This window comes from Dermatophagoides pteronyssinus, unplaced genomic scaffold (genome assembly GCF_027571235.1).
Source record: "Dermatophagoides pteronyssinus isolate colony J.1.1.1.1 unplaced genomic scaffold, Derpt_VIB-CSIC_2022.12 sq0003, whole genome shotgun sequence".
Classification (NCBI taxonomy): Eukaryota; Metazoa; Arthropoda; class Arachnida; order Sarcoptiformes; family Pyroglyphidae; genus Dermatophagoides; species Dermatophagoides pteronyssinus.
The window spans coordinates 35,146-1,077,240 of record NW_027461527.1 but is presented as its reverse complement, the minus strand read 5'-3'; the positions used below and the strand labels follow the sequence as shown (position 1 = coordinate 1,077,240).

General features: G+C 28.7%; 236 protein-coding genes, 29 long non-coding RNA genes, 6 other non-coding genes and 2 pseudogenes across 356 annotated transcripts; 157 read left to right on the top strand and 116 right to left on the bottom strand.

Annotated features, from left to right (window-relative positions):
* The first annotated feature begins 3,071 nt into the window (after positions 1–3,071).
* LOC113797921 (amidophosphoribosyltransferase-like) lies at positions 3,072–6,918 on the top strand. Of its 2 annotated transcripts, none has more exons than XM_027348391.2 (10): positions 3,072–3,612; positions 4,646–4,689; positions 4,748–5,005; positions 5,075–5,340; positions 5,422–5,719; positions 5,786–5,856; positions 5,907–6,096; positions 6,164–6,328; positions 6,390–6,521; positions 6,614–6,918. In XM_027348391.2, the coding sequence occupies exons 1-10, from the start codon at positions 3,428–3,430 to the stop codon at positions 6,793–6,795; spliced, it is 1,791 nt and encodes a 596-aa protein (XP_027204192.1). In that variant the 5' UTR covers positions 3,072–3,427; the 3' UTR covers positions 6,796–6,918. The 2 variants fall into 2 exon arrangements, with proteins under 2 accessions (XP_027204192.1, XP_075681261.1); XM_075825146.1 differs by lacking the exon at positions 3,072–3,612 and adding an exon at positions 4,470–4,570.
* Positions 6,919–8,436: 1,518 nt separating this feature from the next.
* On the top strand, positions 8,437–14,197 carry LOC113797892 (uncharacterized). Its single transcript, XM_027348353.2, has 4 exons — positions 8,437–10,193; positions 10,261–11,102; positions 11,179–11,759; positions 13,590–14,197. The coding sequence occupies exons 1-4, from the start codon at positions 9,619–9,621 to the stop codon at positions 14,133–14,135; spliced, it is 2,544 nt and encodes an 847-aa protein (XP_027204154.1). The 5' UTR covers positions 8,437–9,618; the 3' UTR covers positions 14,136–14,197.
* Positions 14,198–14,312: 115 nt separating this feature from the next.
* Cpes (Ceramide phosphoethanolamine synthase) lies at positions 14,313–16,681 on the bottom strand. The gene is made up of 3 exons (XM_027348466.2): positions 15,850–16,681; positions 15,443–15,736; positions 14,313–15,385 (listed from the first exon to the last, which is right to left on the bottom strand). Exons 1-3 carry the CDS (start codon positions 16,024–16,026, stop codon positions 14,804–14,806), a joined length of 1,053 nt encoding a protein of 350 aa, XP_027204267.2. The 5' UTR covers positions 16,027–16,681; the 3' UTR covers positions 14,313–14,803.
* A 4,644-nt stretch (positions 16,682–21,325) lies between these two features.
* LOC113798030 (uncharacterized) lies at positions 21,326–29,255 on the top strand. Of its 2 annotated transcripts, XM_075825148.1 has the most exons (6): positions 21,327–21,985; positions 22,089–22,245; positions 24,538–24,976; positions 26,265–26,655; positions 26,729–26,988; positions 28,403–29,255. In XM_075825148.1, the coding sequence occupies exons 2-6, from the start codon at positions 22,117–22,119 to the stop codon at positions 28,660–28,662; spliced, it is 1,479 nt and encodes a 492-aa protein (XP_075681263.1). In that variant the 5' UTR covers positions 21,327–21,985; positions 22,089–22,116; the 3' UTR covers positions 28,663–29,255. The 2 variants fall into 2 exon arrangements, with proteins under 2 accessions (XP_075681262.1, XP_075681263.1); XM_075825147.1 differs by having other exon boundaries at positions 21,326–22,245.
* On the bottom strand, positions 29,255–30,861 carry LOC113798011 (ras-related protein Rab-22A-like). 3 transcript variants are annotated; one of them, XM_075825154.1, is made up of 7 exons: positions 30,652–30,861; positions 30,443–30,571; positions 30,286–30,365; positions 30,138–30,219; positions 30,005–30,076; positions 29,813–29,936; positions 29,255–29,750 (listed from the first exon to the last, which is right to left on the bottom strand). In XM_075825154.1, exons 2-7 carry the CDS (start codon positions 30,518–30,520, stop codon positions 29,530–29,532), a joined length of 657 nt encoding a protein of 218 aa, XP_075681269.1. In that variant the 5' UTR covers positions 30,521–30,571; positions 30,652–30,861; the 3' UTR covers positions 29,255–29,529. The 3 variants fall into 3 exon arrangements, with proteins under 3 accessions (XP_075681269.1, XP_027204290.2, XP_027204289.2); XM_027348489.2 differs by having other exon boundaries at positions 29,255–29,753; positions 30,652–30,853; XM_027348488.2 differs by lacking the exon at positions 30,652–30,861 and having other exon boundaries at positions 29,255–29,753; positions 30,443–30,624.
* A 155-nt stretch (positions 30,862–31,016) lies between these two features.
* On the top strand, positions 31,017–33,706 carry LOC113797994 (glucose-induced degradation protein 4 homolog). Of its 2 annotated transcripts, XM_027348470.2 has the most exons (6): positions 31,017–31,307; positions 31,372–31,891; positions 31,968–32,125; positions 32,182–32,326; positions 32,395–32,492; positions 32,563–33,706. In XM_027348470.2, exons 2-6 carry the CDS (start codon positions 31,547–31,549, stop codon positions 32,624–32,626), a joined length of 810 nt encoding a protein of 269 aa, XP_027204271.1. In that variant the 5' UTR covers positions 31,017–31,307; positions 31,372–31,546; the 3' UTR covers positions 32,627–33,706. The 2 variants fall into 2 exon arrangements, with proteins under 2 accessions (XP_027204271.1, XP_075681268.1); XM_075825153.1 differs by having other exon boundaries at positions 31,017–31,891.
* On the bottom strand, positions 33,668–35,207 carry LOC113797956 (breast cancer anti-estrogen resistance protein 3 homolog). Its single transcript, XM_027348428.2, has 2 exons — positions 34,091–35,207; positions 33,668–34,024 (listed from the first exon to the last, which is right to left on the bottom strand). The coding sequence occupies exons 1-2, from the start codon at positions 35,078–35,080 to the stop codon at positions 33,668–33,670; spliced, it is 1,347 nt and encodes a 448-aa protein (XP_027204229.2). The 5' UTR covers positions 35,081–35,207.
* A 285-nt stretch (positions 35,208–35,492) lies between these two features.
* LOC142646386 (uncharacterized) lies at positions 35,493–37,367 on the bottom strand. The gene is made up of 4 exons (XM_075825151.1): positions 36,766–37,367; positions 36,364–36,689; positions 36,013–36,304; positions 35,493–35,936 (listed from the first exon to the last, which is right to left on the bottom strand). Exons 1-4 carry the CDS (start codon positions 37,157–37,159, stop codon positions 35,821–35,823), a joined length of 1,128 nt encoding a protein of 375 aa, XP_075681266.1. The 5' UTR covers positions 37,160–37,367; the 3' UTR covers positions 35,493–35,820.
* LOC142646387 (uncharacterized) lies at positions 37,285–38,431 on the top strand. Its single transcript, XR_012847341.1, has 2 exons — positions 37,285–37,426; positions 37,484–38,431. It is a non-coding gene; the product is annotated as an uncharacterized LOC142646387 (long non-coding RNA).
* On the bottom strand, positions 38,304–40,974 carry LOC113797916 (uncharacterized). Its single transcript, XM_075825152.1, has 6 exons — positions 40,743–40,974; positions 40,279–40,648; positions 39,840–40,162; positions 39,484–39,757; positions 39,322–39,396; positions 38,304–39,029 (listed from the first exon to the last, which is right to left on the bottom strand). Exons 1-6 carry the CDS (start codon positions 40,743–40,745, stop codon positions 38,989–38,991), a joined length of 1,086 nt encoding a protein of 361 aa, XP_075681267.1. The 5' UTR covers positions 40,746–40,974; the 3' UTR covers positions 38,304–38,988.
* Positions 40,975–41,884: 910 nt separating this feature from the next.
* On the top strand, positions 41,885–44,322 carry LOC113797949 (uncharacterized). The gene is made up of 7 exons (XM_027348423.2): positions 41,885–42,481; positions 42,545–42,752; positions 42,811–42,936; positions 43,005–43,201; positions 43,276–43,816; positions 43,876–43,950; positions 44,013–44,322. The coding sequence occupies exons 1-7, from the start codon at positions 42,281–42,283 to the stop codon at positions 44,051–44,053; spliced, it is 1,389 nt and encodes a 462-aa protein (XP_027204224.1). The 5' UTR covers positions 41,885–42,280; the 3' UTR covers positions 44,054–44,322.
* A 2,195-nt stretch (positions 44,323–46,517) lies between these two features.
* On the top strand, positions 46,518–47,855 carry LOC113797840 (uncharacterized). The gene is made up of 2 exons (XM_075825036.1): positions 46,518–46,662; positions 46,885–47,855. Exons 1-2 carry the CDS (start codon positions 46,518–46,520, stop codon positions 47,853–47,855), a joined length of 1,116 nt encoding a protein of 371 aa, XP_075681151.1.
* A 157-nt stretch (positions 47,856–48,012) lies between these two features.
* On the top strand, positions 48,013–50,178 carry LOC113797928 (serine/threonine-protein kinase RIO3). Its single transcript, XM_027348398.2, has 4 exons — positions 48,013–49,285; positions 49,351–49,686; positions 49,739–49,855; positions 49,913–50,178. The coding sequence occupies exons 1-4, from the start codon at positions 48,227–48,229 to the stop codon at positions 50,051–50,053; spliced, it is 1,653 nt and encodes a 550-aa protein (XP_027204199.1). The 5' UTR covers positions 48,013–48,226; the 3' UTR covers positions 50,054–50,178.
* On the bottom strand, positions 50,055–51,301 carry Spx (Spliceosomal protein on the X). Its single transcript, XM_027348455.2, has one exon. The coding sequence runs from the start codon at positions 51,199–51,201 to the stop codon at positions 50,209–50,211; it is 993 nt and encodes a 330-aa protein (XP_027204256.1). The 5' UTR covers positions 51,202–51,301; the 3' UTR covers positions 50,055–50,208.
* A 996-nt stretch (positions 51,302–52,297) lies between these two features.
* melt (ventricular zone expressed PH domain-containing protein melted) lies at positions 52,298–56,741 on the bottom strand. The gene is made up of 4 exons (XM_027348341.2): positions 55,324–56,741; positions 55,108–55,252; positions 52,768–55,035; positions 52,298–52,699 (listed from the first exon to the last, which is right to left on the bottom strand). Exons 1-4 carry the CDS (start codon positions 55,530–55,532, stop codon positions 52,487–52,489), a joined length of 2,835 nt encoding a protein of 944 aa, XP_027204142.1. The 5' UTR covers positions 55,533–56,741; the 3' UTR covers positions 52,298–52,486.
* Positions 56,742–56,922: 181 nt separating this feature from the next.
* LOC113798001 (dnaJ homolog subfamily C member 8) lies at positions 56,923–57,910 on the bottom strand. Its single transcript, XM_027348477.2, has one exon. The coding sequence runs from the start codon at positions 57,807–57,809 to the stop codon at positions 57,084–57,086; it is 726 nt and encodes a 241-aa protein (XP_027204278.1). The 5' UTR covers positions 57,810–57,910; the 3' UTR covers positions 56,923–57,083.
* Positions 57,911–57,981: 71 nt separating this feature from the next.
* LOC113798002 (uncharacterized) lies at positions 57,982–59,133 on the top strand. The gene is made up of 2 exons (XM_027348478.2): positions 57,982–58,422; positions 58,477–59,133. The coding sequence occupies exons 1-2, from the start codon at positions 58,130–58,132 to the stop codon at positions 58,901–58,903; spliced, it is 720 nt and encodes a 239-aa protein (XP_027204279.2). The 5' UTR covers positions 57,982–58,129; the 3' UTR covers positions 58,904–59,133.
* A 64-nt stretch (positions 59,134–59,197) lies between these two features.
* On the top strand, positions 59,198–67,333 carry LOC113797855 (chromodomain-helicase-DNA-binding protein 5-like). Its single transcript, XM_027348302.2, is given in 12 exon segments — positions 59,198–59,354; positions 60,522–62,515; positions 62,517–63,436; positions 63,503–63,818; positions 63,820–64,074; positions 64,076–64,413; positions 64,415–64,815; positions 64,874–65,001; positions 65,219–66,088; positions 66,147–66,370; positions 66,372–66,523; positions 66,587–67,333. Coding segments are annotated over 12 exon segments (5,748 nt in total). The 5' UTR covers positions 59,198–59,314; the 3' UTR covers positions 66,697–67,333.
* A 1,687-nt stretch (positions 67,334–69,020) lies between these two features.
* On the top strand, positions 69,021–73,740 carry LOC113797876 (uncharacterized). Its single transcript, XM_027348330.2, has 7 exons — positions 69,021–70,104; positions 70,167–71,575; positions 71,630–71,776; positions 71,835–71,985; positions 72,055–72,141; positions 72,189–72,335; positions 72,395–73,740. Exons 1-7 carry the CDS (start codon positions 69,349–69,351, stop codon positions 73,673–73,675), a joined length of 3,978 nt encoding a protein of 1,325 aa, XP_027204131.2. The 5' UTR covers positions 69,021–69,348; the 3' UTR covers positions 73,676–73,740.
* Positions 73,705–75,680, bottom strand: LOC113797936 (voltage-gated potassium channel subunit beta-2-like). Its single transcript, XM_027348407.2, has 3 exons — positions 74,151–75,680; positions 73,990–74,078; positions 73,705–73,929 (listed from the first exon to the last, which is right to left on the bottom strand). The coding sequence occupies exons 1-3, from the start codon at positions 75,364–75,366 to the stop codon at positions 73,792–73,794; spliced, it is 1,443 nt and encodes a 480-aa protein (XP_027204208.1). The 5' UTR covers positions 75,367–75,680; the 3' UTR covers positions 73,705–73,791.
* Positions 75,681–75,810: 130 nt separating this feature from the next.
* Positions 75,811–78,778, bottom strand: LOC142646385 (uncharacterized). Of its 2 annotated transcripts, XM_075825150.1 has the most exons (5): positions 78,666–78,778; positions 78,034–78,521; positions 77,929–77,965; positions 77,391–77,741; positions 75,811–77,332 (listed from the first exon to the last, which is right to left on the bottom strand). In XM_075825150.1, exons 2-5 carry the CDS (start codon positions 78,427–78,429, stop codon positions 76,818–76,820), a joined length of 1,299 nt encoding a protein of 432 aa, XP_075681265.1. In that variant the 5' UTR covers positions 78,430–78,521; positions 78,666–78,778; the 3' UTR covers positions 75,811–76,817. The 2 variants fall into 2 exon arrangements, with proteins under 2 accessions (XP_075681265.1, XP_075681264.1); XM_075825149.1 differs by lacking the exon at positions 78,666–78,778 and having other exon boundaries at positions 78,034–78,650.
* Positions 78,779–79,218: 440 nt separating this feature from the next.
* Positions 79,219–89,644, bottom strand: LOC113797870 (uncharacterized). 2 transcript variants are annotated; one of them, XM_027348323.2, is made up of 5 exons: positions 89,609–89,644; positions 87,533–87,671; positions 86,895–87,452; positions 83,014–83,471; positions 79,219–81,990 (listed from the first exon to the last, which is right to left on the bottom strand). In XM_027348323.2, the coding sequence occupies exons 1-5, from the start codon at positions 89,627–89,629 to the stop codon at positions 80,674–80,676; spliced, it is 2,493 nt and encodes an 830-aa protein (XP_027204124.2). In that variant the 5' UTR covers positions 89,630–89,644; the 3' UTR covers positions 79,219–80,673. The 2 variants fall into 2 exon arrangements, with proteins under 2 accessions (XP_027204124.2, XP_075681260.1); XM_075825145.1 differs by lacking the exons at positions 86,895–87,452; positions 87,533–87,671; positions 89,609–89,644 and adding an exon at positions 83,574–84,073.
* LOC142646388 (uncharacterized) lies at positions 89,501–90,066 on the top strand. Its single transcript, XR_012847342.1, has 2 exons — positions 89,501–89,757; positions 89,867–90,066. It is a non-coding gene; the product is annotated as an uncharacterized LOC142646388 (long non-coding RNA).
* Positions 90,067–90,899: 833 nt separating this feature from the next.
* On the bottom strand, positions 90,900–96,270 carry LOC113797874 (ubiquitin carboxyl-terminal hydrolase 48-like). Its single transcript, XM_027348328.2, has 12 exons — positions 95,874–96,270; positions 95,311–95,820; positions 94,514–95,246; positions 93,899–94,457; positions 93,659–93,825; positions 93,291–93,595; positions 92,972–93,230; positions 92,714–92,908; positions 92,499–92,630; positions 91,783–91,831; positions 91,520–91,552; positions 90,900–90,926 (listed from the first exon to the last, which is right to left on the bottom strand). Exons 1-12 carry the CDS (start codon positions 96,023–96,025, stop codon positions 90,904–90,906), a joined length of 3,117 nt encoding a protein of 1,038 aa, XP_027204129.2. The 5' UTR covers positions 96,026–96,270; the 3' UTR covers positions 90,900–90,903.
* A 135-nt stretch (positions 96,271–96,405) lies between these two features.
* Positions 96,406–99,715, bottom strand: Gart (trifunctional purine biosynthetic protein adenosine-3 Gart). Its single transcript, XM_027348332.2, has 3 exons — positions 99,438–99,715; positions 98,244–99,375; positions 96,406–98,177 (listed from the first exon to the last, which is right to left on the bottom strand). The coding sequence occupies exons 1-3, from the start codon at positions 99,583–99,585 to the stop codon at positions 96,488–96,490; spliced, it is 2,970 nt and encodes a 989-aa protein (XP_027204133.1). The 5' UTR covers positions 99,586–99,715; the 3' UTR covers positions 96,406–96,487.
* A 273-nt stretch (positions 99,716–99,988) lies between these two features.
* On the bottom strand, positions 99,989–101,255 carry mRpL28 (mitochondrial ribosomal protein L28). The gene is made up of 6 exons (XM_027348469.2): positions 101,083–101,255; positions 100,900–101,025; positions 100,565–100,844; positions 100,374–100,506; positions 100,257–100,308; positions 99,989–100,186 (listed from the first exon to the last, which is right to left on the bottom strand). The coding sequence occupies exons 1-6, from the start codon at positions 101,253–101,255 to the stop codon at positions 100,132–100,134; spliced, it is 819 nt and encodes a 272-aa protein (XP_027204270.1). The 3' UTR covers positions 99,989–100,131.
* Positions 101,256–101,391: 136 nt separating this feature from the next.
* On the top strand, positions 101,392–102,888 carry Rpp30 (ribonuclease P protein subunit Rpp30). The gene is made up of 7 exons (XM_027348462.2): positions 101,392–101,533; positions 101,601–101,764; positions 101,825–101,989; positions 102,055–102,171; positions 102,238–102,305; positions 102,358–102,437; positions 102,500–102,888. Exons 1-7 carry the CDS (start codon positions 101,437–101,439, stop codon positions 102,721–102,723), a joined length of 915 nt encoding a protein of 304 aa, XP_027204263.1. The 5' UTR covers positions 101,392–101,436; the 3' UTR covers positions 102,724–102,888.
* tho2 (THO complex subunit 2-like protein) lies at positions 102,430–107,767 on the bottom strand. The gene is made up of 10 exons (XM_075825171.1): positions 107,571–107,767; positions 107,363–107,489; positions 107,165–107,296; positions 106,983–107,104; positions 106,626–106,917; positions 105,621–106,559; positions 104,686–105,569; positions 103,055–104,636; positions 102,891–102,984; positions 102,430–102,819 (listed from the first exon to the last, which is right to left on the bottom strand). The coding sequence occupies exons 1-10, from the start codon at positions 107,627–107,629 to the stop codon at positions 102,737–102,739; spliced, it is 4,314 nt and encodes a 1,437-aa protein (XP_075681286.1). The 5' UTR covers positions 107,630–107,767; the 3' UTR covers positions 102,430–102,736.
* Positions 107,768–107,913: 146 nt separating this feature from the next.
* Arl6IP1 (ADP-ribosylation factor-like 6 interacting protein 1) lies at positions 107,914–108,826 on the top strand. Its single transcript, XM_027348490.2, has 2 exons — positions 107,914–108,202; positions 108,268–108,826. Exons 1-2 carry the CDS (start codon positions 108,057–108,059, stop codon positions 108,725–108,727), a joined length of 606 nt encoding a protein of 201 aa, XP_027204291.1. The 5' UTR covers positions 107,914–108,056; the 3' UTR covers positions 108,728–108,826.
* A 391-nt stretch (positions 108,827–109,217) lies between these two features.
* Positions 109,218–110,514, bottom strand: LOC113798033 (cuticle protein 10.9-like). Its single transcript, XM_027348511.2, has 3 exons — positions 110,417–110,514; positions 110,246–110,300; positions 109,218–109,976 (listed from the first exon to the last, which is right to left on the bottom strand). Exons 2-3 carry the CDS (start codon positions 110,252–110,254, stop codon positions 109,656–109,658), a joined length of 330 nt encoding a protein of 109 aa, XP_027204312.1. The 5' UTR covers positions 110,255–110,300; positions 110,417–110,514; the 3' UTR covers positions 109,218–109,655.
* Positions 110,515–113,298: 2,784 nt separating this feature from the next.
* LOC113798038 (cuticle protein 16.8-like) lies at positions 113,299–114,122 on the top strand. The gene is made up of 2 exons (XM_027348516.2): positions 113,299–113,437; positions 113,580–114,122. The coding sequence occupies exons 1-2, from the start codon at positions 113,429–113,431 to the stop codon at positions 113,886–113,888; spliced, it is 318 nt and encodes a 105-aa protein (XP_027204317.1). The 5' UTR covers positions 113,299–113,428; the 3' UTR covers positions 113,889–114,122.
* Positions 114,123–118,592: 4,470 nt separating this feature from the next.
* Positions 118,593–126,617, top strand: LOC142646360 (uncharacterized). Its single transcript, XM_075825034.1, has 4 exons — positions 118,593–118,733; positions 123,390–125,290; positions 125,339–125,409; positions 126,603–126,617. The coding sequence occupies exons 2-4, from the start codon at positions 124,273–124,275 to the stop codon at positions 126,615–126,617; spliced, it is 1,104 nt and encodes a 367-aa protein (XP_075681149.1). The 5' UTR covers positions 118,593–118,733; positions 123,390–124,272.
* LOC142646333 (uncharacterized) lies at positions 118,874–120,143 on the top strand. The gene has a single exon (XM_075824956.1). It carries the CDS (start codon positions 119,033–119,035, stop codon positions 119,849–119,851), a length of 819 nt encoding a protein of 272 aa, XP_075681071.1. The 5' UTR covers positions 118,874–119,032; the 3' UTR covers positions 119,852–120,143.
* A 795-nt stretch (positions 126,618–127,412) lies between the features above and the next one.
* On the top strand, positions 127,413–128,670 carry LOC113798015 (uncharacterized). Its single transcript, XM_027348493.2, has 2 exons — positions 127,413–127,553; positions 127,724–128,670. Exons 1-2 carry the CDS (start codon positions 127,542–127,544, stop codon positions 128,276–128,278), a joined length of 567 nt encoding a protein of 188 aa, XP_027204294.1. The 5' UTR covers positions 127,413–127,541; the 3' UTR covers positions 128,279–128,670.
* A 3,241-nt stretch (positions 128,671–131,911) lies between these two features.
* On the top strand, positions 131,912–133,916 carry LOC142646368 (glycine receptor subunit alpha-4-like). The gene is made up of 5 exons (XM_075825065.1): positions 131,912–132,137; positions 132,202–132,496; positions 132,571–133,043; positions 133,129–133,388; positions 133,480–133,916. Exons 1-5 carry the CDS (start codon positions 131,912–131,914, stop codon positions 133,777–133,779), a joined length of 1,554 nt encoding a protein of 517 aa, XP_075681180.1. The 3' UTR covers positions 133,780–133,916.
* A 765-nt stretch (positions 133,917–134,681) lies between these two features.
* On the top strand, positions 134,682–136,026 carry LOC142646369 (uncharacterized). The gene is made up of 4 exons (XM_075825073.1): positions 134,682–134,826; positions 134,892–135,291; positions 135,364–135,679; positions 135,736–136,026. The coding sequence occupies exons 1-4, from the start codon at positions 134,780–134,782 to the stop codon at positions 135,909–135,911; spliced, it is 939 nt and encodes a 312-aa protein (XP_075681188.1). The 5' UTR covers positions 134,682–134,779; the 3' UTR covers positions 135,912–136,026.
* A 65-nt stretch (positions 136,027–136,091) lies between these two features.
* Positions 136,092–138,439, top strand: csul (protein arginine N-methyltransferase 5). Its single transcript, XM_075825064.1, has 5 exons — positions 136,092–136,263; positions 136,328–136,410; positions 136,478–137,169; positions 137,228–137,346; positions 137,407–138,439. Exons 1-5 carry the CDS (start codon positions 136,190–136,192, stop codon positions 138,284–138,286), a joined length of 1,848 nt encoding a protein of 615 aa, XP_075681179.1. The 5' UTR covers positions 136,092–136,189; the 3' UTR covers positions 138,287–138,439.
* Positions 137,254–139,515, bottom strand: LOC142646370 (uncharacterized). Its single transcript, XR_012847330.1, has 4 exons — positions 139,407–139,515; positions 139,196–139,316; positions 137,577–138,250; positions 137,254–137,498 (listed from the first exon to the last, which is right to left on the bottom strand). It is a non-coding gene; the product is annotated as an uncharacterized LOC142646370 (long non-coding RNA).
* Positions 139,516–140,746: 1,231 nt separating this feature from the next.
* Positions 140,747–143,273, top strand: LOC113797929 (sphingosine kinase 1-like). The gene is made up of 3 exons (XM_027348399.2): positions 140,747–141,719; positions 141,814–142,131; positions 142,193–143,273. The coding sequence occupies exons 1-3, from the start codon at positions 141,122–141,124 to the stop codon at positions 142,927–142,929; spliced, it is 1,653 nt and encodes a 550-aa protein (XP_027204200.2). The 5' UTR covers positions 140,747–141,121; the 3' UTR covers positions 142,930–143,273.
* Positions 143,274–143,467: 194 nt separating this feature from the next.
* Positions 143,468–147,709, top strand: LOC113797871 (atrial natriuretic peptide receptor 1-like). Its single transcript, XM_027348325.2, has 7 exons — positions 143,468–144,101; positions 144,178–144,417; positions 144,480–144,923; positions 144,991–145,616; positions 145,677–146,964; positions 147,022–147,119; positions 147,203–147,709. Exons 1-7 carry the CDS (start codon positions 143,516–143,518, stop codon positions 147,422–147,424), a joined length of 3,504 nt encoding a protein of 1,167 aa, XP_027204126.2. The 5' UTR covers positions 143,468–143,515; the 3' UTR covers positions 147,425–147,709.
* Positions 147,710–148,137: 428 nt separating this feature from the next.
* Positions 148,138–151,104, top strand: LOC113797890 (salivary peroxidase/catechol oxidase-like). Its single transcript, XM_027348350.2, has 6 exons — positions 148,138–148,619; positions 148,678–148,990; positions 149,053–149,429; positions 149,485–150,354; positions 150,419–150,920; positions 150,989–151,104. The coding sequence occupies exons 1-6, from the start codon at positions 148,142–148,144 to the stop codon at positions 151,044–151,046; spliced, it is 2,598 nt and encodes an 865-aa protein (XP_027204151.2). The 5' UTR covers positions 148,138–148,141; the 3' UTR covers positions 151,047–151,104.
* Positions 151,105–151,164: 60 nt separating this feature from the next.
* LOC113797903 (ATP-binding cassette sub-family F member 3) lies at positions 151,165–153,553 on the top strand. The gene is made up of 2 exons (XM_027348364.2): positions 151,165–153,174; positions 153,231–153,553. Exons 1-2 carry the CDS (start codon positions 151,271–151,273, stop codon positions 153,469–153,471), a joined length of 2,145 nt encoding a protein of 714 aa, XP_027204165.1. The 5' UTR covers positions 151,165–151,270; the 3' UTR covers positions 153,472–153,553.
* On the bottom strand, positions 153,468–155,976 carry LOC113797895 (putative ATP-dependent RNA helicase DDX10). The gene is made up of 2 exons (XM_027348356.2): positions 155,091–155,976; positions 153,468–155,032 (listed from the first exon to the last, which is right to left on the bottom strand). The coding sequence occupies exons 1-2, from the start codon at positions 155,892–155,894 to the stop codon at positions 153,539–153,541; spliced, it is 2,298 nt and encodes a 765-aa protein (XP_027204157.1). The 5' UTR covers positions 155,895–155,976; the 3' UTR covers positions 153,468–153,538.
* Positions 155,977–156,151: 175 nt separating this feature from the next.
* On the top strand, positions 156,152–161,216 carry LOC113797843 (transient receptor potential cation channel subfamily M member-like 2; annotated as a pseudogene).
* A 1,622-nt stretch (positions 161,217–162,838) lies between these two features.
* LOC113797999 (very long chain fatty acid elongase 6-like) lies at positions 162,839–172,865 on the bottom strand. Of its 7 annotated transcripts, none has more exons than XM_075825070.1 (9): positions 172,144–172,865; positions 171,459–171,663; positions 170,935–171,375; positions 169,737–170,841; positions 168,317–168,468; positions 166,805–168,009; positions 166,356–166,553; positions 165,891–166,281; positions 164,692–165,792 (listed from the first exon to the last, which is right to left on the bottom strand). In XM_075825070.1, exons 2-4 carry the CDS (start codon positions 171,559–171,561, stop codon positions 170,624–170,626), a joined length of 762 nt encoding a protein of 253 aa, XP_075681185.1. In that variant the 5' UTR covers positions 171,562–171,663; positions 172,144–172,865; the 3' UTR covers positions 164,692–165,792; positions 165,891–166,281; positions 166,356–166,553; positions 166,805–168,009; positions 168,317–168,468; positions 169,737–170,623. The 7 variants fall into 7 exon arrangements, with proteins under 7 accessions (XP_075681184.1, XP_075681181.1, XP_075681183.1 ...); XM_075825071.1 differs by having other exon boundaries at positions 171,459–171,659; positions 172,144–172,834; XM_075825072.1 differs by lacking the exon at positions 172,144–172,865 and having other exon boundaries at positions 171,459–171,888.
* Positions 172,866–176,530: 3,665 nt separating this feature from the next.
* On the top strand, positions 176,531–182,737 carry LOC113797991 (tetraspanin-18-like). 2 transcript variants are annotated; one of them, XM_075825074.1, is made up of 6 exons: positions 176,531–176,592; positions 176,654–176,817; positions 176,898–178,857; positions 180,932–181,186; positions 181,291–181,485; positions 181,549–182,737. In XM_075825074.1, exons 4-6 carry the CDS (start codon positions 181,136–181,138, stop codon positions 182,122–182,124), a joined length of 822 nt encoding a protein of 273 aa, XP_075681189.1. In that variant the 5' UTR covers positions 176,531–176,592; positions 176,654–176,817; positions 176,898–178,857; positions 180,932–181,135; the 3' UTR covers positions 182,125–182,737. The 2 variants fall into 2 exon arrangements, with proteins under 2 accessions (XP_075681189.1, XP_027204268.1); XM_027348467.2 differs by lacking the exons at positions 176,531–176,592; positions 176,654–176,817; positions 176,898–178,857 and adding an exon at positions 180,302–180,514.
* A 321-nt stretch (positions 182,738–183,058) lies between these two features.
* On the top strand, positions 183,059–184,194 carry Polr3F (RNA polymerase III subunit F). Its single transcript, XM_027348463.2, has 2 exons — positions 183,059–183,212; positions 183,276–184,194. Exons 1-2 carry the CDS (start codon positions 183,184–183,186, stop codon positions 184,132–184,134), a joined length of 888 nt encoding a protein of 295 aa, XP_027204264.1. The 5' UTR covers positions 183,059–183,183; the 3' UTR covers positions 184,135–184,194.
* A 423-nt stretch (positions 184,195–184,617) lies between these two features.
* Positions 184,618–186,669, top strand: Vdup1 (arrestin family protein Vdup1). Its single transcript, XM_027348449.2, has 4 exons — positions 184,618–185,494; positions 185,552–186,114; positions 186,184–186,369; positions 186,438–186,669. The coding sequence occupies exons 1-4, from the start codon at positions 185,374–185,376 to the stop codon at positions 186,618–186,620; spliced, it is 1,053 nt and encodes a 350-aa protein (XP_027204250.2). The 5' UTR covers positions 184,618–185,373; the 3' UTR covers positions 186,621–186,669.
* Prim2 (DNA primase subunit 2) lies at positions 186,652–188,410 on the bottom strand. Its single transcript, XM_027348404.2, has one exon. It carries the CDS (start codon positions 188,326–188,328, stop codon positions 186,754–186,756), a length of 1,575 nt encoding a protein of 524 aa, XP_027204205.1. The 5' UTR covers positions 188,329–188,410; the 3' UTR covers positions 186,652–186,753.
* Positions 188,411–188,443: 33 nt separating this feature from the next.
* On the bottom strand, positions 188,444–191,131 carry LOC113797894 (fanconi-associated nuclease 1-like). Its single transcript, XM_027348355.2, has 3 exons — positions 190,269–191,131; positions 188,815–190,199; positions 188,444–188,760 (listed from the first exon to the last, which is right to left on the bottom strand). The coding sequence occupies exons 1-3, from the start codon at positions 191,020–191,022 to the stop codon at positions 188,506–188,508; spliced, it is 2,394 nt and encodes a 797-aa protein (XP_027204156.2). The 5' UTR covers positions 191,023–191,131; the 3' UTR covers positions 188,444–188,505.
* A 359-nt stretch (positions 191,132–191,490) lies between these two features.
* On the top strand, positions 191,491–193,046 carry LOC113798020 (calcium-binding protein E63-1-like). Of its 2 annotated transcripts, XM_075819390.1 has the most exons (4): positions 191,491–191,711; positions 191,806–192,306; positions 192,375–192,579; positions 192,644–193,046. In XM_075819390.1, the coding sequence occupies exons 2-4, from the start codon at positions 192,277–192,279 to the stop codon at positions 192,913–192,915; spliced, it is 507 nt and encodes a 168-aa protein (XP_075675505.1). In that variant the 5' UTR covers positions 191,491–191,711; positions 191,806–192,276; the 3' UTR covers positions 192,916–193,046. The 2 variants fall into 2 exon arrangements, with proteins under 2 accessions (XP_075675505.1, XP_027204298.1); XM_027348497.2 differs by lacking the exon at positions 191,491–191,711 and having other exon boundaries at positions 191,749–192,306.
* Positions 193,047–193,123: 77 nt separating this feature from the next.
* On the bottom strand, positions 193,124–203,669 carry LOC113797882 (spondin-1-like). 5 transcript variants are annotated; one of them, XM_027348338.2, is made up of 9 exons: positions 202,772–203,666; positions 198,147–198,406; positions 197,523–197,662; positions 196,572–197,395; positions 195,829–196,464; positions 195,332–195,505; positions 195,129–195,241; positions 194,877–195,030; positions 193,124–194,388 (listed from the first exon to the last, which is right to left on the bottom strand). In XM_027348338.2, exons 1-9 carry the CDS (start codon positions 203,178–203,180, stop codon positions 194,189–194,191), a joined length of 2,910 nt encoding a protein of 969 aa, XP_027204139.2. In that variant the 5' UTR covers positions 203,181–203,666; the 3' UTR covers positions 193,124–194,188. The 5 variants fall into 5 exon arrangements, with proteins under 5 accessions (XP_027204139.2, XP_075675500.1, XP_075675504.1 ...); XM_075819385.1 differs by having other exon boundaries at positions 195,129–195,505; positions 202,772–203,669; XM_075819389.1 differs by lacking the exon at positions 202,772–203,666 and adding an exon at positions 198,794–198,812 and having other exon boundaries at positions 195,129–195,505.
* On the top strand, positions 198,919–201,039 carry LOC142644838 (uncharacterized). Of its 2 annotated transcripts, none has more exons than XR_012846011.1 (4): positions 198,919–199,440; positions 199,511–200,316; positions 200,410–200,735; positions 200,796–201,039. It is a non-coding gene; the product is annotated as an uncharacterized LOC142644838 (long non-coding RNA). The 2 variants fall into 2 exon arrangements; XR_012846010.1 differs by having other exon boundaries at positions 200,385–200,735.
* Positions 203,670–210,881: 7,212 nt separating the features above from the next.
* Cdc37 (cell division cycle protein 37) lies at positions 210,882–212,588 on the bottom strand. The gene is made up of 3 exons (XM_027348446.2): positions 212,409–212,588; positions 211,845–212,340; positions 210,882–211,760 (listed from the first exon to the last, which is right to left on the bottom strand). Exons 1-3 carry the CDS (start codon positions 212,439–212,441, stop codon positions 211,177–211,179), a joined length of 1,113 nt encoding a protein of 370 aa, XP_027204247.1. The 5' UTR covers positions 212,442–212,588; the 3' UTR covers positions 210,882–211,176.
* Positions 212,589–212,752: 164 nt separating this feature from the next.
* On the bottom strand, positions 212,753–214,698 carry TSG101 (tumor susceptibility gene 101). Its single transcript, XM_027348437.2, has 5 exons — positions 214,418–214,698; positions 213,922–214,333; positions 213,487–213,858; positions 213,121–213,425; positions 212,753–213,046 (listed from the first exon to the last, which is right to left on the bottom strand). The coding sequence occupies exons 1-5, from the start codon at positions 214,463–214,465 to the stop codon at positions 212,963–212,965; spliced, it is 1,221 nt and encodes a 406-aa protein (XP_027204238.1). The 5' UTR covers positions 214,466–214,698; the 3' UTR covers positions 212,753–212,962.
* Positions 214,699–214,947: 249 nt separating this feature from the next.
* On the bottom strand, positions 214,948–218,959 carry Kank (KN motif and ankyrin repeat domain-containing protein 2 kank). Of its 2 annotated transcripts, XM_075825158.1 has the most exons (5): positions 218,784–218,959; positions 218,205–218,646; positions 217,537–218,150; positions 215,602–215,853; positions 214,948–215,541 (listed from the first exon to the last, which is right to left on the bottom strand). In XM_075825158.1, exons 1-5 carry the CDS (start codon positions 218,808–218,810, stop codon positions 215,014–215,016), a joined length of 1,863 nt encoding a protein of 620 aa, XP_075681273.1. In that variant the 5' UTR covers positions 218,811–218,959; the 3' UTR covers positions 214,948–215,013. The 2 variants fall into 2 exon arrangements, with proteins under 2 accessions (XP_075681273.1, XP_027204144.2); XM_027348343.2 differs by having other exon boundaries at positions 214,949–215,541; positions 217,537–218,646.
* A 4,768-nt stretch (positions 218,960–223,727) lies between these two features.
* Positions 223,728–226,955, top strand: su(f) (cleavage stimulation factor subunit su(f)). Its single transcript, XM_027348289.2, has 6 exons — positions 223,728–224,128; positions 224,184–224,312; positions 224,384–225,178; positions 225,371–225,595; positions 225,695–225,867; positions 225,971–226,955. The coding sequence occupies exons 1-6, from the start codon at positions 223,853–223,855 to the stop codon at positions 226,815–226,817; spliced, it is 2,445 nt and encodes an 814-aa protein (XP_027204090.2). The 5' UTR covers positions 223,728–223,852; the 3' UTR covers positions 226,818–226,955.
* Positions 226,956–227,134: 179 nt separating this feature from the next.
* Positions 227,135–231,695, bottom strand: LOC113798010 (uncharacterized). 6 transcript variants are annotated; one of them, XM_027348485.2, is made up of 5 exons: positions 229,414–229,692; positions 229,236–229,318; positions 228,280–228,790; positions 227,671–228,207; positions 227,135–227,557 (listed from the first exon to the last, which is right to left on the bottom strand). In XM_027348485.2, exons 3-5 carry the CDS (start codon positions 228,611–228,613, stop codon positions 227,283–227,285), a joined length of 1,146 nt encoding a protein of 381 aa, XP_027204286.2. In that variant the 5' UTR covers positions 228,614–228,790; positions 229,236–229,318; positions 229,414–229,692; the 3' UTR covers positions 227,135–227,282. The 6 variants fall into 6 exon arrangements, with proteins under 6 accessions (XP_027204286.2, XP_075681275.1, XP_075681276.1 ...); XM_075825160.1 differs by having other exon boundaries at positions 227,671–228,790; XM_075825161.1 differs by having other exon boundaries at positions 227,671–228,786.
* A 228-nt stretch (positions 231,696–231,923) lies between these two features.
* Positions 231,924–233,933, top strand: LOC113797931 (uncharacterized). The gene is made up of 2 exons (XM_027348402.2): positions 231,924–232,570; positions 232,628–233,933. The coding sequence occupies exons 1-2, from the start codon at positions 232,073–232,075 to the stop codon at positions 233,750–233,752; spliced, it is 1,623 nt and encodes a 540-aa protein (XP_027204203.2). The 5' UTR covers positions 231,924–232,072; the 3' UTR covers positions 233,753–233,933.
* Positions 233,934–234,046: 113 nt separating this feature from the next.
* Positions 234,047–235,192, bottom strand: SelT (selenoprotein T). Its single transcript, XM_027348482.2, has 2 exons — positions 234,541–235,192; positions 234,047–234,474 (listed from the first exon to the last, which is right to left on the bottom strand). The coding sequence occupies exons 1-2, from the start codon at positions 235,040–235,042 to the stop codon at positions 234,311–234,313; spliced, it is 666 nt and encodes a 221-aa protein (XP_027204283.1). The 5' UTR covers positions 235,043–235,192; the 3' UTR covers positions 234,047–234,310.
* A 45-nt stretch (positions 235,193–235,237) lies between these two features.
* Positions 235,238–236,511, top strand: LOC113798021 (uncharacterized). The gene has a single exon (XM_027348499.2). It carries the CDS (start codon positions 235,336–235,338, stop codon positions 235,834–235,836), a length of 501 nt encoding a protein of 166 aa, XP_027204300.1. The 5' UTR covers positions 235,238–235,335; the 3' UTR covers positions 235,837–236,511.
* Positions 236,504–261,570, bottom strand: LOC113797904 (uncharacterized). 2 transcript variants are annotated; one of them, XR_012847343.1, is made up of 7 exons: positions 261,241–261,570; positions 259,880–259,976; positions 259,055–259,798; positions 257,054–257,657; positions 255,822–256,715; positions 241,118–242,505; positions 236,504–238,987 (listed from the first exon to the last, which is right to left on the bottom strand). XR_012847343.1 is itself a non-coding variant. In XM_075825157.1 (5 exons), the coding sequence occupies exons 3-5, from the start codon at positions 259,775–259,777 to the stop codon at positions 255,928–255,930; spliced, it is 2,115 nt and encodes a 704-aa protein (XP_075681272.1). In that variant the 5' UTR covers positions 259,778–259,798; positions 259,880–259,976; positions 261,241–261,570; the 3' UTR covers positions 254,275–255,927. The 2 variants fall into 2 exon arrangements, 1 of the variants encoding a protein (XP_075681272.1); XM_075825157.1 differs by lacking the exons at positions 236,504–238,987; positions 241,118–242,505 and having other exon boundaries at positions 254,275–256,715.
* Positions 237,178–241,206, top strand: inaE (inactivation no afterpotential E). 2 transcript variants are annotated; one of them, XM_027348333.2, is made up of 6 exons: positions 237,178–237,408; positions 237,476–237,690; positions 237,798–238,822; positions 238,893–239,698; positions 239,930–239,953; positions 240,131–241,206. In XM_027348333.2, exons 1-6 carry the CDS (start codon positions 237,314–237,316, stop codon positions 240,897–240,899), a joined length of 2,934 nt encoding a protein of 977 aa, XP_027204134.2. In that variant the 5' UTR covers positions 237,178–237,313; the 3' UTR covers positions 240,900–241,206. The 2 variants fall into 2 exon arrangements, with proteins under 2 accessions (XP_027204134.2, XP_027204136.2); XM_027348335.2 differs by lacking the exon at positions 239,930–239,953 and having other exon boundaries at positions 240,131–241,148.
* Positions 241,769–242,498, top strand: B9d2 (B9 domain-containing protein 2). Its single transcript, XM_027348495.2, has 3 exons — positions 241,769–241,908; positions 241,965–242,102; positions 242,182–242,498. The coding sequence occupies exons 1-3, from the start codon at positions 241,821–241,823 to the stop codon at positions 242,496–242,498; spliced, it is 543 nt and encodes a 180-aa protein (XP_027204296.1). The 5' UTR covers positions 241,769–241,820.
* LOC113797902 (uncharacterized) lies at positions 242,541–245,101 on the top strand. The gene has a single exon (XM_027348363.2). The coding sequence runs from the start codon at positions 242,541–242,543 to the stop codon at positions 244,824–244,826; it is 2,286 nt and encodes a 761-aa protein (XP_027204164.2). The 3' UTR covers positions 244,827–245,101.
* Positions 245,492–253,321, top strand: LOC113797854 (uncharacterized). Its single transcript, XM_027348300.2, has 10 exons — positions 245,492–245,774; positions 245,947–246,677; positions 246,804–247,007; positions 247,102–248,005; positions 248,084–250,812; positions 250,880–251,081; positions 251,295–251,891; positions 252,093–252,204; positions 252,381–252,667; positions 252,747–253,321. Exons 1-10 carry the CDS (start codon positions 245,576–245,578, stop codon positions 252,821–252,823), a joined length of 6,042 nt encoding a protein of 2,013 aa, XP_027204101.2. The 5' UTR covers positions 245,492–245,575; the 3' UTR covers positions 252,824–253,321.
* A 4,029-nt stretch (positions 261,571–265,599) lies between the features above and the next one.
* LOC142646363 (uncharacterized) lies at positions 265,600–267,032 on the top strand. Its single transcript, XR_012847317.1, has 2 exons — positions 265,600–265,693; positions 265,816–267,032. It is a non-coding gene; the product is annotated as an uncharacterized LOC142646363 (long non-coding RNA).
* A 3,604-nt stretch (positions 267,033–270,636) lies between these two features.
* On the bottom strand, positions 270,637–277,895 carry LOC113797147 (pyrokinin-1 receptor-like). 2 transcript variants are annotated; one of them, XM_075825201.1, is made up of 4 exons: positions 277,613–277,895; positions 273,235–275,099; positions 272,374–273,127; positions 270,637–271,792 (listed from the first exon to the last, which is right to left on the bottom strand). In XM_075825201.1, exons 2-4 carry the CDS (start codon positions 273,982–273,984, stop codon positions 271,227–271,229), a joined length of 2,070 nt encoding a protein of 689 aa, XP_075681316.1. In that variant the 5' UTR covers positions 273,985–275,099; positions 277,613–277,895; the 3' UTR covers positions 270,637–271,226. The 2 variants fall into 2 exon arrangements, with proteins under 2 accessions (XP_075681316.1, XP_075681315.1); XM_075825200.1 differs by lacking the exon at positions 277,613–277,895 and adding an exon at positions 275,501–275,949.
* On the top strand, positions 276,285–287,732 carry Oseg6 (intraflagellar transport protein Oseg6). 2 transcript variants are annotated; one of them, XM_075825198.1, is made up of 6 exons: positions 276,296–276,719; positions 281,585–282,700; positions 282,796–283,578; positions 283,642–286,618; positions 286,706–286,787; positions 286,866–287,732. In XM_075825198.1, exons 2-6 carry the CDS (start codon positions 282,531–282,533, stop codon positions 287,438–287,440), a joined length of 4,587 nt encoding a protein of 1,528 aa, XP_075681313.1. In that variant the 5' UTR covers positions 276,296–276,719; positions 281,585–282,530; the 3' UTR covers positions 287,441–287,732. The 2 variants fall into 2 exon arrangements, with proteins under 2 accessions (XP_075681314.1, XP_075681313.1); XM_075825199.1 differs by lacking the exon at positions 281,585–282,700 and having other exon boundaries at positions 276,285–276,719.
* Positions 287,733–288,170: 438 nt separating this feature from the next.
* On the bottom strand, positions 288,171–294,606 carry bru1 (bruno 1). Of its 2 annotated transcripts, XM_027341195.2 has the most exons (9): positions 294,437–294,606; positions 294,085–294,356; positions 293,872–293,915; positions 293,618–293,656; positions 290,426–290,474; positions 290,173–290,298; positions 289,134–290,015; positions 288,841–288,945; positions 288,171–288,452 (listed from the first exon to the last, which is right to left on the bottom strand). In XM_027341195.2, exons 1-9 carry the CDS (start codon positions 294,604–294,606, stop codon positions 288,331–288,333), a joined length of 1,809 nt encoding a protein of 602 aa, XP_027196996.2. In that variant the 3' UTR covers positions 288,171–288,330. The 2 variants fall into 2 exon arrangements, with proteins under 2 accessions (XP_027196996.2, XP_027196998.2); XM_027341197.2 differs by lacking the exon at positions 293,618–293,656.
* Positions 294,607–295,570: 964 nt separating this feature from the next.
* Positions 295,571–296,292, bottom strand: LOC113791420 (uncharacterized). Its single transcript, XM_027341203.2, has one exon. It carries the CDS (start codon positions 296,093–296,095, stop codon positions 295,727–295,729), a length of 369 nt encoding a protein of 122 aa, XP_027197004.1. The 5' UTR covers positions 296,096–296,292; the 3' UTR covers positions 295,571–295,726.
* mRpS35 (mitochondrial ribosomal protein S35) lies at positions 296,228–298,199 on the bottom strand. Its single transcript, XM_027341202.2, has 3 exons — positions 297,864–298,199; positions 297,258–297,812; positions 296,228–297,186 (listed from the first exon to the last, which is right to left on the bottom strand). Exons 1-3 carry the CDS (start codon positions 298,062–298,064, stop codon positions 296,917–296,919), a joined length of 1,026 nt encoding a protein of 341 aa, XP_027197003.2. The 5' UTR covers positions 298,065–298,199; the 3' UTR covers positions 296,228–296,916.
* Positions 298,200–298,302: 103 nt separating this feature from the next.
* On the top strand, positions 298,303–300,640 carry Cortactin (cortactin). Its single transcript, XM_027341200.2, has 3 exons — positions 298,303–298,532; positions 298,626–298,702; positions 298,774–300,640. Exons 1-3 carry the CDS (start codon positions 298,449–298,451, stop codon positions 300,503–300,505), a joined length of 1,893 nt encoding a protein of 630 aa, XP_027197001.2. The 5' UTR covers positions 298,303–298,448; the 3' UTR covers positions 300,506–300,640.
* A 162-nt stretch (positions 300,641–300,802) lies between these two features.
* On the top strand, positions 300,803–302,238 carry LOC113791418 (uncharacterized). The gene has a single exon (XM_027341201.2). It carries the CDS (start codon positions 300,900–300,902, stop codon positions 301,950–301,952), a length of 1,053 nt encoding a protein of 350 aa, XP_027197002.2. The 5' UTR covers positions 300,803–300,899; the 3' UTR covers positions 301,953–302,238.
* Positions 302,239–303,307: 1,069 nt separating this feature from the next.
* On the top strand, positions 303,308–306,472 carry LOC113791390 (nose resistant to fluoxetine protein 6-like). The gene is made up of 4 exons (XM_027341159.2): positions 303,308–304,661; positions 304,733–305,336; positions 305,395–305,591; positions 305,667–306,472. Exons 1-4 carry the CDS (start codon positions 303,952–303,954, stop codon positions 306,406–306,408), a joined length of 2,253 nt encoding a protein of 750 aa, XP_027196960.2. The 5' UTR covers positions 303,308–303,951; the 3' UTR covers positions 306,409–306,472.
* A 170-nt stretch (positions 306,473–306,642) lies between these two features.
* On the top strand, positions 306,643–309,224 carry LOC113791242 (nose resistant to fluoxetine protein 6-like). The gene is made up of 4 exons (XM_027340988.2): positions 306,643–307,393; positions 307,455–308,061; positions 308,118–308,314; positions 308,377–309,224. The coding sequence occupies exons 1-4, from the start codon at positions 306,726–306,728 to the stop codon at positions 309,035–309,037; spliced, it is 2,133 nt and encodes a 710-aa protein (XP_027196789.2). The 5' UTR covers positions 306,643–306,725; the 3' UTR covers positions 309,038–309,224.
* Positions 309,225–309,403: 179 nt separating this feature from the next.
* On the top strand, positions 309,404–311,800 carry LOC113791243 (nose resistant to fluoxetine protein 6-like). Its single transcript, XM_027340989.2, has 4 exons — positions 309,404–310,119; positions 310,182–310,779; positions 310,845–311,041; positions 311,114–311,800. Exons 1-4 carry the CDS (start codon positions 309,443–309,445, stop codon positions 311,730–311,732), a joined length of 2,091 nt encoding a protein of 696 aa, XP_027196790.2. The 5' UTR covers positions 309,404–309,442; the 3' UTR covers positions 311,733–311,800.
* On the bottom strand, positions 311,766–313,204 carry LOC113791273 (uncharacterized). Its single transcript, XM_027341029.2, has one exon. It carries the CDS (start codon positions 313,168–313,170, stop codon positions 311,854–311,856), a length of 1,317 nt encoding a protein of 438 aa, XP_027196830.1. The 5' UTR covers positions 313,171–313,204; the 3' UTR covers positions 311,766–311,853.
* A 2,982-nt stretch (positions 313,205–316,186) lies between these two features.
* LOC113791321 (ABC transporter G family member 20-like) lies at positions 316,187–322,288 on the top strand. Of its 4 annotated transcripts, none has more exons than XM_075825125.1 (4): positions 316,187–316,203; positions 319,770–320,143; positions 320,227–321,731; positions 321,801–322,288. In XM_075825125.1, the coding sequence occupies exons 2-4, from the start codon at positions 319,800–319,802 to the stop codon at positions 322,097–322,099; spliced, it is 2,148 nt and encodes a 715-aa protein (XP_075681240.1). In that variant the 5' UTR covers positions 316,187–316,203; positions 319,770–319,799; the 3' UTR covers positions 322,100–322,288. The 4 variants fall into 4 exon arrangements, with proteins under 4 accessions (XP_075681240.1, XP_027196885.1, XP_027196886.2 ...); XM_027341084.2 differs by lacking the exon at positions 316,187–316,203 and adding an exon at positions 316,811–317,249; XM_027341085.2 differs by lacking the exon at positions 316,187–316,203 and adding an exon at positions 318,256–318,300.
* Positions 322,289–322,321: 33 nt separating this feature from the next.
* FucTA (glycoprotein 3-alpha-L-fucosyltransferase A) lies at positions 322,322–324,557 on the bottom strand. The gene is made up of 3 exons (XM_027341167.2): positions 323,494–324,557; positions 323,270–323,394; positions 322,322–323,193 (listed from the first exon to the last, which is right to left on the bottom strand). Exons 1-3 carry the CDS (start codon positions 324,355–324,357, stop codon positions 322,614–322,616), a joined length of 1,569 nt encoding a protein of 522 aa, XP_027196968.2. The 5' UTR covers positions 324,358–324,557; the 3' UTR covers positions 322,322–322,613.
* Positions 324,558–325,467: 910 nt separating this feature from the next.
* Positions 325,468–328,284, top strand: LOC113791395 (sodium/potassium-transporting ATPase subunit beta-like). 2 transcript variants are annotated; one of them, XM_027341169.2, is made up of 5 exons: positions 325,468–325,646; positions 326,490–326,564; positions 326,644–326,934; positions 326,988–327,378; positions 327,447–328,284. In XM_027341169.2, the coding sequence occupies exons 2-5, from the start codon at positions 326,508–326,510 to the stop codon at positions 327,782–327,784; spliced, it is 1,077 nt and encodes a 358-aa protein (XP_027196970.1). In that variant the 5' UTR covers positions 325,468–325,646; positions 326,490–326,507; the 3' UTR covers positions 327,785–328,284. The 2 variants fall into 2 exon arrangements, with proteins under 2 accessions (XP_027196970.1, XP_027196971.1); XM_027341170.2 differs by lacking the exon at positions 325,468–325,646 and adding an exon at positions 326,013–326,076.
* A 348-nt stretch (positions 328,285–328,632) lies between these two features.
* Positions 328,633–331,008, top strand: LOC113791394 (ubiquitin carboxyl-terminal hydrolase 3-like). Its single transcript, XM_075825130.1, has 10 exons — positions 328,633–328,874; positions 328,937–329,081; positions 329,141–329,440; positions 329,508–329,582; positions 329,655–329,751; positions 329,825–330,092; positions 330,145–330,216; positions 330,278–330,396; positions 330,457–330,576; positions 330,640–331,008. Exons 1-10 carry the CDS (start codon positions 328,787–328,789, stop codon positions 330,874–330,876), a joined length of 1,521 nt encoding a protein of 506 aa, XP_075681245.1. The 5' UTR covers positions 328,633–328,786; the 3' UTR covers positions 330,877–331,008.
* Positions 331,009–331,091: 83 nt separating this feature from the next.
* Positions 331,092–332,388, bottom strand: Vps20 (vacuolar protein sorting 20). The gene is made up of 6 exons (XM_075825136.1): positions 332,249–332,388; positions 332,029–332,133; positions 331,862–331,971; positions 331,564–331,804; positions 331,347–331,500; positions 331,092–331,283 (listed from the first exon to the last, which is right to left on the bottom strand). The coding sequence occupies exons 2-6, from the start codon at positions 332,104–332,106 to the stop codon at positions 331,219–331,221; spliced, it is 648 nt and encodes a 215-aa protein (XP_075681251.1). The 5' UTR covers positions 332,107–332,133; positions 332,249–332,388; the 3' UTR covers positions 331,092–331,218.
* Positions 332,282–333,559, top strand: LOC113791396 (WW domain-binding protein 4). Its single transcript, XM_027341172.2, has 3 exons — positions 332,282–332,420; positions 332,481–332,543; positions 332,602–333,559. The coding sequence occupies exons 1-3, from the start codon at positions 332,346–332,348 to the stop codon at positions 333,394–333,396; spliced, it is 933 nt and encodes a 310-aa protein (XP_027196973.1). The 5' UTR covers positions 332,282–332,345; the 3' UTR covers positions 333,397–333,559.
* Positions 333,560–333,987: 428 nt separating this feature from the next.
* LOC113791392 (uncharacterized) lies at positions 333,988–336,913 on the top strand. Of its 5 annotated transcripts, none has more exons than XM_075825119.1 (5): positions 333,988–334,154; positions 334,226–334,326; positions 334,385–334,992; positions 335,253–335,871; positions 335,923–336,913. In XM_075825119.1, exons 1-5 carry the CDS (start codon positions 334,090–334,092, stop codon positions 336,828–336,830), a joined length of 2,301 nt encoding a protein of 766 aa, XP_075681234.1. In that variant the 5' UTR covers positions 333,988–334,089; the 3' UTR covers positions 336,831–336,913. The 5 variants fall into 5 exon arrangements, with proteins under 5 accessions (XP_075681234.1, XP_075681237.1, XP_027196963.2 ...); XM_075825120.1 differs by having other exon boundaries at positions 333,990–334,154; positions 335,253–335,697; XM_075825121.1 differs by having other exon boundaries at positions 333,990–334,154; positions 336,121–336,913.
* On the bottom strand, positions 334,694–337,862 carry LOC113791389 (beta-1,3-galactosyltransferase 5-like). Its single transcript, XM_075825134.1, has 2 exons — positions 335,923–337,862; positions 334,694–335,697 (listed from the first exon to the last, which is right to left on the bottom strand). The coding sequence occupies exon 1, from the start codon at positions 337,820–337,822 to the stop codon at positions 336,902–336,904; it is 921 nt and encodes a 306-aa protein (XP_075681249.1). The 5' UTR covers positions 337,823–337,862; the 3' UTR covers positions 334,694–335,697; positions 335,923–336,901.
* Positions 337,863–338,016: 154 nt separating this feature from the next.
* LOC113791310 (uncharacterized) lies at positions 338,017–340,269 on the top strand. The gene is made up of 4 exons (XM_027341073.2): positions 338,017–338,305; positions 338,363–339,105; positions 339,171–339,588; positions 339,644–340,269. Exons 1-4 carry the CDS (start codon positions 338,151–338,153, stop codon positions 339,915–339,917), a joined length of 1,590 nt encoding a protein of 529 aa, XP_027196874.1. The 5' UTR covers positions 338,017–338,150; the 3' UTR covers positions 339,918–340,269.
* On the bottom strand, positions 339,574–340,420 carry Trmt112 (tRNA methyltransferase subunit 11-2). Its single transcript, XM_027341074.2, has 2 exons — positions 340,264–340,420; positions 339,574–340,198 (listed from the first exon to the last, which is right to left on the bottom strand). The coding sequence occupies exons 1-2, from the start codon at positions 340,339–340,341 to the stop codon at positions 339,914–339,916; spliced, it is 363 nt and encodes a 120-aa protein (XP_027196875.1). The 5' UTR covers positions 340,342–340,420; the 3' UTR covers positions 339,574–339,913.
* Positions 340,421–340,442: 22 nt separating this feature from the next.
* LOC113791303 (uncharacterized) lies at positions 340,443–342,568 on the top strand. Its single transcript, XM_027341066.2, has 6 exons — positions 340,443–340,720; positions 340,776–340,909; positions 340,973–341,079; positions 341,134–341,479; positions 341,535–342,212; positions 342,274–342,568. Exons 1-6 carry the CDS (start codon positions 340,504–340,506, stop codon positions 342,439–342,441), a joined length of 1,650 nt encoding a protein of 549 aa, XP_027196867.1. The 5' UTR covers positions 340,443–340,503; the 3' UTR covers positions 342,442–342,568.
* waw (Translation factor waclaw) lies at positions 342,471–344,783 on the top strand. The gene is made up of 3 exons (XM_027341065.2): positions 342,471–342,699; positions 342,756–343,828; positions 343,889–344,783. Exons 1-3 carry the CDS (start codon positions 342,517–342,519, stop codon positions 344,682–344,684), a joined length of 2,052 nt encoding a protein of 683 aa, XP_027196866.1. The 5' UTR covers positions 342,471–342,516; the 3' UTR covers positions 344,685–344,783.
* LOC113791309 (uncharacterized) lies at positions 344,641–346,416 on the bottom strand. Its single transcript, XM_027341071.2, has 5 exons — positions 346,223–346,416; positions 345,470–346,145; positions 345,112–345,392; positions 344,879–345,046; positions 344,641–344,819 (listed from the first exon to the last, which is right to left on the bottom strand). Exons 2-5 carry the CDS (start codon positions 345,756–345,758, stop codon positions 344,778–344,780), a joined length of 780 nt encoding a protein of 259 aa, XP_027196872.2. The 5' UTR covers positions 345,759–346,145; positions 346,223–346,416; the 3' UTR covers positions 344,641–344,777.
* A 210-nt stretch (positions 346,417–346,626) lies between these two features.
* Positions 346,627–348,779, top strand: Sec61alpha (SEC61 translocon subunit alpha). Its single transcript, XM_027341067.2, has one exon. It carries the CDS (start codon positions 347,181–347,183, stop codon positions 348,603–348,605), a length of 1,425 nt encoding a protein of 474 aa, XP_027196868.1. The 5' UTR covers positions 346,627–347,180; the 3' UTR covers positions 348,606–348,779.
* Positions 348,780–349,356: 577 nt separating this feature from the next.
* On the bottom strand, positions 349,357–350,757 carry LOC113791305 (coiled-coil domain-containing protein 174). Its single transcript, XM_027341068.2, has one exon. The coding sequence runs from the start codon at positions 350,693–350,695 to the stop codon at positions 349,385–349,387; it is 1,311 nt and encodes a 436-aa protein (XP_027196869.2). The 5' UTR covers positions 350,696–350,757; the 3' UTR covers positions 349,357–349,384.
* A 131-nt stretch (positions 350,758–350,888) lies between these two features.
* On the top strand, positions 350,889–359,333 carry LOC113791301 (spectrin alpha chain-like). The gene is given in 10 exon segments (XM_027341064.2): positions 350,889–351,732; positions 351,787–352,363; positions 352,429–355,544; positions 355,611–357,165; positions 357,168–357,469; positions 357,528–357,836; positions 357,898–358,220; positions 358,280–358,529; positions 358,531–358,878; positions 358,942–359,333. Coding segments are annotated over 10 exon segments (7,443 nt in total). The 5' UTR covers positions 350,889–351,195; the 3' UTR covers positions 359,068–359,333.
* Positions 359,104–360,406, bottom strand: LOC113791307 (regucalcin-like). Its single transcript, XM_027341069.2, has one exon. It carries the CDS (start codon positions 360,378–360,380, stop codon positions 359,307–359,309), a length of 1,074 nt encoding a protein of 357 aa, XP_027196870.2. The 5' UTR covers positions 360,381–360,406; the 3' UTR covers positions 359,104–359,306.
* A 112-nt stretch (positions 360,407–360,518) lies between these two features.
* LOC113791262 (serine hydrolase BPHL-like) lies at positions 360,519–361,613 on the bottom strand. Its single transcript, XM_027341013.2, has 2 exons — positions 361,377–361,613; positions 360,519–361,312 (listed from the first exon to the last, which is right to left on the bottom strand). The coding sequence occupies exons 1-2, from the start codon at positions 361,468–361,470 to the stop codon at positions 360,663–360,665; spliced, it is 744 nt and encodes a 247-aa protein (XP_027196814.1). The 5' UTR covers positions 361,471–361,613; the 3' UTR covers positions 360,519–360,662.
* Positions 361,614–363,096: 1,483 nt separating this feature from the next.
* AcCoAS (acetyl coenzyme A synthase) lies at positions 363,097–368,457 on the bottom strand. Its single transcript, XM_027341033.2, has 8 exons — positions 366,469–368,457; positions 366,132–366,327; positions 365,887–366,035; positions 365,131–365,361; positions 364,562–365,021; positions 364,230–364,476; positions 363,696–363,941; positions 363,097–363,589 (listed from the first exon to the last, which is right to left on the bottom strand). The coding sequence occupies exons 1-8, from the start codon at positions 366,963–366,965 to the stop codon at positions 363,375–363,377; spliced, it is 2,241 nt and encodes a 746-aa protein (XP_027196834.2). The 5' UTR covers positions 366,966–368,457; the 3' UTR covers positions 363,097–363,374.
* Positions 368,458–373,403: 4,946 nt separating this feature from the next.
* On the bottom strand, positions 373,404–374,819 carry LOC113791278 (alpha/beta hydrolase domain-containing protein 17B-like). The gene is made up of 3 exons (XM_075825135.1): positions 374,597–374,819; positions 373,817–374,511; positions 373,404–373,752 (listed from the first exon to the last, which is right to left on the bottom strand). Exons 2-3 carry the CDS (start codon positions 374,437–374,439, stop codon positions 373,533–373,535), a joined length of 843 nt encoding a protein of 280 aa, XP_075681250.1. The 5' UTR covers positions 374,440–374,511; positions 374,597–374,819; the 3' UTR covers positions 373,404–373,532.
* Positions 374,820–375,623: 804 nt separating this feature from the next.
* Sbf (SET domain binding factor) lies at positions 375,624–383,886 on the top strand. The gene is made up of 10 exons (XM_075825116.1): positions 375,624–376,300; positions 376,379–376,496; positions 376,567–376,699; positions 376,785–376,870; positions 376,939–377,793; positions 377,853–378,158; positions 378,221–378,349; positions 378,415–383,442; positions 383,502–383,603; positions 383,663–383,886. The coding sequence occupies exons 3-10, from the start codon at positions 376,642–376,644 to the stop codon at positions 383,753–383,755; spliced, it is 6,657 nt and encodes a 2,218-aa protein (XP_075681231.1). The 5' UTR covers positions 375,624–376,300; positions 376,379–376,496; positions 376,567–376,641; the 3' UTR covers positions 383,756–383,886.
* A 279-nt stretch (positions 383,887–384,165) lies between these two features.
* Positions 384,166–386,401, top strand: LOC113791282 (uncharacterized). The gene is made up of 2 exons (XM_027341037.2): positions 384,166–384,383; positions 384,435–386,401. Exons 1-2 carry the CDS (start codon positions 384,325–384,327, stop codon positions 386,344–386,346), a joined length of 1,971 nt encoding a protein of 656 aa, XP_027196838.1. The 5' UTR covers positions 384,166–384,324; the 3' UTR covers positions 386,347–386,401.
* LOC113791289 (uncharacterized) lies at positions 386,348–387,179 on the bottom strand. The gene has a single exon (XM_027341049.2). It carries the CDS (start codon positions 386,926–386,928, stop codon positions 386,440–386,442), a length of 489 nt encoding a protein of 162 aa, XP_027196850.1. The 5' UTR covers positions 386,929–387,179; the 3' UTR covers positions 386,348–386,439.
* Positions 387,180–387,478: 299 nt separating this feature from the next.
* On the top strand, positions 387,479–387,549 carry TRNAG-GCC (transfer RNA glycine (anticodon GCC)). Its single transcript has one exon. It is a non-coding gene; the product is annotated as a tRNA-Gly (tRNA).
* A 151-nt stretch (positions 387,550–387,700) lies between these two features.
* On the bottom strand, positions 387,701–389,040 carry Pex2 (peroxisomal biogenesis factor 2). The gene is made up of 3 exons (XM_027341048.2): positions 388,914–389,040; positions 388,544–388,660; positions 387,701–388,480 (listed from the first exon to the last, which is right to left on the bottom strand). Exons 2-3 carry the CDS (start codon positions 388,658–388,660, stop codon positions 387,725–387,727), a joined length of 873 nt encoding a protein of 290 aa, XP_027196849.1. The 5' UTR covers positions 388,914–389,040; the 3' UTR covers positions 387,701–387,724.
* Position 389,041: 1 nt separating this feature from the next.
* Positions 389,042–390,431, bottom strand: LOC113791388 (estradiol 17-beta-dehydrogenase 2-like). The gene is made up of 2 exons (XM_027341157.2): positions 389,827–390,431; positions 389,042–389,762 (listed from the first exon to the last, which is right to left on the bottom strand). Exons 1-2 carry the CDS (start codon positions 390,425–390,427, stop codon positions 389,293–389,295), a joined length of 1,071 nt encoding a protein of 356 aa, XP_027196958.2. The 5' UTR covers positions 390,428–390,431; the 3' UTR covers positions 389,042–389,292.
* On the top strand, positions 389,119–398,345 carry LOC113791284 (stearoyl-CoA desaturase 5-like). 3 transcript variants are annotated; one of them, XM_075825133.1, is made up of 4 exons: positions 389,119–389,239; positions 396,713–397,057; positions 397,154–397,723; positions 397,784–398,345. In XM_075825133.1, exons 2-4 carry the CDS (start codon positions 396,793–396,795, stop codon positions 397,996–397,998), a joined length of 1,050 nt encoding a protein of 349 aa, XP_075681248.1. In that variant the 5' UTR covers positions 389,119–389,239; positions 396,713–396,792; the 3' UTR covers positions 397,999–398,345. The 3 variants fall into 3 exon arrangements, with proteins under 3 accessions (XP_075681248.1, XP_075681247.1, XP_027196846.2); XM_075825132.1 differs by lacking the exon at positions 389,119–389,239 and adding an exon at positions 395,542–396,021; XM_027341045.2 differs by lacking the exon at positions 389,119–389,239 and having other exon boundaries at positions 396,642–397,057.
* On the bottom strand, positions 390,459–392,037 carry LOC113791285 (retinol dehydrogenase 16-like). Its single transcript, XM_027341046.2, has 2 exons — positions 391,387–392,037; positions 390,459–391,290 (listed from the first exon to the last, which is right to left on the bottom strand). The coding sequence occupies exons 1-2, from the start codon at positions 391,985–391,987 to the stop codon at positions 390,797–390,799; spliced, it is 1,095 nt and encodes a 364-aa protein (XP_027196847.2). The 5' UTR covers positions 391,988–392,037; the 3' UTR covers positions 390,459–390,796.
* Positions 392,230–394,580, bottom strand: LOC113791286 (retinol dehydrogenase 7-like). The gene is made up of 2 exons (XM_027341047.2): positions 393,161–394,580; positions 392,230–393,072 (listed from the first exon to the last, which is right to left on the bottom strand). The coding sequence occupies exons 1-2, from the start codon at positions 393,753–393,755 to the stop codon at positions 392,600–392,602; spliced, it is 1,068 nt and encodes a 355-aa protein (XP_027196848.1). The 5' UTR covers positions 393,756–394,580; the 3' UTR covers positions 392,230–392,599.
* Positions 398,346–399,919: 1,574 nt separating the features above from the next.
* LOC113791283 (uncharacterized) lies at positions 399,920–406,200 on the top strand. Of its 7 annotated transcripts, XM_075825127.1 has the most exons (4): positions 400,522–400,711; positions 400,789–400,906; positions 404,224–405,247; positions 405,317–406,200. In XM_075825127.1, the coding sequence occupies exons 3-4, from the start codon at positions 404,352–404,354 to the stop codon at positions 405,999–406,001; spliced, it is 1,581 nt and encodes a 526-aa protein (XP_075681242.1). In that variant the 5' UTR covers positions 400,522–400,711; positions 400,789–400,906; positions 404,224–404,351; the 3' UTR covers positions 406,002–406,200. The 7 variants fall into 7 exon arrangements, with proteins under 7 accessions (XP_075681243.1, XP_075681242.1, XP_027196842.2 ...); XM_075825128.1 differs by lacking the exons at positions 400,522–400,711; positions 400,789–400,906 and adding an exon at positions 399,920–400,012; XM_027341041.2 differs by lacking the exons at positions 400,522–400,711; positions 400,789–400,906 and adding an exon at positions 401,237–401,394.
* A 61-nt stretch (positions 406,201–406,261) lies between these two features.
* LOC113791276 (UDP-glucose 4-epimerase-like) lies at positions 406,262–407,586 on the bottom strand. Its single transcript, XM_027341032.2, has 2 exons — positions 406,581–407,586; positions 406,262–406,519 (listed from the first exon to the last, which is right to left on the bottom strand). The coding sequence occupies exons 1-2, from the start codon at positions 407,439–407,441 to the stop codon at positions 406,316–406,318; spliced, it is 1,065 nt and encodes a 354-aa protein (XP_027196833.1). The 5' UTR covers positions 407,442–407,586; the 3' UTR covers positions 406,262–406,315.
* A 212-nt stretch (positions 407,587–407,798) lies between these two features.
* LOC113791275 (uncharacterized) lies at positions 407,799–409,640 on the bottom strand. Its single transcript, XM_027341031.2, has 3 exons — positions 408,911–409,640; positions 408,515–408,850; positions 407,799–408,411 (listed from the first exon to the last, which is right to left on the bottom strand). Exons 1-3 carry the CDS (start codon positions 409,638–409,640, stop codon positions 408,050–408,052), a joined length of 1,428 nt encoding a protein of 475 aa, XP_027196832.2. The 3' UTR covers positions 407,799–408,049.
* On the top strand, positions 408,112–410,499 carry LOC142646383 (uncharacterized). Its single transcript, XR_012847339.1, has 3 exons — positions 408,112–408,231; positions 409,196–409,407; positions 409,493–410,499. It is a non-coding gene; the product is annotated as an uncharacterized LOC142646383 (long non-coding RNA).
* LOC113791274 (prolyl endopeptidase FAP-like) lies at positions 409,952–416,338 on the bottom strand. Of its 2 annotated transcripts, none has more exons than XM_075825118.1 (9): positions 416,164–416,338; positions 412,913–413,484; positions 412,606–412,847; positions 411,769–412,518; positions 411,537–411,689; positions 411,386–411,465; positions 410,568–411,319; positions 410,355–410,498; positions 409,952–410,276 (listed from the first exon to the last, which is right to left on the bottom strand). In XM_075825118.1, exons 2-9 carry the CDS (start codon positions 413,307–413,309, stop codon positions 410,095–410,097), a joined length of 2,700 nt encoding a protein of 899 aa, XP_075681233.1. In that variant the 5' UTR covers positions 413,310–413,484; positions 416,164–416,338; the 3' UTR covers positions 409,952–410,094. The 2 variants fall into 2 exon arrangements, with proteins under 2 accessions (XP_075681233.1, XP_075681232.1); XM_075825117.1 differs by lacking the exon at positions 416,164–416,338 and adding an exon at positions 414,283–414,819.
* A 545-nt stretch (positions 416,339–416,883) lies between these two features.
* On the bottom strand, positions 416,884–420,515 carry Cat (Catalase). Of its 3 annotated transcripts, XR_012847337.1 has the most exons (7): positions 420,102–420,514; positions 419,771–419,979; positions 418,584–419,295; positions 418,191–418,521; positions 417,723–418,131; positions 417,051–417,593; positions 416,884–416,988 (listed from the first exon to the last, which is right to left on the bottom strand). XR_012847337.1 is itself a non-coding variant. In XM_075825131.1 (6 exons), exons 2-6 carry the CDS (start codon positions 419,825–419,827, stop codon positions 416,977–416,979), a joined length of 1,521 nt encoding a protein of 506 aa, XP_075681246.1. In that variant the 5' UTR covers positions 419,828–419,979; positions 420,102–420,515; the 3' UTR covers positions 416,884–416,976. The 3 variants fall into 3 exon arrangements, 2 of the variants coding, with proteins under 2 accessions (XP_075681246.1, XP_027196815.2); XM_075825131.1 differs by lacking the exon at positions 417,051–417,593 and having other exon boundaries at positions 420,102–420,515; XM_027341014.2 differs by having other exon boundaries at positions 416,888–417,593.
* Positions 420,516–425,554: 5,039 nt separating this feature from the next.
* Positions 425,555–426,988, bottom strand: LOC142646382 (uncharacterized). The gene is made up of 3 exons (XR_012847338.1): positions 426,217–426,988; positions 425,678–426,087; positions 425,555–425,583 (listed from the first exon to the last, which is right to left on the bottom strand). It is a non-coding gene; the product is annotated as an uncharacterized LOC142646382 (long non-coding RNA).
* Positions 426,989–427,798: 810 nt separating this feature from the next.
* LOC113791229 (Ig-like and fibronectin type-III domain-containing protein 2) lies at positions 427,799–439,411 on the top strand. Its single transcript, XM_027340974.2, has 10 exons — positions 427,799–427,980; positions 430,768–431,820; positions 433,603–434,495; positions 434,575–435,116; positions 435,692–436,958; positions 437,062–437,518; positions 437,588–437,754; positions 437,818–437,974; positions 438,059–438,190; positions 438,280–439,411. Exons 2-10 carry the CDS (start codon positions 431,241–431,243, stop codon positions 439,152–439,154), a joined length of 5,070 nt encoding a protein of 1,689 aa, XP_027196775.2. The 5' UTR covers positions 427,799–427,980; positions 430,768–431,240; the 3' UTR covers positions 439,155–439,411.
* Positions 439,412–440,891: 1,480 nt separating this feature from the next.
* Positions 440,892–446,374, bottom strand: kermit (PDZ domain-containing protein GIPC-like protein kermit). 3 transcript variants are annotated; one of them, XM_075825091.1, is made up of 5 exons: positions 445,718–446,374; positions 444,714–445,240; positions 444,385–444,615; positions 442,315–442,462; positions 440,892–442,224 (listed from the first exon to the last, which is right to left on the bottom strand). In XM_075825091.1, exons 2-5 carry the CDS (start codon positions 445,233–445,235, stop codon positions 441,506–441,508), a joined length of 1,620 nt encoding a protein of 539 aa, XP_075681206.1. In that variant the 5' UTR covers positions 445,236–445,240; positions 445,718–446,374; the 3' UTR covers positions 440,892–441,505. The 3 variants fall into 3 exon arrangements, with proteins under 3 accessions (XP_075681206.1, XP_075681205.1, XP_075681204.1); XM_075825090.1 differs by lacking the exon at positions 445,718–446,374 and adding an exon at positions 445,532–445,643; XM_075825089.1 differs by lacking the exon at positions 445,718–446,374 and adding an exon at positions 445,527–445,641 and having other exon boundaries at positions 444,714–445,316.
* A 710-nt stretch (positions 446,375–447,084) lies between these two features.
* Positions 447,085–469,082, bottom strand: LOC113791343 (uncharacterized). Of its 3 annotated transcripts, XM_075825024.1 has the most exons (4): positions 462,647–463,412; positions 462,322–462,411; positions 460,013–460,154; positions 447,085–449,670 (listed from the first exon to the last, which is right to left on the bottom strand). In XM_075825024.1, the coding sequence occupies exons 3-4, from the start codon at positions 460,071–460,073 to the stop codon at positions 448,637–448,639; spliced, it is 1,095 nt and encodes a 364-aa protein (XP_075681139.1). In that variant the 5' UTR covers positions 460,074–460,154; positions 462,322–462,411; positions 462,647–463,412; the 3' UTR covers positions 447,085–448,636. The 3 variants fall into 3 exon arrangements, with proteins under 3 accessions (XP_075681139.1, XP_075681141.1, XP_075681140.1); XM_075825026.1 differs by lacking the exons at positions 462,322–462,411; positions 462,647–463,412 and adding an exon at positions 469,064–469,082; XM_075825025.1 differs by lacking the exons at positions 462,322–462,411; positions 462,647–463,412 and adding an exon at positions 462,098–462,219.
* Positions 469,083–469,431: 349 nt separating this feature from the next.
* On the top strand, positions 469,432–478,135 carry LOC142646354 (uncharacterized). Of its 4 annotated transcripts, none has more exons than XR_012847309.1 (5): positions 469,432–469,530; positions 469,715–469,958; positions 470,049–470,710; positions 477,519–477,898; positions 477,985–478,135. It is a non-coding gene; the product is annotated as an uncharacterized LOC142646354 (long non-coding RNA). The 4 variants fall into 4 exon arrangements; XR_012847310.1 differs by having other exon boundaries at positions 470,006–470,710; XR_012847312.1 differs by lacking the exon at positions 469,432–469,530 and adding an exon at positions 469,577–469,654 and having other exon boundaries at positions 469,895–469,958.
* Positions 477,514–481,401, bottom strand: LOC113791241 (uncharacterized). Its single transcript, XM_027340986.2, has 4 exons — positions 481,005–481,401; positions 478,692–480,901; positions 478,116–478,585; positions 477,514–477,850 (listed from the first exon to the last, which is right to left on the bottom strand). Exons 1-4 carry the CDS (start codon positions 481,399–481,401, stop codon positions 477,514–477,516), a joined length of 3,414 nt encoding a protein of 1,137 aa, XP_027196787.2.
* Positions 481,402–481,574: 173 nt separating this feature from the next.
* LOC142646353 (uncharacterized) lies at positions 481,575–482,385 on the bottom strand. The gene is made up of 2 exons (XM_075825013.1): positions 482,124–482,385; positions 481,575–481,989 (listed from the first exon to the last, which is right to left on the bottom strand). Exons 1-2 carry the CDS (start codon positions 482,176–482,178, stop codon positions 481,628–481,630), a joined length of 417 nt encoding a protein of 138 aa, XP_075681128.1. The 5' UTR covers positions 482,179–482,385; the 3' UTR covers positions 481,575–481,627.
* LOC142646356 (uncharacterized) lies at positions 481,940–482,538 on the top strand. The gene is made up of 2 exons (XR_012847314.1): positions 481,940–482,269; positions 482,334–482,538. It is a non-coding gene; the product is annotated as an uncharacterized LOC142646356 (long non-coding RNA).
* An 865-nt stretch (positions 482,539–483,403) lies between these two features.
* On the bottom strand, positions 483,404–493,691 carry sdk (sidekick cell adhesion molecule). The gene is made up of 5 exons (XM_027341217.2): positions 493,382–493,691; positions 489,354–490,498; positions 485,940–489,300; positions 485,273–485,881; positions 483,404–485,221 (listed from the first exon to the last, which is right to left on the bottom strand). Exons 1-5 carry the CDS (start codon positions 493,602–493,604, stop codon positions 483,537–483,539), a joined length of 7,023 nt encoding a protein of 2,340 aa, XP_027197018.2. The 5' UTR covers positions 493,605–493,691; the 3' UTR covers positions 483,404–483,536.
* Positions 490,780–493,399, top strand: LOC113791439 (uncharacterized). Its single transcript, XM_075825028.1, has 4 exons — positions 490,780–490,932; positions 490,996–491,925; positions 492,282–492,675; positions 492,747–493,399. Exons 1-4 carry the CDS (start codon positions 490,870–490,872, stop codon positions 493,301–493,303), a joined length of 1,944 nt encoding a protein of 647 aa, XP_075681143.1. The 5' UTR covers positions 490,780–490,869; the 3' UTR covers positions 493,304–493,399.
* A 1,652-nt stretch (positions 493,692–495,343) lies between the features above and the next one.
* Positions 495,344–498,286, top strand: LOC113791435 (uncharacterized). Its single transcript, XM_027341219.2, has 3 exons — positions 495,344–495,809; positions 495,879–496,031; positions 496,098–498,286. The coding sequence occupies exons 1-3, from the start codon at positions 495,475–495,477 to the stop codon at positions 497,701–497,703; spliced, it is 2,094 nt and encodes a 697-aa protein (XP_027197020.2). The 5' UTR covers positions 495,344–495,474; the 3' UTR covers positions 497,704–498,286.
* Positions 498,096–500,745, top strand: LOC113791444 (histone H3.3A). Of its 2 annotated transcripts, none has more exons than XM_027341230.2 (3): positions 498,096–498,320; positions 499,822–500,116; positions 500,209–500,745. In XM_027341230.2, the coding sequence occupies exons 2-3, from the start codon at positions 499,835–499,837 to the stop codon at positions 500,335–500,337; spliced, it is 411 nt and encodes a 136-aa protein (XP_027197031.1). In that variant the 5' UTR covers positions 498,096–498,320; positions 499,822–499,834; the 3' UTR covers positions 500,338–500,745. The 2 variants fall into 2 exon arrangements, with proteins under 2 accessions (XP_027197031.1, XP_027197030.1); XM_027341229.1 differs by lacking the exon at positions 498,096–498,320 and adding an exon at positions 499,500–499,657.
* On the bottom strand, positions 500,716–502,321 carry LOC113791436 (glycoprotein-N-acetylgalactosamine 3-beta-galactosyltransferase 1-like). Its single transcript, XM_027341220.2, has 2 exons — positions 502,186–502,321; positions 500,716–502,122 (listed from the first exon to the last, which is right to left on the bottom strand). Exon 2 carries the CDS (start codon positions 502,074–502,076, stop codon positions 500,766–500,768), a length of 1,311 nt encoding a protein of 436 aa, XP_027197021.2. The 5' UTR covers positions 502,077–502,122; positions 502,186–502,321; the 3' UTR covers positions 500,716–500,765.
* A 1,655-nt stretch (positions 502,322–503,976) lies between these two features.
* On the bottom strand, positions 503,977–505,529 carry LOC113791441 (uncharacterized). The gene is made up of 2 exons (XM_027341224.2): positions 505,369–505,529; positions 503,977–505,297 (listed from the first exon to the last, which is right to left on the bottom strand). The coding sequence occupies exons 1-2, from the start codon at positions 505,375–505,377 to the stop codon at positions 504,392–504,394; spliced, it is 915 nt and encodes a 304-aa protein (XP_027197025.1). The 5' UTR covers positions 505,378–505,529; the 3' UTR covers positions 503,977–504,391.
* Positions 505,530–509,286: 3,757 nt separating this feature from the next.
* Positions 509,287–511,866, top strand: LOC113791437 (uncharacterized). 2 transcript variants are annotated; one of them, XM_075825010.1, is made up of 3 exons: positions 509,287–509,527; positions 510,339–510,594; positions 510,666–511,866. In XM_075825010.1, exons 2-3 carry the CDS (start codon positions 510,462–510,464, stop codon positions 511,745–511,747), a joined length of 1,215 nt encoding a protein of 404 aa, XP_075681125.1. In that variant the 5' UTR covers positions 509,287–509,527; positions 510,339–510,461; the 3' UTR covers positions 511,748–511,866. The 2 variants fall into 2 exon arrangements, with proteins under 2 accessions (XP_075681125.1, XP_075681126.1); XM_075825011.1 differs by lacking the exon at positions 509,287–509,527 and adding an exon at positions 509,575–509,924.
* Positions 511,867–511,992: 126 nt separating this feature from the next.
* Positions 511,993–513,231, top strand: LOC113791442 (uncharacterized). Its single transcript, XM_027341225.2, has 2 exons — positions 511,993–512,281; positions 512,339–513,231. Exons 1-2 carry the CDS (start codon positions 512,035–512,037, stop codon positions 512,992–512,994), a joined length of 903 nt encoding a protein of 300 aa, XP_027197026.1. The 5' UTR covers positions 511,993–512,034; the 3' UTR covers positions 512,995–513,231.
* On the bottom strand, positions 513,161–515,513 carry LOC113791434 (uncharacterized). The gene has a single exon (XM_027341218.2). The coding sequence runs from the start codon at positions 515,455–515,457 to the stop codon at positions 513,232–513,234; it is 2,226 nt and encodes a 741-aa protein (XP_027197019.1). The 5' UTR covers positions 515,458–515,513; the 3' UTR covers positions 513,161–513,231.
* Positions 515,514–515,608: 95 nt separating this feature from the next.
* On the bottom strand, positions 515,609–521,025 carry LOC113791443 (uncharacterized). Its single transcript, XM_027341226.2, has 3 exons — positions 520,886–521,025; positions 518,148–518,232; positions 515,609–516,620 (listed from the first exon to the last, which is right to left on the bottom strand). The coding sequence occupies exons 2-3, from the start codon at positions 518,154–518,156 to the stop codon at positions 515,961–515,963; spliced, it is 669 nt and encodes a 222-aa protein (XP_027197027.1). The 5' UTR covers positions 518,157–518,232; positions 520,886–521,025; the 3' UTR covers positions 515,609–515,960.
* A 53-nt stretch (positions 521,026–521,078) lies between these two features.
* LOC142646355 (uncharacterized) lies at positions 521,079–523,515 on the top strand. The gene is made up of 5 exons (XR_012847313.1): positions 521,079–521,192; positions 521,300–521,578; positions 521,661–522,147; positions 522,199–522,664; positions 522,787–523,515. It is a non-coding gene; the product is annotated as an uncharacterized LOC142646355 (long non-coding RNA).
* Positions 523,516–529,568: 6,053 nt separating this feature from the next.
* LOC113791258 (uncharacterized) lies at positions 529,569–531,186 on the bottom strand. Its single transcript, XM_027341008.2, has one exon. It carries the CDS (start codon positions 531,145–531,147, stop codon positions 529,654–529,656), a length of 1,494 nt encoding a protein of 497 aa, XP_027196809.2. The 5' UTR covers positions 531,148–531,186; the 3' UTR covers positions 529,569–529,653.
* A 2,275-nt stretch (positions 531,187–533,461) lies between these two features.
* LOC113791244 (uncharacterized) lies at positions 533,462–536,727 on the bottom strand. 2 transcript variants are annotated; one of them, XM_075825062.1, is made up of 3 exons: positions 536,195–536,727; positions 535,773–536,035; positions 533,462–535,639 (listed from the first exon to the last, which is right to left on the bottom strand). In XM_075825062.1, exons 2-3 carry the CDS (start codon positions 535,779–535,781, stop codon positions 534,080–534,082), a joined length of 1,569 nt encoding a protein of 522 aa, XP_075681177.1. In that variant the 5' UTR covers positions 535,782–536,035; positions 536,195–536,727; the 3' UTR covers positions 533,462–534,079. The 2 variants fall into 2 exon arrangements, with proteins under 2 accessions (XP_075681177.1, XP_027196791.2); XM_027340990.2 differs by having other exon boundaries at positions 535,773–536,727.
* A 2,945-nt stretch (positions 536,728–539,672) lies between these two features.
* IntS3 (integrator complex subunit 3) lies at positions 539,673–545,874 on the top strand. The gene is given in 14 exon segments (XM_027340980.2): positions 539,673–540,219; positions 540,290–540,463; positions 540,530–541,525; positions 541,584–541,643; positions 541,645–541,890; positions 542,482–543,533; positions 543,590–544,341; positions 544,406–544,522; positions 544,579–544,807; positions 544,862–544,974; positions 545,033–545,105; positions 545,164–545,225; positions 545,274–545,398; positions 545,451–545,874. Coding segments are annotated over 14 exon segments (4,275 nt in total). The 5' UTR covers positions 539,673–540,027; the 3' UTR covers positions 545,535–545,874.
* On the bottom strand, positions 545,678–546,839 carry LOC142646419 (uncharacterized). The gene is made up of 2 exons (XR_012845997.1): positions 546,703–546,839; positions 545,678–546,641 (listed from the first exon to the last, which is right to left on the bottom strand). It is a non-coding gene; the product is annotated as an uncharacterized LOC142646419 (long non-coding RNA).
* On the top strand, positions 545,940–547,975 carry BBS8 (tetratricopeptide repeat protein 8). The gene is made up of 4 exons (XM_027340981.2): positions 545,940–546,050; positions 546,110–546,664; positions 546,729–547,501; positions 547,571–547,975. The coding sequence occupies exons 1-4, from the start codon at positions 545,949–545,951 to the stop codon at positions 547,725–547,727; spliced, it is 1,587 nt and encodes a 528-aa protein (XP_027196782.2). The 5' UTR covers positions 545,940–545,948; the 3' UTR covers positions 547,728–547,975.
* A 1,683-nt stretch (positions 547,976–549,658) lies between these two features.
* Positions 549,659–553,617, bottom strand: LOC142644830 (uncharacterized). The gene is made up of 3 exons (XR_012845998.1): positions 550,750–553,617; positions 549,958–550,246; positions 549,659–549,890 (listed from the first exon to the last, which is right to left on the bottom strand). It is a non-coding gene; the product is annotated as an uncharacterized LOC142644830 (long non-coding RNA).
* Positions 553,618–554,475: 858 nt separating this feature from the next.
* Positions 554,476–556,837, top strand: LOC113791279 (uncharacterized). Its single transcript, XM_027341035.2, has 2 exons — positions 554,476–555,177; positions 555,238–556,837. Exons 1-2 carry the CDS (start codon positions 554,919–554,921, stop codon positions 556,734–556,736), a joined length of 1,758 nt encoding a protein of 585 aa, XP_027196836.2. The 5' UTR covers positions 554,476–554,918; the 3' UTR covers positions 556,737–556,837.
* Positions 556,727–563,195, bottom strand: LOC142646339 (uncharacterized). 2 transcript variants are annotated; one of them, XR_012847291.1, is made up of 7 exons: positions 563,063–563,195; positions 562,895–562,985; positions 562,752–562,816; positions 560,193–560,261; positions 559,862–560,122; positions 559,558–559,715; positions 556,727–557,183 (listed from the first exon to the last, which is right to left on the bottom strand). It is a non-coding gene; the product is annotated as an uncharacterized LOC142646339 (long non-coding RNA). The 2 variants fall into 2 exon arrangements; XR_012847292.1 differs by lacking the exon at positions 562,752–562,816.
* A 413-nt stretch (positions 563,196–563,608) lies between these two features.
* Positions 563,609–565,702, top strand: LOC142646340 (uncharacterized). 2 transcript variants are annotated; one of them, XR_012847293.1, is made up of 2 exons: positions 563,609–563,977; positions 564,683–565,702. It is a non-coding gene; the product is annotated as an uncharacterized LOC142646340 (long non-coding RNA). The 2 variants fall into 2 exon arrangements; XR_012847294.1 differs by having other exon boundaries at positions 563,609–564,002.
* On the bottom strand, positions 565,645–568,075 carry LOC142646338 (uncharacterized). 2 transcript variants are annotated; one of them, XM_075824971.1, is made up of 2 exons: positions 567,887–568,075; positions 565,645–567,337 (listed from the first exon to the last, which is right to left on the bottom strand). In XM_075824971.1, exon 2 carries the CDS (start codon positions 566,730–566,732, stop codon positions 565,704–565,706), a length of 1,029 nt encoding a protein of 342 aa, XP_075681086.1. In that variant the 5' UTR covers positions 566,733–567,337; positions 567,887–568,075; the 3' UTR covers positions 565,645–565,703. The 2 variants fall into 2 exon arrangements, with proteins under 2 accessions (XP_075681086.1, XP_075681087.1); XM_075824972.1 differs by lacking the exon at positions 567,887–568,075 and having other exon boundaries at positions 565,645–565,792; positions 565,872–567,758.
* Positions 568,076–574,737: 6,662 nt separating this feature from the next.
* LOC113791383 (uncharacterized) lies at positions 574,738–576,302 on the top strand. The gene is made up of 3 exons (XM_075825032.1): positions 574,738–575,137; positions 575,381–576,000; positions 576,106–576,302. The coding sequence occupies exons 1-3, from the start codon at positions 574,738–574,740 to the stop codon at positions 576,121–576,123; spliced, it is 1,038 nt and encodes a 345-aa protein (XP_075681147.1). The 3' UTR covers positions 576,124–576,302.
* A 378-nt stretch (positions 576,303–576,680) lies between these two features.
* Positions 576,681–578,050, top strand: LOC113791382 (uncharacterized). Its single transcript, XM_075825031.1, is given in 4 exon segments — positions 576,681–577,020; positions 577,267–577,682; positions 577,684–577,893; positions 577,994–578,050. Coding segments are annotated over 4 exon segments (1,023 nt in total).
* A 1,653-nt stretch (positions 578,051–579,703) lies between these two features.
* On the bottom strand, positions 579,704–580,191 carry LOC142646335 (uncharacterized). The gene is made up of 2 exons (XR_012847288.1): positions 579,963–580,191; positions 579,704–579,897 (listed from the first exon to the last, which is right to left on the bottom strand). It is a non-coding gene; the product is annotated as an uncharacterized LOC142646335 (long non-coding RNA).
* A 46-nt stretch (positions 580,192–580,237) lies between these two features.
* Positions 580,238–587,477, top strand: LOC142646334 (uncharacterized). Of its 3 annotated transcripts, none has more exons than XR_012847287.1 (7): positions 580,238–580,394; positions 580,485–580,629; positions 580,692–580,820; positions 580,881–581,076; positions 585,726–585,842; positions 585,904–586,764; positions 586,829–587,477. It is a non-coding gene; the product is annotated as an uncharacterized LOC142646334 (long non-coding RNA). The 3 variants fall into 3 exon arrangements; XR_012847286.1 differs by having other exon boundaries at positions 580,485–580,820; positions 585,904–586,213; positions 586,273–586,764; XR_012847285.1 differs by having other exon boundaries at positions 580,485–580,820.
* Positions 587,478–588,880: 1,403 nt separating this feature from the next.
* On the bottom strand, positions 588,881–591,078 carry LOC113791329 (uncharacterized). 3 transcript variants are annotated; one of them, XM_027341095.2, is made up of 4 exons: positions 590,826–591,078; positions 590,655–590,750; positions 590,402–590,563; positions 588,881–590,340 (listed from the first exon to the last, which is right to left on the bottom strand). In XM_027341095.2, the coding sequence occupies exons 1-4, from the start codon at positions 590,944–590,946 to the stop codon at positions 589,034–589,036; spliced, it is 1,686 nt and encodes a 561-aa protein (XP_027196896.1). In that variant the 5' UTR covers positions 590,947–591,078; the 3' UTR covers positions 588,881–589,033. The 3 variants fall into 3 exon arrangements, with proteins under 3 accessions (XP_027196896.1, XP_027196897.1, XP_027196895.1); XM_027341096.2 differs by lacking the exon at positions 590,655–590,750; XM_027341094.2 differs by having other exon boundaries at positions 590,655–591,076.
* On the top strand, positions 591,060–591,771 carry LOC142646336 (uncharacterized). Its single transcript, XR_012847289.1, has 2 exons — positions 591,060–591,482; positions 591,555–591,771. It is a non-coding gene; the product is annotated as an uncharacterized LOC142646336 (long non-coding RNA).
* A 9,438-nt stretch (positions 591,772–601,209) lies between these two features.
* On the bottom strand, positions 601,210–602,097 carry LOC113791256 (uncharacterized). The gene has a single exon (XM_027341007.2). It carries the CDS (start codon positions 601,897–601,899, stop codon positions 601,231–601,233), a length of 669 nt encoding a protein of 222 aa, XP_027196808.2. The 5' UTR covers positions 601,900–602,097; the 3' UTR covers positions 601,210–601,230.
* Positions 602,098–602,524: 427 nt separating this feature from the next.
* TRNAG-GCC (transfer RNA glycine (anticodon GCC)) lies at positions 602,525–602,595 on the bottom strand. Its single transcript has one exon. It is a non-coding gene; the product is annotated as a tRNA-Gly (tRNA).
* Positions 602,596–602,870: 275 nt separating this feature from the next.
* On the top strand, positions 602,871–603,990 carry LOC113791248 (uncharacterized). Its single transcript, XM_027340998.2, has 3 exons — positions 602,871–603,197; positions 603,277–603,554; positions 603,628–603,990. The coding sequence occupies exons 1-3, from the start codon at positions 602,904–602,906 to the stop codon at positions 603,893–603,895; spliced, it is 840 nt and encodes a 279-aa protein (XP_027196799.2). The 5' UTR covers positions 602,871–602,903; the 3' UTR covers positions 603,896–603,990.
* An 87-nt stretch (positions 603,991–604,077) lies between these two features.
* On the top strand, positions 604,078–605,318 carry LOC113791381 (uncharacterized). The gene is made up of 3 exons (XM_075819383.1): positions 604,078–604,401; positions 604,474–604,751; positions 604,824–605,318. The coding sequence occupies exons 1-3, from the start codon at positions 604,111–604,113 to the stop codon at positions 605,254–605,256; spliced, it is 1,002 nt and encodes a 333-aa protein (XP_075675498.1). The 5' UTR covers positions 604,078–604,110; the 3' UTR covers positions 605,257–605,318.
* Positions 605,319–605,430: 112 nt separating this feature from the next.
* Positions 605,431–606,464, top strand: LOC113791249 (uncharacterized). Its single transcript, XM_027340999.2, has 3 exons — positions 605,431–605,740; positions 605,816–606,093; positions 606,174–606,464. Exons 1-3 carry the CDS (start codon positions 605,450–605,452, stop codon positions 606,346–606,348), a joined length of 744 nt encoding a protein of 247 aa, XP_027196800.2. The 5' UTR covers positions 605,431–605,449; the 3' UTR covers positions 606,349–606,464.
* Positions 606,465–606,580: 116 nt separating this feature from the next.
* Positions 606,581–608,380, top strand: LOC113791255 (uncharacterized). The gene is made up of 3 exons (XM_075824991.1): positions 606,581–606,849; positions 606,926–607,203; positions 607,271–608,380. The coding sequence occupies exons 1-3, from the start codon at positions 606,616–606,618 to the stop codon at positions 607,344–607,346; spliced, it is 588 nt and encodes a 195-aa protein (XP_075681106.1). The 5' UTR covers positions 606,581–606,615; the 3' UTR covers positions 607,347–608,380.
* A 327-nt stretch (positions 608,381–608,707) lies between these two features.
* Positions 608,708–609,485, top strand: LOC113791379 (uncharacterized). Its single transcript, XM_027341148.2, has 2 exons — positions 608,708–609,017; positions 609,098–609,485. The coding sequence occupies exons 1-2, from the start codon at positions 608,736–608,738 to the stop codon at positions 609,359–609,361; spliced, it is 546 nt and encodes a 181-aa protein (XP_027196949.2). The 5' UTR covers positions 608,708–608,735; the 3' UTR covers positions 609,362–609,485.
* A 63-nt stretch (positions 609,486–609,548) lies between these two features.
* On the top strand, positions 609,549–610,258 carry LOC113791250 (uncharacterized). The gene is made up of 2 exons (XM_075824992.1): positions 609,549–609,876; positions 609,959–610,258. The coding sequence occupies exons 1-2, from the start codon at positions 609,586–609,588 to the stop codon at positions 610,238–610,240; spliced, it is 573 nt and encodes a 190-aa protein (XP_075681107.1). The 5' UTR covers positions 609,549–609,585; the 3' UTR covers positions 610,241–610,258.
* Positions 610,259–610,584: 326 nt separating this feature from the next.
* Positions 610,585–611,400, top strand: LOC142646348 (uncharacterized). 2 transcript variants are annotated; one of them, XM_075824994.1, is made up of 3 exons: positions 610,585–610,870; positions 610,960–611,172; positions 611,228–611,297. In XM_075824994.1, the coding sequence occupies exons 1-3, from the start codon at positions 610,613–610,615 to the stop codon at positions 611,258–611,260; spliced, it is 504 nt and encodes a 167-aa protein (XP_075681109.1). In that variant the 5' UTR covers positions 610,585–610,612; the 3' UTR covers positions 611,261–611,297. The 2 variants fall into 2 exon arrangements, with proteins under 2 accessions (XP_075681109.1, XP_075681108.1); XM_075824993.1 differs by having other exon boundaries at positions 610,960–611,400.
* Positions 611,401–611,511: 111 nt separating this feature from the next.
* LOC113791253 (uncharacterized) lies at positions 611,512–613,038 on the top strand. Its single transcript, XM_027341004.2, has 2 exons — positions 611,512–611,805; positions 611,887–613,038. The coding sequence occupies exons 1-2, from the start codon at positions 611,548–611,550 to the stop codon at positions 612,277–612,279; spliced, it is 651 nt and encodes a 216-aa protein (XP_027196805.2). The 5' UTR covers positions 611,512–611,547; the 3' UTR covers positions 612,280–613,038.
* Positions 613,039–613,213: 175 nt separating this feature from the next.
* LOC142646349 (uncharacterized) lies at positions 613,214–613,589 on the bottom strand. Its single transcript, XR_012847303.1, has 2 exons — positions 613,444–613,589; positions 613,214–613,347 (listed from the first exon to the last, which is right to left on the bottom strand). It is a non-coding gene; the product is annotated as an uncharacterized LOC142646349 (long non-coding RNA).
* Positions 613,590–613,706: 117 nt separating this feature from the next.
* On the top strand, positions 613,707–614,730 carry LOC113791246 (uncharacterized). Its single transcript, XM_027340996.2, has 2 exons — positions 613,707–614,012; positions 614,102–614,730. The coding sequence occupies exons 1-2, from the start codon at positions 613,785–613,787 to the stop codon at positions 614,675–614,677; spliced, it is 804 nt and encodes a 267-aa protein (XP_027196797.2). The 5' UTR covers positions 613,707–613,784; the 3' UTR covers positions 614,678–614,730.
* A 158-nt stretch (positions 614,731–614,888) lies between these two features.
* LOC113791378 (uncharacterized) lies at positions 614,889–616,119 on the top strand. The gene is made up of 3 exons (XM_027341147.2): positions 614,889–615,267; positions 615,343–615,626; positions 615,725–616,119. Exons 1-3 carry the CDS (start codon positions 615,019–615,021, stop codon positions 616,059–616,061), a joined length of 870 nt encoding a protein of 289 aa, XP_027196948.2. The 5' UTR covers positions 614,889–615,018; the 3' UTR covers positions 616,062–616,119.
* A 129-nt stretch (positions 616,120–616,248) lies between these two features.
* Positions 616,249–617,807, top strand: LOC113791252 (uncharacterized). The gene is made up of 3 exons (XM_075819370.1): positions 616,249–616,542; positions 616,600–616,904; positions 616,986–617,807. The coding sequence occupies exons 1-3, from the start codon at positions 616,342–616,344 to the stop codon at positions 617,743–617,745; spliced, it is 1,266 nt and encodes a 421-aa protein (XP_075675485.1). The 5' UTR covers positions 616,249–616,341; the 3' UTR covers positions 617,746–617,807.
* Positions 617,808–618,210: 403 nt separating this feature from the next.
* On the top strand, positions 618,211–621,145 carry LOC113791245 (uncharacterized). 3 transcript variants are annotated; one of them, XM_075824984.1, is made up of 5 exons: positions 618,211–618,507; positions 618,566–618,870; positions 618,952–619,287; positions 619,372–620,831; positions 620,905–621,145. In XM_075824984.1, exons 1-5 carry the CDS (start codon positions 618,307–618,309, stop codon positions 620,967–620,969), a joined length of 2,367 nt encoding a protein of 788 aa, XP_075681099.1. In that variant the 5' UTR covers positions 618,211–618,306; the 3' UTR covers positions 620,970–621,145. The 3 variants fall into 3 exon arrangements, with proteins under 3 accessions (XP_075681099.1, XP_075681097.1, XP_075681098.1); XM_075824982.1 differs by having other exon boundaries at positions 618,952–620,831; XM_075824983.1 differs by lacking the exon at positions 620,905–621,145 and having other exon boundaries at positions 618,952–620,903.
* A 548-nt stretch (positions 621,146–621,693) lies between these two features.
* Positions 621,694–622,967, top strand: LOC113791251 (uncharacterized). Its single transcript, XM_027341002.2, has 3 exons — positions 621,694–622,008; positions 622,098–622,387; positions 622,489–622,967. The coding sequence occupies exons 1-3, from the start codon at positions 621,727–621,729 to the stop codon at positions 622,925–622,927; spliced, it is 1,011 nt and encodes a 336-aa protein (XP_027196803.2). The 5' UTR covers positions 621,694–621,726; the 3' UTR covers positions 622,928–622,967.
* A 210-nt stretch (positions 622,968–623,177) lies between these two features.
* Positions 623,178–624,424, top strand: LOC142646371 (uncharacterized). The gene is made up of 3 exons (XM_075825076.1): positions 623,178–623,435; positions 623,510–623,790; positions 623,856–624,424. The coding sequence occupies exons 1-3, from the start codon at positions 623,184–623,186 to the stop codon at positions 624,376–624,378; spliced, it is 1,056 nt and encodes a 351-aa protein (XP_075681191.1). The 5' UTR covers positions 623,178–623,183; the 3' UTR covers positions 624,379–624,424.
* A 200-nt stretch (positions 624,425–624,624) lies between these two features.
* On the top strand, positions 624,625–625,868 carry LOC113791376 (uncharacterized). Its single transcript, XM_027341145.2, has 3 exons — positions 624,625–624,958; positions 625,034–625,311; positions 625,399–625,868. Exons 1-3 carry the CDS (start codon positions 624,677–624,679, stop codon positions 625,862–625,864), a joined length of 1,026 nt encoding a protein of 341 aa, XP_027196946.2. The 5' UTR covers positions 624,625–624,676; the 3' UTR covers positions 625,865–625,868.
* Positions 625,869–626,477: 609 nt separating this feature from the next.
* Positions 626,478–627,518, top strand: LOC142646358 (uncharacterized). The gene is made up of 3 exons (XM_075825030.1): positions 626,478–626,798; positions 626,885–627,159; positions 627,233–627,518. The coding sequence occupies exons 1-3, from the start codon at positions 626,511–626,513 to the stop codon at positions 627,516–627,518; spliced, it is 849 nt and encodes a 282-aa protein (XP_075681145.1). The 5' UTR covers positions 626,478–626,510.
* A 319-nt stretch (positions 627,519–627,837) lies between these two features.
* Positions 627,838–629,246, top strand: LOC142646344 (uncharacterized). The gene is made up of 3 exons (XM_075824985.1): positions 627,838–628,160; positions 628,243–628,529; positions 628,613–629,246. Exons 1-3 carry the CDS (start codon positions 627,870–627,872, stop codon positions 629,139–629,141), a joined length of 1,107 nt encoding a protein of 368 aa, XP_075681100.1. The 5' UTR covers positions 627,838–627,869; the 3' UTR covers positions 629,142–629,246.
* Positions 629,247–629,335: 89 nt separating this feature from the next.
* LOC113791375 (uncharacterized) lies at positions 629,336–630,554 on the top strand. The gene is made up of 3 exons (XM_027341144.2): positions 629,336–629,770; positions 629,839–630,125; positions 630,208–630,554. The coding sequence occupies exons 1-3, from the start codon at positions 629,480–629,482 to the stop codon at positions 630,488–630,490; spliced, it is 861 nt and encodes a 286-aa protein (XP_027196945.2). The 5' UTR covers positions 629,336–629,479; the 3' UTR covers positions 630,491–630,554.
* A 200-nt stretch (positions 630,555–630,754) lies between these two features.
* LOC142646372 (uncharacterized) lies at positions 630,755–632,343 on the top strand. The gene is made up of 3 exons (XM_075825083.1): positions 630,755–631,060; positions 631,184–631,479; positions 631,568–632,343. Exons 1-3 carry the CDS (start codon positions 630,776–630,778, stop codon positions 631,875–631,877), a joined length of 891 nt encoding a protein of 296 aa, XP_075681198.1. The 5' UTR covers positions 630,755–630,775; the 3' UTR covers positions 631,878–632,343.
* Positions 631,886–640,905, bottom strand: LOC113791332 (integrin alpha-PS1-like). The gene is made up of 12 exons (XM_027341100.2): positions 639,792–640,905; positions 636,466–636,590; positions 636,335–636,400; positions 636,112–636,267; positions 635,931–636,039; positions 635,029–635,319; positions 634,244–634,962; positions 633,596–634,184; positions 632,985–633,534; positions 632,752–632,898; positions 632,543–632,665; positions 631,886–632,469 (listed from the first exon to the last, which is right to left on the bottom strand). Exons 1-12 carry the CDS (start codon positions 640,022–640,024, stop codon positions 632,401–632,403), a joined length of 3,177 nt encoding a protein of 1,058 aa, XP_027196901.2. The 5' UTR covers positions 640,025–640,905; the 3' UTR covers positions 631,886–632,400.
* A 220-nt stretch (positions 640,906–641,125) lies between these two features.
* On the top strand, positions 641,126–646,635 carry Pez (protein tyrosine phosphatase non-receptor pez). The gene is made up of 4 exons (XM_075825077.1): positions 641,126–641,944; positions 642,011–645,558; positions 645,630–645,903; positions 645,964–646,635. Exons 2-4 carry the CDS (start codon positions 642,083–642,085, stop codon positions 646,450–646,452), a joined length of 4,239 nt encoding a protein of 1,412 aa, XP_075681192.1. The 5' UTR covers positions 641,126–641,944; positions 642,011–642,082; the 3' UTR covers positions 646,453–646,635.
* On the bottom strand, positions 646,597–647,040 carry PIG-P (phosphatidylinositol glycan anchor biosynthesis class P). The gene has a single exon (XM_027341105.2). The coding sequence runs from the start codon at positions 647,038–647,040 to the stop codon at positions 646,612–646,614; it is 429 nt and encodes a 142-aa protein (XP_027196906.1). The 3' UTR covers positions 646,597–646,611.
* Tcs6 (Threonyl-carbamoyl synthesis 6) lies at positions 647,033–647,467 on the bottom strand. The gene has a single exon (XM_075825087.1). It carries the CDS (start codon positions 647,333–647,335, stop codon positions 647,033–647,035), a length of 303 nt encoding a protein of 100 aa, XP_075681202.1. The 5' UTR covers positions 647,336–647,467.
* Positions 647,468–647,484: 17 nt separating this feature from the next.
* LOC113791333 (nuclear cap-binding protein subunit 1-like) lies at positions 647,485–650,670 on the top strand. Its single transcript, XM_027341101.2, has 5 exons — positions 647,485–649,561; positions 649,626–649,729; positions 649,790–649,892; positions 649,951–650,229; positions 650,307–650,670. Exons 1-5 carry the CDS (start codon positions 647,627–647,629, stop codon positions 650,418–650,420), a joined length of 2,535 nt encoding a protein of 844 aa, XP_027196902.2. The 5' UTR covers positions 647,485–647,626; the 3' UTR covers positions 650,421–650,670.
* Positions 650,671–650,816: 146 nt separating this feature from the next.
* LOC113791336 (uncharacterized) lies at positions 650,817–652,658 on the top strand. The gene is made up of 2 exons (XM_027341103.2): positions 650,817–651,866; positions 651,951–652,658. The coding sequence occupies exons 1-2, from the start codon at positions 651,075–651,077 to the stop codon at positions 652,443–652,445; spliced, it is 1,287 nt and encodes a 428-aa protein (XP_027196904.2). The 5' UTR covers positions 650,817–651,074; the 3' UTR covers positions 652,446–652,658.
* Positions 652,570–655,205, bottom strand: LOC113791334 (centrosomal protein of 120 kDa-like). Its single transcript, XM_027341102.2, has 2 exons — positions 652,773–655,205; positions 652,570–652,714 (listed from the first exon to the last, which is right to left on the bottom strand). Exons 1-2 carry the CDS (start codon positions 655,154–655,156, stop codon positions 652,570–652,572), a joined length of 2,529 nt encoding a protein of 842 aa, XP_027196903.1. The 5' UTR covers positions 655,157–655,205.
* Positions 655,206–655,540: 335 nt separating this feature from the next.
* Uba5 (Ubiquitin-like activating enzyme 5) lies at positions 655,541–657,084 on the top strand. Its single transcript, XM_027341104.2, has 3 exons — positions 655,541–655,732; positions 655,795–656,268; positions 656,339–657,084. The coding sequence occupies exons 1-3, from the start codon at positions 655,541–655,543 to the stop codon at positions 656,876–656,878; spliced, it is 1,206 nt and encodes a 401-aa protein (XP_027196905.2). The 3' UTR covers positions 656,879–657,084.
* A 2,081-nt stretch (positions 657,085–659,165) lies between these two features.
* Positions 659,166–663,240, top strand: gish (casein kinase I gish). 2 transcript variants are annotated; one of them, XM_027341060.2, is made up of 9 exons: positions 659,166–659,474; positions 659,548–660,095; positions 660,172–660,282; positions 660,367–660,515; positions 660,581–660,815; positions 660,888–661,213; positions 661,264–661,323; positions 661,449–661,765; positions 661,888–663,240. In XM_027341060.2, exons 2-9 carry the CDS (start codon positions 659,969–659,971, stop codon positions 661,934–661,936), a joined length of 1,374 nt encoding a protein of 457 aa, XP_027196861.1. In that variant the 5' UTR covers positions 659,166–659,474; positions 659,548–659,968; the 3' UTR covers positions 661,937–663,240. The 2 variants fall into 2 exon arrangements, with proteins under 2 accessions (XP_027196861.1, XP_027196863.1); XM_027341062.2 differs by having other exon boundaries at positions 659,171–659,474; positions 660,370–660,515.
* sip1 (septin interacting protein 1) lies at positions 661,318–667,997 on the bottom strand. 2 transcript variants are annotated; one of them, XR_012847331.1, is made up of 4 exons: positions 667,777–667,997; positions 667,494–667,703; positions 663,752–667,427; positions 661,318–661,761 (listed from the first exon to the last, which is right to left on the bottom strand). XR_012847331.1 is itself a non-coding variant. In XM_027341115.2 (3 exons), exons 1-3 carry the CDS (start codon positions 667,892–667,894, stop codon positions 665,281–665,283), a joined length of 2,481 nt encoding a protein of 826 aa, XP_027196916.2. In that variant the 5' UTR covers positions 667,895–667,993; the 3' UTR covers positions 664,210–665,280. The 2 variants fall into 2 exon arrangements, 1 of the variants encoding a protein (XP_027196916.2); XM_027341115.2 differs by lacking the exon at positions 661,318–661,761 and having other exon boundaries at positions 664,210–667,433; positions 667,777–667,993.
* On the top strand, positions 663,579–663,773 carry LOC113791446 (U2 spliceosomal RNA). Its single transcript, XR_003474788.1, has one exon. It is a non-coding gene; the product is annotated as a U2 spliceosomal RNA (small nuclear RNA).
* Positions 664,253–664,993, top strand: Vps2 (vacuolar protein sorting 2). The gene has a single exon (XM_027341107.2). The coding sequence runs from the start codon at positions 664,253–664,255 to the stop codon at positions 664,991–664,993; it is 741 nt and encodes a 246-aa protein (XP_027196908.1).
* Positions 667,998–668,039: 42 nt separating the features above from the next.
* Positions 668,040–671,952, bottom strand: LOC113791345 (uncharacterized). The gene is made up of 3 exons (XM_027341114.2): positions 671,319–671,952; positions 669,716–671,220; positions 668,040–669,644 (listed from the first exon to the last, which is right to left on the bottom strand). Exons 2-3 carry the CDS (start codon positions 670,882–670,884, stop codon positions 668,105–668,107), a joined length of 2,709 nt encoding a protein of 902 aa, XP_027196915.1. The 5' UTR covers positions 670,885–671,220; positions 671,319–671,952; the 3' UTR covers positions 668,040–668,104.
* Positions 671,953–673,018: 1,066 nt separating this feature from the next.
* On the top strand, positions 673,019–682,956 carry LOC113791374 (uncharacterized). 4 transcript variants are annotated; one of them, XM_075825082.1, is made up of 8 exons: positions 673,019–673,597; positions 679,074–679,474; positions 679,533–679,577; positions 679,671–679,780; positions 679,844–679,935; positions 679,999–680,379; positions 681,501–681,994; positions 682,279–682,956. In XM_075825082.1, the coding sequence occupies exons 1-8, from the start codon at positions 673,522–673,524 to the stop codon at positions 682,939–682,941; spliced, it is 2,262 nt and encodes a 753-aa protein (XP_075681197.1). In that variant the 5' UTR covers positions 673,019–673,521; the 3' UTR covers positions 682,942–682,956. The 4 variants fall into 4 exon arrangements, with proteins under 4 accessions (XP_075681197.1, XP_075681194.1, XP_075681196.1 ...); XM_075825079.1 differs by having other exon boundaries at positions 673,020–673,597; positions 679,844–680,379; XM_075825081.1 differs by lacking the exon at positions 673,019–673,597 and adding an exon at positions 675,000–675,058 and having other exon boundaries at positions 679,844–680,379.
* Positions 673,223–674,853, bottom strand: LOC113797006 (DNA damage-regulated autophagy modulator protein 1-like). The gene is made up of 3 exons (XM_075825086.1): positions 674,531–674,853; positions 674,019–674,454; positions 673,223–673,957 (listed from the first exon to the last, which is right to left on the bottom strand). Exons 1-3 carry the CDS (start codon positions 674,650–674,652, stop codon positions 673,628–673,630), a joined length of 888 nt encoding a protein of 295 aa, XP_075681201.1. The 5' UTR covers positions 674,653–674,853; the 3' UTR covers positions 673,223–673,627.
* On the bottom strand, positions 675,060–676,698 carry LOC142646373 (DNA damage-regulated autophagy modulator protein 1-like). The gene is made up of 3 exons (XM_075825085.1): positions 675,983–676,698; positions 675,482–675,902; positions 675,060–675,415 (listed from the first exon to the last, which is right to left on the bottom strand). Exons 1-3 carry the CDS (start codon positions 676,117–676,119, stop codon positions 675,086–675,088), a joined length of 888 nt encoding a protein of 295 aa, XP_075681200.1. The 5' UTR covers positions 676,120–676,698; the 3' UTR covers positions 675,060–675,085.
* TRNAR-ACG (transfer RNA arginine (anticodon ACG)) lies at positions 682,033–682,106 on the bottom strand. The gene has a single exon. It is a non-coding gene; the product is annotated as a tRNA-Arg (tRNA).
* Positions 682,955–709,046, bottom strand: LOC113791373 (uncharacterized). The gene is made up of 4 exons (XM_075825078.1): positions 708,492–709,046; positions 697,069–697,217; positions 687,073–688,316; positions 682,955–684,414 (listed from the first exon to the last, which is right to left on the bottom strand). Exons 3-4 carry the CDS (start codon positions 688,235–688,237, stop codon positions 683,060–683,062), a joined length of 2,520 nt encoding a protein of 839 aa, XP_075681193.1. The 5' UTR covers positions 688,238–688,316; positions 697,069–697,217; positions 708,492–709,046; the 3' UTR covers positions 682,955–683,059.
* Positions 709,047–709,880: 834 nt separating this feature from the next.
* LOC113791372 (DGAT1/2-independent enzyme synthesizing storage lipids-like) lies at positions 709,881–711,469 on the top strand. 2 transcript variants are annotated; one of them, XM_027341140.2, is made up of 5 exons: positions 709,881–710,004; positions 710,092–710,614; positions 710,671–710,957; positions 711,014–711,145; positions 711,344–711,469. In XM_027341140.2, exons 1-4 carry the CDS (start codon positions 709,960–709,962, stop codon positions 711,131–711,133), a joined length of 975 nt encoding a protein of 324 aa, XP_027196941.2. In that variant the 5' UTR covers positions 709,881–709,959; the 3' UTR covers positions 711,134–711,145; positions 711,344–711,469. The 2 variants fall into 2 exon arrangements, with proteins under 2 accessions (XP_027196941.2, XP_075681257.1); XM_075825142.1 differs by lacking the exon at positions 711,344–711,469 and having other exon boundaries at positions 711,014–711,229.
* Positions 710,790–711,360, bottom strand: LOC142646384 (uncharacterized). Its single transcript, XR_012847340.1, has 3 exons — positions 711,219–711,360; positions 711,060–711,107; positions 710,790–711,007 (listed from the first exon to the last, which is right to left on the bottom strand). It is a non-coding gene; the product is annotated as an uncharacterized LOC142646384 (long non-coding RNA).
* A 176-nt stretch (positions 711,470–711,645) lies between the features above and the next one.
* Positions 711,646–713,085, top strand: LOC113791431 (DGAT1/2-independent enzyme synthesizing storage lipids-like). The gene is made up of 4 exons (XM_027341214.2): positions 711,646–711,889; positions 711,982–712,296; positions 712,367–712,650; positions 712,731–713,085. Exons 1-4 carry the CDS (start codon positions 711,646–711,648, stop codon positions 712,815–712,817), a joined length of 930 nt encoding a protein of 309 aa, XP_027197015.2. The 3' UTR covers positions 712,818–713,085.
* Positions 713,086–713,190: 105 nt separating this feature from the next.
* Positions 713,191–714,642, top strand: LOC113791427 (DGAT1/2-independent enzyme synthesizing storage lipids-like). Its single transcript, XM_027341211.2, has 4 exons — positions 713,191–713,524; positions 713,603–713,917; positions 713,979–714,265; positions 714,347–714,642. Exons 1-4 carry the CDS (start codon positions 713,239–713,241, stop codon positions 714,431–714,433), a joined length of 975 nt encoding a protein of 324 aa, XP_027197012.2. The 5' UTR covers positions 713,191–713,238; the 3' UTR covers positions 714,434–714,642.
* A 350-nt stretch (positions 714,643–714,992) lies between these two features.
* Positions 714,993–716,742, bottom strand: LOC113791426 (uncharacterized). Its single transcript, XM_027341209.2, has 2 exons — positions 715,529–716,742; positions 714,993–715,469 (listed from the first exon to the last, which is right to left on the bottom strand). The coding sequence occupies exons 1-2, from the start codon at positions 716,108–716,110 to the stop codon at positions 715,065–715,067; spliced, it is 987 nt and encodes a 328-aa protein (XP_027197010.2). The 5' UTR covers positions 716,111–716,742; the 3' UTR covers positions 714,993–715,064.
* A 131-nt stretch (positions 716,743–716,873) lies between these two features.
* On the top strand, positions 716,874–718,535 carry LOC113791428 (putative steroid dehydrogenase 4). The gene is made up of 2 exons (XM_027341212.2): positions 716,874–717,743; positions 717,824–718,535. The coding sequence occupies exons 1-2, from the start codon at positions 717,099–717,101 to the stop codon at positions 718,145–718,147; spliced, it is 969 nt and encodes a 322-aa protein (XP_027197013.1). The 5' UTR covers positions 716,874–717,098; the 3' UTR covers positions 718,148–718,535.
* Positions 718,536–718,645: 110 nt separating this feature from the next.
* LOC113791371 (very-long-chain 3-oxoacyl-CoA reductase-B-like) lies at positions 718,646–719,890 on the top strand. The gene is made up of 2 exons (XM_027341139.2): positions 718,646–719,245; positions 719,310–719,890. The coding sequence occupies exons 1-2, from the start codon at positions 718,646–718,648 to the stop codon at positions 719,775–719,777; spliced, it is 1,068 nt and encodes a 355-aa protein (XP_027196940.2). The 3' UTR covers positions 719,778–719,890.
* A 14-nt stretch (positions 719,891–719,904) lies between these two features.
* LOC113791430 (putative steroid dehydrogenase 4) lies at positions 719,905–721,100 on the top strand. The gene has a single exon (XM_027341213.2). It carries the CDS (start codon positions 720,013–720,015, stop codon positions 721,012–721,014), a length of 1,002 nt encoding a protein of 333 aa, XP_027197014.1. The 5' UTR covers positions 719,905–720,012; the 3' UTR covers positions 721,015–721,100.
* RpL36 (ribosomal protein L36) lies at positions 721,025–721,747 on the bottom strand. Its single transcript, XM_075825143.1, has 3 exons — positions 721,613–721,747; positions 721,444–721,549; positions 721,025–721,369 (listed from the first exon to the last, which is right to left on the bottom strand). The coding sequence occupies exons 2-3, from the start codon at positions 721,537–721,539 to the stop codon at positions 721,142–721,144; spliced, it is 324 nt and encodes a 107-aa protein (XP_075681258.1). The 5' UTR covers positions 721,540–721,549; positions 721,613–721,747; the 3' UTR covers positions 721,025–721,141.
* Positions 721,748–721,918: 171 nt separating this feature from the next.
* Positions 721,919–722,987, top strand: LOC113791317 (maleylacetoacetate isomerase-like). Its single transcript, XM_027341079.2, has one exon. The coding sequence runs from the start codon at positions 722,070–722,072 to the stop codon at positions 722,733–722,735; it is 666 nt and encodes a 221-aa protein (XP_027196880.2). The 5' UTR covers positions 721,919–722,069; the 3' UTR covers positions 722,736–722,987.
* A 4,467-nt stretch (positions 722,988–727,454) lies between these two features.
* Positions 727,455–732,706, bottom strand: LOC113791347 (uncharacterized). Its single transcript, XM_075825029.1, has 2 exons — positions 731,162–732,706; positions 727,455–730,058 (listed from the first exon to the last, which is right to left on the bottom strand). The coding sequence occupies exons 1-2, from the start codon at positions 732,581–732,583 to the stop codon at positions 727,722–727,724; spliced, it is 3,759 nt and encodes a 1,252-aa protein (XP_075681144.1). The 5' UTR covers positions 732,584–732,706; the 3' UTR covers positions 727,455–727,721.
* A 27-nt stretch (positions 732,707–732,733) lies between these two features.
* On the top strand, positions 732,734–734,252 carry LOC113791348 (pentatricopeptide repeat-containing protein 2, mitochondrial-like). The gene is made up of 3 exons (XM_027341117.2): positions 732,734–733,304; positions 733,370–733,549; positions 733,622–734,252. The coding sequence occupies exons 1-3, from the start codon at positions 732,819–732,821 to the stop codon at positions 734,183–734,185; spliced, it is 1,230 nt and encodes a 409-aa protein (XP_027196918.2). The 5' UTR covers positions 732,734–732,818; the 3' UTR covers positions 734,186–734,252.
* Positions 734,206–735,367, bottom strand: LOC113791350 (peptidyl-prolyl cis-trans isomerase 5). The gene is made up of 3 exons (XM_027341119.2): positions 735,228–735,367; positions 734,868–735,154; positions 734,206–734,812 (listed from the first exon to the last, which is right to left on the bottom strand). The coding sequence occupies exons 2-3, from the start codon at positions 735,111–735,113 to the stop codon at positions 734,384–734,386; spliced, it is 675 nt and encodes a 224-aa protein (XP_027196920.2). The 5' UTR covers positions 735,114–735,154; positions 735,228–735,367; the 3' UTR covers positions 734,206–734,383.
* An 87-nt stretch (positions 735,368–735,454) lies between these two features.
* Positions 735,455–737,693, top strand: LOC113791369 (eukaryotic translation initiation factor 2-alpha kinase 1-like). The gene is made up of 2 exons (XM_075825141.1): positions 735,455–736,273; positions 736,341–737,693. The coding sequence occupies exons 1-2, from the start codon at positions 735,562–735,564 to the stop codon at positions 737,582–737,584; spliced, it is 1,956 nt and encodes a 651-aa protein (XP_075681256.1). The 5' UTR covers positions 735,455–735,561; the 3' UTR covers positions 737,585–737,693.
* A 2,297-nt stretch (positions 737,694–739,990) lies between these two features.
* Phm (Peptidylglycine-alpha-hydroxylating monooxygenase) lies at positions 739,991–742,070 on the top strand. Its single transcript, XM_027341118.2, has 4 exons — positions 739,991–741,040; positions 741,105–741,162; positions 741,222–741,286; positions 741,370–742,070. The coding sequence occupies exons 1-4, from the start codon at positions 740,434–740,436 to the stop codon at positions 741,807–741,809; spliced, it is 1,170 nt and encodes a 389-aa protein (XP_027196919.1). The 5' UTR covers positions 739,991–740,433; the 3' UTR covers positions 741,810–742,070.
* Positions 742,060–744,443, bottom strand: Uba2 (Ubiquitin-like activating enzyme 2). The gene has a single exon (XM_027341137.2). The coding sequence runs from the start codon at positions 744,297–744,299 to the stop codon at positions 742,086–742,088; it is 2,214 nt and encodes a 737-aa protein (XP_027196938.2). The 5' UTR covers positions 744,300–744,443; the 3' UTR covers positions 742,060–742,085.
* A 207-nt stretch (positions 744,444–744,650) lies between these two features.
* On the top strand, positions 744,651–746,572 carry alien (COP9 signalosome complex subunit 2 alien). Its single transcript, XM_027341077.2, has 5 exons — positions 744,651–744,834; positions 744,897–745,088; positions 745,168–745,566; positions 745,660–746,201; positions 746,278–746,572. Exons 1-5 carry the CDS (start codon positions 744,781–744,783, stop codon positions 746,420–746,422), a joined length of 1,332 nt encoding a protein of 443 aa, XP_027196878.1. The 5' UTR covers positions 744,651–744,780; the 3' UTR covers positions 746,423–746,572.
* On the bottom strand, positions 746,555–748,064 carry LOC113791316 (uncharacterized). Its single transcript, XM_027341078.2, has one exon. The coding sequence runs from the start codon at positions 747,833–747,835 to the stop codon at positions 746,663–746,665; it is 1,173 nt and encodes a 390-aa protein (XP_027196879.1). The 5' UTR covers positions 747,836–748,064; the 3' UTR covers positions 746,555–746,662.
* LOC113791259 (winged helix repair factor 1-like) lies at positions 748,013–749,201 on the top strand. Its single transcript, XM_027341009.2, has 2 exons — positions 748,013–748,241; positions 748,306–749,201. The coding sequence occupies exons 1-2, from the start codon at positions 748,088–748,090 to the stop codon at positions 749,025–749,027; spliced, it is 876 nt and encodes a 291-aa protein (XP_027196810.1). The 5' UTR covers positions 748,013–748,087; the 3' UTR covers positions 749,028–749,201.
* A 2,544-nt stretch (positions 749,202–751,745) lies between these two features.
* LOC113791323 (uncharacterized) lies at positions 751,746–752,986 on the top strand. Its single transcript, XM_027341088.2, has one exon. The coding sequence runs from the start codon at positions 751,876–751,878 to the stop codon at positions 752,947–752,949; it is 1,074 nt and encodes a 357-aa protein (XP_027196889.2). The 5' UTR covers positions 751,746–751,875; the 3' UTR covers positions 752,950–752,986.
* Positions 752,987–754,571: 1,585 nt separating this feature from the next.
* LOC113791272 (uncharacterized) lies at positions 754,572–756,124 on the top strand. Its single transcript, XM_027341027.2, has one exon. The coding sequence runs from the start codon at positions 754,798–754,800 to the stop codon at positions 755,944–755,946; it is 1,149 nt and encodes a 382-aa protein (XP_027196828.1). The 5' UTR covers positions 754,572–754,797; the 3' UTR covers positions 755,947–756,124.
* Positions 756,125–756,645: 521 nt separating this feature from the next.
* Positions 756,646–764,322, top strand: unc-104 (kinesin family member unc-104). The gene is made up of 6 exons (XM_027340975.2): positions 756,646–756,780; positions 756,945–757,399; positions 757,464–758,230; positions 758,309–760,269; positions 760,331–760,758; positions 760,831–764,322. The coding sequence occupies exons 2-6, from the start codon at positions 757,300–757,302 to the stop codon at positions 763,968–763,970; spliced, it is 6,396 nt and encodes a 2,131-aa protein (XP_027196776.2). The 5' UTR covers positions 756,646–756,780; positions 756,945–757,299; the 3' UTR covers positions 763,971–764,322.
* On the bottom strand, positions 764,026–766,003 carry LOC113791231 (uncharacterized). The gene has a single exon (XM_027340977.2). It carries the CDS (start codon positions 766,001–766,003, stop codon positions 764,291–764,293), a length of 1,713 nt encoding a protein of 570 aa, XP_027196778.2. The 3' UTR covers positions 764,026–764,290.
* Positions 766,004–767,338: 1,335 nt separating this feature from the next.
* On the top strand, positions 767,339–768,499 carry LOC113791232 (uncharacterized). Its single transcript, XM_027340978.2, is given in 2 exon segments — positions 767,339–767,416; positions 767,418–768,499. Coding segments are annotated over 2 exon segments (762 nt in total). The 5' UTR covers positions 767,339–767,360; the 3' UTR covers positions 768,124–768,499.
* Positions 768,500–768,637: 138 nt separating this feature from the next.
* TRNAT-AGU (transfer RNA threonine (anticodon AGU)) lies at positions 768,638–768,739 on the top strand. Its single transcript has 2 exons — positions 768,638–768,675; positions 768,704–768,739. It is a non-coding gene; the product is annotated as a tRNA-Thr (tRNA).
* Positions 768,740–769,004: 265 nt separating this feature from the next.
* Positions 769,005–770,874, bottom strand: LOC113791240 (uncharacterized). 2 transcript variants are annotated; one of them, XM_075824945.1, is made up of 4 exons: positions 770,713–770,874; positions 770,442–770,570; positions 770,300–770,366; positions 769,005–770,011 (listed from the first exon to the last, which is right to left on the bottom strand). In XM_075824945.1, the coding sequence occupies exon 4, from the start codon at positions 769,805–769,807 to the stop codon at positions 769,349–769,351; it is 459 nt and encodes a 152-aa protein (XP_075681060.1). In that variant the 5' UTR covers positions 769,808–770,011; positions 770,300–770,366; positions 770,442–770,570; positions 770,713–770,874; the 3' UTR covers positions 769,005–769,348. The 2 variants fall into 2 exon arrangements, with proteins under 2 accessions (XP_075681060.1, XP_075681061.1); XM_075824946.1 differs by lacking the exons at positions 770,300–770,366; positions 770,442–770,570; positions 770,713–770,874 and adding an exon at positions 770,157–770,292.
* Positions 770,875–774,462: 3,588 nt separating this feature from the next.
* LOC142646326 (uncharacterized) lies at positions 774,463–775,800 on the bottom strand. The gene is made up of 2 exons (XM_075824944.1): positions 775,103–775,800; positions 774,463–775,012 (listed from the first exon to the last, which is right to left on the bottom strand). The coding sequence occupies exons 1-2, from the start codon at positions 775,424–775,426 to the stop codon at positions 774,563–774,565; spliced, it is 774 nt and encodes a 257-aa protein (XP_075681059.1). The 5' UTR covers positions 775,427–775,800; the 3' UTR covers positions 774,463–774,562.
* A 221-nt stretch (positions 775,801–776,021) lies between these two features.
* LOC113791296 (uncharacterized) lies at positions 776,022–777,207 on the top strand. Its single transcript, XM_027341057.2, has 2 exons — positions 776,022–776,456; positions 776,517–777,207. The coding sequence occupies exons 1-2, from the start codon at positions 776,285–776,287 to the stop codon at positions 776,825–776,827; spliced, it is 483 nt and encodes a 160-aa protein (XP_027196858.1). The 5' UTR covers positions 776,022–776,284; the 3' UTR covers positions 776,828–777,207.
* Positions 777,208–777,895: 688 nt separating this feature from the next.
* Positions 777,896–779,499, top strand: LOC113791294 (DNA damage-regulated autophagy modulator protein 1-like). The gene is made up of 4 exons (XM_027341055.2): positions 777,896–778,387; positions 778,465–778,586; positions 778,661–778,938; positions 779,019–779,499. The coding sequence occupies exons 1-4, from the start codon at positions 778,164–778,166 to the stop codon at positions 779,337–779,339; spliced, it is 945 nt and encodes a 314-aa protein (XP_027196856.1). The 5' UTR covers positions 777,896–778,163; the 3' UTR covers positions 779,340–779,499.
* A 61-nt stretch (positions 779,500–779,560) lies between these two features.
* Positions 779,561–780,828, top strand: LOC113791293 (DNA damage-regulated autophagy modulator protein 1-like). Its single transcript, XM_027341054.2, has 3 exons — positions 779,561–779,951; positions 780,034–780,155; positions 780,242–780,828. The coding sequence occupies exons 1-3, from the start codon at positions 779,689–779,691 to the stop codon at positions 780,820–780,822; spliced, it is 966 nt and encodes a 321-aa protein (XP_027196855.2). The 5' UTR covers positions 779,561–779,688; the 3' UTR covers positions 780,823–780,828.
* Positions 780,829–780,918: 90 nt separating this feature from the next.
* On the top strand, positions 780,919–782,399 carry LOC113791295 (DNA damage-regulated autophagy modulator protein 2-like). Its single transcript, XM_027341056.2, has 3 exons — positions 780,919–781,381; positions 781,474–781,595; positions 781,673–782,399. Exons 1-3 carry the CDS (start codon positions 781,164–781,166, stop codon positions 782,254–782,256), a joined length of 924 nt encoding a protein of 307 aa, XP_027196857.1. The 5' UTR covers positions 780,919–781,163; the 3' UTR covers positions 782,257–782,399.
* Positions 782,400–782,555: 156 nt separating this feature from the next.
* LOC113791292 (anion exchange transporter-like) lies at positions 782,556–785,153 on the top strand. The gene is made up of 5 exons (XM_027341053.2): positions 782,556–783,356; positions 783,428–783,607; positions 783,678–783,925; positions 783,994–784,336; positions 784,410–785,153. Exons 1-5 carry the CDS (start codon positions 782,700–782,702, stop codon positions 785,151–785,153), a joined length of 2,172 nt encoding a protein of 723 aa, XP_027196854.2. The 5' UTR covers positions 782,556–782,699.
* Positions 785,154–785,163: 10 nt separating this feature from the next.
* On the bottom strand, positions 785,164–785,857 carry LOC113791365 (uncharacterized). Its single transcript, XR_012847279.1, has 2 exons — positions 785,526–785,857; positions 785,164–785,448 (listed from the first exon to the last, which is right to left on the bottom strand). It is a non-coding gene; the product is annotated as an uncharacterized LOC113791365 (long non-coding RNA).
* Positions 785,858–785,880: 23 nt separating this feature from the next.
* LOC113791319 (uncharacterized) lies at positions 785,881–786,458 on the bottom strand. The gene is made up of 2 exons (XM_027341082.2): positions 786,260–786,458; positions 785,881–786,186 (listed from the first exon to the last, which is right to left on the bottom strand). Exons 1-2 carry the CDS (start codon positions 786,377–786,379, stop codon positions 785,974–785,976), a joined length of 333 nt encoding a protein of 110 aa, XP_027196883.1. The 5' UTR covers positions 786,380–786,458; the 3' UTR covers positions 785,881–785,973.
* Positions 786,459–787,800: 1,342 nt separating this feature from the next.
* On the bottom strand, positions 787,801–788,739 carry LOC142646377 (uncharacterized). Its single transcript, XR_012847334.1, has 3 exons — positions 788,614–788,739; positions 788,224–788,410; positions 787,801–788,155 (listed from the first exon to the last, which is right to left on the bottom strand). It is a non-coding gene; the product is annotated as an uncharacterized LOC142646377 (long non-coding RNA).
* Positions 788,740–789,022: 283 nt separating this feature from the next.
* Positions 789,023–790,540, top strand: LOC142646376 (uncharacterized). The gene is made up of 2 exons (XR_012847333.1): positions 789,023–790,148; positions 790,222–790,540. It is a non-coding gene; the product is annotated as an uncharacterized LOC142646376 (long non-coding RNA).
* A 4,140-nt stretch (positions 790,541–794,680) lies between these two features.
* Positions 794,681–797,718, top strand: LOC142646352 (uncharacterized). Of its 2 annotated transcripts, none has more exons than XR_012847307.1 (4): positions 794,681–795,010; positions 795,201–795,873; positions 797,317–797,518; positions 797,587–797,718. It is a non-coding gene; the product is annotated as an uncharacterized LOC142646352 (long non-coding RNA). The 2 variants fall into 2 exon arrangements; XR_012847308.1 differs by having other exon boundaries at positions 797,317–797,522; positions 797,587–797,690.
* Positions 795,179–804,004, bottom strand: LOC113791344 (uncharacterized). 2 transcript variants are annotated; one of them, XR_012847306.1, is made up of 17 exons: positions 803,760–804,004; positions 803,471–803,652; positions 802,972–803,401; positions 802,552–802,866; positions 802,393–802,488; positions 802,056–802,232; positions 800,639–801,979; positions 799,309–799,402; positions 799,154–799,257; positions 798,580–799,092; positions 798,436–798,489; positions 798,183–798,378; positions 797,964–798,123; positions 797,592–797,886; positions 797,229–797,505; positions 795,505–797,138; positions 795,179–795,431 (listed from the first exon to the last, which is right to left on the bottom strand). It is a non-coding gene; the product is annotated as an uncharacterized LOC113791344 (long non-coding RNA). The 2 variants fall into 2 exon arrangements; XR_012847305.1 differs by having other exon boundaries at positions 798,580–799,257; positions 802,393–802,465.
* Positions 804,005–805,277: 1,273 nt separating this feature from the next.
* On the top strand, positions 805,278–824,980 carry LOC113791326 (uncharacterized). The gene is made up of 5 exons (XM_027341090.2): positions 805,278–807,331; positions 807,755–807,973; positions 808,083–808,713; positions 822,710–823,029; positions 823,124–824,980. Exons 1-5 carry the CDS (start codon positions 806,564–806,566, stop codon positions 824,036–824,038), a joined length of 2,853 nt encoding a protein of 950 aa, XP_027196891.2. The 5' UTR covers positions 805,278–806,563; the 3' UTR covers positions 824,039–824,980.
* A 21,455-nt stretch (positions 824,981–846,435) lies between these two features.
* Positions 846,436–847,725, top strand: LOC113797649 (uncharacterized). Its single transcript, XM_075825253.1, has 2 exons — positions 846,436–847,112; positions 847,200–847,725. The coding sequence occupies exons 1-2, from the start codon at positions 846,436–846,438 to the stop codon at positions 847,723–847,725; spliced, it is 1,203 nt and encodes a 400-aa protein (XP_075681368.1).
* Positions 847,726–851,699: 3,974 nt separating this feature from the next.
* fmt (phosphatase 6 regulatory subunit 1-like protein fmt) lies at positions 851,700–856,527 on the bottom strand. Its single transcript, XM_027341087.2, has 10 exons — positions 856,048–856,527; positions 855,904–855,983; positions 854,969–855,836; positions 854,714–854,892; positions 854,542–854,652; positions 854,023–854,479; positions 853,186–853,953; positions 852,946–853,101; positions 852,597–852,864; positions 851,700–852,460 (listed from the first exon to the last, which is right to left on the bottom strand). The coding sequence occupies exons 1-10, from the start codon at positions 856,096–856,098 to the stop codon at positions 852,006–852,008; spliced, it is 3,393 nt and encodes a 1,130-aa protein (XP_027196888.2). The 5' UTR covers positions 856,099–856,527; the 3' UTR covers positions 851,700–852,005.
* A 302-nt stretch (positions 856,528–856,829) lies between these two features.
* Positions 856,830–860,905, top strand: LOC113791265 (lysosomal cobalamin transporter ABCD4-like). Of its 2 annotated transcripts, none has more exons than XM_027341018.2 (4): positions 856,830–858,001; positions 858,753–859,024; positions 859,093–860,306; positions 860,378–860,905. In XM_027341018.2, the coding sequence occupies exons 2-4, from the start codon at positions 858,790–858,792 to the stop codon at positions 860,816–860,818; spliced, it is 1,890 nt and encodes a 629-aa protein (XP_027196819.2). In that variant the 5' UTR covers positions 856,830–858,001; positions 858,753–858,789; the 3' UTR covers positions 860,819–860,905. The 2 variants fall into 2 exon arrangements, with proteins under 2 accessions (XP_027196819.2, XP_075681333.1); XM_075825218.1 differs by lacking the exon at positions 856,830–858,001 and adding an exon at positions 858,630–858,645.
* On the top strand, positions 858,045–858,713 carry LOC142646395 (uncharacterized). Its single transcript, XM_075825219.1, has one exon. It carries the CDS (start codon positions 858,086–858,088, stop codon positions 858,638–858,640), a length of 555 nt encoding a protein of 184 aa, XP_075681334.1. The 5' UTR covers positions 858,045–858,085; the 3' UTR covers positions 858,641–858,713.
* Positions 860,815–861,901, bottom strand: LOC113791270 (uncharacterized). Its single transcript, XM_027341025.2, has 4 exons — positions 861,617–861,901; positions 861,359–861,552; positions 861,108–861,297; positions 860,815–861,045 (listed from the first exon to the last, which is right to left on the bottom strand). The coding sequence occupies exons 1-4, from the start codon at positions 861,786–861,788 to the stop codon at positions 860,903–860,905; spliced, it is 699 nt and encodes a 232-aa protein (XP_027196826.2). The 5' UTR covers positions 861,789–861,901; the 3' UTR covers positions 860,815–860,902.
* A 322-nt stretch (positions 861,902–862,223) lies between these two features.
* Positions 862,224–864,851, top strand: mei-9 (DNA repair endonuclease XPF mei-9). Its single transcript, XM_027341120.2, has one exon. The coding sequence runs from the start codon at positions 862,224–862,226 to the stop codon at positions 864,786–864,788; it is 2,565 nt and encodes an 854-aa protein (XP_027196921.2). The 3' UTR covers positions 864,789–864,851.
* Positions 864,852–864,874: 23 nt separating this feature from the next.
* Positions 864,875–866,378, bottom strand: LOC113791267 (trypsin-1). Its single transcript, XM_027341021.2, has 2 exons — positions 865,772–866,378; positions 864,875–865,713 (listed from the first exon to the last, which is right to left on the bottom strand). The coding sequence occupies exons 1-2, from the start codon at positions 866,064–866,066 to the stop codon at positions 864,926–864,928; spliced, it is 1,083 nt and encodes a 360-aa protein (XP_027196822.1). The 5' UTR covers positions 866,067–866,378; the 3' UTR covers positions 864,875–864,925.
* A 303-nt stretch (positions 866,379–866,681) lies between these two features.
* Positions 866,682–868,098, top strand: LOC113791269 (putative serine hydrolase). Its single transcript, XM_027341023.2, has 2 exons — positions 866,682–867,100; positions 867,191–868,098. The coding sequence occupies exons 1-2, from the start codon at positions 866,974–866,976 to the stop codon at positions 868,060–868,062; spliced, it is 999 nt and encodes a 332-aa protein (XP_027196824.2). The 5' UTR covers positions 866,682–866,973; the 3' UTR covers positions 868,063–868,098.
* Positions 868,099–868,280: 182 nt separating this feature from the next.
* LOC113791271 (cilia- and flagella-associated protein 20-like) lies at positions 868,281–869,022 on the top strand. Its single transcript, XM_027341026.2, has one exon. The coding sequence runs from the start codon at positions 868,356–868,358 to the stop codon at positions 868,974–868,976; it is 621 nt and encodes a 206-aa protein (XP_027196827.1). The 5' UTR covers positions 868,281–868,355; the 3' UTR covers positions 868,977–869,022.
* Positions 869,023–869,061: 39 nt separating this feature from the next.
* Snup (snurportin-1) lies at positions 869,062–870,425 on the top strand. The gene is made up of 3 exons (XM_027341022.2): positions 869,062–869,337; positions 869,406–870,174; positions 870,244–870,425. Exons 1-3 carry the CDS (start codon positions 869,156–869,158, stop codon positions 870,358–870,360), a joined length of 1,068 nt encoding a protein of 355 aa, XP_027196823.2. The 5' UTR covers positions 869,062–869,155; the 3' UTR covers positions 870,361–870,425.
* Positions 870,426–874,694: 4,269 nt separating this feature from the next.
* tup (LIM1_Isl and LIM2_Isl domain-containing protein tup) lies at positions 874,695–885,328 on the top strand. The gene is made up of 9 exons (XM_075825217.1): positions 874,695–875,206; positions 875,432–875,663; positions 876,844–877,015; positions 877,123–877,822; positions 878,018–878,492; positions 878,598–878,667; positions 883,493–883,699; positions 884,510–884,633; positions 884,738–885,328. Exons 1-9 carry the CDS (start codon positions 875,086–875,088, stop codon positions 884,806–884,808), a joined length of 2,172 nt encoding a protein of 723 aa, XP_075681332.1. The 5' UTR covers positions 874,695–875,085; the 3' UTR covers positions 884,809–885,328.
* A 4,093-nt stretch (positions 885,329–889,421) lies between these two features.
* On the top strand, positions 889,422–891,250 carry LOC142646396 (uncharacterized). The gene is made up of 3 exons (XR_012847348.1): positions 889,422–890,274; positions 890,361–890,600; positions 890,669–891,250. It is a non-coding gene; the product is annotated as an uncharacterized LOC142646396 (long non-coding RNA).
* Positions 891,251–893,171: 1,921 nt separating this feature from the next.
* Positions 893,172–897,066, bottom strand: LOC142646379 (uncharacterized). The gene is made up of 3 exons (XR_012847336.1): positions 895,676–897,066; positions 894,552–895,603; positions 893,172–894,495 (listed from the first exon to the last, which is right to left on the bottom strand). It is a non-coding gene; the product is annotated as an uncharacterized LOC142646379 (long non-coding RNA).
* A 140-nt stretch (positions 897,067–897,206) lies between these two features.
* LOC142646332 (uncharacterized) lies at positions 897,207–899,285 on the top strand. The gene is made up of 3 exons (XR_012847283.1): positions 897,207–897,509; positions 897,581–898,286; positions 898,474–899,285. It is a non-coding gene; the product is annotated as an uncharacterized LOC142646332 (long non-coding RNA).
* Positions 898,876–900,213, bottom strand: LOC142646331 (uncharacterized). Its single transcript, XR_012847282.1, has 3 exons — positions 899,953–900,213; positions 899,437–899,869; positions 898,876–899,365 (listed from the first exon to the last, which is right to left on the bottom strand). It is a non-coding gene; the product is annotated as an uncharacterized LOC142646331 (long non-coding RNA).
* A 952-nt stretch (positions 900,214–901,165) lies between these two features.
* Positions 901,166–906,471, top strand: Nedd4 (E3 ubiquitin-protein ligase Nedd4). Its single transcript, XM_027341015.2, has 10 exons — positions 901,166–901,472; positions 901,535–902,059; positions 902,124–902,302; positions 902,370–902,676; positions 902,743–902,817; positions 904,240–904,801; positions 904,864–905,578; positions 905,643–905,871; positions 905,935–906,104; positions 906,171–906,471. Exons 1-10 carry the CDS (start codon positions 901,344–901,346, stop codon positions 906,271–906,273), a joined length of 2,994 nt encoding a protein of 997 aa, XP_027196816.2. The 5' UTR covers positions 901,166–901,343; the 3' UTR covers positions 906,274–906,471.
* A 213-nt stretch (positions 906,472–906,684) lies between these two features.
* Positions 906,685–906,812, bottom strand: TRNAK-UUU (transfer RNA lysine (anticodon UUU)). Its single transcript has 2 exons — positions 906,775–906,812; positions 906,685–906,720 (listed from the first exon to the last, which is right to left on the bottom strand). It is a non-coding gene; the product is annotated as a tRNA-Lys (tRNA).
* Positions 906,813–907,484: 672 nt separating this feature from the next.
* Positions 907,485–907,836, bottom strand: LOC113791425 (cytochrome c oxidase assembly protein COX19). Its single transcript, XM_027341207.2, has one exon. The coding sequence runs from the start codon at positions 907,834–907,836 to the stop codon at positions 907,549–907,551; it is 288 nt and encodes a 95-aa protein (XP_027197008.1). The 3' UTR covers positions 907,485–907,548.
* Positions 907,837–907,898: 62 nt separating this feature from the next.
* On the top strand, positions 907,899–910,383 carry smid (nuclear valosin-containing protein-like smid). The gene is made up of 4 exons (XM_027341204.2): positions 907,899–908,036; positions 908,098–909,741; positions 909,809–910,015; positions 910,067–910,383. The coding sequence occupies exons 1-4, from the start codon at positions 907,956–907,958 to the stop codon at positions 910,355–910,357; spliced, it is 2,223 nt and encodes a 740-aa protein (XP_027197005.2). The 5' UTR covers positions 907,899–907,955; the 3' UTR covers positions 910,358–910,383.
* Positions 910,365–914,770, bottom strand: LOC113791423 (actin-related protein 6-like). The gene is made up of 2 exons (XM_027341205.2): positions 914,618–914,770; positions 910,365–914,545 (listed from the first exon to the last, which is right to left on the bottom strand). Exons 1-2 carry the CDS (start codon positions 914,704–914,706, stop codon positions 912,931–912,933), a joined length of 1,704 nt encoding a protein of 567 aa, XP_027197006.2. The 5' UTR covers positions 914,707–914,770; the 3' UTR covers positions 910,365–912,930.
* Csp (Cysteine string protein) lies at positions 911,091–912,956 on the top strand. The gene is made up of 5 exons (XM_027341206.2): positions 911,091–911,173; positions 911,377–911,432; positions 911,515–911,596; positions 911,663–912,001; positions 912,081–912,956. Exons 2-5 carry the CDS (start codon positions 911,389–911,391, stop codon positions 912,345–912,347), a joined length of 732 nt encoding a protein of 243 aa, XP_027197007.2. The 5' UTR covers positions 911,091–911,173; positions 911,377–911,388; the 3' UTR covers positions 912,348–912,956.
* An 89-nt stretch (positions 914,771–914,859) lies between the features above and the next one.
* LOC113791236 (uncharacterized) lies at positions 914,860–917,890 on the top strand. Its single transcript, XM_027340983.2, is given in 2 exon segments — positions 914,860–915,928; positions 916,056–917,890. Coding segments are annotated over 2 exon segments (2,322 nt in total). The 5' UTR covers positions 914,860–914,881; the 3' UTR covers positions 917,331–917,890.
* Positions 917,263–918,005, bottom strand: LOC113791239 (uncharacterized). The gene is made up of 2 exons (XM_027340984.2): positions 917,804–918,005; positions 917,263–917,718 (listed from the first exon to the last, which is right to left on the bottom strand). The coding sequence occupies exons 1-2, from the start codon at positions 918,003–918,005 to the stop codon at positions 917,333–917,335; spliced, it is 588 nt and encodes a 195-aa protein (XP_027196785.1). The 3' UTR covers positions 917,263–917,332.
* LOC113791235 (neuroendocrine convertase 1-like) lies at positions 917,981–920,653 on the bottom strand. The gene is made up of 7 exons (XM_027340982.2): positions 920,368–920,653; positions 919,855–920,287; positions 919,692–919,775; positions 919,387–919,614; positions 918,567–919,331; positions 918,368–918,501; positions 917,981–918,296 (listed from the first exon to the last, which is right to left on the bottom strand). Exons 1-7 carry the CDS (start codon positions 920,545–920,547, stop codon positions 918,093–918,095), a joined length of 2,028 nt encoding a protein of 675 aa, XP_027196783.2. The 5' UTR covers positions 920,548–920,653; the 3' UTR covers positions 917,981–918,092.
* Positions 920,654–921,455: 802 nt separating this feature from the next.
* Positions 921,456–924,606, top strand: not (ubiquitin carboxyl-terminal hydrolase nonstop). Its single transcript, XM_075825100.1, has 8 exons — positions 921,456–921,594; positions 921,751–922,527; positions 922,598–922,977; positions 923,055–923,202; positions 923,270–923,417; positions 923,500–924,024; positions 924,087–924,233; positions 924,310–924,606. Exons 2-8 carry the CDS (start codon positions 921,828–921,830, stop codon positions 924,350–924,352), a joined length of 2,091 nt encoding a protein of 696 aa, XP_075681215.1. The 5' UTR covers positions 921,456–921,594; positions 921,751–921,827; the 3' UTR covers positions 924,353–924,606.
* Positions 924,607–924,649: 43 nt separating this feature from the next.
* Positions 924,650–925,148, bottom strand: LOC113791414 (uncharacterized). The gene has a single exon (XM_027341193.2). The coding sequence runs from the start codon at positions 925,025–925,027 to the stop codon at positions 924,698–924,700; it is 330 nt and encodes a 109-aa protein (XP_027196994.1). The 5' UTR covers positions 925,028–925,148; the 3' UTR covers positions 924,650–924,697.
* Positions 925,149–925,206: 58 nt separating this feature from the next.
* Positions 925,207–926,440, bottom strand: RhoGDI (rho GDP-dissociation inhibitor). Its single transcript, XM_027341190.2, has 2 exons — positions 925,932–926,440; positions 925,207–925,861 (listed from the first exon to the last, which is right to left on the bottom strand). Exons 1-2 carry the CDS (start codon positions 926,212–926,214, stop codon positions 925,527–925,529), a joined length of 618 nt encoding a protein of 205 aa, XP_027196991.1. The 5' UTR covers positions 926,215–926,440; the 3' UTR covers positions 925,207–925,526.
* Positions 926,441–926,573: 133 nt separating this feature from the next.
* On the top strand, positions 926,574–929,989 carry eIF3b (eukaryotic translation initiation factor 3 subunit b). Its single transcript, XM_027341179.2, has 6 exons — positions 926,574–926,670; positions 926,916–927,656; positions 927,720–927,915; positions 927,996–929,146; positions 929,207–929,424; positions 929,496–929,989. Exons 2-6 carry the CDS (start codon positions 927,449–927,451, stop codon positions 929,889–929,891), a joined length of 2,169 nt encoding a protein of 722 aa, XP_027196980.2. The 5' UTR covers positions 926,574–926,670; positions 926,916–927,448; the 3' UTR covers positions 929,892–929,989.
* dare (NADPH:adrenodoxin oxidoreductase, mitochondrial) lies at positions 929,978–931,955 on the bottom strand. The gene is made up of 5 exons (XM_027341183.2): positions 931,586–931,955; positions 931,438–931,530; positions 931,033–931,377; positions 930,772–930,975; positions 929,978–930,706 (listed from the first exon to the last, which is right to left on the bottom strand). The coding sequence occupies exons 1-5, from the start codon at positions 931,829–931,831 to the stop codon at positions 930,032–930,034; spliced, it is 1,563 nt and encodes a 520-aa protein (XP_027196984.2). The 5' UTR covers positions 931,832–931,955; the 3' UTR covers positions 929,978–930,031.
* A 36-nt stretch (positions 931,956–931,991) lies between these two features.
* On the top strand, positions 931,992–934,120 carry LOC113791409 (uncharacterized). Its single transcript, XM_027341186.2, has one exon. The coding sequence runs from the start codon at positions 932,141–932,143 to the stop codon at positions 934,118–934,120; it is 1,980 nt and encodes a 659-aa protein (XP_027196987.2). The 5' UTR covers positions 931,992–932,140.
* LOC113791401 (uncharacterized) lies at positions 934,045–937,216 on the bottom strand. The gene has a single exon (XM_027341178.2). It carries the CDS (start codon positions 937,181–937,183, stop codon positions 934,130–934,132), a length of 3,054 nt encoding a protein of 1,017 aa, XP_027196979.2. The 5' UTR covers positions 937,184–937,216; the 3' UTR covers positions 934,045–934,129.
* A 38-nt stretch (positions 937,217–937,254) lies between these two features.
* Fbxo42 (F-box protein 42) lies at positions 937,255–939,387 on the top strand. Its single transcript, XM_027341180.2, has 2 exons — positions 937,255–937,564; positions 937,634–939,387. The coding sequence occupies exons 1-2, from the start codon at positions 937,387–937,389 to the stop codon at positions 939,331–939,333; spliced, it is 1,878 nt and encodes a 625-aa protein (XP_027196981.1). The 5' UTR covers positions 937,255–937,386; the 3' UTR covers positions 939,334–939,387.
* On the bottom strand, positions 939,330–945,376 carry LOC113791399 (phospholipid-transporting ATPase ABCA3-like). Its single transcript, XM_027341175.2, has 4 exons — positions 943,907–945,376; positions 942,759–943,824; positions 941,262–942,687; positions 939,330–941,191 (listed from the first exon to the last, which is right to left on the bottom strand). Exons 1-4 carry the CDS (start codon positions 945,322–945,324, stop codon positions 939,471–939,473), a joined length of 5,631 nt encoding a protein of 1,876 aa, XP_027196976.2. The 5' UTR covers positions 945,325–945,376; the 3' UTR covers positions 939,330–939,470.
* Positions 945,377–946,460: 1,084 nt separating this feature from the next.
* Positions 946,461–947,962, top strand: LOC113791411 (uncharacterized). Its single transcript, XM_027341189.2, has 2 exons — positions 946,461–946,951; positions 947,017–947,962. The coding sequence occupies exons 1-2, from the start codon at positions 946,676–946,678 to the stop codon at positions 947,545–947,547; spliced, it is 807 nt and encodes a 268-aa protein (XP_027196990.1). The 5' UTR covers positions 946,461–946,675; the 3' UTR covers positions 947,548–947,962.
* A 308-nt stretch (positions 947,963–948,270) lies between these two features.
* Positions 948,271–949,710, top strand: LOC113791410 (lachesin pseudogene; annotated as a pseudogene).
* Positions 949,597–951,441, bottom strand: LOC113791406 (uncharacterized). The gene is made up of 3 exons (XM_027341184.2): positions 950,947–951,441; positions 950,666–950,878; positions 949,597–950,595 (listed from the first exon to the last, which is right to left on the bottom strand). Exons 1-3 carry the CDS (start codon positions 951,181–951,183, stop codon positions 949,720–949,722), a joined length of 1,326 nt encoding a protein of 441 aa, XP_027196985.2. The 5' UTR covers positions 951,184–951,441; the 3' UTR covers positions 949,597–949,719.
* A 4,267-nt stretch (positions 951,442–955,708) lies between these two features.
* LOC142646410 (uncharacterized) lies at positions 955,709–957,657 on the bottom strand. The gene has a single exon (XM_075825261.1). The coding sequence runs from the start codon at positions 957,045–957,047 to the stop codon at positions 955,830–955,832; it is 1,218 nt and encodes a 405-aa protein (XP_075681376.1). The 5' UTR covers positions 957,048–957,657; the 3' UTR covers positions 955,709–955,829.
* A 492-nt stretch (positions 957,658–958,149) lies between these two features.
* On the top strand, positions 958,150–959,881 carry Polr3E (RNA polymerase III subunit E). Its single transcript, XM_027341185.2, has 4 exons — positions 958,150–958,396; positions 958,467–959,474; positions 959,554–959,657; positions 959,721–959,881. The coding sequence occupies exons 1-4, from the start codon at positions 958,292–958,294 to the stop codon at positions 959,809–959,811; spliced, it is 1,308 nt and encodes a 435-aa protein (XP_027196986.1). The 5' UTR covers positions 958,150–958,291; the 3' UTR covers positions 959,812–959,881.
* Positions 959,304–966,171, bottom strand: LOC113791404 (furin-like protease 1). 3 transcript variants are annotated; one of them, XM_027341182.2, is made up of 7 exons: positions 964,850–966,171; positions 961,887–963,061; positions 961,595–961,825; positions 961,419–961,443; positions 961,096–961,342; positions 960,808–961,038; positions 959,304–960,363 (listed from the first exon to the last, which is right to left on the bottom strand). In XM_027341182.2, exons 1-7 carry the CDS (start codon positions 965,405–965,407, stop codon positions 960,041–960,043), a joined length of 2,790 nt encoding a protein of 929 aa, XP_027196983.2. In that variant the 5' UTR covers positions 965,408–966,171; the 3' UTR covers positions 959,304–960,040. The 3 variants fall into 3 exon arrangements, with proteins under 3 accessions (XP_027196983.2, XP_075681375.1, XP_075681374.1); XM_075825260.1 differs by lacking the exon at positions 964,850–966,171 and adding an exon at positions 963,192–963,215; XM_075825259.1 differs by lacking the exon at positions 959,304–960,363 and adding an exon at positions 960,439–960,627 and having other exon boundaries at positions 964,850–966,169.
* A 378-nt stretch (positions 966,172–966,549) lies between these two features.
* LOC113791413 (guided entry of tail-anchored proteins factor 1) lies at positions 966,550–968,507 on the top strand. 2 transcript variants are annotated; one of them, XM_075825262.1, is made up of 5 exons: positions 966,550–966,586; positions 967,231–967,430; positions 967,507–967,672; positions 967,739–967,936; positions 968,008–968,507. In XM_075825262.1, the coding sequence occupies exons 1-5, from the start codon at positions 966,565–966,567 to the stop codon at positions 968,079–968,081; spliced, it is 660 nt and encodes a 219-aa protein (XP_075681377.1). In that variant the 5' UTR covers positions 966,550–966,564; the 3' UTR covers positions 968,082–968,507. The 2 variants fall into 2 exon arrangements, with proteins under 2 accessions (XP_075681377.1, XP_027196993.1); XM_027341192.2 differs by lacking the exon at positions 966,550–966,586 and adding an exon at positions 966,887–966,903.
* A 177-nt stretch (positions 968,508–968,684) lies between these two features.
* LOC113791341 (growth arrest-specific protein 1-like) lies at positions 968,685–971,608 on the top strand. Of its 3 annotated transcripts, none has more exons than XM_027341109.2 (2): positions 968,685–970,039; positions 970,674–971,608. In XM_027341109.2, exons 1-2 carry the CDS (start codon positions 969,876–969,878, stop codon positions 971,473–971,475), a joined length of 966 nt encoding a protein of 321 aa, XP_027196910.1. In that variant the 5' UTR covers positions 968,685–969,875; the 3' UTR covers positions 971,476–971,608. The 3 variants fall into 3 exon arrangements, with proteins under 3 accessions (XP_027196910.1, XP_027196912.1, XP_027196911.1); XM_027341111.2 differs by lacking the exon at positions 968,685–970,039 and adding an exon at positions 970,085–970,441; XM_027341110.2 differs by lacking the exon at positions 968,685–970,039 and adding an exon at positions 970,455–970,596.
* Positions 971,609–974,601: 2,993 nt separating this feature from the next.
* Positions 974,602–975,090, top strand: LOC113791327 (uncharacterized). The gene has a single exon (XM_027341091.2). It carries the CDS (start codon positions 974,651–974,653, stop codon positions 975,002–975,004), a length of 354 nt encoding a protein of 117 aa, XP_027196892.1. The 5' UTR covers positions 974,602–974,650; the 3' UTR covers positions 975,005–975,090.
* A 5,039-nt stretch (positions 975,091–980,129) lies between these two features.
* Positions 980,130–981,387, top strand: LOC113791291 (uncharacterized). The gene is made up of 3 exons (XM_027341051.2): positions 980,130–980,520; positions 980,599–980,977; positions 981,043–981,387. Exons 1-3 carry the CDS (start codon positions 980,399–980,401, stop codon positions 981,361–981,363), a joined length of 822 nt encoding a protein of 273 aa, XP_027196852.2. The 5' UTR covers positions 980,130–980,398; the 3' UTR covers positions 981,364–981,387.
* A 463-nt stretch (positions 981,388–981,850) lies between these two features.
* LOC113791298 (uncharacterized) lies at positions 981,851–983,207 on the top strand. Its single transcript, XM_027341058.2, has 2 exons — positions 981,851–982,522; positions 982,581–983,207. The coding sequence occupies exons 1-2, from the start codon at positions 981,878–981,880 to the stop codon at positions 982,905–982,907; spliced, it is 972 nt and encodes a 323-aa protein (XP_027196859.2). The 5' UTR covers positions 981,851–981,877; the 3' UTR covers positions 982,908–983,207.
* Positions 983,116–996,985, bottom strand: LOC113791312 (uncharacterized). Its single transcript, XM_027341075.2, has 3 exons — positions 996,932–996,985; positions 993,465–993,649; positions 983,116–987,021 (listed from the first exon to the last, which is right to left on the bottom strand). The coding sequence occupies exons 2-3, from the start codon at positions 993,617–993,619 to the stop codon at positions 984,864–984,866; spliced, it is 2,313 nt and encodes a 770-aa protein (XP_027196876.2). The 5' UTR covers positions 993,620–993,649; positions 996,932–996,985; the 3' UTR covers positions 983,116–984,863.
* A 38,356-nt stretch (positions 996,986–1,035,341) lies between these two features.
* Positions 1,035,342–1,036,158, top strand: LOC142646378 (uncharacterized). The gene is made up of 2 exons (XR_012847335.1): positions 1,035,342–1,035,743; positions 1,035,823–1,036,158. It is a non-coding gene; the product is annotated as an uncharacterized LOC142646378 (long non-coding RNA).
* The last annotated feature ends 5,937 nt before the right edge of the window (positions 1,036,159–1,042,095 follow it).

Below are 1,042,095 nucleotides of genomic sequence, written 5' to 3'. Positions count from 1 at the left end.
CCAGAGATATTGTCATCTAAGTTCATATCATTGAAAGATAACGGGTACTGTTTTATTATTATTATTTTATATTTTTGGGTGCGCCTTTCATTCTTTTGGACGCAATGTTTGTTGAAAACAAAAACAAAAAACAAAAATTTCTTCCGTTTCTTCAAAATAAATTTCTTTGCTTCTTTGATTATCAAGCCAAAAAAAAAGATCAATGAAAAATGAAAATAAATGGATAAATGGTGACAGTGTGTGTGTGTATGTAGAATCGATTTTGATCCACCAAAATTTTTCCACTTCCTCCCTCAAAAAAAATGTTTAATCGTGGATCTATGAATCAACTTTGTAACTAGGCACACATATGATGATTATAGAAAAAAAAAATAAGCCAAGGTAAGCAATTTTTTAATGAGAGATGAAACCAGAAATAAACAACAAATTCATAACAATATCACTTATCGGATGATTATCATATTGATGATGATGATGATGATGATGATGACACATAGATTCAAAATCAGATCAAAATGTAATGGACAAAAACTAATGTATCATTAACATATTGATAAAGATTTTTGATTTGATTGAAATTCATTGTTTTTTTTTTTCTGTTCACAAAATTAAGAAGAAGATTAATTGATTCTTTTTTTTTGTCTACTGTCTCTATTCTATTCAGATTGTGATACAAATTAAATACAAAATCTGGTCTGGTTTTTCATTGAATATCTGAAATGGAAAAAAAAATTTAACAACAGCAACATTTAGCCGTTATTTGATTATCGATGATGATGATGATTAATCAGATTTCGGTTTTGTTATTTATAAACACAAAGAATTTGAATGATATGATAATTTTTGTTTAATGACAATATTATAATGATGATGATTATAAATTTTTATCATTTTTTCTCTGAAAAAATTTAAAAATGAAAAAAAATTATCATAGTCATTGAGAATGAATGAAATGCAAAAAAAAGCAAACAAAAAAAAAAATACCTAAGAGTGATATCCGGATTATGTTGTTATGGTTTTGTGTGGTTTATTGTTATTATCATCATTGTCATCATTGTTGTAGTTATCGATGTCGCAAACAATAGTTGATTAGATATTTTTGTAACAGGATTATAAACGGATAAATCAGTTGAATAAATAAATGAAAACAATCGATGTTCAATTCAATACATTTTTGAAGAAAATTTGATTTGATTTTTTTTTATTTTTTGGATTTTGATTTCAGAATAATAATTATCGAGAATTTTATCGATTGATTGATTTTTTCTTTTAATGACATTATGGCATGTGATAAATGCGTATGGATTCTGATTTAGAATTCGATTTGATTCTGCTCTGTTTTTTTTGTTCCATTTTTTTCAAAATGCATATTCATCATTAGTGAATCGTCTGCTGTAAATCATATTTATAAAAGTTTGAAATAACTTTTTCCGATAAAAAAAAATTCCTAGAATTTACATTCGACCAAACTAGATGGCACCTGAATCATCTACCCTTTTATCATTTTGATTGAATTTTTTTGTTTTTCAAATTTTTTTTTGTTGTTGTTGAAATTCAGGTTTTCTTTTCTTGAAAAAGAATTTTTTTTGTTATTCGTTGAATTTGTCTAATCAAATGCAATGATGATATCGATTATATGTTGAAAAAAATATCAAAAATTCCAAAAAATTTCTATTTCTGTTTGTTCATCCTGCTAATTGATTCCGATTGATTATTTTAAATTGAATTTTGAATTGTCATTTTGATAAAAATTTACAAAATTGTTTTTTTCCTTTTGTTCATTTCATTGTTTCATACATTCGACCATTGACCATTGTAGGATATTCCAATCAGCAAAACAACAACAACAAAAAGATTAAATTTTAATACAAAGTTTATTTAAAAACCAGAAAAAAAAAATTCCTAGATTTACAAAAAAAAACATGCTCGCATATACAAATCGTAACAGTATTCAAAATCATGATATATGCATGTGTGTGTGTATGAATGATAATAACATAATGATAATGAAGATGATTAACATCAAACAGCAACAAAATTATTTTCTCTTTCTCTCTCTCTCTCGTTTTTCCATGATCAGAAAAAAACTGATTTAAACTGAACTGATCTTATCACAATCATCATTGAATATGGGATTTTTTTTAAATAAAATCGTTGGTAGGAACAAAAAAAACGAAGAAGAAGAAGAAGAAAAAAAAGGATATCTCTTTGTATGGTTGAATGAATGATGAAGAATGTGGTAAAAAGGCTATTTGGAAAGCGACAAATGACGATCATGATCATAATGACGGTAGGTAATATTATTTGTAAATCATGATAATGATGGAAATATTTTTTCCATTACAAATCAAACAGCCAACGTCCATCATCATCACCCTCATCATCATCAGTTAATTAAATGAATCATGCTTGTTTGTCGCACTCAATCTTGCTAACTCTCGTTTTTGTTCATCATATGAATAATATTTGGATGATGATGATGATGATGATAATAATCATACGTTGAATGAGAGAATTCCTTTCAATATATTCTTTTGAAAAAAACTATACTTCTTCTTATTATCAACACCATATTTTTTTTTGCTTCCAAATTTTGCCTCTCAAATTTTATCGATTGATTTTCTGGGTAAACATTTTTTCCATCGTTATCAAAAAACGATGATGATGATACAATCATATCAACAACAACTACAAAAAAATTCATTTTTTCTTCGTTGATAATAATCGATGGTCCCGTTTTTTTTCTTCTTCTTCTTCTTCAATTCTAATTCATTTTGAATGCTACTTGTTGTTGTTGTTGTTGTCACCGTCGTTATTGCGTGATTTACTTTTGCGTTAATATTTGATAAATCAATTTAATCAACAAATTTTTTTTCTGTATTTATATATTTTCGAAACAAAAAAAATCATTTTCAATCAATCAATCAATCGTCAATTTGATTTGTTTTTTCTTTGCTTTGCTTTTTTCATTTCATTTCGGTGACTACTGGTATTATTTATTCAAATCGAATGATCCAACAAATCACTTTTTTCGCTCTTTCTCTCTCTACATATAACAGTTATAATCAATAAAATGGTGATGAGATTTAAATCTAAATGATTTGAAAAATCTAAATATATAGAACAGTTGAAAATTTTCGAAACCCACGTTTTTTTCTTCTTCTTCTTCGTCGGTGTAACTTTTTTTTTACAAATCAAAAAAGAAAAAAAATTCTTATCGTTGATGTTGTAGTTGTTGACCCACCTTCATCGTGTGTGGATCATCCAAAGAAAAAAGAAATATTCATATTCATTTGTGGATTGTGGGTTTTGTGTGTGTGTTTGTTTGTTTGTTTTTCAAATTTGATACCGATTCCGATCACTGTGTTCATTTAATTTTTGTTTTGTTTTTAAAAATTAATTAACAATAATAAAAATATACTAAAAAATGTGCTCGAAAAAAGGTCACGTTAATCTATTGTTTGATATTGATAATGATAATATCGATAATGATCATCTTGAACAATTACAAGATAAATGTGGTGTTTTTGCTTGTATTGCCAATGGTGATTGGCCAACTAATCTTGATGTTGCCCATATTATATGTCTTGGTTTAATTGGTCTTCAACACAGGTTTGTTTTAAATTTCAAAAAAATTCTTCTGTGGTTTCTTGTCCTTAATTTCAAACATTATTCAAATATTTTTATAAAAAAAAATCCATGTCCTTCGACAATGTCGTTCAATCACATCATCAATGATGATGAATTTTGAATGATCCGTTATTATTGTTATTATTTTTTTTTGCAACAAAAAATATTTATTTATACAGTTAATATTGAGAGGATAATTTTCTATTTTCTTTGATTATCATTATCGATTTTGCTTAAAGCTTAAGTTTTACAAAAAAAAAAATCTTCATATTTTTTTTGCACGAAAAATTAAACAACAACAACAAAAAAAAAGAGATTTCCAATTTCCAATGAATAATGTTATTTGATGATCGTTCACATTATATTGTCGTCAACAAAATAAATAATGAAGATAATAACATGCAATCATTCATTATTAATCAAAGATTATTTATATCATCAGATTGATCAGCTGATACATCTTTCGATGAATTTTTTGTTCGTTTTAAGAAACGAACAAAACAAAAAACAAAAAAGTCAGGCAGCTAAATCTGAAAAATCTATAGCAAAAATAAATATTTATTGATAAAAAAATATTATGTTCGAAAAACAGTAGATATGATTATTATTTTTCTTGTTCATTTGTTGAAGAAAAAAGGAAAAATTTTTCAATATTTAGAATAATAATTTCATTTGATGATGATGATTCGGTGATAGAGTGAAGAAATCAATCAATCGATTGATAATCATTTTATCATTACCGAATGAAATTTTTTTTTTTTATATTTCACTCTTTTCTCTTTGTCACATGATGTTTGGGAATTTATATTTTCTTTTCCTACGTTTTGGATTTGTTTATGTTTGTTTTTTTTACAATGATATCAACAGATATCAACAATCGTCATCAATTGGTCGGATGTGAATGTTTCGAAATTATTAAATTGGACAAGATTTTTTTTTTGTACATTTTGGATAGATTAAAAAAAAATTCAGACTAATTTTGAAATTTTCTTCTTTATCAATCCAAAAAATGTAGAGGTCAAGAATCGGCTGGTATAATCACTTGTAAATGGACACATGGTTAGTCATATAATTTTAATTTTGGAAAAGATTTTTATTTAAAAAAAATGATTCATAGAACCATTGGCAATTCATCGTGGTATTGGTCTTGTATCACAGATATTCAATGAATCTGTAATGATGAGTTTAAAAGGTAATCTTGGTATTGGTCATACAAGATATTCAACAATGGGTGGTGCTGATAATGTACAATTAGTACAACCATTTATGGTACATGCTAGTTATGGTACAATTGCCGTTGCACATAATGGTGAATTGGTTAATTCGAATCGTTTACGTGAACGAATCTTAGCGAATGGTGTTGGTCTTTCAACAGGTATATAAAATGATGATTATAAATGAAATTAAAATTGAAATTTGTTTTTTTCCTCTAACCACTGTTTAGGTAGTGATAGTGAACTTATAACACAAGCATTATCGATGGAACCACCGGAACAATTTAAACAAGAGTATTTAATGCATAAATATAAGATGCCAAACCGTATATCATCACCACAGATATCGATGACAAATGGCAATTCTGAACATATAATAGATAATAGTGATACGGAAAGTATTGATTCGAAAGCATCAATGTATCAGAGTAAATTTTCTACACAATTCTCACATGATAGTGATAAAGAGGCAAATTTTGTGGCCCGAATTTTACATGTTAGTTTTTATTCTTATTGATTGATTGATTCATTTAATATTAATCCTTTTATTTAAACAAAAAATTCTAAATCAAAATAGCTTATGTCGTTAACACCATTATCATATTCATTGACAATATTGTTTGATGAATGTATCTATGCTATACGTGATCCATTTGGTAATCGACCATTATGTTTAGGTGCATTAGTACCACCAAATACACCATTGGGTAAAATTGAAAATTTCGACAATGTTGATGGTTGGGTTGTTTCATCCGAATCATGTTCATTTCCATCGGTTTGTGCACGTATTGTACGTGATGTAATGCCCGGAGAAATTGTTAAATTGGAACAACATAAACCACCACAAACATTGGCCATTGTACCTAGGCCAGATAGTATGTTGTTATAAATTGATAACATTGATAAATTAAAATCATTATAAATTTTCATTCAAACTATAGATGCACCACCTGCTTTTTGCATATTTGAATATGTTTATTTTGCAAGACCTGATTCAATGATGGAAGGACAGGTATAGACATTTTAATCATTTTGACAATAGTTTCAAATTTTAAATTTTAGATGGTATATTCGGTACGAAAAAAATGTGGTCAACAATTGGCTATAGAAGCACCGGTCGTTCGTGTTAACAATGATAATTCTGATTTGATTGTTGCAGCCGTACCTGAATCTTCTATTCCGGCGGCATTAGGTTATTCGCAAGAAGCTAAACTTCCATATGTAGAAGTTTTCTGCAAAAATCGTTATGTTGGTATGTATTATTATCGTTATAAAATCAAATAATCAAATCATTATATTGATTTCTATATTGAATAAAGGTCGTTCATTTATTCAACCATCAATGCGATTACGACGATTAGCTGTAGCCAAAAAATTCGGTCCATTATCATTGAATTTTATTGGTAAATCAATCATATTGATCGATGATTCAATTGTACGTGGTACAACCATTGGACAATTGATTCGATTACTCAAAGATGCTGGTTAGTAAGAATTTAAAACAAAATCATCCAATCATATAACTAAATTTCAAATTAAAAATAGGTGCCAAAGAAGTACATATACGTATTGCATCACCAGCATTACATTTTCCTTGCTATATGGGCATCAATATACCGACAAAAGATGAATTGATTGCCAATCATTTTCAAGCAGATCAATTGGCACAACAACTTGGTCAGTATTTTTATTATCATTATTATTATTATGTGCAAATGTTAAATCAAATATGACCATTTTTGTTTGTTTGTTTGATTTATGTTGAATAGGCGCAGCATCACTTGTATATCTATCGGTAGATGGATTAAAAAAATCTGTACAAACCGGAATTAAAGATCATATTTTAATGAATAATCCAAACAAAACAATCAGCAAAGAAGAATTACGTAATCAAATTGGCCATTGTACTGCATGTTTAACCGGACAATATCCTGTTAAACTTAGTTTTTGAATGAAAATCAATGATTTATTATTATTATTATTATTATCATTTTTTGTTTTTTGTCTTTCCGATGATGATTGTACGATTTCGAGGTTTATTCAAAAAAAAAAAAATTTTTTTCTTTATCGTTCATCAATTTGTTTGGTTGTTTTTTTCGTTTTTTTCATCAACAAAATGACTGATTGAAATTGTATACATTGAATTTGAACTGAATTGAACTAACAACAATAACAATATCGAGATTGAGATAAAAACCAAAATCGGATATGAATGTTATATTTAAAAAAATTTATAAAAAAAATTTGTAGCTAGTCAACAACTGATATATCGAAACAACAAATAAAATCAAAATAATAGGATTTTTCTTTTTTTTAAATTCAATCAATCAATAACAAATTCTGCTCAATATGAATAATAAATTTAAAAAAATAAATTAAATTATTAAACATTTTTTGATTTTTAAAAAAATTAAAAAAATTTAAAATCATCATCGCCCAGAGCAGCCATCTAGCGACCAGAATGCTTTACAATTTTTTTTGAAAAAAAGTTTTTTTTCTCAAAAATCGAATTGAAATTGCATAAGTTTTTCCAAAACAAAAAAAAATTATTCACAATTATCAATATTTGAAATTTATTCAAAACAACGAAAAAAAACTAGGAAACATTGAAACAACAAGCAAACAAACAAACAACAAAAAATCAAATACAAAGAACACCGACAAAACAGTCATTACATCCGTCTGGTAATTTACTTGATGCAATCAAAATAATAATGATGATGATGATGATGATGATCAAATTATGGACAAAAATTATTCTTCTGAAATGATAATATCATTCATAATATTGTTTGCATATTTAAAGTTTACTTTCAAACAAAACGAAAAAAAATTATTATTATTATTATTATTCAAATCGAATCGTCGGGAAGTTATGATGATGATGATGATGATGATCATCATTATTATTACTGGTGGAAAATGATGTGTCGCCCAAACGGCATTCAAGCCAATAATATACATTTTGGATGATGGATTGCGCTGGCGCCATTCATTTCCAGAGAGACATTCTTTTTTTTCTTCTTGTCTTTCATCCATTTATTTATTTATACATCCATATGCATATCCATGGATAATATAGGTGGATCATCATCATTATATTTATATTTCAATGATGATATCTATTTGTAAACATGATGATGATGATGATGATGATCCAATGTTGATGGTGACTGTTGATATTAGATAGATGTATATGATTGATGCTACATTTGTTTTTCTTTCAATGTAATATCAAACATTATTGCGTTCATTAATATCAATATTTTACCCAACAAGAAAAAAACATTGATCATCCTTATATTACATGGATTTGTAATCTATGAGAATTATAAAATGAAAGAAGTTAGTAAATATTATTGATTTTGAAAAAAAAATTGTCAATCAATAAAGGTGGATTATTAAATTTTATTTTATATTTACACAAAATTTTTATATAATGAGCCAATTTTGAATATTTAAAAAATATATATATTCGCACCAGTCATGCGTAGTTTGATTTTTTTTTTTTGTATGTCTCTCTCACTCTCGTTTTGTTTCTGTTCTATTCTCATGAAAAATTTTGGCTTGTTGCTTCGTCGAGTTGGTTGAGCACAATATGAGTGTGTGTGTGTTTTGTGGCAGTGGCGACAACCAGCGTTCGAATAAATAATAAAATTCATGAAAATTCAGCAACAACAAAAAAAAAATGAAAATGAAAAAAATAAATTCATAAAACTTGCTCCAAATTTTTACTGTTTGTTATTGGTTGAAATGCATATGGTGATTTTATTTCTGTTTCACTGATTCTCTTGTTCATTCATGTAAATTCTAAACAAAAAACATCAAACAAACAATAAGAACAACGATTTTGATTTTCGAATTTGATATATAATAATGATGAAATTGTAAATGAAAAAAACAAAACAAAAATTCTTATTCAAATTCATCTTATTAACACTTTATGTCCGTAATAATTTTCTACTTTTTTTCTTCATAATCATCATCATCATTGCATTATATAGTGAATCTCTTTTTTTCTTCTTAGTAAAGAAAGATTTTATTTTCTTCGAACAACATTCGTTTACATTCCGAACCGATTCTTCTTCTTCTTCATTATTATTATTAAACACAAAACAGAATCATATAAAGTTCGAAATCGAAATTCTGTTTTGTCGTTATTCATATTGTTTTGGCTAATAATAATATTATTCTATATATCTATGTATGATTGTCGAAGACATATATATCTATCTGGGAAAAAAACAAATTCGAATCGAATCAAAAACGATCACATCAATAAAATTTCTTCAGCATCATACAGAATGAAATAGAAATTCTGTTTAAACTATTTTTTTAATTGATACCGTTCAGAAAATTATCACCGCCATCTTAAAAAAATTCTTCGCCTTATTTTTTTAAAATATCGTTTGATGTTCGAATATTTTTGTGCCTTTCCAGAATTTTTTCATAAAAATTCATTTGTTGATTCTGGCTTCTTTTGCATTGTGTTTTGTGTAATTTTCATCTACATATAAATACGGTATCCTTTTTATATAAATATTATCTTTACTATTTTTTTGATAAAATATTATAAAGAAAACGAATTTTTTTTTCGTATGAATCATTATTTTTTGTATTCTGGTTCAAAAAAGAACCCATAAAAGGTGCTATTTTTTGATGAAAATTTTATTTTTTAAATAATTTATTTGATAACAACAAAAGAAACAAACAAATGCCGTCCACATCTTTTTTATTCGATTAAAGAAAAAATTTTTGATGTTCTTTTTCATTTATGACGATAACGAATTCCTTTTGTACATCTTCATCATCATCACCATCATCATCAATGTCCTCATCAACTGCATCATATGATTCTTCATCATCAAATTTGATATTTCAAAGTCCAACATCACCATCATCATCTACAACATTGAATTCATCATCGTCAACATCATCAACAACAAATTTGGATACATCATCATTATCATCGTATCAGAATCGTAATCAAAATGCTCTTCAACGACGTGCACAACAATTACGACGATGGCGTGAAATTGAAGAGCTTGAACAACAGAAACAGGAACAGAATCGTAAACAACGGACACCGACCAAAGTTTGTTTTTCACCAACAACATTATTTTTGTCCGCTTGTGCACAACGTGATGTTGATGAATGTGAACGTTTATTAATGATCAAAGAATTAAGAGATGCCGGTGGTGTTAATGTTATCAATTGCGATGGTTTAACTGCCTTACATCAGGCTTGTATCGACGATAATGAACAAATGGTAAGATGGTTGTTAAGTAAATCGGCCAACATTAATTGCAAGGATAATGAAGGCTGGACACCATTACATGCCAGTGCCAAGTAAGTTTTGTCATCTTATTTATCAAATAGATTTAATTAATCTTTTTTTTTGACACATTTCATCTAGTTGTGGCAATCTTAACATTGTCAAAATATTGATTTCAAATCCTGCATGTGATCTATTCGCATTGAATTGCGATAATGAACTAGCCTGCGATGTATGTGAAACAAAAGAATGTGAAGATCTGATTCGTCATCAGATGAATCTTGCATTGAATTATGATCAAAAAACACGACCATCATCGATTACGAATCGTCGAACAAGATTCACTGTTTCAACGAGAAGTGTTTCTGGCGATGAAAATCATGATACGAATTATGATGATGATGATGATGAAAATGAAGAACTGTATAAGGATCTTCGTCAACAAGAATTAAAGACAATCGATCGTGATATTGATATTTGGATCGAAGCAAAAAGGATCAATTCATCATCATTTGATATACGAGCAGAACTGGAACGTACAAGAGATCCATTATCAGGTGCAACAATCTTACATGTTTGTGCAGCCAAAGGTTATCAAGATTCCTTGGAGAAATTCTTGAATATATTCGCCACCAGTGTTGATCTCGATTCATTTCGCGATTGTGATGGCTATACAGCCTTGCATGCAGCTGCATTTTGGCGCCAGCCTGAAACATTTGAAATATTGTTAAAATTTGGCGCAAATCCTGATCTAATGACTGAAAAAACCAGTGATAATATTATGTCTAGTTCTGTTTTAGAACTATGTAAAAATGATCCAAAATTTGTCGAATTAATTGAAGTAACCAAAGAAAAAGAAAAGATTGCCAAAGAATCGGAGACACAAAGAAAAATATTCGCTAAACGTCAACGTGAACAAAGACGTTCGACGCAAGGCGTCAACCGTGAAGACCTCGAACAGGCATTGAAAATGATGGAAATGGGTATGTCAATAATGAAAACATTCAATACTGTTAATGATCTGTCAATTGATGCTCATTAATTTGATTTTTTTTCTAGCTAAAAATGTGTCATCTCCCGAATCAACAGACAGTAAACGTCAAGCTGATGGCGATGAAAAAGCGACAAATATCACCAATGGAAATAGTAGCAAAAATGTTGCTGATAATATGACTAATAATGAGAATGATAATTCATGTTCGACAACAGCAATCGTTTCCCTTAGTAGTCTACGACGATCATCGAATGTTAATGAGGATGAATCATCCGAACCAACATCGTTGACAATCAAATTACCGAAACAACAGCAATTAACCAAAACGAATTCCGGTCAATCGATTAATAATGGTGAAACATCAACAACATCATCAATGACCACGACTGGGGCAGAAACACCACCTATAACAATGAAAATTCAGATGACAACACCAGCTGAATTTGCTAAACGTAGAAGGATAAAACGACGTTCAACAGGTATTGAAGATGATAGTGGTCATGCATTATCACCCGACATACTAGCCGATGCAACTAATCCATTAACGATTTCCAACAACATCAACAACAACACTGATAATACTACTGTAAAAACAGGTGAAATAACGCCCTCACAAATTGATGCAGCATTCGACATTACATTGAGTGTAAGTATTTTAATTATTAAATATGAATTTCAATTTTTTATCCATCCATATTTATAAATGTCAAGGTGATCATCATCATCATCAAAAATAACATTTAATGATGATGCTAAGCAATTTTTCAAATATTTATAGATAGCTTTGATAGATATTGTTAATTAATCAAATAGTAATTATATTATTTTTAGATGTGAATTTATAATAATTTAGTTTAGTTAACTAAATTTATATTCCTGTTTATACAATTGTCATAAATTGTGTTACAATTTTTTTTTTGCTTTGAATTTTCAAATTCCATATGTGTGTCTGTGTATTTAGAATTTCGAAAACTAGAATGATAGATAGATAGGTGTGTATGTTTATATTGATGAAAAAGAATTTTTTGGCTATTTTTGCGATGTTTTTATTTTCGATTCAATGAGCTACTACAATTTTGATATTCTTAATAAATGACTGTTCGGTTTCTATTTTATAAATATTGCATGTTCTCGTTTTTTAGTTTTTTTTTCTTTCTTACTTTATTTGCACAATTTTAAGATTTGTTTAGACAAACTTTTTGTTTTGCTTTTCTTATTGTTCATTGATTTTGTAGATTCTTATAGACGTGCACACACAAACACATCATGCAGAGAATTAGAACATGCATATATTGCATATGAAATTCATGTTTGAATGTTTTTTTTTGTTTGTTGTTTTGTATGAGTGATATCATCACGATGTATATCCAGGCAAAGAATATTCTTTCATAGTTCTATGCATGTGTTCCTAAGGCAATTGTCCCTTTTATTTTTAGGCTATGGAGAAAAAATCTACATTCGGTAGCTTAATTTTGATGGTATTTTTTGCTCACCATCATCATGTTGTTTCTTTTTCGATCGGAATCAATGTTTGTTTCTTGTGTTGTCTATGGGGTTGGTCTTATGCCTTTCGGTTTTGTGCACAAAGATTCTTGAATAGTGAAAGATGATTATTCTAGATCCGAAATACCTATCAGATGATGACGAAATGTAAATGTTGAAATCGACATTCACACACACACACACAGTCAGACATATAAAAATAAACCCAAATTGCAATTGCATAAAATTGTAAAACATTTTTCGGAAAAAATAATTTTTTTATATTCAGATTTTTTGTTTTATTGTCGGTTGTCGACTTTTAAACATTCGTTTCTAATATGTGTACAGGGAACAATCAAATAGAGTTAATTAATTGATTTTAATTACTGTCTAATTATTGTTCGTTTGTCTTCTGTTGATTGTTTGTGTGAATTGATTTGATAATTTTTATAGTTTGAATATATCCTTGATTTAGTCAAGTTGTTTGTCGAGTGATCCTTCTATCTCTATTTTTATCATAATGTCTTATGGATCACTTGGACGACGATCTGGATTGTCATCGACATACAATCCAAGGATATCGTCATCCTCGACAACATCCAAACCATCATCCAATCGTTTATCATCAACATTGACTAGCTCAAGTCCAATATCTCGATCATTAACATCGTTATATGGCGCTGGTTGTAGCGGTGTTGGCCAATCGGCTGTCGATCAATATATGCAATCAGCTGCTTCATCGACACCTTCATATAGTTCCGGTAGTCATCGTCGTAATCCGCATATTCGTCGACCCTCATCACATCATCAACCATCCACAGCATCATCAATTGCAAATCGTGCAAGATCACATTCACAAAATAGTTTGAATTCGATTGGCAGTGGAACACAGACCTATTCTGTAATCAGAATTTTGTTTTAAAAAAATTGAATATTTTTATTATCTAATTCAAATCTAATCCTTTATTTTATTTTATTTTTTCTTTTTACATAGACACCATTAAATACATCCAGTCGTTCATCACGAATCATTAATCGTCCAGTATCGAATGCTTCATCATTATCATCATTGAATTCAGCACGTAGCCGTGAATCATCTTTGGCTGATGATAATTTATCAACAGCATCATCGATAAATTCATTAGCATCATCCTATGATAATAATAATTCATTATCAACAAATAATTATTCTAGGTCAAATTTTAATAATAATGATAACAATAATAATACAAGCAATGATGCAAGCAATAATCTAAAAGATTTATCCAATTTATTATCATCGGATGAGATTGATTATAAAAAATTATGTAAACAATTATTACGTGAAAATGAATCATTACGACGACGTATCAAAGAATTAGAAGAATCTGAAAAGAAACGTGAACAGGATTTTAGTCGTGAAAAACGTTCATTACAACGTAACATTTCTGAAATGGAAGAAGAATTAAAAGTAATGAATGATATTAAAGCGGATAATATGCGTTTAAAGGATGAAAATGCTGCATTAATTCGAGTCATTTCAAAATTATCAAAAAATTAAAAATTTTAATCAAAAACTAATGGAATGAGTGTGTAAACATCCGGTCAATCTTCTTTTTTTATTTTTAAAAAATGATAACATTCTTCATCTCGTTCATCTTATTATGTTATTATCATCATCATCACCAGAATATTATTCTTTACATATATGCACATTTTTAATTGAAAATAATTATCATTTAATCAATTTATATTCATTCAAAAAACAACAACAACAACAATAAAAATCTAGTCGTGTTTTGTTATACAAACTTGTACACACATAAAAACAGTGTAAAAAATAAACTTTGAATTTATTTTTTTAAATACAAAAACAACAGCAGCAAAAAATTATATTACCCATCAAAATCCTATTGTTGTTGTTGTTGTTGTTATTGTTTGGATTTTATTTGAAATTAAAAAAAAACAAACAAACAAACAAATACGGTTACTATTCTATACATACATTTTCATAATTATATTTCTTATTATTATTACAATTGTTTCATTGCTTGTTGAAAGATGATAAAAACAACAACAACAAACAAATTTGATCTGATAAAACAAAACGATAATGAATTTTTTTTTTTTTGATATTTATCTACAAATTGATGGATATGTGTGCGTGAAAGCGTTTTATTATTATTATTATTATTATTATTATTATTTAAATTTTATCTTGTTTTTATTTCAGAATAATGTTAAATGATCAGTGAGACGAAATTTTATGTCTTTCAAATGTATTACGCATAAAAATGATAGACCAGAAATTAGATAGAATGCATATTGATTTGATAATATAGCCCATTGATTGGTTTTATTAAACCAAATAGCAATCAATAGAAAATTAGTGAATGCATGTGGATTTAATAAACGCCAAAACCATGTTATTGTATACATTAATGATGATTTAAATATTTCTTCTTGTAATTCGGTACGAACATTAAAACCATCAGTAATACTTGGATCAAGTATAAAATGATATTGATTTAGGAATAGATTCCATGTTAATGATGAAATACCAATCTGTAATAATAATAATAGATAATTTTTTATTGTCTGACGACGTTGATTATTGATGATTCCTGTATCACATTCATTTTCATTTTTCAATAATGAATATGTTGTATGTGTATGTAAAACATTTGATGATTTGGCACCAATAGGTTGTCGTTGATATGCATAACAAAATGCAGCATACCAGAATATAACAACACCGATTCCATCACATATTCCATCGACAATATATCCACTTGAATTAGTTACTGAAACCTATAAATGATTATTATTCATTATTTTAAAAAAAATGATCAATTTTAAAAGTCATACCTGTTTTTTAGCATCAATACCTAAACGACAACGAGCAATATACCCATCAAGATCATCCATAAATTGGCGACCAAAAAATGCTAAAACACCGATACGACGAATAAATAGACTATCACTTAATATTAATCGTGCAGCAATCAATGCAAAAATAACACCCATATATGATATATGATTAGCGGTAATCCACGGAAATATATAAGGTAAACGTGTATATTCAATAAATATTACTGTTAATGGATGAAATACATAAAGATTTACATGATCAATCATTACAGTTTTCACTGTAATCGTTATCTATTCGATTGATGTAAGAAATAAAAAATAAATAAAAACAAACATAATAATAATAATGATAAACACCTATTGATGATTGTGTTTTTTGTTGAAAAAAAAAATAAAAAACTTACATTCAAATTTGATTCATTTTGAATAATTTCATATAATTGATAATCGGATAGAAAAAAATAGATGATAAATATTGTAAGAATAATGATGGAAAAATTATCTTTAAACATTTTCGAATGAATTTTTTTCTGTATTGAATCGAATGAAAATTGTTCGAATTTCGATTTAATTTTCATCATCGTTGTAATTAATTTAGAGAAGTCAAAAAACAATAGAAAACAAAACACTACTTTTTATGGCAATCAATATGATTGAAAAATGATGATGATGAATTTTGGCGGTAATTTTTTTCGGTGAGAAAAAAAAATAGAATCATCAACCGAAAAAAAAACCAAACTAGCAATGACCCAATTTATAAAGATTATTCGAAACAAGAAAAAGATTATAGAATCAGGAACAAAAGAAATTTAACATTTTTTTCAAAAAAAAAAATCACACGAGGATGATTCAACAGAAAATTTGTGAAGAAAAGTCGGTAACAAAACATACAAGACCTTGTAAGTGATTTTTTTTCAAAATAGCACGTAATAAGGCATTCTGTTATAGTCGGTGTTTATTAAAATCTCAAGAATCGATCACAAAATACACTTAGTAACGGGATTTTTGTTAAATTCTGTTAACTGAAATTAAGTTTTGTAATCACTGATTGTCTGATTTTAACAACAATAACAAAAAAAACAGCAGCAATAGAAAAAACAATCTGCCAATTGAAATGCATCTTTTTATCGGATTGTTGTTGTTGTTGTTTTCCATTGTAATTTTATTGGTAAAGTGGGGGGAGGATAAACAAAATAATAATGATAATAATCAGACCATCGATTAACATGGCGACAACGACATTTTTTTATCTCTGAATTTCTTTTTTTCTTTTTTTGAAATTAAAATTATCATTATCATCACTCATAGACCAAATAGATAAATTGTAGTCATAACGATAACCTTGGATACAATAATAATGATGATTATTATGAAAAATATTTTAAATGATCAGTTATTTTAAATATTTGAATTGAATTGAAAAGAATTTATCGATTGGCAATACACAAGTGTTAATGAATTTTCGGGTTGAAAACAAAAAAAAATGATTTTTTAAAGCTATAAACTTGATACTAGATGGCAGTCTAAAAAGGGGATGAAAAATGGGCCTAATGAAATAAATTTCGATGGATTTTCAATTTGTCTTTTTCTTCTTTTTTATTTATAACGGTTATAGTGATGTGAAATTTGTGTGTTATGTTTGGGAAAATAATTAAAGAAAAAAAAACGAAACAAATTATAGGACAAATCAAAACTTGTAATTCGAATATCGAAAATTAAATGAAACAAATTATTGATCGCAAATGAATACGATTTGTATACAGAAAATTGCAAGGTCCAATCTATTCTCAATCTAAATTAGTGAAATTTCTTAGTGATGGACAACACCCAAGTAATGTTTTTGATTTTTAAAGAAATTAATTTCTTCAAAATCAAAAACAAAATCAATGCATTTTTATGTTCCTGGAAATCATTCTAAATCGATATTCAATAATCAAACAAACAAACATCAGTAGCTTAAAGCTTATTCGAATAATTCAGATTTTTTTTCTGTTTCAGGATAAAATACAACAGAAAAAATGATCAGAAAAAAAACATTGATCATAATGATACTAATTTACGAATCTAGCTCAACTCTTTCTTAAATTTTTAACTTGTTTTTTGTTTATTGTAAATAAATTTATCAAAATTCGTGATCATAAATAATAATGAAATTTTTATTCGAATGCGATCTGATAATCGGATTGATGATGTATTCCACCCAAAATATTATCAATTTATTGATCAAAAAAAATCTTTGTGTTAAATTGTAAATAATTTATCGTTAATAAACTGGGAACGATAATAACGGATAGTTTAATTTAACCCGAAAACCTTATTATAAAAATTATTACTTTTTTCTTTTTTTACTTCTTACGGTGAAATCGATTTTTTGTTGTTGTTGTTAAACATTTATTTTGTAACATTAATTTCATTTCAGCGAGAAAAAAAAACGAAAATTCTAAATTAATGACCTTAATAAATGATAATTGTTATTAATTAATCAAATCAAAATGAAATGAAACAAAAACATAAATTTTGTTTATTTTTCTTGTAAATAAAAAATTTCGATGTTAAATCAAATCCGAATCCGAATCGGCCAACGGCCAAATAGTTTGTAACTTTTATCTATTTTTTTTTCTTTCTCTTACACCTTTATCTGTTTGTATAAAAATGTTTTTTAAAAAAAACTTTTTAAACTTGTTTTCGATGGTTTTTAAATGAAAATTTTATTTAATTTTAATTTTTTTTTCTTCCATTGAATCCGCCGGTTTTGCTTCAGAAAAAATTTGCCGTCTATTTTCCTGTTTATTCATTTATTTTTTTCGGATGATCATATATAAACAGACAACTACAAAACATCTAAATTCGTAAACATTGTATCTTATCGGTGTGTGTGGCGAATGAAAATTGTAAATATGTCATATTGAAGAACAAAAAAAGGTTTGTTTGTTTTATTTGACAATATTTATTCTAATATTTACAGAAAGGTCACAACCCGAAAACAAACAAAAAATGGTTTTGAAATCAATAATGATAAACAATTAACAATCCAAATTGATTTATTGATTATCGATCCGAAAAGAAATAAAAAGAATAATTGAATTAATTTTTGGATTCACAAATGCAAGAGAGAGAAAAAAGTAAATTATTAAAAACCTTCGAACCTAAAAATTAAAAAAAAAAATTATAGATAAATTTGATTTAAAAAGTTGAACAACGAAATAGGAAAAAAAATATCAAAAATCATTCATTCCATGCCATGTCATGCCTGGCTGTCATTTTCATCATCACCATTCACTACCGATCATCTTCAGGTATGCATGGCATGGCATTGCATGGCAATGGGTTGCGCCTTTTCCCCTCCAAAAATTAAAAAAAAATTCATCAATATATATAGAGCTCCCCTTTTCTTCTTTCTTCTATCTTCTTCCACATCATTATAAATGATATGAGAAATGATCAACAAGTTTTTTTTTCTTTCATTCAATTTCTTAACTTTTCGCTTCGTTTACCTTTTTTTTTGCTGTCGAAACGAAACGAAACGAAAATCCTGATTTTATTTTTCTTTGATCATTCCATGTTGTAAGAAAATTTGGAAAAAAAAATTGCTAAGAACTTGTTGTTGTTGTCGGACGGCTTCGAATCATCCATCGAGATTTACGATATTCGAATTCTTTAATAATATTTGAACAATTTCTTCTCTCGTTCTTTTTGGCTCCCTCTCTCTCTCTCTCTCTCTCTCTCTCTCTCTCTCTCTCTCTCTCACTTTTTGATTATTTTTGATATCATCATGATCAAAATAATGATGAAAAAAAGAAACTAACTTGATTGGATTTTCATCATCATCATCATTGCCGACGCCGTATGTTCGTGGTTCTGTTCATCACCATCAACATTATTGATGACAGCGATTACCATATAATGATGATAATTTTTTTCTGAAGGAGAGGGGGAAAAACAACAAATATCTTCGGTTATCTTTTTTTCTTCTTCAAAAAGCATTTTGAGCAAAAAACCAAATAAACGAATGAAAAATATAATAAAGGTATACATAAATCTATCTAGTATCAAAAAAAAAATTGTTCAAAACAACAAATATTTTGGAATTCTCAACTCTTTCAAATGAAAATTTGGTTTTTTTTTCGTCAAAATATTTATTCAAAATTTTCCAATTTTTTTTGTTTTGATATCCAATATAATAATGGCAATTTTTTTCCCAGAAAAAATAATTGACCAAATCAATCGATTTTTGATTTCAGTGAATTCATTCAAATCGATCGATCGAAAGAACGAATGAAAAATTCAAATATTTTTTGGAAAATTCCAAGAATAGGTTGATGTTTATATGGTAGCCAAAATACAGTAATATATAAACCATTCACATTTTTTAAGCGACAAACAAAAAAAAACTGGTTATCTATCTTGTTTAATCTTAAGAAATCGAAAAAAATAAAATATTTGACCGGCCATAATCATTTGCGTGCCAGCTTTTGCGTGATTGGTTGGTTGGTTAGCTGGTTGGTTGGTTGATTTTGGTTTTGGTTATGTCAAAAATTTTTTCTCTTTCTCTTCATTTCATTCGAAACAACATTACATTATTAGCCCTTCATTATCATCATCATCATCATCATAATCATCACCAATTGATCGAATCAAAAAAAAAATGGTCAAATCTTTGTTCGGTTAAAATGAGAAAAAAACAAGAAGATAAATAAATAAATACAAATAACTTGTATGACAAATCTTAATGATCGAATTGGTATTCAAAACATTCATTCGTTCATATAAAGATTATTATTGGACACCTGTTGCACTAGTTTTTTTTGTTTCTGAAGAAAATATCTATAAGGAAGACAACAGTAACAAAATTGTAGCATTCAATATACAGAAATATTTGATAGATTTTTTCCCCTTCAATCTTTTTTTTCAAAAAAAAAGAAAGAAAAAAATTATAGACATTTGAAAAAAAAGAAGACAACACAAGAATAAATAAGAAAGCTATAGCTAACTTTAGATTTATATAGACAGACAGAGCTAGAGAGAGAGAGAGATAGATAGATTAAAATCTCAACATAATTTAGTATTATTATGGCTAAAGAAAATATAAATAAAGGTAGGTTGTATACAGGGATCCACGCATACGCACAGGTGATATTTGGGTCCCGATGGTTATTTTAATTCATCATTTTTTTTAAAAAATATATATTTTACTTTTGATTCAAACAAATCTTTCATATTCACATACACACACAGAGAGAGATGAAAAAAACAATTCATTCAATTCAATTCAATCTGAAATTATTATTATTATTTTTTTCTGATTACGCCGTAGTCGATCCGTAATATTATCTATCTCTCCTTCTCTCTCCCATTCAACCATTTTTTTCTCTCAATCTCTCTCTGTCTAACCATCCATCCATGTTTCTTTTTCTCTTTTCATATATGGTTCTCTCTATCTATCTATCACACACTTGGAGATATTGAATTTAAAAAAAACTGGAAATCGGTATTTTTCTCGTTTCCCCTATGGAATGTATGCATGTGTGTTTGCTATATGTGTGTATGTGCCGTATAGAATGAATGAAATAATAATAATAAAAACAGGATGATAGATAAAATTATGTTTGATTTTTTTTTAAAAAAAAGATGTAATGGTGGTATGGTATAATGATGATAGTGATGGTGGTGGTGGTGGTCTTTCGTCGATGGTCGTGGTGGTGGTGGTGGTTTTTTTTCTTTGATTTCGATTTGGTTAAGTTGCGGGGTTTTTTTTATTATTATTATTCATTTCATTTCATTTCGTTTCCTTTCGTCTCATTCATTCATAGCAGCAGCAACAGCATCAAGATCCATGAATTTCTTCTGTTCAAAAAAAAAAAAAAAAATGTTAAATAACAAGTAAATTTTTGGTTGGGTTTTTTTTGATGAATCCAGTTATTTTAGTGTGTGTGTGTGTGTTTAAATGGTTCAGGCGTTGTATTTTTTTCTGGTTTGAAAAAAAAGAGAAAAAGAAAAATAATATTATCATTATCGTCGTCGTCGCCGTCGTTGTCATCGTCATCATCATTATCATCAACAAGTATCTCTCTATATACGGATACCGGCATTTTTTTAAAAAAAATTTTTCACTGATTAAATTTATTACATAGACACATGCACATTGAATTTTACAGTGTAAATGTTGCAATTTGTAATTTTTTTTTTGCTTTTCTTCTAAATCGATTGGTTAAAATTATCAATTAAAACTAACCAAAATTAATTCATAACCTTAGATTTTATCAAAAAAATTGATTGATTTTTTTTGTTGTTGCTGTTCTTCTTTATGCACATGTGTGTGCCTTATGTGTGTGTGTGTGTGTGTGTGTGTGTCTCCAATCATCTTAAATCATCATCGAATGATGGTAGATTGATTTAAATGATTTTCAAAGTATTTTTGATTATCAATTGTCTCAAGTGATCATCATCATCATCATTATCATTTAATATCATTATTGACTGAATTCACATTTTAAACACAATTGCAACAGCAACAAAAAAAATTCCGGTTCCGTAATTTTTGTATGCTTGTTTGTTTGAACATAATCCATTTTTATTCAAACTATTTTTTTTCTTCAAATTTTATCATTATTTTTTTATTTGGTGAAAATAAAATGTTAAACAGCAGTAGCCTATCAAGTTTAAGCATCGATATGGAAACGGCATTCTCATCAAGCCGTTCATCACCATTAAATTGGGATGATTGTGAAGATAATGCTACATGCGATGATGTTTCATTACTTGAAGATGATGATGATGATGATGAATTTCAATCATTACAGGTATGTTGTTGTTGTTGTTCAAAAATTCAAAAATCAAAAAAAAAAATCTAATCCATTTGAACCAAAATTATTATTATTATTATTATTCGGACATTCATTCAATTCAATTCAATTCATTGTTTTCACATTTTCGACATAATTTTTTTTGTTTCATTTTGTTTAATTCATTCGAATGAATCAATCATCATTTCATCAATCAATTCATTCATGTCTGTTCTACATTTTATTATTATTATTATTTTATCGTTTTGTTTTTTATCTCAAACTTTTTTTTTGGCCTTCTGTATGCTACAATCTTTTTTATATTATCATCATTATTCATGATTTGAAAAAAAGGGCGATAACTCTTTTTTTATTATAATGAAATGCAAACGGACGAACAAACAAACAAACAAACAAACAAACAAACAGTCAAAATCTTAATCTTAAATCCATAGATCAGGATCTGGAACAAAATAAAATAAGAAAAAAACTAATAGTAAAATCCTTATCAATCGATAAAAAACAACAACAATCAATTGATGAAATTGTTGACTGAATATTCGAAAAAAAAATCTAATAAATTTTACCTTTCAAATAAAAAGTTTACTAGGAAACATCATAATCATTTTCAATGTAGAATATGAATGATGATGATGATGATCGATAGACATTTACCAATTATCAAATCTTGTTTTTGATTTTTTTTTCAATTTTTTATCTGTAAAAAAACAAATCACCGTTATCTATTATGGAATGGTATTAATGTCAGAATGATATATGTCAAATAGTGAAGATGAAAATAATATTGAGAATTAAAATGTCCATTTTGTTATTGACATTTAAAAAAAAACAAAGACACGCATAATATTGTTGCAAATCAAAAATATGATTGCACACCACCATCATCATTATGATAGGAAAAAAAATGACATTTTTATTTGTAATCTTCGGTTCATTTGTTTGGTTTTTTCCAGAATGAATGCAATTCGAATGAATTATATTCGGTTAGTGAAAGAGAAAGAAAACAAAGATTCGTGCTTGTGGCCGAGAAGTAGCAGTATTTATCAATCATCATCATTTTAAGATGAATACGAAACAATAATTATCCAATTGATTTGATCGATCTATCAATTGATTGATTGATTGATTGATTTGAAATTCATAATAAATCAATCAAAAAACAATGTTTGATAGATGAATATAACATGGTCCACGTTAATTTGTTTCTGTTTCGGACAACAAAAAAAAATATTCAAAATGTGTTGAATAGCAGGACACGCCAATCATGGCAAAAATGAATGAATGAATGAAAATATTTTTCCAAATAATTCATCATTCAATTGTTGCCAACAGTCCACCTAGATTTTTCTACTATTTTTTATATTCGAGAAACAGTAAAGAAAATCAAAGACTAAAATCAAAGAATTAACATTTCAATCAAGCCCAGAAACAAAAGCTTATTGGCACGATTTTTGAAATGAATGAATGAATCAAATCAAATGAAAGATAGAAATGAGATTTTTTGTTGTTTTTTTTTCTTCTTTTTTTTAGATTGATAATTCTCAAATGAAAAATTTAAACCAAAAAATCGATTCAGTTGATTGGCCACGTTGATGAAAATCAAATTTTATTTTATTCAGTTTTACTTTTATCTGTTTGATATTTCATCTGACAAGGTTTAATCTTGTTTTTTTTGTTTGTTTGTGAAAAAAAATGTCAAAGAGTTTTTTCTGTTCAATTCTGATCAGTTTACAGGAAATACGATTGAAAATGATATTTCAATTTGACATTTAATCCACAAAAATCAAATCAATTGCCGGCAAAATGCTGCCATTTTGGTAAAATTTCCGTTACATACATTCTTTGAATGTCAAATGTTTTTTTTCTAAATTATTCACATAGAACAGAAAAAAATGAAGAAAAAAGGAAACAATTTTTTTTTGTTTCGGAAGCAATTTCCCTTTGCTTTCATTTCCATCTTCCAATTATCAAGGTCTAAATGTGCATTTATGAATCACAAAAATTTTTTGTTGATTTCTCTCTGTATCAAACCCTCTCTCTAGCGATTTTATCTATTCTATAAACAAACAAACAGTTACAGTTATCGACAACAGACAATCGAATGAAACTTTTTTTTAAAAATGAATGAATAACAAGACCGACAAAATTTGTAACAGGAATATATGATGATAACATTTGACCTAATAAAATTATGCAAATTTTTGTTTTAAAAATTATTAATTTCATTTTTTTTCATTTTTTTTCTTTTGAAATTTCTTTAAAAAAATTAATTATTAATCAAAAAAAAAGAAACCATATTGGCCATTATCATCATCATCAATTGCAAGAAGAAATTATAGTTTAGTTATATTCAATGATCGTTTTATGTCGGAAACATTATCATTAAGTGATGATGGTGAAGATTGTATAGATGGTATTACAACAACAACAACACCATCAACAATAATAAATAAACGTTCAAATTTATCAAATGATGGATCAATTCCATTGAAAAGATCAAGACGTACGGCTGCTGCTGCTGCTGCTGCTGCTGCTACTTCAACAACAAATCTACCATTTAGTCATAATAATAGCCATCATAATCATAAATTATCAACATTAACAATACCATCTAATCATAATCATCATAATAATCATCATCATCATTTAGCAACGTTGGTCCATAATCACAATCATCATCATCATCATCAACATCATACGATTGCCGGACGTTCACCTTTACCATCAGGTATTGAAATGAATCCAAAGAAGAAGAAGAAAAAAAGTCGAGAATTTTCACACATTTTTTTTACAAAAAGTTTACACTAAAAAAAACAAAATATTTGAACATTTTGAATCGATATCTTTAGTAGTCAAGTTTTTCTTCGAAAAAATTTACATAAGAGAATCATAAATTTACCATTTCAATAGTTTTAAAATTCATGAATCTAATTGAAACTTTTTTTTCCTTTGCTCTCACTCGTATTCTTTAAAACATTTGCACTCGAAAAAAAATATTATGATTAAACCTTGCAGCAATTTTTTATGATTATCTATGATGAATGAATGAATGAACAGGATAATAATAATCCATCATTTACGATGATTCTAGGACAGAAACAGAATAGTCAACCCAGATCAAAGTTATTCTTATTCATTAAATGAATTTAAAATTAGAAACAAAAACAAAAACAAAAAAATTATTTAAGTTTGACCAATCATTGATTATCATATCCAGAGGGATGAAAAACCTATCCTTTTTTTCTTGGAGAAAAACCGGATTAACCTGATGATTATGGATACTTTGTGTGTGTGAGTGAAAATTAATCGATTAAAATCGATTGATTGATTGAAATGTAAAACCGATTTTTCATTCGAATCAACAACAACAACAACAACAAAAAAAAACATCCAAACCCAAGTTGATTATACAATTTACTAAAACAAAAATTCTTTTTCTTTCTTTTTCTTTTTCTTACATAATGGTAAACGATGGGCACGATTAAATAAATTTATATAATATGATAATGAATTTGAAAAAAAACCTGATGATCAACTTGTTGCGCAACACACATAACTTCATTCATACCCATCATCTGACAACATCATTGGATGATACAACTTGTATGGCTGATTGAATGCTGTTGACCTTTGATGATGATATAAATATTCAACCAAAAAAAATGAATGAATGAATGAATTCATGTGTGTGTGGGGGGGGGTTTGACTTATAATGATAAAAATACTGGTTGGTTTTGATGGGGGATGATTATTATTATTATTATTGTGAATGGTCAACGACTCTGTTGTTGTCGTTCGAATGTTTTTGTTACATAACAACAACAACAACAATATTCACGATGAACCATCACTGTTATTATCATTATCATACCTATATCCGCATTTGTTCGCGTGTTTTCTTCTTCTTTTTCTTTTTCTTTGAATTCATTCATTGATTTTCTCTCTTTCGCTTTTTTTTTCGCTGTTCTTAATAAAATTCTTTCGGTCGATTGAATATAATTTTTTTTTATTCAAAGACATTGACCTTGAGCTGCAATTTACAACAACAACAACACCACCACCATCAACTAATGGTAATGGTCTAACAACAACAACAACAGGAACATTATCATCATCATCATCATCAAGTTCTTCATCATCATCTTCATCATCTTCTTCATCAACATCATCATCATCTTCAAATAATAGTAATTCTTTATTATATAATTCAACAACGGCAACGACGACAATAACAAAAGGTACGACAATTATCAATGGATTGTCATCGACAAAATTAAAACAACAACAACAACAATCGTTGGCTACAGTAGCCGTACAAAATTCTACATTAGCTGCATTATTAAATAATCCTTGTTTACCACCAACACCGCCATCATCGCAATGTGGATCAGATTCTGAAACACAAAGGTAAATATGATTAATAATAAGGATTATAACAACATTGATTTATTTATCTTTTTTCACAAAATTTTATAATTAGAAATTCAACCAATGAAATTATTGTCACTAGCAGTAGTAATAATAATGGTAATGGAAATCAAACAATTTCTGGTCGAATAAAAAAATCTCGACAACAGCAACAGCAACAACAACTACAGCAACAAAATTCTACATCATCAACAACAACGATGACAATAACAAATATTGGATCATCAACATCCAATTCAACAGCAATGAATAATCAAAGTATACATGCACTAATATCGATTCAGCCAAAAAATGCAACACACGGTACAGCAGGTAAGAATTATTGATAAAATTATTATTATTCTTCAATCGAATCATTCGAATCGAACATAATGAGAAACTTTCCTGAAAAAAAAATCCTTTTTATGAAAGAAAATTTTTCAACAACAACAAAAAGAAATCAGGAAATATGATCCGATTCAATCATGATGAAAAACATATTTCCTATTTATAGTGAATGAACAAAACAAAACAAAAAAATTTTTTCGTTTCTTTTCTTTTTTTCATATTGAAAGAAAAAAAATGATGATTATTATTATTTGAAAAAGAAAGAAAGAAATACCTTGTGTGAACAAGATGAAAAAAAGATTCATTCCTTTATATGAAGAAATGAAAAAAATGGTAACAGGTTTTACAAGCCATTCAAGCTCTCCGGAACCGGTATTTACTTACGTGAGCATACTTGGCGCTATCATACATTTTGTTTTACCTGTTTTATCTATTTTTTTTGGATGAATGAACTTACAATTATTTGATTCTTTTGGGTCGGTGACTTAAGTTATTTTACTCTGAAGTGTTAATATGGCTAGTTGAATTCTCTCTTTTAATTTCTCTGTCTCTCTCTTTCTCGATTTCTCGTCATCAACACCGGCCTCAATCATTTTTGAAAAGAAATTCTTTTCCCAAATCATATAAAGCTAACCGGGTTGAAATTAAATACCGGATGATTATGAAAAAAAACTATATACAATGATGTATATTTTTCAACATAGAAAATAGACCTGATCATCATCATGATTTTCACTTGAATGAACAAATGATTCACAATGATTGAACCCCAATAACCACGAGACAACAATGATCCAGACAAAAGAAAAAAAAATAAGATACAGATCAAGGGTGTAGGTTTTTTTTTAATGATGTTGTTGTTGATGATGATGATGATGATGATGATGATAAAAGAAAAAAAGAATCCAACAGACAGACAATGATAATGTTAGATGTTTGATCATGGTGAACAACAGTAACAGAAAAACAAATGAAAAAAAAATAAATTCGAATCAAGAGATAATGGATTGCTTGCTTGCTTGCTTGAAAATTGGCCAAAACTTAGATTGAGAATTGAACAAAACAAAACAAAAAAAAATCAAAAATGAATGAATGAATGATTGTTTTGATTGTGGAAAAAAAATGAAAGAAAAAAAGATTCACAGACACTCCGACAAATACAGAGTGATTGAACAATTTTTTTTTGTTCGTTTGTTTGTTGTATGGCCAAATGGTTGGCAGAAACAAAATATCTTGCTGAATTTTAAATGATATTTTTTTTTTTTGAATCTAAATTTGAACAGGTTTAAATTTTTTCCCCATTCTCTTTTTCCCTTTATGTATTCATTATTTTTTTGTTGATTCTAATCATGTCTGTTTTTTTTTATATATTTCTTTTTCCACCATCATTTTTCTATAGTTATATTGACCGAAGAAGAAAAACGTACATTAATCGCTGAAGGTTATCCAATACCGCAACGTTTTCCATTAACAAAAAGTGAAGAAAGAAGTTTGAAAAAAATTCGTAGAAAAATTAAAAATAAAATCAGTGCACAAGAATCAAGACGTAAAAAGAAAGAATATATGGAAGAATTGGAAAAACGTGTACAAATACTTGATTCAAGAGTACGTGAATTGGAAAAAGAAAATAAAGCATTAAGACAATTAAAAGTGGCTTGAAATTTTTTTTTCTTATGGACGAAATGATTGATGTATGGGATGACTGAGAATAACATTTTAACGACGAACATTCCACCGATTCACAGATTTTTCTCCTAATTTTATTAATATTACTATTTTTTTCTTCAAATTTATAATAATTCCGGGAAAACAAATTAACTTCTTTTTTAAAAAATTATTCTTCTTCATAAATCCTCTGATTCTTACAATATAAATGCTCAATTTGATTATTATAATTATTATTATAAAATTTTTTCTTTTGAATAATTTTATTGAATTTTTTTTCATCTAGAAAAAATTTATGGAAATGAATTTTTTTTTCGTCCCTATTTTTTTTGGTAATTTTTAGACACTTTTTTTATGCTTATAAATCTTTATGTAATGATTATATAATATTTGGAATTTTTTATTGAAATTTTTTTTAATATTTATTTTTATAAAACAAATTATTATGATAATTCATTCATTTTTTTTGTGTGTGTGTGTGTACTATTTATATGGTGTTGAAATACATTATATTTTTATTTTTTAAAAATACAAATCGAAAACAAAATAAAGAAAATATTATGATTGAAATGAATGAATGAATGAATGAATGGGAAAAAAATTTATTACAAAAAAATAGGATTTCTTTTAATGAAAATTATAAATCATTTTGAATCGATTGGACAGTAAATTTCATCTATTATTATTATTATTATACGATTATAAATATTTGGTCGATAATATTAAGTCAATCAACAATCGATATATGGAATATGGAAAACAAAAAAAAACAAAAATGTTTGAAAAAATATCACAATAAATTGACTGGATGTATGTATGCATGTGTGTATATTTGTCGAAGATGGATTTAAAAAAATAAAGCTAACAACATTTTCCGGAATTTTTCGTTTCATCCTTTAATGATAATGATCTTGTTGATTTTTGTCCATGATTTGGGCTATCTTTTTGGCCAGCCAACGATGATGATTGTTCCATCTCGCGATATCGATTCAAACCATTTATAAATAATTCGGTTATATTATAACAATTTTTAGCACTTGTTTCAATGAAAAATGCATCAACACTATCGGCATATTGTTTTGCTTCTATGGAAAAATCAAAAATGAAAATTTGATTATTGATTCAAAAAAAAAAAATCAATTACCATAATGCATGACGACACGTCTATCGGCAAGATCAGATTTATTGCCGACGATACAAATCAAACATTTTTCCAATAAATATGTTCGTAATTCACGTATCCATGATTGAACCGAATCAAACGATGACTGTATATGAAAAAAAAATGTTTCAATTAAGCTTCAATTTCTTAATTTTTTTTTGTTGAAAATATTACTCTTGAAGTGACATCATAAACAACGATACAAATATTGGCTCCCCGATAATACATTGGCGCTAGGGCTTTATACTATATCAGAATAATGTTCATAATTATTTTCCTTTTTTTAAATTAGATAAAAATTAATTACTCTTTCTTGTCCGGCCGTATCCCATATGTTTAATTTATAACATGTACTTTTAATGTACATGGTTTTAGTCATAAATGAAGCTCTATATTATGAATGGAAAAAACAACATATTTATAATGAATGTTACCATTTAATAAAAAGAACGAACCCAATTGTATTTTCCATACATGGATTGTATGTATTATGAACAAAACGTTGAACAATTGATGATTTACCGACACCGGTATCCTAATATATAAACAATGAAATTCAATCGCGATAAAGATTAGTTTTTCTTATCAAATATAGAAAATCTTATAACTTACACCAAGTAAACAAATTTTACATTCTAAATTACAAACTTTATTTGTCGTAACCATTGTTTTTGTCTTCGTTTTCGACATAGTGATAACAGAATGTATTTTGAATTGTAATCATCAAAGGATTGTTTTTGTCTGTTAAATTTATTTATTTAAAAAATGAAAATAATGAATAACAAATAATAATAAAAACGCCAATATTAATAACACCAAACTTTTTAATATATTATTTCTGGTAAATAATAATGTGCGCACATCATTATCATCATTCTATAAAAGGTTTATGATAATAATGCTAACATGTGTTGATGATGATGACGATAACTGAAACATTACAATCTTTTTTATCAACAAATGACATTTAGATTAGCTATGGTGATGGATTTCGAATACATACTTTCATCCCATCTATCTATTAATTTGTTCTCCAAATTCAATTTGGATATTTATAAACTTTTTTGTTTTTATTTCTGTAACGTTTTATCCGTACGGATAAATTGACTCGCAGAATAGAAAACAAAACAACTTTATTCGGTACTATTTATCTATATGATTGTCATTGGGTTCTTATGGATAAAAAGTATTCATTTAGAAATGTATGTTTGTATGTAAGAAGTTATATCCATCAGTTTGGCTCTTTGAAGAGATATTTCCATTCAATTATTTAGTAAAAAAAAAATTCATCCATCAAAACAATCCATGGAATATCTGTTATATATCCAATATTTGGCAACGAAGACAACAACAAAAATCATAACATTGTAAAATTACATTGCCATTAACTCGCCATATACGCGGTGACGACAAAAATAAATTTATTTTATACTTTCATTTCATTCACCGTTTCGATTGGTCTAAACAAATTTCTTATGTACGTGTTAATCAATGGGAAATGAATTGGCAAAATTTTACATATAATCATGTATTGATTTCAGGTAAAATTTAATCATCAACAATAAAGACAATACCGACAAACAAAGCGGTGATTGATTTATTCGTCTATAGAAACAGAATAACAGCGGCATCTTGAAGATTGAAATAAAAATTGATTGGTGTTCACCAATCGAATCATCGACATCGTTTATATTTGTTTGGTAATATTATTATATTATGCCCGTTCGATACAGTTCAAATTTAACTGGATTCAGTCAGCAAATGCTGCACAATATTGATGATAATTGTGATTGCATTTGTGAAGATGATTGTTGTCACGAGAAGGCCAATTTTCCAAATAAAAACACGGATGTAAACAATTATAATAGCATGATGAAATCATCGACGACAGCAACATCGACAGTTAATAAACCGAAGATCAAGCCCACGTTGTTCTGTCCATCACCGTTGGTACATTCATCACAATTGGGCATCACGCATTCGTTGTTATTTTCTGGATCAAAATTCGGTGGTTATCAAAAATCCAAAGGAAATTCATATGAAGTCGAAGTCATTTTTCAGGTATGAATGACATTCGATAATCAATGACAATTATCAATTTAACAGTATTTTAATGTTTTGTTTTTTTTATCAACAGAATGTTGACGAATCCAACTCATACCTTTGTGGCTATCTAATGATCAAAGGTCTGACTGAAGAATATCCAACGTTGACTACATTTTTCGATGGCGAAATCATTTCGGAAAAATATCCATTTTTGACAAGAAAATGGGAAGCTGATGAAGATATTGATAGGTTGGTAGATTTTTTTGCAATCAATTTTATTTATTTAAATTTCATTTTATGCACAGAAAACATTGGAACCGTTTCGAAAGTTTTGCACAATATTCGAAAAATTTTAATTGTGATAATTTCGATTATAAACAATTGGAAAATACTGATCATGTTTTCATGAGGTGGAAAGAACATTTTCTTGTACCCGATCATACGGTAAAAGTAAGTAAATCAATCAATCTATTTGGTTTATATATTTAATACAATTCTTCTTCATAATACGATCACAGGATATTAATGGCGCCAGCTTTGCCGGTTTCTATTACATCTGTTTTACTAAATCGAAAGCAACCATTGAAGGTTATTACTATCATAGACAGTCTGAATGGTAAAATTCTATTCATTTTACGAAATTTGAGAAATTATACTCATCATTTTTTTTTGTATTTCGTACATAGGTTCCAATCGTTAAACCTCAAACATATACCTGAAAATTCGATCCAAGTATACGAATTTCGTTGATCATTTTATTTGACAGTCACAAATATTCAATTATACATTACAGTTCACATGTCCAATGAAGCGATACAAGAAAAAAAGATACAACAACTAAACATAACAGAACAAATCAATAGACAACGAAAAAAAAATCCTACAGAATAAATTTTTCAAAATTTCCGATAATGATTCATTGTTATATTATATACATGAAAAAGTAAACCAGGTATATGAGAAAATATTTCAGAAAAAAGACTAATTAATGGAAAATACTCACTTCAAGAAAAAAAATTATAAATTGCAATGTTTTTTTTTTCGTTTTGTTTTTTTTTCATTTTGTATACCAAACAACATAGAAACCAGATAAATAATTATTCATTCATTAACATTCTATCATTGAAAACACACACGCATCGATACTGAGAATCCGTTCACTTTTATTTTGTGCTGGATATTTATAAAAAAAAAGCTTTAAAATATAAACAAACAACAACAAATCATCATTTGTAGATGAAATTGATTGTCATTCGTCGATTACTGAATAGTCAAAAATCACTGAAATTTTTTTTTGGATAGAATCATCATCAAGATGAATGAATTGTTCTAATTGAAAAGAATTATTTCTTCCTTTTTTTCTCTCATTTCTTTCTCATCGCTTAGCGAACGATGAATAATTGAATGTCAATTTGTTTTCTTTCTTTTTTTTTGTTTGTTCATTTAATATCCAAAATTTATTGATTATTAAAATTATGATCAATATATTGACATTTCGTTTTTCATCACCATTATCATTATCATCATCATTATTATTATTATTATTCTTTGGTCTGTAATTCTTATTCAAGATCATTTTAATTTTTGTTTTCTTTTTCTTTTTTTTCTTAACATACAAATATTATTTATTTATAATACAAAATGTTCTTAAATTATTCAAATAATGTGCATGATTGTTTCTGTATAATTTGTTACCCTTGTTCCGTAAACAAAAACCAAACATCAATCACAAATACCCACCCATTCACAAACACATAAAAAGTATTCATTCATTCATTCATTCATTAAAACTTATAAAATAAAATTTCTTGATTTCATACAACCAACAAATTGATGATCATCATTCAAACTTGATTCTAGACGATAAAAATCTTCGGAATTTAGTTTAATTTTTTCATTTATCGATCGATGTTGATGTTTATTTTCAAATAAAAATCGTACATGAAAATCTGTACGAAATAATTGATCAACATTTGTATCCACTTGTTGATGTTTGGAAGTTGATCGGAAAATTATTGATTGAAAATTATGATCGAATTGTTCAAGATTTTTAATAATTTGATCACTTAGTTCAGTTAGTTCGATTATATCTTCCAAACCAAAGTTATTCAGGCCAATTTGTTTATCAAATTCCAAAAGTGATGATTGCTTTTTTCATTTGAAATAAATAAAATTCAGGTAAATTCAAAATATAATCATATAAATCAGACTTACATCAAATTTTGCATCAATAAATTTGGGCAAAAAATTAGTATCGACAATATGTGAATATTCAATAATATGGCAAAGTTGAATAATAAACGGCAAACATGTATTGGATGATGATGAAATTCGTGAATTGTTCAGATAATTGGTGAATCTAAAACGAAGACTATTTTCGAATATGCGAATATTTTCACCATATTTCTGTCCAAAAATTTTCCACATTGTTGAATCCTGAATTCGTGGAAAACAAAGACCAAACATAATTGAACCGAAACCAAAATGATCATGTATGCTATTCTCTAATCGTTCGGCAATTTCCATCCATTTTCGTATCAATTCCAATTGTTTGGATTGATCGGTTTGTTTTAGAATAGTTGTTATAACAAAATATTTAAGACATTCATGTCGAATAATTAGATCTTTTCGAAGCTGTGTTCCTTCGGGTAACAACATCAATTCAAGACCCGAACAAATTGATTCATTTATTCCGGCAACTTTACATTTATTCATTATGAATCGAATATTACTTTTGAGTAGTTGTTTGGCCAAAAATTCAGCATCATGTTCAAGTAAAACATTGATAATCGATGTCGATGTCGATTGATTATTATTTGATTCATTCAATTGAATTGCTGTGATCATTCGGCAATCTAAACGACAATCAATCGGCTCAATAATGATAGCACCGGATTCGATGGTTATTGGAATACGATTAATCACATAGTAGCTAATTAAATCGGACACCAATGCGAATGATTTATTTTCAAAATAAAATCTTCGACATCCAACATCTTGAGTGATGATTTCATGAATTATAAAATGTAAATGTTGATTACGATGTTGACAGGATAGAACCAATAATTTTTGTTCATTATCATTCACTCGTTGTACGGTATAACGAAGTAAAAATTGTCCATCATGAGTGAGAAATTTTTCCGCTTGTAAGCGATCCAAACGACCATGATAATAATCTAAGGTCTCAACATTAGGCCATAACATTGTTTGAAAATTTTAGTTATATCACATTCGTTTTTCAACCATTAACCAACAAGAACAAGAAAAAATAATAACAACCATTTCTGAACTTTCAAACTTTTTTTAAATCACTCTTCCATTGAATTTTCTATGCTGTAATCATGAAAATTGTATCATGTTTCTCTAAATAATAAACTGATATAGAAGCCAAATCAAATCAACGATAATGATAACAACAACATCCTGATTTATCAATGTTTTTCTTTTGTCGCATTTTTTTGATTTTAGCTATGATATGGTTTGTTGATAAATTTAACATGAGAAAAAAATAAATAAATAAAGGAAATCATTGAATTAAACAGGAAAAGCCAATAATTATCAATAATGATCAACATTATTGCAGACAGATGAAAAATTTTGGTTAAAAAATGAAAAATTTTCTAAACAAAAAATAATTTATTTGATTTTATTTTTTCGTCAAGAATATTCTGTCATATATGAATGATAAATAAATAAATAAATAAATAATTCAGGCTTTAATTTTTCGGTAATTTGAATCGGTAAGTAAATTATTAAATCATATAATTTTTTCGATTAATAAAAGAATTTCTTTTCTTTTCTTTTCTTTTTTTGTTTAATTACTTCCCTATTAGTGTTGGTATATGTGTGTGTGTGTGTGTTTTGTCAGTGAAAATCTTTTTTTATTTGATTGTTGATTTGAAATTCATCGAAATCATTCATCGCTTTCTAATCGAATCACTTTATCAGTTTACACATGGTAATTGTGTATATCGAAGCGCTATTCCATTCTGTGAAAATCGAGCATTTTCCGTTTGATCACTATTTGAACGTAATTTCAATTGGAATGGTTTTGATCGAGCTATAATTAGAATTGATTGATAATTGAATTAAAATTAATTAAAAAAAAACATCAACAATAATTAGTAATGACTTACAAATGACCAAATTACTATAAAATAATCGATCACCACAGAATCGATCTTCACCGACACCACTTCCTTCTTGTGAACCTTGATCAATGCCAATGAAATCATCATCATTACATAATGATCCAGTCAATCCATATGAACTAATGTTTGCCTGTGACGTATACATCGGATCATTGGAAATACCCCATGAAAATGATTCCGGTGTTTCGGTTGTCCATTTAATTGCACAGAAATTTTCCTCGACACGAATACAGGTTGTATATCGTAAATTAGCTAAATATCGGGATCGACCATCAATCTAGAAATATAATTTATATAGATTATTTGATTAAAATCAAGTCAAATTAAACAAAATACTTTTGGTCCATAATTGAATGAACGGATCACATCGGATGGTGATCGATAATATTGTAAACAACCGGACGGAGCCATAACATAATTGTCACATTTGATGAATGAGATTCTAATTTTCCATTTACGGCTAACATTTTCCAATTCATTGGTAATAACGGACAATACGACTGGATTAGCTGAACCACGACCCATATCAACATATAGATGTTGACCTTTATTATCTCCACAAAGCATTGGTAATCGTTCACCAACAGTTGTACGAACCATGAAAGAATCTTTAGTACAACGGCCATATTCATCCGGTTGAGCCAACGAAAATTCTTCCAAATCTAATGAGATGTGAATAATAATAAAAATTTTCATTAAAATTTATTCATTTCAACAAAATTCATTCGTTAACATTACCCAATCGAAGTTGACAAACACCCGGATTATTTTGAATGGTCACCTGACATGTATTCGTACCATTCTCACCGGCCGGATATGATGGATTAACAAATAATGTTTCATTTTTGGCTGTCTTACCACCACAAGTAAATTTCATATTACAACAAACCAAACCACTACGGCCACATGTTCCTACACTGAAACCTTGTCGAGTTTTACAATCAGATTCTGACATACATGTACCAACTTCACCACTTTCAGCCGAACATGGTGTATTCTGTAAACGTAATGTATTGAATATTCCGGAACCTGGTCGCCAGAATTGTCTTGCTGTTGCATCTGTTTGTTCCGAATGTTTCACAAGGCCGATGGTAACAATAGTCAACGTAATTATCAGATGATTAAGGAACATTTTTTTTTGATTGATTGATTTTTTTTCTATGACGTAACTGTTTATCGTTTTATATTTATGTTTGTAATCCAGTGTTTTATGATTCGATATGATCGAACAAATATGATGATCAAAACTTGACTATGGCCAACAACAACAACGATGACGACTAACACGACACAACATCAAACAGAAAACAACGAGAATCTCAATTATGATAGTCTTTTGCTCGCTGATCTACAAAACTTTAATGAAGACGACGATGACGAAGAAGAAGACTTTTGAATGGTAGTTTTAATTATTATTTTTTGAGCAGATTTTTTTCTTTTTGTTTTTTTATTTTAGTACCCAGTTTTTTTAAATAAAAATCCATGAAATAAAAAAACAAGAAACAAGATTGATTTTCACCTGTTCTTACCAGTACTTTTGGTTCCTGTTCTTCGTTTTTTTTTATTTTCCCAACTGACATTTTAATCGTTATGATTATTTCAAACTAGTTGTTACATCTTTCATATATATATGTTTCGGTTAACCTACCCAATCAACTCGAACTAAAAAACCAATCTGAATCAAAATATTGAAATAATATATAAGGGAAAAAAATTATCTTTAGTACGGAAGTAATGGGTCACTAACCGCATAAATTTTGACTGGAACTATACGATGGAATCTTGACATGAAGAAATGAGTAGAAAAGTTGATTAAGGATGAAAAAAAATTCATTTATTCATTGGAGTTTTTTTTTCTCTCCCTAGCTAGCTGTTCGAAGGTTATCTTTTGCCATCGCATGATGAACCCATTTTTGGTATTTTTTTTTCTTGTCTCTTTCGATACACAAATACATTTTCAATGTTGTTCTTTATTTGAATATGAAAAATGCAACAAAGAAAAACCCAATCAAAGATTAAAAAGATGTTTGAAACTAGTTTGACACACACGCATTTATATTCTTTTTTTTTCTAGTTCACGGTTGATGGCCATTATTTCAGGATTGAATTTTAATTACCTGTCGGCAATGATGACAGTAACTTTCAACATTATACAACAAATTTGGGTTATTTTGATTTGTAGAATAATCTTGAATTTTCTTCATATCAATTTCTTGGTTTTTTTTCAAAATATTTTCAGTTTAATTTTTGATAATTAAGATAATTCAAAATTCTCATAAGAAAAAAAAATGTTCAATTTAATGTTCTCATTCTTTATTTTGTAATATAAATAAATAAATAAATATAAATAATTTAGAGATTCATATGATTTAGATAAAAAAAAATGTTTGTGTGTGAAATATGATGATGAAGTTGATGATGATGGTAATTTTGAGAAAATTATTTCATCAATAAATTTTGTAAAAGTTTTGGTTTTACGGCAGCGGTGGGCTTGGAAAAGGTGGAAAAGATTTTTTTCCAAATTTTGTTTTTTTTTCAAGTTCAATGTCAAAGTTATATATTCCAATGTATGTACAGAACGAATGGTAATTATTGTCGATGGGCGCCATCATCAAAATTCAACCTCATTCTATTGATGATTATGATGGCCATAATAATAATAAGCTCGTAAAATTATTTTTTTGTTTTATTTATTGTTGTATGAATTTTGAAGTTCAAAGAAATATTTCCAAGTGCATTTTCATTCGATTCGATCGATGCAAAAAAAGAAGGTTAGGTCAAATCCTTGTTTTGTTTTGTTATTCGCTATAATAATATTTTAGTGATTTGGTGATGATGATAACATTCAGAAGGAAATAGAGGGTATATTTTGATTGATGTTTCGAAAAAAAGGAATAGAAAATTTGCTGGTGTTATAAAGATCCGAATGAAAATTTGAAAAGAGAGAAGAGCTTGAGAAGATTAAATCACACAAGGAAGTTGAACATAACGAAGACTGAAACCTATAGGAGAAAAGAAGGAATTTAAAAAAAAATTAATTAAAGTTATCTTTATCATTGAAAATTATCAAGGTGGATCCGAATTTTTCTATAAAAGACATTCAGGTTTGATTTATGCAATTTAAAATGATAATTCTTAGATTATTATCATGATCATAAATAACTGTTTACATGGTGGGTGAAGGGTCAGATGAAGATTTAACATTTCAAGATGAGGTCATTGAGCTTAACGCTATTATCGGTCATCACGAAATACATGATGGCAAAATAATATTAAAGTGAATAAACTACTTACCATGTTGAGAATTTTCGGCATTCAATTTTTGATCACTATTTGATCGTACTTTAAGCTGGAATGGTTTTGATCGAGCTGATAGAAGGAAAAAATTTGATTTAAATTGAATTTGCATTTTTTTACATATTAATCAATAAAATAATATATATAAAAAATACTTACAAATAACATAATCATCTTGTAAGAGTTTAGTACCACAAAGGCGATCTTCACCTGGTCCGCTACCTTCGGCACTTCCTTGATCGATACCGATAAAATCATCAACATTGCAAAGACCACCGCTAGCACCACGAGCTGTAAGATTTCCTTCATATGGGGCACCCCATGAAAATGAACCGGGAATTTCGGTTTCCCATTTGATTGAACAGAAATTTTCTTCAACACGAACGCAGGCTGTGTATCGTAGATTAGATAAATATCGGGCACGACCTTCCATCTAAATAAATCATTTTAAAAAAAATTGCAAATCAAATTAACAAAATGAAATTGGTAAAAAAAAGGATCATTTGTCCACGTACTGGCAAACCATAGTTGAAACTTTGAATAACAGACGATGGTGATCGGAAATATTGTAAACATCCTGATGGTGCCATATCCAAATTGTTACATGGAATCATGTTAATCTTGACTTTCCATTTACGGCCAATCATATCACCATTGGTGACTACAGATAAGACAACTGGATTGGCTGAACCACGACCCATATCGACATAAAGATGTTGACCATTGTTTTCACCACACAGAATTGGCAATCGTTCTCCAACAGTGGTACGTACCATAAACGAATCAGTTGTACATTGACCATTTTCATCCGGTTGAGCCAAAGAAAATTCTTCGAAATCTTTAGTCCATATGAATGAAGAAAATTGATTACAGTAAATAAATTTAAATTAAACATTTCCAAACATTTAAAATTAAGTTTTAAAAAATATTAAAATCGATTCATCGAATAATTACCTAATCGTAGTTGACAAACATTTGGTTGTTTATCAATGGTAACCTGACAGGTATTTGTTCCATTATCAGTTTTTGGATACAAATGATTGACAAAAATTGTTTCATTTTCTTTAGTACGTCCACCACATGTAAATTTAAAATTACAACATGATGCAAAACCTGAAGCACATGTACCATCAGGTGTACCTTGTCTTGCTAAACAATCATTTTGAGCTAAACAAGTACCCGGTGTATTTGAATCGGTAGTACATGGACTATTCTGGTAACGAAGAATGGCAATTATAGCCGGAATTGATGGTGGTCGAAATGATCCTTGACTATAGACAACGGTAGCGATTGCCAATGGTACCAATAACAAGCTGATACGAAACTATTTTGAACATAATCAATTAAATATAAGATGAATGAATGGATTAAATATCCAATAATCAATCAATCAGACAAAAGATGTAAGAAGTAATTACCATTTTATTTTATTTTATATTTTTGATTATTTTCTTATTTAATTTGATGATTTAATTTAATTTAATTTAATTTGATGAATGAATTTTATTTTTAAAATATTAATTTCATATGAATTTCAGAATAAAACTATTGAACATAGCCGAAATTATTTGTTTGATGTGAACAAAAAAAAACTAAACAAGAAAATTACAAAGGAAAAAATTATTGTTTGAATTGACACTGGACAGTTATTTTAGAAAGATTGACCAATCGTAAGAATATAGAACGAGCTTTTTATAGTGGACAAATTTTTTTCCTTCTTCTTTACAAAAAAAAATTTCCTCTATCAAACGGATGAAGAAAGAACAAGATCAAAGCTAGTTGGATGAAAAAGAGATGATAAAAAATACAAAGACCGGTTCATCTTTTTTTTTAATGTTGATCATAATGAAAAATGATGATGGTACCCGTTCATATAAACATAAAATTCAAATCATAAATCTACTTCAAATCATTCGAAATGACCAATCTCATTTTGATCTACATATTTCCGTCATGAGAAAAAAAGAAATTCAGGTTATTCATGCACCAAATGAATTTGCATTCCTTCCCCCCACACACACAATCAATCTGAACATGAATTTCAAGATCAAAAAAGGTCAAAGAATCATACCAAGACGTTGACATTAGTGGGGAAAAAAATACCAAATTTATTACATCAAGTAATAAATGATTCTAGTCTTTTCAAATGTTTTTTTTTTTTGCTTGAAAGCATCATCTTTTTCGGTGAAAAAACACCTTATCGAAACAAACTTGTTCAGCAATAGTGGTTATTACTTTTTTTTCTCTATTACTATTTCATTATCATCATAAACATACAGTGACCTTTGTAATGTTGAAATTATTTATCGTCTGTTTTCGGTAATATGATTATAAATGATTTTTTTTTGTTGGTCGGATAATAATCATACAATGTTGAAAACTGGATTTTCCTTCGATTGCCAATGTTGTTTGTATACTGCACCTAGTATGATTGGGCGAATCCTAAACACACACACACACACACACACAGCATCCCAAATATAAAATGATTATGGTGATTTCCTGGTTGACTTGAAAATACTTTTTTTTCTTATCGATCGATGAAACTAGAATAGACAACATTTAACATTCAGAATGATCATCTGCAAGAAGAAGATGAAGAAGAAGAAGAAAATCCCATCCAATATGGCTGTTGTTAGTGATGATGATGATGATGATAGTAACCAGTTGATCATAGTGTGGCAAAGAAAAGATAGAGATTTGTTCTACGATTCATGATCGATTCATTGATTAAACATCATCATCATCGTTACATTCTTTCTCTCATTTTTTTTTGCTTTTCAAATTTAAACGATAAAGAAAACAAGAAAAAGGACTTTTGTTCTCCATCATCATTGATTCTTGATATTACTCCTTTTTTTTCGTACGAAAGTAATTCATTGTTCTTGTTTCAGTTTTTTTGCCTTCAATTCATTTAATCGATATTAACAAAACATATTGAATAATAATCGATAAAATGATGCTGTTATCGTGTAGGCATCATTTTCAATTGTGGACATTTTTTATCACCATTATTATAATCATTTTGGTACAACTAGTCGATTATGGTGAATGTCAATTACGGCCAATATCATTACCGGGAATATTTTCAGCCATCCGATATCAGAATACTGCTTGTGATGGTGAAAATGAAGAGACTGGTCTCTGTCTTTACGAGGTAAGCGATTGATTATTTTTTTCTGTTTTCTATAATTTAAATTATTTTTATTATTTCATACAGAGTGAATGTTTAAATCGTAAAGGTGCCGTTATTGGTCGATGTGCAAACGGTTTTGCGGCTTGTTGTTCATTCAAATTTACTTGCGGTGGTGAAACTAATCAGAATGAAACATTTTTTGTTAATAAACAATATCCAAGCTTTGAAAATGAAACTAATACTTGTCAGGTGACCATTAAAAAATTGGACAATATCTGCCAATTACGATTGGGTTTGTATTTAATGTTGTTTGGGTCGAGTTTTTTTAAAATGAATTGAATTTTTTTTAGATTTTGAAGAATTTTCCTTATCTCAACCGGATGAGAATGGATTTTGTACGACCGATTCGTTTATGGTTCGTACAACAGTCGGTGAACGCTTACCAATTATTTGTGGTGAAAATGCTGGCCAACATAGTATGTTGAATTTGTTTGAATTTCCATTTTAGATAATTGTAAATAATTAATTTTTTTTTCTTCAATAGTTTATATTGATATGGGACAAGGTAGTAAAAATCCGGTAGTATTATCAATTGTAACAAATGGTATTCATGCATTACGTAAATGGAAAATCAAAATCAACATGATCACTTGTAATAGTTTGGATATGGCTCCTTCCGGTTGTTTACAATATTATCGATCGGCTACTGATGTTATACGTAGTTTTAATTTTGGACCTAAAGTATGTGACTACGGTTATTAATCTGACCGAATTGCTTATTGTCATTTTTTTTTGTATTTCAATAATTCATTTAGATTGAATATCGTGCACGATATTTAGCCAATCTACGTTATACAACTTGTATTCGTAATGAAGAGAATTTCTGTGCAATCAAATGGGAAACGGAAAATCCGGGAATGTTTATGTTTGGTGCACCATATGAAGGCAAAGATAATGAATATACTGATTGTGCTCAACCATTTCCATTCTTTGGAATGCAAGGAAAAACCGAAGATGGCGAACCGAATATAAATTTGACATCCACACAAATTATATACGAATCAAATGAAAATTTGGAAACTACTTCGCCATCTGTCATGATGGCTACAATATTACCATCAACAAAAACAGAAAATTCATTGAAAATAGCCGAAAATCGTGAAGATGCTGTATTGGATAAGAATCCAACAATCGATAAGGATTCTTTATACATTCATAGATGTCAAAATGGTGCCAGTGGTGTTCAATGTAATTTTGATGATTTTATTGGTATCGATCAAGGTTCTTTGGAAGGTACCGGACAAGGTGAAGATCGTTTTTGTGGTTCTCGATTACTCGAACATGATTTCATCATCTGTAAGTTTTAAATTGTTAACTTTTGAAACATTTTCATCTTGAAAATTTTTAATATTTAGCTCGTTCAAAACCATTTCAATTACGAGTAAGATCAAATGGAGATCATTTTAGTAATGCAATCAATTCACAATCAGGTAATTTTTCATTTCATTGAATTTTAAAGATAAAAATATAATTGAATCATTTCAAATTTTAGGTTTTTCATTGAAATACACCCAGCTACCATGCGTCATTTAATTAATGGGATATTTTTTTAAAATTCAACTTTTTTATCGTTCTTGGTACCTATTCATTAGTAAAAAAAAAGTTATTTTGGATTTGGTTGAACAGAAATTATTTTTTCTTCATCATTGTCGAGAGAAAAACAACAACTTTTCATTTTAACTTTTCAGTTTCATAAATTTTATTCATCAATCTATAGAATCATTAATCGATTATAATGTAATAACGACATGTCTATTTTTTTTATTTTATTTTTATTAAAAATAAATTATGGTAACCATCAATTTCTTTCATTTCTGTTTCAAAATTTTTGACTATTTCTGGATTCCAGTTAAATCACTCAGATACAATAGGAACTTCTTTTTTTTTGTTGTCAGAATCGCTTTCATTATGATTTTGACATTGTTGTCAATGTTGAACCATTAGAATATTTGTCTTTGTCACTTGCAAAATTCGTTTCACTAATATTTTATTCTCTTTTTTTTTGGGTTAATCGAGAACAAACTGAATATGAGTATCATCAAAAATATATTGTTTATTCGATCACATCGAAAACCCGATATTGCATCAATTTTTATTGAAAATTTTGAATATCTCAAATTATTTAATTCACGATTAGAATATTCTCTATCTGATTATAAAAATCGTCAAATCAATTTGTCATTTCAAACAATTAAACATTCTATTTGGATAAATTTAATTCAATCCTTGACTACTCTTATCTATTCGTTAATGATTATTTGGCCGGAAAATAATTATCTAATTTCCATAAAACAATATGAACAAACGTTTGAATTTCAACGATTAGATCTTGTAATAATTACAATGGTGGTAATGTATTGCGTTTTTCAATATTTTTGGCTATATTCATTTAAGAAGGTTATTTCTTATCAATGTTCATTGACCGATTGTTGTGTAGTGAACAGTTCGCCTACGATTAATAATAGATTCTGTCCAAAATTTCGTTTATTTTTGTTGAATTTTTATTCAATGACTAAAAGTTTAGCATTCATTATAATTCGAGCTTACATTGTAACATATTCAACTCTATACATTGTATTCGTTTACAACTGCATTGAAATTTACCAAAAGAATGAAGTAACGTTAGTTCAAATGATCATTACTTTTCCAGGATTCTTCATAACAATTATTTTTGCAACATATGTGATGAGTCAAATTGCCATTATTACAAATTTTTTAATATTCACAATGTTATTCATCGAATTACAATTGAAGCAATTATTTTCATCGACTGAAAGAATTTTGAACATCAAACAAAAGCAAAAAAAATTGAGTCTATTCAAAGCAACAAATACTTTAATCTGGAATCGTTTTCAATCGAAATATGTTAGACTTTATGCCGAAACATCAAAACTGAATCGAACAACAAGTGCACATTTTGCAGTCGATGAATTTCTATCAAAATCATCTATCATCATTGGTGTAATATTCTATAGTCAACAAACTTTTATGAATTTGAATAGTTATTTTTGTGTTATCGCATTCATGGTCATATTTTGTTTCACAAGTGGACTATATTCTCGTGCTTCTCGTTTACCATCATATAATCAACGTTGTGTACGATCGATTTTCGTAGGGATTGCTCGATCACAATTGAATACATCGACGAAAATAATTGATCCAAATCGAATCAATCATTCGATTATATCAAGATATTTAATTCGATTAAATTTATTCATAACAATAATGACTAACAATCAATTTGGTTTTAGTTGTGGTCGATTTTTTTTCATCACCAAATTTCGTTATATACAATTATTCATATTAAATTTTCTTTTATTGATCAAATTTTATAAAAGAATTTGTTTGAAATGAATAACTATTTGCTTGACGATAATAAAGATATTGTTCTTTTTAAAAATAATTAATGTTTACCATTACATTATTGATAGATGACAGCAATCTTTCGTAATATATATTGATTTGTTATCCAGTCAGAATCAATTCGATCCTTTTATTCATAAAGTTCTATGAAAATTAACATTTTTTTTCAATATGACAATGGAATCTGAAAAAAACATTACGTTACTGAATTATTATGTAATATTTTTTTTAATAAAATGAATCGATTTTATTTCCATATCTAAGTTTTGTTACAATTTCAATAATTTGAAATAGCAAGCTTTCGGCTTGGAATTAGAATTTGTTTTGTCTTAGAATGTTTTTTTTTCTTTAAAATAATCATTGAAAATTTCGATTTTTTATGCAAATAATGTATTACCATGACGATATCTACTTACCAAAAGTTCATACGAACAAAAAATAATTGGTTTTAACTTCTGGTGAAAATTGGCTTTCGATTTTTTTATATATAATGAATATATCTAAAGAAATTTTGACAATCAAAAAAAAAAAATCTCTTCGATAAAGTTCTGTTGATAAATTTTCTTATATCTATTTCAAGAAAAAAAAATATTGTGAAAAATTAAATTCTTACTAACAAACAATTGTTACTACAATGAAGATACCTTTATTTTTAATTAAATATTATCTAAAAAGTCAACAATATCACATACGAATTGGTCATATATTTAAACAAGGTTTTCAATGTTGGAATTATTTTGGTACACGTATGGAATTTACAATGTTCGATTATGAACAACGTAAAATACCATACAATTATCAAACATTTCGTCATGCAATATGGTATACATTGAATGCTTGGACAGCGATTATTTTTCTTATGTTTTTAACCAATGATGAAACATTAATTTCAATTAAACATATTGAAAAAATATTTGGAATCGATCGATTGGATTTATTGTTGAACGAAATGATTATCATTTTTTTGATACTTGAATGGATGTGGATTTTTACATTCAAAGAAACATTACGATATCGATTTACATGGAATAATTTCTGGTCATCAAATTTTGATTATGATGATAATAAATTACAGCCAAAATTTCATAATTATCTCATCAATTTTTATGCAATAACTACAATATTGTCGACAATTTGTCATCAAATTTCTGCGATTGTAATCCTATGTTCTTATCCGATATTTGTACACTATTCTGTTCATTTATTCAATATCAATCAGATCACATTGATCCAATTGATTTTGACATTTTTTGGATATCTAGCATTACTCATACATATTATCTTCATGATGGGTCAATTGTTCAGAGCGATGAATTTCATTGTTGTGTCTGTGGAATTTTCCAAAGTACAAATCAAACAATTCTTTTCATCATTAAAATTACTTAGAAATTATAATTCATTTGGTACTGATCATCATTCAATTTCATTCATACAGAATTCAATTTTATTTCTATCTCGACAACAGTTTGAATATGTTAAACAATATGCCGATGTTACGAAAGTTAATCGTACAGCTAGTCCATATTTTGTTTATGATGAAATGATATCCAAATCATCGATTATAATGGCCTGTTTATTTACCAGCCGTCAATTACAAATGAATTTATTTAATCTTTGCATCATACCAGGTTTATTATCAATGTTTTTCTATACAACTGGATTGTATCAATCTGTATCGAATCTGCCATTATATAATCAACGTAGTGCACGTTTAATATCGCAATGGTTAGCTAAATTTCAATGGTTATCATCATCGATCAAAAATAAAGCAATTAATCGTCGATTCTCTCAAGCTTATTTACGATATCTAATAAAATTGAATCTATTCATACAGACAATGCCTAACAATAAATTCGGTTTTAGCTGTGGTCGATTATTTTTCATTACGAAATTTAAATACATTCAATTGTTTATTTTAAACTTTCATTTGACTATAAAATTTTATAAAAAAATTTGCATGTCTCCACAATGATTCTTTGGAAAAAAATACTTTAAAAAAATTTGAATAAAAATTAAATTTTCGAAAAAATCTAACGAACGAAATAATCGATATAATCGATTATTCTAAAATGTTTTTTTCATCATTATTGCATTTTTCGTATTAAATACGTACATTTTCTTCTGTTACTTTTGCTTTACATTTGGCTCATTATTTGTTGAACTGTACGAAATTACGTAAGAACAACGTTTTCATCATTTTTTATTGATGATCATTGTTGTTTTAATGTTTTGATGTAATTGAGTGGCTGCTAAGATTATATATAAATACCTTTTGTTATTGATTTTTATCAATTGTAGTCTGTTTGTTTTTATATTTAAAATTAATTTGCCCCTCCGAAAAAAATGCCTAAAACTTGGTCTGAATTGGTAAGTCAAAATTCGATCGAACAAGATCAACAATCATCAACATCGATTGAAACATTACCATCACCACATCAGCAACAACAACAACAATCAATTTCATTCAATGATATCATGTCCGAACAATTGGCACTAGATTTGAGTGCCCATCAAAGTTTTTCCGACGATGAATCTGTTGTTAATCAAATCCTATCCGAAGACAGAAGCCCATCGAATAAAGATGCCAAAGAATTTGATTGTTCAAATGATGAAATGTTGGCCAAATTATTACAACATGAACTTGATCTTGAACATGATCGAATGTTAAAATTGGAAGAAAAACAATACAATGCCAATTCTAAAGTACAATTATCATTTGAAAAATTACGCCGTATACGCGATGAAGATCTTGGCGATTCTGATCTGGATGATGAAATTCATCATGAATATGGTGAAGAATCGAAACATTGGGATTTTTTCGAACAAAAAGAAAAACAAGCACCAAAAATTGGTAAACAAGGTTATGTTGTGGCAAAAAACGGTGAAGTAACCACTAAACATGATATTGAATTGAACAAATGTCGTAATGCCTGTAAGGTAATGGAATTTGAAAGCGATATACGAACTGGTGATGGTGGTGGATTTCCAATGAAACTATCAAATAATGTATACAATGCATTAAAAGTTCATAGTATTAGTGAAGGAAAACGTATGGCTCGATTGCATGAGAAAAAAGAAAAATCATCAGCAGAAAAAGCTGTTGATGCTAAAAGCAGAATTTTATTATTTAAATTGATCAATGCTGGCACTTTGGAAACGATGAATGGTATTATTGCTACCGGTAAAGAATCGGTAGTTATTCATGCTATTGGACAAAATATTGAAAAAGGTATTCCATTGGGTGAGGTTGCTGTTAAGGTTTTCAAAACAACAATCACCGAATTTCGTGATCGTATCCAATATATTATTGGTGATCCTATTCTTGAACAAACCGGGAAACTATCCAAACAAAATCCAAAATTAACAATACCTTTGTGGGCAGAAAAAGAGATGCATAATTTGGTAATTTAAAAACAAAACAATATTTTCAAATTTAATATTAAAAATCATTCCATTAAATTAATTAGAATCGATTACGTAAATTTGGAATTCCTTGTCCAGAAGTTGTACACTTAAAAAAACATATCCTAATCATGACGTTTATTGGTCGTGAAGGTCGTCCTGCACCAACAATTAAAAACCTTTTATTTTCCGAAGAATTATTCATTAGAATTTGGACTGAAATCGAAAAAATGATGATAAAAATGTACAAAGAATGTGATATGATTCATGCCGATCTAAGTGAATACAATCTATTATGGCATGAGAATAAATTATGGTGTATCGATGTATCGCAAGCAGTTAGAACTACACATCCAATGGCATTCAGATTTTTATGGAGAGATTGTGTCAACATTTGTAAGGTGAGATTTGCAAGAAAAAATTTTCATTAAAAACCTAACAATTTGTTTGTAGTTTTTTTCGAAAAAATTATGTGACTTTAAATCACCTCGTAAACTATTTGAAACGATTACCGGTAAAAATATGAACGAATTGGATAATGATTCCGTTGTCATTGAATTATTTGACAAGGTAATTTTTGAATCAATCAAAGATTTTGATTTAATTTTTTTTTTTGAATTTATACAGATGGAGAACTATGAGAAAAGTCGTAGAAATAATAACACTGATCGATTCGAAACGAAACAACGATGTGAACCGGATATGTTTGATGAATTGTTTGAACAAGCATTACAACAAAATCGTGCCGAAGGTGTTGTGAAAGCATAGATATTTTTGGCAAAGAATTTATTATGAGTTGTTTTAAATGTGTGCAATTATTGGAATTTGTAATTTTTTGCATGATGTTATTACAATGAATTTTGTGAATAAAAACCTATTCTTTACAAAATTAATTTCTTTTTAATTTTAGTTGTTAATTTTGATTATTGACCAGGAGGAGGTGGTGGTGGCACACCAAATCCATGTATGTTTGCCCCAGGAAATGGCAAAGGTGGTGGTGGAGGAGGTGGAACCAAATGTGGATGATGATTAATCATAGGAGGAGGTGGTGGCGGAGGTGGTGGAGGCATTGCTGCCGGAAGACCATGTTGCCAATTCAGCATGTTCATGGCCATCATATTCATTGTTGCGGCTGGATCATCTTGTCCATGATAATACATGTTGACTGGCGGTGGTGGTGGCATAGTTGGAATGGCTGAAGGTGCAGCTGGTGGAACCATCATCGGCGTCAACATTGGTGCAGGAACAGCTGCAGTTGTCGGCGCCGTTGGTGGAGCATCGGCAAACAATTGATGAGGTCGATCAGCCTGAGCTAATGGATTTTGTGCAGCCAACAATCTTTCGGCAGCCGAACCATGACGTTCACCTTTAGCATCTTTTTTGAATGCATAACTTATTGTTATGGGCCTATTACAAAGATATTGACCATTCATTGCTTCGATAGCAGCATCTGATGCTTCAAAGCTGGCGAAATTGATAAATGCATAACCTTTTGAATTTCCCGTTTCTGGATCACGCATAATTTTCGGTGTTTGAAGAATGACACCGAAAGCAGAAAACGTATCGTATAAAAGTTTTTCGTCCACTTCTGGATCAAGATTACCGATGAAAACATTTGCACCAACATCCAAATTTTTCTGATGTGCCGATGCTTTATTCACACGAATCGGTTTACCATAAAGTTTAATCATATTCATTATTTTTATTCCATAATCTGCATCTTCTTCGCACATAAATTCAACAAAACCATATCCTTGATGTAGATTTGTTACTCGATCTTTAGGCATATGAACATTGACGACAGGACCAGCTTGTACGAATAATTCCCATAAAATACTTTCATTAACTTTTTCATCAAGACCACCAACATAGATGGTAGCATCCTGATTACGTTCAGCAATCGGACCGGCAGCCATATTTTTTTGTCCGATAAATTAAACCAAAAAAATAAATAAAAAACCTGATGAAATTATAAAAATTGGAAAACACGCGAGAGCGCGTCAAATCAATAAAATATTAGCGGGTGCTCATCATAAAAGACGTTTTTGAATGAAAAAAAATAAATATTTATTATCAAATTATAAAACTTAATAAATTTTTGAAACAAGAATTAAAAAACATAAACAAACATAAATAAAGATACTATTGTTGAAAATATTTTTCAAATCCTGCTAATATAAATTGGCTACAGTTCTTGTCAAAACATGATGCAAGCCATATTTGAGGAAGATCATCTAATTGTTGTCTATTATCATCATTATCATTATAATCCGAAAATATCCGATTATCTAGTATACTGAATCTAGAGACATTTTTTTCGAATATCAATTTTTTTGCATTCGGATCATCTACCAATAATGTTTTTCGTTGTTTAAGTGATGTTCCAAGATGTTGAGTTTTTCGTTGATTACAATTTGTTATTTTTTTCATTTTACTTCTAGTAAATTTTCTTATCTTTCGTAGATTATATATTGATTCTTTAGGCGGAATGTTAAATTTGAGTGCACATTTTTTAATATGGTTAATATTTTTCAATGATTTCATACAAATCGGGCAATTAAGGTAAACAATTTCTTCGTCAAAAAATTTCTCAACAATTGAATTTTTATCAGATGATTGTTGATGTGATTGATTATCAATTAAATTAATTTCAAACTTTTCATATTCAACTTGTTTAATAAAATCATTAATTGTTTTTTGTTTTTGTTTTGATGATAATGATTGGGTAATGCTGAAAGGCGAATTCAAAAGAAATTCATCATCATCATCATCATCATCGTAACGTGATTGTACGAATTGGCAAGATTCAGCCATATTTTTCACTTATGAAGATAATTTCAAAAAATTAAAATAAATCTTATTATGGTTAAATGAAACTGATTTTAGTTGTTTCAATCTTCATCGAATTCAAACATTTTTGCCAAAAAAAAAAACAACCGAATTTTTTTCAGTGTGTTTGATTAAAATTTAAAAAACGCATGCGCATTTTATGGCCTAATGAATTTAATGAAATTTTCAAATTATTCATTATTGATATTTTTACTATTTCAAATTTTTTTAAAAAATTCATATAAATAAAAGATTTTTTTCATGATGAAATTATTTTTTTTGGAAAAAGATTGTTTTGTATCGAAATGATATATTTAGAAAACGATGATTGATATTCATCATCATTATCGGTTATTGTCGATGTTATCGATATCATTGGTCTTTGGCTTGTGAATGTGCCATTGCAATGGACAAACATTGCATCCATTCTTGATTATTTTGACTGTTTTTGGCTTTCAATATATACGTTTTATCGTTGGTAAATATTTCGAATGCTTTTGGTATGGTACGACCACGTGAATTACCAACGGCTCGAACACTTTGTACTTTACCCACTTCAATTGGTTGGCCATCTTTTTCGCCAGTCTATAAAAATAGTCAAAAGAAAAAAGATCTACGATTAGAATATCAGATCCAAATAAAACATTTAATACCACCTCGTCTCGGTATAGATGAATTCCCGAAAGGGTAAAATATCTCGTACGCCAACGGCGAAAAAATTTCCATTTTCCTTTCTTTTCTTTCAATTGACCTTCGATAACTGGTTCAGAATTCTTTAGAAATCCGGTTGCTTTATCCGGATGATTGCACAGAAAACAGCCCCATAATTGCATAATGGCATTAAATTTAAATACATCAAAATAACGATTCGAACGTAATTCATCGATTAGAATTTCCTGATCTTTAGCCGATGGAAAATTCGATGTGACCAATGTGAGAAAGGATTTATTATCCACTTTTAATGTTTCCCAACAATTCTTCAATGCATTCACCGATGGTTCACGTGTACAAAGTGATGATTTTGCTTTTGCTTGTAGTGCCAAAAACATTAAATGTATCCATACACGAGCATTTTTTGTTTTCATCACAAAATAATTACGGGTATAAAGACAATGTTCACCTTTAGCTTGACATGCAAAATAAATTTTTGCAATCTTTTTCGAACGTTTTTCTTCGATTGTACATTTAACAGGTAATGGAATTTTTACCAATACTTTTTGCATATATGTTTTGATTTTATCATTATGTTTTTCACAAAAATGTTGTACGGCATCACGCATCGGATATGGTTCGAATACAGTTATTTGACGAGAATCATTTGATGATTGTTTAGATGTTAAATCGCTCGATACACAAGAAACAGCAGCATTGGACATTGGTGAATATGAATTTGAATCGGATGAAATCACATGATGATGATGATGATGATGGTGATGAAGTGCTTTGCTTGATTCTTTACCAACAATGCTACCAGTACCGATACCATTATTACCACTGTTACGGCCACCTATGAAATTTAATTCATTTCTACTTGAATTATTTTTGAGCGTATATGATCCAGATATCTGTTGTTGAAGTTGTGAATCGATTGAAGAATTGACATTTTTTGTTGCAAGTTCTTTTTCTTGTAAAGCAAGCAAATATGATGATGATGCACTTTTCTGTGAACTGGATGGTGTATTCGTCGTATTCATTGATTCGATTGACATACGATTCATGTAATGACGACTAGCCGTATTGGATGATGATGAACCACCCCCGGTATTAGCACCGTTGTTACCACTTCCACCTCCACCATTACCAACAACACTGACACCACCGGCCGATGCAACCAATGCCGTCAGACTTCGATGTACATTCGATGGTGGTTGATTATGTATTTGACTACCACCACTTACAACATGTAATCTTGGTATGCTACGATTCCAGATATGAAATCCACTATTTCCGCCTAGTTTTCCCCCAGTGGAACTACTGTTGCTATTTGTATTTGTACTACGAATCGATTGCTGTTGATGATGTTGGGCTGTAATAAGGCTCGAAATATCACTGCTAAGAAAAGAATTCTTATTGACCGAATTAACAAGATTATTGACCAAGTTAGTACTAGATATAGAATCGGAATTTGAATTTACACGATTAGCTGATGAATTGTTTGTCTGATTGATCACATTTAATTGTTGTAGATACGATTGTACTGTTGATGATGTAGAATTTTCTGTTTGCGCAATGATAATTGACATTACATTCGGTAAAACTGATGGATAAACTTCGGCAATAGATTTAATCTGTTTCAACAACGTTATCGTTGTCCCGAGATCAGATTTTGATAGCTGTGATGTTAAAAATCGAACACAATCTTGGGCTTCGGAAATATTCAATTTTCCAACGATACCAAGAAATTCGGCTGCTATCGATACCATTCCGGAATGAATCTCACATGATGCAATCACTCGAGGAATGTAATCAATAAATTTTTTATTATTATGATGGGCCATATCGAGAAAAATCTGCATAGTAGTATAGGCGGTCTGTGGATGTTGAAGACAATCACTTAGTTGATGAAGATCATCTTCAAGTATGGATGGTTTATGTTTCGAAATCAAAGCAAACAAATTAAGCAATGATGATTTTTCCGATGTATCGCATTGCGGTAAAAGGCAAACAAGTGCCATGATATGATCATGTATTGGTTCCTTATTGATCACATAGATTTTCGATAATACTCGTACCAATGAATAATTGCCACTTATTATCGAATCAATTATTGGTTGAATATATGGAGCCAATAGATCGGCATTATGTATGGCTGCTAATGATAGATAGCTCGATAGATTTCGACTAAGTTCTTTGTTGCCCCTATGAAGTAGTTTTACAGCAACTGGTACGGCCAAACACATGACAGATTTTTTGCTATGATTCTGTTGTCAGAAAACAAATATCATAACAATAAATTATAATAAATAGAATAATTAATAAGAAAAAAAACTAACCAAAAAAATAAACGAAACAACTTCGCTTGCAATTTTAGCATGTGGTGGATCCTGATCACGATTTGTTGGTTTTAAATTATACAGTAAACATGATTCAAGCAATGCTACCAATGCACGAGCATGTTCTTCAATCGTATTCGTATCTCTGTGGACAAAAATTCAAAACAATTTAAAATAATTGGTATTTTGGTATTCAAATTTCTAAACAATATATACCTAATGGCACTGATAATTCTTGTTAGACAAATTTCAACAACACTTTGATCATTATGACGATCAATATAATATGGTGAATTGCTTATCTTTTTTATTGTTGCCAATAATTCGGATAAATCTTTAACAATGGCACGATCATCGATGGCAAATAATTCACCAGCACGGCTTAAATCTTTTTTACTTAAAACTTCAACAAATAATGGATGCATATTGTGATAATGTGATTAGATTTGCAAAAATTTATCGATCGAATTTTTAAAATATCTATTGATTAAATGACATTGTTGTCTTGTTGGTTAATTAATTTTTTTTTTAAGAAAAAAAGTTTTCCAATCTACATTTTAGATGAGAATTAAAACTTAAAAATGTATACAAAAACAAACACACATATACACTTAATTAAATGCATTTAACGAGAAGAAGAAAAAGAAAAAAATCACAATATAAATGGAGCAACAAGTTGATTACATTTTGAATTTAGATTGGATCCAAAAGAGAACAACAAAAAGAGAAAACAAAAGTTGAAAATCCATCATCATCATCATCATCCAGAATATATATAAACAACGATGAACATGATATTATATGGGTGTAGTAAAAGAAGAATAATTAGTTATATAGAATTTATGAAATTCTGAATATGAAGTTCTTCAAACAAGGCTCGAGATCATCATCATCATCAACAACAGCAATGTTGCTAAAAATATTGCAGACAACGATAATTTTTTATTAGCGTTTCTTATTTCATTTAATCTATTCTTCATTTTTTTTCCAACTTTTGATTGTTTTTGATTATGCATCATATATGATATCAATTTTAACGATATCATCCATGACAACAATGATGATGATAATGATAATGGTTATTTGTTTGTTTGTTGATATATATGGATGACCGAGAAAAGTTTTAAAATCAATCAATTCAATCAAAAAAAAAAAATTCTTGATTCCTGTTTTTCCACAATTTTTTTTCAATCTTTAAACATTCAAATTTCAATAAACATAAAATGAGCATCATTAATGTTGACAAACAGACACAACAACAACAACATACTGACCACTCACTAACAAATTAATAAATTCAAAGAATACTTTTTACAACTTGTTGAATATCAACGTTTTAGGTATCGTCTTGACGAAACAAAAGATCATTTTTTTTCAAAAAAAAGAAAGATTTTTTTTCTTCTTCTTGTGATGTGTAAATACAACACACACGAAAAAAAAGGTAACCTGTTCTACTTGATAACAAACAAACAAACAAACAAGAGCACTGAAAGAAAAAAAAATGATCGAGTCTCATTGAAAAGAATCGGGCAAGAAAGAAAAAAAAAGAAGCCAAGCAGGGTCAAGCTAAGCAATAATGCATGGATTTTCTCATTTGCAAAGCTAGCGTAACAAGTTAGCCACAAAAAAAAACAACAAAATGATGAGAATTGTGTTCATATGGGGAAAAGCTTACCCAGGACATGTTATTATGGTATATTAACCTGTTGATTGCTGCTGCCGCCATTTGATTCGAATTTGAATCATCTTATTCGATTTAAAATGTCATTAAGGTTAGATTTAATAATGAAATTTAAATTAAACCAAAAAAATATCTATGACATTTTAAAAAATTTTAATTTTATTTTACATTTTTGAACTTTTTTTTTAATCGAAATAAAAAATTTATTAATAATGAATTTATATGATTGATTATATTTGATGATAATGATCGATGATGATGATTGAAATTCTATACAGCAAATTATTGGACAATATTATCGTCCTTCGGCTTTATGTTTCGGTGGTCGTATATCTTTACGTTTGAATTTAGCTTTTTTATTGAACGTATGCCAACTATCCACACGATTTTGGCGACTTTCTTCAAAATTTTTTTGCCATTCTTTTTCGGCTTCTTTTTGTTGTTGTTGTTCAATTTCTTCTTCACGTTGTCGTTTTTTTTCTTCTTGTACCTTATCTTGTAACATACGCCGTTTACGTTCTTGTTCGGCAAATAATTTCATTATCATAACACGTAATGATTGTTTAAATTTTTCTGGGTCATCTTCATCAACACGAGGATCTTTTCGTGATGGATTCTGTTGTTTCAAACGTTTTCGTTTTTCCTGAATTTCTTTATTCAATTTATATTTTGCTTCTTCAACAATTTCCAATGCTTTTGTACGGCTTTTTTCATCTTCAAGTACTTTGTATGCTTTGGTTAAAGCATCGAATGCACGTTGTGCTCGTTCCTGATCATTTGGATTTTTATCCGGATGAAGAAGAATGGATAATTTTTTATACTGTTTTTTGATTCGTTCAATCGATGCATCTGGATCGACAAGTAACACTTCGAATGGATTTAGATTTGCATACGTTGATCCGGGCCGTAAAAGCCGTTGAATTTGTTGTTCAGATGTATAAATTGAATCTTGTTTTTCAATGGTTTTCACATCAGAATAGAATGAATGAAATTCAATATTACTACTACTGCTGCTGGCCATTATTATTGTAAATTATTTAATGATGATAATGAAAATAATGGCCAAAAACTAACAAGATAAATAATAATCGATACTTTATAAAAGTGTGATGAAAATTTTGTAAACAGAATGTAACAAATTTGAGATATTCATATATGACATTTCGATCTCTTCTACAGAATTTTAACGAATAAACAACAAAATTACATGAGCCGAAAATTTTTTCAATATTATTTTGATGATCTGATAGTTTTTTTCACCCTCAATGATAAAAAACAATTAATCGATGGAAATTTCTTATTATTATTGTTGAATATTCATTAAAGAATTAAAAGTCATCAATGGATGAAGAAAAATGGCTAAATGTAATTGGATCTGATGGTACCATAGATGAAATCGATAATTATAAAACCGAAACTATGGCAATTCAACTCAAAGATCTATCACCTGATGATGTACATGAGCCAAAAGTACGCATAATACCGAAGAAAACAAAACGAAACGCATATTTTGTTAAAGATCAGAGTACAATGTTATCCGATGAGGATATGCATTATCAGATGATTAATTCGTCCGATATTGTCGATAAGAAACCATTGTTGCCCGAGCTTATTTGTAGTGACGCCAAAATCGCGTAAGTGTTCGAATGTTTATTCAATTATTTTAAATAATTATTTTATTAATTTAGTGAAAACTTTGATAAACTAATAAAAATTCCCGAAAGATTTTTGGCACCAAAACTCAGTCCTTATTTCACCCGAAATCTAAAACGTATAAATGATTCGGATGTTCAAGATTATCAAATAAATTATGCTGAAATACAAAAATCTTTGAAAGAATTACAACAATTACGTAAAAAACTAATGACCAAACGATCTTTGAAAGAATCGTTACAAACAAAAATAAGACGACCAAAAACTTCTTTAGTTGAAAATGAATCAATAGCCGAACCATTAATGTGTACGATTAATATCCAAAATCATAATCATAAAAATAAAAATAATCATAAGGAAAATGATAATCAAACATCATTATTAAAAAATATTGATCTAGATTTCAAACCAACCATACTATTAGGTACGAAAACCTATTCACGAAAAAAGATTCATTCATGATAATATTGATGTGAATGTTTTTTTTTGCATAATAATTTAATCTATTTCATACACACCTGTATATATTTTAATATATTCACAACGATATGTCATTTTAAACTATGTTTCATTAAAATTATTCCATATCTAAAATTCAAATTATAAAAAATATTATGGTCAAATTTATTATCAACCCTGACTTATCTGATAATTATAAATTAAATGAAAAATTTTTAATATTTTGTTGTCAATAGATGGTGCTATTTTTTAATTTAAAAAATACATCTCTCTTATTTTTATGCTGCTAGCAATCGAACAAAAAAACAGTCAAACGACAACAATTGATAATTGACGTCGCGTATATCGCATCTATTGATCTTGGACAGACAGTTTGTTTCTTTCGTTCCAGTGTGTATTATTTGTATCGAAAAAATGGGCCGAAAAGATGACGAAACTGATTCGCCCGGCAAATGTAAGTTTTTTTATTTTTATTTTTCTATTTTGTTCCAAATTATTCACTTCTTTTTTCCGGTAAATCAATTCTGACAATCATTACCGGTAATAGTTTATATTGAAATTTTGTTTTTCCAAACTACACTTCAATCTTCTCGCGTAAAAATTCATTTTTACATTATCATTTCACATTGCAGTTTAAATCTGTCAAAAAGAATGACTTGAAACTTTACGCGAAAAAAAACACACGTGGATTAATGTTATTTAAAATAAACAATGTTCATTTAAAAAACAACATTAAAATTTGATGTTTATTCGATGAATTTGATGATTGTGTTAATTAATTGAAATTGATGATGAAAAATTTTCTTCAATTCAATTAATTAACCACGAATCTTGAATCGAGCATAGAAATTTTTTAAGCATAACTATTTCTAGCTCAATTGTTCTATTCATACATATGAAAATAATTTTACTCCTCCTTTTTATGTCAGTCAGTCAGTCAATCAATATGCCACTACCCCTTTTCATCGAAAAATTTTTCTCCCCCTTTTCTTTCATCTATACACACATAGTGACGAACAATGGGATCCCCTTTTTTTCTCTCTCCTGCCTATTGTGTGTTGAATAATGGCGAAGGACGAATCGATATCTAATCGATTGTTCGCGTTAATATAATCCATTTTTTTCAGTTATTCTCGAGTTTTCAGTTCATTCTTGAATAAAGTCGATAAAAAATTGAAAATTGCAAAGTAAAAGTAAGGATTTGAATTATCTTTTTTTTTTTGGAAAAACAAAATTAAATTGGAAAACTGATTCTTCATAACCGAAAACAAAACAGGATAATTTTTTTTTGTTGATAATCTCACCCCACCACTTTAAGGGGCTTTCAAACAGTAAGATTTCTTTTTGTTCAGATCCTCCCATTTTGGCTTTCCGATACTTTTAAAGCCGAATTTCCACTAAACAATGTTCTCTTCCCCCCCTGAACGAGGGTGCTATTTTTCTGAAGTATATGCTTCATTTAACTTCTTTTTTTGCTGCTAGAACAGTTATTTTTATTTTTCATTCGCTCTTATTTTATCTTTTTTTTTGTTATCCATCGTTCAATTAAATCATTTAATTCTTCATATCATATTCATAATAATTTATTATTGATATTTTCTTATCGAATTTTATTTTATAGCCGATGAAAATAACGGTGATGATTATGATGATAACGACAAGATGATGATGTCAAATGAACAAGATGATACCGATATGGATGAACAACAATATCAACAACAACATCAATCTGAAGGAAATGATGATCAAAATTATGATGATGATAATGCATCTGCTGCAACCGAAACCGAAATGAATGATGCAGATGATCCAGAATATGAAGCAGATTTACGATCACATGGTAAAAGAAAAACACGTGCCGGTGGTAGTGGTAAAGATTCATCATCATCATCAAGCCGGCGAAGTAAAAAGAAAAAACGTAAGAAAAGTCAACCCGAATATGATCAAGATTATGATAATGATGATGATGTTGATGATGATGACGGCGGTAGATATGGTGAAGAAGAATCATATCAATTAACAATGGCATCCGGTAAAACGTCATCAATCTCAACTCGAAAAGATAGTAAAAAAGAACGTTCACAAAAAAGTGTTTCCGAAATCTGCGATGATCTCAACATTGAAGATATCGACTATGAATTCACTGAAGCTGATTATCAAAATTTGACTAGTTATAAAATATTCTCCAACCATTTACGACCATTGATCGCGAATAAAAATCCGAAAATACCGATGAGTAAAATGGTCGTACTAATTTCAGCTAAATGGCGTGAATTCTGTCAAAATGATCTATTTCAACAACAACCAATTCTGCCAATGATAATTTCCACAGATGAAAGTGGTGAAACACGGGGCAAATGTCGAAAATCAAAATCTGGCAAAGGTTTAGTACCTTCGATTAAAATAAAGCTTAGTAATATTAGTAAACGAAAACGTGCAAACAGTTCGGAAGAAGAAGAAGATAGTCCTGGTGAAATGAATAAAAGTGATGAAGAATTTGAGGCCGCTTTAGAAGAAGCTCAAATGCCATCACCATCAGCAAAAGATAGGAAAAAATCAAAGAAAAAGATGAAAAAACGTAAAAAGACAAAAACAACCGATAGTTTTCCAGGTCATGATTCGGAAGAAAATGGATATGAAACTGATCACCAAGATTATTGTGAAGTTTGTCAACAAGGCGGCGAAATCATTCTTTGTGATACCTGCCCACGAGCCTATCATTTAGTCTGTTTGGAGCCTGAATTAGAAGAAGCACCGGAAGGAAAATGGAGTTGTCCACATTGTGAAGGGGAAGGTATTCAAGATCAGGAAAACGATGAATCCCTCGAACAAACAACCAATGATCATCATATGGAATTCTGTCGCATTTGTAAAGATGGTGGGGAATTACTTTGTTGTGATGCATGTCCATTAGCCTATCATACATATTGCCTGAGCCCACCGTTAGAAGATGTACCAGATGGAGAATGGCGTTGTCCACGTTGTTCTGTCGAACCATTAAAAGGAAAGGTGGCTAAAATTCTTCATTGGCGTTGGGTGGAAAAGCCAAAGAAACAACGAACAAAAATGATTGAAACTAAAACTGACAATGAAACATCCGAGACGACAGTAGAGCAAAAACAGGAAGAGCATTTATCGATAAAGGCTGAACCAGAGCCAACACCATCAACTTCTAAAGATCCGCCACCACCACCAGCACCCTCAATGACTTCACAAAAATTGCAAAAAGAACGAGAATTTTTTGTTAAATGGCATGATATGAGTTATTGGCATTGTAGTTGGATTAGTGAACTTCAACTTGAAGTTTTTCATTCATCTTTATATCGAAACTATTGTCGTAAAAATGATATGGATGAGCCACCCCCATTAGATGATGGATCAAGTTATGGCGAACCCTTATCAATCAGAGAAGAAATTAGTGAAACCATTAATAATGGCAAACCACCCGAAGAAATTACTGCAGCGACTGGTATGAAACGAAAAAAACTTCGCCGCAATGATCGAAGTGATGTCAATCTTGAAGAACGATTTTATCGATACGGTATACGACCAGATTGGCTCAACATACATCGAATTATTAATCACAAAGTTTTACGTGATGGCCGTTATATGTATCTTGGTGAAATGGCGTGATCTACCCTATGATCAAAGTTCGTGGGAATTTGAAGAATCAATAGAATTTCAAATTCCAGATATGAAAAAAGCTATTGATGATTATTGGGATTTAAGACAAGTAGCAGAAATAACTGCTGGTAAATCCAAAAATCAAAAACTTCGTGGTCGTAGTAAAAAGCGAAGTGAAAGTTCAAAAGAAGAAACGGGTGATGGCCAACAACTGCAACCTCGACGCTATAGTCCACCTCCTGAAAAACCTATTGTTGATCCAAAAAAGAAATATGAACGACAACCTGAATATATTGATCATACTGGAATGGAACTTCATCCATATCAGCTTGAAGGTATCAATTGGTTACGATATTCATGGTCTCATCACACTGATACGATTTTGGCCGATGAAATGGGTCTTGGCAAAACCATCCAAACAATCGTATTTCTATATTCACTGTACAAAGAAGGTCATTGTCGTGGACCGTTTCTTGTATCGGCACCATTATCGACTATAATCAATTGGGAACGTGAATTCGAAGTATGGGCACCTGATTTCTATGTTGTCACATACATCGGAGATAAAGATAGCCGAGCTGTGATCCGTGAACATGAACTCAGCTTTGAAGATGGTGCCGTACGTAGTGGATCGAAAGCATCTCGAATGCGTAAAGATATTCCTATTAAATTTCATGTATTGCTCACATCCTATGAATTGAATTGTATCGATGCAGCTACATTGAGCTCGATTGAATGGCAAATATTGGTCGTGGATGAGGCTCATCGTCTGAAGAATAATCAATCAAAATATTTTCGTGTATTGAATACGTACAAAATTAATTACAAACTTTTGCTAACTGGTACACCATTACAGAATAATTTAGAAGAATTGTTTCATCTTTTGAACTTTTTAAGTTCCGAAAATTTCAAGTAAGTTTCACATTCTTTTTTGATTAAATTAGATTTTGACCTTTTTTTCTTTGAAAAATTTCTTAGTGACATGCAAGGATTTCTCAATGAATTTGCCGATCTTTCTAAAGAAGATCAAGTGAAAAAGTTACATGATCTACTCGGGCCTCATCTTCTTCGTCGTTTGAAAGCCGATGTCCTTAAAGGCATACCCGCTAAAAGTGAATTTATCGTCCGTGTTGATTTAGCATCCATGCAAAAAAAATATTACAAATATATTCTTACGAGAAATTTTGAAGCTCTTAATGCCAAAGGTAGTGGACATCAGGTTTCTCTCGTAAATATAATGATGGATTTGAAAAAATGCTGCAATCATCCCTACTTGTTTCCTGGTGCTGCTGTCGGAAGCACCCAAATTACCAAATGGCCTTTATGAAATAAATGCCTTGACCAAAGCATGTGGGAAACTTATCTTATTACAAAAAATGCTTCGTAAATTATATGATCAAGGCCACCGAGTTTTGATTTTCTCGCAAATGACTAAAATGTTGGATATTCTAGAAGATTTTCTCGAAGGCGAAGGCTATAAATATGAACGCATTGATGGCGGTATCACTGGTTCGCTTCGACAAGAGGCCATTGATCGTTTCAACGCACCGGGGAGCTCAACAATTTTGTTTCCTTTTGTCTACCCGTGCTGGTGGTCTTGGCATCAATTTGGCTACGGCCGATACTGTCGTTATTTATGATTCGGATTGGAATCCACATAATGATATCCAAGCATTTAGCCGTGCTCATCGTATTGGCCAATCAAACAAAGTGATGATCTATCGGTTTGTCACTCGTGCATCAGTCGAAGAACGTATTACACAAGTGGCTAAAAAGAAAATGATGTTGACACATTTGGTCGTTAGGCCTGGTATGGGTAGTCGTAGCGCTGCTATGTCCAAGCAAGAGCTCGATGATATTCTTAGGTTCGGCACTGAAGATTTATTCAAAGGATGAAGAAAATGCCGAAGATAGTACAATTCATTATGATGATAAAGCTATCGAAGAATTGCTTGATCGAACTAAAGAAGGAATCGAGCAGAAAGAACTATGGGCCAATGAATATCTGAGTTCATTTAAAGTGGCATCATATGTCACAAAAGATGCAGAAGATGAGGAGCCGGAAACTGAAATTCTCAAGCAAGATGTTGAAAGTGCTGATCCAGCCTATTGGGAAAAACTTCTTCGCCATCATTACGAACAACAACAAGAAGACCTGGCTCGAACATTGGGCAAAGGCAAACGGCTCCGTAAACAAGTCAACTATAATGATGCCATGGGTGGTTCTCAAGAAGATCAAAATTGGCAGGAAAATGTTTCCGATTACAATTCCGATTTTTCTGTTCCTTCCGGTATGTTTTTTCTTATTCACCAAATAATTTCGTATTGATTTTTTTACATTTTTTCTAGATCAAGATGAAGATGATGAATATGATGAAAACAGAGAGGAGAAATTTATGCGCCGTAAATATCGTGATCGTAATGATAAAGATCGTCCATTACCTCCATTGTTGGCCAGGGTTGGTGGCAATATCGAAGTACGTATTCTTTTTTCTTTTTTGTTCTTGTTGCGGCACTTTTTCAGGATTGACATTTCAAGGATTTTCTTGACCTTTGATTCTTTCAATGTTTTATCCTTCGAAAAACTTTGCCGCTACATAAAAATTTGTGATGTTTAGAAAACGAATGCTCGACAAACTGTTTCGCAAAGTTTTAAAGGTAGTCACTGACAATTAATTGTGCAATTTATTTCAGGTCTTGGGATTCAATGCTAGACAACGAAAAGCATTCCTGAATGCTATAATGCGATATGGAATGCCACCACAAGATGCATTCAATTCTCAATGGCTTGTCCGTGATCTTCGTGGTAAATCAGAGAAGAATTTTTGGGCATATGTTTCATTGTTTATGCGACATCTATGTGAACCCGGTCCAGACAATGCCGAAACATTTGCCGACGGTGTTCCTCGGGAAGGTATCTCTAGGCAACATGTACTCACTCGTATCGGCGTCATGTCGTTAATTCGTAAAAAAGTCCAAGAATTTGAACATATCAATGGATTCATTTCAATGGAATTACCAGAAATGATGATGCCTCCTCCACCTCCAAACAACAATTCTGATGATCATCCGCAATCACAGACGAATGGTAAATTCGAAGATTTATTAGAAAATCAATCGGAAAAGACAAAGTCGAAAGAAATCAAAGATGAAGTTGTCGATGATCATGATGTTAAAGATGAAAAATTGACTGAAGAAAAAACAGAAGTTGAAAACGAATCCGATACGATGAACAAAAATGGTAACAGTGATAAAGAAAAAGATAAGGAGAATATCCCTACTGATTTATCCAGTGGTATTAAGCCACAAAATCAAACTGATATAAAATCATCGAAAAAAGATGGTAAAGATAATGAAGTGCCGAGATTCATGTTCAACATTGCTGACGGTGGTTTCACCGAACTTCATTCTTTATGGACAAATGAGGAAAAAGCTTCATCCGGTCGTGAATATGAAATCTGGCATCGTCGACATGATTACTGGCTACTTACCGGCATTATTAAACATGGATATGGCCGATGGCAAGATATACAAAATGACCCAGCCTTTGCTATCATAAATGAGGTAAGATTTTTTTCTATTTTATAGTTTTGTGATAATGTTTCAATTTTTCGTTATATAGCCTTTCAAAATGGATGCAGGCAAAGGTAACTTTTTGGAAATCAAAAACAAGTTCTTAGCACGGCGGTTTAAATTGCTTGAACAAGCATTGGTCATTGAAGAACAATTACGTCGTGCCGCATATCTGAATTTAACTCAAGATATCAACCATCCTGTCATGGCATTGAATACTCGTTTTGCCGAATTGGATAGTTATGTTGAATCGCATAAAGATTTTGTAAAAGGATTGTAGCCAAAAACCAGTGAACGCTATCATGCATAAAGTATTGAACCAATTGGAAGAATTGCTTACGGACATGAAATCCGATGCTAGCCGATTACCAAATGCATTGGTTCGAATTCCTTCCGTTTCGCAACGATTACAGTTATCCGAACGAGGTAATTTCTTTTCACATATTAAATCCTCTCCAATCTAATGAATCATTTTACTTATTATTTTAGGGATTCTGTCTCGATTGACCACACAGCCGCAACCGTTCGTCGTCAATAACCATATGGATTTGGCTAATCAAGGACCAGCATTTAGTAATCTAACTACGGCCGCAAAATAATAATCATCATTTCTTATATTCTATTGATGACAACAAAAATCTAGAATTTTCCTTTGATTTCCTTCAACATCAACCATTCACCCCACTTGTTTCCATATGTCAATTTGGTCTCATTTCCACTATCACTTATTTCTTTTATCATCCCTCCATTCTCATTGTGACCATCATCATCTTTGGTTTTTAACTATATAATTCATAATTCTTTATTCTTGTACTATGTAAATTATTATCAAAATTACACAAATGAACACTACTTTTAAAAATTTTCAATCTAAAAACATCTAGCAATTTGCTATTATTATTTAAGATTATTTTTTTGAAAAAATAATTTTTGTAGGCATCCAAATCATATTTCTTACACATACACAGAATAATTTGTAATTGGTTTTACACAAACGTCTAAATTTATGTTCATTTCATCATAAATTATCAATGATTTGGCAAGATTTTAATTCAAAAAAAATCTGAATATTATAATTTCCTTTAATTATTAATCAATATTTAATAAATTTATCGTCATTATCATCATCATTAATGAATGAATTGGATGTAAAACAAAATTCCCTTGAATGGATACATACGACTACTAAACATAATTATTGCCTAAAATGAAAATAAAAACCTGATTATAATCGAATAGTGATTCTTGCTTCCTATATCAAATAACGATGATTCAAATATTAGTCAATTCGAATAGAAAAAAAATAAGAATAACAATCAAATAATACCATACACATACACATTATTTGACATAAATAAATTGTCTACATTATTGTTAATTAGATTCCTATTCTGTTCGGTTGCATGGTCTACTGGTCATATTAGGGATTATTAACAAATTATAATTTATCCATTCTAATATTGTTGGAATGTACGGGAAAAAAATGTATGGTGCAGATATTCTACATACTGATAGATATGTATTTTTTTACAGAATCCAATATAATGAATTTAAAAAAAAATTTCCTAAATGAAACGATTTTTTGTTTTGTATATGATCATGGAGATGATAACGGACGTCGTTTATCGTTGTTGTTGTTTTTCCTGACCTAGTTCAGGGACAAATTATTTTTGTTTCGCATTTTTTTTCCGAAAACAAACCCTCTATACCCACCCATCTACACATATAATATTTGAAAGTTAGATGGTGAAATGATTCGTGTGCCGAATAAATAATCCATTACCAATAAAATTACAACCATACATATGGCGATGATAATGATGACGTATAACAGATTATGAATCAAGAATTCTTTTGTTTTGTTTTTTGTTTCTATTTTGCCGTTTTCAACGTTTTGTTCGCTGATCAAATTTTGTTCATATTCGTATGGTGATTATAATTTATTCATTTCGTGTTTTATTGTTGTTTTAGGTTTTTTTTGTGCTTCTGAATTGCTTACCATTATGAAATATAATATCAAGTTGATTTGCATTTACCAGATTCAATTAATCATTAAATGGAATTTTCTAAATATTCAAAAAGAAAACTATTGGGAATTTAATATTGATTTCATAATGTTGCCATACACAACGAAAAAAAAAAATTTAATGAATGAATGAAATTTGGAATTCGTAAAAGATTACGATAATTATGATTGCAATGATGATGATATTAGAATTTGCAATTTTATAATTTCATAATTTTTCAAAAAGACTATGATTCTATTAAAATTCTAATTTTAATCAATTATTAATATTTAAAAAAATGAATAGTTTTCATTATTACTGTTTTGTTTTGTTTGAAATTATTTTTGTCATTTGAATACTAAATGTGATGAGAAAAAATATAATCCCATGAAAAACTTGTACATAATAAGATTTGATTAGAACATTTTAATCCTCCCATATTATCATTATTCCACCTTTTCATACATGCATAAAATGGAAGCAATCAAATGTAATTTCATATTTTCATCTACCCTTCTTCTCTTATCAAACGTCAACCAATGTTAATATGATAATTTATTAAGCTATATACAATATAAATATGATTGTTCATCACTTAAATGGAAAGGATTTGATTCAGTTGATAGTTGACCGACGCTGATCATTATCATCATTATTATCATTGAGGACAAAGAACTCTTGTAATAAAATGGAAAACAATGTTGTTTTTTTTCAGTACACCACAAACGAACCAATGTGATTGTCCGGTTGTCAAGGATTGTCAAGTTCTATTCAATATAAAGGTTGATTCTAGTAGACGGAAGTGACAGTTTATGGAATTCAGAATCTAGTTCAGTTATAGTATTATCGTCATTAACCCGACCATACAATACAATAAACTTGTAGATAGATAGATAGAAATTCCGTTCAGTGCAAGTGATCGTTGATTCTATTTTTTTTTTTTCATTTGTTACTTGATCACCATTAAGAAAGTGTTGTGCATGTGTCGTTGTTATGAATACTTGAATTTCATTAGTGGCTATCATTTGGGTTTGCGTGTTACTAATTTAAACAATATGGATGGGAAATAGAAATTTTTTTTTTGAATGAATCATTTTTATCCAAATTTGTTTGAAATGATTATCGTCATATTTGTTTGAAAGTTTCATTCATCTTGGTCATAATGTGTGTGTATGCGCGTGTTAGTATATTAATTAATGAATTTTGGTTTTAAATTTTTTCTAATAAATTCAAAATAACGAATGAATGAATTATCATCGCTTGCCAATAGATTTTAGTATTGGTCCAGTACCATCGACAGCAATAATATCTTCTTCGACAATAGTATCTTCGAAAGCTATTCGTGAGGCATGCGAAAGAAAGGCAAAAAAATTACATTTTTACCAAAATGGTCGACCTTATGATTCAAAGTTAACAGTATCGATTATACCGGGAAAAGAATTTACCAATCTTGAACAACTTTATGAATTTTTAACAAAAAAAACTTGTCTTTTAAATGGTGTTCATTATATTTTTACTTATAACGGTAGATTAATTAGATCGTTAGACGAACTTGAGCATGATCAAACATATGTTATATCCAGTTCGAAGAATTTTGTTCCCTTTGCATATGGATCATCTAATCCATCACAACGGCTAACTACCGGTATACCGACAAATGTTCATCGAAACAAATTTGCACGTGAAGATGATCTTCGATTATTACGTCCATTATCATCAAAATTTAATAATGTTTATGCTGTTAATCATCATTATCATAAATTAAATCCAAATGTTAATAATAATTGTTACATAGAGAAACCCCAACAAACAACAGTCATTTATACACCAACACGTGAAATACGAACAGTTACAATAGTCAACAATAAAAATCATGATCTTCATTCAAAAGTTATTTTAAATTTAAAAACACCAAAATCGTTTGATCTATTGCTAATTGATTTAGGCGAAGCTGTTCAGCTAAAATGTCCAAGAGTTATGTTTACATCGAATGGTCAAATGGTGAGAATTAATTCACAAATTGACTTGTTCTGAATCATTTCCTTTGATTTCCATTATTTTAGGTGAATAGTATCTCTCAATTGAAACATGATTTATCTCACATCAATTTGTTTTATATTGATAACGAATATCCTCATGAGCCATTATCAATGTATCCACGATCACCAACACCAAAAGGCTATCAATCACCAATCGATAATAATTGTTATCATTGTGATGGATTTCCAATGCAACAACAACTAGAAACATTAAATTCATATTCATTATTGAATAACAATATGAATCCGAATTTCTATTCATCTTCTCAATCTGGTCAAATAATATCATCAACATCTCCAACAATTAATCATGGTTCTATACCGTTTTCGCCAGAATTTACTAACCGTCGCATAAATCGTCAAGCGCAAGCAACAAATCAACGTAAGCAATCAACTCCTAAATTCGATATGTCCACACCGTTTTTCGTAGACCGAAATAAACAATCAGAATATCAACAATGTGTAGGACCAATATTTGGTCTGGATCAGATTACTCCAGATAAATATCATCAAATTCAAAACTATGCAGAAAAATTGCTCAACGATACTTCATTACAAATTCAAATTGAAGGTTTACTATCACCTCGTATTAGCCCACAACCAGATCAAAATATTCAGCAACATCAAGAACTATCGAAAGCTGAGCGAAATCGTAAGGATTCGATGAAATTGAAAAAACAAAAACAGCCGGTAAACAATATTTTTAAACAAACAAAAAGTCTGCCAAAAGGCGCAATGAAATCGAATATAAATCCGGAAGCACCAATCATAGCCAAAGTACCAATCAAAAGAGCAGAGAAAAATTTTACCGGTGGATCTCCGATTAAACGACCTTCAGCAGCAGCTGCCACATTAAGGAAAAAAGGAGAAAACTTAAACAAAAGTAGTGATAATTTAAACCCCAAAACAAACAGTACGATTATAGGAAATAATTTGTCAGTTCAATCAAAACATTCAAAACGATCACTGCCCACATTGAATCGATCAACCGAACCACTCAACAAACAAAAAACTTCGACGCCAATTTTAAAACGGAAAGTCATCGGATCTAATGAAAGTTTAAAAATATTGCAACAAAAAGCTCCGATTCCCATGATAAAAGCAAAATCACCTACTCCTAGTATCCGATTACAAGTTCCAGATAATAATGGTGAAACTATGCTCAGAGCATCACCAATGAGGATACGAACAGGAAAATCATCAGAAAATCTTTATTCAAATATCGATAAACAACCTGTTAAACTACCAGTAAAATCCAAAAGTTTTGTCATGTCTTCCAGTGGTAATCAAACAAAAGTGAAACGCGGAACATCAGACTTATCTGTTGGTTCTAAAGGCAAATCATCTTTAGCGATAAATAAACTACGTGAAATCGAAAAAAATCTACATGGTTCAATTTCACCACCGGAATTTTATCTAGAATTAGACAAAGTGTAAGTTGTTACTTTCAAATTGTTTATGGTTTTCAATTTTTTTTCATAATTTAGCTACGGTTACAATGGTAAACGCGTTCAAAATCTTGTTTTTTTAAATACCAAAGAGTTGGCGTTTTTTTCTGGTGTATTTGCGGTACTATGGAATCAACAATCCGGAAAACAACGATTCTATACTGAACATGATCATGATATTTGCTGGTAAGACAATATTTGCAGAAATGTCTATTATCGAATTTTAATCAAATCCTGAATGAAGCCTTAGAGTAGATCCTAGCTGTGAATACATTGCAACTGGTCATGTTACTAATTCTACAATGATGATTCGTATTTGGTCAATCAAAACATTAAAAACAGTTAAAATTTTAACGAACAAATGCGAACTGGTCGATATGGAATTCACTACAAATGTATGACAAACGGTTTAGAAATTTGTATTATTTTTTCTCTCATCTTGTGTCATATTTTTTTCTGAAAAGAATTCGCTTTTTATGCTGACCGGAGGTAAAGAATCGAACATAAGTTTATGGAATTGGAGACTTAAGATCAACATTGCCAATACAACGGTATGTTGAAATTTTGAATGATTTTTGAAATTAAATCTTGAATGTAGAAATCCTTGGACAACAACGAACAACTCTATGGTTTGACTGTTCATCCTATCGAAACCGATATTGTAGTCACTTATGGCAAAATGCATCTAGTCGTATGGCATTTCAAAAAAGATCGATCTATCGATAATCGTACTGCGTTACAAATGGTTTGAAATTCATAATGAATTCATGATGAGATTTTTATTGTTTTGATTTTTTCATTTAGCAATCCAAAATCATTAAAACAATATATTGTGCTGCATTTCTTCATGATAATAGTTTATTGACAGGTGATTCGCAGGGCAATTTGACTATTTGGGCACCATATGAAGTTGATAAAGTCTTGGAATTTGCTATCAAAGAAGTTAAAGGTCATGAATCACAATTAACCTGTTTTAAGATGACCAAAGAGAATATATTGATTAGTGGTGATCGAGATGGCGTGATCAAAACTTGGGATGTAAATGATAATGAATTTCGATTGGTAAATGCTGTAAAATTACCATCGATAAGTGGTTCGGTATCGGCTATTACTCCACCGAACAAATTAGATGAATCGATGGATATCTACATCGGAACATCAAACAATTTCATCTTAAAGGGATCAGCTATACAAACCGAAGATTATCAGATTATTTTCGAGGGTCATTATATGGCTATACGAACATGCTCATTAGACTACGATAACAATATTTATACTGCATCATTAGATAGAAAAATTTGCAAATGGAATGATTATGGTCTAGCTTGGAAAACTGATTCTAGTATACAAGGAATGTCATCTAGCGTTCATCCGGCCGGTCAAGTATTGGCTGTTGGTTCTGCAACTGGTATCATTGCAATAGTGAATACTGGATCAGGTGAACCTATCCAATACATTCAGTTAACAACGGTTTGCATTGGTTGTATGTCTTATTCACCAAATGGGGATTTTTTAGTCGCCGGTTGTCAAGATGGATGTCTACATGTGATACCAGTTCGGGATAATGGACTCACATACGATAAAGTTTCCATTCTTAAAGGTCCGTTGCCCATTTTAACCTTACAATGGTCAATAGATACGCAATTCATATTGACCTCGGTGGATGACAACAATTTTCAGGAATTAATTTTATGGGATTTACCCAACACACGTTACATTCGTAATGTGACAAGTTTCTCTGATAATCTTCAATGGTGTAATGTCACTTGTAGTGGATTAGAAGATGCTCGTGGCACTTGGGATAATGAAAAATTCAAAGATGTCATCAATATTTGTAAGAATTATTCTCCCACTTTAAAATGTATTGTTACTGGCGATGAAAATGGTTTTATACGATTATTCGCTTATCCCTGTTATGATACTAAGGCATCATACTTTCAATACAAACAAGGTGGCGGCAGTGTTACGGATGTGAAATTTGCTCCAAACGAAGCTTTTATTGCAACATGTAATTTTGATGGTACCGTTTTCGTTTGGCGTTTAATTGAATATCCGAAATTGTCCAAGACCATGACAAAATCATGATTTGAAAATATTGAAAATGGTTACATATATTTTTGTTAAAACAAAACAAAATTGAAATAAAGTTTTATTCAATATAAAAAACAAAAACAAACAAACAAAAAATTTTCTAAATCTAATCAAACAAATTCCGGTTCCACATTGACCACATCGATTGTGATGGATGGAGTTTTTGGATGTTGACGTTTTATGACCGGATTATTTTCCAGGATTAGTTCAATTTCATTATTGACAATTTCAGTTAATACTGGATATATCTGTTATAATCAATAAATTTAGAGTTAATAATAGCAAAATTATTTAGGAAAACAACATACTTTGATTGAATTGAGTTTTTGATAAAGTTCAGCAACGGTTGTTGCCGTAACCAGAATGCAATTAACATTTTCATTTTGTAAACACCAAGCTGTTGAATTGAAAAGAATAAAGGTAAAATATAAATTCATTGGAAAATTATAGATTAAATAAATAATTATACCTAAAGCAAGTTGTGTAAGATCGCAATCCAGTTTGTCACACAATTTTTGTAATTCTTTAAATTTTAGCTTATCTTCTTTGTTCTGTTGTCTTCGAGTGATATGTGATATACCTTCATCATTCTGTAATGAGAAAGGTGACCATGTAATACAGCCAATACCGGCTTTATGAAATAATTCAAGCATTTGTAATTCCATTTTATCTCGATTAAACATATGATATTCCATTTGTTCACAGATTGATGGTGGACAATTAAATTGTCTAGAAATCGAAAATGCTTCAGCAATATGCATTGTCGAAAATCTTGATGTACCCCAATAAAGAATGAGACCACGATTGATCAGATACGACATTGTTCGAACGATCTCTTCCATTGGACACATCGCATCCAATTTATGAATAATAACAATGTCAATATATTTCATTTGTAATCGTCGAAGTGATTCTTCTACTGCTTCAATAATAAATTTTCGTGATAATCCGGCGCCCATATGGGCTGATGGTCCAGTCTTCCAGAATATTTTTGTCGATATAATATACGAATTTCGAGGCCATTGACTTCTTTTCAGCACATTACCCAATAATATTTCGGCTCGACCATTTTCGAATGCATCACCGGTATCAAAGTAATTAATACCATTTTCAAGTGCTACAGAAATTATATTCTCTGCAATATTTTCAGAAACATGACTAAAACTATTCCATGCCGAAAAAGCTAGAATCGGAACACGAAGACCATTTTTTCCAATATTTCGATATTTCATAGCCACTTTTTCCTGTGTTAAATGATTATTAGGAACGATTTTAGTGTTTACCATTAATGAATCATTATTATTGTTATTATCATCAGTATTTGAAAACATTTTATCAAAAATCTGTACTATATTTTCATTTTTGAGAAAAAATTCTTTTTTCTTATCAATAGCTGCATGATGTTGTGCACGTTGACGATCAAGATCACATTGATCGAATGATTTGGCTTTGTTGTTCATCAACATAATTGTAGGTGTTTGTGAATTTCTTTGTGATTGAAAATTATTATTATTCACTGTTGTTGATTGTGATGCAGCGGCTACAATGGCTGTTGTTGTTGTTGTTGTTGATGGTGATGAATCAAGATAATTGTGAAAAAAATCCTGATGATTGTCATTGACAACATTTGATGAACGTAAAGAATCTTCATTAATCATATGATATTCTTGTTGGCTGTTTGACATTTTTTATTTCATCGAACTCAACGGAAAATATTTTGAACAAAAAAATATTAATAACAACAACAAATAAAAAAAAACAAATAAAAAACAACTACTATAAGAAAAAAAAATATGTTAGTTGATCGGAGGTTGGCCTCGGATAGACAAAAGAAAAATATAAATAAAAATTATGAATACGAATAACCGAACAAAGAATAATTCGAGTAGCATATAAAAATATGAACCGAAAATCATTTTCATTGCTAAAATATATATTCGGGTAAAAGAATCTGTTTTTTTTTTGGACGCCATATTCTTCTTGCTATATAATGTTGTTGCTGATCTTGTTGAGGGATATGAATCAGAATCTACCAGATACGGCCTATATAATCGAATATAATTTTCAGCATCGGTGAAAAGGAAAAAGAAATCCAAAGCGAAAAAACAACAAAAAATCATGCACCAAAATTTTTTTAAGAAATGTAAAAAAAAATTTATTTTCAAATTCAAGCTATCCATGTGTGTTTGTGTGTGTATATGTGTCATTGGTCTGCAAAGATGTTTGTTTTATTGAAATTTTTGTATTGGATTCAAAGTTTTTGTTGTTTGTTTTTTGTCTAGACCAGTAATGGCCGGAGTGTTAACATTAAAACAACTAAAAAAAGCCAAAATAATTCGAAACATTTGATACTTGTTCGACTAGGTTCATTTCCGTTCTTTGTCGTTGAATTTTTTCCTTTTTTTTTGTTCTGTACGTTTGTTTGATGATATATCACAGCTATGAGCATAGTAAAAAAAATTATTTGGAAAAAAGAAGATAAAAAACAAATGCTCAATTTTTTTTGACAAAGATTGGAAATTTATAACCAAAGTCTATACAAACCAAATATTAAAGATTTTGGAATTTTTTTTTAAAAAAAAAGTTATCAAGGATATTATTACAGATATATTAGAATAGATTAGAATGGAAACCATTATTAATGGATTTTTTTTCATGATTCTTTTAAATCGATATGATCGATGTAGTGATGAATGTTTGTAATGACTAATGAATATGAAAGTGTTGATGATTAAATAATGACAAAATTTTTAAGTATACAAAGATTTTAGATCATAATGTTGATGTAAATGGAGTAATATTCCTATTTTTCGTACATACATTTTAATACGATCCTCAGTGTTTTCATTGTGTGATTTGTTTTTTTTTGTAATATTAAGCGATTGCTCTTTGGCGTTCGAGACCATGATGAATGAGAATGAAAATGAAGATTGAATTTACAAAAAAAATGTATTGAGAATCATTGAAAATTTTGTGATTAAATGGGGAAGAGACAACATACAGTGATTAAATCGAATTAATAGCATATTAGTTATTAAATAATGATCGATTATCCAACTCATTATTGAGTGTTCACTAATGATGCGATGGTTTTAAATTGGGCCACTCAATCAGATTGAAAAGAAATCGTATTTTTTCAGGTCCAATATGTAGAATTATTATTAACATTCGAATTATTATTGACAGTATTTGATGATGAAGTCGCTGTTGTTGCTTTCAAGGATGAAGCGGAAGATTTAACAGCCTTTGGAGTAGTGCCATTTTGAAATCGCTGTTGCTGATTTGGTGTTGTAGCACCGTTTCCTGTCTGTCCATTTGTCGGTTGACTTAGATTATCCAGCATATTTTGTGCAATCATATTGGCTGATACAATTTGATTGGTAGAAGTCGAAGTTGAAGCAGCCACTGTTGTTGCAGTCGTTACCGGAGTTTCAAGTTCGATCCCGTTCGTTATCAAACTTGTCATGAGAATATCGTTTAAATTCAAAGCAATTTCATCCTCATAATTTTCTTCTTTAATTTTTTGATTTTGTTGTTGCTGCTGAAGATTATTCTGCTGATGCTGCTGTTTCAATGTTTGTAGAACAATATGTTGAGTATCTTTCTGATGTTTAGGGTCGAATTTCATTTGCTCAAAGTGTGTTAAAAGACCTTTGAAAAAAAAATCAATTAATCCAATTGCATTGAATATTAGTAATTCAAAACTTACTATATTCATTTGCAAAAACGATGGAACATATACTGCATGGCCATAATGTAATAGCTGTTGTCATTGCTGTAGTGGTGGCCAATGCTACCGCTGATCCCGTTGATGAATTTGTTGCATTCGATGATGTTGATGAAGATGATGATAATGATTCTGCTTGACGATGTTGATGATTAATCTCAAAATGTTTTTTGAAAGACGTTTCATCCAAAAAGATTTTACTACAAAGTTGGCACGTAAATGTTAGGATACTCTGAGTTATTGGCTGCGTTATTTGTTGTGGTTGTTGTTGCTGCTGTTGAATCGAATTGATTTGCTGATTTACAATACCAACGGTTACTCCTAATTGTTTTTCTGTATGTTTTCAAATGATGATCATAATAATAATAACAATGATTTTGTTATGATACAAATGTATTACAATATACAATAAGAATAATTTTAAAATGGAATTGTGGAATCGGATCGAATGGAAATGGGATGAATACGATTAAATAATGTCATTTAGTTGAAAAGAAGTTTGGATTTTGATTCAAGTTACCTACGATTTGCGTAGGATTCACCAGGTCAGCATGTTTCTACAAGCATAAAACAATAAATTTGATTAATTTCAACAAAAACATTTCGCAACAAATTTTAAACAAACCTTGGTTTGATGATGGAACAGAGAATTCTGTCCTTTAAAACCTTTTCCACAATGTGGACAGAAAAAATTCTTATCAATATCTTTACTGGATACAGATGATGAATCCTCGTGTGTTTTCATATGTTGCTGTAGATTCGATAATTGGATGAATGATCGGCCACAATCACATTTATATGGACGTTCACCCGTATGTAAACGTGTATGTTGTTGGAGATGGCTTAATTGTTTAAATTTTCGTTCACAATAACCACAGTCGTATGGTTTTTCACCCGAATGAACACGATTATGTTGCGCCAATTGGTGAACGGATGAAAATGATTTCCGGCATTCTGCACAAAAATGTGGCTTCTTTCCAGCTTGTGATAATGCGGCTGCTGTTGCTGGTGATAATGACATTTTTTGTTTTGTTTTGTCCAATCAATCGTTGTTGTTGGATCAATAATGGCTAAAATCGTTTCGTATAATTTATAAGGAAGAACAGATCAGATCTATCGATGATTGATATTTTAATTCAATAATTAAAAATTTTAATAAAAAATTATTTCCCTCTCGAAAAAAAAATATAAATAAAAACAAAAGACACCTGAAAAAAATTCACAAAAATTCAATCAATGAATAGTTCATAGACATACCATACATACATACATCACACATAACGAGAATAAAAAAATACTATGGCAGACACCGCCAACGGATGGATGGACAGAACGACAAAGTGAGGGTGAAAAATGTGAAAAAAAGGCGTTCAGATCTTGCGAATATTTTTATACCACTACTTAATGTTGGCCGTTTGCTCGTTGACAATGTTTATCAATGGCTACAAATGTAGCAACAACAACGAAAGAACAAAAAATCCCAAAAATCCAAAAACAAAAATACAAAATGGGATGAGGATGAGGAGACGACAAAAAGATTCCAAAAAAAAATAGTAGCAGCATACAATTAAGTTGATCCATTTGGATGATCATACCACCATCTAGTGATTATCAAATGCAATTGATTCCTTTTTTTTCTCACCGAAATGATCAACAAAAAGAAAAGCCTTGGATACAAAAAAAAACATGATGTCAGGCATGGCAGGTATTGGCAATGCCAAAAGATCAGGCTTTTTTTTCGCGTTAAATTCAAAAAAAACAAAAAACAAAATATGCGCATACGAATTCAATCAAAAAAAAAAACCAGAAGAAAAATGATTAAATTTATTTATTTTATTTTTTTAATATAATTGATAATTTTTTAAGAAAAAAAAATATTCCAATCAACCTTACCGCCATACAATTTCAAAGATTCAAGGAGTAGGAAGAGAAAATGATAATTATACGAAAAAAAAATGTGTAAGCTTTATATGTTGTGTTAAGATTATTATTAATTTGTAAATATATAAATGTGTGTTTATGAAAACAATGTAATACGAAATTATTGATGATGATGATGATCAGTAATTAATTAATTAAATGATGAAAAAAATGAATGTTAAATTAAAAAAAAAGAAAAAGAAAAAAGATTATTGTTGTGTATTTTGTCCATTCAAAAATTGAGCTATTATTGGATCATTGATCATCATTCATGAACAAATTATTGATATATCGACTATTGGCTATTATTGAAATGAAAAAAATTTCAATCGATTTAAATAAATGATTTTCTTTTCATACTGGGGGGTTAATAATGTATAAATCATTATTTTGTTGTTGTTGTTATAAAATTATTAGTTCAATTGGGTATATGTGTTTTTGTGTATTCATGTGGGCGTATAAATTATGATCTTCATTCTGATCATATATATAATTTTAGCCAAAAAAAAAGAAAATATAAAAATAGATTGTTTGCGTGTACGTGGTATGTGTGTTTGTGTTACATTTTCAATTTTTGGTTTATATGTCATCTGTTTTTTTTTCGTCGTTGTTATTTTGATGGTGGTTTATTCATTGATAAATTTGTATCTGAAAAATCAATTCAAATATTGGGAAATGAAAAATAATTTGACAATAACAATGTTTCGTTTTTGTATTATTTGAAAAATGTGAGTGAATGAGTGTGAAAGAGAAAAGAAAATGTAACCAAATAAACAAGGACATTGATCCATATTTGATAATAATAATAAAAAAATTTCTGTTATGGGTGAGGGATATAAATCTTTGATCCACACTTATCAATTTTTTTTTGTTTTTGTTTTTTCCTATTTATTTCAATGTATTTAAATAATTCGCACACACATACATTATAATTAGATTAGATTCATGGCCACCTAATTTAGATATATCGTATTTTCGATGAGAATTTTCACTGTCAATTTTTTCTAGTTTTCTTGACTTGTTGAACGTTATAACTTGTTGAAAAATAATTGAAATCGCAATGATATCTAGATTTTGATGATACACACACACACACACACATCAAAAATTATTAATTAGTTGCTATTTTTTCATCGATATTATTATAAATGAATCTAGCGATTTGATTGATATTAATTATTTTCTGAATTTTTTATGGAAGCAATATGATGATGATAATAATTGTTGATGAAACATTGATAGTGGTATTTAAAGATGAATCACAGACACACTGAACATTGTCGATTACATTAATTAATTGATTAATAAGGGATGGCGTTTGTTGTTGTCATAATTATAGTTGTTGTTAATCGGTTGATTCTTTCAATGAGATCGGATGTTGTTGTTGTTCATTACCAACAATAGTTCCAACAATGTTTGATGTTGATGTAATTGGCATCGATGCATAATTACGTATCTGATTTAATGCAATCAATTGATTTGGAAATGCAATTGTTTGATTAACAGCAGAATTCTTATCTAATGATGATAAATTAGTTACGATTGATGTAGCTGATGATTTTTTACCCGTGTGAATATTTCCGCTACCGCTAGCATTTGTCGTTGCTACAACCATTCCTGTTATTGTATCCATACCGGAAATTTTATTTGGAAAATTTAATGGCTCATATGCAGACAAATAAGAAGTCATTCGTAAAGCTTGATTATTGGCTGAATTTATAGAATTTTGTGGTAATGAAAATGTTGTCGCAGCAGCCGAATTAGTACTTAATTTATTAGTGTTATTTGCAATCATCTGTAAATCCAGACCACTATTGTTCAAATAAATAGTTGATGATGATGGATCAAATGCTGATGCAGGTATAACGCAATGATTTTGTTGACGATTAACATTTTGCGACGATAATTGTGTTGAATTAATGTTACATTCTAATGGATTTGATTTCGACCAATAATGAATATTATTATTATCTATCAAATGTATGGTGGAAGAAGTTGCTGCTGCCGTTGAATTATCACCATGTTGTTGTTGATGGGAATGTTGTTGAATTTGTTGTTGTTGTTGTTGATGAATTTGATGATGATGAGCCGATGTTGATAAATTTCGTTTAGTTGCAACTACCAAACCGGAACTACTACTATTACCACCACCACCACCAACAGATGACATTCGATCCGTATGTTTTTGCAAATGTTTTTGTAGATAGCTTTCCTGTGTATATGATTTACCACAATATTGACAAATATGCGTCTTCAAATGTTTTGAATCTTTATGTTTTGGAATATGATCCAAAAGTGCCGATTCATCAGTAAAACATTTATAACAGCTATTACATTTAAATGGTTTATCCGTTTGATGTGAACGTGAATGTGATTGTAGATTCGATAATTGTGAAAATGCTTTTGTACAATTTCCATAACGACATTTATACGGTTTATCACCTGTATGAGTACGTTCATGTTGTTGTAGATGGGATAATTGGGTGAATTTTCTTTGACATAATTCACAATGATACGGTTTGATACCCAAATGAATTCGGCTATGTTGTGATAGGTATGATGAATTGGCGAATGTTTTTGTACATTGTGTACATTTATATGGTTTTGTTTCACGCATATGTACCTGTGTATGTAATTGCATGTCGGCTTTTGAATAGAAAATCTTTTTTTTTTTAAAAGTGAAAGAGAAAAAAAACAAAAAATGAATTCAATTAATAATTTTGAATAAATTCGAAAAAATTAATTTAATTAATCTAATTCTTTTGACCAATAATAACATTTATTACTGATGCTTTAGGTGTAACAATTGTTGATGATGATGGAGAATGGCTAACAATAACAGCAACAACACTTTTATGAGGATGATCCATCTGTTTCATACTGTTTTAATTTTTGACTAATAAATACAAATACGAAATTTTTCGCAAAGAAAAATTTTCAATCCAACCAGAAAAATGATCAATGAATCAAGGATAATGATATGTAAAGTACTATCATCGATAATTTATGTATGATTGATTGATTGATTATTTAATGGACGAGTTAAATTTGATGGTGATTGGCCATCATCACCAATGGCTATAATCAACAGTTGTTGTTGATGATGATGGATCGAATGATCATTACCGCATTCGATTGGAATTATCATCATCAACATACACTCTTTCTCTCTCTCTCACACACACACACATTGACATCATTACTAAATTTGCAACAAATAATCAACAAAAAAAATCAATACATCCCTTGTTCTGTTTGTTTCAGTTTAAGATTTAAAACAAAAAAGTGTTTGATTACTTCATCTCCTTGATTATTTTTTTCACTGTTACACTGTTTCTATTCTAATAATAAAAATTATCATTTATGATTTATGATTAATTATATCATTCTGTTTTTTGTGTAATCAAATTTTTAATAAAAAAAATCAATCAAAACAACCAAGGTTTTGGATGATTTTCTTGGAATCAATATTAGAAGATTTTTTTCTTTTGATAATGTTTATTATTTCTATATTTTCCTTGTTGTCAATTTCTTTTTTCTTCGAAAAATATTTTTCATCAATATCAACGGTTAAAAATAAGGAAGAAAAGTTTTCCGAATTTCAAAAAAAATGATATTCTCTATGCAAGTTGAAACCAATCAAATCAAGTTTACCATGCATTTCATGCAAGCAAAAAAAACATACCTGCGGACACATTTTACATTGATATTTTCGATTAAATGAATTTATATGGCCATTTGTTGCCAATGAGCCATGTTGATGATTATGATGAAAATTATTTAGATGATTTTCATTTAAATTTGTTTGATGTTGATTATTATTATTAATTGAATGAGAATGATTTGATTCAAATTGATTCGATGTTGATGATGAAAATTTTAAAGATGATTGTTGATGATCAACACAATTATTGGCTAAACTTGTTAGAATTTGTCCAACTTTTGTCGATGATGTTGACAATGATGAATTATTATCATTGAAATGTTGTCGATTCAAACGTATTGAATTGTTTTCTGATGGTGATGATGATGATGATGAATTATTATTACCATAAACAAATCCAGAATTTGTATTGTTTATAGAATCGTTTTCATTGTTTATAATTGGATTTGTTTCATTCACTAATGTTCCGTTGGAAGTTCCTGAGAAAAATGAAAAAAAAACAAAAAAAAATTATAATTATCAATCAATCAATCATTGATAAATGTTAAATATAAAATGATTTGCACATTCATTCAGCACACCCGAATCTAATAAACTGATATATCCCTTATGATTTTGACTATGATCATTATCATTATTATCAATATTTGTATTTAATAAATTTTTAAAATTTGGTTGATGAATAAAATTTTTCAATTTAAACAATGATATCACTGGCGGTAGATTCTGCTGTTGCAATTGATTCGTCGTTGAATTTCGATAATCAATATTATTATTATTTATATAAACTTGATCATTGAGTAATGGTATTGATGATGATGATGATGATGATGAATCGATAAAATTATCATCACTAATCAATCGATCACCATAGTTGATTATATCAATCGTATTATTATTGCACAAATTATCAACATTATTATTGATAATCGATAAAGACGTTGATTGTAATTGTAAAGATGTTTGTGGTAAGAAAGCAGATGGATTTAGAAATGAATCCATCGTTGTCATCGTTGTCGACGAAACTGCTTTTGTCGCCGCAGCTGTCATCATCATCATTATCTTTGATGAATCATCATCTTCAACATTCATAATGGTCATTTGGTCGAAATTTTGTTTTTTTGCACCGAAAATCTTTCAAAATGTCAATACAAAATCAGAATAACAACAACAACAACAACAACAACGATAAAGATTTGTTAGTCCACCAAAATATTAAATGATCAAATATTATTATCATCATCATTGTGGTCTTCGTCAACAACAACAACAACACCAGAAAACAAAAAAAAGAAAAATACAATTTTCGTTCCAGAGAAAAAACGATGCACACAAACACACAATGCAAAAAAAAATCAGAAAACTCTGTTTAAAGAATTGACCATATTATACATACAATTTAATCCTTCGAGAAAAAAAACGATGATAGTCAGTCAATGAACATCGTTTTGGTAGTTCAGTTTTTTTTTCATAAATAAAGTTTTCAAACACAGTCAATATGTGCATTGGAATGTGCACTTGTATAATAATAATTTTTAAATATACACATAATAATAATGTGTATTATATGCAAAGTAGGAAAAAAATCGGACAACAACAAAAAGAATTTTTTTTTGTTCCATTTGGACTAAATAAAAAAAATTTCAAAAAAAAAAAAAAAATTCATTTATCCCATCACATCATCATCGTTGATTAATGCTACTAGAACCTTTGGAAAAAAAATTAATTGCTAGATGTTCAAATTGTTGAATTCAAAAAAAAAAATTGTTATGTTAATGTGAATGATCCAGAATGTGAAACGATTTTGGTTTTTTTTTGAAATATAAGATTCAATGATAATAATATGGTTAATGTTTAATGAATAATGGTTGCGGCCAAATTTTAGAGAAAAAAATATTGAAAAATTCTCAAAAAAAAATCAAAATGAACAGGGACTTCGTAAAACAATTACCACTTTGTCATTATCGGACAAAAAATACTTAATCAAATAAAGCTGAAATAATATTTAGAAACAAAAAATTTCTTTTTGTCTCGTAAAAATATCCGCATTTCGATATGAAACATCAATTTTTTTCAAAAATTAACGTCTTCTTTTTTTCCAAACAACCAATAAGCTTGGAAAAGTTCATGCAAACACTTACAAAGTACACCGTTGACATCCGCCATCATAGTTTTTTTTATTAGCAAAAAAGGTCCTTGCCCTTTTTTTTCGTTGGTCGTGTCCTTTCCATTCGTCCTTTAGTTTATCCAAATGTTACCAACACACATACACAAAGTTCATAATGATTGCACAACATATCGTATTATTTTGTTTCTCATCCTCTAAGTCACCTTGAAAAAAACCCTTTCACATTGGATAAACGAAAAAAACGGTAAGCATCATACACGCGGTACATCGATATCATCGACCTAGTGGTACAAATAAAGAATTAATTCTCGTATTGATTGAACACTTTTTTTCGTTAATCGTTTCATTTGTCTATATTTGCCAATATTAGCAATTAAAACAAATAAGAAAATAAAGAAATTTTCAATGTTTTCAATTCGAAATCATTCATGTAATTCTTGTGATAATTTGGGAAAAATTTTCGGAATTTAAATTTTATAAAATTTCCGGCACATTTTGCAAATTGAAAACGATATAACAAGGACAATTTTTTGTTTTGTAATTCTAAAACTGACCTTCAAACTATGAAAATATTCATTGAATGAATTTTATTCTTTTTCTATTTTTTTAAATAGATTCTAAACAATTTTTTTTTGACTAAATTCCAATCAAATTAATCGAATTAAGTGATAACAAATAAAGAACAAAAACAAAAAAAAATCTAAAAAGGCGGAGCTAAACATTTCATTGTGAATTTATATAAAAGCTATAGTTTCGAAAAAAGGCGTGTATTTATAAATTGGATTTTTTTTTTTGACAAATATTACAACAACAATAACCAACAACAACAAATAAAAACAAACTATTATTATGTGTGCGATACTTGAGTGCGCATATTGAGAAAAAAAAATTTCCCTCCCAGTTTTTAATTTTTTTTCTTTTTTTGAAACTGGTCATTTGCCCCTGCCTTGATTTTTCACACCATTTAACAAAAGGGAACAAAAAAAATGAAAAAATTTCTTCGTGACAATAATTACGAAGATGGAGAGAGAAAGATAAACCTTTTTCAATTCAATTCATCCAATCATATCGAAAGATTGTATTTCATTTTAATCTCTTCCTCCCCCACTTCATCATCATCACCAAATAATCATTAATTTATATTGCATCAACTGGCATCAATCATTATTGAACATATTTTAATTTAACAATTAATTCAAAAATGAATTTCGAGAATTAAATATTGATCAACCACATTAGAAGGCACCTGTGTATGCATGTGCAATATGAGATAACCAAGGCTACAACCAAGTTAGCTAACACCGTCAATCATCAATGATAATCATTTTTATGAAAAAACTCAATATTTTATTTTTAAATAGCCATTCAATTGTTTTTCAATGGAAATCATTTTTATCAAAAAACTTGAACAATTTTTTTTTGAAAAACTGAAAATATTATAACTATTTTTCTCAATTCTTTTTTCGCCTTGCTTTGGTTTGATCCAATGCAATATAAATTATAATAAACTAATACAGAATGAATGGAGAATCAACTTTTGATTACAAACACTGAAGAAATCAAAAAAAAAATAATTTTTGTTTTGATTTTATGATCAAATCACGATCATGCGGCAATACAATGGTATGGTATGATGATATTTTTTTCAAAAAAATAACGTTCAGCATTCACACCACACTTCAACACACAAACATACACACATTTACTCACACTCACATGGTATTTTTCGATATATAGCCATTGTCATTTGATTTTAGCAAAAAAAAACACTTACCTGTCAATCTTTTTGTCAATAATGCCGTTTGTTGTTGTTGAATCAATAAATTATTCGATTTCAATGTTGATAATGATGAACGATTATTAGAATTTTGTGAATTGAATTGATGAGCATGATTCGAAACAGGCCAATCAATACAACCACCGCCACTATTCCATGATGAACCACGAGCATATAATGGCGATATATTTTGTGGTGATGTTGATGATGTTATTGATGATGATGATGTTGATGATGATAATGGTGGTGGAGATGAAGATGATGATCCAAAATTTGTATTAATTTTATGTCGATTTGGGTGTTGTTGTTGATAGTGATGCTGTGTTGGACTGTTGTTGTTGTTGTTGTTATTGTTGTTATTCGTGCTAATGTCATCAACGCTGGTTGTTGTTGTTGCTGTAGCTGCCGATATGACCGAGGACGACATTACTGACATCCATCGAATAAGATCGGAACTTTTAGCAGCAGCGGCTGCTGCTACCGCTGCTGCAGCTTCTGCTGTACTGGTAGTTTTAGTAGTAGCATTCGATTTTATTGGAATCGAACGATTGGACCCTTTTCATTTTCATTTGGTTGAAAAATTCAAAAATTAATTTTTCATTTGGAAAAAATTTAAATAAATAACAAAATTTTACCATTAATTTCATTCGTATGATATGAATGATTTGATGATGAATAATAATGATGATGATGATAAGAAGAAGGAGAATTTTCCGATGTAGCTGTTGTTGATAAATTATTTGATGATCCGGTTGATGGCCAAAGTAAGGCTTTCTATAGAAAGAAAAATATATGTGTTTGTGTGTGAGAAAATGAATAATTTTAAACCAAACAAACAAACAAAATTTGTAAAACAAGATCATAAAAATTCACCAGAAAAAACAAACAAATTGGATACGATTCAGTTACGATCAATTGATTTGATCATATAACAAAAGATAACAAAACAAAATAAATAAACAAATTTTAATTCAAAAACAAGATGACAATTACCGATTTTTTTTGTTGTTGTTGTTATTGTCAATCAATTTAAATTTAATAAAAATTTTAATGAATTAAATCTTTGTTTTCTTTCTCTTCTCTCATATATCATTTGAACAAAACAAATTCGAATCAAATCAGCCATTAATGAACAAATTCCACATTCGACAATCGAAATAGGTTGGATCGAAATAGAATGAAAGAATTGTTTTCCTGTATTCGCTTCATTGATGACGACTATCGATTATTTACGATCCGAAAACAACAACAACAACAACAATAAGTGGTTAATTTAATGATCATCAATATCATCATATTGTCATTTTCAATTTGAATTTATTGATTTTCAATAAAATCAACAATAACAACAACAACAACAACAACAAAATACTATCAAATGAGTGTGAACAATCTAAACAATTTTCAATTCTCAATGTTCAATTGTCCAGCATTTATTTTTTTTTTTATTGGTTTGATTGTTTGCCAAACAAAATATTGAATCAAATAAAGAAAAGAAAACTAGCTTCAAATTGTCAACCAATGATTATTTTCAAAAAAAACAATATAAAATGGGTAGCCTATCATTATTGATTTTCAATAAAAAAAATCACATATTTGATTTAAAGAATATAGCCCGATCAATCGACCGATCAATCAATTAGGAATTAACAAAATGATTATCATCCGTATACAAGCGTATCAATCAAAACAAAGTTTGAAAATTGAAAATCAACGAACCATTTCGGAATAAAATTGTAAAAAAGAAAAATTATAATCATCACCTAATATTTTACATTCGAATATTCTTCTCCAAGATTGAATTTAACGGTCCAAAACAGAACAATTTTTCTTGATTCAATTAACAACAAACTAATCATTAATGATTATTTTGGTAATGATTAAAACAAAACAAAAAATAACAATAATCATCAAATTCACTTATCGTCATTATTATATAATCGATTTCAGATTTAACCACCAAATTTGATTGCACGAAATTTTTCAATATTTGCAAAAAAAAGAGAAGCAAAAAAAAATCAATTTCACGATGAATGATTCAATTGAAGTCATTGCCATTGTTTCGTGCAATTAATTGTATATCCGAAACAAACAGAAAAACATTTATGACATTTACGATTTTTTTTATGATCGATTATGATCGACAAAACATTTTTTTTAAAAAAGCAAAGTGACAACATTCCATTATGTCATCATCATCATTGTCGTTCAATGTAAAAGGTTAAAACGATGTATTTTCTCTCATTCACCTTTATTATATATTGACAATCCTCATTTGAACCGAACGTTCAAGATTTAAAAAAAGAATAAAAGAAAAGAAAACCATCCATATCTAATCGATCAAAGTCAAATAATCAACAAATATTACGCAAAAAAAGTGTGAATCAAAAAAATCTCGAAACGTTCTCAAGCATATAAACGCGAACAGATTTATAATATATAGATCATAAATGATGATCCAAAAGTTAAACAAAACAGTGAAAAAAAAAGGATTTCCGAACAATCAATTTTTGTTTGAAAGTAATATGATCCCAGAATTGTTATTTATTTATGAAAACATAACCTTCATCATTAGTTTTCAAGGGTAAATGGTTATGATTTGAAACAAAAACAATTATGGTTTTGATGTCAAAACAACAACATAACAGAACAAAATGAATTCAAATGAAATGAAAAACAAGCAAAAAAACAAAAAAAGAAACAAAACTTACCTGAATTTCGCAATCGAGCATCGTTTATGGAAAACAGTTGATAACCGATGATCAAAAAAAAAAAAATCAATCAATCCAAAAAAAACTTGGCCAAATAGAAAAAAATTTCACAAATAGAAAAAAAAATTGAACAAAAAACTTCAAATCAGGTATGAACTATCGGAATATTCGAATGTGAATGAAACAATTTTGTTTTTTTTGATCTTTTCTGAATCCCGTTATCCCACATTTTTTTCGCAATTTTTTTTTTTGCTTTAGATTCAACAGTTATGACTTTGTTTTTTTTTGTTGTTGCATCCAATGAAATAATTTTTTTTTCATTACTATCATGGACCACATCCCCTGAAGGCGTCAACAAACAAGCCAGAAAAAAAAGCTAAACAATTCTACCCACCACAACAAACGAAAATGAAAAACAATGCAAAAAAAAAAATGTCAATAAAGAAAAAAATTTTCAACATTTTTTTTCTTCTTTTAGTTACATCCATTCACATCTATCAACAGGTAACTCCTCCTACCATCGTAGACCGTTTTTTTTGTTCGCATTGTTGTTGTTGTTTGTTAGATAACACAAACCCGAAACCCGAAAGAAAGTAAGGTAAGAAAGAAGAAAAAAAAATCCAACAAACACGGGAAAAAAGAAAGGAGGTGGCTAAATTTTTTGTTTCAAAATCGTTTATCAACAAATTGAACGGGTTATGATGATGATGATGATGATGCTAAATGAAGGAATGTTTTGGGAAAAAGAATGCTTTAATTTTTAGAATTTGGAATGCATTTTTGTTTTGTAATTGAAAATTTTTTTTTTTAAATCAAATAATTTTGTTTTTTATTAATCAACCAAAAAAAAAAAGTAAGATGTGGGGATTGTTTTTTCTTCTTGGTGATAGAAAGGCGAGAAAAAACAGTTACATTTTATGAAAGCAAGAAAAAACGAAAGGGTTTTTTTGTACAAAAAATTGTAAAATTTCAAAAAATTTTTAATATTGTTTTTTTTGGACAGTAAAAAAATGATGAAAATCGTTAATGTGTGTGTGTGTGTGTTAATGAAACAATTTTAGAAAAAAATTAATAATCTTTTTGATGTTTTTTTGTTGATGATGATAATGATTGAAAATGTATCTTTCTTCAGTTTTTGTTTGCTTCGGAAAATGCGAAATCAAAATTTGGCTTCATTTTTTTTTGTTCAGTGAAATTCAATTCGAATAAAGATGGTTGATTGAAGAATGAAAATAAATCCAATGAAACATTGATAACAATAACGAACCAAAGAAAGGATAGGAAAATAAAATTTTTCATAACAGATGAAGCTGAGTACCTGAAAGAAGATTTAAAATAAATAAAAAAAAAGAAAGAAAAAAAAAGATATGATAAATTTATTTAAACAACAAGATGACATGTGAACCAGAGAAAAAAAATGTCATCATTTCAATTTTTTTTCCGTTTAAAATCATCGCGATGACAATACAAGACATATGTTGCATTACATGACAAGTAATGTAAATTGAAATTGTCACACACACTCTTCTCACTTCTCGTTACCCGATGCATAGACAAATCAAGAAAAAAAAGGATTAAAATTTCTTTTCAATTTTCATCAATCATCTTTTACCGGTATCGCTACTATCAGTTTCGCTCATCACATATCATCATTTAATTGACAATTAAATGGAGAAAGAAAAAAAATTTCAATTCCAAATTGTCATCAAAAGATACAGGATTGAATAACATAATTCGTCATACATTTGGATGATGATGATGATGATTCTCAGCCTTGAAGAAGTTGAGTTATCATCATTTAATTCAATTCACAACATAAGGTCATCAATACTAAGGTCAAATATTTGATATCTATACTGACACTAAATATTTGTTATCTTGTTACCAAAGACGATCCAAAAAAAAACTCACCTTTGAATCCAGCTTCCGGACCAAGATTACCAACTATAGTTGACACATATGTAAAGATTGTACCAAAAAAAACAAGGACAAAAAGGGTTAATTTTTTTAAAAAAATATAAATACTTTAGGTAAATATTTCAGAAAAAAAATCAAAAAAAAAAATTCCAACAACGGAAAATGGATGAAAAAAAAAACACAAGCGGATGGATTTTGCGTTTTTTTCATCAAAAAAAAAAAAAAAAAAAAATACAAAAAACAAAAAAAAAACTCACCGTTGGCACATTCTTCGGGTGAAACATTTTCATCCATTCTATCGTCAACCTGAATGTGAAAAAAACAACAAGAAAAAAAATTGATGCGGAAATGCACAAAAAAAAAAATCAATTTTCAAATTCCCATCCTTGTAAGCAACCTTGACATTGGAACGTATTTTTTCGTTCTAATGGTAATGTTTTGTTTTATTAATCGCCGCCGCCGCCGCCGCCAACACAAAAAAAAACATCTATACATATTATTATAAAATAACGAAAGAGTTTAACAACCTGCCCGAGAAAAAAATGGTTACCGTAGCCAAAAAAAGATTGTGGGAGAATGATTATAATATTATTGTCATGGCAAAGGTTATAAGGTGCTTTTCTCACGATCCCGACTGTTATTATACGGGTCTAACTTTCTTTTCATATTGTTTTTCGCGTTCACTTTCACTCATTCATTTATATTCAAAATACATTTCTCGCATCAAAGAGCTAAGCGCGCTTATATGTAATGTGAAGCATCAAGTGTGTCGCTTAAAATCATAATAAGCTAGTATTGTTCGAATCTTTTTCAAAAAAAAGCTCGAGGTCAAAATGGGCAATTTTGATTGGGAAATTAAAAGAAAAGGAGATGTTTAAAATGGATATTTTCAAACGTCTTTAACAAAGTAAAAAAGAATGAGAAGGGTTTCTTGATTTAGGGATAATTATTGGGCCTGTTTTTTTTCTTTTACCTTTAATAACAATGTAATAAATGGTTCGATTTCCAATTCACCAAGTGTACAATTATTCTGTGCTGATAACAATTGTTTACCGTTATACCATAATACTTGATCATATGTGGCAACATTAAAATGTTGCATTATCTAAATAAATCAAATGATACATAATGTTGTTTCAAGATTTTTTTTCTCAATTTTCTTTGTTTTTAAAGAAAAGAAATATTCACCTTAACTTTAACATCTTTTAATTTATCCTGTGATGAGACAATAATTTCAAGTTCATTATTCATACGTCGTTTTCGTAGTGTACGTTTTCGTTGATTCGTTGGTGGCTGTTGTTGATTATTTTGCTGAATAGTTTCGTATTCATTTTTCGATTGATGATGATTGCAATTGTCGATTATTTTAAATTTTTTAGATGGCTATAACCAATTTTAAAGAACATTCAAGTTAATTAATAATAAATTGGTATAATATACACATACATTATTGTTATCATCAGGATCTTTATCATTAAATGATTCTTCGGTAACAATTTTTTTCACATAAATAGGTGAATCACTATAGAAAAATCGTTTTTGTTTCTCTTCATGAACAAAAGTTTGATGACAAGACAAACAGAATCCTGGTTTTAATTCATATTGATCACTATTCTCATCATCCATTCGGATAAATGATACATCGATGGAAAATTCATAAAAATCTGTCAAAGCTTTCCATTCATTTTGGTCCAAAATAAGATAACTACAACAAAACCAAACACAGATCTTGATTATAAGAAGACATGGTAAGTTTTTAACTTACATTTTATCAAAGCCAACATATTCATCATCGAATGGTGGAAACATAAAAAATGAATGTTTGGTACAAATAATATTCGATTCATATGATATTAATGAATCGGGTGATGGTGTTGTATTTGGATGTGCAACGAATTTTTTCCATGCCATATAAAATTTTGTTGGAATAATATGATAGGAATGTCCGGCAAGTAAATCAGGCCAATAACGAAAAAGCTCACCATTGTAAAGACTAATCAGACTAGAACGTTGAATCAAAGCTATATCATAGTTTTTATCACGAATAATTTGTTTATTACGATCAATTTCCTGTGTTGTGAATAGTTAAGGATAAAAATAATTTGAAAAAAACATTCATATTAAATAAAATACCAAACAATCAGAACAAGGCAATGAATTTTCAACAAATTCAGGTGATTCAGGAAAATGTTTCCGTAATATTAGCCATGCTTGATAACGGATAAGGGTACGTTTGGATGAATCAGAACAAAGTTGTCCATGTTGGCATAAAAGATCTTCATTAAAATTTAAATTATTTTCTGAATTTTAAACAAGAAAAAAAACAATTAGAAATTCAATAAATTGATAATCAAAATCCAAGTGAATACGAACCAGGTTGAAAATCCACTTCATATTGTCTTTTTATTGATTCGATACGAAGATTTTTCCATTTTTTCATAGATTCTTTACCCACCCAATAAAGATTTTCATCTTGACAATTTTTAAATTTTCCCAAATTACGAATTAATTTTTGGTCATCATCGATGGTTTGTTTTACATTCGACATATACACCCGATATTGTACACATTGTTTACAAAAATATTCAGGAAATTTCAATCGAATATCACTTTTATATAATGAATAGATTAGATCGGCACTTTCAGTTGATATGAATTTATAAGATGAATCAATGTTTAATTTTTTATGCATACATAATAAAGATTCATTATCTATAGCGGGCACTTCATCGGATGTAGATGCACGAAAAAAATTCATCAACCATGATTTATTGATAGCATCGAATGATCTTTCATTCAATTGACTATCATGATTATTATTGCTGCTGTTATTTATATCACATTGATTTGTTTGCAAATGAACAAGTTCCATTTTGGAAAAAATTTGTCGAACCTGTCTTTGATGATTCAGTTCTTTTAGCCGTTCTTGACACTAAAGAAAAAAATAATTAATTGTGGGAAAAAAAAGAATGAAGTTTTTAAACAAACTTTTTGATGTAGTAAATCTTCTTTTTCTTTCAGATAAGCTTGATTATCTTTTTCGATATAATCAATAATATAATTAGGTAGACTGGATTGACGTAATTCATTAAGTAATAGCCGATTAGGTTCAGAATCAAGTTTATAAACAAGCATATAGGCATTTTTAGATTTATGAAAACCTTTTTCATTGCGGCCATTATTGCCATCATTGTTGCTACCATTTTGGCTGATATGAAAATCATCATCGTTATCAATTTTTAAATTAAAATCTTTCAATTGTTCAACATTTTCATCATTAAATTTGAACCAAAAATTATCTTTCTTGATAAAAGTTATATAATGTCCAGAATAGGCGGTTTGACCTTCGTGGATAAGAACGGCAAACAGATTGTATACATTTGAATTGGTCGAATTCGTTTGTTCGGGTCGTATAAATTTGTTCATATCAAGCCGTTTTGGAAACTTTAAAAATGAACTTATCTTTCGACTATGGCCATTTGAAGATTCAAACCGAAGTAGCTGCAGATTTAAAACCGGTGGCAATTTTCTTAATTCAATAAATCGCTTCGCATCTTGTAATCCATTACAAATTTGACAGGCATATCTATTAGTCCCATCAAGATTCTCTTCTTTCAAATAATCACCTATACATTCTTCAATATCTTTGAAGCCTTTAACACGAAGAAGAAGCTCGTAAAAATCGGATTCATGTTCGCTGACAAATTTACATCTGCTACATCTGAAATTTGATATAGAAATCATAAGTTTTAATGCTCGAATCAAAATCAAATAAAAAAACTAACTTGATTATATAAGCAATTTTCATACAATACTGTTGATTGATTGTTTTCTGTATAGATTTATCATTCTCATAGTTCAACTTATTCTGAATATATGAATTGAAAAGACTGGAAAATTCATGAGTATCTTGCTCCTGTGATGCATCTAAATGTAAACATTTGATAAACGGTGTTGGATCAACAAAACGTCGAACACTAAATTGCATCATAGCCAAAACCAATTGAAGACATGTGATTGGATTTGCAAGAAATTGATCAGAACATGATGGATTACAATTCGATAAATGATTTGGTCGCCATTTAAATATTGCCTCCCTTAGCTGAACATTATGAAACCAAAGTTGTAGGAATGTATTTATATAACATGTGGCACCAAGATTTTTTAAACCACGAAAACAAAATTGTTGTTCTTCGGCTAAATTTTTATCCTCTTCTTGTATATCTTCTTCTTGATTGATTAGCCAGGTTGCCTGACCAAGACCTTTAAGGCAACGTGCATTATTGGTACAATTACTAGATAATATAAAAAATTAATAATAATAATTTTCAGAGATAGAATTACATACCGATTTGCTCGTGATTTACATGGTTCGACATCTAATTTATAAGATCTAAGAATCATAAAATCCAAAAATGTATTATCGCTATTATCATTATTATTAACAACTAAATTATTATGCATATGAAGAAAATTTTTATTCGGCGGTAATCTTGCCATATTCTATTCGTTTCCTGTTGATCATCAAATTATACATTCGATTTTCATCGTTTTTTTTATTACAATTTATGGATACATTTCATTTTACTATTGTAAACTGTTAAAATAAATCTGAAATAGAGCTGAAGGATAATACAAACACAAAAATCACCGGAGAAAAAAAAACTAAAGGTATTCACACTGACCAAAATACATTGAAAAAAAATTCTGCGAAACGCGTAAAAACAAAAAAAAAACAACATAAATTCAACATCGAAAACAGAAACATAAGCTTTACACTCATAACAAACGTGACTGGTAAATATTTTTGTATTTTTTAATTTACAACTTTGAAACGATTTATAATTGCGGGAAACTCGGATTTATTTCATCTGTTCTCATGATAATAAAAAGATTTCATTTTATTTTTAATTGGATCAGCAAAAATAAATTCAGTTCATTTATCAAATTAAATAATTTATTCTACATTGAAAATTTTACTCGACCACTAGCTACCAATTCTAATGCTTGTGGATAGATTTGATGTTCAACAGCTTTACCACGTTCAACCAATGAATCATGTGTTTCACCTGGATTAATATTAACGACACCCTGTGCAATAATTGGTCCAGCATCCATTTCCGGTACAACAAAATGTGCCGTACATCCGGTAAGTTTTACACCATATTGTAATGCTTGTCCATATGCATCCATTCCTTTAAACGATGGTAATAATGATGGATGAATATTGATCATTTTACCTAGCCATTTGTTGACAAAATTTTCAGTCAACATTTGCATAAAACCGGCCAAACAAACTATATCAATGTGTGCATCGTCCAATGCTTTGTTTAATAATTGATCATATTCTTCACGTGATTGTATTTTTTTCTTTACGATTACTTCAACTGGAATGCCTGCTTCACGTGCAAACTGTAATCCTGGTGCAGAACTTTTATTCGATATGACAAGGGCTAAATCGATAAAGGTTTTATGTGCATTACGATTAACATATTCTATTATGGCTTTTAAATTGGTTCCACTGCCTGAAATCAATACGGCAACACGTTTCTTTTGTCGTTGTGTTTGTTTGATTGTTATTTTCGATGAATTTCGTTCGATTGCTTGCGAAAAATTCCTAATGATTACAGGTCGATCTGATCTTTGAATGATTTTGCCGACTTGATAGCTTTCTTCATCATTTGAAGATTTTATCAGTTCTTGAATAGTTTGGGCATCTTTAGCATCGACAATTATTACCATTCCTAAACCACAGTTGAATGTTTTTTGCATTTCATGATCGGCAACATTCCCCGCATGTTTTAGCCACGTGAATATTTCATGCATTGGCCAAGACATTGCATTCAATTCGACTCCAAATTCTTTGGGTAAAATACGTGGAATATTTTCGATTAAGCCACCGCCGGTTATATGTGCTAAAGCTTTGATCTTTCCAGTTTTAATAGCTGGCATCAAAGATTTTACATAGATTTTCGTAGGTGTTAGAAGAATATCATGAAATTTTCTTTGTTCATCGAATTGATCACTGAAATCGATCTGATTGACTTCCATAATTTTACGGACCATACTGAATCCATTGGAATGAACACCGCTTGATGTTAAGCCAATGATAATATCACCTTCAGCGATGGAATTTTTTCTGGGCAACATTTGTTTTCGTTCAACAGCACCGACAGCAAATCCAGCTAAATCGAAATCGTCTCCAACATACATGCCTGGCATTTCGGCCGTTTCTCCGCCGACCAAAGCACAATTTGATTGAAGACATCCATCGGAAATGCCTTTGATAACATCAGTAGCTCGATCCACTTGTAATCTACTGCAGGCAAAATAATCTAGAAAGAACAATGGTTCGGCTCCTTGGACGAGGATATCATTGATACACATAGCAACCAAATCGATGCCAACAGTGTTCAAAATGCCAGTATCAATTGCAACCTTCAACTTGGTTCCGACACCATCCGTACCAGATACTAGGATTGGATCTTGCATACCCAGTTTACTCATATCAAACAAAGCACCAAAACCACCAATCTGTTCCATCACACCGGGTCTAGTTGTACGTCGAGCAAATTCTTTGATATGTTCGACTAATTCATTTCCAGCATCGATGTCAACACCGCTTTGTTTGTAATCGATTTGTGTTTCCAGCCTATCCACGAATATTATTATTATTACTTTAATAATTTTTTCTTATTAAATTTATAAAAAAAATTACCGTTGAATTGCTTTGCTGGCAATATCATTTCGATAGAAACTTTTTTCAATCTTGATCATCGAAACAGCATTTCGTGCTTTGATTGCGGCTTGTTTCAACGAATGGTCTAATGCAACAATGGTCATGATTCGGCCACCGCTTGTAACAAGATTACCATCTTTTAAAGCTGTTCCACTATAAAATGCATAAACATCACTTAATTGATTTAGAATATTCAAACCATGAATTTCAATATTTTTGACTATTGGTCCTGGATAACCACCACTAGCAATAACAATACCGACAGCATAACGATCATCCCATTCAAATCGAACTTCATCCACTTGACCATACATACAGGCCATGAAATGATCAAATATATCTGACTTCAATAATGAAAGAATTGATTGTGTTTCAGGATCACCAAATCGACAATTAAATTCAATAACTTTTGGTCCATGCGGCGTAATCATTAGACCAGCATACAGTAAACCAACAAATGGATGACCTTCTTGACGCATACCATCGATGGTTTTTTGTATGATATTTTCTTTGATTAGATCCAATTGTTCGTCGTTTAAGAATGGATATGGACAATAAGCACCCATGCCTCCGGTATTTGGACCTTCATCATTATCATAAGCTCGTTTGTGATCTTGAGCTGGCAACAAGATTCGATGATTCACTCCATCAGTCATAGCGAAAACGGAAACTTCATCGCCTTCAAGAAATTCTTCAACAACAATCTCATCACCAGCTTTACCAAATTTTTTACGCAACATCATATCATCGATAGCTTCACAAGCTTCATCAATTGTTTTTGCAACGATCACTCCTTTACCAGCGGCTAAACCGCTAGCTTTAATTACCAATGCACCAGTAGAACGAACATATTCTTTTGCTTTTTCATGATCCGTAAAATTCTGGTAAGAAGCAGTCGGGATTTTATATTTTTTCATAAAATTTTTGGCAAAAGCTTTATCGCTTTCAATGCGAGCCGCTTTTTGACTTGGTCCAAAACAAAGAATACCACTTGAATTTAACGAATCCGATATACCTTTCGAAAGAGGATCTTCTGGTCCGACGACAACCAAATCGATTCGATTATTTCGACACCACTCAATCAATTCATTATGATGTGATACATTCAGATCTGACCATTGATAATTTTCATAGAATTAATTTTTTTCATATCGAATTTGAATAAATACATACCAATCATAGAAATTTTACCGCCACATTGTGATAGGCCACCATTACCCGGTGAAACAATTATGTTTGAAACTTTAGATGATTGTGATAATTTCCATGCAATACAATGTTCTCTTGATCCATTACCAATTACCAATACCTTTTTCGACATTTTTTTTCTTCACTACACCTTTCTAATTGCTGAACAAACGGACTTAAGCGGCAACAAAATTTATTTTAAAAAAATAAATAAATATGATGATGAATGTAAAGTAACTGAATATGAAATTAAAATTCAGAACATCATCAAGTCCTTGAAACTACCAAGCAACTTTGTTTTTTCCTATCATTTCATATCATATCATAATACACACACATAGAAATAAAAACAAGATTTGGATTATTTAAAATGAAAGTGGCAACAAGCAAAAAAAAATTCACGTGAAAACTTGAAATTTTTCGTCTTCGTATCATCATATTTGCCAGAAGCATTTTAAAAGAAAGGCAAAATCAAATCTTTCGATACATTTATTGGGCATTCCCCTATCAACAACATTCGAATAACGATCATGTCATTTTCATACTGAATATATTTTTTATTATTATTACTAAGACAAGATAAGATTATTTTTTATTTACTAACATTATCAATAATCAAATTTATTTCGAAACAATGATAAAATTTAAGGCAAAAAAAAATCTAGAAAAGAAAATGATATCATGGAGATGATGATTTATTCAGGCCCAATGTGGATTTAATTTTATCGAACCATCTATAAAAGTATTTATAGAAATAAATTAATAAATAAAATCGATTGAATAAGGATAACAATCGTATCATACCCTGATGAATCCTTTGTATGTACTTTTTGGTCACTTGTTTCCGGTGTTGGATCTATAACATTGATCATTAATTGGTAATAAGATTTTATCAATATAATCAAATATAATGATACTTACGTTCAAGATCATATAATAGTTTTCTGGCCAATTCATATTTCAATGGAATTGGTTGATTATCTTTTGCGGTTAATTTTTTATGTCTTGTTACAGCCTGCTGTACAGTAAGACCAAACCATTCAGCTTCTTCAAGCTTTATAATCGAAAATTTAGAGAAAATTTTTGTCTAGTGTCAATATATTTACACTCACCGGTATAATACAATCACCATATTTATCTAACATTTGTTGTTCATGATTTTCATCTTTAAATTCTTTTTTAGCTAATTTTAGTAACATTTGACGACGTAGAGCTAGACCTAACTGTGATTTAAGATCATGTACTTTTGATCTAAGTATATAGTTATCGAATCCATAATAATCATCGATTAATGAGAGAGTTCGTCGCGTACAGATAATTTGAAAATGAGTATCTAGAATTTCACTATACATGACGACTTTTTTTAAATTCGGAAACCAATATTTTGGTCGTCTATTGAGAAAATCTTCAATTTGAACTCTGAAATAGCAAATTAATTTATACTTACGGCCAACCAGCTTGAAAATATTTTCTAGGTTTTACATAACCTTTGACAATGCCTTCACCTCCCCATAATCCAGCATCGGCTTCTTTTGGATAGGTCACTGATATAGGAACATCAGGAACTCTTATGCTATATTCAAAGTGAATTATTGGTAAATAAAGAAAAAATAATCGGTAAAACTCTTACGGTTTCGAAAGTTCCGAACTGTATTTAAAATCAAGAAAATCTGTAGGCACTGGACGATCATGAACACGTTCCGATGGTTTAGTCAATTCTTGTCGGTGACGATAATAATGTTCAGGTAATCGTGAAGTAATATGTGGAAATGACCACGAAGGAATTCGACCGTACCGAACCATTATGATATTGATATTATCTTGCCAGCTGATTAAGAGAAAATAAAAGAATCCAAATTCCAAAATACCACATGAGTTTTTGAAATTTTATCGATAGTCAACAATCGATACTTGAGCGAATATTGTTTGGAATTTTTAACGGATTGTCATATACCCACGTGCATATGATTGATCCAGAATCTGTATGTTGATAAGAAAAATGGATTTGAACCTTGTCATCTATAATGATGGATTTAATTTGGATAAATCCATTGAGAAATTGATTCAATCTTGTCATAAATGTATGAACTTATTGTTGTTTACTACCTGTTGATTATTATTAATTTTTTTCTTTTTTTTCAACAAAAGTCGATTACAAACGAATAGCATTAGCTGTTCAAATTGTCGCTACGGGTAAAGATGTCAAGATTCCAATTCCACCAACAATTAAACTTCGAGATAATTTAAAAAATATAAAATTATACACACGATTAACCGTCCAGGTTGAAGATTCTAACAGTTTATTTCATTTGGTAAGTTTTCAAAATAATTATCGAATTGTTTTTTTAAAATTCAAATTTGTGACAAACTAGTCAAAAAATGAAAATCTAAAACATTACGACATATTAGCTATCGAACCGATGAATGAAAAAATTCTCAACTATTTGAATGGTGGTAATTTCGAATTCGATATTCTCACATTTAGTTCCATTGATTCATCGATTGTGAATATGATAAAAAAAGCCAATTTTTCATTGGTAAGAATTGTTTTTCTTTTTGTTATCTTTATAATTATCTTGTCATACATTGCATTTGTTATTAGCCTATTTCAAAAGGAATTGGAATCGAAATCAATTATTCAAATTGCCTATCAAGTTCATCACAACGTCGACAAAGTATAGCATTTGGTCAGATGTTGGTCGATAAAACCAGATCAAAGGTTTGTGTGACGTTTAATGCGCTATGATGATGATAATTTATCAGTTTTTCTTTCGAACATCTATAGAATATAATTCTTTCAAGCGGAACCAGTATTGCAACTAGTATAAGATCTCCTCGGGATGTCATCTACATGTAAGATTATTCTTTTCAATTATTATTTTTTTCTCATTCTTTGTTTCTTCAGTGGTCTTTTATTTGGCCTAGAGGAAAATCAAAGTAAACGATCATTATATAGAAACACCGAAGCCGTTATCAATCACTCAGGTAATCTTAAATTTTATTTATTACGAAAAAAAAATTATAATAATTTTTAAAAAATAAAATAGAATTACGAAGAAATATCAACACAAGCATTATTGTTGCTGATGATTTAATTGAAAATAATAATGATGATAATAATAATGAAAGTATATATGATGAATTATGTGCAATGGATGAAAATCTGCAAACATCAAAAAAGTCAAATAAAATGAAACGTCCTTCGTCATCAATCGAACCGAATCAACCCATGATAGAAGCCATATCCGAAGCCAAAAAACAAAAAACTTGATCCATTGTTTATATTATTTGTCCACATCGGTTTTATAACGTCTTGATGGTCGTTTACTATTGCTACTACTAGAGGAACTTTCACTTGCATTCTTTCATATTCATTATTGTTAATTTTATATATGAGTTAAAAAGTAAATTTTAAAATAAAAAAATTCTTGCCTTTTCGACTTGAGCCCGACAAATCATCTTTTGTTTTACGTGTTGGTTTCATCATATCTGGAACTTCTTGAATGGTGGATGATGGTATGGAATCTTTGGTCTGCATTAAAAAGATTCGAATTGATATTTTTTTTGATATAACAGCCATACATTTTTCAATAAATTCTAACCTGTCTTTTTCGTAATGATGATTTCTTTTCGCGTGATGATGATCTAGTTGGTTGTTGCAATGATGATGATGATGATGACAATGATGATGCTGGATGCGCTATTTCCGATTCTTTGAATCGTTTGTCATTTATTGTCATATCACGCTCCGATGATCCTCTAGTGTGTTCCAATTTTCGTTTACGGTAATCATTGTTACTGTTACCATCAATATCATCTTTGTTGCTACGGTAATCACCACGCTTAGGTGAACTAGATGCGGATGATGCACGTGATTCGATTTTTATCGAAGAAATTGTTGATTGTTCCTTAGAATTAACAACGCTGGATTGACTTGAAATTGATGAGGTAGATGATTTTTCTTCGGATTTTTTCATTCGAGTCATCGATTCAGATTTATATTTCTTCGATGATGATTCCATCGTGGTTTCTGGTTCGACAATTCGATTGGATGATATTTTCGATGAACTACTTTTACTCGATTTATTACTACTGCTGCTAGAGATTTTCTGGGGATCTTCAACACGATAGGATTCCTTTTTTATTTCAGCGGTCGTCGGTTCTGATTTTGTTTGCGATTGATGTTGAGAACCATCAGAATCTTTTTGCTGTTGAGCGTGCTGCTGATGAAAAGATGAATTCGATGACTGCATCTTTTTACTCTCCTTTTCATGAAATTCACTTTCAGGTATGAATGTTCCTTTTCGGGATTTCAATTGACCTGAGTATCCAGTGGCCAATACAAACAAATCAGGTCGCTTTTCTTTTTCTTCAGTGCGAATTTTTTCCAAACGTCGTTCAATAGCCTGCGCAAAACTGATCATTACGGGAAAATGTGGTAATAATTTAGTGAGAACAATTAAGGAATTCCGTATTTGAATATAATCGCCCGAATCAAGACAGAGAATAAATGCTTTGGTTAACCGATAATGCCATTTATGGCATACATGGCGATACGATTCATAGTCGATATGAACGGGATCTTTCTCACAAAATTTCGTTACAAATCCTGGATATTTTGCACATTCTACTTCGAATACTTTAATATCCTTATGCCATTGCATTACGATGGCGAGAATTGCGCATAAAAATCGTCCATAATGATTTGCTTCATTTTCGGTACATGAACTCATTGTATTGGAAATGTCTCCAAAAATTCGATCCAAACAGATTAGTGTGGAAAAGTTGGGTGTCTTGAGACAATGTAAAAAATGAACAAACTTAGCACAATAAAGGGCGTCCGAAGCTGTAAATTTACATCGAGGTATTAAACAGTGTTGAAGAAAATTTGTAGTTACATCAATTTTGTTAACATTAGATTCGAACCAATGTTTTTTCTCATTTTCCAAACGATGAATTACTTTTGTTACATGTTCATTCTGTTGCTGAGCTTCATTTGTCAATTTAGTTATGATACTAACCAGACGATCTTTTTCCTTGCGCTTCTTGCTTAAAACCATATCTTTATTATCTTCAAGCATTTGAATTTGTTGATTGATTTTGTTTCGTTCGCGAAGATAACTTTTTTCCGGGACCTGAAGATCATACATTGTAAGTGTCCAGAAACTGATGAAAAATCTAGGACTATAAAATAAAAAATTAGTGAATTCATGAATAAAATGAGTAGACTTACTTGAGATCGATGGAAACTTGGCTACTCAGAGCAGGTTTTATCGATTCTACCATTGGATTCAATACCATTTCACTGGCCTGATTAAAACTTTCGAATAAAACTTGCTTGGATTTTTCGCCTGCTCGTTGTGCAACGAGTTCTTCAAATACTGAAGTAATATCATGACTAATCATCGGTCGCATAAGGAAAAAGGTAACATCGGGACTAAGATGATAGTCCAAAAGTAACTCTTTCAATGATGGTAGCCTCCGTTTGTAATCATCGATTGTCAATGCATTTGAAAGAAAATTTCCATATTGAACCAATGTCTCTTGACATTGGTCATATAGTTTGCCAATCAATTTGAGATGAGTGTTTTCGCTTTGAAAAACAATACAATTCCGCTGCTGTGCCATAAGAATACACAAAGGCATGGCTAAATTATTTTCAAGTAATGCTTCTTTCAGACGGAGAGTAGATTTTTTTATGTTTCGAATCTGATTGAATGATCCACCTTCAGTACGAAGTAATTCACCACCGCTCATTGCTTCAAGTTGTTCATTGGTCATTTCTTCTGAAGTTTCTATGCCGGTCATTTTTTGTACAATTTCTTTTAAGATTAACAGATCCAGACATTTTCCCAGTTTCAGTTGATTGGCAACAAACTGTAATAAACCAGGTAATTCAATTTGATATTTTTTAATAACAGATCCACAAAAATTGGCTAAACTAAGAAGCCAAGGTGAAATACTCGTGCCTTCATGTTTCGAATGTTCGCGGGTTGGGTTCGATAATGCTTCAATGACACAAAATAATAAAACATCGTATGATACAGATGAAAGATATTTAAGCGAATCAACCACAGGTCCAATTAAGTTATCGTACGATTGAATCTGTCCTAGCATCTAGAGAAAAAAAAATTAGCTGAATTAATTTCAAATCAGACTATCACTTACATATTCAAATAAAAATGTTGGATTTGAATGGCTAAGCTTGCCTATTGATCTTCCAGATTGCTTAATACTGTCTTTATCTTTGCTTATCCGTTTCATAATATATTTGATACGACGCATTGTGAAACATTTCATTTTTATAAGCAATGGATTTGTTGGTTCGACTTTCCAAATGTTATACAAAAGAAATCGTTCATTGTATGGAAACAATCGCATTAATGACCAAAGCTCTTCACCAAGAGCAGAATTGCTTTCAATTAGAGAAAACGATGGTAAAATAGTAACGTTTAAAAGATTTATAACTTCATAACGAAAATCATCGAAATTCGCCTGCAAAGCAGAACGTATAACTCTGAGTAGTTTTGTCATAAGCAAAGGATCCCGGTATAGATAAGGACCAAAGGTTAAAACCATGGGCATAATCCTTGTTCGAAATTCATTCATATCTTCAATTGGTTCAAACGAAAAATTGCCTTCGTGCAAAGGAATGCGTGCGGATAGTACGGAAGGTAATGTTGACATTCGTTTATATAATGGACCGATAAGATAGTGCACCAATTGACTTAATGCATCGCCAATATCTGGATATGATATGGCGAAATGTTCAGGTAACATTTGTATTAATTTTTGAGCATTAGGCCAATCACCTAATTTTAATAGGGCCAAAATAAAGCCAAGTTTTTGATTTCCATCGATATTTTGTGATCGAACTTCTTCAAATATGTTAATATCTTCATGTTTGGCTCCTTCTACGGCTAAAATTGCTGAGACTTTTTTGTGGAAATTTTTTGCCTCATTCAAATCATTTTGATACAATTCACAGATTTTCGAATCTGATGGAAAAAGATATGGATATAGGTTTTCTATGCAAATCAAGTTATTGTGTAAAAGAAGAGCGGCCACATCGTATAATGCAGATGGATCTTCGATTCCGCTATCGCTCTAAAGTAATATAAAATAAATGTTTATTTAAGGCAAACGAGGAAAAAACTATAGATATAATCTTACATCATTATAGAAGCTAAATTTAAATGCTAATATTTGATTCAAAGTTACAGGATTGTTGGAGAAATTTTTGATTAATTTTATAAAAGAATCACGAAGATACAGACGAGCTTCAAAACATTCGAGGATAATATCAAGCACACGATTCGGATCGAGGTTAAAACAGCCAATTAATGATTTGATTGCATTCAACATGTAATCAGGATCAAATTGACCATCCTGACATAGTTCAGTAAATAATTTACTATAACCTTCGCTTTCTTCACGAAAAAGATTGAATTTTTGCTGTTTATAACTTTGAAACAAAACAAAACAAAAAATGAAACAAAAATATAAATGGATTCAGATTGATAAACCTACTATAACTTGGTTTTTAATTTGATGAATTTTGTCGATGCCGCTTTTTCATTGTTGATTACTTTAGCATCAGCTAAAGTTGAATAATCGAGCCGTTCTTTGAGCAACCAATCGGAAATTATATTCTAAAATAGTGGAAAAATAAAATAATTTTGTTATAATAGATTTTTTTTTGAATTACATACATTATTAGATAGTTTAAGAAATTCAATAAAGTTTTCTCGTTTATTTGAATCAATCTGGCCAAGTACTTGACTTTCAATATCCAATATGGTGATGACATCGCTCAGAATACTTATAATTTGTTCATTAGATTTCTGAAAATACCAGAAATAAAAAAGTTAATAAAATGCTATCGCAACAAATGAATCATTTGGAATTACAATTATTTCATAAAAAGTTGTAACAGCTAAATCGGCAGTAACTTCTCCATGGACTACCTGAAGACCAAGATTATAAATAGTCTGTCGCAATACATCAATGTCCTTTAATGATGAACAATGTTTGATTCTGTTTAGTTAAAATGAATTTGAAAAAAATAAATAAAATATTTTTTTTTTTGTTTTAAATTTTTTATTCATTAAAAATTACATTTCAGTTTTGTTGTCTTTTTTCAACAATGTCGGCATTGTCGACATGGTTGTAACCATTTTTTTAAATTAATAAAATATTTTAAAGTCAATAACGAAAATTGATTAATCAGTTATATTATTATGGATAAATTAACAAAATTAAAAAAAAATCCAATCAAACTTTCACTCTCTGAATTTTATTGACACACACAGATACACAAATACACACGCTAAAAATGGTATATGCACGACATTCTGGTCACAATCGATACAATCGATGTTTACGAACATTATTGAATTTCATCATTTGCGTCGCATGACCAATCCAATTCGAACGTAAATAATAATAAAACAAACAACAAGTCAATTGAACATTATTCATCAACATCACTAAAAACTTTTTAGTGATCAGTTTAAAAACCTTTGTTACGACGTGATCATTATAACAAATTCATCAGTTTTTAACATCGACAAAGACAAAGAAAAAATAATAATTTTGTCAAAAATGTCCGAATTCGATAAGACAGTTGAATATATTCGACAGAAATTGAATCCCATACGTGATATTGTTGTACGTATGCATTCAATTCTGATCTGGGAAAAATCATATCATGCACCATGTATTATCATGTTTATCACATTTATTTTCATGTAAGTGAATTGTTTAAAAATTGTCTTCTCTTTTAATAATGTTTTTTTTAATATGATATATATAGGTGTCTCTGGTTAATCGAAGTGCCAATAATTTCAAAAATTTGTTTCATGGGCATAATAGCTACTTTGATTGATTATTTTCTTCCGTTTATAAATGAAATTTTCTCTTTACCTAAATGGAACGATTCATCTGAAAAATTGTTCAATAATGAATGTCATTTGATTGCAAAAACATGGTTAAATGTAAAGGAATTTTATCAACTAGTCTGTTCGTGGAAATATTCAAAGACTAAACTTTATTATTCAACATTATTGACCGTATTGATGGTAATCGCATGGATTGGTACACAGATTCATAATCTGTTATTACTTTATTTGTCCACAATGTTTATTGTATTGTATCCTGGTCTTTCACATTATAATATGATTGAAGATTTTTTTCTCACCATTCAACAATGGTTACAATCTCTATTTTCAAAACATCAGCCATCAACAACTACACAATCAAAAAAGATTAAATGATTAATTAAAATATATTAGTGTTAAACTTGAAATTATTATCACCGTTTTATCAGAAAAGAAAAACATTCAATAAATTATATCATAAAATCATTCCTAATATTCCGAAAATTTGTTATTGAATTTGATATCAGGCAGCTAGTTCAACAACAACAACAACAAAACATTCAGATCAAGTTTGCTACTCCAAAAATCAGGTCAACAAGGTTTTTATTTTCAACAAAATACAAGCCAAAAAATTGTTGTGATGCCATTTCATTTGATAATCATCTTTGAAATTATGAAATTTCTATAGCAAAAAAAACAAAAATATGTTGATTTAAACACACACAGTATAAATTTGAAATAATAATAATAAAAACATCTTGCAATCAAGATCAATTTAATCTATGAAAATAACATGTTCCAAAAAAGAAATTATGATCGATGATAATGTTGATTGAAATTTGATGTTATTGAAATGTTTCTTTTTAATTAAAAAAAACCTTGATAATTGATTAATTGATCCTGATGATCGTTATTTTTTTGAATATTTATTTTAAGAATCATAAATTTTCAAAAAAAGTTGTCTAGACATCTTTTTTTTCGGTAGAAAAAAAGCAGATTTTTGTGGGGGAGTGAATGAAGAGAGATAAATAAATCATCAAGATTTTGTTTCTTTCTATTTTGAAAATGCAAAATATTGTTATGGTTTGTGATTATCATGAATATCGATATGTGAATGTGTTATGTGTGTGTGTGTGAAGGTTTCAAATATTTATTTGTACAATGAGAATTGTGTGTGTGAAACTGTATCAAAAGGCATGCAAATGTTTTTTGTTTTGTTGTATCATGGATTTTTGTTTTCGTTTTTGTTTTCAGTATAAATTAGGTAAAATTTTTAAATAATAATTAACAACAGTAACAATAACAAGAAAAAAAAATTTAAAATTTAATTAATTTGAAAGGTAGTACCAGCTGGTGCTGAATTAGTAAGACCAGGTTCATTTGATTGTATAGCAGCACGGAAACCATTTTCATCGGCAATATAATTAACGGTACGAAATATACCATCACGATCAATATATGAATATGAACCTTTTACGGTACCTTGTTCATCCATTTCTTCTTGACGTGTTAATGTATAATTAGCATCTTTTTCTTCAAATGCAAAATTATATGGATGTGGTTTTTCTTCTTGTTCAGCTGTTGTTGTTGCTGGTGCAGCATAAACAGCTATAAACAAACAACATAATGTTAATGCAATAATTTCCTGTTCAAAAAAAAACAAAACAAAAATATCATTTATCAAGATGATTTGATTAAATGTTGTTCATGAACATTTGTTGAATGATATTACAACATTTGAAAAAAACACAATAAAAAAAATCTGGATGAAGAAATAACTAAAAAAAAGATTCTTTTGCAATATACGATTTAATGGCAAACGAAAAGCATCTGTCCTTATCATTATCATCTAATTCGAATATCGTGTTAAAGCAATCAATTCGTTGATTGATTGATTTAGTAGAGAAAAATTACCTTGAACATTTTGATTCGATTGTTTGATGTTTAAATCGATATTTAGTCGATAAAGCTATAAAATATATAAAACGGATATTAACAACAACAAAAATTGGAAAAAATTAAAAAAAATCAAACGATTAACAACAATCACACTAAAAAAAATGACCAAATTGTTGAATAACATACCACTTGGAAAAAAAAGTTGATAATTTTTTCTGCACAAACGATTCATAGGGATTTTTGACTTTTTATATTGTCCATCACATGTCAATGTTTTTTTTTTCTTTTTGTATTTCATAAGTGACTTGTTATTTTTTTCTTATTTTCATTTGATCTTGAGATGGATTTTAGAAAGAAGATCCACACTATCCACATTCCCCTCTTCATTTTTTTTTGTGCACATGTTGCCCATCCATCCGTTATGTCCATATATTTTATTTTTCTTCTAAAAGGGAATCTAATAGAAAAATAAACAGTATGGATGGATGGGCAACTAATACGTTGCAATTGTTGTATGGTATTCATTTTTTTTTTTGTTTTTTGAAACAAGCTTATTATGTTGTTTTTCTCACATTCACACACACACACTGTTATCTTATCTTTGTGAATTGATTTTCTCTTCATTTCATTGATTTTGGATTACATAAGAAAAAAAAAGTTCTTGAAACATCTTCTTCTTCTTCAAAAAAAAAGATAAAATTTTTTCTTTTATTACCAATCATGTGAAAAAAGAAAAGAAAAGAGGAAATGGCCCCGAACACTCTTTTTACATTTTCATAAAAAAATAAATGTTCGACAGTGAAGCTTACATTTCTTGACAATTTTGTTTTTTTTTCAAATTTTAAATTTTGTTGTTGTTGTTGTTTCATCAAACAATCAGGTCGAAAATCATTTTAAAGTTTGCGATATATAGCCATAAATTATCCTATTACATTGATCTTTTGACTTTTTTCTTTTTCGTTTGTTTGTTTGTTTCTAGTCACGTAATTTCTCACCTATAACCTGTATGATATATAAATATAGACCTCACCTTTCTCAAATAAAAAAAAAGTAAACAATATGTTCCTGTTCGTCAAAAAAAACAAATCCATTTACAGATAATGTAATGTCGAACATTTTTGATCCAAAACAACAAAAAAAAATGTTTGATTTTTTTTTGAATCCCCCTCCTCTAAATTGATAATTCGAGGACATTTGATTTTGTCTTTTTTTTTATTTGGATTTTATTTCGTTGAACTTGAATAAATATAATTGATTCAAAAAATTTTTTTATCCTTATTTGAAGATTTAAAGATGAAATGTGTCTGATGATAAAGATGTAAGAAATGTAAGTAAAAAAAAGATAAATTTACATTATCATTTGAAACGACTGAGGAAAAAAATGAATTCAATAACTATTATAAACCATCAATCATCTGAATGAATAATCATTGATTGAATTGATTCTGAAAATAGTTTTTGATTTTGCAAATTTCTCACCATCCTACCATTCATCGATCATCAATTAAATTCGATGAATAGTGATTGAATCCAAAAAAGAAAAAACATTTGTCACATGAATGTCAGACATTTAATTCCATCTTCTTATCACATGTAAATGTGACCTATGCCTCGAACTTATTCGATTTTTCTTTGAAAAACAACAACATTGAATTTTAAAACGAAACAACAAACAAAAAAATGTTAATGTTTCAATTCAATTCGGTTCAATTGATAATCCTCGTGCAAATAAAAAACAAGAAAGATTCGACACTGATCCAATCGATAAAATCATTTTCAATGAGCTTAAAACGCGTATACACACATCTTTAGTTGAAACAGGGGGATGAAAAAAAGCGGGGAACAAGTCAAAAATTATTTGAATTTAAAATTCAATTTTCAAATTTTATTTCAATCACCACCATCATCATCAGTTTTTAAAAGATCGTGATTAACTATGACTTTGTTTGGCCGATTTGTTGAATTTGTTTTTTTTTCGTTTCATTCAAAAATGGTATAAAAAAAATTTAATTTAATTTAATGTTTTGGATTTCTGATTTTTTTTGTTCACCGTTTTTCATTGGATTTTTTTTTTTTCTGTTGGAAAAGAAAACATCATTGTTGTGATGATCATAATTTAGTTTTTTCTTCTTCATAACGAAAGGAGAGAAGAAATTGTTCCAGATTTTCTTTAATGCTCATCTTAATTGAAAAACGAAAAAAACGAAAGTAAAAGTAAAATTCATTCGACCTCTATAGATTTTTTATTTTATTTCATTTTTTTTAAATTTTCTGATTATAGAATAATCATTAAAAAAAATTTTTCCAAATTAAAATAACACGTGTGCGTGTGTGTATGTGTTAATGTGTGCATCACATTGTGTTGTTTGATTTCAATGGCAGCCATTAAAATTAAAAAAATCAATGATGATCATAATTGAAACACAACCGTTTTGAATTTTTTTTTCTTCTTCTTCTTCATTTTTCTCGATCCGACTTATCGTTGAGTTGGCCATCATCATCATCATCATCATTTTATAATTGTAGCGTGATGCGAATATCATTTACAATCAATTTTTTTTATTGACATTTGGAAAGAAAATTGAAATAAAATTTTTTCTTCTTCTTTCATTCCGAAATGAAAATTCAAATCTAGTCCAATAAAATCAATCAGTTTCCCCATCAAATTAAATAATCAGAATTCGAGGATGAGTTGCAACAACAACAACAAAATGATAATGTCAAATTTGAAAATCTTTTTCTCCTTCTTTTTCTCACACACAATTGATTTATTCTTTTAAATTCTAGAGATTTTCAACAAATAAAGGTTGTTCCAAAAATGATGATAGAGGTGGTTGTTGTTGTTGTTATTTCAATAGTCATCTCAAATGGATCATCCCTCCTTTTATGTTTCAATGCCCAAATATATTATAAACTTAATAATAATAACAATAAGAAAGAAACATTCAATTCAATAAATGAATATAGCACACACATCTAAATAATCGAATTGAATGTAACGTAGAAAGTTTGTTACTTCGTGCGTTTTTCAATACTCTTCTTTTTCTTATCCTTTCAAAAAAAAAAATCCACATCATATTTTGGATGCGTCTTGAAACATATAAAAACTAATTAACCTGATCAAAAGATATTTCATTGATTATATTGTTTTGCTGTTTTGTTTAAAAAAAGAAATTTTTGTTTTTTGTTTCAAAGAAAATGTTCAAAGTAAGTATCGATTGTTGAGGAAATAGATTTTTTTTATCAATTGATTTTCATTTTCTATTTTTGTTGTTATTGTTTTTTATCATTTTTCATCATTATCATCATCATCATCATAATTGTCGACGTCGTCGTCATTTTTCAATAGCATCTTTTTATCGTTCTTTTTTTTGCCGTTTATATGGTTTCGGCTGCACCAACACCCGATGATGAAAAACCAGATCCATATTCATTTGCATTCGAAGAAACTGATGAATTTGGTACAAAACTTTCCAGACAAGAATCCGGTGATGAACGTGGTGTAATTCAAGGTCAATATTCATATACTGATGCTACCGGTTTAACACGTACTGTTCAATATATTGCTGATGATGATGGTTTCCGTGCTAATATTATTTCAAATGAACCAGGTCTTACCAATAGTGCACCAGCTGGTGCTAACTATCAAGTCCAATAAATAAATGGTTCTCAAATTTAAACGATTACTACGAACAAACCTACCAACAATCCAGCCAATTTTCGATCACTAGCCAAATAAATATCTAACTTTTTTTTCGAAACAATCAATGTTGATAATAATCAAAAAAAACAACAAACAAATTCATTGGGAATTGTGTATATTTTTAGACAAAAATCGAAATTTTTATCTTGTTTTTTTTTAAATGGAGAATAAAATCTAGTTAAATTGTGATATTTTCTTATGTTGTTGTCTCAAAATCTGTGTTTTGGAATTTTTATTTCAATTTTTTATCATCATTATTGAAACATCCGTAATAGAATTTACGAGCAGAACAGATTAACATTTGAATGAATCTTCAGATTTGATCATCATCTTCGTTTTCTTTAATTTTGTTTATCCAATTTCAATGTCATTTGAAATTAAATTTTGGATAAAAATTAAAATACTTCAGGGTTTCGTTTTCATTCACGAATTTGATCGTATTATATTTCCAATTTTAACGAAAATTTCGTGAATAAAACAATCAATTATCATTATTATTCATCAATCGATTTGAAGGATTTTTTTTCCTAGTGAAACAAGTCTTTTTTCTGTGCACATGTTTAAAAATTCTACTAACTGATAATTTATTTTCTATATACAAAAAAAAAGATGATGAAGAAATGAAAATTGATTTCATTTTCATATTCCACCACGAACACATTCATTAGCCATGACCTACACTTTTGTTTTTATCGATAAATGAATGAATGAATGAATGAATGATGATCAACGGAATGTAAAAATTTTGAAATTTTCTTTTTCGCATCATTACAATAACGACGACTAATTTTATCTTTGTTTTCTGGAATCAATTAACATTATTTGACTATACATTCTACATTATATGTACGTCGAATGAATGGAAAAAATGTGAAATCTATTAGGTAATAATAGAACTGGGGGGAGAGAAATGTGAATCATCAATTTCATTTTCATTTTTTAATTTTTCAATGATAATGTCTAAATAAGATTTGCATGTTTGTCAGTGTGTGTGTGTGTGTGTGCGTGTGTGAAAAAAAGTAAAGGATAAAAAAGTAATCATATTTACATGGCCATATGATAATGTTTTATTTTTTTATTTTCCCTGTAGATAATGATGGCAAAACAAAATTTGGGAAAAAAAATTTGCATTTTTTTTCTCTTTTTTTAAAAACATTCCTATCGTTCGATATTCCGGGAAAAGATTTGGCAATCTTTCAATGCATACATTGTATGTTCATTTTATTTCCGAATCTGTTTTTGAAAAAGAAAAAGAAAATCAATTTTCAAACATAATGATTATTCAGAACATAATTATTATCATTTGGAATCTATTCATCAAATGGGAAGACATTTGACAGACAATTTTAAAAAAATCAAATTTCAAACAACAATGGACAGACAACAACAGTCGAATATGATTCGCCCATTCGTTAGACAAAACCATTTCAGGATCGTCATATCTCAACAATAATAACGAATAAATCTGACCTAAACTCAAAGAATGAATGAATTTTGTTTCATATGATATATGTCTATGTATGGCTAAATTTGACATTTATGAAAACCGATTTAAAAAATGATATCATCAATCATTCATTTGTAAATCTTTGGGCCAAGCATTAATTATTGGGCAATAAATTTCCATTTTTTTATTATATTCTTACTTTTGTTAATTTTTTAATCGATTCTACAATCGATTCACATTTCTTGGGTAGGTTCTTAGACTAATTCTGTAGTTCTGGAGTTTTTTTCCATTTATTTAAATTCTTTTTCTTTTTCTTTTTTGCAATGACAGTTTAAGACTATTTCATTTTTTCTTTAGAATTCTATAAACGATAACTTCACTTGTTAGAAAGTAGTTTGTTTGTTTGTATTTTTGATAAATAGCTATCATTCTATAAAATAAGTATTGCTAACAAAAATTTGAGACAAATGTCGAAATTTTTTTGTTTCTTTTTGTTATTTGAATCGAACAATGATGGTGAATTTTGTAAAACTGTGGTTTCAAACATCTAATTCGATAAAAATAAATATCTTTCCGTGGAGAAAAAAACCCGATCAAATTATTCGTCCATTAGTTCGATATTCGTTTTTTGCTTTAAAATATTTAATTATTCGAATCAATTATCAACCATGGCAATATCAACGTAGACAAATACCAATAACATATACCTCATTACGACCTGCCATTATAATTGCGACACATAGTTGGATATGTACAATAATGTGGATTGCAAAAATTCAATGGCCAAATTTAGTTTTTCCACTTACCTATGATGATTCGGCTCGTATATTTCATCTTTCATGTTTTACAATGCTTATTAAATTTATGATTGTTATTAATTGTATATTAGAATTTATGTGGTTCATACTTTTTCGTAAAGTTTTGAGTTATAATTCTGGTTTCAATGAATTACTTATACATTATTATATCTATGAAAATGATTTGTATATGTTACCACGATATAGACGTTATCTTTATCGATTAATAATCATTTCGGATTATTTATCAATACAATCATTATTGATATTTAGTTTGGCTATAACATATTGGTTGATTCGAATCATTTATGAATTATTTTCATTATTCTATGCATATCAAATTTCTTTTATTGTTCTTATTTATTCTATCCATGTGACTATGATCGAATATATACATTGTTTATATTTGATTTCATTGTTTGCAATACCATTGAAAGCATTAATCATTGTAGTCGAATATCTTATTGTTCAATTTAAACAGATTGTTTTGACAACAAAACAATTATTTGATTATCGTTTTAATCATCGAATACCGGTAATAATAAAAATGCGTATGAATTGGAATGATTTTTATGGAAATTATATTCGTATTTTTGATCATACTGCAAAATTCAATCATGATTTAAAAATAGTATTGTTAGCTATGGAAACCGTATCAAAAGCTTCGATTATTTTTTCCACTATATTCTATAGTCAAAAAATTACTGAAACTATACCTGGAGCCATATTTGTTATATGTCTTTTTTCATTTTTTTGTCTTTCAACCGGTGTTTATTCTCGATTCTCCAATTTTCCATCATTTAATCATCGATGTTATCAACATTTACTATCATGGACTATACGAATATCAAAATTACAATCAAAAATCAATGCTAATCGAAGAAAAAAACGTCTTCGAGATTTGCTTATCTTTTCCAGACGAGATCTAATCAAAATAAATTTGTTCTTACAGACAATGAAAAGAAATCGTCTAGGTTTTACCTGTGGCAAAATATTTTTCATCAATAAATTTCAATATGTTGAATTAGTTTTAATGAACATACCGTTGACAATAATGTTTTATAAAAAAATTTGTCTTAATCTTAATTACAAGATTGATAACAATTAATGATCACATTACTTTTATATTTTTTTTTTAAATCATCAATTACATAATCGCCATCTTTTGAAAATAAAGAGAATTAACGTTTATTTTTTAAAAAATTCAACATGAAAAGGTCAAAGGTTGGTTGTGGTTTTGGTTAGTTGAAAACTTGATCGAAGTTCCATGATGAAATGGAACAATTTTCTTAGTAATTTTTTTCCATTATTCTTCAAAATGATCGATTTGAAAAAAAATCATTTTTATTGTATGAAGAAATGTCATTAGATTTTTAAAAAAGAAATAATGGAGTAGAGTGAATTTAATTTATTTTTCTAATTTGAATCATTATCATTTGGCTTGATCATTCATTAGTCACGATAATCAACAAAAAAAAAGTTAATTTGTCATTTTTTCACTTTAAAATTAGCGTTTGAAATTATTATTGTTTTTCTTAATTTATAAGAATTTGTCAAAAATAAATTCATTATCCCAAAGATATCGATGATACACAAAACAAACCTTAATTATTATTTGTTACTAAGACTACAGTAGATATCAAATGTAGTCTTCAATAATTTGATATTTTATCTATTGAAAAATAATAATAGTGAAAGTAGTTTATTCCAACATCACACAGTTGATCATTGAAAAAAATGAATATTTTACCTTTCAATCAAAAATCGGATCAATTTATTCGTCCATTTATCCGATATACGTTTTGTGCAGTGAAATATTTGGCCTTTAGAATCGATTATAAACAATGGCAATATCAACAAAGAAAAATACAATTAACATATTCATCATTACTACCTGCCATTTTAATAACAACCAATGCTTGGTTATGTAATATAATATGGATTACGAAAATTATATGGCCAAATATTGGTTTTCCGTTGACAATTGATGATATGGCTCGTATATCTAATATTTATTGTTTAAAATTTTTTTTCCAATATGTGATCGTTATCAATTTCGTTATAGAGTTTATGTGGCTAATAATTTTTCGTAAAGTATTACTTTATGATTCTGGATTCAATGAGATATTCATTCATCTTTATATCTATGAAAATGATATTTATATGTTGCCTCAATATATTCGTTATCTTTGCAGATTGACAACCGTTTCTGATTATTTGTCAATTCAAACGTCAATCATATTCTTTTCTGGTATCACATATTTTATGATCAAAATCTTTCAAGAATTATTTTTATTATTTAGTGCAGGAAAGATTTCTTTTATTGTTTTCATGCTTTCGATACCCATGACTTTGATAGAGTATATGCATTGTTTGTTTTTGTTTTCATTGTTTGCATTACCAATGAAAGCATTATTCATAACAGTCGAATATTATATTGTCAAATTCAAACAAATTGTTTTTACATCACGTTTACTATTTGATAATCGTTTTAATCATCGAATATCAGTCATAATGAAAATGCGAATGAATTTGAATGTTTTTCACCGAAAATACGTTAGTATTTTTTATCATACGACAAGATTAAATAGTGATTTAAAAGTAGTATTGTTGACCATGGAACTTGGATCAAAAACTGCGATCTGTTGTAAATTGAGTAGATTTGAATTGAAGTTACTATTCATATAGCATGTATTTTTTTATGATGATGTACATGTGTTCGATTGAAATAAACTACTTGCATTTTGTATGTTCAACTGTGAACACGTGTTTATTGATTATTCTCGTTCCCGGGTCTCAACATTTGGTAGCATTGCTCAGTGGTTCCAACGAATAATAATTTGTACGTTACAAAAATGTCGAATGATAATGATGGCGGTAATGATTCGATTAAAATGATGTTAGAAATGATGTCTGAATTCAATGATCGAATGGTACGAATGGAACAGGCAAATTTAATTCAGCCGTCAACATCATCATCATCAAATAATATTGTACCTACACCGGTTGTTCATCGCAAGTCGAATCATGAAAACTACGTGTTTTCACAAATTGTGAAGTATGACGGAAAGAATCTGAAACACTGGATAACGTCAGTAAAAGCGGCATTCAAAAGCTGTGGATACAGTCATTTCTTGGAAGGTGAACTCAATTCGACACATCCGGATTTCCAATTATATCAGAATTGTCTTGGAACGATATCGTTGACATTTGTTCCTGAAAAGTTTGAAATTATCGAACATTGTACCAGCGTTTACCAAATTTGGAAACAAATGGCTGACGTTGAAAAGGATACATATGCAACAGCGGTTCGTAAGCTGAGTGAATTGATAAATTGTGCTTATCGTTCCGGAAGTCTTCGCACATGGTTTGAAACACTGGTTGCGAAGTTCGAATCGATTGATTCTGATTGGATAAAATTCAGTGATAAAAGCCGTTGTATCGTCGTCATGTTTTTGCTACGAGCAAACTCGAAATTTGAACAATTGACCGATCGTATAATGATGAATCAAAATGGCACGATGAAGGATATTCTCAACGAATTCATTGAATACGATGAGAAATCAAAATACCAATCCATAGCATCGAATTCTGGATCAAATGATCATAAAGAATTGGCTAAAATGGCATCGAAGAAATCATCAAAAGTGGTATCAGATGTTCATTTTGTTTGAAACCTGGTCATACATGTGATGAATGCTGGATCAGACAACGGATTGAGAAACAAAAATTAAATACATCATCATCATCGTCATCATCATTATCGAAAAATAAACTGTCATCATCAACATCAAATCTGAAAGAAAAATCGTCTAAATCATCAAGCACAAAGGATAAGAGAATGGCTAAATCTTTGTTGCAAAAATCGATTGTAAAGTCACCTGATGTATGGATCTTAGACTCCGGGTGCACATCACATATAACAATTAATGAAAATTGCCTCATCGAACCGAAAATCAATGTAATTGAATTTGAAATTGCCAGTGGAAAAACAGTCAAATCCGTAAAGACTGGTGATGTTATGATCGAACCAAAGCCCAACTGCAAACTGATTTTGAAAGATGTTGCTTTTGGAGATTTCAATTCGAATCTTGTCTCAATGGTTAAATTGGTTGAAGACGGATTCAAGATATCGGTCGATAATAAACAGGCAAAAATATTCAAGCAGAATATATCATTTACGGCGAATTTAGACGAGAACAATTTATGGATCATCAACAGCAAGCCTACGAACATTATAATGAATCTGTGGCATAAAAGGTTGGCTCACTGTGGTAAAAATGTATTGAAACGGATTAAGAAAGTTGTGCCACAAATTGATCTAAAATATGAAAATTGTGATGATTGTGCACAAAATAAATCTGTAGCTTCACCACACAACCATCCGATGATCTATGAAAATGTAAAACCATTCGAGATGCTGCACATTGATCTTTGGGAATCTCCGGTACCATCGATTCAAGGAAGTAAATATGGAATGTTAATCGTTGACCATTGCACCAGGTTTACGTTTGGTATATCCATTGAATTCAAATCTGATGCCGCATCTAAACTAATCGAATTTATTGATTTTAATCAGAAAAGACTTGATCGTAAAGTAAAAACTATTCGTACCGACAAAGGTACAGAATTTGTGAATAGCACGCTGAAAACGTTTTGCAAACAGCATGGTATTGTACACGAAACGACAGTCGGATACTCGCCCGAACAAAACGGAATTGTAGAAAGGATGAATCGAACCGTTTTTGAAACGGTAAGATTATTGTTAAATTCTGCATGTGCACCGTATCAATTGTGGGCAGAGACCATGTCATATGCCATTTATGTTATTAACATCTGGATTCGTGCTGATGAAAAGACGCCGTATGAAAAATTTTATTCAAAGAAGCCGAATTATAATCATTTACGTACATTCGGTTGTGAGGCATTTCATCATATAACAAAATTGAAACGATCATCTAAATTCGATAAAACATCAGAACGTCTCATGTTCATTGGCTACACGGGTTCAACAACTAACTATCGTTTGGTAAATCCCAATACATTCGAAATTGTCATAACAAATAATGTGAAATTTAATGAAGATAAAATGTTTTTGACTGGAATAATTCGTCACGAAACTTGTCCAATGAATCACCACGATCAAATTTTGATTTAGTTAATTCCAATTGTTCTGATGATGATAATGATGAAAATGAAATTGAAAACAATGATCATGATAATGAATCGACATCTTTATCAACAACTAGTCAACATGAAAATGATGAAGATTTAACATCCGAATATGAAGCTGAAAATGATAGTGAATCGTATTCGTCAATTGAACCGGAAGAAAATGTTGGTGTAAGAAGATCGACACGTGTGAATTTTGGTATTCCACCAGTTCGTTATGGATATCAATGTAGTGATAGTAGTATTGAAATACCAACTACATATGATGAAGCGATCAATTCGAACAATTCTGATGAATGGAAACAAGCTATTAGCAAAGAAATCACACAATTACGAAAGTATAAAGTGTTTGAAAATGTTTCCTTTGATTCGTCAAGAAAAGTAATTCCTACGAAATGGATATTTACACGTAAACGTGATGGCACATTTAAAGCTCGCTTAGTAGCTTGTGGCTATTCGCAAAAATATGGTATCGATTATGATCAGATTGCATCACCAACGCCTGATTCTACATTAACAAATCTGATTTTGAGCTACGCAAAACGTTTGATTATCGTACTCGACAATTGGATATCCGAACTGCATTTCTAAATGCTAGTCTTGATGAAGAATTGTATGTAAAAACGCCACCAGGTTTTGGTGATAATGGTCATTTGAAATTGAAAAAGGCGTTATATGGACTAAAACAAAGTCCGCTACAATGGTATAAAACAATATCTTCTCATCTATTATCGATTGGATTTCAGTGTTGTATCGCTGATAAATGTTTATTCATGAAGAATAATATTTTGCTTCTCGTTTATGTCGATGATATCATACTTTGTGGGCCAGATGAAAATCAGTTGACCAAAATTGTCAAAGATCTTGAAAAGCGGTTTGAAGTAACTGATATTGGTAATTTGAAAGATTATCTCGGTATAGAAATTGTCGATAAAGGGGAGCATTTTGAACTTAATCAATCGAAATATATCCGAAAAATTATGATGGAATTTAACATGATTAATTGTAAACCAACGTACGTACCGATGAGTTCGTTGTATCAACAAAATGATGAAGAAGAAGTAAATGAAAATTTACCTATTCGTAAATTGATTGGTTCATTATTATATGTTGCTAATAAAACGAGACCGGATATAATGTTCGCTACAAATTGGTTGTCAAGATTTCTAACGAAACCAACGAAATCGCTATTCAATGCGGGAAAACAAATTCTGCGATATTTATCTGGTACTATTGATCAATGTTTAATTATCGGAAAAATGAATCAAGATCTGGCAGTTTATACAGACTCGTCTTTCGGACAAGGTGCTACCAGACATTCAACATCGGGTCTTATCGTAACATGTGGAAATACTGTACTTGGTTGGAAAAGTAATAAGCAACGTAAAATCACGATATCAAGTTGTGAATCTGAACTAACAGCAATAATGGATGGTTATAGATGCGTTCGTTTCATTCAACAAATTATGAATTTCATTAATTACGATGTGAATATCAATTTCTTGTGTGACAATCAATCAGTCATTCATCTCATCAATAATCAATCGTCAATGAAACGGTCGAGATACTTCGATATAGAGTTGAAGAAAATAATCGAAGTATTTGCAACAAACAAAAATTATGATATCAAGTTTGTAAACACAAGGAACAGCTAGCGGATTTTTGACAAAACCGCTGCCAAGAAAAGCTTTAATTGATATAACTAAAAAGTTATTTGTGAATTGAATTTTATTATCTATTTTTGTAATTCAATTCAAATGTAACTCAATAAGGGGAGATTGTTGTAAATTGAGTAGATTTGAATTGAAGTTACTATTCATATAGCATGTATTTTTTTATGATGATGTACATGTGTTCGATTGAAATAAACTACTTGCATTTTGTATGTTCAACTGTGAACACGTGTTTATTGATTATTCTCGTTCCCGGGTCTCAACACGATCATATTTGCAATTATATTATACAGTAAAGGAGTTACCCAAAGTATACCTGGTACTCTATTCGTCGTATATCTTTTTTTAGCCTTTTGTCTTGCTACAGGTATCTATGCTCGATTCTCTTACTTTCCATCATCGAATCAAAAATGTTGTCGTCAATTATTGGCATGGAATGCTCGAATACCACAACTAAATAGCCGAATCAATAATATTGTGCAAAAAAATCGGTTTCGTCATTTGCTCACCATTACAAACCGTTATCGAATTAAAATAAATTTTTTCTTACAAACAATGACTAATAATCGTTTTGGTTTTACATGTGGTGATATATTTTTCATTAACGAATTCGAATACGTTAAATTAATTCTAATGAACATACCGTTGATACTAATGTTCTATGACAATATTTGTCGTAATTCCAATATCAATCATAATTAATCACCTTACTTCCAATTGGTTATTTTATATTTTTCCATTTCTTAGTCGCCATCTTGTGCAAATAAATATTTAAAAAATGAAGAAGAAAAAGTTCCAACAAAAATGAAAGATGGAGTCAAATTTGAAATCATTTTGATAATGATTCAAAATATATTGTTTCGGTATGATGATGATGATTAATTGGAAAAATTTCTTGTTCACTTTTGTCATTAATTTCATTTATATAAACATTCTACATGGAAATTATTCCGATTCTGTTTGTCGTTTTTCGAATTCAAAATGTCATCCATGTATATATATGCTTCTCAAGTTTGATTGCTAGGAAAATTTAATTTTTGTTTTTTTTTGTTTTCTACAAAATTAATAACAAGTTCTTGTTCAATATTGACTATAGTTATTTTATAATTAACTTATTGTTTTTTAAACGAAGAACTTGTCAAAAATAGATTGATTGCAAAAGTACACGATAAACAAATGTATTATTGTGTTACCAAGACTACATACATTAATTACCTGTAATAATTTGACATTTGAATTTAAACAATGATATGATATTTGTTATTAAACAAACATTTTATTCAAACATCAACAATGATGATCATCAAAAAAAGATGAATATTTTATCATTTAGGCAAAAACCGGACAATATTCTTCGTCCATTGGTTAGATATTCGTTTGTTGCATTAAAATATTTGATCGTACGAATCAATTATCAACTATGGCAATATCAACAACGACAAATATCATTGACATATTCATCATTAATACCGGCTATTATAATAACTACTACTGGATGGATATGCACAATATTTTGGATAGCAAAAACTCAATGGCCAAATGATGTGTTTCCGGTTACCATTGATGAATCAGCTCGTATATTTCATATTCCTTGTTTTATGATTGTTGTTAGATTTATGATTGTTATCAATTGTATTCTGGAAATTTTATGGATAATATTCATTCGTAAAGTATTGAATTATGATTCGGGTATTAATGATTTACTTATCTATTATTCAATACATGATGATGATTTGGATATTTTTCAACAATATAAACAATATCTTTATAGATTAACATTATTTTCTGATTATATATCAATGCAATCAGCAATTTCATTCATTTTGGCTCTCACATATTGGATGGCTCGAACAAATTATGAATTATTTCTGAAATACAATGCAGGTGAAATTTCATTAATCATTCTAATTCTTTCAATATTGTTAATCATAATCGAATATATACATTGTCTGTTTTTAATATCATTAATTATAATACCATTCAAAGCATTGATTATTATGGTTGAATTTCTTATCATTCAATTGAAACAAGTTGTTTCATTAACACAAACAATATTTGATTATCGTTTTGATCGTCATTTATCAGTTTTAATAACATTAAGTATGAAATGGCACGATTTTCAAACACAATATAGCCATATTTTTGATCATACATCAAAATTAAATAAAGATTTAAAAGAAGTTTTATTAGCTATTGAGACTGTATCAAAAGCATCAATAATTTTTGCTACTGTATTCTATAGTAAACGTGTTACGGAAACTATGCATGGTAAAATATTTGTTATTTGTTTGTTGACAATTTTTTGTCTTGCTACAGGTATTTATGCACGATTATCTAATGTACCGGCATTCAATCATAAATGTTGTCGACAATTATTAGCATGGAATGCTAGAATATCACAAATAAAATATCGATTTAAAAATAATAATAATAATAATAATCAAAAAAGAAATCGTATAAATTCTTTAATTATCATTTCAAATCGTAATCGAATCAAAATGAATTTATTCATACAAACAATGACAAATAATCTTTTTGGTTTTAAATGTGGTAATATATTTTTTATTACTAAATTCAAATATGTTGAATTAATTTTGTTGAATATACCAATGATATTAATGTTTTATGAAAAAATTTTTCTAAATCTTAATTCCGATAACAATGATAACAATTATCAATAATCATGTCATCTATTATGCAAATCAGCAACAGGTTTGTATGGCAAAAACAAACAAAAAAGGCAAGCAAAAAAAATGATTTCATTTGAAACAAAAATTGAATCTGATACAAATCAAATCATCATTCTTATTATAATGAATTTCATAGATAGTATTTGCATTTGCACACAAACACACCCACACAATTAATTATTCATTTTTTAAAACAAAAATTTAAATTTTAAAAATTTCATAAATAAAACATGAAAATATAACACCTGTTTCTTTTTAATTAAAAAAAACAACAACAACAAATAAGGATAAAGTTTGTTTTTTAAAATAAAAAAAAATTAAATAAAATCATCATAGGAAGTAAAATTATTTTGTTTTTTTTGTTTCCATTGAATTTTGATCAAAATAGATAAAAAAATTGAAAAAAGTGAAAAACAAAAAATAATGTTTTTCATTCTTATCAGGTCTGTTCATATGATGATCGTAATCAACTGTTGAGGCCATTTTTTTTTCTTAAAATGACATAACGAAATAAATTTCCATAGACATTTGAATCCAGCTGATGATAACGAAATAATGATTTTTTTATGGTTACAAAAAAAAAATTTTCCCCATCAGATTTCAGATCAAAAGTTTCAATCTCTTTTTCGTAGATTGAAAGGGGAAAAAAGATTTTTGTTTATATTTTAATTTTGATTTTCATTCATTCATCGGATATGAAATGACATTTTAAAATGATGCGATGAAAATTTCCTTAAAAAAATCTTTTTTTTTTCGTTCTCTTGATCAGTCAAATGTGTGTGAATAGTCAAATTAGAGAAAAATGAAAAAAACCAGGTTAAAGGATCGGTGTTAATCAAATTTTTTCAAAATTTTCAAATTTTCATTTATTCGATAACAAAATTGAATAGGTTTGTGATGAATGAATACTAATTTTCCGCCTTATCATTTTTGAATTTTTGCTTTTTTTTTCTCAAAAATTTTTATCTGCCCCATATTTGGGAAAATCTGTTGTGGTGTTGTTGGTGGTGGTCCATATGTCATGATGATGATGATGATGGATATGATCATCATTAAATATCGACCATAATAACGAAGGTTTGACCGGCCGGTCATCGATCGTTTCGTTAATTTCTTTTTTTTTCTCATCATCATCATCATCATTATTTTCTCTTTTTTTTTGTTCAATATCTCTTTATCGATCATCATTTTGTTGTTGTTGTTGTTGTTTTGTCCATCCATTTTCTTGACATCATACAATTTGTTTTTTTGGCAATACAAATACTTTGTCGATAAATGCAAATTTGGTCAAAAAATACAAATAGCCTCATAGTAGTTTTGGCCTAGTTGTTGTTCACAATCAACACAACAAAAAAAAACATCATTAACATTCGATTTGAAAATAAACAAACAAACAAACAAACAATCGAATTCGAACAAACAGGAGAAGGTGTGTCCACAAACGACGACCGAAACCGAAGACGATCCTTAAATCATTTATCTTTACTTTTTCTTTTACTTTTTCTTTTTCTTTTTTTTTTTTTTTTTTTGCTCATTTTTATTTTCGTTTCGTTCTTGTTTACCTTATTTTTTTCTTTGGCTCTTTTTGTTGACGCGGTTTATTTAAATCTGTTTTCTCTTTTTTTGATGATGATGATGATTTAGGTAAAATTTTTCTTGATTTCTTTTTCGACAATTACATTCGGTATATAAAGTAAAAAATGATGGAAAATTTTCAGATCAATTTAATATTTTATTCTGTTCTTTTGTCGGATTTGGGTTTTTTTTTCAGTGAAAATTTTAAAATTTTGTTTTTTTTTTAAACATAATCAACATTATAAATCATCATCATGTTTCAAAAGGTTAGAGATTATTTTTTTCTCATCTTAATACTAATTTTTTTGATAAATCGATCAATTTCATTGATCAATATTGATCGATATTGATTAATTGTGTGTGTGTATTGAATCTTTTTCCTTCATTCATTTTAATGAAAAAAATGAAAATGATTAATTTTTGTTTTTATAAATAGATTGGTTTCATCTGTTTAGCATTGATTGCTAGTACAAATGCATATTCAAATTCTGGTTCCGGTTATTCGAATTATGGATCATCATCAGGTTCATTATCATCGTATGGTGGTTATGGTTCTGGTAATAATGGCGATGGTGGTGGTGGTGATCAAAAATCATATGGATCAGCATTAGGTGGTATGGAACAACCACAAGTTATCGAAGTATCACCAGATCAATTACCTGTTCAGGTACATTTTCGTACAGCATCAAGCCGATTGAATGTACAACAAAGTCATGCTGGTGGTGCTATGCCACAAGTAGAACATGCATCGTTCCAAGATGAACCACATCGTGTTGTACATGAAGTAGTTAAACCTGTAATTCAAGAAGTTCGTGAAATTATTCAACCATACCGTCGTGTAACACAGGAAATACGACCAGTTATTGAAGAAGTACATACTGTTGTACATAAAGGTGAAAATCGACGACCAGGTTCCGGTTTGCAGGGTAAAGGTGGCTATGGTAATGGTGGTGGTGGTCAATATGCTAAAAGTAAAGCCGCTAAAGCCTAAAACAAAGAATCTCTTCACAATGAAAATGACACTTGACGTATGACTTTTGAACTGTGAAAAAAAAATTCTTAATTCTGTTCAAATAGTTATGATTAACGATTGTGACATTTTTTTCTACTCGATTAATCTCTCTCTCTCATTCTTCTACTATCTCTATTTGGAATTTTTCTTCATAATTTTTCATTGAATGAAAATCGAAACTTTGATTCTTAATTTCATAATGATATGAATATTCTCTCTCATTTACTCATCATTTTCATATAACTCTCACATCATATATTCGATTCATTACATTTCATCATTCAGAAAATTTAAACATCCTTAAACATTCCAAATATGTGCCAGAATTTCGATTTTTTTTTTAAATAATATACAAATTTAAATTTCGATTTTATTTTTGCATCATAATCATCATGTTTTTTTGTCATCATTCATTGTGTATTTTTTTTGTGTATGTGTTAACGAAATGTAAATGAAAATTTTGAAAAAATTCAAAGAACAATGAAACAAAGAATATCATATATGATGAATTTGTATAGGCAAACAAAAAAAAAATTTTGTTAAACTTTTTTTTTAAAAATGGAACGATAATGATAATAAAAATTTCAAACAAAAAAAAACTATTTATACTTCATGAATATTAAAAGGAAAAAAAATCCAATGAATGTTGAAATAGTAACAATGAGCCTTTTTAAAAAAAAAAACGATTCTATTGTTAAATTAACGTAGTCATCATCATCATCATCGACATCAACATCCACATCATTTCAATTGATTCAAAAAGGTTTTCTTTTTTGTAAACCCATTATCATGATGATGATGTCATAAACTTTCTTCATCATCATCGGTAAGATTTTTTCCACTATGTTTTGGTTTGGTTTGGTTTGTTTCAACATTATTATTTTGGATTGAAAAAAATGGACAAGTTTTTTGTTTTGTTTTGCAGTATGTGATGAAATGAAAATGTATAGTATACTAAAATTAGATTGTTCCATCATTCACTATCTAAAAAGGTATATTATATTCTCACATATGATTCATTCATTCATTCTATTCATTTTATTATTTTATCATCATGATGATGATAGTGATTATATCTCTGTTTGTAAAGTATCTTTGTGTTTGATGTTTGGTAGAACGAAGAACTGTAATGGAAAAAAAACAACAATCATTATACAATGATGATAATAAAAAAAATTTCATTTCAATTCAAATTAGAATCGAAAATGAAAGATAAATGAAAAAAAATGAGCTTCAATCAACAACAAAGGAAAAAGAAGTAGCAAAAAAAAGAAAAAGTTTTATCGTTCATAAATGATGTGATAACGAAGAAAAATCGTGGAGAAAAAAACTAACTAAACAAAACTATCTAAATGAATTTATGATTCGAAAATAGAAACTCGAAAAAGAAAGATTATTTTCTTTTTTGAATGAATGAAAAAATGGCGATAATAAAAAAAATCCCCTCATCATTTTCATCACCACCATCATGATCATCATCATCATGATCAATCAAGAAAAACAAACAATCGAAAACAATCGAAATTATTATATAGATAAACTAGGTTATTTTGAATTGAAAAATTTTCGGGTTTTTCATTTTGTTTGTTTGTTTGTTTGTTGATTGATAATCATTGATCATGATTGCGCAAACATTTGATGATGATGATGATGATAACTATCATCAATTGTATTTGCTGGTGTGAGGAATCGATAAATGATAATGATGATGATGATCATCATTCATTCATCACAAAACCAAACTGAATACAATTATCATCATCATCGTTTTTTTTCATGTCTAATTATGATTTTTCTGTTCCCCCTTCATATTCACAATTCACGATTATCACGAAAACCGATGATTTTTTCTTTCTTTTTTTTTTGTTCGGAACGGGAAAACCACACTGTGAAAAACCGATTGAAAATTGAAAACAAAAATGGAAATCTATCTTGTATGAATAGACTTGAATGAAATGAAACGATAATAATAACTCGATCATGCATGTCAATAGTCTTTCCTTTCAATCTTTTTTTTTCTGGATTGAAAATTTTCATTTTTTCCCCTTATTTCTCTTTCTCTTTCTCACTTCAACTCTATGATTTTTATTCAAAATTTTTAAAAATTGATTTTTTTTCCATCACTTCTTTTCGTCAACTATCAATCTGTTTTGGCCAATTTTCGATCCAAACAAACACAATTTCATCATACACCCACACACATAATAAAAGCCAATATTAACAACAACAACAATCATCATCATCATCATTATCATCACCGATATAGGTGTCCTATAAATAGACACCTTTTTTTTGTAAATCATCAAACAAAACAAAATCTGTACCAAGTTATTTTTCTCTTCATTCATTCTTTCATTTTATTACCCTGTTTTCATCATTTTTTTCCCCTCTCAATAATAGTTGCATTATATTTTGTTTTAAATTCCACAGTTTGATTGCCATTTGTAACTTGTAATACCCTTTTTTTTTACAAATATTATTTTTTATTATGTTTTTTTTTGTCATTGTCATTCATTCATTCATGCTAAAAATGGATTATATTGGGATTATTGTTATTATTTTCAAACAATTTTCTCTCTTTCTAATATAATCATACAATTTGACAACAACAGAAAAGATCGAATATATCGGTCAATACATTATTTGTGTATTTTTTTCTTCCACCGATAGCGTTAATGATTTTATAAATAGTTTTTTTTTAAAAAAGATAATTTTTCTTCTTTCGATTATGATCGGATCAATTTTCAGATATTTTTATACATAATAATAATAGAAATGTTGATTGATCGATTGATTGATTTATTGATTGGTTGATTGATATGCATGAAAAGATTTTCTTTTTTTTTCCATCTTTATCTGGATTGGATATGATTTAATGTTTTCTTTTTCCTCTTTGTCTTTATATCAACGAACGATTAGTAGCTCGGATAGCATCAATCAATTTAGTTGATTTTGTTTTTGTCCAAATTTTTTTAATTTAATCAAGATCACACACACATGTATGCCGGAGAGAAGATTATCTAATGCCTATGGATTTGAAAAAAAAATATTTATTTATACCAATGGAACTTACTTACTTTCATTCAAATTTATTTATTTATTTAGTTTTGATGTTGTTTATGGAACAAAACAAAACAAAAAAAAAAGTTGATTGATGAGATCACTGTTAATCCCATTCATTGTTATCTTTTATCCATAACAATGGCAATATGAAACTGAAAAAAATAGGGGAGCTAAAAAAGGAATTTTGTTTAAAATAAAGTTGTTTTTTTTAGAAAAAAAAGTAAATCTTCAATAGATTTTATCTACACAAAATTGGATGTGTGTGAAATAAAAAAGTGGGATTAAATAATAGTCAATTGTTGTTGACGAATTGGATTATTTGGACCATGATGGAAACATCAACTTATCATCTTATTCATCATCATCATCATCATCATCAATTATGTTTTGTTGGGTGTTTACATCATTTCTTATGTCCTATATTTGGTTATATTTTTTTAAAAAAAGCTTTAGGTGGATATATGGATTATTCGACAAAAAAGTTTTCACCGATCATCATTTTGTCCATCATCATCATCATCATTTTCTTTTGTTTTGTTTTGTTGTTGAATGAATTATGTACAGAAAATGTTTTATTTACCATTTTTTGTTCAACATCAAAAATCTATTTCAATCTTTATCATCATCATCAATATAATAAAGTTAATACAAGCTTATGATGAAATGACAACCATACAACCAAATGATGAACAATATTCAGTTGAATTATTAAATGATTCAATACGAATAAATTCAAATGTTTATCATAAATGGACACGTCCATTTTGGAATACTGGTAAAATTATCACTTTTTTTAGTTCCGTTTTGATAGTTTTTTCATTATTATTTTTTCCAAATAGGAAATTCGGTTAATATATCAGTAAATATGAAAATGGATCCAATTGCTAATTATAAAGATATTGAATCAGTATTGGAAATACAAACATTATATGAATTTCATTGGTTAGATATACGATTAAAATTTTCTTGTGAAAAAGCACAGGAAATTGTTGGTACACATTATCTAGCTGATATATGGAAACCAAATCTTCGTGTATCAAGAATCGATGATATCGATGTATTTGGTTCATCGTCATTGTCCAAGTTAACATTTTTACGTATTGGATGTGATGGTCAAGTACTCATAAGATATAGGTTTGTATTATTGTTTTTTTTTGAAATGAAACATTACGTTTTAATTATCATTTTTTTCTTTGCAAACAAAAAAGATCAAATTTAAATCTAATCTGTGTGATGAACTATCAAAGCTATCCATTTGATAATCAAACCTGTTCAATTTATCTAATCTCAAGCGATCTATCTGTTGAACATTTAAAACTTGAATGGAATGATTCACAGATAATTGAAGATGGTTTCAGAATAACCGGACATTCATTACAAGGATATTCAATTTCTGAACATACTGAACGTATACAAGGCGAAACATTTAGCATGTTAACTGTTGAATTAAAAGTTAAACGTCAATTCATTCATCATTTGCTTACATTATTTTTGCCCTCAATGTTGATTGTAGCAACATCATGGATTTCGTTCTGGATTGACATAACATCCATACCAAGTCGTACATCGATTGGTGTGACCACAATACTTGCTTTAGTAACCGTTTCAAAAGAAGCCAAACAAGATATTCCAAAAGTATCATATGTTAAAGCTATTGATCTTTGGTTTGCTGGCTGTATTTGTGAGTTTCTTGTTTGTATTTTAATGATTTTTTTTTGATAAACAATCGTTATAATGATGAACAAATTATTTACTTCCGTTTCAAGTATCGATATTTTGTACATTAATTGAATATGTATTCGTATGTTTTGTACATCGTGAAGAGCGAAACAAATTAAAATTTCGTAAACAAATCAAACGTAGTTTAAGTGTTGCATCGTTTCTATTGCCGATGGATAATAATAATAATAATAATAACGATAAACAGGATCGACTAAACATTCATCAACAACCACATCAATATCAACGACAAAATAGTGGTCAATTTGCTAATGGCAATAATTTACTTACACCAACAATCAAAACAGTTAAGTATATATTTCATTTGAAAAGGATTGATTTCAATTAACACTTAATTTTTTTCCTTTCCGTTTTATTTGTTGCTGTTGTTGTTTCAGGATCAATTAAATCAACATCGTGTGAATTTAGCACGTCGATTTAGTTATGCTTGTCCAAGTACATTTATTCAACAACAACAACAAATACCAAATAATCAACAAAATAGACAATTTGAACAACAAATGAACAATGAATCATCGAGAGCAGCAACACCATCACAAATCAATAATTTCGATTCATTATCAATGATTTTAAAAGATACACCACAAGAAGTGGCCGAATCAATTGATCGTAAATGTCGTCTTTTATTTCCATTAGCATTTGCATTATTCAATCTTATATATTGGTCTTATTTATGATTGACAAAAACAAAACAAAAAAAAATCGTTCCAAAAAAAACATTGAATATTCATTTTTTTCGTAATTTTTCATAAGTACACTGGGAATAACATAAATAAATAAATAAAAACATTTCAAAAATCACCAAATATCGAAATATAGATTTAGTTTTCGGTTGTTTTAACTATATTTGGATAATGGAAATATATGGTAAAAAAAATTACAATTTGATACGATGATCATGTCATTCGAAAGGAAAACTCATCGATTTAATCATCATCATCATCATCATAAGGTTTTTTTTGTAACAAATACAGTATTGAAAAAAATTGCAAATGTTTTTATTCATCAAATAATTTTGAATAATGTTGATGATGATGATTGCTACTGATATACGTAGCGTAAAATTTTTCGATTGTAAAAATTGATTTGTTATTTCATCATTCATAATCATTAAATTACAATCGGAAATTTAATATATTTTAATGATAAAAAATGTTTAGCAATGGAATTTGGAGAGTGGAAAAAAATCCTTTATCTTCTTTGATCAATTATAATGATAATATTTTCATAGTAATCTCTATGGAATTAGTATAACATGGCAAACATAATATTGATCAATATGGGTGATAATTTTTTGTTTCTGTTTTGGGCCAGCTACATATAATAATCATATACAAACCGTGATGATGACACAGACGAAAAAAAAAATTGAATATTTTAGTTTCCTCGAATAAAAAAAGCACGAAAAAAAACTCGTGTCACCAGAAACGAAATAGTAAATCTTGTATTTCCACATTTGTTTTTTTTTCATTTCATCGTTTCACGTTTTTTTTTCTTAAAATTTGATTTTCATCTTCTTACCTGGACTGGATTTTTTTCTGTTACTAAGATTAAAACGTTTCTCCCCCTACTTGTATATTTAGTTTTATGTGATTTGCCATTCGTTTTTTTTCTTCTATCATCATCGTCATCGTTGTCGTCATCAAATAATCAAATAAAGTTATATAATAAATAAACATGGAATGCCAAGTCATACCTGGAGCTAGAATTGCCGAAAAATTCCTGTAAGTTTACTTGAGTTGATTTATCATTATTTATTAATTTTCATTTTAAACACCAACAAAAATAGTGAAGAATTAACCAAACAGATTACCGAATTTGATAGTCAAGTAAAATTGGTTAGCTTTTTGGCCAATAATGATCCATCTGCCGAACAATATGCTGAAGTGACTAAAAAAAGTTGTGCACGATCCGGTATTGTGTTTGAATTACGTAAAATTGGTCGAGAAGAATTAGAGGATGCTGTTATTGCAGCAAATAATGATGATACAATTCATGGTATACTTGTCTATTATCCAGTATTTGGTGGTGGACATGATCAATATATACAGAATTGTGTTAATCCATATAAAGATGTTGAAGGATTATGTCATCTATATCGATTCAATATGTATCGTAATATTCGTCACATTCAAGGACGTAGAGATTTAAAATCAATTATTCCTTGTACACCATTAGCCGTTATTAAAGTATGTATCATGATTAGTTTGTTTATTTTGGGTTCAATATTTCTAATCATCAAATGATCAATTTGATTTTAGGTTTTAGAACATTGCAATGTATATGATAATGATGTACCATATGGTAATCAACTTCGTGGAAAAACGATAACCATTATCAATAGAAGTGAAGTTGTTGGACGACCTTTGGCCGCATTATTAGCAAATGATGGTGCCAAAGTTTTTTCTGTTGATATTAATGATATACTTTTATTCTATCGTGGTCCAGATCTTGAATTATCTAAATATAAAGTTCAAGATACGGATAAAAAATTGGAAGATGTTTTGCCCATATCTGATATTATAATTACGGGTGTACCAAGCTCTAATTATCGTGTTCCTATTGATTTGCTCAAAGGTTTGTTTAAGTAATACAAAAAAAAAGAAATGATTTAATTTGATATTTTCAATCAGACGGTGTAATAGCTGTTAATTTTGCATGTGCTAAAAATTTTGACGATGAAATTAAAACAAAAGCATCAATTTTCGTACCAACAATCGGAAAGGTGACAACCACAATGTTACAACGGAACTTGCTTCGATTATATAAATATGGAACATATGGTCGATATAGCAATGGAACAATGTAAATCTCAATAAACAACAATTAGCCATAATTATCATTTTCAATTAATTTTTGTTTTCGTTTTCCGAATGAGCAAAAAAACAAAGTTAAAAAATAAATAAAACATTTCAATTTTCAAATTCTCAATTGGATTTTTTTCTGTATTCGAACGCCATGTTTTGGTCATTGAATTTATGAATGACTAATCATATTGACGCATGTTGGATTCTTTAAATCACATGTGATAGAATAAAAAGAATTTTGAATTTTTGTTTTTGGTATTAGGCCAATTTAATTTTCACTATGATTACTGTCGGATATTGTTGTAATTTTATTGATAATATTAAAACAACATTGAATGAATACAATGAATTTGGGTATGTTGAAGAATTCTGAATTTTCAAATTTTTATTAAATTGTTTTCCAAAAAAAAAATACCAGTTATGATTATATTCTTGCCCCATTAATTCATCCTAAATGTTCAGAATTCATTCCATTCAGCGAAGTATTTCTCGCTGGCAAAGGTACGCTGGAATCGAGATAATTTTTTGTCAATTGATTTTTTCCATTCTTTTCTGTTCGAATAAATAGATCGCAACAAAGTTGTTATGAATATACCGAAACGGAATTTTCGATTTCGACAAAATGTTCGCTTGTTAGAAAAGGAATTAAATTTTGCCGGACATGCTGGAATTCAGAATATTATTTTAGAATGTCCAGATGATCATGAATCTATCGAAAATATGGCCATGATTATCCATAGAAAATTGAATCCACAATCAGAAACGAATGATCATCATAATTTAGCTATAGCAATCAAATTGTCAATGGCAAATAACAAAAATCAAGCACAAGAATTACGAAAAGATCCCCAAGACATTGATGTTGATTATGAATGGAAAAAATGGAACCATCTAAGAAAAATAATGCAATTCCATCCAAACATATCGATCGCATTAGAAGTGAATGGCGAATTGTCTGATTCCGATAGATTGAATAGATGGCTTGGTGAACCTATTAAATTCATCATATTGCCTACATCTGTATTCATAACGAATTCATCGAAATTTCCGGTTTTAAGCAAAGTTATGCAATCATTCATGGGACAAGTGAATTTTAAAATGGCTGGGAATTTTTCCATCATTATCAAAGGGAATAATCTACATGGTCACATCAAACATTATTGTCAATATATTGCACACTTGCAAAAGACTGAATTGTTTTCAGATAGGTTGCAAAAATTTTGCCAATATTACGAAGATTTATTACAATATCCTTTGCAGGTATTCAATGATTATTATAGCACTGTTTTCTGCTAATTCTAAACATTATTTATTTTAGCCACTGAAAGATGATCTAGATTCATCTGTTTATGAAGTATTTGAAACCGATCTTATCAAATATCAACAATATGAAAAGGCTATTCGCAAAGCTTTGGCAGACATTCAAAAAGATGTCATGTTAGTTTGAGATTATATATTTTTTTTATGAAATCAAATTTAATTTATTATTATTTCCAGAATTGCAATGGTTGTTGGTGCTGGTCGTGGTCCTCTAGTAGATAAAGCACTTAAAGCAGCCCATGCAGTGGGTAAATTCATACGAATCTATGCTGTTGAAAAAAATACAAATGCCGTGATTACATTAGAAATGCTAAGAGAGTTGAAATGGGGTGGCTATTTAGGATTACCTCATGGTTATGTTGAAATTGTTAGTTGTGATATGCGTTGTTGGTCGGCACCAGAACGAGCTGATATTATTATTTCCGAATTACTTGGATCTTTTGGTGACAATGAATTGAGTCCCGAATGTTTAGATGGTGTATGGAATTATGTTAATCAAGATGCGATTTGTATACCTCAATCTTATAGTTCATATTTATGTCCAGTTCAATCACAACGATTATATGCACAGCTATCGTTGGATAAACGATCCAATATTAATGCTTATGAATATGCTTATGTTGTTCATATTCGAAACGCATATTTTATCGATAAACCAAAAAAAGTGTTTACATTTGAACATCGTCGTGGTGATCTTCATAGACCGCCATCAACACGTGATAATAATCGAAAAAAACGTCTAACATTTCGTTCAAAAATACCAGCCATTTGTCATGGTTTTGTAGGTTATTTTGATTGCTGTCTATATGGTGATATTCGTTTATCAATAGTGCCATCAACACAAAATTCGGACATGTATAGTTGGTTTCCGATCTATTTTCCTGTACAGACACCATTTGATATCAATGATGGCCATGATGATAATGATCAAATTGAAATTCAAATTACACGAAATGTGAATGACTTGCATGTTTGGTATGAATGGACAATTTCGCGTCCAATACAATCACGTATACATAACCTGAATGGAAAACATTATTCTATTAGTTTACATTGAAGAAAAAAAACATTCATGTCAATCATGTTCAAATAACAGACAGATCTAGTTCAAACATTTGAATATTCATTATAATAATAATGAGAATTTCCATAAATTTTTCATCATCAACAAAAAAAAATTTATAATCAATAAAATTTCATTTGAATCATATCGACCAATAACCTACATATATAATTATCATGATAAAATATCTCATTATTGGCGAAAATCTTCTGGATAAAAAAAAATAGTTTGTCCTTCAAAACAAACAACAACAATAAAATGATGATGATGATTGATTGATTTTGGCTTCCTGCATGCTATTTTTCTATCGTTTTTTGTTGTTGTTGTTGTTTACATTTGATTGTCGCCACTCGACCATTTGTTATAACAATACAAATTTCAATCTGATTTGATTGATCAATCGATTGATGATTCAAATTTCAAATACAAAAATAACCTTATAAATATATCTCAATGATTTTCCACATCTTTGACATAGATTCAAATCGATGATCTGGTTGGTTCCCCCCACCACACTCCTCATTTTTATGTAAATCATCAAATAATCATAATGATTGTCTTTCGTGTGTATCGAGTATGCATGTATCTGTCTATCTTTTTTGTCTGTTTATAAAGTTGTTGGTTCGTCTTTCATCGATAATAATAATAATAATGATGATGATGATGATGGTAATGATTCCTTTTTTTTCATTGACATTGTCATTCTATCTAAAAATATCTAAGGTAGGATTCTAATGTTCAGTTTATTATATACACACATAGAATTAGCTAGATATTCGGGCCTGGCCATCTTTTCACTTTTTTTTTGCATTTTCATTTTCATAATCATCAAACGGGTATCTGTATGTTTGCGTGTGGGTGTGGGTGTTGTTTTTTTTTACCTATGTTAAATTAATGTTTTACCTTTAAATGAATGTTCGTGTTTGTGTGCGAAAAATAGCGAACGAGAGAGAGAGAGAGAGAGAAAGCGAGAGTATGTGCACCACCTGAATTTTGTTTTTTTGTTCCCGACATTTCTATACTTCTACTCGATGGGGAAAGAAAAAATTTTTTTAGAGATATTTTTTTCAATATTGATTTTGAAGAATGTTGTTTTTTTTTGTTTTGTTCTAACCTATGGATGATATTTGAGATTGGATAGTTTTCAAGAATTTTTTTTCTGCTTTTGGTTTGGTTTAGTTTGCTCTAATTGATTATCTAATGATTATCTCAACACAAAATAAAACAAAACTGGAATTTTTATTCGACCGATCACATCACTGTCACTTTTTCCTTCCTCCTAATCCCCCCACCAATTAAATCAATGTTTTCTCTTCATTTTTTTTCAAAATACACCCATGAGCATCATCATTATCATCGTTGTCGTCATCGTCGTCGTCGTGGTAGTTGACTATGATCACCTATAAAATTGTGACTATACACAAATGTTGTTGGTTTTTTCTTTTTCAAATTATTTATTTATTTGTGTAAATTAATTTCAACAATGAATGCGATGAAAAAAAATCTTCATCATCATAATCAGGAACTGTGAATTCAATGAATAAAAATTGGCCAATTTCGCTGTAATTGTTGTTGTTAAGAAATTCCTGTTGTTGAAATGGATTTATGTTTGTATTTTTTAAAATTCTCATTCAAACAAAATCATTGATCATCGTTTCCGAATGATAATCATTGAAACATGAAGAGCAACAAGGACAAAGATGATGGCTATTTTTTTTTACTTTTCATTATAAATTTTGAATAATCATTGATTATTTCTCATTGACTTTTTCTATTTAATTCAATCAATGTTAAGATTTTATTTTTGTTGTTGTTGTTGTTTTGCCATTATCCATAAAATTGTTGCTGTTTTTTTTTGTTGTCAAAATCTTGTCATCATTATTTCTATTGTTATGACGATTATAATGTTGACAACGATGATGTTGATATATTTATCTTTCTGTGTACAATAACTCTGTCTGTAAATTTTGATTGGTTTTATTTTTCCCCTACACTTTACAGCATAAACAAATATCATCAACCCAGAGAAAATACATCCATCCATATATGATCCATCTATATACGTTGATTATAAAAATCAATCATTGAATTACAACTGATGATTTTATAAAAATATTTTTATTTATAACTTAAAACTTTAAAAAAAACGTTATCATCTAATATTTGTACATACAAGTGGTCTTATCATCTATTTATCATCATCAAATTAATCATTTAATTTTCTAATTAAATTGGTTTTGATGTTTTTTTTTCTTCATTGGAATCATTAATTTGAAATTTTTTTTGACATTTTCCATCTCCTCATCATTATCATCGATAGCATCGATAAAACTTTTTCTTGGGTCTTCTCTATAAAGTGATTTCTAATTAATCAATCAATTCAATTTTTTTTCATGGATAATCACATGATTGTCATATATAATGTGAATTAAGTAATTAATAGACTTCTTAATCGATTTATCTGCTTTTGATTTATCTTATATTTACGATTATTGCTCGCATCAACAAAAAAATCATTTGGGTATATATCGATGACAATTATTAGCTTTTTTAAAAAACAAACAATTCAAAAATCAATCGATCAACATGATTGTTTTTTTTTAAATAATTTCATAAATATTTTCTCTCTTAAATTATTGAATTGATTGATTAAATAATTTGGGTCAACATTATTATCAATGCATAAATCAATTGATTGATTGATTGATTGAGCATCGAATTCATTTGAACCAAAAAAAAATCCTGTTCTAAATCAATACAACTTAAGTGAAAATTGAAATTGCCGATGAATAGCAACAAAAAATAAATCAACTAATCCAATCAAACATAATGTCCATCTGTCATTGTGATAAAAGTGGTGAATTAATTTGGACGACAAATAATTGTTATCTATTTAAATATCGTAATAAAATTGATTCTAAACCAGTACAATTAAATGTAACCAATACAGGTATACATTTTGTTCGATCTCCATCCGAAAATTGTTCGGATTCGCCATCAAATTCTTCCCCATCATCATCATCATCGAAATTTAATCAATGTTATCATTTTGATCATATTGCTCGATGTACATTGATAAGCAACAGCAACAAAAATGATAAAAATGATGATGATGATGATGATCATAATAATAATATCGGTAGTCAGGGTCAATTACAACAACGTGAACAAAAAAAACAACGATCATTGTTTTTAATATCTTGTTGTAGATCATCATCAAAATCAAAATCAAAATCAAATTATAATCTACAATTAGGTGATAATCAAGTTGTACTTGAATTTCTGGTCATTCAACGAAAATCTGTCAATAGTGATAAAATTCAACGTAAACAAGTATTATTATTAATAGCTAAAAGTAATCATTATGAAGAAAATTTAGCTGAAGCCTGTTTAATAATTGATAAATTGGATCCATTTATTAATAAAGGTTAGAGATCGACTAATTTTTTGGGCAATTTAATTTAAATGATATTTATAAGATATAATTATTAATTATAATTATTTATAATAAACATACATAGGTCATGCAATCAAATTTTCGCAAACGAAACCTTTATTAATTTTATTGAATCCTGCTAGTGGTAAAGGAAAATCGGTCAGACTGTTCAATGATAATGTTCGTCAATTGTTAGATGATTGTAATGTTAAATATCATGTTCTAACGACTAAATATGCTAATCATGCATTGGATTTTATACAACATCATAATGATCTTGTTGGAACATATTGTGCAATTGTAACACTTTCTGGTGATGGTTTATTATTCGAAGTTCTTAATGGATTTGTTCATTCTTTGGAACTTTCAACAATAATGCCAAAAAAAGTTCCTGTTCCAATCAGTGAGTATATTATGAAATGTATTTCAATGATTAAAATTTAATATATGTGTACATTTATCAGGCATCATTCCCGGTGGTTCCGGTAACGGTCTAGCCCGTTCACTAAATAACATTTTTTCAAATGGTGGCCGAACAATGTTCAATCAACTTATTGAATCTACATTACATACGATCAAAGGTCAACCAACGCCAATGGATTTGGTTCGAATTACAACAACAAATAAAGTATATTATTCATTTTTATCATTTGGTTGGGGGTTGATGGCCGATATCGATATCGAATCCGAACGTTTAAGGTTTCTTGGTGAACCTAGGTTCACAATATGGTCGATATATAGAAGTTTAGCATTAAAACGTTATCGTGGCCGATTAAGCTATCTACGAAAGGATTCCGTTTGTCAAGAGATTCGTCCAATCAATCAACCAGTTCCAGATGAATGGATAACAATTAATGATGAATTTATAATTGTTTATGGTGCCTATCAACAATATCTAAATTCAACGGTAAAATTTGCACCCGATTCACAATTAGATGATGAAACAATATATTTATCATATATTAGTGGTTCTGTTTCCACTTGTCAAGCGATTGAATTTTTACTTGCTCTTGAAGATGGTTCACATACCAAATTGCCTTTTGTACATTTTATTCCATGTAAAGCATTCCGTTTGACTCCTGAAGGCCATAATGATATAATGACTATCGATGGTGAAAAAATACCGTGTTCAACTATACAGGGTGAAATTATGCCTAAATTAGTGTCAATATTATTTCGTAATAATAATAATACAACATAACAATCATTTAATGATATTATTATTATTATTATTATTATTTTTATTAAATTATCTCATTTAATTTGATAATTATATAATCATTTTCATTTTGATTGCCAATTATCGAACACATACATAGATAGATTATGTGTTCAAAAAAAAAATAATCTAATATTGAATTGCATGTAATTCCATATCAATAATGAAAAACAACAACAATCATTGTATATCTAAATTATATTGTCTAATATTTCAGAATTCGTTCTGGAAAAATCCTTGAACGATAATAATTGTATTGTATAATCTTTTTTTTTCAGAAAGCTATTAAAAAATAAAAATAATGATGATGACCATATTGAATGAAATCTGATTAGTTTGTTGTTTGTTGTTTCATAGAAGAAAAAAATAACAATTTCATTGTAAACATTAAGGTGTGAATGAAGTTTTTTTTTGGTTAAAAAAAATTGTCAATATTTGTCAAAGAATGAAAAGTAAACAAATGCGATAAATTCGTCGGTAATTTCATCCGAAAACAATCGAATGAAAATGGCCACTTTATTGCTGGTAAAATCATTTGAAATCGGTTATTATAGTTTGGAATACGAAAATGTTCGTTTCATCATGGTATACGGTAATATTGTTCATCAAATTGAACTTGATTATTTCCATACATACGGTCCAAATATCACAGGATCGACAAAATAATAACGATAAAAGCATCATATTACGTCGAAGACAAAGTAATGATACACATTTTTTACCATCATTATCATCATCGTCATCAACAACAGCATTGATCGCTGGCAGCTATACTGTACCAATAAATCGTATCGATTTGATTCTATTGATTTCCAATCAAAATGAATTACCCATTTCTTATGAACTGATTAAACCAACATTGGAATTAGCGATACAAGATGCAGCAAAACGATATCCACATTTACAATTCTATCTAAATCCAGTTTATGATGAAAATCCTTGTCAAAGTAATGTACTTGGTGCATTGGCTGCTGAAAAATATTATACTGGACATGTAAGCGCATTTTTTGGTCCAATTTGTTCATTAGCATTAGATCCCGTTTCACGTATGGCTTCCTATTGGAATGTACCAGTATTCACTAGCGGTGGTATTAGCTATCAATTTTCGAATAAACAAATCTTCACCACTCTCACAAGAGTTTCATTTTCATTGGGTAATTTTTTTTTCTTGTAATTTGTGTTTTGTAATAATATTTAATTGTTTGTTTTTCTTTATATCTTATCTCAAAGATCGGTTATCACATTTTTTCCTAAAAATATTTCAAGTTTATGGATGGCAACATATTGCTTTGATTGTCGATGAAACTGATGCAGGCAATAAATTGATTAAAACTAGTATGCAATCAATTTTCAAAGAAACCGAATTTGGTTATGAAATTTTTCTGGAAACAATTACATATGAAATCAAATCATCCAATACAACAATCGATTATCAGAAAATGTTACGTCAAGCAAGTCGAAATGCTCGAGGTAAATTCATTATTTTAAATTTTTAAAAAATTACCTTTTTTCCTTTCTTATTATAATTTCAGTAATCGTTCTGATTACTAATGGTGAGCACAGCCGAAACTTATTACTTGAGGCACATCCACTTGGCATGGGTAATGGCGAATACGTATTCTTTGGAATTGAATTGCTGAAAGATAATAAAGGATCGGGTGATTTTTCATGGTACAGAGCTGGTGATCGACGAAATAAGATTGCTAAAGAAATGTTTGAATCATTGATGAGAGTAGCGATTCGAGTACCAACTTCACCAGAATATTCTAGTTTTGTTCATAAAGTTACAAAACTATCATCCGAAGAATTTGGTCGTTTGACAAGTCATGAAGAAGTAAATCCAATTGTTGCCGCTTTTTATGATTGTGTTTCCATGTATGCTTATGCATTTAATCAAACATTGGCAAAAGGTGGTGATATAACCGATGGACGATCATTAATACGAGGAGCATTATGGGATCATACAATTCCAGATTGTAATTAACTTTAAAAATTTTCTTCGCATATCTTTAATTATATATTTTTTCCAATAATAATCAACAGCATTAACCGGAGATATTGTAGTAAATGACAATGGTGATCGTGAAGTTGATTATACATTAAATGATTTAGATCCAGAAACTGGAACGATGAGACCTGTGGCCACATATTATGGAGCTAGACGTCAATTTGAAAAACTTCCTGGTGTTGAGATTCATTGGCCAAGTGAATTCGGTCCACCACCAGATGTACCTGATTGTGGTTTTACTGGTGATGCACCGCATTGTATCAAACATGAAGGGATGCCACTATGGGCAGCAATTTTGACCACATTTCTTGTAGTTATTACCGTGACATTGATAATATCGTTTTTCTCTTACAAAAAAATTAAATTAGAACAAGATCTGAATGATAATTGGTGGCGAGTCGCATATGAAGATATAATATTTCCAAGTCAGGCAAAATCCGGAGCCAAATCTGCATTAAGTTTAGTTTCTGAAACGGATGGTTATCAATCTGGTAAAGCTTCATCATTACGAATTGGTTCAATTGGACATTCATTGATTAGTGCAGCCGGTGAATTGGACACAGTTCATGTTGGAGTTTACAAAGGACTTAAAATTGCATTCAAACCATTGCAGATAAAGAAATTGATCATCAGTCGTCAAATGTTGGTCGAAATCAAACAGGTAAATTCATCATGTTATTTTAAATTATTACTTGATTCAAAATTTTTTTAAAATTTCAAGATGCGTGATCTCACACATGAAAACCTTACACGATTTATTGGACTTTGTCCGGATGAACCAAATTATGGAGTCATTAATGAACTTATGATTAGAGGTAGTTTGCGTGATTTATTGGAAACGGAAAAAATACAAATCGATTGGGCATTCAAATATTCAATGATGACTGATGTTGTTGAAGGAATGTTATTCTTGCAGAATAGTGTACTCGAATATCATGGCCATTTAAAATCGACAAATTGTGTTGTCGATGGTCGTTTCATGGTCAAAATTACAGATTATGGCCTTCGTACATTGCATGCTCAGGTGACTCGTGAACGAGATCTTATTCCAAAAGCCCTTTTTTGGACTGCTCCGGAACATTTACGTTCAAAAGATCCATTGAATTCGGGCTCGAAAAAAGGCGATGTTTATGCATTTGCGATTATATTGCAGGAAATTATTACTCGATCACCACCATTTGAATCACTGGAACGATTAGGACGAAAGAAAATTACTTATCAACCAGATGAAATACTTGATAGAGTTCGAATGGGTACTGTACCACCGTTTCGACCAGAAGTGGCTCCAGATGAAGCATCAAAAGAATTACTTACGTTAATGCAAGAATGTTGGGATGAATATCCAAACAATCGACCGGATTTTGCCGTTATCAAACACAAGTTACGTCGTATTACAAAAGGAATTTCATCGAAAAATTTTCTTGATAATCTACTAAATCGTATGGAACAATATTCACAGAATCTTGAACGAATTGTCGAAGAAAAAACTCAAACAGTTATTGAAGAGAAACAAAAAACTGAAGAGCTACTTTATCAATTATTACCTCGATTCATTGCCGAAGAATTGAAAAAAGGATCACATGTAAAACCTGAATCATTCGAATCGGTCACCATATTTTTTTCCGATATTGTTGGTTTTACAATGCTATCGGCCGAATCAACACCATTACAAGTGGTCGACCTATTAAATGATCTATACACCTGTTTTGATGCAATTATCGATATACATGATGTATATAAAGTGGAAACTATCGGCGATGCTTATATGGTAGCTTCGGGTCTTCCAATTCGTAATGGTAATGATCATGCCAAAGAGATAGCATTATTGGCATTGAATCTGAAAAAAGCTGTATCCGGATTTAAAATACGACATTTACCTAAGAAACGTTTGCAGATTAGAGTTGGTATTCATAGCGGTCCTTGTGTTGCCGGTGTAGTCGGATTAAAGATGCCTAAATATTGCCTTTTTGGTGATACAGTCAATACAGCATCTAGGATGGAAACTCATGGTAAAACAATGCATAGAGTTATTTGAATTATTATTAAATTAATTTGTCAATCTTTAGGTGAACCACAAAGAATTCATATTTCAGAAAGTACGAAAAAATTATTGGATACATTTGGTACTTTTACTATTTTGCCCAGAGGTGAAGTAGAAGTCAAGGTAATACATCATTTTGAATGTGAATAAATTATAATAATTTTTACTTTTAATTTCAATGTTTTTTTTTGTTTGAAAAAAACAAGGGAAAAGGTGTAATGGTTACCTATTGGCTTGAAGGTGGTCGTCGTGGTTTTAGTACACAGCAAACATCATCATTTGGAAATCAATCATCGTTCAATGAACTTGAAAAAGATATATCATTACAAGATGAATTTCGACAATCATTAAACAAACATAATACTGAATATTCATCATTAAATAATAATAATACAGCAACTAAAGAATCAATAGCTAATATTGAATAATCGTTTCAAATGAATAATTCAATTCTACATTTACATTTACTGATTCAATTCATAGTATCATTTTATACATATAAACATTAGTATTTGAATAATTTAGCCAGTAGCACAATTATATGAAATTGATAATTATGATTTAGAAAATTGAATTTCAATATCAAGATTTCTTTTTTTTTCGTTTGAAATTGTTTTATTGTTGTTGTTTTGTTTAAATTTTATTTTGTTTTCAAAATTATATTGCATTGATTGATTGATTAAAAAATATTTATCTCGAATACAAAATAAAAACACGAAGGAATTTTTGTTTTGAAGAAAAAAATCTGTTTCCATTGAATTTCGCATTTTATTTCTGGAAAATTTAATTAATTAATTAAATTTTTTTGTTCTTACCTTGATAAAATGGTTAATTGGTTGATAAGAAAATTTGCATCAAAAAGATGACAAAATCTGATAATTTTGATAATGAGTAATGTGTGTGAGAGAGAGAGCTTAAAAAACCCTGCCACAATTATCCCCAAAAGTATTATCTTTATTGATCATCTTAAAACATCTTAACCTTGAATAATTTGATGAAGAATATGATTAATGAAATATGCGCGCGCACTAATTTATGTATAATTGTTTTAAAAAAATGAAAGAATCCTGTTTGATATGATAATGATAATGATTAGAATCGAAAGAGGGTTGTTCGATCACTTTTGATTTCAATTTTTTTTTCTGATGAACATCCTTTTTCAGAGAATCACAGTCACAATCAAAGATTCAAGAAACAAAAAAAAACACGTTTTTTCAATAATTTCGGATAATTTCTTTCTGCCGGTTATCGAATTGATAATGATGAAATCATTTATTTTTCGATCAATTTTTTTATTCATATTATTGTTATCATTGTCAATATTATCATGTAATTCACAACACATTTTTCAATTTACACAAAAATTTCCATCAATTCAACGAAGTCGATCGACGTTTGTAAACTTCGTAAATCAACATCGTACACCGAAATTATTGCGATTCAATAATGATGAACGACGATCAAATACCATTAGTTCTCGGATAGATTCATTATTATCGCCTCGAAAAAAATGCGAAATTGGTACATGTCAATTTTATTACAATTGTGCAAGAAAAACATCATCACCATCAAAATTCTGTGAGATGAATAATGGTTTTTCCGGTGTTTGTTGTCATGATAATGGTAAGCTTATAATTATCATATTTTTTCAAAATCAATTATTCAATTATACAAAAAAAAGTTTCGCATTTTGGCATAGGTATTCCAGAAGTTCGACGATTAACGACAACTTCGAATTCAATTAAACCAAAAGAAACTACAAAATTATTAACTCAACCAACTGTTAATTTAGCCAATTTTGAATCGAAAGAAGCTCGTCAAACTATACAGGATCTTGTATCGCTTGAAAATGAATTGCGACGAAATGATCTTGAACCGAAAAGTGGTACACAAGAATTTTCTCATCAAAATTTTTTCGGTGGTAATCAATTATCATTGAAAGAAATGAATGATGCTACACAGGCATTAGAAATGTTTATCAGCTTTGTTAAAAGGTTAGCTATTACAAATTCCGATCGAAAAAAGACCAATTTTATTCCTTTTCTTTCCCTTACAGCCAAAACTTGTCTATCGACGATATTCAGTCTAGTAACCTGAATATTCAAGACATTTCTTCATTGGCAGGTCTTTGTGAACCGAATCCGGTTTGTCAAAACATTCGATACCGAAATCCTGACGGCACTTGCAATAATCTTATCTATACAAATCAAGGAAAAGCTGTCAGTACTTTTACTCGATTGTTATCACCTGATTATGGCGATCGTATCAATGAGCCAAGACGTGCAATGGATGGAAGTGAATTGCCAAATGCACGACAAATTTCAATGCATATTTCACCGGAATCACAAATTGAAAATGATTTCTATTCAACAATGTTGATGCAATTCGGTCAATTTATTGATCATGACATCAGTCGAACAGCCATTACTCGAAGTAAGTATTGAACACTAGAAATTGAACAGAGTAAGTAAAAGTTTTCTTTGAATAGCTCATGATGACAAACGTATAAGTTGTTGTGATGAAAAAGTTCGTCAAAATCCAAAACTTTTACATCCAGCCTGTTTCGTCATTCCAGTTCCTTTGGATGATTTTTTTCTTCGAGCTGAATCACAGACTTGTATCAATTTTGTACGATCAGCACCAGCTGTCAATCCTAAATGTAGATTTGGACCACGAGAACAGCTAAATCAAATATCATCATATATTGATGGTGATCACATTTATGGACCATCATTGCAGCAAGAATCTCGACTTCGTCAATTTCAAGGTGGATTAATGAAAGTAACAATGTTAAATCAACGACAATTTCCACCCACCACTTCGAATCGAAATGAAGGAAATTGTCAAATTCCACGTACATCTAACATGAGTTGTTTTTTGGCTGGTGATATTCGTGCAAACGAAGTCGTTGATCTTGTTGTTTTGCATACAGTATTCCTTCGTGAACATAATCGAATTGCAACCATATTACAAAATATGCATCAAAATTGGAATGATGAAACTTTGTTTCAAGAAACAAAACGAATCATTATAGCCGAATTACAGCACATTATCTATAATGAAATGTTGCCACTAATTCTCGGACCAAAAACCATTGAACATTTTGGATTAAAAATTCGTGATGGTTATAGTGATTCCTATGATCAGGCTGTAGATGCTACAATTTTAAATGAATTCAGTACAGCAGCATATAGGTTACATTCATTAGTGAATGGTATATTGAATCTAAATTCACCGGAAAATGAGATTATTGCTCAAATTTCATTGAGAGATGTATTTGCTAATCCATCTTTATTATATCAACCTGGTGTATATGATATGCGAATAGCCGGTCTAATTGGACAAGGCATGAAAAATTGTAAGTTTCATGCAATGCAACAAATGAGATTATCTGTTTTATTTATTTATCTGTTTGTTTTTAGTTGATAATTTTTTCACACGAGATGTGACCAATCATTTGTTTCAAGCACCGGGCAAAAGATTTGGACTTGATCTAGTTGCATTGAATATTCAACGTGGTCGTGATCATGGTATTCAAAGTTATGTTAAATATCGTGAACTTTGTGGTCTTTCAAAAGTGGAATCGTTTGCTGATCTTCGTAACGTGTTATCAAATCCAACCGTAGCCGATGTTCTTAGCCATTTATACAAACGAGTAGAAGATGTTGATTTATTCATTGCCGGAACATCTGAACAGATTTTACCGGGTGCTGTTGTTGGTCCAACGTTTGCTTGTATTATCGGTGAACAATTTCGACGTACCAAAGAAGGTGATCGATTCTGGTATGAAAATGGTGGCATGGAAACATCATTCACGCCAGGACAATTGGCTGAAATTAAAAAGATTTCTTTGGCAAAAATTCTTTGCGATAATAGTGATGTCGGTATTATGCAACGATTCGCATTGTTAATACCGTCGGTCAGGTAGGTCAATCGAATATTGAGTTAATCTGTTTTGATTTAGTTACTAATTTAACATTCCGTTCGACTAGCAATCCGAAAATACGATGCGATCAATTACCATCGATTAATCTGAATGAATGGATTTGAATTTATTATGTTTTTTTCTTGTTTACAATGAATAAAAAATTAACTTTTATTTCATAAATGTTCTGTATTTATATGCGCGGCTCAAGATTTAAAAAACTATTGCAACCCAACATTCCCAATCGATTTAGGTCAATGTAGCCGATTGATGCAACGTGCCAGAATTTGATGATCATTTTTCTAATTTAAATTTTTATTATCGATAGATTTTTTGTAAAATTCTTAAAATGGCTGCAACCGAAATCATAAATATCGTACAGGCACAAATCCCCGATATTGATCAACAATTGTCCGACTATATTACCGGTGTATTAACATCTGATACATTTGCTTCAGCAAAAGATATCAAAGAAGCAGTTGGTGAAATTTTCATCTCATGTTTTAATGATGCATTCAATCCGAATCCACCTAAATCACCGGAAAGTTTATGTCAGACTATGTGTGATAAAATATTCAATATAATTCGCGCTAATAATGAACTAGACGATGATGATGATGATGATATTAGACTTAGTCGACCAATACACATTGGTTCAACTGTTGATGATGAAAAAGAAGAAGAATGGAAATCAATATGGACAAGCGGTAAAGAGGTTGAATCGAAAGTTGACCAGAATAAACTTCGAAAAGCCGAAGAGAAGCTTAAACAAAAAGCAGAACGACGAGATGGTGTAGGTCCGACAACTACTGAAAATACAACCATTTCGAATGTACAGGCATCGGCATCACAATCATTGTCCAAAAAATCTAATCGACAAGAAGAATCGGGAACGAATCGAACCAAAGATATTAAAATTGAAAATTTCGACATTTCATTTGGCAGTCATGTGTTATTGCAAGGTGCTAATTTATCATTAAATTATGGTGAACGATATGGGCTTTGTGGCCGTAATGGTATTGGTAAATCTACTCTATTAAAGATGTTATCCACTGCTCAATTGGTCATTCCATCACATATCCGAATACTACATGTAGAACAAGAAGTAGTTGGTGATGATACGACCGCTTTGGATTCGGTTCTCGAATGTGATACTGTTCGAAAAGATCTACTTGAACGTGAAAAAATCTTGTCACAGAAATCATCGCTAACCGATAAAGAAACTGAACAATTGAATGAAATTTATCACGAATTGACCGCTATCGAAGCTGATAAAGCTCCAGCTAAAGCTGCTACCATTCTTCTAGGTTTAGGTTTTACGCATGAAATGCAAAAGAATGCAACTAAAACTTTTTCTGGTGGTTGGAGAATGCGTTTAGCATTGGCAAGAGCTCTGTTTTCAAAACCTGATCTTTTGTTGCTCGATGAACCTACCAACATGTTGGACATGAAAGCCATTATTTGGCTCACCAATTATCTAATTAATCATTGGACTTCAACCTTATTGGTCGTATCACATGATCGAAAATTTCTTTCCGAAGTACCAACACAAATACTTCATTTTCATTCTCGAAAAATTGATTGTTATCAAGGAACATATGAATCATTCATGACAGCTATGACTGAAAAACTTAAAAATCAAGAACGTGAATTCGAATCACAACAGATGTATATCAAACATACACAAGAATTTATTGATCGTTTCCGTTATAATAGCAAAAGAGCGTCATTGGTACAAAGTCGAATTAAAACATTAGACAAATTAAAGATTGTCGACCAGGTTGAAAAAGAATCCATAGTCGTGTTCAAGTTGCCTCAGCCTGAAAGTTTATCGCCACCGATTCTTGAATTAACTGAGGTAAATTTTGCCTATCAGCCTGGCAGTACAATTCTGAAAAATATCAACCTGAATGCCAATCTACAATCACGTATTTGTATCGTGGGTGATAATGGATCGGGTAAGACTACGTTGCTTAAATTATTGATCGGTGATTTGAATCCAACCAGCGGAGTACGACATTCACATCGTAATCTGGCTATCGGTTATTTCACTCAACATCATGTTGATCAATTACCAATGAATCAGAGCCCATTACAATTTATGGCCACTCAACAGCCTGGAAAATCGGCTGAACATTACCGAAAATATCTAGGAGGTTTCGGTATCACTGGTGATCTAGGTTTACAATCACTACAATCCTTATCCGGTGGACAAAAATCTCGTGTAGCTTTCGCAGCCATGACTTTGACAAAGTAAGTTTGTTCCTTTTTTAAAAAATTTTTTCTAATTAAATTTCTCATTTTTATAGTCCTCATTTATTGATAATGGACGAACCAACTAATCATTTGGATGTCGAAACAGTCGAAGCATTAGCTAAAGCTTTGAATGATTTCAGTGGTGGTGTTATACTCGTAACTCATGATCAGAATATGATACAAAAAGTTTGCCAAGAATTATGGCATTGCACTGATGGTACAATCAAATGTCTCAAAGGTGGATTTGAAGAATATAAAGCGATTATTTATAAAGAACTACAAGAACTTGCTTAAATTATTTAAATTGTATCGTTATTTAATTTTAACAACATTAAAAAAATCAATGAAATAATGAATAAAATCAAACATTTAATAATTGTTGGGCCATTTGTTCAAAATATTCTAAATTTTCACTATTGTTTGATATATTAAATTTCTGTTTCTTTGATGATTTTGGTTTACGGAATTTTTTCCGCTTCGTTGTTTGTACTTGCAGTTCACTACTTTCGTTGTTTTCAGAATGATTGTCTGAATCGTAGGTCTTGGAATCTTTGCTACCAAATACTTTATCTGGATCGGGCAAAGCATCAATATATTGCTGAGTGACAATTTGATCCTCATCATCATCCTCATCGTATACGTCTTCGTTGTCAAGATATTCTTCCTCCTCATCATTATCATCATCATCATCATCATCTGATTTTATTGAATTCTTTCTTTTTCGCATTTCTTTCATTTTCAATTTTTTAGCCAAATGCTTTTCTCTAATCAAATCTCGATACAGTTTTTTATCAATAATATCTTCTTCTTTCATGATTTGTTTAGCCAATTCGATATCGATACCAGTTTCCATTTCATCCAATTTTTTCGTTAATTCTGTTGTTTGTTTTCGTAGTTTACCTTCCTGTATAGCATTGCATTCATCATCAAATTTTATCTTTGAATTTAACGGAATATTTTTCTTTAACAATCTTTTTGAAATAGCAGCTTTCGTAAGCATCTTTTTTCTTCTTAAATTATCTATTTCTGTGTGGGCAACATCAGTATTTTGATCTTGAAATTCGTATGTTTTCACTTGATACAAATCATCAAAATCACTGTCACCGTCATCATTCTGTTCGCTCATGGCTATCGCATGATTCGTTGGTTCGATTTCGATATTTTTTACTGAGGGTTGATTCTTCAAACGAGCACTCATTTTACGTTCGATGAAACGAACACGAGGCGCTGTTAACAAGCCAAACGATCGGGCATATCGTTCGACATCAAGCATTTCGTATTGAAATACATTTTTGTCTTTCATCATGAACACTGATTTTAAATAGGCTTTAAATGCACGTTGAGCTGATTCTTTCAAAGATACATGTTTGGCTAATAATGCTTCGGCTTTTCTCTGAATCGATGACAATTTCTGAGGATTTACTTGGATTTTTTCTAATGGTACTTTTTTCTGTTTCAATTGTTCAACCATAGATTGTTCTTCACTTGGTGCCAACACTAATAATGATTCTCCATTTCGTTCAAAACGAGCTGTACGACCAACTCTATGTATATAGGTGTTTGTATCTTCGGGACAGTCTAACTGAACTACCCAATTAACGGCAGGAAAATCTAAACCACGTGCAGCGATATCCGTTGCGAATAAAACAATTCTCGATGATTCACAAAACTTGTCATAGATTGCCATTCGTTTCATCTGATGTAAGGTACCATAAAGTGCAAGCAATGGAATCCCCGGTCGAAGTTGACAGAATAATTCATAGATAAATTTTGCTTGTTTACAAGTGGATATAAATACGATGATTTTGTGTCTGGTGTGTTGTCGAAGAAACGACCATAACATGTTGATTTTATCCTAAATATTAACACACAAATAAATTAGAAGTTATAAATTTTTTAAACAAAAATCTCACCTCAATCGGACAAACAATATAACTTTGAATCAGGCTATCCGGTGTAGCATTTTTTTCATGTTCATGCGAAGAAACATAAACTGGATCTTTAAGGCTTAACCTGGCAAGATCTTTGATCGATTTGGTTTGTGTTGCCGAAAATAATAAAGTTTGTCGTTGTTTTGGTAAATTAGATATAATTGCATTCATTGTTTTAGCAAATCCAAGATCTAAAATTCGATCCGCTTCGTCGAGAATTAAAATTTTCAAATTGTCACAATTAAAAAGAGGATTCTCGTCCATATGTTGAAGTAAACGACCAGGTGTACAAATAATTATATTACATCGATCCATACGTTTACTTTCGAATTTCAAATCTTTACCGCCAATAATTAACCCAGCAGAAAAATCATGTTCGGACCCAATTTTTTTCAATACCTCAAATGTTTGATAGCTTAATTCCCGTGTTGGCGAAATGATCAATGCACCAACACCATCGAACGCTGTCCATTTATTTCGATATAAAAGTTCGAGCATTGGGATTAGGAATGCTAACGTTTTACCCGAACCAGTCTTAGCCGCTCCAAGTACATCATTACCGGTGAGAGCATAACCAATAGATTGTCGTTGAATGTCGGTTGGTGTAATATAGTTGTTTTTTGCTAGTCCACGTTTAGTTGTCATTGAAACAGGCAGATCTTCGAATCGTTCAAATCGAGACCAATCAAATTGATTGATTTCGGTTTTAAGCAATTCGATTTCATCTTTATCATCGTCGGTTTTAGTGCGGTAATTTTTATTTAGTTTTTTTGATTTAATTTTCATGATTATCGCTAAATTGTCGAAATTCAAGCGTGAAAAGAGACCACGCGAGTAGCACACGTGACATGTTTGATGCGTTATTCATAGAAGACAGGACGAATGGTAAATTTAAATTCATGGCGGATTCAATACACCTGTCATTCGTTGTTCAAGTGTTTCGAATTTTTGAATCTTCTGATCGATAAATTTGATAATTAATAAAAACAGTTTAATGATAAAAAAGGTTAAACATGCACAGGTGTTTGTAGGCTACTGTTTTTTTCTGGAAATCAATCGCAAAATGTCAGGTTTGTCAGTTATCTACAAATCTATTAGTCATAATAGCATCGATTGTTCAGGATGAATAATAGCCAAAATCCAATGAATGACGAAGATGATGAAATTTATCTGAGTCAAGAATCTTCATCGGCTGAGCCGAAAAATTCCTTAAAACTTGGTACCAGTTCAGGAACTGGTGGCTTTCAATCAATCGTCAAACGAATACAATTGGCAGCACGAATTTCGCAACAAGGAAATCAACACGGTGATTGCTATGATGAAGATGCTAAATTGAATACATATCTTAAACAAACAAAATTAGCAACACGTCGACGTTCACGACGTTCTGGTTCGATATTTCCGCTTCCTACTCCACTGCCAACACCTTTAACAGGACAATTAAATACCATACAAGAATCACCATTTGAATTTCAACAAACAAGACCATCATTCATTTTAGGTGAAATTCATTTTCTACACAAAGATCATCAATATGATGTAAGTGTTAAATTTGAAAAAATTTGATTTAAAATAGCTCATCTCATTTTTTTTAAAGTTCAAACCATTCGTCGCCCTCGAGCCACATATCACATTGAATGATTTATCACGAATATTATTGGAAGAATGGCAACTTGAAATGCCCAAAATTGTCACCTTAATTGTTACAGGAAAATCACAAAATTCGCGATGGAAAAATGAAAAACAAATCAAAAATTTTCAGATTGGAATAGCAAAAGCGGCCATGTCTACCAATATGTGGATTTTGACTAATGCTGTTAATGGCGGCGTAACATCTTATGTTTGTTCGGCAATCGAAAGAGAATTTCAAAAAGCAAAATTGAAAGGTCGACTTTATCAACAAGTAAATTCTTTTCATTTGATCGGAATCGCTCATGAAAATCATCTGATTTATGGACGAAAACTTTGTTATATCGAAAATGCATTGGTAAGTTTGATGTTTTTTTTAGGGGTTATTTGACATTGTTTTATCTGGTATGCATCGATTTTTTCGATTCATTTAGAATTTATTTAACATTGAAAACACTGGTTTTAATGATGGTCATCGATTTGAATTGAATCCTGATCATACAAATTTTATTGTGTTGAAAAATTTTCCCTACAATAATGATTTTATTATGAAATTGATCGATTTATTCAACATCAAAGATTGTGTTAACAATCATGACCAAAAACAATCGGAACATACAAAATCAGCAAAAAATTCTGATGAAAATAATGCCGACACACCATTTGTTTCGATTTTGATTGATGGAGAACCTGAAAACATACAGCTTGTTTTACAATTAATAAAGAAAAGAATTCCGGTTGTTGTATTACAAGGAAGTGGTGGAATGGCCGATATTGTTTCGTATGCTTATGCTAGAATTTTTGATTCATTTGTTGATTCCATAGACAAAGATTATATTGACAAAAATGTAAAACCATTGTTGGATAAGAAAATCATACAACAATTTAATGAATTAGAAGATGAAAATAAAAACAATGAACGTAATCGAATTTGTCAACAAGTTATTGAATGTGTTTGTCTTACAAAACAACATCGACGACAAGATGGTCGTGAATATTTAATCTTATTGGATACATACAATATTAATCAAGGTAACCTGACAAATCTTCGTGAATATTTATTGAATGCTATATTGAAATCTAAACATCGTAATGTTGATCGTCCATATGGTGAACAATTTTCCAAAGATTTTGATTTGATTGTTGATTGGAATTGTGCTACGGTTGCACGAAATGCTTTATTTTCAATGAATTCAGTCAGTTTAAATGGACTGTTGAAATCAAAATTTTTAGGCATTTTGACTAGGCAAGATCGTGAAGAATTTGTTGAACTATTTTTAGCTAATGGTTTTCAATTACATAAATTTTTGACACCATCAAAATTAAGCCGATTATTTCGTATGATACATGATGATGAATTTTTTCATGCTGTTTGTTGGGAAACGGTTCTAAGTAAATCACCTGTCGATCGACAATCAAAATTTTTTATTGAAACCGATCTAAATTGGTTATTAGAATTTGGTACTGGATTACAAAATTTAGTCAAAATTAGTAAGTGATTTGTAGTAATGTTTGATTCAACAAGTTGATTTTTTTTTAAATATAGATGAACTTCATCTGAATGCTAGCGATTTCATTGAAGATTCATTGGTAGCCGAACGTAAAGCTTTAACATTGTTAACAATGTGGGCAGTGGTACAAAATCGTTATGAATTGGTTGAAATTTTATGGAAATATTGTGATCATCCAATACATTTAGCATTGATTATATCGATGTTTTTCGATAGATTATCTTGGCATGTTTATGATACGAATCTAAAATTTGAACTTGAACAACGATCAAAAACTTTTGCAAAATATGCATACGATGTGCTTGATCGTTGTTATCAGGAAAATATTTCGCTTGCATATAATGTGTTAAGAGAATCAATCAAAGATTTTAATTATATGACGGCTGTAGATATTGCAGCAAATGCTCGATTGAAACAATTTCTTGCTCATCCTTGCTGTCAAAAATGGTTGGCCAATACTTTTCAAGGAAAGATTCGTATACGTGAAATAACATGGGGTTTTTTTACTGTTCCAGTTTCGATCAAAATATTACTATGCAGTCTATTAGTATTTCCAATGTATATTTGGGTTCGTTTCAAAAATGATAAACCAAAAGATGATGATGAAGAATTCAGTGATGATGATGATGAAGAAGAAGAATTAGATGATGTATATGAAAATAATGCAAATAAAGATGGAACATATGAAATGAAACAGATGTCTTATGCTAATGAAGCTTTTGTTAATGATGGCGAAACATCCAAACCATCAAACATGAATCAAAACATTACATCCGATCGGAAAAAGAAACGAGAAGTATTCGTACAAAAACAGCCACCATTATGGAAAATGATAGTTATGATGTGGTCGGCACCTATTAGCAAATTTTATACATCATTATTTTTCTATGTAATATTTCTTATGGTAATTTCATTAGCAGCTTTGTATCCAAATTGTGGTAATATTATTCTCGATTCAATTGTTTGTAGTTGGTCATTGCTTATCGCAATCAGTTATATTCGACATGTTTATATTTTATTCATAAGATATTCATCTGTGGTAACTTTGTATACGAAAATTATTGAAATTCTATTAATTCTAACATTCACTGGATTTTTTTCTACCACCCGTGTTCTACGAATATATTTTTATCCAATTTATTGGCAAAAAATAATGATCGCATTAGCTGTTTTGTACTTTTATTATCGATTAATCTCGGTATATTTACCGATTTCACCAACGCTCGGTCCTTTTCTGTATCGATTTCGATTGATGATCACTGTGGATTTTGTCAACTATATGCGTATCACTACTGTTATATTGATTGCTAATTCTATCGCTATTCGATCATTACAATATCCATATGAAGAATTAACAATTGATTCAATTAAATCGGTATTTCATCAAGGAATAGTTTCATTATTCACTGGACCACCATCAGGCAAAATTTTGGTGACAAATGATCCGAAAAAACAAGCAGAATATTGTCCAAATAGTTTCCGTTCATTCGATAATTCTTCTATCATTATTGATTATCAAGATAATCAAGATACATTTATAATATATGTGTTTGTTTTTCAATTTTTCATCATACTAAAATTAATTCTTGGTCCATTATTGTTTTCTATATTTGCTGTAACAGCATCAAAATGGGTATCAGAAATTGATTCAATTTGGAAATTTCAACGTTATCAATTAGTAATAGATTTTGCTAATCGTTTATCGATACCGGAACCATTTAGTATTGTTTACTATTTATACATTTTATGTTATTATATTGCATATATTCTATGTTGCTGTTGTTATAGTCGAAATTGGTGTAAATTATTCGAACGAATTTATCAACAACGTAAACGAAAAAAATTCACTGAAAATGAAAACATAATTTCACCGGAAGATTGTCTTTATTGGAAATTACTTGCTGGTGAATATATTGTTGATCAACAGAGACAATTATCAAGAATAAATGAAAATGATGAATTAAATCATCGTCAATGGGATTGTATACGTGATATAACCGAAGAAATTGAATATGAAAAAAAATTATTACGTGAAATTAAAAGTAAATTATTTGAAATGGAAAAATTTATATTTCAACATTCGAAAAATGAAAATATAGTAACAAAAAATATTGATGGCAATGACATTGGTAGTAATCAACATCTTAATGTTGTTATTGATGATGATGATCATGGAAACAAGGAAATGAAATCATTACCATCATCACAGCCACCATCATCACCGGAGATAATCATTGAATGTTTATAATAATAAATGATCATGATTTAAGATAAGGTAGGTAATGTTGTTGTTATTTATTTGAATTTCTTTCTGTTTTCATTTAAAAAAAAAATTTCCTTTATTCATAAAGAGTTTAATATTTGAAATTAGTTCAAAACGTCATATGATGATACTGATTCAGGGCAAGCTATATTCTCATATTTTTTTTTTCGTGTGTATGTTGTTTGTGACTTCATTATGTTATTTATGCTATGTTATTTTTGTTATCTATATTTTTTGAAAATATTATTGCTCCAATTTTTATATTTATTCACTTGTTGATCTCAGCTAATTTTGTTTTTACCTGTGAATTTGTCATAGTGAACTTGATATTTTATAGGTGAATTTTTGTTTCGTAAAATATTCACCTCATTTTTTGTTGTTGTTGTTGTTACTATTTATCGATTCAATTTCATTTCCATTATTTTAATTCTTATTTTTTTTCATTTTTTTTAACCCGATACATTTATATAGGATCACATTGGCTAAAATTTCGAAATTGTCGATCGATCGATTGATTGACAATTAAATCGGATACATGATATCTACTTTCCTTTCGTTAATCTGACCAGTTTTTTCATTATCATTGTTGCACACATGTTCGATATGTTTTTATAAGATAATTTTTTTATCAATCCCCGAATGTACATCTGTGTTTGACAAATATAGATATTCGATACATTTAGTTTTGTCGAATGATAAAACAAACATAGCGATAAATTTTTCTAATAAAAGAAAAACCTATATCCATTCGAAAATATACATATTTTTTTCTCTCTTTTTTTTCACAGATGAATTGATCAACAATTAATTAAAAATTTTTTCTCTGTCCGTAAATGTTTTTTTTAATATTAAATAATCCATATACAGATTTCACTGTCACTATGTCATTATGTCATCAACAATTTAATCGGTAGAATAATAAGATGACCGATCAATAAATGAAGATCATTATCATAATGATCGAAGAAGATCATCATCATCATCATATAGATGATCATTTGGTCGTATAGTTGGGCCACAATGTCATCAGTACGTTGTGTTTTCTTTTTAAAAACGTTTTTCATTCACATTTAATTTTTACTCTTTAAGAGAATGGGAAAAAAATGAGACTAAATGAATACGCGCAACAAGTTGTTTAGGATTTTTGTTTTCTCATTATGATTTTAGCTTTATTGTGTTTCATTTTTTGTTTTCGCATTTTATTTTGATTTGTGATTTTACCACTAAACAAAACAGAAAAAAAACCAAGTTCAATTTTGCCTATTTATGATTTTTTGATTAAAACGTAAAAAAAATCCGTTAAATATATCAATGGATGAGAATGACATTAATAGAAAATTCATTGTTTATTTGGGTCTTTTTAGTTCGTTTGTTCGTTCATTGACGTTTGATGAAAATTTTTTTTTTCACGATTCATTTGCATGATGATCGTTTTTTTCGTCGTTGTTTACCACGTTTATTTTTAAATTTTTCTACAACAACAACAACAACAACTAAAAAAAAGTTCAAGATCAATCCATTTCACAATCATTTATAGGTTTTTGATCCAGTTTTTGTTTTTATTTGGCAGCAGCAACAAAAATCAATCAATATCAAATATCGATATCAAAATTAAAGAAAAAAAATCCATCGTTGATCATTATATATTATAAATATTTTTATTTACTTTCTTTTTTTTTTATTCAATTTATATCCGATCAATATTACAGTTTGGAGGAAGAACAAAAAAAAAACAAACCATTTTGTCAATCATCTTTTTGATTGAAAATAAAAAATCCAATTATGATAGTGATTTTTTTTTGCTTTGTTTTGTTTTGAAAAAAAAGAATTTACCGAAACTTATCAGTTCACAATTGAATCAATCAATTAATTAATTAATTAAAATAATTAAAAATTACAAATAATAATAATAATAATAATGAAAATGAATGAAAACAGAAAAAAAATTGAATCATGAATGAAAATAAATGACGACGAAGAGATAATGAATGTTGAATGAAAAAAAACAAACAAACGAACAAGCGAACGAAACAAACAACAAAACAAAAAAAAATGAAGGCAACGGTTTTTTATAATAATCGGTTGGTTTTTGTTTTTTTTTGTTCCGGATAATCATAATAAATAAAAAGAGAATAGAATAGGAATTTAACTTTTACATGTAAATGTTGTTTGTGTGTGTGTGTGTGTGTATGTGTGTAATAAATGAATTGAGATGAAATTGGTATAAATGGTAGGTAAAATTTAGAATACGATTCTATCCAAAAAAAAAAATTACAGCTATTTAGTGTGTTGTTTGATACTTTCCTTCATTGATATAAAGTATACTATAGACGTGAGTTATTTTTATTTCATTTTATAAAAAAAAAATTTGTTAACTTTTGTAAAATTACAAGAATTTTTTCATACATTCATTTATATGGGATAAAAACAAAAAAGATTTCGATTTAGTTAATTAATTTGTTTCCAGATTTATTTATTTATTTATTTTTCAATTAAATTAATATCGGGTTTTAAAACCGTTTTAATTTTCAATTGGAAAATAAGATTGTTTGGATATTGTGATTTATTTTTTTAAAATTTGATTATGGACAAAAACAAATATAATTTTAATCAATATGTTTTTTTGTTGATCGAACATTATTACTATTGCCAATGTTTGAATGGCTATTGTTTGTAATGATACTGTTATTATTGGCTGTTCGTAATGATTTACGTAGACCAATCAATGGAAATCTGGAACAATATGAAAATACAAAGAACTTGATAAATAATAGGAAAAAAAGAAAATAAATGAAAAGGCCACATAGTGAAGCAGATATTGAGGTATCACATGATCGTCCCGATTGTTTAATTAAATAGGCTTTTAGATTGATGTATAGGCCGAATATCATTTGGGTAATCTGCGATATTGTTATTGTCATTGCGATTAAACGTGAAATACGAAAACGCATCGATTTTAATGTATAATATGTATACATGGCCGTATGTATAGTGAAATTCATTGAAACCATCCAACGTGCCGTACCAGGTGCTTCACCAATAACAAAAAATGCATATGACAACGTTAATACATGATGGATCCAATGTAAAAATAATAAATTCTGTTTACGTAATATGATGAATATAGTATCACCTAATTCAATTACTTTTGACCAAACAAATAGCCAATACCAAAGTGTTATTCGTACATCACGATAATATGAACTTGAACAAAATGATTGATCCATTCCTTCCTGGGTAATAATGTGTATAAATTCCGGAAGACAACGGATTGTGCCACACAATGAAAACAATGCAATTGATAAATTCCATAAGGCCATAGGCAAACGCAGACTATATGGTTGCCTATTTCTCATTAACCAACGGCCAATAAATATGACCATTATGTATATAATGCTTACATATATCGCTATATACCAATGATCATACATCCATTGTCGTTGATAATCACGATTGAAATTTGATTCAAATTCAAAGGCAAATGGAAGCCCTGGATATTCTGACCATTCTGATGATATTGGTCTGCCAAATTTTAGATATATTTCATGTGTTATATTTATCGTATTCGCCACTTTTTCATTATTCAATGATGACATTGTTGGTGTTATTCTAGCGGCGGCAGCGGCATCAGCCACATTTTCATCATTCATCATGTTCGATTATAGATCGATGAAATTTAATTCAAAATTTTTTAATGGACGGCGTCTAAATTTTTTTTTTAAATACAATATTTTCGATTAATAAACAATATTTAAAAAACAAAAATTGTCCATTAAAACAAACAAGATGAGCAAAAATTTATTAATATAATTAAAAACATATGATGAAGATGATGATAATGTATCTTGACTTTGATTTTCACTGAAGAAAAAATTTAAAACAAAAACAAACAAATAAAATGAAGAAACAACAATGTTTTGACTGATTTGATTGACCCGATTTAAATGAGAATTGACTGAATATATTTTGTGTGTGTGTTTTTTGTTCGATTTGAGATAAATAAATATGCAGTGTGTTTGAATGAATGAATTTCTTTTATTTTATTTTTATGGAATAGCTCTTCTTCTGATAGAATCCTATTGTAGTCGAATCAAACGGTGGTGATATTAATATGGCACAAATACATTTTGTTCACATACACACACAAACAGACAGACACAAATTGTGAAAAAATAAAAAATAAAAACGGAATTGGGGGCGTTTATTAATTAATATTATATGTGACTGACGATATTTCCGTACAACTATTTTGTTGATATAAAAGATATATGATGATGATGATGATGATAAAATTTTGCGTCGGCGTCGTTTTTTTTTGTCATACGGAGAACGGCGTGGTTTCGGGGTTTATGGTTGGTGGTTTAAACTTTCTTCCTTTTTTTTGTGTTGTTTGTTCAAGCAGAATTTTTTTTTTTGAATAATTTTTCAGTAAATGTTGCTGGATTTGATGATAATGAGGTTGTTGGTGATGATGATGAACATGGGGTTATGTGTATGAGTCAATGTTTTTAAATTGTATGTATATGACTAATATATTTCACAAACGGATTTTAGCCGTTCGTTTTCTCAACCGTTGTGTTTTTTTTCTGTTGTTTTAAAAAATATCTATGTTATTTTTTTTCGAATTATTTAATAGAGAACACACGTTTACACCATACATACATACACAAACACAAATATATATAGGAAATATATCGAGATCGGCTCTAGAACGTGCTTTTTTATCTCCCTGTGTAGATTTTGTTTGGAAATGAAATGAAATGTTATTTTTTTTCAATTCATTTTCAGTATTTTTTCTGATGAGACACAAAAATCACATAGCATTATAACAAACCAAAAAAAAAAAAAAAAATTAATAGAAACATATATTGGTGGAAAATAGAAATAATCATTGAGAGAAAACATAACACACAAACTGAATGAAACTGAGATTGTGTGTGGCTTGTGTGCGGTTGTCGATTGATGGTAAAATATGCGCGACGGCAGTAACGGTAACGATGATGACAACGTTACAAGCGTCATGCGACAATTAATAATTTTCTGTTTTTTTTTAAATCACTATTCAAACAAATAAAAAAAAATAGTTTCATATTTTACGAATGACGGAAATATATAGAAACATTTTAACACAAGCGATTTAGGCTAAAGATTGAGATTAATGATAATAATTTGATGATGATGATGATGGTGATGATTGTTGTTTCGTTATCATAACCGTGATTTTTTTTAATGAAAAATTATTGTTCATTACCAGTGTTCTGATTAATTTGTAATGGATGACCTATTAAAAGAAATGATGATAAAAATAAAATTCAGAATTAGAATAAATAGCCAAAAAAAAATGTCAAAATTCTTTTCATTTTTTATTTCATTACTTACCAACAATGACAAAAGAAAAACAAGTTGAACAATATTATGTAATCATTTCAATCAAAAAAACGGATTACTAAGAATCCATGACTTTTATGGTAATTAATTTAAGTTTAATGTCGCCCACTTGATGATTTTTTCTTTCGAAAACAAAACAAAAATTCTGCTAACCAGATATTACTTTTTCAAATATATCTTTGTTGTTGTTGTTGATGATGATGATTATGACAAGAATTTTGATTGTTTATACCGATCGAATGATGAAAATTTTAAGGCATCATTTTTTACATAATTTATTGATGTGAAACAAAACAAACAAACAAAAAATTGCACCAAACAATGTCGAAAGATTTTTAAAGATTGCACGTTTATTCTTCTTTTTTTTTCAATAATTTGTAATCTATAAATATAAATATGATTAGAAATAATTACAAATATTTAAAAATATCAATAGATTTTTTTGTTGTTGTTTACCTTTACATTTTTCTTTTTATAGACAAAAACAAACAAATAAAAACATACAACAACACATATGGACTAAAAAAAAATTATATACAAATACAAGAATGACACGATAATATTGACGAGTCGGTTATTTTTCTGCAATTTCGGGTTATTTCGTTGATCTTGACGACGACGACAACAACGATAACGATGACGATCAGGTAATCACTTTGTATATTTATTTATTGATTTGAGTGAAAAAAAAGAGAAAAAAAAACAACACATTAAAGAATGTTATATGATTGATTAAATGGATTAAGATTTGATTTTATCAGTTTGAAATGATTCACATCAAAAAAAAAAAATCATCCATTTCATCATGAATATTATTGCAAAATATTCTTTCAAATTGCAATAACAACATGTATATAAACAAACAAACAAACACAAACACATAACATACACACACACATAAATACCGTCGTGTTTTCTTTAGTTTTTCGGGTTCATTCCGCTGATGATGATGATGATGATGATCCTTGATTGTCAAGATATATACAACAAAATATATACCATATACCATACATACACATATATACCGTATATATACACTGACGTAGGTGTTTTTTATTTTATTTTTTTTTTTGTTTCTTTGGTCTCTCGGTAGCCGAAATGTGTATATATAACAGCAAAAAATAAACTGTACCAATGGTGAATGGTTTGCCAAACGAAAGAAAGAAAAAAAGATTGAGATTTAGATAGAGTGAGAGACATATGCATTTAAAAAAAAACCATAGAGAAAGCGAGAGAGAGAGAGAGATTTTAGAAGCCAGAAAGATATATTGCTTTTGGCTTGATGGAAAACAAAACTAGATAGATAGTCTAATAGTCAGTCTCTTTTCATTTGAAATTTTTTTTTTTTTTTGATTTCATCTTTGGTTTTGGTGTGTTTGGCTGCTTTTTTATCATTTCTTCTTTTTTTTCTTTAAAAAACAAATTCCTATTTTATTGGGAAATTTATTTTTTTTTTATTTTGCTCACAAAATAATAAAATAAATTTCAAATTTTTTTATTATAAAATGTAAAAAAAAAATTTGTGGCTAAATGATATTTTCGATTGATGCGCCGATATTGAATGAATATTTTTTGTTGTTGTTATTGAAGAAAATGATTGCTGTTGACCTTCAATGAATGGCTGGAAATCATTTTACTTGACAAAACGGTAAATATGATTTTCCATACTTTTCTCTCAATCAAAAAATTGATTGAGAGGTTTTTTTTCTTGAACAAAAATGTCAATAATGATTATTGCTTTCGATTATCATCAATAGTTGTCGAATGTTGAAAAGGGTCGTATCTTGAGAAGAAAAAAAATTTCAATCGATTGATTCCAACTAAATTTTATAATGGCAAAAGTTTCTCATTTTCTTTTCTTTATTTTACAATGGAACATTAGAATTTCGAATGCACAACAACAAAAAAAAGAATGAATAAATGAATGGGATAATATCATCTTGAATGTGATGAACACATACAATTTTTTTTACTTTCGAAATTTGTCTCCAAAATTCGTAAATTTTTTTTTTGTTGCCTCGATCCAATCTATTCATTCATCGTCTCTCCACATTTTTTTTTTTTGCTGTTGTTTGTTTCTCTCACATTCCTTATTTAGGTTATTTACATGCTTATGATGTTTGAATCGAATGTTTTTTTGTTGTTGTTGTTGTTGTTGATGTTCATTTATGTTAGCCGATTATTTTAACGGTAATGATTATTTGACAAATAAATGTTTTTTTTTTTGAAAAAAATAACAAAATTAAGATATAATGGTCAATCCTCAATATAAAACATAAAAACAGTTATTTTGTTTCGAAACTTTTGCGAAATCAAATTAAGCACACACAAAAAAAAATCCCGTTATTATTATTATTATTATTATTATCTTTTTTCCTCTTTTTCACAAGATCATTAATATTTCAGAATGGATTTACCTTGATTATCATGTTAAAAAATTTTTTCCCGTTTTTTTTCTCTTTTATTCAAATTTGAATTTATTTACCATGGCATCTTTGGATTTTTGTTGTTGTTTTTGATGATGTCGATGATGATGATGAGGATGAGGATGAGTATCGAAATCGTAATTCTAATCGAAAACAAATAACAACATTGAATAATTAGGTAGCGGTATATATTGAACATAAGATAACAAAGAATATTCATATTCTAAACACTATTTTCCATACTACTACTACTATTTTTTATTTGTATTCTTCTCAACTGAATCTACCACTTCTATTACGATTATTATTCGAGCAATTCGAATTTTTTTCACATTTTCTTATGATCGATTGATGATCACTTTCTTTAACATTTTACCGGATTCGAATAACCGAATATTATTTTCATAGTAGTAGAAGTAGTGAAATTAGTAACAATTCTTAAAATTCTTTACTACTACTACTATTTTCTACAGATTGTTGAATGTTGTTGTTTTCATTTTTCGAATTTCATCATTGGATCGATTATAATGAAGGTGGATGGATTTGGCGCGAATATTTTTTGTGCAACAAAAAAGCATTGATTTTTTTTTGAATCCAAATCTAATAACAATAAAGTATGTGTCAAAATGTTTGTTGTTTTCCAAATGATTATCATCACAAGAAGTAATAAAATCCAGACAAATTTTGTTTCGGTAGCGGGTGGAGAAAGTAAAAACAATATCCAATTTCCATTTATCTAATTTGATAATTTAAAGTTGTAAGTGATCACAATTAAATAAGTAATTTTTTTCTATATTATCATTTTTTCTTTTGTCACACAGTTATCTGTTTTGTTTGTTTAACGATTGGAAAAAAACAGACAAACAACAAGAAATCCATATTATCATTGATTTTCAACAAAAGAAAACTAGATCGTTATAATTAAAATGACAAATTTTTTCCCCATTTAAAAAAATTATTTCCCATTATCATTTTTAACGTCAACGTAATCATTAGGTTAAGTTTATTTATTTTGACAATCAAACACATCGAATCTAATCCACTATTTCTTTTAAATCAGGTAATTCCTATACATAAATAATTTCTGTTAATTCAAATTGTCACGTTATTTTTTTTTCTTGTTTAGTTTGTCTGATCTTGGTTATTATTCATCATAATAACAATCTCTATAATGATAATAATTTTTGAAAGAAAACGTACCAAAAGATATCTAATTGTAGTTGTTATTAACAAGAAAAAAAAATGAAAAATATTTGTAATCAAACTAATTGATCAAATTTTTCCTATCCATCAAATATTGAATTTTTTTTTGTTTCGAAAATAAACAAGGTGAAAAAATTTTTTCAACAAATTATCAATTAAACAAAGTGGAAAAAACAAGTAAATTTTCACGTATTGACAATATTCGTACATTTAATTTGATTAAAATGATCAGAAGGGGAAAGAAAATTTTCACAAATTTTTTTTTTTTGTTTAAAATTTTGGCACATTTCTTCATTATTTTCACTGGAAAAAAGAAAACTTTGACACATTGAATAATAATCGGAAAAAAAAGATTGAAAGGAAGTTGACAGAAAGTGAAAAGATTCAATTTGCAATGGAATAGATGACAAATACAGTTGTTGTTGTTTTGTTTACTAAAAAAAAAAAAATTTAAATTGAAAAAAATTTTAAAATTTTGAAGAAAAAAAAATGTAAAACGTAGGTGGTGTTTATTGGTACTAAATTTGGTGCTGAAGAAATGACGAAAGAACGAAAAAAAAACAATGATATTTGATGGTCGTAGGCGTATGATTTTTTTTTATTCTTCTGGTTTTTTTTTAATTTTTGGATGGAAGGGTTATATTCCAAATGTTTAAACAGAGAAAAAAAATAATTCGCAATTCAAAAAAAAAGAAGAAAAAAATTAAATAACGAAATAATTAACAAGTGACAAGTGTATGTGTAAATGAATGAATCATGCAATGAAATGATTGTGTGTCTTAATATCCGGTGGTGATACAGGATTTTTTTCATTTTTGTCCCTTTTTTGTTGTTGATGACAAAAAAAAAAAGTTTTTTTTTTAAATTCAAGACAAACAAAAAATTGAATAAAATTGGAAATTCAAATAGAAGATGGCGCCTATTTTCTTGTTTTTTTTTAAGCCATTTTTGTTTTTTTTAATCAGATAAACGTTTTATTGCTGAATAAACATTTGTTGATCAATGTTTTAAACCAGGTTGATTAATTTTGATGGAATTTCTTTCATTTTTTTTTGTTGAATGTTAATCTTTTTTTTTTTTGGTTTCAAATTGAATTCAACTTTTTGACATTCGTATCCATACGAATAATGCTAATACAACGACAATAACAGCGATCGGTATAAGTATACCGATCATCCACCAACTAAGCTGTCCCGGACAATTATATTCATCAATATCATTACCACAATTATTATAACCATCACATTGTAATGATGATTCAATACAACGGCCATTATTACAATCATAATTTTCATCGCAATATAAATCTTTTTCTGTTTGTATGTCAAAAAAAATGTTGAAACAAAACGTAATCAAAACGTAAATATTAAATTAGTAATCTGATAATTGATATATTTTTTGTTTACCTTGATAAAGTGTAATGGCTAAATCAAAACCAGCATCAAACGGTGAAACACCTGAATCTGGTTTATATTCAATAATGATTGCAGATGGATTGGTACGATCAACTAATGTAACTACCTCTTTATATCTGGATCCTTCACGTGTTTCATTATTCCATATTTGTGGACGAGGATTACTAGCCGAACGAAATGTAATAACATCATGTTCATTCAATGCTGCTTTACGAAATGTTAATATTAGACCGGTACCGGCTGGACTTGATACAATCAATCGACATTGATAATTTTCAGGTACATTTACTCCTTGTATAATATTTGCACCAATATTTAAAAATGATGTCCATTCTGGTTCAGTTAGATTCAATGCAATTGTATGATATTCATAATGATTATCATTCAATATTTTTGTATCCATATTCTGATCACAGTAATGTGGTATTAAATCTTTATTTTAAAAAAAATAAAATAAAATCATTTTTCATAATAACCAAAAATATTATTTAAAAAAATCAATCGAATCAACTTACTTGAAATTTTTACCACATCAACTGATGATAATAAAAAATTAATGATTATGATCAAAATCATTAATACAATATTTGACAATTGAATGATTTTTTGTTTATACATTTTTTTTTGTTTTGACTTGCTGTTGTTCAATACAAAATCAGAATTCTGATTACTTGTCGGATGATGATGATGATGATGATATTCTTAATTAATCAAATCTTTCTTTTATGTAAATAAAAAAAACAATTAATTATCATTTTCGACAAAGAAAAAACAAAAGAAAAATTCTCAACCACACACACACACACAGACGATTATAAAATCATAAATATCAATTTAAAATTTAAATTTTAAAAAATTTCTTTAAAAAAAAATCAACGAAACATCAATGTTTCTCGAAAAGAAAAAGAATATATTGACTTGATATGAACTGGCTGCTATGAATGACTAGTTTTTTTTATATTTTCAAGAAAAACTAATAAAAATTACGGTAAATTTCTATTCTGCCAAATTTTTTTGATTTTCTTGTAAATGGAAAATGTGTAGAAAAGAAAGAAAAAGATTTCTGCAAAGAAAATTAAAATTATTTTATCACAAAGATGATGGTATTAAACAAATGGAAAATTTACGATTAAACATAGAGACGGGAAAATAAAGAGATTTGAAATCACCGAACACACACACACACACACACACACTTACGAAACAAATATACAAAACAAAGATGGATTGAACAAAAATTTTGGCTTGAATCCATGGTGATGCCGATGATGATGATGATGATGAACAGTGTGAAACATATTTATTTTGTTGATCTCTTTCTTTCTTTACATCAATTTATCAGAAAGAATTGAACATTTCTTATTGAGTTTTATTTTTCTTTTCTCGAGAAAAAACACAAACTTGCATTTAAATCAAAGAATAAATTGATGATAGAAAAAAGTGGTTAAAGAAGAAGAAGAAATCTATGAAATTTTCTTATTCAAATTTTTTTATTTATTATGATTATCATAATATTTATCTGAAGCTTTTTCTCAAATTTTATAGCAAATGAATGAATATAAAAAAAGTTGATGTGGTTATAAAAATACGTAAAATTCAATCAACAATCATTATTATATTTGGTTTGAATAACGATATGGATTCTCTAACGACGATGATGACGATCACTACCAAATGAAATGATGATGATCTATGTTTACTTTGATTAATATTTATTCGGTTTTATATCCTGGTCCTTTCTTTTTTTTCATATATTCTCATTTGCGTGTATTGGATTTTCTTTCTTCCTTTTTTTTTCGTTGTATGGACCATTCGTATTGTACTTGCGCGAAACTTTAAATTCAATTTTTTTTCTCGCCTCTTTTTTTATGATTCTGTATTCTGATGTTTTTTTTTGTTGCGATTCTGTATCCTGTGTTGTTTGTTGTTGGATTGTAATGATAAAATGTTTTGCATTTTTTGTTGTTGTTGTTGCTGTTGTTGTTGTTAAATTTTAATGGAATAAACCATAATAGATTTTACAACCTGTGTGTATCATCATCATCATCATTTTATATTATGATAAATGCTTTTATTAACAACAATAACAACAATAAAATTGAGATAAAAATAGAAAATTATTTGAATAAACAATATATTGAATATTGAAGTATTCGATACACACACTTACACAGAGAAAATTCATCAATGATAATCAATTCGAAACTTTTTTTTTCCAATTCCAAAATTTCCTCCCCTCAGTGACATTCATTTGTCGATGAATTTTATTTTACATCAATAAAAAGTTTGATTTCGATTGTAAAAAGATTTCCGAAAAAAAATCAATTTATTTTCCAATCAATTGCTTGATTATTATTGTTTGATCATAATCATTGATATATTTAAAATCAATCTTTCAATTGCTAAATGTCATGCATCCTAAATCTGATATATAATCGACCAAACACAAACGAGAAAAAAGTTATGGTACAATTTTCGGGAAAACTGTTTACAAAACAAACCCTATACTACATATTTTATTCAATTGAATTGAAACTATTACGAAACATAAAAATAAACACAAAAAAAAATAAATCTTGAAAATGGTATTGAATTGAAATATACAAAAACAAATTTGCATTTCCTAATGGAATCTAATTTATTTTCAATTAATCCTAATTGTGTGTATAAATGGCTATTTGAAATTTTAGTGTGTGAGTGTAACTTGTAACTGTTGTTGTTGTTCGTTTAATTCGATCACCAATCATTTCATGCACCCACATACACACACGCATACACTGAACTTGAATGATCCATTGCAAAGAGAAAAGAAAAATCAATCAATCAACAACCTTGAATTATTCTTCTTTTGATTTGAATTGAATCAATAGTATGTAGGAAAAAAAACATTTATATAAAATCTAGATCAATAAATGAAAATTGACAATAAAATGGATGCTATTAATAACCAAAACAACAACAACAACAACAACAACCAAAAAAGAATTAACTGTAAATCATCTATAGATGCCATATCTCTCAAGGACAACATTTTTGCTTTGTTTTGTTTTTGTCCGAATCATAATTCATACAAAAAAGCAGTGTCGAATATTAGTTTCCATTGAATTGAATTTTTTTTGTTTGATATGGTTTCATTACGTCATTTATTTTCCAAAAAATAATGGTATACATTAAATAATTTCATTGACGTGATGAATTTGAAAAACATTGAAAACTAAAATGATGATGAATGATTATGATTGAGTATCCAAAATGTAATTTTGTATCTAAACATCATCATTGAAGATGACAACGATAAAGTCGATGACAACAAGAATCATTAAATTTAGTGGTGGTTGGAGGGGGGCTAGATATTTTTTCTCAATTTGACCATTTAAATTAAAAAAAAATATGATGATGATCAACCAGTTTGTTTAACCAAAAAAGATAGAGAGGAAAATTTTCCATTCATTTGGTTAGCAAAAAAAAAGAACAAGTACATTTTCATTACTGATTTTTCGTACACATCCATTTATTACATTAAAATGTTGTTTGTTTTTTTTTGTTGTATTGAGAATCAAGAAAAAATTCTTCAAATTATTTCAACAACAAATGTTATGATCCATGATATAATAAAATATGTTAATCTATTTAATATATATAGAATTTGATAACTATTGAACAAGATCAATTGATTGAAAAGAGATCGTGAGATAATAAAAACCAGAAACAAAAACAAAACAAAATTTCATTATCACACGAATTTGTTCATTTGTTTGTCTGTTTCAGTTTGTTTGCGTGTTTTTTTCCTGTATGGTTCATTTGTCCGAACAAAATCATTTGTAATGATTTACTGAATTTCATTACGAATGCGTAGCGTTGCATAAATCAATCAAAAAAAAAAGAAAAAATAATAATAATTTTTGATCATCAAATCAATGTGTTTTCATTCATTCTATTTGTATGTTGTTGTTTTTTATTCTTCTTCTCGCAAATAAAATACATCCAAAACAGTGGAGAAACACAATGACTAGAGGGAATATATTGAAATTGTAAATAGACAAGCTCTCTTAAAACAAACAAACAAAACGAAACGGAATTGACTTGATCATAAATTCTGAATGAGAAATTCTGAATAGAAATTTGCACCATTTTGTTGTTGTGTTTCGTGACTGAAACAAAAACCCTTTTTTTCCAATTCAATTCAACGATTGCATCCCAAAATACAATCATCGAATCTGAATAAATATTTAGAAATAAATAATAATAATAATAATAATAATTTGAGACAGAAAGAAAATCAAATAATTTCTTCATCAATTTTTTTTTCGTTCCTTTGTTCTTCGCATTTATAATTGAAATTTATTTGAAATTGTAATGAACTTCTTTTCCAGCCGTAACATCATGCATCATGTTTCATTGCAAAAGCAATGAAACAAAATTGAAAAAAATGTACATCATCATCAAAGAATATATGGCCATCATATTAATCAACAAGAAAAAAAAATCACGAGATGTTTTGTACCTTTTTTTTTGTTGTTGCCATTCATTCCAATGGTTCAATTTTTTTTTCTGTAAAATTCGTCGATGATGATCATGATCAATGATTATTGGCTTTATATTACATACATGACACACAGCACATACACATACTAAAATATTAACAAGTTTGGTTTGTTTCATTTGTTGGAACAAGTTTTTCTTCCATACATTTCTTCATCAATTTCTGACAAAAAAAAAATTTAAAAATAATTATGTAGTGAATCAATGGATACAGATTTAACATAATTTTGTTTTTTACTTTTTTGGAAAGAAAAGATGATGATGGTTAAATGCCTTTGATGATTATTAGTTATCAATATCATGCGTAAATCACGTTCTAATTCAGGATCTTACAAGTGATTGAAAGAGATTATCTGGAGAAGAAATTCAGGTTTTTTTCCTCTTATTTATCATGTATATCTTTCCGAATGGATAATGTAGATGTTTGACAAACTTGTTTGTATTTGAAGGAAATCGACTTTGATTGAAATAAATAAATAAAGTTTGTCATTTAGTCAATCTGATCTGGCAACCACTACCTAGCCTTAATAATAATAATAATAATTTTTTGCTATCTTTCTTTCGTTTTTCTCTCGTTATTTTTTCGTTTCGATAAATTCAAATATAAAAATTTGCCACACATTCATTCGATATTTCATTTGTTGGCAAGAATCTGATTTGAGATAATTATTTTCATACAAAACAAAATATTTCTTTTTTTTTGCAAAGTTTTTACCAAGTGTTTGAAACAAAACAAAAAAAAAAGCTGAAATTCATCACAAAAATTTTCGTTTTTCTCAATTCTTCGTATACATAATTGAATTTTATTTTATTTTTTCGTCTATATTTTGTATTATGTTCAAGTTATTCTAATGTGTCCGGAAATCGGAATACCATTATTTAACAACAAAAAATATCATTATCAATTGGCAACAAGTTTGGTAATATTAGAAGTAAATATTGAAAATATTTCATCACAATTGGGTAGTCGTTTGGCTAATTGTGGTAATAAGCTGGAATTACGTGTATTAACACAATTACATCACGTTCATTGATTTGTCTGAAAAAAAGAGAAGAAAATCCCTTAAAAATTGGACATCTAGGTAATTATTATTAACCAAACTAAATGTAAGTCATTCGATATAAAACTATTTGATTTTAATTTCACTTTTGATTTTTATCCAATTAGCTTTGCCAATTATCATCAGCATCAAAAAAATTATTAAATTCGAAATAACATTTTCAAGAAAAAATTTAACATTTTTACATATTGTTTATCATCAGTAAAAAAAAAAGAAATAATCGGATCAAAATGTCGAAAACTAATTTCGTATCAAATAACGATGCAAACAAGTTAGTTTTCATATTTCATATTTCATTAATTATTCAAATTCTCTATTTTAATTAAATAATTTTTCTTTGACCTACAATAGACAAGACGCTTATGTCTCAAAATGGTCTAAAATGGCTGGAAAAAATGATCAAGCCAGTCATAAGGAACAGAATAAGGATTGGTTTCGACAACGTAAACCAAATGGTAATGAAAATGAATGGGGACCAATGTTCAAGAATAAGGCACATTTTACCGATATGCATTTTTGTTGAACAAAATTGAACGAATCATTATCATCATCATTTGGCCAAACAAAAAAACATTACTAATTACAATTTTTTATAAAACTACTACTAACCAATATAAAACAAAACAAAACAAAAATACACACCAATTCAATAATCATGCTAAAGTTAAAATCAAATCATTTATTTTTCAATCTTAAAAATTCTGAACATTTCTATTATCTAACAAAAAAAAGAGGAATTTTATTCCTACAATGTTTTTTACTAACAATCAATAAATGATTATCCATTGAAAAAATATGCAAAATCTTAATCAAGAAAGAAAAAAAACTTTTTTCAATATTGAATTAATGAATTCCATATGATTTACATAGAAATATGGTTCTCATTTAAGTTTTCATAGGATTTTTTTCTTTCTTTCCTCAAAAGTCCAACCCTTATATTTAATATGATTTGATGACAAACTTGTCTGTTACTCCCTTATTTTTTTTAAATATCTGTATATCGTCACCATGTGTTTACATATATGAATTCAATTTAAATTCGAACAACAATTTTCCAATTACACCAGTATATCTGGAACAAACAAACCACTTCATTCATTCATTCATTCATTGTATGTGATCACGATTGAAGTTCATTGGAAAGTATTTTTTATTTGGTTAATTTCAAGTACCATATATACTTGTGCGTATGTGTGTGTGTTATGATTGTATATCCCGTGACAAATTCAAGGGTGATAATGGTGTTAATAGTTGAATGAGAATCAGCCTCGCCTTGTTTTTGAAAAAAAAATATTCTCAACAACCAAACCAAACCGAACCGGGTTGAACTGAACTGAACTGAACCGAACGAATTCTTATGATGATAGAATATTATGATCATCATCATCAATTGTAGATAACTGTGTTTTTATTAATGGTAGTAGTAGTAGTAGTTGAATTTTATTTCAAAAAAAAAGATAACTGTCGAATTTATTATATAGTAGTAGTAGTTAGACCTAGGGTCTTTATATGTGATGGTCAGGTCAGGTCATAGGGTAAAACTGTATTTGTTCCATCAACTACCAGCTACCAACTACCACCACCACCACCATAACGATAACGATCAACACACTACCATTTTATCATAATATTTTTTTTTCTTCGGTGACCGCCTTTGCAGATGTATGAACCCCTCGAATATTGAATTGAATGAATAAATTTTGTCGTTGTTGTTTATGATGATGATGATGATGTTGTAATATGATTTTTTGAACAGCATTCTTTTTGGAATTACAAAAGGGGAAAAAGAAAACAATATTCATTATCATCTAATAAGTGTTTTTTTATGTAATTTATGTTGTTGTTGTTTTCTTTCACTTGTTCATCTTCATCATCATCATTATTCATTAGTGAAGAATTCATCAATTCTTTGAAAACATCGATCAATCTTACTACATGATCAACAACCATTTCTAACTAATAATGTGTGTTAACTTAGTGTGTTAACCAAATAAAAAAAATTCTAAGAATTTTTAATCTATCATAATTCTATCTGTTCGTGTCTCTTAACAATTTCTTGTTGTTTGTATTGATTCTATAACAACAACAACAATTCTATTCTGTACAACATTAATTTTTTTTTCTTGTTGTTTATTTGGATTTTTTTCTTCTTCTTCTTCTTCTCTGTTGTGAAAGAATGAGAAACAGAATATTATTTGAACAACAACAACAACAACAAAACCGAACAAAATTTATCCCATAATTAAGTAGACATGATAAACAATAATTTTTTTTTTTGTTGTTGGTTATATAAATAGATAAAAAATAAGAGGTAAGTGTATTAATAGATAGATTGATGAATATTTTAGTTGTTGTTGTTGTTTTTTGATTATTGTCAACAACAACAACAAATCGATCAACAAATTAATCTCAAATATTCTTTTTTCATTCTTCATTCATCATTATTATTCTGTAAGAAAGAGAATAAAAAAGTCATTGAAACATATATTTGGAATTTGAAATTCTGATTACCTAAAGCAAAAAACAAAAACAAAACGTTAGATAAAACGAGAACCAAAAACTAAATTAAACTTTTGCTTGGACTTATATAATTAGGGAAAAAAAGATTTCTTTCTCGTTTCTTTTCATTGCTATTATTATTCCATTTGTTTCCAAATGACGAAAAACAGTTTCCCTTCTTTTTTTTTATTATTATAATCAAAGTGAAACAGAAATGAATGAATAAATAAATAAATAAATATGGTCGAATCTAAAAGTAAAACAAATACTGAAAGAATAATGAATAAATGATTCTTATAAGAATCTTAGAATTCATAATCATTATTATTGTCTACATCTTTATTATATTTAAATAATACATCACCTAGACAATAACAAAGAAAATAAGAAAAATATAAAGTAGATATCCATGCCATAATATCTATGGAAATTCACACACCCACACAAGAACATCGCATGCACAAAATGATGATGTCAAAGTTCGGTCTGAGTCATCTCTTTCTCTCACTATAATCTTTTGCAACAATCATTATGCATGTGCGATAGCGATAAGTTGAAGAATTTTTTTTTCTCTCACTAATATCGTATCGTTGTTCCTGTATTTCGAATGATAATAACATTCAACAATGAAGAGATGCTTTTTGTTATTCTGGTCAGGCAGAAATAAAAATAAAGTATGGCGTCGGCGCCATATAGATCATAGATAGAATGTGTGTGTGCTCTATCTTTCGATATAACAAAACCGCGAAACGGAATAAACCGACCCGGGAAGTCTTTTTTCGATTCGGTTCTGTTCAATTCAATTCAATTCACAGTTCAGTTTAGTTTAGTTCTGTTTAATTTGGTTTGTTTGGATATGATGGGCGTACGGGTTTTTTCTTTGCACATGCTATATCTCATCCATCCATTTATACATCAAAAAAAAATCTATATTGAAAAATTTGTCGCCCTTTTTTCATCCAGGAATCTATTTCTTTGGTTAATGCTGCTTATACTTCATTATTATGTCTATAGCATCTTTTTTTTTCTTCGCCTGTTTCATTAGCAGGCGAAAAAAATGGATGTATAGGGAGCAAAAAAAACGAACTTGCTTAAATTACGTTGTGTTTATAGAGAAAAAAAAACAGAGAATCCACTGACTCATTAAAAAAACAAAACAAACGAAAAAAAATTCTAAGCAATCAACAGTAAAAGGATATCAATTATAAAAACATTTTTAATCCAGTTATTTTTATCTGTTGGTCAATTGGCCATTTTTTTCGATAATTATATCAACGATTCATGGCAAGGCGCATTTGAAATTTGGTTTTTTTTTCTCATTTGAAACATCAAAATTAACATTATCACCAAACTAATCATGTGTTGACATTTGATTTTTAAAAATTACATAATAATTTTCTTTCTTTCTTTTTCACTCCTCATTCTTTGATGATTTCGTGTACTTGTGATTGAGTGTTTCATTTTAACTGGTAAGAAAATTTTTCGCAATTGAAATTCAATAATGAATGACGACATCAAAGTTGGATAATTCTGTGTAGGATTAGGCTTTAAAAAAAATGTTTTACAATTTCTATGGAAAAAATTTTTCTTCTAACAAGAGGGGGAAAGTAATATCTTTTCATGTTCAGATGTGTGTTTGACAAGTGTGTGTGTGTGTGTTTGATCAAGATGGAAAAGAGTTTTTGTCTTTTATTCTTTTCCTTTCGATTCTGTTATTATATTGCGTGTGTGTGTTTGTGTCATGTGTTCATATGGATTGTCAACAAAAAAAAATATTATTATTTGTTCATTTGTCACAATAAACTAATATTTTATCGATTTTAGAATGATCGATTTGATCGATAATATGATTAATTGTTATTTTTTCAATATTTTTACCTATGTAGGTTGATCATCATCATCATCATCATCATCATATTTCTGCATAAGAATCTAGACTACAAAGAATAATATTCCATATTAACAATAGCAACAACAATAAGCTTGCAAACAAAATTTTCTTTTTATAATTCACCAAATAAATAATATTAAAAAAAAGTATTTTATTTTTCATTTGAAAATACTCGGAAAAAAACGATTCATTTCCAAAAATGTTGATCTGTACCAAATTGATCGTTATTCTATACAATTTTATTTTCTGGGTAAGTCAATTTTCATAACATTATTTTAGTTATTCTTGTTGATGAATGAATGATAATCATGATTTATTGTTATTGTTGTTGATTGAATTTTTTCATTTTCACAGCTTACCGGTGTATTTATTCTTGGCCTTTCCGCTTATCTATGGTGGGATTCACAGAATTATTTGGATATTCATGAAGTTAGCGCACATTATGTTACACCATTTATTGCTATGCTTATACTTGGTGGTATGATAACCATTATTGGTTTTCTTGGCTGTTGTGGAGCTATTCGTGAATCTAAATGTCTTTTGCTTATGGTTTGTTTGAATCAATTAATCTATGAATAATGATTAATATTAAATAATTCATTCTTTTAACAGTATATTTCGATCTGTTTGATATTATGTGTATTGAGCGGTGCATTTCTATTTTGGACCATACGAAATGGTGAAAAAGTACGTGAACGAATTCGTTTAGATACGACCAAATTGATTAAACGAAATTATGGAACTGGAAATACTAATGCTACCGAAATGTTAGTCGATCGTATACAACGATATTTTACCTGTTGTGGAATAATGGGACCTGAAGATTGGATTACATCCAATTATAATAATCAAACAAATGAAGAGAATTTCAATTCGATGAACAATTTGAAATATCCATCAGCAGGTCAACGAATGTATCGTATACCTAAATCATGCTGTCAAGATAATGAAGATCGTTATAATCTATGTATCGGTCGTGTAGAATATTTAAATGCTAATGACATTCAAAATCTTAAAGAAATAGTTGGCCTAAATAATGATGGATGTATGAATAAATTTGAAGATTTTATTCGACATAAACAATTATTTGTTATTATGGCTGGAGCTATTTTAGTCGGCGTTCAACTTCTTGCATTGATATTTTCATTTTGTCTATTCTGCGCTATATCACGACAAGATGACAAATAAACATTTATCAACAACAATAACATCATTAAACATAATATAATTGAAAAAAAACCAATGTTTCCAATAAACAAGTTACCATGGAAAAAAAATAATTAATAATTAATTCTAATGAAATGAAACAAAAGCAAAAAACAACACAAAAACAAAAACAAATTCCCATTCTGTAAATAACAGTCATTTCGTATGTATTCAATCTTCGTGACAATATTTCGAAATCCAAAATCATATCGATATATAAAATAACGAAAGAATACCTGGAAAAAAACACCTCATCAGCTTGATCATCAAATACCGATACATTGAAAATTTCGATCTATTCATTAATTTCCTGTTTTTTTTCCTCTTCTCCTGTATAATAAACAAAACAACAACAAAAATTCATCGATTTTTGATCACATTAATTCACATTTTTTTCTGTTTTGATTTTTTTCCACTTGTTTTGAACCTAATTTATATCACATTTGATTTTGTGAATCTCATAAATACTCAATATTTTAACACCACGTTTTTTTTATACATATGAAAAGCGTTTTTGAACAAAAAAATTCCTATCCATTTGATCATTATATGACGACCGTTATTATTCATGATTCATAACTATGAAATATATTCTTTTTTTTGAACGAATGACCAAAAAAAAACATTTTTCACACATTTTCTATTACACATTGAACTTTTTTTTTGAAATTCACATCCATATTTAATGATGAACGGATGAACAAATTGTTTTTTTTTGTTGAATTCTTTTTCCTCATCCACTCCTTTTTTTCTGATTATATTGAAAAATTATGAATGAATATGAAATACTAAATCACTTTCACAAGCATAAACACTTTATCGATAAAATAAACTGCCAAGTTTTTTTTGTATATTACAGAAATGATGATTCTTTCGAATTGAAAAGGTATTTTTTTCAAATGATTTTGTTGGATCATAAATTGGCTCGATTTTTTCGAAAAGCGATATACAATCGATTTAGTTGTACATCACTTGACCACGTGATCATCTCTGTTCAACAATATGGTTTTAAAAAAAAATTATTTGCATCAGAATTAAACTATGGACAATCTGGAACAATTGAAACGAAAGTAATATATCCTATTTTATTGATCCTATATTATTCTCATTGTCATTTTATATTCCAAATTTAGAATATATTCGGTTCTTCAATCGTCCAGATCAGCCATCTCTGACGATGAGCTTCGTATGCGTATTGGCAATGCTGATGTTGCACTTCGATTAACTGCTTTGAACTCATTAATTAGTGAGAAAAAAATCAAAGCCATTGTTGTAAATAATGTTGCACATTTTGAATTGATTGTCGAAGAAAAAAGCCATGAAGATATTGTTTTAGATGTAATCAGAGAAGCGGACAAAAATGGTATTTGGATTCGGGATATTCGATCGAAAACAAAATTGGCCGAACTTGTTCTCAATAAAGTATTGAAGAGTTTGGAAAATAAAAAACTAATCAAATCAATAAAAGCTATTTCGAATAGAAAATTATATTTCCTTTTTGATCTTCAACCCGATGAAACGATAACTGGTGGTGCCTGCTATGATTCTGGTTCGATCAGGGAAGATGTTGTTAGAAATCTTAAAACTACATGTCTACAACATTTATATGACAAGTGCAAAAGTTCATTCGAAAAAGCAGTCTCCAAACTCGATGGAAACTATATGGATGATGGTGATTTTACTGATCAAGATTTTGATCCAGTTTATGCAAGCGCATCCGATATTTATAATGAATTCAAAGGTGCAAAACTATTTCATGATATAAAACTTGTCGATATTGAAAATATTCTTAATGTATTATGTTTTGAATGCAAAATTTTGAAAAAAACTATGGGTGAACGATCATTGTTTCGATATAATCCACTGAATCGAGATAAATCCGATTTATTCTATGCACCATGTATGATATGCCATCTATATAAAGATTGTAAGCCTGGATCTGTGCGTATTTCACCCGAAAATTGTCGATACATAAATTATGAATTATTTTGATGTATTTTTTCTAATTCAATTTATTCACATGAATAATAATGAAAAATTTTATAAGCTAAATTTTCTTGATAACTATTATTGGACAAAAATCCAATATATTAAGTTGGCATAGCTCATCTAATGGATAAAAATTTAGCCATGTAAATAATATTGTCTAGCAAACATATATGGAACTGGAACATTTTCAAAATCCCGTAGACTTTCTATTTCTGGATCAAAACTTTTAAAATAACCATTATTTTGCCATGGCAAAATAAATAAATTATCAATGAAATGAACAATAGAAAAAATTAATTGTCCAGATACACATGCATAGCAAAAATAATTTCACATCTCTCTTTTAATAAAAATATTTGAATTGGCCAAATGAAAAGAAAAACCTGTTTACGTTTTGTTTTTCCTTTTCATTATGATGTTTTGAACATCATTGTCGATCGTATTCGTCAATGATGTTCCAAAACAACATTCTCAAAAACAAGTGAACAAACACTATAAATGAGTGTTGAGCATATAATTGATCGGAAAAGAAATTGAATGAGAAAAAAAAATAGAGAAAGTAAACTTGTACATGTCCCCGAACTTTTACTCGTCCGTTCTCTCTTCCTTTCAAATTGAGCTTTCTCTTACACTAACGATTGTTGCGTTTTATTTTAATATATTTTTGGTTTTCATCCTTAATAACAGTGAATCTTTTTTATTTTAATAAACCGATTCATATTCGATTCTTTCGTTTTTTTGTTGTTGTTGTTTATATTGACCATGAAATCTACCACCAAGCTTACCCATTATAGCTAAATCCACCAACACAAATTAAAATAAACCAAACAACAAATTTCCAAGTTTAAGTTGACATTACACACTTGTTGTTGTCACGCACAATCCCCACAAATTCCGTAATAGGAAATTCATCAAGATGCAACAAGTACTACGCTATAGTCATTAAGAGAAAAAGACGAATCTAATATATGCATACATAGAAAATAAATATCTTCATCACATTTTGAAGAGTATTTTCACTTTCAATTTTTATGATTGTTTTGAAATGTTTGTATATGGATGCAATGTATATTTTGAATGAGATTGTTGTAAATTTTCAATATTCACTGCAAAGTATCTTCCACTTGTATTGATTTATCCTTCACAACAAAAAAAAATAACATCCATCGACGACCATCCATTAGCATCGTCATCATTGTTTCCTTTTTTTGACATCCATTCGTTTCAGTCATAAATTCAATAATGGTAAAAAAATTACGATTCTTTAAGATCATCTTAGATGATGAAAATCTTCTATATTTTCCCGGTACATTTCTTACCGGTAAAGTTGTACTCGAATTGGGTGAAGATATGCCAATCGTTGGTAAGTTTTGATTCATTGCTGAACTATAGTTTTTCATTTATTTCGTCATTATAAAAGGATTATTCTTTCACATAATCGGTGAATGTGTTGTGCGATTAGTCGGCGGCGGTGGTATCATTTCGGGTGATAAAGAGAATTATATTGATTTTCGAATGCGATTATTGGGAGATAATCTAACCAGAGTCGATACTCAAAGTACTTTGAATCTGAATGCATCGATGAGCCGTTTATTAGTATTATCGGCAGGCGTACATACATTCCCATTTCGATTGGGATTGCCATTAGGACTGCCATCGACATTTCTGGGCAAACATGGATGGGTACAATATTTTTGTAAAGCTGAATTAAGAGATCCAAATGGAATGGTACATAAAAATCATCAAGTATTCATCATAATGAATCCTATTGATTTGAATCAAGAACCAACAGTATTGACACAACCATTTCATAGTGAAGTCGAAGAAAAGCTAGGATTTCTTTGCTTCACTAATGGAAAAATCATCTGCATGGTACGATTAGATCGTGGCGGTTATGTTCCCGGTGAAAGTATCTCAATAAATGCCAATATTAATAACAATAGTTCAACAAAGATTCGAAAAACTTGTGCCATTCTTACGGAGGTAATATTAACACAACTGTAAATACAATCTTTTAATTAATTAATTAATTTGTTCACCTTCCATAAATAGACCGTACAGTATACGTCAAAAAATCGAATTATTCAAAGCGAAGTTCGTGAACTAGCTTCGGTTGAAAGGGGTAAAATCGAACCAAATTCCAGCGATCAATGGAAAAATGAATTATTGTACATACCTCCGATACCTCCGACGAATCTTCGAGGATGTAACCTGATTCGAATTCAATACGATGTTTATGTAAGTTTTTGTTTTGAAACCGATTTTATTCGTGAATCAATTAGGCCTGACTATTTTCTTATCTATAGTTTATGGTGGTTCCAAAAGGAACGCGCAAGACAATTAAACTTCAATTACCGATATTGATGGCCACATACCCATTACGAAATTCAGATGGAACATTACAACGTAAAAAAGGAACCTATTATCCATCAACATTACCAATGTCCAGATCATGGTTAAATTCGGATACGAAAATTCGATCAAAATAAACAAATGATCAATAAAAAAATTATCACCAAGTGATTGTTCAAATTTTTATTATTATTATTGTTACTAATATTTTATTTAATTCAAAATGAAAATTTAAAACTTTATAAAAACAAGACAAGATAAAATTTTTAATTATTCAGTAATTGATTTGAGCATCGAATCATCTATCGTTGACAGCTCTTCCTCGTTGATCGAATCATTCATTTCAATGGAATCCTGTTTCATCATTTCCTCTTCATCATCGTTCCCGTTTGATTGAGTTTGTTGTACTGGATTATTAACAGCTCGACGTGCAGCAAGAAAAAATTGATTTGGATGATAAACTGATTGATCAGGAAGATCTTGTCCAAATTTTACAGAAAAATATTTAGCACAAGCGCCTGTATAACTTTTTTCAGCCATTACTTTTTGTACGATTTCTTCCAGATCATTATCATTATTTACACCGTAACGGACTAATAGTGCCTTCAAATTTTTTACATCAAAATGTCGAAACGGACATCCATGTGTATCGTTAGGACCGGGTGCATTTTCATTCATAATTTTCTGACAACTATATGCACTCAATTGTACACGTTTGCCCGCTTTTCCATAGATATAACGTATCGTATAGGAATATTCTTTTTGAAATTTTTCCGGATTCTTTATAGACAGCTCGTTACGAAAAAATTCCATCGAATCATCCATTGATAGACCTGCTGCTTTCAAAAATAAACCATAATAAAGACGACCATAATGTTTAAGATGATGATCACGTCGTAATGAATCATGAATTGAACGCATACAAGGTGGGAACATATTACGAGCTAATTCATCAATCTCATTCAAATTGATACGTTCTCGGTTATTTTCTTTATCATCTTGGCTGCTATTATTTCGATTCGATGATTTAGCATTGGATATATAATGTTGATGTAATGATTCTAAACGCCAAAGTAATCGCTCTTCACCAAAAGAATAGAAATATGAATGCATTCGCGTTAATTCTCTGGCTAAATTTGTTTTGAAACGTTGACAGAGAACGGAAATAATTTCACTTGATCCAATATAAGCAAAGCCATCGTTGACATAAACTTTACGTAATCGTATCAAATCTAATGCTTCTTCAAATTTCAATTTAAATGCAATCTGTTGTTGATTCTGACGATTGTATTCACCCCAATTAACTTTACTATGCAAATCCAGATTGTTGGCCGTTGAAACAATTTCAAATTTATAACCATAGTAAAGTAAACATTCTTCTAATGAAGAAGCATTCGATAAACTAGAATCAATAAATCGAATTTTGAATAATTCAGTTTCTCTTGATATAAACCAACGACGAAGCTCTTCGTTTTGACAATAGTAAATCCGTAAAAGAAAATGCGAAATGTGATCACGCTTACGAGCTTCAAACGATTTGCCAGTTGATTCACTACGACCGGCAGTGTAGAAATTTTTTTCATTATTTTCACATTTGATGCTATTGATTTGTGACCTCACTACATCATAAAAACCACGAGCTTTTTCCGCATTACGCATTAGATTATCAATGACTGCAAGAATTTTCAGCCGTTCGGAGACCATATCTTCGATTTCTTGTAATGAAACTTTAAAATCAGGTGGTGTAGTATAGAAATTAATCCAATATGGATATGGATTTGATGATTTTTGACCACCATTTTCCTCCAATAATCTTAAACGTTTATTTCGATGTTCGAATTGCATTATTGAGAATATAATTTGGCTTTAATTATTTAACTGAAGTTTAGGCGCCAAAACTCAATGTTTATGGAAAAGTTTCGCCAGTCAACACAGAAAAAAGAAATTTCCCGAAAAGATATTGAAAATTCGAATTTTTTTATTTTACAGACAAAAACAACAATTTACACACATTTTATCAAATTAAGCTTGATCATCTTTTGGTTTAACTGTACAAAGTTCACAATCTAATTCAATTTCTGTCATTTTGGATAACCAAATTGATTGTATATTTGATATACGATCCATAGGTCCTTTCACTTCGATTGCTTTGAATTGTCCGGTATCTCTATTCCACATGATCAAATCAGGAAAACCTTTTCGAAGATGACTATAATTTGTAGCCAACATTTGCAAAATTTTTGCCAATTTTTTCGCGGTCATACAATAAGCGATATCCTTGAAAAAAAATTTAAAGTAATGGGCGAATTATTGGCAAATAAAAATACTTACATGCAAATTATTCTCAACAATATATTCGATGTCGATAGGATATTCGGTATTTATTGCTTCAATTATATTAGATGCGATTTCGTCTCGTGACCATCTAGAAATTTCATCAATTCGGTCATCGATCAATGATTTACGTTGCTGATAGAATGAATCATAACATAAATCCAATGGAACTCTTTGTCCATTATAACGAAAAGTATCAGGAATGTTGGTGGAGAATAGAATGTCACATAACAATAATTCGAATAACAAATGATACACTTTAGATTCACAATGAATACCATTTGTATAACCTTCATTTAGGTAATGACGACGAACAACTTCTTCGACCGATATCATCTCTACATCACCATTTTTATGATTTGCAACAAAGAAATTCTTCCTATCCGTTTCATTTTCAATATGACGATATGAGGCAACAATAGTACGTTTTTTGTATAAATTTTGTTTATGATATTCTGGACAAAGGTCTGAAAGATTTTCGTTACTTTGTTTTTTCAGTTTTAACAATCGGTTGTATAGTTCAAGACGATGATCATAACGAACAGATGGATCGCTCAATCCATTCATGCAAAATTTTTCGGCTAGTTCTGGATTTTTCAAATAATTTTGACTGATCAAAGATGCTCGAATATACCAATGTGGTCTATATCGTAAACCGTAAATATCTTGTCCAAGCAATTTCAACACATTGGCAACAAATATTAAATGCAATCGATTCTTGTCGAATGACGTTAAACATTGATGTAAACATCGAATATACATTCCAGTTGCTGTGAAAGGTCGCAAGAATTCAGCCAATTGAGAATCTTTATCCGACCATTTAACCATAGAAATATCATATTGTTCCGAAATAAATGGAAAAAGGCGATTTATGACTTCGTCGAAACGTTTTTGATTGTTCAATACGACAATTTCACAATATATAGTAAACGCTTTGACAAATTCGGAAAATTCATCACGATCACAGTAAATATTGGCTTCTAATTGTTTAGATACAAGATTAATTTTCTTATCAACATAATAATCACCCAATGCACGTCGATACCAATGATCTTCATTATTATCTTCGAAATTTTCCAACAAATCATTAGGTGAATGATATAGTAAAAATATTCGATCTAATATTTCGGATTTGGTTTCATTGATTCGGATACATTTATCTTGGCAAAAATTTCGAAGTCTTTGCAATACCTGTTCTTGAATCGTTTTACTAGTCATGCACACCGATCTTGTCGTACGTATATAATGAAGAAATGCTTCAATTACTTTTGATTTTTGTGTCGATTTAGGCATCTTAAAACCATTGTATTTTTTCAGGAAATTTTTAATCTCCGGAAATGTTAGCGCTGAAAAGCCATCTTCAATTGATTTTAAACTTGTGTCTAATTACAAAACAAAACAAAAAATTATTTAATTCAGAATGGTAATATTGTCATTCATGATAAGCTTACGATCAAGTAGGAAACCCGATTTAAGTAGGATTTCTAATTGGTTTGAATGGTCATTATTATTTTCTCCTTCAGCAAAAAGTTGTGGATATTTAATATTTGCAATTCTAATCCAATCATGTTTTCGCATATACAATCGTATGAATAATAATTGAATTGATCCATCCAAACTGGTCAGATCTTGAATTGTTTTCCAATCTTGTTCGTTGAATAAATGCTCATTTAATGGATTTTCCAATACTGTTTGAATAATATGTCGAAATTCGAGAAACATTTTTACAGAATTCGAATACAATTGCTGTTGTTCATTGTCGATTGTCATCGATTTCGGTTCGATCTTTTCACCATTAACATTAGTATCTATTTCATTAAAATCCTGATTGCTTTTATCATTAATATCTAGTTCTTCGAATAAAAATTGACATAAATTTTCGTTAAAATAGTTAATTTCTTGGATAGGATTTTCAACACTTTTCGATTCTTTAGTGGCCAAAATTTCCACATCCAATGGTCGTTTATTATTCTGATTTATAATATTAAGATTATTTGCGAGAAATTTTTTACTTTCATCACATTTATCATCATTATTGTTGTTTTTATCATTAACATTAATATTGTCGGTATCATCAACGATTGTAATCACATCTAAATTTTTCGAATTTATCGATGAGATATTTGAATTTTTTACATTATCATTAGTTTTTTTGAAAAAATCTAAAATTGTTTTTTGTTTTTTATTGCCCACTTTAGTTGTCATTATTATTTTCGTTTAATGGAAAGTTTGATTACAAAAAAATAAAAAATAAAAAAGAATTTGGCGGCAAACACAAACAATAATTGTTATAGTCCATATGCTCATCACACGATGAACAGACAATATCATAATTTGGAATTTGCAATGATAGATGGCATAACTTGGATAATAATGATTTACAAAATTCAAAATCAAAAATGTGTTATAAAACATGACAATTTTATGATAATCATATTATAAACCATAGATTATCTTTAATCTTATACATGCATGTTTCCTAACAACGATAATAAGATAACAGACATAATGATATATGGTTTCTTATGGTCACTGTCTGCATTATAAGATTATAAGATTTTGATCTATTTCTCGCACCTAAAATAAACAAAACAATGATTTAGAGCTGTTTCATTTAGAGAATATTTACAACAACAACAATAACTGTAATATCCTGATTATGTGATTAATATTGTTGTTTTGTATCATGTTTGCTTTGACATTCTTGGCATGAATTAAAATATATTTATTAAATTGTCATCTACATATCATCTTTTTTTCGAATAAAAAACAAAATGGTTATTTTTAGACGAGCCAAAGAAAAAAAAATCGAATCAAACACAGACAAAGAATTCATATTCAAATTTATTTTTGGATTTGACATCGATACTATTACCACTATTACTTTTGATGCTGTATGTTTTTTTTGTTTCATTTTTCTTATAATTATCATTTCTATTTATTTTGTCACTAATCATACAACGAACCATCAACAACAAAAAAATGAAGGTCTATGCAACTGGTGTGGAAAAGGAATGAAATGGAAGGCGTTGGCAGTTGTTGTGAAAATAGTTGTTAAAAGAATATACAACCAACTACATCCACCAGATATTTACAACAACAAAAAAGAAAGAATCGTTATTTTATTTAGATATTCTTCGGAATTCTAATTTCAATACTAACATTTTAAATCATACGACCAAGCTAGAAAATATAATGATAATGATGATACAAAGATGACACCATAGATTTACTTTTGTTGTTGTTGTTGTTGTTTTTGTTTATTAGTTTTCCGTAGTATGGCCGTATGAAAACATACATACTCATCTCTTTTGTTGATTTTTGCCATTGGTTTTGCGAAAACAACCAAATTTCTTCATAATTTATTTTCTCGTTTTGTTTGTTATTTGTTTTCGAATACAATTTAATTCTTTGTTTTGTGCGTCTCTTTTGATGTTTATTTACAAAAACTAAATCCGAATGATCCATAAGATAATGAAGAAAGCAATGGTTTGTCTATTTATAAATGTATTTGACAATTTATTTAATTATTTATTTTTTTCATCTATAAATCTTAGTCTTCTAAATCATCGACCGGATCGATGCATAAATCTAAATATAAAAAAATTGATGAGGGCCAATTAAGATGTGCATTCGAAATGTTCGATACGAATCATGATGGTAAATTAAATTCCGATGAAATGAAACATATGATGACAAGTATTGGTGTAGATGTATCGGATCGTATGTTGCAGAAAATATTTAAAGAAGCATCAAAAAGTGGTAGGTTTTTTTTAAGAAAAAAAAACGATAGACAAAAATAAACAAATCTGATTATGTTTCGTAGGTGATCAATTAATTAGTGAACAGGATTTTCTTCATTGGTTTTCACGATTCAAAACACCTAAAGAAGATGATGCTGAAGCCGATTTTAAAGCAGCATTTTTAGTATTCGATAAAGATAAAAATGGTTATATAACACGTGATGAACTTAAATCAGCCATGTTAATGATGGATGAATCTATAACCGAAAGAGATTTAGATGAATTACTTAAAACAACTGATCATGATCGTGATGGTAAAATAAATTATGAAGAATTTATTAAAACATTACTATAGCAGTCTATATTATCATCTTCTTATATATAATATATAAACATTAATCAAAGATCTTTCATTTATGCATTACACCACATTTATTATCTCCATTATCATTCACATTAAAACATTTATAATTATTCACATTGATTTCCATAATTATTATTTATAAATATTTTTTATTATATCAATAATTTTTCAAATATAATAATCATATTAATAATAATAATAATGACAAAAAAATTATTTATTTATTCAATAATTAATGGAAGATTATTGTCCAACAAAAGAAAAATTTAAAAAGAAAAAAAAATGAAAAATCAAAATATTATCATCATTTATAATCGGCAAAGAAAAAATTTTCATCAACAACAACAATCAGCCAAAAAAAATAAAACAGCCGAAGAATATTTACATTATGTTCGACATTGAATCGAATCATCAGAATTGATGGTTCAATATGTGGGTGTTTTTATTTGTGTGTGTGTGTGTGCATGTTGGTGATTATTATGGTTAATGAACAAAGAACAGAGAGAAAAAAAAACAAAATTCTTGTGTGTTTACAATGTGAATGTCGATGATAGATTTTTTTTTTCGTTTTTTTTGGTTATTGTAACAAAGAATATAAATGAATGAATGAATTGATGGATGAACAGAGAATTTGGGAAAAAAAAGACAAAGACCAAAAATGGATCATCAAAAACAGAGAGAGAGAGAGAGAGAGAGAGAGAGAGAGAGAGAGAGAGCGATAGAAACAAACAAAACCAAACAAACAAACAAACGAAAATAAAATAGACAAATAAAAACGATGAACAATCATCATATATTTGGATCATCACCATCATCATCAAAACACAAAGTTATGGACATTCACCATTCACAAAATGAAAATTGAAATGATTAATTAGTCGGGGGAAAGGGGGAAGCAATCCCATAGCGTGAAAAAAAAACACTGAGGGATATATTTTTTTTCCAATTCATTTTTTTTCAATTTGTTGATGATGTTCCACAGAATGGATGATCATGGTGATGATGATGATGATGATGTGAAAGAATTGTATTCTGGATAATTAAGTTCAATGAAGTGAATAGTAATATGTGTGTGTATGGTAGTTTACGATGATTGATGATGATTATGAAAAAAAAAGAATTGAACAATGCCAATGATGATTATGATGACACAGGAATGATGATGATGATGATGATGATGAACTTGACTTTTGACAATAAATTGTGTTCATTATGTAAACTAGAAATTTTATTTTAATTCTATTTATTTTTTCAAACTGCTTAACTAAGATGAAGGAACCATTCGATTATTATTATTACAAGGTGTATAATCGACACAAAATTGTCGTTCAACAGTGGCACCACATGTTGGCCGTCCCGGATCAGGATATTGTGTTATATTACGATAACGATGTTTTAATCCATTACCGGTATCACAATGAGCTTCACAGGAACTCCATTCACTCCATTCGCTCATTGCACATTCTATAACAAAATAAAGATCAAGAGATCAAGAAAAGAAGAAAGAGAGAAAAAAAACCGCGGGAAATTGTTGTTTATATATAGAGATAATTTGTTATATAATATATTGAACAGGATCTTTTGTCTTTTTCATAAAGGTTAGTTAGTATGGCTGTGGATAATCCTGAGTATTTTTTGGCCTTGATTGTTGTTGTTGTTGTTGTTGCGTTGATGATGATGTTTGATGATGATGGCCATATGGTTGTTGTTGATGATGATGATGGTGATGATGATAATTATGGCCATTCTTTTTTTGTTGATAATTATTTCGGCTATCCGAAACTATTATCATATCACATAATGTAAGCATTTTTTGGATGATTGTAAAACAAAAACAATGAAAAAAAATGGAAAAAAAAGCCAAGAAGCAAAAAGCAATAATTTGAATGAATCAATTTTTTTCCCATAAAAATCAGAATCTTCAAAGATAATTTCTAAAATGTTTCACTTACCACATGGTGGATTTTCTTTACATTTTCGTCGTTGTACTAATTTTGGACATTTACGGCCACCATTCTGTGGATTTAATTTGATTTCACGACGACGTTCTTTTCTTGCTTTACCACATGGTTTTGTACATTGACTCCATTCGGACCATAATGTAACCTATTTTTGGGTAAAAATGATTATTTTTCAAGATAACAAAACCAAACAAAACAAAACAAAAAAAAATGTTCATTCTAAATCTTTTGATTAAAACTTACAACACAATCGATAACTAAATTCTGATCATCACCGATCAATGGTGATGTCATCGAATGATTATATTGATTATACATTTGATTGGAATTTGGTCGTATATTTTCATCAATCATTCCTTTTATCCCAAAACATATGATAATTTTAGAGAAAGAATGTTTGATTATTGCTTTTTCGGAAATATTATATTCAATAATAATAATAATACCTTTGAAATGATTTTCACATTTTTCTTTACAATCTTGTAAACGATCAAAATTATTATGATTACCTCGACAGCCACGATATATGAACTGTAAACAGGCACCTTTACTTGAATCATAATAATAACGAGGAAAATATCCACGACAAGGGCCTACTTCTTTGGGTAATGAACATACATCTGTTGTGGACAACATTAGAATTAAATAAATTGAAAGAAAACAAGGAAAAATATCATAAGAATAGAAAATTCATGTTAAGAATTCAAAAAGAAATTAAAACAGTGTAATTGTATGATGTTTGTGTCTTGGTCTTATTGTGATCCTAATTCATTTTGGCATCCTTAAAATGAGAAAAAATTTTCATGTTCAAAACATTTCTTCTTTGGTACACAAAACGAAAAAAAAATCTTATATTACTCAAAATTTTATCTAATATGATGCAGTTCTTGTTGTTGTTGCTGTTGAAGAAAGAAAAAAAATTTCAAATTGTAACAAAACTTACGTTGCGCATCATTATTAAGCGTCATACAAGCTTTGTTAAAACAGTCGATTGATTGAATCAATTTAACATTGCAAACATTTTTCGATTTATAAGCATTAATATATAATCGATTACGATATTTGATGCCTTTACCACATTCCACTGAACATGGTGTCCATTCGGACCAGTTGGTCACTGCACAATGTGGTTCAATTATTTCTTGATCATAATTATTATGGCCAGTTGATGATCCGGTTAAAGTTGTTGATAATGACGATGATGATGATGATGATGATTGATGTTGATTTTGATGACCACAATTAGATGAAGTTCCAACACAAGATTCACGTTGTTCAAGTTCAACATTATGGCATAAACTTCTAGCTAAACGATGTAAAAATTTTCGATTTCTTTTCCGGTATCCACGACCACATGTAACATTACACGATGTCCATTCAGACCAGGCCGTAGTTTCACAACTAACGTTATTCACACATTTAGCTCCACATTCTTCCGTCTCAATTAGTTTCATATTACAGCCAACTTCTTTAGCTCGTTTTTCATTCATATAATTTCTAGTTCGTTTACGTATTCCATGGCCACATGCAACTGAGCAAGGGCCGAATACAGTCCATTCGGTCACTGAACAATCAGCAGCTAAAAATATAATAGAGATAAAAGAATGAAGCCAATTAGTCTACAGTAAAAACATCTGACTCATCAAAATTCAGACTAAATTAGATTATCTATCATCATCAACTTACATCGATTATCATCATCATCAAAATCAGATATGCTAAAACGGTTATCATCATCACCACAAACTTTTTCATAAATTCGTTGCCTTGAAATGGTTAGCCGTGCGAATGGTTTCATTGGTGCACCACTTGGATCATAAAATGGTGATTCGGGTAAATTAGGCGATGTTGATGTAATACGACGAATCCGTTCCTGTGGTATGGTTGGTAGATCACGTGATAAATAAGTAACGCCAGAATCAGTGCCAGCATCCCAAAGATATAAATTGATACTTTTATCGGCAACCCAAGAGCAATTTTTCAGACACAATTCTAATGCACTAACTCCAATAAACCAATCTGGACTGGGACCAAGCATCGATAATAATGACATTAAATGATGGCGATTATCCACACGAAATACAGCAAATGTTTTTCCATTTAAATTCGGATACCAAAGACCACGTGCTTTAATTATGGTACGGATTTTACTTGATTCTGCTTTTAATTCTGATTCAAGTTTTTTAGTTATACCGGATTCGGCTACTTGTTTAACACCTTCACTAGCATAGCCACCATATTCCCAAATACGAAAATCAGATGAATGACTAGCACCAATTATATCGGAAAAATGTGTCTGCCATGCATTAGCTGGAAAATCTTTTGGATGTGTATATTTAGACCAATAACCTTCAAATGTAACTTCATATTTAGCCTCATCGCATGCACAACATTCATCAACAATTTCCGATTCAGCATCGGCTATCGTATCGGCTTCTTCTTCACAAAGCACTTTTGTTAGGCCACCATCTTCATGATACCATTTGTCTTTACTTTCAGCTACGATTGCTCTATTTTTTAGTTTATATATAAATCAATGATAAAAAAAGAGAGAGAAAGAAAAGTGTATGGAATATATAATTAATTATCGAGATCGAATATGAAGAAAAAAAAAGAAAAAGAAAACGACAATCATACTTGAATACAATGCATCCAGAACCTTGTTGTGGTGCAAGCCACATTACGCTTATTTCATTTTTCGGCACTGGCGATGTATGCGTAACAGCATTTGGACAATCTTTAGATAATTTTACCAATGAATCGGTGTACACTTGAGGCTTTTTTTTGGAGAGAGAGAAAAAAAAGTAAATATAAAATGAAACAACATAATGATAATGAAAACTTTCAGGAAAAGTAGTGTTGAAAAAAAATTAGTTAAACAGAAAAAAATATAATTAAATACAACAAAATTCTATTTCAATTTGTAACTTCTTCATAACGATTTTTTTTCTAACACAACCTATATAGAATTAATTATTCAACTTTTTTTAAATATAAACATTAGAGGATCATTATGAAGCTTCATCATTATCATCATCATCATCATCATCGTTTGCAAGTTGCATACATCGTTTAATTTTTTTTCTATGCAATTTAACATTTTTGGGTAATTCATCTGTATGAGTAAATGTTTTTTTTTGGTTCCAAAACGCATTCTGTTATGAAAGATAATTTGTCAAAAAAAAATTGAAGGGAAACACAACAACAACAACAATATGGCTCCCATTTGGACAATTGTCTAAACATTTCATAAGAATTTACCTGAAAACTACCAACATCGAATAATGATCGTTGTTGTGTTGATGTTAATGATGGTGATACAGATGATGATGATGATAATGATGGCGATGATTGTGATGATAAAAAATCTTTAGGAACAACATATAAAACAAATTCGGTAAATCTTTGACTATTTCCACCGGATGATGTTGATGACGATGATGATGATGGGTGGCCATAGACCATTGAACCACCTGGACCAGAATATTTAGATAGACGATTTTGATCACCTTGTAATACGACTATGCATGAAAATCGAATAGAAAAAAAAATATGAAATTAGTAAATGAGAAAATTTCAATTCTTTCAAAGAATAAAATTGATTGATGAAAAATGTAAATGAGATGTTAATGAATGAATTACTTGGAATAAGTTTTAGTTAGGATGATGATGATGAAGAAGAAATTCTCTATGTTCATTTGAAACTATTAATGACATTAATTGTGAAATTTTTTTTCTCACCACTATGTTACTTATTTCCTTATTCTTTAGCTGAATATCTTTTTTTGCACTGATTATCTTCAATTACAAAATGATATAATTAGCCATTAATTCTTTCAAAAAATAAGATTGTACGACTGTGGATAATAATTATGGAATGAAAAAGTTTTCTTTTACTTTTTCTTTACTTTTTTGCTATTTCCACTTTTTATCGGTTTTTCTTTTTTCGTTTGTTTGTTTGTTTGTTTATTTGTCAGATGAATTTTCCATTGAAAAGTTTGAAGATTCGTTTGAATTTAAAGAAATAAATAATGTGAAAACGAGTAATAAGAGAAGAAAAATACGGGTCAAATCACAACCAATTAATGTTTAGAAAGAAAGTAATTTATTTTTCTTGAGAAATTGATGGTTATAGAGGCGAGCAGAATGAACCGAGGGGGGAAAAAAAGACTATCCCAAAATCAATTGCCAAAAAAAACGATAAGAAAATTGTCTGAAAAAAATAATAATTTTTATATTTTCAAACATAAAAATTAAAATTGATCGATTCGAAATGAAAATTATCAACCATTTATATGTCCATCATCAAATTATCATCGAATAAAGTGAGAATTTTCCTGGAAAAAAAATATAGTGATAGTGAAAAAAAATTTCCAATCAATTGGCACAAAAAAAGAAGATATTTCAGGAAAGAGTTTTTTTTCTATAATAACAAAAGATTCGAAAAAAAGCTGATAATGAAACAAATGAATTTTTTTTGAATAAAAAGAACAATTCATCATTATCATTAACTTTGAATTTTTTGAAAAGAATAAATTCTGTCATCAATGTCAATGTATGAAGTCATTTTTTTTTCTCTCGTTTTGTTTTTAAAAAAATTATTCTTATCTCATTTTTCTTTTCAGAACTTTTCTTCTCGAATAACTTTAATTGTCATCACTTAATTTAACATGATGATGATGATGATGAAAACCACAAAAATTCAAAAACGAAAGTTTTATCATTATAATCATCAATGAGGGCGGCATATATATGGAATATGTATTCAACATATTTTCATGTCATTATTATTATGATTATTGTTGTTATCGTTTGACATTATTAATCGCATTATAAATTATAATTTATTGAACGTGATCAATGATGAAAAAAAGAAAGAAGAAGAAAAAAAATTCTAACCCGATATACCGGAGAAAAAAAAAGAATGAGTGAATATTGAAGATAACGAAGATAACAACAACAACAACGACGACGACGACAACAACAACAGCAACAATCACAATCTAATTATCCGACCATGAACCAAACTAACGAGAAAAAAAAATGAAAATGCATCATCATCATCATCATCATCGATACATTGATGATGCATCAAATCATTTTTTTTTCTCTAAATGATTGAAATTTAATGATGGTAATTCTCGTGTATGGAACTTTGATGTTTCGAAATTTTTTTTTTTGGAACGATCATCATGGATTTCATTTTTTGTTTCGGATGTAGGAGGGAGTCAACAAAATCATTTTTATTTTCGGGAGAAAAAAAGACGACGACGATGATGATGATGATGATGATAATGAAATTCAATGCATTTAATTAATATACGCATATTAATATATACAGAATAAGAAAACGTTATTTTTTCAACTTCGAATATTTATATTCTGGATCATTGATTCTTTTTTTCCGGATTTCGTTTGCTTTCTTTTATTTGTAAGTAACGAATTTATTATTATTATTATTATCATTTCTTGATTGTTGTTGTTGTCGTCGTTTTTTAGTTATTAAACATTGTATATTTAATAGGATTCAGCGATTGATTGAAAATCATCAACAAACGAAATAGTGATTATTAGATTTGATGATTACAAGCAAAAAAAGAAAAACATTCGAAACAAGAATATGATTAAATGATGATGATCATCATCATCATTATCATTCTTCATTTGATGAATTGATGTAAATTTAGACGAAACAAAATGACTATTGGGATGATCAAAACATTTTTACCGAAATTCAAAACAAACGATGCTAATGATTTCAATGGACTGCTCTTTATTCGCTGTTTTATTTGATTCATTAATTCAACAACAACAGCAACAACAACAAAAATGAATTTAATTGAATTTCAAGTAGGATAACAACAAAAAAATTTACTTGTAAATTGATTTCTCTTTTTTTTGTTTGTCTAGGAAAAAACATTGCAATGAACAAGATGAATGAAATGATCAACAACAACAACAAGATCAATTACTGATTCAATTTGTTCATCATCAAATTGATGCTGATGACTAAATGAACGGAATTTTTTTTCCTAATTTCCTTTTTTAATTAAGAAAATTCTACCGTTATTTGCGATATGATAGGTATTTGTTCTTGTTGTTTTTTTTTCTTCTCGTTTCACATTAATCAATTTATCATAGTTTTCATGTTGTTGTTGTTAATGTGATTTTAACAAAAATTTCTTTGAAAATTTTTTGTTGTTAAATTAAATTAAATTAATTAATGTTAATAACAACAAATTATCGTTATCATCGAAAAAGAGAAAAATTACTCTCTTGAGAATTTATTTTTACTTTTTTTAATATTTCCATCAAATTAAATCAATGGATTCTTTTCAATAAAAAAAATCGTATCGATAATAAAATCGTTTGAAATGATTTGAACGTAGAAAAAAAATTGCCTTTTATTTCTGCTGTTTATATCGAATTTCCCCTCCAAAAAAAAATTGCAATTAGATTGGAATAAATTAGTTTTTTTTTCTGTTTGAGTTCGAGGAAAAAAAATCTATCTAATTGTATTATGCAATATTTGATGCAAACAAACAAATAAAAAAAATCGATGCCAATGAATTTGGCAATGATTACGGTGTGTGTGTGTGTTTGTGATCTTGATATAGAAATAGGATTTTTTATTTTTTTTTTTGTTGGTTGATTTTGCTGGTTCAAATATTTTACAGTCAATTTAATTTCAAACATTAATTCCCTTTTGCTTTAGAATTTTTTTTTAAATTTTCTTTCTCTTATATCATTTTGGTAATATTATTGGATCATCATAAGTTTTGAAATCATTCTTTGCTTGAACTCTCAATGCGAGGAAAAAAAATTCTCGATCTCTTATTTTGTTTTCAAATGTTTCTTTTTTTGTTCGTTCTATGTTCTTTGGTGATGACAAACTGACAATTATTGATGTGTCAAAGCGAAAGAGAGAGAGAGAGAGAGAGAGAGAGAGAGAGAGAGAGAGAGAGAGAGAGAGAGAGAGAGAGAGAGAGAGAATGGAAAAAAATCGCGTCGATTAATGATGACAGAATGAATTTACTATTGAATTGGCTACAATGATTCTATAGAATATCATTGAAATATTTTTTTTCAAATAAACAAACAGAACAAAACAGATTTTTGAATATAATGATAGAAAATCGATTTTATTACCATAATCATGACATTGAAATCAGACATTTTCATTAAAAGAAAAAAAGGGTGAAAACAAATTTAAATTTCCAAAAAAAAAGACAACAACAACAACAAAACTTGTACAATTAATCAATAAAATCAGTAAAACATTTCATTCATATATATGAATCGAGAATAATTGCAAGACAAAAATCAAATGCAAAAGTTATTGAAACACAGAGCAAAAAAATGAAACAACGAAAGAGAGAAAAGACGATACAAAAAAGACTCGCTTGAAACAATAGATGTAAATAACTGAATTGGATAATAATAATAATAATAATTGAATTGATTTTATCGATTAGCTTTTTTTCAGTGTTTTGTTCAAGTTGTTGTTGTTGTTTTGCTTTTGTTTTTCATTCGCTGATCTTTCGATTTTCTTTTCTTTTTTTTACATTTCAATAAATAGATTATCTGTTATGATTGTTGTTGTTCTATATATAATCAATGGCCTGGTAATAATAATAGAATTCGCTATAAAATCTCATTGCGAAATATCATTTTTTGTCTCAATCGATTAACTATTATCGACAAAAAAAATGAAAGGGATCAATGAATTTTTTGTTGTTGTTTTTTTTTTTTGGTTGTAATCCTGTTGTGATTTAATTTGTTTTGATTAGATTTTGATCGAAACAAGTGAAAAAAACAACAACAACAATAATAATAATAATCGGCCAAAAAAAATCATCCCGGATAGAAAAAAATAATTAACTTACTTGTATACATTTCATTTGGAACATATTTATCCGGATTTGCCTGAATTTTTATACGAAATCCGTGTGGTTCATTATTTGGTTGTTGGTTTGTTATTAAAGCATCGATTTCATTTCTTGAACAGGCAATATAATCGGTAAAATGATTTTGATTAAAAAAATTATTATTATTATTATTATTTGCACCAACAACACCACTATTAGCTGTTGGTAGGCTATAATTATTAATTATATTTGAACTACTATAACCACCACCACCACCACTAAAACCCCCGCTATAATAGCTATGTTGTTGTTGTTGTTGTTGATGATAATGATTATTATTATTATTATTATTATGATGATTCCATAATTGTGGTTCACAATTGGCCAACATAATAATACCATCGACAGGTATTATTATAATCATCATTATAATTATAATTAATTTTATTATTAATATTAAATAATTTAATATTTTATCATTTATATTTAAAATTGTTGAATTTGATCGATAATTTTAATATTTTTGTTGTTGTTGTTGTTGTTGATGATGGTGATGATATGATATGAATTGGATTACAATAAAGATGATTATTAAAATTTAAAAATTGATAATTTAATTTATTCATTGAAGAAGATGGTGATAATGATAATGATGATGGCAAACATTTTAGCCATCGTTGTAATGTTGTCGATGATAATGTTTTGATTAACATATTTAATTCGTATTTTGTCATGATGATGATAATGATGATTTAGATTGAGCAATTTAGAAGAAAAAATAAGATAAAATGATAAAGAATTACTAGGTGAGAAAAAAAATAACTAAATGATCACAATTGAATATGTAATGGAAGATCATTTGATACGAATGTGAGAAAAAGAAAAAAACAAAAACAAAATTCTAAACAATGTAAATCATGAATTTTCAATGAATTGAAGAAAAGAATCACGACAATCAAATCACACTTAAAACACGTTAACAAGGTTGTATCATCATGTCAGATCATGATCATCTCATTTGATTTTGATTTGTTTTGTACTTGAATCATTTTTTTTTCTCTTCTCTAGATTTGCGTGAGTGATATGAATTTTTTTTTCGTTAATTTTGCTGTTGATCACCAGATCATACCATTAATAATTATTCTATACATCTGACAACAATGATGATGATGATAATGATGATGATCTGTGAAGTTTTTTTTCTGGTGAAAATATTGCCAAAGTTTTTTCATTCATTCATTCATTCAATAAAATTCACCAAGTCAGTCATTAAAGTTGGCTAAAGAATTTTCTTTTTTTTTCGTTGAAAAAAATTTATTTAAAATTCTTTTTTGATGTGAGAGAGTGAGTGAGAGAGAATAGCAGAAATTCATACAGAATTTCACAGTGAAAGAAAAAAAAAGTTGATTATTCTGTGATGATGTTTTTTTTTCTCTGATTTGTATGAAATGGTTAGATTCTGTCTGTCTATCGCTGCTTATTCTTCTTCTTTTTGGCTGTGTATGTATGATGATGAACATCCAATTCCGAAATGAATCGTTCATCATCATCATCACAGAATGTGTGGAAAGAGAATATCAATGCAGAAGAAGAGTATAGTGAAGAGAGAGGAAAAAAACTGAAAAACCGACAACGATTATGACTATGATGATGACTACAACGACAACAAGTCAGCAACTACGGCGTCGCCGTTATCATCATCATTATTATCATTTTTTTTTGCATCTCTCAACATTGAGATTCCTGAATTCTTCAATGTGTGTTTGTATTTCGGATTCAGAAAAAAAAGCGGCGCCAAGAATAAATATGTATTGAAAAGAAACAAGAAAATCATTATAGTCATCATTTTCAATTCATCGATTTGTGGATTTTTTTTTCTTTGATCAGATCAAATTGATTAGATTTGGTTAGATTCTTAATTTACATTATTTTGATTTGTGAAAAAAAGTGGAAAATTCATTCTTACGTCCATCAATGATTTAAGCCAACAGAAAGAAAAGAAGAGATTTACAAAAAAAAATTTATGGTTGAAATTTTCGTTAAAAATTGAAAAAAAAACCATTTTAATCAATTAGGTAAACATAGAGACGAGTGACATAATGCAAAGCGAGAATATTTATATAAGAATATAATGTGATTTGTTCGTGTTTTATCGCTGAAAAATTCATCAGGCTAAAATCACCAAGGATAATGATTGTTTGAATTCGAAAAAAAGAAGAAGAAGAATAAAGAATCTCGAGAGAGATGATGAAATTTTTTTAAAGAAAAATATTTCATTTTTCAAATATCCCTCACAAACAAACATCAAGCCAAACATCTTCGTCTTTATCATCATCATCATTAAATATTATGTTTGGTGGTTTGTTGGATGTTTTATCATCATCATCATTCGTGTGTGTTATTTAAATCACGTATTTAGTGTTATATATTCCGCCAACATATTTAATCGCCCGTTATATCATTTTTTTCAATTACGGAAACTATTTTTTTTCAATGGGAAAAAATCGCTGTTGTTGTTGTTGTTGTTGTTGTTCCAAAACACGTTCCAACAATTTATTTTTCTCCGATTCGACTATAATATAAAATTTTTGGCCATCAGGAAAAAAAATGAACTTGTTGTTTTTGTTTTTGTTGTTTTGTTGTTGTTGTTGTTGGTGATGGATTCGAATAATAATAAACTACAGCAACACGATTGAATTGAAAAACAAGAATGATATTGGCAAAACAACAACAACAGAAAATTCCTAATACAAAATTTTTTTTTCAAAAACAAATTTTTCATTAATTAAATTTAGAAGAAAATATCCACATAGTGATCCATATTTGACCTCACATACACACACACAACCTTACAAACTAGAAACTGAAAAACCAAAATCGATTGTTGGTTGTGAGGGAAGAAAAAAAAATAAAACAATAACAATAAAAATGAAATTATTATTCTTTTATTTTTTTTATAATGATAATGATGATTAATTATTTAAAATTTTAATCTAATTTGCTTTTCTTTTTTTGCCGGAATACCGCCTTTCCAGCTGTTATTGTTGTTGTTGGTTTTATTCTGTTCATGTTTTCATTCTATTAGTTTTTTTGGAAACAAAAAAAAAACGATAGAAAAAAGGAGTTAATAATTGAAAAAAAACAACAAACAGAAAAATATCATTATTTGAGGAGAATATTCAAAGCACACACACACACACACACACAGGATTCGAAGAAGGAAGAGAAAAAAAATTGTTCAAACAGACAAAATAACTGGACATCGATTCTATCGTTTGAAAAGAATCGATAGTCGATAATTTCCGTAACAATAAATATCAAATTATCATTTCGTTGCCAGATGTTAAAACAAAGTAGATTTTTTTTCTTGGTTTTCCTCAAAAACAAAAACAAAAACAAAATTATACGAACGGGTTATGCAAATGTTACACATAAAAGACATGACAAGATCAACCTTGTAAGAAATAACGATATTGGAAAACAATTTGTCACTATTTTTTTTTGGTTTCTATTCACAATATATTCTGGAAAATACATACAGTTGAACAATCTGGTTCTATGTTTTTTTGTTTTCGAATCTGTTACGATATCAAACGAATAAGTATTTTTTCGGTAAAACTGTTGGCCAAATAACAACAACAACAACAGCAAAAATATTGAACAAAACTATCAGACACAAATGATACATCATATTTATGATTGTTATGCTTAAATGAATGTTGGATGTTTGTTTTTCTCGTTGTTTTCTTTCTGCTCCATGAAAAAAAACCTAAAGAGTTCCCAGGAGAGATTCTTGAGTTAGAAAGCGAAGAAAAAAAAATGATCAAATCGATGATGGGTACAAAATATATTATTCGATTTATGTTTATTGAAAAAAAAATTATTGGAATTCACTACTGATACTGTTGTTGTTGTTGTTGATGATGATGATGATGATGGCTAATTTGAAAACATTTTTCAAAAATTTTACATCCAAAACAAAACGGGAAACGAAAGAAAAGAAAAAATCATTGAAAAGTTAATGTTTCGTTACTGAATTTTATCGACGAAAAAACATTCAGAACAAAAAAAATTGAATTCAAAAAAAAAAACATTTGGATAGATTATTGATTGATTTAAATCAATAACATAAAGGTATTTCTGAAACTGTCAGGATTTTACAAAATTGATGATGATAATTTTTACAAAATGACTAAGTTAAGTAAGTAAAACAGATATACATAACATAGAAGGGGAAGAAAATAATTTACAAAACATCAACCATAATGGATAAAATATATTTTCATAATCACATTAATTATTTGTCATGTAAAACATTGAGTGTGAGAATAAAAAAAAATCTATTTCCCAAATGAATAAAAATATATTCCAAAAAAAAAAAAAAAAATTTAAAACTTTTCCTCGAAACAAATGAGATAAGCGAGAAAAAAAGAATATTACATTTTTACGTTTTGTTTATCATGCGAAAATATTCCAAACATGAATCCAGACTGAATAATTCGATTGATGGCAACTAAATCGACTCAAGTATAATTTTTATTCGAAATTGATTCGAACAAATTGTGAAAATAAAATGATGAATCTTTATCGTCAAAGAAAATTGCCAAAAAAAAAGAAGTTATTATGTCATATGATGCACAACAAACAAACAAACAAAAAATGTTGATAAAGAAATAAAACGAATACCCATCGTCAACAAATCATGTCATCAAAGAATGAATGAATGAATGGAAAAAAAGTCATATGGAAATCAATTTTTTTTTGTGTGTGTGTCCGTTTTGCTTTAACTTTTATTGAGCTAGATTTTTTCTTTGTAAGTTATTCCGGATAGAATAACTAATATTTTATTATCATTTCATTTATATTAAATATGTCACTCATAAAAGGTATGCAAAAGAAAGAAGACAGTGAAAAAGGAAGAAAACACAACAACAATTCAAAGCAATTTATAAATGTCCGACAAAATAAAAAACTGGCCAAAAATAAAAAAATATCGTTATTTTTTCCGGGTATGTCCGCGTTTGGTTGTATCAGTGTTTGTGTATTTGTGTATAATTTCTCCGAATAATTTTTTTTGCATTTTGGCGCTAAACTAAAATATTTGCCACAACAACAACAATCCAAAACGACGAATAAATAAATTCCAAAACATCACTTGAAAACAAACAGTCAACACACACACACAACACTGCCAGAGAAAATATTTTGGTTGATGAAAACATTTTGGTTGTCGATTTTGATGATGAATTGAATATGGTGGCGGGTGTTGAGGGAAAAAGCATAAATACAATCGCAAAATTATTATGATTGTCAATAATAATAATAATAATAATAAGTAAATCGGGAAGAACATATTTGATGTGAAAGAATTTATTTTGCATATTTTTTTTCTTTACCAAAAAAAAAAAAAAAAAAAGGAAAAAAAAATGAATACCCAAACAACCGAATTTCAATAGTATTTTATTTATACACAACACATATTAAGTGTATATAGTGATTTTGATCATTTGTGATATTTGTTGTTTGTCGGAACGTTGTTTAGCTTCCTTTTCCCAAAAAAACGCATGTCGATCATCTTTATTGAAAAAAATAACGATACAAACGAGAAAAAATATTTTTTCCACACTATCGTCAGAATCAAGAATCAGATCAACAAACAAAAAATCATTATCATCATTTTCAAAAAAAACCCTGGGTGGTCTCTGATCAATGATTTGTATCGATGATGATGATGTTTATCATGTTTGATTTATAAACAAACATTTGATTTCAAAATTTTGATAATTTCAAAAACAGCAACAACATATTTGAAAAATCTCATTTTTAAACAAATAAGTAGAAAAAAAATGGATTTTATTCATGATTTTTATTGATAAAATGGCCAACTGTTTTCTTCTTCTTCTTCTTCTTTTTTTCCAAACAATTTTGAATTTAAATTTATTTATCAGCCAAAAGAAAAAAAAAATTTGAATTTATTTTCAATTTATTTTATCAAATAAACTTTGTTTATGAAACGAAATAATAACCAAAAAAAAAGTATCGGCGAAATAAAAAATCAATCATCGTCAAATACTTTGGATCGTTTTGATGAAAAAATCAATCAATCAATCAATCAATTGATTATTTATGAATTAAAATGTGTGGAGTCAATTTTTTCATCTTGATTACAATAAATATGACAATCGATATGATCAATATGAATTGTATAATAAGTAACCAGGTTAGAAATTGAATGAAATGTTTATAGTATCTTTTTTTTCCCAGTTATTTTTAATTAAAATTGGGTAAAAATGAGTGAGAGAGAAAGAGAAATAGAAAAATAGATAAAAATGTTACTTGATTATTTGATGAATGTCAGCTTCACTGAAATGCATTTTTGTTTTCTTTGTTTGTATTTTTTATTTTAAAAAATGCAAATCAAATCTTACCTCATTTCATGTAGAAAATCCTTCAATGAACAACAACGACGAAGCCAATCATGATGACCGCAGCAAAAAATTCGATTAATTTTTCCACAAAATTTTATTGAACCCGAATTATTTTGTCCATAATTTAGATATGAACATTTAAGATATTCAAGACGCCATTCGGAAAATTTCATTGTTTGAAGAAAAGAAAAAAAATGCAAATTTTTTTCACGAATCAACAGCAAAATAATCCAATCAACATTGATTAAGGGAAAAGTCATGCATAAATTTTACTTGAACAAAAAAGTTATGAAATTTGGAATAGAATTTCACAGAAAAAAAAATTCTAATTATTTATCGAATCGTCAATGGAATTTTTCAGTTTCAAACTAAATTAAACCAGAAACAAAAAATTGGAGGAAAAAGTAAAAATGAAAAAAAATGTTGACCAATTTTCCATGAAAACACTCACACACAATACACAGAGTAATATCGATTGCGAAGCCAGGAGAAAAAACAAAATAATTTTTTCGTTTGTCCAGATGAATTATGGTTTTCGATAAAGTGAAATTTTCTTTTTCATTCCATCACTCTCTTCTTCGCTTGTAAATTATTTGGTCATATAATAATAATAATAATAATGAGGACAGAGAAATAACTCGGCAAAGTATTTTCTTGATCATTTCTGGTTTTTTTTTTTGGTCCCGAAAGATTGAACCAGGAAAAACAAAATCAAACATGAATGATGATCAAACAATGTAATTGTGTGTGAATGACGATCATGATGGTACATATATGGTTATTTTAATGATAAAAAAAAGAGAATGTTGAAAAAAATTTTCAAGAATCTATCGAACACATCACCATCCTATCATTATTTATCGAATACAATTTTCTCACTTCAAATATCCCAATGTTTTTTTTCCACATTTCTTTTTATTTTTCTTTCATCATTTATTTTGCTCTAGGTCATTGTCTTTTATCAAAAAAGATGGCCAAAAAAAAAAAAAATTCGGACATCGATACGATCGATATCATGATTATCATCGAATGGTAAATGTTAAACTTTTTTTCCCAACCCTATTTAATCATCATTTATTAACACAAACACACACACACCTAAACATCTTATAATGATTTTCAATTTGAATGAATGAAGTGTTTTTTTTTCGCCAAGGCAAAATGTTGTTGTTGTTGTTGTTGTTGGTCTCGATTTATTTATTTATATATTTATAGCGAAACTAAAAAATTGATAAAAACTTCAAAATAAAGATGAAAAGAAGTTTTTTTTTTCAATTTTCCTGGATATATCGAACAAATCGTTTATTATTAGGATAGGATGAATCATGTTCTTGCTTGTTTTCTTTTTCTCATATTATTATTATTTTTTTCAATTATCGAACCTCAAATCTCTGGATCTTGTGTAATTGAAAAAAAACAATATCCCCTGTGTCAAGAACAATAATAATTTTTCTTTTCAGCTTTTCAACTATAACTAACCATTCAACCATTTTGTGTTGATGTCGATGATGAAACAATCCATTTATTGAAATGGATGAGAGAAAAAAAAAGAACATTGATTTTTTTTTCACCAAAGAAAATTAATAAATATTGAAAGTAAAATCCCAAAGAGTAAAAAAACTGATTTAATAATAATGAATGGTATCGCCATATAATAACGATGATGATGATGATACAAAATAATTTAAAATTTTTGAAAATAAATAAAAAAATGCTTTTTCGGATTTTATTTGTGACCTCAATTTACTTTGATTTATTTATGTTCATCATTTTTACTTGATGAAATCATTATCAAGTTGAATATAATATTGATAATATAATATTCTTGTATTGAATTTGTGTGCTGTAATAATAGTGAGAATATTATAATTAAAGATCAATTTTTTTTAATAAAGTTTTCTTTTCGTTTGATTAAAAATCATATTTTGTTTGTGTGTGTGTTTGCGAATGTGTGCATTTTAAAGAAAAATCCATCAAAATCAGCGGTTTGCTGTATTATTTTTCCTCGTTATTTTCGTTGTTTTGTTTATCATCATTATCATTGTTATTATTATTATCATTATCATTATCATCATTTAATTTATTTTTATCGGGAATCCAAAGACCCGAAGCAACACATCTTTCCATATGATATTTTGCTTGTTCGGGTTCCAATGTCATTATTGTTTCCTGTAACAATGATGTATCACGTGATTCGAAACATTTTTGTAAACATTCGGGCAATGATTCAAATACTTCTTGTGGATCAAGACCACCGGGTCCAAGTCGTTTTTGTCGTTCTTCTTCTTCACATTCTTTGATTGCTTCTTCGATCTTTTGTTTAGCACGATTGACAATACGTTGTTGAAATGCCTGAATTTCATCGTCGAATGCATCCATATAGGATTTATCAGCTTGCTGTATTCGTGTGAAGAATGATGATACACATCCACGGGGATCGATATTCATCTGTTTACTAAGTTCAAGTATATAATGCAACGAAATGACCTGTTTGGAAACATATTCCATAAGATCGTGTTTTCCTTCAATCTCAAGATTTAGACACCAATATGTTAAATAATTCGATGATTCTTCGCATACTGAATACAAAAACAAAATTTAAAAACAATAAATATGTTAAAATTGAAACCATATTGCATAAGTAGTATGATCGTGACACTTACCAAGATCTGGATTTTGCATTAAAAATTGTTTAGCATCATCAAATTTTGAAATCATAGCATATTCTTTTACTTTATCTTCATATTTTTGTACAAAATCTTTATATCGTTGTTCGATTTCTTCATCGGTCAATTTTGAACGATCTTCACGTGGTTTCGGTTTATTTATGACCGTTTTGCTCCAGCTTTCCTTACTAATAGTATCAACATTCCATGGTGCATTTCGTTCAGCTTTCTCGATCTCTTGTTCACGTTTTTCCAGTTCTTTTTGTTCTAATTGTAATTTCTGCAATTCTTTCTCAAGATTCGAATCAGTTTGTTGTTGTTGTTTTTTACTTTCAATTTCTTGCTTTTTCATTACAACTTCACGTCTTTTCTGTTCCAATTCTTCTTTTTGTCGTTTTCTTTCTTCCATCCGTTCGATACGAGCCTGATGACGCCAACGAAACAAGCTTGCCGTATCGATATTAGGATGGGTGTCATCTTCATCGTCGCTTATCTAATTGATCACGAAAAAAAACAAATGTTTTAAATGTTGATACATTTTTTTTATGGCAAAAACCTTACCTCAATATTTTTCCATTTACTATAATCAACCATTCTTTTTGGATGATAATGAATTTATAAATAAAAACCTTAATTACGATATAATTCTTATTTAAAACAAACAAATTAACGAAAAAATAATCGAAATGATTGAAATTTTTTGTCTATCAGCTGCATTCACTCAATCAATTACCATTGGCAATGTAAAAATGTCTGCAGTGTTTACGGTTATCAATTTATACATTGATAGTATATTTAATTTCGTTTAGAGAATATTCGAGAAAATAAAATAACAAGAATCGAATTTATTGAATCAGATTTGTTTAATTTTTTTTTGGTAACAGATATAATGATGATGATGAAAATTGATGAAAAAGGAAAAAAATTATTCATTATTTTAATGATTTTTCAATATCGAATTATAACTAGATTACAATTCACATACATTCACTCTATATATACTGAAAGAACAATTTATGAATGAAATTTTCAAAATTAAAAACAGCTTTTTTAAATATCAGATTAAAATTGAATTCAAAATGTTAAAAAAAACGATGCAACCATGTATAACTACTTTATGTAGGTAATCCGGCTTTTTCACGACAAATTTTCACCAATGCACGTAACATAAATTGTCGGCGACTTAGTTCACGAACATGCTTTATGATTGAAATTTGAAGAAAAATAAATTAGAATTTATCAATTAACAAGAATGAAATTTTTGTAAAATTACCTTAATAAATACATCCAATTCAATGACATTTTTCTGCAAAGCTTCATTCAAATAGAAAATCGTATCGATAATTGCATTTTCTTCAGCAAAAGCATTGAATAATTGTTTATATAATGGTTGTACGGGTCCAAAATATTCATCAATATTCAATTGATTTTCCGATGATTCCATTTTGGCTACTAATTCGGATATCTTTGAATCTTTAGCTTGAATCTTTTCTTTACATTTACTTAGTTCGACCAGATTTGTTTCGATATCTTTGACCAAATCATCCAATTTTGTTCTACCTTTTTTAAGATCATCATCTAGAATATTTAATCATGAAACTTGATATTGAAAAAAATTTTTGATTTAAGAAATAATTACTTGTTCGTTTCAACACATCGATTTCGGCTTTATATTGAGATAGCATTTCTTTGGATCGAGCTTTAATTTTATCTTCAACAGCACTTAATAACGATAGCCGAATATGTTCCTTAGTGATTGTATTGGTGTCTGTCGATGATGATGATAAAGAATTACCACCAGTAGTCGGTTGATTTGTTGATTGACCATAGGGCATAGGCATCATTGGATAAGCAGGATATGATGGAGTATCAGATGGATTAGAAGATGGAGGTGGATAACTGGATGTTGTTGGTTGAACAGGCTGTACGGCAGGATAAACATTTGAAAATGGATATTGGCCAGGAAACCGAGTTGGATATGGTGGATTGGCTGTGCCACTCTGTGGATATCCTTTAATTCAAAATAACAAATAAATTAATTATTGAAATATGTTGAAATAAGGAAAAAATTTACCTGGAGTTTCTGTTGTTTTAGGTTTTGAATAAAGAGGTGGCATATCGCCAAATATAATAATCATAACTTGAATAACTCCAAGTAGATCACTAGCGTTGCGATCCCAATTGGATAGATAAGGCAAATAAACACGGCCATCTTGATCAACGTGTTCTGAAACTTTAATTGTCATATCTTTTGTTGGATTCACCCAACAAATTGGAGCTGAATCTGGATGATCCTCTAACACCCAAATCGATACAGGAATGTTATATACATTTTTTCGATAGGTAATTGGTATTGTACCACGGAGTACGACCAGATCACGTTTAATACCATTTGGTAATGTACATTTTTGAGGATAAGCAAATAGATTACGGTACATCTTCAATACATCGGTTATTTGGCGTTTAGCTTGATCCTGGAAACGATACTAGAATATCGAAGACAATATTTTATTCAATAAAGTAATTTAATAAGGACAAAATTATGATATCAGCAAATTGAATGAACAAACCTTTGCTTGTGAAAGTAATCGTGCTATTTGAAAACTTTCAGTACTCATTTTTTGAATCTAAAAAATTAGATGATGCTCAATTCTGACGAGTCTAGATTTTCGAATTTAGATGAGTCAATTATAGTAAGGATTCACAGAATCAAAGCAATTAAAGAGACAACATAAACAATAATTTGCTGATATTGATATTTTTCTTATCTATTTAAATTATTTTATTGCTTAAAATTGCCTTAAAGACGACGACACAAAAAAATATGTAAATTAAGTGTAATTTAATGTGGATATTTGATAAACATCATTGATATGATACAACAGATACTAACAGCTGGGTATTCATCATAAAATTATTTTAACTATTTTCACAAAATCGACCCATTCCTGTTGATATAAATGTTTTGGTTTTTTTTCGAAGGGCGTATTCTTTTTTCACAAAAATTTTAATTTCAAAATTGAAACCAGATTTAAAAAAAAACAAATTTTTTGCGATTCAATTTTAATTATAAAATTTAATACAAAATTAAAAATAAATATTTAAAAAAATATTTTGTTTTATATTAGGTAACAAGTTTCTGATTTGATAAAATGGAAATAAAAATTCAATTTTTAAACAATGATTGTTGTTGATATGGATAATTTGAACTCGATGATGATGAGCTTGGTGAAGAGACTAAACGATGACTAATCGATGAGGAATTATGATAGTTAAATGAACCGTTACGTTTATAATGTGGACCGGACACTGCATATAACAGAACGCCAATATCATTATGGCCATTGATCAAAGCAATTTTCAACGCAGTCGAGCCTTCATTATCTTCAATTAATGGATCGCAATCAGAATGTGATAATAATAATGAAATGACTTCAGTATGACCATGTTCAGCAGCACACATCAATGCCGTCGAACCATCATTGTCCTGTAGATTTACTTCAGCACCACATTCAAGTAGAATTTTGGTGATTTCAATACGTCCATGACTAGCAGCCAACATCAATGCTGTTTGACCATTTTGTTTTGCTTTAAGATTGATATCGGCCATTGTGAATAAACGTTCGACAATATCTCTATGCAATTCATTTTCTATTTTAGCCAATGAAACAAGCATTGTTGCCGTATATCCATTCTAATAAATACATTGAATTATTTATAAAAATAATTCTAATAAGATTCATTGATAGCATACCTTATTAAATTTATTAACATCACAGACTTTGGAATCCAAAAGAATTGAAACAATATCAAAGTTATTGTATGAGATAGCATAATGTAAAGCGGTGTTGCCATTTGGATCAGCTAGATTAACTAACCATTCCAGTAATTTGGTTGTATAAAATTTTTCAACAAAATCAAGATATGATTCAACTGCATGAAAATCCGAATCCACCGATGATGATGTTCGAAACCAATTTTTTCCAACGACAGCCATACTTTTCGACTGTTATTTTATTTCAAAAATGGATTAAATGAATTATACACACAGAAAAATAAAGTCGTAAAATATACGGCAAAATTCATAACATTTTTGGGTTTTAACGTCATCCACAAAATGTTATGGTTTTTTTCTTTTTGTATTTCTGGGCAAAATCCATGAAATATTGAGGCAAAAAACTCAAATATTTGTGGCCAAAAAATCATGAAATATTCTGGAAAAGACCTAATATTTCTTGGAAAAATCCATGAAATATTCTGGAAAAGACTGAATATTTTTGGGCAAAAAATCATGAAATATTCTGGTTAAAAATATTTTTATTTACAAAAAATGCGAAATAAAAGAGAAAAGAAAGATAAATTTAGCCGACTAAGGTGGCATAAAGATCATTTTTAAATTCATAAACAAAAAGTAAACAAGTTAATCAGTGAATAAAATTATAAAAAATTAAGATTATTGGCCAAGGATAGATTGAAATTCTCCGATTTGTTTGCTTTATTTTCCAGATTATCGCTCAAATCATGGCTATGTGATTTCTAATAATTTATCATGAATGGATGAATCTTCCTTGGTTGCCCTCAGTTCACCACTGATGCTTGCTTGAGTTCCATATCGCTTCCGATTTCTCGTTCGACCGTTGGAGATTTCCTTATCCAGCCACAACGCTTTCTATTGTTTTTTCCATGCTTTGAGCCGTTACACAAAATAATATTTTCTGATTCGAAAAATAGTCAAATGGCAAACGAAAAACAAAAACTTCGTTTAAAAACAAAAATGCTGGATTCGAATTATTTCATTTGTTAAATTGAATTATTAACAATGTTTCGAATGTTAGCGAATTGTTTCAAATTTCAAGTTCAATTGTTATGGCTCAATCGAACAAACATCGATTTACCAAATCTTTTCATGAATCGATCATGAATCCAATCAGATATTCAAAAGCAATTTTAGGTTAACAGTTGTTTACAAAGCCAGTTAACAACAGCCACTAGTTTTGGCTTCATGATCAAATTGCAGCATTTGACCCCTTCACATTTTTTAACCAGATTAGATATTAGTCAATTCGATTGGAACTCATCGTAGACAAATGGAGGAAGATCCAATCCAATACCTTCTTCTTTAGCCCTATTGAAAAAATTTGCTTAGGAAACATCCATTTTGTCTGTATGATTATTCTGACCGGAAGATAGGATAGGATAGAATTCCATTCTCATTGAAACGTGGTTTCAAATCAATCATTTTTTGTAGATCCAACTTCGCAAATTCATTGCAAACGCGATATGTTTGGCCGAGTGTCAAATTGTACATATTTTATTATGAAATTTTGATTAATCCAAAAATGAAAAAATTTTCTAAGTCCAGAAATTTTTCATGAAATATTGAGGCAAAACAAAAAATCCATGAAATATTGGGACAAAACAAAAAATCCATGAAATGTTTGGGCAAAACAAAAAATCCATGAAATGTTTGGGCTGAGTATAAGATTGGCCAAAAATCATGAAATATTCTGGAAAAAAATCCTAATATTTCACGATTTCAGTTTTCCATAAAATATTGAGGAAAAAAACCATAACATTTTGTGGATGACGTTAAAACCCAAAAATGTTATGGTTTTTTGGCAAAAATCGAACTATTTTACGTTTCATTTTTCTGTGTGTAAATTGATTATAAAATTAATTACAAACTTACAAAAAGAAGCGGACATTTGGGTGGCGAAAATAGATTTTCATTCATTATTTTTAACGCCGCTTTTAATTCACCGGTAGCGACAAACAATTTCTTATTTGATGATAATGGTTGTTGTTGTTGATTTTTATAATCTTTGTTCGTTGTATTCGATAGTGTTGAAAAGGCTGACTCACTTTCATCAGATAATGGTATGCTTTCGAATTCAGTAGATGATGAGATCATTCGCAAAATCATATTATCATTATTAGTTTTATCGTTTTCATTCATCATATGATCCTCAATATTTGATGATGGGGATAACAATGGAATAACATTTGATCTTCCGGTCATTTTTGGATCGACCGATATTCCTGAATCTGACTTTAGCATTCGATTTGTACTGCCAATCGCAGATGAAATTGTTGAAGTAGTTGTGGTTGTTGAAACTGAAGTCACAGATGTTGGCGATGATAATGGTGGTGATGATGAAGATGATGATGATGATGAAATTGAACCGACTAGATTATTATAATCAACATTACCACCACCATTGTTGGTTTCATTTGTGCCACATTTATTACATAAACGACGGCGTCTTCGAACAACAAATTGGCTGGGTAAACAACCGAGTATATCTTTAGCAATATCATTAGAATTTGTTATATTTGAATGTGGATGAAAATCATTACCATCATCAAGGCTTGTAAAAAGTTGTAATGGGCTTGATGGTCTTGGGTTATGGCAATGACGAAGTACTTCGATTGATGAAGATTCATCATCAGCAGATGACGTATCATTATCATTATCACTTGATCTAGAAATTTTATCATGTTGAACATCAACAGTCGAATCGATATTGCTGGCCATATTACTATGATCATAAATTTTTTCTCTAGTGATGCCGTCACATTGATCAGTAATAATCAGATTAATATCAGTTATGGTCGATGATTCCATTGTTTCAACAATCGGTCGAATATCTTTACATTTGAGATCAGTCTGTACAAATGCATTACGATATAGAACACAAGGAGCAAAATTGGTTAATGTTCCGATATGACAACGTTTTGATGGTTCAACATTGAATGTTTCGAATTTAATCAATGATAATTTTTTCCATTTCTTTCGCAACTATATAGAAAAGAAAAAAAAGAATCATCATAAATCAATAAAGATTAACCCATTTATGACAGATCAAAACAACAAACAAACAAAAAAAAATGTATTTATTTATAAATAATAACCAAGCATTAAAAATAATGTCTTACCATCATCATCATAATCATTATTGCCATTTATCTTTGTTTGATCGATTGTTTCCGCCTCGGGTAATTTTGCCGAATCAACATTGGAATTGTCGACCATTTCTTTTTCATTTTGTTTGGTTGTTAATTTTTCCATCAAAATCAATCGTTCAGATTCTAATTCGGCCAATCGTTTTTTCAATATTGGTATTTGTTCAACTTGATTTTCAAGCTCTTTAACTCGTAATAAACTTTGTGCTAAATCATTACGTATCTGTGTTAATACAGATTTAGATAATGTTGTTGTTGTTGTTATCAATGATGAACATGATGATTCTGATAACAATTGAGGTATTATTTGATGATGATTATTTAATTCTTCTTCCTGTTCTTGTTGATAATGTTCGATTGCTGTATCGATTGTAGCAATAGCAATACTAACAGATATTTTATCTTCATTATCAATAGATGAAGAAAAGTTTGTCGATTTAGAATGTAATGATTCGTTAGAAATTTGATTCGATTGTTGAAAATCTTGTTCCATTTCATCCAAATCAAGTATATCATTCTGATGATTAATCTGTTGTTGATCATTATTATTATGATTATTATCAATGAGATATTCATCATTTGGTTGTTGATAATTTATTAAAGACGGTGATGGAGTTGTTGTTCTTGTTGATGCTGATCGATTATCATTATTATTATTATTATTATTTAAATGTTGATAATTTTGATTAGAATTTTGTCCATATAAAGCCGATAATAATGCATCACAATAACGAACAAAATCGGTATCAATATGAAAACCATATGGACAACATTTACATGGATAATTTAAATGTTTATTATTATCACAATTATTTTCATTATCAAAAATATTATTGTATTCATTTGATTTATCCATTATCATATTATTATATCAAAGATTTGAAGAAAACAAAGACGAAGATGATGATGATGATGAAAAATTCGATGAAAAAATTTGTTGATTTGTCGATTAGTGAGAAAAACTATTTCAATTTATTTGATTTGATGATCATTACATTACATGTTAATTGGAATGAGAATCTGTGAATTTTTTTTCGAAAAAAAGAAAGAAAAAACATTCAAAATTATTATCATAATTCAAAAAAAAAAATTGATTCGACGTTCATTTTCTATAGAACACACTGAAAGAGAAAGAACATTAACAATAACAGATGTGTAAAAATTGAATTTCCTTTTTTTTCAATGTTAATCGATATTCACAATATTGGGGAGAAAAAAAACAACCACACATCAACCATATTTACAGACACATATGGATAACAAATAAAATGCCATTCACATCGTTATTCAATACATCAATATTGATGATAATATTTTTTTTCTCAAACGACAATCAAAACATTTATTGTGACTATATTTATTCGAATTGAATTTTGGAAAAAAAACATTGATCTCCTACGCAAAAGGAAAAAAACACCAATCAAATCAAATCAAATTGAATAAAATTATGATGCAGAGACAAATATATAAAGTTTGAGAGAAGGATTTAATCCTAATTATATAAGAAAGATATATCTTAAAAAAAAAATTCAAAAAAGAGAGAAAAATTTTCATTTCGGTGAAAAAAAAATTTACCCATTCTATCGATAAGATGTTTGTTGACAAATTTCAATGGATTTTTCTCTTAAATAATGTAAAATTAATAATTAGATTTATGTGAATGTTAGACAGGATTGTGAAACAAAACAATTACAACAACGTCATCAACCAGGTAAAATAAAACAATAGATTTTGATCCAGAAACAAAAACCAATTAGTAACAAATAGACAAACAAAAAGGGAAATTAACATGACTTTTCGACAGCAAATAAAATCAACACATGACAAACACTTTGTCGCATTTACCTGGAGTGAGTGTAGGAGAGAGAGAAAACATGAAATAAAAAATCAAAGAAAGAAAATGAAATAATCAACCAACCAGGCAAAATATCAATCAAACACAAACACATAGACTAACATCGAGGTAAATGGTGAACCGTTTTGATACATATAATTATTATCGTCATTAGGAATGTAGAAAATCTATGACTTGCGTGTCACCAAAAAAAAAAACTAAAACAACAACAACCAAAAATCAACAACGAAATGATAAGAAATGACAAACAAACAAACAAACAAAATAAAATCCAATCCTATACAAGAGGATTTATAAATTGGAAAAAAAATGATTGGCACCAAACAAAAGTAAAGAAGAAGAAAACAAAAAATCATTGAAAAATTTATTAATTTACTTTTTTTTTCTCCTGAAGTGATAATCAATGATGATGATGATAAATTAGTAATCATATCTTATATAGACAACAACCAAAGCAACAAATTAAAATTGATCGATAAAATTTTTTTTTGTTAAAGAATACATTTTTATTTCTAATATATAGATTGATCCATTCCTGATATATCAAATAATTTCAAATTTCCGTTTATTCATTCATTATTAAAATTTCTATGTCAAATGGAAAAAAATATATATCATCTCGATGATTATGATTACAATTTTCTATGTTTAAAATAATTTTTTGGAAAAATTGTTCAAACGACAAAGAAAAAACAAATGAAACAAGAAGAAAAAACAAATATTACAATGGGATATATTTATTTTTGACTAAATTTTTACGCGTGTGTAGGTTTGACAATGGATATGTTTTTTGTTGTTGAAATTTCTTAAAATGAAAAAACAAACAAACATAAATTTTCTTTAAACTAGATAGATAAATATCAATTGATGGATATATATGACCATTGGTTATATTGTTGGTGAGATAATGATGATGATGAGGATAAAAAAAGATGATCATAATGATGATATTATCATGAGATGATGATGATGATGAGAAATACACACAATGAATTTCTTTTCGTAAAAGTAATAAACCGTTAGTGCAAATGAATAAAATGAAATGAATCATTCAAGCCATTGACCGACCGAAAATCACAATCACAATGATGATGATGATGGTTACAATTGAAATTTGAAACGAAACAAAAAAAAATTTTTGGGAAAATTGAGAAATGGGAATTTTTTTCTCTCTCTCTCTCTTCATCCATCCTTTTTTCACATACACACAGAAAAAAAATTTATTTAAATTTGGAATTTGAATCAGGATTCTTTGGGTAATCATCATCATCATTGTTGTTGTGGTTGTTGTTGCATAACATCAAGAACAAAAAAAAAAACAAGTGAAAAATCATTCAAGCATCTCAATGTTGTGCATGAAATATTACAATTACGGAAATATTTCGGTAATGGCAGGTAAAATAAATATAAAAAAAACAAGATCAAATTGATCAATGATTCGGTTAGACAAACAAACCAAACGAATATACCACCAATAGTCAAAATTTTAATGATTGAAAAAAAAATTCGAATGAAATCAAAAATTGCGCGCCAACCATTTGAAAAAGAACAAAAAAGAAACACCAAAATAACCAAATGTGATATATGTAGGTGAATATAGTGTGTATTATCAATCGAATGAAATTTTTTTGCAGACAAACAAGAAAAAAATAGAATACACTAATTATGGGACGGATAATTTTCGTTGTTGTCCGTTGTTTTTTGAATGACAATGATGATGATGATAATAACCGGTCAACCGAGAAAAATAAAACACCCAACAAATGAAAAAAATACCTGGTTCATATAAGATTCATTGAAACATTGCAAAGTACAACACAACCACATAAAAGACAATTTTAAAATGATTTTTTTTTGTGAAAAAAACGAGAGATGTGTATAGAGAATTTTCGACAACAACGAACAAAAAAAAATTTATTGTATAATATTACCCGAGATGATGAGATCATCATCATTGTATAACACACCCGGATAGAGTTTAAAAAAGAAGATAGAAAAAATGATGATGATGATGAAATGAATACCCGAAACCTGTTTTTTTTGTTGTTGTTTCTTTATTTCATTTCATTTCAAACCAAAGATAGATAATCAGACAATGGATCGTTACGATTCGAATCAATGATTATCTTGATATTTAATGTAAAAAAAATGTAGTAATGGGTAGTGTGTGTGTGAGAGAGAGGGGAAAAATCGAACGATTCGGGATATACCCATAGTGTTATTACAAACATGGGGGTAATATTCGAAAGAAAAATTCGGGTTATTATCGTGATAAACAAATTACAAAGCATTGTATAAATGATGATGCAATTCATTTCAAATTAATTTGATTAATCACTTTTTGTCATAGGTTTGTTTTATCTTTTTAAAACAAAAACCAACAACAACAAAAAAAAATGTCTGCCTCTCTTGAACATTTAAGAAAATTGATTATCATTAATGAATGAAGATTCATTCTTCCTTAATCATAAATTATTATTTCATTTGACATAACTTACCTTTCTTTACATATGATGATAATTGGAAACTAATTTTGAATAGATAGCCCGGTAAAAGATTAATGAATTTTTTTTTTCTTTTCAAAAAAAAAAATTCTTATTTCATTATTGTTTGTAGTGATTGTCGGATTGTTGGTTTTTGTTCCGTTCGGAAAATCAAAGTAGGGTTACATCACAAAAAAAATTGGTGATTTTTAAACAAAAATCAAATCAAGTGAAACAATTTTCAAAATTATAAAATCATTTTTTTTTACTTTTAAAAAATTAAATTTGACATTGGTGGTAATCAAAGAGCTGCCATTCGGTAAATGACTCACACACACACCACACTCGAAACCAAACACAGATTTTTTTTTTTTTTTTGGACAATGGAATATTGGACATTTTACCATTGTTATTGTGATGATGATGATGATGATGTTTAGAATCCAGGTGTGTATGCAACAAGTAGTGGCATGAAATTTCATTGAAAATTTTTTTTTTTTGAAATATTTTCTTCAAAAACAAGTTTATACAATGAAAGTAATTATCATGACAATAATAATAGAGCGCGCGCATATTTTTTCCACTTTTTACACATGTATGAGTTTTTATTATTATTATTTTTGGTTTTCGGTAATTCGGGTTTTGTTTTATTTTCTTTTTTCTAAATTGACCATTTATTTTGGTTGAAAATTATTAAATTATAAATGATGACCAATGTTAAAACTGAGCAATCATCATCAACAACAACACCATCGATATCATCATCATCGAATCAAGATAATAATAATAATTCAACAGCAGTGACTGTATCAAGTGATAAAAATTCAACAACAACAAATAATAATGATTCGCAAAATAATCTACAACCTACACCTGGTAGCCTAAAAAATGTTAGTGATCGTGTATTGATTGCTAAAGCAAAACTGGTCGAATCACCATACGATTTGGATGCATGGAATATTCTTATCAAAGATGTTCAGGTAATTCGAATTCGAAATGTCAAAATGAAAAATTCTAAATCCATAAAAATTTTAGAATAAAAATCCAGAAATTGCTCGTGAACTTTATGAACAATTGGTCAGTCAATTTCCAACATCAGGACGATTCTGGCGTTTAAGTATTGAACATGAGATCAAATCTAAAAATTATGAACGTGTTGAAAAGGTGTGTTTGTGTTTTTCTAAATATTATTCATCATTTAATTTTCAAATGATTTGATTGGATAAAAATTGTAGCTTTTTCAACGTTGTCTGGTCAAAGTTCTTAACATTGACCTTTGGAAATGTTATCTTAATTACATAAAAGAAGCTAAATATCATCTACCGTCTTTCAGAGAAAAAATGGGTCAAGCATTCGATTTTGCATTGGAAAAAATGGGCATCGATATCAATTCATATTCAATCTATAATGATTATGTTCAATTTCTTAAAGGTGTTGATGCACAAGGTAGCTATGCAGAAAATCAAAAAATATCGGCCGTTCGTCGTGTATATCAACGTGGTATAGTCATACCAATGTTAAATATTGAAACATTTTGGAAAGAATATCTAGCATATGAACAAAGTATTAATTCAATGTTTGTCGACAAAGCCATTGCCGATCGTTCCAAAGATTATATGAATGCTAGACGTGTAGCGAAAGAATTCGAAGCAATTACTCGTGGTCTAAATCGGAATGCACCGGCTGTACCGCCACAATCAACACCAGAAGAAAATCGTCAGGTAGAATTATGGAAAAAATATATTCAATGGGAAAAACAGAATCCATTAAAAACCGAAGATGTTACATTAGTCATCAAACGAGTTGTATTTGCATATGAACAATGTTTATTATGTTTAGGACATCATCCGGATATTTGGTATGAATATGCGTCATATTTAGATGAAAATAGTAAAATAATGGCCGAAAAAGGTGATATGAACCATCATAAAGCTCTACAAGAAGATGTGGCATCCGTTTATGAACGTGCAACATCCACATTGTTAAAAGAGAATATTCTTTTACATTTTTCTTACGCTGATTTCGAAGAGGTAGGAAATCATATCATAAATATATATGATTTGACTATATTTAGAAAAAGGATTTTTTTTTCAAAAAAAAATCGAATTACTTTTTCTCTTAAATTTTTTATAATCATATCGATTTTGGTGTTGATTTTTTTTATGATTTTCATTATTTATATATGGTCAACAAAATTATTTTGTTTTTTTTTTTGGTTTCAGTCTCGCAATCGAAAAGATGAATCTATTAAAATTTATGAAAAATTACTTCGAATCAAAACGGCTAGTTTCAATCCAACTTTAACTTATATACAATATATGAAATTTACCCGTCGTACCGAAAGTATGTCATCGGCAAGGGCAATATTTAAACGGGCCCGTTCCGATTCTCGTTCAAGTTATGAAGTGTATATAGCCGCTGCCATGACTGAATATTATTGTAGTAAGGTAAGTCGTTATTTCGTAAACATAAATGAAATGATTGCATAATTTTTCAAATTTATTATTAATCATCTACTACAACAACAACAAAACACACACATACAGAATATAAACATTTCCTGTAAAATATTTGAATTGGGATTGAAACGATTTCCACATGAGGCGCCATTCATATTAGCATATATTGATTTTTTAGGCCATCTAAATGAAGAGAATAATATACGTGTATTATTCGAACGTGTACTATCATCGGATACATTTCCAATATCGAAATCTTTGTAAGTATAAAAATAATGATGGTAATAAAAATCTGATTATTGATTTCAAATATTTGTTTGTTGTTTTTTTTAAATATTGATAATTATAATGTTTGTAATGAAGAGAAATATGGAATCGTTTTCTAGAATTTGAATCACAAATAGGTGATTTAGCCAGTGTTATTAATGTAGAAAAAAGACGATCTAATGTGATTGAAAAACTTCAACAACAACAGCAACGAAATCATTCTGAAACAGCATGGCTTGTTGATCGTTATAAATTTCTTCATCTAATGCCATGTTCGCAAGAAGAATTAAAATCGATTGGATATTTTAATATAAATCCATCAGCTGCATCATTATCTTCATCATCATTATCGTCATCATCATCGACAATTAAAGAATCGATGGTCAATGGCCATCAATCGAAAATGTCAATGTCTAATGATCGTACATCTATAAATCAACGCCATAATTCACAACATTCGAAACAATCATCGATTCCTGTACCGAATCTAACACAAATGGTACCATTTAAACCTGTACAAAATCCAGTCAATAATTTAATGCCGGGAGGTATTTTTCCTTATCCACCATCGGTTACATCATTATTATCACAATTACCACCTCCATTGAGTTTTCGTGGTCCATTCGTTAATATTGATGAATTGATGTCATTGTTTAAAACATCACCTGCCATTTCATTTTTAACCGATCCAAGTAAAACAAATTGTCTGATGCCTACCGAAGCTAAAGCCTATTTTGCATTAGCACTTGAAGCTACTGATTCATTTAATTTTGGTAACGGTATCGTAAATAATACTGGTTCATCTGGTACAAAACGTTCAGCTGGTCAAGCAATGTTAATGGATGAAGATGATGATGGTGATGGTGAAGGATCGAATTTAATGCCACCACAATTTGATATTTATCGATCACGACAGATGCATAAAAAATCAAAAAATATGTAAAAAACAAATTTCATTGAAACATTTTTCATTTTTTTAATCAAAAAAAAAACAATTATTTCTTGTTCGATATTGAACGATATTATGATGAGATTTTTTATAAAAAAAAACATTTTGTAAAATTATAATTTGTGAAACAAATTTTTTTTTATTTAAATTTATTGATTTTGGTTTGGTTTTGGGTGTAATAATCATATACCACAGTTTTTATTTCAAATCAATGAATGAATGAACGAACGACGTTATTTGATGATAACTGAATTAGGGAGAAATATTTTTTTTTTGTTCAAGAAAAAATTTTAAATATAATTATTATTAGATGCTACCGACATGTGAATATTATTAATTTTTCAGTATACTTTGAAAGGGGTGTTTTAAAATTTTAAAATTTTTTTTCTCCGTCAAAAAAAACAAAACAAAACAAAATTATAAACCAACGAATTGTGCGTGAGAGTGAGGAGAAAAAAATTACTGCGATCCAAAAGACGTCAGCATAGATTCCGGTGTACGACCAAATCGTAAGAATGTTGTTTCTTCACCACGTTTACTACCACCACCACCATTAATGTTATTAAAAAGATTATTGAATCTTGTTGAAGGATTCATTTTCAATGGCCAACTAAGACGACCAAATCGTAAAAATCCTTGTGAAGAAGTTCGCCGCTTATTTTGTATCGAACGTATTGGTATTATATTCCGTATTTGATCTATTCCCGAATCAAGTATTCCATTCACATTAACTGCTTGTTTAAACAGGAAAAAAAATGATTGATCATTAAATAAAATATTCATTTCAAACATAAAAGTAATAAAAAATTGATTAAAGAAAAAAAAATGAAGAAAATTTATTGACTACCTGATGATAATAATGGATTTTGTTGCTGTTGATGATGATTATGATGATGAATGGCATTCGATGTAATAATTGGATAATTCAATGGTTTTTGATGTTGGCGGAATTCCCTGTTGGCTATATCATCCGAAATAATTAATGGCAAATGTTGATCTGATGATGATGATGATGATGATGATGATTGTATTGGTTGTTCATATAATAATTTTGATGATTTTTGTGGTGATTTCATTGGTATTCGAAACATATTTGATTTCGTAATATAATCGATAAAATTGAATGGTTGAATACGTTGATCTTCAATATAAAGATTGCTATTTTTATTATGATGATTATTATTATTATTATTATTATTCATCATCATCATTGCAATCAAATTTTTTCTATCATTTATATCTGCATTATGTTTCATTAATAATGAATTTGTTGAAAAATTATGATTAATATTGTTGACATTATTATTATTATTATTATTATTATTTTCATCATCATCATCATCATCATCGAAACCATTTGAAACAACAAGTACTTTTGATTCATCTAGTCGGTTATTATTATTATTAGTAATATCATTATCATTTTGATAATCGGTTATAATATCATTGATATTACCATTGGAAAAATATGGAATTTCAAAAATCGATGATGGTAAATTTTTTGAACGTTGTTGTTGATTCATTCTAATCGATTCCGATTTAATTCCGTTTGCCAATGATGATGTTGATGATGATTGTTGCGGTTGTTGTCGATCAGGCAATGATGTTATTATTTTTGTTGTTGTTGATGATGATGGTAAACATTCAACAATAACATTATTGAAATGATATTGACATAAGAAACAAATTGTTGTTAGTATCAATATGAAATGATGATTCCTATTTTGTTGTTTACGTTGATGATGTTGTTCAACGGTAAATAACGGATATTTGTATCGTATCGAATTCATTATTATTATTATTATTATTATTTTCTAAATAATAATTTCCTGTCAAATCCGGTTATTCGATGTATTTTTTTTGTAACTTCAAACAATGTTTTCGTTTAACCAAACACACGATGATTTATGAAGAAGAAAAATTGATAGAACCAAGTGCAAATACTGAATAAAAAATCTATTTTCTTTCTTGAAAAATAAAAGAGAAACATCAAAAGAAAAAAGTTTTAAAATAATGAAAAATTTTGTTTTTTGAATATCATCACTGCATTTTATATGAACAAGATGATGATGATCAGTTCTTCCCTTACGAAATGTAATGTAATAAATAATTAATTTCTAATAAGATTTATTTATATAGAATCAATTTTTTTCTTTCGTTTATTTTTATTCTGGTTTTCATCTTTGTTAAATAAACATTCAAAAAAAAAAAAAATCAAAAGTGCAGAGCTTTTTTCATCGATCAATACCGATGAAACAATATTGAATGAAAGGGGAAAATTTAGCCCGAAAGAATATAAAAAAAAATGTGAAACAAATGTATCAAACTAAATAGTTTCGATAATGCTTCCGATTAAAAAAAAAAAATAATGTATAACGCTAATGTTTTAGCAAAAAAAATATATTCATTTACCTTTTTTTCTTCTTCTATAGAAAAAATAATAAACAACAGCATCAAATATAATTCAATTATTAACGATCAATGAATAGTTCAATCTACATTGTATTCAAAACAAACAAACAAAACAGATGATAATCCATAGGGTCGGATCAGTTTGCTTGGTTTTTTAAAAAAGATATTTCATACATACGGGAAGAAAGCAATTTTTGTTTTGGTTTCAAGAATTCAATTTCAATTTTGCATATTGAAAAAAACAGATAAACAAATCTGTAACAAGATGATGATGATGATGATGATAGAAAGTAAATTCAAGATGTCAAATTGATCAAATTTTTTCAGGTTTGAAATACTTTTGTTGAATGATCAATTTTAAATTTTTTTCTTGATTATTTCAAAAAAAAATTTTCATCACATTATCATCATCATCAACATCATTTTAAAAAAAAAATCTTATCCATTTCTATAACTACATATAGTATTTATAAATGTTTGAAAAAAAAACATCATCAGATGCGCATTATCAATTCGGGTTACAAGATTTTTTTTTAATATTTCCGCACACATCTTTCATTTTGTTGACCAATCAAATTGTATGAATTTTTTTTCTGGTTTATCATCATCATCATCATTCTATGAACAAACCAAGCAACAGTAAGTAAGAATATAGCTGCGCCTGACATGTTTGTATAAGTAAATCATTCAAAAAAAAAAAAAAAATACCGAGATGGATAAATGTCAGTTATTATGTCAGTAACATAATGATGATATCTATTTTTTTCTTCTTCTTTGGTGGATTATCATTAATTAAATAGCAAATATTTAATTAAGAATTCTAGAATATTTTTCTTTAAAAAAAAACTTTATGATTCTCTTCAACTTTTATCGCCACATCAGCATCGTCACATAGAATTTTTCTTTTGCCCATCATCATTTCATAATGTAAATGTGCTTAAATATAGATGTGATTATAGTAGATGTCGAACATTGATGAGAAAACACAGAAAAGATTAGTTCATTGTTGATTTTGTATGATTTTTAGTTTTTTTGTTTGTTCGTTCCAGGTTTTCTTCTTCATAAATTTTCCAATGATTCTTGTTTGTTTTTTTTCTCCATTTCTTTTGATGATTATGATGAATTTCATCAACAATTTTCCAAATATTTCCTCTTTTTTCGAAATTTTCTGATGAAAAATCCAAATTCCATACATTAAATATTATTATCCTGAATAAATAAATAGGAAATTCACACTTTTGATCTTAGCCAAAAAGGCCGAGAAGCGAATTTTTCATTTCTTCGAATTCTTATAAACTTTGGCAACAACTTCAATTTAAGCAACTTTTTCAAAAATAATTATGAAATTTTTATAAATTTTTGTATCTTTTATTTTTATTTAAGTGATTTTTTTTTCTTTTGTGTTTTTTTTCAGTTGTTATTCTTTTTTTTCTTTTAATTACTATTATTATTATTATTATTATTTTTTTTTTATTTTTTTTCTTTCTTTTTTCAAAATCTTTATTTGATTGTGTATATTTTTTTTCTTTCTCTCTCTTCATGTTTTTTTTCTTTTCTTAAAGTGTTAACGTATTATATCCTTATTTTTTGGTATAAGGATTTTTTTTTCTTGATTAAAATGAATGAATGAATGAATGAATGAATAAATAGGAAATTCTTTATTTTTTTACGAATTTAAAATAAAAAATTAATTAATGGAATTTTTCTCCAAAAGACATTATAATTTTTGTTGTTGTTGTTTTACAAGTAAAGAAAAGAAATCTTATTTAAAATTAACCTGAAAAAAACAAAAGGATGATGATAATGATAATGTCAAACATGAATGTATCATGAAAAAAATAATATAAAATCAACTGAAGAACTAAAAAAAAAGCTTAAATCAGCTTAAACATTGAATTCTGATGTTGGTTTTAAAGTGAAAAGTTTTTTTTTGTGTTCCGAGAAAAAAAAACAACATCTTCAAATATAAAGAATATTACCGTCCAAAGTTTATTTTTTTTAAAAAAAACATACCCACACACAAACATGAAAAATTAAATAACGTAAAATATAAAAAAAATACGAATTCAGCAAAATTATTTGGCCTATAAGATTAGTGAAGAAAACAAAAATCAAGTTAAAAGTTTTTTTTTTGCTTACTTGTTCAATCAAAACAGCCGAAAAACCATAATGAACTTGTTTTATTCAATTTTTTAAATTTAGTTCCAACGACGGTGTGTGTCCATGGTCCACCAAAGCCCAAGAATTAATTTAATAAAAATATTTGTCGTAAAGAGAAGAAAAAAACTTTCATTCGTTTGAATTAATTGATCGTCGTTGTTGTTGTTGTTCTTTTTAAAACAAATAAAAATTTTTGTCACATCGTAATTTTATGACGATGACGACAACGATCATTATGATTAAATCGGTAATTTTAGCATATTTTTTTCAATTCCAAGAAGATAATATATCAACGATTAATTGAAGCAGAACAAAACAAGTAAAATCATTTTGTCAAATTAATTGTTTTCGATGTTTTCGAATGGATAGATTCGAATGAATTTCAAATCCGGTCACGTCTTTTATGAATCTTTTAATAAATTCGAATTTTCGAATATTTTTTTTCCTTATTTTTTTTGCTGTTTTCGCTCTTTCAACAATCTCAGATGTGTTGATATGGATTTCAAACTTGAATAATTTTTCTTCATGTTAAAAAAGAAAAATTTTCCGTTTTTATTTCAAAAATTTATTTTTTCATTCAAAAATTATAATTATTGTTTTTTCATATCATTATTCTCTATGTTTTTTGGTTTGTTTTTCTTGTTTTGGGTGAAAAATAATTAATAATCAAAGAAATTATGGAACGTATGTTATCATATTGTTCGACACCATCGGCAGCATTGATCGATGATCATCAATTTGATCATTCGCAATCAACATGTGAATCGATTGATGGATTTTTAAATTTCGATAGAAATTTTTCCGATGATGGTGGTGGTGGTGAAATTGTTGATAATCAACATTCATTGGGTAATCTAGAAAAAGGTGTCGATCATAGTTATTATTCCGAACAAATTAATTCTTTAGTGGCTCAATGTAATCAATATCAAAACGTGATCAAACGTCAGGAAAATGAAATTGATTATTATCGTAAACATATTGAAAGCCTTGAAGATGATTTCTCTCGTATGAGCTCATCATTGGCAGCGGCTGAAAAGAATGTAAATCAATATAAGAAAAAACTAACAAATTATGAGCAAACAATTGATTCGCTTGAAAATGAACTAGAAAATATTCATTCAAAAATATCACCATCATCACAAAGTCTTAGCTTAACCAATGAAATCGATTTCAAGGTATTTTTCATTATTAATTCAAATAAAATTCTTAATCTTATCATCATTATTATATAGATCGACAATCATGATCAACGAAATTTTACTTGGTCAACAACTAATCGATCATTCAATAATGTCAAAGATAAAATTTCTGATCATGATCTGGATAGTTTGTTATTGTCGATGAAAAAATTCTTTGATGAAAATATCGAACTGAAATCACAAATTGAATTAATGAAAAATGAAATTGAACGTCTTAAAAAAGATAATGAAGATTATCGTTTACAATTGTCGGATGGTTCTAATTCGAAATTTCTACTTCAAACAGGTACTGATCCTGTTGATCGCTATAGAATGTCTACGCCAATCAAAAATTTCATCTCATATCAAGCGCTAAATATTCCTGTTAACAATTCATTCAGCATAGATGAAGATTATGAATGTGATAATATGATTTTTGATGATAATTTTAAACATTTCAATTTTTCTGCTATGGCTTTTGCAAATTTTGGATGTAAAAACCAAAATCAACATAATACCGTCGAAAACAGTCTTAGTGTTTCACGATTACCATCAATTGATTATATCGAAAACGAAGAAATGCCTTCTCGTATGGTTCGAGGCGATGACATATCGACAGTGGTTGGCGAAAAAATCGTCAAAAGTCCCTTATTAATCGATTCAACATTAAGCCTTTGTGATATTAGTAATATTGAAAATCAAAAATTGCCAAGATCACCGATCGCTGACCTTGATTCTACTTGTTTTAGTGACTATAGTGAACCGCAAATCAGTTCAACAACTACACATGGTGGACAGTTGACGATTTACGATATGAACGGAAATCATGAATCGCAACTAGAAAATGACAAACAGCAATTGCAAATGAATCAAAGTTCAGTGGAGATAAAATCAGAATCGCAAAAAAACAAGCAAATTTTTCCAGAAAAACCATTGTTCATATCGTTTTTCTTTTTAATCTATTCAACATTCATTCATGACTTAAAACATAAATTGTTAATCACAAAGTTTCGATTGATATTATTATTGATTATTTCTATTTTCTTTGTCTCATATAAATGGACAAGAAAACCTTTTTATCGATTTGATCAAAAAATTATTGAAACACGATTAATACCATTCTATTCGATCGAAGAAATTTTCATTGAATTATTGACACAATTTGGATTTATTGGATAGGGTTAAAATTCATTTAATTGGTTAGAATGATTTAATCTAATCTGTAGAAAAAAAAACATTAATTCTATAAACATAAACTAACTTTGTATCTAATCACGACTATTATTTTCTCTTTTACTATCGTATTTGTGTATATTTGTACACATACGCAAAGATGCGACAATAAATTTATGTGTTATAAATAATATCATCATCTTAATCATCAACTTGAATAAAAAGAAAACAAATTTGAAAATGGAATTTTTGTTTTAAAAAAAACTGATAAAAATCACATTGAATAAAATTGCCGGCTGATGTTTATGATAAAATGAATGATATTTGATATTAAAGATTACAAAGTCTATTTTGAGTGTGCGAACAATATTATCGATTATACATACAAATAACAAAATCAATTTTTGTTGCTGTTTTTTTTTAAAATTATAATAATTATAAATTTAAATATAAATTCCATGGACAAAAATGAAAACGGAAAATTTTGGAAAGACATTTACAAACAGGCATAACGGCTTTGTGTTTTGGCCGGACGTTGTTTGTTTGTTTGCGTATGTATACAATCTATAAAGTACGACCAGTTATTGTATGCGATGTTAAATGATCACCACTACCGCCACCACTAAATGTTTCAGTTTGGAAAAATTTATGTTGATTATCAATCATATCGATTAATTCATTCGCCGATGGAATACGGCCGGTTGTTAATTTTGACCAAATTGGAACATCTGTGTTTTTTTTGGGAAATAAAGAAAAATGAATTCAATATGATGAATTAGATGATAAAATCTTACCATTGTAAAATATTTCAAATGCTCCGCTAGACATTAATTGACTTTCCAATGTATTGGAAAGGAAAAACGTCATCATACAGGCATACAATTTATGTTGACGCATCCATTCCCAAAATTGTGGTGTTTGTAAACCAAAATAAGCAAAAGGGTTAACATTAGCCACCAACAAGGCAATGACAATCATTTTTGTAATTGATATTAACTGAGCAAGTTTACTTTTTAGAAAGCTTGGATTATAATTTGAACCAATAACAGTTAAATCAGGAAATTGATCCATAATCATTTTACGATATTCATCAAATGCTCTTTGGTAACCGCATGAATAACAATAAAGAATTTTTATTGTTGGCATTTGCTGTCGGAATGACATGGATGGAATTTCTTTTTTAACAGAATCGATTGCATCCGCTTGTGATGATGGCTGATAAGATTTGAAGAATAAATCTCTTGCAGTATATGCAACAAATATGGCAAATATTATGAAACAAATGTTACGATCCATATTTATTAATCAATAGAAAAATGATGGATCAATTCTTGATGTAAATTATAATGATTATGATAGTTTATTTGATGACATGCAAAAAATTAAACGAGTATTATGATTGTAAAATGAAATTGCAAAAAGAAAAACCGCAACATCAAAACAAACGATTGTTTTTAGCTGTTTATACGTTTTAAATATCTCTCATGGCTAATGGATGACAAGTTTATACCTTGAAAAATGACTCAATTGTCGCGCTCATCTAACACAAATAATTTTTCAATTGTTAAATCCAACATCTTGATATTTTGATGATAATAATGGATTCAAACGATATCTGGGCCAATTGTAGTGATGAAGAAACTTATTATGAATCGAATGTTCATTATCGATTACATCCATCCAATCGAAATGTACGATTATGGGAACCATCAGGCGTGGATATTGTAACCCTATATGAACAAATCAAAACGAACGGTTATGTTGAATTAGAATGGAAATGTCCAGGACGGATATCACCATCGCAATTAACCGATGATCAACAAATGAATGAATCGAATGATGGAAAACAAAACAATGAACAAGAATCTAATGACCATGAACAAGTGGAAAAAACTGAATTCGATTTTGATAATGCATTCGATGAAGATTCAACATTATCGCCCAATAAATCAACAAACCGTTTGTTGGGAAAACATTCCCGTTCTCAATCGATGATTACGAAAACCAAAACTACAACAAATCTAACAAAAGTTATGCAAAATATTAAAAAATATCAACTCAACGATTCATCTGATCAATCATCTGCCTGAAATATTTATTCCAATCAATAATGGCAAAATAAAAACCAAAATCGCTTTCAAGATGAATGAAAAAGAAAATTGACAAAAAACGGAAATGGATGTTTAGTATCCTAAGAATGAACGAAAAAAAGAAAGCGAAGCGTAACGAAAATTTCGAAACTGGACTGATCCAAATTCAATATTGGTCTATAGAGGGTGGTATTCATAAAGCTGCACTTCCATTCATTTCATCCAAAATATTGAAATGTAGTATGGATGTCGAAACAACGACTTAAAAAGTCAGCTATTATACTCAACGCGGTTCATATCACACACAGTCGGGTATCCCGTAAAAATAATTTTGGTAGACGGACTGTCTCTATTTTTATATCATTCATTCATTCATTCATTTACTCACACACTATACATCCATACATTGATGAATCATTTTCATGTTTTTTTCGATTCTTTTAAATGTTCGGGTTCATAATATTCTATATATAAATGAGTCTGCGTACGAATATATTTGTGTGTGTGTGTGTGTGGAATCATTGTACAGAATCATTGTCGAACTTGTAAAAAAAATGTATACATGAATTGAATGAAAAGGCAACAAACAAAACAACAAAATCAAAAAAAAAAAATACAAAATTCCTTTCATTCTGTTCCTCATTCATATTTAATTAAATTCAAAGAATTTTTGTCTCCCTTTTTTCTTTTACTCTTTGATTTTTTTTTCTTTTAAGAAGAATTCACAACATGCTGATTTGATATATACCCGAGAATAACAAACATATACAGATTTATTGTTGTTAGTTTGTTTCTTTCTTTCTTATTCTCCACATTTTTCATCCGGAATCGTTCGATTGGTTTGGTTGTTTTTCTTTCTCGTTAATTTCATTCAACCATAAACATCTATCATGTGAAATAAAATAAAATAAAATAAATTTATTTATTACATTCGAATGCCGCGCATCCAATTATAATAAAAAAAATTTTTGATACAAAATAATATTGTATTTCTATTTCGTTGAAAGTTTTTTTTGTTGTTGTATCCGTATCATCATCATCATCACATTGTGGTTGTTGATTCTAAAATGTGTTTTTGTGTTTTGTGTGTATTGTGTATACATCAATGTGTCAATATTTGATTTTGATTCTAAATTGGAAATTAAAATGTAATGTAATGTAATGTAATACTAAAATAATAAAAACGAATAAATAGTGATGATGATGATGATGATGTTCAATCATATAGCATCATCACTATTTTAAAACGAAACCCGAAAATGTATAAATAATAAAATAAAAAAAAATTCGATCGAATGATAATAGCATCAAACATATTCGACGACAAATATTGATGTTATCAATGATGATGATGATGATCAACATCGATAGAATCAACAAAATTCCAACTAGTTTCAATCTAACTAGAACAAAAAAAATAAATAAATTCAATTTTATTTTTGAATATTGAAGAAAAGAAATTCTAAATGACAAAAATATGCCAGGTTTGGTTATAGCATCACGTCGTTGGAACATTGGTTCCGATGATATAATTGTTCCAGCATCAATTTATCTAATTACACATCTATTGTGGTAAGATTTGTTTTTTGAAAAAAAGTAATTAAAAAAATAAATTATTAATCCAAATTTAAAAAAAAAGGATACTCATCTATATTTTTATATGTGCCAAAAATGGTACACCATTTCTTGATGACAATTGTCCATTGATAATAACATTACCAGTATTTGGACAATTTATATCATTATTTGGATTCATTATACTTGAAATCTTTATGATTAAAGTAAGTTTACGTGGTTCAATACTGAATACAAAAGCACGTTCATCATTGAATATATTGATCTACATTTGGTTTGGTAAGATTGTTATCATCATAATCATTTATCATGATAATTTATATTTTCTAAAATTACATTTAAATAAATTTTGTTTGTTTTGTTTTGTTTTTCTATTTTGTCATTAGCATTATTTTCAATTGAAATTCTATGGGAAATATATGGATTATTTATCCTATTTCATAATCAAATCGATAATAAAAATAATCTATGTGCCTCGACCATAGACATCGTGATCGGATTGAAAATATTTTTGTTATTGATTTGGATAACATTAATTCTGTTTGTATGGTGTGCATTCGATTATGCGGGTAAAAGCTGGGTGAAAATGAAACGTTTTCAAGAAAGTCTTAATAATCCCAATTCGAAATACAAATATCGACGTTCGAATAGTTTTCATCGTAATTGGCGTCATCGTGAAGCGTTAAGAAAATATCAACAATCTTGGCTAAATCGTTGTCGTTGGTTTTGTTGTGTTAAGGATCGAAGAGATAATTCTTTTACTGAAATTGCCAAATTATTATCAGAATTTTTTCGTGATCTTGATGTAGTACCATCGGATGTTGTAGCCGGATTATCATTGATTCGTGTTCAACAAAAATCACATAGACAAGAACGAATGCGAAACAATAATGAAGAGCCAAAAATTTTTCAATTTCTTTCGGGTGCTGCTATCACTGCCGAGACAAAATTTCTTGATCTTACACATGTTCTGGTCATACGCGAAGTGTACAATCTAATCCATTATCTTCATTATTCATTGGCCATTTATGGATGGCCAATGTATATGGTTTCTAACCCATTATCACAATGGTTTCGTCTTTTGAAACATATAAAATGTTGTGGAAATCATAGTTCACGTTGGGCTAAATGTTCACGATGTTGTATTGGTGGACATTTAGATACCGATACAATGATCGATAGTGATGATCAACAATTTGTCAATATTCATCGTGAAAGTGATAATATTTTGGGCGATAATTGTTGTCTATGTAATCGTGCTGCCATTCGACAAACCTGTATTGATCATGATTATAAAATCATTTACATTACCTATTATGTTGCCATTGAAAAGCCACCATTTTTTGTTGCTGTCGATTATGACAAAATGTCCATTGTGATTAGTATTCGTGGTACATTGTCATTGTATGATGTAAGTATTTCATACTTTATTTTTCAATCAATTTTTTTTGTTTTGTTTCTAATTTTATTTTTGTTTCAAGGTTTTAACCGATTTGAATGCGGAATATGATCTGCTTCCGTTAACGCCATCTCGTGAAAATTGGTACGGTCATAAAGGAATGGTAGCAGCAGCAGCCTATATTCGTTCACGATTAATTGAAAAACATATAATCGAAATCGCTAATGAAGAATTAAAAATACGAAATCTAGCTACAAATAGTCATCATCAATATCCGATTATAATCGTTGGACATTCATTAGGTGCTGGTACGGCAGCAATTTTAGCCGTTCTTTTAAAAGAAATTTATACGAATGTTATTTGTTTTGCATTCGCACCACCTGGTGGCCTTTTTTCACATGATTTAGCCGAATATTCCAAAGATTTTGTCATATCAATTGTTTTGGGTAAAGATATTATACCAAGATTAGGTCTTCATCAAATGGAACGATTACGTTTTGATTTAATCAAAGCTATTAAAAATTGTGATATGAGTAAATGGCCAATTATTTATAAAAGTTTTCGTATAGGAAATAATGACATTAATCATGATGATTATGTTAAAAAATTTAAAATCAAATCGGAAAATAATATTCTATCACAAACATCAATATCCAATTGTGATATTGTTGAATGTAAACATAATAATGGTAATACATTGAATATTAGTCCAACAAATAGTCAACAACAACAACAACAACCGCATCAACATCATCTGTATCCAAAAGAACCAATCGAAAATATTTCCACACATCCGAATGATGAAAATATTCAACTAACTGTACATACACCATTATATCCACCGGGAAGTATTATTCATTTAGTCAAAGCTCATCCGAACAAATCCGAGTAAGTTTGACTTTTTTTTGTTTTAATTTTTCATTCAAATTTTGCCTATATGTAAATTTTTAATTCCAATATTTTCAATCAATTTCCTTTATTAAATTTATTTCATCATTTTGGATTATTCATTACATGGATTCATTTGGGGCAAAACTAAATTATTCCTATCACCGCTCATTCATTGTCCAAACAAACAAACTTTTTTTTTAAAAAAAAATAACAAAACACTCCCAACAGCTTTCTTTTTGAATCAAAATGGAGGTAATAATAATAATAATAATTGCTTTATATGTGCTTGATTCAAATTGAATTTATTGGTTATTGTCATTTGTTATCTCAATCTAATGTCTAATATTTATCATTTTTTTGTTGTATTTCTTTCTGTTTCTGGATCATCATGCGATATTGAATGACAAAATAATATTTGTCAATTTAAAGGCGTATAATTGGCCAAAAACAATTCATCATACAAGCATTATGGGCTGGATACGAAGATTTTGATGAAATATTAATCTCACCAAGTATGATTCGTGATCATATGCCTGATAGAATACTTGAAGCATTAGAAAGTTTATTGATTAATACGGGCCCACCAAAACCAAAACGTAAATCTGATTCAAATGATGGTGGTGGTGGTGGTAATAGCAAAGAAGACAATGATAAAAATAAACGAAATAGTATTGATGATAGTTCTGATGATGATTCGAAATATTTTTCATCGATAACGGATACAAATGATCATATTTATCAACAACCTCATCATTATCATCATTCCAAAAAAATTATGTTGGAAACAAGTTTTGCATCAGCAATACCGGCAACATCAATGACAACTAGTGAACATCTTGCAGCTATACGAAAAAATCGACGTAAAAAATTTAGTAATGAAGAAGTTTATGATGAAGAACGTTTACGACGATTACGTAGTTTAATTTCAAAACGAAAAGCACCATTAGCAACACCTGAAACGGTTAGTCTGAATGATGATCGTGATCAGAATCAAAAACCACCGCTAGTGATTGTTTCAACCATATCAAATAATGAATTTGACACAAAAAATCATACAACAACATCATCATCATCATCAGAATCAAATCAATATGAGCAAATTGAAGCAACGAACGAAAGCAAAACATCCCAATCAGAAATAATTCAAATTGAAATCAATACGGATGATGACAACAAACCAAATGCAAACATTCTTTAGCAAATGGTTTTGACAGACAGAGAAACAAAAAAAAGAAAATTACGAAAATTCAATCAATTTTTTGTCGCATTTCATTCAAGGCATTAGAAAGTGAAAACAAAACAATCATATTCGAATACTCGAAAGAAATTCTTATCATCATAATTTTTATTGATTTTTCATTCATTTATATTCATAAAAACCAAAGAAAAGAAAAAAGTAAACAAAAAAAAACTTACATATTTCCCTATACGAATTTTGTTTTCTTCTTTCATTTTTTTTTCTTTCTTGTCAAATAGATGCTCAGATTTATTAATTTATATTTTCATTAAATAATAATCATTATCAAACAGACACAAACATTTAAATACTCAGCTCTGTGATACATTTTTTTCCCCAATTCTTTTTTGTTGATTTTTTTTTTGTAATTCATTAATTAAATGCTGGTAATGATAATACAATTAATAATAAACAGATCAATAAATAAATTGAAAAAATACAGTGGTACCTCGGTTAACGACGATGATCGGTTCCTGAAAAACCGTCGTTAACCGAAATGTTCGTTAACCGAAATACAATGCAATACTTGTTTTTTAATCATCGTTAACCGAAAAAATCGTCGTTAACGGTCTCCTGACCGAAATCGTTAACCGAAAATTTCGTTAACCGAGGTGTTCGTTAACCGAGGTACCACTGTATTGGATAATTTTGATCAGCTTCTGTATTTTGATTGAATGAATGAATGAATCTGGAAAAAAAAGGTTTGGTCAATATATGATTGCAAATGAATTTTGGTTGCCCATGGTTACGCGTTATGTTTTGGATCGTTGAAAATATTTCATCAAAACGATAGAATTCAACAACAACAACAACGAAAAAAATTCAATCTAAACATCATTTTTATCTTGAATTTGTGATTTAAGTAATTATATAAATGGCCGAATGGCTGAAGTGTTTTTGATTGGGCAAATTACCGGCGGTGAAAATTTCAATGAAAATTCGTTATTTTGTAAATGGAAATTGATTATTGGTAAGCATGAATGAATTAAGCGTGTATATATAATGATGAATCATTCAAATGACTAGGATCTGGTTGGAAAATTCTTGAAGGTATAGCTGAAGGACAAACACAAATTGACTGTTCCACTTCATCATCATCATTAAATAATTTTGTCTGCTGGTCACATCCAATCGATTTGCATCTAGTAACCAAAGGAATTCAAGGTAAATTCATTAAAATATATTTACATTTGGGTAATATTCATTTGATATCGATCAATCATTATTTTTGTTTTGTATTCAGGTTGGCCAAAATTATTGATTGAAGTTTGGCATAGAAATTCTTTCGAACAAACATCGTTAATCAGTTACGGTGTGGTAAACATTCCATCACAGCCGGGTTTTAAACAAATTCGTTGCCATACTTGGCGTCCAATTGGATCCATTATCGATCGATTGGCCAACATATTCAATGGTGAATCGTTACATTTGACCGAAGAATGGTTAATTTATTCGCATGAACAACGTTTTAGATTACATACAGAAACGATGGGCATCGTTTGTCTTGATCTGAATATTGTAATGAAAGATTTTGAAAAATTTGGTGTCGAAACTCATTAATCATCATCTAAATAACCGAAAAAAAATAACAAACTTAGCAATATGAAAAAATTGTCCATCAAAGCAATTTTGAAATTTTCAATTTCATTCATCACAATTTATTTAATTTTGATCAATGAATCAATGTTATTTGCTTCCGAACCATCAAACAATACTTTTCATGAAAATTTAATTAATAATACAGATGATAAGACAAAATTGAACATAAATGATGAACAATTTATACGATATCGTAAAGAATTTGAAAAAATTCTATCCAAATGGCCAAACACAACAAAATATTGTGAATGTGATTCAATCATCGACTATTGTGACATAGATTGTTGTTGTGATCAAAATTGTACGGAAATTGATCGCTATTCATTTGGACAATGTCATCAATCGAAATCTGAATCCGACATAAGAATAACATCATTATTGATGTGTTCAGATTTTTTTAATAACAATGATCAAAAGCAATTATTTTATCAATCATCACCGTTATTATGTTTGGCCAAAGAAAATACTTACCAACAACAATCATATGTTTATCAGCCAATTATTACCGAAACAAATCAACTGGATCGATTAGAATCAAAACATCGATTTCGATTTGGTCAACAACTATTAGTTCATTCAAAATCCTTTTTCGATAATGATGATAATGATGATTTTGAACAACGAATAATAAAAAATATAACAAAAATTCAATCATTAGTTCAATATAAATCCGGATCTCCGTTAATTCGTTTCCGTTTTCGAAAACAAAATAATCAACAACAAAAACAAAATTCAACCATTTTAGAATATTACCATTGGAAATTGCCAATTTCAATCAATGGTTTAAACAACATTAATGGACAAATAGATATTTGTAGTGACCGATTTGAAACAGTCAAATATTTATATGATTACCAATCGATTTGTTTTCGTATTGTTGAAAAAAATTTATCCGAAACTTGTATTAGCAATCAATTTTTCGATTATCGAACCTATTTACAGCCAGATGTTTTCGCATATCAAACATTTACTGTATCGGAAAAATTGAACACTACTAGTTTAAATGGTAGCTATAAGTTCGTTCGAATGGAAACGGATGGAAAAAAATATGAACAACCATATTTTGATCCTGAAACAAAAATTTGCCATAATGTTGTTGAAAAAGTTGATTATTTAGTTTGGCATGAAGGTATACATGGTATAAGGCGAATACAAGTCTGGATCGGCCAAATCGATTTGTCTTCAATAGGCTTTTTGACGGCTGTTAATTTGCCATCTAGAAATTATATTCAACAAAAATTCAATGTAACATTCCGTTGGTTTGGAAGAAAATTGCCATCAATAACAGAAAAATCATTAACTAATGATGAACAAAGCGGGTCCACAACAAAAGGTTATAAATTTGGTCAGGAAATTAAATTCATAAGAATCGATCAAAACCATACTCATCGTCAAATTGAAAAACGAAATTTTCTTCTCGGTACTTATGCAAAAGGTTTATGTAATCATGAAGAAAAAATTGCCGATTCTATTCTAAAATTTGGCTGGAATCGTTATGACACATGTCGTTTATCATTGAATAAAATTATTAAAACAATGGCCGTGAATAATACCGATACAGTGACCGATCAACGACAACGGCCACAAACAACAACAACAAAATCAATGCTATGTACGGTCATCAAATCTATAGTTAGTAAATATTTACCATTTGTCGACTATAATAATGATGATAATGTTGATGATCAAAAAAATAATACTAGTTATTTATTTATCGGATCATATCCACCAATTCGATTGGATTTAATCCATAATAATACTGCTATAATCTGGATTCGGCCATTGTTACGAGATAAAAATTCTACTACTTTATTAATGAATAATAATAAAAATAAAAAAAGTCGGATTTATCAACAACAACAACAACAACAACAATATTATAAAAATCAATTACAATGTAACGAAGAAATTATTACTGAATTAACGTACAATTTTTTTATTAATCGTATCGATCAAATACATTATCAAATGAATGGTATGGAAATTGTACGGAAAAAATCTCGTTTAAATTATAAATGTACATCGAACAATAATACTATGGTAAATGATGATGATGATGATGATTGTAATCTATGGATCGATTTACGTACTTATGTAAACTTTATCGATTTAAGCGTACCATTTGTACCGAAATATGCACCAGCACCATCATTTCGTATTGAATTACCGGCAGATTTTTTTTATCCATTTACACCGGCCATTTCTTCACGATCATATCAATCATTTCAATTTCAATTTTATCATTTATCTTACATTATTATTATAATCATGATTGCTATCAATTTTTAATTGAAAATTTTATTTATTTATTTTTTCCTAGAAACATAAACATTCGAAATTATCCATTTTCATAAGATATTTTTTTTTTTTGTTCATTTCAAGTCAATTTTGGTAATTATCATGAACCATTTATAAATTGTCCATTAATAAAAAAGATTAAATTGGCTAAAAACTTTCTTTTTCTCTCTCTCTTTTTATCTCTTGTTTTCGCACTTGAATGAATTATGAATCTAAATCAAACATAGACAATAAACAAATGACCAAAACAAAACAAAACCCATAGAAACACATAGAAATAAAATGAAAAAACAATAATAATAAAAAAATCAGTGTATCTACGACATTGTACACTACTTATCACCATTTATTCGAAAGATTTATTTTATTCTAAATAATTTATCTAAAATCTAAATGGTCATCTCTTTCATACCGATGATTCAACTGGCAAACCAAAATGGCAAACCAAGCAAACAAAATATATTCATGAGAACTATTGCCATTTTTGTTTTTTTTTCTAGCTATTTTTCATAATTCCCGTGATTGTTCATCTGAATTATTCAGATCAGAACAAAAAAAAAATCACTGGAATATTCTTTTTTTTGGAAAAAAAAACATATACCTAAGCAACGAATTAATTGCGTCAATATGAATTTATTAAATTCGATGATGATGATTATTATGATGATCACAGAATCCCAAGAATCTTCATTCGGAGGTTTTTTATTTCAAATACAAACATAATCATTTTGGCTATCAACATGTCAAGAAGTAATTTTACTACTTTGCTTATTTTTTTCCTATCATATCATTTGGTTTGGACAAAATCATCATCATCATCATCATGTAAGAATGGTAATGTTTGCATCAATGGTGATTGTATTGATAATGATGAAACAACAAACGACAGCCATTGTAAATGTAGGCCATGTTGGCGTGGATCACATTGCGATCAATTTGGTGAGAGAAATTTGAGATATTTTCCTTTTTTTTTCAACAATTCCTCCCGAATTGCAGTTTATTTTTTTCTAAATATTTTTAAGAAATAAAATAAGATGAAAGAATCCCTTCAAAATAATGCAAATTTTTTTTTATAACTTTCAACTTGTCCAATCCATTTTCATGAAAACAGATGATCAACATGAGCCATATTTTTCAGAAAAAATAATCAATCTTTATCTGAAAAGTGAAACGATCCATCATTATAAACCAATATATAGGGCACATGCACATGATAATGATATCCATAATTCGGATTGTATCGGTTTAAATATTGAAAATTGTACATGTGCACAGATTCGTTATGAAATTGTTGAACAAGATGAACGAAAAATATTTCATATTAATTCAACAACGGGAGAAATTTTCATCAATAAACCAAAACTAATTGATAATCAACAAGAACAACATTACAAATTGATGATCATAGCAATAAATCCAAATTGGAATGATAAAACTATTGGGAATTATATGGATAAAAATTTTTATTCTACACGAACATTGACAATATTTGTTAATATTCAAAATCAATTGGACCGTATCAAACGTGCAGCTGAATCAGCCGATGATTCATCAGGAACATCGAATGATGATGAAGATGAATTAAATGGTCTTAAATTTGGTCTACGTACATTGGCTGGTGAAACAAATTCATTACAAGTGGGCAGTTCAATACATTATATGTTATTGATTGGATTACCGAAAGGTTCAAGCGATCTTGTATTGGAAATAAAAACATCAGATCAGAGTAGTAGTCGTACATCATTATCATTATATAATTTTTCAATGCCATTTGAAACAACCGACATACAATTCAATATACCTGAAGCGAAATTTTTCCTATCAAATAAAACGGCCAATGTCGTAAGTATTTTCGATTTATTAATTTAGTGGAATTGGAATCAAAAATTAGATATTCAATTTTTTGATCAAAATTATTTTCTTTCTTTTTTGTTTTGTTTTGTTTATTACTTATTATTGTCATTTTAGTATGATCGATTGACATTGGATTTTGGTACAATCAAAAACAATGGCCCAGAACGGAATGAAATGATCGTTTGTTTTTCGACTATATTATTTCGCAAACCTCGTAGAGCTAAGAAAAAACATTCAATCATTGTTGGTGTTGAACATTCTAAAGGAAATATGATATATGTAGCCGAATCGGAAATTACAACTGTTTCAGTTTTGTCTGTAAGTGTACTTAAAAATAAATGATAAAACTAAAACCCTCAAGCAAATCTTAAAATAATGACAAATCTTATTTGGTTTGTTTTTTGTTTAACAGAAAGATGATCAGATTTTTTGCGACGTTGATATGGTTGAAGAGCCTGCAAAAATTCCTTTGGATAGTGCAGCCATTTTTCGATTCAATGCAAATTTTCAATTTCGTTCAGATCCTGTTCGTATTGAATTGAATAAAACATCTTATGAATATGAACCGGACAATCGAATATCATTGGGACTGATAACTGTTGCAAAGTTTGGACCGAATTATGTAGCCATGCCTAGTTCACCTCATCATTATAAGGGCTATCGAAATTTAAGTGCTTCATTACAGTCGTATACACTAAGTACGTTGAATATGAATACAATCACCAACAATGGAGAAAAATCTCGATTATTTTTGAGAAATCCGAACAATATTATCAGTTTTAGTTTTCCAGTCTATGCATTGAATTTTGAAGAAAATATTGGACGAAATATGTCATTTCAATTGGATGTTTTTGTTGGTAAACGTAGCTATTATACACGATTGATTAACATAACTATTATCGGTCGAAACAGTAACGAAAGATTACAATCATTTATAATTGGATCTGAAGCCAATTTCACGCAAACCGATTTGAGTAAAGGCAGTTTAACACAGCTAAAAATTCGATCCAAGTTCAGAGATTTCAAAGATGAAAATGTTTTTACCGATTATGCTATCACTATTGATGGAATGGCAACACCACAACTACCATTCATACCATGTGCAGCTCGATTCATTAATGAAGAAATGGGTATTAATATACCGTATATTAATCCGGCTCGTTTAAAACCAGAAAAAATCGAAAATAATAAATTTGTTTTCCGTTTTGGTAGAATTAATTTTATCCGTTTAGTGAATCCATTTTTATTAGAGGATAATGATATGGTTGCTGAAATTACTTTTCGATTACCGTTTGATAGTTCAGTCAAATCTGGTGGTAAGTTATTTTTTTTATAAAAAAAACAAACTTAATATCTCCATTTAAATTTTAATCTATCTATTATCAATGCAATAGAATATTCAATAAAACCAGAACAGATTCAAGTAACTAGTGGATATGAAACAAAACCTGTAATAATTTCAAATAGTCAGCTAAAAATCTCGTCATCCGAGGATGTTGCAAATAATGAAACTTCATCATCATCATCATCTTCATCTTCATCATCATCGACATCATCATCATCGATAATCGAATTGTCAACAAATAGTTCAGTAAAATGGTCAGATTTGATTGTAGGAGGAGGAGCCGCAGTCGATATTGAATTAGAATTCGAACCAAATGCTGCATTTGAAGATTTTCGTATAGCAATCAATTCAGATATGGCAACAGCTGTTGATAGTTTACCTGATTTGAAAATCTGTCGGTTTGCGGTTATACGAGTGGCTGAAACAATGCCTTGCACTTGTGTAGAACGAGATACAATCAATGAAAAACAAATTGTTTATGGCTATAGTAATCAAAAATTGACAAAAGAAAAAAATAAAACAAATATTCGGCCATATGATCGGGCAGCAATCGATTTCGGATCAATTTCAGTTGTAAGTGGTTCGAAAATAAAGCAAAAAATTTTGACAAATTTCGTCATTATGATTTCCGATTCTGGAACAAATAATGGCAATAGTGAACAACAACAGCTTCAGTCACCAAAGCAATATCCAATTCGAGTTGACATAATTTCAAATTCGGCCTCAGACAATCAAGATAACATTATCAAATCAGAGCAAATAAATTTGAACATTTCAGAATTATTACCCGAACCGATTGCAGCCGATATGTCAGTCGATTTGGAAGCCGAATTATTCAATGAAACTGATTCATTTATTTTACCCGGCTTTACGACAAACATTCTCATTCGTACATTGACACGACCAAATACAATGGGACCATTACAAATTGAAATTGACGGTGATGATAATGATCCAAATTCTGCCATCTCAGTATGTGGCCTATGGATTCATAGAATCGGATATAATCTACCCTGTGTTGAACCAAATCAAAAAGCTGAATATGCATACGAAACATTTGGGCTTAATAAACGGGCTATACTTCAATTGGATATGATAACTAATTTTGGTAATCATCATAGAAAATCTGAACGCGATGAACATAATGATAATAGTATCGAATTTATGGCTATGATTAGAATGTTAGATCAAGCAGAGAATAGTAATCAAACTATACGTATTAAAGTCGTTTATGGCCATAAAGATATTACCGTTACTAAACATTTAATTGTACCGGTGGGACAGAAACCGAATGCAAATGATGATCATTCATTAGAAATCAGTCGACGAAAATCGTCCGAACCTCGTAAAGTGACCCTCAAACCTTATGGTAACAATAAATTGGTACATCATGCACGACCAAAGCTTTTCTTTTTCGATATTGAACTTGAACGAAATCATCAAAGTAAATTGACAATTGCTATGGATCGATCGAATTCCTATAAAATGTGTAATGCTGCATTTATTAAAGTGGGCCGAAATTATCCCTGCTATTCACCATTATCGTTGAATGTTCAACACAATCAATTTGAATTGGGAATGATTTGCCATACTGATTTAAAGTATCAACAACAACAAAACCAAAATAATTCTGTTGGAAATGATGATGAAAATAATGATAATTTGCTGAGGTTAGCGTTTGCAATTCGTCCAACAGAATCGTTTCCCGATTCATTACCATTTATTGTGTCTGGAACTGTTCTTTATGGTTATCAACAACGTCCAATGGAAACGAAAAACGAATTAACTCTTACAGTTGTTCCTAATAAAGCAAAAAGTAATTCCATTTCTAAAATTTCAGATCATTTTCCAATAAATGAAGGTGCTAGAGTGGTACCAGCTAAATGGAATAATCGTCCTGAAGGTATTGGTTTCAAAATTCGACAACGAAAATGGATAACTTTTAGAATTCGTATTCCATTGTATTCTACTGGAAAATTATCAGCAACTATTCGTGGTCAAACAGATGAAAATCGTGCCTATATTGTACTTTATGATTTGCGATTAATTAGTGGTGGTGCTAATATTCCTTGTCCATTGGATAATGCACCAAAAATTCACTTAAATTCTACCGTTAATAGTAATCAAACAAATTTGATCAATGCTGATCTTGGTTGGTTTGCCAATTTTGGTTACACTCATTATATTGATTTAAACAATAATAATAACAACAATAATAATAATAATAGTAATAGTGAAAAAGATGTTGATCAAAATCAAAATACTGACAGCAACAACAACAACAATAATAATGACATCATAAACATGACAAATAGCGTTGCTAACGATAATGATCAAGAACATGATAATGCTGATGATGATGATGATGATGATGCCGATGTTTTAACGATCGAAGTATTGGCTGAATTAACTGATCATCCTTCATTAACGGAGAATGATGTCTATCGATTGGAATTTGAAGCTCATTATAGTAATTTAACTGATACGATCACCACTCGTACTGAGGCCAAAATTCGATTACTTTCAGAAGGCGACGGACCTAATCCAAAATTAGATGTCAATATTCGTTATAAAAAACGAATGCCTGTTTTAGATCGAAATGAAACATTTACAGTGATGGCAACCATTCGACATTTACCAGATTCAAATGCCGAACCATCGAATCCAGTGTTGCGCATATTCACACCGGAATTTGTTGAAATAAGCAATATCAATTGGGCCAATACAAAACGATTGCCAAAATTAAAACGATTAGCCGATGGATCCACAGATATTTTGGTAAAATGATTAAATTACCAAAAACGGAAAAAAAATAAGCTAACTAATTTTTTCCATTTCCCTCTAGTTTCCATGGATTCTATTTAATGAACAATTCACTGTCAATCTTACCATACAAATTGATCCACGTAATATACGTGGTTATGGTCGTGAAGAGGTTTCAATAATAACACCATATCGTATGTTATGTCAACATTTTCGTTTATCAAGTGATACAAAATTTCCTTGCAGCCAAATGAAGCATATGAATTATCGAACACATAGTACGGGTAAGTGTGTTTATATTCTCTTCAAAAGAGAATGGAAAAAAAACAATCTTGTAGAAACTAAAAACAAAAACAATTGAAAATTATTTTGCCAATCAAGAAGAAACGCAAAGACACATTGTAACTTAATTATAAATTATTTATTTGTATTCGGTCACATATTTATTCTTAATCATATTTCTTTGTTTAAATTCAATGATAATATTGAATTTATAGAATGTAATAAACCATTGGGAATGTCAGATGGCCATATACATGATGATCAAATAACAGCATCATCGGCTATTTCACAACGTTTTGCTCCAAAATTTTCACGACCAAATTTATCATCATCATTTTGGTCACCAGCATGGCGTAATTGGCGTCATGGACATCATAATCAAGCTAATGAACAACATTATATTCAAATAGATTTTCGACAAAAAACACGTCTTGTACGAATAGAATTTAAATCGATCAAAAATCAACGTAATATTCATATGTATCATTTGGAATATAGTTTTGATGGTAAAGTTTGGTATCTGGGATCAAATTCAACAAAAATTATTTATAACAATGTTGGTAATGATGAAAATATTAAAGCAATTGGTGAATCATGGTTAGAAAAGCCGATCGAAGCTCGTTTGATTCGTTTAATTATAGATAGTGTTTCAACTATAACAACAAAACCAACAAAAACAGCTACAATGAAAATGAAACAGAAAATCGATTTCAAGGACAATGTTCATAATCAATATCTGGCTGTCAAATTTGAACTATATGGTTGTTATCTAAAAGAATTGGAATCATCAACAAGACCAGCATCGAATGAATGTAAGTTAGTTTTTCGGTTTCTTTTGATATTTTTTTGAGATTTTCTTGGAATTCTGTGACAATGAGAATGACAATATTTCATATTGGATAGAATTTGAAACCAACTTGTCTTTCTATATTTCATTCTTAAACATATCATTTACGATTTTTTTTTCCTTTTTTTCACCCTGATCATCATCATCATCATGATTTTATTGGTAGCACTCAAATTTCAAACTCATTATACGGATGATACTTCAAAAAAGAATCGTCTTATTTCGATTGATCCATATACGAATGTTATTTATTTTTGTGATGCTACTTCAAATATCGAGTAAGTTCTTCTTTTTTTAACTATAGTATGATTGAATTACATGGCAAAGATGATTAATCTGGTAGATTTAATGTTTTCTGATTTGGAAGATGTTTTTTTTCCTGGTTAGGGGAAAGAAAATCAATTTTTAATTTAAATAAACCTTTTTTTTCTTTTCTTTTTCTTTAACAAATCAGCAATTTTATGTGTTATTTTTCGGATTCTGGTGGTAATTCCTGGCATATTGTCGGTAGATCAATCGATTCATTTGAAGGATTTGAATTAGCATCGGGAAAATTTTTTGCAATCGATTATGAACGTCCTGCATATTTTTGGTCATCTGATGGTGTAACATGGATACCGATTGATTATCAAAATTTTAATAAAACAGTTGAACATCCAAAATTTCAACGAAAAATGACTATACCACGTTTTGCTTTTGATGATCTGAACAAAATGAATGTTCGTATTGGCCATTGGAGAGGTAATTATATTTTATCGGTTTTTTCATCTTTTTTCTCGATTTTTAACTGTTTTTTTTGAAAAATCAACTTATTCAATAGCCAATTATCAAGGACTAAATTATGAAGATAATCAATATCCAAAAGCATTATGGAATAAATGTTGTGGTCTTGAATAATAAAGAAAATCATCAACAATCATCACCCATTCTCTCAAAAACACCTCTCTCATCTTTGCAATTTTTTCATTTGAACCAAAACAAATTTCAACCAGAAACATTAACAAACATTAGAATAGCTTAAAAACCATTATTTTCAACAACAGAAACAAAAAAAAATTTATTTTACTATCAATTTCATTCAAATTATTGTTATTGTTATGATCGTTTCAAAAAAAATTTAATTAAATTAATTACCAATTTTTGTCAAATACATTTTTTTTAATTGAATTGCGAGCAGCCAAGTGATAAGCAAGCGATTCTCTAAATCAAACAAAAGCATTGACAAAAAAAATTCGGATCCTATAATGATGATGACGATGATGGTAATAATCTTTAATCAAGATAAATAAAACAATTGAATTCAAATTGAATTTGTTTGTTTTGTTGAAAAAGATTTTCATCATACAAATTTATTCAAACAAAACATGTGATGTTGAACAAAATGCCGATAAAGAATGGCCAATGTATTTTTTTTCTTGCAAGCAATGTTATTATCAATATCCAAATAGAAGAATAAAATTCAATTTCAATGATTATTTCATTTACTAAAAAAACAATATATTTTGTGAATCTATTATTCTATTCATTGTTTGTTGGATTTATTTATTATCATCGTCATCATCATCAAGAACCGAACAAAACAAAAAAAAATCTAATCCCATTATCTTGTTTATATGATCCAAGTAGTGGTAGTTGTTGTTGTTTTAGTAATAAATTCATTGTTTCGTTGTTTTTGTAGCGTTGCAAAGAATCTTTTTTTTTTGTCTGATTATTTGCTTAGTTTTTTGCTTAATTTTTGTTCTCATGATGAAGATTTTGCATTTTTTTTGCTCATCGTTCTTGCACTTGTTCATGGATCATCTTTTTTTTCATTTATTAAAAAGAATTTGTTTGTCTAGAACAGCCTTTCTCAACCAGTGTGCCGCGGCACACTTTTTCCATAGGCGATAATGTTAAAAAATCGAAGGTTGAGAAAGACTGGTCTAGAATCTTATATTTTTGAGTAATTTAGTAGTAGTCTACACTTTTTTTATTTAGATGTAGAATAAAGAAGCGCAACATTCCAATTTCAATCAAATTAAAACAATTTAGTTTTAACAAATCTAGAATATTTTTCCCCATATGTCTCACAGTGAAAACATATCTTGCATTAATTAATTAATTTTCTGTTTGTCTACATTCTTCCTGCCGGTTACCTATTCACAAATAACGAAACAAAAACCAGAAAACGACCAGATTCTAATTATCAATGGGAATTTTTTTTTTGATATTCATTGTGAATATAATAATAAGGTGACCAAAAAGAAAAAATCTCATTTTCAAAACAAAAGAATCATTTATTTGTAATCATCATCATACTGTAAATAATTTAACACGCCGAGCTCCACTTCACCTTACGATCGTGTTTACCGATTTGATTTTAAATATTTTTCATATTTGCATTTGTAATTTTCTGTTGATGATAATGCTAAAGCACCAAAAAAATGGTTAGTGGTAGGTGTTTTATTTGAAAAAATTTTATTTGAATTTTTTATTATACAAATAATGAAAGATTTAATTTTGAATGAATACAATCAACATCGTTTTTGGGCGAATATTTTGTTCATCGGTTTTCATGTGTTTGTGTTTGTGTGTATTTTGTAAGCAAAATGAAAGAAGAAAAAATGAAACTTTCAAAGAAAAAACTTTAGAAAAAGGATGTTATATGTACACAATGGGTAAGAGAGGAAGAAGAATAAGAATATTTTATAGGGAAAATGAAAAAAAATGACAAAACAATACAATATGAAGAGAGAGAAAGAGATGTGAAAACAGAAAGAAAAAGATTCACAAAGACCATTTCACAAATCATTCATCCTTTCTTTCACGATAATCAGAATAATGATGTTGATAGAAAAGTTTTCCGAAATTAAGATTGAAAGGAAAAGTTCCAGAAATGAAATTCTTTCGTTTTTTTCTGGAATTTCGTCACACAGAGATGACAATGTGTTATGTAACAACTTTTCAAATTCATGACTTTGAATGATGAATAGTAAGAAGAAAATAAAAATTGAAATACACTAAATATTTACAAGTGAAAATGTTATTCACAATGAAATGATAAAAAAAAGCTAAGAAGAAATTCCAAATTCCAAACGCGTATTGCATCGTATTTTGTTTTGATCAATTTTCTTAGTGAAAAAAAATTATCAAAGGATGCAAACACTTTGTTCTTTGCGTTTTTTGTTGTTTAGTTTTGTTTCTCTTCTACAAATCACTCATTCACTTTTGTTTGAATTGATTCAAAACAAAACAACAACAAAAAAACAAAACAAAATCAAAGACAAAAGTCGATTAAACATTCGAAAAGTGTGGAAAAAAATTCCAAGAATCATTCACACTCAAAAGCAATGAGCCGAAGAACACCTTAAAATGATGAAAAAAAATGATAATAACAACAAAACAACAAACGAAATTTCGACAAGATGATTCGGTTCGATGCAAACTATAGTTTGTTAGTTCCGATAATACTAACAACGACAACAAATCTATTTCTGGTCGATAGAAAAATCTTTTTTTTTAGTATTTCAACATCCACACACACACAATTACACATGCAGTAAAAATAAGCAAATTTCCTGGAAAACAAATCTTATCAAACAAGAGAAAAAAAGAAAGAAAAAAAAAGAAAATCTTGTTCATTTGCCCCCTCTTCCCCACACGGAATAAAAGAATTTGAATGAAAATTATTATCATCTTTTGTAGACCACCACAACAACACAGAATAAATCACAATCATTCGGAAGTCTTGTTTTTCATTTTCTTCTCCTCTCTCTTCTCTTCATTTATTCATTCATTCATATCGATAAGAATCGATAATATTTGTTCAATAATGTATGTAATGTTAAGCAAAAATTTGTTTCATTTGATTCTTGGCCAACAAACAAAACAAAACAAAACAAAAAAAATTATATACCGTATCCATATATCCGGATCGATGAAGCATTTCATTTCATTTTGTTGTTGTTGTTGTCTGTTTGCTATGTGTGTGTGTATATTTTTTTGCATGAATGAATCGCAGACTAGAATTTTACCGAAGGTACTTCAAGAAATTGTTTAAATTTTACCAATGTTGTTGTTGTTGTTGAATGTGATGATGATGATTTGGATGATTGTTGTTCATTGTTACTATGCATTGCAATATTAACATCATCATTGTTTTGATTTATATCCGTATTAGTATTAATCGTATTATTATGTTGATCAATATTTTTTTCAATTCCTGTTGTTGTTGACATTGAATCGGATATTGATTCATTTTCTTGACAATCCAAACGAAATTGTAAAATTGATGATGGTGTTCGTGGTGGTGTTGGTTCACCTAAAATAGCTTTACCTGTTGTTGGTGATATTATAATTGGATCAAATGAATGTATTGATTTCATTGATGAATGATTACGTAAATGTTGTGTAGGATGATCAATATTTGTAAAACTTGATGGCCGACGATATTGATAATTATTTTGAAATGATGGTATACGATTTAGTTGATATGTTGAACCACCACCACTAACTGGTCCAACAATATTCATATAATTATATGTTATTTCGGGCATTGATGGTCGCCAACAAGGACAACAATTACCAAATGTATCTTTAAATGCTAAACGAAATTTTCTTGACATTAATTGATATAATATTGGATTTATTGTTGCTGATAAATAATAGGTAATACCCGAAATATGTGTTAATAATACATAAACATAATGTATTGTTGATGATTGTATTTTATAACGATGCATCGATGTAGCTAATACACGTTGAGCATGAAATGGTGAATAACAAAAAAAGAAGGCTATTACAACGGCCACTATAATTTTATCCAATATATATAATATTATATAATTAATATAATAATGATACACATTAGATAATAATGGAAACAAAACAAATATGATGTGATAAGTGGATAATGATAAATATTACAATGGAAATTGATGAGTGTTTGAATGAGGGAAAAAAAGAGATAAAGAAAAAATGAATGATTAATTTTCAGAAAAAGAAAAGGAATCAGAATAGAAAAGAATGCACTAAGCCGTAAGAAAATTCTCTGAACTAATGAAAAAACCAAAACCAAAAGAAATGGTTGAAAAGCTAATGATTTCATTTGAAATGTTTATTTGGTTTTTTTTCTGGAAAAAAACAAACCTAACATCCGTATGACTGATCTTCTTGAGGCAATCTGTTTCTGATAAGAACTTGAAATAGAATTATTACGTTGATATAGAATACTTGATCGATGATTTGTTGTTGCTGATGTCGTCGATGATTGTTGATTTTGTAGATTTTGATTCGAATGATGATGATGGCTATTCATATTATTATTCATATCTTTTTGATTCGAATTCGAATAATTCATAGTTGATAATTCACGTGCTGATGATGATGGTTTTAATGTTGATGTTGTTGCCGTTGCCGTCGTTGTCGTAGTTGTCGTTAATGCATTCGATGTTAATAATTGATTATTTGGATGATCATTTTTTGTAATTGTATAATGTTGCTGTTGATTATTATTATTATTTTGTTGTTGTTGTTGTTGTTGATAATGTTCACGATTTATAGTCAATATAATACTTTGATGTTGTTGTGAACTTCTACGAAGATTAATACCAATCAATACATATAATATGGTAATCAATGTAATTGGTACAAGAAAAAATACGATTGCTGATGTTTCAAAACCATATTGCATATAAATAACTTTCATACCACATTGTCGAGATATGTTTCGTAATGTTGATGTTTTATTGATCTTCAGAACATGAGGATTTTTTTCGTTGTTGTTGTTAATGTTTTTCGCCAATATACACACACACATTACAAACAAGGTGATCATGAAAAAATAATGAGAAAAGAAAAAAAAATCAATTAAAAATCAATAAAAAATCATTATTCATAAGTGGGTGTCTGTGTTTGTGTATGGGTATGTTTACTTTATGATTGAAATTCAATTAGCTAAATAGAGAAACTCAAAACAAATGGTACATTATCATCATCATGAATCTTACGCAAAAAAACTTGATGAAACTGTAAACAAAAAATCCGAAAGAAAAAACGAAAATAAATTCTGTGATTTTTTTTTTGTTTTTATTTCCGCCTTAAATAAAAACTTGAGTGATTGACTATTTTTTTTCTTATCTATTTTTATATGTTGTAATTCATTCGTGAACATTTTTGAAAAAGCAAACGAAAAAAAAGAAAAAGATTGTCAATCTAATTGATAATTGACCTAAAGTGGAAGAAAAAAAACTTTTTCATACAAACTTTGAATAGAATTTCAAATGAATATAGAAATCATCAAGAAAGCTAAAAATACAGTACATTTTCCTATAGGAAGTAAAAAAAGATAGACAAGAATGATAAAACAACAACAACAAGTAACAAAAAATGACAAATTTTCATCCACATCATAAAGAGAATCACGAAAATGGCCAGAAGAGAAAAAAACCAAAACCAAATAGAAAATGCCGGTCAATGGGAATGGGTTTTTATTTCTTTTCTCGATACGGTTCTGCATCACTATTTTTTTTTTGCTGATGAAATTGAATTGAAATGAAACAAAACAAAACAAAAAAAATAAAACAATATGACATTCAATTTGAAACAGAGAAACAAGAATGAATGAAGAAAAACATCATCAAGAATAATAAAATAATTTTTTTTTCTTTGGTTACAATTAATTATTGGATCACACAGAGAATCGGAATAGAATCGGAATGGAATAAAAATCGAAACAAAACTCAGAAATAAAAGAAGAACCATCTATCCATTACATTATCATCATAATCATAATGATGGAAATGAAGAAACAAATGAAAATATTTCATTTTTTTCTGGTAAAAAAAAGAAAAAGAATTTCTCATTTGTTTGTTTGGGTTGGTTCTGTTATGTTGTTTTTTTTTCATTAATTCTGCTGCTTTCAATTCTTATTTTTTTTCCGTAGCCTACTTGATTTGAATTGAATATAAACGAACATTTTTTTGAAAGTCATGTGCTCGAAAAAATAATGAAGAAAATTAGCATAAAAAAATAACAACAAAAAATGATCCAAATGGATATTCATATTTTAATTTTTGCCCATAGAGAATTTCAATTTGAAATGATTGTTTATTGTAAAAATAATAATGAAAATGAAAATAATAATCATACCATGAAAATGATACCAAATTGCCAGGCTACAGGCAAGGCACAAATAGCACTAACAGCCCATATCACCAATATTGTTTTAATAGCTCGTGGTAATTGTGACATTGTATGTGATTTTAATGGATGACAAATAGCAACATAACGTTCAACAGTAAATGCTGTTATTGTTAATATTGATGCATTTGTTGATGTTTCCGATGATAGACCGCGTACAACACAAAAAAATTCACCAAAAATATATGGATATTTTTGCCATAATAAAAATAATTCTTGTGGTAAGCCAAGTATTAATAATAATAGATCAGAAATAGCCAATGAAAATAGATAAAAATTTGTTGCCGTATGCATATAACGATTATGTGCAATTACAATACAAGTACAAACATTACCAATTGTACCGGTTGTTAATAAAACAATATATAATATTGACATTGGTACAACAGTACCTAATGGATCACGAACTGGTCCCAATAATAATTCCAATAATTCATGATCAGTTTCATTCATTTTATTTATATTATAATTATAATTATTATTATCATTATTATCATTGCCATAATAAATATTATTATTTGTAATTGTATCCAATTCTGATGTTGTTGTTGTTGTAGTCGACATAGTATGTATCGAATCTGAATGATGATGATGATGATGATTATGATGATGTTGTTGTTGTTGTTGATGTTGATGATGATGTTGATGATGATGATGATTTGTATGATTCATTTTCTACATTAAAATTATTAGCTAATTTGATTAATAAAAAATTAATTTAAAAAAACAATGAAACAACAATAGAATTAAGATTTATTTTTTAGAATAACAAACCTGATGTAGAAATAGTTCGGTAAAAAAACCGATTTTGAAACGTTATCGATGATGATGGCTGTAAATTCAAATTGATGGCGACCAGAGAAAAGATTTACTGCAAAAAACAAAGTAGTAAATAAATAAATAAAAACTGTTATGAAATTACTGTTTCCATTACCATCAACAATAAGTAATGCATGGATGATGATAATAAACATAAAACTTTTATCTTTCTAAGTTTTTTTTTATACAAATGATTTCATTAGACGAAAATTGATGTTTATTTACAAACAATCAACCAGTGTGTTAATGTTGTAAATATTTCGAAACAATAATTCGATAAACAACTATGATAAACAGAATTTATGAATCTAGATGGATAATTTATTTATTAAATAATAAATATAGCATAAACAGAATAGTCGAAATAAACAAAGTTAAAAATTCTGACAAGATTTATTCCTCATCATAGATCTAATTTAAAAGTTTTAGTTGTTTTTATACACCAAAAAAAAATGATATTATCATTTTTCTTCTCATTTCATCAACATTACAGTTTTCACAGATATAATTCTATTACTATGAATCATGAATGAAGCAAACAACAAATGAAAAAAAAACATCCGTTTGGTCTAGTTATTTCCGGATTCATAATAAAATTTTATGATCATATCAAACAACAATCTGAAAAAGGTCTGTTCTATTTTTAGCAATCAAGATAATAGATATATTTGTAAATTTGTGATGTTTCAGTGAGAAAAAAAATGTAAATTTTCATATACAAATGCGGGAATGTTTTCTTCTTCGTTTTATTTTTTTTGTCACAAAAAAACAAAATTTCTACTTTTTTCCTTTGAATATTCTTTCTTCTTCTTCCGACAAACATCAATTGATTGATTGCTATTATTATCATTATTGATTATTGAAATTCAATAACAATTTCCTAACAAACAAACCAAACATACAAAAAAAAACAAACATTGATTTCGATTGATTGACATTGTCGTCACAAATATTATTTACGATCTACGTATATATTGATAGTGTCAAAACAGAAAAACAAACAAACCGAAAAAAAATGATAAAGTTGAACGGAAATTCGTGATTTAGCAGAAGAAAAATTTTACATAAAAAAAACTTTCCAAAAACTATTTTCACCTTTTTTTCGTGTTGAATAAAAGATAAAGAAAAAAAACCGCAAAATCTAAGCGCTTTTCACATAACATAACTATTTGATATTGTCACATCTGATTTATATTTACTTTTTCCATCTTATTTGATTGGATTTATTTTTTTTCAAAAAAAATCTCATCATTAAAATGGAATCATAATTTTTTAGAAAAACTTAATTTCAATTCAATTAAAAAAACAACACTTACATTGAAACATTTGATTTTGAAAGAAAATACCAAAAGAATTCAAGTTTTTCTTCGTAAAAATAAATTGTTAATCACCGAATTATGAAAACAAACAATAGATGAATATTCTGAATCACTTAACAAACACACACGAACGAACAAACGAACGAACGAATCATTTTTTGTCAACGCGCGAAAAAATGAAAATTCGTTTCGAATATGATCACGTTCATAGGGCACCACCACCAACAACAACGCAAACACACTAAAACTGAACTATTTGGTTTTTTCATTAAACGAGAATTTTTTTCTTCTTCTTCGTTTTCAAATAAATGATTGGCATACTTGTGTGTAGCGCATATTCTTTCAATTATTATTATTATATAGACGGATATTCTGGTATGTAGCAATTTTGTGTGATTTTTCGTTTTTCACTTTGAAATTCCACAATATATTCTTTAGCTAGTAGCATTTAAAAAAGCTAAATATCAAAGAGAGTGAACAAGAGAGAGAATATATTGAAAGAATTTAAAAAGAGAGAGAGAAAAAAACAAATAATAATAATCGAAGTAAGAAGTAGCAAGTAAATTCCGAATACAGTGAATTGATTTTTTTTTTTTTTTTTTTTTTGAACGCCAACAATCAGAGAACACGCCTACAGATACTAATATTACTGTTACTATTGATGGTGGTAATAAAATATAATTTTCCCCCCATCACCCACACCAAAAAAAAACATCATCATAACTTAGATGGAAAGCAAAGAATTTCAATTTCTTGTCATCGACGACAATGTATTTGGTTGCCTTCATTTAGAGAAAGAAGAATCAATTGATAAATCGTTTTTCTCTTCTCTCTCTTCAATTTCTATCATTCATTCGAGATGGTTTTTGCTGGTTGGGGGTAAAAAAAAGCTTGCCAAATCAATTCATCTAAGAAGCCAACAGCAAAAACAAAATATTTTTAGAATATTTTTCTCAAAAAAAAAAAAAACGAAAATAAATATTAAAATTTTAAATGATTTTCATTTTTATTTCTCCTCGTTCTCTCTCTCTAACTTTTCAATTCTAAGATTCTATTGATCATTAGTATCATTTGCAGAAAACAAAAATCAAATGGAATTAGATCAATGGATTTAGTTTACAACAACAACAACAAAAAGTAAGATAAATGAAAAAAAGGAATCTTTTTGGCCGAAAAACAATATGAATAGATTTGATTTCTATTTTGGATGTTTTTTGCAAAAACATTTCCACCCACATTGTGAGAGGGAGTGAGAGAGAGAATAAAATTCCAATTATTTTTTTCGAAAGAAAATTGTTATTAATGTTTGTCTTGTTTGTCGATTTGTTTCCAATCATCATTATCATCATTTGTTTCATTTTTTTTGGTACAAATCCATCGATGTTTTTTTTCTTTTGTTGTTTTTGGAATCTGTACATTCTGTTGTCTATTCTCATTATCGAAAATAACAAACGAAACAAAACAAAACAAAACAAAATATGGTCAATATCCAGTTGTAATTATTCTAATTGATTGATAATTACATATGAATGTTAAATATGCATGGAAAATAATAATAAACTTAAGAATTTTTCTTTTTCTTTTTTTTCGCTTGTTTCCGAATTCCACATTTCACATTACCCGAATCAGAATGATGATGATAATCATTTTTTTGGGATGTTTTTTTTTTTTTTTTTGATTTACAAGAAACAACAACGAACGAACGAGAAGAAATTCTTGATTTTAATTTCAAAAATTTTTTTGTTTAAAGTTTTTTTGATTAAAATTATGTCATTCTCATATCATAATAATGATGATGATTATGACAAGAACAATGACATCATTTTCATCTTTTTTTTTCATTATCGAAAATGATTAAAGTCTGTCTCTTAAATTATCATATAATTTTGATGAAAAATTGAAAAATTTGTCAACATCATTCATTCATTCATTCATTTTTTTTTCGTTGTTGAAACAATAACGATAACAGCAATTTTACAATGAATTTATAATACATACAGAGATTACATTCTGCCAAAACAAAATGAAACAAAAGAATTTTTCTTTTTCTTTTTTTTTTGCTGGCTGTTAAATAGTTTTAGTAACAGATATTCTGTAGCACGAAATGATCTTTGAAAATATGGAAAAAATAAACGATGGAAAAGTCAGGAGATTGGATTTTGCATATTATCGATTTTTTTTCTCGTTTTTGTTGTTGAAATTCTTTCACATCAGGCGTCAAAAGATCAATTTCGTTGATGATGATGAGTGCCAAAAGAGAAAAAGAGATTTAAAAAAAATTTCAAAATTAAAATTTTCATTCAAATTTTTATCGACCAATAAAAAAATTATTAAATGAATACAAAAACACTGAAAAAGAAACGTTTTAAGTTAGGTCGAAATATTAGTTACAATGTTGACCAATATACCGACAAATTGTATCAAAAAAAAAAAAAAAATATATATCAGAAAAACCAAGATTTATTTTTCGGATAACCAGAAAACGAAAGAAAATATATCAGAAAACCAATGGAAACATTCATATGTAGGCCAAAGATGAAAGAAGAGAGAGAGAGATGGAAATAACAAATGGAATATCAAAAAAAAAACTGAAAATAATGGTCCATTAGTTTTGGACATTTAAGTCACAAACTTGGCAAACAAACAAAAATAAAAATAAAAATATCGTTTCGTTTCTTTCGTCTTCAATATTATACAAAGTTATACATATTATATTGTAATTTGTGCATCATCAACATCTCGATTTTGTTTGTTGGTTGGTTGGTTGGTTGGTTGGTGTTTACTCGTGATATGATATCATTGATACAATATAGTAAGTGATAGTGAAAAAAGGAAATAAATATGAAATGAACGAAAAATACATAATGATATTGTAAAATATGAAATTCTGAAATAGAAAAGAATCTATGGTGGTTGTCGATTATCGGTTTTTTTTTCATCGTTAACGGCCAAAAAATGGTTTATTTTGGTCGTTTGTTGTAATACGATCCTGACACAGCCTTGAAGTAAATATTACCGCACCAACAACAACAAAAACAGAATCGAAAATCAGCAGAAAAAAAAATTAGTCAAAGTATTCAATATTCTGTTGGTGTGTAAATAGCTGAATAATTTTTAAAATTATATTCAGTGATTTCGTTTAGCCGGTTTCATTTTTATTCATTGTGTGTTTTCTACTGACGGGGAATAATGAGAAAAATATTGAAAAAATAAATTCAAAGTTTAAAAGTCAACAACAGTTACACGTTTTTTTTCATCCTGATATTTAAATTTTACTTGACATCAATTTTTCCAGCAGAAAAAAAACAACAAAATATTCGATAATGATCTTGGTGGTGGAGGGTGGTTAGTGATGGAGAAAATTTTATCTACGAACGAAAAAACAAAAAAAAATGATAAATGGCCATCATACACACACACAAACATTGGTGTTTAAAGAATCATTTGATTCGTAGTAGAAAGAATGCGAAAAACAAAAACTTAAAATGTTTCGTCAAGAAACCAAAAAAACAAAACAAAATAAAAGTAAACTTTTTTTCTTCACTGAATATGAATTTCAAGTGTCATTGGCCTACATTCATATATTCTTGAAAGCATTGAATTCTATTTTTTGTTTTCTCGGTCAAAATCAAGTTGATCCATTTCATTTCTTTTTGAAGCAATATTTTCTTTCAACCATATCTTTCACCCATCATTATCACATAATGTTAAATGTTTTTCTTTTTCTAAGCGAAAAAACTTGAAATTAGCTCAAATGGAAATAATGAAAATCATATATAGAGATGCGGAAAGATGTGAATCAAAAACAAAAACAAAAACAAAAAATTTTTCTTCCGGGAGAATGAAGAAGAGAATGTAAACACACACACAAAAATAATAATGATAATGATGAGGAAAAATCATATGATTAAAATGGAACCTTTAATATAGCCAAAAATATTCGTCATTTTAGATGAAAAAATAAATATATCATTTAGTTTCAACAAAGAAACAAAGAAAAACGAGAAAAAAAAACAAAAATGTTCCACTCGATGAACATTTAATATATTTTTTTGGGAACAAACAATGAAACAAAAAGGCATTTGCAATTATGTCAAAGATAAAAAAAAAGAATAGAATTAACAAATAATGAATCAAATTTAATCTTCAACTATCCATAAGATAGAATGGTTAATTAATCATCATCATTATCATCATCATCATCATATTGAAAACCTCAAACAAACAAAACAAAACAAAAACCGAAAAAATATTTCAGAATAAATGAAAAATTAGCAATTTTCGTAGAATGTTGTGATGCCATAACTATTTCGACATAAATAGGACGAATCGAATGTTTGTTTGTTGTTGTTTGGGTTTTTTTCTATTCCTGTGTCAGGAAAATGAAAATGAAAAATGATCACCAAAAAAGAAAACAGCTATAGTAAAAGAAAAAAATCGACATAATCAGGTATATTTTCATTGTAAATAATACAATTGTAACTAATAAAATCTTTTATCATTGAAATTATTATTATTTTAATATAATTTTCACGTTATTTTGTTTGTTTGTTTGTGTGTGTCTGTGTGTAGGATAAGATCCATTCAACAAAACAAAAGATACCGTGAACATCTTGGAATACAAACGAATGGGAAAAGAAAAAAACACACGTCGATAAACTACAAATCATCATCATAATGAATAATAACTTAAAGCAAAGAAAGAAATGGTCCAATTTTCTATTTCTAAAGAACAAAAACAAAAAAATTTTGGTAGAAAAACAATGACGAATGAAAAAAAAGAAGAATAATAAAGAACAATCGATAATACCAATATCGATACATCGAAGTAATAACTTTAAGTTCCTGTGTGTTATATATCATCATCAACAGGAAAAAAAAGAAGAAGAAAAAGTCAATGGATCATTCGATCTTTGAAATATTTGGCTTTATTTTTTTATCGTTTATTTCGACAACTATTAATGTACGATGCCCTGTCGATAACAGTTATGTTTGGAATGAAATATAGTGAATGAAATAAGATTTATATTCTTGAATTTTGGGCGTCATTGATATTGCTTTGGGTTGTAAAGATCGATCGATTGGTAATACACAAGGATCGAGCAAGTAAATCAAAGACTTATTAATGAATCGATAGGTTTTTTCCTGACATCAAATGAAAAAAAACTTTATCCAAACAAGAATTCACTGTGTATTTTAACTTGTTTCAATCTTTAGCCTTTTTTTAGCTGCCTGATCAGATAAAAAGATGATGGTTGGAACAAAAACAAAAAAAAATTGAATTGAAAAATCTGTCTTTAAAAAATTTTCCTTCATCAAAAATGTTCAAGTCATTCAAGTGCCTAAATTAGAAGAATGGCAATGTGCCTTTATGTGAAGAACAAATCGTTGGAACAAAACGCCAAACTAACAAAGAATATAAAATAATAAAAATAAAATCCTATCAAACTTTGGACCGATTTGTAATGAAATCCAAAAGAACAAAAAGAAAACAGAAAAAAGAAAAACCAGCTAAAAATAAAGATTCAATGGATTGGATTGAGTTGAAGAAATTTAAAGAAATTTTTGCCATTTTTTTTGTGGATTTTCTTCCTTCTTCTAGACTGATTGTGATGATGATTGAGTCGACTGAAATCAACAATAACAACAACAACAACAATAACCATAGGGTCCATCATGATTCACAAGCTTACACAATCATCATCATCATCATAAATTGTAATTCAGAAAAGGAATCGAAAATGTCTTTGTTTTTTTCAAAAAAATAGAATGTGAATCCATTTGAAATGTGAAGCAAATGAAAATAAAAACAAAACAAATTCGTTTAGCTAGAATAGAAAATGAACAACAAAAAAAAAGAAGACAAATTGACAAAATACTGTGTGTACAGAATCGAAATGTCATCCAGTAAAAAAACAAATTAAAGAGAATATTCTTTTGACTTTTGTTTTCTAAATGATTATTCAGAATTTCGGGGCCATATTTTATCACCATCATATATGTTGAGATGTTTAATTCGAATTAACCATCTAAATATAGACAAATTAGAGTAGGAAAAAAAATGACGATTATAGTTGATGAAAAATTGTTTCAATTTCGTTATGTTCATCATCAACATCATCAACATCATCGTCAACAACTTCAACATTCTATTTCGACGACTATTTCCACATCATATCCTATGGATTGTTAAATTAGTAATGATGATGCGAATGTAGAAATGAAAACAAACAAACTAACAAACAAAAATTGAATTTAATAAATTAAAATGACGGAAATGTATATTCAACCAAAAAAAAAACAAGAACGAATTATTGTTGAATTGACAGCCATCTATACAGGCTAGAGTGAAATGTTTTTTTCTTTTAAATGTCGTCAATGGTAGATAAATGAATTAAATATAGAATCGAGTTGTTCAATAAATAATTTTTGAAAATTTTTTTGAATTAAAAAAAAACATCATTAAAATGATGTCAAACTATTGAATTGGCGATCAGGAAGTGAACAAATAGTACCATAGGGATGTTTAAAACGAAAAAAAAATTCCCCAAACGATGTTACACCAGAATCCATTAATGTTTTGCTTTTTCAAAAAAAAAATTTATCGTCATAATCAATGATTATGAAAGCGATGGTAGTTGATCGTCATCATCAACATCAAATTAATTAATCGAAACATCAGAACATCGATTTTTGATTTTGTAGTTTTCTTTTTTTTCGGTTTGAATGGTCTATTTATGGTATGTGGTGGTATGCACATCATACGAGCGACAGACAATTGTCAACCAAATAAAAAAACATCAAGAATCATCCTCTATAGGGAAATTAATTCAATGAATAAATGACATTGTAAATGATTACCAAAATATTTTGTTGTTGTTGTTGTTGAATTCTTTCATTAATTATTCTTCTATGTGAATAAAATGTTATCAATGAAAGAATCGGAAAATTTCCAATCAATTGATAACATTTCGATCGTCATTTCATTTCGATATTGATTATCATAAGAGTAGCTGATAGTAGAAATAAAGTAGTCGTTTTCAAATCGAAAAACATTACATAATCAATGAATTCTCGAAAATTGTATCGTAAATAATAATAAAACGAACAATAATAATAATAAAAAACCTTGATAAAACCATTCGGTAACCGAAAATATAATGGTCATAAAAAAAATGTTCATTATTTCATTCATCGATTCGTATGATGTAATTATATCCATGGCCATATTGATCATTATTATCAGATTAGAAAAAAAAAAGAAAAAATATTGATTATATGATAAAATTTGATTGAAGAAAAAAAAATTCGAACACATTAAATGTTCGAAATTTCGAACGAAACACCGAACAACGATATTCATGAAGGGGACAACAACAACAACAAAAAAAAATTCGTTGTTGTTATGGAATCTCGTTTGGAATGCTCATGGAAGAGAATTCCAGAAAAAAATTTGGTCGTATGGTTTCAATGTTTTTTTCCTGGTTCGATTGAATTTGTGAATGTACGCTTGGGATGTTGATAATGATATTTGGTTGTTATTTTTATTTTTTTTAATTTTAATTTTATTTATTTATCGATTATCATCATCATCATCATCATTGAACAACTTGGTCAAAAACACGAAAAAAATGATGAAAAAAAACAACAACAACAATTTTTCAATATGAAGAAAGAAAATGAAGAAAAAATAATCCGACCAAACGATAAATGTATGTATGTTGTGTACTGAAAAAAAATTGTTGTTCCAGGAACTTAATTAATATTTTTATTATTATCGATATAGATATAGGGCGACCATAGTTCCGGTATGATGAAATTAATCACAAAAACAAAAACCAGAAAAATCTATATAATAAACACGAGAAGCGAAGCTTCTCGAGAGTGTCGTTAACAGAGAAATGTGTTAGCAAATAGGGTCTGTAGAGAAATGTGTTAGGAAATTTGACAAATGTGATAGAAAGGGTCTGCAGAAATAGTCAATGTGCGCAGCAGTTTGCGCAACACGAATTGCCTCGCGAGGATAGAAACAATTGTTAACGCTTAGGCCCCGGTCTCATTGTAATGGGACCGCGGCCTTAGAGAAAATTGTGGTTTGCAAAAAATCTCAATAGGAAAAAATAGCCAAAAAATGGAAATATTCAAATATTTTTTTGGACCGATTTACGGTGAGACCCGAAACAAATGGATAGAAAACAAATAATCGATTGAATAAATAGTTGGATCGAATCCCAAAAGAACAAAACTTCAGCCAAAGATTTGGGAGATGGGCGGCGTAGCCGCTCATCTGCCAGAATCTACGGGCTGAAGCAAGTGTGCGTGCTGCTGGCCGAAGGCCGGCAACACACACTTGTCTATATAATAAACACGAGAAGCGAAGCTTCTCGAGAGTGTCGTTAACAGAGAAATGTGTTAGCAAATGCAATTAGCAGAGAAATGTGTTAGGAAATTTGACAAATGTGATAGAAAGGGTCTGCAGAAAAAGTCAATGTGCGCAACAGTCTGCGCAACACGAAATGTTAATACTTAGGCCCAGGTCTCATTGCAATGGGACCATAGCCTTAGAGAAAATTGTGGTTTGCAAAAAATCCCAATAGGAAAAAATAGCCAAAAAATGGAAATATTCAAATATAATTTAAATTTGGTTCAAGCAGATTAGGTAAGGTTTGTGCAACTAGGTTTTCCGGGAGGAACTAACTAAAGCGCCAATATTTGTGGCTATTTTTGGCGATTTTCTCCACTAGCGATATATTTTTTGGACCGATTTTCGGTGAGACCCGAAACAAATGGATAGAAAACAAATAATCGATTGTATCAAATGAATAAAAAGTTGGATAGAATCCCAAAAGAACAAAACTTCAGCCAAAGATTTGGGCGATGGGCGGCGTAGCCGCTCATCTGCCAGAATCTACGGGCTGAAGCAAGTGTGCGTGCTGCTGGCCGAAGGCCGGCAACACACACTTGTATTTTCATAAAACACATTTTGGCCATCATCATCCTGCATGTATAACCGGATGAAAAAAATCGGGCAAGAAAAGAGGATTATTTATTCGTTTGTCCAACGAATTTAAAACAAAACAACAAAAAAATGATAAAAATGTTCACAATTTTTATTCGAATATTGTATCCGATTTGATAAAAACTGATGATTTGAAAACAAAATTTTTCTAAAAAACAAAATTTGTCATTTGAAAAAATCCATTGGCCAAACAGAAAGGAAATAGAAAACTTTGTCGCATTAATTTTTTTTCGAATAGCATCTTTTTTTTAGTTTTCAAAATAACTTTGCTGAATATATAAATCAAATTAAATGTTTTTAAACAGAAAAATTTTATTTAGAAAAAAATGAAAATTTAAATAAATACGGAATTTTTTTTAAATAACAAATATATTTATTGAATTGATGTTTTTTTTCTCATTCAGATTTTTGCTATATTTAAAAGATTTCGGTGTTCGACATTTATGAAGATGATACAAAATTTATCAATAGATAATGATGATGATGATGATCAAATGTAATTTCTTCATTTCGTATTTTACATTTAGATTATTTTGTTTTGTTTGAGAATAAATTATAAATAAAAATAAATACATTTTTGATATTGGATATTTATTCATTTAGCTCGAATTTCATTTTTGATTGTTGATATTATTCTTGTGCGGTTGTTGTTGTTGTTGTTGTTGTTTGCAGCTGTTGAATTGAATTTCATTACAGAATTTTGCTTTCAACTTGATAAACATTAAACAATAACAACAACCAACAACCATAAGTGAAAAAAGAAAATTTGATCAACATGCAGAGTTTTTTTTTCGGTGTTAAGACAAAAACAATGACAACAAAAAAGCATTTTCATTTGGATCACGTGTTGTTGAAAATGTTATTTTCGATTGGATTTTCTACACAATTACCGGCTCGGTGGTAACGAATTTTCTTTTCCAATGTTTCAAATTTTTTACTGATAAAAATGATTTCATTTTGATTATTATCGATTAGATGATGAATTACAATAGTTTGATAAATCCAATTCATTTGGATTTGTTTTTGTTATTGCCGATGATTGTTGTTGTTGTTTTTGATATTTTGTTGATGATGATAATGTTTCTACATTCGTATTATCATCAATTGATTGTAATGTTTCTGAACGAAATTGTTCTTTTTCTTGTTGTTGTTGTTGATGATGGTGTTGTTGTTGTTTTGAATGACGATGATGATATTTTGAATTACGATAACCACTTGCATTTGATTGTCCAATAATATTACGTTGATGATAATTGCGATGATTACGTTGATGATGAAAAAAACAAAATATATAGAAACAACATGGTAATGTTTCTCTTAATGCTAATTGAAATTTTTTTGACATAATCTGATATAATATTGGATTCATTGTTGATGATAGATAATATGTAATACCAGATATATGTGTTAATAATGTGAATATTTGTATAAAATATTCATCTTTAACATTATTACGTGCCATTACAATAGCCATAACACGTTGTGCATGAAATGGTGAATAACAGAAAAAGAATGCAATTACAACGGCCACTACAATAGAGAATTTAATGATATATCGATGATTGTTCCGTTACGGATAGATAATAATAATTCATTCCATATGATTAGTTTTTTTTTATTTTGCCAATCCGATTATAATTTAGTACGAAAATAGAAAAAAAAATCCACAAAACATATTATTTGTGGACATTTAATCGGTTTTTTCCCCGATTGTGTTGATCAGTAGCAGGATGAAAAAAATTCCAGAATTCGGTATTTATATGAAAACACCAACACAAACACACAAATAATATGATTAAACATTAACGGTGAAAAAAAATTGGTTGGAAAAAAACGAATGATGATTGTCCATTGAAATTTTCGTTGAAAATCCGGATGAAAATGATGATGAAACGAGAAAGAGAGAAAAGGAGATGGGAGAATTTAAAAAAAAATGAAAATAATATTTGATTAGTGGATTTTATTGCTATGAAAAATAAAAAATGAAAAATAATTTTCCATTATAAATAATTCAATGTGAATTTGTGAATATTTATTTTTTCATTTCACACAATTCCGGAAAAAGAATCAAAATTCAAATTTTGAAGAATAAAAAAAAATTATTTACTTACCAAGCATTTTAATAACAGCACGACGTGATGCATTCTGTCGTCGAACCGACATGGACATTGAATGTTGTAATGCATTTGTTGTTGTTGTTGGTGATGATGTTGATGATGATGATATTATTGGTAATTGTGGTTGTGGTGATGTTGGTTGATGATCAATATTTTTACCATTATTTCCGTTTGTTGAATGTATTGGTGATGATGATTGTATAGATGATAATGATGATGATCCAATATTTAAATTTGGATTTATATTCTCCGAACCGGATATTGTTAATAATTGATTTTTTGCATTTTTTGATTGATGATTTTGATGTTGATGATGATTATGTTGAGGATGATGAAATGAAAATCTTATTCGATTTTCACCACCACTACCACCACCACCACCAATATCATCAACTTTTTTACCACCGGATGATCGCCATCTACCATGTAAAAAACTTTTACGATTTTTATTTTTTATACGATTCGAATATTCATCATGATCATGATCATCATGATCATCATCATCTTCGTTATATGATTTTGTTTGTTGATAATGATATTTATTATTATTATTTGTTGTTGTTGTATGATGAACACTTTTAGATGAAGCTCGTAATTTCAGACCAATCAATATATAAAGTACAGTTATTATACAAATTGGTATGACAAAAAATACCATTGTTGCTATTTCAAATATATATTCATATAATAAATGTTTAACGGCACATTGATCACTACCGGGAAATGGTCGACCTTCATCATCAATAACCTTTGAATTTGCAAAAAAAAAGACAAATAAACAATAACAACAAAATCAATTGAATTGCAATTGCAAAAAACTATGCCGATTCAATAATGTATAATCAGAATATTTACCTGAACGATACCAAATTCATATGCAATTGGTAATGCACAAAGTGCACTTATAATCCAAATAATAATTATAGTTTTAACAACACGTGCCAATTTTAATGTTGTATGTGAACGTAATGGATGACAAATAGCAATATATCTTTCGATTGTAAATGCAATAATTGTTAATATTGATGCATTTGTTGATAATTCAGATGATAGACCACGTATTATACAAAACCATTCACTAAATGCATATGGATATTTTTGCCATAATAATACTAGATCATGTGGTAGACCAAGTATTAATAATAATAAATCTGAAACAGCTAAACTAAATAGATAATAATTTGTTGCCGTATGTAGATAACGTTTTCTTGCAATTACTAAACAAGTAATAAGATTACCCGATACACCGGTAATTAATATTGCAATATAAACAATAGTCATTAATATAACTATATAATTTGAATCACGTGATGGACCTAATGCTAATTCTAGATCACTTGAATTAGCAAAATATAATGTATTCGTATCGATTGTTGTTATTTCAGTTGATGATTTTAAAGTATTTGTTTCGATAATTGATAAATCTTCATGTTTTGTTTGTAATAAATAAAATATTGGTTGATTTAAAGCTGAAATCACTGATGAAGATGATGATGGATCAATTTCATCATTTTTGTTGTTGTTATTGTTGGTCATCACAGTCAATGATGATGATGATGATGTTTGATTAATGAAATGATTTGATGAAATGATAATAGTCATCATTAAAAGATTTTTTTTTCAACAGAAATCACTTTGAAATTAATGATGTTTTTCCACCTTTTTCTTGTTGTAATCTTATTTGTTTCTGGTAAATTATTCATTCAAAAATCAAAATCAAAAACACCCACGCACACACATAGAGATAGAGAAGACATCATTTTCTTGTTGATTTTGATTCAGAATTATTTAGCTGATCATAAAAATTATGAAATTCTTGAGGAATTTGAAATGATTTCAGATTTTTTTCTCTCTATCTTCTTCTTCTTTATTCATTTATTCATTCGAAAATATATTTCTAGACAAAATAGAAAATGAATTTTAGATTCGGTTCGTTGCTTAGGTTGTATTCATTTTGTTCATTCATTCTTTTCACTGTTTTTCTTTCTTTCTGTCTCTCTTTTTTTTCAATGATGAATTTACTTTCAATTGCATTCTGGTTATCATTATGAATTGAATAAAAGAATCGATAGAATATACAAATTCATTTCATATGACGTATGAATGTTGGTCGTATAATTTATGATAACAAAACTTGACAATGTCGCCTAGTCATAGTTTTGCTGTTGTTGTTGTCGTTGATGATGATGATGATGATGATGATTATAATATTTGATACAATCCTTGGATCATATCCAGCAATAATCATCCGAATCTGAATTTTTTTTCACTTTTTGTTCGACAACAACAACAACAACAGCAAAATGGAAACATCAATTTAAATCATTCTTGATAATGATAATGACGATGATGATCAGGGCGGTAAAACCTTTAAAGAGACATGAATAAACTTTGTTAGTTTTTTTTTCTTCTTCTATTTCTTCCGATGATGAATGTGCAACCAAGATAGAGAATGAGAGAGAGAGAGAAAGAAAGAATACAAGACAAAATTGAATCTCTTCACAATCAAATGTGTGTAACCGATGATAATTTCGGTAAAACAAAAAATGATGATGATTATTGCAGACAATAAACAACAATAAACAAACAAAAAAACAGTTAGCAGTTTTTCTTAGTTTTCGAGGTTGATTATTACTTGATTATAATTGTAAAATTGTTGTTGTTGTTGTTATTGCCATTCTTATAATTCTTGTTTGTTTGTTTGTTTGGCGTTATTATATCTGTTTTTTTAAAAGAAAATAAAATAAAAAGAAACAAAATCAAGAATTATTATCAATTAGTAAAAAATGAATGAAAATTTCAAAAACAAAATTCGAATGACGTTATGTTTATACAATGAAAGTATTTATTATTCTTTTTTTTTCGTTCGATATATAATTCGAATGTTTTGACAACAACAACAAAAAAGACATTGACAATGATGATGACGATAATTTCTCGTTTTTGTTTGTTTGTTTGTCTTTGACCTTGGTAAAGGTAAATTTTTCGGGTTTTTTTTTCTCTATCTTTTCATCAAGTAAAATAAAAAAGGGGAATTCAAAAAATGTTTTTTACTTTCTTTCATTCAAAAAACACAGAATGTTGTTGTTGTAAACGTCAAACGTTTTTGTTCATGTCATACCATTATCCAATACGCTTTCCGGTCGCTTGAATTCGTACGATTTTTTTTTGTTTTCTTCGTTTGTTTGTTTGTTTGTTCGTACTGTAATAATTGAAAAAAGCGGAAAAAAAAATTTTCCATTCAAACATAAAAGATTCTTTTCATTCGATTTCTTCATTTGAATAGAATTTACATTTTGCTGAAAGAACAAAAAACACTATTCATTTACGTTTTTCTTGTTTTGTTGTTCAATTTTGTCAATCAAAATACATTACACACACACACACACAATAGACATAGATGTACAAAATTTTCATTCATTGAATTTTTTTGGGTAAAGTTTGTTTCCTTTTTGTTTGATGATGATGATGATAATGTATTTCATCAATGACTTATGATAATGATGGGAAAAATAAAATGTTTTCCAGATAAACAAACAAACAAACAAAACAAAATTAATCATTTGATCAAATGTAAATTATCAACATGATCAATTGATTTGTTTTGTTTGGTGTTTATTGTTATTCTTGTCAATTTGTTAATGAATTCATAATTCATTGATGTTGTTTGTTGTCCATTCTTTTCTCTAAATGGGAAATTTTTTGTTGTTGTTGCGATCTCTTGGGTAATTTTGTATGATAATGGATATAATAATCAATCAATTTGAAATCGATTTTAACAATTTAGTTCTATGTAAATGATCATAAGATTTGAATAAGTAATTTGTTGCATATATATGTCTTTTGGAAAAAAAAAGATGATATTTTGATGAAAAATTATCATTATCATATATATGTCACTGGTCATAGATAACGTTACGTTCGAAATGATGAAATATTTACGAATCGAATGAGAGATGTTTACTGAAAACAAAAAACAAAACAAAACAGAAAAACTTTTCCAACCACTACAAATTTGGAAAAACTTTTAAATCAAAAGCCTAATTTTTCTTCGTAAAGACAAAAATCGAAAATTGATTCCCATTTTTCGTTGGAAAAACTCGAAAAAAAAAGAAAGAACCAAAAGTGAAGAAATACTCAACAATGACGAATCTAACATTTGAATCGATAGCCAAACAATCCGAACATGTCCATTTTCAACATTCAATATCATCATCATGCGGTCGATTGAACATTGAAGATATCATGATTGAATGAGAAATAAAAAAATCAAATTCAGGCATTCTATTTACCGGAAATTTTTTTTTGTTTCGGAAATCAATTTTTCCAACAACAATAATGTAAATATCATTTTTTATCATTTTATGTTTTTTTTTGATCGAATTGAAAATTTAAATCTTACGATTAATGATTGTATACACGATTTGTAACGATGATGATGATAATCATCATTCATCATTGGCTAAATGTCATTTTTAAAAGGTCTTTGATAATCGAAATTCTGTCAAGAATCGATAAATTTTTTTTGTTTTTTGTTTTGTTTCTTTATTTTTCTATTTGAATTCTTTTAGCATCTTTAGATGATCATAATGTTTCTTCATTTGAAATATTCACACACAACAACAAACAAAAAAAATCAACATCATTTTCTCCCTAATAGTGAATAATGAAGATTTGGAAATCTCAAGATTTTCAACATGTATCAAGAATCAAGCGAGCGAGAGAGGGAGAGAGGGAATCAATTTTATTTTTTCTTCGATAATGTTGTTGTTGTTGTTGTCATAGCTATAAATCTATTATCTTGATTAAATCTTAATAGAATTTCTGCAACGATGTGTGTATAGTCATCAAAATGAAACATATGAAAATGATGAAAGAAAGGGGAGAGAAAATGAAGCAAAATATTCTCAATTTGAATAATAAAGTGAGCAATCTTACTAAACAAAAATTATTCTGTTTCATTTTTTCCGGAATTATCGGGAATAAAATATTCTGAGAAAAAAAATGCAATGAAAAAATAACAAAGAAATCGTCAACCAACAATAAAAACTAACCCAAAAAAAGTGATTGAAATTTAATTTTAACAAACAAAAAAGAACTGAAAACAATGTTGAAAAAAACAATTTTCCTTCATTGTCAAAAAAAAACGATTTAAATTTTAAATTTCTTTTTTAAATTTCAATAAAAAAAGCTTCAGTAACGGAAATGAAATGAAATTAATTATTAAACTTACCTTGTTTTTTCTGTTGTTTTTGTTTATGTAATGTTATTATCGACAACCAGTGATGATAAGACCTGATGTGGATTATGTGGAATGAATTTTTTTGATGAAAAAAATTTCAAATCTCAAATGATGATGATGATGAACACAGGTAAACACAAGCATCACAGAAAGACAAATTGAATTTTTTTTATCGTTTTTTTTCTTTAAAATTTAAATTTTAAAATTCATTTTTGTTTAAACAAGTTGAAATTTTCCATTATAACTTTAAGAGGAAAAAAATTAAACAAAAAAAAAAAACAAGATGTAAATTTTCACACCATACTAAAAAAAAAAATATATTAGATGCACAATCTTGAATGATAATTTTTCAATCATCAAAATTCAATCATCAAAATTCTTCAATTAAATTAGTAATTAAAACTTTTGATTGAATAATAATTTGATGATTGGTTTTTCATTTCAGACCAAACAACAAATGATGGTTTTCGAAACAAGAAGAAGAAGAAAAAAAATCTAAATTGAAATGTTTTGTTTTTTTTTGGTTTTGGTTTTGGTTTTTCAATTTCTGGTCTGTACTGATGATGATGATGATGATGATGATTTCGAATCGGATTCTTTTTTATTATTGTGTATATATGGTTATTATGGTTTTCCATATGGTTGGATGCGTGAAATGAAGATGCTATCCGCCGACAAACAACAAAAATATTTTTTCAACCATAAGAGAGAGAGGTAGCCAATGTTGTTTTTCTCTTTTGTTGTATATGATTGTGTGTGTGTGTGTGTGTGTGTGTGTGTAGATGTATTTAGGATTTGGCGCGGTTTAGCCTTGTTTATTTCAAAAAAACAAAACAACAATCGAAAATACGAAGAAAAGAAAAACATTAATGATACGAGAACCATGGTTCGAAAGAAATAAACGAAAAGCCTAGCCTAAAGAAATCCAAATGGAATAAAATAAAGTGGTGAATGAGTGTAAGGAAGAGAGAGAAAAAGTGATAGAATAAGAAATGAGAATTGTCAGAATAACTTTTTTATTATCATCATCTTTTTTTTTCAATTTCAGCAAAGAATTTTTTTTGGTTTTGTTTTGTTTTGTTCAATTGCTTCGACTCGAATCAGATTTTGAACAATAAGCATGCACATCATTTCTATCATCATCATCATTTAGCATCATCAAGTTGATCTATTTGTGCACACCCAAACACCCATTTTTTTTATTATGCAACCAACAAATACAAAAACATTGAAAATAGTTGGGTTTTTTTCCTATTTCTGGTTCATTTATTTTTTCACATTTTTCATCTTATTCTCTTTCTCCTTCTCTCTCTCGCCAACACACACACACACACACACACACAGAATTTGTCGCAATGATAAAGCCAAAAAACAGAAAATTCAACAGCAAAAAAATATTTCTTCTCAAAGGAATTCTCTCTTTTCATTGACAATAACAACAGCGAATAAGAAGAAAAATGATGATGATGATAATAATGACAATTATCAACTGTGTGTTGATCATCACCAACAAAAAAAAGAAAAAAGAAAAACATAACAGAACATCAGCAACAGCAAAACAATTTAAATGAATTTGAAACAGAAGATTGTCATCAAAGCAAAAAACAAGTAAAAGATGATGAAAAAATTCTGTCAAAATTCATTGGAAAAATATATTTTTATTATGTGTGATGATGATGATGATCTGTATAGTAACTTAGTGATCGTTAAGTTAATTTTGACATTTTTTTTCTGTTTGGTCATCTTTTTTTTCCTTGTTTGTTTGTTTGTTTATGAGAAAAGATTTCATTTTTGTTATGGTTGTTGTTTGATGCTATTGACCATTCAATCATCACAACATTAATGATGATAATGAAAAAAAACGAAAGAAAGAAAGAGAATAACCACAGTCAATATCCGGGTCCAATGGAATCTTCGTTTTTCATTTTGTTGTTGTTTCTTGTGGTGAAAATATGTATCGAATACTAATGGAATTCAAACAAAAAAAGAAAGAAAGAAATAATAATGATGATGATTAGCTATTAAATCCTAGAGACTGATAATGAAAAACTATTTTCTATTTTGGATAGGATTTTCTACAATGATTAGCTTGAAAAAACAAATACATTAACTATAGAATCATTATCATAGAATTGAATGAATGAATGATGTGAAATGAATCGATAAGATAAAATTCGTTTGATAAGCAAGAATAAACATAAAGGTAAAACCAAAACAAAACAAAAACAAAAAAAAACCCATCATCATTATATAACGATGGACAAAAAACAGCACATTTCTGAAACAAATTAATAAATTCCTAGCCAAAAGATAAAAATTCAATTAATAATCAATGATATGAATGATGTCATTACACATATATCCAGAATGACTTGAAACACTAAAGTCTGATCTATGTATGGGGAAACATGTCAAAATATTTCCAAAAGGAAAACAAAAATGCCAGTAAGTCGAATATGATTCAGTGTAGGCCTACGACATTCTTTCATTACCAAAACAAAGAATGAAAGAAAATTACAAAATTCAATTTGGATTATGATGGATGAAAAATTTATTAATGATTTTATTTTGGTTAATGTTTTTGTCTTGTAAGAAAAAATAACTAACTAATGATTTCCATTAAATCAATATGTTTTCCGTTTTTTGTTTTGTTTTGTTTTGTTTATCATAATTAATCATTGAATTTTTGTTTGTGTTTTGGTTGTCGTTGTCGTTGTTTCTTTCATGATTTAATTTATTTTGATTTTTTTTCTTCTTCAAGAATTTATTATCAAATTGAAGTTAGGTGAATGACTATGGTTAGTTGACCATTGCAATCTGAAAAAAAGGAAAAGTAAAAATCTTTTCATTTCAATATCAACAGTTTACATTGATGATAATGATTTTTTTTTAAAAGCCGGTTTTGGAACATTAACAAGCTGTTTTTTTTGTTTATTATTCTAAATTATATATGAAATGTTCATTTGATAAATGATGGAGGAAAAAACATTATTTTGTTTTTTCCTACTTTTTCTCGCCTATATAACTAAAATTCCGTTAAAAAACATTCAAAAATACTACACATAATTATAGAATGAAACAAGTTTTGACAAACAAAATGTTGAAAAAACAATTTTCCCAAATGATTTCTTTTTTTCCCAAAGAAAAAAGAGTGAGAGAAAAGTGATCCAATGATGAAAGTGTAAGGAATTTGACTTTTTTTTTCTATGATCTTTTTTCATTTTAGTACCAACATCATATAAATAACCATCCATCCATCCATTCAGTCAAAATGTCGTCATCGTTAAATGAAATGAGAAAAAAAAAAGAAAAAAAGAAAAAATTGTTTTTGGAATTGGGAAAGGAACATTGTTACCATCATCATCATCATCATCGTGATGACGATCATCATTCGATAATATATTTTTTGTTGTTTTGTTTTGATTCAATTTTTGGAAAAAAATTTTCAAGTTTAAAATAATTTTCACATTTTCTTGATTCATTTTCCAATTTAAATTCAATTGTTGGTCGGCTTTTTTTTCTGCTTGTTTTAGATCGTTTAGATCTTTTGTTTTGTTTCGAGTATACCATAATTGAATTAATTCAAATAGGATTCGTTTTTTTTGGTCATGATTTTTGGTTCTTAGTTTGAAACACATTACATTTTGGATTGCCGCGTATATCATGACATATTGTTTTGTTTTTGTTTCTGTTTGATAATGAAGGCAAACAGCTTTTTTTAGCGACAAAACCAAGAAAAAACCCTTGATGTGACACCATCGCCAATGGACGATTCTCCCGAAATAAAAATAGGGAACAAAAAAAATTAATTTTTCAAATGAAAAAAAATTGTGTTAATGAATGATGACAGTGTGATGAGGAGAATTGAAAAAAAAATTTTCTTAATTTTTTTCAATTATTGTCAAGCACCATATTTTTTTGTAAAAAAAATTATTTAAATTAAATTTTTTTTCTAAATTTCAGTTTCTCCAAAATTTCTTTCATCATCAATCTTGATGCTCGATTTTTTCGGGTTCGAGTTTTGTCCATTGGTCCAAAATATGGATCGATTTCGAAGCAAAAAAAAAAACTTTTTGAAAGAAAAAAAATCCAGCACACGCACACCGTTACCATTCACGAAATCACTATGGTAACCATTGAAATGAAATGAGAAAAAAAACAATGGATCAACAGAAAAGAAAAAACACCGAAAATATGACAATACAGTTTTCGTTTTGTTGTTAACTCGTTCGCTACCAGCGCTTGAGAAACAAATCTTTAACCACAGCCCATTGAATTTTTTATAATAGAACTTTGAATGGCAATGATTTTAAAACCAACGCATATTTGTAAAAATAATTATATAAGAAATTTGAAAAAATCTAATCGATAAATAAATGTAAAATCTTAAACGACGAGTATTTGCATTTATGTAAAAACAAAAACGACGCAAATTTGATCAAATGTGAATACAAAAACCAAGCATATTCGATCTAATGTAAAAACAAAAACGACGCAAATTTGATCAAATGTGAATACAAAAACCAAGCATATTCGATCTAATGTAAAAACAAAAACGACGCATTTTTGATCAAATGTGAATACAAAAACCAAGCATATTCGATCTAATGTAAAAACAAAAACGACGCAAATTCGATCAAATGTGAATACTAAAACCAAGCATATTTGCTTAAATGTAAATACAAAAACGACGCATATTTGCGTCGTCGGGCTCAAAATAAAGAACTAAAACGACGCACATATGCGTCGCTGGTAGCGAACCTGTTAATAAAGTTGCTCGATCGAAAAATACGAAAATCGATAAGAATTTTTTCATCCTAAGAGGATTATTCTTTTCACTAAATCTTTTTTGATTATTTTGTATGAAAATTAAATCAGACAAAGAAACAAAACAAAAAAAACAAGAAAAATGAAAAGAATCTATTCAATACCATGCACATCAATGACATCAAATATCAATGATCAATGTCTATTTAAATGGCAGACAAAAAAATCCAAATATTTAGCCATTTCAACTGATAATATTATTAATATTTATAATAGACATGGTGAACATGTTGATCAGATTAATTTATTTGGGTAAATAATTTATCTTTTTATATTAATTGTTATATTGATTTATAATGTTTGTTTGTTGTTGTTTTTTTTTAATTATAAAATTCCAAAAAATTAAGTTTATGTACAGCACTTTGTTGGGATGAAGATGGTGATTGGTTGGCAATTATAACAAATCGTTCATCATTAATATTTCTTTGGAATTCTATTACAAATAAATTGGAACAAATTGATTCCGGAATGAAAGAAACATTAACAACAATATCATGGTCAAAATTAAATCATTCTAATCTATTATTAGGTACAAATAAAGGAAATATACTAATTTATAATAATCAAACAGCTCGTAAAAATCCAATTTATGGTAAACATAATAAACGTATTATTAGCTGTTGTTGGAATTCAATCGGTACAGCCAATATGTTTGCTATTGTTGGTGAAGATCATATATTAACTGTTAATAATGAAGATGGTGATACATTAATACATAATACATTAAAAGGTGATGGATCAAATGTAAAATTTTTTTATTCATATCAGGATACAACGATAACAACATCACCAGCATCATCAACATTAACAAAATCGAATAATAATAATAATATTGAAAATGGTGTTTGTCTTGTATTGAACAAACGAATGTTATATATGTTAAACATACAGGATAGTGAAAATTCATTTATTTTAAATTTTAAAGATTGGTATGAAAATATTATCGATTATTATTGTTATCCGAGTGGAAATATTTTCATTGCATTTACATCTGGTTTGATTATAACCATATCAACGGGTATGAAAAATTTCGGTGTGGAATTATTACAGATTAAAGCACATAGAGAATCGATGACAACATTTAATGTTTGTATGAATAATAATCGTATTGCAACTTGTGATGAAAATAAGTATGTTTTTAAAACAAAAATTTTTTTTTAAATTATTTTTGTAATGAAAATTTTTTTTTACAGTATCAAAATATTTGATCTTTATGAACATAATGATATTGAAAGTGTATTTACTGTTGATGATGAACCATCAATTGTTCAAATTGATTGGACAGCCGATGGACAATTATTAGCATTATGTTCAAATTCGGGAAATATTCATGTTTATTTATCACAATTAAAAATTATTGGTGATAATTGTGGTACTAGTTTAGCATTTTTATCATCATTACTTGAAGTAACTGTATTCAATGTACATGAAGAGATACAAGATTCGGTTATGATTGTACGTATTGAAATTGAACCATCACGTTTAGCAATTGGTCCATTTCATTTAGCTATTGCAATGAACAATAAAGTATGGCTTTATATACTTACGGAAATTGAAATGCCACCACAAGAATGTGAATATACAGGAATAATCAAAGATATTAAATTGAATCAATTTTATATGGTTATTTTGTTTACAAATGGTTCATTACAATTTCATCCGATTGAACAACGTCAGCAAAATATTAATGTTCAATCAAATAATAATAATAATAAACAACAGTATTTTTTATATCCGGATAGCCAAAAACAGGAACAAATTGGAATGAATAATAAAAAAATTTCAGTCACATCATTATGTTTAACCAATGAATTTCTTATATTTGCTACTGATAATGGTACAATTATATATTTTATTATTGAAGATTGGGATATGACTGTTGTATATAGACATCGAGAATCAATACAAATGATTCAATGTAATCAAAATGGTACAAGATTAGTTTTGATTGATTCAAGAAATGAAGCTTATGTTTATAATGTTTATGGTGAAACATTGATATCAATACCAACCGATCATGTACCATCAAGACCTTTAAAAATTTTATGGGAAAGTTGGATGCATGATCATTGTGTGTTTACTATTTGTGATAATAAATTTATTCATGTTTATTCATCACCATTAACTACGATACATGGATCGATTGTCGATTTTGTTGGTCGTATGAAAATCCCAAGTGGACAATATCCACTTCTATTATATAACGGTGTGGTAGTATGTCAAACAAAAAGTGGTAAAACATCAAATTTTGTTCTATCCACTCATGATTATGCTATCAAAAATAACTCCAATACAACGATTCCATCAACATTTAAACGTGATGTATTTCGTAATATTCTTAAACTTCGTCGTTATCAAGATGCAATCAAAATCTGTAATTTTCTTGGTTCAGATGAATCCGAAGATCTATGGATTGCTGTTGGTCGTGCAGCCATTCAGGATTTAGATTTAAATGTAGCCATTTGTGTTTATCAAAAATTGTATAAATTTACAATCGTTTATTGTCTGGAACGTTATCGTAATCAAGAAGAACATAGTCTTTTATGTGGCTTATTGGCCGAAATGTTGGCCAATTATGATCTTGCACAGAAACATTTTCTTAATTCATCGCAACCGATACGAGCATTGGAAATGCGTAAAAATCTTCAACATTGGAATGAAGCGTTAGCATTAGCACGACATTTATTGCCCAACGATATACCGATTATTTCTCGTGAACTTGCTTTTGTTCAAGAATTACGTCAAGAATATTCAAAATCATTGGAAAATTTCGAGGCCGCATTGAATAATCAATCATCGGATGAAGCGAACGACAATGAAAAAATGAAAAATGAATCAAAAGAACTGATCGATAACAGTGAACATAAACAACTTTGTCTGGCTGGAATAGCAAGAAATTCAATTCGATGTGGTAATCTTAAAAAAGCGTTAACAATTGCCAACCAATTGAATGATGCTAAATTGATTCAAGAATGTGCATCAATTTTGGAAAGTTTCAATCATATTCAAGAAGCTGCTACTCTATATGAACGATGTCAACAGTATAATCAGGCAGCTACATTGTATCTGAAGGTAAAAAATTCAGCTAAATTGTCTGGTCTTATATCGAAAATATCGGATCGAGAAATTCTTGGCCAATATGGTCGGATTAAAGAAATGGAAAAACAATTTCGACATGCAGCGGAAATATATGGGAAAGCTGAACGATGGGAAGATGTTGTTCGCATTAACCTGGATCATCTTAATAATCCGGGTGAAGCCGTTAAAATTGTACGTGAACATCAATCGATTGCTGGTGCAAAATTAGTTGCAAGATTTTTTCAACGTCTTAATGATATGACAGCAGCTATTGAATTTTTAATAATGTCCAAATGTTATGATGATGCATATAATCTAGCATTGACAACAGGACAAATGGATATTTATGCTGATATTATGCAATATCATGCAGCTGATATTGATGATGATAATGATGATAATGATAATAATGTTGTTGATGGTAAAAATGTTGAAACTAATGATCCAATGTCAAATGATAATAAAAATGGAGAAAAAGTAACAAATTTAATGAATAATGGAAATGGAAAAACCAATCTACAACATTTCCGTACGATTGCCATCTATTATGAACAAGAGAATAATTTATTCAAAGCTGGTAAATTTTATTGCATTGCACGGATGTGGCGGAAAGGCGTTAAATTATTGTTGGAATCTACAACGAAAATGCAACAAAATTCAATAAATAATAATCGTCAATTGATGAATAACAACAACAACAACAACAACGATAATACAATTGAATTGAATGGTGATTCGAATAGTCATCATCAAAAAATGGAAAATGAAGCATTAACAATGGCAATCGATGTTGCTGCTCGTGTACATGATGAACAAATCACAAGACTTATATTAGATTATTTAATGGGTGAAACGGATGGTATACCAAAAGATTTTAAATACCTTTTTCGTTTATATATGAAATTGAAATATTATGCTGAAGCGGCAAAAACGGCAACAATTATTGCTAGAGAAGAACAGATGTCCGGTAATTATCGTAATGCACATCAACTATTTTTTAGTATGTGTATTGAATTACGAAAAAATCATATAGCAATACCATCGGAAATGGTATTCAATTTAATGTTAATACATAGTTATATGTTGGCCAAAGTAAGTTAACATTGTAACTCTTTTGTTCTTGTTCATTATTCTTTTTTTTTTTTTTTTTGTTATCATTATTATTTCAATTCAACATAGTTGTGGATACGGATCGGTGATCATCAGATAAGTGCAAAACTATTGATAAGAGTTTATGATAATATTAATCAATTTCCTTCACGTAAGTAGTCAATAAAGAAAATTGTCAAGAATTTTTTTTTTTTTGAACTTTAAATAATGTATTCTATCTATTTTGTAGATTCTGTTCAGATTTTAACGTCTGTTGTTGTTGAATGTATTCGAGCTGGTTATATGCGTAATGCACTAAAATATGCTTTTATATTGATGAAACAAGAAAATCTTAATCAAATTGATTCTAAATTGAAGAAAAAAATCGAAAATCTTGTACGTAAATCAGCTTCTTCAGAAAAACGAATATCTAGTCATGAAGAACTTCGACAAGAATTAGCTATCGAATCAAATCCATGTCCATATTGTAGCGAATCAGTTTTGGATGATGAATTTGTTTGCAATGGATGTCGAACAGCCATACCATTTTGTATTGCAAGTGGAATGCATATCCGCAAATCAGATCTAACAAAATGTTTTCATTGTCAATTTCCAGCCATAAAAACCTATCTATTGAAATTGTTAAAATCATCAACAACGATTAAAAATACAAACAATAATAATGATTATGGTAATGATGATGATGATAACAATAATAATAATTATTGTCCAATGTGTGAACAAAAAATTGATAAAGATCAATTAAAACAAATAACTATGGATGAAATTTTCAATATAAATATTTTAGATGATCATGATTCGTAAATAGAATAAATGAAATAAATAATCATTTATAGAATCAAATAGATTTACAATGTTACAATCAAATGACTTTATATCATCATTATCATTAAAACAACTAAACCAAAACAAAACACAACCACGACGGGTGAGCAGAGATGAAGAAAAAACATTCACATTCCATTTTATTTCTTAGAAAAAAAACCAAAAAAGAGATAAATGATTTTGCTTTAATATTCTTGTAAAATGTTACATTTTTATCATTAACAAAATTTATATTGACAAAATTAATTTTGATAAATCAAAATTTTATTTTATTTTTTTTATATAAAAAAAAAGACTGACTGGGGATAATATTGATATGGGGTTGAAACGATAATTTCAAATGACTTTGTATATGGCATTGGCTGGAAATGGGAATGATTAAGATTGTTTTTTTTTTTCATTCTGTTTCATATACACATCAGATGATCATCGATTCCAAGGCTAACCAAATCAGCCAATTCTATATAGATTTAATTTTTTTTTGTTTTTTCCAAAGAAAATTAATGTTGTATTGACAACAACAACAACAAAAAATTCATTAAATGAATTTGCGTATGTATATGACAAAAAAAATATTATTATTATTATTATTGAAAACCAATGAATTTTCTTATGAAAATTTATTATTTATTTGAAATCATCGTTAATAGAATGTGTCTGCAAGGAAAAAAAATCAAATATGAAAAAAAAGATATTGAATATTTCTGGATCATTGCAAAAAAAAAAATTTATTGCCGTGACTAGTTGAAATATAAATTCATATATAAAAAAGGGTTGGCCGTTCTCTTTCTCTTTGTTATCCGATTTTTTTTCATTTATTGGCAAAATTATTTGGGCAAAATGTTGATTATTATAATGATGATGATGATTCAGTACGGTTTTTCACGAACTTTTTTCAGCTGTACTTTTAAACGTTTATTCATCACTTGAAAACCATTCATTGATCTGATAGCATTTTGTGCCGATTCCGGATTGTCGTATGATACAAAACCTTCAAAACAATTCATCATCATTGTAGTCGTCGTCGTCATCATCATATATGGTGGTATGATATTAAAGGAAGAGAAAAAAAGAACAAAAAAAATGAAAATAAGAAACATTATGAGTAGGAAGCAAAAAAAAACGGAAATGTTTGGTTCATTGGTCCGTCAAAACATTGCAATCAACATCATCATTCATTGGAATTAATTCAATGAATGATGGTGATGGCACCCCAAAGACCAGACATAAAATGAATGAATAGATAGAAGACAATATGTAAATTTAGAAATGAGAAAAAATCAAAGTATACATCAATTTGGATCATTGTCATTGAAGCAAGTAGGAAAAAAAGAAAAAAAAACTTTCTCCAAATTTTTAAGAATAAAACAATAACTTACCGAAACATTTACTTAGATTTGAATTTTTATCGATGAAAACTTTGGCAGAAACAACATTACCGAATGGAGCGAACAATGTGATCAGATCATAATCAGAGTATTCGGCTATAATATACATTGTAATCCGACATTTTAAATTTTGTTCGATCAAAATGTGTGTGAGAAAAGAAAATTGAAGAAAAACAATTTAGATAGTAAAAGTTTGATTAAAAAACTTCAATTTAAAAAACTCATTATTTTTTTAACTTTTTTGGATTTTTTTTGTTGTTGTTCAAATGATTCTTTTAACTAACCTGGAAGATGATAAATGAATAGATTCGATCCATCAGGGCCTTCGATCTGTTTGCCATTATTCATTGCCGCTGTCGTCGTTAGACCAAAATGATGTTTGGCATGATAAACAGCAGGATGATGGTGATGATGATGATAGGCATGATGATATGGTGATGATGCAGTCATAGCAGCAGCCATCGTTAACGAATCGGCCAATTTTGCATTTGCCGCCATTGCTAAATTTGTTATATTTGCCGTAGTAGGATAGGCTGCAGCAGGAATTTGACCCGAAGCTATCAATGCAGCAGCTGTTGTCGATACTGCTGCAGGTGGATATGATGCCACTGATGATTTAGTTCCAAGAATCAGATTCGGATAGGTCAATTCTGTTGGTATAGTTGCTGCTGCTGTAGCTGTTGAATATGGATTCACCGGAGAATGATTTAATGTGGATATATTTAACAATTGTTGCTGCTGCTGTTGTTGAGATTGTTGTTGTTGCTGAAACTTTATCAAATTATTAAAATAAGCAGAATTTGTTGGATCTATTGGCGACAATGTATTCGTCCCGGTTGATGATGTAATCGATGTATATGGTGATTGAGCATGGACCCTTGGATAGGAAACTAATGGCTGTGTTGATAGATTTATAGCGGCAGCTATAGGCGATTGAGCCGTATTAAAAAGACCATTCATTATTGTGATCGGTGATTGAAGATTACTATGAGAATTTGATTGTTGTTGTTGACGCCGTTGTTGTTGTTGTTGATGATGATCGGGATTTGATTCGGCAAATTTTACAACAATAGGAACCAAACATCCATCAAATATTTTTGTCTGATTCAATTCACGCATCGCTTGTGTTGCATTTGATCGTGTGGAAAATGTAACAAATGCACATCCTTGAATATTAAAAATATATGTGAAGAAAGAAAAAAAAATGTTATTTTTTGTTTTTTTTCTGTTCAATAATCAAATTTCAATCAATCATTGTGATATCAGCATAGAAAATGAAATTTTTTTGATATTAAAAAATTAAAATCATCATCAAACACATACCTCTGCTTTGTCCTTGATTATCACGTAATATAATACATTCTTCAATCTGGCCAAATTGTTCAAATGTTTGTAAAATATCAGTTTCCGTAATAAATTTTGGTAATTTTCCAATGAAAAGTTTACGATCTAATTGTTTTTTGATTGTTTACATTACAATATTATCCGAAATAATTTAGCGGACGAAAAAAAACCCGGATAGTAAAAGAGACAAGTAAAAAAAAAATAAATATTAATCTAACCAAAAAAAACTAACCATTTTTATTTTCGTTATCGGCCGGTTTCATTTGAATGGGATTTCGGCACTGTGTTTTAGGAAAAAAAATGACGATAAAAAACAATTTAAATTTTTTCACAAATTTAACGAGGAAAAAAAATGAATAAAAGGAAATAGATAAGTAAAAAAAAAATATCCAAATAGAGAAAAAAAAGGTTCAGAAAATAATTTCGTATCAAAAAAATAAAAAATAAAGTATTATTGAAAATCAACAAACAAATAAACAAACAAAACACACTGAAAACAGAACGAAATGATCAATTTTTCCAATTTCTTTCTTCAAATTATTATTATTATTATTATTGTCAAAGTCAAATGATTTGTGAAGAAGAGTATTTGATACAACAACAGCAACAGCATTCAAAGTAATAGAGAAATAAAAATACCGAGATATATACAGTACGGGACGTACGGTTTGTTCCAATTGGAATGAATTTCAAATTTTCTTTTTGTTGTTGTTGTTGTCAATTTCTTTTTTTTTACCATTCGATTTTAACTTTACATTTATTTGATCTTGTCATATTATATAACTCTATATCATTATCTTTGTTTTCGATTTTTTTTTCATTCTTTCTTTCTTGAAAGTATTTCTTTTCTCTTTTGCTCTCTCTCACTCTCTTTCGTTACTCGTTTTATCGATCATCATTTGTTATATATTACATCATCATCATCATCGTTTTCAATATATATTTTTTTCTCGCACTAAATTTTTGTTTTGTTTTGCTTCTCATTTCCATTGAAATAATAATAATAAGTTGGATAATAACAGAAAAAAAAGTGAAATTTTTTTTTCAATAAATTTTCAAAACTTTTATCACTCCAAAAAAAATATTCAACATCAAAATAGAAAACAACAAACGATTAACTCTTTGGAAGAAAAAAAATTCTTACATCATCATCATTATTATTGTAAATGAAAATATAAAATGAAAAGAAGAGGATAGTAAATTTTTTAAAAAATGTTTTTTGATCGATGTTTTTTTTCTGGTTAAAAAAAATGATGATGAAATATCGATGTTGGATATGTTTGAAAGCTAACAAATTTCAAAAAAAAAAAACAATCGATAATAAACATTTAAGAAAAAAAATTACCTCATTTATGTATCAGACATGCGGAAAAAGAAATCGAACGAATAATTTTTAAAAAATTTTTGTTTGGTTTCTATAGAATATAATAATTCTGGTTACCATAAACGACAATGAATTTTTTTTTCAAGAATGTTTTGGTGCAGGTAGATATCATTTATTGTGTTGATGGGAAAAAAAATACTTTTAAAATGCATCTGCTTCTTTACAAAATAGTCAGGAAAAAAAAGGTTTACTCAATGTGTAAATCCACAATTTTTCACTACTATTCAGGATTTGTTTTATGAATTCATTAAAATTTTAAACAATTTTTTTCGGATTTTAAAATAAGAAATGATTATCGATAAAATATGAAATATGAAAACAAAGTGACAACAACAATCTCAACAACAACGAAAAAAAATCGAGCGGAAACCGTTCGAAAAAAAGGGGAGCTGACTAGAAAAAAAAATTCAAAACAAACAATCACGATGGTTACAACAACAACAACAAAAAATGAGTGAATGCCGAAACTAACCCGAAACTATCGAAAATATTTCAAGTTTTCTTTTTCCGTATAAGCATTTCAAATGTTTGTGTTTCAGGAATTTTTTTCTTCTTCCATTTTGTTGTCGTCAATGGATGAACATTTCGAAGAAAATTGTTGTTGTTGTTATTGTTTTTATCGAAAGCAAAAAACAACAACAAAATCCGATGATGACAATGAAAACAACAACAAAACAACAAAAAAAGTAAACAGAGCATAAAAGTTTTGTTGTTAATCTGAATAGCAAAAAAAAAAAAAGAAAATTGTTCAATTGAAAAGAATTTCAATTGAACAATAAACTATAGTGGCTATCATTATGATTAATATTTTTTTTTTTTTGGCTGAAGATGTTGTTTTTGTTGTTGTTTATGACATCATTGAAGATTGAGAAATTTTCTTTTTGATTTTCTGATTTTCTGATTTTCAAATTGTCAATTCAATCGATACAAATCATTACAATAGTAATGGTATGGATTTCCGAATGTCTGTATGTGTAACAATTAAACACAGACAATGATATTCATTTGAAACAAATTTTCATTGAAGTTTCCAAAAAAAAGTGAAGGAAGAAAACTAAAAAAAAACAATTCTTCCTGTATACTTAAGGATCGTTGGCAATTTTGATTGAATTCATGAAGCGAGTTGAAAAACAAAAACTTGACTAGCCAAACCAAAAATCGATTCTTTTTTTCGGCAAAAAAAATCGATTTTTTTCCCAAAAAACGAAAATGGAAAAAAACGCGTGTTTGAAATGAATGAAACAAATTTTCAAAAGTTTGAAAAAAAATTTCTGTTTCCTATATATTTTCGAAATTTAGATTGGATTCTTGGAACTGTGTTATTAAAATTAGAGGGAAAAAAATTTTTCAACACACATTATCATCGTCATCATCGTTTATTTATAGCAATCATCAATGATGATGAAGAAAATAGAATCGAGAATTGAGAGGAAAAAAAACTAGAATTAGTTGTTGTTGTTGTTGTTGAAATTGACTTTAATGAAAACGATATGATGATGATGTTGAAATAGTTTCAATGATGATGTACAATTAAAAACATTATCACAGAATAATAAACTTAATATAAAAAAAAATTATGAATTTCACAAAAGAATAAATTCAGTTTCGAATCGTTTACGATTCTGACAATGATGATGATGATAATGATGATGATTGTGACGGCAACCATCAACGGCAATGGCAGCAATGACAATGATGACTACGACATAGAAAAACTATGACATACATATAAAATGGCAGCAAATAAAAAAAACAAACAAAAAAAACGACGACGACAAAAATGAAGAAATTCAAAAATGACATGGATAATTAATATTTTTTTTTCTTTCTGAAGTTTCTATCTATCATGATAGTTTGGGTGTATAGATAATTTTATATGGGCGTGTTTATGGTTATGGTTATGTGTTTTTTTTTCGGGTCGGATGAATGTATGCAAAGCATGTAAATCAAACCAACAAAAACAAAACCCGAAACCCGAAAAAAATATTTATAAATAAATAAATATTGAAGTGAAATAAAAAAGAAACAGACCAAACTTACCGATGGAAGTTTTTGAAGATTGTGTAAAGCATTCTGTGCCTGTACACAATTATTATTATTGTTGTTGTTCGTTGTTGACATTTAAAACATAAAAACATGGATACAAACAAACAGAGAAAAAAAATTTGACGATAAGAAATTAAAACCAATGATTATTTGGACATATGGAACACAGGAATAAAACGAAAAAAGTAAAATAAAATAATTCGAACAATTTTTATAAAATAAAAAAAAACATTCAAAATAGACATTACATCGAGTGCCGCTTTTCTCGTATAGTACGTAACGAAACAGCATCCTATTTATGTGAATGATAAATGATAAATGTAAACATTGATTTTGTTTTTTGAAAACAAAAAAAAAAATGATTAATTTCATAATTTAATAATGTTTGTTTAAAGAAAGAGAAGGTAAAAATAAAATAAATAAATTTCAAAGTAAACAAAATTACTGACTGATTGGCTTACCTTTACTTTTTTTCGTTTCTTTATCTTTGAGTATATTAATAGCATAAATTTCACCATATTGTTCTAATAAACGACGACAATCATCTTCACACCAATCACGTGGTATTTGTCCGACAAACATTTTCATTGAATCATGATCCGGTTTTCTATCATCATCATTGATGATGATGTTAGAATCAGATTGATTATCATTACCATCATCATTATCATTATTGGCATCTTTATTATCGATATGACTAGTATCATTATTATTATTACTGTCAACAAAATTACTGACATCGACAGAAAAAGAAAAATTTGATCAAACGATTATGGAACAATGAAAAAAAAATCTGGTAAATGAAAATCTTACCTAGTTGAATTAATATGATTATCGATTGTTGTTGATGATGAATCATCATCATCATCATTATTTTGATTTATAATCGAATCAATTTGTTTAACATTTTTTTCATTATCATCAACATCACCAACAACATTGTTTTCAATCAAATTGTTATTTATTTCAATTAATGATTCCATGATTTGTTAACTAAAAAAACTAAACTGAAAAAATTCAGAAACAAAAAATTCTAGGTCGACACCCACATACAAACACAAACAAACAAACAAAATCCAATTTAAAAGAAATACCAAACATGCAAAAAACGAGCGGTTAGAAAAATAGATGATAACAAAAAAAAATTGATCTTCTTTTCTCATCGCAAACGGCAATCACATCGACACATTACCATTATTATTATTGGGATGTTGATGATGAGAGCTACCAATCATTCATTCATTCATTTCAATGATAATGAGATAATCATACTATCAATTCAATTCAATTTTTATTTTTATTTTTTTATGATTAGATTTGCTATAACCACATATATAGATAATAATTTAGTTCTTCTTTTTTTTTGTCATCAATATCTCAATGGTTTGTGTGTGTGTGTGTATGTTACACATCAATCAAAAAGCAAAAAACAGAAATGCAAAATACAAAAAAAGCAGAAAATTGAGCCAATTAATGTGACTCAATACACGATTGTGTTTGTTAGTCGGGTAATTTTATATATATTGGAATAAATATGATAATGGTATTTTTTTTTTTTTGGTCGAGCAAAAACACCAGTAAAAAGAAATTTTTCTGTTGTTGTTGTTGTTGTTATTGCCATCGATGATATGATAAAATGATACTGATAAGATTATAACCATTACCATCAGAGAAAAAAAATATATATCAATCATCATTGACAACAAACAATATCAATATTGAAGTGGTTTTATTATTATCACCATTGATTTTTTTTCTTTACGTTGATTTAGTTTTTTTGTTGGTAGAATCTTTTCTCCATCTACCTTCTTTTTTGTTGATTGGTTGTCATAATTGAATTTAACCAATAGAACTTGTTGAATCAAAAAATATCATTTTTTTCCCTGTTCTGATTGGATTTTTTTTTGATTTTTTTGATTCAAACGATCGAAAGAAATTAATCTGTCAAATTTTTTTATAAATTTATTTATTTTTATTCATTTTCATTGAATCGAATTGAATCAATTTGAAGCAACAGAAAAAAAATTACATTACAAACAAACATTGGGTTATTATTCATTTATGTTTTCATTGGTTTTATTTTTTTGGAAAATGGTGAATATTCTAACACATATCCGGTACATTCATTTGACGATTACCCATATCCCATAACATGAATGTAAATAGAATAGCCAATAAAATAAGAATAACAGTACCGGTTGTTTGTAGCCAAATAAATCCATATGCACCGCTTACACATGCCAATACTAATAAAATAACGGCAAATGTACATGAAAAAAGAAAATGTTCACGCCAAACACCAATTAAACCGATTGCTAATGAAATAAATGAAAAAACTACCCAAACAATATCTTCGGTTTTTTGGTTTGTTTGTGCAATATGAACAATATTGATGATAATCATTAAGAGAATCAATACGACCAATACAATACGTGTAATCGCATACAAAATACCGAAACGACTTTCAGTCATTTTTTAAAATTTTAATGATAATAGTAGTGAAGAATAAGATGAATATGAATATGATGATGATGATGTTAATCGTAGTGAAATGATTGATTTTTATTTAGGAAAAAAGAAACTGCACACAAAATAAAATCGATATTTTCAAGATGAAAATTTGAATAATAATAATGATGATGATGATGATCGAAATGATTTGATTTGTTTTTAGTTTGGTTTTGTTTTTTTGAACGGATTTTATCCAACTAAATTAATTGATGGAAGAGGATCTCTATGATGATGATGATAATAGGAAAAAGTCCAAATACATAAATAACTTTCAATAAACAAGTGAAATATCATCAATATATTTATGGTTGTAGGAAGAAACCAAAAAAAATTTTCTTATTTTGTTTCATGATAGTTACCATTGGTAATGTACTGACTCCATAGGAACATCGTTTTTCTTCTTCTTCTTCTTCATCTTCTTTTTTATTTCTTTCTCAATACAGATGATGTTTACATTGTTATTTATAATATTATTATCATCATCATCAGATCACCAAATGTCATCTCCTATACGAAATACATATAGTTGTTTGGCTGGATGTGTAATTTGGTTGTTTTGACATAATTAATGGGCGTACGTGATTGATTTCCGAACAGTAACAACGTTTGATTTTCTTTTTACTTGTCATTATTGATATCATTAAAAACAATGATAAGAATTTAATTTTATAGAAATTTTATTTTCAAAAACATTTACATATAATATAATAGAATTGGACATTTTCTCTATCTACATCCAAACGAAACAAACAATAAACAAAAAAAACATTCAATGAAAATTATTATGCAAATAAAATTTTCAACACTGATTGTTTATATTGATTTAATGATTCATTTGTTTCGGATTTTTCAATACCATCATTATCACCATATAATTTGATTACAGCATCAGCATATTGTTTAACATTTGATTGTTGTTCCAATTGTTCGATTGATATTTTAGGTTGACATTTTTTTAAATAATTTAACAATGATTCACGTGATTTACTTTGATTCCAAAAATATTTTTCCCAATCACTATATTCTTTTTCTGTTTCCCATTTTTCTATTTTCTATTTTTTTGTTTTGTGGAAAAAAATAATTATTATCGATATAGATAAAATTTTGAATATAAATAACATACCCATGATTCAAAATATGATGCTGTTAGTAGATAATGAGCATAATCATAATTTTGTTTACGTAATGGACAACTATCGGTTCGAATAGTTGCTATATCTGTTTCGGGATTATAACGATGTGCTAATAATCGTTTCATTTTATCATGAGAATGTTCATCTAATTTTAAACCGGAAAGTTTAAATGATAATTCAACAATTCTTGAATCTGGCCAACGAATAGATGGACCACTGAAAACAAAATCTTTTGTACGAATAGTGATAGGAAAATGACGTTGACAATCATCATCAGTTTTTAATGCTTTTGGCCAACGTGTACAAAAACGTTTGATTGCTTCACATTGTCGTTTAACAGTGATTGGTGTTAGATGAAAAAAATTTGGTATTTTTAACAATTCAGGATTATTAAATTTTCCAACTGGTGCACTAATTTTATTATCATCTACATAACTCATATGAATAGGTAATGGTATGGTTGCTGGATGAAAATTTCTTGCTGTTGGCCATACATTAGTCCAATTACAATTTTCTTTTAAACGTTTATAACGTGGGCTTATTACCTATTGGAAGATAAACATTTAGTCAAACGTTCAATAACAATGAAAACATACTTCTGATTTGATCAAAATTCTTTGTTCACGACGAACATTACCAAAGGGTAAAATTTTTAACAAGGGAAAATTATTTTCATCATTGGTCAACAATTTTATTTCGTCATTTTGTTTTGTATTTCTCTTTCTAACTGCTGATGATGATGATGAAAATCTAAAATTATTAATTCGTAAAACTTTTCCTCTAAAATTGATCAACATTTTTTCTTTTGAATTTAACACGAATTAATGAAAAAGAAAAATTCCATGTGATCCAATCGGCTACGGATACCTTAGCAAAGAGTGCTATGTAGAAATAGAATCGAATGGATAAAACAATGTTGTCATGGAATATCTGCCGCCGCCGCCGTCGTCACCATTTGCTCTAATTTCTTAATAAAATTTTATTGCTCGATATCAATTATCATTAAACGAATGCCAAACCTATTGTCAATCAATTATGAGAGAATAAATCTGTCATCAGACTAAAGTGATTTTTTTTTGAGTTGAAATCTTTTGTTTGAGTCATCATTGCTGTTATTATTTAATGGTTATGTCATTTAATTGTTCGAATTAAAATTTTTGAAATTTTATTAACGATTCTAAATGTGGAGAAGTGCACAATACGTTAATTCGGATGCATTAAAATCGGTAGATAACGATGACTGGGATACCGACCCGGATTTTGTTGTAAGTACTGAATATGTTTTAATTTTAATTATTGTTGGTGATGTTTTTTTTTGTTTTCATTGTTTGAATGCATTAATTTTTTTTTGTCATTAGAACGATGTGACTGAAGAGGATCAACGTTGGGGTTCAAAAACCATTGAAGGTTCTGGACGTACAGCCGCTGCTATCGAGTAAGCTATTTGATAGTTTATGATTTTTATGTTCATTTAATTAATTTCGGATTAAATTGTCATTTTATTAGTTTAGATCAACTTCGAAATGAAGTAAGTCAAGAAGATGTACAATCAAAAGAGAAATTTGCCCATCAATCTCAGAAGGATAGTAAAATAGGATTTGGTGGCAAATTTGGTGTACAAACTGATCGCGTGGATAAATCAGCTGTCGGTTTCGATTATCATGAAAAAGTAGACAAACATCAATCACAAAAAGATTATTCCACTGGTTTCGGTGGTAAATTTGGTGTACAGAAAGATCGCGTCGATAAATCTGCTGTCGGCTGGGAACATCATGAAAAGGTGGAAAAACATTCTTCTCAATTGGACGGGAGTAAAGGATTTGGCGGCAAGTTTGGCGTACAGAAAGATCGTGTTGATAAATCGGCCCTTGGCTGGGAACATCATGAAAAAGTAGACAAACATGAATCACAAAAAGATTATTCGGTCGGTTTTGGTGGCAAATTCGGTGTACAGAAAGATCGTGTGGACAAATCAGCTGTGGGCTGGGAACATCATGAGAAAGTGGAAAAACATGAGTCGCAAAAAGATTATTCTGTTGGATTTGGCGGTAAATTCGGTGTACAGAAAGATCGCGTCGATAAATCTGCTGTCGGCTGGGAACATCATGAAAAGGTGGAAAAACATTCTTCCCAATTGGACGGAAGTAAAGGATTTGGTGGCAAATTCGGTGTACAGAAAGATCGCGTTGATAAATCTGCCCTTGGTTGGGAACATCATGAAAAGGTGGACAAGCATGAATCGCAAAAAGATTACTCCGTAGGATTTGGTGGCAAATTCGGTGTACAGAAAGATCGCGTAGATAAATCTGCCCTTGGTTGGGAACATCATGAAAAGGTGGACAAGCATGAATCACAAAAAGATTATTCTGTAGGTTTTGGTGGAAAATTTGGCGTACAGAAAGATCGTGTGGATAAATCTGCTGTCGGTTGGGATCATCATGAAACAGTTGAAAAACATTCATCTCAATTGGATGCAAGCAAAGGATTTGGTTTGGAAAATGATCGAAAAGATAGTTGTGCCAAACGTTGGGAAAATCGTGATAATGATGATAATAACAATACAAACAAACCCAAGAAAGAAATTATTAAAGGTGATGCCAAATCATTGGCAAGTAAATTTGAAAATCTAGCCAAACAAGATGAAACCGCTGCACGTGAAAAAATTCAACGTGAACGTCAAAAACGAATCGAACAAGAAGCTCATGAAAAAGAACTAAACAAAGATCGTGTTGTTTTTGAAAGTGAAGCCCGAGAAGATGAAGAAACATGTGATCAATCGCGAGAATCCAATGATCAAGATGATGATGTTGATGAAGTTGAAAGGCCACTTCATCAACAGAAAGGTCGCCATCATAAGATAGGCATTTCGGTATTACCGATGCCAAAATCACCGACAAAAATAACCCCTTCTCAAACGATAACATCTCCGATTCAATCAGAACCTGAAATAATTAATGATCAACAACCAATTGAAATACAAACGCCTGTAGTCGAAACAAATCCAGTCGAACAAAAGTTAACAACTGACATGAAAATTGTTGAAACCACAAACAATGAAGATTTAGGTCTAACGGCGATTGCTTTATTCGATTATGAAGCAGCCGAATCGGATGAAATTACATTTGATCCAGATGAATTGATTACAAATATCGAAATGATCGATGAAGGATGGTGGCGTGGCCAATGTCGTGGTAAAGTGGGCCTATTTCCAGCAAATTATGTCAAGCTCAACGAATGATTGATAACAATGGCCATAACCAACCAACTTGTTTGATTTTTTTTTCATGTTTTATATATTTAATATATTGATTGATATTTATACACACAATTATACGAACAAAATAAGATTCATTTATAAATTTTTTTCTCTGTATTTTTGATCGTTTTGCTTTACTTTTGTCCTTTTTCAAAAAAAGTATTTTATCTGTATCTCGTATGCATTTTTTAAAAAATCAAATTCTCAGAAAATTAAAAAAAAGTCAAGTATTTTTATGAATACGTCCTCTATTTATGGTTCATTTGTGTTTCGAAATATTTATTTTTTCATTTTATTTTCATGCCAAATAAAATTATTGTTCGATTTTTTTTTTTAAATATCTGTTTACATTTTTCAGTCCGATTTTAACATTCCAATGCGAAAAACAAAGCAGAAGATTGTACTTGCATCCGATTCTGAAGATGATTCTGATGATGATAATATGATGAAAACATCAGCTAATGGTAATGCCGTTTGTTCAAGGTTTATTTCTTCAGATTTTCTCAATTCGTACCGTAAATTTTTGAATAATGATCATTTTCACAAGAAAATTTTGGAAAATGATCCACCAAAGAAAATTGATCAAGTCAAAGAAAAATCTTTAGCAAATGATAACGATAAAATTGCTGATGATCAATCAGCAAAAATAATCGTTAATGATATTAGAAATCATACTAACGATGGTAATATTCCAAGTATTAATGATGATAATCAACTTGATCAAAAAACAAGAAAAAGACATCATTCACCCGATTCGTTGAATTTACCACAAATAAAACCTCCAACAACAAAGGATAATGACAACATAACCGACCAGCACTCATCACCAGAAATTGTAGAATTATCTGATACTAGTAACTCACCAATACCTATTGTAAATTCTTCGATAATTCAAGATGATGAAGAAATCAACAATGCTATAAATGAATGGATACGAATTCGTGTTCAACGATTAGATAGAATCGAATACTTTAGGATGCTTCGTACACAATCATTTTCAACTATATTCGATCAAATAGCCGAACGTTTTGATGTTTCCATATCTCGATTAATTTTATATCTGAACGATAAAATTGTTGATGCAAAATCAACACCCAACTCTATAAATCTATCTTTTGCTGATATATTTGAAATGATTGTCCGTTCAGAAGATCAAACAGATGAAACTGGAACAGCCATACAATCGAACAATGATGATCCGAATATGATTGAATTACATCTTCGTGATTCAAGTAAAAAACGTCTTACATGTCATGTTAATCGATTCGAAAATGTTCGATATTTAGCTGAAATTTTTGCTAAAGATCGTTGTATTCCAATTGAAAAAATTCTACTAAAATTTGATTCTGAAACAATGGATTTAATGCAAAAAATCGATGCATGTGACCTGGAAAATGATGATCAAATCGATGTTATTATTAAACAATAATAAATTACTTATGAATATATTTTTTTATAAATTCAGATTTTATAATGAAAATCTTGAATTTAATTAAATTAAATTTTTATTTTCTTTAAAACAAAAACAAAACATAAAAAATTACATATAGAACAAATCACTACATGATGTCTTTATATCCTGTAGTGATAATGCGGAAGAAAATCAATCGTGTTTTTAAATTTCTCATCATCATCATCATCATCATTGTTTTGTCAATATTTTTGTTCCATTGAACTTGAATGAAATATAAATAAATTTCTATATTTCCGATGAACATTGTTCTTTTATTTCGCACAAATGTTTGATATTCAAAACAAAAACAAATTGACCTTTAAAAGGTTTCACACACACCGATATCAAACACTTGTTGAATACAAAACTAATTCTTTATTTCCTTTTAGAAAAAAATGGATCATTCTTTTTTTTTGATATCAAAGACTTTTTGTCTAATGTCTTATTTATCCATTGAATTTAATTTCCCAATCAATCAATCAATCATCGTATTAATCGGTTTGGGAGGATAAATTTTTTGTTTTTTTTCTGAAATGACGCACAAAAAAAAAAGTTTTTACAAAGAAATTAACCAACTGTTGTTAGGATTCAGCAAAAAAAAAATTTCACACCTCCTACACACATTAGCAACAACAAAAAAAAAAAAAAAAAAAACAATCGAAAGAAAGAGTGAGTGAGAAAACAAAAATTAAATTAAATTTTAACAATCCACTTCCAATCAATCAATCAATCAATCAATCAATTGATAAAGTTTGACATTTGTTTATTATTATAAACGGATGGATATTTTTGTAGGTAAAATAAATCTTCAATTTCAATTTCAACTAAATTTATTATCCTTTTTTTTCGGAATTTATCACGTCAAGTGTATGTTGATTGAAAGTTGATTGAAAGTGAAATTATGTAAAAGGAAACAACAGAATAGAAAAACATGATTTTTTTTCTTGTATTGTCAATGTCAATTGTTCACTTATTCAAACAACGACATTAACCATTTGAAACGAACAATTAAAATTTTTCAAAAACAAAAAATATGAATTTTATGGCGAAAAAATCATTTACATTGAAAACAAAACAGTGGGCATTTTGTTGACCACCTTCTCAATGTTTATGTTTATGTTCACACCTTTACCGAATGTAAATTCTGATTCTAAATTTTAATTATTCAATAATAAACAATAAAATACCTATTCTTTAATTTGAAATGAAATTAATTTCAGATTCATTTTTGGTCATTTTTGGAAATAAATATTTAGACAGTGTTGAAAAAAAAATAAAACCCCGGAATACATTAAAACAATAAGTAAATATCAAATCAAATCAAACATTTGATTGCATGCAAATGATGTTTGGAATCATCAACACTATATATGACTGCTGATCGTTCTAATATAAATAAAATAGAAAAAAATACAAGTGATCGATGGATTGATTGATCGTTTGGCCATTGGTGGTCGTCATTGTCATTTCTGGCTGTTAACAAAATAAAACATTGACAATCCTCTTCAAACTCTATCCAATTTGAAAAATAAAAACAAATAAAACCAGTGAAAAAAAGAGTCATAGACGATCTCAGAATCCTTTATTTTTCTTTTTCTTTTTTCTTGAATGAAATCAGTACAAAGATTTGATTTCCATGAATTCAAAAACAGCAGCGACAATACACACACACACGTACGTACAAACATTGTTGGCATACATTCAATCAATGATTTGACCATCTTGTAGTGGCTACGATCAACTTGACAAGAGCTAACAAAAGAAAAAAACCGATATCTTCTTGTTTTCTTGGCCATCATATTATATTGTGTCGAAACGTCAACGATCTTTATCCATATCAAAAAGTTTTTCACTTGTTGTTTAGATCAATTTTTTTTGTTTGTTTGTTTGAAAAATTATTAGTGAATCATTTCAACGATAATATATTGATGGTGATTATCATTTGAATTTATTGTTCACTTATTTTCTCTTCAATATGGCACAATTAAATTTTTTGGCCATTTTTATGTTTTTTATTCTAAATTCTTGCCACTATTATTCATGTAATGATGAATATTTATGGCAACCATTATTGAATATTTCTGATAATGTATTTACCAAAGCTATTCTTCCTCATTATATTGATTTTAATCATGATATTATTGATAATCATAATATAAGCCAACAATGTCGTATGGATATTCATCGTTCATTATTAGCATTTAATCAACGTAAAACATGGTCATTTAAATTATTCAATTCATGGGCACGTTCATTACCATCCGGTTTAATGATAGGAACATTTACTGATTATGGTGATTATGATCAATGTTTATCAATTGATCATACAGATATTATATCAAAATATTGTTTTGTTGATTTATCATTACCAATGCCAAATCCAATGCCTGATCATCATAATATTGTTAAAAAATTTCCAGTTATACCGACTACAAATAATACAAATCGTCCAGATTTAGTTTCAAATGGAACAATTTTTTATGATCTTTCCCATTTGTCACCATTATTTTATTATATTTTTATACGTATGGGAATTTGTATACCTTATTCTTGTTCCGATACAGATATTCATCATTTTATTGAAAATAAAGGCATACAAGAAATTGGTCTTACTTTTCATTCATCAACATGTACGATCAAATCGAATGAAAAATGGATACCTAATTTACCTCAAACAGCAGCTTTGTATGTGAATATTACTCATTTTTTACTTCGAATTTATTTAATAAATTTATTTTTATCCCCAAAATATTCAGAATAATCTTGACCATACTGTTTGCCATTACAATATGGGCAGCCATTTATGATCGATTAGTAATGAAGAAAAGTTATTCAATTACTGAAACAATATTACTTTGGTTTTCACCAATTCAAAATGCAGCTAAACTAATTTCAGTGAAAACATCCAAACATGATGATCTAGCCTGTTTACATGGAATTCGATTCTTAACACTTGTATGGATTATTATTGGCCATACGCTTGAATGGAATCCAATGAATTTATTTCGACAATCTTTTTTGATGCAATCACGTTTATCATCGCTTGGACATCAACCATTGTTTAAAGCACATTATTCAGTGGATACATTTTTCTATCTTAGTGGTCTATTAACATCATATGTTACATTTAAATATACACAAAATGATTATAGAAAATTTCGTTACATTCCATATACATTTTTACGTTATCTTCGTCTAACACCGCAATTAATAGCATTTATGTTATTATTAAGTCTTTTACCACCGTTATATGATGGTCCATTATGGTCAACTTATATGAATAATGTTATGGATAAATGTTCGTTAACTTGGTGGCATAATATTCTTTATCTACAGAATGTGATCGATGTTCAAAATATTGTAAGTTAAATTATTACAATTATCAATGAAATTTTTTTGAATAATTTTGTTTAAAAAGTGTGCTCTTCATACATGGTATTTGGCTGCTGATATGCAATTACATTATATGTCAGTCATTTTAATTGGAATGTTATTAAGATATCCAAAACGAGGTATGCTCGTCACTAAATGTCTCATACTAGTCTGTATTTGTATCAGTGGGTTAACAGTTTTCATTCAAAAACATCCACCCGGTGGTATAGTCACAATTAAAAAGTAAGTATTATTGTCTTTTTTCAAATACCTGTTGAATGTATTTATAAAATTTTTCATATTTTTTTTCATGAAAAGTGATTTTCTTGATGAATTTGGTCGGCCAAGTGAATTTCTAAAATTTTTCTATCAACCATGGAATCATGCAAATGTATTTTTTATTGGTTTTATTTTCGGTGCCAAACTACATGAACGTTCAGATTGGAATCGAATGGTATCGATGAAAACAAGTAGCAAATTATTGTGCTGGTTATTAGCATTTTCCGGTTATCTATTCTGCATTTATAGTACAGCACCATGGCTATATGGTCGTCCATATGATCCATTTTGGTCGGCTATTCTTTATCCATTGAATCGTACAATATGGGCATTAGTATTAACATTAATCATATGGCTTTGTATCACTAATAATGGTTTATTTATTGGCAATATTCTTTCATGGAAAGTATTTCGTCCATTATCACGTATGACCTATTCGGTTTATCTAACACATGTTCTTGTATTCTATGTTGCACTTGGATCAAGACGTAATCTTATTGATATGCGTATGACGGCCATATTATCACTGTTAACATCATCAATTGTTATTTCATATTTGTTTGGATTTATTTTTACTGTATTGGTTGAAAGTCCACTCATACATTTTCTTGATTATCTTAAAAATTATTGGCTAATTAATCAGCCATTAAATTCGGAAGAAACAAAAGTCAATAATAATAATGATAATGATGAAACAGATGAAAAAAAATTAAACATACCAGAATACGATGTAAATGAACGACAAATACAACTAATATTGAATTCAGAATCAAAAGTGTGATCACATAAATCAATTAAAATTTGTAATATTTTTAAAAAATTTCTAATAAAATTTTGATCAATGATGTATGTTTGTGTTAAGTGAATTTTTTTCCCCGAAAAAAAATCACTTTGAAATTTGTCTATCAGGAATAAATCAATCACATTCATAGAGAGTAAATTCAAGTTTTTGTTTCCTTTTATTTTTGATCGTTTGATGTTGGAATGAATTTCTTATATCACAAGAAAAACGTCGATTCAAATAAGAACAGAGGAGATTTTACAAAATTTTCATTTATTCACATACAGACTAATGATTTGTATGGTTGTTGTAGAATAATGTCTGGTAAAATTTTATTCGTTTTTCTTGGTTGTTTGTTTTGTTTTGATCTGATTGCAGCTATCGATTATCCATGGCAGCCATTGTTGAAAATATCAAACAATACATTAGCCAAAGCTATTCTGCCACGATATTTGAATCTAAATCTTATCAATGATTATCATCTAAGTAGTAAATGTCGAATGGATATTCATCGAGCGATCAATGCTCTTTATGAGCGAAAAACATGGTCATATAAATTGTTTGATTCCTGGGCTCGTTCCATTCCTTCTGGTATGATGGTCGGTACATTTGCCGATTTAGGTGATTTTGATCAATGTATTTCAATCGATCCCAACCATATCGTATCCAAATATTGTATTATGGATTTGTCAATAGCAATGCCCAAACCAGTACCTTTACATTTAAAAACTCATGTTCAAGTTCTAAATGACAATGAAACTAAATTGAATGGAACAATTTTCAATCATATGGCCGATAAATCATCACTTTTTTATTACGTTCATCTTTGGATGGGAATCTGTTTGCCTGAATCTTGTTCACAAAAAGATATTCAATATTCATTCAATACAACTGGTATCACTCAATATGGTTTTCGATTGCATTCATCATCATGTAATAATGGTGGTAAAAAATGGAAATTAAATATTCTACAAATTATATCGTTGTAAGTATAATAATAATCGATCTGGTTTAATTTTGAATATTGATTTTAAATATCAATACAGAATTGTCTTTGGTTCTTTGCTTAGCATGAATGTAATATCTGCTATCTATGAAAATTTTATACAAAATGAAAATGATTCATCATTGATAAAAACAATAATGAAATGGTTTTCACCAATTCAAAATACTAACAAAATAATCTCAACAAAATCATTGAAACAAGGTGAATTATCTTGTTTACATGGAATTCGTTTCATATCAATGGTATGGATTATTATTGGTCATGTAATGGTTTTGTCACCTCGAAATCTTCATCGTCGTACATTTGAAATACCGTTTAAAATAACTGGATTACAATTTCAACCATTATTAAATGGTTTTTATTCTACTCAAACATTTTTCTATTTAAGTGGTCTATTAACATCTATTGTTACATTTAAACATACAAAAGGAGATTATCGAAAATTTCAATATATTCCATTCATATTAATGCGTTATTTACGTTTAACACCACAATTAATAATGTATATGTTATTGGATAGTTTTACATCTGTATTATCTAATGGTCCATCATGGTCATTATATTCGAAAAGAATTACTTATCAATGTTCAAAAACTTGGTGGTATAATCTATTTTACATTCAAAATTGGTTTAATTTATTTGATATTGTAAGTCAAATTATTTTAAATATTTTAACTTTTTAACATTTGTCACAAAAAAAAAGTGTTCCGGACATACATGGTTTTTGGCTACTGATATGCAATTGCATATAATATCCGGCATATTCATTTTATTATTATTACGAAATTATCGTATCGGTATGATGGCTACTAAATTTTTTATCATTGTATTCATCTTTGTCTCAGCGGCTATAGTTTATATTAAGAAATTTCCACCTGGACTTATGCTTTCCTATTCAGGGTAAGATAAATTTATTCAATCAAATATTTCATTTATTTTTATTTTTCCAATATGGATCACAGTTATTTTGTACTGCCTAACGAAAAAAGTGGTGAATTATTACTTTTTTTCTTAAAACCATGGATTCATATAATCATATTTTTCACTGGTATTATAACGGGTGTTCATCTACCAAAATGGTCACCGAAAACAATTAAAACAAATGTTAAATTTTTCTATTGGTCATTAGTTGTTTTTGGTTATCTATTCTGTATTTATTACACTGCACCTTGGCTAAATGGTCGTTTGCCTATAAATCCATTATTATCAGCTATTTTATTACCATTAAGTCGTATTATATGGGCACTTGTATTGACATTAATCGTATGGCTTTGTGTTACGAATAATGGAATATTTATTGGTCGTTTTCTATCATGGTCATTGTTTCGTCCATTATCACGTATAACATATTCCGTATATTTAACTCATCCAGCAATTTTATTTATTTGTCTACATTCTCGACGTAATCTTATGAGTGATCGTGAAATTGACGATCTATCTTTGATGGTATCAATGATTATATTCTCATACATAGTAGGATTTATTTTTACCATTATATGTGAATGTCCATTTGCAAATATTATTGATTATATCCGGAATCATCGATCTGATATGAAAAATACAAAATTCAACAACAACAAAAGCAAATGTCCTGATGATCAACGTATGGAATCAAAAGTATAGACATTAAAATCAATCAGAATAACAATTAATCCAATAGAATCAAAAATTTAAATCGAACAATATTTTTCTTATTAAAAAATAAATGTCACCAAGAATTAGTTTAACAAAATCAAAATTTTAGTGTGTTAAAATTTTATATCTAAATGTTTATAAACTGCACTCAGAATTATTTGTTTTATCATTAAATAAATCAATCGACAAAAAAAATATCACATTTATAAATTTCCTTTTTTTTCCTTGTTGTTTTGGTGATCATTGATTGAATGTAGATGTCAAATAAATTTCTAAAATGTTGCAAAAAAATCGTACTAGAAAATGTCACTTCAAACGAAAATAGTCTGAGGATTACAACAATTTTCATTTATTCGCATACAGAGTAATGATTTGTATGGTTGTTATAAAACGATGTCTATTGAAATATTATTCTTTTTTCTTGGTAGTTTATTTTGCTTAGATTTTATCGTGGCTATCGATTATCCATGGCAACCATTGTTGAATATATCAAACGATACATTAGCCAAAGCTATTCTACCACGATATTTGAACCTAAATCTTATCCATGATAATCATCTGAGTAATGAATGTCGAATGGATATCTACCGAGCAATCGATGCTCTCTATGAACGAAAAACATGGTCATATAAATTGTTTGATTCTTGGGCTCGTTCAATTCCTTCTGGTATGATGATCGGCACATTCACCGATTTTGGTGATTTTGATCAATGTATGTCGATCGATTCCAGCGATATCGTATCCAAATATTGCATTCTGGATATGTCTATAGCAATGCCCGAACCGGTACCTTTTCCTTTTCATCTAAAAAAACGTTTACCTGTTCTGAAAAATCATTCAAAACTGAACGGAACAATTTTCAATCATTTGGCTGATAAATCATCACTTTTTTATTATATTCATCTTTGGATGGGAATCTGTGTTCCTGAATCTTGTTCACTTAAAGATATTCAATATGCATTCAATACAACTGGTATCAATGAATTTGGTTTTCAATTGAATTCATTGCCATGTAAGATTAATGAGAATGATCGAAATTGGAAACTAAATTTTGTTCAACTCATAGCATTGTAAGTACAGACTATAGATTTAAATTTCGAATATTTATTTCATCAACAACACATTCACTTAGAATTGTCATCGTTATTATGTTGAGCATAAATATAATTTCCATAATCTATGAAAATTTTATCCAAAATGAAAATGATTCAATGTTCAAAACAATAATGAAATGGTTTTCACCAATTAAAAATTCAATCAACTTATCAAAATCTTCAAAACAAAATGAATTATCCTGTATACATGGAATTCGTTTCATATCGATGGTATGGATTGTTACAAGTCATGCAATCAAATGGAATCCATGGAATTTTTTTCGTCAATCATTTGCATTGACTGATGAATATACATCGTTAATATTACAACCAAAATTTAATGGTCATTATTCAACTGAAACTTTTTTCTATATAAGTGGCTTGTTAGCATCATTTTCTACATACAAAAAAACTAAAGGAGATTATAAAAAATTTAATTATATTTCATTCATATTGATGCGTTATCTACGATTAACACCACAAATTATAGTTTATATGCTGTTGATCAGTCTTATACCTTTTCTATCGGATGGTCCAATATTTTCAATACATTCCGAAAGTATTATTAATAAATGTTCAACAACTTGGTGGCATAATCTATTTTACATTCAAAATTTATTAAATCCAAATGAAATAGTAAGTTTTTGTTATAAAATTTTTTTAAAAATAAAATTTATCAACAATTTTCATTATGGAAAAAGTGTGCTCTTCATACCTGGTTTTTAGCTGCCGATATGCAATTACATATAATGTCTGCTTTATTGATACGATTATTATTACGAAATTCACGTAAAGGAATATTTATCATTAATGTTTTCATTATAATTTTCTTTCTAATTTCATCCATTATAATTTACATTCAAAAACTTTCGCCTGGATTCATTCTTCCTATTTTCAAGTAATATTTTGTTTGATAGTTTTCAGTGTTTTATATAATTCAATTGTTCATATGTCTTTTTGAAAAAAACAGTGATTTTATTCATCCTAATTATGAAATGGGTTATTTGACAGTTTTTTTCTTCAAACCTTGGATTCATGTTATTGTATTTTTTATTGGTCTGATTGCTGGTGCTTATCTGCAAAAATGTTCATCACCAATGGTAATGAAAACAAGCAACAAATATCTTTTCTGGTTACTAGTTTTTTTGGGCTATCTATTCTGTATTTTTTATACTATACCTTGGTTTGATGGTCATCTACCTATAAATCCATTATGGTCTGCTATTTTATTTCCATTAAGTCGTATTATATGGGCTATTGTTTTGACATTAATAGTATGGCTTTGTGTTACGAATAATGGAATATTCATTGGTCGTTTTCTATCATGGCCATTATTTCGTCCATTATCACGTTTATCATATTCAGTATATCTAACACATGAATTGGTACTAATGTTTTGTATAAAATCTCGTCGTAATCTTATTAATTATCGTACTAATGCTATCAATATGTTGTTTGCATCAATTATTGTATTTTCATATATGGCTGGTTATATTTTTACCATTATATTTGAATGTCCATCGATTAATTGTCTTAATTATTTGAAATCAAATCGAACAATTCGAACAAACAAAAAATCAACAAAATAAAGCTAAAACTAAACTAAACTAAACAAATTATAATTAAATAAAATAATTATGAACAATTTTTATTAAAATGACTCATTGATGTATTGTGTGTGTGTGAATGAATTATTATTGTTAATTTTTTTCAATCTAATTCAAATTCATGTAAGTATTCATCTAGATAGCTCTCGACAATAAAATCGGGCAATTCTTTATCAATACCATTCATTGAATGTTTAACCATTTTTGTCATCGATTTACTACGATAATTATTATTATTATGATCACGACATTTTCTTTCAAATTCAACTAATTGTCCAAGAAATGAAATATTTGGATTAATACAGGAACGTGCTCGTTTTGCATGTTCAAATGCTTCTTTCATTGACATTCGTTGATAACGTATCAGATATGCTATTACAAATGATGCTGATCGTGATACACCGGCCATACAATGTACAATAGTTGCTTGATTTCGATGATGAATTTGTTCAATTTTATCCGTAACATCATCAAAATAGCGACTAAGATCTTCATCTTTATCATCGGCAACTGGTACACGAAATGATTCACATTCAGTCGGTTGAAATAATGGTAATTCATAGGTAACATTAATAAAACAACGAACTGGATATTTTTGAAACAATTCTAAATGTTCTTTAGTGATACCAAAAGCACCAGTCAATCCTAAATGATCCAATATGATTGACATCTGATTGAATGGTTCAGATAATAGAATACGATATTTTTCCAATGTTCGAGGATTTTTACGTATTTGTTCCTGTTTACTTTGTGTTAAAATTTTTGTCATTGTTTCTCGTACTACTTTTAGACCAAATAATGTATGTTCGGCTTTTTGTGCACGTTCCAAAATGCCCGGTCCAGGATTTAATAAATGTTGTTCATTTTTAGGTAAACGAACTCGTTTTCGATTATTTGTATTACTTGTTGTTTTTGGTTGAAATCCATCCATTTTACGTATTAATTCCATTTTTGAACGGCTTAATTGACAAGCTGTCGATTCTTCACGTTCACAAAGATTAATATTTTGATCACTTGATGGTTTACGTGGTTGTGCTGGTTGTTTACTATTTGATGCTGTTCGTTGTTCTTTATTACGTAACGATGATGAACTAGTTCTATTGGCTAATTTTTCAATCGAACGTAATCGTTTCATTTCTTCCGAATTACTTAGTGGGCAATGTTGTAATACTTTGGTCATTTCTTTCATTGATTCGGTTAATTTGGGTGATTCCGATCGACTATTACTTTTTTTCGTAGGTGCACTTGCTGGTGTTTTCTGTTTAATGTGAAGGTCACTACTTTTGGATGATCGTTTTTTTTCATTTGCATGTAAATTGGAAGATGATTTTGATCGTAATTTTTGATTTTTGATCAACGGTGTTTTTGGTGATGGTTTTGTTCGTGGTCCATCTTTTTTACGTTGGTCTTTTTTGTCCATTTGTCGATATCAAAGATCGTTGTCAATAGGGAACAAATTTTATAAATTATAAAATTTTCACTTTAAATACTCAAAATTTTATAACACACATTTATTAATTGAATTATTAAAAAAATAAAATTAAAAATTTTCTCAAAATTATTCAACACTAGATGGCCATACCTGTTTCAAAAAAAATGTTTCAAAAATTTTTTTGGAAAATTAAAAAAAAAATGATTTACCATAATTACAGAGCTGGATAATCATAATTTCCACTTAAAAAGTAGATAATTTTTCTTTGTTCTGAAACAAATGAAAAAGATTTTCCATATTATCCATCTTTTTTGTTTTGTTTTCCAAATAATTTCCGGAAAGATTTTTTTCTTTTCCAACAAAAAAAAACATCCACGAAAAGAAATTATTTACATTTTTTTTATTAGCCCACAAAGGCCATTTGTTGATAATTATTATTATATGTTGTGTTCCTGGATCATAATCAAGATGATATCAAATGGTATTCTTCCTGATTGTTTTTCTTGCTGGATTTTGATCATTGATAACTTCGACATTAACAAGTTTTTTCTTTTCACAAAACAAAAAATACCTTTTCTTTTTTTCTCTATTGTGGCAAAAAAAATTATTGAAATTTGGTTTCTTATTCCAATCAATTTGGAATCAATTGAATTTCAATGTTTCTTTTGGTATTTGATTAGTATTTTTTTTGTTGGGTAGATGTATTATTGGTTGATGTTTTGTCTTGAAAAAAGGTAAAATTTTTTTACTTCAATTACCATTAACCATAATTATCAATTGTGGTTATTGATCAAAAAATGATAATTATTATTGTGGGGTTAATTAACATAATTATTATCATCATCGTAATTATTATTAACCAGACAAAACAAAAACCAAGAAAATTTTTGAGAAACATCAAATGATTTGTATGAAAACAAATGATTTCCTTTTCTTTGTTCATACATTTTTTTTCAGCCTTAAGGCTTGAATAAAATGCACTAAAATTCATCAAATTCAATCAATCAACCAATCAATCAATCAGTAAATAAAAGGTATTCCTATGGAATATACTTTAAAGAATGTACAATTTAATCAAACTCAAGAGAAACCAAATGAATAATCGAAAAGAAAAGAAAAGAAAATAAAAATGTAAAGAGAAACGACATTGCCACTAGTTCTTCATCTAAGGTAATCATCATTCAACAAAAAAAAAAACTTTCTAAAATACAATATTGTCCCACGCAAACAACAAACTATCACTTTCATGATAAGCATCATTTGTTTTTTGTTTCAAACAAATGAATGAATGAAATGATCCACTAATATTTTTTTAGACCTCGGAAATTTATTTATTTATTTCTCTCTTTCTTTTTTATTTCTCATTCATCTTGTTTTTTACCTCGGTTTTTTTTATCAAGTGAGAAATTTTCAAATATTTTCTTGTTGAGATGTTTGTGTGATTTTCATCATCTTCTTTTGTTCTTCTTTTGGTTGGATCACAATATTTTGTTGTTGTTGCTGTTGTTATTAGTTGAAGATGCTTTTTTATTTATTTCTCGACAAACTCGTTAAATTGATGATTGTCACGGTCAATGATTATTATCTCTATTGTAATAAATAATAAATAATCGATGGAACAAACTTTACTTTATCGATGATCAATATCAAATACATGAATGAATGATTTAAAGAATGAAGAATATGTTCAACAAGTGTGACCAAAACAAAACAAAACGAAAAAAGTAATTGTGGATGAATGCAAAGTGTTTATCATTATCATCCTCGAATGTTCATCATTTACAGCACCCATTGATTTTCATTTTGTTCTCACACACTCAAACCCATTGTTTTCATCGTTTTTTTTTTCATCAAGAATTTCAATTTTTTTAATTGAATTAAAAAATTTTTTTCAATTCTTTTCCAAAATTTAATTTGATTTTAAATATCTCTCCATCTGTTTTTCTCACTCACTCACTCATTCACCACCTCGATCAATGTGTTCAATGTCAACGAAATGATATTTCCGTTTTTGTATATTTGTCATTTTCAACACTTCAATTGAAAACTAATAATAATTTCATCAAAATCATCATTTTAAAAACAAATTTGTAATTGAAATTAATCAAAGAAGCGAAAATAACCTTTTCAAACGAGAAATTCTCAAATTTTCAACCCTTGTTGTTCAAATGTTTGATTCTGAAATTCATTTTTTCTGTTCATTTGATAAACAAGAGAAGAAAAAAATTTGAAATTCAGCTTTGCTAAAAATAAATTCAATTCACAACGTTTTTGAAACTTGTAACTAATCAACAATTCAACAAGACTTGACAATGATGGTCAGCTTGTTTACCCCAAAAAAATACAAAAAACAAATCCTAATTAAAATCCAAAAAATTTCTTCATTAATAATCATCATTTTCATTATATCGATCCATTCATTCATCAATCATCCGGTGTTGTTTTTTTGCAGTGATTTTCATATTTTTTTTGTACATTTTTTGTTTATGCAATAACATTTCATTTGTTTTTTATTGCTCACATTGATTTCAATTGATAATCATTATTCAAAAAAAAAAAGAAAAAGTTCAATCAGATTTTGTTTTATTTACATATTTCATTTGTTTGTTTGTTAATAATGATGATGATGAAATGAAATGAATAATACGCCAATCCTTTACCATAATGAAAAGAAAAACAGTATTTTTTTCTTCTGCTTGTTAAAACAAATGGATTCGTTATTTGAATGAGAAAATTCTTTGATTTTTTTATTATTATTATTTAAATAAATGAAATATTGTCGTCATCATCATTGATATTGTTTGCATTTGTTGGTTGTTTGATAAAGTTATGTACCCATAACTTTACAAACCAGCGCGAATATAAATATCTCAAATAGCACATCAAACACATTATGATTCATATTGAAACAACAACAACAACAAAATTTTGATCAAAAATTTCAAATCCATAATCATCGTTATTACTCAAAGGTACTGTTGTTTTTGGTTTTTTTCCGAAGGAACATCATCCAAAAATTAAGTAGGTATTTAAAATATTTTTAAGAAACTTGTTTACTTATTTATTTATTTTCAAAAAAGAATACCTGTTTTATTTATTTGTTTGTTTATCTTTATTTTTTGTTCAAAATGTAATTATTATGAAATTTATATCCGAACAACAAAAACGAAAACAAAACAAAATCTAAATAAATAAAAATCATTAATTACAACCCTACCTTTGAGAGAGAAAGTGAGAGAGAGAGAGAGGGAGAGTGATTTATTTCTTTTCTTTTTTGGACGACGATGATAATTTTCAAGGTTTCGGACTTGTAGCAACCAGATAGACGCATCAATGAAAAATAAAAACAAGCTAAAAATAACTTGTTTTTTTTAATATGAATCGATCGAATTTCTTTTTAACATAAATTCTTTACAGAAAATTATTATCATCATCATCATTCATCTCAATCATTACCAGTGATGATGTTGATGTGAAAAAAACTGTTCAAATATTTTTTTTCAGTAACACATTCAAGTTTTGACTTTAATCAAGATTTGTTCGTAAATTTTCCATACAAAAAATATTCTTGACATTGACCATGATAATGGATTTATGTGATTGATTGAAACTCAAAATTTGAAATTGAAAGAAAAGAAAATATCATTTTCATCATTATTTAATTGATTATTTTGCGAATATTTCAATTTTTTTTAACTTGTTACTTTTTTTTTCTTCTATTATCGTGATCTTCGATAATATCTTCATGAGTTTTTTGTTGTTTTTGAAATTCCAACCAAATTTGATTGATTTTTTGTTTTCGATTGACATACCTCATCATCATCATCATCATATACAAACAAACAATCATTTCAATCTTGAAAAAAAAGTACAAAATTCTCAATAATTCAATCAATCAAATGATTTATCTAAGTGATAATGGCTGAATAGTTACGTTATTTTTTAAAAAAAGAAATCAGTCAAAAAAAAAAATTTGTTTTTCCAGAAAAATTTCCATCATTTTTATGTTTGAGTGTGTTTTCCATTTTGAATCAGTTTTTTCTTTCGTTTTTTCACCAGGATTTATTGTAAGTTGTTGCTTTTTTTCCTGTAAATTCCTTCTGAAACATTGTTTTATTGAAAGAGAAATACCAATCAATTTGTTCAACCATTATCCCCCCATCCAAAAAATACATTTCATTCATTCAATTGAATTTTTTTTTCCAACACTTATTCGATGGCCATCATTGATGATAATTATTGTAAAGAATGAATGATTGCAATGTTTAAACAATTGACAATTTTTTTTTTGGCAAGAGAAAGGAAAAAAAATCATTGAATGGTGGTCACCCACTCAAGAGTCTTTTTTTAATGGCCATTTTTTTGCAGGTTGTCAATAATCTTCAAGGAATAGACAACAGCAAAAAAAAAATGATAATCAGAAAAAAATGTTCATAAAGAAATTATCAGAAACTTATTGTTGATTTCTCTTTTGTTAGTACTTTCAAATCATAATTATATAATGTATTGAATGTTTAGATCAGGTATAGACAAAAGATTAAAACAATGAAAATTTTCATAGCCAAGATCATAAAATTATTATTCATCTTTTGAATTTGTTTAGGTTCAAAATCATTAGTTATCAATATTTGATTACAAAAAAAAAATGATGATAACTTTTATGGCGACAAATGTCATAAATAGCATATCATCATCACCAAAATCAATAAAGAAAAATTGAAAAATTTTTATTATCGATTCATCCGGTTATTGTATTCACCATCATCAGGCACGTGTGTGTTTCATGTGATGAATATTATTTGTTTGCGAAACAAAACATTTTTTTCTTTTGTTTTTCAAAATTAATAATTTTTCTTTTTTTATTGTCAAATTCGTTTTTGGCTTTGCAATTTTCAATGATTTTTTTTCACAGGAAAAACTTTTTTAACCCTCTAATCGTCGTCATCATTTGTTAACCAAGTGCTTACAAAAAAGCAAAATATTTCCGGTTTTATCATATCGTCATCATGATCTGATCGTCGAACTGATGATTTTCCTGTCTTTCCTGTTTTTTCTTTCAAAACCCTTCATATTTATGACGTTTTGTAAATGTTGATGATGATTAATATTGAAAAAAAGGTATCTCAATATTTTTAATCGAAACCTTCATATGTTTTTTTTTGGTGTCGATAACCTTCGACGAAAATTTCAATTTCATTTCGAAATCAAATTAATATTTGATCAAAACAAAAAAATGAATTTTGATTTATCGACAATTTCCTCTTTCTGATTGATTGAAATCAATGATATGTTTTTGTTTTAGATTTTAGTGAAAACATATCCTGCTGTCCAAAATTGATTCCCATTTTTTTTCTAAATCCTGAGAATATCTGGATTATAAATAAACTACTTTGTCTTTTTTTTTCTCTCCTCGTTTTAATTATAATTTCATTTTTTTTCCACAATTCTTCCAAGCATATATCTTTCATTCCTGTCATTCCGGCTGTTTTATTAATAATTTTTCATTTTTTTCAAAAACAAAAACAAAACAAAAAAAATGAAAAATTATCATTATTGATTGGTAAGATTGCAAGATTGCAATATAAAATCTCTCTTTCTCTTAATTTTTAATAAATACTTTGATGGCGATGCTTATCCAAAACCTTGGATGAATATCATCAACATTAACAACAACAACAACAACAACAACATTATTGTCTTTGAATATTTTCATATGTATGATGTCTTACTTCATTCACTTTGTTGGATTGAATTTCTTTCTCAATATGAATGAATGAATGAATGAATAAAACTACCGCACACACACACAAGATAATATTCAAAGACAAATTCATGGTTCCAGGCTATTAGAAAATATTTCTATCTCTTAATCATTATCATTGTCGTTTGTTTGTTTGCTTATTTGTTGGTTGGTTGTTGTTGTCATCTTGAACTTGAAATTTAATTAATTAATAATCAATTTTTCCTATGAAAAGATATAAATATAGTAATTAGAATTTAAATAAATGAAGCAATTCTTTTCATTTTTGTTGCTGTTGTTGTTGTTGGTATTTACAATGAAACAATCTTGTGACCCCTTTATTTTCCTGTTTGATTTTATTATTTTTTTTGTGCAATAATCCGACAACAACAACAACAGCAACATAAAGATATTCTTATGTTGTCTTGATGATTAATCACATTATCAAAAATTTTTTCATTTTTCATTCAAATTGAATATACAAGGCTGATCGATTTTTTTTTGCTCGTTTGCTACCTGTTTCTACCCTTACCTGTATTATTCGTTTACATTGAAAAAAAATAATGTTTTCGTTTTCAATATCATCTTCAGGTTTTATTTCTGTTTTTCTTTTCGTTTCATTGATCAATTCTTTTAGTGAATATATCAGCAATGTCATTACAATGATTGATATTTCAAATTTTTGTTTTCATTTGATTTTTTTAAATCAATGTTGTTATCACTGTTTCTTGATTTGAATTTGTTTTCACATCAAATTGACCATTGATTATTCTTTGTATTTTATCATGTGATTTTCTATTGTTATTTTTCAATTAAATTTATTTTTGTTTTGTGTTTTCAACGATAGGATTCGAAAGAAAAATTGATAAAATTCATCATGGATAAACGTGACATTGCTATTGAAGTTAAAAATGTATCATTTAAATATCATAAATCAAATGTATTACAAGATATTCATATGACCGTACCAAAACGTTGTATATATGCATTGTTAGGACCAAGTGGATCAGGTAAAACAACATTATTACGTTTAATGTTAGGTCGTGTAAAATTAAATCATGGTACAATTGAAATATTTGGTCATAATAAACCTGGCCATTATAATCGTGTTATTGGTTATATGCCACAAAGCCAAGCATTATCACCCGAATTAACTATTCGTGAAACATTTGATTATTTTGCTAGCCTTTATCAGCTTAGTGAAACAAAATATCTTGAAGTGTAAGTATTGTTTTTTTTTGTTTTTCTCCTAAAATTTCATCATTTTTCTTATTTTTGAATTGTTTTTTTTTCGTATTAAATAGACGGGATAATTTGAAAAAAATTTTCTGCCTTCCTGAAGATGAACAAGTTGTTTCAACATTATCCGGTGGTCAACAAAAAGCCTTATCATTGGCACTTGTTTTTCTTCATTCACCAAAATTAGTATTTCTTGATGAACCAACTGTTGGTACTGATCCAGTATTGGGTAATCAAATTTGGACATTTCTTCGTAAAAATGCTGATAATGGTTTAACTGTAATTATTGTAACACATTATATACAAGAAGCATCGCTTGCTGATCGTATTGGTATGATGCGTGGTGGCCGAATGATTGAAGAAGGAATGCCAAAATCATTGTATAGTAAATATAATGAAACTAATCTGGAAACAATATTCATACATATTTGTACACAAAAACCAACCGAAAATGAGATACAAAATGAAGTGGAAAATACACAACGAAAATTATCAATATTTTTACCATATAAACGTAATAGTATTGCTAATGCTATTAATAATCATCTTCTAGTCGTACCGAATTCATATATGCGTCGTAAATCATCGACAATCGATGAAAATCAATTGAATGTTAAATTGAATACCAAATCATTATTATGGTTATTGTTTATTCTTATACGGCGTAATATTTATCAATTTTTTCAATCCAAATTTATTAGCGTTATGGTATTTTCACCAACATTCTGTACATTATTGATGTGTATCATATTCAAAGTGGATATGATTCGTTTAAATACGGCCGTTTTTAATGAAGATGTTACTCGTCAATATAGCCAAGAATTTCAGAATCGTGTAAAAAATTTTAGCCTTTATCATGTTAATTATATTCAATTTGATTCACTTGATGAGGCTGTTGATCAAGTACGGAATGGTCATGCAACGGCTGCCATATGGTTTCATTCAAATTTTTCATCAGCTTTGATAAAACGTGCGCTGGCCGCAGTTAATGCTGATTCAAATAGCCATGATGATTCCGTTGATGATAGTGTTGAAGATTATGTTGAAGATAATGAAGCAGATCCAATGACAATCAGTAATCGAACATTGGATGCTAGTACGATTAAATTGTTTGCTGATAATGCAAATGCAATTATTGCACAACCATTATTGGATCTATTTAAATTCGGAACATGGGAATTATATAATCAGGTATTTCGTGATGAAGGTCAAATAGCAATGGCATCACCAGTGGTTGTTAAAGAAGTTGTTTATGCTGATAATATTATACATGCTGATTTCTTATTACCCGGTTATATAATTGGTTTTCTTTATTTGGCATTAGTTACAATTACATCACAATTATTAATTATGGAACGTAATGATGGATTTTTTGATCGTGCTATTGTTGCCGGTGCTAAACATTCATTAATGTTTTTTTCACATTTTATTGCCAATCTATTATTTGCTTTCTTTCAAATTGTTTTAATGTTTTTGATTGGTTTTGCATGGTATCGAATGAATAATTTTGGTTCATATTCATTAATGTTTTTTCTTGTATTAATGCAATCAGCAAGTGCCATTATGACAGGTATGTTTTTTGTTATTTCAATTCAAAATTAGTTGATGATAATTGAAAATTATTCTTCTCTTTTTACAGGATTACTTATTTCTGCAACATGTGAAGTAAATTTTTCGGCATTTTTTATCGCATTATCGGTTACATTAAGTCAATTATTTACCAGTGGTGCATTTTTTCCGATCGTATCATTTGATCCATTAATTAAATTTTTTCTTAGTATAACACCAATTGCTATGCCTGTTGAATCATTACGTAATGTAATGTTACGTGGTTGGAATTTAAATCATTTTCATGTTGTACATGGATTATTGGCAAATATTGGTACAACAATTGTTTTTGGTTTAATAGCATTATATTTTTTCAAACGTAAATCATAAATCATAAATATTTCAACAAACAACAACATCAACAACGAAAAAAAACACCCACAAACATTTTTCTTTTTTGATTCAATGTTAATCAATTTTCAAATAAACATAATCATCATCATTTATATTCCTCTATATATCTTAATTATTTTGTATTTTTTTTCTCTCGTTAATTGAATAAATATTTTTTTCAGCAAATTTTCCGCAAAAATTTTACTTACTTCTAGTTTTACAGTAATAAGCTCCGACAATGATACAGAATTTAAGAAAGTGAACAAAAATTTATTTTTGAATAAAAATCACAGCCATTTTTTTTATTTTTTCTCTCTATTACAAATATCTTTGTTTGATCTGTAATTAATTAACAAAAAAAATCAACACTAATTGGACAATTTGATTTATAGTTTTTTTGTGTGTTTGGGGTGTATTTTTCAGGGAGAAGGTGGTGTTTTTAAATAAATATGTAACAACAATATGTGATTGCACTTTAAATAAGACCAATGAAAAACGAAAGGGGCAAATATTATTTTTGCTGTGCTAATGATGATGATGATTTGCTATTAAGGAATGGCCAATGTTGAATTGTATTTTTCATACAAATAGGCTGTTTATTATTATTATAATCATTATCATGTATATTAAATGTTGATATTGATGTCCACCAATGATGAATATTTTCATAACTATTTGTTGGTTTACCATTATCATTATCATTAGCATGTAATAATGCACATAAACGACACCAAAAATATGTATTAATAAATAAACCTTGTTGTTTCCATTCAAAATAATGATTATATTCATCATCATTTTGATCTAATTGATTTAAATATTTTGCTAATTGTTTTGGTGATTCAAAATCATCAACATGAATATATGAATTTGGTGGTGATGATCGACGATAATCATCTGGATGTGCACCCATTACAATCGGTATTATATTTAAATCTGGTCGATTTTCACCCAAACCATTTAAATAAAATTTTTCAGTTATATAATCACGACAATTTGAATTTTCGAATGCAAGATAGAATTTATAATCATTATTTAACATATCTAAACATTCATTTGCTTTTGAACGTGGACATTTATGTTCACCACAGCTAAATTTGGGTTTGAAATAGAATTTTTGTTATTATAGTTTTTTTTCATCATAATCTCAACAATTACTAATCATACCTGCCATAAATATCAACATCGATATGACGTGATAATTCACGTGCATATTCAAGACGTTTATTTTTTGCACCACAATTCGATACAAACCAGGCAACTTTTTTTGTTTTACCTTTGGCATAGTTTTTCTATATTCGATTGATCAATCGATCAATCAAAATGACAATGAGAAAATGAATAATTAATTAATTTCAATCATCAATCAATCAATCAATTTGATGTATTACCGTTGTTTGATGTTTTGAATTATTAAAGGTAAAAAATTTTGCATAAGGTGCAACAATATCCGAATCATGACGATATGTAGCTGTCCAATTAATCACATTTGATGGAAGACTAGAAAATACTTGTGTATGTAATGGTGATTCAAGTAGAAAAAGTATCCATATCTGTTTGATTGATGGCCGTCCTTTTGATGGCCAAATAAAACGATCTTTAAATATAACAGCATCAGCTTTATCAATCAATGCTTTATTACTCATTATAAAACAAGCATTAACTGGACATTTATCTTCAATAAATATTTGTCTACCCATTGGTAAACCTGGCCAACTTTGTTTACCAAATGCAAGCAGAATTTTTTTCAATGACCGATGACCTTTTGGATAGAATTGTTGTTCATCATAATTATTTGGTATATACATTAATTGATTAATAATACGATCATTCATTGATTTATCATCATTTACAGTCATTTCTTCTGGCCATAATATTAAATCATTATTATTATTGTTTGATGGTCTTAATGTACCATTTGGCATAAACCAAGGTAATTGATTAAAATTTTCATTCAATATTAATGAATAATGACGAAGTAATTGATTTTTTCTTTTTTTCTTTCCTGATGATTGATTAGTTATATTTATCATTGTTGTTGTTGTTGTTTGTTCAGTCATTTGATTGATTAGAAATCGATCATAATCAGGATCATTTTTAATCACTAATTTTTGATTATATTCATTCATTTTCATTTTATTTGTTGTTGTTGTTGTCAAAGGAATTTGATACCAACGAAATGATGTATTAATTGTAACAATAAATATGATTGACAGAATGATACAAAGAAAAAATAGACAACGATAACGTGACATGATTGATTCTTTGATTCTTTTTGTTTCAAATCAATCATTTCTGTAATTATCACAGATATTTTAATTGATAAATGTTGAAATAAAAAACAACAAGATTTTGTTTTTTTTTCTCAAATCATAAATTCATTGTAATTTTCGTCAATTTAATTTATTGTTTTTTTCCATTTGATAATATGAATATGATGACTCGAATTCTGAAAAACTCTGAGAAGAAAAAAATTCTTATTATTTACCGTATCGTATATCTAGCAGTCTATATACTTTTTTGTTGTTTTTCAACAACAAATTCGCATTCTGGAAATATAGACAAAAATCATGGTAAAGAATTTCGATTCTATATACTTAAAATCGATAATATCTATGCGCGAATTTAGCCAGAATTTTTTTTTGTTTTGTTTGTTTTTCTCGAAAAACAAACATCCAATGGACAGACAATATTTTCCATACAGACACATGTGTTTCAATTGAAATGGTAAATATTTTTTGAAATAAAAACCTATAGATATTTTCAACAAATAAAACAATCTCCTTATATAAAAATAGAAATTTTTTTTTGAAGATTTTTGGATAGGTGAAAAAAACCGTTAAGATTTATAATGATCTGACAGATGTGTGCGGTTTATATTGATGGCGATAGATCCGCATCCTTTTTCTCAATCATTTTTTACATCATCTTGTATTGTCATTTTCTCCCTTCATATACGATTAAGTTGATAACATCAATTGATGATGATGAATGTGAAAAGAAAAATAGAAAGGTTTCAACAATTGCTTTGACAATTGTTGTGGATTATATTCACTTGATGAGATCTTTTTTTTTCGAATCGAAGTTTCAAAAAAAAGATACATTAATACCGCGCATATAAAAAAAATTCGAAATTGTGTGTTCGTGTGTGTGTGACTCATCAGAAGTGGACAGCCTCCCCCTTTTTTCACATCAATTTATTCAGTGCATACACTATGCAGGGTTGTGGTCATTATATAACAAACAAACAAAAAAAAGAAGGAGTGGTATATAATGACTATCCATTATCATTATTGCTACTACTATTTCAAACTATTCCTCCCTTTTTTTTCCCAAAGTTTTTATCGAATATTTTTTTTCGTTTTTCTTTTTTTTCTGTCGTTAAAATCTTGAATTTCGGTCAGAGTTCAATTGAGATCATCCGAAAATAATAATAATAATAATAATAACCGTTGTTGGATAATCATTCATTCTTTTTTTTTACGAGTTTTTATTTGTTTCTCCACTAAATAGCTAAAATTAATACTTTCTTCATATAGTAAAGGTAATATTTGTGGTTTTTATCTTCATTTGTGTTTCTTTTTTTTGTTTTGTTTATTACCCGTATTGGATCGATCCACGAAAAATTTCGTCATTACGATTGTCATTATTTGTATGTTTATGTTTATGTGTGTATGCGTGTTTAGAATTGAAAACAATAATTGTGACCTTGTTCCGATTCTGGTGATGATTATTATCATTATTTTTATTATTAAAATTTCAAGATAATTTCTTGAAATGAATGAATGAAGATAATTTCTCTTGTTTGAATAAATTTCTGTTCAAGTTCTATATAATATCTAAATTTGTACATACAAGTGATACTTTTTATTATTATTTTAATTTCATTTTTGTTTGGCTTCTTCATCTATAATTCTTTTTTTTTCTCGTATTTACAAACTTGAAAACAGTTTACAATAATAGATTGATTGGTGGTAGGCATTTTTTTTTATTTTTGTTCTTAAATTTAACAAAATTTGACCTGAAAGCAAATTATATCCCGAGGAGAAGTGTGAGCATCTTATACAACATCATCTTATTATTATTTTTTTTTGTTGCCCATTTTGTTATTAACTAAGTTTATCATCATAGCTCATGGCCGATATATATAGATCGGATATGATTTTCATTTAAACAAAAAGTTCTTTCATATATTTAGAGTCGTGGCGCGGAAATTGATCTTAATGATATACCAATTTTGTTAACTATGTGATGAATGTGTATTTTTTTGCATTTGTCTGAATATGAACAAATAGATTTGATTGATTTCGACATTGAATGATTTTTGTTTGTTTGTTTATTTGTGAAAATATTAAAATTTTGTTCATTTTTTACCAACATTTAATAGAAGTAGAAATAAATAAAGATGGCATCATCACAAACAGAAAATGGCAAGAAAAATGAATCATATCCGCTCAAAGATGTAAGTGTTTCTTTTTTTTCTCCTCACTCTTTTTGATTTCTACAAAAAAAAAAATAATAATCAAATTAATTTTCAAAAGATGAATTCATCAACAAAAACGGATGAAACAACACCATTAACGAAACATAGTGATGAAGGTGGTGAAAATAATGTTACAAAAGAATCGACAGGTCTGGAAGAAAAATTATCTACATTGGATAAAGATACCGAAGCATCCAATCAGAATACGAAACGAACAGTTATAAATCTTGAAACTGTTGAAGAAATGTTACGAGATCAAAAAATTCGTGCCATTATCGGTGTTGTTGGTTGTGTTCTATTATTGTTGGCCATTGCGGTCATCATAACATTATTGATTCTTAATGCTGATGTAAGTTTATTTATTTTTTCTTTCAAATTTTAAATTTCTCTTTTGGTTAATAGAATGATGATAAAACTCATCGTTTTTTGCGAATTGTTCCACGACCTCGTGGTCCTACGAATCTTATCTATTATCGTCATGGCGATCTGAAAAAAGAATCAGGTATCCGATCATGGAAGGAAATGGTTAAAGAGATTGATGAATTTCTTGCACCATATCGACGACCAATCAATGCATCGCTTTGTGCTGTCAACGATCGATCATCGATACCCGATGATACTGTTTGTTTATTCGATTTGAATACCATTGCCAGTGAATGTTTGAAACCTGATTATGGCTACATGTCGGGTAGTCCATGTATATTTATCGTATTCAATAATATCACCGATTGGATACCAAATTTTGGCTCAAATGACACTGACACTACGGGCATTGTCGATTTGGAATGTACTAGTAAGTCATATTTTCATTTAATTTGTAAATTTTAACTAAATAAATTCATCTTTTTTTATCACATCCAGCCAATACACAGTTTGATGCCGAAAATATCGGACCAATGGAATTCACTCCATATCAGGGATTTTCATCCATATTTTTTCCGTACAAGAAACAAATCAATTATATGGCACCATTTGTAGCCTTACGGCTGCCTTCACCCACACAAAACGTTGGAATCGGTCTTACTTGTCGACTATTGGCATCAAATCTTCAACCACCAACATCAGAACCATCAATACCCACATCACTATTGAATCAAACAAAATCAACGGTTACTAATATGATTACAACGGCTGTGGATTATGATTACTATACTCAGGAACCAGTACCTTATATACCATTCAACATTTATATTGAATAGATCAATCAATTGATCTGAATCCGATCCGCTTCTTTATGCATTCCTTATCACATCATGCTGTGTATACATTTACTCACTTTCATTTTCTCAATCTTTTTTTTTTTTGATATAACATATTCTATCTAATATACTCAAACTTTCATCATCATATATCAACTCAGTCAACTAGTCTTTAGACATCACAATCGAATCATGGTTTAAAGTTCACTTCTGTTCAGCTTTTGCTCGTGTTTAAATGGCAACGAAAATTTGTTTGCATTTCATCCATCCATTACCTAATCACCAGAATTGAATATTTTCACTTTGTGAATACACTCAATCATTTCATTTTGATCCAGATAACGAATTTTCTAACTTTGATTTTTTTTTTCTTTCACTGTTTATTCCTTTTTGACCCATCATTGATTTTGTTTTAGACTTTTATTTTTCTAAATTTTTCCCCTGAAATATCAACAAAATATAAAATATAAATAAAAATATTTCTTTTTGAAAATAACAAATCTATATTGAAAGTTATTTTAAATCTCATCAGATGGCATTGAACATGAAGAATACACAAAAAAAAATAAACAGACGACAGCATTACGAATGACAGAGAAATCCTGATTGGTTGGTGGTAGTGGTTTGGATTTTCTACACACACAATGCCAATCAAATTCGTCATCAAATCGTTTATAATTTAGCATTGTCTGTGCCTTGAATGATATCGATAATATTCTCTTCAATCCAAATCGCATACATTTATACAACACTGCTGCAGTATACAGAATTTTTGTTCTTTTTCGTTTTGGAAAAATCCATTGTGCGTGTCTATTATTATTATTATTTTTTTCAATATTATTAAAGCGAATTGACGAAAGTCATTCGCAATTTGTTTTGTATATAATAGATAAGACAAAAATTGAACAACGACAACGACGAAAATTGACTAAATTTAGAAATTAAATTTTTCTGAAGAAAAAGAAAATATTGATTTTGATATTTGATAATAATCGATAACAAATGGAATGTCCACATCTAAAACAGATAACCAAAATTAATAATCCATTTATTAAAGAGGGACTTATTTTGACAAATTTTGAATGTTCAGGTAAGATTTTATTTTTACTTAAAATTATCTGTCAAAATCTTCTTTTTTTTCACAATGAATAGTTTGTCGATCAAAACGTAACACTTGGATGTGTATCCATTGTGGCATATTGAACTGTGACCGTTATGCTAATGATCATGCTAATTGCCATTTTAAACATAAAAATCATATTATATTCATTGATTGTCATAGTTTGTCCATCTATTGGTAATTTTTTATAATTTTTTTTAAATAAAGATTTATATTTTTGTTTTGTTTTCAATTAGCTACGCATGTGATGATTTTGTAATCAATGAAAATTGTTATAAACATTTTCGAAAACTTCGACATATACTTCATCGAGAAAATAGTCAATTAATTCGACATATTCATAACAAAGTTATTGATGATGATGATGTTGATGATAATGATAAAAAATCGACTATTAATCACGTGAATCGTCATCAGAATCAAATACAGAAACATAAAAATAAACGTAAGAATAGTCAAAAATGTCAATTTAAAGCATCAGGCCTTCGAAATTTAGGCAACACTTGTTTCATGAATGCCGTCCTACAATCATTATGGTATGGTTTTATTAGAATGTTATTATCATCATTTTCTCAAATTAATCGATAAATTTTCACATTATAGTAACATTCAATTATTTAGCTATTATTTCAAAGAATTGCCAAATTCTGTTTGTCAATCGATCGAAAATCAAGATACGTAAGTTATTTCCCATATAATTAGTAATTTATAGATCGAATAATATTTTTTTTATTATTTGAAAAATTCTAGCCTGGTGACAAAAGAATTACGTAAGACCATTCTGTTACTATGGGAAGGTGGTAAATCTGTGATCTCTCCAGAATCATTGTTCACTGTGATATGGAAAGTATGTTTTTTTTGTATGAAATATTTTTCTTATTCAAAACAAATTTAATGATATTTATCTAATTTGTTTAAAGATTGTTCCACGATTTCGTGGCTATCAACCGCAAGATGCTCATGAATTTCTACGTTATATGCTCGATCGTTTACATACAGAATTGTCCAGTTTCAATCATAATCAATATCAACAACAGCATAAAATCTATTCTCCTAATCATAATATAAGCATATTGAGTACTAATAATAAATCAACAATGGTAACATCTATTTTCGGTGGCATTTTACAGAATGAAGTTAGATGTTTGATATGTGGAAATGAATCACGAAAACATGATCCATTTTTTGGTAAGTTTTTATCTGTCTGTAGTATTTTCCTAATAATCATTTGACATTCTAGATCTATCATTGGACATACCACAACCAAGTACACAAGATTCGAATGGCTCTAATTCGAACTATCTTCTAACTGGTAATAAATTTTATTAATAAAATTATTCAAAAAAATTTGATCATTCTAATTTTCCGTTTAGATTGTTTATCTAAATTTACCGAACTAGAAGAATTAGGTGAAACCGAGCTATATAATTGTCCTACATGTAAGAAAAAACAACGATCAAGTAAAAAATTCTGGATAAGACGATTACCGAATGTATGTTTATTTTTTACTTTTCATCGACAAAAAAAAATCAATCCTTTTTTTACACACTAGGTTCTATGTTTGCATTTAAAAAGATTCAAATGGAGTGATTGTTTTCGCAGTAAATTGGACGTTCATATCCGATTTCCTATCAAAGATCTCGATATGAGTCCATTTATTCTTTCAAATATTGTAAGTATTGTATTTTTGTCCATATTGGTCATTTAATGATGAACAAAAAAATTCAACTTATAGCACGGTACACGAAATAGTTGTGGATCTTCACTATACGATTTGGCAGCAATTATCGTTCATCATGGTAATGGTGTTGGTTCAGGTCATTATACATCATATGCAACACATCATGATTGTTGGCATCATTTTAATGATTCATCCGTCACTATATGTAATGAGGATACCGTGATGAAAAGCAAAGCATATATTCTTTTCTACATTCGACGACAATTCGTTTCCATTAATGGATCGACATAATGGCTCAAAGTGATGATCTTTTTTTCCTTAGGTTTTTTTTGTTTCTCTATTATCTTGCTTTTTTTCGAAATAACTCATTTCATTCAAAAATGTTTGGTATATGGATCAATTATATTTTTTTAAAAAGTTGTATATCATAGAAAAAAAAAAATTTATACCTCCTTCTCATTATCAACGATTGAATGATTCAATATAATCATTGTTATAACCGATGGTGTATAGCAAATTCAATTTTATCATTATATATGAAAGAAAAAAAAATTTGAATCATTACAATGCAGTATTATTATATATAAAACAAATGACAGTGATTGGCCTAAGAAGGTTTTTTTCTTTCCAAAGCTATTGAGCTTCAACCAATAAACGTTCCCGTTTTTCTTTTGTTGCTTTGATTTTTTCTGGTTTTTCTATAACGACAAAAAAAACATAAAAATTTTTGAACGTTTTGCCGATCAATGCGGGATGCTTACCAATTTCAGGTAGTTCTTCTGTAGGAACTTCAGGAAGTTCTCTTTGAATTTCTTGTTCGCCAAGAATATTATTCAATTCTTCATTTAGTTCATCATCATTTTCATCGGATAATTCATTTCCAACTCGAATACCGGTTATAAGTTCGTTTATTTCCTGAAAAAAAATATTTGTTAAAGGGATTTGATCATGTATGATTATCATTGAAAAAGAATTTACCTGTTGTTTTTGAATTCCTTCTTCAGTCTCTTCAAGTAATGCTTCAATCTTTTCAATACTGAATACGGCATTCAATTTTTTCAATGCTTCATTACCGACTTCGATTCCTTTCAGAACATTTTGTTCGACATTTTTATATTCAATATCCATGATCAAATTTTCGATAGTCATCAATTCATTGTCGGTTTTTTCCAAAACTTTTTCCGTATATTTTTTCTTTTTCAATAATAACAATGCTTTTCTGCAAATGGCATCAATTAAATCATTTGGTTTATGAAAATAAAAATTTTTTACTCACTGTTTCTGACCTTGTTGGACCAATTTCCTTATAATTTCAACTTCATTATCAATCTGTGCTGTTAAACGTTTCTGATATTTTTTAACTTTATCACGTTGTTGCTTGATTTGCTATTCGTAAAACAAATGAACGATTTTGATGTTTGATAAAAAAATGTCAAAACTTACCAGAATGGCACGATCAGTGGCTGAAACTTTAGCTTCTCTGGCCGCTCGTGCTTTACTTCGACCAAATAAATTTCCCATAATTATAAATAATTTGAAAACAATGTCCTAGAGATCATTAGCAGATTATTTATTTGTTTAAAAACAAAAAAAAAAAATTGTAAAATATTTGGAATAAAACTTGATCGCCCACTTGCAAAATTCAATAAAATTTCATTCATACCAATCAGGTTTAAATAGCCGATTTTATTTGTTGTTTCAGATGAAATGGTTTTTTATATAACAACTGGCAAACAGCTGATGTAACTTCATTTATAATCATGGCCGATTATTGGAAATCATTACCGAAAAAATATTGTGATTTTTGTAAATGTTGGATTACCGACAATAAAGCTGTAAGTATTGTTTTCAATTCGAAATTTTATTGTTGATTTGTATTGTTATTGTTTGTTTAGAGTCGAGACTTTCATGAAAGAGGATTTCGTCATCAAGCAAATGTTCGTCGTAGAGTTCATGATGTAAGTTATTTTTATTGCAAATTTATCAATGATTTATTAATCTGTTTGATTTATATAGATCCAAAAAAACAGTACCATTCAAGAACGTGAAAGACAAAAATATCAAAATGAAATGCTTAAAATTGAAGCTGCTGCATTGAAATCATTCCAAGCGAATGATGTTTCTCGTGACCCATCATTAACGTCTGAATTCGCAACAACCAAATCGATATCATCACAAATTATTCGTCCATCAAGTAGTACAAGTAAAGTTATTTCGACCAACAGATTTGGCGAGGATTTCGGTGATGCTGAATCGCAAACTTTGGCGAATGGTAAACGACGTGCACTCGAAACTATAGCCAAATCATTCGAAAAGAAAAGTAAATGGCTGGAAGCAAAAACTTCAGACGGAGATTCCTATTATTGGAACAAAGAAACAATGGAAACACGAAAAGATCCACCCAAATCTGGATTTCTAAGTATAATTGAACAAGAACAGCTTAAAATGGCTACGCAACAGTCTGGTACTTCTAATACAGATGATGATGATGTTAAATCCGAAGTTTATCGAATTGATCCGTATGGTGGATGGAAAACCATTGAAAAATATGATACATCCAAAATGGTTGATCTACAATTGCCTGGACAAGATGTTGCTCAAATTGTAGCCGAAATCGAACAAACTAAACAAGAAGAAGAACGTGAATCACGTGAAGGAAAACGCCCTGCATTTGAATTCCAAGAGCGAACTGTCGAAAGTTTGGATACAAAAAAATCGAAAAATGATAAAACTATAAGCATCGGTTTCAAGCAACGAAAGCAAAAGCAAACTAATCAACGAAATATTCGTAATCAAATCAATGATGATTAATAATGATTTTCATCAATTTTTTCATCCATATGGTTATCGCTAAAATGATCAGGCAACCAGGTTTTCATAAAATGCTTTAATATATTCTTTTTTAAACATGTAAAAAATTACCATTTTTTTTCGCCATTTGTACATACGAAATAAAAAGTTTTTTTTCCATAAATTTTTTTCCGCCTAATCTTGATTATTGATATCACCGATATATGCTGAGTATGACTTAGGTCAGCATTATTAAATGATAAATGCACCAAAAAAAAATATATGAAAATAAAATTGGATCAATATCATCATTATTTCGCTTAATTTCAATCGAAATGCTTAATTAGCATTTCAATTCTATCATAATAATGATAAATTTTTTTTTGAATCAATTCAATTCGAATATGAATGAAATTTTGAAAAAAATGATGATACTAAGCAACAATTTATCAAAAAAAAATTCATATCAAAAAAAAGAATTCAATATACAGCCAAAAACTGTATATAAAATTCGATTTTAAGAAATTTGAAAAAAATTGCAAAAGACAGTACTTGTTTTGTATTGTCAATTCAGCATATTATATTGATTGATTTGGATATTCAGGATTGATATAAGAATAAAGATCAAGCATAAAATTTAAAACACCTTATTTGTATTTTTTTTCAAATACAATTTTCATTTTTTTTTTATTGACCATTCTTTGTCATTTCAACATGACGATACTTAGGTCATTTTTAATTGTTTTGTTTGCCATTACGACCGTTTACGGTTTTGGCGAGTAAGTTTCTTATTTTTTTGGTTCAAACTTTGAAATGATAATTTTATTTAATTAATTAATTTCAATTATAGATCACTTTTTCGAACAATTTCATGTCCACCTGAACCACAACAATGTTATAATGTTGAACAACAAGAAAAATTTAAAAATATGATCTGCTTTGCTAAAATTGGTAATTAAATTAATAATAGTAGTTTTATAACTTCAATTTTCATTGTTGTCATTTATAGTATCCGAAGCTGAATTTGTACAACGAGATGGATGTTTAGCATTAAAATCATTTGATGTTAAACATGGTTCAGATAATTTGAAAACAATTAAATCTGCCGATATCTCTATTGCAGCACGATTTAAATGTCCAGATGCCATAAATTATGATCAAAAATATTGTTTAATAATGGATGAAAAGAATTTTGATGAAAAACAAAAAGTACTTACATTGGATGATGTTGCAATGTTATCGGCAGGCACTTGTGATGATCTAAGTAAATGTTCAGCCCTACGAGCTTCGAATCCTGAGATTCCAAGCAATCCATTAGGTTCGTTAGCCGCGAATATTCAATCAACTGTTCAAAGTGTTGGTCAACAAGTTCAACAATTAGTCAATGGCGAAAAATCACAACCAGAAACACCGCAATTATTGGATATCCAACCTAAATCACCAACAGAGCCAGAAATAACTTCCAACGATCAAACAAAACTACTACAACAAAATGGTACTACGGTCCAGCCGCAAGCTGTCCAGCCATCGACGTCAGAATTGACTCGTGATGCTGCCATTGCATTACTACAGCATATAATTGCTAACAGTAATCAGGCTACACTAACGCGAAATGCTGTAAGTATTCAAAATATTTTAATTCCAATTCTTTCTTCTTCGTTTGGGTATTTATGGGTCAGCACACTTACGCCGGGGCAATCATCAGTTGCTGATTATCATGGATAAATAAACATTATAGATTTGTAGATTTGTAGTAAATATTGATAAAAATATAAGATTTAATCGACAGAGTGAGTATCCCCGACGCAAGTGTGTTGAACAATGAGATTTATTTATTCCATTATCGATGTTTGTTTTGTTTGATATCTGATTCATAGCCAAACTATCCGGCCGCAGCTATGGCAGATTATCCACATGCCCAAAAGGATATTTCATATGCACATAATAATATTTATACAAAACCTCCAGGATTATTAACCACTGGTTATTTTGATGCAAAATATAAGTTGTATAGTAAAGTACCCGAAGTCTATCATAATCAAGGTTATAATCGTGTTGACCCAAAAGGACCCAAATACAGTCCACCCAAATTAGTCAAAGTTGGTTATCAAATATCTAAAAATCCTAATTATTCGCCCCAGAAAATTTATCAATCAGCACATCCAACGCAAGCTTCATCATATCGAAGATCAATCGAAAACCTTGACAAAGCTGACACTGATAACCGAGCTTATAATAAACCGGCAGTAGTCTATATTCCATCTACACCGAAATATTCGGCACCACCACCCCCGCCGCCACAAGCATATTCTGCACCACCACCTGCATATTCGCCACCACCGCCACCTGCTTATTCGCCGCCACCACCACCGCCAGCATATTCGCCACCGCCGCCACAAGCATATTCTGCACCACCTCCTTCGCCACCAGCATATTCTGAACCAGCACCTGCTTATTCTCCACCACCACCACCGCCGGCATATTCGCCACCGCCACCTGCTTATTCGCCGCCACCACCACCGCCGGCATATTCGCCACCGCCGCCACCTGCTTATTCTCCACCACCACCACCACCTGCTTATTCGCCGCCACCACCACCGCCGGCATATTCGCCACCGCCGCCACCTGCTTATTCTCCACCACCACCACCACCTGCTTATTCTCCACCTCCACCACCTGCTTATTCGCCGCCACCACCACCGCCGGCATATTCTCCACCACCACCTGCTTATTCTCCACCACCACCACCACCTGCTTATTCGCCACCAACACCACCGCCGGCATATTCGCCGCCACCACCGCCTGCTTATTCTCCACCACCACCACCACCTGCTTATTCGCCACCGCCGCCGCAAGCATATTCTGCACCAGCTCCCATGCCTAAACTTCTCTATTCGAAAAAAATAGAATCGTATAACTTGAGTGCTCCAATTTTACCATCATACGGTGCACCGGCTCCACCATCATACGCTGCACTAGCCCCATCATCATATAAACGATCGTTAATTCGAAAATTTCCATTATTCCGTGGCACAAACTTGTTTGAAGATTATTATGCATCATCATATAATGTTAGCGATGTTTGCGCTAATAAACCGACTTCATGTCCTACCTGTTTCGATAATATCGACGATGAATTTGAAGGCATCTGCGATTACAGTCATGTTTTCGAATCTAAATTTGATGAACTCGAAAATAGTTTAAAGTTTAACGTTTCAAAAGAACTGAAATCAACGGATGATCAACAATTAAACAAAAATTATGAATTCGTTTTGAATGAAAAATGTTTGAAAACATGTCCACAAATGGAAACAGGTTCCGGTTTGTTAATGTTTGTCAAACAAACACCTCAAGATAATTGCTTCTTGTTCGATGATAATGTTGTTATTGTTCCATCCACATACATGAATCGATTTGATGTTAAAACACTACTCAAAAAACATAAATGTTATTGAATGAAAAGCAAGAGTTGATGAGTTTTATTATTATTATTATTATTTATATCAATGATTAAATAATTATTATTTTATAACAAAAATTTTCTTTGTCTATAAGCTTTTTGCATCGCATACCAATCATTATTAGTCTGGCTAAATAGATAAAACCATTTTGTTTGGCCATGATATTCGAGCCATCGATATAATATTTGTATGTTCAGATTGAATAAATGATTGATGGCAACTAGATTAATATCAGTATGTTGTCGAAGAATTCCTGTGACAAAAACATCGTCGATCCAAAATAAATCCATATGATTTAATGGGCATAATAATTTTTTGATTGTATCGATTGTTGTAAGATATGCCCATCCGGAACAATATGATGGATATAGATTGTAAGAATATTCAGTATTCGATACGTACCATTTAGATTTTTGATCACGTAATGGACTAGTATTATCCATTCGATAACAATAAATTTGATTTTCACTTTCATTTAATTGTGATAAATGTTTTAGAAATTTTTTCAATAAAATTTCATCAATAAAAATATCATCATCCATTTTTAATATCCAAATCGTTTCATCATTAAGAATATTATCATGATGACAATGTTTAATCAGCCACCAAAGTCCGGACAAATGTTTTAATGTAAGATTTCGATATGAATCAACAAATTCCATACGAAGAATATCACCATTCAAATTGGATTCATAATTTATTTTGTTTTCCAATGTTTTATTGTTTATTGATGGTTGACCCAATATGAATACAATTGACCAATTTTTATTTGTTTGTAAAAATTTTCTTATCGTTTGTCGATGATTAAAATGATCTAATGATGAATGAACAAGTATAATCAGATCGGTATGAATATAACAGGATTTCACTTTGAATGGATATTGGACAATATGATTATAAATTTTATGATTATGATAATTTAGTTGACATTCTTGATTTTTTGCTGTAACCAATCGTTTTATTATCCAAAAAATGAATAAAAACATTGATAAAATTATGATGATAAATAAGAATTTTTTTAATTTTAAAAAATGAAACATTGTTTTGAACAAAAAATGATTAACAACAATTTTTTTTGATACAAGCTCAAAAATGATTCTAATTTCCAATTATGGATCGACGATGGGAAGGCCGCGCACACGTTTGAATTAATCGTGTTTCCATGCTGCCATCTATTGATCATACAGTATAAAAAATAACGGAATTCCCCGGATTCTTGCAGATTGGAACAGTCTCAATTCTGGGTGGAATGGATTCATTGTTTTTGAATTCGTAGAGAATTTTTGTCAAGTGTAACAAGAAAACAAAAACAAAATGACTTTTCCATTCGATAGTAATCATTATCGTGTTGAACAAATTATTCGTGGCCGATCTTCAAGCAATGGTTTATCAACATTTCGAACGGCTACCCATGATCATATCCTGCCGGTTGGTTGGTTTTGTAAATTTGATCCAAAAACCAAACGATAGTAAGATTTTAATGAATTATATTGTTACTATTATAAAAAAACAAATTATTTTCATAGTTATTTTATACGTGAATCGGATGATGAAAATTCATCATCATCATCATCATCATCAGATGAATGGCAAGACGAAGATGAATATGGTGAATTACAACCATCACCTGATAAAAAATCGATGCGAAGAATTCGTGCAACTAGCGAAGAACAAGCAAATATTGATCGAATTTGTAGACAATTTCCTAATGTCGATCGATCATATATTACACATCTGAGTAGAATTTATCGAAATCGTGAAAATTTAGTAATCAGTGCATTATTAGCACAAAATTATAGCCGACAACCAGTTACCGGTATTATGGTTGATGAAGCTTTGTTCTATAAAATCAGACAATCATTTCCTCATATAGAACCGGAATACATTCGAAAATTATTAATTCAAAATGAAAATCGTGAACATCCTACCATCGAAGCATTGCTCAATCTATTCGGCCTATTCAATACTACAAGATATAAACATTCAAAACGGCCACAATTAAAATTAAAATATCTGAAATTTGCTTTTCCTGATATTGATGAAATTGAATTGCTTGATTTATTGTTCAAAAATGAATTCGATGCTGGTCGTGTGATCAAATATTTGAAATTGAACGGTCATGAACATTCTGAACATATCGAGATTCGAATGTCAAAACTTTCGGAAACTGTTTTGCTTAAAGAGGCAAATGAAAGACTACAAGCTTCAAGACCAAAGAGTTTAATATTTCAGGAAAAATATCATCCAAATTTATGGGAACAAGAGGATAGTGAGTAGTAAAAACCAAATTAAGGTATTAAATCATAATTTTTAATTCAACAATTTCATTTACAGTTAGAAAGAATCTAATCGAAATGTATCCATCGGTGGATATTTTCCTTGTTAATCGAGCACTTGAAGCTACCAGATTCGACATAAAATTGGCTAGTTCCTTTCTGGACACAATGACACCACAAGATGCTGAAAAATATCTACAACGTACATTACTAGATAGAATTGAACCAAAACGATTAATTCGAGTATCGCGACATGTTCAAACAAATTCTTTAACTCAGGATCTATTCGGACGGTTAGTCATTGTTGAAATTTTTGACCACGATGATGATGATCAAGAATTTGAAAAACAAGACCAAAAAATGGAAGACAAATCTACATGTACCAAAGAGGATGGAATTATAATACGAAAAACATTTAAACTTGCACATGGACCAAATAAAGAAAATCAAAAAGGACCAGATGCAAACAACAGAATGTAAGTTTTATTTTTAGGATTTATTCATTAAAAAATTTATTATTATTATACATAGAACGAAACGAAGTGAACGATTGGGGCCTATAAATGTTCGAATTGGAACCGATTTTCAGATGAGACAAGGTCCACAAGATCAACTACGAGCGGATCAGCGAGCAATGAAAATAGGGGCACAAAAAAAGAATCGACAAGGCGCAATAGGTCGACAAGTAATTAGATGGAAAGAACAAATGCAAGAAATGATGAATGATGTTGATGAATCAATTTATTTTTTTCCGGATTCCAAAAACGAAAAGAATGACAATCAATATATTGTTTGTAATGATTAAACTTCATCTTCATTGCACAACATATTAGGTATACCATCCTTAATGGGAAATTTTCGACCCGTTTCCGGACATATTAAATCACCATTGACAATTTCGATTTCAAGCAATGCATGATGTAATTGTCGAAGAAAATCTTCATTACCTGTTTCATCTTTTTGTACAGGTAATTCTACACCAACTGTTGTTGCCGTTTCTCTAAGTGCATCGTATTCCATTTTAGGCAATATTCGTTTAATGAAATCAGGATTAAAATCAACTTGTGTCTGATTCATTTCATTTACCTATATATTAATGTATCAAAAAGATTTTAATTTGATTTGAATTAAAATTCGATAAAAAAACTTACTACTAATTTCAAGGGATAACCCGTAACAACACCTTTTAGACATTTAGATGTTAGAAAATTATGTGTTAAAAGTTTCATTTTTGATTTTTTTTTAAAATGCTTGTTGTCTATTGATCCTTGATCCAAAAACAAAAAGACATGCCGATGTTAAATTCAATACTAATCGATTTTTAAATTCGCTACCATCGCGATACTATCGATAAATTTGTTTGGCGGTTCTTTATATTAATTTTTTAATTGATGATTATGATGGCAAAATTAATTCATTTTGGTCGAAACGAAATCGATTTGTATCGAATTCTTTTAGAATTTACATCACCATTCATTCGAGAAATTAATGAGTTTTTAAATGATAAGAATTTCGGCAATCAATTGTCTCCGTTCGATCGACAAGAATTGGCCTTGTTGATTGTAACATATCAAAAATTAAACCAAATTCTAGTCGAATTTTCCATTGGTAAAGTTTTCAATTTTATTTAATCATTTAACTAACTTTCTACGATTATCCTTAGCCATCGATGAGTTCACATTCACTATTTATCGCTTCGTTTCGTCGTTAATTAAGCAAACTTTTCTCAAAGATTTGGGCATAATTGAAACGTTGATTGAAAGCGAAAAATTTTGCAATTATAACGTATTGCTCAAAGTGAGTTATTAATTCGAATTGGTTTTCAATCAAAAACATCAATGAAAAATCTAATTTTTTTAGTATAATCCTCTATTCCATGATACTCTGCGTATAATTACAGTAAAAAGACCACATTGTCAAACGTTGTTTGAGCTATTTCAAGTTCTTCAAGAGAAATATATGATAAAGTAAGTGTTATCGATTTTTTCTGAAATCAAGTTAATTTTTTTGAATCATCAAAGCATCGAATTAGAATATGATCCATTTTATCAAAAGATTTTCACCTGGATTACTCGAGGAACACTTAATTCTTCGTTAGATCAGCAATCATTTTTCATACAAAAAAGTAGTCTCGATTCAAATACATCGCTTGATCTTAGTAAAGTACCTCAACAAATTGATCCAATCAATGCAATTAAAATCTACGATATTGGTCAATCTGTTCGAAAAATAACACAAATAAATTCAAAAGTAAAATTTTTTGATGCTAATTTATTCTGGCGATATTATCAAAAACGAATGGAATTATATGATATAACCGTTTTGTTTCGTTATTTTTTGGCCGATTTAGCCAACACAGTATTTACGGTAATTCATTTCAAAAAACAAAACTTTTACAAAAATTAATCTTCTTTAATTTTAGTACATAATGAAAGAAACATCATTGAAAGAGGATTCAATGAATTTTATTAGCCATTTGAAAACATTTTATCTACATGGTAATGAACTTTTGTGGACAAACTTTTTGGAATTAAAATCCATCGATGATGATGGAATTCGTAAGGCATTCAATCTTGCATTATATCGAACATTTGATGATCATGAAGCTGAAACTTATCAACATCTTATTTCAATCAAAGAACGAATTATCGATAATAATCATAGGCAATCATTATCGACACAAAATTCGAATGATATGAATTTCAAAATTACTTTTCGATTGCCTAATTTAGTCAAAATAGTACTTACAGATAAAGTTTGGAGTAAATATCAATCGATATTCACATTTCTACAGAAAATTAAATCTATTCGTTGGCAATTGATAGAATATTGGAAACGACAGGTTCTTATATTTAAAAGAAAAAATCATCTTAATAATGTTGATAAGAATTGTCAGCTTAAATCTGATCAATGGTTTCTACTTTATTCCCTTATTCGATTTACGGGTATTTTCTATACATACGTCAAATTTTGTATTGAATATCGAATGGAACAATTTTTCACCAATATTAAATCAGTTGCTGATATTGAAAATATACAAAAATTTCATATGTCTACACTTTTAGCTATAATCAATGATTTATTCATCAAAAATACTTTTGTAAGTTTCCGATTATTTTTAAAGTGCTAAGTTTTTCTACAATTTTTTTTCTCTTTGACAGAATTTCAATCTTATAAATCGTATCCTTGATTTAAGCAAACAAATGATGATAATGACAACGCATGATGATCTAATCATTGATTACAAACAAGCTATGGAAATTTTTCGTGAAACAATACCAATTAACAAAAGTCATTCTCCTTTTAATGAACTTTTGATGAGCATTTGATTTGGCGGGCTTTAAATGATTTAGTTTTTAATGTTTGTTAATAGATGACGCAGTTGTTTGTATCAGCTGCATGTGATGCTAAAATTTTTGAATATTTTTATTCTTATAATAAAGATGTTATCTTATAGTCGATTATTTAAGATTCGTAGCCGATTTAAGCAATTATCACAATCATTCATCGATCCTTCGATCTATCTTTTGAGATTTTGTTCAACAAATGAAAAACTTGTACAAAAAATTCAACAAAGCAAAAAAGATGTAATATTTTCCCATTGAATTTACTTTGAAATAAAAAAACTAAATTTTTTGAATAGAAAATCGATGTTTCAAGGTTTACTCCAGATCGTATACGAAATTTTTGTATTATAGCACATATTGATCATGGTAAAAGTACGTTATCGGATCGATTGCTCGAATTAACTGGTACGGTTGCTAAAGGTTCGATCGAAAATCAATTTTTGGATAATCTTCAGGTTGAACGTGAACGTGGCATCACGGTCAAAGCACAAACATGTTCACTATTTTGGCATCATAACGGTGAAGACTATCTGCTGAATTTGATTGATACACCTGGTCATGTTGATTTTTCATTCGAAGTTTGGCGGTCGATTTCTGCATGTGAAGGTGCTTTGCTATTAGTTGATGCAAATTCCGGTGTACAGGCTCAAACGATTGCACATTTCAATCATGCTTTACTCGCCGATCTCAACATAGTTCCAGTGTTGAATAAAATAGATCTTAAAAATGCTGATATTGAATCGGTATCGGATCAATTGAAAAAATTATTTGAATTCAATCGTGATGAAATTCTTAAAGTATCTGCCAAAACAGGTGATGGAGTCCAACAGGTATTGGATGCTATCATCGAAAGGTTACCACCACCAAAAAGTACGGGCAATGAACAATTAAAAGCCGTCGTCTTTGATTTATGGTATGAAAAATTCAAAGGAATCATTCTGTTGATAAGAATCTTTGATGGACAAATCAAAGTTGGTGATCAAATTGTATTCAACACAAAACCGAGCAAAGTTCATACTGTGAAAGAATTGAATATTTTACATCCACATCAAATACCGGTTGCAGGTGATCCTGGAACTTTACATACAGGTCAGGTTGGTGTTTTAGTAGCCAACATACATGACAATGATGATATATCGATTGGTGATCTATTGGTTCATAATGATGATGATGGTTTAAAAATATTAAATGATCATAAAGAATCAAAAACAAAATCATTGAAATCAACTCCAATGGTTTATGCTAGCATTTATCCATGTGAAAAATCAAATTTTTTAGATTTGAATAAAAGTCTACAAAAATTATTGCTAAATGATAGCAGTGTAGAGATGAGTAAAGAATCACATCCAGTTTTGGGCAACGGATTCAAGTAATTACAATAAATTGAAACAAAAAAAAATTGATTTTAAAATTTTAATTTTTTTTCCAGACTTGGATTTTTAGGCCTGTTACATATGGAAGTTTTCTGTCAACGATTAGATGATGAATTCGATGCACCAGTAGTGGTAACAGCTCCAAGTGTTCCGTATAAGATTAAGATTCGTGGAGAGAAAAATATTAAATTCTATAAAACGGATGAATTGATAGTAACAAATGCTTCACAATTACCTAATCCACAAATTATCGAAAAATATTATGAACCATGGATCAAAGGAACAATTATAACACCGGATAATTTTCTAAATCCAATAACAGGATTATGTATGGAACGACGTGGTGAACAGATCAATTCACAATATATTGATAATAATCGTTTATTATTGGAATATCGATTTCCATTAGGTGAAATTATTATCGATTTTAATGATCATCTTAAATCGATTAGTTCGGGTTATGCATCGTTTGATTATGAAGATGATGGATATCAAGAAGCTGATCTAGTTAAATTGGATTTTCGTTTGAATGATAAACCAGTTGATGAATTATCAATGCTTGTACATGCAAAACGTGCCCGTCCTTATGGCCGTTCAATTTGTGATAAACTACAGGAACATTTAAATCGTCAACAATTTAAAATTAAAATTCAAGCTCTTGTCAATTCAAAAGTATTGGCCCGAACCAATATACAAGCATATCGTAAAGATGTTACAGCCAAACTATATGGTGGTGATCAAACACGACGAACAAAACTATTGGAAAGACAAAAAGAAGGTAAACGACGAATGCGTATGGTGGGCAATGTTGAAATTGATCCGGAAACATTTATTAATGTTCTTAAAAGATAATCTTTTTAAATAAAATTTTTTTTTAGAATTTTGATACAAAATGTTAGAATAAAAAAAATGTTATCCCCCATCATTTACGATAATGATGACTATTTACAACTTTGTTTTTTGACTTTCTTTGAATCGTGTCAGCTCCTACAAATAGAGGTGAAAAAAATTAATTAACAACAACAACAATGTATGCACACACTAACCGATTGGACGAATTGTCGTAATTTTTCAAATGAATCATTAAGAACAATATTTTCTATTATGAGATCAAAATGTAATGTTTCTGCTTGTTTTAAATCTTCAGCCGCATGTTTTAATCGAACACTAATACTGTCATCAGTTTCGGTACCACGTTTTCGTAGATTTGATTCCTTCAAAATTCAAATATGGATATTTTATTAAAACAAAACAAATTGTAAAAACAAACAACACTTACCAGAAATTGTAAGGTTGGAGTTTTAATAAAAATATACTTAGCCTTAAGAATATTATTTTTCTGCAAATTGATCACACCGCGTATATCGACATCAAGAACAGATAAAAGACCACTTTTTTCATTGGCAATCAATTCTTGAATACTGGTTCCATAATAATTTCCTGAAAATTGTGAATATTCAACAAATTCTTTGTTGGTAATCATTTGTTCGAATGTTGAACGATCAACAAAATAATAGGATTTTCCATTTATTTCATTTGGTCTTGATTTTCTGGTCGTGTCTAATTTATTTATTTTTCGCGATTTTTAAATTAAAATGATGATAATTTATTTTAAATAATTATAATTTTATTCTTACGTGATATAGAAAATTTAAGTTCATTTTTAAAATGTTCGAATAACATATTAAGTAATGTAGTTTTACCCGAACCGGATGGTCCACAAACAACAATAGCATTTGCAATTTTATTATTATTATTATGATTATTTAAATTTTTGTTAATAGTGGTGGTGGTGGTGGTATGATCATAGCGATTGGTTGACATGATTCTTGATTTAATTTTTTCGATATTATTTAAAATATATCGATGATTATAATGATGATTAAAATTTAAGATACTTGATATTTTCAATAACCAATTATTCATGACTAGAATATATTTGTAATAAAATAGTGGAAAAAATAGTGGTGGTCTTTAGAAATGTGGAAAAAAACGCAACACACAATATAAACAGAATCAAGCACCGAATATATATCGACAGAATATTTTTTTTCTGATAAATGGCTAACAAGACATGATCAATATAAAAATATCAATGAAACGATCGATGGTGCCATCTTGTGTTCTATATATTCGATTGATTTGATTTGATTTTCGTTGTTTTAAGAAAAAAATTTGAAAATTAACTAAGATCAGTTTGATCATCTATTTCGGATTCTAAATGATATCGATGGATTAAAATTAATCGTAAAATTTCGATCACAGTAAAACAAACGGTAAAAATAATAACGATAGCCACAGCCGAACGAAATGCTGTAGAAAATTTTTAAAAATAAAAAAAAGATTGAAAAAAAAATTGTTCAATGTTTAATGTTATTTATTGATCAAACCATTGTTATATGATAATTCCATTAATCGTCTTTCAGCATTATCTGCAAGAAATTTTTGTTGAACTTCGTGTGTAAAATTTGATAACCTTTTGATTATCGTTATAATCCATATTACTTCCATTCAAATTTACATACAATTTTTTTTCAATGTAAATAAATAAAAACAAAAAATAAAAATGAAAATTATAACTCAAACTCAAAAATAACTTCGTCAACTTTTATTTATTTATTTATTATTATATTGATGTATTATTTAATTATAGAATTTTCAATGAAAATATTTTAAAAATCCGATATTAATTTCCAAAAATACGTTATATGTTTAGAGTATCCAATAATACATTGTTTATTGACAGTACTTTCGAACACAAAAAAAAACATTTTCACGAAAGCCTCATCATAACCTGACGTCACAACCGCTACACACATTCATCGAGTGGCGAGAAGAGTCTACGTGGAAAATCACCATCAATCCGGCCAAAAAAAAATTTATATTTTTTTTTGTTCCTTTCTTTTAAATCATAGCTTAAATGGAATTGATTATTTGAATTATTACAGTAACAAAAAGAAAAAAAAATTCGATTCTCATCGAAAGAAAATAAGCAAACGTAAGCTTATTTTTCTTAAATAATCAAATTATTTTTCAAAAATCCAGTCAAACAACCAACTAACCAATCAATCAGTCCCACGATCATCATTAAATTATCATCATCATCATCATCCAAAATTATCATCATCGGAAGAAAGAAACGACAATATTCAAACACCGCCAGCACATCAAACAAATTTTCTTCTGTTTACACACCATATGAATGATTCTCGTTCATAGATTCTTTTGAAACTATTCGAATCATTTATTCTTTCAAAATTCTCTCAACAAAAAAAAATTATTGTTATTAACTGGTCGCATTTTTTTCTACATTTGTTATTGATTGATTTATGATCGGTTGAAGTCAAGATGGCCATAAAATTTTTGGAAGTGATCAAACCATTCTGTGGCATATTACCCGAAGTTGCCAAACCAGAACGAAAAATTCAATTCCGTGAAAAAGTATTATGGACAGCTATCACTTTGTTCATCTTTTTGGTCTGTTGCCAGATACCATTATTTGGTATAATGTCATCAGATTCGGCTGATCCATTCTATTGGATGCGTGTTATTTTGGCTTCTAATCGTGGTACACTAATGGAATTGGGTATATCACCTATAGTTACATCGGGATTGATTATGCAATTGTTGGCCGGTGCTAAAATCATTGAAGTTGGTGATACGCCTAAAGATCGAGCTTTGTTCAATGGTGCACAAAAACTTTTCGGTATGGTTATTACGATAGGTCAGGCTATTGTTTACGTCATGACGGGAATGTATGGCGATCCCAGTGATATTGGTGCTGGTATTTGTATGCTGATCATCATTCAATTGTTCGTTGCCGGTTTGATTGTTTTGCTGTTGGATGAATTATTACAAAAAGGTTATGGTCTTGGTTCCGGTATTTCATTGTTTATCGCTACAAACATTTGTGAAACTATCGTTTGGAAAGCGTTTTCTCCTGCAACAGTGAACACTGGTCGTGGTACTGAATTCGAAGGAGCTATCATCGCTTTATTCCACTTGTTGGCCACACGACAGGACAAAATTCGTGGACTTCGTGAAGCTTTCTATCGTAACAATCTACCAAATCTAATGAATTTGTTGGCTACAGTTTTGGTTTTCGCTATTGTTATATATTTCCAAGGTTTCCGTGTAGATCTACCTATTAAATCAGCTCGTTACCGTGGTCAATACAGTTCATATCCGATCAAACTATTCTACACGTCAAACATTCCGATCATTTTACAATCAGCTTTGGTTTCAAATCTGTACGTCATTTCACAAATGTTGGCCGTTAAATTTAGTGGAAATTTCTTTGTAAATTTACTTGGTGTTTGGTCGGATACAGCCGGCGCTGCACGTGCCTATCCGGTTGGTGGCCTTTGTTACTATTTATCACCACCAGAAACATTGGGCCATATTCTTGAAGATCCAGTTCATGCCGTCCTTTATATAATATTCATGTTAGGATCGTGTGCATTTTTCTCCAAAACCTGGATCGAAGTTTCCGGTTCAAGTGCCAAAGATGTGGCTAAACAATTGAAAGAACAACAGATGGTTATGCGTGGTCATCGTGAAAAATCAATGATTCATGAACTTAACCGTTACATACCGACGGCGGCTGCTTTTGGTGGTCTATGTATTGGCGCTTTATCGGTATTAGCCGATTTTCTTGGAGCAATCGGTAGTGGAACCGGTATCTTATTGGCTGTCACCATCATTTATCAATATTTTGAAATATTTGTCAAAGAACAAAATGAATTGGGTGGCATGAGTACATTGCTATCATAGAATGTAAAAGAATGTTTTTCAAACTAAAAAAAAAAAAATACAATAAAGATGATCCTTCACATCGAAAAAATATCCCCCTTTTCCATTAAATTCTATGGATCATCATCATAACATCCCCATCTAACCCTTTTTCCTTTTTAAAAAATCTACAATCAAGCAGCATTTTGAATTGAATTATAATTTTTCCAATTTTTATTATAGAAAGAAAGACTGAGAGAAAAAAAAATTTATATTTTTGATAAAATTTAATTAGATAGAAATAGAGCTCAATAATGCTCATGTTAAGAATTGCAACACCAACAACAACAACAAAACATATAAATTGTATGTAAGAATTATTGAACTTGAAAAATTATTATGTATTTCATCTGCTTTTTTTTTCTTTATTTCTTTGTTCCATTTTGAGATTTTGAATAAAATTTAAGATTTAAAAAAATAATAATAATCTTTGATGTAATCAACAGATGGCGTATACAATTTTTTTAAAATTGGTTGATAGATTTTTCGAATCTTTTTTTTGAGAATGATTTTTTTGATGGCGATCAGGATACAGTGATAATCATCATTATATGATCACATTATATGACTATCTATGATGTTTAATTCGAAATCAATGATCGGCTAATCATGTCATTTTAATATTCGACAAGATTTTCTGATATAAAAAAAAACGAATGTTTTTTAATTTTTCAGATGAATTTTTTGAATGAAAATTATTTTTGTAATTTATCAATTTGAACTTTAATAAAAATTTTGGAAAAACAAAAACTTTTTATTTTTCAGGATTTTTTTCGTATTTCGGAAATTTTTTCCTTTATAAATTGAAACATATCTGGATGTTCAGATTTTGAACGATTATTATCACTTGAATTAGATTGTGATTGACGTTGTCGTTCATTTGGAAATGATGATTTTCCGGAATGATGATATAATGTTGGTGGTGCAAATTCTGGATTACGTTCTTTGCGAAGTTTTTCCTGATATCTTTCTTGCGAATAGAATGGTGTTTTTGTTCGAATATTTGTATCCGTAACACCTTCTTTACCTAGATCCCATTCTCGTGGACCAATTGTTTGTGGTATTTTTATTTCTAATGTAGCTTTTTCCAAACGAATTTTTTTATCCGAATCTTTATTATCATCATTCACATCATCATCATCATCATCGTCATCGTTATCATCTGATTGTGCAATGGGCAATGTTATGCCTTTTCGTGCAGCAATTTTTTCCAAACGACTTTTTAACATTCGTTTTCGTTTTTCTTTAATTCTTCGTTTTTCATTTTTATTCGATTCAGTTTCTTTACGTAATTGATCAAGCATTTCCATTTGTTGACGTCTAATTTGTTCATCTTCGCTAAACGAATAGAATCCAACACCATGATCACGAATTTCACCTTCACGAACATGTTGATAATGAATATTGGATACAGTTGGTTTTGGTGGAGGAGGTAAATTATTTGTCTCTGAATCATAATCTGAATTTGATTCTTCTTCTTGTAATTGTAATTCACGACGTTCTTCTTCTTCACGTTCTTTTTCTAATTGTTCTAATTCATCTCGAGTGACCATTTTTGTTCGTCCAAATTGATCAATATATTCGACTAGATCTTCTTCTTTATCATCTTCATCGGATTCATAAATGGAATGTTTTTGATTAAAATTTACCAGGATATTTTCATCATCAGGATCAATTTCTACTTGACCTTTAGAAATTTGGTCATATAATTTGGCTTTTCTTTCAAGATTCTCTCGACTTTTCTGTAAAGCACGTTCTTCAGCTTCAGTTAATTCTTTTTTATCTTGTTCATCATCTTTTTTCTTAATAAATGTTTGTTTGTTTCGTTTATTGTTACCATCAGATTGTTGTTGCACAGCTTCCAAAAGTTTTTTGGGTAATGTGCTTGTTTTGTTGGCACCTTGATCATACAGATGTTTATCACATTGTATTATTGTTGAATCTGTGGAATTTTTTTGCTGTCGAACTTGTTCTTGTTTTCGAAATAATTCAGCTTTCAAATCTACAATTGATGATGAATTTACTTGTATTATTTTTTGTGATTTTGGAGCATCTTTGTTCGGTTGAGACATTTTCTATTCTGTTTTGCAGAAATAAAATTTCAAAACAAATATTTTTTTTCTGATGAAATAAAATATGTACTGCTCATATACAATGTGTCTTGTATGAAAATTTGGCAGATTTAAGATTTTTCGAATAAAGATGAGAGGATTCTTTTTATAGAATTTTGTTTAGCTAATGATTCATAGCATAAGGGTGGTTTTTTTTTGTTGTTGAACATGATTATAGAATCATTCGAATGGAAATTTTTGGCATGAATATTGCATTTTAGTTTTATGATGGCTACAATGACGATGATAGGGAAGTAATGTTGATGGATGGATGGATGGATGGATGCTATTTTCGGCACATAACACACCCATATATTTGATGGTGAATTGAGTAAACATTCACATAAAACAAAATAGGCATATAATTCCGAAATTATTTCATTCATCGTTTAGTAATTTTTGTAGCGATGACCGAAAAAAAATTTGATTATTGAGTGTTTTGTTTTCTTATCAATTAAATAATGGAAATGGAACAAGAAAAACCTAAACCGGAAAAAGTTTCGAAAATTTCGGAAAAACCGAAAATTCCACCAAAACCAAAACATCTTAATTTAAATCCAACAACTGATGAATCATCAGATTCAAAACAACGATCACCATTTAGTCCGGTACATAGTCCACCATTGTCACCAACTTTACTACCGGAAGAGGTAAAAATTTTGGAAACAGTCGATGATATTCAAGATCGTCGTGATACAGTTTTGGGCAAATATGTTTTATTCAAAGCTGATACTCAAGATAAACGACATAAACTTTTAGATTCAAAACGTTTTCAATATTTTAAACGTGATGCTGATGAATTAGAAGCATGGATTATGGAAAAGCTACAAGTTGCTTCAGAAGAATGGCACAAAGATACAACAAATATTCAGATTAAAATTCAAAAACATCAGGCTTTTGAAGCTGAAGTACAGGCCCATACATCGGCAATCGATACATTGGACAAAAATGGTAATCAAATGATACAGAATCAACATTTTGCTAGCGATACAATCAAGGTAAATTTCAATAACTTTTTTTTTGTGTCTAATATCTTATATGCTATTCTACAGAAACGTTTAGAAGAGATACATAAACTTTGGGACATGTTGTTCATGAAAATACAGTTACGTGGTGTTCGTTTGAACGAAGCATTAATTTTGTTACAATTTTCAAAAAAATGTGATGAAATTCTATATTGGATTACTGATAAAGAAACACAATTAGGTGCTGACAGTTTGGATGATATTGATCATATTGAAGCTCATACTCGTAAATTTGAAGATCTTGTCAAAGATATGAGCGGTGAAGAATTTCGCATTTTAGAAATCAATGATCAGGCTAATAAGTTGATTTCGAATGGACATCCAGATGCTTCGGTCATAAGTAAAAAGAAGCAACAAGTGAATGATGAATGGGAAAAGTTAAAAAATATGGCAGCCAATCGTAAGGATAAACTTGGCGCAGGTCATGAGATTCATGATTTTACACAAGAAACAATGGAAACACTTGGATGGATTACCGACAAAGATCAAACTTTGGCCAATGATGATTTCGGTAAAGATTTGATGAGCGTACAAGCATTACAACGTAAACATGAAAATTTTGAACGAGATTTAGCCGCTCTAGGCGATAAAGTTGATAATCAAAGTAAGTTGAAATAAATTTATTTGCACACAATTCTTTTAAATTTAAATTTCAAAAAAAATTTCCAGTCAAACAAGCAGATAAATTGTTGAAAAAACATTCAGTTGGTAATGATCATATTGGTAATACAAAAGCCAATTTAGAGAATGCATGGAAAAAATTAAAAGCCAAATCAGATGAACGACGAAAACGTTTAGATGAAGCATTTCAAGTGCAAAAATTTCTATCCGATTATAGAGATTTAATACTTTGGATTCAATTGATCAAAGATATGATCAATGCTGAAGAATTGGCTAAAGATGTTGCTGGTGCTGAAATTCTACTCGAACGACATCAAGAACATAAAGGTGAAATTGATGCACGTGAAGATAGTTTTCAAATAACAGAAAATGAAGGTAAACAATTGATTGAAAATAAAATTATGGTACCAGAAGTGGAAGAAAAATTAAAACATTTGAATGATGAAAAAATGTCTTTGGTTATGTTATGGGAAGAACGACGTATTCTTTATGAACAATGTATGGATTTACAATTATTTTATCGTGATACTGAACAGGCTGAACAATGGATGAACAAACAGGATGTATTTCTTGAAAATAATGATCTTGGTGATTCATTGGATCAGGTTGAATCAATGATCAAAAAACATGATAATTTTGAAAAAACAATGAAAGCACATCAGGAAAAAATTAATGCATTGGATGAATTTGCACAACGATTAATCGAAAATAATCATTATGCTTCGGATGATATTGAACAATTACGACAAGCATTTTTATTACGACGTGATGATCTACTTGAACGTGCACGTTTAAGACGTAATCTATTGAATGATGCTTATCGTTATCAACAATTTTTAATCGATTATGATGATCAAAAATTTTGGATTGTTGAAAAACTTAAAATGTCATTGGATGATACATGGCGTGATTTGACTAATTTAAGTGGAAAAGTAAGACAGATTGAAAATTTTAAACAAGAAATTGAAGCAAATCAACCACGAATTGATGAATTAATTAGTAAAGGTGAAAAATTAATCAATGATCAACATTATGCATCGGATGATATTCGAGATAAAACAAATGATATTAATAAAATCTGGCAAGATCTTATTCAAGCTGCTGAAAATAAACGTTCAAAATTAGATGATGCTGGTGATGAACAAGCATTTAATCGAGCTGTTGAAGATGTTGAATTATGGTTGAATGAAATTGAACGTCAATTAGCCATTGAAGATAAGGGTAAAGATTTAAATTATGTGCAGAATTTGTTGAAAAAACAATCGGCTATCGAATTGGAAGTGTCTGATCATCAAGAAACTGTGAATAATATCATTAATAAAGCAAACGAATTGATTGACCAAAATCATTTTAACAAGAATCAGATTGCAGCCAAAAAGAATGCCTTGATAAAACGTTTTAATAATATTAAAATACCTGTGAAAAATCGTCGTCGTCGTTTGATTGATTCGGCTAAAACACAACAATTGTTTTGTGATATTGATGATCAAATTGCATGGATCAATGAAAAAGAACCGTTGATTAAATCATCGAATCGTGGTCGTGATCTAATGGGTGCACAGAATTTGAAGAAAAAACATCAGGCAATTCTTTCGGAAATCAACAATCACAAACCAAGAATACAGGCCGTAATTGATCAAGCTGAACAATTGGTCAAAGATGGATCAATGCCAAAATCGGGTGTTGATCAAATTAATGAAAGGATAAAAATTTTGAATGATAAATGGAATGAATTGCTTGATCGTGCTAATAAACGTAAAGAAGATCTGGATGATGCTATTTTGGTTCATCAATATTTTACTGATGTAAATGAAGCCGAAACATGGTTGAATGAAAAAGAACCAATAGTAAGTGATCCATCTATTGGTCCTGCCAAAACTGAAGATGCAATTGAAGCTTTGTTGAAAAAACATGATGCACTTATGGATGATATTGATGCATTTAAATATACAATCGAAGATCTTCGAAAACGTGCCGAAGATTTCAAGCAACGAAAAGTACCTGTTCCTATGGAAACTCGTAAAGAAGTTGTTGTAGCATTAATGGATTATCAGGAAAAATCTCCACGTGAAGTATCAATGAAAAAAGGTGATATTTTAACATTGTTGAATGCTAACAATAAAGATTGGTGGAAAATAGAAATAAATGATCGACAAGGTTTTGTACCGGCTGCTTATTTACGTAGAACTGAAACGGCAATACCAGCCGATAAAGATCAACAACGAACATTGGATCGAGATTTAATTCCACAACGGCAAAAACAAATTGAGAAAAAATATACCGACATAATGGATCATGGTCGTCGTAGAAAGAATAAATTAGAAGATGCATGTAAAGCATTACAAACAGCTCGTAAAGCTAATGAATTAGCACAATGGATTAAAGATAAAGAACAAATTGCTACTATTGAAGTAATTGATGATAAACTTGATGATTTAGAACAAGTTGAAATGATGCAGAAAAAATTTGATGATTTTTTCGAAGAACTTAAACAAAATGAAGTTCAATTGGCCGAAATGAAAGATGTAGCCGAAAAATTAAGGAATCAAGGTGATACAGAAGCGGCTGCAAAAATTGATCAACAAGTAAATCAATTGAATAATAAATGGAATGAATTGCAAGAAATTTCGGCAAAAAAAGCACAAAAATTAGAAAGTGCAAATGAAGTACAACGTTTTAATCGAGATATTGATGAAACAATTGATTGGATTAAGGAAAAAGAAGATGCATTAAAAGATTTGGATAATATTGATGAAGATGATATAAAATCAGTGGAAAAATTAAAACGAAAATATGATGGTCTTGAACGAGATTTGGCTGCATTGAATGATAAAATCAAAAGAATGAAAGAAACTTCTTCACGTTTGGCAAACAATCGACCAGAACAAGCTGATCAAACTAAACATAAACAACAAATTGTGAATAAAGATTGGGATAAATTACTTGGACAGGCACATAAACGTAAAGAGAAAATAATTAATCTATATGATTTACAGCGATTCCGTGAAATGTTTAATGATCTAGCACAATGGATTATGTCAATGTTAAGTCGATTACAAGATCATAAAGCTCATGAATTGAATGATCCTATTGAAGCGGAAGCTCTTTTGGAACAACATCAAGAAAAAGTGAAAGAAATCGATGCTAATTCAACACCATTTAATGTAAGTTTTTGTTTGTTTGTTTGAACTTTTTTTCCAAATATCTAACCTTTGTGTTTTTTTCCAAAGAATTTTGAAAAATTTGGTGAAAAATTGATCGAGCAAAATCATTATGCTACACCTGAAATAAAGAACAAATTAGAAGATATGAAAGCGAAACGACAAAAATTAAACGATGAAGGAAAAAAACAGAGAAAATTTCTGGAACAGGTATTGGAATATTTAAATTTTAAAAAAGAATGTGAACAAGCTGAAAATTGGATGGGTAAACGAGAACAATTTTTGGAAACACCACATGATGATGATGATAATGTTGAAGCAATGATCAAACGACATGAAGATCTGGGTAAAGCGATCGATAATCAAGAGCAAAAAATTGCTACCATTGCTAATTTTGGTGATCAATTAATTAAAAAAGATAATTATAATTCAGATCCAATACAGAAAAAAATCAACGAACTATTGAAACGTTGGAAAGAATTGAAAAATAAATTGATGGATAAAAAATCACAGCTTGGTGAATCACAATCATTACAACAATTTTCACGTGATGCTGATGAAATTGAATTATTGATTAATGAAAAACTACAAACAGCATTAGATGAATCACCTTATCGTGATCCGACTAATATTGAATCAAAGAATCAAAAACATCAAGCATTTGAAGCTGAACTTCGTGCAAATGAAGAAAAAATTCGACAAATGTTAGAAGATGGTAAAAAATTAATCGAAAAACAAAAATGTTCAGGAAATGAAGATGCTGTCAAACAACGATTAGATGCTGTTACTGAACAATGGAAATTTTTAATCGAACGAACCAAATTAAAAACATTCAAATTACGTGAAGCTAACAAAGGTCGAGATTTCAATGCGGCCATTAAAGATTTAGATTTTTGGCTAAACGAAATGGAAGGTTTACTTAAAAATGAAGAAACTGGAAAAGATTTAGCATCCGTACAGAATATGATTAAAAAACAACAAAATCTTGATGCTGATATTGCAGCTAGAGGTGAAAAGATAAAAAAGATGAATAATTTAGCTGATTCATTAATGGAATCGGATCAAAATGATAAACAGGCATTACAGGATAAACGTTCATCAGTGAATGAACGTTATGAACGTTTGAAAAATCTATCCGATTATCGAAATGCTAAACTAAATGATGCTTTAACAACATATCGATTTTTCAAAGATATTAACGATCAGAATAGTTGGATTAATGAAAAAAAATTATTACAAGATTCGGATGATTTTGGTAAAGATTTGGCTAGTGTGAATAATTTACGAAAAAAACATAAACGTTTTGAAAATGATGTCCTAGCACATGAACCAATCATTCAAGATATTATTGAAACTGGACAGAAATTAATGGCCGAAACTACACTACCAAATGCACCTGAAACTGAAAAAAAATTAGAACATTTGGAAAATAATTGGCAAGATTTAAAGAAAAAATTACAAGATCGATCGGATAAACTAGAAGATGCATTAATTTTTCAACAATTTATGACCGATGTTGAAGAAGAAGAATCTTGGATTGCAGAAAAATATAAACTACTTTGTGATCCAAATTGTGGTGATTCGATTGCAGCCGCACAAGGATTATTGAAAAAACATGCAATACTTGAAAAGATTTTCAAAATCATATGGATCGTTATAAAGATATTACATTGACTGGACGTGGTCTGATTAATGAAGGCAATTTTTGTGCACCAAAAGTTGAACAAAAATTGGATCAATTACATGATAAACTTAATAATCTACAAAAATTAGCCGATAAACGAAAACAAAAATTGATTGATAATTTTGATTATCTACAATTCTTGTGGAAAGCCGATGTTGTTGAAAATTGGATTGCCGATAAAGAACACCATTTAAAAACTGATGAAATTGGTCGAGATCTTTCGACTGTTTCGGCTTCGTTATCGGTAATTATAAAACTATGATAATTTGAATTGAATTAATCTATTGATTTTTTTTTCGTAGAAACAAGACAATTTCGATAATAGTTTACAGGCATTCGAACAGGAAAGTTTAAAAAGTTTAACTTTATTCAAGAATGCATTAGCATCACCTGGTCGTGATCATGTTAAACGTGAAGACATTAATAAAAGATTTGAACATTTAATGAATCGATGGAAAAATCTTCTTCAATTAGCACAACAACGACGTGAACGAATATTGAATGTTCAGAATCAATACAAAGAAATTGAAGATTTATTTTTGGCATTTGCAAAAAAAGCATCAGCATTTAATTCATGGTTCGAAAATGCTGAAGAAGATCTTACTGATCCGGTAAATTTATTATATTCTTTTGTTTTGTAACAATTTGATTTTAATTAAATAGTTTGTACAGGTTCGTTGTAATTCATTAGATGAAATACAAACATTGACAAAAAATCATCAGAATTTTATTGATTCATTATCACAAGCACATAATGATTATCAAACATTATTGGATTTGGATAAACAAATTAAAGCCTATAAATTGGGACCAAATCCTTATACATGGTTTACGATTGAAGCAATCAATGATACATGGCGTAATTTACAGAAAATTGTGCTTGAACGAAACAAAGAATTGGAAAAAGAATATCAAAGACAAATGGAAAATGATAAATTGCGAAAAGAATTTGCATTAGTTGCGGATAAATTTCATCAATGGCTTTCATATATTAGGTAACTGTTATCATTATTATGATTTTTTAACCCAAATTTGATAAATTTTTTTTCCATAGAGTTGCATTGATGGATTCACAAGGAACATTGGAAGAACAATTAAAATCTGCACAACAAAAAGCCGAAGAAATAATGAAAAAACGTGAAGATCTGAAAAAGATTGAACGATTAACAGCAACACTTGAAGAACGATTAATTTTAGAAAATAGATATACAAATCATAGTGCATTAAGTTTAGCACAACAATGGGATCAAATTAATCAATTATCGATGCGTATGCAGAATAATCTAAAACAACAAATACAAGCCAAAAAATCAATCAGGTGTTAGTGAAGAAAGTTTACGTGAATTTACAATGATGTTCAAACATTTTGATAAAGAACGAGTTGGAAAATTGAATCATAAAGATTTTAAATCCTGTATGCGTGCATTAGGCTATGATTTACCGTTGATCGAAGAAGGTGAACAAGATCCTGAATTTGATGAAATATTGGATGAAGTTGATCCATATCGTAGTGGATTTGTTTTTCTACATGATTTTATTGCTTTTATGATTAGTAAAGAAACGGAAAATATCTCTACACAAGAAGAAATGTATAATGCATTTAGATATATTGCCAATGATCGACCATATATTACATTGGAAGAAATTCAAGCGGTATGTTATTTTATTTGATGTTTTTTTTCGAATCTTTAATTACAATTTTAATTTTTAATCTAGAATATACCATGGGATAAAGTGGATTATTGTATTAAACATATGAAACCATATGTTGATCCAAAAACTAATCGTGAAATTAAAGATGCTTATGATTATCAGGCATTCATTCAACGATTATTTAGCTAAAGAATTTTTAGCAATCATCTTTTCAAAAAAAACTCATCAACTTTTCAAATTATATCTCTTTATTCATAGATTTTATTAGTATTTAATTATAGTTTTTTTTTTGTTCTGTAGTCATCATATACGTTAAATATTCAAGATTGAATTTTATTTCAATCAACGATGAGTGAATATTCTAGTCATGTGCAATACAATTCATTTGTCAATTTTAATGAATGAATAATATTTCAAATTTAAATTGATTAAAATTTGAATTGAAAAGCTTTCAATCCTTTTATCTGTTTATTATTTATGAATTTTATTTTGAAAATTTTACCAGCCATTGGATATTTTTCTTGTTCATTTTTGATATTTGTTTGATTTGAATTTGAACCGGTTGTTACATAAATTTCATCAAAATTTTTACCACCAAATGTAAGTGATGTAGTTCGAAGTGCTGGAATCTGAATCGACATTATCACTTGTTTAGTTTGTGGATCTATTCTTACTATACGACCACCATTATACATTGATATCCATAAATAATCATTCGAATCGATTGTCATTCCATCTGGATATTCATCCGATTTGAATGAATTCGAATGTTGATTATCATCAAGATCAATGAATATACGTCGATTATTTATGGTTCCTGTGTTAAGATTAAAATCAAAAAGCCATATTTTTCTATCTTCTGAATCATTCAAATACATTAAAGTATTATTGTGATTCCAGGCCATTCCATTGGAAATAGTAAAATTTTCAGACATTTTGATAAATTTTTTTTCATTCATATCTAATCGATATAATGATCCACCAGATTTAACAACTCCATCCGATCCTTCTAAAACAGTTCCGATCCATAGACGACCAGCAGCATCAACTTTACCATCGTTGAAACGTTCTTTACCACCATGTTCGGCAGCACATTCAGCAATAACATCAAATGTCTTGTTAATCCAATCAAAGTTTACAATTTTATTTCGTAAACTTACTATAAAATGATTTGTATTATTATCGATTGAAATAATAATGGTAACTAAATCACCAAGATTAATTTTTTCATCTAAATTCAATTGTGGACAATATCGATGAATATAACCGGCAAATGCATCAACATAATATAATTGTTGATTATCATCATTCCAATATGGTCCTTCACCAAGATCTGAAATATCGGTAATTTGAATAGGTTCGACAGTAAAATTCATTGCATTTAAAATTAATGGCTGAAATGATAAATAAATCACTATAATTAATAAAAATAATTTGGATTGTTGTACATTGTTGTTATTTATTGACATTTTCATTATGCTCATTGATTCAACGATGCGCATCGATTAAAATGACAAACGACTTTATATTTGTGTTTAATCATTTTATTTTTTTGTTTGTGAAAAATGATTGATAAAATTTTATCATTTAAACTAATAAAACGAATGATAATTATTATATAAATGAATTGATTTGTTTTGCAATTTGAATGATGATTCAAAATTTTTTCTTTGGAATGATAATAAATATGTATTGGATGGTCGAAAAATGAATTGAAAAAACATGCAAAGGAAATAAATCTATGTAAATTTGTTTTTAAATTGTTAGTGTCGTTGATACATAGTTTAAGTGCTAATAAATTTTTCAACAATTTTATTAAATTCTCTTGTACGTTCTTGATGTGCTTGATGTGATGTTTTCGGGAAAATATGTATACGTGAACGTTGAAGATTTTTTCGTAAATGTGCAGCATGTGGATCAATTGGTGCAATAATATCATTTTCACCATACAATAATAATACTGGACATTGAATTTTAGCCAATGATGGTGTCATAAAATCACCCAATGCTTTATTCATATCAACCCAACCGGCCCACATTTTTTGTAAATCTTGACCATAAACTTTTTCAAACATTCCACGTCGTTGATCTGACCAACCGGTAACATCACGACAAAGATCGAATACTTTTAATTCTTTTGGACTGTTAAATGTTGTTGCACCCAATAATACTAATTTATGTACACGATCCGGATATTGGCTTGAAATAGTAATAGCCGTACGACTTCCATCACTAAATCCTAAAACACTAAATTTATCTAATTTTAATTGATCCATTAATTCGATTAATAATTTAGCATCACGATTATAACAATCATTATAATCACGTTCAGGTGGTCGACTTTGACCAAAACCTGGTGCATCCCATGATACTAATGTAAATTTTTCCGGATCAAAATAATCAAATTGTTGGCCATATTCTTGTCTAGTGGATCCTGAAAATAAATTTCAAATAAAAATACAAAAATGTAAAAAAGAAATTCAATTCAAAATTCTTACCAATCGATCCAGGCAACATAAGAAACACACAATCACCATGTCCTTGTACATCATAGAAAATTTTATCATAACCAGTTAAACTTGTGAATGGCATTTTCGATATTATTATTATTTTTTTTCTTCAAATTTGTTGAACACAATAAACGAAATGAACGAAATAAAATGATGATGTAAATTTTTATTTTACCAAAATGATCGTTCGGTTATAAAAAAAACAGTATTTTCTTTTTTTGCTTGCTTGTTTCAAGAAAAATAAAAATCCAGAAATAATTAAAAAGAAAAGAAATGACGGAAGAAAAAAAATGGACAAATATCAAATCTATACACTTACAATTTTCTGATAAATTTAGTTGCACTTTCTATTTTATTTTGGCTACTTTTAACGTTCGATAAGTAGTTATCATTGGTTATTTATCAATAATGATGATGATATAGTGTCCTAGCTGTGTTTGATGAGAAAAGATTTTTATGTTTTTTTTATGAGATAACTAGTTTTTTTTTGTTGAAAGTTGTTATGTCCAGTTATGTATCATTGCAAAATAATAACAACAACAAAGATAGAAGAGGATCACGTAGTAAATTTGATTGAATTTTTTTAGTTTAAATCAAACTTTCAATGAAATAATAATGATGACTAATCTTTCAATGAGAAAACTATCTGGACTCTGTTTCTGGAAGAGAAAAAGATCTTTTGGTTGGAAAAAAAAAGAGAGACCGAGAACGAGTTTTTTTCCTATTTGATTTGATTTGATTTGATTGTTGTTGTTGTTTTTGTTTAAGAAATTAATTATCAGATACAAGATACTATGATAATCATGTTGATGATGATGAGGATAATGATCATCATCACATGAGGATCCAAATTTTTCTCTTTTTCACTTTATTTCTCTCTCAGTTTATCAAATATCCAAAAAATATAGGGACTAAAGGAAAAAATATCATTATTATTTAAATAGGCCCTTTAGATATTGTTGTTTGTTGTTTTTTGAAACAAAAACTGATGATTCAATAAATGTTATGTATCAGTTTTTTTTTGCGAAAAGAGAAAATATTTTAATTTTTCCCCGTTATTGTTTGAACTTGTTGTTGTTGTTGGATCATTCGCCTGTTGATGATGATAATTAGTTATTTTTGTATCATTGAAAGAAAAGAGTAAGTGAAAGTGAGAAGAAAAAAGTTGAAATTCAAGTTTTTTTTTGATGATGTTCAACAAACAAGAAAAATGTTTCGAAATTGCTCCAGAGAAATTTATTTTTTAAAAAATAAGCTACCTAATAATGTTGACAAGGATCATAATACTGATAATTAGCTTTTTTGATATCAAAAAAAATTACGAAATCAATTAATTTCGTAAGTAAATTCGCATTTGTAGCGGTGTACTTTCCCCATAAACAAAAACAGAAAAACAACACACTTTTCTCTTCCTTTGTAGATAAAAATTTTTGATAACGAAAAAATGAAAAAAAATGTTAACAAACAACAGTGAACAGAGATGAACAAATAACCAGAAAAAAAAAGTAAAAGTAATCCTAGAACATGTGAAATTTTTCAATAATAATAATTTCAGGTAAGGTATGCAATATCAGTGGAAAAAATAAAATTATCAATCAATCAGTTATCATTTTATTTTACCATAACTATCAGTATCATATTTTATTTTTTTGTTGTTGTTGTTCGGTTTTTCAATTTTTATTCTTGTTTATTTATTAGATAATAATAATAATAATAATAATAAAATATTTATATTATTCATGGCTAAGGGTATGAATATAAAGGATTGTTTTTTGTTTGTCTGATTTTGTTTCTCTGATATTTTTTTCTGTAATGATGATAATAATAATAATTATAATTATAATAATGATGATGATGAGGATGAAGATGATGATAATTTTTTGTTTTGTTTACGGTTGTTGATTTTGATAATTTGATGAATTAATTTTGTATTAATGGAATGATGATCGAATGAAAATAATGATTAATGAATGAATGAATGAATTTTCAATCAAGGGCAACAATTGAATATAAATGTCTTGTTGTAAATAATTCTTCCAATATTGATTCATCGGCCATTGTTGAAATGTCACCTAAATCTGTATCATTACGTATGACTTTTGATAGAATACGGCGCATTATTTTACCCGAACGTGTTTTTGGTAATGCACTGATTGGATGTATTACTTCGGGTGCAGCTAATGCACCGATTTTTTCACGTGCTAATTTTTTTAATAATAATTATAATGTTCATGGGAAAAAGGAAAACAAATTTGATGAATAAATTTTATAAATTAAATGAATGAATGAATTGTGATTCAAACATACCTCGATCTTTAATATCTTTTTCCAATTCCGGAGTAAATTCATAATCATTATGTAAAACGACAAAACAATATATACATTCGCCTTTAATTGGATGTGGACTTGATACGGCAGCTGCTTCAGCAATAGCTTTATGTTCAACAATTGCTGATTCAACCTGTGCAGTTGATAATAAATGACCGGATACGTTCAACATGTCATCGGCACGGCCAGTAATCCAATAATAACCATCCTGATCACGATAACAGCCTTTTTTTTCGTTGTTGTTGTTGATTATTGAATATTAATGAATTTTTTTTTCGTTTCATATGTTGACCATTCAATGGTGTCAACGTGAGATAATTATATAAAGATTTTTTTTTATGAAAGAAGAGCAATGATATAAATAAAAAGAAATGATAGAGAGAGAGAGAAAAAAGTGAAAAAAACGGAAGCAAGATGAAAATAAAATGATATAATTAGAATTTTTAATTTTAGAAAGTATAAAATTATAAAAAGACAGACAAAATAGAATGAATAAAATGGAACGGAACTTACCATCACCAGTACTAAAATATCCTTTGAATTTATGAAAATATGTCATTTCATAACGTTCATGATTACCGACAACAGTACGCGCTATACTTGGCCATGGTTTTTTAATCACTAATATACCATTTCCTGGTCCTTCAATTTCTTTACCGTTAAAATCAACAATTGCCGGTGCAATACTGAAAAATGGTAATGTTGCCGATCCAGGTTTGGTTGGCGTACAACCAGGCAATGGTGTCAACATTGGTGCAGCCTAATTTTTCAAGAAAAAAAAGGAATTTGAAAAAAGAATTAGATTGATTGGATTGAATAAAAGAAAATCTTTGCTTATAGAATACCGTTTCAGTTTGCCAAAATGTATCAACAATTGGACAACGACGTTTACCAACAACTTTATAATACCAACACCATGCTTCTTCATTAATTGGTTCACCAGCCGTACCCAATAATTTTAATGAATCAAGTTTATATTTTTTCACATGTTCATCACCATATTTCATCAATGATCGTATTGCTGTTGGTGCCGTATAAAATATGCTTACTTGTAATTTATCAATAATTTCCCATAATCTTCCTGGATATGGATAAAATGGTGTTCCTTCAAACAAAACAATTGTTGCTGCATTAGCTAATGAACCATATACATTAACAGTATGACCGGTAATCCAACCAAGATCAGCAGTACAAAAAAATACATCATCTGGTGTATAATTAAATGTATATTTAAATGTTGTTGCCGCATAAACCATATAGCCGCCTAACGTATGCAATACACCTTTTGGTTTTCCAGTACTTCCACTATGTGTAACAAAAAAAATTAAAATGAATAATGATTTTTTAAAATCATTAAATTGATTTAAATGATTATTTAGAAAAATGATGTTTTTTTTTCTTCTTAAAACTTTACCTTGTATATAGAATGAATAGATCATCTTCGGCATCAATCCAAACAGGCTCACAACGATCGGACATGTTTTGTATAGCCGATTGCCACCAGATATCGATGTCGCAATTCCAATTGATTGGAAAATTATTATTAATGTCTGATGAAACTTTGCCATTTTCAATGCCATTAATAATGTTGCCTTGGCATGCATTCGAATGTCTTTGTACGATGCAGCATCTAATTTTATGATATCTAAGTATTATGCGTGTGTATTCAAGTGTGTTTCAAACATTTTTTTTTGTACGTATCAATTCAATGAATGATTTGATGATGCCCAAAATGAAAGGAAAAAAAATCGGGGTCGTCGTCGTCGTTGTCGAATAAGATGTAAAAGTAAAATGATATGATTGAAAGATGAAAGAAAAGAAACGAAAGAAAATGAAACAATTATGAATTAATGTCATTTAAAAAGTGAAAAAAAATGAAAAAAATCTATGTAAAACAAGATCTAATGAGATAATGATTATTGTGATAGGGGTTTCACACTAGCAGCAATGTGAATGAAATATTTCAAATGCAATATTTCACTACATTTCAGCCTTATGGACTGAAATATTGCATTTGAAATATTTCATTCACATTGCTGCTAGTGTGAAACCCCTATGAATGAAATTTAAATTTCAATCTATTTTTAATTGATTTGTTTTAGTTTCAGTGTAATTAAATTATTTTGAGTGTGGGTGAAGGTGTTATTCATTAATTTTTTTTAATACAAACTTTTTACGACATATTTCCAATGCATTATCAGCTAAATCTTTTAATGGAATAAATTTTTTTCCACGATATGAACCATCCATTGTAACTAGAATTGAACAACGTGCATCAATTATACGTTCAGATAATGATTCGGCAGAGAATCCGGCAAACTATTTGTTTAATAAATTATTAATGAAACAAAATTGATATTAATTTTAATTAAAAAAAAGATGATGATTTTTAATCGAAATAGAATCTATACTTACAACAACTGTATGTACGGCACCAATACGAACAGTAGCAAGCATGGCAACAACAAGATCGATAGTAACTGGCATATATATGGCAATACGATCACCTTTTTTAACACCTTTGCTTAGTAAAAAGTTGGCAAATTTGCACACTTCTTTCAATAATTGTGTATAGGTAATACTTCGAGATTCATGTGTTTCATTTCCTTCCCTATTTATTGGTTTTGTTTAATGATCAGGTAAGAGAGAGGAGAAAAACATAGAATAAATAGATGTTAAATGGATTCTGTTTCTATTCTAATAATGATAAAGTTTTTTTTTGTATTTAATAAATATGAATAATAATACATACCAATAATATGCAATACGATCACCGAGGCCATTATGAACATGACGATCCAATGCATTATAACAAATATTTGTACGTGCACCTTTCATCCATTTAGTAAATATTGGTCCTTTTGATAGATCAAAATTATAATCAAGAAAATCATCAATTCTTGGAGGTATTTCCCAATGAAAATTTTTACTAAAATTATGCCAAAATTTGACCGGATCTTCAATTGATAATTTATATAATTGTCTATATTCTTCCATATTATTAATGTAGGCATCTTTTTTATAATCATCACTTGGATAGACCATTTGGTCTCGATTAAAATCTGAAATGGCCATCTTTTTTTTTGATTGTTCACTAAATTTTATTATTGTTTTTTTTCGTTGTTGTTTTCGTTTTTGATCACAATCGTATAGAAGAAAAATAAATTTATAGAAGGGGTGTTGTAGTAATTGATAATTTAAAAAAAAAAAATATTTGTTGAATTTTAAGAATCGGAATACATTGCACATATTGAATTTGAATCGATGAGAGATTTATCTTTTCATTCAATAATAATTCTTATAAAGAATTTTATAAATGGAGAAAATAAAAAAAAACAACAAAACAAGAAATAAAAAACAAAACGAGAAAATTTTTACACATATAAAAACGATAACAAATGAATAAAAACACTATGGTAAAATTTTTGTATTATTACATTTTAGGAACATTTTTTTTCACATTCATTCATTCATCATCCAAAATGTTAAATGTAAAAACGAAAGTAAATGATGATGATGATGGTGGTGGTGGTGGTGGTGATGAAGAAAAAAAAATTTATTATTATTCACAAAACGAGAGCAACAAGAACATAACGGACAAGAGAAAATTGATAAACACAAACACACACACTTGATGTGAAGATAAGAAACAAACGAAAAAAATCCAAGAAAAAAAAAGAGACGAATATGAAATGATTTTAACTTTTAACTAAATAAACTGACAGGATTATTATTGAGATAATGTGTGTGTGTGTTGAGACATCGCCCATTTACCGTTACGAAGAAAAAATAATAATAATATAGTCAAATGTGAAAAGTGTTAAACAGTAGAAAGAAGCAAACAGAAAGTAAATATATTCTCAATATTTTTGATTTGAAAATTGAAGAAGAATTGTAGAATTGAACCGTTATTCTTTAGTTTTAAAAAAAAATTTTCACATCAAAATGACATGTGAAATGATGATCATTATATATTGATTATTATCTGAACATTATCTATGTTGTTATTTTTGTTGTCGATGATGATGATAATGATGGGTATCTGAATGATTCGATTAAGATTATTATTTTTCTTTTGGTGCCAAGTTTTTTTTTCGTTCAAGATAATAAAAAACGGATGATTATTGGCTATTTTGTAATCAGTATTATAACATACACGTCCAGTGTGTATATTTTTCTTCTTCTTCTTCAATTTTAAATTTGGAAAATGAGTGGAAATATCAAGTCATAATCAAACGACGAAGAAGAAAAAAAAGATGATTTTCATGTATTTCCAGTATATCTCCAGACGTTTCCCCTTTTTTTGTCCAAATCATCAATAACCAAAAAAAAAACTTGCACAAAAATAAATGAATTTACAAATATAATCACCATATGGTGGTTATGGTGGTGGAGGTGCCGAGAAACACTTGGGGCAAAAAAAAAAAGTTAAAATAAATTTTGATTTTTTTTGAAATTAAAAATAAACAACTTTTGCACAGAAATTGGAAAAAAAATTATATTTTGCAATAGCAGAAAAAATTTGAAAGATTGAAATTGAATTTTTTTTTGTTGCCTTTAAAAAGATATAGGATGCAGGATTGATGGAACACTGGATGATAAACGGTTCGAGAGCAGAAAATATTATGGGAACCAGAGATTTTTTTTTTCGTTGAAAAATGAGATGAGAAAATTGTTCCAGAGAAAAGAAAAACGTTTATGATGAATTGAAGAGAATGAACAAAAAATTGAAAAATTGATTGATTCGATCGATTGATTGATTGATCAAAATGCGAAAAAAGTCAATTTTTTTTGGTTTACACACACAAAGTCACAGGAATCGAATGTTTTTATAGCGAGAGAAGAAAAAAAAATGGATTCGAATTTCTTGATGCTATTCACAAAATATGTATCTGATTATGATTAGAATTTGGAAATTTGAAATTAATTCAAATCGATAATCAATTGCTTATCGATAAATGTTGTTGTTGTTGATTATTCCATGCTTTTTTACATCAGAATTTTTTGTTTTCTTACATAAAATTAATTAATTAATTAATTTTTGATGAATTTTCATTTCGATTAGATAAAATGATATAATTATCTTTATGAACGGAACACACACACACACGATCACAGTTGGAAGAAAAATAAACATTCGAAATTCATCTAATCAATCAATATCCATCCATCCAACCAACCATTAAAACAAAATAATTCAACAAGCCATTCTATGAAATGAATGAATAAAATTCATTAAACGAGCAACAAAAATTGAACGAATTTCATAAATTTTATCTTTAAAAGATAGAAGAAGAAGAAGAACACACGCACAAAAATCTAGAAGATTATTATTTTGCCACGACCATCAACCACCACCACCACGATCATCACCTTATCATCATCATCATACCTGTTATTCATCGATGTTGTTGTTGTTGTTTCGATTGGTTAAATTATTTGTGTGTGTGTGTGTTTATAATTGTAATTCTAAAAAAACATTAATAATATTTATTTATTTGTAAGTAATCATTCTCTGTCTCTCTTTCTCTCTCATATCATCACTTATTTTTTTTTCATTAAATGATAAATATTAAGATAAATAAATAGATAGTTAGATAAAAACATTGATAATCGATTTCTTAATCAATTGCACACATATCATTTCAAAAAACAACGAAATAAAATAACAACAACAACAAATTCATCACCCAATAAACTGAACACTTTAGCTATTTAACGAATCAATCGTATAAACAGATTTCCAAAAAAATTTTTTTTTTCTATATTTCGATTATTGTCATTCAATTGTTGCTGCTTCTTCTTCTGCTGTTGCTTTATTGTTTCAAGATACTACTTGTTTCAGATTGTTGTTGTTTTGTTTACTTCATCTTTCGTCTTTTAAATTCATTCATTTATTGGGGATAATAAGAGAAAAAAAGAGAAAAATAAAAGAGATGTTGAAGGCCCCAAAACGATGATAATGATGATTATGAAACGGTTAATAATTTTTAACAAGAACGGTAGCAGTAAACAAAACAAAACAAAACAAAAAAATTTCAAAACAAGTGGCAAACAAAAATGTCAACATTTGAACAACAGGTAGGAATCGTTGATTTTAGAGAAAAATTTGTCAAAAAAAAAAAGAGAGAGAATGTTTTTTGTTTTTAATTATCCTTTTTTTGAAACTTTTGAAACTTTTTTTTACATCAGTCAATAATTTTTTTTTAGTTGGCCAAAAAAAAAGAGAAACTAAAAAAGAATGAACATTTTTCGAAGTAGCAATTTGTAAATATAAAACTTATTCTATTTACCTATTTACCTTTTTGTTTGTTAATTTTTTTTCATTACTATATGAAAAAATGATGAACCATAAATCATCATCATCATCATCATTAATATTCAAATGACATAATAATCATTTTTTTCAATCTCGAAAAAAATTCTTTTTCAGGTTCTTGTCAATTGAATTGTGTATAGGTCAAGTATAATTTCAATTTAAATTCGTTTTTTTCTGGTTCATTGATATGTATCATTATTGATTGTGATGATTGAATGATAATGTCATAATCATTTTACTTTTATTATGATGTATGACGAAATATCAATTGATAAATTTATTGATAAAAAAAAAGAGAAGATATTGATGAGAAACAAACAAACAAACAAATAAATCAAATATTTATCAATTTGATTGGCGATTTTTTGTTTGTTTCGTTTGAAAAATGATGATTCAATCGAACAACATGATATCATTTATCTGAGAAACAAAAAAAAATCCTGTCAAACCGGATGATGATGTTAGATGGGATTTTTTTCACTTTCTATCCTTGTTTTTATGTTGTTGTTTTTGTTTTTACTTAAAATGCTAAATGCTAAATTAATCAATAATTATTTTGTTTTCTGTTTTATAATGAGAATTTGAAATGAGAGAGTGAGAGAGAGTGAGAAGAAGAAATAGAAGTAAAAACACCGTTTCGTTTATTTCGGGACATAGGAAGTGATCCCTTTTTTTTACATCATCGAATACAACATCAGAAGTAACAACATAGAGTAATAACAATTTATTGATTGATTATATTTGATTTGATTATATTTTTTTGTAACCAAACCTATAATATTTAGACGATAATAATAATAATAATCATGAAATACACATATAAACATGACCGGATATCATGAAAAAAATTTCAATTCAATTATCGATCAGGATATATGTTTATGTATTTTGAATCGATAATGGATTTTTTATTTTTGCTTGCTTGCTTGCTTGCTTATTACCACCTGTCTTATAGTCTGTGTATTACATATATTTTTTTTGGGTTTTTTTTCTGGAACGAGTCATTTACGATAGCTCATCCCCCACTCAACAACAACAAAAAACAAAAATTGATATTTTGTTTCTTTCAATTCACTTCATATTTTTGGGGTTTAGGTTTCTGTTGTTGTTGATTCAATTTTCGATGTTATCTAATGAAATATTTTTTGTTTTTGTTTTGCATATTTGTATGAGATAGGCTAATGATTATTACCATTTTTTTACAGTTTGATTTTTGGTATAATTTTCAACATTTTGAGAAATATTATAGATAAAATACCAGGTTAGTTGACTATATTTTTTTTGTCCACATTTTTTGCTAATTGGTTTTTGTTTTCTGCCTAAAAATCAAAATGAACACAGACAGATAGAAATGACAAAAACAAAAACAAAAATTTCCAAAGATAAATAATTTGTGTTCTCCATAATGAACGTTTGAGGATAATTGATGATTATTAAATTTAGATAAATATGATTATTATTATGAAATAAAATGTCAAAACTTAAGGTTTATTTTTCAAATATGTTTTAATTGTTTATTATCTTTTTTTGTTCACTGTTTAGCTCTCTTTTACTTTTTCTTTTGTTTTGTTTTTTAAAGAAAGCAAAAAAAAATCCAACATTCCAGTTTGCACGTGTTTTTCTTTTTGCTTCATCCAAAAAAAAAAAAAAATCCATCAATCGTATGATGTAAAATATGACCATGACATCCTCATCATCATCAATGATGAAAAATTTATTATTATTGATTAACAAGGGTGGCAAGGTATAATTGTATAATGATGTGTATAATACTTGGGACATTTTGTTTTAAATATTTTAATATTTAAATATTTTTTATTGATTGCATCAATAATATCTTACTTGATTCATCTTGTTTCAAAAAAAAAAAAATTATTAATTTTAATGATGATAATAATGATTACTAAACCTAATTAGATAATGTATTTATTAATTAAACAAAAAAATCTGTAATCATTATCGTTATCAATTTTTTACAAAATTTTTTCGCGCTATCAAAACAGTATTGTGAATGTCATCCCTAAATGGGAAAACAAAAATCATCAATTTTTGTCCATGAATGGATTCATATTCTATTTACAACAAACAACAACAACAATAACAAAAGAAAATTTGAACTAATTCAAATTGTCATTGAATTTGGATTAGATTTTTTTTTCTTTGGCTCCAAACAAACAAACAAAAAACATTAATAAAATAATTATATCAATGTTACAGCATACAGATAAAGAATGAGCAAAGAAAATCGATTTTTTATGTTGCTGTTGTTGTTGTTGAATTTTTCTATCGAATCCATTTTTACATCTACATATTTTTCTTTTCCTTATTTCTGTTTCTTATTCTTTTAATCATTTTTTTTATATCATTTTAAAGTAACATGATGATTTACAATGACAACAAGTGTATATAATTTACATTTTTGTTGTTGTTGTTGTTGTATTTAGCTAATCAATGATTGATGGCAATGAAAAATAAAATGACGAAGACGATAATAATGATTAGGATGACAATAATAATAATGAATAAGCAAACAAACAGATTGAATCAATGAAAAATTCAATGACTTTTTTGTGTGTGTGCGTGTGTTTGTTGCGAATCGAACAATGATCCCGATTATCATCAATTATGAATCGATATATATCATATATTCGATATGTGTTACATTCTCATTACATTTGAAAAATGAAAAGCAAAATGAAGGCGTTTTTTCTTCTTCTTTCGTCCTGAATCTCGCTTTTCCTGACAATCCGATCATGAACAATCAGATGCATAATTATTAATGATGATGATGATGATGAGGATTTTGTATGATATGATTTTCTGTTGTTGTTTGCGAACATCAATGACTTTTTTTTTATTATCATATAATTTAAGTTTCTTCTGGATTTGTTTTGTATTTCACGTAGACAAAAAACAACTCGAATGATGTTGTTGTTCGCGCGCAAAACTGATATTTCTTTTTTATGATAATTTTATTAATGAAATTTTTGTTGTTGTTTTTGTTGAAACAACAACACATTTTTTTGCTTGTAATTTTTCAATTATTTTTTTTTTTGTTGTGTTGATGATATTGAATCAAGTATTTTATTTCAAGGTCTATGGATCTATCAAGCCATCAATTTGCCATTTTTTTTATATTATTAGATTCTTCATTGCCTTTCTATGTGTTTCTACTTGAACTGATTGATTGATTGATTGATTGATTTTTTTTTATTAAGGAGAAAAAAATCAGTGTTTTTTTTTTTGTTCAATTGTTTTCTTGACCATGTTTGATGACAAATTCTTATTTGAAAACAATAATTTTTTTTTTGAAATTTTGATTCCAAGAAAAAATCTTGGATTTTTTTGGGAATACAAACAAATTAAAATTTTAGAATGCTAAAATCATCAAGGTTTTTATTTCGTACATGAATTGTAAACATAAAATTAAATAGATGTTTTAATGAATCAATTTCAAATTAAAAACAAAAAAAAATCCTATGATTCAAAGATTTATTTTAAGATGATTGAAGATCATGATTTACAAAACGTTTTAATCTTGTTACATATGATTCAAATGTATAAAGATCATCATGACCACCACCATCGATCCATAATGGATTAACTGGATTTGGACATTTTTCAAATAATTTTCTTGCATGTGAAATAGGTACAACACGATCACGAGTACCATGCATAAATAGAACAGGTGCTTCCACCTGTACAATCATTTCGATACTATAAAAATGAAAATGTTTTTAAAATTAGTTCTTTTTTCGATATAAAAATAAAAGATATTTACTTTCGAAAAACATCATAATCTGGACATTTATTAGATGATTGTCCGGGCATATAAAGTTTTGCCATCGATATGAATGGTGAATGTAGAATAATACCTTTAACTTGACGATGTGTACTTGCCAGATATAATGTTGGTCCAGTACCAAGACTTTGTCCATAAATAATAATCTGTTGTGGTTGTAAACGATATTTATTAATCAATAATTTCCATACTGTTTCAGCATCAGAATAGACAATTTTTTCAGTTGGACGTCCATTACTTTGTCCATAACCAGAATAATCATAAACAAATATATTACAATCAAGACGTTTAGCTAATGTATAAAGAAAATTACAAATTTTTCCCAAATCAACTGTACCACCATGATTAAATAATATTGTATATTTAGGTTGTTGTATTGGTCGTAACATTAAACAAGCAATATCATTACCACTATCAGATTTTTGTATAAATGCATCACAATGTTGTCGATAACGATGACAATTTGAATAATCATTACCATATTTTAAACGTATATCATAACGACTTGATACTGGATCAAATTCTAATGTATATGATTGTTCGGGTATTGTTTTCAAAAATATCGACATACATGTATCGAATAGATTACGAAAAATTGACATTTTTTTTGAAAGTTTAAATTATCTGATTCAATTAATTAATCAATAAGTCAAAATAGCAGATTATTATTATTCCTGTAAATAATGATGAAAAAAAACAAAAAAAACAGTTAGGTATTACATTAATTTTATTTTAAAAAAAACAAATAAACAAACTTACAGCAACAGGTTGTTGTCGAAGAAGAAGTGGTGAAAAAAATCCAAAACATTTTGCTTGAAACATAAATAAAAGTAACTTTCTTTCTTTCCTATCTATTTACAGCTATTGCTAAATGACTCAAACAAACTAGTTTTTTTTTTTTTTGTTGAAACAACTATATTTTTTTCGTCATTGATTTGAGGTTAATCATTTTTTTTAAAAACTGTATAAAGAAAAGAGAAAAACAAAATCAAAAAAATTACAGGCTCGATAAAACGGCCACAGGGACCAAAGACTGATAACACTGATAACACTGATTACATCAGTTATTGTAAAATAATTTGTTGATTACCTTGTGAATACATTTCATGAATCGTATGACGATGTTCATATTCGAATTGAAATGAAATTAATATGGCCTCGATATTTTTCCTTTCTTTTCTTTTCTTAGTTTAAATCTTGAATTTCAATTAATACACGTTTCATTTTAACGATTTAGCTGGTTAACAATGATAATTTCTTTCACACACACAATATATTCATTTGATCTGATCATCAAGGATTCGAGTTTTTTTTTCACTCACTCTCACATTTCGATTACATTAATCGATTAATTTTAAAATTATTATCGATTTTGTTTTTGTTTCAATGAAAAAAAAATGAATGATTTTGAATTTTGTCACATATCAGTTATCCATTCTAAATTGATTGTGTATTTTGCATAAACATCATCCGATTAGATGATGTTTGTTTGTGCGAATTTTTTTTTCTTTTCATTTCAGCCAGACGCTACTCTCGGTAAATAAATTCAGAGAAAAAAAAACAGGAATTTATTAATTACATGTAATTGCACCTGAATGAATCATCAACCTGAATTTTTTTTTTTTTTGAATTATATTAGAGAAAAAAATTAACTTTCAACATATAAACCTAGCATTTTTACATGTATCATTATTTTGTTATTGTTTTGTTTGGTTCACAAAAACACACACACAAAAAATATATAGGATGCTTTCAGTGGCTTTTATTTTTTGTCGCAATGTTTTTCTGTCTTACCCAAAGTGTGTGTGTGTGTTACACTTGACGATTTTTTTTCTTTGGCTGTTGAATAATAATAATAATAATGATGGTGATGGTCTTTCGGGATGGACGAAATAATGACTTTTTTTTGCTTTGCTTTGGATAAAATAGTATCACTGTCATCACACACACACAGACATATATCGGGGGTATAGGTTTACCTTGTTGTTATTTTGAATTGGTTGGTCAATGGTGTTTTTGTTTCTTCTTACCATGGTTGGTTGATTAGTTGCACCCAAAATGTTTTGTTGTTGTTGAATGTTGAATGATACAAATCATGAAACAAAACAATCATCATCACCCATCAACAATCCGACAATCATCATCATCATCATAGAAAAAATCTTTTCCCATCATCATTTTCGATTTTTCATTTGTTTATCCAAAAAAATGTTTTTTAGAAATAGAAATTTAAAATTCTAATTTCTTCTGTTTTTTTCTTCTTCTTCAATAATAACAATCCATCAATCAATGAAAAAATCAATCAATCAATCAATCACAACAAATCGAACGCCTCCTTTCTTCCTTGACATCCCCCTCTTTTGCCAAACATTATTTTTATCAACACCATCATCAACAGTTTTGTTTTGTCGATTGAAAATTGATAAATTTATAGAATCAATGCACTGTGTTGTGTGTGTGTTTGTGAGTGTATATGTCTACAAAAATCTTCTGGTGTTCAATAATCATTTTGGTGTTTTTCTTTTTCTCCCTTTTTTTCAGCTGAATTATCACATCGGATTTTTTTTCATACCCTTACAAAAAAAAATTATGCCAAACAACGATGCAATCATCCCAACAAAAACAACAACAATAAGAATATTATGATTGAATTTTTGTGGTAAATAAATATTTTCATTTATGTTTATATTCTGTATTTGATTGTTTTTTATTTGTTTGAATTCTTGTAGATATACACAAAAATTTATCTAGGATTGAAATTTTCTTTTTTTTACATCGATCATCATCATCATTGTCACATCAAGATGACTGATAAACTAGCCGAATATTTTGTTGTTGTTGGTTTTGATCATCAAAAACAACGTATGAATATATTTTATTTTGAATTTTGTTTGTTTGTTTTGGATTGTTTTTAATTAAAAATTCTGTTTGTTTTATTTGTTTAAAGGAGGAGGTTGTAGTGTTGGAAAAGTGATACAAGGTTTTCCCGAAAAACAATGGAATGAATCGCCATTTGTTGATTCGATTCCTATGGTAATTAATTATTTATTGGATAAATTAAAAAAAATTCATTACTTTTATCTTGATAATAATAATAATAGTTTTGTCAACCACAATCATGGCGTTTATCCACACAACAACAACAGCCAAAATTTTCCATATTCGTTCTTACGGATGAATTAGCTGTACAATATTATTGTGCATGTTTTACGTTCCATGAACCAATATCGATACATCCTGTCAAACATGATGATGAAGATGTTGATGATGAATCATTAAGTTCGATTGATCTTTCCTATCCGGCTTCGGCTACAATATCTGCCAATCATCTATTTAGTGGTAATCATCATCATTCAAATTCGATTGTAAAAGGAAATTATGTACCGATTGGACATCCAACAACGGCCACTAGAAATATTGCTATCCATCAAATGGCCTATGCACCTAAATGTTTATTATTAATTTCTCGACATAATTATCCGGATATATTGAAAAATTGTCTTACTGTTATTTACACTGTTTATATTGATAATATTGATGTTGAATTAGAATTATTGATAACAAATTTATTAGCATCGATTGAAATACCAAAACCTGGATCAAAATCTATAACATTTTCATTGGGCGCTATGGATAGGCAACTATTACAGCCACCATTATCATCAACAATACCAATTACCTCGACCTGTGTTCTTGATCTATTTGATCAATTGAAAATACATGCAACCATTAATCTGGTCATTGCATTGATGACTGAAAATAAAATTATAGTCCTTTCACGTTCATATACTCAAATTTATAATGCTTGTCATGCACTCATTTCATTGATTTATCCATTTGTCTATAGCCATGTATTTATACCAATTCTACCATCATCGTTATTAGATTTTATCGCTTCACCAACACCATTTTTAATGGGCATACATTCATCATTAAAAAGTCAGGCTATCGAAACTGTAAGTGTTATATAAATTAATAAATCGATTCGTAAAATATAATTTTAAATCACTTTTAGATCGATGTCATTGTTGTTGATCTTGATGAAGGTCATGTAAAAATACCCGATGGATTACTCATAACAAAATTTGATGAAAATCTTTACGCTCAATTAACCAATCAATTATGCCTTGTATTGAATCCAGATTTATTTCAAGCGGATAATGCATTTCCAACTAGTCATTCGCAAAAATCACCACCACATATACTTGATAAAGAGATACGGGCCATATTTTTACGTGTTTTTACACAATTACTACAAGGATATCGTTCTTGTTTAACCGTCTTTCGAATCTATTCAAAACCAATCATTACATTCAACAAGGTAAATTTGTTTTTAAAAATTTTGTTATTTAAGTAAAATTTTAAATTCTCAATTTTCAATAGGCATCTTTCTTGAGCCAAAGAAATTATATTAATAATGAATTTGTTCACCGTTTAATGGATTGTACATTTTTTGCAACATTCGTTCAGGAACGTGGAATACCCTATAGACCTTGTGATCTATTTGATGAGGTGAATATAATGTTATAGTTTTTATTTTTGACAAAAATTAAATTTTTCCTGTCTTTCTTATTTAGCTATATTCATCATTGCATAATTTTATCAAAGAAGAAATTAAAAATCCTGATCTAACCTTGAAACATATCCACGAATTAGCCATACAGATTTATTTGAATGAAAATCCACAAGCAGCAGCAAGTCCATCGAATTCGAATAGCCAAATGCAAATGACAAAAATACCGATGCCAACCGAAAATGCATTCACTCGTATTCATTTACCTAGCTTTCCATTGCTTAATGCTGAACGTATATCTGAACTACTTGAAAATGAACGTATCAAACGAGAACTTCATCCATCACGAAAAGAATTAATAAAAAATCCACAAATTCCACATATTGTTCCGATGGGACTACCCATTCCATTGTACAATGAAATGATCGGTATCCAAAGTATTAGTTCAAATTCAGCACGACGATTAGAAGTGATGCGTAAATGTATCAATTCAATATTTGAGAAAAAAATTCTTGATGCAAGAAAAACATTAAACGCTGTGATACTAGCATTACGTACGAAACATGCACGATTAGCATTATGTGAAGAATTGAACAATCATGTTGTTGGTAACAAAGCAATTCTGGAACATGAACAATTTGATCTAGTTGTACGATTAATGAATTGTGCCTTGCAAGAAAACAGTGAAATTGATATTAATGAAATTGCCGCTCAAATCGTACCATTAGCAATGAAATTTTGTCGACGTTTATCAACAAATGTTATACAGTTTGCCTATACCTGCATACAAGATCATTTAATTTGGTCCAATCAACAATTTTGGGAACAAACTTTTTATTTAGATGTTGAACGTGATATCAAAAATCTTTATCATAATAATAATAGCCGAACAAATTTCGAAAAATTAGATATAGATATTTCAAAACAATTTTCCGATTTTATTTTAAAAGATTCTGCATTAGAGATTGCTGCACAACAGATGCGTATTGCCGATAAACTTGATCAAAATCGTATTGAACATTTTTCTCAACAAGAAAGCGCTACAATCTATGCACAAGCTGTCCATTATGCTAATATAATTGTTGCATTCAAAATACCATTCGATATTTCGGATAGAAATTCTGCACAGTTAAATAATTCAAAACATTCTAATGATGATACTGATACGAATTCGGTATCGAATTATACTAATCCATCGAATCCATATGATAATGAACCAATTATTAATGATAATGAATCCGGTTTTGAAGAAGATTCCAATACTTCACCAAATAATCATTCAAGTTCAGAAATTGCAAACAATGTCATCAAATTTATTTATCGTTTTATTGATAAAGTTTGTAATGATTCGGCTGTTGGTGAAGATTTTATCAAACAATTACATGGTCTGATACCAAGTTTAGTTTCTATTCAAATTGAAAGTCTTGAACCTGTATGGCGTGAATCAAGACATTTACCACCATTACCTAAACCGAAAATCTTATTCCCACATACACTGCCTGGTGAAGAATTTACAACAAATGAATTGAGAGCTTATCTAATCACTGATGGTAAAGATGAAAGTCGAACAGGAATTGTTTTGGGAACACAATTTTTACCCGCTGAAGGTGCCATATTTTTAACCAATTATCGTGTCATATTCAAAGGACGTCCATTAGATCCATTTGCATCGGAATCAATTATTGTCCGTAGTTTTCCTATTGCTACAATACTCAAAGAAAAACGTATCAATATTAATCCTATACCTTCGTTAGATCAATATCTACCCGAAGGTCTTCAAATAAAATCGAATACATTTCAATTGATTAAAATTGCTTTGGATGAAGAAGTATCCAATGATAAGATTGAAGTTTTTCGAAAAATTCTTAATCGTGAACGTGCACCACCAACCATATTTCATCATTTTACCTTTACATCACAGCTTGGCGTACTACATACAAAACAATTATTTCAAAGAAAAAATAAGGAAAAGAAAACCATACATGGTATGGCTAAGAAAACATTATTACGTACTGTTGAGAAAGCCGGATTAAAAACAAAAAATGTTAAAACTGGCAAAAATAATAAACAAATGATGATGAATAATTATTATACAATGTATCCGAATTCTGTCGGTATACAACAATCATCAAAATATTTTCCTGATGATAAAAGTCTAGATGAATCGATATCAAATTCGATTGATAATCTTTCGAATGTTCATCTGACCAAAACATCAACATTTCAAGCACCGGAAAATAAATCCTGTCATAAACTTCATGAAATGCTTTATGTTAAAGATTATGAACGTCTTGGATTTGGTAATTATAGTCAATTATATTTAATGTCAGTGACTGGATCAAAATTGCCAAAATTGCAATCAACAACCGGACAACAAAATAGTGATCATTTTCGAATATCATCAGTAAATATGCATTATTCTGTTTGTCGAACATATCCAGGAATGATTGTCGTACCGGCACGTATTACGGATGAAATGATTAAAAAAATTTCTCGTTGTTATCGGCAAGGCCGATTCCCGGCTATCGTCTGGAAACATCCACGAACTAGAGCATTAATTTTACGATCAAGCGCACCGCATATTCGAAGTGTAATGGGTTTGTTCAAAACAACACCTGGTGGTAATTCTAACCTGGCCAATTCATCAACGCCACAAATTTTTTCGGGCACAAATTTTAATTCAGAAATTCACGTTGAACTTGAAAATTTTCTTAAAACAATATCAAAACTTTCATTATCACAATCACGTTATAGTTATATGCAAAGAATGTCCGATATCGATAATTCTAGTGTTCATTCAAATTCACCAGATTCTTATCGAAAATTTTTACAACCAACATCACAGATGTCCGGTAGTAATCTAGCACAAAAATCTAATGTATCTGGTAGTACGTTTAATCGAGCAATGAATACAATTCGAACATCAGGAGGAAAATCTACCATTGGACATACAATGGGTCGACAATTGCAGAAATGGTCTAATCAAGCGATGGGTCGTAATTCAGATCAACGAAAAAGTTCAATCAATTCGATTTCAAATCAACCGATAAAACGACCAGCATTATCCGAATCAAATGAATTATTTCAAGCATTCAATTCACCAAATTCATCATCAGTTAGTTCAACATCATTAAATCAATATCATTCACCATTGTATATAATTGGTGAAAAGAATAATAATATGCGTTTCATTAAAATGAATGAACAAAATAGTTCATATGATTTTCTACCGATTGAAATTCATGATGTACGTCATGTGAAAAATAGTTTCAAAAAAGTTATTAAACTTTGCATATCATCCGAAGTAAAAATGGCTGAAAATCCAATGACTAGTACATTTCTGAAAGATTTCTATGCAACCGATTGGTTTAAACAGATACAAACAATTATGGAGATTGCTGCATTAATTGTTGAAATTGTCGATGTACGACGATCATCTGTACTATTAAGTTTGGAAGATGGTTCTGATCTTGTACCGCAAATCATTTCTGTCGCTCAACTTTGTCTAGATCCTTATTATCGTACATTTGAAGGATTTCGTACGTTAATTGAAAAAGAATGGCTTACTTTTGGTCATCGTTTTACACATCGTTCAAATCTGACCGCATCAACCATATCATCCGGTTTTGCACCAATGTTTCTACAATTTTTGGATATTGTCCATCAGATACATTCCCAATTTCCATTATCATTCGAATTTAATCAATATTTTATTAAATTTTTGGCCTATCATCATCTGTCCTGTCGTTTTCGTACATTCCTACAAGACTGTGAATTAGATAGATCTGAATGTGGTTGGATTGAAGATGATATAAAATTAAATTTAACACTGAAAAAATTAATGACCGAAGAAGATGATGAAAATGATGATTCACCAGCAGAATCGTTGAGCAATAATACAACAACACCATCAATGTCGAATTCAAGTCCTAATAAAAATTCAACATTAATTGCATTCAATTGTACTGGAACATCATTCTGGGATTATTGTACAAGAATTTGGGTAAAATCACCGATTTTCTATAATTTCTATTATGTACCTATTATAAGTATTGAAGAAAGTTTCACTGATGCAGCCGTATTACGGCCATTGTTTAATCTACCTTCATTACGAATCTGGGATTATTATGTGGGTGAAGAGTTAGCACATGGTCCTAGCTATGATCTAGAAGTAATGAATATGGAACGTCATCGTACTGAAGATATGGAAATCCATAATGAAAATGAAAAATCTGGAACTCGACGTTTAATTGTCAATGCCATATATGATTCGATTGATCATGTTCTTCCTAATTGTTTCATTCAATTATTGGATCAGATAAAATTACTTGAAGGTGAAATAAATTGTACATCTCAAAAGTGGTCAAAAATTTGGAACAAAATTGAAATTCCAATCACAACCGATATTGAATCTGTATTTATTTCACAACAAAAACGTCTAAAAGAATTACGATCACCATCAATGAAATTACCATTAGATGCTATGACATCATATTCCATTGGATTGATTGATTCAAATTTATTTTTGAAAATGAAATCTCATTCACCTCATATATTCGAAACATTTTCGGCTCCATTAGCTAAATGTGATTATTGTGCCCTATTGATTGGTATACGTAGTGGATTAAAATGTTCAGAATGTGATATTGTTTGCCATGAAAATTGTCGTGATTGTATAACCAATCATTGTAATCGTATGCGATCAAAAATGAAAACTATTTCTGCTTCATCGAAAATGGCCATTTCTAATTCAAATAAAGTGACCTCTACTAACAACACCACCACCGCCACCAACATCGCTAATAATAACACCACTGTTGTCGTTACTAATCATTCTGGCCAATCAAATACATTGAATAAACAATTTAGTGGTGAAACAACACGATCGGATAGTGATAGTGATGATGTTGATCCTTCGTCGATTGAATTTCGCCATCCAGATATGTCAACATTACCTGGTCGTTCACAAAATAATCGTCATAATCATCAACAACGTGATAATAGTACATTTAAAGGTTATCTTTTCAAAAAAGGTGCCTTATTGAAAGCATGGAAACAACGATGGTTTGTATTAGATACGACACAACATCAGGTATGATTTCAATCAGGTTTCAATTTTAAATTAAAATTTATTTATTTTTAAAAATACAGTTGCGATATTATGATTCCGAATCGGATATCAATTGTAAAGGTTATATTGATCTCAGCGATGTCATATCAGTGATGTCAACCAATGATCCACTTGTATTCGAGGTAATTATTCTTCTATTATCAATTGTTTTAATAATGATTTATTAATCCGATTATATTAGCTACAATTGACCAAACGAATATATAATTTTATGGCCATCGATGAAAAAGTTGCACATGATTGGATCGAACGTATTAGTGCCTGTTTACAATAATTGATTATTAACTCATACAAATGCTAAAAAATCAACAACAACGAAAAATAAAAAATTCCATTGTACATTGCTAATGATTTTTTTAAAAAAATATATTCACAATAATAGGATAAAATTTGTTGTTTTGTTAATTTTCATTCAAATTGTCTACAAACAAAAAATTGTTTAAATAACTATGTAATGGATAAAAATTGATGTGAATCATTCGATGTCAATTTGTTTCAGTTTTTCTTTTGATAATACTGTTATTTCTCATACGCATATGATATCAAATTATGTTTTTTTTTCATTTTTCTTATAAAATTTAATTAAAAAATTTTTATTAAAAATCAAAATTTAATATTTGATTACTTAAAAACAAAATTTATACGTTACAAGTTATCTATGTTGATAAATGTTGATAATATTTGTCCACATTTTCGTTTTGATTATATTTATCTGACTTTCTTTGGATACAATCAGATAAATAATAATTTTCTTTTTTAGATAGAATAAAACTAACATTACGGCAAAAACCATCAACAACAAAAAATAAATCCCACAATTAGTTTTGGGTTGCGTCGAACAAAATGAATGAAGATCATAAATTTTATTTTCAATTATTCTCGATTCGAGATGTGGATGTTTTGTGAGTATTTAAAATTGTAATTTTTTCTTTTACTAAATTTATTTCCATTAGACAAATATGGAAACAATTGGCCACCAAAAAAAAGATCAAAACTAAGGATGTGAAAAAATTTTTGGATGTAATTATGCTCAATCAAGAAGATCTTTGTAAACGTGAAATTATTCGAGGATTTTTCGAGGAAATGTTACGACAAAATTTATTCGAATGTAAAGTTTATAGTTTTGGATCGACAACAAGTGGTCTTAGTCTATATGATTCTGATATTGACTTTCATGTAAGATTATATCTTCCAAATGGTAAAATTCGTCGTCTAAACAAACAAGAATCTAAAGCGCCTTTGATGGAAATGAGAAAAATTTTTCGATCAAAACTTAATCATTATTTTTCTACATTATTCATTGATGCATCATGTCCGATTATTAAATTGAATTCGAATAGAAATCGAATCAATCGTAAAATGTTCACCTGTGATCTAAATGTAACCAATCCATTTGGCATCTATAATTCAATATTTTTAAGTTTTCTTTGCGAATTTTGTCCAAAATTTCAAATGGTTGCCGTATTGTTACGTTTATGGGCAAAATGTAATGATCTAATTTGTTTTTCATCAATGAATTCATATACGTTTACAATGTTGGTTTTATTCTTTTTTCAAAATGAAAAAATATTATTACCATTCGAACAACTTGGTATCAATTTTAGTGACTATTTTTTTGAAACAGATCCAGATACATTTAAACAATTGATTCGTGACAAATGTAAAGCATTAGTTTGTGAAACTGAACTTTCGATTTTTGATTTATTACGAAGATTTTTTGTTTTTTATGCAAAATTTGATTATTATCAATTTGTTATCAGTACTCGATTGGGCAGACCGATTCGAAAGAATGAATTTATCGATATTATTGTCGATGGTGGTTATGATTTTACAATGAATAATACATTGTGCGTAGAAGATCCATTCGAATTGGAAAGAAACATTTCGAAAAATATCAAATTTATTAAAATCATTCAATTTGTTCAACAATGTGAAGAATTACGAAAAAAAGATAATAATTATTTTCGTGATGGACAGAATTTTTTCAAATTTATTACTAAAAAACGTTTTAATGAATATCGTACACCAGCATTGATTAATCCATGCCTATGTTGTATTAAATCAGTGTTAGAATCAAATAATGAAAATTTTTTCTACAATTTTATGGTCTATTATGGTGAAAATATAATCCAAAAATTTAGAGAATTTCACTTGAATGAGAAAAATTTTTCCAATGCTGATATAAAAGGTCAAGTAATCGAAATGAATGAACATTTCGAATCATTTAAAGAATTTTTGTTACAAAACTTGTTAAAACAATTTGAAAAACCAATTTATATCACTGATTTAACAATTGAAACGACAAAAAGAATTAAAAAGAATAATGCTTCTAAATCTAGAAGAATGGCCAAGAATTTAAATCCGATTCTTCCTGGACCTAGTAATCGATTATCATCTCAATCTAATGAAATTCCAATGGAATTGGATAATGATCAATCGGAAATACTTAATGATAACAAGAAAAAACAAGTTCAAAATTTTGATCAAAATATTCCCGGACCTAGTAATCGATTACCGATTGAAGATGATGAAATTCATATGGAATTTGATGATGATCAACCAAATACATGTTGGAAAAAAACACAAGATCATGATAAAAATTTCGAATTAATAACCGAACGATTTCGTACATCATTAGTATTGATGCAGTGTGGAGAAAATTTTGGTTATTTTTCATTGCTCGGATCACCGTATAATACATCACGATTAGTTACATTTATTCAGAAAAAAATCTGTTCATGTCGACCACAACAACGTCAACGTAAACGATTTGAAGACAATAATTCAAAACAAAAAATGAAAAATAAAAAACAGCCACTGCCTTCATCTGAAAAAAACAAACAAACAAACAAACAAATGATTTGAATTTAAAATTGTCAAATTGAAATTTAATATTTAACAAAAAATAATAATTAGTCATTTTTTTGACCTTTTTTTTGTTCATTTGATAAATAAAATTTAAATTGAAAACAAATTAAATCTTCGTAATAATCTTGTTTTTTTCAATCCATATGAATATGATAATGTTGATATAATCAATAGAATTGTAGCTAAACTGGCTAAAATAATGAATATAATATCCCAACGATTTGGATGACGAACATAGATAGCCGAAAGAATGATAGCAATTAAAACAATGATTATGATCATAATCAGATATGATCTAAGCATTTTCAATTGTAATTTCGTTTTTTCACCATACCAAACGACAATAATAATACCGTATATGGCCATTATGATTATAATTAATGAAAATATAATACGTAACCATGTGACCATTTGTAATGATTCATAGCCAAGATTTTTACCAGAAATTAGGAAATAAAGTGAAAATAATATGACCAAACCATTTAGAATAATTAATAGATAACGCATTGCCGTTAATGTCATACCAATACGATCCATAACCCCACGGGCATTATCTTCGATTTGATTTTGATCGACCATATTTTTTTTTCTTGATGATAATAATTTTGTCTTCAACAATTACAACAACAACAACAATGAATCATAAACGAACAATCTTTTTTTCCTGGATTTAGAATGTATTTAAAATACGGATTGCAATTGAGCATACATGTTTTATGTTATCATTGACGATGCAATCGATGAATATTGTTGTCAACAACAACAACAGCAAAAAAGACGCTTACCTTCAAACAAATAAAAATAAATTATTATCAAGTATGGCCACAATACAAAAAAAATTTATCAACCATTTTTTTTAATATTGATTTCTGCAATCAATCTGTCTAATTCAATATCTTTTTGCACATTGCAATTTAACGGAAACTTTTTTTTTGTTGATAATTCATTGGAAAAATGGTTAATTTTTTTCTTCACAGTGATTTACTGCAAATAAATTCAACAAGTTTGACCAGTGTGAAATTTTAAGAATAAAATCCATTTTTTAAATGTAACGTTATATAACAAAAAGTCCTTGGACAGATTGGACAAACACTTGTTGTGGCTCCAATTGTTGATATTTGATAAGCAAGCGTCGTTGGTTCAGTGGTAGAATGCTCGCCTGCCACGCGGGCGGCCCGGGTTCGATTCCCGGACGACGCAACACCAAGGTTGATTTTTTTTTTTTGAATGATTATATAATACTTACATTTTTGCAAACGAAAATGATGTTAAACTTCGTTATAATCGAATAAATAAACCATGAATCTTTTTTTTTGCTTTTAAATTTTAAAAATTATCTGATATGACAAAATTTTCACCGAATTTCGTTAAAAATTTAATTATTAAATGTTTGTAATAATTTATCCGATGAATCGATCGATACTTGACAATGATTACATTTAAAAATACCATCTTCAAATAGATTGTGTATGATACAAAAATAACAATATATATGCCGACAATTTGGAATAGCCTGAGCATTCACTGCCGGTTGATCACAGATTTGACATCGATTATTTTTCATTGGTTTTTTTACATTATTCGAATTTTGTTGTTGATCAGATTTTATCGAATGAATACGTTTAATAATCAAACGATATAATGATGTCGAAGTAATAAATGGAATCAATATGGTCAATACTTCGATCATTGCATTCCACATTAATACACGATTTAAAAATGAATGATTTAATTTTGAATCATCGAGCGATGATGTTCGTTCACCAACAATTCGTATGCCAAACAATCGTTCGTGCAAAGTTCGATATTTACCATTATAAATGAAAACATATAGATTTAACATTTCAATTGCACGATAATAAAGTAAAAACTTTTCAACAATTTTTGTCCATTTTTGATTCGTTGGATATTGATCTAATCGTTCCTGAACATATTGTAACGAATATTTAAGTAGATATGAACATTTCTGAATCAAAGATAAACCGATGCTCGACGTGGATTGATTTTTTGTCGAATAATATCGACATTGATAAATATCAAGACCAATCGATGAATTATGTGTGAATAATTTTCGATACCATAATAATAATTGAATCAATAGTTTTAATTCAGGAACATAACCATATGTTGACTGTTCAATGAAATTAAAAAAAAGGGGAATTTTTTCTCAGAAAAAATAACCTAAAAAACTTACATCAGATATAGAATTCAGATGAAAGATTACATTGTTGACAAAATAATTGTCCAATTCTGTTATATCAAGCTGTACAGCTCGTCCAACATAACGTTGATTTTTCAACGATGATGACATCTGAAATGAAATTTTTTATAAAAATTAATAAAAATTATATAATAATGTACTCTCCGTATCTGTACGAAATGATATTAAAATATTTTTATTCAAAAATTCGCTCATCAAAGAGAGATTTAGTTTAAAATAATTTTGGGAATAAAAGTGACGGTAAAATGGATAGAATTTTTCTTTTCTCTTATCATTTTCACCGCGTATTCATATTCCCGATTTTAATGGATTACAAAAAAAAGAAATAAATCTAAATTCTTACCTAAATATATTAGGAAAAACATGAATTTTTGAAGAAAAACAATCGAATAAAATGACATTCGAAAATGAGCAAGTTGAAAACGTTCGACAAAACACACGCACACAAAAAAAATTTACACCATGCAAGTATTATTGATCATTGTCTAAATCGGTGAATTCTTTATTCTTTTATACACATTCGATTCGCGAATATTCAAATTAGAGCATTATATCACACCTCCTTTTTTTTGAACAAACCACGTGTCTGTCCTAATCATAATTCTGCTTGTTTTGTATTTTTGTGTTTGAAGTAAAAGAATTTTTATTATTTTTTTCACAAGAATTCCGGTGAGTAGAATTTTGTTTTTTTAATGATACAATTTAAATTCAAAATAAAAATCCTATTTCTTAATCCATAATAACCTATTCATTTTGCCAATGTATTTGATGTAATAATCGATAATTATTTCGGGTAAATGTGATGTTGCCCAGAATATAATTACTTCATAATAACTACAACAACGATAATATAATTTTGGATTTTCATTTACAATGGCCATAATCATTGTATCGATAACCGTTTCGTAATCATTTTTTATAATCCATTTAGTCATTGAATTTGATTTATTGAGAAAACGCATATATTTTTCACCATAATTTTGTTGTATATCTTCAGATGTTTCGTTGAAGATTTTTTGTCGCATACGATCGATTGATTCATGATTGATAATTTCAGTTCGATAGAATGACGGTTCCATTGTGATTACTTTGATTTTTGACCAACCCATTTCACGACGTATAGCATCGGAAAAAACACGAACACTATGTTTAGCCATACTGTAATGTGATACTAATGGTGCTGTGATTCGTGCTTTTGGAAATCAAAAATTTAAATTACCAACAAATTAAAAAAAAGAAGAATAATTAAAACTCACCAGCTAGACTAGCTACATTGATGATTCGACCATTTGATTTGCGTAATAATGGCATACAATATTTTGTTACACGAACTAAACCAAAAACGTTAACATCGAATACTTTTTGATAAACATCAACATCATTGCCCCAATCAAATGGTACGGATATACCGATACCAGCATTGTTGACTAAAGCCCATAATGGTTTATTCGATTGTTTAATCTGTTCGATAACCATTTTTACTTCATCCGGTTTTGTTACATCCATTCGTATTGTTTTCAAACGATTCGAACATTTTTGTTGTAATTGTTTGGTACCATCACCATCAGGAAATAAAACACCAGCATAAACATAAAAACCGATTTGATCTAATCGATAGGCTAATCGATTACCAAATCCAGTATCACAACCAGTAATCAATACAATTTTACCCGATGGATCAATTGTTTCTTGATTAAACATTTCGAATAGATAATATGCTATTGTCCATGATATTATGGATATGCCGACTAAAATGCAAAAATAATTGAACCAAATTGGATTCCAAATAAACCATATTATATGTAATGGAAAAAATGTTACAAAAAAATAATGAAAAATATTATCAAATTTAATCATTTCTATTCGATGTTAACAACAACAACAACAATTTGATATAAAGTTTTGTTGAACTTTATTGACAAAGAAAAATTTTTTTTTCCAAAATTAATATCTTTGTGTTACAAAATGAAAGACAACTTTGAATGTTTTTTAACTTTTACAATAAGGAAAAAATGCGTTATTTTTTCTTTGTTGAAAAAAAAGAGCTAGGATAATCAAGTTATTTCGATTTATACGAATCAATAATTTTCCTTGTTTCTTTTATGACAAAAACAACATGAGAAAATTTATTAAGAGAAACAATATTTTCATATACAATCATTTGTTGATTTTATCTTCATTTGAAAAAAATAAGCAAAACAAAAGTAAAAGATAATTTGATTGAATTTAATCTAATTTTTTATCCTGATATGGTCCTGATTTTGCTTGACGTAATAATCGACGTGTATTTCTATTCAAAAGCATATCGACAAGAATTTCTGGTAAATGACTTGTACCCCATAATGTAAACAATTCATGATATGAACAACAACGATAATATGGTTTTGGATGTTCAAGAACAATACCGGCAATAATTGAATCGACTACATCATCGATTCGATCTTTTGTCATTCGTTCTATTTGTTTAGTTACTGATTTTAAATATTCAAGATGATTTTCACCATATGCTTCACGTATATCTTCAGGTGTTTCATTAAAAATTTCACGTCGTTTTCGATCAATCATTTCATAATTAACAATTTCTGTACGATAAAATGATGGTTCCATTGTAATTACTTTAATATTGGTACCGACTAATTCACGACGTAAACAATCAGAATATACACGTACACTATGTTTTGCCATACAATAATGTGATATGTTTGCAGCTTGTACACGACCTAAATGTTTATTATTATGAATGAGAAATTGGTGTAAAAATCACATTTTGAATATTTATTTGAAAAATTAAAAACTTAAATTGAAATAACACTTACCAGCTAGACTAGCTACATTGATGATTCGACCATTCGATTTACGTAATAATGGCATACAATATTTTGTTACACGTACCACACCGAAAACGTTGACATCGAATACTTTTTGATAAACATCAACATCATTGCCCCAATCAAATGGTGCAGAATAACCAACACCAGCATTATTGACTATTGCCCATAATGGCATACCTGATTGTTTAATCTGTTCGACAACATTTTTCACTTCATCCGGTTTTGTTACATCCATTCGTAATATTCGCAAACGATTCGAACATTTTGATTGTAGTTTTTTAGCACCATCACCATCAGGAAATAAAACACCGGCATAAACATGATAACCTAATTGATCTAATCGATATGCTGTACGATTACCGAATCCAGTATCACAACCAGTAATCAATACAATTTTACCCGATGGATCAATTGTTTCTTGATTAAACATTTCGAAAAAATAATATGCCAATGTCCATGCTATGATCGATAGAATACATAAAACGCAAAAATGATTGAACCAAATTGGATTCCAAATATACCATATTAGATATAGACAAATTAATGATGATACAAAATATCGAAATATTTGATTTACTATTGACATTTTTGTTGCAAATAATATGATTGTTTATAACAACAGAAAGAAAATGCAAAAGAAAAAAAAAATTGTATTTCATTTGACAGTTAAACGTTTCCGATATTTTTATACGATTTTTTTTTTCTATGTATGAAAATATTTCCCTTTACATCATTTTTTTCATTCAAGAAAAAAAATGTTAATTTTCATTAGTTTTTTTCCGATTAAATTCATATCAATCAAATTGTACCCAAATTGTCTATTTTTTTCATCATCATCACCATAAATTATCATTTGATTTTTTATCTTTTTATATATAGGGTTCATTTGAACTTGATTCAAGTACAGAAAAAAAAGGAGAAAATAATCTTACTATTATTACCAAATATAGTTTTCTTTGTTTGTTGTCGTTAATCATTTTTTTCTTTCCAATGAATTTGATAAATGTTTTTGGGTGGAATTTTTTCTTTCTTTTTCTTTTTTTTTCTGAATAGAAAATGAGTCAATTTTGTAAATGTAATGGTTATCTTATCTTACAAATAATTTTGTCAAATATTTGCGGTTGCATACATTTAAACGATATCAAATCCTTTTCTTTTTCTAGCCAAATAGATATAGAATCATATTTCATTTTTTTATTTATTTTGAATGTAAATATTTTCGATATAATCGATTATTATAAACATTTGTAAATGTATCCAATAAAATTTCAGGTAAATGTGATGAACCCCAAATTGTAAATAATTCAATAATTGTACAACAACGATAATAAATTTTTGGATGTTTACGTATAATACCATTGATCATTGAATCGATAACCAGATCAATATTATCATGTGTTATATTCATTATCAATTGATTACTTGCTTCTAAACATTTTAGATATCTTTTTCCATATGATTGTTGAATATCTAAAGGTGTTTCATCAAAAATTTTTTTACGTTGTTTATCGATTTGTTCGAAATCAACAATTCTTGTACGAAAAAATGATGGTTCAATAGTGATTACTTTGATACCGGTTCCAATTAATTCACGTCGTAATACATCGGAAAATACACGTACATTATGTTTGGTCATACAATAATGTCCCATCCATTGTGCGGGCATACGACCTATTGATGAAAATTTCAAAAAAAGAAAATGAAAAATTTATTATCTATTTTCTATAAATACAAATTATATTGAAAATATTAAACATACCAGCTGCACTAGCCACATTTATAATTCGACCTTTGGATTGACGAAGTAATGTGATAAAATTTTTTGTTACACGAACTACACCGAAAACATTTACATCAAATATTTTCTGATAAACATCAATATCTTTACCCCAATCAAATGGTACCGATATTGCAATACCAGCATTATTGACTAAAGCCCATAATGGTTTGCCCGATTGTTTGATCTGTTCGACAATATTTTCCACTTCTTTCGATTTCGTAACATCCATTTTGATTATTTTCAAACGTTTTGAACATTTTTGTTGTATTTGTCGTACGCCATCACTATCGATGTTTAAAACACCAGCATAAATATCGAATCCTAAACGATCCAATTTTTGTGCTAACAGATTACCAAAACCAGTATCACAACCGGTTATTAATACAATTTTATTCTTTGGATCAATTTGATCTTGTTCGAATAAATCATAAAGATAATAACCAATTGTCCATGATATAATCAATAGAAAACATAGTATTAGAAATTGATTTAACCAAAATGCATTTATTTGATTATATAGGAGATATATTCCAATGAATGATGGTATCACATATTTTAATAATCGAAGAAACATTTTTTTTTTTTTTTTTTTGATTAAAGGTTTCGTTTCGAAATGAATTTATCACTCAGGCACATACACAGTTTCATTTATCAATGATCAAAATGAAAAATTGAAATATCAAAAATTTTTATCATCAAATCGTTGAATGAATAAAAAAAATCATCAACATTTTAACCATCTTTTTATATTCGGCGATTTTATCCATTTCAATATAAGATTGACTTTTTTTTCTCACTTTTTTCATGGAGATTCTTTTTCCTATAGATGTATGTTGCTTTTTGTTGTTGTATTGAAACTCTTTTTTTTTCGCTGTGTTCAAGAAAATTGATGTAAGTCTTTTGCTGTATGAACAAATGAAAAACTCTCTGCTAAGCTGATTTTGATTATGGAATGTGGTTGGAAAGAGCGATAATAAATGATCATTATTATTGTTGTTGACCATAACGCAATTTGATAATAATCAACTACATGATGATTATGATGATGATGGCGGTGGTGATTGTAATAAGAAAATACAAATCGTTTTTTTTTCTTTCTTTGTTCATCTTGATTCTAATTTTAGTTCCGACACACACACACACACACACACACAAACAAACAATCAACCAACCATTGAAACACAAATAGACAGTATCAAAAATAAAAAATTTCTCTTCAAATGTTGATGATTCAAATAGAAAACATCTATTGATGATGATCATATATGAATTGTTTCGAATGATGATAATGGTTCGATAGAAAACGATTTCGAATGTTTCCAGTTGTGTATGGTCTATGTGAATGGATCCTTTTCCGTTCTTGATTCATTCGAATTCGAATTGTCTCGGATGATTTTTTTTTGTTTTGTTTTGTTTTGAAAAATGAAACATCAATCATTTTCAATTGTTTTTTCCCTTTCTATAGTTGTCTATTTATTTTCTAAAAATATAATAATTTTTTTAAAATCTGTTTGTTTCGATTTTGTTTCAAAAAAATAAACAAATATTCCCATTTCATTTTATTATTATTTCAAATTCAACTGGATTCAAACAATCAATGTGTACACACAACAAAAGACGATTAGTATTTGAATGTATCCTATTTTTTTTCTCACCTTAGTCGTTGTTTACCTTTATTTCCATCATCATCATCATCAGCAACAACCAAACAAACCAAACATCAATCATTCAAATTTTGAATTGAATATGAAAATATTTTTTTTTCTCGAAAAAATAATGTTGAAAATTTTTGTATCTAAAAATACAAATATTGATATAACATCAACATCGGTGAACAACTTTTTTTTTTTGAACAACCATAATCTTATCGAATGTGGATTTTGAATCCTAAGTTGTTTTACTTGGAAGATATTAGTCGGTTGATGTCGGTGATGATAAGAAATCATTTTTTTTGTCAGCTAAGCAAAACTCTTTCGATTTGTAATGAAAATACCCAATATTCTTATTTTTCATATCAATGATAATAAGTTATTGATACATTTGATCAGCATCGGATTACAAATCAAAAATTATGATAAATACCAAGGTTACCATTTTGCTTATAATTCAAATAACGCGTCGATATAAATGTATAACTGCAAACAAGATGAACGCCATCTATATTCAATCAAAAAAGAATCAGATTTTTCAAAAATATTTTTATTTTTTTTTGTTCTTGGCCAGCCATGTTTTTTACCATTGATTTCTTTCATCAACATTCATCTCCAATGATAAAATACTATGTATTTTAATTTTTTTTTGTGTTTATTTTCGAAAGTTGATACAGAACACGTATGCTATACGCTTGCACTCAAATATATACACAGGTATTATATAGATCCCGGTTGGAAAAAAAACAGCATGCAAAAAAAGATCCACATTCATCACTATATATAGACATGATGTGCGTGTGTGTGTGTGTGTATAAGTGCATTGATTCTCGGGTTGTCAAAAAGGAAAAACAAAAATCCATTCTTTTTCATTGATTTATAGACAAGAAAAAAGAAGCATGCATGTTTTTAATAAAAAAAAATTTGTTCCGTTTAACATTGACATTGACGCCGACATAGTGGCCGTATTCGTATTCACACCATCATATAAAACATTCATTTAGATTGAATTAATATAGGAAAAAAGAGTTTAATCATCATTTTCATCTCATAAAAAAAAATCTCATTCCTTATCCTTGTGTTGCACCGTGTGCTTGTGTGTATGTGTATGTTGAACCTGTTTTTTCCCGATCAAAAAATTATCATTTTTTTTTCCATATATTTTATCAATTAATAAAATAATTAGTGGTGGTAAGTGTATCATCGATTGTTCTGATTTGATTTGATTTTATTATCATTCGTTTTTTTTCAAATTCAAAACGAAATCATTCTTTTCTTATGAAACAAAAAAAACTGATTTATTCAGAAAAAAAATCAAACCTGAAACATGATACTGTTATGTGAATTCGTATTTGCCACTTGAATTTTTTTTCTTTCATTTCTTTAATACATTTCGATTTTTTCAAATCGTCATTGAATGAATTTGATGAATTGTACATTTTTGCTTTATCAAACCCTCCACCATATCCGATCAATCGACAATAATGAGAACAAAAAAAACTTTTACTTTTTTTTAAAGACTTTTCTATTGTTGGTAATGGTGTGTATTTAACGGTTAATTTGTTGTAGAAGTTGTTTTTGTGTGATACAAATCATTCGATTTATTCGAATTATTTTTTTTTCATTTGTTCATTCAATTGAATGGAAATTTAATCAAATCAGTTAATCATTTTTTTTTTGCTTTGCCAAAATGGCAAATTTAAAATTTGTACGCGCTGATACTTAATATCTTCTAATTACATTTGATTTTAACCTTTGTTTTTTTTTGTATATTCATAACCATATAAATATTGGTGATATGTAATAATTTTTAATTTCTAATTTTTTTTTCGTTTTTCTTTATTTCGTTTCATTCACACATCTCATATTTCCATTTTTTTAGTTTTAGTTTTTTTTTTTAAAATTATAATTTGAATTTAGGTTTGAAAATTTGTTTGAAAAGTTTTTGAAATTTGAAAAAAAATGCCACCAAATTCATCAATTAATGTTCCAAAAAATGGTGTTATCAAACGTAATATCAATGATAATACTATTGTTGATGATAATGATGATCCAAAACAAATTGTAAGCCGTGATTATTTACGTGTTCGTTCGGAAAAAGATGATTGGAATTGTTTTGAACATATTATCTGGATGAATGTTTTCTGGTTTACATTATTGCATTCATTATCAATTTATGGAGCCTATCTATTGTTTGTTGATGCAAAATTTTACACCATTTTGTTTGGTAAATATTTTCTTTAAAAAAAATTATATTTCCCATATAAAATGATTTATTTATTCATTTATTTTATTTTATTCAAATTTTGATTAATATTTGTAGCACTTTTTACCTATAATGTTTCATTGTTCGGTATTACGGCCGGTGTACATCGTTTATGGTCACATCGTGCATATAAAGCAAGATTTCCATTACGATTATTACTTGCATTCTGTAATTCGATGGCCTATCAGAATTCAATATTTGAATGGGCTAGAGATCATCGTGTACATCATAAATATTCGGAAACAAATGCCGATCCAGTTAATATTGAACGTGGTTTCTTTTTTGCACATATTGGCTGGCTTTTATGTCGAAAACATCCGGATGTTAAAAAATTCGGTTTACGTTTAGATCTCAGTGATCTTAAATCAGATCCAGTTGTTTATTATCAGCATAAATATTATGTACCATCAGTAATTTTGATGTGTTTCCTATTACCAACAATTATTCCATGGTATTATTGGGGTGAAAATTTTTGGACAGCATTTTTTGTCTGTGCTATTCTTCGTTATATATTGGCATTACAATCTACTTGGCTTGTTAATTCAGCTGCACATATGTTTGGCAATCGACCATATGATATTAATATTGCACCGGCTGAAAATAAGGCAGTTTCATTTTTGACTTTAGGTATTTTGTTTTTTTCTATTCTGTTGTTTTTCTGAATAATTAATTTCGATAAATCTATAGGTGAAGGATATCATAATTATCATCATGTATTTCCATGGGATTATTCTACATCCGAATGGGGATGGAATATTAATCTAACAACATTTATTTTGGATCAATTTTCACGTATTGGTTGGGCATATGATCGTCGTTTTGCAACTAAAGAAATGATACGATCAAGAAAAAGTCGTACCGGAAACACACAACATTACGAAGCTCAAGAACTTGGCTATTAGAGAAAAAAAAACAACTTTTCCATTTTATTACATTTTTTTCATTTTTCATTTGCATGAATCATTGTGTTTTTCGCATTAAACAATTTATTTTTTCTTGGAAAATGAAAGAAAAACACAGAATACCTTACAGAATATAACTAATTAGTAATTGAATATCTAATATGCGAAATTACAAATTAGAGATTAATCAAACAAAGATTCGATAATATGTTTGTATTTTTATATAATTTTTTTTCTCTCTTATTTGGTAATGGCAAAAACATTCAAACATTTTTTTACACAAAATCATTGTTATAATCTTTTAATCAAATTATATGATTGATTAAAACGAGAATTTGGTGTTAGAATTTTTTTTTCTTTTTTGATTATAAAAATGTTAGAAAAAATAAATTTTATCTTCTAAATTTTCGGTGTTAATTCTGATTGTTAATCTGGATGAACGATTCGATGAAATCCACCGATATCGATTTAATCGATAATCTGAATCATGATGATGATGATGAAATTGAAATTGCACGAAATGAACCAACATCATCTACAATCGATCCACTTGTTTATAGTGATTTTGGTGATTATAAATTCTTTTATCATCATACAGATGTCAGTATATCTCCGTCATCATCGGATATACAGACACCGAAAATCAATAATGATGACGAAAATATGAATCGATGGCGACGACAACAACAACAACAACAACAATCACCATATACACCGAAAAAACCTGTTATTAAAATAAAAAATCAAATCAAAACGACAACTACATCATCATCATCAATGGCAATTAATAAATTTCCATTAATTGATAACCATGATGATGATAATGATGATGAAATACATAAATCGAAAATTATGTTTAAAACAAAAATACGATATAGTCGTTTGGATGGAAAGGTTGTTTATCTTAATGATGATGATGATAATAATAATGAAATATTCAACGATATTTCACCAATTTTATCACCATCACCATCATCATCATCATTGAAAAATGATGACATCGATCATCAATTATCCAAACATATTCTTGATGATTATAATTTTCCATCAAAATCAATAGATTCTATTAATGATAATGATTCTGAAATTTTTCTATCACATGATCAACAACAACAAACTTTATTCATTTTGTCATCATCATCATCATCATCATCATTGGTTGACAGCATCGAAAACGACCATGATAATAATTATAATTATGATGATGATGATGATGATGACAGTATTGGTTTATCAAAAAGTTTTAGCTCATTAAACGATTATCTTCAGAATTTGTTGACAAAGCAAAAGAAGAAAAATCAACAACAACCAAACGACAACGATGATGATGATGATTGAAATAATAATAACGATGTGAAAACAAAAATGTGAAATGGGGGGATATAAAATTGAATAATAATTTTTAAAACGAAAAAAAAACTTTTAATCGTTGAAGTAAATTAATTTTATTTAAAAAAAAAAATCTTTTTTTGCACTCATCACATGGCTGATGTGTTTGTTGTTGTTGTTGCTGTTATTTGAATCTAAATCCTCATAATCAGATGATAATCAGTGGCGGTTTATGTTTTGTAAATTTCAATGTAGAATTTACAAATCGGAAATGAGTAATCCATGAACAAACAAAACACTAATTAAATCAAACAACAAAAAAAACAACAAAAATTAAGACCGGGATAATACGTTTCCGAAATTATTATTTTTCAGGGTCAACTTTATATAATCATCGTTGTTGTTGTTGTTGTTTTCTCGTTTTTACAAAATTCTTGTTTTTCGTCTTTTTTCCATTCATAATACCAATCGGATAATTTATTTTCTGAAAAAATGATTCAAATTTGAGAAAATTCATTGCGATTGCGCATTTCGAATGATCGAATTTCTTTTTTCCGAAATACAAATGTTTTTTGTTGTTGTTGTTTTACAAGAAGAGAGAAGAGAAATTTTTTTTTTCTGTTCACTTTTAATTTACAAACAGAGATTTTTTGTAAATAAGTAACGGTAATCTGTAAATCAAAAGGTAATCCTAAAACTCTATATTCGGGTTTAAAAAAAATATGTTACTTTCTCTCTCTCTTTCTCTCGCTCTCTTTCATATTCTTTCTAATTTTGGTTGCAATCATCATCATCATTATGGTTTTTTTTTGTCGGATCCTTTCTCCTTTCATAATACTTTCTCACTTTTCATCTCTACAATTGCCAATTTTCATTTATGTTTTGCTTGTATAATAATTGTTGAAATAAATGCTGCACCAAACAGCCAAAACACACACAATACAAATGGCGTGACTTTTAAATTGTTTTTTTTTTTATTTTTGTATTCTGTTCATCTGTTATGTCTCTATTTTGTTTCCAATTTTTTTTTACTGTAATATTTACAACGCCGACGCCAAACAAATTTTTTTTTTGTAGTCGGTTATATTACCAAACATTGCAATATTCACATGTTTCTCTCTGTGTTTCTGTTGTATGTATGTTTGATTTTCAATCGGGTTGGGTTTTTTTTGTCATTGGATCACTCTATATGATCACTGGATTTTCACAAATATCCCGAAAAACATTCACAATTTTTATACTGTTGTTTAGTCAATTGAAAAACTGGATAATTTCTTTGCTTCTTCCTTTTTCTCATTCTCTTTTTATTCATCTCTTTTGCTTTCAACCATTCACCAAACGAATATTTTGGCTGACATTTTTTTCGTTTACGGTTTGTGTGTCTGTGAGTTTTTTTTTTGTTTGTTTGTTTGTTTCTCTCACTCTTTTTTTTCTCCTTCTTCTTCTTCTTCGGACAAACAGCCGGTTATTTGGATTTCCTTGTTTTTTATTTGTCCCTTGTTTTTCCCGATCATCATCATCATCGGCATGCATCAATATTCATAAATCGACCGACCAATCTACAATGACCATTCCCCTAGTAACATATATTTGATTTTTTGTTTGTTTGTTTGTTGTTGTTTAATTCTAGATTTATTTTATTTTTTGTTGTTGTTGTTGTTGTTCTGAATTCATGTAATTAGAATTTTAAATTTTTTTTTTCTTTAAATTTCACTCCATTACCAGTTTGTGATCAACGATAAACACAAATCAATCAAGTTTTTATCATTAACAATTCAATTTGCATAACTTTTTAAAAAAAAAAAAATCAAATTCATTATTAGTTTTCTTTCCAATTCGAAATTCAATTAGTTTTTTTTTCTTTTCCAATTTATAAATTATATATTTCCAAACGAAATTCACACGAAAGAAATTTTTGCTGAATAATTCTTGTGAATTTTTACTCTATGTGTGTGTAAAAAAACGAAACGAAAAGTTCCAATAAATTAATCGAAAAAACATAATGTGATTATCATCTATTATCGTTACAAGGAAAAATATTAATCAATCAATTATTACACCTGCAAGGTATGTAAGATTAGATTTTTTCATTTTCATTTTGGAAAATTATTTCCTGTTTCTTTCTTTCTTTCATTCATTTTTTTTCACATCCAATTACCACCAATCATCATCATCGATGATCAATGAGCATTTCAGTTGAATTGAATTATTTGTTCAACAAGTTTATTTTGATTGATCTATCTCTCTGCATGTGTGTCTTCTAGGTTTATTGACCATGGTTGGTTGGCCAAGAAACAAGAAAAATCATTTTTTTTTTAAAGTAAATTAAAAAAAATCAAATTTCATTTGCCAGTAGAGCAAACAGTGTGATGATGATGATGATCGTCTCTTCAAATGAAGAGATTTACATCGCTTGTTGTTGATGATAATGTTTGTTTTTATTTACCCCCATTTAGTTGATTTTTTTTTATATTTCAATTTTAATAATGAAAGATAACTTGATTAACTGTTGCACACACACACAGCTCATTACCGTATCCTACACTACTATAAACTAGAATGATAATTTTCATCCGGAAATTATTTTCCTTCCCTGTTCCTTCGATGATGTTGATGATGATGATGATGATAATTTTGGACATTTTAAGAAAGTGTGTGTGTATGTTTAGCAATTTCATTTCCAAGAAACAACCGAGTGTTATTTTTTGCAAATGTTTAGGAAAAAAGAAATGATTTCTGATTTTAAAAATAAAATCTTTCCAAAATGTAATTGAGTATATTATCATCATAAATTGAAAATTCTTTTGGATAAAAAGAAATTGAAAAAATTCTCGTTTTCTTTTTGGAGGTAGGAGAGAGCTTTTTTCATTTTTTTTTTTAAACTGACAAATTTTGTTTTTTTCCTGTCTCTCTCTATAGATAACAAGATATCTGATTTACTCTGATTTCTTCAATCACACACACACACACCGAAGAATCATTGAGAATTAATTGATATTTTTGTTTTTGTTTTACATCGTATCTTTATTATTGAAAAACAAAATCAATTTCAAAATGAAAATGAAAGAAATCTTATTAATTTCTCCTGTGTAAAACAGATAACAAGGTTCTCTCTCTCTTTGCATCTTATCTTGAATTGCTGTTGATTTTTTTGAAATTCAAGTTTTTCTTTATCCAAATATTATTCCGTAGTCACGTGTTTGAGTGTGTGCAAGTCATTTTATTTCTAAAAAAAAACAAAATTCCGATATCAAAAAACAAATCAAATTAACGCTCATCAAAATTCTCGTTTTGCAAAATATGAAATCTTTTTGTTGTTGTTGTTGTTCGAATATTGATGTTTGTGTGAAAAAAAATATGACAGAACTCTCGCGTAAAGCGTGAGAGACCACGACATTTTTTTCTTTCGACAAATTCAATATCCCCGAAAATCAAATATATGTAAGTTATTAGGTCGATTTTTAAGAAATGAAAAATAGACAAAAAACATTTTTTTTGTTGTTGTTGAAAAGTCAAGTGAACAACACACAATATAGCACACATATTTCATTTGAAACTTTTCATTTGAAACAACAAAAAAAAATTATAACTGTTTTTGTTTCGTTGTTTGGTTTTTTTTAACAACTATCTACTCTGACACACACTGCTATTGTTGTTTTAATCATATCGAACCAGGCGATCGAAGAAATATTTTTGTTTTTTGTTTTCCAAATTTATGTGATTTACATATGATAATCATCAGCGACAACGAACAACCAACCAATACGACAACAATAAATTTTAACTAAAAAGAAAAATAACCAACCCCAAAATGAAAAAGGAGAGAGAGAAAGATGATAATTTTTATCTTCATGTTTCATATTGGTTCTTTATGTTTGTGTGTGTGTGTTTTCAATTAAATTCAAATGTCACTTGTTTGCTTGGATAATCATATATCAGAAAACAGCAACAACAACAACATTTGTATATGGAATTTCATTTATCATCTTGAAATTTCTTTTTCTGACAAATAAAATAAGTAGCTATTGTTTGTTTTTTTCATTTTTTCTTTTGAAATTTATGATTCAAATTCATCATTATCATCATTTATGGATATTGGCCAGCCAACAACCATCACAGTTTATTTTTTCACATTCTACTAATATCACATCACCATTTTTGTGTTGTTTGATTTTCTTGATTTTCGCTTTCGTTTTTTTTTGTTTGTTTCTTTAATTTTTCATTTGATTTTTTTTTTTGTTGTTGTGTTGTGTTGTTCATCATCACCATCATCTTGTTTGATTAAGATTTTTACTTGAATTTTCAAGAGCTTCAATTTTGTTTTTCTTTAGAACAAAAGCAAAAAAAAAACAAAATTCAACTTATTTGTCTTCCACTTGAACACAAAAAGGTAATAATTGATGATGAATAAAACTTTTCGACATTGTTTTTCATGATCATCATCATCAGTATCGATCAATTGTCTCTATTATCAATCGATTATTTCATCTTGATTGGATTGGATTGATTGATTGATTGATTGATTTAATTGTAAAGAAAGGGGTTTTTTTCTCTCTTCTATTCTGCTGCTGTTATATTTTGGTTGATAAAATGAAAAAATGTCTATTACGCTATGAAAGATGATGCCCTGGTGTAACAAATTGATTTCTGAAGAATGATGTTTGTTGTGTTGGTCTGGTAGTAGGAAATGTGTGTATTTAGTTTCAACGGCGTATATTTTTTATTATTATTATGGATGTTTGTTGTTGATTGATATGTATTGTGAGATGATTTGTATATTTCATACGATTTATGAATGAAAAAAATGATTTTGTTGTGTGTTTGTGTCTGTCAACCACCCCCATCCCATTATATTCGATATTGACAAATATTTTTTTTTCTCTTTCGTTTTTTTAGGTTTCATATTTGCGATCTGTCAAAAAAAAGGAAGAAAGTAAAGGGGTAGATCTTTGACGAACGAAAAAACAATAACCAATCGAATATTGTTGAGAAATAAAACACTCACACACACAAAATCAACAACTATGCCTATCATTCATTCTGGTGTTAAAATTCAATCGATCAATAATAATGTTATGAATTTGACGAATGGTGGTCATAATCATCACCATCATCATCATCATAATCATCATAATCGTCATCATCAACAGCAGCAGCAACAACAGCAACAAAAAAATTCTTCAAATTCAAATCGTTCACGAATGATGATGAGAAATATGATAATTCATGAACATGAACCAACTGTTTCGACAACATTATCATCATCATCAACAATGAATAATAATTGTAGTAATAATACTAATTCTCATCAACAATATCAAAATAATACGAATAATAATCATCATAATACTAATAATCATTCATCAAATGGACATCATCATCATCATCACCATAATAGTAATAGTCATCAACAAAATCACCATAATAATAATTCTGTAAGCCGTAATAACCGATCTGTACCATCATCATCATTATCATTAATAATGGCTATTAATCGTTTTAAAAATTCGGTAAAAAATATGAAAGAAACAGTATTGATACCGACACGTTTAAATGATTTGGCTACATCAACAATCGATAATGATAGTACGGCAGCTGATAATCATATTGATGATCATATGGCAAATGGTTATTCAGATTCTGATTCAGATAATAATTTATCAACAGTTGATAATCAAAATAATGGTTTTGTTGTTGGTGATGGTAATCATAATGATAAAAATCATCATTCCATATTACAACGTAGTCAAACATTGCCTAATGGTGTTGGTGGTAACAATAATCTGATCCTCATCAAACAACAACAACAACAACAGCAAACATCGATACCAATTGGACAGCAACAAAATCTTTATGAACAATTTAAATTGTTAGAGTTGATCGATAAAATCCTATCAACTGACACTATTTTGTCATATAAGTAAGTAATGTAAAAAAAATCGTTGTTCATTTTTTTCTTATAATTTAAATTTCCTCAAATATAATCTAGTAGCCGAAATTTTTCTTCATCGATACGATCAAATACAACAAATGGTGGCTATATTGATCATCATTATCAACAGGGATATGATAAAAATAACAATCCACGACGACGATTTATTATATCGAATTTAGATGAAAATGGTGTCAAATTATTGTCAAATGAAACTTCAGGCGATGAATCGATTATCATTAAAGATGAACCAACAACAATAACTATGGAAAATAATGATGGATCATCATCAATGATTGGAAATAAACCTACTCTTATTCGTCAGTCAACAACAACAGGAAACGATATTCATAATAATGATAATAAAAGTCGAAGTAATAGTCCCGATATTAGTAACGGTTCATGTAATGGCCAAATGAAAATCAATATGAATGATTCAAACAGTCAATATGGTACACCAATTATAACCGATTGTTCATTATTGAAAATCAAAGAAAAACTGGAATATCATTTAATTTGTTTGAAAAGTATATTGAATATGATGAGCGATGGAGCCGAATTAATAACACATACTTATTTGGAAGATATACAATCGGGTGAAGATCGTTTTGATCAATCATTACTTGGGGGTAATAATAACCAAAATGGTTCGAATATTAGTGGTGGCGGTGGTTTATCATCAATAATCGATGGACAATTAGATTCAATGATTACACCACGTCATTATTATACAAGTAATTAAACAATGCAATATTCGATCATGGTCACACATTGATTGATCAATCAATCAATCAATTCGATGGTCACAAAATATAATGATTATTCCTATTTAATTTGATGTCTGATTCATTCAAATGAAATAGATTTTAAACAAATTATGATGATGATATCTAATTAATTGTATTTTTCTTAAATTAAAATGAATGTTTGTCGAAATTTAATTTTAAAAAAATTGTATTGTTTTTGTCGAAAATATAAATTTCAAATAAATAACTAAAAAAATATTAATAAATTGAATTTTATTTTCAAAATATTGAGCAACATGTATTTGATGTGTTAACATCGAAAACCATTTGGATTTTTTGACTGCCAATTCCAAGTGGATGAACACATATCATTGATATTTTTTTTCGCTACCCAACCAAGACGTTTTTTGGCAAGATTAACATTAGCATATAATGTGGCTAAATCTCCTGATCGTCTTTCGACAATTTTATATGGAATTTTAATGCCAGTAGATTTTTCAAATGATTCAATCATCTATGGGTGGAATTGATAATAAGAAAAATTATAATTAGATATGTTAAAGTCATACGCTTGCCTGTAAAACAGAAGTTCCAGAACCGGTGCCCAAATTAATTGGATTATAACCGGACCAATTTTTGGGCGATGATAACATATGTTTCAAAGCAACAATATGTCCATTAGATAGATCATCAATATGGATATAATCACGTACACCTGTACCATCAACGGTAGGATAATCATTACCGAATACATTTAAATGTGTTCGAACTTTGACAGCCACCTGACTAATATAAGGCATTAGATTATTTGGTATATCGTTTGGATCTTCACCAATCAATCCAGATTTATGAGCACCAACCGGATTAAAATAACGTAATGATATCACTGACCATTCTGGATTGATATGACAAATATCTTTAAGAATTTGTTCAACCATACATTTACTACGGCCATATGGATTTGTACATTTAATACCGATTGGATGTGATTCATCCAATGGTAGATATTGTGGTTCACCATATACAGTTGCTGAAGATGAAAATATAAATTTTTTAACACCATATTTTTCCATAGCTGTTAACAGTGTAATCGATCCGCCAACATTACTACGATAATATCGTAATGGTTGTTGAACTGATTCGGCTACAGATTTTAATGCAGCAAAATGTAAAACAACATCGATCGGACTATTTTCGGTAAATATTTTATCCAATAATTCGGCATTTTCGGTTGAACCACAATAAAATTTACTAATCTGTTTACCGGTTATCTGTTGAACTCGTCGTAAACTTTCTGGTAATGATTGACCATTCAAACAGACAGAATTGACAAGATTATCGATTACAATTACAGTAAAATTATTTTCCAATAATTCAACAACACAATGTGATCCAATATATCCTGAACCACCGGTAATTAAAACTTTAGCAACCATTATACAAACTTACAATGAAACACCAAAATAACAAAGTTAATGAAATTAAAATGAAAAACAAACCGAACAAAATAAAAACCAAAACAAAAATGGTTCGACTCGATCGAATTGATGGAGCTTACAAACAGAGTAGGCTTCAACTATTAAATTATTATATAGAACCATCAAATTGTTGAATAAATAAATAAATATATTTTGAATCCAGAAAAAAATGCTGTGTAAATGTTTATGGGGCACATTGTGTGTGTGTGTGTTTGTTATACACTATACCTAAATATCAAACAATGATTTTTGATTTATATTTGCGATCAGTGACATTGAATGAATGAAAATCGATCGATTTTCTCTTATCATTTGATAAGCTTTTTTTGGTTAGGATAAATATCGATAAAATACATTAATGAATGATAGATTTATTAGGTTTCTCGAATGTCAAATTAACAATACACAAAAAAAATGATCAATTTGAATGTCAATAACATCATATTCTATATTAGAGACGTTTTATGATGAATTTCAAAAAAAAACTGCTGAATAAAATCAAAGTTCAAAAAAAAAAATTCAATTTAGTTTTTTTGTTTGCATGACGATAAAGAATGTTTCGCCATCTAGTAATAATTTTTAATAATGTTATCGGATTTTTCTTTAATCATTGGTTCATATACTGATGATGATAATAGATCTGATGTTGGTACGACCGGTTTAATCTCTAAATATTCATTCGTTACGATATTATTTTGTCTTATAGTTTTTTCTAATTGTGTTTCAAGTGCATCATAATCATAAACAGGTATTTCATAAATTTCATTATGATCATCATCCGGTATTGTATATGAATTTCTTTTTTGTTGTGGTACACTATAATAATCAGTTTGTTGATCAACTTTAGCGCCAAATTTTTTCATCTGTATTATTAGATATATTGATACGGCAACAAATAATATGATCATTATGCTAATCAATATTATTACTAAATAAAAATTAATAAAAATATATTTTTAAACAATACAACAAAAACAAAACAAAACAAATCAATCAAAATATCCAGATAATCATAATAATGATAAGCATACCAAGTTGAAAATTTGTCAATTTAATTGATTCAGTATAACCGGATAAAAATGAATCCGTTGATGATTGATCTGATTGCCGTGTCATTAGACAAATTTTTTCCAAAGTTTTTGATTCTGTTATTGATTCTATTTGATTGAAAAGACATTCTGGAATCTTTTCTGTTTTATTGTTGCTGTTGTTGTCATTGTCGATTGAATATTGATAAACTCGAACATAATCAACAACTAATGATGGACAATTCCATTGAATTTTTCCGGATAAATTTTTAACTGGAAAAAATATCCCGCCAACACCAATCTGAAAACGTAACTGATGATATGGTTTAAGGTATTTTTCTACGAAAAAAACAAACGAACATTTGGCTTAGAAATTATAAAATCACAAACGCAACTTACTTTCATTACAGAAACAAATTTTCGGACTATAATAATCATCGAAAAAGTATCGAATACTTTCATTATTCCATTCGACACCGAATAGATGAAAATCATGCATAAAATTATTGGTGTTATTGTTGGTAATATTTAAAGTAGATAATGATAGATCAGCCGGTTCATAGAAATTGGTAGAATCAGCATAATGTATACCACGAACAATATTTGTTCCCTGTAGATAGGAAAACACATCAATCTGACCATTTTCATGCCAATATGATTCTTTATAATTTCTTGTAAATATAGATGTACGAAGAAAATTTCCAATTGGATTTGATGCTCGAATTTCATATCGGCCATGAGTAAAATAATTATTTGTTGTCATTGATGCTGCGGTAAAATCATGATCATAATAAGATTCACGATGTGCGGCTAACATTAAAAAACCATCGATAATTTGTATATTTTCTGGACGATTTGTATTACAATGTTCTTGTTGTACCCAATTACCTGTACAGGTATTTATTTCATTTTCAATTGTCCATTGATTATCTAATCTTTTTTTCGAATCAAATTCATCATGCCAAACTAAATTCCATTCAGAAATTTTTGTTTGATTATCATCATTATCAAAATATTGATTAATCCATCGACAAATTGGTTGTTCTGTAATGGGTAATTTTTGATCAGCAAATATCAGGATAAATGGCCATAATAATGAAAATTGAATAACACTACTGAATATCTTCATGATTACATTGGAATAGCACAAACCAATAAAAAAAATCAACAACACAAACACAGATTTACAAAGGGAAAAAAAATCTGAATAATGTAGATCTAGCAGCAGTTTCAATCAATCAAATTTCTTTCGATTTGCAACGTTCGATCGAACCAGAAAAAATTTTCACTAGAAAAAAAAGACAACAACAACTTTTTCCAGCATCAAAAACAAAAAACGAAGATTTCCTTTATCGATAAAATCATCAAACAGACAAATAAACTAGAATGCTTTTCCTTTCACACTGATCTGGTGATTATTAAGTATGACAAAAAAATTATGTATTAATGAAAAAAATAGATTTATTTCAATTGATCTCAATGAAATGAAACAAAAAACAAAAAAACGACCATATAAAAAAAATTGTTCAAATAAAATAAATAACAACGACAATGACAACAAATTTTTTTTTTCAATTAATAAATTATAATTGATGCGAATAGCCAAAACATTTTTCCTGTAAAAATTTTGTCATTCGAGTATAAAGATGTTGATTTGATCGTGATAGAAAATGATTATCATCCGGATAGATTTGTACATCATAATCAATATTCGATTGTATTAATTGTTTTATTAACATTAATGTATGTTGATCATGTACATTATCTATTCATTTTTTTTTTTGGAAAAACAAAGAAAAAAATTTTTATTTGTTCAAAAAAAAATCATTTATTGTCAACTTACCATCACCTGTTCCATATATCAATAGAAATTTACGATTTCTCAAACCACCAACTAAATCTAATAGATTGGCATTTTGATATGGTTGAATACTGGCTATATCATCATTATTTGGTATTCCAAAATATTTTTCAGTGTATGCAGAATCTGTGTCAAAAAACAAACAAATTTAAATCAAATAAATAAATGGCCTTGAATATAATAATTATTTATTACCATAAAACATCCAATTAGAAACAGGAGCTACAGCAATGGCACATGAAAATAATCGATGATCAAATTGTTTAATCAATGACATCAATGAATAATAACCACCATAGCTCCAACCCCAAAGAGCAATACGATCAGGATCAACATAGGTAAGATTATTTTTCAAGAACCAAACAACATTGATTAAATCATCAACTTCGATACGTCCAACATTTCGATACAATTGATGCATATGTCGTAAACCTTGATTAGCCGTACCACGACAATCAATTTTAGCATAAATATATTGATGTTTACTTGTTAGATATGAACTCCAATGATTCATTTCATATTTATCTTTGATCATCTGTGTACCAGGTGCACCATACAATTCAATTACCATTGGATATCGTTTTTCTTCATTAAAATCATGTGGTAATATAAATTCAACAATAGCATCATAATTATCGGCTAATTTAACATAAATTTTTTCATATCTAGGTATAAATTTTGTTTGTAAAAATCTAAACAATTTACGATTCTCTTCAAATATTTCAATCAATTCATTTGTTTGTGCATTACGAAGTTCAACACGTGGTATTTCATAACCTTTACATTCAAGTATATAATATGTACCTAATTCATTGAAATGTGCTTCATTATTACGACAACTATTACCAAGATAACAGGTTAGACAAACAGTATCAGATTTTATAGTTAATGTTGTTTTCATTATATGCTGTACTTCAGGATGATTGCTTAATGTTGATGCATAATACCTATGATCGATAATTGAAGATATAAGAAAAAGGGTGAAAAAAAATTCAAATCAAAAAAAAACATACACTTCATTGGTGATGGGCGAATAATGAATCAGTTTGATAACATCATAATCACCATGTGTAAGAAAATTGATCGATTTATCCTGCGAAACAAAAAAGAATTTAATCTCGATGATAAAATAAAGTTTTTTTTCCGTATTTTAATCCTTCTTACTTTAATATTGATGGCAGCAATATGATAAAAATCACCACGAATTTTACTACCAAATTTGGGAATACGAATAATAACTTGATCAACGAATGCGGCGCTCAATAGACCATCTTCAAAACCATCCACCCAACCAGTTTTCGATTTTAAATCATAAAGCTTAATGTTATTTTTTAGGAAATGAAAAAGAAAGATTAGTTCATTGATTGATTGATTGATTGATTTTTTTCACACAAACCTCTTGACATTTCCATTGATAATTACTATCACAAATTGTAAGTAATGAACGTTGTTGATTACGTTTTGTCCATACAATCAATAAACGTTCATCATCATACCAAATCACACGGGAAATATAAAAATCACGTTCGTTGAATATTTTCTTTGATGGTGGTTCAATACGTATCGTATGAATATTTTCGGATTGTGAATGAAGATTAACAACATAAATGGTTACTTGTGGATTATGTTGACCTGGTTTTGGATATCTTATTGTTCGTAGGTGTGGATATTGATTGGTTGTTACATTCGAATAATCACCAAAATTTTTGAATACAACCATATCAACTAATGTATCGTTAATCTGTAGATATGCAAGATAATCACCATTTGGTGAAAACCAAAATGCTTTAGCTTGATTTAAAATCTCTTCTTCATAAAGCCAATCACAATGACCATTGAATATAATACCATCAACACCGGTTACAGTTAATCGTATAGTATCTGAACGTGCTGTATGACGATAATAGATATTATTATTATAAATAAAAATTAATTGAGAATTTTTTGGACCCCATTCAGCCCATTGAAAATGTATATCAACAAATAATGGATCATCAAATAAATTTATAATCGAATCATTGTGTATATCATAGATTTTTAATCGAGAAAATTTTGAATAACGAAATAATTCGGTTGGTTCAGTTTTCGACCATAATAAATACTGTTTATCTTTGGATAGTTGTAGTCCACGAAGATTTTTTGTCAACTTATTTTGAAATGATGATGAAATTGTATGAAAAAAAATGAAAATGAAAATAAAGAAAATTACAAATAGAATTTTTTCTTCACTTACCACTTGTATAAAATGTATAAATCGTTTTGTTATCTGTTGATCAACATCATATAAACAAAAATTATATTCAACATCATAAAATGCAATTTCATTGTTAGAAATCCATGAACCATTGAATAAATTGGCCGATAATTCATCACGAAATATTTCATCCAATTCAATTGGCTGTAAATATGATGATGATGATTGTAGCCGGTTGTCAATATTATTGGCCAATTCATTATTATTATTATTATCATTGGCTAATAATGGCAAATAATTATAAAATTTAGTGATTACGATTTTCATATATGAAAAAAATAATTACCTTTAGCTAGATATGGAAATAATGATGATGATGATTGCTGTAATATGGATGATGATGAAGACGTTGATGATGGTGATGATGATGAGATCAATACATTAACTAATGAACTGGATATTAGACAAAATATTGAAACCAATATAAGCAATGTAATTGCGGATAAAAATTTTCTCTTTTTCGGTATTGTCGACGACATGTAGAATACATTACGTATTAGATTAAAGGGAAAAATTTTCGATGATTCTATAGGAATATTATTCGAATGATGATGATGATGATGATTGTGTGATAATGTTGATATTGATAACGGTGATCGGTGGTTACGTTGTTGATTGATTTGATTCAATGATGATTGTTGTTGTAGTTGCTGTTGTTGATTATTATCATCGGTAATTTCCATATGATCAAATGTATGATAACGATACAATGATATTAACCGAACATTTTCAATTTGATCACTGAAATTTTGTTGTAAAAGTTTTTGTCTAATTGAATTATAATTTTGAATTGATTGATTTTGATTGTTATACAATCGATATCGTTCTCTTTCCGGTGTATTTTGTTGATAATTTTTGCTAGTAAAATATAATGAAATTGGATTCATTTTTGTTGTATTGTTTGCCCACAAATCACAGAAAAAAAATAATTAGATTAATAATTCAATTTAAACATTAAGAATCGGAATGGGAGAAAATTTTGAATAAAATCTATGCGATCATCAGTGAATTGAAAATGAAAATTTTTATTCGCCAAAATACATTTTCACCTGTGAATTGACGGTCAAACTCTTTTGCATTTGATAATAAGAAATTTACTTTATCAAGTTTGACCGGGTTTTCATGATTTCTGGTTCTCATACACACACATTTTAGTAATGGAAAAAATGAGGTTGATCATAACGGTTCACTTACCAATGAGGAGAAATTAATTTGTATCAACTCAAAAAATAATAAGAAAATTTGTTATTTGGTCAAGCGATAAAAAATTTAATTTTCAGTTCAATTACGAACAAAATAATAAGAAAAATTTCAAACGTAAATTAACAACAACATTCATAATGAATTGTAGAATTTTGTTTCGTTGAAACAAAAAACTTTCAAATGTGATATTTGGATTGAAAATGCTATGCATTGAAATTTCATTGAATGTCGTCAATATGCACAGGGATAAAATTCATAAAAAAACAAACAGGGAGGATTGCAAAAAAAAATCATTTTCAAATTTTCATGAAAAAAAATCATCAAGGATTTCAATGTGGTTAATAAGGATATTTTCGTCTATTTCACGACCATACAAGGACTGTTTTTTTCCCTGTTAATTGATTTTTTTTTGTTGAAATAAGAAGAAAAAGAAGAAGGAAAAAATTGACTTACCGAATGAAAAAAAAGAAATAATTAATTAATGAAAAATTTTAATCAACGTCAATGACCATCGATTAAATCGATTGAATAATCGATAGGTGTGACAATCGAAATGGCGTATTTTTGTTGTTTTTGTCAAAATTTCATAATATTTTTTGAAACAAAAACAAACATGGAAAACTATGGAATGGAATTTCTTGTAATATTTGAATTGTGAAAATGCAAATCAAATCAATTGAATTGAAATAAAATGAAAATGATTCAAAAAATTTCGTGGTTGTTGTCTTGGAGAACTGCAAAAAAAAAATTATGTCCATGATGATGATGATGCTTAACAAATTGTTGATTAAACAAAGATATAAACATAGTGAGAGAGAGAAACTAGAACACCTTTTTTTTCTATTTTATGGATCACATTTGGAACGATGATTTTCTGTTTGTTTGTTATGTTCAAAATTCGAAGATAAATCTATGTTTTCCGTGATGAAAATATAATGATAAAATATATATCGAAAATTGAATCGGTTGACACATCATTATCCTAGCAACAGTTTTTTTAAAATTTAAAAATAAGAATTTCAATAATGATGATATTTTTTTGAAAAACCATTTCATAAGAAACTATTGAAGAAAAAATTATTTATTCGAAATGTTTTTTTTTTTGATGATGATCAATTTCTTTTATGAAAAAAAAAGAAATCTACAGAACAAAATTGGTTATTTCATTGAATCATGAAGACGACGATCATCAACATCTTGATGATGATCGTCATTATCGTCGTCTGTTTTTTTTGGTTTGTTTGGTACATGATGATCCTATACACATCATTTGCTAATGTCGATGTATAGGATTGATGAAAATGAATGGTATATGTTCAAATTGAAGACATTGAAAGATTCTCAAAGATAATTTATAATGTTTGTTTGGGGAGGATGTATTTGGCGTCTATAGATGATTCTTGTTTTTTGTTGTTGTCATAAAATCATCCAAATGATGATGATCATGGTTAAAAGGAGAAAGTAGTTTGTTTCTAAGGCGTTCGATTTAATTATAAAGATAATTATATATTCTCTATTGATAATGATGATAACCAGTTATTGGATTTGATGGTCAATTGATAATCTAATTGATCAGAGAGGGAAAGATAGAACCTTAAATGACTGATTCTTTATTTCTAATTTTTCGAAAAGTGCTGATGTAAAATGCTTTTTTCTCTGCAGATAGGATAGATAGCGAGAAAAAATTAAGCTAATGATCATTAGATGTGTGTGTGTGTGTGTTTTACGGATAATGATGATGATGAGAAGGAAAAGTTGAACAAACCTTGTTATAATTGGTTTGTTGTTTTGTAATATGATTGTTATCAAAACATTTCAAATCAATCTTTGATCAGTTTTTGAATGAAAACAATAAACTAATCCAAAATCATAATTGTTATCAAAATCTCAAAGCACTGGGGAAATATTGTGAGATTAAAATCTTGACAATCGATGATGACCTTTGGAGAAAAAAAAATTTTTTCCCAAAAATTTCAAGAAAATCCAAATAATGGAAAAAATATGCAATCAAAAATATTGTCAATCTTTGAATTTGATTCTCCCATGATCATCATCAAGATCATCATCATCATCATCATCATGTCATACACATAAGATTTTCAATGTCTTGGCCATATAACCCAATAAAATGAATGTAAATCCAAAAGAGATAATTGAATTTTATACATTTTTTCTGTTTTTTTTTCTCCTATTGATTCAAATCAGTTTGCACGGAAAAGAACACGTGATGTGACACGTATTTCCTGATTTCATTTTACATAAATTCCATCACTCTTTTTTTTTATTATTGATGATTGAATGACAGAAAAACAAAAACAAAGACTCAAATCTTACCTTGATCGATGATTCAATCAAAAAATAATGGCCAACCAAATTGATGAGAACAAACAAACAAAAAAAACAATCATAAATTGACTAAATTCACAAGAAGAAGAAGAAAATCATTCAACAATTCTTGACCATGGATACAATCACATTATTAATCATCATCATCCTCATCATCCAATGAATGATTTGAAATGAAATGATCAGTATATGTTCAGATGATATTAGTGTTTGTTTGTCTACATTCGTATTTATTTTGAAATTAAAAATGTAAATCTTTTTTTTTTCTTCAACGAATTTCATTCATTCATTCATTCATGATTATTACTTTTTTCCCATTCATTCTATTTCGATTTATCATTTTTTAACATTTTCAGATTTTTGATGTGAAATCGATTCAAATGTTCACCATCATCGGTGGTAGCAATTAAACAACATCAACAACAAGGCAGAGAGAGAACGAAAAAAAACGTGAATTTTGAAAGTGCACAATTCATTCATTTTCTTGGTTGTCCTCGACAACAGAAAACAAGAATTTTAGCATCCAATTAAACGAAACGAAAAAAAAATATCAATAGCATCGACAATTGATGCAATAAATTTTTATTTTGTTCTGCTGCTGTTTTCGTCGTTGCCGACGTTGTTTCAATTGATGCAATTTAACCATTTCAGACAAACAAAAATTTCTGAATAATGAAGATGAACAGGAAATTCGGAATTACAAGGCAATTAATTTCAACAAAAAAATTTTATTTATTTTATTTCAAATTCAAATATTACAATGTATGTAGGTGTCAAAAATCGATTTAGAAACAAAAAAGTTTAAAATTTTGCCTGAAAAAATGAATGAAAAAATTATTAAAAAAATGAAACAAAATTCTAATCAATTTCTTTACGGAATCATCATTATTAGTTTGGATGGTTAGTATTGTTTCATTTGAATCGTTGTTGTTTTGTATCGTTATTGTTGTTGTTGTTAGTATTGTTATCGCTACCGCATAATGTTGATTGTAATAATGATCGTGCAGCAGCAGTCGCAGCTGCTTTTGTTGCCTGAGATGATGCTGTTGATGATTGTGATGATAATTGTGAACAATTAATTGTTTGACAAATCGGTGCTAAACGTTGTGATGTTGAAAATATTAAATTTGCTACATTATATAATGTTTTTAATCTTGAATTTTCATCATGATTATTATTATTATTATTGATAAAATTTAATTTATTAAAATGTTTTTTCGAATGAAATTGTTCATCAATTTCAATATTCTACTGATGATATTAGATTCGGAAAAGAATTATGAAAAAAACAGACAGACGAACAAAAAACAGAATGAAAGTTTAGTCAAGATAATTTTTCAAATGTTAGTTTGTTATATCTACTGCTACAATTGGATTTCATTCTCTGGGACGATTTTGTTTGTTTTTGGTTTATTTCACTATTGATGTGTATCAAACAAATAAACGTGCAAAAAAACAAGAAAAAAAACATGAATCAAAATAAAGTCAACATGCATAACAAAAAAACAATCAAGGTTTTTCTAATTTTACCTTTAAAAAATACCTACCTTATGAAGATTAAGTTTTAAACGTAATTGACTGCCAAAATCTGGATGTACACGATCAAAATTATGAACAACTTTTTCCTGTATCATCTTATCGGCTTGTCGTAAATGTTCAACAATATTATTAACTAAACGTTCACGTTCATCATTATTTAATACTTTGGTCCAAAAATCTGTAGCTTGTTCAAAATTATCATCATTATTATTATCATGACGATCAACTTGTCCAGTAATTTGATCACAATGATCACGATAACATTGATCGGTTTTCCAATTTGTAAATGAATTTGGCCAATAATTTGCCTGTTCACCAAAATTATCATCAAAACAATATGGTCCATCACGTATGGTTGGATTCATCATTGGACATTTTGGTCGATTTACTGGTAATTGATGAAAATTTGCTCCAAGTCTGAAATAATATGAATCAATTTTCGTAATTAAAAAGTTAACATTCATATGAAAATTTACCGATGTCGTTGTGTATCACTATAGGAAAAAAGACGTCCAATCAGCATACGATCAGGTGATGGTTCAATACCGGGTATCATATTAGCCGGACAGAATGCAATCTGTTCAATTTCGGCAAAATAATTTCTTGGATTTCGATCCAATACTAAATCACCAACTTCAATCAATGGATATTCTTTATGTGACCAAATTTTTGTCAAATCAAATGGATTATATTTAAATGTTTTAGCCTGTTCAAATGTCATGATTTGTACAAATAATTTCCATTTAGGATAATTTTTATTTTCAATTGCATTATATAAATCACGTGTTGAATAATCAGGATCTTCACCTATAAACAAAAAGACAAAAATCAATGATGAATAAGTTAAAATAAATATAAATCACACAAACCTGCTAAACGTGTAGCAATATCAACAGGTAAATTTTTAATACCTTGTTGTGTTTTAAAATGAAATTTTGTATAAAATGCTTCACCATTATCATTGATCAATTTGAATGTATGTGATCCATAACCATTCATATGACGATAACCATCGGGTATTCCACGATCCGAAAATAAGAATAAAAATTGATGTGTAGCAGCTGGTACAAGTGAAAAAAAATCCCAAAACATATTAGCATCTTTAAGATTTGTTTTTGGATTTCGTTTTTGTGTATGAATAAAAGATGGAAATAGAATTGGATCACGAATAAAAAATATTGGTGTATTATTTCCAACCAAATCCCAATTGCCTTGTTCAGTATAAAATTTTATTGCGAATCCACGTGGATCACGTACAGTATCAGCTGAACCAGATTCACCACCAACAGTTGAAAATCTAACAGTCACTGATGTTCGTTTACCAATTGTATCGAATAATTTTGCTTTACAATATTTAGCAATTTCATTGGATGTTACTTCAAAATAGCCAAATGCACCGGCACCTTTTGCATGTACAACACGTTCAGGTATACGTTCACGATCAAAATGTGCTAATTCTTCAATAAATTGAACATCTTGTAATAGAATTGGTCCTTGTGGTCCAATAGTTAAAGAATTTTTTAGATCAGAAATTGGTTTTCCAAATATGGTAGTAATATTTTCTTCTCCTTCGTTCATTTTCTTAAATGAAGACAATTCAAAAAATAAATCAATAAATCAATTAATAATGATGTTCATGAAAGCGTGAAATTGTTGTTTTTTAAAAAGTTATTTAGAAAGAATTGAAGAATTTTGTTCATGTCAGAGAAGAATGCACACACACTTTTGGTCCTGAAACTACTCAACCTACTAATAAAAACTGATTTGAACTTTATGAAACTAGTTTATGAAAAAAAATGGTAATATGGAAAAAGATAAGAAAGGGGAAGAAAAAAATTATTATTTATCCAACCACAATTCACTTATCATATATGGTTGTCATAGAGATATCATATGTCGACCAATTTTCTGATGGAATTGGAACAACAACTGAAAAAACACAAATTCCTAAAGAGTGAGCTGACCTCGATTTTCAAACAGTGGAAAACATTAGGTGATTCGTAACGTAAAGAAAGTAATGAAATAATGAAATTATGAAACAGCAAACAAAACATACCTTATCGGATAAATTCATTCGTTTCAATTGTTCGGCTGCCAAATCTTTTGATGACATTTTGTTTTTGGTTTTGGTTTTGCGCAATTTTTCAACCCAAAAAATGTTCAATGAAAAAATTCAAAAACTGTATGATCCAAAACAGAATTGTAATTGATGATGAATGAACCAAATCAGCTTAGTTCATATCAATGGAATGACCAATCAAAAATCTGGATAGAAAATTTTAGTCCAAAAAAAAACCAACCGAATGTTACATAAAAAATAAACAAGAAGTGGTATGCAAAAGGTGAAACAAAGGTGGGGATGGAAAAAAAAAGAGAAAATAAAATACCAGTAGCAACTTCTGGAAAATTACACAATTAACTTTGCGAAACAAAAGTTTGTCAATGCAAAAAAAACAAGAAAAACTAGTCCGAAAGAATAAAAAAAATTTCCCGACAAAAACCATCAGCCAAAGAAAAACAACACCAAATCAATATGTCATACGATCAAATCAAATTCTTTGATTGAAATGAGTTTTCTATACACATCAGCAGTAATTATTAGCTTTGTTGTTGTTGTTGTTATTGATTTGTAATCAATAAATTTTCAATTGCTGGTTTCTATCAACGACAATCAATCCCAATGTTACAAGCTTGGCTGTACTTGCAAACACACACAAGCGTTTGTGATTAGTTATCAATTTTAAATTAGAGAGTGCAATGAGAGAGAGAGAGAGAGGATGTATTACAATGTTTTCCATTATCGTTATTTTGTTTGTTTGTTTGTTTGTTTGTTTGTCAGAAAAAAAAACCTGATAAAAATAGAAGATTGAAATTGATTTTGGTTGAATGAATTCTTCTTCGTCTTCTTCTTCATCAGATGATGGTTGTTATTTTTTTTCCCAATCTATACGGTTGGTTAGTTTGAATTTTGTTTGGATCAAAAAAAAACTAACACAAATTTGTTCACATAATAAACACATTCGTGCTTGTAATTGTAATGTGTGTTTGGTTCTGGAGGAAAAAATTCACAGCAAATTTTGTGTAAATTTTCAATTCAAATTCAAATGATGGACACATATAGAAAACATGCAATTAATGATGATTAAAATGACACGAACAAAATACAAAATACTGACCAAAAGTATTACAAAGAAAAAATCCAATTACATTTTTTTTCATTATTAAACGCATGCTCATCGGTCAATCACGGAATTTATTCGTTTTTTTTCGTTGAATAATTTCAATCTTTTTTTGTTTGCAATTTCCATAGATCTTCTCCGCTCTCTCTCAGTGATCAAATTGTCCATCACATTTCTTGTTTTGTTGTTGTTGTCATTGTTTGCATACATAATAATCATATAATAATGATCTGAATGGTCAGTTGGATACTCATTACTTGCGTGAGTGTGTGTTTGTATCCAATGATGATTTTTAATTCGAAACAAAAAAAAAATGTAATTTTTTTAAATTTTTTGAATAAACACTATATCGCCATCTATCGCCATCGCTAAGTATTATTATGGATTTAAATTTCAAATGATGTTTTTTCATCACGAATTTGAAATTTGCCAAAATTTTAAAGAAAAATCAATTCGGAAAAACCCAAACAAAACAACAACCAAACATATCTTTTCTCTAATACAAATGATGGACGAATGACAGATGATGATGATGATGGTAAGAACATTGAATGAAGAGAAAAAAACCCAAATCAAATCAAACAAGAATAATGTACGACTACGCAGCAAAAAAAAAAAAAAAAAAAGCAAAAATGGCATATGACACACTCACACACACATAAACAAGGAATTAAGATTCAAGAAAATTATTTTCAATTCATTTTCAGCTCATCTTCATCATCAACAACATTATGACTTTATCAAGTTTTGAAGCCTGAAGCACAAAAATAAATAAATAAATTTTCAATAACATTCAGCGAAATTCAAACAAAATAATAACTGATGGTTGAATAAAGATGAATGAAATGAAAAAAAAGGATTGATCACCTGACACTAATCAATTCTTAATCTTAGTTGTTTTTTTGCATAAAATTAACTAATTAATTATCATAATAAACACCTTTTTTTCAATGATTTACCTGATTTAATCTACCACTTCTGAAAGAAATGAATGATTATTAATGACTTTTTTTACCTGAAAAACAATACCAACCAAATAAGATCAATGAAAATTCGTTGTGGGTAAAAACCCAGCGATAAGCAAAATTGCGATTTTTTTTGATAATAAAATCATATTTGTAATCAAAAAACAAGAAAAAACATTAATTATAATCAATGTCCATCAATCAATCAATCAATCAATGGTGATGATCATGATCAATCATCAAATCCAGGAAATTAAATTAATAAAGTTTTTCCAAATAACAACAACAACAACAAAAATGATTGAAAAAGCATATAAAGGAAATAAAAAAGGAAAATAAAAAAACTTTTGTAAAACGAATGCGCAAACGATCGAAAATACTTTGGATTCAATCGGGGTAAAAATTTTTTGAGTAAATTTTCAATATGGAACAATTTCCGAACAGAACAACGATGAGAATTCATTTTGAATAAAGTGAAAAATGTTCAACGATAAAAAAAAAGAAACATTGAAGCGAAACAACAACAACAAAAACGATTTGTTTTTTTTCTGGTTGTTTTACATAATGATATATTTTACTGAAAAAACAAACAAATTGAACTGTACAATATTTGCGGAACTCTTTCATTCGATCCAAATACAGGACATCATGATTGAGTGAAAATAGTAATTTTTTGAATTTTGAATTTGTTGTTTTGTTGTTCATCGATGAAGAACAACAACAACAACAAAAACGGTAGATTAATTTTTGTTTTCAACGAAAAAAAAATTTCCGGTAAATCACACATGTCATTTATGGCAAAAAAAATGATATCTTTTTATAAATATCATGTTTGTGTGTAAATAGACAACATTTTTTTGATAATTGATTCGAACTTTTTTCTTTTGCTCATAAACGACGTGACAAGATTGATTTTTGTTTTTGTTGTTGATTCAATATCCGGATCGATTTGAATTCAATCAATATAAAATTGTTATTGTTTTTGGTGTTATTTTGGATCATGTGGAACTTGTCCAAAGAAAAACTTGAGTGAATTCAAGTGTGCCAAAACAAAACAAACAAAAAAACCAAAAGAAAGTGAAAATTGAAAAACCAAATATTTCCAAGGAAAAAAGAAATCCCATATGGGAATCCAAAAAACAAAACGATAGAAATATTCTGAACGAACAAAAATTCTGCATTTGATGTTTGATGCGTGTCTTGTCTTGTTTTGTCTATTTTGTTCAATCAAAAAAATCCAAATTTATCCAAGATTAATGATGGATTTTTTAGTTTGTTTTGAACAACAAAAAAAAATTGTCAAATAATATCATTGACATACAAATAACGAAAGAAGAAAAAAAGGTCAAAAAAATTTATTCAATTGCCTGAAATTTTGTTCGTTTCTCTCCTAATGATGTTTCGTTTTTCTTCGTCGTCGTTGTTGTTCTCACAAATCAAATGTGATAATAATAATATATCTCCCGATGGCAAATAATCAAATTCAAATTAAATGTTCCAGAAACAAACAAACAAACAAACAACAAAAAATTCCTGTTACGGGGGTGGTGATTGTCGTCTTGTTTATTGTGGGTGACACAAACACAGGAAAAAGAAAACAACAACAACAATCTTTTTTTTCACTAATTAATTTGGCAAAAAAACTGGCTGAAAACTGAAGACTGAAAAAATTGACAAATTTTTCCGAGACAATAACATGACACGCATAAACAAACAAACAAACAAATTTTCTCATTCTGAAATTGTTAAATCTGATTGAACTTTTTGAAAAACAAAAACAAACAAAAAGGAACACGTGAAAAAACACGACGTAATTTGAATGTAAAATTTTTAAATGGAAAAAAACTACTGAATATTTCAAGTTTTAATTTAAATTAAATTTTTTAGAAAATTAAAACACGTTTTTCTTTCTCGAGAAAGAAAGAAAAAAAACATTTACAGGATTTTGGATTTCTGTTTCACATGTGTGGATCATCATCATCATCATTGTTTTACTTTTTTTGAAATTAAAACCGATTAAATCGAGAAAACAAAATTTAAAATGACAATTTTTTTGAAAAAAAAATTTCAATTAAATAAAATTCAAATTTTAACATCCATCTGGATTGATTTTTATTTCCTATGTGATAAAAATGAAATGAAATGAAAAAGGTTGTTTTTAACTGTGTTTAGTTTCTCTTTTTTCTTGTTGTGTTATTATATAACCTAAATAATCTGTTGTTTATCCATAAACACGTTTTTTGATTGATTGATTGATTGATCGATTTGATCATGATCATGAAAAAAAAATAATAAAAGTTGTTCAATGAACTTTTGCCATGTTGAATTGAAAAAAAAAATAAAAAACACAAGGTTTGTTGTCTCAACAAGATTATGCTCTATATTTTTTTTTGTTGTTGAATGTCTTGAAAAATTTGATAATGATCATCAAAAATGCAAACAACTCAATTGGTTTTAATGATCTTATAATCAAATTATCATTGAAGTGAAATCAATATAAAATGGTTGTCTGCAGATGTTTGAATATAGAGGCAATTGTTTTCTTGTTTTCTTTTTGGGATAAAAACATCTACAGCAACAACAAAATGTTAATCAAGATACATTTCCAAGATTATCATTATTTGTTATTGTTGTTAATGTTTGAGATCAAATCTTGATATTCAAAACAGGAGAGGAAAACAATCGAACGAATGAATACATTACATTGATTCATTCATACAGTGTTAATATTTTCATTTTTGTTTTGTAGACAAATTTATCATTCATCAGATCGTAAAGTGATGGTGAAAATTACATTTTTTTTTGATATGAAAATAAATTCAGAACAAACCTATTTATTATATAAAAACATCAGTGAATGGATCCGATAGATATCAGATTTTTTTGTGTGTATGTTTTTGGAACATGGAACTATGGAAACGTTAATGATTGACATTTGACCTTTTTTTTTGTTGATCCGGTTCGAATTCGATATATCGATTGTTTCGTTCATTGAATTGAATTTTTTTGACATTATATTGACTATTGCAACAGGTTTGATGGATGGTGAAAATCCTTTTTTTTTGATGTTTTGCTTGTTTCAACATTTTTTTTCATCATTAAATTTGACAATTTTTTTCATTATCAAAACAAACGAAAAAATTTGTGACATTCACATCAATAATGAGTTTGATATTCATTCAGTAAGCAGAAAAAAAGGATTGATGGAATCAAAAATCAATCAAGCGACATTTTTTTTGCTGCTGCTGTTGTGTAAATTGCCAATATTTGTGTGTGTGTGTGAAAGAAGTCCCGAAGTTGATTATGTAAATATTTTGTTCGGAAAGTCAATTTTCATTTCGACGTATGAAGAATGACAAAAAACAATGAAAACAATGTCCGTTACGGCAATACGTTATGATGATATTTATGGATCAAGAGAAAAAAAACTGAATGATGATGAAACTTTTTATCATTTCATTTGTTATTGATGAATGGATGGCGAGAGTAAAAAATAATAATGATTATTTTGAGAAATTTCCTGAAAATTTCCCGAATTCGTTCGATTCAGTTGAATTGAATCCAAATTCCATTCGTATCCATTTGAATGATTTTTTTTTCTTATTCATTGTTCAATTGATGTTAGCAACCTTCAATTCAAAAAAAAACAAGCACAAAAAAAGTTAATTAATGGCCATAATCATCATTGTTTTTTTTGTCCAAACAATTAATTAATTAATTAATCACTTAATCAATTCATCAGAAATTATTTAGAAAACAAAAAAAAAATATCGTGCATTAAAAATTAAGAACAAATGTATCGATTAATTCATCACTTACATTAACAACCATGCATAGTTATTTGTTTTTATTGTTTTGAATGTGGGTTTTTGTTATTTATGATATACACACCACATCAATAATAATAATAATTTCAGCCAAGGATATGATGCTCATTTTTATATTTCTTTCACTTGCTATTATCATATTATATTTGTTCCATACAAACATACATTTTCGGAAAGATTCGTGATTATCATCATCATAATTATGGGGCATCGATTATAAAGTCGTTGACACAAACACACATAAATTGTTATGGGAATCTAACTGCTGCTGCTTTGGATGTTGTTGTTGTTGTTGTTCGATAACTGCTGACAATCGATCATTTCCTAATTGATCACGAGAATGATGATGTTGTTGATGATGATTATCTTCATCAATTTTGCTATTGAATTTTGTTTTTTCTTCTGTATAGGAAAGAAAAGGAAATATTAAAAAAGAAGAAAGGAAATGAATCAACATGGAACAATCGTGAATTTTGTTTGTATTTTTTTCCCAATAATGTTTTCAATAATAATAATAATAATAATACCCACACAAATGGATTGAATATAATGAAACAAGTTTATCATCACCATTTTGAAGCAAGTAAAGAAAATTTTGAATGGGAAAAAAACTATAAATGTCATTTCCATTTTTGTTTGTTTGTGTTTTGTTTACAAATCACCATTTTCGGAGATTGACCTGTGATGAACGATTCTATCGATTTAAACATTCGAATTTGAATCGATTTTTTTATCGTCCATCACTCGATAAATATGATCAAAATAGCCATGAAATTTTAAATTTTTTTTGATTCAAAAAAACATATTGAGGAAACTTTTGATCAATAAAATCGATGATCATTTATGAAGAAATTTTGTTTTGCCATTATTGTTCGACGAAAAAAATCTTCAAATACCCCAATTGCTGAACAAACAAACAATGTTGACATTTTTAAATCTTGAATTTTTTTTTATTTATTTTCTAAATGTTAAAACGAGTTTCGTTAGGATTGTGTTTGCAATGATGATGATGATGATGATGTAAAAATGATTCTCGATATCTCCATTATCATCATCGTATATTCATTTCATATACGTTGACCTGATAAGTTTGTTTTTTTTTGCAGCAATCACAAAACAAATGTTAGCGATTGTTTGGAAATTCAGCATTGTAAAAAAAATTTCATCGATAACGATTTTCGATTAATCAATCGATTTCTGAGATAGTGACTATAGTGTTCTTTATTTCTCAATAATACGATGACTGAGGAAAATTTCAGTTTTCTTTTCGAAATAGAAATAACAAAAAAAATTATCGATCATCTTTGAATCTTTACCGAAAATCCTTTCGATTGATGAAATGACTGAATCAAAAAAAACAAAACAAACATTATTGATTGAACATCAACAACAAAATCTGCATCGCACATTATTTTGCTTATTCTGCAAAAAAAAAGAATCGAGCAATCGAATGATTCGAAATTACTATTTCAACCTAAATGTGAAAGAAGAAAAAAATTCATGTAATAATAGCCATTTGTGTATACATGTGTATGTGTTATGTAAATAGTCAATTTGAAAATTCAAAAATTATAATTGATGAATAAGATTGAATATCAATCAATCAATCAATCATTTGAACAAATGGTTTTTTTTGTTTTGTTGGTCTCTCGATGTGACGTTGAAGAATGCAAAAAAGAGACATAAAGAAGCTTGAATGTGAAAAAAAATATGGAAAGAAAGAATAGACAAAACGTTTATCAAATGAATTGATAATAATTCAAACAACAAAAATAACAAAGGTAAATTGTTAATCAAAAAAAAAGAGACGCAAAAGTAAAAGAGAAAATCAATCAATACACAGATGAACGAATGGAGAAAAAGAGAGAATGAAATTGCTAGTTTTATGTCGTCATTGTGTGTGTTTCGTTTTGCAGTATAATAATAATTATTAAATGAATGAAAAACGTCGTAGTTTTTATGGAAAACAGGAAAATAACGAATCCAAGAAGAGAAAATGAAATTGAAAGTTATTACAAAAAAAACATCTCGTGAAAAAAATTGAGAGAGAGAAACGTAGAAGAAGAAGAAAATCAACAAGTTAGATTAGTTCCATTTGTTTTTGAAGTTTGTACTTGTTGTTGGTAAATGTTTGTTTGTTTGTTTTTGTTTTTTTATTCATTCAAAATGTTTTTTTTTCGATGATGATTTGAAACAAAGTTTAAAGAAAATTTATTTCGTGTTTTACATTGAAAATATTTAATGTGACATGTGTGTGTGTGTCTTCTTGTGTATTATGACAACGGAATAAATCAGGTATGTAAAGTGTTTATTGATTTTTTGTTTTGCTTGATAATAAAGATGATTTGATTTGTGATTTTTTGATTGGGTTTTTTTTCACTAATCGATCGAATCAATTCGACAGAAAGAGTATCGAGAAAAGAAAGTGAAGGGAAACAAAAATATTCAAACCACATGATTTCAAACGGTAAAAAAGATGAATGATAATGAAGAAGATTTATTCTTCTTTTTCTTTTTTTCTTGATCGATTGCAAATCAATTGAATTTATCAATTTGGCAATGAATTTGATTTCACTTCTGTATTTTGTACATTTTTTTTTCACAGACAAATTCTTTAATTTAGTCATCAATTTGTTTTCTGTTGTTTTACGATTGAAAACAACAACAACAACAACAACAAAAATGATTGAATGATCAAATGATTTTGTTTAAATAATAGAATAGACTGTCTATTCTTTCCTTGTTTGTTTGCTTTTTTACTTCCTCAATAATTTTATGAATCTGGTGAAATATGCAGTGTGTGTGTGTTTGTCTGTTTCATTCATTTCAAAAGAAAAAAAAATTTTCATCAAATTGATTTAACTCGAAACAACAACTAGGTAGATTTCAAAGGAAAAAAATTCAATTATAAATTTTCTTTATAAAAAAAATTAATTTCATTTTGTTGTTGTTGTTGTTGAATTTTTAAAATTAAATTATGATTGACATCATCAGAAACATACCTCACTGATGTTCATTGTTGAAATAATGATCGATCATCAGCAGCCATAACAGGATTTGATTTTTGATTTTCTTTTATTGCAACCAATGGTGAATGTGAATTAACAGAATTGACTAAATCAAACTTTGAAATCCAAAATGAAATTTTTTTTAGAAAAAAGATGACGAAAAGAGATGATCATTTCATTTTTTTGGTTTTCCTCATTCAAACAACAACAAAACAAAATTATCATTATCAAATGTACAGTATTTATCGTTTTTGAAATACTTTCGCACACCTTTGTATTGAAAATTTTAAATTTAAATTTTTTTTAAAAAAACATTTCAAGGAAAATTTTACATCAAAATATTTACAACAACAACAACAACAACAAAACGAAAAAAGAGAAAATCAAACATTCGAAAAAAATATATTCGATTCTATTTCGATCCAAACTGACCTGTTCGAACATTCGAACAATGATGAAAACGAAAAACGTTCGATTTTATTTCAACAATCAAAAAAAAAAAAAAACATTTTATCATCTTCGATCAACCAATCAATCGATAATTTTTTTTCAGTGCTGTTGCCCGAATACAATCAACAACAACAAAAAAAAACTAATTTAAATTTTCGAGTTGATTAAGACTGCCATCACATATCATTATAAAGTTTTTTTAGTTTATTTAATCCTTAATATCATCATCATCATCATCCGGATGATAATTTATCGAACAACATCAACGACTACAATTACCGTTTGTTCGGTTTGATAATAATAATAACAACAACAAGTAAGCTGAACACACAGCAGATTAAGATCACAATGATGATGACAAATAACTAAGTATCTGAACAATACTTAAAATAGAAATTTTTAAATGATGAAGAACAACGAAACGAAACAAAACGCAAAAAAAAACAAAACAAAACAGAAAAAAAATCATTCAACAACTGGACACAAAGCATCACATCAAATCCATCATCATCATCATCATCATCACATCAAGAAAATATAATTTGAAGAAAAAAAAATCCTACCTATCCTACTATTTTTAGCTTTAATTTCGTGAAGAGAAATCATTATTATTATTATTTTTTCTTCATTATTTCATTTGTCATATGAATCTTTTTTAAATTTAGGTTTTTTTGTTTTGTTTAAATTTCGAGTTCTTCTTTTGGTTTCATTTGGGAAGAAACCAAAAATTCAGATGAAGAGAAAGTCGAATAAAACAAATACGAAAATGAATTGTTGTTGACTTTTGACCATTTTGAAATTGATCTGACCACTTTTGTTGTTGTTGATGATGATGATGATCCAAAGCTGAATATCATCATCATTGTCATATCCGTGAAGATTTGTGTGTATAACAACACTCATCATCAACAGCATTTGGGTTAAAATAGTCAAAGATAACAACAACAACAAAAAATCGTCATCAACATCCAAAATGTATTATTGTTGAAACAAACAAAACAAAACTGAAACCTGTTTTCATACCTGAATTTTTGTTTTATTTTTTTCGTCATCGTTGTCGTCCACTTTTGGTGTCATCTTTGCAAGCTATTTGTTTAATTTTCCAGTTTCCCAAAACAAATTTTGTTTAGTTTTTTTTCTTCATTATCTCATTGTGAATGGACCACGATGATGACGATGATGATAATGATAATGGTGGTAGAGATTCATAACGGGAATGATGGTGAATTGAAATTTGAAAAAGAATGTTTTATTTTTTTTCATTTTGCATTGTTTGTTTTTTTTTGTTTTGCGCTTTGAAATGAGAGAAACAAATAAATAATGATGATGATGATGATGAAAACTAACGACAAACAGATTGGCACATCATTTTATGTTTGTTTGTTTCATCAATTTATGGGACAAAATTTTTCAAGAAATTTTAAAAAATTTTTTTCCTGGATTCCAAAAAATTGGGATCGTTTTTTTTTGCTCGACTGGGTCATTGTTCGATGACAATATTTGTGTGTTGTTCACCGGGTTTGTTCACCGGTTCAAAAATGACGTTCCCCCAAATTTTTTTTCCATGAATTTTTTATCAGTTTTAATTTTCTGGTTTTTTTTCTTTTTGTCTTTCTCTGAATAGATCTTCCGGTCATTGTAAATATGGGTCAAATTCATTTTTCAAATCAAAACAACAATGTTTTTTGTTTGTGATTTTTTTTTTGCTCTGATATAATAGAAAATAAAGTTTAAACACGAAAAAAAGGACTTTGTTTCCCCATCATTCAGCTGATCATCATCATCAACATCGAACATCAACCACCAAGATCTTCAGCCGCAAATTTGTGTGATGTGTGTGAGTAGTTTTCCAAGAAATTTCCAATTCCATTTTACCATCGAACAGCCGTGACAAGACGATAACATGAACATTCAATGAATCAAAATAGAATTTGATCATCATCAAATTGGACAATCACAAAGTGTTTTTTTTTGTTGGAAACAAAAGTGATATTTTCTCGCTACGATCTGTGATTGTTTTTTTTGTGTGTGTTTGTTTCATAATCTATCAAATTTTTAATTATTTTGTGTGTGTGTGTTTGAAGAAAATTGAACAACATGATTGACAATAGCAACAACAATGCCATGATGGCATTAACAGACAGTAGTAGTCATCAAATTGATGATAATCATAATGATCATTATAATCATCAAATTAGATTTAATCATCATCATCGTCGTCAACAATTTGGTAGTGTTGATGATGATGATGATGATGATGGTAAAAATACATCGAATCCTATTCAAACGAGAAAAAGACATCAGATTATCGATGATTATGATGATAATTCAAGATTAATGGATGAAAACAAATCTTCTTCTTCGTCTTCTTCATTATCGACATCTTTTTCCACCACAACATCATCATTACTATCGATAGATAGATTATCGTCGATAAATACCAGTCAATATTATAATAAAAATCATCATTCAAATAATAACGATAGTAGCCATTATTATTGTTGTCAACGGTTACATTGTTCATCATCATCATCACCATTATCATCACCATCATCATCATCGTCTTTATATTCGATGACAAATATTACAAAGCCAACAATCATCGTTTTAGCCATATTTTGTCTAATTTCATCACCATTATCTTTATCATCATCATCATCATCTTCATTGTTATCAGGTATATTTTTAAATATATTTTAAAACTCTTTTTTTCTCGGTTACCTTTTTTTTATTAAATCATATTTTTTTTTCTTCAATACGTGTGTTGAGGATTTAACTGAAAAACAAAAACAGCAGTAAAGAAATGCCATTTCCATTTATGTCCATTTATAATCCATAAATTTTTTTTTTTAAATATGACAGTTAGCAGTAGCAATGCAAAATTAATGGATATTAGGAATTGAATGTTTAGAGATTGTATTTGATGATAAAACATCAAGCTGACATTGGATTCTATGTTGAAGGTTTTTTTTCTTTCTATAAATATATTTCTCACTACCTACAAACCAACATACGCAAACACACACACACATACATTGTATTTCAATTGATCAATAATGATGATATTAAAATTCATCAAATTTGTTTTTATTGATAAAATAATGATTATTTAGTGGCTGATGATAATAATTTCAAATTAGAGATGGCCATTTAAAATGAATAAATCGTTTTAGCAAGTTTTTTTTCGTGTTTGTTTGTCAGACAAACAAATTTCGATCCAAAATGGTGTTAAAATGTGAAAAAATAATAATTTGTTAGGTGACGATTTAAATTTTAGTTTTACTTTCTTTTTTGGTTGAATTTATCCTTGGCTCGTATTTGTTCGGAATGAAATGTTTTTTTCCTTGAACCGAATCGATTGTCGATTGAATGAAAAAAAAACAAAACAAAATGACGGAAATTTATACATAGGTTTAAACAACAATGTTGAAACCTGTCAAATTGAATTTTGGCTTGTGAAAATTGAATTTTTGAAAATCTAGTGTTATTCGAAAATTGATCTTTGAATGAATAAATATATGTAAATTTCAAATTATTGAATTAATCAACCAAATCGTTGAATGTTAAATTTTATTTGGTTGATTGATTGATCGATTCGCAATTTGTTCTTAATTTGGGGTATATTTTAATAGGAAAAAATAAAATGAACTTGGCTTTGGATTTTCATTTTCATTTCCATTCATTTTCATCCTATTTCAACTTGAACTTGTAATTTATTTTAATTTCATAAAATTATATTATGGATCAATTACACTTGAAAATTGAATTCTTGATGGATTTTAAATCTTTTCCAAATCTATCTATCGGGGGAAAAAAATTAATAAGTTTTCCACCTCTTTTTTTTTTTGTTGAATATCATCACGATCTTATTTGCAAGTGATCTATGCAAACGCGTGTCTGTCAGTCAGTCAGTCAGTCACTGTGTCAGTGTGTCTATTTGACCATAAAGTTCATAAGATTCAGAAAAAAAGATATGAATTAAAATTGAATGCTCACGACAAAAAACAACAAGAAAAATTAATCAAAAAAAAAAAACATCATGGTGATGATATGAAAAGGTTTGAAATTTTACTATTTGGAAAAAAATTAAATCTTGATGTATCATCCCAAAATGAAATAAGAAATAAAAACCTGTTGATAAACATATACCATGAATGATCCTTGAATGATAATGATGATGATTGCAAATAGACTTTCAATTAACATTAGATAGTGTTAGATGATAAACGAAATGATCATTTCCATTTCAAATTTTTTTTTCTGTTGTAAAAATTAATTTAATTTTCTTTTTCTTCTTCGTGAACTATAATTGTTTTCATTTACATTCATGAATAATAATCAATTGAATTTAAAATCGACAATAATATTGATCCTGAATTGAAATATTTTATTGTTTTTTTTTAGTTTGAAAGATGAATAATTTAAATTGATTTTTTCTTTGCTTTTTTTTTGATTTCAGTTGCCCAAGCACAACGACAAAATTTACCCGATCTTTCGGAAACGCCAACATCACCTATACGTGTAAATGTTGGCGATGATATCGATATTGATTGTGTGATTAAAAATCGTAACAATTTAACCGTATTATGGAAATATTTAAATGGTACATCGGAATTATTATTAGCAGCAAATCAGGTTATTGTTAGCGATGATAAACGTTTATCTGTTATACATCAAGAAAAACTGGAGCGTTGGATTTTACAGATACGTTTTGCACGTGTACAAGATACCGGTGTTTATAAATGTGAAGTAAATTCTATACCAAAAGTACATGAAACACGTATGGTTATGGTTAGTGTACGTAAAACATATATGGATACTATTCGAAATTTGGATCATTATAATAATCATACTGATTCAACATCATCATCCATACAATCACCACCATCGACTCGTGGATCATATGTACCAGATGAATATCGACCTTCAACAACGCCTGCATTACCTCCAGGTTCAATCGCATATAATTCATCAAGTTCATTTGTTGATCGTTCATTCTATGAATGTTGTCAAACTGAAGGTGTTCCTATTCTATGTCGACCATTATGTAGTCTACAAGCAATGATTAGTGATCAAACTAAACCATTTATGTATACATTATGTTATAATTATATGGCACATATATTCCGTTGTATATCGGATGGCCGAAATCATCTTCCCTGTTGTCAAAGGCAACAAGTACCACAACTTTGTCAACCATCATGTAGTGGTCGATATTCATTGGAAAAAGCATTAGATCATGCTATTTGTCATGAACATTCAAAAACAATTTTGTTTTGCATTGCTGATGGCCTTCAAGTATTACCAGAACAGCCACAAGAAATACAAGTGGAAACAATTAATTCAACTTTTGTAAGTGTTTTTCTTTTATGTTTTGTTTTGTTTTTTATAAATTAAATTTATTTTTCAATGATTTTATCATATTATACAGATTTTATTAAAATGGACAAATCGTGATAATAGTTTAGCACAACAATATAAAATAATTTACCGTGAATTACATTCATTTGATGAAAATTGGTCAAAAATAAATCATACAATAATAATTGATGAACCGGAACAAACAATTATTGTACAAGCAACAGAAACGGAAGCATCTATTGGACCATTAAAACGTAGTACAATGTATGAAATTCGAATGATTGCTTTAAATAATTATGGTGAAAGTTTACCCACCAATGATTTACGTGTGGTAACACATTCATCGGATATAAAAAAATCCGAATCAATTAAACCAATTGAAAATGATAATGAATCAAATGATAATAATAATAATAATAATAATGTTACTGATGCACCAAGTTTAAGACGTTGTTGTTCACAACAAGGTGTACGTAATGAAGCTTGTTTAAAACAATTATGTGAACCATTTATTATTGAACCTGTTGATGTTGAAGAAAGTATAATGTGTATGAAATATATGAATACATCATATCGTTGTATTGAAGAGATTCGTGATAATACTGATTATGAGTAAGTAAATTTTAACCATTTTCATCTTAAATTGGATACAATCTCCCAAAAAAAAAAAATCATTTCATTTCCTGTGAATAATGATATTTTTTTTATGGCCAATATTTATTGTCAATACTGTGAAGAAAGTGAATAATTTCTTCTTTTAAAACGAAAAACTTTTTTTTTATTGTTATTGATAATTATTAGGCATTTCCATCTTTTTCGTTTCGTTTGTTAATTCATGCATTGTGTAGTTTGATGATAATTTGTTTTCTTTTTCATTGAGGAAATATTTGATGTAAAAAAAACATCAAATATTTGTATATGATGTATGGTCTTATTATCATCATCATCATCATCTTTATTAAAGTAAAGATCTTTAACAAGTTGTTGATGATGATGATGATGATAATGTTCATCATTTCCGTCTTATTTGATTATTATTGGTATAGGTTTTTTTTAACACATTTTAAAAATCTTTTTTTTTCGAAAAATTTTCTTTCATCACACTATATAATAATTTTTGTTTTTTCTTTTCCGATTTTTCCCTTCCCTCTCCCATTGTCCGAAAAAAAAATCTCTGTTAATTATAGACAATGCTGTGAAGAAGAAGGTGTTAACGGTTTTTGTAAACATTTCTGTTCCGGACAAACATCATTGATGTATGATTTTCAATCACAATTTCAATGTCTACCATATATGTCATCATTGATAAGCTGTGTACTTGAACGTAAAGGTTTCGTTACAACCGAACCACAATCAGTTTCAGTATCAAGTGTACATAATGATTGGGCATTAATTCGTTGGAAACCGCCGAAAAAACGTGTCGAAACAATAATAAAATATCAGGTTCATTATCGAGAACTATCTGAAGATGCTGATGATTTTTATTTTGTTGAAACGGCTGATAAATCTCCATTTTTAATCGATAAACTTCGACCATCAACTAGATATGAAGTTTTTGTTACGGCTGTCAATAAACATGGTGTTAGCCGTGGTTCATCTCGTGTATTATTCAATACAACATCACCTGAAATTGATCCGATTGCTGATCAATTAGATCAAACGGATACAAGTTTAGGATATAATGAAACATTATGTTGTGAAAAAGCAGCTGTACAAAATACTTGTTTACCCTTATGTAATTATCATCTTAAAATGCGTGATCTATTCAAATTAAGTCTATTCTGTGCTGAACCGAAAACGGCTCGAACAATATTGCGATGTTTAGCTGGTGGTCGTGATCATCGACCATGTTGTGAACGTCGTGGTATCGACAGTGATTGTTTTGATCTATGTAACGGAATGATTACTTTCACGTCGAGAGATGTCGCCGCCAAATGTTCCAAATATGATGGCAAAATATTTCAATGTATGGCCGAAGGAGCTGATACATTGCCCGGTATGCCACAAGAATTACATGCAAGTAATGTAACGTCAACATCAATTAGCGTTGCCTGGAATAAATCATTAGATGAATTACCGGTGAATGATCAGGTTACTTATCAGATACGTTATTCACCATTATCACCAAATCAAACAATACCACCACATCCATTTGATGATAAATATTCAACAAAATTGAATGTAACCAATACACGTTTTACATTGACAAATCTGAAACCAAATACAACATATAGTATTTATGTTGTATCAGCAAATCAATATGGACAATCGGCACCAAGTCAAGTATTAGTTGTACGTACTAATCCAGTAGATGTACCAATCAGTACGAACGTGACATTTGCAACTATTGGTCCACCACATGGTTTGGAATTGATTCGTAAATCGATCACAGCTTTAGTTTTTCGTTGGTCTGAACCACATTATTCATCACCGGACGTGACCTATTCTTATGATGTATGTAATTTTTTGGATCGTTATGACAAATTTTGTTTCTTCAATTTCTGATGATAATGATTTCTATTTCATTTTTGTTATCTTGTTTTTGTTAACAAATTAGATTTTCTTTCAAAAAGTCAAAAATCTTAATGCTGGTAATCTAACATGGATAGTATTGCATAGCAATACAAATATAATCGTCATACAGAATCTAACACGTAATACACAGTATGCAATATCGGTACGTGCACGATCATCCAATGGTCAAGTATCACCATTATCAGAAACATTATTGGCATGGACCGATCCATCATTACCATTGGAAATTAGTCAACCATTTGTACATCCATTCCCGATAATTGAAGGTTCAATGGTAACAATTCGTTGCGAATCAATCGGTTATCCGATTCCAAATATGACTGTTTTTATAAATGGCCTAAAAGTTAAAACAGAAAAAACACGTATCATACATCATTCTATTGATTATGTTGAACGTAATCTTTCGGCAATCGCTTGTCAAGCTGTGAATGAAGAAAGTCGTCATCCAGTACAAAGTTTTCGTGAAGTTAATGTTCATTGTAAGTGCTTTTTTTTCTTGGAAAAAAGTTTTAGATTTCACTTTTTCTATCGTTTTGATTTTGATATAGTTGCACCGACCATTACGTTATATAAAGAATCGAAAATTGTTCCACGTTATAGTATGGCCGTATTGGAATGTGAATTTTCGGGCTATCCAAAACCAAAAATTCGTTTCCTCAAAGATAATTTATTGATTAGTCGGTTCAATAATTCGAGAATTTTTCCACATTTAAAGGTAAAAAATTATTTTGAAAAAAAAAGAATTTAATTTTTAATAAAATGAATATTTTAATCATAGAAAACGAAAACATGGGTAGGCACTTTTGTCATTGCTAATGTGGATAAAGAAAATCAAGGAAATTATGATTGTATTGCCCGTAATGATTATGGTGAAGAGAAAAAGACATTAAAATTATTGGTCGATGATCAGGAACATGTTGCCAAAAATTATACAGGTAGAATTTTCATTTTTATTCAATTTTAAATTTTATTAAATTTTATTTTTTTTTCACTCTTCATATTGCCCTACACATCCATAGAATGCTGTGAGAAGAAAAATATTCCAAACGAATGTATGTTTGTATGCCATAAAAAAGAGATCAATCTATTCGATGTGTATAAGAATCAAAAATGTCTTGAACATCTGAATAAATATATTTACTGTGCTGCGGGTATGTGAATTTCATTTTTTATTTGATTTTTTTTTATTACACATTGGTCATTCATTTTGGAATAATTTTTTTTTCTTCAATTCTTGTAGATGGAAGCGATCATCGTCGTTGTTGCATGTTTCGTGAGGTAGCTACCGAATGTCTACATTGGTGTGCTGGTTATAAAATACAAAAAATGGATTATTGTTTAGTTAGTTCGGCCCGTGATATAATGAGCTGTTTCCGTGAGGGTAATCGTTTCTTACCGTCGCCACCAACAAATGTACATGTACATTCAATTTATTCAAATAATCATGTATTAATCGAATGGGAAGATTCGGAAAAGAATCGTGATTCAACACATTGGTATTGGGTTTATTGGAAAAAAGTTGGCACCAATGAAATGGATCGTGATCGGGTGGAGAAAAATTTCTTTGAACTTACATCATTAGAACCAGATTCTACATATGAGTTTGTAATCAAAACAAACAATTATCATGGAACTAGCATACCATCCGAACCATTGGTCATTAATCTATCAAGATTACAGGCCGAATATCTTACATCGGATAGTCAAATATTAACGAATGTTATGTTTACACTGTTATTCTTTTTGTTGATAATTGCTGCAATTGCATTGGTTTATTATGGATCAAGTAAAGAACATTTTCTATCAAAATTTCGTTCATCCAATTCATCATCATTATTTGGTGGTGTTCGTCGAACAACAAATAATGGCAGTAATATTGGTGTATCATTTGAAAATCATGCTTATAATCTTGAAGATACGATACAGATGCAAGAAGCTACTGGTACAAATAGGCCACCAACACAAAATGGAAATCATAATAATAATCATCATCAATCCAATAATAATGGTACAAATAATATCGTAGAACCTGTCAATTTATTCGGATCATCTGATCAGAATAATAATCCTAGCAATAATAATGGTCAACCTCGTGTACAGATACGTTTGAATTGAAAATGAGAAAACAAAACAATTTATCATCTTATCTTTTATACGAAAAAAAAACGGATCGAATTTTCCAGTTTATCACTGTAGAATAATATGAATTGGAAACCATTGAATAGTCAAAAATGTTTTTTTGTTTGTTTTATTATTGTTGTTGTTCTTGTTGTAAAATTGTAAAATCTTTAGATTTTTAAAAATATTGATAATTACTGTTGAAAAATTATTGGAATGAGAGAACGTGAGAGAGAAAATATATTTCGTTTTTATTTTTTGTTATAATTTTCTTTTATAAATAAATTTTTTTTTAAAAAATTGAAAAATTGAATTGGCTTTTTTTTGCATTGTATAATCATAATTACAATGATAATGATGATGACCGGAAAAGTTTTGCGACAAATTGTTTTGTTGTTGTTGTTTTTGTTGTTAAAATTTCAATGTTTTTGTGAAAATTAATTATTATTAATTTCAAACTTATTGTTAAATAAAACAATGAAATTTGAATTTATCAGCTTAAAAAAGAAAAGAAATTCTCTATAGATGAAACATAATGACGATAACAATAGTCAATGACGGAAATATTCATTCGACAAAACTTTTCTGATGTTAATAATTATTGAATGAATTTCATTTCAAATGAAATGGTTACGGGCCTTTTCATTATTATTTCTAAATTAATTAATTAATTAATTGGAAAATATATGGGAAAGACAATATTGTTCGAATATTGAATGGCATGAATGAATAAAATGGATTCAAATTCAACGATGTTCATTATGTGAAATTCAAGCTATAAGATATGCTCTATATTTTAATTGTGTTTCTGTCATCATTATCATTTATTTTGTTCAATCATTTTTTTTTTTTGTCTTTATGAATAACTTTTGGCCGTCATTCATCAGAATTACTAAAAAAGGTATTAGTGCTGGAAGGAAAATCGATGATGGGATTCTTTTCGAAATATTTGGCATTTCTTTTCTTGTTTCGATGAATTCTCATCTTAAATACTTCAAAAAACATGCAATGAAATGAACAATTATCATTGCATTTTGATTTGATTTGAAAATCAAATCTATCTTAATTTTTTTTCTTCTTTTGCTTAATATGACATAAATTTTCATTTCGTTTGTCCTTTAAAACACCCCAGATAATTTGACAACCTAAAAAGCACATTAAGCTTTTCTCTCTTTGTTCCTTGTACTTTTGGATAACATTCATTTCGATGATGTAATCACCATAGAGCCAAAAAGATTTTTTGCTTGTCAATTTGAATCAGAAACACAAGGCGAAATAACAGAAAGAACTTTGTGTTTTTTGTTTTGTTGGTTGAGTTACAAACAGAAATCCAAAATCATCACCCGTGATTGTTGAAAATCAATTGTTGTTTCATGTCAAATGGGTAAACACTTGGAAAATTTTAAAAATTTAATTTTTCAAATTGAAAATTCAAAAAAAACATGAAATATAACCTCCTGTCAATGAATTATCAATGAATTTACAAAAAAAAAAAAATTATTTCAAACATTAATAATTCATGTCATTGAACGTGCCAATTTCATAATTGATATTTTTTTCTTATAGTTTCTTTCATTGCATCATTATTTATTATTATTCGCGATTGTCGTTTTCATCATTATGATAATAATAATAATAAAACAACTAAACAACAACAAAAAATTAATGCCGATAGAAAAAAATGAAGATGGTGATCCAGAAGAAGAAAAAGAAAAAAATATTTATAACGGTCAACCATTATTCATTCGATGCTTAACAACAACAACAACAACAAGAATATTATTCAAGTAAAACCTTGTGTGTTTACCATAGCGGGATATCAATGTTCATGATGATGATAATGATACCAGCCCGTATGATATTATGGCATCGTTCCTAGAGTAAATGCAATGAATGAATGAATGGATGTAAAAAAATATTACATCATCAATTTTGATGATGAGTAATGAATCGTGGTTGGAAGAGAGAGTGAGAGAGAGAGAGAGAGCGAGAGAGTGAGAGGGAAAGAAAATTTGCAACATTAGTTTTTTTTTGCATTGGCAATCGATCGATTATTCTATCGCGAATGTGAACAAAAAATGGCAGCGTTTTTCAAACCATTCTGCCATCAAAGCTTTTTTCAGGTTCCGAGAACAAGAAAAAAAAGGTTGCAAGAAAGATTATTATGGATTCGGTAATGTTATTTCATTTTTTTATTCCTGTCGATATTCTTTAAATACAAGGAATTATCATTATTATTTTAATAAAGTTCGAGGTTATTTTATTATTTGAAATGATGATGATGATGATGGATTTTAACATAAAATAAATTTACTGATTACTTTTTTATCAACAAAAAATAAAACACTTTAGCTTGGTAATTTTAATGTACCATCAAGTACATCATGTACAATCGACCATATATCGAATAGAAAATTTTCAGTAAATTTAAAATCACTTAAATCAGAATTCTGTATTGAATATGTAAATTCGGTTGGTGTTTTAGTTGGTTGTCGTAATAGTTTGGAATTTTTTGTTTGATCATTTTTCAACATTACAATATTGTTATCATCATTGTTGTGGCCATTTTCTATATTTTGATGATTATTTTGTTCATCATCATCATTATATTTCTGTTGCTTTTGTTGTGATTGTTCAATCGAAAATATATCATTATTATGATGATGATCAATAGTGTCATTGATATTATCGGTGGTGGTGGTAGTAGTAGCCATCAACCATAATTCTTCAGCCAATTCATCATCATTAATACCAATAAATTTTTCCAATTGTTTATTTATATAATAAAGGCCTGTATATAAAACTATTCTATCATTATAATTGTCATTGTCATCATCATCATCATCGTCAATTTCATCAAAACAATTTTCTGTACATTTTCCATTTGATTCATTAATGATTTGATGATCATTATGATGCTTATGCTTATGATGATGATATCGATGATTATGATGTCGTATCTTTAATTTATAATCTTTATTATTGAATTTTGACTTTGTCATTATTGGATCCATTTGATTATTATTATTATTTTCATGATTATTATTATTGTTATTGATTCGTAATTCTTTGTTGATGACAAAACATTAACAATGAAAAACAAAAATTTAATTTGATTACGAGAAAAACCAAAAAACATTGATTCAATTCTACTTACGGACATTATTACCCATTGCTGCAATCGGTTCAATCAAAGTGATTGTAAATATTTCATTCAATTGAATTGATTTAAGAAAATTTGCAACCTCATAATGACGATTACCAATCATATTTTGTTCCATTATTGATTCAATTTGATCACCAACCTATATAACCGATCATACAGTAAGCAAACAAACAAACAAAAAAAATTAACAAATTTAGTTCAATTTTTGGTAATTAACAATAACCATCATTTGTAAAACCATCATGTGTGTGTGTAAAAGAAAAAATAATTAATTTTCACAAATTCAGCATTTCAAAGAAGGAAAACAGATTCATTTCAAATATATTTAATATTCAAAACAAGTTTCATTCATTCATTCATTGTGTTGTTTTCCAGCAATTCCAGATTGTTTTATTTCATAAATAAATGAATGAATGAATGAATGAATGATAATGGAAACTAACAAACATACCACCCTAAAATAAACGTTAAAGAACAATGTTTTTTTGTGTGTGTGTGTGTGTGCCAGATGGCAATTTGTTTTTTTACGAAAACAAAACAAAATTTCAATTCAATTGAAATGACATTTTTTTTAAAAAAAATGGTGATGAAAAAAGATGAAAAAGATTTCATGTTGCACATCTTTTTTTTTGTTTCAAAACAAAAATAAGAATCGGATGAATGCCCCTCATATCATTATCATCATTGTTATCATCATAAACGTTATCTTTAATGTTGTATGTATGATCAATCAGATCTATTTTTGTTTGTTTCTTTCGTACATTCTGGTTATGATGATGATGATGATTATGATGGTGACATTTTTTGTTTTGTTTCATTTTTCCTTAATATCTATCTATAACCATTATCATCATCATTTATTTAGTAAAAATAATTTTATAGATGATAAAAAATGATAATAACAACAACAACTAACCAGCTAACCAACCAACCAACCAACAAAAGTTACAATATATTTCCTATTTTATTGTATAGTTTGTCATAATTTCTTCTTCTTCCCTAGATTCAATCGGGTATTTGTATCTCTCTGTGTGTGTTGTAAGGGTGGATAAATAGTAGGATGTTTATGTGAAATGGAAATTGCCTACAGTTTTTTTTTTTAAATAACTGCAAGTAAATTGGACAAGTCATAATATTATTATCATCACTATTTGTTGATTAAATGTTTTGATATGAAATTTTGTTTTTTGTTTTTTGTTTTCTCTAAATGACAAAAGGCGTAACCATTTTTTTGTTAAAAATGTAATTTTCAAAAATATTACACCCTTATAGTTTTAGTTTTTCTGGATAGAAAAAAAAATCCAATTTATACAGCAAGAGATTCGAGCAAAGTTAAATTTGTCAATGACCATTTTCGATTCTTGGTTCTTCTTTTAGTTTATATTGATCGTTTATCTTGAAAAACAAAATCTCTCTCTCTCTCTCCATCTCTATCGCTAAGCTCATCCACTTAACATCAGGCTTAATTTTGTTAAATGAATAATTTATCCAATTGAAAAAAAAGAAACATTGAACATTTTTGGAAATAAATAATTCTTATCTATTAAATGAAAAAATAGTAAGATTTTGCTGATTTTGCTAAGTTTTTTTCTGTTGTTGTTGTTGTTGTTTTTTTTGGCTAGATTTGATTCATTTCAGCTAGTAATTTTGTATTTTACTTAGAAGTAAATAAAACTAATGATGATGATGATGCAACAGAAAAAACAAAAAGAAACAGAATTAATGAACATTCATTCATCTTCATTTATTTTTTGACACATCATTTTGGTTTATTATCATTATCATTGTCCGCTGATGATGTTCCATTTTGTGTGTGTGTGTGGGTGGTAGTGGAGGATATCGAACTGGTTGCGAAAAATTTGTCACTGGATCACAAATGAAAAATAAATCAAACAAGAAAGCAAAAAAAAACATACGGATTCTTCTTCTTTTTTCGGGTGATCTAATTTAGTTAGTTGAGTTGAAGAAGAAGAAGGAAACACACCACAGATCTCAATGTGGATGATTATAAATGAATGTAAATGAAGAAAAGAAAAGAAATTCAAAATAAAGAAAACTTACTTGAATAAATGGAATTTTTGATACAACAGAATTTTGATGAATATTTTTAATATATGAACAACCATAACCATTATCGGCAATAGTAAGACCTAAAAATTGTTCAGTTTTTTTTATTTCAACATCTTTACGACGACCTTTTCGATGAACGAATACAATATCATTAAGACAAATTTGTCCACAAAGTACTTGATCCATATCGATTTTCGGTGTATTCAATGTACAATACATTATCTATTTGATCATGAAAAGTAACAAAACAAAAAATAAAACAAAAAATAGTTGAATTCTGAATAAAAGTTCAGGTAAAAAAAAATAATGATTTAGTTCACCTCTTTCGCAGATATATCAAAACAATGAGCAATTTTTTCATAAAGTTCAATCATTGATGAAAAATTTGATATAAAACAAGTAGGTGAACCTTCGGCTAATAGACAACAAATTTCCTGTGTAACAATATCGGTTTTTGTAATTGAATTATCATCATCGACATCATTACCGTTATAGTCATCATTTTGAAAAGTTTTAACTTCTGAATGCATTATTTCAATAGTATCATGTAGTTTAGTATCTGTAGACAACGAAGAATCTAATGATTTTGAATTCAATATAGATGGATCGACGATAATTTTTTCATTGTTTATCGATGAACATGATGATATTATCGATGATTTTGGTCGTTTTAATAATGTTGTTTGTCTAGGTTTAGGATTTACCTGATATGTTGCCGATGTTGGATTAAAATATTGAAATAATGATTTTGGTTTCACAATAAGATTATTATCATTGATGAACGACATTGACGATGTCGTCATTGTTGTTGTTGTTGTTGTTGATTTTTTTGATGGTGCCATCGACTCTACACATAATTACATTAACATTCACCAATGAAACAAAAAAAAATATATAAAAGATTTCAAGATGATGAGAAAAATCTGAAGAAGAAAAATAAAAAGAGAGAAAAATCAATGAAAAATGTATGACATAATAATTTGATTAACTTATTGTGTGTTTCGTGTATGTGAATGTGACACAAACAAACAATCAATTCGATGAGAATCATTCAACCTTTGATTTTTTTTGTTGTTGTTTTCGTTGGTTCACAATCAGGTTTCAAGTTTTTGTTTTCTAATGATAATAATTACCTTACGGGTTGTGATTTAATGTCATTGATCAAATCCAAAAAAAAAAAAAAAAACATTAAATCTTTGTTGATTGATGAAATGTACGATATGATATGATATTATCACCATTTCTCTGATTTCATCAATGATCATCAAATCTAGCTAGTTAGCAAAAAGATGAATGAATAAATGAAGAAAAAAATTCAACTAACTTGATTATAATGATGATTGTAATGTAATTTGGCCACAGAAATATTCATCATCCATATAGCACACACACACACACACCGAAAATTTCTTTTTTTTTTTTGTTTGTTTGTTTGTTCCGCCTTTACATTTAAATTGCATTCATTCACATAATAATGATGATGATTATCACATGTTGTTGTTGATGACAATATTGGATGTATAAAAAACTAACTACAATAACTAAATCAACCCGAATAACAATGATGAAAGAAAAAAAACAGCATATTTCTTTTTGCTGAAATGAATGAAAATGCCATTTCTCTCTCCATCTATCTCTATCTATCTCTATCCATTATGTGTTGTATTTCGTTTGTGTGATATCATGTGTATCGAACAGGAAGAAAATGATGAAATGAAAATGCAAAAAACCACAAACAACAAAAATATTGTCATTCATTTGTTCTGGTCATAAATTTCGTTATTGTTTGTTTGTTGGTTGATGGTGGACAACATCCAACAAAAAAAAATCATCAATCTTGAAGCATAATCATCCATCATGAATCCGGGTTTTTTTTTCTTTAATATTCAATTTGCTTTTGTCGTGTCTAATGTTGTTGTTTACAGGTGATAAGCTAAATTATCTTATTTATTTATTAATAATAATAATAATCATCATCATTAATTAATAGATATTATCAGTTGAAAAAATAACAGAATAAGATAATAAGATTATCATTTTTTTTTTTCGATTAATTAATCATTATTATCCATTTGAAAATCTATTTTCTAAATACATTTCTGTTTCTGTTAAATGTGTGTGGCATGTAATGAGTTTCCTGTTTTCTTTAGATAAGATTCTTTTGATTTTCCCACTATAGTTAGTTATCATACTATATTTCTACAGAATATCATTCTTAAGAATCTTTTCTTTCGTTTTGTTCATTTGAAATGTGCCTGAAACAAACAATATATAATGGGTCATCATTATATAATTCTATCCGATGTCTCTCTTGTCTATAGACTAACTATAGTTGTCTTTTAAGCTTTAATTAGTTTCAATTCTCTAAAGATTTTATCAATGATGAGCAAATTATTCCATTATATCAGTATTGTTATTATATCTTTTAATGAATGAATAAATGATAAGTGTTATGGGGAAAAAAAGGTAATTTTCAATACTTTTAAGTATGATGGAAAATCGGATTCTTTTGTTTGTTTGTTTGTTATCATTATCATCACTGTTCGCATAAGACATTCGTATTATTTTCTTTTCTTTTTTCGTATTTTAATATTCCGGAATTTATTCTTCGGAAAAACAAACTCTTTTAATTCGTTTTGTTTATTTCAATGGAGAATTTTTTTTTGCAGAATAAAATTCAATAAAATGAAACAAGTGATAAAATTTTCGTCTTTATTTATTAGATAGTAATATTCATCAAAAGAATTGGGACAAAGAAAGAAATAAAGAAAAAAATCACCGCGAGTAATACAAGTATATAATGTTTTGATCAAAATGTTTCCAGAATAATGAATTTGTAATGAAAATCAAAAAAAAAAACAAAAAGAGAAAATTTTGTAATTAAAATCTAATTCTGTGTGTGTGAATGAAAACGTATTCTGTTTTTGGAATGAAAAAAAAAGGTTAGGGAATGAATATATTTTGTTATAATTTTTTTTGTTTTGTTTTAAATTTTTTTAAAATAATAATGATTCGATAAAATTATGAATGATAAACATGATGATTAGATTAGAATAATAAATATTTATAACAATAATTATTAATCGAAACAAGATTTATATAATTTTTTATTTGGTCAAAATAATATTTTTCTGTTGTTGTTGTTGGTTGATGTAAAATAGATATTCAAATAGATCAAAAGTGAGAGAGATAGAGATAGATTGGGATAATGATTTTCGATAATGAAATTTACAAATTATCATTGTATGCGTGTGTGGGTGTTGGAATGGTGAAAAAAAAAGCTAATTGAATGTTGATTTTGATGGGAAAAAATGTTTATTTTTGTTGTTGTTGTTGTTTTTCGATGATTATTTTTGGATTATTATTAATGAAACAAGACAAACAAACATTATTATGACAGAAAAAAATGTTGATAATGATCATCATAATGTGAAAATGAGATTTTTGTTAATTGATGTTCGATGTTGCTATTTATTTTCGGAATCACTTTTTTTTGTACATCAAACATATCAATCAATCAATCAATCAATCAAACATTTCTAAATCTCTAAATATACATCGATTAATGAATGATGAACAAGAATTTTCAATAATAACTATCATCATAATGATTAAATGGAAATGTTGTGAATGAAAAACACACACACACAAAATCGTTTGTATTTATATAAACTTTGTATGATATATAACGATCATAATCGAGGTAGTGTGTGTATAAAATATTATGTTAGGTGTTTATTCTTCGTTGTTTATATATGAAAACGATGAAAATGTTGTTGGTGAAAATTTTAAATTTAAACACACACACACACACGGACAAACACAAGTCGATGCTAAAATGGCTAAATAACAATAACGACAAAAATATATTCAATGTTGATGTTACGATTACGATGATGATGATAAGAATGCAAATGATTTGTTTATGTTATCTATACGATAATAATAATATTATTATTTCTAGACACACAATGATAATAACAACAGAGAATTTTTCTACAGGGTGTTTTGAACATTATTTTTTCGGTACGAAAACGAAAAAAAAGAATTGGTTGTTGGATCTATGATGATGATGATGATGATGATTGTGCAACTTAGGACAACAACAATAATTTTAAATGAAATTGTTCGTAATGGAACGGATGATGTGATTATGATGATGATGAAAATATCAATGAATTTATTTTATTTTTTGTAGAGATCATGATTTTTAAAATATGTAAATATTATTGTTTGAGGCATCTTAACTTAATGTAATTGTAGCCAAGCTCGATCGACCACTTGGACGTATATCGGTTTGTCCAGAAATGGATGATAATTGCATTGATGAATGGCTATCTTTACGTTGTTGTTGTTGATTAAGATGATGATGATGATGATCATTTGTTGTTTGCATCATTGATACAATATGTGATGGTGGTGGTAATTGTTGTCCCTGTGGTTGCTGTTGATAAATAATCGTTGTAGATGATTGTTGTTGTTGTGGTGGAAATTCTTGATAATGTCCATGATGATGATGATGTTGAATAGATGATGGATTAATACCGCCACCACCACCACAACTACCATCAATGGCACCGGTTGTTGTCATCACAATATTTGGATCATGTATTAATTCAATATTTGCTGATGGTGTCATCGACAATGTTGTTGATGTTATTGGTAGTGTTGGTGGTAATGGTGTCGTCGATGATATTGTCACTAAATTTGGATTTATTAATGTTGTTGATGATTTTTTTGTCATCGATGATGATGATAATTTTGATGATAATGGCGTTGGTGGTTGTGATGAATTAGCTGATGAATTTTGTGATAAACCAACACGGCTATGTTTTTTATAAAATTTTGTTTGCTGATCTTTATCCAAACCATAATTAAATTGACCCGATGTTGTTGTTGATGTTGGTGTACCACTTTTACTTATTGATGATTTATGTGAATGTAATGATAATACAGATGGTTTACCCGATGATGGTAATGATTGTAAATTGATTGATTGATGATGTTGTTGTTGTTGTTGTTGATGATGATTTAAATTCATTGAATGTGGTGGTAATTGTTGTTGATGTTGTAATTGGCCAGTAATTGAAACATTTGTTGAATTTAATCGTTCATTATTATTACCAACAACGGCTTCATTTGGACGTTTCTTAAGGCGATACCATTTACGTAGATAAGATATTAATATGAATATCAATAATAGAAGAACCAAGAATAGAAAAAAACCAATAACAACAGCCAATCCTTTGTATAATTCTGAATAATCTGTATCATACCCTGTATTTATCAGAATAAAATTTAAAAACAAAAAGAAAGTTTTAATCATTGGCTAAATATAAACCCAAACACAAAATGATTGATATAGTCGACCAAAAAAAAACAACATTAAAAAAATATTCTACCCAGAAAAAAAGCCGGAACAACAAAAAAAAAAAACCGGACAAAACAGATTGAAAAAAAACAGGAAAAGATATCGGTAGTAACAAAGTTACCAACAACAACAAAAAAAAATTACGGAGAACAAAAGGAAAAAAGTTAAGGCTAAAATAATAATGTGTGTGTTTGGAACCCAACGAGAAAATAATAGAGAAACTTTGAAATCATTCTTTTTCCCTTTCAATATAATCTAATATGATTTTTTTCGGGTTTTTTTGTTGTTGTTTTTGTTGCTTCGTTAACGGATGTGACACCAACACCGACATACACACATAATGATAAACATATTGGTTTTTATAGTTCACGGGAAAAACAAATCACCATTGATGATGATGATGATGATAAATAAATTAAATTACAATGACAATGTATGGCCAGAATGAAAATGAATAGCATAATGAATTCTTTCATTTCATTTCTTTCATTCATTTTCCCAAATGGAAATTTTGGGTCAATTTTTTTTTTTTGTTTTTCGTTTCACCATAAGACCATCAATTTATGGATGTTTTTTCCAGTGTGGACAGGCAGAAATAAATTTAACCAGAAACAGGGTTAAGAAGGAGAGAAAAAAAAGTATGATTGAAAAGGAAATTCTTTGGTTCATGTTGATGATGATGATAATGATTAAATTGATGACCGACAAAATCATCAGCGATTCTTATGAAAAAAAAGCGAAAATTCTATATTTGCTGTTGTTGTTGCCATTATTATCAACTAAATGGTTAATGATCTTGACGTCACAATTCAAATTCCAGCAAATTCTAGAATCAAAAATTGCAAGAAAACTTTGATGATATACTCCCTTGTCTACTTTGATTGTCATTCAATCATTTTCATTTCAGATTTTTCTGGAAATTTTTCAGCAAAAAGAAAAACTGCTATTAAAACAATATCAAAATGTGAAAAGTTTAAAAATAAAAATTAAAAATTAAGAAAAAAAAATTACAGCTTTTTTTCTCTCACTCTCTCTCTCTCACTCATCTAAATGGTGGAACCAACAACGAATAAAAAAACATCAATTCAAAATTGTAATCCTAGGCTGTAATTTAAAACAAAAAAAAACTCTTGCAAAACACATAAAAAAAATCTTTACACTCCATCATCATAATTACATAGTGGATGGTGGATAATATCAAATTTCAATCATTATTCAGTGAAACAAAAAAAAATGAAATCCAATGAAATGAAACAAAAAATGTTTCCCAAATAAAATAATGATGAACCAGAATTCCATATTATCATCCAATATGATGATGGTTAGAGAGTTATCTCAGTGAAAAAAAAAAACTAAACGCTAAACACTATTTCCACATCAAACACAAGAAAAAAATAATAATTTACAAAAGTTCATTCATTAATGAATGAATGAATATTTGGGGAAGAACCAAAAAAATTAACAAAGAATAACAAACAGATCTAGAATGTAAAAGACAACAGGAAAAAAAACTTTGAATAATTAAAACGTCATCAACAGTTTTTTTTAAATCTGGTCATATGATGGACCAATTTTTTTCGGATGGTAATGTTGATGATGGCAAAAAAACAAACATAATAAAAATTCCATTAGTTTTGCTTATCTCATATCGTTCTCTCTCTTTCTTTCTTTCTCTAACTTGCAATGAAATTCTTTTCAAACAAAATTCCTTTATTCAATGATTTTGTCAGGAAAAATTCTGCTGATTTAATTGAAATACAATTTTACACACTCACAGACACAAACACACACACACACACACAGCAATCAAATGATTAGATTGAAAAATTATAAAACTGGAAAAGCTTTCTCATCATTCATTCATTCATTCATTCATTTTTCCAATAATTTATTCATATAAAATCTATCTGAATATTATGCAGTTTTTTTTCTCTCACACAAAGAATTCATGAATAAATGAATTTGAAAAATTTTCAGTGAAAAATAGATAGATTTCACTGTGTGTGTATGTTTGATTCTGGTTAATCATTACCATCACAAACGAAATGGTGATATAATAAAGAATTGAGAATGGGAAACAAAACAAAACGAAAATTCATAGGATTTACTTTGTTCATTCTGGTTATTTGCAATTAATTATAGATTCTTTTCCACAAGTGATGAATCCTTCGGGAAAATAAAACGAATGATAAATAGATGAAAATAGAAACATTTTGAATAGAAAAAGGATTTAGTTCGGAAAAAATTTATCGTGTGTAAATAATAATAATTTAACAAACCACAAGAAGATCCAGAAAAAAAGAAAAGAAAAATCCAATGACAAACAAATTTGATAAGACCAAAATCCTAATCAAGATAAACAAGCAATCATCACCATTCATTCATGTTTTTTTTATCTCGCAGTTGTTGTTGTTGTTAAGATTCAAATAAATCGATCAAATACCATACAAATTGACAAATTAATAAGAACAATTTGTTTGAATGTTTTGACGATACAAACAACGAAAAAAAATCCAATTTCGATGCCATAATCATCATCAACATCAATATTCAAAACTAATCTTGGCCAAAAATTACAGAACAAATCTATTTTGATTGAAATAAGAAAAAACAAACAAACAAATCTTATGGATTTAGTCGATCGGCCAATTCAATTTGATTGAATAATTCCAACAACAACAAACACAAACAAACATCACGATGATGATGATGATGATGATAACATTTAATGCAATTCAATTGAATCTCTGGAATGTAACGAATTTAATCGAGCGTATGAAACAAACAAAACAAAACAAACAAACAAAATACCGCCGAATTAAATGAGATGATGTTTTACTTTGGGAAGAAGAAATTGTAAAATCTTTTGCGTTTTTTCTGAAAGTAAAATTTCCGGGAAATATTATTCTTTTTTGAGCGAAAAAAATGGTCAAAAAAAAAATTCGATGAGCGATTACATCGTAACAAAATTTATTGATAGCCCAGTTTTTTTTCCAAATTCACAATGTTCAGAATTCAATTTTACTTGTATAAAACATCATCATTTTTCAATGAAAAAATAAAAACTAGGACAAACTTGATATAATTCTCGGGTAAAAAAATTTTTTTTCATATAGTTTCATACAGAATATATAATGAGTGACAAAGGGAAAAAGAAAACTAAATGGAAATTTAATTGAAATTAATTTTTTTTCCCTTCACATCTTCTTTGTGTTGTGTTCTATGGACAACAACAACAACAACAACAAGGGAAAAACTAAAAACAAAACCATATCCAAACTGCAGAAAATATTTTATTTTCTATTTTATTTCCAAAATGATGATTATGTTGTCGTTTGTTTGTTTGTTTGTTTGTTATTTTAACAACAATTTTTTGTCATCAGTGTTTTTTCTTTTTTGTTCACACACAAATAATGTCAACATATAGAGAGATTTGTTTGTTTTGTTTTCATCTCTCGCGAGAATTATTTATGATAATGATGATGATGATGATGATTCTTTTCAGGAAAATATCTTTTCTTTTCTTTTTTACCTTAACACATATCACAAATATTGTTTGATTTTCTTTTTCCTCTCTACTTCGACAACAACGACAATCGTTGATGACTTGAATTGATAGAAATAGAGTGGAATGATCATGGAAAACTTTTTTGATAATCGGATAAATGGAATCATCATCATCTATAAAACGATATCGTTAATGATAATGATTATAGCATCTTTTTTTTTTTGTTTTGTTGAAAATTGGATTTTTGAAAATGATTGGGGAAATTTTCCAAGGAAAATCACATTACAAATGATATTAAACATATCATATAGATTAGTAGATTATGGAGACACAAACACACACATATATCTTTCAATATTTGAAAGTGATTAAAAATAAAATCATTTACTTAAATCGTTTTGATAAAAACAAACAGAGGACACAAACAAAAAATCTATCGATTTAAGAAAATGATCATCAGAAATTTTTCCCGAAAAAAAAATCTTTTAATAATTATTTTCAGGAAAAATTTCCCGATTGCCTCAAATAAACTAGAGTTTGATTTCTTTTTTTTTAGCTGAATAGAAAAAAAAAGTTTCTTATTAATCATAAATGGTTTTTTTTCGCTGGTTAATAGCCATATCATGGCTCTGTCATAAAAAAAAGTAAATAATTTCCATTTGATCAAATTTCCATTTTTCGGTCCTGTTATGGAGAATTTTCTTTTCTTTTCTTTCGAATAAGAAAAATCGATTTTCATTCAAAAATTAAATAGGCATAGAAAAAACTTGAATAGTTTTTTTTTCTTTCTTTGATTTATGAATAATGATAATCACACATCCTCTCCATCATAATAATGTTGAACAAACAACAACAGCCAACAAACAAACAAACAAAAGAATCAAGTGTGGAACATCAATTCCAAACAAAAAAGTACCAGAAAAAATAGTGAAATCTTTCGATAAGAAAAAAAAATCCTTCAAGCTAGTTTAGGATAGGAACACAAAATTACAGAAGCAGCAGCAACCGTCAAGCATCATCAAACAAAAAAACATCAACATCATCATAGGTATTCATAGGCAATCTTATCTGTTTTTTCGACTTCTTTTTTTTCGACTTCTTTTCATTTTCAACAAAAAAAAAAAAAATATTTTCAAATTCACTTTACATTCAACAAAAAAAAGCTTATAAAGATGGAAAAAAAAGAGTATTACCATCATCACTATGACCTTATCAAATACTTTTTTTTCCATGGAAAAAGAGAAGATGATTTTATTTTTCTTTTTGCCATAAAGAATCAGGTATTATAAATCATAGAACATGATGATATCTTGATATGATCACATGACATCAATATTAACGAAATGAAATGTTTTTTTTTCTCCAGAAACGAAAAAAGAAAACATGATTGGTTTCCGATGTCCGACTATATGATGATGATGATGATGATCGGATGATGATGGAGAAACAAAAAAAATACACCAGAATATACCATAATCGAAAGTAAACAAGAAAATTTTCGTTTTGTTTTGTTTTGTTTTGTTTAGTTTGTTTTGTTTGTTTGTTCATCTAATAAATCTTGTCAAACGAAAGAAACGAAGTAAAAACGAAAAAAATAGGCAATGATGAGCTAAATTGTTTCTGGAAAATTTCAATGTATGTTCTGATAATGAATAAAATGAAATGTACGAACAATGTTATTATTATCATCAACGTAAAGTTAAATAAATCGGGAAACGGAAATCCGATTGATATGATTTTTTTTTCATTCATTCATTTTCAATATCATAGTTCATAGGAATTCTTTTCAGTTAAACTTTGTTTATTTATTTTTTTTTTATACTTTCATGATGTTATTATTAGTTTTTTTTTTGGGAAAACCAAGAAAAACGATAAGTTTTCCCTTGTGTGATGTTTTGTTGTCGAAAGAGACAGAGATAGAGAGAGAGAAAGAAAAAATATCCATTACATGAAAAGAATTTTAAATTATAAAACAGCAAGAACCAAACGAAAAAAACAACAACATCATTTTCATATACTGAATGAATGAGTGAATTGAAAAAAAAACAATAAACATTTTTATTTCTTCAAACAAAACAAAACAAAAAAAATTTCATTTCTCATTATCGTCATCATCATCATCGTAATTGAATTTGAACGAACGAACGAACGAACGAAAAAAAAACCAAACAAATATCATCCATAATTAAATTATACTGGTGATCAGCAATATCTTGTGGAATTTCTTTGAAGAAGAAGAAAAAATTTTCCCAAGAACATTTTACCACACACACAAACGATAATCACGATCCTTTTTTTTCTTTCCCTCCAAAAAAAAACTAAATTATTAATTCGGTTTTGATGTTTGGAAATTTGGTTTTTTGTTTTTGTTTTTTTGTTTTGGTTTCAAAAACCAAAATGAACAAAGTTTCATCATTTGAATTAAGAATTTTTAACAAAAAAAAAAAAAAAAAGTTTCAGAGGAACAAATTGTGTAACAGTGTTTGGCATTTTGATGAATAAAATTTCATGATAATTATGATTATGGAAACAACAACAAAAAAAATGTCGATCAATGAATAATTTGATAGTGTGTTGATGATTGGTAGAATAATAAATAAATCTTAATCCATGATTGGAAGCAAAAAAAAAACATTTTGTCTGTTTTGATGAAAATGAATTTTTTGGCCCAAACAGAAAAAATCGCTGGAAACTTGTCCATGAACCATTCATTTTTAGTAATAATAATAATCCATGAATTACACATCAATGAAAAAAAAGTAAATCCAACCAAGTGTGAATAAATGGATGAATGGATGGATGGGAGAAAAAATAAAAAAAGATTCACTAATTAGATGCCCAACAACAACAACAACAGTAAACAGAAAAAAAATGAACGAATGAACAAAAACAAAAAAAAATAGATTAACTAAACGAGCTGAAAATGAATGATCTAAATGTGTGAATGAGGCAAAAAAGCAAAGACCAGAACAGTGAGAAACAAAAAACAAAAAACAAACAAACAAAAAGCCCGAATAAACTGCCAAAACAATTCCGGATGGAATTTTTTTTTCTTGCCAAAAAAAAGAAAAATTCCACTTAAAAATTTTGAAACATCATCATCATCATCATCAGTGCAAAAAAAGTTTCCAAGAAATAATGTTTCCATAGATTAATCTTGTTCGAGAAAATTCTGTCCCGAAAAATGTTTTCGAAAAGATTCCAAAAAAAAAAAAAAATGTAAATTTTCAACATAAAATGAAAGATTGAGTCAAACTTGAAAATGTGCAAATGATTTTTCTTTTTACAGTGAAAATTTTTCGCAACAAAATTTGAATCAAATAAATTGTCGATTCAATTTGTGAATGAGCATTTGGAAAACAATCCCGGAATCGATTCATGAAATGTCATCACACAACTTTAAAAATTATCAGATTGATGTTAACCGAACGAACGAAAAAAAAAACCTTTTAAAAGAAATTTAAATCGAAAGGAATTTTAAAATTTTCTTAAAAAAAACCATACAAATTGATGGCACGATGATAAAACCTTTTAATTTTATTTTGGTTGTTTGCAAGCAATGAATGAATGTTTTTTTAAATGGTTTTCATCCAAACTCATCGATAATAATGATGATAATTGAATACTCAGAAAATGTTTTCGGGAGTATTTGAGAAATTTTTTCGAAAATGTGAATAAAATGAAGGAAAAACACGCAAGAATTTGTTCACTTGAATGATTTGACTTTCATTCTTCGAACGCGGTAAAAATTGAATTTCATTATTTCTTCAACGACATTTTCATTATTAAATTGAAAGAAAGAAAAAAAATCTTTCTCACTGTACATTTTTTCACATCAATTCAGACGATAAATTTCAAAGGTTTGCTTGGAGTTTTTTTAATTTTCACAAAAAAAAATCAATTTCATAGGCAGAATATACATTGGGTGGCCAGAATTTATTTGATGAATGAAAAGGTTGAATGAACAAAAAGAAAAAGCAAACAAAACAAATATTGACACATATACGGGTCATCATCATTTTTTTCCGGTGAAAAAAAAAATATTACCATGTCAACATTATGATGATGATGATGATTTGATTTGAGAAATATTCCCGGAAAAAAACTTTTCCCAAATGTAATGTAAATTTTTTTTAAACTTCTTGAAAATCATGAATATTTGTGAAACCCTAAACACAACTAAACAATTCTTGTTCAATTGATCGATTGAATTTCCAAAAAAAAAAAAAAAAAATATATATTGCGATAATGTTACGAAACGTAAAACAAGCAAGCACGATCATTCAACAGAAAAGAAGAAGAACAATTGAACATTTGACATTTTGTGAAAATGTACTTGAAAAAAAAGTGCAATCATTTGGACCTGGACGCCATGAACCAGATATAATAGTACTCGTGGTCAATTATTATTACATGAAATACACTTGTACATCAAATAAAATTTTGGGACATTAATTTCAAAAGTATACTAGAGAATCGAGTAGGCAATATTTTCTTTCATAGTAACCGATATTATTTATTACCCGAAAAAATTGCAATAATTTTCAAATGAAAAGGAATTGAATGGATTCGTGAATAAAAGAAAATCATTGATATATTGAAATATTTATCAATCGATGATGATTTTTGACATTTGATCGATGACTCTACTTGTTTTATTCTGGCAATATTTTCTTTTTCTTCATGTGAAAAAGTAAGAAATATCTTTGAAATGTTGAATGGAATCGAAGAAAAGCACTGAAATTTCCCGGAAAATTTCCCTACAAAAATCCAATCAAATTTTCCGAAATAATTTGTTTTTTTTCAACTTTTAAAAAATTCATTAACATTTTGAATAATTAATTAATTAATCCTGTTTGTTTGTTTATTTATTCTGATTACAAAACTTTCATTAATCAATCAAAATCAAAATCCAAAAACAAAACAAGACAAAATACAAACAAAGTGGTGGGAAAAAGAACAAATTGACAAAATTCCATGTCCGGATAGTTTTCCTATAGGATTTTCCTACAAAACTAAAGATGAACAAACAAAACAGAAAAAATTATCATTGAAGAATTTGGCACGTACATCATCAATGTTCAATATCGATAATGAAAATGATTATGATGATGATGATTTCAATCATTCAATCGAATGTGAAAATAGATTTTTTTCATAGTCAGTCAGTCAGACAGACAGACCCAAAAACAATTCATTGTCGCCATTATCATTATCATAAATATTTCGTGATGATTGTTTTTCATTGAGGAAGAAGGGGAGGAGAATGGATCATCATGATCATCACGATGATGATGTAAAAGATTTTCTTTTTCTTTTTCGCTACGTTGAAGAAATTCCATTAGAATAATTGATTCTTGACACGTTTCGAAGAAAAAGAAGAAGAAGAAAAAACGAATAAGCAAAATAGAAAAAACGAAACAGATGCATTGTATAATGGATTTGTATATGGATGATTTTCTCGTTTTGTTTTTTGTTTCAGGAATATGAAAAAACGCATCAGAATCACATACAAACACCGACAGACAGCCAGACAAAGACACATAACCCTAATGTAACCAAAAAAAATGATAATTTTTAAAATAAAAAAACCTTTATGAAACCAACAAAATACTAATGATCATTCAATGTTTGATATTGTCATTTTGTGACAATTTTTGTTTCAAATTTCTCTGTTTTTTGTTTTTTGTTTCGAGTAAAATAATTCTTTTTATCATTATGTTAATTTCAAATGATGATGAAAATAGAAAATTTCGGAAGCAAATAACAAAAAACAAGCGAAAATTCATCATTTCATGATGATGTTTCAGGAAGCAAACCAATTTATAGCGACAATATTTCTTCATAACAGAAAAAAAACATGGATAATTAATTTGATTTCTTTTCTTTTTTTTTCACTTGTATAAATCAACGACAACGATGACAACTGCGACGACAAACAAAAAATATTTTGACAAGTAAAATTATCATTACCACCATCAACATTGGCGTCAGTATTTTTTGTTTTCTGTCGGTAAAATTGTCAGATATCAAAAATATTTATGAAAAAGAATTCACCGGGTTTATCATCATTCACATCATCATCATCATTTTGGCAAAAGCTATTTTCGAGGAAAAATGTTTTTTTATTTTCATTTTCTTCAAGTACAAAAAAAAATAATAATAATAAAGTCGACCGACAACAACAACAACAAAAGTTCTGTGTTAATGATAATGATTATTTTGGGGTTTTCTTGAGTACAGACTTTATTCTTAAATGTCTTGAATAAATGTTGTTGGTTTTTTTTTGTTGTTGTTGTTGTTATGCTTTGTTTCATTCAAAATTCTTAATTTCATTCATTTACTGTTGCTGACTGTCGTTGTTGTTGTGTGAAGAGAACTCATTTGGTTTTGTTCATTCAGACGTGGGTGTTAATATATTTTAAATGAAACATGTTGGGAAATATATTCAAATTTTTGTTGTTGTTGTTGTTGTTGTTTTTGGTAACATTTTGATTATAATATTTTTTTCGGGATTCTCTTTTTTTTCTTAAACAAAACTGCGCGCACAGTGTTATTTCCATGTTACGCCTACGCATCTGAAATTTATCTGAAAATTTCCATTCAAAAAAAAAAATATTCGGATTTATTATTTATCGTTGGTTTGTTTAGGGTTAAAACCGATTTCGATTCGTAAGAAATTCAAAGATTACAGCAAAAAAAAAAAAAAAAAAAAAAACAGACATTCAACATTAACTTACAGATATGTTTTGGTCCAGTCAAACCATGACCACCGCCACCAAATCTTCCAGTTGTTCCCATAATTTATTTACTGTTGTTTTGTTGCTTGTAGAGTTTTTTAAAAATAAAATTTTCAGGAATTTCAAAATTTCGCAATGGATTCTGGATAAAAAAAATAAAAAAAATTCACATTACAAAAGGAAGATTATCGAATAAAAAAAAATTGGTTAAAAATAGAAGAAAATTTTCTATTTTTACAAAATTAAATAAACTTTTTTTCCATCTCTCGTTTTTTTTCCAATGACCACTTTATCATCATTATATAATATGATAGGAGAAAGAAATTTCGGGAAAAAAAAGAGAGACAGAATTTGAAAGCCAAAACCAGCCAAAAAATTTCTAAAAATGAACTTTTAAAAATAACAAAGGTGAACTACTTGAATTTCAATAGCCATACATAAGAATTTATTCAATTTTGCAAAAAGTAAAAAAAACTGAGTGAAAGAGAGAGAAAGAAAACAAGAATGGAAAAGAAAAATATTCATTGTCCATTGTTGTTGAATGTTTTGAATAAATAAAAGTCTAAAATTTCGTTTTTTTATATAATGGATTTCTTTTTCTTTTGAAAAAAAAAGAATATTTCATCACATTATTTCAATGTTGTTATTTTTCCATTTGAACAAACGCACAGTGGTGATTTATATATGATGATGAATGATTTGATTTTGATTATGGTTCAACGAGAATAATAATAAATATCTCAAGTAAAATTTATGATAAAATAATGGATTCTGTAGTAAAGAATGAAAAACTAATCAAAAACAGAATTCAAAATTTGAAAAATTGAATTCTTATTTTGAAATTAAACTAAGAAAAAAAGAGAAAGACTCAATGAACAATGTTTCTAACAATTTTTCATTGCTGGATAATTAGAAAAAGAAAAGATATTTTCATTTTTCATTGGGGAAAAAGGAAAAATTTTTTCATTAAAAAATCAACAAAAAATCAGTTAAAAATCCATCCGATTCAAACAAATCGTTAATTAAAATGTAATGAGAATTTCATTGATTGAATGAGCGAAAAATAAAGATCACAAAAATAAAAATTCTTTGTGTAAAAATGGTTGCAAAGAAACGATTGAAATTTTTTTTCCAACACCAATATCATCAAGTTAGAATAACATTCCCACCAGAAGAAACAAGACAGAGAATGATGATTCCTTGTTTTTCTCCCACACACACACACAGGTTTATCAACAATAAAAAAATGTGGATCCATTTTTTTGCTTTGGATTCGTTTCAATTTTTCTTCTTTTTTTTTGATTTTTTTTTCTCTATGGTCTTTGGCCATAATATATATGTACTTTTCTTGTTTGTTTTATGGTCGTATAGGAACCAGAAAACGAGAAAACAAAATTGTTGTTTCTGACAAGCTATCAATTTTTTTTTCTTTCCAAAACATTCAATTAGTTTGCTTTCTGTACATTTTGTTTTGGGTGAATGAATTTTGTATGTGTGTTTTTGGGCTAAAATGGAAAAAAACACTAATAAATGATCGATAACGGTATATGACGGTAGCTGTTTTTGTTTTTCTTTCATATCAGCCTTTTAGCATCTTTTTTTTTGAAGAATTTCGAAAACAATGATATTATGAATTCACAAAGAGTAACGTGGAGAAAAACAAAAAATAAATATTTTCATTATGAATTATAATGATGTTGGTGGTGATAGTCGTCGACTTGAAATAAATGGCAAAAAAAATAATGGTAATTTAGAATAGGAATGTTGTTGTTCAAACAAACCTCGGGTAACCTCTTTTTCGTTATTAAGTTGGCCGGTTTTCCTGAACTATTTGGATATATACAGGTAAGAGACAGGGAAAAACTGAATGAAAAATTGTTGAAAATCTGAACATAACACCTATTTTCCTATTTTCGATAAAACCTAAAATTATCAAACAACCGAAACTTCGATAATGTCAAACTATATGAGAAAATAAATGAGAAAACATTAGTCATTGTCCAGAATTTAAGATTGTGAAATAGGTAAGCCGATTTTTTTTGGAACAAAGAAAAAATTTCTTACAAACAAAAAAAAGAATAATACCTTTTGTAGAAAAAAAAGTTGTAAGGTTGTTTGTAAAATAGTGTGGACTTTTGTATGTCTAAAAAACAATGATTAATAACTATTTCAACACTATAGGTTTTTTTGAAGGAAACCAACAAAAACCGCGGATGAAAATAGTGAAAACGCTCGAAATTCTGCTTGAAAATCGGTAGAAAGAGAATCTGGAATATGAAAATGTCAAAAATTTCAAAGAATTTTCATACCGTTTTTTTTTGTTTGGTTGTTTTGTTTGTAATAATTGTTTTGAATTTGAAAAAATCAACTGTTGTTGGTTGAAAACTTTGAAAAATTGGCTTTATAGATCACAAAATTTGATGTATTTGAGAATGAGAGAAAAACAAAAATTTCAAAATTTTTTGAATTTTTGAAAAAACCAAACCAGAAAAACAACAACCATGGATGAATGAACAGAATTTTTAACGAGAGAAACAAACAAAAAAAAAATTAAATTAATTTTTTTCTTGTTTTGAAAAATTCACTTTTAAAAAAAACTTGATAAAAATGATGAAGAAGAAATTATAAATTTACATAATGATCAACTCTAGGGACTATTGGCTTGTTGTTGTTGTTGTTGTCATTGTTGTTGTTTTTGTTAATGTTGTTGTTGTTGTTGTCGAAGTTTATCAAACTAGAATTCAAACAAACTAGAATTTTTTTGCAAAACAACAACAAAAGATGCGAATAGAATAAAGGATGAGTGTTGCTTTAACAACAACAAAATTTGATCAAACAAACTGAAAAACTGAAGAAAAAACAAATTTTTGTAACAGCAACACTTATTTGTTTAACTTATAAAACACACACACACACACACACACACAAACATGATGGATCATTATGTTGTTTGTTGAATGTTCCGGAAAAAAACAAAACAAACAAACAATTTTTTTACTTCATTCAATTAGGCGATTTTGTTAGTTGATTTTGGGTTTCGATCAAAAAAGTGTTTAAATTTCACAAAGGAAACATGAAAAAAAAATTGATACAAAACTAAATTGAAACAAAAATTTTTCTCAGTTATCGTTTTTGGTTTTGCAAATGATTTCTTTCACCTAAACAGTGATAGTTAGTGAAGTGAAAAATTCAGTTTTTTTTCTGAATCCAGTTGTTGTTTTATCAGACGGAAAATGAAAATTGAAACATTTTTTTTTGGAATTGAAACAAGCCGCGAAAAAAAAATCAAGATTTTTCTTCTTCTTCTTCCTTTGGATGTTAAATGATTTTCGAAAAACCAAGTTTTTTTATTTGTTTGGTTCACTTACAACATTTTACTTCTCCTTATACACACAGCTTTCACACAAGAATAATGATAATAATAAAAAACTAGCCGCAAAAAACGATGATACAAATGGAACGGAACGTTATATATGGAAACAAAATATACACACATACATGTAGAAATCCTATGAACATGACATGTTAAGCATCATTAGTGATATGAATTGTTCGGTGAAAAAAAAAATACAAAGCACATAAACGAGTAAAAGACATCCGTTAAAAGGTTAGTGCGCACACATCTAAACGATGAAGGGAAAGAAATTCTTCGGTTCTGATCATCATCATTATTATCATCATCAAAATTCAACCAGGTTTACTTTTCATTCGTTAGCTATTGCTTGTTTGATTATAATTCTAGGCGCCGGCGTCAACCAAAAAAGAAAAACAAAATAAAGAAAAGAAAAAAAAGTAAAGTGAAGAATATCATTTTTTGGAAAACAAGAATCACCGCTACATACATACATACATACATACATATTATCATAAAAAGAAATTGGTATCCTGTCAGTGAATATGATTATTACATTGAGAGAGAGAGATGGAGAGAGAGAAAGCAAGAAGGAAAATTCGGCTAAACAAAAATAAAGATAGAAATGGCAATAAGAAAGAGATGGAAAAGATTTGATAAGCAAAATAAAAAAGAAAAAGAAAGAAAAAGAAAAATTCAAAATGAACATTCATATCATTTTCATACACACATGATTATTTGATGCGGCAAGAATATGAAGCAAATGAATGAAATAAAAAACATAACGAAAGCGTAGGAGAGAGAGAGCGAACATTTGGCATAAGAAATGACTTGGTTTCGATAGATGAATTGAATTGAATGAATGAATGTAGACAGGGGGAAAACAAATATATAACATTAATAAATAACCAAATGAAAATTGTAAAAATTCATTTTCATTTTCACAATTTTTATATTTTATTCTGCTTCATTCAAATCTTGTTGTTGTTTGGATGTTTTTGTTAAATAATAATAATAAAGTAAGGAAGGGAAAAAAGATACAAAAAAAATTAGATTTCGGAGAGAGAAGGAAGGAAGAAAATCGGTAAATTTTCTGTAAATGTTTCTTATTATTATTTTTGGTTGCAGAAAAGAAAATTTACAGGAATTTTCTCTCTGGAAACCTGGAATTCTGATAGAGACACACAATTGAATTGTTTGGATTACCCCGAAACAGACAAACGAACGAAAATTTTTTCTTCTCAATCAATATTATCAATTGTAAAATCTATTAGTTTGCTAATAATAAATCAAAATTGATCGAAAACAAAACAACAGAAGAATAATATTACTACAGGAAAAAACCTTTTTTTTGTTGAAAACATCAAACAATAATAACGATGACAATAACAACGAAAATACATTATTTTACTATACATTTTGACTAATGAGATGACCAAAGAAAAACCTTGAACAAACCGAAAGATCGAGAAAATCGATCACCAATAAACACTTGATCACCGAATAAATAAATAAAAAATATTTGAAATATCCCAAACAAAACAAAACAGAAAAACATCATTATTGTTATTATCGTTATCATTATAATTCGAAGTTTGTTTTATCGGAAACACACATTGATGAAAAAAACGAAAAGAAAAATGCAATGCAGGAAAGCATACATTATTTTTTTTTCTCACACACAGTCAGCCAAACCGAAAACTAACCCCCACGCACACAGTGTTAAAAAAAACAATGTTGGGATAATAAGAAAAAACTAACCCAAAAAAGAAATTATTATTTGTTTTGTTTGGTTTTGTTCGTATAAATTAATGATTGATTACCAAAATTTTTTCTTCTTCTTCTTTGGGCTTGTTTTTTAAGTCATCATCATCATTATTATTATTTGGAGAAAACCAATCACTTGATTGTGTAGTTTGTTTGTTGTTGTTGAAACAAGAATATTCTATATACAATTTTTTAATATGAAAAATTCTTATTCTTCGTACAGTACATGGGAGGTTGGGAAAAGAAAAGAAAAATATGCTTTTCGGCATGCTTCAATGGTAGATGATATTCGCATTTGTATACAATCAATTCAAGTAATTAATGAGATATGTTCAATTTTTTTTTTGTTGTTTAGTCAAGTTTTTTTGCTTGCTTGCTTGCTTTTCTTTCCTACTTTTTTTTATTTATTCTTTGTATCGAAATGAATGAATGAATGAATGTTTTCAATGGAAAATCTAATATTAATGAAATGGATCGATTCTCTGCGATTATTTTGTTTCGTTCAACAAGAATCAAACAGCAAACAAAAACACATTGAAAGTTCAAGGTAAAGTAACGGGGGAGTTTTGTTTGTGGCTGTTCATTCTTTTGGTTATTATAATTAGATTCATTAAAAATATTGATGGCAGGATATTTAACCAATCGATAATCCAATAATGATGAAACATTTTCAACAACGAAAAAACCACGTTAAACTTTTGGCAATCAAATTGGCGAAAAAAAAATTACTTGAAAAGTTTGTTTTCCGTAAAGTTTCCAAAAGAATTCAAATGTTCAGAACTAATTAAATTAAAATGATTTTATTCTTGATTTGTTTTTTCTCATTTTCAAGAATGCCATCATTATTATCATCAAAATTGATGTCAAAAGTTTGATTGTTTCTCTCCCTCTCTTTGCTAATGATAATCTATTGTGGCGGTTGGTTGATTTGTGGTGATGATGATGGTTTATGGAAAACCAGAAATTTTTTTTCGGTTTTTAACCAGAATTTTTTGGTTTTTTTAGTAGTTTTTTCTCTTTGTTACAAAATCATTGATGATGATGATGATAACCAGAAATCAGAACCAGAATACATCAATTCTTGGGTCTCTTTTTTTTGTATAACAAAAGGCGTAATTGTATGAAAATGAAACCACCAAACCCGAATTCTTAATTAAATTAATTCAAATTCACAACAAAAAAACACAAATTTTCAATTTTCCATTCGAATAACATCAATGATGATGGTAATGGTGGTGGTAATGAGTGTGTGTGTAACATTAACGTTTAATTTGATTATTTTGTTTCGAATCGATTTTCAATAATAAAAAATCCAAATAATAATGATAACAATTTTGGAAATGATCCAATTTTTTTTCTCGTTATGCTGATCTTTATGTCGAAAAAAAACAAACAAAATTTAGTTGAACAAAAATCAACCCTTTTTGTGCCGCAGTAAAGAAAAGAAATAAGCCTACCACCAACGCAAAAATACAAAAATAGTACATCAAAACATATCAATCAAAGGTCAAAACATTCAAATGATTATCAAAAGTTGGTTTGTGACATTTTACAAAACAACACTGAAGAGATTCATTCATTCATTCATTCATTCATTAGGGAAATTTTTGATTTTGTTCATTTCCCAAATGTAAATCATCATCAATATTCATAGCAATCAAAAAAAAAAAAATTTGCAAATGAAAATGATGAATATTGATGCTTGAAAACCGAAAAAAAGAAAGACAACATTCAAAATGATAATGTAGAATTATTAATTATTTTGTTTTTCATATGCTCGTTTTTATTTTTGGGAAAAAACCAGGAAACATAGTTTCCAAAACTGAAACGAAAATCTTCTTTGTAAATTTTTTTTCCTCTGTGTTTGATGATTTTAATAATTAATCGAATACTGAACAATCCGATAAGGAATGAAGCAGCAACAACAACAACAAAATGAAGAACAAAAAAAAACTTTGATTTTTTTTTTTTGTTTGTCGATGCAAAAGAGAAATTTCCTGGAAATTCCTTTGAAAAAATAGACAGACACGGAATTTTTTCAGAATAAAAAAAATTTCTGGAAAAAAATACGACCATTTCGACAATGATGGTAATCATCATTATCGAAGAAAAATATCTTTGAAACAAAAGACAAACAGAAACACAAAAACCAAGTAAGTGATGAAATGGATTGCCTTTTTCATTATTACTGACTAACATTATCATCATCATGATATCATCAACAACAACAACAAGACAGAGAAAACATCTTTATTATTATCATCACTTTTATTTGATTATTATTTTCTGTTTTGTTTTTTTTCAAACAAAACGCACACACACACACACACGGAGACAGAGATAGAAAGAATATTCTGGAGAGACTTATTTGGAATTAAGAAATTTTGCTTGTAACAACCGTTGTATTCAATGTTTGTGTTTGTTTAAATTGATTTGATTAAACAAATGTTGAAATAGTAAAAAAAATGACTGTGTAAGATTCTGTATGATGATGAAACACATTTTTTCGTTTTGTTTCATGAATAAATTTTGAACCAGATTTTTTTTTGTTTTGTTTTGTTTTAAACTGTTTCAATCTGGTTTCAAAACAAAACAGCATATTTTCCTATTAAAACAAAAAAAAATTCTTTTTTCCTTTGTTGTCGTTTTGTTTTCGTGAAACAAAGTGAAGAAAATTAAATCTATATGAATGTTATTGTTGTTGTAATTCAACAATTCTGTGAAAAAAAAGAATAATATTGAAATGAATAATATTGTCTGGTTCTCATTTCTAATCAATGGAAATTTATAGGGAATTTTGTTCAACAAAAAAAAAATGTTTTATGCAAATGAAAATATGAATGAATGAATGAATGGAAAACTTACTTGGAATTTTTTTTCTTTCAGTTCTCGTTAAAGAAATTTTCCATAAATTTTTCAAATGTTAACACTTCATATTTTTTTTTCATTGAAATTTAAATTTTGTTTTCAATAATAAATTCAAAACAACAAAAACAAAATGAAAACAATTCCGATTCTCTATTTCACTTTTCATGTAAATTTCATGAAACCCTAAAATTGGGACAAATTTGAAATGAAAAAATTCCAAGAATAATTTTGAATGGATAGAAAGAAAGTATAGTGAAAATAGCTATCATTGATGATGAACGAATTCCAAAATCGATAGATCGAATTCAGAATCGATAGAACAAAAACAAAATTAGTTACAATAATCATCATCAGAAGAAAATAAAAACAGAAAAAAAAGATACCAAAAGATTGATTATTATCATTTTGTTTGTCTGATTGACCAAACAACAACAACAACAACAAAAAACTTTGATTTTTACTTTCCCTCTATTCAACATTTACAATGATTTTCATTGTAATTATCTCATCACCAATCACCATCAATCACAAGCAAACAATGTGTAATTCGTAAACAGATATTTGTTGTTCTTGTTTGTTTGTTTCAAAATGTTTTTAATAGACATCATCATTGATAAATGGATGAAAAGAAAAACAACAAAACAGCAAAAAGTTTCAAAAATCCAATCACACACACACACAACCAGACAGATCAAGGTCTTGGTCAATCGTGCAAATGAGAATTCGAATCGAATCAAAATCTAAATTGTAGAAAATCGAAAATAAAAAAAAACATCCTGAAATTGATAGGAATTTCAAAAATATCAATCCAATCACATAGTCAGTCATTCGAAAAGTAATAATAATCGAATAAACACGAAATCGTATTGAGTGAATAAATTTTTTTTTCGGTGGGAAGGAAAAAAAACTTGTAAAAAACTTTTTTTTTTTTTTTTTTTTGTTGATAAAAATGTTTTAAAATTTTAAAATGCACGTTTTTTTGTTGTTGTTGTTGTTGTTGAACCAGAATAAAGTGTGCATGGATTGGGGAAAAAAATCAACAACGGTTAAACTGGAATTTTTACATTTTTAAAATTGATGAAACATTCATTAGCAACCGAAAATAAAACGATTCAACGATGATGATGATGATGATCGTTATGGATAGTAACAAAAAAATCTAATGGCAGCACCATTTTTTTCATAGAAGAATATCATAACAATATAAATAGGAATCGGAAATTAAACAGAATCGATTTATGAAAAGTAAAGTTTTTTTAAAAGAAAAAAAAATATAGTGAAAAAAGCGGTGAGTGAGTTTTTCGTTCGAATTTTGAACAACAAAATGAGAAATAAGGAATATATTTTCAAAGGAGCAAATAATCGATTGTATCGATTAATGAATATTCGATTCGAATGTTTATGAAAAATTCGAATGTTTATATGCAAATAGAATTGAATGATGTAAAAATTTGTTGAAATTTGAAATTGTGTTTTTGTTATTTTTTTTGAATTATAAAATGAAGATTTTGTTCAAACACATTCATTTCAGGTAAATATATTTTCTTTCATCATCATTATCGTTTTAGATTAAATTTTTCAATTTATCTAATAGATTGATTGAAATGCGTTTTTTTTTATTGTTATGCATTTTATAAATTTGCCATTTGATTAAAGTATGATGATTATAATAATAAGATTTTTTTTCTATCTTGTTTGTTGAAAAAAAACCATAGAATAAATATAAATTTTATTCCCATATATTCTCTGTTTAAATTTAATGGTAAATTGCTTTTTTTTGTCATGTTTATTTCTTGAGAAAAACATTGGCAACCAAACAGAGACATATATGACAACGACAGTAGAAAGTAGAAAAACTACAATGCTTCGTATGGTATCAATATTTTTTTCCCTAGATAATGTAATAAAATCTACAAGACAAAATCTTGATTGAATAGTTGAATTTTTCGTGCACATCAAGTAAGTTCCGGTATAATTTTCATTGTATAGGATTAACTACAGAACAGATTTTTTTTCTTTAAATTTTTTTTTGCACCGAAACTTTCACAGAAACTGGATGAACTAAATTGAATTTCAAAAGAATGGGAAATAAAAAAAAATTTCGGAAAAATGATAATAAAGCAAAAGAAATGAAAATAATTTTTTATTTTTATGATCATCTCTAGATTGATCAGGTGAATGCACCAATCAAGATATGCACGAAAAAATTTCTTGTTCCTATTGTTGCCGGGCGGTAAAGACTTTTATTCAACAAAAAAAAATTCCATTACAGAATCCGGAGTTTTAAAAAAATCATGTGAAAAAAAATTTAAAATTTCAATCGAAATAAGAAGATTTGTATCCGAAAAAAAATAGTGAATTCGTCTTTTTACGGAAAAAAGTAAATCTTTGAAAATTAAAAAAAAAAGAAGAAGAAGAAATACCCGTACGATATCAAAATAATTGGATATTTGATGATACGATTTCAGCTTTTTCGGCTTTCTTCTTCTTTCTTGATTATCATCATTAAATCATCTTTCATTTCTTTTATTGGTTGGTTGTCACATTGCATCATATGTCGGATATATCATTCATGCATCAAAAATAAAATCAACATTATCAAAGAATCAGAAGAGAAAAAAAATGATTTCACAATCTCAAAGAATGAAATTGGAATTCTTATTTTTTGCTCACATCACATTTCTATCATTTGATTTTGGTAATTTTGGTTGGTAAGCAATGATTTCATGAAGCAAACAAATGAACTACGATTGTTTCCAAATTAATTTCCCAATAAATCTGTGTATGTGTGGATGATAATTATCAATGTTTTGTTTTGCTTTTCATCAATCATCAAATCATTAGATTCATTCATTTGTCTTATTGTTGATCATCAAATCAAGTGTGAAGAAAAAACTTTTACATTAAGAACATATCGAGACTTTTTTTTTGTTTGACAAACAGAAAATGATCTGATCATTTCATTTCACCAAATTGTAATCGAATCTAAACCCGATTGGAAATTGTTAAGTAAACTTTTTTATTACTTGAAATATTTATCGGGTGAAGAAAAAAAAATAAAAATAGAAAACAATCGACCTTTTTAGTTGGAAAAAAGAATAGTTGGTTTACTATTGATCATTTGCTTGTCAATATTGGATCAAGGTTACGCATACAGTGATACCTATTGGTTGATCAAAAAAAATATTATACATTTGATTTTATTCTCTGGTCGATTGTTTTGAAAACCCTTAAAAAAGGATGTTTTATCGAACTAAGAGAAAAAGCATCACTACATGAAGACTTTTTTCAGCAAAAGTTTTTTCCACATTTTTTGTCTGGTTTCTATCGTTTAAAATCTTTTTGCTTCCAACGAAATTAAATGGACAAGTAGCCTTACCTAATTGTTTTGCAAAATTTATGATGACTTTACCAAGAAATTTCTCCGACAAAAAAAAACAAACAAACTTTTTTTGTCACCATTCTTAATGATGACAAAATTGTACATATTTGGGAAATTTCATTTTTCCCTATTTGTTTTTGAAAACTTTTTGTTTCAATTTAGGATAGTTCAATCAAAGTGATTTCTTTTTTTATAATTAGTTTTTTCCCTAATTTAAATTATTGCTGATTGTTTTTTCCTGTACACAAATTGACATAGATCGTTATATCAGTGGTTTATTTTTCCTAAATACCTTGAATGGCATTATTGAATTATCGAATTAATCGATTTATATAAACACAATCGGATGATTGATTGATTAATGATAATCGATTCTATCGATTATGATGATGATGTATTAGTTGATTGGTTAATTTTGAATTTTTATATTATTCTTTCACCATCATCATCATTATTATCATGGTAAGTAATCTATCTAAATGGAATTTCGATTAAAATTTCAATTTACTTTTTTTTTGTACATAGAATTTCAAGGAATATCAATGATGGTATGCACGCCATGTATGTATTTGGATGAAAAAAAAGTTTAAACCCAAAAAAAATAATGATACGGAAATCAAAACAAAACAAACAAAGTTTTACAAAAGTTTACCATAAAAAGTATTGAGAAAATCTACAACTTTTTAGAATGTCACGAAACCCAGGAATGAATGAATGAATGTAAAAATGCTAATTTTCATTCATCTGAAAAAAACCACCATCACTATGAACAAAAAAAAAGTTTTGATCAGGTTTCCTCCCATTCTAGATTCAATGACATTCATTTTTTTTCTTGGTTTCTTGGTTTCTTTCTCTATTCAATTTATTTTTCCCTGCACCAAAAGATTTAATTGAAAGTCTTTTGATGATGATGATGATGATGATGGTGGTGGTAAACCACTATACAAAATGTACACACACACAAAAGATTCCTTAATTCTTATTCATTTGGAATTTTTTTTTCTCCCTTTCTCTTTTCTGATCAAAATCTATTTTTTTCTTCTTCATTTTAGTGATTAGGTTTTTTTGGTTTGGTTTGGTTTGCTTCAATTCATTCGTTATTTGTATTTGTATTTGATTCAGTCAATTTTTTTTCTAGATAAAGAAAATTTACCCTTTTTTTATTATTGGGTTTTTTTCTATCCAATTCGATTGATTAATTCTTTCGTTTTGTTTTCTCATTTCTATCAATCGAATTCAGAAATTGAACTGAAAAAAACAACAAAAACAATGATGACAACAAAAAAAAGAGTATAAGATGAAGATAGTAAGATAGTAAGATGTCTATCGATAGTAAGATGTTTTCCGTAAATGTAGAAAATAAAAGTATAAAGTAGATATTTCTCTATCAAAAACAGATGTAAGATTTTTTTCCCCTTTCACAGTCAGTAACGAAAATTCCTTTTTCAAATTTTCTTTTCTTTTTGAATTTGTTTTTCGACACATCCACCCTCCCCAAAAAGTGTATCAATCTCAACATACACACACTAATCTAGTCTTGAAATTTTGTTGTTTTTTTTTGAATTGATAGAAAAAAAATTCAAAGTTCAGCTAAAAATGGATCATTTCTTTGCGTGGAAGAAATATTCCCATCTCGATTTGAATTTTCATCGGATTTTCTTGTTTACGATTCGATCGATCAATTTGTTTTCATATATACAAAACCAAATCGAAAAAATGAAAAACTTTAAATTGTTTCGCGAAAACAGAAAACAGAAAAAAAACCAATATTTAATCGAATGGAAACAAAAAATGTGTCAAACAATGAAAAAAAGGGATAAAAGAGATATAGAAAACTTTGTTAAAGATGATGCTGATTCAGCTTTTGAATGTCTTAGGAATAAAAATTTTTTATTCTGTGGGAGTGAGAGGAAAGAATGGATAAAATTTGCCTATTTCTTCGATATTCATCGACATTCAAATCAAATCAAATCAAATTATCGATGATTTTGAAAACAAAAAATCTATGCCAAAAACAATCTTTTTTCTCTCTCAATCGTTTCTTTGGTACGTGATTTTAACAAATTTTTTTCATCAGCAAATTCATCATCAGTAAATTCAATTATTTTATTTCATTTTTTCTCTTGGTTTGAACGAAAATGAATTTACAGAATTCAAAAATTTTTGGTTATCATTTTTTCATTTCACGTTTTTATTTTGCCCACATTATCAATCGAAATTGAAAAATAAAATCATCAACTGAAGCAAAACAAAACAAAAAGAAAAAGATTTTTTTTTTTTTTGATATAATTTTCTTCTTTGGCATGTTTATACCTCATCATCATGAAGATGATGATGATGATGAAAAACAGAATTGAAGAATTTCATTTTCTATATGTTTGTTTTCTTTATTATTCAAGTGTTGCCTGATTCTCGATTGATCGAAAAACTCTCTCGAAAGAAAGTTATTCCTTGTTGATGTTTTGAAGTAAAGGAAACTTTTTGCTTTTCTTTCTCTCTCTGTATTCAAGTCAAAACCATAGGGAATTTGTTGTTGTTGTTGTTGTTGAAACGGGACTTATATATGTCGTTTTTGTTATCATTTTTTTTCTTTTCTTTTGATGACAATTTCAAAGTTGATCTTTGGAATTCGTTTTTTTTCTTCCAATATTGCCCTACTTTTTTTGTTTCTCCTCACTTTTTATTGATGAATAAACATCTGTATCCTGTCATGAGAATTTTCAATTTTTTTTTCTCTATTCACTCTTTTTTTTTTTGTATAAACATTTTCAAGATTTATGATGATCATCATCATTTTCATAAATGGAGATAACAATAAGTTTTCTTCTTTTCTCTTTTCCTTAATATATTCATCTTTATCTATCTTTAAATGACATACACTTTTCTGTATATTGATGATCTTTCAATCGATCGATCTGATCATTCTTATTATTCATATTCATCATCATCGATTCATTTATTCAAGATGAATTTGTCGCATGAAAATATTCTCTCTTTTTTTGTGTGTGTCTGGTAGTTCTTTTCATCCACTTATGAAACGTGAAAGAATCGAAATTAATTAAATTCAAATTACCAAAAGAGAATTTTCTGTTTTTCCAAGGAATTCTGTTTGTTTTCTCATTGTTTGAAAAAAATGCAAATCTTCTTTTATCGATTCTAGATTGATTGATTGATTGATTTTTTTCCTTTGATAATATTTACACAACACATCAGAATATATTAATTAATTTTCTTCTTCTTCTTATTACTTATCTGTTTTTTCTCAGGATTTTCAATAATTTTCTTATGAATCCGTACATGTTTTTTTTTGTTGTGTAATAAGCAATAAGGCAAACTTGAATATACATGCATTGCATGTTCAAGTAGAATTTGTCATCTTTTTCACTCCGTATTCATTTTTCTTTTGAAAATAAATCAATTTTATAACCCGATGCTACCCTTAACACATGAGTGCTCGCGTGGGGTAGATTTTTACCCCAGGCTCAATCAAATCGCTCCTACGCCGATTTCCTTGGAGCAATCCTGCCAGGACTCTAGGTATTCTTAATTCGAACTATTATCGATATTTTAAAAAAGTTCAAATGTCTAATTTCATCATTTTTCACTTATTTATTCGCGATCGAAATCCAATGATTGTATATTTTTTCATATATAGCGTTATCATAGGATCACAAGTGTGGAATAGATCTCATCCAAAGTTGTAAAATTCATTTTTTATTTTTCAAAGCTTATCTTCAATCATTTATCTTCAATAATTTTAGCGAAATTCATTTCCAAATTCAGTTGACTTGAAGAAGAAAGTGATGAAAAATTAGTATAGCATTCAATTAGATATTCATTGCAATAACATCATCGTCTTCATTTATATCATCTTCAGATTCAGAATCATGATCACTGACTTCAACCTGATCATTATCATCTTCATTACTCTCACCACCAGATATTTATTCATCATTTCCTCTTCAAGTCAATCACACTTGTTCATTTTCAATGAAAAATAATAATGTCTTATGTTGTTACGAGTCGATTCGAACGCATTGGATATTCGTCTTGTATTCGCGCTAAAATCTTAGGAAAATTATATATAAGATCCAAAATTTTAATTAAAATGAATAAAATATGGATGAGAAAATATGGATAAAATGAATAAAATGAAAAAAAATATTTTTCAATGTCCATATTTTAAAAAATTAGTCTGGGGTAAAAAAATACCCCACGCGAGCACTAACGTGAGAAATCGGTGCGCGAGCACTCATGTGTTAAAACATATCTGAACACACATGTTCTGTGATTCAATACAATCATGATTAGGTTTTATCGAAAAAAAAACGAAAACATAGAAGAAATTTGAAATTCATAAGTTATGTTTGTTTGTTTTTTTTTCACTGTTTCGTCTAAATAATTTATTCATATTTTGTCAAATGAGAATTCATTCATTCATTTTGTTATTTCAATTCAAAAACTATTCCAAGATTCAGGCAAATTACTATGAAAAATTTTTATTTGCCAAACAACAGCAACAACAAAAAAAAACCAGATGTGAATCCTTCTAAACATGATTTCCAAATGATGTTATTATTACTCTCTCTTGTTCTCTAATGTCGTTGGCATTATGTGAATCCTGAAATCAGTATTTGCTTGTTTTTTCTATTTTTGCATTATTCTGACGATTCCCTGTATACATATCTAATCTTCAGGGCATATTTTGGAACGGGGCAAAAAAATACGAATCTCTGTTCCAAACAACTGATCATTATTTAATCGTTTGTTTTATCTATTTTGTTGTTGTTGTTGTTGTTGTTTGAATTTCATTGTCATTTGATGATCATAATCAATTCAATTTTTTTCTTCGTTCACAATAACGATAACATCATCATCATGAATTATCCACAGTGTTTGTTTTGTTTGTTTCCGAAATAGCTGAAAATATTTACTTATGAAAAACAAGAAAGCAAATGAAACAATATTTTCAACAAATTTTATTCTGCGTAACCAACAGAATATATTTTTGGCTGTTGAAACCATTCATTTGGATGTTTTGTTTATTTTGTTTGTTTGTTTGTTTGTTTGTTTGTTTGTTTGCTGAATTCATTTGACTAGATAGTTTTAACAACTAATCTTTTTTTTTCGTGAATTTCACTCTTCACAAAAATATTCATCGATATTCTTTTCTCTTTCGAGAATTTTACAAATTTGTGGACATTCCCTTATGACCTTCTTTCGAAAAAAAAATAATAATCAACAAATTTTGTTTCTGAAACTTTTTTTTCTCGTTTAAAGTTTTCGTTTTGAAGATAAATTATCCAAATGGAAACCAAATTATATTCCGGCAAATTCATATTTTTCAATTTTTTAATACGAAAACTTGAAAAAAAAGTTTTGCTTTTTCGTTGTTGTTGTTGTTTTGTTCATACTAAATGAAAATTTTGTTTTTACAAGAATTTTTCATGATTATATCTCACTCTCTTTTACTTTCTCTCTCTCTTACGGTGTATTATTCATATCATTGTTTACCCAGAAGAGAAATTTCTCATACTAATTCTATGTTTTTGTTGTCATTCATTCATTCATTCATTGAATTCTAGGAAAAGAGTGCATCATATATATATATAGAGAGAAGAAATGGAAAAACAAATAAAATTTGAAATCCAATGGGATTTTTCATCAAATTACATTACCCTTAGGCCGCTTTATTGTTGTTGTTGATGATGTTAGCAGAATCGATGCTATTTGTATACCCTTCCTCCCAAAATCATTCATTATCAATTATCATCATTGACTATTGTAATTTGATTTTTTGTTGATTATAAGATTTCGTTTCTCTCTCTCTCTCTCTCTCTCTCTCTCTCTCTCTCTCTCTCTCTCTCTCTCTCTGAAATCTTAATGGATGCTAAGTGTTTGTGCATACGTGCATGTGTGTGTGACAGAATAAAGACAAAACATCTTTAATTGAAAAGTAAAAAATAAATGTAATATGTCGTCGTCAACAGTCACAAATAAACAATAGTTTTGGATTTTGTTTTTTTTTGACATTTTATATTCAATGTTTATTCTCTATGTATGTGTGTTTATAAATAATATAAATTTGTATTGATAGTGTGTGTTTGTTCGTTTTTTTTCGTTTTTGCCGAATTAAGTCTTCGATTCACAATTTATTACCTGTATAATACGTAAACGATCACGATCAATAAATAAAACAGCCGCACGATTTGTTAATTCAGAATAATTTGAACTAGAAAATATGGTCATTGTTTTACCACGATGATCAAAATGAAAACCTTCATGATAAACTTCATGTGCACGTATTATTGAATCAATTTGATTACGTTGACAAAATCTATCAACTGCCCATTCAGTATATTGAAATGCTGTACCACGACGTGTATTCTGTACAAAACTACGTTCCAATGAATCTTTTTCAAATTCAACAATTCTTGCCAATTCATTACCGGATACTGGATCATTCCATCTATAGAAGAGAAAAAAACAAACAAAACAAAATAAATAAGTATAATTTGTAAGTATTTTATTCTTATTCATTTATCTTCTTCTTTTACTATTCTCAAAAAAAGTTTATAAATTCAATTTATATTTCTCTTTTAGGTCTATAATCTGTCTTAATACTACACCACAAGTGGGCGTCATTGTTTGTATACACTATTGGTTGTTTGTGTTTTCATTTTTGCTTTTTCAAACTAAACTAAAAAGAAAAAAAATTTGAAAAATAAACTTACAATATTTCCCATGTTTCAAATGATGAATATAATGGATTCTCTATACGTTTTGGTACTGAACGAATTTGTTCCAATGTTGTTATTGTAATCGGTATACCACCATGTGCACAGAATAAACGACTATCAATTATAGCCGTAATTGGTAAACGATCCATTGCTTTATTGATTGAATCCCATAATTCTAGTTCAAATCTTGTACAACATTCACCATAAAATGAAAATTGTTGTTGTATATCACGAATTTCATGATTACCTCTTAATATAAGAAAATTATGTGGTGCAAGAATTTTCATACAAAATAAATAAATAATACATTCAACACCATATTGTCCACGATCAACATAATCACCAAGAAATAGATAACAACTTTGATTGATGAATGGTGTTGATTTCCATAATATTTGTGAATATAATAATAAATCTTTTAAATTTCCATGTATATCGCCTAATACATAGCATGGTGATGAAATCTAAAACAATTTTTGAAAAATGAAATTAAAAAAAAAAAAAAAAATTCCAAATGAAATGAATTATTCTCGATGTGTTCAAACGACGTATATTGAATACAATACATACATTCACTAATCTTGGTTCGGTTGAAAAAATTTCTTCTACTTTTTCACAAATCATTTTCAAATTATTAATCATTTCAATTTTTTCATTATAAAACCAATTATCCAATAATGTTAATTGTTCAACATTAACAATTTCATTATCATTAGATGAATCAAATAAAAATGAACCAACTTTTGTCAAACGATTAACAATATCATTAGCTAATACATGTATTTCAGTTTCTTGCATATCCTGGCGAAATTGTTTAACAACATTCATTGCTGTTGTTCCACCAACACCATTTATTGTTGATGGACTAATATTTTCAATATCTAATCGATTTACTTCGGTTACTTCACCAACATCGGATAATGTATGAAAATAAGTTGATAAATAATATTTTGTTCGTTTACATGGATAACATCGTAATGTTGATTGTGTTGATGATCGTAATGCAATCCATTGTGCTGTTGATTTTAATGGACGCCATAATGGTAATATTAGATCATCAATTTCAATATTTAAACGTATAATTTTATCAAAATATTCATCAACATTTATATTGTCTAGACCAAGTAATCGAAATAATTGTCCAGTTTGAATATGATTATTGAATTGTTTGAATGTTAATTCCATTGGAATTTCTGTCTGTGAACGAAATCTTTCTTCCAATTGTTGTCGTATTTTTGTTTCATAATCATTATTTTGTTCATTAAATTCATTAAGTCTTGAATGAAATCTTGTTGATGATACTGTTTTAATTTTTTTTCTATAATCGATAATCATTTTATATAAATCATTTAGATTAATTTTAGTTGATGATGTTGAATAAAAATTAAATAATAAACGATATTTTAGTCTTCGACATGGACAACATTCTTTTGATTGATTTGATGATGATGATGTTGTTGTTGTTGTTGTTGTGTTCATTGTTGATGGTACTGTTTTCGTTGTTGATGGTGATATTGTTGATGGTGATATTGTTGATGGTGTTGTTGTTGTTGTCGTCGTTGGTGATGTGGATGTTGATGTTGATGGACAACATGCAAATGGTCTTCCAACAATCAATAATCCAAGCAATAGATTATTAAAATTTAGATATGATAATTTTTGTCGATCAAATGATCGAAAATATTGTACAACTTTATCATTGGATAATGCTGGTGGTGATAAAATTTTTTCCATAAACAATTTAAACGACCAAATTGTCATATAACGTGATGGATAACATTGTAAAACAAATTCATTATATAATGATATTATCTCTACACGATTTCCACTAATTAATTTCAAAGAAATTTTACCATTATCACATATATTTCCTAAATAATTTATTTTTTCTATTATTGGTCGTTGATGATGTTGACATCTTATCAATTTAATTGTCAATTGTTTGATTATTGGTCCAAATTTTATTTGTTCATTTTGTTGATTATTTAAATTCAATTGAATATTGGCTTTATTCGTTTCATTTGTTATTGTTGTTGATGGTTTTTCATCATTACCATTTTGATCATATTCATCATCATCATTGAATAATCTAAACTCATTCCAACCTAATGAATAATATTTGGATGGATCATCATCATCATTATCATTATCATTATCAATATCTAAATCTGAATCTAAATTCGAATCCAAACGATTATTGATTGAATTTTCTTTATTACTATTTTCAATTTTTTTTGAATTTTTTTCATCAACACTTGATGATGATGATGATGTTGATAAAGATTTTCGTCGTTTTTTTAATAAACCAAATTGCTGTTCAAGTATATATTTAGGTTCTGGACCTAATAGATTATTATTATTGGCAGTTGTTGTTGTAACATTATTTGATGATGGTGTATTCATTGAATCTAATAATGTTATTGTTGATGTTAATTTATTACAAATATCATCATATGATAACCAATGTATTAATGTTCGTTGTACCATTTGACAAATACATTTTCGTTGTTCATTTTTTTGTCCATTTTTTTTATTCACTGACTTTTCAGCACCAATTGACGAATTAGTTTTTTTTGTTTTTGTTGATGGTGATATTGATGACATTTTCTTTTTTTGATCACACGAAACTTTGGTTTTTCCTTTTGTTGTTGAATTTTTACCACCAGCAGTCGAAGTAGCCGTTGAAAGACTAACATCAATACGATAAATAAAACGAAATAGAAAATTTCTTAATGGTATCTGTATTCTTTCAGTTATCAATTGAAAATTACGAAATTTAGCTGTTGTTTTTTTTTGTGTGTTTGTGTGTGAAAAGAAAATCATGATTTCATAATCAAATTAATATTGTTAAAGTATTAATTTGTTGGAAAAAAAAATTCTTACCATGAACATCACCAAATACACGATTAAGCATTTCACGTACAATTGAATTTATTGAATAATTTGACATTCGACATGATAATGATGGAAAAAATAATCCTTTTTGTGGTATATCAAGTAAACCAATACGTTGATGTTCAGGACAAATCAATGCAATACAACAAATATCATCAAGATTTGTATATTTATCTGATGGACGTTTCCATTTAAATAATGATTGAAACGATATTGGTGGTGGTGAATATTGTCTTGGTTTTGTTGGCGATGCTGGTGGTGATTTAAATCGATTCGATATTGATTCTCTTAATCGTAGATATGGTGTACTACGAATATAACCTGGTGATGGAATTTGTAATTTTTTTTTCGATCCACTATCGCTTTCGCTTTTGCTTTTTTCCATTTTTTTTAAATATGATTAGCTTGGGAAAACAAATTACTTATGCACCCAAATTCTTTTTCATTCAGAAAATTTAATACAAATTTTTTTGATTTTATTCAATATTGAAAAAATTGTTTTAAAATTTAATTAAAATTTTTTTTTTTATTATTCGAATTAAAAATAAAAGGCAACAAATTAGAAAATAATTACATTAAGTAAATTTTGTTTTTTTGTTTTGTTTGAAATGCTAAGATTTTACAATTGAAACAATGGGCATTGTTTTTCCAATTGATAAAGATGGTGGTGGTGGTGGCGGTGGTGGTATTCGATTTATTGTTGATTTAATTATAATACGATCGGGTACAATTAAACTTGATTGTCGTCTTGGTTGTTTTTCATGATAATTACGATTTATTGAATTATTTCGTAATCGTTGACTTTGTCGCTGTTGTTGTTGTTGTTGTCGTCTTTGACGTACAAGACAAAAACGTTCACGTAACCACATTATGAATAAAAACAATATAAACAAAATGATTGTCGTTGTAAAGAAACCCAATATATACATTATACCAAGAAATAATTCCGAATAATCGGTATTTTCAATTGCGGCTATTTTAAACAAAATAAACAGATAACAAAACAAGAAAAAAAAATCAAACGATTGAATTTTATTGATGCTTAATATTTATCAAAAAACAGCAAAAAAAAAGATTAAATGAAATTATTTATCGATAAAATTATACAATTGGATCGGATGAAAAAGGAACTACTTTTGCCAAATCGACCGGTCGTACCCATATTTTATCTGGAAATGTTTTTTTTTGTTGATCCGGTCTAATGAAACGATCGATCGGATTGAATTTGACACAATGAAGCAAAATCTGTTCAGGTTTTTATTTTCCACGATGATTCTCAATTCACAAATAACTAAATTGAAAAATTTGTTTTTACAGGATGCACAACGTTTACACTTTTTTTTCTATGGATTCTGAATCACCGATTGAAAGTGTGGATATCATCATCATCATCATCATAAGGAATCAAAGCAACAAAACAAAAGAAGAAAACTTGTAGAACTTGTATGGAAGAATCAAACTGACCGAATGATATTTATTTGTTAAATAAATTCTCATAATTTCTTCTTCTTCTTATTCTCGATTTCTGGATCTTTTGTTTTTTCTTTTGTTTTGTGCACCACTTGGAATGTTGTGTATATAAACGTGACTTTAGTTTCGATAATAATCATCATCATCATGAAGCCAAATGAAAAAACGCAACAGCAAAAGAAAAAATATATTTCACATTTTTTTTTATCCGCACAAAAAAATGAAGAAAAATGATGTTATTGGAATGGAATTTAGTTCATAAATGTTTTGTCGGTAAATTTTTTCTTTATCTTCAAATGAAATAATAATAATAATAATAATTCTATAATTCTGTTCGTTTGTTTGGTTTTATTTGACATGACTATTCTTAATTCTTAATGTTTATCGTTTTTTCCTTTTTTCGATTCTGTTCGGTTTTTGTTTAATATTATCAATTTCAATTGGCTGATCATTGGCTGAACAAAAAAAAAAATTGTTGTTTGTTTGTTTGTTTGCTGTTTAAATCGATAACCTATTGGGCTTATTGCGTTGTTGTTTTTCTCTAGAATATAATTAGATGGATCAAAAATATTATGATCATAGATATTACATATATATGGTTCATTTGATTCTGATTTTTATTGTTACTGGATAATGAAATTTTCATTGGAAATCATAATTTGTTCCTAATAGAAAAACAAAAAAATTTATTATCATGAACATGCCAGGAGGTTAAATATGCTATTATTTTCTCAATATTGATTCTATTCTATTTCAGTGGAAATTATTCTGACATTATTGTAGGAAGTAATATTTATTTATTCGAATCAAATTCATTAAGGAACTCATTAGTTTCATCCCAAATTAGATTATTTGTTGATTTAGTACCTGTTTACTATATAATCGTTTGAAGAAAAAAAAATTAATTTAAGCAATAATTTCATAATGACTATTAAGTATTTTATTCAAAACAAATGACAATGATAATGAGAAAACATTACAATGCGATATGGAAGCAAATAAATCAATGTTATTTACAATTGGCTTTGTCAAGGTGTCAAGAACATGTATTTACACAAACGAAGAGAAACCTGGTAGCGGTGCCCTACTGCCTGCCATGTTATTTACGATGATCCTTCCTCCGTTCAATGCATTGTTGCTGCTGTTGGAATTATTTGTATTGTTGTTGTTACCAACATTTGATTGTGGTTGATTTGACGATACGGTGTTGTCCACTTCGTTGTCTCCGTTCAATGCAGAAAGATAACTGGGTGGAGCTGGAGCTGGAGGCGGCGGACGATTTGGGAAGCCGATCCTATTGATAGATGATTGCGATGCTGATGAACCTGTCGTAAATTTGGACAATGATGATTGCGGCTGTTGATTTGATGTTATGTTGTAATTGGAACCATGATGTGATGAAGTCGATGGTGCCAAAGGAGATGATGGCGGTGGCGTAGGAACTTTGGAAACTGTTGTCGATTGTATCATCGGTGGCAATGGAGGCGGTGGAGGATAAGGAAGTTGTTTGTAAGCCGAACGACTGGATGTGGCTGCTGAAGTTGGATTTGGCGGAGGAGGATGTGAAGGAGGTGCTCGAATTGACGTACTGGTAGCGTAGATGTTTTGATGACTACTGGTCGGTACGATGTAAGGTTTGGCTTGTTTTTTCCACGAAAGACCTTTGCGAAGCGTATCATTTACATTTGCATAATGGTTGACAAACATGTTGGCTGCAACTAACTCGTCATGATCGTCTGAGTCCTCGGAATCGGGCCCTGTTGAGCTTAATTCACTTGGCTTCTCGGTCAAGGAATCATTTCCGCTGCTCAGTTCATAAAGACCAGGTGGAGGTTTTACGTCTGAATCATCCACATCAAGGTCATCGTCATCGTCTAAATCATCTTCATCCGAGTAAGAAAACGAGCCAGGACATGGTCGTGGTGGCTGTCGGGCCTGTGCCGAAATAGCGGCAGTATTAAGCATGTTGTTGGCTTTATTGTCCTTGCTTTTTCCACGATTAGATCGAAGCGTAGATCGATTACGATCATTGCGATTTGAGGTGCCAGCCACAGCAACGGGAACGAGTGTGTCGTTGTTAATTGTCATATTTGGCATGATGAGTCCAACAGTTGAACCGCCATTAATCATGCCACGCATTTCCATCTCAAGCGATTGTCCAGCCATCTGACTAAGTGGGTTATCGAATTGCTCGTCAAGGCCGAAGCCAAGTTCACTTAGACGATCTTGACTGCCTGTATTTTGCATTGCTTCTTTTTTGTATTTGTATGTCTTGTTACGTACACAAAGGGCTGCGATTACCATGATAGTTATGATGACACTGAGACAGGCACAAAGAATGACGAACCAAGTTTCTCGATAGTATGGCATTCTGGCTCGTAATTCTAGATGCGAAGGCGTCATTATAATGGATTGGCCACCGTACAACTTGTTTGGATAAGCTGGTTCAGAAACACCAATGCGATTGAACGACATTACTCTGAATTGATACTGGGAAGATGGTGACAATTGTGTAAAGCTTAATTCGTATCGATCTTGGCGTCCATTGCGCAATGTGACAATCGGTTGCCACTCGAGAGCTGACTTTTTATTTAGATTGTTAGCTTCAATCAAATAACCAAGAATCGGTTCTCGGTAATCTGGATTTTTCCATTTGAGTTTGACTGATGTCAGCGTTTGTTGTGCTATAACTTCGAATGGAGGTGGTGGACTACCGTGTTGAGGACCAGTGGTCACTAATAAATAAAAAAATTAGATAATGAACAATTAAGAATCTAATTAATTACCATTGCCGATGCGTTCAGGTCCAAGACCAACACTGTTCTCAGCCCTAACTTTAAATGTATAAGTGACTCGTTCACGCAGAGCACTGACCACTAGATAAGAATCATTAATTTTTTGTTTGACTTGTTTGCTGAAATCGCCAATCAACGTTTCGTATGTGATGTAATAGCCAAGTAGTAAACCATTTGGCTCGGCTGGTGGACGCCATGTTACTTTTACTTGTGACATGGTTATCTCATCAAACTCAATAGGACCAAGTTCACCCGGTAAATCTTCGAGCGTTTGCACGATCGTTGGTTTGGATCGAGGCCCATCACCAGCTGGATTGAATGCAGAGATCTGAATTGAATAGTTGGTCCACTTGTACAGATCGAGTAGAATAAATGAGGCAAGTGTATCAGGAACAATCTCCATCATTTCTCGTGGCAATGATTTTGAATGTTGATCTTTCACCAAGTTCGATTTGTTAAGCGAATTAACCCAGTAGAAAATCTTATAGCCCATAATTTGGCCATTCTGTTTTGATTGATCAGGCGGCTGCCATGTAACTTTGATTTCGGTCGAACTAAGTGGTTCGGCACGAATTTCCAATGGTTCACCAGTAGGCACAGCTAACGAAAAAGTAATGGCCTTAATGATATAATTCAAAATATGTTTTCGAACACTTACCTTCACCGACGTAAACAACCTTGGGTTTAGTGGAAGGGCCATCACCCTGTCCATTAAAAGCAATAACACGTATTTCGTAATGCTGATCTTTTTCGAGATTATCTATAGTAGCTTGAGTACGATTTTTACCGCGAACTAACGTTGATGGACATGATCCGGCCACTCCTTGTTGAGTTAATAAACAATACTGAACACGATAACCAGCTCCCATTTCATCGCCATTCCAATCATTTACGGGCATCCATCTGACTGATATTGATGTCGGTGTGAACGGCGACACGGTAACAGATTCGGGCATCGTGTCTGGAGGAGCTGGTAATGTTCGAGTGATAGGCGATTCTGAAGACCAACCGGAATCACCAATATCGTTGGTGGCTTTCAAACGAAATTGATATGTTGTGAATGGTCGAAGTTTGGTCAATGTGTACGATCGAATTGTCGGGTCTATTTTGTGTGGATAGGTCCACCAATGACCACCTTGGCTTGAGATTTGTACAGTATAGTATCGAAGTGGTGCATAGCCATCGCGACCAGGCGTCCAACTAATAGTTACTTGACGAGAACTGATCTGTGATACACTGATCAGCGGCTGTGATGGTGGTGATGGAAGTTCACGTGTGTTGGTCGTATAAACCAGTGCTTTGGCTGCTTGACCCCAGCCTTCAACCGTTTTGGCTGTTACCTCAAATTTGTAGTAGGTTTCAGGACTAAGATCTAAAAATCGATAAGTTCGGTCGGTGGATTGAAATTCGCGAGTAATAGGTATTTGCTGATAATACTGATCATCGCTAAGACGATATGTAACTTTATAGGCAAGAATCTCACCGTTAGGCTCTTCTGGTATGTCCCATTTGATACGAGCCGTGGTAAGAGTCACATCAGGAAAAGTAACATTGGACGGAGGTCCCGGAACATCCTGGAATGTTTCAGCTGTGACTGGAGTTGAATAAACGCCATCGCCGACGTGAGTAAAAGCACACACACTGATCTGATAACGGGTGTATTTTTTCAATTCGGTCAGTGTGGCCGTTCGAGATGAATTGCTTTCAATCAATTTAAATTGAGCATCATTACCATTTTTCAGAATTGCATATCGGACTTTGAACCCTTGGATAATACCGTTACGGTCGGACTCGCCAACATCATTCCAATCGACTACAATGGTTGTCGATGAAGTAGATCGCACTTGAACAGAATTAGGACCCGAGCTTGGCGTTGCTTCGTTGGTACGTTGTATGTGATAGTGACTGCCATGCGATGTACCAAGATCGTTGAGTGCAAACACCTGAATGCCATAATTGGTATATGCGTTCAACGAGGTGATGAGGTAGGAATGTGAATGATAATCAGATAGAATGTGCCAATGCAATGGTTCATCGATTATTGGCGATCCATCGTTAGTCAGTTGACGCCAAGTGATGTTGTAACCACGGGGATGACCATGCCATGATTCAGGTGGCAGTGGCGTCCATCGAACTCGCAATGCGGTAGCTGATACTGTACGTACGGTAACGTTGGAAGGTGGACCCTGTGGTAATGCCTGCAACGTTTGGAAAGGAGGCGAAGGAGCTGATGGTTTAAGAGCTGGACCAACTACATTTACAGGAATAAGACGAAGTCGATATTCGGTGTACGGACGAAGATTGTGAACGGTAATGGCATCATCCTGTGTGTGATTGATAGATTCATAGATAACTGACCAGTTTTCGGCATTGCGCAATTTATAAAGTTGGCCTTCGACGATCCATTTAGCGATGGATGCGTTGCCATTGAAGCCAGGCGTGAATTGCAAGACAACAGAAAAAGGCTGTATGTTTGAAATCGCTAGATGAGTGGGTGCAACAGGAAGAACCGGTGGAACCGAGCTCTGAATTGTCGAACTAATGATAGGTCCGGCTCCAACTTCGGTCCATGCATTTATCTCGAATGTATAGGCTGTTTGAGGTGTTAAGTTTGTAATGACAGTTTGATTTTCGGTGGCAGTCAGATTTCTGACAACAGCAGTGCTTCGTTCATGGCCGACAGAATAGTAACGTAGTGTATAACCTGTCAATTTGCCATTAACTTTTTTGGGTCGAGACCATATAACGCGTACGCTTTTGTCAAGAATATCACGGAATTTGAGATAGGCTACTTCTTGAGGTAAATCTTGTTCGGTGGTTACAATCGGAGGTGGTTCAAAGCGTGGTCCATCACCAGCACTAGTAAAACAAAGTACAGACACATCATATGTTGTGTATGGTTCCAGTCCATCCATGATGGCCAACTGTTGTCCATCCTGATAAAATGGTGATGGCGGAACTGTAATTTCACGAGCCGGTTGTTCGGAAACAAGTCCGACAATAGTATAGGAATGTGTATTTGATTCTGGAGGTGAAGCCAGCAATCGATCATCTTCAGTTGGATCGGTTGTAGTGGTCGTAAAATTCTTCGAAATCCAAGCTTGAACCTTATAGCCTTGGTTAATACCATTGATAAGCTGTGGATCAGGTGGTGACCATTGAACACGTATAGAAGTAGAATTAATAGCTTCGGCATGTAATGCTCTAACTTGGGCGGCCGGTCGACCTTCTTTTGTCCGAACATAAATGCTGGGACTATAAAGGCCAATTCCCATTTCGTTGTATGCAGCCACCTGAATTTGATAGTTCTGCCATACGATCAGATCTTCAAGCAGACAGGACATTTGAGCGGCATTAGTCACATTATATGTGTACCAAGGCGTATGTTCGGCGTAACCAGCAAGTTTATAGCGGACAATGTATCCCAACAAATGGCCATTGTGTGATTCTGGTGGTGGCTGCTGCCATTGAATTGTAATAGCTGTCGATGATCGTGGAGCGCCTACCACACCAATTGGACTGGCATTTGGAGGCTGTGCGGGTAATGTAATCGGTGGATTTGTCGGAGAACTGGGCTGACCTTCACCAACTGAATTGAGAGCCGATACACGGAACTGATATGTGGTGGCCGGACGAAGATTAGTGATGAGCACAAAATTCTGTGTTGATGAGATGTTCATTGAAGCTGTTGTCCATGTGTTAACACCGTAAACTAATTCGTCGTCGGTTGATGGTTGCTGTGCAGTTGCTCCTGTGATCGTGCTAGAATCTGTTTCTGCATGGCTTATAGGATTGCTAGCGATTGTTCGCATCTGAACCACATACTTGGTGATGGGTGAATTACCATCAAACGGAGGCGTCCACGATACGTTTACAAGACCACCATTGACATTAAGTGTGGCAACAACATTGGTTGGTGGGTGTGGCAATTCAATGACATCGAGTCTTGCAGAACGTTTGTCATTACCACCATCTGATTCAACACGACATGTGTAAAGACCAACGTCAGTATTTCGTACCTGTTTATTAAAAAAAATTAATAAAATCAGACATTGATAAAAATGTTGCGTACCTGTTCAATGCGCAAGGTGTTGTCGGCAGCTATTTTGATTCTAGATGAGGTAAGAGCTGTAAGGTTGCGTTTCTGAAATGTCCAGTATACTTTGACCGGAATAGTCGGATCGTGACGAACACGACATTGAAGTTCAGCAGTCGAACTAAGAATTACTTTACTGTCAACAGGCGGCTGATCAATCTGTGTACGCAAAATGACGGCCAAACGTGTAGTACCGTTGATTACACCCAAATTATTACGTCTCACACAAGTGTACATGCCTTCATCCGATTTTTCTACCTGAGTGATAATCAAAGCTCCATGGGCATTACTATCGTATTTTCGTTTCGAATCTAGATCAAGACGACGTTTTGGTTGGCCAGTGTTTTGATACCACCATTCGACGGTGGGAAATGGAGATCCAGTAGCTTCGCATTGGATTTCTGCATCACGTCCATCCTGTATGGTCAACATTTCGGGTGGTCCACCGTTTGTGAATGTAGGTGGTGTATGTTGTTGTATAGAAGTTGGTACCGAATGTGAATATGTTCGTGCAGGATAGTCCTCATGATCTGTAATATGGCCTGGAGCAAGTGGCATCGTAGTAAAAGTGGCAACTGTCGGTTCACTCCACCGATCCATACTTTGCGTTTGAACAGAGATATTATATGCTTTGCCTGCTGTCAATCCATGAAAAGCGACCGAAGGTCGATGGCCAAGTTCGGGTCGTTCGATAATTTTAACCGATTCGTAAGCATCTTCTGGAATGATCTTCACACTGTAATGATCAAAGATAGTTTCGGCTGGATTAGCAAGTTTCACAAGTAATGTTGTCTCATTACGAAACCAGATTTTTGGCTCTGGTAATGGAGCCGGATCGGTAGTAAAATTAGCCTGTAAATATTGGCGAGAATCTTCATTACGATATACAGTATACAAACGAATTTGATATGAAGCTCCGGGTGTTAAATCACGTATCGGTACAGGTGTTGCATCTTGTAAGCCAACAACAATTGTTCGAATACCACTATCATCTTGTACGGATAATGGTTCGATAATTATTTTGAATGAATGAAAACGTCCTTCGATTGGTGGATTCCAATCAAGCAATACTAATTTACCACTTTGTACTTGAACCGATAGATCACGCGGTGGATGAATAGCTATAGAAATTAAAAATCAAAAAAAAAAAAAAAAAATAAGTAAGTAAATAGTTTTTATTTAAATAAATAAATCAAATGTTACAATAAGTGAACGCCTATTTTGTCATCATAATAATTTGTATTCATTTTTCATTTAACTTGTCATCGTTACGGAAAAAATAAAAATAAAAAATATGTTACAATTGAAACCATCGATTTCAATCCAAAAATGAAAGCAGCATAACATTTTTCTTTAAACATAAACTGATTATCACTATTGACAGCAAACATTTTGTTGCTTAGTATAATAAATTTACGAATGATTTTAACTATAAAATAAATTGATCTGAGATGCCAACTAATCATTTGAAAAAATAATAATAATCATCATCATGTATCCAAACTTAGAATCGTATGTTTATAATCCATCCAATTTTAATGTAATTTACAATCCGGTAAGATTCATTAATAATTTATCTAATAAAATTCATAAAATTAATTACTATTCAATATTATAGGCTATGCCGGTTTGTTGTTCGCTTGTTGGTGAAAAACGACAATTAGAACCGGGTTTGATGATTACAGTATTGGGTCGTTGTCATCCGTATATTGAACAAGGAAGTACACAAAGTTTTCGTGTAGATTTTTTCAATGGTGAATGTGAACATTATGGTGGTGGTGCTGAAAATATAGCGTTTCATTTTAATCCTCGTTTCGAAAACAGATCAGGTATGATCATAATGAATTCTTGTGAATATGGTCAATGGGGTCAAGAAATACGTCCATTCGAAAGACCATTTCCGTTTCGATCTGGTGGCAATTTTCGTCTTACTTTCAAAGTAGAAACCGAACATTTTGAAGTGCAAATAGATGGTCAGCATCTATGTCAGTTTCGACATCGTTATAACTTTTACAATATTCGACGTATGCACATTAGCGGTCGATTGGATATCGATCAAATCAAGTTTGAAATGGTCGGTGGTGGTATGCCACGATACATTATGGGGCCTCAATTGCCTTATTACGAGTATTTGCCGCAGCTTAGCGAAAGACCGCATGACATTGCAATGGTGGGAACAGTACGCTATCCGTTTGTCGAATATTTTGCCATCAACTTAGCCAGTAGCGAGCAAGGTCGTTTTAGATGCGAATCAGAATTCAATAACATTCCAATTCATGTAAGCATACGTGCACAACAAGGCCAAATTGTTCGTAATACTAAAAACTATGGAAATTGGGGCCAAGAAGAGACCGATTTAAATGGACCGTTTGAATTTCAACCAGGACAACGATTCTTTTTAATGCTTTCAATTCGACCAGATTGTTTTAGTGTACAAATTAATGGTAGATTTGGATTTGCATATCGTCATCGATTGTCATGGCAATCGATTGATTCACTTCAAATTTATGGAAGTGTTGATTTAAGTGAAATCCGTATTCAACCAGTTTAATTTAATCAGTCTGGTTTTTTTTACAAAAAAAATCATTCTATCAATAAATCATTTGTTATCGAATTGCAATAAATAATAAATTTTTTAAAAAGAATCCGCCTATCGACAAACATCAACAACAACAAAAAAAAAAAGTTTTATAGATTTTGTTAAAGTTAGATAATGTATCACCATAGTTGATTATCATAAACATGATAATCATTTTAATCGAGTGATGCTGATCAAGTAATATAAGTCATTTCATTGTCTCTGTGTGATTACTGTTGTATCCAAAATGCATCGTTTTATACAAAATCCGGTATGTAAATAATGATAATTCAAAAGAGTTCATTATCTAATTTAACGGGTAATAGGCTTTACCGGCTTGTCTTGCCATAACAAATGATGAACTATTACCAGGTAGTAAAATAGTGATCAATGGTCAATGTAGAATGGATGTACATCGTGGTGATGTAGATTCATTTCGTATCGATTTGTTTGATGGCCAATGTGAACATTTGGGTTATTCGAAAAACATTGCATTTCATTTTAATCCAAGATTTCGAGGTCCGAATCATGGTTCGATAGCAATGAATTCCTATCGTCAAGGTAACTGGGAACATCACATAGAAAATGAATATCAATTTCCATTTAGAGCTGGACAAAGATTTACCATTGAATTACAATGTCAATCGGATCAATTTCAGATCAAAGTAGACGGAAGCTATATATATCAATTCAAACATCGTTATGACTATAGAAGAATTGGTAAACTATAATCCTATCCACATAACCAATAATTAAATTGGTAACTTTTTTTTGTTTGTTTGTTTGTTAAGGTCGTATGCACATTGATGGCCGATTAACAATTGATTCGATTCGATTTGAAACTATAAGATCACAACCACAATGGCCAGTTTATCCACCAACACCAAGAAGTGTCATGTGTCCTACTATTCCTTATTTTGATTATGATATACGTCTTTCACAACAACCAGTAGAGGTGTTTCTTGCCGGTAAAATCGATACATTTCCCAGAGAGTATATACAAATCAATTTGGTCAACAGTGAACGTAATCGATATTGGAACGGTAATGGAATAGTAAATATTCCAGTACATTTTAGTATACGTCCATTTCAACGAGAAATTGTTAGAAATACACTTACGGCAGGCATATGGGGAGCAGAAGAGAAACATCTCTACACTGGATATAGTCTAAATCCAGGTTGTCGTTTTGATATGATGATCCGAGTGGATCGTCATCAAGTAAGTGTCGCCATTAATGGTCAATCAGCATTCGAATATCGACATCGGCATTCACCGAATTCGATTGATGCTTTGCAAGTAACTGGCAGTATCTATTTGGAACATATTCGTTTTCAAAACTATTCCTAACTGTTTTAATGTTGATTAAATGATTTCAATTGGCCTAAAATTGAGCATGCAATAAATCTAAATACAATAAATTCTTACCTGAATGGACAATCGTAATGATATGTAATAATAATATTGTTAAAATTGTTAAAATAGAAAAAGGTGGCCATTTATGATTCGTGTTTGATAATGGTATCCGTCTTCGTGTACGAGTACGATGATCCAATAAATATTGTCGTAATGTTGAGCGGTGGTAATTTTTATCACGTGATTGATTTAGGATGTAATCAACATCCTTATGATCGATCACAATTAGCTCCATAAATTGATAGTAGTCATATGGTTGTTATATTCAGTTATATTGTTGATAGTAATGATTCAAAAACCAAATTGAAACGGTAACATAATTCTGTTGAACAAAACAAAAATAAAAAATGAAAATCATTAACGGTGTGATTCAAGTTGCAGAAAAAAAAATCGAGAGTCCAATGATCCCAACAAAAAACCATGATATTGCAGACTTGTCAAAACTAAAAACTCATTTCTGATCATTGCACGTGCATGAATCAAAATGAAACCAGCTGGTTCCAAAAAAAACTAACGGTTATCATAGTTGCCTACGGGTGTGTCTGGTTGCTGAAGCAATTACACAACATTACTACAGTAATTGGAACAGAAAACTTTCGAATGAATCCAAAAAAAAAGATTCGATTATGGCATGCGTATCACCAGGTAAATAAAAATAAAATTGGTTGTTTGTGAAAATGGATCAAAGTTTCGATTCATTAATTCATGCTTACCTGGATGATGATGATGATGATAATTTGTTATGGTGTTTGGATTTTGCTAGATGAACAAACAAACAAACAAAAAATGAAAAACAAACAACGTAGCAAGGTAATGAAATTCGAAACTTTGACAATCCCTTTATCTGTGATAAATGATAATGATGATGGACAAAATCAAAAATATTTGATGGTCATTATAGTAGTCTGGGTAGTCGTGTGAATCGATATTTTTTTTCTTTTTTGAAAATCAAGTTGGTTGAATTTTAAATGTGATAAAAAGTGATATAACGAATGTCAAATGTCAAGTTTTTTGGAAGCCAAACTATCTTGATTCAAAGTTGATGATGTTTAGTGTTTAGTTTTTTATTGCTACAAAGGCCAAATACAAACGAGAATGGAGAAACAAGAAAAAAAAATACTCATTGAATCGACGTATATTACGTTTGATGAGCTCGCTTGACAAGTATATTTTTGCGTGTGTTGCGTGTGTGTGTATCTGTGAATGTGGCTATGGCATACAGAGTTGGCCAGCCCGATTTCAACAACAAAAAAAAACATTATTAATACGAAGAAGCTGAGAATGGCGTATATATCTTTTTTTTATTATTCAAGACAATTAAGATTAAGTAGTGGTGGCCAAAATCACCTTTCGGTAACCACTACGACATTGATTCATTCGTTCTTGGCCATTGTTGTTTGATGAATGCAACAAGTGTGTTATTCTTGAAGATTTTTCTTCAGTTTTGCTTGTCGACCTTTGATCTTTTTTTTTTTTTTTGTTTTGTTTTTGAAATAAATGAATTTATACGATTCTTTTTTTTTACTCCCTCCTCATATAACAGGTGTACATCGGAGTAAAAAACAAAAATCGGCGACATTGTTTGGTTGTAATGTCTTTTTTTTGTTTGAAAAAAATAAGTTTTGTCGTTAAGGGTTAGTTGTTGTTTTGATGATTCAGATACCTGTTCTACAGATTGAATCGAAGATTCGTTTTTTTTTGTTTAGTTTAGTTTGATGACCTATAGATAATAATTTTCTTTGAAATTATTTTTTAATTTTATAGAAATATCAAATTCGAATCATTCAATCATTGTCTATTCTGTTTGTTTGTTTCCTTTCATTTCATTGAAAATTTGATAAATCTTTTAAAAATGGAAAGAATCAATTTTTCGGATATTATTATAGCCATTTTTTTTTTTGAAAAAAATTCGAGACTCATAATTACAAGATATGACGATAGATGTCAGATAATGTTATGGAGTATTGAATCCTTTGATAATTTATGATGTGGAGAGATGATGATAATAATAAATAGAAATGCGTCGTTATGGTGTTTAAAAATCCAATGTAAAAAAAACAAATGACTCATACAATTTGCTCGATAAATTTCGAGCAACAAGTGACATGCAAAGTATATTACAAGATATTTGTACCAATCGGGTTAAACCCTTGGTAAATGTCAACAATCATAATGATGATGAATCGGATTCTATGGACGAATGGGTTGCCTACAAAGAAAATCTATTTATTTCTTCATCTACATCTGTTTCGCAACAACATCAACATCAACAATTCAATGGCAAAAGACGAAAAAGAAAACCGTTATTGATGATGGATTTGAAAGAAAATCAATTTCTTGTCGGTTATAACCGGATGGAAAATATGATTGCCATTACATTAGTCGAACAGAGTAGACGATCTACTGATGATCGATCTAATTGTCTGGCTACTTGTGTTCAGTATGTTTGTACTCTCATTTTAGCTATTTAGCTTATTTGGTTCTTTTTTCTTTTCTGTTTTATGTATAGGGTAAACGATTTAATCGAACTAAACCGTGATCTATGTTTATTATCTTCATCTGTCCAAGAAATACAAAATCATTTCGAACCGGTACGTCAGTTATTGGAACAATTTTCACTAGGAACTAATACTACTTTCTACTATATACGATATCTGTTTGGGTAATATTTCTCTTGCCTTTGTATTCTGGCTATTTGAACTAACATAGTTTTTTTTCTTCGTAAAAGATGGACAGCATCACAAGAGGATATAATTCGACTCGAATCTGCAATACGAAATTATCTTCATTGGGTGGCTGATCATTGCGGTCTTGATCTGTTACGTTTGCTACTGTTCGATCGGCAACAACTTGAAGATTGTGAAGAAAACGTTCAACAATTGCGATTACAAAGTTACGAAATGCCGGTCGAAAAAGCATTACAAGAATTAAATGACGTTGTTGCAATGCGCAAACGAGCAGCCAATCTATTATCTATCAGTGAATTGTATAAAATAGAAGATCAGATTGTTGATCAGGTTTTTGAAGCGTTAGGCGAATTATATTTCAATCAACTTCGACCTTTTCTTCGTATGCGAGAACTTTCTTTACAACGCATTGATCAACTCGATTCGATTATCGAATGCAAGCATTTTGGACCAAAAATCAAACGACAAGCTGAAATGGATCATAATGAACATCGAGAATATCTGCTATCTGCAACCAGTGCTATACAGCAGCTATATGTAGATTATTATGGTCGCATGGTTGGTATTCTTGCTGGTCAAGTTGCTAGAGCTGTAGCAGACCAAAAACGATATGGCCGCAATGCCATCGAACGCACTGGTGCCAACAATCGTTTAGATCGATTACGCCGTCAGGTGTGCTTAAAACGAATTGAACATCTTAACTGCCGCAAATCGATATTGGAAACAAGCGGTTCTGATAAGCAACAATTATTTCAATTACGTCTAGAGATTCTAGTCGAGCGCCAATCTTCACTGCGATTAGATTTGTCACAACTTCTCGCCAAGAGTCAGTCATCGAATTTTGATGCAATCGATTTCTACGACGCAGTAGAATCACCTGAACATTTCGATGTGATCGACAAACAATTGTCAGTCCAAAGTGAAATGGTTCGAACTGAAATCGGTCGAATTAAAGAAAAAATGGCTCGTAATGCTCAACAACAAGCTCGACTTCGTTTGGAACTAGCTAAACTACAAATCAAGTCTAACGATCAACTTAATCAGCCTTTATCATCATCTCGTGATGATAAAACCAAACTTAAGCGATTTCGTCGTGAAACACTTATTCGTCTGAAACGATTTCGTGTGAAACAAATGCTTTACGAGCAACAACATGACAAACAATCTGATTCAGAAGAAGAATTCCAGGACTGTATTGACGACACTGTGCAATCAATGACTCAATCAATTGAGCCAAGCAATTTAAACCGACAAACTGAACCAATCACAATTCGAACAGCACCAACGATCGTTCCATCAATTGATGTTCCTATTTCTGCCATTCCTCCACCTCCGCCTCCCCCACCTCCTCCGTTGTTCGATTTGAGCATCAAACCTTTAGTTTTACACATGTCTCCTTCACGATCGTCAGCCAAACCACAAAATTCAAATGCACCAGCAACAATTAGTCTTGATGAAATTTTAAAGATGCGACAGAAACTTCGTCCTGCTCAAGATAGTGCCAGTTCACCTTCTAATAAAGATCGAGCTACAAGTTGTAATCATTTCGAGAATTTATTAAAATCGACTTTAAGACAGATACGAACAGTAGTTGAAGATGATAGTATATCCGATCAAGATTCTGATGACAATTCATTCAACGATTAATAATAAAAATTGGTTTCAACTTATTACATCATTATTTCATCATCAACCTTGATGTTTTAGTTGGCGCCAAAACGATTCGAATGTTGGCCATGCGTTTCGCTTGCAGCGCACTCTATAACCAACAACAATTATCCACAGCGGCGGGAGGATTGACACTTGCCTAAATATATTTTCCTCGTGATTTTCTCTCGTGATACATGCTACTACTATATGGAATGTTTTTGTTCTACCGTTACCAACCACCATACATTGAAGAAAAAAAAACTAAACATTAATGATGCCGCTACTACAAATGAGTCATTTTGCTTATTTGTTTGCTGTTTGCAGTTGTTGGTGATGATGAAAATTACGTTGGCCATCGATTATTGAGTCAGTGTTGCATTGTTATGCTTATGTTTATCTTCTTGTTTGCATCTTCTGTCCCTTGACCGAATAATAACCGTCGTTACAATTATAATATCCAAAGAAATTGAAATTTTCATTTCATAATACTTTTATTTGATCATTTTTGTCATCAAGTATTCAACAACTGTTGTTTGATTTTTGATTATTATTAAAATAATAAACATCTTTAGAAAATTAATTTGTGGTCAATTTGAATTCATTTTAATTAAAAGGTATGTACTCATTATATGACAATAAATTCTTGTCATAACTATTTATCAACAATTGAATCGCATCAATATTTTTATTAATTTTCCTATCCATTAATATTTATCAGTGTTTGTATTCATTTTATATCAACATTAGTGGTTAAAATTAGGTGATTTGTTTTAGTTGTTATCATACTTTATTTTCATATTGCATCATCGAATGTTGATGCATTATAAAGTTTTAAGCTTTCACTGATGTCGTCATATATACCTAGTCAGATTCTTTAATCCTTTTCTATCAGATTTAGATTAAGAATTTTTATCCGGTTATCCCTGTGATTACGAAAGGCGCGATATCATCCTTAATGAATTTCGCAATGACGTGAGGCGAAATCTAAAAGGCGGCCATCTTGGCAATTCGATCACCAAGCCATTCACAGTGTTAACAATGATGATGAGATGTGTTCGTCGATAGGTCGGTTGGATTTTTGTTTTGCAACCATAATGATAATGATACAATAATGCCACCTGGTGTTTAACGAAATGAACGATCAAGAATGGGAGGAGAAGTAGGAGTAGATGATGATGATCATTACGGATTTCCCGTACTTCCACTACGGCATCGATGGCTATGTGTGTAGTTTGTGTGAGACAGGCAGATGTATGAATTTCATAAAGAATGTTGTCATCGATCCATTCGAATCAGCCAACACACTATCATTCAATTCTATTTGAGATACCCAAGAAAAAACCAGGTACTTGAATACCATGACCAACATTGATTCTGATTCTATATACAAATATAGACCAGAATTTTGGGCCCTTATTGAATCGAGATTAATGAATAGTGCATACCATTGATGAGCGCGCCTAATTTGTCTTGTTCGTATTCGAAATAACTTTTACTTATATACCACTACTTTTTTTTTCTCACTTGTCGATCGATTAATCGAACGATAATTTTTCCCCTTTGATCTAATCGAATTGACCCTGGTCACTTGACCATTTAGAATTGTCAATGCATTCTTGTTAGTTGAGGTCATCTTTTTCCGTTTGGATTCTTTATGAAATATCCCGTGACAATGGGACATTTGACTTTTGTTCTTTATGTCCATCACATCATCATGTCCCATGTAGTTGTTGTCTTTCATATTTTTATGCTGCTAGCTCGTTAACTTTTGAGTTTGCTGCTCACTTTTTGTTTTGATTGGGCTAGATTATATTGCTCGCGAGCCTAACCTCATTGTTTGTTATTGTTGTTATTTACTGTTGTCGTGTCGCTTTCGATCTTTGAACCCATAAAGAATTGTTTGTTTTGACCACTAAATTGATCTAATATCTCAGTATTAATCATTCCTAAGGTAAAAGTTAAATATTACAATAACTTTTTTTTTGTTCTTGATTAATTGAATTTTAATCATTAATCGTCCAAGATGGCGTTGTATTTTTGGGCGCCATTGATTTAATTGTTGTGTTTAGTATTTAAGCAAATTGAACTAATGTTTTTTTCTTATTGTTTTTTCAGACTTTAGAATATTATGGCTCGTACCAAGCAAACTGCTCGTAAATCTACTGGTGGTAAGGCACCGCGTAAACAATTGGCAACTAAAGCTGCCCGAAAATCGGCCCCATCGACCGGAGGTGTTAAAAAACCCCATCGTTATCGTCCGGGTACGGTCGCTTTGCGTGAAATCCGTCGATACCAAAAATCTACCGAGTTGCTCATCCGCAAACTCCCATTCCAACGTTTGGTTCGTGAAATCGCCCAAGATTTCAAAACTGATTTGCGTTTCCAAAGTGCAGCCATTGGAGCATTGCAAGTATGTAGTAAGACGATGGCGCCGTCTTTAACCATTCGCCTTGAATGGATGTTGGTAATTGTAATTCTAATCTCACGATTTCGTCTTATTAGGAAGCTTCGGAAGCTTATTTGGTCGGTCTGTTCGAAGACACCAACTTGTGCGCTATCCATGCAAAACGAGTGACGATTATGCCGAAGGATATTCAATTGGCCCGTCGAATCCGTGGTGAACGTGCTTAGTGTGGACAAGCAAACGAGGACTAGGCTTAGTGAATACATCTACCATAACGACCATTACTGCTATAATCATTATCATAATAAAACACATTTTCACATCATACACATACACACACCCTAGCTCTTCATTCTGTTCGACTTAACTAAATTGTCTTGTGTCTGATTTGTCCAGGCCCTTGATAGTTTGACCATCCAAAGTAAACTTTCGTGCATTGTGTTTTGTTATTACACTCAATACCATAATGTCACACTATACACACGTTGACAGACAAGCATTTTTATAATCACTACTTTATTGATAACCACCAAGTTCTCATACCGATCGATGTTCGACCTGCAATGACAGATAGGTAAAAAAAGCTTGAGTGTGAAAGATTGTCGTCATCGATTAAACCATTTATTCAATCAAAATTGTTTATTGTTACAAATGATTAGTTCTCGTTAATTGAATTTTTATTTCGGTGTTTGATTCGTTTGTGTTTCCGGTGATGATGTTTATTGTGATGTGTTGTCATGGACATGATTGTTGTCATGTCCAAATCAGATGGCACTTGGTAGGCCAGGTAGGAAGGAGGATGATTGCCTAAGCCGTTAATTGCATCGAATTGGCTGAATGCAGCCAAGTGGTAAAGGAGGTATTCGATAAAGTACATTGTAACTGAGGAAAATCCGGTGAATGTGATGGCACGATTACTGCAGCAACTGAATCCTCCGGTTACAGGTAGAAGGTTCGACATCCAAAATGTATCGAATACGGATATAAGTTGTGGGTTAAGGTGCCGTTCTGGCATGAATGGATGGAATCGAGTGCCACCGCTCTGTCGTATATCGTTTGAGTCGTAAGTATTTTCGGGACGAACACCATGTCTTGCAAGAAACATGCCCATATACGAGTCGAATTGACCTCCATAAATGAGACCATTTGTGGACAAATCAATACAGGTCGTGCGGTTGCCCACGAACAGATTGTTGGCTAATAGATCGACTGAACCACGGCTTAGTACTATTCCTGATTCAAATGAATTGTAAACACCTAAGAAGTAATGCTGTACTGGACGGCCAATATAGAATCGATTTCGGGAATCTAATGGTGCGACAAGATGCCTAAGGTTTTCAACAATGGCGAATGTTTGATCGGTAGTAATTAGTAACCAGTCATAATCATGTTTAATTCGGGTCATTAAATCTATGAACGCTAGGCAGAATGTACGTGGAGATAACAATGAGTCGTCCAAAAACTTTAGCTTGACATACGGCTCTTTTTTTTCGTGAAATCCTCCGTAAAAATGACGTTCGTTGCAATGTCTAGTCCAGGTTTGATTTACAGCTCGAATTCGACTGCGTGTAGTTGCCAACACTAAACATAAGATTCGTGTTCGATTGGCCAACCATTCTGATTCAAGCATCAGCGATGAACGATTTATTCCATAACTAATCTGTTCATGAGGTATGCGCACAGATTCTAGTGACAACGATGCAAGCCATTTATCATAATTAACTGATGTCTGCTGTAAATGATCATCCAATTTGGATCGCCAATTATCGTTGCTAATTCCGAGACGATTAGCCATAGATAATGGGGAATGCATCGATGTAAATCGAATAACAGTTTGTTCATAGTTAAGCCAAACGACAGCAAATAAAACACCAGACATGACCGAGCAAAGTATGAGAAACGCTTTCCATACTCGCATCGCCAATTTCGAACAATTCGTCGCTTTTCGGCCTAGCGACATTGCCATCAACCACTTGTTGCTGCCAGAGTTGTTATTGTCTTTTTCAAGTACACTGTGATGACAAATTAAAAGCTATAAATACATCTATATAATAAACACATTATTTCAATCTTACCAATATGGCCGAAAAAAAAGGATCGAAAGATTTTCGATTGAAAAACAAAACTTGCCACAACAGCGGTTGATGGTCAAACAAAGAAACCCATAATGTGAACATCAAATATTCATCCGTAGATGGCGCTTGGAAATAAATTCAAAAACTTGTATACAGTGGTACCTCGGTTAACGACGATAATCGGGACCTGAAAAACCGTCGTTAACCGAAATGTTCGTTAACCGAGGTACGATTTTCCATAGGTTTCAATGGAGAGCGGATAGAATTGATCCGACCTCAGACCTTGATTTCCTAGTATCACCTTAAATTCTCGAAAAAGCCATGTAAACATAATAAACTGATTATTTTTGAATTCGTTCTTATCTAGGCTAATCCATAGACTGGATCTGATAACGGAAATCATCACTTTTCGGTGATAAAAATGAAAAATGTCCCACTTCCCTTAAAAGTTTGCTTCACTGTCATAATTCTTTACCTTTTTTCTCAAAAAGAGTTGCAATATGTTTTTGATTGTCTAACGATGGTCACTAAAAATCCAAATTCATTTGTTTGAAGATCATCACTAAAAATCCAAATTCACTTGTTCGAAGATCATCACTAACGTATCCGAATTCACTTGCTTAAAGATCATCACTGAAAAATCCAAATTTCCTAACCAAGCAATGATCACTGAAAATCCAAATTCACTAACCAAGCAATGATCACTGAAAATCTAAATTCACTAACCAAGCAATGATCACTGAAAATCTAAATTCACTAACCAAGCAATGATCACTGAAAATCAAATTCACTAACCAAGCAATGATCACTGAAAATCCAAATTCACTTGCTTAACGATGGTCACTAACAAATCCAAATTCACTTGCTTAACGATGGTCACTAACAAATCCAAATCATTGCTTGGTTAGTGAATTTGGATTTGTTAGTGACCATCGTTAAGCAAGTGAATTTGGATTTTCAGTGATCATTGCTTGTTAGTGAATTTGGATTTTCAGTGATCATTGCTTGGTTAGTGAATTTGGATTTTCAGTGATCATTGCTTGGTTAGTGAATTTAGATTTTCAGTGATCATTGCTTGGTTAGTGAATTTAGATTTTCAGTGATCATTGCTTGGTTAGAAATTTGGATTTTCAGTGATGATCTTCGAACAAGTGAATTTGGATTTTAGTGATGATCTTCAAACAAATGAATTTTGATTTGTTAGTGATCATCGTTAAGCAAGCGAATTTTGAATCGTTAGTAATCATAACTGAATAAGGGAATTCAGATTTGTTCAACCAAAAGAATCATTTTCGGCTAGCGATTATTATATTTGGAACTTGTAATTTTCATGAAATTTCTTGATTAGGTATCAATTCTCATAAGTAGGATGTTGTCTTTGTTGAAAAAATCAAAAATTGATTTTTTAAATCGTCGTTAACCGAAAAAATCATCGTTAACTGAGGTAATTTTTTCTCCTGACCCATCGTCGTTAACCGAAAATTTCGTTAATCGAGGTGTTCGTTAACCGAGGTACCACTGTATTCGAATATATAATCTATTTATTTGACAAAAAAATCATTCGATATTTTCTGTTTCAGAATCGATCACCTATATCTATCTGATTTTAATCTAAAAACTGTTTTGGTCAACATATCAAGCAGATGGACATTAATGTCCATTTCATTCATTCATTCAATTCAGATAGTTTGATGTACTGAAGCGATTAAAATGGTTTATTTTTAGATTAACTTTCCAACAAATAACAATAGCAACGAGTTTCAAATTCGAATGAATGAATGCATGAATAAATGAACGAAACAATGAGATTTTATTTCTTCAATATAACAATACAACAATAATAATGAGATGGATAAATTCACTTACGATCAATGTGATAGGGCACACCTATTTGATGCCTTTTATCATTGTCGTTGTGTGTTTTGATGAGAATTGCGAGTTTTAATCCAACCAAAAAAAAACCGACTTCATTTTAGAAGCACCGGATTTTAGAAGGCAAAAAAAAATCACTCGATTTTTGATGCCCGATCACTGATGATGATCAAGTAACGAATCGAGAGCAATAAAGGGAAAGGAGATGATTTATTTTATTTTTTTTTTGTGCGCGTACATGATAATGATGATGATGATGAAGATGATGATGATGCTATTTGATATAGCGTGACTGGACTGGGTTGAGTGAAAGGCTTGATCGATTGAAAACAGTTTAGGCACGGGATTTGTAAGCGTTGATGGTGCTCATACCACTGGATCGACTATTGCCACCTTCAAGAATTCGAATCGATGATCCACCTGTCGATTGTGAAACTGGTGAACTTTTGGTTCCGCTAGTTGATGATGAAGAAGAGCCGCTTGATGGAGAGGATGCTTGTGCAAATGAAACGCCGGATAAACCATCATTGAAGTAAGACACTGAACCTGATGATGGGCTTGATGAGCTGCCTGATAATTTACTTGATGAAGAAGAAGCTCGTGTAATTGAACTGGTTGGTTGATTCGAAGCAGCTGCAGCATATTGGCCACTTAAACCACCTTTGAGTCCACTGCCTAAACCAGAACCATAATCACTAGATTGCATATTGCCACGTGGTTCACCTTTGGCAATGATGGTCTGAATTTCTTCTTGGACTGGTTTAATTTCCTGAATAACTCTTCGATATGGTGTAATGATTTCACGAACTTCTTGGATAACTGGCTTGGTAACTTCGTGTACTAATCGATGCGGTTCATCTTCAGATGTGGTGTGTTGAGCTTCACCTGCAAGACCTGGCTGATGAGTTTGTACGACGTTCAAAGCGCTGGATGCTGATTTGAAATGGATGGTAAGTGGTAAATTACCAGCTTCGACTTCAACAATTTGTGGTTGAGGTAATTCCATTGGTACATTGACGTGACGGATTTCAACTGTATGTGAAGATTGTACAGCTGCTGTAACAGGGCCACCACCAAAACCTGATACTGGTTGTACGGAACCGCCACCGCTTCCTCCAGAACCGTAAGAGCCACCACCGCCACCACCAAGAAGACTACCACCAAAGCTAGATCCGCCACTTCCGCCGTATCCACCAGCGTGGCAAGTGCTAGCCAACAAAAGGCATACTGATATAATTGACTGAATGGAAAACAAATAAAACAGACCCAAAACATTAAGAATAACCAGATAGAATATATAAACTCAATTACCTGAATCATTGTTGAATGAGTTATTTGATGATTTTTTTTTCTTGAACGATGAACGATGTGATCTGTTTGAATGTTTCAAATGATGTTTGAAAGGATTACGGTTTGACTATGGCTATTTATACGATTGGTACAACAATCTGACGATACAACGGTCTGGTTAGTTAGTCAGTCAGTCAGTTTTGTTTAGTATCCTCTTATCCGCAAATCATTATCCAAAAGGATCGACCGTTCTCTCAACAATTCAATCCAATCCAAATAATGCCAGTCCCACTTTCTCTTTACCTGTCTATTTCGGGCAAACATGCCAGATCCATATCGGACAGGTTTCCCTTTCATTCATTCATTCATTCACTATTCATCGAATTGATTGACTTTAAACAAGCCAACATTTAAAACTTCGACATAAGTAAGTACATCAACAATAACAACAACAAAAACCCCACCGACCAGTGCCAAAAGCCGGATAACTTTATTACAATTAATTATTTAGTACTTATTTGTTATCGTTTCTCATTAATTATCGACATGTTCTTTTTAAAATCAAATCAAATTAATCGAATGTTTCCTGTATCATCATCATCATCATCATCATTTTGTTTGTTTTTCTTTTTTTTTCTGCTTTACATTTGATCACGAACAAGGAATCAGGAATCTTTCAATTGATTCAATTACTAAAGACCCTTGTATTTTTTTTAAAAAGAAAAAAAAAGAGTTACTGAGTATTTTGTTCCGCATATGACCGTTGATCTCAAGACACAAATGATGATGAGTTTCAAATGATTGAAATGGGCGAATTTAAAATAAAAAAAATTTAGCAATATAAATGCCATTTTGATAAGGATCGCAAAAACCATCACACAAACACACACACACACACACACACACACAAAATCCATTTTACAGATTTTATTTTCATTTGATAAAGTTGTTTAATCAACGAGGAAATGGTTTCATCAATGTTTTTATTTTCAAAACAAAAATCAGATGATGATGATCTTATTGAATTGATGTGAAATTTGAAAATTTGCCTTAAGCAATTGATTGTATGGTTCGAATGTCATATTAGCTGGTCAACAACAACAACAACAACAACAAATAACCATTTTTTACTGGCTGGCTGGCTAGTTGGTTGATGGTCATTATTGGTTGTTGTTTTCATTTTTTTTTATATGCCAAGGCAAATCCAAATATTTAAATCCTATTCAAATTTGATGCTTCTGGCAAAAATATATCGGTTGCAATTTATTATGCTTTTGGTAAATGATGCAAATGAGAAGAGATCCCATTGTTCTCCCAAAACGAATGAATTAAATGGATATGTATCAAATCTAAGCCAAATACGATCATAATCATCATCATCATCATCATCATGATGATGGACATCGACAGAAAACCACATTATCATAACACATAAAATGTGCTAACGCCACTAATTTGTGTTCATCAAGCAAAGCAAAGCCATGCAACAACAACAACAGTCGGGCTAGTTTGGATTCGTTTCCTGGTTCCGGATCATCATCATCATCATCGTGCCTTGTATTTTGTTTTATAAAATCTACCCGTCATAAATGATGATGATGATAATGTGGTGGTGAATGATGCTGTCGTGTTTGATTTTCTTTTTGTTTTTTTCGTTCATTTTCCAATTGAATATACACCTTGTTTTTTTGTTTGTTGTTGACTTGTTTCATCATAAACTTCATGGCTTGAAAGAAGAAGAAGAAGAAGAAAATACCGATTCTTTTTTTTTTCCTTTACATATAAAAATATGATTTTCTTGTTGCAATCAACCATTTGTTGTTGTTGTTGTTTTTTTTGGGACCACATTTGCAATGCAGATTTGTTATTTTGATAAAAATAGCCTTCCTGTCTTTTTCTGTTTTTTTTGTTATCATAAACGTCATGATCATTGGATCAGCTGGACAAGTGAGACAAACAACAAACAAAACATCAAAAACAACAACAACAAATTAAGGAATTATGGATTTGAAAATCAAACGAGAAAAAAATGGATTTTTATTGAAATTTGCTTTTTAAAAAAAATTCTAATAATCATACATATTGATCATATTTTGATCAATTTGTTCAATAATATTAATATTTGAATGACAGAAAATTTTGATTATATTAAATAAACAAATAGCAAATAATTGATGAATGCCAGTTATCAATATTGTTGTAATCAATATTAAATATTTTGGATAAATCATTGGATTTATTGTTTGCACGGTATTTCCATCATTAAACGTTGATAATGATGAACGTTTTGACCATAATGATGAAATGGTTAAAATTGAATCCATTTGGCTGGAAATTGTCCAAAAAATTAGCAATATATTTTGTATTGATGATAACATAATGTTTTTTTGTTGAAAATGATATGACATTAATTGTGACTGGACAGAAAAAAATGAATTTCTATACGGTCGAGACCATAGGTTTATATGTAAAAATCGGAGAAGCTTATCGAAAACCTTGTATATTCAAATGGGCAGTGGTCAAAATGGTGTGTGTGTGTGGTGTGGTGTGCAGGTCATTTTTAACCCATTTGTAACTCCTATCAACCAATCAAACAATCGAATCAATGATAAGATAGTGATATCTTTGTTGATAATAATTTAAAAAATGATAACATTTCCTGATAACATTACCTCGAAAATGATCGATACTTGTTCAAGTTAGCCAGAAAATGATCGTGGCCGATATTTATAACCGATATACGATAAACACAAACACACCGGTAGATGGTACACTGCCAATGTGTGTAATTTAGTTTGTTTTTTAGTTTTTTTTGGTTATTTTGAGATCATCATCAATAAGATGATGATGATGATTAGCTTTGATTGTTTGTTACATCTTGTAAAATCATTCATTCAATGTTGATCCCCCCCCAAAAAATACTAAGTTTTTGAAAAAAATGAAGATTAATGCCGATAGAAGGAAACATTTGAACAAAATGACAAGTCAAAAATAAACCAATCAATCAATCGGATTGACCTGTTATTTATGGATCAGACAATTAAATGATGGTGTTTTCAAATCTTTATTGATCCATCATTTATCGATAAATGTATTCTTCTCCACCCAAACTGATTTATAATGGATGAATGTTTGTTTGTTTGTTTATAAGAAAACCCAAAAAGCCTCATCAATTCAATTCATCAGATCTGTTATTTTCATTCTATACCTAGATTGTAGCATCATCTATGTGTAACGATTGGAACAATTTGAGGATTTCTTTTTTTCAAAAAACATCTTTTTTTCCCACATATATACAACAGCAGACAGCAGTTGATAATGTGAAAAATCATTCAAAGCTTGGATTTTCTTTTTGGTTGAAAATAATGAGATAGTATAGAGTAAAGTAGAGAAAACAAAAATGGGCGCGTTGATTAAATGAAACGAAACGAATGATGAACGTTGATTATCATCATTATGATGATGATGATAATAATGATGATAATGGTCATTAAAGAATATATTTTTTTTTATTTTTGCAGCAGCCAGACAGGCAAGCTGTCATCCATTTGTATGTAGAATGGATCAAACATTCCATCATGTGACATTCAATGAATGAATGAATGAATGAATGAAGGGGCATTTTTTTACAATCTACCATCAAGGTTGGCAAGAATCCTTAGTATTAAAAAAAAATTGATAACAGCAACCAAAATCATCATCATCATCATTTTTGAAGCAATGATGATGATGATGATGACTTGAAACAATCATCATCATCAATTTGATCATCTATTTGGCCTGTATGTTGATTTCGTTCGTTCGTTCGTTGTTTTTTGTTGCTGTTTTTTTTTGTTGTTCATAGTCATTTTCTTCATCATGATCATCATCATTATCATCATCGGTTGTTTAATAATGATGATGATCATCATCATCATCATCATTAAGTTTGCCCCCAACAAAAAAAAAAAAAAAAAATGAATTGAAACGAAACCCTCTCTCTTCCCCCCCAAAAAAATCCTCATCATCCATTACAAACAAGCAAACGAATCAAAATGACTCTGATCAACATGATGATGAACATCATGAATGGAACAAACATACAACATACACATCTAACATCTATATCGTCATTTTATTTTCAAAAAAAAACAACATAGACAATGAACCAAACGACAGATATTTTAGATCCATTGTCAATGTGAGATTTGCCTTTTTATTATTTCATTTTTTTTCTTGCCTCATCACACCAGACTTGGACGGTTCATAATCATCATCATCATCATTGGCCAATATAGATTCGACTATTATAATAGCAATTGAAATGATGATGATGATGATGGTGATTACGGCCGCCGATCATCATGATGATGATGATGACGATGATTATGTTGATGATGATGATCGTCATCACCGCCATCATCATCATCATCATCATAATCATCATCATCATCATCATAATAATGATTACCCAAAAAAAAACCCACGATCATACTGTATAGCTGCCTGTTTTCATTATACAACGATGATGATGATGACGACCACCACAAAACAAAATGGGCTTTCGTTTCTTTCAAACTTTCTATATGGTTGTTCTGGTTCGTAGCTATTCTCTCTCATTCGTTGATAGAGTTTGGTCAAGTCCCGAGCGCACCATACATCGACAACCAAAAAAAAAAAAAAAAAAAAAAAAAAAAAACCGATTGCAACAACAACAACAAATTTAATGATGATGATGATGGCCGTGTAGCGATTCATTTGCTATGTGACTGAATATGATGATGATCATCATCATCATCATCATCAACCATTTTCGTTATTCAACATTGGCAGCAAATGATAATGATGATGATGATGATGATGATGGCGATGATGATGATCATCATCATTTGGGAAATGAATGAATGTATGAATAAATGAATGTACAAAGTAAAAGAAGAAAAAAAATGAATTACACTGTCAAGATTCAAGCAAGCAAAAAATTTTTTTTGTTTTGTTTTCATCTTGTTTAGGTTTGTTTTTCTATCATTTTATTTCATTTCAAATTTGACGCTGGTCCTGTGAACACACACACATAGCGATTCGAAAGAATCTTACGAAAGTTTTTTAAAATTTAAAAAACCAAAAAAAGAACGATGCATACACATAAATTGATACGTTTGATAAAAGCAAGACCTATGCTTTATAATTTTGAAATGGAAGATTATAATAATAAATTGATTGCCGAACGTAATTGGTCAGAAATTGCATTGGAAATGAATGCTTCCGGTAAGTTTTGAATTTTATAAACAAAAAAAATTCTTGAAAATTCTTAAAAATTGAATAATTTTTTTCTCCAGTTAGCGAATGTAAAACTAAATGGAATTCATTACGAACTGCATTCAATACCTATTTGAATAAATTGAAACGTATGAAAAAACCACGTACCAAATGGATTCATGCTGATGAAATGGCTTTCCTTAAACAATATCTTAAACGTAATCGTTATTCAAGTTCCGTTTCAATTCATTCAAACGATAATAATAATTCGATACATCATTTAACCGATAAGGATATTCTTTCGGCAACTGATGCAGCATTTTTAATGACATTAACAACAATGAAATCAAATGATGATCATGATTTATCCAATTCTAATCAAAGTGGTGTTAGCCATGTTGACTATTATGACAATAATGGTGGCCAAAATTCATCACCAACACATTCAATAATGAATCTTTCGATGGCAACAAAACGTACCAGATCTGGTTCTTTATCATCATTTGAACGAACAACTACTGTTCAACATCGAAAATCAAATGGTACCTCCTCGTATGGCAAGGCAAAAATTTCGGAGCCTAATCTTGTTGATGTAGAAACCTGTGACGATAATGATCATGAAGATGATGAACAACAAGACGATGATTATGATGAAATGGACGAAGTTCAACATTGTTCAAAGAAATTTAAAGCTGTGAACAAACAAGAATTGGACGATGATAGAGACCATCATGAAAATAATGGTTGTTTTGATTTGAACAATGTTAAGAAAGCCATTACCGTATCGTCAACATCGAACGGTGGTGAAAAAATGAAACGAATCACATTGGAAGCTCCTGAATCGATGCTTATCTGTTTCGATGTACACCACCATAATCATAATCGACATCATCACAATAATTTATCCAAATGGACCCCTACAACCGCTGACGATTTAACAGGATCCGAAATGGACATCTTTGCCGATTACGTAGCAATGAAATTAAAATCATTTTCGGTGACTAATCGCTTAGAAATAATGACCAAAATCTGGCATCTTCTAACCGAAGTAACAATGCGTCAATACTCAACTTCACCACCATCATTGGCCAGTTTGATACCAATCATAACGCCACATTGTCCACCGGGTAGCACTAATCTTGCTCCACAAGACTTACGTTAATTGAATACTGACATTGTAATTCATTTCTTTTTCCATATTTTATCTGTGATATAGAATGTATAGCCAACATATTACATAATTTAATTATTTAAATAAATTATCCTAATTATCTTGATTCATTACCATCCATAATGATAAAAATTTACTTATGGAACAATGTATAAACTAGTCAAAAGACGATCATCACAAGACATCCGTATGTTGTACGTTTTCATACGATGATAGTTGCCAATTTCGGTTGGATTTTTTTCCACGGCCATAAAGCTCTCTGAAGCAAATGGCCAAGTATGTGTGTATGTGTTTGTGTGTGTGTGCACTTCATTGGTGATATTGGCATAGATCATTTTATGAATTCGAAAATACCAAAAATTTCAATAATGACCAATATGGCCGACAATAAAGTAGATCCTTTCAAATTGATCGAATTGGTTAAACAACGTCCTGTTCTCTACGATGAATTATTGCCCGAATATCAACAATATCGTCAACGCCAGCGTGCTTGGAACGAAGTGTCTAGAATCTTAAAACAACCAGGTAAGTTAATCATTTTTTAATCAGAATTTCATTGATTAATTAATTACATTTGATTAGTTGACAAATGTCAATACAAATGGCGCTCTATACGGTCTCTGTACAATGGTTATCTTCGACGAAAAACCAAAAATCCAAGCCAACAAATAAGTTGCCAATACTCAGATCATCTTCAATTCCTCGACGATTACCTTCGACGTAAACGTAAATCCAAATCAAAGGAACGTGAACTTGATGAAGGTGAAGAAGAAGATGAAGATGATGATGATCAAATGGATGATGAAGAAAAAGACGATGATGATGAAGAGGCTGAAGAGCTGGACGAAGAAGACGATCTCGATAAAGAAAAAACATCCAGTAAAGAAAATTTTGTTGGTCGTCTTTTGCAAGAAATGTATGCCAAACAACAGGAGCGATTACGTAATTTCACTCGTAGATCATCACCATTTGTATCGCATACACCGACCACACAAGCGACCACTCGTATGTCACGAACGCCATCAATTAGTCGTTATGATCAATTCAGTAATGAGGAAGACGATGACGATGATGGCGAACAATTTTTACCAAAACAAAAGCTGGCTCTTCATTCTACCACTTGTGTATTAGAAGATCTTCAAGTATGGGGAATTTTCGTGGTAGTTTTAGTTGCATTGGCTGCATTGGTCATTCTATGGCCAACATACCTAGGTCGGATATTACGATTTCGAAGTTAAAAATCATTGATTGCATGTCATCTACCTTTTTTTTCAAATCCAAAACCTACATTTTTCCATATATAATATAATCATCAACATTTACTTATATTTTATTATCCACGCATACAACTCTTAAAAGCATGTTTTATGAACACAATTCCTTTGCCAAATATATAAGCATGAATTAGTTGACAAGGAATTTTTTTATTAATGTTTTTTTATCAAATCAATAAATAGCAAAAAAAAACAAACTAATCATGATGCGTGTAGACTTTTAGCTAATCGATGTAATATGTACATCATTTTGACATTATTATCATCAATATCCCCATAAATTGGATCATTGATGGCAGGTTTTAATGAATTATTAAAATGAATTCTTTCATCATCACCAGCTTCAATCATCGGCTCAAGTGGTGGTGATTCTGATAATAATGACCGAATCGTAGCTGATGATGGCGGTGATTCTTCAGGTTTCGGAGACATTCGAATCGATGAAACTGTATCATAGATAGCCTTGTAAGGTTGATTCATCATTTTGGTAATAATTCGCGATTCATCTACCATTGTTTGAATTCGATTAGTTAATGTTAGATCAAGCATATTAGATTGCTGAATTTTTTCCACATCAATTACAATGATATCATTATGATCATTATGATCCATTTTTAATGGATCATCAATTTGTACATTTTGTTTAATTTGAGTCAAACGTGAAGCCCTACGATGACTTCTTTTTTTACTGAAAGATTTAGACTTGTTTTTACGAATACTGGGATGCTTTCTTGATTTTTTTCGATGAAAAAAGACGTCTTTTTCTTTCGCTTCAGAACGGCCAAGACGCATTAAACATCCAGCTATCACAAGAATAATTATTAGAATAATGATGAACAATTTGGATCTATTATTATTTTGGAACTGTTGATACCAGTTTATTTTAGTTGAGATATCTGTTTCGGTTTCTGCATAGTCATCATATGTTGTAGTTTCAGGTTTTTCTTCTGATTCCATATCAAAAGAATTATATTCCCGCCACCAATTTTGGTCAAATCGTTTTTTGTTATCACTAGAAATGTACGTGGTTGTTGTTTTAATTGTTGCCATTGACCAAAATTGCTCAATTTCTTTTTTGTGGTTTATTTCGGTTGATGTTGAAGATCGTCGCTTCTTTCGTTGATTGAACTGTGAAAATTCTGAAGTTGTTATTTCAGTCGATTGTGTGGTCGTCGAATGAAATTTGATTTTTCTTTTGGATTGTCGTCGAGAATGACTTTTGACAATCAGATTGTTGACTATCGGCGATTCATAAGTTGGATCAGCAGTAGTAGAAGTAACTTTGACAATCTGATCGGCAATTAGTTGTGATTGTCGGTGATCATATTGCAAGGCTAATGGAAGTCGTATAGCCGAAGAATTGCCAAAACAATTAAAGAATTCTGCCATAGAGATTTTCGTTGAGTCTAAATAATCAAGATGACCGGGAATCGTTCTACTTTGAAGAAAATCAAATTGATCTAGATGGAAACCGCTAATCAGATCATCGCGATGTAAGTCGATCACGTCCATCAATGTGCGAGCCATAACAGCCTGATCGTTGTGACATCTAAGTCTACTTGATATCTGCACAAATCGACGAGGATCAGACATTTGAAACAAGCCTCGCAATGACAATAGATTGGAAATGAGACTGTACTTGAACGGAATCGGTAAAAGCCGAAACGGATGGGCAGGATCATCGCTAGTAATATATTGAAAGAACATTGTTTTAGGCCAGCATTTTTGTTGATCAGTTTGGCTAACTGAGTCATGGCATATGTCATTCTCGAATGAACGTTGAGAATGGCAAAATGTAGCCACAATAAGTTGACCACCACAAGATGATTGTTTCGACGTTAATCGAGGCGATGGTTGTATTAATCGATCGGAAAAAGTACGCAATCGGGCTTCAAACATTTCTAGTTGGGTTTTGATGTCACCATGTCCTTTGTCATCTACATAAGGCTCCTTGCTCAATGAAACTTGACGAAACTGATGGCTATTCACATCATTGACACCTTTCATTGGATCAGGATCAATAATCATTTTTTGCAAATCGGATGCTAACGAATGAACAATATTATCATTAAAAATTGGACCATTATGTCTTGTCTGTTGATTAACAGATGGCGACACTAAGGTAAATAATTGACATAAATCCATTGTGGTCAAATAATCAAGATTATAATGTTGAGCTGAAACATTAACAAATATATCTTGTTGATGCCAAACACTAGATAATAAATGACCATTTTTCCAATGATATAATCCATATAATGTTTCGGTATTCATTCGAAAAACAAGATAATCACCCATCATAAACATAGCTTTAATATGATGTGAATCATCAAAACAGAATTGTTCGATTTGGTTGATAGTTTGACCAATGTTGATGGTCAAAGCCATTTTCATCATCATTGTAAATAAAATGATAAAATTGAACATTTCTTTTCTTTTGTATATATCGAAAAGAAAATTCAATCTAAAACCACGCAGCAAATATCACCATAAAGATGAAAGTGTTTTTATGTACGAACAATTCTAATTCAATTCTAATCATTGATTAGTAACAATGGATAACAAACAATAACAACAATGATCGATATGGCAGGATTTTATTTATTATTATTATTATTTTTTAATGCATATTTTTCACATCGCTAGACAGACTATATATGTGTTGATTTCCAAGTTAATTCATTAAGAAGAAAAAAAAATACAAGCAAGAATTAAAAAAATAGAGGAGGGAGAAAAGGAAACAAAAAAAAAGAAAGAAAGCAAAATGATGAAAAAAAGCATTGGCGGCTACCATCGCAATGTATGGATTGGCCATTTATGAAAGTTGTTGCAATAAATTGGCAACTGTGTGGCCGATTGATGTCAGATGATTATCTCGAGTGTCGTTTTCCGTTTGCCGTAAAATTTCAGTCCAGGTTATCATTTCCACTTTAAGCCCGTTTACCATATTGATTCAAATCGGATGGCTGTACTTGTTGTGTGGTGGGCCTCAAATTGGCCATATCCCATGATGCTGATCGTTTTGAAAAGCCAATCTTTCGAATTACTGGATCAGCGTATACAGGTTTTTCAATAGTTCGAGTCAAATGACCACTGGCTGAAGCATAGGTACCAGCTTTATCCAAACCTGGCAATTCTTTAGCAAAACCAGATGGACCAGAGATTTGTTTGCCATCTTTACCATAGATAACTGTATGTCGTTCTTCGATGACTGGACGAACTTCATGTGTAACTCGTCGATATGGCACGATGACAATTCGTTCCTCGAAAATGATTGGTTTTACTACACGAACCAAAATCCGTCTTGGATTTGGATGTTGAACAACCAATTCTTGAGCATCACCACCATATGATTGACCATATCCTTGATTACCACTAGCGGCTGCATTTAATGGTTGGCTAGCTGGTAATGTGACAACTTGTTCTCGTGGTGGATTAGCAGCCAACAATGATTGTAATGATGGATAAGCGTTTGATGCTGATGATTGTGGTGCAGCCGCCGCAATTGCCGACGCTGAGGTTTGTTCTGGTGTCAGGTTTGCTTGGCTGGAAGCGATCAACGCTACCATGACCAGTGATGAGGCCAATATCTTTATGTTACAAAAAAAATGAAAAAATATAAAGAAAATAAAGAAAGAAATTATTAAACAATATCCGGATATTTGTATCATTTAGTTCAGTTGATAAATTAATGGCCATCGGGCAATCTTTATTTAATGTCTAACTAAATGTTGAATTGTTTTGTACTTGTTTGTACAAAAAAAAAAAAAAAAAATGTTTTGATCAATGGTTTTAATGATTAAGGATCAATGATGCAGGACAGATGGGCCAACTAGATTGGTCATCGAAAAAAAAACACATCATGAGGTCAGTGGACACAGTACAATTTATGTTGATTGCTTTCCGATTACCAATTACCACTGTCACACTGAAATAATGTTCGAATATAATGTCCACATCCGCATGCCACAGTTGTTATTACAAAGCTGTACAGCAATCCATCATCATCTTCATCATCATCATGGGTAATGAGTAGATGATGGCCACCACAACCACATCATCTCAATTCAATTGGATCATTCAACATTTCCGTTATATTTCTATTATGATAACCATCCAGTTTTTTTGTAAATATATTGGCTACAATTTTGTTGATGATAATCGTGCTCGCAAAAAAAAAAATAGTTATCGCGTCTAGATCGCGACGTTCTCATCATCAATGATGACTGTAAGCGATCAAACTTTTTTTTCAAATAGATGAAAAGCCTGAAGCGATGAAAAATTTAAACAAAAAAATGAATTGTAAACGATTGCCCAATAATAATCGATCTAATCATCAAGATGTGTTCCGGATAAAAATTATAATAAATTTTTACTCTGACAAATCAAAAAAAAACATTCATTGAATCGATTGTGGTCCCGTTTTTTTCATGTTCCTAATGCAGATAATTCTAATTATAACCTACAAAATATAATCGGATCGAAGGACACACACACACAAACACACGCGTACATTATGGTTAAGCTATCGATGATTATTATGATTTCATTCATATAATAATAATCAACACTAAATGGTTTTAATCATTTCAAATTTTTTTTTCTTCATATAATACCAATATAGCTAAATGAACCGTATCCGTGGCCAATTTTCATTTTTTGAACTAACAACAACAAACATTTTGGAACCGAAATTCAAATCTTAATAATAATAATAATCATTATCCATTCATCCATGCTTATCATCATCATTATGGTGATCATATTTTTTGAGTGTGTTTGTGTGTGTGCCAAACCATTTAATATTGATCATTAAACAACAATAACAGCAGAAAAAAAAATTGAAGTTTTTTAAAGAAAAAAAGTTTATTATAACCGATTTAAATACAATAGATCTCTGGCCCCAAAAATATATGTAAATGAAGATATTTTGTAATGATATTTTGGTTCAAGTTCAGACCACGAATTATTAGTTTTGTTTACAATACACATTTACATCAACAAATATTGATTATTCAAGCAAAAATGGTGGTGGTGGTGGTCATAATAAGAGCATTATATTTTTGAATAATTTTTTTTTTGTAAACTTTTTTTTGTAATTTTTTTAAAAAACTTACCCGTAACATAATTATCTGTATTTAAAAAAATATGATGATATAAAAAGAATGATTTTTATATTTTATTTTATCCGGGTCGTAACAACTGTTTGATTGATTGATTGATTACCGATCCGATCCGTTGATGTTTTTCATAATAATCAAATTGGATTTTCTATTCAAAAAAACAAAACAAAAAGAAAAGAAAAGAAAATTAATTAATTAATTAATTATTTCATATTGTAAATGATTATTCTTTGTGATTGAGTGTAACATCTCTCTCTCTCTCATCATTATCATCGTCACATTACATCATCATATTGAACATCGAATGTATGATATCAACAACAACAACAACAACAATATCAGTAACAGCAAACCAAACCAAAAAGATCCAAATCATGTGATGATAAATATAACCACCACTCTATATTCTTATTTTTCCTTTTGATGATGATGATGATTATTTAGATGACATCTCTCTCTCTCTCTCTCACTATGGTTTAATGGTAACAGTTAAAAAAATAATAATAATAAGATGACCAATCTATCTTGGTATGTATGCATATGTTTCATACGATCATCACGAACATGATCTCCTCATTGTCATCATAGGGATTGTATTTTATTTTTTAAAAAAAGCAAAGAGAAAAAAAGGCTTTTTTCTTACATTCTTTAAAGGGAATAATATCTTTCGGAAAAAAAAGATGTTGTAGTTTTTTTTTGTTGTTGTTGTTTGAAAATAAAGTAACCAAAAATAATAATAATAATAATAATAAAACCATCATCATAAAGATGATGAAAATGATGATGGGCAATATAAGTATTGATGTCTTTTGATGATCCTCATCATCATCATCATCTTCATCACGATCAACCATAACATAACCATATAAACCAGAATGAGAAAAGATCATCCATATATAACGACGACCGAAAAAAAAATAATATGACCATTTCCATTTACTTTCAACTCTTTTTTTTTCTTTCTTTCTCTCTCTCTTTCACTATCTAAACATGATCGATATTTTCATTGAACAACAACAGCAACAAACTACATAGAATATACATGTATCCGATGGGGGAAATAAAAGAGACAGTTAGTGAAATTTGTCAACGTGGACACATCGTTATTATCCATTTAAAAAAATAAATCGCCCAACAAACAAAAAAAAACCCCAAAAAAATGATCCAATAATCTTATATGTCGGGATATTACATCTTTATTGTCGTTCGATACGAATGATGAAGAAAAAAGAAGAAGGTAAACAAACACTTATGGGAAAAAAACATTCGACTCTTTATTTTTTTTTCACCATTTCTTCGGTGTATGGATGGATTGAAGATGATGATGATGATGATGATGATGATGAGCTAATTATAGCATCACCAACAATATCAATCTGTAAAGAGTATGGTTCGTTATTGGAACCGTTTTTTTTAACGTTTAACACTGTATCGGTGGCCATTTTTACCGATGACATCGATATACACAAGTTTTTTTTCTCTGTCTGGCTAAATGAGAACAACATTCAACAACAACATAGAGTGTAACCATATGGAAAAATAAGAAATAAAATATCTGCTGTTGTTGTTTATTTGTAGAGTAAAAATGAATATATCTGTCTGTTATATAATGTCAAACAAACATTTAGTTTAAACTAATCCAACAACAAATTCAAAAATCGATGATCTCGATTTCAATTGATCAATGGACAATATTATGATGATGATGGGAAAAATGGATTTTTTGTTGTTGTTGATCATTTCGACATGGAATAGATAATGGGGGAAAAAAAAGATTTAAGTTCAGTATCATCATCATCATCATAAGGCTATTCATAATGTTCGAAATTGATCTATTCATAAATGAAATGATGCAAGTTTTTTTTTCATCTTCTTCTCTAAGCTCTCATTTGTCCTTGTGATATTTGAATTGAATGGATTAATGATTGTGAATAATGATGATAATGGAAACATTTTTTTATGTTCAATCAATTCATCAATTTCTTCATTTTCCTTCACCTTTCATTATTGGATTTTTGTTGTTGTTGTTGATGTTGTTGGAAAAAAAAGTTCAAGCTACATTTGCAAAAAAAAATGACCATGGACTAAAACACATTTCTTTTCTGTTCTTTTTTTTTCTTTTCAATCAAATTAAATTGGGTGCCCGTAATCAATTTGATGGTTATAAATAAATAAAATGAAATGAAAAACAAACAAACAAACAAAACATTTCCTGGATCAACAACAACAGAACAATCTAATCCAATTGTTTTTTCATTAGGTGGTCAATCAATTATGTCACACACACACAAACAGTGAAAAAACAAAAGATTCACACAGTTGGCTGACCAAATTTTAAAACACATTATCCTTTTGTTTCTACAAATTTCATTCAACATAGAAAAAAAAGATATTTTCAGTCATTTAAATGTCTGACAACAACAACAACAACAACAAAAAATTAGAGAAACATTCACAAATATCGTTTTAACCTGTTACATTCGAATAATTTTTTTTTTTTTTTTTTTGGTAAACACTCACCCGATTGTTTTGTTTTGTTTTTTTTTGTAATTTCGATGAGATGAATGATCGAATAATAAGAAGAAAAAATAAATAAAATAAAATAAAAGAATGATTAGAATAAATTGTGAAATTATAAAATGAACAAATTATCAAACAACAACAAAACAAAACATAAAACACCGGTTGAATATACACACACTACACACACCAAATGCACAGTGTACACACACCTTAATTTTTATTGATGAGATCCGTTATATTGTTGATGCTGATGCTACCTGAATGAAACTTTTTAAATTCAGTGAAATTTTTTTTGTTTGTTTGTTGTTGATGATGATGATGATCGTGACGAATGGATTGAATTATTATTTTTTTTTTTGAAATAAATTTTTTTTCTTTAAATAATGATGTTTGATGATCATGTATTATATATGAATGATTCTTTGTGTTGACCAAACAAAAAAAAAAAAAACAGACGGACAGACAGATACACTTTCGAATGATTCGATTCAACAAACAGCAACAACGAAACTAAAGGTAACAAAAAAACATTCAAATAGTTTTTATCCATAACATTTTTTTTTTTATTTTCGCCTTTTTATATTTATCAAAATTCACAAATCACATTTATTTATTTATAAAAGAAAGAGAATATAACATTGTTGTAAATGTATATTAAGGCGTAATCTGAATATTTTTAATGTGAAAACGAAAAGTAAAGAGAAATTTTCTCTTTCTTTTCCACTTTCTTTATTCCATCACTATCTCTCTCTATCTATCATTCAATTATTTATGATGGTTTTTTTCCCAACAACAAAAAAAACATTCAGATTGAGATCAAGATTGTGAATACAAGATGGACAGGTGTTTATTTTGAAAAAAAATTTCAATTTGAACAAGTGAGAGATAGAGAGAGAGAAAAAGTAAGTCAGTAAGTCATTCTCAAGTAAACCATCTAAGTACCCGTCTTTTTTTCTCTCTTTTTTTTGCATCTTTTTCCTATAGGATTTCAAGAAATTCACTCTCTTTCCAGAAACACAAAACGAAAATAATAATAATGATGCGGCTTAAACATGGGTAGCATTTAACGATCGATTTGATGGTGGTGGTGGTGGTGGTGGTGGTGAGGGGGGAAAAACTGGCCATACATGATTTGATGGATTTCCCACTAATTGCTAAATGCTTTAAAAAACAACTAATTTCTCTTTCGATTTTATTCAATAATAATAATAATATCCGCCGGATTTTTTTTTTTAATTTTATCGATTTCCAATTTACAAAAGTTTACCCGAATCATCAAGTTTTTTTCCCCTGACGCCCTTTTAGCCCGATGGTGGTGAAAATAAACTAAAAACGAAAACGAAAAAAATAGACAGTTATCAGCGGATGTAATTCGAAAAATTGTTTCGGGCAAATTTTAGCATGTTTTTTTTTAAAAAAAAGTTTATTTCGTAATCCACAAAATCAGCATTTTATAGTATCACCGCTACAAGTATGTTTTTAATATCCGAATATCTGATAATTATCGATTTGATTTATCAAGTTATATGCTGGGAGAGAACTGGATTTTTGTTTTCATACATATCATAGAAAACAGGATAGTGTCATTTGATTTTTGTTTCATCAAACAAAATTTCAAAAAACATATGGAAAAAAAATCCAAAAATAAGACCGTCTTTCGTCGGTACTCGATAGCTGCTGATGAAATGAAACGAATTGGATCGGATTTTTTTTGAAGAAAAAAAAACAATAAAATTGTTCAATGATGAATCAAGTTCATTTTCATCATAATCATCATAATAATGATAGATCTTTTGATAATGGACGATGGTGAAATTAAAAGAAAGAAAAAACCTGTTACTTCTGGTTGATGATTCTCTCTCTCTCTCTCTCTTTAGCTGGTTATCCATTGCATCAAATGATGAAGAAATGGTGTTTGACTGTAAACCAATGTAAAATTCCATCGTGTTTGCATATCGTCTGTATGAATGAATGAATGGAACACACAGGTACGGTATTAATGCATCATCATCTTGGTTGACCTAAATCTCAATGTTTGTTTATCGAAATGAAATGAAATGATTTTACTTTTTTTTCTTTCTTTCTTTTTCTCTTGATCAATGCGAGCCAGAAAAAAAACCGAGAGTGAAAACTATTATTTACCTTGCTAAAATACTTTGCTAAAACTTCTAATTTCATCATCATCATCATACATAATGTAGCACTGCACTGTAGCACATTCAAATATATGCAGATGAATCGATAAATGGCCATTGGCTATTTATTAATTATTATTATGTACATTACATATCTTCATCATCTTCATCATTGATGATTGCCTTCGAAAAAAAACAGACAGCTGCTTTTACCATCAAAGCCATTATCATTATCATCATTATCATCATCTATTGTGAATAATGGATAAACCAATCTACAAATGTGTCAAGTGTTTGGTGGATTTTACCCGAAAAAACAAAATATGATGGCTGATGATCCTAATCGAATCGAATAGTTTCTCTTCAGAAACAAAAACAAAGCGAATTCTTCAATCCATTTATCTTTAATTTTCAGGAAACTAACCGGTTCAAAATTTAGAACAATCGGTCACACACATACATCACACAAACATTAAAATCCAATCGATATAAGATCGACCAAAAGATTTTCAACAAAAAAAAAAAAGATTAAAAAAAGATTCAAGTGTGTATTGTTTAATCATTCATTCATTCATTCATTCAAAACACTTTTATCCATCTCATCATATATAAAACAAAACTTTGATTACAGGTATGGCACCGTATCAACGAAAAACAAAACAAAAAAAACAAAATTGCTTATGGCCATCAACTTTATTCATTGTTTCAACAAACGAAAAAAAACAAAAAACCTTTTCCATTGATCGAAATTGTTAAGATTACTTAAATTTGGATAAAATGGCTTTATCTATTTAGATGATTTAGGTTTTTTTAACCCATTTGTTTTTTCTTTCATTCATTTTTTTGATCCATTTATTATAAGCTGATTTTTTCGAGAAGAAGAAAAAAATTTCGATATTTTGCTTCAATCTGAAACCATTTTCATAAGACATTCCACAAACAGATTTTAGCAAATGGTACATGTAGAATGCTTTTGATTTCTTTCGTTTTTCTTGAATTAAGAATCAAGGCTTGCGTTTGATACATGTTTGATATCTGATCAATGGAAAATGAAAGCAAGGTTTTCTTCTTCTTCATTCATTAATTTTTCTAATGAATTCTTAGAAGAAAAAAAATGAAAGCAATGCGTCATTGAATCGCCCTCTAACAAATTAATAAAAAAAACTGAATCACATTGAATGGATGATCCAACGACAACAACAACATTGATTGAATACAATAAACAAACAAGCATTGATCTTGAACATGATGATGATGATGATGATCAATGTAAAATATATTCGATCAATCAAAATATTTGTGTGTTTGTGTGTGTCTGGATGTCATGTATTATTTATGGATTTCATCATCAAACGATTGTTCGGGTTAATTGAGTTTTTTGTTGAAGATTTTTTCTTCTTTTGAAACAAAACAAAAAATGTCTCAAAATCAAAAATATTATCATCGTTTACAAACTGAGATTAGCATCGAATAACTTTGACAAATGTCCTTGATGATCATCATAATATTGATATGATTTTTTCTCCAAAGAAAAAATAAAATCTTCAACATTCAGGTATACGACGCCCAGAATCTTGAGGCAAAATTTCAGCAAGATAGTGAGATAGAGAGGGAGAAGGAGAGTACCGATATCAAAATGATCTAAATTTGGATACTCGATTATCCAATCGAAACGAATCGATTTGATTTTTTTTCTTTCCTTTTGATGGCTGCCAATTTAAGGATATTGATTAAAATATTTTCGCATAGTTTTGATTTTATTTTATTTTTTTCTGGCTTATTTTCATTTGAAATTCAAATGAAATAAGCTTGAAGCACTTTCACTAAATATATATAGTGAAAAAAAAAGTGGGTAACAACAAAATTATTATGATTTGGTTTTCCAATAAAAAAAAACTTCACAATAAAATTATGGCTGGAATTTCCAAATCCGTAACAAATTCATGATGATAATTTCGATCTTTTTTTTTTTTGATTTTTTTTTCACTTTACTTTACTTGATAATTATCAATTTGAATTCTCTTTCCACACATCCAAATCATCATCATTTTTTTTTTCTTGAAAAAATGTTATGAAATTTGTTTCGTCGTTGTTGTTGTTGTTGTCAACAAATCGATAATAATCATTTTAATTAATTAAAAAAAAATCTTTAAAATGTGACGTAATTTCAATCTGATTTATCATCCTGATTTCCAAAAAGTGTTGATTTTGAATTTGATTATTCATATTTGAATTTTGTCCTTAAAATGATGACATGGCCAAAATTCAAAAAAACGTTTTTGGATTTTTTCAAGAAAAAAGATTCCACGTGTTGACAATACATTCATTCCAATGTTATTTTAGTCACATTTGAAAATTGATCCATTGTTGTTGAATTATGATGATGATGATGATCATGGATTGAAATAGGAAAAGAAAAGCTTTAATACCAGGTGTAAAGATTTTTATCAATTTTTTTTTGTGAATTATTCATTTATTCAGCATTTTGTTTCGAAATTACAGACTTTTCTCGATTTTCACTTACGGATTTTCGTTTAAATTTAAAAAAACCGAAATTCATTCGATCAATTCATTTTCATTCAATGAAATCTCTTTTGGGCTTTGATATGGATTAGGATGATGATGTTTAAATCCTGCCAAAAAAAAAGTCAAAACAAACAAATAAAAAAAAACAAAGATCTATCTGAAAACGGAAAAGATTATCATGTTTACAGATAATATTTAAACAAAGCTTGATTGATTTTATTTTTCAACCCTGAATGAAAATAATGAAGATTTTTTTTTTGTTTCGGTAAAATGAAATAAATGATAATGTTGGCGGTTGTGAGAAGAGTAAAAAAAATAGTAAACAAATACACATTGGGTAAAAATAGTCAAAACTTGAGCCGATCGTTCGAAATGATCAAATCGATTAATTGTAATTTTGTTATTATTTTTCTTTTAATTTCTTTATGCTCATCATTGATTCATTAATTTAATTTTATCTGACCCATAACCATCCAAGCAATGTTCAATGATCATCAAAATTGGAGCAATTTTTTTTCTTTTTTTCTCTGACTACCGATTATCAGTTCGTTGATGTGGACAATCCATTAATTTGTTTATGAATATGTTCGTTTCGCAAAAAGAAAATATAAAAATATTTTCTCACAGCCTCCAACAACGAGAAAAAAAATAAATGAAAAACATTGCCGACCATGATGATGATGAGTTCGTTGAGTGATGACCATTGCTTGCCATTTTAATATTGCTGGACAACAACAACAACAACCATCAAAATTTTGCCCCGATACTAATAGCAATTGAGTATAACAGTGCCAAAATTTTCTAGAAAAAAACTAGATCACTTCAAATAATCGGCTTCTGAACATACACTTGGCAAAGTAAATAATTTCGGTGGATCCATTTTTTTGATAAAAAGATACATAATGTGAATAATAATAACAATTTTTATAAATAAAAAGCCGATTTCGATGATCATCGAAATCGAACGAAAAAAAAAAAATGAAAAATAAAAAATCGATTGATCGATACATGCGTCCATCATTATCATCCTCATCATTATGTTTATATGTAAACATTCGATTTTTTTTCGTTTGTTTGTTTGTTTATTTGATTGATTGATGTTCATTCCTTGATATTTTTTTTCTTTTTTGTTGAAAAAATTGCCTCATTATTCAACTTAAAAGCTTATAATGTGAATCAGTAGCCATTCTATTCAAACAACAATTTTTCTGTTTTGTTTTCTCAAAAAAAACCGGATATTTTAGGTAAAATCAATGATCAAATCATCATGTCAAATGTTTTCTTCTTCTTTTTCATTCATTTGATTCATTTCTACCCTATGGAATTCTATCCGAAAAAAATCATTGTCAATCGTATTTCGATTTTCACATGGTTTTGTGATCAAGTGATAATGTTTAAATTGATTGAAAACGAATGTTGATGGGTTACCGGATATCATTGATAATTTATACAATTTTAAAATGATAATCATGATGATGATGATGATGATGATAGGCTTTTTAACCATGCATGTTTTTCTTTTCAAAAATAAATGATCGAATTTCATTTGATTTTTCTTTCAATCTTCGTCTTCCTATTCGGTTTAAAATGAAAGAAAAACCACCACCAATTTTAATGAATTATTTCATGGAAGCCAGTTTTGTTTTTCATTTGAAAAAACAAGCTTTTGATGATCATTTCGTGACATATTTGAGCTCTCTCTCTCATTCTCTATCTCACTTTTACTTTCTTATCTAATAAAATAATAATGTTTGTTTGCTTTCTGATTAGCCAGTTCGTCCGGTTCGTGTGTGTTTCTATATTACACACATTACAGGTTTGTATACAAGACAACAACAACAACAACAAAAAATTTATTATCTCCAAAAACATCATTAATTCATTTCCAGGTTGTTTTTTTCTTCTTGTTGTTCTTGTTCTCTTACTAATTGGCTATCGAAAAAAAATGATGAAATGATCATCATCATCATAATGGATCTTGTTTGCCAATTGGACATTTTCATTTTAGTTTTTTTTTGCGAAAAAGATTCGATATATCGATTATATCGATTATTTGGAATCAAGGAAATGAACTGCAAAAAAAAACGGATTATCAAATGAATTTAATTGAAATCAACACAAACAACAAAAAAAACAATTAATAATGTTTCAGGCCGAATCAATATCCAAAAATCAAAGAAAATTTTGATTTTTGATTTTTCAGGATTCGATTTGACAAACAATAAACTCATCATTGATTCATTCATCAATCATCATCATCATATCGATAATGAATGATTTATTTATAGATTTTTGTTGTTGTTGTTGTTGCTTTAAGATAATATTGCCCATTGGCATTGCATCTTAATTTTTTTTTCGTGTGTAAATTGGATCAATCATTATCATCATCATCAAACGATAATCTATATTATTACTCAATGGAATTTCAGCCAAAAACATACCGCTACTCATCTAACCAATTAGCAATTTCAAATGTTCAATGATTTTTTTCCCCTTTTCTTCCGAAAAAAACTGCAGTATTATTGGTGGTCCCACCATTGATATTTAATATGAAATAGCCGATGGGCAGAAAACCAAACAAAAAACCGAAATAGATCCCGAAAAAAAGCCCATAGGAATGTGAATGAATCAATCAATAGAAGAGGGGAAACAAAACAAAACAAAAAAAAATTGAAATTCAAAAGAATCAAAAGCTAATCGTCATTAATTGGGGAAAAAAATGAATAAAAAACAACTCTATTTCAACATTGGAAAATGAAAGAAAAATACCACCATCACCACCACCAATATTATTATAGCTATAGGGCTCCATTACAGAAGAAAAAGAAAACAATTTTGATTTTGGATTTAATGATGTAAATACAGCAGCAACAACATCAACATCAAAAAATCATGATAATTGATCTGAATCTGATTTGGAAGTTTACTTTCAAATACGCAAATGTTCAAATGGATCATTGTGTGGTTGTGATGATGATGATGTTTTTTTTTTTTTTTGATTGTGAATGCCATTCATCAACACAAAAAAACAAAAATCGAATCCATCAATTCACATCATATATGATGATGGACGGGAAAAAAAAGATTTTTATCTTTTATCATTATCATTGTAATTAATCGAATTATCAGCATTTTGAATGGATGGTTGTTTTTTTTGTAAATTTGTTTGCTACATTCGATTTAATCCAAAAATCTTGTTGTGTCACTTTTTGTTGTTGTTGTTGTTGTTTTTGTTTCATTGATATGGATCAGGTAATTGTCTTGTTGATCGTTTGATGATGACGATGATGATGATAATCGTTGAATCCTTGATGTGAAATATAGGGCGACCATAAGGCAATCTCGTCCTAAACATTATTACTAGTTCGTTATAAAAGTTAATTACCAAATAACATGTTTTTATTTCAACCCTTTTTCTATCGAAATAATAATAATATTGTCCATTTTGGATGCCTTGCGAATATAGTGCAATTCGATTTATTTATTAAAACTTGGTTGGAAAATTAATTACTTTTTTTTTCTCTATTGTTTTAGATTGTAATTAATGCCATTAGGCATAAATATGGCCTTTTTTAACCTTGTATATCTCTTGGGTCGATATGGTATTCTAAACAACAACAAAAAATGAAATGAAATGAATGCTTCATTAAGTCTAAATAGTCGAATAATGAGCTTGAACAAAAAAAGAATTGAATGGCCTTGATTTAAAATCAGAATTTGTAATATTTTTTCATTTACATTCCTGCATTTGTTTTGTTTTTGTTTTGAAAGTAGTGTAAAAATATCGACGCTTCAAGCAAAATTGGCAGGCGAATAAATTGAAAATGAAAATTTCATTCAATTTAATTCGATTAGTTTAAACAAAAAAGTTTTCGCTGATTCAAAACATTGAATCTGTCAATGAAAAATAATGAATGAAATGAAATGGATCCGGTGATGTCAATCAATCAATCAATTACAATGATCTAGGTCATTCATATCGAAATATTTGTTTCACCATAATAATGATGAGGTCAAAGTGTAAATGCGATGATCACGATTATATTATGATTTAATAAGATCATACCACACACAAACTTTGATTGACCATCGTTTGATGAATATGCGGATATTCATCATTTGAAAATAAAAGTAGAATTTTTGTTTTGCAATTTCAACATCAGATGGCAATAGTTGCTGTAATGGCTAATAAGAAATTTTATTTTATTTTTTTAAAAAATAAATGTTTTTTTTTGAAAATTATAAGCTCAAATTTGAATAATAATAATATAATAATAAATGTAAATGTATGCACTATTTGAATCATTAATAATCAACTAAAATCGTTGTGTTCGTGGTTTTTTATTACGATTTAATTTCAAATTAAATAATGTTTCAATAGGAATATCACCAAATACACTGTTTGATGTATTCGAAATTGGTTTGGATGGTAGTGGTGACATCTGTTGACGATAATTTAATGATGATCCTGATGCCATCAAAATTGGTGGTCCATTGGTCGCAGAATTGGATGTTGTCTGTCCTGTGGATGATTGTTGGCCAAATTGTTCGTTAAGAATGGCATACAATTGATTATTAGCATTATAATCTTGTCCATAATCACGATTCATTCGAATTAGTTTAATAGCATTGTTTGAATGCATTGGAACCATCATATCTCGATGACGATAACCATTTGATGGTTGAGTATTAGCCATTAAATTACCATTATCATTGGCACCTAAATCAACTATACGATTATTGTATCGTGATTGCGGTGGTGAACGTTGAATCTGTTGATTTGATGAAGCATAAGACATGGCAGGAGGAGATCCATTCATACCAGAATGTTGCATTGATCCTGATTGTTCGGATCGTTCATCTTTTGAAACGATTGTATGAATTTCTTCAAGTACTGGACGAATTTCTTGCGTTAGTCGACGATATGGTTGAATAATTTCACGTACTTCTTGAATAACTGGTCGCATAACTGCATGTACAACACGATGTGGTTCATCAACTGAATTGGTTCTTTCAACTTCAACAGGTTTACGTGGTGTATGTACTTGACGTACCATCATTGGACTTGATTGAGTATGAAAAATTACTTTGACCGGTTGTTCCGAACCATCAACATTTACAACCGAAGGTTCAACTGGTTGATTTTCAATAACCATTGGTTTTACTTCGTATGATCTTTTCGATGATATTGCCGTTGAATATATTGGTGCACGATGTGACATAATACTATTCTCTTCATATAATTCTTCTTGATTCATACCTGATCCTTGATAATTATGTGAAACAATATTTTCATTTTGTGGTAATAATTGAAATATATAATCCGATGTTGATGATGAACTACCGGGTATATTCGATGTTGATGGTGTTTGAAGATGACGATGTTGTTGTTGTTGTTGACGATGAATAGATTGTCCCAAATTTGAATTAATATTACCATTATTTGATGATGAAATACCTGATGATAAAGTTGAATGAATAATTGAATTAGTTGTTGGTGATGTTTTAAAAACACCACCATAAAGAATTGATGGATCAAGAATTTCGGTTGAATGATTGTCAAGAATTGTATTGGCGGCAGTCAATGCATTCGATGTAGATGATGAACTGGACAACAACGAAGACGATGGTGACGAGGATGCTGATGATGATAACGGTTTTGATGAACTCGATAATGATGATGAAGATGACGACGAAGTTGATGGTCGCATAGATTCTAATTGTATTTGTACGGTTGCCATTAATAAATTTATTTGAATAAAAAAAATTATCAAACAAATGATTGATGATTGTAATACGTAACGAATCATTTTTTTTTTTGTTCTTTCGATTGAAAAATTTGATTTATCGATTTATCGAATTGATAGAAAAAAAACGTCACAAATACACAGAGACACACACACAGTGACAGAGACAGAGATATGTCAATCGGGTTAATGATTGATAGATGATGATGATGATGATGATGAATTATTATTATGGTTGGTGTGTTTGATCAAATTGAATCAATTTATATATGTACGGTTTGTAAACGAATGAAAAACACAATAGGCCAAAAAAAATGTTAAAGAACAGTGAAAGTGAAACAGTTTGTGTGAGATTGCGACCGAGAGAGAGTAAGAGAAAAGAAATTTTAAAATACTCACCACACGAATGGATTATTGAAAACGAAAAATGAATGAATGAAAAAGAAAAAGAAAATTAAATTAATTGTCATAATCGACGAATAGACAATATGGATTTCGGTCGTTCACATCATCATCATCATGTGTGTCATCAAACTGGATTTAAAAATCCTTTAATGCCCATATAATCATAAGGCGATTATTTAATCCAGGAACCAAAAAAACTAAAACGAAAAAAAAAATTTTAATATTTTCAAAAAAAAATTGCGACAATTTCTTTTGTTTTCATCCATACTGACCTGTCATCCTTTTGGTGATTTTAATTTGGAAATTTTTTTTTCATATAAGAATCAAGTCAAACAAACTATCCCCCCCACCATCTAACAAAACCATCAAGACCGGAATTATCTCATCATCATCATATGATGATGATTATAATAACGATTATTTAAAGCGAGCATCAATTTGTTGGCCATAAACAAAAATATGAAACAAACATAATGGATAATAATTTGTTATCGATTTGAATTTGACTTAAAATATCATCAAAGAGAAAAATGGATTGCAACGATTTTTCTTTTTTTGTTATTCATTCAGGGAAAGAAAAAATAATGATAATGGTAATGGTTGGTCATCGATTGATTGATTGATTGATTGATTGATTATGTGTTTTGTATTGACCATTTATGTGTTGCTTGCTTGTTTGACATACAAAACACACACACAAACAAACAAACAAACAAAATCCATCCAAATCGATTCTTTCAATTCGAATCGAATGAAAATCATATCAAATATGCATCACGTGTTTATGATAAACAAAATTGATGCATTTTAGCATCATCATCATCTAAAAGATAATTGGACCAATTGGAATTATGGATTCGACCATCATTTTACCTTATAGTGATATTCGATGATCAGCAATCATTCTTCGTTTTTTACAATTTCTTTATTCATTTTTTTTCTCCAAAATAATAATAATATTCATTGAATGTCCGCATCACCAACGACGATTGTCAGTCGATTAAATTTCCAAAAAAAATTGGACACTACAGGAACAGCTACAGAAAACAAAATTACAGGCATCAAAATAGCTTCCGCATTAAAAATATTATTAGTTGCCACACTTTTTGCGTGCACGGTAACGAAAAGAAATAACCAGAACATTTTTTTTTCATTCATTCATTCATTCATTCACACCATTTTTTTTATTATTATTTCGTCACAATTATGATGAGTTTTTCAATTTTTTTTTCTCTGAGAATCGATTGATTGATTTTCGTTTTAAATCCTCAAAACACGTTTTAATTTAGAAATGTATCCAGGTTTTTTTTCCCCTTAATCCATTCATATAAGACGGAATTCTCATCCAGGAAATTGAAATAAAATCTTTTTTCATTTCTTTTTGTTTGTTTGTTTGTTTAAAAAGTAGATCCATGGATTTTTGAGAAAGAAAGAAAAATTATGAAAAACATTGAAGTTCAAGTTGATTTTTTATTAAGATCATTTTTTGTTTGTTTGTCGCTGTAGATTAAGTTCAAATTGAATCTCTTTTTTGAATTATTTTCTTCTTTCTTTTTCCAAGTTGAAATCCCAAAAGTCAAAAAAAGTGATCGATATGATTCAATCAATACAAGACAAGAAAAGAAAAACCAATTATAATCTAATCATTATCCTGAAACATTGAAACCGATAGAAAGAGAGAGAGAAACAGAGACCATATTGAGAATGAATTGAAATGACAATCAAAAAAAGATAAACGATTTTACAAACAAAGTCTAATCAACTTTTGTCTAATCTCAATCATCATTAAAACTACCCAAACATTGTCTATTTATATGAACAATTCATATATATAATTATCATATTCACTAGACAGAGAAGAAAAAGATGAAATTTTTTTTTCATTTTAAATTAAAATATTAATTAATTATTGGGTTTTTTAATAACTTTTTATATAAAAATGATAAAATGAATGAATGAATACATTTGTGAATTATAATGATTATGATGATTTAAAAGGGTTGTTGTTGAAGATGAGAATAATACCATAAAATACTATTGGATTAATAAAAAGTGAGATTTAAAAAAAACAGTTATTTAAAAAAAAATCAAGAAAAAAAAATACAACGATGATGATGATGATGTAGAAATAGTCGAAGAAGAAGAAAAAAAAATATCAGAAAATCCCGGATAGATATATGGCCATAATTTGTGTTTGTTTTTCTTTATGTAAATAATATTTTTTTTTGCATCGATTTAATCGGTTGGTCATCATTATCATCATCATTTTTTTTTTTTTTTGGTATGTGAATGAAAAAATAGACATCATGTATTGTTGTCTCTATAAGATTGAATGAAAATGATTTTCAAAATGACAAAAATTTTTTCTGCTGTTGTTGTTGAAATAGAGAAAAATGTAAGTGGACGACAATATATGTTGATGATGTTTTTTATCCGGATATTGGGTTTATGTTTTTCATATTTTATTTTTCGTTTAGTGATGGACAATTGTTGATTTGTACGCTTCCTTCTTGTTTGTTTTTATTTTATTTGTTTGTTTGTTTGTTTACATTTATTCATTCCGTCTGCATTGGTTCCTGGTATAATTTTACTACCATTTTTTCGATCCTTTTCCTTTACCTAAACGATCTTTATGAATACGTTGTTGTGTATCAGCTTGTTTAGCAACTACAGTACGAATTTCTTCAAGAACTGGCCTTATTTCTTGTGTAACACGTCTATATGGTTGAATTATTTCAATAACTTCCTGTATAATAGGTCTAACTAATTGATGTAATACACGTTGTGGTTTTTCTTCAGTTCTGGTTGTTTCAACTTCATTATATGGTATTGGTGTATGTACTTGTTTAACATTTACTTTAGCCGATGATGAACGAAATACAATTTGTATTGGTTGTTCATCCGGTACTACATCAATAATTTGTGGTTCTAATGTTTGTGATGTTGGTTCAATTGGTCCATATTGTTGTTGTTGTTGTTGTTGTTCAGGATATTGTTCCATTTGATCTGATCCTTTATAATCCATCATTGGTCTCATTTCGAATGTTCGTTTTGATTCATATGATGATGATGTTAATTGATTGGCTGGTGATGATGGTATATAATTTGTTGATCCAATCATATTATTACCATAATTATCACTACCAAATCCACCATATGGTCGTATTGTATTTTTAAGCTGTCCATATGATGGCATTGGTAAAAAATCATAAATCGATTGTGATTGTGCTTGTTGATGGCCATGATTTTTACCTTTGATCGATGTCGAATCGGTAATCTGTTGTTGTTGTTGTTGTTGCTGTTCAATTTCTTGTTTTGGTTTGTTTTCTTTATCCAATTCTTGATTGGTAATTGCATGTCGTTGTGATGATGATTGTTGTTTCACTGCTTTCCGGTTATATTTACGTATCGCTAAAATACTATTTCCATCTTGTTGCATTTCTTTATAACCTCTTTTTTTAGATGGATATTTACGTAATATTTCCTGATGTTCAGATATTTGTCCATTAATTTGATCGATTATACGACGATTATTAAATGATGGTTGTGGTTGATGACCATCATCTAATTGTTTTTGATCATGATTGTTGTTGTTATTTTCATTATTATTGTTTTCTTGTATTGGTGATTGTGTTGGTTGTGGTGGAAGTGGTAATTGAGGCTGTTCTTTATCCGGATCACCAGCCATTGGTGCAATTAATTGATACAATTCTTTAGCACCAAATTCAGGAATATATTTGTTTGTTGTAGCTGGATTGCTATAATGACTAAAACTTCTATGTCCAATTGGGTTTGTTTCCGATGTAGACAAGATTGCCGTTGTTGATTCATTTGATGTTGGCGTTGCATATGATGATCGACGTCTTATTGATCGTGGTTGCATAACTGATTTACCTAACATATACAATGATTCAGGTAAACGAATTTGATCACCTAGATTAGTTTGTTTTGAAATTGAATCCAATGATGATCGTAATTCTTGATATGCTTTTTTTGGATCAGTTGGTGCACCAATAATTTTTTGCCATATAAATTGTTCAAGAACACGATTTGTTTCTGCATCATTACCTTCGGTTAATGGTGGTGGAACGGCAAAAGCTTGCGAAAATGAACCAGGTAATAAAACGGCAATCACTACCGTCGATAATAACTAGTAGACCAGATATGTGGATTAAGAAAATATATACATGAGTGGGTGGAGAAAGGGTTGGAAACAAGCAAAAAAAAAAAGTTTAATTTTGGTTTGATGAAATAAGTAATCAACGAAAGGGAAAAAAACTTACCCGATACATAATGCCCAAAACGTATAATTAATAATTAAAATGTTTGAACCGATGAAAAAAAATAATTCAAAGATTAACACGAATGTAGTCACACGGATTCGATCAAAACACACAAATCAACAATCAATCGAGGTTTTATATCCCTGGAAATTATTGATATCTTGAATTTTCTCTCAAATAAAATCAACTTTTTTGTTTTGTTTTGTTTTTAATTTTATCAAACTCTTTGATTTGTCTCTGTTTGGTGTGATTAGGTCTATTGGCTGGCCAACAAAAAAAAACAAAGCCAAACACACAAACACAATTCAAACACGTTCACAATGACAATTATAAGAGATTTGATTAGTTCAATGAAGAAAAAGAAAAAGAAAAGATTTATTAGTGACCAGGATGTTTATGAAAAAAGACAAACACACACACACACATATACACAAACACAATGGTTGGTATGTTTCAGTTGGTTTCAAAGGGTTTAAAAATAAATCCTTTTTTTTCGGATAAAAAACCAATCGATTTTCGTTTGTTTGACGATTCGGTTGATGATTTTTGATTTAGAAATGAAACATTTTTTAAATAAACAATTCACATTTGGTGACAATATTTGGCAAGGTGTTGAATGTTTGGCTACTATTTTTTTTGTCGCTTTCTTTCTTTTGCTCAAATTATCATCTGTAGTGTGGTATGGAAAAATTCAAAATGAACATAAGGTTGTATCATCTTCGAACGTCAACGAATTAAGTGCATGGCATGGTTTGCATTAAAGAAGAAAAGATATGAAGAAAAAGAAGAGAAATCCAATATTGCATGGATGTTTTCTTCTATTATTATTATGGTTGTTGATGATGATTGAAGAGAACAACAACAACAACGACAACGAAAACATCAACGGTTGTTGTTTTCAAATCCTGAATCGATGTTTATTATGTGATGTGATTTGATGTGAAACAAAAAAAAAATAAAGATTCTCTTTCTTTTCAATCTTGCACTTTCACTTTTTATTTTGTTGTTTTTCTCACACCAAAATGAATGAAAATACTACCAATCTAATAATCATTTTTCGACCAATTGGGCCAGAAAATGAATCTCTGTGTTGACAATCGGAACATTTTTTTTTCGTTCGTTCATAATGTAATTTGGTTCGAGTTTTTTTTTGCCCAATTTTGGATTAACCAACTGATCATCATCAACGACGAAAAAAAGTGTCCCACACACACACACACAACATAATGTGACACATCTTTGAAATAATAATAATAATGGCCAAAAAAACCGAATGATGATGATGATGGATATAGCACAATATATATCGTCTATTTGTCATTTAGCTGACGATGATCATCATCATCAAAGATGATGATAGCTTGACTGATGTTTGATGGTGATGATGATGGTGATGATTGTGGCAAACCGATTCGATCCAAACAACAGGCTGCCTGTTTTTTATTTTTTACTTTCACCGATGATGATCTCATTCTATCATCATCATCATCATCATCATACGGTATGATCACATCATCATTATTATTTTTGGACATCATCGCCTCGATACTATAGTTGTTGTTGTTGTCAGCTTTTTTTTTCTTATTTTCGTTTTCGATTGTTTTGATCATCATCATCATTTTCATTCGAACGAATTGTCAATTTTGATTTCGAATTATTTTGAATTCGGGCGTTGTTGTTTTTCGACAACAAACAAAAAAAAATTACAATTTCGATGTTCCACCTTGGGTTTTTCTTTAAAAAACAAAAATTTCGGTAGTTTTTCATCAAAAAAAAAAATCGATTAATGTGTGTTTATCATCATCATCATCATCAATAATGGTGATGATCATCATCATTGTATGATTCCATCATGATCATGGCATTAATTTTTTTCTTTTGATTATCATTTAAAACATGGTCATCGTGATTGAATTTAAGAAAGAAAAAAGCTGTTAATGATGATGATGATGAGGATGATGATAGTTCAATGTGTCGTTTTCAAAAATATCAATCCACAAGATTAAGAAATTGGAGATGTCTCCATGTGAATTGCCATATACAACAACCACAACAACAACAACAATAATAATCCTGTAGACCTGCGATGATAGTCGTCGAGGTCATCACGAATTTGACCAAAAAACAAAAAAAATTGGCCAATATACGTGATCAGGCAACAAGAAGCTGTATAACCCAATCTAATAATCAATAATTAATTGGATTTTCTTCCTCCCCCTCTCGCTTCCCTCCCCCACTCGGTTTTATCAAATGATGAGCCACAAAGTCGCGTGCTAAAAATCCATAAAATTCAAATTTTTTTTTTGGTTCATTATTCGAGACAACTAATTATATTAATTATTTTAACGCTTTTTTGTTTCTTTCATTCTTTCTTCATAAAAAAATGATGATGATAACGATAGTCACCGATGATTGTCACCATCATCATGATCATCATGTAGGATTGTGGCACACGTTTCTATAATTATTTCTTTTGCTTTTTTGTAACAGGTTATAATCATCTAATGATAAATGGACACACGAATGATGATGATAATTTTGTCTACGCTGTTGTATAATGACTTAACTTTTTTTTCTACGAAAAAAAAATTACGTGTTAAGGAAGAAATTGTACAATCTGTGTTATTCATTCAATTAATTCTCACCTCATTATAATAATTTTTGATCTTCAATTTTTGCCAATCTGATCTGATCGATAATTGGTGGCAATAACTGTATTCGATTTCTGTTTTCTACTGACCGCCTTCATCATCAATTATTTTGAAGAAGATGATACAAGCAAATCCAAATAAAATTGATTATTCACATCATCAATACAGCTCTAATTATACATCATCATTGGATATCAATTTTCAACAAAAAAAAATCATAAAATTATCAATTGAATTGATGATGGATTACACTTGTTAACGGGGAGATTGAGTAAGAGAAAGGAAAGAAAAGAAAAGAAAATCCCAAAACCGGATAATTGAATTAGATTGATTCACGTGATCTTATCCATGGATGGATGAATATAGTCGATTAGGTTGATTTTTGTCTTTTCCTTTTTTTTGATGTGATATCGGTGATGATTTGAATAATGATGATGAGGATAATACCATGATGGATGGAAAAGTTATCATCATCATCATCATCATGTCATCAGGTAATCAGACAAATATAACAATATTGTGATGCTAATACTCGATATTTTTTTCTCCTACTTTTTCTTGACATATTTTTGTCTTCATATTATCGTTTATTTGTAGATAATTTCATCTCAATGATGCCAAGCGATACGATTCTACTTTAAAAAAGTCTTCAATTTGGTCGAAATTTTGTTTCCTTTCTTTTCATCTAATTACGGACATAATACTACTATCACACTAGCAAATCGCTCAAAGTTTTCAACGAACATTCTGATCATTTCAAGTTTTTTGTTGAATTAAGCTTCAAAACATTTAAATTTGGCGCGATTTATTATAATTCTTTTTTGGGTTAAAAATTGTTTAAAAAAACGCCATCTATTGATCGAGCTAATCAACCTTTATTGATAATATAATCCAAGATCATTGTTACTTAATCCAATTTTAAAGCTTAATCAATTTGGTTTCGAAAACAAATCTTAATCAATAATAGATTATAGCAGATAAAGATTGATAAAGAATTTTTAATTATTATGAATTTTTTGATTATAATTAACAAAATTTTACGATATTTATGAACAGATATGAACGGCGTGTTTATTTGGCGTACTCTGCGCTTTTTCACTGTGCTTCTTATGTGGATGAGTTTTTTTTTTTTTTTTTTTTTTTTTGGTGAGTGGCGATTTGTCTGTCGGGCATTTATTGTCTTTGATGATTGTTTGTAATAAATGTATTGCTATTTAATATATTTTTCTTCTGGATTTATTTATATTTTTCTTTTAGAAAAAAAAATCTTGGCTTATGTCATTGATTCATATGATTTTTTTTTTGAGCTGATTAAAATTTAAGAATTTGATCTTTTTGTCGAAATAGAAATCGAATTGTAATTAAGAAGATTTTGATTTTTTTCTTAGAAAATAGAAAACAATTGTAAAAATCAACAAATCATATGATCCATTAATTTATTGGATCATGAATTCGGCAGGCTCTCGATAATTGTTATCATTTAATTAAAAACAACAACAACAAACAATCACGAAAAAACGAATGCCAAAGTGATTGCTATCATCGAAATTTGTAACCTTTTTTAAACACCAACAAACAACAACGAATCATTAAACATCATACACATGTCGACATCGAATTATATTGGTGGAGGACCACCGATGCCACCATTACAATCATCACAACAACAGCCGGATATTGTTTCTTCAAGTCTGATTACTTCACAACAACAACAACAACAACCGGCCACATTGGATCAGAATCTTGAACGGCTATTCTCTTTTAGTATAATCGAAACTAAAGACGATTATGAAGAAGTAAGTCGTTCAAAAGTTAGTCGATATTTTTGATTTTAATTATTATTATTTTTTTCTCTATTCAAAATAGAAAATGTGTCGCAATTATAAATTTGTGCAAGAACAAATGCAAGGTAGATCGGAACATCAGATACATGAAGAGTTAACACGAATGAGTCGTGAAAGTGTCACATATTCGGAGGAAATTACTCTCGGTTTGATTGTGTCGATGTTGGTCGACAATAGCAATGATAATTCTCATCGGGTATGTATTATGATTATTGCCTATATATCAAAATTCAATATTATAACATTATTCGATATTCTTTAGCTATTCCTTACTATCATATTGTCAAATCGTGATGGTGGAAATTTACTTTGTAACTATATTAACCAAATTACTACAGAAAGATTTACACGTCTTCATGAACATGCTCGCCATCGTTTACTATTATTGTGCAAAGAATTGCTCAAAAGTTCAATACATAATATTGAGACCATATTTTATAATCTGATGCGAAATATTTTGCCAAGTGATATGACTCAACGAAATTTAATTTTAGCCGAAAATATTTTAAACATTCTAATTGAACATCGACTTTGTTATGATAACAATATACCTTTAATGCAATACGCACTTGTCAAATATCTTCGATTGATTGTCGATCTGATGCCATCTTCAAGGCTTTTAATGAAGGCTGTAAAATATTGTCATTGTCTTCTAACTGAACGTTTCATCGATTTTATTGGCATTGGAAGAGATTTAATTCGATTGTTGCAACAAGTTTGTAGAATATCAGAATTTGAACAGCTTTGGAAAACGATGCTCAACAATCCATCAAGTCTATCACCAAAATTCAATCTAATGCAAGTACTACGAACAAGAACGCATCGTCGTTTTTTACGGCTTCTCGTTACATTCGAAATGGAAAGAAAATTAAACTATCTTATTTCACAAGTTCGTTTTGGATCACAGCGTCGATATCAGGAATGGTTTCAACGAGCATATTTAAATACACCAGATAATCAAATGATACGCACTGATCTGATACGATTCATATGCAATTCAATACATCCAAGCAATGAAGAGATTGCCATGGGTATGGTGCCACGATGGGCTATTATTGGCTGGATTCTTAATTCTTGTCCACAAAATTTATCGTTACCATGGTCACGTTTGGCTTTGTTTTACGATTGGCTTCTGTTTGATATACAAGATTCTACCAACAACATGATAATGGACCTCGAACCTGGAGTGCTAGTCATGTACTTTTCACTTAAAAATCATCCTGGCCTCACAGCCGCTTTATTAGATTTTCTATGTCGGGTAAGCAATATTTACAAATAGAATTAAGAGCAATTTTTATCAATATTGTACATTGTAGATATCAGGAGAATTCTGTCCACCACTAGCTGCACAAATCAAAATGGGAATTCGAAATTCTTTTTTTCCATCTTCTGGACAAACGTGTCACCACTTCATTGGCTTTCATGTTTGATCCGACCAAAATTGAGCTGCATTTGCGACAATTGATTACGAAAACTTTTCCAGAAATTCAAAATTTTTCTGATCTACAACAACAGCAATTAATGTTTCAGCAACCATTGCCCAATCAACCTCAATCTTCATCATTACAGGGTCCGGGATCGGCTGGAATCAATGGCCATCATTATATGGCCGGCAGCAATCAGGTTAGTAAATGTTTACAGTGTAAAATATTCAAGTGAATGTGTGAATGGGATCGATTTTAGAATAGTTTTAGTTAGTTAAGTTGAAATGCCGATGATGACAATGTCATGATCTTCTCCTATTGTTGTTGTCATGATCTGATCTTGTCTTAGATTGGCTCAACTTCGACACTTGATGTCACTAATAGCGATTGGCCACTTACCACTAGTACGATTTCCTCATACATAACGCCTTCTTCCTGTCCGATCTTCACTCCTACTACTGCTGTTACTTGTTCTATTTCCGCTTCAACTACTTCTTATATTTCAACTTATTCTACTGCTTGTTGCCAATCGACTACATTAACTACTGTCGCTAAAAATACGGCAACCAATTCTAGTCAGTTTGAATCATCGATGATGATGGCTACATCTTCGGGATCGGTTCGCTTATTATCGAATAATTCTAAATCATCGGTAGTCACTGTGGTCACAGCGGGTTCACATCCGATGATCGATCCGAAAACCCATTCGCTACTAACCACGACTACGATCCATCCACAGATTAATCCTATACTCACTAATATTAAACCGATCAATGTTATCACCAAACAGATATCCACACCAGGACCCATCGACCATTTCCCGCCGCAAACGCTTCAACAACAGATGCCTACAATCATGTATTCGCAACAACAGCAATCGCAAATGCCTATGGTCATGGGACAGGCATCTACTTCTAAGTTTAGTGATGATGAGGATGAATCTAATAATGATTCCAGTGATACAAACCCAAAAATTGCCTCAAATAATTCAGCCATTGGTTCGAAACCACCAGCCACCAAAAAGATGAAAAAAACGAATAGCTTTTCGGGCACCACTGGTGTTGTTTCAAAGCCAATAATAGCAGCAGCTAAAAAGATTCCATCTGGTGCCATGGCATTGAACAAAAATAATGGCTCCATCAATTCGATTGGTGGTCAAGCAATTTCCTCCTCATCACCCTCTTCTTCTTCTTCGTCATCATCTTCGACTCCTACATCGACCATTATATCTATGAATAATTCAACCGAATACATAGCAAACATATTAAATTCGACTGTGATGTCATCATCCACCTCACCATCCCCATCTCCAATTTCATCATCATCAGGTTCAACAATTGTTGTGCCCAATCAAATGAGCCACAATGGACCACAACAATCGCAACAGTTACACATTGGACAACAAATGCTGGGAAATCCAGTATCAGTCATTATGTCACCTTCTGCATCGTCGATGAATTCCTCATTGATGATGGCACATCATTTACAAAATCCAAAAATTGCATCGCCTTCAGCAGCCGAAACTCAGATGTTTTCGAATTCTAATAACTCCAATGGCAATGATTCAAACATTCAGATTAAGCCAGAAGTAGTAACCATAATTGATGAATCAAACAGCAGTGATGATGTTACTCTGATCGATTCATCCGTTTATTCTTCGTCCATCAGTCACCATCAGAGTCCTTACATTGAACATCAATTAGATTATAATTATCCTGACTCATCAGCACCATTAGATGAAAGATTGTCTTACAGTCTATCACCACAAGAAATGCAAGAACAGATCAACCAAATTCATTTAGAACCAATCAAATCTATACTTCAGCGTTTCTATGATGCCAGGTAAATACATTATTGACACAAACATCATATTTTAATCAATTCTTTTATTTTGTCAGGAACCGTACCGATCAATGTACACAGATGGAAGAACTGGTCAAAAAATTGACTCAGTCATCTTCCACCGTTGATGAAGATGAAGAATCACCAATCGCCGACATTATACCCAATCTGACAATCATCTTGTCGGCCATACTCGACGAAGATATGAGTCAGAAACGTTTTCCCGATTATTATCTGCATTCATATACGAATTGGTACCAACCAGATCAACGAGCATTGAAAGCATCAATTGATGGGCCATTGTTTGTCATGTTTGCCGCTTTGGTCAGATGTTATCGTGAAAAAGAGAAGCCCAAGAACAATTGTAGTGACAACGCTGATAAAGACGATGATGATAATAATGAAAGTAATAGCGGTGGACATAATGTGATTCAACTTAAACAGCTATTGGCCGAAATGGCAACAAACAACGTTAGGATAGGATTTTTATTATTGCATTATCTGGTTGTTACGGGTAATACATTTGATCAAATGGCAGTATACCGTGATCTGGTTCGTTGCATGTCTAAGGATTTATCGACCGCATTGATCGCCGATCTGGAAACGGCTACCTGGCATGATCTGTATATATTTTTCTACCTAATACCGGCTGTGATGAAATCATTTCCTGCCATTATGGTGGGCAATCTTGATCTTATCCGAATGATACTCGAATTCGGTGATTATAATTCCGTTCAATACCTGGTCATTCTTATTCAACGTGATCAATTGCGGTTGTGCAAAAAGGATTCTCTTTCGGTCATTATCTGTATGTTATTATTGATTAATTTATTCACTGTCATTAATTTCTTTCTACAATTTGTCTTTGTTAGCATTGGCCAATCAATTCGATCATATACAACAACATTTACTTTGGGATTTGTTAGATGCTCATGACTTTTCTCCTGATGTCTATCTAAATTCTTTATCCAAGTTGGATTCAAATAATGGTAGCTATTGTTTTATTGATTTCTTGATGTTTTTAATGCTCATTTAATTTATACAGAGGTTCTATGCGGATTGAATAGTCATCTAGTTCAAATATTCAAACGTGAAATGCCCACCAATCAATATCTGAAACAGTTGATGGCTCGTGATCATCATAAGCTGAACGATGCCTGTTTTGTGATTAGCATACTGTTGTACTGGGCAAAACGATGGGAAGATAAATTGGGTGAAGTGATTGGCACCTATGTTTCTTCGATCATTAGCTCTCCCAATAAACGCAACAAAAGGTAAAGCTTATCCTAATTAATCCAGTTAGTTCTAATAATTCTTTTTCTGTTTAGGATGTTGAACAATGTCTCGAAAAGCAAAATGAACACCACAGCCAACATTGAACAGTTGCTGTTCTATCTGGATGAAATGCGACGAACATTCGCCAGCAATAAAGATGTTGATTGTAGGATTTTAATTCTTGTTTTAATTCATTATCTGATCTTTGTTTTATTATCATTTAGTTTTCAACCAGGATGCATTGATAGCCATGTTGGTTCAATTGAAGCAGATCTGTACAAGTCAACAAAAAACCAAGTAAATTTATCCATTTGAAACATAATATCGGATTTAATTTATTCTTTTTTATCATTAGATATGCTGATCTTTTCACTAATGTGCCTTGCGATGATAACGATAATGGTAACAGTAATAATGGTAAGAATGCTAGCTCATCATGTTCCTCATCTAATGCATCACAATCAGGATCACAAAGGAAAACAAACAGCTCGAATTCAACGACAACAGGAACTAAGAAAACTTCAAACAAAAAAACATCAAATCAAAATACGACTGCCAATAATTCCGATACGGAATCCGATTCTTCAGAGGTTAGTTGTCAATTGATTAGAATTATTTCAACTATCGATTGTATAATTATAGGAGGATGTACCACAAAGGACCATATCAAAATCAATGCTTCGGAATAAAAAACGTAGACTACCGGTTGGATTTGACAGCGATTGATCATTTTTTTCTTCTGAACACATCATCCAGTTTGTAAATATATTACTGTACTACACCCATCACACATGGATCGATTATGCCTTTTTTCAACCAAAATTGGTTTTTTTACGGTCACCGCATGAATTTTGTCTCATTTGTGCATATATGCGATTATATAATATTTTTTTTGTTGTAAATATGTTAAAATCATCATTATTAACAAATATTGAAAATTTAAGATCATTGTCCTCGAAAAAAAAATGTTTAGCGCCGAATTAGTTTAACTAGATTTGAATGTGAAATTTAAAAAAAATGAAATAAAAAATGTTTTGACGAGCCATTCGGTTTGTTACCATGGTGACCACTTTTTGTTTGTTTGAATTTGTGTATGTTTAGTGATGAATTGAATTTTGATTGTTCATTTGGTTGTTGAACATGGATCCATTATGTTATGCAATGTCATTGTATCGACGTCGTTATTATGATCGATGTATGGAAATTTGTAATGAACAAATTGAACAGAATCCAAAAAATCAGGTTTGTACCATATGTTGGCATGGTAATTATCCATTCTGATCTATAACGGTAATCGATAGCTTTTCTGGTGTTTGAAACTTCGATGTTTGACCGAACAAACTTATGTTGATGATCTGGAAGCCGATGAAGATGGTATAGCAGAAACATTGATGGATGAAACACGAATAGCCGAAACAGCTCGTCCAGGAACATCGCTTCGAACAGCTACACCTACATCGTTAGCGCGACAATCCACATCACAAGCGATTCGACCCGTCACACAATCTGGTCGACCATTGAGCGGAATGATTAGACCTGGTACGAATAGTATAGGGCCAAATCAATCATTGGAATCTGCTTTATCTGCACCACGTACTGGCTATTCTGCTAGACCGATGACCACAGCTTCAGGGCGTCATGCTCGTCTTGGTACAGCATCGATGATTGCTTTACAGGAAAGTGGTGGCGAATTTCTCAACGTAGAACGTTTGAATATAGACAAATACTCAAAAATGGCACCAATGGCTCGTGCACTTTTTGAATACATTTTCCATAATCAATGTAATTTTAGGATAGCTTTACAGTTAGCTTTGAAGACCAATGTAGAAATGGCTAAAATGAATTGGTGGTGGAAGGTGAGTAAATTTAGTTAAATTTATAGCATTATTCTTACCTCGATGGTTTGATCCTAATAAATAGGCTCAGATCGGTAAATGTTATTACAAACTAGCATTACTTCGTGATTCAGAAGAATATTTTCGTGATGCGCTACAACATTATGAAGTGGCTGTCGATGTTTATATTTGGTTAGGAAAAGTATACATTCGAATGGATCAACCACTTAAAGCATTGGATCTATATCGACAAGGTTTGGAAAAGCATCCTAATGAAACACTATTGCTAAGATATGCTGCAAGAATACATGAATCGATGAATGAAATGGATGAATCAATCGGATTGTATCGATCAATATTGAATTATAATGCAATCGATATCGAAGCCATTGCTTCGATTGCTATGAATGAATTTTACAGTGATCAACCAGAGATTGCATTACGTTATTATCGACGATTATTACAGATGGGAATATTTAAATCGGAAATCTACAATAATATCGCCCTTTGTTGTTTCTATTCACAACAATACGATATGGTAGTAACTTGTTTTGAACGAGCTCTTATGTTTGCTGAAACTGATGAAATGATTGCAGATATTTGGTATAATATTGGTCATGTAGCACTTGGTTCTGGCGATAGACAATTGGCTCTTTATTGTTTTCGATTAGCATCATCATCTAATAATGATCATGCTGAAGCATATAATAATCTAGGTGTTTTAGAAATAACGAAAGGAATTGGAACTTCTGGTGGTCATAATTATCAACAACCAAATACAACAATCACAACAACTACAGCCAATGTTCAACAGGCTAAATCTTATTTTCAATCATCGGCTAATGTTGGATCATATTTGTAAGTAGTACTTGCTTTTTTGTTTGTTGTTGATTAATTAATTAAATCAATGTTTTTTTTCAATTATAGATATGAACCACATTATAATTTAGCTTTATTAGCAGAAAATTCTGGCCATTTTGATCTTAGCTATGAATATGTACAAAAATCATTAAATCTATATCCAGATCATTATGCATCAAAAGAGCTAAAAAATCGAGTATGGAAACTTTACGAAGCTGTTTGATGATGTTTGTGAAACCAAAGAAGAAAAAAATTCATTGGAAAAACGGTTTCAATTTTGGCTGATCGATGGCCACCTGTTGATTGTGTTTGACTATAAGGCAAATGAAAAAAAATAATCGTGGTCTACAGAATCAATCAATTCTCACTGTCACACACACATACACAACTAGTCGAACCAGTCGATTATGCTAAAATCATTCAAGTTTTCAAGTTTTACCAATAAATCTTTTTTTCCATTTATTCACATAACTGAGTTGAAATTGTAGAAAATGAAAGATAGGCTAGCCAAATCATATTCAATGATAGGAATAATTAATGAATCAATCAGTCAGTAATTAGCTAGACAGAGCCTAACCGATGAAATGATTTCAGTCAACTAACTCAATGATCATTTTCATATCAGTCATCACAATCTTATGTGTAGCCAAAAAAAATAAACTAGAATATCGAATTCGATGTGTGTGGCAACGAAAATTTCATCGAAAATTGGTCACAAATTGGCCAATCCACAATTTATCCATTGATGAGGGTAACCAAACATTGTTGGCCATTTTATATGATGACAATCAAGATCCCGGATTCAACAAAAAGAAAAGAAAAGATGGACATGGTTATATGACCGATTCGTTGATAACAAATTTTACAACTCAACACATGGCCATGGTAAACAGGTCTAGTGATGACAATCGATGTCTATAGTAGACAATAATATATACCTTTGTCCATTGACCAGGTCGAGACAATACGACGATTGTTGATTGACATTTCATAGCCTCTGTTCAATTTTTTTTGTTTAATGATTTCAATAACAATTTATGAGCTTGATTGATCCAAATTGATCGATAAAAAAAACTGTTCATGTGTGTTTGTATGTTAATTGAATCGAGGTGACAAGGGTGGGTTCGTCAAGTATATATTCGAAAAAATAACTTTATTTCAACGAATATATAAATGTGATTATCTGAATTGTCTAAGTTCAACATTGACTTGACATTGATTGAGTGCCACTTTTATTCACATTTTGGTCGTCAAATGACGGATTGTCAGGCAGACAACAACAACAACAAAAAAAACGATACACATTCTTGATTCGCATCTTTAAGTCGATTCGATCTTTTTTTTGTACTGCAGATAAACAAAAATACTTTTAAAAAAAACCAATTGGTCATTTGATATTGTCATTAAAAAAAATTTGGTTAACACGTTCGCTACCAGCGCTTGAGAAACAAATCAATTTTTAAAAAGCAATTTTTAAAACCGACGTATATTTGCAAAAGTAATTATATAAGGAATATTAAAAAAATAAAAAGTTTGAATCTAAATGATAAATATCATTTAATTAGATTTTATTTATTTATTTACAAAATCAACACTCTGCCAAGAAGGCACTTGTGTCGAACAATAACGAATAAAGAAAAAAGAAACAAACAAACAAAATTACAATTTAAGATTAGAATAACTTTTACAAATATTATTAAAAATTGAGAAATTATTTCTACAAAAAAAATAAATTCATTTGCACTATTGAGATTATGATTATTTAAATTATAAAATTGACGGAATACATAACGCTGAAAATCCATCATTCACACGATAGAGGATAGCCCCCTTTTTGATGAAATGATCAGGATTTGAAGCAATACAATCAAGTATAATACTATCCTTTTCTTGTTCCGATTGCCAGTCAAACGATTCAATTAAACAAATTCGTAATAAAGCATCCGCAACAACATTGCTGTTGCCTTCAATATGTTCGATTTTGAAATCATATTCTTGCAATTTCAATGCCATACGGCCTAGTTTGTTTGTTAAATTTCGCTTCCCGGTGCTTGTTCTACAAGTATCACAAGAAAAGAAGGTATCTTTTCGCACCTTTCTAGCGCTACAGATACGGCATCTAAGTCTTTTTGGCATTTTTTTATTTGGAAAGTGATTTTGTTCAGTTTTATTGATGAATGGGATCACTTTTCTTATCTCGTGAAATGCCTAATAATTGTTTTGCAATAGCATTTCTGAACTCTAAGTATGTCATTTTAGTGGAATAAGTTTGGTTGTACAACCAATAAGAATTCCAAATCGCTATATCCATTATATGAAAAAAAACAGTATTCAATACGCTTTTTCTCTTTTTTGGTGGTTCCATAAAAATGGCAAAAATTATATTCTGTGGAGAGATATACACACTTTATCAATATTTTATTTTATTTTTTACTTCATATTTATTTACTTACATCAAATTTACTTGTAATATAAAAAAAATATGAGAATTTGTAATGAACTGAAGAAATAATAAACAACCACTCGTTTGAGTCGGCAAGCATAAATGTAAAATCGAAAACGACGCAAATTTGCTTAAAATGTAAAATCGAAAACGACATACATTTGCGTCGGTGGGCTCGAAATAAAGAACTCAAACGACGCATGTATATGCGTCGCCGGTAGTGAACGTGTTAAACGTATTTTATGAACAAATTGCTGGTGGCCAATGTAACTAAAACGGGTCAAGTTTAACCAAAAATGCTTATTATCATTAGAAAATAGATCAAAAAATAAATAAATGAATGGAGAAATAAAAAAAATTAAAGGAAAAAAATATTTGACAAATCAAATGTGAATGAATGAATGAATCGTATACCCTTTTTTTGTCTTCATGTTTTTATTATTATTATTATCATTTAAAATGGTTAAATGGACATAGGGGCAAGTCTAGTTTCGATCTTTTTTTTTTTTTTGTTAACATTCATTCATTTGTAGCATATCAAATAAGCAGATGATAAGTGAAAATGTATTTTTCTTTTTCATTGAAAAAAAAGTTATTCAAAGTTATTTGTTACCCCAAAATTCACAATCTATTTCTATTCAAAATTCATGTTTCAATTAGCCATTGTTATTCGCATTTCATTTCATTTCATTTTTGTGTGGATAATATTCATTCGATTTGAACACATTTTTAATGTAAAATGAGAGGGGATGGACGGCAAACGGGTCAAACATACAATCTGCCTTTTTTTTACACAACTTACCGGTTATGGTTCAATACACTACTATTATTATAAACACACATATAGACAGGTAAAAAAAAACACCCAATAAAGTCAAAAAAAACTATTCAAGTGCAATCATTACTTTACACACCACTTTATCACACTTTTTTTTTGTTGGTTATCCCATAAAAAAGCTAAATAAAATCATCATCATGGCTCCATATACACTAATAAAGTATGAGCCGGTTGCAATCCTTCATTGATTCTTTAAATCTTATAAATCTTTATTGATCAATGCAAAAAAAAAAATCTGGTGAGAAACTGTAAACATATGACACATTCCATTGGTCTTTCTAACTCTAATGTACATCTTTCGTCACAAATTTTTCCTTTTTTTCTGGTATAGACGAATAAATCATCATCATCGGCCATATTTATAATGCCAATCACTATATATAATGTTACTTTACTTATTGGACAAAAGGTGAAAGTTTATGAGAGGTCATTGAGTCGACAAGCAGCAGCTTGTAAATAACTATTAACGATAACGAAAGATGACGACCGTCGACCACAATTTCTATAGGTCAAATGGCGACAATCAAATGACAACTTGTTGTCGGTTGTGATTTTGATCGGTGGTGGTTCAGGTCATACTTGAATTTTGGTGAACTACTTTACTGATACTATTTATTTATATATTGATTTGAGGACCAGAGGTCAAAGCAATAGGATCGATTGAATAGTTGACATCATCATAGCATGCCCAATGACACAAATGGTAACACCTGTCCCGTTAGATGATATAGTCAAAAGTACAAAAAAAAAGTAATCACACATCAATTCGTTTTTCTTCGCTTGGCCATTTATTCGGTTCAGGAGAGGATCACGCGATCATCATCAAGCTCTAGTTTCGTTTGTTATTGGCATCCGTGTTCGATATTATTTATGGCTTATGAAATATAGGAATTTTATTTATTTTTTCAGTGAAAATCTGTTCGTACTGTGATTGTTTGTAAAGTTATTATAAATGATCTGAGAAAGAAAAAAAAACAGGCCCTAATAAAATTATCGAATAAATGTTAAAGTAAATCAAGAGAGAAAAAGTTTTTAAAATAAGAAAAATTTCACTGTCAATCTGTGAAATTGTGTTGGAAATCAAAACCCCTCACCTCAAATATAAAGGTATATGACATGCAACAATATTATATTTTTGTTAGTCAATAATGGAACAACATTTAGTTTGGGCCATAAATCATAACATTTATGATTTAGAAATAAAAAAGAAAAAAAACTATGAATAAACAATCCAAATCATGTTTGATTGTGTTAAACACATTCGGGAAGAAAAAAAAATCCGGTCACCAAATAATTGGGCAAAGAATCAGACTCTGCAGAAAAAAAATGTGTTTGATCATTGTCGTCATCATCGACAAAAAATAACTAAAACAACATTTTTTGACAAGCAAACAAACAAACAAACAAACAGAAAACATGTGTTCCAGAAAATAACATTCGATTCTATTTTCACACATAACCAATGATATTTGTGTCAATAGAATCGAATGGGTTCACACTTTGTTATTTTTCTTTTCCAACCATGTCGGCCGACTGGATTATTATTATTATTATAATGATTTTTTTTTGAAGTTTCTTATAATAATCATTACCATTATTATCATCAATTCAATATAATAAGAGTTTCCCGTATACAATATGTTTTCAATCGTGTCAAATTTTTTTTTTTTTTTTGATCATTTAGTTGGACACGTTTTTTTGTTGTTGTTGCTTTACACCAGCACGTTTTTAACCCGCTAATAAGGAGCGGTGGCGGCAATCCTTTCCATTTTTTTTCTTCTTTCTTTCTTCATAATAACTGGGCTATACAATTAGTTAAATACGATGATGATGATGATTATGATTATAATGATGAACAAGGTGTTGTTGTCCATGAAACCATATCATCACGATTATGAAGGCGAGAATGATAATAATAATATAATTTTAGATCAATGTCATGGCTGGTGATAGCTATAATCTGATGGTCAATCATGATGATCATAATTCCGTTTCAGTGGTCATCAACAACAACAACAACTGTAAACTAATAGATAAGGAACAAGATTAATAGGCTATAAACACATTTGTTGTTTGTGTGTTATTTCAAATAGTTTGAGGCTGATATGTTGATCAACAAACACAACAGATGATAATTGGCTACACCAGATATAAATAATGGTGTGCATCTGCATGATTGCACACCGATATTGTACGAAAGATTTTCTTTTCTTTTCCTTACTTCGACAATCTGTTTTCTTCAATCTTTGGATATATTCTGTTTATTCATTCAATAAAATATTCCATTCAGTCCATTAAGTTTTCAGACAAAGTCTAGGTTTTACCAAAAAAAAATTTCAATTCGAATTCAATTCAAATTTGTTGAAGCAGAAATCTTTTATTTAATACATATTTCTTTGACATTCCAACCGAATGAAGCGAAAATACATCCATAGTGAAGGTTTCTTCTTACCAAAAAAAAAAAGAAAAAACACTTTCTCGCAACAAATCATCAAACAACAATGTGAATATAAATTGTAAATAAAATGTCATATATGAAACACAAGAAACAAAACAAAAACCGAATACCCGTAATATGGTCGAATAATTTTGAAATAATCATGATAAACCCAATGTGAATGAATGGATATGAATTTTGGTGTGAATTGAATTTGTTGTTGTGTGGAATAAATAAATAAAATCAATGAAACCAATTCACCAAATCAACTATGTAACCATGAAAAAAAACTTATGATCGGTAGCTATACCATTCATGTCAACCAAAAAGCAATCGATACAATCGATTGATATTTATATGAAACGCTAAGTGTTTCACATATGTTTTTTTATTTCTCCTTCAATCCAAAAAAAATATTATCCTAAACCAATTTTTGGTTAAGCAAAAAGAAGAAAAAAAAATTTATCAACAACAAACAAACAATCAAACAACAACGATCAAAATGGTTGATTGTATATCGGGGACCAAACAAATAAGCAAAAAAAAAAAACGGGGGCCCTATCAACAAAACAACAACAACAATATTGTAATACAATAGGCAAAATAAAATGCTATTTTATCAATAATAATAATAACAACAACAAATGAAAATGTTTCCACAACTGGTGGTTGGTTGGTTGGGTATATTTACAAAATATTTTTGTTTTTTGTTTGAGAAGAAAAAAAAACCATTTATTTCCTCTCTTAGTTAACTAAAAATAGGCCCTTATATCGTTATTTGATTCGTTAATATTAACAACACTACTTGGATAAAATCTTAATACTGAATACGTTTTTTACGTCCGAATGATGATTATGATGATGGTTAAAATGGAGTGTAGGACATGTGTTGATTAAATGTCATTCAATGATTGATCAATAGGAAAAAAATAATAATAATCAAAATCATCAACAACAGTTTGCCCCATCAACAAATTTTTTTTCGGTATCGATTGATTCAAAAATATTATTGGATTATTGTTGTGATTGAGTGAGTGAGTGTGTGTTATATTGGATCAAATTCAATATAATACAGCTATTTTTTTTTCTTTCTCTTGGATCTAATTGAATTCATAACAAAACCAAAACAATTGATTGATTGATTGATTGAAAATTCTAAATTGTTTTTCAAATGAAATTAATAATATTTGATTATTATTATTCGTTTGTGTGGTTAATTCAGCTGTATAAAAATGGTAAACACAAACATAAAATGGATTATCATATGGAATTTTTGTTTTGTTTTGTATGTTTTTGATTATCGAATGTTATACATTCAACAACAAGTGGTGGTGGCCATTTAGAAAGAATTCTATAATCAGAAAAAAACATCGAACCAAAAAAGGGCCATCTCTTAAATTCATTCATTTAATATTTTATCGATTTGAAACGAGCAAAAAAAAAGAGTGAAACGAAAAAAAATCAATTCTGAATCGCAAAAAGCAAAAAATCTAATCAAAGGTGTGATAATCAAGTGAAAAAGAAAAAAAACAATTATCAATTTTGTTCGGTCGACGACAGCCACTCAATTTTTTTTAAAAAAAAAGTTTTGTCAACAACGGCCTTGATTCATTGTTTTTTTTTTGTTTTGTTTACACGAATCTTGATATATAGTCAAAACAAAATCAACATAGCCAAATAATTGTCTGGAATTGAAATGAATACTGATCATCAGCAGCATAATATTCGAATGGCAACTAATGTTACAGGTAATCATCAACATCGACGATTATCATCACCACAAATAGCCATTACAACCAACAATGATAACAACAACAACAACAACATGGATCTAATGAATGAAAAGACAAAAATTTTTTGCGAACGTATATCACAAGTATATGATCGATTAAGAAATGATTTTAAACAGATGCGATTATCAGCGCAATCTACAACAAACACTGTGGATAATAAAGGTTAGGTGGTTAATTTGATTTTTTTTTCTTTGATTAAAATATTTCATTTTCCACAAACAGATGTAACATTTATCGATCAAAATAACAACGATATTGGTATAAAAATATCGAATCAAAATGATAAAAAATTATCAAATGAAGATTCAGAATTGGATCAACAACAACAACAACAACAAGCTCCAATTGAACTAAACGATCCATCATGGCAAGAAAAACTTGATAAACATCTTGAATATTTAACAAATCAAATGTTTCGTAAATGTTTACAACGTAATGGTTATAAAACTAATGATAATAATTGGTTTATAGCAAAAGGTGGTTTTGGTTCAGTATTTCGTATTGAACGTGATGATAATCGTTATGCATGTAAAGTTATATCGAATGTTATGCAAAAAATTCAATCATCACAACAACATAAAAATATTAATAACAATAACAACAACAACAACAACAACAACAATGTACTGAATACAACTAAAATGCGATCTCGATTCTATAATGAAGTTAATATTATGCGTCGTGCTAGTCAACATGAAAATATTGTTACCCTAATTGATTATTTTGAAAATGATTGTTCATTGAATGAAAATCAAATTGTTGACAATCATTGTGATCCGGATCAATCGGCTGGTGATGAAATGGCTTTACAACAACAACAGAAACAACAGCAACAACCATTATTTAAATGTTGTTTTATCATTATGGAATATGCAAATTCTCAAACATTAAGTCATTATCTGAAAAAATATCGAAAATTAAACGAAAATATTTGTCGATTAGTATTTGCCGATATGATTAGTGCCGTACGATATCTACATGGACAACGAATTGTACATCGAGATATAAAATTAAGCAATATGCTTTTACATCGTCCTGCAAATAATAATCGACAAAATGATCGTTTTAATTTTATTGTTAAATTATGTGATTTTGGTCTTAGTACATTGGTTGATCGTAATGATGAAAATTTGGAAAACAACAATCGAAATTATACGAACAACAACAACAACAATGGTAGTAGTAATAGAACTGATGATGAACGAGAAATATTTTTCAAACCAGTTGGAACATCAATCTATATGGCACCGGAAATATTACGTTCATATTATTTTTATTCAAAAAAAGATATCGATATGATTAGTCCATATTGTGCATATAAAGGTGATGTTTGGGCATTAGGTGTTTGTCTTTTTTATACATTACATGGTTTTTATCCATTGGATGTTGTACGTTTTAATACAAAACAAGAACGAATTGAAGCATTAAAACAAATATTTGAACCATCAAATGAATGGCAGCAGCAACAACAGAAATATCATTGTAATAATGATTCATCATATACACGAACATATAGTAGAAATATAGAGAAAAGATTACGAAATTATAATTATCGTCTTAGTTCTAATTGTAGAGATTGTTTATCATGGATGTTGGCCGTACAACCATCAAAACGAGCTACAATCGATGAAATTGGTGAACATCCATTCATAGCTCATGCTTTTTATAATAACAAGAACAACAACAACAACAACCGTCGTAACAAGGCATATATTATCTGAAGAAAAATTTGATCATCTCTATTAAAAAACGAAAAAAATGCCAGAAAAACATAATTCTCTTTAACAAAAAAAAAAAAAAAAAATTGACGTAAGCCGATTTAGTTCACATAGCAAAAATTAATCGCTCAATTAACGGTAGAAACGAAAAGTGCTCGTGTTGTGTGTGTGCGAACCATTTACCAAAAACTGACAAATAATAGTGATGATGATCATATCACGCCAACGGCTCATTAATTTGATCGTTTTTTCGTTTTCGTTTTGTGACGACAATGAATCACACACACACCTTACACGTATTTTCCATTGAATTTTTGATGATGCAGTTCGTTGTCCACATTCATTTTCTTGACCACACGATTCAGATTAGTAGATTTTTTCATTTCGAGGTTAATAGCCAGGTATTGCACATAATAAGAAGAAGAAATGAGCTACAATCATCATCATCATCTGTAATAATATAGTTAGACAATTAGTAACAAGCTTGTTTTCAGAAAAAGAAAATAATCAAATGAATTATGGTCTTCTTAACTAAGAGTGTAAGCTTCTTAAAATCATTCGTTTTAAACAACAAATTTCTCGGTAATTTCCAGCTTTTGATCTCTATAATCAGGTGTTGCGTGAAATCAAACAGTTTTCTTGCAAAAGACTATATGAAAAAATGAGATCATCATCATCTTGATCATTTGTCATAAGGTAAAACGGACTAAAAATGTTATCAGCATGTAGCCGCCATATTCTTTGAATTGATCAAATAGTTTAATGTGTGTGATGAATGGATCAAAATTGGTTCCTGTTTACATTGAAAAAAATAAAAATTCCATAACCAAAAAAAAATGTGTCAATCACACACACACATCAGCAAAAAAAAACAAATTATACATTCTGACATCTTAATTTATATCTCGATTCAAAGATCCGATCGATTCGAATATATCGAATGAATGGTTTTTGGATGATGATGATGATGATCATAATTGATGATAATTTTCACCTTACCTTCGTAAAGAAAAAAAACAAAATTTCATATTTGAAAAAATGAAAATGATGATAAATAAGAAACTTTATGAATGATGATTTCATAGTTCCGTGATCACTATTTGGATGAATATGTAATCCCAAATAAAATCGGCCAATATCACACACACACTTAACAGGGACAAATTATATTTTGTGTGTGTTTTGATCAATCAAATTCAAGATCAACATGTGGTTGAAAAGTAATAATAACAACAATAAATTGACCGGTACGAGTTAAAATAGGTGTAACTTAACACACATCTCTATAAAAAAAACATTTCATAGGTATGTGTGTGTGTGTGTAGGTGTATTTATGACTTGATTTGTTTGTTATCCTGTTTTTTTTTACCTGAGAATTTCAGAATAAATAAATTTTATATGGAAAATATGATGCTGCAAAATGAAACGGTTTGTGTTTACGTTTTTTTTTCGATCACAAATGAAATTCAGTTACATCATTTTAAAATCGATTGATAACCATGATATTAGGATTGGCTATCAAGACGCCAAAACTTGACTTAGAAAAGAAACACATCAACGCAGGAGCTAAATAAACAAAAATTTAAATTTTAAATTTAAATTTACCATTACTTCTAGACACTATTATCATTCATCATTCATTCATGTTGATATAGTCAAAAAAATGAAGAAAGAAAATTAATTCACTAATAATAATAATAATATCTCAAGGTTCATCTTCATTGAAACCCAAACAAACAAACATAAGAAAAGAAAAATCTCAATTGACTTAAAAGCGTTAAAAGTTAATAGAGTTTCAGACAACAATTTTTAAGAAAAAAAAGGTGATAGATAAAAAAAGAACATACAGAGAAAAAGAGAGCGAAAAAGTCAATATTTAATTTTTAAATTAACACACACCGGCCACTCAAGAAAGTAAAAAAAAAGGTAAACAATACATTCATGGTCAAAAGACGAAATGAAAAACAATTCTTCATTTTAAGAATTTTTATTTTTTGAAAAATGAATTGTAAAAATAGAACGAAGAATAATAAATTGATCAGGTTGTAACACGATCGATCAATTTTGATTTTTTCATTTTCTCTCTCTCTCTCTCTCTCTCTCTCTCTCTCTCTCTCTCTCTCTCTCTCTCTCTCTTACTCGCTAAAAATCCATGGTTATAAGAATAATTATTATGATCACTATAATCATGTGATTCTTTTCTCTATAAAATTTGGGAATTGGATGGGTTCGGTAAAGATTGTGATTGATCGATCATCATCATCAAAGATCAATGATATTTTTTTGAAAACAAAAAAACATGTGTTTGGTCATTTCTGGTCAATAAAACAAAATCCAAAAAGATGATGGTAGTCTTTCTTTATCACTAACTATGCTATTAATTTGTCAAAAATGTGTCAAAAAAACTGATTTTTCAACTGTGAAGAGACAGACATACAGACAGTAATCATTATCAGATTGATATTGAAATTAATTACAAACACACCATATAAATAATAACGTCAAATGGTCATGGTCAATTGATGATCAATGTGTGTGATTATAAACATTGGCGAATGGCAATTTATTATTATTTGGTTATATATTGAACTGTCATTGATAATGATTGGTTTTTTTTCTTCTTCTTCTTCGTGATCTTGACAACCTTTAAAAAAAATCATTCATGGATCAATAATCAATAAATTTGGATGTAATAATAATTGATAGATTTTCACCAGAAAAAAATATATATATATTGAGCTGTCAAATGATTAAATAACTTTAGATAGTTTTTTCTCGGGAATGATGATGATAGTTTTCATAAAATTTAGAAAAAGTTTGTTACCTTTTTTTTGCCATTTTCATGGTTAATGATAATACAGACATTGGGAGATGATCAACAAGGTGATGTATGTGGATTTTTTATTTTCCAGAAAAAAATCAACTAAATCCCAACTAATCAATTAATTCCTTGCATCTTATGGATGATCTGTAAGACATCAACTAAAACAAGAATAAAATTGAATGTGAAACGAAAAGAAAAAAGAAGATTTATATGAATAGATAAGATTTGCAAAAAAAAAGAAAAAACAAGATTGATGAATATTATCATCATCCTCATCTATTGAAATGAATTAATGAATTTTTACCTGAAATGAAATAATTGCAAAATATACACATTTGCATTAACAAAAATCAATCGAATGAATTGAATATGAATGTTTTTTTTTCGTTTTGGTTGATTGTAAATTATAATTCAATTAATTGATGCTACTGTTGATGTTGCTGATGGAAATTGAAATGAAAATTGGTTTTTTTCTTTGGCACCCATATCACCAACATTGCATGATCATATTGTATCCAACAGAGGTAGTTTCATTAAATGAAAAAGGTCATTGTTAATTAATTTTCTGCAACAAAAAAAAACATCATCATCATCAATCAGATCATAGTTGTTGCTCTATTTTCAAACTAACTTACCTGTTCATCATCATCGATTTGTCACATTTACTAGATAAGTTTATTATTTGTTTTAGAGAAAAAAAACACCTACGTAAACGAAAAAATTATAAACACACCTTTATTACCTGTTGCCCACTCATTATTTGTCTTACTCATATTTGATTTGATTAACATTCGATTTTATTAATTCGAGAAAAAAAACAAAATAGGAAACGGAATAGGTGGAAATAGTTTTCAAAGAAATTTCAAATGCAAAAAAATTGCCAAAGTTAAAAAAAAATCATTAGAATGATAATAAGGTGGAAAAAAATTGATTTATTTTTCTTCTGCCGTTGTTGTTGTTGAATTTTAAATTAACAAAATTGTTAACCAAAAACAACAACAACAACAAAATGTTAACAAGAAAAACACCGTGTTGAGCAGGTGATGATAATCGACGATTTCAAAATGAGAGCCAGAAGAAGGTGTTTGAGGTTCATCAACATTATTATTGTTTCTGAGTCCTTATTTTTCCCCCCATTCCCCCAACCGTTATTTAAAGATCACTAATTTTAGCAATGAACTGCACCTATCACACATACCATTATGAATTTTTTTTGTTTTGATTTCAGGTAAAATGTGTGAACAGTGTAATTGACTAACCAAAAAAAGAATTCAATCCCCTCTCCATGATGAACCCGAATGTTGTCGAACCAATCGATCGGCTAATTATAATTTTTTTTTTTTTTTTTTGGAACAATGTGTTGTGAACAAGATCAATCAATTCCGTCATCTTTTTTTCGAATCATAGCCTGTTTTGAATTGATTTTTTTTTGTGTTCACCTCAAACAACAACAGCAATCCTGATTTTTGGTTGTCAAGTTCCAACAACAAGAAAAGTCGATGAAAGTTGTCGAAATCACACCTCTCAATAGTCAGTTTTCTTTTTCTTTTTTTTACTGACTCATCAGGATCAAAATAGTTGCCAAATGTTTTTTTTTTTGCCGCCGATTGATAATGATCGATATCATTATATACCTGAGAGAGAAAGAAAAGAAAAACTTTTGATTGTATTTTTTTCCCTTACTACTTTATAACAAATCAAATCAAGGCTAAATTTCTGTCTGTCACCTTTTTCTACAATTTTTTTTTTTTGAATTTTCCATTGTCATTATCATCATCATCATTGTGTTTGATGATCATCGATTTAAATGGAGCCAAACAAATGATCAGGAAAAATTGTGCAAAATAGTCAAAATTCCCGCCTTGAGTTAATTGCAATTTTAGTAGTTTTTGTATAAATGGAAACATTAACACAGAAAGGGAAAGGTGAATTTTTACAAAAAGATTTACAAAAATCAAGAAAAAAATGGTTTGTTCACAAAAATAGTTTATAAGAATTTTTTTCCGCATTGAAAATTATTTATTGATTTTTTGGGGTATTGTGGGTGTTTTTTCTGTGAAACATTCATTGAAACCAATAATATCACAAACACAAAACAATCAATGAACTGAAAATATCATTGAAATTTGGCGGAAAAATGGTTAGAAATGCAAAGAAATTGGTTGCGGTACATTGTCTGGTTGTTGTTATCGTCGATGAATGAATACCCAAAAACTACCACTCTTAAACTTGGAGAGTTTATATCCGAGTGTGTTTGAGAGTGAATGAATTGAATTGAATTGAAAAAAAAGACTACTTGTCACATTTAACATACAATCGATATACTCATTATTCGACTTATTGACTTCTGTTTCGATGAAAAATCTGTAACGAAATAGCCATTTGGAGGCTAAAGTTTTTTTTTGATTCCATGAGGGTCATAACTAACCTTTTTTTCTTTTGCTGATCAAAAAAAAACTGTCATCAAAGAAAGTGTCCATAACATTCATTTTGAACAAATTCATTATTGAATGGAAAAAAAGTCAGTCAGTCACAGCCAAAGAGTGAAATTCAATTCAATTCAATTCAGTTTAGTTTTCTGGAAAATTAAAAAAAAAAAATAAAACAACCCGAAACCAAAAACTGTAATTCAATTATTCGACACACAAACAATCATGACAATTGACACTCTTGATGATTTTTTTCTTTTTCTTCTTCTTTTTCCCAGTTGACAAGCCATTTTTTCGCTACTTGTTTTCAAATGGTTAGTGTGTGTGTGTGTGAATGGATGATTTAAATCAATTTGATCACCAGAAAGAAAGAAAGAAGAAAAAAAACTTCCATATGTTGTCGTTGGGCATGATAAATTCTCTCTCTCTCTCTCTCTCTTTTTCGCTTTCAATTTCCTCTCTCTCTCTCTATTATTCTCAAATTATCATAATTTTTCGTTAAATAAATGTCACATTCATTCGATTCAAACAATTTATTATTATCGATCGATCGATTTTCAATAATAATTATAAATAAATGAACAGTGATTTATCAATTTGATTAATTGATAAATAATTTGATTTTTTTGGGGGGAGGGGGAATTCTGGTTGTTGTTGTTAAGGTTGGATAACAATTGACCTCCACCCTGTAAAGCTTAAAACAACATCTGCTCACAAGGAATATATGGCACTGAAGAATTTCTTTCCAACAAAAAACAAACTAACCGGATTCATGCGCTACTGGCCTACTCTTGGTTAAAGTTGATTCGTGATCGACACCTACTTATCACCTGGTCGGTATCATTCAAATCAAAATTTTCGTTTTCAGATTTTAGCACGAATTTTTTTCAAAAAACAAAAATATTTACGTTTTTTTTGGTGGAAGCGTCAAACTGTCGAAAAAAAATCAAAATCAATGAGATAATGATGATCGAATTTGATCGTGATGTCAAAACACCGCTTTTGATTTTATTTGGATACATACATACATGTTTAGTTTAGTTTAGTTTATTCGAATGATTACATGATAAACATACTTGATAATTGGTCGATAATTTGATGATAATCATTGTTTGTTATGTTTGATAATTAGTTTTGTTTAAAATGAATTTTCAACAACAAAAAAAGACGAATTCAATCGTGACCATGAATACATACATTGAGTTCACACCACACACCCGACCCAAAATGACCAATGTTTTTTTGCTTTTCTTTGGTTGTTTGTTTCCCCCTCACCATTTACATTCATCGATTTTTTGTTTGTTTGATGATTATCACCACAATGATTTGATGCCGTGACCAATTTGGGTTAAATGAAGAAAAACATTTTTTTCGCCAATTTTTTTTTCGAAGTTAACATATGGTTGGTGACCATTCACATGTGTGTGTGTGTCACCAAACACATTGTAAATGTACCATCAAAGAAATGATATTCATTTAAATAAATAATACAAACTTTGACATTCCAGATTTTTTTTGTCGATCCAACCAAAAAATGATCTGAAACGAATCCAAATTCGATATGGTTCATCAAAAATGATAGTAAATTTTTGCAACAACAACCAAAAAAAAAAAAACATTCGATCGAATGAATGAATGGACATGACATATGTGTGAATACGATACAATCGATTATCGAATCAATGGTGCTCACCTTTTTTTTTTTTTGGTTGTAACCAATATGTTCCAAACAATAATGCGAAAAAAAATCTAAAAGAATTTCATATTTTCAATGATTTTACTTTTAAATTTTGATTATCTAAATTGTCAATAAAATACTGATGAAGATGATGATGATGAAAATCGATTTGGTTTGGTTTCCCACAAATTGAGACAAATTGATGCCCCAAAAAAAACAAAATACTAAGGCCTGATATTTATCGAGAATAGCCAAACAAAAATTATTTGACAACCATAAACAACAGACAAGTTGTTGTTTTCGTTATTTGGAAGTTAAGTATCAACTTTATGGTTAAAGTTAGTTGTTTACCTCTCACCAAACAAAACTACCTTACCGAATCGATTTTCACTTTTTGTTGTTGTTTCTTTATTCGCTGTTGTTGATTGCTTCGATCATCGTTTGATTTTTTTTTGTTTTTTTTCAAGTGAAATTTCAAGTATTTCAGAAATTAGCAATTAAGAGATCAATGTTTTTAAACGATAATTATATTGGTATTATCAGTGTTGACATAATAATGATGATTATCTAATCTAACAACAACAACAACAAATTTTTTTTTCTTGTTTTGTTACATAATAATTCTAGGGTTCCAATAATGATAATTATGAAAAAAAACAACCCTTGGGCTTTTCTTTTCCTATCTTTCTTCAAACACATTCCATTTATGTGTAATATCATTACGTAATGACAGGTTGTCATCACTTTGTTGTTGTTGTTTCGAAAAAACATTTTCATCAAAATTTATAGTTCCAGAAAAAAAGAAAAAACAGGGATGATTTGAAATATATTTTTTCGTTTATAGAGTCACATTCTTGTTTTTACAGGTAAAAAATTAAAACTCATTAATAAATGATGATGATGATCAAGTGTCAGGTAAGGTCCTGTATTCTGTATATGAATTGTCCATAATTCACTGATGATGATGATGATAAAGTATTTAGAAAGATAATTCTTTTTTTCCATTTAATTTTTTTAGGTGCTTAACATGCATAGTGGAAAGCAAGAAAGAAGAAAAATGAAATTCCTTTAATAAAGATTGCAATTTAAATCAGGTTAAGCTTATGATTTATGCGATGATGATGATGGTCGACTAAATGATGATGAAAATTCAAACAAAACAACAGAAACTTGGCCCACGCATCTATGTTTCGTTTTCTTGAATAAATTTCAGAGCGAAATGAAATAAACGAGAAACAAAAAACACCTTGTTAAACAAAATACTTATTATTACAAGTCATCATCATTATTCTGATGCATGCACGCACACACACACATTAACACCTTGCCATCATCATCAACAAGCAATAATGTTTGCAATGTTTTTTTTATTCACTAATGTTTTCAACATCAATAGAAGCAAAAATGCATGCCCATAATCCACGAAATGATGATGATGATTATGATGAGACCACAATTGTTATTTTTTGGTAGAAAAAGCGGATACAACCTGTGATGGACCTTGATCAGCTTTGATGAAAATTACCTTGTGTTTTGTGATAAGCTGCATCAGCAGTTTATTGAGTATGGTAAACGATGACCAATCCCTAATGGATATCCCATTTTCCTTTGGGGGGGGGAAATTGTAATTGGAAACCTGGTTGATCAAACAATGTTTTGCTTTGGTGTTGAATCACAATAATAATAATAATGTGTACAATATGACCAGGATAATAATAATAATTTAAAGATGATAATTTGTTACAAGATATTATTATTATCAACAATTTCTTTTGTTCAAAGATTATAATCATGGGAATGGTGTGTGTGTTTGTGTGTGTGTGCACAATTAATCATCCATCTCCTTGATGAAATGTTCAAACAAAACAAAATGAAATAATCAAAAGCATCAGATATGGGAAACCAAACCTTTAAAGAAAGAGAGAATTTTCATAATAATCAAAGATTATTTGGATAAGAAACAAAAGTTTATTTTATTTATTCAAAACATTTCATTACATTTTATATTTTATTAAAGATTTTTTTAGATTTTGGTTCATTCATTCATGTTTATAATTATTGTTATTATTGTTATTTTGTTGTTGTTGTTGTTGTTCAACAATATATTGTGGTTCAATATCCTGTACATCTAAATGATAAAGATTTTTCTGATCAAACAATGTACTAATTATAATTTTCAAAATAAATATTGTCCATAATAAACTAACCATAAATATTATCAATAATAATAATATTAATATATAACCAAGTATACTCCAATCAAGATGAAAATTTTCGGATGCAAATAATACCAGATCAGGTATTATAATCAATGGATAACGATATAGGCGATTATATAACCAAAGCAAAACAAATATATAGAAAAGAATACGACGAATTTGATTACGATTTTGTTGAATGATTGGTAATTGAAGTTTAATTAAACATTTACTAAATTGCATTAATAATGTATCCTGTCCAAAAAGATATATCATAACAATACCATTTAGATAATTTTTGGTCATATAGCCTAATATTAATAATAAAATTGTTGTCATATGATGAATGAAATAGATTGGTGTAATATTTTCACTTGCATAAACAAACATCATAGCATATGTTGAATCAATATAAAAACTTGTTTTAAATGCATAAATAAAACCAAATAAAAATGGTATTGATTGACGATCAAAATCCAGCCAAAATTGTTTTGTATTAATTAAACAATTTTCTTTTACAATAATAATCCATGTTATTATAAATGTTAACAGATGACATAGAAAACACCAAAAACATTCATAAAATTTTCTACCATCTTTTTCAGCAATCAAACCAATACGTATAAATCTTGATACTAATTTTAATATTATTTTACTTCGTATAAATGATAATATTGATAATGTTATTAATAAAATGAATATTGATTTAATGAAATAATTATTATCCAAAAATAATTTCCATAAACATCGTTTAAATAGTTTAAAAACAGTTGTATCAATTTCATTATGTAAATAATTTGGATAATCAATAAAAATAAGTCGTTGAACGGAACAGAATTGATTCCAATAGTTGAAAAAATCGTTGATCATTATTTTTTTTGGATTGAATCACATTTATCACAATTGAATCACAATCACATAGATAAATCGAATGAATTTTTTTTTTTTTTTTGGTTAAAATTGTTTCGATGTTCTACATTGATTATCAGGTGATTTGAAATGGAGTGATTGAGCTATTTTTTCCAATTATTATCCCGAAAAGAAGGTTTATTAATGGAAAAAAATACCGAATCGAATCATAGTTGAATCATTTTGATCACGTTTTTTGTACTGTTCATTTTTTTCACTAACGTTATTGTCACCAATTTTTTTCCCCGATTATCATTCAACTAATCTGGCGACAATGTAGGTAGGTGGTTGGCTAACTGAATGAATTGTTTGTTATAATCTTTCTCTTGTTTGAAGAGTGGAACAAAATAAAAAAAGCTCTTAAAAACTGAATATATTTTTCACCGAAATTTCGGTTTGTTTGTTTGTTTGTTTGATTGAACCACCATGGATTAAGTGACCATAATGCAACAACCAATATAATAGCCAGATTAGTGATAGTTTGACACCATACCAATAGTGTGGTCGTAGAAAAAAATGATCAATTCAATGGATGATTATTTGTCATCAAATGAAATACTATTATTCTAAAAATTAAAGGCGGGAAAAAGATTATGATTTGAAAAATTAAACCCTGCCATCTATGATCAAAAATAAGCAACTAGAACGCCAATTTATGAATATTATCAGATCAGATTATCATCATCATCATCATCTGGCCGACCATACATCATCATTCTGTTTTGTTGTTGTTGTTGTTGTTGTTGCAACATGGAACATGTGTTAAAATCATTGATTGGAATGAATAATGAATTGAAAGTAATATTCAAGTCATCATCATCTGTTCATCATCACTAAAATAACCGAAATTCCATTCTCACGCTCAAGTCTGTTTCGTTTCTTTCGATCAATCGATAGCGAAAGAAACATTTGAAAGAGAGAAAAAAGAAAGATTTGACCATGTTACCTGTGTGTATGTATGGTGGTGGACCACCGGCCGTAAAGACATTTGTAGAAAAAAAAATGAAGAAAAAAGATTGAGGCCAATCAAACATACACACACAGACCTGGCATCTGGCATATGGTTGGTTCCATGCTTTTTTCCTCAGTTTCCAGAAAAAAAGAAAAGAAATTACTCTCGTATACGGTCAATCGGAGAAAACGAGCAAGTGTGTGTATGTAGTTCACAAAACTCAAATGATGGGCTAACCGATGACCTTTTTTGAAAAAAAAACAACGAGAGAAAAAAAACGCGTGTAACCACACACACACACACCGAATTGTTCACGAGTAACAAAAAAAAATCATTGAAAGATGGATAAAATTTAAAAAATTTCACGTTTTTTCTCCCCAATATAGTTCAAAACAAACGAAAGAAATCTTGATGATGAACCCAGGAAAATAAGGAAAATAACCAAAAAAAATAGGTAGACCAAATGGAAAAAAATTGAACCTGCATAAACAACAAAACAAAAATATTTTTCCCATTCAAGATTGTTTTTTTGTGTTTGTATGGATCAAAACTGTCTGGATAAAAAATTGTCTTGATCGATGGCTATGATGATGACCACTGATGATGAATCTTTGATGAATTATCGTTAGACAAAACATACAGTTGATTAACAATTGTTTGATGGTAAACATTATTATCATCAACATCAACGATGATGATGATAAACAACGATGGTGGTCTTGGTTTTTTTCAATTTTTTTTTTTAGTTTTCATTTAGTTTTGGTCTATAAAATGATCAACAACAACAACAATAACAACAAAGATCGATGATCAACAACAACCCACAACAACAACAACAACAACAACAACGACTATGATGATGATAGATGTTTTTGATGCGGAGGTTGATTTATAATTATTGTTTTTTTTTTTTTTTTGTTTACAACCCTCACCCCCCTCTTCATCAACAACAAAAAAAAGAAAGAACAGGAAATTTAAATTTGTAAATTTGTCTCCATAATGATTCGAAGGTGTGTGTGTGTCTGTGTTACACAGAGAAAGTTAATATTTGGCGCTTCTGATCTGCTTAATAATGATAATCCATCAATGATGATGATGGATTTCAATGGAAAATTGTTTTTGAATTTTAAATTTCGTTTTCTTCGCCAAGCCAATTTCAATGTAATTAGAATTTTGCTTCAAAGAAGATTTACATCCTTATGATTGTTCAATGATTTGATCGAAAAAAAGTTTTGATCCACAATCCTGAATAATGTAAAAAAAACAACGCCTTGAATTGTTTTTCTTTCCATCATCATCATCATTATATTAACAATGACCAATTTAGTGAAAATAGAAAAAGTCAGTAGCCATTGATATGATGTAAGGTGAAAAGCGCCAAAAATGAAAATTCAAGAATAATGGAAATTCCAATCCGAAGAGAGAGAAAAAGGTAAAAAAAATTCTTTGTTTAAAAAACAAAGTTATCCTTGTCAAAAGTAATTAGCCAATGACTAGTATAAGATAACGATTTAATTGAAACCTACGCATTTCTTATCATTTCTTTTTTTTTTTTGGATTTTTTTTCGAAAAAAAGATAAGATAAAGTGATTTGTTGTTGTTGTTGTTTGATGGGTGAATCGGTCCCGAAAAAAAATGAAATGAAATAAATTTCAAAGAAAACAATGGTTTTTTTTCGGATATTGAAATCTTGTTTTGTTTTTTTGGGTCTGGCCATCGTTGATGATAATGGCCATCATCATCATCATTGATGATTATTGTAATCAGCTCTTGTTTTCTTCGGAGAAAATAGGCTTGTTTTGTTTTTCTCTGAATCTTTTGTTTTGTGTTATACTTTTGGGTGTCGGACTGGACACACTTAACATTGCCAGAAAAAATTTTCTTCAAGATGATTAACATCATCATCATAATCACTGAAAAAGATAAGAATTCTTAGTTGTTTTTGGTGAAATTATTTCTCTCAATCTGCAATTTATTATTATTATTACTTTGACTGCTGCTGCAGTAAAAGTAGATTAAATTGGGCTTCTGGAATCATCCATTGGAATTATTTTCTTTCTTTGAAGCTGCTTTTGGACAACATCAACATCAACAAATAAATAAATTGACAAACAACAAAGGACCAAATATCTACCTATCACACACTGTGATTGATTGCTGTCAATTAATGGGACAATTTTTCGTTTTTTATTACCGAAAATTATACGGTACTTTTAAATGATGATTATTCATTCATTCATTCATTCATTTTCTTCTTGTTCTACGCAATGAATGTGAATTTTTTTTATTTCTGTTTAAATTTTGGATCATATTAACGCAAATAAGCAGACAGAGACAGGTAAGCAAGCAATCAAAATAACACTAAAAATTTGTCCCGACTAATCTAAGACTAAAGAAAACTTTAAAAAAATTAGGTCTTTTGATTCCAAAAAAGTCAAGCAATTATCCAATTGGACAACAAAAAAATCAGTGATGATCATCTTGTTTTTTTTGTTGGTTGGTTGCCATTAAAAGTTAATGGCATTTTATTTCTAAAAAGACGAAAGAAAAACAACAACAAGATTTATTGCTCCCCATTAAGCTTAAATATATGACCAGCAAGCCATCAATCTATCTATCTTTTTCTTTTTTGGAGATAAAAATAGCACCCGTTTTTGTTGATTTGTTTATTGTCTCTGTGACCCAAGACCATGGTTGTTGTTGTTGTTGTGATTCCTAACTAGTGAACAACAACAAGAATAATGTACGAATGAAATGTTTTGGTTCAATTTTTTTTTTTTTTTTTTGATGATCGTTGATGGTAAATGGTCAAACCATTATGATGATGATCATGATCATGATCATCATAATCATCATCATTATCATGATAAATGTTTATCGATTTTCTTTTTCTCTTGCAAAAACATAGAAAATTTAAAATAATTGTTTGAACCATTAAATTGATTGTTTGGCCCATAGTTTTTTTTAAAAAAAGTTTAATTTGATTTTTAAAAAAGTAATGTCGAAAACCTGGTGATCATCATCATCATTATTGGTCGAAAAATTCTTTATGAACATTGAATTGTTGTTGTTGGCATTGGTCAGCAACTTATTTCAACCGATAAATAATGATAAAAGGAAAAAAAACCGATGGCCAACTTGATATTATTCTTATGATTATGATGATGATCATTTCTCTTTTTGTCAAGTTTGGTGTAAATTGAGCAATTTTTTCGTTTCTTGTTAAATCCATGCATGATTTTTTTTCGACATTTCCATAGAATCTGTCACATTTGAATAGGAAATTTTTTCTTTTTTAAAATTTCACCTATGAAATTTACGTAATAATAAATTAGTTTGGCAGAAAGATTTCATGCTGATTACTCAACTGGATTAAATTCATTAAAAAATTACGCACATGGAAATCAGGATTTGATCAATGAATTTTGATTTTTGCTTATTTTTTGGCTATTCAAGGGAAATTTTCAAGTTTTTTAAATTAATTTTGTTTTTTTTATTTTTTCATCATTAAAATCCACATATCACCAATCATCAGCCCAAGTTAAGTTAGGATAAATGACCTTCGTTTAGAAGAATGTCAAATTCAGCCAAATCACAGAGAAACTGATGCTGAATTTGAACAAAAAAATCATGATCCACAACCAAAAACATCAAGTCACGAATAATGCGTTTGTTTGATCAATAACAAAACAAACAAACCAATCAATTGTTTTAGGCGGATTACCTGGTATGGAATGGATCTATTTTTCACGTGTTCGTGATATTAACAACAACAACAAAATTAAATAGCAATCAGATTTGTTGTTGTTGTTGTTATTTGATTCAACAACAACAACAACAAATTATCTACAACAATTTTGCTTATGTTGGCCACGTGCAGCGTATTTTTTCTTTCTTGGAAAAATCGATTCATTTTTTCACAACAAAAAAAAACAATTTCGTGCCAATCTAGACCAAAAATAAAAGTTTCATTTTCCAGGTAATGGATCACCCAAGAAAAAAAATCATTTACATACTCCATCAAAAAAATAACATTGACTATCGATCCACGATTGATTCTCATTAAATATTCATAACTTGTCCAAAGATAAAAAAAAATGATAATCATGCAAATGATGATTGATAGGATCATTATCATCATCGTCATTGGCCACCACCATCATCATCATCATCGTCAATTGACGTTTTTCGAATCGATTATCAGGTTTTTCTCTTTACTTTGAATTTTTCTATAGTCTGATTATTATCTTATGGAAAATTATCTTTTCGCAAATGATTGGAAAAAAAATTCGATTCAAACCAACCAGCAGATTCTTGAAAGTAGCTAAAAAATCAATCGTTTTTTAATTTTCAATTAGATTCCTTTTTTAAATACCCATATGGAATGAATAATTTTAGTTACGAAAAACAGAAAAAAAACAATGAAAGACTTTGGTGTACAGGGGAAAAAAACAATGGCAATTATTTTTCAATTAAACTTTTCATTTTGTTGGATCAACAAAATGAAAAAAAATGAAAAATTATCGTCTATGACGATAATCATTGTAATTGATATGATATGAATTTTCGTTGTTTGAAATTAATTTTCTACCATCATCATAGTCGTCATCGTGTAAATAGAATCTGTTTACCTAGAAAAATTCATTCATTCATTTGTTTCATCAAAACTTTTTTTGAAAAAAAAACTAAATTTTTTTCATGTAAATCGATCATTTTTTAGCTCGGCAGGCAGGTAATCGAATGCTATTTTTTTCCTGTTGTTGTTGAGGTGGTCCAGGTGCCCACACGAACATTTCCAAAACAAGGTTGAATGATTGAAAAATGATAGGTAAAAAATGTCAGAATGTCATAATAAATTTGAAGGGAAAAAAATTTTTTTTGATAAAAATTAAAATTCCATAGAAAAACAAACAAAAAAATGGATAGTGAATTTCGAAAAGTCATCATATATAAAAAGGGTGAAAATTATTTAAAAAAATTTTAAATTAAGAATCGAAAAACATTTGTTCAAATTCAGTGAGAACAAAAATGTCGCTAATACGTTGGTTTGCATTGGAATCGGTACCGTATAAAAATCTAGATCATTTTGGCAATTATCTACGACAAACAAGACAAATTTATCAATGTAGAAAAATTAATCAATCATGTGAAGCATCTTTATTGATCAATAAATTAATTGGGTTTCAGATTTTACAATTAATACGTTATGGATTTCTTTATGTATGGCCATTATCTGAAGAATATCGTATCATTATGTTTGATATATTTCATTTATATAATATGAGTAGTACAATGAATTTATTGGCAATTTTCTTAACAATATTGGGTATATATCTTCTTATAAAACTTTATTATAAATTACCACCCAGATTTTCATTATTAATTGATCGTATTGTATTCAAACGTGATTATCGTTTCTTTCTAAATAAAAATCATAAACAAAACGAAAATGTTTGTGATTATATTCGTCGCAAATTATTGGAATCAATAATACAAAATCAATTGTTTGTCATTGGTTTAGGTTGGTGATTTTAAATTGTTTTAAAATATTTCTTTTTTAAATAATAATTCCGAACCAAAAAAAAAAAAAATAACCCCCATTACAGATCTATTTGTACTATATTCACTTTATATGGGTATTCAATTTGTTACTTCATTCGAACATGATTATTTTCTAATTATCGATCATAATTCAATATCATCATCAACAACATCAGTAATGTTAACCATGGCTAAATATTTACAGGCTGCCCTAAAAATAATCATATTATTTACCAATATAATCGTATTTGGTTGTGCAAATTTTATGATGGCACATTGTTATATGTTTCTGATCTATTTGTTTATATTTATGGCCACTACATTTTTCCTAAAATTAGATCAAGTTAATATGATTTTAGAAAAGGATAAATTTTCAGCTTTAAAACAACAAAATATTCTAAATAATCGTCGAACATTATCACGTTTTCTTTATTTACATGGAAAAACATTAGATCATATTAATCATATTAGTAATTTTCAATCCGATCTATTTACTGGTTATATAATTGCAAATTTACCAATGAATTTATTATTAATTATAACAACATTTTTTCTACGTAAAAGTGAAGAAATTGTAGCAAAAGGTTTATATTTTTTCTGTACAATTGTTATTATTCAACACTTTATTGGATTTTTTTTTGTTCATCTAATTTGTTCAATTTTGACTGTACGAATACATAAATGTTCATTACCATTAATATATTGGTTTGTACATAGTAAATTTGCATCAACAAGATTACGATTACGTTTATGTTATTATATTGAACGTATGCATAATAATAAACGTATTGGATTAACATTAGGTGGTACACATGTTATTAGTATTCGTTTCTTTATTCAGGTAAATTTAATTAATTGTTTTTAATTTAATTAATTTAATTATTTTGTTTTTCCATCAATTCAATGCCAAATATAGTTTCTTTTATTCTATATACAAGGTTTATTAATGACATATTCATTGCTTAATTATGGCAAATTTTGAAACGAAAACAAAATTTAAAGATTACATAGAAAAAAAAGAATTTTCTTTTTTTTTCCTGGATCAATTTCGACCAAATCGTTGTTGACGACGATGACGGCGACCTTAACTTGTATCGATTTGTAACAAAATATAGATTCTTATTTTTCTTTCATTTTCTTTTCAAATTATTTTCTAGTTTAATCAATAAAGAAATTCTTTCATAATAGAAATTCAAGTCATATGTTCTTATAAGGTGTAAAGAAAACTTTTGAAAATTATTTTCCTTCTGTTTGGAGTTGAAAAAAATAATTCACAATTTTTTTTTTTTCTGTACATTGATTCCATTTTTTCTGAAAAAAAAGAATTTGAAATGTCTAAAGTTTTTTTCTTTTGATTGGTACATTTCAAAAATTCCATAAATAAAGAATAAGACAATAGCCAAAAAAAAAAAAAGAAAAAATATGAAATCATTTTGTCTTTGGTTGTGGATGATAATGTTCATGATGAAAAAAATGATTGTTGAATTATTTCGCAAAATGTTATTCATACGTTGGATTGTAAAGGAAATAATTCCTTATAAAAATCTTGATTATATTCAAGAATATTTACAACAACAAATTGAAATATCGAAAGATCAAAATTCTAATATTGGACGTTTAATATGGAAATTTATCTGGTTTCAATTTTTTATATTGATACGTTATTTATTATTATTTATACTGCCATTAAGTGATGATCAAAGAATTTTAACATACGATATATTCTTCATACTTGACATTCATTATTCAATGAATTTGATTGGTATTTTTTTAACAGCATTAGGAATGTTTCTTATCTATAAACTTTATATTGATATGCCTAAAAATATTATACGTTTAATGAATATAATATTATTCAGTACGGATGGTAGTGGTAATCGTTATTTTCTTCAACAAAAACATAAACAACAAAATATTTGTCATTTTATACGAAAAAAATTACTTGAATCAATCATACAGAATCAAATATTTTTGATATTATTATTTATGTTTATATTGTTTACGATAAATGTTTGTTACAAAGAAATTCTAACATTTATTGCTACTTCATCAAAAATAAATTATAATAATGATTATAATTCATTTGAATTTTGGATTCAATTTATAAAAATTTTAGGTTTTATTCTTTGTTCATCATTTAATTGTTTAACATTTGATTTGGCTCAATATTTATTAGCTCATTGTTATATAATGTGTATCTATATTTTTACATTTATAACATGGACATTATTTCTTAAATTAGATCAAATTAATTTAATTTTAAATAGAAATAAAACTATCAATGAAAATCATCCACGTTATTATAGCCGTATTGTTAATCGTTTTATTTGGTTACATGGACATACATTTATACATGTTAATCATTTTTGTAATTATTTATCTGATTTATTTTCATCATATATGATTGCAAATTTTCCAATGAATATGTTATTCATTGTAACAACATTTATTATTGAAAATAATGCAAATAAATTTTATTCATGGAAATTTTTTGCTTTCGGTGTTATTGTACAACAATTTATTGGATTTTTTATCATTCATTTAATCTGTTCATTATATACAATTAAAATACATAAATGTTCACCAAAATTAATTTATTGTAGAATACATTTTCCATTACAACCATTATCATTACGTTTACGTACTAGTTTATATATTGAAAAAATTCATACCAAAAATCAATATGGTATTGTATTAGCACGTACTAAAGTTATTAGTATGATTTTTTTCATTAAGGTATGTTTTAATTGATATAATTCAATTTCAGATCAATTGATTCCATATTGATTTATTTTCTTCCATTTTTTCCACTATATAGTTTCTATTCTTTTATATACAAAGTTTATTACTTATGTATGATCTATTTAATGACTAAAGCAACAACAACAAAAAATCAAAAACTTTGGAGAAAAGTATTCATCAAATTGAAATGAAGATTCCGAATTTGAAGGTCACCAACAACTATCGATTTCGCAAATTTCGATTATGCACATAAAACATTTATCAAATTGAACAATCAAAAAAAAAAAAGAAGAAAAGAATTACAAACAAACCATCGAATCGTTGACAACGACAACGATCATCATAATAATAATAATAATATCGATCTGTGTAAAGGTTGAAAAAGAAAGAAAAATTTCTAATAAATGATCAATAACAATTTCATTTTTTATTTATTTTTTTGCAATAAAATATTTATTCAAATAAAAAAAAAGGTTCATTAGTGGTTGGAGAAAAAAAATTCTCATTTATTTTTGGTTGAAAATCCAGGTTTTTTCTCCTTGCATTCGTTTCACAATTTATAAAGAATGTAGTAAAAAGAATTTTGAAGTCATTTTTCATTTGTTGTTGATTGAAGATCATAGATTTGTTCAAAAAAAAAAAAAATGTTGTTTATACGTTGGTTTATGAAGGAAATGATTCCTTACAAAAATGTTAATTATATGCAATCATATCTTCATTATCAAAACGAAATAGCCAATAATCCAGAATCTGAAGCTAACCGTCTTTTTAAAAGATCAATTTGGCTACAAATGTATCAATTAATACGTTATTTCTTTTTATTTTTATTGCCATTAAATCAAGTTCAAAGAACTTTAGTATACGATATATTCTTTCTTCTTGGCTTACATAGTTCAATCAATTCGATTGGAATGTTTTTAACTGCATTGGGAATGTTTCTTAGCTATAAACTTTATATTGAAATACCTGAAAATATTATACGTTTAATGAATATGATATTGTTCAATTCAAATGGTAATGGTAGTCGTTATTTTCTTCAACAACAACATAAAAAACAAGATGTTTGTCATTTTATACGAAAAAGATTGCTTGAATCAATCATACAGAATCAATTGTTTATTGTGCTTTTATTTTTGTTTGCATTGTTTACAATAGATATTTGCGTTAAAGAAATTCTATCGTTTATCGCTTCATTACAAATGAATTATAATGGCGATGATAATTTATTTGAATTTTTGATTCGATATTTAAAAATTTCAGGTTTTATTCTTTGTTCATCATTAAATTGTTTAATATTTGATTTGGCTCAATATTTAGTAGCACATTGTTATATGATGGTTATGTTTATATTTTTATTTACAACATGGACATTATGGATAAAATTGGATCAAATCAATTCAATTTTGGATATAAATAATATTGCCGGTGAAAAACATACACGTTATTATTATAGCCGTATTGTTAATCGTTTTCTTTGGCTACATGGACATACATTAGATCTATTTAATCGTCTTTGTCAACATCAATCGGATTTATTTTCAGCATATATGATTGCAAATTTTCCAATGAACATGTTTATTATTGTAACAACATTTATTATAAATGATGATAAAAATAATAAATATAATCAATGGAAATTTTTTGCTACTTGTTTTATTTTTACACAATTTATCGGATTTTTTTGTTCTTCATTTATTATGTTCAATGTATACAATTAAAATACATAAATGTTCAACAAAATTAATTTATTGTAGGATACATTTTCCATTACAACCATTATCATTACGTATACGTACTAGTTTATATATTGAAAAAATTCATACAGAAAATCGTTATGGTTTTATATTGGCTCGTGCTACATTGATTAGTATGTTTTTCTTCATACAGGTATGTAAAATTCAATATGATAATCATTCATAATTCTAATTGATTTTTTTCTTTTCATATAAATCTCATTTCCATCTTTCAAAAAAATTAAAACAAATAGTTTTTAATGTTTTATATACAATGTTTATTACTTATGTATGATCTATTCAATTATTAAATCGCTTGAATCATCATCAATAATCTAGATGAATAAATGACTTATACACACACACACACACATGATTATCATCAGATTATTTTTCATCGACATAATAAACAAATATTACCTAATAACAAAAAAAAAAAATGGCAACTAATCTCAATTAAATTGTCTTGTTTTTTTATGGTCAAAAAATTGTTGTTGTTATTATTATTATAATCAGGAAAGAAATATGAATAAAGATAACCAAAAAAAATCCAAACATAGTGTATTTGAATTTGGCCATATGTTTATCGATGGACAATGGTCATGCAAAATATGCAACGTATAATAATGAAATCTTGACATTAATCCCTCTATTTTGATGATTTCAAAAACAAATTTCAAAATATATTGTGTGTACGGGAAAAAAAATTTCCATACATTTCCCTATACAAACGATAATCGATTATTATTATTGTTTTTTCCCTTATTCATCATTCTCAAACTAATAATGTTGAACATAGGTGGCACTGTACTGTAATAACAGACTAATAAAAGGAAAATATTTCAGCCAAAAGAAAAAAAAATGAATAGTTTTTGACATATAAAAGAACAATTCAATCCAAGATCCGTGGACCATGGACCATTGACCAATCGATAGAATGAATGCGGGAAAAAAATCGAACCAAACTGGAACAATAAACGGATTAAGATTTTTTTTTTTCTTTTTTATTATATGTCCAAAAATTGTTATGTGAACTGGTTTATGGAAATCGGTGGCATTTTTTTGCTTTTCTTTTGATTTGAAATGATGATCACAATATGGAAGAGAAAAGAAAATACTTTTAAACTTTTATTTCAACCATCTGACCATGTCTATATATGATGATGGTAAAGGGAAAGAGAGAAAAAAAATTACAAAATTTTTTAGTAATGTTTATCATGATTATCAAGGTTAATGGATTCTCTAAACTTCTGTTATTGAATGATAATGGCGATTATGACTTTCATGACCAAAAATAAAGGTCAAATCATATTTCATCAAGATTCTGGATTCATTTCGGATAGATATGGTAGATGATTTTTTTTTCTGTGTTTCTCTTTAATTGATTAGAAAATTTATCAAATTTCAGTATTCATCAATGATGACATTCAAGTCATTGGTTTCAAACTTTCTCCCGTTTTTTAAAAAAGTTTTACTTAGTTGTTATCTAATCACAAAATAAAATGGACGCAACATTGATCATTGAACACCGTATGTCGAATCGGTGTTAAAAGCATTTTCAAGCTACCAGCTTTTTCTTTTTTTTTATCATGATGATCATCATACCTGTAGACATCATCATCATCATTGACGGTTTGAAACTTTGAAAAAATATCATTCAACATTGGAAAGTCAATAAGGATGATAAAAATGAAAAAAAAGAGAGATAAACAAAAAAGAGATTTTCATATGGAATCATATATAGAGAGTCTAATTGAAAATCAATAGATCGATCAATCAATCAATTAGTGTTTGTAATGCATTTCAAATCAAAAATCTTGATATGGTTGATCTTTCCATTATGAATCAATCATTTTAGTCAATAGCCAAACCAATAATGTTCAAAATGTTGTTTCAAATAAGAATTTAACATTAGCATATGTCGATCATATGCGTTTGTTTGTTCGAGGAATCAAATATCCATGTTGTTTCTGTTTTTTTTGTGATAACAAGTGATAATGGTCAATATGTTTGTCGCCAAACAGAAACAACAAGATGATGATCTCAAAAATAAACGAAAAACATATAGAAAGATGGTTTCCATGTGTGTTTATTTATATATGATGATTTCGGTATGAAACATTGACCATTTCGACATCTGTGACACATATGATCCAGACTAAAATTAAAAGATAAAACAAATTTCTTACAGTTTTTCTTTTGCAAAATTCATATTATAATTACATTGGAATCTGATATGAACAGAATGTTTTTGTTTTTTGGTTTCAAACAATTAACATATTGAACACAACACAATCTATAAATAATTTATGATAATTTTAAAATTTTTCTGAAATCAAAGGATTTAATTTTGATAAATAATCATCATTATCATGCCGGAAAATAAACAAACGAAAACAATCCAGGCTATTTTGTTGTAAATGATAATGATTATGTAGAAATAGGGTCGAAAAAAAAATTGAGCAACAAGTGTATAACAACAACAACTTGTGTATACTTGAAATCGGATTAAACCTTATTTTAACAATAAAAAAAAAAATCCCGATCGATCAATGGATTAATATCATTTTCCCTTGTTGTTGTTGTTATGGTCGATATTGAACGATTAAATGGCGGTATTATTTTCTCCTCTCTTCCCACTCTTCTTACAATACTGTAAGGTTTTCTTTAATACGATATTCAGAAAAAAAAATTTGATCCACATATAACTTCTTTTTTCTCTCATTGAATAATTTGTTTCCAAAGAAATTGGAAACCGAAATATTATTGAAATTAGATATCGTATATATATCGATGATTGCGACCACCATCAGTTAACCACCATTATCATATGATGATAATCAAGTAGCAAATGAATTGATCATCATCATCATCAGTTATAAATATAAAAGTAATGATCATCATCGGTGATCATATTTTGTTTTTTAACCATGATGTTTCATCACGCTCTAGTTGGGGGTGTCTGCAAGAAGCGATTTTTTTTTTTGCCAACAAAAGTCATCAGGTAAAATATTACCAATCCAATCTTAGTTTCAAAACTATTGTTCCAGCCAAAACTTCTCATATTACAACAACCATAAGGTAATTTTCTTTCTCCTGGATAACAATTTTTAAAATTCAAATATTTTTTTTCATTTGTAGGCAAAAATACCAACAAAATCCATTCATAAACAAACAAAAAAGAAACCCTTTTCTCGATTTATATAATGAATTGAGAGGCAAAATCCACAATGAATAAATAAATGAATGAATGATTGTCGCCGCCGCCAAAAAAAAAATGAAAAATTCAAATCCATTACAGACTTGGTTACAATGAATTTTAAAAAAATTTTTTCAGGTGAGATTTTATTTCGTTGTTGTTTTCAACAATAAACAATAACGATAACACAAAAAAAGTGAACAAAACAACAAAAAAAAAAATCAAGAAATTCTATTGTTTTTCTTATCACTAGATTTTCATCTTGAAATCTAAATGAAAGAAAAAAAAATCTTTTGGAAAAGATGGAAAATGTCTAACAAGGGCAAAAAAAAATGAATGTCAAACATTGAAAATGGCAATAATTTGCCATTTGTTTGTGTAAATGTGTGGCTGCTGCTGCTGCTGCGGTAAACCCATCGCGATTTGTTTGACAATCAATTTCGACTGTCTCTTTCGGAGTGTCTAAGAAAAAAAATAAAACACACACACGCTGACCATTGATGATCGGCCAATCGTCATCACTGAAAATGGACAAGACAAACATACAGAATCACAGACAACAAAAAAAAAAAAAGATTCATTGAGCAGCAGGTCAAATTGAACTTTTGGAAAAGAAAAAAAATAACAACCATTGATAATCAATATAATGATTGACCATTGACCACCATATTTGAAACATTATTGATAATGTCTTGTCGTCGTTGTTGTTGTTACACTTGTAACGAATGGCGACAATTTTGAACCAAAACTTAAAGCATTTTGTGGATTTTTTTTAAATGGCTAATTGAAAAAAAAATATCTTTTCGTGTCCCGAAACAAATCCTATTTCTATTTGTTTGTTGTGTGGTTATTGTTGGCAAAATATTTTCATTTTTTTAAGGAAAATATTTTTTTTTCAAACGAAAGGCTTATTTTTTTGGGAAAAAATGACCCAAAATGACCAAATGATAATCCGATGAGCAAACATACACATGTGTTTGATGAAAAAGGCTTCTCTCTCTCTCTCGCACACATGTGGTCATCGAATATTTACAGTTAGGGAGTGTTGTTTGTTTGATGATGGGGTCAAAATAGTTATGTTTATCAATTCTCAATGATGATAGTGTTTTGAAACAAAAATGTCAACATTGACTGACCATTGGTCAAAGTTGAAAAGTTAAAGATAAAAATCGACCAAGGACGATGATTTGATTACAATATGTTCGCTGCTACTGTTACCGCTGTGTTTTTATATTTGAAACAACGGTTACTGTGGTGTTATGGTAAATATTATCAAAGATTATCATCTAACTGATAATCATCATTTCGAAAGGTGATTGTAACCGAAATTTTGTTCAAGTGACAAAATCATCATCATCATCATCGTTTCAATTAGATTAATATTTTAAAAGGTCAAATATCGATTTTGCCACCACAACACCGCACATCATTCGTTCGCATTTGACACATTCGATAACAACGAGCGAAGATGATGACCAAAACCAAACATTCTTCAAAACATTTGGTTTTCACGCAGCATGAAAACATTTTTCTTTGAATTTGATTTATCATTATATAATTTTTAAAAAATTTTAAATTTTATTTTTCTTTTATTACAAATCGAATAACAATTGAACAGCATGAGATTGATTCATGATTATTATTGAATTGTAAATATTTTAATTCAATTTCAATCATCAAATCGAATATTGTTTTTTTTTCATTATTGAATTACATCATCTTTTAAATTGAATTTTATTTAGTTTTTCTATCGACTAAATCAAATTAAATTGTTGACAAAAAAAAATGTGGGCCAATATTTTGTGGATTTTAGGAATTCCAACTTTTACGGTAGAAATAGTTGAACGACAATCGAACACATGTAATAATAGCCTTGGTTTTCTTATTTTATTTTCAAAACCATTTTCGCGCGCATAAATTTAAAAAGAAAAAAACCAATTGTCAACTTATTGAAGGTAAGGAAAGAAAAAAAGAAACCTGAACAAAACACAAACGATTCATTCAAACACAACATTTGGTAACAAACAAACAAACAAACAAGTTACCTGTGTGTCTATATGTTTCATATGGTTATTTTTTCTATTTAAAAAAAAAGACAATAACAAAACACAGGTAAAACATATGTTTCATATATAATCATTTTTTCTTGGTTTTTTTCTAAGTTTAGTTTTGCTTAATAAAACACCATCAATGAGAGACAAACATTTGGTCTATGTGGTTATTGTGTTATTCAAGAAAGAAAAAACTGGAGAATGTTTACCAGGAACAATCAAAAAAAAAGATAGAGTAAATGAATAGGAAAAATTTTCCGACAAAATTTTTGTTCCACAGGAAAAAAAACCAAAGCAATGGACCCTTGTGGGTATATATAGGATAATCCGATTATAATTTGACTATATAATAATAATAATAATGACGATAACAAAAGATTTTATTTTTTGGAGGAAAAAGGAAAAAAGAAAATAAATCTTGATAACCCAGTGTGATCAATAGAGAGATTGTCGATCGATTACAGTGATTTTCGAAAAAGAAAAAAAAAAATTCAATTTAGATATTTTTTTTCATTTCTTTGTAACAGATAAAACAATTTAACCAGGAAAAAAATTTAGTTCAGTTGATTTGTATGGTGGTTGGTTGGTAAGTAAGTCAACTGTGTTCAAATTGGATTATCTTTTTTTTATTTGCAACCCAAAAATTGTCAATATAGATCGATTCAGTAATCAAAAAAATTTTGCTACTAGATTTACATGTGGAAAATTGATTTTTCCCAAAATATCGATTAAAATTGAATTTTTTATCAATGATAATGATCAAAATACTGTTGTTTTTTCTTCATTCATTGAACATGTGTTCAACACCTGTATCTTGTATAATTTTTGATTATTAGAATTTGAACAAGACTTTGTCTCCATCCTTGAATATTTTTTCAATGATGATGATGATGATAAGGGCAAAATAAAAAGAAGGTAGGAATGATTCGAGTATTAAAAAAAAGGTCAGGGAATATCAAAAAAAAAAAAAAAAAAGAAACTCTTTGTCGGCATTATGAATGATTTCGATTTGAATTGAATTTTGGATTCAATTGATGATGATGGTTATTACATATTTTTTCTTCGATGTTGTTGTTGGCTTGGCCATCTCTTCAGCATCATCATCGCCATAATCATAATAATCAGATTCGGCATCTCTTTTTTCCGACTATTCGATCTTAATTATTACCATCCATCCATTCAACCATCCATCGATATCAATATATATTGATGATGATGCCGCAAGCACAAATCATTATTTTCAATGTTTTTTTTTCACTGGATATATGAAAAAAATGATTCGAATCTGTTAACTTGCTGAATAAAAATTTGCCGACATTTTTTTTTTTGTTGCTGAAGTGAAATTGATTTTCTTCTTCATTATCGTTGTTTTGCAGATTGATTCGGCTACCCACTATTTATGTTTAAATAGTGGAAAAATAATTGAATCGATTGATATGAACATCGTCATCATTTTTTGTTGAACTGGAAACGAACCTTGGAGCCAGATATAATTATTGTGTAAATATTAACCAAAAAGAAAAAAAAACAGGAAAATATTTAAAAAGGTAGCCATTAATAAAGGTAAAAGGTGTGCACATTGATCAACGATTGATCGATTATTAAATATTAATGAAATTAGTCAATTAATGCCTACAAAAATATTAACGTTGTGTGTGTGTGTGTGTGTATGTGCGTGATTGATTGATTGATTGATGATCAATGAAAAATATTTGCTGCAAATCTGGCACCTTCAATTTGTTTTGGTTTTTTTCATTTTGATTTTCATATTTTCATATTTCTTTGAAAAATCATTCGTTGACTAGACAGACTAGACAGGTTGTTGAACAAAATGAAATGAAATGAAATTGGATTTTTTTTTTGTTCGTTGTTGAAAAAAATCAACCACCATATTACCAAAAAGGTTACAACCCGAATTATTGATTGTTCATCATCATCGTGATTTTATTTCTGATCCTTGATTTTGTTTGAAATGATGATGGCAAGCCCTATGTCGACACATAATTCAATTATTATTATAATCATCATATAATGGAAATGGACAGGCAAAATGTTTTTTTCTTACATTTTTGTGTGTGTGTTTCTTTTTGACATAAAAATTGTATACATTTTAACCACAACAACAATAATATTCGTGATGACATGATAATCGTCGAAATCAACAATCAACATTTGACATCTTAAGAATGAATGAAATTCAAAAAAAGAAAAACAAAATTTTGACATGAAAACAACACATCCTTTTGATGTTTTGTTTTGATGATGGCTCTCGAATCGAATATTGAGTAACAATAGCCAAATTTTGTTTTGTTTACAATACGGGCCTTGTCTATTTTTACCTTTGTTGTTCCTTATTATCACTTGAGAAAAAAAATGATGAAGGATGCGGCTCAGAGAAATAACAAACAAAAAAAAAAATGTTCCATGATGTTTTTTCTCATCATAACCTGAATAAAGTCATTGCCTTTTTTTTGTCAAGTTTTTGCGGTTATTTTGATTGTTATTTGGTCGTTGACATTTGTTTGTTGTTAATAATAATTTTTTTTTGTCAACCGTCAAATCAACTTGTGTTTATAAACGCAAAATGACAAATATATTTTATTCAACGGAACAATCTTACATCCTGTGTGTCATGTGAACTATTGAAGGAGTGTCATCCATATTTTTTTCCGATTGATTTTAAATTTAAATTTTATTACTTAATTAATTTCCGTTTTTTTTCTCGTTTTTTTTCAGGTAGTCAATCGTAGATGATGATGATGATTAACGAATGTAATGAATGGATTATTAATAATCATATCTTTGATTATCAATCGATCGATCGACACACGACCAATTGAACAATTGATTAGGGTGAGACCCGATATCGACAGCGACAAATAATAACCATGCCTCTTTTTTTGCTTTCTATTAGAATGGATAATTAACTCGATTTTTTTCCGAGGAAACAAGAAAATAATGATTATTTTTTTTCGCATATGAATATGCAATGGAGTGAACAAAACAAAAAACCGGATAAAAAATCCGGTTGAATATTTTGTTTTTTTTTCTTCTTCTGCAATGATGATCGAAACACGAAAATATCCCTTTTATTTTATGCTGAATTATGACAAGATTTTTCTTCTTTTTTTTCGTCGAATTATCGTTTTACTGAAAAAGTCACGATTTCCTATCTGAATGAATTGAAAAGAATCCTTATTGATGTTCATATACATCTTTGAATGGTATAGATCTTGGTTCGAATCTTTCTTTATCCTTCTCACTCGATTTATATCTCGATCAGTGGAATTTTTCTGCTATAGCAACGATGTAATTAATATTCATATTAGATGCTGAAGGTAAGAAAGAAAAAAATGTAAAGCTATATGGATATTGCCAATTTGAGCTGAACTGATCTAAAAAAATCGTGACTTGATCTATGATGATGAAAAACAAAACAACAACAAAACTGAACGAAAATGGATTATAATCAAAAAAAAACAAATGTAACAAGAACTATTGCAATCACCATTAGTTTTTGGAAAATATTTCTTCATCATTGAAGAATGAAAATTAATTTTCTCTTATATACCTGGAAAAAAACGATCGAAATCAAAACATAGTGATGATGATGATGTGGGAGCCAAAAGATATCGATAAAATCCGAAACTTGAGATTAGCTAAATTAAAGAGATGGATGAAAAATGTTTGAATTTTTCTATTTATCTAACCAAAAACAAACTGTTGTCGCAGATATTTTACCTATCGATAATATTTGTCGAAACATCATCGAAAAGCAAGTATCTTTACACCAAAAAAAAGAAAGAAAAACATTTCACCATTTTGACCATCACCAATAGCTTATTAAATGAAGATGGCCCATCAATCTTCGTTCGGGAGATTTGATTTGAACTTGAATACCAGTAACCAGCTTCAAATACTTTAAATAAGATAGAGAGAGACGTGCTGAGGGAGGTCATCATCATCATCATCATCATCTTATTCAAAGAATTAATTTAATTTAAGTGGACAAATAAAGAAGAAAATGACGACGATGATGATGGAAAAAAATATTACTGTTGGCATAACAAGAATCACATCCATTTTGATTTCGCTGATCAATGATGATGATGATGATCAGAAAGATTTCGAAAGCCGAAAAGTAAATATTGATGCAGTATACTTATGCAATGTTCTATTCATCATAACATTTAAATATGATGACCACGACCACAAAAAAAAATATTATCGATCACTTGGCTATAGCATCGTGGAAAAATATTCATCGAATTTGAAATCTAACTTTGCAACTTGAGAGGGTCTTGATGTTTTTTTCTTCTTTCGCAATGTTCAGGTTGGCCTACCTGTCAAACCAAGATTTTCACTTTTTTTTCACTTCTCAACAACAACAACAACAGCAACAACAAGCGTCGAAACACATGTCGTTTATCTCCATCATCATCTTTCATAGTCAATTTCGTCAAATAAAAAAAGTTTTGAAATAAGAAATTGAATTAAAGAACTTTAAATCAGTATAATAAGGGAAAAAAATAAGCAAATGATGATGATAATCTGTTTAGATGTTTTCGATCTGGTTGATGATGATTACGATGATGATGATGATGATGGTTGTTACAATGTTTGGTCTTTTTTTTGGTTTATATCGCGTGACTTGGTTCATCATCATCATCATCACAAGTCCATAATCATCATAGACAAAAATTCATTTACTTATTATGATGATTAAGGATATTATTTCCACAAAACAAAAAGGTAATGGCTTCTTTGCTTTGCCAGTAAAAAGTTTGATGATGATGATGGTCAATGTTGATGTCCAAAAAAAAAGATGAAGAGTTTATGGAAATTTTTCAGAAAAAATAAAATAAATAAAAATGATTATTTTGTCTAGACTCCTAGACATACATACAAATATTTATTGACCACATTCGGGTTATATTTTGAATCTGAAGAGTTTTTCTCGTTTGTCGAACAAATGGATTTTTTTTATTATTGAAAATGACGACATCCATGAAGTAAGGAAAAATGTCTCCATAAGGCAAAAAAAAAAAATACTGAACATCGAACAGGTTGTTCACGCTGTTTCTCACAGGTTGTCATTAAATTTTTTTTAACTAACGACAATCAAAAATTTTTTAAGAAAATTACTGATCCTCTTGAATGTAGATGAATGTGGATCATCATTATCATCATCAAGTCTTCATCTTAATCAACATTTTAGCCGCGCATCATCATGACAACTTGTCTCCTCTCTTGACACGATGCATTGATGAAAAAAAAACAAAATTTTATCTACATCACATCAAATCAAACATTTTTTTTACCTTTTTTTCAACCAAAACAAGACGCCTGATGAACTTGGCTATAGGGCAATTGAATTAGGAGAATTAAAAACAAAAAACAAAAAATTCCAGAGAGTTCAACTCGAACGAATCAATCTGCATATAAACATCATCATCATAATGATTATAATGATCGAAAGACCTTCAACCCTAAATGAAATTCCATTCCAATCCAGATTTAATGATGATTTTGATGATGTTGAAGCAAGATTATCCAGATAGATAATTGTTGTTGTTGTTGTTTTTGTTTTGTTAATTTGGCTACATTGTAAATATCAAAAAATTTAAAAAAAACTAAATCAAAAACACACATTTATACAGTCCATATTGGACATTCCTGGATGAATTTTCAAAAAAAATAATCAACAATTTTGAAGCGAAGAAACAAAAAATCAAAAAGATGCCGAACTGATCAGAAATAATGAAATAATCGATATATGAATGAAAGGCCATCATCATCTTGACAGCCTAATAGAAAAGAAAAAAAAACATTGACAGGATTTTTGGTGCGAATAAGATTGACACATGGCTATCAAATTTTTGGATTATAGGTGAAATAAAAATTGAACGATTTATTTCATGATTAGATAAGTTTTTTCTTTTCAACCCTCCTCGATAAATCTGATTATTTTTTTTCAAACAAAAAAAAAGAAAACGAAAAAGAAATGGTAACAAAAAAATTGAAAAATATAAAAAATAAATCGTTCATTTGGTGAATAATCCATCACATAATGATGTTGTTGCAAAAGTTTGTCTAGGTTGCATTGTTGTTTTCATAAAATTTGCATACAGTTCATCAATATAAGTAGTACAAGAACCATTTTGTAATTGTTTCATTTCTTCTTCGGTAACAGGTTGATAGTAATGAGCAATTGATTCATCAATAACTGTTTCTTTAGCTTTATTTTGTCCATTATTATCAAGTGCTGGAAAATCATTTGGATTTTTTTTCGAACTTTGATCAATAACATGATCGTCATCAACAATTGTTTCATAGCTAATTATATCAGAATCATCCAAATTATCACCATCAATCATTCCGGCACAATGAAATTTCGAACTATTTTTTATTGAATTGGCTAACAAAACACTTGTTGAATTGTTTGATTGATCTTCAGTATGATGATATTCATTAACTTCAGAATCTGAAGGATTAGTTTGTTCAATACTTGATTCATTTCCAGAATTAAAATCAAGTTTTTTGAAATCCAAAGGAGCAATAGGTTTACAATCAGAATCGATGTTAGGGCGAAATGAATCAAAATCAAATTTTTTGGATTCAAAAGGAACAACATTAGATTCACGATCAGACTTGAACTTAAGGAGCAGTGAATCAAAATCAAATTCTTTGGATTCAAAAGGAACAACAGTAGGTTTATGATCCAACTTAATGTTAGGACGAATAAAAGCAGCAATAAATTTTTTGAAATCAAAAGGAGCAATATGTTTACGATCAGACTTGATATTAGGACGAATTGAATCGAAATCAGATTTTTTGGAATCCAAAGGAACAACATTAGGTTTAGGTTCCGATTTAATGTTGGGACGAATTGAATCAAAATCCAGTTTTTTGGAATCCAAAGGAACAACATTAGGTTTAGGATCAGACTTGATGTTAGGACGAATTGAATCAAAATCTAGTTTTTTAGATTCCAAAGGAACAACGTTTGGTTTACGATCAGATTTGATGTTAGGATGAATAAAATCATCGGTAACAATAAAAACATTGTCATCTTCATCATCAGTGTCATTTTGGACATCTTTCTTCGAGATTTTATCATCTTCATTTTCACCACTATTATCATAATCATCATCATCGGAATCAAGTGAAATGTTTGATTGTTGTTTTGGCTGTTGTTTTGGTTTTTCTTCATTCAAAGTGGCAAATTTACGATTAATACGATTACGTTTTGATTTACGTTTACGTTTGCTTTGCTTATTGACAGCAATTTTTTTCTCAATTACCGGTTTTTTGATCAATTCAGCCTGACAAGTGACAGAAAGTTTACGATCTATAAGGAATAATAAACATTTATTTGAAAAATGTTCAATTCAATTTCATAGTAAACCAACTTTGAAAAGAATAACCATTGTACAGTTTCATAGCAACAAGCATGTCGGTTATTTTATCGACAACCACTTCAGCTTTTGCCATTCCTTTACTATTCATATCGTATAACATTTTAATTGTTTTGATCGAATGAATATCGGAAAGAAGCAAACGAATTTTCGACTCTGAATTCAAAAAAAAGAAAAGAAAAGAAAAGAAAAAGAAAATTGAAAAATTTTCTCAAAAACAAAATGAAATGATCGATGTGAAAATTACCAGGAATACCAGATTGAAGATTATAAACAGTTATTGTTGAACGATAATGATCATTCAATGCTTTAATCATTTTAGTGGCAGCATTTTTTTTCGAATCTTTTTTTGCATTCGATTCACCAATGACAAAAATATCATTCAATGTACAATCAGTACGGAAAACTAATTTCTCACCCGATGATGATGATGATTTCGATTGTCCCAAATCTTTATAGACAGGCAAAAGCCAACCAATTTTCGAGCATAATTGTTGTAAATAACCGATTGGATCGGAAAAGTTGTCCATTTTTTTCATCGAAACAATAAATCAAAAACAAAAAATATTAAAAAAAAATATGATTTTAAAAAATTATATTAAAAAAACGCTTTGTTTTTTTTTTTGCAAATACGACTCATTAAATACTCATCGCGATGATGAAACACACAATGATCAACTCAAACGCACATGTATCACAGGATGTATGGCTCATTATTAACCGTTTTTTTTTCATTCTCGAAATGATCGAATCAATAGATGGCGTTGTTGGCAATTGTTATTGATTTTTTTAATGTAAAAATTCGAAAATGGAACGAAATGTGAAATTCAATAAAAACATCTTTCAACCGAACCATAAATCAATCGATATTATCAACAACAAAAAAAAGACTGACCACACATACAAGAGAAAATTATTCAATATCATCATCATCATCGTTTTTTTTCTCATAATCCTATTTTGAACACATTGAATTTATTTATTTATGGATGATTTGAATGAATGAATGAATGAAGCGAAACAACAACAACAACAAACTCTAAGAACCCAAGATTTTCATCATCATCATCATCGTGTATGTAAAAAACTTTTAGCAAAGTTGAATCAAAATAAAATAAATAAATAAATAAAAAATCGAATCAAACAGGTAACAACAACGAAAGAAAAATCGGATATAAATCCAATAAATAAATACAGATTTTCGCCGACAATTTCTTCATTTGATGATGATAATGTCCAGCCATCCAACCAACCAACCAACCAGCCACATGGACGATATCCCTGTGTGACCAATCGATTTTACAATTGTACGTTTTTGTTGTTCAAGTGAAATGTGGAAAGCAAGCATATATTCGGGCCATAATCTTGTTGAAGATTAGAGAGAGAGAGAGAGAGAGAGAGAGAACGAAGTGACTTTTTAACATTTGTGCCGATGTTATTATTATCGCCTAGCTTTTTACATACATAAAAAAAACCAAGAAAAATTACGTGGGAGCTATATTATGGCCACTTTCAAAATACCTACTACATAATGTATCGATGCTTATAAAGATTCAACGATGATGATGATGATGATGATGATGATTACTTACTGATGATAATATTTTTTAATTGAAAATCATAATGTTTTTTTTCTGTTGTTGGTTGTATGGCCACCACCATAACCATCATCGTGACGCCAATTGATTACATCAACGAAAAGAAAAAAAAAAATACCGATGACCGATGAACTTTTTTTTTCCTAAACCATAATTTTTTTTAAAAAAAGACATAAGTGTCATCATAAAGTGTATGATCAATACAGCCAACCAACAAAAAAAAAAAAATATATAACATTCATTTGAATATCATTCTGGTCTGATCTTTGATTGTGTTTGTTTGTTTGTTTGTTCACAGATTTTTCATTTACTATTCTATTGTTATCATACTTTCGAAGAAGAAGAAGAAAAAGAAAATATATCTTGCCATTTGGTCTTTGATTAACAATAGATTTGAAATTGAAAACAAAATTGATTGTGTCGATAATAACAGAAGAAGAAGAAACCAATTATTTCAAATTATTATTATTATTTCACATTTAAAAAAAAAGACTAAATCAATAAATATACAAACAAGATAAGCAGCAGAAAATATTATGATCGGATCATACAATTTGGATGACAATAGCCCACATAGATATACCCACCCACATCATTATTGACATTTTCAAACAAACAAAAGATGAATAGATAGATTGGTAGGTAGAAATAGGGAAAATATATAAAAATGTGTAAATAGAACAGGATGATGATGATCCAAAAATTCAATAGCTTTATCTATTTGTCACACACACAAAAAAAGCTACTGACAAAATCAGGTAGCATTTGTTTGGACAAAAAGATTTCTAGGTAAGTAAGTTGAATGAATGAATGAATGAAAATTAAGATAGAAAAGAAGATATGAATTGACAATATATTATGAATAATATTGTCATTTTTTTTGGACCATCTGTCAACTGGCTTATTTTTTTCCAACTGGAACAATATTAAGTTGTCATCAAATCATTTACTCAGTTAATCATGAATAAATGATCCTGGAACAACTAACTGATCAAATAATAAATATTTATTTATCGGGTGAAAAAAAATCTTGAAAATCCTGATGATTCAATTAGCCAAATCATCATTGGGTGATTGAATTTGTTTAATCCAAGTGGATGAAATGAAAAATTGTTATATATTGTCGGCAACAACGAAGAAACGATACAAAACAAAAAAACCTTGGATAAAAGATTTTATCAATCAATCGATAAAAAACAAAACAAATCAAGGTAAAAAAAGCCGACTATTTCGACTTTTTTTTTTTGGGTAAATCTTTTTTTTTTGAAATACAATCGTTTCTCTATTCACCTTTACACACATCACATCCTCATTCACCTGTCACTATTTTAACTCTCCTATACATCCCCTTTTTGTGTGAAAAGGTAAAAATTTTTTTTGTTGTTGATCCGATTCGAATTGAATCTTGATTCGATTTATTATGATGATTTTATTACCCACACACACACACACACACACTTGCCAAAAATATATAACAAAAGAAAATAATCTTTACTGATAAAATTGATAAATCAAAAAAATATTTGTGAATATTTTAAACCAGATGTTTTTTTTTGTTTTTGTTTCGAATCCTTAATGTTATTGTTGATGAATATTAGATGTTCTAATACGATTACATGGAATTTTTTTCTGTTGTGTTGTGTTTGTGTGTGCGGAAAAAAACTGGACAAATGAAGTTTGTTTCCCAGATAGAAAAGAAAGGGACACACATCATAAAAATCAGATTAACCTTTTGTCTTGGCCGCCGCCACCGATAACGATAACGACGACTACCATTATCCATCGACAAACAACAATCAACTAAAAACAAACAAGCGAATGAGATAATGACAAAACCTAACATCAAATCGAGATGACTGGAAGATAAACTTTTCGGTAATGGCAAAAAATAAATTCTTCAATCTCCATCCATCAACAGAATCATGAAGATGTTTTTTTTTCTGTTTCTGTTTCTTGGTTCGATAATTATTATTCATCAAACGATACAGATTCATGTCATGATCATCATCATCGTCATTGCACATTGTCTATGGTGGACATTGACAACTGATCATAACCCAAAAAAAAAAACAACAAGAAAAAGATGGTGGCCGCTTCTTGATCATCATCATCATTTCGTTTTCTTTCAAAAAAAAATCGACAAAACGTAATTACCATAATAACCATCATCATCATCATCACGAAGATGATGATTATGATGAGCTATACAACAACAACAACAACAACGAAAACATCCCATAAGTTCATTACGTTGTTGAGAGTGAAAAAAAAATCTAAATTTTAAATTTTGAATACCGACACCATCATCATCATCATCACTTTGGGCCAGCAATCTTTGATTCTTGGTTGGTTGGTTGGTAGTAAGCATCAAATTAGCTTCAAACCGATATTATCTAATACACAACAAACAATAACAACCATACAAGCTTGAAGCAAAAATGAATGATGCAAACAGAAGAAAACAAAACAAAAAAAAACTTAAAAAACAACGATGGACAATCATCATCATCATCAGTGAAAATCTTTAAGAAAACATCATTGAAGTATTGCGTGAATGATGAATGCAAATCGAGAAAAGAAAATTTTTTTTTGCGTAGGCCGTGTATTCAATTCGATGAATTTGGGGTAAAAAAAAGAAAAAAACTTTAAAAATGAACTGACTTGATGGCTGCTGTTATTAGTTATTTTTTTTCAAAATGTTCTGATGAAACATCTTAGATCAGGTTAAAAAGTAGAAGAAGAAGAAGGAAAAAAAATTGAATAAATGACCATCATCAATGGTAGTCATGGTAAAAAAAATGGCAGCAATCAGAATAAAGAGAAAAAAACTACCCGAAGAATCAAAAATCATTGATTTTTTTCCTTCTCTCTCTCTCTCTCTCTCTCTATCTCTCCATGAAAGAAATCAGAGCATCTTTATTTCTTTTGTTGTAATGTGTTTTGTATTGTTGTTGTTGTTGTTGCATAATGATAACCAAGAAACAAAAATTCGGATCTCTTGTAGAATACTACTATTTTCAATTGTTGATGATGATGATGAAGAATAACAATGGATAGATGAATGAATGAATGAATGGCGATGCTAATCATTGTTTAGAGATGCTACCATCAACCATCAACCATCATCATCATCATTATTATCATTGTTGATGTTATTCAAGTTACCATAAGTTATTTTTCAAATTTTTAAACTAATACTACACCTTTTGTGGAATGAATTTTTTTTATTGTTGTCTCATATTCATATCATATTCAGAATATTTTTTCTTTAATGGAATTTTTTTCATTTTTTCTTGGTTAATTTATTCAAGAAGCTAACGAAAATCAAGTGTGTGTGTCATCAATACTTGAAGGGTGAAGGTCAAATGAAGGAAAAAAAATTACCTGAAACGAAAACCATATGTCATGTTATTTTTTTTTGAATTGAATTAGGGCTATAGGATGGTAGAGAAAACAAAAACAAATACCTGTAATTAGCGAAATAATTTCTTAATTTCTTAATTTTTTTCCATCGCTGTTCAACTTTTGATACAATTTCCGTTGGTTTTAATCATTTTTGGTTTTGTTGTAAATTCTTTTTTTTAACAACAACAAATCAGATCAGATCAAATCAAATCAATCAATCAATGATTTGATGTTTGATTTCAATTCAATTCAATTTTTGTTGGTTAAAAAAACATATAAACCCTGTAATTATAAAAGATTCCAGGTGAAAAAATAAAGGGTTATCATTGTCTGATTCTTGAAGAGAGAAAAAAAACGATGAAACCATCTGTCTTTGATGAAAACGATATCGAAACGTTTTGGGCAAACGAGAAGAAAAAAAATTGGGTGAGACCTTCAAGATGAGAAAGCCCAACTTTTTTATTTCTTGGTTCAAAATGAGATAATTACCGGGTTTCTCTCTCTCTCTCTCTCCGTAACCCGAAAACAAAAATGTCAAATCACCACCACTACCACTGATCATATCATTTTGTTTTTCTTGTTGTTGTTGTTTAATGATCTTTAAATGTTTTTTGTCCATGTTTTTCGTGTGAAAATCTTTTCTTTGATTCTTTGATGATAATCATTTTAGACAATCATATCTTGGACTAATTTACATTTCTCACACAAACAAACCAACAAACAAACAAACAAAAAGAACATTAAGACATGATTTTTTTTCTAGTGGACATCATTCCTACCTGAAGACATTGGTCATTAGAATTTCTGAAATGATGATGATGATGATGATAAACAACCATCACCACCATCAGTTTATTTTCGTTGAAGAATTTCTTTTCAAGAAAAAAATTTTCTCACGGATCTTGAATTTGTTGTTGTTGTCGACGAAGGAAGAAAACATCAGGTAAATATGACAGCAGGACAACCATGAATGATTTTTGATGATCCAGATTTTTTTCTTTTTCATCATTTGATACACCTGACATTACATAGTATGAAAAAACTAGACTTTTTTTCAATTTCTTTTTGCTTTTTTTGATTAAATGATGATATTTACTCCGATATATCGAAAGAGGATTATAAATATGATCGAATATGAATGATGATCATCATTCATATTTTGCCTACCACCATGATCGTATTTTACCTTTAAAAATATTGAACCAGATCTGCTACTGGTCTTTTTCATGAACATCATTGATAAATTATCATTTGAATTTTAAATCATCATTTGATGACCACCCCATCATCATCATCATCATTTCATTTTAGGCCATTTGGCCACCATGATGGTGATAATGGATACAAAAACCAATGTTCGAAGATGAATGAATGATGCCAAGATGTCTATGACGAATATTCATCATTTCATTTTTTTTTCAATTCGATTCGATCTATATATTTTATCATTATCACCCTGTTTATGTGAATTTTTGAAAACTTCATCATCATATTTTAAATGGTAAACAACGTTGTTGTTGTTTGGATAAAAATAATGATCAAATCTTATCTAAGAAATCAAGAATGAAATAAAATTTATTTAGTTTGGTTTTTTGAATTTCAAAACTCAATGTGTTGATGGTTTGTCATTTTTTACGAAATAAAATTTATTTGAATTTTCTGAACCATGTTGTCGTCGAGATTGTTTGTTTGTTTGTTTGTTTGTTTGTTTGGAAACATCTTTTTCTCTCTCGATGTTGTCATATTTGTAATGACAAATCACCAAAATGGATGAAGTTTCATCGAAGAAAAAAGATTTATATCATCATCTAAATGGCCATCACACACACATAGATAATCCGGATAATTGTTTTCATCTGTTGATGTATGTTTCTTCTTTTGCTTATCAGATTGAATGAAAATTGAAAATTTTTTAATCAAATTGATCAGAACACAATCAATCAATCAATCGATCAATCAATCTTTGTTTTTGTTTTTTTTTGTTAAAGTCATAAATTAAAATAAAAAGATTTCGCAGACATTTTGTGTGTGTGTTTGTGGACAAGATGTGGTCACGATGTGGTGCATTATATTGTACTTGTTGATGATGTTTTCAGAGGAAAATGAACGAACGAACAAAACACCTACGCGTATTTTCGTTGCAAAAAAACAACCAATTCGGTCAAACCACCGATCAAATGAAAATGACCAAGGACGTTTAAAGAAGATTTTATTTCCATTCGATGGTTTTTCTTTTTTTGATTGAAATTTTACGATAAGACGCCATCGACATGGAAAAAATAAAATAATCGATTGCTTAGGGATCAACAACAAACACATTTAAAGCAAGAAAAAACTTTCAGATAAATTTATTCTGTTTATTGCTATTTGAAATTTGTAAATTACCATTCAATTTCGTTAAAACTATTTAACCCTTTCTGTCTCTTTCTCTTTATGATCATCATCAAATGGCTTTTGCCTATAGGCAGGACATTTATTCAGCCGAAAATTCTTTCGTTTTTTTCTTTACTTTTTGTGCATTCAATTCATTCAAATCACACAGGTGTTCATTTTTAAACCTTTTTAAATTTTTTTTTAACCAACGAAGAATCATTTATTAGTTGAATATTTCGACTTAATGATGTTTCAAATTGATCTTTCTTGTGTCGTTTTGGTTCAATAACCAATCTTAAGATGGTCATTGATGCATAGCAACCAATTGTCACCCAACAAACAACGAACAAAAACTTTGTTCATATTTTTACCATGATGATGATTTCCATTATCATTCATTCATTCATTCATTCACACATCCTGTCATCATTGACAATATTTTTTCATATCAGATCGATGTGAAAATGATGATTGGTGTGATGGACAGGTGACAACTACACTTGTTGCTGTTGCTGTTTGATTTCAATGTCACTTTTACTTTCAGATTCCTTCATCATCATCATCATTCAGGTCGATAATTGGTAAGTTGGCCAGAAAAAAACGAAAACATCCCACACTTGTTTCTCACGAATTTCTTTATTTTTTCTGTAGATAACCCAGAAAACTATCTTTCAACTATCCTTAGATCTTATGTAACACAAATGGAACACAAAGAAATGGATTTTGTTTTTGGTTTCTTTGGTTCAAAGGTCACTGTTGTTTTCTTTTCTTTAAAACAAAAATTTTTTTCTTTTCAAATTCAGTGTGTCAGGTGTTCATTCATTCATTCATTCATGGCCAATTTACCAGAAACCAAGAAAGACCTTGAGATTGATTTTCACTGAAAACTTTTTTTTCTGGTGTCTATTTAAAAAAAATGTCTGTTTCTCTTTCTTTCAATTGATTTTTTCGGGAATCCGAAAAATAATTCAATGAATGGATTTTTTTTCTCGTTGTTCATTCTTCAATCTTGGTGGTTTTCTTCGTTCTTCGTTTTTCATTTTGGTAAATCGTCAGCGCATTCATTCCATTCAACATAATAACATGGCACAGATGCCATTATGAACGATTCTAACTAACTAACTAATGATCATCATCATCCATCGCCCAGGTGTTTCACATATACACATAGAGTTATCCTATTTGAACAACAAAAAATAGAAATTCCATTCTAGTGATGATGATGATGATAACAATATTTTTCATTCATTCATAGAAAAATTTATATTTGTTAACAAAACAAAAATGATAAGGCCTACCGACGATCATCATCATTATCATCATCATCAAAGTAATTGTCCATTTCCTCAATTTTAGTTGGCTCATCAAGCTTGAAAATCCTGAATGAAAGTGAAAAATAAATGAATTTTTCTGAATGAATCTGTTTTTTGTAGGGGGGAGGGGGTTGGTGGACATTATTCACATGTGACTTAGATAATGTGATTTGGTAATCAGATTTGTGTTGATTTTTTGTTTTGTTGAATCTGTTCTCTTTTTTTCTGATTTATCAGTTAAATTTTGTTGTTTGGGTGTTGTCAATGAAGAAATTTCCTTTCAAAAATTTGGCACGTGCAAGTTTTTGAATGAAAAGAAAACCATAGAAGATGGCTAAATGGCTGAATGGTTAAATACAGAATTTTTTTTTCTTCTTTGAAATGAAAAGTTGGTAATCACCAAGCGATTTTCTTCTTTTTGTTTTTTTTTTTTGCCAAGTAAATTCTCTCAAAACATGAAAAACAAAGACCAAACAGGTAACAAAAAAAAATAATAAGGTAAAATCCCAGCCTGGAATTAGTTATTATTTAATGATTTCAACAAAAAAAAACATTGATGATGATTGTATTGCATTTGGCCATTCTGTTGAACAATAATAATTTCGATTGGATCGTGACTAATCCAACCTTCTTCAAGATAACCAGCAATATACAGCGAACCAGAGAAATGACCAACCAAAAGTGTTTAAGAAAATGAAAATAAACGTCATACACTGATTGACGAACAACGACAAAATTCTTTAATTTCTAGGTTACATTTCTTTTTCTTGTTGTTGTTGTTTTTATTTCACAAAGAATTACGTTTATTGTGGGGCCATCAATTATTATGGTTGGTCATTATAAGTGTGTTGTGTGTTTTGTTGACTCACCTGCAAAACATTTTTTTATTATTATTGTCGCCCACAATTATGTTTAGAAGAAACGATTCTATCGGTAGCTAGGATAGATATATGTAAATTCTTACCTTATGTTTGTGTTTCATCAATGTTTTTTATGCAAGGTTTCATGCGATGATAGTACAACGATTTAGAACCCAATGAAAAGACAATGACCATCTGGCCATCATCATAAGATGATAATATTCATCGAAAAAAAAATAGACACAAATGATACAAAGAGTTGCCGACTTTTGATATTTTTTCTTTCTTTTTTTTTTTGTTGGACCAAAAAAAGAAAAGAGAAAAACGTTTCATAAACGATTTCAATGATGGTGGGAAAACAAGTAAACCAAACAAGCAGCCAAATGGTCAAATGGTTTAGTATATTCAAAAAAAAAGACCCTTGGGCCTTTAAAGTCGGTATTTTCAATTCTTATTTGTAAGAGTGGTGTGTATGGTGTTTATGCAAGATACATTATGGTAAAATGAATGAGTGTGTGGGGGGCATTCATTTCTTAGGACTCCCACCGATTTTTTTTCTCCTATTCTATTACTGTTGTTGTTGTTGTTGTTATGTAGGACAGCTGCAAATTTACGGACAAAATTCAAGGACAATAATAATAATTATGCCAAAATATATATATAACACCTTGTAGTAGGTGAAAATCATTTGTAAAATAGGTAAATTTGAAATTTTGGCGCCAAATTTTTGCAAACAAACAAAACGAAATAAAAAAACAAATTTTTTTTCAAAATAATAATTTTTATTTGATTTATAATTTGATATGCGTAGGTGTGTTTGGTTTTGTGTTTTCTTAATTTGATACATAAAATAAAATACAGGATATGTTTTGTTTCGTTCAAACAAAAAAGATAGTTTAGATATGTTACAAGTGAATTAACAAAAATTTTTTTTTTGATATTCAAAACAAACAAAGTACAGTTTGATGCTGAAAGAACTTTGAGGAGAGGAGGCAAAAGGAAATGTTTGTTTTGTTTTTAAGCTAGGAGGAAAAAATTTTTGAGCATAAAAAAGCCAGAATTTTGGCTTTGTTGTTTTGTTTTGGTTTTGGTTTTGAAGATTCATTTGATATGTTTACGTTCTGGATTCTTTGGTATAATAGCTGTTTTTTTGTTTGTTGCAGAAAAATATTCTGTGAGATTCGTGAATATTATTTACAGGTTTTTGTTGAATAATCACACAAACAACAAAATTGATTTTGTAAAGAAAAAAAGAAAGAGAATGGACTTGTAATTTATTTAAAAAATTGTTGCCGTAATTCAGGTAATGATTGACAACAAAGTTTATTTAATAATTGAGATTCAAGATCACAGATAAGTGAGATCGCTTCGTTAATTATTGTCAAATCGGTAACATTTGATTGGCCAGCAATCGATGGTACAGAATCTCGAAGACGTAAAAATTCTTCTTCAACAGCTGGATCATATGATACTGGTGTTGTTGTTGTTGTTGATGATGATGATAATGATTGTCGATGTTTTGATCGTTGTCGTCGACGTCGTTTTGCTGCTTCACGTGCTGATGTTGGTTTTTCAAATTTTGAACTTGATGATCTTATTGTACCCGATGGAATGGTCATCATCGTGGTGGTCGTCATTGTCGTTGGAGCAAAAGCTTTCAAAATAGCCATACGATCTAATAGAATTGAATCACTATTATTCAATATTGGTACACTATGTATATCGTTATTATTATTATTGTTATTTAAATCGACCATCATTGAAGAATTATTAATCGAACGTAAAACCAATGTCGATGTCGATGTTGATGATGATGATGATATACGACGATTTGTTAATGCTCGATGTCTTGTTGTATTGTTGTTCAACAATGACGATGGTGATGATGATTGTGAACAAATATGATTTGATTGCTGATTATAATGATGATTTGATGATGTCATTCTGAATATTTTTTTTTTGTTTTTGACCAGGCACTTAAGGTGATTGAATGAACCAAAAAAAAAAAAAAAATGAAAAAAATACAAGTTTTTTTTTGTTGAAACAAATCGAAAAAATAATCAAAGTCCGAAATTTTCAACGAAATGTGATCTCTGTGTATATTGATCAAAACCAAAAAAAAAAATGAAGAATGATTTTGTCTCTTCAAATGTGTTGGTCATTTATATACGGACGAATGTGGACGACAACAAACTTTGAATGTGAAAAAAAAGGCTGTCGTTGAAATAAGAAAAAAAAGGCTGTAACCATCAACAACAACAACAACAACAGAAAAAGAATAATAATAAAATGTATTCCCAATGAGGATGGCTTCAAATTATTTTGTACACCTGGACAAATGAAGGCGGTCTTTCAATCATCATCATCTTTTACAACAGTGAATATCTTTTCAACAACAGGTAGCATATTTATAAATGGTAGTCATGGTACACGTTATGCCATCTGATGAGTAAAAGAAAAAAAATTGGAATATCAATTGATAACTTTTGAAATGATGTGCCATCTATTGTCGTTGGAATTGAATATTTTTTTGGAAAAAATTGAAAAATAAAAAAACAGTTTGCAAATTGCGTCGTCCGGGAATCGAACCCGGGCCGCCCGCGTGGCAGGCGAGCATTCTACCACTGAACCAACGACGCCCGAATGATATTGAATGTACAATCAAAAATCCCAATCAAACTGTTTAAACACCTTGATATAAGAAAAGTGAATAAAAATGTTTAAAAAGTTTCATTTTTTGGATTAAATCTAGCCATTTTTTTCGTTTAATTATTGATTTAACTTAATTACAAAGTATTCGAAAATCATTTTATTTATTTATTTTTTCGAACAACAAGAATGTTTAGAATTTTATTATAAATTTCACTAGCTATTAATTATATTTTGTGAAATTTATTTTGTTTGTTTGGTTTATTTTTGTTTTTTGTTTTTAAATTCTGTACTTTAAATGATTAAATTATCTTTTATAGATAACAAACGGTTATTTTCACACTTGTTGATGAATGTTGTTATAATAATCATCATCATCACTATGAATAATGTGTGTATGGCATATAGCTTTATTTCATTTATTTTGCATGGTATTCCAAATAATCAAACTGAATGGGATATTGTACGATATCCATATAAATCAGTTTATGGATTACCAAAATCATTGAATTGTGATGAATCAATTAGAAATAGTTTTTATGAATGTGAAAAATCATCACATCATACTTGGAAAATTACGGTTGATGATTATGTAAGTTTTATACAAAATGTAACAATTTGAAATTAATTTTAAATTGAAATGAACCAATATTTTTATCTTTTTTCGAAAGTTTTATGAAACAAAGGAACTTTGCTGTTTCATTATGGAAACGATGAATTGTGAATCGAATGTTGCAAAAAAATGTAATGAACAATATTCGGAAAAATTAGAATCAAATACAAGAGATACATTTAAACAAGTATGTGATAAAATTGTTGGTTCTAATTATGGTTGGCATTGTTGGTGGACAGAAGAAAGACAAATTAAAGCTGGTATTGTAGCTTCAATAATTGTTTTGGCTATTATAGTGATCTGTGCATACACTGGATATCGAATTTATAATGATAAGTAAGTGTTAAATTTTTTATTTTTTATTTAACCAATGAATGTTTTCTGACCAAATCATTTTTTTTTTTGATAGAAAAATTACTAAATCACCTAATCCTATGGGTCCAGAAAAAGTTGAATTACCACCAACAACAACAAATATTAAACCAAAAAGTATAAAGACAATTCAAAGAGAAATAATGAATGATTTATATCCAATGTCAATTGAAACACCACCGCCAACACCACCACCAACATCATTATCATCATCAACAGCATTTCAATTTTCATCGAATAATTTCGACAATATTATTGATCAAACTAATATAGCAAATAATATTTCTCAAATATGGATAAATTGAATATTACCTAAAACCAAACAATTTCTGTTAAATGAATTGAATTTTAAATTATTAAATTTAAAAAAAATAATAAATTACAAATTATAAAAATTTAATTAGATTTTTTTTGTTTTAAAAAAAATTAGAATGGTTTGAATTTTAGTATAAATTTGACTAAACATTCATCAATATTTTGTGTAAATTATTTTATTTAATTTTTTTGTTTTTGAAAAGTTATGATTAAATCATCTTTTATTGATAATAATAATCATAACAAACGGCTATTTTCAAAATTGTTGATGATCATTGTCATAATCATCACTATGAATAATGTTTGGATGGCAAATGGTGGTTTTTCAATCATTTTGCATGGTAATAATCAAACTGAATGGGATACAGTACGATATCCATATAAATCAGTTTATGGATTACCAAATTCATTGAATTGTAGTGAATGGATTAGAAAACGTTTTAATGAATGTGAAAAATTATCACATCATAATTGGCAAATTACGATTGATGATTATGTAAGTTTTATTCAAAATGTAACATTTGAAATTGATTAATGAACCAATTTTTTTTTGTTCTTTTTTCGAAAGTTTTATGAAACAAAAAAATTTTGCTGTTTCATTTGGGAAACGTTGGATTGTGAATTGGATGTAGCGACAGAATGTAATGAACAATATTCGACAAAATTAGAATCAAATACACGAGATACATTTAAAAAAGTATGTGATCAAATTGTTGGTTCTAATTATGGTTCGGATTGTTGGTGGACAGAAGAAAGACAAATTATTTTTGGTATTTTAGCTGGAATCCTTATTTTGGCTTTTATTTTGATCTTTGCAATCGTTGGATGTCAAATTCATCAACATACGTGAGTGTTATTTCTGAAATATTTAAAAAAAACTATTTGACAATTCGTTCTTTGATCACAACAATTTTTTAGTAAACTTGATGAATCACCAAACTATCCAAAAGCAAAAAAAATAACCGATCCAAAAAAGCTTCAAAAATTGAAAGAATTTTTATATCCAGAATCAATAGGAAATATTCAAAAACCAGTAGAATTAAGTGCAGTGAATCTACAATCACCAAAAACAATAACTGTTCAAAATATTGGACAAGCAAGAGATTATAGAATTTTTAATGAAATAAAAAAAATGGATTTTCCAATTCAACCGGAAATGTTGGATGATTTTCTACCAATACCGAATGTAAACGTTCCATTAATAATTATAACGCCACCAACACCACCACCATCACCACCACCATCACCATCATCAACAATACAACTACCGGTTATTGATCAAGCAAATGTAGCAAAAAATATTTCCGAAATGATATTAACAACCAATATTCAAAATACAAAATTATTATAAATTTTTACAATATAAACAATGTGTGTTAACCGAATTACTAAATAATAATAATAAATAATTACAAATTATAAAAATTTAATTTGATTCTTTTTCAAAAAACTACAATGGTTTGAATTTCAGTATAAATTTGACTAAACATTTATCAATATTTTGTGTAAATTATTTTATTTTAATTTTTTGTTTTTTAAAAGTTATGATTAAATCATCTTTCATGAATAATCATAACAAACGGCTATTTTCACACTTGTTGATGATTGTTGTCATGATCATCACTATGAATAATGTTTGGGTGGCAAATGGTGATATTTCATTCATTTTACATGGTAATCATACTAATCAAACTGAATGGAATACAGTACGATATCCATATAAATCAGTTTATGGATTACCAAATTCATTGAATTGTAGTGAATGGATTAGAAAACGTTTTAATCAATGTGAAAAATTATCGCATCATAATTGGCAAATTACGATTGATGATTATGTAAGTTTTATTCAAAATGTAACATTTGAAATTGATTAATGAACCAATTTTTTGTTGTTGTTCTTTTTTCAAAAGTTTTATGAAACAAAAAAATTTTGCTGTTTCATTTGGGAAACGTTGGATTGTGAATTGAATGTAGCGAGAGAATGTAATGAACAATATTCGACAAAATTAGAATCAAATACACGAGATACATTTAAAAAAGTATGTGATCAAATTGTTGGTTCTAATTATGGTTCGGATTGTTGGTGGACAGAAGAAAGAAAAATTACTTTTGGTATTTTAGCTGGATTCCTTATTTTGGCTTTTATTTTGATCTTTGCATGCCTTGGATATCACATTTATGAGCAAAGGTAAGTGTTATTTCTGGAATATTTGAAAAAAACTATTTGACAATGTGTTTTTTTATCACAACAAACAAACCAATTTTTAGTAAACTTGATAAATCACCAAACTATCCAGAATTTAAAGGAAATGTTCCATTAATAATTGTAACGCCACCAACACCACCATCATCACCACCACCAACACCACCACCATCAACACCACCATCACCATCATTATTATCGGCTACTTTCAACTATGCTATTGATGATTTGCTAATGTAGCAAAAAATATTTCCGAAATGATACAAACAATCAATATTCAAAATACAAAATTTCTATAAATTTTTACAATATTAACAAAGTGTGTTAACCGAATTACTAAATAATAATAATAATAAATAATTACAAATTATAAAAATTTAACAAGAATAGTTTGAATTTTAGTATGAATTTGACTAAAAATTTATCGTATTTTTTTGTTTTCCAAAAGTTATGAATAAATCTTCTTTCATGGATAATCATAACAAACGGCTATTTTCACACTTGTTAATGATTGTTGTCATGATCATCACTATGAATAATGTTTGGATGGCCAATAGTGATAATTCATTTATTTTGCATGGTAGTCCTAATATTCAAACTGAATGGGATACGGTACGATATCCATATAAATCAGTTTATGGATTACCAAATTCATTGAATTGTAGTGAATCGATTAGAAAACGTTTTAGTGAATGTGAAAAATTATCACATCATAATTGGCAAATTAAGGTTGATGATTATGTAAGTTTTATTCAAAATGTAACATTTGAAATTGATTAATGAACCAATTTTTTTGTTGTTGTTCTTTTTTCGAAAGTTTTATGAAACAAAAAAATTTTGCTGTTTCATTTGGGAAACGTTGGATTGTGAATTGAATGTAGCGACAGAATGTAATGAACAATATTCGACAAAATTAGAATCAAATACACGAGATACATTTAAAAAAGTATGTGATCCAATTGTTGGTTCTAATTATGGTTGGTCATGTTGGAACCAGCAAGAAAGTGATAGTTGGTATTATGTTGGTATTATAATCGGAATTTTAATTCTTATAATTATCGGTGCATGCCTTGTATATCGAATCTACAGCTACACGTAAGTGTTATTTTGTTTTTGTTTTGTTTTTTTTTGCTTTGACAATGTGTTCTTTGACCCCAACAAGCAAACCATTACGTATTGATGAACCAATTTTCAGTATGTTGGGCAAGCAAGAGATTATAGAATTTATGAAAAAATAGAAGAAAAATTGAATTTTCCAATTCAACCGGAAATGTTGGATGATTTTTTTTTCTATACCAAAAGTTCCATTGATAATTGTAACACCACCAACACCACCACCACCATTATTATCAACAACAATACAACTACCGGCTACTTTCAACAACGGTATTGATCAAACTAATATAACAAATAATATTTCCCAAATGATATCAACAATCAATATTCAAAATACAAAATTTCTATTAATTTTTTTCAATATAAACAATATGTGTTAACCGAATTATTAAATAATAATAATAATAAATAATTACAAATCACTAAATAATGTTACAAATACAATTCTATTATGAATTTAGAAAACAACAATGAAAATGAACAAAAAAAATTAAACGATATAGAAACAATTACAATAGAATAAACAATAACAACAATGGAATTGAATTTTATTTAAAATGCCAACCAGATTCTAACAGATTTTCTATTCTAGAGTTACGAGTTTTTATTATTGAAATTTTTATCAGTGAAAAAAAATTTATTACTGATTTATTACTGATTTAGTATTACTGAAACGATTAAAATTTTGTCATAATGAGTTCTGCAGCAGTACAATATGGTATTGGAGCTTTTTTTGTTACTTTGTTGGGGATATGTTATTACTATGTATTTAGAAAATCGTTATTGAAATCTGCTAACAAAGAAGAAATTGTGACTGATGGAACAATGATAGAAGCATCACCAACAACAACGACAGAAGTTAATGCAGATAAACCAGGAGTGATGATAGTTAAACCGATGACGGATACATCACCAGCAATAGCAAAACCAATGATGGCAGATAGGATGGCGAAACTATCTCAAGTAGTAACAGCAGCATCAGCAAAAATGTTGCCAGATTCTACCACTATTGCTTATAAAGTATAAAATTATTTATTTATTTATTTATTGATCAAATGCACACTGCCCTAAGGCATTTGTGCAATAATAAAATTAACAAAATTATGAAAAAGTATAAAATTATTTGATAATTTCAATAAAACTTATTGCTGATAAATTGATTTAGTAATTTTTGTTTCTTAATATGTGATGAAATCTATTTCGATTCAAACTAGATTTCACCGAATTTCACCGAAGATTATAGAATTTATGAAAAAATAGAAGAAAAATTGAATTTTCTTTAATTCAACCGGAAATGTTGGATGATTTTTTTTCTATACCAAATGCAAAATTTCTATAAATTTTTTCAATATAAACAATATGTGTTAACCGAATTAATAAATAATAATAATAATAATAAATAATTACAAATTATAAAAATTTAACAAGAATAGTTTGAATTTTAGTATGAATTTGACTAAAAATTTATCAATATTTTGTGTAAATTATTATTTTTTTGTTTTTAAAAAGTTATGATTAAATTGGATAATCATAACAAACGGCTATTTTCACACTTGTTGATGATTGTTGTTATCATCATCACTATGAATAATGTTTGGATGGCCAATAGTGATAATTCATTTATTTTGCATGGTAGTATTAATAATCAAACTGAATGGGATACGGTACGATATCCATATAAATCAGTTTATGGATTACCAAATTCATTGAATTGTAGTGAATCGATTACAAATCAATTTTATGAATGTGAAAAATCATTACATCATACTTGGCAAATTACGGTTGATGATTATGTAAGTTGTACAAATCTAATGATTATAAAATTGTTGAACCAGAATTGACTTATTTTGTTCTGTTTCATTTTTTTCGAAAGTTTTATGAAACAAAAAAATTTTGCTGTTTTATTTGGGAAACAATGGATTGTGAATTGAATGTTGCAAAAAAATGTAATGAACAATATTCGAAAAAATTAGAATCAAATACACGAGAAACATTTACATCCATTTGTAATCATATTGGTTCAACAGATAGTTGGTCATGTTGGAACCATCCAGAAAGTGAAAGTTTTGTTTATGTTGGTATTTTAATTGCGATTTTTTTATTTGTTCTCGTTGCATGCCTTGTATATCGAATTTAACCCGGATACTTTCAACAATGGTATTGATCAAACTAATAAAACAAAACCGAATTGAACTGAATAAATTTAAAAAAAAAATTAATTACAAATTTTAAAAATTTAATTAAATTTTTATTTTGAAAAGCAAGAATGATTTGAATTTTATTATAAATTTAATTCAAACATTTTATTCAAACCCTTTGTGAAAATCATTTTTATAATTTTTTTTTGCCGTTAAAAAAATTATGATTAAATTATCTTTCAATGATAATAGTAACAAACGGCTATTTTCACAATTGTTGATCATTATTATGACAATGAATAATGTTTGTGTGAACAATGGTTCTCATATGCATTATTCATTCTTTACTAATGCCACTAATACCCAAATGAGAACTAAAAGCAGCCAAAGTTTTCCATATAAATCTGTTTATGGTTTACCAATTTCATTGAATTGTAGTAAATCAATTCATTTACAATTTTCTCAATGTGAAATATCATTTCGTGATAAATGGTTTATTACTAATGATGAATTGGTAAGTATTGCATAATTAATGAATTTGAAATTTTTATAAATTCACCTTTTTTTGTTTTGTTTCTTTTGAACAAAAAAAAAAGTTTTATCAAACAAGAAAATTTTGCTGTTTTGTTTGGGATACACTGAATTGTGAAATTAATATAGCCATCCAATGTTCATATGAATATTCACAAAAATTGGAAAAAAACACTCTAGAAACATTTACTACCTTTTGTGAACAAGCTGGTTATAAACCATTTAGTTTTTTTTGTGATTGGGCAATTGGAACACTAGTCGCTGCTGGTGTCTTTGGTTTTTGTTCATTACTTATGATTGGACTTATTTGTTATACAATAGGAATGTGTATAAAATATCGTGTTTAGAGAAAATTTTAAATAATCGTAAGTAACTGTGTGTATTTTTTTTTGTCTGTTTAATAATGATCTTCTGATTTTCCAACACCTGTAATAACCAACATATATAGAAAATGATCTCAAAATAAAATATTATGTGGTGGGCCCAATCGGAAGATTATTACACGAAAATTTACAAAATATTATCAAATTTTTTTTTTTAATTAATCAAATTAAAAATAACAACATTATTTAATAAATTTTATTTACAAAATAAAAATTCATTTTCATCAACAACAACAATTGATTTAAATGCTCAAATCAAATTTCTTATTGTCAAAATTCTAATTTACGTTTTCTTCGTTAGAATCGAAATAACTTGAAATTTTTTTTTTATTACAAATGAATAAATTATTCATTTGTAATGATCAATTTTATTCAAACATCTTAATAATAATGATTATAATGACTAGTAATAATGTTTTATATATACAATCATATAATAATAATCTAAATGAATTTAAAATCATCAATCGTTTTGCATATAAATCTGTTTATGGTCTACCCGAATCATTGAATTGTAGTAAATGGATTATTGATCAATTTTTAAAATGTGAAATATTATCACAAAATAAATGGCATATAGATTTAGATGATTATGTAAGTTTTCTTTTAAAATTTTTTCTAAAATTATTAAATCGAATTGATATCTTTTCTATGCTTCTTTTGAACAAAAAAAACAAAAAAAGTTTACAAAAACAAAAGAATTTTGCTGTTTTGTTTGGGAAACAATGGACTGTGAAGTGAATGCAGCCAATGAATGTTCACAAATATATTCACAAAAATTAGAAATAAACACTAAAGAAACATTTAATATTGTTTGTAAACAAATCAAATCTGAATATCATAGTTGGTCTTGTAGATGGACAATTGAAGATAAAATTTTTGTTACTATTGGAATAGTAATTATTTTTTTTATTTTATCATTAATTTGTTTAATATTTGGATTTTATTTAGATGATAATCGGCGTAATCAAGATTGAGATTTAATGTAAAAAAAACAATATTAACAATGTATAAATTCAACACTAATAATAATAATTTTATTTACATAAATTTTTAAATTATAAAAAGTAATAAAATAAATTTCAATTACTAAAATATTTTTATAAATCTATTTTTTGATCAACAACAACAACGAATTTTTATTAATAAATAAAATTTTTCAATCCAAAAAAAAAAATTCCATTCATTGTTTTTCTTTCATTGAAAATCGTAAAACGATTTTAAATTTTAAATCATTTGATCAACAACAACAACAACAACAAAACAACAAAATGAATGAATTATATAATAATGTTCAGTTTAGTTCAATCATTTTCACAATAATAATGATTATTGATTATTGTTCATTTATTCAATCATATAATAATAATAATATTGATAAAAATTTAACCAATCATGATAAAAATGGTTTTCATCCATCCCAATCAATGAAAACAAATTCATTTAATTGTAGTCAATCAATTTATAAAGAATTTTCTCAATGTCAAACATTATCACAAAAAAAATGGAATATTCTTCGTAATGATTATGTAAGTTATTATTTGTGAATAATGATTTTTAAACATTAATTTAACCAATTCATTTATTTTGTTTTGAAAAATTAAAAAAAGTTAACTAAAACAAAAAAATTTTGCTGTTTTATTTGGGATGCAATGGATTGTCAATCAAAAGTGGCAGCAATTTGTTCAAAAGAATATTCAAAACAAATTGTACAAAGTACTAAAGAACAATTTGAAACAATGTGTAAACAAATTGGTTCAGCATATAATAGTTGGTCATGTAAAATGGCTATTGAAATTAAAATTCTTATTATTATTGGTACAATTTTTATTATTTTGACAATGTTTTGTTTGATTATTAGATTTGTTTATGGTAAAAATTATAATGTTGAATCTCATAGTGTTGATAAATGTTCGAAAAAAATAATAACAGATAAATCGATAAATAATGAACTATCATTACCAACAACAACAACAAAAACAACAACTGAAATGTCTTCTTAATAATTGAAAATATAAATATTTTTTTTTGTTGTTGATAATTTTAATAAAAACTCATCTTTGAAAAAAAATTGATTTATAATCGATTTTATTGTTGTGAAACATCACCAAAAACCAGCAGGCAACAATAAATAATGTTACAAATACAATTCTATTATGAATTTAGAAAACAACAATGAAAATGAACAAAAAAATTAAACGAAATAGAAACAATTACAATAGAATAAACAATAACAACAATGGAATTGAATTTTATTTAAAATGCAAACCATATTCTATCAGATTTTCTATTTTAAAGTTACGAGTTTTTATTATTGAAATTTTTATCAGTGAAAAAAAAATTTATTACTGATTTATTATTACTGAAACGATTAAAATTTTGTCATAATGAGTTCTGCAGCACTACAATATGGTATTGGAGCTTTTTTGGTTACTTTTTTTTTGGGGATATGTTTTTACCAAGTATTTAGAAAATCGTTATTGAAATCTGCTAACAAAGAAGAAATTATGACAGATGGAACAATGATAGAAGCATCACCAACAACAACGACAGAAGTTAATGCAGATAAACCAGGAGTGATGATAGTTAAACCGATGACGGATACATCACCAGCAATAGCAAAACCAATGATGGCAGATAGAATGGCGAAACTATCTCAAGTAGTAACAGCAGCATCAGCAAAAATGTTGCCAGATTCTACCACTATTGCTTATAAAGTATAAAATTATTTGATAATTTCAATAAAACTTATTGCTGATAAATTGATTTAGTATTTTTTGTTTTATGTAATGAAATCTATTTCGATTCAAACTAGATTTCACCGAAATTTCGAATAATATTTGGTTCCTTTTTTCATATCCTTGGCAGAAATTTTCTTCTTAAAAAACAGTTTTTAAACTGTGCTAAACCATTTAAAATTTTTATTAAATCAAAGTATTGCGATTTTGGATTTTTATTTCAAAATTATGAAAATTTACAACTGTTAAAAAACGATTAACACGTTCGCTACCAGCGAGGAATATATTCGTCGTCCATTTGCTGTGGTTCAATGTGTTTTTTGCAAGCGCCGGCTTAATGAGTGTTAATGAATTGAAATCATAATTCAAAAAATTAGTGGACAAAATTATTATTTTTTTTTATTCGATTGTTTCAAAAAATTATGTTACCTGTATTATGTTTAACCCTGTTACTGGTTATTAGATGTTGGGAAATCTGAGTGGAAAAATAGAGTCTAATGAATAGAGTAGAGTTTTTATGGTATTGAAAATTTCTTCCATGGAATAATACCCCCATTTCGAATCATGAAAATGAACAAAAATTAGAAACGAAATAGAAACAATTACAATAGAATAAACAATAACAACAATGGAATTGAATTTTATTTTAAATGCAAACCATATTCCAACAGATTTTCCATTCTAGAGTTACGAGTTTTTATTAGTGAATTTTTTTTTGTTACTGAATTTTTTTTTTTATTACTGAAAGAAACGATTAAAATTCTCTTATAATGAGTAAATTGTTTGCTTGTAATTATCGATTTTATTCAAACATTTTAATGATGATTGTAATGGTAATCGATTGTGGTTCATTTATTCAATCATATCAAGATCCAAACTACAAAAACATTGTTTATAACAAACCAAATTCATTTAATTGTGATAAATCAGTATATGACAAATTTTATCTATGTGAAAAAATACAACAAGCAAGTTGGAAAATGCATCGTGATGATTATGTAAGTTGAACAATAATATATATGTTGAATGATTCTAATATCAATGAACAAATTCATTTTTTTTTGTTTGAAAACCAAAAAAAAAAAAGATGAATCCTACAACAGAATTTTGCTGTTTTATTTGGGATTTTATGGATTGTGAAATAAAAGAGGCGGAAAAATGTTCAAAAGATTTTGCAAACCAAATTGAAGCAGACACTAAACAATTTTATGAACCAACGTGTAGACATATTGGCGCAGAATATAAAAGTTATTCTTGTGTATCTTTTTTGAGTAAAGCAGCTTCTGTTGGTATTGGAGCTTTTTTAGCTGGTTTGCTTTCGTTTTGTGCATACCATTTTAGAAAAGGAATTAATACAATAACAAACCAAATGCGTGTCTTAGGAGGATTTCCGATAATTGAAACATCACCAACAGCAGTGATGTCAAATGAACAGATGACAGAAATATCACCAACAACGACAACAGAAGTGACGAGAATTAAACTGAAAGGAATTGCACCAATGAGAACAACACCAACAATGATGTCAGATAAACCGATGATAGAAATATCACCAACTACAACAAAAACATCAGGAATAATTTTAGAAAAGATGATGAAACTATCACAAGCATTAGCAGCAGAATCTGCAATGATGCCAGATTCTATCGCTTTGAAAGTATAAGATTATTTGATAATTTCAATAAAAACTTATACCTGATAAAATTGATTCATTAATTTTTTTTGTTTCTTTATGCAAATATTTTTCAAACAAACAAACAAAATAGAATAATAATTAATTTAAATATTAATATATAATTTTTTTTCCTTTTACAAAAATGGTTCGAAATTTATAATATAAATTTTCTAAAATTTTAATGATCATTCTTGTTGGTTATTTAAATGTTTTTTTGTTTTGTTTGTCAAAACGACAAAATATAGTTAGTATTTAAGTAAAAATCATTGGATAAATCTTTTTTTTCATTTTGTAATAATTAATTTTATTCAAAAATATTAATAATCATCATGATGTTTATTATGATGATTATTATGATGATCAATAATAATAATGTACAAACATTAACAACAACGACAAAGATTAATAATCAAGATATTGATATGAGAAATTTAACCGAATGGTATTTAAAAATATTTCCATATAAATCAGTTTATGGTTTACCATTATCATTAAATTGTAGTGAATTGATTTATGATCGTTTTTATCGGTGTGAAAATTCATCACGTTTTCAATGGCATATTACTAATGATGATTATGTAAGTTGTGCACAAACACACACACAAATATTGAATTTTAAATTAACAAAAACCATTTACTTTTGAAAAAAAAAGTTTTATATGACGAAAAAATTCTGCTGTTTTGTTTGGAATACAATGATTTGTGAACAAAATGTTGCTGCCGAATGTTCAAATGAATATTCAAAAAAATTAGAAACAAACAAAAAAGAATCATTTGAAATTGTTTGTGATTATATTGGTTCAACATATCAATCATGGTCTTGTTGGTGGACAAAAGATAAACAAATCTATTTTAGTATTGGATTTTTTATACTTATTATTTTATCCATATTTATAATTATTGGTATTTATCGAATTAATCGTTTGATAAATTCAAAGTAAGTTTAGCCTAAAACAAGATGATATTATATTTTCGTTTGGGAAAATAATTTTTTGATATCTAAAATTTGATTTAATGTTTTTTTTTTGGTTTCAGTCAAATCACTGGTAAAAAAATGAAAAACAATATTCATAATGATAAATTGGAAAAATTTTTACAACCATTTTCAACAAAATCATCATCACAAACAATTACAATGCCAATATCGATAACAAAATCATCATCATCATTATCATCTGATGGATATTTGGATGAATTATCCGAACAAATGACAACCAAACCAAAAATTGTTGATTATATTTATCATCCACATGAAATGGCAACTATTTCCACATCATCATCATCTTCTGGATTAACATCATCCGATGAAATGAATAGAATTTATTATAATTTAGGTATAAATATTCAATCATTATTATCACCACCACCATAATAGATTTATCTTCAATTTCTTTTGATTTCAATAAAACAAATTAATTAATTAACTAATTAAATAAGTCTGGTATAATTTTCATTTAAAATTATTTGATAAATCGAACTAATAATAATCATCGAATAGTATTTTGATTTTAGTATAAAATCAATGGAATTTCTTTGCCAAACTCGATTGAAAATTTCAATTAATTCGATGATTTTAAAATCAACATTATTCTAACAACAAAAATTCAACCAAAAAAAAAGATTTTGGTTGAATTTTTGTTGTCATCAAAATTATGTATTCAAACAAAGCCGAAAGCGATCGAACATTTCAACGAATTGATAATAATCAAATTGATTGGGATGGATTACGTTTTCCATATAAACCTGTTTATGGTATACCGAAATCATTGAATTGTGACAAATCAATTCATGAAAAATTTGATCAATGTGAACATTCAATTCAACTAAAATGGGAAGTTATTATACCTGATTATGTAAGTTTGTTTGTGCATTGATTTTAAAAATCTAATTCATTTCCATGTTTTATTCAGTTTTATGAAACAAAAAATTTTTGCTGTTTTGTTTGGGAAACAATGGATTGTGAGATTGGTGTAGTGACACAATGTTCACAAGAATATTCGGAAAAATTAGCATCCAATACTAAAGAAACATTTACAAAAGTATGTGCTCAAATTGTTAGTTCTGGTTATGATAGTTCGTCTTGTTGGTGGACAGCAGAACGACAAAAACATGCAATTATTGCAGCCATTGTTATAGGTATTATCCTTGCAGTAATTATAAGCGCTTCAATATATGGTTGTGTTCATTGTTATCGTAAAAAAGCTCCTGCAAAACTGTGAGTAAAATTTTCATTCGATTTTTAAATCATTTAATTAATTAAAATTGATCAATTCTTTCTATTGAAAAAATTAATTAGAGCAAATAAAATTGTAATAGACGGTAAATTATCACCAACAAAATCAATTAGTAATAAAAATGATAATATTGTTGTTATTAAAGACGGTCAAATATCACCAACAAAATCAATTAGTAATAAAAATAGTAATATTGTTGATATCAAAGACGGTCAAATATCACCAACAAAATCAATTAGTAATAAAAATGGTAATATTGTTGTCATTAAAGAAGGTCAAATATCACCAACAAAATCAATTAGTAATAAAATTGGTAATATTGTTGTTATCAAAGACGTTCAATTATCACGACAATCATCATTATCTCATAAACCATCGATAAATTCAATAAGTAAGAATGAAAGTGGTAATATTTTTGATATCAACGACGTTCAATTATCACGACAATCATCATTATCTCATAAACCATCGATAAATTCAATAAGTAAGAATGAAAGTGGTAATATTTTTGATATTAATGACGATAAATTATCACGAAATTCATCAATAAATTCAACAAGTAGTTTCAAAAGTGCTGTTGATCCCGATGATTTATTTAAAACAATTGCACAACAATGGGAAGAATTATCACGTAATTCATTGATGGATGAATCATCAACATCATTAAATCCATCAATACTTAACGTCGAACAACAACAATCGACCGTTTTACTAGGACCCACACCAGAAATAGAGAAAGACACATTATTTAATGATGTATGTCGGTTAGTTAACTTCATAATGCCTAGAATTGTGCCAACACCAGATACATTTAAGAAGTAAAAATGACAACCGGTTATCTTCAATTTCTTTCGATTTCAATAAAACAAATTGATTAATTTAGTATTTTAATAAATAAAAATTTTCATTTGAATTCATTCAATTAATTAACACGTTCGAGTGTAAACAGTTTTTGAACTACCAGCGACGCATATGTCCGTCGTTCGAGTTCTTTATTTTAAGACTGCCGACGAAAATATGCGTCGTTTTAGTATTCAATGCCATTCAAAGTTCTATTATAAAAAATTCCATTCGAAACATTTTTGCCAGTACCAGTATTACTTAAACACACAAAACAATAACCGGTTATTTTCAATTTCTTTTGATTTCAATAAAACAAATTAATTAATTCACTAATTAAATAAGTCTGGTATAATTTTCATTTAAAATTATTTGATAAATCGAACTAATAATAATCATCGAATAGTATTTTGATTTTAGTATAAAATCAATGGAATTTCTTTGCCAAACTCGATTGAAAATTTCAATTAATTCGTTGAATTGAAAATCAACATTATTCTCAGAAAAAAAAATTTTGGTTGATTTTTTGTTGTCATCAAAATTATGTATTCAAACAAAGCCGAAAGCGATCGATCATTTCAACGAATTGATAATAATCAAATTGATTGGGATGGAATACGTTTTCCATATAAATCTGTTTATGGTATACCGAAATCTTTGAATTGTGACGAATCAATTCATGAAAGATTTGATCAATGTGAATATTCAATTCAACGAAAATGGGAAGTTAGTATACCGGATTATGTAAGTTTGTTTGTGCATTGATTTTAAAAATCCTAATTCATTTCCATGTTTTATTCAGTTTTATAAAACCAAAAAATTTTGCTGTTTTGTTTGGGAAACAATGGATTGTGAGATTGGTGTAGTGACACAATGTTCACAAGAATATTCGGAAAAATTAGCATCCAATACTAAAGAAACATTTACAAAAGTATGTGCTCAAATTGTTGGTTCTGGTTATGATTTTTCGTCATGTTGGTGGACAGCAGAACGACAAAAAAATGCAATTATTGCAGCCATTGTTATAGGTATTATCCTTGTAGTAATTATAGGCGCTTCAATATATGGTTGTGTTCATTGTTATCGTAAAAAAGCTGCTGCAAAACTGTGAGTAAAATTTCCATTCGATTTTTGAATCATTTAATTAATTAAAATTGATTAATTCTTTTTATTGAAAAAATTGATTAGAGCAAATGAAATTGTTAAAGATGGTAAATTATCACCAAAATCATCAGCAAGATCAATTAATAATAAAAATGGTAATATTGCTGTCATCAAAGACGGCAAATTATCACGACAATCATCAACAAGATCAACTAGTAATATAAATGGTAATATTGCTGTCATCAAAGACGGCAAATTATCACGACAATCATCAGCAAGATCAACTAGTAATATAAATGGTAATATTGCTGTCATCAAAGACGGTAAATTATCACGACAATCATCAACAAGATCAACTAGTAATATAAATGGTAATATTGCTGTCATCAAAGACGGTCAATTATCACGACAATCATCAACAAGATCAAATAGTAATAAAAATGGTAATATTGCTGTCATAAAAGACGTTCAATTATCACGACAATTATCACGACAATCATCAACTAGATCAACTAGTAATAAAAATGTTAATATTGTTGATTCTGGTAATTTATTTGGCAAAATTAGACAACCACCAGAAGGATTACAACAACCGTCATTATCTCGTAACTCATCGATGAATAAATCATCAACATTATTAAATCAACCAATACTTAACGTCGAACAACCACCATCAATACATAACGTCGAACAACCACCAACGATACTTAACGTCGAACAACCACCAACGATACTTAACGTCGAACAACCACCATCAATACATAACGTCGAACAACCACCAACGATACTTAACGTCGAACAACAACCAACAATACATAACGTCGAACAACCACCAACGATACTTAACGTCGAACAACCACCAACAATACATAACGTCGAACAACCACCAACGATACTTAACGTCGAACAACCACCATCAATACATAACGTCGAACAACCACCAACGATACTTAACGTCGAACAACCACCATCAATACATAACGTCGAACAACCACCAACGATACTTAACGTCGAACAACCACCAACAATACTTAACGTCGAACAACCACCAACGATACTTAACGTCGAACAACCACCATCAATACATAACGTCGAACAACCACCAACGATACTTAACGTCGAACAACCACCAACAATACTTAACGTCGAACAACCACCAACGATACTTAACGTCGAACAACCACCATCAATACTTAACGTCGGACAACAACCACCAACAATACTTAACGTCAAGCAACAACCACCAACAATACTTAACGTCGGACAACAACCACCATCAATACTTAACGTCGAACAACCACCAACAATACTTAACGTCGGACAACAACCACCAACAATACTTAACGTCAAGCAACAACCACCAACAATACTTAACGTCGGACAACAACCACCATCAATACTTAACGTCGAACAACAACAATCGACCGTTTTACCTTCAACTTTGAAAAATGATACTAAAGCACCAGAATCAGAATCATGGTTTAATAAAGTAAAAAAGAATTTTATTGACCAAACAATAGACAAGTTTCGGTCTAAAATTTTAACATCAGATCCAACACAAGATGATCCATGGGCAACACCAAAATCATGGACGGATAAACTAGGATCTTGGCTAGCAGATAATATTGCTGCAGAACTTGAAGAGGCTGATTATCTTATTGACCCAAATACTGAATATCTTGCTCAAGCATCAGAACCTGCACCGGCACCAGCTTCATCATCAAAACCATCATCATGGACGGATATATTCAAATCTTGGCTAAGAACAAATGTTCCTCCAGAATTTGACGAGACTCATGTTATTGACCCAAATAACAATAGTCAATTGCTTTCGCGAGCACCAGAAACAGCACTAGCATCAACATTAGAAAAATCATGGACGAAGAAACTAGGATCTTTTGTAGCAGAAAATCAATCAACATTTGCACCATTAGCACCATCATCAATTTATGAACAAATTAAACCTTAATAATAATAATAAATTTTATTAAACACACGCTGCCCGAAGGCATTTGTGCGATATTATACAAATTAAACCTTGGATACCAGATAAATTATATCCAGATATAAATATTAATGATGATTACATGATTGAATCTTAAAAGGTTCCGCCTACCAGCGATGATCATAATATGCGTCGTTTTTAAATAATCAAAAAATTCTATGGGCTATGGTTTAAGATTTTTTTTTCTCAAACGTGCTGCTAAATCGAATATGTTACAACAATAAAAAACAAAAACAAAACAAAAATGATTATAAATTTCACTAGCTATTTATTTTATTTTATGAATTTTTTTTTATTTTTTTGTTTTTGAATTCTTTTCGCAAATGATTAAATTATCTTTTATAGATAATCATAACAAATTGCTATTTTTACACTTGTTAATGATTATTGTTATAATTATCATTTTGAATAATGTTTGTATGGCTAATAGATCATTCATAGTACTTGGTAATCATAGCATGGTGGTCATTAATGATAATAATAATAATAATCATAATCAAGCTGAATGGGATACGATACGATATCCATATAAAACAATTTATGGTCTACCAAATTCATTACGATGTTTTGAAAGGGAACCATCATTGAATTCGATCATTTCAAAATTACTTCCTTATCATCCGCATCAATTTTTGTTTTGTTGAATTCTGTTTATAAATAATTAAATTATTAATTGATTGTCGATAATCATAAAGAAACAAAATTCAAATAAAATAAATTAATTTTACAAATTTATAAATGAAATAAAAACAAGAATGATTAGAATTTTATTATAAATTGAGGAAATTTTTTTAAATTTATTAATATTTTAGTGCAATTATTTATATAGAAATATTACAATATATTCTATTCAAATGATTAAATTGTTCTTTATGGATTATCGATTCTATTCTAAATTGTTAATGATTATTGTTATAATTATCACTGTGAATAATGTTCGTATGGCCAATAGTGATAGTTCATTTATTTTGCATGGTAGACAAAATAATCAAACTGAATGGGATACTGTACGATATCCATATAAATCAGTTTATGGATTACCAAATTCATTGAATTGTGATGAATCAATTATTAATCGATTTTATGAATGTGAAAAATCATCATTTCATAATTGGGAAGTCACTATTGATGATTATGTAAGTTGTACAAATAGAATGATTTGATAAAATTGTTAAACCAAAATTGACTTATTTTGTTCTGTTTCATTTTTTTTTTTTTTTTGAAGTTTTATGAAACAACAAAATTTTGCTGTTTCATTTGGGAAACAATGGATTGTGAATTGGATGTTGCAAAAAAATGTAATGAAGAATATTCGAAAAAATTAGAATCAAATACACGAGATACATTTAAAAAAGTATGTGATCAAGTTAATGCAGCACAAAAAAGTTTATCATGTTTATGGTCTAAAAAAACCCAAACTAATTTTGGTATTGCAATGGGAGTTATTGGTACCATTCTTTTGGCTATTTGTGCATTTTATTCATTGTATAAGATAGGAAGTTGGTATAAAAAATTGTAAGTGTTATTATTCTTGAGAAAAAAAATTTTCAATTTAACAATCAATATAAATCTGATAAAACAATCAAACATATTTTACATTAATTTGATCTTTTTAGAAGAAAATATCCAAATCCATTTAAAGATAAAGATTTTACTTGGCCACAAAAATTTGATCGTGCAATTACTCCAAGATCGAAAAGAGCGAGAGTAAAATATATTGGATGTACAGCTAAACAGACAAAACCAACTCTTCCTGAAGTTACTATTAAAAAACCTAGAGGAAAACCTTACCAAGATTCTTTTCTTCATAGAAACTCGACTTATCGAGGAGAAATACCAAAGAAATCACCATCGATAACACCAAAATCCTCAATATCATCATCATCAAAATCATTAGCATTATTTCCACAATCAGGATCAACACCATCATTAGCGTCAACAAGATCATCATTATCACTTCCTGAATCATCAATTAATAAAATAAATGATGTAGCACAAAGCTTAACAAATTCGATATTACAATGGAATATTGAATCAAATACAAAATTATTTTAAATTTTAAAAAACACAAACAAAAAATTTCAATAATTTATCTAATTAATTTATCAATTTTATTGATTTTTAATGAATAAATTTAATTACAAATGAAAATTTATGAATGAAATAAATGTTTTACCGAAAAAAAACAAAACAGAATTTTATTATAAAGTTAATGAAATTATTGGAAAAATTCAAAAAAAAAAAAAAAAAAAATTGAGAATTCATTTATATAGAAATATTACAATATATTCGAATGATTAAATTGTTCTTTATGGATTATCGATTCTATTCAAAGTTGTTGTTAAGGTTTGTTGTTATGATTATCACTATGAATAAATGGTGTATAGCCAATTCATTCATAGTGCATGGTAGCCAAAATAATCAAACTGAATGGGTAAGATATCCATATAAATCAGTTTATGGATTACCAAATTCATTGAATTGTAGTGAATCGATTACAGATCGATTTTATGAATGTGAAAAATCATCACATGATAGTTGGAAAATCTCAGTTGATGAATATGTAAGTTTTATTCAAATTTATAACAATTTGAAATTGATTTTAAAACAATTTTTTTGTTTTCTCTTACTTGAAAGTTTTATGAAACAAAAAAATTCTGCTGTTTCATTTGGCAAACAATGAATTGCGAATTGATTGTAGCTGCAGAATGTAATGAACAATATTCGAAAAAAATAGAATCAAATACACGAGATACATTTAAAAAAGTATGTGATCAAGTTATTGGTACTAATTATGGTTGGCATTGTTGGTTTACAGAAAATAGAATAGTTTGGGCTGGTATTATAGCTGGAGCGATTCTGCTTTTCATTACAGTGGTCTGTGTATTTGTTGGATTAAAAATTCATAATAATAATAAGTAAGTGTTATTTCATGAATTTGACAATGACAAGTGTTCTCTGATCAAAACAAACATTTTTTTAGAATCAAACAACTTCAAAAAGATCCTATTCCCCAAAAAATTCCTTTTCCCGATAAAATTATAATTCCAAAATACGGAAAAAGTGAAATTGGAAATATGGATAGTTTTTTGAAAAACGTTGATAGACTAAAAGCATTTACACCTGAACAGCTTACAGAGGCAATGATCAAATCAAAATTGATTTATCCATCACCAACATCACAATCAACAATATTATCACCACAACAATCAATTACGCAGCCATCAACACCAACACCAACATCGGCACCGGTACCGGCACCAACACCAACCATAACACCAACATCGGCACCGGTACCGGCACCAACACCAACCATAACACCAACATCGGCACCGGCACCATCACCAACCATAACACCAACACCATCATTAGCATCAATAAAATCATCATTATCTCTTTCTGAATCAACTAAAATAAAAGATATATCACAAGACATAACAGATTCAATATTACAAATAAACATTGATCCAAATACAAATACGAAGCTATTATTTTTCGAAATTTAATTGATAGTTTAATAATATTGTATTAAAAAAAATATAAAAAAATACCTTCAATAATTTACAAATTAATTTATCATTTAAATCAATTTTAATGAATAAATTTAAAAACAAATAAATAATTTAATTACAAATGAAAAAATAAATTAATGAATGTTGATCGAATATTTTACAACAACAACAAAAACAAAAAACAAAACAAGAATGATTAGAATTTTATTATAAATTGAAGGAAATTTTTTTAAATTTATTAATATTTTAGTGAAATTATTTAAATAGGAGTATTACAATATATTCTATTCGAATGATTGAATTGTTCTTTATGGATTATCGATTCTATTCTAAATTGTTAATGATTATTGTTATAATCATCACTGTGAATAATGTGCGTATGGCCAATAGTGATAATTCATTTATTTTGCATGGTAGACAAAATAATCAAACTGGATGGGATATTGTACAATATCCATATAAATCAGTTTATGGATTACCAAAAGCATTGAAATGTGTTGAATCGATTAGAGATAGATTTTATGAATGTGAAAAATCATTTCATAGAAAATGGGAAATCGCTGTTGATGAATATGTAAGTTTTATTCAAAATGGTAATATTTGAAATTGATTTTAAAACAATTTTTTTTTGTTTTCTCTTACTTGAAAGTTTTATGAAACAAAAAAATTCTGCTGTTTCGTTTTGGAAACAATGAATTGTGAATCGGATGCTGCAAAAAATTGTAATGAAGAATATTCGAAAAAAATAGAATCAAATACACTAGATACATTTAAAAAAGTATGTGATCAAGTTATTGGTTCTAATTATCGTTGGCATTGTTGGTGGACAGAAGAAAGAAAAGTTTGGGCTGGTATTATATCTGGAGTAATTCTGCTTTTTGTTGCAGCTTACTGTGTATTTGTTGGATTGAAAATTCATAAGCATATGTAAGTAATATAGTGAATTTTTTATTTTATTTTTTTTTTTTTGACTCTGCGTTCTCTGACCACAACAAACAAACCGATTTTTTTTAGGAAAGACAGAAAATTGGAAGCATTAATAATTCCCAAAACAAGAGTCAATCCAAATAAAGGAAAAACTACAGTAGACAAGCTTAAAAATATTCAAAAAATAATGAAAAATTTAAAACCTGAAGAGCTAAAAAGAGCAATGGATGAAGCAAAATTAACATCGATATCGCCAACAACAACAACAACAACAAAATCACCAATAACACCGAAAACAGTTTCGTCAACAACAACAACAAAATTACCAATAACACCGAAAACAGTTTCGCCAACCACCACTACTAACGTTAACAAAAATTTTAATCAAAGATATAAAATTCTTAGTGATAAAATAGCAAATTATTCACAAAAAGTAGCAGAATTACATTCGGATAAATTTTTACGACATTACAATAAATTGAATAATCAAATAGTGGATTATTCACAAAAATTGAATACATTATTAGATCATAATATTTCATCATTAAAATGAATTTTTTTTTACCAAAAATTCTCTTTTTTCATATTCTGTATATGTTTTTGCGTTTGTTGATAGATTTTTTTTTGATTGCTAAAATTCCGTTTGATAAAAGTTTAATAAAAGTGACTTATTATTTGAGAGCAACTATTTTGCTTGTGTGATCTTTGTAACATCGCTCTACCAGGACAGTTATAATATTATATGGTGGCAGGTGTCTTTGTTCTATGTTGTTACGATCCGGAAAAATAATAATGTCTATGAATAACCAGCTATCTGACGATGACCAATCGTCATATTCTTCGGCATCGCCAATTTTCGTTGATCAAAAATTTGGTTGGGTCCAAACTCGACCGAAAATAGAACGCGAAACTATCGAACAGTATGTGAAGTATTTCAACTGTGTGGCTCGTGTTAATCGTTGGATGGATGAAAATAAAGTTGATATGTTTGAACTAGTATTATACACTAGAGGTAATATCGTGTCAGGTAAATTAATGAATGAAATAAATGTTGATTGAATATTTTACAACAACAACAAAAACAAACAAACAAGAATGATTAGAATTTTATATATATAGATGAGGAAATTTTTATTAAATTTATAAATATTTTAGTGAAATTATTTATATAGAAAATATTACAATAATATTCTATTCAAATGATTAAATTGTTCTTTATGGATTATTATCGATTCTATTCAAAATTGTTAATGATTGTTGTTATAATCATCATCACTATGAATAATATGTGTATGGCCAATATTGATAATTCAATTATTTTGCATGGTAGTCCTAAAAAACAAACTGGATGGGATTATATACGATATCCATATAAATCAGTTTATGGATTACCAAATTCATTGTATTGTGACGAATCGACTAGAAATAAATTTAATGAATGTGAAATATCATTTCATAGAAAATGGGAAATTGCTGTTGATCATTATGTAAGTTTTATTATTCAAAATGTAACATTTGAAATTGATTTTAAAATTAATAAAGCAATTTTTTTTAATATTATCTTTTTCGAAAGTTTTATGAAACAAAGAAATTTTGCTGTTTCATTTTGGAAACGATGAATTGTGAATTGGATGTTGCAAAAAAATGTAATGAACAATATTCGAAAAAATTAGAATCAAATACAAGAGATACATTTAAAAAAGTATGTGATAAAATTGTTGGTTCTAATTATGGTTGGCATTGTTGGTGGACAGAAAAAAGAATAATTAATGCTTGGATTATAACTGGAGTAATTCTGCTTGTCATTACAGTTGCCTGTGTTGCTGGATTGATAATTAATAAGCATATGTAAGTAATATAGCATGAATTTTTTTTTTTGTTGATTTCTCTGACCACAACAAACAAACCGATTTTTTTTTAGAAAAAACAAAAAAATGGAAGCAGTTGATAAAGCAATGGATAATGCAAGATTAAAAACACCAACAACAACACCATTAAAACGGAGAAGAGTTCCGCCAAAAACTACTTACGTTGACAAAGATTTAATTAAAGAATATCATAAAATTTTAAGTAAACAAATGGTAAATTATTCACAAAAATTATCATCATTACCCCCGGATCAATTATTACAACATTTGAATTATATGAATAATGATATAGAAAATTATTCACGAAAATTCAATATTATTAAATTATGGAATTATTAAAATGAATTTTTTTTCTCAAAAATTCTCTTTTTTTCTTTTTTCTGTTTGCGTTTGTTGATAGATTTTTTTTTTTTTTGATTGCAAAAATTCCGTTTGATCCATAACTACAATGAAAAAAAGTTCAAAATCGATTCAAATTCGATAAGTGATTTGAAAATTCGTTCAAAAAAAATGGCTAAAATTTAATTATAGAATTTTTGATTTTTGATTTTGTTGTTGTTGTTGTTGAAATCGAATTCAAATAAAATAATTCAAATTCAATTAAGCAATTTGGTTTATATAAATTGGCTTCAATTTTCTTTTCAAATGTTTTGAATTTAAAAAAAAAGAAAAAGAAAATTTTTATTGAAAATGAGCAGAAGTAGTGAAACTGAAAGTGAAATCATTTCACTTCCAAAATATATTTTTAATTTGTTCGTATCAACAATAAACGATCTGATAGAAATAAAAAGTCAATATGATATTTGGGGAGGTTATTTTAAAGAAAGCGACGAAAATTCAAAATGGTATTTGAAACGTTTTCCATATAAACCTATTTATGGTATACCTGATTCATTAGATTGTGATCAATCAATTCGACAACGATTTAATGAATGTGAAATATTGTCACATAAAGAATGGGATATTTCTATTAATGAATATGTAAGTTTTATCTAATTATGTTTCTATTATTTATCGCTATTCACTTGAATGAATATTATTATTATTATTATAATCAAAATAGTTTTATATCACAAGACGATTTTGTTGTTTTGTATGGGATTCAATGCATTGTGAATATAATATTGCCGCTAAATGTGATGAAGAATATGCAAAAAAACTTAGAAATATTACATTTGAATCATTTGAAAAAGCATGTGATACAATTTCAGCAACTGATGGAAGTTTTTGTTGTTTGTTTTCATTAACTTTTAACAATACATTTAAAAATATAGTCTATGTATTGACGTTCATAATAATGTTTATTGTAATATCTTATAGAATAAATGATGCTTGTAATTATGCTAAAAAGTACGGTAAATAATAATTATCAAATTATTGAACAATTTTTAATATAAATGAATTTTCTTTTTCTATCCAAAAAAAACATTTAGATTAAAAATGATGAATAATAATAATCAAAATATGTCTAATGGACCAACAAATTTTCGAAATGTAAGAAGTAAATCAATCAGTCGATTTCAATTTGATAATAAAACTGATACACTGAATGTTAGACGAACATTATCAGCACCAACACTATCAGTACCACCGACACCACCACCACAACCACCATCACAACAAACATCAATAGTTTCAACACCAACAAATTTTGGAAATGTAAGAAGTAAATCAATCAGTCAATTCCAATTTGATAATAAAACTGATACACTGAATGTTAGACGAACATTATCAGCACCAATAATACCAACGATTAATTTAAATGCATATAACAATATAAATACAGCTACGTCAGCTATACAAAGTGACGATTCATTAAACAAAGTTTTTGTTCAACCACAATCATCATTATCATCATTATCATCATTATCATCATCAATAACAGATCAAATATCGGACGTAAACATAATACAATCCGGTTCTGTTGATCGTATGTTAACAAATAGTAATCAAATTTTATAAAAAAAAAATTAATGAAATATTAATATTATTATTATGAATGATGAAATCAAAATTTTAGAAATTTCAAAAAAAATGATTATAATAAAAATTTTACAATAAACAAAATGAATATGATGTGTGTGTGTGTGTGTGTAAAGATGTAAAGAAAGAAAGTGATTTGAAAATTCGTTCAACAAAAAAAAATGGCTAAAATTTAATTTCAGAATATTTGATTTTGTTGTTGAAATCGAATTCAAATAAAACAATTCAAATTCAATTAAGCAATTTGGTTTATATAAATTGGCTTCAATTTTCTTATCAAATGTTTTGAATTAAAAAAAAAAAAAATTTTATTGAAAATGAGCAAAAGTAGTGAAACTGAAAGTGAAATCATTTCACTTCCAAAATATATTTTTAATTTGTTCGTATCAACAATAAACGATCTGAGAAATATAAAAAGACAATATGGTATTTGGGGAGGTTATTTTAAAGAAAGCAACGAAAATTCAAAATGGTATTTGAAACGTTTTCCATATAAACCTATTTATGGTTTACCTGATTCATTAGATTGTGATCAATCAATTCGACAACGATTTAATGAATGTGAAATATTGTCACATGAAGAATGGGATGTTTCTATTAATGAATATGTAAGTTTTATCTAATTATTTATCGCTATTCACTTAAATGAATATTATTATTATTATAATCAAAATAGCTTTTTATCACAAGACGATTTTGTTGTTTTGTATGGGATTCAATGCATTGTGAATATAATATTGCCGCTAAATGTGATGAAGATTTTTCAAAAAAACTTAAAAATATTACATTGGAATCATTTGAAAAAGCATGTGATATAATTTCAGCAACTGATGGAAGTTTTTGTTGTTTGTTTTCATTAACTTTTAACAAAACATTTAAAAATATAGTCTATGTATTGACGTTCATAATAATGTTTATTGTAATATCTTATAGAATAAATGATGCTTGTAATTATGCTAAAAAGTATGGTAAATAATGATTATCAAATTATTGAACAACTTTTATATAAATGAATTTTCTTTTTTTATCCAAAAAAAACATTTAGATTAAAAATAATGAATAATAATAATCAAAATATGTCTGATGGACCAACAAATTTTCGAAATGTAAGAAGTAAATCAATCAGTCAATTCCAATTTGATAATAAAACTGATACACTGAATGTTAGACGAACATTATCAGCACCAACACTATCAGTACCACCGACACCACCACCACAACCAACATCAATAGTTTCAATTCCAACAACAGTAATTAATCAAATATCGGGAATAATACAACCAAATAATGTTGATATATTTGAAAAAATGTTAACAAAATTTTTATAATTATTACTGAAAATCCAAAAAAAAATTGATAATTTTTACAATAAACGATTATTAATAAAAATTAGTTATTTTTGTTGTTGTTTTTTTTCAATCAAATTCAAATTAATACAAAATAATTTCAATTTCAAAAAAAAAATAACCAATGATAATTTGATTAGAGTTTTTTTTGGCTTCCGAAAATTCCAATTAACCACATAACCATATTTAAATCTGGTATAAATTTTTCCATTCAAATTGTTTTCGTTTTGAATAAACTTGAAAAAAAAACTTGTCCAAATTGAAACAATGAGTTTATTAGATACTACTCCAATCAATGCGTTTTTAATGAAATTATTAAAATCAACTTTTAAGTCAATTAAAAAATCAATTGATTTTGTTTTTTATGTTGATAAATTTTTTGAAATTAATAAACAAAAACGAACAAATCCAAAATGGTATTTGGAACGTTTTCCATATAAACCTATTTATGGTTTACCTGATTCATTAGATTGTGATCAATCAATTCGACAACGATTTAATGAATGTGAAATATGGTCACATAAAGAATGGGATATTGATAAAACTGATTATGTAAGTTTTTTATCATATCTATAAAAACTAAAATATTTTGTATTCTTTTTTTTTCCTGATTTAAATTATTATTAAACAACTAATTAACTAACTAAAAATTATATCTGATTATTTAAAAATAAGTTTTATACTACAAAACGATTTTGTTGTTTTGTATGGGATTCAATGAATTGTGAATATAATATTGCCAATAAATGTGATGAAGAATATTCAAAAAAACTTAAAAATATTACATTGGAATCATTTAAAAAATGTTGGAAAAAAATTTTTATACCTGGTATACCTAATGATAATTATTTTTGTTTGATTTCACCATCAAATCAAAAAACATTTAGAATAATTGCAGGTATATTATGGACTATTTATTTGTTCATTATTATATCTATTTGTATATATCGATATGTTGATTTTAAAGAAAGGTAAGTAGTGTGAATATAAGTTATTTGATTATTAATTTTATATTTGAATTTTTTTATTCAAATCAATTAATAAATCAATAATTTTTAGATTTAATGTAGAAGGTTTGGCCGATTATCGACATTCATCCGAACCAATTCTAATAAAATATAAAAAAATAAATGAAGTACCAGAACGACCAATAATACCAGTGATTAATTTAAATGCATATAACAATATAAATACAGCAGCTGTACAAAGTGACGATCCATTAAATAAAGTTTTTGTTCAACCACAATTATCAACATTATCATCATTATCATTATCATCATCATCAATAACAGATCAAATATCGGACGTAAACATAATACAATCCGGTCCTGTTGATCGTATGTTAACAAATAGTAATCAAATTTTATAAAAAAAAAATTAATGAAATATTAATATTATTATTATGAATGATGAAATCAAAATTTTAGAAATTTCAAAAAAAAATGATTAAAATTAATAATAATTTTACAATAAACAAAACAAAATCGAATGAATATGATGTGTGTGTGCTTGTGTGTGTAAAGATGTAAAGAAAGAAAATTCAAAACAAAAACAAACAAACAAAAAATGAGAAAATTCGAAATTAATCAATAAAATAGTTGTTGTTGTTGTTGTGTATGGTGGTGTTTACAAGGAATGTTTATTGATTTTAGTTTTTTGTTTGATCCAAAAATTTTTTTTTCCGATTGATTGATGGATGGATAACGAAAATGGCAGGATTAATTTTGATCCACTGGTGAAGAATTTAAAAAAATTTTTTTGGATCAATCAACAAAACTGATGAATCTGGTTACGGTGGTTGGTTCGGATGCAGAAACAATATTAAAAAAAAACAAGCAAGCCAAATAGCAAATCACATGTTTGGTTTAAATTTTAATTTTCTGAATTCTTTGTTAATTAATTTCATTTCCATCATTGTGACTAACTTGATGATAGCCTTTATCTCGTTTGAAAAAACCAGTCTAAATATTGATTGATTGAAAAATAAGGATTAGAAATCGATAATCGAATAAAACAAACAAATTAACAAATTACCTTGCATAATATTGAAATAATTAATAATAAAATAATTAGACCAATAATAATTGCTAATAAATACCACCACCAACTTGCTTGTGGTATTTTATGTATAGCATCAGGATAGGCATCAGTTTCGATCTATATATATAAATATGGAAAATAAAATATTGATTGATTTGAAAAAAATCAAAATTAAAATTTGTTTTGTTTTGTTTTTGATTTACCAAAAAAATATCATCATGTTCATCCTGTATAATATTATATAATGGATTTAATTGTATACGTCCTTTGGATTGTATTGTAACATGATGAAAATGTGAAAAATCTTCAATAAATGTTGCATTCCATAATCTTGAACGTATATGTATGACCTGTTTGTTTGTTTTTTGAAAGGGAGAAATCAATAAATAAATAGTAGATTGATTTTTAATTCAATGCAACAACAAAAAAAACTTACAGCTGTACGATTTGGTTCAATTTGTGAAATCCAGCAACGAATTTTTACACAACGTGCACCTAAACCACATGTTAAATGTGCAACATTTGTTATATGGCCATCTTTATCACGAATTTGTTGTTGTTGTTGTTGAATAACATTACGACGACGTCTAATATTTTCATTATCATCTTTAACATTTTGAAAATCTTTTGGATTTACATATTTTGAATCAAGATCACAATAACCAAGTTGTCCGGTAACACTTGGTTTTGATAATATATAAAGTATCCATTTACCAAATTCTCTTGAATTATCAATTTGATATGGCCAATCAATTAGAACGGCAACATCTTTTGCACGTAATGGTCCTTTATTTGTTACAATATAACGATGAATAATTTTTTCACCAATTTCATCTTCAAATTTCATTGCCATTTCACCACGAATTTCACCACCAAAATGAATTTCTTTTGGTGCTGAAATACCCGATAATTCTAATTCAGCACGTCTTTGTATTTCGGTATAAAATTCCAAATGATTATCTAAACCAGATATATCGTTTGAAGATCTAAAAACAAAATTATCAAGAAAAATTATTTATTTGTTGATGAACATAATAAAATACATACGTTACTACTTTTATACTGATAAAAAATTCATGTTGACGATCATCAATTTGATAGCTATTAAAACGTAGCTGAAAATCCGTACGACCTTTATTGAATGGATTAGCTAATTCACAACGGACCTGATTTTTAGTTGGTACACAATCAACTTGATCATCGATAATTTTTCTTCCAACATAGCTAATATTTGGTGAATGATCAATAATAATTGCTGTATCATAAGCTGGTTCGGCACGATTCAATAAACTAATATTTACAAGAATATTTTCATCATCCAATATCATTGTATAATTATTTTCATTTTTCTTCTTTTTTGCACGTAATAATTCAGCTTTTAATAAAAGATTACTATCACAAATATCATCATGGCCACAATCTTTATTAAATTTTGCATAAAATATACGTTGTGCTTCTTGTTGATCAAGTATTGGATATTCATTTATATCGGGTAATGGTTCACCTTCTCTTGGTAATTCTGGTTTTGTTTGTTTCAATGAATATGATAATTTAAAGGCAATTTTATTCTGTATATCTTGTTTTTCTTTTAGATAAATTAATTCTTTTGTACAATATTCACGTGTATAACCATAATCTATGATAATAATTTGAAAATATTTAAAATGAGAAAAAAAATTCGAAAAAAAAACAAACCTAATGAAATAGTTTTTTCAACAATATTAGGTGAATTATCCATTGAATTACGAAATATAACACGATAATATTTTTGCCGTCCGGCAAATGTTTCAGCTTCAATACGATAACGTAATGCAAATTTTGATAATGAATTCATATTATTACTTAGATCGGTAAATTGAAAACAAGGTCGAACAGAAAAACAAGACATTTTACTTGCAGGATCTTCCGGACAACCAATTGTATTTGGATCAATTTGTGTCATATTACCATGTACTAATGTTTTTATACGTATAATTGGTCTTGAACGTAATAAAATTATTGCATCACTTTCATATGCACCAATAAGTAAATCTGGATATGAATTACGATCTAAATCCAGATTACCAGATAATGAATAACCAAATGTACGGATTTGATTTAATGGTGATGGTAATTCTTTTGCCATAATAACTTGTGATGGTTCTGTTTTTAAACCATTTTGACTACCCGAATAAATATAAACAATACCATTATCATCATATGGTGCACCAATAGCTAAATCATCAAAATTATCACGATTAAGATCACCAGCATTTGCAATGGAAAAACCAAAACGTGATTCTAATCGACCAGTTAAACGAACATGTTTATCAAATGAACCAATACGTAAATCTTTTTGTCGATAAATATAAACAGCACCACCATTATCATTTGAATCATAATAGAATGGTGCACCGATTGCTAAATCTGAATGTCTGAAGAGAAGAAAAATTTCCGAAAAAAAAATTTAGAAAAATTCAACAAAAAAAAAATTAACTTACTTATCACCATCACAATCAAAACTAGCCATTGAATAACCAAATGATGAACCAATTTGTTCACCATGTAAACGTCCACGTATATCAAATTCAATACGACCAGAATCTTTACTATAAAATATTACTTCACCAGTTCCATTTGAACGTGGTGCACCAGTTGCAATAATAATTTTATCATCACCAAAAAAATCACCACTTGTAACACTCATTCCTAGATAGCTATATTTATCAACAGGTGATTTACCTTCAATTACTGGTCCCATATACCAGGTTTTATCATCTTTTATACTATAACTGTTGTTTTTTTTTGATTGAAATTTTTCAATTAAAATTTAAAAAAAAAATTCAAAAATAAGAAAAAAAAACGAAGAGAAAAAAAAATTAATCAGAATTTTTGTCGATGAAGAAAAAGGAGGAATTTTCATTTTTTCATAAAAAAAAGCGCTCAGCATCAGCAGAATCATTTCATAGACAAAAGAAAACTTTTTGTTTCCAATTTCCAATACGATAGATAAGGATATTTTTTTCTCAATTGAATCAGATGATGAAAAAGAAGTAGAAGACAGAAGACAGAATTTGAAGAAATTTTAGTGAAAAAAGAAAAAAAATGACAACAAAGAATTGAAATTTCATCAAACACACAAAGACAGCAGCAAATAGCAACAGCAGCAGCAGATTTTTTTGTGGAAAAAATTGAATGAATTTAGTAATTTTTAAAGTAAATAAATATATACCCACGCCTATGGAAAGAAGAAAAAAAAGGAGGAAAAAAATAAAGAAAAATAAAAAATAAAAAATTGAAAATTTTTGAAACAAAAAAACAAATGAAAATGAAAATGGAAAAACAAGGGGGGAAAAAGCTACACGCTAAAATGATGATTTCAAGGTAGTTTTGTTTGCTTTACCGGATGTTATTGGAAAATACTGTTCCACGCCATGTATATGGACCAGGTGAACCGATAAGAATTTCGAAATTTTTTGTTATCTCACCACTGGTACCAGCTTGACAGAAACCTTTTAAAATTTTTTTTGTAAAAATTAAAAAAATTAAAAATTGAAATTTCAATTGAAAACAAACAAACAAACCAAATTGTTCATGTGCAAGATTAACAACACGACCACGACATGGTTCATATGTACGGCTATAATCCAAAAATTGTGTCAATGAATAACAGATACCGTTTCCCCAACGAAAATCTGAACCTTTTAGTACATAACGATGTGCACAGACCATTACATAGCCTAGAATAAATCAAGGTGTAAAGGTTTTTTGAATATTTTTTTTTCACAAAAAAAAAATTATACTTACCACCTTCACCTTGACTTTTGACAGTTACACCAAGCCATTGATCTTCTTTATCAATATTTTCGGAAACTATTATTATTACAAATACAAATGATAATGATGGAAAGTTTTAGATTTCTTGAAAAATTACTTACAGGTAGAATTATCTGGATCAACATAAAGATTAACACAATCATGTGCACGTGTATTTAGGTCACATTTGAATAATGCACCTGTACGTATACGGCCAATTTGTGCTCGTGGTGCACCTACTAATAGACTAAGTAAAAAGAAGAAGAATTGGGGTGATGGGCGAATGCAAAGAATTTAGAAATTTTTAAAAATTTATTTTCCAAAAAAAACATCTGCTTATTTCTAATTAGTAATTCGGATTCGGATTTTGTTTTTCTTCTTTTTTCAAAATTGCAATCAATCGATTCGATTTGATTTGATTCTTTTTTTTCTCTCTCTCAAGATCAGATTATGTTTATATTAAAAAACAAGAAGGAATTTTATTTTTAAAAATTGTTATTTGAAGAAATTTTTGTGAATATTTTTCTTTCTTTGAAAAACATCTGAATTGATTGTTTGGTTGAATTGATGCCAAATTGGATTCGGATTTGTTGGAAAATCCGAAAAAAATTCAGTATGCAATAATCATAAATATCGATTATATCGATTGTCGGATTTTTTTCGGATGTTCAAAATAAGTGAAACATTCGAAAAATGATAAACGTTCGAATTCGAATCCAAGGTCCCATAATTGACAACATACGAATATCATTCGATTCAATCAACCAGAAAAAAGAAATACATTCTTCGTGAAAAAATTTCTATTTTGCTGAAAAAAATCATCATTATCAAGCCAATAATCATTGAACAAAGTATGTTCAACACATTTGAATTATATTTTGTTTGTTTAGTCTTTTTTCGGGGATTTTTTTTTTTGCTGTTCTGTTTGTTTATTCATTCACTAGCATTGCAAGCCATTGGCCATTGGCTTCGTCCACTAAGTGGACGAAGTCTAGCTTAGTCATAAGGCCAAGTCCAATGCAAGCCAGCCATTTGTTTATGTAAAAAATCAAAAGATCCTTATAAATAAAAAATGCAAGCCATCCATTTTTCGAGCATGCGCATTGAAATAGAAAAAAGTGTTTCGTCTCAGCCAGCCAGCCAGCCAGCCAGCCAGCCAGCCAGTCAGTGTTTTACTTTTTTATGTTATTAGATTTCATTTTATTTTATGTGTTTAATCGATCTTTTTCAAGTGTGTGTGGCTGATATTTGACTAATATAGGTATAAATTTCTATGTTTTTTTTTGTTTTGTTTTTACATTTCGAATAAACCACAAAGTAAACGAAAAAAGCCGGTGAAAAATCATGCCAAAAAATTTTTTATTCAGCAATAAAAAAAATTTTCGATCATGGTATATTCGATATTCTTGGAGAAGATCCCTCGTCAATCATTGATGATAACCTGAATTTGAGATTTTCACACCACCAATAACCATGACAACCAATAAAAAGAAAAGAAAAGAAAGGTAACCTTAATGTGTGTGATATATGTGTTTTTTCATCAAGAAAGAGATATGATGAAGGGCAACATGGCAACCGATCATAAATATACAAACATTCAATCTAATCATCATCAATAACAATAACAACTAAATTAAACAAACAAAATGAAACTAAACGTAAAAAAAACGACAATGATGAAAAATAAAAATAAACGAATTCCACCAATTGGCCAAAGTTCAATTAGGTTGAATGTCTCTTGTTTAAGTTTTGAACTTTGGATTCTTTTTTTCCCTGTATGTTTAGTCTTGATGGAAAAGGACATTATCCTTTTCCATTATCATCATTTTGTTGTTCAAGAATAATTTTGAACAACAACAACAAAAAAGAAAATTTCCGGAAATTTAAATTTCCAAAAAAAAAAAATCTAAATCATGACATTTATGAAAGCAATAACAACAACAACAACAAAATTTGCGTAGGTGTTTGTCGCTTTTAATCATAATGATAATCTATAAATTTCTTTTTCACAAATCTAAAAGCAAAAGAAAATCTATAACACAACCTGTTGTATAAAGCAATGCAACAAGTTTTTTTTATAAAAAATATAATACCTATTTCATTATTATTATTATTATATCCATATACAGGAGATCAAGACTTTAATTGGAAAAATGTTTACCATTTTTTTCTTTCTTGAAATGATGATGATGATGATGATGAGTAGGTGGTAGTTGTCGAGCAGTTTTTTTTACTCCATCACCATCAATAGATTTTCATTTAAGAAAATGATAAACAAGATTGATACACACACACACACACACAAACAAATAATTTATATGACAATCCAAATATGGTCATCATCATCATCATCATCGTTATTATTATCAAACAACATGTATCTCTCTATGAGTATAAATGGCGAAATAATTTCCGGTTAAAGCACGTTTTTGCTTTCCAAAATTTTTTTTTTTATTTTTGCTATTTATTAAATCAAATGGCACACACCTTTTTTTTCTGCCTTCAAGAATGAAGGTCAACACCTTTTTGTTTCATTCTTTGCTTTATTTTTATTTTTTTGTGAATAAACAAATATCCATCTAAGGTTATAATCAAATTGTTTTATCTAATTTTGTTTTTGGTGAAACAAAAAAACGGTTACGTACTATTTGATAATGCCCGGTATAATATTCGAACGTTTGTTTTTTTGATCAAAAAAAAAAAAAACGTTCGAATTTTCGAATGTCTGTCTGGTTATGATTTTTGAATTTTTTGTTTGGATCATTTTTTTCTTTATTCGTACAAATAGCTCCTACACTAAATGAATAATAAAAACCTGAATGAATCTTGTTTTACAATGACAATTTGTGATTTTGTGTGGAGGTTTTTTTTTGGATATCATATTTGTTTCTGATACAAATAATGAAAAAATTGCCTCGCCTTTTATGTATGCATCTAATCCGAACAGATATGTTTATTTCAACAAAAAAAAATACCTGATGATAATGATGATCTACTATTATAATAATGATAACAAATAAACCGTCCGAAATCAAATGAATGTTGAGTTCAATGAAATTTCAAACAAGAGCAATAAAGAACAATGAATTTTGGATAATACTATGAAATAAAGAATATTCATTTATTTCAACGGGAAAAGATTTATGAAATGTTTACATTTTAAAATTTTGAACTTGAAATAAACAAACGAACGAAAGAACATCTTTAAAATCAATATCTGAAAAAAAATATCCATTAATCAATGAATTTTTTTCCCACAATATCAATTTACCAAATGATTAAATATTTTTTTTTTTGCAAGTAAGCAAATTTCATTCATTCATATTTTTTTCTGCAATGATAAGATATTTTGTTCAAATTTTTTAGAAAGAAATCGTTCTTTGAATTACATAATTTCGATGAAATAATCAGCAAAAAAAAAAAAAAAAACAAAACAAAAAATACTTACACTGGCGTTGATTGACTAGAACGTTTTATAATATGTTCGGCAACCGAATAGCCAAAATATGAATCAGGTGGACCAAATTTATATACAGGTAAATTTATATCCAAATTAAATGTTGATATTAATTGTATTAATAATGATGATATTAATATTAATGTTGGCCATATTTTACAAGTTCTATAAAGTTGCCATTTAAATAGATGACAAGAAGAATAATATTCTATTAATTGGGCCATTTTTTGGAATTTTGTTGGAATTTTTCTCGTTTCACAACCAAAAAAAGCTGTCTTTTTTTCGAAAAAAATGATTTTAGCTGCCAGAATTTTTTTTTGTTTACTCGAATTTTTTTAATCGATCAACATTTTGTTTCGTTTTTTTTCTTTTTGGTGGATTTTCATCAATTTTTTTCGAGATGTAATTATCCGGTAGCTGGCTACCGTTTCGACATTTTGATGAGGTAAGATTTTTAACAAAAAAAAAAAAAATTAATTACAACACAAAACACACAAGAAAGAATTATAAAATACACAAACAAACACCGAGGTAACAACTAATTATAAATGTAAATCGTGATTACAAATAACAACAATAATCATTATTATTTCAAATAATAATAATGATGATCCATTGTGATTTTTTTTAAAGAAGAAAAACAAAACAAAAAATTGAAATTAGATAATTAATGCTGCTGTTGTTGTTGTTGTATTTTGCATAAAGCGGATCAAAATATTTTTTAAAAGATTTTCGTTTTCCTTTTTTTTAGCAAAGAGAAATCTTCAAAACAAACAAACAAACAAATGTAAACGAGTCGATCACCACTTTTTTTTATTTTGGCTAAACCAACATCAAAACGATGAATGATTTGATTTGATTGACTGAGAATAACGATCATCAACATCAGAAGAAGATCATTATTTCTCTTTTCTTTTCGGGTTCTTCATGTTTTCTTCTCCAAAAACATCATCAAAATTGTAGATTTTTGAAGCCACTCCTTCATCAAACATCATTGATGGAAGTTGCATACATCAGAAAATAGTATAGGAAAAAAATTGATTTTTTTTTCCTGATTCGCAATGTGGTTGGAGAAGAAGAAGAAGCCATGGACGAATCCAAACAAGACATCAACAGCTGGCTGTATACTGCAGTATCAACAGCAGCAGCAAAAACAAATATTGTTTGCAATATATTGCATTTCAGGAAAAAAATTTTTTTGGCTCAAAAAACAAGAATCCAAGATACTGCTGTCATCTATGTTTTTGGAATCGAAACAACATTGAAAATTTTACAGGTATCAAAACAAATTGGCCATTATCAGCATAAACATTTTTTTTTTTTTTTTTTTGGTGAGCTTTTTTTTCCTTATATAATCATGCATACATGCATGCATGCATGGGCAGGTATATCGTTATCATTGAAGAAGGAGAAAAAAAGTTGGAATTTTTAATTGAAAAAAAAGTCACCTGCCACAAGTTATCCAAGTCAAGTTTCATTATCATCACCATAATCATCATCGTTATCAAAAGGTGCTACAAATAATTCGAGAAGAAGAAGAAAAACAAATCAACAACAAAACAACAACAAAACAACTGTTTGAATGAATTGAATTGTGTTTTTTTGTTTTGTTGTTGGTTGTTATGAAAGCAAAAAATTTCATTCAAATTCAAATTTTTTTTCAATGAATGAATGAATCATCATCATCATTATCAACGGGAACTACAACAACAACAACAACATTGAGAGCGTGAAATACAAAAATTTTACAAAGAAGAAGAAAAAAAAATCGAGCTTCATCATAAATTCTTGGCACATTCAAACTGTGGTAGTAGTTTTTTTTTACTGGGGAAAAACAGAAGAATTTCAATAGAAATTAAATCATAATTAACCACCTGATGCTATCTATACATTTATCTCATTCCATCCATCAATCATCTGATGATGATGATCATCATCATCTATGTTGAGTATTTTCACATCTGCTGTTGATGATATTTTGTTTTTCGTCAATTTCTTAAATAATGTAGAAAAAAAAGAGAGAACGAAATACATATTTATTGTCGTAAACTAAAGTATTTTATTGCTTCTGATCTTAATCATATCTTTGTGAAATTTTTTTTTCTTCTCAAAATTTTATTTCAATGACAAATACACACAAAAAGGTTTGTATTTTTAAGATTTTTTTGTTGTCGATTTTAAAATTTTGAATCTTTTTTTTTCGTCCATAGAAAAACAACTTTGGCTATGAATATTTTCTTTAATAATTCAAATCAACAACAACAACAACAAATCATTAAAAAATGCCTTTTATTTTTCGTTTACCCGGTAAACGAAGTCAACAATATAATGTTGCAAGTAAAGATTTATTTGTTATATCGATTGAATTATTAACAAATGAATGTATTGAATGTACATTATTTGCAACAAGTACGGGTGAAGAATGTTTAAAAAATGTTTGTCAAAAAATCGGTATTCAACAACCAGAATATTTTAGTCTATTATTTCGATCGAAAAAAATGGTTGATCAATGGATTGATTTAAAAAAATCGGTTAAAAAACAATTATCAAAATATGCACAAGAAATACGGCTATATTTTCGTTTACTATATTTTGTACCGAATTTTCATTTTTTATCCGATGAAGTAAGCCGTTTTCATTATTTTTATGCAATGAAAAATTTAGTTATTGATGGCCGTATTGCTTGTAGTCGTGATGATGCTATTCTATTGGCTAGTTTTAGTTTACAAGCAGAATTTGGTGATTATTCACCTGAACGTCATACGGTTGAATATTTAAATAATTTTAACCTATTTCCAAAATCAATGATAACGAATAAAATTGCTCGTGATGTATTGATTGAATGTGTTATAAATGCTTATCGTAATCTACAAGGTGTACCGCCAAGTGTAGCTGAAATTTATTATATAAGTGAAGCACAACGTCGTGAAGGATATGGACAGGAAGGTTTTCCAGCACGTGATCTAAGTACCGGGCAAGATGTTTGTCTTGGTGTTTGTATACGTGGAATATTTGTTGTCAATCAAGATAATAATACATTGGAATTATTTAAATGGATGGATATTGCTAATCTAATGCATCAGAAAAAAGTATTTACTATTGAACGTTTTACGGATAAATATTCAAAAAATTATTCAACATATGATAGTGATTATGCTAATTGTATTTGGAAAACATGTGTTGAACAACATCAATATTTTATGAAAGGTATACAGAATGCACAGGTAAATCAACAAAATGATCAAACAACAGCAACAAATTCTTTAGCTGAACAATTAGCTATACAACATCATTTGATTGGAAATAATGATTCAATAATGCAACAACAACAACCGATTCAATCTGCCTCATCATCATCATCATCAAAATTATTGAATCCATCAACATTATATATTCATCAACAACAACATCATGGTTCAAATAATTCTGTACATCAACAACAACAACAATCAACACCGATATCTGATCATACAACAATGGTAGATAATTTCAATAATAATCAATCTGTATATGAAACAATTGGTTCGGCAACTATTGATGTGATACCAACAACAACGGCAACTCCTACTACTACTACTACCATTGTTAATTTGGATCATCATCATCATCAATCATCATCATTGAATCATGATAATTTGGATAATATTTTATCATATAATAAACGAAATTCAATTGAACCAATTGATTTAAATCATATACAGATTAATTGTACAGCTATTAATCAATATAATCTTAAATCAGGTGAACTTAGTCATAATAATAATAATAATAATAATAACAGTGGTGATGTACAACAGCCATTTAAAATGGATGATACGATTATGTCGACTGATTCATCAACAACTACGACAGCAGCAACACCAACAACAGCAGCTATAACAAAAAATATTCCAATTTATGAAAATCCATCAAATCTAAATGATTTGACATATGAACAACGAAAAAAATTATTACCACCATATCGTATGCCACCGGATTATGAAACATTTTTAACAAATAAATATTCAATGATGAGTAAGAATATGATGAGTCAAAGTTTAACATCGATACCATCAAGATTAGCTACCGGAGGAACAATTGGAGGAAATTCAACGATGATGATGATGATGATGAAAGAAGGTTTAAGTAATAATAGCATAACAGCTAGTCATACACAGATTAATTCATCATCATCATCATTATCATTGGGTCAACAACAACAACAACAATATCATCTTTTTCATCCAACAAATAATCATCAATGTTCACCTGTCAAATGTCAGCCATTTTCATTTCCACAGCAACAACATTATCAACAACGTCAATCATCACAACAACAACAACCTTCGTTTCAAAATATATATCGTAATTATACAGATCTATCGAATCTAGCTATCGATCAATCACAATCACAATCATCATCATCTGTATCAACATCAAATCATCGTTGTTCATTACCGCCTAATCCACAAGAAGATTCTTCAACAACAATGATGGCAATACCGGCCAATCAATTACCATATCAACATCAACGTCTACAAAAATCCGGAATGTTTACATCAAGTTCTCCCGATTTGAATACAATAAATCCATTGATGTTTATTGGACAACAGCAGCAACAGCAATCATTATCACAACAACAGCAACAAAAACAAAGGCTGATTCAACAATATAATCCAAATGTAATCAAATCAAATAATAATGGTACAGGAATGCTTATGATGTTGAATAATAACAATCGTAATAATATTGAGAATGGAAACGCCATTCATTATCATCATGCTGCTCCTATTAATCAACCACAACCACAACAATCAATGATAATGAAAAAACCACCATATTTTACAAGTGTTCCAGATTTGACATTCAATAAACAACATTCAAATTTACAAATCTATCCTAACGATATAATGATGTTTGGTGGTGTTGGTGGTGGTGAAAAGAAATTTAGTAAAACAAGAAATTTTTTTAGATTTTTCTCCGGTTGGTCACAGAATAAAACCGGATCTGAACCAAATTTATTTAATAATCATAATCATCATCATCATCAGAATAATAATTGTTGTTCATCAACATTATCATCATATTCACCAAATTCATATTATTTAAAACGTACAAAATATTCGAATGAACATTTAGATTCGAATAATATTGGCATTCGTAATGTAAACATTAACAATAATAATAATAATAATAATTGTACAACAACAACGATAAATGACAATCAAATAATGACAAGACCAACACAACAAATGACAATGTCACAATTTTCTAAAATTTCACAAAAAATTGATGAATTGCCCGAAACAACTGTCAATGATATTGAACAACAACAACAACATTTACAATCACAAACAGCAACAACAACAACAACAATGATGATGACAAAAATTGATGTCAATAATGATCATGATCATGTCCTTGCAACATCGATTAATAATAATAATAATAATATTGCCATAAATCAAAATCAATCACAACAGCAAACAATCAATCCACAACAACAGCAACATTTTATCAATATGGAAGCTAAAAAAATTGAACAAACATCCAAATTATCGATGGAAAAAAATAATTCTACAATGATGCCAACAGCAAAAACAATAACGGCCAATTCACGAATACTTGTTTTTGACAAAAATTTTGTTGATCAAGATTTTACCAAAGAATTTGAATTATTACCACGAATGAATCCGACGGCAAAATTTACGACAGCATCGTTGGCAGAAAATATTTTAAAAAATCGTTTTCGTGATATATTGCCATATGAGGAAAATCGGTAAGGATTTTTAACAATATTTTCTGTTACAAAACTTATTCAATTTATTTTTTACTTTGAACTTTTCATAGTGTTAAATTAACACCAACCAAAGATAATAAACATGGCTATATTAATGCATCACATGTTATAATGAAATTCGGTTCGATGAAACAGCATTATATTGCTGCACAAGGACCATTACCAAATACAACATTAGATTTTTGGCAAATGGTTTTTGAACAACATATCAATCTAATTGTAATGGTTACGAATTTTACCGAATCTGGTTCACAAAAATGTTATATCTATTTACCGTTGTCAAGTGAACCAGGTAAAAATACATTACGTTTTGGTGATTATGAGGTAAAATTGATAGATTTGAGAAATTGAATAAATTAATTTAGAGTTTTTTTTAAAATTTAGATTACCTGTACATATACCGCCGAAACATTGACTTATATGTTAAGTTTATTAATATTAACGCATAATGGTCAACGAAGACAAATTACACATCTTCGTTATACTGATTGGAATGATCATTCTATTCCGGGTGATTTACAAAGTTTTCTTACATTTTTATCAGAAATGGATGCCATTTATCGACAAAATAATCGTGATGGATCTGGTTTTGGACGTAAACGACATTCATCTAGTTCGTTGCTGCAAAAACCACCAATTTTACCACCAATACTTGTTCATTGTAGTGCTGGTGTTGGACGTAGTGGTGTCATGATATTATGCGATGCCTTACTTAAATGTCTTGATGATTATCAACATTCCGAACCAATTGATGTACCCGAAGCATTAATACAATTACGATTTCAACGAATGATTAGTGTACAACATTGTGAACAATTTCGTTTTGTTTGTCAGGTTCTTTCACAAAATCTATCTAATTCCAGGCTTATCTAAATTAATCTTACACCTCACCTTATCTATCTCAAGAATCAAAATGCATACAATGTTTTCATTCGTCATTTTTAATTTTTTTAAAATTGTTTTTTATGAAATTGATTTTTTTTATTGAATAAGAAGAAATGTAAATTATTTATCAAAAAAAAGAAATATAAATCAAAAATTTTTTTTCAAATACAATTTTTGACAAACAAAATCCAATGGTAAATCCTTAATATGAGGTATACCTTGATTCCAATCACCATTATTATTAAAGGATTTAAGATCTGCTTTACAATAATATCGATCATATATGGTTGAAACATTTGTTAATGATGGTGTAAGAAATAGATTAATGGCAGGATACAGAACAAAACCGAATAATAATATAAACATCAGGAAAAATATTGGTATTGAAATGGCCCAATATTTGGATGGAAAATATGTAATGCCAGTCATTTCGATTAGATATCTTGGAATGAATGCCCATAAATAATAGATTACCAATGAAACAATTGAGACTAGAAATAAAACAAATCCATAAATACAACGGCCAATATTTGGAGCTGGAAATGATGATCCAATCGATTCGGTTCGATCATCCATCGTGATTTTTGTTCAAATCAAATCGATCAATTGTATCGATTAATAAAATTGTAAATTCAAGAACCGAATTAACTTGTAATCGTAAATGTCTTAATGTGGTTGTTACAATTTTTATTTGTAATTCGTTTTGATTATCACAAATCTCTTTAGCTATCATTGATGATGATAATCGTGATGGTTCATGTTTCAGATCAACATTTAAACTTTTACTAACAATTTGAGCTTGTTGTTCAGTTTCGAATGGTATCACGATAGTTGCCGTGAACTCTGTTTTCTTTTCTTTTTCGGATGTCATCGATCGATGTATTCGGAGAAACAAAAAAAAAATCTTTTTAACGGTTAATCTTTGTTGGACAAGAAATAATAATCATCAAAAAAGCATGGATCATTTTCAAAACTATTTCATCAAACTATTTCGACAATTGTCACGCTGTTTGAATATAAATAGCCGGCGCTTAAAAAAAACGAGTGTTCGAGAATTCAATCGATCCGGCAAAGTTTGTGTGATTGTTTCAATAATCGCGTGTTTGGGTCAATTGAAATAACGAGAACAAACAAACAAACCAAAAAAAATAACACCGTGACCATGTTCAAACGACGATTTCAAGAAGTAGATCATGAAGATAGATTCGAAAAGAAAGCACGTTTCGATTCGTTTTCGATATCGGAAGAATCGATTGAAGATAAACTTGATGAATTGATTGTTAAAATTGGTGAAAAATCAACATCATCGATCGATAAGAATATTGAAGATTTGGCCGATATTTTTAACTTTGATATTCTTCCAAAAAATACTCGCATTGTTGATGTTTTCTGTGAATGTGTTGTCGAATTTCCACATAAAATTTGTATCTATTCAACATTGGTCGGTTTGTTGAATGTAAGAAATTATTCGTTTGGTGGTGAAGTAGTTGAAAAATTGATTGTCAATCTACGAAATCATTTGAAAAATGGTTTGTATGAAAATGCACGTTTTTTGGTTCGATTTTTGGCCGATTTAGTTAATACTCGTGTTATTTCATGTGGTTCATTGATCAATTTGTTTGAAAATCTTGTTGATGTAACAATGGAAGATAATATACCACAGGTTCGTTCAGATTATTTTGTATTCATTGTTTTATCGGCATTACCTTGGGTGGGTAAAGAATTGTATGAAAAAAAAGAACAAGAATTAGATCAAATATTAAACACTATCGATAGTTATATGGCAAAACGAACCAAAACACAATATCATTCTGCATTAAAAGTTTGGCATTCAGATAATCCACATCCACAGGAAGAATATCTTGGTTGTATTTGGAATCAAATAAGTAAACTTCGTGAAGAAAAATGGATTGAACATCATATCTATCGACCATACATACATTTTGATAATGTTTTATGTGAAGCATTACAACATAATGTTAGTTCAATTAAACCACCAACACATGAATCATCGAATATTTATCCATATCCGCAAGTTGTATTTCGTTTATTTGATTATACTGATTGTCCGGAACGTAGTATTCTACCTGGATCTCATTCTATTGATCGATTTATAATCGAAGATACATTACGTTGGATTTTTAATCTAAATTGTTTTGATCGTAAAGATTGTGCTACCGGTATGTTAAACTATTTGAATCTATCGATTGGTTCGAAAATTCCATTAGAATATGTAATTGTTGAAGTTATGTTTGGTGAAATGTTTGCATTACCGAAATCAAAATTTCCGGAAATTTGTTATGGATCAATTTTATTGGATCTTTGTAAATTACAACCAAGTACATTTCCACAGGTATTAGCACAGGCTGTTGAATTATTATTTGATCGATTAGATACAATGAATGGAGCCTGTATTAATCGTTTTGCATCATGGTTTGCTTATCATTTAAGTAATTTTCAATTTCGTTGGAATTGGGATGATTGGAGTATTGCATTAAAATATGAACCATTACATCCAAAACCAAAATTTATTGCCGAAACATTACGATATTGTTTACGTTTATCATATCATGCAAAAGTTTTGGAAAGTGTACCACAAACATTTCATAAATTAGCACCCGAAATGGCTAAACCGAAGAATAAATTTCTTAAACCAAAAGAAGATAAAAAAATGGATATCGATAATGAACAAACTATTGATGATAATGGTGATAATGATACAAACAATGATAAAAAAGATAATGATGATGATCAACAACCAAAATATACAAATTCAAATGTAAGCAACATGATTGATGCATTACGAGCTAAATGTAGTTCGGATGAAATAATTGATATTTTAAATGAAATTAACGACGACGATGATGATGATGATGAAAATGAACAAAAATCGTTTCCAATGAATTCATCAACATTATTGAAGATGAAAATTGAAATATTTGTTACATCATTATTAAATGTATCATCCAAATCAATGACACATACATTTGCATTCATAGCTAAATATCGTGAAGTTTTGAAAAAATTATCACAAACTGATGAATCACAGATTTGGATTTTGGATACAATATTCGATGTTTGGACTTCTCATCAACAGGTAATTTTCTTATTAAAAATTCAAAACAAAACTAATTCCCTAAACTGTTTATCCTTGAATATAGTTGATGGTCATTTTGATTGATAAACTTATGAAATCCGAAGTCTTACAATATTCGAATGTAGCTATTTGGGTATTTTCCAAAGCAAATTCTGAAGAATTTATGAAGTAAGTTTCACTTTTATTTAATTTAAAATTTTTTTATTAATTTTAAATGAAAAAATACAGTTTTTACATGTGGGAAATATTACATTCAACAATCAAACGAACAATTCGTAATATTAAAAAATGTACAAAAGAACTTGAAGAATCACGAACAAAATTGAATGCGGTAAGTTTATTTTTTTTTAATTTAAATTTTTAATTAATTTTTTTTCTTTCGTCTTTAGTCAAACGAAGATAGTAGTGTTCCGATGGTGAGTGATGAACCATCAACGGTTAAAGAAGAACAATCGCAAACAGCATCCATCAATTATGAAACGATTGAAAAATTGGAAGAAAAATTAGATTCATTACAATCGGAACAGAAAAATCTATTCCTAATCATTTTACAACGATTCATCATGATACTTACCGAGCATATTCAAAGTTGTGAAGCTGAAGGTAAAAGTTTTCGTAATTATTGGTATTTTTGGACAATGAGTCGTTTGCAAGAAGTTTTATTCTTGGTAAGCAATCTTATACATCATTTGATTGATAATGATTCAAATAATCATTCATTTTTTCCTTTTTTTTGTTAAACCAGTACAATCAATTTATATTCAAATATCAGGATACATATGAATCATTACTTTTTACCAACGATGTTGATTCAAATATTTTGGCCATATTTAAACAATTTTTATATCTTCATGCTTGAAAATCGATTGATTTAAGAAAATTTTTTTTCAAAATCATTCACCTATTTACACACTATAGGCTTCGGTGAGAAATCATTTGGAAATAGACCATCCATTATAATATTGATGATGATAATTAAATTCAATTTTTATTGGATTTGTTTTCTCAAATTGATTAATGTTATTTTGGATTTCATTCATTATCTATATATCTCATATATATGCGTCATTTTCTTTGGAAAAATAAATAAATTTTTCGATTAAAAATTACACTCGACAAGGGCGACATATTATATCCTTGTATTTTTTTCAAGATTAAGTGGTGTTTCTTTTAAATCTTTTTTTTTGACAAAATTTGTAAATTGTAGGCTGCATAATACCACCACACATTGATTAAATTTCTATCGGAAATCAATAAACTTTTAATTGATAGCAAATCACGTGCTTCACATTTTTTCTGTGATTTGTGATAACCCTTAATAGAAGAAAAAGAGAAAAATCCTATTAAGGTAGAGAGATCAAATGTAACACCCATTTTTTTTAAAATAAAAAAAATTTCATTCCATTCTGCCATTATCGTGACAGAAAGATTATTTGGTGTCATTTTTAGATTTTTTTTCTAATTGTCAACAACAACATCATTTCATCATAAATCAAAATCATCGGTTTAAGCAATGGCCAATTCAATATTTTTCGTATCGATTATTGTTGCTGTTGGAATTTTCCTATTTCCAATTCATCTAACCATAGCTGAACGAATTTTATCGATGGAACAAAATCCTGGATGCAATCATCATAATGATGAAGATTGTAATAATACTCATATTGTTTATATTCGATCAGATGCTATCGATGATAAAAATGATGAAAAAAATATCACACAATCTACTTATCATAATTTATGGATATTTTCAAATAATGGTTATAAACCATCAATAATGTTATTCGAAACTGATCCATTAGCTAAATTAACGATTGATTGGTTGAATTTTTTTCAACATAAAATGCATTCAATTAATTTTAATAATGGTTCAATAAGAAATAGTTTTGGATTTGAATTGTCCGATTTATTTCTTGTTAATATGACATCCAAAGAATTACTTTATAATATTCCTATTGATCAATTAAATTGGTCGGTTAATTTTAATGAACGTCATAATAATCAATCATCAATTGAAGCTATATTTTCAAATAATAATTCTGATATTGGAAATTTTCATTTTCATTTAAAAATATCTGGCCATTCAGGACGTGAAACAATACTGCCAAAATTAATTTACACTGAAGGTGGTAATCTTTTACTATTTGAAATTGATAATCTTTTCATACCAGAATCATTACAAAAAAATAATACTTGTTTACAAATCTGTGCCAATCTAACTACGATTTTGGATGGTCATCCATTAAATGGTCATATTGAAAAATTTACAGGAATGGATGATGAATATACACCTGGTGTTTTTCAGGTAAGTTTATCTTTAATTTAAAAAAAAATCAAATCTTTTTCTAATCACTAAAAAAAATCAATTGTATATCCTATACACTTATAGCGTTATCTTTATGAAATGGATTCATTTGATCAAATTGATAATCAAACACGATCATCGTTTATTGGTTGGAAACCTGTTGCCTATTTTGATCATAATCAACAAATTGCTACATCATTAAAAGTGATTAGTCCAATAATTATAAATATGACAACGATTCCATCATCATCAGCGTTGAATGGTTATTTTGATTATCAAAAATCATATCCAATAAAATTGGCCAATTTTCGTCTAAATTCCGAAGATGATAGTGAATTTAATTTGGCTAAAAATGGAACATCAATCGAATTTTCATTATCATTATCATTATTACCGATGAATGAGGCACAATTTTCAACATCAATGACAATCATTATTATTTGTTTATTAATTGGTTTTGGTTTACCATTTGTTTTATTAATTGGATTTATAATGTTTCAATTATTTAGAAGATTATTTTCATTATTTTCTGGTGATAATAATTATAATCTACAAAATAATAGTGAAAGTTCAGCCTAAAAGAATGTGTGTATGTGTATGTGACTAGTATTTATCCAATTTTGTCGATAATTAATGATTTTTGTTTATATAATTAATTTATAACTAAAACATAAGTTTTTCTAAAAAAAATTTTTTTACATTGCTAAACATTTTCTTTCGATGTTGATGGTTGATTTGATTGTTGACCACATAATAAAGATGATCTTTGTATTGATTTTGAACGTACAGGAAGATTCGATGTTTTCATTGTTGTTTTATTGATATTTACAACATTTGATTCAATGTTTCTAAATAATAATTAAAAAAAATTAATTTACTTAAAAATGAAATAAAAACAAAACTTACTCGGATGATGGTTGAAAATCTCTTTGTATAACAATACGTCTTGGATTATTATTATTATTATTAATCGTTGCCATACTTGTTGTCATTGCCGTATGATCTTGTTGTTGTTGTTGTTTACGTTTATTTAATTGTGTTAATTCAAAAACTTTAGCTTCTAATTCACGAATTTTGGAAATTTTTTCTTTCATTTTTCTTTCTAATTGATAATTTTTTTCTTGATAACGAAATTTTTCCTGTTCTAATGAATTTATTTTTATTTTTAATTGATTAATTTTTTCTTCATAATCTAATTGTACTTTATTCAAAACAGATTCTAAATCCGATTCTTGATTCATATATTTCATATTATTAAATTGTTTTTGTTTTTGATCTAAAATTTTTTCCTGTTCAAATAAAATTCTTTCACGTTCATCTAATTTTTTCAATAATAAATTTAATTGTTTTTCTTTTTCAATCAGATCGATTTGTTGTTTGGATTTTGATGATGATGATGATTCAAATAATTCTGAATCATTATATAATGATTGTGTCATTATCGATGATTTTGATGCTTCAATTGATCGTTTTTGTTGTTGTTGAGCAATCGATTGTTGTTGTTGTGATCGATTAGGGATGGAATGTTTTTTTGATTTTTGTGATTGAATAAATGCTTTTGTTGATGATGAATCATGATCATCATCATCATGGACGGTATCAAATAATTCCTGTATAAACATTATCACTTGCATTTCACAAATTTGATCACTTAATTCATCATAAACGGCAGCATCAATTTGAATAAAATTATCATTCAATATTCGATTATTATCATTAGTATCATTATTTGATTCATTGATTATTGAATTATTATCATCTTGATTTGTTGAAGATTTTTTCAATAAACATTTTAAATCAATTTCACTTGTACCAAGCAGTGTATTATCTTCATCTAAAATTAATTGTATAATAAGAGGTAGATTTTCAAATGTATAGAGGAGTTTTTCATAAGTAGTTGCCAGATTAAAACCACAAAAACCATGTGGTATTGTTATTTGTTGTTCAGGTGATTCACGCAAAAATCTTATAGATGGATATGTTTTTATTGGATCGGTTGCACCGAAAAATGCATATGAAAATTGTAGATAAAATGGTTGAAATAATATTTGACATTCATTATTTGTTGAACTTAATTGTATGGTACGAAGATCAATAGCAATATAATAATGATTAATAAAATCAATTGGACGTTCAACAAATGTTTCATTTTGATTTTGATTCAACATAAACAAACGTAAATTAATAATTGGAAATGGATCTTTTACATAAACAGATTCTTCTTCCGGTACGATAACAAAATTTCCATATATAAATGCATTATTTTGTTGAAATAATTTCAATAAATTTATAGTAACAAAACCAATTAATTCATTTGATGATGAACAAAATTGTATTTCAATAGTTGGATATGATTCAAAATATTCTTGTAACATATCTTTATTAAATGTTTGTAAATTTATTGAATATTTATGTGGATGAAAATCTTGACAATCATGAATATCGTTAAATGAATCGGTTTTAATTTGTTTACCAAATAAAACATAACGAAAAAAATATTCTTGTCGTTGTTGTTGTTGTTTATCGATTGTTGATTCCAGATTTGTTGATAATAATAAATTATTCAAATTTTTTGGACGATTAACATGTATATGAATAGTAAATATCTGTTGACAATCATGTTTATCACAGATATTTTTATTCCAAATATAAACACATTTATTTGTTATTTCGATTGCCAAATTTGTATTAAAATCATTGTAGCTCATCATTATTGAATCCAAAAAATATGATTTACCTTCTTTTTTAATCGAACGACTAAATTGATTACATTGTAATGATGATGATATTTCCAATGATGTTTCCATATTATCAATATTAGCAGCGATTGGCGTAGTAATTTCATTATTTTCATTTTTATTTACCATCAATGCTAGATATAATTGTGGCCGTTTTGATGATGAACCTTTATATTTTGGATTCAATAATACAACCCATTTATATTTTGGTTGTTGAGTATAATCTTGTGCATCACGTAAATGTAATACAACATAACCGATAAAATGTCGTTGTTCATCTGTTGGTTGTGTAGAATATTCAACAAAACATTGTAATTTTATTGATTTACGTTCGGTACGAAATTGATGAAAATCTTTACGATTAATACGAAAACCTAATTCGGTTGCTAATTCGGGATTTATTGAATCAATTTCAATTGGATCACTTTGTAATAATTCATCATTAAATTTTGCCTCCAAAATTGCATTCGTTTTACATTCTTTAAGTAGATAATCATCTTTTAGTGGAAAATTATCACCTAAACTTATACTGATTAGTATTTCACAGGTCATTGCATAATCTTTTGAAATGATTTAATCTAAAAATGAAAATTTTATTTCGAAAGAAAATTTCTTAATTCAAAATCGATCGAATGTGTCTCGTGGATAATGCGTCAAACACAAATTCTGGAGAAGGGGGAGAAAAGTGGCGCAGAATAATTCGATTCCTTTCATAAATGATGTTATGTGATGTAACAAAAAAAACTGGATCAATATTCGAATGAGAATGATCAACACCTGATCATTTTGTATCCTCGACAACATCTGTCTTTGATTGAGAAAAAATAACGATTCGGCGCTGTTTGTTTCACGTTATACACACACACACACACAAACACGATTTGCCACATCACATTCATTTCAAAAAACAAATCATTCCAAATTATCATCATTAAAATGACCACGATTGAAAAACTTCAAGAACAGATACAAAAATTGGAACAACAATTGGAATTGTTAAAATGTTCCAAACAAAATGTTGGCTGTGGCCGTGAAAAAATCGAACAAATGAGCGATGTTGTTAATGATTCGAATCCATATAGCCGTTTAATGGCATTAAAACGAATGGGAATTGTTCAAAATTATGAGGTATTTTTTTTTGAATGAATTTTAAAAAATCTTTGGCTAGCTAATCTGCTTTTTTTTGCAAGGAAATTCGTAATTTTACCATTGCAATTGTAGGTATTGGTGGTGTCGGTAGTGTAACAGCCGAAATGCTTACACGTTGTGGTATTGGTAAATTAATATTATTCGATTATGATAAAGTTGAATTAGCAAATATGAATCGATTATTTTTTCAACCAAATCAATCTGGCCAAAGTAAAGTTCATGCAGCACGTGAAACATTACAATTTATTAATCCAGATGTTAAAATTGATATTTATAATTATAATATAACAACTGTTGATAATTTTGATCATTTTATGCAAACATTATTGACCGGTAATCTTAAAAATGGTCCTGTAGATTTAGTATTAAGTTGTGTTGATAATTTTGAAGCAAGAATGGCAATCAATCAAGCTTGTAATGAATTAAAACAAACATGGTTTGAATCTGGTGTTTCGGAAAATGCTGTTTCCGGTCATATACAATTCATCCAACCGGGTGTTACGGCTTGTTTTGCTGTAAGTTTTTCTTTTTGTTTTTTTTCATGTCCTTGCTATAATTTTTTCAATATTTTCCCACTTTTTGAAGTGTGCACCACCATTGATTGTTGCATCGAAAATCGATGAAAGAACATTGAAAAAAGAAGGTGTTTGTGCTGCAAGTTTACCAACAACAATGGGTATTATTGCCGGATTTCTTGTACAAAATTCATTAAAATTTTTACTAAAATTTGGTGATGTTACACATTATCTTGGCTATAATGCATTAAATGATTTTTTTCCACAAATGTCAATGAAACCAAATCCAAATTGTGATGATTCGAATTGTTGTCGTCGACAAAAAGAATATATTCAACAACAACTTAATCAACCATCATCAGAACAATCAAAAATCCATGATAACAAAGAAGATGTTATCGAACATGATGATAATGAATGGAATATTTCGGTAATTGATGAATCAAATATTGAATCGATTGATCAAACAAATGTTGCTGAAGGTATTCGTTATGCATATGAAACACGACAAACATCTAACAATGAAAATGAATTATCGACAACAACAAATCAAACATCGAATAATGATGTTTCATTGGAAGAATTAATGAAACAGATGAAAAACCTTTGAAAAAAATTGTCAAAAAAGATTTATTTTTGATATTGAAATTTTGTTTCCTTTGTTTCAAATATTTAAATCAAATCCAATCGAATCAATTGAACAAATGGATCGAGCTCACTCTGACGACCATAAGGATAAATATTTTCTTTCTTTTTTTTCTGTATTCAAATAATAAAAAAAGTGCAAAGAGCAACAACATTGGATATGAACCTAAACCAATTTTTTTTGTTGTTGTTTGATGACGAATACGACGACGACGACGACGATTGATGATGACGACAACAACAACCATTTAACAAGTTTCACCTTTGTGATTCGGTTGTTATTCGGTCTTGTATTTTTTCCTCCCCTTTTTCCCCAAACTCAATTTCTCTTCTTTCATTTCTCACCCTCATTCATTTTTAACGTTTTCCAATGAAAAATCCTCCGGTATCGGCTCATTCGTTGTTTTTTTCATTTGTTTGGAGTTAGGTTACGGTTACGTTTGCCATTCCCGAAACAATTTTTTGATTGGTATTTTTTTTTCCTGCTATTGTCTTTTTTTCGGTTGTTGTCACAATGGAAAAAATCACTGTTAAACATATGTTTTTTTTTCGATAAAAATCAACATTTATCTTGACCACTGCTACTTAGCATAATAAATATACGGAACAATTTTTTGTTATTGATAGATATTCGAAACAATCGATTATGACTAAAACTTAACGTAAAAAAAGAAAAAAATGATAATATTCTTTGCTTCCTCCTCCTCATCCTCCTCCTTTTCATATATTCATTCATAATACTCACAACAACAAAAAATTAACCAATCAAAAATTGATAAAATACTGCTAGCATTTATTTTTATATATCACTCAATGTGTCGGTCTGTCTGTCTTTAACCAATGATGATGATGATGATGATGATGATGATGATGATTCGATTCGAGCTCTGATCTTTGTTGATGTTGTTGTATGCGTGTGTCTATGTTGTGTATATGATCTTTTTTTTTGGCGAGGCCGCATATGTATAATGCCCTGTATATGTCTGTGTTGTTGATTGAAAATTGAATTGAAACATTTTTTTTGATTATCTTTTTTTTTCTTTCAACAAATAAAAAACATCATTATCATCATTGGGTTTTTTAAAAAAATTTTTATTTAAAAAGAAAATATTTATTTATGATGGTGATAATGATGATGATAATAATGATAGAGTTTTGATGGTGGCGAGAGAAAAAGAGATATAGGATGAGAGGAATATGAACAACAAAAACAAAACAACAAAAAACAAAAACAAAGGTGAATTACAACCAAAAATATAGATGAAATAACGACAATATCAATCTCATTAATCCTATGTTTCAAAACAAAACAAAATCAAATTTGTGAAGCCAATTTCATCACAAAAATCATTTCTCTTGAAAAATTTCTGATAATCAATGGTATTTTATATTGAACTTTGAACTTTATTTTTATTCAATCATTAATTTTCTTTATTCTTTTTTTTCAGGTATCATTTTATTTTTAAATAAACAAAAAAGAAATGATATTCAATTCTAAACAACCAGAGAAGAATCAATTTCAATTTTTTTTTCTATTCACTCTCAAATGATCAACTTTTGTGCCTTTTCGTTGTGTTGTTGTTGTGTGATTGATTTTTTTTTTGTTTGTTGGTTGATTGATTGATCAAATTGAATCCAATTTTCATTGTGTTTCTGTGTTTTTTTAATAAATAAAAGATTCTGGATTCTACAAAAAAAAATCGAATCAAATTTTCTATAATTACTGTTTTTCTTTCTTTCATTCGAAACAAAACAAAACAAAAAAATCATATCGTCAATACTGAAAAAAAATCGAACTTTCAAAAAACAAATCTTAGGTAAAACAAAAATTGATTGATTTTGAAATTTGAAAAAAATTAATTTTTTTTAACATTTTTATTTTCTCCTAAATTGACATCGATCAAATCAAACCAAATCAAACGACGACGACATGGATCATGATTATTTCACCACATCATTTTCATTAGGACAATTTTTACTATACTTGCTTTTCACTATTTTTTTTTCTTTCTCTTTTTCACTCACTCATTTGATTTAATAATAATTTTTTTTTTGTTGTTGGATGATTATGATTATCACCCAGATCAACCATCAACACAGATCACACACTATACAACAACACTATTACCAATAATGATGATAATATATTATTGTATACCTCTTATTGTTGTTGTTGTATATGGCTCCTTGATTTTATCCTGATTTTATTTTTTATTTTTTAATTAATTTTTTTTCTAATTAATTAATACAAGCTCACACACACACGCCATACATATTTTCAACAAAAGAATCGTGATTCATACAGATTGAACCAAAAAAAACAACAAAAATTTCATCACTTAATTCCGATCAATTAATCAATCAATTTTTCTTGATGATGAAAAAAATGGCTTTTATTATCGAATCATCATCATCATCATTATTGAATTCTTAATGTTTTTTTTTGGAAAAAAAGAATTGATTAATTCTTAACGCATCAACGATAATCTTCAACAAATCATCATCATCATCATTTCGTTATCCATTTTGTTTATCTGTTTGTTTGTTTAGTTATTTTCCTGGTAAGTACACAATATATATTTCTTTATCCATATGAATTTCATTACATTTTGTTGTTTTTTTTTGTGGCTATAGTTATTTATATTTCATCATCTATAATCAATCAATCATTCTTCTGTTCATTTCATTCAATAACAACAACAGCAAATTCATCGATAATTTCCATAAGAATTTTTTTTTACAATCAACCAAGACTGTCTGTGTGTGTTTGTCTGATTGTGTGGTGTGTGTGAGTGTGTGGTGAGAAAAAAAGATCAATAACATTCAAACACACACACACCACTCGCACAAAGAGATCAACTCTCTGGTTTTTTTCCTGTTGTTGGATATTTGAATCTTAAGATTTGTTACACAAATAATTTTGTCACTTTTTCATCTTGTCTGTTTAAATATTGAAAAACAAAGACAACAACAACAACAACGAAAAACAAATCTTAAATTTCGATATTGCAAATATCTGTGTTTGTGCAATATTCAAATATAATCTAAATAAATAATGCATTCATCACAAAGTCGTAGTTCGTCTAGTACGAACAATAGTTCAGATGCTGTTATGATGGTTGGACCAAATTTCAAAGTTGGTAAAGAAATTGGTCGTGGAAATTTTGGTGTTCTTCGTTTAGGTTAGTTATTTTTTTGGATTGAAACGAATTTGTTAATATTTGTTTTTTGTTGAAAATTTTCTTCAAAAAAAAATAGGTAAAAATCTTTATAATAATGAACATGTAGCGATTAAATTGGAGCCAATGAAATCAAAAGCACCACAATTACATTTAGAATTTCGTTTCTATAAAATTCTGGGCAATGTTGGTATGTTTTTTTTTCATTTCTGTTTTTGTTTTTTTCGATGATACTAATGAATACCTGTTTTTTTTCTTTAAATGGTGTTGATAGAAGGTATACCGAAATTATTTTATTTTGGTTCATGTGGAAAATATAATGCATTGGTTATGGAATTACTTGGTCCAAGCCTTGAAGATATGTTTGATCTCTGTGATCGTAAATTCTCAGTGAAAACCGTTATACAAATCGCATTACAAATTGTATGTTATCGTTTTTATTTATTATCATTTTGATTATTGTTTTTTTTTGTTTAACGAAAATACAGCTTACCAGGATAGAATATGTTCATTCAAAACATCTAATTTATCGTGATGTAAAACCGGAAAATTTTCTACTTGGCAAACCAAATTCACGTAAAGCAAATGTATTACATATAATTGATTTTGGCTTAGCCAAAGAATATATTGATCCAGAAACTGGAAAACATATACCATATAGAGAGCATAAAAGTTTAACTGGTACGGCACGTTATATGAGTATTAATACTCATCTTGGGAAAGGTAAGCAAAGCAAAACAAAAATCCTGTGTTTTTTTTTAAATTAATCAATTCATTTGATTGGATTTTTTTTAGAACAAAGTAGACGTGATGATCTTGAAGCAATTGGCCATATGTTTATGTATTTTTTACGTGGTAGTCTTCCATGGCAAGGTCTAAAAGCTGATACATTAAAAGAACGTTATGCCAAAATTGGTGAAACAAAACAATCGACACCGATTGAAATACTTTGTGAAGGATATCCGGAAGAATTTGCTACCTATCTTCGTTATGTTCGTCGTTTGGATTTTTTCGAACAACCTGATTATGAATATTTACGTAATCTATTTGTTAAATTATTTGATCGTGAAGGACATAAAAATGATGGAATTTATGATTGGACTGAAAAACAACAACAACAGGTTAGAATTGAATTTTTTTTTAAATTTTTGCTAATGTTTTTTTTTCATAGATGCAAATGATGGAACCAAGAATTTCAGTAAGAGATCGACATCTTTCCTCACACTTGAAGGTAATGAATGAATTTTATTTGAATGTTTGCCAATCTATATAATAATGATTGATTGTCTGAATTTCTTATTATTTTTTTTTGTCCGATATGTTTGTTTGTTTTTATGATTGAAACGAAATGTATAGCAACAATCAAATGTAAACAAATCGGATCGTAGTAAAAATGCCTGGTCCGAACGACAACCATTACCGGAAAAATCTGGCAATAATGCTAATAATCGTGATCCAAATGATCGTATTCGTATACCAATGAGCAATACAAATCCAGGTGGTGTAAAATTATTAGGCTCATCGGGTCTTCAATCAACTGAACGCTTGGGCGGTGGTTCTGTTCAAGTTGTTAGCTCAACAAATGGTGATCTCACAAATGATGATCCTGTTACTGGTCATTCAAATACGCCAATTACTGGCCCAATTGAGCTTGATGCTGTTTCGGAAACTAAGTAAATAAAATGAATTTTTTATAATGAAATTTTTCAACAACAAAAAAAAACAAATCAACTAACTAATTAAACTATTTTTTCTGTTTTATTCTTTTTTTTTCTTGACACAAAAACTAAATTAGATGTTGTTGTTTTTGCAAAAAGAAAAAGGTCAAATCGTTAAGGAAATGATTGAAATGAATTATTATTCGTGAATGCAAAAAAAATGTGAAAAAAAACTACACAAACAAACACCACCCACACAGTGAAGAAAACAAAAATATCAAGATGGAATTGAGGAAAAATTCAAATCATCGACAAACACACAGCAAGACACACACTGATAATTCATCATCATCATCATCTTCAACTTTTACTATTTTATCAATAATGTTTTTTGTTTCAACAAAATAGATCATCAATCAATCAATCTAATTCATGGCCAAATCATTTTTGTCATCACCGACAACAACAACAACAGCAACCAACGAAAAAAAGAAGATGAGAAATGGGCAATCAAAAACAAATCAAATTTTTTTTAAAAGAAAACCTGTTTTTTAAAAAAATTATTAATTATTTAATTAATTAATTAAACTAATTGATTTGATTTCGAATGCAAAAACAAACAAACAAAATCAACGGCCTTCACCAACAACAACAGCGATTTGAAAGAATGATGATAATGATGTTGAAAAAAAATATCTACTAATGATGCTGCTATAATTGAAAACAAAGAGAGAGAAAAAAATTTCAATAATTTTTATCATTTCAAAATTTCGTTTAAAAAAAAAAACAAAAATTGTTTTAAAAATATCTTCACATTCGGATTATTTTGCTTTTACCACCACCATAACCACCAACAACAACTATAATTTGATTTTTTTTTTCTTCGATTCCCATCCAAAATTCAATCAATCCAATTCATCATGATGTCATTATCATTTCATTCTTAAACAAACAAACATCAACCAAACACACACACACATACACGGCCTATGTAAAACTTGTCTTGTCGTTTTCTTTTTTAATTATTAATTGTTAATTATTATTGGAAATTCTTTCATTCAAAAAAAAAAAAAATACATTTGAATGAAATGAAAAAAATAAGAGAAACAAAAAAAATTATTATTTTATTTTTCTAATTGATTAATATAAATGTGGATGATAATGATTCTTTTCTGAAGATAAAGATTCTTGTGTATAAATAAAAACCAACAACAACAACAACAGAATATTCTATCCACACACACACACACACTCGTACATACTGTTTCAATCAATCAATTTTCAAAACAATCAAATCTTCAAAATCAATAATTTTCCCAATTATCAATTCATCATCATCATTTGATCTTTACATCTTTTTGGCCCGTTTCAAAAAAATAATTATAAAATGTCAATCTCTCCCCTAAACAAATGATCAATTGATGCACACACACACACTACACATTTACAAATTTTGTAAATATTAATAATAAAATTAATTAATTAATGAATTTTGAATTTTTTCTGAATTTCAAATTGTTATTACTAGATGGTGCTGTGATCGTGGTTTTTTTTAAATGGGGAATCTACACCCTTTTGAATGACGTCATTGATTATAGATTGACCTTTACAATGAATTATAATGATTAATCCTTCATTCGATTAATTTGATTTGAAAAAATTTATGCAAAAATATTTGAAAAAACTTATTATCAAATGAAAAATGATCATTTTTATTCAAATTAATTGAAATTGAATTAAGAAAAAATGAATTTGTCATTTAAACAAACTGTAATTGAAATAATGTTGTTCATAATTCAAATATTCCATATGGAACTAACCAAAAGTTATCGCTTCTCGGCCTTTTTGGCTAAGATCAAAAGTGTAGTATCTGTTCTTATCAGCTTAATATCTGATACGACTCTCATCGAGGGTCAAGATATTAAACCAATTTTTGTAGGTAGGCGAAGTGTGTGAGCTGTGCTCAACCTTTGCCACGGGTTGGCCTGGAATTGCACTTACCTCCAGGATCGGCCCAATTTTTTTTAAAAAATTTAATAAAAGGGTTGCACAATTAAACGAAATAGTCTAAGTGATGTTAGATGTTGCATCATTCAGCTATGACTATGGGTTAAAAAATGAATCTCATTCTTGAGATTTTTTTTTGTAAAATCTGATTTGTGTTGGTGTGATGATCAAAAATTGATGATCAATGATTGAAATTTGAATAAATTTTTTGTTGAAATTGTTTTTCAAATTAAAAAGCAGATTGCGATTGCAGGATTCAATTCAATTCAAGTATCATCTGTTGAATTCCATAAAAAAAATTTGAAAAAAATTATTTTGTCCAAAACGTACTTTATGAACGTTTTCAATTGTTTTCATCGAATGTTTTTTTTTTTTTGGATCGTCAGCAGCAACAACAACAAAACGACAACAATAACATTTTGTGATCTTTTTTATAATATCGTGTCTTTAAAAATATCAGCGAAAAAAAAGTTAGACTGAATCAATCAATCAAAAATGGAATGGTTATTCGGTAAACGTAAGACGCCCGAAGAAATGATGCGTCAAAATCAACGTGCCCTTAACAAAGCGATGCGTGATCTTGATCGTGAACGCAGTAAAATGGAAATGCAAGAAAAAAAATTAATATCGGATATTAAAAAAATGGCTAAAGATAATCAAATGGATGCCGTAAAAATTATGGCCAAAGATTTAGTTCGTACCAGACGTTATGTAAAAAAATTCATTATGATGCGTGCAAATATACAGGCCGTATCATTGAAAATACAAACATTACGATCACAGAATGCAATGGCACAAGCAATGCGTGGCGTAACAAAAGCAATGCAATCAATGAATCGTCAAATGAATCTACCACAAATTCAACGTATTATGCAGGATTTTGAAAAACAATCCGACATGATGGATATGAAAGAAGAGATGATGAGCGATGTAATCGATGATGTTATTGGTGATGAAGAAGATGAAGAAGAATCGGATGCTGTTGTGTCACAGATTCTTGATGAATTAGGTGTACAATTAAATCAAAAATTAAGTGATCTACCAACTGCAAATAGCACATTAAATTCAGAAAAAGCTAAAAGTAAACAAGGTCCAGTAGCTATTGGTGCCGGTGGTGTTGGCATTGGTGGTGCTCCTGGTGGAGGAGGTGCTGGTGTTGGTGGCGGTGGTGGTGCACCATTAGATGATGCTGATGCTGATCTACAAGCACGTTTAGAAAATCTTCGACGTGGATAATCAGATCATCCATGATTCTGATGATGAATAAACCAAAACAATTTATTGAAAAATTTTTTTTTTTGACCCTCGTTGTTGTTGCTGTTGTTTTTATTCTTGCTCCAATTTCTTAAAAAGAAAAAAAAATGATAAACTTATCAATCGATTACACAACTTTCTTTTCCCATTTTTTTTTCAATAATTTGATCCTAACTAACTAACTAAATAACTGATGATAACAATTTGATATTTGAAATAAATAATTTTTATTTTATAAAAATCTATTTACAGTTCTCTCTAAAGAAAAATCAAACTTGATTTGAAAGTAAATCGGAAAGTGCAACAGGTAACCATAAACGTTGACCATTTTGAAAACGATTCTGAAATATAACACGATTATCGATATAGATTAAAAATGAACCAAATTTAAATATTTGATGACCATTTTCAAAACGATTAGCTAATGGCATAAATATTATACCATTTTCAGCCGCTTTCATTTCGATCATTTGACGGAAATTTATTTGATCATCAATAATCGATGATTGTGGTGGTGGTTGCTGTGGTGTTTGTGGCACCGTTGCAGTTGTCGTCGACGGTTGCTGTTGTTGATTATGAATATTAACATTTGGATCATAATAGGAAATAAAACTTTTCAATCCAGTTTCCAGATTAACAGCATGATCCATCATAATTAATGCTTTACGTAGAAATTCTTTTACAATAATATGATTAATAAGATCATTACCCATTAATGTTTTCCAACCTTGATACCAGTTACTAATTTCTTGAAAATTTGCAACACCTGAATTTAACCATACATATAGAACATTAAGCCATTTAGGAAAAAATGTACGTTCCAAAATCGATACAATCGTATTCAATGATAATAATGATGACCATTGTATTAGCCAATTCCATTCATTTAATGATTGTTGATTAGGATTTAGTTGCCATTGTTGCATTGTGTGTTCTAATTTTGGTACAATATTTTGTTCTAAAAATGATTGCATCGATGATTCTTTAAATACATTTTTCCATGGTTCTAATATTAATCTTGCTGAACAATCATTTGGATGCCAATTTTTTAATGCATTTGATAATTTTGAACGTATTATTTCATAGATTGGTTCGAATAGAAAATTTAATTCATCTTCGGAATTATTATTGGTGGAAGTTTTTGTTGTCAACAATACTGGAAGCCATGGATGAATCCATGAATGTATCGATATTGTATCGGTTAATGGATTCCAATCATCAACTTCGGAACGCATTTTTGGTAATAAACTATTAGCAATAAAATATTCATATAACCATTTGGGTAATATTTTTTGCCATTTTTCAACAAATGCAATAATCGATTCAAATTGTATTTTCAATGAAATTGTTTGCATAGATCGACTAACAATTGGTAACCAATATTGCCATAATATTAATTCAAATGTTTTTGATTTCAATATTAATGAACGTAATCGCTCAAAATGACCAGAATAATCCATGGCAAAATTATCGAATGGATGCCAGGTTCGTAATTCACGACGAATTATCGGTCCAAATACTGATTTAATAATTGTATCGAATTTTAATGATCGAAGTTGTCGTTTTAGTTCATCATTTTCTTCGGTAGAAAATTTAGTGAAAAAATTTTCAAAATTTTCCAATCCTTTTTCAAATGATAGATCATGTTTCGTTTCTTCCAATGATTCGATAAATGTTTCGATTGCCTGTATTGTTTTTAATTGTCGTTGATAAACATTATCCAATCCAATCAAACGTTCACGTTCTTCGTTTAGATTTTCAATTTGATTACAATTACGATCATATTCACGTTTTCTTTTAACTAGATTTTTTTCCGATAACATTATCAGTCGTTCCATATTTTGTCGTAATTCTGGTATATCAAATCGAGTATTAAATTCAGTTATACGATAATCATCTTTTGGTTTGATCGGTTTTGATTGATGAAGTTTGGTCAAACCGGATAATATTTGTTGTTGTGGTCCAGTCATATCGATAATTTTCATACCAGTTAGATAATCATCATTTTGATTTGACCATGATTTTTTAACACTATCACGAATAATATCATCGGTTGATTTTTCATAAACTTTTATTGTTTTGATTTTTTTCATTCCATCATTACGTTTCCAATCTTTTTCGTTGATAGATTTTTTCTCATTATTATGTTGATCTTTTTGTTCGGAATCATCATCATCATCATCATCCTCAACACCTTTTCGTAATTTTCTTGCCGTCGTTTCAGGACCATAAAGACCAATCGATCCAGTACCGGGTCTTTTTTTCGCTTCAATCGGTTCGATTATACCCTGGAGATTTTTACCTAAACCTTTTCCTGGTTGATAACCCATTTTTTGCAATAATTTACTACCAACACCTTTGGTATACATTTCCCAATGTCCAAAGTCAGCATCTGCGTTTGATGATGATAATGGTGCTGAACCTTAAAAACAATAATTTCACAATGATCAATATTGATTTTTGTTGAATGATAACCACTTACCTAATCCACTGAATCTAGTTGATTTCTTTTTCGAATGTGTTTGTCTTGAAGATTCATTCGTTTTCGATGATGATGGTTTTCTATCTTTGACTTCATCTTGAAGTTTTTTATCACTTTTGACAAAACTAACCGAAGATGTATAATCGGTACGTTTTTTTCGTTGTTTTTTATCTCCATCATCATCATCGCTTTCACTTTCAGCCCATATTCCTTGGTTTTTTTAAGGAAAAAAAATAGAACAAATGAGGAAAATAAAGATTACAATTTTCAAATAATACCATACCATAAATAGCCTGATTTTTAGTCATTCGTTTTGAACGATGATTTCCTTGACCAAATTCTAAATCTTGATCGGTTATTTCAAATTTAATAAAACCATCATCATCATCATTATTGGCCATGATGAAATTTATCTGCTTTTTAAAAATAAAAATTTCAACAAAATAAAACAAAACAGAAAAAATGCATGCATCAAAAAAAACAGATCGGCCGATGCTGTTCATATAGTACATGCATGTATATTTTATTTCAAAATGATTCGAAAACTTTATTTTAAAAAATTCGTTGTTAATTTTATTCTCGATTAAAAGTAAAAAAAATTATTCAATTAATTAATTAGCTGATTGATTTGTTGATGTATCGATACGTAAAATACGTAAACGTGAATCACGATCAACAAAAACAACAGCACATTCATTATTATTACCACAATAATGTGAACAGGAAAATATTGTTGTACAAAGTGTACCGAAATTAAATTTATAACCCGGTGCCGGTACTTCATGTGCCCGAATCATAAAATTAAGATTATTTTCTTTAAAAAATTTAATAACAGCATATTCGTTGAAAAAAAATGATGTACCACGTTTGATATTCGGTAGAAAAAAACCATTCATAAATCCGGGTGATAAACCCAATAATTCAGCTTGTTCACCAAATTTAGCAAATTCTAATGGATCACTCCAAACTAATTCCCAAACTGGTGTTGCTTCATTTTCTGGATCACGAATAATTTTTGGCATTTCACGATTTAAAACGGTTAGATTTTGTTCCGAACAAGGTAGACCACCATGTGCACAATAAATTGAATCATTCACAACAGCAGCAAATGGTAAACGACTAAAAACTTCGTTAATAATTTCGAAAAATTGTTGTCCCATATTTTGACCATATTTTTTCAATAATTCTTTATGAAATGAATATTTTATCTGTATACATTCGATTTCATGATTACCACGTAATAAAAATATACGATTTGGACATAAATATTTTACTATTAATAGATAATAAAAACATTCAAAACCCCAACGACCACGATCAACATAATCACCCAAAAATAGATAATTTGCTGTTAATAATGGAAAACTTTTCCATAAACATTGTTCCATTGTTAATAGATCTTCAAGATTACCATGAATATCACCAATTACATAACATGGATCCTTAATTCTTAGAACACGATCTTCACGTTCTAATATTTTAGCTACTTCTGTACAAATAATACGAAAATCTTCACAAAATGTTTGTGTTTCTTTACGATTCAGATTGTTGAACAGGCCAATTTCACCAGTACGACGTAAATTTTGTGCTTGATTTTTTTCCTTATTAAATTCACGTATTTTTTGCAAAATAAAATACATTAATGAATTTGGATCGAATGCTTTTTCAGCTGGTGATATTTTTTTTAACGATGATTTTTTCGTTTGATCAGTAACACGATGAATGGCTTTTAGATGACCACGATAATCTAATACAACTAGATCGGGTGATATATCAAATTTTTTAAGTTTACAATTTTTACATGTTGATTTATAACGACGATTCAAACAAATATTATAAAGATTTTTATTCGATACAGTTGAACATAATTTTCTTGTGGCTAACGATCTAGTTATCTGTCCAAATGGTGATACAATTGATCGACATAAATTATGCGTTCCACGTATTAAATTTTTTCGTATACCTTGTTGAAATAATTCAAAATTTAACATTTCTTCTTCATTGAGCAATACGGTACCGATTTTTCTCATCAACGAATGTATATCAATTTCATTCATTGGTGATTTAATGTCATTTACACGTTCTAAATCACGAATAACACGTTCAAATTCTTGAAAATTTAGATAATGATCTTGTGTATAATCATAGAATCTTTTTGAAAGAAAAATTTTAAATAAAAAAAAATGAAAAAAATCAAACAAATCAAACAAATCAAAACATACCGAAATATAAAACGATGACGAAATTCTTCATCAGGTGAACGATAATCAATAGCAGCTAAACCTAATAATAATTCATGAAATTGCATATATTGTTTTTCACGAAAACGAAATGCAGCATAATATCTTGATATAATTATTGAATTTGATTCGATTTGATGTTTTTTCATATAAACATCGAATGAAAATTTTGTGAAAAAAAAACTTGGAAAACAATGTTCAATAAAATCGGCATATAAACGTTCAATATCATTAACAGTAATATTTGTTTGACCTAACATTTGTTCTTCCATTGTAATTGGTGATTCACGTGGTACATATTTAAATGCATCACTTAAACTATATTCAGTTGCAGTTGAATCAACAAATGGTTGACTTGAATTTATTGCTTCCATAGCAATATTTGTATAAAAACTAACTTCTGGTCCCCAAATTTTAAAAATTTTTCTTGAAATTGCATCATTAATTGGATACCAACGATATGTATTTGAAATACCGACAACCGATTGTTGTTGTTGACGACTTGAACAACAACCACATATAATTTTTGTATTTGATGGATCCAATTCGACCAAATAAATTAAACGTGTTATAAAATTTTGTGTATGTGGTAATTGTATACGAAATATATCCATACAAACAAAACGACGAAATGGTATATCATTTATAAATTCTGTTAAACGTTGTTGATTATTATAAATATCTGTTGGTAATAATAAACTTAATACAGCTTCGATTGATGATTCGGACCATGTTTTTAATTGATTTATTGGTAAACAAGGAAAAAATACATTTTGTCTACGTAACATAATATGACCATTACTATTTTTACTAGTATTACGTTGACAAATTATTAGAAAACAATGATTATCACAAACATTATTTGTTTGTAATTTCATTAAATTTTTCATGTCCAATGAAAATAATTCATTATAATCATCAACATTTGATTTTGTCGTTGCCGTTGTTGTTGTTGTCGTTGATGGTGGTGGTGATGTTGATGATATTGATAATTTTGGTTGTTTTGATTGTTTATTTGTTGTTGTTGTTGTTAAATTTGTTAACGTATTAGCTATTGCTGCTGTAATTCGATTCGATTGTTGTTGTAATTGTGATTGATTTTTATTTGCAGATGATGTTGTTGGTGATGGTAGAAATTTTCTTGTATCCATCGATATTCTTGGAAATTCTTTTTTGAGAATAAAGAATTTCTCTTTATCGTTTATTTGGTCAGAAACGAATAAAACGAATAAAATTTTAGTCAAGTTAAGTTGGTTTTATGCCAATCCAAAACAATCCAATTATCCAATCATAAAAAATGATTGGGTAATTTATTCGAGAATTTTTTTTTTGTTATTCTTTGTTTCTAATTTCATTTTTTCTTCTTCTTGCTTTTGTTTCTTGAAGAAAATTAATTGAATTTTGCTTGTTTCTTCTTGTTTCATGTTTTTTTTTGGATTATTATTTCGATGGAATTAAATTTCATATATGGTTCAAATCTCCTTTTCCTATAATTTTGTCCAAATACAAATTATCAGATTAATTAATTACAAAAAGCAAAAACATAATAATAATAATAATAAGTTTTGCAATAATCATCCCGTACCTTTTTTCTCTATGCTTCATCAATCGGATAATTATATATATGATGTGATGAAAAGTAATTTACCAAAAAAGAAATTATCTAATCATCACCATTGATTGAGAAAATATGAAATTATCATTTGGAAAATTATTCCCGTGTGTTCGAAAAAGTTTTCAGATTTTTTTTTCTATGTTATCAAATTCGGGAAATAGAAAAAAAATATAACTTTTTCAGAATGAAAACAGAATTTTTTTCGGGCACAAATTGGAATCGGAATTGAATTGAATTGAGTGAATCACAATGAAATGAATGAACGATATGAATCGATTGACAAATAGTCATAGTAAAATTATGATTTGGGTAAAGTTTCAAGATTTGAACATTTGATTTGATTCGATGATGGCAATGATCAATGATAATCATGAGCATCAACATCCGTCATTCTTCGTTTTTTCAAAGCATCAAATAAATTTTGACATCATTTTGATTTTCGGGACAAAAGAATATCAACAACAAAAAATTTGAATGAATATTTTCGGTTTTCGGGTTACAATTTCCGCTTCAACTAATGTTTTTTTTTTCTTTTGGCTCATTTCATAGTGAAAATGACCAGGAACAAAACAAAACAAAACAAAAAATTTGGATATTATTTTTTTTTGCAAACATCAATCGAATACATTCATAGTATCGATAGTATCGATTTGAATTTTTTTCATTCGAATAATCGGGTTTTGGAAATATTTTCTCGGTTCGACATTCGACAAACAAAAAAAAATAAAACATATTCTACAGTCGTCCCTCGTACAACGCGGTTTTGTCGTTCCGCGTAGTATCGAAACCGCGTTGTACGAAATGAATGTAAAATAGAAGAAATGGCTCGTGTAGTATCGAAACCGTGTTCCGCGTAGTATCGAAACCGTGTTGTACGAGACCTACAAATAGTAGAAATATGGAAATTTGTACCGTGTTATATCGAGACAAAGCCATAGAACATAATTTTTTTTAATTTAATTATTTTGCGAATTCGATTTTTCAAAACCGCGTTGTATCGAAACCCTGACCGTGTTGTACGAGGGAAAACTGTATAATTTCGCAATTCTAGAACCGCGTTCTATCGAAACCGCGTTGTTCAAGTACCGCGTTGTACGAGGGACGACTGTATTTCAAAACATTACGACGGGTGAAAAGAAAAATAATGTAAAGATTATCGTTTTATGATGATGATTTCATTCTGGTTTGTTCCCGATCACCAAACGAAAAAAAAATTGTCAATTTTCAAATCACGATGTATACAAAACATTCGAATGACAAAATATGTTTATACTTCCTTTAATATCCGAAAAAAAATCAATTGCGATTGCGCATTTCGAATGTTTTTTTTTGTTTCGAACGCGATAATGATATCGCGCGCATCATCATCATCATCATCATCGAATGAAGAAAAATTTTCATTCGAAAAAATTTTCATTGACAATCATCATCTTCAATACAATGTTACTGTTGTTTTCGGGTTTTTTTATTCGTAAAAAATACATTTGCATCTTTATCTATAAATGTTTATGATTGCGATTTAAGAATGAAAAAATCTATTGAATCGTACCAAATCAATTTGATAAACAATAAGCAATGAACCAAAAAAAAATTTGCTTGATTTTTTCGATAAAAATTGTCAAATTTTTTTCCTTTTTTTTAAAGATAACGTTTTGTTGTTTCATTTTGGTTCAATCCTCAACGTTCCACAATTCTATGTGAAAAAATCTTTTTTAAAACCAGCGAAAAATTTTTATCGTTTCAATTTTATTTATTTTTTTCAATTTCCATTCGAATAAAATGTAAACATCATTTGCATAAAAAAAGCCATTTTTTTGGATAGTGTTTGTGAACAACAGCAACAACAACAATCGAAAAAAAGCATCCGATTTCGATTCTGGATCGGAACTAAAAAAAATTTTATTTTTTGTTTTTTGTTTTTCGAAAGTAATGTTTCCACTATTTTGACTGTGTTGAATATCATCGACATTATCAATTATCAATACTTGTTGTTTTGAAAGTGTTTTTTTTTGTTTGTTGAAAAGTTTTTTTTGTTTGTTTGTTTTGTTTTTGCATCATCACTAATTGAAAATGAAGTAAAATGTACAGAATTCATCAGACACGTCTTCGTCCAACCAACCAATCATCAAATTCATCATTTTGAATGAATTCTTTGCGAAATTTCAAATAAAATATGTTTAAAGTCATTTTCAATTCAACAACAAAATCAATGTGTTCAAATATAATAATTTTTATAATTTTAACAATCGGTATGTTTATATGAAATTTTTTTTTTTTGTTTAATTTAACATTATTTTAAAAAGTATTTTATCCCAATGTTTAAATTGATAAAAACGTTTAGCAAATATTAAAAATACTATTGAATGTATAATGAAAAATAGATATTCACTAATTGTACTTGATAAATGTAATAGATAACCATCCATATTTGGTTGCCAATTTGCACGTTTATCTGAATCTAATAATACATTTGGATTTATTTTTAATAAAATTAATACAGATATTATTAGATTAAATATAGCAATATGTGTTAATATTTCCAATATAATCCATGTTATTGGTAAAGATTCAATTTGAAATTTTCTATTCAAATAATATGCTACGATTATCTTTAGGATAAGAGAAAAAAATTTGTAAATTTTTTTTTGACAAAACAAAAAACATACTTACATTTCCAATCATTAAAATAGAAAATGATCCGGCCAATATCATTACTGATGTATTATGAAAGGCAAGATTTTCGGATTCACGAAAATTTCCAATCGATATAAGACTAAAACTACCGATTATACCGACAATCAATATAATTAGATTACATAAATGTAAACGTTTTATTAATTTTTCATTATTATTATTATTATTCGTTATTGTTTTTGATTGTTTTTCCATATTATCTAATTCAAAATTTTGTTGATTTTGTTCAACAATCGAAACTGTTAGATAATAATTTATCTGTAAAAAACGTAACCAAAATATAGTGATTGCAATAACACCAGCAAAATCTAATATTTGTGAAAAATAAGCAGCTGCAGGTAATCGTGCACCAGCATCACTTATATATGGTAAAATTGGATAAACACGTTCATAATGAACAGATAAAATATAACTATATTATATATGTTGATGGGATTTTTAAAAATTAAAAATTAATTATTTTTTTTTAATGTAATTAATCAACTTACGGTACTAAACAACCGGCAATACATAATGCCGATATAATTGTTGGTAAAATCCAAGCATTTTGAATTAAAATTAATAAAAATTTTTGATCCAAACGAAGTTTTGATGATTGTTGATGATTCATTTTTCTTTTTCAAATGTTGTTTTGTTTTTATGATATATTGATTGATGATTGACTTCGATTTATATACTGAGTATGTTTTTTTTTAGTTGCTCATTGCTAATTCTAAATATTATATCAATCAAATAATGATGATAATGATCGATGATTAAATGGACCTAGAATTTAAAAGGATTTTTTCAAATACCGGTTTTGTTTGCACTGAATCATATCAATACATTGCGATTGTAATATTTTTGTGTTTATTTTTTCTTGAATTACAACAATGCTATCATACGCTCATCATTGAAAGCAAAAAAAAAAAATTCATTCGTAAAAATGATGTTGTTGTTTGGAAAAAAAATTTAAAATTCCACAACAACAAAATCAATGTTTTCAAATATAATAATTTTTATAATTTCAACAATCGGTATGTTTATAAAATTTTTCATAAAATTTAATTCAACAAATATTTAAAAAATGTTTTATCCCATTGTTTAAATTGATAAAAACGTTTAGCGAATATTAAAAATATTAATGAATATGCATTGAAATATATATATTCACTGATTGTACATGATAAATGTATAGGATAACCATCCATATTTGGTTGCCAATTTGCACGTTTATCTGAATCTAATAATGCTTTATGATTTTTTCTAAATAAAATGATTAACGAAATAAGTAAATTAATTGTGAAAATGAATGTAATAATTTTCAATATAATCCATGTTATTGGACAGGATTCAATATGAAATTTTTGATTTAAATGATAGGCTATAATTATCTGTGGTGAAAAAAATAATAGAAAATTTTAAAAGTTTTTTCCAAAAAAAACTATCAAAAAACATACATTTTCAATCATTAAAACACTAAATGCTGCAACCATTACTATTACCGATGTATTATGTAATGTAAGATTTTCTGTATCACGAAAATTACCAACCGAAATGATACCAAAACCACCGATTACACCGAAAATCAATGAAATCATATTGCGTAAATGTAAGCGTTTTATTAATTTTTTATTATCCGTTGTTATTGTTGTTGTTTTTGATTGTTTTTCTATATCTATTGATTCAGATGGTTCTGCAATCATAACTGTTAGATAATAATTTATCTGTACATAACGTAACCAAAATACAATGATTACAATAACACCACCAAAATCTAGAATTTGTGAAAAATAAGGAGCTGCAGGTAATTGTGCACCAGCATCACTTATATACGGTAAAATTGGATAAACACGTTCATAATGAACAGATATTATGTAACTGGTATGGATATGGACGAGGTGTGTTTTCCAAAAAATTAAAAATTTTAAATTGAAATTTTTTTTAATTGATCAACTTACGGTACAAAACAACCAGCAATAATTATTGCCGACATAATTGCTGGTAAAATCCAAACATTTTTAATTAAAATTAATAATAATTTTTGATCAAAACGAAGTTTTGATTGTTGATGATTCATTTTTTTTTTCGTTCGCATCAAAATTCAAAATTTTCGATGATTGATTTGAATTATTTTGAAAAAAATCAAAAAATATATTGGATATTTCAATCGATTTATATACATCGGGTCTTTTTTTCTCTATGGATTGTCCAATGGTTTAAAGGACGATAAATCTATAGTCGAAATCGAAAATATAAATCAATGATAATTGATTTATTTTGATAATCGATGATAATTAAATGGATCTAGATAAAAAAAACGGTTTTTTTTCACTGAATTATCAATTCACTGTAACTTTTTGTTTAAAAATTTTTGTTTTTGTTCTGTTTGATTAAGGGTTTTTTTTCTGTTGTTGTTTATGTGATGGGATCTTGAATATTGAATAACTTGAAACAAGCAAGTTAAACAATCAATGAATAAAAAAATCTTTGTTTGCTTGTGAAAAAAAATCAATCATGCGACATTATAAAAAGCGAAATTTTTCATTTTCCAACTTTGTAAATATTTATTATAAAAGAAAACAATCTAATCAATGATCATCAATATCATTGATTAATTTTTTTCTGGTTATCAATAGAAACATAACTTCTTAACAGGTTTTTTCTGCTCTTGTTAAATAAAGAAGAAAACAAAAATTCACTAATCAAAATCATGTATTTATCGTTGTTCAATGTCATCTATATTTAAATTTTATTTGAATAATTCAAAGTTCATGATTTATCAATCATATCAGTTAATCAATCGAGACTTTGGATCCCGAAAAGAAATCATCAAAAACATTGATAATCGCAATATCAACGACCAAAAAAAAGAAAAAAAATTAATTTTCATAAAAGATTAATTAAGAAGTTAGTCATCGTTAAAAAACAAAAATTTTGCTTTTTCTTTTTTTTTTTTTTTTTTGGCTCCCCAAAGGCAAATGTTAAAATGAATTGAACCGTTTTCAAAGAGATTTTTTCAAATAAAGATTCTTTTAAGCTTCTTGTCAAATTCTTCCAAATTCATTTGTTTAAAAGTAAAAAAAAATTTCTTTTCAACAATCAAGAAAAGAGATAAAGAATCGAAATGAATTTTTTTTCCCAGAAAAATATAAATTCAACGAACCCTAAAACATTATTAGAATGGCCATATGTTTGTTTTCTACCCACCTATATCATTTTTCATTTCAAAATTATAATGAAATTTTTAAAAGGCGAAGAAATCTTTCCCGAAAAAAATCATTTATTTTTTCTTCTGTTTCGATTCAATAATCATATCAAAATTAATGTTACACTTTTTTTTCTCGTTCGTTTTGAAAAATCACATCGTTTAAATTTTATTTTTTGTTTTCACTGTTCTACAATGTTTACAAATTGAACTGGGAAAAATAAAAATGAAATGACATCCTACCCACACACAAACACAACAGTTAAAGCGAATTAAATCTCGAAAACGAAAACAAAACAAAAAAGTTCAATTTGATTTTTTAGAATTAATAGAGAAAATCAGAAACAAAACAGAACCAAAAGAAAAAATTTATTCGCATCATTTCAAGCAAAAAAAACTCAATCATCATCATCATTGCAAAAACATTTTGTTTGGAAAACAAAAAAAAAACAGAATAAGCCTATGGGCAATTTTCCCTAAAAATAAATTCTCATATCATCATTTCATCAGTTGTTTTTTTTTTTGATATCGCAGATTACGTCAAAACTGAATGAATGTTGAAAAGTTTTAAAACAAAACAAAAAAAAACAATGACAAAGATTGAATTGATTTTTTCTGGTTTGTTTTTTTTTGTTTTGTTTTGTTTGGTGAAAATCCAAGTCAATTGAATTGAATTGAATTGAAATCAATTCAATGCAGAAAAAAAGCCAAACAATCATGAATAAATGAATGAATTTATAAGGATATAAATGAATTTCAATTTAAATCTTTCTTTTGATATGATAATGTAATGTAATGTTATATTATCATTTGATCGAAAAAAGATATTTCACATTGTAATTTATTTATCATTATCGTTGCTACATTGCATGATGTCGTCGTCGTTTTTTTGTTTTTAGTGAGGGGAAAAGTAAGGTTCCAATTGGATCACCCAGGAAAATGAAAGAATAACTTTTTTTTACAATTACAAAATGATGGCTTTTTTATCATTGTTTTGCTTTTTGGATGATTCTATAGTGAATGAATAAATGAAATGAATATGAAAACATTTTCCATTTTCATTCATTTATGGCACAAAGAATATTCTGGGTCTCTGTCTTTCTGTTCGTGTCTGTGTGTGTGTGTGTGTGTGTGTATTTGAATGGTGACTTTTGATTTTAGTTTTTTTCCTATTCATTTCATCATTGAAATGAAACTTTCTCATTTTCCCCTGACATTCATTTAGATTTTTTTTCTGTTTTGTTTTGGATTTTTTGTTTTGTTTGAAAACTTGAAACGCACATACAATATTCTCTCTTTTTTTCAAATTTTTTTTCTTCTTCTTTCATTTTGGATGTTTGCTTTTAGTTCAGCAAATTTCCTCATTTCAATGTTGGTAATTTTTTTTCTAATTGAATGATCGATTAATGAATCTTTTCTTTTGTTGTTGTTGGTTGAGCAAGATAAAACTATTGTTGAATATTGAATATTATGGATCATTAGAGATATGATTTTGTCGTTTTTTTTTGTGTTCTCAAAGTTTGGGTATTCACCAGAGATAAGGTTCTATTTTTGGTTGAAAATTATTGAGTAATTAGGAAAATTATTTAGTGAATAAAATGAACAACAACAACAAAAAATTTGATTATGTCATCGATGTTTGTGTAAAACAACAATGATTTTTTCTTTAAACATCCGTTTTTTTGTTGAAAAAAAATAAATCGCATCAATCATATCTAATCATATAATAGTTTTTTTGGGAAAGATAAATCAACAAACACAAAAAATGTATAAAATATTTCAGGAAATTTTCTCTAACTTTTTTGTTTGCATTCTTTTTGTTTCTTTTTTTCCTCAAACAAAAGCATCAATCACTGAATTATATTCACGAATATTGATTGATGGATTATCACCACCTTGTTTTCCATCATCAATATTGAATGGTGTTGAAGCTGTAATATTAAATACAAATCTACCAAGTCGTACAACAACTATTGGTAATAAACCATCAAAACCACCATCAACAATGGGAAAATATCCACGATTTAATCAAAATCAAAATTCACATTATCAAAATCGCTATCAAACATCGCCGATTGATGGTAGCCAATCATCAATCGATTTTTCTAATGAACAAATGAATGATGAAAGACGTCTGTTTAATTATCTAATGAGAAATTATGATAATACAATTCGACCAGTTAGAAATGCATCCAAACCAATCAATATTCGTCTTGGCATAACATTGACACAGATTTTTGATTTGGTTTGTTTCTTTTGTTAAAACTGAAAATTTTCACTTTTAAATTTTTTTCTCATTTCAGGATGAAAAAAATCAAGTTCTCACCACTAATGTTTGGCTGGATCAGGTTATTATTTTAGTGATTTTTTCTTTCAAATTCGTTTGAAATTAAAAATCAAAACATTTTTCTTTTGTCTTCTTAAATAATCAACAAAATTAGGAATGGATCGATGAATTTCTTCAATGGAATTCAAGTGAATTTGGTAATATCAGTAAAATTCGTATACCATGTCAAAGTATTTGGCTACCCGATATTGTTCTTTATAATAAGTATGTGTTTGTTATCAATTTGTTTGTTATTAATATTTTTCAAATCAATTTAATCAAATCCAGTGCCGATGATTATACACGTGGTTATATGAATAGCCGTGCTATTATCGAACCAAATGGAAATGTATTCTGGCCACCACCAACAAAATTTCGTAGTACATGTCAAGTTGATGTTACTTATTTTCCATTCGATGATCAAATTTGTTTAATGAAATTAGGTTCATGGATTTATGATGGTTTAACAGTTAATATTGAAAATCGTACACAAAATGTTGATCTTTCAAATTATGTTTCGAATGGTGAATGGGATCTTATTGGAACAAAATTAGTACGAAATGTTGTTTATTATCCATGTTGTTTTGAACCATTTCCTGATGTTACAATAACAATTATAATACGTAGAAAAATACTTTATTATATGTATAATGTAATTATACCATGTATTATGATGTCATTATTAACATTATTAGTATTCTGTTTACCACCGGAATCGGGTGAAAAAATTGCACTTGGTGTTACTGTTTTATTAGCATTTTCAGTATTTATGTTAGCTATTTCAGAAAAATTACCTGAAACATCTGAATCGATACCATTATTGGGTAAGTTTTTTTGTTTTGTTTGTTTTGTTTTCTAATTTTCCGTCTGACAAAAACAATAATTTCTATCAATTCTGATTTTCTGTTCATTTTGGAAAAATCATTTTTCATTTTCATGATCATAGGGTACAAAAAAAAATCTAATAATTTTTCCGTTTGTTTTTCTTTCGGTTAAACTAAACTTAAACAGAATCATTTTTCCATAGTAAACTCTCTCAGTCTCTCTCTGTGTGTGTGTTTTCTTCAAATAAATTAAATAAATAAAAATAAAAATCAATGATCATCGACATACAATAGCAAGAAAAGCGAAATTTGCTCTGTTTTGAACATGATTTTCTGCCCCCACCGCATAATGTTCATATTTTGTAACAAATTCCTGATGAAGAAGAAAAACAAAATCTTTAACATTCCACCAAATAAATGAACAGAAATTTCATTACGGAAATCTTTCGAAATATTTTTTTTTTGTTTTTGTTACGAAAAACAAAAAAAAAGAAAAAGATTTCTTCCGAATCTTCGGTTATCTTTACTTAAACATTTATTCTATACATGTAGTTCCATTTGTTAGGTCGGTGGATCATCATCATCATCATTTTCATAACTGAAAATATTTTCGATAAAAACAAACTGCACAGACACAGTATATATGCTTACTAAGCACATTTCGTTTTTTTTTCTAACCAAAATCAAAAGATAGATTGAAGATTTGGAATCTTTTTTTTTTGTTGATAAAATTACGTTTGCCAATGACGTTTGTAAAAACATTAGTACGCACATTGTGTGTAAATGCAGGAAAATTGAGAATAAGAAATTATCAATCATTTTAATGTATTTTAGATTTGGATGATGATGATGATGATGTAATCGATTAATACGATTTATTTATCCGAAATGTTTTTTTTCGACAATCATCATGTTATTCACAAAGAAAATGGATTTGAGAATTCTCAATCGATTGATCGATCCATTATCACTATTTATTCAACAAAACAAAACAAAATTGAATTAGATTGAAATGTTAACGATAAAATGATTGATTTTTGTTTTCAGTTATCAATTGATTGATTTTTCTATTTTGTTTTTTCTTTGTAATGTTTTGTTTGTAATTTTTTTTATAAAAAAAGGTGTTTATCTAACCGTTGTAATGGGTATTGCATCAATATCGATCGTTATGACTGTTGTTGTATTAAATTTTCATTATTGTTCACCAATAAATAAACATGAATTACCTGATTGGATTAAATCATTAATTATAAATGATGATAAAAATATTTATAATGATTATTATATGGCACGTTCATTATTATCAACAACAACAACAATAAAACAAACAACTGATGATGATAATGATGAAAATATTGATTCACCAAATAATGATAATGTTAATAATAATAGAAATTATTGTCCAATGACAATGATGTCATCAAAATTATCATCAACTATTGATGAACAAGATATTATTGATAATAATAGCCTTATGATGAATAATAATAATAATTCAAAAAAAATATTAGCAAATCATTTATCATTGAATTGGCCACCGCCACCACCACCATCATCATTATCATCAAATCCACATTCACATCATCGATATCCGCAACAACAACAACAATATTTGGTAAGTTTTCAGAAAAAAAAATTAAATTTAAAAAAAAACGAGCCAGACAGGACTCGAACCTGCAACCTCCTGATTCGTAGTCAGACGTCATATCCAATTAGACAACTGGCCCGCGTTTTATATAACGGTTCGAAATTATCACTCGAACACTTTTTCCCCAGTTTGACTATGCCAAACAATATATTGATAGTGAAAGTTGCCACGTGTCCAAATTAATTTCAAGTAGAAAAATAAGAAGTTTTTTCAATTCTAATTCCTTCCTTATTTATTTTCTCTATATTTAGAATCCAAATATGAATGATGAAATATTCTATTTACGAAATAATAATCAACGAACGCCATCTATAATCACTAATAGTGGAATACAATTTTCAAATTTATTAGATAATAATAATGATGATAAATCATCAACAATGGCAACTACAACCAATAATAATAATCGTCAATTGCTCAATACGATAACACCGATTTTATGTGCCCAAACTGTTAATCGTCTTATGAATGATCGTCAAAAGATGGCAGCAGCAGTATCAGCAAATAATGATGAATATTATGCAGCATCAATGAATAATTGTCGACATCGATGTAAAATTAATCAACAGAATTCGGATTCTGGTGATGTGGATAATCATAAAAATCCATCCTATCATCAGCATCAACAACAACCACCACCAGGACCATCATCTTCATCAACAACAACAACAAATCAATCAGATATTGTTGGTTCACAGCAACAACAACAACAAATCGAACAGGAATTAATAAAAATGGTACGATATCTTATACATCGACAAGAAGTTGATGATAATATTGGTCGTCGTATACATGAATGGCGTTTATTATCAATGTATTTGGATAAAATTCTATTCTGGATATTTACAATAACAACCGTCGTAACATCGATAATTTTCTTATTAATTATACCGATAAAACGTCGTGGTTTTTAAATTAAAATCTTAATTAATTGTTTATTTAATTGAAAATAAAAATTATTTTAATTTCAAATCAAATTTTAAACGAAAACAAAAAACAAAACAAAACAAAAACAAACAGAAATTTTCATTTTCAAATAAGACCTTGTGGTAATTCTTCAATACTGAAAACAAAATCCGAATTTTGATGATGATGATGATGAGATGTTTTGGATGCGGCTACCGCTGTACCACAACGTCCATGACCACCACCACCACGTGTAATTGAAAAATTAAATACCGATGCCATTAATTTATTGCTTAAACTTGTTGTAAATATTGTCGGTTGTTGTTGTTGTTGTTGATTGATCGATGTCGATATTGATCGTATAGGTGATGAACGACTTGTTTTAACTATCGGATAACTTGTTGTTGTTGGATTATTATTATTATTATTATTTGATGATGTGGATGATGAAATCCAACTAGTCGGACGTGATAAAAAATTCGTAATTGTCATCATATCTTGTAAACGTAAACTTTTCGATATTATTGATGATGATAATGATGATGATGATGATTGAGATGTTGGCATTGTTGAAGATGATGATGATAATGTTTGCAACGGATATCTACCACCACCATTATGATGATTATTATTATTTTCAAAATATTTTTCATCATTTTTCGATGTTGATAAAGATTTATTTTTCGAAATATTTCCAAAAAATTCTTTCATTTCAATCATTGAATCTTTTTGTTGTTTTTGTTGTTGTTGTTCCATTATTATTCGTACATTATTATCATTATCAACAATTTTAGTATCGTTGCCACCATTATTATTAACTTTGATGTTTTCATTATCATCATTGTCTTCATCTTCATCGTCTTCATTATCATCATCATCATCATCCGACCAATGATCCAAGGTTTGTTTATGTAATTCTAATGATGGTAATGTTGGAAAAATTTGATCACAGATTGAACAACCAAAATGACGACGATAAACCTGATGTTTAGCCATTTTACGTGCCGTTTTAAATAAACGATCACAAACATTACAGGCAAAATATTCATCATCATTTAATTCATTTTCTTGATCTTGATCTTGATTTTGATCATCATCATCATCATCGTCATTTACATCGATATCATTTTCAATTTCTTCTTCTTCTTCTTCCTCATCATCTTCATCATCGTCATCATCATTATCATCGTCGTCGTCGTCGTCAAGATTTGATGATTGTTCATTTTTTGTTTCACAATGTTCATCATCGTCATCATCATCATCATCATCAGTATCTTCATCATCGGATGAATCAATAATTGAAAATTTTTCATTATGATCATGATGGTAACATTTTCGATGTTGATGATGATGATGATGATTATGATTACCACAATAATTTAATCCATTCGAATGATTATCATGTTGATGATGATGATGTTGATGGGAACATTTTCCAACAACATTAACGACATCTATCGCCGAGTATTTGAACAATTTATCTGTAACAACAAACAAAAATCAAAGAAAAATTATTAATTTTTTCAACAAAAAAAAAAAAAAAAAAAAAAAAAACATTGAAAAACAAAATTGAAAATGATGATGAAACTAATAGGTAAACATGATTCTGGAAAGAATAGAAAAGTTTTTTTGTTTTGTTTTGAGCATGTTCAATTCAAAAAAACAAAATTCTTACATTTGATCATTCTTTTTTCACTTAAAACTTGATCAATTAATCAAATCAAAACAACAAAAAAAACAAAATTCACAAATAGAAAAATAATGTTTAATTCTGTTGATTTATGATCATCATTCGGTGTATTTGGCAGAGCGAAAAACATTAACAAATCAAAACATCAACCAACCAGTATTGAAATCCCGCGTATTGAAAGGGAAAAAACTTGAGAATTTTTTCCCAACAATTCACCAAATAACAATCATCATTTGGCTGAGAAAAAAAACGATAAAAATTGAAGAAATCAAAAAGAAAGAAAGAAAATGATAATAAATCTCAATTAAAACGAACGAACAAACGAAACAATTTGATAGAAATGTAATGGAATTTTGAATTCGAATATTGTTTTCATTTGTGTAAAAATAGTTGAAAAAAAATTACTGATGATTACTAATTTAATTAAAAATTAATTAGTTATTATTAATAATAATATTATTATTATTGTGTTTTTATTTATAAATATAATGATGAAATGTAATGATTTTTTTTTTGTAATGATGCGTGGGACGAGAGAGAAATGAAATTCCGAAACGTATGGCGGAAACATTTCTGCAAGAATTTGTTAATTAATTAATTAATCAAAGCTGATTAATTTCATTTCATTTTTTTGGGGGGGGGGGGAATTTGAACAGAATGACATCAATCCATCCAATTCATATCAAGTTGAAATATGAAATTCTGACGAAATTGATGATGACGATGTTGATGATTTAAATCAGGATGACGATGATGATCTAAATCAGGATGATGTTCATCACATTCAATACTATTGAAAAAAAACTTTTCTGGTCTGGTTTTCCATAGATAACGTTATTTATGTTTTCTCCCCCCACACTATATATAGTTTCAAACAAATAATTATCCTAATTAAAAACAAACACAAATTTTCCCTATTTTGGATATGAAAGGGGAAAGGTAATAACTTTTGAAACTTTTATTATTTTCAACAAGCAAACAAACAAACCAAACCAAATCAAAAAAAAACCCAACCAAAACCGATCATTAAAATCATCATTATCAAAATCCTTAAAATTAATGAAAAAAAGCGATCAAATTTCATTTCAGTTACCCGAAAAAGAAAAAATGTTAATCTTTTTCACACACAAAAACTCAAACTCAAAGAGAATTTACGATCATCAAACTTAAACTAATCAATTCAAATTGATTAAAGTGAAATTTTTCTTTTTTCGGAAAAAAAACTTTTTTTTGCTTCGGAGTTGTATTGCTTGATTTACTTTTGATGAACATTCAATAAAAATTTATTCAGAATTTTTGCTGAAAGAATTTGTCACCATTTTAGACAAATCATAATGTAATCAATTTCTTCTTCTTCGTCTTCTTTCTGGGAAAATTACTATAGTTTTTGTCTAGACAAAATTCTTTTATTAATGAAAATCAAACCGAAAAAAGCGATTTCTTCTTCTGTCTATAAAAAGAGAAAATGTTCAAGTGGAAACAATTGAGCGAAAATCATCATTCTTAAATTATGATAAATCGATGATGATGTTTTTCCTATTGGAATCATTAATAGGAAAAAAAAACAAAAACAAAAACAAATGCTAAGAACAATTGATAAAACAACGACCGAATTAAATCAATAAATCATCGATAATTATGAATGAATGAATGAATGAAAAAAAATAATAAGCTTTTGTTGCTTTCTATATGGAGTTAGTGGACTAAGAAGTGGATGGAATAAGAAGAATATTCTGTCTTGGAAAACAATTATCTTTTTGTTTCTTTTTGTTTGGTGACTTTCAGAATGATTGGATGAATGGAGAAATGAATGAAAATGAAAATTATTAATGATGATTAGTTATTAGTTTCAACATTTTCCCCAAAAAAAAAAGATAAAAATTAATCGAACCAAATCAAGCATCCAAAAGCAAAGATAGATAGAAAGAAAGAAAATTGACGATTTTCCGGACTCGATTTTTCTCTCTCCTTCACTATCTTTCAATTTCTCTTTTACCAAGAATAAGAAGAATTCACATAAAAAAAAATTCATTAATCTTTCACTGCAGATCTTTAACATTTTTCCTTATTCTTTTCATTTTTTTCCCAATGATTTTTTTCGTTCGCTCTCAACATTCATGTAAAGAAAAAACGAAAAAATTAAAATTATCCCAATTGTGGAATATTAATGAAAAATTAATAGAAAATATACACACACAATGGATGCATTGTAATCAGTAGAATCAAGTTTGTTTTTCACAGTTATTCAATCAAAAACATGAAAAATATGTTAATCAATTCAATTCAAAAACAAAATTGAATATTTCCTTTTCAACAAAACGAAAAATTGAGGAAAAAACATTCCGAACGCCCACGTTTTTATTCGGTGTTTTTTTGATGCAAATTATTTATTTTCAATTAATTTTGTCAAAATAATCAGTGAAAAATAAAATGAATGAATGAATCATACCAGATTGATGATGATTTCGATGATGATTTGTGCAACAGCAATTATGGTGTTTGGAAACAACATTGTTCCATTTATCATTTGATTTATTTCGTTGTTGATGGTGATGATTATTGCATAATAATGAATGATGGTGATTATTATTATTGGTTAATCTTTTCGATCCATCCATCGATGTTGTTGTCGATGTTGTTGATGAACCAGAATGATCATTTATTGTTTTAGCTGTTGTAATTGGTTTACGTAAACAAGGTGCCATTACAACCATTGTATTTGTCATTCTTGTTTGTTTTAATTGTTGATCACTTAGATATGTATTATATTGACCAAATATTGTCGCTGTTGTAGTTGTTGTTGATGTTGAAATAGTCGATATTGATGACATTATTGTATAATGATTATTGCTGCTGTTATGTTGTTGTTGTTGTTGTTTATTTCGGCCATTTACAATTTTCATTTCATTGATTGGATCCAATTCAGCTGTGGCCATTTTTTGTAAACAAACAAAACAATCATTTGCTGATGAAATTTTTATATTATTATTATCAGCGATGATGTTTGATGATTTGTTTATTGTTTCGTCTGAATTAATGGCGGCCAGATTAATCTGATGATGATCATCATCATTACAATTATTATTACAATTATTATTATTATTATTATGAATATTAAATATTTTATCAACAATATTTGATGGCACTTTTGATAATGGTACAATTTCAACTTCAACTTTTTTTAAATGTCCAATACGTTCTAATTGTCTCATTAATTGTAATGTATTATTATCTAATGCAATAAATGAACCATTTTTTTCTGTTACTTGTAATTTTTTTGTTAAACATAATGGTATTTGATTGATATCGATTATCGTTGATGATAATGATGATGATGAATTATTGATGATTGATTTATTTGAATATTGACTTGATGGCTGAATGGTTATCAATGATGATGATGATGATGACGGTTCTTCAATTTTGGATTTTATTTTATCAAAACTATTACCATTATTATTATTATTAATGATAATGTTGTCACGATTTTTTTGATTTGTTATCGTTGTTGATGATGATAGATGATTTTCACATTGAAAATGTAAAAAATGTATCGATGATGGTGGTAACCATTGTTTTGTTTGATTTAGATTATGATTATTTGTATGACCCATTTTTTTTTGTTGTTGTTGCCTCGGTTAAAATAGTTGAATTTATTGTTTGATGTTTTAATGATGATGATTATTAAAATTTCTATAATGAGGTAAAAAAAGAGAGAGAAAGTTTTTTTGAGAAATTTCCAAGAAATATTTCTAATTTTTGACAAAGAATTCTCTCTCTCGAGATATCAATCGATTCCTAAATGAACATTTGGATTTTTTTTCAATTCTAAAAACAAAATAATGATGTAAAATTCAAAGATCCAGAAAAAAAAACAAAGTAAATTTTGTTATTTTGTAATTTTTTTTTAGTAAAAAAAAGTTTTTGTTTTGTTTTTTTTGACTGATTAAAAGCAATCACTAATAACAAATCAAATGATGATGATTAGCAGCAATGTAACAACAACAACAACAAAAGATCATACGGATTACAAAACTTTGGTTTTTTTTTTATTTTATTTGTGTATGTCGTAAACATCATTAAATTTGCTGTTTTTTTTTCCTGTTCACTTGTTTATCATTATTTTAAACTAAAAAGTTGAACGACAATGAATTTTTCCTTGGAATTCATATACAGGATCGAGAAAGTTTATCGGAAACTTTTTTTCTGGTTTTGTTGTCAAAGTTTCATTTTTTTCCCTATTTACAAGTTTTACGGCAGGGAAAAAAATTGTAAAATTAAAAAATCAAATAAGGATGATGTTTTTTTTTTGGCTGTTGTTGTTGTTGTTGTATTTACAAAGTTTAAGGTTGAAAAATCAATCAACCAAGCGAAACAAACAGAAAAAATGACCCCGATAGCAAATAAACATTTACTGAATTTACAGAATCGAGATTAGAATGATTTGCAAAACAAAAAGCAAACAAACGTCGTCGTCGTCGTCGTTTTTTTATCATATCAATGAGAATTTGGAAAATTAGCCGCCGGATATTTTGTTTGCTTGTTAAACTTGGAAATCAAATGTTGAAGATAACGAAAACATTGTGATTTTTGTATGTTGGTAGTTTTTTCGTTCGTTGTTGTTGAAATTTTGAACAACAACAACAACAAAAAACATTCAAAAATTCAATAAACAAATAGAACAAATCAACATTCAGCCAATTTAATTTAGAATCGTTGATGATGGTTTTACATTCATTTCGTTTTATTTTCTCAAAAAAATCCACCATATTGACATTCGGCAACTGCTTTGTCGTGTTTATCTTTTGGTATGCCAAAATCTCCTTTTTTACAATCCAGAAATAAAAAAAACATATTTTTTTTGAAATGTAAATTCGGGAAATTTCCCGAGAAACATATACAACAAGATTATTGAATATATTTTTTTTATGATTATTATTATTCTAATATTCATAATCAAAGAACAGAGAATATATTGAAAGCAAAAGAAAAACCTTATCAAATCATGTTTTTTTTTCTGGCTTGTTCAACTTGATTTGTTTGTTTGTTTGTTTGTTTGTGTTGAATATATTGAATGGTAGCATCCATCCAATTCTTTATTATTATTATTGCTGCTTTGCTTAGAAATATATTTCTTCAGAATGATGATGATGATAATTCCCATGATGATTTTGTGAAGACGCAAAACGAATGCAAATTTTGTTCGTTTGTATGTTGAAGCATGCTTGAAATTTGAAGAATTGACACATCTAATAATAATAATTTTCATTATTGGTCTATGGCAGTGATTCTCAACCTTTTTGTTGTCGCGGCACAATTTTAGAATTTTTGAATATATAACAGTTGCATTTTCAGAATTTCGCGGCACACCAAAGTGCCGCGGCACACTGGTTGAGAATCACTGGTCTATGGTGTAATGAAACGTAACGGACCAAAAAGGAGGAGCATAGAAAAAAAAGTTTCTGGAAACATTTTTTGTTTGCTTGTTTGTTTCTGGCAATTTTTCCCTTTTTTCCATTCACTGAATTAATCTGATAATTATCTTATGAGGAAAAATATCTTCATTCACACTTTATATAAATGTTGATTTCAATGTGAAAAAATGATAATGATGATCATTATCATAATGGTTGATAGAAAGATAATTGATTTCTTTTATTATTCAAAATCATAATAAAGATCATTATAATGATGATGATGATGATTAGCATCATCATCATTAATCACAAAAGTTATAGTGAAAAAAAAATCCATGAGAAAAAAACTTTTGAAAGTTTTCATTTTTGATATTCAGTTTTGCTTTTGTTTGTTTGTTATCTTTGTGCAATTTGTCTAATTATCTGATAATTATTAATCCATCCATTTTATTGATCCAAACGAATCCGATCAGAAAAAGAGATGATGATGATTGAGTTGTTGTCAACGAAGAAAATGGATACGAAAAAAAATCGTCAACATCATCATCATTATGATTGGTTTGATCGGGTAACATTTCTCGGATAACATTTTTTTTCTTTTACTGTGATCACTGCTATCATAATCATCATCAATAAATTATAAGTATTCAAATTTTGTTGTTGTTGTTGTTATTTGGCATCATTCAAATCTCTTTTTTTTTGCTGGAAATTTTTTCTGAATGAATCCAATGAATGGATAAATAAGCTATAGAAAGTAGTTTAGTTTAGAGAATTCATTCATTGAACATAAATCCATCAATCATTGTTCAGTGACGGGGAAATCATTTCACAAAATATGGATGTTTTCCCGGAAATTTTCTTTCAACTGAATAGAACAACAACGAGAAATTCTCTCCTTTTTTTTTGGGTGACATTCGAATCGATTTTGTTTTTTTTTATTCTCAAAATTTATCGATTGATTTTAATGTAATGATATTTTTGCAAAATGAAAAAAAAACAATTTTTTTTGTTTGTTTGCCGATCATCGAGATATAGAGAGAGAGAAACAAATCCCGAATATAAAAGAGATTATAAATTTTCTAGAAATATTTCCAGCAAAGTAAAGAAAAATTGTCAGAGAAAATTGCCGAAAAATTTAGTTTAACGCGTAATAAATTTATGAATTTTTTTTTCTCTGTTCTTGAAAATTGAATATTTTTTTTTTGCTGAAAAAAAACAGCAACTAATATCCAATGTCATGCTGTGTCGAAATAGAGGGGTTATAAAAAAAATTGTTTGTTCCAGAAACCAAGAGAGAGAGAGAGAGAGAGAGAGAGAGAGAGAGAGAAAACAATTGAATGATCGTCATAAAGTTTTTGTTTGTTCATTGTGTGTATGTGTGGATGATTGATTTTATTCAACCAAAAACAACAACAAAGAGAGAGAGAGAAAAAAACATTCAAAACAAAAAAAAAAATTGAAAATATTTTTTTTTTCACTGCCATTAATCTGGATTTCTTGGTAAATTCTTGAAACAGCAGCAGCAGCAGCAGCAGTGAACGAAAAATAATAAAATGAGAAAAAAGGGATTTATATCGGCGATAAGATTTATCGTTTTTTTTCTTCTTTTTCATATTCTTTCTGTTGTTGTTGTTGTTATTATTGAGAAATCCCCCTCCAAAAAAAAATGTGTGAAAAACAACCGTTTTTCCCCCCATCCAGTTTTTACCATAGGGTTAATGGGCAAAAAACAAAAAATGACAAACACATTTTAATTGCAAGAAATTTTTTATTTATTTACAAAAAAATCGCTAAACAAAAGCCAAAACAATCTAAATCCTATCCGAATGATGGGTTAAAAAATTTTCATTTTTTTGACATTTTTTGATCATTATTAAATGATTATCATTCAACAAAGAAAAAAACAGAAAAACCATTCCAAACAGAACAGGGTCAAACATTTTTCAAATTCTGGTTTTTGTTCATTCATTTTTTATTCAGTGACAAAAAAAAAGAAAGAAAGTTTCCAGAAAAATCAATTTAAACACACACACACACGAAGAAAAATGGAATCCATGTTGTCTGAAAAAAAGAAAGAAACTATAGTAAAATAATGGACAAAAATAAAAATAATAAAAATCAATTTGTCCATTGTGTTAATGGCAGATGATAAAAAAAATTCTTTTTTTTTTTGAAAAAAAAACATTAAATTGTGCAATTGACAAATATATTTGTGATGATGATTGTAAGCAAGATAGAGAAATATTTCCGGAAAGAATGAATGAAAGAAAACATACTAAATGGAACATCTTTTTTTTTATTCACTCTTTCGCAACAACCAAACGATGATGATGATGATAAAATTAATGGATTCAAATGATGATGATGATGATAGAATATTTTGAGCAAGACAACGGACATTAACCGTTTATTTTTCTTTGGTTGCTATTTTGACATGTTACGTATTGTTATGTATGCTGATGTGCTGTCTTTATATTATATTAATATATCCAGGATTTCCATTATCATCATCATCATCATCAAAATCATTATCGTCCGTCATCAATTGTTGTTGTTACAAATGAAAGGAATTGTTGGAAAATCAAACACGACAACAAACACAATGAAAATAAAAACAAAGATCATGCATCATTAAGTTGGAACTAAGAGAAAAAAAACGGAAAATTTCTCAAATAGAATTGAATGATCAAAATTGAAAATGAAAATGGTGACATTTTTTCCATTATCCATACATTTTCCTTATACAGATAATGTATCAATTGTTTTTCGATTTCGATTGATTTTTTTTTGTTTTTGCTTTTCGATTTTGTTCCCGACGCTTTCAATTTTGTTTTTCTATTTCGATTCGACATACGAATCGATTTTCAATGTTTCAATGTTTGCATTTTCAGTTTAACAAATCAAAATTGATTTATTGAAAATTATTTGTTGTTCAACGACAAAACAAAACAAAATAGATAAATATATTAGGTTGGATTATTGATTGATTGAATTTGTTTGTTTGCTTTTTTGAGGGTTAAAATTTTGTGAATTTTTTGGTTTGTTTAAATCCAAGTTGATATTCAGAAAAAAAGGGTCGAAACAACAAGAAGAAAATTTAAATGTTGTTAATCAATGATTTTGATTGATTAATTTCAACATGTTAATCATATGCAAAAGAAAAAAAGAAAAAGAAAAAGAAAATCCTTTGCCATAAATCATCAAAGAATGAAAAAAGAACTCCTAAAATATTGGCTTCACTGCCATAAATCCAATGTTGAAATCATGTAATTTTCATATTTTTTTTTTCTTTTGCATTCTGATTTGATGGATTTACTTTTCCTTTCAGTTGAAAAAAACAGTTGGTCATTTTTTTCAGGGTAGTTGTCAGAAAAATATTCATAAAATTGTCATTCATCATTTCATCATCATCATTTTTTCCGGAAAGATTTTTTCATTTTAACACACACTCACAAAGATTCAAACGATATGAATTTTCTCTCTCTCACTCTCCCTCTTCGAGTAGCACAAATCATGAATCTTTCAATCAATATGAAAGAAAATCATTGAGAAAATCTTTCCGCCATCATTGAAATAACATTGTGTCAAAATTTTAAATTAAAAAAAAGAAAAGAAAATTCATAAGAATTTTCTTGCATTTGACACATTTTTTTGTTTCGGCAATTTTCAAATTTAATTTCAAACCAAACTAGAAAACATGAGATGAGATAAGATGTATGTGTGTTTCATCAAAAACCAAATAACCAGAAAAAAAGACAATTTCAATTTTTTTGAATTCAAGAATTTCTTCACACACAGAACAACAAAAACACAAGTTTTGTAAAATCAAATTTTAAAAGTTAAAAAAAAAAAAAGTTTTCAATCTAAATAAATAAATAAATATCTATGGCACAAACAAAACTGGTTGAAAATTGGAGAAAGATGCCCGAATTGAAAATGTAAATTCAGATCACACACACGAACATCACGTAGAAAGAAATATTGATTTTTTTTATTTTTCTTGCATAACAAACGAATCAAAGTTTTTTCTTCAAGATTTAAAAAAGATTTAGATCAACAACAACAACAATCAGCAAATGATGCAATTGAGAAAAAGAATGATTTTCATTGATTGAATCAGAAAATGATGATGGATAGGGATTCATTTGGAGAAGAAAAAAAATTTTCCCGAAAACTTTCTCAACATTTAAACATAATTTTCTTTGGCAATTGTAAACAAGAAATTATGTAATTGGCTGCTTGTGAATGTAAAAAATTTGTTCAATTTGAAAAAAAATATTTGAATTGATGGATGAATGTGAAGACATTGTGTGTGTGTGTGTTTGCTTGGATAACTTTGCTGTATGAATGTTGATGGGATGTGTGCGAAGTTTTTCTTCTCAGTCTTCAAATTTATCATATTGAAAAATTCTGGATTTTTTCTTTTTTTTTGAATTTCGGAATGATGAATCGTTGAATTCAGTTATTTATTCACATTCGACAAATATTCAAACAACAAAATGATGATGATGATAAAGAACGATGGCGAATTCCATTCAAACATCATCATCGTCATCAATTTTTTAGCCAGCAAAAAAAAAGTTAAGAATTTTTTTCGTTCTTTCGAAAGACATCCATTTTTTCGGGCCTGTAGAATATTGACAGATTGAAAAACTTTTCAGAAGAAAAAAATGGCTAAAGGATATTTGTAGTTTAAGAAATTATTATTATTATTATTAAAAATTCAGTTTTATTAGATAAGACAAAAATAAAATTCCCAGGAATTTTTTTCCCGAAAAGTTTCCCGGGAAAAAAAGCAAATATTCACAAATGAATAACATCGTTTATGAATTTTTTCTTTCACACATATTCTGAAAAAAAGTCTGATGTCAATTTTCACTTTTTTGCATTTAAAGTGGTGTTATCATTTTCATTTTGTAATTCTGTAGAATCACACAAACACCGAGAGACCAACTTGAATAATTGAACAGCGACAAAATTCTTGTTCTGGTTGTTGTTGTTGTTGTTGTCTTTCGAGAATAATCGATTTTTTCGATTCTGATTCTATGAATTTTGTTTTTGTTTCTATGTTTTTCGATTGAATCTCGAGATGTATGCGAGCGAATGTGTTCAAAAACATATCACCAAATTCAATGTTTAATAACAACAACAGAAACTTTCCCAAAATATTTGCTCTCCCCAACACTTTCTCCCTGGATTCTTTCCATCTCAATGTTTTTCTTCTTCTTCTTCTTCTTTCGATGAAAATATCGAACACGGTCGAATGATTACCCGGATTGCTTGCCTGATTTAATAACATTTTGATTTGATATGAAAAAAATGGAAAAAAAAAGCAAAAAAAGCAAAATAGAAAGATTGTTTCATGTTGGACTTTACACACACACACAAGTAAAGATTGACCACTGATTTTGATGTTAACCGAAAAAAAAACAAAAACAAAAAATGAATGAATGATTTTTCTTTCGGTTTGTCACTGATGTTGTTGTTTCAAATTATTTTTTCCCCATATTCCGGCTTCTGAATTGATTTCATACTTGAAAATGATTTATTTTTCGGGTAAGAAAATCGAAAAAAGCCGGGTATAATAAGGAAAAAAACAAAACAATGTCATTTTCAGAACGATTCTTTAATTTTGTTTTTTGTTTTTTATGGTGGTAGTGGTGGTGGTGATTATCAGAAAAAAACAAAAACAAAACATGTTTGACAAATGGTGAATGATGTATAAATGTCATTTTTCTTTTGGAAAAGTTTTTTCAGTTTTTTTCATGCTTGGTTGATGATGATTACTCTATTGGTTGATTTTTGGTTCCGTTTCTGTTCTGGTCAAAGTTTTTTGTTCATAAACAACAACACCAGAATATAGGCCAAAAAACATGAGAAATTTTTCAGGAAACAACAACGAAAAAAATCTTTACCGAAAATTTTCTTGGATTGTGATTTAAATTGAAATTAATGAAATCTTTTTCTTTTCATGGAGAATTATATTTTTCTTTGGAAAAGAAAATAATTATGATTAATCGACAAAATGATTAGTTTTTGAATTGATTCAAACGAAACAAACAAACAAACATTGACATTTCAAGTAAATTCAATTTTATACAAAATATAATCAATCTTATGATTTACAGAACAAGAAAGCAACAGAAAAAAAATCAAATCAATCAGACAACATTTCGATTTAAATTAAGATATTTCCAACAAAAAAAAAAATCAATTTTTTCTTCCCATTTGATTGATCGTATGTGAATCGACTTGTATCATTTTCTTCTCTGTTTGTGTTTGTGTTTGTCTGTCAAGATGAATTTAATGAAAAAAAAGAAAGAAGAAAATAATGAAACCAGATATCTCTCTCTCTCTCTCTCTCTCTCTCTCTCTCTCTATTTTTTCAACTTATTTATTTCTCCTATAATACAAATGTGTGTGATCTGTAATTTTCTACTACGATCATCATTATTATTAGCATCAAATGATGATGATAATGGGAATCAGAATCTGGTGAATTTTTGGTTTTGAGTGAGAGAGGGAGAGAGAGAGAAAAAAAATCAAGAATCCGAATGATCAGCGAAAAAAATTGCCAGAAAAAAAAATGCAAATAGTAACAAGATATCAAGTGGAAAAATAAAACACCAAGAATTTTTTCAGGAAAATTGTTTTGTTTGTGTGTGTGTATGTGTGTGCATCATCAATTATTTAGGAGAAATATTTTTTTTTCCGAAAAAGTTTCTCATTTACAAAACGATGATTCTTTATTTGGTGTGTGTGTGGTGTTTTTGTGTTTAAATGTGGATACAATTTTCTTCTCTATCATTAAAATTTGAAACCACCATCGATTCAAAGATAACGATATTAGAATTTGAAATTCTGTTGTTTTTGTTATTCTGAAATATTGTTATCCAGAATAGAGAAACACCCACGCATAAAATAATATTGAAAAGTATCAAAAGAAAAAAATGGAATAAATAAACAACCGAAAAAAATTGTCACAGATTTTAAAAATCAGAGAGAAATTTTTTCGGAAAAAAACAAACCTCAAATCAGTTGATGTTTTCGGGAAATATTTTTTTTTTCTATTTCCCTTCGTCAATGATGATTCTTATCCGCAAGGCAAAATTTCTATTTGGAAAATAAAAAACGATTGATTACAACCAGACAAATTGACGAAATGTACTTTTGTTTTCTGTGAAAATGAAAAAGAAAAAAAAACAATAAAAATTTTATATTGAATTTTTAACAAAAAAAAATATTGTTTTTGAACCAGAAAAGAATAATAGGGGTTTCACACTAGCAGCAATGTGAATGAAATATTTCAAATGCAATATTTCAGTCCATAAGGCTGAAATGTAGTGAAATATTGCATTTGAAATATTTCATTCACATTGCTGCTAGTGTGAAACCCCTATAACGGAAAATTCAATGAAAGAAAAACAAAACAAAACAAAAACGTAAAATGAAATGAAATAAACACAGTGAAGCCAACTTTTTTCGAGAGAAAAATAAAAAAAACTAATATTAAAACACTCCAAATTGCTCAAGTAATAATGATGATGATGAAAACAGAAAAACAAAACGAAAAATTTTCAATTTCTTTTCGGGCGTTTTTGAACTGAAAAATGAAGTGAGAATTTTTCTTTAAACCAAACGAAAATTTCATTCTGAAATGAATAAAATTTCCAAGAAAATTTCTCATTCAAACCGATTCTCTAGAAAAAAGAATATTTTTGGCGTACAGTACAGTACTATATTTGTTGTTGTTTGTTTTTTTTTCCGATGGCGCCTGTCTATCATCATTATTATTATTATCATCATCATCATCATCAACATCCCTAACATACGAAAGATTCTTGAAAATAAACAGAATGGATGTAGAAATTTTTTTCTTTTTTCTTCTGGATCAAATATTAATAATAAAGATGTTTTTTCTGTGTGTGTGTGTATGTTTGGTGCGTATTAGTCATTTGACACGCACATAGACAGAAATTGGTTCAATGACTATGTGATGAAATTAGCTTTCAAAGAATGAAAGAAAAGAAAAAAAAATGAGAGAATCCAAGAGAATTTTCAACAAACAGCAAACAAACAACAACAACGACTAAGTAAGTAAAGAATATTGATTCCGAAAAAAAATGAAATGAACAAATATCATGATGATGATGGTGCCCGTGTGAAAAAAAAACAAAATGGAAAATTTGTCATGTCTTGTTTGGATCATCAAGAAGAAGAAGAAGAAGGCAATGTTTGTGTTGAAAAAAAATAATAATAAATGATTATTATTGACAATTCTATGCTGGTTAGTAAGTGTGTCGGTGTGTGTGTGTGGACAGAATTTTCACATCATATTTCTATTGCCGATGGATGAAATGTTTCAAAAAAGAGAATAATGATAATTTGTCTTTGAGCAATTCAATTCTGATGATGTTTGAGATGTGTGTGTGTTTTTCCACATTTTGTTTGGTTTATTTTTTGTTGAGAGAGAGAAAGTGATGATAAAAGAATCTATCGATAATAAAATTATCGAAAGATAAGAAAAAAAAATGTCTTTGTCACACTTTGTTTGAATGATCCATCATTCCTTTGAATACAAATAGAAAAAAAATAGTGACAAAGTTTCTGATATTTTCTTTTCACCGAAAAAAATGAAACTTTTTCCATTTCTTGCTCAACAAAAAAATCTAGTTAATCTTGGAATTTATTTATTTTTTCGTTTTAAAATTTAAATTTATACAAACGAACAAAATGAATATGAATAATAATTTCATTTGTTTGTATAAATTTGTTTTGAAATGAATGAATGAATCTTTTTTTTTGTTGCAAAATTTCAAATGAATTTTGTTTGTGATCAACTTTTTTTTGGTGTAAAAATGTGAAGCTGTGAAGATTTAAATTTAAAGCAAAAAAAGAGAAATCTAATTTTCATTTAAATTAAATGAATAATGTTGTTGTGATAATTCACTCTCTCTCTCTCTCTCTCCCTCCAAATTTTAATTCATTCGACCGCGAATTCTTTGGATTCTTCAGGAGAAATTCTTAATTATTCATTCGGTTTCGTATTCCGGTGATATTCTTGGTTCTGTTTGGTTTTGTTTGTTTTTTTATGAAAGAAAAATTCTTTGAATATTTTAAAATAGAATATTTTATTTTATTATGTTTTTTTCTGGTTTCAAAAATCAAAATAATAAATTTTCCAAAACATTCCAATTCAAACATAAATCTTTTTCTTTTTTTTTCAAAATGGAATATTTTAATTTTGGTCGGTTGGTTGATTTGGTAAACCCAACAACAACAACAGCAACACGAAAGAATCCTTTATGTTTTTTTTTTCGGTCGACAGAAAGGGCAAAAATTCAGGTTTTCATAGAAAAAATATTTTAAAATTCCAAATGTTTTTTTCTGGTTACTTTGAAAAAATTATTCTGTCAATAATCATCATAATTGAAAATACCAGAATATAAAATTCTACGCCCAGAATTCAACAACAAATGGAATAATTTTTCTATTTTTTCAAAAAAAAACCTTTTTCCTGTAGTTTTTTCCAAAGAAAATTTCTCAAAAATCCATTGACAACAACATTAGCAACAACAAACAAATGAAAATCAGAAATTCTTGTTGTTGTTGTTGTTTTATTAACCGCCCACCTTTCAAGAATTTTTTGATGATCATCATTATTACCATCATCATCTTGATGATGATGGCTGAGTGCAATGCAGTAAAGTAAAATAAAGTCTTGGAACACAAAAACCGAAAAGGAAAATGTGAAACAAAAAAGAAAATTTCCATTTAAATTTAAGTTTTTTTGTGTTTTAAAAAAAACTCAACAAAAAAGATTAACTGGGTTAAAAGTTTTTCTTTTTGTTTCTTGAAAAGTTTCGTTTCGTTTTTTTTGTGAAACAAAAAAAAACAGGGAAAAAATCATGTTTCAAAAGGGGAAAAACCGGAAAATCATACACAATATATGAATGGATCTCGTTGCTAAGTAAGTAAAAAGTTATTTTGAAAACAACAAAAAAAATCCAATTGTCCAGTTCTTGATCAGTGTTCAAAGAACTAAAAACAAAACAAAAAATTCTTTTAAGCTTCTTCTTCTTCTTCATCGTTATTCAGTAAAGTAACAAAGAATTTAAATGAATCTTTTGAGAGTAATAATATTCATTAATTTTTGTTTGTTGATCTGGTTATTCGATTCAAGTTTGATAATAAGAAATTTGATAATGTTTTTTATTTAGCCGTAAAAATGTAAATTTTTTTTTGGTATCCAAGTGATCATTGAGATGGGGAGAAAAATCCAACTGGAAAAACAGCATCGATATGGATACCAAAATGATTTTTTTGTTTTCATTCTTATTTTTTCAGATCAACAATCCAGATTAGCAACTCGAGATACATGATATTAATGCAAATTGTTGTCTGGCTGAATTGCTGATGTCATATATGAGTATTGTAACCCAGTAAGAAATATAGATGAGATCCAACAATCAAATGAATTCCAATTGGAATTACAACAACTCGAATCGCTATAGCAATAAATAAGTAATACTTGGAAATTTACATTCAAATAGCCAAAAACAAGAATATTCTTGTCAACACAAAAATTCAAATTCCAAAATTCATTCAATCGATAATAAATAAATAACCAACTAAACATGATTCTGGATTAGATTATATCAAATGTTGGTGATAATCATGTCAAAAACAGATTTGTTTTTTTATACCATTTTTCTTTTCGGAATAATTTTTCAATAAATATTTTTTCTGGCAACTTTTTTTCTTTTTGGCAACTTTTTTCCGAACGCATCATTTAATGCTGAATAAATGATGTGTTTCAACAACAGAGCAACTTGAAAAGTTAAGTTTCATTATTCTGAGTTTTTTTCCTGAGTAATTCTGGATTCTGGATTCTCGGTTGAATAATGAACGTCTGGTGTCTGGATATTCATTATTTCAACACCTACACAGTTCTTGTTAACGATTTGACCCGAGATGATCGAGTATCGAAATCAAAATTTCTTTTTTTGAATTTCACCAAAATTCAAATAAAATTAATGTGAACAAAATCAAAATTCAAAAGTAAAATACAAATCCTGAAATGAAAACGATTCGCTGTTTGTTTGTTTGTTTGTTTGAAGATTATTATTAAATCATCAATCTTTACTTCATAAACAAACAAACAAACAAACGAAAATATTTTTGATTTGATATTTATAATGACTAAAGAAAATTGCTTGTTTTTTTGTTTTTTTTGATTCTGTGATTCTTTGAAATGGTCACCAGTAACCAGAAAACAACAAAAACAAAAACAAAAACAAATGATCAAATAATGATCGATAGACTACCGAAAAAAAGAGAGAGATTGTTATCATTATGTTTTTGCTTTGTTTTATGAACAATGTTTATTATTATTATATTTCTGGTATTTCAAACCAGAATTCAAGTGAATCAAGAATTTAGCCAAAAAAAAGCGAATCAAAACATCATGTGATAAATCATTATTTTCTTCAGTTTTTTTTCTCTCTCTCTTCTCATCGAGAATTATCCCATACACACCAGAATCCAGAATCCAGAGAAACAAAGAATCCAAAAATAATGATAGTGTATGAAAACCCGAATCGAAAACTATCAATATCATAACTCGCTCTCTCTCTATCTATATATACAAATTCTGATGACTGATTTTATGTTGGCGATTCTTGAAACCACTGAACTAAAAAACAACAACAACAACAACAACAGCAAATAGAAAACTTTTTTTTTTTGTTGCAATGATCTCTATTTTCTGTTGGTTTGACATTCGTAATAATCAAGATGATGGTGGTGGTGATGATTCTGTCAAAATGTTTTGAATCTCTCTCTCTCTCTCTCTCGGTAATTCGTAAATCAACCAAGTGGAAATTCTGCATTTAATCAACCTTTTTTTTCGATTTCTGGAAACATTCTTTTTTTCTTTGGTGTGAATAATGAATGAATGAAAAAATTTTCATCAATTTGAAATTTTTCTCGACAATCCTGAAAAAAAAACACTCCGGGAATTATTTTCAGCAAAGTGCAGAATCCAAAATGTAATTAAAAAAGAAAAAAAAACTTTTTTTTTTGGAAATAAAACACAAAGAGAGCTCATTGAAAAAATTGAAAATCCTTGAGAGAAAAAAAAACTTTCTTTGTTTCTGAAAACTTTCTTCATTGAAAAAGGATTGAAGTTTTCTTTTGCAAGTTTTAAACTTTGAAAATGTTTTTGTTTTTTTCAATTCGGAAAACATCATCATCAACATAATTATGCATAATAATGATGTTTTGGAAAAATTAATTTATAATTAAAAAAATAAAACCCGGTGGAGAAAAAATTCAATTACAAACATTTTTTCAAGTGTTTTACAAAAAAAGAAAAAAAAATTAATTACTTGACTTAATTAGGCAAGTTTTATTCTCTTTTGATGATGATGATGATGTCAAAGTCTATTGAACCTAACCTAAATAATGAATTATAAATCAAAGTCATCTTAACCTAACTTGAATAATGAAATAACATTCAAATAAAAATCAGCCCATCACCACAATCATCATCATCATCAGTCAAATCTTATTCAATTTGACAGTGGCAACAAAATAAAAAATGAAATTGTTAAATTCATTTCGAATAGAGAAATTTTCTAAGCATCTTTTTTTTCTGGAAAATTTTCTTTTCAATAATGATTTCATTCATTCATTCATTCGGTTTTTTTTCTCAAATTCTCATTACATTTTTTTTCTTCTTTCATTTGAAAAGAAAACATTTTTCATTTCCAAAAAAAATGAAAAATGAAAAATGAAATGAATTTTTCTCTCTTTCTTTCAATGAATGAATGGAATGGAATGAGAAATGGAATGGGAAAATTTCTTTGTTCAAGCGAAGAAGAAAAAAATAAAAGTTGACGACAAAGCAAAATTTCTTTTGAAAAATAAAAAATTTCACTCATTCATTTCGCCTGTAATGAATTTTTCTTTTTTGAAAAATTCAATTTTATGACATTTCAATGGCAAGTCAGTGAAAGTTTTTCTTTCGGCCCAACTCATTTCATTGATTTAACCCGTTCGTTCGTTCGTTTTGCAAGGATGCTACCACCAATCAGCGGTGGTGGTGGTTTCGGAAAAGTTAATTTTTTTCCCGAACAAAGTTTTTTTCGGGAAAAATTCTTTTCAGTTTGTGGTTCAAAAAAAGGAAAAAAATTCAATTTTCCATAAAGATTACCACCGCCGCCGCCATCAACATCATCACAATAATTTATATATGGAAAAAAATTAAAATTTAATTTAATTTTAATTTTGCCAAAAAAAAAAATAACCACAAATTCAATTTTAGAAGATGAAAAATAACGAGAAATTTTCTGGTTTTCTACTGGGTTAATCAATTGGAGTTTTTTTCAAACAACATCTCCTTGACTTCTGTCATTTTAATGGCTGAACAGTTTGAGTTTTTTTTTGCTTTTCTTGGTCCTGATCTATGATTTTGGACAAATAGTTTGGAAACAGCAACAGTAAAAGTCATACGAAAATTGTCAGAATGTGAACCACATAAACAAACAAATAACCGAATAGAAGAAAGAAAATTCCAGTTTTTTTCAAGCATCATTTTCTGCTTGCAATGAGAAGAAAAAATTCTTGTTTCAGCAGCAAAAACAAGCCATTTCTCTGTGTGTGTGTGTGTGGTCAAATTGAATTTGAATTTTTTCCGAAAAAAAAGAAAGAAAAAATTTCCCGGAAAAAAAATCCGATTGATTGATTGGCATATAAATAGAAAAAAGTTTTTCGGAAAAAATTTATTGACCGGAAACGTTATATATGAACGTGACACCAATTCATGTTATAATATTTCGAATCGATTTCAGATAAAAAAATCTAATTTTTTTTTCGTTGTTTACAACATCCAATTTCTTTAAACAAACACAGAAAAAAACCAATGGATGACCAATGGAATTGAAACCACATACACACAGAGAAAAACAAACCCAAACCAAACAAACAAATAAATTTTCTTTCGAACGAAAAAACCATAACCATTTCTTCTTATACAGAATTGAACAAAACAAGAAAAGAACAAAAAAGTTATTGTCAGTTGTTGTCATTTATACATAAATAAGAATGACCAAAGCAGAAAAAAAACGAACATCAAAATAAATGGATAAACCACACACAAACACAAACACACACAACAAATTTGCGTGTGTTCAACATTCCAACTTTTTCAAAACGAAACGGAAAAAAATTCCTATACGAACATCAACAACAAACATCTTTTGAAGATTCTTTGCTGTTGAATTTGGCGACGATAAAAAAAGAAAATTCTGGGTCATCATCATCATCATCCAATGAATCTTTCCAATGAATGTGAAATGGAATGAATAATGGACGACCGATTCGCATACAAATTGTACACACACACACACACCAGACACACACATCAAACAATATTTTATTTTATTTATGTGAAAACAAAAACGAATAATAAATAGAATTGAAGAAGAAGAAACAGAAAAAAACATTGTCATGACCCTACAAATAACATGATTATGATGATTATCATCATAATGATTATGGTCATGGAAATAAAATTCATTCGAGAATTTATTTTTTGTTTTTGTTTTTGTTTTCAGGGAAAGTTCCCGAAAATGATGATAATGATGATGATGATGACAAGATATAATTATATTGATGATGATGATGGAAAATTATCAAAAATTCGCTTTTTCTCCTATTCAAAAGTTGATTATGATGAAATTATTATCAGTATGAATATGGTGATAATGTTGTTGGTTGTGTGAATAAATTTTTCATTTTTAATTTGTCAAGTTTATCGTTGTATCGATGTATCGTTGTCATGGTAATTCTTTTTTTCCGGAAAAGAAATGATTTAATTATCGATTTTCATCGATAATTTTTTTCATTTTCTTGAAATTCCTATTTTGATCTTGTTATACAATGTAAATCTTTTTTTTTGTCCAATGAAAAATAAACAGAAACAAGCAGAAAACAGAAAACAGAAAACAAAGCAAAAATCCAATCAAATAGCTGCCTTTTCGATATCATCTTAGTTGACAACTTTGAAACTGGCCAAAAAAAAAACTTGGAATTGGCAGGCGAAAAAAAAACAAATCAGCAAACAGTTCCAGTATAGTGTGAAACTGCAGTGTTTTATTGGTTGGCTGTAAGTGATAAATGTGGTCGCAATGATAATGATAATGATAATGGCGAAAAACAAAAACCAAAACTTGATATTTTTATTTATTATCAAAATGATTAAAAATGATGATGATGATTATTTTCAAGTTGATGATAATAAATTTGTTTGGTCCAGCCCACCGACTTGACTTTGACCGAGTGGATTGAATTGAATCGAATGAAACCTAAAAGTAAAACCACTAGAGATGGTTATTATGAAAATTATTAATATTATCATGAAATTATCATGAGATGAAAGATAAACAAACAACAGAACAAAACGAAATAACGAAAAAACTTTTTTGTTTTTTCTTTCTGTCTCTTGTGTTTGGGGTCCAATGAATGATGATGATGTTGGAAATGGAAAATTTTCCCAGGAAAGAGAATTTTTTCTTTTCGAAAATATTTCCTCATGATAAAAATTCTATTCAATGGAATTTATGTTCTTGTTTTTTGTTCGGTCAAGAATTTTCTCAAATTTTTCAAGTTTGAAGAATTTGAAAACAAAAAAAAAAACAGAAACGTAATCATTTTTTCAAAAGAATAACTATGGTTTCTTTTTTTTCGATAGAAAAGAATTTTTTTCCGATTTCCAAAATCATCCGGAATCCATTTCAATTACAAAAAAAAATCGATCCGAATTACAATTAAAAATCAAATTAAAAATCAGTGGAAGAAAAAAGGTAATATGATGGCATGAAAGAAGAAAAAAACAAACGATATCCATTATCGATCCAAAAATTGGTCTACAATTCGCAGGCCAAACATGATTTATTTTTATTTTGTTTAAAAATTCTCTTCACTTAACCCTGAATGACTGAACTCAATTTATTATTATTTTTTGTTTTCACTTGAAAATGTCATTGATCAACCATTATCATTTCAAGTTTTTGTTTGTTCACCAAACTTGAAATCATCATCATCATAGTTGGGTAGTGATTCGGTGTTGAATTGTTGTTGTTCATTTGAAAAAGAGAAAAAAAGAGGCCAGAAACTTTCCAGAAAACATCATCATAAAAATAATAGAGATGGATAGTGTGTGTGTAGAACAAGAAATTGCATTTAAATTGGACACTTGAAAACTTTCAATTTTTTTCAGAGTTGTTGAGAGAATCTTCTCTAAGTTGTTTGGTCATGAAAAATAAATCAAATGTCCAATAATACAGAAACAGAAGAAAAAAGAATATTCTATAATTAGATGATATTCCGATGACAAAAGTATTGATCATCCGAATTGATTGATTGATCAGGCAGCAAAATTTATGCAAGAAAATTTCCAAGAAAAGCGACAAAAAAAAAAACAAACACGATTCAAACAAACTGGTGATTATCATAAACCAGAAAAAAACCGAGAAACCCAAATGACAAATATTTTCGATTATTCACCGACCATTATTATCGTGAATTTTTCTTTTTTCCTTTTCTTTTGGTTGTTGTTGTTGGTTGAAAATTATTAAAAAGCAAATTTTCATCAATCATTTCCTGGCCCGATAATGATGATGATGATGATAATATCGATACCCGAAATCTGTTTTTTATTCGACAAACCAACCGTAATGTTTTTTTTTGTTTTTTGTTTTGACAGGATGTTTATCAGTTAACCTGAATAAGAATTGATAACATTAGCAGAATATAAAAAAGTTTCTCGAAAACATTAGTATGGAAAAAAATTTTATCAATAAACTTTCGGAAACTTTTTTGTTTTGTTGAAAAGTTTCTCATTAAAAATGAAATGCTTTTAAAGAAGACAACAACAACAAAAATTGTTTATTTTTGATAAACAAACAAACAAAAAGCAAAAAGCAAAAGGTAAAACCATTTTTGGAAATCGAACCAAGAAAAACTTGTGAATATCACATGAGAATTGAATGAAATCAATGAAAAACAAAAAAAAATCCCGGATGATGATAATATCTTTTGCATCCGACATTCGAATGCGAAAGACAAAAAAAAACAATGACCAGAATAAATAATGGAAACGAACGAACGAACGAAAAAAAATGTGCTGACTTTTCATCATTTGTTGGTTATTGTTTTTGTCAGTGTTTTGAAGAGAAAAACTGAAAAAAATTTTCATTTTACACAAAAACATCATCATCATCATCCGCATCATCATCATTATTATTATTTGAAAGAAGAATAACTAAACTTTTTCATTACATAACTTTGATCTGTTACTGTTGTTGTTGATGATGTTATCAAATGAAAATAAAAACGGACTTGAAATGGATCACATACACACACACACAGAGAGACATTAGTTACACATTTCAATCCAAACATTGAATTAAATCGTCAGAGATTCCTTCTTCTCCTTTTTTGATTAATTCATTTCGAATTCTGTAAAAACAAAAAAAAAAAGAAATCGATAGAAAATTGATTCGAATGAAATGAATTTCCGCAAATAATGAAAATCGAATCGGGAAAGAGAGAGAGAGAGAGAGAGAGAGAGAGAGAGAGAGAGAGACTGGGGGAGATTGAATGAAAAAAAAATCCTAGCTGTCGTCATAGTGATGACTAAATCGAAAAAAAAATCTTTGATTTTTTTCCTCTTTTTTTCGGTTTGTGTTTGTTCCAAAATGATGATGTTAATTTTGAACCAAAATAGAAATAGATTCAATGTTCAAAGAGAAAGAAATCCAGAAAGAAACATTCGAAATAATTATCATTCATTTGGATTTGTTATTTTTTTTTCGATTCTTCGAGTAAGAATTCTTTGAAAGAATCACAGAAATTTATTCATTTTACCGATGAAATAATTGAATTCCATTCGAGAAAATTTTTATTCCTTGACGACGACAATGATGATAATGATGATGATTATTGTTTGTCTGTTTGTCTGGTATTTTCGTTTTTTTTTGTTATTTGCTTGGAATGTTTATGGAATTTTTTTTCGTTTGTTTGTTTGTTTTTGTTATTCATTATTGTTGTTTTGTTTTTTCTATTTCCACAAAAGTAATAAAAAAACAAGAAACACATTCGGTAAACACATATGTAAATTATAATTGCTATTTACACATCAATTGGAATAAATCACCACCATCATCAGATAATTAAATCAAAGAAATTTATCGATTTATTTATTTTTATCAGATTTATAAATGTGAGATAAATTCATGATTATTTTCTGTCTGTGTGTGTGTTTATAATTATTTTTGTAATTAAAAATTATTTATTAATTAATAAAATAAAAAAGAATTATCCAATTATAATGAGGTAAGGTAAAATTTTCGGGAAAAAAAATTTCCAGGAAATTTTCTCAACTTACTTATGATGATAATGAAACATTAGTCAAAAACAAACTTTGATGATGATGATGATGTTTACACGATAAATTCGGAACAAAAAACATGTAACAAAACAAAACAAAACAAAACAAAACCAGGTTGTAAATTCAAATTATAATTCAACAAACAAACAAATTATTCTTGTGTTGTTCAAAGAATTCAATATTCTATCAGGTTTTTTCTCCTGGTAATCAGATATTCAAATATGGATAAAAAAAATTCTCATTACAGCCCAAACAAATTGACTAATGCAAACAAAACAAAAAAAAAGTTATTAAAAGAATAAACAAATTTTCACTGTTCAGTTTTGTTTATTACAACAAAAAAAAAAATATTTACATAAAAACACACACACACATTGAAGAGATAAACGCATTTAATAGAGTTTGTCATTGATTAGAATCAATTGATAATTGATGAAAAGTAATGTCAAAGTTACAATTCCGGTAAGTTTTTGTGGAAAAGTTTTTTTTTCGAAAGGAAAAATTTTCTAGAAAGAAAAAACACCGACAACCGATTCGATAGCAAAACCAAAAACGAATGAATTATTTGTTTTCAACGACGAAGAATCGTCAGAAAATGCATGCCGAAACAGAGACGACTCAAATCGAATTCTATATTCGGATTCTGTTCTATCACTTCGTCTTCACTTTTTCAAGTTGTTCATCATTATCATGGTTGTCTTGTTTTTTCGGTCTGTTTTTTGTAATTCCCTTGTTTTTTTTATGAGTTCCATCATCACCCAAAGAGAAAGAGAGTAGAGGATTAATACTGGATGATGATAATGATAATGATGATGGAACCTTTGAAGCTTTTGTAGAAAAAAATGAAATGAAATGATGTAATTTAACAACAACAACAACAAAAAACAAATTCTTTGATCCAAATAATCTTTGAATGAAGAGAGTGGTTGGAGAAGAGAGAGAGAGAGAAACAAAATTCCTGAAACAGAAAATATTGTTGTTGTTGTTGTTTTCTTCTTCTTCTTCTTTCTGTTCGGCCATCCAAATGATAATGATGATGCTGTTTGAGAGATCAGTAAATGATAATGATGATTAAAGAATTCTTCAGAAAACAAGAATCAATTTAAATGAGAAAATCTTTTTTATACGTTGCTTGCCATTTAATAAAAAAAATATGAAATTTTGAAACTTTCTTTGTATAAATTTATCAATTTTCAAAAAAAAAATTTAAACACAGATTTTTGTTTTTTCTGGTTGATAAATCAATCCTGTGATGACAGGATTTTAGTATTTCCTTTGTTGTATTGATTTCGAAAAAAAAATTCTGTGTGTGTTTATGTGAAAGGAAATTCGTTGTGAGCTAAATGGAAAAAAAAACAAAAACAAAAACAAACAAAAATCAGTTATGTTTCGTTTTTCATCATTGATTTTTGATGATTTTTGATATTTGTGCAACCAAAAAAACAAAATATTCAATTGATTAATTATGGATTCGCAATCAATTTTATCAATCATTTCGATACCTGTAATTGTATGTTTATTGAATTACTTATTTTTAATAATTTTTCTAAATTAAAATTTCATTCATTTACCTTCCCAAACATCCGAAAATTTTTAGCTATCGATAGCATCACCATTATTTTTTATATTATTATTCTATATATCATTGATAATAATATGGATACATTGTTATTGTTATCGATTAATCGATAATAATAATAATAATAATAACGATAACGATATTGATATTATTATGAGATCTGAATCATTACATATTAAAATATGGTATCGTACATTCAATGCAATTGCATTAATATTCTCTACATTTGGTCGTTTATGGTATAATTATGAAATTATTGGTTTGGATAATCTACCTGAACAAGGATCATCAGCATTAATTGTATTTTATCATGGTACATGGCCATTAGATATTTATTTTTTAATTTCGGAATTAATTTTATTAAAAAATCAACGAAAAAAACGTTTAATGTTTACAATTGTTGAACGTATTATGTATAAATTTCCTGGTTGGCCATTATTATTACGTACAATACGTTTAGTTCCAGGATCAGTTCCAGAATGTATACAAATGTTAAATAATGGTTCAATTGTTGCTCTGTCACCTGGTGGCTTACGTGAAGGTAAGCAGTAAAAAAAATTAAGGAATCGTCTGCCTAATAATCATTATTATTATTAGCAATGTTTAGCGATCATCATCGCTATGAAATTATACATTCTGGCCGATTAGGTTTTGCACGTGTTGCAAAACAGACAAATGTTCCAATAATACCAATATTTACACGTAATATACGTGAATCATTTCGTCAAGTACCATTAATGAAAAATTTTGTTAAATTTATTTATAATCATTATCGTATACCATTATTTCTTACATATGGTGGTTTTCCAGTAAAATTAACAACAATTATTGGTAAACCAATTTATTTTCAACCAGATACAAGTGTTGAAGATATTGCTGAAATGGTAAATTGTTATTTTCTTTGCCAAGAACACTGACTGTTTTTCTTTGATTTCTATAGACAAGATTAAAAATGAAAGAATTGATTGAACAAAATCAAACAATACCCGGTTCAATATGGTTGGCAATGAAGGAAAGATTTCAAATGGATCGTACTGATGGGGAAAATAAGAAAAATTAAACGAGAAAAAATGTCAGAATTTAAACATTTTTTTTGCTTAATTATCATTAATATATTTTTCAATTAATTAAATTAAAATACTTACCTTATTGCAAATTTTTTTTACAAATCACTTTAAACATCATCATCGTGATCGAACCGAATCAATCAATAAACCTGATCACCAAAACGAAATGAATTTTGTTATGGCAAAAAAAATTGATTGCACAGGGAAATTTTCATGAAACAATTACGAACGGAAATATTCGGAAAACATTACGTCAATCTCGTCGCTTTTGTTTATCGTAATGTAATGATCAATTGAAATGCTGAAATTACCAACCGAAAAAGAAAAAAAAAATCCATTTCAAATGAAAAATCATATTGAATGAAAGAATGAGGGAAAAACAGAAAACAAAAACAAAAACAAAAAAAAACAGAAAAAAAATCAATATAAAACATTTGAATATTTAAATGAAAATTTTCATTTCATGATCAACATTGTTTCGCAAATCTAATTTTAAAAAAAAATCATGACGATAATGACCATCATCATGGATTTTATCATTAATAATCTTCATCAAATCATATTAATACCGATAATATTTACATTCTTTTCACCATTAATTTTTGTTTTTTTATTTTATCTTATGTCATTTATACTGCATTTATATAAATTTTATTATCAATTACCAATTATTGATAAATCAACGGGGAAAAATTTAGATTTTAATGAACATTGGAAATATTGGAATCAACCTGTTCAAACAGTTGCTAGTATGTAGTAGTTAATATTCATTATTTTTTTATCTAACCTTACCTTACCTTGTTGTCCGATTCAATCTAACCCACAAAAACAAACCAAAAAGAATTACTAACAACAGTTGGTCGTTGGTGGCATGGTTATGATATAATCAATATGAATAATATTCCTGATAATGGACCGGCTATTATTGTTTTTTATCATTCAACAATACCAAATGATTATCATTATTTATTATGTCGTATATTTTTGGATAAAAAAAGAAAAATTTTTACAATTACTGATCGTTTATTATTTTATATACCTGGTTGGTCATTATTATTAAATGCTTTACAATCAATACCCGGCACTCGAAAAGATTGTGTTCAATTATTAAAACAAAATCGATTAATAGCCTTATCACCCGGTGGTTTACGTGAAGGTTTGTTGAAATTCATGAAAAAAAAATTTCAAAAATCTAAAAAATCTATTTTTTTCAAAAAAAAATGCAGCAATGTTTGGTGATAATAATTATCAGCTAATTTGGTCGGGTAGACAAGGTTTTGCCAGTGTTGCAAAAGAAGCAAACGTACCAATAATACCGGTATTTACTAAAAATTCACGTGAAGCATTTCGTTGTTTACCATTGTTTCAGGAATTTTTTCGTAAAATTTATGATCAATATAAAATTCCATTATTTTTGCCATATGGTGGTTTACCGGTTAAAATGACCACTATAATTGGTGAACCGATTTATTTTTTGCCGGAAATGTCAGTCACCGAAATTGCTGAATTGGTAATTTATTTTTTGGATTTTAAAATGAATGAAAAATAATTTTAATTTTTTTTTACATCCAACCATTTTTTAAAAAAAAGACGGCCAAAAAAATGAAAGAATTAATCGAACGACATCAAACACGACCAGGTTCAATGTGGAAAGCTTTACGACAACGTTTTTGTTAAAGAAAATCAAAAAAAAACTAGGGGAGAAATTTTCCGGAATTATTTTGCCACCAAAAACACAATCAACAATCAACATTCATCTCAACGACATAATTAAATAGAAAAGGACGGATGTGAAATGAAATCTAAATTTAACACACACAGACCCAGAGATTTTTTCATTCACTTTTGAAAATGATGATAAAATCAAATTAAAATATGTGACACCGACACACATAAACAGAAAGATTTCCTTTCAATAAAACAAAAACCTCTCTAATCGATAACGACAAAATTATGAATAAATTTTAAATAAAAAAAAATCGATTGATTTGTTTAAAAAAATTTTAAAAAGATCATTGGTCATTTTGAAAAAATTGTTTTTTCCAGTTAATTAATGATTGATTGATTGATTGAGAAATTCCAACAACAACAAAAAAAAATGCTAATCGATTCAATAATTTTCAATAATTTACAACAAATTGATTTTATCGGAATAAATTATCTTATCAAATGGATAATTATTTCATTTATAATTATAATGTTAACAACACCATTCATTTATGTTTTAATGTTTTATTTATGTAGTTTTATATTACATTTTTATCGTTTAATATTGAATCCATATTATTATCATTGTTTTATGGATAATGGTGAAAATCAATCATTATTCAATAATGATGATGAACATTATCAACAATGGATGCGACCGGCTTTATTAATAGCCAGTTGAGTGTTTTATGATGAATTTGTTCTGAGAAAAAATAACTAATTTTTTGTTTTGTTTTTTTTTAAAAAAAATATAGAAATTTTCAACATTGTTGGCCGTATATGGCATGGTTATGAAATTATCGGTTACGAAAGAATACCCAAAAATGGTTCAGCCATTCTAGTATTTTATCATTCAACATTACCGAATGATATTTATTATATAATTGCTAAAATATTTTCAATACAAAAACGTAAATTTTATACAATTATTGATCGTATTGTAACAATGGTACCTGGTTGGTCATTATTTTTAAATGTTTTATGTATAACACCTGGTACAATTGATGATTGTGTTGATATTATTAATCGTGGTAATATGCTTTTATTAGCACCTGGTGGTTTACGTGAAGGTATTTTTGATTGATTTTTGTTTGTTAATGTTTTATATTATTGTTTTCTGTATCAAATTAGCCATGTTTAGTGATGAAAATTATCAGCTAATATGGAATAATCGTTATGGTTTTGCACGTATTGCTCGCCGTACAAATGTACCAATAATACCTGTATTTACAAAAAATTCACGTGAATCATTTCGTTGTTTACCAATTTTACCACGTTGGTTATGTCGTCAAATTTATGATCGTTATAAAATACCAATATTTTGGCCATTTGGTGGTTTACCAGTTAAATTGACCACCATAATTGGTGAACCGATTCATTTTCCACCAGAAATGACAGTAGCTGAAATTGCTGAATTGGTAATTTCAATTAGAAATTTTTATTCTTTGAACAAAAAAAAAAAAAAATCAAAAACAAATCTTTTTTTCTTTCAAATAAAGACGGCCAAAAAAATGGAAGAATTAATCGAACGACATCAAACACGTCCAGGTTCAATGTGGAAAGCTTTACAGCAACGTTTTTCCTGAAAAATTTTTTCCCTCCAAACTTCCCTCCAAAAAAAAAGAATTTCTTATCATCGAAATCAAATTTACCGGAAAAATATGTTTGATCATTCATTTGTCGGTGTTGTTGGTGCTCACAAACACAAAAAAAATCATCATCATTATTATTGGAAGGGAAATTGCGAATAAAAACAAAATCAATCAATCGAATGTATCAAAGTAAAAAACAAAAACCTTGAGAAAATTTTCCCAAAAAATACACCATTCTTGTTTTTTTTGACATTTTTTTGTGATCATCAAAAATGATATCTTTCTTTCTCTCACTTTTGCTTTTTCAAAAAAAATTTTTCTTTGTAATATTTTTATTCATAAAAATAATTTGGTTAAAAAAAACGACGATGATGATATCAGATTACTCATTTATATAACGTGACATTTTTTTCCTCTTCTTCTCTGTTTGAATTTCATTTCGTTTTTCAAAGAAATGTCAAGGACATTTTTTTCAACATTGTTTCGGTTTTTGGAATTTTTTTTTTTTTTGCTTCACGAAATTGTCATTTTTTTGGAAACAAAATAAAAAATCTTGAAAATCTAGGTTGATGATTATCATCAACATTTAATTTAATTTAGTTTAATTTTTTTGACAAATTTACAATCATTTTTTTCTATAAATTTTTTGCTGCTGCTGCTGTTGAACACCAAATCCATTCATCATAAAACCACCCATCATATTGTTAGTACCATAACCATTGGCCATATTTCCTCCTGTAGAACCATAATTACCACCGCCAATGTTTCCTGAACTACCGTAACCACTTCCCATATTTCTTCCTGCACTATAGCCACCAGCACCACCACCGTTTCCTTTGCTATTATTACCACCATAGCTGTTTTGTTGTCCACCGCCCATATTTCCATATCCTCCACCACCAGAATCCGAATAAGTCCCACTATTTTGTGATCGTCCTTCTCCTTGTGAAACGACCGTATGAATTTCTTCTCTTACCGGTTCAATTTCTTGAATAACTCTTCTATATGGTGTTATAATCTCTCTTACTTCCTATAGAATTACAAAAAAAAATAAATAAATTTCAAAACAAAAAAATTCATTCAAAATACCTGAATAATCGGTTTTCGAACTTCGGTTATTAATCGATGTGGTTCTTCTTCATATTGATCATATTCAGGCATATTAACACCAGACATTTGATGTTCTTGATGTACCTTAACACGACTTGATGATGATTTGAAAATAATTTCTACAGGTAAATCACCACCTTCAACAACAATAATTTGTGGTTCCATTGATTCGTATGGTGTTTCAACTGGTTTTGTTTCGAATGATTGTTTGGAAAAAACAGCTGCATTTATTGTACCACCACCTCTACGTGAACCACCACCGCTATAATCTTCACGAATTTGTCCATCGGTATAATCACCGCCACCACCATTATTACCACCACTAATGCCACCACCACCTCCTCCTGCGTATCCACCACCCCCATAAGATCCACTACCGGCACTACTGGCAGCCGCATATAATCCATTATTTCGATTTTTGGAATTTCGGCCATTTTTACGACGAGATCTATTATTGCGACCACGACCACCACTGCCGCTGCCGCATTGAACATCAACAACAATACATAATACAACGATAATCACAATTGAAAATGTTGATATCGGATGAAACCATTGCATGATTATGATGGGTTTAAAGATTTTTGTTTGAAAAAAATTGGATTTTAAGCACACACAACAACAAAAAATTTTTATTTGCCCAGAAAAAAATTTGGCCAAAGATTCATTTATATACTTGACATTTCAAAGAATCATCCATTGATCCAAATCCATTGAGACCAAAACGAAGAGAGACGATATTGGATAAAGGGCCAAAGACAATTTTTCTTTATTTAGATTTCATCTTTTTCTTTCTTTTTTTTCTTATTCGTTCCATTTTCGATCCATTTTCTATTTTAGTTTCAAGTTAGTCTGCAACAACAAAACTTAAAAACGAAAATATCTTGTAATGCATTATTGAAGTTTTTTATTTTGTATTTTTCTTGTAACACAATATAATAAATGGACTTGATTTTTTGTTTTGTTTTGTTTTGTTTCGGTTATTGTCGTTACAAAGACATTTACATTAATATTTCTGTTGAATAAATGCATAAAACTAAACAACAATAGAATGATCAAATTATATTATTTGAAAATAATATTTTGACATTGAACTTTATCACTTGGTATTTGATGAATAATAATGATGTTTAAATTGTTTTTTTTTGTGAATTGATGGATGATAATGATGATGATTTTTTTTGGCCATTCCCGATGATATTCGAAAACATTCGAAATGACTATGTACGCCATCTATGAATCGGAATGATCAAAAATGATTCGAATATTCGTAAAATACATTGAGGGCAAAATGATTCATTTGTTGATGACAACAACAACAACAACAAGAACAAGATAAATGAAAAAATTATCTTCGAACGAAAACAAAGATCTTTCACTGTTTTCGGATCAATAAATCAATATGATTGATGAAAAATTTCATCAAATCTATCAAGGAAAAAGAATGATAATGATAGATCAACAACAACGTAGACGATCATACGATATTAACTATAAGCTACTGTAAATTAATGCAAACATCATCAACTACAATTTGAACAAAACATCAATGATGTATGTATCGATGTTATTTTTATCCATAACAATTGGAACAACAATCGGTATCATCATATTACGTTCAATAATGTTTATATGGAATTATTGGAATCGTAAACAATTCAAATGGGAAACTGATAATGGTCGTAATTGGGCAATAATAACTGGTCAATTAATTGATGGTGGTGTTGGTTATGAATTTGCTAGACAATTAGCCTTAAAAGGTTATAATCTAATGATATTGAATGATGATCCACCGAATTTATTACAAGAAAAAAAACAATTAATTCAACGTGAATGTCCATTCGTACAGATACGTATAATGTTTGTAAATTTTCGTCGTTGTTCAAATCAAAAATTATGGACAAATATAAGAAAATTTATTCAATTAGAAACAAATAATGTTTACATTTTGATCAATAATGTTAATTATTATCCACAAAATAATAATAATGATAATGATTCTGATGATGGTGAAACATCGTCAACAACAACCACCAATTATCGTGATTTACATAATGCAAATCTAATGAGTACAATGCGTATGACTGAATTAATATTACCATCAATGATATCGAATCATAATGGTTTAATAATCAATATTACATCGATTATATCATTACAAAATGGTCCAACAATTTCATATAGTTCATCAAAGGTAAGGAAATTTCAATTCAATTTTTCCCAAAAAAAAATTTCATATTATTATTTTTCCCTCCAATTTATTTCTTTAAATAGTTTGAAAAATTTAAATATTATCAATCATTAATTGCATATTATTCACGTGGTTTATATCAAGAATGTTTGGCTAATAATATTCTTGTTTATACATTAACACCTGGTTCAATATCAACAAATTTATATGAACCAATGAAATCAATGTTAATGTTACCATCATCAAGACGTTATGTACAAGGTGTATTGAATCAAATCAATTGGAATGTAACAATGGAAAATCATTCCTATTTACCTAGTTTTTTAACATCAATTATATTGTTTTCGATTGAAAAATTATCCGAATGGAAACAAAAATTTCAACGATTAATATTGAGAAAATCTTGATAATCAGAACAGAACAGAAAAATCCATGTGAAAATACAAAAACTACAAAAAGAGACAAACGTACCCGAAGGTAAATTTGATTTTTTTTCATTTGAAAAAAAGAGAGATGCCAACAAAATAAAATCTACTCTCATCTTTTTCATCCGATCATTCGATTATCGTCATCAAAACAACAAAATTTATTGTGAACAAAAACAAAAAAACAAAAAATTATCAATAATTTACTCATAAACATTTCTGACATGATGTGAAAAATCAAGTTTAACAAAAAAACAAAAAACAAAGACAAAAAAAAATGAATGAAATCAATTGATTAATTGATTTTCGTCATAATTTTTGTTTGTTTCCTCGTTCCGGATTTTTTATTCGCGAAAAAAAAATAATAAAAACCTAAACATAAAAGCTGATAAGTTTGTATTTATTTTATTTTATTTTGTTTCAAACATCAGTCAAGAGATAATCAAATTTAATTTAATTTTTTTTTTGAAAGAAAAAAAAATGTTGTTAACAATGTTTACCATCATTTCAATGATCATAACAATAATAATGATTATGAATAAAATTTTGTTACCATTATTTAAACATTTAAAACGTCGTAAATTTGTTTGGACAACAAATAATGGTCAATATTGGGCAGTCGTTACCGGTTCAACTGATGGTCTTGGTTTTGAATTTGCTAGACAATTAGCACAAAAAGGTTATAATCTTATAATGATTAGTCGTAATGAAGAAAAATTGTTAATGAAAAAAGAATTAATTTTAAAACAATTTCCATCAATTCAAATTGAAATATTGGCTATTGATTTTCAATATTTAGATGTTTATGAAAAAATTGAAAAATTTTTACAAAAATATCTTGATAATATATTCATATTGGTTAATAATGTTGGTTTTTTTGAAATACCTGGCCATTTTTTCTATCAAGAATCAAACGAATTTCATCAACGTATGATGAATGTTAATGTAATTAGTACAATACGTATGACTGAATTAATTTTACCGAAAATGATTGAAAAACGACGTGGTTTAATCATAAATGTTTCATCAATCATGAGTCATTTTCCAGGTTATCAACATTCAATGTATGCAGCAACAAAGGTAAATTAAAACATTTTCGTTGAAGAAAATTCTAATTTTATTTCTTCGTTTTGTTTTCCAACAGTCATTTCAAGCATCATTATCCCGTACATTATCGAAAGAATGTCGATCAAAAAATGTTCTTATATTTACATTATTACCGGGTGCAGTAAAATCATCAATATTACCATTTGAATCGAATTTTATTATACCTAAAACAGAAAAATATATTAAATCAACATTACGTTCAATTAATTGGACAACAACAGAAAGTTATGGTTATTTACCACATTTAATGTTACTAATATTTAAGGAATTTTTACAATTTTTATTTGGCAAATCAAATACAGATGATATAGCTGTAATATTATTTGATAAAATTAATAATAATCAACTTGAAGTATCGTTAACGTTTCGAAATATTATCAAAATAATTAAAATTGTAATCAATAATTTTTTATTTGATAATAATCAAGATTATCAACATAACGATAGTATCGATGATAATCATTTGATTCAAAATAAATTGATTGATTCAAAGAAACATTCTTAAAAAAACTAAAAATAAAAATGATAATAACAATCATTGTAGTAGAAGTATGTAATTATTAAAGAAATTAAAAAAATTAATAAATAAATTACCACTACCTCGTGCATAAAATCCAATGGAATTGATTGTTTTTGTTTTTTTGTTTCGCAAAATGATTTAATTTCTAATCTATTTTTCGATATTGTTGAGTCAAGATTTAATTAATTAAAACTCCCAAAACAAAAACAAAAATTTTCTCATGATGAATATGATATCATTATTCATCATTTTATTGATTATGTTTTTTGTGATTCGAATATTTTTTCTTTGTTGGAATTATCTAAATCGTCGACAATTTGATTGGAATACAAATAATGGTAAATCATGGGCCGTTGTTACCGGTGCAACCGATGGTATTGGTTTTGAATTTGCCCGACAATTAGCCTTAAAAGGTTATAACATTATGATGATTAGTCGTAATGAAGAAAAATTGGCTGCTAAACGACAATTAATATTGAATGAATGTTCATCATCATCATCAAAATCGATTCAGATACGAACATTGGCTATTGATTTTAAACAAACAGATTATTATGATAAGATTCGAAAATTTCTCGATCTGGATCATAACGATATAGCTATATTGATTAATAATGTTGGTGTGGGACCATTACCAGCTGAAGTTAAATTTGTTCATCAAGAATCCGTACAATCGCATATGGATATGATTAATGTAAATATTGTTTCTACAACACAATTGACCGATTTGATATTGCCATCAATGGTGTCCAAACGTAATGGTCTTATCATCAACATATCATCATTTGCAGCCATTCATGCTACACCATTTCTTGCTGTTTATAGTGCAACTAAATCATACATTCTTCATTATTCTCGTATTTTATGGGCCGAATGTGAACGATACAATGTTCTTGTTTATACATTAACACCGGCATCTGTTTGTACGAATTTATTTCGACAAACAACACCAAGTTTGTTGGCACCAAGTGCCCGAAATTATGTCCAAAGTGCATTGGCTACAATCAATTGGACAACACCTGAAAGTTATGGTTATTTTGCACATTGGTTTGGATCGACAATTTTTCTATCACTCGAATGGTTAATTGGTTGGCAATTGAAAACAAAAATATTGGAAAATGTCATTGCTAATTCTGTACCCGAAGTATCGGTGTCAATGATCGATATCATTCGAAACGTATTATTTTTAAATTCCAAAAAGCCAATGGAAAAACAAAATTAAACACGGATGATTTTATGTTTTTGAAAAGACATTTTAATTATTTTTTAAAATTAAAAATTATTAAATGATGAAATTCAGAAAAAAAATGTTTGATGTTTTAAATCATTTTTTTTGGGGGTGATCGAGGTTATTTAGCCGTTGCAGTTTGTGCTTTACGTTGTTGTACAATAACCTGTGATAATTCATCACGCTTCCTTTTACCACGTAAATGTGTTCCTAAACGTTTTTTAAGAAATTTTAATGCACGTTTATCTTTCGAAATACGTAACAATTCCATAGCACGACGTTCATATGGTGCAAAGCCAACAATTTCTCGTACAACACTACGAATAAATTTATTGTGTTTTGTTAATTTCTATTTTGAAAAAAGGAAATTTATTAACATTTTTTTACATTAACGTCGAAAAATGATGATGAAAAAAAACTTACACCCTTTTTCGATGATGGACGATTTTGATAATTATTTTTTGTTACTTTATGGCCTTTATGTAGACCGATAACCGTTTCATAACGTGGTGGAGCCATTTTTAATCGATAACAAATAAAAAATCAAATATTTAAATCAAGATTTAGTTAAAAATTGAATGGAAATTACCGAAAAAAAAGTAAAAAAAATCTTCAAATTGAACCAAACCGAAACAAACACACACACACAAACTCAACAACGTGTAGGAAAAAGGAAACTCTTGCTATTTCACTGGCAACACAAAACACAAGCATGAACGTGTCAACAGCGCCAATGCTAGCCTATCAAATCGATACAATCGATACTTGACAGAGAAAATCAACTTTAACTAATAGGCGGAGTTTATTTTCAACATAAATCTTTATATTTGTTGATCACGTGATTTGAATTTATGTTTAACCAAAAAATAATTAATTCGAAATTCCATTGCATTTTTTTTTGATTATCATTATCACATCAAAATGCTAATCATTTTAAAAATGTCCTTGAAACAAATGATCATCATCCAATAAATAAATTCATTAGCTCAGATTTTTTATTTTTATTTTTTCCATTCAATTTCATCATTTAACATAGTCATTTGATTGTAATGATGGCTGTTCCAAGTAAATTTGTTCTTTACAGTTATTGGCGAAGTTCATGTTCATGGCGTGTACGTTCTGTTTTGGAATTGAAAAAAATTCCATACGAATATCGTGCCATTAATTTGATTAAAGGTGAACAATATGGTGAAGAATTTCGTCATATAAATCCATTAAGTCAGGTACCAACTTTACAATTTCAAACATCAGATGGACGTAATGAAATTCTTAATGAATCAATGGCTATTATTGATTATTTGGAACAAACATTTCCAACACCATCAATCTATCCAAAAGATCCGATTGAACGTGCCAAAGTGATTGCAATTTCTGAAACAATTGTAAGCGGTATACAACCAATACAGAATCTTGGTGTTATGCGAAAAATTGAAGAATTGACCGGATCAAAAGATAAATCTGTTGAATGGAGTCGTGAATGGATTCGTAAGAAATTTCAATCACTTGAAACAATGTTAAAATCAATGAGTGGACAATATACATTTGGTAATCAATTAACATTGGCCGATATTTGTCTTGTACCACAGATAGCAAATGCTATTAAATTTCAGATCGATATGAATGAATTTCCATTATTAAAACGTTTAAATGAATTTCTATTGACTATTGATTCGATTCAAAAAGCTCATCCATCAAATCAACCCGATAAACAATGAATGATAAACAACAATTATCATTCAAAACGTTAATCAAAAAAAAAAAATCAATCAAAACTTATTATAATTTTCAAACACCAGATGGAAGTCGTTTCTCTCAATTGATATTTCCAAAAACAAAAACCGTTTCAAATTCTCATTTTCAAAAAATAAAAATGCAATAACCTTGACAATGATGAATTCTATTTGCTAATGATGATGATAATAAAAAATTATCTAAAACAGATTAAATAAATAAATAAATTTACTCAATATTTGTCAATCAATCGATCAAAAAAAAACAGACCTGACATATGAATGGCTAATATAGTTTTTTTTTTTTGACCATTCGAAATCGAAAACCAAACAAACAAAAAAAAGATCGATTGTATCGATGGACAGTTATGATTGTTTTTGTCGTTATTGTGTAATAATGACTGATCACCTACAACACTCATCCATTCGATCGAATATCGAGTAAATATGTATTTTTACTGTTTTTTTTTTGTTGTTGTTTTGTTTCAAAGTTTGAATTCATTATATATTCTCGTTTCTTTTTGTTGTTGTTGTTGTTGTTCAATATTACGTTGTTTACAGTTGAAAATATTATTGTCCGAATAACTAGAAGAAAAGACAATAAAATTCAGTATTTTGAGAACCGTTTACTTACCGTTATATACTGGATATATCAATATCTATAATTGATAAGTTTGGCCTGTCGGACTTTTTTTTTCATATTTTTTGATTGTTTCTTCTATACCATCATACCACACACTATTTTATGTCACCATCTAAGTAGGTCTTCAATCATAATATCCAATAGCCCATTATGAATTGAATTGAATTTTTTTTTTTTTTTTTTTGTTGAAAACAAATATCGCACATCGGTTGATCATCATGATGATGATTGTCGTCGTCGTCGTCAATATTGTCCCCTGTCATATATTCAACTCAAACACAAGGACATTGGACATTCAAAAAAAAAGGTTTTCACAGTTTTTTTCTACTGGCTACTCTCTGGGTCTCAGTGTTGAAAACATTTTCAATGAATGAATGGAAAAAACGTTTTTGTTTTGTTTTTTTCCTTTGCCACATTCATCTTGAATATAAATGCGTGGGTGTTTGAGTGGGGATATTCGGGAAAAACACAATTTGTCATAAACACAAAAGTCAATTAATAATAAAAAAACTAAATTCATATAATTTGGGTGGTCAGCGTGTAAAAAAACAAAACAAAATTCACAACCGTAAAAAAAACATTTGACCGGGAATATAATTTGGCTGTTGTTGTTCGTATTTGAAACACGTGTTTCAAATGGTTTTTTTTTGGTTCGATGTGAATGATGATTGGATTAGATTTAGATTGGAAGATTGTTTGTGTGCAGAATTTTTTTGAAATTCAAAATTTCATTTTTCTCATGGAATTTTTTTTTTTGAAATTCAAAATAAAAAATATTTTCACATAGGAATCATTGTTGCACTTGTTTCACAGAACTGGATTATCAATATATTCGTGCACGTGTCCAAAGGTTTGTTTACACATCTTTTGACACGTGCAGTTTGTTGTTGTTGTTCAAAAACCACACAATTTGTCACGTGCAAAATATTAAATAATAATTACAGCAAAGCAAACTCGAGATTAAGATTTTTTTTTTTTGAGCATTATCATCGTCGAAGAGATGTTCGGTGAAAACAATCTTTTTTCCATTTTTTTCATCAATTTTACACCTCAATAAACATGTCATCACACACACACAAATGTCACCAAAAAAAATCTTTTTAATTTTGACAGTTTTTTTTTGTTTCATTCAATCTGTCACCCATAAACAACAACAACAACAACAAAAGACAATCGTCAAATTGAAATATCAAATCAATGAATTATGTCACAATTCAGGCTGCTCAAACCTTTTTCATTTTGAAATTTTTATTTTCAACTTGGATCAATTGAACAACAACAACAAAAGCTTTTTTTTCGGGCCTGTCAATGTCGAAATGGTCGGAAATTATCGTCAAAAAGTTGATTTTTTTTTATAACAACAGAACAAAAAACGATTGTAAAAAATTTAGCCGGCTAATAAGGTAATTATTATTATCAGTAATTTTATTATTATAATAATCCAATATTATGTGGTAATAATTCACCAATGAAATTTAGAAATTTTTACAGTTTTTTTTTCGTTGATAAAATTGCCTTTTTACACCTGCTGTCAACATAGGCGTTTCGACTATTTCGACTATCGTTCGAATATTCGAATGTTCGAACACAACATTTATATTCGATTTTGTGATGTGTGAGTGAAATGATCATCTAATTTCGGATTATAATAATTTCTTTTCTTTTCGTTTTTTTGGGATCTTAATCCGGATCAAAATCTTATTCATTTTTTCATTGTTCATTTTGTTGTTGGCACATACTTATTTTTTTTTTTTTGATAAAAATTGACTTTTTTTTTCTCCTTTTTGTTATCGAATTGAATTGTCAATTGTCATTATTGGTTAACGAGAAAACAACAACAAAAAAAACGCCCCCGAATCCATCCATGAAAAAAGTGAAACATTTTCTGTTTTCTATTATTCATTCGTTCGCTAGATTAAGCTGTCACAAAATCGTTTTTCTTTTTGGCTACGAAAATTGATGAAAAAAATGAGAACGAACAATCCTGTCTGATGATCATAAAAATCGGCTTTTCATCATCACCGAGCGTAACGCAAATCGGATCAGTAAAAAAAAGAACAAAAAAAAATCTAAGCCATCACCATCATCATCATTTGATGAAAGTCAACCAACCGAAATGATATGTATGATTGAAAGGCGTAACAACTACCTAAAACCTCTCTCTCTCTCTAACCTTAAACCCCCCTTTTTGAAACACCATAAAATCTCGAATCTGCTTTTTCAAATCATCATCATCGTTTCATTGTGTTTTCACACATTTTTTTTTGTTAATATGGTAAACCCAATTTTCAACCATCATTTATGAATCGTCGTAAATAAGATGATGATAATGAAAAGAAAAGGAAAAATCAATTTTCAAAATCCGATTTTCCTTGATAAAACGAAAAAAATTATTGACCAATATTTTTTGGATGATGATTTCGGGTCTGCCCAAACACACCCACACCGAAGCGAACATCCAACCATCACCAGATTGTCTTCCGAATAACAACAACAACAACCATTTAATATAGAATTTCAAGCTGTTACATCTCGTTTGAAAATCAAAAAAAAAAAGAAAAAGTTTAAATTGCAAAAAGAAATTTTCTCGAAAAATGATTATTTCTTATTTTCGAGTTATTCTTTCTTTTTTTTCAGAGAAACATCATCGTTATTACCACCATTTTCAAAAAAACGGTGAAAATTTATTCGTTTTTTTTCTGAAAAAAAATCAATTCGTTTCACATTTAAAAAAAAAGTCAAGTCAATCAATGGATGTTTGCTTTAGTTCCAACCAAGCACACATCAACGGCTATTTGCACACACACACACACAAGTCATGTTTCATCCCGACTTTTTTCAAAAAAAAACTTGTAAAAAAAAAGATTGAAAAATCAAAAAATAATAATGGAAAAATATTACTACTGAACCGATTATAATTAGTCAAGAATCGCGAGATCCATTCGTTTGTTGATTTATCCAATGAAAAAAAATGAAAAAATCGGAAATATCAATATCGATTTGTTATGGATGTCTAAATACATATGTCTTTTTGATACTAATTTTTTTTCATCAATGTTTGCTTTGCTGATGTTTCTCGAACAATCAATTATCCGATTCAATTATAATTAATAATTTTTTTTTCTTTTCTTTGACAAATTTTTTCATGTTTATCTTTTGTATGATTTGTATGATTATACTAAACTAACTAACCAACCAACAAAACAAAACTAAATCCCGAAAAAAATTGAAATGTTTTACCAGGTTTAAGATTAGAGAAAAACAAACAAACAATTTTTTTCTACTTCTCATTTCTCGTGTGCCACGTGCTCGATGTTTCGTTTTTTTTTCTTTTGGATATTTACATTAAAGATAAGTTTCAAAATATACAATGTTTTCGGAAAATGGTCAAAAAATAACATGATATTTTGTTTTCGAATTATAAAATAATCAAATCAAATCAATCAATCAATCAATCAATCAAATATCGATTATAAACATATAAACGTAGAGAAACAGAAAAATTTATAAAATTTTTTAAAAAATTCATTTTTTTTTTGTTAATCCACACAGCATCTGCTGATTTTAGGAAATTTTTCACGAAGCAAAAAATCCAAGTCAATAGAAAAAAAAATCCAAAGATAAACATCCATAAATTTTAATTGCTTTCCAAAAATACACCGACCGAACCAAGTGAATGAATGAATGAATGAATGAATGAAAGCAACAAAAAGAAAACATCCTTGATCGTTTACCGCATCCCAAAAAAAAAAAAATGATAATAATGATAATTACCGTTTTTATATTGATTTAATAAGTAAACAGGAAAACCGCAATGGTGTAACCGTTCGTAAAAACCGAACAAATAATCATAAATCTAATCGTCATTGTCATTTTCAAACCCACTCTACTTTTTTTTTTTTTTTTTTTTGTCTAAAACAACCAATCAAAACAATACTTAAAAAAATAGTGTTGAAGGAGGCGCTTCAAAATGAATTGTATGAACCTATAATCTTCATTGGCAGTTACTGTTGCTGTTGCTATTGCGACTGCTGATCAAATAATAATAACATCCTTCAAGATAATTTATTTGTTTAAAAATTTAATTTAATTTAAATAATAAAAAAAAAAATTTGTTGAGAAAATTTGGAGACAAATGTTTGTGTTAAGAAAGCATACAAAGCATACACACACACACGCACACACAGAATTAAGAGTAAATCCCATATATCACACAAAAGAAAAAATTTTAAAATTTAAAAAAAGAAAGAAAGGAAGACTAGTGTTTTTTGTTGTTTGTTTTGAATTAAATGTTTGTTTTTTTTCAAAAAAAAAAGAAGAAGATTATTTCAATATCGTGCTGTTGATGTATGATGATGATGATGATGATGATAATTATGATGACCAAATGATGATGTAGTTGATGCTAAATCAATACCTGTATTATTTGATCCAAAATGATGATGATGACCATAATGATGATGATTATGATCATTGTTTTGGGCTGTCCATATTGATGATGATGATGGTGTAGATGATGGATAACGTTCAGCTAGAAATTGATGCGGATGAGGATGATGATGATGATGACCAGGATAATAAATATTTTCATTTATCATATACGAAGATGTTGGTGTTGATGATCGTTGTAATTGATGTTGATTATGATGATTAAATCTTTCAATCGATGAATTATTAGCCACAATCGAAATTGATGGTATTTGATTTTCATTTGTCAATGAAAATTGTTTCGATTTGATCAGATCGATTTCGGTTTCGTTTGATTGCTGTTGTTGTTGTTGTTGTTGCTGCTGCTGTTCATTATTATTATTATTATTATTATCATCTTGATCATCATTATCATTATCATCGATCGATAATTTTAAATTTTTTTCCAATTTTGTTTTCAATGTTTTTGTCATCATTGATGGTGATGTTTGTTGTTGTTGTTGTTGTTGTTGATTTTCGATTGTCATATCACTTGCAATGCTTGTTGTATCCAATAAATCAGACATAAAACTTATATACATTATAGCTAAACGTAATGTTTCAATTCTTGAAAGACGTTTTTCATATGCAAATGTTGGTACTTTTTTCCTTAATTTATCGAATGCAGAATTTAGATTAAACATTCGTCGTCGTTCACGAATATTTGCTGCACGACGTTGTGCAACTGTTGCAACACGTCTACGTGGTTTAGATTTTGATTTTGTTGGATGACCAGATTTTGTTGAATTGTTTGATGGTTGTGATGATGTTTTTGTTAATGTTGAAGGATGATGATAACCAATATATCCATTATATGTGGATGATGTTGGTGGTGATGAATGATTATCATCATTCGAAAGTATCAATGGTGATGAACAATCATTAATTGATGATTGACTAGATGATAAATATGATGATGATGATGAAATTGTTGTCGAATTTGGACTAATTGAATTATCAACATCTGAATGTATGAAATCATGTCCATGATGAAGGTGTCCATGATGATGATGTGGATGTGATTCGTTTGATATAATCGATGGTGATAAAATATGATGAACGACTGTCATTTTTGTTGTTTTGGTTGTTGTTTTTGTTGTTGTTGTTGTTAATGATTTTGATGTTTTAGATGTTGGTGTTCGAAATTGTAATGATCGATTATTCGGTTGTTGATTAAGTAAAAGTTGATCCGTGAACAATGAAGCCGAATGATCAACTGTTGGACGGCGACGACAACGACGACGACGACTACCATCATCATCATCATCATCACCGCGATAGATACATTCATCATCGTCATCATCATCATTACCATTACCCGAGGTGATGGGTGGAACCATATTATGTGACTTGTGACTTTGTTTGACAGCAGCAGAAGTAGCAGCAGTTTCATCAACAACAGCAGCAGTAGCTTTAACTTTATTTGGAACAGTAGCTGTTGTTCCTGAAACATTAGACCCTTGATTCAATGATGATGATGATGATGCGGTCCCAGTAGTTGCTGTTGATGATGATGTTGATATTGGAGTTGTATTGCGGTTCCAAATACTATTACAATTAGATAATTGTTGTTGTTGCTGTTGTTGATGATGATCAATCATCGAACCATTCGAATAATAACCGGATGTTGATTGTGTATATGGAAAAATCAATGATGATGTTGATGATGATGATGATGATTGAGATAAATTATTAAATCTTTGTGTTGAAGATGATAAATAATTTGCTGTTGTTGATGGTGGTGGTCCATAATTATCATTTTGATGATGATTATTATTATTAGTAATGGTATTACCATTATTTGATCGAAAATTTAAACCAAATGTTGATGCTAAATGATCATGAAATGGATTTGAAATCATTTGATAACCTGATGATGTTGTTGAATGATCCTGTGATGATGATCCATAAGATCCTGAAGAATCCAATGTTGGTTGTTTAAAAAATTCAGATGCAGCTGCTGCTGCTGCAATAGCTGCTGCTTCATAATAAGCACGATATTCTTTACTTTTTTTATTATGATGAATATATGATGATGATGATGAAATATCTAAACATTTATCATTCAATAATTTTGATGATGATCTTGATGATAATCTTTTTGATGTTGATGTTGATGATGATTGTTGTTTCATCATTTTTTTTGTTGTTTTGTTTGATTGGGCTTTTGATTCAAGAAGAAAATCTAAAATAATTTGTCAAATCAGACCAATCAAACTAAAGAAAAAAGGTCATCAAACTTTTTTCACAAAGTCATCGACACAGATTTCTTTAAATTTCAGGGAGAAAAAAAAATTCATTATCCAAACACCGTATGTTACACGAATGAATGAATCGGTCACTGAATATTGAGCATTTTTGTTTTTTAGTTTTGTTTTTGGGTTTTTATTTATTGATCTGGCTCGCTCGCTCGCTCTCAGAAAACAGAATTTTTACCTGAATTTGGCAAAAAAAAATTAAGGTTATTCATTCGAAGATAATGTGATCAAATCGTTGATGGATGAATCATTGATTTAATCAGTCAGTGAGTGAAAAAAAACCAACAAACACACACAGGAAAAAGATAAATTTGTTGATGATGTTTGTTTGTGTGCACAAAATCCAAATGAATTCTTGCATATGATTTTGGTTGTTTGTCAAGAATTGTCGGAACTGAAAAGATTTCTCCACAATAAAAACGAAACTTTTTTTATCATTCAAAAATTATTGCTATATTGCCCGGTTCACAATTCTTTAATTTCTTCATGAACCAGATGTTACTTGAATCGTGCCCGAATGTTACCCAGAATATTATACACACACACATACGCACCAGATGTGTGTAACCGTTGTTTTTCTTTTATCGATCATAACACCAACAAAAAAACAAAAAAGATGTTGTTCCAAATGAAACACCAAAGAAAATAATAATAAATTTGACGCCATTTGTTTGAAATCGGATTGGTTCAAATTGAAAATCAAGGCGGTATATTTCGAATATCAAAATAGGCAAGAATATTCTTTTTTCTATTTTAACATTATTCGCGAATGTATTCGATATGAGTTTGCGTGTTTTTTGTATATATGCGTCTGTCATTGATATAGTTTCATCATTTTATCGAACGCCTACCCAAATTCTTTTCAAAATGAAAATGTATCAAGAATCAATGTTATTAATCCGAACAACAATAACAACAAAAAACATCGATAATCTTTGATCTCGACAAGATTTAATGAAAAGAAAAAAATGTTTATTTTGCTTTGTTTTTAATTAATTAAATGAAAAAAAATTATTAATTATGAGATTAATTAATTATCATTATTCGATTGAATTTAAAAATTTTCTTACAACATCTAAATCAAATGATAATGCAATACATTCACTACCATCTTGATCGGTACGAAATTTTATTAATTTATGATCTTTAAATTCAGTTAATTGTTGTCTTATTGTTGATAATGAACTAGTTAGAAATTCTTCACGACAAATTTGATAAAGATCATCTAATTTTATTGTTGTTGTTGATGATTTTTTCAATTCTAAAAAATTTTTCAATAAAATTTGAAAAATTTTTTTAGCATTATCATTTAATGATTCATAAACATATGTGACCGATGAAAGATTAGTAGTTGCCATCGAACGAATTGAACGAAGTGTTGTTGGTAGCCAAGATGAATGACCACCATTTATCGTTCGTCTTTCGAAAATATATGGTTGATATGTATTGATCGGAATCATATGCAAACGTATTTGATCTAATTCTTGTTGTGTCCATAAAAATTCACCATTTACCATATCGGCTGATGATATTAAATGAATATTATGAATATTGGTTAAAAGTTTTACCAGGAAATTTTTCATTAAATTTTTACGATCAAATTGTATTAAACGATCAATCGAATGAATTATAATGAATAAATGTTCATCATCATCATCATCATTATCATTATCATTACCAAATTTTTCATTCAATTTATCCAATAATTCATTATGATTTGTAATCAATGAATCAAGCGTATTATTTCCAATTGATTGATTCAATATGAATAATAAATTTTTCATTGTTAATTCAGGATCATAACCACGTATTATAATATAATGATAATAATCTTTAATAAAATTATCAATAAAATATTGTAGAATTTTAATTTTCGAACCAAAACCATATAAAATCAAATTAAATCGTTCCATTAAAAGTTGCCAATAATAAGACATGTTTGTTTGATGATCATCGATACGTAATGCACAACGAATTTGTTCGAATTCCAAATCGATTGATTGTGTAAATTTCAATTCATTCATTGTTTCAATTGATTTTTCAAATTGTTCGAAAAATTTATCTTGTTGTTGTTGTTCGATATCACCATCATTTGTTGGTTTTTTCGATCCACGACGAAGACGATATGCTTTAGTTGATTTTCCAAGAAAATAATGATCACTTATACCGTTTAAAGCATTCATATCAACATCATCGTCATCATCACCGAATAATGTTTCTTCAGCATTCATTTCAATTTCTTCGGCAATATTCTCATCATCATCATCTTCATCTTGATCTTGTTCATCATCAGTATTATCACTGTCATTTTGGATTGTCATCATTCGATGATGATCAGAATGATGATCAACAGATTTTTGTTCATTTTTTTTGATTAACGATTTTTCATCAACGTCTTCAATTTTCGGCGACGTTATTGTCGTAGTCGTTGTAATTTTACGTTTTGATCTTGTTGAATATGACATGATTATCGATTGGTTTATTTTTTTATGGATTGTCAATCAGTTTTTGTTTTTTTTTCAATTAAGCCGGTCAATTTTTCTTTTTGGTATCAAAAAACAAACAAACAAACCCGAAACACACCATCATAAAAGGATTCACAAAAAGATGGCACCACTTTGGCATGATATTTACACATGTTTTTTATAAATTCAATGCTGCCATTAAATAATTTTTTTTTAACATAATTCGAAGTTTATCATGGCTAATTTGGTTTTTTGCTATAATAATTTTCGACAATTTAGCCGATTAATAAATCGACAATTCTTTTCATTCAGTAAAAATACTGAATCACAATGTTTAAAACGATTCACGCCGACAACAACAATAATTCATTTACAATCTAAACGTAATTTGTTTTCCGATGAAGTACTTGGTGTTGATCGTTTTGTACAATTACGACAACAAATTAGTCAACGTTTTGGTCAACAAAAGCAAGTATTTTTTGATCGTCTTGCCGAACATATTGCCGATGAAAAGAATGCAATTCTATCGGAAGACCTAAAAAATCTTCTTTTTCTTTGTGAAAATTCGGATAATCATATCGATCTATTACGGCGTACAATCGATAAATTTGAAAAACAAAATGAATCATTACGTTTTGGTCTATTTCAATTCGGTCCGATTGTAATGCGTTTAGCTAGACATCTGAACAATGTCGATATGGCAATGTGGATTTTTAATCCGGTTTGTTTCTGTTTTCACATTCGATCATTTTAATAAAATTTTAACAAATTTTTATTTTTTTTTAGAAATATAAAAATTTTTTCACACAAATCAGTTCGGTTACAATAGCTATGGATATCCTTTTGGAAAATGGCCATTATCAAGATGTAATAAAATTGTTTGATTATGCAACAACAAAATTTGATTTTGATGTTAAATATCCAATCGATTTTGTTGTTTTATATTTTGCTGCCTGCTATAAATTGGTATGTTTTTGTTTTTCTTCTTAAATAAAATTTTTCTTCGGTTTAATAGAATATTCTTCTTCATGGTAACAGAATACAGTCGAATCATTTGAATCGGCTTTTCGTGTATTACGTTCAATACAAATGTCAAATGATCATCAAATAAAATTACGTGGTCTTTATTGTTTCATTGCATTAGCCATAAAACAAAATCATCCAAATATTGCATTAGAAATTATACAGAATTTAAATTCAAAATCAATGAAATCAATGAATATTATTATACAAAGTTTACGTTTATTAGCATTATCACGTATTAATCGTTTGAATGATGTAGCTGATATTATTCAATTTCAATTGAATAAAGATAAACCGAAAAAAAATCAAATTATATTCAATGATGTTATGATTGAAATTCGTACGGTAATCGAAAAAAGCGGTAAACCAGAATTGATTGAAAAAATTAATGGATTAATAAAACAATTAGAAGAATCGAATATGATCGAAATGAAACGTGCATTGGATGATGCACTAATGTCGACCATAAATTTTCAACGTCAAAAAAAATTTCCGAATCAACAATCAACCAATGATGCGGATGGTGGTGATGTTGACACCGAACAACAACAACGACCACGACAACAATGGAATAGATAAATGATGAAAAACATTATTAATTTGTTTGTTTTATAGAAAAAAAAATTAAAATTTATTTTTCAATTTTTGTTAGTGAAAATTAAATGAAAATGAAAATTCTATTTAAAAATTTTGTTTTTTTCAAAATTCATCGATAATGAGTGTATGGCACACCATTAATCCTTTCATTTTATTTTTCCATCAAAACGACAATAATTTTTATTCGGTTGCATCTTCACGTGCAACTGAAATAGGTTCGGCTAATGTTTCAACACTACAATCGGCAATTTTAACTTCTTTTTTTGGACGATCTTGTGGATTGGTTTCTAATTTTTCAATTTTTCTCAACACAGACATTCCTTCCAATACTTTACCAAATACAACATGACGTCCATCTAACCATGGTGTTTTTTTGCATGTTATAAAAAATTGCGAACCATTTGTATCTTTACCGGCATTTGCCATCGATAACCAACCAGCACCATAATGTTTTAGTTTAAAATTTTCATCAGGGAATTTTTCACCATAAATACTACGGCCACCGGTACCATCACCACGTGTAAAATCACCACCTTGTATCATAAAATCCGAAATGACACGATGGAATATGCTACCTTTATAGCCGACAAGTTTGCCATCTTCGGCATTCTATTTCAAAAATAATAAGATTAGAAAATTTATATGAAATCAAATTATAACCAACCTCAGTCTGATGTTTGATGCAAAGTTGTTTAAAATTTTCGGCAGTTTTTGGTACAGTTTTACCGAAAACACCGATACGTATTTTACCGGCCGATTCACCATCGATTGTTATATCAAATGTAACAATATCGGTTGCTTTCGGTCCTTTTGGTTTTTCGGAAGAATCACTTGCCATACATTCATATGTAAATGTAAATGAAATGATTACTAAAAATAATTTAATAATATTTCCTTTCATCATTATCATTAAAATTTCGAATGTTAAGATTCTTCAAGAAGGAATGTTTTCTACAACAACAACAATTACAAACGGTTAATTTTTTATTTTGGAAAAAAATAAAGTATAGAACACGTCATTTACCTTTGAAATTAACTATGGATAAAATGATCAATCAATCAATCGATGGTGATAAGAACAATCATCAACTCTCACTTCTCTCAATATAATAAAAAAAAATGCAGACAATGCAAACAAATGCTATTTTAATACTTTCTTGTTGATAAAACATTTACAGTCGAAATAGCTAAGATATGATAAATTTTCAAGTTGTTTTTTTAAATCATAATCATAATCTTTTGCTTTTGTTTTTTTGTGCAAATGTTTTTATTTATGTAGAAGAATCTTCAATGTTATGATACATTTATAATTTATTTTCAATGATAATCACTTTGGTTACAGAAGTTTCCAGAAAAAAATGGATTGTCAAATACGTTTTAATAATGAAAATATTGAAACTTGTTTTTTATTTCCAATTTATGATTCTAGTCTACCATATCAGCTAAGATTTCAAATGGATCAAAATAATAATTATTATCATCATCAACGCCATAATCAAAGCTCAAACCAAATCAATAATGTTAATGTTGATGAAGAAATTGTTCAATTACCTGAAGCATTACCGATTACTGATTTTGATGATGGAACAATGGAAGCATCAACGAATAAAATGACAATGTCTACAAAACATTGGAAAAAAATATTCGATAAGGATGATAAAATTTTGAATCAATCTATTATGACCACAAACAACAATGTTGATAATAAAGTGGTACGACGAAATCGAAATCGTGCACAAAATTTATTAATAAGCGAAACATTGGTTGACAAACTATGTCTTACCTTTCAACCAAATCCAATACTTCGTAAAAAATTAGTAGATAAATTATTGGCTGATTTGAAAGAATTTTATGGAAAACGATTCAATTGGAAAATGGAAATAAAATTATTCAGTGAGCTAAGTGAACGATTATCGAAAATTTTACTTAGCAATTTTCCTATCAATCTTCAATCGAAAACAACACTTGCCATAACTTCTAGTCAACAACAAACTTTTCATTCCAATAATTTTTTTGATGAAGATCGTTATGCAAAAGAATTTGAAGAAATTGAAAAAATTGGCGATGGTGGTAAGTAATGGATTTCATTCAATTAAAAAATTTCTTGATTTTTTTGTTTTGTTTTGAAATCAAATAGCTCATGGTAAAGTGAATAAAGTTCAACATCGAGTCGATAAACAACAATATGCAGTGAAGATAATTTATTTGAAAAAAGGTAAATTAACAAAATTTACTCGTGAAACTCGTATTTGTGCAAAATTATCACATCCAAATATTGTTATATATAAAACATCTTGGATACAGAAATGTTTATCATCAACAAATGATGATCATAATGATGATGAATCGACAATAAGCGAAAATAGTAAAGAAAATGCTGTTGTCATCGAATCTTATGGGTCAAAAAATGTTTCAGATAAAATCAAAAGTAAATTTTTTAAATCTTCATCATCATCATCATCATCGTCGTCGTCGTCATCGATTAAGAAAATCGAATCAAAAATCAATGTCACAGAACCGGCAGCATTTCTTTTTATGCAAATGGAACTTTGTGGACAAAATCTTAAGGATTATATTGTTAAAAGAAATGATTCGAAACCGACGATTGATGAATTAGATTTGATTATTGAATTGAAATGGTTTGAACAGATTCTTGCCGGTGTTCAATATATGCACAAAAATAATTTTATACATCGAGATTTAAAACCATCAAATATTTTGTTTACATTAGATGGAAAATATTTAAAAATATGTGATTTTGGTCTTAGTTCTTGGATTTTACAATGCAACGATGATGATGATGAAATGTCAACATCATCATCATTATTGAAAAATGATAAACATAAATCATTATCATTTGGTATGGGTACAACACCATATGCAGCACCTGAACAATTAGCTCAATCAAATTATGATCATCGTGTTGATATCTATAGTTTGGGTATTATTTTATTCGAATTAGTTTATCCATTTGGTTCGGTAATGGAAAAATCGCGATCTGTTGAACAATTAAAAGAATTACGTAGTCTTCCGAATGAATTTGAAGATAATGATCGTTATGGAAAACTTGGACAATTGATTCTTGATATGACTGAAAATAATGCAAAAAAACGAATCAAAACAATTAATTTGATTGAAAAACAATTATCAAAAATTCGTTCACAATTTGATCATAGATCATCAAGAAAAAATCGACAAACATATGGACAGTTAAGGGATGAAATTTCAAAATTAAAAATTGAAAAACAAAAAGATGCCGATAAAATTGCTAAATTGGAAGAAGAAATTCGAATACTTAAACAAGGTGAACAAAATAAACAAGATAAAAAAACATCATCATCATTTTCGAAAAAAGTTGTTAATTTTCTTAAAAAATCTTAATATCAAAACACTGCCAATTAATTAATTGATTAAATTCTTTTTTTTTCTGTAATTTAATTAGTAAATTCATTGAATAAACATTGAATAAAATGGAATTTTTTCGGATTAATTTTTTGAAATGTTTTCGATCTGATTTTTGTTTACAAAAATTTTTTTTTTGTTTCCTTCTCACACAAATGGCTAAATTCATCAGATTAATAATGTTGATGATGATGATTATTATTATTTTACAAAATAATGATAAAAATTTTTTTGTTCAATCACAAGCACATCCACCAATTGTACCGGTAAATACTGAACCAATATCCTGTAGTAATAATGAAGCCGATTTATCCAAAGTAACTATTGCAATTGGTATTATTTATGATAATATTTGGCAATATACAAAAAATAATATGATTATTATTTATAAAACTGTTAAAACAAATTATGATTCATTAAATCATCGTCTATATTTACATAATGGTCAAATGATATCGATGGAATCAAGTTATCAAACATTTTTTGAAAAATCGGATGATAGTTTAAAAATTATTTGGAAAGAAATGTCTGATGATGAAACTGGCACTTATTTTCATCGTTTTATATCATTAGGAATGTTTATGGATCAACAATCACAATTTGCATTAAATTTTATGATTAGTTCAGATGGTAAACAATTTCGTAATATAATTTATCGTGGTTCATTGGGAACAATAAAAATGGATCAAAAACAATATCAATCTGGTTATAGTTCAATTATAATTATTAGTAGTGGTAAATCGGATAATTTTGCATCATTAATTATAAGCACTGGTAAAAATAATGATCCATTTGTACAAGTAAATTGGGATATTAATATGAAACAAGCAACTGGATTTCTTTGTTTTTCCCTTCAACTACGTAATGCATTTCGTTTACAAGAAACACAACGACAATGTAATACAACAACATTTCTATTGCAACCAATACAATTTGGTTTTATTGTGGACAAATATCTTTATTTGGTTGGTACAAAATATGATGAAAATTATGTTATCTATACGGATAAATTTGTAATAGAAAAACGTAATTTTGAATCGAAATTTTGGATAAAAAAATTATCAGATTTTTTTATTTGTAATGCACCACCGGCAACATTTACAAAAGAATCAGGTTCGATACCAAAAGAACCATGGCCAGTTAAGGGATTAGACAAAAAAAGCACAACATTATCACCATTTGAACGTGGAAAAATTCCAACACCACCACCATCAGTAATTGATCATCATCCACATCAGCTACCAGATGAAATACCCGAAAAATTACCGGAAAATAATTTTTATCGTACATTAACATTAACATTATTTACGGTAAAAAATATCCTAATGTTAATCATATTAATTGCCGTTTTAATTATTGTAAGAAATCGTGAAAAACAAGAAGGTATTTCTGTTGGTGCTGGATCATATTCAATGTCATCAGGTTTTTCATCATCAACATCATCAACATCAGCAACATCAGCAACAAGATTTGGTTCACGTGCATCAAAATTTGGATCACGTGGTTCAAGTTTAAGTGGTTTATCATCATCATCTGCCGCATCATCGACTGCTGCATCTTCGACAGCTGCATCAACGACTGCCGCATCATCGACTGCTGCATCATCGACGGCTGCATCATCGACTGCAGCATCATCGACTGCCGCATCATCAAGATCATCGGCATTAACATCAGCTGCATCGAGAACTAGAATGAAAGGTAATAGTCGTATAGCAGCTGGTAAACGAAAAGATTTTTTCACAACACAAGATGAATTACGAACAAGATTAATGAAAAAAACTAGAAGATAAAAAATAAATAAATCCATAACAACAATAACAACAACAACAATCCACATCATTATCATCATTAAAATTTATTCATTTTATTTGAATTTATAGTTTATAGTTTTTTTTTGTTTTAAATTTCTACGACAAATGTTTGACAATGAATGAAAATCAATCAACCAAATTAAAAAAAAAATATACATGGGAAAATGTTTTGCCTTTATTTCAAACAAACCAACCAAACAACAAACAATAATCTTGATCTTGTTTTATCCCGCTTTTCACCACCACTCGATACACTCACTCAAACTTTTATATACACAAAACCGATTCAATCAAATTATTGTCGTTTGTTTTGTTATCATCAAAAATAATAAATAAAAAATTGTGAATCCAAAGACTTTTTGATTCGAGCGTTTTTTTGTGTATCCTCTTTTGATATTGTAGATTTTCAAACAAACAAACAGAATGAGCAAATTATTTTACGATGGTGGTCGTTGCAACAACAATAACAACAACAACAACAATTTGTTGTTGTTGACGTCATGAAATCCCCCAACAAAAGATTGAAATTGTAATTGAAATCAATTTGTTTGCTCTGTTCAGTTGGTTGGTTGATAGATATGGTGGCAAAAGAATTTCAGTTCTATATAATTTCCGATCCAAATCCAAAAAGAATATCCCGACACAACACTTGATGCTCATGCTCTTCATGTTAATGGGGCTAATTTTTTGTGAATAAAAATATCTTTTCATCTACCTATCTATATACGGCGTCCATTTTTTGTTTCTTCTCCGTTATTATTTTGAGTACAAAACGAACAAACAAACATTCAATATTCTCAAGTTCCAACTAGATTCATTTTCTTTGTAAATGTCATATAATAATATTTGATAAGCAACAATCCTCGAACAAAAGGATTTATTTTATGAACAAAAAAGAAAAGAAACAATTCACAATTGTTATTGTTCTTTTCATTGAAATTTAATCAAAATTTAAATGTTATTCTAAATCCATATTCAACACCTACGTTTAGATATAAAATTTCCGAAAAAACAAAAATGATATCAAATTCATCAACAACAATGAATTTTAACAGTATTATTATCAACATTGTTTTGTTATCGATAATATCATGTAATCTGATTCAACAATCATTATCATTACAATATTCAAATACAAATAATGAAGAACAAAAATCAAATGGAAAATATTTTCCAATGTTAATGCCCGATGTACGACCAATGCAACCAGAAACCTATCTTTGTACAGCATTTAAAATGTCACGTTATGAACATGAATTTATTGTTGAATATTTACCGAATGCAACAAAACAAACAGCACATCATATATTAATTTATGGATGTCAAATACCTGGTTATTATGAACGTGATACACCACGTGCTGTTTGGGATTGTGGTGAAATGACATTTGCTAATAATCATAATCATAATCATAATAATAATCAAGATGGTTATGATAGTGATGAATTGGATTTTTTTCCACGTGGTCCAGTATGTAAAGGTGAATCACAAATTGTTTATAGTTGGGCTATGGATGCACCTGCATTAAAATTACCAAAAGGTGTTGGATTTAAAGTTGGTCATGGTTCGGATATTAATTATTTAGTATTACAAGTTCATTATGCACATGTTCATCGTTTTCGAAGTAAGTTGATTTTTTTTTATTTGAGAATTTGATTCAATTGAAAAATAAATCAATTTTAAATTAGATGGTGATACCGATCATTCGGGAATAACATTACGAATGTTACCACAGGATACACAAGAGTAAGTAATTTTGTTTGAAATTAAATTAATCAAAAAAAACTGATCAATTTGATAATTAGAATCGATCGATTAGCCGGTGTTTTATTATTGGCCACTGGTGGTATGATTCAATCACATTCATTGGGTAAGCAAGAAATACTCATTTTTGTTTTTTTTTGTTTTAATCAATAAAAAAAAATTTATTTTTTTTTAAAATTTCAATTCAAGACTATTTTGACAGTGCATGTCGAATGAATGAAAATATTATTATACATCCGTTTGCATTTCGAACACATACACATAAATTGGGTAAAGTTGTAACCGGTTATCGTATCGATCGAAATAATAATCATCAATGGCAATTAATTGGTAAAGGTAATCCACAATTACCACAAATGTTTTATCCAATTCATGAAAAAATTTCCATACGACCTGGTGATATGGTTGTTGCACGTTGTACAATGTATAATAATCAATCACATCCAGTACAAATTGGTTCGACAGGTGATGATGAAATGTGTAATTTTTATATTATGTATTATGTTGAACGTATGGATCATAATTTGAAAAAGAAAATCTGTTTTACAGTTGGACCACCGAATTTTTATTGGGAAACAATATTACAAGTACCAAGACAAGTAACTGAAGAAACGGAAAAATTTCCTTGAACAACCAAAAACAAATAAACAAAACAAAAAAGTGATTCAATCAATCAATTAATCAATTTGGTCGAAAACATTGCACACCTACATACACACACACACTGAACAAAGAAAAAAAAATTTGTTTTTATTTTTGTTTTGTCATTTTATTTATTGATAAATTATAATAATTCTTACAATGATGATTACTGATGATGATGATGATTACAACCTTCTAAAAATAAAATTAAAATAAAAAAAAATTAATTAAAAAAAGTTTGATTGAAATTAAGTGAATTTTATTTATTTGGTTCGTAAACGTTTTGTTGTTGTTGTTGATAATGTTTCCAGTTCTGGTTGTTTATTATCATCCATTAAGCATACAATTTCATCATCATCATCATCGATTAGATCGATAGCTGCCATTTTTTGTTGTCCTTCTATCGATGATGATGATGATGATGATGATTCGATTGTTTTTCGTTTTAATTTTGATATTCGATTCATTTCATCATTATTATCATCGATAATTGTTTCAATATCATCATTTTGACCATTTTGTTCATCTGATAAACGAATCTTTTTATTTTGTTGTTGTTGTTGTTCATAATGAATTTTATTCAATTCATTTTCATCCATTAATATTCGAAATAAATCACCATTTAATTGTTCTTCATCATCGATTGTAAATTGTATATTTTTTAAACGTAAATTTACTTCAAAATCTTGTTCCAAATCTTTTATATTTAAACAAATATTATCATAAAAATATTCCAATGATTCTAATGTTTTTGTATGATAAAATGAATCCGGTTCTTTTAAATCATCTTCATCATCGGCAGCAAAAATCATTTTTTTTAAATCATAACAATTAATATCTGGTGCAACGGTTTTAAATTTTTTCATTACTAATTGTTCAATTAAATCGGCTAATGTAATTTTATTGAATGGTAATTCGACAATTATTTCTTTCACCTGTCCAGAACATGCTAAACAATTGGAAATTGGTGGCAATAATTTTTCAATAGCAATTTTACTTAAATTTGTTTGATTTTTATTCGAAATAAATACAGAAAAACCATTTTCCATTATACGATTAGATTCTTCAGCTAATTCCAAATCACTGGGTTTCCAATCATTTTCTTCGGTTTGAAAAATTCTTTTCGGTAATAATGATTGTAATAAACGAATTGATTCAAGTAAAACATAACCACCACCAACAATTGCATTTGTTGTCGATATAGCTGGTATTATATTACCGGCTAATGATTTTACTTCAAATTTAGATTTTCTTGCTATATAAAAACAATAACAACGAAAATTTGAAACAGCCGTAACAAAATCAACAGCAATATCATCATCTTTATCCCATTCAAGACAACCATCTTGTTTAAGTCGATCGTTTAATTTCGAAAGACTTTCAATGAATATATCTAAACATTCATTTATTGTCCATAAACGTTGGTCAGCAATAATTTTCGATGATGATGTTTGACCACCATTACCATTAGTAGTTTCTTTATTCAATTGTTGATCATCATTAAAACCAATTTCACCATTAATAATCTGATCATATGATAATACTTGTGGTTCATGACGATTTTTACGATTTTCCCATAAATTTTTAATTTTTTTTAAATAATTAATATCATGATAAAAAATTTTATCAAACAAATATTTTGGATTATAATCAATTGATTCAACATATTGTCTTGTTGTTTGATTAATATTTGATGTTGATTGTTGATTATTATGATTATTACTATTAATACTTTCATTATCATTATTATTATCGTTGGTTAAAACTGTTGCATCTGGACTAATATCTTCATCACTTTGTCCAAATAATTGTGCAAATAAATGTTTAGCCCATACAATACAATGAATCGGTAATGATGGTGTATTACGAATTGTACATGATGCATATGTATTTTCATCACGTTTCGGTGGTATACATTCAAAACATTTTGTTACACCACCTTTAATCAGTGTTACATTACCAAAATAACCGGCTGAACCGGATTCAATTAATGGTCGATTTGCTGCTAAACATAAACGATTAACATGCACACGTGTAGCATTATTATCCAATGCATTAATAACAAATGTAAATTGTTGATAAAATTGTTTGTCATATTTAAGATTTAATATTGAATCATGAATCGGTATTATTTTCGATAATGATGATCCCGTCGATGGATTATGATGTGAAAATTTTTCAATAGCAATTTCAGCTGCAACAACAGCTTTTGATTTACCAACATGTGTTTTATTATAAAGAAATTGTCGATTTAGATTTGAAACATCAATAGTATCTAAATCAATAATAGTTATACGTGGAAATCCGGTTAATATAAGACCTTTTAATACTTCACAACCGATACCACCGGCACCAATCAACAAAATATTTGATGATTTTATTCTTCGTACAAGATCATGTTCATCATTACCGAATGTTAATTTAAGAATTTGTTCACTATTCAACAATGATGATGTTGATGTTGTTGTTGTTGACATTTTGTTCCAAAATTACTTTGATTAGGATCGATGATAATGGTAAAACAAAAACGTGTTCAACGAGAATAATGTAGAATTGTTCAGGCTTCAATTCAATGAAAAGAAGATGTATTTGGAAGCATTGTCAAGAAGAAAAAAAAACGAGCTATTATCATATATTCATGATTTGTTCATAAACGACGAATATATTTTTTTCTCTTTACCATGTTTTCATGAGTTAGTTCTTTGATTTTTCAATTTTCATCACAATAATAAAGTTTCCATCCATAAAAGTTGTCTCTCATTCTATTCTTTGTATCAAAAAAAAAAAAAATTCTTTTTGTACAATGAAAATAGGGTAATTGTATTCATTTTTTTTTGTTGTTGTTGTTCGATGTTTATATTTCACACACAAACACACGATATTCTTTATTAGTCATTTTATTCTGGATTCAACCATTTTTGATTTCAAAAAAAAAAAATTAATTAATTTCAAATAAAAATGTCTGATCAAGATGATTTTATGTGTGATAATAGCGATGATAGCTATGATTTGGTATGTTTGTTTTTTATCTGTTGTTATTTCATTTTCTCGATAATAATATTAATAATAAATAGGAATATTCTGAAGATTCAAATTCTGAACCAGATGTTGATCTTGAAAATCAATATTATAATTCAAAAGCATTAAAAGATATACCGGAAAAAGCATTGGAAAGTTTTCAACAAGTACTTGATCTTGAAAATGGTGAAAAAGGTGAATGGGGTTTTAAAGCATTAAAACAGATGATTAAAATTAATTTTCGTTTGGTAAGTGTTTAAAATTAAGATTTGAAAATGAAAATAATTTAAAATATTTTTTCCAAATAAAATTAAAATTAAAAAAAAGGGTAATTATGAAGAAATGATGCGACGATATAAAATGCTATTAACATATATAAAAAATGCTGTTACACGTAATTATTCGGAAAAATCAATCAATTCAATATTGGATTATATTTCAACATCGAAACAGATGATATTGTTACAGAATTTTTATGAAACAACATTAGAAGCATTAAAAGATGCTAAAAATGATCGTCTTTGGTTTAAAACTAATATAAAATTGGGAAAATTATATTATGAATGTAAAGATTTTAAAAAATTATCAAAAATTCTTAAACAATTACATCAATCATGTCAAAATGATGATGGTAGTGATGATCTAAAAAAAGGTACACAATTATTAGAGATTTATGCATTAGAAATTCAAATGTATACTGAACAAAAAAATAATAAAAAATTAAAGGTAAATCCATCCTTACCCCAATTAATTTATTAAATTGTTTAATGATAATTTCTTTTTCTTTTTTTTCTATTTCATCCGAATCAAATTATATAGAAACTTTATGAAAAATCATTATGCATTAAATCGGCCATACCACATCCATTAATAATGGGTGTAATACGTGAATGTGGTGGTAAAATGCATCTACGTGAAGATGAATATGATAAAGCACATACAGATTTTTTTGAAGCATTTAAAAATTATGATGAATCTGGTTCACCAAGACGTACTACCTGTTTGAAATATTTAGTTTTAGCTAATATGTTAATGAAATCAGATATTAATCCATTTGATTCACAGGAAGCTAAACCATATAAAAATGATTCAGAAATATTGGCCATGACAAATCTAGTGAATGCATATCAAAATAATGATATACATGAATTTGAAAAAATTATTCGTCAAAATCGTCGTACAATAATGGATGATCCATTTATTAAAGAACATATTGAAGATTTAATGTGTAATATTCGTACACAAGTATTGATCAAATTGATTAAACCATATACACGAATACAGATACCGTTTATAGCTAAAGAATTGAATATTGATGTTACCGATGTTGAAAGTTTACTTGTATCATGTATATTGGATAAGTAAGTTTATTTTCTTTTTGAATTATTTTTTTCTTAAAATTCTCAAATTATTTTTTTCAATTAAAATTCTGTACAGTGTAATCAAAGGTCGTATCGATCAGGTAAATCAGGTATTGGTATTGGAAAATTGTCGTCAAGAAGATCAGGCACGTTATCAGGCATTGGAAAAATGGGCTAATCGTTTATCAAATCTACAACAAACGATTGTATTTAAAGTTTAAAATAATCGAATAACTAATCACCACTCTCCCTTGTTCCCATTATAACAATTTCAATTTTTATTCAAAACAAAATTTGTAAATTTTTTTTCATATATCCTCTCTTTTCATTTTTGAAAAATAAGAAAATAAAAATGAGAAATTTTTTTTAAATTTATTAATTACTATAGACATAAGCCAAGTCCACAAAATACAAGCAAAATACGCATTGAAAAAATTTGAAATAGTCAGCCAGCCAGTTAATTAGTTCGCTATGTTATTTATGTTATTCACGTTATTTATATTTATATTATGTTGTACATGCTTTGATCGTATTGAACGGCAAAATGATTCAGCCATAGAATATTCACGTATAATCCATTGTATACGAGTTATTTGAATCATACGAATACGTAGTTTTGGATTTGGTTCCAACATTGAAAGTATCAATTGTTTAAATTCGGATGATGGTTGTTTAGTTTTTCGAAATGATGATTCAAATAATATTCTTTTCTCCATCATTGCTTGTATAATAATTTCTTGTGGTTGATGATAATTAAATGGTAATTCCAATGATAACATTTGAAATAATGTAATACCTAATGCCCAAACATCAGCTGAAAATGGATTATATGGTTGTGCTTGTAATAATTCTGGTGCCATAAAAACAGGTGTACCACAAATAGACATTGCTAATTGTTCTTCATTGGTAACTACTTTACTAAGACCAAAATCTGTAACAACAAGAGTATAATCACCGGATATTGAATTAGGATTCGAACATAATAAAACATTTTGTGGTTTAATATCACGATGTGCAATACCAACCGAATGCATATGATTTAGACCACATAATATTTGTGCAAAATAAAGTCGACATTGATATTCAGTAATTATTTGATTACGATTTTTTAGAAATTTATATAAATTTCCACCATCAGCTAATGCCATAAATATATACATTCGTTTAAAACCATTACCTTGTACAACAAAATGACAATAAACTTTTATAACATATGCATGTCTAACACGTTCAATTGTTAATAATTCATTTTTATTCTCTTCAAATGCATCACGATGACATGCTAGATTCATTTCAATTTGTTTACAAGCAACTTTTTTTTCTTTTCTTACATCTTTTGCAATATAAACAACACCAAAAGCACCACGATCAAGTTCACGATCCAATTCATAACCAAATGATTTAAGTACATCTTCAGGTTTTTTGAATGGACCAAATGGTATTTCATAGAAACGTGTCACATCACGATGTACTAATTTTGGCTTCCTTGAACTAGGTTTTTCTTCCCTTCTAAAAGAAAAACGTCGACGTCGTTCACTTTGTCTTGATGCCGATCTTGACGATGATCTTAACGATGATCCTGATGATGATGTTGATGATGAAAATCGTGATAATGATGACTCAGATAAACCCATTTAATAAAAGGCAACAAATAAATTTGTAAATTTTAAGCTTTTAAAAAAATCGATCAATAAAAAAATTTTCAAAATCATTTTAAAATATATTGAATTTAGCGCCATTGTTTTCGAAAAATTCGAATGTAATATTAAATTATTCGAACATTTTAATAAAATATACGTCCTTTACGAATGAATGATAACTCTCTAAAATTTATTTGGATAATTTGTTTAATTCACATCGATGTCAAATTTTTTTTTGAAAAAATAATGATGAAACGTCGAAAAATTACTTTAGATAATGATAATCGACCAAGTTGTTCACGTACTGAAGATGAAATTGATGATGAAAAATTTGAAGAAAATCATCGACGTATACAGAAATGTATACAGGAAAAATTAAAAAATGAAACAAATCAAATTGGTAAGAGAATTTTGATTGCAAAGAAACTTGGACAAATTAAATTGATTTGTTTGTTTGTCATTAGATATCAAATCGATTGGTGATTTTGATACTGTTGCTGATGCCTATGAATATATTCGACAATTATGTAAACGATCATTGTTGTTGCAAGAACGATCATTACCACCAATAGTTTGGCGTCATCAATTATATTCATTATTCGATGATACATCCATAGTTGATGTTCAATTGGAAAAAATGATCGACAACAATTTGATTCGAATCGTTTGTCATGGAGAATCATCACGTGAAAATGATGCAATCATAAAAATTGATGATTTTATTTATCATTTGAAAAAAGATTCAAAATCAAAAAATTTATTTATCGAATTATTTATTGAAAAAATTTTACGAAATATAAAACAAACAGAATATAGTGATAAACAATTGAATGATGTTGGATTTTTATCCGAATCTTTAACCAAATTATCATCATTAGGTTTACTTACAAAAAATGATCTTAATCATCGACAATTATCATTTGCCGGTTTAGGTATTATGGTACAAACATTGAATAATGGTCGTGAAAAATTGTTAAAGATTATTAAAAAATCAAAATATTCACAATTATTACAAAGTGAATTAATTAAACGATTTGAATTTCAATGGAAAAATAATTACTTAAAAGAATCATTAAATCGATTTGGTATTGAATTTCATCTATATGATCTTTATGGTCGAAAAAATTTAGTTTTAAGAAAATTGGCTAATCTACCCGGTGATTCAATGATTCAGTTAATAATTTGATTAATCAAAATTTATTCGATTAAATTTATCAAAAAAAAAAAAGAAAAAATTGGATATAAAAACTCAACATTTTGTATTCGATTACTAATCATCTACAAAAATTTATTTTTTATTTTTTCGTTTTGTTTTTGTTTGATTTTAATTTCAAAAAAAATGAAATCTCTTCACAATGTTCCTATCGAAATTTCAATGTTAATGATGATGATAATGATAATTTTTCAAAAATTTACAACTGGAATAACAACAGATGAGAAAAAATTTTATTATGATTTTGGTATCCATAAAAATAATGATGACTATGGTTATGATCAATTTGGTAAAAAAACTTGGTTACCATCATTCGATTTAATGAAAGATTATTACTTTGTTGAATGTGGAAAAGATTTATACGATCAGACTGATTCGTTTGTTGCTATTATGAATCGTATTTATCAATTTCATTCAACTGAAAAAGAATTATTTGTTACAATATATTACCAAGCACGTGAAAGATATTCATCGAATGATAAACAATTAAATATTTATGGTGGTTATCAAACTTATTTGTTCAATATTGTACCGCATGCTAATGAACTTGGTAGATTTAGAAAACGTCGAAAGGATATATTTTATTGTTTACCTGATGAAGTCAAAAAACGTTTACAAATATCATTAATATGGCATAAATATAGAGGTTTTAATATATTAATACGTTTATTATTATGTTGTAATCGTTATTGGTTGGTTTTAGAACTTCCATCCGAACTGAATGGTTATTCAATAACACCTGAACCTATCACTTATTTTAATTATCATTCATTACGACCAAAACAAGATTATCATTTAATATCAATATCATATGGTGATCGTGTATATAATATTGTTTACGAAATTGGTAGTTATCAAATTAGAATGCTTGATTTTAATTTAACAAAGCATTCTGCATCATTATGTTTTGGAAAAGATTCAACAAGATCATTACAACGAATACGATCAACTGAAGAATGTCAATATAATGATAGATTTGATACAATGACACATTCATTAATTAATTTTTTTCAAATATTTACATATGGTTTTACAATTTTTTCAGATCTAATATTAGTATCACGTGAAAAAGATTTAATATTGATTGTTGATCAAAATCTTTTCGCAACATTTAATCAAGAATTTATATTTAAAACGAGAAATGCTAGAGATTTTTTTACTTGTAATCATCTGCCATCTTGTAATCAATCAAATGAATTGTGATTGTGAATTTTTTTTTTTTAATTTATCATTTTTTTCTGATCAATAACCACACAATATCAATCGATAATTAAATAAAATCGAATATATTTCTTTAAAAATTGAATTTTTTTTTCTCACTTTTATTCAATTAAATTTAAATTTAAAAAAAATTGATCGAATATAAATACTGAATTCATTTGGAAATAGAATGATTATTTTTTAATTTCAATCAAAAAAAAATTTCATTGAAAACAAAAATGAAATCCATTAATAATGTTTTAATTATAATGATAATAATAATAATAATTTATTTAACATTTAGTAAACAAGATGTAAATAAAACGATAACTGATAATGAAAATATTCAACGTTCATTTGGTATCTATAAAAATGATGATAATGATGGTTATAATGAATTTGGTCTAAAAACCTGGTATCCAACATTCGATATAATGAAAACATTTACTTATATAAAATGTGGAAATGATTCAAACATAATGGATGATACAGTATCATTTGCTATTATTATGAATCGTATTTATCAATTTAAAATATCAAGATATCCTGATTCATTGGCATATCTAGATGTTATAATGTATAAGGATGTACGACAAAGATATTCAACAGAATTAAATCGTTTTTATCTAATTGATGGTTATCGTGCTTGTGTTAATGACATTATACCGAAATTTCCTATAACTGGTAATTTTGAAATGCGATTCAATAGTCTGGATAAAAGCTATCCAAACGAACGAAAAAAACATCTAACAGTATCATTAATATGGAATAAAAGCAAAAGTTTTATATTATTTTCACGTCTTCGTTTATGTTGTAATCGTTTTTGGTTTTATTCTGCATTTCAATCCGAAATGAATGGTAAATCAGAAAATCTAAAATATTATTGTGATTATCTATCAATAAAACCAAAACAAGATATTCATCTTATATCGATTACATTCGGTAATCAGGTATTAAATTTAGCACATGAACTTGGTAAAGATCAAATAAAATTATTAGATTATAATATAACAATGCAAATATCATCATTATGTTTTGGTGAACAATCAACAAAAACATTAAAACAAATATCATCAACACAGAAATGTAATTATTATAAAAATGATTATAGAATAATGACCGAATCATTAATTAATTTAACTAGAACAATTGATTATGGTTTTACATTGATAACCGATTTAATTTTTGTATCACGTGAAAAAAATTTTGTATTAATTGTTGATCAAAATCTTTTACGTACATTTAATCAAGAATATTCATATAAAATTCGAGATATAAATGATTTTTTTGTTTGTGAATATGATGAAAAAATTATCAAAATAAATAACAATTAAATGTACATGAAGGAAACAAACAAAAAAAACATTTTCAATATTTTAAAAAATTTCAACAAACAAACAAACAATAAAATATTATTTTGAAAATTTTCAATGAACAAGCAAAAAAAAATCTTTGTTTCACATAATTCATACCCAAATGATTCTGTTCAATAATTAAATTTACCAGGAAAAAAAACAATTTTTGTAAAAATCAAAATAAATAAATACTCACCATTCGAATGTGAATGAAGAAAAATTAAAACATTGTATTTCTCGATTCGCTCAACAAAAACAAATAAGAAATGAAATTCATTTCAATGTTTATTGTCAACATTATAATAATAATGATAATTTATCCAGAATTTATTCAACAATTTACATTACAACGATATGAAGAATTTTTACGTTCACATGGTATCTATAAATCAAATGATGATAATGGTATTGAAGAATTTGGTTCAAAAACCTGGATTCCATCATTAAAACAAATGAAAAAATATAATTATATTGATTGTGGTTATGATTTATTTGATCAAACAATATCGTTTGCTGTTATTATGAATCGTATTTATCAATTTAAATTATCAACATATCCTACTCATTATGAACCACCATATTATGCATCATATGTTGATGTTATTATTTATGATGATGTACATGAACGATATTCAAAAAAAGATCATTTATTACATGTTTTTAATGGTTATCGTTTGGGTGTTGATCAAATTGTTCCAGAAATCAATGATTTAGGTAATTTTCAAAAACGTTTATCACATTTAATATATGCCTTTCAAGACGAACGTAAAAAACGTTTATTAATAACATTAGTATGGAAAAAATATATAAGTTTTACATTAGCAATACGTTTATTATTATGTTGTGATCGTTTATGGATGGCATCAGAATTTCATTCAAGATTAGATGGTTATTCAACGGATTATTTTCATTATAATTATCATGCATTAAAACCTACACAATTTTTTCAACAAATTCCAATTTCATTTGGTAATCAAACATTAAATATTGTATGGGAATTTGATACTGAATATATTAAAATTATCGATTTCAATATAACAACACATTTATCATCATTATGTTTTGGACAACAAACAAATGAAACATTAACACAAATAAAAGCAACTGAAATTTGTCATTATCAAAATTTGGATTATGATATAACAACAAAAACATTGATTGAATTTTTTCAAGCATTTAGTTATGGTTTTAAAATGATTACCGATTTAATACTTGTATCTAATACAAAAAATTTAGTATTAATTGTTGATGAAAATCTTTTACTTACACATTATAAAGAATATCCATATGAAATTAAAAACGCAGAAGATTTTTTTGTTTGTTATCGAAAAACAAAATAGAATTTTAAATATAAAATAGAATTTTTTGTTTTTTTTAGCGGAGAGAAAAAAATTTATTGTTGAATTGAATAAATAAAAAATTTTCAACTTAATCATTTTTGATTTTCCCGCAAAATAATCGATACAATCGATATATCGAATATAAATTAAAATTTTTTTTTCTTTTTTTTAATAATTCGGTTATTTTCTGTTTCAAATAATTTTATTGTTTTAATTTAAATTAAATTTATTTATCGAAAAAACAAAACAATAAAGAAAAAATAAATACTCAACATTTGAAAAAAGAAAACTAGTTAATCAATCGATCAAAGAAACGTTTTTTTTCTAAATTCCAAGAAAAAACGAAAAAAGCCAATATGAAATCCATTTATAATTGTTTAATCATTATGATTATAATAATTTATCCCGATTTTAGTCAACAAGTAACATTGCAAGAATTTTTAAGTTCACATGGTATAAGTGATGATATAAAAAAAAGCGGTTATGATCAATTCAAAACACAAACCTGGTATCCAACATTCGATATAATGAAATATTATAATTATATTGATTGTGGTTATAAACCCGATATAATGAATCGAACAACATCGTTTGCTGTTATTTTCAATCGTATTTTTCAATTCAAATTAACATTAACGGAACGTTTTTTGAATAGGAGACCAGAATTTAACTTGCATGTAATAATGTATGATAATATACGTGAACGATATTTGAAAAAAGAGCAAAAACTTTCTATTTATGGTGGTTTTACTATTGGTGTGAATCAACTTATACCAGTAATAAATAATATGGGTAATTTTCACGAACGTCTTTCATGTATTTTTGAAACGTATTCATACGAACGATTAAAAGTTCTAACAACATCATTAATTTGGCGACAATACATTGGTTTTAAATTTTTAGTTAGAATGCATTTGTGTGCTAATCATTTTTGGTATGTTTCCGAATTTTCATCAACAATTGATGGTTGTTCATTTTCAGATGATTATCATTATGATTATCAATCATTACCATCACCAAAAAGTTATCATCTAATACCAATTTCATTTGATAATATTGCAATAAATATTGTACATGAATATGGCCAAAATGATATAAAAGTATTAGATTTTAATCTAACAACACAAATATCAAAATTATGTTATGGAAAACAATCAACACATTTATTAAAACAAATAACAACAATGGATAATTGTGTTTATCATGAACAATATCAAACAATGTCCGATTCATTAATAAGTTTATTCGAATCATTTGAATATGGTTTTACAATAATTACCGATCTTATTTTAGTATCAAAAGAAAAAAATTTAGTATTAATTATTGATAAAAATATTCTACATACAGTGAATAAAGAATTTCCATTTCGAATTAAAATGTCCGAAGATTTTTTTAATTGTGATTCAAAAGAAACAGAACAATGAAACAAAACAAACAAACAAAAATTTTTTTTTTCAAACAAAACTAATCCATCAAACAACAACAACAAGAATTGAAAATCAATAAATAAAATTATAATTAAAATAGAATTGAATTAATACGAATTTGTTTTTGTTGTTTTGTTGTTTGCTTTTGGTTCAAACCGATCATATAAATTGAACAACTTTTTAACATTTTGAAAATAATTAATAATTTATTTGAAAGTTTCTGTTTTTTGTTTTTTTTTTTCGTTTATCTTTTTTTATTCTCTATTTTTCTCTCTCTAAAAGCTGATTTGAATTTTTTGTTTTTATTTTTATAAATCAAATTTTTTTTCTGTTTGTTTGCTCTGTTGTTGCCTGATTACTGATTTCCATTCTCAAAGCAAACAAAACCAAATCAAACCAAACCAACGAACAAAAGAAAAAAATGAAATCATCATTATTATTGTCATTAATAACATTATTATTAATCAATAATTTATTGTTGATTAAAAATGTTTTTGGTAATGTTCCTATTAATCAAAATGATAACGATGATGATGATTCACCAGTACCATCAAGACAAATTGTTTTTAATCTTTTTCATGGTAAAAGTGTGTTTCAATCAAGATTAATACCATGGAATTTACCATCAGAAATATTGACCAGTTCAAAACGTATTGATTGTGGTGCATCAAAAGGTGATCTTGATAATACGATTGGTATTTCAATTTGTGATGATCATATTTTTCAATTTAATTCTGATTTTACTGTTACAATATATCCAAAATCAAGAAAAAAATATTCAACAGAAACAAATACATTACATTTGATTGAAGGTTCTAAAGTTGATTTAGAAAGAATTGAACCAGAAATAATTCATCTTGGTGGTTATCGTAAACGTTCTGAATTTATTTTACATTATTTTCCATCCATTAATTCAACAAATCGTTTGTGGATGTCATTAACAAGATCGCCAATCGGTTTTGAATGGCGTTCAAGTATAATGGTTAGCGATTATCAATCATGGATGTGTTCACAAAATTACAATGATATTGATTCTGGACCAAAATATCGTTTTGAATATGAAATGACTAGTAAATTAACACGTACAATACCAATTTCGGCTGTAGCAAGATTTTATTCAATTGCTTATCATACTGAAAGTAATGAATTTTTATTATTCATTAATGAAATGTATATGGATGTACCATATTTTGGTAAATTATGTTTAGGATATAAAAAAGCCAATACACTTCGTTTAATTAGTCATGGTAATTGTGATCGTTATGATGGTAGTGATAGTAAAACTAATTCACATAAAAATATAAAAGAATTATTAAAATCAATTCAATTTGGTTTTACATCATTTTCGGATTTAATATTGGCTTCAACACATGATGATCAAGCTATTATAATTAATCGTAGAATATTATCAATATTTGATAATGATTTTTCATTTATAAAGAAAAAATTAACCGAATATTTAAGTTGTGATACGCAAATACATTCAAATGCACCACATGCACCATCAAATGATGATGATAGTAAACGTAAAAAACGTTCAATAAAACAACGAAAACGTGGAAGAAAGTGAGAGAGAAAAAAAAATTGGTGATGATTGTGGACATACAAGTAGAGTGATAACCTATAACAACAACAACAACAACAACAAAATTTTAAAAAAATTGAATTGAAATTAATTAATTACTCTTTTTATTGATTGTTTTTTTTTGTTGTTATCGAAATTAAATGATGATGAGCATTGTTTTTGATATTGTTTTTTTTTTAATTTTTACAAAAATAATTAATTTTGATTAACTCTCGGTGGGGAAAAAAAATTAAAAATTCGTGAATTTGTTTGCAGTGAAATTTTTTCTTCATTTTGATAACTAATTTTTTTTTCACAAAAAAATATTACAAAATCTTAGGATTTTGTAATCATCCGGAAAAATTAAAATCATTCAAATAATATTATCATCGATATATCGATAGTTATAATGAAAAATAATGATGATCGCCCATCACTTTTCGAATGTCAATTTTTTTTTGACATCACCACATCACATCATCTTTTCATCCCCCTCACGCAAAATAATTGCATCTTTGGATCAAAATTTTTTTTTCGTTTGGTTTGTTGGGATTCCCAAATTCTGTTTTCGGAAAAAAATATAAATGTTCGTATTACACACACATTTTATATAACTTACGATATGTTTTTGCTGTTGTTGTTGTTTGTCGCATTCGTTCATAATGAAAAATTTTTTTTTTTTGGATTCTGCGCCGCAGAATATGAAAAACAACAACAACAACCATAAACAGAATTCTGGTTTCAACTAAAAAAGATCCAACTTGGAACTTTTTTTTCTTCAATTCATTTCAAATTCTTTACGTAAAATAGATGGCGTCGGCGTCATTTGTAGTGGTAGTGGTATCTCTCTCTCTCTCTCTTCTTTATGTTGTTCCAATTGGAACCAAAACACATTCTCAGTTTTGATTATTATTATTATTATTATTGTTGTTGTTGTTTATGTTGTCATTATTTAATGTTATTTATTTATTTTTTTTTCTATTTAATATTCTCGTTTATTCCAGTCGTTGGCGTCAAATATTACTCCCACCATTCATTCATTCATTATTGCTTTAATTCTGGTAATATCATCATAATCAACTGAATAAGAAATTCAAATGATATATATCTTTAATGGAAAAGAAAATTTATGATCCAGAAAATGATAAGTTATTTTTATTGTATGATGACAAGAAATTGAACAAATTTCATATACGAAACTGAATTCTGAAAAACAAAAAAGTTCAGAATTTTACATCATTTTTCTGTTTTGCTTGTTGTTGTGATAATTTTTTTTATTTTGTTGCAATATTCATCATCATCATCATATCTAAATTCTTCTTTAAAGCGATAAATTGATTGATTGATTGATTGAAAAAAATGTCATCAGTTAAAGTAGCCGTACGTGTACGGCCATTTAATAAACGTGAAATTGGTTATGGTTGTAAGAATATTATTTCAATGACGGATAAAACAACAAGTAAGTTTTGCTAATTGATCGATTGATTTAATTGATTTTTTGTTTTGTTTTGATGTTTTGATAGTAATAATAAATCCAAAAATTGAAAATCAATCAAAAACATTTACCTTTGATTATTCATATTGGTCACATGAACCAAATGATCCAAATTTTATTGATCAATGGAAAGTATATCAAGATATTGGTATTGAAATGTTAAAACATTCATTTGAAGGTTATAATGTTTGTATATTTGCATATGGACAAACTGGTGCTGGTAAATCATATACAATGATGGGTGCACGTGATGATGATGGTATTATACCAAATTTATGTCGTGATCTATTTGATCGTATTGTTAGCCATTCGGATGATACAAATTCAAATAATGAAGATGATACAATGTATTCGGTTGAAGTATCATATATGGAAATATATTGTGAACGTGTACGTGATTTATTAAATCCAAAAATTAAAGGACCATTACGTGTACGTGAACATCCAGTTTTAGGACCATATGTTGAAGATTTAAGTAAATTAGCTGTTACATCATATGAAGATATACATGAAATTATTGATGAAGGTAATAAAGCACGTACAGTAGCAGCAACAAATATGAATGAAACATCATCAAGATCACATGCTGTATTTACAATTATTTTGACACAAATGAAACAAGATCATCTTACCGGTTTATCATCGGAAAAAGTATCAAAAATTTCTTTGGTTGATTTAGCTGGATCGGAACGTGCTGATTCAACCGGTGCACAAGGTACACGATTAAAAGAAGGTGCCAATATTAATAAATCATTAACAACATTGGGTAAAGTTATATCAGCATTAGCTGAATTGGTAATTATTCAAAAAAAAATTGTTTATTTCAAATGAATGTTTGTTTTTCTAACAAATTTTTCCGGGTTTTGTTTTCAGTCATCACAGGATCCAGCGAAAAAAAAGAAATCAAAAAAATCTGATTTTATACCATATCGTGATTCAGTACTTACATGGTTGTTAAGAGAAAATCTTGGTGGAAATTCCAAAACAGCAATGATTGCTGCTATATCACCGGCCGATATTAATTATGAAGAAACATTATCAACATTAAGATATGCTGATCGAGCAAAACAGATTATGTGTACTGCAATTATCAATGAAGATGCAAATGCAAAATTAATACGTGAACTACGTGATGAAATTGCCCGTTTAAAAACAATATTATTGGCTGAAGGTATTCAATTGGAACAATCAAATAAATTGAATTCAATGATGATTATCAATGATAATAATGATCGTCAACAACAACAACAACAAAATCAACAACAACCACAACAACAACAACAACAACAACAGGATCAACAACAAAATCTAACGGCTAATATTGATGAATCTGATCAAGCTAATAATAATAATATTTTTGATAATTCTATAATAGATATTCAACAACAACAACAACAACAACAAGATCATCAAAATGATAATCATCATCCAAAATTAAAACAAAGTTCAATATCGATAACAGGTGAAAATGTAATCATTGAACAATTACATGAAACAGAAAAATTAATGTCCGAATTGAATGCAACATGGGAAGAAAAATTGAAAAGAACTGAAGAAATTCGTGCACAACGTGAAGCTGTTTTAGCTGAAATGGGTGTTGCTAGACGTGCCGATGGTGATGCTGTTGGTGTTTTTTCACCAATTAATACACCACATTTATTGAATTTAAATGAAGATCCATTAATGTCTGAATGTTTATTATATTATCTAAAAGATGGTGAAACACGTGTCGGTCAAGATGGTGCACGTATTGCACAAGATATTCGTTTATCAGGTACAAATATTCTTCTTGAACATTGTATATTTGAAAATCGTAATGGAACAGTAAAATTAATACCATGTTCATTGGATGCACTTTGTTTTGTAAATGGTCGTCGTGTTGAAAATTGTCAAGAATTACGTACAGGTGCACGTGTTATTCTTGGAAAATATCATGTCTTCCGTTTTCAACATCCAGGACAGGTTCGTGAATCTAGATCAAAAGATCCAATACAAGATTCATTAATCTCGACAACAACAACAATAACATCTAATCAACAACAACAAGCTGTTGATTGGACATTTGCACAAATGGAATTATTAGAAAAACAAGGTATCGATTTAAAATTAGAAATGGAAAAAAAATTATTACAATTAGAAGAACAATATCGTCGTGAAAAAGCTGAAGCTGATTTAACATTTGAAGAAGCAAAAAAAAATTATGAACAAACAATCGAACGATTACAGAAACAAGTAAATGAACAATCAATGACAATGTCACAAATGTTTTCATCAATGCATCATTCAAGATATGGTGGTGATAATGATAGCAGTATTGATGATGATGATGATGATAATGATGATGATAATTCTGAAGCTGAACATCGTCGTCTATTTCCTGAATCGGATTCAATATTTTTTCAAATGCAATGTGAATCACCATTAACATTTTGGCAAGAATCAATTGTACGAAAAGCATTATTAAAATGGCGTTATCATCAATTTACATCATTACGTGATGATTTATGGGGTAATGCAATATTTTTAAAAGAAGCTAATGCAATGTCAGTTGAATTGAAAAAACGTGTACAATTTCAATTTGTTATATTGACCGATACAATTTATTCACCATTAATGGCTGATTTATTAATCGATTATCGTGATCAATTTAATTCTGAACAAAATTCTATAGATTTACAATCAGATTCTGGTATGGTTAATACCTGTTGCACAAATACAACCACCACCACTACCAATGTTTTCAATGAAAATCCATTTCCACGAACAATAGTTGCTGTCGAAGTGAAAGATCAGAAAAATGGTGCCACACATTATTGGTCATTAATTAAATTAAGGTATGTTTTTTGAAGAAAGTTTTTAATTTACTTTTTTAAAATTAATTTCATTTATTTATAGAAAACGTTTGGAATTAATGCGTCAAGTATATTCGAAATATGCGGAAGAATATTCTGCCGCTATTGCTGCAGCGGCTACTAGTAGTTCTATATCATCATCCACATCATCAAACGTATCAAATTCATTGCAATCATCATTAACATCATCCGCATCATATCATCAATTGAATGGAACAATTCCAAGTGGAAATAATGCGGGTGGTACTGGTGTTACAATTTATCATGCAAATAGTATTATTAATGGAACAGTTGAAACTGAAACAAGTGATCCATTTTATGATCGTTTTCCTTGGTTTCGTTTTATTGGTCGTGGTTTAATGTTTTTACAAAATTTATTTGAAAATTGTTCAATAACACAATGTATATCGATTGTAAATGAAAAAGGTGATGTTATGGGTTATTTAAAAGTATCTATACAACCTTTAACAGGTAAAAATTTTGAATGATTTTTGTTTTCGGTAATCATTACATTGACAATTTGTTTATTTTTTTTTCTTATAGAAAAAGATCTATCCGCAGCGATTGATGATTCGGATAAACGGCCAAAAATACAACAACATGCTAGAATTGATTTTGCGGATGATGATCAACATTTACAGGAAATAATTGAACGTACAAGATTAAAACGAAAATTATCAAGATTAATACCAAAAATCAATGATCAAAATGTTAAATTATCATCATCTGGAGAAGGAGAAATTGATGAAAAAGAAGTAGAATGTGAAGATGAAGATGAAGATGAAACAACGACGACGACGACGACAATGGATGAAAAAAATCAACAACAAAATGATTCAATTCCTGATCATTTAAAATTGAATGAAGATTTTATGTTTCGTGTATCAATTATTCAACTTTATGGTTTATCCAAATCATATGCTGATGTTTTTTGTCAATTTAATTTTCGTCATCGTTCAAATGAAGCATTTTCAACCGAATCGATAAAAAATACTTCCAGTGGTAGTAAAAATGGTGGTCGTTCAGCTAATTTTTATTGGTCACAAAATATATCCGTTCGTGTAACACAAGCATTCATTGATTATTTACAACAAGAACCATTAATTTTTGAATTATATGGTCATTATCAACATCATCCATTACATCGTGAAGCTATATTCGCGAATAGTGATAATAATAATAATAATAAATGGTTATTTCGAAACATTGGCCAATCAACAACAATGAACATGGATCAAAATCAAATTGGATTACCACGGCCACCACCAAAACGAATGCAACTAACTTCATATTTACCAATATCGACACCAATAAGATCACCAAGATTTACACCTGGTTTAGTTAATCAATGGCAAATTATGGCTTCACGTGTTACATCGGCATCAACATCATTAGTACATTCGAAAATTGATTTAACCGTATGGATTGAAGTATGTGAATTAACACCTGATGGACAATATTTACCTGTTGTTGTTGATCATAATGATGATACACCATGTCGTGGAACATTTTTATTACATCAAGGAATTCAACGAAGAATTCGTGTAACAATTATGAATCATCCGGATTTTGATATTCATTTTCGTGATCTACGTGAATTAGTTATTGGTCGTGTTCGTACATATCCTGATTGTTCAGATTTTGATGATGAAAATGATCCATCAGTATTATCATTATCATTATTTTTTTCCGAACATCTTGAACCATTAGATGATGGTCGTGAACGTTTTCGTTTTGAAGCAGCATGGGATAGTTCATTACATAATTCATTATTATTAAATCGTGTAACGCCTAGTGGTGAACGTGTTTATCTTACAATGTCTGCATATCTAGATTTGGATCGCTGTAGTCAACCAGGAATTCTTACAAAAGATTTATGTATAATAATTTATGGTCGTGATTCTCGTACGATTCCATCATTGTTGACAGGTGGTTCACATGGTTCTGGATTGTCAACACGTGTATTGAAAAATATCCTAACCGGTTCATATAAAAATGCTGAATTAAATCATATAATGGCTATATTTGAATTGGTATTAAGACGATCATTAGAAGCTGGTTCACCAGGTGTACAACGTCGTCAAAGACGTGTATTAGATACATCAACAATGTATGTACGTGGACAAGAAAATCTTGGCAGTTGGCAACCACGTGGTGATTCATTAATATTTGATCATCAATGGGAATTAGAAAAATTATATCGATTAGAAATGGTTGAACGTTGTCGTCATCGATTATTAATTCGCACAGCTAAATCAACAACAACACCAAAATCATTTGATGAAGATGAATTGAATGATTTACCCGGAAAAGCGATACGATCATCAATAACAACTGGTATGATGCGTAAAAGTACATCAAGATTAGGTTTAGCTGCATTGGCCAATTCAAATTTATCTGCTGTTACAAGTGATAATACAACACATGCATTAATATCACCGGTAGTAACTACTACTGTTGATATTGATGGAGGATTATCATCGAACAAAACATTAGCTTTAAGCTCTGCATCAACAAAATCTACAGCCATTCCACGATCATCAACATTTTCGGCTGGAATTGAAACACTTTTGGAAAGAGAAAAAGTTGAAGAATTTCATTCCGAACATGATCGTAATTTAGTGACAAAATGTTTGAAATTAATACAATTTCATATACCATCACAACCGGCACCAATATTTCAAACACCACCACCACCACCAGCCGGTTCATCATCAAATCTATTACGAACACCAACCGAATGGAATATTGGTGGTGGTGGATCAAATGGATCAACACCAGATGGCTATGGTACTAGTATTACACCGGATAAAAATTTTATAATATCCGGTTTGACAGTTGAATCATGGTTTGAACGTGAAAAATTATCATTCAATCAAACTAATCGTCATCATTATCAACAACAACAACAACAATCCACACATCAATCTATACATAGCCATAGTAATAGTCCAATGGGAATGATAATTGATGATATATCACCAACATCTTTAAGTAATAATAATAATAATAATTTATTTATACCAGAAATTGAAGAAGTTCGTGTATCATCAATTATATCAAAAAAAGGTTATATTAATTGTTTGATGGCAAATGAATATTCATCATCATCATCATCATCAAATCAATTAAATGATGATCAACAACAACAACCAACACAATGGCAAAAACAATGGATTGTTGTACGACGACCATATATGTTTATATATCGTGATGATAAAGATACTGTTGAACGTTCAATAATAAATTTAACACAAGCACGTGTTGAATGTTCAGAACAACAACGACAAATGTTATGTGTTGAAAATGCATTTTCAATTATAACTAAACATGCTGGTTATTTATTTCGTACATCAACATCAAGAGAAATGTATAATTGGCTTTATTCAATTAATCCATTATATGCTGGACAATTAATGTGTGAATGGGCACGTGCACATCATTCAGCAACAACAACAACAACAACAACATCTAATTTTGAACTTGGATATCCACCATCATTATCTACAATCAAACAACAACAACAACAACAAAATAATTCGGCTACTGGTCAATCACGAAATTCATTATCATCATCATCATCAAAAAATGTTGATAATATTTTCAACGAACAACAACAACAACAACAATCAACAACTGAAACAACAAATCAAAAACATCATTGTAATATTAGTAGCCAATAAGATCTGATATATATTTTTTTTCCCCCGTTTTCAAAGAAATGATATTCAAACTGGGTGAAACAAGAAAAAAAATTGTTTAATTGTTTTTTGTGTCTGTGTGTGTGTGTGTGTGCAACAAATTGTGTGAATTTTTTTTTTGCTGTTCTTTTTTTTTCAAATTAAATAATTATGAGATAATTTTTTTTATGAATATTTCTTTCTCCTGAATCAAAATGGATAATTTTGTTTGTTTGTGTGCGTGTGGTCGGGGTTCGACGGTTGGTCTTGTTTTTCCAATTGTTTAAAATTTTGATTTTTTTTCAACAGGAATTTGTTCTTTCTTATCTTTTCATTTTAAATTTTTTAATTTTAATCTTTTTCTTATAGAAACCTTTTTTCGGTGATGTTGATTGTTTCCATTTGATTTTCGAACCTTTTTTCGTTAATGATGATTTAGATGACATTGCTGATGATATAGCGCTTGATTTTGAAAATTTCGATCCTCCAAATGTTGATACCTTATATTTTTTCTTTTTACCATGTTTTTTCTTACGGAATTTTCCTTTACCACCACTCGTTTTTGACCCAAATCCTGATGCTGCTGTTGATGATTGTGCACCTGATATTGATGATATTCCACTACCAGCTTTGGATGTAGATGAAAATGCACCAGTAGTACTACTACTTATTCCTGATGTTGATGATGATGATGTTGATGATGATGATGCTCTTGATGATGATGCTGATGAACTACTTATGCCTGATGCTGATATTGATGATCCTCTTGATACTGAAGAACCTGCGGATGTTGCTGATGATGATGATAATGATGACCATAATGCACCAACTCCACCTCTATCACCATGTCTTGCACGAAGTTTTCGTCTTGATACATATAATAAACATAATGATCCACTCAATATGACTAGAACAAAATTCAAACTAACAATAATTAACCATACTGTTGGTGTAAATAACCATGTTTGACTATCAGTACCAGATTCAGGCAAATCAATTGATTCATGTTGTGGTGATTGTGGCTGTGATCCTGGTGGATATAATGTTGGATAAATTGCCGGTGATCTTGCGGCGTTACAACTAAATACATCTTCTAATGAAAATTTTTGATATGGATATTCTATATCATATGATTTCAATACTTCAGCATCAATAGCAATAACATATTGTTCATCCATTGCAACTAAATAAAGATTTTTTTTTGCAGTAAAACCATGATCAAATTCTCTTAACATTTGTGATAATTGTGCACTTGTTTGACAATTATCTTTTGGTTTGCGTTGATGAAAAAATGTTTCACCAGTTTCACTTTCACAGAATATACCTCTTGGCATTGTACGATCATTAACTAATTGTTGATAAATATATACATTATCTTCACCAAGATTATTTATCAAAACTAATGCATAATATTGTGTTTCAGCCGATATTGATATTATAATTGAATAATTTAATAAAACAATATGCTGTGTTTGTGCAACATCAGTACTAGTTGCTGGTGGTTTTTTATCCCATTCAACATATAATAGATAAAAATATCTTGAAAATCCAAGATATGAAAAAAATCCAGCACCATATAATGAATTTGTTACCATTGCCATTGTAATACGCCAACTACGTTCATCTGGTACATTTTTCAATATAAAATTATAACGTCCATAATAATCTAAATTTACTTGTAACATGTGTTTCCATTCATCCATCAATTCATAACGTGTACCGACATCAAGAAAAAAACGTTGCTGATCATCATTATAACATGCATCTAAATCTTCAAATATAATAACACTCATATCATATTGAAATTGATAAAGACGATTATTAACAACAGCAAATGTTGTTGTTTGACTTAATACTTGTTGATTAGCTGAACAATAAACACGATGTACACCGGTACGATTAACTGTATTTGTAATTGGCATAATGTTTGGCATAAATGATGGATCATTTTTTTGTGCTTGTATCATCATTGGATTCATCATCAATATCAATATAACGATGATCATCATAGTAGCAGTAGTAGTAGTTGGAAACATTCTTTTTCTTTTCTTTTTTTTTCTTTTATGTTCTTCAAAAAAAAACAACAACGAACGAAAAAAAACCAAAGGAAAAAAAATATTATGGAAAAACTTTCACAAATTGTAAATAATAATTAATAGCCCGCTTTATATCGTCAAAATGATTTCCTGTTTATAATTTTTTTTTTTTTAAATAATTTTTTTGTTGTCAAATAAACAAATCAATAAAAATAAAAACAAAATTATAATAATAATAAAAAATTTTATTGTTAAAATCAAAAAAAAAAAAATTAAATTTTCAAAAACCAAAAAAAAAAACAAAAACAAAAACAAACAAAAAAAATCATAATAATGATAATGATAGAGGTTAAGGTCAATCAATGATTGATTGATTGATTGATTGAAATCATTTTTTATATAATTCATGACATACATGAATAGATGTTGTTGTTGTTGTTTTTATATTATTATATCGAATATAATTGAGGAAAATAAAAAAATTTGAATACTTTTTTGACAGTTTTACAGTTAATAATAATAATTATTAATTGTCAAAAACTTTAATAAAAATTTAATTAAAAAAAAATCTTTCTTAATTAACCACAACCACAACAACAATATGTTTTTTCCCCTTTCCTTCTGAAAGAAAGAAGAAAAAAAAATAAGTTCCAAAGGCAAACAACAAAATTCCAATTTTTAAAAAAATTTCGAATTATAATTATTAAATTTAAACTTTTTTTTGTTGTTGTTGAAATTGTTTCGTGTTTAAACATAATTAACCTTTTTTTTCTGTTTGTTTGTTTTGATCCAAACAATATTGAGTAATGAAATTACCGGTGACATTATTCTCCTCCCTTCACACACACACACACACACACACTCATTTTCGATAATGGATTATTAAACCCTTTTTTTTGCTTAAATAATTAACACTATGTGTGTGTTTGATCTGATGAACTGAAAAAGAGATATTTTGATTAATTAGATTATCTCTTTTGAATCTTTTTTTTCTTGAAAATGAAATGAAAAAAAAATCAAATCTTCATAGTATAAATACCGTTGTCGATTGATTTATTTGAAAAAAAACAAATCCAATCCAAAAATCCAAAGTGTTTTTTGGTTTCATTTCAGTGATAAACCAACCACCATCATCATACATCACCATATCATCATTGACAACAATAAGTTTCATTTTGATTCAAAAAATCAAAATCAATAATTCGTTTTTCTACATTCAATTATCGATTATTCGATCCTTTGCATCACATAATAATGTTTCGGGTAAGTAATCATGGAACCTGAAAAACTTTGAAATATTTTTTTTAATTTTTTCAATTTTTTTTCACAGCTAACAATTCTTTCTACTATCCTGGGTATGTCAGCTGCCATGTCTTATGGTGGTGGTGGTGGTGGTGGTTATAGCGGGGGCGGCGGGGGGAAGTGGCGGAGGCTTTGGAGGTGGAGGAGGAGGTGGCGGAGGCGGTGGTGGTGGTGGTGGAATTTTAGTACCAGCTGCAGTTATTTCAAATCATCAAATTCGTCAATTCGATGTACCAAGCTCGGGTTTTATTAATCCAACAACAATCGATGTGCCAGCTAATTTCATTCCAGTAAATTTTATTTTTCGTTCCGCATCATCAATGGTAAATGTTGCACAAAAACATTCATCAGCACCCGGATCATATCGACAAAGTCATAGCCAAGATGAACCACATAAATTAGTTCATACTGTTACTAAACCAATCATTCAGGAAGTTCGTGAAATTATTTCACCATTTCGTCGTGTTACACAAACTGTTGAACCTGTACGTGAAAGTGTTGAAACTATTGTTGCACGTAATGCTGGTGGTGGTGGCGGCGGCGGCGGAGGGGGATTTGGTGCCGGTGGTGGCGGCGGAGGTTTTGGCGGAGGAGGTGGAGGTGGATCCTCTGGTGGTGGCTATGGAGGTGGATCATCAGGTGGTGGCTATGGAGGTGGATCATCTAGTGGATATGGTGGTAGTTCTTCAGGTGGTGGCTATGGAGGTGGAGGCTATGGAGGTGGTTCTTCAGGTGGTGGCTATGGAGGTGGTTCATCAGGTGGTGGTTATAGTATGTCCATCAGTTCAGGTGGTGGTGGCTATGGTAGTAGCTATTAATAATCAAAAGAAAGAAAGAAAAAAGATATTCAAATCCGAACACTGATTATATATTATTAACCACCGATTTAATATTTATTATTCGTCCAATCCTCAAAATCTTCAACCTTAACCACAATTCTCATTTTCTCATTATGATTATCGTTAATTTTGAAAAAAACAAACAAATATTTTGTGATCCGTTTATTCTAATTCAAATTCTAATCAATAATTTCACTAATTTTGTGTCATTTATTTATTTATTTTATATTTATCGATTATATATTGTTGTCCGTTTATGTTTATGTTTATGTTTTAATCTATATATTCTATAAAGTCATTGTATCAACATAAATTGTATGTTGTTTAAATAAATAAATATTTTTAAAACGTTCAATATATGTTTTCAATGAAAATCATTAATTATCATCATTTTAACTAACACTTGGCCATTGTGGTTCAATTGGAACTGGTTGAACTTCGAATTGTCAATTGGTTGGTTTAAAAAGCAAATAACATCGAATCAAGAGATCAAGGCGCCATCGTCCAGTTGGTTAGGACGTCTGTCTAGTAATTATCTTCACTGAAGAGATTACAAGTGAACAGAAGGTCCCGGGTTCAAATCCCGGTGGTGCCTATCGCACTCGAATGTTGTTGTGCTTTCCTTTTTTTTTTTAATTTAGTCGTTCGTAGTTTATTAAATAACCAATAGATGGCGCTAGTATCGCTTAAATTTAAATTTATTTCCAAAAAAATCAAGAATAAATCAAAAATCTTTTTATTATTTTTTGTTTTAAAAATTTATTTTATTTCATTACATGACTAGGATTGTAATTGAAATCCAAGCAATAAAATAATTTTCAATATTACAAAAAAAAATAACACAAAGATAGAGCGCAATGCACATTGTATAAGGATTTATAATTTAAAAAAAAATCAGTTCACAATTGTTTTTTCTTAATACAAATTATCAATATAATAAAAATTAAAAATGAAATTGTCAGATAAGAATGGATGGCCATCTTGAAAATGATAGAAAGTCATTATTATTTGAAATGAAAAATAAATAATTTTTTTTTATCGAAAGCCATTCGAGATCGAAATCAATCAATCAATGGATTTTTTTTTTGTTGTAGAGGTTGGTGGATGAGATCCATGAATGAAATATTGGCCGGTTTTTTGTTTGTATCACTAATTTGTTTTTATTCGATTTTTTTAAATGTCGATTTTAAACAAGGAGCTATAGCTATATATAATAACTCCTAACGTGATGATGATTATGATGTTGATGGAACGATATCGATGGTGATGAAGATGACATATAATTTATAGTATTTAAATGATTCAATTTTTCCGATGTTAGGTGGTGGTGGCTGTGGCTATCATTATCATAATCGTCATCTTCATATGATGAATAAGAATTGTGTCCATAATGTTGTGATAATAATCGGCCATATGATGATGATGATGATGATGATGATGATGATGATGATGAAGATGTTGATGTTGAACTATCAATTATATAGGTACGTGTTGAACTTATTGAATTTGAACGAGAATTTCTTCTTGATTCATTTAATTCTTTATGAAACCAATTACCTGCCAATGATATTGTATCATATGATACATTTTTTGATTGATTTTTTTTATTTTCATTATTATTTTTACGTTTATTAACATAATTTTTAAGACTTTTTAATTTCATTTTTGAATGATGATGATGATGATGATGATGATGTTGAATCGTATTATATGAATCGAAGGATCGAGAATCAAATCGTAATTGATTATAATTGAAAAATGAATTTACGATGAAATCCAAAAAAAGAAAAAAATCCTATCGCTTGATGATTACAAAGTGGGACAGGTACACCAAAGATTTGATTGAATGACCACAATAGATATCACACTATTATTAACAGAAATTATTAATTCAATTTATTTTAAAAATTTTTCATTTGATTCAAAATAAAAAAAAAAAAAGAAAGCAATTTTTTTTAATTATCACAAAAATGGACAAAAAAATTTCTGTTGAAAAAAAAATCACAACGTACAATACAGCCGTACGTCTAAATGGCAAATGATGATGATGATCAACATCATCATTGTCGAAACACATGCATGGAAAAACAGAGTCAACAAAATACAGCAACAAAATATTTGTGTTAACACACACATAAAAAAAAACAAACTGTACAATTGTATGGATGAATGTAGAAATGTATGTAGAAACCGCAATTTATAAATTATCATGATCAAACAAACTAAAAAAGAGAGAGAAAAAAAAAGGAGGAGATATTTGATATTTGATTTGATTTGATTTCATTTTTTACCATTACCATTATATTTCAACAATTAAATCATACGATTAACGAAAAAACAAACAAAACAAAAATGATGTAGATGTTTTGTATTAACAATCATACAAAAAAATATGTATGATTATGTGGTGATGGCGGCATTTTTTTCTATTATTGATAAAAAATTAATCATGATTATTGAGTTGTTATGTGATAAATATTAAGATCAATCAATCAATCAATCAATTGAAAATGATAGAGAAGAAGGATGTTTCGAGATTCAGGTAAAAAATGAATTTGTTGCTGTTACCTGAAATTGATCATGGATAATGTTGTTTTTAGGATATTTGTGATTTTTGTTTTCATAAAATCAAAATTTTCTCATTTTTTTATTGGAATTTTAATGAAAAACAAAAATCGAACACACACAAAGAAAAAAAACAATGAAGGAAATTGATTCGATTCGAATGTTTTTTTTTTGTTTTCGATTTGGAGAAAAAAAATTTTCCTATTTCAACATTAGTGGTTGTTGTTGTTGTTGGAAATTTTCCTTCAGCCACCAAAAAAAAACTGTTCGAGGAAATTTTTTTGTTTTGGAAATTTCAAATCCAGGTTTTTTGTTTTGATTAAACATGGAAAAAAACCGATGACCAAAACCAAAACCACAAGGAAAAAATGAAAAGTTTTTTGGATGTTCAATAGTGGTGGTCATTGAAAAACTATTCCTATTTTGGAATGAAAAAAATGAAAAATTTTTGAAAAAAAATTTAAAAAACAGAACCAAATTTGGAAAATTTCCTTCACTCTTTGGCCATCCATCAAAAAAAATGGCCTAATTATGGCCAACAAACGAAACGATCATCAAATTATTAAATTGAGACAGATGACAGATGTTGAATTTTCAAATACATCACACATCATCATCATCATCATCATAAACAGGTGAACTGTTTATTTTTTCTTCCTGAAGTAAAAATCAAGGTTATTTTAACTCTTTATGTACCTGGAGGGACAAAAAATATAGATAATTAATCTTAACTGATTTTAGTTAAAGTTAATTTGTTTGTTTGTTTGACGAAGACGAAAAAAACGGGTTCTCTATCCATATCGAAATGAATATATCGATCAAATTCGAGGCCAAAATAGGAAGTAAATCGATCGATCGATCGATTTTTTCTTTCTGCCCTTTACTTGAATTCATCCAACCATTACTGTTTTCCAAAATCAAAATAGATTAGGGTTAATTGGACAAACAAAAACAAAAACAAACAAAAAAAAAATAACACCCATTTTTTTGTTTCTTTGAAAATAATTTCGGTACCAATCAGTGATTGCCAATTGATCATTTTGAATCAAATTAGTCGAATCATCAAACCAGAAAAAGCAAGAAAGCAAAAAAACACACACACAGGTGTTAGATTGGTAATTTTGGACAGATCATCGCAGGTAAAGAAAAAAAAATTTATATTAAACAATCGACAAGAAACAAATATTGGTTATACTTTTTTTTGGTGGCGTTTTTTTTTGTTGTTGTCATCCTGTGTGAGAGTTTTTTGGTTTTATCCAGAAATGATAATTTAATAATAAAAAAGAAATTCAATCAATCAATCAATCAAAAAGCTTTTTGATTGATTTGTCTCTCTCTCTCTCTAACTATGTGATTACAATGCAATCAATTTCAAATTAAAAAAAATCAATAAATTTCTGTCTGTTTCTCATGGCAGGATTTCCAGATGTGGAATGAAAGAAAAAATGAAAATTCATTGTCATTTTGAATTGATTTTTTTCTAAATAATGATCATCATTGTGGAAAAACCATTTGAATTCTGGATTTCCAGGATTTTTTTTTTTTGATTTAAAGGTCATCAAAATGTTTTATGTTTTCTTTTTGTTCAAAATTAAATTAAATTTTGTTTTGTTTTGCTTGTTTTTGCAAACAAACAATGCATTGTTTTTTTAAATTAGAATAAATTAATTAACTTGATAGCGGTATGGGACTTTTTTTCTGTTGTTTTGTTTTGTTCTGCTTTAATCACCATGATTATCTTGGTCGATGATCGATATATTCTCTCTCTCTCTCTCTTTTCGTTTATGAATGACGTCAATCCGCCACAATGATGATGATGTAGAATTGGAAAAAAAAGAAGAAAAGAGAACACAAAACGTAGACAAACAAACAAACATACAAAAAAAAAGAATTATCAACAAATCATCATCATTAACAATAATGCTGATGAATTCCAATGTTAATTTTTATATAGCAGCAATAGCAGCCAGAAAAAAAACATTGAAAAATCTAAATCTGTAATGGATTTGTATTAGAAAACGCTATAAATAAATTCCGTAGATTATGTCGTCGTCATTTGTTTGCTTATACCAGTGATTCTCAACCTTTTTGTTGTCGCGGCACAATTTTAGCGGCACAAAATATATATCAGTTGCATTTTCAGAATTTCGCGGCACACCAATGTGCCGCGGCACACGGGTTGAGAATCACTGGCTTATACACACAGGTTATTTATACATTTTTTTTCTGTTGTCTGTGTAAAACAAAAATTGACAAAATTTGACAAAAACCCGACAAATTGAATAGCCAAAAAAAACCAAGTCAAGGCAAGCCAAAAAGGAGAAGAAGCCAAGAATAAAACTATGGATAATCCGTATGATGATGAATGAAATTTATCATAATCATTCTTTCGTTTTGAGGTTTTGATTATCTGGATATATTTTTTTCTTTTCTTTTTCTTTCGTTTCTGGTGCAATCTTTAGTTGTGTCATGGCGGTAGTAAATGTGATATCTTAAAAACTCATATACGACATTCGATATCGGATAGGATGATCGGAATATCATATCAAAACTTTATCATTTTTATATGATGATGACGTTTGCTGTTCATTGATATTAATGATGTTTGAAAATTATCAAAACCAAAAATCATATGGTTTTCCAATAGCCAACATTTCATATTAATGGCGTGTTTTTTTTTCATTTAATGATGATGATGATGACGGAAAGGATTGTTATTGAATCGTATGATTGATAAATAATTATCAAATCAAATGAATCAAATGTACTTTGGATTGAATTTCGGATGTAGAAATTTTGTTTCTTTTTTTCAAAAGAAAGAAACATTATTCATTCATTCAGGATCAATGATAAATTTTTAAGGTTTTTTTTTCATTTTCAAAATTGCTCGATGCAATGATGGTGATCACAATGATCAAAATCACAATCGAAAGATGGCCATGATGATGATAATGATGATGGTGGCAAAAAAATTGCAATTTTTTTCGTTGTTGTTGAATTAAAGATTTTCCGCCATATAATTCATTGATCTTTCATTGATTATTGAATGATTAATGAAAAACATACAAAAACGAAAATCATAATACTCGAAACGGAAACAAAGCTGTCAATCACATTAATTGAAAGAAAAATCAAAAATTCTTGCAAAATCAAAAATCAGAATCCTGGGTGAATAACCAAACAATATATTTTTTAATAGAAAAAATTTCCAATTCTTGATCTGGCTTTCATCATTTTTTTTTCATTCTCCGCTATCCGGAATCGATACAGCCTTCTTTGGTATTACAAAAAAGAGAGAAAGAGAAAGTTATTAAAATCAGAAAAAAATTACATGTGATAAAATCCATGTGATTAAAACATGATGTAATCATTTCATCATTTTAATTGTTGTTTATTATGGAAAATATAAAATTTTTTACTTATCATTGATTATTTTTATTATTGTAAGCAGTTTGTTTGAACTTTATACTTATATCATCATCATCATCATCAGTTTTTTTTCAGTTTTGATCATGAATTTTTCCATTTACTAATTGAATTGATGATGGATAAAAATTAAAATTTTAACCTTGATTAGATGAAATTCTTCAACATCAACAACAACAAAAATTCATTCGAAATTCATAGTCCATTCACAAAGGACGACTAATAATTTTTTTAGGAAAACAAAAAATGTTCATTTTTTCAAGGTAAATCTAAAGGTATTTTTTTCAATGATCAAATCATTTCGGAGAAAAAGGTGATTATTTTCGAAGAAAATGTAATGTCAAAATCATCATGGTAAAAATTATTATTATTGATTTTTTTTGCTTGTATTTCATTTAAAACCAAAATAAAAATAGTAAAAAAATGTTTAAAATATCCAATTGAAAATTGTTATCGATTGACGAATATCAAATAGATAAAAAGATGAAATTAATAATGTAAATGACCAATGTAATGACCAATTAGACATATGATTATAATAATAACAATAAATTAAATAACGTACAATAATATAATCGAAAAAATTTTGTGAAAACCAGCCAAATTTTGGACGATAACGACCTTGTTGTATTAAACGATTTAAAAAACTAAATGTACAAACAGTTGATATAAGTAATAAAAACCAACGACAAACATTAATAATTAATATTTTAAGTATTAGCCATTCTTTTTCATAATTTTCAATAAAATGATCATTTTGTACAATATTACCGATAAAATAATAAATACAATCCGTTTCAAATATAACTAAATATGACATTAACATTTTATGTAATGACCATAATATTTGATAATTACGAAATATACGACGTACAAACTTGATTGAATTGGAAAAAAAAGAAAAGAAAAAAGAAAAATTAGATTAAAATTACCGGTAAAAAACATGACAAAAATGAAATGATATTACCTTAAATGAAAAATACAAAAATATTATGATTGTTTGAAATGCTAAATAAATAGCCAAAAATATTAAATATAAACGAAATGGATGATAAACATTACTTTCATTATAATTACTGTCATAATAATCATCAAAAACAATCATAGAACCAGTATTATAATCAGAATATTCATTATTGAAACTTTCATCACGTAATGATACTGAATTGAATTTAATTATCAATAAATTTTGTTTATTTTTTTGACAAATATAGGTTATTATAAAAGTAATCAAATTGATCAAATGCCAACCATATGTTGATTTTGGTGTTTGATTTTGATAATGAAACATTTCTTGTTTTAAATTTTAAAAAATTAAATGAAATAAAAAAACAATTCCGAATGACTTTTTCACTTGACTTTTGAACTTTTTTTTGTTTGTTTTCCGTAAATTTTCGAATGTTTCAAAAACATTCGAAAATTTTACCCGAAAAAAAAACATTCGAAATTTCGAATGTTTTTCGCCATCAAATCATCAATCCATGATGATGATGATGTGGAATTTTAATTGTATGTTTGGTTTATCGAAAACAAAAAAAAACATAACAGGATTTTTTGTTTTGTTTGCAGGATACAAATTCCAAAAATACTTTTTTTGATCATGTTGATGATTATCACCATGGTAGAAACACGTATTTTTGACGTTGTTGTTGATGTTGATCAACAAAATATTTTATTGATGATGAAAAAAGTTATAATCATTGGATAGATCCTATAAGATTGATTTGTTGATAATTTTTTCAAGGTTTTTTTTTGTTTTGTTTTGTTCTATTAACTGACATCAAAATTGCAAAACAAAAAACGAAAAGAAGAAAAAATTCCCATCATAACAACAGGTTGTGAAAACATTCGACCGACGGGAATTATGTTTTGTCTTGTTTTAGTTTTTCATCGCCATCTATCGAGTGATAAAGATGATGAAAATTTCTTTTTTTTTCAATCAAAATAAAAAAATTTTTTCCAATGATGATCAAATGATAAAAATCAAGATGGTAACCAATTGCAACCAAACGAAAAGAATCGATAAGATTTTTTATTAATTATTGACGATATTGGTATGTATGTGTGATATTGATTTTGGTTTTACCTGTATTATTAAAACGAGCATGAAAAACATCATCATCATCATCGAACATAACGAAAACAACCAATGTTAATAATAATGATGATAATGAAAACGATAAAAATTAAATTCGATAATGCATTGATGGTCATTCTTGTTACATCATTGATAATGTTTATCATGATATTAGCAACTTATTATTCGGATTATCATCATATTCGTTCATTGAATATTTATCCATCATCAAAACAATCTATTGGTAAGAATCTTTTGATATTTCTCAATGAAAATCTCATTCATTCATTCATTTTCAATTTAGATCAACTTTTAACAATCGATCAATTTGTTACAGCATTAAATCCATATGTTGATTATCTAAAAAAACTTGAACAACGATTAAAACAATCATCATCATCATCTTATAATGATCGTCAAATAATTTATCAAGAAATTCGTCAAAAACAATCCGAAGTTGAATTGATAAAAGCACGTATCTATAATATTATTGAAACAATACCATATCGTAGTCAACAGGAAAGTATTGAATTAAATATTAATCTACAAAATTGTCGTACATTTATACGTATTTGTGAAGATTTTATACGTCAATATTTTACTAAACAAAAATGATGGTCGAAATGATGAAATGATGGATATCTTTTTATTGATTTTTTAATTTTGAAATTTTTCAAAAAAAAAGAAAATTACCTCATAATTTGTAATGAAATTAAATTGAATAGTAAATGAAAAATTCTTCTTTCGAGTCATTTCTCGAAATACAAAACAAAAAAATCAAGTCATTTTCAAGGTTAACCGATTTTTTTTCTGTCTTGTTTGGATTCTCATATCATCAACAACAACAATGTCGATTAATGTCATGTCACGCAATCATTTGTTTCGGTAATTGTAAACGGGAAACCAAAAAAAAAAAAAAATAAAAATCTTGAATTTTTGTTTTTCCAAATATGAATTCAGCACGAAACAATAAATACAATGGAAAAAAAAGTTGATATTTTTCTTTTTCTTCTTCTTCTTCTTTGCATTGTTGAAATCCTAATCATCATCGTTGATGATGATTAGCCAATCAATCATCGAAATCAATATTAAACACGTGTGTCTATATCAATTAATCGATTAATCCAAAAGTCAAATCATTCACTAATCATCGTTGATGAGGAAATTTGATCAATTTTTTTCAAAAAAAATCCCTTCTTTTCGTTGATTGACAAAATTATCTGCGGTGAAAACTGAACCGCAAAATAAAATTTAAAAAATTCATTGGTTGATTTTTTTTTGCTTGTAAATTGAAATAACAAAACTAGTTTGTCCACTAGCCATTTTCTCTTTCTTCATCTCTCTCTCACTAGCCGAATGATATGAAAACCTTCAAATGACCATCATCATTATTATTTTACCATACCTTTTTTTAAACGGCCGAAAAAAAACTGTTTTTTTTTCTGCAACAGCTAAAATAGGATTTTTTGTTTCAATGTTAATATTTTTTTTTTGTTTTCCTTCCACAATTCATTCGTGGCCATTTTTAAAACATTGCTGATGCTGCTGCTGCTGCTCGCCATCACAAATATTTCGATCAGATATTTCAGATATTTCTTCTTCTTCTTCAAACATTTTCATCATCTGTATATGATGAATGAATGAATCACTAATCTTCTTTCATCATATTTGACTATGATGATGATGATTATCATTATTTTTTTTTTAAAATTTCGAAACAAATCATCAATAAATAAGTTATTCATCAGCCGAAAAGTCCCTGTACTTTTTTTGTTTGTTTGTCAAACAGTGATTTTTTTGTTTTTTTGTTTGTTTCTCTTTTTCATTTCTTATAAAAGAAAACAACAAAAAAATCAATATTGTTGGACATCAATTTTGACTTGTGATAAGTTTTTCTTCTTCTTCGTTTTGTGATATTTTTTTTTTCTTTGAAAAATAATTTAATAACAACATGGCTACAACAGCAGAAAATTCCATTTCAATAGATCAAAATATTGATCCGGAATCCAATCATAATAACCACAATAATAATAATAATAATAGACAGCAACAACAACATTTGAATACAAATAGTGATCGTGAATGGAAAAAACATTTCTATTCACGAATTAAAAATAATCTTTGGTTATTTGGATTTTTAGGTAGTTTTTTCACTACATTCATCTGTATTATGCCGTAAGTTTTTTCCGTTTGTTTGTGTGCGTGTGGTAATCATTGAACATTTTGGTGTTTTGTTCCGGTTATATAATTAGTTATGCATTAACATATCAAAATGGTCATTATCATCCAATATTTCCATATGTATCGGATTCGGCATCATTTCCACCTGTTGCTAGTTATTTTTCACAATCATTAGATATGATTGCCATAATATGTAAGTTTTCCAATCCAATTCTTTGATTAATTTGTGTTAATCTTGTGTTGTTGTTTTTCTCCCCATTATATCAGTTGCAATTACAGTATGGGCACGTTATAAACAAATAAAATATTATCTTAATAATAATTCATTCACAGATTCATTGAATAAAAATAACGATCAATCATCATCATCATCATATAATCTACAATTACTTTATCGTTTAAATTTATATTTTTTATTTTTTGGACTATTATCATCATTTGGTTTAGTTTTTATTGGTAATTTTCGTACTGTTGAAAATATGACCGGACATTTAATCGGTGTTACATTGATATTTAGTTTTATTCCAATTATATTACTTATTCAGGTATTTATAATTTGTTTTTTTTTAAATTTTCTCTAATTCATTTTTTTACGTTTTTATCAATTTTTAATTACCAAAAATAGATTTATCTAATTGAACAATTATATCGTTATAATCAAATTGAAACACGTGCAATTAGTTTAATAATTATAACAATAATTAATATTATATCAACATTTATAAGTAGTTTAACAGCATTGATTGCTGTACTTTATCATGGTACACCATTCAAATATTGGGATAATAATTTTCGTTTATATTGGTCATCCGAAATGGATGGTTATCATTGGCATCTAACAAGTACTGTTGCCGAATGGATTGCCATTGTTTCATTTGCACCGATATTATTTTCAATATCAAAACGTATACGTTCGTTTAAACATTGGGATCAAATTCAATTCTAATTACCATTCTTATCATTTAATTACCATTATTATCATCAACCAAAATGATAATATAAACATGTATTCTTCGACTCATTTACCCTACTTTTCTTTCTTTTGGTCTCCTTTCTTTTTTTTCGCTTGTAATAATAATAAATTTCTCAATTTTTTTCGATTTGAATTTTGATTTTTTCAAATGAAATATCCGAATGAATTCGATTCACGCAACAATAAAGTTACGAATCCAATTCTAATCAAATCAAATCAAGTTTCTGTTGAGTGTATATATTGATCATTATTCGATTGAAAATTATTTCTTGTTTGATTACAAAAATTTTGTTCAATTTTTAAAACAACAACAACAACAAAGATGGACAAAAAAAGAAAATTGACAAAAAATGATAATGATAATGATGATGATGATCGGGATAAAACATTCGATACAGTTACAAATGATAATGCTATAACAATAACCGAACCATTTACAACCGATACAACAATTATTAGTGCTAGAAAAGCACCCAAAAACAATTTACCACATATTTATATTCAACCAAAAAAAAGTAAAAAACGTCACCTATGGTTACTTCCATTTGTAAATGGTATTATGGTTATTATGGCATGTTTTGTACCGTATGTATTTTCAATGTTGATTGATTTCAAATAATTTCCGGATTTTTTTAAAATCACCTTTTATTTTTTTTGTCTGTTTCAGTTACACAATATCCGTATCGAATGGTTCAATATATCCAATATGGCCATTAGTTAGTGATGCTGGTGCTGTAACACCAGCTGCAGGATATTTTTCAACATTTCTTGATATTATTGCTATATTAAGTAATTTTAAACATTGATTTTGATTTTAGAAATTTGTTTTGTAATTTTAAATTTTTTTTTTTAAATCATTTTTCTCAACCAAATAGCTATTTGTGTTAGTATAATTCTTAGCAAACAAATTCGTTATTATAAATGGGAATTATTACAACGATTTAAACTTGACAGACCTATTGATGAAAGAAATTTTAATTGTCTTGTATTATCAAGAAAAATTATAAAAATTACATCAATATTAATATCGGTCGGTTTGTTTATAACAGGAAATTTTCGTTCAATCGAAAATCTTACTGGTCATATGATTGGTGTAACAATTTTTTTACCATCCGGTTTAATATATGGTTTTTCATTGATATGTGTTTATTTAATACTTGATTCATATGGAATACAATCACCACCAACTATGCTTATAATTGTTATGATGATTAGTTTATTATCATCAATTTTTTGTGTAGTATTAACTGTTTTATCATTATTAAAACATGGTTCTATTTGGCAATATTATAATAATGAATTACGTTTACAATGGAATCCAACAATGTCTGGTTATTATTTACATGTTTTAGGTGATGTTTGTGAATGGATTACATTATTATCATTTGGCCCACTGAATATTATTATTAGTCGTCGTTTTAGAATGTTTAAACGTTGGGATTGTATAAAATTCTAAAACAAAACAAAAAAAGATTACAATTCAATCAATTCCTCATCACTAGATGGCAATGTTAAATGAATTTGAATATTTTTTTTTTTTTAAATCTTTTCATTTTTTTTTTTTTTTTGTTTGTAAAAATAAAAATATCCAATAATTTCGATTCATGCAACAACAATACCAATTCTAATTAAATTAAATCAAATCAAATCAATCAATCATTTTCGATGTATATATTAATCGTTATTTGATTGGAAATTATGAATATGCCATTTGTTGGTTGATTGATTGAAAAAAAAAGAGTCCATAATTTCAACAACAACAACAACAACAAAAAAAACATTACCAAAAAAAGAAAAATGGCTAATTGGACGAATACATTGGATACAATTGAACCGGAAACTATATCTGAAACATTTACAACAGATAATACTACTACTGGTTTAACTGGTTCTAAAAAAAGAACATTCAAAAAAAAATTACCATATAATATTATACCAAAAAAAAGTATTAAACGTCATTTATGGTTAATTCCATTCATTAATGGTATTATCATTATATTTACCTCTTTTGTACCGTATGTATTCTCTATTGATTCTGTTGAATAATTTTCGGATTTTTTTTAAATTACATTCTTTTTTTTTTGTCTGTTAAAAAAATAATATTTAGTTTCATATCAACCATACCAAATGGATCAGTATATCCAATATGGCCATTTGTTAATGAAACTGGTTCTGTAATACCGGTTGCAAAATATTTTTCTACATTTCTTGATGTTATTGCTGCATTAAGTAATTTTAATCAGAAAAATTTTTGAATTTATAAATTTTTCTCATTTCTTTTTTTTGTTTTGTTTTTAACCAACCAGCTATTTTTGTTGGCATAATTATTTACAAACAAATTCATTATTATGCATGGGAATTACAACAACGTTTTGAACTTGATCAACCAAAAGATGATAAAAAAATAAATTCTCTTCAATCATCGAGAAAAATAATAATGGTAACATCAATATTAATGTCAATCGGTTTGGTTATAATAGGAAATTTTCGTAAAATCCAAAATTTAAATGGTCATATGATTGGTGTAACAATTTTTTTACCATCCGGTATAATATATTGTTTTGCATTGGTCTGTATTTATTTAATAATCGATTCATATGGAATACAATCATCACCAACTATGATTATAGTTATTATAATGATTAATTTATCATCAACAATTTGTTGTATAGTTTCAGCTGTTTTATCAACATCCGAACAACATAAATCCATATGGCAATATTATAAATATGATAATGAATTACGTTTACAATGGAATTCAACAATGTCTGGCTATTCTTTACATGTTTTAGGTGATGTTTGTCAATGGATTTCATTATCAACATTTGGTCCATTAAATATTGCTATTGGTCGTCGTTTTAAAATGTTTCAACGTTGGGATTGTATATAAAATGTTTTTTTTTTTATAAATAAAAAAATATACAATAATTATCAAAAATCAATTAACAATCCACACACACACACCTGTAGATGGCATTATAAATCAATTCTAATATATATTTTTTTAACATAATTTCCAAAAAAAAACAATGAAATCCCATTGTGTCAATAAAATTATAAATTATTTTCTGTACTTTGATCTACAAAAAAAAATAATTCTCATTAATTGTATTTTGATCATAAATAATAATAATAATGGAGAATGGATATTATAAAAAAAAATTATAATTACAATAGTATCATACACCATATTTTGTGTGTTGTGATCATAAAATTGAATTGATTGTCGTTTTTTTTAAAAAAAAAGACATTTTAAAGACATTCAATCTGATGGTGAACGAAAAAAAAACAAAACCTGTGAAATATCAATAACGACGACGCCACCTTTTTATAATGGACAATCGCGCATTTTCAACGAACAATCAAGATGGTGTTGATAATATTGATATCGATAATAATGATGATTTACAATCATTTCAATCATCAATTTCATCATTGGCTACTAATCATGTTCATGATATTCTTGTTAATCGTTCAATAGCTTATTGTCAGGATTTTTACCCAACAAATAAAACTAATCAACATCATCATCATTATTGTATAAAATCGAAAATTTTTTTTAGAAAAATTAAAAAATTTTATCAAAAACAAAAATATTTATTCAATTTACGTAAAATATTTTATGAATTTTTACCAATATTTCAATGGTTACCGAATTATTGTTGGAAAAATGATATTATACCGGATTTGATTGCCGGTACAACTGTATTAGCATTGAATATTCCACAAGGTTTAGCATATGGTCATTTGGCTGGTGTTGGTCCAATCAATGGTCTTTATGTATCATTATTTCCATTAATAATGTATTCAATATTTGGTACATCAAGACATATTTCTATTGGTACATTTTCAGTCATTTCAATTGCATGTAAAGATGTTATTGAAAGTTTTCAATTTGTTAATGATGATAATAATCTACAACAACAACAACAACAATATGAACCAATTGAAATATTAATAACATTATGTTTGCTTGTCGGTATAATTCAGGTATGTAAAAGGATGATTCAATTGATTTTTAATCATTGTTTGGTTTCTCTCTCCACACAATTCAATAATAGCTTATACTAGGTATATTTCGATTAGGCATCTTATCGATTATATTATCCGATACATTAATATCGGCATTTATTGTTGGCAGTGCTGTTCATGTGTTTACAAATCAAATTTTTGATTTTATTGGTATTGAATCGAAAAATGATGAAGATTATCAGATTCCTTTACCAATGGATATAGTTAATGTAAATTTTTTTCAATTTTTTACCTTGTTTATTTTTTGGATTGAATTTTTGAATTTTCTCTCGCTTATAGGCATACATTTCATTTTTTAGCCGAATTCATCATACAAATATTGTTACAATGTGTATTTCATTAATATCGATTGGAATTTTGATTGGTTGTAAATATTTTTTCGAACCATTTTTAATGAAAAAATTTCAACTAAAATCTATTACCATTCCGATTGATATTACATTGGTTATATTGATAACATTATTATCATATTTGTTTGATTTTAATGGAAATTATAATGTTCACATTATACCAAACATTCCGGATGGGTAAAATTGATTATTCAATGATCTAATGATTATAATAATAATAATGGTTTTTTCCTCATTGATTTTAGATTTACTGGAATGCCCAGAATTCCAGATACAAATCTTATGTTACAAATGATACCAAAAGCATTATTAATATGTCTGATATCATATCTAATAACATTATCATTGGGAAAAATGTATGGTAAAAAATTTGGCTATAAAATCAATCCAAATCAAGAATTAATTGCATTAGGAACGGCCAATATATTTTCATCATTTTTTCTTTGTTTTCCATGTTGTGCATCATTATCACGTTCGGCTGTACAACAACGTGTTGGTGGCCGTACACAATTAGTCAGTATAATATCATCAATATTAATGGTAATAGTTTTATCATTACTTTCAACATATCTACGTACATTACCGAAGGTATTTATTATGCAAAAAAAACAAACAAAATTTGTTTAAAACTTCTGATTTTTTTTCATTTTTTTTTACAAAGTGTGTACTTTCAGCAATCATTTCGGTAGCCATTTTTTCTACATTAAAACGTATACGTGAATTAAAACAAGCATGGAAAATTTCCCGATTAGATGGCATACTTTGGTTGATAACATTTTTATTTGTCATATTATTTGGTGTTGATAATGGTCTACTTTATTCAATACTTTTTTCATTTATAATATTAATTGTTAAATTAATATCACCAACAATCAAACTAAAATTTCAACAAAATGATACGGAAATTTTCCTGGAAATAAGTAATTCACAATTTGATCATAACCGGGAAAGATTTTTTCATTGTTTAAATCAACAAAATCGTTTGGTTGTATTTGAATTTCAAGGTCCATTAATGTTTATTAATGCATTATATTTTCGTACACATTTTTATTCAATTATTGGACGTTTTATTGTCGAATTGTACGAACGTGAACATCGTAATGTTATTCCTATCGCTGCTGATGATGATAATAATAATAATCAAACCATAACAGAAAACAATAAAAATTTTGAACCATATCGTATTATATTAGATTGTAGCCGTATGACTTATATTGATCAGAAAGGTGTTGAAGCATTAACCGAAACTATTGATTTATTAGAAAAATATAATGCCCAATTAATATTAACATCTTGTTCACAATTGGTATATGAAAATTTGGAAAAATTTAAATTTTTTAACAAATTCAGTCGCTATGATTGTTATATATCAGTTATTGATGCTATTATTATGTTTAAAAAATAAAATCAAAATATGTTTTTTATTATCTTTATTTTATTTCATTAATTTTAAAAATCAATAATCATAAGGGTTAAATTTTTGAAATTATCATTGAAAAGAAAAATCAATTCGGCCGTTGTAAAGAATGCAACTGCAGACATTCTTGCATACAATAATTCATAAAATCAAATTTATTCTCTGAATTCAAATCATATTCAAGTTCATGACAAAAATCAATATAATACGATTCGGATTCATCATTATTGTGGATACAACCGTTAACAACCTTCGTATATATTCCATATAATCTTGCTAATTCCTGAAAAGAACAAGCAGAAAATTATTACAAAAAACCATGAAAAATGAAAATGAAAAATTATCATTTTAAAATCTTACTAGTAGGCTTGAACTTGGTCGAATAATTGGTTCCCAATCATTTTGTGTCGATTGAATTGAACCAATCAAAACGATGGCCATCATCAAAATTGTCGATAAAATCTTTATGGATTTCATTTTTGGTTTGTGATGTGAGATTACAATTTGATCAAAATAACAAATAACATTAACATTTCGATCAGCAAAATCTTTTATATTTATATGATTTGATTTTTTGGTTTTCATTCATTCCTGTACCTGGCTACATTCCAAAATGATGAAATAGGAAATAAAAAACTTTAGAAAAATTTGTTTTGAAATCATCATCAATGATGATGATTACATTTGGCATCCAATGTAATGATTTTTCAACAAATTTAATCGTTATAAATCAATTTTATTTTATCAAATGTTTATTTTTTAAATGAAAAAAAAATTTGTAATTTGTAATCTTGTAACTGAATAATATTTATTCAAACAAAACCGAAATTTCATGCATAAATTTGCATTGACTCATACAATAATTCAAACCGATATCAAATTCCATTTCTGTATAATTTCCTGGAAATTCTTTTGTTAGATAATCGGCACAAAATTGACGATAATATGTATTGGATGTATCTTTATTTGTCACGCATCCATCAATAAATTGATTGACTGATTCTTTTAAATCTGTAGAGGTCTGAAATGAACAAAAAAAACAAATGAACGAAAAACAATCAAACATACAAAATCAAATTGATTTCAAATCTTACTGTTTGTTGATTAAGAAAATCTTGAGTCGATCCATTTGCAATACTAGCCGATTGAATTGAATCAATCAAAACGATGGCCATCATCAAAATTGGTAATGATAAAATATGCGTGGATTTCATTTTCGATTTGTTTTGTCGATTTGAATTCGATTACAAATTGATCAATTAATAAAACAACATTTGGAAATCTGTAAATGTTTCATATTTATAGGATGATTTTTTTTTCGTTTTCCTATACTTTTCACATTCCAAATGATGGAAATTTTCTTTCGAATGGAATTTGTTTTGGAAAACTGTTTGAAAAACATCATTAACATCGATGATGATGATAATGATGATCATAACTGGAATCTATGTTCACAAATGATGATTTATCAGAGAAAATCTGTTTTTAAAAAACAAAAATTTTTTGATAAATTTATAAATCGATGTTATTTGAATGTTTTTTTTTTTTTAAATAAACCACAGTTTTATTTTATTTCATTTTTTAAAATTTGTAATTTAAAATCAGGAAACACAATTAAATTAGTAAAAAAAAATTTATAAAAAATAATCATCTTGAATCTGAATAATATATTAATTAACACGTTCGCTGCCATTTGCTGTGGCTCAATGTGTTCATCCAAACCTCCGGTTCCAAATCAACCAAAAGTTTTATGTACAATTTTACATGGTTCTATACAAATATCTAAATTATCATCAGTATTCAATATTTTCTTACAAAATTCACGATAATATGAATCGGATGTATCAGTATTTTGTACACATCCTTCAATGAATTCATCAGCTAAATCAATTATTTCTGGAGGAACCTAAAAACAAAACAATATTGAAAAAAAATTGATTACAACAAAAAAAAAATTATAATTATTTCAAATCATACACCCAATAGTTTCAGTAATTCTTGAATTAATGTAATTAACAAATTGGCCGATTGAATTGAATCAAATTGATTGATCAAAATGATGGCCATTAAAATTGTTGAAAAAATCAATGTAGATTTCATTTTTGTTGTCAATTTTTTTTATCTTGTTGGTTTGTCGATTTGAATGAGATTATCAATTTAATCAATGACAATCATTTTGATCGACAGATCTTTTATATTTATAGCAGGATTTTTTTGGTTTCGTTTTTTTTGTTTTTGGTTTTCTTTATCTTACACCTGGTTACATTCCAAAATGATGAAATTTGAACAAAACCAACAAACAAAACAAACAAACCAAAAATTACTTTGTTAACGCAAAAAAATGCAATCACAATTGGCATCCACTGTTCACAAATGATCACTAAAATATCTGTAGGAAAAAGAAAATTTCAAACAAATTTTTTGGCCAAATTTTTTTTTTATTTTTAAAATTAAAATCCATAATCATGATTCATCAATGTAATTTTTGAAAAAAAATTCATAAAATTTGAATCATTTTCAATCAAGTAACAAATATTACAAAGTATGATGATGATGATGATAATCAATAATTAACATCCACTGTTTATAAATGATTTAGGAAAAAAAACTAAAATTTATAAATCAATTTCATATGTTATATGTTTTTTTAAATAAACCGCGGTTTTATTCAACTTTATTTAAAAGAAAAATTTGTAATTTAAAATAAAAAAAAAACAAAATTTAATTGTTTTTTAAAAAACAAATTTGATGAAAATAATCATTTTGAATCGAAATATTCAGCCCAATTAATCATCAGCATAAATATCATGTAATTTATTGCATTCGTCCACACAATAATAGAAATGGTAATTGTAATTTGATTTCAAAAATTCCGGAAATTCTTCTTTTATAAATTTATGACAAAATTGATCATAATGTGAATTGGATGTATCATTATTTAGTATGCATCCATCAAGGATTTTGTCGACAGTTTCTGCATCATATGATAACTGAAAAAAATAAACAAAACAATTTTTAAAAAATGAACAATCAAAAAATAAATTATTTCAAATCTTACTGATTTTATTTTATCAAAAATATCACTCATTGATTTAGTTTTAATACCGGCCGATTGAATTGAATCGATCAAAATGATGACCAATAAAATTGTTGATAAAATATGTATGGATTTCATTTTTGTCGATTTGGTTTTGGTTTTTTGATGAAAGATTTTTCTATCAAATTCGAAGATTTATAATTTTGATCTGGAGATCATATCATATTTATATATGAGATGAATTCGATTTTTTTTTTTGATTTTGCGACATTCATTTTCCCAGATAATGTTGGAATTTTGAAATTGAATAAACAAATTTAAATTTTTTAATCTATTTTTTAATCAATTTTCAATCAATCAAATAATCATTCAATATATTTGAATGATGTCATTGGAAAAAAAATCGATTACCTTGTTTGATTGATTTATTCGATGTTTATCTTGAAATTATCAATTTTGAACCGGAACTTTTTTTTCTTTAATAATGATCATGATGATTCACGTCACATCGTTATGGCTATCATTTAGACTTTATCATCAATCAAACAAAAATATTTCATTTGTTTTCGAATTCAACATCGATATCGATGATGATTCATACATTGATGATGATAATTAATTTACCACCATCGTCACATCAAACAACAAACAACTACTGTAATCGATAATCAATCAATTGATTATAACGGTGTATAACACAAGTGCAAAACACATCCACATTCCAATCAATCCTTTTTTCCCGAATGATTTTCTCACCATATTTTTTCGTGAGAAAAACCAAAAAACCATGGGAATATTTTTCGGATTAAAAAAAACAAAAAAAAAAATGATAACATTCATAATTCGTGGTTAACTGCCGAAAGATGGCGTTTTTTGCTATTCCAGTTGTTTTTTTTCGAATTAAAATTGAATTAAGTTAATTTTTTTTTGTGTTTTTGTTTTCCAATTATGATTATATCATCAAATTACAATGATGGTTGCTGTTGATGATGATGGTAATCACTATCGGATGTTTTGCAATATTGCAATTTACTTATAGGTTACCATACAATCAAAAAATGACAAAATCAAAGGGAATCAAGCATGGATGAACACACCAACGGTCAATCATCAACAATTTACAAAAAAAAAAATGTTTTAGTGTGGTCCGTTGATTGTGGTACGTAAAAGATAATCATCAATTATGGTGTACGTGTGAGAAAATCTTCAAAGTCAATTATCATCATCTAATGTTATGTGGTAAAAATGTCTTTAAATGAAAAAAAACGCTTTTTGCTCGCTTACAACTTTGACAACAACAACAACAAGCAGAATACCCGGGCACACCAGAAAAATTGGTAGAAATCAAAGTTTCATATTTCCAACCAATCATTTTTCTCTCTTTTATCATTTTATTGGATGATTATCGATATCGTTGAATTCAAAAACAAATGAAATATTTTTGTTTGATTTATTAAAAGTCTAAATGATAGCCATACATAACGATGTGACGTGAATCATCATCGTCATCATTTAGAAAAAAAAATTTAGTTCCAGTTTAAACATTTCAAAATTGATAATTTCAAGATAAATCAATCAATCAAACAAGGTAATTGATTTTTTTTCCAATGACATCATTCAAATATATTGATGTCGACTGATTGAAAATAGATTAAAAAATTTAAATTTGTTTATTCAATTTCAAAATTCCAACATTATCTGGGAAAATGAATGTTGCAAAATCAAAAAAAAATCGAATTCATCTCATATATAAATATGATATGATCTCCAAATCAAAATTATAAATCTTCAAACTTGGTTCAAAAATCTTTCATCCAAAAACCAAAACCAAAACCAAATCGACAAAAATGAAATCCATACATATTTTATCAACAATTTTATTGGTCATCATTTTGATCAATTCAATTCAATCGGCTCGTATTAAAACAAGATCAATTTCATTTCCAGTAAGATTTTAAATGATTTTTTTTTTTTGATTGTTCATTTAAAAACAAAAATTGCTTTGTTCATTTTTTTTAGATAGATTATAATAAACTAACCGACCAATTCTTCGATGGATGTATACGAAATAGAGATACATCTGATGATTATTATCGAAAATTTTGTAAAAAGGTATTCGGAAATTACCATTTAAGTAATTCAGAATTGAATTTTTGTGTGCAAGAATGCAAAAGATTACATCATATTTATTATTAATTGAGCTGATTATTCCGATTCAACATGATTATTTCTGACAATTTTTGTTTAACAATTAAATTCTGTTTTTCTGATTTTAAATTACAAATTTTTCTTTTAAATAAAATTGAATAAAACCGCGGTTTATCAAAAAAACATATAACATATGAAATTGATTTATAAATTTTAGTTTTTTTCCTAAATCATTTATGAACAGTGGATGTTAATTATTGATTATCATCATCTAATGTTATGTGGTAAAAATCTCTTTAAAGGAAAAAAAACATCTTTTTGCTCGCTTGCATGATATTTCGTACCAAAAAAAAAAATTAAATTTTTTGTTTTTCCCTTTCCCTTTCGTTCTTTTTTGTTAATAGGACAATCGTTTTTTTTGGAAATCATCAGCAACAAAAAATGAAAAAAGAAGAAGATATTTAGCAAACAATATCGGTAGTCATCAATCGTTCGTTTATGTTGATAAAAACATTAACAACAACAACTTTGACAACAACAACAAGCAGAATACCCGGGCATACCAGAAAAATTGGTAGTTTCATATTTCCAATCAAATACGACCAATCATTTTTTTCTCTCCCTTATCATTTTATTGAATGTTTATCCATTTAAAAAAACGAAAAAAAATCCATTCATATAATCATCATAATCATCGTTGATGATTATGATGAAATGGATACAAATTTCCTGAATAAAACAACAAAGTAACAAAAAATGAAATTGCCAACAACAAACAACAAACAAAGAACAATCCAACAAAAAAAATACCTCGAGTCAGCAATAATAAACGAGACGATAACGGGTTAATTTTTGGACAAAAAAACGAAACTAAATATCGGAAACTAAATGTGGCAACATCATTCGATGATGATGATGATGATCGAATGATGATAATAATAAAAACTGGATGATCATCAACAACGAACAACGAGAAATATTTCAACATCGAATAAACATTGATTGGGAAAAAATGGGTCGAATTTTTTTTTGATCCAGAAAAAACAAGACGAAGAAAGAAAACAAATGTCTATTATAATCCAAATAAACTATTGAATTTGTCTATTTCATTTTTTTTTGTTTGGTGGATATCTTTCATTTCATATCGATATTTTGCTTTGGTTTTTTGTTTCTATTTTTTTATTTCTTCATCACTCGTGATGATTGAATGATTGAATGAATGAATGAATGAATGACGATGAACTTTGAATGAAGCAAAAGAAAGACAAATTGCTTTTTGTTTGAAAACAAACAAACAAACGAAAAAAAAATCCTACCATGTCATCATGATGATTCAAATTAAATGATTAAATGATGATTATCATCATCATTGATGTGATACAATGTTTTTTGTTTTCTAAATGAACAAATTCAGTTCATTGACTATAGTTTGTTATTGTTGTTCAGCTAATAAAACACAATGACATTTATTAAACTGATTTTCAACAACAGAATAGTAAAACATAATATCAGTTTATCTAGGAATCGATCATTATTGACAAAATAAAATAATAATTCCGCAAAACAAATCACATGTGTGTGTGTGTGTGTCCATTCATAGGTCACAGATCTTTCCAGAGATAGAGAGATTTGGAGATCATCGATCTCATCATTATAATCAAATGTCATTATAATCATCATCTGATTATTACAACGAACATTGATCCTATCATTGTTGATGATGCGAAAAGTAATTTTTTCTCATCATCATCATCATCATTCCTATAATTTCCATTGATTCGTCGTCATTAATCGTTTTATAAAAAAAAATTATACAAATTAATAAATTATTGATAACAATAACAAAACAAAAAGAAAAAAGAAAAGGATATCATAATCATCATTGAGTAAAGTCTGTGGGTATAATTGTCACATTGTATCAAATTTTTCAATCATCATCATCATTTTAAGTGGGAAAAAAGAAAAGAAAGATAAGATTCTTTGATATCACAGACAGAGAGAGAAAGAAAACGAAGAAAAGTAGGCCAGGAAAAATAAAATTATTGTCGACAATTTTTGATGAATGAAAAACAATAACAACAACAAAAAAATGTTTCAGATTTCAAAATTTGGGAAATTTTCTTTTTTTCATCGATTATCGAATGAAAAAAAACATTCGTTGATCATGTGAATGAACGGAATATGTTTGTGTATTGAATGATTGGATACCCTGATTTTCTTTAATTTTTTACTAAACAAAAAAATTTTCAAAAAATTGAAAATTTTATTTTATTTTTCCCATCACTACGTCTATATAAAAACTAAACAAAATATTTATATTTGGGCGCCATTCTTAAGAAAATTTTTTTCGGTAAAAAATAAAATAATGTCTGTCTCCATCAGTCCGTCTCTCTCTCTCTCTTTGGGTTTGTAATTCGATATTGATATAATGCAAAAATGATGATGATGACGATGATCATTGATCCTAAACAAAGAATAATACTTCAAATGATGATGGCGCCCTATAGCCTCCCCCCTCCCAAAAACTTCTTCATGATCGGATCATTTTTGTTTGAAAAAAAAGAAAAAAATATCTGGTTATTGTCGTCGTCGTCGTCATTTAACTTGTTTGTTATTTTAAGGGTAATCAAATAAAAAGAGATAAACCTCGTTTGTAAAAAAAAATTTTGTTTTTTTTTCTGATGTCTCTCGATAATTGATTGATAAAAAAACTTTTTCTGTTTGTTTGGATTTTTGTTTATAATAATTTTTTTTTTAATTTGGAAAAATTTTATTTCATTTTGGGCACCTGGGCATCATTATGATCCAATCACCAACCATACCACACGATCTATCATTATGGAAACATTTTACCCAAATTGACAATCCAGAAACATCGATAGATTCTGGTGACAATTGGTGAACAAATCGCTGAAAACCACCTGCATAGATAAAATAGACAAAAAAAATAGTTTTAAAAATTGAAAATTTGTTTTGAAAAATTTATTCAAACAAACAAAATGATAATTATCAATGTAAATGAATGCAGCTAAAAACAAAATTGCTTCGACAATGGATGTTTTGTTTCCATTGTAATCGAATTTGACCTTTGTTGTTGTTGTTGTTGTGTTAGTCGATATAGTCAATGTCACCTGGCCATATTTTTAAGGTAATAAAAAAGTCACGCAAATCATCAATAGACAAACAGAAAACAACAGAAACAGAATGAAATGACCAAATGAGAATCGGTTGATTGAACAGAGAAAAATTTTTTTGAATATTTTCATTGAATGGAATTTACATAATTTTTGTTTCTCTAATTAAAAAAAAACTTTTACTTTCGAAATTTTTTAGTTTTGTTTTGTTTGAAAAACAAAATATTCCATATCCGATTCAAATATTACCGCAAAAACAACATTGTTGTTATCAATTCTATTTTTGTTTTGTTTTGGCTATCCAAACTGTGTAAATATATAGGAAAAAAAATTTCATCCAGGTTAGAAAAACATACATACACACACACAATCAAACAATTTAAATGATGATTATGTAAACAAACATATCATCATCATCATCATTAAACGATGGAACATATTTTTATTTTTTGTCATCATCCAAACATTTAAAAGATGAAAATAATATCAATTTGATGATAATAATCTTGCATATTTAATTGATTTGTAAATAATAATAATAATAATAAACAGAGATCCTATTTGATAATATTTTTCCAATCATCAAATTGCTATCATCATCATCATCATCATCATCGACAACCAGAAATAGATAATATAATCACCATATTGATAAAAAAGGTAAAAATGGCTGAAAATTACAAAACAATAGCTATTTTTTTCATCCATAAAATAATGTTTACATATTTTCTGGTTCGATTGTTGTTTTTGTTGTTATCAGGGTTGTTTTTCTTTTATTTGACATCAGTTTATTTTTCTGGAAACTAAAATATCAATGATAATCACCATAATCACATTAATCAGCCAGAAAAACAAAACCAAGATTGTTATGGAAATGTTTTTTTGGAATCAAAATAAAGAAACAAACTACGTGGTAACCTTTTTCTCTATTTTTCTTTCAAGATTCTATCCATTCGACGATTCTTATATATGATTTTTCTTGTTTAAATAGACAATGATAAATGTGTGTGTGTGTCTTTGAGCAATATTTACTTGTAAATTGAGTAAAGGGAGAATGAAAAAAAATTAACCCAAAACCATCATTGTCGTTATCAAACATTATCATCTTATTATTAAAAGAAAAGGAAAGAAACTTAAAAGCTGACATTATCAAAAAAAATTCAAAGATAGACATTAGATTTGTCTATGTCTATTTATCTCTATCAAAAGGAAAAATGTATGCCCGTGTTGTTGTTGCTGTTTATTGATGTGTTTGATGTGTCTACAGTAATTTCTTTTTCTTTCTGGTTATTTTTTTCTGGCCCAAAAGAAAAATTTAATGTTTCTTTCTACACCCACTATCTACTTATCTATCACTTATAATCTTGATAATGATGCTTTTCTGGTTTTCTGACAAAAACCGTTTTCGATGTTAAATAATGTTGATGATGATGACGATTTGTACAGGAAGCAAAAATGAATTTGTATTTTGGCCAACCAAAACAACAACAACCGAAAAAATAAAATAAAATATTGCCTTCTTCATGGTAATTTGATTTGCAAATTTTATCATCATTATACATCAAATGTGAAATTTGGTTAATTGAATTGGCAATTAGTAGAAAGTAAAATCTTTCGATACAGAGATACACAGAAAGAGGCTTGCCAATATATCAAAAAAATTCTGAAAATGTTTTGACTGGGGTGTTTTTTCATTGTTTTTGTTTCCACGTTTAGTTAAATTTCCTTGTGAAGATTTGGCCATAATCCGCAATATGGTAATGGATGAATGAATGGATCACAATATCATATTGATGGTAAGATCAGAAAAAAAATAAATTTTCTTCTACAAAACAGGATTCATGCCTGGATAAAATCGATGCGTGTCATCATCATCATAAGATCCACCAGTTAATAACCAAAAAAAAAAAAAAAAATAAAATTCCACAACCTCCCACCATCGACAACCTGTTGATTATTGCAAAAAGGAAAAAAATTAAAAGTCAATTCACGATAAGATGTTTTGTTTTAAAAATAATACCTTGGTTAATGCAGAAAAAAATCACATCCATCAATGGATTTTTGCTTGGAAAAAGAAAAGATTTTTGAATTTTCTGGTTTTGGGCGTGAGAACCAACCAGAAAACTATCCAAAATATAATTAAACATCCCACCAAAATTGATTGATTATGGGCCTAATTTCCTTTTTTGTTTGTTTGTCTATTTTCATGGCCAAGGTCTGATGATGATAATGACCATCGATGATGGTCACATAAAAATTTAATCAATCATCACCACCACCACCACCATTAGCATCATAATTTCATTCATGAATTAGCCGATCCGTTCATCCGTGTTAATGGTGAATGAAAAAAAAACTTTAACAAAACAACAGCAACAACCGAAAGAAAGTAAGCAGGTGTTATTTTCTTAAAAGTTTTTTTTCATTAGCTTTTCTGATAGAAAAAAAACACTAGACTCTGACCAGACACCTGATATTATATAATCGGTCAGATTTGTAGTGTAGTAAGGAAAACCAAAAAAGTCGGTCGATTTGAAGAATGATGATGATATGTGTTATGTGATCTCGACCTTTTTTGTTTCAACTAATAGATCATTATGCTTACAACAAAAAAAAGTGTGTTTGTATGTTTTATTTGAGTGAAAAGCGTAAACAGAAAAATTGTTCCTGTTTCAGTCAATGAACTTATATTCCATTGTAAAGGTTTTGTTTTCGCAACTTTCTTTGCCCAATGACCAATGCTTTATTTTTTGGTTTGAAACATGTTTATGTCGAACAAATATTTCAAACAAGGATTATGTAAATGTTTATTGTTTTGTTTTTTTTTTGTGAATCGGTGAATGAATGTTTTGTTTTTTAGATGAAAACAACATGTATGTTCAACATATATTATTACCGGGTTTTCATAAAACAAACATTGGAAAAAAAGGGGTTAAATTCCAAAACAAAATTATATGGAACATGGCGCCATTCTTTCATTTTTTCTATTTGTTTGTTGTTTTAAATCAATAATTCGGTTATTGTCATTTACATATGATCGACGATATACAAACATAATGTTTCAAATGCTTGAATTGTTTTGATTTTTTCTATTAGATAATCAAATTAGGATAACTTGATCAAAGTCACACACACACACACACAAACACAAATATTCATCTGGGTTATTCGCTTTCAATCATGGCAAAATAATTGCTTAATAAGGCAACTGAAATAAAAAGGAAAATAAAATTTGTAAAAAATTTAACAGAAATGAATTATGTTTGTCATTTTTTTAAAAAAAGAAAGAAAAATCTATCTGTGCCAAGTGTCAATGTTATTACTGCAGTATTAAAAAAAAAAATAAAAAACATTTAAACTGATTTATCAATTAAAAAACTATCATGGAATTTTAGTAATAAACATTTTAAACAGACACAAATCATTACAAATATCTATTACAAACAAAATAGAAATTATGATGATGATGATGATGGTCGACCGATATGACATGATGAAGAAAGAAAGAAAAAAAAAAAGATTTGTTATGCGGAAGCAAAAATTATAAAAAACAAACGATGCTTATGTAGTGAAAAAAAGGTGACAGTAACGGGAAAAGAATTTTTCTGTTTTTTTTTATTTGCCACCAAATATAATCTCCATTTAACCGTATAACTATTTTTGGATAGAGAAAAAAAAGTTCAAAGGTTAATCTTTAATGTTTTTCTTTCTGGTTGTTTTTTTTGTTGACTGAATGATAAATACCTGAATGGTTGTAGTTAGACAACAGCGAGAGAGATTAATGATATTTCATTTTTTATTCTGACATTTTTTCTCTCTATAATTTTGACAGATGTATTTCAACAACAACAAAAATGATGACCATAATAATTTGAACAAAAAAAAAGAACCAAAAACGGTTTCTCGGTGATTACATCGAACACCCAAAACAACGATGACAAAAAAAATGTGAATGACATTTGCTCATCATTAAATCATCGATTTTTTTGTTGTTGTTTCCCATGTGAAGTTGTTCCAGGACCTAAATATGCATGGTAGGTGTGTGTGTGGACAGAAACGGTTGATAAATAAAAGATGTAATGACATTTTTTATATAATTTAGCTTACCGCGATCAAAATTATCACCAAAAACATGTAGCTTCTCATCGGACCAAACGATATTTTAACGATTTTTGTTTTTTTTGAAACGGAAAACTTATCACACACAAAAGATCTAGTTGAATCAATCAACCATATCGATATTGATGAAAAAAAAAGTAATCCATCCATATAATTGTATAGTAAGTAAGTAAGTAAGTAAGTGATGACGAATAATATGGGATAGCCATCATTATATATTCACATCAAAATAATTTATATGTTTGGTGGTGGTGATGGTTTTTTTCAACACATTGTACTTTTTCTACAATTGTAAATTAAGTTTTTATTAAAAGATTATCTTTGAATTAAATTTATCGGTTTTTTTGTTGTTGGTCTTACCTTTATGAATACAATGGCCATAAGATTTTTTCGATAACCATCTCCGATATGGTAAATTATTTGATGATGATGATGATCACCAATTTATTCATAATCTTGTTATCCGAACATAAATGACCATGATTGTTTTGAAAAATCAAATCAAATCAACAAGTAGCAACTTAAAGAAAGAAAATCCAATGGAAAATTAATAGAAAAAATCTAAATGTACATACATACATTTGGGTAAATCATACCGACAACAACAACAAAAAAAAGGTTTATTTAATGGCAATATTTATTCTTTGATTTACATCTGCCAAATCAGCATTTATAAAAATGGTTTCCATTAGCTTCATTTTCTTATCAACTAAATCAACGAAGACGACGATTAGAAATCACTAAATCATTTTTTTGAGATGATGATCTAAGTTACCTGAAAAGAAACTGGACTTAATTAGTTAATTAATTCAAAAAAAAAAACAACACTTACCTGCTGTAGAATTTTTAAACCGAAAAGAAATGGAGAAAAAATAAACCTAGTGAACTGGATAAAAATTTGTAAATTATAAACATGAAATCGATATATCTGATTGTGATGAGTAGAGAAAGGAGTAAAAAAAATGTACCGGCATACTTTTTTTTAGTATCTCTGTGTGTTGAAATGAGTTTAATCAAGAGAAAAATATGATCGTCATCATTCAACGTCAGTGATGAACGGGTTTACCCGACACATATTGATCGAGAACAAAAAAAAAGAGTTGGTGGATATGTGGCAATACTGTGGTTTGTTGTAATGTTGCGTGGACATGACGTATGATGATGATGATTTGATTTGATTCAAAACAAAAATTTTGTTCAAAAGATTGATGATCATATGCTCAGGTAATTTCATTTTTTTTTTTTTTTTTTGTTATTGAAAATAACTCGAAAGATGTTAATGAACTTTCTTAAACGGATGTCCGATTCATAAATGTTTTCGGAATGCAAAATATATAAAAAAACGGACGGAAAAATGTTTTTTTCCCGTTCATTTTACACAGGTCACATAGGTAAATTCTTTTGCTTTTTTTTAATGATCATTTTTTGCCCTTTGATTGGACATTGACATTTTCTGTTTTCTTCTAATAGTTTTCTATAAAAATCTCAACTTTTTTTTCGATAGTAAAAGATGCCCACAGTTCATAACAAAAAAAAATTTTATGACCTACCTAGTAGAATAATGTTCATCTCATTAATTAATTAATTAAAAATTTTGTTTTTCCAAAGGAGTGTGTGGCCGCTGCCAACATTGTTATTTTCTTACCAAGTTGATCTGAAAAGAGAGAAACAATGTTATCAGGTGTTTTATTGTTAAAAAACATACCTACAGATAGAATTAATTCAATCTTGAAAAATGAATTAATTTCTTTCTTGAAAGTCAAAATATCGATATGATTTCAATGGTGAAAAATTGATTACTGACCACCATCAAACAAAAACAACAAAAACAAAAACAAAAAAACTCTTTGAAAATAATTAAGAAAAAAATCAGAATTCAAGTTTCGTTTGGGATGAAAAACGTTTTGGCAAAACCAAAACCAAAAAAAAAAAAAACAACAACAAAAAAAACTAACCAGGTAACTTTTAATGAAAAAAGAAAGAAAGAAGAAAACTTCTTAACTAAGAAAATAAAATAGTCATCACATGAGAATCATTTATTTTTGTTTTTTTCCAATGGATGATGATGACTCCCGATTACTTTGAATAAAAGAAAAAGAGAGATTTTTTTTTGGATGTGTGTTTGATGGTGGCGTAATATAAACGCCCGGCATCTTTTAAAAAAAATGACCAGGCTAAATGACGACCACCATAATATTTTCATCACACGGAGAAAAAAAGACATACTGTGAGAGAGACTGGTTTATTTTGGAGCTTATCGTTTTCTCTTTCGTTTGATGTTCATGATTCTCAAAATTCAAAATGGATTCATTTATTTTTTATGAACTTTTTGTTTCCACTTTCGCTTTTTCTTGTCAATGATGATGACAATTTGAAGTAATTAAATAAAAGAATTTTTCGATAAAATTCTGTATTCTTTGCATTATAATGCAAAAAAAAGGAAAAGTTCATTGACCATTGGAAATCCAAATTCCATCGATACACGAATCATCGGATAATAAATCACGAATTTCTTTGCCTGGTAATCATCATCAATGGTCAATCTTCACATTCACAATAATGAAAATATTGCATAATAATAAAAAAATAATAATTGAATTTGAATATCATCAAAAATGATGGCAAGCCATGTTTTCATAGGGAAAAAAGGGTTAAATAATCATTAATTTTCTTCATTCAATCAAACGGTTTACCTGGTTTAAAGTTTTGGCTTGAAAAGGATTAATGATATTTTTTTGAAGAAAGAAAAAATTCAGGTTTTTTTTTGTTGTTCAGTACATGACGCCTGAAATATTGATGATGATGTCGTAATAATAAATACTAGACAAATTTTCTTTTTATTTTGGCTGTTCAAAATCGATAACTATTACTTTAATTTCCGATATTCCGATATCGGATCGAATCGAGAGAGAAAAAAAAGGTGTCCAATCGATTGGCGCAATCAACAGATTGAGCCAAATAAAAAAAACGTGACATAATCATCATCATCAAGATAATAGACATTCAATAATGATTCAATCATTCATGGGAATTACCTCGTTGTTTCGTTTTTCTCTCTTTTTTTTCACCCCGATCTTTAATCAATATAGTTGTTGAATGCAATGAAAATCGATTCGTTTTCGAATGGCCCAATTATCAATTTAGAGAAAATAATCAATTGATTTGATCAATCAAATCAATTGATTTGATCAATCAAATCAGTTTATGATCATTCCCATGCAATTATCTAGCGATATTTTAACATTTGAGATTGATTTGTTTCAAGTTTTTTTTCGTTTTTAATACGATTATCTAGATGTTTGTGAATTATTTCATTTTTTTTCAAAAATTTTCAGCGGTAATTTTTTTTTACAACATTGTTTCAAATTGATCTAAGAACAATATCCAGTCTCTCTTTTTATTCGGCCAAATATTCCTTTCACTTTTATCTAATATGTCGACAAAGATGATGATTGACAGCAAACAATTTTTTGTTTTTTAAGACGATGATGAATTTTCCATTACAAATCACGATTTTCTTTTTTTTCCCCCAAATGTCTAGAGAGTAATCTTTTCATTTTGTTCAAAAGATTTTGTTTTGTTGTTTTTTTCTCTTTCCAAAAACCAAAAATGTGAAAAAAAAAGTAATCCATTGCTCCCTACGCAAACTTTTGTTGTTGTTTTTTCTTTTCTTTCTTAAAAGAAAATCCAAGTTTGTCTGCTTATGATGATGATGATGATGATGATAATGATGTATAAGATGAAAGGGTTATTCAAAAGAAAAAAAGTTGAACGGATCGAATAAATCAATCGATTGATTTCGACCATGAAACCAGTCTTTGATGATCATCATTGGGTTGATTGATAATAATAATCGATTCAATGAACTTGATTATCGGCAACCAAAATAGTTGTCTAACTTTAAGAAATAAAGTATGATGTGTACGTATACGTGATACAGGTACATTCTCTTTCTTAATTACAAAACAGGAATCATTTTGTTTTTTTCGATATAAAGAATTACGTGTTCAACTGGTTCGAAGATTTGTTGTTTTTGTTTGTCATGTCGTTTGATGTGTGTGTGACAATGTTGAACTGATGATGATGATCATTTTATAATCTTTCATTCACTCTTGCTATACAGAATGATTGATTGGAGAGAGAGAGAGTGATAAAACTCAAATTAGAGCAGCATTAATGAGTAAAAGAATTTTTCTTTGAAAATATTTGTCCAATCAAATGATGATAAAATAATTTGCTTCAACCTGTTGATCATTTTTTGCTTGCTTGTAATAATGTAGTAATAATGATCATGACAAAAACCCTTTCGATTTTCCACTTGCTAATCGGCCAATCTTTTCAATTCGTTGATCAATCAAATTTAAATGATTTTCTGGCTACAAAAAACAAAACAAAAAAAGTTTTTTATTAATAATAATAAATTCATGAGAAAACAATAATAATAATAATCACCTTATATTTTAAGGGTTAATGATTGTTGCTGTTGTTGTTGTTGAAAACAGAATTCGTATACAGAGATAAGATAAGCTTTTTTATGTAGCTTCTACATGGGATGGTGATAACCCTTTTCTCTCTCTCTTTTATCATCCATCTATCCATCCATTCAACCATTCATTCATTTTATAAATGCTTTTTGTTAAACAATAAAATGTATTTGTAAATAAAAAAATGAATGAATGAATGAATGAATGAATGAGTGGGTTGTTGTTGTTGTTGTAAAAAATACGACAAACATTAAAATGTAACAATCATTATTATTTCATAAATCTCATGAATATTTTTTACTTACTTTTACTTATGCTAATTGATTGTCATAATATTCTTCTTTGATCATCATCATCATCACACTTAATGAGAGCGTCCTAAATCGTTTTGAAAATAGATTCTTTAAATATTGATAATAATGTGGATGTTCATTATTATAAGATTTGATTACAAATTAATTTACATTAATAGATGTTGTTCATCATTATTTATCCATATATAACACACACATACACAAATTATGATGATGATTCAAATTTTTTTTGTTTTTTGAACAGGAATAGCAAAAGGGTTGATCATTAAATTTGTCTAGCCATATTTTTGTTGTTGTTGTTGCTTGTTTCATTTCTCACTTCTGTTCACAATGATATTGGTTTTGTTTTGCCTTTTTTTTTCTTGGCAACTGATCTTATTTTTTTTACAAGAATTTGATTCATTCACAGAATTTTGTTTTTTAGCAAAAGAAAGTTGTCATTGTTGTTTTGAACTTTTAAGTTTTCTAAAAAAGATTTGAAAATAGAAAAAGAAAAAATTCAAAATTAATTGATTCAATGAAAGTTAAATGAGCTATATATTGATGAATGAATACCTGCAAAACACTTACGTTTCTAAAGATGCTTAAATTTAGATGATTTACACTCACTCACAATGATGAAAAAAAATCATGAATCAGCCAACGCAAATAAAAAACATTACGACGAAAAAAAAGGGCTAAAGAACGACGATTATGTGTCAGACAATTTTCTCTTTCCTTCATTTAACGAAAACAAAAAAACGTAATATAAAGATTTCCGTAATGAATATTCTTTTCTTTTTTTTAATTGCGTATTCGACACAGACAATTTTCGCAAACGTTCGATTTTTTTCTGATTCTTGTTACAGACATTTTTTTCCCCTTTTATTTTTACTTTGTGTTTCAAACGGGTTATGACTTTCGGTTCAAGTCAGTTTAAATTTAAATTTGTCCATTTTTCTGTTTCGATAAAGTCAAATAAATCAAAAAAAAAAAAAATGATGATGATGACAAAGTTAACCTAGAGAAAAAAAGGTGGTAAATGATGATGAAATTTATGGTTTAAAAAAGAAAGTAAGAATATTCTTACATGTACATTGCATAACAAACATTTAATTCGTTGTTGTTGTTGTTATTATTATTATCCTGACGCGACAATTCTTCTATGGCTGGCTGTCTGTTTTCGTTTTTTTCTTTCGTTTTTTGGCTGTCATTCATAGATACAAAGATAGAATCATTCACGGAATTCAATATTCGGATGGCGTTAAGAAACTGTTAACGAAACAACAAACAAAAAAACATTAATATTGTGAATGTAAAGATTCGTTTTGTTGTCTTAATTTCAAGTTAGATATTATTATTGTTATTATTCTTTTTACCTCATTGTTTAGGTTGTTGTCAATTGTAAAAGTTGAAAATTATCATCATTAATATGGTTTTGAGCTTGAATTATGTACAAACAATAACAATAACAACAAAGACGAATCAATGATGATGATGATGATAATGACGACAATGACAACGACAAAGACGACAAACAAGATACTTTTTTTTTATTCATAAAATCATTATTATATGGTTAATGTTGATTGTAAACAGACCATTAAATTATCATTTGAATCAATGAATGAATCGAAAAGTCAAAGAATTTCATTTTGTTTTTGGTAGTTTTTTCTTTCAAAAAAAACGGATATAATTTCATCAACCAAAAAACAAAAGCAAAAACAGAAAAAAAAATCGAATGATTCTAAATTAGAAACAGAAAAGTGGAAATAGTCAACAACAACAATAACAAGAAAAAAATTGCTGGTCATGTCAAAATAGTTCCCAAAAAAAAATTGACGACCAACCGTTGTTTTTAAGAATTTTTTTACTCATTAAAAAACAAAACCAAAAAAAAGTCAAGAATATTGTCGAACAAATGCTTGCCCAATCCATCATCATTTTAGCTGAAACTGTCTTTTCTAGCCTTTTAAATTGACAAAAACAGAAGGCAAAATGCTTCTTCAAAGCAAAAAAAAATTATTCTTAAAAGAATTGTACAGGAAGTAATCATACAAAGATCAGCAGAAAAACATTCCTGATCCAAACAATTTAATTGCTTGCTTTGTTTGTTTGTTTGTAATCCGATATGATTCATTTTTTTCGTGTTTTTTTTCCTTTAATTGGATTGCGTAAAAACATTGTATTTCGATTCAACCAAATTCTTTATTGTGAAATTTTTCTCATCAAAAATACAAAATTTATGTTGTTGTTTTTTGTTGGTTCCAAAAATTCCTGTTAATTTTCCAAACAAAACAAAAAAAAACATTTACAATTTCAATTTCCTAGCCGTGAGAATGTTATTATTGTTATGAGATTTATGTTTGTGGCGACTTAATGTCGCCTCACAGAAAAAAAAACAAACTTTCAAATCAAATCAAATATCCAAGATAACAGAAGAAAAAAATCAAAAACTAAATCAATCAAAAATTCCACTTTCCCCTTTTTTTTCACATTCGATGAGATAAAAAGATGATGATGAAAATAGGGGGAGGAGCGCGGACATTTTACTATTTTAACCCAAAAAACTCTATTGCCTGTTGCGCATTTTTTTTTTTTTTTTTTTTTTTGATTCCAACCAAAATGAAAACAGAAGACAAACGGACCCAAACTGATAAACTGTAGGTAGGTAGGTAGTTAGATAAAAAGGTAGTAGCATTATCGACTGAACAATAACAAACAAAATAACACATACATATCAATTGATAAGTTCCGCAATATTCCGCATGCTATGAAATTTGGTCCTTGTTGTTTTGATATATACCACTACTACTTTGAAAACATCAAAATTGGTAAGGGTATATAATCTGTTGCTTTCGTTTTTTTTTTTTGGTTTTTTGAAAATGATAAAGGAATTCATTTCTGTTCAATGATGATTACAATACCGCTACCACCCTGTGTTATCATCATCCACACAGACAGACGAAAGAAGAACCGGCGCGTACAGACGATATAATATATATCCCGAGGAAAGAAATGAAAAAATGAAAAAAATCTATGCATACATTTTAGAATGATAGATCCTTTCGATATCATCAAACACATTTTGTATTTGATCGTTCGATGTTGATGACAAAAAAAAATTTTCATTTTTCAATTTTCATTTCAGACGTTATGTATAAGATGTGCGTTTGAATGATCGCGACAATCATCATTGATGAATTTTTTTTTTGTTTTAAAATTTTTTTGATATTTTTTTTTCATTTGCAACATTCGAATTGTTTGGTCGCATCCAAAAAAATTTTTTTATATTTTTCTTTCGTTCATTTTCATTTTCTATGTGTCATCGAAAAAGAAAAGAAAAGATTTTTTTGCAAGTTTTTCGAAACATTCGAATTTCGAAAAAATGAAATGATTTTCGAATGATTTTTCGTTCGATGTTTTGTCGAAAATGTTGTGTGTTCGAATTCCTCATAACTTTCATAATCCTTCCCATCAAAGTTCTTGGAATTAACCCTTTGTTTTCACCAATGTTCAATCATCATCATCAACATCATGATTCCCTTTCTCCATCCATCCATTATGAATTCGATCATATCATAGATTTGATTGAAATAAAATAAAATAATTTTCTTTTTTTTCGGAAACAAAAAAACTCCCATCATTTAACCCATCACACACACACACACGCTCTTTTGGATCATTTCAGAAAGAGAATAAAAATTTAATTCTTGTCACCATTATCACTGGAATCACTGTTCACTTAATAAAAATTTTTTTGATTTTTCACTTTTTTTGTTTGTTTGTTTTTTTATCTGTTTTTTTTAAATCTAAATAAAAAAAAATTCTTTTGTCTATTTCGACGTGTACATCGTAAAAAGTACATACACACGCCGCACATACACGCTATTTTTTTGTATTCTATTCTAACTCCACACACCTACATTGACCCAACAAGAATAATCTTTCAAAAAAAAAAAAAATTTTGTGAGCAAAAAAATAAAGCGCATGTTCAAATCGAAAAAAAACATTATCTTCTTTTGTTCCATTTCCATTTCCTAATTTTTTTGTTTTGTTTTGTTTTGTTTTTGGCTGTGTATTTCTGTTATCATCATTATCATCTTGAACAATCTTTTTTTTTCTCCCCTACCTGCACTCGATAACTGATGATAAAATCATCATCTAAATTGGATTCAAAATCATGGAACATCAAATATTAATTTGCAATGAACCTAGTCCACAATCACCAACACCATCATCACAAAAACAACAACAACAACAATCTACTAAATCAACGATTAATGAACATCATAGTCAACATGTTGCATCATCATCATCATCATCATCGCCATCATTGTCATTATCATCGTTAGGACAAAATCATCATTTAAATATTCGTTCACAAAGAAATCATGGTGGATCATCATCATCATATTGGATGGCTATCAATTATCAATCAATATTAGATCAATCATCACCAACAAGCGATTCATCTGGTTATGATTCAAATACATCAATTCAATCATCAATTCATTCAAATTATGGTGATGATGAACATTATCTTTATCATTATCAACAACAACAAACATCATATAATCGAAATATAAGAAAACGAAAACAATATGATTGTAATATTGATTATGTTGATAGTCAACAACAACAACAACAACAACTACAAACCAAATCTTCTTTAACAAATCTAAATCGAATATCAATTAGTCACCATCAACAACAACAACAACAATCAAGACGACGACAACAACAACAACAACAACTAATGAATGAACCAAAAACAGTTATTAGTCAATTGGATTATAATCTATTGAATGATCAAGAAAGAATTCTTAAACAAATGTTATCAATTGAATATCGTTATATACCATGGAATATAATCGATATGGTATATCGTTCATCAACAAATAATATAAATGAACAAACACGTTTTGAATTAATTGAATGGATGCATGAGGTATGTGTTTTTTATTAATGTTTGTTTGTTTGTTTGGTGTTGTTAACACGCACAAAATAAGACAGAAAAATTTCAAAAATTCTAACCCTTTTACCCCCTTCGCTATGCAATATGCCAACATATACAATTTGTACAGAATGTGGGATTTCCTGTTTTTTTTCTCTCTTTTAATTTTGGTAGTTGTGCAGGGCAGAAAACTGAAAATAAAAAAAAACAAGAAAATAAAACATGCCAATCATCGCTAGACATGAAAGAGACTTGAATTTTTTTCTTTCTTTATTTTGTTTTGTTTTATTATCCGATATTGATTGATTTCTTCTTTTTTGTCTATGCAAATAGATTTTCTTTTTTGTTTCTTTGTTTGTCTGTCTCGAATCTTTTAATTCTAATTTCTTCTGTTTTTTTTTATTTTCAATATTCAAGGTATGTGAACAATATAAATGTGAACCCGGTATTTTTAGTCTATCGGTCAATTACTTGGATCGTTTTATATTGGCAAAACCAAATATACCTAAACAACATTTACAATTGGCCGGTATTGTTTGTATGTTGATTGCATCAAAAATTCGTCAATGTAATACATTTGATTTGGAATTTTTAATCTATGCAAGTGATCATGCATTTACAGTCGAAGAAATTCTGGTTTGTATTTTTTTTTAATGTTCTCTTTTGAAAGAAAACAAAAAACTAAATAGCCAATGAACTCTTTTCTCTATTTTTTTTTCTTTATTAAAAAAAAATCATTTTATAGATATGGGAACAGCATATACTAAAAGAATTATCCTGGGATGTCAGTTCAATCATTGCAAATGATTATCTGGATTATTTATTAGTTATTTTAACAAATATTATAAAGAAAACAAATACTTGTCAAAAATTGAATGATGAACAACAACAAAAACAAAAACAAAATCAACAACAATGTCGACGTAGTCATCGAATTCGTCGATATAGTATTGTAGACAATCATCATAATCATCATCATCAACAAGATGATGTCGATATTGAAAGGTTACGTAAATCGGTACGGCGAATATCTAAAAATATTGAAAATAATGATAATGTTACCGATGTTGGTGATGATATCGATTCATTGAATATTTCATCATCATCATTGAGGAAACGGAAAACATCGATTCGTAATTTAAATCATACAACAACAAAACGAATAAAATCTACTACTAGTCGCCATGATGATGATGATGATGATGAATCTATTGTATGCGAAAAACAGCATAATAAAAGTAAAAATGATGATGATGATGATGATGATCACCATCATCAATCTTGTTCGTCAACATCGTCAACGTCAACAACAGCATCAACGATTGAGGCCATCATACGTCGTCATGCCAATACTTTTATCGAATTATGTTCCATTGGTAAGTTTGTTTTTTTTTATTCATTCAATTTTTTTATCTTATTTGAAATTCGCCTCTTAATTATTTATTTAAACAAAAACAACAAAACAAAAAAAATTTTGCGCCCGGACGCCTTATGTTTTTTTGTTTGTTAGCAAATTTGATTAGTAGTGTCTTATCTTGTCGGTTTTTTCTTTGTTATTACATAATTTTGTCCTTTTAACTTTAACCTGTTGATCTTGATTTTTTTCTTTTGTTTTTATTCGTATTTCTCATTAATTTTTATTACATAATCGTATTTCTTTGAAACAAAAAAAAATATTCTAGGCTTTTGGCTATAGTTGTAGATATATAGAGATTCATTTTGTCAAATTTGGCGTCTTGTCGAATTTGACAACAACAAAAAAAAGTTCATTGTAACATTATTCAAGGTGCCTCAATCTGATCTCATATGATGATGATTTGACAGCATTTTTCACACTCACTAGTGACCAATTGAATTTGTCATTGTTGTTGTTTACTTATGTGACATTTGTGAGGATCCTCTCTTTTTTTTTATTACCTTGAAATCACGAAAGTATCCATTTTTCCAGTTTTTTTTGCCATCACAAAAATTATCGATAACAATTATCACAAAAATCAAATATCAAGCTTGCTGCTACCTGTGCAATATTTATATGATGATCTTTTACACATACACACATACATTGGATATTTTCATCTTCATTCTTGTTATCAATGAGAATATTTTTTTTTGTACAGAACAAACAGAGTAACAAAATATACCGAAAGGGTTTCTTTTTTTCTTATCTCGTTATCTCGTTGTCAGATTGTCATTGTCATATTTAAAATGGATAAAATTGACAAACAATTATAATGTGTGTGTGTGTATTACCATTGTTTTTATTCATTCAAAAAAAATTCAATCAGATTTCTCTTAACTCTTTTTTTTTCCATTTTTGTATTTGAAATATATGGTTATATAAACGATTACAATTAAAAAAACCTTAGCGTTTTTTTGTTGTTGCTGCTATTTACTATCTTGGCTTTTTTTCATATTGAATAAAGTGAGAGAGAGAGAAAGATGGTTAGATAGAAATGAAAAAAAAATTGAGAATCAAATAAATAAAGTTGAATGAATGTTAAAGTTGATTGCCACCCGCATTATTTTGTTTCTTTCTCTTAACCATATTTCATTTATTAATAAATCTTTCTCTCTTTTTTTTAAAAAAAACCAACCCTTTTACTTTGATCAGAAAATTAACTAAAATCAACCGGCTAAGCCATTTTCTTTCTTTTTTTTTGTCGTTGCCATCATCTTTTGTGTACTACACACTACATCACACCATCACATAGTAACTATAGAATGAGGATGGTGATGGCGGTGATGATGATGATAAAGTTGGCTTCTGTTCATTTTGAATTTCATGAAAAATTCTGCGTAGTTTTAACTAATGATTCTTATTACTATCATATTTTACAATGATGATTAAAGAATAAAAAAAAATCTTCAGATCAACAGACCGGCACAAATATCTTGTTTTTCATTCATCATTTTCTTCCGATAATGATGAAATCAAATAAAGAAATGAAATGAAGAAAAAAAAACTGCTTAAAGTCTGGAATTTTGGAGCTGATTTAGGTATGATGATGATAATGATGATGATGATATCGGATGAATTTCGGTGCCAAGCACTTGGTTATTTTTTGGATAGATTGTGGTTGTCTTGTCTTTTTATTATTATTTTTTTTTGTGAACAAAATAACGATGACGCATATATCATTTGCTCATAAAAAGAATTGTAAATTCTGTTTGATGATGATGATGATGATCATATGATTCTCGACCGAATTTTTCAAAACTGAACTTTAAAAACAAATAAACAGAAAAAAAATGATGGTTGAAAAATTTTTATTTTTCTCTTCTTCTTCAGCCTGTTTCTATTTTTATTTCGTTGTTGTTGACTCAATACCCTTGATATATTAGGGATAATTTATTTCATCATGTCCATTACAAATTGCAAATATAGACAAATTTTTATAAAAATAGAGTTTTTTTCTTGGTTTGTTGAACGCTCCATATCCATTGAATATCCACAGCAGCAATTTAATCTAGCATGAAAATGTCGACCAAAAAAACACTAAAAACTAATTTTTGTGTGTTTGAATTGATTTTTATCCATGACAAAGTTAATGTTTAATGATTAAAGGGTTTATAAATAGCCAGAAGGTATAATTCATATAATGATTGTTGAATTATTCAATTCGAATTTTCATTTATTCATTCATTTAATCCTTTTTTTTTGATCATAATCACAAAGCCCAAACCAAAAACAAAAAATTGTCCATATCTGTTTATACAACAACAGCTTCCAATTACGCTTTTCAATACTACGAATAATCTAAAAAATTCTTTACTTTTACAATTAATGAACATTATAAATATGGGCGCCATCATCATTCGTTGTTGTTGTTGATAATGATAAAAAAAGGGTTGAGAATCCTCAATGCAATTTACAAACAAAACAACAACAACAACAAATCAAATTTTTATGCAATCAAGAAAATCGATTGATGATGATGATTAAAAATGATGTAGATCCGGTTTTTCTCGATTTTTTTTCTATTTTTCTATTTTAGTTTTTTTTTGATTTATCATCCAAAACAGTAAGAATAGTAAATCTATTCTGCTGTCTTAAATGATAAATAATATCCAAAAAATGAAAATGAAATTTTCATTTTCCAGTAATTGTATAAAAACAATCAGTCACTACTTTATGATTTGTGATTTGGTTTTGTTGTTGTTGTTGTATATAACTCTTTTTTTTCTATACGGGTCTCTCCCGTACTTTCTACAGACATATTAAATAGATGACCATCATGATGATGATGATGATGAGGATAATAATAGTTTTTTTCTCTCTTCATATAAATGGTCATCAATCGATCAAATCGGAGAAAAAAATGTTAAATTTTTGTCCATTCACCGGCGTTGTCATTGAATTTATTCATAATAATAATAATGATGAACCAAAGAAATACAAATCGAGTTGTTGTTTGTTTGAATATATATACACAACAACTAGCAACAAGTTCAATCCAGTCTATTACTTTAGTTTAGCATAGTCATCTATCGTTTGAATTTATTCGAATGATCAAAAACAGAATGAAATAATCATTATTATCATCATCAGGATTCATAATGAATGAATGAATGAATGATGGGTCTAATCTTTTTTTTTCTATTTTTCATTTTCATTATGGATGATTGAAAAAAAAACGCAAAATGGTTGAAAAACTACTTTAGTTACACGCACACACGTATGTGTGTCTGTGTGTGTGTGTGTATATAAAAACTTAAATATTTCATCTGATGAAAGCCGATGAACTATGTAGATTGCATCTACATTTAAAATTTAATTGTGTAAATAGTATATTGGTTGATCCATAGTAATAGATAATGTTAGTAAATCTTATGGATTTTAATATATGTTAATTTTTACCCCTTTTTTTCTAAATTCTTTTCAACAAAAAAAAAAAGATTGATCATTTGTCAATCATTAGATTAGAATTTTAATTTTTGTTGCTGTTGTTGAATTAACTTGTTCATTTCATCATCCTCATCATCATGTGTTTTTTTTTTGCTATTCAAAACGATGCCAAGAATTTCTTCAATATGATAAAAGGCTGATGACTTTGATCATCGATTATTTTTGTTTTTTCGGAGAAAGTGAATAAACAACAACAACAACAACAACAAAAAAAGATGCGTACTTTTTTTTTGTCTGACTTTATTTTTGTCACCCACACACACACATGTTGATGTTCATAATCAAAATGATAGTTTGTTTTGTGACCCAAATTTTGTCGACTTTGAATTTTTTGTTGTTGTTTCCATTTCCGTTGATACAGACACTATGTAACTAAAGGGAGTAAAAATAATGATGATGATGATGGCTGGCACCCAAAAGCAATTTTCAACGTAATCACGAAAATAATTCATTCTTAAATAATTTGATGATTATGGCGGACAAGTGTAAAAATGATTGATCAATCAATTCAAATCAATCATTATTATCTATCGATTCAAATTGATGAGATTTACAAATCGATCAATCAACCAATCAGTCAATCAAAATTTAATTCAAAAATTATTCAATTCAAATAGAAAATCTATCGTATTGATTTTACGGAAAACAAAAATTTTTTTTTCTTATTTTTTCTTCCGCATTTTTTGTTTATCTCAATCTCTTTACTTTGTTTGATGATGATGATGATGAGGGTATTTAGCAACTAAATATCTAATCAATATAGAACAGGCGACAACAACAACAACAACAATATTGCGAAATTGTTGTTTTTCTCACACACAACACAGATTTGGATAGGAAAAAAAGTTTTTTTTCCAACACAAATATCGTCTTTCCACATATAACAATCATCATAGATCATGATTTGTTTGTTTGTTTATTCTTTTATCAAACATACACAATACAGTATCGATTTTGATCAATATAATATTATAATTGGAAAAAATTTTGTTATTGGTTCATTTGTAACAATTTTTTCTGTTTTGTTTTGTTTTGTTACACAATCAATTCATTATGTAAAATAGAACAAGTTTTTTGTTTTGTTTTTTTGCAAATATAACCATGATATCTTTAATTGATATCTTTATGCATTGATGAATATTTAGATTCTCTCTTTTTTCCTATGATGTATATCCATACACACACAAAAAAAATATAAAAATGAGCATTTTAACCTCATCATCATCATCATTCATCTATATTTGTTGGATGAATAAATGTTTGCTGTGTTTGTTCAGTGAATGATGTCGATGATGATGATGATGACAATCATATTAAAGGTATTGACCGTGTATACAATCAATGATTGCTTAACAAAGTTTTATTTGTTTGTTGGTATTTCTCTTTTGAATGACGCCTGAATAGATTTTTGTTTTTGTTTTGTTTTGTTTTTTTTTGAGAAAAGGAATGTCTATTTTCTTTTATTTAATGATATTATCAACATTGACCTTTGAGGTTATGGAGCCTGGTTTATCATCATTATTATCACTATGGCTCCCGAACCCTAGAATTATCAAAGAGAACAAGAGCAAGAGAGAGAAAGGTCAAAAGTCAAAGCACACAGGATGACATTGATAATACAAACATGTATCTATTTACCTATCATGATATATATAATGTTCTCTTTTAGATGAAAATTTCTGAAGTGAAAGTAAAATGTAAATCACAAGAATTATGTGTAAACACATCATTGTGAAAATGACAAAGTTCGAATTACATAATAAATAAATAATAATAAAAATCAAACATCAATGATAAACATAGCATCAGATTAGTTTAGTTTGTGAATTTTGTTGTGATTTTGTTCAAAAGAATTTTTTTTGTTTCTGAACGAAATCTCATTTCATTTCAAATCCCTTTTTTTCTGTTATTCAAAAATACAAATGATACCTGTTGAATGTGAAAAAAAATTCAATTTTTTTTTGTAAAATCAGTAATGACAGATGTTTATGATTTTTTTTAATAACTTTGATGGAAAAAAATTATCATCATCCGTTCATTAAACAATCTTGAGAATTTTTGTTTTTGGGTGAAAAAAATCCACCCAAAAATCTTTTTCTAAATTATCCAAAAATTTTGATGCTTAATTTTTCAAGCTTCCGTAGAAAATTTTTTACCTGGGATAAAATACGCCTTGATTTGTTTTTCACTCATAAAAATTTCACTCATTTTGGTGTTTGTTTTTGTTACACCCAAAAAAATAAAGGTTTATGTTTTGGATTGTTATCGGAAATATTTGTCATGTAATATATCTTGAACCGTTAAAATTACGTAAAAAAACGTCAAGTTTGATTTTTGGTTTCTTCAATTAAAACATGGCACGTGGCCTACCTTTGTTGTCCTTTTAAGATTTAAAAGTCGTCCGTCTAAAAAAAACAAAACTTATTATACATTTGACCTTTGTTTGAAGTTCGTACATAATTGTACATTCGGTTACAATTATTTACAGTAGCCCGAAACAATGCAATTGGAAAATTTTTTTTTCTTCTTTAGCATGACTTTGCATCCTCTGTTCATGTTAATAATAATAAATTCGACATATGTTTCGACTGCAAAAAAAAACAAAACAAAACAAAACAAGTAGCAGCCTTGAATTAACCAACATTGAAAATGAATCAAGGATGTTATATGATGATAAACGAGAAATAATAATAATGATAATGATGATGCAATGACATAATAGTAGGGTAGACTCTCTCTCTCTCTCTCTATCTTTCTCTAAGGTCAATTGATCTATTATGATGGACCTAGGTGAATGAAATGTTGTTTTTTTGGAGATACCTTCTGCTTATCTAACGACTACCTAAAAACTAGAAACAAAACAAAAAAAAATTTATTCAAGTCGCGTGTCTACTTTTGTCTACATATCTAGGACCTGAAAGTTTTCTTTTTTTTTCTCTGTCTCTTTAACTAGAAATTGAACATTTTAAATCTGATGATCATTCAACTAATAACCGTAATCGACATGTCATTATAAATTGGAACACATATTTGTGACAATGAATCATCAACTACTGTAGATAGATTTAAATATCGAAAATCTGATTTTCCAGGATTTCCATCAACCTTTTATATAGTAGTAGTTAAGACCATCTGTTGAGCTTCTTTCTCTCTCTCGACAGCGGACAAATCAAAACCAAACTGAACAATATTTGAAAATATTTTTCAACGATCACTATGGAATGTTTTCCCGAAAAAAGAAAAAGAAAGAGCTAGAGCTAGAGACTCGTGACAGACTGTGGTCTCTTTTTTATTTTTATTTTTCGTAGAAAAATACCGGGCAACACGATCCATAATCATAAAAATCGATGATGATGATCCCCGAATTGGCATTTTTCCTGTCGTTTTATCCAAATGTTTTGTAGCAGAGAGCAAAAAAAATCGACAGGATCTCTATTGTTCCATCCATATTACGTTATATACTTTATTATCATCTCCCCCAATTTTTTTCCTCTTATATCCACATCATCTATTTTATTTTGGTCATATTTGTCATTGACAAAATCCTAAACATATAATATATAGGCACGTGCCAATTTTAAATACATAGATAGATAGAGAGAGACCGAAATTTCCATAAAACTCTTCTGGAACCTTATGGTGGTCCTTGTTGTCGATTGTGTATCTACATCCTCTTTTGCTTTGGTTTTGTATGGATATGAATGAATGAATGAAAGAAGGAAATACCTTTTTTTTCCTATTTTTATAATTTTTCTGTTCTGTATTCGGGATAACCATTATCATCATCATCATCATCATACACATATGTTCACTATATAAATATTTGGCATCTTTTTTTTTCTAGCTAGCTAGGTCCCTTTTCAATTGTCTAATTTAAATGGACAGATGTCCGTTTCTTTTCTCTGGTTTAGTTTGGTAGAAAAAAAAACCCGATTGTATTGTCTCCGGGTATTTTTTTTCTGATTATTGTATTGTATGTTCTGGTACAACGAACGCGCACGTGTTTCATTATTATTATTTTGTTTTCGGCATCAATTACCATTGTCAAAAATAACTTTCACTTTGTGATGCTTATTGTTTCTTCGTTAAATTTTTTTTCATTTTGCAATTGAAATTTACAAAATGGATGATGTTATTCATTCATTAATAAATTTCTACCAATGAATACCTGTTGATCCGTATGTATATTTATTTATAAAATATGGCCATATGGAATTCATTGGATGAATTGATAATATGCTAGGCACGTTCCTAATTTTGATTGGCCATAGTTTTACACAGACAATGACTAAGCTTAGAGCAATAATGACCACCCAATCTTGTTGATGAGAGGGCCACGCGTATACAAATCATCATAATCGAATATATGCAATTGATTCTTGTGTCAAAATTGAAATATGGAAAACTGAAAAACAAAAAAATTGTCATGTCAATGTCATCATTGATGTTACGCGTAACACATTGGTTGAACTTGATCATTAGCACGTCTATGTTACTAGTGAAGAAGGTTATCTCTGTTTTTTTTCCTGCCATTACATAATAGATAGCTTTGGATAAAATACCACATTGTTTCGAACAATGTCATGACATGTCATTTGACTATTTTTACTTTGGTGTGTGTGTGTGTGTCATTGTCATTCTTGGATGATACTTTTTCTTTTTCTTTTTTTTTGAATCAAAAATTCCAACACAGCTGCTTTTATCACTTTTTTCTTCTATGTTTAGAATAGCAGGATTATTCATTTTTTTTTTGTTGATAAAATTCTAATTATACACCACTAGGTAACTTTAATATATCGGTACTCTTGATCTTTTTTATTTTTGTTTTTCTCTGTTATGAGCAATAGGCATCTGGCCTTTTTTTTGATTCGCGATTGTGTGTATGTGATGCGCGTATATATTCAACAGGCACAGTTTTCTTTCGCGATGTTTTTCGTTATGAATTTCGTTTTTTTTCCATTTCAAAAAGGTCATTCAGTTTCATACGAAAACAAAAACAAACAACATTGAAAGAATTTTGAAAAACATCAATCAACTTACGGTGATTTATTCCAGGTATAAAATCATGAAAATGATTCATTAGGATGCTAATGTGAAAGGGTTGTTCACATACAAAAAAAAACTTATAATAAAAATTAATGATGAATATCTATGACCTTTAGTTAAATGTCTTTGAACTCTTTATATGAATGACCTTTATATTTTTGCTGTCCTAAACTTTGGTGGCCTAACTATTTATTCTTCAGGTGGTTGTTTTTTTTTCTGTATAATTTTTCTGGTTCTGTATGGATACCGCAGATTTTTGTTGTTGTTGTTGTTGTTTTTTCTACTTCCGAACAATGTTAAAAGATTCATTTCAATAATTTAGTAGTTTGATGAACGGTGGCAATTTTATTATTATTATTTATTCCAATCGGATAAGCAAACAGGCAAGTAATTTAGAAAAAGTATTGATCGATCGATCAATTGATTGATTGATTTAAATTGTCTCATTTTTCAATTTTCAAATTTCCGATACAATCATTTATTCAATGAAATTGAGCTTTTTTTTCTCTATTCATACTCACTACCCATAAGGATAATTGAGTCGTGTGTATTCGGATTTTTTTTCTGGTTGTATTCAAAAATGAAAATCTCTGTACAACCATTATTAACAACAGCCTTGGGTCAATTTGTATCAGTGTGTGTCATTTTCAACAGGGTCATGCAAATTGACCATGGTTGACCTGAACAAACGAAATACATTGATTGAAAAAAAAATTTTTTTGTTTGTTTCAAACAAAACAATCAATGTGTGTATGTATACATATTCGCGTGAATCATTTAAGAGGTCAAAGGCTTATCGACAATGATTATGTCTATTTATTTATATTTATTTTTATCCATTCTATCCGTTTTCATAACCTACCTGGCTATAGCAAAAAAAATGGTCTATGATCAAATTGGTCATGATTTTTTCCTATCTGAATTTTTTTTCTACTTTTTGTGGTAACCATTAATTTTTTTTTGTTGCTTGCATCCAAGGTAACCATTAACCGACAAAATTATTATGAAAAAAATGATTGAAATTTGTATGATGAATAATAATAATAATGATTCCAAAAACTATCCAGTTATTCAATTACCTGAATCCCAATATTGTTAGCTCATCTTTGTATCATGTATGTGTTTGTATCATAAAACATCATCATCGACCAAAGATTTATACAAAGAATTCAATTCATTTATCTAATGAAAAACCTTGAAAAAAATATGTTTATATCATTATCGTCATAGTTTTTTTTGCAACCATTTTTTTTCAATGTTTACATTAGCTTGATTTTCATTCTTGTATTTCTTGTTGTGTGGTTTTTTTATAACAAGAACCGAAAATTAATAAGAAAAACTCTTGGCATTTTTTTTTGAATGTATAACAATTGGTTTGGTTTGTTTGTCTAACATTCAACCACCACCACCACCGACAACAACAACAACATTGATAAAAAAACCGTTTGTTTTTTTTTCTTGTTGTTATAACAATCGGTTTTGATGATGATGATGAACAAAGTACGTTCAAAATAACGTGCTAGGTCTTTGGTCTTTTTATGGCTTTTTTCTGACTTTGATTTTTTCCAGAATGACCTCACTGTGTGTATATTTGTTTGTATGCGTAATGACAACATTTGATTTCATCTGCTCCAAAACTAACCAAACATTAATGACAGTGAATTTGAATCAAACAAACACTGAGATTTACCTTTAATTCATCTGTCCATTTTTTTCGATGTCCTAATGTCTTTGATAGGTCATCAAACTATCAGTCATTAAAACAGGAGAAAAAAATAAATAAATAAGGTGTCCAACACGTGGCTACTTACCACTATTACTACTACTATATATTAACGGATATAACGGCCATATAACCTATGACCTTTTAAGAAATAATAATAAGAAATTTGATGTTCAAATGATGATAAGCTTATGTTTTACATAATCATCATCAACTAGTTTTAGCAGTTGGTTTGAATGAGTCGAACACATATCGTATGTCCTGAGGACATCATGTCCTTGGATCATCATCATCATCATCATTGTTCCATCAGGACCAGGGTCTTGACCTAAATATTTCTTCAAAAATGGAAAAATACCCCCAACAACAACAACAATAACAATAAATATTACATAACTTAACTTGTTGATTGTGTATTTCGATTTGGAAAATACTTACTTTGTTTTTTTTTGGCTATGTGGAATAAGGGGAGATCCTGAGTTTTTTTGTTTGCTGATCGATTGATGAAAAGGATGCGATTAAATCTATTATTTTTTGTTATTGCGTAATATATTTCCGGCGCCCAAATAGTCTACACATGTGTTGAATGTGATGTGTTTTGCCTTACGAAAATATTTTCTTTTTCTTTTTTTTTACAATCAAATAGTTACAGTCGAATGATTTGCTTTGCATCCAATTTTTTTCTTTTGGGTTCAAAAGAAAACGATTCAATTTTTGTTTTCTAAATTGATATAAAAACAGTAAAAGAAATGTTACTCTTCGATTTCTACTATATTTTTGTTTCAGAAAAATAGTAGGCTTGTCGTTTGGTATTTGTGTTTTTATTCATTAAAATTTTGTTTTTTTTTCATTTGAAAATTCACTGGGTCATTTGGATGTCAATGTTAGTTGGTTGTTTTTTTTTGGCTTGAAATAATCCTATTTGATGATTATTGTTCAATCGAATTGAACTGAAACATCATTTATACAGCTGCTTGTTTAGAGGGGTATTTCTATATCCATCCATATTCATTGGAATGATATTTGATCGTAGTATTTTTTGTGAATGGTTGATAGATTAATGATGATCATCATATAGCACACACACGCAAACATTTTTTTTGTTGTGTTTTACCAACGGAAAAATACTTCATACTTAACATTACTAATTAATGTCCGGATTTCATTGGAATATATTTCTATAATCATTGTCCATCCATATAATTACCTTTAGTAAAAAAAAAAACTTTTTTTTGATGACATCTGACAATTTATTACCATCATCATTTTTGATGATATTTTCTTTCTACTCTAGGCTCGTTACAATTAGTTTAATTAGACTTTTTTTTATTTATCATTATCATTTGGGCACTGATCCTGCACACCCATCCATAAATACATTGTCCAAATCTAAATTGTTATTTTTTTCATGGTATAAAAAAATGATTACAGAAAAATTATCTTTCAAAACTTGCATCCTGTGTGTGTCTCTTGTATCAGTAAGTTTTACAGTTAGTTTTGCTGATTGACTACCGTTTTCAACACCTTTTTTTTACTGTTGATGATTTCTGCTGATGGTTGTTTTTTTTATCATTCACCAATCATCATCAATGGATAATGTTATTAATTCGATTTACTACTGTGTGTTTGGATGATGTGATTATTTTTGCAAAACAGCTGCTGCTGCTTTTATCGATTTTGACCAACCAAATGTAGCAAAAAAACATGTATCGATTTGATTGAAGTAGAGAGAGAAAAAAAATATATATTTTATGTGTGGGTGGCTGGTTGGTTGGGATCTAGACTTGATTAGATTTTGTTGTTTTTTTTCGGTTACACAATGTTCAAGAATTAGATGATTATCTTGATCCTTTTCATTTTTTTTCTCTGGCTTTAACCTGGATGAATGAGATCAATCCATTCATTCATTCGTTCAATTGATTGATCAATCATCTTGATCGATCCACAGAAACTCAAACTAAAACCAGTAGTTATTTTTCAACCGAACCCAAAGCAGGTGAGACTTTTATAGACCTTAGGGGTAATTTGATTCATTTGTCTGTTGCTATTTTCTCTGTTGTTATTTCAGCTTTTTTTTTATTAGATCTGCCATCTGTAGTCAAATGTAAACGACATTTTTTCGTCCTTTAATGGTAAAGTTTTCACAAGTTTTTTTTGTCGTTTGACGCCATCTTGAAAACTAATCTCTATTGTGTTTTCAACAAAGAAAAAAAAACGGAAATTGTTCCAGAAACACAATAATATAAGTAAAGAGTGAGAAAAAAACGCGCGCAGATGTTCCCGCCGTTTTGATCGAAAAAAAATTTCTATTGTTCAATTCAAATAGGGAAAAAAAATTTTCCATAAAGGTATCGGTATCCCGTTTTTATTTATTTATTCGGGTAGATGCAACAAAATAACACTGTGATCGACCGGATAAGTCATACCCAAATATAAAATAATAAGTGAAACAAACAGGAACAGATGGGCGCGAAAAATGAAATCTTTTGAATGAAAAATTTCCATCGCTTTTTCAATGTTTTTTCAGGGTTCACTGTTTTCCGTCTCGTGATTTTCGTTTTTTTCTCTCTCTCTCTCTCTCTCTCTCTCTCTCTCTCTCTCTCTCTCTCTCTCTCTCTCTCTCTCTCTCTCTCTCTCTCTCTCTCTCTCTCTCTCAGACAAAAGGTTATGTAAAAGTTGTTTTTTTAAAAGTATTAGGTATGTACCAGATTTAAAAGTCCTGGGTCTTTGAGTTTAGTTTTTCCCATCATGTAAATATTGAATTTTTTTTCACTATCTTGAAGGTCGATTTAAAAGTCCGACACCAGACATGTGTGTAGATCATGTGATTTTTATTTTTTTAGGTCGTAAAAGTATGATGCATTTTTTTCTCAATGAATATTTTGAATGATGAAAAAAAATGAAACTAATCAGGACAAACTAATATTGATTATCATTATTAAACTTGATTTAATTAAATTAATTTGATGATTATTTTTTCGAAATTTAATTTGTCTGATGATTTGTATTGGAATTTGTTGAGAATAACTGGGTTACCATGTCTCGACAATCATCATAATAATCATTATAAAATGATGATTAATTTCTAAATTTGACCTCGTTTTCTTCCGTTGTTTTTGTTTTTCTTGTTTAACGAAATTCGGATAATTCTGTTTTGTTCAATAATCGAATTGAATGGGCTTAACGGCTATTAATTTATGGTGATGATGATGAATAATAATTTTAAGAAAAATCTTAAGGAGAAAAAAAGTACCGCAACAACAACAAATGTTCCATAGTTCCGTTTTTTTTTCTTTGCTAAATGTAAATTTACACTTTATTTTGCTTTTACTATAGTTGATTTGCGTATAATTAGTTATTCTGATTGATTATTAGTTTTTACTTTACTTTTTTTTCACTATTTCAAATACAAATCTTCTTCATATGGACAAAAACTAAATAACATTCTTACATATATAAGAGAAACAGCCGAAAAACACGAGCGTGACATTGAAATATTGGTACCCATTTACTTACAATCACACACATTTACATAGAGAAGAGTGTATCAATCATTTGGTAATAGAATGTTAATGTATAGTCTAAACATAATTTGTAAAAAATTCTCGTGACTAAGAGTTAGAGAGAAAAAGAGAAACACAAATTCATTTTCATTCATATAATAAATATTCTTTTTATTTTTATCATTTATACACAGATATAACATTTGTATCTGTTGAACCATCGGTGATTGCATCTGCATGTGTGGCCACAGCATTACAAGGACTTGATATTAATCGAACATTAATGAAATCACCGACCGACATAAAAACATCGACAACGATGATGAAAATGACGCCGGAACAGTCAATATCAACAACAAATTATATGATTACCACCAACGACAATAACAGCAATAATAATAATAATGGCCGACACTTTATTCAATCAAAATCAAATGATCAACATTCAATAATTCCAAATGATTTATGTGAACAATTCTTATTGGCTGTAGAAAAACAGATTGGAATTGATTCGGTAAGATTTTTTTTTATTTTTTTTATTTTGACCAATAAAATAATCATTCATTTTTGTTTGTTTTCAAAAAAAAATTCCCACAATCAAAATATAGCATTTAATCAAAAGCTATGCAAAACTAATCGATAATTTGATCCGTAATGAATCATCATCCATATCATCGGAACGAAATTCAATGGCTATTGTTGATGATGTTTTAATGGACATGAATTTACCGGAAATTTCATCATCATCATCATCTCAAATGATTATTAATACAAATGATATGATTGTGGTTCCCACACCATTGTCAACGACCGCAGCCAATATAACAATATCGATCGATACAAATTTACCTGCAACAATGAATGCACATTGCTATAATCAACAACAACAACAACAACAGCAGCATTCCACAATCAACAACACGACTTTTACAATAGCCAATTCAAATCATCATAATCAACAGAATTATATTCACACTACATTCGCCCAGGTACCTTGTGCTAAACAATTACTTCTTAATAATAATCGTCAACAACAACAACATGATAATTGTTACATTCCTCAGCATTATCAACGTTCATGTTCATTATTACATGATACAACTAATGATAATAGTTCTAATGGTAGTCAAATGACAACAACAACAACAACTACACATTGGATAGATGATATTAGCTTTAAAACACAATCTTCTTTAACTGATTTGCTTAGTTATTTAGAACATTATCATGAAGATCGTGAAAATATACCGATTTTTATTCAAGAACAACAACAACAACCAGCACCATCATCATTGATCAATATTGATTTAGATGAAGATAATGAAACTGATGATGCAGATGATAATGATGATGAAATTGATCAAGAGAATAGACCACCATCATCCTTATCATCAACAACAACAACAAATATTCGAGATCGTTCTGGCCATATATCACAATTAACTATAGATATCGATAATGAAATCGATGATAATGATCATCATCATCATGATGAAGGATTAGGTGAAGATTTATATTTCTAAAACAAAACAAACAAAAAATACAGAGAAAAAAATCAGTATAAAATGAATTCAACAATTTTTTTCGGTTGTAAATCGATTTTGGCTGCCAACACAACAAACAACAAACCGAAATTTCAATTGAAAATTAATTACAAATTTTCTTAATTATTTTTTATTTGAAAATCATTACTTTGTTTTTGATTTTTGTGATAATTTTTTTCTCTTTCTCTCTCTCTCTTAATTTGTGTTTTGTTTTTTTCTTATAAAAAAATCATTCATTTATTCATCATCAAGTTTTATTTTTTCTTTTTTTAAAAAATTATATTTCTTTTCAAACTTGTACATCTTTTTTCTTCATTCTTATACGACATTGAACACAAAAAAAAATCTTGAATTCCATATATTCATTGTTATTCCATCATCATTTATATATTTGTTTGAAAACAAAAATTAAGCTTATGCAATTAATATTTTTAAGCCGTTTATTAATCTCGTTGGATGGTGGTTATCTTTTGATTTTACGAAATGAAATCTTTTCTTTTCCTGTTGAAATTTTTCTCTCTCTCTCTCTCTCTTTCGATTCATCATCTAATGATTGTTGTCTATTCATTTTTTTTAAATGGTTCAAAATCACACTGGTCATGCAACACACACACACAAAATCAATGAAACCAAAGTTTTGCTTTTTTTTAAAAAATTCTGTTTGTTTGTTTGTTTTTTTTTGAGCATAAAATGCACTTTGTCTCTTCACATCTATTGTCATTCACTGAATTTTCTGTTTTTTTTTTTGCTGTTTTATATTTCGTTTTCTTTGATTGGTTTGATTTGTGAAAATCAAATTCCATTTAAATGGAATCCAATCATGCACCTGCACACCTCACACACACACACACACAGTTAATTTGTCTAAAATCGATACTTGTCACTGTTTTTTTTTTAAATAAAAATTCATCCAAAATCAAATCATCGTTCCATTGGAAAAAATTCCCAAAAAAAATTTGCTCAGCAAACCATCCATCCATCCATCCAGCAACCATGAACTTATATTGATAATTTTTGTTTTTTTTTCAATCAATTTGTAATGAAATGTTGTTTTTTCTATTGACATTTCAATAAAAAATTATCTAGCTCTCACAACACACACACACACACTGAAAGCAATTGTTTTATAAAATTTTTATTACAAAAAAAAATTACAAATCACATTTTTTATAATTACAATGCAAATTTATAATTATTATTATATGCACTTACTAGTCTCTCTCTCTTTACAAAGATATTCTGTCATTATAAAATCATAAATATATTTTTATTTTCTAATTATTTTACGTTAATTAATAACTAATTTCTATAAATATATTACCCAAACTCCATAGATTACCCCGGTCATTATTAATGTTTGTTTGATTTTTGAAATTCCACATTTTTTTTCTGCCAACATTTTTTCCAAAAAACAAAACAGAATCCAAAAAAAACACTAAATTTTCAACTATTTATTGTATTTTAGTTAACTGTAACCTTAAAACAACACAATGAAAATATATTTTTAGTCATTTTTCACTTAATATTTTTACTACTACCATCATTCAATTTTTGTGTCAAGATCACCACATTTATCCCCACTATTTAGTTTTAGTAATCATCAAACATCATTCATTTTTTTCTTATTTTTTTTTTTGTTGTTTTTTTCACAAAAAATTAACGTTGTAAAACAAGCTAATCTCAGGACTTTTTCTTTTATTTTTTTCCGGTTCTATACAAGAACCCCCCCCAAAAAAAAAAACAAAACCGAAATTAATCATTTCAAATGGGGATTGTCAAAAAAGTTTTCTTTTCTTCTTTTGTTTTGTTTTTTTTAATAGTTAAAGAATTTAAATTTTTTGGTTCTCTTTCGTCAATCATCACCATAACAACGAACGAACGAACGAAGAAAAATCAATTTTTTTTCTCATCTTTTTCGATCTATAATTGAACGAAGAAAAATTCATCATCACCGTCATCATCAGTTTAATTTACAAAAATTACAAATTACATTTTACTAATCATAAATTAATAATAGTAAAAATCATCTTTTTTCTTGTATTTTCCAAATAATAAATAAATAAAAATAAACATAAACTTTTTTTTCATTTGATAAAAATTTTCTTATTTACTTGATTTATAAACCGAAAACAAAATGGGAAGGTTATTGACGTTTCTTTTCTTTTTTCAACAAAGAATAGAAAAAAAAACGGTTAAAGAAATTTTTTGGGTTTTTTTTTCTGGTGAGATAATAGGACATTTCCGAATCTGCGGTTATTATCCTCTTTGGTTTGATAATCAGAAAATGAAAAATTGTAACGAAAAAAAAACGATGGGAAATTTTCAATATTTTTTTTTTTTTTGGAAATTTCTTTTACAATCATCGTTTGTTTGTATTGTATTTTGCCGTTACAAATTTTGATTTACCTGTTTTCAAACATAGATAAACACTTGATTCATCAATTTTATTTTTTTTTTTATGAATTAAAATTATCAGTTTTATTTTTATCTGTTTGTATAAAGTCTCGACATTCTTTTGATTCGCAGTTGTTGTTGTTTGTATTTTTTGATTGTAGTTTGGGTTATAATTTTTTTTTCTTTGGTTTGGTTTGGTTTCATAACATTCAATGAAATGTATCTTCTTCTTTTTTTGCTTTGCTTTGCTTTTCTCAGACTGGATTTTTTTCTTTATCGTTTTTTTTTATATATGCAAAAAAAAAATTTTGTACAAAAACAAATCTGATTTGAAGGTTTCAAATTTTTTCCATTAAGTTATTTTCGCCATTTAAATCGATCGATTTGTTTTTTTTAAATGTACACACCGGGCTTGTGATTACCTGGTGATATTGTTTTTGATTTTATTTTGCAATTTTTTGAACAAAAGTAAACAAAAACAAAATCATGAAAATTGAGAAATTTCATTTTGTTAACATTTCATTTTTTGCTTTTCAACCGAACCAAACAAACCTCAGCAACATGAATCCATTCAAACAATCAAATGAAAATATAAAAATTAGATATTTTTTCCGACAAGGTTTTCAATCATTAAAATTTTTTAATTTACGTATCAATTATAACCTTAATGATTATGAACAGAGAAATATTTCTTGGTCATTTTCAACCATCAAACAATCTATTTTGATTACAATGAATGGTTGGATAACCATTCTATATTTACTTTGTTGGATAATATGGTCAAAAAATGATTATCTAATTAGTATCGATATATATAATAAAATTCTTCATCTAAATAATGGTAATTTTATTGTAATCGAATTAATTATTGTATTTATATTACGTGAATATTTATATTATAAACATTTAATACAATTTATTAATTATAAATCAAAAATTAATGATTTTCTAATTAAATATTGGCATTATGATGATAATGAATTATTATCAGAATTTCGAAATCATTTGATTCAATTTTATCAAAAATCTCGCCTGATAGCCATTATTTCTTATCGTATTTTTACCATCGGATTATTGGGAATCATTTTTATTTTCGGTTATTTTTCCTATCATTTATATGAATGCGATCAAATTAATTTGATAAAATTTCTAATGTCAACAATATTTTTTTTCTTAACCATTTGTCAATGTATCTATATTATTGGTGATTCATTTATTATGATAAATTTTATTGTATTTATTATTGAATTTTTTCGTATTCGTTTTAAACAATTATCATTGAAATCAATGAATTTATTTGAAAAAAATTCTATACAATTATCCGATCAAAAAAGAAAACTGTTCTGGAATCAATTTCATCAAGAATATGTAAATCTTTATAGCGAAATTGATCAATTTAATTTAACACTTTGTTCGATATTATTATTTACTGAATTAGTATCCAAATCTTCGGCTGTAATTTGTTTATTATTTTATAGTCATCAGATAAAAATGCATATGCAAAATACATTAATTACATTAATATTTATAACAATATTTATTTCGATAAATATTCTTAATTTTCGCATAGCTAATTTACCATCATATAATCGTATTTGTTGGCTATCTATACATCGTTGGATTGCTCGATCACAATGGTTAAATTTGAAACGAAAAAAACCCAAGAATAACTTGCCACTACGATATTCATTTAAATCACGTCTATTTCTGCAGTCGATGACCAACAATCTATTTGGTTTTACTTGTGGTCGTATGTTTTTCATATCCAAATTCAAATACATTCAAATGTTTATCATGAATTTTCATATGGCCATTAAATTTTATAAAAAAATTTGCTTATCACAAAACAAATGAATAATTCATTTGTCTTTTATTTTGTCATTGTAATTTAAAATTCCAAAAATTTAAAACACTTATTGAACATTTTCTATTTAAAATAATTATAATTTTAAAAAAATATCATATTATTATTGTGATAAATTAACTCACTTTACAATACAAATGCATAAAATTAGCAAATTCTTGTTTAGTTTTTAATCAAATGTTATTCTTTTCTTTGTAATAACAACAATACTCCTTCCTTCTTATTTTTCAAATTCTACCATTATCAGGAAAAAAAGAATGAATATAGTTTCTAAATAAACAATTTGAACTTAAATTAATGTTAAATGAACAATAGAAACAGTAAATTCTCTTATTGTCAAAAACTTGACAAATATTGTTTCGAAATATCAGCGATAAGAATTTGTTTGTTTTTGTTTTGTTTCAACAATAATATTGTGAATGTACACTTTCAAATGACATTTAGTTTTTTGTCTTTCAACCATCAACATCATTTTCATATAATGAATTTCAATCTATTTAAACGATTCAATCAAAATATCGAATTAAAAGATATTTTTATGCAATGTTTTCAATTAATCAGAATTTATGCTTTACGAATCGATTACGATCTTATTGATTATGAAAATCGAAATATTTCTTGGTCATTTTCTAAGGTAAAGCGAGCTATTTTGATTGGAATAAATGCATGGATAACAATATCAAGTATTCTAATTTGTGTAATATGGCCACATAATGATTATTTGATAAGTATTGATACATTTGATGAAATTGTTCATGCAAAAAGAAATGATTTAATAGCAATCGAAATGATTATAGCATTTACATTACGTGAATGTTTATATTATTTTCATTTGAATGAATTTATACATTATAAATCGAAAATTAATGATTTTTTTATCAAACTTGGAAATTATGATCATAATAAAATATCATCAAAATATCGATATTATTTGATGAAATTTTATCAAAAATTATATTGTATGTCAATTATTTTTCATCGTATTTTCATTATCGGATTATTGGCTATTAATTTTATGGCAGATTTTTTTGCCTTCTATCTATATGAATGTGGTCAAATTCAATTGATAAAATTAATATTGTCAGTAATATTTTTTTTCTCATATATTTGTCAATGCATTTTTATGGTTGGCGATATATTCTATTCGTTTATCATTATTGTGTTTGGTATTGAATTTTTTCGTATTTGTATCAAACAATTATCAGAAAAATCAAAGAATATATTTGAAAATTCATTTCTATTATCACATAGAGAACGAAAATTATTCTGGTATCGATTTCATTCCGAATATGTATATATTTATAGAGAAACTGATCGATTCAATCAAACACTTCGATATGTATTATTATTTATTGAAATGATGTCTAAATCTTTTGTTATAATTTGTTTATTATTTTATAGTCATCAAACAAAGATGTATTTACAGAATACATTTACCACATTCACATTCATAGTATTATTCTGTTTAACCAACATTCTCAATTTCCGTATAGCTAATTTACCGTCATATAATCGATTATGTTGTCTATCCATACATCGTTGGATTGCTCGATCACAATGGTCAAATGTGAAACTAATCCTCAATAGATTACCACTACGATATTCACTTAAATCACGTCTATTTCTACAGACGATGACCAGAAATCAATTTGGTTTTACTTGTGGTCGTATGTATTTCATTTCTAAATTCAAATGCATTCAAATGTTTATCTTGAATTTTCATATAGCCATTAAATTCTATAAAAAAATTTGCTTATCACAAAACAAATGAATAATTCATTTGTCTTTTATTTTGTCATTGTAAATTAAAATTCAAAAATTTATAACACTTAATGAACATTTTCTATATAAAAAAATATATTATTATTGTGATAATTTAACTAATTTTACAACACAAATGCTTAAAATTAGCAAATTCTTGTTTAGTTTTTAATTATTTTATCAATTGTTATTCTGTTTCTTCATAATAACAACAATATTCCTTCCTTGTTTTTTTTTCAAATTCTACCGTTATCAGGAAAAAAGAATGAATAGTTTCTAAATAAACAAATTGAGCTTAAATTAATGAAAAATGGACCAGAAACAGTAAATTCTCTTATTGTCAAAAACTTGACAAATATTGTTTCGAAATATCAGCGATAGGAATTTGTTTGTTTTTGTTTTGTTTTTACAATAATATTGTATAAATGTACACTTTCAAATGACATTTAGTTTTTTGTCTTTCAACCATCAACATCATTTTCATATAATGAATTTCAATCTATTTAAACGATTCAATCAAAATATCGAATTAAAAGATATTTTTATGCAATGTTTTCAATTAATCAGAATTTATGCTTTACGAATCGATTACGATCTTATTGATTATGAAAATCGAAATATTTCTTGGTCATTTTCTAAGGTAAAGCGAGCTATTTTGATTGGAATAAATGCATGGATAACAATATCAAGTATTCTAATTGGTGTAATATGGCCACATAATGATTATTTGATAAGTATTGATACATTGGATGAAATTGTTCATGCAAAAAGAAATGATTTAATAGCAATACAAATGATTATTGCATTTACATTACGTGAATGTTTATATTATTTTCATTTGAATGAATTTATACATTATAAATCGAAAATTAATGATTTTTTTATCAAACATGGAAATTATGATCATAATAAAATATCATCAAAATATCGATATTATTTGATAAAATTTTATCAAAAATTATATTGTATGTCAATTATTTTTCATCGTATTTTCATTATCGGATTATTGGCTATTAATTTTATGGCAGATTTTTTTGCCTTCTATCTATATGAATGTGGTCAAATTCAATTGATTAAATTAATATTGTCAGTAATATTTTTTTTCTCAAATATTTGTCAATGCATTTTTATGGTCGGCGATATATTCTATTTGTTTATCATTATTGTGTATGGTATTGAATTTTTTCGTATTTGTATCAAACAATTATCAGAAAAATCAAAGAATATATTTGAAAATTCATTTCTATTATCACATAGAGAACGAAAATTATTCTGGTATCGATTTCATTCCCAATATGTATATATTTATAGAGAAACTGATCGATTTAATCAAGCACTTCGATATGTATTATTATATATTGAATTAATGTCTAAATCTTTGGTTATAATTTGTTTATTATTTTATAGTCATCAAGCAAAGATGTATTTACACAATACATTTGTCACATTCTCATTCATACTATTATTCTGTTTAATTAACATTCTCAATTTCCGTATAGCTCATATACCTTTATATAATCGAATTTGTTGGCTATCTATACATCGTTGGATTGCTCGATCACAATGGTTAAATGTGGAACGGAAAAAACCCAGGAATAACTTGCCCCTTCGATATTCACTTAAATCACGTCTATTTCTACAGTCGATGACCAGAAATCTATTTGGTTTTACTTGTGGTCGAATGTTTTTCATATCTAAATTCAAATACATTCAAATGTTTATTATGAATTTTCATATGGCCATTAAATTCTATAAAAAAATTTGCTTATCACAAAACAAATGAAAAACTGTTTGCTATTTGTTTGGTAGTTTGTTTGTTTGTAGATCATTTGATGTTAAAATTGAATAAAAGAATCTTTTTTTTCTTGAAAATGAACAAATTAATTTATTATAATTTTTAAATTTTTTTAAAAATTTCGAATCAATAAAAAAAAAGATTTATAAAACTCAAATATTGAACTCAGTTTCATAATTATCATTATTAATGGATACTGTGCTAAACTAAAAATACTTTTTTTTAAAAAAAAACTAATCGATTAATTTATTATTTTAGCAATCCATTTACAAGGTTAGAACATTCTTTTTATAAATAAATTGTCTTATCAATTAAAATCCCATGATGATCGCTTCATTAGAATTCGTTTTTTTTCATTCATTCATTTTTCCTTCAACATTATTTTTTTCGTGTGATATGGTTTCAAGAGTTCCATTATTGTCAAAAGTTTTTGAAAATGAAACAATTCATTAGTCACTGGAATAACTTGGGAAGAATGTCCTCGGAATTGTTTTTCGGTTTTTTTTGTTTTGAACAATTATTGTGAATGTCAATTACAATCATCATCATCATGACTAAGTCGATCATCAATATCGAACAATTTCTTGGACATTTTCCAAAAATGAAGCATGCCATTTCAACTTTACATTGAATTTTTCTTTTCAATTGTCAGTTTTTTTCACTAACAATGACTTTGGAAAAATGTGCTTTTTTTGTTGCTCAATTGTTTTCGTTTTGTTTGGTTGATGATCTGCAGAACAATTATGGTGAATGTCAATTTCATTTGATATTCAATTTTTGTCATTCCAACCGCAATCATCATCATCATCAACATGAATTTATTGAATCTATTCAGACAAATGAATGAAATTGTTGAAATTAAACATTTTATTAGAGAAAGTTTTTTATCGGTTAAATTTTATGCTTTACGAATTGATTATGATCTTGTTGATTATGAACATCAAAATATTTGTTGGACATTTTCAAAGATTAAGCGTGCTATTTTTTTAATATTAAATGGATGGATAAATATAATATTTCTTCTGATTTATGTAATATATCCTCACAATGATTATCTGATAAGTTTTGATATATTTGATGAAATTTTTCATTCAAAAAGAAATGATTTTATTGCAATACAAATGATCATTGTATTTATTCTACGTGAATGTTTATTCTTTCATCATTTGAATGAATTAATTAAATATAAATCAAAAATTAATGATTTTCTAATCAGATATTGGCATTATGATGATAATGAATTATCATTTGAATTTCGATATTATTTGGCTCAATATTATCGAAAAACTCGTTTTATTGCTACTATTTCTTATCGATTTTTCACCATCGGAGCATTAGTTATTTATTTTATTTTCAGTCATTTCACATATTATTTATATGAATGTTCTCAGATTAATTTGATTCAATTTATATTATCAGAAATATTTTTCTTTTTATTAATTTGTCAATCAATTTTTCTAATTGGTGAATCATTAATGATGTTAATCATTATTAAGATTGGTATTGAATTTTTTCTCATTCGTTTCAAACAATTATCAATTGAATCGATAAATTTATTTAAAAATTCATTTCAATCATCAAACCGTAAACGAAAATTATTCTGGTATCGATTCCATTCCGATTATGTCTATCTCTATAGCGAAATTGATCAATTTAATTTAACACTTTGTTCGATATTATTATTTACTGAATTAGTATCCAAATCTTCGGCTGTAATTTGTTTATTATTTTATAGTCATCAGATAAAAATGCATATGCAAAATACATTAATTACATTAATATTTATAACAATATTTATTTCGATAAATATTCTTAATTTTCGCATAGCTAATTTACCATCATATAATCGTATTTGTTGGCTATCTATACATCGTTGGATTGCTCGATCACAATGGTTAAATTTGAAACGAAAAAAACCCAAGAATAACTTGCCACTACGATATTCATTTAAATCACGTCTATTTCTGCAGTCGATGACCAACAATCTATTTGGTTTTACTTGTGGTCGTATGTTTTTCATATCTAAATTCAAATACATTCAAATGTTTATTATGAATTTTCATATGGCCATTAAATTTTATAAAAAAATTTGCCTATCACAAAACAAATGAACAAAGAATCCATTTTAATTTTTTTTAAGGATTTAATCAATAAAAATAGAAAATTTAAAAACAATAATATTTTCCGGTTTTGAATATTTTCGATCACTATAATTAATTCACCTAACATAACACACTACTTGTGTACTGGTATGAAATTAGTGATTTTTATAATTGTTTTTCTGCTAACTAAAATTACGCAACACTAATAGTGGTTCTTCTTCTTTGATGATAATGTCATTTTTTTTTCTTTGAAAAAAATAATTATGAAAATTTCATGATTGTCAAATGATGATCTTAGCAACCTAAAATAACTTTACACCGCTTTCTTTGGAATGAATGTTTTTCTTTTTTGTTTTTTGTTATTAATATCATTTTAACATTAATTGTCATTGGTAATGGTATTACATATGACATTCAGTTTATTTTTTGTTGGCTTTCTAATCAACAGCAGTAATCATTATCATTATGAATTTCAATCTATTCAAACGACCATATCAAATAATGGAAATTAAATATATTTTTCGAAATTTTTTTCAATCAATCAAATTTAATGCTTTACGAATTGATTATAATCCTGTTGATTATGAACAGAGAAATATTTCTTGGACATTTTCCAAGATAAAGCGAGCCGTTTTAATCACATTGAATGTATGGATATCAACAATATTTCTTTTATTCATTGTAATATGTTCGAATAATGATTATCTAATAAGTATCGATACAATCGATATGATTTTCAAATCAAAAAGAAATGATTTTTTAATTATCGAAATGATTATTGTATTTATATTACGTGAATGTTTATATTATTATCATTTGTTTGAATTTTTACAATATAAATTTAAATGGAATAATTTTTTAATGAAATATTGTCATTATAATGATAATGAATTATCAACTGAATATCGAAATCATTTGATTCAATTTTATCAAAAATTGCGCTTTATAATCACTATTTCGAATCGAATTTTTACAATCGGTATATTGATTATAATTATTATAGGAAATTATTTTATCTTCACTTTATATGCAAGTGGTCAGATTAATCTGATCAAATTAATAATATCAGCAATATTTTTTTTATCATTTAATGGTCAATGTATTTATATTGTTTATGATTCATTGTTATTGTTAATTGGTATGGTGTTTATGATTGAATTTTTTCGCATACGTTTCAAACAATTATCAATCAAATCAATGAATTTATTTGAAAATTTAATCAAATCATCAAAACGAAAACGAAAATTATTCTGGTATAGATTTCATTCTGATTATGTTCATCTCTATAGTGAAACTGATCAATTTAATCAAATATTACGATATATATTATTATTCTTTGAAACGATGTCCAAATCTTTTTTCGTAATTTGTCTATTATATTATAGTCATCAAACTAAGATGTATTTACAGAATACAGTCGTCACATTAACATTCTTATTAATATTCTGTTTGTTAAGTAGTCTGAATTTCCTTATCGCTCATTTACCTTCATATAATCGAAATTGTTGGCTATCCGTTCATCGTTGGATTGCTCGATCCCAATGGGCAAATGTGGAACGAAAAAAACACCGCAATAGATTACCATTACGATATTCACTTAAATCACGTCTATTTCTACAGACGATGACCAGAAATCAATTTGGTTTTACTTGTGGTCGTATGTTTTTCATATCCAAATTCAAATACATTCAAATATTTATTCTCAATTTTCATATGGCCATTAAATTTTATAAAAAAATTTGCTTATCACAAACCGAATAAAAAACTGTTTACTTTTATTCCGTCTAGATTAGTCATTGCTTGTTGAAATAGAAATTCATTGTTTTAATTAATTATATTGTTTTTGTAATTTTTTCTGAACAATTAATTGATCATTCTTTCGAATAACACAATACACAATATTTTTATTTAAAAGATTGTTTAATTGTTTTGTTTTTCAACTTAAAATTACCTGATGATTTTTTTCTCTACTTGTTAATGTTTTTTTTTCGTTATAATGAACCAAAAACGAACAAAAACAAACTGAAGAATTCCATCATTATCAAATGTTCTTAGCAACTAATTATGACCAAAATAACTGGATACAATATTTTTTTTGACGTTAATAAATGATATGATGAAATTAACTTCTTGGTTACAACATTAATTGTAAATGTCATTTAGTATTTTGCTTTCTAATTAACAACAACAACATTATCATCATGAATTTTGATCAAAATATCGAAATTAAATATTTTTTCAGAGAAATTATTCAATCAATGAAATTTTATGCTTTACGAATTGATTATGATTTGATTGATTATGAACAACGAAATATTTCTTGGACATTTTTACGTATTAAACGAGCTATTTTAATTTCAATAAATGTATGGATAACAATAATATATCTACTTTGTTGTGTAATATGGCCTAACAATGATTATCTTATAAGTATTGAAACATTTGATGAATTTTTACTTTCGAAAAGAAATGATTTTTTAGCAATTGAAATGATTATTGTATTTTTTTTACGTGAATGTTTATTCTATAATCATTTGTTTGAATTAATCAAATATAAATCAAAAATCAATGAATTTGCAATGAATTATTGGCATTATGATGATAGTGAATTATCATCGGAATATCGATATTATTTAATTCAATTATATAGAAAATTACGTTTCATTTCAACTAATTCTTATCGAATTTTTACCATCGGATTATTGGCTACTAATTTTATATCAAATTTTTTCCTCTACTATTCATACCACTGTGGTCAGTTTAATTTGATTAAATTCATTATGTCATCAATTGGTTTTTTTTCATTTGTTTGTCAATGCATTTTTATTATTTGTGATTCATTTATATTGTTAATAGGAATAGTGTTTATCATTGAATTTTTTCGCATTCGTTTTAAACAATTATCAATAAAATCGGTGAATATATTTGAAAATTCATTTCAATTATCAAATCGACAGCGGAAATTATTCTGGTATCGATTCCATTCCCAATATGTCTATCTCTATAGTGAAACACACAAATTCAACCTAATACTTCGAGATGTATTATTATTCCTTGAAATGATGTCTAAATCCTTAGTTGTAATTTGTTTATTATATTATAGTCATCAAATTAAAATGCACATGCATAATACACTCATAACATTAATATTCATAGCATTATTCTGTCTAATAAGTAGCCTCAATTTCCGTATAGCTCATTTACCATCTTATAATCGTGTTTGTTGGCTATCCATACATCGTTGGATTGCTCGATCACAATGGTCAAAGGTGGAACGAAAAAAATCCAGGAATAACTTGCCACTACGATATTCTTTCAAATCACGTCTATTTTTACAAACGATGACGAACAATCAATTTGGTTTTACTTGTGGTCAAATGTTTTTCATATCTAAATTCAAATACATTCAAATGTTTATCTTGAATTTTCTTATGGCCATTAAATTTTATAAAAAAATTTGCCTATCACAAAACAAATGAAAAACTGATTGTTTTTTGTTTTGTCTAGATTAGTTATTGCTTGCTAAAATATAAAATCTATCCAAATGAATCAACACTTTATATAAATATTATTCAGTAGATAGAATTTATTTTAATTTACAATTCTTAAATCAATAAATAGTTTTACATTTATAAATATTCAATTTTGACTAAATGCTATGTACTTTACAAGGTTAATGATATGACCTGGGTAGGAATAATTTTCAATACAACAACAAAAAAAAAAACAAAAAACAAATTCCATTACTGACAAAAGTTTTTAACAAATTTCATTTCTTTCATGACAAAAACTGACAAAAATTATTTGTTACCCAACAATAATTCTCAGAAATTGACAATAACTAATTTGTTTTTTTCAAAATTCATATTGGAACTAATATTGTGAATATCGACATTCATAATTTTGATATTCAATCAACAACAACAACAACAACATTATGAATTTCAATCCATTTAGACGATCAAACGAACAAAATGTTGAAATTGAACCATTTTTTCAACATTGTTCACAATCAATTCGATTTTATACATTACGTATTGATTATAATCTTTTGGATTATGAACAAAAAAATATTTCTTATACATTTTCAAATGTTAAACGTGCCATTTTTTTAGTATTAAATGGATGGATAACCATATTATATCTTTTTTGTTTCATATTATGGCCACGTAATGATTATCTGTTAAGTATCGATGATTATGATAAAATTGTTCATTCCAAAAGAAATGATTTCATTGTAATAGAAATGATTATTGTATTTATTTTACGTGAATGTTTATATTATCATCATTTGAATGAATTAATCAAATATAAATCAAAATTAACTGAATTTCTAATTAAATATTGGCATTATGATGATAATAAAATATCATTTAAAAATCGTAATCATTTGATTCAATTTTATCGAAAATTTCTTTTCATCTCGGCTATTTCTAATCGAATTTTTACCATTGGATTATTGTCACTTCATTTTGTTCTATTAATATTTTCATTTTATTTATATGAATGTGGTCAGATTAGTTTGATAAAATTCATATTGTCAGTAATTGGTTTTTTCTTATACATTTGTCAATGCATCTATTTAGTTTGCGATTCAATCAAATCATTAATTTGTATTGTGTTTATTATTGAATTTTTTCGCATTCAATTCAAACAATTATCAATCAAATCAATGAATTTATTTGAAAATTTAATCAAATCATCAAAACGAAAACGAAAATTATTCTGGTATCGTTTTCATTCAGAATACGTTCATCTTTTTGAAGTGACTAACTTATTCAATTTAACACTTCGAGATGTATTATTATTTCTTGAAATGATTTCTAAATCTTTGGTCGTAACTTGTTTATTATTTTTTAGTCATCAAACCAAAATGAATGCGCAAAACATGATGGCCACATTCATTCTCATTGCAATGATCTTTTTGATAAACATTCTTAATTTTCGTATGGCTAATTTACCATCATATAATCGATTATGTTGGCTATCCATACATCGTTTGATTGCTCGATTACAATGGTCAAATGAGGAACGAAAAAAACACCGCAATAGATTTCCTTTACGATATTCACTTAAACCACGATTATTTCTACAATCGATGACCAGAAATCAATTTGGTTTTACTTGTGGTCGTATGTTTTTCATATCTAAATTCAAATACATTCAAATGTTTATATTGAATTTTCATATGGCAATCAAATTCTATAAAAAAATTTGCTTATCACAAACCAAATGAAAAAAACTGTTTGCTTTTTTGAATTGTTTTGATTATTCATAGCTTGAAGGGAATTGAATAAAACTTATAACCATTTTTGTTTTCTGACTAATTTCAATTTATTCTATGCTTTTAAAAAAGGGTTTTGAAATGGTTAAATTTATTTCAAAATTAATTTTAAAAATTCTTAAATCAATAATAATAATAATAAAAAGTTTTACAAACAAATATTCAATTTTTCACTTTTTTTCGATACGCATTCTTTTCAAGATAAAAAAGAGAGTATAATTTGATAACAATCATGTTATTATTATTGCTATAAATTATGTGTGTTTTCTTCTTGTTTCATTGATCGATTTCATAATCAACTGATATGACTGAAAAGTTATTACCAAATTTTTCTCTCTTTTTTCACTGACAAAAAATTATTTATTGCCCCAAAAAAAGCAGTTGACAATTTAGAAATTCAACTTTTTTTAATTAGTATATAAATATTACATTCGTTATTTGGATATTCAATTAACAACAACAACAACATTATGAATTTCAATCTATTTAGAAAACGATCCAATCAACCAAATGTTAAAATTAAATATTTTTTTATGGAAATTTTTCAATCAATTAAATTTTATGCAATACGTATTGATTATCAGTTTTTGGATTATGAACAACGAAATATTTCTTGGACATTTTCAACAATTAAACGAGCCATTTTATTTACATTAAATTCATGGTTAACAATTGTATATCTTTTTTGTTTAATATTATGGCCACAAAATGATTATCTGTTAAGTATTGATGAATTTGATAAAATTGTTTATTCAAATAGAAATGATTTTATTATTATCGAAATGATTATTGTGTTTGTATTACGTGAATGTTTATTCTATCATCATTTAAAGGAATTAATTAAATATAAATCAAAAATTACAGAATTTCTAATGAAATATTGTCAATATGATGATTGTGAATTATCATTCAAAAATCAAAATCATTTGATTCGATTCTATAAAAAATCCAATTTGATTGCCATTATTTTTAATCGAATTTTAACCATCGGATTATTGTCAATTTATTTTGCTTTAGTTATTTTTTCATTTTATCTATACGAATATGGTCAAATCCAATTGATTAAATTTATAATATCATCAATATGTTTTTTTTCATACATTTCTCAATGTATTTATATGGTTTGTTATTCATTCAATTTGTTAATCAGCATTGTGTTTATTATTGAATTTTTTCGCATCCGATTGAAACAATTATCAATCAAATCAATGAATTTATTAAAAAATTCAATTCAATCATCAAATCTACAACGGAAATTATTTTGGTATCGATTTCATTCCTATTATGTTTATCTTTATAGTGAAACTGACAAATTCAATCAAACAATTCAAGAAGCATTATTATTTCTTGAAATGATGTCAAAATCTTTGGTAGTAATTTGTTTATTATACTATAGTCATCAAACCAAAATGCATCTTCAGAATTCACTTGTTACTATTATATTAATAACAGTATTCTGTTTAATAAATATACTTAATTTTCGTATAGCTCATATACCTTTATATAATCGTGTTTGTTGGCAATCTATACATCGTTGGATTGCTCGATCACAATGGTTAAATATGGAACGAAAAAAACACCGGAATAGATTACCACTACGATATTCTTTCAAATCACGTCTATTTCTATCGATAATGACCAACAATCTATTTGGTTTTACTTGTGGTCGTATGTTTTTCATTTCTAAATTCAAATACATTCAAATGTTTATTATGAATTTTCATATGGCTATTAAATTTTATAAAAAAATTTGCTTATCACAAAACAAATGATAAAATTGTTTTCATTGTCTATTGATTAGTCTTCATTTATAAATGAATAATTATCGAATATTATTCAGTAGAATAGAATTTATAATTCATTTATAATCATTATTATTAATTATTTTTCGATTCATTAAAATTTTGTTTTCAAATTCATTTTGTCATATCCTTATTATTATTATTTTCTTCATATTAAAATACAAAAAACATTTATGATTAATGAATGAAAAATTTTCACCTAAACATTTTTTAACTGTTTCGATTTTTTTTTATTTTCGTCATCTGGGTTTTTTTTTCGTAGAAAAAAAATACAAATGTAATTTATAACTATCATTTCATTATGAAATATATGTGTGTTATGTAGATATAAGGATATATACATGAATAATGATTATTATTGTTATTTTTTTTAATTGTTTTTTTTTCAAACGAAAACCATCTCCGATTGTAGGTTGTCAAAAGTTTTTTTTTGTCAAAAGTTTTTTTTTTTTGGCAATTCATTTTGACTAAAAAACTTCAAAAACTCTTTTACTATAGAATTTTTGTTTTGTTTCGTTCCAATATTTAGAATATTTTTCAGAAACCTACATGGCATTTTATTTTTTGCTTTCCAACAACCAACATCATAATCATCATCATCATAATGAATTATTTCAATCCATTTCGACGATTCAACGAAAATATCGAAATCAAACATTTTATTCGACAAGGTTTTCAATCAATAAAATATTATGCATTACGTATTGATTATGATAGGGTTGCCAGATACGGGGAGGACGGGAGGACATGTCCTCCTTTCAGAAATTTTGTCCTCCTGTCCTCCTTGAGCATGAAAATGTCCTCCTTTCATATAATTTTTAAAAAAATTTTGAAAATTATTCAATTTTAATAGACCTTCATGTAATAACTTTTTAAAACTGTCGTGTATAAAATTGGTAAATGCTTTCGCATAACTATTGGTGCACTAAACAAGCTGAATAATGAGTATAAATCTTTTTCATACACTGAAACATAAAGAAAATCCGCAACTAACCAATCCAACCTAAGGCCGCGGTCACATTAGAACAGAATAACAGACAGACAAAACCAAAATTTATTTTCCGCCAAAATTTATTTTGTGTCATGATTTGATTGAAAATACGAATGATTAGATTGATTTTCATTTTACATTTTATCGAACCTTACTTGCGACAAAATGATTGATGTTTTTCTTATTCATTGGATCATAAGCCGAATTGTTTACCTAAGAATTTTGTTTTTAATTAATTGAAATGTTGAATTTCGAATTTGTGAATCGAACTAAAAACATATTTAAATCAAAACTGGAAAATTCCAAAGGTTTCAAGGTATGAGTGTTTTTTCTTTAATTTCATTAATTATTAAACAATTTAGAGAATGAATGAAATTCCCTCACATTCATTGTCTATGTTAATGTGAAAACGTGGTTTTTTCTCGAAATGATATATAAGTCGTGATATCTCATAATATCGAACTTCAGCAATCGAAATTATGTAATTTACTATTGCTATTCACGATTCACAATCAACTATTGGAAAAGAAGAAGATTCTCAGCTATCATCAAAATCTTTCTTTATTCTTTCCGTTTTTGCTCAATCAATCAGCTGAACGAGATGAACAATTATATTCTTCTTAATAATATAGTCGAAGATGAGACAAAACAAGCCTAAGTTTTGAGGCATATGCTGTATGAAACAAAATTTTTCTCGGCAAAGAATTTATAAGGATCAAATTCAATACCAAAACAATAAAGCAATTGTGACTAAAATTTACAAAACGAAGGAATTGGATTTTAAAGACGCAGATCAAATTGATTTCCTTCTGTGGCTTGATTATGTTCAAAACGAGAACCTTAATAACGACAACTTTTCAGATTACCAATTTATATTTGTTATAAAAAGATATTCTTCACCTTAGATTGGAAATTTGTATTTGTTATAAAAAGATATTCTTCACCTTAGATTGGAAATTTGTATTTGTTATAAAAAGATATTCTTCACCTTAGATTGGAAATTTGTATTTGTTATAAAAAGATATTCTTCACCTTAGATTGGAAATTTGTATTTGTTATAAAAAGATATTCTTCACCTTAGATTGGAAATTTGTATTTGTTATAAAAAGATATTCTTCACCTTAGATTGGAAATTTGTATTTGTTATAAAAAGATATTCTTCACCTTAGATTGGAAATTTGTATTTGTTATAAAAAGATATTCTTCACCTTAGATTGGAAATTTGTATTTGTTATAAAAAGATATTCTTCACCTTAGATTGGAAATTTGTATTTGTTATAAAAAGATATTCTTCACCTTAGATTGGAAATTTGTATTTGTTGAATGAAGATTCTCTTCATGTTAGATTACAAATTTGGATTTGTTAAATGAAGATTCTCTTCATGTTAGATTGGAAATTTGTATTTGTTGATTGAAGATTCTCTTCATGTTAGATTACCAATTTGGATTTGTTAAATGAAGATTCTCTTCATGTTAGATTGGAAATTTGTATTTGTTATAAAAAGATATTCTTCACCTTAGATTGGAAATTTGTATTTGTTGAATGAAGATATTCTTCATGTTAGATTTGAAATTTGTATTTGTTGATTGAAGATTCTCTTCATGTTAGATTACCAATTTGGATTTGTTATAAAAAGATATTCTTCATGTTAGATTGGAAATTTGTATTTGTTATAAAAAGATATTCTTCACCTTAGATTGGAAATTTGTATTTGTTATAAAAAGATATTCTTCATGTTAGATTGGAAATTTGTAATTGTTGAATGAAGATATTCTTCATGTTAGATTTGAAATTTGTATTTGTTGATTGAAGATTCTCTTCATGTTAGATTACCAATTTGGATTTGTTATAAAAAGATATTCTTCATGTTAGATTGGAAATTTGTATTTGTTATAAAAAGATATTCTTCACCTTAGATTGGAAATTTGTATTTGTTATAAAAAGATATTCTTCATGTTAGATTGGAAATTTGTATTTGTTATAAAAAGATATTCTTCACCTTAGATTGGAAATTTGTATTTGTTATAAAAAGATATTCTTCACCTTAGATTGGAAATTTGTATTTGTTATAAAAAGATATTCTTCATGTTAGATTGGAAATTTGTATTTGTTATAAAAAGATATTCTTCACCTTAGATTGGAAATTTGTATTTGTTATAAAAAGATATTCTTCATGTTAGATTGGAAATTTGTATTTGTTAATTGAAGATATTCTTCATTATAGATTCCCAATTTATATTTGTTATGAGAAGATTTGAAATTTGGATCAAATGAACCATTTTGAATTAAAAATTAAAAATTTTCATTTCTTGTTTGAGCTGCAATGCTAATGGGACAGTTGAAAATATGAAAGTGAAATTGGAACTTTTCCAAAACATCGAAAACTGTTTAAACTACGAATACATGGAGTTTGGGCCGTATAATTTCCCTGGTTTGCGCACAAGAGCGATTTAATTGAGCCTGGGATACATTTGCAAAAAAAAAAAAAAAAATGTCCTCCTCTGGCCCTCCGCCGATCTGGTAACCCTAATTATGATTTGGTTGATTATGAACAACGAAAAATTTCTTTGGCATTTTCATCAATTAAACGAGCAATAATTTTGGCATTAAATTCATGGATATCAACAATGTTTCTTTTATCTTATGTAATATGGCCACATAATGATTATTTTATTAGTATCGAAACATTTGATGAAATTGTTCATGCAAAAAGAAATGATTTTATTGCAATCGAAATGATTATTGTATTCATATTACGTGAATGTTTATTTATTCATCATTTGAATGAATTTATAAAATATAAATCAAAAATTAATGAATTTCTAATTAATTATTGGCATTATAATGATAATGAATTATCATTGGAATATCGAAATCATTTAATACAATTTTATCGAAAATCTTATTCGATTTCCATTATTTCTTATCGAATTTTTACCTTTGGTTTATTGGCTATCAATTTTATAACAGAATTTTTTGGTTTTTATTTATATAAAAATGGTCAGATTAGTTTGTTAAAATTCATATTGTCATTAATATTTTTCTTTTTGTACATTTGTCAATGTATTTACATAGTTTGTGATTCATTTATGGTGATTGGTTTCTTAGTTTTTGTTATTGAATTTTTTCGTATTCGTTTCAAACAATTTTCATTGAAATCAATGAATATATTTGAAAATTCATTTCAATCATCGAGAATAGAGCAAAAATTATTCTGGTATCGATTCCATTCTGATTATGTCTATCTTTATAGTGAAACTGATAAATTCAATTTAGTACTTCGAAATATATTATTGTTTACTGAATTTTGTTCAAAATCTTTGGTCGTAATTTGTTTATTATTTTATAGTCATCAAATCAAGATGCATATACAGAATACAGTCACCACATTCATATTCGTAGCATTATTTTGTTTAACAAACAGTCTCTATTTTCGTATAGCTCATTTACCTTCATATAATCAAAATTGTTGTTTATCTATACATCGTTGGATTGCTCGATCACAATGGTCAAATGTGGAACGAAAAAAACATCGCAATAGATTGCCCTTCCGATATTCACTTAAATCACGTCTATTTCTACAGTCGATGACCCATAATCAATTTGGTTTTACTTGTGGTCGTATGTTTTTCATATCAAAATTCAAATACATTCAAATGTTTATCATGAATTTTCATATGGCTATCAAATTCTATAAAAAAATTTGCTTATCACAAACCAAATGAAAAAACTGATTGCATATTTGTTTTCTGTAATTTCGTTTTGTCAAAATTAAATAGAAATTTTTTCCAAATAAAATTTATGCCACTAAATTCAATAAATATTATCATGCAGATAATTCTTTTTCTTTGAAATTTTTTTTTGAAAAACTTTATAATTCATTTTGTTTTCCAAATCATTCCAAAAGAGAGTTAGGAAAAAATATTCATGAAATTCATAATCAATAAAAAAAAACTTTTCCGGCATAGACTTTCTACAAAGTTTTTTTTTCCATCTAATAGTTTTCGGGGAAAAAATTTTTGATATAAATATCATTCTATCTAGGTACTAATGTATAATATTTCTTATTGTTTTTTTTCTCTCTCTCTATTGTTATTGATCGATCAATTGATCATAAGAATATTTGAATGTTTCGTACCAGACAGACATTTAGAAGAAAACGTACAAAATTAATGATGGTTTTGTTTTTGTTCTTACTTTCCTTTCATTCATTCATAAATTTGTTTTTCTTTTTGGAAATTGAAGAATTTTATTTCGGACATAACGTTTCTATGGAATTTTTTTTTCTATTTCCTCAAATATATTGAATATAATATATATTGTGAAACTATTGTGAATTTTTTTTCAGATTATTATCTTTGTTTCTCGCATTCCAAACAACCATGAATCCATTCAAACCATTCAACAATGAAATTGTTGAAATTAAACATTTTATTAGAAATGGATTTCAAACAATTAAATTTTATGCTTTACGTATTGATTATGATCTTGTTGATTATGAACATCAAAATATTTGTTGGACATTTTCAAAAATTAAACGTTCCGTTTTCTTGTTGATCAATGGATGTATAAGTTTATTATATCTTTCACTTTGTGTATTATGGCCACATAATGATTATCTAATTAGTATGGAAATATATGATGAAATTGTTAATTCAAAACGTAATGATTTTATTGTTATCGAAATGATTATTGTATTTATTCTACGTGAATGTTTATATTATTATCATTTGCTTCAATTTATCAAATATAAATCAAAAATTAATGAATTTATAATTAAATATTGGCATTATAATGATAATGAATTATCATCGGAATATCGATATTATTTAATACAATTTTATCAAAAATCTTGTTTCATTTCAACTAATTCTTATCGTATTTTTACTATTGGTTTATTGGCTATTGATTTTATGTTTAATTTTTTTTCCTTTTATTTATATGATAATGGTCAGATTAGTTTGATGAAATTTCTACTGACATCAATATTTTTTTTCTCATATGTTTGTCAATGTATATTTATAATTGGTGATTCATTAATACTTTTAAGTTTTATTGTGTTTATTATTGAATTTTTTCGCATCCGACTCAAACTATTATCAATTGAATCGATGAATATATTTAAAAATTCATTTCAATCATCTAGTAAAATACAAAAATCAATCTGGTATCGATTTCATTATCAATATGTCTATCTCTATAGTGAAACATATAAATTCAATTCAGCTGTTCGATTTATATTATTGATCACTGAATTAATGTCTAAATCTACAGTCGTAATTTGTTTATTATTCTATAGTCATCAAACGAAAATGTATTTGCAGAATACACTCGTCACATTAATTTTTATAACAATATTCTGTTTAATAAGCGGTCTTAATTTTCGTATAGCTCAACTGCCATCATATAATCGATTATGTTGGTTATCCTTACATCGTTGGATTGCTCGATCACAATGGTTAAATTTGGAACGAAAACAATCTCACAATAGATTACCGCTACGATATTCACTTAAATCACGTCTATTTTTACAATCGATGACCAACAATCAATTTGGTTTTACTTGTGGTCGATTGTTTTTCATATCCAAATTCAAATACATTCAAATGTTTATCATGAATTTTCATATGGCCATTAAATTTTATAAAAAAATTTGCCTATCACAAACCTAATAAAAAAAACTATAGTTCTTTTTTTTTAAAAAATATTCATAAAATTTATAATCGATAATGATTTTTTTCAAAAAAAAATTCCGGTATATATTATAATTAAGTTGAAACTATCACTATTTCCATTCCGTTTTTTTTCTTGAGAAAAAAAAAGTATGGGTGTTTTTATTTTCATTTTTGTTATTACTAATCGATTTATCGAAATGTATGTGTATGTAATATTCATTAGAAATGCAAAAGGTTTGTTTGTGTTTTTTTTTTTTTTTTTTTTTTTGAAAGTCTTTCTGTCAAAATGATCATATTTTTCATTCAATCACGAAAGTTTTCTTTCTTTTTCTTTCATTTTTTTTTGAAAATCCAAGAATAGATTTTTGTACACGTTTCTATGGATTTTTTTTTGCTTTGCTTTTGTTCATTTCCTTAAGTATGATGAATATTTGAATCTTTACAATTTTGATTTTATCTTTTTTTTGACATTCCAACTTGCAACAACAACAACAACAACATGATTTTCAATCCATTCAAAAAATCCAACAATAAAATTGTTGAAATTAAACATTTTATTAGAAATGGATTTCAAACAATTAAATTTCATGCATTACGAATTGATTATGATCTTTTTGATTATGAACATCAAAACATTTCATGGACATTTTCAAAAATCAAACGATCTATTTTTCCAGCAATCAATGTATGGATGAGTCTTTTATTTTTAATAATTTGCGTTGTATTACCTTGCAATGATTACTTTATAAGTACTGAAATATATGATGAAATTGTTAATTTAAAAAGAAATGATTTTATATTTATAGAAATGATTATTGTATTTTTTCTACGTGAATGTTTATATTATCATCATTTGAATGAATTTATACATTATAAATCAAAAATTAATGAATTTCTAATTGAATATTGGCATTATAATGATAATGAATTATCAACTGAATATCGTTATCATTTAACACAATTTTATCAAAAATCTTGTTTCATTTCAACTATTTCATATCGTATTTTTACTATCGGTTTATTGGCTATTGATATTATGTTTAATTTTTTTTCCTTTCATTTATATGATAGTGGTCAGATCAGTTTTAGAAAATTTCTACTGACATCAATATTTTTTTTCTCATATATTTGTCAATGTATATTCATAATTGGTGATTCGTTCATATTTTTAAGTTTCATTGTGTTTATTATTGAATTTTTTCGCATTCGTTTCAAACAATTATCAATAAAATCAATGAATATATTTAAAAATTCATTTCAATCATCAAGAACAGTTCAAAAATTATTATGGTATCGATTTCATTACCAATATGTCTATCTCTATAGTGAAACTAACAAATTCAATTTAACCCTTAGAGATATATTATTATTTCTCGAATTAATATCTAAATCTTTGGTGGTAATTTGTTTATTATTCTATAGTCATCAAACCAAGATGTATTTGGAGAATACACTTTCTACATTTATCTTAATAGCAATATTCTGTCTTATAAGCAGTCTTAATTTTCTTATCGCCGATTTACCATCATATAATCGTATTTGTTGGCTATCTATACATCGTTGGATTGCTCGATCACAATGGTCAAATGTGGAACGAAAAAAACATCGCAATAGATTGCCCTTCCGATATTCACTTAAATCACGTCTATTTCTACAGTCGATGACCCATAATCAATTTGGTTTTACTTGTGGTCGTATGTTTTTTATATCTAAATTCAAATACATTCAAATGTTTATTATGAATTTTCATATGGCTATTAAATTTTATAAAAAAATTTGTTTATCACAAACCAAATGAAAACTGTATTTTTTTCAAAATAATATTCATTCAATAGACTTTAGGCTTTTTAACTTTATAATTTTTGTTTTATCATTATAAATTCTTTCTTCTTTTATCCATACAAAAAAATAAAATTCTTATTTTTCAAAAATTCCTTTCAAAATCATTTTTTTTGTTCCAATTTAAAATTCATAATCAATAAATAAGATTCCATGGAAAAAATTAATCGAGTTTCTTTTTTTCTCACATATCAAAAGTTTTTCCTTGCGATTTTTTTTAAAAAAAGGACACTTTTTTTTTTTTGTTACTGATCGATTAATTCGATTGATTCGATGCATGCATGCATGTACAGGAATGTATGTACGTTGTTAGTAATTTTTTTTTCCTTTTTCTAAAATATTCATTTTTTTCACTTATCATAAGATTCTTTTTTCTTTTCTTGAGAAATACTTCTCAAGTTAATTATGTTTCTCAACCAAAAAAAATAAAATAAAATAATTGAATTTCAAAATAGTGTTAAATACAGAAACATTGAACAGGAAAGAATAGTGAAGGAAATTGTGAAATGACCAGACCCAACCTTTCTATGGATTTTTTTTTCATCTGTTTCATTACGTCAAACAAGACGGTGAACATGGTAGATAAAAGAATTTTATTTTTTCGAAATATGACATTCAATTTTTTGGCTTTCCAACAACCAACATCATTATCATCATCATAATGAATTATTTCAATCCAATGAGATCATTAGATCAAAATATCCGAATCAATGATATTATTCGACAAGGTTTTCAATCAGTAAAATTTTATGCATTACGTATTGATTATGATTTAGATGATTATGAACAACGAAAAATATTTTGGACATTTTCAATGATTAAACGTACAATTATTTTAGAAATAAATTTATTGATATCAATAATGTTTCTATTTTCATATGTAATATGGCCACATAATGATTATCTAATTAGTATCGATATATTTGATAAAATTGTTAATGCAAATAGAAATGATTTTATTGTTATCGATATGATTATTGTATTCATATTACGTGAATGTTTATATTATTATCATTTAAATGAATTTATACAATATAAATCAAAAATTAATGAATTTCTAATTAAATATTGGCATTATAATGATAATGAATTATCATCGGAATATCGATATTATTTAATACAATTTTATCAAAAATCTCGTTTCATTTCAACTAATTCTTATCGTATTTTTTCCATCGGTTTATTGGCTGTTAATTTTATGTTTATTTTCTTTTCTTTTCATTTATATGATAGTGGTCAGATTAGTTTAGTTAAATTTCTAATGTCATCAGTATTTTTTTTTTCTTATATATTTGTCAATGTATATTTATAATTGGTGATTCATTAATACTTTTAAGTTTTATTGTGTTTGGTATTGAATTTTTTCGTATTCGTTTCAAACAATTATCAATTGAATCAATGAATATATTTAAAAATTCATATCAATCATCAAAACAACAGCAAAAATTATTCTGGTATCGATTTCATTCTCAATATGTTCATCTCTATAGTGAAACTCAACAATTCAATTTAACACTTCAAAATATAATATTTTTTACTGAATTAATGTCTAAATCAACAGGAATAATTTGTTTATTATTCTATAGTCATCAAATCAAGATGCATATTCAAAATACACTTGTTACATTTATTTTTATAGCATTATTTTGTTTAATAAGTGGTCTTAATTTTCGTATAGCTCAATTACCATCATATAATCAAAATTGTTGTTTATCCATACATCGTTGGATTGCTCGATCACAATGGTCAAATGTTGAACGAAAACAATCTCACAATAGATTACCATTACGATATTCATTTAAATCACGTCTATTTCTACAATCGATGACCAACAATCTATTTGGTTTTACTTGTGGTCAAATGTTTTTCATATCAAAATTCAAATACATACAAATGTTTATCTTGAATTTTCATATGGCTATTAAATTCTATAAAAAAATTTGCTTGTCAAAAAAATAAGTGTGAAAAAAAATTCCTTATTTTTGTTTTGTCTATAGAACCGCGGTCAGAACATTTGATCACCCCATTGCTTATCATATGAAAAAAATCTGTAAATAAACCAAATATATTTAAAATAACAATGGTCATTTATCTGACCAATGTTTGACCAAAAAGTTATTTAAAAAAAAATATTTAAAGCAAATGATTTTGTTTATTTTATTCAATTTGTAATATTAATTATAATATGAACGATGATCACAATTGTAAATGACAAAATTAGCCTAAATGTATTATTTATTTACATTTCGGCATTCTGTGTTTTTTTGTTTTGTGTGTGTGTGTCTGTGTGTATATATAAAAGTTGCTAATATTTTATAGTTGCTTGTACAATTTCAACAATATCGGAGTTATTTTACTGTTTCAAATCAAAAAAAAATCATCTTGATAATAGCTATTATTATTATTATTATATGATTGAATTGCTTTATAAATAAGGATCATTCGTTTGAATTATTAAATGGGTCATCTTCATTCATTGAAGTATTGGCAACCATTTGACTGTCTTCTTTATCATTATTTTCATTGTTTTTTGTTGGCGATGAGCTTGATTTAATATTTGCAACAAATAAATCTTCTTCAACATTGTTTGATTTATCTACCGAATCATCATTTACATGAGCTGCAGTAGACTCAGTAGTAGCGTTTTCGTTGTTATTCAAAGATTCTTTGGATTGCTGTTGCTGCGGTTTATTCATAATCGAAACCATTGGTGATGATGCAAATGGATCGTTAAGAAAATCAGCCCAACCTTCATCGTTAACTATTTTTGAATTTGATGATGAACATTGCATTGTTGGTCCCCATGGATTTTGTTGTTCAATTGTATTCGATATGTTCATCGTTTCCGAATTATTAAATACATCGATATCAGTAAAATAATCTTCTAGGTTTTCTATGAAAATCAAACAAAAACATGATTAGTACTTTAATAACATAAAAATTTTTAAAAATTCATTGCTTTGTATGGATAATGTTAAAAAGATTCTTTCAGATACTATCTTGATTGTGGAAGAGAAAAAAACACTTACGTAAACCAATTCCATCTGAAATTTTTTGATTCGTTTCGTTCGAATCAAAAGATGCAAAACATTCTTGAATAAGAAATTCTGATCGTTTTGGCCATTGTTCATCGGCTGTCGATTGTTTATCATTCGATGATATATTGAATGAATCATCATTAGCCCATGGATCATCAATATCATCAGGATTGGCAAGTTTTTTATTTATTTCTTGACTATTTCTAGTAGAACATTCAAAATATTTTTCAAGACTTTCAAAATCTTCGCTAGGATTTTCCTATATTTTTAATAATTGTTATGGTGATAATTTCATTCATTAATGATATGAAAAAAATAAACAAAAATAAAATCTACATACCCAAAATTTTTCAATATCATTAATTATATTATTATTAAGCTTTAATGCTTCATTGATATCTAAATTTTGATTACTAAAATCGGGCAATGGTTTCGGTTCGCTTATCATATTGGTCATCGTAAATTCTTCGTCTTTATAACGAAGAAATTCCGATTCCTTTATTTTTTTTTGGGTGGGAAAGTAATGAGAAAAAAATAGTCATTCATCAATTGAATATTTGTTGTAAAAAAAATTGTTTACCTCGTTCAGAATTGGATCAATCAATGGATTACATTTAGATTCGGGTACAAGTTCGGCAGTTATTAATTGATTCAATTTTTCAAGTTTACCTTTAACAAATTCTTTCCATTGCGGCAACATTTCTTCAAGTGAACATTCACGTAATAAATTTTCATTACATCTTTCATTCAATGTGTTTGCAATCAAACGTAAATGACCCATATAACCTGGCCTAGATATAAGTTTAGGTTTTTTCGAAACTATTATCGTTTCATCTGTAATTGATTTTTTGGTTTCGGATTCATTTTGTTCTTCCATTATAACATCTTCAACATTTTCTTTTTTTTGTTCATCAACATTCGACGAAGATTGATTGTTTTCTTTCGATTCTAATTTTTCATCCACTTGATCGGAACATTGTTTTTTATCATCAATATTTTTCAATTCATATGATTTGATCGGTATCGATTCTTCGGCAAAATTATCCAATATTTTTTCAATCAAATGACAATCTTTAAGTATTTGTTCGACCAATGTTTTTGTTATTTCAAAACGATTTAAAAAATATGATATTTTTTCCTTATCCTTATTATCATCATTATTGTTTGGCTGATCATTTGATTGATTTTCATCATTTGTTTGATCATTATTATCCATATTATTTGATGGTGTTTGATGATGTTTATCATAAATTATTTTATAATTATGATAATTTTGAAATATGTAACAGATAATTTGCAAATAATATTTATGTAATTGATTATTCAATGGATAGGCAAAAAATTGATCCTAACATATATAAAAAAAAACGTAAAAATTAAACAACACCAACAACAATAATAATTCATAGAAACTTACGGTTAAAATTTTTAAAACATTCAATTGTGAACATTTTTTCATAATTTGAAAATCTGATGTTGCAAATAATGCAACAAACAAATGAACCACTTCAAGACGAATAAATCCAAGTGGTTTTTCAATAATACCGGCTGTTGTTTTCATTGGTTCACAATAAGGTGAATCAATTAATATGGCTACAAAATCTTCTAAACGTTCAATTAATGCTTTTGAACAATTTCGTACACATTGTGTAAGATGTTCACTTTGTGTTTCTTCGGTTGGAAAATCCATAATTTTTTCAACAACTCTTTCAAACATTCTTGATACATTAAGTGAACTTTGTTGTTTTAAAAATTTTGGCATCGGTTCTAATTCATCATCATCATCATCACTCATTGGATCGGTTGATGGTTTTTTCGAAACCTTTTCTATCATTGATGATAGCTGCGCTTCTTGTTGTGTTACCATATTTTGACTAAAACAATACGTGAATAAACAACAATTTTTTTTCTGAATTAATCAATCATAATTACTTACTATTCAAGATTGTATTGAAGTAACACCTGTATGATTTTCAATCCATTTACAATCGAATTTTTTGTACGACATTCAAACATATTGTTCAATAATCGTTTTATCGTATTTTCACTATTAGGGGAATTTTTTTTTTTTTGAATAAAAAATATCACAAATAATTATTATCACTTACGATTCTAGATCAAATTTTATCATTATTTCTTGTTGTGCTTGTTTAGCATTGATAAGTACTTCACGTTTTAAACGTATCATATCCGAAATAAGCTGTGCAACATTTTGTTGTTCAGATTCCAATTCAGGATTTTGAAACATATCGATTAATTTATTAATAAATTCATTTTCAATTAATAACTAATAGATAAATTCAAATGGAAAGAAAAACCATAAAAGATAATGATGGATAAGATAAGCAATTTAATTCACTTACATTATTAAATTTTAAATTGATTGATGATTCTTGTTGTTGTTGTTGTTGGTGTTGTTGTTCATCATCATTATCCTTATCATTATCATCATCATCATTTTTTATAATAATTGTTGTTCCATTTAATGTTTCTTTAATTTCATTCGTTAGTTGATTAATTTGATTATATCGATCAACATTAATATATTTCCATGTTTTATAAATAAAATCCATTATTGCCGATGTTTGGATATGTTTTAATATCACTGTAACAAGATCATTTGGATGATTTCGTGTGATTAAAAATTCTAACACAGGTTCTGTATCATGCATAAAAATATATGCAAATACTTTGGTAAAAAAACTAGCTAATAATGGATTCAATGATTCTTTATTGGTTGTTGTTGTTGTCAACGGTTGTTTTTCATCATTTTTCGTTTCAAATTCCTGATTATCACTTTTTCCATTAACTTTATCTTCATTATTTGATTGCGTTTCTTTATCTTTTATTTCATCAATTTCATTTTTATCACCACTTTCTTCATTTTTTTCATTATCATTTTTATCAACATTTTCATCATTAGATTCTTCTTTTTTATCTATGGATAAATTTTCTTCATTTTCTGTTGATTTTTGTTGCTCTTCTTGTTGTTGTTGTTGTTGTTCACTTAAAACAGATATTTCATTTCGACATGAATGATCAAGAAATGACCATAAAATCAAAAGATATTTTCGATTTGTAGCTATTAAATTTGAAAATAAATTACCATCATGTGTTAATATTTCACATATTGTATTTGCATATTTATAATTTTCCATTTCATTATCATTCGATTCTGGTTCAATGGTCATCATTGTTAACATTTTAATTATTATCTCATCTTTCGTCAGACTATATTTATAAATAAACAATGAAATTTTAATAGAAAAACAACAAATAAACATCAAAATAAACTTACAATCGAATTAATGATTCATTATTTCCAATACATTCTTGTAATACATCATCTTCATCAAGTATCATTTCCAATGTTACATCCTAAACAAACAAAAACAAACAAAAACTTAATTCAATTTCAACAACTTTTTTTTTCAATATTAACCTTTTCTTGTAGGATGGAATCAATCCGTGATGTTGTATCATTCCAATACATTTTTTATTTTAATAATCGTTGATAATTTGATTCGAAAAATTGATATCACAATTGATTTTTGTCTTCAATGATGGACAAAACAAAACAAAACAAAGCACACACACACACAGATAAACACAATACAGGCTTTTGTTTTTTAAAGAAAAATAAAATTTATGAAAGAAAAAATGATAATAATAATAATAATGATGTGTAGAATATGTAATAAATAATGTGAAAATGCAAAAAATATAAATCCAGAATTCAAGATAATAATAATAATAATGTAAGGCTGTAAAGGTTTTTTTTTGTTTTTAGAATAGAAATTTTAACCTAAACATCATCATGACCATTGTTTTTTTTGTTGTTTGTTTGAAAAAATTTTGTTTTTGTTGTTGTTTATGTTTGTTTGTTTGTTTGGTGATGATAATAATCATTCATAACGCATTGTTAAAGCAAAAAAAAAGAAAGAAAAAGACGACACATAGCATAGAGAATAGATACATGCATGCCATGGATCTTTTTGATGATGATAATAATGATGAAGATATTGGCCGTTGTTGATATATACGTTGGGAGTTTTATTTTGATTCAATGTTTTTTTTTCATTCATTCTCATTTTCATCATCGATCGAACGAACGCAAAAAAAAAAACATTCTGATCCATTCATAAATGCAATGATTGAATTTTTTTTTTTTCGTTGATCCATTTCGATCGTAATTCGAATCTTTTTTGTTTTGAAATTTTTTACTCAAAAAATTTAAAAAAATTTGGTTTTTCGTCTGGATGATAGAAATCAGAGAAAAAACTATATAGAAACTGGACAGATATTATTGATTAGATTTGAATTTGTTCATGGACATTGGCTATTTTTTTTCTGTTGATAATTTTATCAAAAAAAAAAACATCGTCAATAACAAGACTGAGTTTTACATGAGTTCTTCGAGTGTTATCTTTTTCTTTCATTTTGCATTGATCCAATTTTCTTGTTTCGGAAAGAATCCTTGAGATATCATTTTTTTTGTTTCTCTTTCGGGTTATCTTTTTTTATGGATCATATTTAGCAACAACAAAAAAAAAAAATTGGCCATTTTTTCTGATAATGAAGAAGAAGAAAAAAAAAATGTACTCGCTGTATCAATGTACATTTTGCAAGCAGTCGACGCCGAAACAAAACAACCATAATTGGGATGTTATTTTTTTTTCTGCTGTTATTGTCGTTTATCATCAAATGATTTTAAAATAACAATAATGATGTTTTTTCGTTTGTTTGTTTGAATCATTTTCATCCAACAAATCATCATAGTTGTTGTCGAGGCTTTTCTCTCTCCATCGATCAAACTAAATCAAATCAAAGAATCTAATCAACGTTTTAAATCAATCAATCAATCAATTCAATATTTTGATTTTTGATCTTTTGTACATTACTCTCTCTCTGTTGTTTTATTGTTTCAATTGATAATTATCAAAAATTTTATTAATTAAAGATTTTTTCATATTTTTACTTTTTTTGTGATTTTACAATCAATTTACCTATAATAAATTGTTTTGCTTGTTTTTTAGCCTGTATAGAATGTATTTGATTGAATAATGATGTACAATTTTTTGTTGAATATTTTATAAGTATATCATCACCACCCGGATGTTTATCAATAAATTCAGTTAAATCTAATATATTATCATCGATTATAATCCATATTGATTCTTTTGTTAATGATAAATCTTGTGCCACTTGTTGCTCATTATAATAATATTTAAATAAAGATTTTTTTTCCATCATCCAAAATCGATCCAAATCAATCAATCACTCTATATTTCAGTGTATTTTATTGTTTTGTATTTGTGTTTGTGTAAATCGGTGTGACCAAATCAATAAATTTAATTAAATTTATAAAACCGAATCAAATTATCGAATTATCAAAGGTATTTAAAATGGGTTTTGTAAATTTTTTTTTGTAAATTTTTGTTGTTGTTGTTTGTAAATAAAATTTCGTAGTAATAAAAACAATGAAATATCGTTCAATATTGATTCGATTTTCAATTATAATAATTGTAATTAAAGTTTTTCATTTACAATTATCATCATCAAATAATGATGATTGGTTTTTAAATAATTTATATGGTAAATTATTATCACATTGGTTAAATACAAGTAATATTCATAATGATATAAAATTATTAGATTTAAATTTATTAGAATATGAATTATCACAATGTAATGAATATTTATTTGAACATATATTATTTATTGAACATTGTAAACAAATTGCACGTTGGTCGATTGAAAAATTTTATTGTACATATATGGTTGGTTTGAATTGTCGTTTAGCTGTTTATTATTTAGATCGTTATGATAATCCTGATACATATCATAGATTTGTATCAAATTTTACATCAATATCTGATAATCATTCAATATTAGAATCAATAAAAGCAAATCAAGAAAAATCTAAACAAGAAAATGATAAAAAATTTTATAAAAGATATCGTATTGTTGAATTGAGAGATAATATAATGAATTCAGAAATATTTAAATATGTTAATCCAAACAATTATATTTGAATTATGTTTGTTTTTAATTGAAAATTACTTTTTTTTGTAAATAAAAAATATATGTCTTTTATTAATCAATTTTTTTATATTCATTCTTTTTCTTTACCAAAAAAAACTTTAGCGCAAAAAAAAATCACACGAATGGTGAAATCAGAATAATGTTACCACCATTAACATTATCACAAAAATGGTCATTAATATTGACGAAAATTTTTTCATTACATAAACTTGAAATAATCATTTCATTGATAGCAGTATTGATATTTTCAATTTTATATGAAATTGCTGTTTATCATGTTGGTTTAATTAGTAGTGATTATTATGAAATTTTAGGTAAAAAAGATAAAAATGGTTTCATCAGACAAACATTACAAGCAACCGGAATGATTGTCGGTAAGTTTTATTTTTTTTTAAATCTTTTCAAAATTTGTTTTACAAAAACATTTTTTTTCTCATTCAAGCAATATCATTATTAATAACATTAAAACGTTATTCATCATCATATCTTTATATTGGTTGGCGTAAACATTGTACAATACAAATACATCAACAATATTTTCAAAATATATCATATTTTAAATTAAATATTTTAAATTATCCATATAATAATTTTAATAATGGTAAACATTATCAATTAGATAATATTGATCAACGTATTACACAAGATGTTGATCGTATGTTTCAAATGTTATCGAATATTATTAGTGAATTATTAGTTTGGCCATTTATATTAGGATTTTATTGGTATAAATCACAAATAAAAACTGGTTGGCTTGGACCAATTAGTTGTTTAATATTATTTATAATTGGTTCGATTATAAATTCATTTTTAATAAATATTATTAGTCCTTATGTTTATCAACAAGAACGTCGTGAAGGTGATTTTCGTTTTCAACATGTTCGCATCAGGAATAATGCCGAAGCAATTGCATTTATTAGTGGCGAATCGGCTGAACATTATAAATGTCATACATTACTTAAATCATTAATCAATGTACAATATCGTTTAATATTTCGTCAATTTTTTCTAATATTTACAACAAATCTATCGGATTATTTTGGTTCAATAATATCATTTATTGCTATAGCTGTACCATTATTTGCTGGTCATTATGATAATTATACACCACAAGAATTAAGCAAATTAATTAGTGCAAATGCATTCGTTACAATTTATCTGATTAATTGTTTTACACGTTTAATTGATTTATCACAAAATATATCAATATTTTTGGGTAATTATAATCGTATTATTGAATTGAATAAATGGTTTCTACAACAATCACCATCATCATTAAATAATGATGGTTCATCAACAACTGATATTGATACCATTTATATGAATCAATCATTAAATTTTAATAATAATAATAATGGTGATTATCATGAATTAAATAATTCAGATAAAAATTTTTATGAAATGAAAAATGTTACAATACAAACACCATTACAACGTACGGTATTGCAAAATTTAAATTTAATTATTAAACCACGTATTAATTTATTTATAACTGGTTCAAATGGTATTGGTAAAACATCAATATTACGTTCATTAAAAGGAATATGGCCAATAAGTTCCGGTTCAATTGAACGTAATCAACAATTATTGCTTGATACAACAATGGCAATGTTTTTTACACATAAACCATTACTGACTAATGGATCAGTAGCTGAAGTAAGTTAAACCTGATAACTTTTTTAAAAATATTCACTAATTTAATTCAATTTCGTTTTTTTCCACTTAAGCAAATTTTATATCCAAAAATCTATAAACGAGAACAATGGTTTCAAGATATTGGTTTTTGTGAACGTGTTATTGATATATTAAAATTTTTAGATCTAGAAGAATGTGTACTGAAACGTGTTGATAATGATATATTTTTGGATTTCAATGAAAATTGGATTGATCATCTGTCGGCCGGTGAAGCACAACGTTTTCAAATGGCCCGGATATTTTTCCATCGACCATTTATTGTATTTTTTGATGAATCAACAATATCATTACCAAAAGATGTTGAAAAGAAAATTATCAATGAACTTATTTATCGTTATTCAATAACAATTGTTAGTTGTGGTCATCGAATTAGCGTTAAAAATCATCATCAAATGGAATTATGTATACATGGTCCAAATTTATTTGAAATTAAAGATTTATCACAATCATCAAATTCTTCGATGAAAAATTAGTTGAAAATATTTTATTTGGAATTGTTTTTTTTACATTCATTTTTATATAAAAAAATTTACATTTGAATAAATCATGTTTTTTTTTCATTGTAATGCATCATAATTGTTTGATTCTATTCGATGCTTTTTTTTCTGATTATTTAATTTTTTGATAACTTTTCGTTTTAATATCAAAGACAATTTTCGTTTTTCTTCATTATCTGGATATTTATGATCAATAAACAGATCTGAAAAAAAATATTACAATCAAATACATCATGTTTGCTTGATTTTTTTAAAAAATACTTACAAATAAGATCAGTAATGTTTTCTCTGATCTCTTGGGAGTGTTCCCTCCATGTCATTCCGGGAATCAATGCGTCTCCAAGAACTGTTTTGCAAAGACGAAACAGTCCTTTGATTTCATCGTTTGGTATCAAAGCTGCTGATAAATCATTTATAAAAACATTCATCCGGTTTTTGCCGGTTGTTATAACATTCTGAAATGAATAAATATAAAATATAAGTAAAGCAAAATAATACTACCGCAATAAGTTTTACATTATCTGCAGAAGGTCTTTGAGTTAAATAATCCAATTTTTGCTCTAATTGGTTTATTTTATTGGACTGTTCGTCCAATTGCTTTTGCATTTTGAATATCATCTCTTTTAGTTCTTGAATATCCCTACTTTCCAAAGAGACAGTCCTTTTGGAAAGGATTTCTTCTTTAATTCTTTTCACTTCTTCAGAAGTTCCTATATTGTCCGAATGACAAAATAACATTTATAGGAAACAAATCACAAGCAAAATTTCTGTTACCTATAAATTTGATTATCCCTTGTGCTTGGATGAAATCGTTTGTCGTATAGATGATTGGATGATTGGGATAATTATCACCACTTATCCAATTTGGATCGAAATCCTTTATTTGAAAGACGCTAATTTCGGTCAGCTCATTAGCCCATGCAACAAGAACCGATAAACCAGCCATAATACTTTTTAGTAGAACAAAACTATAATTTGTAAAATTGAATAATTCATTTATCAAATACTTGAAACAATTCTCGGTTCGTGCATTTTTATTATTTTTATCGAATGTTTTTTTTCCATTTTATGTTTGAAAACAACTTGCAATGTATAAACAAGATTTATTCGATTACTCTCATCATCATCGCCGAAAGAATTTATTGAATTTGAATTTGTTTTTTTCTTTGAATTTGTTTCTGTTTTTTGAGGAAAAAAAATGGATCAACTACTAGAATTTGAACATGAAGCATTATTAAATGTATTAAATCAAAATAGTTTAACAATTTCATCAAAAGGATTATTAAATGATCGTCTTTTATTTCATTTAGTTCGTACATATTCAAATCATTGTCATTTGGTTTTTGTTATTGGTTCGAATGAAAAAGAAGAAGATAGTATTATGTTTCAAATTGATGAATATATTGCCAAAAGACGATCCAACAATAATGATAATAAGGATGATGATGATGAATTTGAGCGGCCACAAAAAATTTCCTATTCATCGTATAAAACACAAGAACGTCATAATATGTATTTAGCCGGTGGTGTTATATTTATAACAACAAGAATATTAATTGTTGATATGCTTGCCAAACGTGTACCTATTCAATCAATATCGGGTATTATTGTTCTAAATTCACATCGTATAATTAAAGATTATTATTTATCATTTATTTTACGTTTATATCGATTATCGAATAAAACTGGATTCATTACGGCTTTATCACAAAATGCATCAAGTTTTTTTGGTTCATTTGGTCAGCTAGAAAAATGTATGAGAAAATTATTTGTTAGTCAATTATATTTATGGCCACGTTTTCATGCTACAATTCGTAATTCATTAACCATACGTAAATCACCAAAAGTTAATGAATTTCGTATACAAATGACACCTGTAATGAAAGAAATACAATTTACCTTTCTCGAACTTATATCATCAAGTATTAAAGAATTAATTAAAATGGAAAATATTGGATATTTTTTTGATAATTCAACAAATTCATTAAATGAAGAACGTTCATTAAATACGATAAGTGTATTATCAAATAATTTCAATAAATTAATACGTTTAAATCTTGATTCAATATGGTATAATTTAAGTTTAAAAGCACGTCGTACAATACGTGAAATACAATTACTTAAATCCTTACTATTTCATTTAACTGAATTGGATTCGGTTACATTTTATGGTGAAATTAAACATATAATGGATACATATGATCCAAAAATACATACAATTGATTGGTTACATCGACCAGCAGCAACAACATTATATGATCTAACTGTTGAACGTGTTTTTAAAGAAAATTTAAATAATGAAAAAATTTTTCAAATTGAAATTAATCCCAAATTAGAAGCATTAATCATTCATCTTAAAGAAATTGAACAAAAAATTTTAAATGAAAATAATACTGCTGTTGATGATGATGATGTTGTTGATATTATAATTGTTGTAGAAAAATCATATTCAATTAATTTGATTGAAAAATATTTGGATAAAGGTCGTAATGTTGTTATTGAAGAATTAAAACAAAAAGCTGAACTTTTAGCTAATGGAAAAAAGATTGATTTGATTTCGAAATTAAAATCGAAAAAATCCGAAAAATCAAATCCAAATGATAAAGATGGTGATGATGGTGATGGTGATATTGAAGAATTTGAAGATCAATTAACATTAACACAGATGATGTGTCCAATTGAATCACATGAATTATCGATTGTACGTCGTCATCAATTATATCAAATACATTATTATGAATGGTCAGCTGATGATGATTGTGGTTTAGGTTTAAAACATTTACTTTATACATTAAAACCACAATATATTATTATTTATGAAGCTGAAATGTGTGTTATTCGTCAAATTGAATTATATCAGGGATTATATGGACGGCCAGAAAAACCGGAGATTGAAGTTAGTTTTTTTGTTTATGATGGTTCAGTTGAAGAACAACGTTATCTACGAAAATTACAAATAGAAAAAGAATCATTTGAAAAATTAATACAAGAAAAATCTCGATTACCTGATCATAAAGAAAATGAAGGTATTGTTGGTGAACATCCTGATTTGATACGTGGAAAACCAACACTTTTTCATCCAGATGAATATGCTGAACGTATTAATTCAAGATTAGGTTGTGGTGGTGGTAATATGGAAAAAAATTCCACATCTAATCCACAAGTATTAATTGATTTACGTGAATTTCGTTCAGCATTACCATCATATATTCATAAGATTGGTATTGATTTAATACCTGTAACATTAGAAATTGGTGATTATATTATAACACCTGAATCTTGTATCGAACGAAAAGCTATACCGGATCTATTAAAATCATTATCCGATGGACGACTATATCAACAAACACAAACAATGACACGTCATTATAGAAAACCATTATTATTAATAGAATTTCCTGAAGATTCATTTAGTTTTCAATCACGTATATGGGGTAATGCATTTTTATCTAGTCAAATATCAAAATCAGAATCACGCCCAGATCCATTAACACAATTATCAATATTGATAATAAATTTTCCAAAATTACAATTAATTTGGTCACCATCACCAAATTTTACAGCCAATATTATAAATGAATTAAAAAATGGTAAAGAAGAACCAAATAATAATAATATTATTCGTTTAAATCTTGAACAAAATCAAGAATTATCATCTGATTATATAAATGATCGTTATGATATTGAAACAAAAGAATTTTTATTATGTTTACCCGGTATTACTACACAAAATGTTTATTGTATTATGAATGAATTTAAATCAATAAATGATATTGTACAACAATCAATTGAAGAATTAACAGAAAAATTAGGTAGTAGTCATCATTCACAATTACTTTATAATGCTTTGCATAGTCCAATTACGTTGGGTGTTGATACACAAAACAAAATGCGATCAAATAAAGAAACCACCAAACGTTTTGCTTATGTTCGTAAACGTAAATAATTAATATTTTTTTAAAAAACATTTGTTATGAAATTAATAAAGATTTTTATTTTAAAAAATGAATTTTTTTTATTATCAAATAAATTTATTCAATTCTAACAAAACATAATAAGTATGTACAAACAAATTAAAGTCAATCAATGCATATGAGCACCAATCCATGCAAGATAATTTGGTACATAGGTATAAACACCTGGATAACCTTTTTCAGCACAACCATAACCAAATGAAACAACACCAGTTTGATAATAACGACCATTTGATTTGGATATTAACATTGGTCCACCTGAATCACCTTGACATGTATCATGACCACCATTCGATTCGGATGCACAGATAACATTATTCCAATCAAAATAATAATTCATATTAAGTAAACGATTATATGTATCACGACATTTTTCCAAACTTGATATCGGTACATTTACCTGATACAATGTATCGGATGGTGTAAAATCCATTTGATCATGTACACCCCAACCAATCATAGTTGCCATTGTACCAATTTTTCGTCCCAAACGAGATCCACGTTCAGGTAAACATACTGGTGCTATACGATCATTACCAACAAAATCTAATGGTCGTTTTAATCGTAACAATGCAATATCATCATTATGATATTGTGGTGTATAATTTTCATGTATGGTTATCGAATCTAATTGCATAAATTCTCCTGAATCGGATAATTCATGTGCACCAACTTTAACAACATATTCATTTGGATCAGTAATTAAATCAGCTTTTTGAAAAACACAATGTGCAGCAGTAAGAATATAACGTTCACTGATGATGGTAGCACCGCATTGAAAAAATTTTCGTTGATCATGAATACGATATAACGCAGCAGCCCATGGCCATGAATGTGGTGTAGCTTCTAAACCACCAACAATCAATCCATCCGGTCGATCCGGACGAATACCACATTCTGATCGATATTAGTCATATTTAAAAAAAACATGATCCGAACAGAACAAGATACTTACCTTTTTTACCCAATGGATAACGTTCAAAAGCTACTTCATTTGGACAACATTTGATGAAACGATTGCGACCAGTACAACCAACCGAAGAAAAATTGCCCAAATTTGGACAAGTTCCAATCGTACAATAACCAGGCTGTCCTTGACCGGTAGCACATTTCGGCACTGAACCAAGATTGATAATCTGATCGATAATCGTTATAAAACCTTTATCGGTTTTATTTTGGCCAACAATCGGATTAGCTTCGACAAACGAAACAATAACAATACCGAAAACAATAACAATTATTGATTGCATGTTTAGATGATTTTGTTTTGGACAAATTCTACAGATTCATTCAGTTGCGAGATCCGAGTATTTATATATCTGTCAAAAACAAAACAGACATCATAGATCTGGTGATTACCAACCAACCAACCAACCAAACAAAGAACGATTTAACATCATAAAATTATGCCAAGGTACCACCAGGCGTTATCAACAAGGTTGAATATCAATTGTCAAAATAACAGAAGCATTTTTTGGTTTCATGACAATGTCATGGAAAACATTGTAAAATTGACAATCAATTCAACATCCTTCCTTGTTTGACTATAGCGCAGTAATAAAAACATTCATTTGCAATTTCGAATGTCAATGCGATGGCCATTGATGCAATTTATAATTTATGATCATCATTTATAATTTTAATTTCATTTAATTTTTTTTTCTCCAGTAACACACCATGGTCATGGTCATTTTTTTTCTCACCACCATAACTGATTATCATTCAGAATTAATCCATTAATTTTTTTTTTTTGTAAATAAAGATAATGATAATGATTTTATTTCTTTCATCAAAACATATTCTATGAATAACTCTGCGCAATTTACGTTGCATTTTATTGTTGAAATCAAACACACTCTTTTTTTTCAATAAATTATCGATCGTGAGCATCGCGTTCTCGTTGTTGTTGTTGTTTTTTGTTGTTTGCACTGTATGGGGACATTCATTGGAAAATTGATGATTGACGTTATATATGTAACGCGAATCATTTATTTCAAGATATGGTTAAGATTTTCCAATTGCTGAACAATTCTTTAATTTAATTATTATAAAATGTGGATACAGTGAATAGTGAAACATAACCAAAAACAAAGAAAGAAAAAAAAACGAAAACCATTCCTTTATTCACTTTAGTTCATTTTAAATTCAATTTCAATCATGATTCAATTGGAACATTGTTCAGATTTTGAAATGTCTGTACCATATGGTGCAATACGTGGTAAAATATGGCATCATAATTGTAATGATAAACCAGCACTCGATGATGATACTGTTCGTGTATTAGGTATGTACAATTTGAATGTCATTTGTTTGTTTGTTTGTTTGTTTTTTGGCCAATGTCATTGAATCTAATCTCTTTATCTGTTTTTTTTAGCGCTACATGGATGGCAAGATAATTGTGGTACATTTGATCGTCTAATACCATTATTACCTAGTAATCTTTATATTGTTGCAATCGATTTTCCTGGTCATGGTCTTAGTTCACATCTTCCGGCTGGTTGTCCATATAATGATACAATGTTTGTCATTGAATTGGAACGAATTGTTCAATATCTTGGATGGAAAGATCAACCATTTACAATACTTGGTCATTCAATGGGTGCTGCAATTGCTATGTTTTATGCATGTCTTTATCCATCATCTGTACGACGAATTATATCGCTTGATATGATCAAACCATTAACATTCCCTGCAGATAAATTGGCTGCAAAAACACGTGAAGGTATTGAACAATTTCTTCATCTGGAATCTAAACTTTGTATGACTAATGGTAATAATAATGGTGTTGTCGGTAATGGTGATCAACAAAAAATGAAAATGTCAATGCCACCGTTGTATGATCATCAAGAAGCTATCAATAAACTAATTTCAGCACATTCAATATTCGGTAAGATAACTGTTGAAGGTGCACAGATTCTTTTGAAACGAGGTGCTAAACCATCTACAAAAGATGAAAACAAAGTTTATTTTACACGTGATAATCGATTGAAAGCAATACTATTTCAACGTTTGGATAATGATTCGTTAGCACATTATTTTGAACAACTTGAATGTGAGATATTTATTATAAAAGCACAGAATGGTGTACGACTTGATCCAGATGAAATATCCGATCGTTATATTCGATTGTATCGTGAAAAATGTCCAAAATTCGATTTAATCACAATACCGGGTGGTCATCATGTTCATCTTTGTTCACCAGAAAATGTTTACCAAACAATAATCAATTTTCTTAATACTTCATAAATGACCATTGAATTAAAATGGTCAATTAGGATTTTATCTTGATTGTTTTTGTTTTTACTTGTTACCAAATTGTTATTATTATTATTATTATTATTAACCAATTGTCATCCCATTATAGATTTATTATCCAAATTATTATTAATAAAAAAATATTTAAATGTTTTCTAGAAAACATTTACCAAGAAAAAGAATTCAACTTTTCTGGGAAATTTCTCGTTTGTTATTGTTTTTTTTTCAGCGGTGATCACTTTGACAACCATTTTTGTTCATTGTTTGATTTTTGTCGGTGAACAATGTTCAAAAATACATTTCAAAGTGGTTTTTTATCGATACTTTATTCGATTGGATCGAATCCATTACAGATATGGGAGAAAAAAGTTAAAAATGGCAGTATTAAACGAATAACAGATAATGATATTCAATCATTGGTGATTGAAATAACAGGTTCAAATGTATCAACTACATATGTTACCTGTCCACCGCAACCAAGATCCAGTTTGGGAATCAAATTACCATTTCTCATTCTGATCGTCAAAAATTTGAAACGTTTTTTCAGCTTTGAAGTTGAAATTCTTGATGACAAAAATGTACGACGTCGTTTTCGTGCATCGAATTTTCAATCAGTTACCCGGGTAAAACATTTCATCTGTTCAATGCCATTACGGCTGGATGATGGCTGGAATCAGATTGCATTCAATTTGAATGATTTTTGTCGTCGTGCATACGGTAGTAATTATGTGGAAACCATACGAGTTACAATCAATGCTAATTGTCGATTGCGACGTGTTTATTTTGCCGATCGTATGTATGCTGAAGATGAATTACCAGCAGAATTTAAACTATATTTGCCTGTTACATCTGCATCTTCATCATCATCAAATCCATTGATAACTTCGACTACAATCATTGAATGATCTCTCTTTTTATTTGTTGCAATTTTTTTTTAAATATTTTTTTTCAATAAAAGATGAACGAATCAATAGTATCGATAGTTTGATTGATGAATGCATGGATCTTTTTTTTTATGATCTTCGAAAATCTTGTCTCAAATTTTTTTTGTTGTTGTTGTTGATATTTCGGTGACAGTTTAATCATGTCCGAAATTGATCTAATCAATAAATTGGATACCAATTTAAGTATTAATTCAACATTAACATTGGAAACAAGTACAGCTCGAATTCATCCAAAATTTTTGCATACAAATTCTAATGAATTTAATGTTGTCAAAAATGTTCAACATAAACGCCGAATGGAATTTCTGGCTCGTATTCAAAGGTAAAATTAATATTTTGTTTTTATTATCATTCATCTTTGATCTGAAATTGTTTTTTTTTCTCAAAAAGAAAACGAGAATCTATCATCGAGCGAATGAGACGTCTCATCGAAGACACTATCGATGATGAAGATGATGGTGATGATGGTAACACTGTACCGTCGACGATGGTCGAATCTTCGTCAACAGATCAGGAAATGTCGATCGAAACGAACGATAAAATAAATCATATGGAAATGGATTGTTCACCTACAACAACCAATAATAATAAGCGAAAAGTATTGCGTCAGAATTTTCGCAAATCAATATCCGATCGTTTTATGTTATCCGAATGGTTGGTTGATGTACCGAAAGATTTTTTCGATAGTTGGTTTTTCGTATGTTGTCCAAAAGGACGACGAACATTGTTGATTGCAAATGGTGGTCAAACTCGGGCATATACCCGTCATGGTCATTTTTTATTTAAATTTCAATCAAGAATACCAGGTGGCAGTAATGGTCATGCTAGTCATTTAAACATCGAATCTCATCAACGAAGTTTAATTCGATCGACAGCAAAAAATTCAATGCTCGATTGTATATGGGTAGAATCGGAACGTCGATTTTATATTTTGGATGTATTCATTTGGAATGGTTGTTCATTTTATGGCTGTGATACAGAATTTCGTTTCTTTTGGATCCATAATCATATTGGTAATGATTGTCGAGATGATGAACAAATGATAACCGATCAACAATCATCATCGCAAATTCTTATCGAAACATTACCATATTGGCCATGTACGATGACGAATATTCGTCAATATGGTCAAAATGGTCCATATCCATTCAAAACGGAGGTCAGTATGATTTTTGTTGAGTTTTTTTTTTGATTATAATGAAAAAATTATTTCTTTTTCCCAATCCAGATCGATGGTATATTATTCTATCATAAACAAGCACCATATATGGCCGGTATAACACCATTAGTATGTTGGCTTAAAGTTTCTATGTTGGCCGATATTTTTCCAAATCTCAAATCATAATTTTAACTGTATATAATTGTGCATGTTGTGTATGTGATTCAAATAATAAAAATTTTTTCTTTTTTTTTTGTTTTTTGAAATGTTGACCATCCGGAAACAGTGATGTGTGTCTATACTTGTGTATGAGTGTGACGAGATAGACTTCAAAAGCTGTCAAAATAGAAAATTTGAATGGTTGGACATTGAGTTTTGTTTTGTTTTGACCAAATTTGTAATTTGTCTCGATTAATGATGTGAATGGTCATCATCATCATCATTGTGGAACAATAAGAAAAAAAAGGGTTTTTTTCGGAACTGGACAACACAAAAGAAACATTTCTTTCCACTATTTGACAACTTGATATGTTTTTGTTGACTTTTTTTTGTTCATTGTTGTTGTTCACATTGTCGAAATAGTCAAAAAAAAATATTCCTCATTGAAAACATTTCAATCAATTTTTTTTGGAATGATTGTTGTTCTGACAATGGCCAACCAACCAACCAACAACATAGAGAACACGCGACTTTTTTTTCTGGAAAACAATTGATTGACTTGACTTGATTTGACTTGAATAATGAAAACAAAAAATATCAAACTGACCAACTGGTCATTTCAAATGAAATGTTTCTGGATGAATCAAATTTTCTGTTTTTACTGAAAAACGAAAGAGTTACATATTTTTTTCATAAATAGTTCATAAATCATGTTTTCATTCATTCGGTAATTTAAGCCATCATTTTAAACTCCTGCCCGATGAACAACAAACAACAACAAACAACAATCATTATTCGATTGGGTTAATGGAAAGAATCCATTTATTCCATATACCATTATCATCATCATCATCATAGTGAAACGATTTGGATGATAATGATGCAAAAAATGTGTTTGCTTGAAAATGTGATTGCTTTCAATGATCATCATGATGATAATAGCCATTATGATCCGTTATCCACTAGGTTTTTTTTTGTTGCTTTGTTTCATCAGTCCAAATGATTCGAAATGATGATGATGATGATGGTTACTTTTTCATGCAATAATCATCATTTCAGGCTAAAGTATCTATCTATCGATTTGCAAGTGTTAAAAATGAAAATGGAAATGATAATCATTTTTTTTTTTTTTTTTTTGGAAAATCTTTCTATTTTTATTAATATTACTTTCACTCTCACTCACTACACTACACTATTTCTACTTACATTGGTTCTAAATGGTTTGATAATTTGATTATAACGATATACGGATATTTCAAAATCATTATTATTATCATTCTTTGAAACGTAGTACGGTTACTATTATTTGGAATCGAATAAAAAATGTTTCACTTTCTCTCTCTCTATGATCACAGTTACAATACAAACAAACCCCGTTGACAAGTATCATTTATTTAATTTTTTTTGTTTGTTTCTGTTTGTTTCCTCCGACCAAACAAAAACAACAACAACGACGACGATAAATACTTTTTGGTTCTGCGTTTCGGCAATGATGAAGTTGTTCGTGTACTGGAACAACTGAAACAACTAAAACATCGTGTTTGAATGGGGAATCGTCGTTGTTGTTATTCATTGTTTAAGCATTTTACTGTTATTTGCTGCTCATTATATGTCAGCCAAAATCAAATTGAAAACATCAAGGAAAAAAAACACGTGCAAGTTCTGCTTGCCAACAACAACAACAATAACACACATATATACGGACGATTGAACCGATGTATTTTTACGGTTCTGGTCGAATGGATCGAAATAGAATCGAATCCTTAACAATAGTCGTTCGAATCGTGAATACATCACCTTTTTTTATTATTCGGATTCTGTTTATTTGACACTTTATGATGATGATGAATATAAATTATTATTCTTTCTCTCTTTCGATTCAATTCAATCTTGATGATTGTTTTCTTTGCTGAATGAATTCAATACCGAAAAAAAAACACCCAAATGAATGAATCCTATTCATGGTTCGCTTGTCAACATTGAGAATATTGAATTCACTATGAATCACTGCTGGTATATATCCATCCCAATCTAGTCACCATCAAATAACCAGCCAACCAATCAACCAACCAACCACTCTATTTGAATGTTTTGAAAAAAAAGAAAGAAAGCCATAAAGTCATGTCAGAATTTTCACTTGTCACATTTTTTTTCTGGTTGATTCAATCATTTTTTTTCAAATCAACTAATCAACCAAACTAAACATGCATCCATATGTCGAATTTTTTTGTTCAATTCACAACAAAGAAATCCTTGTCCTTGATTGCCTGAAACATGATGACCCTATCTACTTTATGTAATGATAAGATTATTATTATGATAAGCAATCGTGAATCAATTGTGTCTTGTCCTGATCGATAATAAAGAAAAGAAAAAAAAACAATGTTTGACAATTCAATCATCATCGTTGACAACAACAAATCCAAAAAAAAACCTAGACAATATGACCATGTCTATGGATCAAGAAGCAAAACAAAACAAGACAAGACAACCAGGCTATTTAACTAACAATCAACTGACCAACTAACCAACAAGGATTAACCACCATTTTACAGATCTTCTTTTTTCAAATTTTGTTTTTTCTCAAAAAAAGAAAATCTTCCCATTCCAAAAAAAAACCAGACAATTTCCAAAACTACAGCAGGAGATTGAAAAAGATTTTACCACAAAACCTTATCATTGTTCATTCATTCATCGATTATCAATTTTTTTGAAAAGATTTTTTTTTCTCTTGAAAAAACCAGAGAGAAAAAAAAATCTTTCCAAAATATTATTCAATCCAGGTAAATATTTTGATAACGTTAACACAATGGGAAAAACTGATTTTTTATCTTTGCTTTTCTAACTTTTCTTTACTTTTTTCCAGCTTTTCTTTCGTTCTCATACCTGACAATAAGTCTCGTGCTGTGTGCTATGTTTTGTGTTGAAATTCCATCATCATTATCATCACCTTTTTTTTTGTTGTTGTTCAATCATTTTGTTATCTTGTCTTGTCTTGTTGTTGAATCTTTTTCATCATGCCATGCCTTTTTTGTTGTTGTTGTTCCATTCCACTTAGTGAATTTGAAACCAATTGAATTTACCTGATGAGAACAATGAACAATGATGATGATGATGATGACATCTGTCTTTGTTGATCCATCCATACACAGAGACACTTGACCGATGAACATGACTTGTTGACTGGATCAATCAAATAATAATAATAATTTTTGACTCGATTTTGACTTGAAAAAAATATTTGTTGTGAATGAATCATGAATGTTTGACTTTTCATATTTGATTTGAAATCTGTCATGAATTTTTTACTTGGAAATTTTTTTTTCTCCTCTCTCTTTTCCCGAGACACCAAGAGTATTTGTCTTTTTTTTGTTGTTTCATCAGCTAGAAAATTGATATTTGAAAAATGATGGTTTCATTGATGAATTTTTCTACATCTTTTTTTTTGGTTCTTGGTTAGGATTCTACCAAACCAAACCAAACCAAAAAAAATGTCATCTGTTTCCGAATCATTCAACCAAACCAAACCGAACCAAGACCAAGTATGTCATCGATTCAGTGAACCATTTTAGATCAGTCATTTAATTGAATTATATACGATGAATTAATTCATCTCTCTCTCCAATATCATTCTTGATTTCCCGAACGATTCCAGATCTTTCGAGAAAAAAAAACCGGCCTTTATGGACCATCATCGTTTTAATATTCGAAACGACAACCAGTATTTTGCAAAAAAAAACAGGTTGACATCCTCCCACTATCTCATATAAAATTGAAAAAACTGTAACGTTTGTTTTTGTACTTTGTTCATTTCGTAATCAGTATTAACCAAACAATCATCGAAAAAGCAAAAAACAAGAAGGAGTAAGATTCTGTTTAATTTTGGTTAGACGCCAAAAGGTTGGTTATTTTGTTTGGCTCCTTTTTTTTTACATTTTAGACATAGATGAAATTACTGGGTGCAAAGATTTTTTTCTTCCAAAATTATTTGCCATTTCTAGTTTGTCGTCAAACGTTATTGCACAATATTTTTAAAACATCTTTTTTTTTACAGCTACTGCTTTCAATGTAATTCAATAACACTGATGATGATGATGGCAGGATGGCTGTAAAGAGAATGAATGTGTTGTATAATGTGAGAAATGATAATAATATCAGAAGTAGGCTGTAACTATTCAAAAATTTTTAACCAATCACAAATAACTATAAACATTGTTCTGAATTATGATTGGTTGAATCAATGATTTGTAGGTGGGACTTGAATAATACAGTCAATATTAGTTTTATATAATGGAAGTGGTAATGGCCTGTTGTTGTTGTTGTTATCAATATAACACGCATGTTTGTTAAAAATATAACACACGACGATATTTCAAATAGCAACAACAACGTCGACCGCATTTTTCTTCTTTTTTTTTGTGGCACGATATTTTCAAAAACACAAAAATTCACATACACACACACAGTGTTCGTCACATAATGATAACACACAGTGTGTACATAACCAGAACCAGAGAATCCTATTCATCAAACAAAAAAGCCCAAAAAATTTCATCTAAATCATCATCGGATTCTCATGAAAAATATATTTTGACCAATTTGAAATTGTTATTTTTTCGTTTTGTTTTTATTGTCAAAATTTTTACCATTGAAAATCTCGATGTGGTAGTGTATGTGGTGTGGGTGTTTGTGTTTGTTTTGTGAAATTGTAATTTTAAAAGTTTTAAAATTCTGTGTTTGATTCTTTGTCAAATGGCTGTTGCTACATCAATGCCAATCAAAACGGAATCATCATCATCGACATCGACATCGATACAGTCAACTTCTTCATCATCATCATCATCATCGACAGAATTAACCGAATTATCATCACGTAAGCTTAATCAAAAATAGAAAAAAAAATCATCCGATTGTCAAAATAGTCAAAATTGATTTTTTACCCTTCTCATTCGTTTAAAAATTATTCAAATGTCATTGAAATCGTTGCCACGGGCATCGACCGGTTGATAATAACCCGTAAAATCAAAAATCAAAAAATCAAAAATCAAAATTTCATTGCCGAAATTTAAATTCATTTCCAACGAAAAAAAAATGATAGGCAAATGGCCATCAACAACATCAACTGTAGCCGAAATATCGGCTACCGAAAGAATATCATTATGTGTTGGTTGTGGTTCAGAAATATATGATCAATATATATTACGTGTATCACCTGATCTTGAATGGCATGCAAGCTGTTTAAAATGTGCTGATTGTCAACAATATTTGGATGAATCATGTACCTGTTTTGTACGTGATGGTAAAACTTATTGCAAACGAGATTATCTTAGGTAAGCAAGAATTGTATTGAAAATTTTTTGTTTTTGAAATTCTCAAATCGATAACAGCACACAGCAGATCACTGATCTTTTTTTTTTTTTTTGTTGCCATCAAGAAAAAGTCTTAACGATGATGATAACACCAATGGATGGACATTGGTCAGTTATCAAGCCAAAAAAAAAGACGAGACAATTTTTTTTCTTCTTCTTCTTCAGAGATCTATTACAGAGATTGATGACATTTCGATAGCATGTTATCATCATCATCGTCGTCGTCGTCTTGACTGTTTTTTTTCGGATTTTTTTTTCGCTGGAAAAGTTTACCCATAATATTAGCCTAGGGTTTCAACGGTTTTTTTTTCGGTTTTTTTTCTCCTGGTTAGTTTCGAGAAGAAAACACACACACATCACACACGAAATGAGAAAAATTTCTAAATTTTCAATTTTTTTTTCTAAAATGAAATCCTGCTCTGTATTTGACTTGGATTTGTTTACTTTTCCTTGGCAAAAAAAAAGACTGCTATGATTTTGTTTACCTATACACTTCAATCATTTCAACCAACAGAAAAAAAAGTGAAGAAGATTCTTTGTTCATCATTTTCGAGTGCGTGTGTGTGTGTTTTTGAAATGTTCCAAATGTTTTTCGTGACTGCTGATGCTGGATAGCTAGCTAGCCAAAATCAAAAATTCAAGGTATACCTTTTTTTTCGTTTGTTTGAAATCATCGTATTTCTCTACGACGGAATACATCAAACAAATCACAAACAAACAGACACTAGGCTTATCATTTGGAGAGTGATGTTAAAAAAAAGAAAAAGAAAAGTTACCGCCACGTTTATCGGTGTCGAAATCATTGCATATGATAATAAATGGCGACAGTGGTCGACATCTGATAATGTAGCAGCTGATGATGATAAAAAATGTCGTCGATAGTCAATAACCGGAATAACATCAACATAATATCGATATTCTTGATGTTAATGTTTCTATCGATCGACCAATCAATGATGAATCAATGATGATGTCTGTTTTGTATCATCAAAGATTTATTGTTTTTTTCTGGTTTTTTTTTGTTAATTTTTCTTTTAAATTTGAAAGAAAACAGTTCTGTAAAATATCATGTTTGTTTACATATATTGGTTTTTTCATTGTTCGCTATCGTTTTTCTTGTTTCATTTTTTATTTTTTTTAGGTTATTTGGCGCCAAATGTGCAAAATGTTCAATGTGTTTTAGTAAAACAGATTTAGTAATGCGTGCACGTAATAAAATCTATCATGTGGAATGTTTTCGTTGTGCTGTTTGTGCCAGACAATTAACACGTGGCGATGAATTTGTATTGAAATTTGATGATCTTTTCTGTAAAGTATGTATTTCGGAAAAACATTTTTTTTTGTTTTTCTGTTGTTCATCTTTTATCAAGTGTTAATATTTTAATTTCTGTTCTTGTCATATCAAATCATATCACTATAGGCTGATCATGAAGTAGCGGAAAAAGCTTCTGGAATTAATTTTCATTCAAATAATGATATTGTTACTATTTTAAGTGGTCATCATCCATCGTTGTTGGCACCACCACCACCTCCCCCGCCACCATTGCATCATCATCATCATCATCTGCATCCACATGGTCATTTTATTGGTGGACCACCACCACCGCCGTCACACTCTACATTACATCATCGTCAACAACAAATTCCATTAGTTCATCATCATCAACCACCCCCACCACCACCAACACCTCAAAATCATCCAAATGGTTTGTCCACATCCAATCATTCATTATCATCAACAACATCATCATCATCGTCATCATCATCATCATCTTCTTCTTCTTCTTCGTCATCATCAACATCATCATTATCATTAACGCCTTTAACACCTGTGACACCTGAATGTTTAAAAGAAAATAATGTTAGTGCTGCTAGCCAATTATTAGGTCTTGGTAGTGTTGGTGGTCCAGGATCACCAACAAGAGCTTCATTAAATTCAATGCATCATCATCAACAACAATCACAATCACAACAACAACAACAACCATCGATGCCTTTACATCCGGCCGGTATAATACCAGGTCCAGGTGGTGATCTAAATGGCCATATGAATAGTAGCAATATATCACCAAGTGGTGGCGCCGGTGCACCTACACATCTTTCTTCATCATTATCAGGCGGTAAGTTTTTTTTGTTGTTGTTGTTGTTGTTTGATTTTCCCAGGATTTTTCTTCTTTCCGACAATCAAGTGGCCACTTTAACCATATTGTCTTTGATAATAATAATAATAATTATCACTTGAAAAACAAAACAAAATTCAACAATTCTTTTCTTTTTTCTCAATTCTTAATTCAATCACATTGTTATAATTATAGCTGTTCATATGGATCCACCATTAACATCATCAATGTCATCAGGATCAATGACACCGCCATCATCATCATCATTGTCAACAATATCATCTTCAAATACTATACAACAGCCACCACCACCACCTCTATCATTACCACCACCACCATCGTCAAATAATGTAAATCAATCAAACAATACAAATTCATCATCAACAACAAATTCTTCAAGTGGTCATCATTCTCATCATAATGGTGGTGGTGGCCATCATCGATCATCACATCGATCATCATCATCATCATCATCAATGTCACATCATCATCATCATAATAGTTCGAATAAAAATCCTGATCATAAACCAACACGTGTTCGTACTGTTTTAAATGAAAAACAATTACATACATTACGTTCTTGTTATAATGCTAATCCACGTCCAGATGCATTAATGAAAGAACAATTAGTTGAAATGACTGGCCTATCACCACGTGTTATTCGTGTATGGTAAGTAAGCTTTCAAACAACAAACAAACAAACAAACAAACATCTTTCGCATCTCCATTTGCTAATATTTTGATTCGATTCTATTTTCTCTCGAAAAAAATTTAGGTTTCAAAATAAACGATGTAAAGATAAAAAACGTAGCATTCTTATGAAACAAATGCAACAACAGGAAAAGGTAAGTTAAGGCATACCTGTGTATGTTTTTTTTTGGTTTTTTGCATTCAAACAAAACTTGAAAAAAACCCAAAAAAAAACTTAAAAACCATCACTTCCCACACACACCAAAGCAAATCGATTGTGTATCTTTTCTCTTGAAATATCTTGATCAAAGCACAAAAAAATCATAGTGAAAAAAAAGATTGCTAACAATGATTACGAGGGTTAATTAATTGACTAATTCTATTTTAACCCTGAATGAATGTGAGAAAACGATAAAAAGATGCCGAACCTATGTTTTTTTTTCAATGGAAAAAAAAGCCTCGATAATTTGACATTTTTTTTCTGTTTGATTTGATTATTCCATTATCGGTGAACCTAACAAAATTCATATCATTGGTGATTGATAGAAAATTTTGCCTCGAGAACAACAAAAAACGAAAAACTCTATAATGGTCTGTTTCATTGAATTAAAAAATGAATGAATGAATGTCTGGATCATGGTGAGAATTGTGAACAAAGAACTCACTGCATTAGGCAAAATAATAAGGTCCACAATTTTGAAAGAATCAATTAATGACACAGCCATTTCATCATGATAATCGATGCCACTAAAAATGGATGAATTTAAATAAAAAAAAGAAATTCAAATCAAAAACGGTTAATGGATTTGCTTTTTTCATTTTTTTTTTTTTTTTTTTGACGAAAAACGATATTTCTTTCTTTTCTATTTCAGTTTTCTTTTTTCGCACTCCATTAACCTTTGTGACCTTTGTTTTCAGGAATTTATTAATGGGCGCAAATTAGCTATTTTTTTTGTTTGGGTCTATATATATGGCCTAACCTAGACATTTAAAAAAAAATCTGTCTGTCTGACACCTGTACATCCTGAGGTCTGTACCTAAGAAGAATTCATCTTATGTCCAAAAATGACAGCAGTTTTCTTTTTGTTCAATATTACTGGTACCAAATTGACTAAATTGATTCCATTTGTGTTATACTAGCAACAACAACAACAAAAAAAACCACTCACTAATTCAATGATCAAATCAGATCGATTAGCTTCTTTTCATCAAAGAGAGAGAGAGAGAGAGAGAGAGAGAGAGAGAGAGAGAGAGAGAGAGAGAGACTAATGCATCTTATTATCCTTATACTTTTAATGGATCTATTGTATTCGGTGTTTGGCCAATTTCCACATTCATTATCAACCAACATCATCATGATGACCTTACATAATGTATATATGTGAGGATATCCATCAATATGATATCTATACAATCATCAAATTGATATTGTCACTTAATGTTTTTTTGTTTTGTTTTGTCACCCATTTAACCATAACTATACTATAGTAGTAAGATGATCGCATAGACGACACCTTTTTTTCTCTCTCTTAAATTAACCGCCAGACCATAAGGAACTGCCGACTATTGTCGATGAATAATGTTGTTGTTTTTTAATCGATTATCGATTGTTAACAACAGCAACATTTCGATCTTTTCATAACACGTGCTTGTCCAGGTGAAAAACAAGAAGAAATTTCGGCTCCTAATGGATATCGGCATTTTTTCTTTCTTTTTTCGTTGTTTCGTTTTGAGTTTTTTTTTCTTCTCGATCCGGATTCGATAGACCAGAAATAAAAAGCTTTTCACTTACCAAATCAATCAGCCAGACATACACACACACATATAACAAAAACAACAACAGAAAAAAAAACATCCTTAAAAATGGGCGGCCAATGGCGGCGTGAGAAAGCCAATGTCCATTTGTTTATTTTACACTTGGTTGATTACGTTTTGTTGTTGTTTTTAGTTCTTTCTTCATCATCATCATCATCATTTTTTTCAACTAAAAGAAAATGTTTATGTTTGCCGCAACAAACAACAAAAAAAAATCTTTATTCTTTTGTCGTTGTTTGATGAACTGAACTGGATTTCGTTTTTGTTTGTTGTTGCAAAATTTTCCATTCTTCCATTTTCAGCAAACACACAAGAAACACCAAAGAAAGAGATTTTTACCTGCAATTTAGATGTAGCAATTTAATGTAGCGAAAACTGATTTTACCGATTAATGGATCCTATGATCCTATTTTTTTGTTGTTGGATTTTTTCCATCATTGGATCTGATCTGCAAAATAACCAGAAAATATGGCCCAACCAAACAAAAACATTTGTTTGTTTAATCTAATGGGTTTTTTTGTTGTTGTTGTTGTTGTTGGATAATTTCTAAAGTTTTTCCCGTTAAAATCAACTTGAGTTTTCTCTCTTTTTAACTCTCTGAAACTTTAATCATCATCATCATCATCACATTCACATCATCATCGACATTGATATAGTCATAGACTAATTATTCCTAAGGGAAAAAAAGGCAAGCGAAAAGTTTTTTTTTCGGTCCACATTCATTTTCTCGGTAATATTCAGAATCCTCCTGTGACTTTTTTTTTCGTAGTCGTCCGATTAGTTGATTCAAACGATGATGATGATGATGAAAAAAAATCAAAAGTCGGTTTGGAAACGGAAAAAAAGATCCATCCATTCATTCTTTCATTCATTCATTTTTTTCACTTTTCAAGGTGATAACGTCATTATCCAATCGAGAATAATTTTTCTCCTCATTGTCCGGCTTTAATCCTCCCTTTACTAATCGATCTTTGGCTTAAATTGATGACAAAATTTTCTCTCTCGTTATTGACTGGTGACAAAACGTGTGTCTGTGTTGTTGATGAAAAGAGATTCTCGACTCGATTAATAAAACTTTAATTCGTAAAAATATTTGTCACATTAAGCGTGTGCGCGTGTGTGTCAAACTAAATCCTTAATATTCAAAAAGAGTTGTTTACAAAATGGCAATCGAGAATCAAAGAATTTAGTTTTTTTATTTTCATATAAACAAAAAAATTCTCAATATGACGTGTGCCACAGATTTATTTCAACTCAATTAGATAGATTAAAATCTCTCTCTCTCTCTCTCTCTCTCTCTCTCTTGCAATTCTTTGATTTTTTTCCACAATATTGATTTGGATCAAGATTTGGATCATGGAATTTTTGATGATGGTTGATTGTTGTTGTTGTTGTTATTTTGAAAATCAAAAAAAAACTATAGGGAAAAAAATAAAAATAAAAATCCTTAATGGATACGCACACTGCAGATGTTTTGTTTCCCATTCAACCATTCATTCATCTATGATCCATCTTCCCCCGGGTCTGTTTCTGAAACAAGGCAGAAAGAAAAAAAATGCCTCTTGAGATCTATGAAAGATCTATGTGCTCGATGGCTCGATGTTTGCATCTCTCCATATTTTTTTGTTGTTGTTCCTATTTCGATCCATTGATTACAACATACACACGTCTTATCTTTTACCACTTATCTCTCTCCAACGAAACAAAAAATCTCAAACAGTGATTTTTATATATATTTTTCATCATCATCATCATCATGTTAACAGCATACATACAACTAGCCACTGCACAAATAGAAAGACAGATGGTATTTTTATATATAAAAAAATCAATGATAATGGTTACGCTTTGCTCGTATGGCTAATGTTTGCTCTCTTTTTTATTTTCTTTCCATCCTAATTTCTTTTCCGGAAAATTTTCCGAATCAAAAAAACCGAAAAACAAAAATTTTACCTTTTTTTTTGATTCAAAAATTGACGTTGAAAATCATGATTTTCTGCAATTTTTTCAATATTATTCACTTGTCATGTTTGATGGATCCATGTTTTTTTGTTTTGTTTTTCCTCTGTATAATTTTTATGAAAATCTTTCTTTTAAAGCTTTATCCAATATATGGGTGTATATAATTCTTGTCGTCGTTGTTGTTCGTTCCTGTTCATATTCTGAATTTTTTTTTCTTTTGCTCGTTTGTTCCGGTTTTGATCATGTCGAATAATAGTCGAATATTCGGAAATAGACACGTGTCGGCTACTGTATGTGAAAACCAAATTTTTTTATTTTTTTGGTTTATTTTTCCAAGCAAACAATGATGATATGAAAAGACACGTGTCGCACGTAATACATAAAGTACAATAAGCACAATAACGGAACACAATAACGATGATAATATGTTCACTATGAGTAATTGATACCTTCAAAGTTTTTTTTCTTTCAAATTCTTTTTTCATTGCAATAAAAAGAATTTCTTACAGAATTTAGAAAAAAAATATTCTAGCCATGTGTGTTTTGACATGCGTGATGAATCACAACCATATTGTTTTTATTATGTTGTTTTTAGGCGAATTTAAAAACAAAACAAAACAAAGACTGACAAACTTCAAGAATAATATGATTATATATTTCCCCAACATGAAAAAGGAGGATATTCTGTTTTTTTTGTTTCTAATGTAGCGTTATGCACACATTATCATCATCATACACGTGCCCGATGAATTGTGTGATACGGGGTGCTCCCGAAAATTTTTTGACGTCTTCGGATACACGCGTGTTTCTATTATTATTATTATTATCATCCACTCGAAATGGTGAAATGAATAAAAATTATCGACAAATTGCTTGCTTGCTTGCTTGCTTGCCTGCCTGCCAAAAAATTCATTTTTATTTCGGTAATATTTTTCGTAAGAAATTTCCCAAAAATATTTCTCTCTCTTCCCATTTCAAGGTAACTATGATCATCATTATCAATTTGTGGTTTTTTTTTGGTGAATGATGATGGTCACGTGTTTGAAAGTCGAGTGAATCAAAAAGAAAAAACCAGAAAAAAACAATCAAACTAATTAAATTACACATTGTGTGTCTGTTTGTGTGTGCTTGTGTAAATTATGTAATATTTTTTGTTTTCTAACATTTGTTTCTTGTTTGTTTTTGTTTTCAAAAAAAATCCAGGATGGTCGACAATTAAATATTGGACAAATGCGTGGTGTACCATTGATAGCAACATCACCTGTACGACATGAAAGTCCATTACAAATGACAACAACACCAATCGATGTACATAGTTATCAACCACCATGGAAAGCATTAGCCGATTATGCATCAATGCAAACTGATTTAGATCCAAATGCAGCACAATTTCAACATCTTGTATCACAGGTAAATCAACTTTAGATGTTTGATATATTTTTTTTCCTCCAAAATTCAATTTGTTCACTGTGTGTGTGTGTATGTATGTGTATGGATGAGGATGCGTAATTCTGATTCTTCGAAGCCAAAAAAAAAACCGAAGAAACCTTTTTTTTCTGAACCTATAAGAACAACAACAACAAAAAAGAAGAAGTGATTTTTTTTCTTCTTCAGACAACCAAAAACAACCAAACATTTTTACTATAGACTTATGGGGAGACCCTCCTCTTTTCTAGAGTTTTAGCCAACACAGTGTGTGTGTATTTTGTGTACACATAAGAAATGTTGTTTGGAAACTAACAACTTTCATCGCTACTTCCACCATACTTTGTGTCAAGGCACCCAAAATCTAGTTTGAAGTGTGTTGGTTTTGGTGAAGATATTCTTTTGACAAGGGTGAAGAGTTGATGTTCTTGATGATGATGGCAACCCTTGCTGGAAAAAAAAAGTTTTCTGCTACAAAAATATCGATCTTTTTTTAGTAATTTTTTTTTCCTGTTTTGAAAGTTTTTTTTCCTATGCAACCCGAAATTTTTTTGGGCATCCAAAAATTTGATCATAATCGTGAATGAAATATGAGGCCCGATGATAATCTTGATCGATGATCGATCGATCGGATCGATGAAAAAGAGAGAGAGGGAGAGAGAGAGAGAAAAGTGGAGGTGGTTGTGTTGTTTTTCATCAAATGGCAAAGCCAAAGTAATCAATAATTATTGAATGAATTGAATTTCAATTTTTCTTTCTTTTTCTTCTTCTTTTTTTCAAAAAAAACCATTTTAGATGCATGGATACAATGATGTTAATGGTGGTGGTGGAATGAATACATCAAATGATACATGTTTATCATCAATGGGTCATAATAGTGGTATTGCTACTGGACCTTGTACACCAATGTCCTATCTAGGTAAGTTGATATTTTTGTTTGTAAAAATAAAACAGAATTCGCCCTGGAAACACACATTACTTTTATTCATTGAATTTTGTTTTTCCCAACAAAAAAAAATATAGCCGAACAAGATATACATCAACCACCTAGCAACGTGTCATCCGATCTATCAAGTCCATGTACCAGTGATTAAAAAAAAACGCTACATTGAAATTTCTGTAAATAATAAAAATCATCATCAAAGATGGATTGTTTGTATCTCTGATTCCATAGGATGGATGAATGGATTTACAGGATGAGATTACCCCATTATTACGATTTGTATATTGAACTCTTTTTTTTTGCATTTTTTTTCATGAACAAAAACCTATATTTCGATACCATACATACCATACATACCATACATAAAGATCATTTACTTTGATTTTCTTTCTCTCTCTATCACTCACTTTGTATTATATTTGATTCATTTAATTTTCAATGATTATCATCAACGTCCAGATCAACAATGTTATTCAATGATAGTTTGTTTTTTTTGATCTACAAACACAAACACACTAATTTTTCTCTTTTTCCCCCTTCAAATTACACTAAACTTCTTGTTCCTTTGGTTTGTTTAATTATTAATTTCTATACAAAACATTATGATCCAAAAAAGAAAACCATTTCAAAACTCAGAAATTTTGAAAAATAAAATTTTTTTTGCCCGAAAATATCCATGTCAAGTGTGTTTGACATTCATTCATTCATTCATTCGTCATCAATCAATCATTTGATAAATGTTTTCATTCGTTTTTATGGATCTTTCCGTGTTGAAATTTGTTTGTTTTTTTGTTTTTTTGTTTCGTCATCTTCCTCCTTTACACAACGTCAACCAAACAAACAAACAACCGACCGACCGATCATCATCATTATTCCAAGCACGTAAGTTCCAAACTTGACCAACAACCAGCAACAAAATTTCAATGATAACAATGAATGAATGAATGAAAAAGATTCGTAACGTTTAGTTTTTCTCCAAAAAAATAGATGAAAAGAAAAGAAAAGCAAAGAAATACAGAAGAGATACCGAGATAATTGGATGTTTATTCAATTCAAACACATAGAAAAGTTTCATTCGATTCTTACAATCTTTAGAAAAATGTTTAGATCCAGATTTCTCAATACAATTTCTTTTTTATTGACTTAACCTGTGTTTATGCTTGCCTCATGGTCAATCGAGTGTTCTATCTTTCTCTTTCTCTGTTGACGTACACACACGTGGCTAATGGCCAAACAAATCATCCATCCATCCATCCATCCATTTGACAAACAAAGCAAAATATTTGAATGAAATGCAAAGTTTTCCAGAGAAAAACAAATCCAAACAGATCAATATCAAAAACAAATTCCCTTAAGAGCTAAATCGATCCAAAGAAAGAAAAACATTTTTTCGTTCATTTTCGATTTGTTGCATTTCCTGTCATCGCAAAACATCTTTTTTTTTGCTGCATTGGATAACACAGTACAGTCTTGATTTTTTTTGTGTGTTTGTGTGTAAATTTGTTTGAATGCATTGCCATTTCTCTTGGGCAATAGTCTTTCTACTCAATCACCGTAACTGGAAATGAAATGAAATGAAAAATAAAGCCATCATCAATTCTGGCCATACTGCCAACTAAGAATAGAATCTCTAATGGGAATTGTCTACATTCTCTCTCTCTTTCTCTCTCCTGGTACATCATACTATTGTCCAATTGACTTTGCCGGTGATTTTTCACTTTGAAAAAAAGAGAGAAAAAGATTCACATTTTTGAATAGGGATGCCTAATAAAATTGAATCAGAATTTTGTTTGCTTGCTTGAATGATTGATTGATTGATTGAAAGTGAAGAAGAAAAAAAACTTGTGATTTTGTTGATGATGATGATGACATTCTGTTCATCTTAATCATTTTATTTTTGCAAAAGAATAGCCGACCGACAAATCAAATCAGTACACACACACACACACGTACTTTATGTTTGGCGCCAGACGGGCGCATATTTCCTATTCAAATACACACACTCTCTCACACTTTTTTATATATTTAATTTGATTTGATTTCGAACCTTTTTTTTCTTCTTCTGACTGTGGTAATAATGATCAAAAATGATGATAGCCAAAATGTGAAAGAAAGTATAGTTGAAAAAAGAAAATGGAGCCATAAAACAATCACCAATCACTGATAATCGTTCTCCAAAGCAAGAAAGAAGAAGAAAAAACTTTCATCGTCGTCGTCGTCGACGTCTTTCTTTCATCAGTGAATACACGCGAATAGACTGTGTCTATGTTGAATTCTTGATGATTGTTCATGATATTGGATGTTCAATGTGCGACCTTGGTCATCATCACCGTTTTATGACCAGGGCCAATCAAGTTCAAGTTTTGTTTCCATTTTCTTCATTGATTCAATGGAAAAATTGATTTCCCAGTAACAACAACAAAAAATAGTGAACCCTTTTTTTTTGTGACCAAAAACAGTTATCATCATCATTCAAAAGTTACAAAAGTCATTGGTGGTGGTCGTTATCGTCGTTGTCGTCGTCGTCTTGTTGTCATATTGTGCAAGTCAAATTCTAAAAATATGAAAAAAATAAAGAAAGACCCAGTAGTAAAGACACAATCCTATCAACGATATACTCTTAATTTGGTTCTCATATTTCGTGTGTCTGGCTTGTTTTCAATTTTTGAACAAAAAAAAAAATTTACAATTCTTCCTTTTGCTTTTTTTGGCTTGGTGTTTGTTTTTAGGTCTAGTCAGATTGTCGTTAGATCTTTATGACTTTTTTTTGTTGATTTTGATAGCCAAAAAGTCATCATCACCATCTTCATCGTCGTAGAAAAAAAAAGTTTATCGTGCATCTTGATTTCACTGTATACACATTGAAAGATTGGGTTTTAGATTTCTGACAAGATGCACACACACACACACACACCAACCAAAAACACATTATTTGACCTTTTTTTTCTTTCCTACTTCTTCTTTAGTTCTGTTACCAATTGCCCAATTTGCCGCCAATTCATTCAGCTACCAAGTTCTTCGGTAAAATCTTCAAAAGATCAATGTCGATGGCGGTGGCGGCAACTAGTCCTAATTTGAGGAGTATTTTTGCTTCTTTTTCTTCTTCTTTGTTGGACCATTGCCTAATGTGTTATTGATGCCCAAAACAACAACAACAACAACAACATAATGTCTCTTTCATTCATTGATTCATCAAGATGGTGTCATCATCATCATGATCATTGAACGTCGCCACTTTATCTTTAACCTTTGAGCTTAGACCCCTGTTATCGCCTTTATTTCGACTAGATTCAATAGATAGATAGATAGATAGTAGGCAGTTGTTTGTTTGTTTGTTTGTTTGACCAAATAAATAAATAAATATTGCTGATGTAAATCTTAATGTAGAAAAATTGGCTAATTGGCTTTATGATTTTTGGATTTTTTTTTGTTGGAATCAATCAAACATTACAGATTGCCCAAAATAATATCATTTTTGATATGATGAATTGAATTGATGGCCATTTTCCTGGCCTGCGAAACAACATACGATTTCATGTTTAGATAATTTTTTGTTTGTTTGGTTGGTTGACATTTAAATGGATGCGGCGCATATTTAACATCAAACAAACACAGAAAACTTGAAATATTTTTGATTGTCCATATTGAACACATTGAAGAATTTAGGAAGGAAAAAAAAATTTGGTGGACACCTTACTTTAGGATCAATGACGAAACAAAAAAAGGTCATAGTTTAATGGTGTTATTCGATAAGAATATCGTGTGTTTGTTTTTTTTCTGGATGTCATCCACACCAAATATTTTCCATTAAGATTTCTCTCTTGTTTCGTTTATGAATGATTTGTATCGGCTGCTGTTGTTGTTGTTGGCCGTAAGCGATCAAAAATCAATGATAAAACACACACATACCATACAGCATCGATAACAATTATGAAACAATTTTCTTTCTTCACAAATCATCCAATAATGTAATCCAAATGGCATGCCAATCATTTCAATCAATCAAGGTAACCATCATCATCGTTTGTTTTTCCTTGATGTTTATCATCGTCATCGACATGGACATTATATTTATTTAACTTGTGTCCACCAATCATATCTTGATCGTTTTTTTGTTTTTGTTTGTTTTTGTTTTTCACCCAGAAAAATAAATTTCTTTTTTCTCGCTTATTGATATTTACATTTTTTTTATTCAAAAAAAAACTTACAATTTTTTTCCGCAGAATCAGCAAAATTCTTTCTGCCTAAAAATGAATGACATCGATTGAAAAATATAGGATCCGGATTCAAACATTCGACTACGACGACAACGACAAGGACGACTACTATCGATTATTATCGATACAATCGATAAATCATTCCACCATTGATCAGAAATGAATGAAAAAAAAACCATTGAAAATTAAGTTTTTTTTTTTGTTTTCTAAAACTAAAATTCACTCAGTTCCATTAGCATGACCTTACGATTTCCTTCCGTAGTTATTATTTCGAAATGAATCTACGAATTTCGGCCAACAACAAAAACAAAAACAAAAACAAAACGGAACCGATCTGCCGATGGCACGAACCAACCAACAAAAAAACAGAAATGAAACGGTTAGAAAAATGAATTGCGTGCCATCAAATTTTCCATTTCCATTTCTTCCATCATCATCATCATCATCATCATCATCATGATCATATGAGCGCCTTTCACTTATAAAAGTCCATTAAAGCCAATAAATTCTTTGGTTGCTTGCTTGCATGCTTGCTGCTGATATCTTACCAAATGTTGTTGTTGTTGTTGTTGTTGTCATCCATATTTCATCTGATGTATGGCTGTGTATGTCAATCAATGTATTCGGCAACTTGTATATTTTGTAAAATCAGAATGTTTTTTTTGATAAATGAAAGAAGGAGAACATCATCCTCCGCCTTTTTTTCGTTGTTGTTGTTGTTGTGAAGTTTTCGTTCTTGAATCCATTTTTATCCATTCAATACGACGATTCCTTCGATGTGATCCCAGACCATCATCATCATCAGTTTTTTTGGCTAATAAACATCATGATGATGATTGCCTTGAAAGCCTGACAGCCTGACTACACTGTATACTGAGAAAATGTGGATTGAAAAAAAAATAAAACGAAAGCGAACGAAAGAAATATATATTTTAAAATTGAAAAACAAAAAATGTTTTTTAAAAGCCTATGTGTCAAATCGGGATGTTCTGGCTTTTTCGTTTCGTTTCGTTTTTTTCGTTTCTCGAACATCAACATCATCATCATAATAATAATGGATATCTGCGAACAAACAAGCAAGCAAAACAAAACAAAACAAAAAAAACATTCAGAAAGAAAGATAGGTGGCTGGTCTATTAAAGATTCCGGTTCGACCTCATGACCTCTGCTGTGTGTGTTCACTGGTGTTTAAGCATCACCATAATGTCTTTATTCTTTTCGATTCGTTAATGGCTTCCAAATTTTTTTTCTTCGATTTTGAAGAAAAAAAATACGCAGAACACAAATTGATGGATGAATGAATGGATGGATGAATGGATGGATTGATTGATTGATTGATTGATGCCTGATTGACTGATGTGGATACAAAAATTCAATGTTTGCACATGGCTCACAATGATGTAATGATTTTCTGAATGTGATTTTTGAAAGCAAATTCTAAAATTGAAATTTTTTTTTCTTCAAACTAATTATCAACATTGCTAAGCTGGTCAGTGAAAAACAGGTATAATCTTTTCTTTTTTTTGTATTTTGTAGCAGAAAAAAAAACGTGAGAAATGCCATATCTGGTTAGTAAGTAAGTGACGATAAGAGTGGATTTGAAGCAAAAAAAAAAAAAAAAAGATTTCCACTAAACATGGGCCACCAATGTTGAAATAGAAAATGAAAAGAATTTAATCCACTCGGAGTTGGCCATATTTTTATTTTCCAAAAAACCAAAACCAAAGTAAGTAAGTTTAATTCCTAGTTTTAGGTAAGTGTGTGGGTAATAATGCCAGATGTTTTTTTTTGCAGAAAACATCCATCCATTGAATCAATAATACACCCATTGAATCATGTGGATCAAATCAAATCAAAAAATAATGATAACCATCAGCTTCAAATCAATCAAATCATCATCATCATTTGGAAGCAAAAAAAAAGTCAGATTTGCTACTTTGCAACAACCAAGCAAGCACACCTCCTTGTTTGTTTGTGTTTGTAGATCGGGAAATGGAAAACTTTTTTTTTGTTTTGTTTTTGTTTTGCTGGAATCATCATAACAAACGACAAAATCAATAACGCCCAACTGTCAATCATTCCAACGCCATGTGATTACCTTTTTTTTTGTTGTTTCTTTCGGTCATAACACAAACATACATTGTGGGGAAAAAAGGTGTGAAAAAATTCAAACATTCGAAACAAACATTCGAATCTATTTCGACATTTGGTGTGGTCGCTGGTGGTGGTGATGGTGGTCGATCCATTAGGATAATTGGATTTTTTTTTCTCTGGCGAATCCAATAGTCGAAATAGTCACTTTTTATTTTGGTTTGAAAAAAAACTTGAAATCTAGAGAATTTTGATGATGATAATATCTGCCATTGGCACATTTCAAATGGTGTGTGATTAGTGAAAATAATAAAAAAAAAATGAAATAATCACGTGCATGTTGTTGTTGTTGTCGTTGTTGTTAAAATTAATCAATTTGATCGGTTTAAAGCGAAAAACAAAAAACAAATTTATCCGGATTTAGTTGAATCATTTTTTGTTTTTCTGAAAATTTTTAATTATCGAATCTCAAAAAAATTGATTTTTCCAAAGAAAAAAAAATTCTTGGATCAATTCATTTTGCGGTCTAATGCCTTTTGCGCATGAAACATTTCGTTGACCTTGATAATGATGGTCGCCATTGTCCATATTATTTTTGAAAACTTTTTGAATGGTCAACCATCCATTCGATTGGCCGGAAACGCGTGTGTCGCATCCATATTCTAATTGATAATTTATTGCCAACAACAACATCCAACTATTCAACAGCAATAATGATATATCACACACGAATTTGACAGGTTGGCATATCCAATCTCGAAAAGCGAAAAAAGAATAGAAAAAATCGATTGATTTTGATCGTGATTTTCGAGAAAAAGAATCATCATCATCATTCATAACTCTAATGAATGAATGAATGAAAACAAAGCAAAGCAAAAAAACTTGACTAAAATGATAAGCCAAAAAAGAAAAAAGAAAAAAATCCAGATCATGATGGAAAGGAAAGGAAAACTTTTTCTTCTTTCCATCATCATCATTTTTTTGCTTATAAGCATTATTGTTTGCATTTGCAAACCATTACACATTTTACTTTCAATGTTTGTCTTTCAGTCATTCAGTCAGTCATCAATGTGTGTGCTTGATACAAGTTATGTTTGCCCAGAAAGAAAGAACTGAACTAAATATAATATCTTCATTGATGATCCATGGATAGAGGATATGCTGGTTTTTTTTTATGCGGATAAATATTTTATAAATTGCAAATAATCATCATCATCATTGTTGGATAAAAACGCATAGTCTCTCTCTCTCCCTCACTCACTCACTCACTATGTATGTATGCATTAAATATATGGACAGATTGAAAATTCTGCAATTCCAGAATTTCATTCATTTCTGTTTTATGTAACTGAAAATAAGAAGAAGAAGGAGCGAGCCGAAAAGCCAATTCATGCATACTTAATGCATTGAAATTGTTTCGAAATATTCTGTGTGTGTATGCCTGTTTCGCTCTTGCCTTCCCCCCCCTTATGATGAACACATACATTGGGGTTTCAAATATATTCGAATCATTCAACTGAATGAACAAAAAAAAAAAAAAAAAAATTCCAGGAATATGATAAACCTGAATTTTTGATATCTTGTGTGTTCCATATATGAAAAAGAAAGAAAAAATCTTGTTTGTTTTTCATTTTTTTTTTTTGTAAAATTTACTGTTTTTTTTTTAAAAAAAACGGATGTTATCATTATAGCGTGACATGATTGGCACCATAAAAAAAGCCAAAATTGAGAAAAAATTGAAAATTCGCAAAAAAAACCCAAAAAAGAAGAAAATTTCAATTCCATCTTCATCATGTCCATGGTTGATTGTCACGAGTTGATGATGGAACAAAAAAAGGAATCCAACAACAACAACAACAAGCCATAGGTTGTTTGTGTGTGTGTGTGTTTGGCTGACAAATGTGCTGGAATCACGCAAACACACCAACCAAATAGAAAAAAAAAACATCGAATGACTTTTTTTTTTCTTCATTTGACATGCTAAAAATGTGAGTTTGCTGTTGTTTGATTACAATGTAATTTGAATATATTGGACAAACAACAAACAATGGCCAGACGCAATTAATTTTGTTTCATTTTCATAAAATATTGATGTTCACCAATACAATCGGGTGAAAAAAAATGTCCAAAATATCTTCGGGCAATTTTTTTTAGTTGTTTCGGGTAAAATCGGATATTTTTTTTTGTTGCAATTCTGAGTGTGAAAGATGGGCGTCCAAATATATAGTTTTTTTTTGTTTTGTTTTCACGGGTAATAAAAACTATGTTTGATTATTATTAATAATACCCGGGTTGTGGTTTTACAATGGCCAGTTTTTTTATTATTATTTTGTTTTGTTTTGTTTTTTTAGTGGTCAATGATTAATTGGCTTCATTATGAAACGCTCAACATTCTCTTCTTTTCTTTTTTATTTTTTTGCTATTCTGGATTGTCATTTGCAACAATGTTGTCGAGTTTCAAGCTCATCTTGAATGCAATACGTTAAACAATCACAATTAATTTTCTACACTCGAATGGATTAAAGATTAACAACAACCAAGGGTTTGTCGTTTTTTTTGGTTGTGGATATATGAATTTTCCAATTCCATGCAGGGTCCCAAAACCAGGAGGCAATCATGATAATAAGTGACAATTATCTCATTATTTCATCTTTCTCTCTCTCTCTCTCTCTCTCTCAACAAAATTCTATCATCCATGCTCAATTGACATTCATTTATTCTTTGATTGTTTTGTGGGTGACTTTAGCGCGTTTAAGGCTAAATTAGTCGGGCGTACAATTGTTGTTTCTATTCTTTTTGTTTGGTTTTGTTTTTTTTTCTCTCGCTCGCTCGTTCGGTTGACAGATTAATTAATCGTTGACTGTGTGTGTTTGGTAATATTCTGGAACAAAAAAATGTGGATCTCGTGGTTTAAAATATTCTGTTGGCGTTTTTTTCTTTTCTTTTTTGGACTGCATAAACAATCAATGAATGAATAAACAGAAAAGAAAAATTGTTAGGTTATCTATAGGGAATCAAACCAGGTAAATGCCAGCAGGTAGTGAATGAATAAAAATGGAATTATCTTTTCTCTCTCTCTCTTGTGGTCTGGCATTATATAATACAGGAACTGAACCAAAATAAAACCGAATCCTCATAAATAATGGATCGACTTGAATAAAAAAAAATTTAGCTTGTTTGTCTCTCTCTCGGTGTGTGTCATTCATTCATTTTGTGAATTTGTGATCATCATCATTGTCGTCCACACACGACTTATGAATAATGATGATTGACCTGTTCGACTATGTCAAAAAAAAAATGGAATCTTCATCTATTCGAATCGAAAAGAAATTATTTTTTTCACAAAAAAAAAGACATTCGCTTCGGGTAAACAAAAAAAACAACAACATATTATCTATACGGAATTGAATTACGATATAGCTAATGGGATTCACCGGCAATAATCATAAATCATTTTTTTTTGTTGCCCATCATCGTTTTGATATGATATATGATGATAATATTGGCCAGCCCAAATGATTATTGCCATACTATAACAGAATATATGAGAAAAAAAAACCAAAGATAAAAAGCTAAATAAACATACATAAAGGTCGATTGATCGAAATCGCTTTATCTTTCAATATTTTTTTTCATCTTGTTTTTTGCAATTGATGATCAAGGTGAAAGGTGATTTGTGTTTTAGTGGTTGTTTTAAAAACGCATGCCTTCTGATATGACGATCCATTTAACATACGCCCGAAACCCAAAAAGAAAAAAGAATTGCTCGTGATCAATGATCAATAAATGATGATGATGATGACACGCATACAATGATGATAAACAAATAAACAAAAACAAAAAAAAACACGATTTTCGACACGCCAGAATCGCTTTGTGTTGGTGAATTTGCCAAAATGGAATCGGATCGAAACGAATTTGATTGGTTTCGCATATTAACCTATGACCTCTCCAATAGGCCAGTTAGTGATGATAATGAATCAATCATGATTGTGATTTAAATTTAGAAAAATGAGAAAAAAAGAAAAGAAAATTAGCAAAAACAAACAAACAAAACAAAACAGGCAGAGAAAGAAAGAAAAAAGATAGGCCGAGCATGTTTGCAGATGTTTGTTTCTGGATCACCAACTACAAACAATATGCAGATATCTCTTGCTGAGTGCCATAGACACACACACATATTCAATTTTAGAATCGTTCGTTCGTTTCACTAATCCAGTCAATATTTTCGTTCAATGATCCGCCAATGTCATTGTCATTGTTCAATGTGATTATTATCATCATCGCTATAAATCGAGTACTATACCATACCATATACATCATTCACACTTAATTTAATTTGCTACTTTTTTTCCCGATTGTTGTTGTTCAAGTTTTGTTTAGGGGAAAAACAAAAATCTCGGTTTTTCTACACTTTTGTGTTTGATGATGATGATGATGATGATGACATTTTCAATTTGGATGTTTGAAACTGGATACTTTAGCAACATTGTATCTTGTCTTGTTGTTGGATTTGCCAAAAAAAATTCATTCATTGTCTACAATATTTTTTTCATAGTGAATCGGTAATTGAATTCTTTTTTTTCGCAAAGGTTATTTTTCATTCGAAATATTCTTCGTGCAAATAATCTAATCATTCTAACAACAATGACAAAATGAAAAAAAAACAGAATTTTTTTCAAAAGATGACTGGAGAGGAAAAGCATTTACCTTGAAATATATAGAAATTCGTATATATTTGGAACATAAATGAAAATTGGGCATCAAAATGTTATAATAGTCAGTCCATACCGTAAAGTTGATATTCAGGGTCGTACGGTTCATATATATGATGATATGGTATGCCACGAACCGTAACGATACGGTTCAAAGATTCGTCCATCGCCCCCATTATTGTTTCTCTTTCTCTCTCTCTCTCTCGGTTACATGATGATGAATGTTTTTTTTTCTGTTTGGTCCGTATGGGATAATAATATTACACATCTTACTATTCGGTTATACAGTGTTTGTTGATGATTGAATCACATTTCTACTTTTAGTTTAATAGTTTTTTTTCAATGATGATGATGAACGGGAAAATATATATAAATTTTCGGGTGTTCAAGTCCTCAAGTCAGTCCAAAAAACCAGCCTGATAGAGAATTTTTTTTGTTTTGTTTCTGTTATGTCGTTAATGCGAAAATCATGTATCTTGTCAGTCAGCATTATTGTCAACCCAATAATAATAGAATATGGCGAACGGACGATGAATGACGAAGCAAGACGATGGGAGACTAAAAACGAGAGAGAGAGAGAGAGAGAGAGAGAGAGAGAGAGAGAATATACTTGTCAAGTATCTGGTTGCTCACTATGTTACGGTTTCAATGGTGGTTTGGTTTGCTCGTTGCATTTAAAAATGTTGTTCCCTATCGGTGGTATCGTTATTTGGAATGCTCCATCATACAGTGGATATTTGGTACTGGGCAAACAAACGTACCAAAAAAAACGATATTTTTTCAACAGCCGCCGGAGGGATGTTTTTGTTGAGAAAAGATACAGAACAGACAGGATCGGGATAATCAAACAGAAGAGAGAAAAAAAAACAAAAAACTTTATGTCGACGATGTGAAGCGATGATAATGTTAAAGAATCGTAGAATGATGACAAGATTCTCTTTTTTTGTTTCGGTCAATAACGAAAAAAAAAGAAAGAAAGATTTGTTTTCAAAATAGTTCTGATTTTTCAATTTATGGGCTAAAAAATAATGGTGTCAACCATAACATGTCCGCTATATTATCGCATAGATTATTATTATTACGACAAACTATAACGGGTAATAAACATTTTATGATACGTTTGGGACACTATCATCATTATTATCATCATGATGATGATGATTCGACGGACAAAACTGATTTTAGCGGTTTTTGTTTTCGTCGTTGTTGCCTTTCATGGAATTAATGATTGTTTCCATTTTATTTTTTTTTTTCTTCAATTAGCATAAATTCTTTCTTCTCTATGCCGGTCACTCATTATAGTTGTTTTTCAATGAACAAAAACAAAAAAATAATTATCACCAAAAACCATTTTATTGTTCATATATAAAATAAATCAAGCATCACAACAAATCTCAAACAAAAACAAAAAACATTCGAATTCGAATTCGAATATATTCTATCCGTTTGTGATTCGATATTCGATACAATCGATATTTTTTTCCAATCGATTCGAATTTCTTGAAATTCAAGACAATTCGAATGAAAACAAAAATCGGGTATTTTTTTTCTCTCTCTCTCTCTCTTTTGATGAAAAAAAAAATTTGAAGACCGGAATTTGTTTGCCCGTAACCAAAGATGCAATATCGAAACAAAAAAAAACAACAATTGCTTTTTCGGACTATTTTTTTTTGGTCGATTGTGTGTTATTTGCAAACATTGAATGTTTTTGATGATGATATTGAATGAATGAATGTTTTAATCAAACTAAAAGCATTCGAATGAGATTTAGTTACATGGCCGAAAAAAAAACGCTCTCATTTCCCAAATCTTTTCCACGATTCATCGTTGCAAGTTTGCCTCATTCATTTTTTTCCCCTTTTTTATTGTTAAATTTCTTTTTCTACTTTTTTCGTTCCAGAAGATTGAGATTCATACCATCCGGAATTGCTCGTTTCGTTTTGTTTTGTTTTGTTCACCATCATCATCTATGGTCGTCTCGTTTTTTTTCTCTGATTCAATTCCAAGGTGACATCATCATCTAAAAAAAATGGAGAAAATTTTCTACCAACCGATCGACGAAAAAAAAGTACCACAAAAAAATAAAACCTCCGTATAAATGATTAACGGTTATAATCCTATTATTATCATCATCATCATATGTGTTAAGGATTCTGGCTGCTAAACAACAACAACAAACTTTCTGAATGAAAAGGAAAATTTATTACTTAGATTCTGTATATCAGCTGCAAATTCATTTCATATATTCATCCTACTTTCAAAATGTGATGAAACGCAACAAAAACAACAAAAATTTGTCATTTCATAAATTATTCGAAGACGACAACAACGAAAATTCACCAACATCATAATAATGATGATGATGTGGATATTTTTTCAACCATTTCCATTTCCAAAGTTTGTTGTTGTTTTTTGGTCACATTTTTCTAAAAAAAACAACAACAACAACAACAATCGGCTTATTTCTTTTTCAGTCAAAATTCTCAAATGAAACAAACAAACATCATCATCATCATTATGATTTGAATCCGATTTCGATTCATTACCTTGGCTAATTGAGAATCGAAAACAACAACAACAAAAAATCATAATGGAAAGTCCAAAACGTAATAATAATCATAATTATAATCATAATTTCTTTTTTAGCCGATTATTCATCATCATCATCATCATCATCATATTATTCATTTGAAATATAAAAAAAAGAAAAAGAATCTGTCACCAGCTGAATTCCATTGATGATGATGATGATGATCCAATGAGTAAACATTGACATTCTGTGTTTGTGTGCAGGGGTAATCCTCTCTCTCTCTATATTCTGGCTGTCTCATTAAAAGCTTATTTTTTCGGGGAAAAAAAGAAGGAAAAAACATTAGAGAGAATATTCTTTTCATCATCATCATATAAGGAATCGATGATAATAATGGAACATAGAACATTGGCAAATATTGTAATCGGTTATTTATTATTGTGCCAAAAAAAAAGAAGAAGAAAAAACCTCAAATATTTTCAACAACAGAAAAAAAATGATCATCATTAAAATAAGATCCAACAACAACTGTTCTATGTATGTATATTTGCAGCACAATCATTCAATGTTTATGTTTTTGCAAAAATCCGTCAGTTCATATCGGATTTCAAACAAAAGAAAGAGAAAGAAAAATATTAGCTTTCTATACACATACACAAAACAAATTCAATCAAATTTATGTGAATTTTTTTTTGGCTGCGGTTTTTATGTATATATTATGTCCGTTCGTTTGCTTACATGTCATATACAATGATACCAATGAATCGATCATCAACAACAAAATCATCATAAACGATCATCATAATATTCAAACATCATTCGAATCCATTGGCCATCTGTCTTGTTATTGTTGTATGACTGGTTGGCTTGTTTCATCCATTTCAAAATGAATTACATTTGGATTATCGACCTTCGAAAAAGCAATGAATTTTTTTTTTGTTGTTGTTGTTTGATCGATGCAACCAGTGAAAAGGCATTGATGATGATGATGATGATATAGGAGTTGTCTTATGGTTGATTAATTATTTAATAATAACATGATTATTGCCTAAAGGGGAGTGATGATAAGATAAGATCTACATGTTTCTATATTTTTTTTACATGTACGATGTTGATCTTATCAGATGGAAATTTTGGGGAGAGAGAGATCCATTTCTAAATTTTCGATTTCAAATGAAAAAGTAAGCATTTTCAATATTTTTTTATTTAACAAAATCCAGACTTACATTTGTCTTTTGTGATGTGATGTATGGATGGAAAACATCCGTTTCGTTTTTTTGGGCAATGTTTGTTTGGTTGTTTGTTTGTCGGCTTTCTGAAATTCAGTCATGTCAAAATTTTCGGTTTGTCTCAAAGGAATCTTTTCGTTTTTTTTTCCTGTTATTTCATACTGCTACCGGACATGAATGATCATCGAATGATGGCTGTATCCGGTTTTATTTTCTTTTTTTTTTACCCGAAAAGAAGAACAAAATAAAATATTTTCATCAAAACACTGAGAAGGGGTGTATTTTTCTTTTTTGTTGGGTTGAACTGCTGCAGTCCAAACAATATCGAATTACAACCAACCATACCGACCCGAAAATGAATGTCAAACTGACCAGTTATGAGTTATGATGAATGATCATGATGATCTAACAAAACTTTTTTTTTTTCGTTCTGTGTTGGTTGAGAAATAAACAAGAAAAATAAACCAAAATTGCAATTATTATTATTATTTCATAAAGTAAAGTAAAGTTTACCCGTTTTTTTTTGGTGGATACTTTTACCCAGTAGAGTGGATACTTTGTTTTCATTTTCATTTTCATTCATAACGGATTTCTAATGGTCCCGGTGAGAATTACCGCGGTCATCATCATTGTCGTCGTTTGTCCATTTATAAAATTGTTGTTGTTTATAAAAAAAAAAAATAAAAAACTTATTACAATAATTATTTTCGAAACAAAAAACAAACAAAAAAAAAAATGTTTGAAAAACCACGAATTTGAGTGGGGAAAAAAATTCTTTTCGAATCTTTTGTTGGTCAGAATATTCGAATAATTCTTTTTGAAACATAAACGCCATCTAATGGCACGAAAAAGGATTTTGGTTGTCAAGTGTAAATCGTCTGTTTTTATTATTATTATTATTATTGTTTTGGTTTCATCGAAATTCGGATAGTGTGTTTACATTTTAATAAAAAAAATTTTCAATTATCAATATATGAATGATTAAGTCAAGTCATCAATCTTAAAAATGATAATCAAATCGATCGATTGATTGACAGAAATCAAATTTCGATTCACGAAGCCACAAGAAAAAATGATACGACGACACTTTTATTTTCCAACATAACTTACGACTCGAAGGTTGGCAAGTTTTCTTCTTCATCCTTTCCTCATTGAAATTTGAAATCGACTAGTTTCTCTTTACCTATCTATCTTTCTCTTATTATGTAGTTTAAACGGCTATCAATTTTTGTTTTCCCAAATTAATTGTGTGTGTGTGTGTTGTGGACATCGACGACAAATACGATGCAAAAAAAACATTGAAATTAAGTTTGTTGTTTTCAATCATTTATGGTGGAAACCAGAACAACAAAAAAAATGTTGTCGTCAATGAGTGAGGTCATCATTAACATCATCATCAATATTGATTTCATCATCATTAACCAGGATTCCAGAAATTTTTATTATTAATTTCAAAGTCATCGTTTTGTTTCTTTTGATTTAGAGCAAGTAAACAGCAATATTGTGTATGTGTCACATGTTGATTGCTCATTATTTATTGAAAAAAAAACAAAAGGTAGCCATAACAATTCCTGGTTAAATATAAATGAATAATGTAAGATGATAATCCTTCCATTGAATGCAACAATTTTTTTTGTTTTGTTTTGTTTTTCTCTTATTTCTTTCAATTATGATAAGTGTATGACGCCTTTTTTTTGTTGTTATTTCATTAAAAATCTAATCATCAATAAAAATAAAAACGTAGTAGCAATCATCTGTAAATGTGTTTGTTGTGATAAAAAAAATCAAAAATCAAACACACAAAATCGATTGAGTAATATTTATTCAAATCAATCAATAATTTAAATGCAATAAATAAACAAATTATTCCATGTGATAAACCAAAACAAAACAAAACAAAAAACATGAATCCACCATCAACAAGTTGCTCATCATCGAATCCTACAATTATCACCGATAATCATGGCAATAATAATAATAATCGTAATAAAAATCTTATTCTTTCCAGAAGGATTCATGGTTGTCAGCCATTGGTAAGTTTCGTAAATTTTGAATATTTTGGTTCAATTTTCTAATCAAATTTTCTGTTTTGTAGCACTTGAATAATACCGATAATGATGAAGATAATTGTAAATTATTACGATTAAAAATTCATAGTGGTCATAATTTAGCTAAAAAAGATATATTCGGTGCTTCTGATCCATATGTTCGTATTGATTTATTAAGAAAATCTGATCGTACTGTTATTGATTCATTATATACAAAAACTAAAAAGAAAACATTGAATCCATGTTGGAATGAAGAATTTATTATTCGTTTAATACCATCTAGTCATCAAATATTGTTAGAAGTTTTTGATGAAAATCGTCTTACACGTGATGATTTTCTTGGTAAAGTTGATCTTTTATTGAATAATAATATTCCTACTGAAATAAAAGATACAATTATTGAACCAAAACAATATACATTACAACAAAGAAGTCAAAAATCTAAAGTTCGTGGACATCTTGAAATATATCATGCTTATATTGATACACCACCAACTTCAACAACAACATCATCATTCATATCTACATTGGATGATGATGATGGTGAAGAAACAATCGATGATATTGATAATGTATGTTCAATGATGTTATTGTAAAAAATTTCATTTAATTTAATCTTTGTTTGTTTGTTTATAGCAAAATGGTTGGGAAATGCTTAACGAACCAAGAACTACAAATGTTGATCATCATAATCGATCGACAGGTAGTCAAGAAGATTTACCAAATGGATGGGAAGAACGTCAAGATACAAATGGTCGTACTTATTATGTAAATCATAATACTCGAACTACACAATGGGAACGACCATCCATTAGGTTAGTTGGTGTTTTGGTTTTAGTTATTTGCAAGTTTACTATATTCATTTTCATTATCTTTTTTCAGCCATAATAATAATGGACCCTTATCATCTGAATGTTCTACATCTAATTCACTAAATACACCATCAATATCATCATCATCATCATCCAATCATAATGATCATCAAGAAAATCAACAAACATCAACAACAAATACTGCCACAAAACAACAACAAGCATTTTATCGTCGTTTTCATGTTGGTAGTAGTATGGATCAATCATTACCATCACAATCATCATTATCATCAAATGATGATGGCCATAATGTTAATGATGATGATGATGATGATGATGATGAACATCATTGTTCAAATGATTATTCTACAAATCAGGTATTTGATGATTGTCGATTTGATTTATTTATTTTTTTAAATAAAATTTATTTTCGGCACGTGCAGAGTTCATTGAATTCTGGTAATTCTAATCGACCTAATTCAGCACCATCAACCACAACATCAACAGATGATCATCATGTAAGTTTGTTTTTAAAAAAAATCATTTTCTCAATTCACAACAAAAAGGCAGTTAGATTAGGCAATGACGTTGGCAGAAAAAATGAAAATTTTGTTTTCTGCCAAAAAAAACAGACAATAATCTTTTTTTTGATTCAAGGAGATTATGTCGATTTAGATGATTCAACAGAATATTTTTTTGTTTTGTTTTGCTTCAATCCAATCGTTTGTTGTTTTATTGTCGATATTTTCCTTTTCATTATTGAATGGAAAAAGTTGAAATTTTTTTTTATTATAAAAAATCACTACACACATAATAGATTTGATAATCAAATCAATTTGATTTTTTCCAATGACGACATTGTTTATTTCCTTTCATTTTTTTTTGTTGAAAACTCCATACACCTGAATATCCTCTATCATATCATATATCTCCTTTCTCTCTCTCTTTTGTTATCCTTGTTGGTTAAGTTTATTTGTTGATGTAGTGGTGTTGTTGTTGTGCATTATTGTCATAATGTGATGATGATGATTAATTCGCAAAAACTTTCCTCTATGAAGGAAGGATTGACAAAAAAAGGATGACAAATTTTCGTTTCTCTCTCTCTTTCTCCTTTATATTATAAATTTTGTGACACAATCAAATAACAGACAATTACAAATATAGAGGGAAAGTTGTTTTGGAAAGATTATGGGAAAAAAATTTGAAAGAAACAGATATAGAGATAGTGATAGAGAGAGATATGAGAAAATTAATGACAATAACAACAACAGATATTGTATGTGTCGTGGTGGTAACCTATTGTGCTGTTACTTTGTGATTACTTTTACTTTTTTCTAATATTTTGTTGTTGTTGTTACTGGAACTTTGATCCGATTCACTCGAGAGATATTATTATTTTTTTTTCTAATCAGCAAAATAACAGATAGCGGAAAGATCCAATTAAATTTTATACTTTAAAACAATCAATTTTTATATTTATTTGTCTAACAAAAAAAATACTTGTTGCTTATCCAAAATTATCATCATCATTATTCTTAATTGTGTGTCTCGGTTGTTGTCAGTTATATGATTTTTTTTTTTAAATACATTAACTTGTTGCTTTGTTTGCACTGGAACTTTGATACTTATGTTTATGTGTTGTACCGTACAAAATGGAATTATCATCAATCGATACAACCACGACTACGACGACAACAACAACAATAATGGACACGGCTAATATAGCCACTATTCGTTTGATTAATCCGAATATGAATCATAATAATAATAATAATAATGTTGATATCCAATCTTTACCTGGTTCTAGTCGACAATTATCATTTGATTCAATTGGTTCTTCAATTGATACAATCACCACAAATAATAATCAGAATAGAAAAAAAAGACGATTTTCTTTTTTAAATATTATATTCAATAATAATCATAATCATTCCAAACAGCATCATCATCATCATAATCATCAAACTGAACAAACATCATTGACCACCAATCATATCGACAATTCAACAACAAACAGACGTTCGAATTCTATATCGACTGAAGCAGCAAACAATACAAATGATACCAATGATAATAATGATGATAATGATCAAAATGAAGATGAACAACAACAACAACTTGGACCATTACCTCCCGGTTGGACGCAACAAGTTCATGTTAATGGTCGTATTTTTTTTATCGATCATAATAATAAATCAACAACATGGATTGATCCTAGAACGGGTGAACCAAGTCCCCCTCCACCACCACCACCCGCATCATCTCAATCGTCATCATCATCATTAATGTCCGCTCTTCATAATCGTCAACATCATCATCATCATCATAATGATCATAACCAATCGAATAATTCAGGAAAACATCATCATCATCATCATCATCATCATGGCAAACATACATCATTCGATTTTAAACATTCGATTATCGATGATTTAGGTCCATTACCAGCCGGTTGGGAAGAACGTGTACATCGTGATGGACGAATCTTTTTCATCAATCACAGTAAGTGTTTGACCAAATATTGTCAATCGTTTAATTTGTTTTTTCGTTTTTTTTCCGGCCAGATACGAAAACAACTCAATGGGAAGATCCACGTATCGATATGCCCAGTATTTCAGGGCCACCGATTGCCTATTCACGTGATTATAAGAAAAAATATGAACATTTACAAAATTCGCTTACCAAACCGAATGGACCGAATAAATTTGAGATTCGTGTACGACGTAATTCCATATTGGAAGATTCATTTCGTATTATCAGTAATGTATCAAGAGTTGATTATCTGAAAGCAAAACTGTGGATCGAATTCGACAATGAAGATGTACTTGATTATGGTGGTCCTAGTCGTGAATGGTTTTATCTGTTATCTAAAGAAATGTTCAATCCATATTATGGCCTTTTTGAATATAGTTCAACCGATAAATATACGTTACAGATACGACCATTTTCAGGTCTTTGTAATGAATTACATTTAGCATATTTTAAATTTATTGGACGTGTTGCCGGTATGGCAATCTATCATGGCAAATTATTGGATGCCTTTTTTATACGACCATTCTATAAGATGATGTTGGAAAAACCAATCACATTAAAAGATATGGAAAGTGTTGATACTGAATATTATAATTCATTGAAATATATTCTTGAAAATGATCCCAGTGAATTATATTTGAATTTTTCGATTGATGAAAAATTTTTCGATGTTGTCGAAGAAAAAGAACTAAAACCGAATGGTGCACAAATACCGGTGACAAATGAAAACAAACAAGAATATATTGAGTATGTCAATTTTATTTTCAAATTGTTACTCAAAATTATTATTAATTTCTTGTTTAACTAATAGTTTAGTGATTGATTGGCGTTTTGTTTCACGTGTCAAACCACAAATGGATTCATTTCTTGAAGGTTTTCATGAATTAATACCGAAAAATTTGATTAAAATGTTTGATGAAAATGAATTGGAATTATTAATGTGTGGTATCGGTAATGTTGATGTAAAAGATTGGAAACATAATACCGTTTATAAAGGTGGTTATCATCTTAATCATATTGTTATACAATGGTTTTGGAGGGTAAGTTTAGGATTCGCAATCATTTTGAATTCATTCCTCATTGATTGATTGATTGATTGATAGGTTGTTTTATCGTTCAACAATGAAATGCGATCACGTTTATTACAATTTGTTACCGGTACATCACGAGTACCAATGAATGGTTTCAAAGAACTATATGGCAGTAATGGTCCTCAATTGTTTACCATAGAAAAATGGGGAAATTCACAAAATCTACCTCGTTCTCATACATGGTATGGTTGATGACAAATGAATTATTAATCTATATTTTTATCATTAATTATTTTTTTTCTCTTTAGTTTCAATCGATTGGATTTACCTTGTTACGAATCATATACAGATCTACGTGATAAACTTATCAAAGCTATTGAAGGTTCTGAAACATATGGAGGTGTCGATTAAAAATCTGGTCTGGTTTAGATCAATAATTTTATCACTGATTTTTTTTATTAATATAACTGTGTTTCTATACATTGATCATGACTGATTATTCATTTGTGCAATTTCTTTTCTTTGCAAAATGATTTTGTTTTTTTTCTCTTTCTTGTTTAATTTTTTTTTCAAATAAACATTTATTCATCGTTTTTTCCTTTTATCAAATTTATAAGTAAAATTGTCATTTAGCTTAAATTCATAGTTCAGTGAGGTTAGGTTGATGACTTGTGACTATGATTCATAGTTCAGTTAGGTTAGGTTGACAAATTTTTCTCTTAATCATAATCAATCATCGATTCGTTCAAACTTGCGTTTACTATCTTTTATCTAAAAAAAACATGAAAAAAGAATTCGACAAAAAAAAAAAAAAATGGCATTCGCCGATGCTGGGACTTGAACCCAGAACCTTCCGGTATCTGATGTTTTGATCATATTGATACACAATGGCAATATTATCATCTGAAATGATAAAAGCCGGACATTCTAACCAATTGAAATACATCGGCACACCTATATATGGGTGGTTCATTAATGTAATTGATAACCAAAAACAATCATTCGATTAATCACCGATTCTTTCATCAAGAAAAAACAGTACCAAATTCGTGCAATGAAATCATTTAGGAATCAGAAAAAAATCAAATATTTTATTACAAATTCAATGTTTAAAAGATTTACGAATAAATTCCATACAACAATTATCGGGCAATTCAAATTGTTCATTTGAATTCTTACTTAGATCGATTCGATTCGATGAATGTTGATCAATTATGATTAGATCATATTGTTGCCATAATCGTTTCCAATTGATTTTTCGAAAAAACTTTCGTATATGACGACCTTGTTGATTGGATTGTATCTGATATTGAAATGATAGATCACGTTCAATTGAATGACGTATTACATTCAACGATATAGAATTTGTTGTGGACATTTTTCGTAGAAAAACTTCATAGATACGATTATCAAACGATCGAATCGAAATTGGTATTGATCGATTCATTGAATTACGACAATCAATATGATCAATAATCATTTGATTATATTTAATATCTGGATTCGGACAAGCAGATAATATTGGTACTAAATTAGCTAATAAACAATCATTTTTACATGCATCAATAATACGATTATCAATTTTTTTTAATAATCGACGATGTTCACTATAAGTAATATAATTAATTTTTTTGTCATCATCATTATCTTTATTATTATTATTATTCGTATTAGACATGGTTGTAATTAGTTTTGAGATTTGGATTTTTTTTGATCACCATCATCATCATCATTAGCATCGAAACCTAAATATTTAAAATCTTCTTTTGCCATCAAATCTTTTTCCATACGACATTCAAGATATTGGCGAGCAAGTGTTTGACATTTAGCGGTTACTTTTGAATTTGTTCGACGTAAACAATCGGTATATTGTTCCATAATATGTTTACATTCACCATAATGATCCAATGGAAAACTTCCTTTAGCCGGAGGTTTTGGAATGAATAATTTTGAGCCACCGATTGTATTAGCCATGTTGTTCGGCAGAACGCACACTGATCACATGGTCGCATCATACTGATGTCGATATAGGCGAACATTTGATAAACACGTGATTCACGTTTGGCAATTGACATTCAATTCAATTCAAAACAATGAAACGAACTAAAGAACAATCAAAAAATCCATCTTCATTGTTTCAAGATGATAATAAACTTTATTCAAGAATTTATAAGGTATTTTTTTTTGAAAATTTTATTCAAGCGAAAAAAATTAATTCAAATAACGAATTCATAGATATTAGAAACGGAAACAATCACCGATGTTGAATCAATTTTAGCCAATCTTCAACGAACATGTCCCGAATATGGACGTAAAAAACGTCTTGTATTGAAACGTTCTGTACAAAAATGTATTGATAAAATTGTCAATGATTTTGATATTGAAGATGCTAGCGATAATGACGATGATATTTGTGATGATCAACAACAACAACAACAACAACCTCAAATAGTGCAAAGCACAAATCATGTAAACAATACTCTTAATCAATTGTACAATAATGATGTGGGAAAAAATTCCGATGATAAAGGAAAACGAACAAATATCGATGTACAACGGTCCAACTTTTCAAATGCTGCAGCATCTTCTTCCACAAGTTCGAAACGTTCTCGAATCGAGGAGAAAATCGAACGTGACATCGAATCAACATTAGTCAAACAAGCCGCTTTACGACAGCGATATCTTGTTGAACCAAAAGTTCGTTTTGAAGATTTTGGCGGTCTTGACGATGTGATCGAAGATATTCAAAGATTAGTATTTCATATTCATAATCAAGATTTATATCGAAAATTAGGTGTAGATGCACCACGTGGTTTTCTGTTACACGGACCACCAGGTGTTGGTAAATCATTGTTGGTCGAAGCATTAGCTAATGATTTACAAATTGCCTATCTTCGATGTGGTGCAACAGAAATTGTTGCTGGTATTTCTGGTGAATCGGAAGAAAAAATTCGACAATTGTTTGCCTTGGCAAAAGAACTAAAACCGTGTTTATTGTTTATCGATGAAATCGATGCCATCACACCGAAACGTGAGAATGCGGCTCGTGAAATGGAACGAAGAATTGTTACACAAGTTATTACCTGTATGGATGAATTATCGGCTAGTGATGGATCAGGTCATGGTGTGATGGTGATTGGTGCTACAAATCGTCCGGATTCATTAGATCCAGCACTTCGTCGTGCCGGAAGATTTGATCGTGAAATTGCCTTAGGCATACCGGATGAAAAATCCAGACTTGAAATTATACGGGTTTTATTTCGAAACATTAAAGTGGATTCGAATTTTGATTTCCAAAGTCTTGCTCATCGTACACCTGGATATGTTGGTGCCGATCTAAAAAGTTTAATTCGTGAAGCAGCCATTTTAGCATTGGAACGATTTATGAATCCATCATCAACACCAACAATAACTATCGGACAAATTGATGAAACAAATTTTCAGATTGAAATGTGTGATTTTGATGGTGCATTAAAACGTGTACAGCCGTCATCGAAACGTGAAGGTTTTGCTACAGTACCGGATGTCACCTGGAGTGATGTCGGTGCATTATCTGATATTCGTCAAGAGCTACAATTATCCATTTTGGCTCCGGTTCGTTTTGCATGTGATGTTGAAAAACTTGGCCTTTCATTATCGGTCGGTATTTTATTATGTGGTCCACCGGGTTGTGGTAAAACATTGCTGGCCAAAGCGATTGCCAATGAATCGGGCATAAATTTTATTTCGGTCAAAGGACCTGAACTTTTGAATATGTATGTTGGTGAATCGGAACGTGCCGTTCGTTCTGTTTTTAATCGTGCACGTTGTTCAAAACCATGTGTCATTTTTTTCGATGAAATCGATGCTCTATGTCCACGAAGAACAGATTCATCCGATGTAAGCCTTTTGTAATGATGTTTATGTCTAATTTTAATGTCCAATTTTTATTGTTTATCAATTTTAGTCATCGAATGTTACATCACGTGTTGTCAATCAATTACTCACCGAAATGGATGGTCTAGAATCTCGTGATTGTTTCTTATTGGCCGCTACTAATCGTCCAGATATTCTTGATCCAGCCATTTTACGTCCTGGAAGATTTGATAAAATTCTTCATGTTGGATTTCCAACCGCTAAAGATCGATTCGAAATTTTATGCACAATGACTAAGGTAACAACAATGAATTTTTTCCACAGTCAATATTGATTTTTAATTCAATAGAACAAAACAAAACCACCGATTGCATCGGATGTTGATCTAGAACAATTGGCCAGTGATCCAAGATTAGATGGTTTTACAGGTGCCGATCTATCAGCATTAATTCGTGAAGCTAGCCTGAATGCATTACGACAGAAAATCGATGGAATTCTTCCATTCGACAAGGATTTAATATTGAATTTCGAACATTTCAATGCAGCATTGAATAAAGTTCGACCATCAGTATCGATTGTTGATCGACAACGTTACAATCAAATGCAATCATTATTCACAGAAACAATAAACCGAAAATAATATTAAATTCTATTTCAATCAATCAATTTTAATATTTTATTTAATTATTAAACATTTTTTCGATAATATCATTATGATTTTGGTCGTGTTTTTACTAAACGAAGATTTTTAGGATCAGTTTTACAATCCAGATAATCACTACCAAAATGGAAACATTTTTTCTTTGTTTCTTTGTCATTTTGACCACCTTTTAAACAACGAAAATAATCAATAAGCATATGTTTACATGGATCTTTTGAATTTTCCGATATATCAATTTCGATAAAACCGGACATGTTTGCATTCAAAAAAAAAAAATTGATCAAAATTCGTCGAAAACACAATTCGGATGAAATCAACCCTAAAAAAAGACATGTGATGCTTACGGCAAAATCAACCCGATTGGCTTGGAAAGTGATACACAATAGTCGATCAAAAACAATCAAAGTTTGGATGGATGGAATTTTTTCTCCTCTTCCGTTATATTTATTCGCTTTTTTCGGTTTGGTGTTTCGGGATATTTTTTTTCACCGATCCTTTTTTTGTATTTCTCAATTCTGGTATACTTTCCAGACTCTTGTTTTATATAGTGAAATTATCAAAGCAGTTTCAATTCTAACGGTCGAATTCAGTATCTCTCTCTCTCTCTCTCTCTCTCTCTCTCTCTCACTTTGTTTGTCTGTATCTGCGCATCGGCTTTTTTTTGGGTTGTTTACTCGATATATTTAGCTAAATATCGAGTGAGTATCTTTCCCAATCACTTTGTGTGTTTGTCTGATAAGGCCAGCAAAGCAAGATTGAAAGAAAAGAAAAATCATCGGTTCAGCCATCCATTGAGTAAAATATTACAAATTGAAACAATCTCTTTCTCTCTCTCCCCCTTCATACACAATTAATGATAAAATATTTCAATTGAGAGAGAAATAGAGATAAATTTGTAATTAAAAAATTGATTAACTTTTTTTTGTTGTTGTTTGGATTGAATTTGGTTCATCATTTCAATTGATTTTCTTTTTTTTTGCCAAAAATAATCCATTCAGTAATAAATAAAGATGGCATCGAGCAATGCGGCCAACACTCAATCGCGTCGTTTATCGTAAGATTAGCTTAATTCCCTTAATTGAATATTTTTTAAAATAAAAATGACTGATTAATTTGTTTGTTTTTTTGACTATTAGTGCAACCGGTGATTCATTGTACATTATATTAGGTATCGAAAAAACATCTACACCCGAAGAAATTAAACGTACCTATCGCAAGGTAAGCATATTGAATACGATTGTCTAATAAAATGATTGATTTCACCACGTTCGATCACAAATATAGTTGGCATTGAAATATCATCCGGATAAAAATCCAAATAATCCAGAAGCAGCCGAAAAATTCAAAGATATAAATCGTGCACATTCCATTCTATCGGATGAAAATAAACGTAAATTGTATGACAATTATGGATCAATGGGCTTATATTTGGCTGAACATTTGGGCGAAGAAAATCTTGGAGCCTATTATCTACTTACATCAGGATGGTGTAAAGCATTGATACTTGGTTGTGGTATTATAACCGGGTGTTATTGTTGTTGCTGTTGTTGTTGTTGTTGTTTCAATTTTTGTTGTGGTCGTTTTGCACCAAAACAATCATCCGATGATTTTACTTTCAATGCGGTAATGATGACAAATTCAATTAACTTTTCTGTTGAAATTTGAATTGAATTAACCATTTCATTTTTTTTATTGTTGCTAGGATGATCTTAAAGAAGATAACGATACTAATCAAACAACTAATGAACAATCCCCATGGGGTGCAGATTCCAGTGAAACCACTAAATTGACCGCTAATAATGCCATCGGTAGCTCACAACAACCGGTCACTAGCCAACCAGGTATTGGTGGTCATTCACCATCATCAGATCCTTGGAATGATCAACGTCCAGTGATTCCTATGCCACCACCACCTTCTGCTAGTGAAACAACAAATCTAACGCAAACTTATCATTCCAATTATCAATGAATAGACCTACATTGAAATGATGAATTCTCTCTCCCTCTCTATCATTTAACACGAAAGATGTTTATTCATAATTTTATTTATGGGAAAAATCTTAATTTATGAACACTTAACACACACACACACACCTACAAACACAAAAAAACCATCATTAATTATCATGATCATCATCATCTTTGATTGTGCACATTTTTTCATTTACACACTCTAATAGGTCATCTGAAGCAATTCTTTAGGAATCTCATCAATAGGATCGACCTCTGTTTGAATTTGCTGAATTTTTTTTCTCTAACTTTTTTTTCTTTTTTGTTTAATTTTATTTTTCATTATTAATGTTCTGTATACAAAGCACTTATTGTGTGCATGTGTGGATCCAATAATAATTTTAATTAATCAATCAATCAATTGGTCAAACAATTCGCCTTTTAAACAAAACAAAAAAACAATTTAATATTTCTATATCGAATTGCGTGTGTTTGTATTCTGTTTCATTATTATTATTCTGATTATGTTATGATCAAAAAAAATCTTGTATGTACAATGCATGTGTGTGTGTGTTTGTATGTATCGATATGAAAAGGAAAATTTATTGATTAAATTGATTACCTATTAGACGATGATTTGTCAATTTTTCTAAACAATAATTTAGGCCATATTGTTGATATTGTTGTCGTGATAAAGCATATCGATCATAAACACTTTGATGATGATCATTATTATTTTTAATTTTATTATTATTATTCTTTAATCCTTCATTTTGATGGCAAAGAATACGACCACCTTGCCATGCATAGGTTATAGGGTTTGATGGTTGATATACATGAATATCGATTAGATCGGGAACAAAGCCACGCAAATCATTATAGACACGATCACGAAAATTGGCAAAACGACAATTTCCACCAATCAATAGAATATTAGCGTATAATCGGGCACGAATATTTTCATCATCATACATTTCAAGGCCATTCATTGATTGTTCATTCGAACCATTAGTATATTGAACTTGTGATAATCGTGGTTGCTTAGCATCCGATGGTCGTACATTTCCATCTCGGCCATTTTCCTCTTTTTTTTCATTACCATTATTATCTTTTTCCACTTCTCCATCTTGATCATCGTCGTTATCATCATCATCATCAGCTACTTCTTCTTCATCTTCATCATCCTCTTCTTCACTATCAATATCTTTTAGATTTTCCGGACGTTCACGGCCACCACCTCCACTACCAGTATTAATCGTATCATTTGACCCATTATTACCACCATTATCGATGGCCTGTTTGGACGACATTAATCGAAATGCCGGATGAAATTCATTCAATGAATAGATGATTGTTTCAACAATACCAATCTGATCCATATTAATATCACTTGGATGGAATAGAATTTCAGGCACCTGAAAACGTTCATTATTCATTCGAATCAATTGATAATCCGATGTATTAATATCGCTATGTTTGATCGGATCATAAACAAATCCACGTTTATAGACAATATAATCCGGAAGGATATAATCTCTTACAATCGGGTTATCTTTGCCGGATTTTTTCGATGCCAACTCCAAATCATGCCAAAAATCCATTGATACAAAACAACAATCTTCTTTCATCTGATTAACAACATATGTCTCATCCAATACATTGATTTGTCTATAGGAAAGAATTTCTTTCAGATGATTAGTCAATGCTTTTCCACCGACATTAACACGTTTTGTATGAGTCAACAATTTATGGCCATCAACAAACGGTACAATATGACTGAATGAATACCCTGAATCAAGTACAAGGCAACAGGATGGATCTTTTCGACAATTTGATGTATTTTTTTCAATATCTTTATCATTTTCATAATGAAATGCAGCCAATTGTGGTGCTGATGTAATCAATACTTTACCAAAACCATATTCTTCAAATAAAATTCTGATCATTGTTTGTCGAATTTCGGGAAAATTATATACTGGCTCTGTGATCAGGATACCCGTATGCGAATAACGATTTTTGTTGTCTGGTTGTAGTTTTAACACAATACGAAAAACATAATCCCAAATCTGTCGTTGTATATCCCAATTAATTAGATAACCACGATTAAATGGTAAAATGTAAAACATTCCCGAATAATCTTTACATTCTTCCATTTGATCACCGATAAATGGTCGACGTTTTTCATTTTTTACTTTTGTTATACAATTTGGTATTATCCTTGAAAAAACAAACAAACAAACAAATCAATCAGAATTGAACAAAATCAAAAAGTGAAAACACAATCATTACCTTGGTATTGTATCGGTATGTAAACCAACTTTCATCGTATGTGCACCATTATCAATAATGACAATTTGATTAATTTGATCATTTGCCATAATCAAAAACAAAATTCAAAATGCAAAAAAAAACAAAAAGCAAAAATCGATTGACAATGAAACTGTTTATGAACCATTGTTTATGAATGTATCAATTCGAATGTTTAATGCGTGCGCATGCCGTGTTTCAAAAAACATCAAACATTTCAATTTTTGTTTTCTCGTCATAATAACGATGGATAAATTATCAAATGTTACTCGTTTCTTATCGGATTTTTCAAATCTTAGTCCATCATTAAAGATTAAATTTGAACAAAATGGATTTATTCTTACAAATCAGCTTCGATTCTATACGAATATTCGTATTCTAGAAGACAGACAATTCGGTTTCTTACCAGAAGAAGTTGATGAAATTGAAACAAAAATATTAGGTATTAATCACACATCATGTCTAAGGCCAATGACGCCATCGACATTGGATATTCATACGGAATTAATTCGTTCTGGATCCAATGGTTTTGATCAAGCGTTCGGTGGAAAAGGTTTGTCCACTGGCCGCTTGACACAGGTGTTTGGCGAAGCTGGTGCCGGTAAATCACAGATCTGGTAATTGATAAACTAACGTGATTTTTTTTCGTCAAAATTGATATTGTTTTTATCCAGTTTTCAGCTCTGTTTTCGTGTTCGTTTGGATGCAAGTAAAGGCGGTCTAAATGGCGAAGCATTATATCTGGATACGGAGAATTCATTTCGACCTGAACGAATCAAAGAGATGGCTATGAATTATTACTGTGATCGTATTCAAGAAGAACATCTACTTAAAAAAAGAATTGAAGAAATTCTTATGGGAATTCATTGTCGTTATGTTAATACACATGCAGATGATCTTTTAACTATGATCATTGATGGTCAATTGGAATCATTTCTTGATCATCATTCGAATGTTCGATTATTAATTCTCGATAGTATTGCCTATCATTTTCGTTATGATTATCAACATGAAAGTAGTCATCGTATTGTTCAATTAATGACTATTGCCAATAAGTTAAAACAATTGGCACATGAACGAAATATGGCTATAATTATAATTAATCAGGTTAGTTTATGGGCTGATAATCAAGCATTGGGCGAACCGTTGAAAACAACCTGTTCGACCACATTGAATGTTAAACGGTTGGATGCATCAAATTCATCGATAGAAAAAACTTTGAGACAATGTAACGTTATCAAATCACCGTCTGTGGATAAAAATTTTCATTTTAATTATATCATTAATGTAAGTCGAAAAAAAGGAAGAAATTTTGTTAATTTAATTTTAAAAAAATTTTTTATTAGAAATTTGGGATCCAAGATCAGTCGAAATAGTGAATGTATTGAAATAGCCAATCACATGGATTCGAAAATTTTTGAAAATGCAACATTTTTTAGCTAATTTTATCTTTCGAATAAATCCAGTGATTGCATCACAACAGATGCGTGGTCACCATTTATTTCGGCAAACATTACTTAAACAACAGCAACGATTATTAGATAAATTTGATCGTGAAGTTCGTGACACAATGGAACGAATCAAAACAAATCAAAAGGTAAAGATCAAACGGAAAAAAGCTGCACTTTCAGCCACCACTAAAGCCTTAATGATGGATTCAAAAAATCATATCAATCCGATCGTAAAAGAATGGAATTATCCGACTGGTTCACCCGAACAACTAGTGATACGTCGTCAAGGCCTACAACAATCATTCATAACAAGTCGAATGCGAATTTTAAATACAAATTTTCTACGTGCAACGGCTGAAATATTCGCTACGGATAGTCATTTATCAAAATTGATTCTAGAATTTAAATTTCGAATTACCGATGTTCGTGTGTCTGGTGATTACCAATTTCTTCAGGTATATTGGACGAATGAAAATGCCGATGATCGTAAGGAGATTGGTTCCATCCTGAATTCCAACAAAGGTCGTCTTCATGAATTGTTGATTGGAATGCAATTTGCTCGTAATGTTCCTTGGATACAATTTGTATTCGATTTACAAGCATCAAATGAACAGGAGATCGAGCAACGATTGGAAAAATGTCGTGCTGAACTTGCAATCAATGATAAAATCAATTCTAATCAATCTTCATATCTACTTGTTGATCGAATCAGTACAGCTGGATCATCATCATCATCAACTTCTATCGATGACATTAAACAATTAAGTTATCAAAGTCAAGCAAATGAATATGATGAAATGAAAATGCCGGCCAATGTGTTTAAAAAATACGTACCAAATTTGGATTATGAAACATTGATGAACAAAGTGATACAAAATATGCCACGAACAAGAGCACAACATCAAGAGGATTTATTGCAGATGAAAGCACTTGGTAATCCTGATTCTGAACCTTTATTGAATTCGATTCCAAACTCGAAACAAATAGCACAAACACAACCAATTAATTATGATACAGAAAATCGTATCAAATCGATTAGAAAATTTGTTCAATTAAATAGAAAACGTAAAGATAAAATGGAAAGACGATTAAAATTATCGATACTATCGGAAGAAATTGAACGTTTTGATGATTATGGTGAATTAAAAGAACAATTAGAACAACGTTATCGTCAACTTTTTCCCGATCAAATTGAATCATTTATTGAAAATGAATATTCTTCTCAACAAAATGAAAATGATTAATTTTACCATCGATCAATATCAATGTCAAGCATAGCAAATGTTTTGATTTGTGAACCATATTTTCGAATGTACATAAATTTAGCATAATCTTTTGTTGCATTACGAATGGCCATACTAATTGTAACGATTAAAAATGATAATATTAAATAAATAATTGTAGCAATAATTGCTACAATTCCTAAATTATCAAATACAGGTTCATTCGATACTTCTTTTGTTAATTGTAATGTTTGTTCATCGAAAATTTCTTCATCATCATCATCATTATTTGAATTATCTGAATCTTTTAATTTATCTTTTTGAAGTATTTGTCCTTCAAACATTCGATAATAATGACCAGCACAACGAAATTCACCATAAAAATCAATTGGACGCATTATTAATCGTACTGAATATTTAAAAAAAGAAAAGAAATTGATAACATTTACCAATCAATCAATCAATCAAACATAACTAATGATGTAATAACATACATGACATTAATGTATTATTATATTCAATTATTTGAATTTCAACTTTTTTCGGATCAATTATAAATGTCCAATTGACCGACCAACGAACTTTAATTTGATTATTTGTTGGATTGAATAAACAATCCAAATGATTAATCGATTCGTATGATAATGATAAAAATGATGTAATTATTATCATTAAAATAATTATGAATGATTTCATTTGTATTCAAATTCAAAATATAATAACTATAATAATAATATTGCAAAATAGCTTTGTTATGTTTAAACAAACAAACAATTAATTAAATTATTCGTAATTGTCGAAAAAATTATCGAATTGTTGTGGTGAATTTTCATCGAATTCGGCAAAAGGAGCCTGTGTTACTTGTGAAATGAGATCTTCATTTAGATAACGTCTAAATGGATGATGTTTGAAACATCCACCCGGTTGTCGTACACCATGTAATATTAATTGAACATTATTCAATTGTAATACGCTCTTATCTTTTTGCTAATTGTTTTTTTTTCGATTAAAATCAATTAGAACATTAGGTCATTCGATCATTTTAGAAATAAAATTACCGAATTTTGTATGTAAAGACGCCATAAACCGATAGGTTTTTCACCCCAATAATGAACAGATGTAAGATTCCAATTATGAAAACCATCCATAGAATTATCTTTAATTCGTGGATACATCAATACTGATAAAGTATCTGTATGAAAAAAAAACCAAGCAATCGTAAATTGTTCATTTGGATTTTTGTAAATAAATAAATACCTTGTGGTGAAAACATAAACATTCTGGTATTACCACGTTTACTTGTTTCCAATGTTATTTTTATCTGTACATGTTCAAGAAATTCAATCGGACAATCCGGTTGATTTTGTTGAAGCAGGAAATATACTCGAATTATATCACCATTTGTTGATACTTGCTGTTGAAATAGTTGTTTCGGTTGAATTACACAGATATATTTTTCAGGTACTGGATCCCATCTGGTTGCCATTCGTACTAATGATTCGGCCATTAAAAGACCAAAACCAAAACGACTATTGAACAGAAAACCTGCACCATTTTTACGCCATCCACGTTCATCTAACAATGGACTAAATTCCGATGTACAAACAATTAAATGTTGTATATCACGCCATGTTAGATTAGGATTTGCTTCCAATACTAATGCTAATATTGCTGCTGCTAATGGTGCTGCAGCCGATGTTCCTGAATGTTCTCTTGTACAAGTATTATGAATATCAGTTGTTGCGATTTTTTTATCACTAAATGCACCGCTTGAAAATGCAGCCGCTAATGTTGATGAACATTTTTCAGCATACCATGGAAAACGACCTGATTCACTAACACTATTTATCGAAATTGTATATATTGAACTAACATATCCATCACAATTACAATTATCACCACGACTACCACCATTACCGGATGCCCAAACATAAATATTTCCTTTTCCTTTACGACCATGTGTTATACCACGTTCAAGTGCCATTTGAGCTAACATTTTTGGTCCATCAACTGTCATACCGTCTACATAATGAATGTGTGAAACCAAAATTTGTCCACCAACTAGCAAATAACTTACCATCACTTGGTCCCCAACTAGCACTGTAAATATCGATATATTCATTACGAAATGCTAATGAATTTGCTTCGACAATATCGGATACATCACCATCCAAACATCGAATACCACCGATACGAGCATGATATGCTGCACCAACACCACATTTTTTATTCTGCGGTATCATCGACACAACACCAGCACATCTTGTTCCATGTGAATTCGAATTGAACATATCATATCGTGGTGCTATTATCATTTTCCACCAACACAAACAATGCACATTCAATAAAATTGGATAAAATATTCGAAACGAAATTACTTACTTGGATCCGGATCATCATCATTCATATCATAACTAGCATTATGATCATAATTTGCTTGTAAATCTGAATGATTCCATTCTAATCCTAAAATCACAATCGCAATTAATCGATTTTTGTTATTAATTATCAATCAATCAATCAATTATCATTCATCTTATCTTACCATCATCAAGTATACTGACAACAATACCTTTACCAGTAAAACCCATATCCCAAACACGAGTTATACCATGATCAAATCTTGAAAATCCAGATGAATGTATATGCCATTGTGATGGCCATAATTCATCATTAAATTGATGTAAAACTTTATTCTGATTCATTCCAAATGAAAACATAAATTGTTGTGTTGTATCCCATAGATTACGTAATTTATCATTAAAAGAAGATGATCTTTTTGTTTTGTTCGATGCTGGTGGTGGTGGTGGTGGTAAAATTGTTCTTTTCACACGTATAGCTGATCGTTGTTGTTCGGACCAAATTATTGATGAATCATTTTTTAATATTTGATCATGTTCAATTGCTTGTCGTTTCATACGATGATTTTCGGGTAAATCTTTACGACGAAGTATGTAAATATTATCAAATCCATCCAACTATCAAAAGTGGGGAAAAAATCATTTTGAATGATAAATAATCAACAACAACAAGAATCACCAACAACCAAAAACCTTGCCTTTTGAATCAATTCAAAATTATTACGACGAGCCACATCTTTTGCCTTGTATACATCACCATCGATTTTTACTGCCCAAATATTTTGATAATTCTCTTCGGAAGCTACTGCATTCAGATTAATGGCTAATAATACTACCAGGCAAATGATCGAATTCAGCCAAATTATCATTATCATCATTATCGTTAAGAAATGAAATTCAACCAGGGAAAAAAAGAGCAGCAATCAATGTGGAATTTTGCATCAAAACCCAATCATTCGATTGATGATTATGGCGATCAGGTATTTATATTGATTACAATCAATCAATCATTTAGATCGATATTGCAACGACAGAAAAACAACCAAAAAAAATTGATGATATTCCACCCCATTCATTAGTTGAAACCAGAAAAATTTTTAAAAAAATTTGATTCGACCATAAAGATGATGATGATGTTTATCTCTTTGGTCACGATTCATTTTGGTGTGTAATCTTTTTCTTCATTTTGAAATTTGATTTTTTCATTTTCATTTTTTTCCATAGAATTCTGGAATTGATTGCGCATTTTGTAAACAACAAACCAAGCAAAACAAACAAACAAAATTATCTGGATGTCGCTTATTTTTTTTTTTGGCATAATGATCTGTTGATGGAAAAACCCTCATGTCCTGTTTGTCTGTATGGATCCAAAACGGAAATTGTAGCCATTTTTTCTCGATTGTCGATTGTCGTAGGTGCAATCATCCTTTGTTTTTAACAAACAATTCTTATTACTCAAACGATTTGGATTCAATTTCCTGTGTGATATCATCATCTCAACATGGCAAAAAAAAACTTTTTTTGAAAACTTTTTTCAAAAAAACAATGATAAAAGATGGCGTTACTTTGAAAAATTTTTTGCCTTTTTGGACATTTAAATCACATTTTTTTTTCTATACACACACACAATGCCAGCTGGCTGTTTTGATGTTTGCTATTAACACCATGGTCGATATACCATGCTACTAGCATTATCTCCTCAATGCATTTCTTTGTTGTTTGTTTTTTTTTGGCTGCGCATAGAACTGTGTTGTATACTGCCGTCTGCTGCTCTTTATTCAATTCGATTTTCATTTCATTATCCTCATCCTCAATCAAATGAAAAAATATCGTGTGTTCGAAATCATCAAAATACAATAATAATAATAATGTAATCGGATGCAGGAGAAGCGTCTGTATTTTTTAATAATAATAATAATCTGATTGTCTGTTCATTTTGATTTTTTTATTTTGTTTGTTTGTTTGTTGTTGATCGTAAAATCATTTCCATTTTATGATTTGAGTTTGATTTTTTTTGTTGTTGAGAAATTTCGAAATTTTAATCTTAAATTTTGTGTGTTTTTTTCTTCTTAAAATTCTAGAATTTTATTTGTATTTTTTTTTTCATTTCAATCAATTGTAACATTCATTCAGTCATTCCTAAATTTATTCATTCTCGATGATATGTCATAATTTGGAAAAATCATCACCATCAACATCATTATCAATCGTTGAATCATCAACGTCCGTAAGAACATCGCAGCTGTCAAGTGAAACGATCATCAATAATACTGGAACAATTCTGATGATTCGTCGACAGCATCGAACATCGGCAACAGTGGCCAATACAAATGATATGAATACAGCTACTGCATCTGCCATAGTTGATGATGGATTTTATGAATCAAAATCAACCGATATTGCTGTTGATGGATTATTATCATCATCATCATCATCATCATCCTCTTCATCATCATCGTCATCATCATCATCGACAGCTGCAGCTGCAATCGAAGAATCATCATCATCATCTTCATCATCTGTATCAAGTGTTGGATGTGTTCCGATGATGATGATGATTGCGGCTACAACCAACAATGCCGAATCAAAAATCCGTCTTATATCCTGTGAACATATCATTGCTTGGAAACATCGTTTCAATGGACAACAATTATATAGAGATCTATATCGAATATTAATATTGGCCATTAATAAATCAAGTAAAAAATTTAAGGCAGCATTATGTCGTTGTTATAATGAATCATGTCCATCGATTCGATTACCAACACGAATACATGTTTGCCTTTATTGTCGGATGAGTGCCTGTTTTACATACAAACATATCCATCAACATTCAAAAGATAATAATCATAATTTAGGTAAGATTCAATCAAATTCTAAAATTATTTATCTTTGAAATGATTTTTTTTATATTCATTTTCCATTCAGCTATGGATATTCATTATGGTTATGTTTATTGTTTTGATTGTGATAATTATATATTTGATGTTGAATTTGAAACAATTGCATCGAAATTACGTAGAAATACACTTATTCGTAATGTTGATTTTCCATATCGTTGGGAACCAAATGCATATGATGAAGCATTATTCGATACATTAACAACAACAAAACGATTAAATGTTCATCGTGGTTATAATGGTCTTCGTGGTTTAATTAATTTAGGCAGTACTTGTTTTATGAATTGTATTGTACAAACATTAGTACATACTGAACCATTACGTGATTATTTTCTCGGTGATCGTCATATTTGTATTCGTGATTCAAATGAATGTTTAGTTTGTGAAATGTCACAATTGGTCCAAGAGGTAATTTCAATCAGTAACCGTTTTTTTTTTTTTGAAAAAATCAATACAAATTCAATTCTTTTTTTTCTGATGTTTAGTTTTATTCGGGTGAAAAGAAACCACATATGCCGGTAAAATTATTGCATCTAGTATGGACACATGCAAAACATTTAGCTGGTTATGAACAACAGGATGCACATGAATTTTTCATTTCAACATTGAATATTTTGCATCGACATTCATCAGGTATGTTTTCCAAATCAAATTGTAAACAAAGAAAAAAAATCTAATGAGTTTTTCATCGAATTGATAGAATCGAATGATAGTTCATCAACAAATAGTAGCAGTAATAATTCATCACATAGTAACAGCAATAATAATAACAATAAAAAATGCAATTGTATAATTGATAAAATATTTACTGGCAGTTTACAATCTGATCTTGTATGCCAAAGTTGTGGGTAAGTGAATTTTAATTTTATTTTGGCAAAAAATGTTGATTTATTAAATTCCTTTTTTTTGTTTTGTTTTGTTTTTATTTAGTGGTGTTAGTTCGGTTGTTGATCCAATCTGGGATTTTAGCCTTGATCTAGTGAATAATGCTGGAAATATTGAAAATCGAATGTCGTCAACAACAATGACTAAATCATCATCATCATCATCAACAACAACATCGGCTGCTATCAAAACACCATCATTATCATTATATGATTGTTTAAAATTATTTACACGTACTGAACATTTAGGTAGTTCAGCTAAAATTAAATGTAACAAATGTGAAAGTTATCAAGAATCAACCAAACAATTATCATTGAAAACATTACCAATTGTTGTATCGTTTCATTTAAAACGTTTTGAACAAACAAATAGATTGAATAAAAAAATATCAACATATGTATCATTTCCAACAATGATCGATATGACACCATTTACAACATCGGAAATTGGTCATCAAGCTCGTCGACAAATATCCGATACAACAACAACAACAACAAGCTATGATGATTATGAAGGTGGTGGTGAAGATTGTAAACCACCACCATTGAAAAAAATGCGTAAAGATAATAGGTAAAATAGATTTTTTTTTACTCTCAAATTCTGTTAATTTATCATTTTGTTTTTTTCTTTAGTTATTCATTGTTTGCCGTTATAAATCATAGTGGTACATTGGAAACTGGTCATTATACAGTATATGTTCGATGTAATGGCCGTTGGTTTAAATGTGATGATCATTCAGTAACTAAAGCCACCGAAACTGATGTGCTCAATAGTGAAGGGTAAAATTAATCGATTGATTGCTTTGATTGATTTGATTAATTTTGAAACATTTTTTTTCTCTTCCATCATTTTTAGTTATCTACTTTTTTATCAAAAAAATCATTATGAATTTGAATAGAGCAGAAAGGTAAATGGGGACCACCATCAAACAAGTTGTGATCATTAATAATTCACTCATTCTGATTCTACCTTTATATAAATTGCATTATGCCCACCAGATTCTTTCGCTCACATCTTTCTTTCTTAAATGATACTTTGAATAATTCATTCATCACCTCTTTCTTTTTTTCTTTTTTTTGTTTTTGTTTCTGATCAAAAAAAAAATTTCTGTTTTTGTTGTGAAACAAATTATATTGTGATATTTTTTTCTTTCTTTCTTTCTCTTTCATTTTCAATAAAAAGAATTTAAAAAAAATTGAAATATGGATCATTTATTTTTTATTTTGGAATTTTTTGAAGTAATTTAGCTTTTATAATAGCCTAATAAATGTAGATAACGTCCAGCTGATGTTTCGGATATTTTAAATCTGGTTGCAATTTCGGATAATTTAATTCCAGGTTCTTTTTCAACTGTATGTTGTATTGAATGTAAAAGTTGTTCGGATGGTCCTGGACGACCGGTTCGTTTTTCGGCACTTGTTTTACCCATTGTTTTATAATCGGTTATAATTTTATGTACAGCTGTTTTGGATATTTCTAAATCTTTTGATATTTTACGTATGGTTGCACCTTCTTCATATTTTCCAACAATACGACCACGTTGAAAATCGGATAATTCATGTCCTCGTGGCATTTTCTTTCCAACCAAAACGGTCTGTATGGAATCAACCAAAAAAAAAAAGATGAAAATCCGCCGATCACAACAAAAAATGATTTCAAAGTTTTCAAGCTCAAAAAATATTCAATACATTTATTCGATTGGAGCATGCGCACTTCAATTTACATTTTCGAATAAATTTGATCAAACTGAAACAAAATCAAAATATTTTATTTGAAATTAATCAATGATTTTTTATTCAAATTAAGATCATTCATTATGGAAGTATCGTTTTCATTAATTAACAAAATTAATGTGAAATGTTTAGGTGTGTGTTCGACACAAATGGATGTGTAATTATCATTAAAAAAAGGGTGAGCCGAATTCAAAGATCGAATCATTGTGTGTTTAAGTTTTTTTGGCAATTATAAATGATCAAATTCTGGATAAATATAAAAAAAAATCTTTGTTGTTAATAACAGGTATATTCTCTCACTCTCTCTTTCTGATTACTGAAAATGATATGAATTAAATATTAATCCCAATCTTTTTTCAGTTCAAATGACCATTCCCATTTAAGATGTTCATTATTATCATCATCGGTGAATAATGATTTAACCGTATATGTACCACGTGATAACATACCAGATGGCATTTCTTCAACCGGTGTTGTATATGATTGTAATTCATGTTTCGGTGCATATGATCCAACCATATTGATCGTTTTCAATACTTTCATACCATGACGATAAATTTTTTGCTGAAATTTAAGACCGGTAACAATTTCTCGTTGTACGAAAAAATCAATTTTGATTCGATATTCAATACCATCTTTAATGGTATAGACTTTTTTCTTCACAGATTCAACACCTTTTTTTGTTTCAAATAGAAATAGAAAGTTGCATTTGTCAGTTTAAAAAACAATCATACTACATCATACCTTGACTAAGATCGATCACCATATCAGGACGACCATCAACCAACAATGATAATGCTTTGACAATCACACGTTTTGGATTTGTTTCATCAACAATAACAACATCTTGTACAGCTTTGCCCAAAAGTGATTCCTTATATTTCATTAAACTTTCATCATCTTTATCCGCTGATACAATGTCCGACAATGATTTTTCAGCCGGTGGTTTATAATTCAAATTCATTTCATCACCACCATCATTATTATCAGCATTAGAATTATTTTTCGAATTATCTTCGGCCGACATTTTTTTTTACTTTGTAATTAATTTTTTTGTTTGTTAAAGATAATAAACAACAATTAAAAAATATGTTAATGAATTGATTTAGACTCGTATACTGAGCACAACATAAACAATACAATAGTGGTGGTTTATTGATGATTGACGATAATCACTATACCAGAAATATCGAAGCAACAAAAAAGAAACAAAAAATTTTCTATGGTTTTTAGATTTTTTTTTTTTGATTGCATTCGATATAACCATCCACAACGCACAGTAAATTGACAGACGCACGGTGATGCTCGGTGTTTATCATTAAAATGAAATGAAATGAACCGCCTATCAATTCGATATATCGATAGTTTTTTGTTTTACCACTACAACCAATAATTATAAGGACAAACCAAAAATAAAAATAAAAATAAATCCTTTTTTTTATAAAAATAAATAAAGCCGACGCCTATTATGAAACTGATATGTGTTTGTTGTTTATATTTTAAACAAATCGATACAATAATTCATTGATTAATTAATTCAAAAACAATCGATTTAATTGTATCATTGAATGAGTAAACATGAAAACGAAAAAAAAGATCCTGTTGAGCTCTTTTTCTGGTTTTTAGTGTTAATTCAAAAAATTTTCAATTTACAATTCTTGTCGTTTTTGTTGTTTGAATTGATGAATTCATTACATTTTAATTATTTTCATCATTTTTTTTTTCTAGATGCAGAACAACCAGAAAAAAACGAAACATTTGACATATAAACAAACAACCGGATTTCTGAACGAATTTCTGTCCAAATCGATTCGATTGAAGGATAAGGAAATGAATTAATCGAACCAAAAAGCAAAAAAAAGAAGAAATTCAAGATTAAATCATCCAGAAAAGTTTAATCCAAATAATTGATATTTTGAATTTTGAAACTTGATGCATTAATTTTTGACCCGTACTATATGTACGGGCAATTTTGACACGCGATCTTTTATTTCGTGCATGCATTTTTTTTGTTTTATTCTTCACACATAATGATGTTCTTTTTTCCGCTGTTGTTTCGGTGTGTGTGTGATGTGATTTGATTGATGCCGAAATAAATTGTCTTTATTTGAAAAAATAATTATTTATTGAATTAAAGAAAGAAAAAAAGAATTTTTGATTTTAAAAATTTAAAAATAATCACCGTAAATTCATTTTTTTAAAACACTGTTTATTTTTTGGTTTGGTTTGAATGAGACATTATTAAATTATCAAACACAATCATGGCCGAAGGTGATCTCATGCAAACTGATGAAGGTAAAAAATTTCAATCCAATGGTATTGAATTGGATGAACAACAACAACAACAACAACAACAACAGCAACAAGAACAGCAACAATCGACACAAGAATCATCATTATTGGTTGAAGAAGAACCTGAACCAGATTTTGATGATCCAGAAGATTTTATCGATGATATTGATGATGAAGGTTTGTTTTTTTGATCGTTGTCATATGATTGAATATTAATTCGGCAATCATTTATATCATTAGAGTTAATTGGCGATATTCTTAAGAATCGACCTAAACAAGATTTTGGTCTAAAAAGTGTTATCATTGTTGATGGTATACCAAAAGTATCACCAGATCGTTTTGAAAAACTTCGTAATGTTTTGATGCGTATGTTTTCCAAATGTGGTACGATATTGAAAGATCATTTTCCATTAGATGAAAATGAAATGACAAAAGGGTATGTTAAATTGCCATCTTAAATGATTATGTTATCCGATTACATATGCTAACTTGATTTTATTTTTTTGATTAATTAAGTTATGTATTTTTTGAATTTGAAAATTCCGAACAAGCACAAGAAGCTGTCAAAACATATAATCATCATAAATTGGATAAAAATCACATGTTTTTCGTTAATATGATACAAGATATTGATAAATATCTAGAAATTTCCGATGATTTTGAAGAACCGGAAAAGAAACCATATGAAGATCGTGGTAATCTACGTGAATGGTTACTTGAACCAGATTGTTATGATCAATTTTCGGTTGTTTATGATGGTGGTGATACAACGGCTATCTATTTGAATTCAAATCCTGAACCAACATTAATACAGAAACGACCATATTGGACTGAACAATCGGTACATTGGTCACCATTGGGTACATATATGGCCACATTTCATAAACAAGGTATCGCTTTATGGGGTGGACCTAATTTCGAACGTTTATTTAAATTCGCTCATGAAGGCGTCATATTCATCGATTTTTCTCCATGCGAACGTTTCCTTGTCACTTTATCGCAGCCATTAATGTTGACGAATCAAGAGAATGCCATTATCATATGGGATATTCGTATGCAAACAATCAAACGAACATTCTATGCTGAAAATGTTCAAAGTATTGCCTGGCCAATATTCAAATGGTCACATGATGATAAATATTTTGGCCGAATTCATAATGATTCGCTTTGCATTTATGAAACAGAATCTTTTCTTTTATTGGATAAAAAATCATTGAAAATGCCAGGTATTAAGAATTTTGTATGGAGTCCATCGGAAAATACATTAGCCTATTGGGTTGCTGAAGAACAAAATGTACCGGCACGTGTATCATTGATTGAAATACCATCGAAAAATGAAGTTCGTTCAAAGAATATATTCAATGTTGCCGATTGTAAAATGCAATGGCAAAATAATGGCGATTATCTTTGTGTTAAAGTTGATCGTTATACTAAGGCAAAAAAAGAACGTAACGAAGCCAATAAATACACTGGACTTAATTATTCATTCGATCTGTATCATATACGTGAAAAACAAATCCCTATCGATTCGATCGAAATTAAAGAACCGATCGTTAATTTTAGCTGGGAACCACATGGTTCAAAATTGGCAATCGTTCATGGTGATTCACCTTCCTATACTATTTCATTCTATGGAATTGGACAAGGAACTACAGTCACATTGTTAAGTATGTTATCTATTTTAGTCGATTAACATTGACATTAATTATTTCTTATAAAAATTTTAGAAAAATTCGAGAAAAAATTATGCAATAGTTTGTTCTGGTCGCCAACCGGACAGTTCATTCTATTGGCATCACTTCGTAGTGCCAATTATACATTGGAATTTGTCGATACTTCGGATTTTTCTCGTACCAACACACAGGAACATTTCAAATTAAGTGACGTTGAATGGGATCCAACTGGTCGTTTTGTTGTCACCAGTGTTAGCTATTGGACCAATAAGGTTAGTTTTTTCTTTCTTTGTTAATATTTTTTTTTCTCAACTCAATCAAAATTATCATTTCCATACATTAGAGCGATAATGCCTATTGGGTTTGGTCATTTCAAGGTCGTCTTATTCGTAAACAAATATTGGAACGTTTATGTCAATTTTCATGGCGTCCAAAACCACCAACATTGTTGAGCGAAGAAAAAATCAAAGAAATCCGAAAGAATCTAAAGAAATATGCTGATGAATTTGATGCCAAAGATCGTATGGCCCATTCAAAATTATCGAAAGAAATGATCGATAAACGACAACAACAATTACGTGAATATAAAGAAATATGTGAACGTAATCGACAGATTATCGAAAGCCATCAAGAAGAATTGATGCAATTACGTAATCTAACCGAAGAACAAACCCAACAAGAATATTATGAAGAGGAATATGAATTCCTTGTCAAAGAGGAAACTGTCGAACTGGATTGATTAACATTACTAATATAATAATCTAATCCTTGATTCTTTCCTCAATAGTATCATCATCTACATATAAATGTAATCAATAAAAAGGATTAATTAACAGATTTTTTTATTATTAATAAATTGTTTCAAATAAAAAAAATTGCCTATTCAAATTTCTTTTTTACATCAAATATCTGATCGACGGAAACGATTTTCTCTCTAGGTTTGCCTTCTTTACGACCTTGTTCACGTTCGAATTGATCGATACGTGTCCAATCAACAAAATCGATAATATTGGCTTGACGTTTCTCTAATAGTGGCCTAATTTGATCATAACCACGTTTGATTGTTTCGGTATCAAGACGACCATCTTGAATATCGTTTAAAATATTTTTACCAACTTCAAAACTGGCTGACATTGTGTTCACTATAACACCTGTTGCACCAAATGCAGCCCAACCCGAACAATAAAGATCAGGATTATCGATGACACGTCCTTGTTGGTTAAGAATGATACCACGACGATTATCAAATGGTAACGATGAATCTAAGGGCACTGATCGATATCCGATACTACGGATTAATATTCCACATGGTTCCTCAATTAGTTTATTATCACAAGTGTCTATAATTTTTGCATCTTCACGTATATAATCATCCAATAGATTTTGTTTTAATCGTACACTTGCAACCATTGGCGATTCTGAACAGATTTCAATGGGTGTTAGGAAAAATTTAAACAAACATTCTTTCGAACAATCATCTCTCATTTCATTTGATCCATCAATTATCTGGCGATATAATTGAGCCAATCGCCGACGTGAACGTGGCAGTGAATCCTATTCGAACGTAGGTTAAAAAATCAAGAGAAATAAAAAAAAAAAGAAATAAATAAATCACTCACGATGAGTTTATCATTAAAATCTAAGCGTTCACGAATCGATTGTGACCAATCAAATCGAACATGACAATCAGGCATTTTGGTAAGTTCACGAAATTCTTTGATCTTAAATGCCGCTTGCAATGGACCACGACGACCAATTATAACCACGCGACGTATGTTCGAATTGGATAATTTTCGAAACGCATGACTTGTAATATCCGTTTTCTAGTTAAACAAGAAAATCAGACTCATCATTTGGATAAAAAAGAACTTTGTGGTTACCTTAAGAATATCCGGCGGGGTCAATAGGATACGTGCACAATCCAAAGCAACATTACCTTGTCCGATTATAATTGCAGTATTACACGAAGTATTTAATGATAATTCTAGATCTTTATCCTGTGGTATACCATTATACCAGCCAACAAATCGTCGTGCTGATATAACATTACCCAATGATTCACCCGGTATGTTTAACATTGCATCCTGTGATGAACCATAACATAATACGACAGCATGATAAGCATCACGAAGTTCCTGAAATGTAATATCAGTACCGATATTAATATTTCCAATAAAACGTGTACGATCATTTGTGGCAACTTTGGTGAATGAATTGATAACATTCTAACAATATGAATGAACAAATTTTAATCAAAATCATTCAAATACAATTCAGATACCTACTTTTACTTCTTGATGATCTGGCGCTACACCAAAACGAACCAAACCAAATGGTACGGGAAATTTTTCATAGATATCAACATTTAAATTCGGATACTAATGGTGTGATTATTGATGGAATTTGAATCAACAAAATTCGATATAGACATACCTTTAATAATTGTTGACTGGTATAAAAACCGGCCGGACCACTACCAATAATGGCAATCTTATATTTACAATTATTAGACTTTGTGTCATTGGTCGCTGATGATGATAGCGATCGTTGGCAGTGATTATTCAGATTATAAAAACGATATCGATTGCACTTTAATAATAATGATGATTCAACAATAGACAGAAAACAATTGATGTCTACATTTCTACATTTCGTTAGCAATCTTTTTATTATTAACATTATTTATAACAGAATCTAACAGAATTCAATCTTAACAATACATTTCCTTTTTTTTCACTTCGGTCCTTATTAATAGACAATAGATTTATCATCCGAAAATAGATTTCTTTTTTTTTCTTAAGATTGAATTCAATTTATTAATGAGTACAAATGTTTCTCACGTGATCTAATTGTTTTCAGTAATGAACGAATCTATCGAGAATTAGCCGATCACATGATAAATTTATGAATTCTTTCATTTTTTTAAAAAATATAAAATTTAATTGATCTTAGAATTTAATTCAGTTTGTTTATTTGTGATAATTATCAATGATTATACAATGTTTTCATCGAAAATTATTCGATCGTCCATCATGGAAATCTTGGCTAATTTTGATGATTGACCGATATAAACATAACAAACAACAACCAACAAGTTGGTCGAAATATTTCGAAACAATCGAATCGAATGTTTTTACCAATCGAATTAGTCGACAAAGACCAAGCGATTTGAAATTTATTCAATATGAAAATATATTCGTTTATCATGTGATAAAATTATCTAATCCTTACATTAATCATAATGATCATTGTAAAATTTCAACATTTAAATGTGATTTCAATCGTTTTTTTACCTCAAACAATGATAATAATGTCGATGATATTAATGCAAAAATTTCTGCTATGAACAATGAACAAATAATTGATTTGATGAAATCAATGTACCATAATTTACCGGTGTTCCTCAAAGAAGATGAATGGAACAAAGCATTTCTCGAATCATCATTCAGTCGTATTTGGCAACATTTAGATTTATTATTGATTAATCGAATCGAAAAAGATTGGTCGACAAACAAATCAAAATATATGATAATATCGAGACTTTGGTTTGAACTTGGTCTTGCACAAAATGTCCGTTTTAATAAATGTTTAATGGAAAAATTATTTGATGAACAGCAACTGGAAAAATCGACAATTTTACATTTGATGTTTTTGGCAAATTTAGCAAGAAATTCAATCATGACCGTACAGCGACAAACGATGATTGAGCAGATTGATTCATTTTTAAATCAAAACAACAATCAACAATTGACAGTAGATGAACTATCATTGATTGGTGTAGGTTTTTTCAAAACACAAACACGAATGCCTTTGGAATTACTTCGTAACTATATTGAATCATGTACTGAACAATTATTACAACGATATCCAATACGATCAACAATATCTATTGTAGCTATATTGAAGATTATACGTTTTTCTCTTGAAACAACTGAATTCAATCGACAAAAATTAAGAATACATTTGAATCGTTTTGTCGAGGCATTGGGCAATCATCCATCAAATTTTTTCAATTCAGAAATCTGTCTAACCCATCTAATACTGATGCTTAATTCGATATTATTGATTGATAAACAATTATATAGGCAAATATTTCAGAAAATGATGGCTAATCTTTCGATATTTCGTATCAAAGATATTGAACGTATATTATTTTGTTTGGCGAATGTACGATTTCAATGTCCAATCGGACAGTTACGTCGTTTAGAACAATATCTATGTAATAATGATGAAAGTCGTTTATATCCAAGTTGTACCTACAATATTATCTTGTCATTATTTATGATCGATTATGAACCAAAGCAATTGCTTAAAATTTGTTCCAATCAGCGACAAATACAAGATTCACTTGGATCAACTAAAATGTCTCTCGCTACACAATTTCTAACATTGGATAGCATTATGCGATTACGTAATCGAAAATCATTATTGAATGAAAAACAAATCGAACAATTTCAATTATCATTAGCCTATTTATTTGATAATCTTCATACACAAAAAGGTCGTTTTATTCGATTTATTTATGAATCACTACGTCAACAATGTGTTGATCAAAATATACAGCTAATGTATATTTTACCATTCATCTCATATCCATTTCCAGTCATTTTGAACAAATCAAATTTTATTTACAAATCAAATACTGATCGAACATTATGTCCATTTGTTGATAGTATACCGTATCGAGTTGATTATTTTAAACCAAACTTTTTCCATAATAGTTTTGCCATCTTACCATTAATGGAAAAAGATTATACGGTTAGATCATCATTACGTGGAACAATACATTTAAATAAATCATTACTCGAAAATCTTGGATTTCGTATTATACCTATTGAACATGGACAATTTCGCCATTATTTCCTAAAAGATTCAATTGAAACAAACACACATTCAGATGCAACAAAACAATTATTATTCACAGTACAAAAATATCATCGATCAATAAATTTTAATAAACAAACATAATAATCAAAATTAACCAGTTAAAATTTCAATCAAATGTTTCAAACGTTCAGCAATATCAGAGATATTTCGTTTTTGATTGAAAACATTTTCATTGGCTAATCTTTTGGACAAACTATCAATAATATTTTCAGTTAATTTGGTTATATTAAAATCGACAATCATTGATCGAAATGTTTGTAATAATAGACGATCTTCTTCCAATGTCCATTTTTCGTTTTTCATATTGGATTCTAATTCATTTTGATTAATTTTTTGTAATGGAGATGATTTTCGTTGAACATATTCAACTAATTGTAAACGTTTATTGGTGGATATTTGTGGCAGATAAATTCGACCAGAAATGAAACGAATTGAACATAAAGTACAATGATTATTTAGATGAGATGCAGTTGTTGAATCGTTTTGTTGATGACATTCGATACATGGACATTCATTTGTACCATATTTTAAATCATTCGAATCGATTGGAATCGTACAATTTTCAACATCATCATTATCATTATTGTCAACAACAACATTGTTGTTTTCCATTTCGATATCGGAAGGAATAATAAATTCATCAAAATCTTCATCATCATTGTAAAGATGATTGGATGGTGGATCTTCAAGAAATAATGAACAAAATTCTTTCATCAAAAGTGGATGATTATTTAATATTTTTGAAACTGATGTTTTGATTTTTGTTCGTTGTTCATTGGTCATTGTTGATAGATGTTTCTGTTGTAAAAGTGATTGATTTAGCAAACGAATTATTTTCTGTATACAATTTTGCTGTTGATTTGTATGACCATCATAGACAAATGATAGATATAGTTCAAGTTTACCGAAAAATTGTAATATTCGTCGCCAAAGTAGATATTCAAATGTTGATCGAAAATCATTATTATGATTATTATCGAATCGATCAGTAGAGAACATTACAAGAAGCACTAAAAATTCGATCAATTCATCAAAACCATCCAAAATCTGTTGTCTAATGATGATATTATCCGAATGTTGTTCAATATATTTTTGACGAATTTCCAGTAGAAATTTACGAAGTTGATGATAAATTTGTCTATTCAAATCTGGCTGATCATTTAGATTGGAAATCAATTCTAAAAATTGAATATAATCTTCATCTTGAACCAATAATTTACGGCTACGTTTAAGATAATAGCTAATCAAACGATCATTGATTGAATCAATTATGTTCGATGATGAATTCTCAACAATAAATCGAGATGATTCACGTTGCATTGCTAATAATTCCGATTTTCGTCGATTGATACGTTCAACATCAACTTGATCTTGTTGCGGTTTTCCATGTTGACTATTCGCAACAGTTGTCCAACTTGCTTCCATCAATGCCATTAAATCTTCTTCATCATCCATGTTCATTAGCATTTCTGTTTCATCACCATCATCATCATCATCGTCATCATCATCACCACCATCACCATCGTCATCATTATCAACATCATCATCTTCGATTTCTTCTTCTTCTTCTCCTTCTTCCACTTGGACAACATTTTCACATTGTTCTTGTTCATCATCATCATCATTATTATCAATCTCAATTTTTTCGAATACTTGATTATCATCATCATCACCATTTTCATTGATTTTGTTCACAGATATGGTTGGTGATTGTACAGGTTGATTCGAATCGATATCGATTGAATTTTCATCAATATCCAATTCTTGATTTGGTGAACAGATTTTGGAAATTTCCTGTTCATCCTTTTCTAATATTTTGGATTGATAAGATTGTTGTTTTTTAGTTTTTCTACGAATTTGTCGTCGCCGTTGTGGTAGATTTGGAACAGTACAAAATGGAAAACTTTGATTAGCCAAAATGTTTTGCATGATCGTACCATCGGCTAATATGATTCGTTGTCCATTTAATTCATACAACGGTAAATTACCATTCGAATCCGGTTTGGGCATTATAGTTTGATATTTATTTGCCAATGATGATGGACTAGATGAATGTTCATTACATTTTGTTTGCTGTGATTGTTCGGTACGATTATTTTTTCTTGAATCATCAATATAAAGCATTAGATTGGTTGGATCATCTTTGGCCACAAGTTTATGATACCAATTAGGCAATGGATATAATCGATAAATATCGGATAGATTTTCTTTGGTAAAATATCTATTAAATGGTGGAAGTTTATTTTCACGAAAATAATAGACAATCGGATTCGTAAACCATTTATCATATTTTTGTGGATCATTATCAATTTTTCTTTTATGTTTTAAATATTTAACATGATGACGTATAGATTGTTCAGAATGATTAGGTAAAAAATGATTGTGAATATATTTGTAAAAAGAATTTGCTCGAGTCGATTTCGAACGTTCACGATAAAATTTCTGCAAACCGAATGCAATCATATGATCATCAGCTTCGGTAAATAATGTTTGAGTGACTTTGTGATGTGATAAAAAACGACGAGATGGTAATGCCCATTCGAATGGAAATATATTACGATTTTTGAGTAGAAATGATTTTAGCTTCGATGTTAAAACTGTTTCGAGATTGGATTTATTTTCACTTTCAACAATATGATCATTATCATGTTCGACTAATTGAATGGATGGTTGAAGATTAGGAATCAAACGTAAAATATTTGTATCATTTTTTTGAGATAATTCATTCAATTCATCAAGCATTTCTCGATAACCGTTGTGAATTTTATTATCATCATCATCATAACGAATAGATAGAATCCAATCTTGTGTAAGTAATTGTATGTGAAAATTTAGCTGATAATAAAGAATATTTAATTGATCATTCGAAAATGAATGTTGATCTGAATTGGAATTTATTTCATCTTTCAATGTTATTTGATCAGATTCTTTTTCAACACCATTATTATCGATAACGGAAGTATTCTTGAATGTTTCATCGAAAATATCCAAAAATTCTTTAAAATCATCCAAATTACCGATATCCTGATATACATTATAATCCTTATCATTAGGATCATCATCAGCAAATAATCGATCTAGATCACTTTGTTGAAATGAATTAATAAATTGTTGATAAATATCATCATTTGGATCTAATTCCATTATTTCGAAAAATGTAAACAAACAAACAAAAAAATCATACGCATGCGTAACGTTTTACCATATATTTTTCTTGAGTCATAATTATATGGCCATATGTCATGACTCAAGATTCCTTGAATTTAAATTTGGATGGCTATCTAAAAATGAGAATCGTATTAATTTATTTGTATTAGCTGTGATATATCCAGCTTAAAAGTAAAAAAATGAGGAGAAATTCTTCAGTAGAAACTTCAATCAATATTGATTCGAAGAGATCAAAACCACGTACGACTATTGATAATTTACCATCATTGGCTATTGAATATATTCTAAGTCAATTAACTTATTATCAATTATTACAGCTAAGACTTCTTTCTCGTCATTGGTATTCATTGATTCAGGGTAAATTCTTCATGATTTTTAATCAAAAAAAAAAAATTTGGATTAATTGAGTTTGTTGTTGTTTAATAGAATATCTATCGCGAGCGGATCGTAATTTTTTCATCAATCTAACCAATTATCGTGTGCAATGGGTTGCCGTCAAAGAACAGGTCGAATATTGTAATAACTCTCAATTATCACATCAGCAGCAGCAATCGGCAGCTGTTATAATTCCTCCTGAATCGAATCTAAATTCATCGAAAAAATTACGAACAATTCCACGAATGTCACCAAGACTTCATCATCTGGCCTGTTATGTGGATGATTATATGTATATTTATGGTGGATGCGTATCATTGACCACTACTTATAATGATCTTTGGCGTTTTGATACGAAAACCAAACGTTGGTCCCGAATTATTGCCGAAGGAACTTTGCCACTGCCGCGTTTGTTCGGTTCATTATCACTATACAATTGCTATGTTGATAATAATGACAGTGGTGACCGAATTCGGAAACAATATCTGGTACTATTCGGTGGAATAGTTTTCAACGATAAACTACAACCACCAACATTTGATGATCGTGATCGTTTGCTCAAAACAATACATTTATTCGATATTGAATTGAATCGATGGACATTAATCCAAGTAAAAGGTTCGATCGAATTAAAATCCTGTCATCATACGGCAACTATAGTTGATGATGAACTAATTATTGCCTGTAATGGCCATGGCTATGTTAATGAACGTCCAATCGATGGTAGTGATGCAGCAGCTTCATTATTTGTATTTGATTTACGACAACATCGTTGGCGTTGTCAACGTACCATAGGACCTATGCCTACTGGATTATTATCAAATTCTACACGCGTCATTCCACCGATGGCAACACCGGCAATGATATTACAATCTGCTAAAGAATTATTTTGTAGCCGTACGCGTGCCATACCTAATTCCTTTATTTTGGATAATCATAATATCTTATTTATAAGTCACGTTTCCAATTATTCACAACAAGCATCACCATATGCATCTTTGCTAAAACGAACAGGTCGTTGTCAAAATTGGCCAAATTGTGTGGAATGTCAACATTTTTCCAATGCTCATGATGACGATGATGGTGGCGATTATAATCATCACAATCATAATCAAACACCATGGCAATGGCAATCGATTGATTTATCGAATGTTGAACCTGATCTCAAATGTGGCAATATCTGTATGATAAATGATCGTTTATTAGCCTATTTATCAGTGAAGAATCGATATTTTTATGAATCAAAAACTCCGAAACATTCAATCATTCAGCAACAACCATCCATCATAATATCGCAATCATCATCGAATGTACATTCTATGGATAAACGTACGATTCTACATGAACGTCGTATTGAAAAATTGGATTATTATAAACGTTATTATGAAGATCGAATATATCGTAATGCAGCCAACCGTTCCAATAATAATAATAATAATAATAATGGTGATAATCAACGACAATATGCCCCATTAACAATGGATCGCCATTATAATGTTACACAAAAGATTACCTTACAATTGCATTTATTAGACATAACTGAAGTGTTAAGCCATCGACGAATACGAAAACTTCGTGCAACACGATCAATGGATTATACAGTTGCACCGAATGCATTCAATTATTATTCATTGGTAGCAACACCCGAATCACTAATACTATTCGGTGGTTATTTTGTTGATGAATTATATAAAGATATACAAAACAGGCTATTTTTACTTGTATCAAAACCAGAAACCAGTATCAATTAATTTAAAGAAACATTTGTTAATTTTATTAAATCAAAATAGCCATTACAATTATAATATATCACTTGTTGATAGAGAGAGTGAGAAAAAGAGAAAGAGAAATAAAGAAAATTATATATAGATCAAAGCGAAATTTTAAATCAATCTTTTTTATCTTTATTCGTTTTTTGTTGTTTTTGATTTTGTTGTTGATTCCGGGCGAACAATATGAAAATATTTTCCAATGTAGTATCGGATATTATATAATCTTCTAATTGTAGTTCTTTATCAATTTGGCCCATTATTTCGAACAATTTTGACCATTTGATAGATTTATCTTCAACTTGATATGCCATTAAAGATTGATGATGATCCCTTAATCGTGCCGATGGTATAGCTTCAGTGATTCGTCGTTGACATTCATTACTATAATCCTTATTTATTTCATTTTCTCGTTTCAGACGTATTTGTATCGTATATCCTTGTCCATATTTTGCACGTAAATGTTGAGTAGATCCAAGACAACGAAAACGTCCAGAAACCATGATGGCTATACGTGAACAAAGAGCTTCACATTCTTCCATTGAATGTGATGTCAATATGATGACACTGTTGAAAAGCTGTCGAACAAGGACAAGTGTACGCCAGATTTTTCTTCTAGCACTTGGATCAACACCGGCTGTTGGTTCATCCAAAAACAACATTTTCGGATTACCAATCAAAGATACGGCTATAGATAATTTACGTTTATTTCCGCCACTATATGTTTGGGTTCGTTTTTTTGCATGTTCCTGTAGATCGACCATACGAATTAGATCTTTAACTTCGTTTGAAAGTCGTCTCCATGGAATACCACGTAATGCTCCCATTAATTTAAGTGTTTCCACTCCGGTCAAATTATCCAATAAGGCATCAAATTGTGGACAATAGCCAATGTCACGTCGAAATTCACTTAAATTATTGATTAAATCGATTCGTCCGTCCATAATGGCATTACCATCGCTTGGAAAAATATCACCAGTAAGCATTGAGAATGTTGTAGTTTTACCGGCACCATTAACACCCAACAATCCAAAACATTCATCATGACGAACACCGAAACTAAGATGATCAACAGCAGTAAACGAACCAAAATGTTTAGTTAATCCATGAACAAGCAATAAGTCAACATTATCACGTTGACTTCGTTCCGAGAGAATTGATTCAACACGTCGTTTTTCTTTAGAAACATCCGAATCTTCAAGAGCAATTGAATCATTAGATTCAGAAAGATTTCGTCCCAATATTTGATTGTACAAATGTTCAATCGAATTTATCAAATATTTACGTGAATATTGTTGAAAATTTTCATATAAAATAACTAATACCATAAAAACTAGACCAGATCCAAATAGCGTAAGGATTTCAGGACCAGAACCAAATCTTCCAAATGAATAACTACCCGAATCATAACAAGAATCATCTTCTTGACAAATATCTGGACAACAGCCTTTGAGCATTTGATTCATTCCAAACTGATCATTATTGTCTGTTAAATTCTTACATAGTTCTTCAAGATTTTTACCTACAGTCGAACACAATTTATAGAATAAATTTGATTTGTACAATTTTTGATAACCAAATAACATTGAAAATATTGGTATGCATCGAATGTATGGCAATACTGCTTGTGTCGCATTTAAAAATCCGGAACGAATACCAAAATTATTGATTAAAAAATCGCAAACACCCATGAATAGATTTCCAATTAAGCCCATAATTAAAAATACGATAACAGCAAATGTAAATCCCGATGAATTCACATCAAAAATATAGGTTAAAAAATATGCCAATGGTATTGTGCCCATACCGAATACAAACAATATTACAAACAACACTTCGGCTAAATTAGAAAAAATTGAAAAGCAACAAAATTACTCTTAAATATCAAAACAACCAAATTAAATACATACCGGATGATTTGGAATCAGGATCGAAAAATACATTATCAGCATCAAATAAATAGATGAATAGATAAAGAATCGATATAGTTAGCAAATGATAGGCCAAATCGAATATAAAATGACTGATCCAGAATATTGATGGTGATACACCAGCCATCATTTGTAATAATTTGGATTTTGTTGTTCGTTCTTTAATCGGATAAAGAACATATGATGCGGCCAAAAATGGAAATGCAATTGGTAACAATAGTAAACAACATACCAACCAAGACAATATCAATGATGCCATTGATTTTGTCAATGATTCAGGATTTTCATTTATTTTTTCTTCAATCAATACCGGTTTAAAAGTCATATCGATACCGACTTTTGATTTTAAATGTTGTGGACTAGCCATATCGAGTAAGGTATCGAAAAAGATTTTTACGGATAACCAAGCCGAATAGGTTTGTTCTTCATTATACCATATCTTATAAGAACTTTTTGTTTGATTATCTTGTAATCCAAAAAGAACTTTTTGTATATAATGTCCAATAGCTCCATCATTATGATTTAGAATATAATCTTCAAAAGATATTCGTGCATCAAAATTACCGGTAAATATAACTTGACCATGATCACGATCAGAAACGATACGTTTATATGATTCATATAGTTCAGATTCACCTTGAAAATATGATTCCATATTTGGTCCATAAAGATGTTCAGTATTTATTGGTATAGGATCAAAATTTTGATTTTTACGTAAATTAGAAAATAATGAAGCTATACGCATGGCCAATATAAATATCAATAATGGTATTACCAATTGTAACAACACCATTTGCCAATAACGTCGAGCATAATGAAATCGTTTTAAAACTAATGCTATAAATTGATTTTTGACCAAGGCACAACCAGTGATCATTTCGGATTTTGGAGTTAAACGTGGAGTCCAATTTTGATTATTGTGATTATCATCATTAAGACTATGATCACGATTGTTAGTTTTTGAGAATTGTGATTCAAGAATCGAATCATCATTTTCAACGGCAATGAATACATCTTCCAAAGTTGAATACGACAAACCGAATGAATTGATGCCATAATTTTCAAGATTCTGTTCCAAATCTCGAAAAAATGGTGGGAACTGTTTCTTAAATCGTTTCTTTTGTTCATCAATATCTTCATCGCTTTTGTTCAATTCTTTTTTCCGATTATTTTCAACATTTTTTTCATTCAATGTATAGATTACTTCGGTTTCGATTTCAGATTTAAATTTTGCTGTAGGTATATATTTAGTAATAATGTTAAGAAAACGACTTGAATTAAAATTATTAGATTGTTTTTCCACACGAAGTTGATAACCGGTACCGAAAGCATTTTTCAAAAAGAATGGTGTACCACAACAGCTAAGTCGACCTTGATTCATGATGGCAATACGATCACCTAATACCTAAAGATTTTATTAAATGAATAAAAAAAAATTTTAAATTTTACAATTCAAATTTTTCAAGAAAAACTTACATCCGCTTCTTCCATATAATGAGTGGTCAACAGAATTGTTTTTTCACGACGTAATGAAATTAACAGATCCCATATGACACGACGTGCTTCAGGATCTAGGCCTGATGTTGGCTCATCCAATATCAATATCTCTGTTCGTCCAATCATTGCCATACCAAGTTGTAGTTTTCGTTTCATACCACCAGATAATCTTGATGCTCGAGTGGCAGATTTTTTTGTTAATTGTAATAAATTCAATACACGTTCAACTTCTCGATCAATATTAGAGAGTTTGGTATCTTTTAATACGGCAAATAATTTCAGATGTTCAAACACTGTCAATTCAGGAAATATAATGTTTTCCTGTGTACATAGGCCAATACTTTGTCTTGCCATACGTGTCTGAGTAAATATATCATAACCATTGACAAAAATATTACCAGATGATGAAGGATAAATTCCAGTAATCATATTCATTGTGGTTGATTTACCCGCACCATTATGACCAAGTAATACGGTTAGTTGTTTACTATAAATCTTCAACCATAGTCTATCAACTGCAACTTTATTGCCGGGAAATTTTTTTGTTATATTTTGTATTTCAATAGCTGATTGTAGTCTAATAGGATCTGGTTCAAATGCTTGTGAATTCAATTCAGGTGGTTCTAATTGAAAAGATGCAATATCTTTTTTCGGATGCCAATATGATGGATCAAATATAAACCATGGACGTTTAGGTACACCATATTGAAATGGCCATACACTATCCACATACCAGATTAAAAAGGCATACAATGCAAAAGAAATGATGACAGAAATTATGACTAGCAATATTGTTAGATCACCATATGCAATTGTTGAATGATTAATTGTAGAAAATGTTAATGATTGATCAAAACTTTCGAATGTTCCCAATATTGATATGAACCACATAATCGATCCCATCGGTAACATTGATAGAAAAAATCGTGTAGCAAAACATTTATTACCAATAGTTTCATTATTGATAGATGGTACCCAACCACGAAAAATAATTACACTTATCATTAACCATAGAATTGTTGTAGCAATAACAGCTATAACGGGTCTAAATAGAAACGAGTAAAAAAATAAATTAAATTATTAACACCTTTTTTAATATTGAAAAAAATAATTAATTGATTACTTACTTATTGAATACGGTTGTGATTAACATCGAAAACATTATCATTTGCATTCCAAACAAAACAAACGTAATGAAAAATATAATCACTGATGAATGAACAATTATTGGATTTTTGAACATAGTAAATGCAACAGTAAAACCAAGTGCATGAATCAATATAACAAAAAAATAATTAATAAAATGTGCAGCCCAGAATACTATATCAGCGGTACCGATCATACGTAATAATTCTTTTGATTTGCTTGATTTTTCATCCGTTATACGTTTAACAATTAATGGTACAAATAATGTATAAGAGATTAATGTAAATAAACCAAGTAGATCAAATATGGAAAGAAATTCAATTTTTGGATCACGATATGCTGGATATGGCATACGATTCAATGTTATTTGTTTCAAATCAATAGATGAATTTGAATATTGACGAAGAAATTCTCTATTTAAACGACTTGTTATTTCTACAATCGGTATATTCCATATGTTTTGAAGTGAGTTCGGTGCTTGACTTGATTTTTGTGGATAAGCATTCAAACTGCTATGTGCTGCTGTTCGTGCCGGTATTATTACATCATAAACAAGATGACCATTCTCTAAATCAATTTTATGAATATGTAGACCCAATATTAACGGATAAAAATCCATAAATTCAACATTTTTCAAATCATATTTCATTTGTTCCACCATAATTTCAACATTTTGAGTTGCGTTGACCATTGTCTTCATAACTTCATCTTTATCATTTTTTATTTCTATCGGAAGATCTGACAAAGATCTTTTTAATGTAGCTAATATACGTCCAGTTTCTTGTGTATCCGGTGTATAATAAATTTGTTTTAAAATAGGAATTGCAGCAGAAAAATCCACCAATAATGTTGGATTTCGAAAATGCTGTGCCGGTTTCATAGTATTATCATCTTTAATTATTTCACGAATTTTTTCCTCTTCATTGTCTTGGTGATTAGCTTCATTTTCATTCAATTTTGCATGCGGACTTAAAGTTGTTTTTGAATCTTCGGGTGCTTGCGTTACCATCGATGAATTGGAATAAATAAATGCAAACAATAATATCAATAATATTGGTCCAATCAATTCAAAAAATGTCGATATATAATGTACACGACGTATGATGAATGATTTCCATAAAAGTATGAATAATTGTTTCATATAAATACGCATTTCTGAACTTTTGGAATTATTATTTCGTCGTCGATTTAATAGATGAGTTTCAGGATCATCATACATTGGTGGTGAATTTGATGATGATGATGATGATGCCGATCCGGATGCTGCTGTCGATCCGGATGCTGCTTTCGATACGGATGGGGCTTTCGATGTTGAATTCATTGTTGTTGTTGTTGTTGTTGTTACTGTTGGTGTTGTTGTTGTTGGTGATATAGTTATTGTTGTTAAAGTCGGTGACATAATTTGTCAATTTTCCAAATGAATTATTATTATTATTTTTTTTTTTTTTTTGCTAAACAAGAATTATTCAAAAAAAAAAAAAACAAAAATTAAAAATTAATTAACGTAAATCAAAAATGATGTTTGATGGTTACGGTCGATTGGTTATTGATGATGAACACATTAAATTATATACTCAAAAAAAATATTGAAAAAAAATTCATCGACAAACTCTAACATCTACGTAGATGATGATAATGATTTTAAAAAAAAATGCTAATCCTATAAAATATGTGGTCGATAATTTCAATTGAGTAGTCATGGATATTCTCTTACTAAAAATAATAATCTGACATTTTGCCAAACAACAATGGCATTTCAAAAAAAAAAAAAAATCAATTTCAAACTTTTTTCAGACCTAAAACAAAAACTGATCTTACCTGCAATATCAAATATCCAGTATATTTGGTATATTTGATTTTACAACTTTTTAGCCCTTTTTTTTCAAATGAAACAGATTGGACTTGGTGTTTTGACAATAAAAAAAAGCAAATTATTATATAAAAAAAAATGAAACACTAAAAAATCAAAATGAAAACATTTATTAATGGACTGATTAATAAAACCTTTTATTTTCTAGAATAAATAAATGAAATTATTGATTAAACAAATAATAAAAAAATAAAAGGAAATTTAATTCCGGATTGAATCTAACAAAACAGCATCACATTACTTTGTTTTTTGCTTTGTTGTTGTTGTTCAATGTTTGTTGCCTATAACAACGGCCAAATTGACAAATTTTTCAAATGAATCATCATTGTTTGGATGCATTTTTTTTAAAAAAATTCGTTTGATGATGACAAAACAATGTAAAAAATAAGCAATTATTATTAATTAAGCGAACTTAATTAGATTGAGAAAAAACTCTCCCTTATTTTTTTCTTTTTTTTACTTTCACTTGTCAATATTAAAAAATGGATAAAATTGCTACGCCTGTCAGTTTTTCTTCCCCAAAATCATGAACTAGTGTTTATGAACGGTTTAAAAAAAAAAAATTTCATTACCATGTTCGAAATTGTCATGCGCAAATTTTATAGCCGTTGTCAATTGATGATGATGGTGAGCAGCCATTCCTCAAAAAAAAGCATTCGATTTTAATGAGCCCGGTCTTTGTGTGTATGTGTTGTGTATGTAATTTTTATGGCACGGCATTTCTTGACTCTTCAACTAAAATTTTTCGCGCTTGCTAGTCTCGAATCTATTTTTTTTTGTTTGTCACATTGTTTTAATCTTATCAATTTTTTTTAAAGAAATTTGTTTTTTTTGACCATTAATTTTTGTTTGTTTGTTTGTTTGTTGATCAAAATTAATCATGTCTGATTCAGTTGATAATAATGCAAATGTAACGGCTGATGATAATGTAACTGATGTTGCTGCTACTGATGTTTCGGCTGATGTTGTTGAAACAAAAGTTGAAGTTGAAACTTCATCATCAACAACAACAACAGCGGCCGAACAAGAAACCGCATCAGACGTATCGAAAAATTTAGAAATTAAATCATCAACAGAAACTGATACGAAAACTGAAATTGAAGAAGATAAATCAACAACAGTGGCAAAAGGTGTTGAAGAAAAAATGGATGTTGATGTAAGTTTTTGATATATTTTTTTCCAATTATTGTTTGCTAATCAAAAAAAAATTTAATTAAACAGGAATCAAAGGATGCTATAACTGATGAAACAGCAGCAAAAGAATCATCAGTAACTATCAAACAGGAGGAGGAATCTAATGCGAATAACACGCAACAACAGCAGGAATCATCTTCAGAAATGAAAGCCATTGATACTAAAACAATTGGTGGTGATTCACAATCGAATGCCAAATCGAATGAAGAAAAATCATCAACAGTTACTAATAATAATTCCACGATCGAATCGGCTTCAAATAATGAACAAAACAATAAGATCACCAATAATAATAAATCCGGTACCGGTGATGTTACAACAACAGCAGCAGCAGCAGCTAATAAAGAAAATCAACAACAACAACCAGCACCACCATCATCAGCTAAAAAGAATAAATGCGATCTAGGTAAACTTCCTATACGACAATATATGGATGCAACTGTTGTACCATCATTATTGAGCGGTCTATCATTACTGGCTAAAGAACGTCCAGCAAAACCATTGGAATTTTTGGCAAAATTTTTATTACAAAAATCTAAAGAACAGGAACAAGAATAATATAAATGATAAAATTCACCGAATTTTCACCAAGCATTCATATTTTTATCCATTCTTTTCACTTACATACATTTGGCCATAAACTACCTAAATAATGAATATACACATACACACACAGTATCATCAATAATATCATTATATTTTTTTTCAATTTCTTTTTTTTTCTTTCCGTTTTTTTTTTCTAATTTTAAAATTTTTTTTCTTCTTCTTTTCACTACATTCTGCTATGTTGATGGATATGAATTTTTTTTAAACAAAAACAAAACAAAACACTATTTATCCTTGAAATTCTTTTTATTAATAAGATTTCCATATGAATGCAGATGAATTTTGATAGAGAAAAAAAATTGTTTTTCGCAATTTTTTAAAAAAAAGTATGAAGAATTAATAAAATTTTGAATTTTTACCATGGCAACCTGTAAATATTGTTAGAATTTACCTGGCTGATGTATGTATGCAGGTATGTGTGTGTGGTATGTTGATGATGATCATTAAGTAGTGGTTCATTTGGATGTTCATTTGATTGTTGAGCAGGTTGGTTTTTTTTGTTCATATTCAGTGTATATACGATTCGGTTCGTGTCAAGGAAATGAAATGAATGTTTGAATTGTTTTGATTGCAAAAAAAACGAAAAGAATAACATCCTTGACATTCCATTCAATTCGGTTGCAATTTTACCGTTTTTTTTTCCCAATTTTTTTTCCATTTAATAATCATTGTACAATGTTTATCATTAAAATCTTGATATTTATATTGTTTTTATCTTCATTTGATTCATTTATAATGATCAATGCACAACGTAATCCAACAATATCATTTATAAGTAAAGATAAAGTAGTGAATATTGGTGATAATCTTGAGCTGAAATGTCAGGCACAAGATGCTGAAAGTTATCCGGTTGCATGGACAAAATTAAGTCCATCCGCTGATCAAGAACAAGTATTCATATCGAAAGGACAATCAATCATTATACCAAGTAATCGTCATCAAATTCTTTATGATGATCGTGATTCAACATATACATTAATAATTGAAAAAATTCAAGAAATTGATGTTGGTATTTATCGTTGTGAAATAACAACAGCAGTTAATACAAAAATATGGGCCGATGTACCGGTTATTGTACGTATACCACCTGTTATAGCGGATAATTCTACACGTTCGGTTATAACAGCTGTTGGTGAACGTGTTACATTAAAATGTTATGCATCCGGATATCCAACACCAATGATTAGTTGGCGTAGAGAAAAGAATCGTTTATTACCAAATCAAATGGCTTTTTATAAAGGCAATAATCTTACTATCGAACATGTTACCAAAGATGATCGTGGAACATATTATTGTGTTGCAGATAATGGTGTTGGACAAGGTGCACGTAGAAATATTGGTGTCGAAGTAGAATTTCCACCATTTGTACGAGCAGGAAGATCATTAGTTAAACAAGCATTACAATATGATGCTGATCTTCATTGTCATATTGAAGCATTTCCTTCACCATCCATTCAATGGTATAAAGATGGTCAAATAATTAATGATAATCAACATTATCAGATTAATACATTTGTACGTACAGATGAATTTATCGATACAACCTTGCGTGTACGAAGAATTGAAAAACGTCAATTTGGTATCTATATTTGTCAAGCAAATAATAAATTAGGTACAAATCAAACAATGATTGAACTTTCCGAATCGGTTAATATTGTTTGTCCACCGGCTTGTGATGTTGGTTTTTATCTAAGTGATGCTACGGCAACCAAACATTATTATCATTATGGATTTTTATCAATTTTCATTATTATGGCTATCATGATTTCAAGATGACCGGTATATATTTGAAGAAAAAACTTTGAGTGCAATTATTAGGAATGCCAAAAAAATGAATCAAATAATCAATAAAACAAATATTTTTTGCTTGTAACTTGGAAAACTGCCCCCCTCCATTTGAGAATGATTGGCTTTATTAATTATATTGATTATTATATGAAAATATTTAACTTTTTTTTCTGTATTTTTGGATGAATTGGATTTTATTGATTTTTGCTCTTATTTTTTTTTTTTTTTTTGGTTGACATGTTTTTAATGATAAAAATATTTATGTACACACACACACACATAGATTTGGATCGCACAATTATTAAAATTTATTTTCATTTTTTGAAATATTTCATTTCATTGAATCGATGATGATGATGATGATGATTGAGATGAATCAAAATGTCCAGTATTTGGTTCAATTGTTAAACGAATTCTTTTAGCAAATAAATTTCTATCATTATCATAATAATGATTATTTGAACATAATTTAACATTCGATGTTGTTAATATTCGATTACCATTATTATTTTGATTAAAGCTACCATTTAATGATGATGATGATGATGATGATATTGATTTGATTGTAGTGGACATATTAGGTATCGATTCGGTGGTATTATCATTGTTCGATGTAATAATGATAGGTGTTTTGGTGACTGTATTATTGTTGTTGTTGTTGGTGGTGGTGGTGGTATTTGTGGTCATATTCGATTCAGAATTTGAATTTTTATTCTTAATAAATGTCGGTATAACAGCGGCCATAATCCGTGCTACATCTGTTTGTACATCATTAGAAAATAATCGTTTATATTGTCGTCGTTGTTGTTCAATACAATCGGTTGAACAACTTGCTGTTGTTGAATCATTATCATTTAATGATGATGGTGTAAATGCACAACGTGGTAATGGTGATGACCATTCATCATTTGCATCACGTACCGATTGTATTAATGATCGTAATTCATCATGTGCCATTTTTGTTAACCATTCATAATATGGTAATTCATTTCGTAATCTTTGTATCCAAAGCCATATATTTGGATAGCTACTTAAATCAAATTCAACAGATATTTCCAATAATGTAACATTAGCCAATATTGATATATCGGCAATAGTTAAATGTTCACATGCAACATAATGTTTATTGATTAAAAATATTTCCAACAATGTTAATGCATTTGTAACGGCAATCAATTTTTCACCACGTGATGAACTATATTCACTTGGAAACTATAAATTTGGATTGACAAAATCCGAATAAGAATTTAGATTCAAAAACAAAATTTTTTGATAAACTTACCATAAATTCATAATGTACAGCCATAACAGCATGACTAAGTGTTTTGAGATCAAAATTCAATAATCGATCTACGGTTGCACGTTTTTCTGGATCACGTGGATATAATGTTGAATCTGGTGCATATTGATTACAAAGATATTGCATAATTGCTCTTGATTCCCAAAGAATATAACCATCATCATCGATTACTGGCAATGTATGGCATGGATTTATCTATAATGTAAAATGATTTATCAATTTTACAAAACAAAAACAACAACAGAAAATAAAAAATGAAATACCTGTCGAAATTTTTCGGTTCGTGTATCAATATAACAGCGCATTGCAATTTCATCCAATGGAATATTCAAATGTGTGGCAACCATTTTAACAGCACGACATGCTGATGCAGTACGTGATGTATAGAATTTTATTGGTTTTCCCGGTGGACGACGACCTGATACAGTCGAAATATTGGTCATTGTCGTTCCATTAATGTTATTGTTGTTGTTGTTGTTGTTATCGGTGGTTGAAGACATTTTCTTTTTTCCGAATTCTGATTATCATATATGTTACAAATAAGAATCAAAAGTAAGTAAAGATTTATTGTTATTTATCGTAGCTAAATTATTATTATTATTATTTGTTGCAGAATTTATTTGAACCATAAAGAACATTTATATGCCAGTGGAATGATCAACAACGATGATGATGGTATTTTGAAGTGATAATGATGATCATCAAAAAAGAAGAAGAAGAAGAAGAAATAAAGAAGTGAGAAAAACTTTAAATGAATGCTCAAATACTCACAAAATGGTGACGATGATGAAAATAATTATTATCAACATTTAAAGAAAAAAATTGATTACTCTTATCATATCATCATATATATTTTGGTTGCTATTGTCGATTAATAATAATTATATCGTCTTATTATTATCATCATCATTGTATCATATCGACCAATAACAACACACCAACAATTTGTACTCGCAATATGGCAACCTCTCCCCAACAAAAATCCAATCCAACAAAGAAGAAGAAGTAACAAATTCAAGCATTTTTTAAAAAAAATATATGATTATATTATATGTGAAAAGAGATAAAGATAAAAAAGAATCATCATCAATAAAAAATAAAGCCATATTTTTATCAGGTTATCATTATTAATGATCATCATCATCATCATTATCATCATAATAATAATAGTTTATTCAAAGTTGACCTCTAGAACTAGTATTATACACTAGAGGTAATATCTTTTCAGGTAAATACAAAAAATTAATAAAAGAAATTAAATATAAAAGAAGAGAAGAGAAAAAAAAACAAAAAAAAAAAAAAAAGAAAAAAAAATGACAATAATAATAATTACAAGAATCATATCAAAATAAAGGAGAAAAGAAAAAAAAAATAATAATAATAATAATAATAATAATAATTACAAGAATCATCAATAAAAGAAGAGAGAAATAAAAAAGGAAAAAAAAAATAATAATAATAATAATAATAATGATAATAATAATAAAAGAAAAAAAAAATACTAATACAAGATTCTTATCAAAATAAAAGAAAAAAAAATAAAATAAAAATAAAAATACAATAATGTTAATCTGAAACAAAAACCAAGGCATGCTATAATATTTTATAAGCTTGCATGAAGTAGTCCAGTAGCTCCTCGAGGTTGTGTTTGTCCATTTTCAAGGATTTCAGCTCGTGACCCATCCTTAATTCCGTCAAATGTCTGGCGTAGATGGTTGCTGGACAATGGAGCACGACATGTTCAACCGTTTGCTGTTCCCCACAGGTACATCGGTCGCTTGTCTGGATGTTCATTTTATTTAAATATGTTGCGAATTTTCCATGACCACTCAAAAATTGCGTCTGGATATAATTTGGTATGAACTTGCATTGTTTACGGTCATTGATGGTGGGGAAAAATGACGCTGTTGTCCGACCTTTGATAGAGGTGGTCCATCTTTCGTCCCAGTCCTTGTTTAATTTGATTTTTGCGATTTTTAGTCCATGTGATGTTGGTATTAGTTCGTAGTCGATAGAAACATTTTCCGTAGCTTTCTTAGCTAGCGAATCTGCCAGTTCATTGCCCAAGATGCCGACATGGGCTTTAACCCACGTGATACATATATGAGTCGTGGAGTTCTGGATACTTTTTTGTATTTTTAATGCAAGACTGTCACTGGTGTTTCTGCTGCAGACGGCATTGATGGCAGCTTGTGAATCACAGTGTATTTTAGCATCAAGATCTTGCTCGATGCACCAATGTGTTGCCGATAGTATTGCCAGTAATTCGGCCTGGAAAACAGTGCATTCGTTGGCTAGGCGTTTTTTCCCAGTATGAATGATTGCACTATCTCTCATAGCCACGAAAGCACTGCCAACCTGGTTTGCTATTTTCGAGCCGTCTGTGAAGATGTCAATAGTATGGGATTTTTGACAGTTTTCGATGGATATGTTGGTGTTATTGGCAGGATGTGGTCTGAAGGAGAAAGGTGCTCTTATCTGGAATGATGCTATGGGGAAATTTCCAATGCTTGGAGTCCCTTTCTTAAGAAAATATCTATTGGAACAATAGAGAATCTTTAAGTCAATCGGTTCGATGTTAGCGAGAACAGTTGCTGCGTCTGTAGAGATTGTTCTATAGCCTTTTATTATTGATATAGCAAATGATCTTTGTATCGATAGAAGTTTAGCTCGTTTTGTTTTATATTCGAGAACATCTTGCCAAGAAGAACAGGCGTAGGTAAGAATTGGCTCAATAGCTGAGATGTAGATGGTTCTGCGAACTTCACTAGATAAACCCCATTCTTTTCCCGTTGTTCTTAATATTTGATGATATAGCCTGCGTGTTTTGTTGGAGATGAGATCAAGATGTTTGTTCCATTTATTCTTATTTTCGATGATAACTCCGAGGTATTTCATGTGTTTCACGATATCTATTGTAACGCCTTTCATCTTAAGATCGATTTGTCTTGTTTTTCTTCTCTTGGTGACAAGCATAGCTTGTGTTTTGCTCGGGTTGAATTCAATTTTATTGTCTTCACCCCATTTTGATATTTTTTCCAGTGCTTTATTAGCCCGGTTTTCACATATGTCGAGGTTTTCATGAGATACAATCAAAAACGCATCATCGGCGAATGCTTGGATATAGCAGTCGTTTGGTAGTCGCAGTTGAAGAAGGTTGTCATATAGAATATTCCATAAGAGAGGAGAACATTTTGCCCCTTGAGGACAGCCTCTGCTCAGCGATTTTTCTGATGTTTCTCCACAAATTGATAACTTTGCTTTCCTGTTTGTGAAGTAGCTTTTGAGAATATCAATAAGATTATTAGGAATGTCGAATTTTTTGAGAGAGACAAGGATCAACGACCACCATGCCGAGTCGAAAGCTCCCGCTACATCGAGCGAGACAAATAGACCGAATTTGTTGTTGTTTAAGATTTCTTTTCGTTTAGAGACGATGATATTTATCGCATCTTCTGTTGATCTTTGTGGTCGAAAACCGTATTGTTGATTGGATAGTCCTGTTGGATGTTTGTAGATCCAAAATAGAAGGCGTTTATATATTAATTTCTCTAGGATTTTTCCGGTGACAGAAAGAAGACTGATGGGCCTGAATGCTTTAGCAGTTTGTAGATTTGAACCAGGTTTTGGTATGACTTTAACGATAGATATTTTCCACCTGTCCGGAAATATAGCAAATTTGAGACAAGCATTAAAGATGTTCAAGAATAGTTCAGGGAAAAGATAGCTGATATGTTTGATGATGTTTGCCGAAATTGCATCTTCACCAGGACTTTTGTTATCATTCTCGGTTTGTATAGCGTCATTAACTTCTTCTAAACTGAATAAAACATCGTCTGGAGCTGTACATGCAGTTTGAGCGGCTGATGAAATAAGCGATTGAGTATGATTGTCCGGTGGATCATTAGGAAAGAATTTATTAAGCAGGTGATTCGCTGTATCTAGTGGCGTTGTAGTCCAACCATGTTCTGTTTTTATTGATTTGAGACTTTGATTGAGATTTGCTGGGCTCTTACACCATTTGTACACTTGCTTCCATACAGATGAGCTGTCTTGAATGGTGAAAAATTCTCTGATAGATTTCTTTTTAGCAGCGATGAGTTGAAATTTGTATTCTTTGACACAGATGATATATTGATTGAGGTAGACTTCTCTGAGAAATTGGTTGTTTGAACGCTTCCATTTTCGTCTTAGTCTTTTACATAGTTGGTTTTTCTCTTTGAGCTCATCAGTGAACCAATAGATGGAACGCTTTCCGGATCTTTTTGGAGGAAGAGTACGTTCACATATCGTAATTATGGTGTCGGTTAGTGAATTAACGAGATCATTGACTTCACACGCTGATTCTAGATGTTTAGATCGTCTATTATAGAAAGCTATTTCTTTAGATGCTGTTAAGTTGAAGTTGTCCCATTTTATGTTTTTTGTTTTGAACTTTCTAGTGATTGAGCATCCATTTAGCGGTTTCGAATTTAAAAATTGAAAACTTATAAGGTTGTGGTCAGAATGCGTTATATCACTATGCACTTTCCATTCATTCACGAGATGTATAGCTTTGTTATTGACAATTGTGATATCTATAAAGGTCGCACTATCACCAGCTTCCCTTGTGGGAGTCATGCAGTCGTTGAGGATGATGAACTGATTAGATGATATGAAGTTGAAGATTGCTTCGCCTCTATGATTTGTAGTATCACTACCCCAGGCTGGATGCCAGCCATTAAAGTCGCCGGTGATAATGATTGGAATATGAGAATAATGGGAGATGATTCTGTCGAGATGATCGAGGTCTTCCTCAAGACTAGTGTCTGTTGATGGGGACGAATTAGCTTTTTCTAGTGGAGCGTTTGGTGATAGGTATACGGAGATCAATAGAAAAGGTTGTTGATTATTTACAAAGACACAAGAACAGTTCGTCGTGGTGAATTGTTGAATTAGAAGTAGGTTAGGCAACGTGGTTGCGATCACAGATTTTGGATTCGGTGAAGAGAGAACACTATACCCTGTCAGACCACAAACTCTATCACTGAATGTATAGGGCTCCTGTATACAGAGAACAGGGCTCCTATACAACTCTGCGTTGATCATTATCTGTTGAGTGCCTGCTCTGGAATGCTGGACATTTTGGCACAAAATAATGAGCGGCTTATCCATAATGATAGTATTTAGTAGCTGAGGCAATCTCTTTCTGGAATTGTGGGCATCTTACATTGAAAGCTCGATGAGTTGTGTTGACTATATCACTAGAAGCGTTGTTTTTGTTGTTTGCCGTTTTGGCTCGTTCACAGTTGCAGCATTTGTAAGAGGAAGATTTACAGTCTTCGGTTTTATGATTACCCGAACAGTTTGCACAGGTGGTAGGATTTTCACAGTTATCTGCATTGTGACCAAATCTATAACAGTTGTAACATTGCAATACGGAGATTCTGTTTTTGACATGACAGGATTTGTGTCCAATGAATAGATATTTCCCATCGATTATCATCTTCCATAACTTAGGAGAAGTTTCAAGAATAGCAAATTTGGTGCCAACTCTATCTTCTTTGTCAAATATTATTTTCATGAATTCTTTTTTGTCTTGCTCGAGCAAACTAGCGACATTAGGATTTTGAGCTATTATGAAGGCGACGATTTCTTTTCGTGATATGTCTTTTGATATACCGACGATCATGATGCGCGGGTTCTTTTTGACAGGTTTTTTAGCCAGAATCATATCATCGTCTTTTAAAATACCACAGATCTTTTCAACATCTTTCTCCGAGTTGCATTTTATAATACATTTTCTACTGCTGGCTGGCTGGAATTTTTCAATCCTCAAGCCGTTGTCGATTGTTGTCTTGATATTGATTTTCTCTTTAGCTATTGCCACAGTTTGGTTCGAATCTTTGGATATACTATCTTCTTTAGGTGAGATTATCACAACGTGGTTGCTTCGACGGGTTGAATTGATTTGTTCTGAGATGTTAGCTTTGACCATATCACTATAGGATTTCGATGTTTGAACAGTACCGATGGAATTGACTGCTTTACCGATAATTTTGTCGTAGTTTTGAGCTTTGACTCTAATAATTTCATCTTTTAAATTCACTATTTCTTTTTGTTGCTGATTTGATAGATCTTTCAGTTGTTCATTCTCTTCGATTGATTTCTCCAGTTCTTTTTGTTGTTGATCGATTAGAGAGGAAAGTCTTGCGTTTTCTTCAGATTTGTCACTTGATGTTGAAGTTGCATCTTCCACAATTGTAATTATCTTTTGAAAATTATCTTTATGGTCGTTGATCGTTATTTTTGTATTGCCATGAATGTTTATCAATTTTCGTAAATAATCAAGAGCTTCACTCAACGTGGTTGGTGAGCTTGCCATTTTTTTCACTTTTTTCGGTTGATTTTTATGATATACTGTTGAACCAGGTATCAAAATGTTCAGAAAGCTTCCGGTTATCACTTTAGCTCTAAAAAGAGCTGTTTTAAAAGATTTATCGCAAAAGAGACGAGAAAAACGCAAAAGATTTTAAGAGAACAAAGAAAAACACGTGTGCTCGCATTCATTATCATCATATCACAATCATAATCACACGCAACAACACTCAATCAACCATCAATCTGACCGTCAAAACAGTTGATTTACAATTGATTAACAATGATCATGATTGACATTAAATCCATAAATTTTTCTCTCTCTTTCTCTCTCTCTCTTTTTTTTATCTCTTTCACTCTCTCAATTTATGGCCTGGTAATCGATAAAAAGACCAATCAATTATTTAATCAAAATCCAAAATTCATTGATTGATTGATTGATTGATTTGTTTCGTTCAAGTTCCACAATAATAATGATCATCATCATCAATGGCTTTTTATTGATTCGTAACATTTTGAAAGTAAAAGAAAAAAAAATTATAAAAAATCAGCCCTTTTTTTTACCCGATGTGGATATATACCATGGTAGAATAATGTAATAGACAACAACAACAAAAAAAAAGTTGAAATGTCAATTTTTTTTTTAAAAAAACAAAATCTTATCTTCATCTTTAACCAAATAGAACATCATGTGATGTAATGTTTTTTTTTATTTTGTGATGATTATGATCATGATCATCATGATCATAATCATTTTTTAATAGAGAGACATATAGCGTTTTCGAATGAAATCAATGATTATTATTGCCATTTCAAATGTACATTTTTTTTCTTTTTTACCTCGTAATCGCATTATGATTCTTTTTGTGGATAAATATGATGATCTAAGATTCCTGAGATTCACATTTTTTTTTATTGCACATCTAAAATACTATATTATCTTGTAATGATCATAATTGGATATTATCCAATTTTTAATATGTTATTCGTAAACAACTTCTTGAGCTGAAAAACAAAACAATTCTTGTTAAAAAATATAAAGATAAGCGGATTTACAATTATATCATTATATATTGTCAATTGATATGGCGATATGGTTCGACATTTTTTCAAATCAAACTTGATTCGATAGCAATAGATGTCACTACTAATTACAAAAAAAAACAAGAATTCGAATCACATGTGATTTTTTCTGATGATGATGATTAATTTTAGTTAAGAAATTTTTCAAAATTATCATCAACAACAACGATGATACAGCTTAATCAAGATCAGGTAAAAAAAGAACCAATCGATCAAGAAGAAGAAGAACCGATTGTCAACAACAACAACGATAATGATATTATCATTGCATCGGTAAATTTATTTATTGTTTAAAATGTTTGAAATTTGAAAGTTTTATTTTTTTGGTATTTGTTTATTTCAGTATAATATTGTTCGATTAGATCCAAATAATAAAATTAAAACATTTGCATTGGCTGGACTTGACAATGTGATTGGTAAACATGATCGTCATCGATCATCATCTTCATTTTGTGATATAAGTATTCGAACCGATTCCAAAGAACTTAAAATTACACCCAAACAAAATCATTGTTCCAAGGCCGTTTTTACTACCAAAGAATCTCAGCTTAATCTTCGTCGCCAATCGTATGCAGTGAAATTTTCCAGAGAAACAGGAAAAGCATATTTTATTCCAATCAATTCGATGCATACATTAAGTCATTTGGATGAAAAAAATCGTGATAGTAATCCTGTTGATTCACAAAATTTGATTTTTGAAGATTGTTTCAAAATACCACATCCAACACGTAATAAACATGATCAATTAAGTGTCGAAATGAAAAGCCATCTTTATAAGCCTTTAACACGAATAAATGATCCAGAAATGGTAAGAAAATTTTTCGAACAATTATTTACATCGATGCCAGCAAGACGATCATCATATGATCAAAATGTTGGTATACAACAACGATCTTCGATGCGTATGTTATCAAACTCAATGAATAATAATGGTAATCGTACACAACAAAACACCGTTATGGAATTAATCAATTGTCCATATTGGTTTTTGAATAAAATCAATATTTGTGATATAAATCGAATCGAATTGATTGAATTAAAAGTAGAAATATTGATGCGTAAAGTACAGGTGATACGTTTCGCTGAAATGATATTGTTATTTCATTCGAATAATTATTATTCCGATTTGGATCATCATTCAAAATTATTGAATACATTACAAAGTATTTGTTATTTAATCGATGGCAATTGGGTCATAAAAAGTCATTTACTATATAAATATGATACAATTCATGATAGTGATTGTCGACAATTAATAATGAAACGAATGATTGCTGCACGTGAATTTTTATTATGGCATTTTGCTCATCAAAAACCGTTAAAAATGATTGAAATAATCGATAAATTCAAGGTTAGTTTTGTTAATGATTTTATAGTATAATAAAAAAAAGTATGCTATTTTTTTTGCCCCATCATCATGATCATTTTAGAAAATTGCCGATTATGAACAAATATTAGATAGATTGACCATTCGTAATGTTTCTACTAGCCAAATAGATTTCATACTTGAACCTGATTCAGATTTTATTACAACGTAAGTTCATTCATTTGGAAAAAATATGAAAAAATATAATTCGTTCATTTCAAAATGAAACAGATATCCAATCATCACGAAAAAACATCATGATCGTAGTCGTGATCTATTGGCCAACAAACTTAATGAACATCTGGCTATTTTAAATTCTTGAATTTTTTGTTTTCTTTTTAAAATTTTTAATTAATTAAAATTATAAATCATATAAATGATTAGGTTATTAATTCTACAATTAAATACAATACTTAGTTAAAATAATCAAATCAAAAGAAAAAAATTCATACATTATTGAATTGAATAAGTTTGGGAAATTAAAAAATCACAAGTTTCGTTCAACGAACAGCGATAAGCGTTCGGGAAAGCAAAAAGGCACACAATTATATTCATTGCCATAATGATAATAAAATAATCATTATTAGATGGCAGCCAATATAAAGCTCAATTATAATCGATAATGATGATGATGATGATGACGAGGATAATGAATCAAAACCAGACGAAGCGGGTAATGATTGACCATGTAATAAATGTTGATTGGATTGCGTTTTTTTCAAATTTTTATATGGTATATGTTGCCGCCCATTATTTTGTTGATCCAGATTATCACTCATTTTTAGACGTCCATTATTGAACAATGATGTCAGACTATGGTTATATATTCGGCCATTATCATTATTATTATTATTATTGTTGTTGTTGTTGAAAACTGGAGATATAATGGGAAAACGTAGACAAAATTGAATTGAAAAAGGATTAGATTGATGAAAATGAAAATAATCAATAATGTGCGATCTCCATATATGATTGACGATTTTAAAACATGCATATCAATCCAAATTCAATCATTATAAATGAGGTTGAGAGGTAAAGCATGCACAGTATATTTGTTTGTATTATGTCATTTGATATGTTGTGGTTGATATATAAAGATGATTAAGGTGTTAAGACCATTTTTGTGTTGAAAAATGATCTTTACGAATTGTACGGTATTGTTTAGCAACAGTGCAGGGAGGGAAGAAAAAAGGTTTTTTTTTGTTGAAAAAACTTATAAACATTCAGATTATGATGATAATAGCAATTGTTTATGGGGTGTGTATTTTTGTGAATGAATGAAATCAAGGAAATGGAAAACATTGATCAATAGACTTACATGAAAATCTATTTCTTAATCCATCACTGCCATTATTATGCATTATCATACGATTTGGATAACGTGATGATGGTTGTATATCAATTTGATTATTAGCAAATTCATTCATCATCACTGTCTTTTTTTCATTCAATAATTGTGGTTTCGAACGTTTCGGATAATATGATTGTCCAAATGGATATTCACGAGTACCGTGCATTATTAATCTCCATCCATGTAACAATGTATTATCTATTAAAATAGAATATCCATTAGAAAATGATAAAATATGAAAAAAAAACTACATACTATGTCGTCCTGTACTATTAATGTACAATGTCCATTGACCATTCGGTGATTCACCCCAAAAATGTACAGTCATAAATGGCCAATTTGAAAAACCAAGAACTGAATTATCTTTCGGTCGTTTTGTCAATAATGTTGATCTTGTACCAGCAGGTGAACGAATTTCAATTTCAATATCACCTCGTTTTGGTGTTGTAAGATCGACAACAACTTGAACATGTTCCATATATGCTAATCCATTACATGTTACCTATTCCGAATAAAGAGTAATGATATTTAATGAAATCAATGAAAAAAAAGAAATCACATTAAAAAGTAATACTTACATTCAGTGCGTAAGATAATGTGTTCCTGGATCAAATAAAAAACAAAAAACAAAAAAACAAATTAAGTGATTAAAAGAGAAAGTTCTTTGAATCGAAAAGAGAAAGAGGAAATGTATACTAATCAAGATAAAGGTAAGAGAAAAAAAAATTATTATTCGGATCATAATCAAACTTACTTGGCTTTAAGTAATTCATTAACTTTACCGTTGAAAACACATTTTGTTTGTTCCGGTACTGGTACCCATTCACGAGCATAATCAACCATAGCACTTGCATTGATTAAACCATAACCAAACCAATGACTAACATTTAATCCGGCACCATTTTCCATCCAATTTCCTTCCAAATTTTTACGTTTCGCTGATAATACTACGATATGTTGCATATCACGCCATGTTAAATTATTACTAGAAAAAATGGAATAAAATTTCAGATTTCTCATGAAAAAAATACTTTTTGAGATCATACTTTGCCTGTAAAGCAAGAGCACAGATACCGGCTGCTAATGGTGCCGATGCTGATGTTCCGGTATGTGATGATGTACAACCATGATGAAGATCTGTAGTGACAATTTGTCGTTCACCAAATGAACCACTACTATAAGTACTGGCTAATGTTGCTGAACATGCTTCCGAATACCATGGTATTGATCCTTTTTCAGTTGCCGAACTAATCGATAATGTCCATATGGAATTAGTATAGCCATCACAATTACAATTATCTTTTTCACGACCACCATTGCCAGATGCCCAAACAAAAATTGATCCTTTACCACCACGACCATTACGGATACCATTTTCAAATGCTTTTACGGCCATTTTACCTGGTCCATCTACTGTACGACCATCATCATCTGGTCCCCATGATGCTGAATAAATGTGTATATGTTGAGGATTATAACCTAATGATCTAGCTTCAACAGCATCGGTTACATCACCATCTAACATTCGAATACCACCAACTTTTGCATCAAAAGCAACACCAACTGCACAAACACTATTATTAGCATTGGCTGCTACTTCACCTGCACAACGAGTTCCATGACGATTTGAATCAATAATATCATAACGAGGCATTGGATCACAATCAAATCCATTTACATCATAACTAGCATCAGGATCATAATTTGTTATCAAATCAGGATGATCTTTTTCCAAACCATCATCTAAAATGGTAACAACAACACCTTTACCAGTGATATTTTTTTCCCATGCTTCAACAACATCCATATCAAGATTATTACCACGATTTAGATACCACATTCGTGGCCATTGTGGATCATCAAATTTAACACGTTTACCACCTTGAACAAATTCATTATGATCAAATGGAAATGGTAATAATGGTAAATTATTTTCACATGGAGGTTGTGGTTGTTGTTGTTGTGGTGGTGGTGGTCTCATATAATATGGCACCATATCTAAACGATGAGAATTTGATACTGAATGTGCAGCATTCAAATTCAAATGTGTATTTGAAATGAAATCTCTTTTTGTTCGATGATTAATCGGTTGCTGTTCAATTGATAATACAGATGGATGTTGTTGAAATGTTAATGAATGTTCTTCACCATCATCATCAACAAATTCAGCCGATCTTTTTGCAACTTTTCGATGCATTAAATGATAATAATCTTCGATTATCTAATTAATTTTTAAAGTAAAAAAAACAAAAGATCAAATTAATTAATATTATCTATTTTTAAATCACAAACACAGCACATGATTTTAATCATATGATTCTAATCTGGAGTATTTTTTCCAATGATAATACCATATATAAACAAAGACATGTTTTTTCTGTATGTTTTTTATTTTTGGGATAACAACTAAATAATTTTGTCAAAAACAACAACAACAAAATCCCCCAAAAAAAGTATTGAATAAAAAAAAATAAGAACGGGTAAAATCACCAATATCACCACCAATCATTTTACTTGTGCCAAATCAATGTTTTTTTTGATGAAAAACAAAAAAATGGGTCGATATCGATTATATCGATATATATATGGTTTGGTGTATATCTATCGAACCAGAACCGAGATAAGTTTTTTTTCAAATTTCAATATATTTGAATGGCTATTGGAAATTTTATTTTTTGAAAACAAAAAAAAATATCCTAGTCTGAAGATAATTTTTTTTTTGTTCACCAATTTGACAGATACAAGCTTCAAGTTTTTTTCCAAATAGCTATTATTAGCAACACAAAATCATCGAATATTGTTTTTTTGGTTAGACAAAAAACAAACGACCAAATCAATCCGATTTGATGTTCCATTTTCATTCATAATGGTGTTTTATTAACGATATCTAAAGATATAAAAAAATGTATGATTTGGATGTAAAGAGCACATTTTTAATAATCATTATCATCATCATATACCCTATATGTGTAATTTATCAAATCATATGATTTGTCATTCAATTCAATGGAATTTGGATGTTTGTTTTTTTTGTAGTATTTGGCAAAATGTCAAACTGGAAAAAAAACACAAGAAAAAACCAAAAACAAAAATAAATCATTCTAAAGAATCAGATGTTTTTTTCAATGGAGAAGAAGGGGCAAAATTCTATAAATAACATTGAGACAAACAAGGTCATTATAATTAGAAAATTTTTAGAATTTCTTTTCAATAATGAAAAATCAATTGACCAGATTGTAAAGTGGTTGTTAATTACATATTTCTTTTTCTCGCTAATGATGTTAATGATTGTGTGTGTAATGATGGGGTTTAACAGCTTTTCTTATTATGGATGATGAACTGAGAAATAATTATGGGATAAACGTAGCAGATGTGTGTAATTTTTTCTTAAGATTGCACTGGTGTCCAAATCATCTGAATCAAATGATGTTCAATGACATAGGTAAACAATCGGAAGTGGTAATCATTATAAAGTGAGTCATATTTATTAATTAAATAGTGATGTCAAAAACAAAAAACAAAAACAAACATTGCAATCAATGAAATCCTAGGATATTGTTTACTTATTAAACAACAACAATAAAAGTTTATCAATCTAATGTAATAACAAGTTGTGTGTTTTAAAAAGAAAACACAAACAAAAAACATAACGTCAAATTCAGAAAAATAAGGAAAATTCACGCATTTTCTGCTCTCTTTTTGATTTACTTTACTTTGATTTATTAACCTAGATAGATTTATCATTATCAAACATCCATCCAAATACATCTTTTTTTCAATGTTCTCAATTCATTTTTCTCTTTCTTTTTTCGTTTCAAGAAATCAAGAAAACCTGTGTTTATGACCTACACGTAACATGATTAGATCATTCATGGCCATTATCACATACACAGACATCTTTAATCAGACATCCTTTTTAAGAAAAAATAAAATCAATTTTTTTTTGATACAATATGCGGAACTGGATTAAATTTAACCAAAAAAACAATTGAAAAAAAAAGAAACTTACATGTCCTAAATAAGTAAAACCATGATCATTAGCTAATTGACGAGCTAATTCATCACCACCATGAATTTGTACAACAAATTGATCACTTAATAATCGTTTTGAACGATGATGATTATGATGATTTTGTTGTAGATTTAACAATGATGATGATGATGATATTGATGGATCATTTTCATTTGATGATGATACTGGTTGAGATCGATGTTGTAATAAATATAAATTTGTTATATTTACATTATTATCATTAATCGGATGAATGGAACGACAATAACAATATAATGTTCTATAATGAACAAATGAACAAATCATTATTAATGTTATCAATATTGATAACCAAACACTATTATTTTTTGATTGAATTATTATTCTGCCATTTGGATGATGATTCGAATATTTGGATATATAGCTGTTGTTGTTGATATTTTTGGACATGATGGTTGAAGTAACCAATTTGATTGTTGGATTTAGATCACAATAATGATGATTATCATGTTGATGAATTTTACAAGATGGTGATGATTTTGAAGTGAATAACGTCCACATTCTGATTCTAATCATACAACAGCAACAACAAATGAATGAATGAATGGTAGGTTTATTTTGAAAACAATAACATTGTCAAATGATGATGATGATGATTTGTCAAAATGATTTGGTAACAACAAAAAATAGATTTTATATTTCCCTTTTGGGATGAAAGAAGGTGGATGAAGGAGAAATTTTCTCTATTAAAATTATCATAGCAAAAATGTAGACGACGACAATTACAAAAAACACTTGTAAGATACACTATTTTGCGTTGTTGGATTATATATTAACCATAAATATCGCATAAACGTAATTCAATCGCATGAATTGCGATTCTACAGCCGAATTCTATGGATTCTATTGGTTGTTTTGATCAGAGTTTAGTTTGAATTCTTTGTCAAAAAAACAAAAACACAATAACAATATACAGCACCAAATGATATCAAATCGAATCTTTGAATGAAAAATCTTTTATTCGACGTTCGATATTTGTTGTGTTTTTGCTGTTTTTGTTTTTTTCATTGACTCAGGTCACACAACAACAACAACAACAACAAACAACAAACAACAAACAAACAGACACATCGAAAAAACGTCGACGACGACGATCAAAGGCGCAAAAAACAAAATTTGTTCGTAAAAAAGCAAAAAAAAAAGAAGAAAACTTCAAAAAATTGAGCTAAGCCAAAAATGTTCGAGTGCTGTATTCGATCGAAATCTTGTTATTATTTTTGTTGGCCCAGCTAGCGAGGAGAGAGAGGGAGAGAAAAAGAGGATATATCTCAAACAGACAGACAGCCGAATCGAACGAGATTTGTGAACAAGAAGCATGATCCCGAATCGATGGTGGTTGTGGTGGTGGTGGTGGTAGTGGTTAGAATACCTTCGATCTTGGTATCTTGGACCACTACCTGAATAGGATTTTTTTTTGTTTATATTCGGATAGTGGTAGTGGTATAGTAGCAGAAAACTTGTTTTTTTTTTTTTTGGATTCGAATTCGAATTCTTGTTCGAATGGCCTTTGGCCTTTTTTTTCATTCGAAAAAAAATGTCGTATGATGGATTTACATTCTTTTTAAAATATTAAAAGAATCCGGATTTTTTTAATGATAAAAATCTCTAAAATCTTTAATTATCCTCATTAAGCCAAGTATTTTTTTTATATAATTAAAATCAAAGAGATAATTATGATTATCAAGGTGTACAAAGGTACATCTTTCAATTACAATGTTCCATCCGAATGTCATTGATTTTTATTGATTCCAAACATTATTTCATAAGAAATCATCATAAAAATCAATTTTGTCATCATCATTTTATAATGATCATTATGGGTGCTATTGCGACAAAAAAAAATGTCATTATTGTCGTCGTCGTTGTTGTTGTCATTATTGTGGTTGCTAAATTTTCCATGTAAAAAGAGAGAAAAAAAAAGGAAGATGTTTCATATTTATCTTTTCATCATCATCATCATCAATGTTCCAGGATCAAATGTCTTAATCTCTCTTTAATCTTGCAAAACTTTTGTATATTTGTTTTTTTTTGTGTATGACTTTTAGAAAAAAAATCGATTAGATTCGCTTTTGAAAAATCGGAGATGAAATGATTTTTTTTTTTTTTTTTGAATAACAAAAAAATTAATGTTTAGCAATCATAATTATGTTTGCAGAAAAAAAAATGGAAATGAAAATTGAAATTTTAAATTTTTTAAAAAAAATAATTCAAATTTCGAAACATTTTTTTTTCTTCATTCGGTCCTGTCGTTTATGAATGTTTCCCTTGAAAAAAAATAAGGCCATATGTTTTTTATTTGATGAGTTTTTTTTTCGAATGTTAATTTTTTTTTGTTAAAGTTCCAAATTTCACCACAATAACATCGAAAGGAAAAAAAAAGAAGAAAAAAATGGATACAATAATGACAAATGTTGATGATGATAATGATGGATTATCACCGAAAATCGAATCGAATATAAACGAAACGAATCTTTTGCTATTCTATCTAGTCACTTCGGCAAGTTTATTTAGTGCATTCATACCGACCATTGTATCGTTGGTAAGTGATTGACATACAAAAAAAAGAATACGTTTTAAATTGAAATTGTTTGTTTTGTTTATCATTATTCAATCAGCTATTAAGCCTATTAACATGGGATAGTCAAATGGAACAATCATTAAAAAGACAGGCATCCGATTTGAAAGAAGAACTTGGTTCAATAAATATGACCGATGAATTTGCTAAATATTCAAAAATACAAAGAAAATTATTAAAAATAACGGATGAATTAAAGAATAAAAGTAAGTTATGATTAATGAAATAGAATGATGATAGTAATGTTAATTTGTTTGAATTTAATTTCATAGATAATCGACAATTTATTTATCAAACAAAAACTCGAATCATATTGTATGCTATTTCATATGGAATATCTGCTATTGCATTTTTAACTATTCATTGGACATATCATGGACAACCAGTACTTATTTTTGATAATGATCATCATTCCATTGATTTATTCTATCCATTAGGTCCTTTATTATCATTTTCAACCGGTCATTCAAGTACATTAATTACATTTGCCTTTATCAATTTCATTCATTAATGTTATTTTGTTTTCATTTTTTTTCAACAGATTGTCTAAGCATAACGGCATGGTTTTTTATTTCTGGTTTTGTTTTTCGAATGTTGGTTCGAGGATTATTCTGATCTCTTTATTATTATTTTTTTTTTGGTTAAAAATTATTCATTTGGCTCCATCTGTTATTTATAATTTGGACTGTAATATTTATTTAAATACAAAATCGTCAGATGGCTCCAGCGATATCATTGTTAATTATCGAAGATGAATGGAAAGAAAATCAATTTTTGAAAATTGGACATTGACAAACGAAAAAGTGGTAAAGCATGATATCGATCGATCAATCAATCAATCATTATAATCATTATATGAAATGAATGAACACAATGACCAATATACAGATAGATAGATTTCATTCATTGATACCGATTTTTATGTTATGTTATACAATCACCTTACCCTAAAACTCACTTTACATGCAAATAATAGTGACATGTGACCTTCAATAAAAAAAATGAAAAAATGCAATTGAAATAAACAAAAAGAAAACTTTACCGTCTGTGTATATATGGTGAATATAAATAAGGAAAAAAATCATCAACAGATTCTTTCTGACAACTTTATTTTTTATTTTTTTGGTTAGGTTAGGTTAGGTTTATTGCGCGCCAAATTTTTTTTTTTTTACACAGAAACAATAAGTATGGCTAAAACAGCAGAAACTAGGTTTTTTTTTCATTGAATTTCGGACAAAAAAAAAAAGACTGATGATGATGACCATCTGGGCACGTCGTCGTCGTCGTCAATGTCTGTATGATTGCTTGACCATGATGATGATGATGATGATGATTTTGTCTGGCTGCTCTTGTCTATATGTTCATATGTAATTTACACCGTTTTTTTTCATATCGAAATCTCTTATTTCACTGCTTTTTTAGTTTAGTTTCGTAGAAGAAGAATATGGGCAACAATCACGCAAAACTAAACTAAATTAAACTAAAATGTAATCACAGCAGCAGTCCAATCAATGAAATAGATGAGTGGCCATCAATGGATCCAAAAAAAAGAAGAGAAAATCCAATGATAATCATGATCCATAAATCTACATAGCTTTCGTTTTGTTTTTGAATGTCTTAATTTTGATTTTGATTTTCTAAACTTATTAAAATTTTTGATCCGATTTTTTTTGTTGGTGGTGGTGGTGTTCGAATGGAAAAAAAAGTCAAAAAAAAACATTCGAATTCAGTGAAAAAAGTCGATCTTCAACCGACCGACCGAACTAGGCCGATATTCACCATGATCATCAATGATCAACGATACCTCCCATTCTGAGGCTCCACCTCCCTCTTTTCGAATGTTCGAAGATTCGTTTACCATTTTTTTTTCGATGAAGCAACAAAAAAAGAAAGAAAGAAGATAATGGTGGTGGTAATGGTCGTCGTCATCATCGTGGTTGTTGTTGTTGTTCAAAGATAGGACCTGTTTCTATTTTGATTTTCATCATCATCATCGTTGTCTTCGTTGTCTTCATGGTAAAAAAAAAGCCAAGCAGCCAAACAATATTCGGTGTTGTTCAGTTTGGTTTGAAAATCGAATGATTTCTTTCAGTATTTTTTTTTCTTGATCATCATCATCATCATTATCATCGATTTGCTTGTCCGAAGACCATCATTCAGTCAGTCAACAGTTGAACAGTTTCTTGTTTATCGTGCTGTGTTCACATGTCAACCTGAAAAAATCCAAAATCCGTGTTTGTTTGTTGATTTTTTTTACTTCTTGTTGCTCGTTTGTTTGATGTCTTCATTTTCGTTGATAAGGATAATAATAATAATAATGTAACGAATTTTGGTACTATCGACGATCAAAAACAACCATAACAAAATAATCATCACGAACCATTTTTTTGACTGAAATTATCATAGAAAATGTCATCATTAATAACAATGTTATTACCGGTTAATCATCATCATGGATCATCATTATATCGATATCTATGTACATTATTAATAATCATTTTAAATTATTCATCATCAGCATTTATTGATGCATCAGTTGTTTGTGAAAAAGCACGTATCGATTGTGCATTAAGGTAAGATTAATAATTTTGAATCAATCAAGAAAAACATTGTCTACAACGATTAACAACATTTGCTAATCGATTTGAAAAACCGAAAACAAAATGAATTTGGTTTGTTTTGTTTGGATTTTGAATCGAGAGAAAAAAAAATCATATAAAAAATTGAAACAAAATTCGTTGTTTGTTTTTGCTTGCTTGTGTCAAATGTCAACATCACACCACCATTTTGTCGAAATAGGATCGAATGTTGATTTTTTATTACCCGAACACGACCTTAACAACAACGAAAACAACAACCGATTGATTGATTTTTTGTTTTGCTACAATTTTCTTTCTTTTTCGGGTCAAACAATCAAATAAAATAAAATGAAATGATGATCTCTGACCTGTCGGCAAATCATCCATGTTTGTTTTGTTTGTTTTTTGTTTGTTCTTGATTTTTTTTATTATCGTTGTTGTTGTTGTTTTTGTTTCTAATTTCACGTTCGATAGGTTTCTTCATTTTAAATATTTACATTGACAACAGCAAATAATAAATGCAAATAACAAAGATTTAGAATGACTGTAATGTGTATAATTGAATTAAATCACATCTTTCTTTTTTGTTTTCTCATTTGGATTTTTTATTTTTTCCATTAACTAATAGAAATGGCTGTGGATTTGCATTACAAAGTTATATGATGGAATGTATTGATTTAATTGCTGGCCGTACACAAACATGTGAATCACGTTGTAAACATGCATTAATTGGTTTAATATCAACCGATGAAGGAAAAGAATTAATGAATTGTGATTGTAATAATAATAAATATTGTGAATTATCAAAATCACGTTTAGAAATTTGTAGAAAACCAGTATGGTCGGCTATTAAATCGGATACAATTGTATCATGTTCAATTGCACGTTGGATTTGTATTACTGATCAACCATGTCGTACAGCATTAGAATATTATGAACAAAATTGTCATCAATTATTTCAAGGACATAAATGTACAAATCGTTGTAATAATAGTCTTTCAATATTGGATAGACAAGAAAAAGCAATGAAATTACGTACATGTTATTGTGATGGTACTGAAAATTTTCCATGCCGTCGTATTAAATATTTTACCGAACGTATTTGTTATTCAAATCATCATCATCATCATTCTCATCATCAACATCATCATCCATCTGATGGTTTATTACCAATCGATTTGGATAATAATAATCAAATTGAACCAATTGGTCATCAAAGAATACAGACAACAAATGATGATAATAATCAAAATCATGTTAATAATCATAATTATCATCGTTATCGAATTGATTCAATATTTGATCGAATACGTGGTGGTGGTGGTGGTTCAATCGAATCAAATTATTCAACGAAAATTTTCAATCAAACAACAACAATGATAATGATGATTATTATAATGATTATCAGTAGTTTATTTGTTATCAGATGAAAATTTAATAACAGACAAGCACTATTCCCGCGAAAAAACCCTCCATTGAAATGAATTTATCATTTTTATTTTTGTAAATATCAAATTACTACATTTTCTATAATATTTATTAGCAGACAAACAAAATGACAAAAAAAAACTTCTTTTTTTGATTGTAAATAAAATTTTCCAAAAGCAAAAAACAAAATTCCTATAATCTTTTTATACTTGGAACTTATCCTTGACCTTTTTTGCATTTGGCCAAAGTTGGTGGCATGAAGGTAAGGTGATATATTCGGTTTTTTTTCGCTTCATCATCATCATAATCAAGCACACACACACCTGTTGCATCGTCATGTAATTTTTTTTTTTTTTTTTTTTTTTTGGTCGTGTGCCATTCTTGTGGCCCACCTGAAAAAATCAGAAAAAAGGTGTCTGATTTTCAATTACATTCGTAGTGAAAAGAAAAAAAGAGTTATTTAACACCTTTGTAAGAACGAAAAAAAAATGTCATGTTTGATAAAGACATATCCATCTCTCTTACGGATTTTATCATAAGATTATTATCATCATCTTGATTTGGAAGCAAAAAAAAAACATCGATCAACCAAAGACCACCACGGTAGCTGCTATAGTTTTATAATAGAAATGGATTGGACGGATCATTTTTCTTTTCATTTCTGTTCTGGTTTTTCATTTGCTTTTTTTGGCATTTGCATCATCAAAATGATGGAAAAAAATTTGATGGATTTGAATTTTTTCTTTTTCCCAAAAAATTCAATTCAATTCAATTCAATAATAATTTGGGCTTGAACAAATTGCATCCATTCATTTCTCATTTCAGATACAAAATACATGGTAAAAAAAACATCATCCTCATCAATTGATGAACCATCCATCCATCAGTCATTCCATTCATCAGTTTAATCGCATCAAATATTATATAGGCATAGAGAGAGAGAGAGGTATTACGCGCACAGTGCGAAAAAAACAACGAAACGAAACCGAATCAAGAAAAAAACAGCATTGAAAGATGGATGGATGATTAAATGTGGAGAAAAAACACATAGAAACACATAGAGAGAGAGAGAGATTCATCAAAGACCACACACAACGAATTGAATTATCATTCAAGTTTTTCATTTTCATCTTTTTCTCTATGTTTTTTTTCGTTTTTTTCTGGTTGCGGGAACTGTTGTTGTGCAATCCATGGATGGATGAATATATAGAGATTGGATGTGGATTGAATTGAAATTCATCCATTTTACCGATTGCGCGCGCGAGCGAGGATAATTTTTTTTTACATCAACCTGAATTTGACCATTGTGGATTGTGTGACGGATTGTAAGATAATTTAGATCATCGACAATACAAATGATAATGATGATTCTTATTATATACGCAGTGATTGCAACAAAAAAAAACGTTGAAAACGCCTAAATAAAATTCGGAAAATCGCCATTGAAATTCAGAAATGTCCATTGTCTGTTTGGTTGATTGTTTATTGTTTGTTTGTTTGTTTGTTAATATCGATGGTGAGGTTGTCCAAGCGTAGGCGCTTATCTATCTGGTGTGTGTGTGTGTGTCTTGGCCCATCCTGGTCAAAAAAATTCCAGAGAATTCATTAATCAGGATTTTTTTCGCGTTAAAATCCTGATTAATTATCCATCATGGATTCTCAAATTTCCAAAATGTAGATCGTTTCTCAAGTTTTTTAAACAATTTTTTTTCAAATATTGAGGTTGGCTGATGGCTGAATGTTTTTCTTTAATTACATGTAAACACAGATCGATGTTCTCGCTCGCTTTCTTTGGAAAAATTTTATCCAGATTTTCGCATTGGCGGTGATGCATGTTTATCGAAAAATGACCCGCGAAATGGATACAAAATTTTCGTTAGTTTAGTCAAACAAACAAACAAACAAAAAGTAAACAAAATTTTTTTTTTTGAAACAATTTTTCAATTAAAATCTGTTTGAATTGAATGAAAAACTCGATGAAAACCAACTTCATGAATGAATGAATGAATGAATGAATAAAGTTTTCATTGATGAAAGAAACAAGAAAATGTTAATCTTTTCTGTGGATAAGATGCACTTGTTGTTTTGATTTTACCATATGTTTTTCATCATGTTTAGCAGTGAAAGAAACGAAAAACTATTCTCGAATCTTGAATCTATGAGAAACATGAACATAATACTCGTAGGTTTTTAAGATGTGGCCATTGAGAAAAGATTTCTTGAAAATAGTCTCGAATGATGATGTCAAAGTTGATTTTCATCAACTTTTCTCATTCAAAGTTTGTTAGTTTCTTTTTTTTAAAAAAAGCAGTTAGTCAGTCGAATCAGATTCGAAATGGATCATAATTTATATCGACTTTTTCTTTTCGTTTCGTTTTGTTATTTAGTTAGTTGGTTGCTTTCCAAAAATAAAAAGCAAGCAAGTTTTCCACATGTTTTTACATTGAATAAAAACTGCTTTAATGGTTTTCTCAATGTTGAAAAAAGCGAACTTTATGGTCACACAGAGTAGAAAACAAAATAAAATTGGAAAAACCGTTTCGCAGAACAGAGAATTGAGTAAAATTTGAATTGAGCGCGCATATTTTTTGTTATTCATTAACTGTTTTTTCGTTTTCTTCTTTAGGATTCAATCGAAATAACATTTGTTATCTTGAACATTATGGTCGGCTGGTGGATTGTTGAATAATCAACAATAATAACAACAACAAAAGAAAATAAAAGAAAAAACGTCACATAGACAAATCGTTTTTCATGTTTTTCTTTTTTGAAAAGAGGAAAAAATTGGGAACCCTTACCTAAACTTAACCCTAAGATGATTAAGACATCAAAAAAAATGTTTTCTATGAAGGGAATTTCTTTCTTTCTTTTTTTTAGCTACAGGACCCTATGTTATGGTCAACAAATCTCATTCACATTGTTAACTTTTTGTTCAACTGTTTTTTTTTTTTTTTGACCAAACAATAATTCTCTCTCACTACACTATTGTTCAATTGCAAAAAAAAATCTGAAAATCATTCGACAAATGAATAACAATGTCGATCTAATTTTTGAATTTTTAAACTTTTTTTTCTCGAACATCAAAAATGATTTAAAACTAGTTGGAACATGTGAATTTTTTTGGGTAGAAAAACTTTTTTTTTGTAAGCTCGAAAAGTTATTATTGAATAGATACTAATGAGTGCAAATTTAAATAAAAAACAAAAAGCTGCTATAATGGCAGTTGGTAAACAACAATTAGCCGATATAATACGTATGGCATTACAAGAAAAAATGCAATTAAAACGTTTACAATATACAGTACCAGATGTTGGTCAAGTTGTTGAAGAATTAGAAATGAAAACAATAAAACAACCGGAAGAAAAATTAAATGCAATACATAAAGTATCAGTAAATGGACAATTAGTTAGAGTTATGGATGTTATTGAAAATCGTATCATACAAAATGATCCACAATATGAACCATGGAAATTTTTACGTATGAATATTAAAGAAATGTTTGATAAAATGCGTAAAGCAATTCAATCATAGTGTAATCATAAACAAAAATCAAAAATCAAAACTTTTTTTTCCCCATTTCAATTCAAAAATAATAGTCCAGTTTTTTTTGTTCTCATCAAAAACCAAAAAAACCAAATTCTTTTTTCTTCAAAATGATGACGATCATTCATGTTGATGGCCACCATCATCCTTATGATGATCATCATCATCATTTTTCTAGCAGCTGGATATTTCATCCACAGAATAAACAAATATCCATTAATCAATGGCGTGGTATGTCATCATCGTTTACATCACAAACACAGACAATTTTTTTGATCGTGTAGTTCAGCAGCAGCAATCATATCGATTTTGGAAAATTGTTATTGATTGAAAATATGAATATTTTTTCTACCATCAACAACAACAACAATAATCTCATAAATCTTTCCAGCGACTACAACGATGATGGCGTGTATTTTGTATATTTTCAGCTCGAGCATCGATATCATTCATTCAACCAACCAACCAATCAAACAACCAATGAAAAAACATTCAAGTCATGTCATTTTGATTTAGATGATGATGGTCATCATTATTTTCATCATCATCTCAGTGTTTTTCTTCCAAAGCGAAGAAAATTCTTTCTTTCTGCCAAATTTCATTTCATTTCAAACATTCATTTTTGGCTCTGTCTGTCTGTCTGTGTGTAGTAGGTCAATTATAAAAATAGAATGATTCTTTTGAAAAAGAAGAAGTTATTTTTCGCAATTTTTGAATCAAATTCAAAAAATTATTCTCGGAATTTTTTCCGTTGATTATGATGGTTGACCAACAGTGAATGATGGTGGTCATTCGGGTCAAAATAGTTGTTTTTTTTACTGGAATTAAGCGTGTGTTCACACTAGCCAAAAAAAAAAAATCGAGAAAAGACAAATCAAATTCACATTCATTCGGGCCAATCGACCAGAACTTTATTGTTCGTTGAGTAAAAGACATTTTTTCTTTCAAACACCAACATTAATGAATGAAAGAGAGAGGGACCCTAAAGTAAAGCAAACAACAATTCCCTAATGGATGATTGAACCAAACTGACCAGATCGATCGATTGTGAATCATAAATCTACAATTGGAAACTTCGAACCATTATCATTGAAAATAATCATTGATAATAATGGTTCGAGGTTCTTCGAATGGAATGCGAAAGAAAAGCCGCTTATCGAGAATTTAACATGTTTTATTTTCGAAAGAAAGAAAGAAAAAAAGAAAATATTGATAACGATTGAATAAGCGCGCGACATCCACAGCAAAAATGAATGAATATAGTCGGTAAAAAGTCAAACGATTTTTTTTTTTGGAAATAGTCATAGGTAAAAGGTGATGAAGAAGAAAAAAAAGAAAGGTTTAACACTGGCTTATCCAAGGCAATTATTAGCCAATGGTCATTTAATAACTCAAAAAAAAAAAAAATTCACAATGATCGATTAGTGACCGATCGATCGATAACAAAGATATCAATCTAAAAGTTGGCTAATGGCTTTTTTTGCACTGTTTATGTGTTTAAGGGTTAAGTAAAAGTAAGTAAAAGGTGATCAAAACAATAATAAAAAATTGATTGATTCGAACCAAATGAAATGCAGATTTTTCGATCGTGAGAATCAAGACAATAATCCTCTCAAATATGACAATAATCATCATCATTATATAAACATCAAATGTTATTCAGTTTGTTCATCATCATCATGATTTCAACTTTATTCTCATCTTCATCGGACACCTGTTGCTTGTCAGTGTGTTAAAAAAACTGAATAAGAAATTTTCCAGCAACAAAAAGATTCTTTTTGAAAAAATTTCTTTTAAGAAAAAACTAATAATCCAAGATGAAGACATTCATTTTTCACCCAAAAAATAACAACAATCATTCTTTTCTCTGGGCAGAAATAATTGTAGTGTATGCATGACACAAGTGTAAATTCGATAAAACTCAAAAAAAAACATATTAATGGTTGACCATGAAATTGTGTAATCAAAATGGAATTCTGTGTTTTTTTTTCAGAAGAAAAATAGGAAATTCAAACCATTATCTATCTGTTGTTGTTGTTGTTGTAGAAATAGCCTTGGATTTTTTTTTGTTCTTTTGTTCTTTTGGTGGTGGGAAGAGATGCTGAATATCATCATCATCATCATCATCAATGACCATGACCAAAAATCAAAAAACCAAAACAACAAGATTCACGAATTTTTTACAGCAGAAAAAAAAAGAAATTCCAATCATGAGATCATCATTATCGAAGCGAAACATGTTTCATGATTTTCTTACCTACAGACTTTCAACTTCTCCTGGTAAAAGACTGACTGATGAAAAATCTACTGAAAAAGGTAAGTAATTTAAAACGAAAAGGTGCATCACATTTTCCAACAACAACAAAAAAATCATCGTCTTTTTTTCCCCAATGTCAAGTTTGACGTCTCAATCTAATTTTTTTTTATTTTAAAAAAAACCTTGTCCATATAATTTATGACCAATAATATCACCACCAATATCATCATCATGTATAGTGTTTTACATAGGTTTTTTTTCCAATGTTTTATGGTGGATCACATGTCACCTGTATGTATGTGTATGTCCGAACCAAAACAAAAATCAAAAAAGAAAGAAAGTTTGAATTCTTTTCAATCATTATCATGGCGGAAACCAGAGCAGCATGGCTGGTTAGTAAGTCTAAATTTGGTAGAAGAAAAAACAAAAAAAAAATTTCAGGTGAAAACTTAATTAAAGTTTTTTCTATTAACTGACTGTTTCCATTTATAGTTTTGTTTCGTTTTGAGAATGTGATGAAAAATTATATCATCGTTTGAAAAACGAGAAAGAAACAACAACAAAGATTTGCCGACAAACAAAAACACCTTATGATCAATTAGCAATTAGAATTCCTATGGTTTTTTTCCCTGCTGGCTGGCTTGATTCTTGTTTTTCTTAATTTTAATTTTGCATCCCGGATGATGATGATGATGATGCGATGGCCGTAATGTAATTTAAAATTTTTTTGAAAATGACAGGCAGGTTTTTGGCCAAGACACCTGATTGTCAATATTGAAGATTGGAAATTTTTCTTTTTCCAATCAACCAAAACAACAGCAGCAAAATGTCACATCATCATATCAAAATGATGATGATGATGATGATAGTGGTGATGATCATAGATGGGTCCATCATCAAAACATACCTTATCTCGATCATACGATCATCATTGGGTCGCCTTTCTGTCACACACATTTTGAAAAACACCAAATAAAAAATTGTGACATCATTCAAAATGTCCATCACCATATTATATGATCACCCAGAACAATTTTATCGACAAAAAATCAAAAAATCAAAATTATTTTTTCTGCTGTTCAAAATCTCCCTTCAGTAAAATATCAGTTGAAGAGAAAAAAGCCAAACATGGAATGTCAGTTCAATTTTGGTTTGGTTTCTTTTAGTTTCTTCCATTAGTGTCTGTGTGATTAAGACATTTTCGTTTTCATTGACTGAATTTTTTTTCTTTCTTCTTTCTCTTCTTCTTTTGATTTTTGCTAATCGAAATTTTTTCAAAATCAAAAACGAAAACAACGACCCTACGGCCATTTTTGATTGTTATTCTGGTCAGATTCATGTATACAGAAGAAATGAAATAGCCAAAAAGAAAAAATAAGTTCAATTGGCCAATATGATGATGATGATTATAGTGTTTAGCGTTGTTGTTTATGTTTTGATATGATTCGTATCATATGTATTTGTGATTGATTGAGTGATTAAAATCCAATCAGCTCAGATTGTTTTGACTAAACCAATGTTAGCCAGTGATTATGATATTATGACCACCACAACCATAATCATGATGATGATGATTATGATTATAGAATCGGAAAGGATGTTGATGGTAGTCAGTAGAATAAGGTGGATACCATTTATCATTGGTTGATATTCGAATGTTGAAATAATCAAAGATTGATGATGATGATGATGACCAAAGAAAACTAATGAATGGTTTGGGTTAGGTTAGGTTGAAAAAAATGTTCAGGTCAGAAAAACTCATATATATAGGGTGGGTATAGTATTTAAAACCCAAACCAAACAAAATTCATTGTAGTGTTTTTTCTTTTCTTTCCGTATGTTGTTAATGTCATTTTTTTTAACGATCAATTTTGACTGTTGATTGACAAAATAAAATTTGGATTATTTGATTGTCACTTTGTGTCACCTTTCTTTTTTTTTTTGTCACTAAATAATAATAATGATGGTGATGGTTATATAATTTTTTTTTTATTAAGTCATCATTAAATAAGGAAAAAAAAGAAGGAAAAGAAATCTTTTTTATTTTTATTATCAACAGGTTTCCAATGTGTTCAAATGTGTGTGTGTGGCCAGGGTCCAATAACCTTGAGATTTTTGATTTTTGAATTTTTTGGAAACTAACAAACCACCTGGCGCCATCTATTGATGATCATTTTAAATTTAACACTGAATTACTAAAAGGGGGTTTAAAATTATATATGTGTGATTACCAGTGATTCACCAAGTTATCATTTATATCGTTTTGGTGTTATTATTGAATGGTTAGTTATAATGAGCTATTCACCTGCATTAATTATTTTAAGTTATCGTATGCGTTCATTTAAACATTGGAATCTTATTTTTTATTAAAAAAAAAATTATCAAATTTTGTAATGATAATAATGTTTTCGATTTAGATTAAATTAAATTAAAATGAAATGAAATGAAATAAATGAATTTAAAAAAATTTGTTTTCACAATCAAATCTGTAACATATTCATTCATTCATTCTATCTGATGTCATTTATGGTTAATATAATTTCTGATTTTGAATGATTGATTGATTGTTGTATTGATGATTGATCGATATGCATTGATGTCTTTTTTTTTTTTTTTTTTTTTTTTTTTGGTGGTTTGGGGAATTTCTTATCATTTTTGACAAAAAAAAATCACACATTTGCATCAAATTGATAATCAAAACATATGCATGCACCATTTACCAATGTGAATGTACAATGCAAACAGGGAAAAGAAAAAGGAAATTTCGTTTTTTTTTCTTCGTATTTTTTATTTTTTTTTAATTTTTTTTTGATGATTGATTAACAATGTTGTTTGTTTGTTTGTCGATTTGAATATTCGCCATTGCTTCCTCAATGTATTATCATTTTTTTTTGTGCGTACCGAATGTCTTATCAGTCAAACTGATAAATGAAAGAGAAGAAAAAAAAACGCCAAGCATGTGAATGAATGAATGTAAAATCAAAGAAAGAAAGAAAATTTGATTGTTAATCTGAAACGACAAGGAATTCAAGTACCCAAATGATACAAATGCATTTTAAAATCATTTATAAGTTTTCGTATTTCATACAAAAATCTACATATCAAAATTTAGCTGGCTAACAAAAATGGAACAAAAATCAAATAATAATTTTTTAAATTTTGAACATTTTATTCGACAATTTGAACCAAATTTATGGATATTTCCATTTTTTGGTGGTTTAATATTGTTTTTAACATTGATATTATGGTAAGTATTCAATATCCTTTTCATTTTGATGATTTACTTTATTTTTTTATTATTGATTCAATTATTCTACAACAACAGTTATTTAGTAACATCATTCGTACAAGGTTATCCAGTATTTTGGTTGGTCAGTGATGTTGGTGCATCATCACCAGTATCCGGTTATTTTTCACAATCAATGGATTTGATTACCATTTTGTTTGCATTCACTATGTATCTTCGTTGTAAACAAATTGATTATTATATAAAGGAAATAATTCCCGAATCAAAAAATCATAAAGTTAACAATCCAGAAATGATCAGAATTTTAAATGAAAAAAATTATCAATCATTTAAATATGCTATTCTAAGCTCGATTGGTTTTATGATAATGGGAAATTTTGATAGTTTTGAACATATTAATGAACATGGTGTTGGTGCATTTTTTATGTTTGCTACAATACCATTCTTATTCTCACAGGTAAATAGTAACAAAATTGATTAAAATTTTGTGTAAATATTTTCTATTCTATTCATTGATTTTAGAAATTTATTGCCGATAAACTTTATGAATGTGATCAGATTGAACGACGTTCGGTTTTATTAACAATCATTACATATACGGTAGCAATTGGTTGGCCATTAGCAGCAAGCATATTTGTTTGTTCATTATGGCTGAATGGATCATTATTTGATTGGTTTAAAATGGAACAACGTTTATATTGGCCCAATGATTCACCAAGTTATTATTTATATTGTTTTGGTATTATCATTGAATGGTTAGTTATAATGAGCTATTCACCAATATTATTTATTCTTAGTAATCGATTTTCTACATTTAAACATTGGAATCGTATTGTTTATTAATGATTTTAATTATCATCATTTTTGTTTAATAAAACAAATTTTTTTTAAAAAAAAGGAAAAAACGATTTTCTTGTTTGTTTAAACAAGTACCCAGTTGTGTATGTTGATTTATAGAATGTTAATAGTGATTGTTTATTTTAAATGAATATTATGATGATAATCAGAAGCATGAATTGCATGTTTGTATTTTTTGGGAATATTTGTTTTAAATAATAAATGTCGTCATAGTTGAGATAGAAGGATAAAACAAAAAAAAAAAAATACCTGAACCTGAAAATGCAATAGACCAATATATAATATGATAATCGTTGATTAATGACAAAATTTCACTTATTGTTTTTGTCGGTTTTTTTTTTTGTTTGTTTGTCTGGAAAATCTTCCTTAAATGATTGATTTTCTTCACACGATCATCATTTTTCGTTTTCATTTGGGGTATATATAAATATATTCGATTGAGGAAAATAATAAAAAATAAATCTTCAATCTTCAATTCATTTTTTATATTCTATGTGAAATGATGATGGATTCAAAAATATTAACAAACAAAAAATTCTTTCGAATTATCAATTTGGATGAAATTTTTCATAAATATCATACATATTTATGGATAATGCCATTATTGATTAGTATAATGATTATTATAACATTACCTTTAACCTATATGATGGCTGTATTTATTGGTGATCGATATACAATATCATTAGTTAGTGATGCTGCATCGGCTGCACCATTTAGTGGTTATTTTTCATTATGTACTGATATTATTGCCATTTTATTCATTATAACTTCTTATATACGTTGTAAACAAGTGGAATTTTTTCTAATCAAACAATTCAAACTAAATAATAATAACGATGATATTGTTGATGATGATGATGATGATAATGGTAATAATAACGAAGAAGATGATACAACAACAACCGATGAACATAGAACAAATGGTTACCTAAAAAAATCGACAAAAACTGAAGAAAATTTCCAAATAGATGAAGAAATCATTGCCAAATTAAGTTGGCAAAATTATCGTTATTTTATATGTATGATTTTAGTTGCTATTGGTTTGACATTTGTTGGAAATTTTCCCTGTAATTATCATCCATTTCCACATGCTTTCGGTGTTGTATTGATATTATTTTCATTGATTGCATTTTATGATCAGGTAAGATTATTAATGTAAAGTAAATGTCATTATAAACAAAATTTTTTATAAATAATAGATTTACATATGTCAAAAGCTATATGAATTTGATCGAATCGAAAGTCAACCAATTTCAATGACAATTTTATCATGTTTAATTATAATCGGTTGGTTTATTGCAATTGCAACCGGTTTAATAGCATCATTTCAACAAGAATCAAAAATTTTAACATTAATGAATAATGATTTACGTATGAAATGGACTGATGAACAACCAGGTTCACAATGGTTTAAAATAACAGTATTAGCTGAATGGATAACATTTTTATTGTATTCACCAATTTATCTTATGTTAACTAATCGTATGAAACAATTTCATAATTGGCAAAAAATTTTTACAAATTAAAACACAATATATCGATTGATTTTTACTCACAACAACAAAAAAAATGTCAAATTTTTATTTCTTTCCTTTTTTCAAATCGATGATCGATCATGATAATAATCAAATATATTCAATAATGGATGGATGGATGAATGAATTGGAGGGGGATGTTTCAATGTGTTTTTCATAATGATAATGATGATTAGAATGAAATAAAATATAAGATTTTCTTTTTTTGTTTCTTCACAAAAAATCAAGCAACAATCAATGTTTTTTTATTTTAAAAAAAGAAAAAAAAATCAAAACAAAATATCGATATGATGATGATGAGTACTTAATGAGTAAAATCAAGAATAATAATTCTCGTTGACAATCATTCAACTTATGGTTATTATTATTTAGATAATAATGATAATGTTCTCTAATAAGAAAAATGTTTAGCTAAAAAGAGAGATAATTTATATTTATAATATGAGTATTATTATTTTTTCGTCTGTTTGTTTGTTTGTTTGTTTGTAATTTGGTCATGTCATATGTGTGTAAGGTAAATTAAAAAAAAAATAGCTTTCCATAAATATCGTTTTTCCTGTTTTTATTTTATTTTTCAGCAGAAATAAAAAGGCAAGCAAAAAATGTTAAGAGATGCTGTATGATGATGATGATCCAGGGTCGAACCAAATCAATTTTTTTATTTTTTTTGGAAATTCTGTTTGCGTTTGTGCGTTTAATTGGCGGCTATTCGATTTGATTATTTATTTGGAAAAACAAAAACAAGAAAAATTACTGATTGACTGACAAGTAGCTATTGCGATCGGGGTAAAAATTCAAACAACAAACATTGACCAACAAACAATAACCGTATCAGTTTTTGTTTTTCAAGGAATCCCTGATGACCATAGAATTAAAAAAAAAAAGAAACCACAAAAGAATTGAATTCGTGATTGAGCTTTCATTTTTTTTTTTTTTTGATTGTGACATTTGAATTCGGAGAAAATCAAAGAATTTCTTTTTCAATTTTCACTTATTCTTAACACACTATGATTCTGATGATGACGTGTAGACGATATAAGAGAGAGAGTGAGAGAGATCAATGTTAATTTCATCATTTGAACAAAAAGCAAAAATTACTTTGTTTCTTTCATTCAAAACGAGAATATCATGCACCGATGCTGTTGAATCTAATTTATTTTGCTGATTTGATCTAATAACCTAAACTAATCTAATAATTTTCTATTGATTTTCTAATTGATTTACAATTGATAATTCAAAGGTTTCCCTGGATCATTCATTTTTGCATCTCAGAAAAAATTTTCTAATACTTTTTGTTCATTGTGTGTGTGGTGTTTGATTGTTGATTGTTTGTTGTTCGTAATATTTTTAACGGAAAAAAAAATGAATGGATCAAAATCTGAGAAAAAATGATGAGATTCTTATGTTGTTTTTTTCAGGTTTGGTGGGTGAGTTTTTCAATGTTTGAATTCGATAAAAAGTTTTTTTGAGAAAAGAAAAGAAAAAAATGACATTCGATACATCTTGAGATCAGAAACAAAATTTTGGTTTGTTTTAGTTTTGGTTCCGCTTGTTTCGTAATTTGAATGGGAAAAAAATTTTTTTTTCAGAGTATTTTCAATGAGTATCAATCGATTGATTGGAGGATGATTCTGGAAAAAATATGATAATTTTTGGTGGATTTGAATGAAAGTTTGAGTATTTTTTCTTTTAGGTACTGTTTGTTTGTGTGTGAATGTGTGTATTTTTTTCAAATGATGATGATTATGATTATGATGAAAAGATGAGAAGAAGAAAAAACAATGAATGAAAAACATAAATGAGAAGAAGAAGAAGAAGAAGAAAATAAAAACAATCGATAGATTTTCTTTTGGTGGGTAATCAAAGTGAATGAATGAGAAAAATTGCAGAAAATTGCAGAAAAATTGCGTTGATCAACGAGATGGTAAATATTCATTGAAAATCGAATCAATCGATAAACCTTGAACATGCTTTTTTCCATTTACATTGTGTACACCATAATTGACGATTATCCATACCATAAACTTTACGACATTTACGTGATTCACCACGTGGTTTTCGATTATTATTCGTAGTGGTAGTATTTCCCGTATTTCCGTTCATATGATTATTTGAAAGAGGAGAATGTTGATGTTGATGTTGAGAATGAGGATGTTGATGATGTTGATGAGCAGCAGCAGCAGCAGCAACAGCAGCAGCATTATTTAATGCACCCATTGTTGCAACTAATCCTTTTAATGAACCAAAAAGATGATGATGATGATGAGCATCATGATGGTGACCAGTGGTAAATGGTGAAAGATGATGATTAAGTGGATGATGATGAGGATGTGGATGATGTGGAGAAGAATGTAGTGGATGAAATGCTGATGTTTTTTCCATATGATTAAATGATCCATGATTATGTGGATGATTTTTCGTTATTGTTTGATGTTGATGATTACGATGATTATGAAGATGATGATGATTATCATTATTATTGTCATTTTGATGATGATTATGAGGATGATGATTTGATGGTGATAATGATGCAGCAATCGATGCTATAAATGGTGTTGCATTCAATGGATTCATTGCACAGATTAATTGCTGTTGTTGTTGCTGCTGTTGATGTAATAATAATTTTTTCTTTTTATTTGTTGAACCAGGTGGACGTCCACGTCTTCGTGGTAAAATTGGTGTTATCGTTGTTGCCTGATTCGAATGCATATGATGGCCATTTGTTAACAATGGTAAACCATTATGTATTAGATTACTATGATTAGGCACTATCGATGATGAATGACCAGTAGCAGAATGATTATTGACAACATTACCATTGGTAGGCCTCATCGTTGTTGTTGTTGCTGAAACTTGAGGCGATGGTGGTGGTGGTGGTGTTGATGAAATATTTTCCTGAAGAAGATGATGATTATATTGAAATGAAGGAAGTGTATTGGTATGACTTATTGATGCGGACGTAGTTGCAGTGACAGATGCTGATGCTGAAGATGATGATGATTTTTCAACATTTTCAATCAATTTCCTTATATTTGTCACATTATCATCAATCATTTTAGTATCATTGTTGGTGATAATGGTAGATGTCAATGACGACGACGACAACGATTGATTAATAATATTTGTCGATGATGATGATGATGATGATGGTTCTATGGTACGACCATATTTAATCACATTCAATGATTTATTATTATCATTCAACATCGATACAATCGATGTTTGATTATTATTATTATTAAAATGTTCATTATTTTTCGTTGAATTTTCATTTAGTTGTTGTTGTTGTTGTTGATGGTGATGATGATGATTATTGCTGTTGCTGCTACTGATGACATTACCATTATTCATATTCGTTTGACTATTATTAATATTATCATATTGAGCTGACCAGGATCTTATCGATGATGTTGGTGATGATGAAGAAAAATAAGCTGATGTTGATGATGATGATGATGATGATGACAATGATGATGGTGATGCAGATGAAAAATTTGTTTGAGGATGTTGATGAAACATTTTTGGTGGTATTATGGAAGCTGTTGAAATAGTCATCATTGATGATGTATTGTTATTGGTGGTGGTTGTCGTCATCGTTGCTGATGATGATAATGATGTATTGGTGGTGGTGGTATTTAACGGCAGTATCGACATTGAAGATGATAATGAATTCGAACGTGCTGATAGATCGATTGGACCATCTTGATGATGATCAATAAGAATATCATTTAAATTTTCATTTGAAACTAGATTCGTTGTTTGACTATTATTTATTGATTTAGATTTCAATGATTTTCGATTATGAATTTTATTTATTTTACCATCATCATCCATCATTTCATCGATATCATCAATATCATCGACATCATCATGATCGACATTTACTTCGTTATCATCATCATCATCATCATCATCGTGATGATTGGCATCAAGAATTTCCATTTCCGTATAATAAAATTCTTCTTCATGATCACTTAGATCACCACCACCAAGACCACCATCGATGGTACGATTTTTATCATGCTGAAAATCATTGATCATCGATGATTTGCTGTTGTTGTTGTTGAATGTCTTTACATTTTCATCAGCCATTTTTGTTGATCGACTAAATTAAAATAGAGAAAGAAAAAAAACGAAAAAGAAAAACAAAAAAAAACCAATTTGATCAATAAGGGTGAAAATAAACAAACAAAACAAAAACAAAAAGATTAAGATTCTGATTCTGTTTTTCAAATGATAAATCCATCCAGGAAGTCTAGAAAACCAAATCAAATTAAAGAATTATTTTCGAATCAGGAATTCATATGAATAATCATGAGAAAAATTAACTGACTGACCAACTGACTGACCGAACGAGCGAAAACCAATTAGTAATCGCGATTCCAGGGGATAAGATCAAGAAGAAATAGAATCTTTTCCTGCTTTGCTCGGTTTGGTTTGGGCTTGTTTGTGTTCGTTATAGGATTGTTATGAAGTGAATGTTTTTGACACTTTTTTGGATTGTGATTCATTGAAAAGAATAAGAAGAGAAAAAAACAGATTCGGCATAGAAATCAAAAAAAGAAAAAGAAAAAATCTTTGACAAAAATATTATGAATTATAATAGGAAAAAATATCAAACAATCGAATTTTTTTTGAAAATCGATTGTATCGAGAATTTCGATTGTTTGCTCACTTTCAACACCAGAAAATTTTTGTTTTCTTTTCTTCCTGTTGTTGTTTGCCTTTTTCAATTTGACATTCTGCATTTTTTTCTGTTTTGCATTGTTGAATTGAATTTGAAGAAAAGAAAAGAATTTCATCAAATTCACCAAAAAAAAAAAATACAATAAAAACATTCAATAACATGCATGCATAGAAAAAATCTTTTCAAAAACAGAAAAATTCTGGATCAGAATTTTTTTGGAAAAAAAAAGTATTTTTTTTATTCAACAAATTCTAAATGCTTTTGGGTGTAACAGGATTCCGGATCATTTTTTTTATATTCCATTTCGTTTCCATTTCAATTGAAAAGAGGTAGTCCCCCGAAAAATAAAAAAATGTTTTCAGGTTGAAAAGATTTTTAAAATTTAAAAAATGTCAATTTTCGTTTCGTTTTTGGGTGAAAATCGGTAATAAAATTGGTAATACCGTAAGGGCAAGTGAGAAAAAATATTTTTCATTTTCAATTCGATCTTTTTATGCCTGATTCGTTTTTCGTAAAAGGCCAAATACGAAAAAATGTCAATTCAAAACTAAAAGCCTGAAGTCATTTTCATTTTGGAGTTTTTTTTTATTATTCATCATTTTCGTCACTATTTTCTTCTGGGCTGACAATCACAGCATGTTTCAAAAAGGTGAAATTCATTCATTGAAATCGATATTACAGGACCAGAAATATATTGAATCAATAACAAATAGATCAGATTAAGAGTTTTTTTCAATATGCAAAATGCAAAATGAAAAAAAGCAATTTGTTTCAAATTCCGATTGAATAATCACAATGAATGAATGAAAGTATCTCTTCGTCAGAATTTGATTCGTTTCTTTTCAATTCAATTCGCAAGTTTGCAAATGTGATTTGCATCGAAAAGATTCTTCACTCACTCACTCACTCACTCTCTTCGATTCAATCAAAACATTTTATTATTTTATTCATAAAAGAAGAAATTCTGTGTGTGTTAACACATCAATATCCAAGTGAGAAATAAAAAAACAAGTTTATCCAACAAATTATCATCAACACACAAACATTTGTTTAACACACACATTGTCTCATCACCTAAAATATGAAAATAATCAAATAAATAAATACACCTCGAGCATGATGTCTTTTTTATTTCGTTCGATTCTATTTCCACCTAAAAAGGTTCGTTTCACTTTTGTATACAACAAATATTTACCGACCGAACATCATCAACACTGAGGCTAAAATGTCAAACATAGTTTGTGAAACACACGAAACAAAACAAAGCAAAAAAAAAAACATTTTTCGAGGTGGCCCGGGATTTCATTTTTATTTTTTGCTTGTTCGCCGAAAGCCGAACATCTTTTATTTTATTTTATTTTTTTTGTTACCGAAGAACACACACACACGCCATTTGATTTGATTTTTTCATGGCAAAAAACTCTCAACAAATTCAATGAATAAAAATCGATTTGATTAAATTAGACAAATGTACCACACACACACACATCATGAAATGAAATTATTCTGGAACTGACGCCATATAGCAACAGAACAGAAGAAGCAGCAACCAATTCGGACAACATTCATAATAGAATTGTGCTTTCGGGCAAATAACCCCAGAATCAGGAATCGGGAAAAAAACCAAGAAAAACCAAGTTTGTATCAAGTGAATCAAATGTACATTTTACTGTGTTTGTGTATGTGCAAGTTTACTTCTTCTTGTTATTATTAATTAAAAAATATTCAATGTATACATTTTTCATTATTAATCATTTTTTCTGTTTACATTTGATGATTGTTTTTTTTCTGCTAAAATTCTGTCAAATTGACACATTGAAATTCCTAACGAGAAATTCAAACAAAAAAATTCGGTAATCTACGACTAGATGGCGTAACTGGTACTACATTCGGAAATAATGATGTTTTTGATTTTCATCGTCGTTACACAGAATTCTGACATTTTAAATGTGAATGGAGGGTTAGTACAAAGAATTTTCTTTTTTGGTAGTTTTTTTTATTGGTGCCTGGAGACACATTCAATGCAGCAGCAGCAGGCCAGCAATTCCAGCAAAAGAAAGAAAATTGTATCAATTTCATTTCATCATTTTGAAATTGAAATGATCAAATTATTGCAACATTCTGGAATGGAGAGCGAACTCCAGAACGAAAAAAAAAGATTTCTTATTACATTTTGACTGTTGTATGAGTGAGGAAAAACTAATCGTAATAACCCATAATGGGCCATCATTAAATGTTTTTTTCTTCTTCTTCTTTTCCATTACAAACACACACACATACAAAAAAAAATCATTTATTGGATAAAGGTCATCGAACATAAATGAATGGAAAGAATGTTTTCAATCATTCATTTGGCTTCCAAGAATTTCAAGAATAAAATACTATGTAACCAAGAATCTAATGGAAAGTCGAAATGAATAAAATGATTGAACACCGGATCCATAGGATCACCGTCTGATCAAGAAGACAGATCAATCGAGACATAATACTAACTAACTAAACACCTTGGAGACAATTGAAATGATCATCAATAACAACAACAACAACAACAAAATCGATTGACACCTTTAGGGAAAAAAATCAATCTAAATCAGCGGATTCTAAACTGAACAAGAAAAAACATCACCCTTTCAAATGAATTTTTCTTCTTTCTTTCTTTTGTCTCGAAATGAAATGAAATGCGATCGGAATTTGTCAAACAAACAAACAAAAAATGTTTAGAAATTTGAATCTAATTGTGTAACGAGGGCTCTTTGGTCATCCAGAAAAAAAAAGAAAAATCTTGACAAGCTGGATAATTAAACTTTTGGTTGGTTTGATTTTGGTTTTTGTTGTTGTTTTTTGGAGGAAAATTATTCTGAACTGGTGATGGACAGTTTTTAGAGCTTTTCAGGGATCATTCTTTTCCACTATGGACCACCAACATCAACAACACTCAAGTAAATTATCTCGTTGGCAATTTGCAACTTGAACTAAACTTAGCAGAATTACAAATACAGTGAATGAATGAATGATTGGTGACCGAGAAGAGATTTTTTGTATTTTGGTTTGTTCTTTTTCTGCAGTTTGGTTTTTAGTTAATTAAAAGTTCAATCGATCAATCAAAGTGTGTGTGTGTGATTAAAACATTTGAGAAAAACAAACAGACATTCACAGACACACACACACACAGGAGTCAAAGAATTGGTTTTTCCAAAGAAAATGACCATTGGTTATTTGCAATTTAATTCGAGTGGCCATCGATTGTCATCATCATCTTTAACTTTATTTTTTTTTTTTTTTTTGAATGAAAATTTTCAAGTAACCAAATCGAATGTCAACACTGTCTGTGTGTCAGGGAAAGTGAAGAAAAGAAAGAGTCAACAAAAATGGCCAGTCAAGTCAAAATAGTGCGGATGTCTGTGTTTGTGTGATTGATTTACAAAAAGAATTCAGAAAATTCTGTTGATAAGTCTCAAGACTATTTTGACTAAAGTGGTTTTTTTTGGGAAAAATTTCAATTATCCCCAAAAAAAACGAAGATTTTAAAATTGATTTTAAAATAATAATGATTTCAAGCGAACCAAAAAAAAATCAAGGATGATTATCATTATTATTATGAAATGAAAATGAAAATGTTAACTTGGGAATTCGAGTAAAAACGAAATTTTTTCCATATCATCATCATTATCATCATATTATGATTCTGGGATGGTAAAAAGCGAAAAAACTCATCAAAAAATTGAATATTGAATGGCGAAAAAGCGTAAAAAAATTGATTATATTGTGATAATATTTACCAAAGTATAATTTAATTTCACTTTTCCACTTTTTTTCATTTTAGGAAAGAAAAAAAAATCTATTTCAACCCTTTCAAACAATAAAGTAATAACTATTTTCATTCATTCATATTCATTCACTTCAAATATGATAATAATAATAATAAATTTTCATTCATTTTTCAGATTTTTTTTTTCGTTTTGTTTCATTCTTTTATAAAAGAAAAAAAACTAATGAAAATCATTCATTGATGTGCAAAATGAATTTCTTTATCATTATTTGACAAAAGACCAAAAAAAACCATGTGGATGAAAATAGCCATCACAAGAGATACTTTTGATGGTTGGATGATGATTATGATTATGATGAAGAAGCTAAAACAAACACCACAAACAAATCAATGACATTTCATTTTTTGATTCCTGAAAAAACAAAAACAAACGGATATGAAAACTTTTTCTACGTGTCAGTTGCCTGACTTTTCAATGAATTTAAAGACGAAATTAATGAATAAAATACACTTGACGAATATGAAATTAAAAAAAAGGTAAAGTGGAATCTAGAAAAAATAATAATAACTGACTCTCATCTTGTTGATGATGATGGTCAATATAATTAAAACTAGACTTGAATGAGAATTGAAAAGAAAAAATGTTGATGATGATGATGGAAATATTTCTGGGATAAAAAAAAACAATTTATTCCTGAAAAATTTCTCCAGACTAGATAGACAAATGGCGTCTGATGATCAAACAAAGAATCAACAAAGAATCAAACATCAAGCATCAACAATAGTAAACATTGTATCATATGAAAAAGAACAATGTATATTTATATAAATAATAGGATGATATAATAATCATTATAATGATGATGATGATGATAATGAAATAATTTTAAAAAATTAATTTTAAATTACATTCTCTCTCTCTCTCTCTCTCTCTCTCTCTCTCTCTCTCTCTCTCTCTCTCTCTCTCTCTCTCTCTCTCTTCAAGTATTTATTATTATTATTATCTGAAGAAGAAGAAGAATAGAGTTGCCAAGTGAGAGAGAGAGAGAGAGTTATCTATTTAATTTTTCAACTATTTTAACCGATGTTTGTGTAAAGGTTTGTATTATTACATTGTATTTATATGTTCAAAAAAAATATGCTGGCTATGTTCAAAATATAAATAAAGTGTGTGTGTACCGTTAATCGTCATCATCATCATCAACGTCGTCGTTGTCGATGATACTTATGGAATTTTGCTCCCTTGCTTTACTCCATTGCTTCACACAACTTCCAACATCACAACGAAGCGAACATAAACTTATCCCGAATAGAAAAAAGTTAATATTTATTAGTTTTATCTCAATTCTTTTCACAATGAAAAGAAAAAAACTAATAATATTTGAGCACTCATCATCATCATCATTATAATCATCATCATTATTGTTATTATTAAAAGTTTTTACTTTTTTTAAACGTTTTAAAGTAAAAAGAAAAAGAGAAGCTGCTGCTGCAGCAGCAGAAAATAATTGTTTTAGCCAATGTTGACTGTCGTTTTGTTTTGTTTTGTATTTTTTATTACAATTCTGTTTCCACCTTATAGGTTCAAATGAATGACGTTTATTGTCTTTTTTCTCGTTGAAGATTTTGCCAAAAAGAATTGAATTAAAAGTCATCATGTTGATGATGGTGAAATTTATTTTTATTTTTTGCGAGTAAAATTTCATTAAATTTAATTTAACCCAAGTGTGTACGCCTCGATCATCATCATTATCAAAAACGATATGGCTATTTAGAAGGAGAAACAAGCAAGCAAGCAAGACTTTCTTTCTTTTTGACTTTGGACTGTGGATAATTCTTTGTTTTTTTTGGGGAACGTAAAGGAATAAAAATGAATGAGATTAAAGTGTTAAAGTATCGTTCGTTTTTTATTCAATAAAAAATACATTGGCCACAATGTTACAAAACGAAAAAAATATATACACATTATAAAGCAAGAAATTTCCTGATAAAATTTCCTTTCAATAAATTTTCCGGGAAAATTTTTCCCATTTCCAAGAAAGATTCTATTCCGGGGCCATCAAAACAAAACACCAATTTAAAAAAAACTTACCCAAGATGCATAACACGAACATGTTGTTCAATTGTATAACATTGTAAACATTGAAATGTACAACCACGCCATGTACAACGATATAACATTGTTCGTTGTCGACGTTTTTGTTGTTGTTGTTGTTGTTGGCCATTCGATGATCCAGAATCATTCATATTGTTGCTGTTTTTCGTTCCATTTGGAACCTATATTGGAAAAAAATGAAACAAAAAGAAAAACAAAATAAAATAAAATTAAATGGAAAAAACAACAAAAAGTAAACAAAAATATATGAAAAGAAATTTGATGACAGAATGTCCATCATAATATCATATCATCATCAATGTAAAGTTATGCAAATTTAGAAAAATTCAAAAAATGAAAGGCATTTATTTATTTATTCATTGAAATAACATTGTTTTCTTCACTGTTGTTGTTGTTGTTGTTTTTCTGTTGAAACAATCTTTTTTATTCAAATGAAATAAATGAATGCACCACTGATTGTTGATTAATAATTTAAATTGAAAAACAAAAACAAAACAAAAAACGATATTCATTTTCATGGAATTAATTTTGTTGTTGTTGTTTTTGAAAACCTTCATTCATTCACCATTTGACCGGTATTTGTGAATGGTCCATTTGGGTGTCTTTTTTTATATATACGTTTAGTGAATTAATAATGATGAACCAACCATTTTTTTCTATTTCAACAACAACAACAACAACCATATCACACTAATGAAAATGTTTTGAATATATTTAAATTTTCATTCGGTAATGTTTTGGATCACTGAATTTCTTCGTCGTTTGAATGAATGAATAAATGTTTCTGATTTTTCATCATCATCATCGATAATTATATAATTTGCATATTTGAATACTGTAGAACCAAATGTAAACAAATCCAGATTAACTAAAAAGTTTTGTTTAATTTTTATTTACTTTGAAAAAAAGGAAAATTCCTGTATAAATAGATGATGCGTGTGGGTGTAATGTTCATCGGAAATGAAAAAAATGTTTCATTACATGTTCATTATCATTATGGATCGACTATTTTTACTTTAACCATCTCAAAGGATTCAAAATTGTCGAATAACACACACACAACACACACATTGTATTGATTTAGTTTCCGGTAAGAATTTCTGGAAAATATTCCCGAAAAAACAATGATGATGATCATTATCATTATTAGTTAGAGAATATTTCCAAATAAAACAAAAAAGAAATTAACACACCTGTATCCGGTTATAGAATGAATAAAACAAATTACCGGTTTATTTCAACAACAACATATACCTATAGGGTAATAAATTAACAAATATGAACGCCTACACTAATAAATCCTTTTTTTGTTTTTTGTTTTTAGGTTTTTCATGTGGGCTTCATTTGGGTCTTAAATGGTTAATATTATCGATTTATATCGTGGTTAATGGCCATCATCATCATTGATAATTTTTTCTTTTCAACGAAATTCAGAAAACAAAAAACAAAAAACAAAACAATTTGTCAATTTGTAAAATATTGTATGGTGGCTATTATTTTTTATTTTTATTTTTTGGCTGTTGTAAATTGGTGTATTGCGTGCTAATCAAACATTTTTTTCTTGGTTATTATTATTCTTAAAGAAGAACCAAAGTCAAATATAGAATCTCATAGGCCCAACAAAATTATTTCATCTTGGACGTTAATTCGAGTATGATTCACCTGTGATATGAGTATGTGTAGTATTTTAGGCATTTTTAGTTTAGTGTAGTGTGTTTTATGAAAAAAAACAAAAGAGAAACATCATCAAATTGACCTAAATGATGCAAAAATTCTAAGCTCATTTACATATCGACAAACAAACAAACAAGATAAAAAAACCGATGCCGAAAACACAGGCAAAAAGATTGAAAGCTTCAAAGTCTTTTATTTTTCGAAACATAATTTTGGAAAAATTTCCAAAGAAAAATGTAAAATTCTACATCATGAATGATGAGATTGGACTTTTGGTTCACAATTCTCTCTTTCTCGCGTTCTTGGACCAATCTTGTAAGCGCAAGGAAAAAAAAAGATTCAACTCTTCTGGGTACCATTAAACATCACCTTAGTGAAGAAAAAAATTTTTTTCACTTTAAACTTAAACTTTTGAGAATAAATCCAGAAAATGGCTATGCATATTTTTGTTTGTTATTCAACTGTTATCAACAGCAAACCACCATTCATGGATGGTGAATGATTTACAAAAAAAAAATATGAGTTTTATTTATGAGATTTTTTTTTCGACGAATAAGTAAAAAATATTCTGACTCTCACCAAAAAGTCAGTTGAAAATAACCGGAATCATTTGGTTGAATGAAAAAAAACACGGTAATCATTTTGGAAAAGTGCGAATATTTGAATTCAATTCGAATTGAATTCAAATATTTTCTTTTTCTCTCTCTTTTCGATTCTGGTTAAAAGTTTTGTCTTGTTGGTTTGAATTCTTTTCAACAACAAAACAAACAAATAACAATGGGTAAATGAATGAATGAATGAGAATCACTTTTTTTTTCTTTCACACAACACTTTCTCATTAGTGTTCTTTTTTTCTGTTGTTGTTGTTGTTGTTGTTGGTAAGAAAGAATTCGGTTCAACGAGTGTGTGTGTGTGTGTGTGTGTGGTTGAAGAATATTCGGGAATTTCATTTTTGGAAAAACAAAATTGATGTTTTTTTTGTTGGTCTGATCCGGAAAATAAAAAAGCAAGAGAGAGAGAGAGAGAGAGAGGGAAAAAACCAATAAAAACAAATTCGGAAAAAAAACAGCATAGCCGATCAATGTGAAAAATGGCTAGATTCTCAATCGAATGATGATGATGATATACAAAGAAATCAAATTTGAATGTAGAAATTTTCCTCAATTGACGTATATGGGTGTTTCAATGGTGGGGGAGGGAAAAAAATGTTTTTTCTATCGATGAACCGAATCCGAATGAACCAAAAACCAAACCAAACAGCCAAGCAATGAATATGAAAAAAAAACGATAATTTTATTCAAATTCAAAATTTTTTCTTCTCTGAGTTTTTATTATGATTTTTTTTATGGATAATGTTCATCGAGAGAGTGAGAGAATGGGGATAATGAATATCGAATCGAGAAAGAATTTTGTTTGAAAAAAAAGAAATACACAGAATCAAATTCATATTTGATGCCTGCCTATTTGAATTTATAGATATTTTTTTCTTCTCTTGACATTTTTTGCTTTTTGAAAGAGAAAAAATTTCACTACCATCATAGCTGCCGCTATTGAAATTCACTACTTTTATTACCAATGATATAAGATGGCCATAAAAATTCAATTTCAAATGCGATAAAGAAATATAAAAGTAGGAGAGAAAGAAAATTATAATATTTAAAATATTAATAATTTTAATGGGTTGTTGTTGTTGTTGTTGCTGTGTGTTTGCCAATCCAAACACCCTAAACAAATACGAAATAGTTTGACTATCTGGGTGAATTACTTACTGAATTACTGAATTCTGAATGGAAATTCTTTTGAACCAAGAATATTCGATTGAATCTTTTGGATCCATAGTGAGTGAAGAAGAAGAAGCAGAAGAGTAAAAAGAAAATCGATTAGGAAATCACATGATGATCGGTTTCAAAAAAGAATTTTTTTTAATGACCATCATCATTGTGGATCATTGAAGATCGTTGAAACGAAAAAAACTAAAAGCAATAAAATTCAATAAAATGATGATTATGATGGTAACATTGTAACTAAAATTACAACAAGAATATTCTTCAAAAACCAAGAAAGAAACCTGGTGATGATGATAATAAATTAAATATCAACAAAACAAGACTATTTTCATCCATCTAGGTTTTGAAATAATACTTGTTGAATTTTTTTATTTATTGGTTTGATTTCGACTATTTCGACCGAAACAAACACACGCCTTTTCACCTTTTTTTCCAATCCAAAAACAAAATAAAAATCGAATCTTTGAAAATTAAATTCCCAACAACAAAAAGAAAAAAAGACAAAGAAGAATCCAAGTGTTTATGGACCGGAACAAATGGATATAACCATAATCAAAAAAACGAAAATGTAATGATTTAGGCTTATGAAGTAAAGCCCTGGTGTATATGAAAAAGTAATTCACTTTTGTTTGGACATTATCACAACCTATACACGCACCGACAGGATCTATATTCATCCAACACGTTCATTTCATTGTGCCAAAATATCATAAAATTTTATTATCATCATTAATATCTTGGATTTTTCTCCTTGCCAAACGCCCCGAATAAGACAAAATTTCAACTTTTTATTTTTCTCCACCAATTTTCAGGTTGAAAATTGAAAATAATTCGATGGAAAAGAAAAAGAAAAATAAGAGACAAAATGACAAGGTAAAATGTTTCATCGTCATTCTGGAGGTTTCAATTTTCAATTTAACCAAGGAAGAAAAAAACAGAGAGATTCTCATCACAACAACAACAACAAAAGCAACATTGAAAACAATGGAAAATTTCAAAATTTTAAAAATTTAAAATTCATTTTCCGGCCACCAAACACCAAAATTGAACAAAAAATTAAATTCATTTTCATTTAGATGATGATGAAACCGGAGAGTTTCTGTTGTTGTTGTTGTTTGGGTCCGTTTTTGCATAATTTGTTCATCATCATCATCATCATCATCATCGGGCTCGGTGAATAGAATTATAATTCAATTATCATTATGATGATGATGATGATGAGAAACGATATTCCGAACATCAACAACAACAAAATGACGATGAAAACTTTCTGTTGAAAAATTTGATTCAAAAAAATGGATTTTTAATTCTCTTTCAGTTTTTCGGTTCTCTCTGTTCTCGATCATGATGATGATGATGATGATGATGAAATAAATTCATTCGAGATGAAATTTCTTTTAGTTTGAAAAAATTAATTTTGTTTCCATTCTTTCTTCACCATCCATGAAGATATGATGATGATAATCAAATATAATTTACCATCATCATCATCATCATCATAATCATTTTTAAAAGTATTTTTTTACAATAAAAATGTTATTTACAACGCAGGAAAAATGAATGTTAATTAATTTTTCATTTTTTTTTCGGTGAAAAAACAAAAGTGGAAAAATTATTTATTATTTTCAGTTTTTTCGCTCTTTTTCTGATGTTTCAAACAGCTTCGGTCCGATTCCTTTATGAAATTCATCATATGACATATTTCGTACCGAAATGAAAACATCATTGAATCATCATAATTCAATCGAACGAACCAAAAAGCAAATAAAACAAAAAGCCAAATTCCTGATTCATTCATTTTTTTCACATATTCAATATGCAAATAATTCTAATGGTTCAGTAGAAACTGAAAAACCGAAATTTCCTTGTTCATCAATGAATTCTTGATTCTAACTGAATCATCAAACAAACAAACAGCAGCAGCAGAAGCAGCTGAAATGAATGAAAAATTCATCAGACAAAATCCAAAAGATGATTGGCGGTAACCGTTTTTTTTTCTGACTCCATTGTTTCACCCTTAACCATTTGATCATCATCATCATTATTTTGTCGTTTACAGCAGAAAAAAACCACCATAATAATAATAATTTCGACTGGGAAAACCGGGATTGAGAAAAAGAACGACAACGGCGAATAACCAAAGAAGAAAACTACTATTAAATTATGATTTGTTCACATCCAAATCTTTGGATTCTTTGTTTGCTTTTTGCAATATTTTTATTATGTAAATTTCTTCTTCTTCGCTATCCAAAGCCGAAACAATTTTGGCCAAAGTCACCCGGTAAACCATTGCCCTGCTTATCAGATATATCTCGTTTCGCGTTTCATCATAAATAAAAAATTTAAAACCAACAACAACAATCAAACGTTACCAAAATTGTTTTTTGCAAAACAAAAAAAGATGGAAACTTTCTTCTTTTTCACTGGAAAAAACATTAAATATAAAAAAAAACAATAATTTTTCTTCATTCACATTCATACATTCATACAGAATTTTATCTACGAATTTAAGAAAAACAAAACAAACAAACCAATTCCATTGAGAATATTTCCCGAAAGAAATGTTTATGAGATATTTTTTTCACTTTTCACTTTTATTTTTTGGTGTAATAAATTAAAATTTTTGGATCTTTTGAAGAATAGGAACCCCAAAGTTGCCTTTTGAACAATAGGAACCCCAAAATCAAGCTATTGAAGAATAGGAACCCTAATTTTTTTCACAATGTTTTCATCAATGATTGTTTTTAATTATTGTTGAAAAATATATTTAATCAGTCAAATTTAATAAAATAACGTAGTATTTTATTAATTGTTAGTTTAATTTGTAAGATTTTTCTATTCATTAAAAAAAATTGGATCGATTGAAGAATTTCCCCAGCAATTGCTAAAATGAACAATTTCCCCAGCAATTAGTATTTAATTTAGGCAGTTTAGGTTAGGCAACTTAAGAAAAAAAACTCAATTGAAGAATTTCCCCTGCAACAAAATTCAATTGAAGAATTTCCCCAGCAATTTCAATTTTGGGGAATTGAATTGAATTGAATTTTAATAAATAAAACCCCTATTCCATAAAAGTAAAAATAAAAAATAAAAATAACAAAATTCAAAGATTATTATAAATGAAGAAAACATAATTCAAAAAATGTTCGAAATTATTAGAGTTACAGAAATAGATACAATCATCAGAAATAATCAAATTATAAAAGTGAAATCTTTCACAGGCAAAACGATTACAATTATTAATAAGATGTACTGATGATTGATTTTGACTAGAACAAAAATTACAAACGGAAGAACTTGATTGTTCAATTGATCCAAAAATTTTTATACATTTTATTTACAAAAAATCACAATGATTGCAAAAACCTAAAGATGCCAAAGAATCTTCGTTGAACATGATTCAAACAAACAAACATATTGCTGTTTAATAGTTTCTAGAAAATTATTATATGTGTCACATCATCTCAAATAAATAGCTTTCAAGCGTTTCATATCCACTTTTGCTCCAAGAATTGCTTTTTTTGAGTTTGATCAGGTAGGTTTTCCTCCGGAAAACCTAACTGACCTAGAAATTAGGTTTTCCTCTGGAAAACCTAATTTCTAACCTAAACTAACCTTCCTTAATTAAGTTTGCCATTTCTTCGTGCGTTTCATATCCACATTTTGCTCCAAAAATGACCATTGAGTAAAATAGCCATACAATGTCAATTCGCAAAATTTGTTCCAAGAATTGCTTTTTTTGAGTTTGATCAGGTAGGTTTTCCTCCGGAAAACCTAACTGACCTAAGAAATTAGGTTTTCCTCTGGAAAACCTAATTTCCCTAACCTAAACTAACCTTCCTTAATTAAGTTTGCCATTTCTTCGTGCGTTTCATATCCACATTTTGCTCCAAAAATGACCATTGAGTAAAATAGCCATACAATGTCAATTCGCAAAATTTGTTCCAAGAATTGCTTTTTTTGAGTTTGATCAAGTAGGTTTTCCTCCGGAAAACCTAACTGACCTAAGAAATTAGGTTTTCCTCCGGAAAACCTAATTTCCCTAACCTAAACTAACCTTCCTTAATTAAGTTTGACAATTTTTAACTTGCTTTTTGTTTTTTGGAAATATGACTTTTATTCTTTTGTCGTTATTCTCATGTAATTTTTTAATTCTGTTTTAACTTTTTTTTGCTTTTTTTAAAAAAACGTTCTTCAAGAATACATTTCCATGCTATTTTAAAAATTACATGATGAAAAATTTGTTTTTTTCAAAATTAACCTATTGAAGAATAGGAACCCAAAATTTAACCAATTGAAGAATAGGAACCCAAAACCACTCTGGGGTTCCTATTCTTCAATTGACCTAAATTTTTTTTATTTTACTTTTAAAAAGAAGTGTTGACAATTTGTTTGTAATGTTTTTCTTGTAAAACATGGATTCTTTGGAAACTTTTTTTCTTTTTGTTCACAAAAGATTCTTTTTACATAACCCTCAGTTTAAATAATTTAACAGAAAATAGAAAACTTTAACAAAAATTTTCAAGTGTAACGATGTAAGTGACAGGAGATGTAAACAAACAAACAAACAAACAAACAAACGATGAAAAAAAATGTTCCGAAAATTTAGAAATTTCCCGAAAAAAAATTCTCCATTTTCGTTTTTTTTCAGTATCAAAGAACCAAAATGTTTCAATCAGAAAATTGAAAGGGGTAAGGTCGAAATAGTTGATTTGAATTGATTGATTGGATCGTGTTTGCTTTGCTTTCTCTCGAATGCAAAGAATTTTGAATAGATTTTTTCCACTTTCGTTTTTTCTATTTAAACTTTAGATGATTTTTGTTGTTGTTGTTGTTGTTTACTGTTTTTGAATGTCTGCAAAATAAAACAAATTCTTGCCTACCCTATTTATCTATCTATCTTTGGAGGTGCATAGGTTGCAAAATTTAAAATTGAAAAGTTTTTTTGATGATGGCCTAAGAACTCTTTGAAAATAATCTTTGGAAAAAAATGATGAACAAGAGACAGCCAGACAAACAAACAAAAATGAAAAACTTTTGTCGAACCAGAAAAAAAGATTTTCTTTTTCTTAAGCATAATGGTTCATCGATGAAAACCGGATTTTCAAGGAAAAATTGAATATTAAAAAAAAGAAATAATGATTTTCGGGAAAATCGAAAATGGAAATTTCTCACATTCATTGATTCTGTTGTTGTCGTTGTTTTTTCTCGCTTGCTAAATCATCATTCCGAAAAGAAAAAGAAACCAAAAGAGAAAGTTGCTGGATTTTGGTTTTGGTTGGAAACTTTTTCCACAAAAAAAAATTACTACACAGTCATAAATAATTCGATGACAAACTAAATGGGCAAATTAAAAGATATTTTTTTGGAAATCTGTAAAGTGTGTACTTGTGAAAAACTGGAACAAACTAACGAAAAAAAAACTACCATCATCATCGTCTTTGTGTAATGTCTATGTTCATCTTCATTGGTTTCCCAAAAAAAAAAAATGTAATAAGAAAGAAAAGATAAAGTGGTAAATGCATTGTAGCAGCATATAAATGGTCATTGATGATTTGGTTGGACTAGAATGTTTTCATTCGTTTTGGCTAGTCAGAATAAATAAACACAGAACACAGAAACCGATTCTCAATCAATTTAATGATTTTGTTCTAGATTTTTGGTTGCATGCGTTAAGTAGAGTGGTGGTGGTGGATAAACTCATTACAAATTCTGTTCCTGGTTCACAATATCCGTTTAGAATTTGATATTTTTGATCTGTAAATCAAAAATGAAATAAGTGCATCTTTTTTTTTCTTTTGGCAAGCAGAAAAAAAAGGATTTTTTTTGAATAATCGATATATCGATACTATCGATTGTATAACCCGTATAGACTTTTTTTATATTTATTTCAATGAGAGAAAAAACAACCAAAGATAAAGACCCTAGATCAAAGATTACAAAAAAAAACCGAATCCAAGAAAAAAGTGGGAAGAATGCAATAACAACAACAACAACAACAGGAAAAGAAATCAAACTGAATTAAGTAGTTATCTGTCTATTTTTGGTTTTATTCTGGTCGTAACCAATATTACAGAATGCACAGAATATATTGAGAGAGAGAGAAGGACGAAAGAAAGAAAATCGTTTAAGCATCGGCTGCCAAATAAGTTAGATAGATAGATATAGAGATAGAGCGAGAGAAAGACAATGTTATAAACATTGGCAATAATAACATTGTAGCATGAGAAAGTATAGTAAAAGATTCCTCAATTCAAGAATATTAAACTAGACTAGACTAGACTAGGAATAAAGAAATGAAAGACCAGAATAAATGAGTGTCCATTAAAGACAATTGATTCACATTAATCTCTTAAACTGATTCTTCTTTTGCTTTACCAAGTAAGCAGAATAATAATAATAATAGAAGAAACAGCCAGGCGATCATCGTTTTTTTTAGTTTGTTGTTTAGTTCTGAACTTCCAAAATAGATGATGATGATGGTTTTTGATTTTTTTTCTCTACTTTTTTCTGGTGAGATTTTTTCCTAACTTTATCTGTTTTTTCCTCCTTTCATTCTCTCTCTCCACCACACCACAGAAAATAATTTCCAGGAATCATTTTGAGTTTCAAAAGAACTCTTACTCTATTCAAAATGGTGGCTAAATTGTTATTATCATCATCATCATTATCAAGGCTATGAATGTCAAAATAGAATCAACCCAAAATCAAAGCAATACCCAGAATGATTGGGTTGAAATAGTGTGCGTGGGTGTGTGAATGAGAAATTCTTTAAAGAAAATTAAAGCTTTTCGAATGATGATAATGGTGGTAACATCATTTACCGAAGTCAATTATTCTGATTTGCCCGTATTTTCTTCATCGCTGTTGTTGTTGATTTAGATTAGAATTCTGCGGGTAATCATCGGGTATCTGGATGATGATTCTATCCATCAACCAGCGAAAACCAATTTGTAAGTTTCTACACTTTTCAAATCTTAACACAATGATGACCATCATGATCATCACCAAATCAATTTAAATTGTATCACGAAAATCACAAAGTTAATCAGCAAAAAGAAGAAATGTGAATCAAAATAAATTAAATTAACTTGAAATCAAATTGTGATTGATACAAGATTGAGATGTCGCCAGCAAAAAAAAATCAAAAGCAGTTGAACAACAAATCACTAGATGGCGTCACATACACAACAAAAAAAGTAATAAAAAAAATAAGTAATTTCATCAGGTAATTTTTGGCAAAATGAAGAATATTTTTCTGAAGAAAATGATAAAATTGAGTATTTTTTTTCCATTGTTACGATGGCATATTACATTCATGATGGTCATGATTTATCGATTCAATTCCAAAGAATCAACTCAATGTGTTATTTTTTCTTTTTCGGCTAAAATTCTTATTGTGAACAATAAAAAAAAAGAAAAATTCCACTGAATTTTCTCAATATGCAAACACACACGCACGAGGCAAATTTTATTTCATCAAGATGATGATGATCCATTCGAGAAATGAAAAAAAAACGATGCCGAACGATCGATCGACCAATCGACCAATCGACTGACCGACCAATATCAGAAAAAAAACAAAATAATCATAATATGATATGATAGTTCAAAGATTTATGGCCATTTCAAAAATAACTTTTGGAAAACTTTTGGAAAAGAAAGAGAGAAAACATTCCAAAAGGATAACCAGAAAAAATTGATGCTAAACATTGGAATCAGCACCATCTTGATGTTACATTTGAAGGAAAAAATATGATGATTGGTTGGTTGGTTGGTAAGTGAAAAACTGAAGATTTTTGAAAAAAAAATTTCTAAATTTTTCCTTTGAATTCATTATCAAGTCAGTTTTTATTTTTGGTTTTTTTCTTAGAATCAATTCCAGTTTGAATCGTTTTTTGTTTGTAGTTTTATGACGTCTGCATCAACATTGTCATCATGCAAATTTTTGTTTTCCAAAGAACCGCAATGAATTGTTCAAAATCCGGGATTTTTAAATAGAGAAAAAAAAAGATTGCGCAGCAATAACCTCAGCATCTTAAATTATTATGGAAATTTGTTTCTGACTAACAACAACACGACAGGGACAAAGACAGATGAAAAATTGAGGTCAATCTGGATGGATTGATAGCGGACATTGAACTTGTTCTTGTTCTTCTTCTTCGACCACGATGATGATGATAATAACCATCATAAACTTTGTGAGCATATGTTTTGTTTGCTTGAAAAAAAAGTGACACAAACACAAAACAAGACAAAGATAATAATCCAATTGAATTTATGAGATGATCATTTTTTTCCGGAAAAAAATTGATGTTTTCGTTGTTGTTCAAGACAAAGACCAAAAGGATGAAGAAAAATAACCTGAAACTAAAATGAATGTTTCATTTCATGTTTAAAAACATAACAATAAATAAAATGTGTCCACACATTTTATTTAGAATCCATCGTTTTTCTTTCTTTCTTACGAAAGATGATTTGTTTCCAAGAATAAACCAAAAACGAATATCAAATATTTGAAAATTGACAAAATGACAATAAGGAACATTGATTATTTTAGTGGAATTCAATGTGTGTGTGTCATAATATTTTAATCAAAACCTTTATGATTGATGTTTGATTTGCCGAAAAAGTATCGATCATTGGTCACTATTGTTCCATTGTTATATTGGTTTCTGGGATTCTTTTCAACACTTTTATTTTGCAACCGGTCAGTTTGATCGATTAATGAAAGTTTTTTGCTTTCTTTCAAACCGAACCAAATAAATCGATTCGTCAGGAAAAAACAAAACGAATGTCAACTAAGCAGAATTCTTTTAACTTTTAATCACTTTAATTTGATCTGCAAAAAAAAAGTTTTAGCCAAAAATACCGTACTGGAAATCAAAAACAAAAAAATCAAATGACAAGTTTTTCAAACGAAAAACACCAACCGAAAAATCGACCGACCGAATCAACAGGCATGGATGCTGATTTCAACCAAAAAAATGGCAATTTATCAAACCTGGAAATTATTTTCATTTTTTTTTGTTTGCTGCGACAGAAACAAAAACGTCAACAACAGCTCCCACAAATCAAAATGGCCAAAGATAATAATTAAAACAACAACAATCAAAATGGGGAAAAAAATTGTAGAATTTTATGAAATAAAAAACAACAACGATAAAACAACGACAAGAATAAAAATGACAAGCTTAAATAATTATTCTCATTGTTTGTCTGAGTTGGTTGGTTGTTTCACTTGGTTGTTTCACTTGTTTCAATTGAAAAAAATCACTGATTTTGGATATTATTCGTCGAATGAATTATGACATTTTTTTCGAAATGACAAGTAAAACAACCAAGTGAAACAACAACATTGTACAGGAAATGTATTTGAAGATTTCAAAAGAAATTTTTTCTTTTTTTTTAAAAAAAATTATTGAAAAAAGGTGGATTTTTTAATTTTTAGTTTTTTAATTTTCAAAAATCATAATTAATCATTTTTTAGTGGTTTGTTTTTGTCTTTCTTTTGTTTTTGATTTTTTCCATTGCTGCTACTGCTTTTTTAATGGTTCCAAGTGGTTAATTTCTATGTCAAATACACACAAGCAAAAAACGAGAAATATCTGCACCTGATCCAGGTCTTTAGAATTGATGATGATGATGATCAAATCATCATTTGATTGGATTTTTTTGGTTCTTGAAAATTATCGATTTGAAAATTGATTTTTTTCTTCCCAGAATAATCTGCCTGATTGCCTGATTTTTGGGATCAAAATGGCACGCAAAGTTTGTTTTTTTTTTGTTAATCATTTGGTTTCAAAAAGAGAAACCAACCACTCTGCTCTCCAATCTTTTCATCTTTTTTCGTTTTTTGATTAATTGATTTTCGATTGTGTTTTGGGCGCACGAAAAAAAAATGCTGCTACTGTTCATCATCATCTGATGATGATGATGGTGGATGGAACACACTAATGGAACTGACCCGATCATTTGAAACAAGGAATATGGAATTTGAATCGAATAATGATGATGATGATGATCAAACCACATGATCATCAACGACAACAAGGTTCCATTTGAAAACCTTATGACACAAATTATCATCATCATCATCATCATCATCATCATCAACCAAAGTTGTTTGTTGAATTGAATTGATGATAATGATAATGATGAATTTTTTGCTTGGATATTCCTATTTTTTTTCATTATTGATAAAATGTATCTTTTGTTGTTGAATCATTAATCATGATTGTTGTTTTTCTTTTGGTTTTTGTTCAAATTCATTCATTTACTATTCGTACATAGATTCATCGTAATTTTTCCTATACAATAGCGTGATATTTATTGACACAATGATGATGATGATGGTGGTGGTGGTGGTGGTTGTGGTGGCCATAATGATGATCGGAAAGAAAAAAATCATCATCAGGCTTTTCATCGTGATAAAAAAACTATGTATCTTAAAGTGTGTGTGTCTCTTTTGTTTGAAAAGAATTTTTTGATCGGATATGGAATTTGATAGCTTCCATCATCATCATCAAGCTAACCCGAAAAATTCAATTGAAATTTGTTTCAATAATTCTGCTGGGTTTTTTCAAAAAATGGAATTCTTTCCCCTCCACAAGAATATTTCTCCAGAATTGACAAAGAATATTTTCAATGTTACCATTCACAATCACCACACTCTAAGTGCAAAGTTTCATCAATTATAACTTTCAAACAAACAAAATAAATAACATTATTTTTTTTATTCAATTGAATCAAATGAAATGGAAATTCATTGGAATTTCATTTGATGATGAATGGCCAGTTTGAATTCCTAGTTATTTTTTCCTGTTTTATTTCCAGATTTTCGTTTCCGATTCATTTCAATAACGATATTAATGATGAATTTTCATTACCCAAAAAAAAACATATTTTTCATTTTTCAATGAAAAAATATAGCAATCTTTTGAGTTATAGCTTCTTATTGAACATTAAGATGTTTGCTGTGAAACATCATGTTTGAGAGACTAAAAGATGTAATAATGACAGGCGAAAATGACAACAACAATTCTTGCCGAACAATAGGAAAAAAACGAATTGAAAAATCGAATTGAATTGAAAAACTTTTGTTTATCTTGTTATCATTCAGACTCACTTAACAGCGAGAAGTGTATCCAGAAAATGGCATTTTCAGCAGTAGAAACCAATTCAAGTTGGTCCAATTTTCATTTTCATTTTCAGTTTTTTTTTCTGCTGACCTAAGCCTGATGTTTCAAAAATGAATAACAACAACGACAACAAACGAACAAGCGAACAAACGACATAATGCAAAACCCAGGAGAGAGGTTTGTAGTTGTTGTTGTTGTTGTCGAACGATGAAACGACAAAATTCAAAGACTAGGCATAATATTTTTTTTCCTGTATGACACAATCGACATCGACAGAATATCTTTTTGGTGGCCATTTTTTTTCGTTTCTCAAGTGTATGATATTTACAATTTACGACGATAACAACCAACCAAGAGAGAGAGAGAGAGAGAGAGAGAGAGAGAGAGAGAGAGAGAGAGAGAGAATTTATGTAATTAATTCTGAGCAAATTTAGCAAATAAAACACCAAATACACCAAAAACACCAAAAAGTAGCTTAATCAATTCCGGTTAGTCGGTGACGAAATTTATTTTTATTTTTTGTTTTTCGGAAAATTTCTGTTGAATCATCAAATATGATAATATTTTTCCAAAATGATGATGATCACACATTGAGAGAAAATTTCCAAGAATTATTTTGTTTTGTCTACAAACTAACTGTTCAATTTTTTTCCTGGGAAAATTTCCGTAAATGGTATACACCATTGATTTGACAATGTGATTTTCCTTGGAAAATCGAACCAAAAAAGATTTTTTCACCAAAAAAAATGTAATTTAAAAAACATGTTTGAAAATGGATCATTATTGTTACCGAAAAAAAAAAACAAAAAACAATGTTCAAATCGATTCAGGCATTTCATATTAATTTTTTATTTCAAATCCATTACCGGTGAGTTTTTTTTCGTTTGTTTCCACCAGAAAAAATAATAATGTTCATTTTAGAAGTGAAACAATCTAGCTACGAAAAAAAAACCTCAATGAAACTTCAAAATGTGAAAACGACCAATAATGATTATGATGTGGCCATTATGGGATCACAAAAAAAAATGCTGCCAATTTCTATTTGAAATCGATTTTCTACATTAAAAAAAAATCCACAGCAAAGGTGACCATGTTTTGTTTTTACCGATAAAAAAAACAATATTAAATATTGATACAATTTCGAGAGAGAGAAAAAAACAAGGCTTCTGATTTTCATTAAATGTTGATGATTGGTGGTAAATACCGGAATCGGATGTTTTTTTTCAAACAGAGAAATCAAAGGAAAAAGACATTTCAAAACAGAACAGAACAAAATGATAAATGAATTGTCATTTTGAATTTCATTTTTTTCTCTCTCTCTTTTTAGGGTTGAACACCGAAAATAAACAATGACAACAACAACAAAGGTGTAAAACAAAACAAAAAAACAAACTGAAAAAAATGAACGAAAAATAATTAAGTTCCAGAATTGGAAAATGACATTGGATGGTATGGATGAATGAGAATGAGTTCTTTGTTTTTTCGGTAGAAAAATCATTCAAATGTTGTATATATATGTGACATATATCAAACAAACAAACGAAACAAACGAAGGTTTTAATTATTATTTAATGGTTTTTTTTAAAAAAACTGAAAAAAAAATGATTATTACTTTTGCTTGGATTGATATCCATTTAAATTGAACATAACATAGCACATAACTAAACTAAACTAAACTAAACTAAACTGACTGAATGAATACTATTCATTAACTGGCTCTTTAACACACACACACCAAAGTGGACATGTCAAATGACAAATGATGTTGATTTTTGCTTTATTTTTCTGTTCTTCAGCAGATGATGATGAATGATGAAACAAATGCAAACAAACATACATATACCATCTAATTATTTGTCAATCATAATTCTCCACCTTTTATCGCTTATTCATTCATTCATTCAAATGTATTTTGTCGTAAATCTCTCTCTCACTTGATTCAATTCAATGAAAATGTTTCCCGGGAAGTTTCCCCGAAAAATCCATACATTTTCCAATGAAGTAGTATACCACCAACAAATAATAATTTTGATTAAGAAACGCAAACGGATTACCTGTTTTAAGAAAAAAGAGAAAAAAGAAAACGAAAAAATATCAATTAATAAGATGAAATGAAATGAGAAAAATCCGAAAAAGTGAATTAAATTTAATCAAGAAATTCAATTGGGAATTCAATAATGAAGAAGAAGAAGAAGAAAAAAACAACCGGCTTTTGGCCAAAAAAAAAGAAAAACATTGAAGAAAAAAATCTCTGAAAATTATGTGCCACACAGGTAGGCCAAAGAATTTGAAAATATTCCGAAAACATTTCCCCAGGAGAAATGAATAACTAATGAAATAAAAAAAACAGAAATAAAGATCCAAAAAATGATGATGCCGAATAAAGATTTTCCACATTTGCTGGTGGTAGTGTATGATTAATTTTTTAGAAAAAAACCATTTATCTTTTTATCTGTAGTTAGAAGACGAAAAATTTGGGTCCATGCAGAAGATTCTTCTCTTCAGCATTTTCTCAAAGTCAATTTCAATTATTCATTCATTCACCGTTTCACTTAACTTCGAGATAAATTCTACTGGATTTTATTCAAAAAAATTTCCGGGAAAATTTTTCCGGTTCAAAAATAGCAATGATGTTCAAACAACAATTAATTTTAATTACATTTGAATCATTTTTTTCGATCAAATTTTACGTAAAGTAAAAATCAAATTCTGTAGAATTTCTTTGCTTGTTTGTTTTTTGTTTAGAATAATCTGATTGAGATATCATTTCGGTTGATAATAACACACACATTCTCTCGGTGTTTGTTTTTGTTTTTGTTTTGTTTCATTCATTGTCATTGCTGTCGCCTGAAAGCGGATTAGTCAAAGGGAAAAATATGAATAATTCAATAATGATTTGCTGCTTTTCTTCCATTGACTGGCTGTTTGTTTGTTTTTGATGTAATAATCTTGTCCCGTTAGGAAAAAACTACCTAATCACATTGTAAAGTTCCAATATTTATTTGATGATTATATCGATGTTTTGTTGTCAAATGTCAATGTTGTTGTTGTTGTTGTTGTTGTTGTTATTGACTAAAAGAATTAAGGAAAAAATAATTTTCAGATGTGTTTTCATCATCATCATCATCATATCATTGGGGAAATCTTTCACGAAAAATTTTCTACGAAAGTTGATTAGAAATGCAAAAACAAAAAATCCTTTAGGCTATTTTAATGAATGAAATGAAAAAAAAATTGTACAGAATCAACAACAACAACAAAGTATGAATCCAAAAGATTCTGATGTGGTTGTCCAATTTTTGTCGTTTTTCTGATTCTTTTACTTTCTCTCTCTCTTTTGGTAGTTGTGTTTACATGACTTTTAAATTCGTGACTTGGATACAAGTGAATCTTTATGTGCTGCATGCACCCCAAACATTCAAAATAAACAAACTAACACTTCGTCTTCACAAACAGGTCATTTGATTGTTTGTTTGTTTGTTTGCTGTTATTTTCAATCAATAAAGTAATTGGGATTTTTTTTCACTGGATTTGGTTGTCTGTTGTTTGCCTGAATCAGAAAATAATTTTTGTTTTCCAGATTGAAACAAGAGAGGTAAAACTACTTGTAATTATATCTGATTTGGGAAAAAAAGTGGCCAAACGATTCTATGATGATTGTCATGTTTAAAGAGAAAAATCAGAAAAACAGAATCAATGAAATTAAATTGTTGTAAACAAAACAAACAAAGATAGAAAAATGAAAATGTCAAATTCAAATCAAATCAAAGAAAGAATGAAATGAATGAAATTCCAAAAAAAAATAGCTTCGAGGTAATTTCAAGATCGACAAACTAAAAGGCAGAAAAAGAGTTAAAATCAAACCAAAAAAAAGCAAAATTGTGATGTGTCCATATAAAAATGGACATGGAATATACAACATGTCAAACATGTTTATGTTGTTTGATTGTATCAATGGGAACCAAAAAAATGAGAGAATTCCATATGAATTCCAATAATAATTCCCAGAAAAAAATATGGCCAGTTCAGGCGTAACAAAACAACAACAACAACAACAAAAAGGACATACAACCCTTTTATTCCATAAGAAAATCATCATCATCATAATAATTGGACAAATAATAATAACCGAGAAAAATAAACGAGCCATTATTATTATTATTATGATGATGATGATAAAATAATGCTTTTTTTATTAACCCTTTAGGACCAATGTTTTTTTGTTTTGTTTTGTTTGTTGTAGATGACAATAGTGACATTGTTGCCAGAAATTTTTGTTGAAGAACAAAGGGGGAGGGGGAGGATAGCAAATGTACCATAGAAAAAAATTTTGACTTCGAAAAAGATATTATTATTATTATTAGTGAAAGCCAATTATAAATGTTCGCTGCCGCCGCCGGACTTTACCAATTCAATGATGATGATGATGATAATGATAATCAGAATAATGGGAATATGGAGTTTGTTTTTTACCCATTAAGCTTTTCTTTTACGGTATTATTTTTCTTTTTCTTGTTGTTGTTCCAATTGGAATTGGACACATACATATTTCATTCCAATAGGATGATGATGATGACCATTTTCATATCCTCTCATATGCGAAGGGCAATTTCTCTCTCACTCTTCCCCACTTCTCCACCCACGTTGTGATGCATATTTCTTTTCGTTGAAAATAAAATTTATGGCCATATTTCTCGGTTCTCATCATTTGAAAATGCGAAAATATTAGAAGAAAAAAAACCCATTGGAATGAAAAAGAAATATGAAATTTTTTGTTTTTCAGCCAAAAAAAATGTTAAAATTTATAACCCATGTTTGAAAGTTGAAACAAATAAAATGAAAAAAAAAACATTGAGCAGGAAACAATGATGATGATGATGACCAAAAATGACCGCTATATAATTATAAATCATCATCTGTATCCGTGATCATCATTTTATATCAAGTGAAAATGTCCACTTTTTAGAAAATTGAGTGGGTATTTGCTATGTGGATATTTTGTTTTGCGAAAAAACGAAAGGGTTAGGAATGTAAATACCGGAGGAAACAAACATATATTCAATTTTGGATGAAGCAAGAATGAAAAAAATTGAACGCCGAAACTAAAACGAAACGAAAAAAAACGATTACGAACACTATTAGTTTAATGTAAGTAAAAAGTAAAGTAAAGTACACTGTTAAAAATGGTATGACTTTATAAGTTCATAAAGTGGAAGTGTGGACTTATAAGTTCACATTAGACCAAGTGAACATATAAACTCACTTTAAGGAATTGTGAGCTTATAACTTCACTTTAAGGAATTGTGAGCTTATAAGTCCACACTTCCACTTTATGAACTTATAACTTCACTTTAAGGAATTGTGAGCTTATAAACTCATACGAGAATGTTGTGAGTTTATAACTTCATACGAGAAAAAATGTGAGGTTTTTAAAATAAAAATAAAAACCCCTATACGCAAGCGTTTTTTTTTGATTTAAAAAATCTTGATGCGCAAGTGAAATTAAATTGAATTATCGAAGTTTTTAATTATTTTTCATTTAAAGATATATTATTAATTATTATAATTATTAAACAAGGCTAATAGGGGTTTCACACTAGCAGCAATGTGAATGAAATATTTCAAATGCAATATTTCAGTCCATAATGCTGAATTGTAGTGAAATATTGCATTTGAAATATTTCATTCACATTGCTGCTAGTGTGAAACCCCTATAATAGAAATTTATCAATAGAAATCGGCTCAGGAACATGAAAAGAGAACCCGACTTGGTTTTCATTGTTCTATCCATCTTTATAGATTATGACCTCGTGATCAAACGGACAAATAAAGTAAATTAGAATCTTTGCATTCATTCGACACTTGTCGGCATTGAAGTTGGGACAGATAGCAATCGACCATCCCCAACATAAATGTCATTCTTTCTCAATCTTAGCTTGATTCCGTGTTATTGTAGGTAGTGATAAAAAATACTTAAAACAAAACCAATGAGATTAGGAAAAAATATGGAACAAGTTAGACATAAACAACAATCATATTCAATGAGCAAACCTGATAACCAAACTTTGTAAGCGAACCACACTTAACAAAAATAATGAATAACAACTAATCGAACAGTAGTTTAAATAATCAAAACAGAACCCTAACAGCTAATTTCAATTACGAGGGCGCTCGTCGCCTCCACATGAATTCACAATTTTTCAAAAAAATTTTCCAAGTCCAAAAATCCAAATTTTTTTGAGTTTGTAATTTTAAAAAATAAAATAAAATCAAAATTGTGATTTTATAACTTCACTTTAAGAAATTGTGAACTTATAAACTCATACGAAAAACATTATGAGTTTTTAATTTATAAAAAATAAAATAAAATCCAAAATTCGAATTTTTAAAGTCATACGAAAAACGTTGTGATTTTATAACTTCACTTTAAGGAATTATGAACTTATAAACTCATACGAAAAACCATGTGAGTTTATAACTCCATTCGAAAAACATTATGAGTTTTTAATTTATAAAAAATAAAATAAAATCCAAAATTCGAATTTTTAAAGTCATACGAAAAACGTTGTGATTTTATAACTTCACTTTAAGGAATTATGAACTTATAAACTCATACGAAAAACCATGTGAGTTTATAACTCCATTCGAAAAACATTATGAGTTTTTAATTTATAAAAAATAAAATAAAATCCAAAATTCGAATTTTTAAAGTCATACGAAAAACGTTGTGATTTTATAACTCCATACGAAAAATATTGTGAGCTTATAAACTCATATGAAAAACCATGTGAGTTTATAAGTCCATCCGAAAAAACATTATGAGTTTTTAATTACAAATAAAATCCAAAATTCGAATTTTTAAACTCATGCGAAAAATGTTGTGAGCTTATAACTTCATACGAGAAATAATGTGAGTTTATAACTTCATACGAGAAAAAATGTGAACTTATAAGTCCACACTTCCACTTTATGAACTTATAAAGTCATACCATTTTTAACAGTGTAGTAAACAATGACTAAGATGAGAATTGGTGAATGCCGATAATTGATTGAAAATAAATTAACTTTACTTTTTTTCCTTTTTCTTTTCTACCAAACGATATTTTCTGATTATTATTGATGATCATTCGACATCATGATCATCATCATCAAAATGTTTGAAAGAACCAGCCAGCCTACCAAAATGCCGATAAAAAGTCAAACCAATTTTTCAGCTAATACAGAATGAACGAACGAACGTAATTGAACTAAAATTTTTTTTTGAAAAAAATAAGGATGCTACCGCTCAAAAGAGAGAGAGAGAAAAGAAAAAAGGTCCAAAAGATTTATAATGTTTTACCGACCGACCGATAGATCGATGGATCGTTTGTTTTGCCAGCCAGCCAGCCAACCATTTTTTTTTCATTCATCTTATTTTTGGCCACCCAATATATCAATGGCAGAATTTTTAAGTTTCTATGGTTGGTGGTATATGATGGCATCAATGAAGAAGAAATGTTCCTTGGATGGACTGCCTGATGGAACATTAAATAATAATAATAATAATAACAGGGAAAAATTTTTGGAAAGAAAAAAAAATTGTGAAAAATGGATTTCAAGACTGCAACTGACTGACTGACTGACTTTTTTTCACTTATTTCGTTTTTTTTTGTTATTCCTGTTCAGAATCCAAACATCCAAACATGACAGACGAAAAAAAAGTGTTTCAAGACTGAAAAATATGATGAATTTATTTCGATCCATTCAATGGATTCGCTTGTTGTTTGTTTGTTTTTAGTTTGTTTGTTTTTGTCGTGTCAAAAAATTTCTTTAAAAAATTTCACTTTTTTAAAAATATTTTTCAAGTAAGTAAGTTTTCGGAATCTTTCTCAAAAATTTTCACTCCAGATCATCATCATCCATAATAAATAGATAGATGCTGTCAAAGACACACGATCACACACACACACACACACACATCTCGAAGATCAGCATCATTTTCAATGAATTTTTTTTTTTTTTTTTGTTCAGTTTCATCTTCGTTTTTCGACTTTTTTGAATTATCATTACATTTTTGACAGGTTTCATCTTCACTCTTGCTTGCTTTCTGGCTCGAACATTAAACATTTTCCCAAAAAAAAATCGATAAGAATGTGCTTTAGGTGAATTTCGATTTGATCCACTGACATTTTTTTTCCATTTGAAAGTTTTTCACCATAATTCACCTTATGATTTTACCGCTTGGTTTGAAAAGTTGATCCATAATGGATTCATATTTGTTTTTTGGCAGCCAAAAAAAAATACATATGGCTACATTTTTCAAAAATATTTAAGAAAATTTTTTCTGAAAAAAAAACTACCATATTTTTTATTCTTTTTTGTTTGTTTACGGGAAAATTTCTCTCAACAATCATTAACAAAATAAAAAAAAAAAATTGTCATCAATTAGATTCAATGATTAAACTTGTATCAATAAAACAAAAAAAAAAACATCGAAATTCCATTTTCAAAAAACTGAAAAAACTAGCAAATATTTTGGACATTTTTTGAAAATGATAATTAATCAAAAATAGTAAAAAAAACAAACTGAAAATAGAAATTGACTTTCATTTTTCCCTTGTATTTGGACTTTTGGAAATAAAAAGGAAGAAAGAGAATTCTTTCTTTCATCATTTTCAATCCGAGAAAATCAAATCAAATCAAATCAAATAAATGGACAATTGCGATAGATGAATGGTATTTATTTTCCAGGATGGGGGGGAAGTGTTTGGTGGTTGTACCGAAAAACAGATAGAGAAAAAAAATGGCCAGTCCAAAAATTGGTGATCAAAATATAGAATTCGGTAGCCAAAAAGATGGACTAAACATACACACACACACACACACTGTCTATTCTGTTTATTCGGAACAGACTGGAGAAGAAAAGAAGAAAAAAATTGTCACCCAAATTGATGATTTGAGAAATTTTTCTCGTTAATCATTGTCGTACGACAGTTTTCGTTCTTTTTTCATTTTCATTTCGATTCAAAAAAAAGAAAAGAAGAGATTCCAAATGTCCACCAAGAAAAAAGAAAAAAAAAGATTTGTCAAACAAAGTCTCTTTTGTGTTGCTGTTGTTGTTTGGATTTTTTTTTTCGTTAAAGTTACTATAAGTTTGATTCATTTCCAACAAAAAATTATTGATGTTTTTTTTTCGTCTTCAATATTTCCCAATCATCAAAGTTCTTATTTTCTCTATTGCTTTGCTTGTCATCGAACAAACAAGGAAGCCAAAGAAAAAAGCCGGGAATCCAAAGTCACATTTAATAATTTGTCATTTTTTTGGTCGGTCGGTCAGTCGATTGAATCAATTTGATTTTCGAAATAAAAAATTCAAAGGACTATTGAATAATGATGATGATTTTTTGGTTTCTCTTTCGGGTTTCCTTCGATGGTTAATATTCATTAGAATGCCATCGATGGTTGTTGAAAATTGATTTCGGAATCTGAATGAAATGAAATGAATCTAAAAACATTTGAAACTACAGTGGTCATCATGTAATGATCGAAAAAAAAACTGCAAATTGAATATCCGGCAACTCCGAAAACACAGAAGAAAAAAACCATTAGAACTTGATGTTGTGAATGTCGTTTGTTGTTGTTGTTGGCACCTTTCGGATGCAACAAATTTCACTGTGTTAATGATGAGAACAACTTTAGAATTTTATGCCAATTTGCTAATGATATATTCAGAAATGACAGAAACCAACAAGAAGAAATCATAAACATTGAAATACAAAGTTTGACAGTTTTCAATGATTCTTTAGAAAAACAAAAATAGCATCCCCACAAACAAAAACATCATCATCATTTTGCTTTTTTACTTAACACCCAAACAATCATAATTTTTGTTTTTGCTGTTTTTTTCCAAGAAAATCAGAATTAGCATTGAAACAAACAACAAAATGAAAGAAATTTTGTTTTGTTTCGTTTTTTTCAAATGAATCACCAACAACGATAACTAAGAAAACTTATTTAGAAAATGAATTTTGTAATAATTTTGTAACAATGATAATAATATGCAATAATCATCATTAGGAAAATGCAAATTTTTCTGGCAAAAGTTATCTTCAAATGCTCATCTCCTTCACTTTCTACCTCTCTGTGTGAATGTTTTGTTGCAAAGCAAAGCGAAAAAATTGAAATTTCAAATGAAAAAACATTATTTTTTCTCGCTTACACAACAAATGATAACCGGCCATAATTTTCTATATTTTCAATGGGTTTCCAGTTCATGACAGTTCTACTTAAAACATCATCATCAGCCGGCTAATTATTTTTAAGTGAAACAAGACTTGAACAATCAATTTTCAATTCAACCAACCAATGTATGTTCAACAGGTTGATTGGCTGAAAAAATGATGGTAAATCTTTGAAAAACAATAGACAGATTTGGGTAATGTTGAACCGGCCAATCAACATTTATACATCATCATCATCATCATTTGATTGTTTAAATCGCTAATAGAATTCTAATTCTTTTATAATTCCATATTTTAATAGCTGCTGTTTCAATTTATCAATCAAAATATTCGCTACCTTGATAGACATATTTACCTGTGTGTTTGCCTTTGCATTTACCTGCTTGCTTGTGTAACATACATTAAATGTATATTTTTAATCATTTTAACCTTCAAACATTGAAAATAGCAACAACAAAAAAAAAGAAAAGAAAATCAATTTCTTATAACAACAAGAGAAAAAATGTAAGGCGCCAAAAATCATTGAAGTGGAAATTCATTGTTATTGTTGCTGCTGTTGCTGGACATGACAGATATATTTGAACAACAAAAGAGAGGGATAGAAGGAGAGAATAGAGCTTCTTGGCAAAAAAAAAAGATTTACGTATTTTCGGTTCTGATATTCAATTTTACTTTTTAACTTTTTAAAAAAAAAATAAATAATGTTTGCCATTTAGTTAGCCAATTTGACCAGTTGATAACACACACACACAAAGAGATTATTGTTTAAAAAATTTTCATCGATGTCGATCATGATTTGATGATCGTCAGCGATCATCAAATCAATGTAGCTTTTTTTTCGGTAGAACAAATGAATGAATGAATGGAAAATTCGTGACAGCCGGCAGCGTTATCACGTTATTGTGTAAACGATAAAAATTGATGAATAAAATAGCAAAAAAATAATAATAATAACGATGATAAGATTTAGTGATGGTTTGAAATTGGTTAGACAACAGAAACAACTAGTGGAGAAAAAATCATTTTCAAACATCAAACAAAATTCACATTATTTTGATTTTGTCGATTAAACACATTCATATATCGTTAAAAGGTAATTTTTTTTTCGTTTTTCGATCCAGCATTTTATTTTTTTTTATTGTGGCCATTATTCGGAACCGACAACAACAACAACAACAACAATAAATCTTGACAATGGACACACATCAAGAAGGGAGAAATTCGACAAGCAAAATATTGATGCGGCTAACGCGAGCGCCAATCAAATGCCATGATGCCATTTTTTTTCTCTCCTTGACTGACTTGATGAATTGGTCAATTGATTTTTTCTGATTAAAAAACTTTTTGCTCGATAAAAATTCATCAAAATACGAAAATAAATCCTTGAATGGTTAGTTTTCCTTGTCGAATGACGATGTTTTTTTCTTCTGGAACTGAGGTTTTTACCGATCAAAAAAACCGAAGAAAAGCATCATCGTCATTTTTTTCCCATCAGAAAAAAAATCACCTGAACTTTTTGATTTGCTTTTTGAAATTAATTAATTAATTAATTACCATGCAACAAGAAAAAAACAATAGAATTATCTATCGAAGCAGCCAAACAAAAGATCAATGTAATCACCCCAGCAGTAAATAGGATTAATTTCTATCAAGAAGTAATTAGGAACAACGACAAAAGAAGAAAGGAAAAAAACATTCAGCCAAACGAAAAGATGAAACAAAAAAAAATTTGACGAACCAGAAAAAGCATCACATTTTTAATTATAACAAAAAACCAACGACGATTATCATCATCATCGTTTTGTTTCGATTGTTCCACGGATCATCACTTTCAAACAAAAAACAAAAATTCAGTTCGTTTTTTTGGTGTTTTTCTGGTTAATTTGTTAATCACATAATTGCAAACGCATACCACATAAATTATTTGATCATATTTGAGTGGCAAGAATATTCTTTAATTCTTTTCGTTTGGTTCACGTGTGTATAATCATTATCATCATTATTAACAATTTATAGAATCCGCATACTCCCACACACACAAACGCCTCATTCATAATGATATTAATGATGATCCTTTTCGCCAAGAAAATCTACCAAATAAGAAATGATGATGATGATGATTAAACAAATTGTGAAATCATCATCATCATTCACAATAAAGAAGAAGAAGAATATTCTGGATGATATAATGATTATTCACACGAAAAAAAATGTATTTTTTGTTTCGAAAATATAATAATGGATTCTCTCTCTCTCTCTCTCTCTCTCTTCTTGTCTTTTCATTTTTTTTTACCAAATAACACACAGCAGCATCAATCATTTGGTTTTTTTTTTTGATGGATCCCCGAAAAAAAACCAAACAAAAAACAAACAAACAAACGTTGAAAGTGAAAATTCAATTAACGAAGAATTTATCCCGATCCATCCATCCATCCACCTATCAGGATGGTTTTACTAATTCAGAATTTTCTTTTCTTTTTCTCTAATGGATGAATCGATCAGTAAGCAAGCAAGCAAATGAAAACTATTATTATTATTATTATTTTGTTGGACCAAATGATTTGGATCACGTATATTGAACGTTCCAATTTTTTTTTTCTTCTTCTTTTTCTTTGTTTCGTTTGCCTTCAAGTGATAAATCTTTAACATTTTCATGATTAAAGCGAACAAAAAATAGACAAACAAAATCAAAATAATGATGATGATCCCGAACAACAACAACCAAAAAAACGAAAAAAAAAACTTGGCTAATTGAATTGACAACTGGCCAATGATTCACAATATATATTGGTAACATAATATATAAATATTTTCATCTAAATGATTAATGATTGAATGATCAATACCATTTTAGGTTCATTTTTTAGGTTCATTTCGAATCTTAGTTAGTTTGTGTTTTATTTTTTAGATAAACATATTATTATTGGGAAATGTTTTGTTTCGCTTTCCTTTTCAAATTAACAGCAATCCCACACATGTATTACTTAACAAGGTAAAATTAGAACCCATAACTTTGGTTTTATTCATATATAACACCTATCTATCAATAGGCTGAACGGAAACAGGTAAACAACCATTTACAGGTAAAGGTAATTTTCAAATAATAATGATTATCTAAATCACCCCAAAAAAAAAATATGAATACTGGACAGAAACAAAAAAAAATCATTGTATCATTTGTTTTTCGTGTGGTGAAATTTTTTTAACCAATAATGATCATAATCGGGTTTTTGTTGTGTTAAGTGTAACACTTTTTATTCTGCATTTTTCTTCGTTTATCGTTTTTATCATAACCACCACCGCCGCCAACAGCAACTGAATTATGATTCAGTCATCGATGAAAGTCAACGAAACAGAGAGAGAGAGAGAGAGAGAGAGAGAGAGAGAGAGGGAAATATTTGTGGCAATCAGATATAAATTTGTCAGGTGGTGATGGTGGCCTCTTTATCTTTCTTTTGTGTTTTCAAATATGAAATATATGCTTGTTTTTTCTTTCCAAGTAGCTTATGATTTTGGCCAGAAAGATATATCTGGCTGGCTATCAAAAAAAAAATTCATTTCACACCAGTGGTGGCTAGTTGTTACATGGTTACCCGACAAAAATATGGATTTTTTTCTCACTCCCGAAAAAAAAATAATAATCATCCGCCATTATCACATACTGACTGTGTTGGAAGATAAGGATGATTATTTTGTCAAACTTTTGTATGTGACTCATTCCGAATTGTTTTTGGGAAAAGTTTTGCATGAAAAACAAAAATGGATGACTGACTGAATTAACCGGCATAAACATTTTTACCGATGAAAATACAATACAAACGAACGAATTATTACACATAGTAATGGTAATCACCACCACCATCAAAAACCTCGATATAGAAAAAAAATTTAACCCGAAAATAATCATTCATATAGAGAGATAACACAAACACATAGTAAGTGACAAATGGTTATCTCTCTTTGTTTCCACACAAAAAAAATTTTCATGAAAAAAAATATTCACATTCATCACGTGTCATCAACGAATCTTTAAATATTCAAATTTGTTGATCCAGATTATGGCCTCATCTTCTTCTCCATTGCCTTCATGTTGATAATATTACGCAAGCAAGTGATCAACCAACCTCAATTAAATGTCTGATAAACAAGTTGATCGAAAATACCGAAAAAAAACAACAAAACAAAACAACAAACAACAAACATTGAATGTCAAGAATAATGTCAATGTACGGCCATGATAAGATGTCTTATTTTTGTTTTTTGGTTATCATTTGTCGTCGTCGTCATAATAATAATCTCCACAATGATTATAATGTGAATCTTTATCTTTTTATTTTTTTCAGAGAGAAAAAAAGCAGACTTCCTTTCGATTTAAGTGGAAAAAACAATGGAAGTTGTAGGGGAGAAGAAGAAAAAATTTCAACTTAAAAAGTTTTTTCAACTAATTAAGAAATTAACTAACTAACTAACTAATTTTTTGAAAGTGTCTGTATCCATCGTTTTAGAAGGAAAAAAAATATGGTCAAATGTGATAATGATAGTGATTGTGGTTTGCAAAAGACAAAACAAACAAAAACGTCGATGTCTATGAGAGAGAGGCGAAAATAAACAAGGAATTATAATTCTTCACATAAAAATAATGATGAAGAAAAAGAAAAGAATAAAGATTTTCAAAAAAGATTGTCGATTCTCATAAAAAAATAATAATCATTTTATTTGCTGATTAGCCACATAGATAAACAAAATAAAACAAAGGTAAACACACAGGTAATAATCAGGTAATATGATAATCATAATCACACCATTGATGAATTGATGTTTTTGTTTTTTGGTGTTTGTGTGTGCGTGTATCATAATGTATCATAATAATGTGCGAATGTAGCAAAATCAAGCGAGCAAGCAGGTAATATATATTTTTTACCTTGATAATAACAATTATCATCATCATCATCATCATTAAACCTTTCTTTTTTCTACATAAAAATAGCAATTTTTTTTAACCCCAATATCAACAGCCAGGAGGCATTTTTTTTTTTTTGTTTCAAACAAAACAAAACAAAACAATCTTGAATCCACCCAAAAGTGAAAAAACGAAAAAAAAAACAAAAACGAAATTTGTCAAATGTCAAATCCTGACAAACAAACAAACGATTGAAACAATGAAACATTGAAACAGATTATTAAGATGATGATCATGAGATGCTCTCTGAATGTCTTTATTTAATTTTTTTTTTTTTTTTGACATTTTTTTGTTTTTCCTATCAATTTGTTTTCGTTGTTGTTGTTGACGCTTGACAGGTTCAGCAAATAAATAACCGAAACCCGGCCTGATATATACAGTGAATGTGCTTAATTGATGACCATCAAACATCAGCTGCTGCTGGTGTTGTTTTTTTTCAGTTGAAAACAAAAAAAAAAACTGACATTTGATGTATGCAACTGGTACGCCAAGAAGCAATGATGATGAACAAGAAACAAACAAACAAGAATTTTATAAATTGTTTCAACGTTTTTTTTTTTGCTCTGTGTTCTGTGTTCTGGTAAAGTAACTTAATCTTCATTGTTGAACGATAATTATATGTCTCATCATCATCATCATCATCGTGTAGTTGTCGTATCACCATCATCATAATCATCATGATTGTCGAATGTTAATTAGTTTTAATTAAGATATATAAAGTTTCTCGAGGGGTTAAAGAGGGAAAAAAGAATAATAATAATAATAAGCTTTGAAAAGGGTCACATCTGGTTTCGTCAAAGCAAAATAAGGAAAAAAAATGAGAAAAAAAGAGCTATGTTTCTATTCCAAAACATCATTCTTCTTCTTCTTTTCAAGAATGACAATGTCAGTGGAAAAAAACAACAACAGCAAAAATTCACGCACAAAAAACTTCTCAAACATGTCACAAACACAGACACCAGACAAAAGGATCAAAAAAGAAAAGAAAAGAAAAAGAAATTCAGTAGGAAAGAAAAAAAAATCAAAGAATTTTGAATCGATTCCAACAAACAAAAATTTGGTTAGGTAAAAGGTTTCTCGATAACAGATAACACGAAGTTTAGCATTCAGCAAATGTTTGTTTTATTGTTCCATTGTGTTTTGGGTTAGTTTTTGTTTGTTTTGATTTGATTTGTAGATGATTTTCGGTGAAGGGCGAATGGTGAATGAAAAAAAAATCGTTCATGCAAACACACACAAACACAAAAATCAACAAGCTAAAAAAAGAAAAGGCAAATTACACTGGCCAACAACTAAACTAAACTAAACAAGTAAACCTAGCAATTATTTCCAATCATCAGTTGTCTAATTTTTTTTTGTCTTTTGATCTTGTCATTTTTGTTTTGTTTGGTGATTCATTTTGGATATTTCAAAGTTGTTAAAGTTTGTCATCATCATTTTTTTTTATATTGAATAATTGAATGGTCGGTTGACAATTTAAACAACAAGATAATGATAATCTTGTTTAAATAGAAAAGAAACAGCAAACAAACAAGCAAACCTAAATTGATAGTTTTATTTCAATTTGGCTATCTGGTTTTCTTGTGTTGCTGCTACTGTGTTAACGATCAACAATTGTTTTCTTCAAATTGAATTTTAATAGATTCCGTTATTTGATTTCCTGATCAGTTTTTGATCGATTAAAATACAAAGGGAAAAGAAAACCTGGAAGGCAATGATTTTCGATGTTGTAGATTGCAAAATTTGAATATCAAAATTAGATAACCACCACCAAGCACCAGCGTAGGACTAGAAATTTTGTTTTAAAACCACAACAAGAGCATCATCCTCTTTATTATTATTATGAAACAAAAACAAAACAAAGATAAAAGTCAAACATGTCGAATCTTTCAATATGAAGGAAAGGAATTGAGGCCACAGACCAATCATAGAAAGAAACAAAAAGACAATAATCATAAAGATAGCTGAAAATGATGATGATGATTTGGGCGATCCACCATCATCATTCAACCATCAACCATCATTTACATCGCTCTCACACCATTACCATTACTGTAATCTAAATGTGTTTTTTTCACGTTTTTTGTTTGTTTGTTGAAAATGGACAGAAAACCTTCAAACTTATGACATTTTCGTTTTTGTGAATTATCAATATGAACCAAACGAACAAACGAAAAAAAAACATTTCAACAATGATGATGATTATGATTATGGTCGTCGATGTCATTGTTTTTTGTTTTGTTTTTGTTTTTCTGGTTGTTTATCAAAAATTGATAACAAAAAAAAATGGTAATCATTTTTTTTTTGGATTGTCAATTTTGAATTCAGAATGAAATTTTTTTGCATAACAATTTCACCTCTCTCTTACCAGAAAGAAACAAAATTATTGTCCGAATAATGATTATACCTGAAACGATGATTTTGGAAGATAGGATAAAGAAAGAGAGGATCCCAGTTTTGTTTTTATCATCTAAAAACGATGATGGTTCCAGAACCTCATATTTGTCATTCAGTTTTTTTCGTTTGCTTGTTTGTTTATCGGAAAAATCTATCGTTTTTTTCATTCTTTCTTTGTTTGAAAGAAATTATCAGGAGAGAGATAAGGTGTTTTGGATACACCAACGCACCACCGAAAGAAACAAAACAGGTAAATAAATCTTTCAACTGTTGGGTGTCAAAATCAATTTTCTAATGAAAACAAACAAACAAACAAACAAACATTGTTCCGATGAATGAATGATTTACTAACTCTAAATATGATTATAATTTGTTGGACTATTATGAATTTTTCATTGAAAATAAATTCGTTGGTGGCATTATTATTATTATAATGATGATTATATCGGTAAAGAGAAGAAGAAAAATTATATTCAAATTAACTGATAACTATCCATCTCTATTTCGTTTGTATGTTTCATCAACCACCTTATTTTTTTCTGCCCCAGTGTTATAATCAGAAATAGACATTTAGCAATGAGAAACACCTCCAAAACGCCTACACAAATGTGATGGATGACACAACTTTGTTTGTTTTTTTTTTGCTGATTTTTGTATGTTGACAATTTTTTTTCTCTCCCGTATTTGGAAGAAATTATTGAGCATGATAAGTGTGTTTTTCCTTTGCAAAATAGCGGCAATTAATTTTTTCGTTTCGTTTCGTTTTACAAACAGCAACCGTATAGATAGAAAGAAAGACAGACAGAGAAAAAATTTTTCCGAAATGGAAATGCCAGAAATGGAAAATGATTATTTCAAATATCAATTATACGAACTAAAAAAAACAAAATGAAAAAGAAAGAAACATCAAGATCTACGATATACGGACACACTGTGTGTGTGACTACTGTAAACAAACCTGATCATCATCATCATCATCATCATCGATTGATGATTTTATCTTGATAATTTTTCATTCATTGTTTAACTTCCTTTTTTTCTAACAAAACAAAAAAAATTCATGACGATCTTTGATCAACGACGATAACAACGACAAGAACGATCAACAAGGTGGTTTTAGAAAGAGAGAGAGAGAGAGAGAGAGAGAGAGAGAGAGAGAGAGAGAGAGAGAGAGAGACGAGAAAGCATCAACAATTATACAATTTACGAATTTTAAGATTTTCATCAACAACAACAACAACAACAAAAAATTGGTTTCGGATCGCCTGACAACAACAACGAAATTAAAAAAAAATTAACCACCATCACCGCTTTATTCCAAAAGTCAAAAGATAATCAGAACGATAGAGAGAGAGAGAGAGAGAGAGAGAGAGAGAGAGAGAGAAATTAAATATCCAGGTAAAAAAAGAAGATAATTGCTCAATTCTTCTTATTCTCGTTTCTCGTCATCGTTTCTTGTTGCTGTTGTTCAATTCATTCACGCGAGAAATGTATATATGAAAATAAATAAATAAAAAAAACCTTAGCAAAGCAAAAAAAAAATTAAATATCCACAAAAAATAAAGGTAAATTTTGAAATAAATCTTTTGGCAGGTGATGGTGAATTCAATTCTTTGTCAGTTTTTTGTTTTGTTTACCTGTGCATTTTATATCAAAAAAGCAATGGCCAATCTATGCAATAGGTGAAACAAAAAGATTAATCCACCACCACCACCATATGACATATAAAAATACATTGGGAAATTAAAAAAAAAAATTTGTTTTTTATTTTACGATCGAATGATTATCAGAAGCATCAGCAGCAGCGAACAACAAACAGTCTCCACAGATATTGATAGATATCATGGATTCAACAATCCTTTCGGTTGTGTTGAATTTTTCATCTGTTTTTTTCTCTGTATACATTTTATCAAGTCCACTATTGACCACAATTTCATGATTGTCTTCTTTGATTACTGGAAAATTTTCTGAGAAATCGATACAACACTTGTTATGATTGATTTGTAACATTGTTTTTTTCCTTCTTTCAATGATTTTTCTCGCTTTTCAATTATTATAGACATGAAAACAATGATAAGATTGATTTTCTCGCAGAAGAAAACCGGAATTTCCGTTTCCCTGCGATACATATCCACTTGATCAGTTTTTTCATTTCAAGAAACAAAAAATTGATTGCACACAGACAGTCAGTCAGTGATAGATTTGATTCAATTTTTTTCAAAAATATGTTCAAATTCATTGAATTTTCATCATCCACATCCACATCAAATGATCAGTGATGATCGTGATGGGCAATGAAATTTTTTTTCTAGTTATTGAAAACAACAACAACAAAAACTCCATCCTGATTCTTGAACAATTGAATGAAGCTTTCGGTTCATTCACACAACAACACATGTTTGGAAAAACAGATTTGAAAAATTTGAAAACACACACACTGTATGTCCATCCATTCGATATATAAAAAAAAATAACCATTCTGGACATTCAGAGGGAGAAAAAAGAAAATTTATTACTTTAATAACAATTAACAACAACAACAACAAAAGCATCGTTTCTTTTTTTCTTCTTGACTGAATGTTGTTACAATGTTGCTAAAATTGAAAACAAAAACAAAAAAAAACAATTTTCAATTTTAGAAAATGAAAAATTTAGCTTGAAAAACACAGAAATGATGATATGGATAATGTGGCTAAAATATGCAATGATCGAGATTTATATACACACTTAACACTGAGCTGAACACTGAGGAAGAAAAGTTTTTTTTTCCAAAATTCAATTGTTTCTTTCGAATACGGAATTCTTTATTGAAAGATTTTTCTCCTCTCTCTCTCTCTCTCTCTCTCTCTCTTTGGTCATAATAATGATTATGATGATCCTGATGATAATCACCATTCGTATTTGTTGATGATGATGGGCTGGTTATCCCCATATATAACATCAATAAATCTGACTATGATGATGATGATGAAACTAAACTAATTCAGAGTGGATTTTCGATATTTTTTTTTCGTTGTTGAATGCGTGCAGGTAAAACGCCGCACCTTTTAAACATTAATAAAAATTTTTTTTATTATTATTTATTTTCCCTCACTTTAGTCACTTTATATATATTAATTTTTCATCATTCAACATTGCCAGTTAATTTGCGGTGTACATTTGATTTAACCCGGTGTTAGTCTGTGTAATATGATTTTTTTACCTGTTGTTTTTTTCTGGATTAACAAAAAAAAGTGTGTGTTTGGTGTCATGAAATTGCACTGAACAAAATAAAAATCATGACCGGACACCGGTAATAATAACAAATTGGGCGTCATTGAATAATGTGTAGTCTATATCCACCCTATCGATTATCATCAAATGTCGGTGTTGCGTTGTGTGTTGAGTGAGTGTGCTAATTATTTATTGAACTCAAAAAAAACAATTTACCAGAAACAGAAAATCTGTAACTCAAGGTGAAAAATGAATGAATAAAATGGAAAAAGAAAAAGAAACAAGAAAAAAGGTTCAATAACCCTGTATAATTATATAATTTGTAGATAAGATTGAAAGGAGACAAAAGATAGATAGAGAGAGAATGAGAGAGGGAAAGATTAAGTCCGAATAATTTTTATTAGCTGTTGTACAATCTGGTCAGAAAAAAAATTGATTGAAAGTTTCAAATTTCCTTTTTTTTTTTTTTTTTGTTTTGAATTATGGTGGTCAACTCAACTCAACGAGTAATCGATTCTAGCACTAATCATCATCATCAAATCACGAAACCAAAAAAAAAAAAAATTCCAAGAAAGAATATTTAAATTCATTCATGACATTATGGTAATGGATATCATTAAAGCAACCAACATTATTCAACCATTAATGTTTGGTTTCTAGTTGTTCATTTCTTTTCTTTTTTTTTGACTAAATCAAATCATTAAATGTCATCACCTGTCTTTGCCGGTGGCCTATTACCGGCATTATTCCCAAAAAAAAACGTTTGCATATAATGTATGTGTATGTGAATTTGAAAACTATGATTTCCCGGGCTAATGGATCGGTTTGACGCGAAAAAAAAAAACAAAAATCCGACAGTGTTGAATAATATTCAGAGTTTCAGGCGAAAATGCAAAATTCAATCAGAATTTCTAAAGAATCTTTTCTGTTGTTTCTAAGAATTTATTGATTTTTTTTTCTGTTCAAGCAATTCGTGTATTGAATATTCATGAAACAATCATTTCATTTTGGATTCGATTACTAATTTCGCATAATTCAATCAATCAATAATTGTTTGTTTGTTTGTTTGTACGTGGGTGTTAAGTTGTAAACAGTGTGTTTTCCCCCCGGAAAAAAAGGAAAAATCATTATTATTATTAGCAAAGAAGAACCGAGTATAGAATATCAAATGAATTTTTTTGTTTTTTGTTAGGCGAAAAATCGCAATGATTAATTGTTTTGGAAACGACGAGCGTATGGCAATGAATGTAAATCTAATCTTAATGTAAAACGGCGTGTGTCTGTATGTGTGGGTGGATAACCTACACACACACACACAGCTTGACGCCCTTGGCGCCATCATAAGTCATCATAACGTTCCAGACGACGGCGGCTATATTAACCGAACATGATTCAAGAATGAAATTGAAACCCCCCAAAAAAACTAAAAGAAGATTAAAAACCAAAGAAAGAAATTAAAAAAAAAAAAATTTCCAGGCGGCAATTTGCGTGTTTGGATTCAATCAATTTTCTTTCATTTACATTGCTGCCTTTTTTTCATTTTCGGTGTCGGGAATTTTCAAAATTTTTCTTTAACAAGTTTTCAATGAATAACCGATGATAATAATGAGAATGACGACGACGACCGAGAAAAATTCAAATTGTAACTAAACAAACTCGGGGCCAGACTAAATTCAATCAATAAATAGAATTTATCACATGTTTTTTCTCGTAAATGACCTAGACAAGGAATAAAAATGAAATATATTATGTCTGTCGAATAAAGATTCTTTTTTGTTTCAGAAAATAAATCCAAATCAGGAACAGAAAAACCAAGTACAAAGACCTTTTGGTATTAATTAGATTTAATCTATTTTTTTCTAGCGAAAAGTCAATGAAACAGCGAAGGAAAACTTGATGAAATTTGAATCTGCTTTTTTCTCTGTGTGTCTTATTCCTTGATTGCAAAATTATTTCAATCATTCGGTCAGTCAGTCAGTTTATTTCTCAGTTTTAAATACGATTTAAAAGAAGAAAAGCGATGAATTTGTAATGGAAATAAGAATAAAATGGCTAATCGTAAAAATCGTAAATAAAATGATAAAATAAACCGAAACCATATCAAAGAAAGAAAAAAAGGTGTAAAGATTTGGTGAAGATTATGTGCTGTATTGAGTCTATTTCGACCCTGAATGTCATCATCTGTCACAATTCTGATTCATCATTGGAAAGAGATAAAGTTGGATGAACCAAAAAAAAAGTGCAAACTATTTGAACCGAATCGGCCGAATATTTAAAATGCCGAAAAAAGAAATAAAATATCATAACGCCGAACCAGAAAAAACGAAAAAAACCGACCGATGAAATTTTAACGCAAAAAAAAACAATAATGATGATGATGATAAAATTTGCATTTTATTACCATTAAATGGCCATTATTATGTGAATAAAACACAGCCATCAACCAGCGAAACTCAATTCTTTTCAACTCGGGAAAAAAAGAGATTTTCTGCCATTTGAAAACCGAACCAAAAAACGAATGAAAATTTTTTACGATTTTAAACGAAACAAAAAAAACAATTCAATATCATCATCGTCATTATATGCGGAATTGCCATTTGACATTTTTTTTCGGTGACATTTTAAATACCTTTAATAATGATGATAATAATAACAGTCGTTGATGATAATGATAATGTCAACTTAATCAACAATGATGATAATAATGATTGAAAGATAATAATATAGTTTATTGGAAAAGGAAAGGTAAATTACTATTTCTACTGGTTTTTGGATCGCACTATTTCAACAGCAACGACGACGATAATGGCAATGACACTCTTTTACAATCTCTCTTCCATATTGATGACTTGTTGTTGTTGTTTAAAAATTAAACAACATTGATGATTAGTTTTTTTTGACTATTTCAACTGAAAATGATTAATGGAATTTTAAATATGTTGTTGTTTATGTATTTCACTTAATACAACAGGCAGGCAAAAAAAAATGTCATCAACTTTGACATTGAAGAAAAGAAAAAAACATTATTTTCCTCCAAATATTCATTATTCAAATTATGCAATGGATTTTTTTGCAAAGAAAACTGAAAAACACTGACTTGCAACATTGAACACAGGCAGACAGATATGAAACAAAAATACACGTGTTAAATAAATATTTAGAAAGAAAGATAAAGGGATTATGTATTTTTATAACAACAGAAAAAAAATTTACATATTGATAATGATAATAATGATAATTTATTCTTATTAATCATTATGGCAGGATCATGAACAAAACAAAAACAAAACAAGGGAATCTATTGAAGCAAAATGAATATATATTGAGCCATCACACAAAGTCAATATACCAAAGATGCCAAACAAAAAAAAAAATATTAAAAAATTTCCTATTGAAATATTTTTTCCTATCATGGCCATCTTTGGTTTACCTTAGTAATGTGGCTGACTGGATGTATTGTTTGCTGTTTGGTTATACAGAAAAAAAGATTTATTATTATTATGATGATAATCATGAATAAAGGTGGAACGAACTAACTAACAAAAACACTGAAAGAAACAAAATGCAAATTCATTTTATTCTATCTTTTGGAACGAAACGAAACTAGAAAAATTTCGATGATTATGAATATATTTTAGAAAAAAAAGCTACCAAATGAATGAATGAATGGTTGGTGTGAATTAATGAATTTACGATAGGAAAAATTATGAAATATGAAACAATGAAAAATGCAAAATGCAAACAAAACAAAACAAAAAACTGAGCTTTATGAATAATAAAGAAATTAATCTTTTCATCATAATCATAATCATCATTATCATCATCACCTTTTATTTTTTTGACTAAAAATAAACAAAACAAAATAAACATAGAATGAAGGTGACTGATTTTCATCATCAACATTATGATTCTTCGTTTCTTAAATGGCCAATGGTGGATATCATAAATAAACAAAAACGAAAAAAAACAATAAGATTTAGATCAATTTTGATTGATAAAAACTTGAAGAATTTCTGTTTTTTGTTTTGCAAAATCTATATTTATGCAAATTAATTTTTTTTCGACCTTTCCAAAGAGAATATTGAGAAAACCAATCTGACATTGATTAATCATATCTTTTTTTGTTGATAAAAAAAATACATCCTTATATAATTAACTTATCACCTTTATAAAGTTAACACACACTTGTCATCTATGGTCTTTTTTTTGTGTAAATAATTTTCTGGGTTCGATCAATGAAAATAAACAAACAAACAAACAACAAAAACAAAACTAAATCAGCTTAAGTTGTTGTTTGTTTGTTATCTGAGAAATAAATCAGACACCGAATCGGACCCATGTGTGAAAAATAATTTGTTTTTTTATCGCATACCAAAAAAACTTATGAAGAAAATTTGTTGATTAGATAATGGAATTCTCATTCAATATGGTTATTCGTTTGCTCTAAATTTTTCCATTTTTTCTCATCAACTTTTGCCAATTTGAATATCGGTAAAAAAAATGATAAAAATGTGTTTTTTTCGCAGTCGGAATTCCATACAGAATTATTATTATTATTATTTTATCACATTTACGGTAATAAAAAAAAGTATATTTTTTTTGTTATCAGGTGTCAAAAACTGCATTATTATTATTTTATTTTTGAATTTTCAGGTAAATTTGTTTCGCTGGTTCTCTCTCTCTCTCTCTCTCTCTCTCTCTCTCTCTCTCTTGATGACTGGAATTTGAAATTTTTTCTCACTCCGAAATGGTGATATTACAGAGAAATAAGCTTCCTCATTTATTATCCATTCGGGTTTTTTTCCTTTGACAAATTTTCATCTATATAAAAATGCCAAATGCAAATACTATTTCCACCAACAGACTCGACAAATGAAAACCGAATGAATTGGAAACATTTTTTTTATATTTGAAGGCAACGAAAAAAAAAATCAAATGCCGGAAAAAATGCATCGAAATGATTTTGGGTTTTAGATTTGAAAATGGATACTTTTTTTTTGGCAAAGCCAGAAAAAAAAGTTTAAAAGTTAATCCTTCACCCAAAACAAACACACAGAGACAAATATTCAAACTGGATGGATGAATGACTACTGTAGGAATTGAATTGAATATTGAGAAATGGAAAAAAATAAAATATCTCAGAAAAACAATTCGAATTAAGGCCAAAAGAATTTCTATTCCGAAATGTTTTGCCCGCATCAGAAAAAAAATGGTATTTGCATACGATTTAACACCGAGTGAGTGAGAGAGAGAGAATTTCTATCTAGGGTTTTTCTAGCGAATTTAGTCGGGAATTTTTTTTTTCTTCAAATCAAAACAAGCAAGGAGAAAAAAAATAAGTAGCATTATCGTCATCATTATTCTCTTTTTAGGATTTCTTTCATTTTTTTGTTTTCTTTCGGGTCGAGATTGTTTAAAACCCGTAAAAAAACTCTGAAGAAACGGAAAAAAAGATATTATTTTTCGTTATTTTGATTTTGATTACCAACACATATTCGGCTGAATGGTTATTTGAATGTCGCATTTGGTTTCGATTTCAATTTTTTTTCGGTTATATATTCGGCATCATGTGGAATTTGTGGAGCGGCTTTCCAGAAAAAAAGAAAGAAAATCATTCGCACTATGCACACACACACACAAACATCACCAGTTTTTTTTCCATTTCGTTTCACATTTCGGTTTTTTCTCGGTTTTTTTCGTTTGACAATCTCAATCACACCATCTCAATACATATTTCTTGGTTATTTTCGGAAGATAATTTTCGGTTAAAAATGACGAAACCGAAAACCGAAAAAACGAAAAACAAGAACATTCAATGATCTGAATGAATTTTCAAAAGTCAAGAATCCGGCTGATTAAAACTTTTTGATTTTTTTTTATTTTCCAAAAATCGATTTCAAATACAGGCACCAGAATAAAACAAAACAGAAAAAACCCGGGTTGAAATGAACAACAATTTACATTTGAAAGTACACTGTTAAAAATGGTATGACTTTATAAGTTCATAAAGTGGAAGTGTGGACTTATAAGTTCACATTTTTTCTTGTATGAAATTATAAACTCACATTATTTCTCGTATGGAGTTATAAAATCACAACGTTTTTCGTATGAGTTTAAAAATTCGAATTTTGGATTTTATTTGTAATTAAAAACTCATAATGTTTTTCGAATGGACTTATAATCTCACATGGTTTTTCGTATGAAGTTATAAACTCACAACGTTTTTCGTATGGAGTTATAAAATCACAACGTTTTTCGTATGACTTTAAAAATTCTAATTTTGGATTTAATTTTATTTTTTTAAAATTAAAAACTCATAATGTTTTATGAATGGAGTTATAAACTCACATGGTTTTTCGTATGAAGTTATAAACTCATAACGTTTTTCGTATGAGTTAATAAGCTCACAATTCCTTAAAGTGAAGTTAAAAAATCACAATTTTGGATTTTATTTTATTTTTTCAAATTACAAACTCACAACGTTTTTCGTATGAGTTTATAAGTTCACAATTCCTTAAAGTGAAGTTATAAAATCACAATTTTGATTTTATTTTATTTTTTCAAATTACAAACTCACAACGTTTTTCGTATGAGTTTATAAGTTCACAATTCCTTAAAGTGAAGTTATAAAATCACAATTTTGATTTTATTTTATTTTTTCAAATTACAAACTCAAAAAAAAATTGGATTTTTGGACTTGGAAAATTTTTTTGAAAAATTTTGAATTCATGTGGAGGCGACGAGCGCCCTCATAATTGAAATTAGCTGTTAGGGTTCTGTTTTGATTATTTAAACTACTGTTCGATTAGTTGTTATTCATTATTTTTGTTAAGTGTGGTTCGTTTACAAAATTTGGTTATCAGGTTTGTTCATTGAATATGATTGTTGTTTATGTCTAACTTGTTCCATGTTTTTTCCTAATCTCATTGGTTTTGTTTTAAGTATTTTTTATCACTACCTACAATAACACCGAATCAAGCTAAGATTGAGAAAGAATGACATTTATGTTGGGGATGTTCGATTGCTATCTGTCTCAACTTCAATGCCGACAAGTGTCGAATGAATGCAAAGATTCTAATTTACTTTATTTGTCCATTTGATCACGAGGTCATAATCTATAAAGATGGATCGAACAATGAAAACCAAGTCGGGTTCTCTTTTCATGTTCCTGAGCCGATTTCTATTGATAAATTTCTATTAGCCTTGTTTAATAATTATAATAATTAATAATATATCTTTAAATGAAAAATAATTAAAAACTTCAATAATTTAATTTAATTTCACTTGCGCATCAAGATTTTTTTAATAAAAAAAAAAAACGCTTGCGTATAGGGGTTTTTATTTTTATTTTAAAAACCTCACATTTTTTCTCGTATGAAGTTATAAACTCACAACGTTCTCGTATGAGTTTATAAGCTCACAATTCCTTAAAGTGAAGTTATAAGTTCATAAAGTGGAAGTGTGGACTTATAAGCTCACAATTCCTTAAAGTGAAGTTATAAGCTCACAATTCCTTAAAGTGAGTTTATATGTTCACTTGGTCTAATGTGAACTTATAAGTCCACACTTCCAATTTAGGAACTTATAAAGTCATACCATTTTTAACAGTGTAGTGAAATGGCAAAAAAATCCCTGCTAAATATTCTGTAGTTTTTCGTTTTTTCGTTTTTCAAACAACAACAACAATAAAATTCTCCAAAGACATTTTCACCCGAATTTTTCATTTCATTTTCGTTTGTTTTTTTGTTTTTTTTTTGTTCGCACTCGAATATCCCTGATACAAACAAACATTATCATCGTCGACAACAACAACAACAGGAAAACATAATCTTTTATTTTTGATTCTTGAATATATTTAACTGTTGTTGTTGTTGTCGTAGGAAATAGCTAGAGAGAGAGAGAGAGAGAGAGAAGAAAAAAGCCGGTCTATTTTCCATTTCGACTTTTCAATGTGTGTGTGTTTGGGTGCAAATGGATTCCAATCGAGCCCATATTATTATTCTGATTTCTTTCTTTCCAATTCCAAAACATTTTATTCATTCAAATCGATTTGATTCTCTGGTTTTTTTCCTATTCTGCTGTTGTAAAAAACAGCATCGATTTATTCCAATTTCATCATTATTCCTTGCAAGAAAAATAGCAAAAGGAAAAAAATGACTATCGATTTAATGATGAGCAGCATTGAATTGTTTAATGTATGCCGGTCGTTTTTTTTTCGAATGTTGAATGTTGATGCAAGTGCCAATTGGCCTCTCTATCTCTTTTTACTCATCATTCACTATGAGTGGCTGATGGGTGAATAGGACAATTTTGCAAATCAAATGAATCGAATGAATCGAATGAATGAATGGGAAAAATTCCGGCATTTTTTTTTCTCCTTTTGGCATTTACACAAGCATTCAATACAATGAATGAAAGAATCATAGAATCCCCAAACAATCAAATTTTGTTGCTATATTAATGTGTCTGTCTGTGTGTGATGTGTTGATATTTGATACATTTTGAACAAAAAAAAGAAAGAAAGAATCAAATATGAGGATCAGATGATGATGATGAAAACATGATTCTATTCGAAAAAATATAGAGTTTTCCGGAGAATTGATTCCGGTTCAATTGTTGGCCAACAACAACAACAAGATGATGATGAAAAAAAATGCCGGCAATTCTAATAGGAAAAATATAAGTTTTCTTTCTTGCAATTCTTCGAGAGAATCGGCCATCAATTTTCCATCTCCATTTATTCTAGCTTCTCTCCATTCTGATAATCTTCTGATATGAATACAATTTCCTATTTGAAAAGATTTTCTTTTCTTTTCTTTTTTTTGATATCTTTTTTTCGCACTTCTCATCATCATCGTTATTGAAAATGGAAAATGATTCAAAGTGGTTCCGGTTTCAAACATCCATTTACATTATGAGAATTTTCTTTCTTTTTTCAAAAATAAATTTCCGAAAATTTTCCGAAAATTTTTTCCAATTCAAATTGATTTTCCAAATACAGAACACACTTATCATCATCATTGAACCGAATCAATTCGCAAATAATGATCGCCTTGTGAAAGCACCCTGTAAAATTTTTTTCAAATCAAAAATTTATTTACAAAATTCATTGAATTTCAAAATGTCATGTTTTTTTCCAATCAATCATTGATTATGATGATGATCAAACAACGATATTATCATTGGCCATTTTTTTGTGGCTACAATTCAAACGAACAAGCAAACAATTTAGGAATTTGCAACGTTTTCATAGTTGTTTTCAGTACTGTTGTTGTTTGCAATCCATATTTGTTGTTGTTGTTGTTTATTTATCACATTAACATCACGCACACGATACATCAATATTACCATCATTATGATCATCAATACCATGATCATTCAGTCAGTCAGAATGTCACGTCAAGTGTGACAATTTTTTTTTCCAAACCGATCATATTGTTGTTGTTGTTGTTTTTGTTTTGGCCAGTGAAATTGACACCTGAATTGTTTGTTTGTCTTCTTGTTTTACTGAATTTCGGATGGAAAAGTGTTTTGCACGTTCATTTTTGGTCAACACCTATAAATTGATGATGATCGGCATGGTAACTTCTGTATTTCTTTCTTTCTCAATTTTTTCCATTTCGAAAAACAACAAGGATGTATTACATAATGATGAATAAAGGTAAACAACAACAACAACAACAACAACAAGCCATTATTGAATGGGTTGAAAGCTCAGCGAACCATTTAAAAAAAAACAGCAGCAGCAGCAGAAAATGGTTGAAAAGTACCGAGTATGTACTTTACAGCTCCTTTTTTTCCACCAACAACTAAATTTCATGGGCGTAATATTTTCTGGTTGTTGTTGTTTGGTGACGAACAAGGTAAAGAAAAAATGATCACCGAAAATCCCCAAAAAATCATCATCATCATAATCATCATTTTTCATTTTTTCTGAATTTAATCACCTGGTGATCCGAAAAATTGTATAATGATAATAATAATAATAATAATTCACCGGTTAATTCACCCGAAGCCAGTTTAAATTCAATGATAAAAAAGAATGGAAAAAATTTCGAGTTTAGGTTTTTTGGGTTTTATGTTTGCTCAGTTTTATTCATTCATTCATTATGTAACATTTGAAAAAAAATTCATCCATTTTTCAACCGGGTTGATGATGATATGTAAAGTTCAATGAATGCAGCGATAAATTGATAGGTAATATCAGTTTTTTTTTTCTTTTAGGTTTACAAATACGACAGGTGTATGATGATGATGATGTGAAAATTGAAAAAAAATCAAATTTTTTTTAACAAAAAACGTCCAAATAAACAATAATTATTTGGAAAGTTCAAATTCTGGTTCGTTTTTTTTTTCTCTCAGTCTGAATTCATTTGAATGAAAAATTTTGTTCATTTTTCATTCAGGTAATGGATATTTGTTTATTAGTTTTTGTTTTTTTGTTTTCTAATAAAAAACTAGACCAGCAACAACAGCGACTAGAATCCATGGTGATATTCTTTAAATTGTGAAAAGAATTGATTAATCCATCACCCATAAATACACACACACACACACACACACAATCAAGTTGATGGCTTAATCAATCCTTTCTTTTTGTTTTTTTGTATTTGAAATGAATGTCTATTTAGCCAGAAAATAAATGAAAGAAACAAGAAAAAAGAAGATAACAAACACCTACGATAAAAGTAATATTTTAATCAACAATGAATGAATGAATGAATAGAAATTCCAATGGGAGAATTGTGTGTGTGTGTGTGATTGTCATATCTTTTTTTTTTCTCTCTCTCTCTCTCTCTCTGGCGCTTGGCTATATTGAGTTTAGTTAGTTGGCTGATTGTCCAATGTCTTTCAAGTTGATAAAATTGTTGTGACTGACTGAGTGAGTATAAGGTGTGTAATTAAACGGAAAAAAAAGTAAAAAAATAAAAATAATAATAATAATTTTCGTCCATCACCGAAACAAGATTACTATCAATGTAACGAAGCGAGAAATGAAAGGAAATGGATGATGATGATGATGATGATGATGGTATTGTTTTGGATATTATTATCATCTGTGTGCATGTGTGTGACCACAAAACCGAATCCATAAAAAGAAAAGAAAAATGTTTAAAATTAGCGAAAAAAAAAATAACCTGTATGCTTAACAACAACAACATTGACCTTTACCTGAGTGGAAAAATGAATTGAACAAAAAAAAACCAAATTCAAATGGATGATGATGATGATATCATCTTTGTTTTGTTTGTTTTTTGTTTTTTGTCTTGTTTCAATGAGTGTTCAGAATGACTTGAATACTAAACAATCATTGAAAATTCAACCAAATCACCATCAAGACAATGGCAACTTTTCCATAGAAATAATCATTACCTAATCATCATTTTTTTTTACACTGGACAAGTGTCATGATAAATGATAAGTTGATGAGTTTTTGATTGAGATTTCCATCATTCATTCATCTGTCCTTTCAATTTTTGAACAAAACAAAAAAATTATCTAAATATGAATAGCATGTAGCATGTATCATTATCATCAATATTGAATGATGGCGAGGAGACACATTTTGCGGTTTTTAAAAGCAACAGATATATATAAAATACAGAAGCGGTCGTTTGTTTTGTTTGTTTTGTTTGTTTACCATTATCATCATTACCATCATCATCATCCTGATGATGATCATTCAAATTAGTTTCGACATTTGACCTATTCACACAAAGACAAACAAACAAACAAACAAACAAACATCAATTGCTTGAAAAAAATTGTTTGGGTGTCATCACTCATAATGGATATTTTTTTTTATCCAATTCAATTCAATTCTGTTGCTGTTGTTGCGGTTGTTGTTGTTAGATTTTGATTAGATTTTGATTATCATCATCGACAATAGAAAGGTATATTAGGTATAGTTGCAACAGGCAAATTATCATCATTTCATTTTGAAAATGATCTTTGCTTTGTTTTGTTTTGGGTGTTTATTTTCCATCATTATCATCATTATTGAGGTTTCCACTTTACAAGAGTTTTTTATATATTAGATAAAAATGTTTCAGGAAAACAATTTCAAAAAAAAAGGATAATTCGGGGTTAAAAATTTTATTTTCACACACACATACAAACAAAGCAAAAACAGCTTTTCTCGATAAATCGCCAAATCTAATTGCCAATGATTTTTTTTTTTTTGTTTTTTTTGACGCCTAATGATTATCATCAAATGTAATTCAATGGATTGGGATGGCAAAACTAGAAAACATTCTTCAAAAGGTATATAATCATTTGGTGATTATGTGTGATTGGTGCTATTGAGAAATGATAATCAAAAAAAAAAAAAAAAAATATCGATTCAAAATACTCCCATAAACGAAAAACGAATGATAAAAACGATTCGATGATGATATCATTAAAAGCAGACGATAATGGCCATTTTGATGATCATCATTTTGACGATGATCGTTTTTAATGTTTTTTGTTTGTTTGTTTGTTTTCAATTCCTGCAATTTGATCAATAATGTTTTTTTTTTCTTAAAAATTTCATTAAATTATGGTGATGATGATATGCAAACAAACATCAATTTTCAAGAAAACTTGACCTTTTTTCTTGTTCTTTTTTTGCTTTATGTAAGATAAATGTCGCCTATTTACACACACACAACGAATGACAATGATTTCAAATTTAAATTACCAATTTTGAAAATTGGCTGTGAAATAGCCGTAGAGAAATTTTATTTTGATTTGAAATGGTCATCATTATCATTATGTGATGTTAATCAAAATAACCTCATGAAAAAGAAAACATTTCTCGGAAATTTCCCTCTATTTTTCTGGAAAGTTTTTTTTGTCCTTTCTGAATAGAACTACCGAATGGTTGTATATTCAATTAATATTTTGTTATTTTTTTTCTTCATTTAAATTGCATGAATCATCGACGAAAACAAGAGAGAAAAATAAATTTTCAAAACAGAAAACAGAAAAAATATGGCCATCTAATCAATTCTGGCCAATTAATTTGAATTAATAGCAGGCAAAACTGAAAAACAAACAAACAAACGAAAAAAAATCCAACTGGGAAAAATAATTGTGCACCCAGAAAAAAAAAGAAAAAAAAAGACAAAATGCATTCTCAACAAACATCCTAAATTCAGAATTTCAGAATCATTTTACAAGACAAACAGCCATAGAGAGAGAGAGAATGAGTATTGAACCAATCAATGGTAT

Excerpts from the sequence above, each read along its gene's own strand:
- LOC113797147 (XM_075825201.1), bottom strand. The coding sequence starts at position 273,984 with ATGATGACTATTATCATTTCATCAAATCATTTCATTAATCAAACATCA. Across the intron at positions 273,128-273,234 it reads ATGAATTTGGTATCGTTCAG|GTTATTGATGATGAAGGTCG; the intron begins GTAAATATTCTG and ends GCAAATTCAAAG. Across the intron at positions 271,793-272,373 it reads TGCTGTTATTAAAATGCTTG|TGGCCGTTGTAATTGCATTC; the intron begins GTAAGTAAATAA and ends TCTCTATTGTAG.
- LOC113791334 (XM_027341102.2), bottom strand. The coding sequence starts at position 655,156 with ATGACCTGTGAAATACTAATCAGTATAAGTTTAGGTGATAATTTTCCA. Across the intron at positions 652,715-652,772 it reads GATTTTCAACCATCATCCGA|AAACATTGAATCAAATGTTG; the intron begins GTAAGTTTTGTT and ends ATTATTATTTAG.
- Snup (XM_027341022.2), top strand. The coding sequence starts at position 869,156 with ATGTCCGAAATTGATCTAATCAATAAATTGGATACCAATTTAAGTATT. Across the intron at positions 869,338-869,405 it reads TTTCTGGCTCGTATTCAAAG|AAAACGAGAATCTATCATCG; the intron begins GTAAAATTAATA and ends TTTCTCAAAAAG. Across the intron at positions 870,175-870,243 it reads CATATCCATTCAAAACGGAG|ATCGATGGTATATTATTCTA; the intron begins GTCAGTATGATT and ends TTCCCAATCCAG.
- LOC113791310 (XM_027341073.2), top strand. The coding sequence starts at position 338,151 with ATGACTTTTCCATTCGATAGTAATCATTATCGTGTTGAACAAATTATT. Across the intron at positions 338,306-338,362 it reads GATCCAAAAACCAAACGATA|TTATTTTATACGTGAATCGG; the intron begins GTAAGATTTTAA and ends TTATTTTCATAG. Across the intron at positions 339,106-339,170 it reads TTTATGGGAACAAGAGGATA|TTAGAAAGAATCTAATCGAA; the intron begins GTGAGTAGTAAA and ends TTTCATTTACAG.
- LOC113791374 (XM_075825079.1), top strand. The coding sequence starts at position 673,522 with ATGTTTAAAGTCATTTTCAATTCAACAACAAAATCAATGTGTTCAAAT. Across the intron at positions 673,598-679,073 it reads TTTTATAATTTTAACAATCG|CATCAATCACTGAATTATAT; the intron begins GTATGTTTATAT and ends CTCAAACAAAAG. Across the intron at positions 679,475-679,532 it reads TGACACAGATTTTTGATTTG|GATGAAAAAAATCAAGTTCT; the intron begins GTTTGTTTCTTT and ends TTCTCATTTCAG.
- LOC113791321 (XM_027341084.2), top strand. The coding sequence starts at position 317,187 with ATGTTTGAGTGTGTTTTCCATTTTGAATCAGTTTTTTCTTTCGTTTTT. Across the intron at positions 317,250-319,769 it reads TTTTTTCACCAGGATTTATT|GATTCGAAAGAAAAATTGAT; the intron begins GTAAGTTGTTGC and ends TTTCAACGATAG. Across the intron at positions 320,144-320,226 it reads GAAACAAAATATCTTGAAGT|ACGGGATAATTTGAAAAAAA; the intron begins GTAAGTATTGTT and ends CGTATTAAATAG.
- LOC113791271 (XM_027341026.2), top strand. The coding sequence starts at position 868,356 with ATGTTCAAAAATACATTTCAAAGTGGTTTTTTATCGATACTTTATTCG.
- LOC142646368 (XM_075825065.1), top strand. The coding sequence starts at position 131,912 with ATGAATTATGTACAGAAAATGTTTTATTTACCATTTTTTGTTCAACAT. Across the intron at positions 132,497-132,570 it reads CAAGTACTCATAAGATATAG|ATCAAATTTAAATCTAATCT; the intron begins GTTTGTATTATT and ends CAAACAAAAAAG. Across the intron at positions 133,044-133,128 it reads TTGGTTTGCTGGCTGTATTT|TATCGATATTTTGTACATTA; the intron begins GTGAGTTTCTTG and ends TTCCGTTTCAAG.
- LOC113797892 (XM_027348353.2), top strand. The coding sequence starts at position 9,619 with ATGACGATAACGAATTCCTTTTGTACATCTTCATCATCATCACCATCA. Across the intron at positions 10,194-10,260 it reads CCATTACATGCCAGTGCCAA|TTGTGGCAATCTTAACATTG; the intron begins GTAAGTTTTGTC and ends CATTTCATCTAG. Across the intron at positions 11,760-13,589 it reads CATTCGACATTACATTGAGT|ACACCATTAAATACATCCAG; the intron begins GTAAGTATTTTA and ends CTTTTTACATAG.
- LOC113791428 (XM_027341212.2), top strand. The coding sequence starts at position 717,099 with ATGATGTATGTATCGATGTTATTTTTATCCATAACAATTGGAACAACA. Across the intron at positions 717,744-717,823 it reads TTTCATATAGTTCATCAAAG|TTTGAAAAATTTAAATATTA; the intron begins GTAAGGAAATTT and ends TTCTTTAAATAG.
- TSG101 (XM_027348437.2), bottom strand. The coding sequence starts at position 214,465 with ATGAGTACTGAAAGTTTTCAAATAGCACGATTACTTTCACAAGCAAAG. Across the intron at positions 213,426-213,486 it reads CGATGTGTTGAAACGAACAA|ATGATGATCTTAAAAAAGGT; the intron begins GTAATTATTTCT and ends TAAATATTCTAG. Across the intron at positions 213,047-213,120 it reads AATTGGATGTATTTATTAAG|CATGTTCGTGAACTAAGTCG; the intron begins GTAATTTTACAA and ends TCAATCATAAAG.
- LOC113791396 (XM_027341172.2), top strand. The coding sequence starts at position 332,346 with ATGGCCGATTATTGGAAATCATTACCGAAAAAATATTGTGATTTTTGT. Across the intron at positions 332,421-332,480 it reads GGATTACCGACAATAAAGCT|AGTCGAGACTTTCATGAAAG; the intron begins GTAAGTATTGTT and ends TTGTTTGTTTAG. Across the intron at positions 332,544-332,601 it reads TTCGTCGTAGAGTTCATGAT|ATCCAAAAAAACAGTACCAT; the intron begins GTAAGTTATTTT and ends TGATTTATATAG.
- LOC113791292 (XM_027341053.2), top strand. The coding sequence starts at position 782,700 with ATGGACAATCGCGCATTTTCAACGAACAATCAAGATGGTGTTGATAAT. Across the intron at positions 783,926-783,993 it reads ATACCAAACATTCCGGATGG|ATTTACTGGAATGCCCAGAA; the intron begins GTAAAATTGATT and ends CATTGATTTTAG. Across the intron at positions 784,337-784,409 it reads ATCTACGTACATTACCGAAG|TGTGTACTTTCAGCAATCAT; the intron begins GTATTTATTATG and ends TTTTTTACAAAG.
- LOC113791434 (XM_027341218.2), bottom strand. The coding sequence starts at position 515,457 with ATGTTCAATTTTATCATTTTATTTACAATGATGATGAAAATGGCTTTG.
- LOC113797903 (XM_027348364.2), top strand. The coding sequence starts at position 151,271 with ATGGCTGCAACCGAAATCATAAATATCGTACAGGCACAAATCCCCGAT. Across the intron at positions 153,175-153,230 it reads GCAGCCATGACTTTGACAAA|TCCTCATTTATTGATAATGG; the intron begins GTAAGTTTGTTC and ends TCATTTTTATAG.
- LOC142646373 (XM_075825085.1), bottom strand. The coding sequence starts at position 676,119 with ATGCGAACGAAAAAAAAAATGAATCATCAACAATCAAAACTTCGTTTT. Across the intron at positions 675,903-675,982 it reads ATTGCTGGTTGTTTTGTACC|TTACATAATATCTGTTCATT; the intron begins GTAAGTTGATCA and ends TATCCATACCAG. Across the intron at positions 675,416-675,481 it reads GTGTTTTAATGATTGAAAAT|ATAATTATAGCCTATCATTT; the intron begins GTATGTTTTTTG and ends TTTTCACCACAG.
- LOC113797649 (XM_075825253.1), top strand. The coding sequence starts at position 846,436 with ATGAATCCATTCAAACCATTCAACAATGAAATTGTTGAAATTAAACAT. Across the intron at positions 847,113-847,199 it reads ATACTTTTAAGTTTTATTGT|TAAAATACAAAAATCAATCT; the intron begins GTTTATTATTGA and ends TCAATCATCTAG.
- LOC113791427 (XM_027341211.2), top strand. The coding sequence starts at position 713,239 with ATGCTAATCGATTCAATAATTTTCAATAATTTACAACAAATTGATTTT. Across the intron at positions 713,525-713,602 it reads ACCGGCTTTATTAATAGCCA|AAATTTTCAACATTGTTGGC; the intron begins GTTGAGTGTTTT and ends AAAAAAATATAG. Across the intron at positions 713,918-713,978 it reads ACCTGGTGGTTTACGTGAAG|CCATGTTTAGTGATGAAAAT; the intron begins GTATTTTTGATT and ends GTATCAAATTAG.
- LOC113791229 (XM_027340974.2), top strand. The coding sequence starts at position 431,241 with ATGATTGACAATAGCAACAACAATGCCATGATGGCATTAACAGACAGT. Across the intron at positions 434,496-434,574 it reads AAACAATTAATTCAACTTTT|ATTTTATTAAAATGGACAAA; the intron begins GTAAGTGTTTTT and ends CATATTATACAG. Across the intron at positions 437,975-438,058 it reads TGTTGCCAAAAATTATACAG|AATGCTGTGAGAAGAAAAAT; the intron begins GTAGAATTTTCA and ends ACACATCCATAG.
- LOC142646360 (XM_075825034.1), top strand. The coding sequence starts at position 124,273 with ATGATATTTGTTATTAAACAAACATTTTATTCAAACATCAACAATGAT. Across the intron at positions 125,291-125,338 it reads TGTTACGGAAACTATGCATG|GTATTTATGCACGATTATCT; the intron begins GTAAAATATTTG and ends GTCTTGCTACAG.
- Polr3F (XM_027348463.2), top strand. The coding sequence starts at position 183,184 with ATGGACAATCTGGAACAATTGAAACGAAA. Across the intron at positions 183,213-183,275 it reads CTGGAACAATTGAAACGAAA|AATATATTCGGTTCTTCAAT; the intron begins GTAATATATCCT and ends TTCCAAATTTAG.
- LOC113791375 (XM_027341144.2), top strand. The coding sequence starts at position 629,480 with ATGAGCAAAAGTAGTGAAACTGAAAGTGAAATCATTTCACTTCCAAAA. Across the intron at positions 629,771-629,838 it reads ATGTTTCTATTAATGAATAT|CTTTTTATCACAAGACGATT; the intron begins GTAAGTTTTATC and ends TAATCAAAATAG. Across the intron at positions 630,126-630,207 it reads GCTTGTAATTATGCTAAAAA|ATTAAAAATAATGAATAATA; the intron begins GTATGGTAAATA and ends AAAAACATTTAG.
- Sbf (XM_075825116.1), top strand. The coding sequence starts at position 376,642 with ATGACTGATAAACTAGCCGAATATTTTGTTGTTGTTGGTTTTGATCAT. Across the intron at positions 376,700-376,784 it reads TTTTGATCATCAAAAACAAC|GAGGAGGTTGTAGTGTTGGA; the intron begins GTATGAATATAT and ends ATTTGTTTAAAG. Across the intron at positions 378,159-378,220 it reads CAATCATTACATTCAACAAG|GCATCTTTCTTGAGCCAAAG; the intron begins GTAAATTTGTTT and ends AATTTTCAATAG.
- LOC113791286 (XM_027341047.2), bottom strand. The coding sequence starts at position 393,755 with ATGTTTCTTCGATTATTAAAATATGTGATACCATCATTCATTGGAATA. Across the intron at positions 393,073-393,160 it reads AAATGTGGCTAGTGCAGCTG|GTCGTATGCCCGCACAATGG; the intron begins GTATGTTTAATA and ends TTTCATCAATAG.
- LOC113791305 (XM_027341068.2), bottom strand. The coding sequence starts at position 350,695 with ATGTCTCAACCGAACAAAGATGCTCCAAAATCACAAAAAATAATACAA.
- LOC113797921 (XM_027348391.2), top strand. The coding sequence starts at position 3,428 with ATGTGCTCGAAAAAAGGTCACGTTAATCTATTGTTTGATATTGATAAT. Across the intron at positions 3,613-4,645 it reads TTAATTGGTCTTCAACACAG|AGGTCAAGAATCGGCTGGTA; the intron begins GTTTGTTTTAAA and ends CAAAAAATGTAG. Across the intron at positions 6,329-6,389 it reads TCGATTACTCAAAGATGCTG|GTGCCAAAGAAGTACATATA; the intron begins GTTAGTAAGAAT and ends AATTAAAAATAG.
- Polr3E (XM_027341185.2), top strand. The coding sequence starts at position 958,292 with ATGATACAGCTTAATCAAGATCAGGTAAAAAAAGAACCAATCGATCAA. Across the intron at positions 959,475-959,553 it reads AAATAATCGATAAATTCAAG|AAAATTGCCGATTATGAACA; the intron begins GTTAGTTTTGTT and ends TGATCATTTTAG. Across the intron at positions 959,658-959,720 it reads GATTCAGATTTTATTACAAC|ATATCCAATCATCACGAAAA; the intron begins GTAAGTTCATTC and ends AAAATGAAACAG.
- LOC142646333 (XM_075824956.1), top strand. The coding sequence starts at position 119,033 with ATGTCGAATGATAATGATGGCGGTAATGATTCGATTAAAATGATGTTA.
- Oseg6 (XM_075825198.1), top strand. The coding sequence starts at position 282,531 with ATGAAAAGAATCTATTCAATACCATGCACATCAATGACATCAAATATC. Across the intron at positions 282,701-282,795 it reads GATCAGATTAATTTATTTGG|TTTATGTACAGCACTTTGTT; the intron begins GTAAATAATTTA and ends CAAAAAATTAAG. Across the intron at positions 286,619-286,705 it reads ATAGTTATATGTTGGCCAAA|TTGTGGATACGGATCGGTGA; the intron begins GTAAGTTAACAT and ends AATTCAACATAG.
- BBS8 (XM_027340981.2), top strand. The coding sequence starts at position 545,949 with ATGGATCCATTATGTTATGCAATGTCATTGTATCGACGTCGTTATTAT. Across the intron at positions 546,665-546,728 it reads AAATGAATTGGTGGTGGAAG|GCTCAGATCGGTAAATGTTA; the intron begins GTGAGTAAATTT and ends CCTAATAAATAG. Across the intron at positions 547,502-547,570 it reads GCTAATGTTGGATCATATTT|ATATGAACCACATTATAATT; the intron begins GTAAGTAGTACT and ends TTTCAATTATAG.
- LOC113791249 (XM_027340999.2), top strand. The coding sequence starts at position 605,450 with ATGATTAAATCATCTTTCATGAATAATCATAACAAACGGCTATTTTCA. Across the intron at positions 605,741-605,815 it reads AAATTACGATTGATGATTAT|TTTTATGAAACAAAAAAATT; the intron begins GTAAGTTTTATT and ends TTTTTTCAAAAG. Across the intron at positions 606,094-606,173 it reads TATCACATTTATGAGCAAAG|TAAACTTGATAAATCACCAA; the intron begins GTAAGTGTTATT and ends ACCAATTTTTAG.
- LOC113791436 (XM_027341220.2), bottom strand. The coding sequence starts at position 502,076 with ATGGCAATGTCGCTAGGCCGAAAAGCGACGAATTGTTCGAAATTGGCG.
- Cdc37 (XM_027348446.2), bottom strand. The coding sequence starts at position 212,441 with ATGGTTGATTATAGTAAATGGAAAAATATTGAG. Across the intron at positions 212,341-212,408 it reads GTAAATGGAAAAATATTGAG|ATAAGCGACGATGAAGATGA; the intron begins GTAAGGTTTTTG and ends GTGATCAATTAG. Across the intron at positions 211,761-211,844 it reads AATGCAAAATCCAGATCTTG|TATGCGAAGAATCATCGAAT; the intron begins GTAAGTGTCACG and ends TTTTGTATTCAG.
- LOC113791248 (XM_027340998.2), top strand. The coding sequence starts at position 602,904 with ATGATTAAATTATCTTTTATAGATAACAAACGGTTATTTTCACACTTG. Across the intron at positions 603,198-603,276 it reads AAATTACGGTTGATGATTAT|TTTTATGAAACAAAGGAACT; the intron begins GTAAGTTTTATA and ends TTTTTTCGAAAG. Across the intron at positions 603,555-603,627 it reads TATCGAATTTATAATGATAA|AAAAATTACTAAATCACCTA; the intron begins GTAAGTGTTAAA and ends TTTTTTTGATAG.
- LOC113791245 (XM_075824982.1), top strand. The coding sequence starts at position 618,307 with ATGTATTCAAACAAAGCCGAAAGCGATCGATCATTTCAACGAATTGAT. Across the intron at positions 618,871-618,951 it reads AAAAAAGCTGCTGCAAAACT|AGCAAATGAAATTGTTAAAG; the intron begins GTGAGTAAAATT and ends AAAATTGATTAG. Across the intron at positions 620,832-620,904 it reads AATTTATGAACAAATTAAAC|CTTGGATACCAGATAAATTA; the intron begins CTTAATAATAAT and ends TACAAATTAAAC.
- Pez (XM_075825077.1), top strand. The coding sequence starts at position 642,083 with ATGCCTTTTATTTTTCGTTTACCCGGTAAACGAAGTCAACAATATAAT. Across the intron at positions 645,559-645,629 it reads TTGCCATATGAGGAAAATCG|TGTTAAATTAACACCAACCA; the intron begins GTAAGGATTTTT and ends AACTTTTCATAG. Across the intron at positions 645,904-645,963 it reads TACGTTTTGGTGATTATGAG|ATTACCTGTACATATACCGC; the intron begins GTAAAATTGATA and ends TTTAAAATTTAG.
- sip1 (XM_027341115.2), bottom strand. The coding sequence starts at position 667,894 with ATGGCCAATAATGATGATGATGATGGTTTTATTAAATTTGAAATAACC. Across the intron at positions 667,704-667,776 it reads TAAAAATCAGGCTATTTATG|GAATATGGGCTGAAAGTGAA; the intron begins GTATGGTATTAT and ends AAAAAAACCAAG. Across the intron at positions 667,434-667,493 it reads AACTAGATTCAGTGGATTAG|GTTCAGCACCATTATCATCA; the intron begins GTAAGTGGTTAT and ends ATTGTTTTTAAG.
- RhoGDI (XM_027341190.2), bottom strand. The coding sequence starts at position 926,214 with ATGTCGGCCGAAGATAATTCGAAAAATAATTCTAATGCTGATAATAAT. Across the intron at positions 925,862-925,931 it reads GGTGATCGATCTTAGTCAAG|GTGTTGAATCTGTGAAGAAA; the intron begins GTATGATGTAGT and ends AAACAAAAAAAG.
- LOC113798002 (XM_027348478.2), top strand. The coding sequence starts at position 58,130 with ATGGATGAAGAAAAATGGCTAAATGTAATTGGATCTGATGGTACCATA. Across the intron at positions 58,423-58,476 it reads TGTAGTGACGCCAAAATCGC|TGAAAACTTTGATAAACTAA; the intron begins GTAAGTGTTCGA and ends TTATTAATTTAG.
- LOC113791378 (XM_027341147.2), top strand. The coding sequence starts at position 615,019 with ATGATGTTTATTATGATGATTATTATGATGATCAATAATAATAATGTA. Across the intron at positions 615,268-615,342 it reads ATATTACTAATGATGATTAT|TTTTATATGACGAAAAAATT; the intron begins GTAAGTTGTGCA and ends TGAAAAAAAAAG. Across the intron at positions 615,627-615,724 it reads AATCGTTTGATAAATTCAAA|TCAAATCACTGGTAAAAAAA; the intron begins GTAAGTTTAGCC and ends TTTTGGTTTCAG.
- LOC113791435 (XM_027341219.2), top strand. The coding sequence starts at position 495,475 with ATGCAAAGTATATTACAAGATATTTGTACCAATCGGGTTAAACCCTTG. Across the intron at positions 495,810-495,878 it reads TGTCTGGCTACTTGTGTTCA|GGTAAACGATTTAATCGAAC; the intron begins GTATGTTTGTAC and ends TTTTATGTATAG. Across the intron at positions 496,032-496,097 it reads TATATACGATATCTGTTTGG|ATGGACAGCATCACAAGAGG; the intron begins GTAATATTTCTC and ends TCTTCGTAAAAG.
- tup (XM_075825217.1), top strand. The coding sequence starts at position 875,086 with ATGGCTGTTGCTACATCAATGCCAATCAAAACGGAATCATCATCATCG. Across the intron at positions 877,823-878,017 it reads TTCTTCATCATTATCAGGCG|CTGTTCATATGGATCCACCA; the intron begins GTAAGTTTTTTT and ends TTATAATTATAG. Across the intron at positions 883,700-884,509 it reads TTCAACATCTTGTATCACAG|ATGCATGGATACAATGATGT; the intron begins GTAAATCAACTT and ends AAACCATTTTAG.
- RpL36 (XM_075825143.1), bottom strand. The coding sequence starts at position 721,539 with ATGGCTCCACCACGTTATGAAACGGTTATCGGTCTACATAAAGGCCAT. Across the intron at positions 721,370-721,443 it reads GTCCATCATCGAAAAAGGGT|AAATTAACAAAACACAATAA; the intron begins GTAAGTTTTTTT and ends TTTTCAAAATAG.
- Sec61alpha (XM_027341067.2), top strand. The coding sequence starts at position 347,181 with ATGGCCATAAAATTTTTGGAAGTGATCAAACCATTCTGTGGCATATTA.
- LOC113791430 (XM_027341213.2), top strand. The coding sequence starts at position 720,013 with ATGATGAATATGATATCATTATTCATCATTTTATTGATTATGTTTTTT.
- Vps20 (XM_075825136.1), bottom strand. The coding sequence starts at position 332,106 with ATGGGAAATTTATTTGGTCGAAGTAAAGCACGAGCGGCCAGAGAAGCT. Across the intron at positions 331,972-332,028 it reads CCACTGATCGTGCCATTCTG|CAAATCAAGCAACAACGTGA; the intron begins GTAAGTTTTGAC and ends TTTTACGAATAG. Across the intron at positions 331,284-331,346 it reads AGAAGAACTACCTGAAATTG|AAAAACCAGAAAAAATCAAA; the intron begins GTAAGCATCCCG and ends TTGTCGTTATAG.
- LOC113791250 (XM_075824992.1), top strand. The coding sequence starts at position 609,586 with ATGATTAAATTATCTTTCAATGATAATAGTAACAAACGGCTATTTTCA. Across the intron at positions 609,877-609,958 it reads TTATTACTAATGATGAATTG|TTTTATCAAACAAGAAAATT; the intron begins GTAAGTATTGCA and ends CAAAAAAAAAAG.
- Pex2 (XM_027341048.2), bottom strand. The coding sequence starts at position 388,660 with ATGTCATCATCGTTGAAAAATCAACGTTATGTTGGACGAGCTGTACAG. Across the intron at positions 388,481-388,543 it reads ATCTGAATTCTATATCTGAT|TCAACATATGGTTATGTTCC; the intron begins GTAAGTTTTTTA and ends TTCATTGAACAG.
- dare (XM_027341183.2), bottom strand. The coding sequence starts at position 931,831 with ATGTTAATAATAAAAAGATTGCTAACGAAATGTAGAAATGTAGACATC. Across the intron at positions 931,531-931,585 it reads CCAGTCAACAATTATTAAAG|TATCCGAATTTAAATGTTGA; the intron begins GTATGTCTATAT and ends TCACACCATTAG. Across the intron at positions 931,378-931,437 it reads CAGATCATCAAGAAGTAAAA|AATGTTATCAATTCATTCAC; the intron begins GTAGGTATCTGA and ends TCATATTGTTAG.
- LOC113791376 (XM_027341145.2), top strand. The coding sequence starts at position 624,677 with ATGATTGAATTGTTCTTTATGGATTATCGATTCTATTCTAAATTGTTA. Across the intron at positions 624,959-625,033 it reads AAATCGCTGTTGATGAATAT|TTTTATGAAACAAAAAAATT; the intron begins GTAAGTTTTATT and ends CTTACTTGAAAG. Across the intron at positions 625,312-625,398 it reads TTGAAAATTCATAAGCATAT|GAAAGACAGAAAATTGGAAG; the intron begins GTAAGTAATATA and ends GATTTTTTTTAG.
- Trmt112 (XM_027341074.2), bottom strand. The coding sequence starts at position 340,341 with ATGAAACTTTTAACACATAATTTTCTAACATCTAAATGTCTAAAAGGT. Across the intron at positions 340,199-340,263 it reads GTTATCCCTTGAAATTAGTA|GTAAATGAAATGAATCAGAC; the intron begins GTAAGTTTTTTT and ends ATTAATATATAG.
- LOC113797956 (XM_027348428.2), bottom strand. The coding sequence starts at position 35,080 with ATGTTATGGCCTAATGTTGAGACCTTAGATTATTATCATGGTCGTTTG. Across the intron at positions 34,025-34,090 it reads TTATTGATGCAAAATTTGAT|CAATCATCACTTTTGGAATT; the intron begins GTAAGTCTGATT and ends AAATGAAAAAAG.
- mRpL28 (XM_027348469.2), bottom strand. The coding sequence starts at position 101,255 with ATGGTTCGGTACGGTCGAATTCCTTCGTGGTCATTTCCACATATTACT. Across the intron at positions 100,845-100,899 it reads TATTTTCAAGCTGGTTGGCC|ACGACCAAAATATTGGTTTC; the intron begins GTAAGTATAAAT and ends TTTTCTCAATAG. Across the intron at positions 100,187-100,256 it reads CATACAAAGGATTCATCAGG|ATGGTTCGATAAAATTAAAT; the intron begins GTATGATACGAT and ends ATACTTTTATAG.
- LOC113791369 (XM_075825141.1), top strand. The coding sequence starts at position 735,562 with ATGGATTGTCAAATACGTTTTAATAATGAAAATATTGAAACTTGTTTT. Across the intron at positions 736,274-736,340 it reads TGAAAAAATTGGCGATGGTG|CTCATGGTAAAGTGAATAAA; the intron begins GTAAGTAATGGA and ends GAAATCAAATAG.
- LOC113797991 (XM_075825074.1), top strand. The coding sequence starts at position 181,136 with ATGTTGATCTGTACCAAATTGATCGTTATTCTATACAATTTTATTTTC. Across the intron at positions 181,187-181,290 it reads TATACAATTTTATTTTCTGG|CTTACCGGTGTATTTATTCT; the intron begins GTAAGTCAATTT and ends TCATTTTCACAG. Across the intron at positions 181,486-181,548 it reads CTAAATGTCTTTTGCTTATG|TATATTTCGATCTGTTTGAT; the intron begins GTTTGTTTGAAT and ends TTCTTTTAACAG.
- AcCoAS (XM_027341033.2), bottom strand. The coding sequence starts at position 366,965 with ATGTGCAATGTATTCCGATTCTTAAAATTCAACAAATATTTTTTTTTT. Across the intron at positions 365,362-365,886 it reads TTGGAAATATGTCGTAAAAA|ATATCATAAAATTAGATGCT; the intron begins GTTTGTATTAAA and ends CATAATACTTAG. Across the intron at positions 365,022-365,130 it reads CTATTCATTCTATATACAAG|TGGAAGTACTGGAAAACCAA; the intron begins GTAAAGTTTTAA and ends TGTTACACATAG.
- LOC113791431 (XM_027341214.2), top strand. The coding sequence starts at position 711,646 with ATGACGATAATGACCATCATCATGGATTTTATCATTAATAATCTTCAT. Across the intron at positions 712,297-712,366 it reads ACCCGGTGGTTTACGTGAAG|CAATGTTTGGTGATAATAAT; the intron begins GTTTGTTGAAAT and ends AAAAAAATGCAG. Across the intron at positions 712,651-712,730 it reads TCACCGAAATTGCTGAATTG|ACGGCCAAAAAAATGAAAGA; the intron begins GTAATTTATTTT and ends TTTAAAAAAAAG.
- LOC142646385 (XM_075825150.1), bottom strand. The coding sequence starts at position 78,429 with ATGTCATTATCACCAGCAACAGCAGCCGCATTATCACAAGCTGGAAAG. Across the intron at positions 77,966-78,033 it reads TGTTCCATCATCAAACCAAG|AAACATGCTGACCTGGTGAA; the intron begins GTTTGTTTAAAA and ends TTATGCTTGTAG. Across the intron at positions 77,333-77,390 it reads CGTTTTTGCAAATGAATATA|GTCTTTTAACACACTTTGAG; the intron begins GTAAGTTTTGAA and ends TTTTTTTCAAAG.
- alien (XM_027341077.2), top strand. The coding sequence starts at position 744,781 with ATGTCTGATCAAGATGATTTTATGTGTGATAATAGCGATGATAGCTAT. Across the intron at positions 745,567-745,659 it reads AAAATAATAAAAAATTAAAG|AAACTTTATGAAAAATCATT; the intron begins GTAAATCCATCC and ends CAAATTATATAG. Across the intron at positions 746,202-746,277 it reads GTATCATGTATATTGGATAA|TGTAATCAAAGGTCGTATCG; the intron begins GTAAGTTTATTT and ends AATTCTGTACAG.
- LOC113791399 (XM_027341175.2), bottom strand. The coding sequence starts at position 945,324 with ATGTCACCGACTTTAACAACAATAACTATATCACCAACAACAACAACA. Across the intron at positions 942,688-942,758 it reads ATTATATGGAAGAAGCGGAT|GTATTAGGTGATCGTATTGC; the intron begins GTAAGTTTTTCT and ends TAAAATCTTTAG. Across the intron at positions 941,192-941,261 it reads TCCTGATTCCAAATCATCCG|CCGAAGTGTTGTTTGTAATA; the intron begins GTATGTATTTAA and ends TTTCTAATTTAG.
- smid (XM_027341204.2), top strand. The coding sequence starts at position 907,956 with ATGAAACGAACTAAAGAACAATCAAAAAATCCATCTTCATTGTTTCAA. Across the intron at positions 909,742-909,808 it reads GAAGAACAGATTCATCCGAT|TCATCGAATGTTACATCACG; the intron begins GTAAGCCTTTTG and ends TATCAATTTTAG. Across the intron at positions 910,016-910,066 it reads TTTTATGCACAATGACTAAG|AACAAAACAAAACCACCGAT; the intron begins GTAACAACAATG and ends TTAATTCAATAG.
- LOC113791307 (XM_027341069.2), bottom strand. The coding sequence starts at position 360,380 with ATGCGCATCGTTGAATCAATGAGCATAATGAAAATGTCAATAAATAAC.
- LOC113791343 (XM_075825026.1), bottom strand. The coding sequence starts at position 460,073 with ATGGGAACAACTGGAAGATTTGGTGGCGGTGGTCATGGTTTGACTGGA. Across the intron at positions 449,671-460,012 it reads GACTGGACCAAAACATATCT|GGTATGATACAGATTATTCA; the intron begins GTAAGTTAATGT and ends TGATAAATACAG.
- LOC113791251 (XM_027341002.2), top strand. The coding sequence starts at position 621,727 with ATGATTAAATTGTTCTTTATGGATTATCGATTCTATTCTAAATTGTTA. Across the intron at positions 622,009-622,097 it reads AAGTCACTATTGATGATTAT|TTTTATGAAACAACAAAATT; the intron begins GTAAGTTGTACA and ends TTTTTTTTGAAG. Across the intron at positions 622,388-622,488 it reads GGAAGTTGGTATAAAAAATT|AAGAAAATATCCAAATCCAT; the intron begins GTAAGTGTTATT and ends TGATCTTTTTAG.
- LOC113791240 (XM_075824945.1), bottom strand. The coding sequence starts at position 769,807 with ATGAAATTAAAAAGTCTTAAAAATTATGTTAATAAACGTAAAAATAAT.
- LOC113791426 (XM_027341209.2), bottom strand. The coding sequence starts at position 716,110 with ATGCAATGGTTTCATCCGATATCAACATTTTCAATTGTGATTATCGTT. Across the intron at positions 715,470-715,528 it reads TTCGAAAACCGATTATTCAG|GAAGTAAGAGAGATTATAAC; the intron begins GTATTTTGAATG and ends GTAATTCTATAG.
- Uba2 (XM_027341137.2), bottom strand. The coding sequence starts at position 744,299 with ATGTCAACAACAACAACATCAACATCATCATTGTTGAATAGTGAACAA.
- LOC113791388 (XM_027341157.2), bottom strand. The coding sequence starts at position 390,427 with ATGATTAAATTTGATAATATTTTTCATTATTTTTTTGTAACATTTTTT. Across the intron at positions 389,763-389,826 it reads CAATGTAGCTAGTCTAGCTG|CACGAATCACAGCACCATTA; the intron begins GTGAGTTTTAAT and ends GATTTCCAAAAG.
- inaE (XM_027348333.2), top strand. The coding sequence starts at position 237,314 with ATGCCAGGTTTGGTTATAGCATCACGTCGTTGGAACATTGGTTCCGAT. Across the intron at positions 237,409-237,475 it reads CTAATTACACATCTATTGTG|GATACTCATCTATATTTTTA; the intron begins GTAAGATTTGTT and ends TTAAAAAAAAAG. Across the intron at positions 239,699-239,929 it reads GCTCATCCGAACAAATCCGA|CTTTCTTTTTGAATCAAAAT; the intron begins GTAAGTTTGACT and ends CACTCCCAACAG.
- LOC142646348 (XM_075824993.1), top strand. The coding sequence starts at position 610,613 with ATGAATAAATTATTCATTTGTAATGATCAATTTTATTCAAACATCTTA. Across the intron at positions 610,871-610,959 it reads ATATAGATTTAGATGATTAT|TTTACAAAAACAAAAGAATT; the intron begins GTAAGTTTTCTT and ends AAACAAAAAAAG.
- B9d2 (XM_027348495.2), top strand. The coding sequence starts at position 241,821 with ATGGCTGAAGTGTTTTTGATTGGGCAAATTACCGGCGGTGAAAATTTC. Across the intron at positions 241,909-241,964 it reads TAAATGGAAATTGATTATTG|GATCTGGTTGGAAAATTCTT; the intron begins GTAAGCATGAAT and ends TCAAATGACTAG. Across the intron at positions 242,103-242,181 it reads AGTAACCAAAGGAATTCAAG|GTTGGCCAAAATTATTGATT; the intron begins GTAAATTCATTA and ends TTTTGTATTCAG.
- LOC113791392 (XM_027341162.2), top strand. The coding sequence starts at position 334,090 with ATGACGATACTTAGGTCATTTTTAATTGTTTTGTTTGCCATTACGACC. Across the intron at positions 334,155-334,225 it reads ACCGTTTACGGTTTTGGCGA|ATCACTTTTTCGAACAATTT; the intron begins GTAAGTTTCTTA and ends TTTCAATTATAG. Across the intron at positions 334,327-334,384 it reads GATCTGCTTTGCTAAAATTG|TATCCGAAGCTGAATTTGTA; the intron begins GTAATTAAATTA and ends TGTCATTTATAG.
- LOC113791282 (XM_027341037.2), top strand. The coding sequence starts at position 384,325 with ATGAATGAAGATCATAAATTTTATTTTCAATTATTCTCGATTCGAGAT. Across the intron at positions 384,384-384,434 it reads ATTCGAGATGTGGATGTTTT|ACAAATATGGAAACAATTGG; the intron begins GTGAGTATTTAA and ends TATTTCCATTAG.
- LOC113791350 (XM_027341119.2), bottom strand. The coding sequence starts at position 735,113 with ATGATAATGATGAAAGGAAATATTATTAAATTATTTTTAGTAATCATT. Across the intron at positions 734,813-734,867 it reads GCATCAAACATCAGACTGAG|AATGCCGAAGATGGCAAACT; the intron begins GTTGGTTATAAT and ends TTTTTGAAATAG.
- LOC113791283 (XM_075825128.1), top strand. The coding sequence starts at position 404,352 with ATGCCTATCATTCATTCTGGTGTTAAAATTCAATCGATCAATAATAAT. Across the intron at positions 405,248-405,316 it reads GACACTATTTTGTCATATAA|TAGCCGAAATTTTTCTTCAT; the intron begins GTAAGTAATGTA and ends AATATAATCTAG.
- LOC113798021 (XM_027348499.2), top strand. The coding sequence starts at position 235,336 with ATGATAATAATGGATTCAAACGATATCTGGGCCAATTGTAGTGATGAA.
- FucTA (XM_027341167.2), bottom strand. The coding sequence starts at position 324,357 with ATGTCACGTTATCGTTGTCTATTTTTTCTTTGTATCATTCTGTCAATC. Across the intron at positions 323,395-323,493 it reads ATTCAAAACATCAAACAACG|AAAAACTATGCCAAAGGTAA; the intron begins GTAATACATCAA and ends AATCGAATATAG. Across the intron at positions 323,194-323,269 it reads GATGTTGATATTTATGGCAG|CTGTGGTGAACATAAATGTC; the intron begins GTATGATTAGTA and ends ACCCAAATTTAG.
- LOC113791347 (XM_075825029.1), bottom strand. The coding sequence starts at position 732,583 with ATGTCATATTCAACAAGATCAAAACGTAAAATTACAACGACTACGACA. Across the intron at positions 730,059-731,161 it reads AATTTTTAAATTCAATCGAA|CAAATTATTTTAGATTTTCT; the intron begins TAATGATAATTA and ends GGTCTGATTTGA.
- Cortactin (XM_027341200.2), top strand. The coding sequence starts at position 298,449 with ATGTGGAGAAGTGCACAATACGTTAATTCGGATGCATTAAAATCGGTA. Across the intron at positions 298,533-298,625 it reads ATACCGACCCGGATTTTGTT|AACGATGTGACTGAAGAGGA; the intron begins GTAAGTACTGAA and ends TTTTGTCATTAG. Across the intron at positions 298,703-298,773 it reads CGTACAGCCGCTGCTATCGA|TTTAGATCAACTTCGAAATG; the intron begins GTAAGCTATTTG and ends TCATTTTATTAG.
- LOC113797874 (XM_027348328.2), bottom strand. The coding sequence starts at position 96,025 with ATGGCAAGATTACCGCCGAATAAAAATTTTCTTCATATGCATAATAAT. Across the intron at positions 95,247-95,310 it reads AAAATTGCTTATATAATCAA|ATGTAGCAGATGTAAATTTG; the intron begins GTTAGTTTTTTT and ends ATCAAATTTCAG. Across the intron at positions 92,909-92,971 it reads ATCCTGATGATAACAATAAT|CCATCTAAAAAATTTAAAAT; the intron begins GTATGTGTATAT and ends AATTGGTTATAG.
- not (XM_075825100.1), top strand. The coding sequence starts at position 921,828 with ATGATATGTCATAATTTGGAAAAATCATCACCATCAACATCATTATCA. Across the intron at positions 922,978-923,054 it reads TGTCACAATTGGTCCAAGAG|TTTTATTCGGGTGAAAAGAA; the intron begins GTAATTTCAATC and ends TCTGATGTTTAG. Across the intron at positions 923,418-923,499 it reads CTTGTATGCCAAAGTTGTGG|TGGTGTTAGTTCGGTTGTTG; the intron begins GTAAGTGAATTT and ends GTTTTTATTTAG.
- Vps2 (XM_027341107.2), top strand. The coding sequence starts at position 664,253 with ATGGAATGGTTATTCGGTAAACGTAAGACGCCCGAAGAAATGATGCGT.
- LOC113797894 (XM_027348355.2), bottom strand. The coding sequence starts at position 191,022 with ATGACAACTAAAGTGGGCAATAAAAAACAAAAAACAATTTTAGATTTT. Across the intron at positions 190,200-190,268 it reads ATCGGGTTTCCTACTTGATC|ACACAAGTTTAAAATCAATT; the intron begins GTAAGCTTATCA and ends TTTTGTAATTAG. Across the intron at positions 188,761-188,814 it reads TTGTTGAGAATAATTTGCAT|GATATCGCTTATTGTATGAC; the intron begins GTAAGTATTTTT and ends TTTTTTTTCAAG.
- LOC113791293 (XM_027341054.2), top strand. The coding sequence starts at position 779,689 with ATGGACAAAAAAAGAAAATTGACAAAAAATGATAATGATAATGATGAT. Across the intron at positions 779,952-780,033 it reads ATTATGGCATGTTTTGTACC|TTACACAATATCCGTATCGA; the intron begins GTATGTATTTTC and ends TGTCTGTTTCAG. Across the intron at positions 780,156-780,241 it reads TGATATTATTGCTATATTAA|CTATTTGTGTTAGTATAATT; the intron begins GTAATTTTAAAC and ends TCAACCAAATAG.
- LOC113791371 (XM_027341139.2), top strand. The coding sequence starts at position 718,646 with ATGTTGTTAACAATGTTTACCATCATTTCAATGATCATAACAATAATA. Across the intron at positions 719,246-719,309 it reads CAATGTATGCAGCAACAAAG|TCATTTCAAGCATCATTATC; the intron begins GTAAATTAAAAC and ends GTTTTCCAACAG.
- Nedd4 (XM_027341015.2), top strand. The coding sequence starts at position 901,344 with ATGAATCCACCATCAACAAGTTGCTCATCATCGAATCCTACAATTATC. Across the intron at positions 904,802-904,863 it reads AATCTTTTTCATCAATCACA|ATACGAAAACAACTCAATGG; the intron begins GTAAGTGTTTGA and ends TTTTCCGGCCAG. Across the intron at positions 905,872-905,934 it reads TTATACAATGGTTTTGGAGG|GTTGTTTTATCGTTCAACAA; the intron begins GTAAGTTTAGGA and ends ATTGATTGATAG.
- LOC142646395 (XM_075825219.1), top strand. The coding sequence starts at position 858,086 with ATGAAATATCGTTCAATATTGATTCGATTTTCAATTATAATAATTGTA.
- LOC113791423 (XM_027341205.2), bottom strand. The coding sequence starts at position 914,706 with ATGGCAAATGATCAAATTAATCAAATTGTCATTATTGATAATGGTGCA. Across the intron at positions 914,546-914,617 it reads CATACCGATACAATACCAAG|GATAATACCAAATTGTATAA; the intron begins GTAATGATTGTG and ends TGTTTTTTCAAG.
- LOC113791278 (XM_075825135.1), bottom strand. The coding sequence starts at position 374,439 with ATGTCAATTTTTCGTAATCTATTCGATACATGTATGTCGATATTTTTG. Across the intron at positions 373,753-373,816 it reads GATTATGATGTTTTTCGAAA|TATCGAAATGATTGTACAGG; the intron begins GTAAATATCTTT and ends TCATTTTTATAG.
- LOC113797994 (XM_027348470.2), top strand. The coding sequence starts at position 31,547 with ATGCCCGTTCGATACAGTTCAAATTTAACTGGATTCAGTCAGCAAATG. Across the intron at positions 32,126-32,181 it reads GCTGATGAAGATATTGATAG|AAAACATTGGAACCGTTTCG; the intron begins GTTGGTAGATTT and ends TTTTATGCACAG. Across the intron at positions 32,327-32,394 it reads TACCCGATCATACGGTAAAA|GATATTAATGGCGCCAGCTT; the intron begins GTAAGTAAATCA and ends ATACGATCACAG.
- LOC113791336 (XM_027341103.2), top strand. The coding sequence starts at position 651,075 with ATGGCCAATTCAATATTTTTCGTATCGATTATTGTTGCTGTTGGAATT. Across the intron at positions 651,867-651,950 it reads ATACACCTGGTGTTTTTCAG|CGTTATCTTTATGAAATGGA; the intron begins GTAAGTTTATCT and ends ATACACTTATAG.
- LOC142646344 (XM_075824985.1), top strand. The coding sequence starts at position 627,870 with ATGAGCAGAAGTAGTGAAACTGAAAGTGAAATCATTTCACTTCCAAAA. Across the intron at positions 628,161-628,242 it reads ATATTTCTATTAATGAATAT|TTTTATATCACAAGACGATT; the intron begins GTAAGTTTTATC and ends TAATCAAAATAG. Across the intron at positions 628,530-628,612 it reads GCTTGTAATTATGCTAAAAA|ATTAAAAATGATGAATAATA; the intron begins GTACGGTAAATA and ends AAAAACATTTAG.
- kermit (XM_075825091.1), bottom strand. The coding sequence starts at position 445,235 with ATGGCACCATCAAAAAAATCAACAACAACAACAACAACAATGACGACA. Across the intron at positions 444,616-444,713 it reads TTGATATATCTGCGAAAGAG|ATAATGTATTGTACATTGAA; the intron begins GTGAACTAAATC and ends ATGATCAAATAG. Across the intron at positions 442,463-444,384 it reads CAAAAATTCCATTTATTCAA|GTTGGTGATCAAATTGAATC; the intron begins GTAAGTTTTCTT and ends TCGGTTATATAG.
- LOC113791239 (XM_027340984.2), bottom strand. The coding sequence starts at position 918,005 with ATGAAATCATTCATAATTATTTTAATGATAATAATTACATCATTTTTA. Across the intron at positions 917,719-917,803 it reads TAATAATACATTAATGTCAT|TACGATTAATAATGCGTCCA; the intron begins GTATGTTATTAC and ends TTAAATATTCAG.
- LOC113798011 (XM_027348489.2), bottom strand. The coding sequence starts at position 30,520 with ATGTCGAAAACGAAGACAAAAACAATGGTTACGACAAATAAAGTTTGT. Across the intron at positions 30,077-30,137 it reads ATACGGCCGGACAAGAAAGA|TATAAAGCCCTAGCGCCAAT; the intron begins GTAATTAATTTT and ends ATTCTGATATAG. Across the intron at positions 29,937-30,004 it reads TTTATGATGTCACTTCAAGA|TCATCGTTTGATTCGGTTCA; the intron begins GTAATATTTTCA and ends TTTCATATACAG.
- LOC113797936 (XM_027348407.2), bottom strand. The coding sequence starts at position 75,366 with ATGTCAAACAGCCAACAAGAATATCATATGATTAATGAAGATTCTTTA. Across the intron at positions 74,079-74,150 it reads TCTTACACAACTTGCTTTAG|CTTGGTGTTTACAAAATGAA; the intron begins GTATAATTATTT and ends TCAATTCAACAG. Across the intron at positions 73,930-73,989 it reads AAAAACTCAATTCAATCAAA|ATATATCCAGTATTAACTGA; the intron begins GTATGTTGTTTT and ends TGATTATAACAG.
- LOC113791413 (XM_075825262.1), top strand. The coding sequence starts at position 966,565 with ATGATTATCAAGGTGTACAAAG. Across the intron at positions 966,587-967,230 it reads GATTATCAAGGTGTACAAAG|TTCCAAATTTCACCACAATA; the intron begins GTACATCTTTCA and ends TTTTTGTTAAAG. Across the intron at positions 967,431-967,506 it reads TACCGACCATTGTATCGTTG|CTATTAAGCCTATTAACATG; the intron begins GTAAGTGATTGA and ends TTATTCAATCAG.
- LOC113797916 (XM_075825152.1), bottom strand. Across the intron at positions 40,163-40,278 it reads TGTTTGTCAACTACGATTAG|ATTTCGAAGAATTTTCTTTG; the intron begins GTAATTATTCGA and ends TATGGACTAAAG. Across the intron at positions 39,758-39,839 it reads GTTTCAACTATGGTTTGCCA|ATGGAAGGTCGTGCCCGATA; the intron begins GTACGTGGACAA and ends TGATTTATTTAG.
- Rpp30 (XM_027348462.2), top strand. The coding sequence starts at position 101,437 with ATGTTGATAAGAAAAATGGATTTGAACCTTGTCATCTATAATGATGGA. Across the intron at positions 102,172-102,237 it reads TCGATAAAACCAGATCAAAG|AATATAATTCTTTCAAGCGG; the intron begins GTTTGTGTGACG and ends GAACATCTATAG. Across the intron at positions 102,306-102,357 it reads CCTCGGGATGTCATCTACAT|TGGTCTTTTATTTGGCCTAG; the intron begins GTAAGATTATTC and ends TTGTTTCTTCAG.
- sdk (XM_027341217.2), bottom strand. The coding sequence starts at position 493,604 with ATGGAGCTAATTGTGATCGATCATAAGGATGTTGATTACATCCTAAAT. Across the intron at positions 490,499-493,381 it reads CATTACGATTGTCCATTCAG|CTATTCATCCACCGCGTGAT; the intron begins GTAAGAATTTAT and ends TAATTTCTATAG. Across the intron at positions 485,882-485,939 it reads GGTTGTTTACGTCGGTGAAG|CTGTGCCTACTGGTGAACCA; the intron begins GTAAGTGTTCGA and ends CTTTTTCGTTAG.
- Arl6IP1 (XM_027348490.2), top strand. The coding sequence starts at position 108,057 with ATGTCCGAATTCGATAAGACAGTTGAATATATTCGACAGAAATTGAAT. Across the intron at positions 108,203-108,267 it reads TTTATCACATTTATTTTCAT|GTGTCTCTGGTTAATCGAAG; the intron begins GTAAGTGAATTG and ends TGATATATATAG.
- LOC142646353 (XM_075825013.1), bottom strand. The coding sequence starts at position 482,178 with ATGGGTACGACCGGTCGATTTGGCAAAAGTAGTTCCTTTTTCATCCGA. Across the intron at positions 481,990-482,123 it reads CTTTTTCATCCGATCCAATT|CCGCAATTGAAAATACCGAT; the intron begins GTATAATTTTAT and ends TGTTTAAAATAG.
- LOC113791394 (XM_075825130.1), top strand. The coding sequence starts at position 328,787 with ATGGAATGTCCACATCTAAAACAGATAACCAAAATTAATAATCCATTT. Across the intron at positions 329,583-329,654 it reads TCGATCGAAAATCAAGATAC|CCTGGTGACAAAAGAATTAC; the intron begins GTAAGTTATTTC and ends GAAAAATTCTAG. Across the intron at positions 330,093-330,144 it reads AAAACATGATCCATTTTTTG|ATCTATCATTGGACATACCA; the intron begins GTAAGTTTTTAT and ends TTGACATTCTAG.
- Fbxo42 (XM_027341180.2), top strand. The coding sequence starts at position 937,387 with ATGAGGAGAAATTCTTCAGTAGAAACTTCAATCAATATTGATTCGAAG. Across the intron at positions 937,565-937,633 it reads TTGGTATTCATTGATTCAGG|AATATCTATCGCGAGCGGAT; the intron begins GTAAATTCTTCA and ends GTTGTTTAATAG.
- LOC113797890 (XM_027348350.2), top strand. The coding sequence starts at position 148,142 with ATGAACATCCTTTTTCAGAGAATCACAGTCACAATCAAAGATTCAAGA. Across the intron at positions 149,430-149,484 it reads TCGAACAGCCATTACTCGAA|CTCATGATGACAAACGTATA; the intron begins GTAAGTATTGAA and ends TTCTTTGAATAG. Across the intron at positions 150,921-150,988 it reads TTGTTAATACCGTCGGTCAG|CAATCCGAAAATACGATGCG; the intron begins GTAGGTCAATCG and ends CCGTTCGACTAG.
- LOC142646372 (XM_075825083.1), top strand. The coding sequence starts at position 630,776 with ATGAGTTTATTAGATACTACTCCAATCAATGCGTTTTTAATGAAATTA. Across the intron at positions 631,061-631,183 it reads ATATTGATAAAACTGATTAT|TTTTATACTACAAAACGATT; the intron begins GTAAGTTTTTTA and ends TTTAAAAATAAG. Across the intron at positions 631,480-631,567 it reads TATGTTGATTTTAAAGAAAG|ATTTAATGTAGAAGGTTTGG; the intron begins GTAAGTAGTGTG and ends AATAATTTTTAG.
- LOC113797931 (XM_027348402.2), top strand. The coding sequence starts at position 232,073 with ATGGAACGTATGTTATCATATTGTTCGACACCATCGGCAGCATTGATC. Across the intron at positions 232,571-232,627 it reads CCAATGAAATCGATTTCAAG|ATCGACAATCATGATCAACG; the intron begins GTATTTTTCATT and ends ATTATTATATAG.
- LOC113791395 (XM_027341169.2), top strand. The coding sequence starts at position 326,508 with ATGGCATCATCACAAACAGAAAATGGCAAGAAAAATGAATCATATCCG. Across the intron at positions 326,565-326,643 it reads AATCATATCCGCTCAAAGAT|ATGAATTCATCAACAAAAAC; the intron begins GTAAGTGTTTCT and ends AATTTTCAAAAG. Across the intron at positions 327,379-327,446 it reads TGTCGATTTGGAATGTACTA|CCAATACACAGTTTGATGCC; the intron begins GTAAGTCATATT and ends TATCACATCCAG.
- LOC113791312 (XM_027341075.2), bottom strand. The coding sequence starts at position 993,619 with ATGAATGATTCTGGATCATCGAATGGCCAACAACAACAACAACAACAA. Across the intron at positions 987,022-993,464 it reads GTTCGTGTTATGCATCTTGG|TCGATCAACAAAAATGGCTG; the intron begins GTAAGTTTTTTT and ends ATTTTAATTTAG.
- LOC113791296 (XM_027341057.2), top strand. The coding sequence starts at position 776,285 with ATGTTAATAATAATGATGATAATGAAAACGATAAAAATTAAATTCGAT. Across the intron at positions 776,457-776,516 it reads ATCATCAAAACAATCTATTG|ATCAACTTTTAACAATCGAT; the intron begins GTAAGAATCTTT and ends TTTTCAATTTAG.
- LOC142646338 (XM_075824971.1), bottom strand. The coding sequence starts at position 566,732 with ATGATCAACGATTTTTTCAACTATTGGAATCAATTCTGTTCCGTTCAA.
- LOC113797876 (XM_027348330.2), top strand. The coding sequence starts at position 69,349 with ATGAATTATCATCGCTTGCCAATAGATTTTAGTATTGGTCCAGTACCA. Across the intron at positions 71,777-71,834 it reads CATGATCATGATATTTGCTG|CCTTAGAGTAGATCCTAGCT; the intron begins GTAAGACAATAT and ends TCCTGAATGAAG. Across the intron at positions 72,336-72,394 it reads ATCGTACTGCGTTACAAATG|CAATCCAAAATCATTAAAAC; the intron begins GTTTGAAATTCA and ends TTTTTCATTTAG.
- LOC142646326 (XM_075824944.1), bottom strand. The coding sequence starts at position 775,426 with ATGTTTCATTATCAAAATCAAACACCAAAATCAACATATGGTTGGCAT. Across the intron at positions 775,013-775,102 it reads TTTTGTATTTTTCATTTAAG|TTTGTACGTCGTATATTTCG; the intron begins GTAATATCATTT and ends AATTCAATCAAG.
- SelT (XM_027348482.2), bottom strand. The coding sequence starts at position 235,042 with ATGGATCGTAACATTTGTTTCATAATATTTGCCATATTTGTTGCATAT. Across the intron at positions 234,475-234,540 it reads ATTTGAAATATTTTACAATG|ATGTTCCAATTTGGTCAAAA; the intron begins GTAAGATTTTAT and ends AAAAAAACACAG.
- Uba5 (XM_027341104.2), top strand. The coding sequence starts at position 655,541 with ATGACCACGATTGAAAAACTTCAAGAACAGATACAAAAATTGGAACAA. Across the intron at positions 655,733-655,794 it reads GAATTGTTCAAAATTATGAG|GAAATTCGTAATTTTACCAT; the intron begins GTATTTTTTTTT and ends TTTTTTTGCAAG. Across the intron at positions 656,269-656,338 it reads GTGTTACGGCTTGTTTTGCT|TGTGCACCACCATTGATTGT; the intron begins GTAAGTTTTTCT and ends CACTTTTTGAAG.
- LOC113791420 (XM_027341203.2), bottom strand. The coding sequence starts at position 296,095 with ATGACTGAAAGTCGTTTCGGTATTTTGTATGCGATTACACGTATTGTA.
- Phm (XM_027341118.2), top strand. The coding sequence starts at position 740,434 with ATGATATCAAATTCATCAACAACAATGAATTTTAACAGTATTATTATC. Across the intron at positions 741,041-741,104 it reads ACATGTTCATCGTTTTCGAA|ATGGTGATACCGATCATTCG; the intron begins GTAAGTTGATTT and ends ATTTTAAATTAG. Across the intron at positions 741,287-741,369 it reads GATTCAATCACATTCATTGG|ACTATTTTGACAGTGCATGT; the intron begins GTAAGCAAGAAA and ends TTTCAATTCAAG.
- LOC113791235 (XM_027340982.2), bottom strand. The coding sequence starts at position 920,547 with ATGATGATAATGATAATTTGGCTGAATTCGATCATTTGCCTGGTAGTA. Across the intron at positions 919,776-919,854 it reads TGTCAGTATACTTGATGATG|GATTAGAATGGAATCATTCA; the intron begins GTAAGATAAGAT and ends TTGTGATTTTAG. Across the intron at positions 919,615-919,691 it reads TGATGATGATCCGGATCCAA|CACCACGATATGATATGTTC; the intron begins GTAAGTAATTTC and ends AAATGATAATAG.
- LOC113791329 (XM_027341094.2), bottom strand. The coding sequence starts at position 590,946 with ATGAAAAAAATGGACAACTTTTCCGATCCAATCGGTTATTTACAACAA. Across the intron at positions 590,564-590,654 it reads TCTTCAATCTGGTATTCCTG|AGTCGAAAATTCGTTTGCTT; the intron begins GTAATTTTCACA and ends TTTTGAATTCAG. Across the intron at positions 590,341-590,401 it reads CAATGGTTATTCTTTTCAAA|ATCGTAAACTTTCTGTCACT; the intron begins GTTGGTTTACTA and ends TATTCCTTATAG.
- LOC113791372 (XM_027341140.2), top strand. The coding sequence starts at position 709,960 with ATGGATTCGCAATCAATTTTATCAATCATTTCGATACCTGTAATT. Across the intron at positions 710,005-710,091 it reads TCATTTCGATACCTGTAATT|CTATCGATAGCATCACCATT; the intron begins GTATGTTTATTG and ends GAAAATTTTTAG. Across the intron at positions 710,958-711,013 it reads TTGAAGATATTGCTGAAATG|ACAAGATTAAAAATGAAAGA; the intron begins GTAAATTGTTAT and ends TGATTTCTATAG.
- LOC113791409 (XM_027341186.2), top strand. The coding sequence starts at position 932,141 with ATGATTATACAATGTTTTCATCGAAAATTATTCGATCGTCCATCATGG.
- LOC113797882 (XM_075819385.1), bottom strand. The coding sequence starts at position 203,180 with ATGATGATTATAATAATACCTGTCGATGGTATTATTATGTTGGCCAAT. Across the intron at positions 198,407-202,771 it reads TCCAAATGAAATGTATACAA|TCGTATTACAAGGTGATCAA; the intron begins GTAAGTTAATTA and ends TTTCATGCATAG. Across the intron at positions 197,663-198,146 it reads TCGATGTTGGTAGTTTTCAG|CCTCAAGTGTACACCGATTC; the intron begins GTAAATTCTTAT and ends TCCAAAAAAAAG.
- LOC113791294 (XM_027341055.2), top strand. The coding sequence starts at position 778,164 with ATGGCTACAACAGCAGAAAATTCCATTTCAATAGATCAAAATATTGAT. Across the intron at positions 778,388-778,464 it reads ACATTCATCTGTATTATGCC|TTATGCATTAACATATCAAA; the intron begins GTAAGTTTTTTC and ends TTATATAATTAG. Across the intron at positions 778,587-778,660 it reads AGATATGATTGCCATAATAT|TTGCAATTACAGTATGGGCA; the intron begins GTAAGTTTTCCA and ends CCATTATATCAG.
- LOC113791341 (XM_027341109.2), top strand. The coding sequence starts at position 969,876 with ATGTCATCATTAATAACAATGTTATTACCGGTTAATCATCATCATGGA. Across the intron at positions 970,040-970,673 it reads CGTATCGATTGTGCATTAAG|AAATGGCTGTGGATTTGCAT; the intron begins GTAAGATTAATA and ends ATTAACTAATAG.
- LOC113798001 (XM_027348477.2), bottom strand. The coding sequence starts at position 57,809 with ATGGCCAGCAGCAGTAGTAGTAATATTGAATTTCATTCATTCTATTCT.
- LOC113791267 (XM_027341021.2), bottom strand. The coding sequence starts at position 866,066 with ATGCAATCAATAATTGTTATTGTTTTCGGTATTGTTATTGTTTCGTTT. Across the intron at positions 865,714-865,771 it reads TTATCCATTGGGTAAAAAAG|AATGTGGTATTCGTCCGGAT; the intron begins GTAAGTATCTTG and ends AATATCGATCAG.
- LOC113797929 (XM_027348399.2), top strand. The coding sequence starts at position 141,122 with ATGTCCATCTGTCATTGTGATAAAAGTGGTGAATTAATTTGGACGACA. Across the intron at positions 141,720-141,813 it reads GGATCCATTTATTAATAAAG|GTCATGCAATCAAATTTTCG; the intron begins GTTAGAGATCGA and ends AAACATACATAG. Across the intron at positions 142,132-142,192 it reads AAAAGTTCCTGTTCCAATCA|GCATCATTCCCGGTGGTTCC; the intron begins GTGAGTATATTA and ends TACATTTATCAG.
- LOC113791383 (XM_075825032.1), top strand. The coding sequence starts at position 574,738 with ATGATTGTTGAATTATTTCGCAAAATGTTATTCATACGTTGGATTGTA. Across the intron at positions 575,138-575,380 it reads ATTCAGTACGGATGGTAGTG|GTTTTATTCTTTGTTCATCA; the intron begins GTAATCGTTATT and ends TAAAAATTTTAG.
- LOC113798030 (XM_075825147.1), top strand. The coding sequence starts at position 21,988 with ATGCTTGTTTGTTTGAACATAATCCATTTTTATTCAAACTATTTTTTT. Across the intron at positions 22,246-24,537 it reads ATGAATTTCAATCATTACAG|AAACCATATTGGCCATTATC; the intron begins GTATGTTGTTGT and ends TCAAAAAAAAAG. Across the intron at positions 26,989-28,402 it reads TGCAACACACGGTACAGCAG|TTATATTGACCGAAGAAGAA; the intron begins GTAAGAATTATT and ends ATTTTTCTATAG.
- LOC113791243 (XM_027340989.2), top strand. The coding sequence starts at position 309,443 with ATGTCTATTGAAATATTATTCTTTTTTCTTGGTAGTTTATTTTGCTTA. Across the intron at positions 310,780-310,844 it reads TATTAAATCCAAATGAAATA|TGTGCTCTTCATACCTGGTT; the intron begins GTAAGTTTTTGT and ends TTATGGAAAAAG. Across the intron at positions 311,042-311,113 it reads TTCATTCTTCCTATTTTCAA|TGATTTTATTCATCCTAATT; the intron begins GTAATATTTTGT and ends TGAAAAAAACAG.
- LOC113791273 (XM_027341029.2), bottom strand. The coding sequence starts at position 313,170 with ATGGACAAAAAAGACCAACGTAAAAAAGATGGACCACGAACAAAACCA.
- Prim2 (XM_027348404.2), bottom strand. The coding sequence starts at position 188,328 with ATGCAATTCGAACATCGAAATAAACGTTTAAGATTATTGGAGGAAAAT.
- LOC113797999 (XM_075825069.1), bottom strand. The coding sequence starts at position 164,164 with ATGATGAATGATGAAAATGTGGCTGATGCCGCTGCCGCCGCTAGAATA.
- LOC113797840 (XM_075825036.1), top strand. The coding sequence starts at position 46,518 with ATGAAGATACCTTTATTTTTAATTAAATATTATCTAAAAAGTCAACAA. Across the intron at positions 46,663-46,884 it reads AATGTTCGATTATGAACAAC|AAACATTACGATATCGATTT; the intron begins GTAAAATACCAT and ends TTACATTCAAAG.
- LOC113791242 (XM_027340988.2), top strand. The coding sequence starts at position 306,726 with ATGTCTGGTAAAATTTTATTCGTTTTTCTTGGTTGTTTGTTTTGTTTT. Across the intron at positions 307,394-307,454 it reads ATTCTACAAATTATATCGTT|AATTGTCTTTGGTTCTTTGC; the intron begins GTAAGTATAATA and ends ATATCAATACAG. Across the intron at positions 308,062-308,117 it reads GGTTTAATTTATTTGATATT|TGTTCCGGACATACATGGTT; the intron begins GTAAGTCAAATT and ends ACAAAAAAAAAG.
- LOC113791333 (XM_027341101.2), top strand. The coding sequence starts at position 647,627 with ATGTTCAAACGACGATTTCAAGAAGTAGATCATGAAGATAGATTCGAA. Across the intron at positions 649,730-649,789 it reads AATTCTGAAGAATTTATGAA|TTTTTACATGTGGGAAATAT; the intron begins GTAAGTTTCACT and ends GAAAAAATACAG. Across the intron at positions 649,893-649,950 it reads CACGAACAAAATTGAATGCG|TCAAACGAAGATAGTAGTGT; the intron begins GTAAGTTTATTT and ends TTTCGTCTTTAG.
- Kank (XM_027348343.2), bottom strand. The coding sequence starts at position 218,810 with ATGGCAATAATGATTATGATGATGATG. Across the intron at positions 218,647-218,783 it reads TAATGATTATGATGATGATG|TTGCGAAAGAAATGGAAAAA; the intron begins GTAAGACATTAT and ends TTTTCTATATAG. Across the intron at positions 215,854-217,536 it reads CCAAATGTCCGCTTCTTTTT|TCGAAAAGTATGGCTGTCGT; the intron begins GTAAGTTTGTAA and ends ATAAAATAACAG.
- LOC113791279 (XM_027341035.2), top strand. The coding sequence starts at position 554,919 with ATGAATACTGATCATCAGCAGCATAATATTCGAATGGCAACTAATGTT. Across the intron at positions 555,178-555,237 it reads AAACACTGTGGATAATAAAG|ATGTAACATTTATCGATCAA; the intron begins GTTAGGTGGTTA and ends TTCCACAAACAG.
- LOC113791241 (XM_027340986.2), bottom strand. The coding sequence starts at position 481,401 with ATGGAAAAAAGCAAAAGCGAAAGCGATAGTGGATCGAAAAAAAAATTA. Across the intron at positions 480,902-481,004 it reads TGTATTTGGTGATGTTCATG|CTAAATTTCGTAATTTTCAA; the intron begins GTAAGAATTTTT and ends AAAAAACAACAG. Across the intron at positions 478,586-478,691 it reads CCGAACCAAGATTAGTGAAT|ATTTCATCACCATGCTATGT; the intron begins GTATGTATTGTA and ends AAATTGTTTTAG.
- LOC113791389 (XM_075825134.1), bottom strand. The coding sequence starts at position 337,822 with ATGTTTTTATTCATTTTTTGGATAATAAAACGATTGGTTACAGCAAAA.
- LOC113791444 (XM_027341230.2), top strand. The coding sequence starts at position 499,835 with ATGGCTCGTACCAAGCAAACTGCTCGTAAATCTACTGGTGGTAAGGCA. Across the intron at positions 500,117-500,208 it reads CAGCCATTGGAGCATTGCAA|GAAGCTTCGGAAGCTTATTT; the intron begins GTATGTAGTAAG and ends TCGTCTTATTAG.
- LOC113797949 (XM_027348423.2), top strand. The coding sequence starts at position 42,281 with ATGATGCTGTTATCGTGTAGGCATCATTTTCAATTGTGGACATTTTTT. Across the intron at positions 42,482-42,544 it reads CTGGTCTCTGTCTTTACGAG|AGTGAATGTTTAAATCGTAA; the intron begins GTAAGCGATTGA and ends TATTTCATACAG. Across the intron at positions 43,817-43,875 it reads CGAACATGATTTCATCATCT|CTCGTTCAAAACCATTTCAA; the intron begins GTAAGTTTTAAA and ends TTTAATATTTAG.
- csul (XM_075825064.1), top strand. The coding sequence starts at position 136,190 with ATGATTACTGTCGGATATTGTTGTAATTTTATTGATAATATTAAAACA. Across the intron at positions 136,264-136,327 it reads AATGAATACAATGAATTTGG|TTATGATTATATTCTTGCCC; the intron begins GTATGTTGAAGA and ends AAAAAATACCAG. Across the intron at positions 137,347-137,406 it reads GACATTCAAAAAGATGTCAT|AATTGCAATGGTTGTTGGTG; the intron begins GTTAGTTTGAGA and ends TATTATTTCCAG.
- LOC113791442 (XM_027341225.2), top strand. The coding sequence starts at position 512,035 with ATGTGTGTATGTGTTTGTGTGTGTGTGCACTTCATTGGTGATATTGGC. Across the intron at positions 512,282-512,338 it reads TAGAATCTTAAAACAACCAG|TTGACAAATGTCAATACAAA; the intron begins GTAAGTTAATCA and ends ACATTTGATTAG.
- LOC113791255 (XM_075824991.1), top strand. The coding sequence starts at position 606,616 with ATGATTGTTGTCATGATCATCACTATGAATAATGTTTGGATGGCCAAT. Across the intron at positions 606,850-606,925 it reads AAATTAAGGTTGATGATTAT|TTTTATGAAACAAAAAAATT; the intron begins GTAAGTTTTATT and ends TTTTTTCGAAAG. Across the intron at positions 607,204-607,270 it reads TATCGAATCTACAGCTACAC|CAAACCATTACGTATTGATG; the intron begins GTAAGTGTTATT and ends GACCCCAACAAG.
- LOC113791262 (XM_027341013.2), bottom strand. The coding sequence starts at position 361,470 with ATGCCATTCACAAGTTTAACTGGTTATGATAAAATTTTCTATGATGTA. Across the intron at positions 361,313-361,376 it reads TATGTTGCCTGGATCGATTG|GATCCACTAGACAAGAATAT; the intron begins GTAAGAATTTTG and ends ATTTATTTTCAG.
- LOC113791390 (XM_027341159.2), top strand. The coding sequence starts at position 303,952 with ATGGCACAATTAAATTTTTTGGCCATTTTTATGTTTTTTATTCTAAAT. Across the intron at positions 304,662-304,732 it reads TTACCTCAAACAGCAGCTTT|AATAATCTTGACCATACTGT; the intron begins GTATGTGAATAT and ends CAAAATATTCAG. Across the intron at positions 305,337-305,394 it reads TGATCGATGTTCAAAATATT|TGTGCTCTTCATACATGGTA; the intron begins GTAAGTTAAATT and ends TTGTTTAAAAAG.
- LOC113791345 (XM_027341114.2), bottom strand. The coding sequence starts at position 670,884 with ATGGATACAAGAAAATTTCTACCATCACCAACAACATCATCTGCAAAT. Across the intron at positions 669,645-669,715 it reads CGTCATCGTTTTATATTTCG|ATTCTATGATTATACACAAG; the intron begins GTATGTTTTGAT and ends TCTTTCAAAAAG.
- eIF3b (XM_027341179.2), top strand. The coding sequence starts at position 927,449 with ATGGCCGAAGGTGATCTCATGCAAACTGATGAAGGTAAAAAATTTCAA. Across the intron at positions 927,657-927,719 it reads CGATGATATTGATGATGAAG|AGTTAATTGGCGATATTCTT; the intron begins GTTTGTTTTTTT and ends TTATATCATTAG. Across the intron at positions 929,425-929,495 it reads TTAGCTATTGGACCAATAAG|AGCGATAATGCCTATTGGGT; the intron begins GTTAGTTTTTTC and ends TCCATACATTAG.
- LOC113791256 (XM_027341007.2), bottom strand. The coding sequence starts at position 601,899 with ATGACATCATCAAATCATCATTATAATCAGCAATCAAATCATATTTGT.
- LOC113797871 (XM_027348325.2), top strand. The coding sequence starts at position 143,516 with ATGTTCGTTTCATCATGGTATACGGTAATATTGTTCATCAAATTGAAC. Across the intron at positions 144,924-144,990 it reads GGATCATACAATTCCAGATT|CATTAACCGGAGATATTGTA; the intron begins GTAATTAACTTT and ends AATAATCAACAG. Across the intron at positions 147,120-147,202 it reads GAGGTGAAGTAGAAGTCAAG|GGAAAAGGTGTAATGGTTAC; the intron begins GTAATACATCAT and ends GAAAAAAACAAG.
- LOC113791246 (XM_027340996.2), top strand. The coding sequence starts at position 613,785 with ATGAGTAAATTGTTTGCTTGTAATTATCGATTTTATTCAAACATTTTA. Across the intron at positions 614,013-614,101 it reads AAATGCATCGTGATGATTAT|ATGAATCCTACAACAGAATT; the intron begins GTAAGTTGAACA and ends AAAAAAAAAAAG.
- mRpS35 (XM_027341202.2), bottom strand. The coding sequence starts at position 298,064 with ATGTTGATCAATTTTAGAGGAAAAGTTTTACGAATTAATAATTTTAGA. Across the intron at positions 297,813-297,863 it reads GAATTTTGATCAAATCAGAA|GTAATAAGCCCACGTTATAA; the intron begins GTATGTTTTCAT and ends ATCTTCCAATAG. Across the intron at positions 297,187-297,257 it reads CATCATATTTTGAATCATGG|AAAATAGAAAAATGGGAAAC; the intron begins GTATGTTATTTA and ends ACAAAAAAATAG.
- LOC113797006 (XM_075825086.1), bottom strand. The coding sequence starts at position 674,652 with ATGAATCATCAACAATCATCAAAACTTCGTTTGGATCAAAAATTTTTA. Across the intron at positions 674,455-674,530 it reads ATTGCCGGTTGTTTAGTACC|TTATATTTTATCTGTTCATT; the intron begins GTAAGTTGATTA and ends TATATAATATAG. Across the intron at positions 673,958-674,018 it reads CTATTTTAATGATTGGAAAT|ATAATCGTAGCATATTATTT; the intron begins GTAAGTATGTTT and ends CTTATCCTAAAG.
- melt (XM_027348341.2), bottom strand. The coding sequence starts at position 55,532 with ATGCATCCATTATTTGTTGAAGTTTTAAGTAAAAAAGATTTAAGCCGT. Across the intron at positions 55,036-55,107 it reads TTGTTTCGTTTATTTTTTTG|AATCATAGCAAAAAATCTGT; the intron begins GTTAGTTTTTTT and ends TTCTGACAACAG. Across the intron at positions 52,700-52,767 it reads ATCTATACCGAGACGAGGTG|ACTGGCGAAAAAGATGGCCA; the intron begins GTATTAAATGTT and ends CTATTTTTATAG.
- LOC113791276 (XM_027341032.2), bottom strand. The coding sequence starts at position 407,441 with ATGGTTGCTAAAGTTTTAATTACCGGTGGTTCAGGATATATTGGATCA. Across the intron at positions 406,520-406,580 it reads CTGGAACTTCTGTTTTACAG|ATGATTGAATCATTTGAAAA; the intron begins GCAAGCGTATGA and ends TTCCACCCATAG.
- LOC142646371 (XM_075825076.1), top strand. The coding sequence starts at position 623,184 with ATGGATTATCGATTCTATTCAAAGTTGTTGTTAAGGTTTGTTGTTATG. Across the intron at positions 623,436-623,509 it reads AAATCTCAGTTGATGAATAT|TTTTATGAAACAAAAAAATT; the intron begins GTAAGTTTTATT and ends CTTACTTGAAAG. Across the intron at positions 623,791-623,855 it reads AAAATTCATAATAATAATAA|AATCAAACAACTTCAAAAAG; the intron begins GTAAGTGTTATT and ends ACATTTTTTTAG.
- gish (XM_027341060.2), top strand. The coding sequence starts at position 659,969 with ATGCATTCATCACAAAGTCGTAGTTCGTCTAGTACGAACAATAGTTCA. Across the intron at positions 660,816-660,887 it reads TAATACTCATCTTGGGAAAG|AACAAAGTAGACGTGATGAT; the intron begins GTAAGCAAAGCA and ends GATTTTTTTTAG. Across the intron at positions 661,766-661,887 it reads GATGCTGTTTCGGAAACTAA|ATGTTGTTGTTTTTGCAAAA; the intron begins GTAAATAAAATG and ends AAACTAAATTAG.
- LOC113791317 (XM_027341079.2), top strand. The coding sequence starts at position 722,070 with ATGATGGCTGTTCCAAGTAAATTTGTTCTTTACAGTTATTGGCGAAGT.
- Gart (XM_027348332.2), bottom strand. The coding sequence starts at position 99,585 with ATGTCGAAAAAGGTATTGGTAATTGGTAATGGATCAAGAGAACATTGT. Across the intron at positions 99,376-99,437 it reads CGGTAAAATTTCTATGATTG|ATCTGAATGTATCACATCAT; the intron begins GTATGTATTTAT and ends ATCAATGGTCAG. Across the intron at positions 98,178-98,243 it reads GCCAGCAAAGCAATTCAACG|GCTGGAAACACAAATCGATT; the intron begins GTAATTTTTTTT and ends ATTCGTGGATAG.
- Cat (XM_075825131.1), bottom strand. The coding sequence starts at position 419,827 with ATGTCATCAAAAGATTTGGCAGCCGAACAATTGAAACGAATGAATTTA. Across the intron at positions 419,296-419,770 it reads GAATGAATTTATCCGATAAG|AAAATGAACGAAGGAGAAGA; the intron begins GTATGTTTTGTT and ends TCTTCATTTAAG. Across the intron at positions 418,522-418,583 it reads TATTGCTACACGTTTAGCAG|GTGAAGATCCTGATTATTCA; the intron begins GTTTGTGTGATT and ends TTTTGTTTATAG.
- LOC113791298 (XM_027341058.2), top strand. The coding sequence starts at position 981,878 with ATGATGATGGATTCAAAAATATTAACAAACAAAAAATTCTTTCGAATT. Across the intron at positions 982,523-982,580 it reads TGATTGCATTTTATGATCAG|ATTTACATATGTCAAAAGCT; the intron begins GTAAGATTATTA and ends TATAAATAATAG.
- LOC113791252 (XM_075819370.1), top strand. The coding sequence starts at position 616,342 with ATGTATTCAAACAAAGCCGAAAGCGATCGAACATTTCAACGAATTGAT. Across the intron at positions 616,543-616,599 it reads AAGTTATTATACCTGATTAT|TTTTATGAAACAAAAAATTT; the intron begins GTAAGTTTGTTT and ends TGTTTTATTCAG. Across the intron at positions 616,905-616,985 it reads AAAAAAGCTCCTGCAAAACT|AGCAAATAAAATTGTAATAG; the intron begins GTGAGTAAAATT and ends AAAATTAATTAG.
- Vdup1 (XM_027348449.2), top strand. The coding sequence starts at position 185,374 with ATGGTAAAAAAATTACGATTCTTTAAGATCATCTTAGATGATGAAAAT. Across the intron at positions 186,115-186,183 it reads CTTGTGCCATTCTTACGGAG|ACCGTACAGTATACGTCAAA; the intron begins GTAATATTAACA and ends TTCCATAAATAG. Across the intron at positions 186,370-186,437 it reads GAATTCAATACGATGTTTAT|TTTATGGTGGTTCCAAAAGG; the intron begins GTAAGTTTTTGT and ends TCTTATCTATAG.
- LOC113791348 (XM_027341117.2), top strand. The coding sequence starts at position 732,819 with ATGGCTAATTTGGTTTTTTGCTATAATAATTTTCGACAATTTAGCCGA. Across the intron at positions 733,305-733,369 it reads CAATGTGGATTTTTAATCCG|AAATATAAAAATTTTTTCAC; the intron begins GTTTGTTTCTGT and ends ATTTTTTTTTAG. Across the intron at positions 733,550-733,621 it reads TTGCTGCCTGCTATAAATTG|AATACAGTCGAATCATTTGA; the intron begins GTATGTTTTTGT and ends TCATGGTAACAG.
- LOC113797854 (XM_027348300.2), top strand. The coding sequence starts at position 245,576 with ATGTCAAGAAGTAATTTTACTACTTTGCTTATTTTTTTCCTATCATAT. Across the intron at positions 247,008-247,101 it reads CAACTGTTTCAGTTTTGTCT|AAAGATGATCAGATTTTTTG; the intron begins GTAAGTGTACTT and ends TTTGTTTAACAG. Across the intron at positions 252,668-252,746 it reads TCGTATTGGCCATTGGAGAG|CCAATTATCAAGGACTAAAT; the intron begins GTAATTATATTT and ends CTTATTCAATAG.
- LOC113791373 (XM_075825078.1), bottom strand. The coding sequence starts at position 688,237 with ATGGGTCATACAAATAATCATAATCTAAATCAAACAAAACAATGGTTA. Across the intron at positions 684,415-687,072 it reads TCGAAATCATCATCAATCTG|ATAAATTGTTCAAATACTCG; the intron begins GTATGATTCATT and ends TTGTTGTTACAG.
- LOC113791404 (XM_027341182.2), bottom strand. The coding sequence starts at position 965,407 with ATGATTAGAATCAGAATGTGGACGTTATTCACTTCAAAATCATCACCA. Across the intron at positions 961,826-961,886 it reads GCTCTTGCTTTACAGGCAAA|TAATAATTTAACATGGCGTG; the intron begins GTATGATCTCAA and ends CATTTTTTCTAG. Across the intron at positions 961,444-961,594 it reads AATGAATTACTTAAAGCCAA|GAACACATTATCTTACGCAC; the intron begins GTAAGTTTGATT and ends TATTTGATCCAG.
- mei-9 (XM_027341120.2), top strand. The coding sequence starts at position 862,224 with ATGTTTCAAATTGATGAATATATTGCCAAAAGACGATCCAACAATAAT.
- LOC113798020 (XM_075819390.1), top strand. The coding sequence starts at position 192,277 with ATGATCCATAAGATAATGAAGAAAGCAATG. Across the intron at positions 192,307-192,374 it reads AGATAATGAAGAAAGCAATG|TCTTCTAAATCATCGACCGG; the intron begins GTTTGTCTATTT and ends TATAAATCTTAG. Across the intron at positions 192,580-192,643 it reads TAAAGAAGCATCAAAAAGTG|GTGATCAATTAATTAGTGAA; the intron begins GTAGGTTTTTTT and ends TATGTTTCGTAG.
- LOC113791418 (XM_027341201.2), top strand. The coding sequence starts at position 300,900 with ATGCGAAAAACAAAGCAGAAGATTGTACTTGCATCCGATTCTGAAGAT.
- LOC113791319 (XM_027341082.2), bottom strand. The coding sequence starts at position 786,379 with ATGAAATCCACGCATATTTTATCATTACCAATTTTGATGATGGCCATC. Across the intron at positions 786,187-786,259 it reads ATTTTCTTAATCAACAAACA|ACCTCTACAGATTTAAAAGA; the intron begins GTAAGATTTGAA and ends TGTTCATTTCAG.
- LOC113797928 (XM_027348398.2), top strand. The coding sequence starts at position 48,227 with ATGCCTAAAACTTGGTCTGAATTGGTAAGTCAAAATTCGATCGAACAA. Across the intron at positions 49,687-49,738 it reads ATTGTGTCAACATTTGTAAG|TTTTTTTCGAAAAAATTATG; the intron begins GTGAGATTTGCA and ends ATTTGTTTGTAG. Across the intron at positions 49,856-49,912 it reads TCATTGAATTATTTGACAAG|ATGGAGAACTATGAGAAAAG; the intron begins GTAATTTTTGAA and ends GAATTTATACAG.
- LOC113791381 (XM_075819383.1), top strand. The coding sequence starts at position 604,111 with ATGATTAAATCATCTTTTATTGATAATAATAATCATAACAAACGGCTA. Across the intron at positions 604,402-604,473 it reads AAATTACGATTGATGATTAT|TTTTATGAAACAAAAAAATT; the intron begins GTAAGTTTTATT and ends TTTTTTCGAAAG. Across the intron at positions 604,752-604,823 it reads TGTCAAATTCATCAACATAC|TAAACTTGATGAATCACCAA; the intron begins GTGAGTGTTATT and ends ACAATTTTTTAG.
- LOC113791303 (XM_027341066.2), top strand. The coding sequence starts at position 340,504 with ATGATTATGATGGCAAAATTAATTCATTTTGGTCGAAACGAAATCGAT. Across the intron at positions 340,910-340,972 it reads ATTATAACGTATTGCTCAAA|TATAATCCTCTATTCCATGA; the intron begins GTGAGTTATTAA and ends TAATTTTTTTAG. Across the intron at positions 341,480-341,534 it reads TAGCCAACACAGTATTTACG|TACATAATGAAAGAAACATC; the intron begins GTAATTCATTTC and ends CTTTAATTTTAG.
- LOC113791323 (XM_027341088.2), top strand. The coding sequence starts at position 751,876 with ATGAAATTCATTTCAATGTTTATTGTCAACATTATAATAATAATGATA.
- LOC113791379 (XM_027341148.2), top strand. The coding sequence starts at position 608,736 with ATGATTAAATTGGATAATCATAACAAACGGCTATTTTCACACTTGTTG. Across the intron at positions 609,018-609,097 it reads AAATTACGGTTGATGATTAT|TTTTATGAAACAAAAAAATT; the intron begins GTAAGTTGTACA and ends TTTTTTCGAAAG.
- LOC113791270 (XM_027341025.2), bottom strand. The coding sequence starts at position 861,788 with ATGGCTGGTTTATCGGTTCTTGTTGCATGGGCTAATGAGCTGACCGAA. Across the intron at positions 861,553-861,616 it reads AGGGATAATCAAATTTATAG|GAACTTCTGAAGAAGTGAAA; the intron begins GTAACAGAAATT and ends CGGACAATATAG. Across the intron at positions 861,298-861,358 it reads AAAGACCTTCTGCAGATAAT|AATGTTATAACAACCGGCAA; the intron begins GTAAAACTTATT and ends TATTCATTTCAG.
- Spx (XM_027348455.2), bottom strand. The coding sequence starts at position 51,201 with ATGGCTGCCGGTCCGATTGCTGAACGTAATCAGGATGCTACCATCTAT.
- LOC142646386 (XM_075825151.1), bottom strand. The coding sequence starts at position 37,159 with ATGTTCCTTAATCATCTGATAATTACGTTGACTATTGTTACCATCGGC. Across the intron at positions 36,690-36,765 it reads TGTTTGTCAACTTCGATTGG|ATTTGGAAGAATTTTCGTTG; the intron begins GTAATGTTAACG and ends ACATCTCATTAG. Across the intron at positions 35,937-36,012 it reads TTATAGTAATTTGGTCATTT|CTCGATCAAAACCATTCCAA; the intron begins GTAAGTCATTAC and ends TTCTAATTATAG.
- LOC113791414 (XM_027341193.2), bottom strand. The coding sequence starts at position 925,027 with ATGCCACGAGGACATGAATTATCCGATTTTCAACGTGGTCGTATTGTT.
- LOC113791327 (XM_027341091.2), top strand. The coding sequence starts at position 974,651 with ATGAGTGCAAATTTAAATAAAAAACAAAAAGCTGCTATAATGGCAGTT.
- LOC113791258 (XM_027341008.2), bottom strand. The coding sequence starts at position 531,147 with ATGATTCGTTACGTATTACAATCATCAATCATTTGTTTGATAATTTTT.
- LOC113791309 (XM_027341071.2), bottom strand. The coding sequence starts at position 345,758 with ATGAATAATTGGTTATTGAAAATATCAAGTATCTTAAATTTTAATCAT. Across the intron at positions 345,047-345,111 it reads CTCCAACCTTACAATTTCTG|GAATCAAATCTACGAAAACG; the intron begins GTAAGTGTTGTT and ends TGAATTTTGAAG. Across the intron at positions 344,820-344,878 it reads TACGACAATTCGTCCAATCG|GAGCTGACACGATTCAAAGA; the intron begins GTTAGTGTGTGC and ends CTCTATTTGTAG.
- LOC113791406 (XM_027341184.2), bottom strand. The coding sequence starts at position 951,183 with ATGTCTTCAACCACCGATAACAACAACAACAACAACAATAACATTAAT. Across the intron at positions 950,879-950,946 it reads GAACCGAAAAATTTCGACAG|ATAAATCCATGCCATACATT; the intron begins GTATTTCATTTT and ends TTTACATTATAG. Across the intron at positions 950,596-950,665 it reads CTGTACATTATGAATTTATG|TTTCCAAGTGAATATAGTTC; the intron begins GTAAGTTTATCA and ends CCAAATTTATAG.
- LOC113791291 (XM_027341051.2), top strand. The coding sequence starts at position 980,399 with ATGGAACAAAAATCAAATAATAATTTTTTAAATTTTGAACATTTTATT. Across the intron at positions 980,521-980,598 it reads TTTTTAACATTGATATTATG|TTATTTAGTAACATCATTCG; the intron begins GTAAGTATTCAA and ends CTACAACAACAG. Across the intron at positions 980,978-981,042 it reads TACCATTCTTATTCTCACAG|AAATTTATTGCCGATAAACT; the intron begins GTAAATAGTAAC and ends CATTGATTTTAG.
- LOC113797904 (XM_075825157.1), bottom strand. The coding sequence starts at position 259,777 with ATGAATCATACAAATCATCATCATCATCAACATCATCATCAACATCAA. Across the intron at positions 257,658-259,054 it reads AATTTGGTATCATTTTCATG|ATCAATAAAACATCAACATT; the intron begins GTATGATTATTA and ends CATGTTCTGAAG. Across the intron at positions 256,716-257,053 it reads ATCAGTCATACGGATGTTAG|TGGCCGTTGTAATAGCCTTC; the intron begins GTTTGTTTTTTT and ends ATAAAATTATAG.
- Tcs6 (XM_075825087.1), bottom strand. The coding sequence starts at position 647,335 with ATGACATCCGAAAAAGAAAAGAAAACAGAGTTCACGGCAACTATCGTG.
- LOC113791275 (XM_027341031.2), bottom strand. The coding sequence starts at position 409,640 with ATGAAGATATTCAGTAGTGTTATTCAATTTTCATTATTATGGCCATTT. Across the intron at positions 408,851-408,910 it reads AATTTGTTTCTGTAATGAAA|AAAAATACCTTAAACCATAT; the intron begins GTAAGTTGCGTT and ends TTTTTTTCGTAG. Across the intron at positions 408,412-408,514 it reads ATTGACAAATTTTCAACTTG|TAATAATATTGATTAGCATA; the intron begins GTATGCTTATCA and ends ATTTTTATTTAG.
- waw (XM_027341065.2), top strand. The coding sequence starts at position 342,517 with ATGCTAAAATTTTTGAATATTTTTATTCTTATAATAAAGATGTTATCT. Across the intron at positions 342,700-342,755 it reads TTCAACAAAGCAAAAAAGAT|AAAATCGATGTTTCAAGGTT; the intron begins GTAATATTTTCC and ends TTTTTTGAATAG. Across the intron at positions 343,829-343,888 it reads GTTTTGGGCAACGGATTCAA|ACTTGGATTTTTAGGCCTGT; the intron begins GTAATTACAATA and ends TTTTTTTTCCAG.
- LOC113791265 (XM_027341018.2), top strand. The coding sequence starts at position 858,790 with ATGTTACCACCATTAACATTATCACAAAAATGGTCATTAATATTGACG. Across the intron at positions 859,025-859,092 it reads AGCAACCGGAATGATTGTCG|CAATATCATTATTAATAACA; the intron begins GTAAGTTTTATT and ends TTCTCATTCAAG. Across the intron at positions 860,307-860,377 it reads CTAATGGATCAGTAGCTGAA|CAAATTTTATATCCAAAAAT; the intron begins GTAAGTTAAACC and ends TTTCCACTTAAG.
- LOC113791269 (XM_027341023.2), top strand. The coding sequence starts at position 866,974 with ATGATTCAATTGGAACATTGTTCAGATTTTGAAATGTCTGTACCATAT. Across the intron at positions 867,101-867,190 it reads TGATACTGTTCGTGTATTAG|CGCTACATGGATGGCAAGAT; the intron begins GTATGTACAATT and ends TGTTTTTTTTAG.
- Cpes (XM_027348466.2), bottom strand. The coding sequence starts at position 16,026 with ATGATGAAAATTAAATCGAAATTCGAACAATTTTCATTCGATTCAATA. Across the intron at positions 15,737-15,849 it reads AAAATGAATCAAATTTGAAT|ATAACGATTACAGTGAAAAC; the intron begins GTAAGTTTTTTA and ends TCAATCGAATAG. Across the intron at positions 15,386-15,442 it reads GTATTGATGCTAAAAAACAG|GTTTCAGTAACTAATTCAAG; the intron begins GTATGACTTTTA and ends AATCATTTATAG.
- Csp (XM_027341206.2), top strand. The coding sequence starts at position 911,389 with ATGGCATCGAGCAATGCGGCCAACACTCAATCGCGTCGTTTATC. Across the intron at positions 911,433-911,514 it reads ACTCAATCGCGTCGTTTATC|TGCAACCGGTGATTCATTGT; the intron begins GTAAGATTAGCT and ends TTTGACTATTAG. Across the intron at positions 911,597-911,662 it reads TTAAACGTACCTATCGCAAG|TTGGCATTGAAATATCATCC; the intron begins GTAAGCATATTG and ends TCACAAATATAG.
- bru1 (XM_027341195.2), bottom strand. The coding sequence starts at position 294,606 with ATGGAATCATTAATTGAAATAAATAACAATTTGATTGAAAACAATGTT. Across the intron at positions 294,357-294,436 it reads AATCATATTAATTCAACTAG|TAATTTTGTTGACAGTAATA; the intron begins GTAAGATTTTCA and ends TGTCGATGTCAG. Across the intron at positions 293,916-294,084 it reads AGAAACGAAAAAAAGTAAAG|GATGCTGTTTCGTTACGTAC; the intron begins GTAAGCCAATCA and ends TCACATAAATAG.
- LOC113791274 (XM_075825118.1), bottom strand. The coding sequence starts at position 413,309 with ATGGAAATTACCGATGATAATAATCAACAACAGCAACTACAACAACAA. Across the intron at positions 412,519-412,605 it reads TTATACATTTTATACAAGTG|TTGACAAAAAATCTTCGTGG; the intron begins GTAAGTGAAGAA and ends TTTCAAAATAAG. Across the intron at positions 410,499-410,567 it reads TTCTAATTGGATGTTTTATG|ATTCTGCATACACTGAAAAA; the intron begins GTAATAAATAAT and ends TTTTTGACACAG.
- LOC113797870 (XM_027348323.2), bottom strand. The coding sequence starts at position 89,629 with ATGCTCGATTGCGAAATTCAG. Across the intron at positions 87,453-87,532 it reads TCATACGAATGAAATTAATG|GGTCCAATCGTTCGATTCCA; the intron begins GTAAAATTTTGT and ends GAAAATGAAAAG. Across the intron at positions 83,472-86,894 it reads ATTGACAAAAAGATTGACAG|GAACTTCCAACGGAACATTA; the intron begins GTAAGTGTTTTT and ends CATTTTTCTCAG.
- LOC142646369 (XM_075825073.1), top strand. The coding sequence starts at position 134,780 with ATGGAATGCCAAGTCATACCTGGAGCTAGAATTGCCGAAAAATTCCT. Across the intron at positions 135,292-135,363 it reads CACCATTAGCCGTTATTAAA|GTTTTAGAACATTGCAATGT; the intron begins GTATGTATCATG and ends ATTTGATTTTAG. Across the intron at positions 135,680-135,735 it reads TCCTATTGATTTGCTCAAAG|ACGGTGTAATAGCTGTTAAT; the intron begins GTTTGTTTAAGT and ends ATTTTCAATCAG.
- LOC113791231 (XM_027340977.2), bottom strand. The coding sequence starts at position 766,003 with ATGTTTCCAACTACTACTACTGCTACTATGATGATCATCGTTATATTG.
- LOC113791425 (XM_027341207.2), bottom strand. The coding sequence starts at position 907,836 with ATGGCTAATACAATCGGTGGCTCAAAATTATTCATTCCAAAACCTCCG.
- LOC113798010 (XM_075825163.1), bottom strand. The coding sequence starts at position 228,613 with ATGAATTCGATACGATACAAATATCCGTTATTTACCGTTGAACAACAT. Across the intron at positions 227,558-227,670 it reads AAATCCATTATTATCATCAG|CAGTTAATGTGAATGGAATA; the intron begins GTAGTCAATAAA and ends TGTTTAAACAAG.
- LOC113791284 (XM_075825133.1), top strand. The coding sequence starts at position 396,793 with ATGCCACCAAATTCATCAATTAATGTTCCAAAAAATGGTGTTATCAAA. Across the intron at positions 397,058-397,153 it reads ATTTTACACCATTTTGTTTG|CACTTTTTACCTATAATGTT; the intron begins GTAAATATTTTC and ends TAATATTTGTAG. Across the intron at positions 397,724-397,783 it reads AGTTTCATTTTTGACTTTAG|GTGAAGGATATCATAATTAT; the intron begins GTATTTTGTTTT and ends ATAAATCTATAG.
- LOC113797902 (XM_027348363.2), top strand. The coding sequence starts at position 242,541 with ATGAAAAAATTGTCCATCAAAGCAATTTTGAAATTTTCAATTTCATTC.
- unc-104 (XM_027340975.2), top strand. The coding sequence starts at position 757,300 with ATGTCATCAGTTAAAGTAGCCGTACGTGTACGGCCATTTAATAAACGT. Across the intron at positions 758,231-758,308 it reads TATCAGCATTAGCTGAATTG|TCATCACAGGATCCAGCGAA; the intron begins GTAATTATTCAA and ends TTTTGTTTTCAG. Across the intron at positions 760,270-760,330 it reads TGGTCATTAATTAAATTAAG|AAAACGTTTGGAATTAATGC; the intron begins GTATGTTTTTTG and ends ATTTATTTATAG.
- LOC113791289 (XM_027341049.2), bottom strand. The coding sequence starts at position 386,928 with ATGGTCGATCAAAATCAAATCGAAGATAATGCCCGTGGGGTTATGGAT.
- LOC113797895 (XM_027348356.2), bottom strand. The coding sequence starts at position 155,894 with ATGAAAATTAAATCAAAAAAACTAAATAAAAATTACCGCACTAAAACC. Across the intron at positions 155,033-155,090 it reads ATATTGTTTGTCCGATTGAG|GATAAAATCAACATGTTATG; the intron begins GTGAGATTTTTG and ends GTTAATATTTAG.
- PIG-P (XM_027341105.2), bottom strand. The coding sequence starts at position 647,040 with ATGGATGATCGAACCGAATCGATTGGATCATCATTTCCAGCTCCAAAT.
- LOC113791437 (XM_075825010.1), top strand. The coding sequence starts at position 510,462 with ATGCATACACATAAATTGATACGTTTGATAAAAGCAAGACCTATGCTT. Across the intron at positions 510,595-510,665 it reads ATTGGAAATGAATGCTTCCG|TTAGCGAATGTAAAACTAAA; the intron begins GTAAGTTTTGAA and ends TTTTTTCTCCAG.
- tho2 (XM_075825171.1), bottom strand. The coding sequence starts at position 107,629 with ATGGTTACAACCATGTCGACAATGCCGACATTGTTGAAAAAAGACAAC. Across the intron at positions 107,105-107,164 it reads TTCTTAAACTATCTAATAAT|AATATAATTTCCGATTGGTT; the intron begins GTATGTAATTCA and ends CCACTATTTTAG. Across the intron at positions 106,918-106,982 it reads AAATTAAAAACCAAGTTATA|TTATAAACAGCAAAAATTCA; the intron begins GTAGGTTTATCA and ends TTTGTTTCAAAG.
- LOC113791259 (XM_027341009.2), top strand. The coding sequence starts at position 748,088 with ATGATGAAACGTCGAAAAATTACTTTAGATAATGATAATCGACCAAGT. Across the intron at positions 748,242-748,305 it reads AAATGAAACAAATCAAATTG|ATATCAAATCGATTGGTGAT; the intron begins GTAAGAGAATTT and ends GTTTGTCATTAG.
- LOC113791285 (XM_027341046.2), bottom strand. The coding sequence starts at position 391,987 with ATGTCAATAGTAAATCAAATATTTCGATATTTTGTATCATCATTAATT. Across the intron at positions 391,291-391,386 it reads CAATGTAGCTAGTCTAGCTG|GTCGTGTACAAGCTGCAAAC; the intron begins GTAAGTGTTATT and ends ATAAACATTTAG.
- LOC113791326 (XM_027341090.2), top strand. The coding sequence starts at position 806,564 with ATGGAACATCAAATATTAATTTGCAATGAACCTAGTCCACAATCACCA. Across the intron at positions 807,974-808,082 it reads TTACAGTCGAAGAAATTCTG|ATATGGGAACAGCATATACT; the intron begins GTTTGTATTTTT and ends ATCATTTTATAG. Across the intron at positions 808,714-822,709 it reads TATCGAATTATGTTCCATTG|ATATAACATTTGTATCTGTT; the intron begins GTAAGTTTGTTT and ends ATTTATACACAG.
- LOC113791253 (XM_027341004.2), top strand. The coding sequence starts at position 611,548 with ATGAATGAATTATATAATAATGTTCAGTTTAGTTCAATCATTTTCACA. Across the intron at positions 611,806-611,886 it reads ATATTCTTCGTAATGATTAT|TTAACTAAAACAAAAAAATT; the intron begins GTAAGTTATTAT and ends AATTAAAAAAAG.
- LOC113791401 (XM_027341178.2), bottom strand. The coding sequence starts at position 937,183 with ATGGAATTAGATCCAAATGATGATATTTATCAACAATTTATTAATTCA.
- LOC113791411 (XM_027341189.2), top strand. The coding sequence starts at position 946,676 with ATGTCTGATTCAGTTGATAATAATGCAAATGTAACGGCTGATGATAAT. Across the intron at positions 946,952-947,016 it reads AAGAAAAAATGGATGTTGAT|GAATCAAAGGATGCTATAAC; the intron begins GTAAGTTTTTGA and ends TTAATTAAACAG.
- LOC142646358 (XM_075825030.1), top strand. The coding sequence starts at position 626,511 with ATGATTAAATTGTTCTTTATGGATTATTATCGATTCTATTCAAAATTG. Across the intron at positions 626,799-626,884 it reads AAATTGCTGTTGATCATTAT|TTTTATGAAACAAAGAAATT; the intron begins GTAAGTTTTATT and ends CTTTTTCGAAAG. Across the intron at positions 627,160-627,232 it reads TTGATAATTAATAAGCATAT|AAAAAACAAAAAAATGGAAG; the intron begins GTAAGTAATATA and ends ATTTTTTTTTAG.
- LOC113791295 (XM_027341056.2), top strand. The coding sequence starts at position 781,164 with ATGGCTAATTGGACGAATACATTGGATACAATTGAACCGGAAACTATA. Across the intron at positions 781,382-781,473 it reads ATATTTACCTCTTTTGTACC|TTTCATATCAACCATACCAA; the intron begins GTATGTATTCTC and ends AATAATATTTAG. Across the intron at positions 781,596-781,672 it reads TGATGTTATTGCTGCATTAA|CTATTTTTGTTGGCATAATT; the intron begins GTAATTTTAATC and ends TTAACCAACCAG.
- LOC142646410 (XM_075825261.1), bottom strand. The coding sequence starts at position 957,047 with ATGGCAAGCTCACCAACCACGTTGAGTGAAGCTCTTGATTATTTACGA.
- LOC113791439 (XM_075825028.1), top strand. The coding sequence starts at position 490,870 with ATGTATCCAAACTTAGAATCGTATGTTTATAATCCATCCAATTTTAAT. Across the intron at positions 490,933-490,995 it reads TTAATGTAATTTACAATCCG|GCTATGCCGGTTTGTTGTTC; the intron begins GTAAGATTCATT and ends TCAATATTATAG. Across the intron at positions 491,926-492,281 it reads AAATCCGTATTCAACCAGTT|GCTTTACCGGCTTGTCTTGC; the intron begins TAATTTAATCAG and ends AACGGGTAATAG.
- fmt (XM_027341087.2), bottom strand. The coding sequence starts at position 856,098 with ATGTATTGGAATGATACAACATCACGGATTGATTCCATCCTACAAGAA. Across the intron at positions 855,837-855,903 it reads AATGAATCATTAATTCGATT|TCTGACGAAAGATGAGATAA; the intron begins GTAAGTTTATTT and ends TTATAAATATAG. Across the intron at positions 852,865-852,945 it reads ATGATATTGAAAAATTTTGG|GAAAATCCTAGCGAAGATTT; the intron begins GTATGTAGATTT and ends TTAAAAATATAG.
- LOC113791332 (XM_027341100.2), bottom strand. The coding sequence starts at position 640,024 with ATGGCCCAATTAATAGAATATTATTCTTCTTGTCATCTATTTAAATGG. Across the intron at positions 632,899-632,984 it reads TTGAACCAAATCGTACAGCT|GTCATACATATACGTTCAAG; the intron begins GTAAGTTTTTTT and ends ACAAACAAACAG. Across the intron at positions 632,666-632,751 it reads AACATGATGATATTTTTTTG|ATCGAAACTGATGCCTATCC; the intron begins GTAAATCAAAAA and ends TTATATATATAG.
- LOC113791272 (XM_027341027.2), top strand. The coding sequence starts at position 754,798 with ATGAAATCATCATTATTATTGTCATTAATAACATTATTATTAATCAAT.
- LOC113791316 (XM_027341078.2), bottom strand. The coding sequence starts at position 747,835 with ATGGGTTTATCTGAGTCATCATTATCACGATTTTCATCATCAACATCA.